Below are 1,093,214 nucleotides of genomic sequence, written 5' to 3' on the forward strand. Positions count from 1 at the left end.
CGCTGGAGAAATACTACCAACGATGTCTCCACAAGATCTTACAAATCCCCTGGGAGGACAGACACACCAACATTAGCGTCCTCGTCCAGGCTAACATCCCCAGCATTGAAGCATTGAGCACACTTGGTCAGCTCCGCTGAGCAGGCCACATAGTTCGCATGCCAGACATGAGACTCCCAAAGCAAGCGCTCTACTCGGAACTCGTCCACGGCAAATGAGCTAAAGGTAGGCAGCGGAAACGTTATAAGGACACCTTCAAAGCCTCCCTAATAAAGTGCAACATCCCCACTGACACCTGGGAGTCCCTGGCCAAAGACCACCCTAAGTGGAGGAAGTGCATCCAGGAGGGCACTGAGCTCCTCGTGTCTCATCGCCGAGAGCATGCAGAAATCAAGCGCAGGCGGCGGAAGGAGTGTGCAGCAAACCAGACTCCCCACCCACCCTTTCCTTCAACCACTGTCTGTCCCACCTGTGACAGAGACTGTGGTTCTCGTATTGGACTGTACAGCCACCTAAGACTTCCCAAAGTTACATCATCATCATGGGCAAGTCTTCCCAGATTCCGAGGGACTGCCCATGATGATGATGTAACTTTGGGAAGTTAGCAATCCTGGAGAAGCCCACAGGCCTTTCACACATTGCCTGGGCAGTTATGGGGAACTTTAGGTTGAGAAATTGTGCACACATCTCCAGTTATGGTCTGGAATGATTCAGATGCATAGAATGAAAGTGCAGCTGTAATCTTCACTTCAACTGACAAAACTTCTAGGGTGCAGGTCTGCTTTTACTAACTCACAAATATCGTTTACAACTTCTTTGCAGAAATGCGGACTTCTCACACAGTCTGCATCACTCAGGTGCAGGTATGAACATCTGTCGCGACATACCCGACGTGGGTAAGGCCTCCTGCCCATCAACCTACGTGCTCTGAGGTTCCTCATGCGATGACGTTGAATCAATCGTCTCCTCCACATCACCATCATGCAGAAGGCTTGCACGAGGTATGGCATTATCAGTATTGCCCCCATAATTAAATTGTACCTTTGCAAGATGCTCAAAACAGCAGGACAAGGAGTTAAAGTTTCTCTCTCCTCTCTCTCCTCAAGGTCGATGCCCTAGTATGGACCACTTCCTGGTCTGCACATGAGCAACAGGCTTGCTTAGAACGGGAAGCTAGGCATTCAGACGAGGACATTTGGGGCAACAAAGTCTAATGCAATACTTTAATTTTAGATTTTTTTCAAAGTACCCCACCACCGACCGAACATCTCCTCACCGGGCTCGAGGGTCGGCCGGCAGACTCGGTCCCTCGGCCGGACACAGGAGCTTGGCCAACATCCCCCTCCACCCGGGCTTCTCATGAAGCCGAGTCCCGAGCCCCTGTGTACGGCCGAGGGACCGATTCTGCCGGCCGACGCTCCGACTCTTGAACCCGGTGAGGAAACATTCGGTGGTGGCGTGGCACTTTTATAAAAATCCAAAATTAAAGAATTGCATTAGACTTCCATTTTCTCTATTTTAAGTTTGAAAAAAATTAAGCTTCATGATACATATTTAATGTGTTCTTGAGTCCCTCCAAAACTTTGCCTAAAAACAATGGTATCTTTCTGCACTGATTTTTTTAATGTGCACTGGTTTTTCTTAAGTGACCAGCATGTTTTTTGGGAGTGGTCACATACACCGGCCTAGGAAAAATGTAAGTTGGCCAAACTTACATAATTGTGAAAAACTGGAGCATACATCAGGTTATGCCCCCTATGATGCAAAAAAAAAACAAACCTAAAAAAATCGTAACTAACTCAGTAAAGCTGGCACACAAACTTTGAGGAAACTTGGATATTTTAACTTAGACCAAAAAAAGCAGCGCGCGCCAAAAAAACAGCGCAGGTCCCTGGGGAAAATTGAGCCCTAATTCTGCAAATGAGCCTTTGTGATCCAAACATGACAAGGAAAGCTGTAATTTTTCTGCTGCTGTAATCCTGCTAATAAATGTCAGTAGAATGGGAGCGTTGCAGTCATAAAACATGTAAGTGCTAATTAATAAAATACACATTCAAAATTCAAATTGTTAGTAATTACATTTTAATAATGGAGCAGTAAATGTGGAGACTGAATCATTTGCCGATAATGATTTTTCAACAGAATCTGCGTCTCAGCAATATAAACAGTGGTATTTGAGTCCTAGCTCTAGACACAATTCAAATTGAAAATTCAAATAATTAATATTGAAAGTATGGGCAGATCCCCTTCCTGTGCCCGTAAATGTGGAATGTATCTGCACTATATTTCAGCCTTATGATTCTTGAGAATGTGATTTTTGTTACTGTCATAAAAAAATTATATTTTAGAGCTTCTCAAGCATTTAATGAATCACTTAATTGATATAAATGTGGACCCGTTTGTTAATCCAGCTGCTAAGTGCACAAATACCTTACAGAAGACTAAGTGCCACATGGACAATGTAATGTTCACACATTCTCCCACTCGGCCTCCTTTTCTACCTGTGCTAGAGCTAATAGGAGTCTGATGTATAAAACTGTGAGGGCCACAGTGACTTGACATCCTTTGCAGTCCCCTATGGATGCTATGTATTGTCCACAAGCCTTCCGAAGTTGAAGGTAAAACTTTGTCAATGCTTCCCTGCTAAGTCTCAGCCTGCTTCAGCACATCAGTACTGCTATTTCCAGGTAGCTGTGTCTGGCGATGTAGCAGAGTATCAGGAATGGATAGTGCGCCACTTGTGCCATTTCAAAGAATGAGCAGGGCTTTCACATGCCTGTTACCGGAACACTAAATGTCGACTCCATGGTGTGTGAAAACTTAAAATATGAAAAGAAAATTTGAAGCAACTCATCTCTAAATAAAGACTCCAGCTTTCTCAATACAATAATGCTTGTTCCATTTGTGCGAGAATGCATCTCTGCACTATCACATAATAAATGTCGGGTGCTTCACGCTTAAATGCCCAATTTGCCAGATTGTTTGCTGTTCATCACAAATGAGTGCATTAGGGCTTAAAATAAAAATATTTATCACAGCAATTTCTTTAGGTATCACATTCTAGGCATTGCTTTATAATAACAGAAAATGTTAGCACTTTAATAAAATTCTTTCACATTCACTATAGGGACAATTTTAAACATTTACGCTCCTGTTGCAGACATTTGCCCCACCGGGAGTGTATATCAAGAATGTGGGTGCTGAGGGCAGCAGGGCCCGCAGAACTATCTATGCAGAAAATCCTGCAAGGCCCTGGTGACCTTTGCACCAAACTGATATGCACCCCCAGTGGGTGAAACTCCGTGTTACGAGTGCAAATTCATAACATTTATCGTCATAATTTACATTCTGCCATTCTTTTGCTGTGCAGAAAGGAAAACAGCAGCTATCCAACAGTATATGAAACATAACATATAACGGGTAATTTCACAAAGCTTTGCTGTCAGCTCGTGGCAATTGCAGTTTGGTAAATCAGGGCTTTTGTGTTATAGCCCTTTTGCCAATCTGCACCTGCAGCGGTGGGGCTCCACATGACCCGTGGAGAAGAAAGCAGCTCTCTGGCTAAAAAATGTCAAATAAACAGTTCTCGGAGTTGCTGGAGTTAAAAGACAACAACAACTCCTATCATTTTTATTGGACTCAATACATGCAAATCCCCAAAGCTGAAAAACAGCCCTGAATAAAGGCCTTTGACCAAGACCACTGCATCAGGGCAACTGAGTAAGTTAAATTCCCTTTTATTGCATTGAATTTCAGGATTTTTTTGCTAAAATTAGAGGTTGGTTACTTACACCACATGTGAGCCTGCATCTCTGTCTTGATGTGGAATCATGGCATTGACACTTTGGGCGGGCTTGACTCACATATACTTACAGAGGAGAAGATGTTTGATGTATTATTATTGATAATTAGGACCAGTGATGTGTTACCCTTTTGATTCCACTACTTCCCAGGAAATAGCAATTAAAGTTCTGGAGCTGACAGCACAATTTGTTACTGTATCTCTAGATGAAGAAATCTGGGTGGAGGGACCATTTGGCCAGCTCCAGAGCCATGCCAATGTGAGCTTTCATTTTGGGGCTCAAGCTGAGTACACTTCACCAGACAGCAGAGCAACACGGTAATCTACCCTGGAACCCAGGGGACTGAGAACCTCTCACCTATGCACATAACCAGCAGATAATGTCAGGAAGGTTTATACTCCCAGAATAAGAGAACATTAACTACCAGCTTGCGCAGTGCAAACAGGGACCAGAAATGTGAGCGACTGACAACTATGAAACATTATTGCAGCATGTAGTGAGGATTAGAGCAAGTATTTACCTCAAGAGACTTTCTAAAATCTGCTTGTGTAGAAATCATAGAAACATAGAAACATAGAAAATAGGTGCAGGAGTAGGCCATTCAGCCCTTTGAGCCTGCATCACCATTCAATAAGATCATGGCTGATCATTCACCTCAGTACCCATTTCCTGCTTTCTCTCCATACCCCTTGATCCCTTTAGCCGTAAGGGCCATATCTAACTCCCTCTTGAATATATCCAATGAACTTGCATCAACAACTCTCTGCGGTAGAGAATTCCACAGGTTCACAACTCTCTGAGTGAAGAAATTTCTCTTCATCTTAGTCCTAAATGGCCTACCCCTTATCCTTAGACTGTGTCCCCTGGTTCTGGACTACCCCAACATCGGGAACATTCTTCCTGCATCTAACCTGTCCAGTCCCGTCAGAATTTTATATGTTTCTATGAGATCCCTTCTCATCCTTCTAAACTCCAGTGAATAAAGGCCCAGTCGATCCAGTCTCTCCGTATATGTCAGTCCAGCCATCCTGGGAATCAGTCTGGTGAACCTTCGCTGCACTCCCTCAACAGCAAGAATGTCCTTCCACAGATTAGGAGACCAAAACTGAACACAATATTCCAGGTGTGGCCTCACCAAGGGCCTTGTACAACTGCAGACCTCCCCTGCTCCTATACTCAAAACCCCTAGCTATGAAGGCTTCTTCACTGCCTGATGTACCTGCATGCCAACTTTTAATGACTGATGAACCATGACACCCAGGTCTCGTTGCACCTCCACTTTTCCTAATCTGCCACCATTCAGATAATATTCTGCCTTCGTGTTTTTGCCCCCAAAGTGGATAACCTCACATTTATCCACATTATACTGCGTCTGCCATGCATTTACCCACTCACCTAACCTGTCCAAGTCAGCCTCTTAGCGTCCTCCTCAAAGCTCACACCGCCACCCAGCTTAGTGTCATCTGCAAACTTGGAGATATTACATTCAATTACTTCATCTAAATCATTGATATATATTGTAAATAGCTGGGGTCCCAGCACTGAGCCCTGCAGCACCCCACTAGTCACTGCCTACCATTCTGAAAAGGACCCGTTTATCCCGACTCACTGTTTCCTGTGTGCCAACGAGTTCTCTATCCACGTCAATACATTACCCCCAATACCATGTGCTTTAATTTTTTGTGTGAGACCTTATCAAAAGCCTTTTGAAAGTCCAAATACACCACATACACTGGTTCTCCCTTCTCCACTCTACTAGTTACATCCTCAAATAATTCCAGAAGATTTGTCAAGCATGATTTCCCTTTCATAAATCCATGCTGACTTGGACTAATCCTGTCACTGCTTTCCAAATGCGTTGCTATTTCATCTTTAATAATTTATTCCAACATTTTCCCCACTACTGATGTCAGGCTAACCGGTCTATAATTACCCATTTTCTCTCTCCCTCCTTTTTTAAAAAGTGGGGTTACATTAGCTACCCTCCAGTCCATAGGAACTAATCCAGCGTCGATAGACCGTTGGAAAATGATCACCAATGCATCCACTATTTCTAGGGCCACTTCCTTAAGTACTCTGGGATGCAGACTATCAGGCCCTGGAGATTTATCTGCCTTCAATCCCATCAATTTCCCTAACACAATTTCCCACCTAATAAGGATTTCCTTTAGGTCCTCCTTCTCACTAGACCCTCGGTCCCCTAGTATTTCTGGAAGGTTATTTGTGTCTTCCTTCGTGAAGACAGAACCAAAGTATTTGTTCAACTGGTCTGCCATTTCTTTGTTCCCCATTATAAATTCACCTGAATCTGACTGCAAGGGACCTACATTTGTCTTCACTAATCTTTTTCTCTTCACATATCTATAGAAGCTCTTGCAGTCAGTTTTTATGTACCCAGCAAGCTTCCTCTCATACTCAATTTTCCCCCTCCTGATTAAACCCTTTGCCCTCCTCTGCTGAATTCTAAATTTCTCCCAGTCCTCAGGTTTGCTGCTTTTTCTGGCCAATTTATCTGCCTCTTCCTTGGATTTAACACTATCCTTAATTTCCCTTGTTAGTTACGGTTGAGCCACCTTTCCCGTTTTATTTTTACTCCAGACCAGGATGTACAATTGTTGAAGTTCATCCATGTGATCTTTAAATGTTTGCCATTGCCTATCCACCATCAACCCTTTAAGTATCATTCGCCAGTCTATTCTAGCCCATTCACGTCTCATACCATCGAAGTTACCTTTCCTTAAGTTCAGGACCCTAGTCTCTGAATTAACTGTGTCACTCTCCATCTTACTGAAGAATTCTACCATATTATGGTCACTCTTCCACAAGGGGCCTCGCACAACAAGATAGCTAATTAGTCCTTTCTCTTTACATATCACCCAACAGATGATTGCTGCCTAAAAGTTTACTTGGTATGTGAGAAATTCTTCAATTCTCTGAGGGTGATGTCAGTCAGTATTTTTAAAGATGCTTCAACACCTTAACAATTATGTGATATTTTACAAATATTAAATTTATTTTTTGATGTATTATTCATGGATGGGAAGAAGTCTCTTATAAAATCCACTGTGAATATTTCAGCCATTTGATCATGTTTGCCATTTCCAAAAATGGAGAAAATACCACCTATTTATTTATTATTTGTTCTATATATTGCACACAAAACAGCTTTGCTGTTTGCAGAGATATGCATCTGTGAAGTGACACAGGCAACATAGCTGTGTGGATTTAAATTGAATTACAAGGAGTGCAAAAGATACACACACTCTCATCATCCCACCACGTAGCATTTCAAGCAGCGTGGATGCTTTAGCCCAGGATTGATGGAGGCTGCTGCTGGGCACAAGTAATTGAGACAAGCTCTCCCGTCTGTTATTACTGACTCACATTTGCCACTTTGTGATATACCCATGTGGCAATGATGAGTTCCAATTTTCACTTCCTATAACATTAGTGTTGTCAATCTTCCAGGATTGCCCTGGAGTCTTCAGGAATTGAAGATTCATCTCCAGGACACTACTGTGAGCAACTCGGGAGATTAATCATTGTGGTCGTCAAAAAAAATCTGTTTCCTTTTCATTTTCTTTGAATACATCTCTTTATTAGTTATAAAAATAGTGGAGACGGGAAATAAGGCTATTTGATTGACTTTCAAGAATCATACAATCGAAGCGTCTGTTCATTTTCCAACTGCTTGGGAAGGCGGTGTGCGTGAGGATGGGTGTGTTGTGTGACCAATGGCGGGAGTGTAGGGACAGGGCAGTTGGAGATGAAACCTCCGGAACACATCCAACCAGAATTGGTAACCCTAACTAACAATTCCCCCTCCCCTTTCCTGGACTTCAGCTGTAGCTTTGTACTGGATAAACCTATCAAATTTCTTCAGCGTTGCGCATGCTGTGGCTTCAAAGACTGCTGTGTAAAGCTGCTTGAACTCAAACTATAAGGTATCATGGCTCAGCTGTTCTGGGCATGCACTGAAACGTCACGCGTGCACGGAAATGTTGAGTCATGATACATTACAGCACGAGAACAAGCAACTTCAGATCAGCAGACAAAGGAGTCACCAGCCGCAAGTTCCCCTACCTGATTGGGTCGGTGGAGACCGTGAGCCCGTTGCTGCCTTCATCTCATTGGAAGATAAGATTTTCGATAATGGGGCTTGTTAAGCCCAACCTGCGTGTTGCCCATTCCAATTAAAAGATGCGGGTCTGGTAAGGTCATCGGTGATGCGTTTGGTGCCAATATATTTAAAAGGGCCATGGCCCCATTTGATCTCACATCTGGTTTTGACAGGTTAGAGTGCTGACATGGGTTGTTTGTGTGGAACATAACTTCACAGAGACAGAGGGCTGCTCCATGCTTCAGCGATGACTCCCTCCATGTTCTTGTGCAGGGAGTTAGAGCATGCAGGGAAGTTCTCTTCCCTGCCTGTGGGCGGAAGGGACCTCACCAGGAGACCAAGGCAGCTTGGCTACAAATAGCAGCGGAGGTCACCAGCAGTTCTGCGGTGATGTGGACCTGGGTGTAGTGCAAGTGCTTCAATTATCTTCTAAGATCAGGAAAAGTGGGTATAAAGCCACATTTACGTCCAGGCTGCTGCGCCTCTCATCACATCCCCATCACTCTGCCTTCCTAACCCTATTCCTGCACATCCTTACTCACACCAACATCCCTTGCCCCTTCACCCATCCCTCTCTCTCTATCTACATCATCACATCCCCATCTTACGAAGCACCCCTCATATTTACCCTCACCCTACTGCAATCATAGCAACTAACAACACACAAGGAGGCAACTCGGTATTGCCACCCACTCCAGCATAGTCTCCCTGTAAAGATGCAACCCATCCATTCCTTACACTTATTCCATCACTTTCACTCAACCGTCTCCTCTTTCCCTCCTTACAGAAAAAGAGAGCCCACAATAAGAGGGAGAGGGAGAGAACAGAAGGAAGCCCTCAGTCAATGGCTATACTCACCAGAGGAGGCTGCCCTGGATATTAGTGGAGTGATGGACTAGCCGGAAGTGGAGGATGGAGAGAGGGGCTCATTAGAACAACCTGGTGACAGAATCAGTTTCCATACAGCTACATGGCATTCATCAGTTACTCATATGGGTGCTGGCATCAACAGAGAGTGATGTGCATGATGATTTCTGTATGCAATCCACATATGATATATGATGTAACTCTTTACTCTTCCACAGTTCCATCAAGAGCCCCCCACCTCACACTGTCCAGGAGGAAGAGTGAGAGGACTCCTCAGAGGAGTCTCCAGCGTCTGAGGAAGCAGCATCACCTGAGACAAGGCAAGCCAGCACCAGCGCAGATATGCACACCTCGGTGGAGCAGTCACTAGATAGAGTGGTGTTGCCCCCTGGTGTTTCACACATCACAAGTGAACAAGAGCAGATGGTGGAGACAGGGTCAGCAGTGGAGACTCCTCGTTGGAGGGCGCATGAGTCTCCTAGCTCTGCTCAGCTGCCTGTAGAAGCTGAGCCTTGGAGACCATTCAGGAAGAGGGTGGTCCTGGAGCTGCAGGAACAAGACCAGGAGGCTCTGACAGGTTTTGCAACCGCGGTGACTGCGAGTGTTCAGAGAATGGAGGAGTCCATCTCAAACATGTGCACCACCGTGGCACATGCATTTATGACTGTAGGTTGCTCCATGGATAGGATGGCCATCTGCATGGAGAATCTAATGCGCCAGTCACACGAGCACTTTGTTTCTATTCAAAATAGGTGATCATCTGAGGAGGATAGAAACCAGAGGCTCATAGAGGTACTTTCTGTTATGCTCATAATAAAGTAATGCAACTGAGTACTGTAGACAATGAGTAAGTGTGACCTTAGCTCCTTTATTTAAACTCCAGAGTGCTGGTACAGCATGGAAGACCTGCTTTTATACAGTGCTCCCAAGGGATGCTGGGATCCCTTGGGACTCCAACAGGTAGACCGTCTGGTGGCGGTATGATACAGGTTGCCGAGGGTTACCTACATAACACTTTCTAGGAGGGATATCATTATAGACATGGATCCTCATGGCTCCACTGATGTGTAGCAAGGTACTCGTCATCTCTTTACTCGCAGAGAAGTGCAGGTGGCCCATGAGAGGGATGACGGTGGGAGGGGACATAGAAGTAGGAGCTCCTTTCCAAGCGCTCACACTTCTCCTCCATTGCCAATCCCTCAGTCAGAGCTCCAATTGCCTCCCCGGACAGTGATGGCCGAGTGTGTGCCTGCACAATCGCAGGAGGAGCAGACTTCGGTGTGGCCATCACAGGCTCCGAAATCTAGAGAACGACCACCAAAGGCATCGAAGCAAACACAGCAGGAAAATGAGCAGCCTGCCTCTACCTCTGCTGAAGCCACAAGGGTTGCACCATGTAGAAGCACACAGAAAAGAAAGGTGACACACAAATAGTCACAAGGCTAGGCACTCGGGTGTTCTCTTAAATGTTAATGGCAACTTTAGGTTCAATCAATTTGTTGTATAAAATCATTTATTTAGACAACCTTTTGGTCCTTGACAAATGTGTGTGCACAATTGGAAGTGGCAGAGTGAATAGTCAAGGCTAATTTAAGCTCCAGCAATGGTGGCGACAATGAAAAGAATGGACTGGTCATTGTAGGAATTGTTTATGGTATTGCAGTAGGGTGATGGCATGCTGGCAATGCATGTGCCAGCCACATGGCTGTGCTGTGTAAAGTTAACTAAATCTGGCCATGGTGAGCCCATCCCTGGCCTCACAGGCAGCAATGTGGTCACGTACTGGTGGCATATCATCCGCTGGCTCCTCCAGCTCTGCCTCATTCTCGTCTTCCACCTCATGCTGCTCCTCTTCCTACTCCTCTATTGTGTATACAATAACTGTTAGATTGAGTACTGTTTAACTCTAAGAGGTATGACCTGGGCTCTGCTTTATTAAGGCCCAAAATGACTAATATACAAAATGGCTGGCCTTTTATACTTGGGCTGCACACACGTGCGTGCAGCCCAATGGCCTCCAACAGTGGTGCCATCTAGTAGCTAGTGATCCCAAAAGTACATAGATGACATCCTCCTTCTCTGAAGAGGCTGTGCACTCTCAGCCTTGTTCCTCATGCAGCGCTAATCCTCGCTACTGCGCTATGTTGTGCAGTGCGCAGCAGACCACGACAATTCTGGAAACCCTGGCTGGTGCATACCAAAGGGCTCCTCCAGATCTACCCCGGATTCTGAAGCGTATTTTGAGCAACCCTATTGTCTGCTCTATAACACTTCTGGTGGAGATGTGGCTTTGATTGTAATGTTCCTTGGCCTCATTTGTTGGCCTCCTCAAAGATGTCATGAGTCACATCTTTATTGGGTAGCCCTTGTCTCCAAGTTTGAGTGAGGGTGGACTAGCGCAGGACATAAGAGTCATGGTAGCTGACAGGTTGCTTGGCGCACACATGAATGATGATCTCCCTCTGGTTGCAGACGAGCTGCACATTGAGGGAGTGGAATCCCTTGCGGTTGACAAAGATTGCTGGGTTCTGATGTGTTACTCTGATGGGAAGCCAGCCAGAGCCGCAAAGCCGAGCACCCGCTTAGTAACACTGGTTTCATCAGTTGCAAAGTTGATATAATTGGCGGACTTGTCAAGAAGGCATCAGTGACCTGTGTGATGCATTTGTGGGTGGGCGACTGAAAGGTGCTGCAAATGTCTGCTGCAGATCCCTGGAAGGAGCCTGAGGCAAAGAAGTTGAGGGCAAGAGTGACTTTGACAGCTACTGTTAAGGGGTGTCCACCCGTTCCTCTGGGCTGCAGGTCTTGCTCCACCAATCTGCAAATGTCTGCGACGACCTGGCGCAATAGCCTGAATCTCCTTTGGCACTACTGCTCAGTCATGTTGAGGAAGCTCATCCTCTGCCTGTATACCTTGTGTTGCGGGTATCGCCTCCGGTGTGGTCCAGCCCTGTGCTGATGCCCTCTGTACAGTGGAACATCAGGTGGTTGAGGAGAAGGTTGGCGCTTTTGTTGTTGGTGCTGCTGGTGTGTCTGCTGTTTTTGGTGTTGCGGTTGATCGTAGTGGGATTCTGAGGACCAAGGTATGGGCTGGATTTCGGGCTTTTTGGATTTTGGGGCGTTAATCGTGGCGGGGCACTAAAGTTAGCGCGTGAAAATAGTTTGCGCCTTCGACTGCAAATTTTGGCCAAAATGTAAGTTGGTGGAGAGTTGGCGTTAAGTCAGGCGTTGCACAATGGACTTTGTGCGCCCGAAATGAAACTTGCGGCATTAAAAGTGGCGGCCATTTTGTGCATGCGCAGTGAATATTTTTTTCCCGGACCCAAATGCTAATGCAGGATGCGGTAGCTTCCTGTGCGCATGCGCATATAAACCACCCCACTTCAGTCACTTCTGCAGAGATGGAGGAGCAGGAAGGAAGGTAGCATGCCAGGATCTTCTCCAATGATGCGAGTGAGGCCTTAGTGAATACAGTGGAGAGGAGATGGTGCTCACTCCATCTTGCTCGGGAAGCCAGACAACTCCCACCTGTATTTAAGAGTCTGTGGAAGGAGATAGCACAGGAGGTCTTTTCTGCAGTCATTGTGCTCAGAACTGGAACACAATGTCAAAAAAAGTTCAATGACCTTACCAGAGTTGTCAGGCTGAGTACCATTCACATTTATGTATGCCTCCTTTCCTTCTAACATAAATCTCAGACACTATGTGAAGTCTTTCATGCATATGGTCCCTCTCAAAACTCTTGCTGTCTGTGGGGTGAGTTTCACAATGTATAAAACAGATCAAAGCTTACTTCTGCACCCATTACCTTCGAATGATTGATGCACATGAACTCACGCATTTACATCCTTCTTCTCAATACACTCCTACTGCTGCTATGGCTTTCAGAAAGATCACCAACAGCCCTTATGTTACATGCCCCTAACCTCCGAGCAATCGCTCATGAAGCTCATGCAACATCGAAACAGATTGAACGGAAGCCACTCGAACATTCACACAGTCTCACCTATTGTACTATGGTAGGCATATGTGCCACACCAGGAAAGTAACCCTTTCTGAACCCTTCCTATTTTTCTCTTTGCAGTCGAAGCACTCCCACAACGGGAGGGAGCAGCTGCACACAGGTGGGGGGCCACCTCAAATACATGAACTGAATGATGATGAGGAACGGGTGTCGGCCCTAATCGGAGTAGCAGCTCGGGCAGTTGCCGGGGGCAATGCTGAGCCCCCTTCAGATAGTGAGGGTATGTAAATGGATAGGGCGCCTGAAGAGACTGCAGGGAGACAGAGGGAATAAAATGGGGGCAGAAACAAAAGGTAGAAAAGAGATAAGTAAAAGTGGAGAACAGAGAAATCAAAGGCAAAAGTCAATAAGGGCCACATTACAATTTAATTCTAAAAGGACAAAGAGTGTTTAAAAAACAAGCCTGAAGGCTCTGTGTCTCAATGCGAGCAGCATTCGTAATAAGGTGGATGAATTAACTGCACAGATAGCTGTTAACGGATATGATGTAATTGGGATTACGGAGACATGGCTCCAGGGTGATCAAGGCTGGGAACTCAACATCCAGGGGTACTCAATATTCAGGAAGGATAGACAGAAAGGAAAAGGAGGTGGGGTAGCATTGCTGGTTAAAGAGGAGATTAACACAAAAGTAAGGAAGAACATTAGCTTGAATGTTGTGGAATCTATATGGGTGGGGCTGCAGAACACCAAAGGGCAGAAAACAGTAGTGGGAGTTGTGTACAGACCACCAAACAGTAGTAGTGAGGTTGGGGATGGCATCAAACAAGAAATTAGGGATGCGTGCAATAAAGGTACAGCAGTTATCATGGGTGACTTTAATCTACAGAAAGATTGGGTTAACCAAACTGGTATCAATATAGTGGAGGAGGATTTCCTGGAGTGTATAAGGGATGGTTTTCCAGACCAATATGTCGAGGAACCAACTAGAGAGCTGGCCATCCTAGACTAGGTGTTGTGTAATGAGAGAGGATTAATTAGCAATCTTGTTGTGCGAGGCCCCTTGGGGAAGAGTGACCATAATATGGTAGAATTCTTCAGTAAGATGGAGAGTGACATAGTTAAGTCAGAGACTAGGGTCCTGAACTTAAAGAAAGATAACTTTCATGGTATGAGATGTGAATTGGCTAGGATAGACTGGCAAAGGATACTTAAGGGTTGACGGTGGATAGGCAATGGCAGACATTTAAAGATCACATGGATGAACTTCAACAATTGTACATCCCTGTCTGACGTAAAAATAAAACGGGGAAGGTGGCTCAACCGTGGCTAACAAGGAAAATTAGGGATAGTGTTAAATCCAAGGAAGAGGCATATAAATTGGCCAGAAAAAGCAGCAAACCTGAGGACTGGGAGAAATTTAGAATGCAGCAGAGGAGGACAAAGGATTTAATTAGGAAGGGGAAAATAGAGTACAAGAGTAAGCTTGCAGGGAACATAAAAACTGACTGCAAAAGCTTCTATAGATATCTGAAGAGAAAAAGATTAGTGAAGACAAATGTAGGTCCCTTGCAGTCAGAATCAAGTGAATTTATAATGAGGAACAAAGAAATGGCAGACCAATTGAACAAATACTTTGGTTTTGGCTTCACGAAGGAAGATACAAATAACCTTCCGGAAATACTAGAGGACCGAGGGTGTAGTGAGAAAGAGGAACTGAAGGAAATCCTTATTGGTCAGGAAATTGTGTAAGGAAAATTGATGGGATTGAAGGCCGAAAAAACCCCAGGGTCCGATAGTCAGCATCCCAGAGTACTTAAGGAAGTGGCCCTAGAAATAGTGCATGCATTGGTGGTCATTTTCCAACAGTCAATCAACTCTGGATCAGTTCCTATGGATTGAAGGATAGCTAATGTAACACCACTTTTTAAAAAAGGAGGGAGAGAGAAAACAGGGAATTATAGACTGGTTAGCCTGACATCGGTAGTGGGGAAAATGTCAGAATAAATTATTAAAGATGTAATAGCAGCGCATTTGGAAAGCAGTGACAGGATCGGTTCAAGTCAGCATGGATTTATGAAAGGGACATCATACTTGACAAATCTTCTAGAATTTTTTGAGGATGTAACTAGTAGAGTGGACAAGGGAGAACTAGTGAATGTGGTGTATTTGAACTTTCAAAAGGCTTTTGACAAGGTCCCACACAAGAGATTAACGTGCAAAATTAAAGCACATGGTATTGGGGTAATATATTGACGTGGATAGAGAACTGGTTGGCAGACAGGAAGCAAAGAGTAGGAATAAATGGATGCTTTTCAGAATGGCAGGCAGTGACTCGTGGGATAGCGCAGGGTTCAGTGCTGGGACCCCAGCTATTTACAATATACATTAATGATTTAGACGAAGGAATTGAATGTAATATCTCAAAGTTTGCAGATGACACTAAGCTGAGTGGCAGTGTGAGCTGTGAGGAGGATGCTAAGAGGCTACAGGGTGACTTGGACAGATTAGGTGAGTGGGCAAATGCATGGCAGATGCAGTATAATGTAGATAAATGTGAGGTTATCCACTTTGGTGGCAAAAACAGGAAGTCAGAATATTACCTGAATGGCGACAGATTAGGAAAAGGGGAGGTGGAATGAGACCGGGTGACATGGTACATCAGTCATTAAAAGTTGGCATGCAGGTATAGCAGGCGGTGAAGAAGGCAAATGGCATGTTGGCCTTCATCGCGAGAGGAATTGAGTATCAGAGCAGGGAGGTCTTACTGCAGGTGTACAGGGCCTTGGTGATGCCACACCTTGAATATTGTGCACAATTTTGGTCTCCTAATCTGAGGAAGGACATTCTTGCTATTGAGGGAGTGCAGCGAAGGTTCCCCAGACTGATTCCCAGGATGGCAGGACTGACATATGAAGAAAGACTGGATCGACTAGGCTTATATTTACTGGAATTTAGTAGAATGAGAGGGGATCTCATAGAAACGTATAACATTCTGACGGGATTGGACAGGTTAGATGCAGGAAGAATGTTCCCGATGTTGGGGAAGGACCGAGATGAGGAAAATCTTCTTCACCCAGAGAATTGTGAACCTGTGGAATTCTCTACCACAGAAAGTTGTTGAGGCCAGTTCGTTGGATATATTCAAAAGGGAGTTAGATGTGGCCCTTATGGCTAAAGAGATGAAGGGGTATGGAAAGAACACAGGAATGGGGTACTGAAGTTGCATGATCAGCCATGATCATATTGAATGGTGGTGCAGGCTCGAAGGGCCGAATGGCCTACTCCTGCACCAATTTTCTATGTTTCTATGTTTCTATGAGTTGTATAATGAAGTGGCGGCGGCCCTTCAAATGAACTTGTGCAATGCCACCTTCCTCATGTCACCCTGCCCCCTCCCCTGCTGCTAACCACACGCATGTGTTTACGTGCTTGCAGAAGATCAGCCACAATCGCACCCACTTTCCCGAGGTGCATTGAGCTCAGGCCATGGCAGTGATGACGAGGCTGTGGACACATCACTGAATCACTGAGCCACCAGTTGCCTCTTCTCAACATTCCTCATCTGGCGACGATGAGATTTTTCTGGGGTTTGTGTCTTCGGAGGCTCCTGGCCCCAGTTGCCTACAGCAACACAGTAAGAGAGGGCAATCTCGCAGGCCAGTTCGCTGGAGTATGAGTCAGTAAAGTCAGTCTACTTAACAACAGGCAGATGTGGAACTGGACTTGGTGTAAATGTCCAGGGAAACTACAGGAATGCACCGTGAGCTTATGGATGCATCGGGACGGATCCCAGAGAGCATCGACAAGTTTACCGCGACCTTCGCGGAGGCAGTATTACGAATTTCCGTTGCAACTCAGGACTCCAGCGAGGCCGTCATTGCCCACACACAGAGGCAGGTGGCCTCGAGCAGTGGCAGTGGTATTCCAGAGTGAGTGGTGCGTGCCCTTGATAATGTCGCAACCTCGGGCGCATCACAGGCACAAGCTACGCTTCAGCTTGGTGATGTGATGCGGTCGATGGCTTGTGCCATTCTCTCTGTGTTCCCCATGGTCCAACGGGAAAGGGACGATGCCGAAGCAGACCAGCAAGTTGTGGAGGCACATCATGCTCCAGGTGCTGAGGCCCAGCCCCATTGGAGAGTGAGTGGCTCCCAAGAAATGAAAGGTGCCGTCCTTCCTCAGGAAGACAGCATTCCGGCTCCCATCACTGAATCGCCAACCATGCACCAAACATGGTTGACACCCCAGCCATCAGTGACCGCTTCCGCTCATGATGAGCACAGCAGTCCATAGCCAGGCCTTCCAGGACAAGAGCTGATCCAGGGCGTCCTCAGATGCCATCTGAATTGTCTGCCCCGCCCCCCCCACCCTCCCAACACAGCAGCCTTCTAGCAGCCTTACTGTTGGCACTGAGGCCTCATTGAGGAGGAGCAGCAGGTGTGGGAGGGGGCTGATGGGAAGGGGGAAAGTGTGATTAAGAGCCATTAAGGCCTGGCACAAGGTTGAGCTCATTCATTTATGTAGAATGGTTCAAAGTGTAAATAGGTGTGAGTTAAGAAATGTTTAAGAAGCAGTTTTGTGTTTTGTTAGTTTTGGTTTAATCATTGTATCGTTTTGGGTTGTTGGGAGTTGGCATTATTCCCTACTGATGTTTATAAAAATGTTTCTTTGTCCTTTGCAATTGGTGTCTTGTGTCTCATTGCAGAATTCAATGTAGATGAGCCTGTCATGGTGGCATAGAGTCGCGAGTCAAAGCTGCAACCCCACCTTCCCCATTCAAGCAAACCGGTCAATGATGAGTTGGCGATGTAAGGCTCTTGCTGCGGCTGTGTTAGCGTTAGTGTTTTCTTAGAAGAATCACTCAACACTCAGAGTCGGTTCCAATGCTGATGCGGCTTTTATTACGCTCAGCGGGGAGGAAAAACTCAGGACCGTATCCAGGTTTCTCTCCACAGAACAAAGGGTTACATGCACCTTTATATGTTTCACAACAGTTACAAAACAGTTTACTACAGCTACACAGCCCATCACGGCTGGACACAAGCCAATCACAACGATTATAGATTACATATAGGTTCTTTTAACCCAATAGAATTCCCCTAGTATCCAGGGAACCATATGTTCGGTTATTGTCAGCTTGGGCTGATCGATGATTTTATAGGTTCTCTCCCTAGTTCTTTCATCTGGGAGAAATAATTGGTTTATAACCTTGTTTACAGGAGATGGTTTCCCTCTTATCTTTCTTCCTGGGGAATTAATTGGTTTATGACCTTGTTCACAGGAGATGGTTTCCTTCTTATCTCTGTCTTCCCGCATCCCAGTCATTCCTACAGTGGGCCTCACAGGGTTATTGCTTGGTCATTGAACGTTCAACAGTTCACAGCTTGACTACCTGATTTCCCATCATGCCTGGGCAGCCATTTTATGTGTGTGTCCATTTTAAGCTTATGTGAGTTTTGATATATCTAGCAGGTGCCTAATGCCTAGTATTCTGGTATATTCTAAAGGTGCCTACCTCCTACAACAACTCCCCCTTTCGGTAAAGGGACTAGTCCTAGTCCCCTTTTCTCCGACCATTCGACCTTTATTAGATTTTGTGCACGGCCCGGTACTCCCTGCCTCAATGTGCTGGCCAGTCACGCGGTTTCAGGAGTCCCGGTTGCTTAAATCGAATTGACAAAGGCCAAATCCTCCTGCCCCCTTATAAAACAGGCTTGTTTAGTATCCGGGGAACGGTGATTTGTCCGTCTTCGTTGTGCGTGGTGTCTGCATGCCTGGCAGGCCATTACGCCCCATGTTATTGCTAAGATCAATTGTATCCGACCAGTATGTGTGAAATTATTCGAATCCATGGGTGGATGTTCACATTTATTCCCCAGTCCCAGACCTTTCTCCACCAACTCTGACTTTGTAAGTCTACCTCGGTATCTTCTTCCAGTACTTTGATTTTAGTTTGCAGTTGGTGATATAGTTTTACAGATTGACCCACTCTGAGCCTCAACTCTCGTAATACTTCGGTTAGATGTGGGATAGGGACCTGCTCTGGCTCATCATAATCCTGTAAATGATCATGGAGCTGATCGGTTACCTCGATAACTTCGGACTTCCGGCGCCTAACCTGGGTGATATGCGCTTGCCCGATCGCGACAGGTCGTAGTGGTGTAAAGCAAAAGTTTGGCTCTGGTATAGGTCACTGCAGGTCATTATACCGGTATGAACGCTCTGTGGTAGAGACGCAGTATCTTCCCCTCCCTCCGTAGCCTGCCCTCGCGAAGTGCATGTGTGCGGGCACTATTTCTAGTACACACCCGTCGGTTCGGTTAAACCCGCACTCGTCTCACTCCCCTCTGCCCACCGGGTGAGGACATACTGTGATTTCCCCCTTTTGCTTGCAATCTGCTAGGGAAATCCCGGTAAGTATGTTGTTTCGACGAACGGCAGAGGTGGTTGTCAGGTAGTAGCGTATGGAGACATTTTCCCGTATTATTCCGATATTCTCTCGTTGGTATAGGGGGAACGGCCCTGAGTCCGGCGTGACTATAGGGATCATCAGGACTGTCCCTATCCCAGTAGTCCTACCCATCTGGCAATCTGGAATTGCTGGGTATACTCTGGTCAGTCCCTTCAGAGTACAATTATCCAGTGTCCCCCTTTGGTTAGCCAACTGAGCTAAATCTTCCTGTTCTCTATCAATGAGGTGATTGATGGTCCTGGCGTGAGCTTCCAGGACTGAGATGCCATCCAGCTGGATTTTGGCACCCTCCTTTCCTAGGTTGGCTTGGTCTTCCTGGTTTTGCTCCACCCTCTCCAATAACCCCTTCATCACCCCTCTAAGCTGTTCCACCCTCTCATTTAATCCTTGTATGTCTATCGAGTTCACTACGGAGGTCCCTGTATTGAAAACGGTAGCAACATCATTAACTATTTCCCTCTTCATCCTGGGGGCTAACCCCTGTCCCCGGAACCTACTGGCACCCATTGCATCGGCAGCCTGCTGCATTACAACTTTACTTAATACATTGTACATCTTCCTTGACTGTTCTGTACAGTATTCTGGCATCTGGATGCCTGAAATATTGATCAGAACAGGCACAATTTCATGTCTAACATTATCATACAACAGTTCCCCCTCGCTGTACATTACAATCCCATTCTCTGGTCCCTTCGTAGTTATGGGGCAAGGCAGTTCCTCGGGCAATGTAGTGATTCTTATGGGGCGCGGTGTCGGAGGGGGTGAGAAACATACATACAATGATATTGCAGCCGCCCCCGCCTCCTCGTAATACCCACACAGCCCCATTCCCTTCTTGCGGATGACTAATTGCTGGGATTGTCCCGGAGGCGCGCAAATTATGCCGAAAGTACATTCATCAGGCCCTTTGACATCCCTCCGTTTAATGCATCTGCTCCTTATACCCGTGGAGCACTGTACACATACTCTTATTCTTATTAGGATTCTTATTAGGATTCACTTGTAACCATGCATTAAAATAAGTCCTGTCCTTGCTCCAGTCCTTGGCTGCTGGGATGCACATTCCGTCCGTTAAATTAAACAAGACTCCATAGTTCATATAGTTGTTTATTTCCAGCGTGCTCTGCTGTCCGTCGGTGTTGCCCAGGGTACGTGCATGTCGCAGGGCTATCCATATTACGAGTAGCGCCGTTCGTATTCCCATTCCGGTAAGTATTATCTGTAATTTTAAACAGACGGCCTGGTCGTCACCAGGGGTTAAGTTTTTTGCTCTACGAGTGTCCCTGTCACCCTGCAAAATCAGAAGGACAAGGTTATAATCGAACCATTTCGAGCTGAATCTGTAGGGCGTGCGCCCGTGTCTTTACCCACTTAAATATTACCCAAACTCCTATGACCAAGGCCAAAGCTATTCCTCCAAACATCGCTGTCTGCTTTACCGTTAGGTTGGGTTTGTGGACTACACCTACCCACCGTGGGGTACATTGGCTCTATTGCCAGAGGTGATGGTGCTATGGCTGTGCACTGCACTATCCGTCTAGTCCTGTTATCTCTTCCAGCCTGTTTATCTTAGCTTTTAACTCTTCAATTTGTTTTATTGAATATCTATTTCTTTATTGTATCAGGCAAGTATTATTACATAAGCTAGTTCTGTTTTTATTTTTGTTTCCTCTGTTAGGTGAGTCTTTTTTTTTCCTATTAAGAAATCCAAATTAATAATGTTCAGTATAAAATGGCTGTCAATGGAAAGGGTTAACTCCTTTCCAGGTTTGTAAGAAGACCTGATGTCATTACGTGACTTCACGTAATCATCTGAAAAAAAAAGTCTTTGTGCCTTCAAAACTGGCTTCGAAATTAGGAATCCGTTAAAAACAGCATAAATCATTAGAGTAAACTCCAATGTTTTCTTAACTTCTAATTCAAGTACTTGCCAAAGAATTTTTTTTTTTAATTGTTTTAAAACAAGACCACACATACAATAGCAATTTTGTTTACTGAAATTCAATTCTGTTTTTTTTAATTCTCTCTTTCTCCTCGTTATCTTCAAAACCCTCCTGCTTGTTTAGACTGTTCGGGACATTTTTGATAAACACTGTCCATTTTGGAAATCTTTTCAAACTACATTGAAACTTTTTCATAATTGAAAATTCGAATCCATGTAGAGTGTTTTTTACTTATTCCAATTTTTTTTTTTCTCTTCTAATTAAACCAATATCTTTTTCACAGCAAACATCAACTAGTATTCAGTAAGTTATGTCTTTTTCCATTTAGTCCGTTACATCTTTTTTTCCTTTCTTCAAATTAGGTTTTGTATTTTACACGGAGGGTTTATAACTCCATAAAGTTGTTAATTTAAAATCATTTGTTTACTTTCAAAGTGGCGTCTTTATCTTTTTCTTTTTTCTCCATAACTGGAATGGAGTCCAGCTTTGAGAGTTTGAGTGCTGCCTTTCGTTATCTCAAAATGCTCCAGTTTCAAAGTCGTTACTAAAGCTTGCTGTTTTTTAACATTTTCAAAAGTTCCTTTTACACCTTCGCAGATAGCTCGCCACTTGCCCAGGAGTTTGACCTGATCAGATTTAATTTAATCTTTTTCTTTTATTTTTAAATCCACCTCAGTATTTCCTGTGCCTTCTCTGAATATCTCAAAATCCCAATTCAAACTTTGTAATTTCAATCTTTATTTAAAACTTTTTTTTTAGAAGCTCTTTTTTTTTAAAGCATTCTTTATCTCATTCCGAGACTAAATTTATGTCTTTCAACCCAATCAATCATTGCATGTTTTCTTTCGGCAAGTAAGTGAGCATGTTAAATAAATATTTTGCTCAACAAACCTATTATTTATTTGTTTATTTTCCTAGCTCCGTAACTTATCATCCGAATAAATCCACACCTGCGTTTCTAACTTAAATGTCTTAAAACTTCCCACATACAGGACAACATTACAAAGGGTTAAAAAAAGACTTTCACTCTGTTTCTAAAATAAACAGACACTTGCATTCCTCTTCCAACCAGGCTTTCGGAACATGAAAACATAAAAAAATTCATTCTGCAGTCAAAAATCACACAGACACTTCTCACTCAACGATCAGACATTTACAACAGTCTCTCTTCTTGTTTTGGCCGGCTCTATTTTTGGATCCATGACCTTTCAGGGAATTCGTAGTTTTATCTAAATAATTCCTCACATAACTAATTCCTGAGGATTCCACCCTGCTTTAATCATTTTTTCAATTAGCTTCTTTTGTTTTTCCGCCAGGTGGCGGGTAAGCGACCCTTCTGGTCCCCACTCGAGTTTACTTGTTTTCATGGCCATTCCTGGGTAGGACTAGTACCGTTAGGAATCTACTCTCAGAGGTCCGCTTTCTTTCTAGCGCGACTTCTAGTAAACTGTCTCTTGGTTACTGTCAGGTCACAAGTTCTGCTGTTACACAAACTTATACAATTCTTAAAAACGCGTTTAAGCAATTCCCGCAGTGCTCTACGTATCCTTAACGACTACCTACCACCGCTCAGCCCGTTGGTCCGACCCTGTTCACAGGTTTGGATTCCGTTAGCCGCTGTACACCGCTTGGTTCTACCCCGGGGTATTTCAAATTACACTACTGGGTCCGGAAGATGTCTCTCGGTATCACGATCCCACGGTCTAAGTGTGTTGCCTACGCCTACTTGGTTCCTGGCCGTCACGTGGGACAAAAGTCCTCTTAATTCAGGCTCAGGCTAGGTGTTTGAGATATTAGACCGTCTCCTCATGTCGATCAACCAGCTTCCACCTTCCGCACCCTTTATACTTAAAAATTGTTTTTTATACTCACCCGGGTTTTTTCCAAGGGCGTCCAGCGACTCCGGGAAATCCTGCCGACTACGCCATTGTTAGCGTTAGTGTTTTCTTAGAAGAATCACTCAACACTCAGAGTCGGTTCCAATGCTGATGCGGCTTTTATTACGCTCAGCGGGGAGGAAAAACTCAGGACCGTATCCAGGTTTCTCTCCACAGAACAAAGGGTTACATGCACCTTTATATGTTTCACAACAGTTACAAAACAGTTTACTACAGCTACACAGCCCATCACGGCTGGACACAAGCCAATCACAATGATTATAGATTACATATAGGTTCTTTTAACCCAATAGAATTCCCCTAGTATCCAGGGAACCATATGTTCGGTTATTGTCAGCTTGGGCTGATCGATGATTTTATAGGTTCTCTCCCTAGTTCTTTCATCTGGGAGAAATAATTGGTTTATAACCTTGTTTACAGGAGATGGTTTCCCTCTTATCTTTCTTCCTGGGGAATTAATTGGTTTATGACCTTGTTCACAGGAGATGGTTTCCTTCTTATCTCTGTCTTCCCGCATCCCAGTCATTCCTACAGTGGGCCTCACAGGGTTATTGCTTGGTCATTGAACGTTCAACAGTTCACAGCTTGACTACCTGATTTCCCATCATGCCTGGGCAGCCATTTTATGTGTGTGTCCATTTTAAGCTTATGTGAGTTTTGATATATCTAGCAGGTGCCTAATGCCTAGTATTCTGGTATATTCTAAAGGTGCCTACCTCCTACAACAGGCTGCATCTCCACGCTGCCTCCCCTGTGGTTGTGGTGGCTCCGCAATGGGTTCCTCACCAAGCTCATCTTCCTCATCCTCCTCCTCAAGTTCCTTCAATCCCCATGAGCAAATCCTGTCCCCTCACGATGGCTCAGTTGTGTAATATGCAGCACACCACCATGTGTTCAGAGACCTGTTGAGGGGAGTATTGAAGGCTGCCTCCAGAGCGGTCCAGGCATTGGAAGTACTGCTTGAGCACTCCAATTGTCTGTTTGATGACGTTGCGGATGGCTGCATGGCTGTCATTTTAGCACTGCTCGGCATCTGTGGCAGGGTTCCGGAGTGGGGTCATGAACCAGGTGGCCAAGCCATAACCTTTATCCCAGATCAGCCAGCCTTGCCCTTGTCTTTGTCGCTGAAATATTCCTGACACACTGCTCTCACGTAAGATGAAAGCATCATGTGCGCTCCCTGGATAGCAGGCATACACCGTGAGGATGCACTGCGTGTGGTCACAGACCAGCTGTACATTGAGGGCGTGGTATCCCTTTCGGTTTCTGAAGATCTCTGCATTGTGTAATGGTGCTCGCAAGGTGACGTGTGTGCAGTCAATGGCTCTTTGAACCTTGGGGAAGCCTACAATTCTTCCAAACCCTAAAGGCCTCTCATTCTGGCTGTTATTGCCCATTGGGAACTTTATGAAGCCCATTCTGCGTGCGTACAGTGTCCTTGTAACCTGGCAAATGTAGGTATATGCAGCGTGCTGAGAGATGCTGCATATGTCCCCGGCTGCTGCCTGGTAGGAGCTGGAAGCATAGAAGGCCATCGCCACAGTCACCTTCACCTCAACGGGCAGTGCGGTCCTTTTGGCGCTGATAGGCTGTAGGTCTGCCTGTATGAGCTGGCATATCTCTATCAGCACTTATTTCGGAAGTGCAGCCTTCTAACGCACTGCGCATCAGAGAGCTGGAGGTATGAGCGATGTTCCCTGTAAACCCATGGGGCTAAGGCCTCCTATCCAAACGTCTGCGACCCAACATGGCCAAGAACCCTTCTTCCAGCTTGAAGCCATCTGCCAATAGCATGATATGCTGGCAAACTAGTAGTGCCCCCATTGAAATCTCTCACTGACCTTGTAAGCAAAGTGTCATGGCACATATAAGTGCCGTTTGCATCTCGGAGCCGCACGCATCATTCTGCACGCAACTGTAGCGGTCACTGACAACTGCGATATAAGATCCTCCAGCCTCCATTTAAATATGTCACCAATAGCGCCTACTGCACCCTGGGACCGCCGTTTCCTGGGGCGGGCGTTAAATGAGACGTTAAGGCCGAAAGTTCCATCCAGGGCACTAGCTTTGCATGACAATTGATGTCATAATCACGCTGATAGCCGAATCTTTTAGCTGGGCGCTAAATCCTGGAAACCCGGCATTGCACCCAAAAACAGCATTTAACATCCCGCCAGGGCGCTAATCGAGGCACAAATAAGCCAAAAATCCAGCCCTATAATCTGTACCCATTCTGATGTAATAAATGGTAGTGACATTGAGATGACTGAAGCAAGCTGTCAATGGTGAGAGAGGTTGTTCCATTGAGGTGACTCCAGGTACAAAGTTTGCTCCAAACACTTGCAACCTGTATAAAGCTCAATCTGTGTTCCCAATGCAGTGATCAACAGCTGAGCTTGGAAAGGGATCAGCTATGCGATGGAAGCTTTTATACTACATGCTGATTCAACTCCTGACCTGTTGACCTGACATGATCCCCGAATAGCATGAACCCCATGGGTGGCACTTGCAAAAATTTATGATGAGCTCAAAATATTTTAAAGTGGTTGTTCACAAGGTCATATTGGCCTTTCCGCCGCTGCATGTCGGGTCTGTTTAGCGTTGACAGACCCGACATCTGGTATGTGGCAGCAGGTTGAAAGCTGGTTCCCAACCCACTGTCAAAAAAAAAGTTTTCCCACCCAACCCACCACCGAGCATGCGCGCTAACCCCCCGAAAAATTCCCCCCACAGTGTGCGCAGAAACGGGATTTCCGCTGCACTTCCAGCTCCGAGGAAATTCCTTGCCTATATTAGCTGACCCTTCGAAGTGGTGTAAAATGCATCAATTAAAATGTTAAATATTAACATTTTCTGGGGAGTAGCTGCTCCCCCAGAAATACATTTGTTCCTCTATCACTTGCACCTTCATTCAGGAAAGTCTGAATCCTGGCTGAATAATTTTAAAGTACAAGAGAAATGCAATAAATTTGAATTGATTTAATCAACATTTATTGTCTTTGTCTTCTGTTTTTTCACTCAATATCCAGTATGCACTTTGCCCTGTTAATGGACAGCAGCCTCGATCTGTGATCTGCTCCGCAACCTTTGACTCTGCCTATGTGATACTTTGAAACCATGTCCTAGAAATAGTGGATGCATTGATGATCATTTTCCAATAGTCTATCGACTCTGGATCAGTTCCTATGGACTGGAGGGTAGCTAATGTAACAAGGAGGGGGAGAGAGAATGGGTAATTATAGATCGGTTAGCCTGACATCAGTAGTGGGGAAAACGTTAGAATCGATCATGAAGGATGAAATAGCAGCGCATTTGGAATGCAGTGACAGAATCGGTCCAAGTCAGCATGGATTTATGAAAGGAAAATCATGCTTGACGAATCTTCTGGAATTTTTTGAGGATATAATTAGCAGAGTGGACAAGGGAGAACCAGTGGATGTGGTGTATTTGGACTTTCAAAAGGCTTTTGACAAGGTCCCGCACAAGAGATTGGTGTGCAAAATTAAAGCACATGGTATTGGGGGTAATATACAGACGTGGATAGAGAACTGGTTGGCAGACAGGAAGCAGAGAGTTGGGATAAACGGGTCCTTTTCAGAATGGCAGGCAGTGACGAGTGGAGTGCCACAGGGCTCAGTGCTGGGACCCCAGCTCTTTACAATATACATTAACGATTTAGATGAAGGAATTGAGTATAATATCTCCAAGTTTGCATTTGATACTAAACTGGGTGGCGGTGTGAGCTGTGAGGAGGACGCTAAGAGGCTTGTTTTGGATCGATAATAATAGACCCAAATTCGGGATCTGAATGAATGTTAAATAAGAGACAAGACACATGAAGTAAAGATAAAACACCATTTACTGAGAGAAAAGAAACATAATACAGTTTACGAAGAAAAGAGAAGTATGATAAGATGCAACAAAGTTCACAGCCTTCGGCCCGTCGGGAACTCCGCAATAACGGCTGGTCAGGAGCCTTGGGGATCCCGGCACCGTTCGCGAATCACGGTCCAAGGTGAAGTTCAAAGAGCTACTGGACAGTTCCGTTCCTTTATACTATTGAACAAACATGGGTGCATGTGGCTTATGGCCAACTCCTAATCTATAAGGCCCCAGCTATTCTTCCACAAAGCCTGAGACCTCGAGACGCCGACCGTCCCATAAACAAGATGGTGTGCGCATCAAGGTCTCTCTCTCCCTCTGCATCAACAACATTCCATGAGGCATGAAGCAGAAAACACACTGTAAATGTCAGAATATCGTAATTAACCCGATGTGATTAACCCTATACAATACAATCCACTCTTGATATTTAGACATTTTAAGTAATACAATCAAGTTGACGGCGTGATGCATCAGTTACACGCTGACTATGCGCAAGCAACGCCCACAATCTACACCAAAGAATACATACAAGCAGTAATATCAGTAATAATGCGACAAGTAAAACAACGATAGGATGTATTAATAGCTTCACAGCGGCGGATGTTTTTGGGGATCATCCATAAAAGATGTCTCACCAATGGTGTACAGTTGGGTTAGTGACCGTTGTCGCAACTCTGACCAAGGCACCTTCACTGTAACACATAGCAACTTGCAGAGTATGACGAATACGCCCTCGTTTGCTCAATTCGTCAGTGACTTTTTGGTTATCTTTTAGAAATTGAGCTAAACGAGTTAGGTCCACAGTGGGAGGAAGGTTAGTAATGCCTAGGACGGTGCGATGGCGCACAACATTTTTCCATCGTCCCAATCGATATGACCTATTAGAATAACATGATGTTGGCCCTCGTGCTTAATGTTAATAGCACCTGTCCTGGGCCTCCCCAGTACTCGCATGCGTCACAAGTGATGCTCCAGTGTCCTATAGTGCAGGCTTGCCCGGAAGATCAGATAAAATTGTCTTGCGTATGATCAGTGTTAGCTAACCGCCACCCTATACGGCCATCCCATGCTGTGTTTGAGGATGGAAGTAGCACAGTCACAGATAATGAGACACAGAGACTTGCCAGCACAAGTTGGTAAGTCGCCATTTTGGGCAGAATTCCTGTGGGAGGAAGCATAAGTATATTAATTCAGCCCCGTTTAGTCAATTTACCCTTGTCAACACAGAGAGGAATATCTTGGCCAGTCAGGAGCACCCGATAAGTGTTTCCTTCTCCTTTCGCTAAGATTTCCCCTGCTTGTAAGGGTTTCTGGGGGTACTGCACCCACACTTTTCCTCCTTCACAAACTGTGTCCTGAGTCTGATTTTCTTTTTCAATAGTAGGGACACTAATTTTGTCTAACATGTAGCTTATGGGAGTTCCCCCCCGCAATGGTCGGTGATTCAGATTGCGCGCTGCTTGTGGTAAGACCTTTAACCACCCTTGCAATGTGTTAGTGGGAGTTAATATTTTAATCTATTGCTTAAGTAGTCCATTCATGCATTCTATTAACCCTGCAGCTTGCGGATAGTAAGGTATGTGAAACATCCAATCGATACCGTTGTCTACCGCCCACTGTTGCACTGTTTGACCTGTGAAGTGCGACCCATTATCGGACTGTACTTCTGCTGGCTCACCGCAGTATGTGATTAAATTCTCCAGTCCTTTAATCATACTTTGTTGATTCGCTTTAGACACTGGCTAAGCTATCAAAAGTCCAGAATAGGTATCAACAGCAGTGAGCAAATATTGGAACCGTTGTTGCAATGGTAAAGGTCCTTGTCATGTATCTCACACTACTGTACATAAGTGTATCTTACCATGCTATAAATGACTGTAACCAGAGATGACCTGTAACCACAAGCTTACCTTACCACCAGGGGTACACTTGCAGGAGACACTGGATACCTGTCCCAGACAGGTATTTAAGGACAGGTCTCAGGCAAGTGTGGCATTCGAGAGCTGTGTAATAAAGGTGCAGGTCCTGAGTGACCTTGACTTCAGTATGTGCCTCATGTGAATCTGTACTGCAGGGACAGGACTTTACAGTGGTGATGAGTTACGGGATTACAGAATCCACAGAATGGCGAACAACGACTCAGATGAAAAATAAAATGCTGGAGATAATTTGGAGGACTTTATAGAAAGGCTCCAGCAAAGCTTTGTAACCAAAGACTGGTTAGGCGACGACAAGGCAGACAAGAGAGGAGCCCATCTCTTGACCAGCTGTAGCTCGAAAACATATGCTTTAATGAAGGACCTGCTGGCACCCGAGAAGCCAGCAAGCAAGTCAGTTGAAGAGTTGAGCACACTGGTAAGAGACCACCTGAAGCCAGCGAGCAGCCTACACATGGCCAGACACAGGTTCTACAACTACAGACGCTGTGTGGGCCAGAGCATACCCGACTTCATGGCGGAACTTCGGAGGTTGGCTAGCTTATGTGAGTTCTCCGATGAACGAAGGAGAGAAGTACTGAGAGACTTTTTTATTGAAGGAATAGGCCACACAGGCATATTCTGAAAGCTCATAGAAACCAAGAACTTGACCCTAGAGGCAGCAGCACTGGTTGCACAGACATTCTTGCGATGCGTCAGCGTATGGGGTCGGGTGCGTTTTACAACATGTCAATAGTGCGGGTAAATTACAACCCATTGCTTATACCTCCAGGTCACTTTTGTGGGCGGAGCGCGGGGACGGAATTGTGGAGAAGGAGGCGCTCGCGTGCGTGTATGGTGTCAAAAAGGTGCACCAATACATTTTTGAGGCCAAGTTCGCATTAGAAACCGACCACAAGCCCCTCAAGTCCCTACTATCTGAAAGCAAGGCAATAAACGCCAACGCCTCGGTGCGCATTCAACGGTGGGCACTCATGCTGGCGTCTTACGATTACACCATAAGGCACAGACCAGGCACAGACAACTGTGCCGACGCGCTTAGCAGGCTACGCCTGGCGTCCACGGAAGGGTCTTACAAACAGGACTGTGAGATAGTCATGGCAATCATAGAAACATAGAAAATAGGTGCAGGAGCAGGCCATTCAGCCCTTCTAGCCTGCACCGCCATTCAATGAGTTCATGGCTGAACATGAAACTTCAGTACCCCCTTCCTGCTTTCTCGCCATAACCCTTGATCCCCCGAGTAGTAAGGACTTCATCTAACTCCCTTTTGAATATATTTAGTGAATTGGCCTCAACTACTTTCTGTGGTAGAGAATTCCACAGGTTCACCACTCTCTGGGTGAAGAAGTTTCTCCTCATCTCAGTCCTAAATGGCTTACCCCTTATCCTCAGACTGTGACCCCTGGTTCTGGACTTCCCCAACATTGGGAACATTCTTCCTGCATCTAACCTGTCTAAACCCGTCAGAATTTTAAACGTTTCCATGAGGTCCCCTCTCATTCTTCTGAACTCCAGTGAATACAAGCCCAGTTGATCCAGTCTTTCTTGATAGGTCAGTCCCGCCATCCCGGGAATCAGTCTGGTGAATCTTCGCTGCACTCCCTCAATAGCAAGAATGTCTTTCCTCAAGTTAGGAGACCAAAACTGTACACAATACTCCAGGTGTGGCCTCACCAAGGCCCTGTACAACTGTAGCAACACCTCCCTGCCCCTGTATTCAAATCCCCTCGCTATGAAGGCCAACATGCCATTTGCTTTCTTAACCGCCTGCTGTACCTGCATGCTAACCTTCAATGACTGATGTACCATGACACCCAGGTCTCGTTGCACCTTCCCTTTTCCTAATCTGTCACCATTCAGATAATAGTCTGTCTCTCTGTTTTTACCACCAAAGTGGATAACCTCACATTTATCCACATTATACTTCATCTGCCATGCATTTGCCCACTCACCTAACCTATCCAAGTCACTCTGCAGCCTAATAGCATCCTCCTCGCAGCTCACACTGCCACCCAACTTAGTGTCATCCACAAATTTGGAGATACTGCATTTAATCCCCTCGTCTAAATCATTAATGTACAATGTAAACAGCTGGGGCCCCAGCACAGAACCTTGCGGCACCCCACTAGTCACTGCCTGCCATTCTGAAAAGTACCCGTTTACTCCAATCTTTGCTTCCTGTCTGACAACCAGTTCTCAATCCACGTCAGCACACTACCCCCAATCCCATGTGCTTTAACTTTGCACATTAATCTCTTGTGTGGGACCTTGTCGAAAGCCTTCTGAAAGTCCAAATATACCACATCAACTGGTTCTCCTTTGTCCACTTTACTGGAAACATCCTCAAAAAATTCCAGAAGATTTGTCAAGCATGATTTCCCTTTCACAAATCCATGCTGACTTGGACCTATCATGTCACCATTTTCCAGATGCACTGCTATGACATCCTTAATAATTGATTCCATCATTTTACCCACTACTGAGGTCAGGCTGACCGGTCTATAATTCCCTGTTTTCTCTCTCCCTCCTTTTTTAAAAAGTGGGGTTACATTGGCTACCCTCCACTCCATAGGAACTGATCCAGAGTCAATGGAATGTTGGAAAATGACTGTCAATGCATCCGCTATTTCCAAGGCCACCTCCTTAAGTACTCTGGGATGCAGTCCATCAGGCCCTGGGGATTTATCGGCCTTCAATCCCATCAATTTCCCCAACACAATTTCCCGACTAATAAAGATTTCCCTCAGTTCCCCCTCCTTACTAGACCCTCTGACCCCTTTTATATCCGGAAGGTTGTTTGTATCCTCCTTAGTGAATACCGAACCAAAGTACTTGTTCAATTGGTCTGCCATTTCTTTGTTCCCCGTTATGACTTCCCCTGATTCTGACTGCAGGGGTCCTACGTTTGTCTTTACTAACCTTTTTCTCTTTACATACCTATAGAAACTTTTGCAATCTGCCTTAATGTTCCCTGCAAGCTTCTTCTCGTACTCCATTTTCCCTGCCCTAATCAAACCCTTTGTCCTCCTCTGCTGAGTTCTAAATTTCTCCCAGTCCCCAGGTTCGCTGCTATTTCTGGCCAATTTGTATGCCACTTCCTTGGCTTTAATACTATCCCTGATTTCCCGAGATAGCCACGGTTGAGCCACCTTCCCTTTTTTATTTTTACGCCAGACAGGAATGTACAATTGTTGTAATTCATCCATGCGGTCTCTAAATGTCTGCCATTGCCCATCCACAGTCAACCCCCTAAGTATCATTCGCCAATCTATCCTAGCCAATTCACGCTTCATACCTTCAAAGTTACCCTTCTTTAAGTTCTGGACCATGGTCTCTGAATTTACTGTTTCATTCTCCATCCTAATGCAGAATTCCACCATATTATGGTCACTCTTCCCCAAGGGGCCTCGCACAATGAGATTACTAATTAATCCTCTCTCATTACACAACACCCAGTCCAATGCCTTTGAGTCCACAGGTTCGTCCATGACAGCTCGCCAAATCAGAGCCTGGACGATCAGCGACCCCACGTTATCCCGAGTAAAAAGATGTGTCCTAACCGGTGACTGGGCAGGGGCTCGCGATGCCTGCCCCGACGAGATCAAACCTTTCCATAGGCGCATGCATGAGCTGTCACTTCAAGCAGACTGCCTGATGTGGGGCAGCCGAGTAGTCATGCCTCTGCGAGGCAGAGAGGCATTTGTCTGGGCGCTCCACCGTGAGCACCCGGGGATCGTTCTCATGAAGGCCATAGCTAGATCCCACGTCTGGTGGCCTGGCATTGAAGCGGACTTGGAGCTCTGCGTCCGACGGTGCACTATTTGTGCCCAACTCAGTAATGCCCCCAGGGAGGCACCCATGAGCCCCTGGCCCTGGCCCACTAAACCGTGGTTGCGGGTGCACGTAGACTATGCGGTCCCATTCATGGGCAAAATGTTCCTCGTAGTTGTAGATGCCTTTTCTAAGTGGATCGAATGCACCATTTTAAACTCGAGCACCACCTCCACCACTGTGGAGAGCCTTGGAACCATGTTCGCAACGCACGGCATTCCTGACATATTGGTCAGTGATAATGCTTCACCAGCGCAGAATTCGAAGATTTTATAAACGACCACGGCATAAATCACGTTAAGACGGCACCGTTCAAGCTGGCCTCCAATGGCCAGGCAGAGCGAGCAATGCAGATCATTAAACAAGGCATGCTCAAAATCCAAGGTCCCACGCTGCAGGGCCGCATGTCGTGAGTGCTGCTGGCATACAGATCTCGTCCGCATTCATTGACTGGAGATCCCCTGTGCAACTATTAATGAAAAGGACTTTAAAAACAAGGCTCTCATTAATCCTCCCAGACATGCATGAAATCGTTGAGGCAAAGCGCCGTAAGCTAACCGAGTACCATGACCGAAATTCGAGGGGGAGGTGGAATAAGATAGGGGATAAAGTGTTTGTGCTAAACTATGGCAGGGGTCCCAAATGGCTTGCAGGGACAGTAACGGGCAAGGAAGGAAACAGGCTACTGGTGGTACAAATGGACAATGGCCAAACCTGCCGGAGGCATGTAGACCAAGTCAAAAGTAGATTTACCAACAACACTGCAGAACCAGAGGCAGACTACAATGTGGAACTCACACCACACCTGGTGGACAGACAGAGAGAACAACCTGAGGAAAAGGCAATCCCAACAGACAGCCCAGGCGAGACACCAACAATCATACTGAACGAAACAGACTGCCCAGGCGAGATACCAGCAATCGCCCCGAAAGAAAAACAGGCACCAAGGCAAACAACTGAACCACAACTAAGACGCTCCATGCGAGAGCGTAGACCACCTGAGAGACTGAATCTATAAAGACAATAAGACCTTGGGGGAGGGTGATGTCATGTATCTCACACTACTGTACATAACTGTATCTTACCATGCTATACATGACTGTAACCAGAGATGACCTGTAACCACAAGCTTACCTTACCACCAGGGGTGCACTTGCAGGAGACACTGGATACCTGTCCCAGACAGGTATATAAGGACAGGTCTCAGGCAAGTGTGGCATTTGAAAGCTGTGTAATAAAGGTGCAGGTCCTGAGTGACCTTGACTTCAGTATGTGCCTCGTGTGAATCTGTACTGCAGGGACAGGACTCTGTCTGTCCTTCTGTTTCTGTTAGGGCCCAATAACATGCTAATAATTGTTTCTCAAATGGAGTGTAACGAGTAGCAGCATCTGTCAATTTTCTAGACCAGAACCCTAACGGTATACGAGTGCCATGTTGAACCTGCCACAAACTCCATACTGCAGTATCATTGGTAATAGATACCTGTAGCTCAAACGGCTGCCCAGGCACTCGCGGGATTGGGGTAAAGCTTGAGCTACGGCTTCTTTGGCTGCATCAAAAGCCACTTGCTGTTCCTTTCCCCACTCGAAGTGGACCTTTTTTCTTGTTATGGCATACAGTGGTTTTAATAACATCGTGAGGTGAGGTATGTGTCTCCTCCAGTAACCCAATAGTCCCACGAACCGTTGTGTCTCAGTTTTATTCGTGGGGGTGGCCATTTCTTGAATTTTATTCTTCACAGGTTCGGGTATGATGCGCTCACCCCCAGACCATTGGATCCCCAGAAGCTGGACAGTATGGCTACGGCCCTGCACCTTCTTCAGATTTATCTCCCAGCCCCTGTCTCGCATGTGTTGGACTAAAGTATTTTGACACCACTGCCTCGGTGGGAACCCTTATTAGTACATCATTGATGTAGTGTGCCAGTGAGACATTAGGAGCCAACGTGCACATGTCCAGGACCCAGGCCACCAATCCGTGGCATAGGGTAGGGCTATGTAGGTAACCTTGAGGTAGGCGTTTAAATATGTATTGCCTCCCTTCCCAAGTGAATGCAAACTGGTCATGGGATTTGTGGTGTATGTAGCACACAAATCACTGACTTCACATGGTCTGGTGTTAATCTAACTGCTGTGACCTTCGTTCTTTATTGTTCAGCTCCAGAGTGCCTCTCAGGTGTGGTGGTCAGCCTTTTATATTGCCTGTTGCAGGTACTTCCAGGTTTCCCACCACAGCGCCCTCTGTGGTGTACCATTGTGCTTATATTACATTTAAGGTACCAGGACGATACACACATCAATACATAACATCACACTTCCCCCCATCAGGACGCAGGACAACGATACACACATCAATACATAACATCACACTTGTCCCCCCATCAGGACGCAGGACAACGATACACACATCAATACATAACATCACACTTGTCCAACGGAAGGCAGGTAGGCAGACAGCGTTAGTATGGTACATGTTATCTGGTACATTAGTTATTGACTGGTAACGGATCCTTGATTTCCTTGTTAGCTCTTATCATTAATTGTACTTCATATCCATTATTTTACACAAATACAGTGGCCATTCAGCATTAAAATATTAATTCTTATTATAAATTCGCCATCTCACATTAACATAGCTCATTTTAGGCTCGCTCTTGCCTGACAGAAGTCCTTTGTGGGGACCACCACATGATAAGGCCCTTTTAAGACTCCCGGGTGCATTTCCTTTTTAAGGCGCCCTCTTTGATGCAGGAGGATTCCACGAGGCTTCTCCTTGGGCGCCACCATCTTTGATGCTCTGCTGCTCTGGACCGAGGCCGCCGCCATCTTGCTCTCCTCCGCTCCGGATGCCCTCCGCCGCCGCAGCCTCCGCTCCCCTCCGCTGCCACCTGACTTGCCGCCTCTCCTGCGGCCGTCGTCATCGCTTCTCCGGCAGCCACCGTAGCTGCCTCCCCTGCGGCCGTCGTGGCCTCTCCAGCCGCCGCACTTGCCCCCACCCCTGCTGCCTCCGTAGCGGCCTCCTCTGCAGCCGTCGTGGCCGCCGACCTCCAGCTGCTGCCGCCGCCCGACTCTCCCTCTGCGTGGGCCCCTCCGATCCGCCGGCTATCCTGGATCCCTCGCACCCCGCCGGCTCACTCCCCCCGCATTGGCCCCTCTCTGCAGGGCTGCTTGACTGTGGGGGCTGAGGCTGCAGGATCTCTGTGTGAGGTCCGACCTGGGGCTTGCCTGTGGGTAGATTGAAGCTGCAGCTCCAGCTCGGTCGGCGCTGCTCTCTGGGGACCCGGGGCACGGCAGCACCCCGGGGAGCAGCAGCCTGTGGAGTGATGAAGTCTTCCCAGCTCCCACGGACGGTCCCCATCCACCTCTGGCCGAGGAGCATCGGCCCATCGCCTGCGACGACCCACAAAGGTAAACCGTGCGTCTCGTCCCCGTGGGATACCTGCACCATCGCTCTTCCAAGAACAGGTATCAGTTCCCAGGTGTAGGTACGCAGCTTCGTCGTGACCGGGACCAGCTTGGGTCGTGCAGCTGGGTTAATCTACAGTTCATCAACGACGGACCCGAGCCCGTGTCCACTTCCATACTCACAGGGACTCCGTTGATTTTTACTTCCCTTATCACTGGGGGCGAATCGTCGGTATGCGTGTACACTCCCAACACCTCATCATCTTCTGCCTGCTCCTCGCTGAACAGTAGATCATCCCCCATCTCCTCAGCCACATGGTGAGTCCGATTTCTTTTACACATACGCTGAAGGTGGCCTTTCATGTGGCAGGTATTGCACGTATACTCCGCAAACCTGCACCGGTGAGCCCCATGGCTTCCTCCGCAGCGCCAGCATGGTGCTACTCAATTAGTCCCCCTCGGCGGACTCTGAGTTCCAGGACCCCGAGGTCCGTGCTCTCTGCCCTGGGCAGAGCCACGTTCTGCAGTTTTGTCCGTGGTGGGCACTATCTTGTGGACAGTGCCTGCCAGGTTCGAGATTGTGTGGATTATTTGCTTGGTGCTGCAAGTTGAGGTCATATATGCCCGGCTGATGGTGATGGCCTTTGTCAGAGTGACTCTGGGTTCTGTGGCTAACAGCTTGTGAAGGAGGCCCTCGTGGCCAATCCCCATAACGAAAACGTCCCGCAAAGCCTCGTCAAGGTGTGCGCCAAAATCACACGGTGCCGCGAGTCTCCTGAGGTCCATAGCATATTTTGGTGACATCCTGGCCCTCGGGTCTGCAGTGATGGTAAAATTTGTATCTGGCCATGAGGATGCTCTCCTTCAGTTTCAACTGGTCATGAATGAGTTCAGTCAGTTCCTCGTATGACTTGTCCCTGGCGCTCTTGGGTGCCAGCAAATCCCTGATGAGACAGTAAACCTCATCTCCACAACTGGAGAGCAATGTCGCCTTACACTTATCTCTCATGGCGTCCGTGTCCTCCGTCAGGTCGTTTGCTGTGAAGTAGTACTCGAGCCTTTCCGTAAAGGCCTCCCAATCATTGCCCACGGTAAAATCCTTTAGCGAGCCCAGAGTAGCCATGGTTGCGTGGAGTTCGTCCGCTTCCTTGTCGCTAATGTGGTGTATGTAGCACACAAATCACTGACTCCACACGGTCTGATGTTAATCTAACTGCTGTGACCTTCGTCCTTTATTGTTCAGCTCCAGAGTGCCTCTCAGGTGTGGTGTCAGCCTTTTATATTGCCTGTTGCAGGTACTTCCAGGTTTCCCACCACAGCGCCCTCTGTGATGTACCATTGTACTTATATTACATTTCAGGGAACAGGACGATACACACATCAATACATAACAGGATTCTTCCACTATTGGAATGGAGAAAAAGGAATTGGCCAGGTCGATTACCGCATACCACTCCGCATCTTCTTCAGACAGCCGCTCTGTTATAGTTACTACATCTGGAACAGCGGTTGCCAGGGGAGGGGCAAATTTGTTCAGTTGTCGGTAGCCCACAGTCATCCTCCAACTTTTGTCGGGTTTCTGCACAGGCCAAACAGGGCTATTGTAGGGGGACACCACATGTCTAATGATACCACCTCCAAGAGCCCTTGTATGGTTTCCCCTATTTCTTTTGTTCCCCAGTTCATAGTCATTATGTGCGATGGCTGTGGTATTACCACTGGTTCCCACTTTGCTTCCGCTGCAATCACAGTGATCGCCCGTATCCCGAATGAGAATCGCCTGAACGAGGTGTTGTGTGTGGTTCCCTTTAAAAGGTCCATCCCAATAATATGTTTCTTTACTGCCGATATTAAGACCGTTACCCAGCGCGGAGGCCCATTTTCTGACGCCATTCTGATAGTTGTTCGGACAGCAGGCGTTTCTGCCCCTCCGAATCCAATAATCATCATACAGGTTCCTGTGTGTTTCCTAGGATTTCCATGGATAATAGTAACTTCTGCCCCTGTGTCTAGTAAAGCCACATGTCTTTGTATGTTCCCCCCCCCCCCGCCAATGTATCGTAATCGTAATCGGAATGTGTGGCCTCAGGTCCTCGGGAGTTTGGGTTGATGTGGTTCTAACGGGGGGTACTTCCGGATCCCGGCCACACCCCTAGTCGAGGGGATTACTAGCCTTCCACAGCTCTTCTACGTTGGGGTATAGGCTAGCGGGAGGTGGTTTCTCCGCATCCGCAGACTTATCGCTATCCGACTTAGTCTCCCTTACCTCCCTCCTTTCACTCTTCCCTGTTCCTGGGACGCAGTGTTGCTTCCACATCGAATACATCGCTCCTGTTGGGATTCCATCAATTTTTTGCTTGGGGACCTCTGCCTTTAGTAAAGTCGCGAACATGTCCCTCCGCATAATTCTTTTTTTTGTCTTTCCTGACCCTGTACCTTTCCCAGAGGTCGAACATTGTCGCTGGTCCCGATCCCCCTCTACATTAGCTGTTCTCGACTCTTGCACACTATCTTCTACATCCTCTAACTGTCCCAACAATAGGCAAGCGTGCCCCACCCGCTGCCCTTGGGCTGGTCCCAATAATGCGAGTAGCGCACCCCTCATTATAGAAGGGCCACTCTTCATCAGCCTGCTCCGCATTCCTGCTGTAAAGAGCTCCTGATCTGGCCCCCTATATGGTTGGTGATATAATCCTCCCTGTGTTGCCATGTTGCGCAACTGCATTGCACCCTCCGCCATAGTATTCCAAGATCCCCTTTCCAATCAACGACAGAGGGATATTTTTGCCGGACCCCTTTAGTAACCATGTCCCATAGCGAACCTGTGCCCTGGACATTCTATAGCACTGCTGTGATATTGTGGTCCGTAGTCATAGTCCCCATTTTTGTTAACTCTTCAGGGTTAAGTATTACGCCTGATGCTCCCTGGTCCCAAATCCGGGTTAGCCATTCTGACAATGATTCCCCGGATTTTTGGCAAAATCGAGACCCTATTTCCTGTAACTCACTAGTGGTGAAGTCACGCACCCCTCTAGTGGTTACCGGCTGTTCCCCATCTTGCTGTTTCGTCTTATTTGTCATAAGGGGTCCAGCTTCCGTGCTCGGAGCGTATGGGGGAGGGTCTTTAGTTTCCTCCCGTTCCCCCCCCCTCTCCATCTGTCCACTCATATTCTGAGTCAGAGGAGTACCAGATGTCTCCGTCCCAATGAGCCGGATCTCAAGTGGGTCCAGCTACCAATTCACGTACCTTTGACCGATCTATCTGTAATTTCCGTCGTCTGCTTTCTTTTTATTTTATACTGTCGCCAGACGGCATATTAAAGTTTCTGATTGTTCATTGACTTTATCCACCTGTTCTTGTGCAGTGCGGACCGCTTCAGTCAGGGTGGAGTTTTGACTTTCCAAAACTTTAACAGCTGTTTTTAACTGGGTTTTCTGCCTCACTTTCCTTAAGTTGTTTACACATCGCCCTTAATGCTGTCAACAAAATCCATCCCATTTGTGGGGGACTATTTTTCTCCTGTGGGAAGCCCGCTTCCTCCAGGAGAGACAGTACCGCGTCTATCTTTGCTCTGTTCCAATAACTGCTGTTCCAATGTTGCGGGAGTCCAAACCGAGCTAGCACATTGGCAAGAGAGCCAAAACCCTCATCCCTCGTGCTCCACACTGGTATTCTATACTTCTCTCCCACAGGAGGAGACTGCTTCTTGTCTTTTCTCTTAAACATTTTACTCGATCCCGCCGACTATGCCAAAATGTTTTGGATCGTTAATAATAGACCCAGGTTCGGGATCTGGATGAATGTTAAATAAGAGACAAGACAAATGAAGTAAAGATAAAACACCGTTTACTGAGAGAAAAGAAACATAATACAGTTTACGAAGAAAAGAGAAGTATGATAAGATGCAACAAAGCTCACAGCCTTCAGCCCATCGGGAACTCCGCAACGACGGCTGGTCAGGAGCCTTGGGGGTCCCGGCACCGCTCGCGAATCACGGTCCAAAGTGAAGTTCAAAGAGCTACTGGACAATTCCGTTTCTTTATACTATTGAACAAACATGGGTGCATGTGGCTTATGGCCAACTCCTAATCTGTAAGGCCCCAGCTGTTCTTCCACAATGCATGAGACCTCGAGGCGCTGACCGTCCCATAAACAAGATGGTGTGCGCATCAAGGTCTCTCTCTCTCTCTGCATCAACAACATTCCACGAAGCATGAAGAAGAAAACACACTGTAAATGTCGGAATATCATAATTAACCCTATGTGATTAAACCAATACAATACAGGCTGCACAGGTTAGGTGAGTGGGCAAATGCATGGCAGATGCAGTATAATGTGGATAAGTGTGAGGTTATCCATTTTGGGGGCAAAAACACAAAGGCAGAATATTATCTGAATGGCGGCAGATTAGGAAAAGGGGAGGTGCAACGAGACCTGGGTGTCATGGTTCATCAGTCATTGAAAGTTGGCATGCAGGTACAGCAGGCGGTGAAGAAGGCAAATGGTATGTTGGCCTTCATAGCTAGGGGATTTGAGTGTAGGAGCAGGGAGGTCTTAATGCAGTTGTACAGGGCCTTGATGAGGCCTCACCTGGAATATTGTGTTCAGTTTTGGTCTCCCAATCTGAGGAAGGACGTTCTTGCTATTGAAGGAGTGCAGCAAAGGTTCACCAGACTGATTCCAGGGATGACTGGACTGACATATGAGGAGAGACTGGATCAACTGGGCCTTTATTCACTGGAGTGTAGAAGGATGAGAGGGGTTCTCATAGAAATATATAAGATTCTGACGGAACTGGACAGGTTAGATGCAGGAAGAGTGTTCCCGATGTTGGGGAAGTCCAGAACCAGGGGACACAGTCTTAGGATAAGGGGTAGGCCATTTAGGACTGAGATGAGGAGAAACGTCTTCACTCAGAGAGTTGTTAACCTGTGGAATTCCCTGCTGCAGAGAGTTATTGATGCCAGTTCATTCGATATATTCAAGAGGGAGTTAGATATGGCCCTTACAGCTAAAGAGATCAAGGGGTATGGAGAGAAAGCAGGAAAGGTGTACTGAGGGAATGATCAGCCATGATTTTATTGAATGGCGGTGCAGGCTCAAAGTGCCGAAAGGCCTACTCCTGCACCTGTTTTCTATGTTTCTATATTTCTATGTCATTTGTTAGGCTGACTAACCCTTCATCTGAGGTGGAGTAAAATATTTGCTTTCTACATTGACTGCGAATCTATGGAATTGCGCATGACTTCCTCATTTATTACCTTAACCAGCAAAGATTATCTATTTAAAACATTTTGCTATGATGTTTATCACTTTTTGGAGGAAGGGATTGATTGTAATAGCACTAACAAAAAAGCACTTTCTACCAAAACATTACTACCTTTTCTCAATATTTTCTACCAAAGTTATCAAAGTCAGGAATTTAGCTTCATATTTTTTTGATAGAACTGCCTAACCTAACTGAAAAATTAAAATCTTATACCAGTCTTCATGTAATATAGTTCCACCTATTGGTCTACTGCTCCATATAGTGGACTACTGTGGGAAGCAGCCATTGCTATAAATACAATAAAGGCATCAAGTGACAGGTCACCTGACAAGTTCCTGTGTTAAGAGCCATCTTGTAAGAGTGTGTTTGTGATGTCATAGAGAATATACCACACTTCAACCTTTAGAAAAAGCTTTACAAATCATTACAAATCTTTTTGAGGATTCTTAATAATTCTGTTGTAATTTGCATTAATTAACCTAATTTCTTTGCCCATTTAATGCCTAACTTAACATTCTCACAGGAATCTACGCAGTGCCAACATTCAAGAAATTATGGTTGAGTATCAACAATTCTGAGAAATTGCCTAAATTCAAATAGCAAAGAACTTTCAGAATTTTACAAACTGGAATTTGGTGGACTCTGCATTCTTACAAGAATGCAGATTTAATAAAGAATTCATAACTGTAGAACAGAGTTTATATGGACCAGCACGATTGCCAGTTACTATCCCTCTGTGACTACTTCTACAAAGCAAACATTCTGGGACAGATTTTAAAAAGCTTCAATTGTTGAAAATGCTCTATATTTCAATCCACTATTGATGTTTCGCATCTGAAATGATGAGACTGAGGTGCTTGTGTAATTAACTACAAAAAGGTTTGGGAAGAACAATAAAGGTAATCAGGGTTTACATTGTACATCTAATTAGGATCCAAAAATGAAAGGAACATTGTACAAAAACAATCCACGGATCATGTTGTATTTGAAAGCCAAATGTGTTGCATAACCTACAGACTGATAGAAATTCTTTTCAATTTGAAGACAACTCAGTGCTTCACCATTGGCAGGTCTATATAAATACTATAGGTGAAACTGTTTAATAAAATATAATTTAACAGAGCATACAGCTACATAGTTGAGCACAATATCCATGAATGAAATGAAGTAGGAATTGAATTGTATATGACTCCCTTGAGTACCATAAATATTTATGCACTATTTTATTTCAAGTGCTTGAGTTTTATTAAATATTAAAAATAATAGATTTTATATATTTAACATTGTAATCTGGTATTGTTAGACACTGGAATTTAATGTGTAAGATTTGTTTCCTTTTGTTCCAATGAACAATCCTGCTGAAGAGTTATTGATGCTCCTTGAAATTGTGGTGTTGAAACACAGGTAGGTATTTTGTTTTTTGGGAGGCGATTGTGTGAGGCTCCACAGCTGGTGTGGGGCATTGTTGGCTGTGAGCACAGGATGGAGAATCAGGACTATAGTGTTCTAGCCCTAGTTCCGACTTGCACTTACTACCTGTGAAGCTCCATGCTGGCAGCAGAACCTTGCTGTGGTGGTTATAGTATATTGTGATATTTCATGCTATTGCTTGTACTTTAGGTTAGATTAGGTAATACTGTGCAAATTTTATCCTCATTACCTGTATGTTTGGATGGAATGTTTTGATAGGTTTTTGCACAAGGTACTTCATCCAAATTTATCTGTCCTTTTGCTTTTGATTCAATTGGGAGAAATTTAGAATTCAGCAGAGGAGGACTAAGGGTTTAGTTAGGAGGGGGAAATAGAGTATGAGAGTAAGCTTGCAGGGAACATAAAAACTGACTGCAAATGCTTCTATAGATATGTGAAGAGAAAAAGATTAGTGAAGACTAATGTAGGTCCCTTGCAGTCAGAATCAGGTGAATTCATAATGGGAACAAGGAAATGGCAGACTAATTGAACAAACGCTTTGCTTCTGTCTTTACTAAGGAAGACACGAGTAACCTCCCGAAAATACTAGGGGACCCGAGGGTCTAGTGAGAAGGGGGAACTGAGGGAAATTACTATTAGACAGGAAATGGTGTTAGGGAAATTGAAGGAACTGAAGGCTGATAAATCCCTATGGCTTGATAGTCTGGTGGTCATTTTCCAACATTCCATGGACTCAGGATCAGTTCCTATGGATTTGGAGGGTAGTTAATGTAGGAGGGAGAGAGAAAACAGGGAATTATAGACCGGTTAGCCTGACATCGGTGGTGGGGAAAATGCTGGAATCAATTATTAAAGATGTAATAGCAGCGCATTTGGAAAGCAGTGACAGGATTGGTCCAAGTCAGCATGGATTTATGAAAGGGAAATCATGCTTGACAAATCTTCTAGAATTTTTTGAGGATGTAACTAGTAGTGTGGATAAGGGAGAACCAATGGGTGTGCTGTATTTGGACTTTCAAAAGGCTTTTGACAAGGTCCGACACAAGAGATTAGTGTGCAAAATTAAGGCACATGGTACTGGGGGTAATGTATTGACGTGGATAGAGAACTCGTTGGCAGACAGGAAGCAAAGAGTCGGAATAAACAGGTCCTTTTCAGAATGGCAGGCAGTGACTAGTGGGGTGCTGCAGGGTTCAGTGCTGGGACCCCAGCTATTTACAATGTACATCAATGATATAGACGAAGGAATTGAATGTAATATCTCCAAGTTTGCAGATGACACTAAGCTGGGTGCAGGGCGAGCTGCGAGGAGGATGCTAAGAGGCTGCAGGGTGACTTGGACAGGTTCGGTGATTGGACAAATGCATGGCAGATGCAGTATAATGTGGATAAATGTGAGGTTACCCACTTTGGTGGCAAAAACAGGAAGGCAGATTATTATCTGAAAGGTGACAGATTAGTAAAAGGGGAGGTGCAACGAGACCTGGGTGTCATGGTACATCAGTTATTGAAGGTAGGTATGCAGGTACAGAAGGCAATAAAGAAAGCAAATTGCATGCTGGCCTTCATAGCGAGGGGATTTAAGTATATGAGCAGGGACGTCTTGCTGCAGTTGTACAGGGCCTTGGTAAGACCACACCTTGAGTATTGTGTGCAGTTTTGGTCTCCCAATCTGAGGAAGGATGTGCTTGCTATTGAGGGAGTGCAGCAAAGGTTCACCAGACTGATTCCCGGGATGGCAGGACTGACATATGAGGAAAGACTGGATTGGCTAGGCTTATACTCACTGGAATTTAGAAGAATGAGAGGGGATCTCATAGAAACATAAAATTCTGATGGGACTGGATAGGTTAGATGCAGGAAGAATGTTCCCGATGGTGGGGAAGTCCAGAACCAGGGGACACAGTCAAAGGATAAGGGGTAAACCATATAGGACCGAGATGAGGAGAAATGTTTTCACCCAGAGAGTTGTGAATCTGTGGAATTCTCTGCCACAGAAAGTTTTTGAGTCCAGTTCGTTGGACATATTCAAAAGGGAGTTAGATGTGGCCCCTACAGCTAAAGGGATCAGGGGGTATGGAGAGAAGGCAGGGGTGGGGTACTGAGGCTGCATGATCAGCCATGATCATATTGAATGGTGGCGCAGGCTCGAAGGGCCGAATGGCCTGCTCCTGCATCTATTTTCTATGTTTCTATGTTTCTATTCCACTCTACCTACATCAAGTTTCTTCTTTTCTCGAGTTCTTAGTATAAACTGCCTCCAGTCCTGTCATACTACAATGGCTGGATCATTACATCTTGATCTCATCAATGCTATTCAATGGTGTAGTGTTTCTTTTGTAAGGGATTTTCAGGGAGTGTTGTTGTGCCTTGGGTGTCTCTCTCTGGGCTTCTGCCCTCACAGCTTATGCCTGGCCTGTGAGGTACCCTGAGTGCTGCAAGAGCACCCCTGGAGAGACTGTGTCCACAGCTTATGAAGGGGGTTTTGAGACTCGTGCGTCCCCACAGCTTATGCCTAGCCTGTGAGGCACCTGTGAGTGTCAAACACTCCTAACCCCTTCTTCCCTAGCCTGTGACACACAGTTGAGCGTTTTCGAGGCGCTCCTAGCTTCCGTTACACTGTTCTGACATAAGACTCACGATCAGGAGATGTAATACAATAGAACTGAGACCAGGTGATTCCAAGAGGAACTTAGGCTTCCAATTTTTTTGACAAGGTGTATCTCAACAAACAGCAATACACCAACAAAACAATCCCCCTAAATCCCACTAAACAGACACAACGAAAATCTTTACACAAGTTTAGCAGTACAATGCCCAATCTCCCACCTTTCCTGGCCTAACTGAGTTGGGAGTTCTGGGGACCAGAGGTTATACTCACTACTGTGCCTTCTGAGGTCTGGTGGTTTGTTTCTTCTATCTTCGGTGTCCTCGGACACTGGTTTTCCTTCAGTGTCGAGTGGCTTGCTGGTTGTTGGATCACGAGGGCAGGGAACCACACACACTACGTCAGAAACCCCTTTTTATAGCCAGATTAACCAGTCCGCCTCTCCTGTTGAAATCGATTCTTCCCATTGGTGGGCTTTGTGATTTTGAAAAATGCAGCAGTTTTAGATTATTGCGGGTTTTTTCCACTGATGTTAACCTACTCAAGGTTTGAATGGGTGTTAATTGGGTTGGCCTCCTGTAGCCATTGTGTAGGCCCTTGGGTTGTTTTGGGTTCCCTGGTTTCTGAAGGTCTGCATAATTTCCTTCCATAGTGTAAACATGGGGAAGACAATAGCCCGATAATGGCTATGGGTCAGTCCCACAGTTTTCGAGCAAGTGCTCTCCCATTGGCTTGAAAGCCACATGCTTCGGGCTGACTCTGTCCCACCATTGGCCCTCCGGTGTCCTCCCCCATCCAATCACTGCTCTGCCAAGGTCAAACCGTATCGGTTTCAATTCACAGCACAGACTGATCCCACAGCCCTTTTCCTTCTGGGTAAAATGAGGGGGTTTTCGTCCTCCCCTACATAATCCCCCATCTGACACAGTCAGACACCACTCGAGTGTGTCAAAGTTCAGGGTGGTGAGAAAACCCTAGGTCTCCCAAATTGCCCAACTTTCCCCAGTTTAACTCGAAACTGATCCCGTCAATATATATCGTAATTCCTTTTAACGCGGTACAAAACACAGAATCCAACAGGTTACAATATACCACAGCAATTTACATATATGTACTTAAGGTTACAGCAGCAATTGTACATTGAGTCTCATTTCAGTCTTAACCGTAAAACAAAGAAACCTGCCCTGCAAACTCCCCAGGGGCCATGTATGAAAACGCAGTCATCCCTGGGAATAACAAAACCGCCTAAGTGTCGCGGTCAAGCTTTGTTTACACGCCTTGAGTGTTTAGCAACGTCTCTCCTGCCTGTGTAGTAGCCTGAGGAACTGCTTTCTTTTTTTTTTTCTCCTGAGCTTACAGCTTGTAACTAGCAGATATGCTACAATCAGGAGTTGGCCGATTACTAAGGCATGCGATCCCACCTGAATCCACGCAGGTATGTCTGCCCGTATTCCCAAATCCCACTATGCTGGGGGTTTAATCTGGGCAATCTCCCCTGCTAGAATTTCAGTTTTCTGCTCCATGGTGTAAAAATGTTTTTGAGACAAATCCACTGCCTGGAGGAGGGCTGTAAGTTTCTCAGGTAGTGGGGCAATGGGGTAGCCAAAATGGGCGACATATTGTTGTAGGTGGCTGAGGTTGTTTTGTACCGTGAGGTGAATCGTGGAAGGTTCAGGGATGGGTGTGATTCTGGTGTGTGCCACTTGAACCTCTGCCCTGGGTTTAAAGCAAAAGCTGCTGTACGGTATTGGACACCACCTTCCCGGTCCATGTTCATACCATTGGGCACTTGTGGTGACACAATATGTCCCACCGCCTACATATGCTACCTGTGGAGGCATGTGGTTAGGGGCCATTACCTCCATTGTGCAATTGATAGGCTCTGCCCCAGCAGTGCTGAACCCGCATTGTGGCCTTGCAAAAGCGTTCAAGTGCTGGGAGCACAGGATTACCTGTGCTCCCCTGCTCCGACAACCCGAGAGGTCTGTACCTGTCAGAGTGTGCTCCCACATTGTGACATAAGGTGGGACCTCTTTGAATCGAACATGCACCCTTCCACGAATGACTCCCACATTCTCCACTCGGTACAGAGGTGCTGGTCATGGGGACGCCCCCATCACGGGCATCCTGACCACCACACCCATGATGGTATGATTTGACTTTCCACAGTCCACCGGTACCGGGTAGGCTTCCGATGCTACACGAAGTTGGCAAGGACTCAAAACATTATCATAAGGGTGCAGTGCTGACTAAGTGCAGGTTGCTGATCCAGGAGGGGACATGTCCCTGTCTCAGATCCTCGAGGTTACTCCGTCCCTCTCCCAGCAACCAGGCCCCATAGAGCACGCACACCTCATTTTGGGCGGCTTGATCGGAGGCGTTTCTATCCTCCCGAATCAAGGCGTTTACAGCCCTGGCCTGTGCCTCCAATTGAGAGATAATCTCCTTTAAGTGAACTGTCATTGCCACCTCTTTGTGGAGCGCGGATCCCACTACGGTATTCTCGTCCCCCAGGATTTTGCGCAGCTGATTCTTTAACCCATTTATCTGGAGGGCCAGCTGCATGTTATCCAAACTGTTTATGGCGGACGCCCCGGTGTTAAACCCCGTGAAAATGTCATTTAAAGTGCCACGCCTCTGCTTGCCCGGTTCGGCCCTATCCCACTGTTTATACAAGTCTGTCACTTTGACATCCCTGAAGTCCAGTTCATAGAACTTCCGGAACATCTCCCGCAGCAGAGCCTGGTATAACAGCTCGGTTTCCCGGGGACACCACGTAGGTAGGCGGACCTCTGTCAGATTTAGCACCACTGATGCCACCGTGTAGTGTACCCCCTGATAAAGTAGTTTCTCGGTAGGGACCAACACTAAACCATTCCCCGGCCCCCTGGTTGTTGTCGGGCACCCATGTGGGACGGTGGGCTTGACCGTGGGTGGGGGTTTTCTTTCCCGAACTACAAGTTCGGTGGCATTTACTGGTACCCGGGGATTGGGGGTCACACACGCCTCCCCGCTGCGATCCCATACCACCCCATCCCCGACATCCTGCCACCACCTATAGAAAGCAATGGAGACCCCCTCTGAACATACCCGAGTGGATCCCCACATACACAAATAAATTCCTTGGTCGTACGCCCACCATTTCTCCCAGCACACAGTTACCCCGCCAGATGACCCCATGATGGTTCGATAGGTATCATTATCCAGACGTTCCCAGTCCGAGTGTCGGTCTCCCACTTCCCTCTTGAGCTTTCTGAGCCACCACCACGGTCCCAGAGGTATGTCCCCTTGGAAAATTAGGCATACCTTCCTGCCTTCTGTCACTCTCACTCTGGAAGTGGCCACAGTGATCTCCGGGCAGGGGATGGAGGCCTCTCCATAGGTAAAGTCCTTATGGTTGGAGTACTTGGTGGAGTTCGATCCCAACCATCCAGGCCCTCTCCCCTCGTGGAAGTAGGTGACCCGGCCATCCGCCGCCGGAGTCCCTTCTCCTGTGGTCACTGTCGGCGCTCTGCCCCTGGAGCATCCGAAAACCAGGGAGTCCTCGATGTCCCCTCGGTGCCCGGTGCAGATCCTTAGCGATACCAGCATCACTAATGTCCAGTAGGGAGGTGTTGACACCTGAAAGGCAAGAAGAACATGGCCTTGCCTTGAGAGACCTCTCCAGGCTCGGCCCACTTAACATGTTCCGAACATAAAATGCTGTACCCAACCGTCACTGCCTTACCTAAACACATATGCACACAACACAAAGTAACAAAACAGGAAGGGAAAATATACACACCGCCACCCGTCCCCGGGTGGCCAGGCTATATCCTGTCACTGTACAGGCGTCGTCGACCACTCGGCTGACCGTACCCTGGGGACCAGGATGCCCTCCGCTGAGGGGCTCGTATAGTCCCCCTTAGTGAGTCTTATGCTGCCCTCCAAGGCCGTCCCGAGCCCCGGATAATCGGTGGGAGACCCTTGCGAGCACAACAGAGCACCCTCCCTGTTGTCTTTCACCTTCTCGGTCTGGGGCGGGAAGCTAAGTAAACAGGGGACCACTTCGCCCTGGTCTGTGGCACTCTGTCACTCCTCCTTATTGTCGGTGCAGAGTCCCACGTTATGGGCTGCAATGCTATCTCCTCCACCTCTTGGGCTAGCCCCAGCTGATCCACCATGGGAGGTTCAGCTTCCCCTTGGACCTTGCTAATGGTAGAGCCTTTCTCCCTACTTCTGTTAGTGGGCTGGGAATCTCTACCCAGTGGTGGGATAGCCTTACTGGAGCAGTGAACCAGCCCTGGCTGTAGAGCTTCGGGGCCCGCTGCCTCCTCCGGAGCCTCCAAATCGACCGGGGCCTGTTCTTCCCCCAGTGCCTGATTCCCTTCCCTTGCTCGTCCCCTCTGTTTTTTTACCTCTTTTGGGGTCAAACAATTTACACTGATTAATGTGATATCACTTCACCCGGCGAGGCAATCGAACCGCATTGACCATAGGGCGAGCCTTGTCGACTATGCTGTATGGTCCCATATACAGTGGTTCAAATACTCCGACCCTGGCGAAGCTTCTCACCATCACCTGGTCGCCCGCCTCCCAATCATGGTGACTGCGGGGTTCCAGCAGCAGCCAATTGGCACGGTGTTGTTTACCCATGTTGTTGGCCGCCTGCCAGTGAATCTGTTGAAGCTGTTCAAACAGATTCCTGACGAAGCGGTCCCAGTTCACCTCTCGAAGCTGCCCTTCGGTGAGAACCGGTGCCAACACATGCACTGGGGTTCTCATGATCCGGCCCGTCATCAGCTCATGGGGTGAGTACCCTGTGCTCTTTGACTGACTGGCCCGGATTCCCATGAGGACCAACGGTAAGACCTCCACCCACTTGTTCGGTGAGTCTCCCGTCTCCTTGCGCAGCCTTTCCTTTAGAGTCCGGTTCAGGCGTTCTACGGGGCCTGAGGACTGAGGGTTGTAGGCGACATGCCATTTGGCTCTTATCCCTAGCACCTTTAGGGTGGCCTGCATCACCTGGCCGGTGAAGTGGCTTCCCCGGTCGGACTCCACGATTTGAGGTAGACCCCACCGAGAGAACACCTCCCTCACCAGGATTTTTGCAGTCCCCACCATGGTAGCTGTTCGGCAAGGGAAGGCTTCCACCACTTGGAAAACATATCCACCAGGACGAGGCAGTATTTATAACCTCCCTGGGCAGCCCGTAGGGGTCCGATGTAGTCGATCTGGATCGACTGCCACGGTCCCTCTACCCGCCTGACGTGTCCCATAGACACCTTCCTTTTCTGGGGGTCTGGGTTGTTTGCAGCGCAAACCAGACAGCCCACACAGAAGTCGCGGACGTCTTCACGGAGGCCTGGCCACCACCCTGCCTTTTCTACCCGTTGCCAGGTAGATTCCGGCCCAGGGTGTCCCGCACCTGGACCCTCATGGGCCAGCTGAAGGAATTCCCTCCGGTGTTGTGGCGGCACTACCCATTTGTCCCCTTTAAACAACATGCCTTCCCGCACAGCAATATCTGCAGCACTGTATGGGCCCTTCGCCTTTTCCCCCTTTTAATAGCAGCCTTCAGGACCAGATCCTGCATCTGGACTACTTTAAGGTCGGGGCCGCAGCCGCTCCTATGCTCCCTTGTGTCCCTGGCTTGCTTCTTGCTGCTGCTATCCTGCCTGCCTTGTATGGGTCCCATGGGGGACCTGTACGAGCACCTTCCCTTGCCAGAAGGTCTGCCTGCTGGTTACCTTCCCCCGTGGCTCAGTTTTGGAGTGGGCCTTTACCTTATGGATATATACATCCCCGGTTTCTCCCACTGCAGCCACGATTTATTCGAGCAGGGGTTTGGTCACAAGGGGCTTCCCATCCGCAGAGGTGTACCCCCAGCGTGACCAAATCGCCAGATACTCTGTACACGAATTGCAAGTGAACATGCTGTCCGAGCAAATCGTGTATGGGGTCGGGAATTACTCGGGATGTGTGACCACATACATCACCGCCGAGAGTTCCGCCTGCTGGGCGCTCAGGGTGCATGGGAGTTTAAGAGCCAAGGCAATCCCTGCCTTGGGATCCCAAACTCCGCAGCCCGTGAGTCTTGTACCCGTCAACACTGAACTGGAGCCATCAACGTAGATCTCACGGCCTGTGGGGTGTATCCCTGCCCGAAATCCAAAGTTGATGTCCCATACCCCCTCCACAGAGCATCTATGCGGCTGCCCTGGATAGATTAAATTTGCTGCGAGCCTGGGCTAGCAGAGGCCCTTGACCTTTAAAGTCATTTGGGAGAGGAGGAGGGTCCAGCAAGTGATTCTAGCACTGCTCACTGTCCCGTCCTTAATCCTCCCGTCCAACAGCATCTGCGTCGGGATATGATGGGTGAGGAGTGTAATGGGGGATAGAAACATAGAAACATAGAAAATAGGTGCAGGAGTAGGCCATTCGGCCCTTCTAGCCTGCACCGCCATTCAATGAGTTCATGGTTGAACATTCAACTTCAGTACCCCATTCCTGCTTTCTCGCCATACCCCTTGATCCCCCTAGTAGTAAGGACCTCATCTAACTCCTTTTTGAATATATTTAGTGAATTGGCCTCAACAACTTTCAGTGGTAGAGAATTCCACAGGTTCACCACTCTCTGGGTGAAGAAGTTCCTCCGCATCTCGGTCCTAAATGGCTTACCCCTTATCCTTAGACTGTGACCTCTGGTTCTGGACTTCCCCAACATGGGAACATTCTTCCTGCATCTAACCTGTCTAACCCCGTCAGAATTTTAAATGTTTCTATGAGGTCCCCTCTCATTCTTCTGAACTCCAGTGAATACAAGCCCAGATGATCCAGTCTTTCTTGATAGGTCAGTCCCGCCATCCCGGGAATCAGTCTGGTGAACCTTCGCTGCACTCCCTCAATAGCAAGAATGTCCTTCCTCAGGTTAGGAGACCAAAACTGTACACAATACTCCAGGTGTGGCCTCACCAATGCCCTGTACAACTGTAGCAACACCTCCCTGCCCCTGTACTCAAATCCCCTTGCTATGAAGGCCAACATGCCATTTGCTTTCTTAACCGCCTGCCGCACCTGCATGCCAACCTTCAATGACTGATGTACCATGACACCCAGGTCTCGTTGCACCTCCCCTTTTCCAAATCTGTCACCATTCAGATAATAGTCTGTCTCTCTGTTTTTACCACCAAAGTGGATAACCTCACATTTATCCACATTATACTTCATCTGCCATGCATTTGCCCACTCACCTAACCTATCCAAGTCGCTCTGCAGCCTCACAGCATCCTCCTCGCAGCTCACACTGCCACCCAACTTAGTGTCATCCGCAAATTTGGAGATACTACATTTAATCCCCTCATCTAAATCATTAATGTACAGTGTAAACAGCTGGGGCCCCAGCACAGAACCTTGCGGTACCCCACTAGTCACTGCCTGCCATTCTGAAAAGTACCCATTTACTCCTACTCTTTGCTTCCTGTCTGCCAACCAGTTCTCAATCCATGTATTCTGGTAAAGATCTGAGCTCTCTTTACTGCCCAGTGGCTGGCAAGCAAGTGCCTCTCACAATTGGAGTATCCCTTTTCTACCTCCGTGAGGACTCTGGAGGAGTACACCACTGGTCTCAGCTGACCGTTTCGCCCCTGGAGCAACACTGCATTTAAGCTGTCGCCACTGGCTGCCACCTCCAGGAAGAATTCCTCCCCCCCATCAATTGCCCCTAGGGCTGGTGCTATCTGCAGGTCTCTCTTAAGATGGACAATTGCTGCCTCACAGCCCTCGTCCCATTCCCACTCGACCCCCTTATGTAGGAGTCTGAGCAGAGGGGCAGCAGTGGCTGCATAGTCCTCGATGAAGTCCCTACAGTAGCCAGTGATTCCCAGGAAAGACCTTACCCCCAACACATCCCTAGGGACAGGGAGTTCTTGCACTGCCTTTCTTCTAGCCTCATCAATGACCCTTTCTCCTGCCCTTATCATCAGGCCCAGGAATTTTACCTCTCCTAGATCTATCTGGGCTTTTTTGGGGTTAACTTTAAAACCCCCTTCCTTCAGTAAGACCAGCAGTTCGGCCAGCAGTGGACCGCGTTCCTCACTGCTGTCTGTGAACAACAACAGGTTGTCCACATACTGGACCAGCTGGTGTGGTTGGCTGAAGCCTTTTAAGCAGTTCGCCATGCATTGGTGAAAGATGCTGGGACTATTATGAAAGCCCTGTGGGAGGCAGCTCCATGTATACTGCTGTTCCCGGAAGGTGAAGGCAAACTTGTACTAGTCTTCCCTCCGTACAGGAATAGATCAGAACCCGTTGGATATGTCCAACACTGTGAACGTGGTTGCGGATGCAGGGATTTCCCCTATCAGATCCGCAACCGCCGCTACTGTGGGAGCACAAGCTGGGATGTTTTTATTGAGTACCCTATAATCCACCGTAGCCCTCCAAGAATTGTCCGGTTTCCTAACCGGCCAAAGCGGGGAGTTGACATGGGTGGCTATGGGTCTCAAAACACCCTGCTCGACAAGCAAGCTTAAAGCTGTCTCCAAGTCTGCTTCTGCCTCTCAGGGAAAGCCATACTGCTTTTGCGGGCGGGACATGGGATCCCCATCTATTCTAACCTCCACTCCGGTGACTCTCCCTCAATCGTGTTTATGGGTGGCAAATGCTGCAAGATTTGCTTGCACATAGGCCCGGTATTCGGCCGGGGTGTTACCGACCAGAACCTCCAGGTCGTAACCCACTTTTGGCTTCATTGTACACAGAGTCCCTTTTCCCTGTTTCTTATCAATAACCATGACTTCTCCCTCTGCTCCCGTGCCCACTGTGCCCCATAGACAGTGATTCCTCAAGTCTACTAGGATCTGGCGAGCGATGAAATCAGCCCCAAGATCCCTTTTCCCACCTGCTCCCAGTTCATCAGGACGCACTTCCATTGTGTTTGGAGTGCTCCTAAACGAACTGCGAGCGGGACTGAGAAAAACCCAGCCTTCTCATTTCCTGTGAACCCAACTAGTTGATACGGCACCCCGTTTGATAGAGGTGAGGTTGCGGGGTCCTCCGAATGGACTATCGTGCTGGAAGCACCAGTGTCCAAAAGGTAAGTACCCAATATACCCTCAACCTCCATCTTGACGCAGGGTCGTCCCCAGGGGTCGTATTGTAGTGGGCACAGGTATGCAGGCTGGGTCTGGGCTAGTCACGGCCTCTGTACTGGCAGGGTTGCTGGTGCTTCCCTGCCTGTTGCCGTGGCTACCTTCCCAGTCCCCTCCAGCGCTGTCCTCACTACAGCTACTATCTCATCAAGGGATGGTGAGGAGCTCCCTCCACTTCCCCCACTCTGTGCGGCTCCTGAAGAACTTCTCCCCCCATATCTCTTTACTGGGCTCCTGCAATCCCTTTTAAAATGCCCAGCTTTCCCGCACCCGTAGCACACTCCCTCCTTATCAATCGAGCGGCCACCCTCCTGGTGTCATTCCCTTTTGGGAATCGAGTTGAGTTTTACTTCATTTACCCGACCTTTGGAGGTTTTCTCCTCCTCCCCTCCTCCATTCCGTTGGACCAGTGCCAGTTGCCTGACCACTGCTTCCTCGGTGAGGTTGGGGTCCCGGGAATCGAACCACAGTTCTGCCCTGGCCTTGAGCCGGGGCAAGCAGTTTGCCACCAGCATCCTCAGCCAGCGGGCAGTCTGTACCGCGGAAAGATTCGTCCGGTCGAGGAGCTCCCCACAGGCTGCGTGGTATACCACCCACAGCCTGTCCGCAAATGCCTGCGGGGTTTCCCCTGCGAGCTGCCTTGTCCTTTCAACCCGTTCGAAAGAGTTGCCGTCATCGAAGCCCATAGCCTCAAGGACGGCCCTCTGGACCTCAGTAAATGTACGCTGTCCCCTCCGGCATTCTGCCGGTAGGGCCTGGTACAATTTGCTGTCCAGAGAGAAGAGCAGCAGCTTGGCTGTCTCTTCCTCGTCGCACCCATTAATTTCCCCTGCCTGCATCACCTCCATGAAGTGGATAGACGGGTCCCCACTGCGAGTGAGTTTGACCAAATGGGCCACCATGGCCCTGAGTGATTGAACTCCATGGGGAATAATAAAGTCGCTCTCCAGCGCTCCCCGACTTTGGCCACCTGTCTGTGGAGGACCGTACTTGCGCTGCCTGACCGGGCACATCCGCCCTGGTTCAGGATCTTTCTGCGCTGGTCCCTCTACCTCCGGCTGTCCCACCATACCCGGTGCAGCAGACAGTGCCTGGTCGCCTGTGAGTCTCCAGTCTTTAACTGACCCTCGGCTGGAGCCTCACATCCCTGCTGCCGAGCGGGACACATTGGTCCTGCCCCCAGCCCTGGGTATGCTACTACCTGCGTGCCCCGCCCCTCCTGGTACCCCACCGGACAATCCACCAGTGCCTCAGGAGGTGGTCGGCCGTCTCTTGCCTTTGGATTCTCCTCTACCCCCAATACTCTCCTTTGTCCCCTGTGGACCCTCCAGGTCCTATCAGGGCGACCATCCCCTTTGCCTGGGATAGAGCGTGGGTGAGAGTTTTAATCCTCTCCTGGCAAGGACCGTGATCTGCAAACTCACTGCTACTGGCCACTTTATAGGCTGCCTGTACATCTTTTAATTTATTCACTAGTTCCCAAATTTTCTGGGTGTACCGAGAATTCTGTTCCCGGAGGGACCCCTCACTACCCTTGGCCTCAGTGACTTGACAATGAAGATAGTCCCGGCTATTTTGGAAGGTCGCCTCCAACTGTCGGTTCCTTTGCTGCTCCTCAGCTAATTCGGCCAGCAGGTTGTCCCCAACCGCAGCCCGGATGGCAGAGAGCTCCTCTGATTTCTGAAGACTCTGTTCCAAGTCCTTCACCCACTGGTCGAGCTTTCGGACTTGGCGAGTGAGGCAGATAAGCCAAATGACCTTTTCCACCCTGTGGTTGTGGTCCTTCCCTGCTGTCCACTGAGCAGCAGCATCCACTGGGCGCTCTGCCCGAGTGAGGGCTTGCACCCAAGGTTTGGTGAGGTTCACCTTGCCAAAAATGTATGAGGAAATTCTCTCCTCCATTTTAGTTTCCTCTCTTATCACCTCATCCGTTATATTAACATCTCCTATTTGCTTATGTCCTGCCACGGTCACCATATTCTGTAAGGGGTTTTCAGGGAGTGTTGTTGTGCCTTGGGTTTCTCTCTCTGGGCTTCTGCCCTCACAGCTTATGCCTGGCCTGTGAGGTACCCTGCGTGCTGCAAGAGCACCCCTGGAGAGACTGTGTCCACAGCTTATGAAGGGGGTTTTGAGATTCGTGCGACCCCACAGCTTATGCCTAGCCTGTGACACACAGTTGAGCGTTTTCGAGGCGCTCCTAGCTTCCCTTACACTGTTCTGACATAAGACTCACGAAGAGGAGATGTAATACAATAGAACTGAGACAAGGTGATTCCAAGAGGAACTTAGGCTTCCAATTTATTTGACAAGGTGTATCTCAACAAACAGCAATACACCAACAAAACAATCCCCCTAAATCCCACTAAACAGACACAACGAAAATCTTTACACAAGTTTAGCCGTACAATGCCCAACCTCCCACCTTTCCTGGCCTAACTGAGTTGGGAGTTCCGGGGACCAGAGGTTATACTCACTATTGTGCCTTCTGAGGTCTGGTGGTTTGTTTCTTCTATCTTCAGTGTCTTCGGACACTGGTTTTCCTTCAGTGTCGAGAGGCTTGCTGGTTGTTGAATCACGAGGGCAGGGAACCACACACACTACGTCAGAAACCCCTTTTTATAGCCAGATTATCCAGTCCGCCTCTCCTGCTGAAATCGATTCTTCCCATTGGTGGGCTTTGTGATTTTGAAAATGCAGCAGTTTTAGATTATTGCGGGTTTTTTCCACTGATGTTAACCTACTCAAGGTTTGAGTAGGTGTTGATTGCATTGGCCTCCTGTAGCCATTGTGTAGGCCCTTGGGTTGTTTTGGGTTCCCTGGTTTCTGAAGGTCTGCATAATTTCCTTCCATAGTGTAAACATGGGGAAGACAATAGCCCGATAATGGCTATGGGTCAGTCCCACAGTTTTCGAGCAAGTGCTCTCCCATTGGCTTGAAAGCCACATGCTTCGGGCTGACTCTGTCCCACCATTGGCCCTCCGGTGTCCTCCACTGTCCAATCACTGCTCTGCCAAGGTCAAACCGTATCGGTTTCAATTCACAGCACAGACTGATCCTACAGCCCTTTTCCTTCTGGGTAAAATGAGGGGGTTTTCGTCCTCCCCTACACTTTAAATTCTCCAAAGGCACAAGAGTAATTTTACAAATTTCCATTCTGGTGTGATGCTCCAGAAAGAGTGTGCGGGGGCAAAATTGCTTCTTTTACAGAGGCCTGTTAGTGCCTCTGGGGCACGCTAACAGGGCACAAGACACTTTTCGCTCAGGGGGGAAGGTTGCTACCATCTCTCAGAAAATTGCCCATGAGTTTGTGGAGGAACTGCCACGACAGCACCGTGCCCTGCGGATAGCGCCCTGGGCAGCTGCGCAACCATCATCGCCGAGCGCGCCGATCCCTTACTGCCCTGCGGGGGAAATTGCCCCGGGGCCCACGAGGCTGGTGTGATTAGGTGTCAACGCTAGCTTCATGGATCATGAAGCTGGCTGACATCCGCTCGCGGTGCGGAAGTTAAAGGGAAGGTTGCCACCGCCACCTTAGATTTTTTGCCAACTCTCGGGTCAGTTTCTATACCTGTTTTTTTAGCGTGGTCTGGGCCACCATTGTTTTGGGTGCTGAGCTGCAGGCCCAGTACCCCGCTGCTCTGGTGGTCCAGCAGCGGCCATTGGAGGCCTTGCATAGTGCGCAGCGGCCCTGCCCTTTAAGTGAAGGGGAGGGACGTTGAAGCGCGTTAGCACTACGTGGAGCATCTGCACCCCGTTAGCGCCGCTGGTCCCATCCCTAAAGGAAGTGGTGTGCGCAAGATTGAGGAATGGTAAGCCCAATTCAGTGACCGGGGCAGGACTCCTGCACCGGGCACAAGAAGTCCCAGCCATAGAAGGTTAACAACTCCAATAGTAATAGAGTACAGGACAATATCGCCCCCAATGAGTTTGTAAAATCACCCCTGCCATTTCTTCATCTTTTCCGTGAGTTGAACCAACATCTACCATCTCTTACATTAATAGATGGAAAGTCCTGTGGGGCACACTGGCTTATTTGTAAAATCTGTCTACAGTTTATCTAGTCTTTCCTCATAGCTAGGTTCCTAAACTAAATAAAATGGGGCTTAAATTCCTTTGCATGTGCAGTAATGGTATTCTGGAACAGAGTGGCTCGAGGGCCAAAGTAAATTTTTCCACGGGCCTCATGAAAATCATGAAAATCAGTTGAGTTGCAGGTGCAAATTAGGCACCCCGATGTCTGGATCTTAAGAATTTCAACCTGCACCGTGACCCAGACATAGTCCGGGAGGCTATCTGGAGGGGAGTGAAAGCGGCCTGGCAGTGGCTCGTGGTTGATTTGTAGAGCTAGGAGGAACACACCTGCTCCTTTGACTCCACAATAAACAACATTTTGGAAGTTTTTTGAGCTGCCTCCTTATGAACTACTGGTTCAACCACTCAAGACCCAGGAATGCCAGTCAGAGCTTGCGCAAGATTACAACAAACTTAGGAGTCTTGGTCTGAAATGACTACTTGTGCTCAATATTTATCCCTCCATCAAGATAACAAAAAAAAGTTTATCTGGCCATTATCTCATTGCTGTTTGTGGGAGCTTGCTGTGCGCAAATTGGATGCCGTGTTTCCCACACTCCAAACGGACTTCATTGGCTGTAAAGCGCTTTGAGACACCTGGTGGTCGTGAACAGCGCTATTTTTCTTTCTTTCATTTCAAGTAGCCACCAGTTCTGCCTAAAAAAGTCCCTGACCAATTTAGCAGTGGCCCAAACTCCGATGCAGATCAGGTGCAGGCCTTTGCTCTGCTAAATTGGTTATTGTTGCACTCATTTTAGGTCATACAACAATTCCAACAATATTAAATTTAGACCCCCATGTGTGTAAATTGTGTCTATTGCTGCAATTTTGCAAATGGTCTGTTCATTTTGACTAAATAAATATTTATCCTATTCTTTTTAGAAAAGCAGGAATTTTGGCCTGTATGTTCTGAAAATGTTTAATTAGTTTTCATTGCCTTCTCCAATATCAATTTAATGACAAATGTTGATTACAAAGAGTCAGAAGATATATGATTTTATCTGGAATAGATATATGGGACCGAATGTTGGCCTTAATCCAATTGAACAGTTCATGTGTTAAATGAAGAACAAACCAAGGAGCAGTTAACATCTGAACTGTAAAAGCACAATTCATCTGAGCTGAGACAAATGACTGCTGTAGTGATTTAGCAATCAGTACTCTCACCACAGGAGCTTTACAATAAGCATTGCATGTATCGCTCTTCCCATGAATAGCAAGAATTCACTTGTAAATCTGAATAAAAGAGCAAGTATTTTGGCAACTATATCTGGCCACAGAGGAGAGTGATTAGTGATCACTGACATTATAGATTTATATTTTCTCCAGAGGCGTGTTTAAAAATAAAGTTGTGATGCGGATTTTCTTTAGTTGGTGAGCAGGGTCAATAAAAACAGACATTATTGTGTTTTCTATAAAATATTGGGATGTTGATTTTCAAGAGGTAATTAAAATAACATCTTATAATAACATTAAAATCCAGTAAAATACCACGTAATGTATATTAGTGATTGTTAAAAAAGCAATACTCAATTGGGTAACTGTTGCAAAACAATCATACTTTATCAAAATGCAAAAATACACATTGCAGTTTTTGCAATGCATGAGACATCATATAGCATATGTTACAAGTCAAACTTTACCACATGGTGATATTTAGCATGTTGATGGAACCTTAAAAACATGGACTATCTTTATTTCTCAGGGTGGTAGACATCAAAATAAGTAACATCCTTAAACTAGATTGTGCGAGTCCAAATGAGTGAGATTTTGGCAGTGATGGTATTTGGTAATAGCCACTTTCTCCTTCTATGCATTCTATAATTTAAAGAGGCTGCTGTATCAAGATATTAAATGTTTGTCAAATACCACTTTTGTATAGAACAAGACAAGCTTCTTCAAGGATGGGCCATTCTATGTAGTGAATTGCCATCTATCATTTAGGTGAGTGGTCACTCTCTTAATATTGTCAGCTATTGTTGTCCTAATCTAAAATTATATCACGTATGCACTGCTCATGAAACCACTTTAAAATACAACTGTCACTCTTATGTCAGCTTGTCTCCAACTGTGGAACAAAGTTCAATGAATATTTTCAGAAGAATAAGTAGATTTAATCTGTCATGGTTTAAATTCAGAATGGTAAAAATATTGCCAATTACAATAGTTTCTGCACAAAGCTTTCTCTTTTTCTGTTCTTTCCACTTGCATCTAACGATCCTCACAGCCAAAGTCTCGCACATTAAGACCTAGGCATGGAGGCAGAGGGCATGGCTGAGGTACTAAATGAGTATTTTGCAAATGTCTTCACCAAGGAAGAAGATTCTGCCATGGACATAGTAAAGGAGGAGGTAGAGGAGATACTGAATGGGATAAGAATTGATAAAGATGCGGTACTAGAAAGGTTGGCTGTACTTACAGTAGATATAGCACCAGGACCGGATGGGATACATCCTAGGATGCTGAGGGAAGTGAAGGAGGAAATCATTGAGGTACTGGCCATAATCTTCCAATCTTCCTTAGAAACGGGGGTGGTGTCTGAGGACTAGAGAATTGCAAATGTTACACCCTTGTTCAAAAAAATGGTGTTAAGATAAAGCTAGCAACTGTAGGCCAGTCAGTTTAACCTCGGCAGTGAGGAAGCTTTTAGAAACAATAATAAGGGACAAGCGAGGATTAATTAAGGAAAGCCAGCATGGATTTGTTAAAGGCAAATTGAATTTAGCCAACTTGATTGAGTTTTTTGATGAGATAACTGAGAGGGTTGATGAGGGCAATGCGGTTGATGTCGTGTACATGGATTTTCAAAAGGTGTTCAACAAAGTGCCACATAATAGGCTTGCAATGAAGTCGAAGCCCATGGAATAAAAGAAATAGTAGCAGCATGGATACAAAATTGGCTAGGTGACAGGAAACAGAGAGTAGTGGTGAACGTTTCTTTTTCCAGACTGGAGGAAGGTATATAGTGATGTTCCCCAGGTTGGTTCTAGGACCATTGATTTTCTTGATATATATTAATGATTTGGATGTGGGTGTACAGGGCACAATTTCAAAATTTGCAGATAACACAAAACTTGGAAGTATAGTGAACAGTGAGGAGGATAGTGATAGACTTCAAGAGGACATAGACAGGTTGGTGGAATGGGTGGACACGTGGCAGATGAAATGTAACTCAGAAAAGTATGAACTGATACATTTTGGGAGAAAGAATGAGGAGAGGACATATAAACTAAAGGGTACAATTCTAAAGGGGATGTATGAACAGAGAGACCTAGCGGTAATTGTGCATAAATTATTGAAGGTGGCAGGGCAGATTGAAAAAGCAATTAAAAAGACTTACGGGATCCTGGGCTTTATGAATAGAGGTATAGCATACAAAAGCGTGGAAATTATGATGAAACTGTATAAAACACTGGTTCAGCCCCAACTGGATTATTCTGGGCACTGCACTTTAGGAAGGATGTGAAGGCCTTAGAGAGGGTACAGAAAAAATTCACGAGAATGATTCCAGGGATGAGGGACTTCAGTTACGTGGATAGACGGAGAAGCTGGTGTTGTTCTCCTTAGAACTGAGAAGATTGAGAGGAGATTTCATAGAGGTGTTCAAAATCATGAGGGGTCTAGACAGTGTAGATAGAGGTTGCAAATGTCTGCCACCACCTGATGCAGCACCCTGAGCCTCCTGAGACACTGTGTTCTGACATGTTGAGGAAGCTTATGAAGCTTATCCTCTGCATGTAGACTCTATGTGTTGGGTATGGGCTCCTGCAAGCTGTACCTCTGTGCTGATCCCCTCTCCTCTGGAGCTGCAAGTCTGTGAGCAGCAGGTTGTTCCTGCTGTGACTGGTGCTGCTGCTAATGTTCTTGGTCCTCATCTGAAGTCCAAAGTAACCCTACATTAGTGACACCCTTGTTGATCTGCTAGATTAGAGTTCCAAAGTGCAGATCAGACATACAAACCTCCGAAGTGTCGATGACACCTCCAAAGTTATAAAAGTAACCTCTCAGGACACGTGCTGTGAACAAATCCTTTCACACAAGCAGGCAAGAAAGCAGCTGTGAGGTGTCATTACTTACTAGCATATGTCCCTGTCATGGCTTTCGCACCCTCAATTGCCACGGAGTTCTCCCCTTGCTTTCACTGGCATAATCTCGGAAGCAGGGGAACTCCATGAAGCCAGTTAAATTGCAAAAGCTATGTTAATATCGCTGTAATTGAGTGATTAACATACTGAAATTGACAACCCATCTCTCCTGCAGTTGTTGTGCACACGCAGCCTAATGCGCTGGAGTTAAATGCGGAAGTTGACGGGTTGCAGTCAGCTTCCTGACACACTCGCATTTTTCCAGGACTTAATACCCCGACTTGCACCCAAACCCATGCATTCACCCACATTAAAATCCCCCTCCCTTGTGTTTTGTAAAGCAATAGTATTGTTAGAAATAAGATAAATTATTCCGTTGTTGCTGAAAAACCAATACTGTAACAGAGTAAAAGATTAGCAGTCTTTAAGATCTTTCAGGGCCAACTTTGTGAGATTGCCTGAAGTTGGCCTCTTATATGAACAGTGAGCGGCCTGTTGTGTTCATACTCTATTTATTTGTTACAGCTCACTGGATGGGCAATAGGACCCTGTGGGAGCTATTCACAGTTGCTGTGTTCATTCTGGTTCATGCCGGTTTGAGACTCCATTTTGGAAGTGTATAAAGCACAGTTAAGTTCAGTTACTTTTCTCCTGGCTCAGTTTGTCAGTTATTTACACATACACAACATAATTTGGTGATGAGGACAAATCAACTTAACCTACCTACCCCCACACCTTTCCTCTCCACATCCGGGGACCCTCCAATTCCATGGCTGAGATGGATAAAAAGTTTTTCTACGTACATCACGCCGAGTGGGTTAGACGGCGGCAACGTAACAACAGCTCGCCGCCATGCAATACTTATCCACTGCCTTGGCACTGAAGCCCAATGCATCTTTGGCCAAATCAAAGACACAGAGTCCTATGACAAAATGGTAAGTGCCCTGGAGAACTATTTTGGGCCAAAGTAAAGTATCATGATGGAGAGATACCAATTTTGTAAAAGGGGGCAAGGGAACAGTGAACCAATCAAACAGTACATCATTTCATTAACTGAACTTGCCACTACGTGTAACTTTGGAGCACCCACAGAGGAAATGATCAGGGATCAAATGATTGAGAAAACAATGATCTCCCATATTTGCGAACGCTTGCTAATGGAGGATGATAAATTGACATTAGCCTAAGCAACTAATTTGGCCATCCACATTGAATCAGTACTTTCCGATTCAAAAGCAATCAGATCCCCTGCTCGCCCTGTGCAGCAGACTGCAACTACAGCCCATATGCAAGGCGTTCGTTCAAAGCGGAAATCACAACAGAGACCCAGGGCTAGTAATAAGCCACCCATTACGGATCATGGGCTTAACTTCCACTGCTTTAACTGTGGGGACAAATCACACTCAGCAAAGAGTCCTAATTGCCCTGCACATGGGAAGAAATACTCTGCATGTGGTAAAATGAACCATTTTGGCTAGTGTCTGTTGCTCATCGCAGCATATTCGTCATGTGGACAACCCCCATAGTGATAAACCCGGTATGGTTTACAACATTAATGACATTTCGCACATCGGTTCGGGCAAATTCAAGTACTGTGAGCTAAACATTGATTCACGCCCTGCTGCCTCCTCATTGACCTTGGAGCCAAAGTCTTCATATTGAGCAAGGCTGTTTACAAAACCCACTTCACGCATTGTCAACTGCAACTTCCACTCTACATGCGTACTCCGACTCCAAAATTGAGGTACTTGGGGTCATATCTGTCCCGATATACTACAAGGACATAACTTTGGAGAACTTTTCCTTTCATGTCGCGAAGGAAGGAAGCCTCATGGGTGTTGACCTTTTTGACAAGCTTGGGTTCAAAGTTTATGACCCAACCGGCACACCTGTGTACACGGTGGACTTTGACAAGTAGTATCTCTCAATCTTCACAGGGTTTGGAGTGACAACAAAATTCTGCCATCGTCCCCGTGTTGACCCTTCCGTCAAACAGGTTACACAGCGACTTCGCCGTCTCCCATTCGCGATTCACGACCAAGTATTCGCAGAATTAACGCGACTCAAATCTCAGGGAATCATTGAGAGCATCGACTCCTTACCCTGGATCTCAAACTTAGTCATTGCTTGCCGTAAAAATGGGGAGATCCGCCTATGCATTGACCTGAAAGAGGTCAACAAGTCCATCAACCCCGACAAGCACCCTCTTCCTACTATCGACGAACTGTCTTCAGAATTCCACGGCTCAATAGATTTTACGAAACTCCACATGCGCCGCAGTTACCTGCAACTACCCCTAGTGGAGGACAGCAAAACGCTCAAGGCATTCACGATGCATGATGGTCTGTATCAGTATCGACACATGTCCTACATACTATTTTCTGCACCAAATGCATTTCAGAAGATTGTCACTATTATGTTAGCAGGCATAGAGGGAGCCCTCAATCTGCTTGACAATATCGTCGTCCATGGATGGACAATGGAAGAACATGACCAGCGACTTCACGCAATTATGGCTAGACTTGCTACACATAACATTACACTTAATGCCGATAAATGTACGTTCACTGCTGGAGAAATAAACTTTCTTGGCTACAGAGTCACAGCACAAATTGACGCGAACCAGCGAATGCAGGAGGCTACCAACGTCAAAGAACTTTCATCATTCCTTGGCACTTGCAACTTCTATTTGAAGTTCGTCCCATACTACAGAACCACTTTGCAAGTTGTTGCGCAAGGACATCCCTTGGGAATGGACAGATTCCCAGGTTCAGGCATTCACCACACTTAAGGAGAAAATCACATCCCCTCTTATCCTCGCACCCTTTGATCCGAATGCCACTACGTACGTCACCTCGGATGCATCAGGCACCGCCTTGGTTGCTGTGCTCTTGCAATGGATTGACGGCCTGGAACATTCAGTCACCTTCACCTCTCGCACACTCGCATCTGCAGAATGTAAATATTCTACAGGGGAACGCGAAGCACTCGCTTGCATCTATGCATGTGAACGCTGGCACATCTACCTCTATGGCAGGAAATTTACCCTCCATGCGGATCACCAAGCACTAACTACACTACTCGCTACAACTGGATCTGGGCGCAGACCACTACAAATCAGCCAATGGTCAGATCGCTTGCATCAGTATAACATTGATGTACATCATCATCATTATAGGCAGTCCCTCGGAATCGAGGAAAACTTGCTTCCACTCTTAACATGAGTTCTTCGGTGGCTGTACAGTCCAGTATGAAAACCACAGTCTCTGTTACAGGTGAGACAAATAGTCGTTGAGGGAAGGGGTGGGTGGGACTGGTTTTCCGCACGCTCTTTGCGCTTGATTTCTGCATGCTCTTGGCGACGAGACTTGAGGAGCTCAGTGCCCTCCCGGATGCACTTCCTCCACTTAGGGCGATCTTTGGCCAGGTGTCAGTGGGGATGTTGCACTTTATCAGGGAGGCTTTCAGGGTGTCCTTGTAACGTTTCCGCTGCCCACCTTTGGCTCGTTTGCCGTGAAGGAGTTACGAGTAGAGCGCTTGCTTTGGGAGTCTCATGTCTGGCATGCGAACTATGTGGCCTGCCCAGCGGAGCTGATCAAGTGTGGTCAGTGCTTCAATGCTGGGGATATTGGCCTGGATGAGGACACTAATGTTTGTGCGTTGGTCCTCCCAGGGGATTTGTAGGATCTTGCGAAGACATCGTTGGTGGTATTTCTCCAGCGACTTGAGGTGTCTGCTGTACATGGTCCATGTTTCTGAGCCATACAGGAGGGTGGGTATTACTACAGCCCTGTAGACCATGAGGTTGGTGACAGTTTTGAGGGCCTGATCTTCAAACACTCTTTTCCTCAGGTGGCCGAAGGCTACACTGGCGCACTGGAGGCAGTGTTGGATCTCGTCGTCAATGCCTGCTCTTGTTGATCGGAGGCTCCCGAAATAAGGGAAGTGGTCCATGTTGTCCAGGGCCGCGCCGTGGATCTTGATGACTGGGGGGCCGTGCTGTGCGACGAAGACATGCTAGTGGAGGACCTTTGTCTTATGGATGTTTAGCGTAAGGCCCATGCTTTTGTAAGCCTCAATAAATACGTCGACTATGTCCTGTAGTGCAGCCTCTATATGTGCGCAGACGCAGGCGCCGTCCGCGTACTGTAGCTCAATGGCAGAGATTGGGGTGGTCTTGGATCAGGCCTGGAGACGGCGAAGGTTGAACAGGTTCCCACTGGTTCTGTAGTTTAGTTCCACTCCAGCGGGGAGCTTGTCAACTGTGAGGTGGAGCATGGCAGCGAGGAAGATTGAGAAGAGGGTTGGGGTGATGACGCAGCCCTGTTTGATCCCAGTCCAGACATGGATTGGGTATAACTTTGATGTACAGTACATCACTGGCAGTCGCAACCACATAGCTGACATGCTCAGCCACTCGACTCTGTTTCAGACTCTGGTGCTGACTTGTTCACAGATGACGACACATATGTCACGTCGATCATCACTCAGTCCATCAGAAAACTTGTCTCCTGCAACAAACTCAAAACCGAATCACAGTGTGATGCTACACTCCAGAACGTGTGCCACTTCCTCCAGACTGAGTGGCCTAAGCAAATTCCAGAAGAGCTGAAAACATTCCACAGACTTCGCGATTAATTTTCCGTTTGGAATGATGGCTGCCTAGCTCGTGGTGATGGAGCAGTAATTCCCAAGTCGCTTCAGCAGCGCGTTCTCTTATTGGCACGCGATGGACATCCTGGCATTGTCCGTATGAAGCAGAGATGTTGCGATTCAGTATGGTGGCCTAGAATTGACACTCACATCGAGGAGTTCCTCTCACACTGCGAAGCATGCAGTCTGAATGAAAAGACCACAAACATCTGACCAACGCCAATGAAGCCCATTCCATGGCCACAAAGACCATGGCAACAATTTCAGTTGGATATCTTTGGTCCAGTTGAAGCAGTTCCACAGCACCAGCGTTTCCTTGTTGTAGTACATGACCTGCATTCCAAATGGCCTGAAATGGCTATAATAAGTTCAGTGACCTCATCAACGATTGTCACTATTCTACAGTATATGTTCACGAAATGGGACCTCCCATTGGACCACAGTTTGTGTCCGTCCAGTTCGCGGATTTCCTCATTCATCATGCTATCAAGCATTGCCTTACTGTTCAGTACAATCCTTAAAGCAACGGAGGTGTTGAGAGATTTAACCATGTCATCAAAGAGAGTTTGAAAACCAACCTCGCAGCAGGCCAAACATTCGACGAAGCGGTTCAAACCATTCTCCGCACATACTGTTCGACAAAGCACTCGCTAATGGGGAAGACACCCGCTGAGCTCATGATTGGGCGGAATCTTCGCTGGCTACTGGACATTCTCAAACCCCCAGCCAAACCTAGTGCAAAAAGATAGCAGGATGGAACAGAGGCACTGCTCTGTTTCCCAACCAAAACCTAGAGCAAACACCGCAAGCTCCACGTCAGTCTTAGTCTATCAGAACACGACCTGGCTATCTCAAGGACTTTGTCTGTACATAGACTGTGGTTTTAAAAAGGGGGGAATATGTTGAGTTCATACTCTATTTATTTGTTACAGCTCACTAGATGGGCATTAGGATCCTGCGTGAGCTATTCACAGTTGCTGCACTCATTCTGGTTCATGTCGGTTTGAGATTCCATTTTGGGAGTGTATAAAGCACAGTTAAGTTAAATTACTCAATTTGTCAGTTATTTACGCGTACACACTGCCAGCCCAGATTGGTCCTGACTTCAGGAATTCACTGTCAGAGTGGAGTGGGGAATTATGCAAAGCTGCAGCACTTAAAAGGCTAAAGCTGCTATTGAGAGTGTCATAGGAACATAGGAATTGCTAGCAAATCATTTTTTAGATTAAGCACTTGTTCATTGGAGAAAGGAGGAGATAAAAAGAATTAAAATGAGCTGGCACTAATACAGATTACTGGTTTCATAAGATAGGCCAATTGATGTACCATTGCTTCATTTTATTTACAAAGCTCCTTGAATTAAATGTTCTGCTTTTAAACAAAATGGTTACGAGAATAATTCCTGCAATGAAATGGGACAGTGCAGTTCTGCAACAGGTTTTCATTTGTTTCTGTCATGTTTGTAACCTTCACATAACTGTAACCTTTATGTAACAACACTGTACACTGTATACACCTGAGAAATGCACACCTTGACCACAGGGGGTGAACTTGTGGGAGACACTCCAGGTATATAAAGGGAGGTCCCACGCAGGGTCATCACTTCTTGATCCTGTGAATAAAGGTACAGGTCACAGAGTGACCTTGTCTCCAGTATGTGCCTCGAGTTGATTTGCTGTAGTGTGTAAGGACACAATATTTGGTGACGAGAAACGTAAATCAACGACTCAAGAGAATGGCCACCGGTAGCATGGAGGAACGGTACTGTGTTGGTGAGGACTGGCTCAATTTTGTTGAGAGGCTCCAGCAGAGCTTTGTCACGAAGGACTGACTGGGAGCGGCAGGGCTGACAAGCGAAGGGCTCATCTACTGACCAGCTGTGGACCTAAGACGTACGCGCTGATGAACCCGAGAAGCCAGCGGACAAGACCTTCGAGGAGCTCAGCAAACTAATCGGTGAGCACATCAAACCGGCGAGTAGTATACACATGGCCCGACACCGATTCTATATGCACTGACGTCGGGAAGGGCAGAGCATACCGGACTTTGTTGCGGACCTTCGGCGCTAGGCCAGCCTCTGTAAGTTCACAGACGCCTGCAGGGGGGAGATGTTATGGGATTTCTTCATTGAGGGCATTGGTCATGCTGGGATTTTTCGGAAGCTAATTGAGACCAAGGACTTGACTTTGGAAGCAGCAGCGTTGATGGCTCAAACCTTCATGGCGGGGGAGGAGGAAACCAAGATCATATACACGCGCAGCTCTGCTCCCAACATGGCGATGGAGCAGGGAGTTAACATGGTAAATGCGATTCAGAACCCTGCAGGCATGCAAGGGCAATTCGACACCAACCAGGCAGTAACAGACTATAGGGTGGGTCCTCAACAGAGACAATGGCAGGTTGAACGGACATTTACACCATCACAAGGGACAATACGTCCCGGGATGGGACCATTGACACCCACAAACAGAGTGCTCAAGAGTAATCAAAGAGACAATCAGAGCAGAATGCCTGGTAACAGCTCTTTTGTTCACAACAATCTCAGCTCATGCTGGAGGTGCGGGGGCAGACATGCTGCGAAGACCTGCCGCTTTCAACAATTCATCTGCAGAAATTGTAACTTGAGTGGACATTTAGCCAGGCTGTGCAGGAAGCCCGCAGCGAGGCTGGTTTATGAAGTGGATGAACCACAAGAGGGGTCTGCAAGGCAGGGGTATGCCTGGGACACAGCAATGGACGCTGAAGTTCAGCGGGTCCAGGTGGCAAACATCCACAGCTCATACACAAAAACGCCACCTATGATGATGAGAGTACTGTTAAACGGCATCCAGCAGGAGCCAGCCAGTCACTTATGAGTGTCCAACAATTCGAGAAACTGTGGCTACTTAGAGCTAGCAGACCCAAACTAGAACGCATTGACACACAACTATGGATGTACACCAAAGAGAACATTCTAGTGCTAGGCAGTGCAATGTTGGTGGTCACACATAATGGATCTCAGACCCGGCTGCCACTCTGGATTGTTCCGGGAAATGGTCCCGCGCTTTTGGGGAGGAGCCGACTTGCCGAGATGAACTGGAAATGGGGGGATGTGCACACCATTTCATCTGTGGAGTGAAGTTCATGCTCACAGGTCCTACAAAAGTTCGAGTCATTATTTCAACCTGGCGTCGGGACTTTCAAAGGCACCAAAGTAAGGATACGCATCACCCTGGACGCCACACCAGTGCACCACAAAGCCAGAGCTGTGCCATATGTGATGCGGGAGAAAATTGAGAGTGAGTTGGACAGGTTGCTAAGAGAGGGCATAATTTCGGCCGTTGAATTCAGCGACTGGGCAAGCCCCATCGTCTCTGTTCTAAAAACGGATGGCTTGGTCAGGATCTGGGGCGACTATAAGGCCACCATCAACCGAGTGTCCCTTCAGGACCAATACCCGCTTCCAAGAGCGGAGGATCTTTTTGCCATGCTGGCAGGCAGCAAGCTGTTCACCAAGTTGGACCTCACTTCGGCCTACATGACCAAGGAACTGGCCTAAGAATCCAAGCTACTGACCACCATCACCACGCACAAGGGACTGTTTGTCTACAACAGGTGTCCGTTTGGCATTCGTTCAGCAGCTGCTATCTTTCAGAGGAACATGGAAAGCCTGCTCAAATCCATCCCCGGAACAATCCTAATCACGGGTCGAGACACCGAGGAACACCTCCACAACCTGGAGGAGGTGCTACGCCGACTGGACCGAGTAGGCCTGCGACTAAAGAAGTCCAAGTGTGTGTTTTTGGCCCCAGAGGTCGAGTTTTTGGGCAGGAGGGTTGCCGCAGACGGGGATCTGGCCCACCGAATCCAAAACGGAGGTGATCCGTCGTGCGCCCAGGCCCGCCAACGCATCAGGGTTGCGTTCATTTCTGGGACTATCGAACTATTTTGGGAACTTTCTACCGAACTTAAGTACATTGCTGGAGCCGCTACACGTGCTCCTGCGTAAGGGTTGCGATTGGCTTTGGGGGGGTGTCAGGAACGGGCTTTCAATCGGGCACGGAACCTACTTTGTTCTTATAAGTTATTGACCCTGTACAACCCCTGTAAGAAATTGGTTTTGACATGCGATGCATCATCCTATGGGGTTGGGTGCGTGTTGCAGCAGAGTAATGATGCGGGCCAATTCCAACCTGTGGCTTATGCCTCCAGGTCGCTCTCCTAAGCAGAAAGCGGGTATGCGATGGTTGAAAAGGAAGCACTCATATGTGTCTACAGGGTGAAAAAGATGTACCAGTACCTTTTGGCAGAAGGTTCGAGTTAGAAACGACAACAAGCCGTTAACATCCCTGTTGTCCGACAGCAAAGCTGTCAATGCCAATGCGTCAGCTCGCATACAGCGATGGGCTCTCATGCTGGCTGCATATGACCACACCATACGGCACTGGCCAGGCACCGAAAATTGCGCTGACGCAGTCAGCAGGCTTCCACTGGCCACCACTGAGGGGGCAGTGGAGCAAAGCGTGGAGATGGTCATGGCTGTCGATGCCTTTGACAGTGCAGGCTCCCCCATCACAGCCCGCCAGATCAAAACCTGGACAAACAGAGATCCCCTCCTATCCCTGATTAAGAAATGTGTCCTGACTGGGGATTGGGCGCCCGCAGACGGACCATGCCCTGAAGAGGTCAGACCGTTTCACAGACGGATGGATGAATTCTCCATCCAAGCCGACTGCCTACTATGGGGCAGCCGGGTAGTCATGCCCCAGAGGGATAGGGAAGCATTCATCAGGGAACTCCACAACGAGCACCCAGGCATTGTGCTTATGAAGGCCATTGCCCGGTCACATGTATGGTGACCGGGGATTGATGCAGACCTGGAACACTGTTTTCGCAGGTGCACGACATGTGCCCAGCTGGGCAATGCCCCCAGGGAGGCCCCACTCAGCCCGTGGCCCTGGCCCACCAAGCCATAGTCACGTATTCACGTAGGCTATGCGGGCCCGTTCATGGGAAAAATGTTCCTCATTGTTGTTGATGCATACTCGAAATGAATCGAGTGCATCATATTGAATTCGTGCATGACATCCACCACAGTGGAGAGTCTGCGTGCGGTCTTTGCGACCCATGGCTTGCCGGACATCCTAGTTAGCGACAACGGCCCGTGTTTCACTAGCTATGAATTCCGGGTGTTCATGTCGGGTAACGGCATCAAACATGTCAGGACAGTGCCGTTCAAGCCGGCTTCCAATGGCCAGGCGGAACTTGCGGTCCAAATCATAAAGCAAGGCATGCTCCGGATTCAAGGACCCTCCCTTCAATACCGTCTATCGCGCCTTCTGCTGGCCTACAGGTCCCGACCGCACTCACTCACGGGGGTCCCGCCAGCGGAACTGCCCATGAAACGTACACTAAAAACTCGGCTGTCCCTCATTCATCCAGTCTTATCAGACATTGTTGAGGGCAAGCGCCAGTCCCAAAATGAGTGCCACGACCGTAACTCAAAGGGGAGATGGATACAAATCGATGACCCTGTATTTGTTCTTAATCGTGCTGTGGGGCCCAAGTGGCTCGAGGGTACTGTAATTGGTAAAGAGGGGAATAGGGTCATTGTAGTCAGACTCAACAATGGGCAGATATGCCGCAAGCATCTGGACCAAGTAAAAAAAAAGTTTCAGCATGGACACTGAGGAACCTGAGGAAAATCATGAGATGCTGCCCACACCACTGCCAGTGAACGAGCAACAAGAACCGTCAGCAGCATGCACAGTCCCTGCGGTCAGCCCGGACGAGCCAGAATCACCACAGGTGACAAAGACGCATGCCAAGGCTCAACAACCAGAGCCCCAACTGCGGCGCTCCACGAGAGAGTGTCGACCACCTGAAAGACGCAATCTTTGACCCAAAGACGTTGGGGGGGGAGGTGATGTCATGTTTGTAACCTTCACATAACTGTAACCTTTATGTAACAACAATGTACACTGTATACACCTGAGTAATGCACACCTTGACCACAGGGGGTGAACTTGTGGGAGACACTCCTCACCTGGTCATCCAGGTATATAAAGGGAGGTCCCACGCAGGGTCATCACTTCTTGGTCCTGTGAATAAAGGTACAGGTCACAGAGTGACCTTGTCTCCAGTATGTGCCTCATGTTGATTTGCTGTAGTGTGTAAGGACACAACAGTTTGACCATCCCAACTAGTCCCATGGTAACAGTGTTTGTGGCCAACCAGCACTCTCCAGGCATTCGCAATTCTGATAAGCGCATTGGAAATCCAACTTGTGTTCAAATGCTTCTGTAAGCAACATAATGTTCAGAAAAGATTAGCATGCACAGGAATGGAGCTGAATTTTAATATTTTAGTGTTATGCTGTTACTGGAAACTTAAAAGGATTTTGCTTCATGTCATAAATAAATACTGAAGTTACAGAGCATGTTTATGAAGCAGCAAAATTTAAATATTTCAACCTGCTTCAAAATCACTGCAAGCGACGGAAAAATTTAAAGATATTAAATATCAGCTTATATTATTCAATATACCTCTGCAGACAATGTAAATAAGTTATCCATCTCCATAATGAAGTAGATCAGTGCACTTCACGAATGCTGATGTTTCTGGAATTGACTGTTATTTAAGGTTATGTTGCTTGGAAACATTTTTCTGTGTTGAAGATTAGTATTCACTTCCCAAAATGAAAGTTTCAAACCTACTTAGAGGTACTTTACCCAAATTGTGGGTGTTATTTTATTTTTGCAACTGTGCTCTGATTGTTCCAGCGGTTCAACCCAAGCCACAAAAGCCTTTAGAAATGGGAGTGTTGGTTAGTACAGGGGTAACCTTTAATGCTACTTTTCTAAAGGACATTTACGCAGGCTGATTTTGACATGGCATTTAATATCAATATGCTGCACTGAAGCAAGAGGTACACTGAGAAACCTCCATGTAGGAACCATGAATGGACCATAATTGTTCATGTCTCCCACACGAATGTTTCTCAATCTCAGCAGAGCAATCAAGCGGACACAAGTGCAGGCTGGCTTCTTCCCCACAAGAGAAAGATGAACAAATCTTTCGACCACCTTGTTCACCTCTGAGTATTGTTGCCAGAGAAGCTAGTCACATGGACACCATCTTAATTAAATCAGTTATTTCAAGTGTCAAGTAGTTAATCTTGAATCAGCTCTATGTAGTTATTTATTACCTATGTTTTTCCTTTTGAAATGTTCATTAAGTGTTCCTTAGCCCAGGAGACATGATCTTTATAAAGTAGTAAGTCAGTTCTTTGGAGAACAATCACTACTCAGAAAAGATGTTGGTTTTGTTGGTCTATTTATAGGTTGATTGCGATCAGTATTTTTCTGTTATAAGCAGAAGCTAGTGAAAGGGGCCTTCTGGGATCCTCAAATATCGGTACCTAGAGCAAATGTTTCCAATAAATAAATGCATGGACCACATCATGGAGTCGGTAGAGTGCATTCAAAATACTAACGCAGAAACCCGCCTTCTCTTTAACTAGCATAGTGTCTGCTGTAAATCTTGCTACTAGCTAAACATATCACTAACGTCCAGTAGGGAGGTGTTGACATCTGAAAGGCAAGAAGAACATGGCCTTGCCTTGCGAGACCTCTCCAGGCTCGGCCCGCGTAACATGTTCCAAACACAAAAATGCTGTACCCAACCGTCACTGCCTTACCTAAACACATATACTCACAACACAAAGTAACAAAACAGGAAGGGAAAATATACACACCGCCACCCGTCCCCGGGTGGCCAGGCTATATCCTGTCACTGTACAGGCGTCGTCGACCACTTGGCTGACCGTACCCTGGGGACCAGGATGTCCTCCGCTGAGGGGCTCGTATAGTCCCCCTTAATGAGTCTTGTGCTGCCCTCCAAGGCGGTCCTGAGCCCCGGATAATCGGTGGGAGACCCTTGCTAGTGCAACAGAGCACCCTCCCTGTTGTCTTTCGCCGTATCGGTCTGGGGCGAGAGGCTAAGTAAACAGGGGACCACGGCGCCCTGGGCTGTGGCACTCTGTTACTCCTCCTTACTGTCGGTGCAGAGTCCCACGTTATGGGCTGCAGTGCTATCTCCTCCACCTCTTGGGCTAGCCCCAGCTGATCCACCATGGGAGGTTCAGCTTCCCCTTGGACCTTGCTAATGATAGAGCCTTTCTCCCTACTTCTGTTAGTGGGCTGGGAACCTCTACCCAGTGGTGGGATAGCCTTACAGGAGCAGTGAACCAGCCCCGGCTGTAGAGCTTCGGGGCCCGCTGCCTCCTCCGGAGCCTCCAAATCCACTGGGGCCTGTTCTTCCCCCAGTACCTGATTCCCTTCCCTTGCTCGTCCCCTCTGTTTTTTACCTCTTTTGGGGTCAAACAATTTACACTGATTAATGTGATACCACTTCACCCGGCGAGGCAGTCGAACCGCATAGACCATCGGGCTAGCCTTGTCGACTATGCTGTATGGTCCCATATATAATGCTTCAAAAACCCCGACCCGAGCATAGTTCCTCACCATGACCTGGTCCCCTATCTCCCATTCGTGGTGTTTGCTGGGTTCTAGCAGCAATCGGTTACTCTGATGCTGTCTGCCCATGTTACTAGCAGCCTGCCAGTGAATCTGTTTCAGGTGTTCAAACAGGTTCCTGACAAACCGGTCCCGGTTCACCTCTCGGAGCTGTCCTTCGGTGAGAACCGGCGCCAACACATGCACTGGGGTTCTCATGATCCGGCCCGTCATCAGCTCATGGGGTGAGTACCCTGTGCTCTTTGACTGACTGGCCCGGATTCCCATGAGGACCAACGGTAAGACCTCCACCCACTTGTTTGGTGAGTCTCCCGTCTCCTTGCGCAGCCTTTCCTTTAGGGTCCGGTTCAGGCGTTCTACGGGGCCTGAGGACTGAGGGTTGTGGGCGACATGCCATTTGGCTCTTATCCCCAGCACCTTTAGGGTGGCCTGCATCACCTGGCCGGTGAAGTGGCTTCCTCGGTCGGACTCCACGATTTGAGGTAGACCCCACCGAGAGAACACCTCCCTCACCAGGATTTTTGCAGTCCCCACCGCGGTAGCTGTTCGGCAAGGGAAGGCTTCCACACACTTGGAAAACATATCCACCAGGACGAGGCAGTATTTATAACCTCCCTGGGCGGCCGGTAGGGGTCCGATGTAGTCGATCTGGATCTCTACCCGCCTGACGTGTCCCATAGACGCCTTCCTTTTCTGAGGGTCTGGATTGTTTGCAGCGCAAACCAGACAGCCCGCACAGAAGTTGCGGACGTCTTCCCGGAGGTCTGGCCACCACCCTGCCTTTTCTACCCGTTGCCAGGTAGATTCTGGCCCAGGGTGTCCCGCACCTGGACCCTCATGGGCCAGCTGAAGGAATTCCCTCCGGTGTTGTGGCGGCACTACCCATTTGTCCCCTTTAAACAACATGCCTTCCCGCACAGCAATATCTACAGCACTGTATGGGCCCTCTGCCTTTTCCCCCCTTTTGATAGCAGCCAAGGCAGCCTTCAGGATCGGATCCTGCATCTGGACTACTTTAAGGTCCGGGGCCGCAGCCGCCCCTACGCTCCCTTGTGTCCCTGGCTTGCTTCTTGCTGCTGCTATCCTGCCTGCCTCATATGGGTCCCATGGGCGACCTGTGCGAGCACCTTCCCTTGCCAGCAGGTCTGCCTGCTGGTTACCTTCCCCCCGTGGCTCAGTTTTGGAGTGGGCCTTTACCTTATGGATATATACATCCCCGGTTTCTCCCACTGCAGCCACGATCTTTTCTAGCAGGGGTTTGGTCACAAGGGGCTTCCCATCCGCAGAGGTGTACCCCCGGCGTGACCAAATCACCAGATATTCTGTACATGAATTGCAAGTGAACATGCTGTCCGAGCAAATCGTGTATGGGGTAGGGAATTCCTCGGGGTGTGTGACCACATACATCACCGCCGAGAGTTCCGCCTGCTGGGCGCTCAGGGTGCATGGGAGTTTAAGAGCCAAGGCAATTCCTGCCTTGGGATCCCAAACTCCGCAGCCCATGAGTCTTGTACCCGCGGACACTGAACTGGAGCCATCAACATAGATCTCGCGGCCTGTGGGGTGTATCCCTGCCCGAAATCCAAAGTTAATGTCCCATACTCCCTCCACAGAGCATCGATGCGGCTGCCCTGGATAGATTAAATTTGCTGCGAGCCTGGGCTCGCAGAGGCCCTTGACCTTTAAAGTCATTTGGGAGAGGAGGAGGGTCCAGCGAGTGATTCTAGCACTGCTCACTGTCCCGTCCTTAATCCTCCCGTCCAACAGCATCTGCGTCGGGGTATGATGGGTGAGGAGTGTAATGGGGGATATTCCGGTAAAGATCTGAGCTCTCTTTACTGCCCAGTGGGTGGCAAGCAAGTGCCTCTCACAATTGGAGTATCCCTTTTCTACCTCCGTGAGGACCCTGGAGGAGTACACCACTGGTCTCAGCTGACCGTTTCGCCCCTGGAGCAACACTGCACTTAAGCTGTCACCACTGGCTGCCACCTCCAGGAAGAATTCCTCACCCCCATCAATTGCCCCTAGGGCTGGTGCTACCTGCAGGTCTCTCTTAAGACGGACAAATGCTGCCTCACAGCCCTCGTCCCATTCCCACTCGACCCCCTTATGTAGGAGTCTGAGCAGAGGGGCGGCAGTGGCTGCATAGTCCTCGATGAAGTCCCTACAGTAGCCAGTGATTCCCAGGAAAGACCTTACCCCCGACACTTCCCTAGGGATAGGGAGTTCCTGCACTGCCTTTCTTCTAGCCTCATCAATGGCCCTTTCTCCTGCCCTTATCGTCAGGCCCAGGAATTTTACCTCTCCTAGACCTATCTGGGCTTTCTTGGGGTTAACTTTAAAACCCCCTTCCTTCAGTAATACCAGCAGTTCGGCTAGCAGTGGACCGTGTTCCTCACTGCTGTCTGTGAACAACAACAGGTCGTCCACATACTGGACCAGCTGGTGTGGCTGGCTGAAGCCTTTTAAGCAGTTCGCCATGCATTGGTGAAAGATGCTGGGACTATTATGAAAGCCCTGTGGGAGGCAACTCCATGTATACTGCTGTTCCCGGAAGGTGAAGGCAAACTTGTACTGGTCTTCCCTCCGTACAGGGATAGACCAGAACCCGTTGGATATGTCCAACATTGTGAACGTGGTTGCGGATGCAGGGATTTCCCCTATCAGATCCGCAACCGCCGCTACTGTGGGGGCACAAGCTGGGATGTTTTTATTGAGCACCCTATAATCCACCGTAGCCCTCCAAGAATTGTCCGGTTTCCTAACCGGCCAAAGCGGGGAGTTGACATGGGTGGCTATGGGTCTCAAAACACCCTGCTCGACAAGCGAGCTTAAAGCTGTCTCCAAGTCTGCTTCTGCCTCTCGGGGAAAGCCGTATTGCTTTTGCGGGCGGGACATGGGATCCCCATCTATTCGAACCTCCACTCCTGTGACTCTCCCACAGTCGTGTTTATGGGTGGCAAATGCTTCAAGATTTGCTTGCACATAGGCCCGGTACTCGGCCAGGGTGTTACAGACCAGAACCTCCAGGTCGTAACCCCCTTTTGGCTTCATTGTACACAGAGTCCCTTTTCCCTGTTTCTTATCAATAACCATGACTTCTCCCTCTGCTCCCGTGCACACTGTGCCCCATAGACAGTGATTCCTCAAGTCTACTAGGATCTGGCGAGCGATGATAAAATCAGCCCCCAAGATCCCTTTTCCCACCTGCTCCTAGTTCATCAGGACGCACTTCCATTGTGTTTGGAGTGCTCCTAAACGAACTGCGAGCGGGACTGAGAAAAACCCAGCCTTCTCATTACCTGTGAACCCAACTAGTTGATACGGCACGTCGTTTGATAGAGGTGAGGTTGCGGGGTCCTCCGAATGGACTATCGTGCTGGAAGCACCAGTGTCCAAAAGGTAGGTACCCAATATACCCTCAACCTCCATCTTGACGCAGGGTCGTCCCCAGGGGTCGTATTCTAGTGGGCACAGGTATACAGGCTGGGTCTGGGCTAGTCACGGCCTCTGTACTGGCAGGGTTGCTGGTGTTTCCCTGCCTGTTGCCGTGGCTACCTTCCCAGTCCCCTCCAGCGCCCATCTTTCCCGCACCCGTAGCACACACCCTCCTTATCAATCGAGCGGCCACCCTCCTGGTGCCATTCCCTTTTGGGAATCGAGTTGGGCTTTACTTCATTTACCCGACCTTTGGAGGTTTTCTCCTCCTCCCCTCCTCCATTTCGTTGGACCAGTGCCAGTTGCCTGACCACTGCTTTCTCGGTGAGGTTGGTGTCCCTGGAATCGAACCACAGTTCTGCCCTGGCCTTGAGCCGGGGCAAGCAGTTTGCCACCAGCATCCTCAGCCAGCGGCCAGTCTGTACCGCGGAAACATTCGCCCGGTCGAGGAGCTCCCCACAGGCTGCATGGTATACCACCCACAGCCTGTCCGCAAACGCCTGCGGGGTTTCCCCTGCGAGCTGCCTTGTCCTTTCGACCCGTTCGAAAGGACTGCCGTCATCGAAGCCCATAGCCTCAAGGACGGCCCTCTGGACCTCATTAAATGTACGCTGTCCCCTCCGGCATTCTGCCGGTAGGGCCTGGTACAATTTGCTGTCCAGAGAGAAGAGCAGCAGCTTGGCTGTCTTTTCCTCGTCGCACCCATTAATTTCCCCTGCCTGCATCACCTCCATGAAGTGGATAGACGGGTCCCCGCTGCGAGTGAGTTTGGCCAAATGGGCCACCATGGCCCTGAGTGATTGAACTCCATGGGGAATAATAAAGTCGCTCTCCAGCGCTCCCCGACCTTGGCCACCTGCCTGTGGAGGACCGTACTTGCGCTGCCTGACCGGGCACATCCGCCCTGGTTCAGGATCTTTCTGCGCTGGTCCCTCTACCTCCGGCTGTCCCACCATACCCGGTACAGCAGACAGTGCCTGGTCGCCTGATCCAGCCTTTAACTGACCCTCGGCTGGAGCCTCACATCCCTGCTGCCGAGCGGGACACATTGGTCCTGCCCCCAGCCCTGGGTATGCTACTACCTGCGTGCCCCGCCCCTCCTGGTACCCCACCGGACAAACCACCGGTGCCTCAGGAGGTGGTCGGGCATCTCTTGCCTTTGGATTCTCCTCTACCCCCCAATACTCTCCTTTGTCCCCTGTGGACCCTCCAGGTCCTATCAGGGCGACCATCCCCTTTGCCTGGGATAGAGCGTGGGTGAGAGTTTTAATCCTCTCCTGGCAGGGACCGTGATCTGCAAACTCACTGCTACTGGCCACTTTATAGGCTGCCTGTACGTCTTTTAATTTATTCTCCAGTTCCCAAATTTTCTGGGTGTACCGAGAGTTCTGTTCCCGGAGGGACCCCTCACTAACCTTGGCCTCAGTGACCTGACACTGAAGATAGTCCCGGCTATTTCGGAAGGTCTCCTCCAACTGCCGGTTCCTTTGCTGCTCCCCAGCTAATTCGGCCAGCAGGTTGTCCCCAACCACAGCCCGGATAGCAGAGAGCTCCTCTGATTTCTGAAGACTCTGTTCCAAGTCCTTCACCCGCTGGTCGAGCTTTCGGACTTGGCGGGTGAGGCAGATAAGCCAGATGGCCTTTTCCACCTTGTGGTTGTGGTCCTTCCCTGCTGTCCACTGAGCAGCAGCATCCACTGGGCGCTCTGCCCGAGTGAGGGCTTGTACCCAAGGTTTGGTGAGGTACACCTTGCCAAAAATGTATGAGGAAATTCTCTCCTCCATTTTAGTTTCCTCTCTTATCACCTCATCTGTTATATTAACTTCTCCTGTTTGCTTATGTCCCATCTGGGTCGCCATGTTCTATAAGGGGTTTTCACAGGGTTGTTGTTGTGCCTTGGGTGTCTCTCTCTGGGCTTCTGCCCTCACAGCTTATGCCTGGCCTGTGAGATACCCTGCGTGCTGCAAGAGCACCCCTGGAGAGACTGTGTCCACAGCTTATGAAGGGGGTTTTGAGACTCGTGCGTCCCCACAGCTTATGCCTAGCCTGTGAGGCACCTGTGAGTGTCAAACACTCCTAACCCCTTCTTCCCTAGCCTGTGACACACAGTTGAGCGTTTTCGAGGCGCTCCTAGCTTCCCTTACACGGTTCTGACATAAGACTCACGATCAGGAGATGTAATACAATAGAACTGAGACAAGGTGATTCCAAGAGGAACTTAGGCTTCCAATTTATTTGGCAAGGTGTAACTCAACAAACAGCAATACACCAACAAAACAATCCCCCTAAATCCCACTAAACGGACACAACGAAAATCTTTACACCAGTTTAGCAGTACAATGCCCAACCTCCCACCTTTCCTGGCCTAACTGAGTTGGGAGTTCTGGGTACCAGAGGTTATACTCACTACTGTGCCTTCTGCAGTCTGGTGGTTTGTTTCTTCTATCTTCGGTGTCTTCGGACACTGGTTTTCCTTCCGTGTCGAGAGGCCTGTGGTTGTGGTTGTTGAATCACCAGGGCAGGAAAAATCATCACTCCTCTACTTCACTACGTCAGAAACCCCTTTTTTATAGCCAGATTATCCAGTCCGCCTCTCCTGCTGAAGTCGATTCTTCTCATTGGTGGACTTTTGATTTTGAAAAATGCAGCAGTTTGAGGTTTTTAGGTTTTTTTCCCACTGATCTTAACCTACTCAAGGTTTGAGTGGGTGTTGATTGCATTGGCCTCCTGTAGCCATTGTGCTAGTCTGGCCTGAGCCAGGTATTTCTATGCCTGATGAAAAAGGTGTTGGAATATGTATGTGGCATTGTTTAAATGCTAATGTTTTCAAGGGGCAAGTTTCGAGGGTATACAGTTCCCAGACAATTTGATTAGTTCCAATGTCCAAACTGGCCCTTTTGATATTGACTCCACCCCTTTTCTTGCAGACCTTTAAAAAAATCCCAAATTCGATTAAAGTTCACAGTTTCTTCCATGTGCACTTTAGGATTTCAAACTTTCTGGTAGATAGTTCCAAATTAAATTCCCTTTCCTATGAGTCCAAACACTGGGGGGGGGGGGGTCTCCATTTGTGTCCCAAAGTTTTCCTTCCATCGGTTTCAATTCACAGCACAGACTGATCCCACAGCCCTTTTCCTTCTGGGTAAAATGAGGGGGTTTTCGTCCTCCCCTATACTGGTCTAGCATCCTGTGTGATGTAGATTTTGACTTTGGCCCCTTTGAAAGTGCCCACACCTGGCTGAAAGAGGTGTTCAAATCGCTTTATAACTGTTGAGCAGGAGGTCCGTTCCTCTAATGACATGGCATGGACATCATCCCATTTCCAGTTTAGTTTTGCCAGCCAGCTTCTCCTCAGCAGTGTTGGGGGGTCTCCGGGAACAATCCACAGGGGAAGTCGGTTCACTGTCCCTTTGTGTGTGACAGAGAGCATGGCGCTGCCAAGGACTGGTACGATTTCTTTGGTATAGGTCCTTAGTTTGGTGTCGACCCTTGTGAGTTTTGGTCTGTCTCTTTTATGCGGCCACAGTTGTTCAAATTGTTGAGCGCCCATGAGAGATTGACTCGCTCCCGTATCCAGCTCCATGTTGACAGATATCCCGTTGAGTAGGACCCTCATCATTATAGGAGGTGTCCTGTTGTAGGAGCAGCGGCCATTGATCGTGTTGACCCGCTGTACATCGGTGTCCCGGGTACTGTCCCCACCATCTTCTGGTCCGCTTTCCGATCCATCCGATTCGTATATCAGCCGAGCTGTCGTTTTTTTGCACATGCGAGCCAAATGTCCTGTATATTCACAATTTCTGCAAACAGCCTGCTAAAATCGACATCCACTTGGCGAGTGCCCACCCCCACACCTCCAGCACAGACCTGTTCCATTGCTCAAAGAGTTCCCAAAGAATGAGCTGCGTCTGGCTGATCTCTCTTGAGCTTCTCTCAGTTTGTAGTTGATTGCTCGCATTGTGGGTTGATGAGGTGTGAACAGCTGTTCTTGTGGCCCTTGATGGCCTCTGCCTGCTATCGAGAGCCTGTTCTCCTGGTTTTGTCTGTGTGTGGGGGTAGCAGCTTGATGGCTTCTGCCTGCTGTCGAGAGCCTGTTCTCCCAGTTTTGTCTGTGTGTTGGGGTAGCAGCTTGTTTAGTGCTGTGAACTTCTTCCGATATTTCGTACCTGCATTGTAAATCAACCTAATTTCTTCTTCCCCTACCAAGAATGTCTGTGCAACCAGTGCTGCTGCCTCTAAGGTCAGGTTCTTGGTCTCTATGAGCTTTCGGAATATGCCTGCGTGGCCTATTCCTTCAATGAAAAAGTCTCTCAGCATTTCTCTCCTCAGTTCATCGGAGAACTCACATAAACTAGTCAACCTCCGAAGTTCCGCCACAAAGTCGGGTATGCTCTGGCCCACACAGCATCTGTAGTTGCAGAACCTGTGTCTGGCCATGTGTGTAGGCTGCTCACTGGCTTCAGGTGGTCTCTTACCAGTGTGCTCAATTCTTCAAACGACTTGCTTGCTGGTTTCTCGGGTGCCAACAAATCTTTCATTAAAGCGTATGTTTTCGAGCCACAGCTGGTCAAGAGATGAGCTCTTCTCTTGTCTGCCTTATCGTCGCCTAACCAGTCTTTGGTTACAAAGCTTTGCTGGAGCCTTTCTATAAAGTCCTCCCAATTGTCTCCCTCATTGTACTTTTCATCTGATCCGTTGTTCGCCATTCTGTGGATTCTGTAATCCGATCCTCGTCGCCACTGTAAAGTCCTGTCCCCTCAGTACAGATTCACACGAGGCATGTAGTGAAGTCAAGGTCACTCTGGACCTGCACCTTTATTTCACAGCCCTGGAATGCTGCACTTGCCTGAGACCTGTCCTTGTATACCTGTCTCTTGCAAGTGCACCCCTGGTGGTAAGGTATGCTGGTGGTTACAGGTCATATCTTATTACAGTCATGTATAACATGTTAGGATACAATTATATATAATAATGTAAGATACATGACATCAATAAATCCAGAAGACACCATTGACCCATTGCCATGCCTTGCAGCTATGAAATCCACCGCAGTTCATCTGTAGAGTAACTCCAAAGATGGCCCAAGGGTCACTGAAGACTGTTTCAATGAAGATTAAACCTTTAAAATATCAGTTCTGAAAAGGATACTAGCAATCTTTTAAGTGTGTTAGAAATGATATAATGAGTGCACACATGCAACTTGTTCAGTTTGGCCTACATCTGATTTTGAAGTGTACTTGAAATGCCACTGAGGTGGCAATTAGATCCTATCCAAACATATTTCTTAAAATAATTGGAACACTAAGGCATTTATAAATACAGAGGAATTGAATTGTTAGAAAATAAATCAATTCCACATTATAACAGGAATTTGCGAAGCATCTGTCCCTGTTAGTTGTCTTTGGGTGTTATGCCACTTAACCAATAAAACAAATGAAGGAAGACTGCTCCAGTGAAGCTCAACACAAGCTCGAGGAACAGCAGCTCATCTTTCGATTCGGCACTTTACACCCTTTTGGACTCAACATCGAGTTCAACAATTCCAGACCATAACCTCTGCCCATATTCTGCTCCCTTTCCTCCTTTTTTGACCCCCCTGATCTTATGTAATTCTTCTCTCTGTTTCCCGTGGCAGCTGGTAATTATTTCACCATTCACACCCTATCTAAACTAATCTTTTTCTAACTTCTGCCATTACCATCTCAGGTCGGCCCATCATCCCTTTTTTCACTTAAATCTCTCCTATCTTGCACCCTATCACAGACCTTCCCTTTTGTTCTTTCCTCCCCTCCCCCTTTCAGTGCGCCTTAATAATCTGTTCATTTCGAACATTCGCCAGTTCTGACGAACGGTCATCGACCTGAAACGTTAACTCTGTTTCTCTCTCTACGGATGCTGCCTGACCCACTGAGATTTCCAGCATTTTCTGTTTTTATTTCAGATTCCAGCATCCGCAGTATTTTGCTTTTGTATAAATGAAGGAAGATATTTTACAAAATAAAAAATGTTCTTAATGCCGAGATTTGTCCAGTCACTGCACTTCATTTTATGTGGCAGATTTGAGGGCTGAGAGCATGCAGAAACCAAGCACAGGCAGCAGAAGGAACGTGCAGCAAACCAGACTCCCCACCCACACTTTCCTTCAACGACTGTCTGTCCCACCTGTGACAGAGACTGTAATTCCTGTATTGGACTGTACAGTCACCTGAGAACTCACTTTTAGAGTGGAAGCAAGTCTTCCTTGATTTTGAGGGGCTGCCTATGATGATGATGTATGTGAATGCTTCTGAAAATAATGAAATCCAATTCTTTCTTTCACGAAAGCAAAATACTGTGATGCTGGAAATCTGAAATAAAAACTGTCATGTATGTACATTCTGTTTGTAGCCACCAGATGGCGTCATTGTTGGAGGCCACTGAGCAGCACGCATATGGTATAAAAGGTCAACTGTTTTGAGAGTCAAGCAATTTGAGCCTAAATAAAGCCGAGCCAAGGTAGCACCTTGCTTAGTTAAACAGTTTGAACCTTTATTGCATATATAACATTTGGCGACGAGAATACAAAAACCTTTGTTTGCAAAATTAGCACTGTTATATATGTAAACTTGTATTTACTCTGTACAGCCACCTGCTCATCCCCTGGATCCCATAATCCCTTGGGAGCACAGGTATTTAAGGAGACCTCACAGGTTGGAGAGACACTCTGGAGATCTGCAATAAAAGACTATGGTCACACTTTATTTTGAGCTCACAGTGTTCAGTCTGACTCTTTCTCCATACATAACAAGCACAATTGGATTTTTAGAGCGATTCATGGAGGTAGAAGATTGTGAGCTGTTTGAACCAGTACTTGGTGGCCAACAAAATGAAGGGGGTCGACAATGCAGATCGGTGCCGGGCCTTGTTCCTCACTGTGTGCGGTTCAAAGATCTATGGTCTGATAAAGAATCTACTCATGCCTAGTGATCCACAGAGAAAACGTACGAGGAGTTGTGTACATTATTACGGGAGCACCTCAAGCCAGACGACGGCGTCAACATCTCGAGATACAGGTTTTATACACACGTTCCATTGAAGGACCAGAGCGCGGCGAAATTCGTTGCCAATCTGAGACGTCTAGCGGGACCATGCAGGTTCGGGATGGTGTTGGCAGACATGCTGTTGGACTTCTTTGTTATCGGTATCAACCACGAGGTGATCCTGCGGAAACTTCTGCCAGTGGAGGCGTTGGATTTAAAAAGGGCCATCCAGATTGCTCAACATGTATGACGACGGACAGGAGTCTAAAGCAAATAGCGGTGAAGAACCGAACCTCGGCAAGTACTGTAAATGCGATTGATTCAACAATCGGCAGAGTGGCACATGGCAGGACCTATCCAGCTGGGCTTGCGAAAACTGGCTTCCCAAAGCCCGCCAGCGGGAATGTATCCGACTTCTCCGTGTTGGCGTTGTGGGGGAAATCATCGGCACCAGCAGTGCCGATTTAAGCAATATAGTTGCAAAGGCTGTCTGAGAGTGGGGCATCTCCAGCGCAAGTGTCCGCAGATGAGCAAGCAAGCTGCGATACACCACGTGGAGGATGAGAGTCAGACTAGCGCGGATCCGGATATGCAATCCGAGATGCCAGAGGAGGAAATGTATGGACTGTACTCCTTCATAACCAAGACTAAACCAATTTTGATTAAAGTGAAGTTTAATGAGATACTGGTATCGATGGAACTGGACACGGGGGCGAGTCAATCGATCATGAACGAGAAGGCATTTAATAAGCTGTGGGATACTAAGACTGTGAGGCCCAGGCTGAGCCCTGTTAACGCCAAGCTGCGCACATACACCAAAGAACTGTTAAAGGTGATTGGCAGTGCACAAATTAATGTGTCATCTAACGGTGCGGTTCACGAGTTACTGCTGTGGATTGTTTCAGACAATGGCCCAACGCTGCTCGGCAGGAGCTGGTTGGAGAAAATCAGATGCGATTGGTATGACATAAAGACGTTGTCATCGGAGGACGATACATGTGCCCAAGTATTGAGCAAGTTCCCCTCACTGTTCAAACCGGGTATCGGCAACTTCACGGGAGCCAAGGTGCAGATCTATGTGGACTCAGATGCAATACCCGTCCATCATAAAGCTTGGGCAGTGCCGTATATGATAAGGGAGAAGGTCGAAATTGAAGTGGACAGACTCCAACATGAAGGGAGCATATCACCGGTCGAATTTAATGAATGGGTCAGCCCCATTGTTTCTATACTGAAAAGTGATGGCACAGTCAGAATCTATGGAGACTACAATGCTACGATCCATGGGGTTTCGAAACAAGATCAGTATCCGTTACCAAAGGCTGATGACTTGTTTGCGATGCTAGCCAGAGTGAAGTCGTTTACAAAACTGGACTTGATGTCGGCCTATATGACACAGGAGTTAGTCGAGACATCGAAGAGACTTACGTGCATTAACACGCACAAAGGACTGTTTATTTACCACAGGTACCCTTTTGGAATTTGCTCGGCTGCAGCAATATTCCAGAGGAATATGGAATGTCTACTCAAGTCTGTTCCCAGAACCGTTGTGTTCCAAGATGATATCCTGATCACCGTTCGTGACTCCAAGGAACATCTGAACAACCTGGAAGAGGTTCTACTGCGTTTGGACAGAGTGGGACTCAGACTGAAACACTCGAAGTGTGTCTTCATGGCACCGGAGGTCGAATTCCTCAGGAGGAAAATCGCCGCTGATGGCATCAGACCTACTGACGTGAAAACCAAGGCCATCAAGAAAGCACCCAAGCCACAGAATGTGGTAGAGATGTGTTCGTTTCTGCTTCTACTTTGGCATCTTCCTACCTAAATTGAGCACCTTACTAGAACCAGTGCACATGCTATTGAGAAAAGGTGACAACTAGGTGTGGGGCGCATCGCAAGACAGAGCTTTTGAGAAAGCCACCAATCTGCTTTGCTTGAACAAGCTGCTGGTATATTATGTCCCATATAAATGTTTAGTTTTGGCCTGTGACACATCGTCATATGGAATTGGTTGCGTACTCCAACAAGCCAATGAGTCAGGGAAACTTCAACCTGTCGCATATGCATCCAAAAGTTTGTCTAAAGCAGAAAGAGCCTACAGCATGGTAGAAAAAGAAGCTTTAGCATGTGTGTAAGGTGTTAAAAAGATGCATCAATACCTATTCGGTCTGAGGTTCGAATTAGAGACTGATTACAATCCGCTCATTTCATTGTTTTCCGAGAGCAAAGGTATCAATACCAACACTTCATCCCGCATCCAAAGGTGGGCGCTGACATTATCTGCCGATGATTATGTCATTCGCCACAGACCTGGCACAGAGAATTGTGCCGATGCTTTAAGCTCGTTGCCGTTGCCCACACTGGAGGTGGAAACGCCATAACCGGCAGATCTAATGTTAATCATGGATGCTTTTGAGAGTGAAGGAACCTCTGTCACGGCCCAACAAGTTAAGACCTGGATCAGCCAGGACCCGATTTTATTGGTGGTAAAGAGTTGCATCCTCAAAGGGAATTGGTCTGCATACCTAAACAAATGTGCGAAGAGGCCAAACCGTACATTCGTTGCAAGGACGAACTGTCTATTCAAGCAGGTTGCATGTTGTGGGGCAATCGCGTTGTAATGCCCAAGAAAGGGAGAGAGAAGTTTGTGTGTGTTACATAGCACACATCCTGGTATAGTGATGATGAAGGCTATCACCAGGTCTCATGTATAGCGGCCAGGAATCGATTCTGAGCTGGAAGCTTGCATGCATCATTGCAACACTTGCATGCAGCTCAGCAAAGCACCAGTGGAATCGCCGCTGAGTCTGTGGTCGTGGCCATCCAAACATTGGTCCAAGATCCATGTAGATTTTGCAGGTCCTTTCCTGAGCAAGATGTTTTTAGTGATGGTGGATGCTTATTCGAAGTGGATAGAATGCATAATCATGTCATCCAGCATCTCCACGGCAACCATAGAGAATCTCAATGTCATGTTCATGACACATGGTCTGCCTGACATACGGTGAGCGATAATGGGTCATGATTCACCAGTCAGGAGTTTCAGGAGTTTGTAAAACTTAACGGCATAAAACATGTAAGGTCAGCACCATTCAAGCCTGTGTCCAACGGGCAAGCAGAACGTGCTGTACAAATTATCAAGCAAAGCATGAGGAGAGTAACCCAATGGTCACTGCATACTGTAGATTTACAGGACAAGACCCCACATACTCACAGGGGTCTCGCCTGCTGAACTCATAATGAAAAGAGTTCTTAAGACCAAGTTATCTCTGGTACACCCAGATTTAAATAATCATGTTGAATACAGAAGACAGAGTCAACAAGGGTACCACGATTGCGCAACTGTGTCACACGAGATTTCTGTGAATGATCCTGTAGATGTGTTGAATTATGGTCAGGGTCCCAAATGGATCGCTGGTGCGGTCTTGGCCAAGGAGGGCAACAGAGTATTCGTTATTAAGCTCAAGAATGGACAAACTTGCAGGGAACACATGGATCAGACAAAGCTGAGGCACACAGACGAGCCAGAACAGTTGGACGAAGAAACCATCGACGACCAACCAACCTACCAGCAGCCTTCAGAGGACTCAAAGATCAGCAGTGAACCCGGAACTTCCATCACGGACCTGTTCAATAAAAATGGACTTGCAATTCCTGACATGGCCACTGCCACCCCCAACAAGTCAGTCATCCAGCCATCAGCCACAACAGACCCCGCACACTCACCCATGCTGGAATCAAAATGAGACGGTCAACCTGGGAGCGCAAAGCACCGGATCATCTTAACCTGTGAAAGACTATGATATGATCTCAGAGGTGGGTATTGTCATATATGTACATTCTGTTTGTAGCCACCAGATGGCGCCATTGTTGGAGGCCACTGAGCAGCAGGCACATGGTGCTGCTCAGGTATAAAAAGCCAGCCATTTTGAGAGTCAGGCACTTTGGGCCTAAATAAAGCAGAGCCAAGGTTGTACCTCGTTTAGTACTCAGTTTGAACCTTTATTGCATACATAACAAAAACAAAAACAAATACAAAGCACATCATGGAGTCGGTAGAGTGCATTCAAGTTACTAACACAGAAACCTGCCCTACTCTTTAAATTTCTTTAAATTTCATTTACTTTGCTTCCAATTTCCACCCTTCCCACACCTTCACATGGTCCATCTCCAACTTGTCCCTTCCCTTCCTCAACCTTTCTGTCTCCATTTCTGGGGATAGGCTATCGACCAACATCCACGATAAGCCCATTGACTCCCACAGCTACCTGGTCAACAGAACCTCCCACCCCACTTCCTGTAAGGACTCTATTCCATTCTCCCAATTTCTTCATCTCCGTCACATCTATTCTGAAGGCACCGAAAACCTTGAATCACTTCATCGGGAGCAAGTGGAAGCCAAGTGCAAACAACAGAAAGAGCAGAAGGGGCGCACGACAACCCAAGCACCCCACCCACCCACCCCTTCAACCACAATCTGCCCCACCTGTGACAGAGACTGTAGGTCCCGCATTGGACTCATCAGTCACCTGAGAACTCATTTTACCGTGGAAGCAAGTCACCCTCAACTCCGAGGGGCTGCCTAAGAAGAAAAAGATAGAACTACCCTTACATCTTTACCAAGAAGAAAAAGAAAAACAGGAAATGCTGGAAATACTCAACATCTGTGGAGAGAGAAACAGAGTTACTGTTTCAGGTCGATGACCTTTCATCAGAACTGGAAAAAGTTAGAAATGTAACAGATTTTAAGCAAGTGCAGGGGCAGGGAAAGGGATGCTCGGTCACTGGACCAGGAAACATCGACTGGTTCGACGAGAACCACCAGGTGTTCCAGGAGCTAATAAGCCGCAAGCACAAGGCATTCTTGAACTGGAAACAGCAATACAACTCGAGAACAAGAAAGCAGCTCTATAGACATCTAAAGGCCCAAGTCCAACATAAAACTCGCGAACTAAAGAACAGATGGTGGGTGGAAAAAGCGAAGGAGTCCAGCATCTAGCCGACAACAACGACGTGCGTGGATTCTTTAGCGCAGTCAAGGCCCCAGCACTCAAGGTCCTACTCCACTGAGGGCTGAAGAGCTCCTCCTCATCAAGGACAGAGACGCAATCAGTACTCGCTGGAAGGAGCACTTCGAAGATCTCCTTAACCGAGACTCTGTCTTTGACATGAGTGTGCTTGACTCCGCCATGACGTCAGCACAACCCCAGCCTGGCATAAGGTTGAAAAGGCCGTCCAACAACTGAAAAACAACAAGGCCTCAGGAGCAGAGGTAATCCCCGCTGAAGCACTAAAGCATAACGGAGAAGTACTATTGGCGCAAATCCATTAACTCATTTCTCTTATTTGGCAGGAGGAGAGCATGCCAGAGGATTTTAGCGACGCTATAATCGTGACCATCTTCAAGAAAGGCGACAAGTCCGATTGCGGTAATTACAGAGGAGTTCCCCTACTGTTTGCCACATGGAAGGTCATCACTAGAATCCTCCTCAATCGCCTTCTCCCTGTGGCTGAAGAGCTCCTCCCAGAGTCGCAATGTGGATTCCGCCCACTAAGGGGCACAATGGACATAATCTTCACCGCGTGTCAAATTCAAGAAAAATGCAGGGAGCAGCACCAACCCTTGTACATGGCCTTCTTTGACCTCACAAAGACCTTCGACACTGTCAACTGTGAGGGATTATGGAGTGTCGTCCTCAAATTCGTCTGCTCTCAAAAGTTTTTCACCATCCTACGCCTGCTTCATGATGACATGCAAACAGTGATCCTGACTAACGGATCCACCACAGACCCAATATATGTGCGGACCGGGATCAAGCAAGGCTGTGCCATCACACCAATGGTCTTCTCGATCTTCCTTACTGCAATGCTCCATCTCACTCTCCATAAGCTTCCTGCTGGAGTGGAACTAATCTACAGAACAAATGGGAATTTGTTCAACCTCCATCACCTCCAATCCAGATCCAAGGTCATCTCATCCTCTGTCACTGAATTAGAGTATGCAGACGATGCTTGCGTTTGCGCACACTCTGAGGTCAAAGTCCAAACCATCATCAACACCTTTACCGAAACGTACAAGAATATGGACTTTACATTAAACATCCGTAAAACAAAGGTTCTCTACCAGCCTGCCCCCACCACACAGTGCTGTCCCCCCGATTATCAAGATCCATGACGAGGCCCTGGACAACGTGGACCATTTATATACCTCGGGAGTCTACTGTCAACAAGGGCAGACATTGATGAAGAGGTCCAACACCACCTTCAGTGTGCCAGTGCAGCCTGTCAGTAGCCTGAGGAAGAGAGTGTTTGAAGATCAGGATCTCAAACCTGGCACCAAGATCATGGTCTACAGAGCAGTAGTGATACCTGTCCTCCTATATGATTCAGAGACATGGACTATGTACAGTAGGCACCTCAAAGCACTGCAGAAGTGCTACCAATGTGGCCTCCGCAAGTTGCTGCAAATTTATTGGCAGGATAGGCACACTAACATCAGCGTTCTCTCTCAGGCCAACATCCCCAGCAACGAAGCATTGACCACGCTCGATCAGCTCCGATGGATGTGGAAACATAGAAACATAAAAAATAGGCGCAGGAGCAGGCCATTTGGCCCTTCGAGCCTGCATCACCATTCAATATGATCATGGCTGATCATGCAACTTCAGTACTCCACTCCGGCCTTCTCTCCATACCCCTTGATCCCTTTAACCGTAAGGGCCACATCTAACTCCCTTTTGAATATATCCAACCCACTGGACTCAACAACTTTCTGTGGTAGAGAATTCCATAGATTCACAATTCTCTGGGTGAAAAAATTTCACCTCACCTCGGTTCTAGATGGCTTATCCCTTATCCTTAGACTGTGACCCCTGGTTCTGGACTTCCCCAACATCGGGAATATTCTTACTGCATCTAACCTGTCCAATCCCATCAGAATTTTATATGCGTCTATGAGATCCCCTCTCATTCTTCTAAATTCCAGTGAATATAAGCATAGTCGATCCAGTCCTTCTTCATATGTCATCCCGGGAATCAGTCTGGTGAACCTTCGCTGCACTCCCTCAATAGCAAGAATGTCCTTCCTCAGATTAGGAGACCAAAACTGCACACCAAGGTGTGGTCTCACCAAGGCAATTGCAGCAAGACCTCCCTGCTCCTATACTCAAATCCTCTCGCTATGAAGGCCAATATGCCATTTGCTTTCTTAACTGTCTTCTGTACCTGCATGCCTACTTTCAATGATTGATGTACCATGACACCCAGGTCTCGTTGCACTTCCCCTTTTACTAATCTGTCACCATTCAGATAATAATCTGCCTTCCTGTTTTTGCCACCAAAGTGGATAACAACACATTTATCCACATTATACTGCATCTGCCATGCATTTGCCCACTCGTCTGCATGCCCGATACTAGACTTCCAAGACAAGCGCTCTACTCAGAGCTCCGACACGGCAAGCGAGTTGCAGGTGGGCAGAGGAAATGCTTCAAGGACATCCTCAAAGCCTCCTTGAAGAAATGCAACATCCCCACCGACTCTTGGGAATCCCTGGCCCAACACCGCTCAAAGTGGAGGAGAAGCATCCGGGAAGACGCCGAACACCTCGAGTCTCTTCGTCGGGAGCACACAGAAGCCAAATGCAAACAGCAGAAGGAACGCACAACAACCCAAGCACCCCACTCAGCAGTTCAGCGAGAGGGACCCCCGTGAGCGACTGGGGTGTTGTGCAGTAACTAAGCAGGACTCGGGATAAGCAAGTCTGCAGTGAGCCTTCAGTTACCCTTTTCAAGCTCTGCTTGATTGTTTGAACTGCTCATTCTGCCTGAACGTTGGACGCTGATTTAAACGGGGCAGACATGACATATTTGATCCCATTGATCGTCATGAACTTCTTGAACTCGGCACTGGTAAAGCACGGCCCATTGTCACTTACAAGGACATCAGGCAGGCCGTGCATGACAAACATGGCCCACAGGCTTTCAATGGTGGCAGCGGACGTGCTTGCCGACATTATCACACATTCAATCCATTTGGAGTACGCATCTACAACCACTAAAAACATTTTTCCCAAGAATGGGCCTGCATAGTCGACATGGACCCTGGACCACAGTTTGGCGGGCCAGGACCATAAACTTAGTGGCGTCTCCCTGGGTGCATTGCTTAACTGTGAACATGTATTATATTTGTGCACGCAGGACTCTGAGTCTGAATCGATACCGGGCCACCACACGTGGGATCTGGCTATCGCTTTCATCAATACAATGCCTGAGTGGGTGCTGTAGAGATCACTAATGATAATGTCCCTGCCCTTTTTTGACACAATTACCCGATTACCCCATAGGAGTCCGGGGATCTGCCTGAGCAGCGGGAGTCCGGGGATCGCCGGCAGTCAGGAGTTCGGGCAGTGTCGAGGAGGAGGCGGGAGATCGAGCAGCGGGAGTCCGGGGATCGCCGGCAGTCAGGAGTTCGGGCAGCATCGAGGAGGAGGCGGGAGATCGAGCAGCGTCGAGGAGGAGGCGGGAGTTCGGGCAGCATTGAGGAGGAGGCCAGCCGGTGCAGCTGCAGCAGGTGCAGAAGGTAAACAAAGAAGTAGAAAGAAATCGAAAGGTGATGTCACAGCCAAGGGGGTAATTTGGTGAGCAGTTTTTCTTTTTCTTTTCTTTATCAGTAGGTAACCTTTATCATTGTTGTTGCCAAATTAAGTTAATGTAGGGGTTAAGTCATGGCAGGAGAGCTCGGACACGTGTCATGCTCCTCCTGTGCTATGTGGGAACTGAGGGACGATTCCAGTGTACCTGACGACTACATATGCGGGAAGTGCGGCCTACTGCAGACTGCATTGCGGCACTGGAGCTGTGGGTGGATTCACTTTGGAGCATCCGTGATGCTGAGGATGCCATGAATACCACGTTTAATGAGTTGGTCTTACCGCAGGTAAAGGTTACACAGAGAGATGGGGATGGGTGACCAACAGGAAGAGCAGTGAAAGGAAGGTAGTGCAGGGATCCCCTGCGGCCATCCCCCTCCAAAACAGATACTGCTTGGGTACTGCTTGGGGGGATGACTCATCGGGGAGAGCAGCAGCAGCCAAGTCCATGGCAACGTAGATGGCTCTGCTGCACAGGAGGGCAGGAAAAAGAGTGGGAGATCTATAGTGTTCAGGGATTCTATTGTAAGGGGAATAGATAGACGTTTCTGTAGCCGCAATCGAGACTCCAAGATTGTATGTTGCCTCTCTGGTGCAAGGGCCAAGGATGTCTCGGAGCGGTTGCAGGACATTTTGGAGGTGGAGGGTGAAACATAGAAACATAGAAAATAGGTGCAGGAGCAGGCCATTCAGCCCTTCTAGCTTGCACCGCCATTCAATGAGTTCATGGGTGAACATGAAACTTCAGTACCCCCTTCCTGCTTTCTCGCCATAACCCTTGATCCCCCGAGTAGTAAGGACTTCATCTAACTCCCTTTTGAATATATTTAGTGAATTGGCCTCAACTACTTTCTGTGGTAGAGAATTCCACAGGTTCACCACTCTCTGGGTGAAGAAGTTTCTCCTCATCTCGGTCCTAAATGGCTTACCCCTTATCCTCAGACTGTGACCCCTGGTTCTGGACTTCCCCAACATTGGGAACATTCTTCCTGCATCTAACCTGTCTAAACCCGTCAGAATTTTAAACGTTTCTATGAGGTCCCCTCTCATTCTTCTGAACTCCAGTGAATACAAGCCCAGTTGATCCAGTCTTTCTTGATAGGTCAGTCCCACCATCCCGGGAATCAGTCTGGTGAATCTTCGCTGCACTCCCTCAATAGCAAGAATGTCCTTCCTCAAGTTAGGAGACCAAAACTGTACACAATACTCCAGGTGTGGCCTCACCAAGGCCCTGTACAACTGTAGCAACACCTCCCTGCCCCTGTACTCAAATCCCCTCGCTATGAAGGCCAACATGCCATTTGCTTTCTTAACCGCCTGCTGTACCTGCATGCCAACCTTCAATGACTGATGTACCATGACACCCAGGTCTCGTTGCACCTTCCCTTTTCCTAATCTGTCACCATTCAGATAATAGTCTGTCTCTCTGTTTTTACCAGCAAAGTGGATAACCTCACATTTATCCACATTATACTTCATCTGCCATGCATTTGCCTACTCACCTAACCTATCCAAGTCACTCTGCAGCCTCATAGCATCCTCCTCGCAGCTCACACTGCCACCCAACTTAGTGTCATCCGCAAATTTGGAGATACTACATTTAATCCCCTCGTCTAAATCATTAATGTACAATGTAAACAGCTGGGGCCCCAGCACAGAACCTTGCGGTACCCCACTAGTCACTGCCTGCCATTCTGAAAAGTACCCATTTACTCCTACTCTTTGCTTCCTGTCTGACAACCAGTTCTCAATCCACGTCAACACACTACCCCCAATCCCATGTGCTTTAACTTTGCACATTAATCTCTTGTGTGGGACCTTGTCGAAAGCCTTCTGAAAGTCCAAATATACCACATCAACTGGTTCTCCTTTGTCCACTTTACTGGAAACATCCTAAAAAAATTCCAGAAGATTTGTCAAGCATGATTTCCCTTTCACAAATCCATGCTGACTTGGACCTATCATGTCACCATTTTCCAAATGTGCTGCTATGACATCCTTAATAATTGATTCCATCATTTTACCCACTACTGGGGTCAGGCTGACCGGTCTATAATTCCCTGTTTTCTCTCTCCCTCCTTTTTTAAAAAGTGGGGTTACATTGGCTACCCTCCACTCGATAGGAACTGATCCAGAGTCAATGGGATGTTGGAAAATGACTGTCAATGCATCCGCTATTTCCAAGGCCACCTCCTTAAGTACTCTGGGATGCAGTCCATCAGGCCCTGAGGATTTATCGGCCTTCAATCCCATCAATTTCCCCAACACAATTTCCCGACTAATAAAGATTTCCCTCAGTTCCTCCTCCTTACTAGACCCTCTGACCCCTTTTATATCCGGAAGGTTATTTGTGTCCTCCTTAGTGAATACCGAACCAAAGTTGGTTCAATTGGTCTGCCATTTCTTTGTTCCCCGTTATGACTTCCCCTGATTCTGACTGCAGGGGACCTACGTTTGTCTTTACTAACCTTTTTCTCTTTACATACCTGTAGAAACTTTTGCAATCCGCCTTAATGTTCCCTGCAAGCTTCTTCTCGTACTCCATTTTCCCTGCCCTAATCAAACCCTTTGTCCTCCTCTGCTGAGTTCTAAATTTCTCCCAGTCCCCGGTTTCGCTGCTATTTCTGGCCAATTTGTATGCCACTTCCTTGGCTTTAATACTATCCCTGATTTCCCTAGATAGCCACGGTTGAGCCACCTTCCCTTTTTTATTTTTACGCCAGACAGGAATGTACAATTGTTGTAATTCATCCATGCGGTCTCTAAATGTCTGCCATTGCCCATCCACAGTCAACCCCTTAAGTATCATTCGCCAATCTATCCTAGCCAATTCACGCTCATACCTTCAAAGTTACCCTTCTTTAAGTTCTAGACCATGGTCTCTGAATTAACTGTTTCATTCTCCATCCTAATGCAGAATTCCACCATATTATGGTCACTCTTCCCCAAGGGGCCTCGCACAATGAGATTGCTAATTAATCCTCTCTCATTACATAACACCCAGTCTAAGATGGCCTCCCCCCTAGTTGGTTCCTCGACATATTGGTCTAGAAAACCATCCCTTATGCACTCCAGGAAATCCTCCTCCACCGTATTGCTTCCAGTTTGGCTAGCCCAATCTATGTGCATATTAAAGTCACCCATTATAACTGCTACACCTTTATTGCATGCACCCCTAATTTCCTGTTTGATGCCCTCCCCAACATCACTACTACTGTTTGGAGGTCTGTACACAACTCCCACTAACGTTTTTTGCCCTTTGGTGTTCTGCAGCTCTACCTATATAGATTCCACATCATCCAAGCTAATGTCTTTCCTAACTATTGCATTAATCTCCTCTTTAACCAGCAATGCTACTCCACCTCCTTTTCCTTTTATTCTATCCTTCCTGAATGTTGAATACCCCTGGATGTTGAGTTCCCAGCCCTGATCATCCTGGAGCCATGTCTCTGTAATCCCAATCACATCATATTTGTTAACGTCTATTTGCACAGGTAATTCATCCACCTTATTGCGGATACTCCTTGCATTGAGACACAAAGCCTTCAGGCTTGTTTTTTTAACACCATTTGTCCTTTTAGAATTTTTCTGTACATTGGCCCTTTTTGTTCTTTACCTTCGGTTTCTCTGCCCTCCACTTTTCCTCATCTCCTTTCTGTCTTTTGCTTTTGCCTCCTTTTTGTCTCCCTCTGTCTCCCTGCCAGTTGTCATGGTGCATAGAAGTACCAATGATATAGGTACAAAACAGGATGAGGTCCTACAAGGTGAATTTAGGGAGCTAGGAGTTAAATTAAAAAGTAGGACCTCAAAGGTAGTAATCTCAGGATTGCGACCAGTGTCACGTGCTAGTCAGAGTAGGAATCACAGGATAGCTCAGATGAATACGTAGCTTGAGGAGTGGTGCAGAAGGGAGGGATTCAAATTCCTGGGACATTGGAACCGGATCTGGGGAAGGTAGGACCAGTACAAACCGAACGGTCTGCACCTGGGCAAGATCGGAATCAATGTCCTCGGGGGTGTGTTTGGTAGTACTGTTGGGGAGGGGTTAAACTAATATGGCAGGGTGATGGGAACTTATGCAGGGAGACAGAGGGAAGTAGAATGAGGGCAGAAGCAAAAGATAGAAAGAAGAAAAGTAAAAGTCGAGGGCAGAGAAACCCAAGGCAAAAATCAAAAAGGGTCACATTACAGCAAAATTCTAAAGGGTCAAAGAGTGTTAAAAAGATAACCCTGAAGGCTCTGTGCCTCAATGCGAGGATTATTCGTAATAAGGTCGATGAATTAACTGCACAGGCAGCAATTAATAAATATGATATAATTGGCATCACGGAGACATGGCTCCAGGGTGACCAAGGCTGGGAACTCAACATCCAGGGGTATTCAATATTCAGGAAGGATAGACAGAAAGGAAAAGGAGGTGGGGTAGTGTTGATGGTTGAAGAGGAAATTAACGCAATAGTAAGGAAGGACATTAGCTTGGATGATGTGGAATCGGTATGGGTGGAGCGGCAGAATACCAAAGGGCAGAAAACGCTAGTGGGAGTTGTGTACAGACTACCAAACAGTAGTAGTAAGGTTGGGGACAGCATCAAACAAGAAATTAGGGCTGCATGCAATAAAGGTACAGCAGTTATCATGGGCGACTTTAATCTACATATAGATTGGGCTAACCAAACTAGTAGCAATACGGTGGAGGAGGATTTCCTGGATTGCATTAGGGATGGTTTTCTAGACCAATATGTCGAGCAACCAACTAGAGGGCTGGCCATCCTAGACTGGGTGATGTGTAATGAGAAAGGACTAATTAGCAATCTTGTTGTGCGAGGCCCCTTGGGGAAGAGTGATCATAATATGGTAGAATTTTTTATTAAGATGGAGAATGTACTGACGTGGATAGAGAATTGGTTAGCAGAGAGTCGGGATAAATGGGTCCTTTTCAGAATGGCAGGCAATGACTAGTGGGGTGCCGCAGGGCTCAGTGCTGGGAAATGGCGCACAGATCCCCAGTTGTAGCTTGGAAGGATCTGGTTGCATAGAATGAAAGTGCAGCTGTAACCTTCACTTCAACTGACAAAGCAATCCTCCTATTGCTTCTAGGTTGTAGGTCTGCTTTCACCAACTCACAGATCTCAGTTACAACTTCTTTGTGGAAACGCAGCCTACTGACACAGTCTGCTTCACTCAGGTGCAGGTACGAACGCCTGTCTTGATATACGCGAGGTGGGTAAGGCCCCCTGCCCAGCACCCTACGGGCTCTGAGGTTCGTCATGTGATTATGTCGAATCAATTGTTTTCTCCACAGCACCATGATGCAAAAGGCTTGCACGAGGTATGGTATTGTCAGTATTGACTCCATGCTTAAATTTTACCTTTGCAAGAAGCTCAAAACGGCAGGAAGGCAAGACAGGTTCTTTGCTCTCTCTCCCCAAGGTCTGTATGGACCACGCCCAGGTCTGAGCAAACACAATGACCAGCAACCCCCCAAACCCCCAGGCTCATTGTAGTCTTGTGAGTTCTTCCAATCGCCTTCAACAGCAACTTCCCTACCCCAGAACCCCCAACCCCCCAGGGTATTGCAGTCTTATGACTTCTTTCAATCGCCTTCAAAAGCACCTTTCCCCTCCCCCCCAACCCCTCCCCGGGCTTATTGCAATCTTGTGATTTTTTCCGATCGCGATCAACAGCACCTTCCATCCCCCACTGCCACCGTCCCCCCGCCCCAGCTCCCCCAAACCCTCTGGGCTCATTTGATGCCTAGTGCAGTCTCCCAATCGCTGCCTACCTGCCCCGGGCTTGTTTTGCAGCCAAGCCCCGAGCCCATGTGTCCGGGCGCGTGGCCGATTCTTCCGGCCGATGCTCTGACCTTCTAGCCCTGTTTGAAGATGTTTGGTGGTGGTGTGTGAGTTAAAAATAAATTAAAAGTTCAGAATTCCATCCAACTTTCATCTACTCTGTTGTAAGGTAAAAAAATGAATCTTTATTATGTATATTTAAAGTGTTCTTATCTCCCTCCAAAACTTCGATGAAATACAATGGTGTCTTTCTACACTGATTTTTCAATGTGCATTGCTTTCTCTGAACTCACCAGAAGGTTTTTCGGGAGTGGCCAGATACGCCGACCTAGGATAAAAAATTTGGGGGCAAACTTTGAAAAATGATAAAAGCTGCCGCAGACATGAGGTAACACTTCCTGTGACTTTAAAAGAAACTAACCTAAAACAATCGTAACTAATTCAGTTACGCTGGCACAGATTTCTTGGGGAAACTTTAATTTAAAAACTTACGGCAAAAAAGGGGTGTGGCAAAAAAACGGCACAAATAACCAGGGAAAATTGAGCCCTAAAGGTTACCTGTAGAATGGACCCTGCTGGTTTACACACTAGGGAAATGTTCTTTTCAACACGCTATTAAAAATTTTCTGCTGCATTGCTGACACAAAACAAATCAACAAAGTAGTGTAGTGACTTCAGCTCATTTGAGTAATTATAGAACTACATAGAATGTACAGCACAGTAACAGGCCACTCAGCCCAACTGGCCCATGCTGGTGGTTATTCTCCACATACGTCTCCTCCCACTCCCTCTTCTTACTGCCAGTGTAGGATGCAAACCCAATAAGGGAAGCAAAACTGATGGCTAGCAGGTCCAAATGGAAGGAATTGCGCACTTAAAGGTAAGTAACTGCATGTAGCAGAAGTATTTATTTCAGCCTTCACCAAGCTTCAAAATCAATTTCAGATATTTTTCAGACTTGGTCCTGGATGGGAAAAGGAGGGGAATGAATGGCATGATAAAATGAATTGAAAAGAAACCTAATGTCGAGGCATAAAGCAGATTCTGAGAAGGAGTGATACAGCACCCAAAACCCCATTTTAGTGATAGCTAAAAGGACATACAGCTTTATGAGGTGGCTGTGAGCAGGGCTGTCCAATCTGACACTTCAGGGCCCCCTCCCAGGAGTCACCAGAGCACCATTCATGACAGTAAATGTAAGCATATCCAACACTATGTGCACTACCTGTAGGACCTGGGAACAGATGAAGAAGACGGCACACTTAAAATAATTTGGCAAGGAACCAGCACCAAACAGCAATATATAAAGTGATTATGAAGTGATAGTCAGAGAGGCAGCTCAGCCCTACGATGAGGTATATGGCATGTTTACCTGCACCACAGAATGTTCCCCGTTGAGGATGGAAGTTGAGATAAACGGCATTCCAGTCTTCATGGAAGTGGACATGGGGGCGAGCCAGTCAGTAATGAATGAAGAAGCCTTTGAGAGGCTATGGGACAATCAGGCTGAACGATCCAGGTTGGTCCCGGTTCAGGCAAAGCTGCACACCTACACCAATGAACTTATCCCAGTCATTGGTAGTGCAGATGTAAAGGAACTCCATGATGATGCGGTGCACAAGTTACCTCTGTGGATTGTTGCAGGTGATGGACCAACACTACTCAGAAGAAGTTGGATGGAGAAGATCCATTGGGAAGATTTCATCCCTCCAGCGATCGACGTCCCCCACGCTCAGAGGCAAAGCAAGCCCTCACCTGAGGGTGGACCCAGCACCAGAGAGCAGACCAGCACAGCACCCGAGGCACAGACCGCCCAGCACGACTGCGTGGAGATGATCCAGCTGAGACGACCCGAACGCACCTTCTAGGCCCCAGTGGCAGGACTCCGGAGGAAGAAAATCGGATCCAAAGGCGACTTCCCAGCTTCGGTGGCAGAACCCGGGGAGAAGAGGATCACGGCAGTCGACATCGTGGATGGAAGAAAGATAGCGCCCAAACCACGAGGTGAAGCGCTGAAGAAAAAGATGGCGGCAGCCAGACCACGAGGTGCAGCGCTGATGGAGCAACACGTGGCACCAAGTGAAGAAGAGGATTGGGGTAAAGATAGCAAGGCTCTCTTAAAGGAGGCCTGCAACTCACCACACTTAAAGGGACAGGTCCACATTCTCAATCAATGTAACAGCAACTGTGAGTTAAATGTAAAGCTTGTAATTGCTGATCAGAGTGTTATACATATAATAAGCAAAGAAAAGTTGTGCGATTGCGATCGGAGTTACAGTTCATCCACAATGAGTAATGAAACGTTGTGTGATGTAGGATTTCAATTGCATTCAGTTAATGTAGCGGGCAAACACCCATCGGGAGCACATAGGTCCAGCGAGCTACCCAATGCTGTAACCTGCATCCCTGGCACCAGAGTGATCCTCCACAGAGTGTGGCCACAAGCAGCTAATATAGACAAGCTGCAGAGCAAGCAATCTCAGGAGGTTAACGGCACCGGTATCGATACCCTGCCCCTGATCGGCTCCACCTCTCAGGCACCCGATGGCACCAACCGCCACGAGCCTGAAAGAGCAAACTGCGCTAAGGCGCTGCCCCCAGACCCTATCACCACCAAGGCTACACCCAGGAACGAAGGGTCACCCGTAATGGGTCTCCCAAATGGGACCAGGACCGGCCAGGATCCCAAACCAAATAACGCACAGGCAAGCTAGTCGGCAGTTCCCTGTGCACTGCTAGATGACTGCTCCTCAGGGAGCAGCAGCAACCCGGGGCGCAAGGAAAGGACAGAGAGGTCACAGGCATCTGTGAACCTGTCCAACGCTAGGAGCAACGGCAAAGGCCCCAAGAACAGGCAACTTGTGCCAACCGGGTTCCCACTGCCAGCACTGGGCACCGCGCCGCCACCAGATTACCTGGACATCCAACAGTTCTGGTACTAGGTTGACCTCACACAACGGTGCTGACACCAGCACTGAATCCAAGTATGTATCAACTATGTACCTCACCAGTCAAATGTACTTGCCTCACAATTGTACCACAAATGTAATGATGTAAATGCAATTTTCTTTCTGGACTTGAATGCATATGAATGTAATGAGCCACCGGCATAATCTATACGTGGGGTGGGGGGGGTGGGGGGGGTAGAGAATGGAGTGGTCATGGACGCGCAATCAGAAACCACCAGCACCTCTTCTGCCAACGAAACACCACCTACTCACACAAGATGGAAACTGTTCTTTCTTGAATAAAGAGTCAGACTAGATGCTGCAAGCTCAAAGTAAGGTGTGACCGTAGTCCTTTATTACAGATCTCAGAGTGTCTCTCCAGCCTGTGAGGCCTCCATATATACAGGTGCTCCCAAGGGATTGTGAGATCCCTTGGAACTCCAGTGGATAAGCCTTCTGGTTTATATACATAACAACACGCTCCCCCCACCCAAAGTCAATCGTGTAACTATTTACAATGTGTGTCGATCTGGGGCCTTTCTTTCCCCGGTTGATCGTCTCGGTGCAAATGCTGGTTTTGCTGAGTTGTTTGTTGGGCCCTCGCTGGGCTGCTGCACAGCTGGCCTTGCTGGGCTGCTGGGGGTGGTGAGTCCTGCTGTGCTGCTGCTGGTAATGGGTTCTACTTCGTGCTCAACCACTGGGTCAGTTGCCACTTGTGTGTGTGTTGGAGGGTCGAAAAAGGTAGAGTCTATTGTGGATTGTTCTGAATAGTCTGTAAATCTGAGTTTGGTTTGGCCCAAGTGTTCCCTGCAGGTGAGTCCATTTGAGAGTTTGACCACAAACACCCTGCTCCCCTCTTTGGCCAAAACGGTGCCACGAAACGACTTGGGACTTTGTCCATAGTTCAACACAAATACAGGATCATTTATCTCGATTTCACATGACACATTTGCGCGATCATGATATGTATTCTGTTGAAGCCGCCTGCTCTCTACCTGTTCGTGTAGATCAGGGTGGACTAATGAGAGCCTGGTCTTAAGTGCCCTTTTCATGAGCAAGAGGGACCCCAATGAGCGAGTGGGGTCTTGTGCGGTAACTAAGCAAGACTCGGGATAAGCGAGTCTGCAGTGAGCCTTCAGTTGTTCTTTACAAGCTTTGCTTGATTGTTTGCACTGCTCATTCTGCCTGACCGTTGGACGCTGGTTTAAACGGGGTAGATGTGACATGTTTGATCCCATTGCAGGTCATGAACTCCTTGAACTCGGCAATGGTAAAGCACGGCCCATTATCACTCACAAGGACATCAGGCAGGCCGTGCATGGCAAACATGGCCCACAGGCTTTCAATGATGGCAGCGGACGTGCTTGCCGACATTATCACACATTCAATCCATTTGGAGTACGCATCTACAACCGCTAAGAACATTTTTCCCAAGAATGGGCCTGCATAGTCGACATGGACCCTGGACCACAGTTTGGCGGGCCAGGACCATAAACTTAGTGGCGTCTCCCTGGGTGCATTGCTTAACTGTGAACATGTATTATATTTGTGCACGCAGGACTCTGAGTCTGCATCGATACCGGGCCACCACACGTGGGATCTGGCTATCGCTTTCATCATTACGATGCCTGGGTGAGTGCTGTGGAGATCACTAATGAAGGTGTCCCTGCCCTTTTTTGGCACCACTACACGATTACCCCATCGGAGGCAGTCTGCCTGTATAGACATTTCATCTCTGCGCCGCTGGTACGGCTTTATTTCTTCCTGCATCTCTAACGGGACACTAGACCAACTCCCGTGGAGCACACAGTTTTTTGCTAGGGACAGTAAGGGGTCCTAGCTCATCCAGGTTCTAATCTATCGGGCGGTAACAGGTGATTGCTCACTCTCGAATGCTTCCGTTACCTTTACTAAATCTGCGGGCTGTGCCATCTCCTGTAGTGGACAATGGCAGCCTACTGAGAGCATCTGCACAGTTTTCTGTGCCTGGCCTATGGCGGATGGCTTAGTTGTATGCGAACAACATGAGCGCTCATCTCTGGATGCGGGCCGATGTATTCATATTTTTCCCCTTGCTTTCAGAGAAAAGGGATATAAGTGGCTTATGGTCGGTTTCCAATTCAAATTTGAACCCGAACAGATATTGATGCATTTTCTTTACCCGGTAAAGACACACTAACGCTTCTTTTTTGATCATACTGTAGGCCCTCTCAGCCTTAGACAGCCATCTGGATGCATAAGCAACCAGTTGCAATTTCCCAAATTCATTAGCTTGTTGCAATACACACCCGACCCCGTACGACGCTGTATCACATGCTAGTAACAAACGTTTACATGGATCGTACAACACAAGCAATTTGTTTGAACATAACAGTATCCTAGTTTTCTCAAAAGCATTTTCTTGGCTTTTACCCCATACCCATTCATCTCCTTTACGCAGTAAAGAGTGCAGGGGTTCTAACAATGTGCTAAGACCTGGTAAGAAGTTACCAAAATAGTTCAGGAGTCCTAGAAACGACCGCAGCTCCGTCACGTTCTGTGGTCTCGGTGCGTTCTTGATTGTCTCCGTCTTCGAATCGATGGGCCTGATGCTGTCCGCCGTGATTTTTCTCCCCAGGAACTCCACTTCAGGCACCAAGAAACGCACTTCGAGTATTTCAGCCTGAGCCCCACACGATTGAGCCGACTAAAAACCTCCTCCAGGTCCTGCAGGTGCTCGATGGTGTCCCAACCTGTAACCAAGATTTCGTCCTGGAAGACCACGGTGCGTGGGATCGACTTCAGCAAGCTTTCCATGTTCCTCTGGAATATCGCCGCGGCCGATCGAATCCCAAACGGGCATCTGTTGTTAATGAAGAGACCTTTGTGCGTGTTGATGCAGGTGAGGTCCTTCGATGATTCGTCCAGCTCCTGCGTCATGTAGGCCGAGGTCAAGTCCAGCTTCGTGACCGTTCTTCCTCCCACCTGCATCACAAATAGGTCGTCTGCCTTTGGGTATTGATCCTGCAGTGAGAAACGATTGGCAGTTACTTTGTAATCACCACAGATTCTTACGGTGCCATATTCCTCGAGGACTGGAACAATCGGGCTGGCTCACTCATTGAATTCGATCGTCGAAATGATGCCCTCTTGTTGCAGCCTGTCCAGCTCAATCTCCACCCTTTCTCTCATCATGTAAGGTACCACTCGCGCCTTGTGATGGATGGGTCGCGCCCTCGCAATCAAAGGGATCTGCACTTTTGCTCCTTGGAACTTCCCGATGCCTGGTTCGAACAGTGAGGGGAACTTGTTTAGGACCTGGGCACACGAAGTGTCTTCGATGGACGAAAGCACTCGGACGTCATCCCAGCTCCAGCGTATCTTTCCCAGCCAGCTCCTGCCGAACAGCGTGGGGCCATCGCCCGGTACCACCCAGAGTGGTAACTCTTGCACCGCTCCATCGTAAGAGACCTTTACAGTAGCACTGCCAATTATGGGAATCAGCTCCTTTGTGTACGTTGTCAGGTTAGTGCGAATGGGAGTCAGGACTGGCCTTGAGGCCTTGCTGCATCACAAGTTATCAAAAGTCTTTTTGCTCATTATGGACTGGCTTGCGCCTGTGTCCAAATCCATGGACATTGGGAGTCCATTTAATTCAACCTTCAGCTTTGTCAGGGGACATTTTGTGGTAAGTCTGTGCACCCAATATACCTCTGCCTCCTCGGTCTGAGGCTCTGGTGCATCGCGATCCACCGTGGATCTATCCTCCTCTGCAACATGGTGGTTTGCAGGATTAGCAGGGTTTGCAGCTCGCCTGCACATGCGTTGGAGATGTCCCATTGTTCCACAGCCCTTGCAAATGTATCCTTTGAAGCGGCATGAATGGAAACGATGATCACCCCCGCAGTGCCAACAAGGTGTTAATGGCCTTGCATTCATCACCCTTGATGTTGGACTCTGAGTCATCTGTGGATGTGCAGCTGCAGGCTATAAGTCCTGCTATGTACATTTCGATTGGAAAACAACGTTACTTTTTTCACAGTACTTGCAGCAGAACTAGTATGCTGAGAAATTTGTTTGATATTGTCACTGGTGGCGATAAGTGCCTGGGCTATCGCTATGGTTTTACTCAAGGTTGGGATTTCTACAGTCAAAAGTTTGCGAAGTATTACTTCATGACCAATGCCAAGTAAAAAGAAGTCCCTGAGCATGTGCTCCAAGTGTCCTTCAAATTCGCAATGTCCTGCAAGGCACCTTAGCTCGGTGACATAGCTCGCCACTTTCTGGCCTTCAGACCTCTTGTACATGTAGAACCGATATCTCACCATCAGAATGCTTTCCTTCAGGTTTAGATGCTCCCAGACCAGTGTGCACAACTCATCGTATGACTTTTCTGTGGGTTTCGCTGGAGCGAGCAGGTTTTTCATGAGGCTATACGTTGGTGCCCCGCAAGCGGTGAGCAGGATCGCCCTTCGTTTGGCAGCGTTCACTTCTCCTTCCAGCTCGTTGGCCACCAAGTATTGGTCGAGTCGCTCCACAAAGGTTTCCCAATCATCTCCCTGCGAAAATTTCTCCAGGATGTCCACAGTTCTCTGCATTGTTGCGGTGGGGTTTGTCATCTGCATCTCGTCGCCAGTTATTATGTCTTGAATAATGAATCAGACTAGATTCTGCAAGCTCAAAGTAAGATGTAACCGTAGTCCTTTATTACAGATCTCAGAGTGCCCCTCCAGCCTGTGAGGCCTCTTTATATACAGGTGCTCCCAAGGGATTGTGGGGATCCCTTGGGACTCCAGGGGATAAGCCCTCTGGTGGTTCAACATGGTATTTACAGGTTTACATACATAACAGAAACGACCTTCTAAGGGTCAACCAAATAGAACTAAGCCCAGAGCACAGTCAATGCATGAAGGCGATTTGCACTAAGCACTTGGGGGAGAGTGATGTCATGTATCCAAACATGTTTACTGCTTGTACTATTACATATGATGTGCCACCTGAGGGCACTACTATGGGAAACTTGTACACCAGTTGTCTGGTCATTAAGGGGTGCCACCAGAGGGCACTGCAGTGGGAGACTTGTAGGTTACCTGTACAGGTGTAAAAGTATACCTAGTATACCTAGTATAAAAGGCAGGCCACCATGTGGGATATTCACTGTGGAGCTACATTAAATGGACTAAGGTCACTACAGTTCAAGTACAATACATTGCCTCGTGGAATCATTATCAGAGCATCTAAAGATATAACATAAATCATGATAGCTCAAAAAATAGTTTCCTCCAAAGTGTTCCAACTGTAAGATTGTGTAAGGACTTGGCCTGGTGATGAGTTTACATAAACTCATCACCAGGCCAAGCCCTCACACAATCTTACAGTTCATTCTTAGCCTCTCATGCATACCTCAGGAGGACACACCTTCAAGGTAGAATTGTAAAGCTGGGACACTCATATCTTTCAAAGCTATAAAATTTCAAGTTATTTTAGATCAACTGAGTTGCATGATACACAAGCACTTACTGACACCCATGTTGAATGCAGATTCTGCGCATCTGTCTCGTGCATGTGCTCCTTCAACTTTTAATCTCTTGAAATGACTTTTGTGCTGGTGTAGCCAGCTGCCACCTTGAGGGTTCAGTCCTATTGTGAAGAATGGCCTCCCTTGTCAAGCCTCCTCTGACATACCCAAAGAACTCTGGTGCCATTTGTGGACCTGCTTACCTGAGTAATAATGGTCATGCCACTCACTTCAGGTACAGTCAGACATTCTTCTGATGAATCCTCTGGAAACCTTTGTCCTCCAGCTCCCAGATGGCAAGAGGAATTCCAAAAGGAATGACCAAACTACTAAAAGAATCTGTTGCATATTACAATAAAACACCACTAACTGAGAGATAATAAAGGGGAGAAAAGAAAAAAACTAAATCGCCAGAAATGGACCTGCAAAGAATAAAGAAATGGCATTGAAAATCTTCGGCCCATCCGACACACACCTGCCGTAACTCCAGTAGGACTATGTCCAAAGGGCCAGAAATTAGGCCGAGACCCACACAGGCTGGGTCACAGCTGAACCTCGTCACCAGTGGCACTCGGGTAAATGCAGGGGGTGGTGGGGAGTGGGGTGGGTGGGTGAGGGGAGTTAGGGGGGCTGGATATGCACATTGGGAGGGGGTTCTGATCATGGCTGGCAGGAATGCTGTGGAACCGGGAGAGGCATTCCTGCTTCTTCTGGATCAAAGAAAGACTTGGATTTATATAGCGCCTTTCACAACCACCGGACATCTAAAAGCGCTTTACCGCCAATGAAGTACTTTTGGAGTGTAGTCGCTGTTATAATGTGGGAAATGCGGCAGGCAAGCTCCCACAAACAGCAATGTGATAATGGCCAACTAATCTGTTTTTGTTATGTTGATTGAGGGATAAATATTGGCCAGGACACCGGGGATAACTCCCCTGCTCTTTTTCAAAATAGTGCCATGGGATCGTTTACGTCCACCTGAGATAGCAGACAGGGCCTCAGTTTAACGTCTCATCCGAAAGATGGCACCCCTGACAGTGCAGCACTCCCTTAGCACAGCACTGAAGAGTTAGCCTAGATTCATGTGCTAAAGTCCCTGGAGTGAGACTTGAACCTACAATCTTCTGAGCTACAACTGACACTAATTTAACTCAAAACAAATTTAAAAAAAATTAAAACTTACCTTTTCGGTGGCAGCCATTTCTGAGGCTGCATCCACACCTGATCGAAGCAGGCCCCTCATATGTAAAAAGCCTATCACCTGTTTTATCTTCATAGATGCCTAAAAATTGTCTGAGGCCAATATCCCTTTGGATGCTTTTCAGGCATCCTTGTGGTACAGGGTATATAGCCCTACCAAATTGGTCATTTTTGCTGCTGTATTCCTTGTGGAAAATGGGTGCAATGATGACCAATTTCTGTTCTGATATTATGCACAAGAACGCATGTGGCAAAAGTGTGCAATCAATGACTGCTTCTGGTCAGTGGCAAAATTGATGAGGTTGTTGTCCCTGCTCAATAATACATCTGTGTCGTCCTTGATAGTCCTGTGGGACGAAAACAAGCTGACACTGCAGATGTCATTCATTCTAGCCTGAAAGGAGCTGGAGGCATAAATATCTTACTTCAATAGCCACTAGTAGTGCTGTACAGATGTTACATATTGTCTGAAAGTTTTCCCGAAGGAGATCGTACAACTCTTTCATTGATTCTCTGCTAAACTATAGCCTCTTTAGCAGTTCTCTAATGTCATTGACAGATAGCTGTGACTGATGCTGTAGAAGTGTTATGTAATGATGCACTGAGACTTGACATTGTGCCTTGTGCACCACTTGACATGAGCAGCAGCTCTTTGCTGTTCTTGCTGTCCATTGTTAAATAAGCACTGAATTTAACCCTCAGAGTATGCAAAGCACTTGAAGTTTCTATGATCCCTAAATCAGATTGCCAGTCAGAATTTAAAGTGGTTTTGTGATGTTGGGTCTAATTCTGACTGCCAAAACCCATTTCAAAAAGAACAGTTGGAGCCAACAGAAGGTGGGTGCTTCCATCCCAAAAGTCTGAACAAGATATGATCTCAAGTGCAAGACGTGACAATGATTCCAGTGATTTATCGATCTTAAATTGTATTACTGAGTCGGGCTTCTGAATATTCACCGGTGAGTCAAATACATACAATTTCTGAAAATATCATAATGAGGGTAAACTCTAAATAACTAGCTAATTATACCACCATCTTGGAGAAAGCTCAAGATGTTTAAAAAGAACAACTATTGCCGCAATCAACATTGCTCTGTGGAATGAAAAATCTGCCTGTCTGAATAGTAAGACGTGTGATGTAACATGTGGTTGAAATAAAGATCTGAACAAGACTGCATTTGACTTTGTCGATAGATTGAAACACTAGCTTTAGGTCTTCTAAGCCAAATAAGAGCAGATATTACCAAGAGACCTTAGCAGAACCACATGAATTAATCTGAAGCTATAAAGTTAAGCTTACTAATGGTCATTTGTTGAAATAGTACATATCTTTGAGCATTTGTAAAGTTGCCATAGTGCTCAATGCTTTGTCGATAAAGTTCCTCTCATTTACATGTATCAACACCAGGTTGCTCAGACACCACAATCAAAACCCATTGGCAACAAATAAGACTTTTTGTAAAGCTCGTAATATCATCCTGCTTCACTCTTCACAGTTCTCATTTTATTCAAACATGCTACATAAAATATCAAGAAAGCCAAAAAATATTTGAGGTGCTGCAAAGTGTAGAGATCCAAACATTCATTCGCCTCCTTTGTAACAGATGTTGAGGGGATGTATTCTGTGGTAATGTGAGCAGTTTAAAATTTTTATATGTTGTAAGTCCTAAACTAAAACAGTTGAGTGAAACAGAAGATCCATCCTCTTTCAGATCGTAGGAATTTTTATCTGTCTGTGCATCTATTTCTTTTGATTTATTGTCATGTGCATAGAATGCACTTCTTGGGCTAGATTTTTCTGCCCGAGCTGAATGCGTCAACTGGTTACTTGATTGTGTTGGCGGGGCCTGCTCCATTTTGAGGGCCAGACCTCATTGGCGTTGGGACAGTGGGCTGTGGACAAAGATTGAGCTCCCGAGGGTATCCCACTCGCTCCGGGCTGCTGTATTATCAGGCGGTCCGACCAGCTTCCGGGCCGGAAGAAGGTAGATCCTGGAAGTGAGCACCATTTTTGGGGAGTGGGGGGAGCCTCAGCGACCCAGGTTAGTTTTGTGCAGCATGGAGAAACACTCCTGCTCCTCCTGGCTGTTATATATCTGGACTTGTATTTACTCTGTACAGCCACCTGAGGGCTCAAACCCCGGAGTCCCAAAGGATCCCATAATCCCTTGGGAGCACAGGTACTTAAGAGGGCTTCACAGGTTGGAGAGGCACTCTGGAGATCTGCAATAAAAGACTAAGGTCACACTTTACTTTGAGCTCTGACTCTTCACACACAACAACTGGCGATGAGATAGTGAACCTAAAGATGCAGAGAACAGTGGGCAGCCTGAAGAAATTTTCAGAGGGAGATGATTGGGAAAGTTTTGTGGAGCGACTCGGCCAATATTTTGTGGCCAACAAGCTAGATGGGGAAGAGAGTGCTGCAAAGCGAAGGGCGATCCTCCTCACCGTCTGTGGGGCACCAACGTATGGCCTCATGAAGAATCTGCTCACTCCAGCGAAACCCATGGAGAAATCATATGATGATTTGTGCACACTGGTCCAAGAGCATTTGAACTCAAAGGAAAGCATTCTGATGGCGAGGTACCGGTTCTATACCTACAAAAGGTCTGAAGGCCAGAAAGTGGCGAGTTATGTCGCCGAGCTAAGACGCCTTGCAGGACACTGCGAAGTTCAGGACATTTGGAGTACATGCTCAGAGAATTTTTTGGACTTGGCATTGGCCACGAAACTATACTTCGCAAACTTTTGACTGTAGAGACCCAACCTTGAGTAAAGCCATAGCGATAGCCCAGGCGTTCATAGCCATCAGTGACAATACGAAGCAAATCTCTCAGCACACAAGTGCTGCAACAACTACTGTGAACAAAGTGATGTTTTCGAATCGTAATGTACAGGGCAGGTCACACATGCCTGCAACTGCATGTCCGCAGATGTCTCAGAATCCACCATCAAGGGTGATGAATGCAAGGCCATTAACACCTTGTTGGCGCTGCGGGGGTGATCATCGTTTCCATTCATGCTGATTCAAAGGATACGTTTGCAAGGGCTGTGGAACAATGTGCAGGCGAGCTGCTAAGCCCGTTAAACCTGCAAACCATCATGTTGCAGAGGAGGATCACGATGAAACAACATCAGATAGAGGAGGCAGAGGTACATGGGGTACACACATTCACCACGAATTGTTCCCCGATAATGCTGAATGTTGAACTAAATGGACTCCAGGTGTCAATGGAGATGGACATGGGTGCAAGCAGTCCATCATGGGCAAAAAAACTTTCGAAAGGTTGTGGTGCAACAAGGCCTCAAGGCCAGTCTTAACTCCAATTCACACGAAACTAAGAACTTACACAAAAGAACTGATTCCTGTAATCGGCAGTGCTACCATAAAGGTCTCCTACAATGGAGCAGTGCACAAGCTAACACTCTGGGTGGTACCAGGCGATGGTCCCACGCTGCTCGGTAGGAGCTGACTGGGAAAGATATGCTGGAACTGGGGTAACATCCGAGCGCTATCGCTCGCTGACGACACTTCGTGTGCCCAGGTCTTAAACAAATTTCCTTCGCTGTTCGAACCAGGCATCGGGAAATTCCAAGGAGCAAAAGTGCAGATGCACCTAATTCCGGGGGCGCGACCCATCCATCACAAGGCGAGAGGAAGGGTAGAGATCAATCTACACCGGTTACAAAGAGAGGGCATCATTTCACCGATCGAGTTCAGTGAGTGGGCCAGTCCTATTCTCCCAGTCCTCAAGGGAGACGGCACCATCAGAATCTGTAGCGATTATAAAGTAATTATCAATAATTTCTCCCTGCAGGACCAATACCCACTACCAAAAGCTGACAACCTCTTTGCAACACTGGCGGGAGGAAAGACGTTCACGAGGCTGGATCTGACTTCAGTCTACATGACGCAGGAACTGGAGCAATCATCGAAGGCCCTCACCTGCATCAACACACACAAAGGTCTTTTTGGTTATAACAGATGCCCGTTTGGAATCCGATCAGCGGCGGCGATATTCCAGAGAAACATGCAAAGTTTGCTGAAGTTGGTCCCGCACACCGTGGTCTTCCAGGACAACATCTTGGTCACAGCTCAGAACAAAGTTGAGCACCTGCAGAACCTGGAGGAGGTTCTTAGTCAACTCAACCGCATGGGGCTCAGGTTAAAATGCTCGAAGTGCATTTTCCTGTCACCTGAAGTGGAGTTCCTGGGAAGGAGGATTGCGGCAGACAGCATCAGACCCACCAACGCGAAGACTGAGGCAATCGAGAACGCACCGAGACAACAGAATGTGACGGAGCTGCAGTCGTTTCTGGGACTCTTGAACTACTTTGGTAACTTCTTACCGGGTCTCAGCACCCTGCTAGAACCATTACATGTCTTACTATGAAAAGGGGGCGAATGGGTTTGGGGCAAAAGCCAAGAAAATGCCTTTGTAAAAGCGAGAAAATTGTTATGCTCAAACAAATTGCTTGTGTTGTATGATCCATGTAAGCGTTTGGTACTAGCATGTGATGTGTCGTCATTTGGCGTCGGGTGTGTATTGCAACAAGCTAATGATTTCGGGAAACTGCAACCGGTTGCTTATGCATCCAGGAGTCTGTCAAAGGCCGAGAGAGCCTACAGCATGATTGAGAAAGAAGCGTTAGCATGTATCTATGGGGTAAAGAAAATGCATCAATACCTGTTTGAGCTAAAATTTGAATTGGAAACTGACCATAAGCCACTCATATCCCTGTTTTCCGAGAGTAAAGGGATAAATACCAATGCGTCGGCCCGCATCCAGAGATGGGCGCTCATGTCGTCCACATACAACTACACCATCTGCCACAGGCCAGGCACAGAAAACTGCGCCAATGCTCTCAGTAGGCTGCCATTGCCCACCACGGGGGTGGAAATGGCACAGCCGCAGATCTAGCCATGGTTATGGAAGCATTTGAGAGTGAGCAATCACCCATCACTGCCTGGCAGATCAAAACCTGGACAAGCCAGGACCCCTTATTATCTCTAGTCAAAAGCTGTGTGCTTCATGGGAGCTGGTCCAGTGTCCCAGTGGAAATGCAAGAAGAGATAAAGCCGTTCCAGTGGCGCAAAGATGAAATGTCTATCCAGGCAGAATGCCTTCTGTGGGGCAATCGAGTAGTGGTCCCCAAGAAGGTCAGAGACACCTTCATCAATGACCTCCACAGTACCCACCCAGGCATCGTAATGATGAAAGCGATAGCCAGATCCCACGTGTGGTGGCCCGGTATCGATGTGGACTTAGAGTCCTGTGTTCACAGATGTAATACATGCTCGCAGTTAAGCAATGTACCCAGGGAGGCGCCGCTAAGTTTATGGTCTTGGCCCTCCAAACCGTGTACATGTCGATTATGCAGGCCCTTTCTTGGGTAAAATTTTCCTTGTGGTTGTAGACGCGTACTCCAAGTGGATTGAATGTGAGATAAGATCGACTAGCACGTCTGCTGCCTCTACTGAAAGCCTGCGGGCTATGTTTGCCACTCACGGCTTACTCGATGTCCTGGTGAGCAACAACAGGCCATGTTTTACCAGTGCTGAGTTCAAAGAATTCATGGCACATAACGGGATCAAACATATCACATCTGCCCCATTTAAACCAGTGTCTAATGGTCAGGCAGAGAGAGCAATGCAAACTATCAAGCAAGGCTTGAAGAGGGTAACTGAAGGCTCACTGCAGACTCGCCTATACCGAGTCCTGCTTAATTACCGCTCGAGACCCCACTCACTCACTGGGATCCCACCTGCTGAACTGCTCATGAAAAGAGCACTTAAGACAAGACTCTTGTTAGTTCACCCTGATCTACATGAACAGGTAGAGAGCAGGCGGCTTAAACAAAGTGCATACCATGATAGCGCAAATGTGTCACGTGAGATTGAAGTCAATGATCCTGTATTTGTATTGAATTATGGACAAGGTCCCAAGTGGCTTCCCGGTACTGTCGTGGCCAAAGAGGGGAGCAGGGTGTTTCGGGTCAAACTTTCAAACTTTCATTCACCGGAAACACTTGAACCAAATCAAACTCAGATTCACGGACTATCCTGAGCAACCCACCTTGGACCCTACCCTTTTTGATCCCCCAACATACACACCAATGGCAACCGGCACCACGGTTGACCATGAAGCAGGACCCATTATCCACAGCAGTCCTGCAGGGCTCAACACACCAGGCAGCCCAGCAAGGCCAGCTGCACAGCATCCCAGCGAGGGCCCAACAAATGATTCAACAACACCAGCTTTCACACCGAGATGATCAACCAGGACAAGAAGGGCCCCAGATCGACTCACATTGTAAGTAGTTACACTATTGACTTTGGGGGGGAATGTTGTTATATATGTGGACTTGTATTTACTCTGTACAGCCACCGGAGGGCTCATCCCCCGGAGTCCCAAAGGATCCCATAATCCCTTGAAAGCACAGGTACTTAAGAAGGCTTCACAGGTTGGAGAGGCATTCTGGAAACCTGCAATAAAAGTCTAAGATCACACTTTACTTTGAGCTCACAGTGTTCAGCCTGACTCTCCATACACAACACTGGACTCACTAGATAATTACCTTTGGTCTCCTCTTCAAGAGGGTTACCAGTTGATACTGGGTGGAACGTGCACAGCGTCACTCTGTTCAATTCAGCCCAAAAATGGCATTGGGGTCCTTTAACATCATTGGACCCTGATTTAAATATATAAATGAACTCTTCTACCTTTTTAAGCAGCTGCCAAGCCGTCTATTCGAAGGATTCCAGCAATGGCAGCAACAGGACGGTAATTTCTTTCATGCAATTGTCAGTGCCCTACTGCCCCATTTCCTCCAGTCGCTATTCCCCATAGCATTTGCCTATCACATCTAGCTTAGTCATTCCAGGGTAGAATTTCCAAGGGGGTTCACCTATGAATTCAAGTGTCAAGCTGAGAGTTTCATCAATCCAGTGTATTGGCACTATTTCAATAGCAGAGGTAAGGGTTAGAATGGTTGCTGGGTGACAATAGAGCTACATTGAAGCACACATGAAGACAAGGATTAGAATTGAACAAGTTATTGGAATGTTTAAAGGAAAAGTCCAGGGTCTGGCTGCATCTGGTGCCTTGCAGTATACACCCAGCATCATCTCGCAAATTGTAGTTGTATTTGTAGCGGTAGTTGTAACTTTGCAATCAGAAAAGATCTGATGATAGATGTCCCATTGATGTCACTGCTGATGCTGTAGGCCTGGTCCATGAAGAACAGAAAGCAGGTGAAGTGGCAACTGCTGCTGGACAGCTAGCGACAGACTCATTTAGGACCTCTTCACAGATGAATAGTGTATAGGTTGAACCTTCCTCATCCAGAACCCTCGGGACCTGGCCTGCTTTGGATAAGAGATTTTTCTGGATGAGCGGTGGTCACGTTAAATTGGATGGTACAGGCACTGAACAGGGGGATATCGGGGCTGGCTGGCTTGGGGCTGGAAGTGCGACAGAGAAATCATGGGGGGTGGGGGTTGTGGATTGTGGGGTCAGGCCAGCGATTGCAGGAGTTGGCAGCAAGGAAGGACTTCAATGTGTTCAATTTGTTCATGTCGGAGTTCTGCGCATGCGCCACCCGGTGGCCGGGAATTGTTCCGGACGAGGGGTGGTTCTGGATAAGGGAGTTCTGGATAAGGGAGGTTTAACCTGTCCTATTATTCATCAAACATCTGTCTCTTCTCACCAAACTCTCTTTTCCACTGCATCTCCGCCCGGTTTCTCGGTTTGGGCGGCTTGGGTGGAAAACCACCCGGCGGAAATTTTCAGAAAGAGTTGTGCCGGCGCTTTCGAAATATCACTGGGGAATGGACCACCAGCATGCATCGTCCAAAAAAACGCTACCGCCCAAGTAAGGGCTCAGCGGTGACCCGTAGGTAAGATTGAAAAAAATGCCCACGAAAAACGGTCAGAGCTGGCAAGTAACCCAGCAAAAAAAGGTAAGTTACAGTGTTTTTTATAATTATTTTAAAATTATTTTACAGCGATTAAGTTGAAAAGGGCCCTGAAAATGTTTTCTGATTTTTTATTTTATGTTTTATGGAAAAAATATTATTTGTGTTTTCCCCCCTCCGCCGCAGTCTCGGTCTAAATTTTGGTAATTACCCCCATTTTGTTTAATAACCGCCCAATCGGCCCAAGATCGCGAATTCCGCCGAGAATCGGGGTGTAAGGTCCATTTTTTCTGCTGGGCGGAATTTTTTCCTTTCTTTGTGGAATTTTTCACCCGCGGTATTTTTATAATCTTAACGGTATTTTGGGTGGCAATCCGGAGCTGGTGGATTTTTGGGAAATTCTAGCCCTCTATAGTTTAAGTAAGATCTATGCTCCTCACAGCTAGCCTAAACTCGAGCCTCAACATCAGCACATTACCTGTTCCCAATTGTCATATAAGTAAATTAAACACAAAGAAGCCCTTGCATCAAATATTTCACTGATGTATTACAACTATTGACAAAAATACAATTTATCAAATTGAACACCCCTTGTGACCACATTAGTTTTTCTGTGCTCCATTTTAACATTTTTGCTTGAAACCTGCTGCCAGAGGTAAAGAGAACTGTAAGGTTTTGCTCTTCAATAATCTTCACTGCTGTATCCTGGCTTGTAACCCCTAGAGGAAAACAGTCATGTTTACTTTGATGAGCAGTGTTCTATCATAGTCAGCTATTTTGGAGATTTCTTTCAAGGAAATTGGTAGTTGGTGAAGAGATTGAAGAGTACAAAGGAATATTAAAAGCAAAAGATATAAGTTCTTACAAACCCACTGAAAGCACAGAGACTCCCATAATTGCCAGGCAAGAGTGAAAACCGATTATGGGCCAGAATTTCCAGTGGTTCACCGCCCGGTTTCTCGGCAAAAAATACCCCAGCTGAGGTAAGCCGGCAGTTTCGAAGTCCCGCTGGGGAGCGGACCGCCGGCGTGCATCGTCCACAGATCGCCCTGGCGTGATTTCTGACTGAGCGGTGACCCGTAGGTGAGTATTAAAAAAAAACGTCCTCGAGGATCTGCAATAAACAGGTTAGTAATTTGTTTTTTACTATTTATTTTCAAAATCTGCTGGAGTGATTTAATTTAAAAATGTCTTGGAAATGTTTTTTGGATTTTTTTAGTCAGGTTTCTTTAAAAATTATTTTGATTCTTTTTTAGGTGTTCGGCCCAACCAATCCGCAGCCTCGGGGTAAATTTTTATAGATTTTTTGCCCATTTTCTTTAGGCACCGCCCAATCTACCCTCAGTGGCACTTTTTCGCCCAGATTTTGCGAGGCGGATTTAAAAAAAAAATTTTGGGAAGTTTTCGCCGGTGATAATCTTTCCAGCCTTAGTGGTTTTTTGGGCAACAATCAGACGCTAGCGGGCTTTGGGGAAATTCTAGCCCCGTGGTCTTTTCTTCCTCTTCATATGGTGTCGAGTGCAACAGCTCCAATAGATTGGCATTGTGAGCGGTTTTCTTGCAGAATGAAAGTATTGCTTTAATTAGTTGCACCGGACTCCAGATCCTCCAGTTACAAGCTGGCAGGAATTTGTGGAATAAATGGTACTAAGGGTAGGTGTGAAGGAGCAAAAACCCAGGTTGCACGAGTAGGAATTACAGGTTATGAAACTTTGCACAAGTGCTGACAAGTGACTTTACTCTGAGACATGGTGCCATGTTACACCCTAAAGGGCAAGGCTTGGCCATTGTTTTAGGAAATAACCATGTGCTTCTCTGTGATTCAGTTATCTGACCTGTAACTCATCTGAAAATATTCACACTTATGCTGACCTAGTATGGTCATTAAATATCTACCACACTGCAGAGGGGTCCTCAGGGTTATGAAGGTTCCACCCACAGGCTTAGTCATCACAATTCAAATGTCCCATGCTACACATGTATTGGCTTCTTCCTCGGTACTCCAAAAATGGCATTCCTCCATTTCCTAAATTTTGCAGCAGGGTTTCCACTTCAGCCTCTGCAAAGTTATAGGCTCGCTTTTTACCTTCTTTTGCTCCAGCCAGTTCCGTTCATCTTCCAAGAGTCTGCACATCCCTTTAAAGAAGAAAGTTACACTCTTATGCTACCTCCTTACTGAACTTTATGGCCCCCATCCCCCGCTCCACACCCGACATGTCTGGCCTTGCTAGGAGGACTCTTTTTTTAAATAAACTGACTACAACATTTCTGATGGAATCAGCCTCCTTTGATTTCAGAGGGGCAGTATTGATTAAGGAGAATACTACAGTGCAACAGAGAGAGGATGTCCTGGAGGGGTCAAGGATAGAATCTATTTAGCTAGACTTAACAACAACAGCAACAACTTGTACTTATATAGCACCTTTAATGAAGTAAAATATCCCAAGGCGCTTCACAGGAATGTTTGTTATAAGACCAAAATTTGACAGCGAGCCACATAAGAGGAAATTACGGCTGATGACCAAGAGCTTGATAAAAGATGTAGGTTTTAAGGGGCATCTTAAAGGAGGAAAGAGAGGTCGAGAGGCGGGGAGGTTTAGGGAGGGAGTTCCAGACCTTAGGGCCTAGGCAGCTGAAGGCACGGCCACCAATGGTTGAGCGATTATAATCAGGGATGCTCAAGAGGACAGAATTAGAGGAGCACAGATTTCACAGAGAATTGTGAGGCTGAAGGAGATTACAGAGATAGAGAGGGGTGAGGCCATGAAGGGATTTATAAAGAAGGATGAGAATTTTGAAATCAGGCATTGCTTAACCGGGAGCCAATGTTGGTCAGCGAGCACAGGAGTGATGGGTGAGTGGGACTTGATGCGAGTTAGGACATGGGCAGCCGAGTTTTGGATGACTTCAAGTTTGCGTAGGGTAGAATGTGAGAGGCCAGCCAGGAGTGCATTGGAGTAGTTAAGTCTAGAGATAACAAAGGTATGGATGAGGGTTTCAGCAGCAGATGAGGTGAGGCAGGGGCAGGGGCAATAAGAAGCAATAGAGGTGCCCTTACACTACCAGGTGTATTCTATAGCCATCAACTAGTAGGATGGATATAGAGGAGCAATTTTGCAGGGAAATTGCAGAGAGGTGCAAGAACTATTGAGCAGTGATAATGGGGGACGTCAACTACTCTAATATAAACTGGGATAGTAATAGTGTAAAGGGCAGAGAGGAGAAAAATTTCTGAAGCGAGTTCAAGAGAACTTTCTTAATCAGTTTGTATGCGACTCAATGCGCAAGGAGGCATTGCTGGATCTGCTTCTGGGGAATGAGGTGGGTCAAGTGGAGCAAGTGTCAGTAAGGGAACAGTGATCACGGTATTATAAGGTTTAGATTAGCTATGGATAAGGACAAGGCGCAATCTAGAGTAAAAATATGTAATTGCAGGAAGGTCAGTTTCAATGAGTTGAGAATGGATCTGGTCCGGGTAAATTGGAATCTAAGATTGGTAGGCCAATTTACCCGGGCCAGATCCATTCTCAACTCATTGAAACTGACCTTCCTGCAATTACATATTTTTACTCTAGATTGTGCCTTGTCCTTTTCCATAGCTAATCGAACAATGAGCTGCTTTTAAAGAGGAGATGGTTCGGGTACAGTCGAGGTGCATTCTCATGAAGGGGAGAGTTAGAGCAACTAAAATCAGAGCACCCTGGATGATGAAAGAGATAGAGAATAAGATGAAGCAGAAAAAGGGGTCATATGACAGATGTCAGGTTGATAATACAAGTGAGAACCAGGCTGAATATAGAAAGTTCAGAGGGAAAGTGAAAAAGGAAATAAGATAGGCAAATAGAGAGTATGAGAATAGATTGTCAGCTAACATAAAAGGAAATCCAAAAGTCTTCGGTGGGGCCGATTAGGGATCACAATGAAGATCTACGCATGGAGGCAGAGGGCATTTTTTTTTCGTTCATTGGATGTGGCATCACTGGCAAGGCCAGCATTTATTACCCATCCCTAATTTCCCTTGAGAAAGTGGTGGTGAGCCACCTGAGGGAAATAAAGGTGGAAATTGCGCAGGTACTGGCTATAATCTTCCAATCCTCCTTAGATACGGTGGGTGGGGGATGTCAGGGGACCGGAGAATTGCAAATGTTACACCATTGTTCAAAAAAGGGTGTAAGGATAAATCCAGCAACTACAAGCCAGTCAGTTTAGCTTTGGTAGTGGGGAAGCTTTTAGAAATGATAATCCAGGACAAAATTAACAGTTACTTGGAAGAGTGTGGATTAATTAAGGAAAGCCAGTACAAATTTGTCAAAGGCAAATCATGTTTAACTAACTTGAATGAGTTTTTTGATGAGGCAACAGAGAGAGTTGATGAGGACGATGTAGTTGATGTGGTTACATGGACTTCCAAAAGGCATTTGATAAAGTGCCACATATTAGGCTTGCCAGCAAAGTTGAAGCCCATGGAATTAAAAGGGAAAGCAGCTGCATGGATACGAAATTAGCTACGTGACAGGAAATAGAAAGTAATGGTGAACGGTTGTTTTTCGGACTGGAGGAAGTTATACAGTGGTGTTTCCCAGGGTTCGGTACTAGGACCACTGCTTTTCTTGATATATATCAATGACTTGGACTTGGGTGTACAGGGCACAATTTCAAAATTTGCATTGAGACAAAACTTCGAAGTATAGTGACCAATGAGGAGGATAGTGATAGACTTCAGGAGGACATATTCAGGCTGATGGGATGGTCAGACATGTGGCAGATGAAATTTAATGCAGAAAAGTACAACGTGATACATTTTAGTAGGAAGAACGAGGAGGCACTATAAATTAAATGGTACAATTCTAAAGGGGTTGCATGAATGGAGAGAACTGGGGATATATGTGCACAAATCATTGAAAGTGGCAGAGCAGGTTGAGAAAGTGGTTAAAAAAAAGCATACGGGATCCTGGGCTTCATAAATAGAGGCATGGGGGAAAAAGTTGTATCGGATGCAAAAGACTTTGTGCTTGTGCACAGCGCCGTGACCGACTCCCGAAAAGTTCACGGGAGTTTAGCGGCAGCTCTAACTGGTAGCGCCCTGTTCCTACCGGTAACACCCTGGGGCGCTGTGGCAGCGATGACAATGACATCACTGTGCGCAGCGACCCGTCTTTGCCCCGGAGCAAAAATTAGGTCGTGCTCCATGAAATAATGCCCATGATAGCTTCACAGGGCGCGACCCGGACTGTCGGCTAGTCACAGGATAAAAATTAAATGGGAGGTGCGGCAGCGAAAAATAAAAAAAATTGCCGACTTAAGTCGCAGCCTTCTTGATTGCACATTGCGGGGTCCATGCATGATATTTTGAGCTCTACTTGCTCTCGGGGGCGGTAACCCGAATATAGGATGCAGGTTGGGAACTACACACCTGGCGCAGGAACTCCCACCTCATGGCTGGTACCGGGGGCGGTATGCCATTTCACCCCCTGACTCTCTTCCACCCTGATTATTTCCCCTGGTGTAGTCCCCACCTTCGCTCCCACAAGTCAAAGAAGTGTAGACTTTAGCATCTGGTCTATAACTGATGTAAACATCCATCACTACATCAAGCACTAATGGGTTTGGTCTCCTCAAAACCAGTCATTATTTCGGGATCATCCATGAGAGCAAAGATAAATACCAGTTTCTTTTCTCCACTACTAACTGTATTCTTAAACCACTTTCCACTGCTCTGTACATCCTCACCTCCAACAGCAAGTGTGAGGAGATCATGGAGTTCCTTGGCACTAACATTTAGACCACCCGACAAGCTGTCCCTACTGCTCGGGGATCTAGTCCATTTCCCTGGCCTAGACACATCAGTCGGGCCCATATTCACCCTTGTAGAGACCAGTATGTCTCCAGCCAACTTAGAATAACAAATACTACTCTAGGTCCCATTGGAGCCTGATGAATGGGAACTCTTGGTTTAGGGAGGTAGCTCCATCCACTGGCAGTCATTTGCCCTGCAAGGGGCAAATGGAAGTTTTGTCCCTTCATTGAGGAAACTCCCGGAAATAGCACAGATCTGCTGAAACTAGGGTCTTTGTAATTTTTCTGCAGGTTCCACCAGTCTCCCACTGGAAATATGGCAGGAGACTGATGGAAGCCCCATCCCCTGAGGAACTATGAGGCTACTATCAATAACAATTTGTATGAAGGTAAGGTTTGAAGGGATACTGCTTCATGAGATAGTATTTAGAAAATCTTATTTTGTTTGAGGAGAAACTTATTACGAATGAGGCATTGAAGAACCAGGACCCATTTAATAAGAAATAACTTATGCCCAAAAAGTGGCAACAAGAATGCAAAGCCATCCTTAATTATAACAAAAAAAGTTTATCTTCACGGAGGCTATCGAGGAGCAGGGCTGAAATCAATGTTTAAAAAATTCTACTCTAATCTCCGGGTCTCTGGAGCAGTAAGGCTGGATTTTGCACCAGTGGGATGTCTTGCTGCCTGCAGGCATGGACCGCTTCATTATCTGAGGAGTTGCGAATAGAACTGAACACTGTGCAATCTGTCATGTATCTCACACTACTGTATATAACTGTATCTTACCATGCTATACATGACTGTAACTAGATATGACCTGTAACCACAAGCATACTTTACCACCAGGGGTGCACTTGCAGGAGACACTGCATACCTGTTCCACACAGGTATATAAAGGCAGGTCTCAGGCAAGTGTGACACTCGATAGCTGTGAAATAAAGGCACAGGTCCAGAGTGATCTTGACTTCAGCATGTGCCTCGTGTAAGCTACTGCAGGGTCAGGATTTTACAGTGGCGACGAGTTACGGGATCACACAATGCACAGAATGACTACCAACGGCTCAGATGAGAAATACAATGCTGGAGACAATTTGGAGGACTTTATAGAAAGGCTCCAGCAAAGCTTTGTAACCAAAGACTGGTTGGGCGACGATAGGGCAGACAAGAGAAGAGCCCATCTCTTGACCAGCTGTGGCTCGAAAACATATGCTTTAATGAAGGACCTGCTGGCACCCGAGAAACCAGCAAGCAAGTCGTTTGAGGAGTTGAGCACACTGGTGAGAGACCAGCTGAAGCCAGCGAGCAGCCTACACATGGCCAGACACAGGTTCTACAACTACAGATGCTGTGTGGGCCAGAGCATACCCAACTTTGTGGTGGAACTTCGGAGGCTGGCTAGTTTATGTGAGTTCTCCGATGAACTAAGGAGAGAAGTACTGAGAGACTTTTTTATTGAAGGAATAGGCCACGCAGACATATTCCGAAAGCTTATAGAGACCAAGAACTTGACTCTAGAGGCAGCAGCACTGGTTGCACAGACGTTCTTGGCAGGAGAAGAAGAAACGAGGTTGATCTATACTGCGGGTGTGACAACTAATGAAACATCGGAACAAGGGGTTCACAGCGTGAAACAAGCCGCTACCCCCACACACAGACAAAGGCAGGAGAGCAGGCCTTCAACAGCAGGCAGTGATGCAAGAAGCCATCAAGGGCCACATGAACGGCCGTTCACACCTCATCAACCCACAATGCGAGCAATCAGCTACAGACTGAGAGAAGCTCAAGAGAGATCAGCCAGACGCAGCTCATCCTTCGGAAACAATAGAAGCGGCCTGTGCTGGAGATGTGGGGGAAGGCACTTAACAAGGGGGTGTCGATTTCAGTATGCTGTTTGCAGAAACTGCAACTATACAGGGCATCTGGCTCGCATGTGCAGAAAAACAGCAGCTCGGCTGGTATACGAAGCGGAAGGGTCGGAAAGCAGACCAGAAGACGGTGGGGACAGTGCCCGGGACGCCGAGGTACAGCGGGTCAATGCGATCAATGTCCACTGTTCTTACAACAAGACGCCTACAATAATAATGAGGGTCCTACTCAACGGGATACCCGTCAACATGGAACTGGACACGGGAGCTAGTCAATCTCTCATGAGCGTCCAACAATTTGAACAGCTGTGGCCGCACAAAAGGAACAGACCAAAACTCACAAGGATCGACACCAAACTAAGGACCTATACCAAAGAAATCGTCCCAGTCCTTGGCAGCACCATGCTCTCAGTCACACACAAAGGGATGGTGAACCGACTTCCCCTGTGGATTGTCCCTGGAGATCTCCCAGCCCTGTTCGGGAGAAGCTGGCTAGCAGAACTTAATTGGAAATGGGATGATATTCACGTCATGTCGTCAGAGGAACGGACTTCCTGCTCAACAGTTCTAAGTCGATTTGAACATCTCTTTCAGCCAAGTGTGGGCACCTTCAAAGGGGCTAAAGTTAAAATCTACATCACACAGGATGCCAGACAAGGCTAGAGCTGTGCCTTATGTGATGAGGGAAAGATTGAACACGAACTGGACCGGCTTCTGTGGGAAGGCATTATCTCACCCGTGGAATTTAGCGACTGGACAAGTCCCATCATCCCCGTCATGAAGCCTGATAGATCTGTACGAATCTGTGGGGATTACAAGTCTACCATAAACAGAGTCTCCCTACAGGACCAATACCCACTGCCCAGAGCGGAGGACCTATTTGCCACATTGGCTCGAGGAAAACTTTTCTCGAAACTAGATCTCACATCTGCATACATGACGCAAGAACTGACCGAAGAGTCTAAGCTACTCACCACCATCAATACACATCGAGGCCTTTTTATGTACAATCGATGCCCATTCGGCATCAGGTCGGCAGTTGCTATATTCCAGCGCAACATGGAGAGTCTGCTCAAGTCCATCCCGGGGATGGTTGTGTTTCAAGATGATATACTCATCACGGGCAGGGACACCGACTCCTATCTCGGCAATTTGGAGGAAGTACTAAGTCAATTGGATTGGGTAGGCCTTAGAGTTAAGAAATCCAAGTGTCTGTTTCTCGCGCCCGAGGTTGAATTTTTGGGCAGAAGGATTGCCGCTGATGGGATCCGCCCAACAGAATCCAAAACCGAAGCAATTCGTCTGGCATCCAGGCCCCGGAATGTCTCGGAACTGCGCGCCTTTCTCAGGCTACTCAATTACTTTGGGAACTTTATGCAGAACTTGAGCACGCTGCTGGAGCCTCTTTACGTGCTACTCAGAAAGGGGTGCGATTGGTTTGGGGGACGCCCAAGAACGCGTCTTCAATAAGGCATGCAACCTTCTATGCTCCAACAATGTTTTAGCCTAAAAAGCTAGTTCTTACATGTGATGCATCAGCGTATGGGGTCGGGTGCTTTTTACAGCATGTCAATGATACGGGTAAATTACAACCCATTACTTATGCCTCCAGGTCCCTTTCGCGGGCGGAGCGCGGGTATGGTATGGTTGAGAAGGAGGCGCTCGTGTGCATGTACGGTGTCAAAAAGATGCAACAATACCTTTTCGGGGCCAAGTTCGCATTAGAAACCGACCACAAACCCCTCACGTCCCTGCTATCCGAATGCAAGGCAATAAACGCCAACGCCTCGGTGCGCATTCAGTGGTGGGCACTCATGCTGGCGTCTTACGACTACACAATAAGGCACAGGCCAGGCACAGACAACTGTGCCAACGCACTTAGCAGGCTACCCCTGGCGACCACGGAAGGGTCCGACGAACAGGACTGTGAGATGGTCATGGCAATCAATGCCTTTGAATCCACAGGTTCGCCCATGACGGCTCGCCAAATCAGAGCCTCGACGACCCACGTTATCCTTAGTCAAAAGATGTGTTTTAACTAGTGACTGGGCAGAGGCTCGCGATGCCTGCCCCGAGGAGATCAAACCTTTCCATAGACGCATGCATGAACTATCACTACAGGCAGACTGCCTGATGTGGCGCAGCCGAGTAGTTATGCCCTTGCGAGGCAGAGAGGCATTTGTCTGGGAGCTCCATCGCGAGCACCCGGGGATCGTCCTTATGAAGGCCATAGCCAGATCCCACGTCTGGTGGCCTGGCATTGACGCAGACTTGGAGCTCTGCATCCGAAGGTGCACCATTTGTGCCCAACTCAGTAATGCCCCCAGGGAGGCCCCCCTAAGCCCCTGGCCCTGGCCCACCAAACTGTGGTCGCGGGTGCATGTAGACTATGCGGGCCCATTCATGGGCAAAATGTTCTTCGTAGTAGTCAATGCATTTTCAAAATGGATCGAGTGCAGCATTTTAAACTCGAGCACCACCTCCACCACTGTGGAGAGCCCTAGAACCATGTTTGCAACGCATAGAATTCCTGACATATTGGTCAATGATAATGGTCCGTGCTTCACCAGCGCAGAATTTCAAGATTTTATTGTTGACCACGACATAAATCACGTTAAGACGGCACCATTCAAGCCGGCCTCCAATGGCCAGGCAGAGCGAGCAGTGCAAATCGTTAAACAAGGCATGCTAAAAATCCAAGTTCCCACGCTGCAGAGTCGCCTGTCACGACTGCTGCTGGCATACAGATCTCGTCTGCATTCGTTGACTGGGGTTCCCCCCGTGCAACTATTGATGAAACGGACCTTAAAGACTAGGCTCTCGTTAATCCTCCCAGACATGCATGAAATTGTTGAGGCAAAGCGCCGGAAGCTAACTGAGTACCATGACCGAAATTTGAGGGGGAGGTGGAATGAGATAGGGGACAAAGTGTTTGTGCTAAACTATGGCAGGGGTCCCAAATGGCTTGCAGGGACAGTAACAGGCAAGGAGGGAAACAGGCTACTGGTTGTACAAATGGACAATGGCCAAACCTGCTGGAGGCATGTAGACCAAGTAAAAAGTAGATTCACCAACAACACTGCAGAACCAGAGGCAGACTACAATGTGGAACTCACACCACACCTGGTGGACAGACAGAGGGAACAACCTGAGGAAAGGGCAATCTCAACAGACAGCCCAGGCGAGATATCAATAATCACACCGAAAGAAAAACAGGCACCAAGGCAAACAACTGAACCACGACTAAGACGCTCCACGTGAGAGTGTAGACCACCTGAGAGACTGAATCTATAAAGACAATAAGACCTTGGGGGAGGGTGATGTCATGTATCTCACACTACTGTATATAACTGTATCTTACCATGCTATATATAACTGTAACTAGCTATGACCTGTAACCACAAGCATACTTTACCACCAGGGGTGCACTTGCAGGAAACACTGCATACCTGTTCCACACAGGTATATAAAGGCAGGTCTCAGGCAAGTGTGGCACTCGAGAGCTGTGAAATAAAGGTGCAGGTCCAGAGTGACCTTGACTTCAGCATGTGCCTCATGTAAATCTGTGCTGCAGGGTCAGGACTTTACACAATCATCAGCGAACATCCCCACTTCTGACATTATGATGGAGGGGATGTCAATGATGAAGCAGCTGTAGATGGTTGAACCTAGGACACTGCCCTGAGGAACTCTTGCAGCTGAGATGATTGAAATCCAACAACTACAACCATCTTCCTTTGTGCTAGGTATGACTCCAGCCAGAGGAAAGTTGTCCCCTGTCCCATTGACTTCAATTTTATTAGGGCTCCTTGGTGCCACAATTCGTCAAATGCTGCCTTGATGTCAAGGGCAGCCACTCTCACCTCACCTCTGCAATTCAGTTCTTTTGTCCATATTTGGACCAAGGCTGTAATGAGGTCTGGAGCCAAGTGGTCTTGGTGGCAGAGTGGTCCTCAAGGCAATGGCATTTCCTGCAGCTGTGGAAATTCGGGAGTATCACTGACCACACATTCCCACATATGAGTCCCGACCTACACTCCTCCATCAGCTGCGCAGCCACGCAACGATCAGGAGGTCCTACGTGGGCCGCTTGCCAGCTGTTCTGCTGGAAAAACTACCGCGCATGTACCGCACAGCAAGTTTAAAGGAACTGTGCACCAAAATTAAAAATCAGAGGAAACTTTGGTCCCAACACTGCCATTTCTATTATTTATTTAGTTATTTGTTCCTCGTAATTTAATTCTAGATATAATGGATTTAACTTGATTTCAGATTAATTTGTAACAATTGAAAGGGCTAAAAAATTTATTATGAGGCTTTTATTAAACATTTAAACACAGCGTTGAGTATGTTTAATCTATCACTAGTAATCCCCGATAAAAGTAAATCACTTCATCCAAAGGTCATTATCAGGCTTTTATTGGGGCTTTTGTGTTAGAGGGCAATGGGAAAACAATCAGGCCTCTGCCAGCCCACGCAGGTTGGTGGCTTTCTCAGATAAAGATAGTTGCCCATTGGCAAGAAATGTTTTGTTAAAGAATAAGTTACACTGCTTAAAAATCACAACAAATTGCAAAACTCTACTCATAAATTATGTTGAGCATAAATCAGTGATATCTCAATCCCAGACATCTCCCAACAAGGTTTGAAAGGTTTACACTTCCCACGCTTGATGGAAAATAAGCATTCCTGACATGTAAAATTAAATTATCCGTTCTTGGACATGTAGAAAAAGATCAGTTTTATAATGATACATAAGTCACAATGAGAGTGATTGCTATCCGTGCTCTTCAGTATTGGTTAAGAATGTTTTATGTAGCCTTTTATTGATGCATGGAGACATTTTTGATAATCAGCAAATATTAGGGGCATCAATAAATGAAATAAAAGAGTAAAATAAGGTACAAAATAAGGCCTTGATATGCGAATATTGGTATTTCAAAGCTGAAAATATTCATATGCAATTCCTTTGTCTAGTATTTTGATGAAGGCTTTAATCCATTTAATTTCACATTGAGTAATTTCAAGGGCTTAAAAGGAGGAAAATTGGCATAAAATGTAAATAAATCTGAAGCATGTAGTGATGTTGTGCAGGTATTTAAAAAAATTACTTCAAGGCAGGACAACCATCTCTGAGCTTCGCAAGAACATTGTTTATGCCTCCGGTATTTATTCTATTAGCTCCCACCTTGCTTTAAGCCAACAGAATATAACTCCTCCTCAATCTTTTAGAAACGCTGATGCTTGTTAAGTATTTCTGCCAAATACCACCAGTGCTGCCTCTGCAAGAGCCTGCAAATCCACTGGCAAGAGACCCGCCAACATCAGTGTTCTCGCTCAACATCCCCAGCATCGAAGCATTGACCACACTTGATCAGCTCCATTGGGCAGGCCGCATTGTTCGCATGCCCGACACGAGACTCCCAAAACAAGCGTTATACGCGGAGCTCCGACACGGCAAGTGAGCCCCAGGTAGGCAGAGGAAATGCTTCAAGAACACCCTTGACAAAGTGCAACATCCCCACTGACTCCTGGGAATCCCTGGCCCACGACCGCCCAAAGTGGAGGAAGAGCATCTGGGAAGGCACTGAGCACCGCGAGTCCCATTGCCAAAAACAAGCAGAAACCAAGCGTAGACAGCGGAAGGAGCATGCGTCAACACAGGCCCCCCGACCACCCGTTCCTTCAACCACTATCTGCCCCACCTGTGACAGAGATTGTAGGTCCCGCATTGGACTCCTCAGTCACCTGAGAACTCATTTTTAGAGTGAAAGCAAGTCTTCCTCAACTCCGAGGTACTGCCGATGATGATGATGATGATGATGATGATGATTTCTCCCAATTTACATTTTCCTCCACTAATTCACTGTCAGCTCCTTTCAGGGACCCCCACCTCAAATTTCACGATTCTCTTTTTATTGATTTTTTTTTTAGAATACTTTACAATTTTTCAGATTTTCTCCTTCCTTTCCTTATCCCTCTCCGCTGCCCTTGTCTCATTGTCTCACATTTGCCTAGAAATTGTAAAAGGCCCGAAAACTGGTGATGGCACCGGCCAGCGCTCTTTGCCTGTGCCCGTTCTAGGCAGCACGCAAAATTCGTGCGGCCTGCTCATTAACATGATTGGAACACTGATATCAGCGCTAAACGCGTTGCTGATTGGCTTAGTGCTGAACAAGGGGACCAATATCAGGTGCAGTCGAATGGACAATAAAGTTTGGCCTAGGCTCACTCCACTAATTATAATGTAGGGAAATGTGAGGTTATTCACTTTGGTAGGGGAACAATAGAAAAGCATAATATTTTTAAATGGTGAGAAACTATTAAATGTTGGTGTTCAGAGAGATTTAGGTGTCCTCGTACAGGAAACATAAAAAATTAGCATGCAGGTACAGTAAGCATTTGGGAAGGCAAATGGCATCTTGGCCTTTATTGCAAGGGTAGTTGGAGTAGAAGAGTAAAGATGTCTTACTATAATTATATAGGTCTTTGGTGAGACCACACCTCAGAGTACTATGCACAGTTTGGCCTCCTTATCTGAGAAAGAACATACATGCCTTAGATGTGGTGCAATGAAGGTTCACTAGATTGATCCCTGGAATGAGAGGGTTGTCCTCTGAGGGGAGATTGAGTAGATTGGGCCTATACTCTCCAGAAAAATGAGAGGTGATCTGATTGAAACATAAGATTCTGAGGAGGATTGATAGGATAGCTGCTGAGAGGTTGTTTCCCCTGGCTGGAGAGTCTAGAACTAGGGGGGGGGTACAGTCTCAGGATAAGGGGTCGGCCATTTAGGGACAAATTTCTTCACTCAAAGGGTTGTGAATCTTTGAAATTCTGTGCCCCAAAGGGCTGTGGATGCTCAGTCGTTGAGTATAATCAAGGCTGAGATAGATAGATTTTTGTACCCTAGAGAAATCAAGAGATATGGGGATAGGGCAGGAAAGTGGAGTTGAAGTCGAAGATCAACCATGATCTTATTGAATGGCAGAGCGGGCTCGAATGGCTTTATGGTCTACTCCTGCTTCTAATGCTTATGTTCTTATGTTCTCCTACCTGCACATAAGGCAGGAGCAGTGTGTTCGGCGGCTCCATTTCACCAAGGAGATGGTCACAGAACTCTGCCACCTTTTGCAACCAAACCTGGAGCCTAAAAGCAGGGTGATGACGGTGCTGCAATGGCTCTCAATGTGACCGTGGCCATGAATTTTTCACCAGTAGAGTTTTCCAGGCTGGAACAAGTGACATGGCAAAAATCTCGCAGTTTGCTGTCCATCACTGCATCCAGAGGCTCTGTACTCTAGCAGAAGGGCATTCATTGTCTTCTCTCTAAGCAGAGAGAAGCACAAGGAGCATGCATGTGGCTTTGTGAGGATATCCGACTTCCGCATGGTGCTGGATGCCATCGACTTCACACTTGGCTTTGCAGGCGCTGAGATGTATCATAAATGCTACCACTCAATTAAGTTGCAGGTGGTGTGCGACCACGCCCAGCACATTGGGATGGTGAATGCCCGACATTCTGACAGCAGTCATAATGCTTTCTTCCTGCCTCAGTCCGTTGCGCCAGCAATTTTCAAGCAACTACATCGAACTCAACGGTTACCACACTACACCTGGCTGATGATTCCCCTCCGCAACCCCACCACTCGTGCCCAGCAATCATAATGACAGCCATGCTGCTACAAGGAACCTCAGTGTACAGAGTATCATGGTGCTGAAGCAACAGTTCTGCTGTCTTAACCTCCCCCAGCCCGCCACCCCTCCCCCCCACCCACCCCCCCCTTCCCAGTAGGAGCTCTCAAGTAATCACCGGAGTTGATGTCCCAATTTATGGTGGTCTGCTGCATCCTCCACAACTTGGCCATCATGAGGGCGCAGCCCTTGCCAACACGGGTTATAAGAACATGAGAACACAAGAATTAGGAACAAGAATAGGCCATTCGGCCCCTCGAGCTTGCTCCACCATTCAATAAGATCATGGTTGATCTTCTACCTCAAGTTCACTTTTCTGCACTGTCCCCATATCCCTTGATTCCCTTAGTATTCAAAAATCTATTGATATCTGTCTTGAATATACTCAAAGACTGAGCCTCCACAGCCGTCTGGGGTAGAGAATTCCAAAGATTCACCACCTTCTGAGTGAAGAAGTTTTCCCTCATCTTAGTCCTAAATGGCCGACCACCTCAGGAGGAGGCAGAGGAGGAAGAGGAAGAAGAAGAGGAAGAGGAGAAAGCAGAGGAGGAGGAGGAAGGGAGAAGGCAGCCTGAAAATGCTCATTCCAGACCGTCCGTCCATGAGCATATCATCAGAGTCCGATTCCACTGAATGAAACCCCAGATCCCCATTGCTCAACACTTCCCCACCTTACCATCTCTCTGTCATAGAATATCACAGCATCCTTTTGGCCATAATGCTTAAATGAAAGCCACCACAAAACAAATATTCCAAACATTATTTATAAATGATTAATTCCAATATTACATTATAAAGTCAACTAATCACTCTTGTGCATTCCCTTAGTGTTTGTCTTCCATGTGCTTTTGCCTGTTTTAGTGCTCCTACAGAGTGCTATCCCAGTGATTGCAGCATGGCTGTTGGAAGGCTGTTGGCATTCCATTGGCGAGACTGCAGATTGTCTTGCAGCACAACCTCGAGCAGCTCTGGGCCTAGAAGACCCGGCTGTGGGCTGCACCATTTCAGCATGGAATGTTGGCCTTTATTGCAAGGGGGATAGAGTATAAAAGCAGAGAAGTCCTGCTACAACTGTACAGGGTATTGGTGAGGCCACATCTGGAGTACTGCATACAGTTTTGATCTCCGTATTTAAGGAAGGATATACCTGCATTGGAGGCTGTTCACTAGGTTGATTCCGGAGATGAGGGGGTAGAATAATGAAGAGAGGTTGATTAGGTTGGCCCTATACACATTGGAGTTCAGAAGAATGAGAGGTGATCTTATTGAAACTTATAAGATAATGAGGGGGCTCGACAAGGTAGATGCAGAGAGGATATTTCCACTCATAGGGGAAACTAAAACTAGGGGACATAGGCCTAGAACCTCCACTTTTGTGCTTATCGCCCAAAAATTAGCGTTATTTCCGGCATGGACGATAAAAAAGGATTTTCAGATTGCCGGCTTCTCGCCCATTCTCAAAACATCTAGTTTACATTTTTGAAAATGGGCATTACCGCAAGCGATATCAAATGGGCGGTAGCATTAACATTTTTTGACCTTCTGCCGTAAAGTGTGGCTATCCTTAGCAACAGCATGGCAACGCGCGATTCCTGCAATTCAGGAAGTCAAGGATCATCATGACATGCGCAGAAGAGGAGAAAGAGAGATAGGGAACTCAGAGGCACTGAAAGTGTGTGTGGCTGTGGTTGTACTTATCTGGCTGTTGTGGGACACACGATGGAGATTCACCAGTAGCAAAAAGCCCACTAAGCACCAAGAACATAGTTGGCACCTAGTTTTTTTCCAACAAATAAGATATAACATGGAAGGGATGGAGGAGGCCCTGGAGCTGGTAGCCAGGAACATTGGTGGCAGAGGGCTCCCAGTGGTCCAGGAGCACCGCACTGCACCCCAAGGTGACGCACCCCCATTGCCATCCACACATGAGAGCCAGCAGCAACATCTTGCTTCTGGCTCGGAGCACGTTCCCACCTCGGGACCATCCTCTCCCGTATCCGTCCAAGCAGCGCTTCGGCCGTCACCCTCCACCGCCCCAATGAAGCATCGCCTGAGGACCTCCTTGGCCAGGCGGCTTGGAGTCAGGAGGGTAAGGGGAAGGCGTAGAGGTTGGGAGGAGAAGCTGGGTGGGGGGGAAAGAGTTGGTTTGCACAGAAATACTGATGATTTCAGTCTAATGTGCGGTTTAAATGTTTTTTATTTAACAAAACCTTGTAGCACATTGGTTCAGATAGCTGCACCGTTACACACTAATGATTCCTTAACATCAACGGGTATAATCACACTTAACTTCAATCAATTTAAACTTTAACTGTCACCAAGATGATGCCCACCATTGATGTATGACCTGCACACCCAGCAGTGTGTCAGCCTTGTAAATAACACCAATGTTCTTTCAGGCAAAGCGATCATTGCTGAGCTCCTGATGTAAGGCTCTTGCAGCTATCATGCTACCATGGGCCCTTTCATGTGGCCTACAGGGGGGAGGGGGCATGGCTTCAGCGCCAGCCTGATTGTCTGGGCCGATGTCAGCGTCCGCCTCCTCGTCCTCTTCCTCTCTCTGATGAGGTGGACTGTCAGACTCATCAGGCAATTCTTGTCCCCTCCTGATGGCCAAGTTGTGTAGCATGAAGCACACCACCATGAATTGGGCTACCTGCTCAGGGTGGTATTGGAGCTCGCCTCCTGTGTGGTCCAGGCATCTGAAGTTCTGCTTCAGTACTCCAATGGTTTTCTCCACAATTTTGTGAGTTGCTCTGTGGTTCTCATTGTATCGCCTCTCGGCTCGGTATAGGTGTCAAGCAGGGGAGTCTTCAGCCAGGTGACGAGGCCATATCCTTTGTCACCAAGCATCCAGCATTGACCTTGTGGCTCATTGTTAAGTCAGAGACAGTGCTCTCAAGCAGGATGTAAGCATCATGGATGCTGCCCGGAAATTGAGCATTCACTGCCAGTATAATTTGCTGGTGGTCGACAACCAGTTGGACATTCAGGGAGTGGAATCCCTTGTGGTTCCTGAAAACCTCAGCATTCTGAAAAGGCGCCCGCATCGCGATGTGCGTACAATCTATTGCTCCCTGCACCTTGGGGAAGTTTGCAATTCTGGAGAACCCTAGAGCCCTTTCACTCTGTGCCTCCCTGGTCATAGGGAAGCTGATCAAGTCCCTCCTGCGTGCGTACAGGGTTTCAGTGACCTGTCTAATGCAGCGATGTGTGGCATGCTGAGAAAGTCCGCAAATGTCGTCAGCTGTGACCTGAAAAGAACCCGAGGCATAGAACGACAGTGCCGCGGTGACTTTGACCTCAACGGACAGTGCAGTACTGATGGTGCTGGCAGGCTGCAGATCTGCCCTTATCAGCTGGCATACCTCAGTGATAACCTCTTTATGGAAGCACAGTCTCTGAAGGCAGGTGGTGTTGGGCAAGTCGAGGTAAGAATGCTTCTCCTTGTACTTGCGGGGGGTGTAATGTCTGGTCTTCCTCATCTGTCTGTCACTTCTTACATTGGGCTCATAATGCAGTGGTGTGTTCCTTCAGTGATGTTGAGTCTGCTGCATGTATTTGGTCACCAACAAGAGAGGGTGAGAAAGGACAGGCCCCGTTGCAGTAGCTCTCTGTTTTCCACTGATTGGTCACAAACAAGGAGTGTCCCGATGAAGACTCCTCTTCAATTCCAATCAGTTACAGTGTGGTCAAGATGTTTTCACAGATGTTCACATCAACTCCAACGACCTGCAGAGTACATCCGAACTCCGCCGAGGTTGAAGCACAGCAGCCTTTTAAAGGACGCGACATGTGATCTGGAATATGGCGTCCATAACACTGTGATTCGTTTTGGTTAGTTCTACTTTTTATAGCCGTTTTTTTGCACGAGCGATATTATGGGCGATATATGTGCAAGGTGCTGAAATTGACACTGGGCGATCTCATGGCTGCTAGTTTCGGTAAATATGCTCTTTACAACAAAAAAAAGTGGGCGGGTGTTAATATTGAATCTCGGCATTAAATCTGTGTGGAATGTAACACTGGGCGATATAATGGGCATTGAATTCGCCCATTCTGCTGATTCCATCCCAAAAAAGTGGGCGGGCGTTAATATTTTTTCTCGGCATTAAGCACATGGGGAAAGTAATGCTCGGCGATAAGTTTCCCAAAAATGCCCGCCAGTTTCCATTTTGTGCCAAAATGGGTGATATATGGGCATTATGCATCATTTCAGCGGTAAAATGGGCATTAAGTGGGTGTTAAGCATGCAAAAAAAGTGGAGATTCTAGCCCATTGTCTAAGAATAAGGGGCCGCCCATTTAAAACTGAGATGAGGAGAAATTTCTTCTCTCAGAGGGTTGTAAATCTATGGAATTCTCTGCCCCAGAGAGCTTTGGAAGCTGGGTCATTGAATATATTTAAGGCGGAGATAGACAGATTTTTGAGTGATAAGGGAGTTAAAGGTTATGGGAAGCGGACGGGAAAGTGGAGTTGAGTCCATGATCAAATCAGCCATGATTTTATTGAACGGCGGAGCAGCCTTGAAGAGCCAAATGGCCAACACCTGCTCCTACTTCTTATGTTCTTAAGTAGCATGGACGGCAGCAGTTTGGTCTGGCTGGTTGACAGACAACAGCAAAGGCACTGACAGAATGTGGTCATTCTGAGAGAAGAAAGCAGGTTCATGCTCCACGGAGCCACTGACACTCCCCTTAGAAGGTCCAGGTGTAGACTGCATGCACCGGTTATGAGCCATCTTGCCGTGCAAGAGAAAGGAAAGTGTGTCAGTGAGTGTGATATAATGTGTCAAGATGGTATGTTGTTGAGCTAGGAAAGAGATTATTATGCAGGACCTTAAAGGTAGTACATAAGAACATAAGAAATAGGAGCAGGAGTAGGCCTTATGGCCTCTCGAGCCTGCTCCGCCATTTAATATGACTCAGGTCCATTTCCCTGCCCGCTCCCCATAACCGCTTATTCCCTTATCGTTTAAGAAACAGTCTATTTCTGTCTTAAATTTATTCAATGTCCCAGCTTCCACAGCTCTCTGTGTCAGCGACTTTCACAGATTTATAACCCTCTGAGAGAAGAAATTTCTCCTCATCTCAGTTTTAAATGGGCGGCCCCTTATTCTAAGATTATGCCCTCTAGTTCTAGTCTCCCCTATCAGTGGAAACAGCCTCTCTGCATCCACCTTGTCAAGACCCCCCATAATCTTATATGTTTCGATAAGATCACCTCTCATCCTTCTGAATTCCAATGAGTAGAGGCCCAACCTACTCAACCTTTCCTCATAAGTCAACCCCCTCATCTCCGGCATCAACCTAGTGAACCTTCTCTGAACTGCCTTCAAAGCAAGTATATCCTTTCGTAAATATGGAAACCAAAACTGCACGCAGTATTCCAGGTGTGGCCTCACCAGTACCCTGTATAGCTGTAGCAAGACTTCCCTGCATTTATACTCCAACCCCTTTGCAATAAAGGCCAAGATTCCATCGGCCTTCCTGATCACTTGCTGTACCTGCACACTATCTTTTTATGTTTCATGCACAAATATCCCCAGGTCCCGCTGTACTGCAGCACTTTGCAATCTTTCTCCATTTAAATAATAACTTGCTCATTGATTTTTTTCTGCCAAAGTGCATGACCTCACACTTTCCAACATTATACTCCATCTGCCAAATCTTTGCCACTCACTTAGCCTGTCTATGTCCTTTTGCAGATTTTTTGTGTCCTCCTCGCATATTGCTTTTCCTCCCATCTTTGTATCGTCAGCAAACTTACGTTACACTCGGTCCCTTCTTCCAATAATATAGATTGTAAATAGTTGGGGTCCCAGCACTGATCCCTGCGGCACCCCACTAGTTACCAACCTGATTGCCAACCCGAGAATGAACTATTTATCCCGACGCTCTGTTTTTTGTCAGTTAGCCAATCCTCTATCCATGTTAATATATTACCCCCAACCCCATGAACTTTTAGCTTGTGCAGTAACCTTTTATGTGGCACCTTGTCAAATGCCTTCTGGAAGTCCAAATACACCACACCCACTGGTTTCCCTTTATCCACCCTGTTCGTTACATCCTCAAAGAATTCTAGAAAATTTGTCAAACATGACTTCCCCTTTATAAATCCATTCTGACTCTGCCTGACCAAATTTTGCTTTTCCAAATGTCTTGCTACTGCTTCTTTAATGATGGACTCCAACATTTTCCCAACCAGAGATGTTAGGCTAACTGGTCTATAGTTTCCTGCTTTTTGTCTGTCTCCTTTTTTAAATAGGGGCATTACATTTGCAGTTTTCCAATCTGCTGAGACCTCCCCAGAATCCAGGGAATTTTGGTAAATTACAACCAATGCATCCACAATCCCTGCTGCTACTTCTTTTAAGACCCTAGGATGCAAGCCATCAGGTCCAGGGGATTTATCTGCCTTTAGTCCCATTATCTTACTGAGTACCACCTCCTTAGTGATTGTGATTGTGTTACTTTCCTCCCCCCATAGCCCCTTGACTATCCACTGTTGGAATACTGTTAGTGTCCTCTACCGTAACGACTGATACAAAATATTCGTTCAGAGTTTCTGCCATCTCCATGTTCCCCATTACTAATTCCCCGGTCTCGTCCTCTAAGGGACCAACATTTACTTTAGCCACTTTTTTCCTTTTTATATACCTATAGAAACTCTTGCTATCTGTTTTTATATTTCATGCTAGTTTACTTTCATAGTCTATCTTCCCTTTCTTAATAATTTTTTTAGTCATTCTTTGCTGGCTTTTAAAAGCTTCCCAATCTTCTGTCTTCCCACTAGTTTTGACCACTTTGCATGCCCTTGTTTTTAATTGGATACTGTCCTTTATTTCTTTAGTTAGCCACGGATGGCTATCTTTTCTCTTACACCCTTTCCTCCTCACTGGAATATATTTTTCTTGAGAGTTGTGAAATATCTTCTTAAATGTACACCACTGTTTATCAATCATCCTACACTTTAATCTATTTTCCCAACTCTGCCCTCATACCTTCATAGACTCCTTTATTTAAGCTTAGTACGCTGGTTAGAGATCCAACTTTCTCTCTCTGGATTACTCCCGGTGCCACGAGCTAATGAGTATAGAAATAGGAGATGAATGCGTGGCTGGAGAGATGGTGCAGGAGGGAGGGCTTTAGATTCCTAGGACACTGGAAGGTGGTTCTTGGGAGGTGGGACCTGTACAGGCCAGACAAGTACCAATATCCTCGCAGGTGGATGAGGGTGGGGGGGGTGGTTCTAATGCTGTTGGGGAGGTTTTATATTAATTTGGCAGGGGGATGGACATCAGCTTGTAGCATTAGAAAGGAGAAACAAGGTGCACCAAGAATTGGGAGGGACAGATAACACTTGAGTAACAAATAGCATGGTATTAGGTGGGGTCAGACTGAGAGAATACAAGAAGGTCGAAGATAGGTTGATAGTGCATGTGTGTGAATGCACAAAGTGTAGTAAATAAGGTTGGAGAGCTGCAGGTGCAAATAGTCACATGGGAATTTGATGTTGTGGCGATAACGAAGAACTGGTTTAAAAAGGGCAGGATTGAGTACTAAATATTCCTGGATATAAGATGTTCAAGAAAGATAGGGAAGGAAAGAAAGGAGGTGGTGTGGCAGTATTGGTTAAGGAGAATGTTACAATGCTGGAGAGAGGATGTCCTGGAGAGGTCAAAGATAGAATCTAATTGGTTAGAGTTAAGAAACAATAGAGATGCCTTAACACTACTAGATGTATTCTATAGGCCATCAATTAGTGGGATGGATATAGAGGAGCAAATTTGCAGGGAAATTACAGAGAGGTGCAGGAACTATCTGGTAGTGATAATGGGGGACTTCAATTATCCGAATATAGGGCTCAATTTTTCCCAGTGATTTGCGCCGTTTTTTTGCCACATGCCATTTTTGTGGTATACGTTAAAAAATGTAAGTTTCCCCAAGGAATCTGCGCCAGCGTAACTCAGTTAGTTACGATTTTTTTAGGTTAGTTCTTTTTTTGCGTCATAGGAAGTGTAACCCGATGTCTGTGCCAGTTTTTGTCAATTATGAAACTTCGCGCCCCCCAAAAGAATTCTCCTAGGTCGGTGTATCTGACCATTCCCGAAAAATCTTCTGGTGAGTTAAAAAAAAGCAGCGGCATTGAAAAATCGGTGCAGAAAGATGCCATCGTTCTTCAGCGAAGTTTTGGAGGGAGTCAAGAAGACTTAAATATACACAACCAAGATTTTTTTTAACTTATAACGCATTAAGTGGAAGTTTGATGGAATTCTGTAACTTTACCTATTCTTTCAACTGACATGCCACCACCGAACGGCAGCAAACAGGCTCGAGGGTCGGAGCGCCGGCCGGCAGAAACGGTCCTGCGCCCGGATAGAGGGGCTCAGGGCTCGGCTGCAAGGGAGGGAGGTAGGATGCTGTGGAAGGCGAGCAGAAGGCATCAGAAGCCTGCACTACCCATCAAATCAAGCCATGGTGGGTGGGGGGCTGTGGAAGGCGATCGGAAGGCATAACAAGACTGCACTATGCATCAAATGTAGCCCGGGGGGTTGGGGGGGTGGGGTGGGGGGGTGGTTTCCCAATCACTGCACCTGTTCAGACCTGGGTGTGGTCCATACAAACCTGTGGGGAGAGAGAACAAAGAACCTTGTCCTGCCTGCCTGCTGTTTTGAGCTTCTTGCAAAGGTAAAATTTAAGCATGGGGGCAATACTGACAATGCCATACCTTGTGCAAGATTTTGCATGATGGTGCTGCAGAGGAGGCAATTCATTCGATATCACCGTATGACGAACCTCCAAGCCTGTAGGGTGATGGGCAGGAGGCTATACCCACATCGGATATATCGAGTACCTGCACCTGAGTGATGCAGACTGTGTCAAAAGGCTGCGTTTCCGCAAATAAGTTGTAATTGAGACCTGTGAGTTGGTGAAAGCAGACCTGCAACCTAGAAGCATCAGCAGGACTGCTTTGTCAGTTGAAGTGAAGGTTACAGCTGCACTTTCATTCTATGCATCCGGATCATTCCAAGCTACAACTGAGGATGTGTGCTCCATTTCTCAACATGTAACACATTTGGCAGTTGACTACTGCACTATATGGTACATCAGTCATTGAAAGTTGGCATGCAGGTACAGCAGGCGGTGAAGAAGGCAAATGGCATGTTGGCCTACATAGCGAGAGGATTTGAGTATAGGAACAGGGAGGTCTTACTGCAGTTGTACTGGGCCTTGGTGAGGCCACACCTTGAATATTGTGTACAGTTTTTGTTGTGTATCTGTAAAGCATGCACTCCCATGTTCCGCCACCAGGGAGCGCATGCCCTGAAGTCCCAAGGGATCCCAGCATCCCTTGGGAGCACTGTATATAAGCCGGCCCTTATGGCCTGTTACTCATTCTGGAGTGTCTTAATAAAGACTGAGGTCACTGTTACTTTAACCTCCCTGTGTGCAGTCTTATCTGTGTTAGGAACACAATAACTGGCGACGAGTATACGAATCCAAAGCAAAGATGCAGCAAACTGTGGGCATCCTGGAGAAGTTCTCGGAGGGTGAGGACTGGGAAGCCTATTTTGAATGGTTAGACCAGTACTTTGTAGCCAACGAGCTGGACGGAGAAGGAAGCATTGCAAAAAGGAGAGCGGTCCTCCTCACGGTCTGCGGGACACCGACCTACAGCCTCATGAAGAATCTTCTGGCTCCGGTGAAACCCACAGATAAGTCATATGAGGAGCTATATACACTGGTTTGGGAGCACCTTAACCTGAGGGAGAGCGTGCTGATGGCGAGGTAACAGTTCTACACGTGCCAGCGATCTGAAGGTCAGTATTGTGGCGAGCTACGTCGCCGAGCTAAGGCAACTTGCAGGACAATGTGAGTTTGATGGCTACCTGGAGCAAATGCTCAGAGACTTGTTTGTACTGGGCATTGACCACGAGACCATCCTACGAAAACTTTTGATTGTAGAGACACCGACCCTCAGTAAGGCCATTGCGATAGCACAGGCGTTTATGTCCACCAGTGATAACACCAAACAAATCTCTCAGCACACAAGTGCTAGCAATGTTCATAAATTAACTGGAACTGTGTTTGCGAGCAGAAATGTACAGGGCAGAAACCACGAGTCTGCAACTGCAAGCAGGCCTCAGGTGACCCAGATGACTCAGAGTCCCCAACAAAGGATGAATGCAAGGCAATTCACACCTTGTTGGTGTTGTGGAGGCTTCCATTCAGCCTATTCATGCCGCTTAATAGGGTATGTTTGCAAGAGCTGTGGAACAATGGGGCACCTCCAACGAGCTTGCAGACAAGCTGCAAGCTCTGCAAAACCTGCTAGCCACCACGTGGCAGAGGAAGATCGGTCCATGGTGGATTAAAGCAATTTCGAGCCTCAGAGAGATGAGGCAGATGCTGAATCACACGGGGTGCACACATTTTTGATGAAATGTCCACCTATAATGCTAAATGTAAAATTGAATGGCTTACCCGTAGCCATGGAACTAGACACTGGCGCTAGCCAATTCATCATGAGTAAAAAGATGTTTGAGAGACTGTGGTGCAACAAGGCACTCAGAGCAGCCCTGAGCCCCATCCACACGAAACTGAGAACATACACCAAAGACCTTATCACTGTCCTGGGCAGCGTCATGGTCAAGGTCACCTACGAGAGCACGGTGCATGAACTGCCACTCTGGATTGTCCTGGGCGATGGCCCCACACTGCTTGAAAGGAGCTGGCTGGGCAAAATCAGCTGGAACTGGGATGACATCCGAGCGCTATCACATGTCGATGAGGCCTCATGTACCCAGGTTCTTAACAAATTTCCTTCCCTTTTTGAGCCAGGCATTGAAAACTTTTCCGGGGCGAAGGTGCGGATCCATTTGGTCCCAGAGGCACGACCCATTCACCACAAGGCGCGAGCGGTACCTCACATGATGAGGGAGAGAGTGGAAATCGAGCTGGACAGGCTGCAACGCGAGGGCATCATCTCCCCAGTGGAATTCAGCGAGTGGGCCAGCCCAATTGTCCCAGTACTCAAAAGTGATGGCACGGTCAGGATTTGTGGCGATTATAAAGTAACTATTAATTGTTTCTCGCTACAGGACCAATACCTGCTACCTAAAGCAGACGACCTATTTGCAATGCTAGCAGGAGGCAAGACGTTCACCAAACCTGACTTCGGCCTACATGACGCAGGAGCTCAAGGAGTCTTCGAATGGCCTCACCTGCATCAACACGCACAAGGGACTGTTCATCGACAACAGATGCCCGTTTGGAATTCAGTCGGCTGCAGCGATCTTCCAGACAAACATGGAGAGCCTATTCAAGTCAGTACCACACATGGTGGTTTTTCAGGACGACATATTGGTCACAGGTCGGGACACTGCCAAGCACCTACAAAACTTGGAGGAGGTCCTCCAGTGACTGGATCGCGTAGGGCTGCGGCTGAAGAGGTCAAAATGCATCTTCATGGCAACAGAAGTGGAGTTTTTGGGGAGAAAGATTGCGGCGGACGGCATTCAGCCCACAGACGCCAAGACAGAAGCTATCAGGAACGCGCCCAGGCCACAGAACGTCACGGAGCTGCGGTCGTTCCTGGGACTCCTCAACTATTTTGGTAACTTCCACCGGGGTTAAGCACCCTTTTAGAGCCCCTCCATGTGTTATTGGGCAAAGGTGAGAACTGGGTATGGGGAAAAACCAAGTAATTGCTTTTGAGAAAGCCAGAAACATTTTATGCTCCAACAAGCTGCTTGTATTGTATAACCCGTGTAAAAGACTTGTGCTAGCATGTGACGCGTCGTCGTATGGAGTCGGGTGTGTATTACAACAAGCTAACGTTGCGGGGAAGTTGCAACCTGTCGCCTATGCTTCCAGGAGCTTGTCTAAGGCTGAGAGGGCCTACAGCATGATTGAGAAAGAGGCATTAGCGTGTGTGTTCGGGGTAAAGAAAATGCATCAGTACCTGTTTGGCCTCAAATTTGAGCTGGAAACCGATCACAAGCCCCTCATATCCTTGTTCGCTGAAAACAAGGGGATAAATACTAATGCCTCAGCCCGCATACAAAGGTAGGCACTCACGCTATCAGCTTATAACTATACCATCCGCCACAGGCCAGCCACCGAGAACTGTGCAGATGCTCTCAGTCGGCTACCATTGCCCACCACGGGGGTAGAAATGGCGCAGCCTGCAAACTTGTTGATGGTGTCACAGCCCGCAGACTTGTTGATGGTCATGGAAGCATTTGAAAATGATAAATCACCTGTCACGGCCCGCCAGATTAGGACTTGGACCAGCCAAGATCCTCTGCTGTCCCGAGTAAAAAACTGTGTACTGCATGGGAGCTGGGCCAGCATCCCCGTTGAAATGCAACAGCTAATCAAGCCGTTCCAACGGCAAAAGGACGAGCTGTCCATTCAGGCAGACTGCCTGTGGTGGGGTAACTGTGTAGTGCTACCCAAAAAGGGCAGGGAGACATTCATCTCGGATCTCCACAGCACACACCCAGGTATAGAAATGATGAAAGCGATAGCCAGATCCCACGTGTGGTGGCCCGGTATCGACTCTGACTTAGAGTCCTGTGTACGGCAATGCAGCATGTGTGCTCAGTTGAGCAACGTGCCCAGAGAGGCACCACTAAGTTTGTGGTCCTGGCCCTCCAGACTATGGTCGAGGATCCATGTCGACTATGTGGGCCCGTTTCTCGGTAAAATGTTCCTGGTGGTGGTCGATGCTTTTTCAAAATGGATTGAATGTGAAATAATGTCGGGAAGCACTGCCACTGCCACCATTGAAAGCCTGAGGGCCATGTTTGCCATCCACGGCCTGCCTGACATACTGTCAGTGACAACGGGCCATGTTTCACCAGTGCCGAATTTAAAGAATTCATGACCCGCAATGGGATCAAACATGTCACCTCGGCCCCAATTAAACCAGCCTCCAATGGGCAGGCAGAGCGGGCAGTACAAACAATCAAACAGAGCCTCCAACGAGTCACAGAAGGCTCACTCCAAACCCGCCTGTCCCGAGTACTGCTCAGTTACCGCACGAGACCCCACTCGCTCACAGGGGTGTCCCCGGCTGAGCTACTCATGAAAAGGACACTTAAATGCAGACTCTCGCTGGTTCACCCCAACCTGCATGATCCGGTAGAGAGCAGGCGGCAGCAACAAAATGTAAATGATGGTCGCGCCACTGTGTCACGGGAAATTGATCTGAATGACCGTGTATGTGCAAAACTATGGACATGGTCCCAAGTGGATCGCGGGCATGGTGATAGCTAAAGAAGGGAGTAGGGTGTTTGTAGTCAAACTAGACAATGGACAAATTTGCAGAAAGCACCTGGACCAAACGAGGCTGCAGTTCACAGACTGCCCTGAACAACCCACAGCAGACACCACCTTTTTCAAGCCAACAACACACACCATGCCGGACCAGGAAATCGAACCCAACACGCCCAACAGCCCAGCAAGACCAGGCTCACCCAGCAGCCCTGCAGGGCCAACAACACGCTACCCAGCGAGGGCACAGCCAACACACCAGAACAGACATTTGTACCGAGGCGGTCCACCAGGGAAAGAAAGGCTCCCGACTGCCTCATCTTGTAAATAGTTTTCACTTTGACTTTAGCGGGGAGTGATATTGTGTATCTGTAAAGCATGCACTCCCATGTTCCGCCACCAGGGAGCGCATCCCCTGAAGTCCCAAGGGATTCCAGCATCCCTTGGGAGCACTGTATATAAGCCAGCCCCTAAGGCCCATTACTCACTCTGGAGTGTCTTATTAAAGACTGAGGTCACTGTTACTTTAACCTCCCTGTGTGCAGTCTCATCTGTGTTCGGAACACAACAGTTTTGGTCTCCTAATCTGAGGAATGACATTCTTGCTATTGAGGGAGTGCAGCGAAGGTTCACCAGAATGATTCCCGGGATGGCAGGACTGACATGTGAAGAAAGATTGGCGCGACTCGGTTTATATTCACTGGAATTGGGAAGAATGAGAGGGGATCTCATCGAAACATAAAATTCTGATGGGATTGGACAGGTTAAATGCAGGAAGAATGTTCCCGATGTTGGGGAAGTCCAGAACCAGGGGTCAGTCTAAGGATAAGAGGTAAGCCATTTAGGACCGAGATGAGAAGAAACTTCTTCACTCAGAGAATTGTGAACCTGTGGAATTCTCTACCACAGAAAGTTGTTGAGTCCAATTCGTTACATATATTCAAAACAGAGTTCGATATGGCCCTTACAGCTAAAGGGATCAAGGGGTAGGGAGAGAAACAGGAATGGGGTACTGAAGTTGCATGGTCAGCCATGATCATATTGAATGGTGGTGCAGGCTCGAAGGGCCGAATGGCCTACTCCTGCACCAATTTTCTATGTTTCTATGTTTCTATGCCCGGAGGAATGACTACATAAAGTTCCCCAATATCGCCCAGGCAATGCGTGACAGGGCTGTGGGCTTCTCTAGGATTGCTGGCTTCCCAAAGGTACAGGGCTGCATTGATTGTACCCACATCACCTTGCGAGCACCTTTGGAGGATTCTGAGATGTACAGGAACAGAAAATGCTTCCACTCCATTAATGTGCAGCTCGTGTGTGACGACATGCATCACATCGTGTCAGTTGATGCAAGATACCCTGGGAGCACCCATGATGCGTTCATCCTACGTGAGAGCATTATATCTACCATGTTTTAGCAGCAGCCAGAAGGGTAGAGCTGGCTACTGGGAGACAAAGGATATGGCCGCGTCACCTGGCTCATGATGCCCCTACACGTAACCCAGATGGAAGCTGACCAGGAATACAACATTTTGCACATTGTGATACGCAGCTTCATAGAGAGGACCATTGGCATCCCAAAACAGAGTTTCCGATGCCTGGACCATTCCAGAGGCTACTTGCTATACTCCCCTGAGATTGTCGGTCAGTTCATTGTTGTGTGCTGCATGCTGCACAACTTAGCCATCATGAGGCAGCAGCAGCTGGTAATGGAAGACCCACCTGTGGTGAGAGTGGTTGATGATGATGAGGAAGATGCAGGTGACGAGGAGGAGGACGAGAACGAAGAAACCATGCAACTACCTGAACCTGGAGCACGACGGCAGAGGAGGACGGGCTGTCATGCCTCCTTAAAGATTGCTCGAGCCTTGTGCCAGCAGCTCATCCGTAAACGCTTTGCTGCCTGAAGGCTCAGCGGCAACTGTTCCACATGGACCATGTTTACTGTTTGGACCTGTTCTGTAATGTTGTGTTGTGTTAATGGAACAAACTATGAAAATGATTCTTCTTGAGTTCCAAAAGTTGCGTTAATAATGGAACAAATAATGTAAAGATTCAGTTATAATTTAAAATATATTTTATTCAAAAGTTCAACAAGCATTTCTTTGTACTTAACTTAAATTTAATAAATATATTCTTGTATCAAACTTTAATGTTTTCAGTTAAGATCACTTGCAAACTTTAAGATCACTTACAAACTTTTAAACTTGTAAATTTACATAACGTACAAAAATTTTTTAATTTGAGAACAACAGTTACAACAGTAACAACAATAATAACAACAGCAGCAAAGAAAGGCTGCACCCATCTCTCCTCCACCTTATTGTAAGACCGCCCGCTGAGATTGGTTTTGGTGACTCCATCACCTCTGCCCGCAGGCGGTGGCGTAGTGTTTCTCGGGTTGGTACCAAGCTTATTCTTTCTAACATCTCGGGTAATGCGCACCTGATGATGGGGGTGGGGTGTGGGGGCACAGGTGGCAATGTGGAGGGCCTGGCTTGGGGCTCTTCAGAGGCTGGTCTCGGAACTGGACTAGGAGTGGCAGTTGATTCTGTCAATGGGCGCAGGATCTGGGCATGTTCCCTTATTGCAGCAGCTAACTCCAAAATTCGCTCCTTCATATTCACTGAGAGTGTTTGAACTACCTGCGACATTCCCTCCCTCATGTGTACCGACATGGTTTCAGCTGACTGAGGTATTCCCTCCCTTGTGTTCCTGGATAGTGGTTCCATTTCTCGTGAGAGTGTGGTTACTTCTCCTGACAGTTCCAATACCTCATCACCCACCCCACTGATGGTGTCCAGCAGTGATCGGATAAGGTCAATTCTCTCCGCACTCATTGCCATTATGTGAACCACATCTGTTAGATCCTGCACCTCAGTAGACTGCGGCCGAGCTCTCCTTCCCCTGCTCACCCTGGGTCTGGCTCGCAGCATCCCAGTGGGACTCCCAGCCTCGGACAGTTGCTCCCTGGGTGTACCTCGCTGCACCACGCTGGAATTCCCAACCTTGGATGGTGGGAAACCATGGAATGTCCCACCAACATTCAAACCAGTAGTCAGGGAAGGGGCTGGCACCTCAATGGGCAGGACCTGCACCTCCTCCAAAGTCAATAAACAGTGGGGGTGTCATTGATTCCCTCACACTCCCCCTCCCCTGTTAAGTATGAATGGAGAGTCTGACCAGATACTGTGAGTTCAAAGTAAAGTGTGACCTTAGTCTTTTATTACAGGTCTCCAGAGTGCCTATCCAGCCTTTGAGGCCTCCTTAAGTACAGGTGCTCCCAAGGGATTGTGGGATCCCTTGGGACTCCAGGGGATGAACTCCCTGGTGACTATACAAGGTATTTACAGGTTTACATACATAACAACACTCCCCCTAAAGTCAATAGTGTAACTATTTACAAGGTGAGTCGATCTGAGGCCTTTCTTTCCCAGGTTGATCGTCTCGGTGCAAATGCTGGTTTTGGCGAATCGTTTGTTGGGCCCTCGCTGGGCTGCTGTACAGCTGGCTTTGCTGGGCTGCCTGATGTGGTGAGTCCAGATGATGGGTTCTGCTTCGTAGTCAATTATGGTGCCGGTTGCCACTGGTGTGTATGTTGGGGGATCAAAAAAGGTAGGGTCCAAGGTGGGTTGCTCAGGATAGTCCGTGAATATGAGTTTGATTTGGTCCAAGTATTTCCGATGAATGAGTCCATTTGAAAGTTTGACCCGAAACACCCTACTCCCCTCTTTGGCCACAATAGTGCCAAGAAACCACTTAGGACCTTGTCCATAGTTCAACACAAATACAGGATCATTGATTTCAATTTCGTGTGACACATTTGCGCTATCATGATATGTATTTTGTTGAAGCCGCCTGTTCCATACGTTCATGTAGATCAGGGTGGATTAATGAGAGCATTGTCTTAAGTGCCCTTTTCATGAGCAGTTTAGCAGATAGAATCCTAGTGAGCAAGTGGGGTTGCGTGCGGTAGCTAAGCAGGACTTGGGATAGGCGAGTCTGCAGTGAGCCTTCAGTTACCCTCTTCAAGCTCTGCTTGATAGTTTGCACTGCTCTCTCTGCCTGACCATTGGATGCTGGTTTGAATGGGGCAGATGTAACTTGATCCCATTACGGGTCATGAACTCTTTGAACTCGGCACTGGTGAAACATGGCCCGTTGTCGCTCACAAGGACATCAGGCAGGCCGTGCGTGGCAAACATGGCCCGCAGGCTTTCAGTGGTGGCAGCGGACGAGCTTGCCGACATTATCTCACATTCAATCCATTTGGAGTACGCATCTACAACCACTAGGACATTTTTCCCAAAAACGAGCTTGCATAGTCGACATGGACCCTGGATCATGGTTTGGAGGGCCAAGTCCATAAACTTAGGGCGCCTCCCTGGGTGCATTGCTTAACTACGAGCATGTGTTACATTTATGCACGCAGGACTCTAAATCTGCATCGATACCGGGCCACTACACGTGGGATCTGGCTATCGTTTTCATCATTACAATGCCTGGGTGAGTACTGTGGAAATCACTGATGAAAGTGTCCCTGCCCTTCTTGGGGAGCAGTACCCGATTACCCCACAGAAGGCAGTCTGCCTGTATAGACATTTCACCTTTGCGCCGCTGGTACAGCTTTATCTCTTCCTGCATTTCCAATGGGACACTGGACCAGCTCCCGTGAAGCACACAATTTTTTACTAGGGACAGTAAGGGGTCCTGGCTCGTCCAGGTTCAAAGCTGTCGGGCTGTGACGGGTGATTGCTCACTCTCGAATGCTTCCATTACCATGACTAAATCTGCGACCTGTGCCATTTCCACCCCGTGGTGTGCAATGGCAGCCTACTGAGAGCATCGGCACAGTTTTCTGTGCCTGGCCTGTGGCGGATGGCGTAGTTGTATGCGGACAACATAAGTGCTCATCTCTGGATGCGGGCCGATGCATTCGTATTTATCCCCTTACTTTCGGAAAAAAGAGATATGAGTGGCTTATGGTCAGTTTCCAATTTGAATTTTAGCCCAAACAGGTATTGATGCATTTTCTTCACCCCATAGACACACGTTAACGCTTCTTTCTCAATCATGCTGTAGGCTCTCTCAGCCTTAGATAGACTCCTGGATGCATAAGTAACCGGTTGCAGTTTCCCGAAATCATTAGCTTGTTGCAATACCCACCTGACGCCATATGACGACGCATCACATGCTAGTACCAAACGCTTACATGGATCATACAACATAAGCAATTTGTTTGAGCATAACAATTTTCTCGCTTTTACAAAGGCATTTTCTTGGCTTTTACCCCAAATCCATTCGCCCCCTTTTCATAGTAAGACATGCAATGATTCGAACAGTGTGTTGAGACCAGGTAAGAAGTTACCAAAGTAGTTCAGGAGTCCCAGAAACGACCGCAGCCCCGTCACGTTCTGTGGCCTTGGTGCGTTCTCGATTGCCTCCGTCTTCGCATTGGTGGGCCTGATGCCGTCCGCCGCAATCCTCCTTCCCAGCAACTCCACTTCAGGCACCAGGAAAACACACTTCGAGCGTTTTAACCTGAAACCTGAGCCCCACGCGGTTGAGTCAACTAAGAACCTCCTCCAGGTTCTGCAGATGCTCGACTGTGTTCCGACCTAAGACCAAGATGTCGTCCTGGAAGACCACGGTGTGCGGGACTGACTTCAGTAAGCTTTCCATGTTTGTCTGGAATATTACCGCCGCCGATCGGATTCCAAACGGGCATCTGTTATAACCAAAAAGACCTTTTTGCGTGTTGATGCAGCTGAGGGCCTTCGATGATTCCGTCAGTTCCTGCGTCATGTAGGCTGAAGTCAGATCCAGCTTCGTGAACGTCTCCTCCGGCAGCATTGCAAAGAGATTGTTAGCCTTTGGTAGTGGGTACTGGTCTTGCAGGGAGAAACGATTGATAGTTACTTTGTAATCACCATAGATTCTAACGGTGCTGTCTCCCTTGAGGACTGGGACGATAGGACTGGCCCACTCGTTGAACTCGATTGGGGAAATGATGCCCTCTCTTTGCAGCCAGTCTAACTCGATCTCTAGCCTTTCTCTCATCATGTATGGTACTGCTCTCATCTTGTGATGGATGAGTTGCGCCGCTGGAATTAGGTGGATCTGCACTTTTTCTCCTTGGAATTTCCCGATGCCTGGTTCAAACAACGAAGGAAATTTGTTTAAGACCTGGGTACATGAAGTGTCATCAGCGGGCGATAGCACTCGGTCATCATCCCAGTTCCAGCGTATCTTTCCCAGCCAGTTCCTGCCGAGCAACGTGGGACCATCGCCCGGTACCACCCAGAGTGATAGCTTGTGCACTGCTCCATTGTAGGAGACCTTTACGGTAGCACTGCCGATTACAAGAATCAGTTCTTTCATGTAAGTTCTTAGTTTCATGCGAACTGGAGTTAAGACTGGCCTTGAGGCCTTGTTGCACCACAACCTTTCGAAAGTCTTTTTGCCCATGATGGACTGGCTCATGCCCGTGTCCAGCTCCATTGACACCGGGAATCCATTTAGTTCAACATTCAGCATTATCGGGGGACAATTCATGGTGAATATGTGCACCCCATGTACTTCTGCCTCCTCGATCTGAGGCTTTGGTTCATCGTGATCCTCTGTGGATCTGTCCTCCTCAGCAATATGGTGGTATGCAGGTTTAACAGGCTTTGCAGCTCGCCTGCACACTCGTTGGAGGTGTCCCATTATTCCACAGCGCTTGCAAATGTACTCTTTGAAGTGGCATGAATGGAAACGATGATTACTCCTGCAGCACCAACAAGGTGTTAATGGCCTTGCATTCATCACCCTTGATGGTGGACTCTGAGACATCTGCGGATGTGTAGCTGCAGATATGTGTGATCTGCCCTGTACGTTACAATTCAAAAACAACATCACTTTGTTTATAGTACATGTAGCAGCACTTATGTGCTGAGAGATTTGCTTCGTATTGTCACTGGTAGCAATGAACGCCTGGGCTATCGCTATGGCCTTACTTAAGGTTGGGGTCTCTACGGTCAAAAGTTTGTGAAGTATGGTTTTGTGGCCAATGCCAAGTACGAAAAATTCTCTGAGCATGTGCTCCAAATGTCCTTCAAATTCTCAATGTCCTGCAAGGCATCTTAGCTCGGTGACATAACTCGCAATTTCCTGGCCTTCAGACCGTTTATAGGTGTAGAACCGATACCTTGCCATCAGAACACTTTCCTTCGGGTTCAAATGCTCTCGGACCAGTGTGCACAAATCGTCGTATGATTTCTCCGTGGGTTTTGCTGGAGCGAGCAGATTCTTCATGAGGTCATAAGTTGGTACCCCACAAACGGTGAGGAGGATCGCCCTTCGTTTGGCAGTGCTCTCTTCACCTCTAGCTCGTTGGCCACGAAGTATTGGTCGAGTCGCTCCACAAAAGTTTCCCAATCATCTCCCTCTGAGAATTTCTCCAGGATGCCCACCTTTCTCTGCATCTTTGGGTTCGCTATCTGTATCTCGTCGCCAGTTGTTGTGTATGGAGAAAGAGTCAGACTGAACACTGTGAGCTCAAATTAAAGTGTGATCGTAGTCTTTTATTGCAGGTTTCCAGACTGCCTCTCCAACCTGTGAAGCTTCCTTAAATACTTGTGCTCCCAAGGGATTATGATGGCTGTACAGATTAAATACAAATTTACATATATAACAGGGAATCCATTTAATTCAACATTCAGCGTTATCAGTGGATACTTTGTGGTAAATGTGTGCACCCCATTTACCTTTGCCTCCTCGGTATGAGGCTCTGGTTCATCGTGATTCTCCGTGGATCTGTCCTCCTCTGGAATATGGTGGTTTGCAGGATTTGCAGGGTTTGCAGCTCGCCTGTACATACGTTGGAGGTATTCCACAGCCCTTGCAAACATACCCTTTGGCGGCATGAATGGAAATTATGATCATCCCCGCAGCGCCAACAAGGTGTTAATGGTCTTGCAAACATCACCCTTGATGGTGGACTCTGAGACATCTATGGACGTACAGCTGCAGGCATGTGGGGCCTGCCCTGTACGTTGCGATTTGAAAACAACATCACTTTGTTCACAGTACTTGCAGCAGCACTCATGTGCTGAGAGATTTACTTCGTATTGTCACTGGTGGTAATGAACACCTGGGCTATCGCTATGGCTTTACTCAAGGTTGGGGTCTCGACAGTCAAAAGTTTGTGAAATATCACTTCATGGCCAATGCTAAGTATGAAGAAGTCCCTGAGCATGTGCTGCAAATGTCCTTCAAATTCGCAATGTCCTTCCTGCAAGACGTCTCAGCTCGGCGACATAGCTCACCACTTCCTGGCCTTCAGACCTTTTGTTGGTGTAGAACTGGTACCTCGCCATCAGAACGCTTTCCTTTGGGTTCAGATGTTCCCGGACCAGAGTGCACAAATCATCGTACGATTTCTCTGTGGGTTTCGCTGGAGCAAGCAGATTTTTCATGAGGCAATACGTTGGTGCCCCGCAGACGGTGAGGAGAATCGCCCTTCATCTGGCAGTGTTCACTTCTCCTTCCAGCTCATTGGCCACGAAGTATTGGTCGAGTCGCTCCACGAAGGTTTCCCAATCATCTCCCTCCGAAAATTTCTCCAGGATGCCCACTGTTCCCTGCATCGTTGGGTTCATCATCTGTATCTCATCGCCAGATGTTATGTATGAATGAAGAGTCTGACCAGATACTGTGAGCTCAAAGTAATGTGTGACCGTAGTCTTTTATTGCAGGTCTCCAGAATGCATAACCAGCCTGTGTGGCCTCCGTAAGTACTGGTGCTCCCAAGGGATTTTGGGATCCCCTGGGACTCCAGGGGATGAGCCCTCTAGTGGCTACCCAAGGTATTTACAGGTTTACATATATAACATCCCCCTCACTCCCATGCTCTTGGTCTGGAAGGTGGGATTGGAAGATATTCTCGACTGAACATCTTCGTCCTCGACTTCGACTGAATCTTCTTTTGCATTGTCAGGTTTGGCCTCATGTTCTGCAAAATATAACAGAACAGACAAATGATTAGCAGCAGAGGAGGGGCTAGGGTGGCATGAGTAGGCACAGACAGTGCAGGCAGCAGGCTGATTTGAAGGTCCACGATGAATGATAGCACATTGCATCAACCAAAGCGTAGCTGAGAGAGACATCCCCACCAACCAAAGCATGGCTAGCCCACGCAGTACTTAACATTTAGCAAAGCCAGACTGTGGAATTTGCAGGACTTACCCTCTCCCTTGAGTGTGGGCCCAGCTTGTGCAATGGTGGTTGCTTTTCTCCAGCAGGACCCATCAAAGCAGTGACACTCTCTTCCAAGGTTGTCAGTGGGTGCAGATTTGCCAGGTCTTCTCCTGTTCAAGTTCTTTCCCATTTGTTACATAAGAACATAAGAATTAGGAACGAACAGGAGTAGGCCATCTAGCCCCTTGAGCCTGCTCCGCCACTCAACAAGATCATGGCTGATCTGGCCGTGGACTCAGCTCCACTTACCCGCCCGCTCCCCATAACCCTTAATTCCCTTATTAAAAATCTATCTATCTGTGATTTGAATACATTCAATGAGCTAGCCTCAACTGCTTCCTTGGGCAGAGAATTCCACAGATTCACAACCCTCTGGGAGAAGAAATTCCCTCTCAACTCGGTTTTAAATTGGCTCCCCCGTATTTTGAGGCTGTGCCCCCTAGTTCTAGTCTCCCTGACCAGTGGAAACAACCTCTCTGCCTCTATCTTGTCTATCCCTTTCATTATTTTAAATGTTTCTATAAGATCACCCCTCATCCTTCTGAACTCCAACGAGTAAAGACCCAGTCTACTCAATCTATCATCATAAGGTAACCCCCTCATCTCCGGAATCAGCCTAGTGAATCATCTCTGTACCTCCTCCAAAGTGTGGCACTTTCCTCTGCAAAAATGAAAATATAACTTTTTAAAGAGCGTGTCTTTCTGCTGGGTGGGGCATATACAGCTGGTCACATTTACAATTGCAATTCCATTGAAAAATTAAAGTATTATTTACACTAACTACTTGACCAAAGTCTTGCTACTTCTTTTTGCACTGGCCTCCGGACTTCGGGGTGGTCACCATCGTACAGTAATCTTCTACAAGTTGGTTCCAGTATTTCTTCATTTCTTTGGGTGGAACTTTTATGTGACCTCTGCTGGTGTCCAGCTTCTGCCATCTGCCCTCAATCACAATAACTAGTGCCTCCACTTCATCCCATGAGAAATTCTTGGTCCTGGTGCCGCGTTGCATCTTGTATTGCAGCTTCGATTTTTCTAATGATAATTACAGTTCTCACACAGCACTCAATGTTCACACACACACAATTGGCTCTTTAAAATGGCCGATTGCAGACCGGGGCTGTACTGCGCATGCGTATCCATAGGAATCATGTCAAAAACTTCCGTTTTTTTTTCTCCACATGCGCAGAAGGGGCGGCTCCATTTGTTTGGTGCAGACAGCCGCCTCCACCCCCCAAGGCTACAGGACAGGCTGCACGGCGCCAATTTTGAAAAATACAGCGGAGAAACTTGGCACATCTATTTTTGGAGTAGTTCTGGCCTAGAAAAACAGGCCTAACTCTGGCAATACGCCAAAAAATGGCATTGGACAAAATTGAGCCCATTGACTGGAATAGTAATAGAAGAATTTCTGAAGTGTGTTCAGGAGAACTTTCTTGATCAGTATGTTTCTGGCCCAACGAGGAAGAATGCATTGCTAGAACTGGTTCTGGTGAATGAGGTGAGTCAAGTGGAGCAGTTAGGGAACAGTGATCATAGTATCATACGGTTTAGATTAGCTATGGAAAAGAACACGGCGCAATCTAAAGTAAAAGTACTTAATTGGAGGAAGACCAATTTCAGTGGGTTGGGAACAGATCTGGCCTGGGTAAATTGAAATCAAAGATTGTCAGGCAAAACTGTAATCGAACAATGAGCTGCCTTTAAAGAGGAGATGGTTCAGGTACGGTCGAGTTACATTCCTAAAAGAGGGAAAAGTAGGGTAAGCAAAACCAGAGCTCCCTGGATGATAAGCGAGATAGAGTAAGGTGAAGCAGAAAAAGAGGGCATGTGACAGATGGCAGGTTGGGAATACAAGTGAGAACCAGGCTGACTGTAGAAAGTTCAGAGGGGAAATGCAAAAAGAAATATGAGGGAATATGAGAATAGACTGGAAAGTAAATTAAAAGGGATTCCAAAAGTCTTCTATATTCATATAAATAATAAATGGGTAGTAAGTAAAGAATGGGGCTGATTAGGGACTAAAAAGGAGACCTACGCTTGGAGGCACAGAGCATGGCATCAGTCTTTACCAAGGAAGGAGTTGCTGCCAAAGGATTGGGTATTAAATACTCTTGGTTAGAAGGTGTTCAGGAAAGATAGGGAAGGAAAGATAGGAAGTAGTGTGGCAGTATTGGTTAAGGAGAACTTTACAGAACTGGAGAGGGAGGATGTTCTGGAGGGGTCAAGGACAGAACCTATATGGCTAGAGTTAAGAAATAATAGTGGTGCCATTACACTACTTGGTGTATTCTATAGACCATCAACCAGTGGCAAAGATATAGAGGAGCAAATTAGCAGGGAAATTACAGAGAGATGCAGGAACTATCGGGTAGTAATAATGGAGGACATCAACTATCCTAATAATCGGCTCAAATTTCCCCAACCCCTTTTTTTGGCACCCTGACCCGAGGTGCGCTGCTTTTGTCCACCTCTAAGCACGCCGAAAATCTTCCTCCTGATTCTGGCCGCTCCCTAGCCTCTCCTCGGTGGTGGTGTAGCGTGGCCCAGTGGATTGGGGGCAGAGCCAGGTCCCACCGTTGAAAACAGTGCCGGGACCTCTGAACATGTGTGCTAGAGTCTGCGCACATGTGCAGCAGCTCTTGGCAGGCCGAATCTGTGAGTGTGCGCTGCAGGCTGTGATGGGAGGGGCCCAAATCATGCTGCCCCTAGCCCTGGCCGAATGGGCTCCCTCATTGGCGGCCCACTGCGTTCCCTAAGGTAGGACTTCTATTTTTTTATTTGTTATTTACTGATTGATTGATTGCTTTTTACTTTGGTCTTGGTGCTTTAGATGCAGGGTTCCTTCTATTTTTTATTTTTTAATTAATTGCTTATTACTTTTAGTGCAAATGTACTGCTTTGTTTTGCGCTCCACCCCGCCCCCCCCTCCCCCCGCCCCACCCCCCCACCCCTGCCACCTGGTTCCCTTCCCTCCCCTATCCCTGCCCTAATGTCCGCCGATGTACTAATGTGCATTGCTTTCTTCACTGCCCACAATGTTTTTCAGAGCTGGCCACATACGCTGACCTAAGTCGATTTGGAGTAAGTTTTATCTGGCCAAAGTGACATAAATGACCAAAACTGGCGTAAGTGGCTGAGTACGCCCCCTTTTGAAAAAAAAACTGAACTAAAAAAAGTCGTACCTAACTAAGTTACTCTGGAGCAAGTTTTTTGGGGAAGATGGCATTTTTCAACTTACGCCAGAAAAACCAACTTACTCCAAAAAAATTGGAGCAAGTCATGGCCAAAATTGGGACCTATGGTGCAAAGTGTAATAGTGTAATAGTGTAAAACAAACAGAAGGGAAAGAATTTCTGAAATGTGTTCAGGAGAACTTTCTTGATTAGTATGTTTCCGGCCTGACGAACGGTTGTTTTTCAGATTGGAGTGGTGTTCCCCTGGGGTCGGTACTAGGACCACTGCTTTTCTTGATGTATAGGAATGACTTGGATGTGGGTGTACAGGGCACAATTTCAAAATTTGCAGATGACACAAAAAGGAGAGTGATCGACTTCAAGAAGACATAGACAGACTGGTGAATTAGGCAGACACGTGGCAGATAAGATTTAATGCAGAAAAATGTGAAGTGATACATTTGGTAGAAAGAATGTGGGGAGGACATATATATTAAATGGTACAATCCTAAAGGGGGTGCACGAACAGAGAGACCTGGGGGTAGGTGTGCACAAACCGTTCAAGGTGGCAGGACAGGTTGAGAATAGTGTTGAAAAGACTTACTGGATCCTGGGCTTCATAAATAGAGGTATAGAGTACAAAAGTGTGGAAATTATGATGAACCTGTATAAAACACTGGTTCAGCCATAACTGGTCCAGTTCTGGGCACTGCACTTTAGGAAGGATGTGAAGGACTTTGGGAAGATGCGTTAAAGATCTACGAGAATTATTCTAGGAATGAGGGACTTCAGTTACGTTGATAGATTGGAGAAGATGGATTTGTTCTCCTTGGAGCAGAGAAGATTGAGAGGAGATTTGATAGAGGTGTTCAAAATCATGAGGGGTGTGGACAGAGTAGATAGAATGAGAAACTGTTCCCATTGGGAGAAGGGAGAACCAGAGGACACAGATTTATGGTGATTGGCAAAAGAACCAAAAGTGACATAAGAAAAAACTTTTTTATGCTGCGGGTGGTTAGGATCTGGAATACACTGCCTGAAAGGGTGGTGGAGACACTCAATCTTATCTCTCAAAAGGGAGTTGGATAAGTATCTCAAGGAAAAAAAATTGCAGGGCTACTGGAAAAGGGCGGGGGAATGGGACTAGTTGAGAGCCGGCACGGGCTCGATGGGCCGAATGGCCTTCTTCCGTGCTGTAGCCATTCTATGATTCTATTCTAAAGTCACAGTGAAAGAGGAGGTAGTTGAGATACTGGATGGGATAAAAATTGATAACGAGGAGGAACTAGAAAGGCTGGCTGTACTTAAAGTAGATAAATCACGAGGACCGGATGGGATGCATCCAAGGATGCCGAGAGAGGTAAGGGTGGAAATTGTGGAAGTACTGGCCATAATCTTCTAATCCCTTTAGATATGGGGTGGTGCCAGAGGACTGGAGTATCGCAAATGTTACACCCTTGTTCAAAAAAGGGTGCAAGGATAAATCCAGCAACTACCCCCACTACCTCGGTAGTGGGGTAGCTTTTAGAAGTGATAATCCAGGGACAAAATTAACAGTCACTTGGACAAAGGTGGATTAATGAAGCAATGCCACCATGGATTTGTCAAAGGCAAATTGCGTTTAACTAATTTGATTGAGTTTTTTGATGAGGTAACAAAGAGGGTTGATGAGGGCAATGCTGTTGATGTCACATAATAGGTTTGCCAGCAAAGTTGAAGCCCATAAAATAAAAGGGACAGTGGCAGCATGGTTACGAAATTGGCTAAGTGACAGAAAACAAAGAGTAGTGGTGAACGGTCGTTTTTCGGATTGGAGGAAGGTACACAATGATGTTCCCCAGGGGTTGGTACTAGGACCACTGCTTTTCTTGATATATATTAATGACTTGGATGTGGGTGTACAGGACACTGTTTCAAAATTTGCAGATGATACAAAACTTGGAAGTATAGTGAACAGTGAGGAGAATAGTGATAGACTTCAAGAAGACATAGACAGGCTGGTGGAATGGGTGGACACATGGCAGATGAAATTTAATGCAGAAAAGTGTAAAGTGACACATTTTGGTAGGAAAAATGAGAAATGGCAATATAAAAAAAAAAGAAAGAAGCGGATTTATATAAGCGCCTTTCATGACCATCGGACATCTCAAATCACTTTACAGCCAATGAAGTATTTTTTGGAGTATAGTCACTGTTGTAATGTAGGAAACGCAGCAGCTAATTTGTGCACAAGCAAGCTCCCACAAACAGCAATGTGATAATGACCAGGTAATCTGTTTTTTTGTTATGTTAATTGAAGGATAAATATTGGCCAGGACACCGGAGATACCTCTTCTTCAAAATAATGCCATGGGATCTTTTACGTCCCTTTGAGAGAGCAGACAGGGCCTCGGTTTAATGTCTCATCCTAAAGACGGGCACCTCCGACAGTGCAGCTCAGCACTGCACCAGAGTGTCAGCCTAGATTTTCTTCACTCAAGTCCCTGGGGTGGGACTTAAACCCACAACCTTCTGGCTCAGAGGCAAGAGTGCTACCCACTGAGCCACACCTAACACTGCACATTAAACTAAAGGGTACAATTCTAAAGGGGTGCATGATCAGAGAAACCGAAGGGTATATGTACACAAAGTGTTGAAGGTGGCAGGGCAGGTTGAGAATGCAGTTAAAAGAGCATACGGGAAATTGGGCTTCATAATTAGAGGCATAGGGCTAGACTTTGCATTGCTGTCCAGATCACCCAAAAATAAGTGATATTTCCGACGTTAGTGATAAAAAAAATGTGATCGCCGGATTATCGCCCATTTTAAAATCCGCTAGTTTCCACTTTTTTATTTGGGCGTTAGCCATAGCGATGTGAAATGGACATTAGTGACTTATTCCATCATGCAAGGCCGGCTTCCATAGCAATGGGCTTTTCCCGTGATTCAGGAGGTCAGGGGTCATCTGCACATGTGCAGAAAAGAGTGAGAGAGGAGAGAGAGAGAGAGAGAGAGCGAGGAGGTGATTGCGAAGCTAGTGTCGAGTAGTATTGAAGTAATGGAGAGCATTGATATTGTAGAAGAAGATAATATGCGTGATGTGGAGAAGGAGGATTTGGCTCAAGTGGGTGAGGTGGGACAGGAGATGGGTGGACAAAGGCGCGCCAAGCACTTCACCGAAGAGGCCAATGCTGCCCTGGTCTCCGAGGTAGAGAACCGATGGACCCAATTGACCCGGGGTGGCCATGGGAAACCAGCCCCCAGGGTATATCAGAGGATCTGGTGTGAGATCGCAGAAGTAGTGTCCTCAACCACACACAAAGTCCAAGAACTTAACCAGTGCCACAAGCGCTGGAATTACCTAGTTGCTTCCGGCAGAGTAAGTATTAAATTTATTGAATAAATTGTAATGATGCAATGCTTAATTTAAATGTGGATCTGCTGGATTGTAGTTAGGCTGGTAATCTTGGTGTCATGTGTTTAATTCTAATCTCGATCTTATTAAAGTTATTCTCAGACGTTAGATATAACTATGCATTCAATTGCATATGAAGCATATTAGCATATAACGTTAACGTTAACGATGAATAGCATGGGATGACTAATTGGGGATTTTCTGTGTATTCTGTGTGTTGTGCTGTGTGTGTTGTGTGTGTTATGTTGTGTTGTGTAATAGTAATAATGATAATCTGATATCTGTCAGTAATCTGATATCTGTCTTGTCTGTAATAGTATGTCGGCAATGATCTTATGCCATGCTCTTGTCACCTTTGCAGAAGAAGCTTTTAAAAAATTGTTCGGAGCAGCGACGTACTGGTGGAAGACCAGCAGATGTGACTCTGCTGACAGACTTCGAGGAGCAGGCGTTGGCCTTAGTGGGGGTCCATAACAGGTCGGCCACCCGTGATGGTGCTGAACCTGTTCTTATGTCTCGTGAGTAATGTATAAACCATTGGTGATTTAAAGTAATTTAATACCATTTCAGTATAATAAATTATCGATGTAATGTTATGTAATTAATGATAGGATCATGAAAAATCATTGTAATCCAATGCAGATTCTGTACTATCATGATATTAATTATATGTGATGTCTCTCAGTATAATTATAATAGTAGTGTTGCTCCTCAAGTGTTGCTCCTCATATATATGCCTGCGTAGCGTCAGCATTCTCATATGACCCTGACCTCTTTCTAACCTAATTTATGTTTTCTCGGTCACCAGGCCTTACAGGCTTTCCAGGTTCCACAGGCTCCCCAAGTTCCCAAGGCTCGTCAACCTTCGCAGGATCCCCAGGTTCCCATGGTTCCACCAGTTGTCTCTGGAGGTGAGGAGGCAAGAATCTCTCCTGTTCTTCTGTAGGTCCTCCTATCCACTGAGGATAATGAGGAGGTGGAGGAGGAACCTGCAGCAGTCTCATCATGCTTTCCTGCGGCCACGTCTGTTGATTATCTGTAAAGCATGCACTCCCATGTTCTGCCACCAGGAAGTGCATCCCCTGAAGTACCAAGGTATCCCAGCATCCCTTGGGAGCACTGTATATAAGCCGGCCCCTAAAGCCTGTTCCTCACTCTGGAGTGTCTTCATAAAGACTGCGGTCACTGTTACTTTAACCTCCCTGTGTGCAGTCTCATCTGTGTTAGGAACAAAATAACTGGCGACGAGTATACGAATCCAAAACAAAGATGCAGCAAACTGTGGGCATCCTGGAGAAGTTCTCGGAGGGTGAGGACTGGGAAGCCTATGTCGAGCGGCTAGACCAGTACTTTGTAGCCAACGAGCTGGACGGAGAAGGAAGCGTTGCAAAAAGGAGAGCGGTCCTCCTCATGGTCTGCGGGGCTCCGACCTACAGCCTCATAAAGAATCTTCTGGCTCCGGTGAAACGCACAGATAAGTCATATGAGGAGCTGTGTACACTGGTTCGAGAGCATCTTAACCCGAGGGAGAGCGTGCTGATGGCGAGGTATCGGTTCTACACGTGCCAGCGATCTGGAGGTCAGGAAGTGGCGAGCTACGTCGCCGACCTTGCAGGACAATGTGAGTTTGATGGCTACCTGGAGCAAATGCTCAGAGACTTGTTTGTACTGGGCATTGGCCACGAAACCATCCTACGAAAACTTTTGACTGTAGAGACACCGACCCTCAGTAATGACATTGTGATAGCACAGGCGTTTATGTCCACCATTGATAACACCAAACAAATCTCTCAGCGCACAAGTGCTAGCAATGTTTATAAATTAACTGGAACTGTGTTTGCGAGCAGAAATGTACAGGGCAGAAACCACGAGTCTGCAACTGCCAGCAGGCCTCAGGTGACCCAGATGACTGAGTCCCCAACAAAGGATGAATGCAAGGCAATTCACACCTTGTTGGCATTGTGGAGGCTTCCATTCAGCCTGTTCATGCCACTTCCAAGGGTATGTTTGCAAGAGCTGTTGGACAATGGGGCACCTTCAATGAGCTTGCAGACGAGTTGCAATCTCTGCAAAACCTGCTAACCACCACGTGGCAGAGAAAGATCGGTCCATGGTGGATCAAAGCAAATTCGAGCCTCAGAGAGAGGAGGCAGATGCTGAAGTACACGGGGTGCACACATTTTCGACGAAATGTCCACCTATAATGCTAAATGTAAAATTGAATGGCTTACCCATAGCCATGGAACTAGACACTGGCGCTAGCCAATCCATCATGAGTAAAAAGATGTTTGAGAGACTGTGGTACAACAAGGCACTCAGACCAGCCCTCAGCCCCATGCACATGAAACTGAGAACGTACACCAAAGAGCCTATCACTGTCCTGGGCAGCGCCATGGTCAAGGTCACCTATGAGGGCACGGTGCACGAACTGCCACTCTGGATTGTCCCGGGCGATGGCCCCACACTGCTTGGAAGGAGCTGGCTGGGCAAAATCCGCTGGAACTGGGATGACATCCGAATGCTATCACATGTCGATGAGGCCTCATGTACCCAGGTTCTTAACAAATTTCCTTCCCTTTTTGAGCCAGGCATTGGAAACTTTTCTGGGGAGAAGGTACGGATCCACTTGGTCCCAGAGACACGACCCATTCACCACAAGGCGCGAACGGTACCTCACATGGTGAGGGAGAGAGTGGAAATCGAGCTGGACAGGCTGCAATACGAGGGCATCATCTCCCCAGTGGAATTCAGCGAGTGGGCCAGCCCGATTGTTCCAGTACTCAAAAGTGATGGCACGGTCAGGATTTGCGGCGATTATAAAGTAACTATTCATCGTTTCTCGCTGCAGGACCAATACCCGCTATTGAAGGCAGACGACCTATTTGCGACGCTGGCAGGAGGCAAGATGTTCACCAAGCTCGACCTGACTTCGGCCTACATGACGCAGGAGTTGGAGGAGTCTTCAAAGGCCTCACCTGCATCAACACACACAAGGGACTGTTCATCTACAACAGATGCCCGTTTGGAATTCGGTCGGCTGGAGGGATCTTCCAGAAAAACATGGAGAGCCTACTCAAGTCGGTACCACGCACGGTAGTTTTTCAGGACGACATATTGGCCATGGGTCGGGACACCGTTAAGCACCTACAAAACCTGGAGGATGTCTTCCAGCGGCTGGATCGCGTAGGGCTGCGTTTGAAAGGTCAAAATGCATCTTCATGGCAACAGAAGTGGAGATTTTGGGGAGAAAGATCGCGGCAGATGGCATTCGACCCACAGACGCCAAGACAGAGGCTAACAGGAACACGCCCAGGCCACAGAACGTCACGGAGCTGCGGTCGTTCTTGGGACTCCTCAACTATTTTGGTAACTTCCTAATGGGGTTAAGCACCCTCTTAGAGCCTACATGTGTTATTGCGTAAAGGTGAGAACTGGGTATGGGGAAAAAAAACAAGTAATTGCTTTTGAGAAAGCCAGAAACATTTTATGCTCCAACAAGCTGCTTGTATTGTATAACCCGTGTAAAAGACTTGTGCTAGCATGTGACGCGTCGTCGTACGGAGTCGGGTGTGTATTACAACAAGCTAACGTTGCGGGGAAGTTGCAACCTGTCGCATATGCCTCCAGGAGCTTGTCTAAGGCCGAGAGAGCCAACAGCATGATTGAGAAAGAGGCATTAGTGTGTGTGTTCGGGGTAAAGAAAATGCGTCAGTACCTGTTTGGCCTCAAATTTGAGCTGGAAACCGATCACAAGTCCCTCACATCCTGTTCACTGAAAACAAGGGGATAAATACTAATGCCTCAGCCCGCATACAAAGATGGGCACTATACCATCAGTGTATAACTATACCATCCGCCACAGGCCAGGCACCGAGAACTGTGCGGATGCTCTCAGTTGGCTACCATTGCCCACCACGGGGGTGGAAATGGTGCAGCCTGCAAACTTGTTGATGGTGGCGCAGCCCACAGACCTGTTGATGGTCATGGAAGCGTTTGAAAATGATAAATCACCTGTCACGGCCTGCCAGATTAGGACTTGGACCAGCCAAGATCCTCTGCAGTCCCGAGTAAAAAAACTGTTTACTGCATGGGAGCTGGGCCAGCATCCCCGTTGAAATGCAAGAGCTAATCAAGCCGTTCCAGTAATGAAAGGATGAGCTGTCCATTCAGGCAGACTGCCTGTTGTCGGGTAACCACGTAGTGCTAACCAAAACGGACAGGGAGATGTTCATCTCGGATCTCCATAGCACACACCCAGGTATAGTAATGATGAAAGCGATAGCCAGATCCCACATGTGGTGGCCTGGTATCGACTCTGACTTAGAGTCCTGTGTACAGCAATGCAGCGTGTGTGCTCAGTTGAGAGAAGCACCACTAAGTTTGTGGTCCTGGCCCTCCAGACCATGGTCGAGGATCTATGTCGACTATGCGGGCCCGTTTCTCGGTAAAATGTTCCTGGTGGTGGTGGATGCTTTTTCAAAATGGATTGAATGTGAAATAATGTCGGGAAGCACCGCCACCGCCACCATTGAAAGCCTGAGGGCCATGTTTGCCACCCACAGCCTGCCTGATATACTGGTCAGTGACAACGGGCCATGTTTCACCAGTGCCGAATTTAAAGAATCCATGACCCGCAATGGGATCAAACATGTCATCTCGGCCCCGTTTAATCCAGCCTCCAATGGGCAGGCAGTGCAGGCAGTACAAACAATCAAACAGAGCCTTAAACGAGTCACAGAAGGCTCACTCCAAACCCGCCTGTCCCGAGTACTGCTCAGCTACCGCACGAGACCCCACTCGCTCACAGGGGTGGCCCCGGCTGAGCTACTCATGAAAAGGACACTTAAAACCAGACTCTCGCTGGTTCACCCCAACCTGCATGATCAGGTAGAGAGCAGGCGGCAGCAACAAAATGTAAACGATGGTCGCGCCACTGTGTCACAGGAAATTGATCTGAATGACACTCTGTATGTGCTAAACTATGGACATGGTCCCAAGTGGATCGCGGGCACGGTGATAGCTAAAGAAGGGAATAGGGTGTTTGCAGTCAAACTCGACAATGGACAAATTTGCAGAAAGCACCTGGACCAAACGAGGTTGCGGTTCACAGACTGCCTTGAACAACCCACAGCAGACACCACCTTTTTTGAGCCCACAAAACACACCCAAAGGATCAACGACACCACGCCGGACCAGGAAATCGAACCCATCACGCCCAACAGCCCAGCAAGGCCAGGCTCACTCAGCAGCCCTGCAGGGCCAACAATACGCCAGCCCAGCGAGGGCACAGCCAACACACCAGAACAGACATTTGTACCGAGGCGGTCCACCAGGGAAAGAAAGGCTCCCAACCGCCTCACCCTGTAAATAATTTTCACTTTGACTTTGGGGGGAGGAGCGATGTTGTGTATCTGTAAAGCATGCACTCCCATGTTCCGCCACCAGGGAGCGCATCCCCTGAAGTCCCAAGGGATCCCAGCATCCCTTGGGAGCACTGTATATAAGCCGGCCCCTAAGGCCTGTTACTCACTCTGGAGTGTCTTAATAAAGACTGAGGTCACTGTTACTTTAACCTCCCTGTGTGCAGTCTCATCTGTGTTAGGAACACAACAACGTCCTCTTCCACCGAGGAAATAGCGGGAGCAAGCTCCTTACATCAGGGCACCCCGAGTGGTTCCATACCTGCGCCGACACCGCGGATGTTGGTTCGGCGAGGTCGGACTGCTCCAAGACTAACAGAATTAAGTGTAGGTCGAGCGTCAACATAGGTCGAGAGCTCCTCCAGGGACTGGGCGGGTTAACTGGCCACGTTGCCGCTCTGACCGTGATAGTCTCGCAGGAGATGACATGGATGATAGCGGTGATGGAGAGAATAGCCGACTCCATGGATGCCAGAGGGCAGCCAGTGGTCCCGGAATACGGCACTGCACCCCAAGGTGCCATTGCCATCGGCACATGCAAGTCAGGAGGAAGCTCTTGCTTCTGACTCGGAGGATGTTCCATCTCCAGCCCCATCTATTCATCTGCTGTCACCCCCCACACAGCAGCAGCACTTGAGGTGCCCTGCTGCAAGGTGGCTTGGAATTGGCAGGGGAAGGGGAAGAGGTGGTGTTCAGATGAGATGAGGGGGAGATAAAGTAAAGGAGAAGCGTGGCCACAGGTAGGGAGGGTGGGGATTCTTATTATTGTTGTTAAAAAATGTGTTGACTGTTGGGTGGGTGGTGGGTGTTTGTTACATTTATAATTGCTTTTTAAAGTATGATGTTGTTGTTTTTATTGTAAATCTTATTTGTCATTTAAAACATTTTCACTGTTGGGGTGGGGGTGGGAGGTACATGGATGCTAACTGTTAATGGTGTTTGTTTTAAAAAAAAATTGTTGAAAACTTTTATCAACAGTAAAAAAAAATTATTTAACTTTACATTGTTGTGCAGTGTCTTCAAATAGCAGAAACGTTAAGGGTATACAAAGTTTACAAACACTGGCAAGGCCAGGCCAGGAAAGGAAAAGATGAAACGTAACGTAACACATCTGTAACTGTAACTGTCACCAATATAACGCACAGCGTTCATTTATGAGCTGCAGATACAAAAGTCTTACAGCTGCGTAACTACCACCAACGTTAGTTCAAGCAACGTGTTCATTTATGAGCTACTAACGCAACAGTCTTGCAGCTGCGTAACTACCACAAGGCTTGTCCTGCGGTCTAGGATGTGGTGGGGCCATAGTTTCAACACCAGTCTGATTGTCCTCCCCGAGGGCCTCATCAAGCTCCTTGTCCACCTCTTCTGCCTCTCCTCTCTCCTGAAGTGGATCGGCGGTCCCATCTGGCAATTCTTGTCCCCTCCTGATAGCTAAGTTATGCAACATGCAGCACACCACAATGAACTGAGTGACCTGCTCAGGGTAATATTGTAATTCACCTCCTGAGTGGTCCAGGCATCTGAAGCGCTGCTTAAGCACTCCAATTGTCTTCTCGACGATATTGCGAGTGGCTATGTGGCTTTCGTTGTAGCGCTTCTCGGCTTCCGTCTGGGTCTTACGCAGGGTGGGGTCATCAGTCAGCTGGCAAAGCCATATCCTTTATCCTGCAGCATCCAACCATGACCTTGTGGCTGACTCTTAAATAGGTCAGAGACAGTGTTCGCACGCAAGATGTGCGCATCATGGATGCTCCCCAGAAAATTTGCATTTACTGCCATGATTATTTGCTTGTGGTTGACAACGAGTTGCATATTCAGGGAGTGGAATCCCTTTCAGTTCCGAAACACCTCTGCATCCTGAAAAGGTGCTCACATGGCGATGTGTGTGCAGTCTATTGCTCCTTGCACCTTGGGGAAGTTTGCTATCCTCGAGAAACCCAAAGCCCTCTCAGTCTGTGCCTCCCTAGTCATAGGGAAGCTTATAAAGTCCATCCTGCATGCGTAAAGGGCTTCAGTCATCTGTCGAATGCAGCAATGTGTAGTGTGCTGAGAGATACCGCAAATTTTGCCAGCTGAGGCCTGAAAGCAGCCCGATGCATAGAAGGAAAATGCCGCAGTAATCTTGACCTCAATGGGCAGTGCGGTCCTGGTTAGGCTGCAGATCTCCCTTAATTAGCTGGCATATCTCACTGATGACCTCCTTTCGGAAGTGCAGCCTCCTAGGGTACGTGTTATCGGACAAGTCCAGATATGATCGCTTATCCCTGTAAGTGCGTCGGGTGTAAGGTCTTCTCCTCCTCAGCAGTCTGCCACCTCTTTGATTGGGCACATAATGCTCCCCAATATACCTTCTCCCATCTCTCGTCTACAGCATGTGAGAATTCAGCAATACTGGCTGAGAAATTACAGGCCCCATTACCATTATAATGCCCTATTTATATGTATTCAGAATTATTAAATTGTCCTTTAAAAACTCAATAAAAATGCAAATTCACCACAATATGATTAGATGGTTGTCAAGAGATTTTAAAACCACCTTAAAAGCACTCACAAATTACTTTAAAGCTCCCATGAGCTTGAAGCAGCATTTTATGAAAAGTCCTCCGAATTACAAAATGGCGTCGATACCGCTGGGATAAGGCCAGGTAAGTGCAGCTTGTTTTGAGCGTTTTTTTGGGCGAGCGATCATTTGAGTGGTAAATGGGCGAGATGCCGAAAGTAACGCTCAGTGATATTCTGGGCGGTATTTGGGTGTTAGTTTCCATTACAAACAGTCTTCTGGGCGGTGCATGAGTGATGACGTCAGAATTTAAAAAAAAAAATGGGCGGGCAGTTCAGCTAATTCTCGCCGTTAACTGTATGCCAAAACTTACGCCGGCGAGAAATGGGCGATAATTGGGCGTTAGTTTCCATTTTTAATCAAATATGGGCGTTGGACTAAATCTTAGCGGTTAAATGGGCGGTAACTGGATGGTAGCGGGGCAAACCCGATGGAAAGTCTAGCCCATAGAGTACAAAAGCAAGGAAGTTTTGATGAACCTTTATAAAACACTGGAGTATTCTGGGCACTGCACTTTAGAAAGGATGTGAAGGCCTTAGAAACGGTGCAGAAAAGATTTACAAGAGTGGTCAAGGGATGCGGGACTTCAGTTATGTGGATAGACTGGAGATGCTGGGGTTGTTCTCCTTAGAGCAGAGAAGGTTGAGCGGAGATTTGAGAGAGATGTTCAAAATCAGGAGGGGTCTAAACAGAGAAAATAGAAACTGTTCACATTGGTGGAAGGGTCGAGAACCAGAGGACATAGATTTATGGTGATTGGCCGAAGAGCCAAAGGCGACATGAGGAAAATCATTTTTACGCAGCAAGTGGTTATGATCTGGAATGCACTGCCTGAGTGGAGACGGAGGAAGATTCAACTCTGGCTTTCAAAAGGGAATTGGATAAATACTTGAAGAGAAATAATTTGCAGGGTTACTGGGAAAGGGCAGGGAAGTGGGACTAGCTGAAATGCTCTTGCAGAGAGCCGGCAAATGGCCACCTTCGGTGCTGTAATCTTTCTAGGATTCTATGGGTGATGTCCCTGCCATGTTTGAATACCTGTCAGTGTCTGCAAGGTGTGAGAAAGGGGTGTGAGGCTTGCAAATGTGGTGAGGCGAAACCATGATTGTGAGGTATGAGTCATGATTGCTAGAGATTGTTGGTAGGTGAGTGATGCATTGAGCAGTGTGTAAGACTGGTGGTGCAGTTGGTGAGATATGGCATTTGAAGATGCATTCACTCACCTTCACTACTCGTGTGACGTCATTAAACTTTTTCCGGCACTGGATCCAGGTCCTGGGGGAAAGACAGGTGGCACTGATTGCTTCAGTGATCTCCGGCCACTGCCTTTGAACAGTGTGTCTGGAAGGCCTCCCGGCCCCAGCGGGTAGACCTGTCTCCTCCTAAAGATCTCCACCACCAAGGCTTCCAGAGCTGCATTGGAGAACAAAGTACCCTTTCTCTGTCCTGTTGTTACATTGCTAACTTCTAGCTCCAGTCACAATGAGGTACTTCTTTCACAAAGCACCTCCCCTTTAAGATGTGCAGACAACCTTTTACTCTGCAGGCTCCCTTTAAATATAGAGTAGACTTCCCACGATATTGGCCCTCCTGTTGAGCGCTGAACCAACCAGTAGCGCGTTTAGCGCTGGGCTCAGTGCTCCAATCATGGTAATGAGCAGGCTTCATGAATTTCACATGCTGCCTGAACTACTTTCAACGGGCAAGGTCAGATCTCGCATCACAATTCCCATACTTGTTTTCGGGCCTTATTCCATTTACCCTCCATTGTATTTAATTTAAGCATTGCATGAATTTTAACAATACCAGGGAATCAGGTGTACTGTTTACATTAGATACATCAAGGGTAATTTACACATTACAGTAGAGTTGGACATAATGGGATGATTAGAAGGATAAGTGAAATTTTGCACTCTTATTTTCATTGAACAAGAACTCAGCAAGGATTATAAAGGCAAGGTGTTGGAAATGGATTTTATTCAAAGCATTTCCTCCTAGAATCATAGAAAAATTACGACACAGAATGAGGCCATTTGGCCCATCACTTCTGTGCCAGTCGAAAAAGAGCTCCCAGCACTAGGTCCATAGCCCTGTAGGTCATGACTTTTTAAGTGCATATCCAAGTACTTTTTAAATGTGATGAGGGTTTCTACCTCTACTATACTTTCAGGCAGTGAGTTCCAGACCCCCAAACTCGCCAGGTGATTTTTTTCCCCCCCTCATCTCCCCTCTAATCCTTCTACCAACTACTTTAAATCTATGCTATAAAAACAGAAAATGCTGGAAATCTCAGCAGGTCAGGCATTATCTGTGGAGAGAAACAAAGTTAACATTTCAGGTCGATGACCCTTCATCAGAACCTAAAATGTTAACTTTGTTTCTCTCCACACATATTGCCTGACCAGTTGAAATTTCCAGCATTTTCTGTTTTTATTTCAGATTCCAGCATCTGCAGTATTTTGCTTTTATAAGAACATAAGTTCAAAAGAAATAGGAGCAGGAGTAGGCCATACGGCCCCTCGAGCCTGTTCCGCCATTTAATACGATCATGGCTGATCTGATCATGGACTCATGTCCACTTCCCTGCCCGCTCCCTATAACCCCTTATTCCTTTATCGTTTAAGAAACCGTCGATCTCTGTCTTAAATTTATTCAATGACCCAGCTTCCACAGTGCTCTGAGGCAGTGAATTCCACAGATTACAACCCTCTGAGAAGAAATTCCTCCTCATCTCAGCTCCAAATTAGCAGCCCCTCATTCTAAGATTATGTCCCCTAGCTCTAGTCCCCCTCACCAGTAGAAACATCCTCTCTGCATCCACCCCGCCAAGCCCCCTTACAATCCTCTTAAATCTATGCTCCCTGGTTATTGACCATTCTGCTAAGGGAAATAGGTCCTTCCTATCCATTCTATCTAGACCCCTCATAATGTTGTACACCTCAATTAAGTCTCCCCTCAACCTCCACAGTTCCAAAGAAAACAACCCCAGCATACCCAATCTTTCCTCATAGTTAAAATTTTCCAGTCCTGGCAAAATACTCGTAAATCTCCTCTGTACTCTCTCTAGTGCAATCACATCTTTCCTGTAATGTGGTGACTAAAACTGTACGCAGTACTGAAGCTGTGGCCTAACTAGTGTTGAATACAGTTCTAGCATAACTTCCCCATATTCTATGCCTCGGCTAATAAAGGAAAGCATTCTGTATGCCTTTTTAACTACAATATCGACCTGTCCTGATACGTTTAAAAATCTATGGACATACAGTCCAAGGTCCCTCTGTTCCTCCACACCCCTCAGTATCCCCTCAGTATTTATTGTGTATTCCCTTATTCAATTCGCATTACATCTGTGTTTTGTTTAGATAAAAAATTATAAACAGAGTAATTAATAAAGTGTACACTTTAATTTGTGACATTACCAGTAAAGTTACTAGCATTATGATTCTATCAATAATGCACATATTTTAATTAAAAGCAACTGCTCCCATGCTTCCTTGCAGGTTTGGTTTAGTTGTTATGCATTCTGCTCATAATACGGTGCCCTGCAGCCTGCCATCATTTCCCAGGCAATGCCGTAATATGGTAGCAGACATGATAAAAAAAGAACTTCATTACATCTTGGCCTGGAGACAGAATGGAGAGATGCAGGTCTAGTTAGGTGTTCAATTCTGGGGTTAGAGAATTCAAGCAACACTTACAGTATAATGCATCTGATTTGTGGTGTGCAACAACCAAATTGAATTGAGCAGAAATTAAAGTAAAGAGAACCTGTAGGAAGTAAATTGTATATTTGCTGTAAAGCGCTTTGAGACGTCCAGTGGTTGTGAAAGGCACTATATCAATCCAAGTCTTTCTTTCTTGATGTAAAAGTACATCCTTGCATTTAAACCGTACTCCAGAGAAATGAGGATAAAAACCAAACATTTCTTCTAATCTTTGTCAAAAGTTACTGAAGTGAATTCATTATTAAGGTAATTTCTCAAAATGCTACCATTTGCAAAGTATAGATGATTCTATTGTATATATATATATAGTTCTGAAACAAATGCAAAGACTTGGGGCTTACTTTTACAGCAAGTCATCATCATCATCATCATAGGCTTCCACGAGTTCACAGGTGTTTCAATGAAGGACCCGATGTTTCAGTCCTGAACTCCAATTGAGGGGGTGGAGATGCCTGTGCGTGGAGTTTTTTATGTGTGGTGACCGTTGCACATCAGCCACCACACGGGCTTGACAGAGCTAGGCGTTTATCCAGTAGCAGGTCTCTAGGACGACTGGAGACCTGCTCTGCTGCACGGACCTAGTGTGCACACATATCGCAGTGTGGGCTGACCCGTGCTGCGTCTGGGCCCTTGGCTCTTCTGGGCCCCGTACCCTCATTCGCTGCACCTCCACCACGATCCCTCACCGCTCCTCCGCCACAAAAACACTCACCGCACCTCCGCCACGATCTCCCGCCACACCTCCACACCAAACATTCGCCGAACCTCTGTCACGATCACCCACGGCATCTCAGCCACAATCCCTCATCGCTCCTCCACCCCGATCACTCGTCGCAATTCCGCCACGACCTTCGCTGCTCCTCTGCTGTACCAGGGCCCCACCGATGCTCCTGCCCACGCTCCAAACAGCGACCTGGGTCCTGATGCCATCACCCAGTTGCCCACCTCAAAGCCGTCGCACATTATGCTCCAGCTCTATAGCCCCTGTGGAGATCTGCGGAGATGTTCTCACACAGGTCAGGGTGGCCCACAATGTAACAGGACTGAACAGCGCCCTCTAGCTTGAAGGTATTTGTAAAATGTATAGCACAATCTTCCAACCAAAGGTCAAGGAGATGCTTCGAGCAAGGGTCTTGGGTTCGTCCTTCTGCAACAAGGATAACCAATTGTATATGTAAGCCAAGCGCTCACTCCAGCAGACGCGTGAAACTCTCAAATTGAAAAGGAGCTGCTTGCTCAAGTCTTCGGAATCATCAATATGTATACGGTCCCAAGATCATACTATGGACAGATCATAAGCTTTTGGTTGCTATATGAAGCAAGCCGTTATCTATAGCACCCAAGTGACTACAACGTTTGCTCAGTTGGCTCAACCAATATGACGTTGAAATAAAGTATCAAACAGGAAAAGAAATGTACCGAGCAGATACCCTCTCGTGCACATATCTCAAAAACATGGAGAGATCACTGACAGAAATTGCAGTGGAATGCATCCACATGGTGGACTTTCTCCTACTCTCCAAACAAGGACTGACTACCATACAACGCGCACCTGCAAGCGACTCCACACTACAACTAGTCATACAACAAAGTTATTGCAAAGGGGATGGAGTATAAAAGTACGGAAGTCTTGCCACAGTTATACAGGATATTGGTGAGGCCACACCTGGAATACTGCGTACAGTTCTGGTTTCCGTATTTACGAAAGGATATACTTGCTTTGGAGGCAGTTCAGAGAAGGTTCACAAGGTTGATTCCGGTGATAAGGGAGCTGACTTATGAGGAAAATTTGAGTAGGTTGGGCCTCTACTCATTGGAATTCAGAAGAATGAGAGGTGATCTTATCGAAATGTATAAGATTATGAGGGGGCTTGACAAGGTGGATGCAGAGAGGATGTTTCCACTGATAGGGGAGACTAGAACTCGAGGGCATAATCTTAGAATAAGGGGCCGCCCATTTAAAACTGAGATGAGGAGAAATTTCTTCTCTCAGAGGGTTGTGGATCTGTGGAATTCGCTGTCTCAGAGAGCTGTGGAAGCTGGGACATTGAATAAATTTAAGACAGAAATAGACAGTTTCTTAAACGATAAGGGAATAAGGGGTTATAGAGAGTGGGCAGGGGAGTGGACCTGAGTCCATGATCAGATCAGCCATGATCGTATTGAATGGCGGAGCAGGCTCAAGGGGCCGTATGGCCTACTCCTGCTCCTATTTCTTATGTTATTATGTTCTTATATACAGTAGACATCTCAAAGCACTGGAGAAATACCACCAACGCTGCCTCCACAAGATTCTTCAAATCCACAGTGAGTTTAGACGCCCCAGCGTCAGTGTTCTCGATCGGGCCAACATCCCCAGCATCGAATCACTGACCACACTCGACCAGCTCCGTTGGGCGGGCCACATCGTCCGCATGCCCGACACGAGACTCCCAAAGCAAGCGCTCTATTTGGAACACTTTTGGCAAGCGAGCCCCAGGTAGGCAGAGGAAATGTTTCAAGGACATCCTCAAAGCCTCCTTGATAAATTGCAACAGCCCCACCGACACCTGGGAATCCCTGGCCCAAGACCGCCATAAGTGGAAGAAGAGGAGGTATGGGGAGCTGTATTGAGAAAGAGAGCTTGTGAAGGACGCCATTTTAAAGCTTCTACTCGGCTGTCTGAGATCTCTCAAATAAATAGAATTAAGTTGAACTAAGAGTGTTCAAGAGACTACAAAATACAGTCCATGTGGGTTCTCTTCACTTTAATCTATGGTCTATTTCATTTTGTCCTGGCACATCACACTGTAACTGCTGCTTGAATTACTCCTGAGGATTCAACTTATAGCTAAAAACAGCATTGAACATTTCAAAGTTTTGGACCAGAGACAGTTAAAAAAAGCACTTTTTACTGTGCTTAAATTACATTTTTGTATGACCCTTCAGCATATTTGAAATAATGTAAATAAAATATAAATTTTAAGATTAATCATTTTTGTCAGAGATTCGCCAAAGCTTTTGCTCCTGCTGCTGGTGTTTGATACCTGCAAAGCTAAGTATGCTCACTGACCACTCCAGCTCTACCAACTCCAACTCATTCTGAGATTGTGCCCTATCCCAGTGATAGTTCCTCACCATCACTGCTGTGTTCACTTTCTCTACAGGCTCCTTGCTCCATAGTGCATCAATATTGAAATCCAAGAGCACATTTTAACTTGCTCCTCTCGTCGGGAAAGGGGCAGGATGAGACCTAAAATCATGGTGCTGTATTACCATACTGTTCCCGCTCCGAACCTGCCCATCGTCATTTTTCTCGGGTCCTTCACTAGGATGGCCCAGGTGTTGCCTCAAGCAGGCAAAAGCCTCATTTAAGAGTTTAAATCTGGGTCCTATGATATCAGTATGATCCTGACGCCATTTTCACTCACCAAAGCAGAAGTAGTTCACAACGGGGACGCACAGATGGTTGGGCCAGGCCGCCATGCTGTTCCTTCCGCTCCCCGGCCTGCTCTGAGCAGGAGAGCAACGACAGCGAAGAGGGCAACTGGATTGGATGTCACCAAGATCCAGGTCGATGATTGGAGCATGGGCAGGTACAGCAGGAGCGGCGAGGTTGGGGCGCAGGAGCGACGAGTGATCGTGGAGCGATGTGAGCGAGGCCCAGGAGAAGCGTGTGTTCAGGGCCCAGAAGAGGCGAGGGCCCAGGGGCAGCACGGGCCAGCCCACACTCCAGTCATCTTGATAAATCCTTGCCACTGGACCAAGACCTTGCTCTGTCAAGCCCGTGTGATGGCTGGTGTGCAACGGCCACCACACATTAAAAAAACCCACGCACAGGCATCTTCTACCCTTCAAGATTTAGTTCGGGACCTGGAATATTAGGTCCTTCATTGAAACACCTGTGAACTTGTTAGCGTGGAAGCAAGTCATCCTCGATTCAAGGCCTATGATGATGATGAGTAAGCAGCGTTGGATATGGGCGATACAGGCATGAAACGGTAATTGAAAGTGTTATGTAATGAAGCATTCACTTAAAAGTACTTAGATCATTGATATCTGTGTGCAACTACCTGGCTGGAGATTTTCATTGACTTCATTGATTTTAACCTTTCCTGTGTTCGTAAACTGTCAAGAAGCCTCCTGCTCAAGATGAGAGTCATCTACTGCAGCTGGAGGAATAGGAATGAGCAGCAAGTTAGGGAACCTCAAGGAGCTGCAGTTAGGGCTTTGAGATCACACATAAGGAAGACTGCTCGAAGACCCATAGGGTCTGTCGGTGCAGAGTCAGTTACCTCCCCTTTTCCAAGGATCAGTGCATTAGGAGACTATGCTTTTCCAGAGAGGCTGTCACAGAATTGTGTGACCTCTTACAGCAATCACTCTCCCAGCAGGCCATGCATTGCATCTGGCAGTCAAAGTGACTATAGCCCTTAATTTTTTCACCTTGGGCTATTTCCAGCTTGCAGCAGGTGACATCAGTCACATTAGTCAGTCTGCAGTCCTAACATTAACCCTATTGAGATGCTCCTGCCTGTGACATGTTGCAAAGAGGTATGTTTACTCATTAAAAGGGTGTTGGACTCGCTATTAATTCAGCCCTATGATTGGACAGGTTGTGTGTCACTGTTGGAAACGTGGCCAGCCTGCCCATCAAATGGGTGTTCGCCTCAAACTGATGACATGGGGGGGGGGCGGGGGGGGGCAGGTAGCCCAAATGCCCCAAAACTTCCCGGTGTAAAAATTGTCCCTTCCTACTCTAGTCTTCAAATTCCTCCATAGCATCTGCCCACCCGAACTCTGCAATTTTCTCCAATCGTATACCCCAACATGCATACTCCATTCTTCCAACTCTGGCTTGCTATGCATTCTCCTCCTTACCCTCGCGACAGCACCACGAAGGCAGAGACATTAATCATCATGCTCCTGCACTCTGTACTGCTCCTCTAAATCTCTCTGACTCCCCACCATCCTTCAGCTCCCTCAAAATGTACCTCTGACCATGCCTTCGGTCACCTCCCCTCACCTCTTCCTTATTTTCTGCTCAATAACAATCATTCCAACCGGAAAATACTGTTACGTGAAAGCTGCAATGTAAACATACATTACTAACTGAATTTGAAAATCAGTTTTTTATTCCAGTTTTCTTTCCTTTCCTGAAGTTGTTAACTCTTGCTGCGGTATGACCCTACAGGTGTTGACAGTTCTCAGTTACCTCACTTTGTGCCAATTCTTCATTTACAAGTTTTGACAGTGAGTGTTGGTGGCATATTTGACCCTGGGAGATATCGCAGCTGAATCAAATTGCTTCCTGAACTTTCCAGCATGCGTCACTGGAGTATAATATTGCTCATTTGTTAACTCTCACTCACGCACAGGTAGACATTTCAGCGTTATCACAGTGTAATGTTTTTCTATATCAAGCAATGTTTCAAGGGATATTTTGTTGTAAATCTTATAAAATTCTTCTACTCTTCTAGGTGCCCAAGGGTTCGGTGGAGAAGTCACTGTTATTATGTAAGCAAAAATAGCAAATTAGCTTTCAAGATATAAATAAGCTATTTATATTCAGTTATAGAGTTAATAATTCATACTACAGCTACATACTACATTTGCATGCCCGACACAAGACTCCCAAAGCAAGCTCTCTACTCAGAACTCTTGTACGGCAAGCGAGCCCCAGGTGGGCAGAGGAAATGTTTCAAGGACACCCTCAAAGCCTCTTTGATAAAGAGCAACATCTTCACTGGCACCTGGGAATCCCTGGCCAAAGACTATCCTAGGTGGAAGAAGCGCATCCGGGAGGGCGCTGCGTACCTCGAGTCTCGTTGCCGAGAGCATGCAGAAACCAAGCGCAGACAGCGAAAGGAGCATGCGGCAAACCAGACTACCCACCCTTTCCTCCACAACTGTCTGTCCCACCTGTGACAGAAACTGTAGTTCCAATATTGGACTGTACAGTCACCTGAGAACTCATTTTTGGAGTGGAAGCAAGTCTTCCTCGATTTCGAGGGACTGCCTATGATGATGACATCTAATTGTTACTGGGAATGGATAGTGTTGGCAAATTCAAGAAGGAACGATGAATATTTGGCAGAGAGAGCAATTAAATAGTGTGTGAACTTTGGGACTGACCAGATAGTCTGCATTGGTGCTTCTGAACCTGTGTATTTCTACACTGTATTTGGAGTTGAGGCAGCTCCAGTGATTTAATACTTTATCTCACTCCTTGAGGGATTTTTAAGTTTACAATGCACAGAGCAGACCAGAGAAGATTATTCATATGAGAAGTGTCATGTATGTAACCTTTATGTAACAACACTGCAATACTGTATGTACGCAAGAAATGCACACCTTGACCACAGGGGGCTGAACTTGTGGGAGACACTCCTCACCTGGTCATCCAGGTATATAAAGGGAGGTCCCATGCAGGGTCATCACTTCTTGGTCCTGTGAATAAAGGTTCAGGTCATGGAGTGACCTTGTCCATAGAATGTGCCGTCTTGTGGAGTTGTGGTATTGTGTAAGGACTTTACATTGGCGACGAGAAACGGGAATCAACGACCCACGAGAATGGCCACCGGCAGCACAGATGAATGGGACTGTGAGGACTTGGACGATTTCATTGAGAAGCTCCAGCAGAGTTTTGTCACGAAGGACTGGCTGGGAGACGCAGTGGCCGACAAGCGAAGGGCTCATCTGCTGACCAGCTGTGGACCTAAGACTTACGCGCTCATGAAAGACCTGCTAGCACCCGAGAAGCCGGCGGACAAAACCTTTGAAGAGCTCAGCACTCTAATCGGTGAGCACCTCAAACCGGCGAGCAGCGTACACATGGTCCGACACAGATTCTATACCCACCGATGTCGGGAAGGACAGAGCACACCGGATTTCGTTGCGGACCTCCAGCGCTTGGCCAGCCTCTGTAAGTTCACAGACGTCTGCAGGGGGGAGATGCTAAGGGATTTCTTTATTGAGGGCATCGGTCATGCTGTGATTTTCAGAAAGCTAATTGAGACCAAGGACTTGGCCTTGGAAGCGGTGGCATTGATGGTTCAGACTTTTATGGCGGGGGAGGAGGAAACCAAGATAATATACGCGCGCAATTCTGCCTCCAACGTGGCGATGGATCAGGGAGTCAATATCATAAACGTGATACAGAGCACCACAGGCAGGCAAGGGCAGTTCGAGACACCCTAGGCAGCAATAGACCCAAGAGTAAGTCTCCAACAGAGACAATGGCAGGCTGAACGGACATTTACGCCCCCCCAGTGGACAATGCGGCCCGGGATGGGGCCATTGACACCCACTAACAGGGTGCTCAAGAGCAGTCAAAGGGACAATTAGCGAGGAATGTCTTGTAACAGCTCTTTTGTTCACAACAATGGGAATCTCAGTTCATGCTGGAGGTGTGGGGGCAGACATGCTGCCAGGACTTGCAGGTTTCAACAGTTCGTCTGCAGAAATTGTAACCTCAGTGGCCATTTAGCCAGAATGTGCAGAAAGCCTGTAACCAGGCTAATATACGAGGCGGATGAACCAGATGAGGGGTCTGCAAGGCAGGATGATGCTTGGGGCAAATCAATGGACGCTGAAGTTCAGCAGGTTCATGTGACAAACAGTCACAGCTCATATACCAAAATGTCACCTATGATGATGAAAGTCCTATTAAACGGCATCCCTGTACGCATGGAGCTGGATACGGGGCCAGCCAGTCACTCATGAGTGCTCAACAATTCGAAAAGCTGGTGGCCACTCAAAGCCAGCAGACCCAAACTAGAACGCATTGAGATGCAATTACGGACGTACACCAAAGAAATCATTCCAGTGCTAGGCAGTGCAATGTTTGGCGGTCACACACAATGGATCGGTGAATCGGCTGCCGCTCTGGATTGTCCCGGGCAATGGTCCCGCACTGTTGTGGAGGAGCTGGTTAACTGAGATGAACTTGAAATGGGGGGATGTGCACGCTATGTCATCTGTGGAGCGAAGTTCATGCTCACAGGTCCTACAGCAATTTGAGTCACTATTTCAACCTGGTGTCGGGACGTTCAAAGGGACCAAAGTAGTGATACGCATCACCCCAGACGCCAGACCAATGCCCCACAAAGCCAGAACTGTGCCGTATGTGATGCGGGAGAAAATTGAGAGCAAGTTGGACAAGTTGCTGAGAGAGGGCATCATCTCGCCCGTTGAATTCAGCGACTGGGTGAGCCCCATCATTCCCGTCCTAAAAGCGGATGGCTCGGTCAGGATCTGTGGCGACTACAAGGCCACTATCAACGGGGTGTCTCTATAAGACCAATATCGCTCCCAAAAGCGGAGGACCTTTTTGCCACGCTGGCAGGTGGCAAGCTGTTCACCAAGTTGGACCTCACTTCAGCCTACATGACCCAAGAACTGGCCGACGAATCTAAACTACTGACCACCGTCACCACGCACAAGGGATTGTTTGTTTACAACAGGTGTCCGTTTGACATTCAATCAGCGGCCACGATTTTTCAAAGAAACATGGAAAGCCTGCTCAAATCCATTCTCGGAACAATCGTATTTCAGGACGACATCCGCATCACCGGTCGTGACACCGAGGAACACCTCCACAACCTGGAGGAGGTGTTACGCCGACTGGACCGGGTAGGCTTGCGACTCAAGAACTCTAAGTGTGTGTTTTTGGCTCCTGAGGTCGAGTTTCTGAGCAGGAGGGTTGCTGCAGACAGGATTCGGTCTACCGAATCCAAAACGGAGGTGATTCGATGAGCGCCCAGGCCCTGCAACACATCGGAGTTGCGTTCATTTCTGGGACTTTTGAACTATTTCGGGATCTTTCTGCCGAACTTAAGCACATTGTTGGAGCCGCTACACATGCTCCTGCGTAAGATTGCGATTGGTTTTGGGGGTCTGTCAGGAACGGGCTTTCAATCGGGTGCGGAACCTACTTTGTTCAAATAAGTTGTTGACCCTGTACGACTCCCGTAAGAAATTGGTTCTGACATGTGATGCATCGTCCTATGGGGTTGGGTGCGTGTTGCAGCAGGGTAACGCTGAGGGCCAACTACAACCTGTGGCTTATGCCTCCAGGTCACTCTCTCAAGCTGAACGGGGATATGGGATGGTTGAGAAGGAGGCACTCGCATGTGTCTATGGGGTGATAAAGATGCATCAGTACCTTTTTGGCAGGAGGTTCGAATTAGAAACAGACCACAAGCCGTTAACATTCCTGCTGTCAGACAGCAAGGCTGTCAATGCCAATGCGTCAGCTCGATACAGCGATGGGCTCTCACACTCGCTGCGTATGACTACACCATCCGGCACCGGCCCGGCACTGAAAACTGCTCTGACGCGCTCAGCAGGCTTCCACTGGCCACCACTGAGGTGGCAGCGGAGCAAAGCGCTGAGATGGTCATGGCCATTGATGCCTTTGACAGTGCAGGCTCCCCCATCACAGCCCGCCAGATCAAAATCTGGACCAACAGAGATCCCCTCCTATCCTTGATTAAGAAATGTGTCCTGACTGGGGATTGGGTGCCCGCACACACACCTGAGGAGGTCAGACCGTTTCACAGATGGATGGATGAGCTCTCCATCCAAGCCGACTGCCTACTATGGGGCAGCCGGGTAGTCATGCCCCAGAGGGGCAGGAAAGCTTTCATCAGGGAACTCCACAGCGAGCACCCAGGCATTGTGCTGATGTAAGCCATTGCCCGGTCACATGTGTGGTGGCCAGGAATTGATTCAGACCTGGAACACTGTGTTCCCAGGTGCACGACGTGTGCCTGGCTAGGTAATGCCCCCAGGGAGGCCCCGCTCAGCCCGTGGCCCTGGCCCACCAGGCCATGGTCACGTATTCACGTAGACTACGCGGGCCCGTTCATGGGAAAAATGTTTCTCATTGTGGTTGATGCGTACTTGAAATGGATCGAGTGCATCATTTTGAATTCATGCACTGCATTCACCACCGTGGAGAGACTGCACGCGGTCTTTGCGACCCACGGCTTGTCGGACATCCTTGTTAGCGACAATGGCCCATGTTTCACAAGCTATGAATTCTGGGAGTTCATGTCGGGTAATGGCATTAACCATGTCAGGACTGCACCATTCAAGCTGGCCTCCAATGGCCAGGTGGAACGTGCGGTCCAAATCATAAAACAAGGCATGCTCTGGATTCAAGAACCCTCCCTTCAATGCCGCCTATCGCGCCTCCTGCTGGCCTATAGGTCCTGACTGCACGCGCTCACGGGGGTCTCGCCCACGGAGCTACTCATGAAACGAACACTCAAAACTCAGCTGTCCCTCATTCATCCAGTCCTGTCCGACATTGTTGAGGGCAAGCGCCAGTCCCAAAACGAGTACCATGACTGAAATTCAAGGGGGAGATGTATAGAAATTGATGACCCCGTATTTGTTCTCAATCACGCTTTGGGGCCCAAATGGCTTGAGGGTACTGTAATAGACAAAGAGGGGAATAGGGTCATAGTGGTTAAACTTAACAATGGGCAGATATGCCGCAAGCATCTGGACCAAGTAAAAAAAGGTTCAGCATGGACATTGAGGAACCTGAGGAAGATCACGAGATGGTATTCACACCACCGCCAGTGAACGAGCAACAAGAACATTCAGCAGCACGCACAGTCCCTGCGGTCAGCCCGGACAGGCCGGAATCACCACAGGTGACAGACACGCATACCAAGGCTCAACAACCAGAGCCCCAACTGCGGCGCTCCACGAGAGAGCGCAGACCACCCGAGAGACTTAACCTATGATCCCAATAAGATGTTGAGGGGGTGGTGATGTCATGTATGTAACCTTTATGTAACAACACTGCAATACTGTATGTACGTAAGAAATGCACACCTTGACCACAGGTGGTGAATTTGTGGGAGACACTCCTCACCTGGTCATCCAGCTATATAAAGGGAGGTCCCACACAGGGTCATCACTTCTTGGTCCTGTGAATAAAGATTCAGGTCATGGAGTGACCTTGTCCATAGAATGTGCCTCGTGTGGATTTGTGGTATTGTGTAAGGACTTTACAGGAAGTAATAAAGTGTCTTATGTGCCCATAAAATTCCAGTAATAAAAGTAATAGAGAATTACATTTCAAAAATTTGTAATTAAGGGTCAACCAGCTTGTTAACATTTTGAATAACCTGTGAGGAACTGTGGTTTATCATTTTTTCTGGTTGTACCTTCAGTATTCATGAGTTACCTGGTCAGTTCACTCTGACCAAGAAGATCATACAAATCCATGATCCTCTATTCTCTTCTGTATTTCTGCCTAAAGGTGTGAAATTATAATGATTTTTTTTCCAAAATGTTGCTTAATGGCTAATTGAACAGTAATTGCTTAAGTATGAAGGCCTATACTAAAACTGCAGTTATTTATTCCTAAATTTTATGAGGCTTTAGAAAATGGCTATAATTACATCTGCCAGTACAAGTAATATCCTTGACGTGAATATAAATCACCAAATTTTAGGCTTGGTGTAGTCAGTCAGATCAGGGCACGCTCAATAAAAATAATACAGATTTTAAAACTACAGACTGAAAATGTACCCTTTTGAGAATAGGATCACAGACTCAATGGTAGCACTCTTGACCGCTAGTCAAAAGGTTGTGAGTTCAAGTCCCACGCCATGGACTAAAGCCCATAATCTAGGCTGACACCTCAATGCAGTACTGAGAGAGCACTGTCAGAGTGTGCCATCTGTCAGATGAGAATTTAAACCGAGACCCCTGTCTGTCCTTTCAGATGGATGAAAAAGATCCCAAGTAAGATCAGGGGAGTTCTCCTGGTGTCCTGGCCAATATTTATCCCTTATCCAACATCACTAAAATAAAACAGATTATCTCATTGCTGTTTGTTGGAACCTTGCTATGCTTAAAATGGCTGTTGCATTTCCTACATTGAAACAGTGACAAGGGGCTCAATCTTCCCCAGTATTTGCTCCATTTTTTTTGGAGTAGGTTGCTTTTTCTGGCCTAACTTAAAAATCCCCAGTTTTCTCAATCAATTTGCACTAGCATAACTGACTTAGTTATGTTTTTTTTAGGTATTTATTTTTCTCAAAAAGGGGCGTTACAAGCCACCTACGCCAGTTCTGGCCATTTAGGCAACTTTGGCCAGCTAATAGTTACTCCATTTCTACTTGGCCACTCGAGAAAACCCTTGCGGAGAGTTAAAGAAATCGACACGGGTAGGTACATCGGAGGCCATATGGCCTGGGATAGGGGCGGGAAGCGGAGAGGAACTGGACCTGAACCAACCAAGCCTTAGCAATGTTAAATAAATCAATGCGGAGTGCATTTGCAAACAAAAACTACCAATGAGACATTGAAAAATAAAATCCATTCAACAGAAACACCACTTCTCAGAGGGAACAGGGAGAGAGAGATGGGGGGGGGGGGCGGGGGAAGAGAGAGGTGGGGGGGGGCCTTTGACCGGGAGGGAGGAGACCACTCGGCCTGGGCTCGGGGCAGGAGAATGCACCGACAAAGCCCTTTGGCCAAGGCTAGGGGCGGTGGAGCAGACTGGGAGGCTGAAGACAGGGCAGGTCAGTCAGGGGGTGGAGAAATGATCAACCAGGATTCCTTTAGCTGATGGCTATTCAGCGATACCTGCTGGAAATGTGCATGTGTGGGCATTGAGGCTAGGTCAGGATGCACCCAACCAGCAAGTAGCTGATGCTTTAGGCTCATGCAAGAAGAATGAACATGGGATGGGCCGCCGGGGAGGTAGAACTGTACCCCAGCAGGATTTGGCGCCATCAGAGGAGGAGGGAGAGGGAGCTGCCATCTAACCCTTTCCCATTTCAATCCGACTTGGATTTATATAGTGTATTTTACACAGGAGCTGCCCCAAACGGTTCACACAATGAATTCCTTATTTACTTAAATCCCGGGCTGAAAGGACCCCGCACACACTGGCCCGCTGCTTTCCTGGGCCGAAAGCCATCAGGGGCACAAGGTTAATCAGAGGTTCTGTGGTTGAGTAAAGCCATGCAAGAAGCACGCAATAAGTTTCAATGATCAGTTTTATGCTTAACAAAGAAGTTTTGTTATTTTAATAAGAATAGAACTAGAAATATACTGCTTCAACTGAATATTATTCCTTTACCTAGTTAATGTTAAATAAACCTGTCTTGTAGTTGGTAGCCGAAGCTACATTCTGATAGTATTTATTCCTCCTCCTACCAAAGTCTAGGCGATTACATGATTTATTCCAGTAAACCGAAATCAAATTCCGCTGCAGTGTGCAATGAAATGAGTAAATAGACAGTTTCATAAGACCTATTGCATTCTTACCCGTGTTTTGGTGCTTTCTGTTGAAGGATTCGTTCTCTAGATTTTGCTCTAAGCAGAGTAGCTGTTTAAAAATGGCCAATTGCCAACTTGGAGCGCTACTGCGCATGCGCAGACATCACTTTTCTTCACCGTGCATGCGCAGACGTCCCGGCACATTTTCCAGCGCAGAATGCGGGCTCCACTCCCCGAGGCGACTGGCCAAGCCGCGCGGCTGCTGAGAAGAGGCCAGACAACGGCAAAAGTAGGAAGATTTTTTTCTGGAGCATCTCCTGCTGTAATTAAGCAGCGCAACTCGGGTAACTACGCTGGAAAACGGGCTCGGGGAAAATTGAGCCCTACATTTCTAAAGTACTTCATTGGTTGTAAAGCGTTTTGGTACATTCTGAGGATGTGAAAGACACTATATAAATGCTAGTTTATTCTTTCTTTCAAATGATGGAATTGTTGGGCATGCTTCAGTTCCTAAAAAATTGCTTGTTATGATGGGCAGATAAATAATTTACTTTTTAAAATTATTGCTGTTGGCAACACTAGCCAAATGCATTAAACAGAAAGTAAAAGTAATATGCAAAAGATTTTAAAACATTCCATAGGATTTCTGTTTGAGACCTATCTGGGCCATAGTTCAAAATTGGCAAGCATAGTGATTAAATTATGTGCCTCATTTCTTAAAATCAAATCCTTTGACTTTCTGACTAACCCATGGTTTAATCTGATTTGCATCAAATCTTTGTTGATTAATTCCACTTAAATCTCTTACAATAATGCTGCGGTTGGGATATACAGAACATTGTGTAGTTTAATTTTGGTATTTGTAATTTTTTTTCTTCCTTTTCCCTGTTTTATACATTCATGGTCATAGCTGCTTGCCTGTATATCTCTCTCATTTAACTTGGAGTAAATGGTAATAGTCATAGTCCCCTTCTATGAAATGCCATGTCATTGTTGCTCTATAGCTCAGCTAACACAGGTTGCATTTACTGTGGGATGACAGTGGTGACATTTGCTTATCCATTCTCGAACAAAGAATTCCATTTGCACGTGGTTGATAGACTCAAGTATCAGCCGACGTTGGGGCCTGAATCTACAATGGCAGTGATGCTTAATCAGAACCTCAACTGTAAAAGTGATACTATCTTGGAGGCTGTTGACAATGAGGAACAAATCATAATAACCAAAAATACAGCTCATATTTTCCACAAATAAACACATTAGCCAACAAATACACCATTTATATTCACACTGATATTTTGTCAAATTAGCAGCTGTACATGAAATCTACTCACTGAGTCCTGGTGATAACTTCTATTGTTTTGTTGATGTAAAACACTGTCAGTTGTAGTTTTAATGCAGTAAACTGAAAAATAATGTCTACAGCCTATTTTTCTAAAAAAAAAGGTTTGTGTGAGTGATCATTGCAAGTACTAGACAGGAGCCGGTGTGTGATATTATCTTTCATAAAGCATTTATTTGAAAACATCATACAGGCATTACATTGCCACAGCCAGTCCATAAAGAGCATGCAGATATCAAAAAGATAAAGGGCTTCTTTCAGTTGAACTGCGCACTTTTTGGTTTGTTTTCTTGTAATGGTGTTGAGTTTAACTGTATTATGCTATTTTCTTTTCTTTATTTAACAGTAGATTTCTACCCATGGGGTACAGTCCATACTTAATGTAATCTAACTGTGAAGAATACTAATTGTTAAAGCAACACAGAGGTACTACACAACTTGTCAAAATGTTAACAGCACAAGTTAGCAAAGTCTAAACTATACAATAACCCATCCTAGAATGACACAGGTTCAGAGGTCATATAATGGCGCTTCGTATAGAAAGATAACATCACCCTTTAAATGACTTCTTAGATGGCCTTTACATGGAAACATTTATGTGCAAAAAGATGGGAATGACTGGAAATGAGAAAAAATACAGTGCATATTTAAACTCAGTTAAAATCCCCTTATTCCCATACAGTGGTAGTGATATATAGACTATATTATAAAAATGTTTTAGATGGCACTTTTTAAACCATCAGTTGATTGCAATCCACTTAAAAACTCTTAGTCAGTGAACTGACACATTAAACCCAATTGCCTCAAATAACAATTTACTAAACTCTACAATTAGTAAAAAGAATTCTAGAAATTTGGCTTGAAAAATAAATATTAAAATGTAGTAAACCAAAAATAGGGGAAATGAGGTGATGTAAACAAAAGAAAACAATCCAGGAATGCAGGATAAAGCCCACTGAAGTGCCAGGGAACATCCACAGTGCCTCCTCATGGAACTCGGACATGGGCCTCCTCCTCAGTCTCTTGTCCTAGGCTGGAATATGTGACTGATGGCTCCAGTTGTCCAGTGGTTGGTATCTCTACTACAGGACCTGCTGGGTTACGGAACTGCTTGTATACACGTGGATCTTGGGCCACGTATGTGGAAGTAGAAGAGTAGAAGATTAATCCAAGAATGATTGTGAAAAAAGACAGAAGGTAGAGTCCTGAAAACTGAAAAATGAGAAAAATATCAGATCACTAATAAATACTAGGATGTATATACTATAAGCATTGAGAAAATGACAAGTAACTCACAGATATTCATTTATAACATACTCAAATGTCTTAATGGTATAACTACATGTTGCAGTACACAATGAGCTTAGTGTCTCAACAGTATATTTTCTACTAGTTTTTAAATTATATTCTGTAAAACAAGTGCCCATGGAAGTTTAACTATATGTCTACTACCAAGTACATAATATATTTGGTTACTTGCACTAGTCAAAATGCAAACTGGATTTCAATCTATCATTTTGAATCTACTGAAAGTTAAACTCACCTTTGCCGTCCATATGAATGTTTTATCAATATTATGAACCACTTACAGTGGTTGTAAATCTTACTCATTCTTTTTACTATGGAGCCAAGTTATGCCAGCAATATCCAATTGTCTTTCAAAATTGCAAAATCCTTTTTTTTGTATTGCTTTTTTTCTGATCTTATGCTCAACATACACAAAAAAGTTATCCAAATGCACTTCAGGGATTTACTTGGCCAAGCATTTTCCATAGAAACATAGAAACATAGAAAGTAGGTGCAGGAGTAGGCCATTCGGCCCTTCGAGCCCACAATGAATCCAGTCCACAATGAATCAGAACTAGATCAACTGAGTTGCATATGCCCCGTAACTGGTCTCACAACTCTATGGGCTAAATTTTCCATGGTGGTGGCAGGCCAATCAGTGGCAGGTCGGGCGGGAAAGTCTTCTTTTTTTGACAGCGGGTCAGAAACCCGCTGTCAATTTGCTCCCATGCACCTTTTCCGCAGGCGCATCTGTCAGCGTGGAGCCGACCCGACCGGTAGTGGTGGGGGACCCAATTAAAATCATTATGAGGTATTTTACAGGTACTTAAAAACCTTTTTTTCCCGTACTTTTTATATTTCCCTGCATGGCCACGGGATTCACACAACTCGGGAACCACGTCTGTTAACCTGAGGCGCGAGTTCTGTGGCCATTGCTCCAGCTGATTACTTGACAGCATGAACAACAAACCAAAATAAAAACATGTTGATTACATGGACATTCATGGAGATTCTGTTCTACGTGCAAAGCTACTGGTAAATGTTAATTTTTCACTGGCCATTCTCGGGTGTTGCCTTCCAACTGAACAGTAATTGCAGTGAATTGATATGCACTATAAAAAATTACATATACCATTTAAATAAATTTTTGTGTTGTTCTTGGTCAGATTTTTCTCACATTATATTGTGATTGTCCAGTTACATATTAAATCAAATCATCAACCATAACAATTTCATTCTCATTACTCATTCCATTTGCCTTCAATTTCTAACTAATTTAATTTTTCAGTCTGAGACTTTAGGGTGAATTTCTGTGGAGGTTCTCTCACTTGTCCATTGTTAATTTCAACAGAAGAGCTGCAGAAATCCAAGAAACACTGTAAGCACCACTTACACAGTTTGTCACGGATTCTGCAGCTGTTCCGCTGAACTTGCATAAGATTGCAAATCCAGCCCTTTACAATTGCATTTAAAACCTGCTTAATTTTATGCATTACCTATACACACATCTTTTATTTGTACCAGTTACTGATACAATAGTCTATAGATTTGTGAATAAAGCACCAACAACTTCACAATTAATATACTTTTAAAATTATGTTCTTGATTGCATTTGTAGATGGAGTCATATTACTTAATAATAATTTTATTTAAATATTTCTTTATCACTCATATTTAACTTTTATTATACGATTGTACCGTAAAGATTCAACACCCACTATGTTAGATTGAATTTAAAATTTAATGTGGCCAGAGTCCCTTTAAGGATTCTGGCTTAAAACGCATCATGAGTGACGTCACTAGACCCGCTCCATCTAATTGGGCCGGATAACGTGCTGGACGGGCTTAATAGGACCCAGCGGGATGGAGCCAATAGCGGGATCACCAGCCACACCGGACTCGCCAAGGTAAGGAAAATTCCAGCCTATGTTCCAGTACTCTGAATGTAACTGCAAAATTACTATCTAACTCTAGATGACACAGAACAATATCTGCATCATCTAAATTGTATGCATGGCTGCAGTCTCATGAAAACTACATTAGAGGCAAAGTGCTGGCATTACTTGGAACCTCAAAGAAAATCAGAAAAATGCTGGAAATACTCAGGTCAGGCAGCATCTGTGGCGAGAGAAACAGGGTTAACGTTTCAGATCGGTGACCCTTCGTCAGTACTCAGGATCTCGATATTGTTTCTTTCTTCAGATGCTGTTGCAGCTTTACAACATTTTCTATTTTTATTTCTAACACAGATCCGAGCAGAGCAAATCCTTAGCCTTGATTTATATCTACTCCTATCACGTGAGTTTAATCAGTACTAATCTGGCCACCTAAATGAGTCTATCTCAGGAAAAGAAAATTTTAACAGAATCGTAAGCCTAACCCACAGATGGTGCTTCTTCCAATGGGCAACTGAAGAGCTGCACTGCTAACAACTATGGAAGAAGCTATGACACAAGCTATCTTGCCTTACCAGGAAGGGGAAAGGTCATGGTACCAGGAGGCAACAGTGTAAACTTATAGAAGAAAATTTACACTGTGAGAGAGGAAGTAGTCACTGAATATATTTAAGAGGGAGATGGATAGATTTCGAGAAACAAAAGGCATCAAGGGGTATGGGGAAAAAGGAATACGGTGTTGAGATAGAGGATCGGCCATGATCATATTGAATGGTGTTGCAGACTCGAAGCGTCGAATGGCTTACTACTGCTCCCATTTTCTATGTTTCTATGTATTAAGGGGTTTAGCAGCTTTCAAAGTGGATAAGTCCCTAGGCCCAGATGAAATGTATCCCAGTCTATTAAGAGAAGCAAAAGACGAAATAACAGAGGCTCTGATCATCATTTCCAGTCCTATCTGGCTACAGGTGTGGTGCCAGAGGACTGGAGGACTGCGAATGTTGTACCTTTGTTTAAAAAGGGAGAAAGGGATAGACCAAGTAATTACAGGCCAATCAGCCTAAACTCAGTGGTGGGAAAATTATTAGAAAATTCCTGAGGGCCAGGATAAATCTTAATTTGGAAAGACATGGACTAATCAAGGACATTCAGCATGGATTTGTTAAGGGAAGGTCGTGCCTGACTAACTTAATTGACATTTTTGAGGAGGTAACAAGGAAGGTCGATGAGGGTAGTACGTTTGATGTAGTGCAATGGATTTTAGCAAAGCTTTTGATAAGGTCCCACATGGCAGACTGGTAATGAAAGTAAAAGCCCATGGGATCCAAGGCAAAGTGTCAAGTTGGATCCAAAATTGGCTCAGAGGCAGGGAGCAAAGGATAATGGTTGATTGGTGTTTTTGTGACTGGAAGGCTGTTTCCAGTGGGGTTCTGCAGGGCTAATTCCTAGGTCCCTTGCTTTGTGGTATATATCAATGATCTAGACTTAAATATAGGGGGTATAATTAAAAAGTGTGAGTTGCGAGGAGGATGCTATGAGGCTGCAGAGTGACTTGGATAGGTTAGCTGAGTGGGCAAATGCATGGTAGATGAAGTATAATGTGGATAAATGTGAGGTTATCCACTTTGGTGGTAAAAACAGAGAGACAGACTATTATCTGAATGATGACAGATTAGGAAAAGGGGAGATGCAACGAGACCTGGGTGTCATGGTGCATCAGCCATTGAAGGTTGGCATGCAGGTACAACAGGCGGTTAAGAAAGCAAATGGCATGTTGGCCTTCATAGAGAGGGGATTTGAGTACAGGGGCAGGGAGGTGTTACTACAGTTGTACAGGGCCTTGGTGAGGCCACACCTGGAGTATTGTGTACAGTTTTGGTCTCTTAACTTGAGGAAGGACATTCTTGCTATTGAGGGAGTGCAGCGAACGTTCGCCAGACTGATTCCTGGGATGGCGCACTGACATATCAATAAAGACTGGATCAACTGAGCTTGTATTCACTGGAGTTCAGAAGAATAAGAGGGGATCTCATAGAAACGTTTAAAATTCTGACAGGTTTAGATAGGTTAGATGCAGGAAGAATGTTCCCAATGTTGGGGAAGTCCAGAACCAGGTGTCACAGTCTAAGAATAAGGGGTAAGCCATTTAGGACCGAGATGAGGAGAAACTTCTTCACCCAGAGAGTGGTGAACCTGTGGAATTCTCTACCACAGGAAGTTGTTGAGGCCAATTCACTAAATATATTCAAAAAGGAGTTAGATGTGGTCCTTACTACTAGGGGGATCAAGGGGTATGGCGAGAAAGCAGGAATGGGGTACTGAAGTTTCATGTTCAGCCATGAACTCATTGAATGGCGGTGCAAGCTCGAAGGGTCGAAAGGCCTACTCCTGCACCTATTTTCTATGTATCTATGTAACCAAGTCTGATCCTATCTGCACCCAACATCCATACATAAAACTGATGGATCAGCCGCCCGTTATATACTTCCCCTGATTATCCTTTCCATAGACTTCCCAATCCAATGCCACTTGTTTTGCGTCCACAGCGCAGTTAACGGTTAGCCCCCTTTCCCCCTTCCAATGCAACTGGAAAGCAATCAAAAGCAGGAATGCTCTGTTCACTCACCCACTAAGCTATTGAGGGAGCTCAGTATAAAATATTTTAAACCAATAACAAATGGCAAAGGTAAAGTAAAAAATTGTTAATCAAATAATTAAATAATAGTCTGAGTTCAGTAGTTATATAAAAATGTTTGCAGGTGTTTCTAATGCTCAATATGAACAGCAATATTTATCCATCGACTGCAGATTTTTGGTCATCTTTCAAGAACAAGTTACAAATACCACATAGCACTTCATATTCTAAAAAATGAAAGGAGTTTTGTTCAAAATTTTTGTTTAATGTTCTGCAAGTATGTGAACTCTCCATTCCCACAGAGTGTATTTCATTGATAATTCATCGAGATAATTGAAGCTGAAACATTCTCTCTTAGTCCAGTTAATCATATTACTCCATTCTACCTTGAGTTATTCTTTGTTCTGAATTGGAATAAATTGAAGAAAGAATGTATTAAATGAAAAGTGCTGCCCTCAGGCCACTTTGAACTCAAAGTTGTTTAATCAATCATTACATTTTTGCTTCAATCCATTGAATTTTCCTACTTTTTAACAAGTACTCATCTCAAAATTGGACAGGGTGTGCTTCTCCTAATTAATCCCTGTGCATCACTTTGGCCTCTTGTTTTCGTTCTGTTGAATATTCTGGCAGTAATTCAGCATTTTGCCGAGATGCCTATTCTTTACAGAGGCAATGAGTATTAGAAGTTTATTTGATCATGGAAGATATCACAACTGAGACTATAGCCCCGAAATTAACTGCTCCCACCTGACGGAAGCCAGGCAGAGGGCAGTTAAAATGTCATCATCATCATCATAGGCAGTCCCTTGGAGTCGAGGAAGACATGCTTTCGCTCCTGAAGTGAGTTCTTTGGTGGCTGAACAATCCAATACGAGAGCACTGGAGCTGCAGGTGGATTCACTCTGGAGCATCCTCGATGCTGAGGATGCCGTGAATAGCACATTTAGTAAGTTGGCCTTACCGCAGGTAAAGGTTACACAGACAGATAGGGAATGGGAGACCAACAGGAAGAGGAAAGGTAGTGCAGGGGTCCCTTGTGGTCATCCCCCTCCAAAACAGATACACCACCTTGAATACTGTTGGGGGGGGGGATGACTCATCAGGGGAGGGCAGCAGCAGTCAAGTCCATGGCACCGTGGGTGGCTCTGCTGCACAGGAGGGTAGGAAAAAAGAGTGCGAGAGCTATAGTGGTAGGGGATTCTATTGTAAAGGGAATAGATAGACGTTTCTGCGACTGCAATCGAGACTCCAAGATGGTATGTTGCCTCACTGATGCAAGGGTCAAGGATGACTCGGAGCGGTTGCAGGACATTTTGGAGGGGGAGGGTGAACAGCCAGTTGTCGTGGTGCATATAGATACCAACGATATAGGTAAAAAGCGGTATGAGGTCCTACAAGGTGAATTTAGGGAGCTAGGAGTTAAATTAAAAAGTAGGACCTCAACGGTAGTAATCTCAAGATTGCTACCAGTGCCACGTGCTAGTCAGAGTAGGAATCACAGGATAGCTCAGATGAATACGTGGCTTGAGGAATGGTGCAGAAGGGAGGGATTCAAATTCCTGGGACATTGGAACTGGTTCTGGGGGAGATGGGACCAGTACAAACTGGAGCGTCTGCACCTGGGCAGGACCGGAACCAATGTCCTAGGGGAGTGTTTGCTAGTGCTATTGAGGAGGGGTTAAACTAATATGGCAGGGGGTTGGGAACCCACGCAGGGAGACAGGGAAGTAGAATGGGGGCAGAAGAAAAGATAGAAAGAAGAAAAGTAAAAGTGGAGTGCAGAGAAACCCAAGGCAAAAATCAAAAAGGGCCACATTACAGCAAAATTCTAAAGGGGCAAAGTGTGTTAAAAGGACAAGCCTGAAGGCTCTGTGCTTCAATGCGAGGATTATTCATAATAAGGTGGACGAATTAACTGCACAGGCAGCAATTAATGAATATGATATAATTGGCATCACGGAGACAAGGCTCCAGGGTGACCAAGGCTGGGAACTCAACATCCAGGGGTATTCAACATTCAGGAAGGATAGACAGAAAGGAAAAGGAAATGGGGTAGCGTTGCTGGTTAAAGAGGAAATTAACGCAATAGTAAGGAAAGACATCAGCTTGGATGATGTGGAATCTGTATGGGTGGAGCTTCGGAATACCAAAGGGTAGAAAATGCTAGTGGGAGTTGTGTACACACCACCAAACAGTATCAGTGAGGTTGGGGACAATATCAAACAAGAAATTAGGTATGCGTGCAATAAAGGTACAGCAGTTATCATGGGCGACTTTAATATAGATTGGGCTAACCAAAATGGTAGCAATACGGTGGAGGAGGATTTCCTGGAGTGTATTAGGGATGGTTTTCTAGACCAATATGTCAAGGAACCAAATAGAAGGCTGGCCATCCGAGACTGGGTGATGTGTAATGAGAAAGGACTAATTAGCAATCTTGTTGTGCGAGGCCTCTTGGGGAAGAGTGACCATAATATGGTAGAATTCTTTATTAAGATGGAGAGTGACACAGTTAATTCGGAAACTAGGGTCCTGAGCTGAAGGAAAGGTAACTTCGATGAATGAGACGTGAATTGGCTAGAATAGACTGGCGAATGATACTTAAAGGGTTGACGGCGGATAGGCAATGGTAAACATTTAAAGATCACATGGATGAACTTCAACAATTGTACACCCCTGTGTGGAGTAAAAACAAAACGGGGAAGGTGGCTCAACCGTGGCTAACAAGAGAAATTAAGGATAGTGTTAAATCCAAGGAAGAGGCATATAAATTGGCCAGAAAAAGCAACAAACCTGAGGACTGGGAGAAATGTATAATTCAGCAGAGCAGGACAAAGGGTTTAATTAGGAGGGAGGAAATAGAGTATGAGAGGAAGCTTGCAGGGAACATAAAAACGGACTGCAAAAGCTTCTATAGATATGTGAAGAGAAAAAGATTAGTGAAGACAAACGTAGGTCCCTTGCCGTCAGACTCAGGTGAATTTATAATGGGGAACAAAGAAATGGCAGACCAGTTGAACAAATACTTTGGTTCTGTCTTCACGAAGGAAGACACAAATAACCTTCCGGATGTACTAGGGGACAGTGGGTCTAGTGAAAAGGAGGACCTGAAGGAAATCCTTATTAAGCGGGAAATTGTGTTAGGGAAATTGATGGGATTGAAGGCCGATAAATCCCCGGGGCCTGATAGTCTGCATCCCAGAGTGCTTAAGGAAGTGGCCCTAGAAATAGTGGATGCATTGGTAATCATTTTCCAACAGTCTATCGACTTTGGATCAATTCCTATGGACTGGAAGGTAGCTAATGTAACACCAATTTTTAAAAAAGGAGGGAGAGAGAAAACGGGTAATTATAGACCCGTTAGCTTGACATGAGTAGTGGGGAAAATGTTGGAATCAATTATTAAAGATGAAATAGCAGCGCATTTGGAAAGCAGTGACAGAATCGGTCCAAATCAGCATGTATTTATGAAAGGGAAATCATGCTTGACAAATCTTCTAGAATTTGTTGAGGATGTAATAGTAGAGCGGACAAGGGAGAACCAGTGGATGTGGTGTATTTGGACTTTCAAAATGCTTTTGACAAGGTCGCACACAAGAAATTGGTGTGCAAAATTAAAGCACATGGTATTGGGGGTAATGTACTGACATGGATAGAGAACTGGTTGGCAGACAGGAAGCAGGGAGTCGGGATAAACGGGTCCTTTTTAGAATGGCAGGTAGTGACTAGTGGAGTGCCACAGGGCTTAATGGTGGGACCCCAGCTATTTACAATATACATTAATGATTTAAATGAAGGAATTGAGTGCAATATCTCCAAGTTTGCAGATGACACTAAGCTGGATGGCAGTGTGAGCTGTCAGGAGGATGCTAAGAGGCTGCAGGATGACTTGGACAGGTAAGGTGAGTGGGCAAATTCATGGAAGATGCAGTATAATGTGGGTAAATGTGAGGTTATCCACTTTGGGGGCAAAAACACGAAGGCAGAATATTATCTGAATGGCGGCAGATTAGGAAAAGGGGAGGTGCAACGAGACCTGGGTGTCATGGTTCATCAATCATTGAAAGTTGGCATGCAAGTACAGCAGGTGGTGAAGAAGGCAAATGGTATGTTGGCCTTCATAGCTAGGGGATTTGAGTATAAGAGCAGGGAGGTCTTACTGCCGTTGTACAGGGCCTTGGTGAGGCCTCACCTGGAATATTGTGTTCAGTTTTGGTCTCCTAATCTGAGGAAGGACGTTCTTGCTATTGAGGGAGTGCATCGAAGGTTCACCAGACTGATTCCCGGGATGGCAGGACTGACATATGAGGAGAGACTGGATCGACTGGGCCTTTATTCACTGGAGTTTAGAAGGATGAGAGGGGATCTCATAGAAACATATAAAATTCTGACGGGACTGGACAGGTTAGATGCAGGAAGAATATTCCCGATGTTGGGGAAGTCCAGAACCAGAGGACACAGTCTCAGGATAAGGGGTAAGCCATTTAGGACTAAGATGAGGAGAAACTTCTTCACTCAGAGAGTTGTTAACCTGTGGAATTTCCTACCGCATAGAGTTGTTGATGCCAGTTCGTTGGATATATTCAAGCGGGAGTTGGATATGGCCCTTACGGCTCAAGGAGTATGGAGAGAAAGCCGGAAAAGGGTACTGAAGTGAATGATCAGCCATGATCTTATTAAATGGTCGTGCAGGCTCGAAAGGCTAAATGGCCTACTCCTGCACCTAGTTTCTATGTTTCCATGTTTCACAGACTTTGTCATGGGTGGGACAGATCGTTGTTGAGTGAAGGGATGGCTGGGACTGGTTTGCCGCATGCTCTTTCTGCTGCCTGGACTTGATTTCTGCATGATCTCGGCATTGAGACTCGAGGTGCTCAGCACCCTCCCGGATGCACTTCCTCCACTTAGGGCGGTCTTTGGCCAGGGACTCCCATGTGTCAGTGGGGATGCCGCACTTTATCAGGATGGCTTTGAGGGTGTCCCTGTAACGTTTCCGCTGCCCACCTTTGGCTCGTTTGTCGTGAAGGAACTCCGAGTGGAGCACTTGCTTTGGGAGTCTCGTGTCTGGCATGCAAACTATGTGCCCTGCCCAGCGGAGCTGAATGAGTGTGGTCAGTGCTTCAATGCTGGGGATTATAGCCTGGACGAGGATGCTGATGTTGGTGCGTCTGTCCTCCCAGGGGATTCGTAGGATCTTGCGGAGACATCATTGCTGATATTTTTCCAGCGATTTGAGATGTCTACTGTACATGGTCCATGTCTCTGAGCCATTCAGGAGGGCGGGTATTACTACAGCCCTGTAGACCATGAGCTTGTTGTCAGTTTTGAGGGCCTGGTCTTCAAACACTTTTTTCCTCAGGCGGGCAAAGGCTGCACTGGCGCACTGGAGGCGGTGTTGGATTTCATCGTCGATGCCTGTTCTTGTTGATAGGAGGCTCCCGAGATATGGGAAGTGGTCCACGGTGACCAGGGTCACGCCGTGGATCTTGATGACTCAGGGGCAGTGTTGTGCAGCGAGGACAGGCTGGTGGAGGACCTTTGTCTTACGGATGTTTAGCGTAAGGCCCTTGCTTTTGTATGCCTCAGTAAATACATCGACTATGCCCTGGAGTTCAGCCTCTGTATGTGCGCAGACGCAGGCGTCATCTGCATACTGTAGCTCGATGACAGAGGTTGGGGTGGTCTTGGACCTGGCCCCATGGTGTCAGTTACTGATCTCGCTTCCTTCCATGCAAGCAGGCGAGCAGGACATCCGGAGGAAGGAAGTGGGATCATGTTTTAAAAATGCAGATTGGGTCCGATGATGTCATGATCTCCACTGCACCCTTCCCGCCACCCCGTTAATATCAGGACCAAAATCTGTGCTCACTTGTATGACCTCCGAAAAAGTACATTTTCCAGCCTACAGGTCACGAGACATCAATCAGAGATGAGAATCCACACGGATTGTTCTCCTCAGCTTCCGGGGCTAATTATAATGCCCAATTGCAGCTCACACTGAAATCAGTTCACTGCACACAGACCCAGAATTACACCTGAGACCTTTAGCTCAGTACCACACCATATGGTGTATTTACCCACCATCAACAACATTTTCCCTTTCCCTATTTCTCCCACTGTCGGTACGTTGAGTGCCAGTTGGAAATGTAAGAAACCCTTCAATAAAAACAGCTGAAGGATTCATGTGGACTTGGTAACTGCTTCCCTTTCCCTCGAACTCACAGATGGCATGTCTCATATTTGCATGATACTCCATTTGATAAGTCAACCGAAAGTGAGCAAATTCATCAGAAAGATGAAAAACACATCTTTGGATATTCTTGTGCACATGACAGCCAGTCCTAAGACTCAAAGCTCACAACCTCGAGGATAGAGGTCCAGTGCTGAACTTGAGCTTGAGCTACCAGATCCCCCAGCATGCCATATTTACATTTCATCTCTGAGCTGCAGAAGAATAACAATTGGGAGTGCAACACAAAGGGGCTGAAATTGCCCACGCTGGAAATGCGGTGTACTGCTGTGTTTCGAGTGTTTTTATCGGCTCGGTTGATGATGTGGCCTCTTGAGTGAAATTCCGCTCGTTGGCTTTTTTTTCAGCAGACCGGATGTCGGTCATAATGTTGGCAGATGTGCAGCGGTGAGTGGAAGTTCGCACACTTGAGGGCCGGAAGTTGAGGGCGGGCAGACTATCCTCCGCTGTCAGTCATCAGTGTAGCGCTGATGATGTCATCATGGTGCTGCGTCACCACGTATCTCCCCTTCACTCAAATCGAGATGGGTGCGATTCTTTAAGTTCGGTCCACTGGGCCACCAGGGAGGGTTTCGGGTGGGCCAGCGACCTGGCATCCAAGAGGGGTTGCCAGGCTGCCTGTTGGTGGTCCGGCCAAACCCGGGAGCATAATTGTCAGCCCGACATGGCAGTCGGCCGAAAAAAAAGATGGCAATCGTGACAGTAGGTCCTCCCCTTTAATGGCAGCTGCACCACCATTTTGAGCACGCTCCAAGCACAGTGCATCTGCAGAGAAAGCTGCTGGTGGCAGCAAGATTTTCTCAGCAGAATTGCACGATCTGTGGGCGGGAACATCGACATCTGATCATAGAATCATAGAAATTTACAGCACGGAAGGTGGCCATTTCGGCCCATTGTGTCCGTGCCGGCTGACCAAGAGCTATCCAGCCTAATCCCACTTTCCAGCTTTTGGTCCGTAGCCCTGTAGATTATGGCACTTCAAGTACACATTCAAGTATTTTTTAAATGTGATGAGGCTTTCTGCCTCTACCACCCTTTCTGGCAAAGAGTTCTAGATCCCCACCCTCTGGGTAAAGACATTTTCCCTCATATCTCCTTTATACCTTCCCGCAATTGCTATAAACCTATGCCCCCCCTGGTTGTTGATGCCTCTGCCAAGGGAAACAGGTCCTTTCTATCCACTCTATCTAGGCCGCTCATAATTTTATACACCTCAATCAGTTCTCCCCTCAGCCTCCTCTGTTCCAAAGAAAACAAACTCAGCATCTCCAATCTTCCCTCATAGCCAAAATTCTCCAATCCAGGCAACATTCTTGTAAATCTCCTGTGCACCCTTTCCAGTGCAATCACATCTTTCTTGTAATGTGATGACCAGAACTGCACACAGTACTCCAGCTGCGACCTAACCAGTATTTTATACAGTTCAAGCATAACGTCCTTGCTCTTGTATTCCAAGCCTCAACTAATAAAGGCAAGTATTCTATATGCCTTCTTAACCACCTTATCTACCTGGTTTGCTACCTTCAGGGATCTATGGACCTGCACTCCAAGGTCCCTTTGTTCCTCCACACTGCTCAGTGTCGCACCATTTAATGTGTATTCCTTTGCCTTGTTCGATCTCCCCAAATGCATTACCTCACACTTATCCGGTTTGAATTCCATTTGCCACTGTTCTGCTCACCAGATCAGTACATTGATATCTTCCTGCAGTCTGCAGCTTTTTTCTTCATTATCAAACACACAGCCTATCTTAGTGTTATCTGCAAACTTCTTAATCATATCCCCAACATTCAAATCCAAGTCATTGATATATACCACAAAAAGCAAGAAACCTAGCACTGAGCCCTGCGGAACCCCACTGGATACAGGCTTCCAGACACAAAAACAGCCATCAACCATTACCCTTTGCTTCCTGCCTCTCAGCCAATTTTGGATCCAACTTGCCACTTTGCCCTGGATCCCATGGGCTTTTATTTTCACGACCAGCCAGCCATGTGGGATATTATCAAAAGCTTTGCTAAAATCCATAAACACTACATCATCGACCCTCCTGGCTACCTCCTCGAAAAATTCATCAAGTTAGTCAGACACGACCTTCCCTTAACAAATCCATGCTGACTCACCTTGATTAATCCATGTATTTCGAAATTAAGATTTATCCTGTCCCTCAGGATTTTTTCCAATAATTTTCCAACCACTAAGTTTAGGCTGACTGGCCTGTAATTACTCGGTCTATCCCTTTCTCCCTTTTTAAAACAAAAAGTACAACATCAGCAGTCCTCCAGTCCTCTGACACCACACCTGTAGTCAGAGAGGACTGGAAAATGATGGCCAGGGCCTCTGCTATTTCCTCTCTTGCTTCTCTTAACAGCCTGGGATACATTTCATCCGGGCCTGGGGATTTATCCACTTTCAAAGCTGTTGCGCCCCTTAATACTTCCTCTCTCACTATGATTATTTTGTCTAATATTTCATACTCCACCTCCCTCATTGCAAAGTCTGCATTGCCCCTGTCTTTTGAGAAAACAGGTGCAAAGTTTTCATAAAGAATCATACCCACGTCTTCTGCCTCCTCACATAGATGACGCCCTTAGGACGGATCGGCAGCAACGGAGCAGTAGTGGGGAGAGCAGGTCACCGTCAGGATACCACAGGTGTGGAATTTTCAAAATGGCGGCCATTCCACGAAAAATCGGCGGCCATTGCACTATGGCGTGGCCGCCAATTTACGACAGTAGCAGGCCTTAAAGGAAGGGGCAATTTCAGCCCCAAATACTCAAGTGGTTATGTAGAAGTACAATATATTGAAGTAGGTCAATATTGTGGCATCTGAGGTCAAACATTTTATATAGGCTATAGACTTAAAAGCACCACAGCTTAAGAGGTAAAACAAATAGCCTCACAATACAGTTTTATTCATACCTAATCCAGTAAAAGTAATCAGCGTTAGTGGTGTGCATTTGATTTGTGATTTGAATGGGTTTAATAAAATCTGATTTGACTTTAAATCACACGGACATTTATGCAATAGAAAAATTCAGATTAACCAGAAATATCAGATTCTTATATTTGGAACAGAGTAGTAGGGGGTCAAGACTTCCATCTGCCCTTCTAACTCTGCCCTGGCCCCAAATCATTGCCCCGGGTTGGGGATTATTACTGATCCACAGAGGTCTCCCAGCAGGATTCCTACTGCCAAGAGGGAGTCTCACAGCACCCAGCTGAAAATTCCCAGCAGTGTTGCAGTGGGTTTAGTTCTGCAGCACCAGTAGAGGCGGCTGGACATTTGAAGGGGCAGAAGTGCCCTGAAGATCAAGAGAGCTGCAGCCTTCTAATCCTCAGCACACACTAATTCTTTGACTAGAGTACAGTCTGTACCTCTTGTCTGATTTTTGTTTGTAGAAGACACTAAAAACATCCCAATAGTGGATAATCAAGGGGCTATAGGGTGGGAGGAATTTAATACAATTACTATCACTGAAGAAGTAGTACTTGGTAAAATCATGGGACTAAAGGTGGACAAGTCCGCTGGGCCTAATGGCTTGCATCCTTGGGTCATAAAAGAAGTGGTTGCAGAGAGAGTTGATGGTAATCTACCAAAATTCCCTGGACCCTGGATTGGAAAACTGCAAATGTAATGTCCCTATTTAAAAAAGGAGGCAGACAGAAAGCAGGAAACTATTGACTGGTTAGCCTAACATCTGTCTTTGGGAAAATGCTGGAGTCCATTATTAAGGAAGCAGTAGCAAGACATTTGGAAAAGCATAATTCAATCAATCAGCATGATTTTATGAAAGGGAAATCGTGTTTGACAAATTTGCTGGCTTTGAGGATGTAACGTGCAGGGTGGATAAGGGGGAACCAGTGGATGTGGTGTATTTGGATTTCCAGAAGGCATTCGATAAAGTGCCACATAAAAGGTCACTGCACAAGATAAAAGTTCACGGGGTTGGGGGTAATATATTGGCATGGATAGAGGATTGGCAAACTAACAGAAAACAGAGAGTTGGCATACACGGGTCATATTCGGATTGGCAAATACTAACTAGTGAGGTGCTGCAGGGATCGGTGCTGGGTCCTCAACTATTTACAATCTATATTAATGACTTGGATGACGTGACTGAGTGTAATGTAGCCACATTTGCTGATGATACAAAAATGGTGGGAAAGCAAATTGTGAGGAGGACACAAAAAATCTGCAAAGGGATATAGACAGGCCAAGTGAGTGGGCAACAATTTGGTAGATGGAATACAGTGTGGGAAAATGTGAGGTTATCTACTTGGTAGAAAAAAATAGAAAAGCAAATTATAATTTAAATGGAGAACAATTGCAAAGTGCTGCAGTACAGAGGGACCTGGGGGTCCTTGTGCATGAAACAAATAAATTTAGTACGCAGGTACAGCAAGTAATCAGGAAGGCAAATGGAATATTGGCCTTTATTGCAAGGGGGATAGAGTATAACAGCAGAGAAGTCCTGCTACAACTATACAGGGTATTGGTGAGGCCACACCTGGAGTATTGCATACCATTTTGGGGGGGCCGAATTTGGTGCAGGTTGCGCCCGCAGCTGCCGAGGATCCGGTGGAAATGTATGTTTTCTGGGCGATTCCTCTGGAACCGCCCATCTGCCGTCCAGGCTCCGCTCGGCGTGAGATTGGTCGGGGAGGGATCCGTTGGCGTGACGTCATGACGCCTGCCCATACCGGATGCTGCAAATCGGCTATTTTGGTCAGGGTGCTGACCTCAAATTGACCTGCCGCACGCCAGAAATACTGCTCGCAAAAAGCAGATCTGACCTGGCCGTGAGTCGGGCGGCAGGGAGAAGGGCTCCGAGTGCTGCAATGCTGCACATCGCGGCTATGGTGCAGGTGCTGGACCAGAATGAGTGGGACTGCTGGAAAAAAGTTAGATGGATGCTGCTTTATTTTATTGCTGATGGTCATGTTTAACTTGGATGTGATAAAAGTGACTAAAATGTGTCTAGGCTGATGGAAACTTTTTTCTTTGACCTTGCTGGAAAACCTTCATTGCAAAGCTCAATGGTGAAGGCAAAATAATTATGAATAAGTGAAAAGTCACATTTTGTCCAGCCAAGCTGATTAATTAATTCTGTGACACAGTCCTTCAAGAAGTTCTCAGGGAAGCACTACATATCACATAGAGGGTGAGAGGGTTAGGGTTAGAATGATCTATTGTAAGCCTGAGACAGCTGCAGACTCTGACAATTGTATGGGAGGAAAAGGGTATAAAGTTACAGCTATTCAACTTTAGGTGCAGCGCGATTACAGACTGAACTGAGGAAGGATTACCGTCAATAGAACACAGCAAGAGACAAGCGCCGCAGTGACTCAGTGGCCTACCGTTGAGGTTTCAATGACTAGATTGTCACTATTGCCTTGTTAATATGTCTTTCTTTGTACTGCAAGGAAACTACTTCATAAAATCTGTTCTGATTCAGCACAAAAGACCTGTACCAGTGTGCCTTGTTATGGTGACAGACATAAGTCTACTCTGAGAGAGATAATTAATCTGACACATTGAATAACCCTTTTGACGAGGTTGTGCAGGAGGGCAGCGGGATGTCTGCAGACGTGTGCGTTTTGGTGAGAAGGCAGGGAGTGCGGCCGAAGACGCTGGGGTCCCCTGCTCCTCCGGACCTGTCTGCCTTGAGGGTGTGGAGTCCGGGGCTTGAACTGTGCGCCCAAAAGCCATCTCTTGCCTCATCGCCTCAACGGTCTCCGTTGTGCGCTCCAACACAGTGATGAGCCGGCCCATCTTGTCATGCTGCTGGGTGAAGGTGGCCATGCTAGCAGCTATCCCAGTCATGGTCTGGAGCATATCGCGACCTATCCGCATGCTTGTCTGTGATAGCTGGACCATCTCCAGAATTGCAGAGAGTCGTAGTGAATCCTCAGGTGGATGCTCGCTCCTGGTGGGTTCTGGCGCCTTGCTTGTCTTCGCACCACGACCTCTGCGCTTGGTTGAGCTTGCCAGTGTGGAGTCCGTTCCAAACCCCAGGAACTCAGCAGCCGATGCTGAGGTTCTGCTGACACCTGGCTCACATGACAGGACGCTGCTGTCATCTTGTTCCTGCTCCTGGCGCTCAAGGGGCTCAAAGACGGATCCTTCTCCCTCCTCTCTCTCCTCTTCTTCATGGCTCAGGATGGTGGAGGCTTTCCACGCCCATCCCGGGTGAGGTCTTTGTACCTGCACTCCACCTCCATCATGAGCTCCTCCAATTTCTATTCATTAAACTGTGGACCTCTGGGACTGGTTTTGCCAGTCTTCATTACTGATTTCTGGCCACTCACCGTCAATGATGAAACGAATGGCTGCTCAACAGTTTGTGTGTCTCAATTTCTCCCACTGCCTCCTCTGCAACTCAAACTTCCCCCTCTGCAACCTCCAACTCTCTCCTTTCCAACCTCCAACTCTCTCCTTTCCAACCTCCAACTCTCTCCTCTCAAATGCCAACACTCTTGTCTCCCCTCTCTCACTCACAGGTGGAATAAAGTGGTGTGCCTTTATGCGCATCCGCAGTACAGCAAACGGCCTCAAACGGCCCCGAAATGACAACACGTCGGAAGGGGTGAAATGGCCTACTCCTGCTCCTATTTCTTATGTTCTTATTGGATTGCAGTTTGTACATTGCAAGCAGTCATTAAAGATTACTGTAATATAATCCACAAATTATGAATTTTTGGTATTTTAATAAATACATTGATGGCAACTGGCATGTTTGATGTTGCCATTTGTCTTAAGTAAAGTCGATTCACTGATGTAGGACTTTACAGGTCATGACTTTCATGATGTAGCTGTTCGCAGAACACTTGCTTATTTTAGACACTGAATTATACAAATTGCTGTCTGTCCTCTATAGAAGTTATTATTAGATTTGATGATCGAGGCACATTCATCGTTCACCTGTTTTAAAAGCAGAATCTCTGATGGCTGTTGGTTGGTGCAAAATGTTGAATCACAGACTTTGAACCAAATATTTTTGCTTTTTACGGGCCCAAATTTCCCCAGCCGCTTAGAGCGGCATAGTTAGATATGGTGCGCCGACTTTGTGGTGGAGAAAATGTGCCGAAAACTTACCGGGATAATTTGGTTGCTCCTGGATCCCTGTGGTCCCGTGGCGTGGCGCTGAGAAATCTGCGGGGAAGGGGGCGGAGCTTGGGTTGCACTTGCTCAGTGCAGCTGGCGGGGGGGGGGGGGCTTAGGCCCAGCGTGTCTTCGAGTGCCAGCAGGGGGACGCATGTCTGTTTGCGCGTGCGCGCATGCGCAATGGGCCAGGAACCTTGGCAATCGGCCATTTAAAGGGAGAGTGTCCTCAGTGCATCAGCAGCATTGGCAGTGGGTCATATTGGAAGGTAAGGTATTAATATTGAATTTTGGGTGGCTGATGGAGTTGAAAGGAGTGCTGCATAGGTGCATGTAAGGTGAGAACTGTGTCTTTTCAACATTACCCAAGTGTGAATCCGATACACCAATGATGCAAGAGCACGCAACAAGAACGAAGAGCTTCTTGCATGAGGAAGTGGAGAAACTAGTCACTGTCATTGAGGACTGGTGACAGGAGCTGGATATCAGTAAGAGTGGTCCCACAAAAGTTCCACCCAATGAAATGAGGAGACGCTGGAACCTAGTTGCAAAAGAATTATCCGCAGGGGTGAAGACCGTAAGAACTGGAAGCCAGTGTAAATAGAAATGGCAGGACTTTGATCAAGTAGTGAGTGTAAGTATTATCTTGAGTTTTAAATGGAATTACAATTGTTACTGTGATCATCTGTATATGTCCCATCCATCAGAAGTTCACCATGTGGCAAAAATGATATTTTCATCTTTGCAGAAGAAATTGGCCGACAACAAAAGGGAGAGAACTAGAACAGGAGGGGGCCCGCCAAATCTGCACCAACTATCACCCTCGGAACACAGGATCACTGCCTTGCTGAGTCGCACCTGCAGAAAAAGAATCAGTTCTGCACTTCAAATCGTCGCCCTTCAAATCAACCTGCTGACTGGCCTGCTACACATGAGACTACTCATTCCACCCATCCTGCCCCCTCCTGTGCTGCTAACCATTTGACTGATCTGTTGCATTTTGCAGAAGAAGAAGATAATCCTGAACATCCTGAAGATCAACAAGAAGACCCAGATGTATCCGCTCCAGACCAAAGTGTGTGAGGGAGGAGGGGTCCATAGATCTGTGTTCACGGGAGAATGCTGATCGTGATATGGATCAGTCCATGGTACAGGGCATCACTTTGCCAGACACCTCCATGAGCTCTGCCATGACATTTCTTGGTTTCACACCTTCCGAGGTTGCGGTGGTGGAATGCAGGTTGGAACACCCAGGGCCCCACCATCCCAGCCTGCGCCTCACACTGGAGGGGTGCCGTTATGCAGACCCACGGCGAGGGGAAGGAGAAGTCGACCAGTCTCTCCTGAGATGCAGCCTTCATTAGATGTACATCAGGTTACGTCATTGGGTGAGGAGACCAATGCCCTTACCCGATCACTCGTGGCCATCGTCAGTGGGGTATGTGATGAGGTTGCGACACTGTCGGGAGAAATATCAGCACTGAGACGGGAACTGAGGGCAGGTATGTCAGAGGGAGTGCAAACGATGGCAGAGGCCATGAGGGAGCTAACTGTTGCAATAAGGGCACACAGGCATGACAATCAAATGCCACTCCCACTGCAATCCCCACACCAGCTTCTGTTGAGACCCAAGCCAGGCCCCCAGCGCCTTCCCCCCCACCACCACCATCACCACCCCTATGAGGAAGTGCACATTCCCCGATATGTGGGTGAGAGATGGGTGCAGCCTTTCGTTGTTGTTGTTGTTGAAGTGCATTGTAAACTTTCCAATAAAAGATTTTTTGCATTAAAACTGAATCATGTTCCATTATTACCACACAACATTTAGGAACAACTGTAAAAAAAAAAAAATCCCTCACCCCTACAGTCATGCGGGCCTGCCGCCCCTAGCCCTGGCCGAAGGGCTAGCCCGTGCGTTCTGCAGTCGGCAAGGCAGGACTGCTCTATTTTCAGTAGTTGATTTCTCTTTCATTTATTTTTGATGATGTTGTGAAAATGTTGTGCTGAAGTTGTTTTGATGTTGTGCTGATGCTGTGAAGATGTTTAGTGTTTTAGAATCCTCTAACTCACCTCCCCCCCGCCACCCATCTCTGGCTACCTACGCTGATTTCTTAAATGTAGGTAAGGTTTTTCTGTGCCTACAACAGTGGCCACATATACTGGCCTAAGTTAGTTTGAAGTATCTTTTAGCTGGCCAAATTTGCTTCTATGGCCAAAACAGGCATAAGTGGCTGATCACGCCCCCTTTTGGAGAAAAAAAAGTAACAAAAAAAAAACCTAACTAACTGACTTACAATGGAGCAAGTTAAATGGGGAAATTTGTGATTTTTAAGTTACCCCAAAAAAAGCTATTTGCTCCAAAAAAAGCGGGGCAACTCCTGGGGAAATTTGAGCCCTATGTCATTATTATATAAATAATTAAAGTCATAAAATATATTGTTTGCCCTAGATAGAATCATAAAATGATACAGCACAGAAGGAGACCATTTGGGCCATCATACCTGTGCCAGCTCTTTGGTAGAGCTATCTAATCAATCCCACTCCCCTACTCTTTGCCCATAGCCCTGTAATTTTTTTACCTTCAAGTATTTATCCAATTCCCTTTTGAATGTTACTATTGAATCTGCCTCTACTACCCTTTCAGAAAGTGCAATCCAGATCACAGCAGTTTGCTGTGTAAACAAATGTTGCCACATGTCGCTTCTGGTTCTTTTGCCAATCACCTTAAATCTGTGTCCTCTGGTTAATGACCCTTCTGCCACTAGAAACAGTTTCTCCTTATTTACTCTATCAAAACCATTCAGGATTTTGAACACCTCTATCAAATCTCCTCTTAACCTTCTCTGCTCCAAGAACAATTCCAGCTTCTCCAAGGAGAACAATCCCAGCTTATCCAGTCTATCCACGTAATCAAAGTCCTTCCATCCCTGGTACCATTCTAGTAAATGCCTTTTGCACCCTCTCCAAGACCTTGACATCCTTCCTAAAGTGTGGTGACCAGAATTGAATACAATACTCCAGCTGAGGTCTAACCAGTGTTTTATAAAGGTTTAGCATATCTTCCTTGCTTTTGTACTCTGTGCCTCTATTAATAACGCCATATAAAATAGGAATCCAATGCTCCTGGTGATGCCAGCCCTTTTGAACAGCAGCCAGTGATGCACTGCCAGACCTGCCCTCCTAGATTTTTTTATATAGCAAGACAGATCAATTTTTTTATATAGGAAGACAGATCAATTTATTTCTATGAGTCTATGAAGGTGAAACCGACACTTAAGCTTCTAACTTTTGTGCTGAGAGAAATAAAATATAGAATTTGCCATTATGGATGTTTGAGTGGCCCAGCAGAGTGAGTGGCCCCCGGCCTGCGAGCACCATCGGAGCAGGCAGGAAGGAGCATCGTACCACTCCAGGGAGCAGCACGTGCTGGAGCAGGAGAGCAACGGCAGTGAACAGAGACGTCACCAAGGTCCAGGTCGGTGATTGGAGCGTGGGCAGGTACAGCAGGAGCGGCGAGATCAGGGTGAAGGAGCGGCGAGAGATTGTAGAGGGACGTGATCAGAGCCCAGGAGTGGCGTGAGTTTGGGGCCCAGAAGAGGCGAGGGCCCAGGGGCAGCACGGGCCAGCCCACACTGCAATATGTGTGCGCACTAGGTCTGTGCAGCAGAGTTGGTCTCCAGTCGTCTTGGTTAATCCTTGTTACTGGACCAAGACCTAGCTCTGTCAAGCCCATGTGGTGGCTGGTGTGTAACGGTCACCACATGTTAAAAAAATCCACGCACAGGCATCTTCTACCCTTCAAGATTTAGTTCGGTACCTGGAATTTTAGGTCCTTCATTGAAACACCTGTGAACTTTTTGACATGGAAGCAAGTCATCCTCGATTCGAGGGACTGCCTATGATGATGATATTGCAGTGATCTGCATTTATAAAGGGAAAAAGATAGCTTTAAATAGAATTATTTTTGATAAAATAATTGAAATCTCTGTCAGGAGTTGAAACTACAACTGAAATCTATTTGGTGAATTGTGCTTTAGCCCAATAATGTATCCTGTGAACAGAAGCACTGTCGTTGGTGGATTGATTCTCTGGGTAGTATTACAACAAATCTCGTTTTGGATAAGACAGTTTTTTTTTGGTTGCTTTCCAAAATTTTATAAAATGGAAACTGGACACCAAAAACCTACTTTTAAAAAAGGCTCCAATTTTTCCACTTAGTTCTTTTGCCTCATGACGTGCTGTCGCTAGTATTCAGTAAGTTTTCATCATCAGCAAATCAAAACTTAACACTCATGCATGATTCCACTAACTGTCTTATCGTTATGCCACTTGCTCTTAGGGTTTTGTCTTGGGGGAAAAAAAATGGCAACCCTATTAGTGTACATAATAGGGTAGATTTTATAAATTCATGGACTTATCACAGAGCTTCATATGCTGGGAGTGCCTATTGGGAATTCAGTAAAAAAAAGTCAGTGAGCCCATTATCCTATCTATTCTGGAAGTGCAAATTCAAAACATTTACCCTTATGAGTTCCAATTGTGTGACATTTACTTACATCAGGAGATACTCAGGTAGCTCAAGTGGTTCCGGCACTGAGTAGCTGTAATATACAGAACACAAACCTCCAGGGGTCGATCCCAGTCTGTGCAGAGTTAGCACATCTAAATCAGAGTAGCACTGGAGTGTTCCCATTGGCTTCACCATTTCTGGGTTAGGGAGGAATTTTTTTTTGACCAGGGTCAAGCATTTGACTGTTGTCCAGTAACCCGTGCTAGAAGTGCATGCACGTGACTGCCAGGTGAGGAGATGATCTGCAATGTGACACATGAATGAACAACATGCCATGTCTCGCTGCCTGTTCTCACAGGTAAGGAATGGCAACGTGGGTGACGTACCAAAGGTTCAATGGACCCATAATCCAGGTGGTCACATGCATGCATTTCCAGTACGGGTTACTGGACAGCAGTTAGATGCATGGACCCTGGCCAATTTGTTTCCCTCCCTAATCCATAATTCAGGAGTCAAAAGAGTCACAAGAGGAGGAGAGCAGAGATGAAAAAGGGATAAAAAGATTATAATTGAACTGCTGGTTTGTGGAATATAAATTCCTTTTACTCTGAGCTACAGTATCCTCACACAGACTGAGATGTTCCTCTCAGAGAACTCTTTAAAACTCAAATATTCTCAGCATGGCTATGAAAATATATGGGTCCTATCTCAGGGTAATTACTTGCCGTTCAGAGTGCTCACCTCTAAGCTTCCTTCCCTTTTAAGGAGCTGAGGGTCTGTTATTGACACTCGCTGACATCCAGTACTGTATTTGAATGAGTAATTAACAGATTAACATTTAAAATAATGAGAATGAGAGTACAGACTGGAATCAAAATGCAGACTGGAGATTTAAATGACTGAATAACTCTGTAATCAGTGGATGCATTTCACATTTAAAATAGAGAATGCAGGTATTTATTTACATAATGCATTTTACTGTGTTATATATGCATTTCAGTACATGAAAATATGCTGTTAAAATGATAGAATATCATGGCATAGAAACAGGCCATTTGGCCGAATAAAGATCAAATAAGCTACCTAATCTAAACTCACTTTTCTTCTCACTCCTCATACCCTTTATTAGTCCTCTTTTTTCAAACGGCTATCCATTTTGTTTTTAAAAGAATTTATCGACTCTGCTTCAACAAATTTATGATAGAGAATTCCATTTTCTTAACACCCTTCATGTAACCTCTCCTTTATTTTTTAAATAGTTGAAATTTGTGCAGTTTTGTCATTACGTTGCCAAACCAGCAGAAACAGTCTACCACTGTTTATCTCATCATAACCCTTCATAATCAGGAAATCCTCTTTCACCCTCCAAAGGTTTTAGCCCCAATGTGTTTAGTTACAAAACCATCTTTATCTAATTGCACTGCCACCTTTTAGTAACATACTGTATCTGCACACTTGCTACTCGACTCCATTTAAAATCTTTCTATTTAAGGTAGAATTCCTTTTGCTTTTCGTTCTTCCAAAATATATTACTTCACACCTTTCAATTTTGAACTGCATCGACTAACTACCTACGCATTCTGCTTGCTTATTTTTGTCCTTCTGTTGTCTTTTCACAATCCTCATCACAATTTGCCATTCTCCCTGATTCGGCATATCTCTCCTCTCCATCACAAAGACCTCCTACTTCCACCTCCATTACATCGCTACTTGCACCCCTACCTCAACCCATCTGCTGCTGAAATCTCCATCTATGCCTTTACCACCTCTAGGCTCAACTACTCCAATGCTTTCCCGACTGGCCTCTCATCTTCCACCCTCTGTTAACTTCAGCTCATCCAAAACTGTGTTGCCTGTATCCTATCCTTCCTTGCCTATCCCCTCTAACCTACCTCGGCTTCAGGCCATCCAATTCCTCAAATTTACAATTTTCATCCTTTCTGTTTCAACCCCTCCATAGTCTTATCACACCCCATCTCTTTAGCCTCCTCCATGCCCAGCCCTCTTTCCCCCCCCACCCCCACCAACCCACACATTCTCTGTTCCACTGACTCTGGCCTATAATGTATCCACCTTCCTTTCACCCCACTATTGGCAGTTGTACTTTCAGTTGCCAAAGCCCTACTCTCTGGAATTCCCTCCTTAACTTATCCATCGCCCTTTCCTTGAAGACCCAATCAAAATGCTCTTCTTTTACCAAGCTTTTCAGTCATCCCTCCCAATCTCTCCTTCTTTGGCTTAGTGTCCATTTCTCCTTCACCTCTGAAGCACCTTGGGGGACATTTCTCTACATTAAATGCGCACTATAATTGCAATATAATTGTTGAAATCATTTCAATTTTTGTTTCTTTAGTTTTTATGTACAGATCATTTATGTTATTTCACCCATGAATTCTATCACTCTGGTCAACATGATGTGCCTTTCAGGATTCCATGCTAATTAGCTTTGATTAAATCCTGTTTCTCCAAGTGCATGATAATTTCATGCTGTATTATAGACCAAGGGGACCAATTTTCATGCACTGATGTAAGCACATCTGGCAGTTTTCTTCCCACGTCATTTCAGAAATTTGTCGGAGTCTTTGCTATTTCTTCCCTAGCTTCTCTTAGGACCCTTCAATGTAAAACATCAGCTTCTAGTGATTTATCTATTTTAAGTTTGAGTAACTTCTTCAGCACTATCTCTCCTTGAATAGTAACTGCTCTTTGCCCACCATTGATGGTTCTACAATCTTAATGTACACTTTCTCTGTGACAGTATTTCTAGCATTCCCTCATCTTCACTAAAATATTTCCATCTTCATCTGTTAGCATGACTATGCTCTCACTACCAATGTGCCTTTAAAAAGCCCTTTTATTACCCTTTATAACTTTTGCTAATATTCCCTCTTGGCCTTTCAAATCTCCGTTTTTGGAGCTTTCATACATATTCTTTATATTTGCCCATTTTATTTAGCTCTACGGTAACAGGCAGCATATAGAATCCAAGGTAAGAATACCTACAATGATAAATGATGGAAGGACAGAAAATATGAAGCAAATGCTCATAACCTTCACGTATAGCACAATTCAGCAAGGTGAACTGAGAAATATAGGGCCCAAGTTTCCACACGATAAAAAACGGGCGCCTCTCCGAGCTGGGCGCCCGTTTTTCGCGCCGAAAACGGCGCCGGAAAAAAACCACGCGATTCTGGAGCGCCCTGCAGCTCCATGTCTGCTTGGCGCGGCGCCCAGGGGGGCGGAGCCTACCACTCACGCCGATTTTGTAAGTGGGAGGGGACGGGTACCATTTAAATTAGTTTTTTTCCTGCCGGCAACCCTGCGCGTGCGCGTTGGAGCGTTCGCGCACGCACAGTGTGAAGGAAACATTGGCACTCGGCCATTTTTGTAGTTCTTTGTAGCTGTTTAATTTTTGAACATTTTTTAATAAAAGCACATTGCCATCAGCACATCAGCACTGAGGCTTCTTGCAGCAGTGAGAAGGCTGCAGGAAGCCTCAGAAAGTTGAGGCAGCCGTTTCCCGACGGCCTCCCACCCCTGCCATCGGGAAATGGCTGCTGAACTTGTGAGGCTTCCTGCAGCCTTCTCACTGTCTCCTTCCCCTCCCGCCCGCCGTCGGGAATGGCTTCCTCCCCCTCCTGCTGCATTCGGTCGGTCGGTCGGGCCCGCACTCCCTCCCTCCCCCCCCCCCTCGCCCGCTGTCGGGAACGGCTTCCTCCTCCCCCTCCCCCGCGGGAACGAACGGCTGCCTCAACTTGTGAGGCTTCCTGCAGCATTCTCCGTGCCTGAAGCACTTTCACACAGGTAGGAAGATGGTTTATTTAATCTTTTCTTTGCTTATAAATGTTTATTCAGGTTGGATTTATTTGTATAATATTTGTAGAAGTATAAATAAGGATTTATTATAGAATTTAATGACTTCCCTTCCGCCCCCCCCCCCCCCCCCCCACCTCGTTCTGGACGCCTAATTTGTAACCTGCGCCTGATTTTTTAATGTGTAGACAAGGTTTTTTCAGTTCTACAAAAATCTTCACTTGCTCCATTCTACTTTAGTTTGGAGTACGTTTTCACTGTGGAAACTTTCAAATCAGGCGTCAGTGGCCGGACACGTCCCCTTTTGAAGTAAAAATTCTGTTCCAAAGTAGAACTGTTCTACCTGACTAGAACTGCAGAAAAAAAAATGTGGAGAATTGCAATTTCTAAGATACTCCGTTCTCCACTAGTTGCTCCTAAAAAATCAGGCGCAAATCATGTGGAAACTTGGGCCCATACATTGGTTCCTGTATCCCTCACATACTGTACAGATTAGACCTCTCACTGTTGGAGAGGCTTTGGCCAAAAGATTACATTTCTTTGCCTATCCTTGTCATGCTCCAGAAGCTTTGGGTAGCAATCTGGAGCTGACAAAAAGCATGATGAGTTTCGTAATTTCCACAACTGCCACAATGGATGCGGAGGTATTAGAGGGAAATTCAGCACTTTTGCTGGAAGAAAGGAGCGATGCGGTATTGATGGGGGGCAACGGGCTGTTTGCAGCGGTGTGGGTGTGGAGTGGCCGATTGGGCCACGAAAGTCAGCTGTTGCCGATTTACTCCGAACAAGCCAGCTGCTCCCTGGCCTCCCGAAAGGGCAGGGTTTTGCAGCTCGGCCCTGAGCAGGGAATCAGTTGGTTGCGAAGGTATGGCTAATGACGTGAGGTGCAATTCTCTGATGTCAAGCTCGAGACCCTGATCAAAGCTGTGGAGGGAAGGAGTGTAATTACCTCGACACAGGCAGACCGACTCGTGCTGTGTTTGTCAAAGCGTGGCGAGAGATCGCTGTGGACCTCCATTCATGATCTCACCACCTCCCAATGCTGCAAAAGGCTGAACAACATCATTCAACTGATGAAAGTGAGTACATGTTCCCCCAACTCCTCACCTTCCATCTGCCAGCCTCTCCTTCACCTTCTCTTATTTCCCACCTTCACTATATAGTCACTGAAGCATAATTTGTTGGTGAGGCCTGTATATATATATTTATATGTGTGCATACCCGTAATGAAGGCTCCCTTTCATGTCAGAGTTACACCTGCATGTAATGGACCCACAGGTGCACTAATTGCCGAGGCCTCCTGACACTGCTGCTCAGCAACTCTTCTTTGCTTTGCAGGCCAAGGTATCTCACAACCGTTTGCAGCAGCAGAGGACAGGTAGGGGCGAGGCCGATATCCAGCAGCTCACTGACATGGAAGAGAGGGTGCAGAGGCTAGTGGGTCGACAAGTTGCCTTCCCTGTGGCCGCTGGTCATGTGGAACCCACTGGGGGCAGCATCGGTAAGTGAAGGCCTGCTTTTAATGCCAGCTCTCCCTGAATGTCTAAGCGCCTACCACGCATTTGCTTATGATTGTATGCAAGTTGCCTGCTGCATGGTACAATGCCCTACCTCACCCTCACCATACCCCTTGTGCCATTTATGATTGCAGATGAGACCCCGAGTGAGAGTCACAGTGAGACCGAGACCCTTGAGGCGATTGGGAGCCAAAGCCAGGACAACACCCTTGAGCCCATTCCATCTATTGCCAGCATGACCGATGAGGACGTGGAAGAGGGGAACACTGCTGGCAGCACTGTGTCACTGCTTCCGACATTCACATGCACCAGCTTAGATATGCGGTCGGGACAGTTAGATTTAGCAGCGGGGCCTGCACTGTGCCATGCACTGGGGCATAGCGGGCTGCAGCATGGTCGAGGACAAAGGCAACCTCGGGTGCTATCTCTCCGGGGGACGAGTCCACATGTGAGTTCTGCTGCAGAGGACTCAGACGAGCCATCGATGTTGGGGCTTATGAAAGAAGGGTGGAGGCTATGCATTCCCAGATGTTGGGGACAATGGCAATGGCTGGATCCACCGCGGTCCACAGGGGTCATGCCACCCCACCGACCTGTGCTCCAGCACATTGGTGGGGATAGTGAGGTGCTGCCCCGGGGGAGTGACACAGCCTCCTTGGACCAGGATCCTGATGTGCTCTCTCAGGATCACAGTAGTCCTGAGCACAGACCTGCCACTCCGCCATTGCTGCCAAGCATGGAATTGCCCCAGCCAATTCCGACTGAAGGCTCCAAGGAGGATGCAACCCAGTCTGCAGCTGGTCGAGGGCATCCTAGCTGCTGCCAGATACCGGGCATCAACTGCCATGATTTTGCGGTTGTGGTTGCACACTAGCTGAACATTGAGGGAGTGGAATCCCTTGCGGTTTCTGAAGATCTCGGGATTGTTCTGTGGCACCCACAATGTGCGTGGGTGCAGTCTATTGTGCCCTGAAGCCCGGGGAAGCTCACAATCCTCACAAATCCGGTCTGCCACTCCAACTGTTTCTCCCTGCTCATAGGGAAAGATATGTAGTCCCTCCTCCTCTTATAGAGAGCTTCTGTCACCTGCGTGGGGAACTGCGAAATGTTCAAGATGTCTGCTGTAGCAGCTTGAAAAGATACAGTCACGTAGAAATTGAGTGCAATGGTGACCTTTGATGTGACGGTCAGAGTTGTCCTCAACTTTGTTTGAGGCTGCAGGTCTGGCTACAGGTGACTGCACCGCTCCGTCACTACGTCCTTGTGAAATCACAGTCGCCGGAGACACTGGTCATCTGTCAGGTCCATGTCGGAGAACTGCTGTCTGTCGACCCTTTGACGATAGGGCCTTCTCTCCCAACTATGTTGGCGTCTTCCTCTGGCAGCTGCCTCATTGCCTTCTCCCTCATGCTCTTGCTGCTCCTCACCCACTGCAGCCTGCTGCTGGCAAGCACCTGCCTCTTGTGCATCATGCCTTCTTGCGCTTTCGCCCACTATCTGTCGGCAGGTTCTTCCTGGGCCACCTCTCTGGGTTCAGCTCTGTTGCCATCTCCATGGCCTTCTGCATGTTCAACAGCCATGTGTGCTGCATTCCTTGCCCGCTGCCTCTGGAGTCATTGGAGCTAGCGCTGCCTTCTCCTGTGTGCCTCCCTGCCACGCACAATGTGCAGGAGGCGTTCTGCTGCCAGCATTGATCCCGTTTACTTTGCTCCACAAGCAGAACCTCCACAATGACGGCTCTCTGTTGTGGAGATTGAAGACCTGAGCCCACTAGCACTCAATCCCGCTCTGAACAAGGCAACTGGCAAAGTTTTGAAAAGGCTGAAAAAATCTCGGCGACTGGAATGCTGCTACACGCAACACACCTTTAATGGCCACTGGCGGTCTTCAGCTAGCACTGTGTACCGATCCAAAAACCTGACGTTGGCACCGACAGGTAGCCGGACGACCTTTTGAGGTGAATTTACCTTCAGGGGCGGCTCCGCTGCCATGCGCGCTCTGATGAAGTCGTTAACGACGCATCTGTAGGAGCGGGGCAGAAGTGCGGGGAGTGGGGCGGATCTCTACATCGCCGGAAAAACCCTTCAGGGCAATGCCACGAACGTCGGCCAGTCTGCAGCGACTCGGCGGCCATTTTACGCCACCCCGTGCCGCCGCTTTCAGGTGGCCAGAGGCCTTGCCGGAAGGAACAATTTTGGCCCCGAGAAATGTAGCCCTCATTGTTGGGAGTATGAGGTGGATCTCTATGGGAGGTAAAATACAACTGGCCCCACAACAAGCAACAGCCTTTTCTCATTCCTGACTTCTCTTATATCCATCATATGTGGATAAAACACCTGTGAGATATATGGCAATTGGAACCCAGCCTCTAGTTGGAGCTGGGAAACTACTGGGTGATCTGATTACACTTCATGGAGATTTATTCAATATGATTATCCCAAGCAACATTCAATTCCACGCCCAGTACATGGTTGAGGACTGGCCGCTGCAATTGTACTGTAAAAGAACAGTGCCCTGCCTCAAAATCTCAATGCAGATTAACCCAGCCTAGGATATCTACGGGCTAACAAGCACACACTCCCTTCACAGTGCGACAGTCAACAATGTGGTCAGCTCCCTCAAGCACAATGTCAATCATGCATGTAACGCCTTGTCAATGCATTCAATGTGGTTATGGAAGATATTGTTGAGGTATTCGGTAAACACAATATAAACTGGCTGAGCCCGATGCGTAAATGTATGGTAAAGAAAATGAATGATTTCTTTTTCTGTCTGTATTTTTTTAAAACCTGCAATCATAATTGTAATGGTGTATTGAACTGATGATGTCATGAGGACCCAATCTGTAATTTCAACCTGAGGCCTAGGCGGTGGAGTCATTTTGGCTTCACATCAAGCAAAACCAGCCAGATCGTGGGCCAGAAAAGACCCAGCAGGTAGATTTTGAATTTATTTTACAGGTTTCCTTGTGGGCCAGGAGTGTTCTTCCGGGCCTCACAAGGAAGCCTTGGGCCGCCCTTGAACAGGGCCTCCCCTGATGGTGGCCAGACCCCCTCTCTCCCCACCAAGAATGGTCAGACCCTTCCCCCACCAACTCCATTGATCATGGCCAGTGCTTCCCCTTCCCCTGATCGTGGGCAGATGCCCCCCGCCTACCCCACTAACTGCTGCAGGACCAGTCCCATGGGTCCCTGGCTGTGGTTTCTTTCCACAATTTCCTTGCTCCCGACTACCGTCCAGTCTGTCAATCTTGCTGGTTTTGGTGCGGGACTCTGCATTCTTTTATTTAAATGATGTCCAGCCATTAAGATCGGCAAGCCCTCCTCCATTATCAGGCTCCCTCGCATCTTCCCCGTCTCTCCATTAATATCAGGACCATGACGTCAGGTTCTACATGTACACTGACGACAGTCAGCTCTACCTCACCAGCTCCTATCTTGATCCCTCCACGGCTTCTATATTGTCAGTCCAACATCCAGCTGTGGATGAGCTACAATTTAAATTAAGCATTAGGAAGATCAAAGTCTTCAGCTCCTGTCACAAACTCTGTTCCCTCACCAACATTTTCATCCCCCCTCCCTGGTCACTGACTCAGGCTGAACCAATCTGTTTGCAACCTCTGTGTCCTATTGGACCCTGATCTGAGCCCCTGACCACATATTCTCTCCATCACAAAGACTGCCTACTTCCCCTTCCCTAACATTACCCATTTCTGCCCCGCCACAATTGATCTGCTGCTGAAACCTCGTGTATGTTTTCGCTATCTCCAACTTGACTATTCCAATGCTCTTCTGTTCGGTCTCCCATCTTTTATCTTCCATGAACTAGAGCTCATCCAAAACTCTGCTGCCCATATCCTAGCCTGCATCCTCCCATTCACCCATCACCCGTGCATGCTGACCTTGTCTCCTGGTCCACCAATGCCTCAAATTTTAAATTCTCATCCTTGTGTTTAAATCCCTCCATGGCTTTTCCCCTCCCAATCTCAACAACCTCTCCAGCCCTAAAACTCTCTGAAAACTCTGCGTTCCTCCATCTCTGGTATTCACCCACTCCCTTCACCCCATCATTGGCGGTCATGCCTTCAGCTATCTAGGCCCTAAGCTCTCTGTCCGTTCACCTCTCTCTCCTCCATAAATCCTACCTTTTTGAGCAAGCTTTTAGTCATCCCTCCTAATATCTCCTTCTTTGGCTGAATGTCAATTCTTGTCTAATTACACTCCTGTGAAGCATCTTGAGGATGTTTCTCTACGCTAAAGGCACTATATAAATGTAAGTTGTCGTTGTTGAATCATAACTTTATGGGCTCAATTTTCCCCAGTGATTTGCACCGTTTTTTTGGCGCGTGCCGCTTTTTTTTGGCCTAAATTAAAAAATACATTTCCCCAATCAATGTGCGGCAGCATAACATAGTTAGTTATGATTATTTTAGGTTCAGTTTTTTTGTGTCATAGGGGGCATAACCTGCCACCCGCGCTAATTCTGGCCATTTAAGCAAGTTTGGCCAGCTCCGATTTACTCTAATTCTTCTTAGGACAGCGTATGTGGCCTCTGTGGAAAAACCTTCTGGTGAGTTTAGAAAATCGGTGCAGGTAAGTAAATCAGCACAGCAGATGCAGTTCCAGGGCCCGGATAGCAGCAACCAAGAGGTGAGAGAGTGGGAGAGAGGGAGGGAAGCCTTTCGGGCATAGTTAGGAGTGGGGACCGGGAGGGAGGAGGGTGTTCGGCCTGGGATAGATGCGAGGACCGGGACCGGGAGGCCATTCGGCCAGGGATAGGAGCGGGGACGGGACCGGGAGGCCATTCGGCCAGGGATAGGAGTGGGGACCGGGAGGGAGGAGGCCATTCGGCCAGGGATAGGTGCAGGGTCCGGGACCGGGAGGCCATTTGACCAGGGATAGGTGCGGGGACCGGGACTGGGAGGCCATTTGGCCAGGGATAGGTACGGGGACCGGGAGGCCATTTGGCCAGGGATAGGTGCAGGGACCGGGAAGGAGGAGGCCATTCGGCCTGGGATAGGTGCGGGGACTGGCATCGGAAAGGGAGGGGGGGCGGGGGGAGGTGAGGGGAGATATACTTTTGCCATTACACTTTCATAATTTAATGGAGATAAGTTGCTGCAATGTGTAATGTGCTTGTGCAGGTTGCTGTGAGCTGGCTAGAATGTGTTGTATGTTCTACTTTCCAGCCTCAGACCGCATTGTGTCCCTGGTTACTGTGGCAATCTGATCTTTTAGGCGCAGGTCTGGGGCTCCACTCCCAAAACTAAGCTAGGCTAGGCTAGGCGGCGCCAAAATGAAGAATTGAAACGGGGAAACTTGGATTTTTTTTGCCGTACTTGGGCCCCCAAAAAACGGGTGTAACTCTTCAATTACACCAAAAAACAGTTTTGGGGAAAATTGAACCCAATGATACTATCCAGATGGAAACTAAGAATACCAGCACTGATATTACTGCAGCCAACAGGAAAGCCCACTTGACATCTTAAGAGTAGCAAACAGATAACATAGGGGTATATTTTCTTCCAATCACTGATTTAAAAAAAAAAGTAGATGTGAATATAAAGTGACGTTTCCCACTTAAACATCACATTTACTTTTTCCCTAAGATTAGTAATTGGAAGAAAATCTCATCTTTGGAGATATTCATCATATCTCATTGATTTTTTTTTTAAAGATGTACAGACATAAAATACTAATGTTCAGTTAAAACAATTTTGTGATTGAAGTGCTGTATAACAGCCTGGTTCTAGAGCTGAATGCCACAGTGCCAAGATGTTTCTATAGGAAACCACTAGCTCAAATTCACAAGCAGGGATTCCTAAGTCTTGGACTTCTGGTCTATAAGATTTTCAAAAATTATGTTCACAAGCATTCACTTGACACTATAAATGTAACGAAGGCTTGATGCAAAGTTATCCTTTAACAAGTTCTATCCTATCAGTCACTGAAAGCTCTGTCAGTTTTCAAACATTTATTGTGATTAGTAATATGCATGACATTTTAATTGTTTGCCTAAAGCAGATAATAAACAGTCTCCTATACTATTGCGAATCTTACCTTATTTTATAATTTCGAAAACAAAAGCTTCATCAATCATAAAATTCAATCTGTGCCTTCAAAACCAGTGTAATTTGTGAAGTATTAGAAAACCATTATCATTACATTTAAGTGACTCCTTTAATTTGAGTGAAATATACTGCTGTCAAGTACAGAAAGGTAATTGAGTGTGCATCAGCTGATCTAATTTATGTACCACTGTAATGGCCAAAAAAAATATTTTACAGCAGTCACTCCCGAGCAAATAAAAAGCAACCCTTGATAGCTTGAATCTGAAATTCTGAATCTATATTCTGGGCATGTAGCAGGAAAACTGGCAGAAGACATTACATCTCCCAGGTAATGATTGAAACAGCTTTGTTATCTTGGTTAATGCTCTTCTTCAATCTTCAATCTATGCAGATCTATTACAACAACCATTTTGTTTCAAAATAATGGGCCAAATCTTGCTGGGCAAATAACGGCATGTTAATGATGCACACCATTTTTAATACGCAAATCAGCCAGCGTGAGTTGCGAATCTCCATAACTTACTGGTCAAGTTATGCCGCTCCACCCTTTGCCCCGCACAAACAACATCTCTCCTTTAATCAGCCCATTAATTTTAAGAACTTGCTGAAGTTGCACATTAATTCATCATTAAACTCACTGCAGAACTCATTAGGCCTCATAATTAATAGCGTAAGTACCTTTTTAACACTGTGATAATTATTAATGCAATGCCAATCAACCTCTCTGGTCCAGAAAGGGAATGATTTAAACTGTTCGGTCTCATTCCTGCATGTAGTAAATTGTGGTTAAAGATTTAAAAATAAATAAATGTACACTTTTTTAAACATTTCCTTACTTTTATTTTCTGTCTCTTTTTTTCTCTCTCTTAATCCGATCTTTATTTCCCTGTCTTTATTTTTCTTTCTGTTCCTGAATTGGCTCTAATTCACTCTCTCTCCAAAGTCGTTTCTCTGCTTCTTTCTCAATTCTTAAATCTCATTGTTTAAGATGATACACTGTTGGTCCCACTGTTCACAAAGACCCCAAATGCCTCATTACCAGCTCGCACTTCCAGCAAGTTACGGCGCAAAACAATTTTGAACTGAAGATTGCAGGAAAATGTTTAATTAACAGCACAGGATGCAAGATGCCCCACTCCATCAAGATTTGACCCAAGATCACACCAATGTATAAAGTCTTGCAGAAGTACTTATTTTCTAAAGGTAGCATAGTAGTTCATTGTAAAGATAACATTTTGCTGTTTCTATACTGTTTAAAAGGACTTGAGGATGAGTGATGGTGGACTTTTATTAGTATTGTTTCCAGTGCCATTTAGTTTTCACTTGGATTTCTGCTTCTTCAATAAAGCATTTATTTTGAATCTGACAATACACAGCTATTTTGTTTCTTTATTACTTTTGCTGTAAGTCTATTTATCACTGGAGCTGGAATTTTCTGTTCACTTAACTAATATTTATTTTAAGCAACCACACATAGATACAACCCTAGAGCCCCAGAGTTATCAGAAATCCAGCACTCAAAAATGACACCAATCCCTGCTTCCTTATGACTGAAACTAATGTTCAACAGTAAAAGCTGGGAGATGAATTCCCATGAGGTTTTTCTAATCTGGCAGTGCAACTTCAGTGGAAGATAGGAGGAAACCCTGGGAAAGAGCGTAAATACAATTTCGCTCCAGTTTTCTTCAAAGTTACAATGGGAGATCAGAAGGCAAATCAGAAATTCCAGGTGCATGTCTCCACTGCTCTAAAGTGGAACGGATACAAGAGTACATTTCTGGGGGCTCTACTAGCAGTTAAAATCGATCTATTATATGTCAGGTAGATTAATATCAATTGTGTCTGTTGCAAGTTAATTTGGATCAAAAAATTGGGGTCGGAGGCTTCCTTCGGACGAACACCTCCGACCTGAAAAAACTCTACAAAAATACATGTGGTCCCAGAGGAACCTACGATTTTGGTCGGAGGCCATCATTTGCTGCACAGCGCACAGCAAGATGTCTTCCACATAGATAAGTCTAGATTGGAACTCCATGGGCCTGGACCACCAATCACCATCTAGTATTCTCATTGATAATAATGGGAACTCCGTTTTTACGAGCTCCCATTACTATCAATGAGAATACCCACCTAAAACAAGAAACACAGCACAATAAATAAAAAAGTACCTCCCATATTTAAAATTAACTGAAATTAAATGTAATTAAATGTTTTAGAAAAAAAATATATTTTTTGGAAATGTTCTTAATGTGTTTTAATAGGGTTAAAAATAAACTTGCCTTAATGGACAGAGATTTTAATATAAAAATGAATGATTAAATTTAATTTTTCTATGTTTTAAAAGTGTTACGCTGGTAAAAGTAGACTATACACCTGCTTTTACCAGGCATCAGAGTTTGAAGGACATTCGTTGGGCATGAGTTGCGCAAATAGCCCAAACTCTGCTGCGCCGATGTCCTTCTAAAAAGGGAGGGAGAACAGCCAGTTGTCGTGGTGCACATTGGTACCAATGACATAGGTAAAAAAATGGATGAGGTCCTACAAGACGAACTTAAGGAGCTAGGAGCTAAATTAAAAAGTAGGACCTCAAAAGTAGTAATCTCGGATTGCTACCATTGCCACGTGCTAGTCAGAGTAGGAATCGCAGGATAGCGCAGATGAACACGTGGCTTGAGCAGTGGTGCAGCAGGGAGGGATTCAAATTCCTGGGGCATTGGAATAGGTTCTGGGGGAGGTGGGTCCAGTACAAACCGGATGGTCTGCACCTGGGCAGGACCGGAACCAATGTCCGAGGGGGAGTGTTTGCTAGTGCTGTTGGGGAGGAGTTAAACTAATATGGCAGGGGGATGGGAACCAATGCAGGGAGACAGAGGGAAACAAAAAGGAGAAAAAAGCAAAAGACAGAAAGTGGAGGGCAGAGAAATCCAAGGCAAAAAACAAAAAGGGCCACTGAATATAAAGGGGCTGCAGGAGGGGTCAAAACTAGAAATCATGGTTTAAAAACTAGGATTAAAACACTCTACCTAAATGCACGCAGCATTTGAAATAAAGTAAATGAGTTGACGGCACAAATCATTACAAATGGGTATGATTTGGTGGCCATTACAGAAACATGGTTGCAGGGTGGCCAAGACTGGGAATTAAACATACAGGGGTATCTGATGATTTGGAAAGATAGACAAGAAGGGAAAGGAGGTGGGGTAGCTCTGTTAATAAAGGATGATATCAGGGCAGTTGTGAGAGATGATATTGGCTCTAATGAACAAAATGTTGAATCATTGTGGGTGGAGATTAGAGATAGTAAGGGGAAAAAGTCACTGGTGGGTGTAGTTTATAGGCCCCCATATAATAACTTCACGGTGGGGCGGGCAATAATCAAGGGAATAGTGGAGGCATGTGAAAAAGGAACGGCAGTAGTCATGGAGGATTTTAACCTACATATCGATTGGTCAACTCAAATCGCACGGGTAGCCTGGAGGAGGAATTCATAGAATGCATACGGGATTGTTTCTTAGAACAGTATGTTACAGAACCTACAAGGGAGCAAGCTATCTTAGATCTGGTCCTGTGTAATGTGACAGGAAAAATAAACGATCTCCAAGTAAAAGATCCTCTCTGAATGAGTGATCACAGTATGGTTGAATTTGTAATACAGATTGAGGGTGAGGAAGTTGTGTCAGAAACGAGTGTACTATGCTTAAACAAAGGGGACTACAGTGGGATGAGGGCAGAGTTGGCTAAAGTAGACTGGAAACGCAGACTAAATGGTGGCACAATTGAGGAACAGTGGAGGACTTTTAAGGAGCTCTTTCATAGTGCGCAACAAAAATATATTCCAGTGAAAAAGAAGGGTGGTAAGAGAAGGGATAACTAGCCGTGGATAACCAAGGAAATAAAGGAGAGTATCAAATCAAAGACCAATGCGTATAAGGTGGCCAAGGTTAGTGGGAAACTAGAAGATTGGGAAAATGTTAAACAACAGCAAAGAATGACTAAAAAAGCAATAAAGAAAGGAAAGATAGATTACGAAGGTAAACTTGCGCAAAACATAAAAACAGATAGTAAAAGCTTTTACAGATATATAAAACGGAAAAGAGTGACTAAAGTAAATGTTGGCCCCTTAGAAGATGAGAAGGGGGATTTAATAATGGGAAATGTGGAAATGGCTGAGACCTTAAACAATTATATTGCTTCTGTCTTCACAGTGGCAGACACAAAAACCACGCCAAAAATTGCTGGTCACAGGAATGTGGGGAGGACCTTGAGACAATCACTATCACTAGGGGGGTAGTGCTGGACAGGCTAATGGGACTCAAGGTAGACAAGTCCCCTAGTCCTGATGAAATGCATCCCAGGATATTAAAAGAGATGGTGGAAGTTATAGCAGATGCATTCGTTATAATCTACCAAAATTCTCTGGACTCTGGGGAGGTACCAGCGGATTGGAAAGCAGCTAATGTAACGCCTCTGTTTAAAAAAGGGGGCAGACAAAAGGCAGGTAACTATAGGCTGGTTAGTTTAACATCTGTAGTGGGGAAAATGCTTTAAACTATCATTAAGGAAGAAATAGCGGGACATCTAGATAGGAATAGTGCAATCAAGCAGACGCAGCATGGATTCATGAAGGGGAAATCATGTTTAACTAATTTACTGGAATTCTTTGAGGATATAATGAGCATGGTGGATAGAGGTGTACCAATGGATGTGGTGTATTTAGATTTCCAAAAGGCATTCGATAAGGTGCCACACAAAAGGTTACTGCAGAAGTTAGAGGTATGCGGAGTCAGAGGAAATGTATTAGCATGGATAGAGAATTGGCTGGCGAACAGAAAGCAGAGTCGGGATAAATGGGTCCTTTTCGGGGTGGAAATCGGTGGTTAGTGGTGTGCCACAGGGATCGGTGCTGGGACCACAACTGTTTACAATATACATAGATGACCTGGAAGAGGGGACAGAGTGTAGTATAACAAAATTTGCAGATGACACTAAGATTAGTGGGAAAGTGGGTTGTGTAGAGGACACAGAGAGGCTGCAAAGAGATTTAGATAGGTTAAGCGAATGGTCTAAAGTTTGGCAGATGGAATACAATGTCGGAAAATGTGAGGTCATCCACCTCGGGAAAAAAAAGTAAAAGGCAATATTATTTGAATGGGGAGAAATTACAACATGCTGAGGTTGTTTCCACTGGTCGGGGAGACTAGAACTAGGGGGCACAGCCTCAAAATTCGGGGGAGCCAATTTAAAACCGAGTTGAGAAGGAATTTCTTCTCCCAGAGGGTTGTGAATCTGTGGAATTCTCTGCCCAAGGAAGCAGTTGAGGCTAGCTCATTGAATGTATTCAATCACAGATAGATAGATTTTTAACCAATAAGGGAATTAAGGGTTACGGGGAGCAGGTGGGTAAGTGGAGCTGAGTTCGCGGCCAGATCAGCCATGATCTTATTGAATGGCGGAGCAGGCTCGAGGGGCTAGATGGCCTACTCCTGTTCCTAATTCTTATGTTCTTATGTTCTTATGTCCTTCTCCCGGGGATGTGGAGGATCTGTCCAAATAAATTTGGACAGATCGGAAAAGCCGGTTCTTGGTGCATGTGTATTGCGCGCTGAGAACTGGCTTTTGTGAGGCTTCGGCGGGTGCGTGCACACTTCATATGCATCCTGCGAGGCCGCAATTTTTGGCCCATTGTATCAATCTACTTACAGGACACTAAACTCATTCATAAGAACGTAAGAATTAGGAGCAGGAGTAGGCCATTCTGCCCCTCGAGCCTGCTCCCCTATTCAATGAGATTATGGCTGTCCTTCTACCTCAACTCCACTTTCCTGCACTATCCCCATATCCCTTGATTCCCTTAATATTCAAATATTTATGATCTCTGTCTTGAATATACTCAAAGACTGAGCTTCCACAGACCTCTGGGTTAGAAAATTCCAAAGATTCACCACACTCTGAGTGAAGAAGTTTCTCCTCATCTCAGTTCTAAACGGCCGACCCCTTATTCTGAGACTATGACCCCTGATTCTAGACTCCCCAGCCAGAGGAAACATCCTCCCAGCATCTACCCTGTAAGAATTTTGTATGTTTCAATGAGATTACCTCTCATTCTTCTAAACTCCAGAGAATATAGCCTATTCTACTCAATCTCTCCTCATAGGACAATCCCCCCATCCCAAGAATCAGTCTGGTGAACCTTTGTTGCACTCCCACGATGGCAAGTATATCCTTCCCTCGGTAAGGAGACAAAAACTGTACACAATACTCCAAGCACGGTCTCACCAAGGCCCTATATAATTGCAATAAGATGTCTTTACTCTTACACTCAATATCTCTTATAATAAAGGCCAACATACCATTTGCTTTCTGAATTACTTGCTGTACCTGCATGTTAACTTTCAGTGATTTATGTACAAGGATATCCAGGTCCCTCTGAACACGAACATTTCCCAATCTCTCACCATTTAAAAAATACTCTGCTTTTCTATTTTTCCTACCAAAGTGGATAATTTCACATTTTTCCACATTATATTATATTTGCCATGTTCTTTCCCATTCAAATAGCAGGGCTGAAATTGCCCTCTGCCCCAAACGGTGCACAGCTATCGTTATTTACATTTTTAAAACTGGAGTGAAATGGTGCCAATCCATGGGGTGGAGAATCCAGCCATTTTTAGGTCTTTGTTCATTTTTCCGGTTAGAGCGGTGTTGCTGTCATCAGCGTGGCAGAAGTGTGGGTCAGAAATGGGGTCACCACCGGTCATTCCTGCCGCTTCCAGCCTGGGGGCAAATTCGGTCAGGTCGGCCCATCCATTTGCCCTCGGTTGGTTATGCCTCTCCACTCCATTCCCGTCTCTCAGAGGCGGAAATGGAACTTATGGAGGGGGGCAATTTTGGCCCCAGCCTGTCTATATCCCCTTGAAGCCTCTTTGTATCCTCCTCACAACTTACATTCCCACCGAGTTTTGTATCATCAGAAAACTTGGATATATTACATTTGGTCCCCTCATCCAAATCATTGATATATATTGTAAATAGCTGGGGCCCAAGCACCGATCCTTGCGACACCCCACTAGTTACAGAATTAGACAAAGTATCAATGGGATTTGCCAAACTCAACATGGATTTATGAAAGGAAAATCATGTTTGACAAACCTACTGGAGTTTTCTGAAGATGTAACTGATGGAATAGATAAGGGAGAACCAGTGGATGCAGTGTATTTTGATTTTCAAAAGGCCTTTAATAAAGTCCCACATAAGAGGTTAGTGTGCAAAATTAAAGCACATAGGATTGGGGGTAATATACTGGCATGGATTGAAAATTGGTTACCTGACAGGAAACAGAGAGTAAGAATAAACGGGTCTTTTTCAGGGTGGCGGGCAGTGACTAGTGGGGTACCATAGGGATCAGTGCTTGGGCCCCAGCTATTTACAATATATATAAATGATTTGGATGAGGGAATCAAATGTAATACTTACAAGTTTGCTGATGATGCAAAATTAGGTGGGATTGTGAGTTGTGAGGAGGATGCGAAGATGCTGCAAGGCGATTTAGATAGGTTGAATGAGTGGGCAAACACATGGCAGATGCAGTATAACGTGGATAAATGTGAAGTTATCCACTTTGATAGGAAAAAGATAATGACAAAGTATTATTTAAATGGAGATAGCTTGGGTAATATCGATGTACAGAGGGACCTGGGTGTCCTTGTACACCAATCATTGAAAGCAAACATGCAGGAAGGCAAATGGTATGTTGGCCTTCATTGCAAGAGGATTTGAGTACAGGAGCAAGGATGTCTTACTACAGTTATACAGGGCCTTGATGAGACCACACGTGGTGTATTGTGTGCAGTTTTGGTCTCCTTACCTAAGAAAGGAAAAACCTGCCATAGAGGGAGTGCAATGGAGGTTCACCAGACTGATTCCTGGGATGGCAGAACTGTCGTATGAGATTGGGTCGACCAGGCCTGTATTCACTAGAGTTTAGAAGAATGAGAGGGGATCTCATTGAAACGTATAAAATTCTGAACGGGTTGGACAGACTGGATGTGGGGAGGATTTTTCCGCTGGCTGGGAAGTCTAGAACAAGGGGTCACATTCTCAGGATACGGGGTAGGAAATTTAGGACCGAGATGAGGAGACATTTTTTCACTCAGAGGGTGGTGAACCTGTGGAATTCTCCACCACAGAAGACTGTGGAAACCAAGTCACTGAATATATTTAAGAAGGAGACAGATAGATTTCTAGAAACAAAAGGCATCAAGGGGTATTGGGAAAAAGCAGGAATATGGGGCCCAAGTTTCCACAAGAAAAAAAACGGGCGCCCCTCCGAGCTGGGCGCCCGTTTTTCGCGCCTAAAACGGCGCCTAAAAAAATCCTCGGTATTCTCCACCTACTTACAGGTCCTCTGGCCCTCGGCGCAGTCAGCACGAGCTGTGGGGGGGGCGGAGCCAGGTCCCGGCGCTGAAAACAGTGCCGGGACCTCTGCACATGCACGCTACAGTCGGCACGCAAGTGCAGTAGCTCCAGGCGCCGAACTGTGTGGGAGGGGCCCGAAGCACGCAGCCCCTAGCCCTGGCCCAATGGCCTCACTGGGGCTGCGTGAATGAGGCTCCTCCCACGGCCAGCTCCTGCTCCCACGCCCCCCACGACCAGACCCGACACTCGCTCCCCCCCGCCTACCAGACCCGACCCGACACCCGCTCCCCCCCCACCGCCGACCAGACACCCGACACCCGCTCCCCCCCCCGCCCCGACCCGACACCCGCTCCCCGCCCCCCGCCCCGACCCGACACCCGCTCCCCCCTCCCCCCCGCCCCGACCCGCGCTCCCCCCCCGCCCCGACCCGAGACCCAACACCCGCTCCCTCCCCCCAGCCCCGACCCGAGACCCGACACCAGCTCCCCCACCCCCCAACCCGACACCCGCTCCCCCGCTCCGAGACCCGAGACCCGCTCCCCCCCCCCGACCCGAGACCCGCTTCCCCCCCCCCCCGCCCAGAGTGATCCGACCCGACCCGCGCTCCTGTTCCCCGACCCGACCCCCCCCACCGCCTCTCTTTCTCCCCCCACCGCCTCTCTCTCCCCCCCCGCTCTCTCTCCCCCCTCGCTCTCTCTCCCCCCTACCTCTCTCTCTCCCTCCCTCCCCTCTCTCTCTCCCTCCCTCCCCTCCCTCCCGCTCTCTCTCTCTCCCTCCCTCTCTCTCTCTCTCCCTTGCTCTCTCTCTCTCTCCCTCCCTCCCCCTCTCTCTCTCTCTCTCGCTCCCTCCCCCCTCTCTCCCCCTCCCTCCCCCCTCTCTCTCTCCCCCTCTCTCTCTCTCCCTCCCTCCCGCCCGTCTCTCTCCCTCCCTCCCCTCTCTCTTCCTCCCTCCCCTCCCTCCCCTCCCTCTCCCTCCCTCCCCTCCCTCTCCCTCCCTCTCTCACCGTCCCTCCCTCCCCCCCTCTCTCTCTGTCCCTCCCCCCCTCTCTCTCCCTCCCTCCCCCTCTCTCTCTCTCTCTCTCTCTCTCTCCCCCCCTCCCACTCAGCGGCACGAACGGCTGCAGAATTCTCCCTGGCTGAAGCACTTTCACACAGGTAGGAAGATGGTTTATTTAATCTTTTCTTGGCTTATAAATGTTTATTCAGGTTGAATTTATTTGTATAATATTTGTAGAAGTATAAATAAGGATTTATTGTCGAATTTAATGAGTTCCCTCCCCCCCACCTCGTTCTGGACGCCTAATTTGCAACCTGCGCCTGATTTTTTTTTACTAATACTCGTTATTTTCAGTTCCTCATTCTCGCTAGACCCTTGTTTCTCCACTATTTCCTGGAGGTTTATTGCGTTTTCTTCGGTGAAGACACACACAATGTTTGTTTAATTTCTCTTTCATTTTCCTTATTCTCCATTATAATTTCTCCTGTCTCAGCCTATAAGAGACCCACATTTACTTTTGCTAATCTTTTCCTTTTTACATACCTATAGAAGTTTTTATGTCTCTTGCTAGTTTATTCTCATATTCTATTTTCCTTTTTTTTTAAATCAATTTCTTAATCCTCCTTTGCTGAATTCTAAAATAGATGAATTAATAGCGCAGATAGAAATTAATAGTATGCAATGAGTAAGTGTGACCTTAACTCCTTTAATAAGATTCCAGAGTGCAGGTACAGCATGGGAGGCCTGCTTATATACAGTGCTCCCAAGGGATGCTGGGATCCCTTGGGACTCCAACAGGTAAGCCCTCTGGTGGTGGTGTGATACATGTTGCCAAGGGTTAAATACATAACAACCTTAGTCAGTGATGCCCTATTACCTTTGTTACTCTCTCTGTCCCTTCCTGACCCACTCTGCTTATTTTTACCCAAAACTCTGCTCTAGAGCCTTGACATTTCTCTTGCTGCTTTTAAATTTATTTTTTGATGAATCCTCCCATCCACCCCACTACCTTCAATAGTTTAAAGCCCTGTCTACTGCCCTAGTTACTCGATTCACCAGGACACTGGTTCCAGCCCGGTTGAAGTCGAGCCTATCCCAATGGAACAGCTCCCTCTTTCCCCAGTACTGGTGCCAGTGCCCATGAAGCAAAACCCCTGCCTCCCACACCACTCTTTGAGCCATGCATTTAAATTTCTAATCTGCTTGTCCCTATATAAATTGGCGCTTGGCTCAGGTAACAAGCCAGAGATTATTATCTTTGAGGTTCTGCTTTTTAATTTGGACCCCAACTCTTCAAACTCTTTCAGCAAAACCTCATTCCTAGTTCTACCTATGTTGTTGGTTCCTACATGGACCACAACAACTGGATCTTTCCCTTCCCAATCCAACTTCCTCTCCAGCCGCAAGGAAATGTCTTTAACCCTGGCACCGGGGCAGGCAACACAACCTTCGGGACTCAGACCCTCGGCTGCAGGGAATAGTATCTATCCCTCTGACTATACTGTTCCCCACCACAACTACATTCCCTTTCACTCCCCCCCACTTAAATGGCCTTCTGCACCATGATGCCATGGTCAGCCTGCTCATTCATCCTGCAGGCTTTTCCCTCACCCACACAGGCAGCAAAAACCTCATACCTGTTGGAATAGTGCAAAGGCCGAGGCTTCTCCAGCACAGCATCTGGGGTCCTCTTATCTGCTGCGTTGCAGTCACACCCACCTGTCCCTGACCACTAATCAAATCTGTACCATTACCTAATCTAAGGGGTGTGACTGCCTTCTGGATGAAAGTGTCCAGGTAACTCTTCCCCTCCCTGATGCATCACAATGTCTGCAGCTCGTACTCCAGCTCAACAACTTTGAGCCGAAGTTCCTCAAGTTGCAGATACTTGCTGCAAATGTAGTTGCTTGGGATCGCAATGCTCTCTGCCAACTCCCACATGCTGCAGTTATGAACAACGCCTGCCCTGCCATCTCTAACCTTGTTTATTTATTAATTAATTAAAACTTTTATTCAATCGATATTTTAGTTTTATTGTTTAATTATTTTATCTATTCTAAGTTTTTAATTTAATAAGTACCAGCAATTTACAGTTTCTCAGCTCTTAATTTAACCCCCTGCTCAACTTAGAAAGCAAATAAAAGCTGTCGTACTCACCAACCAATCACCTACCTGCTCTCCTGTGATGTCACACTATTTTTTTTCCCACCGTGCTCCTCTCTGGGCCGTTCTCTTTTTAAACTGTCCCTCGCTGCCTCTTTGTGGCACATTGGAACTCCTGACATCTGCCTGTCTTCTCCTTTTCACTCCATCTCGATCAGTCCTACAATGGGGTTCTGGTCATTCCAATGCTGATGAACATGTCCCTGAATCATTAACTATTATTCTATTTTAAAAGCTGATTGACCGAATAGACTTTCAAGAGGGAGCTGGACAAGTTCTTGACTGGGGCAGAGATCGCATCTTATAGAAGATAAGTGTCTTCATAGATAACATTTTGTCCATGCGATATTCTGGACTGGGTTTGATCACCTGAGGTGGTAGGAGAGGAATTTTCCAGTGTATTTTTCCCCTAATTGGCCCTGGATTTTTGCCCTATTTTTTGTCTCTCCCAGGAGATTAGATGGCTGTGGGGTTAAGTGGGCAGTGGGGGAAGAGAAGAAGGGTAGTGCTGACAGGAGCACAGGGCCCTCCCCTTCCGTTAAAGGGGAGGGCACACTACAAACTCTGCATTGGGGAGAATGGGCCACCATTACACCACTGGGCAGCAGGCCGGCACATAAGTGGAGTGCCAAGCTGCAACATTGCGGCGGGGACCCTGCGATTTCAATAGGACAAGGACGTGACCGGTAAGTCAGCCATTTAAAAAAATGTCAGCATCGTACTTCCCCTTTAATTTTCATCTCGCGAGCAGTCTGAAGCCCTGTTCGCGAATCGCAAAGCTGGCGCGGACATCACCCATGGCAGCCTCATGGGGCATTATCGAATTTTCACTCTCATCATCACTGGCGCAGTGACCTAGGGCTCTACTGGCAGGAGCAGGGCTCCTGGTTAGCACTCCCGCTAACTCCTGTGGAATTTTTACGGGAGTCGGTAGCAGACACGTGCCCTGGGCAATAAGTTTTTTGCATTAACTGGAGGTGCAAACGTCGCAAATTTCCCCCCCCGAAGTGTTTAGCCATGATGCTCTGGCTATTATGATGTGCAGCAGGCTTGCTGGACCAGCTGGTCTTTTTCTGCCCGTCAATTTTGTACGTTGGTAATATGCAGCTCTAGCACATTTCGTGTTCTGTTTCAGATTTACAAGATTCATGAGGTTGTTCTTACTGTTTAATTGCATTCCTTTTATGAGAGCTCTTTCTGACGATTTCTGATAACTAATCTAGTTCCTTGGCTATTCTTCGAGAAATATACATTCTGATCATTGCAAGTGAAATGAATCAGTCTTGCAAGATACAAACAGGAAAATCAAACCTGAAACCTGATTACTCTTAGGAACGGTGTTGGTACAATACGATGGCGCACCAGTACAATGTGCCACAGAGTTGCTGGATGCAGGTCCGATCCCTTAAACAGCTGAGGTCTTTGTCTCAGCTTAGCAACAGTGCTTAGAAAAAGCCAAGCACTTCCCTACAGGGTGGAGAACATCAGAATGCAAGCTGTTGTCAGGCTGCTCTCGCACAAAACTCTGAAATACACCTCTGGGCTTCCAATACCTTTGCAAACAGATATAAACAACGCACAAATAAATTGTAAGACAATGTCTCTCTGAATCAATAACTGCAGAGTGCATTGAATAGATTATTTCCCAGTAACATGTTGCTGAAAAGCTTCTCAGCACTTGCAGTACTTGTCATGGAATATCTTGTACCTTCAAGTCTGGTGTTACTATCACCATTCATCTTTCATCTGCATTGTACTGCTCTGCTGCATGCAATATGCTGCATAACAACAAATTCAATATATATTATGAATAACAAACAGCTGGCAGTGAATTTAAGATAAAAGTACAATTCCAGGGGTCATATTGACATTCATAGAGCTGAATTTCAATCTCAATATTTTCAGAGCTGCTTAAATTATCAGTACTATTTTGAAGCTTATTATCAGTTAACGATCCTATGTGTGATAGCTTTCTATAACGTAAGTTAAAATTTGTTCATTTCTCAGTGCCTGGAATCTGCACTCACTGTTACTTTCAAAAACACAAGAATGTTCTTCGTTATAGGTCATGTTAACTTTTAGGTTCAATTAATAAAAATTGTACATCCAGACTAAACATTTTGCTTCTTTTCATTATACCTCAATTTTGGTTATAAACAATGGCCGGGAAATTCGATACCGCTGCAAAATGGGCACAGGCACTGCAATGCACTGCAATGCGAGTTTTGGTCTCCTAATCTGAGGAAGGACATGCTTGCTATTGAGGGAGTGCAGCGAAGGTTCAGCAGACTGATTCTCGGGATGGCAGGACTGACATATGAAGAAAGACTAGATCGACTAGGCTTATACTCACTGGAATTTAGAAGAATGAGAGGGGATCTCATAGAAACATATAAAATTCTGACGGGACTGGACAGGTGAGATGCAGGAAGAATGTTCCCGATGTTGGGGAAGTCCAGAACCAGGGGACACAGTCTAAGAATAAGGGGTAAGCCATTTAGGACCAAGACGAGGAGAAACTTTTTCACCCAGAGAGTTGTGAACCTGTGGAATTCTCCGCACAGAAAGTTGTTGAGTCCAGTTTAATTGGATATATTCAAAACGGAGTTAGATGTGGCCCTTACGGCTAAGGGATCAGGGGTATGGAGAGAAGGCTGGAGTGGGATACTGAGGTTGAATGATCAGCCATGATCATATTGAATGGCGGTGCAGGCTCGAAGGGCCGAATGGCCTGCTCCTGCACCTATTTTCTATGTTTCTATGTCACCCCCATTCAAAAAGCGCAGGTGGCATGTCAACTTTGTGCTGCCTGCTAATTACCATGATTGTAGCACACAGCCTAGCGATAACCTCACTGCTGGCAGACTGTACGCTCAGCAGGGGGTTAAAGTTCACGCTGCTGGAGCGAGGCTAGCTTTACTTAAACCTAGCCTGCTCCTCTTACAAGCAGTCTACAGCTCTGATAGCTGAACTGCCTTCTGCAGGTAACAAAAAATTAAATTGCTTTAGCATTAGGCAGTCTGCACCTACTAAAGGCGAGCTGCCATCTGCAGATTAAAAACAATGAAATTGCTTCAGCACCAACACAAATGATTCAACAGGCCAGGGAAAGGGCACACACAGTCTCGAACACAGCACTCGAGGCCTTTGTGCAGAGGGTCTACACTGGAAGGGAAGTCCTCTACCCACACGGGGCAGGAGGAGCTCCAGAAAGAAGGGTGTGGAACCAGATCGTCAAGTCGGTCACTGCCAGTCATGTCATCGCCAGGACCTGGCTCCAGTATCCAAAGAAGTTTCATGATCTCCGACGAGTAGTCAAGGTCAGTCAATGCACCTTCAAAAGCTGTCTTCTACTAACTGCACCAATAGCCTCACACACTGCTCAATGCATGACCAACCTTCCTCCCCCATCGCTCACCTACCAACAATCACTACCAAACATGAGACACAACTCACATTCCTAGCCTCACTTCACCTCCTTGGAGGAGACGGTACTGGCCATTCTTGGCAGGGGTATGAGCTGAGCTCTTGGCCAATGGCTGGGCTGAAAGAATACATGGTGCTGGTATCCTCATACGTTATCCTCCTCCTCACTTCCCATTTCCCCCTCATCCCACAATTTTTTCTAATTTACAAGCTGCTATGAGCCAAGCATCCAGCTCTTGCTTCTTCCCGCCCCTCCCATCACCACAACCCTACCCTTGTGCCTTTCTCATTTCAGACACCCAAGAAATTCAGCCTGTCCAACCAGTGGGTGACTAATAACAGGGAGAACAGAGTGAAGAAGAAGAGGAAGAAACACTGTCACTCGAGTTCACACTCCCAGCCACCAGCTTCTCGAGGTCGACCAGTAAGGCCATTTGCAGTCTCCGCCACTGAAAGTCAGCAGCCTTCCACCAGCCATGCTGCAGCCACTGGGGTAGCACTGTGTGACATCAGTCGGATAGGCAAAAGCACACGTAAGACAGTCACTAAATGCAAGGGTGTTTCGTTGCTTATTTGATGTAATATTGGATGCATATATGGAAAGTTTGCTTTGTGGTGGCTTTTATTTCAGCATTGTGGCCAAGAGGTTGCTGTGATGGTCAGTAACAGAGGGAAGGTAAGGTGCGGGACAAATGTTGAAAGAGGAACTGGGGTTGTGGTCACTGGTACCGTAGGTGGATGATTTGATCCCAGATATCCCAGCAAGAAAGGGGCTGTCTGGGTTGCTTCCTTCCTTCTGCTTCCTCCTTGTCCCTCTGCGATTATCATGTCCCCTTTGCTGCCTGTGCTCCATCTCCATGTCTTGCTGCAGCCCAAGAGCCCCCTGAAAAGTGAGAAGTGTTGTTCTCAGAGGCCTTTCTTCAATAGCCAAAGCCTTGCAAACGTCCAGGAGCACTCCCTGCACATTTAACAACTTTTTTCAATGTATTGCACCAAGCCACTACTCCAATAAAATGTAAAGAGTTTAGTCCAAAAGCAAAAATCTAAACTTATCAGAAAGTTGTGTGCGTCCCTTTAAGAAGCGCTAGCAGCGGCTCCATTGTACAGTTGCACACACTTCTGTGCGTGGTGTGGAGAGGGTGTTATTAAGAGCGGCAATGTCCAAAATCCCAGATCGTGCATCAATTCAGGTATTACACACCTGTGACGTCACAATCTGGATCATTTATATACACAAAGCGAGTACAGGCAATGGCAGTGCTACCGACTTGACCAAAATGGCAGTCTCCGCATTCCATGCTGGAAGCAGACGGAAGCAAGCCCGGCCTTAACAGCCCGCACCAACGGCACCAATTTCACGGCCAATAATCTATTACAACACCATTTTGTTTCGCATTGATTGTCATATATGTTCAAAAAATATAGGCACTGAATTTCTGCAGAAATTGTTGTGATCTCCTGACATTCAGCGGCAAATCGGCAAAACCCATGGAGAAATGCCATAAAGGTCATAAAGGGCTGTTTTCATTCATCAACCTAGCTGCTCTGGGGGCTCCATTGATCTCCCACCAAAGTTATGGCAAGAGATTGAGAGAAACCTCGCAAAGATTTATGCCCATATTATTTAATTGTTTTAAACCATTTGGCTCTGATGACAAGGAGACAAAAAACACTTGGCTTTCGCCAGATGAGAAGAGACAAAGAGGCCAAAATTGCTTAATGCCTCGTTTGGGGGCAGTAACCTTTGCAAGGCCGGACATTCTGTGCTCGGCGCAGAAGTCCCGCCCCGGAAGCGAAATCGGGCTTACCGCCCATGAGAGGAAGTGGGACGCAATGTTGTAAATGAGGAGTAAATGTGGAGTTAGAGTCTTATTCACACGAATGGTAAACAGATTTGTATTTGCGAAATTGCAAATTGGACTATTAATCTACACCTTGGATGATTATTGTGTTTTTTGATTGCAAAATTACACTGTTGGATGCAAACTGCACTTACTGGATTTGTTTGTTTTTAAACACACATTGGCCTACACTAAGAATGTTTACACCAGACTTCTTCCTACACTCTGGAACTGCCAGACATTACTGCTGGGCACAGTTGGTGGTATAATTGCAATATTAATGATTCTACTGCCAACAATGTCCATTAAGGCCAATAGGTCCTCAAAACAGTGCAAGTTGAATGGAATAAAGTGGATTAATAAAATCAAAGATGACGAAAGGCAGAGTAACGTAATGTACCTCAGAGCACTAATGTAAAATGCAGGAGCATTACATCGACTGGTTGAAGCCTATTCTACTTTCATGATATGCTTCTGCTAGGCATCCAACTTTTTCAAACATTTCTCCTATTAAAAGCCAGCTCAGTTAAGTATATAATAACAAGGGGATTTTAATTGTGTTCACTTTTCCAATTTGTATCCCTGTTCTTACCATTATACATGCTAATCTGTTAATTATTCATCCATATACAGTAATGGATGGCTGTACAAATAACATACTTTAAGCTCTTTAAAAGGAGAAATAAATTCTGGCTGAGTATTACCAAATGCTAATTAATTACCCAAAGATGTGAATCGTGCATTTATTTATTCATTAGGTTTTTTTAAATTCAAAAATAAATTACATTTTAAGAGCTCCTTGTGGCCATGTTAGCCATTTCCTCAGTCAAACAGCAGACAAGGCAAAAACTCAGCAGAGACTGAGAAAATTAAATATTGAATAAATAACTTACAATTAGTTTCTAAGCAAACTCGATACGCTGGTACAATTTTCCTCCAACTGCTAATTGCGAGGTAAGAAATGGCAAAGCAATAACATCATATTGCAATTTAGTAAATATATATTTAATAGTTATTTGGGGGATTTCAGTGGTCACTTCAATTTGTTACTGATGACTGAGCACAGTCTGCCGAAATGGAATATATAAATCATCTGAATCCAGATTCTGACCATCAGTGACTCATTACTAAATCAATAGAGCACGGCAATTTATTTTCCTCTGACATTGTTAATTGCATTCCAGAGGATATGTAAAATTAGGGCTAGTTAGAGGAGAAGCTTTATTGGCCTAGTGGTCAGTAAGCTTATTGTACCAAATCAGTCCTTACTTTCAATATGTAGCTCACAGTGTAAACAACATTGTAGGGATGGATTATTTCTATGTCTAACAAATACCCAGAAGTTTCAATCTTCCCACTCTTCAGACTGTTTTAACATTCACACATGAACTAACTTTGTTGCCCCTATAACAGTTTCTTCAGTTACAGGAATTGGGTGGGGGCAGAAGGGGGGATTTTATTTCACTTAATACTTCTGAAGGATCAAAGCTTTAAAGAATTCTAAAAGCACCTTCAACCTAACATCATAGGTATAATTTGCCCCCTGCATTGGCACAATAGAAAAGCCAAAACTGGCACAGGTATAAAGGGCTGAACAGCCTCCTTGGGCCCGAAATTTCATATTCCCTTTAGGACTGTTATCGCCGGAAATTGGCGGCCACGCTGTGGAGTGGAAAGGCCGCTGATTTTTTGTGGAATGGCCGTCATTTTGTAAATTGCATTCCTGTGTTATCCCGGTTGTCATGTATTCAACTGTCATTGTAACCCATGTATAAGCTGACCTAAGATGTACACCTTGAGACACTGGCCACAGGGGGCGAACTTGTGGGAGACACTCCTAACCTGGACTTTCCGGTTTAAAAGGGGAAGCTCCACCCATCGTCTGTCTCTTGAGGTCTTGCTAATAAAGGTAACTGGACACAGAGTGATCTTCTCTCAAGTATGGGCCTCGTGTGCATTGATACTGCATAGTAAGGACATATTATTGGCGACGAGAAACTGGGATTTAAACCACACGAGCATGGCCACTAGCAGCACAGAAGCGAGGTACTGTGTTGGTGATGATTGGGATGACTTTGTTGCGAGACTACAGCAAAGTTTTGTCACTAAGGAATGGTTGGGACAGGATTTGGCCGACAAATGCAGGGCTCATCTCCTGACGGTTTGTGGATCCAGGACGTATTCCCTGATGAAGGACCTTCTAGCACCAGAGAAGTCGGAGGACAAGACGTTAGAAGAGCTCAGTAAGTTGATCGGGGAACACCTTAAACTGGTGAGCAGCATGCACATGGCAAGACACCGGTTTTACATGCACCGGCGGCGAGAAGGGCAAAGCATTCCTGACTTCATGGCAGATCTCCGGCAACTAGCGAGCCTATGTAAGTTCCCAGATGCATGCAGAGCAGAGATGCTGTGAGACTTTTTTTATTGAGGGCATCGGGCACACTGGGGTTTTCAGGAAACTGATTGAGACCAAAGACTTGACCTTGGAAACAGCGGCTCTGATAGCCCAGACAATTATCTCAGGGGAGGAAGAGACCAGAATGATTTATGGCAAAAATCTTGGCTCAAATGCGGCAAACAACCAGGGAGTCAACATTGTTAATGCGGCACACAGTTCTCTAGGCAGACAAGGGCAATCGGACATGCCCCAGCATGCAGTCGAACCCAAAGGGGGAATTCAACAGAGACAATGGCTAGCTGAACGGCGATTCATACCATCACACTGGACAATGCGGCCAGTAATGGGGTCATCAACACCTGTCAATGGTGCACTTAAGGACAGTTACAGAGATAGTCAGAGATGATCGACTGGTAATGGACCTTTTGTTTCCAACAATGGGGCCTCCAGCTCATGCTGGAGGTGTGGAGGCAAACACCCAGCCAGAGCTTGCAGGCATCAGCAATATATCTGCAGAAACTGCAATGTCAGCAGTCACTTGGCGAGTATGTGCAGGAAGCCTGCAGCCAGGTTGCTGTACGAGGAGGACGGGCCCGATGTAAGCCCTACGAGGCCAAATAAATACTGGGGGAAATCGCTGGAAGCTGAAGTTCAGTAAGTTCATGTGGAGCACAAAAACAGTTCATATACCAGGACGCCACCGGTAATGATGAAAGTGCTCCTCAATGGCATCCCAGTATTAATGGAGCTAGACACGGGGGCCAGCCAGTCCCTGATGAGCATCAAACAGTTCGAAAGGTTGTGGGTGTCCAAGGCTAGGAGGCCAAAATTATTGCCGATTGACGCACAGCTACGGACATATACAAAGGAGATCATTCCGGTGCTAGGCAGTGCCATGGTAGTCGTGACCCACAAAGATTCGGAGAACAGATTGCCACTCTGGATTGTCCTGGGGGACGTTCCTGCACTACTGGGGAGGAGTTGGCTTGCTGTCACAAACTGGAAATGGGGCGATGTCAATGCAATTTCTTCTGTGGAGCGAGTATCATGCTCACAGGTCCTGAACAAATTTGACTCATTATTTCAACCCGGCATCGGCACTTTCCTGGGGACCAAGGTAGTGATTCACATAAACCCGGACGCCAGGCCAGTACACCACAAGGCCAGAGCGGTGCCATATGTGATGCGGGAAAAGATAGAATGCGAATTGGACCGCCGACTGAGGGAAGGCATCATCTCGCCAGTTGAATTCATTGACTGGGCGAGCCCGATCGTGCCGGTGCTCAAAGCGATGGGTTGGTCAGGATATGTGACGATTACAAGGCCACCATCAATGGGGTGTCACTCCAAGACCAGTACCCGCTACCGAGAGCGGAGGACCTCTTTGCGACGCTATCCAGTGGCAAACTTTTTTCAAAATTGAACCTGACCTCAGCTTACATGACCCAGGAGCTAGCGAGTGAGTCGAAGAAGCTGACCACCATCACGACACACAAGGGGTTGTTTGAGTAGAACAGATGTCCATTCGGGATTCGTTCGGCCGTCGCGATCTTTCAGCGAAATATGGAAAGTCTCCTCAAGTCGATTCCAGGGACGGTGGTTTTTCAGGACGACATCCTCATTACAGGTTACGATACTGAAGAACACCTCCACAACCTGGAGGAGGTGCTACGCAGACTGGACCGGGTAGGGCTGTGACTGAAAAAGGCGAAGTGCGTCTTCTTAGCTCCAGAGTAGAATTCCTGGGGATGAGGGTAGCAGCTGACGGGATCAGACCTACTGCATCCAAGACGGAAGCGATCCAGAGAGCACACAGACCCCATAACACGACGGAGCTGCGTTCGTTCCTGGGGCTCCTGAACTATTTTGGTAACTTTCTTCCCAAATTGAGCACGCTATTAGAGCCGCTACACGTGCTCCTACGCAAAGGTCACGATTGGGTCTGGGGGGACAGCCAGGAAAGGGCTTTTGATAGAGCACACAATTTGTTATGCTCCAACAAACTGTTAACATTATATGACCCGTGTAAGAAACTAGTTTTAACGTGTGATGCGTCCTCCTATGCGGTCTGGTGTGTGTTGCAGCATGTGAATGCCAATGATCAGTTACAGCCGGTAGCTTATCCCTCCAGAAGTCTGTCCCAGGCAGAAAGGGGCTACGGTATGATAGAAAAGGAAGCGCTGGCATGTGTATATGCAGTAAAAAAAATGCACCAGTACCTGTTTGGCAGGAAATTTGAGCTGGAGACAGATCACAAACCCCTAATGTCCCTTTTGGCCGACAACAAGGCCATAAATGCGAATGCATCGGCCCGCATACAGGGGTGGGCACTTACGTTAGCCGCCTATGACTACATAATTCGGCACAGACCGGGCACTGAAAACTGTGCCGATGCACTCAGCAGGCTCCCACTAGCCACCACTGGGGGGGCAGCTGAGCATGATGCTGAGATGGTCATGGCTGTTGAAGTTTTCGAAAGCGAAGGCTCACCTGTGACAGCCCGTCAGATTAAAGTCTGGACAAATAAAGACCCGCTACTGTCTTTCGTTCAGAAATGTCCTGAATGGGGACTGGGCAGCCACATACGGAGCATGCCCTGAGGAGTTTAATAGGCGCAAGGATGAACTCTCGATTCAGGCCGATTGCCTACTGTGGGGTAACCGAGTAGTCATGCCCCAGAAGGGCAGAGAGGTGTTCATCAGAGAACTTCACAATGAGCACCCAGGCATTGTCATGATGAAGGCAATTGCCAGATCACACGTTTGGTGGCCAGGGGTAGATGCAGACCTGGAACTTTGTGTTCGCAGGTGCAACACGTGTGCTCAGCAGGGAAGCCCCCCTTAGCCCCTGGTCCTGGCCGGCCAAGCCATGGTCACGCATCCATGTGGACTATGCAGGTCCTTTCATGGGAAAAATGTTTTTGGTTGTAGTAGACGCCTACTCCAAACGGATTGAGTGTGCCATTTTAAATTCAAGCACATCTTCTGCCACGGTAGAAAGCCTACGGGCAATGGTCTACCGGACGTCTTGGTCAGCGACAATGGCCCGTGCTTCACAAGCACTGAATTCCAGGACTTCATGGCAGGCAATGGAATCAACCATGTCAGAACGGCACCGTTCAAGCTGGCCTCAAATGGCCAGGCGGAACGAGCAGTGCAGATAATTAAACAGGGGATGCTCAGAATCCAAGGGGGTTCCCTACAAAGCCGCTCATCATGCCTCCTGTTGGCCAATAGATCCCGACCACACTCGCTCACAGGGGTTCCACCCGCAGAGCTGCTAATGAAAAGGATGCTCAAAACCAGGTTATCCCTTATACACCCTACTATAAAAGAAATTGTTGAGAGCAGGCATCAATCACAATGTGACTACCATGACAGGAATGCGAGGGCACGATGTATTGATGTCAATGATCCTGTTTTTGGCCTTAATTAAGCTGCAGGGCCCAAATAGCTTGCAGGTACTGTGGTTGCCAAAGAGGAGAATAGGGTTTTGGTAGTTAAACTTACCAATGGACAAATCTGCCGCAAACACGTGGATCAAACTAAAAGGAGGTTCAGCAACTCCATAGAAGAAGCAGAGGAAGAACACGATGTAGAGTTTACTCCACCACAGGTGACTGAACACCGGAACCAAGTGGAGGACCGGACCCAAGTGGAGGAGAGCCCAGTCACGGTGGGCAGTCCGGACAGGCCTGAGGCACCTCAAACAGCAGACACTCAGGCCAGCGCCCAACAACCGGAGCCCCAACTCAGGCGCTCTACAAGGGAGCGTAAACCACCAGAGAGGCTCAACCTATGATCCCAATAAGACTTTGAGGGGGAGGTGATGTCATGTATTCAACTGTCATTGTAACCCATGTATAAGCTGACCTAAGTTGTACACCGTGAGAACACTGACCACAGGGGGTGAACTTGTGGGAGACACTCCTAACCTGGACTTTCCGGTATAAAAGGGGAAACTCCACCCACCGTCTGCCTCTTGAGGTCTTGCTAATAAAGATAACTGGTCACAGAGTGATCTTCTCTCAAGTATGGGCCTCGTGTGCATTTATACTGCATAGTAAGGACATATTACCGGTGGTGACCTGCTCCCCTGAATACCGCTCCGCTGCTGCCGATTTGTCAGAGCGCGCACCGCCGATGTTGCCCCCCCGCCCCCGATCATGAAATTCCACGGAGAAAATCTTGCTGCCACCACTCGGTACCACCAGCAGCTTTTTCTGTCGGTTCTTGGAGTGTGCTCAAAATAGCGGTGCAACTGACAGTAAAGGGGAGGACCTACTACCGTGGCCGCCATCTTAATTTTTTTTTGTCAGCCGACTGCCAGATCTGGACAACAATTTTCCCCCAGGTTTGGCCGGGCGGGCATCAGGCAGCCTGCCAACCCCTCTTGGGTGCCAGGCCGCTGGCCTGGCCAAATACCTCCCTGGTGGCCCAGTGGACCGAACTACAAAAATTGTGCAAGCTCTCCCCTTTAAGTGAAGGGGAGAGAAATGATGACGCGCCACGCGATGATGTCTTCAGCGTTATGCTGATGACTGACAGCGGAGGACGGGCCGCCTGCCCCCAACTTCTGCCCCTTTAGTGCGCAAACTTCTGCTCACCGCCGCATTTCCGTCTCCATTATGACTAACTTCCCGTCCACTGGGAAAGAAAAGGCAAAAAGCGGAATTTTGCTCAAGAGACCACTACATCCACCGCACCAGTAAAAACATCTGAAACAAGGTAGGTGCACTGCCTTTCCGGCAGTGGGGAATTTTGGCCCCCTTGTGTGCTGCAAATTCTGATTCAGTAAACTGCTGCAGTCATCACTGGACAGTCATCAAGATCCACGGCTTGTCAGTGGACAATGTGGACCACTTTCCATACCTTGGGAGCCTATTATCAGCAAGGGCAGACATCGACGATGAGGTTCAACAGTGCCTCCAGTATGCCAGTGCAGTCTTCGGCTGACTGAGGAACAGAGTTTTCGAAGATCAAGCCCTCAAATATGGCACCAAGTTCGTGGTCTACAGGGCTGTAGTGATACCCGCCCTCCTGTATGGCTCAGAGACATGGACAATATACAGTAGACATCTCAAATCGCTGGAGAAATACCACCAACGATGTCTCTGCAAGATCCTGCAAATCCCTTGGGAGGACAGACGCACCAACGTTAATGTCCTCGATCAGGCCAACATCCCCAGCGTTGAAGCACTGACCACATTCGACCAGCTCTGTTGGGCGGGCCACATTGTTCACATGCCTCACACAAGACTACCAAAGCAAGCACTCTACTCAGAACTCCTACAGAGCAAGCGAACCCCAGGTCAGCAGAGGAAACATTTCATGAACACCCTCAAAACCTCCTTGATAAAATGCAACATCCCCACCGACACCTGGGAGTCCCTGGCCAAAGAGGGTGTTGGTGATAAGGAGTTCGTGTTCTAGACATTTTGTCAGGAGCAGGGTACCGCTGGAGTTGGCTTTCCCTACCGCCCCTCTGCCAATCATGCCTCCCCAGAGGGTTGTGTCTTTGCCGACCCTGGCATTAAAGTCACCTAGGAGGATCAATTTGTCGCCCATGGGGACGCGGGACAGCAATGTCTCGAGGTTGGAATAAAAACCCTCTTTAACCTCATCCATTGCATCGAATATTGGGGCGCATGCACTGATGACTGTGGCGCATTGGTTCCGGGATAGGGTAAGGCGAAGGGTCATGAGGCATTCATTAACCCCGCAGGGGGAGTCTTTGAGGAGGCCGACCAGTTCATTTTTGACTCCATGAAGGCGGCATTCTTCCTCTGGTTTTCCTTTCCAGAAAAAGATGTAACCTCCACCGTGTTCCTTGAGCTGGCCTTCCCCTGCCCGCCGGATCTCGCTTAGGGCGGCGATGTCAATTTCAAAATGTCTAAGTTCCTGGGCAACTATGGCGGTGCCACGTTCCGGCCTGTTGGTGTTGGAATTGTCCATGAGGGTCCTGACGTCCCAGGTCCTGTACTTCATATTAGCGAAGTGGAAGATGCCTGTGCATGAGTGCTTTTAACGTGGGGTGGGCGCAGTCCACCGGCAACCACACAGGATTAGCTGAGCAAGGTCTGGGTCCAGTGGCAAGGGGGTCCAAGACGACTGGAGACCAGGCACTGCTGTATGAGCCTAATTGTCTACGGCGAGATGTTGGTCGAAAGCACGGCGCCTTGTAGCGCCCTGTTCCACCATAGAGACAAATACAAGGCATCGCTCCAAACACTGGCACCTGCTCGACTACGTCATTGTCTGAGCCAGGGATCGCAAGGATGTGCGCACACCCACGCCATGACAGGAGCTGACGACTGCTGGATGGAGCCTCGCCTAATCTGATCCATCATCAATATAAACATAGCCCAAAGCAGAGGGGACAGCAGAAACAGTGCCGCAAAAAAGTTAATGCTGGGGCAATTAAAGACCCAGCTAAGAGAGCCCTATACAGCTAGCGCCTCACAGCTAATCTGCCGTGCCTTGATGACCCTGAGATGCTGAATGCCCACAGCGCTTGGTCTGACCTCCAGGTCTTCATAACCAATGCATGCAAAGAGACGCTCGGTCACTCAACCAGAAAACACCAGGACTGGTTTGATGAAAATGATCGGGAGATCCAAGAACTAACAGATCGCAAGCGCAGAGCATTTCTGAGCCTCAAGCAACAACCCAACTCGGGAGCTGCAAAGCAACATTACAGGTGGCTCAAGGCTCAGGACCAACAAAAAACCCGGGACCTAAAGAACAGGTGGTGGATGGAGAAAGCACAGGAGATACAACAACTGGCCAACAGCCACGATATGCGAGAATTCTTCATTGCAGTCAAGGCCACCTACGATCCAAACTCCCAAGGCCCCACCCCACTCCTGGCCAAGAATGGGGAAACACTCATCAAGGACACTGAGGCTTTCAGGGCCTGCTGGAAGGAGCACTTTGAAGATCTCCTCAATTGAAACTCTGCCTTTGACTCAAGTGTTCTCAACTCCATCCCGCAGCATGTGACCCGCCACCACCTCAGTGAAACCCCAAAGCTGCACGGGGTAGGCAAAGCCATAAAACAGATCAAGAATAACAAGGCTAGGGGTGCGGATTGAATTCCTGCTGAGGCGCTGAAGTATGGCAGAGAGGGGCTGTTGGCGCGGATACATGATCTCATCTCTCTCATTTGGAGGGAGGAGAGCATGCCAGGAGATCTCAGAGATGCAGTGATTGTGACCATCTTTAAAAGGGGGGACAAGTCCAACTGCGGCAACTACAGAGGAATCTCCCTGCTATCAGCCACTGGGAAGGTTGTTGCTAGAGTTCTCCTCAACCGTCTTCTCCCTGTGACCGACGAGCTCCTCCCAGAATCACAGTGTGGATTTCGTCCCCTACGGGACACAACAGACATGATCTTTGCAGCGTGACAGCTGCAGGAAAAATGCAGGGAGCAGCGCATGCCCTTATACATGGCCTTTTTCGATCTTACAAAGGCCTTTGACACTGTCAACCGTGAGGGCTTATGGAGTGCCCTCCTCCATTTTGGATCCCGCCAAAAGTTTGTCAACATCCTTTGCCTGCTCCACGACAACATGCAGGCCGTGATCCTTACCAGCGGTTCCATTACAGGTCCAATCCACGTCCGGACCGGGATCAAACAGAGCTGAGTCATCGCTCCAACTCTCTTCTCAATCTTCCTCGCTGCCATGCTCCACCTCACAGTCAACAAGCTCCCCGCTGGAGTGGGACTAAACTACAGAACCAGTGGGAAGCTGTTTAATCTACGCCGCCTCCAGGCCAGGTTCAAGATCACCCCAACCTCTGTCGTTGAGCTGCAGTACATGGACAACGCCTGTGTCTGTGCACATTCTGAGGCTGAACTCCAGGATATAGTCGATGTATTCACTGAGATATATGAAAGCATGGGCCTTATGCTTAACATCCGTAAGACAAAGGTCCTCCACCAGCCTGTCCTCGCCACGCAGCACTGTCCCCCAGTCATCAAGATTCATGGCGCGGCCCTCGACAACGTGGACCACTTCCCATATCTTGGGAGCCTTTTATCAACAAAGGCAGACATTGATGCGGAGGTTCAACATTGTCTCCAATGCGCCAGTGCAGCCTTTGGCCGCTTGAGGAAAAGAGTGTTCGAAGACCAGGCCCTCAATTCCACCATTAAGCTCATGGTCTACAGGGCTGTAGTAATACCTGCCCTCCTGTATGGATCAGAGGCATGGGCGATGTACAGAAGACACTTCAAGTCGCTGGAGATATATCACCAATGATGTCTCCGCAAGATCCTGCAAATCCCCTGGGAGGACAGGTGCACCAACATCAGTGTCCTCACCCAGGCTAACATCACCAGCATTGAAGCGCTGACCACACTCGATCAGCTTCGCTGAGCAGGCCACATAGTTCGCATGCCAGATACGAGACTCCCTAAGCAATTGCTCTGTGCCGAGCTCCTTCATGGCAAACGAGCCAAAGGTGGGCAGCGGAAACGTTGCATGGACACCCTCAAAGCCTCCCTGGTAAAGTACGACATCACCACCGACACCTGGGAGTCCCTGGTCGAAGATCGCCCTAGGTGGAGAAAGTGCATCCGGGAGGGCGCTGAGCTCTTCGAATCTCAATGCTGAGAGCGTGAAGAGGTCAAGCGCAGGCAGCGGAAGGAGCGTGCGACAAATCAGTCCCATCCCGCACCCCCCACTCCCCCCGACAAATGTCTGTCCCACCTGTGACAGGATCTGTGGCTCTCGCATTGGACTGTTCAGCCACCAAAGGACTCGTTTTAGGAGTGGAAGCAAGTCTTCCTCGATTTCGAGGGACTGCCTATGATCATGATAAGTGGAGGAAGAGCATCCGGGAGGGCGCTGAGCACCTCGAGTCTCATCGCCGAGAGCATGCAGAAAACAAGCGCAGACAGCGGAAGGAGCGTGTGGCAAACCAGACTCCCCACCCACCCTTTCCTTCAACGACTGTCTGTCCCACCTGTGACAGAGACTGTAATTCCCGTATTGGACTGTACAGTCACCTGAGAACTCACTTTTAGAGTGGAAGCAAGTCTTCCTCGATTTCAAGGGACTCCTATGATGATGATTAAAATTAAGTTTAGGTTGTGTAGATCTAACACTTACTGTAACTCACCATTCAAAAAGATTACTCACCCATATGTGTTAATACTTTAAACATTATCATTTTCTGATAACTTAAGGATAATGTTTTTTGAATTGCAGCAGCAGACTGCGTTCTTGGACCAAAAAGATGGATGAGGGCTTCCTGATCTCATCAATGCTTGCTATAACAAACCAATGAGATGTGTGTGAGAATGTTTGGACCTCTCATCAGATCAGATCAACTCACTTCTTCCAGAGAAACCATCATCATCATAGGCAGTCCCTTGAAACGAGGATGACTTACTTCCACGCCGAAAGGGATGAGTTCACAAGTGTTTCAATGAAGGACCTGATATTCCAGGTCCCGAAATCCATGTTGAAGGGTGGAAGATGCCTGTGCGTGGATTTTGTTAACATGTGGTGGCACACCAGCCATCACACGCGCTTGACAGAGCTAGGTCTTGGTCCAGTGGCAAGGATTAACCAAGACGACTGGAGACCAGCTCTGCTGCATGGGCCTAGTGCGCACATATCACAGTGTTGGCTGGCCCGTGCTGCCCTCAGGCCCTCGCCTCTTCTGGGCCCGAACTCTCGCCTCTCCTGGGCCCCAATCACATCCCTCAATGAACTCTTGCCGTTCCTCCTCCTCGACCTTGCTGCTCCTGGTGTACCTGCCCGCACTGCAGTCAGCCATCGCCCTCCTGCAGCAGCACACGCTGCTCCCTGCAGTGCCATGCCGCCGCACGCCACTCCCTCTAATGCTGATGGTCTTGCAGGCCGGGACCGCGCCGATTTCCGGGTTGGGCTGCTGTACGTTGCTCCATCCAATGGCCCCGGCCTGCTGATCATCTTGCAGACCGGACCGCGCCAATTTCCGGTCCGGGCCACTACACGCTGCTCCACAGGGAAACCATCTGGACTGGGGATGGTACCTCTCACTGCCAACAGGATCGAAACCATGAACCCATTATTTGAGAAACCATGAACTGAATTTTGACTAACCTGAAGCGGGCGAGCCCAGTCGAGTGCGGGAAACCCGAAGTCCAGTTATCCCTGCACGTGACATCACAGATAGGTTCTCTGCCTGAAAGTCAGCATGTTTGACAGGCTGGCTTCCAGTTAGGTGGGGAACGCAGGACAGGAAACCGCAACCACAGGTAGATGCGAGCCCTGACCTTGGAGAGTCCAATCTCAGGGGTTGGTCAGATCATGGTGGAGGGTCCCAATCCCCGACCCCGGGGGATAGGTACTGATCCTGAGGGTGTTCCGATCTCTGATTCCGGGGGGCTGGGGGGAGGGGAGGTCTGAACTCTGGGTAGGGGGGGGTGTGAGGGTTTGATCCCTGATATGGGGTGGGGGGTTGTATGGGGGGTGATGGTGGGTGAGCTTGGGGGACTGGAAGAAAACACTCCTGCTCCTCCAGGCCCACATGGATTGCTCCCGAGTCTGTCCTCACCTCGCTGCAGCTGTTGGGAACCCTGAAGCCCTGCTGGCCACAGGTAAACCGGCACAGCAGATTATATCTGAGGCTTCCAGCCTTATTACAATATTTAAAATGCCAACCCGCCTCCTGGCAGCGGGTTGGCTGCCCAGTGCCCATCCTCCGTCCCATCTCCGTTAAACCCCGAAGTGGGTGCGTTGGAGGCGTCTTGGGGTCAGGATTCACATTTTTAATACTTTAATCTCTCACCCGATCCCAACCCACATTTTTTGGGGAGGGGTTAAATTTCCCCCCATGACTGAACTTGCTATCCACACTGTGCCACCAAGCTGCTCCATTACCAGTAGCTATTTCACAATCATCCAGCCATCCTTTTAGATTTCACCATGTGTTATCATTGTATTCAAATTTAAATGCTAGGTTTTAAAATGTTATTAGCTTTTATTGCTTAGGATTTAGGACTCAATATATAGAAACATGATAATAACCTTGTTACATTCAACTTTATATCTCTCTCTAGAAAACGTTATTGAACAATGGGTTTGGTATGTGGTCTAAACAATGCTGAAACTAAATAAGGATTTAGAGTAGAGCTCAGAAAATATGATTTCACAAAGAAGTTGAAATTTTGAGTCATTTGTGCAAAATAAATCCATTTTGTGTACAGTCTAATAAACTTGTTTTGACTCCTGAATAGTGTCTTCAGTATGATGAACTTATGTCATTGCTTGCAAGTCCCTCATTTATTTCAATGACAAGCAGAGCCCATTGAAAACCATAACCTATGGACTGGAAGCCAGCCGAGCATTGTTTTATTTATTTCGTTATTCCTAAAGTCCGTTCCCGCTGGAAGATATTTTCTCCCAAGATCTAAGAGAAATATAATGGCAGGTGAATCAGAAAATTGCTTTTCAGCCTGTGCCTATGGGAAATGTCTGCTGGGCAGCAAATCCAAGGATCGATGTCTAGGCCTAGATCTTCTGCTTGACTGTAATGCTGATGGAAGTATGGCGGGATGGGACTTCCACACATTGTAAAGATGCGCACTGCATCGGCAGTGTCTCTGGGTCAGCATCACTTAAATAGCAGTGGTGGGCTCCTCAGTCTATACTCGGCAGCTCACCTGATAAACAGTTGGAGAACAGTTACAGCATGCATCTGCCCCTGCTCCATCCATAGCAATGGTGCACACCAGGAACGCACCAGTGCTCCTTGCACCTTGTGTTGCTAAAGCGTATTCCCATCAGTGTTAGATTCGTGGGGCCCCTGGGCAGAAGCTAAGGCATGGCCCCCACCTCTCCCCCTTACTTCTTGTGCAATGGATGACTTCCACTAGTGCATAGTCTAGTGGCTCCCGCCCCCATGGTCTGGGGCCCTGGTTGCTTTTCCCTAAAGCTGTGACAGTCTACATCAAACTGTTATATATCTGCCCTTAATCTTTAAGACAAATCATGCATCTGACGTCACTTCCTATGAAAACAGAAAATGGTGGAGCAAGGAGGGAGTTGGAGAAGCAGCTGCTCAAGAATTTACTTGCACACTCTGCTCAACTTATGCTTGGAGTCGGTTTAAGTCAAGGTCATGGGTATATTCGCATACTGTACCCCAATACCAGATTGTGTTTAAACGTAAGACGTTATCAGCTATACAATGATTGATGGCTGCACAATGTGGCACCTTTAGTGTCAGTAGTTAAGGCTGGTTTGGAGAATAAAATGGTGTTCACCATTTCCGGTGCGGTCTGTGCTGTTTGCCATCTTGCTGAGGGTGTAGTGCGAGTGGGACATGCGTGCGTCGGCAGTATGCAGAGCTCTACTTGCAGTCCCTATCGCATTTCAGCATGACAGGGAGATGGAGCAGAGGCAGAAAAGAAGAGGACAAGCTGCTTGCAGAGGGAGGAAGAGGAGGGTGAGGAGGGCACTCAGCCGGAGGACTTACCCACCTCGGGTTGTCAGGGAGCACTTCTCCTACCTGCATGTAAGCCAGGAGCAGTGTGTTTGGCAGCTTTGCTTCACCAAGGAGGTGGTCACCGAACTCTGCCACCTCTTGGATCCAGGCTTGCAGCCTCAATGCAGGGTGACAATGACTCTCAATGTGACCATGGCCCTGAATTTTTTGCCAGCAGATCCTTCCGGGCTGGAACAGATGACATAACAAACATCTCGCAGTTGGCCATCTATTGCTGCATCTGGGAGGTCACAGTGGCTCAGTACTCTAGGAGAAGGGACTTCATTGTCTTCTCTCTAAACAGCAGGAGGAGCACACATGTGGCTTTGCCAGGATATCGGGCCTTCCCATGGTGCAGGGCGTGATCGATTACGCACATATGGCTTTTCGGGCACCAGTCTGCTGTGCCAGCAATCTTCCAGTCATCACGCCAAACTGGAGGGTGGCTGCTAGGCGACAAGAGCTAGCTGCTCTATACCTGGCTGATGATTCTCCTCCACAATCCCACCACTCATGGTCAGCAAACATAAAATGACAGCCATATTGCCATGAGGGATGTCATCAAGCAGACCATCGGCGTGCTCAAGCAATGGTTCCGCTCGGGAGGAGCCTCCAGTACTCGACCGAGCGGGTGTCCAATTTGTGGTGGTCTGCTGCACCCTCCATAACTTGGCCATCATGAGAGCACAGCCCTTGCCATCATGGGCTTCTCGACCATCTCAGGAGGAGGAGGAGGAGGAGGAAGAAGGGAGGAGGCCGCCTGCAAATCCCCATTCCAGGCAGACTGTCCGTGAGCACATCAACTGACTCCGGTTCCCCTGAATAAACCCCCAGATTCTTGTTCCTCAACAATTCACCACCTTTCCATCCCTCTGTCATGGAACATTACAAAACAGAAATTAAAGACACCACAAAACATTCAAAACATTATTTATAAATGATTAATTCAAAAATGACATAACAAAGTCAACTAATCACCCTTGTACATTCCATTAGTGCATGTTTGTCGTGTGTCTTTGCTTATCCTCATGCTCCTATGAAGTGCTACTCCAGTGGTTGCAGCATGGCTGGTGGAAGGCTGCTGACTCTCCGTGGGCGAGACTGCAGATGGCCTTGCAGCACAACCTTGAGCAGCTCTGGGCCTAGAAGGCCCAGCTGTGGGCTGCACCATTTCAGCATGGGCGGCAGCAGTCTGGGCTGGCTAGTTGACAAACAACAGCAAGGGCACTTGCAGAGTTACAGTGGTGGAAGTACTGAGAGAGGACAGCAGTTTTGTGCTCTACGGAGCCACTGACACTCCCTCAGGGTGGTGCCTCAGCAATTCTAGTAATCCGTTGGAGAATAGATTGCTGGACTGCTGTAACACCCTGCAAGCCCCTTTTCACACCGGTAAACGCAGCCAGGATGGCAGCAGTCTGAGCTTGCATCTTAGCAAGCTGAGCTTGTGTGACAGAAGTCTAGCTTCCACTGCAGCACTGACATTGGATCACTTCCATTACAAGCTGAGACATCATCCATCACATTCTGCAGCATAGTTGGGTCCATAAATGCTCTAATGGAGTTGCCCATCACTTCCATTCTGGGCTCCGAGTTCTGCGCAAAGTCCTGTGCAAGGTTGGAGCTGTACTCCTCCATGCTCCTCGACATTGCATTCAGGCTCTCCGGCAGGTCGGCCAATGCACCGAGCAATTCTATGTGCATGCTCATCACCCTTCTTCTGAAGGCTGCCCCATCAAAGTCCTCATCTGGCATCTCTGCAGCAGAACTCGAATGCGACCTCACCCTCCGAGAAGCTGGCACCTGCGCTACCCTTTCCGCTGGCTTACCACATGCAGATCCCACCTCTATACTACCCTCTAAATTTCTCGCAGTGCTATTTTCTGAGCTGGTGCTTGCGAGTGTCACATCGAGTGATGGTGCCTCTTCTTCTCCTTCACTCTCCTCCTCTTGTTCTTTCTGCACAGGCTGGGCAGGTTGGAGTTCTTGGATATCCATAAGGAGAAAGGCACAAGGGTCAGGTTATGGTGAGGGGGTGGGGGGAAGCAAAATGTGCATGTTTACCCCATCAGCGGCTTGTAATGAGAAGAAATTATGGGATGAGGGGGAAATGGGATGTGAGAAGGATTAGGCATGAGCATACCGTTATCATCGGTTGCCACGGCCTCAGTGACAGCCCCTCCATAGATATCCAGCACTGTCTCCACCAGCTGGGTCAGGTTCTGCAGCCGTGCCCGCCTGCCCCCTACTCCCCCCTCTCCCCCATCTGTTAGCTACTGCTGGCACCAGTTGTGTGCTACTTTGGCTTGCAAGAGAAAGAGAAGTGTGCTAGTGAGTTTAATGTAATGTGTTTGGGTGATGTGTCTGTTATGGTTGAATAGCTGGCATTGTGTGCAAGGTGTGAGATGTGGAAGTGAGGCTGGCAACAGTGGTAAGTGTGTGAGGGTGAAGTGAAGCTATGATTGTGAGGTATGAGTCGTGATTGATCGAGATTGTTGGTAGGTTCTTGAAGGGGGTGTGGTGCATTGAGCAATGTGAGAGCCTAATGGTGCAGTTGGTCAGATATGGCATTTGAAGATGCATTCACTCACTTTGACCACTCTTTCGGCACTGGATCCAAGTCCTGGGGAAAAGACTCATGGCACTAACCACTTCAGCAACATGCTCCCACTGCCTTCTTACAGTCTATATGGAGAACCTCCTGGCCCCCTGCAGGGAGGGTATCTGGCTCCTCATTTCGTCTCCAGTGCAGCATCCGAGAACCGAGGTGCCCTTTCTCTGCCCTGTTGTGCCATCGGTACCTTCCCCTTTCCTTAGCTACACTAACAATGAGGTGTTTCTTTTAGAAAGCAACCTCCCATTTCAGAAGTGCAGACAGCGTTTCACACTGCAGGCTAGCTTTAAATAGAGTTCACACTTTGGATGAAATTGGGGCCCACACTGAGCGCTGCTGCTGAGCGCTGAGCCAACCCGCAGTGCATTCAGCTCTAAGCTCAGTGCTTCAATCATGTTAATTAGCAGGCAGCACAAATCCCCGTGCTCATTTTTGGGCCTTATCGAATTTTCCAACCGATGTATTTAATATCATGACAAATACAAATCCAGACAAAGGAAAAAATACCAAACCTCTTTGAAAGCAAAAACCTCCTTTGGATGAAGGTCTAATTCTTTACTGGTGGGAGACAGAGAGATACATACCACATCTATTGGGATAATTCTGTACTGCTGTACTCCCAGTGGGGATACACGATAATAGTGTTGTTGACTAATCATAGCAATCAATTAATTTACAACATACCCAGACATGAAGCTAGGAAAGCTAATGAGGAGCCTGAACGAATATGGCGGGGTGTGCACTTCCAAAGCGGAATGAGCGTGCGTATGCCAACCCCCATATTGAATCCTTAGGCACCCATTTTACACCTATACAATGAGTGTGACACGATCAGATTTCTAAACCCATATCTTGTATTCTCCTGACTTGTGTTGGAGTATAATTCGGACAGGAGCTCTTTGATATCCTGCTCTAGTAATCATGATCCATGTAGTAACCTAAAAATGGAAAGTTGGAAGGCTATTCAACTGTGGAATTCATCACAGTTAAGCCCAATTATATCCTCATCTGACATCCACAGATGTGTGTTTCTAACAGGAGTCAAAGATTAGCAATCAGAAGCTGGGTTCCTAGCGAATTTATTTTACACCCTAGTCAAGGAATACCATCGTTGTCCAACCAGGAGTTCTGTGATTTGTATAGCTTATTACTACAGCACAAAATATAATTCGGTTTGGGTCTACATTGCTAACACTAAAGCAAATTGTGCAATTAAGCACCAGGAACTCACTTCTTAGATCTCTGGTGTCTTCTCAGACTACTCATGATCTCAGAACAGTACAAGACCTTGTTTTAGCTGCAGTAGGCACTGATACCAGGCAGATCCCAGAAGTTCACATTACAACACCATATGTTCCATAAACTCAAAATTAATTCACAATTAACACAGCCCAGAAGTTATATTATAAGCATCAATGTGAGAATGCCGGTTTACTTTGTAACTAATGATCCACTACAGATTTCACGTGGAAGTGCAGTTTGGGAACATGTAGTTTTGAAATGTACAATTTCATTCTATTAAATAGAGAGAAAAATCAGACATTCTCTGGCTTACATTAAAGAGTTTTACCCCACTGAGCACGAGTGGCTTATCCAATGGTTTTGCCTTTCTTTCTTTGAGAAGCTTTGGATTTCAGTGGAGGCTGATTGGCGCAAACCCATATCCCACACTTGGTGTGAGGATGTGTTGGAGTGGCAGTTTCCCATTTCCCACTGAATTTTGTTCCCTTTCTAAAGGCAGTGAGTCACGCTGGGGTGCAGTTCCACAGGTGTTCGCTGTTCTACAGTGTCTTGTCCAATGTGTGAGCCTAGACAGTGAGAGTCAGCAGGCTATTTGACAGCATGAGGCATCACGTATGAACCTGATCCTCCCCACATCTGTCACATGTAGGTACTTTCCAGCAGGGATCACTGGAGCACAATTTGGTACAGGAACTATTAACTGCTTTCAGCACTCCCAAGCTCAGGGGTGCTGAGGCTAATTGCACTGTCCCAGCCACTGCCTCAGCTGAGATCTATTAACTCAGCATAAACCAGAGATCATACCTTGGATCTCAGAATTGAAAAAAAATATAAGGAATCAATTACTAAGCATGAGAGCACTCATTCTGACAGGAATGATGAGAAATGAATTTGCATTATTATGTGTTGACAGCACAGTAAGTCATGTTTCAGTTATGTAGAACTCCTGCATCTTCTGGTAAAACAAAGTTGACAGAATACCAATGTCCATTTTTGTGCAGAGAAATAACCTTTCCTTTGTATTTGTAGCAAAGCTATCAGGCACACAATTCATAGACTATTCAGTAAAAGTACAGGTCAACACCTATTATACTTCCCAAACTAATGTAGCCCTGTGAGTGACATATTAAATTTAATTAACATACCTTGTAGTGGAAAAGGAATAACCCACAAAACAGACTGTAAATATCTGCCGTTAATAGGGAGAGGTTGACAGCGGTGGCACTGCTTCGTTTAATGACTACAGGCATGAAGCTGTATAGACCGAACATACAGGCACTGAAACCCACATACAGCAACCCTGGAGAAAAGAGCAGAAAAGGAATTAGGAAGTTTTCCAAAATAAAAGGAAACACAATTGATGCAGTTTCAAAGCTCTTTGAAGGCAGCTGAAGCTGTCAGTTTCAATGATCCATTCACTAGAGTGTTGTCAGACTACTTAATGAGCAGCTCCAACTTGAATGAGTATAATCCAAAGGGCATAACCAGTAAAACAACACAGAAAAAGATATCAACCTTTGAATACATATTGTGGAAACCAATGGGATTGTTTCAGTGTTAATGAGGGGATAAAACAAAGAAAAATAAATGTTTAATTTTGCTTTTCAAAGTTAGAGGATTTTTCCCATAATATTTTGCATGCTCAGATAATTAATGCCATGTCTCATTATTCAGTCACTTTTGGAACATATTGCTTCCCAAATGTTTCCACCTTTATTATATCTGTTAGCTTTCCCTTTTTAAAAAGAAGCACTGGCACAGTGTTTTGCAAATAATATTTTCTAGTGGGAAAGCACAAGCACAGATGGAAAGTAAATAGGTCATTTGTTCATAGCAATAGATGATAGAATGACATCAACATGTAAATTTATACTCTTGTATCAGCATTCATATTTAGGTATGGTTGTGCTTGTAAGGAATGTGTAGAGCACACTTTCATTATGGGGGTTAAAGGACTTCAAAGGAAAAATATCTGAAGTAAATAATTTTTTTCATTTCTATTTTTTAATGTTGCCAAATACAATTTCTCAGAAACTTAAGTACATAATGATGAATCTCAAAAAATACATCATGGTAGCTTATGTGTCAATATTGTTTGGCCAGCAGTTTAAATCCAGTCAATAAAACTAGGGCCGGAATTTACTAAGGTAAGAATGAATGGGTTGGAGGCATGAGGCGGGGAAGTGAAAGTTGAAAAATGTGCACCCCAACCCTAACCCTCCCACTCTCACCTTTCACTCAGGAGGGATGGAAGTCGGCCTGGATCGGACACCCTAGGGAGATCGGACACTCCGCCCCTACCATCCTGGGTCCAGCACTTACCTATTGCTGTGGCCTCCTTCTCCAAGTTCCCCACATGACTGGAAGGCAGCCTATCAATCAGGCTGACTTCTAGGTGGGGAACCCATCCCTGATGTCGCACATACACCGTGGAGTTAGTTTAAACTCCACAGCAACATTCCAGGTTTCCCGCCGTCTCCCGGGTCCCCATGCACCACGCCGGTGGGACCGGGAGCAATCCAGCTCGGTGAATTATTACTTCTCTGCAGTTGATGTTTATCTATTAATTTACTGTGGGAGAACAGTCAATTTTTAAACTAAAGATGTGAACAACATTTTCAGACAAGGAGAGACGGCCCTCTCAGTACTTTAAAGAAATTTCCATCACTTTATTTTATAATAACTAAAGACTTGGAAGATTGCGTGGTGCAGTGGGTTTTCACTTCTGGGACATGACATATTCAGGCCAGACTGCTGGGTTGAAAGTCCCATCTTTCTGCTCCCTGTAAGGATCCTATATGAAATGAGTAGGACAGTCTCAATCCTGTTCCTAGTGAGAGTGGATCCACAAAACAGTACAGTTTCTAATTTAGCAATCTTATTGGGGACGCAATATGTTGGAAAATGAGAAACTGTCACATTGGTAGAGTAGGGAATGCCTTTCCGATTTTGAGTTGAGTCTGATGCACATAGAACATAGAGACATAGAAAATAGGTGCAGGAGTAGGCCATTCGGCCCTTCGAGCCTGCACCACCATTGAATAAGATCATGGCTGATCATTCACCTCAGTATCCCCTTCCTGCTTTCTCTCCATACCCCTTGATCCCTTTAGCCTTAAGGGCCATATCTAACTCCCTCTTGAATATATCTAACAAACTAGCATCAACAACTCTCTGCGGGAGGGAATTCCACACGTTAACAACTCTCTGAGTGAAGATGTTTCTCCTCATCTCGGTCCTAAATGGCTTACCCCTTATCCTTAGACTATGTCCCCTGGTTCTGGACTTCCCCATTATCGGGAACATTCTTCCTGCATCTAACCTGTCCAGTCCCGTCAGTATTTTATATGATTCTATGAGTTCCCCTCTTATTCTTCTAAACTTCAGTGAATACAGGCCCACTTGATCCAGTCTCTCCTCAAATGTCAGTCCAGCCATCCCAGGAATCAGTCTGGTGAACCTTTGCTACACTCCCTCAATAGCAAGAATGTCCTTCCTCAGATTAGGAGACCAAAACTGAACACAATATTCCAGGTGAAGCCTCACCAAGACCCTGAACAACTGCAGTAAGACCTCCCTGCTCCGATACTCAAATCCCCTAGTTATGAAGGCCAACATGCCATTTGCCTTCTCCACCGCCTGCTATACCTGCATGCCAACTTTTAATGACTGATGTACCATGAAACCCAGGTCTCGTTGCACCTCCCCTTTTCCTAATCTGTCACCATTCAGATAATATTCCCTCTTGGTGTTTTTGCCACCAATGGATAAGCTCACATTTATCCACAGTATGCTGTATCTGCCATGCATTTGCCCACTCACGTAACCTGTCCAAGTCACCCTGCAGCCTCTTGGCATCCTCCTCGCAGCTCACACCGCCACCCAGCTAAGTGTCATCTGCAAACTTGGAGATATTACTCTCAATTCCTTCATCTAAATCATTGATGTATATTGTAAATATCTGGGGTCCCAGCACTGAGCCCTGCGGCACCCCACTAGTCACTGCCTGCCATTCTGAAAAGAACCCGTTTATCCCGACTCTCTGCTTCCTGTCTGGCAACCAGTTCTCTATCCATGTCAATACATTACCCTCAATACCATGTGCTTTAATTTTGCACACCAATCTCTCGTGTGGGGCCTTGTCAAAAGCCTTTTGAAAGTCCAAATACACCACATCCACTGGTTCTCCTCTGTCCACTCTACTAGTTACCTCCTCAAAAAATTCTAGAAGATTTGTCAAGCATGAATTCCCTTTCATAAATCCATGCTGACTTCGACCGATCCCGTCACTGCCTGCCAAATGCTCTGCTATTTCATCTTTAATAATTGAATCCAACATTTTCCCCACCACTGATGTCAGGCTAACCGGTCTATAATTCCCCGCTTTCTCTCTCCCTCCTTTCTTAAAAAGTGGTGTTACATTAGCTACCTTCCAGTCCATAGGAACTGATCCAGAGTCAATAGACTGCTGGAAAATGATCACCAATGCACCCACTATTTCTAGGGCCACTTCCTTAAGTATTCTGGGATGCAGGCTATCAAGCCGTGGGGATTTATCGGCCTTCAATCCCACCAATTTCCCGAACACAATTTCCTGACTAATAAGGATTTCCTTCAGTTCCTCCTTCTCATTAGACCCTCTGTTCCCTAGTATTTCCAGAAGGTTATTTGTGTCTTCCTTCGTGAAGACAGAAACAAAGTATTTGTTCAATTGGTCTGCCATTTCTTTGTTCTCCATTATAAATTCACCTGATTCTGACTGCAAGGGACCTACTTTTGTCTTCACTAACCTTTTCCTCCACATATCTAACAAAGCTTTTGCAGTCAGTTTTTATGTTCCCAGCAAGCTTCCTCTCACACTCTATTTTCCCCCTCCTAATTAAACCCTTTGCCCTCCTCTGCTGAATTCTAAATTTCTCCCAGTCCTCAGGTGTGCTGCTTTTTCTGGCCAATTTATATGCCTCTTCCTTGGATTTAACACTATCCTTAATTTCCCTTGTTAGCCACGGTTGAGCCATCTTCCCCGTTTTATTTTTACTCCAGACCGGGATGTACAATTGTTGAAGTTCATCCATGTGATCTTTAAATGTCTGCCATTGTCTTTCCACCGTCAACCCTTTAAGTATCATTCGCCAGTCTGTTCTAGCCAATTCACATCTCACACCATCAAAGTTACCTTTCCCTAAGTTCAGGACCCTAGTCTCTGAATTAATTGTGTCACTCTCCATCTTAATAAAGAATTCTACCATATTATGGTCACTCTTCCACAAGGGGCCTTGCACAACAAGATTGCTAATTAGTCCTTTCTCATTACACATCACCCAGTCTAGGATGGCCAGCCCTCTAGTTGGTTCCTCGACATGTTGGTCTAGAAAACCATCCCTAATACACTCCAGGAAATCCTCCTCCACCGTATTGCTACCAGTTTGCTTAGCCCAATCTATAATGTAGATTAAAGTCGCCCATGATAACTGCTGTACCCTTATTGCATGCATCCCTAATTTCTTGTTTGATGCTGTCCCCAACCTCACTACTATGTTTGGTACACAACTCCCAATCGCGTTTTCTGCCCTTTGGTATTCCACAGCTCTACCCATACAGATTTCACATCATCCAAGCTAATGTCCTTCCTTACTATTGCATTAATTTCCTTTTTTACCAGCAATGTGTAATGTCTGTAAGCTTGTAATGTTTGTAGCTCCACACAGTGGATGTGGACATATTGTGTACTGCAAGTGCAGAGTTAATAATAAACAGAACCGGCAGATTGCCGGAGACTTCCGAGAGAGCTGCCTGCCATGTTAGGAAGCTGTATGTGCTGTGCTCTGTGAATATATCACACACCACTACCCCACCTCCTTTTACTTTCTGTTTATCCTTCCTAAATGTTGAATACCCCTGGATGTTGAGTTCCCAGTCTTGGTCACTCTGGAGCCATGTCTCCATAATGCCAATTATATCATATTCATTTTTAGCTGTCGGCGCAGTTAATTCGTCCATCTTATTATAAATACTCCTCGCATTGAGGCACAGAGTCTTCATGCTTGTATTTTTCACACACTTTGCCCCTTTAGAATTTTGCTGTAATGTGGCCCTTTTTGATTTTTGCCTTGGGTTTCTCTGCCCTCCACTTTTACTTTTCTTCTTTCTATCTTTTGTTTCTACCCCCATTCTACTTCCCTTTGTCACCCTGTATAGGTTCCCATTGTTGAACCAGGAGTATATATCTGCATCTAATTATTTTATATCTGTGCTGGGAGTGCGTGATGCTTGACACAGTGCCTGAAATTCCCTGCATTAACAACCTTTGCTTTGTGCTGTTTTTGTTTAGCCAATCCTGACTTATAATGGTTTCCTAGATACTGACGTCCCGTGGTTTTGTGTGTGCAAGGAGTGATGCTGGGAATTAGAAGTGCTCAGACTGTAATTAAAACGGAAAATGCTGAAAATACCTGGCAAATTGATCAGGATCTGAACTAGAAAAAAACATTAACATTTATGGGTAGGACCTTTCATGCAAATTCACTTGAAAGGCCATCCTATTTTCTCTTTCAGCTACTGCCTGACCTGCAGTTAATTTCTAACATTTTCAGTTTTAGTTCCAGTAATTAATTTTTCTAAGTATCTCTGCCCAAATCGTCAGCTGGCAGCATGGTTTATGGACTGCTTCACATGATATAAGCTAAGTAGGATAGGTGAGGGTATATTTTCATCTTCAGCACTCAGGAAGAGCACTATCGAGAATCTGGGAACATGTGCCCATGGTTGTCCTTCTATTTGGGACATAGGGGAAGAAATTTGTTTAGGCCCGATTTTGGGTCTGAAATGGTCAAAAGCTGGAGGCTTGAGGTTTGTCTGAAATCTGGCCTTTGGCGTTAGCTGAATAATTCCAGCAAGCTACAAGCACCTGTCGGGGCCCATGAGGCAGCTCAACAGTTTCCACTGGTCCGATTTGAGCGGCTGTGATGCCAACACCTGCCCTCAGGGAAGTCCACATGGAGAAAGGCAAACAGCAGAGGATGAGTGTGGGGTGGTAGCGACCAGCAGCAGTGCTACTGAGCCAGGAGGAGCACTAACTGGATCCACATTAAAGTAAGCTAAAAAGAAAAAAAACTACCTTTCTGGTGGCGATGTTAGCCCACTGGCCAGTTCCTTTCTGTTTAGCCTTTTTATAAGGACTACTAATCAGGCCGCAGATGGAACCAGAAAAACTGAGCGGAGCATGCCCTGCACACGTTCTGCTAAGTTTCTGACCAATTTTGGAGAGGCATCCTTAAACAGGTACAAGGCCCCAGTTTAGCATATTCCTGGTCCTAATGCCTTTTGAAGGTCACAGCCATGTATGCCTGCATATCGCCTGAGCCAATATGGCATTGGACACATTTCAGGTGCCCTTGGGGTGCGGGACATAGCTCCGTGAAAGCGGACTTTTTTACCTCGAGAAATGGAGAAATCAAGATACAATTTCAGCCCCATAGCTCTTACTGGGAAAAAGAAAATTTACCTCAGGATATGTGGAGATTTTATAAACAGAATTTGTTCTCCCACTTTTGTAATTTCTTGTATACTCTTCTCACATTCCGCTTCCAAGAGAGGTTGGCAGGCAATCTGGTCCCAAATATCTGCCGGTTCAGCTCTTGATCTGTTGACTTGGATGTGCAAGAGACCTACCTGCAGTGTCTTGCCTTCTGCATTTCTCACCCTTCCCTATAAAGAACTGCTTGGCTTATGGTTGGCATCTCCTCCTGACAACATGGCTGAGATTGGAAATGTGTTTTGTGAGCAATTGTGGGCATTATCTTGCATTCTGCCATCTGTGGCACAGAGTATTAATGCTCTAGTGCACTGCATCACTGCAATGCCTTGGTTTCATCCATCAGCTCATAAGTATCAGAATACAGCATTATTTTGTCAGCAGTCAGGGAAGGTGAAGTAGTTCATATGTTATTGCACTAAATGATAAATTTGGTTACACACTGAAGTGTAATAACATCAATTTGACTGGCAGAAGTTATCAAAACACCTGTTATATAAAGATGGTCAGTGAGTATTAGTTATCATTTCACCTTGAAGATGTGGCAATCTGACAGAATCCACTGCACTGCCAAGCCCCAGGCATGATCTTATCTTACGAATATTATTCAAGGGCATTGATAACACACCAGTTATGTGTTATTTTCGTATGAAATAGGGAACGTCTATGCTGACTTTTACATTTTATAAAATTACTCTGCATAATCAATCACTAACATGAATTTGCACAACCAAAGCTAACATGCCAAAAACTTCAATTAGTGTTTGATTATTAAAAGTACATGCAAGATTTTTTTTGGTTTAGATTTGAGATAGGAAATAAACTCTAAATTAATAATAGTCAAAACATCGCTTTTAAAAGGGATAGTGGATTGTGAGGTGTCAACATCTTTTAGCGATGTTAACAATTTGAAGGCCACATCTTGTCAAACAGTGAACAGTCACACTACAGTGAATTAACTCAGCTCTGTACTGATTTAAGGAGCGCAAAATAAAAGGGTGCTTTTCATGTTATATGTTTACAGTTAGATCTTCATAGAGTCATAACTTCATGACTAGCGTTCAGGACAATTTAAGTGCAGAAAAATTTCAGAAAGATTTATATGAAGGAGCAAAGACTGAACATTGAACAGGAGGAGATAAAGGGAAAATGGAAAAGGTATCAAAAGCATGACCAATCAGAAGAGATTTGAGGGCACTTTTGAAGGCAGGCTTGGAGGGAGGAAGTTCCAGATAGTTTGGGTATTGTGATTGAAAGAGCAGCCACAAATAGTGGAATGGGGAGCAAAGAGTAAATTTAAATGGGACAAGTGGAGGGTGTATGTGGGGACATATGGAGGAGATCACTTAGATAGGATGGGAGAGCTATGCAGGGATTTAAAAGTAAGAATCTTGAAGTCAATTTGCTGTGGGATGGAAAGCCAATCATGCTTAAAACACATAGGGTAATGAGAATTTTGCAAGGTGTATTAGAACAAGTTATACTACAGCTTTACTGCCATATCAGATTGCTATTGTCACTTATATAGCACTGATATGTCGCTTAGAACCTGCCCTGCACCGTGAAGTCCCACATGTGTGAACAGAAGGAAGAATATAAAGTATTTGAATCATGATAGTGTAGCATCTAGCAAATGGAGCCTGCCCAAAAAGGATTCGACAGATAGATTATAAAGTGCTGGAAAATAACATATTCTCCATTGGTATTCCAAATTGACTCCCATTTATTTTGTATCTGCATTGGCTCCTGGTCCGACAACATCTCAATTAAAAAAATCTCATCCTTGTTTTCAAATCTCTCCAATACCTCGCCCTTCCAAATCTGCAATCTCCCCCAGCCCTACAACCCTCCGAGATCTCTGCACTCCTCTAATTGCATTAGGATGGAGAATGAAACAGTTAATTCAGAGACCATGGTCCAGAACTTAAAGAAGGGTAACTTTGAAGGTATGAGGCGTGAATTGGCTAGGATAGATTGGCGAATGATACTTAAGAGGTTGACTGTGGATGGGCAATGGCAGACATTTAGAGACCGCATGGATGAATTACAACAATTGTACATTCCTGTCTGGCATAAAAATAAAAAAGGGAAGGTGGCTCAACCGTGGCTATCAAGGGAAATCAGGGATAGTATTAAAGCCAAGGAAGTGGCATACAAATTGGTCAGAAATAGCAGCGAACCCGGGGACTGGGAGAAATTTAGAACTCAGCAGAGGAGGACAAAGGGTTTGATTAGGACAGGGAAAATGGAGTACGAGAAGAAGCTTGCAGGGAACATTAAGGCGGATTGCAAAAGTTTCTATAGGTATGTAAAGAGAAAAAGGTTAGTAAAGACAAACGTAGGTCCCCTGCAGTCAGAATCAGGGGAAGTCATAACGGGGAACAAAGAAATGGCAGACCAATTGAACAAGTACTTTGGTTCGGTATTCACTAAGGAGGACACAAACAACCTTCCAGATATAAAAGGGGTCAGAGGGTCTAGTAAGGAGGAGGAACTGAGGGAAATCTTTATTAATCGGGAAATTGTGTTGGGGAAATTGATGGGATTGAAGGCCGATAAATCCCCAGGGCCTGATGGACTGCATCCCAGAGTACTTAAAGAGGTGGCCTTGGAAATAGCAGATGCATTGACAGTCATTTTCGAACATTCCATTGACTCTGGATCAGTTCCGATCGAGTGGAGGGTAGCCAATGTAACCCCACTTTTTAAAAAAGGAGGGAGAGAGAAAACAGGGAATTATAGACCGGTCAGCCTGACCTCAGTAGTGGGTAAAATGATGGAATCAATTATTAAGGATGGCATAGCAGCGCATTTGGAAAATGGTGACATGATAGGTCCAAATCAGCATGGATTTGTGAAAGGGAAATCATGCTTGACAAATCTTCTGGAATTTTTTGAGGATGTTTCCAGTAAAGTGGACAAAGGAGAACCAGTTGATGTGGTATATTTGGACTTTCAGAAGGCTTTCGACAAGGTCCCACACAAGAGATTAATGTGCAAAGTTAAAGCACATGGGATTGGGGGTAGTGTGCTGACGTGGATTGAGAACTGGTTGTCAGACAGGAAGCAAAGAGTAGGAGTAAATGGGTACTTTTCAGAATGGCAGGCAGTGACTAGTGGGGTACCGCAAGGTGGGCCCCAGCTGTTTACATTGTACATTAATGATTTAGACGAGGGGATTAAATGTAGTATCTCCAAATTTGCGGATGACATTAAGTTGGGTGGCAGTGTGAGCTGCGAGGAGGATGCTATGAGGCTGCAGATAGGTTAGGTGAGTGGGCAAATGCATGGCAGATGAAGTATAATGTGGATAAATGTGAGGTTATCCACTTTGGTGGTAAAAACAGAGAGACAGACTATTATCTGAATGGTGACAGATTAGGAAAAGGGGAGGTGCAACGAGACCTGGGTGTCATGGTACATCAGTCATTGAAGGTTGGCATGCAGGTACAGCAGGCGGTTAAGAAAGAAAATGGCATGTTGGCCTTCATAGCGAGGGGATTTGAGTACAGGGGCAGGGAGGTGTTGCTACAGTTGTACAGGGCCTTGGTGAGGCCACACCTGGAGTATTGTGTACAGTTTTGGTCTCCTAACTTGAGGAAGGACATTCTTGCTATTGAGGGAGTGCAGCAAAGATTTACCAGACTGATTCCCGGGATGGTGGGACTGACCTATCAAGAAAGACTGGATCAACTGTGTTTGTATTCACTGGAGTTCAGAAGAATGAGAGGGGACCTCATGGAAACGTTTAAAATTCTGACGGGTTTAGACAGGTTAGATGCAGGAAGAATGTTCCCAATGTTGGGGAAGTCCAGAACCAGGGGTCACAGTCTAAGGATAAGGGGTAAGCCATTTAGGACCGAGATGAGAAGAAACTTCTTCACCCAGAGAGTGGTGAACCAGTGAAATTCTCTACCACAGAAATTTGTTGAGGCCAGTTCATTAGATATATTCAAAATGGAGTTAGATATGGCCCTTACTGCTAAAGGGATCAAGGGGTATGGAGAGAAAGCAGGAAAGGTGTACTGAAGTTGAATGATCAGCCATGATCTTATTGAATGGTGGTGCAGGCTCGAAGGGCCGAATGGCCTACTCCTGCACCTATTTTCTGCATTTCTATGTTTCTAACTGCCTCGGCTCTTGAATTTCCTCCCTAAACCTCCCCACCTCTCTACCTCTCTTTCTTTCTTTAAGATGCTCCTTACAAGCTTTTGGTCACCTGTACTAATATCTCCTTCTGTGGCTATACGTCAAATTTTGTTTGAGAACGCTCCTGTAAAGCGCCTTAGGTCAGTTTACTAGGTTAAAAGCCCTATATAATGCAAGTTGTTGTTGTGTTATCACACTATCTGAAGCCCAGATGTTCTGCACTCCTATATATCATGTCCACAAAGTAAATAGGCACATTAATTATTGGTTTGCGAGGAACAGAAGGGGAAAGCAGAAGGACAAGTGGTACACTCCTAATCACATCCTTTGACCCATAAACGTTTTTGTTATTCAATCAATTGTTCTGGTTTGGAAGCCTGAACGTCAAAAACAAATGAATTACTGCACCTGAATAGTAGTATATGAAAAATAAAATCTCACCTATCTGCCAATCCCATGGTACCTTTAACAGTTCCTTATGTTCCATTATGGCCCTGTAATAAAAATAAAGTTAAAATTATTCATGTTTTTGCACTTCACTCAAAAGGAAAATTGCTGCATACCTCTCCCTGGAAAAGTAATTCAGAAGCATAAACATCCAACAAATGGGTCCAGAAGCAATAATTAGGTAATTATACATCAGGGTCACTCAACATCAGCACTTGTGATAATTAAGCAGCACTTGACATGTTATCCATCATTTAGCAAATGTAAGATTCCAGTGTCATCAGTGCATCATGTAGTAGAATTGCTTCAGAATTAATTAGGAGCCCTTCCTAGACCCACAGAACTCATTTTACAGCCACTTTTCATAAGTAACTTTGTTTTATTGTATATTGTGTAAGGTATATTGTGTAATTCACTGCAAATGATTTTCTGATAAATGTACCATAATTATATCTCTATAGGGAATGGGTTGACATCATTAAAGACTGCAATGGAGCTTCTGAAATGACAAGAAACTAGAAGCGTTTACAAAAAAGTTGGATATGTCGAGGAGGGGCGGGGGGGGTGAATTCACTTAAAATAAATGAAATCCCTGGAAGTAAATTGAAAGCTGTAATCTAATCCTAAGGTTCATCTGGCGTTCACAGACTTTTTCAGTTGTATTCTAATGTCATTTGACTCTTGATTAGGTTGCAGTATTTATTCTTCTTTACATAGCTCATCTCTGGGATTTCAAGTTTATCTGAAAATAGTTAATCCAGCTCAAGGAAACTGTACAATAAGCATTACATCTGACATAAAAAATCATTTACATATTTACAGCGACTGTTTGATGTTGAGCACAATTGTCAGAATTATTTGAATAAAATATTGCAGAATACGTTCTTTTGCGGAAAGTCTAGCCTCAGTTAAGAAATGACCAATTCAGTTAATCAGAAAATTATTTATTTAATCATTTAGGAGACTATTTTCAAGTGTCAACAATTTATGCCAATTTGTATTTTCTCAAATAGATTTAATACAATATTAAGATGCTTTCTGACCGTGAAAAGCATCAATGGAGCCAATAATTATGAGACAGATCCAAACAGCCCAAGTATGGCTACATTTTCTGGCATTATTAAAACATTACGGCACCTTCACCATAATTCACATTGGAGCAGCGTGACGGTATCAGCAGAACCACCATTTTCTTTTATATAAGGAGGTTACACCATTTCTCCAGAGGTTCTGCCTGTAATGTCTCTGCACTTTGTTACAAACTCACACGAGGCATGGATATATCAGACACGGTCACTCTGTGACCTTCACTTTATTTCTAGGACTGAAGAGTACAGATCCTGGGTGGGACCTCCCCTTTTATATCTGGAAGCCCAGGTGAGGAGCTCACTCCCTGTGGTCAGGGTGTGCATTACAAGGGTACAGGTACAGTATGCATGAGTTACAGTTACATGCTTATAGTCATTGCAAGATGGTGAAATACATGACATCACCTCCCCCCTTAGGTCTTTTAGTTTCAGAGGTTAAGTCTATCGGGTGGTCGGCGCTCTCTCGTGGAGCGCCGCAGTTGTGACTCTGGTGGCTGAGTCTCAGCACGCATCTCTGTCACTTGAGGTGATTCCGGCCTGTCCGGGCTGGCCGTAGGGACTTTGTATGCTGAGGGCTGTCTTTGTTGCTCGTGCACTGGCAGTGGTGTGGGTGCTGCCTCATCATGCTCTTCTTCCAGTTCTTCCGTGTCTGCACTGAACCTTATCTTTACTTGGTCCAAATGTTTGCGGCATATCTGCCCATTGTTTAGTCTGACCACCATGATCCTGATTCCTTCTTTGCCAATTACGGTGCCCTCAAGCCATTTGGGTCCCAAAGCATGGTTAAGAACAAATACCGGGTCATCTATTTCTATACACCTCCCCCTTTGAGCCTCGATCATGGAGCTCGGTTTGGGACTGACGCTTGCCCTCAACAATGTCTGCCAGGGCTGGGTGAATGAGGGACAGCCGCATCTTGAGCGTGCGTTTCATGAGGGGTTCCGATGGCGGGACTCCCGTGAGCGAGTGCGGTCGGGGCCTGTAGGCCAGCAGGAGGTGCGGGGGGGAGCGGAGGTCGGTTCACCGGCGGGGGGGTGGGGGGAGGGGAGCGGAGGTCGGTTCACCGGGAATGGGGGGAGCGGAGGTCGGGTCGGGTTGGGGGGGGGGAGCGGAGGTCGGGTTGGGTTGGGGGAGTGAGAGCGGAAGTCGTGTCACCGGGGGGGGGGGGGGGGCAGGGGGAGTGGAGGTCAGTTCACCATGGGGGGGGGGGGGGCGGGGGGGAGGGGAGCAGAGATCGGTTCGCCGGGGCGGGGGAGCGGAGGTTGGGTCGCCGGGAGGGGTGGGAGGCGTCGGAGGTCAGGTCGCCGGGGGAGGGGGCGGAGGTCGGGTCCGGTCCGGGGAGCGGGAGTCAAGTCGGGTCGGGTGGGAGATGAGCCTTATGCACGCAGCCCCAGTGAGGCCATTCGGCCAGGGCTAGGGGCTGCGTGCTTCCGGCCTTCCCACAGTTTTGGGCGCCTGGAGCTACTGCACATGCGTGCCCACTGTAGCGCGCATATGCAGAGGTCCCGGCACTGTTTTCAGCGCAGGGACCTGGCTCCGCTGAACACAGCTCATGCTGCGCCGCGCCCAGCTCCAGAAGACCTGCAGGGAGCCGGAGAATAGGTGAGTTTTTTTTAGGCGCACTTTGTGGCGCGAAAAACGGGCGTCCAGGTCCGGGCTGCGCCGATTTAGGAGCCCATTATGGGGTGAGTTCAGCTGTGTGTGTACACATAAATCTCAAAATTTTAATCTTTCTGCAAAGTTTAACCATGAACTAATATAATTTCCTTTGTTTTAAAAAAAATTGCATTGTAACCCCAATGATGGAATATTTCTGTTGTTCACTAAATTCCTTTGCTCATAAATGTATGCAAAAAGAATACATTTACAATTTCAGTACAAATACAAAGAGGAAACATTTCCCCAATGTCAAAATATGTGGTAATTTAATTTAAGCTTGATTTATTGCAAATAGTTAGACTTTGTGCATTTTTTCTTTTAATAGATATTTCTAGGGACTGGCTATCAAACTCTGAGCAGAAGTGTCAAGCAGGCAATTTTCTATAGACTGGCACTAAGGAAAAGCTACGTACCAGTCCAAGAAACACACCAGGAGACCACTGGCTCCACAATCCTATGAACTGGCACTCTGAACAGTAACATCCAAAAGCTGCATGAAAGAAACCAAAATGCTTCACATCACTAATCTGATCAGGTTGATTAGACAGTTAGGGGCCGAAATTGCCCCTCTCCTTAAGGCCTGTTGCCACTGCAAATCGGCCGCCACGCTGCGGAGTGCAGTGGCCGCCGACTTTTCGTGGAATGGCCGCTGATAGCCCAATTGCCCTCCCGAGTTTTCCCGGTAGTGCCCCGATCTCGCCCCCCGCCATCGCTCTGCTGCTGCCGATCCATGGCAAACACTTCATCACCTTGTGCACCGCCGACCTACTCGCCCCCCACCTTCCCCCCCGACGGTGACATTCCCCTCTGAAAATCTTCGACTCGCCCGGTGGTGCCAAAACCTGTTTTTCCCTGGTGGTCCAGTGAGCCTGTGGCCTTCTTCAACGGTGGTGCAGCTTTCCTTAAAGGGGAGGGTGCACTGCCGCTGCCGCCATGTTTGTTTTGTCAGCCGACTGCCATGTCGGCCCGACAATTATGCCCCCAGGTTTGGCCAGGCCACCAATAGGCAGCCTGGCATCCCCTCTTGGGTACCAGGCCACTGGCTTGGCCGCCGATTTGCTGGCTTGGAGTACAATGTGGGAAAATGTAAGGTTATCCACTTTGGCAAAAAAAATAGAAAAACAAATTATAATTTAAATGGAGAAAAATTGCAAAGTGCTGCAGTACAGAGGGATCTGGGGGTCCTTGTACATGAAACACAAAAAGTTAGGATGCAGGTACAGCAAATAATCACAAAGACAAATGGAATGTTGGCCTTTATTGCAAGGGGAATAGAGTACAAAAGCAGAGAAGTCCTGCTACAACTGTACAGGGTATTGGTGAGGCCACACCTGGAGTACTGCGTACAGTTTTGGTCTCCGTATTTAAGGAAGGATATACTTGCATTGGAGACTGTTCAGAGAAGGTTCACTAGGTTGATTCTGGAGATGAGGGGATTGACTTATGAAGATATTTTGAGTAGGTTGGGCCTATACTCATTGGAGTTCAGAAGAATGAGAGGTGATCTTATCGAAACCTATAAAATAATGAGAGGGGTCGAAAAGGTGGATATAGAGAGGATTTTTCCGCTCATGGGGGAACTAAAACTAGGGGACATAGTCTCAGAATAAGGGGCCGACCATTTAAAACTGAGATAGGGAGGAATTTCTTCTCTCAGAGGATTGTAAATCTGTGGAATTCTCTGCCCCAGGGATCTGTGGAGGCTGGGTCATTGAATATATTTAAGGCGGAGAAAGACAGGTTTATGAGCAATAAGGGAGTAAAGGGTTATGGGGAGCGGGCAGGGAAGTGGAGCTGAGTCCATGATCAGATTAGTCTTGATCTTATTAAATGGCGGAGCAGGCTCGAGGGGCCAAATGGTCTACTCCTGCTCCTATTTCTTATGTTCTTATGATGTCCTCCTGTCATTTACGCCTCATAATACACCTGCCAATATTTCGACCGAGGTATCATACACCTGATGTCACTTATAGCGTAAAATGCCAGAAGTGGTGGAGGCAAACAGGAAATGATGGCGAAGCTCCTTAAGAATTTTCTACTATATTATATTGAGTGGAAAATTCTTCCCCTTTTCTTTTCCTGGATTTGATAGCCAGCGTATGAAATTTTGGGCAAGTTGAAAATGTTTTCCAAGGGTTATATCTTATTTGTTGCTATGGCTCTTCTGCGTTCCACAAGGAAAGTTTAGGCTTTCCTTGCCCAGATCCTCTCCCCCATTCACTAAGGCGAAAACCTCACGAGAAAGCCCCAGAACTTGATCCTGCCCCTTGTGTCGGTGGGAGGCCTTCCGACATCTGATTTTCTGACCACCGTTGGCCGTTGACCATTGGGTTTTAAATGAGGCCCAGCCATCAGAATCGACCGGGCCTCGTACTACTACGTGTGAGTGACAAATTAACTCGCCAGCATGGATTCATGCGGGAAAGATGCTGGCAGATAAAATACAGGCCCCTGACCTATTTATGTGATCAGTATACCCAGCCACTTGAGTATAGACTTCAATATGAATCTGGTTAGGTTAATATGGCATAAGTCATAGGCCGGAATTTTAATCGGGGGATTTGGGAGCGAGGGGCTAGGAAGTGGTTGGGAAACCTGGCAGAACGGGTTTCCCGCAGGCCCTGGCGAATTTAACAGCAGGGTCTGATTTGCATTTCAAACCTCTGTTTTCCACCCACAGCCAGCCAGATGGAGAGGTTGGCTGGCTGTGGGAGGGTAGGCCTGTGGCACTGGGCCGCAGAAAACAGGGAGGGAAGGGGTCGAGTGGGGGCTGGGGGTTGTCCGCCGCCGGACTTGAGCATCGGGTAGGAGGGAGAGAATATCGGGGGCTGGAGGAGGATCGGGGAAGGGAGAGAAAATCGTGGCTGAAGGAGTATCGGGTGGGGGGAGGCAGAAGAGAACATCGGGGGCTGGCATTGAGGTAGGGAGGGTGAGAGGATTGGGGCCAACCTAAAAATCATCGGTTGGTGGGGGTAATCCGGGAATGTAATCACGTGGGGGTATCGGAGGCCTAGGGGGAGCAATCGGAGGCCCGGAGGGAGCCAGTTGGCTGCCCGCCCTCCATCCCGCTTTCATTAAAACTGGAAGTGGGTGAGTTGGAGACGGCTTGTGGTCGGGATTCAGTTTTTTCAACATTTTAACCTCCCACTCGGCCCCAAATCACCTGTTTTTTGGGGTTAAAATCTCCGCCATAATTTTTTGTTGGTCTTTCTTATTGATTTAGTACTTTAGCTTAAACCTAGGCAAAACTAATCTGTTTTTCTTATCAGCTAACCTTGAAGCACCAGTCACAGCAAGACACAACATAATCAGTAGCAGCATATAATGTACTATAAACAGCTTCCAATGTAACTTCCCTGCCCACAAGTGCATACAGACAGACGCACCTCCAAGGGGACAGTGGGTCTAGTGAGAAGGAGGAAATGAAGGATATCCTTATTAGGCGGGAAATTGTGTTCGGAAAATTTATGGGATTGAAGGCCAATAAATCCCCGGTGCCTGATAGTCTGCATCCCAGAGTACTTAAGGAAGTTGCCCTAGAAATAATGGATGTATTGGTGATCATTTCCCAACATCTATCGACTCTGGATCAGTTCCTATGGACTGGAGGGTAGCTAATGTAACACCACTTTTTAAAAAAGGAGGGAGAGAGAAAATGGGTAATTATAGACCGGTTAGCCTGAAATCAGTCGTGGGAAAAATGTTGGAATTAATCATTAAGGATGAAATAGCAGCGCATTTAGAAAGCAGTGACAGGATCGGTCCAAGTCAGCATGGATTTATGAAAGGGTAATCATGCTTGACGAATCTTCTGGAATTTTTTGAGGATGTAACTAGTAGAGTGGACAAGGGAGAACCAGTGGATGTGGTGTATCTGGACTTTCAAAAGGCTTTTGACAAGGTCCCACACAAGAGATTGGTGTGCAAAATCAAAGCACAAGGTATTGGGGGTAATGTACAGACGTGGATAGAGAACTGGTTGGCAGACAGGAAGCAGAGAGTCGGGATAAACGGGTCCTTTTCAGAATGGCAGGCAGTGACTAATAGAGTGCTCAGTGCTGGGACCCCAGCTCTTTACAATATACATTAACGATTTAGATGAAGGAATTGAGTGTAATATCTCCAAGTTTTCAGATGACACTAAACTGGGTGGCGGTGTGAGCTGTGAGGAGGACGCTAAGAGGCTGCAGGGTGACTTAGACAGTTTAGGTGAGTGGGCAAATGCATGGCAGATGCAGTATAATGTGGATAAATGTGAGGTTTCCATTTTGGGGGCACAAACATGAAGGCAGAATATTATCTGAATGGTGACAGATTAGAAAAAGGGGAGGTGCAATGAGACCTGGGTGTCATGGTACATCAGTCATTGAGTTGGCATGCAGGTACAGCAGGCGGTGAAGAAGGCAAATGGTATGTTGGCCTTCATAGCTAGGGAATTTGAGTATAGGAGCAGGGAGGTCTTACTGCAGTTGTACAAGGCCTTGGTGAGGCCACACCTGGAATATGTGTTCAGTTTTGGTCTCCTAATCTGAGAAAGGACGTTCTTGTTATTGAGGGACTCCAGCGAAGGGTTACCAGACTGATTCCAGGGATGGCTGGACTGACATATGAGGAGAGACTGGATCAACTGGGTCTGTATTCACTGGAGTTTAGAAGGATGAGAGGGGATCTCATAGAAACATATAAGATTCTGACGGGACTGGACAGGTTAGATGCGGGAAGAATGTTCCCGATGTTGGGGAAGTCCAGAACCAGGGTACACAGTCTTAGGATAAGGGGTAGGCCATTTAGGACTGAGATGAGGAGAAACTTCTTCACTCAAAGAGTTGTTAACCTGTGGAATTCCCTGCCACAGAAAGTTGTTGATGCCAGTTCATTGGATATATTCAAGAGGGAGTTAGATATGGCCCTTACGGCTAAAGGGATCAAGGGGTATGGAGAGAAAGCAGGAAAGGGGTACTGAGGGAATGATCAGCCATGATCTTATTGAATGGCGGTGCAGACTCGAAGGGCCGGATGGCCTACTCCTGCACCTGTTTTCTATGTTTCTATGTTTCTATGCTGAAGTACACTACGTGGAACAGAAACTTAATAACTTTAAGCTTGGATTTTTAAAGATCAGCTTATAAAATATTTGATTATACACTTATTATTTACATTTAAATTGGCTCATCATATTCATAGGCTGCACTATTCTTCTGTGCAGTGGAATAAAACTTAATATAACTCCATTTTACATCATTTATTATTATAGTACTTCAATTCAAATCATATAATTCAATCACTGAAGCCTCGATTTCATCAAATGTCTTCCATGGAGTTGGGAACGAAGAAAAAAAAATGAAAAAACAAAACTTGTTGAACTCTAAGCATTAATCTTTTATCAATGGCCACAATCCTAACTATTATCTTGCTCAAGGTTCACTTGAAGAAAGGCTGCACCATAGATTAATGAAGCACTGGTTTGTGGCTGTAATGCCTCATTTGGTGAGATTCATCGATCAGTCATGCTACTGTAGGCAGTTGTCAACTGAAGGCCAAGGACTTTATCACAGGAACCTACGAGACCAATAGTTGTATTAAATAGCTTTACTTTAATAGAGATGTTTAATTTGCTGTATGACAGCTGGAATAAATCTGCCTCCTAATAGCACAATTCTTTTACGGGAGATCAAGAAAGGACGAAGCTGTATTAAATCCCAGCACATTCAACATTTCAGTCAGGCAGATTATGAATTGAAGGCCAGAGGCACTTATAACAATGAATCTGCCAGGGTCTGTAGGTGAATGGGGAAGAAGGGCTGTAAATGGCCTGTGGCTGAAGAGCTCCTCCCAGAGTTACAATGCGAATTCTGTACACTAAGGGGCACAACGGACATGATCTTCACCACGCGACAACTGCAAGAGAAATGCAGGGAACAGCACCAACCCCTGTACATGGCCTTCTTTGACCTCACAAAGGCCTATGACACTGTCAACTGTGAGGGACTACGGAGCATCCTCCTCCGTTTTGGCTGCCCCCAAAAGTGTGTCGCCATCCTCTGCCTGCTCCACGACGACATGCAAGCCGTGATCCTGACCAATGGATCCACCACATACCCAATCCACGACTGGACTGGGGTCAAGCAGGGCTGTGTCATCACGCCAATGCTCTTCTCAATCTTCCTCGCTGCAATGCTCCATCTCACGCTCAACAAGCTCCCCGCTGCAGTGGAACTAAACTATAAAACAATGGGAACATGTTCAACCTTCGTCGCCTCCAGGCTAGATCCACAGTCGTCCCATCCTCTGTCATCGAACTACAGTAACCGGACAATGTTTGCGTCTGCGCACACTCAGAGGCCGAACTCCAAGCCATCGTCAACAAATTCAGCAAAGCGTACGAAAGCATGGGCCTTACACTAAACATCCGTAAGGCAAAGGTCCTCCACCAACCTGACCCCGCCACAGAAGCACTTCCCTCCGGTCATCAAAATCCATGGCGCGGCCTTGGACAACGTGGACCACTTTCCATACCTCGGAAGCCTACTATCAGCAAGGGCAGACATCAACGAGGAGATCCAACGCCGCGTCCAGTGTGCCAGCGCAGCCTTCGGTCGCCTGAGGAAGAGAGTGTTTGGGCTAGCCAAACTGGAAGCAATACGGTGGAGGAGGATTTCCTGGAGTGCATAAGGGATGGTTTTCTAGACCAATATGTTGAGGAACCAACTAGGGGGGAGGCCATCTTAGACTGGGTGTTGTGTAATGAGAGAGGATTAATTAGCAATCTCATTGTGCGAGGCCCCTTGGGGAAGAGTGACCATAATATGGTGGAATTCTGCATTAGGATGGAGAATGAAACAGTAAATTCAGAGACCATGGTCCAGAACTTAAAGAAGGGTAACTTTGAAGGTATGAGGCGTGAATTGGCTAGGATAGATTGGCGAATGATACTTAGGGGGTTGACTGTGGATGGGCAATGGCAGACATTTAGAGACCGCATGGATGAATTACAACAATTGTACATTCCTGTCTGGCGTAAAAATAAAAAAGGGAAGGTGGCTCAACCGTGGCTATCTAGGGAAATCAGGGATAGTATTAAAGCCAAGGAAGTGGCATACAAATTGGCCAGAAATAGCAGCGAACCTGGGGACTGGGAGAAATTTAGAACTCAGCAGAGGAGGACAAAGGGTTTGATTAGGGCAGGGAAAATGGAGTACGAGAAGAAGCTTGCAGGGAACATTAAGGCGGATTGCAAAAGTTTCTATAGGTATGTAAAGAGAAAAAGGTTAGTAAAGACAAACGTAGGTCCCCTGCAGTCAGAATCAGGGGAAGTCATAACGGGGAACAAAGAAATGGCAGACCAATTGAACAAGTACTTTGGTTCGGTATTCACTAAGGAGGATACAAACAACATTCCGGATATAAAAGGGGTCAGAGGGTCTAGTGAGGAGGGGGAACTGAGGGAAATCTTTATTAGTCGGGAAATTGTGTTGGGGAAATTGATGGGATTGAAGGCCGATAAATCCCCAGGGCCTGATGGACTGCATCCCAGAGTACTTAAGGAGGTGGCCTTGGAAATAGCGGATGCATTGACAGTCATTTTCCAATATTCCATTGACTCTGGATCAGTTCCTATGGAGTGGCGGGTAGCCAATGTAACCCCACTTTTTAAAGAAGGAGGGAAGAGAGAAAACAGGGAATTATAGACCGGTCAGCCTGACCTCAGTAGTGGGTAAAATGATGGAATCAATTATTAAGGATGTCATAGCAGTGCATCTGGAAAATGGTGACATGATAGGTCCAAGTCAGCATGGATTTGTGAAAGGGAAATCATGCTTGACAAATCTCCTGGAATTTTTTGAGGATGTTTCCAGTAAAGTGGACAAAGGAGAACCAGTTGATGTGGTATATTTGGACTTTCAGAAGGCTTTCGACAAGGTCCCACACAAGAGATTAATGTGCAAAGTTAAAGCACATGGGATTGGGGGTAGTGTGCTGACGTGGATTGAGAACTGGTTGTCAGACAGGAAGCAAAGAGTAGGAGTAAATGGGTACTTTTCAGAATGGCAGGCAGTGACTAGTGGGGTGCCGCAAGGTTCTGTGCTGGGGCCCCAGCTGTTTACATTGTACATTAATGATTTAGACGAGGGGATTAAATGCAGTATCTCCAAATTTGCGGATGACACTAAGTTGGGTGGCAGTGTGAGCTGCGAGGAGGATGCTATGAGGCTGCAGAGTGACTTGGATAGGTTAGGTGAGTGGGCAAATGCATGGCAGATGAAGTATAATGTGGATAAATGTGAGGTTATCCACTTTGGTGGTAAAAACAGAGAGACAGACTATTATCTGAATGGTGACAGATTAGGAAAAGGGCAGGTGCAACGAGACCTGGGTGTCATGGTACATCAGTCATTGAAGGTTAGCATGCAGGTACAGCAGGCGGTTAAGAAAGCAAATGGCATGTTGGCCTTCATAGCGAGGGGATTTGAATACAGGGGCAGGGAGGTGTTGCTACAGTTGTACAGGGCCTTGCTGAGGCCACACCTGGAGTATTGTGTACAGTTTTGGTCTCCTAACTTGGGGAAGGACATTCTTGCTATTGAGGGAGTGCAGCGAAGATTCACCAGACTGATTCCCGGGATGGCGGGACTGACCTATCAAGAAAGACTGGATCAACTGGGCTTGTATTCACTGGAGTTCAGAAGAATGAGAGGGGACCTCATGGAAACGTTTAAAATTCTGATGGGTTTAGACAGGTTAGATGCAGGAAGAATGTTCCCAATGTTGGGGAAGTCCAGAACCAGGGGTCACAGTCTGAGGATAAGGGGTAAGCCATTTAGGACCGAGATGAGGAGAAACTTCTTCACCCAGAGAGTGGTGAACCTGTGGAATTCTCTACCACAGAAAGTAGTTGAGGCCAATTCACTAAATATATTCAAAAGGGAGTTAGATGAAGTCCTTACTACTCGGGGGATCAAGGGTTATGGCGAGAAAGCAGGAAGGGGGTACTGAAGTTTCATGTTCAGCCATGAACTCATTGAATGGCGGTGCAGGCTAGAAGGGCTGAATGGCTTGCTCCTGCACCTATTTTCTATGTTTCTATGTTTCTAAGACCAGGACCTCAAATCTGGCAGCAAGCTTATACCATATACAGTAGACACTTCAAAGCGCTGGAGAAATACCACCAATGATGCCTCCGCAAGATCCTGCAAATCCACTAGGAGGATAGTCGCACCAACGTCAATGTTCTCGATCAGGCCAACATCCCCAGCATCAAAGCACTGATCACACTTGACCAGCTCCGCTGGGCAGGCCACATCGTCCACATGCCCCACACAAGAGATTAATGTGCAAAGTTAAAGCACATGGGATTGGGGGTAGTGTGCTAACGTGGATTGAGAACTGGTTGGCAGACAGGAAGCAAGAGTAGGAGTAAATGGGTACTTTTCAGAATGGCAGGCAGTGACTAGTGGGGTACCGCAATGTTCTGTGCTGGGGCCCCAGCTGTTTACATTGTACATTAATGATTAAGATGAGGGGATTAAATGTAGTATCTCCAAATTTGCAGATGACACTAAGTTGGGTGGCAGTGTGAGCTGTGAGGAGGATGCTATGAGGCTGCAGAGTGACTTGGATAGGTGAGGTGAGTGGGCAAATGCATGGCAGATGAAGTATAATTGGATAAATGTGAGGTTATCCACTTTGGTGGTAAAAACAGAGAGACAGACTATTATCTGAATGGTGACAGATTAGGAAAAGGGGAGGTGCAATGAGACCTGGGGGTCATGGTACATCAGTCATTGAAGGTTGGCATGCAGGTACAGCAGGTGGTTAAGGCCTTCATAGTGAGGGGATTTGAGTACAGGGGCAGGGAGGTGTTACTACAGTTGTACAGGGCCTTGGTGAGGCCACACCTGGAGTACTGTGTACAGTTTTGGTCTCCTAACTTGAGGAAGGACATTCTTGCTATTGAGGGGAGTGCAGCGAAGGTTCACCAGATTGATTCCCGGGATGGCGGGACTGACATATCAAGAAAGACTGGATCAACTGGGCTTGTATTTACTGGAGTTCAGAAGAATGAGAGGGGATCTCATAGAAACGTTTAAAATTCTGATGGGTATCGACAGGTTAGATGCAGGAAGAATGTTCCCAATGTTGGGGAAATCCAGAACCAGGGGTCACAGTCTAAGGATAAGGGGTAAGCTATTTAGGACCGAGATGAGGAGAAACTTCTTCACCCAGAGAGTGGTGAACCTGTGGAATTCTCTACCACAGGAAGTTGTTGAGGCCAATTCATTAAATATATTCAAAAAGGAGTTAGATGTAGTCCTTACTACTAGGGGGATCAAGGGGTATGGTGAGAAAGCAGGAATGGGGTACTGAAGTTGCATGTTCAGCCATGAACTCATTGAATGGCAGTGCAGGCTCGAAGGGCTGAATGGCCTACTCCTGCACCTATTTTCTATGTTTCTATGAAACTCCCAAAGCAAGCGCTCCATTTGGAACTCCTACACAGCAAGCGAGCCCAAGGTGGGCAGAGGAAATGTTTCAAGGACACCCTCAAAGCTTCCTTGATAAAGTGAAACATCCCCATTGGCACCTGGGAATCCCCGGCCCAAGACTGCCCTAAGTGGAGAAAGAGCATCCGGGAGGGCCCTGTGCACCTCGAGTCTCATCGCCGAGAGCATGCAGAAATCAAGCACAGGCAGAGGAAGGAGCATGTGGCAAACCAGACTCCCCATCCACCATTTCCTTTAACGAGTGTCTGTCCTATCTGTGACAGAGACTGTAATTCCCATATTGGACTGTACAGACACCCGAGAACTCACTTTTAGAGTGGAAGTAAGTCTTCCTCAATTTCAAAGGACTGCCTATGATGAATATTATGAATAGCACAATTTTGAATCAAAAATAGGAAACGCTGATAACTCTCAGCAGGTTAGGCAGCATCTTTGAAAAGAACAAATGTCGATGTTTTGGTTATAAACCTCTCCTCAGAACTGATATGGAATAACACATACTAGATTATGTTATATAGCGGTACAGGGTACCAAATCACAGGATTGAGATTATATTTTAAAAAATAGTTTCACTATCAAAGTTTGTGACATCTTTTCATTTCCTCGTTGATTTTTTCTCTTGTAACACATTCATAAACTGAAGTATGTATTTAACCTGCATATATTTTTGGCAAATCTGAAAATGTTAAATAGCATATAGATTTACAATCCACTTCATGAGAAATGTATAATTTAGGTAATTGTACTTTGTAGTAATCTGTTATTTTCAATGCAATAGAGCATGATTTTTTTTCTCCTGTACACTAACAGTTCATGGCTGGAAGAGTGTGGCGCTAATAAAGCAAACCACATGTCTCCTGGATAGCATGATCTCCCGTTCTGTCAACGCTGTCCATAGTGGAATTCTGCGAACAGCTGAAAGGAAGCAGATTTATTCTTTCCAATTTCTGTTCTGTGCAATGGGCTCTGCACAGAACAACAATGACTGCATAGTGCCTTTAATATTAAATCTTTTCATGGTGCCTGTATATCAGAGTGCAGATGCCAAGAGGTATTAGAATGAGGAGGAGTGACCCAATGTGCAGTTCAGAAAGGTCGGTTTTGAGGACACTTTTAAAGACAGCAGGGAAGAAAAGGTGAAGATGTTTAGACAGGGAGTTCCAGAACATATAGGGCCCGAAATTGATGGCCTAACCGCCAACTGCCACCGAGATCTGCCGACATTCCTCCTCGGATTCCGCCCTGTGCCAGTTTGCACTTGGGCTGGAGCGGGTGGGAGCGGAGAACCGCCGGGAACCGCCCGCTGACATCAGTGGATGGCCAAGTGGCACAAGTGACCTCCCGCCTGCCGAGATGCCAGATTGGTGCGGGCAGGAGTCGGCGGGAGTGGGCACCAGAAGGGGGATGGACAGCTGCGTGAAGGCTGGTTTATCCCCGGCGGTAGGAATGAAGACCTGCAAAAAAAGCTTAGTGAACATTTTTTTTTAATTTCTTACAGCAACTTACCTGCATGGGGCCCCCTGAAGGTGTTTCGTTTTTTTTTTTGCATTGATTTTGTTTTCAGCTCTTCGACCCTCCGTGGGCCCGACTCCATCCTCGGTGGCAGTTGGGTGGCAAGAGCCTTTGCCGCTGAGATTGAGAGTTCCCACCCAGATTGACAACGCAAGTCCCTCTTTTACCGCCGGGAGCCCTTTCAAGGACCTTTTTGCCGAAACACCTACCCAAAGTACCGTCAGGTATCTCGGTGGCCATTGGCAGCCCTTTGGGTGGCACTTGGCCGTCACCAATTTTGGCCCCATAGGATTTAGATGATTGAAAGCATAAGATTAAAAGCTGAATTAACATCAGTAGAGTCAATTATTAAAAGAATACTTTAGAATTATACTTGAATATTCAAGTTGAAAAAGAACTCTTCCCCCTATCTAATTCCAACTTGAATTAGAAATAAATAATTCATTAAATTTATCAAATAAAATCTTGCAATGCAGCAGCTAGCTTCCTAATTAGAAACAGCCTTTTTGTGTTATTTGCGACACTAGATGCCAAATCATGAGGCACAAATAACTGTGATCTCACTCTGCCACAGTGATTTTGATGGAGTGGGATGTCTGATCTATTGGTGACCTACGAGCCGGATTCCAAATGACTCTCAAGATTGTGCAATTTGTATATTTTTGCCAGGTGTTCGCACTAATACCGGGACTTCTGGAATATCTGCTTGTTGGAAGGGAGAAACATGTAAGGGAAATACAATGTTGACCAGCCAGTTGTCTGCAAAACCGGCAAGCCTTACTGGAAGCTTCTGAATACACTTCAAATCAATCTCTTTACAAGGAGGCCTATTTCTTGAGGACTAAGTGTGCACCTTTTATGTGTTCCAAGTCATGGAAGCAACCTGGAGCTTGTGGGACCCACTTCTGCCCAACTCTTGCTGACGTGCAATTCTTTAGGGCCACCAGAGGCAGGATATACCAGTGGGTGACACCATCTTGCCAATCTCGCCTCTTTTTGTTGGCCCAGATTTTGCTGTGAGTTGCGAAGGAATGGCTGTTCTCCTCATATACGATTGCAGGCTTGTCAGTGGAGACTTCTAGTCATCTGGCATCTGTTTGAGTTCAGTGCCCTCTACAGCAGATATGTGGTGTCTGTGAGCAGGTCAATCAGCAGGAAGGCTTCTCAACCAATCAAATTGAGGAATCCGTACTGAGACATGCAGACTGCAAAGCATTGTACAGGAAGTGAAATAAAGATTGGGACATACACTTGGGATTAAAGAAAAGACATAAAAGAGAAAAACAGAAAAAGAAAATGTAATCTGCAACATTAATTTTCTTCTGAGGGAATGAGACTCCACACTTACCAAATATTTTTTTTCAGCATCAGAGAGATTGTTCAACAGTAATTATCACTTACTATGTTGTTATAACTCAGTTATTCCTGGTTGTACAAGGCCTAACTTTTTCATCTATCTATAGAGTGAGAATACTGGATAATTGCCTAAGTTCATGCCATCACAGTGATATCTATGCAGATTCCATCGGCAAAAACTGCAACAACACACTGTGGAGGAGGAGAGTATCTCTGACAGCAAATTCCCGGTTTCCATGTTTAGCTGCGCAGGTGCGGATGCCAGAAGTTGCAGTCTGTTTTATACTGTAAAAATAGGAGGCACCTACAGCCTTCCCCACAGGCAATGCATGTGTCCATTGCTGCAGGGCAGAAACCCAGAATTACGAGGCCACTCCCCCATTGGTCACCAGCTGGCCAATTATGCAGACAGTCAGATCTCAACCTTAAAAAAAATTGAGGTTGTATGCTCAACTTTGTCTCCCAGTGCCTCTCAATGCTCCATTGAGAGCAGCAAAGTAAGTTGAGGGCTGCAGCTTAGTCTCAAATTACAATGTTCCAGTGAAAAAAGACTATGAAAAAATGGCTGCCCAGTTCCAGAAGTCAACTGTTGATTTTTAAATATTTATTTTGATTAGAAATAAGCTTTTTCATTTCAGTTATATTGAAAATCAACTTTCTGCATGAATACTTGAGACTGCATACGTTGTAATGTCATATTCTACAGTATTTCTTAACCTTAACCTAATCTAGTGATTGTGTCAGTTCAACAATACATGCTAATTGACTTCCTCTGATTGATAAGCTTGTTTCTCCTCAAAGCCATTTCCAATGAGGCTATCAACTCTCACTAAGCAAAAACATACAAAGGGTCATTTTATGATTTCACTCTTTAGGCGGAGAGCTCACCTGATCAAAGTGGAAATCCAAGTGTACACTGTGCATCATTTTTCAACCATTTAAATAAACGGTCGGAAAATTGTGCATGATGCAAGCCCGAAATTCTGATATGCACTTTGGGCTGTCAGGAGTGCAAAGTCAGCAAATCACCATGATATTTTTAAAAGTCAGCAAAAATAGATTAAATATAAAAATTACATTAAAGATAATCTTAAAAAATTAAAACCATATAGTTGCCAATAATTGCCTCTTTTAAAGGGGGTGTTAGCACTAATAAGATGACAACTGGTATACCCAATAATATAACCTATAATCAGAGAGTGCAACTTCCTCTGAAAACCTGTAAATCATCAAGCTTTTCAGATTAATTCTAGATCTCTTCACTCCCCAAAGAAAGGATTTAATTATTCTATCTATCTTTTGAAAATACTTTTTCAGCTACTGAAAGTCATATGGAGTCCCATAAGTAATTTAGTCTGGGAAGAACATTCATTTTAGTTGCCTCAAGTCTATCTCCAGAGGGGCAGTATGAAGGGATTTACTTGGCACAAATCATTTGGTATTTCTAGCAGAAGGCAAGAAACATTCGAGCCACGCAAGTGCCAGGCAATGACTAACTACAAACAAGCGCGAGTCTAACCACCGCCCCTTGACATTCAACAGCATTACCATCGCCGAATCCCCCACCATCAACATCCTGGGGGTCACCATTGACCAGAAACTTAACTGAACCAGCCATATAAATACTGTGGCAACAAGAGCAGGTCAGAGGTTGGGTATTCCGCGGCGAGTGTCTCATCTCCACTTGCCTGGATGAGTGCAGCTCCAACAACACTCAAGAAGCTCGACACTATCCAGGACAAAGCAGCCCGCTTGAATGGCACCCAATCCACCATCTGAAAACATTCACTCGCTTCATCACCATCATACTGTGACTGCAGCATGTAGCATCTACAAGATGCACTGCAGCAATTCACCAAGGTTTCTTCTGCAGCACCTTCCAAACCCGCGACCTCTACCATCTAGAAGGACAAGGGCAGCAGGCGCCTGGGAACACCACCACCTCCACGTTCTCCTCTAAGTCACACACCATCCTGACTTGGAAGTATATCGCCGTTCCTTCATCATCGCTGGATCATAATCCTGGAAGTCCCTCCTTAACAGCACTATGGGAGTACCTTCACCACATGAACTGCAGCGGTTCAAGAAGGCTGAGATAAAAGGGTTGTCTTATGAGGAAAGGTTGGGCCTATACTTATTGGAGTTTAGAAGAATGAGGGGTGATCTTATTGAAACATATAAGATTCTGAGGGGGCTTGACAGGGTAGATGCTGAGAGGATGTTTCCCCTCGTGGGGGAATCTAGAACTAGGGGACATAGTTTCAGAATAAGGAGATGAGGAGGAATTTCTTCTCTCATAGGGTCATGAATCTTTGGAATTCTCTACTCCAGAGAGCTGTGGAGGCTGACTCAGGGGAGTCAAGGGTTATGGGGAACAGGCAATAAAGTGGAGTTGAGGCCAAGATCAGATCAGCCATGATCTTATTGAACGGCGGAACAGGCTGCTGCTCTTATTTCTTATGTTCTTAAGGCAGCTCACCACTATCGTCTCAAGGACAATTAGGGATGGGAAATAAATGCTGGTCTTGCCAGCACCGCCCACATCCCATGAACAAATAAAAAAAATGTAAAATTGTCGTCTACAATTGAATTTGCATCAGATAAAAAAAAGTACCAAATATTTCATGTGTACAGGTAATGGAAAAAGTAATTTTGTCTGTTTTCTCAAGGTGCTTTTATACTGGTACCAGGGCCTGTGAAAACTTTGCTCAGTTGGAGACCCATGCCTTTGGAATGCCACCCTCTCCTTTTACTGCCCCCTATGTGCCTCCAGTTCCTGTTTGAGGGCTGAGAGCAAAGGCACTTGTTGTCCAGAACCACTGCTCTCAGGACACACCAGAAGTTGGATCCCATGCACCATGTTCACTTGCTTTATGTTATATTGTGTTGTCAGTGGGAGGAGTGTGCTTCTGCCACTGCTGGCATACAATCAATATAAAAGTTACTTTGGAGTACATAATCTTGACAACAGTAATGTTTTAGACTTTCTGCACTTGGTAGTCTGATAACTGTCACAAATCCTTTACTGTTCCAACAGGCATGAATTGAAATAATTTCTTGAGCACAAAAATCTAGGCTGACACTCCAGTGCAGCACTGTCAGAGGTGCTGTCTTTCAGATGAGAGGTTAAACCATCTTTTACGTCTGCCCTCCCAGGTGGACGTAAAAGATCCCATCGCACTATTTCGAAGAAGAGAAGGGAAGTTTCCCTGGTGTCCTGTGCAATATTTATCCCTCGATCAACATCACTAAAACAGATTATCACATTGCTGTCTGTGGGATCTTGCTATGCACAAATTGTCTGCCGTGTTTCCTATATTACAGCATTATATATTACCAGGAGGACTTCACAAGCTTTCTCTTTGCCCCTTGTGCTATGTGTATAATTTTGGAACCTTTATAAGCAAACATTAACAAATTCAGGGGCCAGTGTTTGCTCTGAAGCCTATGGCCCCGATATTTATGGAGCCGCGCGTTCGGTTTAGCGGGGGAGATGTTATGGACTCATATGGGCCACTTCTGGTTTTAAAGGGGGTGGGTCTGGGGTGGTGGGGGGGAGGGAGGGGCCACCAACTTGCTCTCAGAAGGTGGATCATTCGGTAACATTTTTACAAACTTTTAATTTTTAACTGATGCCGGCTGGATTTCCTGAGCCTCGTGAAAGCCGACAGGTAAAAGGAGGCGAGAAGAGCTGGATTCATAAGGCAAGTGCCTTCATAGCAATGCTTGTGGGTCAGGAGGAGCAGGAGTGTTTCCCCCCATGCCAACAAGCTTACCTGTTTGCAGCATCACGATCGCCAACTACCCTCCGATCTCCCCGCCCCACATGGGATCTCCACCCTCCGCAATCTCACCTCTCTTCCACGCTTTCCCCTCCGTGATCTCGCCCCCCCGCTCCGTCCCGACCTTTATCTCGACCCCATGACCATGCTCTACCCCCACCGACCCCACCCCTGCAATCTCTTCCCTCCCTCAACCACTGGACTCCTCGACTGCGATCTCCTGCTACCTCCCTACCTGCTCACTGCTCAGATGCGTCCTTATGCTGCAGGCTTTCCCGTCCGACAGGCAGTCGGCCTGTTGATCAGGCTGTCTGTCAGGCGGAAAACCTGTAGAAAATAATTGAAAAGACATCTTGCAGTTTTACTTTCAGGAAATAAATATTTCCGTGTTTTTCATCCGTAACACCTCGCTGTGGAGGCAGGATGACAGTGGGTTCCCGACGGGCTCCAACTTATTTTGAATTTCCCACCTGCCGCACCTCCAATCGCGCCCGAATGGACCCCAGAAAATTCCGACCTCTTTTTTAAATTCTGATTGCATAGGAAAGATTATTTTTAGAGAGTAATTTGCAATATTCTTATTATTTTACTCTTCCAGAGAGATTGGGAAAATGCTGGAGTCCATTATTAAGGAAGCAGTCGCGGGACATTTGGAAAAGCATGATTCAATCAAGCAGAGTCAGCATGGTTTTATGAAAGGGAAATCATGTTTGACAAATTTGCTGGAGCTCTTTGAGGATGTAACAAGCAGGGTGGATAAGGGGGAACCAGTGGATGTGGTGTATTTGGATTTCCAGAAAGCATTCGATAAGGTGCCACATAAGAGGTTACTGCACAAGATAAAAGCTCACAGGGTTGGGAGTAATATATTAGCATGGATAGAGGATTGGTTAACTAACAGAAAAGAGAGAGTCGGGATTTTACAGTTGGCAAACAGTGACTAGTGGGGTGCCGCAGAGATCGGTGCTGCAACCTCAACTATTTACAATCTATATTAATGACTTGGATGAAGGGACCGAGTGTAATATAGACAAGTTTGCTGATGAAACAAAGATGGTTGGGAAAGCAAATTGTGAAGAGGACACAAAAAATCTGCAAAGGGATATAAACAGGCTAAGTGAATGGGCAAAAATTTGGCAGATGGAGTATAATGTGGGAAAATGTGAGGTTATCCACTTTGGCAGAAATAATAGAAAAACAAATTATAATTTAAATGGATAACATTTAAAAAGTGCGGCAGTACAGAGGGATCTGGGAGTCCTTGTGCATGAAACACAAAAAGTTAGTATACAGGTACAGCAAGTAATCAGGAAGGCAAACATAGACATAGAAACATAGAAAATAGGTGCAGGAGTAGGCTATTCAGCCCTTCTAGCCTGCACCGCCATTCAATGAGTTCATGGCTGAACATTCAACTTCAGTACCCCATTCCTGCTTTCTCGCCATACCCCTTGATCCCCCTAGTAGTAAGGACTTCATCTAACTCCTTTTTGAATATATTTAGTGAATTGGCCTCAACAACTTTCTGTGGTAGAGAATTCCACAGGTTCACCACTCTCTGGGTGAAGAAGTTCCTCCGCATCTCGGTCCTAAATGGCTTACCCCTTATACTTAGACTGTGACCTCTGGTTCTGGACTTCCCCAACATTGGGAACATTCTTCCTGCATCTAACCTGTCTAAACCCCGTCAGAATTTTAAATGTTTCTATGAGGTCCCCTCTCATTCTTCTGAACTCCAGTGAATACAAGCCCAGTTGATCCAGTCTTTCTTGATAGGTCAGTCCCGCCATCCCGGGAATCAGTCTGGTGAACCTTCGCTGCACTCCCTCAATAGCAAGAATGTCCTTCCTCAGGTTAGGAGACCAAAACTGTACACAATACTCCAGGTGTGGCCTCACCAATGCCCTGTACAACTGTAGCAACACCTCCCTGCCCCTGTACTCAAATCCCCTTGCTATGAAGGCCAACATGCCATTTGCTTTCTTAACCACCTGCTGATAGGTCGGTCTGCCTTGGATAGCGGGTACTGGTCCTGCAGCGAAAAACGGTTAATCGTTACTTTATAATCCCCTCAAATTCTAACCGTGCTGTCCTCCTTGAGTATCGGGACAATTGGACTGGCCCAGTCGTTGAATTCCACCGGCAGGATGGTGCCTTCTCGCTACAGCCTGTCCAGCTCAATTTGCATTTTTTCACGCATCATGTACGGTACCGCCCGAGCCTTGTGGTGGATGGGTCGAGTACCGGGAACCAAATAGATCTGCACTTTCGACCCCGAGAAGCTTCCAATGCCTGGCTTGAAGCTTCCAACGCCTGGCTCGAATAATGATATGTTGGCCTTTATTGCAAGGGGAATAGAGTATAAAAGCCGAGAAGTCCTGCTACAACAGTGCAGGGTATTGGTGAGGCCACACCTGGAGTACTGCGTACTATTTTGGTCTCCGTAATTAAAGAAGAATATACTTGCATTGGAGGCTGTTCAGAGAAGGTTCAGTAAGTTGATTCCGCAAATGAGGGGGTTGACTTATGAGGCTAGGTTGAGTAATTTGGGCCTGTACATATTGGAGTTCAGAAGAATGAGAGGTGATCTTATTGAAACTTATAAGATAATGAGGGGGCTCGACAAGGTGGATGCAGAGAGGATATTTCCACTCATAGGGGAAACTAAAACGAGGGGACATGGGGCTAGAGTTTCCCTAACCTGTTTTTCTGGCGCCCTCACCTGAGGTGCGCTGCTTTTGTCCACATCCAAGCGCGCCGAAAAAAGACGTCGATATTCTGGCCGCTCCCCAGCCTCTCTTCGGTCGTGGCGCAGCGTGGCCCAATGGATTGGGTGCGGAGCCAGTTCCCGACGCTGAAAACTTTGCTGGAACCTCTGCACATGCGCACTAGAGTCTGTGCGCATGTGCAGTAGCTCCTGGCAGGCCGTTTCTGCAAACGCGCTCTGCAAGCTGTGTGGGAGGGGCCCGAAGCACACCGTCCCTAGCTCTGGCCGAATGGGCTCTCTCATCGGCGGCCCACTGTGTTCCCTAAGGTAGGACTTCTATTTTTTATTTGTTATTTACTGATTGATTTTGGTGCTTTAGGTGCAGGGTTCCTTCTGTTTTTTTAGTTGTTATTTATTGATTGCTTATTACTTTGGTCTTGGTGCTTTAGGGGCAGGGTTCCTTCTATTTTATTTGCTAATGAATTGCTTATTACTTTTTGTGCTTTGTTTGGTGCTTGGTGGTGCTTTAAATGTAGCTACTTGTGCCGATTCCTTAACTCTCGGTAAGGTTTTTCTGTGCAGACAGAAGTGGCAACATACGCTGGCCTAAGTTAGTTTGGAGCAACTATTTGCTGGCCAAACGCCTAAAACAGGGGTAAGTGGCTGGAATGCCCCCTTTTGAAAAAAAAACTGAACTTAAAAAAAAAACCTAACTAACTCACTTACACTGGCGCAAATTAAATGGCCAGAATTGCAACTAAAAAGATAGTCCCAAAAAATAAGTTGATCCAAAAAAAAAGGAGCAACTCCTGGGGAAACTTGGGCCCTTTAATCTTAGAATAAGGGTTGCCCATTTAAAACTGAGATGAGGAGAAATTTCTTCTCTCAGAGAGCTGTAAATCTGTGGCATTCTCTGCCCAGAGAGCTATGGAGGTTGGGTCTTTGAATATGTTTAAGGTGGGGTTAGATAGATTTTTGAGTGATAAGGGAGTAAAGTGTTATGGGGAGCGGTTGGGAAGTGGAGCTGAGTCCATGATCAGATCAGCGATGATCTTATTAAATGGCAGAACAAGCTCGAGGGGCCAAATGGTGTACTCCTGCTCCTATTTCTTATGTTCTTATGTTCTTATTTAACTTAAGTACAGCATGTTCCAAATTAATTTGTCCAATTTGATCTGTTCTATACAAATATGAAATGCACAATTACTCTAAATGAACTAGACTCCCAAATGTGTGATAAGTCATCCAACAATCTGTGCCAGTTTGGAATTGTTTAGAGCTAAAAATTGCCCTCCGCCCCAAACGAGATGGATAATTCGAATTAAATGAATATTCTCCATCGAATCCATGCGGCAAAGAATAGAGGGAAACTGGCCTCTTTAAATTTTTTCATTGATTGCGCCGGTATTCGGGGCAGCTGAGGAGCAGAAGTGCGTCGGGAGCGGGTCGGAAGGCAGGTAGTGTCTTGCTGACGTCGTGCTGACGTGTAGCAATGTCCTTCTCCCTCAGTTAAAGGGGAAGGCCGCTGCGAGCTCTGCAGCCACTTTAGTGGCGTCCACTAGGGCTCCAGGGAAGGCTTCATCCGGGCCAGCAGCCCGGCACCCAAGAGGGGGTGTCAGGTTGCCTGTTGGCAGCCCAGCCAAACCCATGGCCGCCATTGTCGGGCTGATTTCAGAGTCAGCTGACAATTAAAATAAAATGCTAGCCGCGGCGGTGCGCCCTCCCCTTTAAGAGCGGACGCGCCATCCAGCCACTGGCAGCTTCCCGCCGGGAAAAACTGTCAGGGGCACCAACGACGGCGGCTCCGCTCCCGTGGGGCAATTTCCCTCGCGGAGTGGAAAGGTGTCGCCGCCGGGTGGTAAGGGGTCGGCGCGTGCCCAACAGGGCAGACAAGTGGGCGGGGTGGAAACCCATTTCCACTGCCCTCTGTCCGGAGGCAATTTTAGATAGGTCAGGCCAACGGCGTTCGTCCGGTCAGGAAGGCCTTACCACTCCATTACCGCCTCTTAGGCAAGAGATAATTTCGTCCTGAAGTTCTTTGCTATGCATTATGTAATGATATCATTAAATAAATGCTCCATAATTAATACGCTTCATTAGCAACATCTAGGCTTAGAAATTATCATTTGTAATTTTAACATACAAACAATTTTGGGGTCGGGGCGTGAGAGTTTTCAATCATTCTGCTCAGCAAAAATGGAGCGGGTGTGCAGTTAAAATGGCAGGCTCCATTTCCTGCTCTGTTCCTGATGATTTCTGATTTTATCACCGCTGTTTTGGTGACAGATGTGGTGCCTGCCAAACTCAGGCTGGTGCCTCATGAATTAATGCAAATCGGGGTCCCATGACATCAACAGGACTGAGCGTGAAAGCCGCCAGGTAAAATCAGGCCACTAGCTATCAGGAGGACAAAGAGGCCCTCCAAGGTAGAAACATAGAAACATAGAAAATAGGTGCAGGAGTAGACCATTCGGCCCTTCGAGCCTGCATCACCATTCAATGAGTTCATGGCTGAACATGCAACTTCAGTACCCCATTCCTGCTTTCTCGCCATACCCCTTGATCCCCCTAGTAGTAAGGACTACATCTAACTCCTTTTTGAATATATTTAGTGAATTGGCCTCAACAACTTTCTGTGGTAGAGAATCCCACAGGTTCACCACTCTCTGGGTGAAGAAGTTTCTCCTCATCTCGGTCCTAAATGGCTTACCCCTTATCCTTAGACTGTGTCCCCTGGTTCTGGACTTACCCAACATTCTTCCTGCATCTAACCTGTCTAAACTCGTCAGAATTTTAAACGTTTCTATGAGATCCCCTCTCATTCTTCTGAACTCCAGTGAATACAAGCCCAGTTGATCCAGTCTTTTTTGATATGTCAGTCCCACTATCCCAGGAAGGTAAATTCAAAACTTTCCTTTGTCGAGCCAGGAATAGCAGGAGTGCTCTCTTCCAGGGCACACAAGGGTTGCCGCATCATCCCCTTTCCCGGACGCCCCTCCCCATTCCCCCACGCACCCAAGCTCCCTTCCCTCCCGTGAGACCCTTCCAAAACCCCTTCCCACAGCATTCCGGCAAGCCTTTCTTTGGTGCTGACCGTTGGACTCTGGTCGCCCAACCATTCACTCGTGCCTGCTGGACAGCTGCCACACATTTGCTGACAAAAACACATTTTACAATGATGTATGGAGTGAGCAGAGGCTTGGCCTTGTGAGGTAAGAGGGAAGGGTTAGAACCATGGAATTGGTTGGGGCAAAAATAAAGAGTCAATACCGTTGTCTATAAAAACTTTATAAATCTGCCCTATTTATATAGCAACTAAAAATAGTCTTTTAGGCTAAAACAACTGGAAGCTTTACAAGATAGCTGCGTTATCTCCTGCACTCTATCAGCAGTAGTATTTCATTATATTTAATAGAAAAAAAAGGTGCAGAAGTAGGCCATTCGGCCCTTTGAGCCTGCACCACCATTCAATAAGATCATGGCTGATCATTCCCTCAGAACCACTTTCCTGCTTTCTCTCCATACCCCTTGATCTCCTTAGCCGTAAGGGCCATATCTAACTCGCTCTTGAATATATCCAATGAACTGGCATCAACAACTCTCTGCCGCAGGGAATTCCATGATCAGATCTGAGTGAAGAAGTTTCTCCTCATCTCAGTCCTATATGGCCGACCCCTTATCCTAAGTCTGTATCCCCTGGTTCTGGACTTCCCCAACATCAGGAACATTCTACCCGCATCTAACCTGTCCTGTCCCGTCAGAATCTTATATGTTTCTATGAGATCTTCTCTCATCCTTCTAAACTCCAATGTATAAAGGCCCAGTTGATCCAGTCTCTCCTCATATGTCAGTCCTGCCATCCCGGGAATCAGTCTGGTGAACCTTCGCTGCACTCCCTCAATAGCAAGAACGTCCTTCCTCAGATTAGGAGACCAAAACTGAACACAATATTCCAGGTGAGGACTCACCAAGGCCCTGTACAACAGCAGTAAGACCTCCCTGCTCCTATACTCAAATCCCATAGCTATGAAGGTCAACATACCAATTGCCTTCTTTACCGCCTACAATACCTGTATGCCAACTTTCAATGACTGATAAACCATGACACCCAGGTCTCGTTGCACCTCACCTTTTCCTAATTTGCCGCCATTCAGATAATATTTTGTCTTCGCGTTTTTGCCCCCAAAGTGGATAACCTCACATTTATCCACATTATACTGCATCTGCCATGTATTTGCCCACTCACCTAACCTGTCCAAATCACCCTGCAGCCTCCTAGCATCCCCCTCACAGTTCACACCACCACCCAGTTTAGTGTCATTTGCAAACTTGGAGATATTACACTAAATTCCTTCATCCAAATCACTGATGTGTATTGTAAAGAGCTGGACTCCCAGCACTGAGCCCTGCGGCACTCCATTAGTCACTGCTTGCCATTCTGAAAAGGACCCGTTTATCCCGACTCTCTGCTTCCTGTGCCAACCAGTTCTCTATCCACATCAGTATATTATCCCCAATACCATGTGCTTTGATTTTGCACACCAATCTCTTGTGTGGGACCTTGTCAAAAGCCTTTTGAAAGTCCAAATACACCACATCCACTGGTTCTCCCTTGTCCACTCTACTAGTTACATCCTCAAAAAATTTGTGAAGATTTGTCAAGCATGATTTCCCCTTCAAAAATCCATGCTGACTTGGACCGATCCTGTCACTGCTTTCCAAATGCACTGCTATTTCATCCTTAATAATTAATTCCAACTTTTTTCCCACTACTGATGTCAGGCTATCTGGTCTATAATTACCCGTTTTCCCTCTCCCTCCTTTTTTAAAAAGTGGTGTTACATTAGCTACCCTCCAGTCCATAGGAACTGATCCAGAGTCGATAGACAGTTGGAAAATGATCTCCAATGCATCCACTATTCCTAGGGCCACTTCCTTAAGTACTCTGGGATGCAGGCTATCAAGCCCCGGGGATTTATCGGCCTTCAATCCCATCAATTTCCCGAACAATTTCCCCCCCTAATAAGGATATCCTTCAGTTACTCCTTCTTACTAGACCCTCGGTCCCCTAGTACTTCCGGAAGGCTATTTGTGTCTTCCTTCGTGAAGACAGAACCAAAGTATTTGTTCAATTGGTCTGCCATTTCTTTGTTCCCCATTATAAATTCACTTGAATCAGACTGCAAGGGACCTACATTTGTCTTCACTAATCTTTTTCTCTTCACATATCTATAGAAGCTTTTGCAGTCAGTTTTTACGTTCCCGGCAAGCTTCTTCTCGTACTCTATTTTTCCCCCTCTTAATGAAACCCTTTGTCCTCCTCTGCTGAATTCTAAATTTCTCCCAGTCCTCAGGTTTGTTGCTTTTTCTGGCCAATTTATATGCCTCTTCCTTGGATTTAACACTATCCTTAATTTCCCTTGTTAGCTACGGTTCAGCCACCTTCCCCGTTTTATTTTTACTCCAGACAGGGATGTACAATTGCTGAAGTTCATCCATGTGATCTTTAAATGTTTGCCATTGTCTATCCACCGTCAACCCTTTAAGTATCATTTGCCAGTCTATTCTAGCCAATTCATGCCTCAAACCATCGAAGTTATTCATTCTTCGTAATCATTCTTGTAAATTATTTAAGTTAAATTTCGATTAACTTTGTACTGATGATTCACTCAATTAATGTGAGTTAATGATTTTGAGCAAAATTAGCAAATGGGCTTGTGAGAAGAGGAATCTTATCTCCTGAACGTAGAAAGATAATATGTTTTAGTGATGTTCGTTGAGAGATAAATATGGGCCAAAACATTGAATAGTGATATTTGAGGTCCACCTGAGAGGACAAGTTGTTTAACATTTCATCTGAAAGACAGCACCTCTGACAAATGCAGCATTCCCTCAGTATTTCACTGGAGTAACATTCTAGATTATGTGCTGAGGTCACTGAAGTAGAGTTTGAATTTATGATCTTTTGATTCAGAGACAAAAGTACTACCACGGAGCCAAGTGAGTGGAAGCAGATTAACTCTCTATTAAATTGAAACAAAACTCAGGTATGCATTTTATCTGATCGTGTACTATTTGCAAAAAAGCTATGTACAGAGTAAAGTGTAATGTATGAAATTGCACATTAGCTGCCCATTATGGGAATAATTATGCCACCTGACATCGCAGTGTTTGATTTGGGACACTGGGTGAGAAAAGTTGAAAAAATTTGATCCAACACAAAATCAATTAACCTGATGAAAGCAAAAGAAAATGTCAGACTAAACGTGCAACAGAGGTGAGTTTCTAACTTCTTGCTTCAGGCGGGAGCCTTGACTACTGGGAGCGCACATCAGAAAGTAGTGCATTATTTTCCATGAAGTCAGAAAAATACCCTTCTAATATGTATAAAAGTAAATTGTCTGAAACATTTTCCAAACATGGAATAATCTTGCATTTAACTATCACCTTATCACATCTCTACACATCATCTCAATACGGTGCACACAGTGAATTACTTCGACATGCCGTGACTGTTATGTAGGGAAAAACCCTGTAATATCATTTCTAGTATAAATCAATCAAATCTGGCTGATAGTTAATTTGGTAACCACATGTTATAAAGTGCGGAAAATAACTCACAACTGTATGCCACTGAAGAAAGACCCGAACAGTCCAATCATTCCTAGAAACTCCACCCGACTCAAGTTCTTCACAATGAATTCCTCACAGACATTGGAAATTCCGTATAATGTAGCTCCTGCCAACACCAACAAGTCTCCAAGCAGCTTATTATCACCTGGCCAAAAGGAGACAAAAAAAATCAATTGTGATATTGGTTTTGGACATATGCTTGACATCTTTCTGAATACTAATTGCAATCACTTTTTCTTTCACAGATATAAAATTACATTGGAGATTATCAATGTTAACCGACTAACTGTCCGGATGCATTAATATTGGTCTAATTGGTACAGAAAATGCTGTTATGTTATAAGAATAGCATTGAGAATTAAAATTGGGTGTAAACTGTTAAAAGGGTATTTTATTCAAGCCTATATATAGTTGGGTTTTATATGGCATTACAAGACAAACCATTCATCTCTGGAACCTGGATTCAAAGCTAGCCCATGCTGATATTAAAGGCAGTCACTCTCACCTCACCTCTGGAATTCAGCTCATTTCTATGTTTGGACCAAGGCTGTAATGAAATCTGGAGCCGAGTGAGTCCTGGTGTAATCCAAACTTAGCAGCGGTGAGCAGGTTATTGTTAAGTAAGTGTCTCTAAATAGCACTGTCGATGACTCCTTCCATCACTTTGCTGATGACTGGGGGTAGGCTGAAAGTGTTATGTCTTGAATAAAGAGTCAGACTAGATACTGCGAGCTAAAAGTAAGGTGTGACTGTCATCCTTTATTACAGATCTCAGAGTGCCTCTCCAGTCTGTGAGGCCTCCTTATATATAGCCGCTCCCAAGGGATTGTGGGATCCCTTGGGACGCCAGGGGATAAGCCCTCTGATGGTTAGACATGGTATTTACAGGTTTACATACATAACAACGCTCCCTCCAAAGTCAATGGTGTAACTATTTACAATATGAGTCGATCTGGGGCCTTCCTTTCCCTGGTTGATCGTCTCGGTGCAAATGCTGGTTTCGGTGAGTCATTTGTTGGGCCCTCGCTGGGCTGCTGTGCAGCTGGCCTTGCTGGGCTGCAGGGGGTGGTGAGTCCTGCTGGGCTGCTGTGGGTGATAGGTTCTGCTTCGTGGTCAACCGCTGGTTTGGTTGCCACTTTTGTGTGTGTGTTGGAGGGTCGAAAAAGGTGAGTCTATTGTGGGTTGTTCTGGATTGTCCATAAATCTGAGTTTGGTTTGGTCCAAGTGTTTCCTGCAGGTGAGTCCACTTGAGAGTTTGACCACAAACACCCTACTCCCCTCTTTGGCCAAAACAGTGCCAGGAAGCCACTTGGAACCTTGTCCATAGTTCAACATAAATACAGAATCATTTATCTCAATTTTGTGTGATACACTTGCGTGATCATATGTATTCTGTTGAAGCTGCCTGCTCTCTACCTGTTCATGTAGATCAGGGTGGACTAACGAGAGCATTGTCTTAAGTGCCCTCTTCATGAGCAGTTCAGCGGGAAGGACCCCAGTGAGCGAGTGGGGTCTTGTGTGGTAACTGAGCAGGATTCGGGATAAGCGAGTCTGCAGTGAGCCTTCAGATATCCTTTTCAAGCTCTGCTTGATTGTTTGAACTGCTCGTTTTGTCTGACCGTTGGACGCTGGTTTAAACTGGGCAGATGTGACATGTTTGATCCCATTGCGGGTCATGAACTCCTTGAACTCGGCACTGGTAAAGCACGGCCCATTGTCACTTACAAGGACATCAGGCAGGCCGTGCATGGCAAACATGGCCCGTAGGCTTTCAATGGTGGCAGCGGACGTGCTTGCCGACATTAGCACACCTTCAATCCATTTGGAGTACGCATCTACAACCACTAAGAACATTTTTCCCAAGAATGGGCCTGCATAGTCGACATGGACACTGGACCATGGTTTGGCGGGCCAGGACCATAAACTTAGTGGCGCCTCCCTGGGTGCATTGTTTAACTGTGAACATGTGTTACATTTGTGCATGCAGGACTTTAAGTCTGCATCGATACCGGGCCACCACACGTGGGATCTGGCTATCGCTTTCATCTTTAAGATGCCTGGGTGGGTGCTGTGGAGATCACTAATGAAAGTGTCTCTGCCCTTTTTTGGCACCAATACCCGATTACCCCATAGGAGGCAGTCTGCCTGTATAGACATTTCATTGTTGCGCTGCTGGTACAGCTTTATTTCTTCCTGCATCTCTAATTGGACACTAGACCAACTTCCGTGGAGCACACAGATTTTTACTAAAGACAGTAAGGGGTCCTGGCTCGTCCAGGTTCTAATCTGTCGGGTGGTAACGGGTGATTGCTCACTCTCGAATGCTTCCATTACCATAACTAAATCTGCGGGCTGTGCCATCTCCACCCCTGTGGTGGGCAATGGCAGCCTGCTGAGAGCATCGGCACAGTTTTCTGTGCCTGGCCTGTGGTGGATGGCGCAGTTATATGCGGATAATGTGAGCGCCCATCTCTGGATGTGGGGCAATGCATTCGTATTTATCTCCTTGCTTTCCGAAAAGAGAGATATAAGCGGCTTATGGTCGGTTTCCAATTCAAATTTGAGCCCGAACATTTATTAATGCATTTTCTTTACCCCGTAAACACACGCTAACGCTTCTTTTTCAATCATACTGGAGGCCCTCTCGGCCTTAGACAGACTTCTGGATACATAAGCAACCGGTTGCAATTTCCCAAATTCATTAGCTTGTTGCAATACACACCCGACCCCGTACGACGACGCATCACATCCTAGTACCAAACGCTTACATGGATCATACAACACAAGCAATTTGTTTGAACATAACAGCTTCCAAGCTTTCTCCAAGGTATTTTCTTGGCTTTTACCCCATATCCATTCATCTCCTTTACGCAGTAAAGAGTACAGGGGTTCTAACAATGTGCTAAGACCCGGTAAGAAGTTACTAAAATAGTTCAGGAGTCCTAGAAACGACCGCAGCTCCGTCACGTTCTGTGGTCTCGGTGCGTTCTTGATTGCTTCCGTCTTCGAATCGGTGGGCCTGATGCCGTCCGCCGCAATTCTTATCCCCAGGAACTCCACTTCAGGCGCCAGAAAAACGCACTTCAAGCATTTTAGCCTGAGCCCCACACGATTAAGCCGACTACGAACCTCCTCCAGGTTCTGCAGGTGCTCGACGATGTCCCGACCTGTAACCAAGATGTCGTCCTGGAAGACCATGGTGTGCGGGACCGAATTCAGCAAGCTTCCCATTTTCCTCTGGAATATCGCCACGGCGGATCGAATCCCAAACGGGCATCTGTTGTAAATGAAGAGACCTTTGTGCGTGTTGATGCAGGTGAGGCCTTTCGATGATTCCTCCAGCTCCTGCATCATGTAGGCCGAGGTCAAGTCCAGCTTCGTGAATGTTTTCCCTCCCGACAGCGTCGCAAATAGGTCGTCTGCCTTTGGTAGCGGGTATTGATCCTGCAGTGAGAAACGATTGATAGTTACTTTGTAATCACCACAGAATCTGATGGTGCCGTTTCCCTTGAGGACTGGAACAATTGGACTGGCCCACTCATTGAATTCATTTGGCGAAATGACGCCCTCTCTTTGTAGCCGGTCTAGCTCGATTTCCACCCTCTCTCTCATCATGTAAGGTATCGCTCTCACCTTGTGATGGATGGGTTGCGCCCCCGGAATCAAATGGATCTGCACTTTTGCTTCTTGGAACTTCCCGATGCCTGGTTCGAACAGTGAGGGGAACATATTTAGGACCTGGGCACATGAGGTGTCGACGACAGACGAAAGTGCTCGGATGTCGTCCCAGTTCCAACGTATCTTTCCCTGCCAGTTCCTGCCGAACAGCATATGGGCATCGCCCGGTACCACCCAGAGTGGTAACTCGCACCGCTCCATCGTAGGAGACCTTTACGGTAGCACTGCTGATTATGGGAATCAGTTCCTTTGTATACGTTCTCAGTTTAGTACGAATGGGAGTCAGAACTGGCCTTGAGGCCTTGCTGCACCACAACTTGTCAAAAGTCTTTTTGCTTATTATGGAATGGCTTGCGGCCATGTCCAGCTCCATGGACACCAGGAGTCCATTTAATTCAACTTTCAGCATTATCGGAGGACACTCTGTGGTAAATGTGTGCACCCCATACACCTCTGCCTCTGCCAGTGTCCAGCTCCATGGACACCGGGAGTCCATTTAATTCAACATTCAGCATTATCGGGGAACACTTTGTGGTAAATGTGTGCGCCCCATATACCTCTGCCTCCTTGGTCTGAGGCTCTGGTTTGTCATGATCCACCGTGGATCTGTCCTCCTCTACAACATGATGGTTTGCAGGATTAGCAGGGTTTGCAACTCATCTGCACATACGTTGGAGGTGTCCCATTGTTCCACAGCCCTTGCAAACGTATCCTTTGAAGCGGCATTAATGGAAGTGATGATCACCCCCACAATGCCAACAAAGTGTTAATGGCCTTGTATTCACCACCCTTGATGGTGGACTCCGACACATCTATGGATGTTCAGCTGCAGGCGTGTAAGGCCTGCCCTGTACATTTCAATTCGAAAACAACGTTACTTTGTTCACAGTACTTGCAGCAGCACTCGTGTGCTGAGAGATTTGTTTGGTATTGTCACTGGTGGCGATAAACGCCTGGGCTATCGCTATGGCTTTACTCAAGGTTGGGGTCTCTACAGTCAAAAATTTGCAAAGTATTACTTCATGGCCAATGCCAAGTACAAAGAAGTCCCTGAGCATGTGCTCCAAGTGTCCTTCAATTCGCAATGTCCTGCAAGGCGCCTTAGCTCGACGATGTAGCTCGCCACTTCCTGGCCTTCAGACCTCTTGTATGTGTAGAACCGATACCTCGCCATCAGAACGCTTTCCTTCGGGTTTAGATGCTCCCAGACCAATGTGCTCAACTCATCATATGACTTGTCTGTGGGTTTCGCTGGAGCAAGCAGATTTTTCATGAGGCCATACGTTGGTGCCCCGCAAACGGTGAGGAGGATCGCCCTTCGTTTGGCAGCGTTCGCTTCTCCTTCCAGCTCGTTGGCCACAAAGTATTGATCGAGTCACTCCACGAAGTTTTCCCAATCATTTCCCTCCGAAAATTTCTCCAGGATTCCCATGGTTCTCTGCATTGTTGCGGTGGGGTTCGTAATTTGTATCTCCTCGCCAATTGTTATGTCCTGAATAAACAGTCAGATTAGATACTGTGAGCTTAATGTAAGGTGTGACCGTAGTCCTTTATTACAGATCTCAGAGTGCCTCTCCAGCCTGTGAGGCCTCCTTATATTCATGTGCTCCCAAGGGATTGTGGGATCCCTTGGGACTCCAGGGGATAAGCCCTCTGGTGGTTAGACATGGTATTTACAGGTTTACATTCATAACAGAAAGGCCGGTAATTGGCAAGGTAGGATTTGTACTGCTTTTGTGGACAGCAGATACCTGAGAAATTTTCCACATTAGAGCCACGATTTTGCCACACACGGCGGGATTGATGCGGCCAGGGTTGGTAAGCCCGCTCCTGACTCGAGCCCGTTCTCTGTTCCAAATCTTCTGATGATTGTGCTGCGGGCTTCCCGGCCAAGTAAGAGGAAGCTGGTCTGATGACATCATTTGATGATGCGTCATCAGCCGGTTTCCTTAAAGAGACTATGTCCACATTGCTTTTGACAGTTCTTCTGTCAGTATTCTGCAGCATTGAAGTGCTGCAAACACTGCCAATGACTGCACAGAGGTGAACGGCTGCACTCAGGCTCTCTCATCCCCTGCTCCAGATGCTTATGGAGGGAGTCACAGCACACAGGGTGGTCCTCTTCCCTTCCCATGGGTGGAAGGGACCTTCCCAGGACACCAATGTAGCCTGGTTGTACATTGCACAGGAGGGCACAAGTAGGGATATGGTCAGGAGGACCAGGTTGTAGTGGCGCAAAGTTTTCAATGATCTCAGTAGATCACAAAACATTACTGCAAAGCCACATTCAACCTCATCCTGCTGTGCTACTCATTACATCTCCATCACTCTGCCTTCCCTACTCTACCCCTGCACATCCTTACTCACACCAACTTAACTTGGACTGCCATCCATCCCTCTCTCTCCCTATCTACATTTATCAATTCCCTATCTCACTAGCCACCCCTCACACTCGCCCTCATCCTTGTCCAATCATACCAACTAACAACGCACTTGGGTCTTTTAGTCAATGTTCATGTATAGTTAATGTTGATGTGTTGTCAAACATTGAATTCTTTATTTTCAGCACTTTGCGTTCTTGGACAGATTTGTGGGCACCTTTGGAAATGGTTTAGTGAGTTGTAGTGAATGGTGAGACATAAGGGTAACCCCACAATGGTGATGAATGTGAAAGGAATGAGTTGGACACTGCAGGGATGGTTTATGGAGCTGGTTTGGGGTGGTGCCAACCTGGCACATCATGTGGCAGTCAGGGTGCATAGCATGAAGTGAAGTAAATGTGGCCATGATGAGGCCATCACTGGCCTCCCGGGCAACAATGTGGTTGGGTGCTGATGCCCTGTGTACTGCACAGCATCAGATTATTGTGGAGAGGATTGGTGTTGTTGATGGTGATGCTGGTATGTTTAGTGATGTTGGTGTTTGGGATGCTGCTGGAATAGATGCAGCAGGTGAGGTTGAGATGATAGAAGCGATCTGTCAATAGTGAGAGAGGATGCTACAAGGCGGTGACAGTGATAGAGAGTTCACTGCAAACACTTCCAAAGTGCATACAGCTCAAAAGTCTCTTCCAAATCCCGAAAGCTTCAATTTCTGACATTGGAAAGTGAACAGCTGTGAAATGGTAGCTTTTATACCATTTCTGCAGATGTCAACTAGCCAAAGCAATAGAGAGTCACTGAGAACCCGACTCCACATACCTGCCATGTTCTCCAGATCACTGGAGGCATGGAAAACGCATCAAAAGGTTGGTAAAATTTAAGTGCCTGCTTTTAAGCCTCTTAATTAGCATTTAAGCACCTTTCAATTATGTTAATTACCTGTCCCGTTGCTTGCTGTTGCGTCTACAATCCACACGCAGTCCTGACAGGTCAGAAACTCACATGGAGGCGGGTTCAGAGCGGGATCCTGACCCGCTGTCAATCAGGGTCAATCAGGGCCTCCAAACTCGCACTCGGAGGGCTGGGAAGATTCCGGCCTGGGAGTGCCAAATTGTGAGGACAGAGTCATTAACATATTTTGGATGTGCAGTCTGTGCCTGTAAGGATGCTTCAGAGTCACCAGACCCAACAGTCGGGTGGAAAATCAGACCTGTAGAGGAGCAGCTATTAAATTTGTTTAATGCCCCTAAGGGAGCTAAGGGACATTTATAGTGAGGGATCGATTAGTTTATATTCGGAACTTCAGGGGACTTTACTAGGACCACAATTGAATTTTTGCCAGCTGAGAGCTAGAGAGAGTTCTGTTGGGTTTAATGGGGGTATGTGGAGGAATAATGATCTGGAATGCACTACTTGAAAAGGTGGTGGAAGCAGATTCAATAGTAACTTTCAAAAGGGAATTAGATATATACTTGAAAAGAAGAAATATGCAGGGCTATGGACAAAAAGCAGGGGAAATGGACTAATTGGAAAACTCTTCAAAGAGCTGGGACAGACACGATGGGCGGAATAGCCTTCTTCTGTGTTTGTATGATTCTATCATTCAATGGCCTAGAAATTGGCCTCCTTAGTGCCTCCCATTATCGCCTCCAGGGGTCGATAACGGGGTGCTAACCAGGTACCGACCGGCTGTGGCGATAACATCGACACTCGCCATCTTTGGCAGGAGGTTTACGCTGCCAGTGTGGCGTTGCACCCCGATCTCCTTCGCCCGGAGATCATGATGTCATCACCATGCGCATTGCCCCGGTAGCACCCTGGACCCGAACTTGAGTCTGCCCCCTGTAGCATCGCTGGGCGAAAACACCGGCAGCTGCAGGAGGTGTCCATCGGGAGGCCAGGTGCTTTGGGGGCTATGATTAAAGGCCAAGGCAAGTTAAAAAAAAATGTAACTGCTCTCTTTCAGGTTTGTTGCCGTTCTTCTTTGCCCACAATCGACCAGCCCCAGTTTCAGTTTCACTCTGCTTCAGTGCATCAGGCCGATCAGGCTGGATCACGGCTGCCATCAAGGAGAAGGTAACTTTTTATTTCGCAGAGCCTGCAGCGATGGCCCTTCCCTTTAAGGGATGGATTGAGCCTTTCAATGCGGCAGCGCTGCACGGCCCAGTGTGCAGCGCTGCTCAACTTACCGCCCTGCCCGCTGCCTCTTGCACTCCAGGAATGAAGTGAAACGCCTAATGTAGCATCCACTTCCTTCCTGGAGTGCAATCTCCCAATTTTTTTAAAGTAGAAAACGATTAGCTTCTGGCCCTAATTTTTTTTATTTTTAAAAGTTAGCGCTCCAAATGGGGCGATCCCGAATTTTTCCCCCTATGAATTCATGGGTTAGGCCTGGAATTCCCATTTACATCTGCGCTCCCCCCACCAACTGGAATTGCCAGCATTTTTGGCATGGGGCAGAAACCCAGTGAACCTAGGTTCCATCCCAAATTCGGGACTGTCGGCAAGAGTTTCGGGACTTTACTCTACACCATGCAATATGCTACACTTCACCTGGGAGCAGCAGCACCTGCACCCCAGGACAGTTGGCAAATCCCAACCACCATTTAGCACAGGTGAGCTGAAATGGTCCAGTGCACCATTCGAATTATGACATTTTAATGTTGGTTCCAAGCAGCTGCACATTTTTTATTACAGGAAAAGCCAGAATCCATGAATCCAGAGGCGAGAAGAGAATGGGAATCAGCTGAGCCGGGTGGAGACAGTTGGTTGGCATACACATGTGCTGTGCAGAGGAGTTCAAAAGCAGAAAAGCCAGCATGCAAGTTAGAGGGATGCGAGAACCTGAATAACCTTTGAGATCCACTGAATCAGATGGTTTTCTTCAAATTGATTATCAAGAATGATAATTAGCTTCTGCCAGCATTGCACAAAGACATGTGGGCAGGGTACACATGCAGCCAGGCTTCCAGTGTTGCTATCATCATGCCATGATGGTTGCAACTGTGCCCAGGAGGCTTGATGCCCAGGGAAATAGGTGCCAGAAGTGTAAAGGAAGGGGGCACTTTGCCCACCTTGACCTTATAAAAGGAAATTAGGATGCATATTTTCCATAATTTTTAGCCATTATAATTAATAGACAGAAAATCATGGAGAGCAGTGCCAGTATATCCCGATATACACTTAGCACCCAGCAACAGCACAATTTCATAAACTTGGTCCTGATAATAATAATGTCGAAGAAATTAATAAAAATGTTTATATATGTCTTTAGACAATAATGAAAAGAAGGTACTAATGTATTCTGCGATTAACCACACTGCATATTGTTTTGCCACAAAGCACAGCTGAGAGCTAAAAGGGTGCTAAAAAACGAATTATACAAAAGAGTTTGGAATTCATTCTCACCATGAGATCCCATACTGAACAAAGCCTGGGTGCTTTTTGAACATAATTAAACAAAATAAACCACATACAAGTTAAATGAGCATCAAACAGAGTTTGAAATTACAATGACAGCGGTGGGCAGGATCCTTATTCAAAGGACTCAGTTACATTCCTAAAACCAACATTCTGACTCTTAATACTACATGATTTACAATGCTGTGTCAGCTCATCCAAAGAACGATATTATTTCAGCACTAACCTCATGTTAATTACTACACAGTAATTCCAATTAAGACACATATGAAACCGAGAGTTTGATCTCACCATGAATTGCAAAAAACATATTTATTATTGTATAGTGACCTGAAGCATGAAATGTTCATATATGGTGAACAGCAATCAGACATGGTCTAATATATACATGGTTTTATTCGATTATATGATTCAGGGTATAATTCACAGCATCAGATATTGAGTAACACCAATTATTGAACTGATATGGTGGGGCTTTCTGTGAATAGTAAACTAGTAAGCCAGTGCTAATGCTTGCAGTGCAATGTATCAATTATATATGTTTTTTTTGTGAACAGTAATGTAGTGAGATAGTGCTGATGTTTTACACTGGCTTGGTTTTGTCCATTCCATATTTTCTATTTTTAATTTGTATAAATATCAAATTCTTATGCAGGTGTATTTTAACAGCAATGTCAGATGGGAACCTCACCCGATTCTCCACATCTAAGATGGTGGGAGTCTATTTTTGGGATGTACACAACGTTTACATCCACTCATGGCCATCCAGTACTATGGCAATTCAGGTGTATTGCAATGCAAATTCTGATTCAGTTTTAACACAATGATAAATATTTGTGTAGTGAAAACATATTTTAAAATTGCAGGGCTCTGGGGAAAGAGCAGAGGAGTGCGACTAATTGGATAGATCTTTCAAAGAGCCAGCACAGGCCTATGGCCTCCTTCAGTGCTGTATGATTCTATGATTTAGCACTATTGGACTAAACAGACCAATTGGGGCTAATCTAATTAGCTACAGCCATGAAGCAAAGTGAATTCAGTAAAGTAACAAATTCCACTTGCGCCTGTAAATGACATGAGGACCAGACCTTAACAATGTTAAGCTTACTGATGTATAATTATCTAGAGTGCCTTAATCTCTCAAGTTTGAAAGCTGTCTCAAAGTTTTATGTCTATGAACAAGCTGATTTTCACCTTTCTGATGGTCTGTACACATATTACAAAATGATTCATTGTATTTTCTGTTGGTGGAAGTAATGAGTAACTCACCAGCTCCTTGATGTCTCCCAACAAGAACATCTGCCCCCACCATACATCCCATCCCCAGCAGACACACCCCGACTCCAATGAAGTGAAGAGCCTTGTATCTCACCAGCAGGAAGAACCAGGACAGCAACAGTACCACTGGAATAACAAAACAATCTAACAGCTGCAACACAAAAAAGAAAGGGCAAAATAAGCCATTACTGCCATATAAACAATTTCAGCGGACAACAAATCACCAATACATTAAACGTGGGATGGTTGAGCCATGCACAACTCTTTTGTTTTTGAGATAGGATACTTTCTAGCAAATTCCACTTGACTGTAGACACACTGGCCTCACTGTTCAGGTCCTGGGAACTCAAACAGTGACCTATGAACCTCTGTGCACCGCTCTGTCCAATTTACTTTATGATCCGTTGTTGTCAATTTGAGGATTACTGACAGCTGGCTCATCAGATGTTCAGAGTGCGCCTGACAATAATCATATTAAAACAAATTGAGTGGACCTGGCAATCAACATGGAGTTAGTAGTCTCTGTATTTTGGCAACAGCAGGATTTAACATTAGAAACCATAAATTTAGATATCTTTAAATGTAGGGTTACTGTAGCACCATGTCAATGTTTCCTGTTATTATCCAAAATATTGTTTTTCCTCCAAACATTGGCACAAAACATTAAAGTTAATTTAGTTTTAAAGTTAATGGGCTCTTTGACTTTTGGGCATCCAATTGGTGGAGCGCTCCGACTAATCTCCTGTACCCGTGATGAAGAGGTGGCCGTGATTTACATTGGGCAGGCGGGCTTCGGGGAGCCAAATGGATGTCCTGATGCAATTCATCAGATTAAGGCTGGCCAATATAGAATCATACAGCACCGGAAGCCATTCGACCCATCTTGCCTGTGCTGGCTCTTTGAAAGAGCAATCCAATTAATCCCAATTCATGCTCTTTCCCTACAGACCTGCAAACTTTTCATTTTGGATAAGACGTTAAATTGAGGTCCCATCTGCCCACTCAGGTGCATGTAAAAGATCCCATGGCACTATTTTTAAGAAGAGTAGGGGAGTTATCCCCCATGTCCTGGCCAATATTTATCCCTCAATTGGCATCACTGAAACAGATATTCTGGTCATTAGCACATTGATGTTTGTAGGACCTTGCTATGTGCAAATTGGCTGCTGCATTTCTTACATTACAGCAGTGACTACACTTCGTTAGCTGTCCTGAGGTTGTGAAAGGTGCTATATAAATGCAAGTCTTTCTTTCTTTTCAAGTATTTATCCAATTCCCTTTTGAAAATTAGTATTGAATCTGCTTCAACCACCCTTTCAGGCAGTGCATAACAAACAATTTCTTTTGCCATATTGGCTGCCTAGCAGCCAGCAAGGTAAGTGCGAGGGAGGTAGTGAGGAGGTTGTTGGGGTGGGGTCAAGTGACGATTGCAGAGGGAGGTCCAGATTATTTTTCCTGAGCCCAGAGGAGCTCTCATTAGCACACTTACCAATTCCAACCTAAAATTGCAAATAGGGTCTTTGGACCCCGATTTTGCATATGAAACAGGCAGGAGCTTTGGGCACCTAGCAGTAGGCCCTTATCAAAATGTCACTGGCTGCATTGTTGGGGTTAAGGACCAGGTAAGACTATCGACCCCATTTTGAGCTCATTACCATCCCATTAATGCCAGACAAAACAAGTTAAAATCGACTCCGACCACCTCAATTGGTTTTCTGAAATAACTGAGTAAATGAGTAGAGTTTCAAGAATAATTACATTTGGGATTTGTATGGATTGAGTGACAGCTGGGATAATTGATTTTTACAGTAACATTCCCAAAACACTTTACAGCTTTCAAATAATTTCAACTCTCCTTTTAAAGATGTTGAAAGCTATGAATGATCTTTAAGTAAATAAAATATGCTGAATTCTGTGGTATTGATTTTGTGCATGAGTCAAACTAGAACTCCAATCAAACTGAGAAGATCAAACAATGCACTGCTTCAAAAAATGTCAAGGGATCATTTTACTTTCCTAGCTGGGAATGTATAAATAATTCATCCCAACCAGGACTTTAGAGAGACCACCATCCTAACCTGCAATTCACAGATGAACCATAGATGAATCTAATAATGTGCTTAGAATTTAATTTTAGTTTTAGATTGAGATATCTTAAGAGTAATTTTAACTCTGGCTGATAGTGTAAAAGTAGCGATATCGATTCAGCCAACCTTCATCTTTGCTGATTTTCATTTGCACTGAAGTCAAAATTATGCCCCGCCTTCCCCCCCCCACCTTGTTACAATTAGCTTATGCCTAAAAGCAAGTTGCAGTTATTAGAAATCCAAAACAGTGTGGGGCCCTCTACAGGGGATCCGGGACGAGTTAAAAGGGAAAGCAACTGGGTAGCTCTTTAACTAATCAGATGAAGACTCCTTACTGCCTTTGCTACCTCTAGACTTGACTATTCCAATGCACTCCTGGCTGGTCTCCCATTTTCTACCCTCTGTAAGCTGGAGATCATCCAAAACTCTGCTGCATGTGTCCTAACTCACACCAAGTGCCATTCATCCATCACCGCTATGCTCGCTGACCTACATTGCCTCCCAGTTAAGCAACCCTCCGAGATATCTGTGCTTCAATAATTCTGGCCTTTTGAGCATCCTCAATTTTAAACGTTCCAACTATTGGTGACTGTGCCTTCAGCTGTAAAGACCCTAAGCTCTGGAATTCCCAGCCTAAACCTTCACCCCGCTCTACCTCTCTCTCCTCCTTTAAAACACTCCTTAAAACCTACCTCTTTGGCCAAATGTTTGGTCTTCTGCCCTAATATCTCCTTATGTGGCTCGGTGTCAGATTCTGTTTGATAACAGTCTTGTGAAACGACTTGGGACGTTTTACTATGTGAAAGACACTATATAAATACAAGTTGTTGTTACTGAGAGGTGCAGATTCTGAAGCAGGAAGTATAAGTTAGAATATTTAATTCAATGCCAACTCATGTACAAAAAGCAAAATAAAGAGAGAGAAAGAAAGATGGGATTAAGGGAGGGAGATAAAAGAAACAGAATGAAAAAGTTTTAAAAAATTATTGAATTTTAAATTAAAAAAAAAAACTCCAACAATAATTAAGGGTACGGTAGCATAGTGGTTATTTTACTGGACTAGTAATTCAGATGCCTGGATGAATGATCCGGAGACATAAGTTCAAATCCCACTACGGCAGCTCATGAATTTAAATTCAGTTAATTAAATAAATCTGAAATAAAAAATATCAGTAAATGGAGACCATGAAACTACCGGATTGTCATAAAAACCCATCTGGTTTACTAATGTCCTTTAGGGAAGGAAATCTGCTGTGTTACCTGGTCTGGCCTATATGTGACTCCAGACCCACAGCAATGTGGGTGACTTTTAACTGCCCTCTGAAACGGCCTAGCAAGCCACTCAGCTGTATAAGGCGGCTCACCACCAACTTCTCTAGGGCAATTATAGATAGGCAATAAATGCCAGAGATGCCCACATCCCGTGAATGAATTTGAAAAATATCTGAAAGAATGAGACGCCACATTTGTAAAAGTTATTTTTCAGCTAAAAGTAAACTTTCAGTGCCAGAGAGCTTGCTTTGCAGCAATTAAGACTTAGCACACCGCTAAAAATTGACCTATACTTGAATGGACAAACCATAACTTTTTCTGGCTAGTTTAGTGGATAAGTACAGCAACTTCACGCCCTACATGTGTTTCAATGGTGCAGTTTCTCGCAGTGACTGTAGGAGCAGGGCAACTTGGACAGCAACTTCCTGATTTCCGTGTTTAGCTGTGCATGTGCGGTCATCGGAGGTTGCTGTCCGATTTACTCTTTAATAACAGTTAGCCTCACTGCTATTTCTACCACAAAATCCAGCCCATGAAATATGATTCCCCAATCGGGCTCTCACAAATGACACCACCGGGAGGGCTGAGCAGGAAATTGCAGGCCCACCATGCCTGCTTATCCATCCATTCATTTAATGGAAATTCAAGCACTGCAGGACTGCGATTGCCCAACCAACTTGCCACGTGTGCCTGATCAGGGAAACAGTAGCTCTTTAGCAATGGATTTTAAGTTGCTCACCTGGCCTCGTGCCCTAAAATAGGTGTGCAACGTCTCCCTTACCGCTCCACTCCACTCTCAGGACGCAGCAACCAAATTTGTTGGCTGCCGGCGCAAACCATTTCCCAGCGCAAAATTTAGCACCCCGCCACCATTAGCGCCCTAAGAAGCCTCCAACAGAAAATCCAGCCCCAGTTGTTTTATTTTTGCACTCACAGCGGGGAGTTAACTTGAGAATTGTAGGTTCTCATAACATGTCGTGCCCAGTTATGCTTATCTAGATCTTCCAAATGCACAATCCCAAGTGCAGCTTCACCCAGATAGTGCATGTAGAGAAATCGCACTAACTACCCCTGTTTTTCTGTCTATAATGGATAGAATATCATAGGGTGAGGGCCAATGACTCACCAATGATGTTTGTGTGGGGGGCAAGAGTGTGCATTTGAAAATTGGCCCTATGTCACCTAGAAAATAAATGTTAACTTTTATTGCTTGGCAGTTTGAGGGTGGAACTTGGGGCTGGCTGGAACTTCCACCTGCCCCATAGGTGTGTCTTAACCCTGTGCAAAATCCAGGGGTCCGGCGCATTTGCATATGGTGGGTGGTGGATGCACTATTTTCGGCACAACTGCAACTCCTGCCGAATCAGGGGAAGGAGTTTGCTGTGGTGAAGCAGACCCATTGGACCCCGGCAGCACCAGAAACTATTTTCTAAAGGCAGTATTCCCTGTTTTTGTCCGTTTTGAAAATGCTATCAATTGATTGCCTTGCTGAGGTCACCTTTTAAATGTTAAATTCCTCCTGACACAGAATACCCACTGTGACCAGAATCTCTGACTGGCCAAAAAGGTGTGGAGACTTGGTGTAACTGGGTAGCAACCCGAAGTCTGCCCCACCCACCCTGAAAGTGTTCCATTCACAGCACCTGGGCCACAGAATGTTAGAACTAGGATATTTATCTTTTGTATCAAGGAAACACAAATACCTTTTAGTCATTTGTGATAGATTTGGTATTGATTCAGTTTGGAATGCTTGTTCTTTTATCTTGCTTTTAGTTTTGTTGTGCACCTTCTCTTAATTGTTTATTGCTGGGACTCCTCACGCTTGGATCAATTTATACCTTCAGTAAGATTTTTATTTCTTACATTGCCAATCAGTTTAGAAATATTGGGACCTCAGTTTTGACTTTTGGCTGGTCAGTCACCCAAAAAGTTCAACTTTTTCTTTTGTTTCTGTTTTAATGTAAGGTTTTGGCCGAGAATTTCCCCAGAACTGCTTCCACTCCAGCGCCATGCCTTCAGTGGAAGTGTAGCGGAATCCCCATGGGTAAATGGAGTTGTGGTTCAGATCAGTCATGATCTAATTGAATGACAAAACAGGCTCGAGGGGCTGAATAGGTTCAAAGGGTGAATGAAGCCTTCTGTATAATCAATAAATTACATAAACCACAGAAATGAAATAACTGAATTGCTTCCAGTGAACATCCTGGACTGACACTCAACATTACATTAACATGAACCACTCCAAATCCCTTGAATAACAGTGACTTTCAAGAAAGATAAGAGGTTTAACGCACTTGCTCAATTTCAATGTCACACACCCTAATATCCTAACATGCAGATGCTTTATGGAGGCACCGTTATTTGCCAAACTTTATACTTTGAGTAGAATCGGTTACATTTTGCCATGGGCATAGTGATACACCACTGTGATGTATCCTGTTTGCATGCCAATTGCCTTTGAATCATCATCATTTTTTTTGTACTAGTACACTGGGATTTTGGTAGATCTCAGAAAAGGGAATTGCCTCACATAACACAAAAAAATAACTATATTCTACTTGAGCTTGGGAACCTACAAAGGAAAATACATTTTTAAAAATCACCCAACACCACAGCTATTAAGGCTCTTGAACCACTAAGGATCAGAAATAAGGAAACTGAATAAATAAATTAAAAAGAAAAACATTTATATGGGCTTAGCCACTTAAGGGAGGATTTCCCTCTGAAGTTACGTGGGCAGGGGTGGAAAATATACTTGTCACAAATGATTATTACTGCCATAACAATGCTGGACAAATGCCTGTATAGAACAAGCAATCTGTGTGGTTAGGTCTAGTGGAGGCCTTTAAAAATTAAAAGACCCACCACAGGGAGTACAATTGAGCGAGGGGTGATTAAGTTTGCACTTCTGTCCTAAACCTTCACACGGGATGTGCAAGAAGCCAGATTCTCCGCCTGGAGGAGGACAACCCCTTTAATCTGCTGCAGCATCAGAGTGCTGCAGGCATTCCTGCTCTTCTCTCCCCACCACCCCCACCCCACTCCACTTCCCCTGAAAAAGGGGCAGAAATCCTACTGGGAGCCTGCCAAATAAATGTAAATTCTGACAGAAACAGTGTGGGCGGAAAGTTATAATAAGGGAAGCGATTTATGTCGTGATCCCCCTGCTTTCCTGCTGGGTCCCGATATTAACAGGAAGGCAGGTGTACCATGGGGCAGAAGAGACTAGGCAAGAAAGATTTTAAAACATTTTTTAATAGGTTTTGAAGTGGGATAAGTGGGGCTAAGCTAACATTATAATAGCAATGTTTGAATTGTTAGTAAAGTGTATCTTTGAAATAAACGCTGTAGTTGGTAATGGTTCTTCACCAAGGCATGCTGGGATACTTGACTGCGGGTATCTTTAGAGACAGCTACTTTATTTAGAAGCTTAGAAAAACTAAAGTATTTGGGAAAATTACTCACTGTTTTGTGCAAAACGAGAAGATAAGGAAATGAAGGCCAGACCGGATGCCATGGAAATGGGAGGCCCAGGCTAGAAGGAGTTAAGCTAACGGAGACACCTGCTGGACTTGAATAACTCCATTGATGGGGTATAAGTGTTGAAACAGTGTGTACTGATTTACGACTGTCGCAAAACAACCCAAATTACAAAACTTGTGTATTATAAAAGTATGCTGCAAACTCTGTATTATTGAGTGTGGTATCTCAGGCAACTGAGGATCACTCCCTTGCATGTGCTCGAATAAACTCTTTACCTACTGGACTCAGTAAACTCAAGAGTGGTTTATTTTTACCACAACAGTTTTCTTGTGGGCCAAGATGACCAGGAGTGCTTCCACGGGCCTCTCAGGGAAGCATTGGGCCGACCTTGCTTCCTTGCACCCCCCCCCCACCCCACCCCCAGCGACCTTGTTCCTCACACCCTTCCACCTTCGGCTACGGCTTCCTGCCGCCTGAATTCCCACTCGCCGGTCCGGTAGCTTTAGGAGTTTAAGGAAGTATATTGAAATGAGGCCTGACTGGTAAACTCAGCTGGGCCTTGATGTCTCAGATTTACCAGGTGCGCCACCTGCTTTGAGGTTTAAATGGCCCATGATCAATATGTAGTGGGGTGCTGACAAGTATTTACATTTTAAAGTAGGTGCTGCTTAGCTTGTGACTACATGTCACAAATGAAAGATCTTGAAAGTGTGTTATTTGTCATTCTTTAGAGCTTGTATTTTAACAGTCTCTAAAGTGCCATGCTGTTTCACAAATGCACATGAAACATATTCTTCAAAGTGCCTTTTACCGTTTACCTCACAGCTCAAAGCAGGCTATTGTCCTGCAGTGTAGATATAGGAAGGTATGGAATGGTTTTCTATTTAGATATGGCTGCGTAACATAAAAGAGTGCATAAATAAATGGAGCAGCAATGACTAGAGTAAATAGGGTGGCAGCACAGTGATGAAGGATGAGTGAACAGGAAAAGACGCTATTTAATCGACAGGACATTTAAGGACATGGCCCAGTGAATATATAGTGGCCCAGAAATCCCGGTTGGCTGCTTCCCGCAGGCGATCGGGTAAAAAAGTTAAAAAAGATACGCACCTACCTGTTCCTGCTGTGCCCACGCGAGTTCCCAGTCCTGAGGCCTCCACTGGCTGCGTGTCACAGCGCGTGCACGTCAGGACATGCGCAGGGCTGGGGCTGCAGTCACATGGCTGTGGGCAGCCAATCAAGGTAAAGTATATTCTCATTCATAATAATGGGAATTCCGTAAGTTGGAGTTTGCATTATTATGAATGAGAAACCCCCCGAAACAAACAGAACTAATAAAAAATAGGAAAAATACACCAATATTTTTATTCATTTAAATTAGTTATTTATGTATCATAAAAAATATATATTTTTCCGATTTTTTAGAACTTTTTTTAATTATGGTTTAAAATAAACTTACCATAGTGGGGAGGGTTTTTAACAATACAATGTGTTTTTTAAATTTTATTTTATAATGTTTTTGTGTATTTTAAAACTCTTACGCCTGTAAAAGTAGGCTATGCGTCTGCTTTTATCAGGCGCAAGAGTTTTGAGGACATTTTTGCTGGGCAAGATATGGGTAAATAACGCAATCTTGACCATGCAAACGTCCTCGCTCCCGATATACAGAGGATCTGTCAAGCTCCAGCTTGACATTAGAAAAGTCGTTTTTCAGCGCATGCGCATTGTGCATTAAAAACTGGCTTTTGCAATGCCTTCCCGGGTCCATAGACATTCCGTAGACACCCGTGAGGCCAAATTTCTGGGCCATTATGTAGTAGAGGAAGAACCATTACTGAGCAAGCACTGGTTCTTTCTGTAGCTACAATAAACCATTTCTGGCTGGTCTCAACCAAAAACAAATCAACATCATATTTGAAGCAGTAAATCATGCCTTTCTGTAATTCACTGAGGAGGTAACTAAATTAATGAACAAGGGTTGCCTGGTGGTTAAGATATTCTTGGATTATCAGGAAACATTTCATAAAGTTTTTTGGGGTAAATTTTCCATTTTGGGCACAATTGGCAAAACAGGTGCAAATTACGGCCAAAATTGCGCCCATTTTGAAAAGTGTTTTCTCTTCTCGAGTTCTCACTCGAACACATTCGCACATTGCCAAGGGCAAAATCTTCCCTGAACCAGTGCAATCGGGCAGCGTTTTAAAACATAATTTAAAAAATATTCCTTAATATTATTAAGAGTGGTCACTTGGTGTAGTTCAGTTAATACAGCTGAAAATGGGTTTGTCACAAAAAATAACTATTTTTAATCACACTGTCAATCCACTACCTGTGAGTAACCTGATTTTAAATTACTGAAAATGACTTTAAAAAAATATACAGAATCATTTGTTAGTTATATTGGGGTACACTAGTCAGTTTCTTAGTAGATAAAAAAATTATATTCAAAGTTTTTAGAACATTCCTATTGGTGTCCTTGCACACAAAAGAATCAGCTTAATTTTTGGAGCTTCCTTGAAGGCCCACAACCGAGCACAATTAGCAGAAACCACCATTCACCCTGGGGGCATGGCCAGTTTTGTGGGCAGGATTAGCCTCCAGCATGATATTTTTTTAATCAAGCGTAAAAGATCGTGGAAACTCGACTTGCACTGAACATAATAAGAAAGAAAGAAAGAAAGAAAGAAAGAAAGAAAGAAAGAAAGATGGATGCCAGAACAAGTGGACACCTGAGATGTAAGTATGATTTGGATCTTTAAAGTACCATAAAGCATGAATAATTAATATAAGCCTTCAATGATTGCAAACTAGGGGAGTACAAAATTAGCATGTTACAAGTGTGGCTAGAGATTCACGGAAAGTATGTGGAACAGACTCTCTCCAGAGGTGAATGAACTGAATAAATAATCAGGTTAAGGACATAGTCATAAGTTAGAAGGACAAGAACAAATAGATGAGCAAATCACCTGTAGTTGTAGTCTGCCTAGAGTTAGGGTGGCAAACCAGTTCCACCCACCTTTCCCTCAATGACTGCCTGTCCCACCTGTGACAGGGACTGTGGCTCTCATATTGGACTGTTCAGTCACCTAAGAACTCATTTTTAGAGTGGAAGCAAGTCTTCCTCGATTCCGAGGGACTGCCTATGATGATGATGATGAGCTAAGGGAAAGCCATCTGTGAAATGCAACCAGTTCAACATTCAATAATTCATATATGAACTTTTGATTTGTAGAGAGAAATCCAAATTAAGTTATGAGAGGAATAATAACTGAAAAGAAAAGGGTAATTTGACATTACAGCTCCAGACCAATGTTGTAAGAAAAGGTCAGTTTGATATGTGGAATTGACTACTGGCTTTATCTTTCAGAATACCTTTAATTATCATTAATTAACTGGTAAGTCCATTCCAAGAGGCCCATTATCCTGGTTGTGAGAGGTTTGCAGATTTGACGAGAGACGCTTTTCTAATAAGGAAGATAACTGAGCTACTGACTAATCGCAGTAGCTAGAACACATCATTTGCACATAAGGGCAATTTTATGGAATTTAATGGATCGAAAATCCTGTGGGGCCTTTTGAGTTCTATATCCAAATTCTCTGTATGTGCCAGAAAAACCTCACTGGGAGCTCAACTTTATACAATTTCTCTCCTAAAATAAATCCAATTAACTCCAGCAATTTTGGAACAGTAAATGCTGAATAAATAGTTTGACCAGCATGAAATGGTAAAACTGATCTTTAAATTGCAAATTGTCAGATGAAGTTTATTAACACGGTTGATTACAAATGACATTCCCCAACTGAGTGAACTCTCTGGTGGTGCACTTTATGTCCTATCACTGCCAACACCAGTCAGGCTGATGTCAAGAAAATGAGATGACACTGCTGCCTAATGACCCACATAGATTGACTTGAAGTGGTGGTTTTGGCAGTAACTCAGGAGGCAGCAGCATGGGGATAACAATATAAATATTGCCTCCAGTGATGCAAGCTGCCATTTTTGTTTCTGCCCAAATGGCAGGCTGAGCAGCTGAGCCTACCAGAACAGACCAGCAATGTAATTTCCTGCTTGCTGCCCCATGTGATGCATTCTTGGCCACTAGGGAAGATACAGTGGCCAAAAAATAAAACTGAAAGATAAAAGTTCACGGGGTTGGGGATAATATATTAGCATGGATAGAGGATTGGCTAACTAACAGAAAACAGAGAGTCGGCAATCAGTAACTAGTGGGGTGCCGCAGGGATCGGTTCTGGGAGCCCAACTATTTACAATCTATATTAACGACTTGGAAGAAGGGACTGAGTGTAACGTAGCCAAGTTTGCTGATGATACAAAGGTGGGAGGAAAAGCAATGTGTGAGGAGGACGCAAAACATCTGCAAAAGGACATAGATAGGCTAAGTGAGTGGGCAAAAATTTGGCAGATGGAGTATAATGTTGGAAAGTGTGAGGTCATGCACTTTGTTAGAAAAAAAATCAAAGACCAAGTTATTATTTAAATGGAGAAAGATTGCAAAGTGCTGCAGTATAGTGGGACCTGGGGGTACTTGTGCATAAAACACAAAAGGATAGTATGCAGGTACAGCAAGTGATCAGGAAGGCCAATGGAATCTTGGCCTTTATTGCAAAGGGGGTGGAGTATAAAAGCAGGGAAGTCTTGCTACAGCTATATAAGTTATTGGTGAGGCCACACCTGGAATACTGCGTGCAGTTTTGGTTTCCATATTTACTAAAATATATACTTGCTTTGGAGGCAGTTCAGAGAAGGTTCACTAGGTTGATTCCGGAGATGAGGGGGTTGACTTATGAGGAAAGGTTGAGTAGGTTGGGCCTCTACTCATTGGAATTCAGAAGAATGAAAGGTGATATTATCAAAACATATCACATTATGAGGGGGTTTGACAAGGTGGATGCAGAGAGGATGGTTCCACTGATGAGGGAGACTAGAAGTAGGGGGTATGATCTTAGAATAAGGGGCCACCCATTTAAAACTGAGATGAGGAGAAATTTCTTCTCTCCGAGGGTTGTAAATCTGTGGAAATCGCTTCCTCAGAGAGCTGTGGATGCTGGGACATTGAATAAATTTAAGACAGAAATAGACAATTTCTTAAACGATAAGGGAATAAGGGGTTATGGGGAGCGGGCAGGGAAGTGGAGCTGAGTCCATGATCAGATCAGCCATGATCTTATTGAATGGCGGAGCAGGCTCGAGGGGTCATATGGCCTACTCCTGTTCTTATTTCTTATTTTCTTATGTTCTTATGTTCTTATATGCACATAAAAGTTGTTTGCCTACTAATACTGTGCCATGAAATCCACCCTGCACTATACATCGAGAGGATCTCATGGCACTAGGAGCTGGGTGTGTTCCTTAAAGAGGACATTATATATTTTGCATGCAAACACAACCATAAAACACTGAAATAAAAAGAGAAACTGCTGGAAATGCTCTAGAGGTCAGGCAGCATCTGTGGAGAGAGAAACAGAGTTAATGTTTCAGGTCGATGACCGTTCATCAGAACTGGAAAAAGTCAGAGATGTAACACATTTTAACCAGGTAAAAGAGACAAATGGAAATCCCGTCAGAGAAAAGAGCAGAACTTCTGAAGTTGTTTCTGTTTTTATTACAGGTTTCCAGCATTTGCAGTATTTTGCTTTTGTATAAAACACTGAATTTTGAACAAAAACTAAAAGAACAATCTATCATTTAATTGTCAACGGTTAATACTGACTCAGATCATTCCTTTCACCATTTCTCTTCTCTTAGGCTGTCCCCCGGAGTTGACGATAACTTGCTTCCACATGAAAATGAGTTCTAAGGTGACTGATGAGTCCAATGCGCGACTTATAATCTCTGTCACAGGTGGGGCAGATGATGGTTGGAGGGACGGGTGGGTGGGGTGCTTGGGTTGCCATGTGCTCCTTCTGCTTTTTGTGCTTGGCTTCCACGTGCTCCCGGCGAAGAGACTCAAGGTGTTAAGTGCCTTCTCGGATGCTCCTCCTCCACTTTGAACGGTCTTGGGCCAGGGATTCCCAAGAGTCGGTGGGGATGTTGCACTTATTCAAATAGGCTTTGTGGGTGTCCTTGAAGTGTTTTCTCTGCCCTCCTGGGGCTCGCCTGCCATGACGTAGCTCATGCTTGTTTAGGGAGTCTACCATCGGGCATGCGGACGAAGTGGCCTGTCCATCAGAGCTGATCGCGCGTGGTCAATGCTTCAATGCTGCAGATGTTGGCCTGAGTGAGAACACTGACATTGTTGCGCCTATCTTGCCAATGAATTTGCAGGATTTGCAGAGGCAGCATTGGTGGTACTTCTCCAGTGCTTTGAGCTGCGTACTCTACATAGTCCATGTCTCTGAAGCATATAGAAGGGTGGGCAGCACTATTGCTCTCTAGACCATGAGATTGGTACCGGGTTTGAGATCCTGGTCTTCGAAAACTCTTTTCCTCAGGCGGTCGAAGGCTGCACTGGCACACTGAAGGCAGTGTTGGACTTCGTCATCGATGTCTGCCCTTGCTGATAGTAGGCTCCCAAGGTATGGGAAGTGATCCACATTGTCCAAAGTCTCATTGTGCATCTTGATAATCGGGGAGCAGTACTGTGTGGCGGGAGCAGGTTAGTGGAGGACATTTGTCTTATTGATGTTTAATGTGAAACCCAATCTCTTGTACGCTTCAGTGAAGGTGTCAATGATGCTTTGGAGTTCGGACTCCGAGTGTGCACAAAAGCAAGCATTATCTGCATATTGTAATTCAATGACAGAAGTTGGAGCAACCTTGGATCTGGACTGGAGGCGCCAGAGGTTGAACAATTTCCTGCTTGTCCTGTAGATTAGCTCCACTCCAGCGGGGAGCTTGTTAAGGGTGAAATGAAGCATTGCAGCGAGGATGATTGAGAAGAGCGTTGGTGCGATGACATCGCCTTGTTTGACCCCGTTCTGCACTTGTATTGGATCTGTGTTGGATCCATTGATAAGAATCACGGCTTGCTTGTCATCGTGAAGCAGGCGGAGGATGGTGACGAATTTGTGAGGACAGCCAAATTTGAGAAGGATATTCCATCATCCCTCGTGGATGACAGAGTCGAAGGCCTTTGTGAAGTTAAAGAAATCTTGGATCTGTCACATGGTGAAGATCATGTACGTTGTGCCCCTTAGTGGGTGGAATCCACATTGCGTTTCTGGGAGGGGCTCTTCAGCCACTGAGAGGAGATGATTGAGGAGGATTCTTGCGATGATTTTCCCTGTGACAGACAGCAGGGAAGCTCCTCTGTAATTACCGCAGTAAGACGTGTCCCTTTTCTTGAAGATGGTCACGATTACCGCGTCTCTGAGATTCCCTGGCATGCCCTCCTCCTTCCCGATCAGAGAGATGAGGTCACTGATTCGCACCAAGAGTACTTCTCTGCCATGCTTTAGTACTTCGGCAGGGATTCCATCTGCTCCTGAGTCCTTGTTGTTTTTCAATTGTTGGATGGCCTTTTCAACCTCATGCCAGGCTGGGATTGAGGTGAGGTGGTGACTGGTAGCATGTTGTGGAGCCTGCAGCAGAGCCTGGTCTTTAATCATCTTGGATCTCCTTGCCATTGGATCAAGACCGTGCTCTGTCAAGTTCGTGTGATAGCTGGTGTGCAACGGCCAGCCCACATTAAAGGAATTCACAGGCATCTTCCACCACTTAAAATGAAGTTCAGGACCTGGAACATCAGGAACGCTGTACTGCTATCATTGCCTGGGAACTCAGACGCTATAACATCGACATCGCCACCCTGAGCAAGACACGGCAGGCAGGAGAAGGTCAGCTCAAGAAACAAGGTAATGAATACATCTTCTTCTGGAAAGGAAAACCAGAAGAAGAACACTGTCTCCATGGGGTTGGCTTGGCCATCAAAAATGAGCTAGTTTGATGCCTTAGAGATTCCCCCCACAGGATAAATGCACGCCTCATGTTCCTTCGGCTCACCCTAAGCCGGAACCAGTATGCTCCGGTCATCAGCATAGGCCCCATCCCCTGGAGGCTACGGCCGAGGCCAAAGAGGAATTCTACTCCAGCCTTGAACAATCCCTGTCCCAAGTCCCAACAGATGACAAGCTGATTCTCCTTGGCGATGTTAACACCAGAATTGGAAAGGATACAGACCTATGGAGAGGCAGGGAAGGGGTAGGGAAAGATAACTCCAATGGTATCTTCCTCCTGATGAAATGCTCAGAACATGGTCTTGTCAACACCTTGTTTCGTCAGAAAGACAAGTACAAGCCCTCCTAGCAACAACCTAGACTACATCATCGTCTGAGCGAGGGACAGCAAGGACGTCCGCATCACTCGTGCCATGACAAGAGCTGACGACTGCTGGACTTAACACCGTCTAATCCATTCTGATATCTCCATCAATGTAGCCTCAACAGAAATGCTGAAGCACTCAAAGACCCTGCAAAGAATACCCGACTCAGCCAACACCTCACAGCCAACCTGACGACCTCCAATGAACTGGAGCCACAGAGTGTCCATAGTGCCTGGTCTGCCCTCAAGTCCACCATAATTAGCACCTGCAAAGAGACTCTTGGTTACTCTAGCAGAAAACATCAAGACTGGTTCGATGGGAATGGCCAGGAGATCCAGGAGCTAATAAATCGCAAACGCAAGGCATTTCTGAATTGGAAACAGCTCCATAACTCGAATGAAAGAAAGCAGACCTGCAGACAACTGAAGGCCAAGGTCCAACAAAAAACTCATGATTTAAAAAACAAATGGTGGGTCGAAAAAGCGTAGGAGATCCAGCATCTAGCCGACAATCACAACGTGTGTGGATTTTTTAGTGCAGTCAAGTCCACCTACGGCCCAAGCACCCAAGGCCCTATTCCACTGAGAGCCAAAAATGGAGATGTGCTCATCAAGGACAGAGAGGCAGGCAGTGCCCGCTGGAAGGAGCACTTCGAGGATCTTCTCAACCATGTCTCTGTCTTTGATGTGAGTGTCCTTGACTCCATCCCACAGCATGTTTCAACATTTAGGTCATTATCAACAAATAGTCTTCTTTTGGCAGTCCTGTTTCCTGCAGCCATCAACTTATTCAGCAGCTGGAGTTTAAAGCTCAGTTTAAGAATATATACTGTAATTTTGACCTAGTCACCTTAATGATAAGACTAATTCTAATTCTTCTTCGAACTGATTTTCAGACAGACAATCAAGTGCCAAGTTTACTTAAATGCTGCACAACTCTAAAATGGAGGCCAGGATTGCAGAGAGGTGGAGCAACGGTGTAAGTACTACGGAATCCTGATTTTCAGCGCGCAAAATAAAGAAGAATTTGAAGCGCAAATGACTTATGCCCGCTTTTATATTTGCCCACCTTTCCTCGATTTGTTTTTGTGTAGAATCAGTGAAACATCTGCTGAGACCACATGCTGGTCATTAACATAGCTGTGCCCCATGTTATAGACCAGAGAATATCAGTTTCCTCAATTTATGCCATTTCTGAACCGACTGTAAATTTGCACCTAAAACCTTAGGCACAGAAGAACTTAGTTATATTTCTGGTGATTTTTAAGCTATTTTTTAATTTCTCCCCACTGAGGCCTACACTGTATTTTCTGTATCTTTGAATACATTTTTATGGCGCGAGAATGAGTTACATTAAAAATTGAAAAGCTTCCACGGTTGTACTTTCTTAAACATGCTGTGCCTAATTTGATGTCTTCATATTTTAAATTTTCATACATAAAGAGGGACTTAACAAAGGAATGTAGTGTAAGTTTGATGCTTCCCTCAGGCTCTGAATGTTTCGCTGATCTCCATGTGTTATATGCCGGTTTTTACAATCTGGCGTATGCTAATGAGATTTTCAGGAAATATTGGCACAAGTTGCCGATGGCAAGATCGACGTAAAACTCGGTGTAAATTTTGGCATAATTTACCCGTTACGTGGTCGAGGATATTCCAGATCAATATTTCATTTTAAAATAAGAAGTAAAATAAAATTAGTTAAAATAGGTAGAATATGAAAGAAATGAAATGAACTAAAGTTATAACAATAAAAATAGGAGAAACTAAAGAAGGTAATGAGAATGGAAAAAATAATTTTTTGAAAACTCCGTATTAATTTGAAATCTAAAAGTGTTTATTTTAATAACGTACAGCATTAATGTTATAAGGGAAAACAAAACTATTATTGATTCCTGAGCAACATTGTAAAATTAGGAAATGTTGCACGATAACAGTGTGTGAAATGAAATTCTGTACAAATTGGCCAGACCAGAATGAATGAAATTCTATGGAGTAAGGATTTGCAGAACATCAGGGCAGCATATTTACTTCTGTATAAACTGAAAGAAAAAAGAAAGACTTGAAATAAACTGAAAGATGAATCAAGGTAATGAATACCATTTACGTCAATGGGGTAGAATTGCACTATGTGATATTTCAAATCGGTTAATACCTTTGTTAAAATAGCAGACGAAGGAATTTTAGACTGACACGTTAATGGGCCAAAAATGGCTGCTTCGCCAGGCGAGTACGAAGTGCACCGCATCCGAGGAGGCCCCGCAATTGCCAGGTCTCGGCGCGCAATGTGCATGCGCCAAGAACCGGCTTTTACAATCTGTCAAATTTTCTTTTGACAAATCCAACGCATCCCCGCAGGAAGGACATCCACGAGGCAGAGATCAGGCTATTTGCCCAACGAATGTCCTTCAAACTCTTACACCTGTTAAATGCAGGCATATAGCCTACTCTTACCAACGTAAGAGTTTTAAAACATAGAAAAAAATTAAATGTAATCACTCATTTTTATATTAAAAACGCTGTCATTAAGGTAAGTTAAACACATTTAAAAAAAATTTTAAAATTTCTAAAACATTTAATTACATTCAATTTCAATTAATTTTAAATATGTGAGGTGTTTTTTAATTTATTGTGTTGTGTTTCTTGTTTTTTGGGGGTATTCTCATTGATAGTAATGGGAGCTCGTACAAACAGAGCTCCCATTATTATCAATGAGAATACTGCATAGTGATTGGTGGTCCAAGCCCACGTGATTCCAGGATACGCATACGTAACTGAAAGACATCTTCCCGTACATTTGACAGCGAAACTAGGCCTCCGACCAGAATCCTACGTTCCTCCAGGACCACCAGGTATTTTTAACAAAACAAATTTGGATCGGAGGCGTTCGCCCGAAGGAAGCCTCCCACTGCAATTTTCCCCCCATTGTGTTTATATGCTAATATTGCACAGCATAATTTCATTCACTGCATTAGTAATAATTTATAATGTTCATTTAGTATTCTACTGAAGCTGGTTAAGATGAGTTATCACAGATTGAAGTGCTGGAGTCTTCACAATGCCTTCCTGGTCAGGAAGAGATTTTACTTGGAGTTCAAAGGGCAGATTTTCTCCTGCCTCACCCTTCTGCCCCAGCACTAGACAGTAGTAGTGCACATGAAGTGTGCACCTCCTGCCGAGCCCACCATCACCAGGATTTCCTATTCCAAACCTTATACATAACCTGAGGGCACCCTCGATGCTGGCCTGCCCACCAGCGGAGCTTAGAGCCAGCAGAAGGGGCAGAAAATGAGGCACTGCTGCAGGCATTCCTGGCTGTGCCTCAGACATCAGGGAGAAAAACATTTTGGATGCTGTTTAGGTCACAACTTGACGTAACCATTCTCGGGAGAGGGGGATTTAAAACTCTGACCTGACCTTAATTCTTCAGCCTGGCTCCAGGACCTCTGCAGAGCCTCCAGTTCTCGGGGGTCCATGCCTTGGAGCAGGCAGCATAAGGTTGAATGGGGAAATGAGGCAGAAGGCTAGAATGCCCCATCTCACCTCATCAATGTAGCTCCATCGGGCCTGTAGACACAGGCCATGCTTCCTCTTCCTTGGAAAGCCCTGGAAATTCCAGGGTAATGTAGCGATACAGGGCTCTGCTTCTTTTTCTGACCTTTGCACTCAAAAAAGCTGATCGTTAAGAGAATAAATAAAAAGGAAAGATGTTGAGCCACCAAATTGTTCTACATTTTGCGTTGTTCTGCAAATTATTGGAAATCATTTTCTGGGTCCAACTGGGTCATCCCTTGCATTGTCGTCCCTCATATCCCTTGTGGTTTTCACTCTCTCTTCAAAACACTGCCACTGGATCTTCTCTCTATGTTTGTGTTTTAGCTTTTCTTTTTCTTTTCATTTGTTAGACTCAGAGTTCACATTTCCTTTGTTTCAACAACAACTTGCATTTGTATAAGCACCTTTAATGCACATTAAGGAGAGTCTTATAGGAAGGGAGGTGGCGAGGCTGAGGAGCTTAGGCTTAAGAGTATGGGGCTTAGGTGGCTGAAAGTACAACTGCCAATGATGGGGCAAGGAGGGAAGAAACAAAATGTTTGGGAGGGGGGCGAAGTTGTGGGGCTGGAGGAGGTTACAGAGAGAGGATGGGGTGAGACAATAATGGGAATCAAATATGAGGATGAGAATTTAAAATTGGCGGTATTGCGGAGCCTGGAAGGCTCTAGTTAAGCAGGATTTGGTGCAAGATAGGATACGGCAGAATAATTTCCAATGAGCTAAAGTTTATGGAGGGTGGAGGACTGGTATCCGGTCAGGATACTTTTGAAATAGTCAAACTTGAAGGTGACAAAATGAGGTTTCAACAGCAGATTGTCTGAGGTAGGGACTGAAGTAAGGGTGGAGATGTACGATGTAACAGAGGTGGAAGGAGGCAATCTTTGTGATGGAGAGGAAATGGGGTCAGAAACTCAGCTCGGTCGAATAGGATGTCACAATTACAAATAGTTTCATTGTTGGTCTGTCTAATAGTTTCCTCCATTGCTACTTTCATTCAATTGATCTAACTGTACCCTTTAATTTTTGTTTGCCAACTCTTTCGCCCTAAGAGAAAGTTTGGATGTTCAAGAGCCAAGCATGAAATATAATATAGGGTGATAATGATGAACAGGAATAGCAACCTTGCTTCAGGAATGCATTTTATATGTGTATGTCATATTTAAAATGCATTTCAGAAACAAGGTTGCAGTACCAATTCATCAGATCACCACAATCACAAGGATTGTTGAATATCTTGATTTGTAATAGTGATTATAATTAGATTTCTCTCTGACAGATCTCGTGCTGTAAAAGTGGCCTACGGTGAGATGAGAATCTGAGGAAAGAGAAGGAGCCATTCAATAATCAAAATAGTGAAAATACAAGTAGACGTTAACAAACCTGCAGAATGGGTGTGTAAGTGGATAATGAATTTCAATATAGATATGTGTGAGGTAGTGCATTTTGGTAGGAGAAATAGGGAGACCACTGATGCCTTAAAAATAATCGTTTAAATAGAGTAGAGGCACAAATGAATCTCGGGGTACAGATTCACAAATCATGAAAAGTAGCAATGCATAAAAAGTACAAACAAAACATTGAAATTCATTTCTAGAGAAATAGAATTCAAAAGCAGAGAAATTATGTTGTACTTGTATAGAACCTTGGTTTGACCACACTTGAAGTACTGAGCACAGTTCTGGTCTCCATATTACAAAAAGGATATAGAAGCACTGGAGAAAGTGCAAATAAGATTTACAAGGATGATACCAGAACTGAGAGGTTCTAACTATCAGGAAAGATTGAATAGACTGGTGCCCTTTTCTCTCGAAAAGGAAAGACTGAGAGGTGACCTGTTAGAGATTTCTAAATTATGAAGGCGTTTGATAGAGTTGATGGAGAGAAAATGCTTCCACTTGTGGGGGAGTCCAAAACTAGGGATCTTAAATATAAGGTAGTCACTAATAAATCCAATAAAGAATTCAGGAAAACCTTCTTTACCCAGAGAGTGTTTGGAATATTGCACTTGCTACCACCTGGAGCATCTGAGGTGAAAAGCATAGATGCATTTAAGGGGAAACTAGATATGTCCATGAGGGAGAAAGAAATAAAAGGATTTGTTGATGGGGTGAAATGAAGTAAGGTGGGAGGAGGCTCATGTAGAACATAAACATCGACATGGACCTCCTGGGATGAATGGCCGGTTTCTCTGCTGTACACAAAGGGACATAATTGAATATTAATCTGCATACATATTTGATATTGTGTAAAATATGTTGTGGATCAGTTAAAACACGCTGAGCTATCAATCCAGCAATAAACAGCTATCCAGTTTCCATTTAAAAAACTTGTGGTCTGTTCATTAAATGGTAGCTTATTCTGAACTGGCACATTAGGGCATTCACGAGGAAGGCAAAAAGGAAGACATTTACAGCGCAAAGAAGAAAATCCAGGAATCTACTAAAAAGAGGCAGTGTTAAGTTACAGGCATTAGGGCGAGAAATTGAATAGATTAGCGCCACCTGGCGAAGGGCGCTATTAGAGCACTAAAGGCCTATCGCCTAAATAAGGTTTTAACGGTGGCACCAGGGAATGTTGTGCTAGTGTGCAATGCCCCGGTAGCGCCACGGAAGCCAACTTGAATGTTATTGCCTGGCTTACCGCCTGGCGCTAATCACGTCAGAAAAAGCTGGCACTCACAGCTGTCCTGGGGCGCTAATGAAAGGGATGAGTGTATCGGTAAGTTTTAGAGATTTTATTTAACTTTATGTGCATTGATTCTACTTTATTTGGTGTTCCTGATGTGTTAATTATTTGAATTGTAATGTTTTCAAGTTTTAATTCTTTACAGCTAACTTTCTCTTTGAGTGCTAGGATGCCGGTACATTAGCGCCAGAACTTCAGTAGCGCTAGCGGCTTAGCACCTGAAGAGAAGTGTAAAATGCTTCCCTTAGCGTTCCACTCCACTCTTAGGGTGCTAAAGATCAAGATCGCTATCTCCAGCACTAAATATCGCACGGCGCTAAAATTAGCGCTCAGGCGATGTTAGCGCCTCAAAATGGTCGATAATCAATTTTTCCCCCAATAGATTTTTATTAATTTTCTCTTGGGATGTGTGTGATATCGGCTGAGAAACAGGAAAGAAAGCATAATTCATAGAAAGAGAAGCAAGACGAAGAATAGAAAATTACAAAAATTAAGATAAGGAAAAGAAAAAAGAAAAAAAATCTGTTTGGTATCTGGAAAAGCAAAAGAAAAAAATCTGTTTGGTATCGGTAGCTCCAGCTTACAGGGAGCAAAGGTTAGGAATTCAAGGCCCATAGCCTGTAATTTCCCAACCATTCATTTTAAAGGATTGTAAATCATAGAATGGGGGCCGGTGACTTATCACCCTGCGCTCGCTGCGAGTGCCAGTGCTTGCGGATATTAGCCGATCATAGCATCAAGACTATAAAGAGAATGTCAAGATGGACTGAAAGGAAAGCAGGAAACAAGGAGGTCAATTGCACACTGAAAAAAAGTAGAAAAATAAATTCAGCTCGCTCAAACAACAGTGCAAATAATTTCCTACAGTGTAGCTTTTACACATTCCCTTTGCAGTTATGAATAAATTCCTGAATAACTGAGTAAAAATGTTGTCTTGGAGAAAAGGAGATATTGCTTGGTTATTAATTACAATATTGCTTCGGAGTATGAATAATGGTAATGAAGTAACAACAGATTTAGCAGCAACATGCAAAATTCCTAATTAAAAGCTCTGTCAAATAAAAACATCCGTTTGGCTGCATTAAGTAATAATAGTCTTTGTCCAAGTTATGTTGGCAGGAACAAGATGAGGTATGATCGCACATTAATATTCTAAAAATGAGTAATGTCAAATGAAAATGGTAAAAGGAACAGTGTTGACTAAAAATCTTTCTGCAAACAAGACGTCTTGATTTGTGCTTTAGGAAATTATAAGAAAAACAGAAAATGTGAGAATTTGGGTGCATGTGGTCATGCAAATATCAACCAACAAAAACTGCAATCCATGAATATATAATTATTGAAAGTCTTGTTGGCACTCTGCACACTAACAAGAATCTTCTCTCAACTGTATTTCTTTTTAATTCATTCACGGAATGTGGGCATCATTGGCAATGCCAGCATTTATTGCCCATCCCTGATTGCCCTTGAGAAGGCAGTGGTGAGCCGCCTTCTTGAACCGCTGCAGTTTGTGCAGTGAAGGTACTCCCACAGTGCTGTTAGGGAGGGAGTTCCAGGATTTTGACCCAGCGATGATGAAGGAATGGCGATATACTTCCAAGTCAGGATGGTGTGTGACTTGGAGGGAGACTTGGAGGTGGTGGTGTTCCCATGTGGCCACTGCCTTTGTCCTTCTAGATGGCAGATGTCACAGGTGTTAGAAATCAGGGGTGCCCAAAATGTAATATAGAAACATAGAAACATAGAAACATAGAAAATAGGTGCAGGAGCAGGCCATTCAGCCCTTCTAGCCTGCACCGCCATTCAATGAGTTCATGGCTGAACATGAAACTTCAGTACCCCCTTCCTGCTTTCTCGCCATAACCCTTGATCCCCCGAGTAGTAAGGACTTCATCTAACTCCCTTTTGAATATATTTAGTGAATTGGCCTCAACTACTTTCTGTGGTAGAGAATTCCACAGGTTCACCACTCTCTGGGTGAAGAAGTTTCTCCTCATCTCGGTCCTAAATGGCTTACCCCTTATCCTCAGACTGTGACCCCTGGTTCTGGACTTCCCCAACATTGGGAACATTCTTTCTGCATCTAACCTGTCTAAACCCGTCAGAATTTTAAACGTTTCTATGAGGTCCCCTCTCATTCTTCTGAACTCCAGTGAATACAAGCCCAGTTGATCCAATCTTTCTTGATAGGTCAGTCCCGCCATCCCGGGAATCAGTCTGGTGAACCTTCGCTGCACTCCCTCAATAGCAAGAATGTCCTTCCTCAAGTTAGGAGACCAAAACTGTACACAATACTCCAGATGTGGCCTCACCAAGGCCCTGTACAACTGTAGCAACACCTCCCTGCCCCTGTATTCAAATCCCCTCGCTATGAAGGCCAACATGCCATTTGCTTTCTTAACCGCCTGCTGTACCTGCATGCCAACCTTCAATGACTGATGTACCATGACACCCAGGTCTCGTTGCACCTTCCCTTTTCCTAATCTGTCACCATTCAGATAATAGTCTGTCTCTCTGTTTTTACCACCAAAGTGGATAACCTCACATTTATCCACATTATACTTCATCTGCCATGCATTTGCCCACTCACCTAACCTATCCAAGTCACTCTGCAGCCTAATAGCATCTTCCTCGCAGCTCACACTGCCACCCAACTTAGTATCATCCGCAAATTTGGAGATACTGCATTTAATCCCCTCGTCTAAATCATTAATGTACAATGTAAACAGCTGGGGCCCCAGAGAAATTAGGTGCAGGAGCAGGCCATTCAGCCCTTCGAGTCTGCACCGCCATTCAATAAGATCATTCAACCTCAGTACCCCTTTCCTGCTTTCTCTCCATACCCCTTGATCCCTTTGCCATATATAACTCCCTTATGAATATATCTAACGAACTGGCCTCAACAACTTTCTGCGGTAGAGAATTCCACAGGTTAACCACTCGCTGAGTGAAGAAGTTTCTCCTCATCTTGGTCCTAAATGGCGTATCCCTTATTCTTAGACTGTGATCCCTGGTTCTGGAACTGTCCAGCAACGGGAACATTCTTCCTGCCTCTAATCTGTCCAATCCTGTCAGAATTTTATATGTTTCTATGAGATCCCCTTTCATTCTTCTAAACTCCAGTGGATACAAGCCCAGTTGATCCAGTCTGTATATGGGTATGCAAACAAAACTGTGTTGCGAATAATGCTGTGTTTACATAATTGTGTTAGAACTGTAGAGACAAAAAGTCTCCTCAGACTTGTATTAGAATCACTAGATAGATGTTTAGAATGTGCTACTGTTTTGGTTTCCTGCAGATGTTATCGCATTCTGCACTATGACAGCCATATGCAATCTTTTTGTTTCCAAGCAATTATCTGTTGTTTTTAAGTTAAGATTTGAACTTTGTTTATGTATTGAAAGAATTTGGGGAGGTTAAGATATCCAGCTCAGAATGGAGCAGTTTGCTAGATCAAAAGGAGATAACGAACGGCTGAAGTGAGACAGCTCTGGCTTGGGCCTCATGGTTGAGAGAGCATGGGCCAGGTCTTGTACTAATTGTACCTGACAGGATAGGGTCTAGGGAGATAAGACACAAATTCCAAAGTAAGATCCTTCAGAAAGTTTAAACAACAAGATAAATTGGCTGAGATCATGAGACCACTTTAGGGGAAGGCTTTGATTCAATATTTGAGACAAAGAACTCGACACCCCATTGGGTACTGAGTTTTTACGGGAACCTGTATAGGTTAAAAGGTCTTGTCAACCCATTCCAGGCCCACCCCTAAAAAGAGAATAAAAGTAACACCCTGAGGGCTCATTGCCACAGAGGGTGGATGGGACAGCCATACAGAAGTTGGGCTGGTCGAACGCTCTTTTGAGAATGATCCCATGCTCACCGAAGGAGGCTCTAGACAAGAGGAAGAGAGGCTGCAAGCCAAAGAACCACTCATACGCGCCAGCCGTTTGTCCGATCTGATCGGGACCAGCTATGTGTCACGGTCATATGTTTTTGCTGTCTAACTAGTAAGTTATATTCCGTCTTAAACGCTGATTAAACGCAACACACCCACCATATTGGTTTACAGTCGATCCTGATTATTAAGGTGACAAGAGATAGCCATATATTGGTTAATTCTAACATAGGTTAGAAAGTTGCTGCTGAAGAAGCCTTAGCGAGTTGCTGCAGTGCATCTTGTAGATGGTACACACTGCAGACACGTTGTGCCAGTGGTGGAGGGAGTGAATGTTTAAGGTGGTGGCTGGGATGCCGATTAAGCAGGCTGCTTTGGCAGGTAAGTGGAGAATATTCCATCACACTCCTGACTCGTGCCTTGTAGATAGAGGGAAGTTTTTGGGGAGTCAAGAGCACTTGCCGCACAATATCCAGTTTCTAGCCTGCTCTTGTAGTCACAGTATTTATGTGGCTGCTCCAGTTAGGTTTCTGGTCAATGGTGACCCCCAGGATGTTGACGATAGGGGATTCGGCGATGGTAATGCAGTTGAATGTCAAGGCGATGTGATTAGACTCTCTCTTGTTGGAGATGGTCATTGCCTGGCACTTGTGTGGCGTGAATGTTATTTGGCGAGTATCAGCCCAAGCCTGGATGTTGTCCAGGTCTAGCTGCATGCAGGCAAGGACTGCTTCAGTAGTGGGGAAAATCTTAGCCTGACATCAGTAGTGGGGAAAATGCTGGAATCAATCATTAAGGAAGAAATAGCAGCGCATTTGGAAAGCAGTGACAGGATTGGACCAAGTCAGCATGGATTTATGAAAGGGAAATCATGCTTGACGAATCTTCTGGAATTTTTTGAGGATGTAACTAGCAGATGGACAAGGGAGAACCAGTGGATGTGGTGTATTTGGACTTTCAAAAGGCTTTTGACAAGGTCCCGCACAAGAGATTGGTGTGCAAAATCAAAGCGTATGGTATTGGGGGTAATGTACTGACGTGGATAGAGAACTGGTTGGCAGACAGGAAGCAGAGAGTCGGGATAAACGGGTCCTTTTCAGAATGGCAGGCAATGACTAGTGGAGTGCCGCAGGGCTCAGTGCTGGGACCTCAGCTCTTTACATATACATTAACGATTTAGATGAAGGAATTGAGTATATTTTCTCCAAGTTTGCGGATGACACTAAACTGGGTGGTGGTGTGAGCTGTGAGGAGGACGCTAAGAGGCTGCAGGGTGTCTTGGACAGGTTAGGTGAGTGGGCAAATGCATGGCAAATGCAGTATAATGTGGATAAATGTGAGGTTATCCATTTTGGGGGCAAAAACACGAAGGCAAAATATTATCTGAATGGCGGCAGATTAGGAAAAGGGGAAGTGCAACGAGACCTGAGTGTCATGGTTCATCAGTCATTGAAAGTGGGCATGCAGATACAGCAGGCGGTGAAGAAGGCAAATGGTTTGTTAGCCTTCATAGCTAGGGGATTTGAGTATAGGAGCAGGGAGGTCTTACTGCAGTTGTACAGGGCCTTGGTGAGGCCTCACCTGGAATATTGTGTTCAGTTTTGGTCTCCTAATCTGAGGAAGGATGTTCTTGCTATTGAGGGAGTGCGGCGAAGGTTCACCAGACTGATTCCAGGGATGGCAGGACTGTCATATGAGGAGAGACTGGATCAACTGGGCCTTTATACATTGGAGTTTAGAAGGATGAGAGGGGATCTCATAGAAACGTGTAAGATTCTGATGGGACTGGACAGGTTAGATGCGGGAAGAATGTTCCCAATGTTGGGGAAGTCCAGAACCAGAGGACATAGTCTTAGGATAAGAGGTATGCCATTTAGGACTGAGATGAGGAGAAACTTCTTCACTCAGAGAGTTGTTAACCTATGGACTTCCCTGCTGCAGAGAGTTGTTGATGCCAGTTCATTGGATATATTCAAGAGGGAGTTAGATATAGCCCCTACGGTGAAGGGGATCAAGGAGTATGGAGAGAAAGCAGGAAAGGGGCACTGAGGGAATGATCAGCCATGCTCAAAGGGCCGATTGGCCTACTGCTGCACCTATTTTCTATGTTTTTATGTTTCTATCTTTCATTATCTAAGGAATGAAACGGCAATCATCAGCATACCACCGGCACAGTGTGGCTGCAGTGTGTACCATCTACAAGATGCACAAAAGCAACTCACAAAGACTTATTCGTCAGCACCCTTGAAACCCGCAATATCTACCATCTAGAAGGACAAAGGCAGTGGGCGCATGGTAACACCACCACCTCCAAGTTTCCATCCAAGTCACACACCATCCTGACTTGGAAATATTGATGGTACTATCAAGTCAACACTGTAACTTTCATCAAACAGAAGGAATTACATGGAAAATACCATCCCCTTCAAACAAAATATTGCATTAGTACCCTTGAGACCAAGGCCCATTTCTATCAAGCCTGTTTAGAATCTCTCACATTCCATCGCTATCATTTTAAACTACTTCATTTTTATAATGTCATACACTCGTGCATTCATTCCAAACCCTTCCTTCACCATTGTTGTGCAGCATACAAGGAATGAATTAGCTTCCTTACAACCAGATTTTTAAGATAGATACCTGCACATCAACGTAAATTTCTACAGGACTATCAATTCTTCATTCATTTGGTATATGCCTCATATGTAGATTAAGACAGCCTGTCCAACTTCATCCCGCCCCCCGCCACCCCCCCGCAACCTTACCTGCTGATTCTTGCTGAGGAACAATTCTATAGACATCGCTGTAACAAACTGCCATTCTTGATGCGAGCACAGACAGCTAGTGCTGAGAAGTTTATTTTATCACGCAAGGTATCACTGCTGAGCCTGGTACTGTTCTCATCTGACAGCTAGATACATGCACTTTCAGCAGAGGGCTTTTGGATATGGTTAGGAGTGGTACTCCCAGGCCAGGTGGTGCTGAGGTCAAATATCGCCTTTCAATTGTTTCACTGGCTGAGATCAGCTAATAGCACAGACCAGTGATCAAAGCTTGGGCCATCTGCTTTGCATGGCTAAGTGCTGCACTGCTCGATACCTTTGCCCAATAAGTCATTAAGCCTCAGAATTTTAAAACATTTTTTGAGGTAGTGGAACATACTTCTGTTGTGTGACTTGAGCTTATCAGCCATAAAATTCAGAGTAGATGTGCAGGATTAGAATTTCAAAGGCTCATAAGGATCTGAATGAATTTGTTTTCAAAGTTTTTACTAACATTGATGAATAGCTGCCAATTTCAAAACAAACCCTGTAGCTGAGTCTAGGTGGGTGGGGGGGCGGGGGGGAAAGAGAGGGAGCCTGTGGGTGGGGGGGGTGGGGGGCGGAGAGAGAGTGCGTTGGAGTGGATGAAATCCAGAAGTCACAACACTGTCACTATGCACTCCATACCCAATAACCCTGTTAATAATCCATACACAATGCCCCATCTATGGTGGGGGAGTGGGGTGTAAGGTCATGCACTTGCGCTGATGTAAGTAGGGACTTTGGCTGCGGGAGGCAGCACTTGCGCTGGGGTAAGGCACTTCGGCTGGGGGGAGGCAGCACTTGCACTGAGGTAAAGCACTTTGGCTGCAGGAGGCAGCACTTGCACTGGGTTAAGGCACTTCGGCTGGGAGAGGCAGCACTTGTGCTGGGGTAAAGGACTTCAGCTGAGGGCGGCAGCACTTGCGCTGGGGTAAGGGACTTCGGCTGGGGGGAGGCAGCACTTGCACTGGGGTAAGGGACTTTGGCTGGCACTTGGAGGCTTCTGGAGAGATCTATCCTCTGTGGCTTTTGGAAGTCAAAGTGGATAGAGTTATAATTTGCGAAGTCAGTGAGAACTTGGGCTGGGCGGTTCAAGTTACACATTCCAGAGAACCTTCAGGATGTGGCTTATCCTCCAAGGGGACCAATCAGAGACAAAGGGCGGCCATTTTTACAGTAGAAATAAACGCGTCCTTTTAAATAGCATTACGGCTTACAATATTGTCAATTGACGTTTGCAGAATACTGTTAAAAGCCTCCATGGCCTCGTCCCTCCCTATCCTCCAGCCCTACAATCTTCCAAAAACTCTCCGCTCCTCCGACAGTGGACTCTTGTGCATCCCCACTTCCTTCACCCCAATTCCTGTATCTAAATTTTAAACAGAAGCATTAATTCATTTTTTTTTAAAGCAGCAGGTTATTACTGCCATTAACTAGCAGTCGGAGGAATTCCATATGAATATGCAAATGTATATGAACACTAATATTACTCAAAGTGATTTCACCCAATAGTTGTGTGAAGAGCAATAGGAAGATAGATAGGTCCATTGGCATGATAGCTAAGGAATAGTAATTAAGGGCCCAAGTTTCCACAGGATAAAAAACGGGCGCCCCTCCGAGCTGGGCGCCCGTTTTTCGCGCCTAAAACGGCGCCTAAAAAAAACCTCGCAATTCTGGAGCGTTCTGCAGCTCCTTGTCTGCCTGGCGCGGCGCCCAGGGGGGCGGAGCCTACACTCGCACCGATTTTGTAAGTGGGAGGGGGCAGGTACTATTTAAATTAGTTTTTTTTCCTGCCGGCAACGCTGCGCGTGCGCGTTGGAGCGTTCGCGCATGCTCAGTGTGAAAAAAACATTGGCACTCACCATTTTTGTAGTTCTTTGTAGCTGTTTAATTTTTGAACATTTTTTTAATAAAAGCACATTAGCACTTGCAGCCTTCTCACCGTCTCCTTCCCCCCTCCCCCGCGGGAACGAAGCGACTGTTTAATTCCCCCCCTCCTCTCCACGGGAACGAAACGACTGTTTAATTCCCCCCCCCCCGGCGGGAATGAACGGCTGCAGAATTCTCCCTGCCTGAAGCACTTTCACACAGGTAGGAAGATGGTTTATTTAATCTTTTCTTGGCTTATAAATGTTTATTCAGGTTGGATTTATTTGTATAATATTTGTAGAAGTATAAATAAGGATTTAATGTAGAATTTAATGAGTTCCCTCCCCCCCCCCCCCTCGTTCTGGGCGCCTAATTTGTAACCTGCGCCTGATTTTTTAATGTGTAGAACAGGTTTTTTCAGTTCTACAAAAATCTTCACTGGCTCCATTCTACTTTAGTTTGGAGTATGTTTTCACTGTGGAAACTTTCAAATCAGGCGTCAGTGGCCGTACACGCCCCCTTTTGAAGAAAAAATTCTGTTCCAAAATAGAACTGTTCTACCTGACTAGAACTGCAGAAAAAAAAATGTGGAGAATTGCAATTTCTAAGATAGTCCGTTCTCCACCAGTTGCTCCTAAAAATCAGGCGCAAATCATGTGGAAACTTGGGCCCATAGTAACTAAACCTGGTACATTTTCCAATAATTCAGATGAAGTATATCTGTATAGTTACTAAGCTTAAATTTGAATGCAGCCCACCCAGTGTGAACAGGGAGGGAGGGTTCCCACTGCATTCTTGATGCATTCTTGCCCCTGCCAACTTAAAACAGGCAGGAGACGACCGCCCAGCCCAGACAGGCAGGGCCTACTTGATGATGCCATCGGTGTTGTGACACAACTTAACTCAAAAATTCTGGACGGTCACATAGGGCCGAAACCCACAGCCAAAAGTGGTGAGAGTCAGCAAAGTGGCCGGATGAGGCCAAGATAAGTATTTTAATTTAACTTTTTTGAGGATTTCTTATGGGACGGAAGAAATGAGAATCCTTGGGCCCCCCACCTGAAGCCTCATCTCTCTCTCTCTCCCAGTTCCTGCTCCCGCCCACGAGGTCACTGCCTGCGGTTTTGGGTGGGATACAGCACTGCCACATGCTAATGAGATACTGGAGTTAAAATGATCCGGTTTTCACATTCAACTCACTGCAGAGGTTTCCCTCCAACCCCCATTGCATCTCAAGTTAAAATTGGAGCTTCAGTTATCAGCTTTAGTTACTATATTGCTATTCCTTACCTATCTTCCTATTGCTCTTCAAACAACTATAATTGTACCGTGGTAATATCAACAACTGGGACATATGAGCTATCACATTGTTTGAACTCTAGCGTGATCTTTCATTGTTACAGATTTTGTTTAAATCTTAATATGTATGGTTCGCCAATCCAGTTAAACAGAAGAACGAAAAGTTGGGAAAAGTTGATCTGTGAATAATACAATGGCAAAAACAGAGCAGTAGGAAACAAAATAATTTCTCCTGTTTTGGAACCGAGGGTAAAGTCAAAAAAGGTTTTGTCAGGGTGTGCGACTCCAAAATATATTGGGGAGCACAATTCATGTACCAGGGTAGGTGGAGGTGCTCTAGCAGCAAATGACACAGATCCACATCTGACATTCCGCTGACTTAGACCCTAGGAAAACAGCTCCTTACGATTGTTGCCAGGTAGGTCTGACCATGACATCTTGGCATGTGTGGCCAATTGGGCTGTGCTGGCTGATGATCACCCTGGCATGCAGTACCATATAAATCATGACATTACAGTGGATGGGGTGCTTCTGAAGAATAATTCAACTGTATGGTCATTCAAGCATAGTGCTGCCATCACGTCTACAGTTCCCGGTTCCTTTGGGAATTACATGCATTAATTATCTCTTGAAATGAGGTCTGGTAATCTCTGTCTGCAGATGTGGCCGAGTCGGCACAGAGTATCTTTTGTGCAGCCTGACCTCCCCAGCATCCCTTTACTTGTCCTCCTTTTCTTACAAGGGTGTCACATAAAGGGATTCCCATTTGGTGCCACTAAAGCTGCTGGGGGAATAAACATTACACCAATCGGCACAAAGGCTCCTGAGAACCCAAGTGCTGGCCAGAAAAGGAAAAAAAATCCGTTCAGAAATGGCACTGAATGAATCTTCGCCAACAAAACTGGACATCCGTTAAATAAATGAAACTTGCTGATGAGCTGGCATAGTGGCCAGGAAATGATGTGAAGGACATAATTATGTAACTTCTGTGTCATATTATGAAGCTCCACCCGTTTCCAGAATTGCAGGTCATCATCCTTTTTTCTGTGCCATTATGTCTGATGATACGAGTGCTAACAACATGAAAATCAGCCTACCAAAGTTGAAAGCTACGCAAGCAAGAATTAATTTGCGACAATGGTTTCTTTAATATCCTTGCATTTTAGATTCTGTGAACAGTAGGGTAGTTTTACATCTTCACCGCATTTTCAGTCAATGGAATGAAAATTCATCAGGTTCTATAAAGGGCATGCAATCTGCCCCACCAGATTATGCCCAGACGGTGAACATGGAAATCAACCCCAGTGCATTTACATGCAAACAAAACTATTAGAACAACAATATAGGTATTAGTTTATCTAGTAACATTTTACTCCGTGTTTATTTTTCAGCTGAAGTATAGTTGATAGCAAATCTTCATGCACCTACCTGCACACTAGTCAGGGTTGTATACTGGTATGCCTTTATTACAAGGTAATTGGCTTCTATATCTATTACTCCCAAGATCATGTACTTCCACCATCTTCTTTTTAGTATTGCCAACAGATTCTCTTCCCCTGTGCAAAAAAAAGACCACCAGGTTACAAGCTCAACAAGTCACTGTGAAGGAATTGTTGTGGTTAAAACAATTTGGTTGAAAAGTAAGGATGCATTGATCCTGCAAAATGAGGGAATTTTTTCCTCTGTTCATTAACATTAATGGTAGCAAAGAAGTTGGTGTGAATATAATCAGAGTGTCTGCTATTTTCTTGTCTATGCTCACAACAGATACCTTGCCATGGGCGAGGGAGTTTGGAAAATATATTCTTGTATATTAAAGTGGCCAATTTTTCTCTTTAGTTACTATCATATTTTTGCATTTAGATTTGTGGAAGCATATCATTGTATTAAACTGATTAGACATATATAAATAATAGCACAACATGAAAATATTAAAATATTTGAACATTCATGGCGCTCAGCAGTATCAACTGTCACTGATTTTGGATATCTGTCCCTGCTTTTTCAAACCCAAGACTCTGATTTTTGAGTTTGCAGATTGAGAGTATGCAAGTCACGATCAGGAGAAGAGGAGAAAGAGAAAATTGGAAGAACCGAAAAATAATACAATCCAGTAAGGAGATTTTAAACACGATTGTTTTTATTTATCTTTTAAAACTTCAATTAAATCTCAAAACTTAATTTTTAATTTACAGCTACGCAATTCAGAGTGGGAACAATGGTACATCATCTCAGAGCTCCAAGATGTTGCACTGTGCTGCCTATACATGTAATAAGCCCATGAGTTTTAGATGCTATTGTTCAGCTTGATTTTTGTCTAATCCTCATGTTTTCTTTCATTTGAATCGGATATTGGTCTGTTTAAAGTGCCAACATCTCACTTGCTCTCAATCTACCTGTTCAATTTAAGATTAATTTTGTGAATTCAGAATCAACCAGCTAATGACCTCTGTGTCAACTAGATGGGCTATTTGTTCCTTCTGTAAATACATATTATGAAATTTGGATAATTTTTCAAATAAAAAGGAGTTGGAAATAACTACATAAATTCTAATAAGATCAAAGCCGTTTTAAAAGCTATCTCCTTTGTAAAAATACATCATGGTAAAGAATTCCAATACTATGGGCCCAAGTTTCCACATGATTCGCGCCTGATTTTTAGGAGCAACTGGTGGAGAACGGACTATTTTAGAAATCGCAATTCTCCACATTTTTTTTTCTGCAGTTCTAGTCAGGTAGAACAGTTCTAGTTTAGAACAGAATTTTTTCTTCAAAAGGGGGCGTGTCCGGCCACTGACGCCTGATTTGAAAGTTTCCACAGTGAAAATGTACTCCAAACTAAAGTAGAATGGAGCCAGTGAAGATTTTTGTAGAACTGAAAAAACCTGTTCTACACATTAAAAAATCAGGCACAGGTTACAAATTAGGCGTCCAGAACGAGGTGGGGGGGAGGGGGGAGGGAAGGGAACTCATTAAATTCGACAATAAATCCTTATTTATACTTCTACAAATATTATACAAATAAATCCAACCTGAATAAACATTTATAAGCCAAGAAAAGATTAAATAAACCATCTTCCTACCTGTGTGAAAGTGCTTCAGCCAGGGAGAATTCTGCAGCCGTTCGTGCCGCTGAGCGGGAGGGGGAGAGAGAGAGAGAGAGAGAGAGAGGGGGGAGAGAGAGAGAGAGAGGGGGGGGAGAGAGGGGGGGAGGGAGGGAGAGGGGGGGGGAGGGAGAGAGAGGGGGGGTTGAGGAGAGAGAGCGGGGGGGGGGTGAGGAGAGAGAGCGGAGGGGTCGGGGAACAGGAGCGCGGGTCGGGTCAGTCGGGGGGGTGGAGCGGGTCTCGGGTTGGGGGGGGGGGCGCGGGTGTCGGGTCGGGTCTGGTCGGCGGGGCGGGGGGGGGGGGGGGGGAGCGAGTGTCGGGTCTGGTCGGGGGGTGGGGGGAAGCAGGAGCTGGCCGTGGGAGGAGCCTCATTGACGCAGCCCCAGTGAGGCCATTCAGCCAGGGCTAGGGGCTGCGTGCTTCGGGCCCCTCCCACACAGTTCGGCGCCTGGAGCTACTGCACTTGCGTGCCGACTGTAGCGCGCATGTGCAGAGGTCCCGGCACTGTTTTCAGCGCCGGGACCTGGCTCCGCCCCCCCACACAGCTCGTGCTGGCTGCGCCGAGTGCCAGAAGACCTGTAAGTAGGTGGAGAATACCGAGGATTTTTTTAGGCGCCGTTTTAGGCGCGAAAAACGGGCGCCCAGCTCGGAGGGGCGCCCGTTTTTTTTCTTGTGGAAACTTGTGGACCCTATATGTTGATAGTGGAAAATTCTTTATACAGAACATTCTTTTATTTAATAAAAATACTTTTATGTCTGAAAAACATGTCATAATTGTTACCTATGATAATTCAAGTAATGTTTAAAATATAAATAATTAAAATTGACATGCAAATTCAACAACCTGTTTTTGTTGATCCATTGGGTTATATTTTTAAGACACATTACAAGAAAAACAGAAAGTGCATTTGGGGCAGAAATTGCAAGGCTTTGCTGTCAGTATAATAGGGGTAGGAAATATGTCTACAACAATACAGTCAAGAAGTCTGTGTCCCATGTTTGCATCTACCAAGGCTTTGCACTGGCAACGAGACCTCACAATTTCTACCCTAATGGGTCATATGTAAAATGGCAGCAGATTGTAATTCAACCACAATTATTTCAATAAAATATCTGTGTTTATGAGGTACCCTATTATGTATTTTTGGACATTTTCAAAGCAGTTCATATGTGAAGAATTACTTTAAAGTGTAGAGACTGTTATGTAGACAATTATCATTTATACCAACCAGGAATACTAGCAAAGGCTGATCAACAGCTTGAGTTGACACAGCCCCAAAAAATAGATACCTCAAGAATTGCCCTGCTAATAAGATGTGTGAAAACAAAGGGGGTCATTTTCACTTTGGGCACGGACAGAAAAATGGTGGTAGTGGATCAGCCGCCCATTATACACGGCATCCAATTTCTCTTTCCATTGCCTTCAATGGACACTACTGCCAATTTTCCACCACTGTCGAAAATAAGAACTACCCCCAAACAGTCATATGCCTTTGTAACTTAAACTGTAGGTAATGGCAACATTCCTTTAACTTGAATCGGAGTGAAAAAATGTTGAGGGTATAACATCGGTGATGCATTTCTGGGTGCATTTTCCTCAAGAAAAATGTGACTTCTTGCATGTATTCTGGTTAATTTTAAGCAATTTTTATTGTACAATTTGTAACCTAAAAATTAAAAACAAACTGAAATTTAAAATATTTAACAGACCAACCAGGCCATCAGTTCCCCAAAAGTTATGTCAACACCCACTTCCACAACCAACTTCCGCAACCCAATTCACAGAGACATTTCTTCAATCCCCCCACTTCAAACAGTTTCTCTTCTCTGTCTCACAATTCAGCTGGGTATTCTTCTTCCTCTCCAACCCAGTTCAAGGTGGCACTTCTGTCTCTGTTTATGTTGAAACTCTTCACCCTCCATTAATGCTGTCATCCTCTCTTCCAATTCCCCTATATAAGGGTGGTATTTTCCTTCCTCACCCCACCCCAATGTGGTGCTCCCTTCTTTCCCCCTTCAGCCACCTAGGCTCTAAGCTCTGGAATTCTCTCCCTAAACCTCTGTAACATTCTAACGCTCTTTCTTCCTTTAAGATGCTCCTTAAAACCTACATCTTTGACCATGCTTTTGGCCATCTGTCCTAATATCTCCTTATGTCGCAGTGTCAAATTTGTTGAATGACTGCTCCTGAGAAGCTCCTTGGAATGTTTTACTATGTTAAAGGCGCTATGTAAATACAAGTTGTTCTGTTACTATCAATGGATGACGCTGACAAAAAGTAGTTTCATTTGACATTTGCCACGAAATGTAGCATATTCACATCATCATGTTGAACACTTCCAGTAGCTCCTATGGGAAAATGCCTGGGACATTGGAAACTGTTAGCAGATCTGATTTCTCCAACAGGAATGACAATGTAGACAGCGATTAGTGAATGGAGCATCAGATGTTCTCAGACCCAAATCTGTTTTATTGAAACTGCATACATTTTCCCAGAAATGTCCTCCAGTACTTTAAGACAAATAGGATGATAGGCAAGGTAGAAAAAGGAGAAAAACAAAACATTTCCTTTTTAAAGGGGGTAGATATTAATTTTCCTTATTAATAGGTATTTTTACACAGGAGTTTGATGCACATTAAAGGTGTGATTTGAGTCATAACTTGAGCTGAGCATTCACAGCTTGTCTCTCTCAACCTTTGTGTTTTTTTATATATCTGTAGTTGCAAGGAAGTTAGACAGACATCTATTTATGATGCAGTTGCTTCCCACATAGTTCTATAAGTAACTCATGTCTGCAAGCAAACATGGCAACATCACATTTAGCCATCGCTAACTGTTCGGAGATGCTTGCGGCTGCTTTGGAATGCGAGTCTCATGAGCTCAGCTGCTGCTATGAGAGGATCTCAGACTACTGCTCTAGAACTAGTCTGTTCTGCAGGCTGTGAAAGAAATATATGTTCAACAATAAAAGTCATAGTTAATTATGCAATGGTAAACATTCAATGTGGGGCTATAGACTGATTTTCTTTTGCAATAGCTTTTTATTTGCTTAATTTATTGAGGTGTGATGAGTAGTGATAGTTTCTTATCAACTCAATTCCCAAAAGTAGCTAAGACAATGCTCCAAAAACACCGTTTATAATTTGTCATGTGCCTCACCTATGTTTACTGGGTGATTCATTGGCTCTGCAAATACAAGTCTATTTTTAAACTGGCATGTCAAAAAATGAAATTAAGCAAGAAGTACATCATTGGCAGTTACTGCAGAGTTGTCATCACTGGGCAAATCCTGGGTGTGGGATTTGTAACTGCGAATTTATAGTCACGTGCCTGAGGTCCGACCTCACGGTGAAAACATAAATATGGTTAGAAGCAGCAAGCTCCATTCATTACATAGGATAAGACTCAGCCATGGGTCAGTGGTAGCACTCTTCCGAGTCAGAAGATTGTGGGTCCATCCTTACTACAGATACTTGCACATTAAATCTCGGTTGGCACTCCAGCGCAGTAGTGAGCGAGTGCTGCTCTTTCAGATGAGACATTAAACCGAACATGTCTGCCCTCTCAGATGAACATAAAAGATCCTATGGCATTATTCAAAAAAGAGCAGGGGAGGTCTGTCCAATATTTATCCCTCAACCAACATGACAAAAAAAATCAAATTATTAGGTCACTGTAGTGGGATCTTGCTGTGTGCAATGTGCCTGCCACATACCAACAGTGGCTACGTTTCATTGGCTATAAAGCACTTTGGGATGTCCTGAGGTTGTGAAACGCATTATACAAATGCAGAAAAAATTACCAATTTTTTTTATAGTGGTCTTTGAAACAAATTCATTAACTTTTCACCAATGATGCCAATGTTCTCAGTCAATACATTTTTTAAATATTAAGTTATATCTCCTGATAACTAGAAGACAAAATTAACTGGCATTAGGAGGCCAGTGAGGCTCTGTGCGAACATGCAGCTTTGCATTACACAGCTATAAAATAATATGAACAGGCAGTGACACCATGGCTGCCACTTGCAGTGTAATGAAAATCCAGGCGTCATTGCATCCTTCAGTGCAGGACAAAAGTGTCAATAATATGTATTTATTTTCTATGATTCTCGCAGATATTCAAGCAAACCTCCAAAATACAAATCTAATCTTACAACCGACAACATTCATGTCTGGCCAGCTGCACTGCACTTGTCCATGGTTACAGCAACACCAAAGCCAGCTGGATTTTCAGCTCACTTGGGCCTCTGTTAGCACCCCGGAAGGGCGGTAAAGGGTGTTTCTAGGCGTTATGGTGGGTGTTCAGCTTTTACTGCTCTGTCGGCAAATTCAGCTCATGCTTTTTGGCGGCACAAAACATTATCGCCCCGCCCTCTAGTTTCACTGAGGTCATGACGTCAATCATCGTGCAACGATCCTCTAGCGCCCTGGATGCAAAATTTGGCCCTAACGCCTCATTATACACCCACACCAGGAAACGTCTGAAAAATCAGGCGTTCCCAGGGTGCAGCAGGCGGTAAGGGTGGCATACTTAAATGGAGCGATGAGGATCCAACATCGCAGATCACATTGACTGCAATGGGAGTGCACATCACATGCTGCGTGAAGCTCCGATTTGAAAGTTACAGTTTTATCTGCCCTTACAGTGTCATTGGGCCCAAGTTTCCTCCGAGCTGGGCGCCCGTTTTTCGCGCCTAAAACGGCGCCTAAAAAAAAAAATCGCGATTCTGGAGCGTTCTGCAGCTCCTTGTCTGTTTGGTGTGGTGCCCGGGGGGGCGGAGCCTACACTCGCACCGATTTTGTAAGTGGGAGGGGGCGGGTACTATTTAAATTAGTTTTTTTCCTGCCGGCAACGCTGCGCGTGCGCGTTGGAGCGTTCGCGTATGCGCAGTGTGAAAAAAACATTGGCACTCGGCCATTTTTGTAGTTCTTTGTAGCTGTTTAATTTTTGAACATTTTTTTAATAAAAGCACATTGCCATCAGCACATCAGCACTTGCAGCATTCTCACTGTCTCCTTCCCCACTTCCCCGCGGGAAGAACGGTCGCATCCTCCCCCCCCCGCGGGAAGAACGGGCGCCTCCTCTCCCCCCCGCGGGAAGAATGGGCGCCTCCTCCCCCCCCCCGCGGGAAAGAACGGGCGTCTCCCCCCCCCCGCGGGAAAGAACGGGCGCCTCCTCTCCCCTCACCCCCCCCCCCCCCCCGCGCGGGAAGAACGGGCGCCTCCTCTCCCCTCCCCCCCCGCGGGAAAGAACGGGCGCCCCCCCCCCCCACCCCGTGGGAAGAACGGGCGCCTTCCCTCCCCCCGAGGGAAGAACGGGCGCCTCAGGCTGACTGCAGCATTCTCCGTGCCTGAAGCACTTTCACACAGGTAGGAAGATGGTTTATTTAATCTTTTCTTTGCTTATAAATGTTTATTCAGGTTGGATTTATTTGTATAATATTTGTAGAAGTATAAATAAGGATTTAATGTAGAATTTAATGAGTTCCCTTCCCCCCCACCCCACCTCCCCCCCCACCTCGTTCTGGACGCCTAATTTGTAACCTGCGCCTGATTTTTTAATGTGTAGAACAGGTTTTTTCAGTTCTACAAAAATCTTCACTTGCTCCATTCTAACTTAGTTTGGAGTACGTTTTCACTGTGGAAACTTTGAAATCAGGCGTCAGTGGCCGGACACGCCCCCTTTTGAAGAAAAAATTCTGTTCCAAAGTAGAACTGTTTTACCTGACTAGAACTGCAGAAAAAAAAATATGGAGAATTGCGATTTCTAAGATAGTCCGTTCTCCACCAGTTGCTCCTAAAAATCAGGCGCAAATCATGTGGAAACTTGGGCCCATTATGTCAGTGAGAGAATTTAATGGGGGCGTTACTAGTTCACCAGCATGCTATTGCCAGGTGGTGTCAGGATAGAAGAAGGGCTCTTGGCCATGTCGGGCCACAGATGAGGAGGCCGAAGATGTCTGGGGATGAGGGCTTACTCCCCACGGGATAACAGGCACCAATGCTCACACCTTCAACTCTCTAAGGAGCAGTGTGTGAGCAGGCTGCGCTTCCGAAAGGAAGTGCTGACAGAGATATGCCATCTCCTACAGACAGACCGATGCCTGGGCCACTCTGGAGGCAGCCTTCAATGTTCCCTTCAACAGGTATCCGAATTCATTGTGGTGTGCTACATGTTGCACAACTTGGCCATCATGAGGGGCCAGGCATTGCCAGCGGAAATAGCAAGCTGACCTCAGGAGGAGGAGGACGATGAAGAGGAGCCTGGCGAGGCCCCCATTGGATAACCACACCATCCACAGGGGAGGCAGTGTGGAGATGCTGTCAGACCAAGAGTCGCAGGTCGCCAGCTCATAATGGACCGGCTCTCCTAAATGGAAGAAACTGAGGGATGCAGCTAATGTGTCTCCATAAAGGCACATCTCTGGTAAATGTTGGAATGATACCACAAGACACCAATGGCACAGGATGAATCATAAATTTTACTGTAACAAAATAACAAAAACTCCCTCCCACCAAAAGAAAACAATACAATATACAATGTTGGCCCAGAAATTCCGGCCTCCCGGGTCCGTGCAGAGTATCTACGGACCCGGGAAGGCATCGCAAAAAACGGTTTTCAGCACACAATGCGCATGCGCTGATAACCGGCTTTTCCGATCTGAGACGGATCATCCGCATCTCAGGAGTGAGGACATTTCCAAGGCAAGATTGCGGTATTTACCCATATCTTGCCCAGCAAATGTCCTCAAAACTCTTGCATCTGATAAAAGCAGGCGCATAGCCTACTTTTACAAGCGTAAGAGTTTTAAAACATACTTAAAACATAAAAAATTAAATTAAAAAAACGCTCGGTCGATCGCGTCGTTGGTGGCCCAGTAGCTGGCCCACTAAAGGGCCTGCAAAGCGTGCAGCGGACCTCACCTTTAAAGGAAGGGCCACCCCAGGAGCACCCTCCAGGTTAGTGGGGTGCCAGAGACAGTGCTCCGCTTCCTTGGAGGGGTGCACGTGCCCAATTCTGCATCGGGGATGAGACTTCCGGGCCGGGCGATAAAAGTTCCGGCCTGGAAGTTTACCGCCCCTGATCGGGGCGTACAGCAATTTCAGCCCCAAAGACTCTCAAGATATATAGAAAAAGAGAAAAGTTCAGACCCACAAGGGGAGAAAAAGGGAGAAGGATAGAGAGAGAGAGAAAGGGAGAAAGAGATAGAGAGAGAGAAGTAGAGATATAGAGAGAGAGACAAATACAGGAAAAAGGACAAGCAAAAGTTTGACATGTATGAAAATGAGGTGAGAGAGGTACACATGCGAGGGAGAGAACCACAGATTAAAAACTGGGACAGAGAGGAAGAGAAGTAAATCACAAGTACACAAAGGCAAATATGAAGAGTGAGTACACAGCCTGAGCAAAACACAAGGGTAGAAAATGGCTTTGGTCATTTACTCACAGATGGATTTGTCACATGAATGAGCACGAGGATGTGTTTATAAGATATGAAAATAAAATAATTTTGCTCAAGAGCTTCAGGGTTTTATCTCAGTTAAATTTGGGTGAACTTAGAAAGTCACAGCGCTGCAGGGCAATATTCCAGCGCGTGTCACCACTCTAAGAGCAGGGCCAAGAGAGGAGAAAAGCGAGAAAAAAAGTTTGCGGAAATAAAATTGTTTATTGCTCATTATTATGGGGAGCTTTTCTGAAGAGTTGTTAATTAAAAATAAAAGTAATGCTCTGTTACATAGAACAAAAGTTAAAAAAAACCTTTTTCTACAATCGAACCTAAAAGTATGTTCGATTTATGACACCAGATCGGAAGATAAACTGAATTACTGAGTTTTGGAATTTAAAGAGCAGGACACAGTATGAAAACATTGGAACACTGTAACTGCTGAACAGAAAATGCCAAGGTCCATCTAGTAGACATTCTAGCATCCTGGTAGTTGCAGGATATGACAATAGTGAGTTGTTGACTAATCATCGCAGTCAAGCTCTATCAATTAGTCTACAACAGACCCAGACATGAGGGGGGGAACACCTGTGGCAGAAAGCTTGAAAAACCATGGGGCCGAAATTTACCTTCACCCGAAACGGGTCGCACCTTCCACTCCAGAAGTGTTTTTTCCGTCGGGTGGGATGAGATCGACTCTTGAGGTAAATTCAGCTGTTTGTCGGGTTTTTTTTCGGTGGACCGGAAGTAGGGCGGCAAGTACTGTAGTACTGCACGATGGTGGCCTGGTCGACACAAGGGCTGCCATTGTTGGGCCGACACAATAAAGATGGCGGCACCCATTTAAGGGGCGCCCCGACACAGATGTCCGCCAGCTTCACGACCCACGGGCAATTACCCCCCCCCAGGTGACTGAGGGGTCAGTATGGGGCGGTGAGGGGTCGGCGCGCCCGTCGGTTCGTCATCACCAGTTACGCACCAGCCTGGGGTGATAAACGTGGGACATGACAGCGCCCCCCCAAACCTCTGGGGCAATTTCCTGGGAGGCCGAAGCGGAAAAGCCATTGCGCCCCGCTAGTGCCTTCCGGAGCACTAACGGGGCTATAAAAAGCTTTGGGGTTGAAATTACCCTGTTTAGTGATGCTCGTTAATGCCTCCGGGAGGGCGCTAACGACACGCAAAACAATTTTCACCCAGGGAGGGGGGGCGGAAGCTCCTGCAAAAATGCACGGGAGTTAGCAGAGGCACTGCCACAGTAGTGCCACGCCCCGCCGATAACGCCCCGAGCTGCTGCGCAACTGGTGATGACTTCATCGCCATGCACGGTGACCCCTTAGTGCCATGTACCGACCCCTTTCCACCACACGGCGGACATTGGCCAGTGTCCCACGAGGCTGCCGCAAGTGGTGTCAGCGCCAGCCTCGCGGATTGCGAACCGAGCCAACATCTGCTCACGGGGCGGAAGTTAAAGGGGAGGCGGGGAGCGCCCCGTGCCGCCATCTTGCCGGTTTGGCCGACTCACCGGTCGGTCTGACTTCTTCTTCTGTTGCATGGTCCGGGCCACCATCGTGCAGCCCGGCACTTCATTTTGGGTGCCCGGCTGCGGTCTTGGCATCGCACCGCCCTGGTACTCCCCTTTAACCGAAGGGGAGGGGCATTGAAACACATCAGCCCTACACAGAGCAGCCGCGTAGTGCTGACCAATGCGCCCCAGTAGCGTCCCGGAACCCACCCCAACAGGAAATGGAGCGCCCGAGATTGCACTCCACTTCCTGTGAGGGGCGATAACCACAATTTCACGGTCGGGGCGGGACTTCAGGCCGGGCACAGGAAGTCTCACCCCGAGTCATTGACTGCCCCAGTTGGTACGCTGGGGAATTTCGTCCTCTTACTGTTTCTGACTGGGGTGATTTGTTACATTCTTTAACTCACGATTCCTCGCTGGTGTAGCTTTATCCCTTTCTCCTTTTTCTGACTGATCACCTCTTATGTTTAGTTGTCAATAAGGAGCCACATCTTAAACATGAAGTTGTCTGTTCTCTGCCAAGCTGCTGACTGACCTGCTGTTACATCTTTAAAACAGATCTATTGCCTTGTAATGGCATTTGTAAAGATCCTGGCAGGTTATAAATGAAATGAGTTACTCATGTGAATCAGATTAATTTAAAAAGATAAATTGCAGACATTTCATTAATGCATGAAGGGTTATAAAACAAAATAATTCCATCAATCTAATCAGCTTCCTGAAAAAGAAATCACTGACAGATTGTTAGTAAATTCTTTGTATTTTGTTGTATAACACCCAGTTAGGTGAACTTGGTTTGTGTAATCAATTTTGATAATTGCTCCAAATTTATATTGTATGTTCTGAGCTGCTTAGCACACTGAGCACCAGCAAATGTCCTCATACATCATCCTAACCACCCAGCATGCGGTGTCTCAGACATTTCAAAGCATTGCGTGGTTTGTTGATTATTGTTACTGGTCCAATCTCACTGAGGTCATAAAGTCACTTTCAGTGAACAGAAGGAATTTAACTCTACACTCTCCCTCAATCTTCCCGAGCACTGTCTCCCAGTCTAATTAATCAGAAAATGACAACTGTCATAAAATTACTCTCCAATTTCAAACAGTACTGAAAACTATAAAGGGGCAAATCTATGAGTTTGCACTCCTGGCACAGAGCCTCACACACTGGAGGTGAACAGATGGAATTATGTGCCCCACCATCATTGTTTTATCCATTCATTTTGATAGATGGAAGATTGTTTAGGAAATAAGCTCATATTCCCAATATGCATAGTTGGAGGCAGCAGCACAAATTCATTAAATTAATGATATATTGCTGTTGTGATTTCAAGGCGATTGCTGGTCTTTGGGAGGCTGGTATTTCTGATTGATTGGCTATCATTCTGTGGGTAAATTTGATTTCTTAATTTGTTCCCAGAATGTGGATGACACCGGCAATAGCCGCATTTATTGTCCATCCGTTGCTGCCCTGAGAAACTAATGGCATGCTAGGTCACATCAGAGACCATTAAAGAAAGGAGAAGTTTGCAGTTTAGGGGCAATTTTCCAACTTTACACTGCTGAGGGCACTTTACACAAGAACATAAGAAACAGGAGCCTGCTGACAGGGCATATAGGACACTCATGGATACAATGTGCATGGTGCTCACCTGATTCTATACACTGCTGGTAGGCAAGGCTCATTGGCAATAGTGTCAAGTTGATAATTACCCCTTATATGTGAAGGATCATTAGGAAATTCAGGAAGCTAAAATAGTGGTGCTGGTGAATGTAAAATGAATGCCGATAAGGTCCAAGAATGGTTAAGGGGCCTCATATTTTATGGGCTGCTGTGTTTGATGGAATTCATCCCAAGAAATGTGTATGTGTTAAATGAGCCGCTGGCTTAATAACTCACCAGAGACTGCAAATATTCCTGTGGATTGGAGGGCGGCTAAAGAAGAACCAATATTTAAGAAGGGAACCAAGTTAGAACCAGGTAGTTATAGGCCCATTGACTTAACTTTAGTTATTGGAAAGTTATCAGGGATCATTAAAGATACCTTCAATAGCCATTTAACAGAATGGGCTGGAAATTCACCAACCTTGCACCAGGTTTTTCAGCGATATTTCGCCGTTTTTGGCAGAAAATGGTGTGGCGAGAAATTTGTTGAAGTCTTGTGCAAGCGGTTTTTAAATACCATTGGAGAGCGGACCACCGGCGTGTAAGACTGGAAAAAGCGCTTTCGCCAGATATTTGGCTCACAGCGCACCAGTAGATAAGACAAAATAAAACACCCAGGAATACCTGCGTTGCTGCCCTTGGAGCACTAGCTAATAATTCTTACCATGCTGGAGGAGCTGGCCAAAGGGACTCTGGGGCGGTGCTTACCCGGCCGAAGGGACTCCGGGGCCAGCCCAGGACAACACAGGAAACTATGCAAAACTACTGCTCAACACACCCAGTTTGCACTCAGGCCCCCGGCGGCGTCCAGGCCTCTCCCCGGCATCGTCCGGGCGTTTGGGTCCCCTTCGGGGATGACTGGGCTTCTACTTCCCCGCAGTGCTCTAGGTGTGGCCTGGCCAGGGCTTTGTACAGCTGCAGAGGGCTGGCAGTGCCCATGGAGCAGTGCCAAGGGAGTAACCTACTGCTGACTTACATCTTAAACTTTTAATCAACTTTTAAACTTTGAAACAACTTGAGAACATTTTTTTAACAATTTGTGAAAACTTTTAAACTTTTAAACAACCTGGAGAAATTTAAAAAATACAAACCTCTGGAGAAACTTAAATAACTTTGGAAAACTTTTTTTTTTAAACTTTGGAAGACATTTTTAAAACATCCCTCGAAGCTCCAGCAGACAACTGACCTTCCTAATGCCTGCCCTCAACCAAGCCTCAGGCCACCTACCATCAAGGGCGCTACTCGGCACCGAGCTTGCGGCCAACATCTCGCCGTAGGCAATTAGGATTATACAGCAGTGCCTGGTCTCCAGTCATCTTGGACCCCTTGCCACTGGACCAAGACCTTGCTCAGCTAAGCCCGTGTGGTTGCCAGTATGCAACGGCCACCCCACATTGAAAGAACTCATGCACAGGCATCTTCCACTTCGTTAACATGAAGGAATGTCAGGATCCTCATGGACAACTCCAACAGTGAAAGGCAGGAACGCCGCACCGCCATAGTTGCCCGGGAACTTAGACGCTTTGACATTGACATCGCCGCCCTAAGCGAGACCCGGCAGGCAGGGAAAGGCCAGCTCAAGGAACAAGGTGGAGGTTACTTCCTTTTCTGGAAAGGAAAACCAGAGGAAGAATGTCTTCTTCACGGAGTCAGCTTTGCCATCAAAAATGAGCTGGTAGACCGCCTCAAAGACTCCCCCTGTGGGGTTAACGAACGCTTCATGATACTTTGACTCACCCTATTCCGGAACCAATGCACCACAGTCATCAGTGCGTACGCCCCAACACTCGATGCAACAAATGAGACCAAAGAGGGTTTTTATTCCAACCTCGAAACATCCCTGTCTCGCGTCCCCATGGGCGACAAATTGATCCTCCTCGGTGATTTCAACGCCAGGGTCAGCAAACATACAGCCCTCTGGGAAGGCCTGATTGGCAGAGAGGGGGTAGGGAAAGACAACTCCAACAGTACCCTCCTACTGACAAAATGTCTAGAACATGAACTTCTCATCACCAGCACCCTGTTCCACCAGAGGGACAAATACAAGGCATCGTGGAAACACCCTCGCTCCAAACACTGGCACCTGCTCGACTACGTCATCGTCCGAGCCAGGGATCGCAAGGATGTGCGCATCACCCGCGCCATGACAGGAGCTGACGACTGCTGGATGGACCACCGCCTAATCCGATCCATCATCAATATCAACATAGCCCCAAAGCAGAGGGGACAACAGAAGCAGTGCTGCAAAAAAGTCAATGCCGGGGCACTTAAAGACCCAACAAGGAGAGCCCTATATAGCTAGTGCCTCACAGCTAACCTGGCATGCCTTGTTGACCCTGAGATGCTGAATGCCCATAGTGCTTGGTCTGCCCTCCAGACCTCTATAACCAGTGCCTGTGAAGAGACACTTGGTCACTCAACCAGAAAACACCAGGACTGGTTTGATGAGAATGATCAGGAGATCCAAGAACTAATAGATCACAAGCGCAGAGCATTTCTGTGCCTCAAGCAACAACCCAATTCGGGAGAGCAAAACATCATTACAGACAGCTCAAGGCTGAGGTCCAACAAAAAACCCGGGACCTAAAGAACAGGTGGTGGATGGAGAAAGCACAGGAGATACAACAACTGGCCGACAGCCACGATATGCGAGGATTCTTCATCGCAGTCAAGGCCACCTATGGTCCAAACTCCCAAGGCCCCACCTCACTGCTGGCCAAGAATGGGGAAACATTCATCAAGGACACTGAGGCTGTCAGGGCCCACTGGAAGGAGCACTTCGAAGATCTCAATCGAGACTCTGCCTTTGACGCGAGTGTTCGCGACTCCATCCCGCAGCATGCGACCAGTCACCACTTCAGTGAAACCCCAACGTTGCACGAGGTAAGAAAAGCCATAAGACAGCTCAAGAACAACAAGGCTACGGGAGCCGATGAAATCCCTGCTGAGGCGCTAAAGTATGGCGGAGAGGCACTGTTGGCACGAATACATGACCTCATCTCTCGCATCTGGAGGGAGGAGAGCATGCCGGGAGATCTCAGAGATGCAGTGATCGTGACCATCTTTAAAAAAGGGGAAAAGTCCGACTGCGGCAATTATAGGGGAATCTCCCTGCTATCAGCCACTGGGAAGGTTGTTGCTAGAGTTCTCCTCAACCGTTTTCTCCCTGTGGGCGAGGGGATCCTCCCAGAGTCACAGTGCGGATTTCGTCCCCTTCGGGGCACAACGGACATGATCTTTGCAGCACGACAGCTGCAGAAAAAATGCAGGGAGCAGCACCAGCCCTTATACATGGCCTTCTTCGACCTTACAAAGGCCTTTGACACTGTCAACCGCGAGGGTCTGTGGAGCGTCCTCCTCAGTTTCAGTTGCCGGCAAAAGTTTGTCAACAGCCTTCGCCTGCTCCACAATGACATGCAGGCCGTGATCCTTGCCAACGGATCCATTACAGACCCAATCCACGTCCGAACCGGGGTCAAACAGAGCTGCGTCATCGCCCCAAACCTCTTCTCAATCTTTCTCGCTGCCATGCTCCACCTCACAGTCAACAAGCTCCCTGCTGGAGTGGAACTAAACTACAGAACCAGTGGGAACCTGTTCAACCTATGCTGTCTCCAGGCCAGGTCCAAGACCACCCCAACCTCTGTCGTTGAGCTACAATACATGGACGATGCCTGCGTCCGCGCACATTCTGAGGTTGAACTCCAGGATATAGTCGACATACTTACTGAGGCGTATGAAAGCATGGGCTTTATGCTAAACATCCGTAAGACAAAGGTCCTCCACCAGCCTGTCCTCGCCGCACAACACTGCCCCCCAGTCATCAAGATCCACGGTGCAGCCCTCGACAACCTGGACCATTTCCATACCTCGAGAGCCTCTTATCAACAAAAGCAGACATTGATATGGAGATTCAACGCCGCCTCCAGTACGCCAGTGCTGCCTTCGGCTGCCTGAGGAAAAGAGTGTTCGAAGACCAGACCCTCAAATCTACCACTAAGCTCATAGTCTACAGGGTTGTAGTAATACCCACTCTTCTGTATGGCTCAGATGCATGGACCATGTACAGAATACACATCAAGTCGCTGGAGATATATCACCAATGATGTCTCCGCAAAATCCAACAAATCCCCTGGGAGGACAGGTGCACTAAAATCAGCGTCCTCGTCCAGGCTAACATCCCCAGCATTGAAGCACTGACCACACTCGATCAGCTCCGCTGGGCAGGCCACACTGTTCGCATGCCAGACACGAGACTCCCAAAGCAAGTGCTCTATGCGGAGCTCCTTCACGGCAAACGAGCCAAAGATGGGCAGCGGAAATGTTACAAGGGCACCCTCAAAGCCTTCCTGATAAAGTGCGACATCACCACTGACACCTGGGAGACCCTGGCCAATAACCGCCCAAAGTGGAGAAAGTTCATCCAGGAGGGCGTTGAGCACTTTGAGTCTCAACGCCGAGAGCATGCAGAAATCAAGCGTAGGCAGCGGAAAGAGCATGCGGCAAACCAGTCCCACCCTCCCCTTCCCTCAACGACTATCTGTCCCACCTGTGTCAGAGTCTGTGGCTCTCGTATTGGACTGTTCAGTCACCAAAGAACTCACTTCAGGAGTGGAAGCAAATCTTCCTTGATTCCCAGAGACTGCCTATGATGATGATGAGGTATGAAGACCTGCAAAAAAGGAGGACAGATGCACCAACGTCAGACCAACATCCCCAGCATCAAAGTACTGACTACACTCGACCAGTTCTGTTGGCCGGGCCACATCGTCCTCATGTCCGACACAAGATTCCCAAAGCAAGTGCTCTACTCGGAACTCCTACAGGGCAAGCAAGCCCCAGGTGGGCAGAGGAAACGTTTCAAGGACACCCTCAAAGCTTCCTTGATAAAATGCAACATCCCCTCTGACACCTGGGAATCCCTGGCCAAAGACCGCCCTAAGTGGAGGCATTGCATCCGGGAGGGCGCTGAGCACCTCCCAGTGGATTTGCAAGATCTTGCGGAGGTTGTATTTCTGGTGGTATTTCTCCAGCGCTTTGAGGTGTTTATTGTATATGGTTCACGTCTCTGAGCCATATAGGAGTGCGGGTATCACTACTGCCCTGTAGACCATAAGCTTGGTGCCAGATTTGAGGCTCTGGTCTTCAAACACTCTCTTCCTCAGGTGACCGAAGGCTGTGCTGGCGCATTGGAGGCAGTGTTGGATATCGTCGTTGATGTCTGCCCTTGCTGATAGTAGGCTCCCAAGGTCCACGTTGTCCAAGGCCGCACCATGGATTTTGATGATCGGGGGGGCAGTGCTGTGTGGCGGGGTCAGGTTGGTGGAGGACATTTGTCTCACAGATGTTTAGTGTAAGGATCATACTTTTGTACGCGTTGGTGAAGATGTTGACGATGGCTTGGAGTTGAGCCTCTGAATGTGCACAGATACAAGCATCGTCCGCGTATTGTAGTTCGATGACAGAGGATGGGACGACCTTAGGTCTAGCCTGGAGGTGACAAAGGTTGAACAGGTTGCTATCGGTTCCATAGTTTAGTTCCATTCCAACAGGGAGTTTGTTGAGCGTGAGATGGAGCATTGCAGCAAGGAAGATCGAGAAGAGCGTTGGCGCAATGATGCAGCTCTGCTTGACCCCGGTCTGGATGTGGATTGGGTCTGTGGTGGATCCGTTGGTCAGGATCACGGCCTGCATGTCATCGTGGAGCAGGCGGAGGATGGTGACAAACTTTTGGGGACAGCCGAAAGGGTGGAGGTTGCTCCGTGATCCCTCACGGTTGACAGTGTCAAAGGTCTTTGTGAGGTCAAAGAAGGCCAAGGGTTGGTGCTGTTCCCTACATTTCTCTTGTATTTGTCGCGTGGTGAAGATCATGTTCGTTGTGCCCCTTAGTGGGTTATTAACACTTGGAATTACCATGTGGCGAGTGAGGATTCACTGCAACAGTTCGAAAAGTAACTGGGCAAGTTGTTGTTAGGTGCCCTGATGGGGCGCCATCAATAACCCCTTTGCATTTTTAAGAACCTCTTGGGTTGTTCCTTCATGCCCGTAAGGAAAGTGACACTTGCGTTAGGTCAGGCAACTGAGGCTGCAGTGACCTGCTTGCTGCATTAGTGTACAGATGACTCAGCAGTGGCTTAACATGAGCCATTAGATTAAACATTCAATGCAGTGGTGGTTTTGACTTTAATGGCCAGGATTGTCCGTTTGCTGGATGTTGAATGGTCAGGCTGCTGTTAACTGCACAATTCAATGACTGCCTCGCTGCTTTATCATAGACAACTTGAGCATCCCAGCTCACATTTCATATGCCTGGGTCACACCACATAATTCCTGATATGTACCTGAGGGACCAACACTCCAGCCTTTCTTCCCGCTGTAGAAAATCCTCTTCCTACATGAATACCCATGCTGAATACTGTGCTTGAGTGTCAAGCCAAAAACAGCAGTCAAACTATAAGCGGGCAATTTTAACCTAACTCGCCCATCGGGAAACTAACAGGATCGGGTTCAATGCTGAATTTACACCAAGCCCGATATTACTTTCCACTGAAGTCAATGGACAGTAATTTTCAGTGGGGATGTAAAAGTGATGTTCCATCCGATCCTGTCAGTTCCCTACCCGACACATTAGTTTAAAATTATCCCCAAAGTCTCACAAATATAGTAAGCTAGCTAGCTATAATTGCTGGGACTGTTCAATGAACTGCGTGCAGGCCTCTCTGTGCTCCTTTTATAAGTGCACTTAGTGAATCAGGAACTGCCTTGCAAAACAGCTTGGGGAATTCATCGTGTGCGCCACTTTGCACCAATTTAAATAATTTTGTTGTATGTGATGAGGTCAACGTGCACACAGACTGTGGCCTCATAAAACTGAAATACTTCTTCCATGAGATAGAAAGTTGGATGCCAAGTTCACTGAGGCCTACCTTTTAGATTCCACGGACCTTGCACACTGCTGGTGAGCTCAGCGCCATGATTCAGCAGCGAGCTAACCGAGTTAGCATGACACATCGCAACGTCCCCCCCCCCCTCTCTTAAAGGGGACGCATGCTGCAAAGCCTAAGGCCGGCTCCATGGCACCCACTGGGCCACCAGGAAGGGTTTCAGCTGGGCCAGTGGCCCGGCACCAAGAGGGGTTCCAGCTACCCATTGGTGGCCTGGATGAATCAGTGGCCGCCATTGTCAGACCGACTCCAGATTCGGCTGACAATTAAATTAAGATGGCGACCACAACACTAGGCCCTCCCATTTAAGGGAGGCCACAGCGCCCCAGCCACCAACAGCATGGCGCCCCGTGAGCTGCCAATGGCATCACCCGGCGCTGACCGCACTCCCATGGGGCAATTTCTCCCACCGGGCACAAAGGGGTCAGTAGGGGGTGATAAGGAGTCGGATTGCATGGCAATTACATCATTGCTTTATGCGCCGCTGCCTTGGGCACCAATGACAGGCACGGCACAAAGCAGTTTTTGCCCGCGGCATCCCGGGGGCAATTCCAGCCGCGCCGTTTCCATCGCCTGCTCCCAGATGCAAACCACATCACCTTGTTAGCGCCGGCTGGAGGCGCTAATGGGCCTTCCACAAAGGGGCAATTTTTGCCCCATATTGTGTAAGTGAATATAGGGCTGAAATTCAGCTCCCAATATGGCCTGTTACTGCTGAAAAGCGGTGGCCACACAGCAATGTCGAATGGCTGCCGATTTTTGGCCAAATGGCCGCTGCTCATGAAATTCTTCTCGGTGGTTTTTACGGCGGTCCCCACTTCTGCCCCACTGCTGCTGAACCCTTCGAAGTGCGTCATCAAAGCGCGCACCGCCGATCTCCTGCTCCGCAAGTAAAATTCATGGAAAAAAATTTGTGGCCGCCGCGCGGTGCCCCCAACAGTTTTATCTATTGGTGCACTGTGTTTGCAGTGTGTGCAAAATGGAGGTGCAGCTGCCATTAAAGGGGAGGTCACAGTGCCGCAGCCGCCATCTTATTTTTTTTGTCGGCCAACTGCCAGGTCGGCCCGACAATTATGCCCCCGGGTTCAGCCGGGCCGCCATCAGTGAAGGGGAGAGATGTGGTGACGCGCTAGCGTGATGACGTCATCAACGCTACGCTGATGACTGACAGCAGCGGATAGGCCGCCCACCCCCACTATGACCGACTTCCGCTCCGCTCAAAAAAAAAGATAAAGAACTGAATTTTGCATAAGAGGCCACCCCATCCACCACAGTGGTGAAAACAAAGGAAAAACGGTAGGTGCAACCCATTTCTGGCGGAGCTTAATTTCTACCCCAATGAATCAAAATGTTCTGAAGATAAAATTTTCAACAATATTGAAGAATGGAGGAAGCCTAAATTTTTTCAAGAAAATTACCCCTCTACCATGTTACACTTTGAAAAACCTCCTCCAAACCTAATTTTGGGCACATCATAACTCGTCTCCTAACTCCTACACAATGTTTATTCCCCCACCTCTTGGTGAAGTACTTTGGGATATTTTGCTACATTATAAGCATCACACAAGTTTCTGGAGTCCAAATTATTGTAGAAGTCACCAGCAGATGACACAAGATAAGAAACTTAGAAAAATCATAAAACAAGTAATAAGGAAAAGCTATTCAGCTCATCAATCTGTTCTTCCACAATAAAACACTGCTGAACACAGTTCAATGCCATTAAATACTTAACAATTCAAATAAAATAGCTAAAAGCTTTAGAAATGTCAAAACAAATTTTCACTGTCCTTTCTGACATCAGCAGATGCAATTATCATGGTCATACAATGATAAACAGGATTGCTTTGTATCCATGTGACCCTTGCACCAGTGAGCAATATTTAGTTATGCTAGCATCCTGTCTAACTACACTGATTTTCTCTAAGGTTAGATTTATTTTCTAGAAACTTTTGAGGATAAGGAAGCAAGTTCCTGCACATCCAAAAATCAGCACAGCCAAAGCATCTTAGTAGTAATAACCTCTCCGATGAGTCCAATGTTACCTTTATCCAAAACCTTTCCTATTAAACAAACATTGCCAGGTGCAAAGGAAATGGCCTGGGCTTGAGGTAACCCCTCTAATATGATCATTCCCATTAACTGTAGTTGGATCTCCCAGACTTCTGCGTTGCCTGAGCGGATCTCCTGGTGATCAAGCAAGGGAGCCAGCATTCACGGTGACAACACAGGTGTCTACCGGTTAGACCATTCTGCCCAAGAAAGGTAGACGAGAAATGAAAGTGCGCATCAGAGTTAAAGAGAATATGCGGCAAATTTGGTGATGGTTCACTTTCTGGGTCAAGCCTTGTTCAAGTGTGATTCGCAGAATCAGAAGTGTAGGTCAACACGTGTGATTTGTGGTGCTGCTGCTTTTCCAGTAATTCATTTTATGCTGTGAATTGAGCACACAAAATTTACCTTATACTGTATGTCTAGAAATTTTGCTATGTGTTTTTATTGTTTAATGGGTTAACTTCTGTTAAAGTAGCAGACCAAGGGGCCGAAATTGGTCATCCGCCCATTTCTCAGTGGTCAGTGGTATGCCGGTGGTATGTTGTTGCTGGGGCGGAGTGCTGGCAACATTGGTCTGGGTGGTCCTGAGCGATGCGTCAGCGGAGTGCGACGAACAGTCTGCTCCGGCGGTACAGAGTAAATTGTCTGGGACTCGGGACTCTTGATGTCCCGAGTTCTGTTCATGCGCGGTCTTCCATCGACCCCTCCCCCCGTCCCCCGAGAAGGGCAGTCTGGCCAGAGACTGCCGACGTCAGACCGCAGGTAAGTGGCTCTGGTAAGTTTAGATTTTTAATTGTTTTGTGCAGTGTTTTTGATTTATTTAAAGTACTTAGGCTGTTGTGTGAATAAAATGTATTATTGTTATTTATTTATTTATGCGCTTTTTTTCTGGGGGGGGTGCGGAATAGATCTCTGGGGAGGAGGATTAGATCTCTGGGGGGATTAGATCTCTGGGGGGATTAGATCTCTGGGGGGATTAGATCTCTGGGGGGATTAGATCTCTGGGGGGGGAAAGGATTAGATCGCTGGGCGGATTAGATCTCGGGGGGGGGGAAGAGAAGTAGATTGCTGGGGAGAGGACTAGATTGCTAGGGGGTCGGGGGGAGAGAAATAGATCCTCTGGGTGGGGGACACATTGTTGTTTACATACCGCTGACATACCATCGACATAAAACCATCTTTTTTTAGACGATGTGCAGCTCCAGTGGTATGTCGGCGGAATGTGACCAATTTTGGATTTTTGGGCGGTCTGTAGGATGCTCCGTGTGGGCAGGCAGTATGCATACCACTCGGCGGTATGCCGCTGATGAATTTCCCACCGGGCGGTATGTGGGCGGAATGTTGCTGTTTTCCGACCAATTTTGCGATTTTGGGCGGTATGTCGGCGGTCCGCAGGTGGTAAGTCCGCCAATTTCGGGCCCCAAGGAATTTAATAAAACACAATAAGCATTTAAATAATAATACCACAGTGTAATTTCCCTATTCTAGAGAGAAACAATTATGAAAACAAACTTCAAATAAATAATTGATTCACATTTATTGTCCACATTGAAAACAATTACTTATTTTGTGATATTACAATAGTTATTGATATTATAGCCAGATTTCTGTGACACAATAAAGAGCTCTATTATATCTCATAGGCAGGGTCCCTAGAAAAGCACAGCTCGGTTGTTGCAGAATTTGCAAAACATTTCTAGCCCCACAAAAATCACACCATCCCCTGTGACGAACATCCTTTTTCACTCCTGACTGGCTCCTTAAAGCCACTTTTAGTATTGCAAGGTTAGGAATTTCTGCCTACAGTGTGCAGCAGAGTTCAATCCCCTGGAGCTGCAGCAGTATCAGATAGGTGCTGGGAATAGCAGATCAATACTGGAGCTGTGAATTGGGATTGGGAAGGAAAGAGGGGGAGAACAGCACGTCTAGGTTCGAGGTGAAAGAGTGTCAGCGTGAACTAGGGGAAAGGGAAAAAGATTGAAGTGCAAAGGGAGAAGAGATTATTACACAATTTTAAAACAATTTAACATTCAGAAAACAAACTTACAACCAGATTTAGAAACAGGAAGTACCAATGTATCTCCAACAAAGCCTATAATTTCTCTGTAAGAAATGAGGGAAAAGAATCCCTAAAGGTTTTGCCCAAATCTTTTGCAACCTTCCAGTGGGCCTGCATTATTCAGTTCACCCTAACACCCACTGTATATGATTTTGGCTTCACTACTGGCCTCTCGAATGTCACTAAGTCACATTGTACCACTTTGAATTTGCTCATTTTATTATTTGACTATACAAATGTAGTTTTCTGCTTATTATCGTGACACTAATAGAAAACACGGAGGGAAGAGTTTCTCTGTTAGGTAGGTATAGGAAAATTGTAAAGAGGTTCTTTGTCAAACAGGTTTTAGATTTTACTACAAATCCATAAATTAAATCTATTCCATGTTTTGCATTTGAGGCATCCAGCGTTCATCTAACAGGCAAACCCTGTATCATGCATGACTGTTGAATAAAATATCCTGCTCAAGCTCCAAAATGCACCATTAGTTAACAACTCTTTCTGTTAAAATATTAATTTTCACACCAAAATAACTAAGGTGCAGTTTACTTAAAAATATTGGGAACAGAATTCTAATCGAACCCGGGGCAGAATTTAGAACACATTTATACCTTGCTGTGTCTTACTTTGTGTTATTCTACCTGTAATTAACATCAGTTTAAGCCTTCTCACATTGGTCTAGTGGTGTGAAATTAAAGGAGGCAGTAAAACATAGTGGGCATTCAATATGATCTTCAGGGGTTAATAACCATGTCGGGATAGTTTTAAAATCTGGTCATGCTATCCCTTTCACAACACTAATAAGACTGGAAGTTTAAGTTCAGAGGAGATTCTATGTGCTTATGGAAAACACATTTTTGCCATCAGCATGAACAAGCATGTGCAGAGTAAGCTCAAACTATAATACTTATCTTCCCCTATATTTCATAGAGGTGAGGATGACTTACAAAACTCAGAAGACTGGTGCACCTGATCCATGAGATCACCCTCAGAAGTGAAATACAAATGAGTCAGTGTTTTACACGTTCTCTACTTATCCTCTAATTATTTTAATAATGATAACTTGTTAGATTTTTTTTTCTTTAATTCAGTCATGAGGCTGTCGTGATAAAATTAATTCCCCCAATGTATTTAACCTATTGCATGGGATATAGAAAAGCATTGAACAGAGATGTATTCATAATTCCAGTACAGCCAGTTAAAGTTCTGGAAGTGCTATACAATTTTTTTGTAGCAAACAATGCAAAATGTGTTTCACTGCAGAGTTTCAGTGCCAGGAAGAAGGTGCTATTTCCATGTTTAGATACTCCAAATTTTAGCGTGGCACAAATGTAACTACGATGCATGGTATGGGGGTAGGAAGTAAATTAGTGTTATCTGAAGAAAATTGTTTTTTTCCTATTTTTAATAAAGCTGTTTAAGAACATAAGAAATAGGAACAGGAGTAGGCCGTACGGCCCCTCGAGCCTGCTCCGCCATTCAATAAGATCATGGCTGATCTGATCATGGACTCAGCTCCACTTTCCCACCCACTCCCCATAACCCCTTATCGTTTAAGAAACTATTTCTGTCTTAAATTTATTCAATGTCCCAGCTTCCACAGCTCTATGAGGCAGCGAATTCTACAGATTTACAACCCTCGAAGAGAAAAGATTTCTCCTCATCTCTGTTTTAAATGGGTGGCCCCTTATTCTAAGATCATGCCCTCTAGTTCTAGTCTCCCCCATCAGTGGAAACATCCTCACTGCATCCACCTTGTCAAGCCCCCTCATAATCTTATATGTTTCGATAAGATCACCTCTCATTCTTCTGAATTCCAATGAGTAGAGGCCCAATCTACTCAACCTATCCTCATAAGTCAACCCCCTCATCCCCGGAATCAACCTGGTGAACCTTCTCTGAACTGTCTCCAAAGCAAGTAAATCCCTTCGTAAATATGGACACCAAAATTGCACACAATTTTCCAGGTGTGGCCTCACCAATAACTTATATAGCTGTAGCAAGACTTTAATGCTTTTATACTTTGCAATAAAGGCCAAGATACCATTGGCCTTCCTGATCACTTGCTGTACCTGCATACTATCCTTTTGTGTTTCATGAACATGTACCCCCAAGTCCCACTTTACTGCGGCACTTTGTAATCTTTCGCCATTTAAATAATAACTTGCTCTTTGATTATTTTCCGCCAAAGTGCATGACCTCACACTTTCCAACATTATACTCCATCTGCCAAATCTTTGCCCACTCACTTAGCCTGCCTATGTCCTTTTGCAGATTTTTTGTGTCTCCTCACACATTGCTTTTCCTCCCATCTTTGAATCGTCAACAAACTTGGCTACGTTACACTCAGTCCCTTCTTCCAAGTCATTAATATAGATTGTAAATAGTTGGGATCCCAGCACTGATCCCTGCGGCACTCCACTAGTTACTGGTTGCCAACCAGAGAATGAACCATTTATCCCGACTCTCTGTTCTCTGTTAGTTAGCTAATCCTCTATCCATGCTAATATATTCCCCCCAACCCTGTGAACTTTTATCTTGTGCAGTAACCTTTAATGTGGCACCTTGTCAAATGCCTTCTGGAAATCCAAATGCACGACATCCACTGATTCCCCCTTATCCACCCTAGGCAAATTAATGGGACTAAAGGTGGACAAGTCCCGTGGGCCTGATGGCCTGCATTCTAGGATCTTAAAAGAAGTAGCTGCGGAGATAGTGGATGCATTGGTTATAATCTACCAACATTCACTGGATTCTGGAGAGGCTCCAGTGGATTGGAAAACCGCAAATGTAATGCCCCTATTCAAAAAAGGAGGGAGACAGAAAGCCGGAAACTATAGACGAGTTAGCCTAACATCTCTCATTGGAAAATGCTGGAGTCCATTATTAAGGAAGTAGTAGCAGGACATTTAGAAAATCATAATACAATTAAGCAGAGTCAGCATGGTTTTATGAAAGAGAAATCATGTTTAACAAATTTGCTAGAATTCTTTGAGGATGTAACGGGCAGGGTGGATAAAGGGGAACCAGTAGGTGTAATGTATTTGGATTTCCAGAAGGCATTCGATAAAGTACCACATAAAAGGTTACTGCACAAGATAAAAGCTCACGGGGTTGGGGGTAATATATTAGCATGGATAGCGGATTGGCTAACTAACAGACAACAGTGAGTCGGGATAAATGGGTCCTTTTCAGTTTGGCAAGGTCTAATTAGTGGGGTGCCACAGGGATCAGTGCTGGGGCCTCAGCTATTTACAATTTATATAATCTATTTACAATGTGAGGTTATCCACTTTGGTGGTAAAAACAGAGAGACAGACTATTATCTGAATGGTGACAGATTAGGAAAAGGGGAGGTGCAACGAGACCTGGGTGTCATGGTACATTAGTCATTGAAGGCTGGCATGCAGGTACAGCAGGCGGTTAAGAAAGCAAATGGCATGTTGGCCTTCATAGTGAGGGGATTTGAGTACAGGGGCAGGGAAGTGTTGCTACAGTTGTACAGGGCCTTGGTGAGGCCACACCTGGAGTATTGTGTACAGTTTTGGTCTCCTAACCTGAGGAAGGACATTCTTGCTATTGAGGGAGTGCAGCGAAGGTTCACCAGACTGATTCCCGGGATGGCGGGACTGACCTATCAAGAAAGACTGGATCAACTGGGCTTGTATTCACTGGAGTTCGGAAGAATGAGAGGGGACCTCATAGAAACGTTTAAAATTCTGATGAGTTTAGACAGGTTAGATGCAGGAAGAATGTTCCCAATGTTGGGGAAGTCCAGAACCAGGGGACACAGGCTAAGGATAAGGGGTAAGCCATTTAGGACCGAGATGAGGAGAAACCTCTTCACTCAGAGAGTGGTGAACCTGTGGAATTCTCTACCACAGAAAGTTGTTGAGGCCAATTCACTAAATATATTCAAAAAGGAGTTAGATGAAGTCCTTACTACTAGGGGGATCAAGGGGTATGGCGAGAAAGCATGAATGGGGCACTGAAGTTGCATGTTCAGCCATGAACTCATTGAATGGCGGTGCAGGCTGGAGGGGCCGAATGGCCTACTCCTGCACCTATTTTCTATGTTTCTATGTTTCTATATTAATGACTTGGATGAAGGGACTGAGTGTAATGTAGCCAAATTTGCTGATGATACAAAGATGGGTGGGAAAGCAAATTGTGAGGAGGTCACAAAAAATCTGCAAAGGGATATAGACAGGCTAAGTGAGTGGGCAAAAATTTGGCAGATGGAGTATAATGTAGGAAAATGTGAAGTTATCCACTTTGGTAGGAAGAATAAAAAATCCGTTTTTTATTTAAATGGAGAGAGGCTACAAAATGTTATGGTACAGAGGGATCTGGGAGTCCTTGTCCATGAAACACAAAAGGTAACATGTAGGTACAGCAAGTAATTAGGAAGGCAAATGGAATGTTGGCCTTTATTGCAAGGGGGATGGAGTATAAAAGTAGGGAAGTCTTGCTACAATTGTACAGGGCGTTGGTGAGACCACACCTGGAGTACGGCGTATAGTATTGGTCTAATTATTTAAGGAGGGATATACAGGTACAACGTCCCGAATCCAGAATTCTAAAAACTGGAAATATCCGGAAATATTTACCAAAAACCGGACTTTTTTTTTTAAACGCCGCAAATACAGACCTTTGATCGTTCTGAGCCTTTCGGAATGCCCCACAACCCCGACCCATGGGCATCCCGAGCCCACCCGACCTAACCTACGTGTGACCCGAGACAACCCCACCTGACCTACATACTCCCCTCAATCAGGCCCCACACAACCTGACTCAATCACTATGGTGTTTTTCGCGATTTAAAAGGTATTGTGAATTTGTGTTGTTTGCCATTGCAACCATGTCAAAAAGGGCAACAGATACCCCAATGGGTAATAGAGGTAGTGCAAAAGAAGAAGCATAATTCATTGTCAATTACCAATAAAGTGGAGTTACTCCAGAGGTTAGATAGAGGTGCTTCACTGAGAAGACTGAGTTCGGAGTATGGTGTTGGACTCGCCACCCTTTATGATATAAAAAAGCAGAAAGAACAGATCATGAAGTTTTATGCAGAAAGTGACGTTCTGAACGGAATGAGTAGGATAAAGTCTAGCCATAAGCCTAAAAGTGATGAGCTGGATCGAGTAATGATGGAGTGGTGATGACAGAGGAGAAGTGAAAAGTGAAAAGAAGCCAAGATATTCCATGCAGAACTGGAGATCGAAACTCCATGCGAGTACTCTTTAGGTTGACTAACCAAATTAAAAAACCGCATGGCATCAGGCAATTGAAAGTATGTGGTGAAAAAGTCTCAGCAGATCATGAGCCAAATGAAGCTTATATAGATGAGTTTATTAAACTAATTACTGATGAAAACCTTTCAGCTGAGCAAATCTATAATGCCGACGAGACATTACTGTTTTGGCACTATGTACCATGAAAGACATTAGCAACAGCTCGCAGCCTGCAGGTGTAAAAGATGCCAAAGATAAACTGACTGTGCTTGCTACTGCAAATGCGGCTGGGACACATAAGTGTAAGCTTATGGTCATCAGGAAAAGCCAGCATCCAAGATGTTTCAAGGGTGTGAGAATATTCCCAATGCATTATTATGCCAATAAGAGAGCATGGGTAACCAGGGTAATCTTTCTGAACTGGTTTGAGAAGCATTTTGTTCCGCAGGTGCGTGCTCATTGCACGGCAGCTGGCCTTGAAGAAAACTGCAAAATATACTTGCTGCTAGACAATAGCTCAGCACATTCCGATGCTGAGCTTCTAGTAAAGGATAATGTCCATGGAATCTATTTACTTCCCAATGTAACATCACTGGTACAGCCAATGGACCAAGGAATTTTGAGATCGATGAAGTGTCTCTTCAAAAATAAATTCATGAGGTGTTCGCTTAATACTGTGAGCAGAGGCATGGGAATAACAGTGTTCGCGAAAGGTTTCTCTGTGAAGGACTCCATATGGGCAGCTGTGGATGCATGGAATGAGGTAACTTGAGACACCTTGGCTAATGCTTAGCATTAACCTCTGGCCAGCAACTATGTTTAGTGAAGATGACGACAATGCTGATGACTTTGAAAGCTTTCATGTGTCCAGGGAAAATGAAATGATTGCTGAACTTTTAGAATACTCCAAAGGGCTGACTTGTGAAGCTCTGCTAGAATTGAATGAAGATGATGTCACAGAAGTCATGGACGTAAACAACGAGGCACCCGTTGTGCATGCGGTGACAGATGAAGAAATTGTGGGCATGGTTTTGCATCCAGAAGAAAAGGATGAAAGCAGTTAGGTTGACGATGCTGATGTTGATAATCAAGTCGAAAAAGCAATTAATCTTTGTCAAGAATTAATTAACGCCCTACAGCAACAAAACTGCATAAGTGAAGAGGAAATAATGCAGGTGTATAAAATTTGGGAAAAATGAATCAAACAAAACCCCAGATTACTTAAGCAATTAAAATTAGTTGATATGTTTCAAAGGATATCACAGCAGAGTGTCCAAGACCTACAAACTGCAACTACACCAGTAATTTCCACATTTGAAAATCCCATTGCTGGCCCATCTTCAACCCCAGACATCATAGCTGAGCCCTCTACCTCAAGCACAACCTCCAGCCAATTGTAACCTGTACTTATTTCTGTGCAGCAAAGTGGATCGCAGGAGGGAGGAATATTATTCTTTATTCCTGTACATTACAGGGTAGAAACATAGAAACATAGAAACTTACAGCGCAGAAGGAGGCCATCTCGGCCCATCGTGTCCGTGCCGGCCGACAAAGAGCCACATGGCCCTTCGTCAGCAACCCTAAAGATTACATACAAACCCATGAACAATAACGGAAAGATACAGAGCACCCAGCCTAACCAGTCCGCCCTACACCACTGCAACACCCCTTATACTAAAAACATCCACACTCCACCCCAACGGGAGCCATGTGATCTCCTGGGAGAGGCAAAAACCAGATAAAAACCCAGGCCAATTTAGGGAGAAAAAATCTGGGAAAATCCCTCTCCGACCCATCCAGGCGATCGAAACTACCCTGGCCGTATTCTATTCCCTGCAGTACTTACCATTATATCTGCGCCAACCAACAAAAGGTCATCCAGTCTAATCCCAATTACTAGACCAGCTCTAACCCTGCAGGTTACGGCACTTTAAGTGCCCATCCAACCATTTCTTAAAAGTGGTGAGGGTTTCTGCATCCACCACTCTTCCATGCAGCAAGTTTCAGATCCCTCCCTCAAATCCTCTCTAAACCTTCCATCAAGCACCTTAAACTATGCCCCCTCGTAATAACCCCTTCCACCAATGGAAATAGACCCTTACTATCCACTGTGTCCAGGCCCCTCAATATTTTGTACACCTCGATGAGGTCTCCTCTCAACCTCCTCTGTTCCAATGAGAACAAACCCAGCCTATCAAATCTGTCCAATCCAGGGTACCTGTATTCTGTTTCATACCTAACTCTGTTTATCAAATAAAAACCTTTATTTACTGTATTATATTTCATACCTGTACTGCTTACCAAATAAAAATCTTTATTTATTATATTTCATGCTTTGAGTACATTTTAAGTACATTTTAAGCTGTACATACTTTTTCAAAGATAAATCCAGAAAAATACACAAACCGGCACAGCCCGATCTGGCCTCGAGGTTGCTGGATTCGGGCTGTCGGATTTTCTGCACCGAAATCCGGAAATACCCAAAAGTCAGCCCAAGGGTTTCCAGATTCGGGACGTCGGATTGTCTGTGAAATCCGGAAATACCTGAAAATCGTCTACGAAGTTTCCGGATTCGGGACATCGGATTTCTTCTCTGAAATCCGGAAAAACCCGAAAACTGGAGGTTTCCTGAGGTTTCCAGATTCAGGATGCTGAACGTGTACTTGCATTGGAGACAGTTCAGAGAAGGTTCACTAGGTTGATTCCTGAGATGAAGTGGTTGTTTTATGAAGAAAGGTTGGGCTTATCTATGCTCATTGGAGTTTAGAAGAATGAGAGGTGATCTTATTGAAACATATAAGATTGTGAGGATGCTTGACAGGGTAGATGCAGAGAGGATGTTTACCCTCATGGGGGAATCTAGAACAAGGGACCATAGTTTCAGAATAAGGGGTCTCCCATTTAAAAAGATGTGAAGAAATTTCTTCTTTCAGAGGGTTGTGCATCTTTGGAATTCCCTACCGCAGAGAGCTGTGGAGGCTGGGTCATTGAATATATTTAAGGTGGAGATAGACAGATTTTTGAACGATAGGGGAGTCAAGGGTTATGGGGAGCGGGCAGGAAAGTGGAATTCAGGCCAAGATCAGATCAGCCATGATCTTATTGAATGGTGGAGCAGGCTCGAGGGGCCAAATGGCCTACTCCTGCTTCTATTTCTTATGTTTTTATGTTCCCAATATTTAATTGGAGAATATTTCTGCTCATCTAGAACTGGATATCGGATAAGCAGTCTGATCATTTAGAGACCGCGGAGGGATCGAGACAAGTGGTGTTAAGATAGAGCTGGGTGTTATCAGCATACATGTGGAAACTGGTGCTGTGTTTTTAGATGATGTCACCAGGGGCAGCATGTAGATGAGAAATTGGATGGGGCCAAGGATAGATCCTTGGGGGACACCAGAGATAATGATGCGGGAGCTGGAAGAGAAAACGTTGTCGGTGATTCTCTGGCTACGATTAGATAGATAAGAATGGAACCAAGCGAGTGCAGTCCCATCAGCAGTGGAGAGGTGTTGAAAAAGGATGGAGTGGTCAACCGTGTCAAAGGCTGCAGGCAAGTCAAGAAGGACAAAGAGGGATAGTTTACCTTTGTGACAGTCACAAAGGATGTCATTTGTGACTTTGATGAGAGTCGTTTCGGTACTATGGCAGGGGCGGAAACCTGATTGGAGGGATTCAAACAATGAGTTACGGGAAAGGTGGGCATGGAATTGTGAGGTGACAACATGTTCAAGGACTTTAGAGAGGAAAGGGAGGTTGGAGATGGGGCAGTACTTTGCAAGGATGGAGGATAAAGTGTTGGGGCCCAAAATTGCTGGCCTTACTGCCCACTGCCACCAACATTTCTCTTGAAGTTGCGCTCAGTGCCACTTTTCATTTGGTGTGGAGCGCACGGGAAGGGAGAACCACCAGGAACCGCCCGCTGATGCCGAATGGCGCAACTGACCTCCCACCCTCCAAGATACCATATTGATGCGGGCGGGAATCGGCGCCAGAACGGGGAAGGACCACTGGCTGGAGGCTGTTCTATCCCCCACGGTGAGTATGAAGAGCTGAACAAAACAGTTGATGAATATTGGTTTAATTTTTTCTTTACAGTGACTTATCTGAATGGGATCCCCTGAAGGCTTTCCGATGGTGTTTTAAAATGATTTTCCTTTTCAGGTCTTCGACCCTCCATGAGCCCGACTCCATCCTCGGCGGCACTTGGGCGGCAAGCGTCTTTGCCGCTGAGATTGAGAGCTCCCGTCGGCTGCTGCCCAGATTGGCGGCGTAAGTCCCTCTTTTGCCGCCCGCCGCCCTTTCAAGGATCTTTTTGATGAAAACCCCGCCCAAAGTACCGTCAGGTGCCTCGGTGCCCATCGGCAGTCCTTTGGGCGGCACTTGGGCGGGCGGGGGCCTTCACCAATTTTGGCCCCATGGTTTTTGAGAGGGGTGATGACAGCAGGTTTGAGGGAGAGGGGCACAGTAACTGAGGAGAGAGATTCATTAACAATGTCAGCTAACATGGGAGCCTGATAAGGAAGTTGGGTGGTCAGCAGTTTGGTGAGAATAGGGTCGAGGGAGCAGTAAGTGGGTCTCATGGACAAGAATCTTTGTTTCACGTTGATCCTGATTCAAATGGTGAAGTCTATCCTAAGATTTCAGAACTAATGAATCACTCTCTGCATTAAAGCTCCCTCTATATAAACACATGGATGCTGCTCAAGGAAGTCAAGTGTGGTATCATGAGAACAACCTTGGTGCATAATAACATGAGTTCTTAAAGTAACAGATACACTATTTATCCTGTTTGGGATATCAATGCAGGTTAAGTGATAGAAACGTGAAAGTGAAGGAGGTTTTGTGTTACACAAACACACGCAGAGTGTTAAAATCCTAAAGCTGAACAGTCCCTGTTCCTTTATAGAAGTTAGTCCTCATCAAATGGTTTGTTACAAATTATGATAAACAAAACACTAAGGGGCCGACTTTGGTGGCCGCACATTTCTCGGCGGCCACCGGCGGAAGATCGTTTTTGGCGCCCACCGTCGGGAGCTGCTTTCGTCGCTGTTGTGTGGCCGGCAGCGGGAGCAGCAGTTGGCGTTAGTCGGCGGGTGGGAGCAGGCTCGGCAGCAAACGTCATGAGAGTGTGTCAGGTGGAGGCCTCTTCACTCGGGTATTTTCGGAGGACCTCCACTGCGCTTGCGCGGGATTTCAGCATTTTTTTGTAGTTTTGGGGATGGAACCTGTCATGTATTCAATCAGCATTGTAACCCATGTATAAACTGACCTAAGTTGTACACCGTGAGAACACTGACCACTAGGTGGGAGACACTCCTAACCTGGACCTTCAGGCATAAAAGGGGAAGCTCCACCCACCTTCATCACTTGAGTGCTAAGGAATAAAGGACAGGTCACAGACTGACCTTCTCTCAAGCATGGGCCTCGTGTGCATTTATACTGTGTAGTAAGGACGTATCAGAACCTGTAGTCGTTTTGTGGCCCTTGCATGCAAATTGAGGAAGTGCTCATGGCCATAAAAGTACAGCACTCAATTGCACCTGCGAGGGGAGAGGAGAGAGAGGAGAGAGGAGACAGAGAGGAGAGAGAGGATTCAGGGAAGAGAGAAGAGAGAGGGGAGAGAGAGAAAGAAAGGAGAGAGAAAGGAGAGAGAGGAGAGAGAGAGGAGAGAGAGAAGAAAGAAGACAGAGAGGAGAGAGTTGGAGGTTAGAGAGCAGAGGTGGCATTGGAGAGGGGGCGGTCTGAGTTGCAGAGGGGGCAATGTGACAAATTTATACCCAGACTGTTGAGCAGCCATTCCTCTCATCATAGAGGATGAGTGGGCAGAAAGCATCAATGAAGACTGGCAAAACCAGGCCCAGAGCTCCGTGGTTCAATGAGCAGGAGTTGGAGGAGTGAGTGACAGAGGTGGAGTGCAGGTACAGCGAACTCACCCGGGATGGGCGTGGCAAGACTCCACCAGCCCAATACCGACGTCTTTGGATGGACATAGGTCAGATGGTCAGTGCAATGGGCAACCTGGGGTGGGATGGGGACCGATGCCACAAATGGTGAAACGATTTGGTGGCGGCAGCTAAAGTGAGCACAAATTTATTTGCCCCCTCCTATCCAAGGCCAAAACGGTTATACGCACGATGTGTGTGTGTGTGGGAGGCATGAGCAAAGGGGGGTAAAGGCTGCAACATTTCTTTGTGCAGAGAAAACAAGCAGCCAAACAGGCAAGCCCCCGTGCGACCGGAGGTGGCCCACAAGATGTGGTCCAATTCACCAGGCTGGAGGAGCGTGTGTTGGCATCGGTGGGTCATCGCCGCATTCCAACCATAAAAGTTTCTGCAGATCCAATGCTACCGCAGGGTAAGGCTACACTCATCCCTGGTGTCAGCGATGCTCATGGCATGACAGTACAGGCAATGTTAAGGCACTCGCGGTTGAACGCACACTTTGTCAGCCATTATTGGTGTGGACATGTAGAGATGGAACTCTTTGCTGGCATAATGTGAGATGGAATGGCTCACATCTCACTTTCACTACCACAACCACCCCTACAGACTGAAATTTTGCCCTCTACTTGGAGATGCTGACTCGGACACCATGGGTCTGGAGTGAACATTGACCTCTGGCTTCACAGATGCCGTCACACCCCAGCATCTCCCACCCAGACGTTCTCCACACCCGAGGACATCGGATCCTTCCTGCATCCCCAGCCCACCTCACACATGTCCACCGCTCCCACCTCCACCACCCAGGGCCAGGAAGAAGAGGAGGGAGAAAGGCCTATATTTGTGCCCCTTCACCCGGAGGATCCGGAAGCGCCTGACATGAGCCCCCTGCCAAGTCAACCAAGTGTCCGCAGAATCTCGGCGTCGGGCACAGATTTCCTGGGGTTTCCAATAGACTCAACTCAAGCAAGCTCAAACAAGCGCAGAGTCCATGGCTCAAAGCGAAGCAAGGCCCCACCACCCAGCAGCATCGAGCAACCATCTGCAGATGCAGCACGGCTCGCTCTAATGAGCCAGATGGTAGAGCTATCAACTACTGGTGTGGAGGTAGGTCACGAGACGCAGCAGACCATGGCTGGGATAGCTGGCAGCATCACCACATTCACCCAGCAGCACGATCAAAGGATGGAGCACCTCCTCAGTGTTGGAGCACACAGCAGAAAATGTTGAGGCCATAAGGCAGGAGGTGGCTTCTGCACACGTGCTGCAAGCCCCTGACTCCACACCCTCAAGGCACACAGACGTGGAGGAGCAGGAGATCCCGACGCCTTCGATCCCGCACACTACGTTCTCACCGATTTGCACAGGTCTGCACACATCCTGCTGCCCTCCTGCACAAGCTCCTGAACCAGAGGTAGTGAGGGGCAGGGGAGGGCCACTCTGTCGTGTAGGCGTGGGGAAGAAGAGGAAAGCGGGCATGGCTGCAAAGGGGGGGGGGGGGGGAAGGGAAGAGAGGTGGTGTGCCGCGTAGAGGGGTGGGTGTTGCTTCCTTCTGTAAATGTATGTATATGTCATAATATTATGTAACGTTTGTCATTGTGCACTTGTAAATACACTCACATTGTTGACCCTTTGTTTGTATGGGTGTCATTTTAACGTCATGTGTGATGCGTTGCGCCAAACACACATCTGTCCCTCAGGTCATCTGCTTCATCAGAAATATCTTCCCATCCACATCTGACTGCAGTGTATTGGCCATCGCAAGACAACAATGAATGCAGGAAGGCTGCCATTCAATTACTTTAGTTTATCAAGTTGCAGGGCAGAACTTAAGGCTTGCACTTCAACCCTCTTTTTGCGAGGCCAATCATGGAGGCGTGCCACCCCTGAGATGACATGGTCATCAGTTACATTGAAGTATATTGTACGAGACAATTAATGAATCATCTTGGATGTACAAAATGTGAGATGCTGAACACTTTTCAGTCACACATAATAGTTTTCCCTTCGCCATTGGCCTTCTCAATGAAGGACTTTCAACAAGGTGTAACAAAAAAGCTTCCATTAGCTTAGACATATTTCAGTCGGTTTTATCACATCCAATTTAAACATCACCAATAGCAAGCAAGAAATGCAACATTGACCTAACTTCTTTCCAGCAGTCCCACTAATATGGTGCAGAATCCGACTGGCAGCCATGATGTGATTCCCACTAGCACCCCCTCCCAGCCGATGTGCCAGAGCTGCCCCATTGCACTCCAGCGTTGCCTCCCTCTCTCCCTCCCACCCAATGTGCAATTGCTGGCCGACTGCCGCCCAGTTCAGATCAACTTTTCCAGAGCGGTCCTTCTGGCGGGCGGCAGATCAACGGGAGGCCAGGAAAAATGACCAAAATGGATGTTCACAGACATCCAGCATGGGCAGGCGGGATGCTGTGACGTGGGCGGAATCTTTCCACACTAAGTTCCCGCCGGGCGGAACCTCGACATCAAATGAGCGGTTCCGGAGAAATCACCCAGAAAACGGCTGTTCCCGACGGTACCTCGACAGCTGCGGGCGGGACATCGACGAAAGTCGGGCCCTAGGAAGCTAATATCTTTGGTTGTCAGAAACCAAACAGTCTCGTTAAAAAAAATCAATCTTCTACAGTACCCAACACTAATGCAAAATAATGTTACGACTGTGGTGGCCCTCTTCACTCAAAATATCACAGGAAAATGGTGGATTTCATATTCAGGCTGCTGTTATTTAAAATTAATCATTCTTCTTTTCCAGAACAAGACTTTTAAATAATAGCTGTGAGAAGAAAGATGAACCTTATTGCATAATGCCCAAGGATGGTAATCAGAGTTGTGACTGGCACATCACTGGAAACATTATTGCTCTTTGGGGTGTGCAATTTTTCGCTAGAATGAAAAACAAAATCCAGAAATCCAACTCAGCAAAGAGGTGAAACTGCCTTTGATAACCAGTTTTGATTAAGCATGTTGTACTACAGCTACCGGTAAAATAAATGATACAACAAACGCACATACATCTTGCAGCACATCTGAAAACCTGATTGGACCTTGGAGAAAAGACTTTAAATGGCACCTGCTCCATCCCATTATTCGGCAGATAAGAGACTATTATTTATTGAAGTATAACAGATTATTAAAATATTATTTGAAAAAACAAAAATCTTATTATAAATTACTACCTGTAATCTTTAACTCTTGAGTGTAAGATTTAAAAAGTTATCTCTTTTATCTTCACTGGACCTATGGTCGAATTGGGCATGTTGGAAATCATTCGTCTGTCACTGAATTAGTGATGACTTAGTTAAGCTAGATTAAACAAGAATTATCTTCATCTACACATCATCATCATCATAGGCAATCCCTCGGAATCGCGGAAGACTTGCTTCCACCCCTAAAGTGAGTTCTTAGGTAGCTGTACAGACCAATACGAGAGCCCCAGACTCTGTCACAGGTGGGACAGATAATCGTTGAGGGAAGGGGTGGGTGGGACTGGTTTGCCGCACACTCTTTCTGCTGTCTGCGCTTGATTTCTGCATGCCCTCGCCGTTGAGACTCGAGGTGCTCAGCGCCCTCTCGGATGCACTTCTGCCTGTCCTCCCAGGGGATTTGTAAGATTTTGCGGAAACATCGTTGGTGATATTTCTCCAGCAATTTGAGATGTCTATTATACATGGTCCATGTCTCTGAGCCATACAGGAGGGCAGGTATTACTACAGCCCTGTAGACCATAAGCTTGGTGGCAGTTTTGAGGACCTGGTCTTCAAACACTCTCTTCCTCAGGCAACCGAAGGCTGCACTGGTGCACTGGAGGCGGTGTTGGATCCCGTCATCAATGCCTGCTCTTGTTGATAGGAGGCTCCCGAGATATGGGAAGTGGTCCACGGTGTCCAGGGCCGCGCCGTGGATCTTGATGACTGGGGAGCAGTGCTGTGCGGTGAGGACAGGCTGGTGGAGGATGTTTAGCGTAAGGCCCATGCTTTCGTACGCTTCAATAAATACGTCAACTATGTCCTGTAGTGCAGCCTCTGTATCTGCATCATCCGCACACTGTAGCTCGATGACAGAGGTTGGGGTGGTCTTGGATCGGGCCTGGAGACGATGCAGGTTGAACAGGTTCCCAGTGATTCTGTAGTTTAGTTCCACTCCAGCGGGGAGCTTGTTGACTGTGAGGTGGAGCATGGCGGCGAGAAAGATTGAGAAGAAGTTTGGGGCAATGATGCAGCCCTGTTTGATCCTGGTCCGGACGTGGATTGGGCCAAATAACAAACCGGTCATGTTTGTCATTTAGCTCGTAAGCATGTTTAAGTACCTGTAAATATATATTTTTAAACTTAAGTAGGTTAATAATTTTTCTTTTTTAATTTCAGTCCACGTTGATTTTGCTCCTTGTATTTTTTTTTTGCCCTACATTCTAATTTCCTTTCACTCTCACATCCTCTTCTGAAGCTGACAACTCATACTTGTGACAGCCCTAAACATAATAACCTAGAAAACCCAAAACTGATCAACAATTTAAAAAAAATAACAACTCAAAAACAGCTCTGAATATAGGCCTGTGACATGTAGCGAAACTGAAAGTGCAATGTCATAACTTAAACTGCAAGCATAACCAACAATCCATCACTTGCATAGTGGAAGAATCTGGCAAAAAGTAGTTGCAATTTTCCCTCATTTCTTGTAAAGCAATTGTGGTCTATTATGGATATGAATGTATACTCACTCTTGCTAAATTGCTTTCAAATTATTTATACTGTTGACACACTGGCATAGAGCCACTCTTCAACTCCTTTCCCCAGTTCACAAATGCACTCTTCTTCTTAGTCTTCAACACCCAGTTCATGTTGACACTCTTCTCCCTCTCTTTCCTCAGTTCACACTGGCATACTTCATCCCCTTCCACCTAGTTCTTACTGGAATGCATCTGCCGATTCCCATTCAATTCAGACTGGCTCTCATCTTCCCCTTTGCTCAGTTTACAGAGGCACTTCTCTTTAACTGCTCATCCCATAATTTATAATAGCCCTCTTGCTCTTCCTCCTCAGTTCATGCTAACACACTTCTCCAACCCCCGCTCCCATCCATCCACCGCCCTCCCCCCGATGCATGCTCTGTTGGTCCATCCTCCCATTTCAGTTCGAGCTGGAACTCTTTTCCCCCATCCCTTTAGTTCATGCTGACATTCCATCCCATCCTTCCCCAATATCAAGCTCACCTCCCCACTCCCCCCATCATTACTGCTAGCTCTGCGTCCCATCCACAACTGCTCTTGGTTCCCTCTCCATCTGGCTCCTCCCTTCTGCTGCTATCCAGCAGACTGAAGGTTGCTGTGAGTAGAAATTCCTCCTTTTGCGAGAATTCCCAATGACACCATGCAATGGTATTCAATTTATTGGAGCAGCTGCAGGAACTGGCAGTGATGCTGATGGAAGGAGCCAGAAACAACATAAAGGGAGCAACTGGGTATTAAGTGGCAATTTTACAGACAGTTGGCATTAATGCAACCCTTTGTTACCATGTGTATGGTTGGATTGTGTACGTATTAGACTATTCCAATGGGGAACCATCACAACCAAACCCAATCCTCTCCTCACCCAAAACCATACTTTGATTCTGTCTTCACGAAGGAAAACACAAATAACCTTCCGGAAATACTAGGGGACCAAGAATCTAGCGAGAAGGAGGAACTGAATGAAATCCTTATTGGTCAGGAAATTGTGTTCGGGAAATTGATGGGATTGAAGACCGATAAATCCCCAGGGCCTGATAGACTACATCCCAGAGTACTTAAGGAAGTGGCCCTAGAAATAGTGGATTCATTGGTGATCATTTTCCAACAGTCTATCGACTCTGGGTCAGTTCCGAAGGACTGGAGGGTAGCTAATGTAATACCACTTTTTAAAAAAGGAGGGAGAGAGAAAACAGAGAATTATAGACCGGTTAGCCTAACATCAGTAGTGGGGAAAATGTTGGAATCAATTATTAAAGATGAAATAGCAACGCATTTGGAAAGAAGTGACCGGGATCAGTCCAAGTCAGCATGAATTTATGAAAGGGAAATCATGCTTGACAAATCTTCTAGAATTTTTTGAGGAGGTAACTAGTAGAGTGGACAAGGGAGAACCAGTGGATGTGGTGTATTTGGACTTTCAAAGGCTTTTGACAAGGTCCCACACAAGAGATTGTTGTGCAAAATTAAAGCACATGGTATTGGGGGTAATATACTGACGTGGATAGAGAACTGGTTGGTTGTCAGACAGGAAGCAGAAAGTCTGGATAAACGGGTCCTTTTCAGAATGGCAGGCTGTGACTAGTGGGGCGCCGCAGGGCTCAGTGCTGAGACCCCAGCTATTTACAAGATACATCAATGATTTAGATGAAGGAATTGAGTGTAATATCTCCAAGTTTGCAGATGCCACTAAGCTGGGTGGCAGTGTGAGCTGTGAGGAGGATGCTAAGAGGCTGCAGGGTGACTTGGACAGGTTAGGTGAGTGGGCAATGCATGGCAGATGCAGAATAATGTGGATAAATGTGAGGTTATCCATTTTGGGGGCAAAAACATGAAGGCAGAATATTATCTGAATGGCAGCAGATTAGAAAAAGGGGAGGTGCAACGAGACCTGGGTGTCATGGTACATCAGTCATTGAAAGTTGGCATGCAGGTACAGCAGGTGGTGAAGAAGGCAAATGGCATGTTGGCCTTCATAGCTAGGGGATTTGAGTATAGGAGCAGGGAGGTCTTACTGCAGTTGTACAGGGCCTTGTTGAGGCCTCACCTGGAATATTGTGTACAGTTTTGGTCTCCTAATCTGAAGAAGGACATTCTTGCTATTGAGGGAGTGCAGCGAAGGTTCACCAGATTGATTCCCGGGATGGCAGGAGCAGGACTGACATATGAGAGACTGGATCGACTGGGCCTGTATTCACTGGAGTTTAGAAGAATGAGAAGGGATCTCATAGAAACATATAAAATTCTGACAGGACTGGACAGGTTAGATGCAGGAAGAATGTTCCCGATGTTGGGGAAATCCAGAACCAGGGGTCACAGTCTAAGGATAAGGGGTAAGCCATTTAGGACCGAGATGAGGAGGAACTTCTATTGTGAACCTGTGGAATTCGCTACCGCAGAGAGTTGTTGATGTCAGTTTGTTCGATATATTCAAGAGGGAGTTAGATATGGCCCTTATGGCTAAAGGGATCAAGGGGTATGGAGAGAAAGCAGGAAAGGGGTACTGAGGTGAATGATCAGCCATGATCTTATTGAATGGTGGTGCAGGCTCGAAGGGCCGAATGGCCTACTCCTGCACCTATTTTCTATGTTTCTATGTACAATTCTCCAGCAGGAATCCTGCACAGGGACTGAACTTGTGACTTTTCTGGTCTGTATAACTCAGTGTCACACCATGCAATGCATTTGTTCATGGAGCGAGAAGCTTTATATTTTTAACTTTATCTTACTTCATGATTACTACAATATAATGTGCAATTTTGGTTTAATGAGTGGCAATCAATTGAAACAGATATTTTTTAAAAGATGAGTGATATTTTCCTTACAAATTGTAGAGAAATGAGCCCCAGTAAGGTGTTTCATTCAAAAGAAGCATTGATCATGGAAATCATTTGCCCAACCTCCAGCGCTCCCAGATTTTCAGCCATTAAAATAAATTCTCCAGTTTATATTTCCATCAAGTGAGGCTACATGCCAGGGTTATGAATTCTTCTTACAAACTAACAGCATGTCCTGGATAAGGAAATATTTAGCATCATGAAAACCCGGCAGACTGGGATGCCCATAAAAAAACAACACGGGAAAACAAAGAAAGTAATAAAAACAGATACAGCAGAGACAATAATAAGAAAATGGCAGACTTGTTAAATGATTACTTTGTATTTCTTTTCACAGTTGAGGATGAGGAAAAACTATGAACGGTACAACGGAACCTAAAAATAAGTCAAAGGGAGGATCTTAGTGGATTTAATATAATGAAAAAAAAAGATAATGGAAAAAAATAACAGGATTTACGTTTTCTTTCATTCACAGGATTTAGGTGTCACTGGCAAAGCCAGCATTTATTGTCCAACTCTAATTGCCCTCGAGAAGGTGGTGGTGAGCTGCCTTCTTGACAACTGAATGACTTGTTAGGCCATTTCAGAGAGACAGTTAAGAGCCAACCACATTGCTGTGGGTCTGGAGTCTCATATAGGCTAAACCAGGTAAAAGACATTAGTGAACCAGATGGGTTTTTACAACAATCTGGCAGTTTCATGGTCACCATTCCTGATACATCTTATTGCAGATTTATTTAATTAACTGAACGAAACTCCTGAGCTGCCGTGGTGAGATTTGAACTCATATCTGCAGATCATTAGTCCAAGCCTCTGGATTACTAGTCTAGGAACATAACTACTATGCTACCATTCCCATTCAAGTTAGTTAAAAGGGAATCTACTCTGAGTGGTGTTCCCCAGGAATCTGTACTGCGGCTTCAGCTTTTCAACATATATATTAATGACTTGGATGAAGGAATGGAGAATTGTATGCAGATGTCACTCAGAAAAACTGTGGCAGATGAAGATCAATGTGAGGAATCCACTTTGGATTCAAGAAATACAAATTTTATATTTTCTTAATAGCGAGAGAAGGGAAACTGTGGAAGAGCAAAGGAATTTGGGTGTCCAAGTACACAAATAACTAAAAACTAGTACACAGATACAAAAAGTAATTTCAAAGGCTAATGAAACATTAGCCTTTACTTCAAGAGGGTTGGAATACAAAGGCAAAGAAGATGTGCCTCAGTTGTACAGCACCTTGGTCAGACCCCATCTGGAGTACAGCAGCTCAGAGTGAGAAAACAGAGTTTGGTAAGTGGGAGAGTTCGTTGAAGTGGTGGTGTGAGGTGTTGCTTTGCCTTGTTTGTCCTAACTTTTTCCGCAGAGCGGCGGCATACCTGAGCAGGAGCAGACTGAGGCCCGAGAGTCGGGATAAAAGCCACAGCAGAACACAGCATACGGCCAGTGTGATCTCCTCGACTAGTTGGGTCGGAGAGGAATTTTCCCAGATTTTCTCCCCAATTGGCCTGGGTTTTTAATCTGTTTTTTTGCCCCTCCCAGGAGATCGCACAGCTCCGTGTGAGGAGAACTCTGCTGTGTGACATCACAGGTAAGGCAGTTAAGTGATTGGTAGTGATTGTGGGCTAAGTTTTTCTTTAAATTAACATATAGCATATAACTACATTCTAAAAACTAACTTTTATTTGTTTAACTAATTTAATAAATTATATAGGGTAAATACTTGATTAATGCTAAACTAATTAATTAAATAATATAATGGGAAAGCAGGAGATGTCTTGCTGCTGCAATATGTGGGAGCTTCTGGACGTTTTGGTCCAGTACGACTACATCTGCAGTCGGCTCGACGAACTTCAGCTCCGAGTTGAGGAGTTGGAGTCCGAGCTGCAGACATTGCGAGACATCAGAGAGGGAGAAAGTTACCTGGACCTTTTGCTCCAGGAGGCAGCCTCACCCTCTAGATTAAATACTTCAGAATTGACACGTGGTCAGGGACAGGAGGGTGTGACTGCGAGTGAAGCAGGTACAGGGATCCAGGAGGTAGCATTGCAGGAGCCTCAGTCCTGCACTTGTCCAATAGATTTGAGGTTCTTGCAACCCTTGAGGACAAGTGTACACACAGCGGGGTGGATGAGCAGACTGACCAAGGCACCGTGGTGCAGAAAGCCATTCAAGTGGGGGGAGTAAAGAGGCAGGTGATGTAGTAGGGGACAGTATAGTTAGGAGGATAGATAGGGTTCTCTGCAGGCGAGAGCGTGCGTCCCGAAGGTTGTGTTGCCTACCCAGTGCCAGGGTAAAGGACATCTCCTCTGGGCTGGAGAAGAACTTGGAGTGGGAGGGGGAGGATCCAGTTGTCGTGGTACACGTAGGTACCACTGACATAGGTAGGACTAAGAAAGAGATTCTGCTGAGAGAGTTTGAACTGCTAGGGACCAAATTGAAAAGCAGAACCACAAAGATAATAGTCTCTGTATTATTACCTGAGCCATGAGCAAATTGGCATAGGGTCAACAGAATCAGTGAGATGAATGCGTGGCTCAGAGGTTGGTGTGGGAGAAGTGGGTTTCGATTCGTGGGGCACTGGCACCAATACTCGGGAAAGAGAGAGCTGTTCCGTGGAGATGGACTACACCTGAACTATGCCGGGACCAGAGTTCTAGTGAACTGACTAACTAGAGAGGTAGACAGGGCTTTAAACTAAATAGGGGGGGGCGGGGTGGGGGAGCGGGAGGACGGTCGCAGTGGAGAAAAATCTCGAATGTTAAAGAGAAAAGAAAAGGAAGCAATGCAGGAAAGTGATTGTGGTAAGGATAACCAGATTATGTATAGAAGGGACAAAGCATACAAACAAAAGAGTGCACGAACAAATAGGGTCCAGATAAGAAAAAATAGCGATAAGACAAATAGGGCTATAGTACAAAATAATGCTAAGATGTCTAATAATGTTAAAAAGACAAATCTAAAAGCATTGTATCTGAATGCAGGAAGCATCTGTAATAAAGTAGATGAATTAACAGTGCAAATAGATGTAAACGGGTACGATATCGGTGCAATTACAGAGACATGGTTGTAGGGTGACCAGGGTTGGGAACTGAATATCCAAGGATATTCGATATTTAGGAAAGACAGACAAAAAGGAAGAGAGGGTGGTGTGGCGTTGTTAGTAAAGGATGAAATCAGAGCAATAGTGAGAAAGGATATTGGCTCAGAAAATCAAATGTAGAATCAAATGTAGCTAAGGCGCACCAAGGGGCAGAAAACATTGGTGGGAGTTGTCTATAAGCCTCCAAACAGTAGTGGTAGTGTAGGGGCTGGCATCAAACAGGAAATTAGAGATGCATGTGACAAGGGTACTACAGTAATCGTAGGTGACTTTAATCTACATATTGACTGGCCAAACCAAATTAGTAATAACACTGTGGAAGATGAATTCCAGGAGTGTATACGAGATGGTTTTTTAGACCAGTATGTTGAGGAGCCTACTAGGGAACTGGCTATCCTAGATTGGGTATTGTGTAATGAGAAGGGGTTAATTAACAGTCTTGTTTGTGCGGGGTCCTTTAGGGAAGAGTGACCATAACATGATTGAATTCTTTATTAAGATGGAAAGTGATGTAGTCCAATCCAAAACCAGAGTCCTAAATCTAAACAAAGGAAACTATGAAGGTACGAGGAATTAATTGACTATTGGGAAGATTCATTAAAAGGCATGACGGTGGATAGGCAATGGCTACATTTAAGGAACGAATGCATGAATTGCAACAGTTATACATTCCTTTCTGGTGTAAAAACATAAAAGGAAAAGTGGCCCAACCATGGCTAACAAAAGAAATTAAGGATATTATTAGATTCAAAGAGGAGTCATACAAAGTTGCCAGAAAGAGTAGCAAGCCTGAGGATTGGGAGCAGTTTAGAATTCAGCAAAAAAGGACCAAGAGATTGATTAAGAGGGGAAAAATAGAGTACGAGAGTAAACTTGCAAGGAACATAAAAACCGACTGCAAAAGTTTCTACAAGTACGTAAAAAGAAAAAGATTAGTGAAGACAAATGTAGGTCCTTTACAGAAAGAAATGGGAAAATTTATAATGGGGAACAAGGAAATGGCAGAACAATTAAATAAATACTTAGGTTCTGTCTTCACGGAACAGGACACAAATAACATCCCAGAAATGCTGGGGAACTAAGGGTCTAGTGAGCAAGAGGAATTAAAGGAAATGATTATTAGTAAGAAAATTGTGCTGAAGAAAATAATGGGAATGAAGGCTGATAAATGCCCAGGGCCTGATGAACTGCATCCCAGAGTACTAAAAGAGGTCGCCATGGAAATAGTGGATGCATTGGTTGTCATCTTCCAAAATTCTATAGATTATGGTACAGTTCCTGCAGATTGTAGGATGGAAAATGTAACCTCACTATTTAAAAAGGGAGGGAGCGAGAAAACAGGGAACTACAGCCTAACATCATTAGAGGGAAAATGCTACACTTTATTATAAAGGATGTGATAACGGCACACTTGGATAATATCAACAGGATTAGACAAAGTCAACATGGATTTATGAAAGGAAAATCATGTTTCACAAACCTACTGGAATTTTTTGAGGATGTAACTGATAGAATAGACAAGGGAGAACCAGTGGATGTTGTGTATTTGGATTTTCAGAAGGCTGTTGATGAAGTCCCACATAAGAGGTTAGTGTGCAAAATTAAAGCAAATAGGATTCGGGGTAATGTACTAGCATGGATTGAAAATTGATTAACTGACAGGAAACAGAGAGTAGGAATAAACGGGTCTTTTTCGGGGTGGTGGGTAGTGACTAGTGGGGTACCATAGGGATCAGTGCTTGGGCCCCAGCTATTCACAATATATATAAATGATTTGAAGGAGGGAACTAAATGTAATATTTCCAAGTTTGCTGCCGACACAAAACTAGGTGGGATTGTGAGTTGTGAGGAGGTTGCAAAGACGCTGCAGGGCGATTTAGATAGGTTGAATGAGTGGGCAAACATATGGCAGATGCAGTATACTGTGGATAAATGTGAAGTTATCCACTTTGGTAGGAAAAACAAAGACAAAGTATAATTTAAATGGTGATTGCTTGGGAAATGTCGATGTACAAAGGGACCTGGGTGTCCTTGTACACTAAATCATTGAAAGCAAACATGCAGGTGCAGCAAGCAGTTCGGAAGGCAAATGGTATGTTGGCCTTCATTGCAAGAGGATTTGAGTACAGGAGCAAGGATGTCTTAGTACAGTTATACAGGACCTTGGTGAGACCGCAGCTGGAGTACTGTGTGCAGTTTTGATCTCCTTACCTAAGAAAGGATATACTTGCCATATAGGGAGTGCAGCGAAGGTTCAACAGACTGATTCCTGGGATGGCAGGACTGTCGTATGATGAAAGATTGGGTCGACTAGGCCTGCATTCATTGGAGTTTAGAAGAATAAGAGGGGATCTCATTGAAACATATAAAATTCTGAATGGGTTGGATAGATTGGATGCGGGGAGGATGTTTCCCCCGGCTGGGAAGTCTAGAACAAGGGGTTACAGTCTCAGGGTACGGGGTAGGAAATTTAGGACTGAGATGAGGAGAAATTTGTTCACTCAGGAGGTGGTGAACCTGTGGAATTCTCTACCACAGAAGGCTGTGGAGGCCAAGTCACTGAATATATTTAAGAGGGAGATAGATAGATTTCTAAACACAAAAGGCATCAAGGGATATGGGGAAAAGGCGGGAATATGGTGTTGAGATAGAGGATCAGTAATAATCATAGTGAATGGTGGTGCAGGCTCGAAGGGCCAAATGTTCTACTACTGCTCCTATTTTCTATGTTCCTGTTCTGGGCACCGTTCCTAAGGAAGGATATATTGGTCTTTGTGAGAGAGAGGGCACAGTGCTAATTCACCAGAATGAGCCCAGGGTTAAAGGGGTTAAATTATGAGGACAGGTTGCCTCCCTTGAGTTTATCAGATAGAGAGATAATCTAATGGAGTCAATAATACAAGGATTTGATAGAGTAGATTCAGAGAATCTATTTCCTCTGGTGAGGGAGACAAGAACAAAGGGGCACTATTTTTAAAATGAGAGCTAAGCCATTCAGGAATGAAATTAGCAAGCACTGTTTCAGACAAAGGGTATTTTGTGAATGTGGTACTTTCTCTCCCAAAAGGCTGAGGATGCTGGTTCAATCCGAATTTTCAAGATCAAGATCAGCATACTTTGATTAGGTAAGGGTAGCAGGGGATATGGATCAAAGCTGGGTAAATGGATTTGGGGTATAGATCAGCCATGATCTAATTGAATGGCTGAACAGGCTCAAGGGGCTGAATGACCTACTTCTGTTTCTATGGGCTTGACTTTCCTCTTCATTGTCGGCGGTTTTCTCGGCAGTACAGCTCTTTTTCAATGGAAAACCACCTGGCGAAAGTTTCCTCTTCATTTTTTAAAGAGATCAAAATACCGCTGGGGAGCAGACCGCCCACGTGCATCTGCGTGCACTGCCGAGAAAGCCACCACCGTCCAATTTTTGTCTCAACGGTGACCCATACGCAAAATCGAAAAAAATGCCCGTGGAAAGCTGCCGGAAACAGAGCGGTAGGCAAGTACCCTGCAAAGAAAGGTAAGTTAAAGGTTTTTTTAAATTATTTTAAAATTCTTTCATGACGATTAAGTTAAAAAGGGCCTTGAGAATGTTTTCTAACTTTTTATTTTTTGTTTCATTGAAAAATTATTTTTTGAGTTTTCCCCCCTCCCTAGGCCCAACTACAGCCTTGATCTAAATGTTGAGTACTTACTGTCCATTCTGGTAAGAACCGCCCATTTTGCCAAATTTCGCGTTTAACGGCCGAGAAATCGTTGAGAATCTACGTGTAAGATCCACTTTCTCGCTGGGTGGTATTTTTTTCCTTTTTTATGGAATTTTGCACCAGCGTTATTTGAGGAACCTTAGCGATCTTTTTGGGCGACAATCCGGTGGTGGGGGGCTTTAGGGAAAATCTAGCCCAAAGTTTCTTACACAACCAGAGTGTTGCCTGAATTGTTTTTCCAGTTCTATATGCCGAGGAATTTGTGAAACATCAATCCTAATAACTAGGCCTCCTTAGACAGTCAGGAGAAGGCAAACAGATCTTTCTCTTTCCACTCCCTCCACTAGATGCACGCCTGAACACACTTAAACTAACAAGATGGCCAGGGGAAACAAATACATAGACCACCACAGACAACTACTGCACATCAGTCACGAGAAGTTAAAAGGCTCAGGCGTGTTCTTTTGCAGCTAATGGATCCTTCCTCTATCTACTAGATTGCCAGATATGATTTTTTTTTGTTGAAAAACCACTGATTTCTGATGCTGTGAGACACTGAACACACATCTGCAAAGGAACATTTTATACAATGATAGGTTACATAACAGGACACCATACATATAAACAGGGACATTGTTGATAAGTCAAAATTGATGAACATGTGTGCTTCCTTTTCTTAAAATCAAGATTGATATATTTAAAGCCGAATTGATCTGAGTTTGGCAAAATTGTGCTTTAAATGTAAAATGGCTAACTGCACACCCCATTGGGCTTTCAAGTTCCTGACATCTCTTGACAATAATACTTTATTATATTGAATACCAGCTACCCTGTGTTTACAGTGTAATTTACAGATAGTGTAGTGGCTGGAGGCTTGATCTTCAAGGCTGCCTGTCACTTGATTCTGCGAGCCACGATTAGGATGAATTGTGTCTTGGCTAAGCACCTTGTTCTGGAGAACCATTAACCCTCAAGGAAAGGGAGTCTTACAATGCTCAAGGTGATCAATTACAAATGTACCTCTTGCAAAGACCCATACCCGGTACTAGCAACAATCATGGGAAAGTTAATATGAACTCTGTTGCTGTCCTGTTCTCAGGTGAGATAGGAAGCCCTTTTTAAATTGGGTAAAATCAGAAACATGTTTTTGGTGGGGAAAGAGAAGAGGAATCCAGAATGTTATCAATATAGATAGGGTTGCATTGCTTGTCTTCTGACATGCAGTGCAGAACATTCTGGTGTGTGCATAAATGAAATAATTATAATTTGTATGTGTCACATTAACCAGGCAACAATGAATTAAAAGATACACACACATATGAATTTTACCAAATATGTAGTAGTGTTGACATGTTGTAAAACTGAGTACTAAAATGAATAGGAGTACTGTAAAAGCTCCAATATACATACACCTTCTCATTTATTATTGCATTAAATCATTTACCCCGTCACTGGTCTGCAAATAAAAATCAATTTCTAATTTAAAATTGCAATGTTCAAAGGAATGGAATGCTCTAACCTGGGAGAAAAATGGTTTTCAAGCAAAGTTTATATTTAGAATGGCAGTCACATCAAAAGCAGGCAGAACCTTTACACAGAAGAGTTAGCCAACTAATTGAAATTCTAAAATCAAACCTTCTGAGTAAGTACACTGGGATTTACAATTCTGTATCAGGCAATAACAGGATTGATATGAGCCCTGTGATGATCTAATTTCTCTAACATCATTACTTACCATTAGTTGGGGAAAATCATCTTCTAACAAGAATTTCAGGGCTCAGAACCTTTTAAAAACTTATGGTCAAGTTTTGAAAGTTTCCTTGAAGTGTGACGACTGAATATTTGTTCTTGCTCAGACGTTGGATAAGGCTTGATGATCTTGAATGAATTCACAATAAACATGTACCAACAATATTTAGTCTTGTCCTTTTGGCTTTGATAAGCTGAGAAGCCACATTTTAAACATACTCCTGTTGCAGCACATACAGCTCAAATTTTGAATTTTTTTTTATTGCCAAAGCCACACTGACAAAATGTTACCTAATTTACACATTAATCTAGTCTGGCAATCTCTCTTTGGCATGCTTAGTAGATCAAAATGATGTTTCCCTCTTTCTCAGTGTCCAACAAATATTTTCCCCAACTGTAAGCACTGAATTATCAAATCCTGATTAAAACAACGAAACACTGAACATTTTCCAGAAAACAGAAACCATGGCAGATGTCTAACTAATAAGATGTGCACACTGATTATGTGTGAAGATATATTATGAAGCCTCATTTCTGCATTAGTAGAAGTGTTTTATTTCTATGCAGCCTCATAAACAACTTGGCAGACGAAGTAAGTCTGACGGCATAGCAGCGGGTGGTAACAAGCATATCTTAGCAACGGATTTATCTCCGTATTTAAGATAAATTGCACAGTAACAATTTTAATGCACCATTCACCTTCTAAATACAGATTTGGCTCTATTGCAGAAACAATTGAATCCATATAGGTGGGTTTGTGAGTGAAATTGAGTCAAAGTGCTGATGTATGTAAGTTGCTGCCAAGTCCCAGTCTGGCTGTTTATGTAGCACTATGAACTCTGATACGCAAGGAGTGCCTTCACGCAGAACTTTATAAGCTGCGAATCTGGAGCCAAGAATTATGAATTAGCTCAAGATATGTTTTGCCATTCTAGTTCGCTATTTCATTTTTTTGATAGTTTAGTTGTGCTGTTGCACACAAGTCTGATTAAAAGTAAGGCCTAGAAATTCGGTACCGGGAGCGGTAACACTCGCGATGCGCGAGACATTGCGCCAGGCGCAGAAGTTGAGAAGTCTCACCTCCCCGAAAGGAAGTAGAGTGCTCAATCAAATGCTCCACTTCCTTCCTGGGCTCAGCAGTGCTACACACTGAGCTGTGGAGTGCTGCCACGTCCGAGAGGTTACTCCCTGAATTAAAGGGAAGGGCTCAAACTGCATACGCTGCATATTGGGAACCCACCTACCTGGACAATCGGGGAGCAGGAGTGCTGCGCAATCAGCCCGACACTCAAGCAGAGTGCCAGGCTGAGCGATCGCAGAACCGACCCCACGTCCGGAGCGGTACCGGAGCGGATAAGAAAACGTGAGATTTTTTTTCCGGAGCAGCCAGCCACCTCCCCTTTAAATTCCGCCCCGGTAGTGGCTGGCCGCAGGGTACGCGCCCCCTGATCCTGTCGCTATTATTGCCGGCACAGCTTCAGCGGGAAAAACCCAATTTAGGTGTAGGTGATCGGGGCTCAACGCCATAGTGCTGCCACTAAACTCCTACCGAATAGCCCCTGGAGAACTAACAGGAGATGCAAATGACCCCAATTTCTCCCCCTAACTGTTTTATCCATACTGACTTACTTTATACAGGATTTCATTGTATTTTAATTTTTTGATAAAGATTTTGCTACATCTTCAATATTCTCCTTTCTCCTCCTTAAGACACTAAAAGAAAAGAACATAAAAACATAAGAAATAGGAGGAGGAGTAGGCCATTTGGCCCCTCAAGCCTGCTCTGCCATTTAATAAGATAATAGCTGATCTGCTCAGCTCCACTTCCCGACCTGCTCCCCATAACCCTTCACTCCCTTATCGTTCAAAAATCTGTCTATTTCCACCTTAAATATATTCAATGACCCAGTCTCAGGTAGCGAATTCCAAAGAATCACAACCCTGAGAAGAAATTCCTCCTCATTTCTGTTTTAAATGGGTGACCCCTTATTCTGAAACTATGCCCCCTACTTCTAGATTCTCCCATGAGGGGAAACATCCTCTCTGCATCTACCTTGTCAAGCCCCCTCAGAATCTTATACATTTCAATAAGATCACCTCTCATTCTTCTAAACTCCAATGAATATAGGCCCAACCTGCTCAACCTTGCTTCATAAGACATACGCTTCATCTCAGCAATCAATCTAGTGAACATTCTCTGAACTGCCTCCAATGCAAGTATATCCGTCTTTAAATAAGGAGACCAAAACTGTACACAGTATTCCAGGTGTGGTCTCACCAATGCCCTGTAGAGTTGTAGCAGGACTTCCTTACTTTTATATTCCATCCCTCTTGCAATAAAGGCCAACATTCTATTTGCTTTCCTAATTAATTGCTGTACCTGAATGCTAACTTTGTGTGTTTAATGTACAAGGATCCCCAGATCCCTTTGTACATCGGTATTTTGTAATCTCTCCCCATCTAAATAATAATTAGCTTTTTCATTTTTACAACCAAAGTGGATAGCCTCACATTTTCCCACATACTGGGCCCAAGTTTCGAGCCGCGCCTAGAACGGCGCAGTCCCGACCTGGACGCCCGTTTTTCGCGCCACAAAGTGCGCCTAAAGAAACCCTCCAGATTGTCCACCTCCCTGCAGGTCCTCTGGCCCTCGGCGCAGCGCAGCAGGAGCTGTAGGGGGCAGAGCTAGGTCCCTGCGCCGAAAACAGTGCCGGGACCTCTGCACATGCGCGCTACAGTGGGCGCGCATGTGCAGTAGCTCCAGGCGCCCAAAACTGTGTGGGAGGGGCCGGAAGCACGCAGCCCCTAGCCCTGGCCGAATGGCCTCACTGGGGCTGCGTAAATAAGGCTCCTCCCACGGCCAGCTCCTGCTTCCTCCACGGCCGCTTCCCGCCTCCGGACTGGACCCGACACCCGGCCGCCCCCCCCGCTCGCCCCGCTCCCGGACCGGACCCGACACCCGCTCCCCCCCCCCGCCCCCGGACCGGACCCAACACCCGCTCCCCCCCGCCCCCGGATCGGACCCGACACCTGCTCCCCCCCGCCCCCCCACCCCCGGACCGGACCCGACACCCGCTCCCCCCCCCCGCCCCGCCCCCGGACCGGACACCCGCCCCCGGACCGGACCCGACACCCGCCCCCCCCCCTCCCCCCCGCCCCCAGACCGGACCCGACACCCGCTCCCCCCCCACCCCGCCCCCAGACCGGACCCGACACCCGCTCCCCCCCCCCCCCCGCCCCCGGACCGGACCCGACACCCGCTCCCCCCCCCCCCCGCCCCCGGACCGGACCCGACACCCGCTCCCCCCCCCTCCCCGCCCCCGGACCGGACCCGACACCCGCTCCCCCCCCCCCCCCGCCCCCGACCCGACACCCGCTTCCCGCCCCCGGACTGGATCCGACCTGACCTCCCTCCCCCCGACCTGACCTCCCTCTCCCTCCCTCCCTCCCCCGAACCGAACCGACCTCCCTCCCACCACTCCCCTGACCCAACCCAACGCCACTTCCCTGTAAATCTGGTGCTGGGGACGGGCCCTGCCCAAAGTCTCGGGCCCGGCCCGTTCAGCCTCCCTCCCCCCTTCTCGTTCCCCCCACCCCCCCCAATCTCCTTCCCCCCACCCCCCCAATCTCCTTCCCCCCAATCACCTTTCCCCCCCAATCTCCTTTCCCCCCCCATCTCCTCCCCCCCAATCTCCTTCCCCCTTCTCGTTCCCCCCACCCCCCCAATCTCCTTCCCCCCAATCACCTTTCCCCCCCAATCTCCTTCCCCCCCCATCTCCTCCCCCCCCAATCTCCTTCCCCCCCAATCTCATTCTCCCCCCAATCTCCTTTCCCCCCCATCTCCTTTCTTCAACTTCTCCCCTTTATCCCCTTCTCCCCCTCCCCCCTTCCCCCCCCTCCCCCTTCTCCCCATCCCTCCCCATTCTCCCCCTTCCCTCCCCCTTCCCTCCCTCTGCTCCCCCCCTCTCTCCCTCTACCCCCCTCCTCCCCCTCCCCTCGCTGTCAGAAACACAGACACTGACAGACAGAGAATGAGAGACACACAGACAGACAGAGAGATAGAGACACTGACAGAGACACACTGAGGGGGGCATCCCAGCACGCTGTTGGAGGGCTCCCGGTGCTGCAGTTGGTAAGTAGAAAATGTTTTATTTATTGATTTAAAAAAAAAAATTTCTTATTAATTTTTTTTGATTGATTTGTTGGTTGATTTATTGATGTATTTATCATTTATTATTGATGATGGCTCTTTATTTGTAAAACTGAAGTGTTTAATGTTTGTAAACCTCCCTTTAAACACCCCCCCCACCATTCCCTACGTCTGATTTGTAACCTACGCCTGATTTTCTCAAGTGTAGACAAGGTTTTTTCGAGCGTACAAAAATCTTCACTTACTCCATTCTAAGTTAGTTTGGAGTAAGTTTTCTCTGACGAAACTTTGAAAACAGACACGCCCCCTTTTGAAAAAAAAATTCTGTTCCAAAGTGAAACTGTTCTAACTGACTAGAACTGGAGCAAACTAAATGACGAGAATTCCGATTTCTAAGATACTCCGTTCTACACCAGTTGCTCCTAAAAATCAGGAGCAAATCATGTGGAAACTTGGGGCCACTACTACCAAATTTTTGCCCACTCATTTAGCCTATCTATATCCCTTTGCAGATTCTTTGCGTTCTCCTCACAACTTGCTTTCTCACCTATCTTTGTATCATCAGCAAATTTGGCGACATTACACTCGGTCCCTTCATCCAAGTAATTAATATAGATTGTAAATAGTTGAGGGCCCAGTACTAATCCCCATGGCGCTCCACTAGTTATTGTTTGCCAACCTGATAATGACCCATTTATCCCGACTCTCTGTTTTCTGTTAGTTAGCCAATCCTCTATCGACGCTAATATTACCTCCAATAACGTGAGCTCTTATCTTGTGCAGTAACCTTTTATGTGGCACCTTATCGAATGCCTTCTGGAAATCCAAATACATGACATCTATGGGTTTCCCTTTATCCACCCTGCACCTTACATCCTCAAAGAACTCCAGCAAATTTGTCAAACACGATATCCCTTTCATAAAACCATGCTGACTCTGCCTGTCTGTATTATGATCTTCTAAATTTCCAGCTACTACTTCCTTAATAATCGACTCCAGCATTTTCCAAATGACAGATGATAGGCTTAACTGGTCTATTGTTTCCTGCTTTCTGTCGCCCTCCTTTCTTAAATAGGGGCGTTACATTTGCAGTTTTCCAATCTGCTGGAACCTCTCCAGAGTCCAGGGAATTTTGATAGATTACAACCAATGCATCCACTATCTATGCAGCCACTTCTTTTAAGACCCTAGGACACAGGCCATCAGGAAGAAATAGCGGGATATCTAGATAGGAATAGTGCAATCAAGCAGACGCAGCATGGATTCATGAAGGGGAAATCATGTTTAACTAATTTACTGGAATTCTTTGAGGATATAACGAGCATGGTGGATAGAGGTGTACCGATGGATGTGGTGTATTTAGATTTTCAAAAGGCATTCGATAAGGTGCCACGCAAAAGGTTACTCCAGAAGATAAAGGTACGCGGGGTCAGTGGAAATGTATTAGCATAGATAGAGAATTGGCTGGCTAACAGAAAGCAGAGAGTCGGGATAAATGGGTTCTTTTCGGGTTGGAAATCGGTGGTTAGTGGTGTGCCACAGTGCTCGGTGCTGGGACCACAACTGTTTACAATATACATAGATGACCTGGAAGAAGGGACAGAGTGTAGTGTAACAAAATTTGCAGATGACACAAAGATTAGTGGGAAAGCGGGTTGTGTAGAGGACACAGAGAGGCTGCAAAGAGATTTAGATAGGTTAAGCGAATGGGCTAAGGTTTGGCAGATGGAATACAATGTCGGAAAGTGTGAGGTCATCCACCTTGGGAAAAAAAACAAAAAAAGGGAATACTATTTGAATGGGGAGAAATTACAACATGCTGCGGTGCAGAGGGACCTGGGGGTCCTTGTGCATGAATCCCAAAAAGTTAATTTGCAGGTGCAGCAGGTAATCAGGAAGGCGAATGGAATGTTGGCCTTCATTGCGAGAGGGATGGAGTACAAAAGGAGGGAGGTCCTGCTGCAACTGTATAGGGTATTGGTAAGGCCGCACCTGGAGTACTGCGTGCAGTTTTGGTCGCCTTACTTAAGGAAGGATATACTGGCTTTGGAGGGGGTACAGAGACGATTCACTAGGCTGATTCCGGAGATGAGGGGGTTACCTTATGATGATAGATTGAGTAGACTGGATCTTTACTCGGTGGAGTTCAGAAGGATGAGGGGTGATCTTATAGAAACATTTAAAATAATGAAAGGGATAGACAAGATAGAGGCAGAGAGGTTGTTTCCACTGGTCGGGGAGACTAGAACTAGGGGGCACAGCCTCAAAGTACGGGGGAGCCAATTTAAAACCAAGTTGAGAAGGAATTTGTTCTCCCAGAGGGTTGTGAATCTGTGGAATTCTCTGCCCAAGGAAGCAGTTGAGGCTAGCTCATTGAATGTATTCAAGTCACAGATAGATAGATTTTTAACCAATAAGGGAATTAAGGGTTACGGGGAGCGGGTGGGTAAGTGGAGCTGAGTCCACGGCCAGATCAGCCATGATCTTGTTGAATGGCGGAGCAGGTTCGAGGGGCTAGATGGCCTACTGCTGTTCCTAATTCTTATGTTCTTATGTTCTTATTATCAGGTCCAGGGGACTTGTCCACCTTTCGTCCCATTAGTTTGCCTAGTACATTTTCTCTAGTGATAGTAATTGTTTTAAGTTCCTCCCTCCCTATAGCCCCTAGATGATCAATTTTTGGGATGTTTTTAGTGTCTACTACTGTGAAGACCGATAAAAAATATTTGTTCAAAATCTCTGCCATTTCCCTGTTTCCCATTATTAATTCCCCAGTGTCATCCTCTAAAGGAACAACATTTACTTTAGCTACTCACTTCCTTTTTATATACCTGTAGAAACTCTTAGTGTCTGTTTTTATATTTCTTGGTAGTTTACTCTTCTTCTCTCTCTTTATTATTTTTTTAGTCATCCTTTGCTAGTTTCTAAAAATTTCCCAATCCTCTGGCCTGCCACTATTCTTCACACTATTGTATGCCTTTGTTTTCAATTTGATACCATCCTTTACTTCCTTAGTTAGCCATGGATGGTTCATCCTTCTCTAATAGTCTTTCTTTCTCACTGGAATATATCTGACTCCGGAGTCAAATGTAAGAAAGACTTACATTTATATCGTGCCTTTCATGATCATTGGACATTTCAAAGCGTTTTACTGCCAATGACATACTTTTGGAGTGTAGTCACTGTTGTAACATGGGAAACGTGGCATCCACTTTGCATACAGCAAGTTTAACATCTCATCCGAAAGACAGAGGAGGCGTTAAACCGCTATGGGATGAAATTTGTCTTGGGTGGTAAGGCAAAATGGGTGACGGCAAATCAACAGCTCGTTTTACACTCCGTCTGATTTTTTTCAATGGAAATCAATGGAGAAGCGAATCGGGTGATGTGTAAGACCGGCTGTCAATGCATTATCACCCATTTTACGCTGTCGTCCAAGTCAAATTTCACCTGGCCCTCTCCTGAGCCATACCATCTGCTTCCCTACACCCGAGCAAAACCTGTCCCTCCCACCCACTATACATAGAACTAGAGAAGTTACAACATAGAAACAGGCCATTCAACCCAACCAGTCTCTGTCGGCATTTACCCTCCATGTGAGCATATAGCTCGAATCACATTTACCCACTGTTCCAATATCTCTTCAACCCCGTTTTCCTTCACCCACCAATCCAATCTAATCTTGAATGTTGGCATAGCTTTGGCTCAGTGGGTAGCACACCGAGATTTTTTGTGCTCAAGTCTCACTCCAGGGACTTGAGCACAAAAAATCTCGGCTGAAACTCCAGTGCAGTGCTGAGGGAATGCTGCACTGTTGGAGGTGCCGTCTTTCAGATGAGACATTAAACCAAGGCCCTGTTTGCTCTCTCAAGAAGACGTAAAAGATCCCATGGCACTATTTCAAAGAAGAGCAGGGGAGTTATCCCTGGTGCCCTGGTCAATATTTATCCCTCAACCAACATAAAAAAAACAGATTATCTGGTCATTATCACATTGCTGGTTGTGGGATGCTTGCTGTGCGCAATTTGGCTGCTGCGTTTCCTACATTCCAAAAGTACTCCATTGGCTGCAAAGTGCTTTGAGATGTCCGGTGGTCATGAAAGGCGCTATATAAATCTAAGTATTTCTTCTCTTTTCTTTTTTGTTTCTGCCTCAACCACTAACCCTGGAAGTGAACTCCACAGCCTCACAACTCACTGAATGGAGATGTTTCTCCTGCCCTCTATTCTAAATCTTTTACATTTAATTGTGTATCTATGACCAATTGTTCTTTAGCCCTTAAATACTGGAAACAGTTTGCTTCAATCTACTCTATCCCACCCTTTCATAACTTTAAACTTATTATATTACCCCATATTCTAACAAAAAAAAAACTAATTTTTCAAGTCCTTCCTCACACTAGGGAGCATCCTAATAAATCTGCATTACTCTTTCCCTAAAGCCTCAATATTCTTCCTATAATGTGAAGCACATTGCTGCACCATCATGCCTCAAAAAAAACCTTGTGCCTGACAACCAAACCAGCACCCTCCTATTCTTGCACCATCATTCTTCATATGCATACTCATTCCTCCCCCTACTGTTTAGCACCACAAAACCAGTGGTGCTTAAAGAATTGTGACTGCATGGGGCAAACTCGATGGACCATCTGGTCTTTTCCTGACCATCATTTTTGTAAGTTATTTTTCTGATTTTATAAGTGTCCATAAGAAGGAGACCCCAGAGTCCAGTGTCCATCCTGTCCCCAGCACCTCACAGCACCCTGCTTCACTCATTCCAAAAGTGGCAAACAGCACGCAGTCCAAATCAGCAATCCATTCCAGGGACTTCCATTGATGAGCTGCTGGAGGAAACACCGGGTGAATGACAAGAGAATAAGTGAGGAGAAGAAAGCAAAGGTGGCAGTGGAGGAGCAGAAACCTGCTGGTCAGGTGCTAACTTGAATCTTTCTTCAGCTGGAGCCTGCCGACAAAAGAAGTCCAGTATCTGAGTACCAATGCCTTAAGCATTTATACGAGTGTGCCCAGCAGTCTGAAAAGTCTGGAGCAATTGTGGAAAAGTCTATTAATCACACATGCGCAGTGATATTTGACTACAGAGCACTGTGAAGTTAGTGGCAAAGCCAGCAGATCCCCTAATGACTGAGATCCTAAACTCAGGCACAGTTTCTTTAATGAGTGCACTGACAGGGGATGAGTATACTGTATGTTCCATGATAGAGCAGGCATTCTGCCAATTTCAACTTGCTGAAGGATCGATCGATGTAGCCATAATGCAGAGTTTCAATGACCTTGTTGCGATGCATTTGTCTGTTCTCACACTGATCAGTAACCATGCTGGGGGCATGCCCAGCTGCAGGGAGATGACAGTGGTTAGCTTGGATAATGGACCTGCTTCTCAGGGCAACACCACATCTGTCCTAACAAGCTTCCCTGCTCAAATGACTCATGAGCCAATGGACAGCCTGCAGGTACAGACAACTTACTGGTTGCAGGCCCACCTCATGACCCAGTACCAGCAGGAACTGGACAATCTCCATCCTGAGAGTCAGTCATCGACAAACAGCAGTCAGCCGTCACACATCTTCTCACCACTGGGCAATCATTGAGATTTGGCACATGGTTAGAAAGTAGGAGACAGGCATCATACATTTTTATAATTGATCCAGGTAAGACACACTAAGGAAAATGTTCTCCTAGCGATGTCTTTAAAATAGGCATTCTGTTTGCTGCATGATTTTTTTAGCTGCAAAGTCCAGCTAGGGCAATTTGCAGCAGCCAACATGCTACAGATTTAAATTGGGGAGCTGCTGAAAAATTCTAAAAATGCAAAAATGAGGCCACAACTGAAACCAGCAATAAATGCAACAACAGTGTACAAAAACCCTGAATGAACAATGAGCAATGCTGCAAAGGAAAGTTTCCAGCTAAAAATGGCACTCCTTTTTACAAATGCGATATCCAAAAGGTTGAAGTCATCTTTGAAGCATTGGCTGTTTTAAAGGGACATTGAATGACTTCAGCAGAAAACAGCACCAAGAGGTCACTTACAATAATTAGCATGAATTTCAAAGACTTAGTGAGACAATCTCAAGAAAAGTGTAATTATCATCTGGTCCTAAATCATGGCTGGGCCGCAGGATGTCACTCAGTTCACTTCAGGCAAGAAACAAGCTCAAGTCTGGTTTGCCCAATAATACGCACCTCGCTCATCTGATCAGCATCAATGCCTAATGTATCTGATTGCATCAGCCCCATTGTGTGCAATTTTAGGTGCCTTAAGTTTAAAAGCATATAATTCCATTGGAGAGGCATTAGAAGAGAGGGATCATTTTGGGACTAAGTTATGAAGACAAGGCATAAGTTATGAAACAGCGCAAGAGCCAGGAGGAGCAGCAAGCAGCCAGCCCAAACAGCACCAATTCACCTGAAGACAAGAAGTAAAAAGAACCAAAATCAAAGTGTGACATCACAGGAAAGAAGGGAAGTGATTGATTGGTGAGTTTTTCTCGCTTTTCTGGGGCATTGGTTTGAATTAAGAGCTGGAAGTAAAAACAAAACTTGAAAACTTAATGAACTAAATACATTAGGGATGGCAGGGCAGGCGATGTGTTTCTGCTGCTGCATGTGGGAGCTGGTTGACCCCACTGAGATCCACCGCGACCACATCTGCGACAAGTGTCTGCAGCTCGAGGAGCTTCGGCTCCATGTTAATGAGCTGGAGTCCAAGCTGCAGACACTGCGACACATCAGGGAGGGGGAGAGTTACCTGGAAGCCACGATCCAGGAGCTAGTCACACCAATTAGGTTAATTAATTCAAATTTGGTCCGTGGTCAGGGACAAGAGGGTGTGACTATGAGCGAGGCAGGTATGGGAACTCAGGAGGTAGTGATGGAGGAGCCTCAGCCCTTGCTCTTCTCCAACAGGTTTGAGGCTCTTACTCCCTGTGTGGATGAGGGCAGGGACTGCAGGGAGGATGAGCAAACTGACCACAGCACCATGGTACAGGGGGCCATTCAAGTGGGGGGAGTAATAAGAAACGTTGTAGTGATAGGGGACAGTATAGTTAGGGGGATAGATAGGGTTCTGTGCAGCCGAGAGCGTGAGTCCCGAAGACTGTGTTGCCTGCCCGGTGCCAGGGTTAAGGACATCTCCTTGGGGCTGGAGAGGAACTTGGAGTGGGAGGGGAAAGATCCAGTTGTCATGGTCCACGTGGGTAGGACAAACAAAGAGGTTCTGCTGAGGGGTTACGAGCAGCTAGGGGCCAAATTAAAAAGCAGAACCACAAAGGTAATAACCTCTGGATTACTATCTGAGCCACGAGCAAATTTGCATAGGGTGAATAAGATCAGAGCGTTAAACACGTGGCTCAAAGACTGGTGTGGGAGAAATGGGTTTTGGTTCGTGGGATACTGGCACCAGTACTGGGGAAAGAGGGAGCAGTTCCGTTGGGACAGGCTCCACTTAGTCTATGCTGGGACCAGGGTCCTGGCCAATCGAATAACTAGGGCTGCAGAGAGGACTTTAAACTAATTAGTGGGGGTGGGGGGGGGGGGGTTCAGGAGAGCGGAAATTTAAAAAGTCAAAGAATAAGGAGAAGGCAATAGATCAGGGTAGCACTGGGGGAAATTAAAACCAGAGCGTGATAGGAAGGGACAGAATGTATAAACGTAAAAGTGTATCAGAAAGTGGGGTCAAGCAGGAAAAAATGGTACAAAAACAAATTTAAAAGCTTTTTACCTGAATGCATTCAGCATTCATAACAAAATAAATGAGTTGACAGCACAAATAGATAAAAATGGGTATGATCTGATAGCCATTACAGAGACATGGTTGCAAGGTGACCATGGCTAGGAACTGAATATTCAGGAGTATTTGACAATTCAGAAGGACAGACAGAAAGGGAAAGGAAGTGGGGTAGCTCTGCTAATAAAGGATGAGATCAGTGCATTAGTGAGAAACGATATTGGCTCAGAAGATCAAGATGCTGAATCAGTTTGGGTGGAGATAATGAATAATAAGGGGGAAAAGTCACTGGTGGGCGTAGTCTATAGGCCCCCTAACAGTAGTTACACTACTGAAGGAGTATAAATCAAGAAATAATGGAGGCTTGTATAAAAGAAACGGCAATAGTCAATCATGGGCGATTTTAAGCGGACAAAGCACATTGGCCAGTGTAGCCTTGAGGAAAAGTTATCCGGGATTGTTTCCTTGAACAGTACATTGCGGAACCAATCAGGGAGCAAGCTATCTTAGATATGCTACTGTTTAATGAGACAGGATTAATAAACGATCTCCTAGTGAAGAATCCTCTAGGAATGAGTGACCATAGCATGGTTGAATTTCAAATTCAGTTGGAGGGCGAGAAAGTTGGATTTCAAACCAGTGTGTCCTAAGCTTAAATAAAGGGGACTGCAAAGGTATGAAGTCAGAGTTGTCTAAAGTGGACTGGGAAAATAGATTAAAGTGTGGGACGGTTGATGAACAGCAGCAAAAATTTAAGGAGATATTTCATAACTCTCAACAAAAATATATTCCAATGAGAAGGAAAGACTGTAAGAGAAGGAGCCATCCGTGGCTAACAAAGAAAATAAAGGATGGTATCAAATTGAAAACAAGGGCATACCAGGTGGCCAAGACTAGTGGGAGGCCAGAGGAATGGGAAACTTTCAAAAGCCACCATAGAACAACTAAAAAAATAATAACGAGGGGAAGATAGATTATGAAAATAAACTAGCACAGAATATAAAAACAGATAGTAAGAGTTTCTACAGGTACATAAAAAGGAAAAGAGTGGCTAAAGTTAATGTTGGTCCCTTAGAGGATGAAACTGGGGAATTAATAATGGGGAACAGGGAAATGGCAGATACTTTGAACAAATATTTTGTATCAGTCTTCATGGTAGAAGATACTAAAAACATCTCATTGGTGGATAATCAAAGGACTATAGGGAAGGAGGAACTAAAAACAATCACTATCACTGAAGAAGTAGTACTCGTTAAAAAAATAGGACTAAAGGTGGACATGTCCCATGGACCTGATGGCTTACATCCTAGAGTCTTAAAAGAAGTGGCTGCAGAGATAGTGGATGCACTGGTTGTAATCTACCAAAATTCCCTCTGCGGGGGTCCCAGCGTTTTGGAAAACCGCAAGTGTAATGCGCCTTTTTAAAAAGGAGGCAGACAGAAAGAAGGAAAATATAGACCAGTTAGCCTAACATCTGTATTTGGGAAAATGCTGGAGTCTATTAATAAGGAAGCAGTAGCAGGACATTTGGAAAAGCATAATTCAATCAAGCACAGTCAGCATGGTTTTATGAAAGGGAAATCATGTTTGACAAATTTGCTGGAGTTCTTTGAGGATGTAATGAGCAGTGTGGATAAGGGGAAACCAGTGGATGTGATGTATTTGGATTTCCAGAAATCATTCGATAAGGTTCCACATAAAAGGTCACTGCACAAGATAAAGGTTCACGGGGTTGGGGGTAATATATTAGCATGGCTAGAGGATTGGCTAACTAACAGAAAACAGAGAGTCGGGATAAATGGGTCATTTTCCATTTGGCAAACAATAACTAGTGGGGTGCCACAGGGATCGGTGCTGGAGTCTCAACTATTTACAATCTATATTAATGACTTGGATGAAGGAACTAAGTGTAATGTAGCCAAGTTTGCTGATGATACAAAGGTGGGTGGGAAAGCAAAAAAGCAAAAAATCTGCAAAGAGATATAGACAGGCTAAGTGAGTTGGCAAAAATTTGGCAGATGGTGTATAATGTGGGAAACTGTGAGGTTATCCACTTTGGCAGAAAAATAGAAAAGCAAATTATTACTTAAATGGAGAAAAATTGCAAAGTGCAGCAGTACAGAGGGACCTGGGGGTCCTTGTGCGTGAAACACAATAAGTGAGTATGCAGGTACAGCAAGTATCAGGAAGGCAAATAGAATATTGGCCTTTATTGCAAGGGGAATGGAGTATAAAAGCAGAGAAGTCCTGCTACAACTGTACAGGGTATTGGTGAGGCCACACCAATGGTGTACAGTTTTGGTCTCCGTATTTAAGGAAGGATATATTTGTATTGGAGGCAGTTCAGAGAAGGCGCACTAGGTTGATTCCAGAGATGAGGGAGTTGACTTATGAAGATAGATTGAGTAGGTTGGGCCTGTACTCATTGGAGTTCAGAAGGATGAGAGGTGACCTTTTTGAAACAGATAAGATAATGAGGGGGCTGAACAAGATGGATGCAGAGAGGATATTTCCACATGGGGGAAGCTAGAACTAGGGGGCATAGTCTCAGAATAAGGGGCCACCCATTTAAAACTAAGATGAAGAGGAATTTCTTCTCTCAAAGGGTTTTAAATCTATGGAATTCTCTGCCCCAAGAGCAGTGGAGGCTGGGTCATTGAATATATTTAAGGCAGAGGCAGATTTTTGAGCGATAAGGGAATAAAGGGTTATGGGGAGCGGGCAGGGAAGTGGAACTGAGTCCATGATCATATCAGCCATGATCTTATTGAATGGTGGAGCAGGCTCGACGGGCCAAATGGCCTACTCCCGCTATTATTTCTTATGTTCTTATGTTCTTAAGCCCACAGAACTGAACTTGTTTTTGTTGGAGAATCAAAGCTGGATACATGCCATAACCCAAGTCTTTAAAATCCCAAGAGCTTGTTGATGTAAACAAGCTATTTAAATTGGATTGTGACTCCAAAAATACAGGATGGAGCCATTAAATTGCCAGTTCTCAAATGAGACATGAGAATAGGATTTCTTCCTCACACAGAACAGCAGATATCTGGTACAGACTTCCAGAAAAAGCAATTAATGCTGGATCAATTAGCAAAAAAGGTGGGTGAGATCCCTGGTGGCCCAACTAGTTAACACAGTAACTACCTGATTCATACTGACCAGGACGTTCAAGGTTTAGACCCTGGTCTGCTCTGATGAGCTGTGCTCAGATAGGTGGTGGCTAAGTCACCATATTTGGCCTCAATGCCTCCAGTGTTGGAGGGGAAATACAGCTTGTGCTCACTTACTGATTAATGTACGTGTAAATGCTGGCCATCATGCGAGAACAGGGTAATGTCCCCCATGGTCACATAACCTGTTAACACTCTCTTCCTGGGCTCCCATGAGAAGAATGACGACATGGACAAGATTGTAGAGGGCACCTCGCACCCATGGGACTCATGGAACTTGAGCCCAACAATGAGCAATGCCTTCTACAGAGAAGTCAGAGAATTGAGGGGAAAAGAACAAAGGTGGAGAAATGTTAGTTAGTAAATCAGATTGAAGACCGTCAGGCTAAATATAGCCAGTAATGAACATTCCATTACACATAATTTCTATACATAAAATGACTGCTATATTTGCCTACATAGAACAATGACTGCACTTCATTTTCTGTGAAGCACTTTGAGACTGCTTGAGGCACATGATAAGTTACTATGGGCAGGATTTGCGGCTCATTTGTGCCTCAGTTGGCGCCCCGGCGGGGCGTTAAATGCTGTTTTTGGGCGTTATGCCAGGCGTTCAGGATTTGGCACCTGGCCGGAAGATTCGGCTACTGGTTAGCGCCGGTGTAAAATCTTACCGTCCTGCCCTCCAATTTTAGCGTGATAAAGATGTCAATCATCGTGCAATGCTGCGTCAGCACCCCGGATGGAACATTCAGGCTTAACGCTTCATTTAATGCCTGGAAAAACTAGGCGGTCCCTTGGTGCGGCAGGTGGTATTGGCAGCATTTTTAAATGGAGGGATGAGGATCCTACATCACAGGTCATATTGGCCCAGGAATTCTGGCCTCCCGGGTCCGTACAGAGTGTGTACGGACCCAGGAAGACATCGCAAAAGCCGGTTTTCTGCGCACAATGCGCATGCGCTGAATACCGGCTTTTCTGATTTGTCAAGCTGGAGCTTGATAGATCCTTCGTATCTCAGCAGCCAAGACATTCACAAGGGCAAGATTGTGGTATTTACCCATATCTTGCCTAGCGAATGTCCTGAAAACTCTTGCGCCTGATAAAAGTAGGCGCATAGCCTACTTTTACAGGCGTAAGAGTTTTAAAATACACAAAACATAATAAAATTAAATTAAAAAAACACATTTTATTGTTAAAAACCCTCCCCACTATGGTAAGATTATTTTAAACCATAATTAAAACTCTTTTAAAAAAAAATCGGAATTTTTGTTTTATAATACATAAATAACTTTAATATAAATTAATAAAAATATGTGGTGTATTTTTTCTATTTTTTATTTGTGTTTTGGGTGTTTAGGGGGTTTTCTCAATCATAATAATGGGAACTCCTACTTACGGAGTTCCCATTATTATGAATGAGTATATACTGTACCTGGATTGGCTGCCCAGAGCCATGTGACTCTGACGTGCACGCACTCTGATGCACAGTCAGTGGAGGCCTCAGGACCAGGACCTCGCGTGGGCGCAGCAGGTTCAGGTAAGTGTGCATCTTTTAAAACTTTTTTACCCGATATCCCACAGGAAGCAGCCGACCAGGATTTCTCGGCCATTGATTGTAACGGTTGCGCATATAACGCTGCATGAAGTTCCGACTTGCAAACTTCACTTTTATCTGCCATTACAGTGCCCTTACAACTTCAGTGAGAACATTTAATGGGGGTATTACCAGTTCGGCAGCATATTATGCTCCATGCTATTGCCAGGCAGTGTTAAGCTAGAGGAAGTGCTCTTGGCCATGTCGGCCCACGGATGAGGAGAGCCTGAAGATGTCCGGGGAGGAGGGCTTACCTCCCATGGGTTTACAGGCACCAATGCTCAGACCTCCAGCTCTCTGAGGAGCAGTGTATGAGAAGGCTGTGCTTCCAAAAAGAAATATGCCATTTCCTACAGGCAGACCGATGCCTGGACCGCTTTGGAGGCAGCCTTCAATATTCCCCTCAACAGGTATCCAAATTCATTGTGGAGTGCTGCATGTTGCACAACTTGGCCATCATGAGGGGCCAGGCATTGCCACTGGGGATTGCAGGCCCACCTCAGGAGGAGGAGGACGATGAAGAGGAGCCTGGCAAGGCCCCCATTGGATAGCCATCCCATCCACGGGGAGGCAGCGTGGAGATGCTGGCGGACCAAGAGTCACAGGTCGCCAGCTGATAATGGACCGGCTTTCCTAAATGGAGGAAACTGAGGGATGCAGCTAATACTGGACATGCTCTGTGCCCCCATAAAGGCACATCTCCAGTCTACGCTGGAATGATGCACAAGACACAAATGGCAAATGATGAGTCACAAATTTCACTGCAACAAAGTCACAAAAAGTCACAAAAATTCCCCCCACCAAAATAAAACCATACAATATACAACGTTATGTTGCAGGGCAGTAAACAACAATGAAACTTCTTCACAGCCACAAGTTTTGACTCGGGCGCACAAAGTCCATTGTAGAAAGCAAATGCTCCTCCAACTTACATTTTCGTCGAAACTTGCAGTCGAAGACGCAAATGATTTCCAGGAGCTAACTTAAACGCCCTGCCACGATAAACGCCCCGAAATCCAAAAAGCCCAAAATCCAGCCTTGAATAAATGCAATTTTATTTTTTTCTTTCTTAAGCAACCAGTCAAAGATAAATAATGTAGTACAGTTGGAAAAATAAGTTGGAGTTTTGTTTAAATTCCTCTGGAAAGAGGAGAACAGGCAGAGAACAGGCATAACCTTGGTTCAGGAGCTTAAATAGGCTGGATAGAGTAATTGTACATAGTCTGTGGAAATAATGGACTTGATGGGCTTTTCATGTTTCACAGCTTCTTATTTTGTGCAAAAGCTGAGTCAGAGTTTAAATCCGGCATCTCTTGATAAGTTTGCTGTCTGTTTTAAATTTTGCATATGCGCTTTGTACTAAAATAATGAGGCAATGGAAACCAGGTGTTGTGTCTTCTTAAATTACATATTAGTGAATGATCATCTGTACATATAAGACTCAAACAGAAGCTACAGTAAAGTGCTGTGCTTTGTATGGGAGTTTTAATGTTCTTGTGTTTTGCGAATTGGAACTCGGTCTTAATAACAAAGTGTATGTCATTCATTATTCTGAGCGTAAATCAGTACAAATCACTTGGGGAACTTATATATAGTATGTGTTGCCTGGGAACTGTCACCCAATACTTGTGACCTGCCACAACAGCTGATATTTCTATGCATACAAAGGAAAGAGAGGCAGGTTATCTGATGCCAGTAGTCCTTAAAGAGCTAATGGTTGCCGTTAAAGTTGTCCTGCTACTGAAGTGGGAAAATTGCTGGAGCAGGGGCACTTGTGAAAACTTCCATTCAATGAAGCAGCTTTAGAGATCCCACTGTAGGCGATCTGGTCCTTTTTCAAACAGAGCACTACCCTGTATTAAAGGACAGCGTCAAATTAGCCTGGATGGAGATGGCCTGAAGAGTCAATGTGGTCTCACCTGTGGGCCAAACCTGGGAGAAGCTGAGATAGAAGTTTTCTGGACTATTCAAGGTTGCCAGGGTAAGGGTCCTCACATTTTCTTTATTTTACGTCATTTCTTCACAATGAATGCTAAAAGCATTTCAATGGATACCTGATGTAGAATCACAGGGGGAGAATGCATAACACTCCAATAAGTGTTCATTTATTTTCCAAAAGCTGAGGCATGGGCATGTTTTGAGAGGGTAATCTGTATTGCTGCTGCCACCACAATAGATGTACCCTATAATCCATGAAATGTTTCAAGACACAAAAGCTGAGCACACTGCCTGCAAAAGGTACTTGTAGGTTGCATTGAACACTGTCATAAGCTGACAGCTGGTCTGGACACTTGGGTAACATACATCTTCTTTCATATCCCTTTAAGGCACACAAAAGCCACAGGACAAGTGGCTAACAAGAGAAGTTAAAGATAGTATTAGATCAAAGGAAGAGCCAAAAAGAGCAGTAAGCCTGAGGATTGGTAGCATTTTAGGATTCAGAAAAGGAGGACCAAGATCTTGATAAAGAAAGGGAATAGCGAATTTGAGAGTAAACTGTCAAGAGACATAAAAACAGATTGTAAAAGCTTCTATTGGAATGTAAAAAGGAAAAGATTAGCGAAAGTAAATGTGGGTCCCTTACAGGCTGAGACAGGAGAAATTATAATGGGGAATAAGGAAACGGCAGAGAAATTAAACAAGTACTTTGGGGCCGAAGTTCAGCCTCCTGAAAATGCCCCTTACTGTTGGAAAACAGCGGCCATGCGACGGAGTCGAATGGCCATCGATTTGGGATCGAATGGCCGCCGCTCACGAAATTCGCCTCGGTGGTTTTTCCGGCAGTCCACAATTCCGCCTGCTGCTGTCGAACCCTCCTAAGTGCGTCATCAAAGCGCGCACCACCGATCACCTGCACTTCCATCGAAATTCACCTGGAAAAATATTCGGGTTACCGCCCAGTGCCACCAACAGGTTTTTCTGGAAGTGAATTGTGTTTGCAATGTGTGCGACATGGCTGTGCGGCGGTTATTCAAGGGGAAGGCGCACTGCCGCAGCTGCCATTTTATTTTTTTTGTCGGCCAACTGCCCGGTCGGGCTGACAATTAAAACCCTGGGTTCGGCTGGGCCACCAACAGGCAGCCTGGCATCCCCTCTTGGGTGCCAGGTCACTGGCCTGGCCGAAAATCTCCCTGGTGGCCCAGTGGACCTCGTTAAACTAATTGCAGAGCTCGCAGCGGCTCTCCCCTTTAAATAACGGGGAGAGACATGATGACGCATTAGCGTCATGGCGTCATCAGTGACAAGCTGATGATTGACAGCGATGGAGACTCCGTTCCGCCTCCACTTCCGCCCCTCTAGTGTACTCACCGTCGCACGACTACCCCCATTATGACCGACATCCGGTCCGCCGGAAAACAAAAGCCAAAGAGCAGAATTTCGCTCAAGAGGCCACCTCATCCACTGCGGCGGAGAAAATACTTCAACGACGGTGGGTGCAACCCATTTCAGGCGGACCTGAATTTCTACTTCTTTTGTGTCTGTCTTCACGGAAGTAGACACAAATAACCTCCAAGAAATAGTGGAGAACCAAGGGACTAGCGAGAATGAGGAACTGAAGGAGATTAGTATTAGTAAAAAAAACACAACTGGAAAAATTAATGGGACTGAAAGCCAATAAATCCCCTGGACCTGATGGCATACATCATAGGGTTTTGATAGAGGTCGCTATAGAGATAATGGATGCATTGGTTACCATCTTCTATAATTCTATAGATACTAGAACAGTTCCTGCAGATAGGAAGGTAGCTAATGTAACCCCGCTATTTAAGAAAGGAGCAATAGAGAAAACGGGGAACGACAGACCAGGTAGCCTGACATCAGTCATAGGCAAAATGCTATAATCTATGATTAAGGATGTGGTAACTGTGCACTTAGAAAATAATAATAGATTGGACGGAGTCAACACGGATTTATGAAAGGGAAATAATGTTTGACAAATCTGTTAGAGATTTTTGAGGTTGCAACTAGTAGAATAGATAAGGAGGAACCAGTGAATGTGGTGTATTTGGGTTTTCAGAAGGCATTCGATAAGGTGCCACACAAGAGGTTATTAAAATAAATTAGGGATCATGGGATTGTGGAAATATACGAGAAAAGATTGAGGATTGGCTAACGGAGAGAAAACAGAGAGTAAGAATAAATGGGTCAATTTTGGGTGGGCAGGCTGGAACTACTGGGGTGCGACAAGGATCGGTGCTGGGGCCTCAAATATTTAGAAACATAGAAACATAGAAAATAGGTGCAGGAGTAGGCCATTCGGCCCTTCGAGCCTGAACCACCATTCAATAAGATCATGCTGATCATTCCCTCAGTACCCCTTTCCTGCTTTTTCTCCATACCCCTTGATCCCCTTAGCCGTAAGGGCCATATCTAACTCCCTCTTGAATATATCCAATAAACTGGCATCAACAACTCTCTGCGGCAGGGAATTCCACAGGTTAACAACTCTCTGAGTGAAGAAGTTTCTCCTCATCTCAGTCCTAAATGGCCTACCCCTTATCCGAAGACTGTTTCCCCTGGTCCTGGACTTCCCCAACATCGGGAACATTCTTCCTGCATCTAACCTGTCTCGTCCCGTCAGAATCTTATATGTTTCCATGAGATCCCCTCTCATCCTTCTAAACTCCAATGTATAAAGGCCCAGTTGATCCAGTCTCTCCTCATATGTCAGTCCAGCCATCCCTGGAATCAGTCTGGTGAACCTTCACTGCATTCCTCAATAGCAAGAATGTCTTTCCTCAGATTAGGAGACCAAAACTGAACACAATATTCCAGGTGAGGCCTCACCAAGGCCCTGTACAACTGCAGTAAGACCTCCCTATTCCTATACTCAAATTCCCTAGCTATGAAGACCAACATACCATTTGCCTTCTTCACCGCCTGCTGTATCTGCATGCCAATTTTCAATGACTGATGTACCATGACACCCAGGTCTCATTGCACCTCCACTTTTCCTAATCTGCCGCCATTCAAATAATATGCTGTCTTTGCGTTTTTGCCCCCAAAGTGGATAACCTCACATTTATCCACATTATACTGCATCTGCCATGCATTTGCCCACTCACCTAACCTGTCTAAGTCACCCTGCAGCCTCTTAGTGTCTTCCTCACAGCTCACACCGCCACCCAGTTTAGTGTCATCTGCAAACTTGGAGATATTACACTCAATTCCATCATCTAAATCATTGATGTATCTTGTAAAGAGCCGGGGTCCCAGCACTGAGCCCTGCGGCACTCCACTAGTCATGCCTGCCATTCTGAAACGGACCCATTTATCCCGACTCTCTGCTTCCTGTCTGCCAACCAGTTCTCTATCCACGTCAGTATATTACCCCAATACCATGTGCTTTGATTTTATACATCAATTTCTTGTGTGGGACCTTGTCAAAACCCTTTTGAAAGTCCAAATACACCACATCCACTGGTTCTCCCTTGTCCACTCTACTAGTTACATCCTCAAAAATTCCAGAAGATTTCTCAAGCATGATTTCCATTTCATAAATCCATGCTGACTTGGACTGATCCCGTCACTGCTTTCCAAATGCGCTGCTATTTCATCCTTAATGATTGATTCCAACATTTTCCCCACTACTGATGTCAGGCTAACCGGTCTATATTTACCCGCTTTCTCTCTCCCTCCCTTTTTAAAAAGTGGTGTTGCATTAGCTACCCTTCAGTCCATAGGAACTGACCCAGAGTTGATAGACTGTCGGGAAATGATCACCAATGCATCCACTATTTCTAGGGCCACTTCCTTAAGTACTCTGGGATGCAGACTATCAGGCCCCGGGGATTTATCGGCCTTCAATCCCATCAATTTCTCTAACACAATTTCCCGCCTGATAAGGATATCCTTCAGTTCTTCCTTCTCACTCGACCCTCGGTTGCCTGGTACTTACTGAAGGTTATTTGTGTCTTCCTTCATGAAGACAGAACCAAAGTATTTGTTCAATTGGTCTGCCATTTCTTTGTTCCCCATTATAAATTCATCTGAATCCGACTGCAAGGGACCTATGTTTGTCTTCATTAATCTTTTTCTCTTCACATATCTAGAGAAGCTTTTGCAGTCAGTTTTCTTCTCGTACTCTATTTTCCCCCTCTTAATTAAACCCTTTGTCCTCCTCTACTGAAATCTAAATTTCTCCCAGTCCTCTGGTTTGCTGCTTTTTCTGGCCAATTTATATGCCGCTTCCTTGGATTTAACACTATCCTTAATTTTCCTTGTTAGCCACAGATGAGCCATCTTCCCCATTTTATTTTTACTCCAGAAAGGGATGTACAATTGCTGAAGTTAATCCATGTGATCTTTAAATTTTTGCCATCGCCTATCCACCGTCAACCCTTTAAATATAATTTGCCAGTCTATTCTAGCCAATTCACGCCTCAAACCATCGAAGTTACCTTTCCTTAAGTTCAGGACCCTGGTTTCTGAATTAATTGTGTCACTCTCCATCTTAATAAAGAATTCTACCATGTTATGGTTACTCTTCCCCAAGGGGCCTCGCACAACAAGATTGCTAATTGGTCCTTTCTCATTCCACATCACCCAGTCTAGGATGGCCAGCTCCCTAGTTGGTTCCTCGACATATTGGTCCAGAAAACCATCCCTAACACACTCCAGGAAATCCTCCTCCACTGCATTGCTACCAGTTTGGTTAGCCCAATCAATATGTAGATTAAAGTCACCCATGATAACTGCTGTACCTTTATTGCACGCATCCCTAATTTCTTGTTTTATGATGTCCCCAACCTCACTACTACTGTCTGGTGGTCTGTACACAACTCCCACTAGTGCTTTCTGCCCTTTGGTATTCTGTAGCTCCACCCATACCGATTCCACACCATCCAAGCTAATGTCCTTTCTTACTATTGCATTAATTTCCTCTTTAACCAGCAATGCCACCCCGCCTCCTTTTCCTTTCTGTCTATCCTTCCTGAATGTTGAATACCCCTGGATGTTGAGTTCCCAGCCTTGGTCACCCTGGAGCCATGTCTCCGTGATGCCAATTACATCATTTACAATCTATATTAATGACTTGGATGAAGGGACCGAGTGTAATGTAGCCAAGTTTGCTGATGATACAAAGATGGGTGGGAAAGCAAATTCTGAGGAGGACACAAAAAATCTGCAAAGGGATATAGACAAGTGAAGTGAATGGGCAAATATTTGGCAGATGGAGTATAATGTGGGAAAATGTCAGATTATCCACTTTGGCAGAAAAAATAGAACAGCAAATTATTATTTAAATGGAGAAAAGTTGCAAAGTGCTGCAGTACAGAGGGACCTGGGGGTCCTTGTGCATGAAACACAAAAAGTTATTATGAAGGTACAGCAAGTAATCAGGAAGGCAAATGGAACATTGGCCCTTATTGCAAGGGGGATGGAGTATAAAAGCAGAGAAGTCCTGCTACAACTGTACAGGGAATTGGTGAGGCCACACCTAGAATACTGTGTACAGTTTTGGTCTTCATATTTAAGGAAGGATATACTTGCATTGGAGGCTGTTCAGAGAAGGTTCACTAGGTTGATTCCGGAGATGAGAGAGTTGACTTATGAAGCTAGATTGAGTAGATTGGGCCTGTACTCATTGGAGTTCAGAAGGATGAGAGGTGATCTTATCGAAACATTATAAGAAAACGAATGGGCCCGACAAGGTGAATACAGAGAGGATATGTCCACTCATAGGGGAAACTAAAACTAGGGGTCATAGTCTCAGAATAAGAGGCTGCCCATTTAAAACTGTGATGAGAAGGAGAGCTGTGGAGGCTGAGTCATTGAATATATTTAAGGCGGAGATAGACAGATTTTTGAGCGACAAGGGAATAAAAGGTTATGGGGAGCAGGCAGGGAAGTGGAGCTCAGTCCATGATCAGATCAGCCATGATCATATTAAATGGTGGAGCAGGCTCGAAGGGCCAAATGGTTTACTCCTACTCCTATTTCTTATGTTCTTATGTTCTTATGATCGGTGCTTGGGCCCCAGCTATTCGCAATCTATATCAATGATTTGGATGAGGGGACCAAATGTAATATATCCAAGTTTGTTGATGAAACAAAGATAGGTGGGAATGCAAGTGGTGAGGAGGATGAAAAGAGGCGTCAAGGGGATATAGACAGACTAAGTGAATGGGCAAGAACATGACAAATGGAATATAATGTGGAGAAATGTGAAGTTATCCACTTTGGTAGGAAAAATAGAGAAGCAGAGTAATTGTTAAATGGTGAGAGATTGGGAAATGTTGGTGTTCAAAGGGACCTGGGTATTCTTGTACATGAATCATTGAAAGTTAACATGCAGGTACAGTAAGCAATTAAGAAAGCAAATGATATGTTGGCCTTTATTACAGGAGGATTTTAGTGTAAGAGTAAAGACATCTTACTGCTAATATATACGGCCCAGGTGAGACCGCACCTGGAGTATTGTGTATAGTTTTGGTTTCCTTACCTAAGGAAGGATATATTTGCCATAGAGAGAGTGCAACAAAGGTTCACTAGATGGATTCCTGGGATGGGTGGGATTATTCTAGGAGGAGAGATTGAGTAGACTAGGTCTATATTCTCTAATTTAGAAGAATGAGAGGCAATCTCATTGAAAGATACAAAATTCTTACAGGGCTTGACAGGGTAGATGCAGGGAGGATGTTTCCTCTGGCTGGGGAGTCTAGAACCAGGGGTCACAGTCTCAGAATAAGGGGTCGGCCATTTAGGACTGAGATGAGAAGAAATTTCTTCATTCAGCGGGTGGTGAATCTTTGGACTTCTCTACCCCAGAAGGCTGTGCAGGCTCAGTCTTCGGGCATATTCAAGATAGACATCGATAGATTTTTGGATATTAAGGGAATCAAGGGATATGGGGACAGTGCAGGAAAGTGGAGTTGAGGTAGAAGGTCAGCCATGATCTTATTGAATAGCGGAGCAGGCTCGAGGGGCCGAATGGCCTACTCCTGCTCCTAATTCTTACGTTCTTATATTCCCCATTCCAAGATGTACCCTTTCCTAGCGTGTAAAAGGGGTTTCTACTGAACCTCTGGTGAAGTTACATTGGCAGAGTGGGAGCAAGTCTGAGAAAATTCCCCTCCATGGTCTCTACCTCAATCACTGACTCCAGCAATGCATTCAACTGCCTCTGTCCTAATGAAAACAGCCTTAATTTTTGAAGTCTTTCTCGTATTTTTATTTCCTCATACCAGGCAGCATTCTAGTGAATCTGCACTGTACCCTCTCATCTGTTAAATTAGCCTTTACATGCTAAATGACTTTTTGTCAATATATCTGGGTATACCATGAACTTTCTCAATAAGAAAGTATTTATTTAACTTATAAGGGAAATGTTAAGTGGAAATTTTATTCAATACTAATGACAACTTTTTGTTCTTCAGCTGGACAATGCAAATAAAACCTGCTTAAAAACTTTTAAATGCAAATTCTGAAATAGTAAAAGGAGCCCCTAGCACCACGGCAATGCAGCGCAAAGCAAGGCAGAGTAGTTCTGTACATTAGAGGAAGGTTCATTGTATCACAAATAGGCCATTCAGTCACTCGAGCCTGTGCTGATCTATACCCAGCTGCATTTTCACATTTTTGATCCATATCCCTTGATACCCTTATCTGAAACAAATTGTTGATCCTAGTCTTGAAAAGTCCAATTGATCCAGCACCACAGCCTTTTGAGGGAGAGATTTTCAGATTTCCATTGCTCTTTGTGTGAAAAAGTGTTTCTTTCTAAATAGCCTAGCACTAATTTTAAGATTGTACCCCATTGTTTCCCACAGCCTCTGCACCGAGCGACTTCTCACCCTTGGTGATTTCAACTTCCATCTCCTTGAATATCTCTCCACTCGCATTCCCCTTCCCCCCTTCCTTCTGCATCTACCCCTGGAAAGCACTCTCCTTCAAATTACTTGCAATGATACTTTCAAATTCCAAACTTTATAGACTTTGACCCTCCATTCTCCGCGATATTTTTGCAGCTACCAATTTGCTCAATCAAACCCTTACCCCCATCTTTAATGCTCTTGTCCCCAGTGAAACCGTAACTCTCTCACACCCTGGCTGTTCCACCTAACTCAGCCATCAGCTCCGCTCCCTTAAGTCCAAGGAATGCAGACCTGAGCGTTGATGGCAGAAAACTGGTTTAGCCATTCATTGCCAGATCTGGCTAGACCACATAGCACTATAGCGTCCTGCTCTCCTCTGCCAAAACTGATCACTATTCCAGGATCAAGCTGGAATGCAAAGATAACTCCCGGCTTTCCTCCACCCTCACTTCTAACAACATGAGCAAGGAGCTAATGGACTTCTTTATCACTAAGATTGAGACCATCCATTTAGCAGCCTGTTTGGCATCTCTGCCTTACCTAGCCCACCAAGTCAAACTTCCTCCCTGCCCTAGCCCTGGCATTCTCTAGTTTTTCTCTGATCTCCCCTCATGCCCTCTCCGAGCTCATCTTGTCCATGAGTTGCACCTCCTGCTCCCTTTACCCTATTCCCATTAAACTACTGACCACCCAGCTTCCCTTTCTAGCCCCCATGTTAGCTGATATTGCAAACAGTTTTCTCTCCTCAGGAACTGTCATTCTCCCTTTCAAATCTGCTATCATCATACCCTCCTCAAAAAAAACACACTTGACTTTTCTGTCCTTGCAAACTACCACCCCATCTCAAACCTTCTTTTCCTCTCCACTTGAATGTGTTGTTGCCTCCCAAATCCATTTTTCTCACAACTCCATGTTTGAACCTTTCCAAACAGGTTTCCATTCCTGCCAGAGCACTGAAATGATCTTATCAAAGTCATAAATTGCATTCTATTTAACTGTGACCATGGTGCACTATCCCTCCTCTACCTTCCATCTTCATAATATCACCCATCTCTGCCCCTGCCTCAGCCCAACTGCTGCTGAAACCCTCAACCATCCTTTGCTACCTTCAGATTCGACTATTACAATGCTGCCCTGGCCTGGCCTCCCATATTCCACCCTCCACAGACTTGTGCTCATCCAAAACATTGTTGCCCGTATCCTAACTCGCACCTTTTCTCCTGGTCCAGCAATGCCTCAAATTTAAAATACTCATCCTGGTTTTCAAATCTCTCCATGGCTATCTCTATTACTTCCTCCAGCCCTGTAACCCTCCGAGAACTCTTGTTCCTCCAATTCTGGCCTCTTGTAAATCCTCGATTTCCTTCGCCCCACCATTGGTGGCCATGCCTTCAGCTGCCTAGGCCCTAAGCTCTGGAATTCCCTTTCTAAACTTCTCGGTCTCTCTACCCCTTTAAAATGCTCCTTAAAACCTACCTCTTTGACCTGTCCTAATATCTCCTTATATGGCTCAATGTCAAATTATGTCTGATAATGCTCCTGTGAAGTGCCTTGGGAGGTTTCACTATGTTAAAAACACCATATAAATGCAAGTTGTTGCAGTTCTGGATTCCCCCATGAGAGGAAACAGTGCCTTAGGCAATGTTCCTCCTCAACCAAATGCAGATCGAATGGTCATTCATCTCATTGCTGTTTGTGGGGTGTGCTATTTGGAACTGGCTGCTGTATTTGCCTTCATAACACCTACTGCACTTAATAATTCATTATATGTGATGTCAAGGACCTACAAAAATGCAGGTTTTCTATCAGAGCCAACCGATTCATCATTTGCCTCCTGTTTTTCATAATACCAGGGTAGAAAAGTCAACTTAAATAATAATTTCCATGTGCCAAGGGATGACTTCTGATTTTGCTTTCCCACAATCTATAAACTAGCAAAAGGGAAAAAAAAACTCCTATCCACGAAAGTCTCGAACCCCCTACCTCTTCTCTATACCAGATAGTAAAATTATGTTACCATCATTCTCTGACATTGAGCTCCGCTTCTTAAATGTTGATATCTGAGGGAGAATAGTTAATTAAAAAGTATTTTCTTCCCATAGACTTCAAGTTAGCACAAAGAATCACCAAACTGGTTACTTATTGCAATGTTGTTGCAATAGCAGTATGGGAAGCAGCAAGCAGGGTTGGGATGGTAAGTTATGCCCTTTGATCACCATCTTCTTCCTTTGTGGATCTATTTTTCAAGAAATTTATACTAAAATATATAGTAAGCAAAATAGTGAAAGCAAAGGAACAACAGAGCTTTAATTATAGTGAGTGATCTCTAAAGTAGATCTACACCCATCGAAGAGCACGCAAGCTGTACTTAGTGATGAATTTTTTCTCAAAAGCTGACAGTTGGATAAAAGTGTTGTGTATCTGTAAAGCATGCACTCCCATGTTCCGCCACCAGGGAGCATACCCTGAAGTCCCAAGGGATCCCAGCATCCCTTGGGAGCACTGTATATAAGCCGGCCCCTAAGGCCTGTTCCTCACTCTGGAGTGTCTTAATAAAGACTGAGGTCACTGTTACTTTAACTTCCCTGTGTGCAGTCTCATCTGTGTTAGGAACACAATAACCGGCGACGAGTATACGAATCCAACGCAAAGATGCAGCAAACTGTGGGCACCTTAGAGAAGTTCTCTGAGGGTGAGGACTGGGAAGCCTATGTCAAACGGCTAGACCAGTACTTTATAGCCAACGAGCTGGACGGAGAAGGAAGCGCTGCAAAAAGGAGAGCGGTCCTCCTCACGGTCTGCGGGGCACCGACCTACATCCTCATGAAGAATCTTCTAGCTCCGGTGAAACCCACAGCTAAGTCGTATGAGGAGCTGTGTACACTGGTTCAGGAGCATCTTAACCTGAGGGAGAGCGTGCTGATGGCGAGGTATCGGTTCTACACGAGCCAGCGATCTGAAGGTCAGGAAGTGGCGAGCTACGTCGCCGAGCTAAGGCGACTTGCAGGACAATGTGAGTTTGATGGCTACCTGGAGCAAATGCTCAGAGGCTTGTTTGTACTGGGCATTGGCCATGAGACCATCCTACGAAAACTTTTGACTGTAGAGACACTGACCTTCAGTAAGGCCATTGCAATAGCACAGGCGTTTATGTCCACCAGTGATAACACCAAACAAATCTCTCAGCACACAAGTGCTAGCAATGTTCATAAATTAACTGGAACTGTGTTTGCGAGCAGAAATGTACGGGGCAGAAACCATGAGTCTGCAAATGCCAGCAGGCCTCAAGTGACGCAGATGACTCAGAGTCCGCAACAAAGGATGAATGCAAGGCAATTCACACCTTGTTGGCGTTGTGGAGGCTTCCATTCAGCCTCTTCATGCTGCTTCAAAGGGTATGTTTGCAAGAGCTGTGGAACAATGGGGCACCTCCAACGAGCTTGCAAACGAGCTGCAAGCTCTGCAAAACCTGCTAAACACCACGTGGCAGTGGAAGATCAGTCCATGGTGGATCAAAGCAATTTCGAGCCTCAGAGAGAGGAGGCAGATGCTGAAGTACACGGGGTGCACACATTTTCGTCAAAATGTCCACCAATAATGCTGAATGTAAAATTGAATGGCTTCCCCGTAGCCATGGAACTGGACACTGGCAATAGCCAATCCATCATGAGTAAAAAGATGTTTGAGAGACTGTGGTGCAACAAGGCATTCAGACCAGCCCTGAGCCCCATCCACACGAAACTGAGAACGTACATCAAAGAGCTTATCACTGTCCTGGGCAGCGCCATGGTCAAGGTCACCTACGAGGGCACGGTGCATGAACTGCCACTCTGCATTGTCCCGGCCGATGGCCCCACACTGCTTGGAAGGAGCTGGCTGGGCAAAATCCGCTGGAACTGGGATGACATCCGAGCGCTATCACATGTCGATGAGGCCTCATGTAACCAGGTTCTTAACAAATTTCCTTCCCTTTTTGAGCCAGGCATTGGATACTTTTCCGGGGCGAAGGTGCGGATCCACTTGGTCCCAGAGGCATGACCCTTTCACCACAAGATGCGAGCGGTACCTCACATGATGAGGGAGAGAGTGGAAATCGAGCTGGACAGGTTGCAACGTGAGGGCATCATCTCCCCAGTGGAATTCAGCGAGTGGGCCAGCCTGATTGTTCCAGTACTCAAAAGTGATGGCACGATCAGGATTTGCAGCGATTATAAAGTAACTATTAATTGTTTCTCGCTACAGGACCAATACTCTCTACCTGAGGCAGATGACCTATTTGCAACGCTGGCAGGAGGCAAGATGTTAACCAAGCTCAATCTGACTTCGGCCTACATGACGCAGAAGCTGGAAGAGTCTTCGAAGGGCCTCACCTGCATCAACATGCACAAGGGACTGTCCATCTACAACAGATGCCCGTTTGGAATTCGGTCGGCTGCAGCAATCTTCCAGAGAAACATGGAGAGCCTACTCAAGTCGGTACCACGCACGGTGGTTTTTCAGGACAACATATTGGTCACAGGTAGGGACACCGTCGAGCACCTACAAAACCTGGAGGAGGTCCTCCAGCGACTGGATCGCGTAGGGCTGCGGCTGAAGAGGTCGAAATGCGTCTTCATGGCAACAGAAGTGGAGTTTTTGGGGAGAAAGATCACGGCGGACAGCATTCGGCCCACAGACGCCAAGACAGAGGATGTCAGGAACGCGCCCAGGCCACAGAACGTCACGGAGCTGCGGTCGTTCCTGGGACTCCTCAACTATTTTGGTAACTTCCTAACGGGGTTAAGCACCCTCTTAGAGCCCCTACATTATTGCGTAAAGGTGAGAACTGGGTATGGGGAAAAAAACAAGTAATTTCTTTTGAGAAAGCCAGAAACATTTTATGCTCCAACAAGCTGCTTGTATTGTATAACCCGTGTAAAAGACTTGTGCTAGCATGTGATGCATCGTCGTACGGAGTCGGGTGTGTATTACAACAAGCTAACGTTGCGGGGAAGTTGCAACCTATCCCCTATGCCTCCAGGAGCTTGTCTAAGGCTGAGAGGGCCTACAGCATGATTGAGAAAGAGGCATTAGCGTGTGTGTTCGGGGTAAAGAAAATACATCAGTACCTGTTTGGCCTCAAATCTGAGCTGGAAACCGATCACAAGCCCCTCACATCCCTGTTCGCTGAAAACAAGGGGATAAATATTAATGCCTCAGCCCGCAAACAAAGATGGGCACTCGCGCTCTCAGCGTATAACTATACTATCCGCCACAGGTCAGGCGACCGAGAACTGTGCAGATGCTCTCAGTCGGCTACCATTGCCCACCACGGGGGTGGAAATGGCGCAGCCTACAAACTTGTTGATAGTGGCACAGCTCGCAGACATATTGATGGTCATGGAAGCGTTTGAAAATGATAAATCACCTGTCACGGCACGCCAGATTAGGATTTGGACCAGCCAAGATCCTCTGCTGTCCCTAGTAAAAAACTGTGTACTGCATGGGAGCTGGGCCAGCATTCCTGTTGAAATGCAAGAGCTAATCAAGCCGTTCCAGTGGCGAAAGGATGAGCTGTCCATTCAGGCAGACTGCCTGTTGTGGGGTAAACGCGTAGTGCTACCAAAAGAAGACAGGGAGACATTCATCTCGGATCTCCACAGCACACACCCGGGTATAATAATAATGAAACGATAGCCAGATCCCACGTGTGGTGCCCCGGTATCGATTCTGACTTAGAGTCCTGTGTACGGCAATGCAGCATGTGTGCTCAGTTGAGCAATGCGCCCAGAAAGGCACCACTAAGTTTGTGGTCCTGGCCTTCCAGACCATGGTCGAGGATCCATGTCGACTATGCGGGCCCGTTCCTGGTAAAATGTTCCTGGTGGTGGTGGATGCTTTTTCAAAATGGATTGAATGTGAAATAATGTCGAGAAGCACCGCCACCGCCACCATTGAAAGCCTGAGGGCCATGTTTGCCACCCACGGCCTGCCTGACGTACTGGTCAGTGACAACGGGCCATGTTTCACCAGTGCTGAATTTAAAGAATTCATGACCCGCAAATGGGATCAAACATGTCACCTCAGCCCCGTTTAAATCAGCCTCCAATGGGCAGGCAGAGCGGGCAGTACAAACAATCAAACAGAGCCTTAAATGAGTCACAGAAGGCTCACTCCAAACCCACCTGTCCCGAGTACTGCTCAGCTACCACACGAGACCCCACTCGCTCACAGGGGTGGCCCCGGCTGAGCTACTCATGAAAAGGACACTTAAAACCAGACTCTCGCTGGTTCAACCCAACCTGCATGATCAGGTAGAGAGCAGGCGGCAGCAACAAAATGTAAACGATGGTCACGCCACTGTGTCACAGGAAATTGATCTGAATGACCCTGTTTATGTGCTAAACTATGGACATGGTCCCAAGTGGATCGCGGGCATGGTGATAGCTAAAGAAAGGAGTCGGGTGTTTGTAGTCAAACTAGACAATGGACAAATTTGCAGAAAGCACCTGGACCAAAAAAGGCTACGGTTCACAGACTGCCCTGAACAACCCACAGCAGGCACCACCTTTTTCAAGCCCACAACACACACCCAAAGGACCAATGACACCACCCGGACCCATCACGTCCAACAGCCCAGCATGGCCAGGTTCTCCCAGCAGCACTGCAGGGCTAACAACACGGCAGCCCAACGAGGGCACAGCCAACAACCAGAACAGACATTTGTCCCGAGGCGATCCACCAGGGAAAGAAAGGCTCCCGACCGCCTCACCTTGTAAATAGTTTCCACTTTGACTTTGCGGGGGAGTGATGTTGTGTATCTATAAAGCATGCACTCCCATATTCTGCCACCAGGGAGCGCATCCCCTGAAGTCCCAAGGGATCCCCGCATCCCTTAGGAGCACTGTATATAAGCCGGCCCCTAAGACGTGTTCCTGACTCTGGAGTGTCTTAATAAAGACTGAGGTCACTGTTACTTTAACCTCCCTGTGTGCAGTCTCATCTGTGTTAGGAACACAATAAAAAGTTTTATTACTTTCTTACTGCCATAACAAAGCTAATGTACCTCATTATTTTCGCACAAAAGATACTATTTTTAAGCACGTTCATAGTCAATAAGAAGAAAGAACGGTCTAATTAAATAATTAAGTAAGCAACAAATTTTGCATTATCAAATCTTTGTGTTACTAGACAGGCTTAGTTTTTATCTGCTCTGATTGCATAGCTTGAACTGAATACTCCTTATCAGATAAACTAAATGATGCAACTTCATATCTCAAAAATTCAACTTTTATTGTTGCATTTCTAATCTGCTGGTTTCTCCTGTGTGCAGTGTATAAAACACTGACTCACAGTCTTAGTAACACTCCCTGAAGAGTGGACGCCTGAGATTTTGGTCCCTACATCTTCCTGCTGCCCTGATGTGATCTTACATGTTTTCTTTCACTTTCTTTCATTCTTCAGCAGTAAAGGGAAAAAAAACTATGGAGGCATAGCTGCCACCACCATTGTGATTTGACTGTTGAAAGCAACTGACAAGATAGTCAGTTCTTTTCAATCATTAAGTTTTAATTGGTGATATATCTCACGTGGGTTTTTGTTTTCAAATTTCAAATTTCACCTTTATGTTGAGCTTTGCACCGGCTGCTTTTATAGCTAATGCCCATCTTTCTTAGTGTGAGACCACTTCTTTAGATTGGCTAAAAGTGCTTCTTTCTACCGTTGCTGGGACACTCTGATGACAATTGAAGAAAATCAGTGGCTTAGAGTGGTAGCATCAGTGGTAACAAGGCAGATGATTCAGATAATAGCAAACAGATGTTCATCTATGGTCCAGCCCATGAACACAGCTTGCGACTTTTGTGTTTTGGCAAAGGTGACACCTCAGGTATAGAATCATAGAAGTTTATGGCACAGAAAGAGGCCATTTGGCTCATCGTGTCTGTGCTGACCGGAAAAGAGCTATCCAGCCTAATCCCACTTTACAGCTCTTGGTCTGTAGCCTTGTAGGTTACGGCACTTCAAGTGCATATCCAAGTACTTTATAAATGCAATGAGGGGTTTCTGCCTCTACCACCCTTTCGGGCAGTGTGGTCCAGACCGCAACAATCCTCTGGGTGAAAAAGATTCTTCTCAACTCCCCCCGAATGCTTCTACTAATTACTTAAAATTTATGGCCCCTGATTATTGACCTCTCTGGTAAAGGAAATAAGCCCTTCCTACCTAAGTTCCTCCATAATTTTATCCGTCTCAATTAAATCTCCTCTCAGCCTCCTCTGTTCAAAAGAAAACAACCCCAGCCCATCCAATCTTTCCTCATAGCTAAAATTCTCCAGTCCTGGCACATTCTCATGACTCTCCTCTGTACCACTCTAGTCTGATTGCATACTTCCTGTAATTTGGTGACCAGAATTGTATGCAGTAATCTAGCTGTGGCCTAACTAGTATTTTATGCAGTTCTAGCACAATCTCCCTGGTTTTAAGGAGGGATATACTTGCATTGGACGCAGTTCAGAGATGGTTCACTAGGTTGATTCCTGGGAAGAAGGGGTTTTCTTATGAGGAATAGTTGAGTGTGTAGGATCTGTACTCATTGGAGTTCAGAAGAATGAGAGCTGATCTTATTGAAACATATAAGATTCTGAGGAGGCGTGATAAGGTAGGTGCTGAGAGGATGTTTCCCCTTGTGGGCGAATCTGGAACTAGGGGGCCTAGATTCAGAATAAGGGATCAACCATTTAAAAAGGCGATGAGGAGGAATTTCTTCTCTCAGAGAGTCGTGAAATTTTGGAATTCTCTACCCCAGAGAGTTGTGGAGGCTGGGTCATTGAATATATTTAATGTGGAGATAAACAGATTTTTGAACAATAGGGGAATCAAGGGTTACGGGGAACAGACAAGAAAGTGGAGTTGTGGCCAAGATCAGATCAGCCATGATCCTATTGAATGGCGGGTCAGGCTCGAGGGGCCATATGGCCTACTCTTGCTCCTATTTCTGGGCCTGAAACATAGAATATAGGTGCAGGAGTAGGCCATTCAGCATTGTGAACCTGCACCGCCATTCAAAAAGATCATGGCTGATCATTCACCTCAGTATCCCTTTCCTGCTTTCTCTCCATACCCCTTGATCCCTTTAGCCGTAAGTGCCATATCTAACTCTCTCTTGAGTATATCCAATGAACTGGCATTAACAACTCTCTGTGGCAGGGAATTCCACAGGTTAACAACTCTCTGAGTGAAGAAGTTTCTCCTCATCTCAGTCTTAAATGGCTTACCCCTTATCCTTAGACTACATCCCCTGGTTCTGGACTTCCCCAACATCGGGAACATTCTTCCTGAAGCTATCCTGTCCAGTCCTGTCAAAATTTTATATGTTTCTATGTGATCCCCTCTCATCCTTCTAAACTCCAGTGAATAAAGGCCCAGTTGATCCAGTCTCTCCTCATATGTCAGTCCTGCCATCCTGGGAATCAGTTTGGTGAACCGTCACAGCAACTCCCTCAATAGCAAGAATGTCCTTCCTCAGATTAGGAGACCAAAACTGAACACAATATTCCAGATGAGGCCTCACCAAGGCCCTGTACAACTGCAGTAAGACCTCCCTGCTCCTATACTCAAATCCCCTAGCTATGAAGGCCAACATATCATTTGCCTTCTTCACCGCCTGCTGTACCTACATGCCAACTTTCAATGACCGATGTACCATGACACCCAGGTCTCGTTGCACCTCCCCTTTTCCTAATCTGCTGCCATTCAGATAATATTCTGCCTTCATGTTTTTGCCACCAAAGTGGATAACCTCACATTTATCCACATTATACTGCATCTGCCATGCGTTTGCCCACTCACCTAACCTGTCCAAGTCACCCTGCAGCCACTTAGCATCCTCCTCAGAGTTCACACCACCACCCAGCTTAGTGTCATCTGCAAACTTGGAGATATTACATCAATTCCTTCATCTAAATCATTAATGTTTATGGTAAATAGCTGGGGTCCCAGCACTGAGCCCTGTGGCACCCCACTAGTCACTGCCTGCCATTCTGAAAAGGACCCATTTATCCTGACTCTCTGCTTCCTGTCTGCCAACCAGTTCTCTATCCACATCAGTACATTACCCCCAATACCTTGTGCTTTAATTTTGCACACCAATCTCTTGTGTGGGACCTTGTCAAAAGCCTTTTGAAGGTCAAAATACAACACATCCACTGGTTCTCCCTTGTCCACTCTACCAGTTACATCCTCAAAAAATTCTAGAAGATTTGTCAAGCATGATTTCCCTTTCATAAATCCATGCTGATTTGGACCGATCCTGTCACTGCTTTCCAAATGCGCGGCTATTACATCTTTAATAATTGAGTCCAACATTTTCCCCACTACTGATGACAGGCTAACCGGTCTATGGTTACCCATTTTCTCTCTCCCTTCTTTTTTAAAAAGTGGTGTTACATTAGCTACCCTCCAGTCCATAGGAACTGATCCAGTCGAGAGACTGTTTGAAAATGATCACCAATGCATCCACTATTTCTAGGGCTGCTTCTTTAAGTACTCTGGGATGCAGACTATCAGGCCCCATGGATTTATCGGCCTTCAATCCCATCAATTTCCCTAACACAATTTCCTGACTAATAAGGATTTCCTTCAGTTCCTCCTTCTCACTGAACCCTCAGACTCCTAGTATTTCTGGAAGGTTATTTGTGTCTTCCTTCGTGAAGATAGAACCAAAGTATTTGTTCAACTGGTCTGCCATTTCTTTGCTCCCCATTATAAATTCACCCGATTACACTCCAGGAAATTCCGGCCTCACCAGGTCCATACTAGAACTAGGGGGCACAGCCTCAAAATACCAGGGAGCCAATTTAAAACCGAGTTGAGAAAGAATTTCTTCTCCCAGAGAGTTGTGAATCTGTGGAATTCTCTGCCCAAGGAAGCAGTTGAGGCTGGCTCATTGAATGTTTTCAAGTCAAAGATAGATAGATTTTTAAGCAATAAGGGAATTAAGGGTTACGGGGAGGAGGCGGGTAAGTGGAGCTGAGTCCATGGCCAGATCAGCCATGATCTTGTTGAATGGCGGAGCAGGCTCGAGGGGCTAGATGGCCTACTCCTGTTCCTAATTCTTATGTTCTTATGTTCTTATATGGTCCCGGGGAGGCATCACAAAAGCTGGTTTTCGGCGCGCAATGCATATACACCGAAAACCAGCTTTTCCGATCTGTCAGGTTCTGGCTTGACAGATCTAACACATCTTGGGGAGAAGGACATTTGCAGGGGCAAGATTGTGCTATTTGCCCATCTCTTGCCCAGCGAATAGCCTACTTTTACCAGTGTAAGAGTTTTAAAACATATAAAAAGCATATAATAATAAAATTTAAAAACACATTTTTATGTTAAAAACGCTGCCCACTAAGGTAAGTTTATTTTAAACCCTAATTACACTTTTTAAAAATTAGAAAAATACATATTTTTTCTAACACATTTATTAACTTTAATTTAAATTAATGTTAAATGTGTGAGGTGTGTTTTTATTTTTTATGCTGTGTTTCGTGTGTTTGGAGTTTTTCTCTCATGAATAGCAATAAGAACTCCTAGATACAGAATTCTCATTGCTATTAATGAGAATACTGTACCTGATTGGTTGCCCTTCTGCGTCCAAATATCGAGGACGGGAGCTCGTTCCGAGGTGCGGGAAGGGAAGACCTCCCCACTGGAATCGTAGGCACCTCCGGGACCACCAGGTAAATTCGTTAAAAATTCTTGGGTTGGAGGCGTGCATCCGACAGAAGCCTCCGATCGGAATTTCAGGCACACTATGTTTCAGCTAATAAAAGAAAGTATCCTGTATGCCTTCTTAACCACTTTACCTACCTGTCCTGCTACCTTCAGGGATCTGTGGACATGCACTCCAAGGTCATCCTATTCCTCTACCCGTCTCAGTATCCTATGACTTATTGTGTATTCCTTTGTTTTGTTAGCCCTCCACAAATGCAATACCTCACACTTCGAATTAAATTCCATTTGCCAAGTTTTCTGCCCACCTGACCAATCCATTGACACCTTCCTGCAGTCGACAGCTTTCTTTCTCACGATCAGCCACATGGCCAATTTTGTATCATCTGCAAACTTCTTAATCATGCCCCTACATTGGTCTGAATCATTATGTATACATATATCACAAAAAGCAAGGCACCTAGTACTGAGCCCTGGAGAACCCCACTGGAAACAGCCCAGTCACAAAACCACCTGTCGACCATTACTCTTTGCTTCCTGCCACTGAGCCAATTTAGGATCCAAGTTGCCACTTTCCCTTGGATCCCATGGGGGCCAAAATTGCCCCGTGCCCCATCCAGGGGCAGTAACTTTCCGTACCCGGGTCAGTTATCGCCTGGGCGGGAGATCCCGCCCCCAGCGTGGAATTGCTCTTTGCACTCCTCAAACAAGGCGGAGCACTGTCTCAGATGCGCCACCTCATTGGAGGTTCGCTCATGAGGCATCAGTGCATAGCGCTGACGCGCCACACCGGCTCTCCCCTCCAGTTAAAGGAGACTCTGCAGGCACCACTGGGCCACCAGGGACAATCTCAATCAGGTCAGTGGTCCGGCACCCAAAGAGGAGTGCCGGACTGCATGAGGGCCATCATTGTTGGGCCGATGGAAGATGACGTAAGATAGCGGGGTGTGTGCCGACTCGGGCTGCGCGCCAACTTCAAATCGCCCCCAAAATCTCAGGGGCAATTTTGTCCTGGCGCAATTGCCACCCATCCCTGGGCGAAAAGGCAATTGCACTGCGGTGCAAACGGGGCGCAAAAAGGTGTAATTTCGACCCATGGTCTTTTATTTTTCAGAACAGTCTGCCATGTGGGTCTTCGTCAAAAGGCTTGCTAAAATCCATGTAGACTACATCAAACACGCTACTCTCTTCAACCCTCCTTGTTAACGCCTCAAAAAATTCATTCAAGTTAGTCAGACAGGAACTTCCCTGAACAAATCCATGCTGACTGTCCTTGATTAATCTGTGCCTTTCTAAATGATGATTAATACTCACCATCGAGGTTAGGCTGACTGGCCTGTAATTACTCGGGCTATCCCTTTCTCCTTTTAGAATGATGCTGACTTTGCACTGAAAATTTAATACCAAGGATTTGCCCAATGTTAGCAGCTCTGTTGACTTAAGAGCAAATTTAGGAAAGGTTTGTATAATTACGGTAGAGAGATAGTTAAATTTGAGAGCTCCATTTGAGAGCTACAAATGCTAAACTGATTGCACCTCTTATGAGCGCAGTACAACAATGGAATAATAGTGGTGGGACTGTGGATCTCTAATGTGTTAGACAAAGCTCAGTATTTTAAACATATCACTAGCATTTTGTGGATTTATTCAGGAAATGTTTTCTTGCTGCGCAATCAAGCCCATCATATTAGAAGGAAGCTATTTGAATGAAACCAGGATATTGCCACATGCTAATCAGAGTAGGAATTGTAGGATAGCTCAGATGAATACGTGGCTTGAGGAGTGGCGCAGAAGGGAGGGATTCAAATTCCTGGGACATTGGAACCGGTTCTGGGGAGGTGGGACCAGTACAAACCGGACAGTCTGCACCTGGGCAGGACCAGAACCAATGTCCTCGGGGGAGTGTTTGCTAGCGCTGTTGGGGAGGGGTTAAACTAATATGGCAGGGGGATGGGAACCTATGCAGGGAGACAGAGGGAAGTGGAATGGGGGCAGAAGCAAAAGAAAGAAAGAAGAAAAGTAAAAGTGGAGGGCAGAGAAACCCAAGGCAAAAATCAAAAAGGGCCATATTACAGCAAAATTCTAAAAGGGCAAAATGTGTTAAAAAGACAAGCCTGAAGGCTCTGTGCCTCAATGCAAGGAGTATTTGTAATAAGGTGGACGATTTAACTGCACAGGCAGCAATTAATGAATATGATATAATTGGCATCACGGAGACATGGCTCCAGGGTGACCAAGGCTGGGAACTCAACATCCAGGGGCATTCAACATTCAGGAAGGATAGACAGAAAAGAAAAGGAGGTGGGGTAGTGTTGCTGGTTGAAGCGGAAATTAATGCAATAGTAAGGAAGGTCATTAGCTTGGATGATGTGGAATCTGTATGGGTGGAGCTGCGGAATACCAAAGGGCAGAAAACACTAGTGGGAGTTGTGTACAGACCATCAAACAGTAGTAGTGAGGTTGGGGACAGCATCAAACAAGAAATTAGGGATGCATGCAATAAAGGTACAGCAGTCATCATGGGTGACTTTAATCTACATATAGATTGGGCTAACCAAACTGGTAGCAATACGGTGGAGGAGGATTTCCTGGAGTATATTAGGGATGGTTTTCTGGACCAATATGTCGAGGAACCAACTAGAAGGCTAGCCATCCTAGACTGGGCGATATGTAATGAGAAAGGACTAATTAGCAATCTTCCCCTTGGGGAAGAGTGACCATAATATGGTCGAATTCTTTATTAAGATGAGAGTGACACAGTTAATTCAGAGACTAAGGTCCTGAACTTAAAGAAAGGTAACTTCGATGGTATGAGACGTGAATTGGCTGGAATAGACTGGCAAATGATACTTAAAGGGTTGATAGGCAATGGCAAACATTTAAAGATCACATGAATGAACTTCAGCAATTGTACATCCCTGTCTGGAGTAAAAATAAAATGGGGAAGGTGGCTCAACCATGGCTAACAAGGGAAATTAAGGATAGTGTTAAATCCAAGGAAGAGGCATATAAATTGGCCAGAAAAAGCAGCAAACCTGAGGACGAGGAGAAATTTAGAATTCAGCAGAGGAGGACAAACGGTTTAATTAGGAGGGGAAAAATAGAATATGAGAGGAAGCTTGCTGGGAACACAAAAACTGACTGCAAAAGCTTCCATAGATATGTGAAGACAAAAAGATTAGTAGGTCCCTTGCAGTCAGATTCAGGTGAAGTTATAATGGGGAACAAAAAAATGGCAGACCAGTTGAACAAATACTTTGGTTCTGTCTTCAAAAGGAAGACACAAATAACCTTCCGGAAGTACTAGAGGACCGGGGGGTCTAGTGAGAAGGAGGAACTGAAGGATATCCTTATTAGGCGGGAAATTGTGTTAGAGAAATTGATGGGATTGAAGACCGATAAATCCCCGGGGCCTGATAGTCGGCATCCCAGAGTACGTAAGGAAGTGTCCCTAGAAATAGTTGATGCATTGGTGATTATTTTCCAACATTCTATTGACTCTGGATCAGTTCCTATGGACTGGAGGATAGCTAATGTAACACCACTTTTTTAAAAAGGAGGGAGAGAGAAAACGGGTAATTATGGACCGGTTAGCCTGACATCAGTAAGTGGGGAAAATGTTGGAATCAATTATTAAAGATGAAATAACAGTGAATTTGGAAAGCAGTGACAGGATCGGTCCAAATCAACATGGATTTATGAAAGGAAAATCATGCTTGACAAACCTTCTGGAATTTGTTGAGGATGTAACTAATAGAGTGGACAAGGGAGAATCAGTGGATGTGGTGTATTTGGACTTTCAAAAGGCTTTTGACAAGGTCCCACACAAGAGATTGGTGTGCAAAATTAAAGCACAAGGTATTGGGGGTAATGTACTGATGTGGATAGAGAACTGGTTGGCAGACAGGAAGCAGAGAGTCAGGATAAATGGGTCCTTTTCAGAATGGCAGGCAGTGACTTGTGGGGTGCCACAGGGCTCAGTGCTGGGACCCCAGCTCTTTACAATATACATTAGTGATTTGGATGAAGGAATTGAGTGTTATATCTCCAAGTTTGCAGATGACACTAAACTGGGTGGCAGTGTGAGCTGTGAGGAGGACGCTAACAGGCTGCAGGGTGACTTGGACAGGTTAGGTGAGTGGGTAAATTCATGGCAGATGTAGTATAATGTGGATAAATGTGAGGTTATCCACTTTGGGGGCAAAAACACAAAGGCAGACTATTATCTGAATGGCGGCAGATTAGGAAAAGGGGAGGTGCAACGAGACTTGGGTGTCATGGTTCATCGGTCATGGAAAGTTGGCATACAGGTACAGCAGGCGGTGAAGAAGGCAAATGGTATGTTGACCTTTATAGCTAGGGGTTTTGTGTATAGGAGCAGGGAGGTCTTACTGCAGTTGTACAGGGCCTTGGTGAGGCCTCACCTGGAATATTGTGTTCAGTTATGGTCTCCTAATCTGAGGAAGGACGTTCTTGCTATTGAGGGAGCGCAGCGAAGGTTCACCAGACTGATTCCCGGGATGGCAGGACTGACATATAAGGAGAGACTGGATCGACTGGACCTTTATTCACTGGAGTTTAGAAGGGTGAGAGGGGATTTCAAAGAAACATATAAAATTCTGACGGGACTGGACAGGTTAGATGCAGGAAGAATGTTCCCGATGTTGGGGAAGTCCAGAACCAGGGGACACAGTCTAAAGATAAGGGGTCAGCCGTTTAGGATTGAGATGAGGAGAAACTTCTTCACTCTGAGAGTTGTTAACCTGTGGAATTCCCTACCGCAGAGAGTTGTTGATGCCAGTTCATTGGATATATTCAAGAGTGAGTTCGATATGGCCCTTACGGCTAAAGGGATCAAGGGGTATGGAGAGAAAGCAGGAAAGGGGTACTGAGGTGAATGATCAGCAATGATCTTATTGAATGGTGGCGCAGGCTCGAAGGGCCGAATGGCCTACTCCTGCACCTATTTTCTATGTTTCTATGTTTCTATTGAGATTAAATTTTCTTTTGGCTGCGTCAAACCCTGCCGATTTCAACGTTGGAGAGCAAGTTAAATATGCGTTGGAACCAGATCATTACTAATAAGAACTGGAAACTTTCATTCACACTAATATCTTTCTACATCCGCTATTATGCATTCAGTCCTAACACTGACGTTCCATAAAAATCTCAGAAGGTCAATATTCACTGTAAAGAATTAACAACAAAATGCTTAATTTTATTAATCTGCCTGGGTGCATTCTGCAGACAATCTTCACTGAAGATTTACAGATAATTCCAACCACATTTCTGATAGCTTTAATTCCTATTTAAACTGAGGATCTTCCTTCTAAAACCTTTTGAATTTGCTCCAAATCTGACTCTGTTTCGTCAATGAATTCATTGCAAAATTGTGACTTAGGAATCTACTTGTCGCAATAAAAATAGCGAAGTATTTCTGTAACCGATAATAGATATTGAAAAAGCCATTTTCCAGAATGAGATCCCACCTGTTTGGCTGATGAGTTCTGGATTTTACACCATTATTGGGTGTTCTTTACTTTCTCAGAGTGTTGCACAAGCTGCTTATACATCTTTGAGTCATGGCGCTAATGAGCGACCATCTGTTTTGCCATATATTGAAAAAATATTGTCAACACAAAGATAACTGAATACTAACTCAGATGAGAGAACACATTCTAGTCAAAAGCTGTCTTTACTTGTACTCGGATAGCAGTTCACTCCAGCTGTAAATTCACTGACCCCGATATTTACTCGGGGCCGGGATGAGAGTGGTGGGGGGTGGGGGGGGGGCGGGGGCAGGGGTGGTAGTGGAGGGTTTGTAATGGGGAGAATTTTTGGTCAGGAAACCTGAGAGTACCGCAAGTGCTACAGAAATTAACTGCAGGACGTCTTTTACATTTTTTTTCAACAGGTTTCCCGCCCACAGCGAGCCAGATTAACGGGCTATTTATCTGTCAGGCTGGAAAGCAGCAGGGCAGAGGTTGGCAGGTAGGTCTGACTTTGCAGGGGGAGGAGTGGGGGGGCGGGTGTGCGAGAGATATCGCAGAGGGAGGTCAGACATCAGAGGGGAGGCAAATATGACATTTCGGTGGAGTAGGCCGGCCGATCGTGGGGGCCAATCGTGTGTTGGTTCAGTTATTGGGCCTGGAGGAACACTCCTGCTTCTCCTGGCCCACAAGCAGTGCAGTAAAGGCACTTAGTTCATGTATCTGGCCTTTCTCTCCTCCTTTTTCCTGCCTGGGAATCTTGGCCGCCATGTGTTAAAAATTTTCAGGTTAAAAAAAATGCAAGCAGCCTCCTTAAAAGAGTTTCCTGACTGCCTCTCCATCACCTCCCCCACCCCACCTTGACTTGCCTCCATTAAAACCAGAAGTGGGCGGGTTGGAGTAGGGTTTCAGAATTTTACCAGTTTTACCTTCCCACCAGTCCTTGGCGATGGAAATTCCCCCCATATTTTCCAGCATTTATAACCCTGCATATCTCGGGCTTCACAATTCCACTGCATACACAGCTGAAACACCCAGCTGTGCGGAAACATGGAATCCAATACTAGCATCTTCATTTTAAGAGGAGACTTGGATTTCCCCATGGTGACGCAGTAGTCAGAATTAAAAGAAAATCTGTACTATTACAAACCTCTCTAATGAAGGGAATTTTTGAGTCCATTATAATGCTATCTTAATTCTAAAATATATGAAGATTCAGGAGGTTAAGACTAATCAATCCATCAAGCCAGTTGCTACCAGTGATAATGTACAAAATGTATCATGAGCTTTGCCCAACCAGACTCATCTGATGAGAGATTCTCGCAATCCCAAAATACACCGCGTTGATAACTTCAATCTGTGCTCGAGTGGTTGACCAACGGTGCTCAAAGCCTAGAATCATGTCTGTATGACTGGTGATAGGACAGACTTGGCATCAGGTGAATAGTTTTCTTGCCTCTGCCACAAATTATAAACAAACTGAAGCTAAAGCCTGTTAGCTGCCCTTTTACTAAGCAGCAACCTGTTAAGGTAACTGGAAAAGGGAAAAATAATTGGGCAAATGCAGAGGGCCATTAAAGCAATGCTTGAAGCCACTTTGGAATAATAAAGGACTGATGCAGTGTGTGGCCAGGAGGATTAGACAGTCATTAGGGTGTGGAAGCAGAATCGTTGGGTGCACAAATATATAAAAATTATCCTAAATCATTCCTCCATTGGCTAAAGTCTGTCATCAGTCATGGTTGAAAGGGTTTATCTGAGCTGATAAGTCTGATGCTCTCCAACAGTCCCATCAGGAAATCTTTAGTGCCTGGACAAAGCATTATACCAAGTTGGCAACTGACCCAACACCCACCTGCATGTAGATTGGAAAAGCCAGTGGAGTGCATTGCAAAGATCCATGGGCTTAAGCTAATAAAAGATCATCCAGTGTGACGGGATTCGTGCTGAATTCCTAAAGATCACTCGAGGTAAGAGGAGGATTGGCAATAATCTTGGCGGATAAAGGCAGGAATTACCAGCTCAAATTGCAGCTGCACTTCTGATCCGAGTGAATAGGCCCCGGTATTTATGGGGAGGGAGTAGGAGAGTGTGCTTATGGTGGGGGGGACGCGGTGGGGGTGCCGTGTGTGGGAAAACCCAGAAATCCCAGGAACACGGAGGTTCTGCCAAATTTAACGGCAGTGCGTGATTAACATTTTTTAATTTAATTTCACTCCTGAGAGCTGGCCAGATTGACAGCCTTCTACAGCCGGTTGCTCGGCAAAGATCGAGGGGCATAAGGCTTAGGATCACGGGTTTGGTGGGGAGGGGCTGATTGCAGCAGAAGGTTTACTTCAGGGGCCAGGGGAGCACTCCGCTCCTTCTGGCACCCAAGCACTGCTCTCAAAAGCAGTTTTGTGATTGGTCCGGCTATTCTCATCTCTATTTTGCTGCCAGGTTTCCTGAGCCCTGAGAAACCTGGCCGGCCAACGTTAAATTTAAATCAGGCTTCCAACTGCACTGTTTTGAATATCTAGAGAGCGGGACATAGAGCCGGCACGCAACCAGTCGGCATAGAAAATGGCAGCAGGCACGTACGCGATGGGTTGGGGTCATGTTACGCAAGTGATCATTTTTAACCCCCCCCAACCCTCTGCTGCCTGTTGTGTGGAGGGGGGGTGGGTTAAAATGACACCCCCCCTCCCCAGGATTCTGCTTGCAGCAAGGGCAAAGTTATGTTTTCTATTCATGAGAAGGGGATACCAGTGAGTCCAAAATCCACCACAGAATCTTGCTGTAAAATACTAAGGAATCTCATTGCAGACAAATAGGGTAGGATGTGGACCACCATGCCTCACTACTTGAGAGAGATAAGTTTAGTGAGTCTCTCATCTACTCTGACATGGGTCGAGAAGCTGGAGTGCATTTCCTCGATAAAATCCTTCGGCTCATGTGCAAAATTCAGGAGGAAGCTGCAAGGTGAATTTCTGGCTAAAGGTGAAATGGTTTCAGGGAATGGGAGCTCCAAGCAGCACATACCTGTATCAACATACACTGGAGGAGGGGTCAGTCTGACGGAAGACATGCCTTAATGGCCATTGAGCCTCACACGAAGACTTGGATTAAGCAGTTGGTGATGAGTAAGCCTTCATGGCAGCTGATGAGGAAACTCTGAGACATGGGATGACAGAGGCAAGGGAGGAAATAGTGGAATCTCTGACCATCATTTCCAAATCTCTCTGGCTACAGGTGTGGTGCCGGAGGACTGCTAATATTGTACCGTTGTTTAAAAAGAAATAGACTGAGTAATTAGAGGTCAGTCAGCCTAACCTCAGTGGGCAAATTATTGGAAAAAATCCTGAGAGACAGTATTAATCATCATTTAGAAAGACACGGATTAATCAACGGCGGTCAGCATGGATTTGTTAAGGAAAGGTCCTGTCTGACTAACTTGATTGAATTTTTTGAGAAGGTAATGAGGAAGGTCGATGAGGATGGCATGTTTGATGTAGTCTACATGGTTTTAGCAAGGCTTTTGACAAGGTCCCACAAGGCAGTATGGTTAGAGAAGTAAAAACCCATGGAATCGAAGGGAAAGTAGCACGTTAGATCCAAAATTGGCTCAGTGGCAGGAAAAGGGTAATGTTTGATGGGTGGTTTTGTGACTGGAAGGGTGTTTTCAGTGGGGTTCTACAGGGCTTCCACACTAGGTCCCTTGCTTTTTATGGTATATATCAATGATTTAGATCTCAATGTAGGGGGCATGATTAAGAAGTTTGTAGGTGATACAAAAATTGGCCATGTAATTGCTAATGAGGAAGAACACTGTAGACGGCAGGAAGATATCAATGGACTGGTCAAGTGAACAGAAAAGTGGCAAATGGAATTCAATCCAGAGAAGTGTGAGGTAATGCATCTGGGGAGGAATCATCATCATCATAGGCAGTCCCTCAGAATCGAGAAAGATTTGCTTCCACTCCTGAAGTGAGTTCTTTGGTGGCTGAACAGTCCAATACAAGAGCCACAGACTCTGTCACAGGTGGGACAGATAGTATTTGAGGGAAGGGGTGGGTGGGACTGGTTTGCTGCATGCTCTTTCTGATGTCTGCGCTTGATTTCTGCATGCTCTCGGCATTGAGACTCAAGGTGCTCAGCGCCCTCTCGAATACAATTCCCCCACTTAGGGCGGTCTTGGGCCAGGGACTCCCAGGTGTCAGTGGGGATGTCGCACTTTATCAGAGAGACTTTGAGGATGTCCTTGTAGCATTTCCGCTGCCCACCTTTGGCTCGTTTGCCGTGAGGGAGCTCCAAGTAGAGCACTTGCTTTGGGAGTCTCATGTCTGGCATGCGGACTATGTGGCCTGCCCAGCAGAGCTGATCAAGTGTGGTCAGTGCTTCAATGCTGGGGATGTTAGCCTGAATGAGGACGCTGATGTTGGTGCGTCTGTCCTCCCAGGGGCTTGTAGGATCTTGCGGAGACATCGTTGGTGATATTTCTCCAGCAACTTGAGGTGCCTACTGTACATGGTCCATTTCTCTGAGCCATACAGGAGGGCAGGTATTACTACAGCCCTGTAGACCATGAGCTTGGTGGCAGTTTTGAGGGCCTGGTCTTCAAACACTCTTTTCTTCAGGTGGATACTGAGAAATGTAGAGGAACAGAGGGACTTTGGAGTGCATGTCCACAGATCCCTGAATGTAGCAGGACAGGTAGATAAGGTGGTTTAGAAGGCTTACAGGATACTTTCCTTTATTAGCCAAAGCAGAGAATACAAGAGCAGGGATGTTATGCTAGAATTGTATAAAACACTAGTTAGGCCACAGCTAGAGTACTGCGCACAATTCTGCTCACTACAATACAAGAAAGATGTGATTGCACTTAAGAGGGTACAGAGCATATTTACGAGGATATTGCCAGAACTGGAGAATTTAGCTATGAGAAAAGATTGGATTTGGAACACTGGAGGCTGAGGGGAGATTTAATTGAGATGTATATAATTATGAGGGGTCAAGATGGAGTGGATAGGAAGGACCTCTTTCCCTTAGCAGAGAGGTTAATAACCAGGGGGCAACGATTTAAAATAATTGGCAGGAGGTTTAGAGGGGAGTTGAGGAGAAGCATTTTCACCCAGAGGATGGTAGGGGTCTGGAACTCACTGCCTGAAAGGGTGGAAGAGACAAAACCCCTAATCACATTTAAAAAATACTTGGATATGCACTTGAAGTGCCGTAGCCTACAAAGCTACAGACAAGAGCCGGATTAGACCAGGCAGCTCTTTTCGGCTGGCATAGACATGATGGGTCGAATGGCCTCCTTCTGTGACATAAATTTCTATGATTCTATGACAACTGCGGAAATACATTATCTGGAGGCTGATATTCAGATGTTGCTGAATTCTGCATCTCCAACTGGTAGAACTAACATTTAATAGTATCTTTCTTAAAATCATCATCACTACTGAAAAATGTATGGCAAACCTTTTCAATGGTGTTTGTGTACACAAAATGTGAATTAAGTTATTCCCAAAGTGATGATATCATTCATACCAGTAAGTGTGTCTCTTTAAACAAACCTTTTCTGAAAGAATATAAAAAATTAGCATGGCTCTACAAAGATTGAACTGCAAAAGCTCACGCTATGGTATGCATTTTATTATTAGCTGATTTCTCTTGGTTTATTCTGTCGTCTAGAGTAATATCTAACAGTGTGAGCTGCGAGGAGGATGCTGTGAGGCTGCAGAGTGACTTGGATAGGTTAGGTGAGTGGGCAAATGCATGGCAGATGAAGTATAATGTGGATAAATGTGAGGTTATCCACTTTGGTGGTAAAAACAGAGAGACAGACTATTATCTGAATGGTGACAGATTAGGAAAAGGGGAGGTGCAAAGAGACCTGGGTGTCGTGGTACATCAGTCATTGAAGGTTGGCATGCAGGTGCAGCAGGCGGTTAAGAAAGCAAATGGCATGTTGGCCTTCATAGCAAGGGGATTTGAGTACAGGGGCAGGGAGGTGTTGTTACAGTTGTACAGGGCATTGGTGAGGCCACACCTGGAGTATTGTGTACAGTTTTGGTCTCCTAACCTGAGGAAGGACATTCTTGCTATTGAGGGAGTGCAGCGAAGGTTCACCAGACTGATTCCCGGGATGGCGGGACTGACCTATCAAGAAAGACTGGATCAACTGGGCTTGTATTCACTGGAGTTCAGAAGAATGAGAGGGGACCTCATAGAAACATTAAAAATTCTGACGGGGTTAGACAGGTTAGATGCAGGAAGAATGTTCCCAATGTTGGGGAAGTCCAGAACCAGAGGTCACAGTCTAAGGATAAGGGGTAAGCCATTTAGGACCGAGATGCGGAGGAACTTCTTCACCCAGAGAGTGGTGAACCTGTGGAATTCTCTACCACAGAAAGTTGTTGAGGCCAATTCACTAAATATATTCAAAAAGGAGTTAGATGAGGTCCTTACTACTAGGGGGAATCAAGGGGTATGGCGAGAAAGCAGGAATGGGGTACTGAAGTTGAATGTTCAGCCATGAACTCATTGAATGGCGGTGCAGGCTAGAAGGGCCGAATGGCCTACTCCTGCACCTATTTTCTATGTTTCTATGTTTCTATGTTTCTCACCTGGCCTGTCCCTTTAAGAGAACTGCTCAGCTACTCTCCGTGGCAAAGAGGTGTAAATAGGTCCTGAGACTAATTAGAGGTTAATTATTTGATAGAGGTATGTAAAATAGTTGAAGAACTAGATTGTGTTCCTATTGATTGGTTACTTCAATACAACAGGCCAGGGAAGACCATGGGCTAGAATCTCCATGTTTTTTGCCTGCCTAACGCCCACTTAACCGCTGAAATGACATATAATGCCCAGATATCGTCCATTTGGCACAAAATGGAAACTGATGGACTTTTTTAGGAGACTTATCGGCGAGCGTTACTTTCCCCATGTGCTTAACGGCAAGAAAAAATATTACCACATGGCCACTTTTTTGAGTGGGATCAAATCAACAGAATGGGCGATTTCAACGCCCATATTATCGCCCAGCGTTACTTTCCTCACGGACTTAACGCCGAGACTCAATAATAATGCCCGGCGACTGTTTTTTGTCGTAAAGAGCATATTTACCCAAACTAGCGGCCATGGAGATCACCCACTGTCAATTTCACCGCCTCATACACATTTCGGCCACAATATCGCCCGCTCAAAAAACCGCCCATGAAAAGTGGAACTAACCAGGATGAACGCCAGCAGTGTGGCTGGCATTTGTTAAATCCCACTCTTAGATGAGGAGCTGATATCGGAAGGATTTGCCTGAAAGAGTGACAATGCTGACACACTGCTGTGTGTGTGCAGCTCAAACATTAATGGTGCCATCACCTTGGTGCTAGTTAAAGTTTATGTTGATTGATGTTAAGTTGTATTTAACCATTTCATGGTAAGGCATCACCAGTGTGTAACGGTCCAGCTATCTGAGACAATGCGCTACAAGGTTATGTTCAATAACAAAAGTTTAATACCAACATTGGTCTGAAATCATAAGTAACACAGCCAATAACACCCAACCCCCACCCACATCCCACTTTTTCCACCATTGACATAAATCACATGGTCAACATGCCCAGCAACACAGAATACAACGGCAAAGCAGGAGGGTAGTCCCCAGCCTCCATACATTGCAACAAATTGTATACACCCAGATGGAGATATAACACAGCCATCACCTGCGCACATGCACCTCACTTTCCTTCCCCCTTCTCTTTCTTCTCCCCACCTATATCCCTTCCCTTCCTTGCTCCACAGCGCCTGGCCAAAGAGGTCCTCAGGCGGTGCCTCATTGGGGCGGCTGAAGGCAGATGGGGTGGTTGCAAGGGTACGGGAGCGGAGAGTGCCGAGGGGGCAGGATCTTGGTCCTTGCTCTCATCTGTCGTTCACAGTGGTGGTGCGGAACCTAAGGGTGGAGTGCCGTGCTCTGGGACCACTGGGGGGGGCTGTGGCAGCAGTGTTCCTGGCTATCACATCCAGGGACTCCGCCATGCGTGGAATTTACTCGGACATGATGGCCAGGTACTGGAATATACCCCCCAAAGCTTCGATGAGCTGGTCACCAATGTCTATAGTCCTCCTGGACAACTGAACCATCTCTCCGCTGTCATGTCGCGCTTGTGGAACAGACCGGCCAAGTCCACGAGGCCTCCGCGGGGTCGGCACCGTCCTGGGGACAAATGGGGTGCCCTGTGGAGAAGTGCTTGGGGCCAGCACCTCCAGAGTGGAGGCGGGAATGGCCGGAGGACCAATAGATGGCCTTGAGGTGGAATGGGTTCTGGAGCGTGGCGATGCAGGTTCTTCGAAGTCCACGCTCTCATCCGTCGAGAACAGACCCAGCGGATTGATGGGCGACAATTGGAGCTCCTCAGCACTAGATGTAGTAGGATCGTCCGCCAACTCCTGCTCCACGCCCCCACCTTCTGGCCTCTGTGGTCTTGCCTTGGGACGTGCTGGCTGAGCTGCAAAACACAAATGAGGTTGTTAGAGGAGAAGGAGGTGCTAGGGTGACGAGGTGAGTCCAGCGCTGCACACAGCATATGCACGACAAAAGCACCACTGCTCTCAAAATCATCGCAGACACCATGACCCTCAACACATTGTGGATTGCAATAATTTTCATTAGGCCAGCATTATTTCTATGACACTTTTAGAAATTATCTATCATATATGATTGGTTGGATATGAGTTGGTGTGGCATCTATTGACTTTACATCACGCAATGGTGTAAGCTTTACTCACGTAGCATCACTTCAGGGTCTGCTGATGTGTCCGTGGCTGGTTCCCCATGTGTGCTAGCACTCGCTCCTCCATGTCAGTGATGTCGCTGGGGACTGGTGGCCCCCTACCCGTTCGCCTCTGCATGAACTTCATCGTCAATAGCTTCTTCTGTAACAGGTGACAGGACGACATGGCATGAGATCATTGCATGAGATCATTGCTAGGTACTGTCACAGATGCTGATACAACACATAACCGACAGATGTAATCATGATTATTATGATTATTATCATTCTTTACCTAAAGACGTGCACCGTGACCGCAGACTTTGAGTAAAACTTTGCCGGTAAAAGTGCAAGACCTCACATCTGATGATAGTCACTCATGACTATTATAAATCAAATTATATAAATACATAAGTACATGTAAATCAATGTAATACTTACTCTTGCGGATCCCACAAGGTCGTTCCATCGTTTGCGGCATTGGTTGCCCTCACGCACCTCGTTGGTCGGTGATGAGACCACCTCTGCTATCTCGGTCCATATCCTCTGGTAGGCCTTTGGGGTGGGCTTCCCACGCCCTCCCTGTATCAAATCACCCCAGCGTGACTCAACCTCCTGGCTCTTTTGCGGCCTCCGATGTGCTCCTCTCCCATCTCACTGCTTTCTCCAGCGTCAGTCTCCACAGCATGCTGTGATGCCTCCTCCTCTCTCTCCATTATAGGGCAAATTCAGTCACATATGTGGCTGTTAACAGTTACTTTTTGTTTGCCTTCTTGCTGTGAAGCTCTAAAGTCTCTCTCCTTCCTCCCAAAGCAGCCACACCTTCAGTCCCTCTGAGCTCCGTCTCTCTCTGTCTCATCTTTTGCGCATGTCATGATGACCCTTGACCTCCAGAATTGCGGGAATTGAGCATTGCCATGCCGTTGCTAAGGACAGCAGAAGGTCAAAAAAATTTAACGCTACCGCCCATTTGATATCGCTCAGTGTAACGCCCATTTTCAAAAATGTAAACTCGGTGTTTTGAGAATGGCCGAGAAACCGCCCACGCCCATTTTTGGGCGATAAGCTCACAAGTGGAGGTTCTAGCCCTAGGGGTCCTGCGCATCAGTCATGCAATGGTAGCGATAGATTTGAAGTTAAGCGGCTCTTCTTCTCCCAGAGGATAGTAGACCTGTAGAACAAGTTCCCAGCTTGTGCAGTGAGTGATGATTCTCTGAATACCTACAAGAGCTGGTCTAATTATTGGCTGGGGTGCAGAACATGTCTTATAAAAGGTAGGTATAACATCAGGTAATATAAGCATTGATCAAGTTGGTCTCCTGGACTAGTTTTGATTGTTTAAGGGGGTCAAAAATTAATTTTCCAGATGTTTTTGATAATTGATCTTGGGTTCAAATCTTTTTCTTTGGCGTCATTCAGGAGATCACATGGTTGTTGGTAGGTTGGCAGTGTCTAATCATGAAGCTTCTGAAATCATGGGGCCGAAATTCCCCCTTTCCTTAAGGCCCCTTAGCACCGGAAAGTGGCGGCCACGCTGCGGAGTGCAATGGCTGCCGACTTTTCGTGTAATGGCCCCCATTGTCAAAATTCTGCTTCTGTGTTTTCCCGGCGGTGACCCACTCTCCCCTACTGCTCTGCTGCTGCCGATCTGTGCTAAGCACGTCATCACAGTGCGCACTGCCGATCTAACTCCCCCGACAACAAAATTCCGCCGTGAAAATCTTCGGCCCGCCCGGCGGTGTCAAAATACGTTTTTTTTGCGGCGGTCCAGTGAGGCTGAGGCCTTCTGCAGTGGTGGTGCTGCTCCCCTTAAGGGGAGGACCTACTGCTGCTGCTGCCATGTTTTTTTTTGTCGGCCGACTGCCATGTCATCCTGAGAATTATGCCCCGTGTTCGGCCAGGCACCTGTTTTCAATCTATTGGGACCTCTCTATCTTTATTGACTCTCTCATAATGACCATCTACACCTCACAAATAGCATACCTAGTATCTCTTCGTACTCAAGGATAAATACCATTCATCCTTGAGTATTTATTTATTGCAAACTTTTTCAGCTTGGCTAGGACTGACATCTCATGTGTCAGTTATTAATTTTACTAAGAGTGCCAGTATTTTTGGATGGCATGTTGCTCGTGTCTTCCCCAGTGAATATTAGGACAAAGTATTCATTTAGTGTACTAACTATTTTGTGTTGATCTTAAGTTTCAGCAATTCAGATGTTTTCTAATTTGGCTCAACTGTAGACGTCAGATAATATTAGCCAGTAAGTTCATGCAGTTAGATGTCAGAATGAGAGAGCTCATCAACCTATACTGCAGCTGCATACAAAGCATGTACGCATTGCGGGGTCTCCACAGGGATTTCTCTTTTATCAACATTTGCATTTAATATACCACCACTTACAGTAGCATCAAGTTTCTTGGCATTCACTGGCTAAAAAAAGGTCTTTATTCAATGCAGAACTGTCATAAATCTAGTCACATTGTTGGCACAAAATGAAATAAAGACCTGCTTTATTTTTAATTGAAAAGAAATGACTTGATGAAAAAAGTTCTTGTTACATTGCCACAGCTCAGACAGGCATAGGTGAAAAGCTGAATCTATTATTTGTTTTGCTCTAAGAAGCTATTAGCATAATCAGCACTCCTTAGGTCCGAGGTGCCTTATGGTGCAGTGTGACAGATATAAGTAGAGGACTGGATCTTTCAATTGTGAGAAAGTATTCATTTGATCTATTCCAAACTTTACTCTCAAATGTCGGTGATAATGTTCCATTTAGTTTTTTCTGCTCCAATGCTGCTGTATGTGTGCATAGGAGTATTTTGCATTTGCATTGTTGGTTTGTTACAAATTGGTACAATGATGCAAGACTCTGCTGTAAAAATCTATTTTAGCAAATGAATTGCACAATCTAGGGTCTTCTCCAAACATTGGGGCACCCACTAATGATCATTTCCTTTTATAGGATTTTGTTGTGTTCCTTTGAAGTTTGTACATACACACAGGCCATAATTTGATACCAGTTCTTACTGAGTATCGATGACGTGGTCCAACATTGCCTCCAGTGTAGCCTTCGGTCGCCTGAGGAAGAAAGTGTTTGGGTGGATAATGTAGGAAGTGGAAAAATCTCATATTGGTGCAATAGAGAAACTTTGGTCCATTGGGCCATCAGAGAGGTTTGGGCTGAGTAAAGGAAGTTTCATTCTGCATCTACATCTGCATCTGAACCAAGCTACACCTGCTTGAGGTTGGCATTGGATACCCACAATAGAAACATAGAAACATAGAAAATAGGTGCAGGAGCAGGCCATTCAGCCCTTCTAGCCTGCACCGCCATTCAATGAGTTCATGGCTGAACATGAAACTTCAGTACCCTCTTCCTGCTTTCTCGCCATACCCCTTGATCCCCCGAGTAGTAAGGACTTCATCTAACTCCCTTTTGAATATATTTAGTGAATTGGCCTCAACTACTTTCTGTGGTAGAGAATTCCACAGGTTCACCACTCTCTGGGTGAAGAAGTTTCTCCTTATCTCAGTCCTAAAAGGCTTACCCCTTATCCTTAGACTGTGACCCCTGGTTCTGGACTTCCCCAACATTGGGAACATTCTTCCTGCATCCAACCTGTCCAAACCCTTCAGAATTTTAAACGTTTCTATGAGGTCCCCTCTCACTCTTCTGAACTCCAGTGAATACAAGCCCAGTTGATCCAGTCTTTCTTGATAGGTCAGTCCCACCATCCCGGGAATCAGTCTGGTGAATCTTCGCTGCACTCCCTCAATAGCAAGTATGTCCTTCCTCAAGTTAGGAGACCAAAACTGTACACAATACTCCAGGTGTGGCCTCACCAAGGCCCTGTACAACTGTAGCAACACCTCCCTGCCCCTGTACTCAAATCCCCTCGCTATGAAGGCCAACATGCCATTTGCTTTCTTAACCGCCTGCTGTACCTGCATGCCAACCTTCAATGACTGATGTACCATGACACCCAGGTCTCGTTGCACCTTCCCTTTTCCTAATCTGTCACCATTCAGATAATAGTCTGTCTCTCTGTTTTTACCACCAAAGTGGATAACCTCACATTTATCCACATTATACTTCATCTGCCACGCATTTGCCCACTCACCTAACCTATCCAAGTCACTCTGTAGCCTCATAGCATCCTCCTCGCAGCTCACACTGCCACCCAACGTAGTGTCATCCGCAAATTTGGAGATACTACATTTAATCCCCTCGTCTAAATCATTAATGTACAATGTAAACAGCTGGGGCCCCAGCACAGAACCCTGAGGTACCCCACTAGTCACTGCCTGCCATTCCGAAAAGTACCCATTTACTCCTACTCTTTGCTTCCTGTCTGACAACCAGTTCTCAATCCACGTCAGCACACTACCCCCAATCCCATGTGCTTTAACTTTGCACATTAATCTCCTGTGTGGGACCTTGTCGAAAGCCTTCTGAAAGTCCAAATATACCACATCAACTGGTACTCCTTTGTCCACTTTATTGGAAACATCCTCAAAAAATTCCAGAAGATTTGTCAAGCATGATCTCCCTTTCACAAATCCATGCTGACTTGGACCTATCATGTCACCATTTTCCAAATGCGCTGCTATGACATCCTTAATAATTGATTCCATCATTTTACCCATTACTGAGGTCAGGCTGACCGGTCTATAATTCCCTGCTTTCTCTCTCCCTCCTTTTTTAAAAAGTGGGGTTACATTGGCTACCCTCCACTCGATAGGAACTGATCCAGAGTCAATGGAATGTTGGAAAATGACTGTCAATGCATCCGCTATTTCCAAGGCCACCTCCTTAAGTACTCTGGGATGCAGTCCATCAGGCCCTGGGGATTATCGGCCTTCAATCCCATCAATTTCCCCAACACAATTTCCCGACTAATAAAGATTTCCCTCAGTTCCTCCTCCTTAATAGACCCTCTGACCACTTTTATATCCGGAAGGTTGTTTGTGTCCTCCTTAGTGAATACTGAACCAAAGTACTTGTTCAATTGGTCTGCCATTTCTTTGTTCCCCATTATGACTTCCCCTGATTCTGACTGCAGGGGACCTACGTTTGTCTTTACTAACCTTTTTCTCTTTACATACCTATAGAAACTTTTGCAATCCGCCTTAATGTTCCCTGCAAGCTTCTTCTCGTACTCCATTTTCCCTGCCCTAATCAAACCCTTTGTCCTCCTCTGCTGAGTTCTAAATTTCTCCCAGTCCCCAGGTTCGCTGCTATTTCTGGCCAATTTGTATGCCATTTCCTTGGCTTTAATACTATCCCTGATTTCCCTAGATAGCCACGGTTGAGCCACCTTCCCTTTTTTATTTTTACGCCAGACAGGAATGTACAATTGTTGTAATTCATCCATGCGGTCTCTAAATGTCTGCCATTGCCCATCCACAGTCAACCCCTTAAGTATCATTAGCCAATCTATCTTAGCCAATTCATGCCTCATACCTTCAAAGTTACCCTTCTTTAAGTTCTGGACCATGGTCTCTGAATTAACTGTTTCATTCTCCATCCTAATGCAGAATTCCACCATATTATGGTCACTCTTCCCCAAGGGGCCTTGCACAATACAAGCCCAGTTGATCCAGTCTTTCTTGATATGTCAGTCCCACCATCCCGGGAATCAGTCTGGTGAATCTTCGCTGCACTCCCTCAATAGCAAGAATGTCCTTCCTCAATTTAGGAGACCAAAACTGTACACAATACTCCAGGTGTGGCCTCACCAAGGCCCTGTACAACTGTAGCAACACCTCCCTGCCCCTGTACTCAAATTCCCTCGCTATGAAGGCCAACATGCCATTTGCTTTCTTAACCGCCTGCTGTACCTGCATGCCAACCTTCAATGACTGATGTACCATGACACCCAGGTCTCGTTGCACCTTCCCTTTTCCTAATCTGTCACCATTCAGATAATAGTCAGATAATAGGAAACAGTGTAATTTCCCAGCATGACTATCCCTCACCCTCATAAGCACAAAACTTACCAAAATAAATTAATCTACTTAGTGCTGAAAAGCTAACTATCAAACAAGTGTCAATGTGATGTTCAATCTCAAAGCATATGCTCAGAATTAACAGCTGGTTTATTTCCCTAAAATCAAGGCTCCATATCATTTACTTTATAACAGATATATACACTTGTGTTTTGTGCTCACAGTTTGGTTTAATGTTAAAACTACAGCCCCAACAATATATGGTGGCTATACTGTAGTAATGATATTTTGCTCATATCCTTATTTTTTCTGGCTATTTCAAAGACAACCAGTCCCTTGAAATCGAGGAAGACTTGCTTCCACTCTAAAAGTGAATTCCAAACTCTAAAGGTGACTGTACAGTCCAATACGGGAATTACAGTTTCTGTCACAGGTGGGACAGACAGTGGTTGAAGGAAAGTGTGGGTGGGGAGTCTGGTTTGCCACATGCTCCTTCCGCTGTCTGCACTTTATTTCTATATGCTCTCGGCAACGAGACTCGAGGTGCTCAATGCCCTCCTGGATGTTCTTCCTCCACTTAGGGGGAGCCTTGGGCCAGGGATTCCCAGGTGCCAGTGGGAATGTTTCACTTTATCAAGGAGGCTTTGAGGGTGTTTTGAAGTGTTTTCTCTGCCCACCGGGCGATCGCTTGCCATGTAGGCGTTCTGAGTAGAGCGCTTGCTTTGGGAGTCTCGTGTAGGGTATGTGGACGATGTGACCCGCCCAACAGAGCTGGTCAAGTGTGGTCAGTGCTTCAATGCTGGGGATGTTGGCCTGAGCGAGAACACTGACGTTGATGCGTCTATCCTCCCAGTGGATTTTCAGGATCTTGTGGAGGCAGCGTTGGTGGAACTTCTCCAACGCTTTGAGTTGTCTTCTGTATATGGTCCACGTCTCTGAGCCACGTCTCTGATACCCTGGGTGGATATCACGACTGGCCTGTAGACCATAAGCTTGATGCCAGATTTGAGGTCCTGGTCTTCAAACACTCTCTTCCTCAGGCGACCGAAGGCTACGCTGGCACACTGGAGTACTGTGAACAGTTCCGGGGGCCGAAATTCAGGGTCTCAGAAAGACCCATTACCTAGTCATCGATGTCTGCCCTTGCTGATAGTAGACTCCCGAGGTATGGAAAATGGTCCATGTTGTCCAAGGCCGCGCCATTATGGGGATAACACATAGGTGTAGAGGCATCATAATGGATCAATATTTTCATTGGAGTGAAAATATAAATTTTCAATGTCAGTAATGTAAAGTTTATACATATACAGTTCAATAACAAGAGGAGCATTTTCTCTCATTATGTCCTCCAGTAAAGAAGAACAAACGGTGAACTCCATCTCTATTTATGTACGGCTGCAATTCATACAGTTTCAGGGTTAAAGGCTTGCTTGTTCTATAAAGTAGAACTGCTGCAAATACAACCCTCTGCTATATACAGTTTCTGTCTTTCATGCAGTCATAAACATTTCAAATGGACTGACCAGATGAAGTATCCATGCCTGAATAGAAGACTGTCTCAGTCAATGAATGTGTTGTTCAGTTTATTAAAAAAAATGGGCTCATTGATAACACAGGCCCATAGAGACACTGGTTAGGTTACAAATGTTGAACCTGGTAATGATCAGAAATATATCTACGTAACTGTCATCTTAAAACATATAAAATGAATGTTATACATTTCCATCGAGATTATCAAGTTTAAGAAAAACACACAGGGGATTGGCATACATATCATAACAACACAACACAATCTCCTTCCTCACTCTATTTTTGAGATGGTTAAAAAAATATGAGTATAACTTGCAATTATTCACTTATTTGGACACTCAAGCCACTTCAGGCTGTCAAATGTACTTGCATCATAGTTTGGCGTGCTCGCTCCAATGATGTAATGAAAGTAATCTACAATCTCCTGAATTTACAGCACAGAAACAGGTTATTCGGTCCAACAAGGTTTATATCGATGTTAATGCTCCATGGGAGCCTCCTCCCACTTTACTCCATCTCACCTTATCAACATTTCCGTCTCTTCCTTTCATCCTCATGTACTTATCTAGCTTCCTCGCAAATGCATCTATGCCATTCATCTCAACTACTCCAAGTGGTGGTGCGTTCCACATTTCACCACTCTCCGAGTAAAGAAATTTCACGTGAATTCCTTATTTGATTTATTAGTGACTATCATATATTTATTGTTCCTAGTTTTGGACTTAAGCATCTACTCAACATCTACCCTATCAAATGCCTTCATAATTTTAAAGTCCTCAATCAGGCCACCTCTCAGTCTTCTCTTTTTCTAGAGAAATAAGCACTTTCCTGATAGTTATGTCTCTTTAATTCTTATGCTATTCTTGTAAATCTTTTTTGCACTTTTTCCAGTGCTTCTCTATCCTTTTTGTAATATGGAGACCAGGGGGCCAAAATTTAGTAGCTCAAGAAAGCTGGCGCATCGATAATTGTTTTTGTGTACTTACCACATGGATCCATGATGCAGTCGGAAGATCGATTTTCAGGACTTTGAAATGTTTTCAAAGTCACAAAGGAAATCGGTCATAGTGGGGGGGGGAGTCATAGACTGAAAGGCAGGCTGAGAGGCTGAATATGGGTCGGACCGGAACTCCACCACTGTCAATCAGTGGTGAAGTAGTGATGACGTCACAGCATGTGTGCGTCACCACGCTCTCTCCCCTCTGTTAAAGGGGAGAGGATCGAGTATTTTAGATCTTCGGCCACTGGGCCACCAGGGAGGGTTTTGGCTGGGCCACCAGCCTGTCACCCAAGCGGGGTTGCCAGGCTGCCCATTGGTGGCCCGGCCGAACCTGGGGCACTATTTTGCCGGCTGATCGGGAAGTCGGCCGGCAAAAAAAAATACATGGCGGCCGCAACAGTGGGCCCTCCCCTTGAAGGGACGCGCGATGCCGGGCCGCACACAGTCAGCAGAAGGTCCACTGACAGAAAAACCTGTCAGGGGCACCACATGGCAGGGTGAATTATCAAGCTGAATTCTGGTCGGATCATTTTGAGGTGAGGGAAGGGGCGGTGCACATTCTGATGAAACGCTTGCAATGGGTGGTTATCAGCATCGGGCGATATCGGGTCCAGGCTGAAAAATCCCCGACCTGAATTTGGGTTGGGTCAGCCAGCATTAGCCACAGGATTCCGATGCATGGCCACCACAAACAGACAGTAATGGGTCTTTCTGAGACCCTGAATTTCGGCCCCCGGAACTGTTCACAGTACTCCACGTGTGATCTAACCAAGGTTCTATATAAGTTTAACATAACCTCTCTGCTTTTGAATTCTACTTCTCTCGAAGTGAACCCCAGTGCTTTGTTTACATTTTTTGTGGCTTTAACTTGCATTGCAATTTTTACTGATTTGTGAATCTGTACTCCTAGATCCCTTTCTGCTTCTACCCAATTTAGACTGTTATTTACACGCTGCAAGCTTGCTTATGTCTCCTTGTATTTTGTCAGTCTTCCTCAGTATTAACTAAACCCCCAACTTGGTGCCGTCTGCAAATTTTGATATAATACTACCGATTCTTGAGTCCAAAACAAATATATAAATAGTGACCAATCGATGCTCCAATTCTCTGACTGCATTCTTATTGAATGGAAGCATGATATCACTGAATAAAGTCTATGCTTCCACAGGTGTCAGCTGCCCCCTGATGAACATTCTTGCTATACAAGTCTAGATAGTGAACATTGGTGAATTATTTGGCAAGTGTCTTTATGGGTAACGCTTGGTCCATGTGACCTCCTGGGCTGGTTTTGATCGCTTGAGGGGGTCAGCGAGGAAATTTCCAGAACATTTATTCCCTTATTGGCCCTGTTTTTTTTTCTGGTTCTTTGCTTCTCTGAGGAGTTTACATGGCTGCGGCGGTGGGTGCGAAGAAGTGTTTAGTCATGAAGGTCCAGACATCATGATGTGGTGCAGGCTTGATGGACCAGCTGGTCTTCCCCTGCCCACCAATTTTGTATGTTCATATTCAACATCACAGAACAGCCCAATCTTGTCCCCAATAAAAGCCCACATGTTCCATTAGAAGTCACTGGAATTGAAACTTTCCGGTCTGTATGGTTCAGTTCCACGCCAGGCACTGCTCTTCCTGACTGCATCACGTATCAGCAGTCCACTGTACTTTCACAGCAGTAAAGGAATAGAAAGTTACTGACACCTGCCATTAATCTGCACCAGGAGGCTGGTTAATTTTAACACTGTCGCATGTTATAGATCAGTAGTACATGTGCATTCCAAGAGACTGTGAAATCATAATTCAAAACAGACAAATTAATAAGCTGCTTTTTTCAAGAACACTGATTAAACCATATTAGTCACAAAGGAATTCATATTCACACAACCCAGAGGAATAGCATCAGTTAAATTCCATTAAAGCTGAAATGTTCAGACTAATAGATCAGCATAACAGTTTCATTTTATGCTATATTGAAGTGTTAAAGCTGTTTTAATCCTTTGAGTATTATATCATTTGAAGTTTTAAAAATACACATTTTGTATAAAAATTTCTCTAGTTCCTCTACAGGCTCAGTGAATTTAGCCACACCGACCTAAAAAACATCATGGGGGAGAAATTGGCCTCCTTTGCACTTCCTGTTAGCGCCTCCAAGAGGCGATAACAAGGCACCAGGCGCTTACCAACTGGACGCAACAAAATTATTGACGCCGGTGAACTTCCATGGCGGGTTAGTACTGGCGCTAAAACTTACTGCCTCGATCTCCTGCGCCCCGGAGATCATGACGCCATCCGGTGCACAGCGCCCCATTGTCGTCCTGGATGTAAAATTTGCCTCCGCCCCCTGCAGCATAGTCAGGCGTCAACAACAGCAGCTGCAGGAGGCGTTGTCACCTCGGCTGGCTGCTTGGGGAGCGGTAATTAAAGGAGGTGGTGGTCAGGTAGGCCAAAATGTAATAATGACCTCATAGTGCTGTGTTTACATTTTTTTTCCAAGCCACAATTGATCAGCTCAGCATTCTCTCGAGTGTTTGCGGCTGCTCTGCGTGTATCGCGGGTGCCGTCGATGACCATTCCCAGCCTTAAGCTTCAATGCGCACAGCATTGGCCTTTCCCTTTAAGGGAAGGAATGAGCTTGTGAATCCGGCAGTGCTGCACAGAACACTGTGCAGCACTCTGCTGTTACCACCCCTCCCACTCCCTTCAGCACTCTAAGGGAAATGGTAGCACTTGTTGAATCATTGTGGGTGGAGATTAGAGATAGTAAAGGGAAAAAGTCACTGGTGGGCGTAGTTTATAGGCCCCCAAATAATAACTGCACGGTGGGGCGGGCAATAATCAAGGGAATAATGGAGGCATGTGAAAAAGGAATGGCAGTAATCATGGGGGATTTTAACCTACATATTGATTGGTCAAATCAAATCGCACGGGGTAGCCTGGAGGAGGAATTCATAGAATGCATACAGGATTGTTTCTTAGAACAGTATGTTACAGAACCTACAAGGGAGCAAGCTATCTTAGATCTTGTCCTGTGTAATGAGACAGGAATAATAAACGATCTCCAAGTAAAAGATCCTCTCGGAATGAGTGATCACAGTATGGTTGAATTTGTAATACAGATTGAGGGTGAGGAAGTAGTGTCTCAAATGAGCATACTATCCTTAAACAAAGGGGACTACAGTGGGATGAGGGCAGAGTTGGCTAAAGTAGACTGGAAACACAGACTAAACGGTGGCACAATTGAGGAACAGTGGAGGACTTTTAAGGAGCTCTTTCATAGTGCTCAACAAAAATATATTCCAGTGAAAAAGAAGGGCGGTAAGAGAAGGGATGACCAGCCGTGGATAACCAAGGAAATAAAGAGAGTATCAAATTAAAAACCAATGCGTATAAGGTGGCCAAGGTTAGTGGGAAAATAGAAGATTGGGAAAATTTTAAACGACAGCAAAGAATGACTAAGAAAGCAATAAAAAAAGGAAAGATAGATTACGAAGAAAAACTTGCGCAAAACATAAAAACGGATAGTAAAAGCTTTTACAGATATATAAAACGGAAAAGAGTGACTAAAGTAAATGTTGGTCCCTTAGAAGATGAGAAGGGGGATTTAATAATGGGAAATGTGGAAATGGCTGAGACATTTAAACAATTATTTTGCTTCGGTCTTCACAGTGGAAGACAAAAAACATGCCAAAAATTGCTGGTCACAGGAATGTGGGAAGGGAGGACCTTGAGACAATCACTATCACTAGTGGGGTAGTGCTGGACAGGCTAATGGAACTCAAGGTAGACAAGTCCCCTGGTCCTGATGAAATGCATTCCAGGGTATTAAAAGAGATGGCGGAAGTTATAGCAGATACATTCGTTATAATCTACCAAAATTCTCTGGACTCTGGGGAGGTACCAGCGGATTGGAAAGCAGCTAATATAACGCCTCTGTTTAAAAAAGGGGGCAGACAAAAGGCAGGTAACTATAGGCCGGTTAGTTTAACATCTGTAGTGGGGAAAATGCTTGAAACTATCATTAAGGAAGAAATAGCAGGACATCTAGATAGGAATAGTGCAATCAAGCAGACGCAACATGGATTCATGAAGGGGAAATCATGTTTAACTAATTTACTGGAATTCTTTAAGGATATAATGAGCATGGTGGATAGAGGTGCACCGATAGATGTGGTGTATTTAGATTTTCAAAAGGCATTCGATAAGGTGCCACACAAAAGGTTACTGCAGAAGATAGAGGTACGCGGAGTCAGAGGAAATGTATTAGCATGGATAGAGAATTGGCTGGCGAACAGAAAGCAGAGAGTTGGGATAAATGGGTCCTTTTCGGGTTGGAAATCGGTGGTTAGTGGTGTGCCACAGGGATCGGTGCTGGGACCACAACTGTTTACAATATACATAGATGACCTGGAAATGGGGACAGAGTGTAGTGTAACAAAATTTGCAGATAACACAAAGATTAGTGGGAAAGCGGGTTGTGTAGAGGACACAGAGAGGCTGCAAAGAGATTTAGATAGGTTAAGCGAATGGGCTAAGATTTGGCAGATGGAAAACAATGTCGGAAAGTGTGAGGTCATCCACCTTGGGAAAAAAAAACAGTAAAAGGGAATATTATTTGAATGGGGAGAAATTACAACATGCTGCGATGCAGAGGAACGTGGGGGTCCTTGTGCATGAAACCCAAAAGGTTAGTTTGCAGGTGCAGCAGGTAATCAGGAAGGCGAATGGAATGTTGGCCTTCATTGCGAGAGGGATGGAGTACAAAAGAAGGGAAGTCCTTTTGCAACTGTATAGGGTATTGGTGAGGCCGCACCTGCAGTACTGCATGCAGTTTTGGTCACCTTACTTAAGGAAGGATATACTGGCTTTGGAGGGGGTACAGAGACGATTCACGAGGCTGATTCTGGAGATGAGGGGGTTACCTTATGATGATAGATTGAGTAGACTGGGTCTTTACTCGTTGGAGTTCAGAAGGATGAGGGGTGATCTTATAGAAACATTTAAAATAATGAAATGGATAGACAGGATAGAGGCAGAGAGGTTGTTTCCACTGGTCGGGGAGACTAGAACTAGGGGGCACAGCCTCAAAATACGGGGGAGCCAATTTAAAACCGAGTTGAGAAGGAATTTCTTCTCCCAGAGGATTGTGAATCTGTGGAATTCTCTGCCCAAGGAAGCAGTTGAGGCTAGCTCATTGAATGTATTCAAGTCACAGATAGATTTATAACCAATAAGGGAATTAAGGGTTACGGGGAGCGGGCGGGTAAGTGGAGCTGAGTCCACGGCCAGATCAGTCATGATCTTGTTGAATGGCGGAGCAGGCTCGAGGGGCTAGATGGCCGACTCCTGTGCCTAATTCTTATGTTCTTATGTTCTTATTTAGCGCTGCACTTCCCTCTTGGAGCGCTAAACTGGAGGTTCACGTTGGAATCAATTGTGTAGCGACCGGCGCTACTTTTGCGTTCCAGCAAATGATACCGCCCCAAATGGGGCGCTACGCAATTTCTAGCCTCAGGTTTGTGCGGTGTTACCTGATTTGAGCTGGGCAGTGGTAAGGGTGCTACCATCATCATCATAGGCAGTCCCTCGAAATCAAGGAAGACTTGCTTCCACTCTTAAAATGAGTCCTTAGGTGGCTGAACAGTCCAATACGAGAGCCACAGTCCCTATCACAGGTGGGACAGATATTCATTGAGGGAAAGAGTGGGTGGGACAGGTTTGCCGCACGCTCTTTCCGCTGCCTGTGCTTGATTTCTGCATGCTCTCGGCGATGAGTCTCGAGGTGCTCAGCGCCCTCCTGGATGCACTTTCTCCACTTAGGGTGATCTTTGGCCAGGGACTCCCAGGTGTCAGTGGGGATGTTGTACTTTTTCAGGGAGGCTTTGAGGGTGTCCCTGTAACTTTTCCTCTGCCCACCTTTGGCTCGTTTGCCGTGAAGGAGTTCCGAGCTTGCTTTGGGAGTCTCGTGTCTGGTATGCGAACTATGTGGCCTGCCCAGTGGAGCTCATCAAGTGTGGCCTGGTCGAGGACGCTAATGTTGGTGCGTCTGTCCTCCCAGGGGATTTGTAGGATCTTGCGGAGGCATCGTTGGTGGTATTTCTCCAGCGACTTGAGGTGTCTACTGTACATGGTCCATGTCTCTGGGTCATACAGGAGGGTGGGTATTACTACAGCCCTGTAGACCATGAGCTTGGTGGCAGTTGAAGGCCTGGTCTTCAAACACTCTTTTTCTCAGGCAGCCGAAGACTGCACTGGCGCACTGGAGGCGGTGTTGAATCTCGTTTTCAATGTCTGCTCTTGTTGATAAGAGGCTCCCAAGGTATGGGAAATGGCCTACATTGTCCAGGGCCATGTCGTGGATCTGATGACTGGGGTGGGGGGGTGCACAGAGGGCAGTGCTGTGCGGCGAGGACAGGCTGGTGGAGGACCTTTGTCTTATGGATGTTTAGTGTAAGGCCCATGCTTTCGTACGCCTCAGTAAATACGTCGATATGTCCTGGAGTTCAGTCTCTGTATGTGCACAGATGCAGGCGTCATCCACATACTGTAGCTCGACAACAGAGGTTGGGGTGGTCTTGGACCTGGCCTGGAGATGGCGAAGGTTGAACAGGTCCCCACTGGTTCTGTAGTTTAGTTCCACTCCAGCGGGGAGTTTGTTGACTGTGAGGTGGAGCATGGCAGCAAGGAAGATTGAGAAGAGGGTTGGGGCGATGACGCAGCCCTGCTTGACCCCGGTCAGGATGTGGATTAGGTCTGCAGTGGATCCATTGGTAAGGATCACGGCTTGCATGTCATCGTGGAGCAGGCGGAGTTACCTGATTTGAGCTGGGCACTGGTAAGGGTGTTACCATTGGGCTTACAGAAGAACAAATGGCTAGCGTTTTCTCACCTGATCACTATCCAGCAACCCCTGATAGAAATGCACCTGTGGGGCAATAGGTGAGGGCTGGATTCAGCTTGAGTGTGAATCTTTTTCCCCCTCTCCAGTCAAAAGTCATGTCAACACTCACTGACAAGGATCACAAGTGGATAATGTGTACTTGAATTAGATAGCATAGTGGGATTGATATGTGTAGGGCTATACCCCAGAATGGAGGCCGTACCTTCAGCACAAAAACGTAGGGGAGAAAAAAAAAAGATTTTTTTTATATATACCTGAATTTTTTTGTCTTGCTTTCTCCATCTTATTGTCCGGCAGGTAGACTTGGAGGCGGGGTCGGGGCGGTGGGTGGAAACGATGCTGCGGGTGATGATCTGAGATGCTGACTTCTCCATGTTCACCTCTAATTCAACACCTTATTTGGCATACCCATTGGGACAGTGTAGATGCTTTTATCAGTCCCATTTTGGGAGGGATGGGGAGGCTTTCCTACAACCCAGCTTCACAGGACGAGCTGCAACGCACCAGAATTTTCCCTCTTTTCATTCTGCTCACTACATAATTGTTGTATTGGAACAAATGTATATCAAGGAAGTAATAAGATAGTGAGTTTTACAAATGTTGGTATTAGCTGATGAGATGAATCTTTATTGCAACGTTTTTCATGATACAATTTATTTTTGCATTTAAACATGTAAATTGTTACAAAGTATTGTAAGACGAGAATCTTTCCACAGACCTGCTCCTCAAACAGTAAAGGATAGATACTGTTGATACCAATGTTTATTTATGATGTAAGTATGTTGTAATATATAATATACATAACATATACATAGGGTAAGTACTATGAATGGTAAAATCTTGCCTCTAAAGGGTACTGAATTGATTTTTCTGTATAACCTTCATAGAATCATAGAATTTTACAACACAGAAGGCGGCCATTGAGTCCATGGCACCTGTGCTGGCTCTCTGGGATAGCTATCCATTTAGTCCCATTCCTCAGGCTCTTTTATTTTTGTTATGTGCACAAGAACTCCAGGAGGCCGAGTACTGTGAGCTAAACTTAGTGTGACCTTAGTCTTCTTTATTACAACTCCAGAGTGCCGAAACAACATGGCAGCCAACCTTTTATACTGGCCCTGCACATGTGTGTAGGTGACCATTAGGATGGTTAGTATTACATAGTTACATACATAACATCACTCCTTCCCAAAGTCTTCGGTATAAGTTATTTACAAGTTGAGACGATCCGGAGCCCTTCGCTCCCTGGTTGATCATCTAAGTTCAAACCCTGGCGTGTGTGAGCTGGTCGGACCATTGCTGCACTGCACTGCGGCTGGTCTGACCAGACTGTCAGGAATGGTGGGTTCATCCTCGTGATTGACAGCGAGGTCGATTGCTGGTTGGGTGTGTGTTGGTGGATCGTCGATGGTGATGTCCTCTTCAAGTCGTTCCTGGTTGTCAATAAATCACAATTTGGTCTGATCTTAATGCTTTCTGCACATTTGGCCATTTAACAGTTTGATTATAAACACCCTATTCCTTTCCTTGGCCAAAACAGTGCCAGCAACCCACTTGTGACCATGACCGTAATTCAGGACAAACACAGGGTCGTTAACATCAAAGTCACGTGAAATAGCCGTGCGATCGTGGTACATGTTCTGCCGGTGTCGCCAGGTTTCCACGTGTTCATTAAGATCCGGGTGGACTAGAGAGAACCTGTTTTTGAGGGCTCAGTTGATTAACAGTTCTGCCGGGGGAACCCCGGTTAGCGAGTGGGATCGCGTCCGGTAACTGAGCAGAATGCGAGACAAGCGGGTCTGCAGGGAGCTGTCCGTCACGCGTTTCATGCTCTGCTTGATTGTTTGGACTGCCTGTTCCACTTGACCGTTAGACGCGTGCTTAAACGGAGCAAACCTGACATGCTTGATGCCATTGCGGGTCATAAACTCGTTGAATTCCGAGCTGGTGAAACACAGTCCATTGTCGTTGACAAGGACGTCGGGCAAGCCATGGGTGGCGAGCATGGCCTGGAGGCTTTCAATGGTGGCTGTGGATGTGCTGGATGACAAGATTATGCATTCAATCCATTTGGAGTAAGCATTCACTACTACTAAAAACATCTTTCCTAGAAAGGGGCCGGCAAAATCTACGTGGATCCTGGACCACGGTTTGGAGGGCCATGATCACAGACTCAGTGGAGCCTCCCTTGGTGCATTGCTCAGTTGCGAGCAAGTGTTGCACTGATGCACGTATGACTCCAAGTCCAAGTCAATGCCGGGTCACCAAACATGCGACCTGGCAATTGCCTTCATTATGACAATGCCTGGGTGGGTACTGTGTAGGTCGCGTATAAACGTTTCCCTGCCTTTTTTTGGCATAATCACACAATTACCGCATAAGAGACAATCCGACTGGATGGACATTTCATCTTTGCGTCGGTGAAACGGCTTAATTTCATCTTGCATTTCCCCGGGAACGGTCGACCAGTTCCCATTTAGGATGTAACTCTTTACTAATGATAGCACAGGATCCTGGCTGGTCCAAGTCCTGATCTGGCGAGCCGTGACGGGTGACCCCTCACTCTCAAAAGCATCCATGACCAGTAGCAAGTCTGCGGGCTGTGCCATTTCAACCCCAGTGGTGGGTAAAGGTAGCCGGCTGAGGGCATCGGCACAGTTTTCAGTGCCTGGTCTGTGGCAGATAACATAGCCATAAGCAGATAATGTTAGGGCCCATCTTTGGATGCAGGACGAATTATTGGTATTTATACCTTTGCTCTCTGAAAACAGCGAACTGAGCGGCTTGTGGTCAGTTTCAAGCTCAAACCGAAGTCCAAATAGGTATTGGTGCATTTTCTTAACCCCATCTACACATTCTAACACCTCTTTCTCGACCATACTATCGGCTCACTCAGTCTTAGACAGACTTCTAGACGCGTATGCAATGGTTGGAGGTTGCCCGATACATTGGCTTGCTGTAACACACAGCCAACCCCATACGATGAGGCATCACAAGCTAGCACTAAACGTTTACATGGGTCATAGTGTACAAGTAACTTACTTGAACACAGCAGGTTCCTGGCCTTCTCAAAGGCTGTGTCTTGAGATTTGCCCCAAACCCAGTCGTCACCGTTACATAACAACATGTGCAAAAGCTCTAACAACGTGCTCAACCCAAGTAGAAAGTTACCAAAATAGTTGAGGAGTCCCAAGAACAAACGCAGCTCCATCATATTCTGTGGTCTGGGTGCATTTTGATGGCCTCTGTCTTTGAGCCCGTGGACCTGGTGTCGTCTGCTGCAATCTTTCTCCCCAAAAATCCGACTTCTGGCTGGAGGAAAACATACTTGGAGTGTTTTAGCCTGAGTCCCACTCTGTCTAGGTGACTTAGAACCTCTTCCAGGTTGTGTAGGTGTCCGATGGTGTCACGACCGGTGATCAGGATGTTGTCTTGAAACACAACGGTGCGCGGAACAGATTTCAGCAAACTCTCCATGTTTCGCTGGAAAATGGCTGCAGCCGAGCGAATCCTAAAAGGGCACTTGTGGTATATAAACATCCCTTTGTGTGTGTTGATGCACGTCAATCTTTTCGAAGATTCAGCCAGCTCCTGTGTCATGTAGGCAGTGGTTAGGTCCAACTTGGTGAACGACTTCTCCCCCGCTAACATTGCAAACAGGTCATCTGCCTTGGGCATCAGGTACTGGTCCTGTAGTGAGACTCGGTTAATCGTTACCTTGTAGTCTCCGTAGATTCTGATCATGCCATCGCTTTTCAACAACAGAACAATTGGACTGGCCCAATTGGACTGAACTCAACTGGCAATATGATTCCTTCACGTTGGAGTCTGTCCAGTTCGATCTCGACTTTCTCCCTCATCATGTACGGAACCGTCCAAGCCCTGTGATGGATGGGCCGTGCATTGGGGCCTAGATGGATCTGTACCGTGGCGCCTGTGAAGTTGCCGATGCCTGGTTCGAATAGCGAGGGAAACTTGCTCAGCACTTGAGCACACGAGGTATCATTCACTGAACATAGTGCTTTGATGTCGTTCCAATTCCATCTAAGCTTTTCTAGCCAGCTTCTGCCGAACAGCGTTGGGCCATTGCCTGGAACAATCCACAATGATAGGTCATACACAGCTCCATCATACGATACCTTCACTGCCGCACTTCCAATGACTGATATGAGCTCTTTGATGTAGGTACGCAGCTTTGCATTAATTGGGCTCAGTTTAGGCCTTGGTGCCTTGTAGCCCCACAGTTTCTCGAAAGCCTTCTGGCTCATTATTGACTGACTTGCACCCTTGTCCAACTCCATGGATACTGGAATTCCATTTAATTTGACTTTCAGCATTATAGGAGGGTTCTTGGTGGTGAAGGTATGTACCCCATACACTTCTGCCCTGGGTTGAGTGGCCTGTCCTGCGTGATCCGCGTTGGATCGATCATCCTCTGCCACGTGCTGCATCGCAGCACGTTTGCTGGAGGTGCCCCATTGTTGGGCAGCCATTGCACATGTGGTGCTTGAATCGGCATTGATGGGCCCGATGATTACACCCGCAGTGCCAACACGGTGCTAATGGATTCACATTTACCCCCGATGGCGGACTCTGAGTCATCACAGGTCTTGCAGCCGTAGACGTATAGGCCCTGCCATATGCAGTTCGGCCTGCTATCGATGTCATTTTATGCACAGTACTTGCCGGTGAGTTTCGATGTTGAGAAGATATCTGTTTGGTGTTATCGTCCATGGTCATGCATGCCTGGGCGATCACGATGGCCCTGCTCAGGTCTAGGGTTTCGGCAGCCAGCAGCTTTCGAAGAATGACCTCGTGGCTGATGCCCAGCATGGAAAAAGTCCCGCAGCATTTCCCCCCAAAGCTCCAAAATTGCAAGGTCCCGTCTCAGGTCGGCGACATAATCCACCACATCCTAGCCCCCGGAGTGATGGTGCGTGTAAAAACAATATCTGGCCATGAGGAAACTCTCCTTCGGCTTGAGATGGTCCTGAACCAGCGTGCACAACTCTGTATATTCCTTCTCCGTTGGTTTTGTCGGTGCGAGCAGATTCTTAATGCGGCCATATATTTTAGGTCCACAGACGGTGAGGAGAACCACCCTGCGCCTGGCCGTGTTAGTGTCTCCTTCTAGCTCATTGGCCACGAAGTACTGGTCGAGACGCTCGATGAAGGCTTCTCAATCATCACCCTCTACGAATATCTCTAATATTCCAACAGCAGCTATGGTTGCGTGAAGGTTCGTATTCTGTTACTTGTCGCCAATTGTTATGTATATAAGAACTCCGTGAGGCTGAGTACTGTGAGCTAAACTTAGTGTGACCTTAGTCTTCTTTATTACAGCTCCAGAGTGCCTAAACAACATGGCAGCCAACCATTTATACTGGCCCTGCATGTGTGTGCAGGTGACCATTAGGACTCCAACAGTCGCGCCCTTTGGTGGCAATTATTGCATAGTTACATACTTAACAATTTTTTTTCAAAATGTGCCCATTTCCGTTTTAAAAACTATTTCTGGTAGGGAATTCCTTTTCCTAACACACTTTTGCTTTAAAAAACATCTCCTAATCTCCCTTTTTGTTTTTTAGGCAATTATCTTAAATTTATGCACCCTAGTTACCATCTCAACGACCAATGTAAATAGATTTTCCTGATTGACCTTATCAAAACCTCTCATACTTTTGAACATCTCTATCAGAACCTTCTTTGTTCTAATGAAAACAAGCCCAAATACTCTCCTCATAATTAAACCATTTGTCGTTGATATCATCTTAATGAATCTCAGTTCAACATTTAAACAATAGAAGCCATGTATGGGTGACAGAAGTCAATAGGTAACCCATTGGAGCCTTTCTACTTTGTATCATTAATTCTACTGTGGTATTTCATTCTCAGATCATTTGCGAAATCTCTTTTTTGATGTCCAGCGAGTGCTTAATGAAATGTATACATGATAATTTGATAACAATATTATATGGTGTGTTCCTATATATACATATAAAATTGTCATGTTTGATTTGTAATCCACCTTCTGGAAGCAGTGAATGGCAAACCTTATTTTCTGTAAATGTTACATTGATTCTCTTCACGTCTCTTTTTCAAAAGAGCTATTGGTTGCTGGGACTCTCCTGTAATCTCATGGATGACTTTATTTATTTCCATCTGGTTGACTCTCCAATTGTGGCTACACTCAAAACTTTGCAAAGGTTAGACAGCAGTCTGAACCACAGTCCTGATTTTCTCTGGGGAAGGGGATGAGATCAGAAAAAAGAAAAGAAGAAAAGAAGAATGGAGATTAAGATAATAAGTAAGGTAAAGAATGATGGCAGAGAAAAGGAAAGAGACAAAAGAATAAAAAGCATGGAGGTAATAAAAATATTAAGACACAGAATGAATGGTGAATCATAAGGCAAAGGATTGAGAGAATAGAGTGAAAGAAGATAAATGCAGGAATGCGGGACTTGCAGAGAATACAGATTTAAGGCAATTGGCAAAAGAACCAGAGGCAAGATGAGGAGAATTTATTTTATGCAGTGAGCTTTTATGATCTGGAATGCACTGCCTAAAAGGCTGGTGGAAGCAGATTCAATAATAACATTCAAAAGAGAATTGGATATTTGAAGGGGAAAACTTTACAAGACTATAGGGAAAGGGCAAGGGAGTGAGACTAACTCTTTCAAAGAGCTGGCACGGGCACGTTAGGCTGAATGCCCTCCTTATGTGCTCTATCATTCTATGATTCTATGATCATTTGATAATAGTACTATAGTCATTGATCTCATATATGTGCAAATATGAAGAAATACTTTAAAAATCGGGTCTCTTTGTAGAACATTGCAAATTATGGAGCAATACGATAGATGGTTTAAAATTATGAAAGGATGGGCAGAGTAAATAGAAGCAGAATGTTTCTAGTTGTTATTGGGCTAAGAATAAGAGACCATAGATACAAGATTAAAATGAGATTCATAGATAGTTACTGTATAGATGGAGGCAATTCGGCCTATGCTGGCTGTTTGAAAGAGCTCCATAATTAGTCCAATTTCCCCCACACCAAGGTATTTCAAGGCCAGTATACCTACACTTCCAAAAAGCATTTGGCAAAGTCCCTCTTAAAAGGCTATCAAACGCAAAGCTGCAGGAATGTATAGAAATTGGCTAAAGAATAGAAAGTACAAGTACTTTTAAGAAGAGTTATGTTGGGTTGGCAACTAATACCAAATGGGGTGTCTCAGACCCTGGTGCTGGTATCGCCATCGTTTCTCATTTACATAATTGACCTGCACTCAGAAACACAGTGAGATTTGCTGATGATGCAAACTGGGAGGAAAACTGGAATCAGAGGAATCAGCTCAGAAGCGACAAAGTGAATTGGACAAATTCAGTGCATGGGCAAATCAATGGTGCATGTATTTTAATGCAGACAAGTGCAAGCTACTGCACATAGGCTGGAAAAAGAAGCAAAGTACATACACCATAGATAGCAATGAAGTAACTAAAGATGAAATGAAAAGAGATCTAAGGGTTGGATTTTCGGTTCTAGTCATTTCGGGACGGTAATGGTAGCGGGGCGGTAAAGTTTGCACCAGGGAACAGTTTGCGCCTTGGTCAGCAAAATTCATCAGCTGGGCCCTGAGTGTGGGGCGGAGCACAAAGGGAGGCGTTACACACCTCTTTTAGGGTGCAAGGCCGGCTGAGCAACTGGAAATCTGTTGCTCAAGAGCCAGCCTCAGGGCGCCCTAAGAGAGGATTATGTGGTAAAAAAAAATCGCAAATAAAAACACAACAAATATTCCCAATACTTTAAACACCCCACAATAAGCTACAGCGCAAAAATAAAACTAAACAACACAATCAAAGTTCACCAATTCCATCACTCACCGCTGCCAGGACAGCTCTGACCGTCTGGATTTCCAGGCGGTCCCACCACGGCGCGCTACATGTTCAGCGCACAACAAATTTCAAAGCGCAGTCATAACCGGTGGCATTGCACGCCAAGCTCGACGCTCACTGGCGGTGCTGCGTTGCGCCCCCGCAAAACAAGCAACTAATTTCCCAGCAGGGCGTTGGGAGCTGGCCGGCCACCTAGAAAGCATTGCTGCCTCCATTACCACCCCTCCGGGACGCGAACAAAGGCAGCAACATAACGAAAATCCAGACCCGAAGAGCCTTGGTAGATTGAACACTGATAATGTCGAACCAATGTAGAGCAACAATCAGCAAAGCCAATAGAATGTTGAACTACATAGCCAAAACAGTCAAAGGTAGTCATGATCAAACTATACATTGCTCTAGTAAGACCGCACCTTGCTTACTGTGTCCAGTTCTGGGTGCCCAGATGTGAGAGAGATATTCAAGTGCTAGAAACAGTGCAGAGAAGAGCCACAAGCCTGACATTTGCTGTCAGAAATATCAGTTTTGGGGAAACACCAGAGAGACTCAAGCTTTTCAGCCTGGAAAGAAGGTGTCTGAGAAATTATCTCATAGAGCTAGCAAATGGCATGGAAAAGGTAAATCCAGAATATTACTTTAAATTAAATTGTGGATATAGGTTAAGAGAACATTGGTTCAAACTAGTAAAAGGTAACTTTAGGACTGATATCAGGAGGTATTTTACACAGAAAGCGATCTATACTTGGAATGAGCTTCTCAGCAGAGTGGTGGGAGCAAAAAAACTGGATGCATTCAAGAAACAATTGGATGCTGTAATAAGGGACCGTAAGGTGCTTCTGGAGGCATGGGCCAAATGGTTTTCCCCATCTGTAATTATCATCTTGTGACAGCTAGCTACAGGGTGAATATGGGCCATACGCTGCAAAAATGGCTCATACTGCCTTTGCACAACTGATTCACCAGGATAAAAGCAAAATACTGAGGATGGTGGAAATCTGAAATAAAAACAGAAAATGCTGGAAATACTCAGCAGGTCAGGCAGCATCTGTGGAAAGTGAAATAGAGTTACCATTTCAGGTTGATGCCCTTTCATCAGAACAGGAAAGAGAGGTATAATAGGATTTAAGCAAGTGCAGAGGCAGGGAAAGAGGAGGGGAAGAAAGAACAAAAGGGAAGGTCTGTGATAGGGTGGAAGGAAGGAGAGATTAAATGACAAAAGTTATGATTGTACAAGGCAAAAGGAGATGGTAATGGGACAAGTAAAGAAACAAAAGATGAGTCGAAAAGAGGGGGTAAATGATGCTTCAATGGAACAGTGTAGGAGGTCAAGGACCAAGAGGTCAAAGTGAGAGTGGAGCAGAGAATTAAAGTGACAGGTGACCGGAAGCTTGGGGTTATGCTTGTGGACTGAACGGAGGTGTTCCAGATTCATCAGGACTAAGGTATAGTACAAACAGATAAATGCTTGGGTTAAGGTACTAAGCAAACACTCTCATGCACCACTGGAGATGTGCAGACCACTCCTCCCCCAAAGAGATCACCAAAATAGTGACAGTGTACTGCATACTGCATTGATAGACACAGCTCATGAATGATTATCAGATGCGAATAAAAAATCAGGGATCATAGTATTAATCCCTGAGTTAAGAACATTAATTGTCAGCACAACAACAACAAATGAATTTATATTTTCCTCCTCTGAACTGTTGCAATGACACATCTTTAATGTTGGTTGCGATGATGTCTGTCCTATCTGCTTGTCCAGTCCTGCTTTGCATCTCAATAATCTATTAATAGGAACATGTGCTGATATCCCTGGGTGTTTACAGTATAGGCACAGACAAGATAATGTTTTAGCTGGAGTCAACATTTATATCATGCTTATTATTATGCAGATCCCTCCGTGTGCCATTTACCAGAGTGTTTGCAAAACTATGATGAATGAATAGGCATATTTAACCTACAAAGATTTACGTGTAACATATGGAAATGGTCAGCACCAGTGAAGAGGAGAAATCCATTTATAGCGTGTGGGTATAATGCTGAGCTTTGTGCTCCGAATGCTTCTTCTCAAACCTCCTATTCTGCTTCTATGTGCTGTGGTCTCGAGGGATGTGCCAGATGCTGAGAGCAGTGAAATACCCTATTTCAGGGTAAGCAGAAGTCCCTCCACCTCTTGCACTGAACAATCCTACTGCATTAATTCAAAAGCCCCCTAAGATGTTATCACCGATACATCCAAGTGGTTAGAGGTATGTTCCTCCGACACTTGTGCTGAGCTTGGTGTTCTCATAGGACTGCTATTAACATGACTGCCAACTAGTAAAGTCCGCATGGTGCCTCACCTCACACTGCCCATAATGTTTACATATCTACAGTCAGCAGCCATGTTCAAATTCAATCTGCAAGAGGTATGTATACATGAACACATCAGAATCATCAGCCTGATTTAATCACAAGATTTTAAAAATCCTTTTTGGTGGTCAGGGCAGACTAGGCTTGCTACTATCTTAGATTTAAAAAGATTAAATTTGATATATTTTTCAAGGCCTAAGATGCAAAAATCGGTTTTCTCAGAAATTTTTGCTAATATTCATTGATCCATTTCTGCAGAGACAGAGCTTCAGATCAACACTAAACATAAACAAATAGTCCATCACTACTTTCTATCAATATTGCACCAGCTTTTACTCATGTATACTCAGTGGGGACATGTGGATTATATCAACTTTCTATTTTTGGAGCTAAGAATATGCCCACATTTTAAGCTGCAAGTAACTGAAGGTATACTGACTATATCCCCTTTTTGGTTAATATCCTAACTTCAAAAGCACAAAATGGCAAATCACACAAGAGCAATGTGATGCAGGCAGCCATCTTCTACTGGAGATTGAAAGGCTTTGTAGCAGTTACCGTAATGAAGAGCTATTTTTACACTGTAGTACAGGGTATTAGATTATTAGTGCTTAATTTTGAGACCAAAGCCTAGAGATTATTGTTGGCAATATTAATGGATGAAGACTTAATGCATTCATACAAAATTCCTTTGTTTGTTATTTTAACTGAGGTGTGTATGCATTTAAAACAGTGGACACAGGACTAGCAATCTAATATCACCAGCAGTAACATTTACACTGAAAGGATGTGGTGATATAGCAAGAAACATGAGCTCGATTTTTGGCTCTTTTGCACCTCTGTTTGCTCCCCAACTAGACAGTAAATGATGTTTTTGTGCATCATGCCAGGAGTCCAGGTTTTAGTGCCAGCTCATGGTTTGGGGTGGTGCAAAAACATATCGCCCCTCCCTCCAGTTTCACTGAGATCATGACATTAATCATTGTGCAATGCTCCGCTTGCGTCCCGGATGCAAAATTTGGCGCTAACGCTTCATTTAACACCCGCTCCAGGAAATATCTGAAAAAGCAGGCATTCCCAAGGTGCAGCAGGTGGTATTGGCAGCATTTTTAAAAGGAGGGATGATGAGGATCCTACATCGCAGTTCACATTGACTGCAATGGTTGCACACATCATGCTGCATGAGGCTCCAACTTGCAAACATCACTTTTATCTGCCATTACAGTACCCTTACAAAGTGAGTGAGAAAATTTAATGGGGTCATTACTAGTTCGCCAGCATATCATGCTCCAAGCTATTGCCAGGCGGAGTCAAGCTAGAAGAAGGGCTCTTGGCCATGTCGGCCCATGGATGAGGAGAGGCCGAAGACATCTGGGGAGGAGGGCTTGCCCCCCATGATTTACAGGCACCAATGCTCAGACCTCCAGGTCTCTGATGAGCAGTGTGTGAGAAGGTTGCGCTTCCAAAAGGAAGTGATGACAGAGATATGCCATCTCCTACAGGCAGACCGATGTCTGGACTGCACTGGAGGCAGCCTTAAATACTCCCCTCAACAGGAACCCAAATTAATTGTGGTATGCTGCATGTATCACAACTTGGCCATCATGAGGGGCCAGACATTGCCAGTGGGGATTGCAGGCCCACCTCAGGAGGAGGAAGACGATGAAGAGGAGCCTGGCAAGGCCCTCATTGGATAGCCACACCGTCCACAAAGGAGGAAGCGTGGAGATGCTGCCAGATCAAGAGTCACATGTCGCCAGCTCGTAATGGACCGGTTCTCCTAAATGGAGGAAACTGAGAGATGCAGCTAATACTGGACACGCTATGTGCCCCCATAAAGGCACATCTCCGGTGAACGTTGGAATGATGCACAAGACACCAATGGCAAAAGATGAATCGTAAATTTTACTGCAACGAAGTCCCAAAAACTCCTCCCCACCAAATAAAACCATACACTATAAAATATTATGTTTTAGGCCACTAAACAACAACATTTTTTTAACGCCGCGATTTTCGGCTCACGCCTGATTTAACGCTCCCAATCATGGATTCTCATTTTTTGCCGAATTTCCCAGTCGAGGGGGCAACCTTTTTTCAGGCGATATCTTTACTGCCCCATCATGATTAACGTCCTGAAATTGGGAAAGCCGCAAATCCAGCCCCAAGTTTATAACCTTGTCAATAATAGATGACCATAATGTATATGACTCTCAATTCTAGTTTTCAGTCAAGCACTATGAGGTAGATTCTCTCATATGAGGTAATAAAGATATCAAAAAATAGTCACATGTAAATAAAATGTTGACTCCCAAATGCTGGAAATTCCCCAAATAAAATAACTGCCCCTCAAACAATGAATATTGTACATCTATTACAGTTTACCCACCTAAGATTGCCGCACCACCATGTTTACTTTTTTGTTGACGTTATCCAACAGAGGAAATATGGTCGTTATAACACACACTGTCAAAAGTGAGTGTTCAAGCTACATGCTGTATTGAAGCATGGCTGTTACTAAAAAAGAAAAGACAGAAACTCCAATCTCACACTTCTATTACTACAGATATATTAACCTTACACCACCATTACCATGACATTAAAAATTCACATAGCCATGGACATTCCAACCTCCATAATGCAATCTCAGACTGCCATTGACATACTAATCTTACAGCAATATTAGCAAATGTTTTTCCTATGGCGATAACCACAGACGTTCCAACTGCACGCTGCTATTATCATAGATATTCCAACCTCACTCCCCATTACCACAAAAACTCTAACCATGCACCACCTTTAGCTGAGATACATTAAGCTCACATGCCATAAAAAGGAAAGGAATTCAACACATGCATTGTTACGAACAATGAAAGCTAATTGAACCTATCAAACATGTTTTTTTGTTTAAAATGAAATATTGCTGTAATTACAATAAATGCCTACAGAAAGTATTGGGCATTATGAATATGTTACTTGGAGTATCTCCTATCAACGCCTAGGGAGACAACAAATTTGTTTTTATATTTTCTGTGAAGCTGTGATGAATTGCTCTTCAATGGATTATTCTACGGGGTAATTTTCTGACTTTGCGATCATGGCAGGGAATTAAATACTCCCCCGCATCCCCCCAACCCCGCCTCCCCCCCGTCCCTCACCCCTGCCGAGAGTGCATATTGGAAATTCTGGCAATGTGACAGCATGTGGCTCAAGGATACTTTAAGACCTGCTTTGGATTTTCATGCATTTCCACATTCTGGCCATGGATGACACTGCAAAGCAGTAGAGTCTCCAGCTCGCAACCATATTAGAAAATCGTGTGCCGTACATGCTGGAATTTATAATGTGTGCTCTTGCTGAGAGAGGCTCCCTGCTGGGAGTGCAGAGTCAGAAAATTGCCGCTCAATTTTATTAATTATTTTATTTTACATTCATACTGTCAAAAAACATTCATGGGATTGCAAATGAACAGCACTTTTTTCCATTATTGAAAACAGTTGTACTGCTAGAGCTACTTGTTCTGTTGAATTAGTCTAGATAATTGCTCTGCAATATCCTATGTCACGTTTTATTGACTAAAGGATTAACAAAGTGATTTTTACAACTTCTTTGAAAATTAAATGTAATAATTAAAAAAAAAACACAACTTTCATTTATATACACAACAACTTTTTTTTATAATTAGATCAATAGTACTGACCAACGTGCTCCAGTAGCGCCCCGGAACTCACCCCAACAGGATGTGGAGCGCGTGAGATTGTACTCCACTTCCTGTGAGGGGTGGTATCCACAATTTTGTGGCCAGAGCGGGACTTCCGCACCGGGCGCAGGAAGTCCTACCCCTTGTTGGCTACCGCCTCCAATCGGGATGCTGGGGTATTTCGACCCCATGATCTGCAATTTTTTGGATAAATTTAACCTAAGTCCTGCCTCGTCTTGGTTACCATCCCCAAAGAGTGTGATACCGAATATCGCCCCCTCTATGGGCCCAAGTGGACGCCCGTTTTTCGCGCCACAAAGTGCGCCTAAAAAAAACTTCCAGATTCTCCGGCTCCCTGCTGGTCGTTTGCAGCTCGGCACAGCACGAGCTGTGGGGGGCGGAGCTAGGTCCCTGCGCTGAAAAGAGTGCCGGGACCTCTGCACATGCGCGCTACAGTGGCCACGTATGTGCAGTAGCTCCAGGCGCCCAAAACTGTGTGGGAGGGGCCCGAAGCACGCAGCCCCTAGCCCTGGCTGAATGGCCTCACTGGGGCTGCGTGCATAAGGCTGCCTCCCATGCCCAGCTCCTGCTTTCTCCCGACCCGACTCGACTCCCGCTCCCCCACCCCCCTCCCCCACCTGAACCGAATCGACCTCCCTCCCACCACCACCCCCCCGACCCAACCCGCGCTCCCGACCCCCCCCCCCAACCGGACCGGACCCGACCCAACCTGACCTCCCTCTGCCCCCGCCCCCCCCTCCCCCAACCCGAACCGACCCGCGCTCCCTCCCTCCCCCCTACCCGAACCAACCCGACCTCCCTCCTCCCCGCCCCCCCCTGACCCAACGCCAGCTACCTGTAAATCTGGTGTTCGGGACGGGCCCTGCCCGAAGTCTTCGGCCCGGCCGGGCCCGGCCTGTTCAGCCTCCCTCCCCCTTCTCCTTTCCCCCCCTTCTCCTCTCCCTCCCTTTCCCCTCCTCCTCCCCCCCTTCTCCTTCTCCCCCCTCCCAATCTCTCCCCCTTCCCTCCCCTCCCCCTGCCCCCCTCTCTCCCTTTACCCCCCCTCCTCCCCCTTCCCTCGCTGTCAGAAACACAGACACTGACAGACAGAGAGTGAGAGACATACACAGACAGACAGACAGAGAGATAGAGACACTGACAGAGACACACTGGGGGGGAGGGGGGGCATCCCAGCACGCTGTTGGAGGGCTCCCGGTGCTGCAGTCGGTAAGTAGAAAATGTTTTATTTATTGATTTTTTTTTAAATAAATTATTACTTATTCACTTTTTTTGATTGATTTATTGGTTGATTTATTGATGTTTTTATCATTTATTATTGATGATGGCTCTTTTATTTGTAAAACTGAAGTGTTTAATGTTTGTAAACTTCCCTTTAAACCCTAGCTCCCCATTCCCTACGCCTGATTTGTAACCTACGCCTGATTTTCTCAAGTGTAGACAAGGTTTTTTCGAGCGTACAAAAATCTTCACTTACTCCATTCTAAGTTAGTTTGGAGTAAGTTTTCACTGCCGAAACTTTGAAAACAGGCGTAAGTGGCCGGACACGCCCCCTTTTGAAAAAAAAATTCTGTTCCAAAGTGAAACTGTTCTAACTGACTAGAACTGGAGCAAACTAAATGCCGAGAATTTGAATTTCTAAGATACTCCGTTCTACACCAGTTGCTCCAAAAAATCAGGAGCAACTGAGGCCGAAACTTGGGCCAATATTCTTATTTATATTAGAAAGGGTGTGATAATAAATCTGATTTTACAAATAGCTCCCTGAAGCTGTAAACAAACTGCAACAATCATTTTTAATTGCCTCAGACCAACTCCTTGGGGCCGAAATTGCGCACCATCGGAAACGAGACGCACCTCCCGGTTTCAATGTGTTTTGGCTGCCCCATTCACTGGGGCGGCCTAGCCATCGAAATTCAGCTCTTCAGGTATTTTTTTCGTGCGGGACGGAAGTGGCCTCATCATGGAGGCGGAAGTGGGGGCAGGATGGAGTGGCCGAGGAAGTCAGTTATCTGCGCCACGCTGATGACATCATCGCGCTGGCATGTCACAATGTCGCTCCCCTTCAGTTAAAGGGGAGAGCCGCTGCGAACTCTGCAACCACTTTAGTGGCAAACACTGGGCCACCGGGGAGGGTTTCAGCTGGGCCAGCGGACTGGCACCCAAGAAGGGTTGCCAGGCTGCCAATTGGGTGTCCAGACTAACCCATGGCCGTAATTGCCAGCCCGACCTGGCAGTCAGCCGACAAAAGAAATGTACATGACGGCCGTGGTAATGCGCCCTCCCCTTTAAGGGCGGCCGAGCCACCATGCTACAAAGTGTGTACCGACAGCAAATGCTGTCAGGGAGGCCGACCTGCAGCGGGGCCGCTCCCACGGGGCCACTTTGAAAAGGGCCAATTTCCCAAGGGGCAATTTCACGATGGGGGTCCCTGTCAGTCGGAAAGGGGTCGGCATGTGCACGCCGCGGCAGGAAAATGGGCCGAGTGGCCCTGGACACCACTCCAAACCTGAGGTCAGGCAATTTATAAAATGGCAGCCCCTCCACGGAGAGTCGGTGGCCATTCCGTGCCGTCCCATGGCCGTCGCTTTCAGGCGGCCAGAGGCCTTATCTGGAGGGGCAATTTCAGCCCCCTTACCTCTTACAATCGACAGTGCCTTTAACATCAAGCTTGCTGTCTCCTAACTTCTATTTTTGAATTTATCACATGTTAAGTTTAATACTCCTCTCTTTGCACCATTCAGAAATAATGTGGTTGCAGCACACCAGAAGTGCATTTCACTGGGTGGGGGAGGGGGATTGTGCGTCATTCTGCCACCATCATTCTGTGGGCCCTCGTTAGTGTGAAGAGGGTGAATTTCAAACACATGTGGATGTGTGTAACTTACCAAGATTTTAATTGTGACTGACTTGCATTTTCAAAATATGGTATCATTCATAGGACTTAAAAATAAAGCAGCTAGATCTTTATTTTTGGAGTTGTAGTGCACAGATTGTTTGCAGAGAGTGACAGTTTTGCATTCTGCTAAGTTTTGTCCAGAGTTCTTACACAATCTTGTGTGGGGAGTCCAAAACAAGGGGGCATAGCATTAAAATTAGAGCTAGGCTGTTTAGGGGTAATGTCAGGAATCACTTCTTCATACAAAGGGTAGTGGAAATCTGGAACTCGCTTCCTCAAAAAGCTGTTGAGACAAGTCCATTGAAAAATTCAAAACAGAAATAGATAGAATTTTGTTAGGTGAGGGTATTAAGGGATATGGAGCAACGGTGGGTAAATGGAATTTGTGTATAGATCAGCCATGATCGAATTGATGTAACTGAATGGTGGAACAGGCTCGAGGGGCTGAATGGCCTACTCCTGTTCCTATGTTCCTAAAGTTACACAATTCCAATTCTGGCACTTGTAACTTATAACTTTTCAATCGCTTCATTCAACTCGCAACCCCATATACTCAATCCTCAGGATTTCCAGAAAGGAACAAGGCTCCATGGAAAACATTGCTAGAAACATGTTAAATACACAAAGGCAGATGTGTATGTAGGTTTCATCATTTTCTTGTGAATTTTGTAACGTTTTTATATCTTTATTTTGTTAAATCCCTTACGTACAACTATGTCCTCAATTTAGGGCATACAAGATGGTAGCCAAAACAATTTCACAAAGTCTTTGGAAATATTTCATTAGCTTCCTTCCTGGATATTGGAAGCAATTTGCTAACTGCTTATTCTTGACTAGTAGTTTTTGAACTTTGTGGTTGGTAGTTTTCATTCCTCCTTGCTATTTATTCATTGTTTCCCTACATTACAACAGTGACTACACCTCAAAAGTACTTTATTGGCTGTAAATTTCTTCGGAACATCCTGAGGTCAAGAAAGGCGCTATATAATCTTTATTGGTATATCCCCATCTCCTCAGATGTGATGCCCAAAATGTGAAGTATGATGGATAAAACATAACCTCAATGTAGGATTTTTATATATGGGTGGATGGAGGTTATTCTGCACAAAACCTTCTTCCATGTACTATCACTTCCTTTGTGATGTTTCAATGACAGCTGTGGTGTCACAAGATCTTCGGCATGTCATGACAAGCTCCAATGCCTTGTTGTCTCAGTAGCACTGTCAACGATGGCAATTTTGAAAACTTGCTTTTAAATAAAAGGAATAAGTAAAGGGTAATATATAAAAATAATATTTACTTACATATAATAGTGGTGCACACATTAAAGCATTGGGGGGGAGGGGGTGGAAAGGAAATGTCCTTTAAATGAGTTGCACTGCTGCTGTGCCTTTAAATCAGTGTTACTCCCACTGGTGACCTGAGCTGCACATAGGTTTCCTTATGTCTGCTCATTTACATACCCAGTGGAATAGCCATTGGTATAAACCCATGTAAAAAGAATGTAAGTAGCATATCTGAATAGAAACTCGTGCAGCCTTTAAAAATACTGTTCCATCTGTGCACTTCAACAGCAGACTGGGGGACAACCAGATAAGAAAAGAACAGTGCTTGTCTCTTTCACTTCGGTCTCAAATAACTTCACTGAAAGTTTTATCAATAGTTGTTATCATAATTTTCAAGAACTCTCTCTACACAGGCCTGTTACTATGTCTAGCCCCACTCTTACTAGCCCTGTCTCAATCACTTGATCTTGCTCATCCTACCTATAGGTCAAATCAAACCTTTAAAAATTGCCAGCATATGTTTTACCTCTATATCACAATTAGAGGTCAGTGATGTTATGGTATGACCGATAATGATACAGGAGCAGCAGAATGGAGAGTCATAACATTATCACTGATGTTCAGTATTCACTAACAGGTTCTGAGGATTTTTTGCATTTTCATTACTGTATAAAGTGAAATCCATCAAATCCCCCCCACTCACACACCTAGCCTGCCATTATATCATTGACCATAACTTTGTCAATAAACACAGAACAATCAGAATGGTCATGTGATTAGTACTGGCTAATGAAATTGCCAGAAGGTGACACCACAATCTCATAATTATTGATAAACTGGCTTAAGAGTGACACACATCAACTTTTTTAATTAATATAGAAATATTAAACAATTTGCAACAAAATACTGGATGAGTCATTTTTCTTTTCACCCTTTACAATTAAAAGAGGAAGTTCTTGTGAAGTTAAGTGTGGCCTACCTTGTCGTACTGCCAACGTGGTTGTGTAAACCAGGAACAGGAGGATGTAGTTGAGAAAGCTCTGAAACACTGGAGTGTTGGCATGGAAATCGTCCACCAAGTACTTGCTAGTCAGGGCTATACCACAGATCAACAATGACAGCACCTGGCCCAGTGCCAGCGACAGCAGCAGCTCTCTAAAGGAACAAGCGATCTGCGTATTAGGGCAAAGTCAATGACCAGTGACAAATTCTTTCGCTGACTGAGTGGCAACACAAATAAGGCCCAGAGGGAGCCATTTTTACAATTAAGATGCATATAAAACCATAAAGATTTACAACCTACTGTAACGGTAACTGTTCAATAACTAATTTTATTTTTGCCACGTTCAAAGACTTCAGCAAGCGTGTCTGAAAGATAGAACAGTCGACTGTCAGAATGACTGCTTTCACAGTCCAAGCCCCATGGGTAGAATTGCAGTGTAAATTGAAAGGAACTGTGTTTTCTGGCAAATGACTTGTCACACCATCCTTCTGAATATAACCAGTGAAAGGAAAGTTCCTGACCTACAGTGACAACTTCACTCATGTTGGATGCTCCATCTTAAGAGAGGGACCCCATATATTAAACTTTCAAGAAAGCAGAAGTTTATAATCTACTAACAACTGCTTGTTTCAATACTGTAACCTTTCCTGTGACGTGGGCTTCAGCTTTAGAAGGAAATAAATAATTTTAAAACTGTGTGCACATTTCCTACACTTCTGCAACATAGGTTCTATTATGGCTCATACTTTGGAAATTGTATTCTAAAAAGAAACATTTTTTTTAAATCCATTTCTCTCTTGCACCAAAGTATATTCCAGAACAATTAGTATTTACATCCTAGCTTCCACCACCTAAAGAACTGTTGAAAAATCTCGAAAATGAGAAAAGTTACAATGACTTAAAATAAAGTTTTTGCCGTAGAAGTCTAGGACAACTGCAGGATACAAGTATTTAAATATAAAAGTAAAATTTGCAATATTTCTTTCCCAAGGCAAACGACTCATTATTGGATCGGTTACAAACTAAACTGCAAAGCTTTCGTAATTAAACTGTAAAAGTGATCATTAATTTACTCATTACTCCACTTTAAAGTTAACCTCAGGACACAAGGAAAACACTGGTTACCTAATTCTGAGTTTATGTAAATTGTATAGATTTTTAAGAAGTGCATACTAAACCTTTAACAATAGTTTGAAAATTAACCGTGGGTCTGAAATTGCGCCCTCCATAAGCTCGGCAACCCCTTACCGACCGGCGGCGACCCCATTTCCGACCCTTGTGTGGTATTGCCCCGCGGGAGTGGCGCCGCCACTGGTCGGTGCCACTGACAGCTTTTCCCAGTGGGGAGCTGTCTGTGGCTTGGCGGCACATCCGCCCTTAAAGGGGAGATTGCGCTGCCAGCGACTCCATTATATTTATTTTTGTCGACCCGACATTTATGACCCTAGGTTCGACCGGGCCGCCAACAGGCAGCCCGGTACCCTCTCTTGGGTGCCAGGCTACTGGTCCGGACGAAACCCTCCCTGGTGGCCCAGTGGGCCTAACTGAACTTGTTGCAGAGCTCGCAGCAGCCCTCCCCATTAACTGAAGGGGAGGACGTTGTGACGCATGAGTGTGACGCGGCATGTCTGCGGCGCGCTGACGTCCTCAGCGTGGCGCTGATGATTGGTCGGGGTGAACGACCCGCTGCAAGGGCACTGCCACCATGCAGCCGCCACAACTTCCGACCCGACCAAAATTAAAATTCTATCAGCTGAATTTCTCTGGTGTCTGAGGCACATTTTTTTCAACATGGCAAAGCACATTGAAGGTCAATATTATTTGGTCATCTAATTTTCAGGTTTTATGTTTGTCCTGAATTCGGATCACAAAATGGCATGTCATCAGCTATGAGCAAATTCATGCTTTTTCAGGTCACAACTGAAACAATTCTTTGGATTTAAGCAGCAAAATTCTTGGGAAGAAACAATACAATATATTTTCAGCAAAACAATTTTGAAGCAACACATATGTTAAGTAAACAATAAATGCTTCAAACTGCCTTCAGAAACCATAACAATCTTTCAAACAGGAAATTAGGGGTGCGTGCAATAAAGGTGCAGCAGTTATAATGGGTGACTTTAATATGCACATAGATTGGGCTAACCAAACTGGAAGCAATACGGTGGAGGAGGATTTTCTGGAGTGCATAAGGGATGGTTTTTTAGACCAATATGTCGAGGAACCAACTAGGGGGGAGGCCATCTTAGACTGGGTGTTATGTAATGAGAAAGGATTAATTAGCAATCTCGTTGTGCGAGGCCCCTTGGGGAAGAGTGACCATAATATGGTGGAATTCTGCATTAGGATGGAGAATGAAACAGTTAATTCAGAGACCATGGTCCAGAACTTAAAGAAGGCTAACTTTGAAGGTATGAGGCGTGAATTGGCTGAGATGGATTGGCGAATGATACTTAAGGGGTTGACTGTGGATGGGCAATGGCAGACATTTAGAGACCGCATGGATGAACTACAACAATTGTACATTCCTGTCTGGCATAGAAATAAAAAAGGGAAGGTGGCTCAACCGTGGCTATCAAGGGAAATCAGGGATAGTATTAAAGCCAAGGAAGTGGCATACAAATTGGCCAGAAATAGCAGCGAACCTGGGGACTGGGAGAAATTTAGAACTCAGCAGAGGAGGACAAAGGGTTTGATTAGGGCAGGGAAAATGGAGTATGAGAAGAAGCTTGCAGGGAACATTAAGACGGATTGCAAAAGTTTCTATAGATATGTAAAGAGAAAAAGGTTAGTAAAGACAAACGTAGGTCCCCTGCAGTCAGAATCAGGGGAAGTCATAACGGGGAACAAAGAAATGGCGGACCAATTGAACAAGTACTTTGGTTCGGTATTCACGAAGGAGGACACGAACAACCTTCCGGTTATAAAAGGGGTCGGGGGGTCTAGTAAGGAGGAGGAACTGAGGGAAATCCTTATTAGCCGGGAAATTGTGTTGGGGAAATTGATGGGATTGAAGGCCGATAAATCCCCAGGGCCTGATGGACTGCATCCCAGAGTACTTAAGGAGGTGGCCTTGGAAATAGTGGATGCGTTGACAGTCATTTTCCAACATTCCATTGACTCTGGATCAGTTCCTATGGAGTGGAGGGTAGCCAATGTAACCCCACTTTTTAAAAAAGGAGGGAGAGAGAAAACAGGGAATTATAGACCGGTCAGCCTGACATCGGTAGTGGGTAAAATGATGGAATCAATTATTAAGGATGTCATAGCAGTGCATTTGGAAAGAGGTGACATGATAGGTCCAAGTCAGCATGGATTTGTGAAAGGGAAATCATGCTTGACAAATCTTCTGGAATTTTTTGAGGATGTTTCCAGTAGAGTGGATAAGGGAGAACCAGTTGATGTGGTATATTTGGACTTTCAGAAGGCGTTCGACAAGGTCCCACACAAGAGATTGATGTGCAAAGTTAGAGCACATGGGATTGGGGGTAGTGTACTGACATGGATTGAGAACTGGTTGTCAGACAGGAAGCAAAGAGTAGGAGTAAATGGGTACTTTTCAGAATGGCAGGCAGTGACTAGTGGGGTACCGCAGGGTTCTGTGCTGGGGCCCCAGCTGTTTACACTGTACATTAATGATTTAGATGAGGGGATTGAGTGTAGTATCTCCAAGTTTGCGGATGACACTAAGTTGGGTGGCAGTGTGAGCTGCGAGGAGGATGCTGTGAGGCTGCAGAGCGACTTGGATAGGTTAGGTGAGTGGGCAAATGCATGGCAGATGAAGTATAATGTGGATAAATGTGAGGTTATCCACTTTGGTGGTAAAAACAGAGAGACAGACTATTATCTGAATGGTGACAGATTAGGAAAAGGGGAGGTGCAAAGAGACCTGGGTGTCATGGTACATCAGTCATTGAAGGTTGGCATGCAGGTGCAGCAGGCGGTTAAGAAAGCAAATGGCATGTTGGCCTTCATAGCAAGGGGATTTGAGTACAGGGGCAGGGAGGTGTTGCTACAGTTGTACAGGGCATTGGTGAGGCCACACCTGGAGTATTGTGTACAGTTTTGGTCTCCTAACCTGAGGAAGGACATTCTTGCTATTGAGGGAGTGCAGCGAAGGTTCACCAGACTGATTCCCGGGATGGCGGGACTGACCTATCAAGAAAGACTGGATCAACTGGGCTTGTATTCACTGGAGTTCAGAAGAATGAGAGGGGACCTCATAGAAACATATAAAATTCTGACGGGGTTAGACAGGTTAGATGCAGGAAGAATGTTCCCAATGTTGGGGAAGTCCAGAACCAGGGGTCACAGTCTAAGGATAAGGGGTAAGCCATTTAGGACCGAGATGCGGAGGAACTTCTTCACCCAGAGAGTGGTGAACCTGTGGAATTCTCTACCACAGAAAGTTGTTGAGGCCAATTCACTAAATATATTCAAAAAGGAGTTAGATGAGGTCCTTACTGCTAAGGGGATCAAGGGGTATGGCGAGAAAGCAGGAATGGGGTACTGAAGTTGAATGTTCAGCCATGAACTCATTGAATGGCGGTGCAGGCTAGAAGGGCCGAATGGCCTACTCCTGCACCTATTTTCTATGTTTCTATGTTTCTAGATGAGCAGTTCAATCAAGGCCCTGTCTGCCTGTTCCGATGGTTTAAGTGAATGTTAAAGATTCCATGGGATTAATCAAAGAAGAGCTAAAAGAATATTAATTATCCTGGTGTCCTGGCCAATATTCTTCTTTCAACCAACAGTACCAAAAGCAAATTCATGAGTCGCTTGTGGGAAAACTCTGACCGCAATTTCTACCCCAATAGCTCTTCACTTTCAGCAGTAACAATCAATGGATTAGTGAAAGATGTCAGGTAGGGACATTATGCTGCAGGAACATTACACATGTGATCAAAGTAAAAGTTTCTGTTTTTGAGGAGTGTATAAAATTAATTTTAAAAGCCAATTTGACAGATGGCAGCTTTCAAAAATTGCATTCTACATAAATTGCAAGGAATGATCAAGCCGGGATTTTCGTCTATCGAATTAAAAAAAACTAAAAGCTGTCAACTTTCAATTACTTGAAATTAAGGGAAGAGTAATGTCTTTACTTCTGGGCTCCCAAGATCTGCAAAATAATGCAGCGAATTCATGTATCACTGGAAGAGAATGGGACGAATCAGGATTGTCTGCCTCTCTTGATCATAGCTGCATTCTTCACTTCATAACAGTATCCCTTGCCTCCTAAAGCTCATTCACTAACATGGGACAGTGTTAATATGAAGGGAGGTATATCATTTCTTTAAAGTACTACTATATCTACCTGCCATCTCACCCATATCATAGTCCATGGATTTCCCAATGATGTAATTTCTTTTTGCTATTCTATTTTTACATCGGTGAAGTCAGTAAGCTCCAGCCATGAAAAAGAGATGTGAAAATAACCTTAACACGCGTTGCAATCTATACAACCTCCATAGAAAACAACACATGCAAGACCCTACTAAAATCATGTATACACAACAGAGCCCAGTATGACCTCACTGCAGTATCAGATGCAAGTTGGAAAGTTTTGTAGCGAATCTGGCAATTCTGATCTTCAGGGCATATCTGAGGGTCCCACTATATTGAGCATCAATCACACGAAAAGCTAAATCCATTACATTAAGCTAAACCGAATCTGTTGCTTCCTAGGACTCATACTAAATATTCACACTTGACCCTAGTATGGGCTGATTATTTGATTTACTGTTCTACACTGCCCAACAGTGTGCATCATTCAAGTAGTGCCAGCCAGTGTTAACAATGTGATCATCTGGGTGCACATGCTCTGGAAGATAGCCAAATCTAAGAGAATGGTATATTCTCTGAGGCTGAATGTGGAAGAATTCCTCACTTCTTTCATGGCTACTGTGAACAGCTGAAAAATACAAGATTTCCTGGACTCTTTCCAATAAAGCTCTGGAGTATGGTCAGTTGGATAGTGATCCTCAAGACATCTGTTCTTAGATTGCCTGCACAAGACATCAATGATCCCTCAGACCGCAAGCACAGACTAATCAACCAACAAAATCAACTTGTAAGAAATCATTCCCTGTTCCAAATTCCTCCCTGTTAACTTCCTAGCTCTTGACCTGGAAATGTAATCTTGCTCTAGATTCCCTGCCTAACCAAAAGCCCAGCGTGGACAGCAATCTCTTCCCACTCACACTCTTCTTCACAGAAACAGGCATCGATGCAAATATCATGGGCACATATTATGTGCATCCTATCCAGAAGCAGGGATTCTTAAATATTATTCCTATTTAACCTGACATCCATGTATCCCATATACTTGCACACCACTTTTGTAAAAATTATGTTGAAAATACTGAAGTAAAAGTCAAAAAAGAACTTGGTAAGTGACTTCAAGGCATTCAGAATACAGTTAGTACAGAAACATGTACTTTAACCTAATCATGTATGTAAAAACATAAAAAATATTACTTAATAATGGTTACTAGTAAGTCGTAGCCAGAGAATCACCTGCAATGGCATTTCACTCTGCTCCCGCACTGTTACTACTGGTGTCCCCCAAGGATCTATCCTGGACTCACTCCTATTTCTCATTTCCATGCTGCCCCTCGGCAACATCATCTGAAGACACAGCGCCAGTTTCCACATGTACTGGGGCATGCACTGAGTTGGGGTGGAATTTGGGACAATAGCCCGGTTCCACAGGCTCTCCACCTCTTTCTCCCCACAATCAATGATTGTGACAGGAGGATGGGTGGACACTTCTTATACCATCCTGACATCATTAGAGAGGCAGGACTAGCAGGATAGCATGACTTATCAGAAATTCCCTCCCCCCCACCGCCCCTCATTCCCACCCTTCTTGCAGCCATGGAAAGCACGCATGAAATGATGGTGGTAATTTTACAGAGTGATGGACTGCTGCTAGGAAATTTCAAGTATTTTTTAAAAATTCGAATCTTTAGCTGGAATTGCTCCCACCAAAGAGCATGCTGTGGCTCTAAATTCCCAGCTGCCCGTGGGGTGAGTGCCCAATCATCACTGTAAATGGCACGGCTGTTAGCCCCCATAGTCGTGACTCCCAAATGGTTTTGTGCCTCCCTGGTGCCAGGGTCAAGGATGTCACAGAGCAGATGCAGGGCATCCTGGGGGGGGGGAGGGGAGGGTAAGCAGCTAGAGATCGTGATCCATATCGGGACCAACGACATAGGTAAAATAAGGGATGAGGTCCTACAGGAAGAATTCAGGAAGCTAGGAAGAAAATTAAAGGGTAGGACCTCAAAGGTAGTAATCTCCGGGTTACTACCGGTGCCACGTGCTAATGAGTATAAGGATAGAAGGATAGAAAGGATGAACACGTGGCTGGAAAGTTGGTGTAGGAGGGAGGGCTTTAAATTCTTGAGGCATTGGGACCACTTCTGGGGGAGATGGGACCTGTACAAACCGAATGGGTTGCAATTCAACAGCGCTGGGACCAATATCATCGCGGGGAGATTTGCTAATGTTGTTGGGGAGAGTTTAAACTAGCTTGGCAGGGGGATGGGAACCTGAGAACTAATTCAAAAGGGAAGTAAAGCTGAAATTGGATAGCAAGAATCTAGAAAGGGAATCTGTAAGACAGAGGAAACAGAGTTTAGTATGTAGTAAGCAAGGAGGTCTTCCTATGCTGAATGGTATATACTTTAATGCAAGGAATATAGAGAATAAAGCGGATGAGCTAAGAACACAGGTACACTTGGGAGTATGACATTATAGCCATTACAGAAACATGGCTGAAAGAGGGGCAGGTGTGGCAGATCAATATTCCTGGCTAAAGGATTTTTAGACAAGATAGAGAGGGGTCAAAAATGGGGGAGGGGTTTGCGGTACTGATTAAAAAAAATATTACAGCAGTGAGGAGGGATGATATGTTAGAGGGATCATCAAATGAGGCCATATGGGTCAAATTGAAAAATAAAAAACGGGCAATCACACTGCTGGGCATGTATTCTAGACGCCCAGACAGTGGGAGGGAGATAGAGGAGTAAGTATGAAGGCAAATTGCTGTGAAGTCCAAAAACCATAGGGTAGTAATAGTAGGGGATTTTAACTATCTAAATATTGATTGGGACAAGTTTAGTGTGAAGGGTATAGAGGGTGAGGAATTCTTGAAATCAATTCAAGAGAACTTTTTTAGTCAGTATGTAGCAAGCCCGACACGAGAGGGGGTGGTCTTGGATTTAGTTTTGGGGAATGAAGCTGGGCAGGTTGAAGGGGTATTAGTGGGAGAGCACTTGGGTGCCAGTGACCATAATTCAGTCAGATTCAAGTTGGTTATGGATAAGGACAATAATAGGCCTGGAATAAAAGTTCAGAATTAGGGAAAAGCTAATTTTGCTAAGTTAAGGAATGATTTGACTATGGTGGACTGGAAACAGCTACTTGTGGGTAAATCAGTGTCGGAACAGTGGGAGGCATTTAAGGAGGAGATCCGGAAGGCTCAGGCCAAACATGTGCCCTTAAATAAAAAGGCTGGGAAAAATAATTCTAGAGACCCCTGAATGTCTCAGGAATTACAGGGGAGGATTAAGAAAAAAAGGGATGCTTATGTCATACATCAACAACTAAATACTATAGAATCTTTAGCGGAATATAGAAAGTTAAGAGGCAAAATTACAAAGGATATTAGGAATGCTAAGAGAGAGCATGAGAAATTCTTGGCCAGTAAAATTAAGAAAGACCCTAAGATGTTTTATAAATATATTAAGAGTAAGAGGATAACTAAATAAAGAGTAGGGCCTATTAGAGACCATGAGGGTAATCTTTGTGTGGAGGCGGAAGATGTTGGGAAGGTTCTTCACGAAAACTTTGCATCTGTTTTCATAAAGGAAAGGGGCAACGCAGATACTGCTATCGAGGAGAAGTGTGATATTCTGGATGAAATAAATATAATGAGAGAAGAAGTATTAAGGGGTTTAGCAGCTTTGAAAGTAGATAAGTCGCCAGGCCCGGAAGAAATGCATCCCAGGATGTTGAGCAAAGTAAAAGAGGAAATAGCAGAGGCCTTGACCATCATTTTCCAGTCCTCTTTGGATCTGGGCATGGTGCCGGAGGATTGGAGGACTGCTAATGTTTAAGAAGGGAGAAAGGGATAGGCCGAGTAATTACAGGCCTGTCAGCCTAACCTCAGTGGTGGGAAAATTATTGGAAAAAATCCTGAAAGACAGGATAAATCTGCATTTGGAAAGGCAAGGATTAATTAGGGACAGTCAGCATGGATTTGTTAAGGGAAGATCATATCTGACTAGCCTGATTGAATTTTTTGAGGAGGTAACCAAGAGGGTCCATGAGGGTAGTGCATACGATGTAGTATATATAGACTTTAGCAAAGCTTTTGATAAGGTCCCACATGGTCGGCTGGTCATGAAGGTTAAAGCCCATGGGATACAGGGCAAAGGGGCAAGTTGGATCCAAAATTGGTTTGGAGGTAGGAAGCAAAGGGAAATGATTGATGGATGTGTTTGTGACTGGAAGGATGTTTCCAGTGGGGTTCCGCAGGGTTCAGTACTGGGACCCTTGCTTTTTGTGGTATATATCAATGATTTAGATTTGAATATAGGGAGTACGATTAAGAAGTTTGCAGACAACACTAAAATTGGCTGTGTGGTTGATAATGAAGAGGAAAGTAATGGGCTGCAGGAGGATATCAATCTACTGGTCAGGTGGGCAGTGCAGTGGCAAATGGAATTTAATTCAGAGAAGTGTGAGGTGATGCACTTTGGGAGGGCTAATAAGGAAAGGGTATACACATTAAGCGGTAGGCCACTTAATAGTGTAGATGAACAAAGGGATCTTGGACTGCTTGTCCACAGATCCCTGAAAGTAGCAGGCCAGGTGGAAAAGGTGGTTAAGAAGGTTAAGTGGTTAGGAAGCATAACTTCCATGCTCTTATATTCTATGCCTTTATTGGCCGAGGCATAGAATATAAGAACAGGGGGGGTTATACTTAAATTGTATAATACTTTGGTTAGGCCACAGCTGGAGTATTGCATTCAGTTCTTGTGGTGTTCTTACACCTTACTATAGAATCACACGAGGCATGTACTGCAGACAAGGTCACTACGTGACCTGAACCTTTATTCCCAGGACCAAGAAGTGCTGACGCTGCGTGGAACCTCCCTTTATATACCTGGATGATCAGGTGAGGAGTGTCTCCCACAAATTTGCCCCCTGTGGTCAAGGTGTGCATTACTCAGGTGTATACAGTGTACAGTGTTGTTACATAAAGGTTACAGTTATGTGAAGGTTACAAATATGACATCACCTTCCCCCAACGTCTTTGGGTCAAAGATTGAGTTTTTCAGGCAGTTGACGCTCTCTCGTGGAGCGCCGCAGTTGGGGCTCTGGTGATTGGGCCTTGGAATGTGTCTCTGTCGCCTGAGGTGATTCCGGCCTGTCTGGGCTGACCGCAGGGACTGTGCATGCTGGTGAATGTCCTTGTTGCTCGTTCACTGGCAGTGGTGTGGGTGACATCTCATGATCTTCCTCAGGTTCCTCAGTGTCCATGCTGAACCTTTTCTTTACTTGGTCAAGATGTTTGCAGCATATCTGCCCATTGTTAAGTCTAACCACGATGACCCTATTCCCCTCTTTGCCAATTACAGTACCCTCAAGCCACTTGGGTCCCAAAGCATGATTGAGAATAAATACAGGGTGATTGATTTTTATGCATCTCCCCACTGAGTTGCGATCATGGCACTCGATTTGGGACTGGCGCTTGCCCTCAACAATGTCTGACAGGGCTGGAAGAATGAGGGACAGCCGCGTTTTAAGCGTGCATTTCATGAGTAGTTCTGCGGGCGGGACTCCGATGAGCGAATGCGGGCGGGACCTATCGGCCAGCAGGAGGCGCGATAGGCGGTACTGAAGGGAGGGTCCTTGAATCCGGAGCATGCCCTGTTTTATGATTTGAACCGCACGTTCCGCCTGGCCATTGGAAGCCGGCTTGAACTGTGCTGTCCTGACATGTTTGATACCATTACCCAACATAAACTCCTGGAATTCATAGCTAGTGAAACATGGGCCATTATCGCTAACCAGGATGTCCGGCAAGCCGTGGGTCGCAAAGACCGTACTATAGAATCACATGAGGCATGTACTGCAGACAAGGTCACTACATGACCTGAACCTTTATTCCCAGGATCAAGAAGTGCTGAACCTGAGTGGGACCTCCCTTTATATACCTGGATGACCAGGTGAGGAGTATCTCCCACAAGTTTGCCCTCTGTGGTCAATGTGTGCATTACTCAGGTGTATACAGTGTACAGTGTTGTTACATAAAGGTTACAGTTAGTGAAGGTTACAAACATGACATTTCTGGTCGGCGTATTATAGGAAGGATGTGATTGCACTAGAGAGGGTGCAGAGGAGATTTACTAGGATGCTGCCTGGAATGGAGAATCTTAGTTATGAGGACAGATTGGATAGGGTGGATTTGTTCTCATTGGAACAGAGGAAGTTGAGAGAAGACCTCATTGAGGTGTACAAAATATTGAGGTGCCTGGACATAGTAGATAGTAAGGGTCTATTTCCATTGGTGGAAGGGTCTATTACGAGGGGGCATTGTTTTAAGGTGTTTGGTGGAAGGTTTAGAGGGGATTTGAGGGGAGGCTTCTTTAAGCAGAGGGTTGTGGGGATCTGGAACTCGCTGCCTGGAAGAGTGGTGGATGCAGAAACCCTCACCACTTTTAAGAGATGGTTGGATGGGCACTTAAAGTGCAGTAACCTAAGGGTGCAATATACATTCATTTTACGGGTAATTAATCCTCTCTGGGATCAATTACTTTTCTCTCAAGAGCCCATCCCATCTCATTCCATCTCATCCCATCATTGGGCTTATTTGATGATCCCATACTATTTCAAAATGAGCACAATCAATGGGAAAGGCTGTCACCATCTAGCACGTGTTGAGCACTTTAATTTGTTGTAATTACCATCAAGAAATTTTACAATATAGTGTCTGGTGATTCGTAATGGCAGACTTATTCGACCCGATTTTAACTCGAGACAAGAATTGGGCAGGCAGGTTACAAACTCCTGAGAACAGTTCAATGTGAGGCCTTAGCCATTTTAACTCCTGGGCCTCATTTGCATGTAAAAATGCTGATTCCTGCCTGATGGGAATGACATCACTGGCAGTGGGTGGAAGTCGAAACTTGTGGGGGTTTCAGGCCACCGCTGGGGACCCAAGAAAAAGTAAGCGAGGAAGGAGGGGAAAGGATCAGTAAGGTTTGGGATTGGGGGAGGCGGGAAAGCCTAGGGCATGGGAGGCCCAAGGTATCCTTGTGGGAAGGAGAAGAACTCCTGCTTCTGGTCCACAAGGAATCTATAAAAAGTAAAAATAAAATGAACTTACTTGGGCCTCCTGTGGCCTGGTTGCTGCCTTATTCAAGACTGTGTGGCCTTTACTCAGCGTGCAGTTAGAATGGTGTGTGCTTCCGAATTACGTAATTGGGATACATCTTCACCATTTAAATTGCATTGCAACATTGGCCCTGGCATACGAGGAAAGCTGTAATATTATAAAGACCTAAAGCCTTCTCTTGTTGTGGGTACATACCACAACCTATGAATTCTGCAGCCTTGTTAAAGAGGGTGTCAGTCACCCGACATATGTAGTATTGGACAGTATGTTGACTAATATTGGTAAAATTTCCAGTAACAGCCTGAAATGAACCTGTAATAACAAGGTTCAGCAGTGCAATGGTTACTTTTACATGAAGTGCTGTCCTAGTGAGGGAGGTGTTTTGGAGGTCTTGTTCCAGCAAGAAACAAAACTCACCCAAATATACACTGATGCACAAAGTCAAAATCTACCCTAACATTTCCTGACTCCATCTTGACAAGCAAAAAGTATGGTATCACAAGAATGAAGCATCACCAATACAGTGGTGGTATCCACATGAGAATTTACAGAAATGGCTCTTAATGTCACAACTCATAACTCTTGACATAATTGATCATGTCATTAATATGACACTGGTTATCAGTTTAGATACAGTTGGAAACTGCAAATCCTAATTACTTCATTCATGATTCCTTGCACAAAAAGTGCAGGTTCTTGGGCTTTAAAAAGAGAATCTAAATAGCTCTACATCACTTTTCTTACAGCCTCCCCAGGCTCCTGAATAAATCTTCCTTTCCTTCATGGCTTTCAGAGCAACAGCATGGCAGCCTTTGCAGCCTGACTGCTTCTACAAGTGATATGAATGTAAATGCTGTCAAAAAATGAAATTAGTCGACTGGAGAGCAGAAATGGCTTGACTCCACAGTGTAGATCATTGCAGACCAGTTCTATTTTTCTTTTTAAGATACATATTGTTATCCCCCACCCCTCATCAATTTTTCTTTGCTTGCTGGATACTTGCCTAAATGGCATATTCTGTTGGATTGGATATTGCACGTTTCTCCAGATCTAGGATTTGACGATGTTGCTACCAGAAAATGTTCCATCATGGCCAAGAATTGATACAGCACAGGAGATCGCAACTTCATACAGCAGGGAAGACTGAACTAAAATACTTCTGCTTGTGAGTCTGCTGCATAATTACTTCCTGCCTTAAAAGAGAAACTGCAGTTCCATATAATATGTAAAGCACTCCTCCAGTATCAATCTCCCTGCACCAGTGCATTTCTTTGGTACACATATATACACATGCTCTAGTTGATCACTCATGGCATTACACACAAGGAATCAAGACCAAGTTCAATATTCACATCAAGCAGGTTAGAAGGTGGTTGGATAACTGGAAATAGGAGTGGGGAAGGAAGAAGGAGGCACATGAGAGGTGAAAGAAAGGGTGACAAGGGGGGGTGGGGGTACAGAGGAGGGAAGAAATGGAGGGACAGGGAGAGGAGGATGTGGAGGGGGTGTGGGAAATGGATGTGTACAGGGCAGTAGAGGGTGTGTGGAAAATGTGCTTATTGGGTGGGGGTGAGTTACTGCTCACTGAAGATAGGTTCCAGTGGAGGTGGGGAGGCCAATTTCAGTTCAGCCTGGAGCAGGGATTAGTTCTTAGCAGGGGAAAGGAGAAAGTCCAGTTTATGCTATGTGAGGCTAGATAGTTTATTTTGTCCTTAGTTGGGGAGGGGAGGGGTGGGGTGAGTCTTTCTTCCATGAATGGGGAGGGTTAGAGTCTTTTCCCACAGTGAGAATGGGGTGGATGGGCAGATTGTCTTCATTGTGGGTGGAGAGTAGCAGGATTTCTGTCCTCAGTAGAGTGTAGGGAAGCTAGAGTTTGCCCTCAGTGGAATGATGTTTGGCTGAATTTCTGCTGAGGAGGATGGGTATCAGCAGCTGATATCTGTTCAATGGGGTGGTTTACTGGTAGCATTACTGCTCAGTGGAGGTTGCAGGGTTGCATATTTTCCATTCAATGTGGAAGGGGTTGTTGGACTTCTTCTCGGGAAGGGGTGTGACTGATTTCTGCTCCGTGCTGGGCGTGTCCTGATTTCAGCTCAACAAAAAAAATGGGTGCTCAGAACAACAGTTTATAAATGATTTTTGTGAGGGTAGGAGGACCCCGCTATAGCCCTCAATCAGGATCACCTCCCTCCTTTGAACATATCCCAGCGGAGTTCTGCAATGAAGATTGTAGATTTTCAACCCCTCTGATCGGTGAGTTGCTCCAAATTGCGTGAACAGTTGACCGACGAATGGTGTTCAAGCATGATCATGACAATTGGCGGGGCCTCAGACCACTTCCATCAGCCAGATGGTGGGCTTACTTTGCCCAATGAAAACAGTCAGTTGATAGGTTGAGTGAGTGGGCAAACACATGGCAGAGGCAGTATAATGTGGATAAATGTGAAGTTATCCACTTTGGTAGGAAAAACATAAGGGCAAAGTATTATTTAAATGGTGATGGCTTGGGAAGTGTCGATGTACAGAGGGACCTGGGTATCCTTGTCATCATCATAGGCAGTCCCTCGAATCGAAGACTTGCTTCCACTCCCAAAGTGAGTTCTTTGATGGCTGAACAGTCCGATATGAGAGCCACAGATCCTGTTACAGGTGGGACAGACATTCGTCAAGGGAAGGGATCAGTGGGGCTGGTTTGCTGCGCGCTCCTTCCACTGCCTACGCTTGGCCTCTTCATGCTCTTTGTGTTGGGACTCGAAGAGCTCGATGCCCTCCCGGATGTACTTTCTCCACCTCGGGCGGTCTTCAGCCAGGGTCTCCCAGGTGTCAGTGGTGATGTTGCATTTTACCAGGGAGGCTTTGAGGGTGTCCTTACACGTTTCTGCTACCCTCCTTTGGCTCGTTTACCATGAAGGAGCTCCTCATAAAGCATTTGCTTAGGGAGTCTCGTATCGGGCATTTGAACTATGTGGCCTGCCCAGCGAAGCTGATCGAGTGTAGTCAGTGTTTCAATACTGGGGATGTTAGCCTGGTCAAGGACACTGATGTTGGTGCACCTGTCCTCCCAGGGGATTTGTAGGATCTTGCGGAGACATCGTTGGTGATATATCTCCAACGACTTGAGGTGCCTTCTGTACATCGTCCATCCCTCAGACCCATACAGAAGGGAGGGTAATACTACAGCCCTGTAGACCATGAGCTTGGTGGTAGATTTGAGGGCCTGGTCTTCAAACACTCTTTTCCTCAGACGGCCGAAGGCTGCACTGGCGCACTGGAGGCAATGTTGAATCTTCGCATCAATGTCTGCCTTTGTTGATAAGAGGCTCCTGAGATATGGGAAATGGTCCACGTTGTCCAGGGCCATGCCGTGGATCTTGATGATTGGAGGGCAGTGCTAAGCGGCGGTGACAGGCTGGTGAAGGACCTTTGTCTTACGCATGTTAAGCGTAAGGCCCATGCTTTCATATGCCTCAGTGAATACATTGACTATATCCTAGAGTTCAGCCTCTGAATGTGCGCATACAGAGGTTGGGGTGATCTTGGACCTGGCCTGGAGGTGGCGTAGGTTAAACAGCTTCCCATTTGTTCTGTAGTTTATTTCCACTCAAGCGGGGAAGCTTGTTGATTGTGAGGTGGAGCATGGTGGCGAGGAAGATTAAGAGGGTTGGAGCGATGACGCAGCCCTGTTTAACCCCGATCCGGACGTGGACTTTTTTGCGGCACTGCTTCTGCTGTCCCCATTGCTTTGAGGCAATGTTAATGTTGATGACAGATTAGATTAGGCGATGGTCCGACCAGCAGTCGTCAGCTCCTATCATGGCACAGGTGATGCGCACGTCCTTACGATCCCTGGCTCGGACGATGACATAGTCAAGCAGGTTCCAGTGTTTGGAGCGAGGGTGTTGCCACGATGCTTTCTATTTGTCCCTCTGACGGAACAGGGTTTTGGTGATGAGGGGTTCATGTTCTAGACATTTTGTCAGGAGTAGGGTAGCGCTGGAGTTGGCTTTCCCTACTCCCTTTCTGCCAATTACGCCGCCCCAGAGGGCTGTCTCTTTGCCAACCCCGGCATTAAAATCACCCAGGAGAATCAATTTGTTGCCTGTGGGGATGTGGGACAAGTTTGCCTTGAGGTTGGAATAAAAACCCTCTTTAGCCTCATCGAGTGTAGGGGTGTACGCACTGATGACTGTGGCGCATTGGTTCCGGCATAGGGTAATACGAAGACTCATGAGGCGTTCGTTAACCCCACAGGGGGAGTCTTTGAGGCGGTCGACCAGCTCATCCTTGAGGGCAAAGCCGACTCCATGAAGATGGCGTTCTGTCTCTGGTTTCCCTTTCCAGAAGAAGGTGTAACCTCCACCATGTTCCTTCAACTGGCCTTCCCCTGCCCGCTGGGTCTCGTTTAGGGCAACGATGTCGCTATCAAAGCGTCTGAGTTCCCGGGCAACTATGGCGGTGCGGCGTTCCGGCCTGTTGCTGTTGGGATTGTCCATGAGGGTCCTGACATTCCAGGTTCAGAACTTCATACTGACCGAGTGGAAGATGCCTGTGCGTGAGTTCTTTTAACGTGGAGTGGCCACTACACACTGGCAACCACACGGGCTTAGCTGAACAAGGTCTTGGTCCAGTGGCAAGGGGTCCATGACAACTGGAGACCAGGCACAGCTTTATAAGCCTAATTGCCTATGGGAAAGTGTTCGCCACAAGCTCGGCACCGAGTAGCCCCATTGATGGTGGATGGCCCGAGGCTTGTTTGCGGGGCAGGCATTAGGAAAGTGACTTCCAAAGTTATTTTAAAAGTTAAAAGTTTATAAAGATTCCCAATTTATTTTCAAAGTTTCTAAAAGTTGTCAATCGAAAGCGTGACTAGACTAGCGCGGCTTAGGGACCCTGTGTAGGTCGCTTCTGTCCCGGGCCGAAGGGACCCTGTGCAGGCCGCTTCTGTCCCGGGCCGAAGGGACTCCACACCAGTCCCGGGCCCCAACGGGACAACACACAGCGGGCCCTGAGCAGCCCCATCAGGATAACACACAGCGGGCCCTGAGCAGCCCCAGCAGGACAACACACAGCAGGCCCTGAGCAGCCCCAGCAGGACAACACACAGCGGGCCCTGAGCAGCCCCAGCAGGACAACACACAGCGGGCCCTGAGCAGCCCCAGCAGAACGTCGAACCGGCTGAAGGGACTCCGGGCCGGCGCTGAACCGGCCGAAGGCGATGGCGTTCAACCCAACCTCTTATACTCCTAACCAACTTTTAATACATTTTTAAACTTTTAATCAACTTTTAAACTTTTTAAACAATTTGGGAGAACTTTTAAAACTTACATTTTAGACTTTTAATCAAAATACTTTTAAACATCTATTATTGATTTACATCTTTGACTTTTTAACAACCTTTAGAAACTTTTTAAACTGGGGAAACTTTTATACACCTATTATTCTGTCCTTGTACACCAGTCATTGAAAGCAAACATGCAGGTGCAGCAAGCAGTTAGGAAGACAAATGGTATTATGGCCTTCATTGCAAGAGGATTTGAGTACAGGAGCAAGGATGTCTTACTACAGTTAACAGGGCCTTGGTGAGACCGCACCTGGAGTATTGTGTGCAGTTTTGGTCTCCTTACCTAAGAAAGGATATACTTGCCATAGAGGGAGTGCAGCAAAGGTTCACCAGACTGATTCCTGGGATGGCAGGACTGTCGTACGAGGAGAGATTGGGTCGACTAGGCCTGTTAGAAGAATGAGGGGATCTCACAAACGTATAAAATTCTGACTGGGTTGGATAGACTGGATGTGGGGAGGATGTTTCCCCTGGCTGGGATGTCGAGAACAAGGAGTCACAGTCTCAGGATACGGGGTAGGAAATTTAGGACTGAGATGAGGAGAAATTTGTTCACTCAGCGGGTGGTGAACTTGTGGAATTCTCTACCACAGAAGGCTGTGGAGGCCAAGTCATTGAATATATTTACGAGGGAGATAGATAGATTTCTAGAAACAAAAGGCATCAAGAGGTATGGGGAAAAAGCAGGAATATGGTGTTGAGAGAGAGGATCAGCCATGATCATATTGAATGGCGGTGCAGACTCAAAGGGCCGAATGGCCTACTACTGCTCCTATTTTCTATGTTTCTATTTTCACACAAAAAGCCACCCCAGTTACGGCCAAGGGGAAAAAAAACCTCCTTTGCTTCACAGAACTCACATGTTCTGTTGCTACTGCTTCTCAAATTACTTGCACCCTTTCTACTTATTCTTGTATACCAGGTGAGCTTTAGACTGGTCGCTGGGATGCCCCCATGTAATATCCAAATGCTGATAGCATCTTTTGAGTCTGTTTTTAAAAGAGTATCTGCACAGAGTAATGTGACAACAGGTCACAGGTTTTGGGTTGTAAAGGCAACCCCTCACAAAGAAGGATGGGCCTGAAATTACTCGGGGACAGGATTCTAGCAGTTAGGCTGAGATTGCGTTCAGCAGTGATCTCTGCCAAAGTGCCCAAAGTTAATCGAAGGTTACCCTATTGACATAGAGCACCACAGATGTGCATCATCTTGGGTGCCTGTCTGCTCCAGGAGATCACAAAATGCAGCACTGGTGGCTGGGCCAAGGATGACAGTAAATATATTTACAAAATGCTCCTTTACCTCCTCTTCAGGATTTCAGGTGTCCATCTGAGCCTGAACCAACCACTCACCTTTCAGGAAGCAGTGCACCTTTTCTTACTCAGCCTTCAAAGTTACGCAAGGTCCCTGTAAGGGCAAGGGCATGGATATTCCTAGTGTAGGGAGTTCCCACTCCCTGCCCCATCCCCGTTGCATCAGTGACCTTGTTTGGGATGGACAGAAGCTTCATCTCCAAACACGGCCACAAAGCCATAAGATACTGCAGCATAACTCTGGCACCCAAATCCACTGTTAGGTGGGAGAGGCAAAAGTGATTCATTTTAAAAACAGCAAAGGAAAACAGCTTGGAATGATGTCAATTAGGTTGAGGAGCCTTCTTCATCCACACATATTTTCAATTCTTCTGCAATTATGGCCAGTTTTATGCTGTGAGCCTGTGCCCACAAGGAAGTGAGTTAGCACACTTGGACCTTTATGGCTATCTCCAAACATATCCCATTGTAACAATTAGGGGGAGAGATTCGGGAGCTCCCCATTTGAGGTGCTAACTGGTGAAATTTGAAAAAACTTGTGCCAGGGGCTAATGTTTTTCAGCTGTTAAAAAAGTCGGCGTTTATACTCCAGGAAACATAGAAGCATAGGCCCCAAGTTTCCTCACGCGGCGAAAAAGGCGCATCTCAGAGCTGGGCGCCCGTTTTTCGTGCCGAAAACGGCGCCGGAAAAAAAGTGCGGTATTCTCGAGCTCCTTGGAGCTCGATGTCTGCTTGGCGCGGCGCACAGGGTGCGGAGCCTACCACTCGCGCCGATTTTGAAAGTAGGAGGGGGCGGGTACAAATGAAATGAGGCTTCTTGGTGCCGCCAACCCTGCGCGTGCGCGTTGGAGCGTTCGCGCACGCGCAGTCTGAAGTAAACATTGGCACTTGGCCATTTTTAAAAGTGCTGCAGAAAAAGAGAAGATTTGTTTCTTGGACCCCTGCAAAGGCTTGTATTTTAATTTTCTTGATATTTCTGTGTGTGAGGGAGTGCTTTTAGCAGCACTGCTGAATAAATCACCTGCTGAAATCAGTGAGTTCAGCTTTTCACTGCTAAACTTGCAGAACCGGTGCCTGCAAATTAAGGACTGTGTGTTTGGAGAAATAAAAGTGCCAATTCAACTTTGCAATGGATCAAACCATTGCATAATATGTGGTGTTGACAATGCAGCACCCATTCTGCAAATTTAAATATAAAACTGTCTGTGGCTGCCTCTCCCTGTCCAAATGGCCTCAGTCCCCCTCACAGCTCGAAGGCTGCTGCTGTATCTTTGGCTGCCGGCCAGCCACTGACGCCGCCCCTAAAGCGTGGCCGAATGGCCTCAAGAACCTTAATGAGCTGCTTGTGTCTTGTGTTCATTCTTCGGCTCCCGGCCAGCCACTGACGCCGCTGCAATCCCATGGCCGAATGGCCTCAAGTCCGTCCGGGTGCTGCATCTTCGCGGGGAATGAAGGCCTGCCTCAAGCACCGCAGCTCAGCTCGAAGGCTGCTGCTGCTGCCGTTGAGACACTGACGCCACACCCCTGCCTGAAGCACTTTCACACAGGTAGGAACATGGTTTATTTAATCTTTTCTTTGCTTATAAATTTATATTCAGGTTGGATTTATTTGTATAATATTTATATAAGTATAACTAAGGATTGATTGTAGAATTTAATGACTTCCCTTCCCCCCCTCCCCCCCCCCACCTCGTTCCCTACGCCTAATTTGTAACCTGCGCCTGATTTTTTAAAGTGTAGACAAGGTTTTTTCAAGCGTACAAAAATCTTCACTTGCTCCATTCTAAGTTAGTTTGGAGTACGTTTTCACTGTGGAAACTTTCAAATCAGGCGTCAGTGGCCGGACACGCCCCCTTTTGAAAAAAAAATTCTGTTCCAAAGTGAAACTGTTCTACCTGACTAGAACTGCAGAAAACTAAATGTGGAGAATTCCTATTTCTAAGATACACCATTCTGCACCAGTTGCTCCTAAAAATCAGGAGCAAATCATGTGGAAACTTGGGGCCATAGAAACATGAACTCATTGAATGGCGGTGCAGGCTAGAAGGGCCGAATGGCCTACTCCTGCACCTATTTTCTATGTTTCTATAGAAAATAGGTGGAGTAGGCCATTCGGCCCTTCGAGCCTGCACCGCCATTCAACGAGTTTATGGCTGAACATGCAACTTCAGTACCCCATTCCTGCTTTCTCGCCATACCCCTTGATCCCCCGAATAGTAAGGACTACATCTAACTCCTTCTTGAATATATTTAGTGAATTGGCCTCAACAACTTTCTGTGGTAGAGAATTCCACAGGTTCACCACTTTCTGGGTGAAGAAGTTTCTTCTCATCTCGGTCCTAAATGGCTTACCCCTTATCCTTAGACTGTGACCCCTGGTTCTGGACTTTCCCAACATTGGGAACATTCTTCCTGCATCTACCCTGTCTAAACCCGTCAGATTTTTAAACGTTTCTATGAGATCCCCTCTCATTCGTCTGAACTCCAGTGAATACAAGCCCAGTTGATCCAGTCTTTCTTGATATGTCAGTCCCGCCATCCCGGGAATCAGTCTGGTGAACCTTCACTGCACTCCCTCAATAGCAAGAATGTCCTTCCTCAAGTTAGGAGATCAAAACTGTAAACAATACTCCAGGTGTGGCCTCACCAAGGCCCTGTACAACTGAAATAACATCTCCCTGCCCCTGTACTCAAATCCACTCAGTATGAAGGCCAACATGCCATATGCTTTCTTAACCGCCTGCTGTACCTGCATGCCAACCTTCAATGACTGATGTACCATGACACCCAGGTCTCGTTGCACCTCCCCTTTTCCTAATCTGTCACCATTCAGATAATAGTCTGTCTCTCTGTTTTTACCACCAAAGTGGATAACCTCACATTTATCCACATTATACTTCATCTGCCATGCATTTGCCCACTCACCTAACCTATCCAAGTCACTCTGCAGCCTCATAGCATCCACCTCGCAGCTCACACTGCCACCCAATTTAGTGTCATCTGCAAATTTGGAGATACTACATCATTAATGTACAATATAAACAGCTGGGGCCCCAGCACAGAACTTTGCGGTACTCCACTAGTCACTGCCTGCCATTCTGAGAAGTATCCATTTACTCCTACTCTGTGCTTCCTGTCTGCCAACCAGTTCTCAATCCACGTCAGCATACTACCCCCAATCCCATGTGCTTTAACTTTGCACATTAATCTCTTGTGTGGGACCTTGTCGAAAGCCTTCTGAAAGTCCAAATACACCACATCAACTGGTTCTCCCTTGTCCACTCTACTGGAAACATCCTCAAAAAATTCCAGAAGATTTGTCAAGCATGATTTCCCTTTCACAAATCCATGCTGACTTGGACCTATCAAGTCACCTCTTTCCAAATGCGCTGCTATGACATCCTTAATAATTGATTCCATCATTTTACCCACTACCGATGTCAGGCTGACCGGTCTATTATTCCCTGTTTTCTCTCTCCCTCCTTTTTTAAAAAGTGGGGTTACATTGGCTACCCTCCACTCGATAGGAACTGATCCAGAGTCAATGGAATGTTGGAAAATGACTGTCAATGCATCCGCTATTTCCAAGGCCACCTCCTTAAGTACTCTGGGATGCAGTCCATCAGGCCCTGGGGATTTATCGGCCTTCAATCCCACCAATTTCCCCAACACAATTACCCGACTAATAAGGATTTCCCTCAGTTCCTCCTTCTTACTAGACCCTCTGACCCCTTTTATATCCGGAAGGTTGTTTGTGTCCTCCTTAGTGAATACCAAACCAAAGTACTTGTTCAATTGGTTTGCCATTTCTTTGTTCCCCGTTATGACTTCCCCTGATTGTGACTGCAGGGGACCTACGTTTGTCTTTACTAACCTTTTTCTCTTTACATATCTATAGAAGCTTTTGCAGTCCATTTTAATGTTCCCTGCACGCTTCCTCTCGTACTCTATTTTCCCTGCCCTAATCAAACCCTTTGTCCTCCTCTGCTGAGTTCTAAATTTCTCCCAGTCCCCAGGTTCGCTGCTATTTCTGGTCAACTTGTATGCCACTTCCTTGGCTTTAATACTATCCCTGATTTCCCTAGATAGCCACGGTTGAGCCAGCTTTCCTTTTTTATTTTTACGCCAGACAGGGATGTACAATTGTTGTAGTTCATCCATGCGGTCTCTAAATGTCTGCCATTGTCCATCCACTGTCAACTCCTTAAGCATCATTCGCCAATCTATCCTAGCCAATTCATGCCTCATACCCTTCTTTAAGTTCTGGACCATGGTCTCTGAATTAACTGTTTAATTCTCCATCCTAATGTAGAATTCCACCATATTATGGTCACTCTTCCCCAAGGGGCCTCGCACAACGAGATTGCTAATTAATCCTCTTTCATTACACAACACCCAGTCTAAGATGATCTCCCCCCTCGTTGGTTCCTCGACATATTGGTCTAAAAAACCATCCCTTATGCACTCCAGGAAATCCTCCACCACCGTATTGTTTCCAGTTTGGTTAGCCCAATCTATATAAATATTAAAGTCACCCATGATAACTGCTGCACCTTTATTGCATGCACCCCTAATTTCCTGTTTGATGCCCTCCCCAACATCACTACTACTTTTTTCTATGTTTCTATGCTTCTATGTTTGGATGTTTGAACACAACTCCCACTAGTGTTTTCTGCCCCTTGGTATTCCGTAGCTCCACCCATACCGATTCCACATCATCCAAGCTAATGTCTTTCCTTACAATTGCCTTAATTTCCTCTTTAACCAGCAACGCCACCCCGCCCCCTTTTCCTTTCTGTCTATCCTTCCTAAATGTTGAGTCCCCTTGGATGTTGAGTTCCTAGCGTTGGTCACCCTGGAGCCATGTTTCCGTGATGCCAACCTCATCGTATCCGTTAACTGCTATCTGCACAGTTAATTCGTCCACCTTATTCCAAATACTCCTCACATTGAGACACAGAGCCTTCAGGCTTGCCTTTTTAACACACTTAGACCCTTTAGAATTTTGCTGCAAAGTGGCCCTTTTTGTTTTTTACCTTGGGTTTCTCTGCCCTTCACTTTTACTCATCTCCTTTCTGTCTTTTGCTTCTGTCTGCAATTTGTTTCCCTCTGTCTCCCTGCATTGGTTCCCATCCCCTGCCATATTAGTTTAACTCCTCCCCAACAGCACCAGCAAACACTCCTCCTTGGACATTGGTTCTGGTCCTGCCTCGGAGCAGAGTGTCCGGTTTGTACTGGTCCCGCCTCCCCCAGAACCGGTTCCAATGCCCCAGGAATTTGAATCCCTCTCTACTGCACCACTGCTCAAGCCACGTATTCATCTGAGCTATCCTGCGATTCCTACTCTGACTAGCACGTGGCACTGGTAGCAAAGCCGAGATTACTACTTTTGAGGTCCTAATTTTTACTTTAGCTCCTAGCTCCTTAAATTCGTCTCGTAGGACCTCATCCCGTTTTTTACCTATATAATTGGTACCAATGTGCACCACGACAACTGGCTGTTCACCCTCCCTTTTCAGAATGTCCTGCACCCGCTCCGAGACATCCTTGACCCTTTCACCAGGGAGGCAACATACCATCCTGGAGTCTCGGTTGCGGCCGCAGAATCGCCTATCTATTCCCCTTACAATTGAATCCCCGATCACTATCGCTCTCCCACTCTTTTTCCTGCCCTCCTGTGCAGCAGAGTCAGCCACGGTGCCATGAACTTGGCTGCTGCTGCTCGCCCCTGATGAGTCATCCCCCTCAACAGTACTCAAAGCGGTGCATCTGTTTTGCAGGGGGATGACCGCAGGGGACCCCTGCACTACCTTCCTTGCACTGCTCTTCCTGCTGGTCTTCCATTCCCTGGCTGTGGACCCTTTACCTGCTGTAAGACCAACTCACTAATCGTGCTATTCACGTCATTCTCAGTATCGTGGATGCTCCAGAGTGAATCTACCCGCAGCTCCAATTCCGCAATGCAGTCCGTCAGGAGCTGGAGGCGGATACACTTCCCGCACACGTAGTCCTGAGGGACACCGGAGGAGTCATTGATTTCCCACATAGTACAGGAGGAGCATAACACGTGTCCGAGCTCTCCTGCCATGACTTAACCCTTAGATTAACTTAAATTGGCAACAACGGTGTTAAAAGTTACTCACTGATATAGAAGAGAAAAAAGAAAAAACTACTTACCAATCACCAGCCAATCACTTACCCCCTTGGCTGTGACATCACTTTTCTATTTCTTTCTACTTCTTTTTGCCTTCTCCCTGTAGCTGCACAAGCCATGCCTCTCCAATGGACTCACGCTGCTCCCGACTCAGCGACGCACCACCTGACCTCGCTGCCTTTTATAGGCCTCTCCAATGAACCTCCTCGACACTGCTCCCGACTAAATCAAGCACTCTACGTCTTCCTGGAGCGCTACAGGACGCAGGCAGGGCGGTAGTGGTGCAGGGCTGCACAATGTCCTGTTCAGCACTGCTGCAATTCGAGGCTCCTTCCCTCCCTTAAAGGGAAGGGCCATCGCTGCAGGCTCTGCATTGGGACCACTTATCTGGTCCCTGACGACAGCTGCGATCCAGCCCAATCAGCCCCATGCACTTCAGCAGAGTGCCGGGCTGATCAATCGTGGCCAAAGAAGAATCAAAAAAATTGAGAAAAATAATTTCAACAATTTTTCCACTTATCTCGGCCACCTCCCCTTTAACTTTTTACCCCCCCCGAAGTACCCGGCCTCCTGAATAAGGCCTCCTGCAGCTGTCGGTGTTTTCGCCTGGCAATGCTGCAGGGGGCGGAACTGAAGTTTGGGTCCTGGGTGCTAATGGGGCAATGCGCATGGCAATGACATCACGATCTCCAGGCGAAGGAGATCGGTGTGCAACATCTTACCGCTGCGGCAAACCTCCTGCTGAAGTTAACGAGAGTCCTTCATCTCGCCGTACCCGGTAGGTAAGTCATTAGTGCCCTGTTATCGCCCCCCGGAGGCGCTAAGGAGGCCAATTTCCAGGCCTTAGGAGTTATTTGACAATTGCGACGAACAGAGTACCCGTTTAAATCTGAAATGCCTAACACAGCATTTGCTGTGTATGCTGTTCCAATTTATTCAGTCAATAATTAAAACCAGTAGTGATAATTGATTTTATTGCACACAGGTGACTATTAAACCTTTATAGTCGTTATTCATAGACAGATATTTTTTATTATTATCTGTCACATGAGAGGTGTTTGTTTTGGAATCCAGTGTCCTTTTTTCGTCTCCATTTTTGGAAATGTCACTTACACAGAAAACTTCCATCCCTCTATCTGTTACAAAGTATTACGAAGTATTTACAGCACAGAAACAGGCCATTTGGCATAATAGGTCTATGCCGGTGTTTATGGTCCATACGAAACTCCTCCCACCATCCTTGTTTAACGCAATGAGCATATCCTTCTATTCCTTTCTCCCTCATTTGCTTATTGAGCTTCCCCTTAAATGGATCTAAGCTATTTGGCTTAACGACTGCTTATGGTAGCGGGTTCTACATTCTAACCACTCTCTGGGTAAAGAAGTTTGTTCTGAATTCCCTGTTGGATTTATTAATGTCTATCTTATATTTATGGCCCCTAGATCTGATCTCGCCTGCAAGTGGAAACATCTTCTCTACATCTACCCTATCAAACCCTTTCATAATCTTAAAAACCTCTATCAGGTCACTCCTCAGTCTTCCCTTTTCTAGAGGGAAAAGCCCCAGACTGTTCAATCTGCAATTTCACCAACTGATTTTTTTTGTTGCCGAATTCAATGATTTTCAGTATCAGGCACTGCCAGGACTCCTGCAATGACAGCTGTGTTTAACAAGCTTTGTAAGTGGTTCTGATCAGGCTGACAGATTTTAATTGAATATACTGGAATGCAGTTTGTATACACCATCATTTAGGGCCACTATCTGACACAAACCAGCATTGGCCTAGACTGTCTAATAAGAACATAAGAAAATAAGAAATAGGAACAGAAGTAGGCCATACGGCCCCTTGAGCCTGCTCCGCCATTCTATAAGATCATGGCTGATCTGATCATGGACTCAGCTCCACTTCCCCGCCCGCTCCCCATAACCCCTTATCCCCTTTTAAGAAACTGTCTATTTCTGTCTTAAATTTATTCAATGTCCCAGCTTCCACAGCTCTCTGAAGCAGCGAATTCCACAGATTTACAACCCTCAGAGAATAAATTTTCCCTCATCTCAGTTTTAAATGGGCGGCCCCTTATTCTAAGATCATGACCCTTAGTTCTAGTCTCCCCCATCAGTGGAAACATCCTCTCTGCATCCACTTTGTCAAGCTCCCCTCATAATCTTATATGTTTCGATAAGATCACCTCTCATTCTTCTGAATTCAAATGAGTAGAGGCCCGACCGACTCAACCTTTCCTCATAAGTCAACCCCCTCATCCCCGGAATCAACCGAGTGAACCTTCTCTGAACTGCATCCAAAGCAAATATATCCAAAGCAAAGTAAGCATGGAAACCAAAACTGCATGCAGTATTCCAGGTGTGGCTTCACCAATACCCTGTACAGCTGTAGCAAGACTTCCCTGCTTTTATACTCCATCCCCTTTGCAATCAAGGCCAAGATACCATTGGCCTTCCTGATCACTTGCTGTACCTGCATACTATCCTTTTGTGTTTCATGCACAAGTACCCCCAGGTCCCACTGTACTGTGGCACTTGGCAATCTTTCTCCATTTAAATAATAACTTCTTCTTTGATTTTTTTTTTGCCAAAGTGCATGACCTCACAATTTCCGACATTATACTCCACCTGCTAAATTTTTGCGCACTCACTTAGCCTGTCTATGTCCTTTTCCAGATTTTTTGTGTCCTCCTCACACATTGATTTTTCTCCCATCTTTGTATGGTCAGAAAATCTAGGATTCCCAACTCTCCAGGATTAGCCTAGAGTCTCTAGGAACTAGAGAATGATCTCCAGGACTGCTGTGAGCAACCCTGGGGGACAATCATTGGGGAATTTAAAAATATTATTGGAGATGGGAAAAAAGACTGTTTCAGTCACAGTCAAGAATCATCCAATTGAGGAATGAAGAGTCTGTTCATTTTCCAATTGGCGCGGGAAGATGGTGCAGCATGAGGCTGAACGCATTGGGCGACCAATGGCAAGAGCATGGGGGCGGGGCAGTTCCAGGCAGGTGGTCATGTGATGAAACCTCCAGAAATACATTCAACAAGAGTTGGCAAACCCTAGTCTAATCAGAACTACAAACAAGGCAGGCATGTCAGGAAGTATGACAGCAGCACATTGTTGCAGGTTCCATCATTTACAAAAGTTACAAAAAATATAATCTTAGATAAAATTTGCTGACTTTGTGCACCACCAGTGATCCACCTCTAGGTGACCGTCAGTTTGAAATCATATACCATGGAAGAAGCTCATGGCTGGTAAACTCACCCTGCAAGACTTCCATGGCCGGTAAGTTCAGCCTGAGGAAAGTCTTGGCTGGCAAACAACTTTTAGCCCAATTGCAATTGGCTGAGCTCACACTCTGTTTCAACCGTGAATATCCTGGTAAAAGGATCAAATTATATTGCACATTTAAAATTGACCTACAGGCCAGACTTGTCTCTTTTTGCACTGGAGTGCAAAGAACTGACTGAAATGGAGCAGCGCATAGAGGAAAATTATGCTTGGAAGATTGCACAGCAATAATGGAACCCGTACAATTTTCCAATCATTTGAATTAATAGACAGATGATTGGCCCATTGTGCCTGTGCTGGCTATTTGCTGGAGCAACATAAAACTAATCTCATTGCCCAAAACCTGTATCTTCCCCTGCTTTACATCTTTATTAATTTTTCCCTTAAAATTCTCTGCCTCAGTTATTCCGAGTGAGAAAGCAACAACAACTTTTATTTATATAGTGCCTTTAATGTAGTAAAGCATCCCAAGGGGTTTCACAGAAGCGTTATCAGTCAAAATTAACCGAGCCACATAAAGATATACGAGCATAGCTGACCAAAAGCTTGTTTTAGGTTTTAAGGAGCATCTTAAAGGAGGAAAGAGAAGCAGTGAGGTTTAGGGAAAGCATTCCATGCTCTAACAAATCTGTGCAAAGAAATTTCTCCTGATCGTTCTCCTCACTTTCAACTAGTCTAACATCGAGACCCTTCTGCTCTCTCAGGTGGATGTAAAAGATCCCATGACACTATTTAGAAGAAGAGCAGAGGCATTATCCCTGGTGTCCTGGCCAATATTTACCCCTCTATCAACATCACTAAAACAGATTATCCGGTCATTATCACATTGCTGTTTTTGGGGCCTTGCTCTGCCCAAATTGGCTGCCACATTTCCTACATTACAACAGTGATTACACTTCAAAAGTACTTGATTGTCTGTAAAGCTGGACTCAGGTATTAAGATAATAATATTAAAGAGTGCCGATATCAGCACATTGGTGACAAGAATTCTGAAAAACTGCAGGAGATTATAGATAGACTAATAGGTTGGGCAGATAGGTGGCAGCTGCAGTAGAAGTAAAAATAGGGAAAGGAAATACACCATAAATCATAAGATATTAAATGAAGTAGACGAGCTTGGCGTGGAGATACACAGGTCATTAAAGCTGTTACCAGAAACAGACAAGACCATAAAAATGCAAATAGAATTCTTGATTTTATATCCAGAGACTTTTCAGCAACCTCTCCCTGATTTTTTTGGTGGATTTGGATAGTTGAAAATTGCCTCGGGATGCACTTCACCACCTCTATGTGTCTCCTGCGCATTTTCTGATAGCCGGGCCTGGTGACACAGAATGCACTCACCCACATATGTGTAGATGTGTGTTAAATAAATTGACGTATTTCCCAGCATTTACATTATATGTCACCTGCCACAAAGGCTGTCTGTTAGGCCCAGGTGTACAGTATTCTGAAGTTAGCAGAGGAACTGAAGAACTTTTGTAGGAGATCTAGGCCCACTACAAGCACTCACAGAGCAAGACCCCAGCAGAGGCCATGCAGCTTGCCTCCAAGATATGTAAAAGACCCTAAGGTCGGATGAAAGTCTCACCCTGCCAGAGACTCGCTCCAATCAAAGGGGACTGGAAAATCCTCACAGTTTTGGCTATCCCGTTATAGCATGGATATAAAAGCAATGGAAAAGGTGCAGCATGGGTTCGTTAAGATGTTTCCAGGATAACAGATTACAGTTTTGAAGTAGGATGTGAGAAGGGCTTTTTTCACTAGAGCTGAGAAGGTTATGGTGACCATATAGAAGTAATCCAGATTATGAAATGTTATGATACATAATAAATTATTTCCAGTAATTGGCGAGATGCTATCAAGAGAGCAAACATTTAAGATAATCACAAAAATGTTTAATGGGATGGTTAGTATAAAATCCTGTAGAGAGGTTGGTTGGAAAGTGAAATTTTCTGCTACAAACCACTGTTGAAGTAGAGTCCATACATTCTTTTAAAAGACTGATAGTTGCTAACAAAGAGGACCATCAAGGGTCCTGGAGAGCAAACAGGAGAGTGGAATTAGACAAGGTGACCTATGGAGAAAATAAGCACAGGCACAGATCTGATGGCCTGTTTCTGCACTGTAATATTCTGTGAATCAATGACTAACATTAAGGGCTAGAAATTCACTGGGATACCGCCCCTTGCGATGGTCAGAACAGGGGCGCTAAAGGTTTTGCAGCCGTGAGCACCGACATTCACACCACTCGGCAATTTCAGTGTGCCGGTACCGGCGGCACAGAGGAGTACCGTCCGGGAGCGTCGCACTGGTGTACAACGTCCTCGGTATCAAACCGCTTTCAAAATTTGTTTTGTGCTAAACACGCAGTGACCCGTTGTGACAGCGCCAGAGAAAGCTGGCGTGCAGAGCTGTCCCAGCAGCAGTGAGTGAAGGAATGACTGCATGAAGTAAGTGTAATTGATTTTTTTTCTTTTTGCGAGTTAACTTCATTTAATATGATTAATATACAGGGGAATGTTTTTTGAGCTTTCTGTTCCCATTTTTTTTAGCTGGGAGGCCTCTCTTAGGGTACTACGAAACCGGCTCTTTAGCTCGAGATATTCAGTCGGTCTAGCACCCAAAGATAAATGTGGAACACTTCCCTTAGTGCTCCACTCCACTGTCAGGGTGCAGCTGCTGAATTTATTGGCTGCCGACACAAGCCATTTTGCGGGGCTAAATTTATACCCCGCCCGACATTTACAACTCAAAAAAACGTCATCCTAATTTCCATAAGAACATAAGAAAGAAATAGGAGCAGAAGTGGGCCATTCAATAAAATCATGGCTGATCTGATCTTGGCCTCAACTCCATTTTTCTGCCCGCTCCCCATAACCCGTGACTCCCTTATCGTTCAAAAATCTGTCTATCGCCACCTTAAATATATTCAATGACCCAGCCTCCACAACTCTCTGGGGTAGAGAATTAAAAGATTCATGACCCTCTGAGAGAAGAAATTCCTCCTCATTTCCATTTTAAATGGGCGACCCCTTATTCTGAAACTATGCCCCTAATTCTAGATTCCCCCACGAGGGGAAACATCCTCTCTGTATCTAACCTGTCAAGCCCCCTCAAAATCTTATACCTTTCAATAAGATCACCACTTAGTCTTCTAAACTCCAATGAGTATAGGCCCAACCTGCTCAAACTTTCTTCATATGACAAACCCTTCATCTCAGGAATCAATCTCGTGAATCTTCTCTGAACTGCCTCCAATGCAAGTATATCCCTCCTTAAATAAGGAGACCAAAACTGTACGCAGTACTCCAAGTGTGGTTTTACCAGCACAGTTGTACACCTACTTTTCTACGCCATCCCCCTTGCAATAAAGGCCAACATTCCAATTGCCTTCCTAATTATTTGCTGTACCTGCATGCTAACTTTTTGTATTTCATGTACAAGGACCCCCAGATCCCTCTGTACCGCGATATTTTGTAATCTCTTCCCATTTAAATAATAATTTGCTTTTATATTTTTCCTACTAAAGTGGACATATTCCCACATTATACTCCATCTGCCAAATTTTTGCGCACTCATTTAGCCTATCAATATCCCTTTGTAGATTCTTTGCATCCTCCTCACAACTTGCTTTCCCACCTATCTGTATCATCAGCAAATGTGGCAACATTACACTCGGTTCCTTCATCCAATTTATTAATATAAATTGTAAATAGTTGAGGCCCCAGCACTGATCCCTGTGGCACCCCACTAGTTACAGTTTGCCAACCTAAAAATGACCCATTTATCCCGACTCTCTATTTTCTGTTAGTCAGCCAATCATCTATCCACGCTAATATATTACCCCCAACACCATGAGCTCTTATCTTGTGCAGTAACCTCTTATGTGGCACCTTATTGAATGCTTTCTGGAAATCCAACTACATGACATCTACTGGTCCCTTTTTACCCTGCTCATTACATCCGCAAACAATTCTAGCAAATTTGTCAAACATGATTTCCCCTTCATAAAACCATGCTGACTCTGCTTGACTGCATGATGATTTTCTAAATGTCCTGCTATTACTTCCTTAATGATGGATACCAACATTTTCCCAATGACAAATGTTAGGCTAACTGGTCTATAGTTTCCTGCTTTCTGTCTCCCTCCTTTCTTAAATATGGACATTATATTTGCGGTTTTCCAGTCTGCTGGAATTTCTCCAGAATCCAGAGAATTTTGATAAATTGCAACCAATGCATCCACTATATCTGCCGCCACCTCTTTTAAGACCCTAGGATGCAGGCCATCAGGTCCAGGAGACTTGTCCATTTTTAGTCCCATTAGTTTGCCTAGTACTTTTTCTCTAGTGGTAGTGATTGTTTTAAGTTTCTCCCCCCTGCCAATTGTCAATTATTGGGATGCTTTTAATGTCTTATACCATGAAGACCAATACAAAATATTTGTTCAAAGCCACCACCATTTCTCTGTTTCCCATTACTAATTCCCCAGTCTGATGCTCTAAGGGATCAATGTTTACTTCAGCTACTCGCTTCCTTTTTATATACTTGTAGAAGTTTTTGCTGTCTGTTTTTATATTTCTTGCTAGTTTACTCTCATAAGCTATCTACTCTCTCTCTTTATCATTTTTTTAGTCTTCCTTTGTGGGTTTCTAAAAATGTCCCAATCCTCTGGCCTTCCACTGTTCTTCACAACATAATGGCCCTGAAATTCCGGCCTCCCCGGGTCCGTACGGAGTTCCTACGGACCCGGGAAGGCATCGGAAATGCTGGTTTCCAGCGCGCAATGCGCATGTGCTGAAAACCAGCATTTCCGATCTGTCAAGTTTCTGGCTTGACAGATCGCACGCATCTCGGGAGCGAGGACACTTGTAAGTGGAAATTTCCAATATTTACGCTTACAAATGTCCTCAAAAATCTTGGTGCAAGTGTTTTAAAAAACACAAAAACATATAAAAATAGTTATTAAAACATATTTTATCTTTAAAAACCCTCCCCACAATGGTAAGTTTATTTTAAAGAACTTTTTTAAAAATCGGGAAATTGTTTTTTTTAAGACATTAATAACTTTAATTTAAATGAATGTAGTGTAATTATTTTCAATTTTTTATTAGTGTTTTGGGTGTTTGGGGCTGTGTTTTGGGTGTTTCGGGCTCTATCACAATCAAAGTAATAGGAGTTGAAGACCCTGCGGAACTCCTATTACTATGATACCTTACCTGATTGGCTTCCCAGAGCCATGTGACTCCAGCTCGAGGCCTGCGCACGCATCGATGTGCACGCACTGCGAATCGCAGTCGAAGGAGGCCTCAGCATCGGAAAGTCCAAGGTAGGCACCAGCTTAAGGTAGGTGCGTATTTTTTCTCTAAAATGCCCGCAGGAAGGCCAAACCGGGATTTCAGGATCTATATGCCTTTGTTTTCAAATTGATACCATCCGTTACTTCCTTAGTTAGGCACAGATGGTTCATCCTTCTCTTAGGAGTCTTTCTTTCTCACTGGAATATATCTTTGCTGAGAGTTATGAAATATCTCCTTAAATGTTTGCCACTGCTTTTCTACAGTCTTACCCTTTAATATATTTTCCCAGTCCACTTTAACCAACTCTGCCTTCATACCTTTGTAATTACCTTTATTTAAGTTCAGGACACTAGTTTGAGACCTAGCTTTCTCACCCTCAAACTGAATTTGAAATTCTACCATGCTATGGTCACTCTTCCCAAGAAGATCCTTCACTACGAGATCATTAATTAATCCAGACTCGTTACACATTACCAGATCTAAAATAGTCTGCTACCTGGTTGGTTCCACAATGTATTGTTCCAAGAAACCATCCCTCATACACTCTATGAATTCGTCCTCAAGGCTACTTTTACCAATTTGATTTGTCCAATCAATAGGAAGATTAAAATCGCCCATGAGTATTGCCATACCTTTCTTACAAGCCTCCATTATTTCTTGATTTATACTCCGTCCTACAATGTAGCTACTATTTGGGGTCCAGATCACCACTCCCACCAGTGACTTGTTTCCCTTATTATTTCTAAAAGTTCCCTTTTGGCCTGGAAATCGCGGCTCCCCGGGTCCGTACGGAGTGTGTACCGACCCGGGAAGGCATCGCAAAAGGCTGGAGCTTGACAGACATTTGCAATGGCAAGATTGCGGGACTTACCCATATTTTGCCCAGCAAATGTCCTCAAAACTCTTGCGCATGATAAAAGCAGGTGCATAGCCTACTTTTAGAAACATAGAAAATAGGTGCAGGAGTAGGCCATTCGGCCTTTCGAGCCTGCACCGCCATTCAATAAGATCATGGCTGATCACTCCCTCAGTACCCCTTTCCTGCTTTCTCTCCATACCCCTTGATCCCCTTAGCCATAAAGGCCATATCTAACTCCCTCTTGAATATATCCAATGAACTGGCATCAACAACTCTCTGCGGCAGGGAATTCCACAGGTTAACAACTCTCTGAATGAAGAGGTTTCTCCTCATCTCAGTCCTAAATGGCCTACCCCTTATCCTAAGACTATGTCCCCTGGTTCTGGACTTCCCCAACTCGGGAACATTCTTCCCGCATCTAACCTGTCCAGTCCCATCAGAATCATATACGTTTCTATGAGATCCCCTCTCATCCTTCTAAACTCCAGTGATTAAAGGCCCAGTTGATCCAGTCTCTCCTCATATGACAGTCCAGCCATCCTTGGAATCAGTCTGGTGAACCTTCACTGCACTCCCTCAAGAATGTCCTTCCTCAGATTAGGAGACCAAAACTGTACACAATATTCCAGGTGAGGCCTCACTAAGGCCCTGTACAACTGCAGTAAGACCTCCCTGCTCCTATACTCAAATCCTCTAGCTATGAAGGACAACATACCATTTGCCTTCTTCATCGCCTGCTGTACCTGCATGCCCACTTTCAGTGACTGATGAACCATAACACCCAGGTCTCGTAACACCTCCCCTTTTCCTAATCTGCCACCATCCAGATAATATTCTGCCTTCGTGTTTTTGCCCCCAAAATGGATAACCTCACATTTATCCACATTATACTGCATCTGCCATGCATTTGCCCACTCACCTAACCCGTCCAAGTCATCCTGCAACCTCTTAGTGTCCTCCTCACAGCTCTCACCGCCACCCAGTTTAGTGTCATTCGCAAACTTGGAGATATTACACTCAATTCCTTCATCTAAATCGTGAATGTATATTGTAAAGAGCTGGGGTCCCAGCACTGAGCCCTGCGGCACTCCACTAGTCACTGCCTGCCATTCTGAAAAGGACCCGTTTGTCCCGACTCTCTGCTTCCTGTCTGCCAACCAGTTCTCTATCCACGTAGGTACATTACCCCTAATACCATGCGCTTTGATTCTGCACACCAATCTCTTGTGCGGAACCTTTTGAAAATCCAAATACACCATATCCACTGGTTCTCCCTTGTCCACTCTGCCAGTTACATCCTCAAAAAATTCCAGAAGGTTCGTCAAGTACGATTTCCCTTTCATAAATCCATGCTAATTTGGTCCGATCCTGTCACTGCTTTCCAAATGTGCTGCTATTTCATCCTTAATGATTGATTCCAACATTTTCCCCACTACTGATGTCAGGCTAACCTACTGATATCAGGCTAACCGGTCTATAATTACCCGTTTTCTCCCTCCCTCCTTTTTAAAAAAGTGGTATTACATTAGCTACCCTCTAGTCCATAGGAACTAATCCAGAGTCAATTGACTATTGGAAAATGATCACCAATGCATCCACTATTTCTAGGGCCACTTCCTTAAGTCCTCTGGGATGCAGACTATCAGAACCCAGGGATTTATCAGCCTTCAATCCCATCAATTTCCCTAACACAATTTCCCACCTAATAAGGATATCCTTCAGTTCCTCCTTCTCACTCGACCTACTGTCCCCTAGTACAATCGGAAGGTTATTTGTGTCTTTCTTCGTGAAGACAGAACCAAAGTATTTATTCAATTGGTCTGCCATTTCTTTGTTCCCCATTATAAATTCACCTGAATCTGACTGCAAGGGACCTATGTTTGTCTTCACTAATCTTTTTCTCTTCACAAATTTATAGAAGCTTTTGCAGTCAGTTTTTATGTTCCCGGCAAGCTTCCTCTCCTACTCTATTTTCCCCCTCTTAATTAAACCCTTAGTCTTCCTCTGTTGAATTCTAAATTTCTCCCAGTCTGCTGCTTTTTCTAGCCAATTTATATGCCTCTTCCTTGGCTTTAACACTATCCTTAATTTCCCTTGTTAGCCACGGTTGAGCCACCTTCCCCATTTTATTTTTACTCCAGACAGGGATGTACAATTGTGAAGTTCATCCATGTGATCTTTAAAGGTTTGCCATTGCTTATCCACCGTCAACCCTTTAAGTATCATTTGCCAGTCTATTCTAGTCAATTCACGCCTCATACCGTCAAAGTTACCTTTCCTTAAGTTCAGGACCCTAGTTACCGAATTAACTGTGTCACTCTCCATCTTAATAAAGAATTCTACCATATTATGGTCACTCTTCCCCAAGGGGCCTCGCACAACAAGATTGCTAATTAGTCCCTTCTCATTACACATCACCAGTCTTGGATGGCCAGCTCTCTCATTGGTTCATCAACATATTGGTCGAGAAAGCCATCCCTAATACACTCCAGGAAATCCTCCTCCACCGCATTGCTACCAGTTTGGTTAGCCCAATCAATATGTAGATTAAAGTCACCCATGATAACTGCTGTACCTTTATTGCACATATCCCTTATTTCTTGTTTGATGCTATCCCCAACCTCACTGCTACTGCTTGGTGGTCTGTACACAACTCCCACTAGCGTTTTCTGCCCTTTGGAATTCTGCAGCTCCATCCATACCGATTCCACACCATCCAGGCTAATGTCCCTCCTTACTATTGCATTAATTTCCTCCTTAACCAGCAACGCCACCCCGCCTCCTTTTCCTTTCTGTCTATCCTTCCTAAATGCTAAATACCCTTGGATGTTGAGTTCCCAGCCTTGGTCACCCTGGAGCCATGTCTCCGTGATGCCAATTACATCCTACCCGTTAACTGCTATATACGCAGTTAATTTGTCCACCTTATTCCGAATACTCCTCGCATTGAGGCACAGAGCCTTCAGGCTTGTCTTTTTAACACACTTTGCCCCTTTAGAATTTTTCTGTAATGTGGCCCTTTTTATTTTTTGCCTTGGGTTTCTCTGCCCTCCACTTTTACTATTCTCCTTTCTATCGTTTGCTTCTGCCTGATTTTATTTCCCACTGTCTCCCTGCATAGGTTCCCATCCCCTTACCATATTAGTTTAACTCCTCCCCAACAGCACTAGCAAACATTCCCCCTAGGACATTGGTTCCAATCCTACCCAAGCGCAGACCTTCCGGTTTGTACTGGTCCCACCTCCCCCAGAACCAGTTCCAATGCCCCAGGAATTTGAATCCCTCCCTTCTGCACCACTGCTCAAGCCATGTATTCATCTGAGCTATCCTGCGATTCCTACTCTGACTAGCACGTGGCACTGGTAGCAATCCTGAGATTACTACTTTTGAGGTCCTACTTTTAATTTAACTCCTAGCTCCCTAAATTCATCTCATAGGACCTCATCCCGTTTTTTACCTATATTGTTGGTACCTATATGCACCACGATAACTGGCTGTTCACCCTCCCTTTTCAGAATGTCCTGCATCTGCTCCGAGACATCCTTGACCCTTGCACCAGGGAGGCAACATACCATCCTGGAGTCTCGGTTGCGGCTGCAGAAACGCCTATCCATTCCCCTTACAATTGAATCTCCTATCACTATAGCTCTCCCACTCTTTTTCCTGCCCTTCTGTGCAGCAGAGCCAACCACGGTGCCATGAACTTGGCTGCTCTCCCCTGATGAAAAAACTTTTACAGGCGTAAGAGTTTTAAAACATACAAAAGTATAATAAAATTAAATGAGAAAAACACATTTTATTGTTAAAAACCCTGCCCATTAAGGAAAATTTGTTTTAACCCTAATTACAAAACTTTTTTAACAATGGGAAAAATATTTTTTTTCGAAGGCATTTATTAACATTAAATTCAATTAATTTTAATTAATTAACATGGTTTTTATTTTTTATTATGGTGTTTAGTTTGTTTGTTTTTTTTTCTCATTAATAGCAGTGAGAACTCATAGATATTAATGAAAAAGCTGTGGAATATTGTACCTGATTGGTTGAGCAGTCACACGTGACTGCACCTTCTGCGTGGGTACTTGGAGGACGGATGCATGCTTCGCAGCACGGGAAGAGAAGGCTTCCCCAACAGAATCCCACGCTTCTCCGGGACCACCAGGTACATTCGTAGAAATTTTTCCGGTCTCGGCATACGCCCACAGGAAGCCTCCGACCAAAATTTCTGGGCCATTATTTCCAACCCTAAAAGTTTAATCTGCATTTGGATGCCGGTGATTGGAACTCTGTACAAGTAGGAAAATCATAGCATCCTCTTTTGCTTGAGCACAAAGTGGTGCAAGCAGAACAGTATGGGCTAAATGTTCGATTAGGCACGAAAATGCACGGGGATGGCATTGCGCGTTCGGCCTGTACCCGTTCAAAGTACTGCACGCAGCAATCAAACTTCGTGCTGCCTACTAATTACCATGATTGCACCGTTCAGCCCAGCGCTGAACCTGCTGCTGAGTGGCAGGGTTTGGCAAGTTTGCATGTTCTTACTCAGATGGAGGAGACGGTGCTCGCCATCATTGGAGGGGCCGTCACTGAGGTAATGGTGAGCGGCGAGGCTGTAATCATGACAAGGTGACAGTACGTCATACCTACTCCTCCTTCACACATCCCACTTCCCCCTCATGCCACAATCTCTTCTCACTTGCAAACTGCTGATGGTGTAACCATGCACATCTTGCTTTCCGCCCAGTCCCCTCACCACAACACTACCCTTGTGCCTTTTTCCTTTCAGATACCCAAGAGGAGAGTGAAGGAGAAGAAGAAACACAATCATTCGATCTCACTCTCACAGGCACCAGCTCAGATAGTGGCACTGTGCGGACTTTAGAGGGCAGTAGAGAGGCAGGATCTGCAAGTGGTGAGACACAGGTTTCAGCCCCCGGAGGGCCAGGTCGCAGATGAGTTCTGCTACAGACGAATCAGATGAGGACTTTGATGGGATGACCTACATAAGAAGGCTGATAGGCATGCACACAGAAATGCTTGGTGCATTGGCCAGTCGACTAGAAAGACTGTTGTCACTCTCATGGAGTATGGAGGAGTCCAGCACTAACTTTGCACAGGGCTTTGTGCAAAGCTTGGAGCACAAGATTTCCAGCATGGAAGTGATGGGCAACTCTGTTAGTGCACTTGTGGACCCATCCATTATGCAAGGTCTAAAGACCGATGTCTCAGCTTCCATTGCAGCACAAGCAGAAGCAACCCAAAGTCTGAGTGCTGCAGAGGAAGCTCAGACTTCTGTCATGCTGGTTCAGAGTGCTCTCATAAAGGTTCAGCTTGCTGCCACATAAGCTCAGACTGCTGCCATCATGGCTGTGTTTACCAATGTTGAAAGGGGCGTGCAGGGTGTCACAGCAGTCCAGCAATCTGTCCTCCAATAGATTACTAGGTTTGCTGAAGTGCTGCCCCGTGCCTCTCTCAGGATGACAGCATCCGTCCTCCTACCAATGCCACTCCGCCAATTCCCTTGCTGTTGCCCGTCAGCCAGCCAGCCCAGACTGCTGCTGTCCATACTGAGATGGTGCAGTCTCCAGCCAGGCCTTCTAAGCTCAGAGAGGCTCGAGGTCACCCTGCAATGCTGTCTGCAAATTTTGCCCAGCGATGTCAGCAGCCTTCCATCAGCCATGCAGAAACCACTAGGATAGCACTTCATAGGAGCAGTCAAAGCACATGCAAGACAGGCACTAAGGGAATGCACAAGGGTGATTAGTTGACGTTGTTGTCTAAAATTGGATTGATTGATTTATAAATTTGGTTTGGAATGTTTGTTTTGTGGTGGCTTTCATTCCAGCATTGTGGCCAAGAGAATACTGTGATGTTCCAGAACAGGGGGATGGTAAGGTGGGGAAATGTTGAGCAACGGGGATCTGGAGTTTCATTCAGGGGAACAGGAGTCTGATGATGTGCTCATGGACAGCCCATCTGGAACGGAAATTTTCAGGCTGCCTTCTCCCTTCTTCCTCCTCTTGAGGTGGTCGCGGAATCTGTGGTGGTAAGGGCTGCGACTTCACAATGGCCAAGTTGTGGTGGATTCAACACCACAAATTTTGACACCCACTCTGGCAGAAGTACTGGAGGGCTTCTCCTGAGCGGTGATAGAAGTGCTTTCCCCTTTGTCTGTAGAAGGTTAAGCAGGCTAGGCCTATACTCATTGGCGATTAGAAGAATGAGAGGTGATCTTATTGAAACATATAAGATAATGAGGGGGCTTGACAAGGTGGATGCAAAAAGGATATTTCCACACATAGGGGAAACTAAAACTAGAGGGCATAGTCTCAGAATAAGGGGCTGCCCATTTAAAATTGAGACGACGAGGAATTTCTTCTCTCAGAGGGTTGTGAATCTTTGGAATTCTTTGCCCCAGAGAGCAGTGGAGGCTGGGTCATTGAATATGTTAAGGTGGAGATAGACAGATGTTTGAGCGATAAGGGAATAAAGGGTTATGGGGAGCGGGCAGGGAAGTGGAGCTGAGTCCATGATCAGATCAGCCATGATCTTATTGAATGGCGGAGCAGGCTCGAGGGGCCAGGTGGCCTATTCCTGTTCCTATTTCTTAGCTGAAAAGATTGTCTGCTCAATATTTATTCTTTATGTACTAACTTGTATTTGGTGCAGAGATGTTATTGCAGTGCACAAAGGGTTATTACAACACATAAATAGCATCATACAAAGAATTGTTAATGTAATGTAAAGGGGAGTTGTGGTGCAGTAAGAAGCAGAGAGTAGAGGGAAAACAAACAAGAGCTGCAAGGAATCTACAGATAGTGAAAATCAGGGGCCAAAGAAAAAAGGAAAACTAAATAGACGAACGTGCCATTAAATCCTTAGCAGCTTGTATTACAGCTCATCAGGCTGCAAAATGATCACAGTATTGATCAACCCTGTAAATCGACATACCTAATGCTCATGTGTAACATTTCTGAGGCCTTGTACATTATGTATGGATAAGCAGTCAGGCTCTCCAGAGGAAATTGATTTCAATTCAGCTGGGACTTTCATCTCACTTACCATCAAAAACACTTTGCCCTCATCAAGCAGACCAATCAAATACCACCTTCCTGCAGTGCAAGCAGAATGATTGAAGCTCTGATCAACAGCATCCTGAGAGGACCACAGCAGCTCCCTCTTTCTCCAATGAGTCATGTCAGACTGGAGGGAGGCATTCTGTTCTAATTAAGATTCAGAGTTTAAATCCATTTATTCCCACATTCAGGTCTCAACTTAAATACAAAATGCAATTGAACGTAGCTGTATGAATAACTGAGTCTAATGTTTTATAATGATGCTCAAAACTTGGGTCATATATTTCTTTCCGAGGTTAATAGTGCTACTTGAATCTGAAGAGAAAAGTCTTGTTGATTTTAACACTCAAGTGCATCCTGGGAGTGCTCATGTAAATGAAGCATTCAATTACTAACCTTCCAATTCACTTTCATTTCAAGGGTGATCCTGTCATTCTGAATAATTATTCTCACCCACATACTATCAAATGTTACTTTTATCATCTTAATTTACAGGTATATTTTGAATTAAACAAATCAAGTGAGGTGTGTGTGATCTGTTTCATAAGAACATAAGAATTAGGAACAGGAGTAGGCCATCTAGTCCCTCGAGCCTGCTCCACCATTCAACAAGATCATGGCTGATCTGGCCGTGGACTCAGATCCACTTACCCGCCCGCTCCCCGTAACCCTTAATTCTGTTTTGGTTAAAAATCTATCTATCTGTGATTTGAATACATTCAATGAGCTAGCCTCAACTGCTTCCCTGGGCAGAGAATTCCACAGATTCACAACCATCTGGGAGAAGAAATTCCTTCTCAACTCGGTTTTAAATTGGCTCCCCCGTATTTTGAGGCTGTGCCCCCTAGTTCTAGTCTCTCCGACCAATAGAAACAACCTCTCTGCCTCTATCTTGTCTATCCCTTTCATTATTTTAAATGTTTCTATAAGATCACCCCTCATCTTCTGAACTCCAACGAGTAAAGACCCAGTCTACTCAATCTATCATCATAAGGTAACCCCCTCATCTCCGGAATCAGCCTAGTGAATCGTCTCTGTACTCCCTCCAAAGCTAGTATATCCTTCCTTAAGTAAGGTGACCAAAACTGCATGCAGTACTCCAGGTGCGGCCTCACCAATACCCTGTACAGTTGCAGCAGGACCTCCCTGCTTTTGTACTCCATCCCTCTCGCAATGAAGGCCAACATTGCATTCGCCTTCCTGATTACCTGCTGCACCTGCAAACTAACTTCTTGGGATTCATGGACAAGGACCCCCAGGTCCCTCTGCACCGCAGCATGTTGTAATTTCTCCCCATTCAAATAATATTCCCTTTTACTGTTTTTTTTTCCCCAAGGTGGATGACCTCACATTTTCCGACATTGTATTCCATCTGTCAAACCTTAGCCCATTCGCTTAACCTATCTAAATCTCTTTGCAGCCTCTCTGTGTCCTCTACACAACCCACTTTCCCACTAATCTTTGTGTCATCTGCAAATTTTGTTACACTACACTCTGTCCCCTCTTCCAGGTCATCTATGTGTATTGTAAACAGTTGTGGTACCAGCACCGAGCCCTGTGGCACACCACTAACCACCGATTTCCAACTCGAAAAGGACCCATTTATCCCGACTCTCTGTTTTCTGTTAGCCAGCCAATTCTCGATCCATGCTAATACATTTCCTCTGATTCCACGTACCTTTATCTTCTGCAGTAACCTTTTGTGTGGCACCTTATCGAATGCCTTTTGAAAATCTAAATACACCACATCCATCGGTACACCTCTATCCACCATGCTTGTTACATCCTCAAAGAATTCCAGTAAATTAGTTAAACATGATTTCCCCTTCATGAATCCATGTTGCGTCTGCTTGATTGCACTATTCCTATCTAGATGTCCCGCTATTTCTTCCTTAATGATAGTTTCAAGCATTTTCCCCACTACAGATGTTAAACTAACCAGCCTATAGTTACCTGCCTTTTGACTGCCCCCTTTTTTAAACAGAGGCGTTACATTAGCTGCTTTCCAATCCGATGGTACCTCCCCAGAGTCCAGAGAATTTTGGTAGATTATAACGAATGCATCTGCTATAACTTCTGCCATCTCTTTTAATACCCTGGGATGCATTTCATCAGGACCAGGGGACTTGTCTACCTTGAGTCCCATTAGCCTGTCCAGCACTACCCCGCTAGTGATAGTGATTATATCAAGGTCCTCCCTTCCAACATTCCAGTGACCAGCAATTTTTGGCATGGTTTTTGTGTCTTCCACTGTGAAGACCGAAGCAAAATAATTGTTTAAGGTCTCAGCCATTTCCACATTTCCCATTTTTAAATCCCCCTTCTCATCTTCTAAGGGACCAACATTTACTTTAGTCACTCTTTTCCATTTTATATATCGGTAAAAGCTTTTACTATCTGTTTTTATGTTTTGCGCAAGTTTACTTTCGTATTCTATCTTTCCTTTCTTTATTGCTTTCTTATTCATTCTTTGCTGTCGTTTAAAATTTTCCCAATCTTCTAGTTTCCCATTAACCTTGGCCACCTTATATGCATTGGTTTTTAATTTGATACTCTCCTTTATTTCCTTGGTTATCCACGGCTGGTTATCCCTTCTCTTACCGCCCTTCTTTTTCACTGGAATATATTTTTGTTGAGCACTATGAAAGAGCTCCTTAAAAGTCCTCCACTGTTCCTCAATTGTGCCACCGTTTAGTCTGTGTTTCCAGTCTACTTTAGCCAACTCTGCCCTCATCCCACTGTAGTCCCATTTGTTTAAACATAGTACATTCGTTTGAGACACTACTTCCTCACCCTCAACCTGTATTACAAATTCAACCATACTGTGATCACTCATTCCGAGAGGATCTTTTACTAGGAGATCGTTTATTATTCCTGTCTCATTACACAGGACCAGATCTAAGATAGCTTGCTCCCTTGTAGGTTCTGTAACATACTGTTTTAAGAAACAATCCCGTATACATCCTATGAATTCCTCCTCAAGGCTACCCCGTGCGATTTGATTTGACCAATCGATATGTAGGTTAAAATCCCCCATGATTACTGCCGTTCCTTTTTCACATGCCTCCATTATTTCCTTGATTATTGTCTGCCCCACCGTGAAGTTATTATTTGGGGGCCTATAAACTACGCCCACCAGTGACTTTTTCCCCTTACTATCTCTAATCTCCACCCACAATGATTCAACATTTTGTTCATTAGAGCCAATATCGTCTCTCACAACTGCCCTGATATCATCCTTTATTAACAGAGCTACCCCACCTCCTTTCCCTTCTTGTCTATCTTTCCGAATTGTCAGATACACCTGTATGTTTAGTTCCCAGTCTTGGCCACCCTGCAACCACGTTTCTGTAATGGCCACCAAATCATACCCATTTGTAATGATTTGTGCCGTCAACTCATTTACTTTATTTCGAATGCTGCGTGCGTTTAGGTAGAGTGTTTTAATACTAGTTTTTAAACCATGATTTTTAGTTTTGACCCCTCCTGCAGCCCCTTTATATTCATACATATTGTCCCTTCCTATCACCTTGTGGTTTACACTTACGCCAGTGCTACTCTGCTCTGATGCCTCCTGCCTTTTGCATTCCCCCACTCTAACTAGCTCAGAGCCCTCTCCTGGGTTCTGAATACTCCTCGCATTGAGGCACCGAGCTTTCATGCTTGCCTTTTTATTACACTTTGACCCTTTAGAATGTTGCTGTACAATGGCCATTTTTGTTTTTTGCCTTGGGTTTCTCTGCCTTCCACTTTTACTCATCTCCTTTCTGTCTTTTGCTTCTGTTTCCATTCTGTCTCCCTCTATCTTCCTGTATTGGTTCCCATCACCCTGCCCTCGATTCCTTTGATGCTGGTACAGGTTGGACCTCTGTGGTCCGGCACTCTTGGGACCTGACCAGTGCCGAACCAGAGAATTCTCCGAACCACGGGAGGTCAGCATATGACTGTACTGATACACCCTACATAAGTATATGCTTAGCCTAGGCTTACCTGTCGAGTGCTGCTCACCACTCTCCTGAGCTAACTTTCATTTGTATCTGTCCGCTTGTGTTTTGCTCTTTGGGCATTTTTCTTTATAAAAGTGACTGCTGATAATAGCAGAGAAATTGTCTGTTAATGAGGCCTACTGTCTCCAGACATAAAATGGCATGATCGCTGAAACACCTCGGGATGGAGTTTGCCCATCTACAGACATGGGAGAATATGGCCGAATGCAGCAGTTCCGCAAACTAATGCCAAACCACGGATGTTCCTGGACCAAAGAATTCTGGACCAGACAGGTTCAATCTCTACAATTAACATTATGAATCACTGGCTGCTCATGATTATGAGCCACATGCTCAAATTTGTCTCTCCACATCTGTTCTTCCGATCATCCAGCAAAGCAAGGCCAACTGCAGCAACACAGAGGCAGGACACAGGACCAGTGAACCTATGACAAAAGGTGGGGCATGTTTGGTTGTCGAAATCCGACATTGGCTGCAGAGGCTGCTATGCAAAATGTTATTGCAAAGAACGCAAAGGGAGAGATGCACAATTACGGATATGCCGCTAATCATATCTAAGGTCACCTGGGCTTCAAAGCTTCTGGTAACTTTAAAAGCAGTCCCTGAATCTTCAGCAGATCTGTCTACACCTGCTGCTGTCAGCACTTGTCCTTGATAACATCTGTCTCAAGGTTTCCAATCAGTCAATCAGACACTGAATTGGCACTTAGCTGTTGATGGTAAGTTCTCACTAAGTCAAAAAACATTGTCTGTGTATTACTTATTTGGTTCAGAATTTGAAAGGGATGTTTCTGCAGTATACATAATTTAACTTGGGTGTGCTCCTTTTCCCTACCGACATAGTTAGATTAAATCTTACAGCTACTAATCAAAATGACCATTCTCCTTCACAGACATTGGAGATGGCTAAATAAGATTAAGGGGTGTGGAATTAGTGGATGATAGCAAACTAGATTTTAAAAAATGGTTAGAAGAGAGAGAACAGAGAGTAGGAGTTAAGGGGTGTGTTTCAGAGTGTTTGGAATTGAGTAGTGGTGTTCCACAGGGTTCAGTTCTGGGGTCACGTCTGCTCTTTGTGTATATGAATGATTTGAGAGAGTGATGTTGAAATCTGCCAAAATAGGAGGTGTAGTTAAGTCTTAAGAAGACTAAAAAAAGCAATCAAATGGATATGGATAAGATAGTGGAAAGAGTTAAAAAGTGGCAGATGGAATTCAATGTCAGTAAATGTAAGTTTGGTTTAAAAAAAATAGCAGTAATTATACTCGAATTGGAAGCAGGATTGGTGCTGTTAAAGAGCAGCGAAATTTGAGGAGACAGATTCACAGAACATTAGAGGCAGCACCTCAGGTTGATAAAGCTGTAATAAAAATCTAATAGAATCCTAAGTTTTATCATGAGGTATTGAATATAAAAGCCAAGAGGTAATGAATCTATGTAAAGCCTCAGTTCGTGTATTGTGTGTGGGATTGGGCTCCATGCTGTTGGAAGGATATTGACACTTTACAGAAGGTACAACACAGATTCACTAGAAAGCTGCCTGGTATGAGGAAATTTTTAAATACAAAGAAATATTTGGAAAATTTGGCATTATTTCTGTGAGAATAACACAGATTACAGGACAATATTAAAAATGTTTAAAATTTGGGGGTCGATTTTAATCCCCAGCATGTTTTCGGCGAGGGAGGGGCGAGTGCAAAGCACATTCACAAGCCTAAAGTTGAGGCACAAGCTATTTTAACTCCTGCATCTCATCTGCAGGCTGCTGGTCAGCTGCCCCCGAATTAAGCGAAAAGCAGCAGCTGAGCAGTGGATGGGAACAGACGTTTGGGTGCTCCACAAAGGAAATGTCCACCTACCCGAGAGGGCCTCAGCCACCTGACTGCAGTGAGCTGTTAAAATGGTGGCCAGCGTGAACGGGGTGGTAAGGCTGAATTGTAAAGATCCACCCTGCTCTGTTCCTGCCAGGCAAAGTGAGTTAAAAATTCCCCTTTATCTGAAAGGAAAAGCTGGAGCAGGGTAGATAAAGGCAGACTGTTTCCAGTAGTTTGCCGTCAACGAACAAGGGGCCATAGATATACATAATTAAATGGATGAGAGTTAGAGAGAGCGGGAGGAACGTCTTAACACACAGTGAGTTGTGAGGTTGTGGAATTCCAGGGTCAGCGGTTAAGACAGATATGCCCTAATGTTTACAACGAGGTGGGGAGAGAGTGGGAGAGCGTGTTCGCAGGCGGGGGTGGGATGGGGGGAACCCTAAAATTCTGACAAAGCGGAGGACCTGCCAAATTTAACCACTGGACCTCGATCATTTTTAACTCAATTTTACACCCGGCAGACAGCCAGATTGGCAGGCTGATTGGCTGCTGGGCGGGAAACTAGGATCCTCAACTTAAAGAAGGGTAACTTTGACGGTATGAGGCACGAATTGGCTAGATTAGACTGGCAAATGATACTTAAAGGGTTGACGGTGGATAGGCAATGGCAAACCTTTAAAAATCATATGGATGAACTTCAACAATTGTACATCCCTGTCTGGAGTAAAAATAAAACGGGGAAGGTGGCTCAACCATGGCTAACAAGGGAAATTAAGGATAGTGTTAAATCCAAGTAAGAGGCATACAAATTAGGCAGAAAAAACAGCAAACTGGAGAAATTTAGAATTCAGCAGAGGAGGACAAAGGGTTTAATTAAGAGGGGGAAAATAGAGTATGGGAGGAAGCTTGCCGGGAACGTAAAAACTAACTGCAAAAGCTTCTATAGATATGTGAAGAGAAAAAGATTAGTGAAAACAAACGTGGGTCCCTTGCAGTCGGATTCCGGTGAATTTATAATGGGGTACAAAGAAATGGCAGACCAATTGAACAAATACTTCGGTTCTGTATTCACAAAGGAAGACACAAATAATCATCCGGATGTACTAGGGGACCGAGTCTAGTGAGAAGGAGGAACTGAAGGATATCTTTATTAGGCGGGAAATTGTGTTGGGGAAATTGATGGGATTGAAGGCCGATAAATCCCCAGGGCCTGATAGTCTACATCCCAGAGTACTTAAGGAAGTGGCCCTAGAAATAGTGGATGCATTGGTGATCATTTTCCAGCAGTCTATCGACTCTGGATCAGTTCCTATGGACTGGAGGGTTGCTAATGTAACACCACTTTTTTAAAAAGGAGGGAGAGAGAAAACGGGTAATTATAGACCGGTTAGCCTGACATCAGTAGTGGGGAAAATGTTGGAATCAATCATTAAGGATGAAATAGCAGCGCATTTGGAAAGCAGTGATAGGATTGGTCCAAGTCAGCATGGATTTATGAAAGGGAAATCATACTTGACAAATCTTCTGGAATTTTTTGAGGATGTAACTAGTAGAGTGGACAAAGGAGAACCAGTGGATGTGGTGTATTTGGACTTTCAAAAGGCTTTTGACAAGGTCCCACACAAGAGATTGGTGTGCAAAATCAAAGCACATGGTATTGGGGGTAATGTACTGACGTGGATAGAGAACTGGTTGGCAGATAGGAAGCAGAGAGTCGGGATAAACGGGTCCTTTTCAGAATGGCAGGCAGTGACTAATAGAGTGCTCAGTGCTGGGACCCCAGCTTTTTACAATATATATTAATGATTTAGATGAAGGAATTGAGTGTAAAATCCCCAAGTTTGCTGATGACACTAAACTGGGTGGCGGTGTGAGGGTGACTTGAACAGGTTAGGCGAGTGGGCAAATACATGGCAGATGCTGTATAATGTGGATAAATGTGAGTTATCCATTTTGGGGGCAAAAACACAAAGGCAGAATATTATCTGAATGGCGGCAGATTAGGAAAAGGGGAGGTGCAACGAGACCTGGGGGTCATGGTTCATCAGTCACTGAAAGTGGGCATGCAGGTACAGCAGGCGGTGAAGAAGGTAAATGGTATGTTGACTTTCATAGCTAGGGGATTTGAATACAGGAGCAGGAAGGTCTTACTGCAGTTGTACAGGGCCTTAGTGAGGCCTCACCTGGAATATTGTGTTCAGTTTTGGTCTCCTAATCTGAGGAAGGACGTTCTTGCTGTTGAGGGAATGCAACAAAGGTTCACCAGACTGATTCCAGGGATGGCTGGACTGACATAGGAGGAGAGACTGGATCGACTGGGCCTGTATTCACTGGTGTTTAGAAGGATGAGAGGGGATCTCATAGAAACGTATAAGATTCTGATGGGACTGGACAGGTTAGATGCGGGAAGAATGTTCCCGAGTTGGGGAAGTCCAGAACCAGGGGACATAGTCTTAGGATAAGGGGTAGGCCATTTAGGACTGAGATGAGGAGAAACTTCTTCACTCAGAGAGTTGTTAACCTATGGAATTCCCTGCCGCAGAGAGTTGTTGATGCCAGTTCATTGGATATATTCAAGAAGGGGTTAGATATAGCCCTTACGGCTAAGGGGATCAAGGGGTATGGAGAGAAAGCGGGAAAGGGGTACTGAGGGAATGATCAGCCATGATCTTATTGAATGGCAGTGCAGGCTTGAAGGGCCGAATGGCCTACTCCTGCAACTATATTCTATGTTTCTATGAATGCCAGCTGTAGAAGGCCATAGATGGGTACTGTTATGAAGAGTCCCAGGCAAACAGTCCCCGACAGTCTGGAAAGATCAGGCATTAGTGGGGCTGGTAGGGGGCGGGGGCGGGCGGTGGTGTGGGATGGACCGGCATCTGGGAGGAAAGGATGAGCCTGAGAGATCGCATGCCAAAATGGGGATTTCGACCAGCAATCGAGAGGGAAGGGGACTGGGAGAGATCACGGGGCAGAAGCGGGGTATCGGCAGGGTCGGATTAACCTATAGGCTAATAATGCTGTAGCCTTCGGCCCTCATATTTTTTAGGCCCTCGACTTTAGGCCCTAATTTTTATATAATTAATCCTAAATCTTTGTCACAAGGCTGGTTAAGCAATACCATATATAACTGCATAATTATATCTTCAGAGGTGCAAAATATTGCATTCTTATGGCTCAAAGTGTGTATAAAATTCTGTGACAAGCTTGAAACATGTATAAATATCCAAAGAAAAATCACCCGGAGAGTTATGTACACGGTTCGTAGGATAAATGCATAAATAATATCAGGTTTGATCATTGTGAATGCTTACGAAAGGATGAAGAATTTTCATTTATCTTTTGAAAGTGGAAATATAGATGTCAAAGTCAAATGTCTAAAGTATTTAGTAGAGTATGTATGTCCTCATAGATATCCTACTAGAAACTACGAGGAATAAAACAGGAATATTCCAAATTAAGTCTGAAAGACTATTGGAATTATGCATTTGTCTTTTAGGGGAGGGCAGCTTCAATAAACCCTTGTGACCCTTAGCTATTCTCTTTTTCCTAAATTCTTATGTTATTCTGACCTGTGTTCTCAAGTCGTAGTTTTTGAGTCAAGATAGTCATCTCAATACTGTTTTCTTTGGGAAAAACTGACTCACTAAAATATCTTCTAGCCTGGCTTTCTAAATTTTAAATTTTGCAGTTTATGTAACTATATAAGAATTAGGCTTTGTCATCCCCTCGTTTTATCAACGTGTCAGTATTTGTCCTCATCACGTCATCATAACGACAACACAGTATTTACTGTTAGGTTATTCATATATGTGTGCCAAACAAACCATTTTAAATAGTTTTTTTCAATGATTGGAAGCATACTGCATACATAATCATGCAATGAGTGAGCAGCATACATTGTCAGTGAGTATATATCATACCCAAAAGAAGGTCAGTGGCAGAATTGATTCTCAAGTAGAAAAACAGCTTTTGGAAGCTCGGTCGTATTGGAAGAATGTCCTGAGACGTGTAATTGAAACCATTGTTTTCCTTGCTGAGCGTGTTCTGCCATTCCGTAGCTCAGGTGAGACTATTGAATCAAAACACAATGACAACTCATCTTGGCATTCTGGAATTGATTGCTAAATTCGACCCTTTCTTGGCTCAGCACATCAATGAGCACGGAAATCATGGAAAAGGCCACACATCATATTTATCAAAGACAATTTCTGATGAATTCATTGCACTGCTGACAAAGAAGACCCTCTCAGCAATTGTTGATGAGATCAAGGATGCAGGGTACTTTTCAGTGTCTGTAGACTCAACACCAGATGTGTCACACACAGATTAGCTCTCAGTCATCTTGCGTTACATGCTACCCAACAGACCAATGGAACCAGTCTTTGTTTGAAAATATGTATTCAGAGAATTTTCTGTTTGATATCACAGTTTAAAGCCAGAAAGAAACTATTCACTGAATTGTTAATGGGGGTACGTAGCTTTGATTTTAGTTGTTAAATTTGGATAAATATACAATTATATCTGTTTGATGATTTTATGAATTGTGTGCAATCTATAGTACATATATAGGCCCCTCCCTCCTATTAGCCTTAGGCCCCTCACAGCCTTAATCCAGCACTTATCAGACCAGCAATCGGGAGCGAGAGATCGCAGGGCTGAAGGTATGGGATTGCAGGTTTCAAGGGGGGATGGCGGAAGACTTGCTAGCAGGGCCAAGGGGAGCTCTCCTGTTCCCATCTCCATTTTACTGCTGGGTTTCCCAAGCCCTGGTAAACCCAGCTGGATAGTGTTAAATATTTATAATGAGGTGCCTGACTAATGAGAGTGGGACACAAGATACGTCGCGCAATCCGTCAACCTAAAAATGGCGGCATGCACGTAGGTTGAGAATTGGGGTTGATTACGTGATTTTTACATTTTTTTAACCCCTCTTCCCCCCCCACACCACAAGACCCTCTCCACCCATTGTGGGAGGAGGTGGGGGTGGGGGGCTGCGGTGGGGTGTTAAAATTCTCCACTTCTGTCAAAATTCAAAATTAGATTGGATTGGTGGATGAAAGAGTGGGAGTTGAAGGAACAGGATGAGTAAATGTGACTAGAGCTATTTGTTCATGTGAGGGTAAACGCCAACATGGACTGCTTGGCCCGAATGGCCAGTTTCCATGTTGTAACTTCTATGTATATGTGTGTCATAACATTCGCATTTTAATCAAGTTGGAATCCAGTTAATTTCCACCTGAATATTTCATTCAGGCTTAACACAAAATAGTGTGAGAACCTGCCCCAAACTTGCAGGCGAAGACAGAAAATGGGGTGGGACGCAGTTATACAGGGTTTCTGCCCTGGTAGTCCTGAGACAGGAATTTCCAGAGACAAAGGGGAAAGCACTTCTTTCATCACCCACCTGAATTAATGCCAGTCCTGCTTCTCGTGCCTCTACTGTAATATATGCCTGTGTGAAGCATTCATGCATTCCTCAAAGCTGAAGGACGTTAGATCCATCAAAATGAAAAAGGCTCTGATTTAAGCAGATGGTCACAAAACCAGCCTTCCAGCAGAGGGGTCCATTGGTCATAAATTCTTTCACCTTCTGCCAGACCTGAGACACTTACAACCCTTGCTGTTCTAGCTACATTTAAAGAAACCTACCCTGGAAATTCTATGGGGTCAGGCATGTAACTGTGCAGCATAGAAATCCTGCTCCATCACAGTTATGACAGCGATGTAGGATTGCTGATTTTCTGCCCTCCTGTAACTATGTAACTGATAGAAAAACTAGTGTTTGCCAAACTGAATAGAGAAACATTCGTTATCAGTTCCACTGAGAAGAATAGAAACTAATAGTTGTATTTATTATATCTAAGCTTATTGTGACCATAAGGGCCATAAATGCCTGATACAAGTTATTGAAGTCTTCCAAGCAGAAAATTATTTTGAAAAGAGTCACTTAAAACTCGATGAAAATACATTAGAAGCTAATCTCCTTGAATATGCTTGTTCAATGATTCTATAAAATGGATGTAAGAAGTTTCAATTTACATTTTTAAAGATGATTGAATATTTACCAAAGCCACGAGCACTGAAACTGGAAGGCTGTGTGACATATTGTACTTATCAAATGTGCACGTCCCGACAAAGAAGGCTACAAGCTACTCACATCACAGCACCTTATAAGATATCCATTTGCTCAGTTTCATATTTTTATAACATTAGCAACATCAACTTACATTTATATAGCACTTTTTCCATAGAAAAATGTCCCAAAGTGCTTCTTGAGCGTAATCCAACAAAAATTGACACCAAACCAAAGAAGAAGGCATTATGACAGGTAACCAAAAGCTTGGTCAAAGAGGAAGGTTTCAATGAGGATCTTAAACATAGTGCAGGAGTAAGCCATTCAGCCCTTCGAACCTGCACCACCATTCCATAAGATCATGGCTGATCATTCACCTCAGTACCCCTTTCCTACTTCCTCTCCATACCCCTTGATTCCTTTAAGTCGTAATGGCCATATCTAACTCCCTCTTGAATATATCCAACAAACTGGCATCAACAACTCTCTGCGGTAGAGAATTCCACAGATTAACAACTCTCTGAGTGAAGAAGTTTCTCCTTATCTCAGTCCTAAATGGCTTACCCCTTATCCTTAGACTGTGACCCCTGGTTCTGGACTTCCCCAATATCGGGAACATTCTTCCTGCATCTAACCTGTCCAGTCCCGTCAGAATTTTATCTGTTTCTATGAGCTGCCCTCTCATCCTTCTAAACTTGAGTTGTTGAGGCCAGTTCATTGGATATATTCAAGAGTGAGTTAGATATGGCCCTTACGGCTAAAGGGATCAAGGGGTATGGAGAGAAAGCTGAAAAGGGGTACTGAAGGAATGATCAACCATGATCTTATTGAATGGCCGTGCAGGCTCGAAAGGCCGAATGGCCTACTCCTGCACCTATTTTCTATGTTTCTATGTAACTCCAGTGAATACAGGTCCAGTCGATCCAGTCGCTCCTCATATGTCAGTCCTGCCATCCCAGGAATCAGTCGCTGCACTCCCTCAATGGCAAGAACGTCCTTCCTCAGATTAGGCAACATAAACTTGAACACAATATTCCAGGTGAGGCCTCACCAGGGCCCTGTACAACTGCAGTAAGACCTCCCTGCTCCAATACTCAAATCCCCTAGCTATGAAGGCCAACATGCCATTTGCCTTCTTCACCGCTTGCTGTACCTGCATGCCAACTTTCAGTGACTGATGTACCATGAAACCCAGGTCTCGTTGCACCTCCCCTTTTCCTAATCTGCCGCCATTCAGATAATATTCTGCCTTCCTGTTTTTGCCACCAAAGTGGATAACCTCACATTTATCCACATTATACTCCATCTGCCATGCATTTGCCCACTCACCTAATCTGTCCAAGTCACCCTGCAGCCTCTTAGCATCATCCTCACAGCTCACACCGCCACCCAGCCAAGTGTCATCTGCAAACTTGGAGATATTACACTCAATTCCTTCATGTAAATCATTGATGTATATTGTAAATAGCTGGGCTTCCAGCACTGAGCCCTGCGGCACCCCACTCATCACTGCCTGCCATTCTGAAAAGGACCCGTTTATCCCGACTCTCTGCTTCCTGTCTGCCAACCAGTTTTCTATCCACGTCAATACATTATCCCCAAAACCATGTGCTTTAATTTTGAACACCAATCTCTTGTGTGGGACCTTGTCAAAAGCCTTTTGAAAGTCCAAATACGTCACATCCACTGGTTCTTCCTTGTCCACTCTACTAGTTACATCCTCAAAAAATTCTGAAAGATTTGTCAAGCACGATTTCCCTTTCGTAAATCCATGCTGACTTGGACCGATCCTGTCACTGCTTTCCAAATGTGCTGCTATTTCATATTTTATAATTGATTCTAACATTTTCCCCGCTACTGATGTCAGGCTAATGGGTCTATAATTCCCTGTTTTCTCTCTCCGTCCTTTTTTAAAACGTGGTGTTACATTAGCTATCCTCCAGTCCATAGGAATTGATCCAGAGTCGATAGACTGTTGGAAAATGACCACCAATGAATCCACTATTTCTAGGGCCACTTCCTTAAGTACTCTAGGATGCATACTATCAGGCCCCGGGGATTTATCCATCTTCAATCCACCAATTTATCCACCAATTGCCCTAACACAATTTCCTGACTAATAAGGATTTCCTTCAGTTCCTCCTTCTCACTAGACCCTCGGTCCCTGAGTATTTCCAGAAGGTTATTTGTGTATTCGTTCGTGAAGACAGAACCAAAGTATTTGTTCAATTGGTCTGCCATTTCTTTGTTCCCCATTATAAAGTCACCTGATTCTGACTGCAAGTGCCTACGTTTGTCTTCACTAATCTTTTTCTCTTCACATATCTATAGAAGCTTTTGCAGGCAGTTTTTATGTTCCCAGCAAGCTTCCTCTCATACTCTATTTTCCCCCTCCTAATTAAACCCTTTGTTCTCCTCTGTTGAATTCTAAATTTCTCCCAGTCCTCAGGTTTGCTGCTTTTTCTGGCCAAATTATATGCCTATTCCTTGGCTTTAACACTATCCTTAATTTCCCTTGTTAGCCATGGTTGAGCCACCTTCCCCATTTTATTTTTACGCCAGACAGGGATGTACAATTGTTGAAGTTCAGCCATGTGATCTTTAAATGTTTGCCATTGCCTATCCACCGTCAACCCTTTAAGTATCATTTGCCAGTCTATTCTAGTCAATTCACATCTCATACCATCAAAGTTACCTTTCCTTAAGTTCAGGACCCTAGTCTCTGAATTAACTGTATCACTCTCCATCTTAATAAAGAATTCTACCATATTATGATCACTCTTCCCCAAGGGACCTCGCACAACAAGATTGCTAATTAGTCCTTTCTCATTACACATCACCCAGTCTAGGATGGCCAACCCTCTAGTTGGTTCCACGACATATTGGTCTTGAAAACCATCCCTAATAGGAGGAGGAGAGAGAGATAGAAAGGCGGAGACACTTAGGGATGGAATTCCAGAGCTGAGGGTCTAGACGGCTGAAGGCACGGACACCAATGGTGGAGCAAAGGAAGTGGGGGATGCACAAGAGGACTGAGTTGGCAGAATGCAGTTTTCAGAGGGTTGCAAAGCTGGAGGGAGTTATAGTGAAAAGGAGGGGCGAAGCCTTGAAGGGATTTGAAAACAAAGATGTTAATTTTAAAATCGACGCTTGCCAGACTGAGAGCCTAGGAATGATGAGTGAATGGGTGATTTAGAATACGAGTAGCAAAGGTTTGGATGAGCTCAAGTTATGGAGGGTGGAGCATGGCAGGTGGCTAGGAGAGCATTGGAATAGTCAAGTCTGGAGATAACAAAGATATGAATTGCCCTTTTGTTTTTAAGGAGGCCAGTTAACGCCTCGGGGGGTGCTAACAGGGCAGAAAAGACTTTTCGACCAGGGTGGGGGGCGCTACCGGTTCCCAGGAAATTGCCCGGGAGTTTGCGCATAGCAGCCCAGGCCGCCGCACAACCAGCAATGACGTTATCGCCATGCGTGCCAACCCAGGGGGAAATTGTCCTGCGGCTCGCGGGTGAAAGTTAAAGGGGAGGACACCAGCGCCGCCATCTTATATGTTTTACCGACTCTCTATTTGGCTGTATTACCTGTTCTTCTGAATGGTCCAGGCCGCCATCGTGCAGCCTGGCACTCCGTTTTGGGTGCCAAGCTGCAGGCCCGGTCCCACATTGCGCTGGTGGCCTACTGGAGGCCATCACGGGCCTTGCAGAGTGTGCAGCGGCCCTTCCCATTGAGTGAATGGGAGGAGTGTTGAAGCGCATCAGCGCCAAGTGTTGCGCTCCCGATCGCGCCCCAGTGGCGCCCCGGGACCCAACCCTAAAGGAAGTGGAGCACTCGAGATTGTGCTCCACTTCCTCTGAGGGGCGGTGAGCCCAATTCAGCGCTGGGGGCAGGACTTCTGCGCCGTGCGCAGGAAATCCTGGTCCCAGCAAGTTACTGCTCCCAACTGAGGCGCAGGGCTACTTTGTTCCCAGGGTTTTAGCAGCAGGTGGGCTGAGGCAGGGTCAGAGACAGGCAATATTACATTGGTGGAAGTAGGCGGTCTTTGAGAGAAAGATTGAATATAATTGTTGCAGCTATTTTTAAAAGCACTTTCAGAATGGTTGAGGTTTGATATTACTACCACTTTCTTCGATTGAGGGGGAAAGGTATTCCACTGGATTGCTGTATAATCCTAAATGCAATAATATGAGATTGCTCTCGTAATCTAATGGTTTGGAGACAAATTCCTCTGTGCACTATTTTCAGTTCACTGGTTAGCTTCTTATTCCTGTGTGTGCTTGTCTACCAAAGTCATTAACCTGTTTAAAATAATTTTGTAGACAACATGGGACTTTGAATTGAAAATAATAACCAGCATGCTAAAATTAATGTATGTAGGATTCCAATTTCCTAATTAGCAAAAGCACTACACAGTACAGAACTGATTCATTGTGACCAAGTTCAATTCCTTGCCTAGCTGAGCTCAGACAGCCCGGACGGAGTTGGGTCATTATAATTAGCATCAGTAACCCTGGTCTAAAAAGGGTGCAAAATCAACCAAGGATACCATTTCTGATCGTTGATAAGTGACCCCTAGTGGAAAGTATTTGTATGTGGCCATTGATTGAGGATACAGTCAAGCACAATCAAATCGCTTTCCGCATTTACATGAAGAATTACTACTGGCATAAGAAAGACTTCGATTTATATAGCACCTTTTATGACCATAGGACTTCCCAAAGCACTTTACAGCCACTGAAGTACTTTTGAAATATAGTCACTGTTATAATGTAGGAAAAGCGGCAGCCAATTTGTGCACGGCAAGCTTCCACACACAGCAATGTGGTACTGAACAGATAACCTGTTTATTTTTTAGCGATGTTGATTGAGGGCTAAATATTGGCTAGGACATTGGGGATAACTCCCCAGCTCTTCTTCAAAATCGTGCCATGGAATCTTGTACATCCACCTGAGAGAGCAGATGGGGCCTCAGTTTAATGTGTCATCCGAAAAGTGTGTGGTGCTATTGGAACAGTATCCCAGCACAAGTTGGCACCTTCAGTCGAGAAAACAACATTGGAAATTGGAAAATTATGTTCCTATATTTTATGCTTTCAGATGTTAAGACTGAGGGAGTCTGAGACATACTGGGATGAATCCCGACTCCAGTGACTTCAGTATTTAAATGTGCTGTCCACAGTCCTCTGCTTATTTCAAGATGTCTGTTAGTGAGGGAAATTCTATACAAAATGTCTGACCCCAGGCTGCTTCTAACCAGCAGCTTAACACCATAAAACTTAAAAACAAGGAAACACCACTAAACACTAGAAAGCAAAATTATTTTTCACAATTCCACAGAATATACTTTCCCTTCAAAATTATTGCAGATATGGTCAAAATGATTTATAAAAGCCTGGTATAAGTAAATGTTATGCAAATTTCATGTTTGAAAATTAAACTACATATGAAAAATATTGTCAATCAACAGGGCAACACATTTTGCCATTTATCCACCTAGAAGAAATGTTCCAGTTTATTAAATAAGCCATCAAACTTACTTCGTATTTATACAGTTCAAATTTCTAGCTACAATCGGTAATGCTATATTTTGATAATCTGCATTGAAAAAGACAACCTGCAGAAAATATAGAGGCGACCCTCATTCATCCTGTGGTGCAGCTGAGGAGACATGAAATTGGTGCATGTGGTATGTATAAATACTGCGCCCTTTCACTCAAAAACGACTTTCCTTTAACACACAGGCAGATGGTGAATTATTAAAAGTTAAATGGCAGCCCAAATATAAATAAACATGTAAACGAAGTGAGAAAGTGTCACGTTTCTCTTTGCCAAAACATGACTAACCTTGAACAAAAACAACAACTAGCATTTATATGCTGCCTCTAATGTAGTAAAATGTCCAAAGGCGCTTCACAGGAGTGTAATCAGACAAAAATTGACACTGAGCCAAAGAAGGAGGCATGAGGATGGGTGACCAAAGCATGGTAAAGAGGTAGATTTAAAGGAGAATATTAAAGGAGGAAGGAGGTGAAGAGGTTTAGGGAGAGAATTTCAGAGCTTCGTGCCTAGACAGCTGAAGGCACTGCTGCCAATTGTGGGGTAAAGAAAGTGGGGGATAAACAAGAGGCCAGAATTAGAGAAACACAGATCAGGAAGCGAGTAATAGGGCTGGAGCAGGTTACAGAGGTACAGCCAATGTATGTTAGAGAGTATAGGGGTGAATGGATTTGTAGCGAGTTAGGATACGGTACCAGACATTTGGATGAACTTAAGTTTATGAAGGGTGGAAGATAGGGGGCCAACCGGGAGGGCATTGTCGAGTCTGGAGGTAACAAAAGCAGGGATGAGGGTTTCAGCAGCAGATAGGCTGAGGAATCCTGAAAACTGTCAATTCAGGCAGACTGTAACAAGTAAAGAAGACATTTTGTTTTAAAATATACAGAGACAAAGAAATAACTCACTGGTTGAGTGCAAAACACAACCTATGGTAGAATAATGCCAACTTTGATACAGTGGCTGTGCTTCAATATTTTGCAGTTCATTTCAATGGCAGGACACTTGTCATTATGTTGCCACTGCTGAGAGTTAGTGATGGAGTCAAAGTCAGATCCATACCATCATTCCGAGCTACTAAAAGGCATCAAAAGTTCATTTTAAATATTTGCAGGCAAATTAATGTCAGATTTAATTTATCCCTATTCCTATCACATGCCACCTGACATACCAACAAAGGTTCTTTCCAGTGACTTCTTAATTTTTATGTAATTTGTCACAATGAGCAAAAAGTAAAGTGTGACCCACTTCCTTTCTGGATTCTGTTCAGCAGATTTCCATTTGGAATAATTAAATGATGAACGCCTGATGTAATAGACTCTCAGCAAACTGGTCCAACATGTTTATGAAGACGGGTAATATTTCAGCATTTTCATCACTGGAATGCCAGCCTGACAGTGCTGTCATATTCCATTATTCAGACAACATAATCTATTAGCTTTCTATTTTTCTCCATGCTGTCTGTTTAGCTATTTTGCTTATCTGCAAACTGTATAGTCAGAGTGGTCCAATAGAACAATATCAGTCATCAACCCCATCTGTCTTGTAGCATTTTAAATTAACCCTTCTTTATTGTTGATGTCATAGGTATAATATATTATGGTTGTGAATTATATAAAGTATTGTATTGTGTCAGTTGGGATCACAGACAGGGTACTGAATGAGTGAAATTTTATTACAAGGCAATAGGTACAGAGCATATTTTGGAAACAGGAAAAGGCCATTAGATCAAAAAGGCCAACCTCTTTTAAAGTTCACTGAAGTCTAAGAAATATAATAGATCACAAGAATGAAGTTAAGTAGCTTGTTACACAAGAACATAAGATTTAGGAGCAGGAGTAGGCCATTCAGCCCCCCCAAGCTGCTCCGCCATTCAATAAGATCATGGCTGAGCTACGATCTTAACTCCATTTTCCCGTTCGATCCCCAACCAAAAATCTATCTATCTCGGCCTTGAATATGTTCAACGACTCAGCATCCACAGCCCTTTGGGGTAGAGAATTCCAAAAATTCACAACCCTCTGAGTGTAGAAATTCCTCCTCATTTCAGTCTTAAATGGCCGACCCCTTATCCTGAGATTATGCCCCTAGTTCTAGTCTCTCCAGCCAAGGGAAACAACCTCTGAGCATTGTAATGTATACACCTGTGAGTATGCTCACAGGTTTGCAGAGCTGTTGCTTGGTGCCCTCAGAAAAAAAAACAAGGGGGCACCTGAAAAGGTTTTGGAGTGTGACCGTCCCCCCCCTCCCCCGCTCCCTTTAATCAGGGGGCACTTGATTAAAGTATACAACAAAATAGTTGTCGAGCTGTTGCTGCAATTTCTGCAGTCTGGAGGAGTCCATGTTCGACGTTTATGTGCAATGTGTGAAATTTTAGCCATTATTCCATTATTTGAAGCGGCTGCTCCTCTATTTCTGGTTGCACTTCAGTCCCACTCTCCAGATCTTTGGGCACCCTGTGCGGAGGGGAGCAGGTAGGTCCGAGGGCCTCCTCGTAGGACTGCTCCTGGGCATGGCCAAGGGTGCCATCAGCCAGTCCAGGCAGTGGGCGGTCGAGAGGGTCGTTCAGCCCGACTGCCTGCCTCTCTTCCGTGCTTACATCCGAGCCAGGTTGTCCCCGGAGATGGAGCATGCAGTGTCCACCGGAACGCTAACGGCCTTCCGCGAGAGGTGGGCGCCGGAGGGACTGGAGTGCGTCATCACCCCCGGCAAACAAATTTTAATTTGATTTTATATGTTTTAAAGTTTAATTTGTTTTAATGCTGGGTTTTAGTGTCCCCCTCCCCTTTTATAGGGGGCACTTGTATAATTTCTGGTTTTAGTGCCAAAAAAACCCACAAAAAAAAAGGCACGTAAACTGTTTGGAGTGTCCCTCCACCCCCCGCCCCTCTCCCCCCACCTTAATAAGGGGGCATTTGATTTAATGCTTATTTATTGTTTTGCAATAAAAGAGTTGCTTGGTGCCCTCAGGAAAAAAAAACAAGGGGGCACCTGAAAAGGTTTTCGAGTGTGACACCCCACCACCCCCCGCCCCTCCCCCACTCCCTTTAATCAGGGGGCACTTGATTAAAGTATACAACAAAATAGTTGTCGAGCTGTTGCTGCAATTTCTGCAGTCTGGAGGAGTCCGTGTTCCACGTTTATGTGCAATGTGTGAGATTGTAGCCATTATTCCATTACTTGAAGCGGCTGCTCCGCTATTTCTGGTTGCACTTCAGTCCCACTCTCCTGATCTTTGGGAATCCTGTGCGGAGGGGAGCGGGTAGGTCCGAGGGCCTCCTCTTAGGACTGGCCAATGTGGCCATTAACAGGTCAAGGTAGCAGGCGGTCGAGGGGGTTGTTCAGCCTGACTTCATTCCGCCCTTCCGCGGTTATAAGAACATAAGAAATAGGAACAGGAGTAGGCCATTTGGCCCCTCAGTAAGATCATGGCTGATCTGATCATGGACTCAGCTCCACTTCCCTGCCCGCTCCCCATAATCCCTTACCCCTTATCGTTTAAGAAACTGTCTATTCTGTCTTAAATTTATTTAATGTCCCAGCTTCCACAGCTCTCTAAGGCAGTGAATTCCACCGATTCACAACCCTCTGAGAGAAGAAATTTCTCCTCATCTCAGTTCTAAATGGGCAGCCCCTTATCCTAAAATGATGCCCTCTAGTTCTAGTCTCCCCCATCAGTGGAAACATTGTCTCTGCATCCACCTTGTCAAGCCCCCTCATAATCTTATACGTTTCGACAAGATCACCTCTCATTCTTCTGAATTCCAATGAGTAGAGGCCCAACCTACTCAACCTTTCCTCATAAGTCAACCCACTCATCCCTGGGATCAACCTAGTGAACCTTTTCTGAACTGCCTCCACAGCAAGTATATCCTTTCGTAAATATGGAAACAAAAACTACACGCAGTATTCCAGGTGTGGCCTCACCAATACCCTGTATAGCTGTAGCAAGACTTCCCTGCTTTTATACTCCATCCCCTTTGTAATAAAGGCCAAGATTCCATTGGCTTTCCTGATCATGCATACTATCTTTTTGTGTTTCATGCACCAGTACCCCCAGGTCCCGCTGTACTGCAGCACTTTGCAATCTTTCTCCATTTAAATAATAACTTGCTCTTTGATTTTTTTCTGCCAAAGTGCATGACCTCACACTTTCTAACATTTTACTCCATCTGCCAAATTCTTGCCCACTCACTGAACCTGTCTATGTCCTTCTGCAGCCTCCTCACACATTATCCTTCCTCCCATCTTTGTATCCTCAACAAACTTGGCTTCATTACACTCAGTCCCCTCTTCCAAGTCATTAATATAGATTGTAAAAAGTTGGGGTCCCAGCACTGATCCCTGCGGCACCTCACTCGTCTATGTTTCTATGTTTCTATGTTATTGATTGCCAACCAGAGAATGAACCATTTATCCCAACTCTCTGTTTTCTATTTGTCAGCCAATCTTCTATCCATGCTAATATATTACCCCCAATCTCGTGAACTTTTATCTTGTGCAGTAACCTTTTGTGTGGCACCTTGTCAAATGCCTTCTGGAAGTCCAAATACACCACATCCACTGCTTCCCCTTTATCCACCCTGTTCGTTACATCCTCAAAGAATTCTAGCAAATTTGTCAAACATGACTTCCCCTTCATAAATCCATGCTGACTTTGCCTGATCAAATTTTGCTTTTCCAAATGTCCTGTTGCTGCTTCTTTAATAATGGACTCCAACATTTTCCCAACCACAGATGTTAGGCTAACTGGTCTATAGTTTCCTGCTTTTTGTCTGCCTCCTTTTTTGAATAGGGGCATTACATTTGCAGTTTTCCAATCTGCTGGGACCTCCCAGAATCCACAGAATTTTGATAAATTACAACCGATGCATCCACTATCCCTGCCGCTACTTCTTTTAAGACCCTAGGATGCAAGCCATCAGGTCCAGGGAATTTATCTGCCTTTAGTCCCATTATCTTACTGAGTACCACCTCCTTAGTGATTGTGATTGTGTTAAGTTCCTCCCCCCCATAGCCCCTTGACTATCCACTGTCGGAATATTGTCAGTGTCCTCTACCGTAAAGACTGATACAAAATACTTGTTTAGAATTTCTGCCATCTCCATGTTCCCCATTACTAATTCCCCGGTCTTGTCCTCTAAAGGACTAACATTTACTTTAGCCACTCTTTTTCTTTTAAATACCTATAGAAACTCTTATTATCTGTTTTTATATTTCGTGCTAGTTTACTTTCATAGTCTATCTTCCCTTTCTTAATCATTTTTTTAGGCATTCTTTGCTGGCTTTTAAAAGCTTCCCAATCTCCTGTCCTCCCACTAGTTTTGGCCACTTTGTACGCCCTTGTTTTTAATTGGAAACCGTCCTTTTTTTCTTTAGTTAGTCACGGATGGCTTTCTTTTCTCTTGCACCCTTTCCTCCTCACTGGAATATATTTTTCTTGAGAGTTGTGAAATATCTCTTTAAATGTACACCACTGTTCATCAACCGTCCTACACTTTAATCTATTTTCCCAGTCTACTTTAGCCAACTCTGCCCTCATACTTCATAGTTTCCTTTATTTAAGCTTAATACGCTGGTTAGAGATCCAACTTTCTCACCCTCCATCTGAATTTGAAACTCAATCGTGCTATGGTCACTCATTCCAAGGGGATCCTTTATCAAGAAATTGTTTATTAATCCTGTCTCATTACACAGGACCAGATCTAGATTAGCCTGCCCCCTGGTTGGTTTTGTTACATACTGCTGAAGGAACCTGCCCCTTATGCATTCTATGAACTCTTCCTCAAGGCTACCCCGGCCAAGTTGATTTGTCCAATCAATATGGAGGTTAAAATCACTCATGATTATTGCTGTTCCCTTTTTACAAGCTCCCACTGTTTCCTGGTTTCTGCTCCGACCAACAGAGTTGCTACTGTTAGGGGCCTATATACTAAGCCCACCAGTGACTTTTCCCCTTATTGTTCCTTATCTCCACCCAAACTGTTTCAACATCCTGATGCTTTGAAGATATATCGTTTCTCACTATTGCAGTGATTCCATCTTTTATCAATAGAGCTACCCCACCTCCTTTTCCTTTCTGTCTGTCTTCCGGATTGTCAAATACCCCTGAATATTTAATTCCCAGTCCTGGTCACCTTGTAACCACGTCTCTGTAATGGCTATCAGATCATACCCATTTGTCTCAATTTGTGCCGGGTGTCCCTGGAGATGGAGCACGCAATGTCAACCAGTACACTCGTGGCCTTCCGCAAGAGGTGGGCACTGGAGGGACTGGAGTGTATCATCATACCTGGCAACCAAATTTTAATTTGATTTACGTTTTTGTTAAAGTTTTATTTGGAAATTTGTGGGTTCCAGTGCCCTTGCCAAAAGGGGGTACTTGATTTAATGTTCTACTAAAACGGGGAAGGTGGCTCAACCGTGGCTACCAAGGGAAATTAAGGATAGTGTTAAATCCAAGGAAGAGGCATATAAATTGGCCAGAAAAAGCAGCAACCCTGAGGACTGGGAGAATTTTGTAATACAGCAGAAGAAGACAAAGGGTTTAATTAGGAGGGGGAAAATAGAGTATGAGAGAAAGCTTGCTGGGAACATAAAAATTGACTGCAAAAGCTTCTATAGATATGTGAAGACAAAAAGATTAGTGAAAACAAATGTAGGTCCCTTGCAGTCAGATTCAGGTGAATTTATAATGGGGAACAAAGAAATGGTGAACCAGTTAAACAAATACTTTGGTTCTGTCTTCAAGAAGGTAGACACAAATAACCTTCCAGAAATACTGGGGGAAAATTGAGCCCTTTATCCTCTACCCATTGAGCCCTTATCTTGCATAGCAACCTTTTATGTGGCACCTTATCCAATGCCTTTTGAAAATCCAAATGCACTACAACCAGTGGTTCCGCTTTATCTACTCTGCTAGTTACAACCTCAAAAACTTCCATTAAATTTGTTAAACAAGATTTCCCTTTCATAAAACCATGTTGACTCTGCCTAATTATCTGATTTTCTAAGTGCCCTGTTACCACATCCTCAATAATTGATTCCAGAATTTTCCCGATGACTAATGTCAGGCTAGCTGGCCTGTAATTTGCTGTTTTCTCTCTCCCTTCTTTCTTGAATAGCGAGTTTACATTTGTTACCTTCCAATCCAGGGAATCTAGGGAACTTTGGAAGGTCACAACCAATGCATCCACTATCTCTGCAGTCACCTCTTTTAGAACCCTAGGATGTAAGCCATCAGGTCCAGGATATTTGTCAACTTTTCATACCATTAGTTTCTCAGGTATTTCTTCTCTACTGATATTAATTACTTTAAGTTCCTAGATCTTATTAGCCCCTTAGTTCCCAACTATTCTTGGTATGTTCCACGGGACCGAAATCCTAGTGTAAGTGTCGGGATGTGCCGGCCTAGTACTTCCGTCCAGAGAAGACCCTACCAAATCTTGCGGAGTCAATGGTAGGTACATTGAAATCATTTGGACATGGACCTGTGTCATTAAGGGTGCATCTCGGGCGCCAACTCGGAAAAGTTTTCAAAATCATTTTTTCCTCCGGGGGCACAGGCCAAGATACAGGCCTGAATCCTGAGGTGGGCCCACAACTGATATCAAAGCAACTGGTATATTTGCTTCCACTCAGCATATCAGCATCGAATTCTTCATCAGCTATGGGATGGGGAACCTCTGCCACACCTCCTCTTAAGCAACTAGCTTTGTTTGGGCAGGCACTCTCCAGTGGCTGCAGTCATATATGCCACAAAGGAAGAACATTGTAGTTTTTGGAGGACAATCATCTCAACCCTAGGACATCAACATAGGAGTTCCTCAGGGAAGCCACCTAGACCCAACTAACTTCAGCTGCTTCATCAATAACCTTTCCTCTATAATAAGATCAGAAGTGGGTTTGTTCGCTGATAATTGCTCAGTATTTTCTTAATTCATAATTCCCCAGATAATGGAGCCATCCATGTCCACATGCAGCAAGTCTTGCACTGATATGTGGAAAGTAATATTCATGCCATACATATGTCATTTCCAATAAGAGAGAGCCTAACCACCTCCCCATTCAGCGGCATTATCATCGCCGAATCCCCCACCATCAACTTCCTGAGAATCACTATTAACCAGAAACTCAACTGGAACAGCTACATAAATTCCATGGGGAAGAAATTGCCCTGCACCCCAATTGGGAGTGGGTAACCTGCTCGGGGAGTACTTCCTGCGCCCGACGCAGAAGTCCCACCCCGGCTGTGAAATTGGCCTTGCCACCCCTCAGAGGAAGCGGAGCGCAATCTTGCACACTCCACTTCCCTTGGGGTGATCCAGCAGCGCTAATGGGGCACGACTGGCAGCACTACACAGATGCTCCACGTAGCGCTGACACATTTCAATGCCCTTCCCCTTCACTTAAAGGGGAGGGTTGCTGCGCACTCTGCAGGACCTCTGATGGCCTCCACACCACGCAAGGATGCAAGAATTCAGGCCGACCAGTGAGTCGCCAAAACCACCAAGATGGTGGTGCGGGGCGCTCGCGACCGCCCCGTCATCTTCCACCCCACGACCGGATGTCGGATCAGTTTGTGACCCGCAAAGCTCGCGTTGATACCCGCTTGCGTCAGCCTCACAGGGCATAGGGCAATGTCCATCGCAGGACGGAAAGGGGTCGGCATATGATGCTAAGGGGTCACTGCGCACGGCAGTGATGTCATCGGCAGTTGGCCAGGCACGTCGCCGCCAACTCCCGGGCAATTTCGCGGGAGCCATTAGCCCTCCCCCCGGCGAAAAGTGTTTTGCGCCCCGTTTGCGTCCCCCAGAGATGCTAACAAGTGTCGCAAAAAGGGGACATTTTGACCTCCATGGCTATGAAAGCAGGTCAGAGGTCAGATATTCTGCAGTGGCTCACCTCCTAACTCCCCAAAGACTCTCCACCACCTACAAAGTACAAGTCAGGAGTGTAATAGAATACTCTCCACTTGCCTGGATGGGTTCAGCTGCAGCAACACTCAAGAAGCTCGACACCATCCAGGACAAAGAAGTTTGCTTTGTCCTCATCCACTAACCTAAACATCCACTATCGTAATTCCATGGCCTCAGTTTACACTATCTACAGTATGCATTGAAGCAACTCACAAATGCTTCTTTGGTAGCACCTCCCAAACACGCTATCTAGAATGACAAGTGCAGCAACTGCATGACAACACCATCAACTCCAAGTTCCCCAAGTTACACATCATCCTGACTTGGAAATATATTGCCGATCCTTCATTGTTGCTGGATCAAAATCCTGGAACTCCCTAACTAACAGCACTGTGGGAGTATCTTCACACAGACTGTAGTGGTATAAAAAGAATGCTCACTACCACCTTCTCAAGGGCAGCTAGGGGGGCAATAAATGCCAGCCATGCCAGTGACACCCACATCCTGTGAATGAATAAAACAAAATTCAAAGAAAAGCTTGGAGTTCTTATCATGTCTAGGCCAATATTCTTCCCTGAACCAATGCGACCTAAAAACAGATTAACTGGTCATTTATCAGATTGCAGTTTGTGGGATTGTTCTATGTACAAAACAGCTGCCACATTTACATACATAACAACAGCCACTGCACTTAAAAGTATCTCAGTGCGTGAAGTACTTTGAGACAGCTCTGAAAGGTTTGGTTAGATGCTATATAAATGCAACTTCTTTCTTTTCTTTCCTTCTTGTTTTCCTCTTACCCCATGGCATGGTCAAGAATGGAAACTCACTTTATTGGGAATTCAAATGTGAACCCCATATCATACCACTCCAAGGTACAACACCAATATATCACTGTCCGATCCAAGTGAAAGCATTTTTATTATTTTTCTGCCTAATTTCTCGCTTCCTTTTCTTCACTTAAATATAAAGAGCATTTTGCAGTCGTTACAAATGCATAATGTCCTGATCTCATCACCACATTTCAATAGTAGGTCTACAACTTGTTACTATTTATAGAAAGGCTCCAGTAATCAAACACTATTCGTATTGAAACCCAGCAGAGAATGGCACTAATACAGTATTCATTCTTGAGACTGTTGCATGTCCTGTCCAGAGTTCAAACTCTGACCTTGAGGTTTGAGGCATGAATGATTAATTCACAGAACCCTTATATTTGAGGAGAGAAGGTCATCACCCTGGCAATCACAGCTGCAGAAGAATATGTTCCTGTATTTGATTTAAAAAAATGTAAATACTTGTAATATGAAATACAAACAGAAAATGCTAGAAATCCACAAATCCAGAAATGTATCACCAAAAACATCTAGCTGCTGGAAATGATAACTGACATGCTGTGTATTTCCAGCATTTTCTGTGGTTTTCTTAAATACTCTGACAGCAATTGATACTTTAATAATCAAAAGATAATGGATGATTTCCCTACAGCTGACAGCTATCACAGTGATGAGGAGGCACAAACTGGAGACACATGACTAGCTGAGCATATTTTCCCTTTGAAAACATGAAAATACTTATTAATAGGATTTAGATTATCTTTGACACAACTACATTAAGACAAAATTACTTCTACCAAGGAAACGTGGTATACATCTATTTTATCTGTAACATCAATGCCAAGTTTATTCAATTCATATTCATAGCTTTATTTCAAACCTAATGTAACTGTTAGAGCTACTTTGTATAGTCACAGGGATGAAATTAGACCAAAAGCTATTAAGTTGTCTAAATAAAGAGAATATGCCGCATACGAGGATGTTACCTACAGAACCGATCAGACACGACTGCCCCTGCAAGTGGTTCTTTCTGGGAGGATTGGCCATCAGCAATGTCATTTCTAAAAGGACCCAGAGACCAAAGATTTTCCTGAGGCCTGCCTGCCAGGAAATGATGCCATTATTTGTTCCTGAAAACTAGTGTCAAGCAGATCAAGGAAATTCCTGTGTGATAATATCAAGGTGGTTGAAAGATATTTGTCAAAAGGTATGGCTCTTCACATCGACTAACAACCAGAAGCCTGGGAGGGACTAGGGGATCAATACCTCAAGGTAATTACAGAGCTGCTGCTGGACCTGTGTGATTGTATCACCCTCCAAATAATGGCACCTCTGGAGAATGTCTGTTGAATTTATTGATCCAAAATTCATTAAGATAAACTGGGTTTTGTTTTATTATTTCCTTGTATTAGCACTAAATCTAATACTAAAGTTATGTCAATAGTGAATAAAACACATGCAAATTTGATGGTATAATTTGGACTAATCCATATTAAAAGTGTCTTTGTGGTTGTATTGGTGATATGGGTACTGTGCCCTGCCTCTTTTGCATTAGTTATACCTCAGGTATACACCACAATTACAATCACAGAAAATGCTATTCATAAATTTGATTAGGACCATTTTGCTGCTGTGGAAGGGGTAAATACCTGTTTGGAGGAATTACCTTTTGAAAGCCACGATTGACTCTGTATTCACCACCCAGTCAGGCAGTGCATTTCTAATTCTAAACCACTCATTGCGTGATAAAGTTTTTCCTCATGTGGACTTGAGTTATTTTGCCAATCACCTTAAATCTGTGTCCTCTGGTTATCAACACTTCAGACATTGGAAACAGTTTCGCTTTATTGACTCTATCTAAACCCTTCATAGAAACATAGAAACATAGAAAATAGGTGCAGGAGTAGGCCATTCGGCCCTTCTAGCCTGCACCGCCATTCAATGAGTTCATGGCTGAACATGCAACTTCAGTACCCCATTCCTGCTTTCTCGCCATACCCCTTGATCCCCCTAGTAGTAAGGACTACATCTAACTCCTTTTTGAATATATTTAGTGAATTGGCCTCAACAACTTTCTGTGGTAGAGAATTTCACAGGTTCACCACTCTCTGGGTGAAGAAGTTTCTCCTCATCTCGGTCCTAAATGGCTTACCCCTTATTCTTAGACTGTGACCCCTGGTTCTGGACTTTCCCAACATTGGGAACATTCTTCCTGCATCTAACCTGTCTGAACCCATCAGAATTTTAAATGTTTCTATGAGGTCCCCTCTCATTCGTCTGAACTCCAGTGAATACAAGCCCAGTTGATCCAGTCTTTCTTGATAGGTCAGTCCCGCCATCCCGGGAACCTTCGCTGCACTCCCTCAATAGCAAGAATGTCCTTCCTCAAGTTAGGAGACCAAAACTGTACACAATACTCCAGGTGTGGCCTCACCAAGGCCCTGTACAACTGTAACAATACCTCCCTGCCCCTGTACTCAAATCCCCTCACTATGAAGGCCAACATGCCATTTGCTTTCTTAACCGCCTGCTGTACCTGCATGCCACCCTTCAATGACTGATGTACCATGACACCCAGGTCTCGTTGCAACTCCCCTTTTCCTAATCTGTCACCATTCAGATAATAGTCTGTCTCTCTGTTTTTAACCACCAAAGTGGATAACCTCACATTTATCCACATTATACTTCATCTGCCATTGCCCACTCACCTAACCTATTCCAAGTCACTCTGCAGCCTCATAGCATCCTCCTCGCAGCTCACACTGCCACCCAACTTAGTGTCATCCGCAAATTTGGAGATACTACATTTAATCTCCTCGTCTAAATCATTAATGTACAGTGTAAACAGCTGGGGCCCCAGCACTGAACCTTGCGGTACTCCACTAGTCACTGCCTGCCATTCTGAAAAGTACCCATTTACTCCTACTCTTTGCTTCCTGTCTGACAACCAGTTCTCAATCCATGTCAGCACACTACCCCCAATCCCATGTGCTTTAACTTTGCACATTAATCTCTTATGTGGGACCTTGTCGAACGCTTCTGAAAGTCCAAATATACCACATCAACTGGTTCTCCCTTGTCCACTCCACTGGAAACATCCTCAAAAATTCCAGAAGATTTGTCAAGCATGATTTCCCTTTCACAAATCCATGCTGACTTGGACCTATCATGTCACCTCTTTCCAAATGCGCTGCTATGACATCCTTAATAATTGATTCCATCATTTTACCCACTACTGAGGTCAGGCTGACCGGTCTATAATTCCCTGTTTTATCTCTTCCTCCTTTTTTAAAAAGTGGGGTTACATTGGCTACCCTCCATTCGATAGGAACTGATCCGGAGTCAATTGAATGTTGGAAAATGACTGTCAATGCATCCGCTATTTCCAAGGCCACCTCCTTAAGTACTCTGGGATACAGTCCATCAGGCCCTAGAGATTTATCGGCCTTCAATCCCATCAATTTCCCCAACACAATTTCCCGACTAATAAAGATTTCCCTCAGTTCCTCCTCCTTACTAGACCCTCTGACCTCTTTTATATCCGGAAGGTTGTTTGTGTCCTCCTTAGTGAATACCGAACCAAAGTACTTGTTCAATTGGTCTGCCATTTCTTTGTTCCCCGTTATGACTTCCCCTGATTCTGACTGCAGGGGACCTACGTTTGTCTTTACTAACCTTTTTCTCTTTACATATCTATAGAAACTTTTGCAATCCGCCTTAATGTTCCCTGCAAGCTTCTTCTCGTACTCCATTTTCCCTGCCTTAATCAAACCCTTTGTCCTTCTCTGCTGAGTTCTAAATTTCTCCCAGTCCCTGGGTTCGCTGCTATTTCTGGCCAATTTGTATGCCACTTCCTTGGCTTTAATACTATCCCTGATTTCCCTTGATAGCCACGGTTGAGCCACCTTCCCTTTTTTATTTTTACGCCAGACAGGAATGTACAATTGTTGTAGTTCCTCCATGCGGTCTCTAAATGTCTGCCATTGCCCATTCACAGTCAACCCCTTAAGTATTATTCGCCAATCTATCCTAGCCAGTTGACGCCTCATGATTTTAGCACCTCTCAAATCTCCTCTTAGCTTTCTCTGCTCTAAGGAGAACATACCCAGCTTCTCCAGTCTATCCACGTAACTGTAATCCTTCATCCCTGAAACCATTCTAATAAATCTCTTCTGTACCCTCTCTAAAGTCTTATGTGTGGTGCCCAGAATTGGACTCAGTACTCCGCTGGGGCTGAACTAGTGATTTATGTAAGTTTAGCATAACCTCCTGGGCTGGAATTTAGGCTTTGCTTATTTTGGGGTGGTAATGGCAGCAGGGCGGTAAAGTTTGTATCCGGGAACAGGTCGCACCTCAGTCAGCAAAATTGAACAGCTGGGCCTTGAGTGTGGAGCGGAGCGCTAAGGGAAGTGTTGCACACCTCTCTTAGGGTGCTAGGCCTGCTGAACATGCGAAAATCCCGAGCTAAACAGTCGATCTGGGAACGCGCCAAGAGAGGCCTGGGGAGAAAAGAAACCTGGAAAAACCTCACCAAAAACACTCTCAATAAATACCTCAAGCCACCACAACATAAATCGCAAAAAAAAAAAATCCCACTTACCTAAGGTCGACATTACTTACCTCACTGCAACCGTTAAAGGTCGGACCGCCCGCTTTCACAGACGGTCCCAGCACATCGCTCTATGGAGTGCTAAGAATCGGGCGGGAGTCAGAAATCGAGCCGGAGTCACAACCAGGGGCGTTGCACACCGGCTCGCCTCTTCCGGGCGGTAATGCTCTGCGTCTGCGAGGCACTGGAAGCTGGCCGTCCACCCAGAAGAGCTCAGGTGCCGCCTTTGCCACCCCTCTGGGATGAAAACGGAAGTGGCGACAAGCGGAAAGCCAGCTTTTATACTCTATTTATAAAGTCCAGGATCCCATCTGCTTTGAATTTCATCTGCCATGTGTCTGCCCATTCCACCAGCCTGTCTATATCCTCTTGAAGTCTATGACTATCTTCCTCACTACTCACTATACTTCCAAGTTTTGTGCCATCTGCAAATTTCAAAATTGTGCCTTTACCACAAGTCCAAGTAATTTATATATATCAAAAACAGCAGTGGTTTTAGTGCTGAACCTTGGCAAACTCTACTATATACCTCCCTCCAGTCCATAAAACAGCCAGTCACCACAACTCTCTGGAGGTGAAATTGCCCTTTTTTATAGCACCATCAGCGCCATGCCTCGCGATCGGTACCCCGGGCTGGCGCACACACAGCGTTGACGTCATCGCCATGCGCGCCAACCCTTCACCGCCCCACGCCGACCGCTTTGCGCTCCACATGGGGAATTGCCCCTCAGGCGGCAAGGATGGCACCAGCCAATGCCTTTGCCAGCTTCACAGATCGTGAAGGATTTGTGCCACGGTTCACCATATTTTTCTGTCAGCTGACTCTTCTGTCAGTCCAACAATGGTGGCCTTTGCCTCGACTGGGCTGCCATCCTGCAGCCTGGCTCTCCGTTATGGGTGCCAGGCTGTTGGCCCGGTCGAGGGCATCCCTGGTGGCCCAGTGACAGCCGGCAAAAGAACTGCAGAGCGGTAACAGCAGCCCATCCCTTTAACTGAAGGATGCTTCGCATAATGCTGGCATTGCTGGCAGGGCCGGGAATGCCCTTCCATGGACATGGAGTGCCTGCGATAGCACTCCGCCCCCACTGAGGAGTGGAAGTTCCGAATTCCCGTACCGAGGACAGAACATCCAGGCCGGTCGATAAATGTCCCAGCCCCAGAAGGTTAACGCCTTCAAATGGGGTGCAGGGCAATTTTGCCCCCTCTATTTTCTATTCCTTGGCCAATTTTGTATCCATGCTGCTACTGCCCCTTTTATCTCATGGGCTTCAATTTTGCCAACAAGTCTAAAACGTGGTACATTATCAAACGCCTTTTGAAATTCTATATACACATTAACTGCACTGTCCTCATCCACCCTCTCTGTTACCTCATCAAAAAACTCAATCAAGTTAGTCAAACATGATTTGCCCTCAACAAATCCGTACTGACGCTCCTTTATTAGTCCATGGTTGCCCAAGTGGCTGTTAATTTTCTCCCAGATTATTGTTTCTAAAAGCTTCCCCACCACCGACATTAAACTGACTGGCCTGTAATTGGCAGGTTTATCGTTCAGCCCTTTTTTGAACAACGGTGTAAGATTTGCAATCCTTCAGTCCTTTGGCACTCTGAATTTAAGGAGGATTGGAAGATTGTGGCCAGCACCTCTGCAATTTCTACCCTTCCGCTACACTCATAATAAAGGATGAAACTGAGTACTGTGTACAATGAGCAAGTGTGACCTTAGCTCCTTTAATAAGACTCCAGAGTGCAGGTACCTCATGGGTGGCCTGTTTATATACTGTGCTCCCAAGGGATGCTGGGATCCCTTGGGACTCCAACAGGTGGGCCCTCTGGTGCTCAGATGTCATGCAGGTTACACAGGTTACATTACATCACTCCCCTGTGAAGTCAACAGTACACTTATTTACAAGGTGAGACGATCTGGGGCTTTGTGCTCCCTTGTCGATCGTCTTGGTACAAATGCGGGTGTGGGTGAGTTGGTTAGTTCTTCACTGAGCTGCTGGGCAGCCAGCCTTGCCAGGCTGCTGGGGATGATGAGCTCGGTTTCATGGTTAACCATGATGTCAGTTGCCAATTGTGTGTATGTTGGAGGGTCAAAGTTGATGGTGTCCTCTTCGGGTTATTCGTAGCTGTTGGCGAACCGCAATTTGATTTGGTCCAAATGTTTTCTGTGCATTTGTCCATTGGCCAATTTGAGCTGAAATCCCCTACTTTGGCTGTGACCGTGCCAGCGAGCCATTTGGGACCATGTCCATTATTGAGCACAAACACTGGATCACTGATCTCAATATCACGTGACAAATTTGCACGGTCATGGTACACACTTTGTTGATGCCGCTTACCCTCCACGTGATCATGGAGATCAGGGTGGACAAGAGAGAGCCTTGTTTTGAGTGCCTTTTTCATGAGCAGTTCGGCTGGGGGAACCTCGGTAAGCGAGTGGGGTCTAGTGCAGTAGCTGAGCAGCACTCGGGACAGCCGGGTCTGCAGGGAGCCTTCCGACACGCGTTTCAAGCTTTGCTTGATGGTCTGAACTGCCCGTTCTGCCTGGCTATTGGATGCGGGCTTGAACAGAGCAGATGTGACGTGTTTGATCCCGTTTCGGGTCATGAATTCCTTGAATTCAGCAATGGTGAAGCACGGCCCATTGTCGCTGACTAGGACATCAGGCAAGCCGTGCGTGGCAAACATGGTTTGTAGGCTTTCAATAGTGGCCGTGGACGTGCTTACTGACATTATTGCACATTCAATCTATTTTGAGTGAGCGTCCACGACAACCAAAAACATTTTGCCTAGAAATGGGCCCGCATAGTCCACATGGATCCTCGACCACAGTTTTGAGGGCCACGACCACAAATTTAGCAGTGCCTCTCTGGGTGCATTGCTCAGCTGAGAGCAAGTGTTGCATTGGCGCACGCATGACTCTAAATCTGAGTCGATGCCGGGCCACCACACATAGGATCTGGCTATGGCTTTCATCATTACGATGCCTGGGTGGGTGCTGTGCAGTTCAGATATGAACGTATCTCTGCCTTTCTTGGGCAAGACCACACAATTGCTCCACAATAGGCAGTCCACCTGCAGGGACAACTCGTCTTTGCATCTGTGGAAAGGCCTAACTTCCTCCTGAATCTCCATTGGGACACCGGACCAGCTCCCATGGAGGACACAGTTTTTTACCAAAGACAGTAAAGGATCCTGGCTGGTCCAGGTCCTGATCTGGCGGGCCGTAATGGGGGCCTTCTCATTCTCGAATGCCTCCATGGCCATGAGCAAGTCCAATGGCTGTGCCATTTCCACCCCGGTGGTGGGCAATGGCAGCCGACTGAGAGCATCTGCGCAGTTCTCTGTGCCCGGTCTGTGGCGGATTACATAGTTGTATGCCGACAGCATGAGCGCCCATCTTTGGATGCGGGCAGAGGCATTAATATTAATCCTTTTGCTCTCAGAGAACAGCGATATGAGCGGCTTGTGGTCAGTTTCAAGCTCAAACTTGAGGCCAAATAAGAACTGGTGCTTTTTTTTCACCCCGTAGATGCACACCAGTGCCTCTTTTTCAATCATGTTGTAGGCCCTTTCGGCATTGGACAAACTCCTGGACGCATAAGCAACCGGTTGCAAAATCCCCGATTCATTAGCCTGTTGTAACACGCGCCCGACCCCGTATGACGACGCATCACAAACCAGCACTAATCGTTTACAAGGGTTATACAGGACAAGCAGTTTTTTTGAACACAACAGATTTCTGGCTTTCTTAAAGGCAGCTTCTTGTGAATTCCCCCATACCCAGTCGTCTCCCTTGCGCATTAGCACATGTAGGGGTTCAAGCAGGGTGCTTAACCCAGGTAGGAAATTACCAAAATAGTTAAGGAGTCCCAGGAACGACCACAGTTCCGTCACTTTCTGTGGTCACGGCGCGTCCTTGATGGCCTCCGCTTTGGCATTGGTGGGTCTGATGCCGTCTGCTGTGATTCTTCTTCCCAAAAACGTGACGTTCTGTGCCAGGAAAACACACTTCGGGCGTTTCAACCCGAGTCCCATGCGATCCAACCGACTAAGAACCTCTTCCAGATTTATCAAGTGCTCCATGGTGTCCCGACCTGTAACCAATATGTCGTCCTGGAAAACCACTGTACAAGGAACCGACTTTAGCAGGCTTTCCATGTTCCGCTGGAAAATTGCCGCGGCCGACCGAATCCCGAATGGGCACCAGTTGTAGATAAACAGACCTTTGTGCGTGTTGATGCAGGTGAGGCCTTTCGAAGACTCCTCCAGCTCCTGCGTCATGTAGGCCGAGTTTAGGTCCAGCTTGGTGAACGTCTTTCCTCCAGCCAGGGTCGTAAATAGGTCGTCTGCCTTGGGTAGCGGGTGCTGTTCCTGCAGCGAAAAATGGTTAATCGTTACTTTATAGTCCCCACAAATTCTAACCGTGCCGTCCTCCTTAAGTACCGGGACAATCGGACTGGCTCAGTCGTTGAATTCCACCAGTGTAATGATGCCTTCACGTTGCAGCCTGTCCAGTTCAATTTCCAATTTTTCACGCATCGTGTATGGTACCGCCCATGCCTTGTGGTGAAATGGGTCGCATACCGGGAACCAAATGGATCTGCACTTTCGCCCCTGGAAGCTTCCAATGCCTGGCTCGAACAATGATGGGAACTTGCTCAGAACCTGAATACATAAGGCGTCGTCGATGGACGAAAACGCTCGGATGTCATCCCAGTTCCAACGGATTTTTCCCAGCCAGCTTCTGCCAAACAATGTGGGGCCATCCCCTGGCACAATCCACAGCAGAAGTTCATGTACTGCTCCGTCATAGGAGACTTTGATTTCAGCACTGCCAATTACAGGGATTAGTTCCTTGGTATAAGTCCTTAGTTTGATGTGAATGGGGCTGAGCTTGGGCCTGTGTGCCTTTTTTCTCCACAGCCTGTCGAAGGCCTTTTTACTCATTATGGACTGACTTTCACCCGTGTCCAGTTCCATAGATACTGGAATACCGTTCAGTTCAACTTTTAACATTATTGGTGGACATTTCGTAGTGAATGTGTGTAAGCCATGCACTTCTGCCTCCTCCGTACGAGTCTCCAATTCTGCCTGATCCACAATTGATCAATCTTCCTCTGCAACGTGGTGGTTTTCAGGGTTTGCAGCTCGCCTGTACGTTCGTTGGAGGTGTCCCATTGTTCTGCAACTATTGCAAGCATAGTGCTTAAAGCGGCATTGATGGGGCCGATGATCACCTCCGCAGCGCCAACAAGGTGTTAACTGCCTCACATTAACGATTGATGGCGGACTCTGGGTCAATTGAGGTCAGGCCACAGCAGCCGGCGTGTACGTTCTGCCATGTACATTTCTGCTCGAGACCGACGTTATTTTATGCACAGTACTGGCCGAAACTTCTTTACTCTGCGAAATCTGTTTGGTGTTGTCGCTGGTGGACATAAATGCCTGGGCTATCGTTATGGCTTTACTTAGATTCGGCGTTTCTACAGTCAAAAGTTTGTGAAGGATTGTCTCATGTCCAATGCCCAGTACAAAAAAGTCTCTGAGCATTTGTTCATAATGTCCTGTTCGCCGACATAGCTCGCCACTTCCTGGCCCTCCGATCGTTGACACATGTAGAACCAATACCTCGCCATCAAAACGCTTTCCTTAGGATTTAGGTGCTCCCGGACCAGCGTACACAATTCTTCGTAGGATTTCTCTGTCAGTTTTGTTGGCGCCAGGAAATTCCTCATGAGGCCATAGGTTGTTGCCCCACAGACAGTAAGGAGGATCGCCCTTCGTTTGGTAGCGTTCTCGTCCCCGTCCAGCTCGTTGGCCACAAAGTATTGGTCGAGTCTCTCCACGAAGGCCTCCCAATCGTCACCTTCTGAGAACTTCTCCAGGATACCGACTGTTCTTTGCATTTTCGCGCGGTTGTTCGTTACCTCGTCGCCAATTGGTATATTTATAATAAAGGATGAAACTGAGTACCATGTACAATGAGCAAATGTGATCTTAGCTCCTTTAATTAGACTCCAGAGTGCAGGTACCTCATGGGTGGCCTGCTTATATACTGTGTTCCCAAGGGATGCTGGGATCCCTTGGGACTCCAACAGGTAGGCCCTCTGGTGGTCAGGTATCATGCAGGTTACACAGGGTTAAATACATTACAACTTCCCTCAGCAACCTAGAATGCATCCTGTCTGGACTGGGTGACTTATCCACTTTAGGTACTGTCAGCTTTTCTAGTACCTCCTCTTTATCTAGTTTTATCTCATGCAGTATTCTGACAACCTCCTCATTTACCATAGCTTTGACAAAGTCCTCTTCCTCGATGCAAAGTATTCATTCAGTAACTCAGCCATGCCTTCTGCCTCCACCAATAGTTCTTTATTTTGGTCTCCAATCGGCCCCACCACTCATTTAACAACTAATTTATTGTTAATATCCCTATAGAAGACCTGTGAATTCCTATTTATGTTTGTCACCAACCTATTCGCATACAGACTCTCTTATTTTCTTTATCACTTCTTTGTATTTTTTTATATTCAGTCAGGTTCTCCCTTGCATTGTCAAGCTGACATCTGTCATAAGCCCTCTTTTTCTGATACTCTAACTCCTTTGTCATCCAGGGAGCTCTGGCTTTCGTTACCCTCCCTTTCTCTTACTGTTCTTTGCAACCCAACAGGAAAGGCCTGATGACTGCAGTTTTGAAAGGAAGGGGGGCAGTGCTTGAAGAGAGAGAAAGATTTACAGTGTCAACAAGCATGACATTGAATGGTTAACCATTTATTGGGAATGCGTGCCATGGTCAAGATGAGCTCAGAGAGAGCATCAGAGGAGATGGGGGCTGAGGAGAAATGTGGTTTGGAAAGGGAGGATACAACTGAGGCATCCGAATGGATCATAGAATCATAGATTCATAGATATTTATGGTATAGGAGGCCATTCAACCTATCGTGTCTGTGTCGGTCGAAAAAGAGCTATTCAGTTTAGTCCTACTTTCCAGCTCTTGGTCCATAGCCCTGTAGATTATGATACTTCAAGTCAATATCCAAGTACTATTAAATGTGATGAGAGTTTCTACCTCTACCATCCTTTCAGGCAGTGAGTGCCAGACACCCACCACCAACTGGGTGAAAAAGTTCTCTTCAACACCCCTCTAATCCTTCTATCAATTACTTTAAATCTATGCCCCCTGGTTATCACCTCCCTGCTAGGGGAAATAGGTCCTTACTAGCCACTCTATCTAGGCCCCTCATAATTCTATACACCTCAATAAGGTCTCCCCTCAGCCTCCTCTGTTCCAAAGAAAACAACCCCAGCCTAGCTAATCTTTCCTCATAGCTAAAATTCTCCAGTCCTGGCAACATCCTTGTAAATCTCCTCTGTACCCTCTCTAATGCAATCGCATCTTTCTTGTAATATGGTGACCAGAATGGTATGCCGTACTCTAGCTGTGGCCTAACTTGTCTTTATACAGTTCAACCATAACCTCCCTGCTTTTATATTCTATGCCTCGGCTAATAATGGAAAGTATCCCATATGCCTTCTTAACCAACTTTTCTACTTGTCCTTCAGGGATCTGTGGACATGCACTCCAAGGTCCCTCTGTGCCTCTACACTTCTCAGTGTCCTACCATTTAATGTGTATTCCTTTGCCTTGTTAGCCCTCTTCAAATGCATTACCTCACACTTCTCCGGATTGAATTCCATTTGCCACTTTTCTGCCCAACTGACCAGTCCATTGATATTGTCCTACATGCTATAGCTTTCTTCCTCACATGGCCAATTTTTGTATCATCTGCAAAATTCTTAATCATGCCCCCTACATTGAAGTCGAAATCATTGATGTATACCACAAAAAGCAAAGGACCTAGTACTGAGCCCTGTGGAACCCCACTGGAAACAGCCTTCCAGTCACGAAAACATCCGTCAACCAGTATCCTTTGCTCCTGCCACTGAGCCAATTTTGGATCCAACTTACCACTTTCCCTTGGATCCCATGGGCTTTTACTTTTCTGAGCAGTTTATCATGTGGGACCTTGTCAAAAGCCTTGCTAAAATCCATGTAGACTACATCAAATACACTACCCTCATCGACCCTCCATGTTACCTCCTAAAAAAATTAAATCAAGTTAGTCAGACAGGACCTTCCCTGAACAAATCCGTGCTGACTCCATGGTCTCTATCTTTGCAGTGTGGTGGTGTATTGGGCCCAAATACAACATACAGTGGAGTGTTAGACTGTAGCTTTGCAGCCACATTCAGCTTTTTTGACTCCAGCTCCTTCCAGTTTAGCATAGGTATCAAATGCACTAATCGTCAATTTGCTGTTCAGAGATGTATGCAACAACTGACTGATATATCACACCGAACAGCAAGTTACTTCATCTCCATTCCTGTATCATCAGCCTGTTCCTGTAGATTTGCAAAGAACAGAACTGTAATACGACTGCCCAAGATCGTCACACTGCCCAATTGCCTAAAGTACAAGTGTCCTTGCTGATGACTACCTGGTTCCCTCTTCTCCTCTGACACTACCACTTGTGCCTCCTCATATGTCCACCCTGACTCTTCCAGTGTATCCTACAGGATGTGGGTAGCTGTGCTGCTGCTTGTAAAGTTTGTTGAGAGGGACACAGGGTGCTGTGAGGTATTGTCCTGTTCTGGTCCATTAGTATTGGTGGAAGCTGCAATCTTGCTGACAAGTACATCTTCCCTTTAAAACTGTGCACTTGCTCCATTACATAAAAAATCATCCTCACCCCATCTGTCTTCTCTCACTATCATCCAGGGGGAAGGAATGCAGCAAGAACAACACTGAAAGAAATATAGAGTATATCGGCAGGAAAACTGGATTGTGCTTGGGTCAAGACTTCAAGGATTGAATACAGAGTGAGGCAGTTACCTGCTTGAATGGGCATTCCTATAAAGCTAATCACAACTGACTGAATGGAAATTGAGTATGAATCAATTCACAAGAGAAGTGTTACTTTCCCTAGAATAAGCCATCAGTAGAACCAATTAACTGGACTATAAGAATATGCATATGGAAATTTGACATGATACAGCTAACATTTATTCCTGAGGGAAGAGCCACTTGACCTTCCTCAGCTCTACAAAGGTTAGCTTTCCAACTTTGGGCTCCCATTGGGAGCTACGCCTGCAAAGAGCACATATCGGAAATTCTGCTGTGGACTGGAAGTGATTAGAAAATCATGGCTAGTGCATACTAGACTATCCAATATATGCTCTCAGTAAATCAGTCTCTCCACTAACAGCACAATCAGGAAATTACATCTGCTGCCAAGACAACGAAAGCAATCAGCCTTTATGCAAAATAAATTCACTTGAACACAGCAGGTTCGATTTTCTGCCACGTTTACCTGATTTTGGGGTAGTAATGAGCAGGTTTTGAGTGGGTGGGGGGAATGGGTTATGGCGCACAACTTTTGTTGGGACTTTTCCTGCACTATTTCTGACAGTCATTGGAAACATGACCAAAAGCTCCTTGCTTTGCACTCAGGGAATGCAAATCAGAAAACAAAACGATGGAAACCCGTGGTGGTGGAAGCAGGCAGAAGTATTCAAAGGTGCTACAAATGAGGTGCGCACGACATAACTGGGGTAGAAATTCAGCGGCGCATGAAACGGGTCGCACCTACCGTTGTTGATGTGTTTTCACCGCTGCTGTGGATGAGGTGGCATCCTGCGTGAAATTCAGGTCTTTGGCATTTTTTTTGGAGCGGACCAGAAGTCGGTCATAATGGGGGTGGAAGTGCGGCGGTGAGCACTCCAGAGGAGCGGAAGTGGAGGCAGGACGGAGTCTCCGCCATTGTCAGTCATCAGCCTGACGCTGGTGACATCATGACGCTTGTGCATCACGTCTCTCCCCATCACTTAAGGGGAAGAGCCGCTGCTATCTCTGCGATTCTTTTAGTTAGGTCAACTGGGCCACCAGGGAGAGTTTCGGCAGGGCCTGTTGGTGGCCTGGCCGAACCCGGGGGCATAATTGTCGGGCCGACCTGGCAGTCGGTTGACAAAAAAATGAAATGGTGGCCGTGGCAGTACGCCCTCCCCTTCAATGGCCGCGCACAGCCATGTCACACATAAAGCGAACACAGTGCATCGACAGAAAAAAGTGTCGGGGGCACTGCCGGCAGGCCGAAGAATTTTGTAAGTGAATTTCGATGGAGGTGGAGGAGATTGGCGATGCGCGCTTTCAGGACGCACTGAGGAGGGGTCGGCATTTGCGAGGCGGAAGTGGGGACTGCCAGAAAAATCAACTAGGTGAATTTCGCGGCCATTCGACTCCAACGGTAAGAGGCCTTTTTGGGAGGCTGAATTTCAGCCCCAACAGCTTTCTTACTCCATTTACCTCCCCCAGCGCCAGCCAAGGGCCCATTAGGAAGGGAACCCAGAAGAATAGCAACTAGAAGGCCATGAGCAGATAGATTTTCAGTCTCCCCCCCCCGCCCCCCCACCTTTTTAGCAAAAGAACTCTGCTATTTTTTTTTTATGTGCACTTCGTATAGCCAATCATGAAGTGGAGTTGATTCTGGCTCAGTTACATTACGCTTGCTTAGTGCCCTGATTTGCTCAGGCAGCACTGATTTGTATGCACTTGTCCCAATCCTGATTTGGCCAATTCAGATGAATTTTTTAAATTGGCTTCCCATTCTACAAGCAACATCCTGCAATTCAGTTACACTTCTATTTTACTCAGCATAATAGTTGAACTTTAATACTAAAGTTTTGCAGTTTGTTACCCTGTTCTTTCAGACTGCAAGGAAATCAGGACTTATGTGATTCTATCTATGTGTCGAAGTGTCACCAGCCTCGACTTTCTGGTATGAGCGCAGTTTAGTCCAGAATGACTAGAAATAAATGCTGTGCTCATCTTAGTGTGGTGCTCTAATTCCAAGAAAGTTTCTGTGATGAATTCATTGTTGTAATTATACCTCGCTCCATGTGCAGCTTAGGCCTGTTGCAGGAAGGTAGCTCAAAGGAGTGGATGGGAAAATTGTAATCCTGGACAGTTAAAAGTACATAGCAGAAATAGGGTCAGAATTTCTTAGAGGCTTCTGAAAGGCTTAAAAAGGCAATTTAATCCATTGGTAACCTTTGCAAAAGCTGAAGCAGGAAAGGGGGATGAAGTGATAAGCAAACAGTAAAATGGAAAGTGTTGTATATGCAGACTATGGATGTACTCTCTGTATAGTCACTGTGTGGTTGCATAAGATGGAGACTTGTTTACCTGATGTACTATCAATGAGGTTTACACTGTGTATATACATGCTGACACAACTAGAGGGTGCAACTGGTGGAGACCGGGGGTTTCCTGCCCTGGCGGCAGGGCCCAGTATAAAAGGCTGCACCCCATGCTTGTGCCTCACTCTGGAGTTTGGAATAAAGGATGAAGGTCGCAACAGTTTGAGTACAACATATTGCCTTGTGCAGTCATTCATAAGTACATTGCAGACATAATAACTGCCGACGAGAATACGGACTTTCACGTGATTATGGCTACCTTTGGCACACTAAAAGACTTCGCAGAGGGTGATGATTGGGATGCCTTCACGGAAAGGCTCGAGCTATATTTCGTGGCAAACGACCTGGCAGGGGAGACGGACGCATCGGCGGAGAAGCGCAAGGCTATACTGCTGACCAGTTGTGAGCCCGAGGTCTACCGCCTCATCAGGGACATGCTGGCACACACGAAGGCCAAGGATAAGACATACGATGAGCTAACTAAACTAATTTGCGTCCAACTAAACCCAAAAGAGACCATCCTCATGGCCAGGCACAGATTCTACACTCACTGCAGGCCTGAGGGCCAGGAGATTGCAAAATATGCTGCCGACCTCAGGAGACTTGCGGCACTGTGTGATTTTGGCACGCACCTCAACGAAGCATTGCGAGACATCTTCGTTCTAGGAATTGGCCACGAGGGCCTCCTTCACAAGCTATTATCTGCTGACACCACAGTCAACCTGCAGAAGGCCATCAGCATCAGTCAGGCGTTCAGTGGTAGTGAGGTTGGGGGTGGCATCAAACAGGAAATTAGGGATGCATGCAATAAAGGTACAGCAGTTATCATGGGTGACATTAATCTACATATAGATTGGGCTAACCAAACTGGTAGCAATACGGTGGATGAGGATTTCCTGGAGTGTATAAGGGATGATTTTCTAGACCAAATGTGGAGGAACCAACTAGAGAGCAGGCCATCCTAGACTGGGTATTGTGTAATTAGAGAGGATTAATTGGCAATCTTGTTGTGAGAGGCCCTTTGGGGAAGAGTGACAATAATATGGTAGAATTCTTCATTAAGATGGACAGTGATACAGTTAATTCAGAGACTAGGGTCCTGAACTTAAAGAAAGGCAACTTTGATGGTATGAGACATGAATTGGCTAGAATACCAATTGGCAAATTATACTAAAAGGGTTGACAGTGGATAGGCAATGGCAGACATTTAAAGATCATATAGATGAACTTCAACAATTGTACATCCCTGTCTGGCGGAAAAATAAAACGGGGAAGGTGACTCGACCGTGGCTAATAAGGGAAATTAAGGATAGTGTTAAATCCAAGGAAGAGGCATATAAATTGGCCAGAAATAGCAACAAACCTGAGGACTGGGAGAAATTTAGAATTCAGCAGAGGAGGACAAAGGGTTTAATTAGGAGGGGAAAAATAGAGTACGAGAGTAAGCTTGCAAGGAACATAAAAACTGACTGCAAAAGCTTCTATAGGTACGTGAAGAGAAAAAGATTAGTGAAGACAAATGTAGGTCCCTTGCAGTCAGAATCAGGTGAATTTATAATGGAGAACAAAGAAATGGCAGACCAACTGAAAAAATACTTTGGTTCTGTCTTCACTGAGGAAGACACAAATATCCTTCCGGAAATACTAGGGGACCGAGAGTCTAGCCAGAAGGAGGAACTGAAGGAAATCCTTATAGTCAAGAAATTGTGTTAGGGAAATTGATGGGATTGAAGGCCAATAAATCCCCAGGGCCTGATAGTCTGCATCCCAGAGTACTTAAGGTAGTGGCCGTAGAAATTGTGGATGCTTTGGTGGTCATTTTCCAGCATTCTATAGACTCTGGATCAGTTCTTATGGATTAGAGGGTAGCTAATGGAACCCCCACTTTAAAAAAAAAAGGAGGGAGAGAGAAAACAGGGAATTATAGACCAGTTAGCCTGACATCAGTAGTGGGGAAAATGTTGGAATCAATTATTAAAGATGTAATAGCAGCGCATTTGGAAAGCAGTGACAGGATCAGTCTAGGTCAGCATGGATATATGAAAAGGAAATCATGCTTGACAAATCTTCGAGAATTTTTTGAGGATGTAACTAGTAGAGTGGACAAGGGGGAACCAGTGGATGTGGTATATTTGGACTTTCAAAAGGCTTTTGACAAGATCTCCCACAAGAGATTAGTGTGCAAAATTAAAGCATATGGTATTGAGGGTAATGTATTGACGTGGATAGAGAATTGGTTGGTGGACAGGAAGCAAAGAATAGGAATAAACGGGTCCTTTTCAAAATGGCAGGCAGTGACTAGTGGGGTACCGCAAGTTTCAGTGCTGGGCCCCCAGCTATTTACAATATACATTAATGATTTGGACGAAGGAATTGAATGTAATATCTCCAAGTTTTCAGATGACACTAAGCTGGGTGGCAATGTGAGCTGTGAGGAGGATGCTAAGAGGCTCCAGGGTGACTTGGACAGGTTAGGTGAGTGGGCAAATGCATGGCAGATGCAGTATAGTGTAGATAAATGTGAGGTTATCCACTTTGATGGCAAAAACAGGGAGGCAGAATATTATCTGAATGGCGGCAGATTAGGAAAAGGGGAGGTGCAATGAGACCTGGGTGTCATAGTACATCAATCATTGAAAGTTGGCATGCAGGTACAGCAGGTGGTGAAGAAAGCAAATGGCATGTTGGCCTTCATAGTGAGAGGATTTGAGTATAGGAGCAGGGAAGTCTTACTGCAGTTGTACAGGGGCCTTGGTCAGGCCACACCTTGAATATTGTGCACAGTTTTGGTCCTCTAATCTGAGGAAGGACATTCTTGCTATTGAGGGAATGCAGCGAAGGTTCACCAGACTGATTCCTGGGATGGCAGGACTGACATATGAAGAAAGACTGGATCGACAAGGCTTATATTCACTGGAATTTAGAAGAATGAGAGGGGCTGACAGAGAAACATATAAAATTGTGACGGGACTGGACAGGTTAGATGCAGGAAGAATGTTCCCAATGTTGGGGGAGTCCAGAACCAGGAGTCATAATCTAAGGATAAGGGGTCAGTCATTTAGGACCGAGATGAGGAGAAACTTCTTCACTCAGAGAATTGTAAACCTGTTGAATTCTCTACCAGTTCCAATTCGTTAGATATATTCAAAAGGGAGTTAGATCTGGCCCTTATGACTAAAGGGGTCAAGGGGTATGGAGAGAAAGCAGGAATGGGGTACTGAAGTTGCAGGATCAGCCATGATCATATTGAATGGTGGTGCAGGCTTGAAGGCCCGAATGGCTTACCCCTGCACCTATTTTCTATGTTTCTATGTTTCTATGTTTCATGATCTCGACCTGCAGTACCAAGCAAATTATTTATTCTGTGGACTCAAACTCAGCAAATACTGTACACAGAATGGTGCCTTTCACAGGCAAGATTGTAAAATGTGGCTCTGCCCAGGGCAGAGAGCACAGACCTCAGGGTTCCAGAACTCAAAGTCCGCCAAGGGGCGCTAATCGAGTAGCACCCATGCTGGTATTGCAGAGGAAACCATAGGGCTCACCAGTGTCGGCTTGCTGAGTACAAATGCAAAGCCTGTAACATGAAGGGCCACCTCTAGCGTATGTATAAAAGAAATACGACTCACCTTCTAGCAGAGGAGTTGGTAGATGACTTTGAATCCAGCGGGGAGTATGATCATTTGGCCAGAGAGGCAACTCAGCCCCAAGAAGAAGTGTATGGAGTGTATACCTGCACCACTGATTGTGCTCCAGTGAAGATGGAAGTCGAGATAAACGACATTCCAGTCTTCGTGGAAGTGGGCATGGGAACGAGCCAGTCAGTGATGAGCCAGGATGCCTTTGAGAGGCTATGGAACAAAAAGCGGCCCGAGTTGGTCCCAGTCCTTGGTGGTGCGGGTGTAAGTGTAATCCATAATGGCGTGGTGCACAAGTTAACTCTGTGGATTGTTGCAGGTGATGGTCCAACGCTACTCAGAAGAAGGTGGATGGGGAAGATAGAGTGGAAATGGGAAGACTTCTTCACTCCAGCAATCGATGTCCCCCATGCTCAGAGGTAGAGCAAAACCTCACCTTCGCTTGGGCCAGGCACCAAAGAACAGACCAGCGCAGCACCTGAGGCACAGACCGTCCATCACGACTGCGTGGCAATGATCCGACCGGAACGACTAAAAGTACCTTCCCGGCTCCAGTGGCAGGATTCCTGGGGAGGAAGATCGAAGATCGAATTCACAGGCACTCTTCAAGCTTTTGTGGCAGAATCACGGGAGAGAAGGATCAAGGCAGTCGAGCTTGAGGTCAGAGGCAAGATGGCATCCCTGCTGCAGCGAGGGGCAGTGTGGCTGAAAAGAAAAGATGGCTGCGGCAATATCACGAGGTGCAACACTGACAGACCAACACGTGGTGTCTAACAAAGGATTTGACTGGGGTAAAGCCAGCAGGGTTCTCTTAAAGGAGACCTGCAACCAACTGAACTTAAAGAGACATTGCATGCATGGCAATCAATGTCACAAATCGATTAAGATTGTGAACAAAATTTTGTTCCGAGATGTCGGGAATAGAGTGTCCCCTAAAGTAGCAAGCGAGCGACCTCAGGAGGGTGATGGCACTGATCCTGATACCCTGCCCAAGATCTATCCCACACTACAGGCACCCAATGGCACTATTCGCCATGGATCCGAAACAAAAATGGCGCCAATACGCACCGTCAGCCGCTGTTGCCTACTACCCGGGTGGAGACGGTGCAGCCCCCAGACCGAGTCGCTACCTCGGCCATGTCCGGGAGCGAAAGGTCAGAACCAACGAGTTCCCCAAACGGGACCTGGAACAACCAGGTTCCCAACACCGTTAGAGAGCAGGCAGAAGGCTCTGCAGCCCTCAAAGGAGAACAGGGAGGCCACACACATCTGTGGCTCTGCCCACCACTAGGCAATGGCAAAGGCCCTGAGTCCTGGCTAGGTGAGCGAACCAAGCCCACCCCACTAGCAGGGGGCGCAGCGCCGCCATCAGACGAATAGGACCCCATCCAGTTGCTCTGGAACTAGTGTCCTCGCATATCTGTACTGCTACCTCAGTACTGACCATGACTGAACCATGAATGCAATTTACCCAATCCTGGCGCACGACCGTAAAATGTAATGAACGTAAGTCACTGAACCAAGGTGTCACGATACAAACGCAAACATTTTTCTTCTTCCTTTCTTTGTACTTGCACTGTGACTGATCCTGTACGTTAATGTAACGGGCCAGCTGCATGACCTCGCTGTGGGGGGGTAGGGGAAAATGTATGTATGTAACCATGGACACACACACGGATCACACCCAGAACCCTTGGGAACCTCCACTGCATCATGGAACCATCCGAACTGGTAACCACTACCCAACGTTGTGGCAAAAGGACTTGGGGGTTAACAGGGAGAGAGCCAAGTCAAAGCACAGCCAAGGTGCAAGGGCTATTGGTACTTAAGTCTGGGGAGAGCTACGCCAGAGTACATAGTGCAAATGTAGTTGGCACAAAGGACTTGGGGGAGAATGATGTTGTATATGCAGACTATGGATGTACTCTCTGTGTAGTCATTGTGTGGTTGCATAAGATGGAGACTTGTTTACCTGATGTGCTATCAATGAGGTTTACACTGTGTATATACACATGCTGGCACCACTAGAGGGTGCAACTGGTGGAGACCAGGGTTTCCTGCCCTGGTGGCAGGGCCCAGTATAAAAGGCACTCTGGTGTTTGGAATAAAGGACCAAGGTCACTACAGTTTGAGTATAACATATTGCCTCGTGGAGTCATTCATAAGTACATTACGGACATAATAGAAAGAAACCCTAAGTGAAGGCAACAGAGTCCGGAGTGCCAGAATAGCACTGCACCTAACCCCCTGTTTATTCAAGACTGAGATTGTTGGTTTTTGGACTGTAGAGCATCAAGGGATATAGGGATAGGGCGGAAAAGTGGAGTTGAGGTAGAATATCAGTCATGATCTTATTGAATGGCAGAGCAGGCCCGAAGGGCCATATGCTCCTATTTCTTATATTTGATGGCTGGTGAACTGGAGCTGATTTTGTCACATCTGGACACCATCTGTATAGGCCAGGGAGGAGGCGGGAGCTCGGAGCAGCGCGAGTCCGGGGTCGGCGAGAGGCCTATAAAGGCCAGCGGGAGTCGGGCAGTTCGAGCAGTCAGTCGAGGAGGCGGGAGCTCGGAGCAGCGCGAGTCCGGGGTCGGCGAGAGGCCTATAAAGGCCAGCGGGAGTCGAGCAGTCAGTCGAGGAGGCGGGAGCTCGGAGCAGCGCGAGTCCGGGGTCGGCGAGAGGCCTATAAAGGCCAGCGGGAGTCGAGCAGTCAGTCGAGGAGGCGGGAGCTCGGAGCAGCGCGAGTCCGGGGTCGGCGAGAGGCCTATAAAGGCCAGCGGGAGTCGAGCAGTCAGTCGAGGAGGCGGGAGCTCGGAGCAGCGCGAGTCCGGGGTCGGCGAGAGGCCTATAAAGGCCAGCGGGAGTCGAGCAGTCAGTCGAGGAGGCGGGAGCTCGGAGCAGCGCGAGTCCGGGGTCGGCGAGAGGCCTATAAAGGCCAGCGGGAGCTCGGAGCAGTCAGTCGAGGAGGCGGGAGCTCGGAGCAGCGCGAGTCCGGGGTCGGCGAGAGGCCTATAAAGGCCAGCGGGAGTCGGGCAGTTCGAGCAGTCAGTCGAGGAGGCGGGAGCTCGGAGCAGCGCGAGTCCGGGGTCGGCGAGAGGCGTACCGGTGCAGCTACAGGGAGAAGGCAAAAAAACAAAGGTGACGTCACAGCCTAGGGGGTAAGTGATTGGCTGGTGATTGGTGAGTAGTTTTTCTTTTTCTTCTTATATTGGTCAGTAACTTTTAACATTGTTATTACCAGTTTAAGTGTATCTAAGGGTTAAGACATGGCAGGAGAGCTCGGTCGGGTGTTATGCTCCTCCTGTACCATGTGGGAACTCACGGACACTTCCGGTGTCCCTGACGACTACGTGTGCGGGAAGTGTATCCGCCTCCAGCTCCTGACGGTCCGCGTTGCGGAATTGGAGCTGAGGGTGGATTTACTCTGGAGCATCCACGATGCTGAGAATGACGTGAGTATCACGTGTAGTGAGTTGGTCTTACCGCAGGGAAAGGGTCCACAGCCAGATAGGGAATGGAAGACCAGCAGGAAGAGTAGAGCAAGGAAGGTAGTGCAGGGGTCCCCTGCGGTCATCCCCCTGCAAAACAGATACACCGCTTTGGGTACTGTTGAGGGGAATGACTCATCAGGGGAGGGCAGCAGCAGCCAAGTTCATGGCACCGTGGCTGGCTCTGCTGCACAGGAGGGCAAGAAAAAGAGTGGGAGAGCGATAGTGATAGGGGATTCAATTGTGAGGGGAATAGATAGGCGTTTCTGCGGCCGCAACCGAGACTCCAGGATGGTATGTTGCCTCCCTGGTGCAAGGGTCAAGGATGTCTCGGAGCGGGTGCAGGACATTCTGAAATGGGAGGGAGAACAGCCAGTTGTCGTGGTGCACATTGGTACCAACGACATAGGCAAAAAAAGGGATGAGGTCCTACGAAACGAATTTAAGGAGCTAGGAGCTAAATTAAAAAGTAGGACCTCAAAAGTAGTAATCTCGGGATTGCTACCAGTGCCACGTGATAGTCAGAGTAGGAATCGCAGGATAGCGCAGATGAATACGTGGCTTGAGCAGTGGTGCAGCAGGGAGGGATTCAAATTCCTGGGGCATTGGGACCGGTTCTGGGGGAGGTGGGACCAGTACAAACCGGACGGTCTGCACCTGGGCAGGACTGGAACCAATGTCCTAGGGGGAGTGTTTGCTAGTGCTGTTGGGGAGGATTTAAACTAATATGGCAGGGGGATGGGAACCAATGCAGGGAGACAGAGGGAAACAAAAAGGAGCCAAAAGCAAAAGACAGAAAGGAGATGAGGAAAAGTGTAGGGCAGAGAAACCCAAGGCAAAGAACAAAAAGGGCCACTGTACAGCAAAATTCTAAAAGGACAAAGGGTGTTAATAAAACAAGCCTGAAGGCTTTGTGTCTTAATGCAAGGAGTATCCGCAATAAGGTGGATGAATTAATTGTGCAAATAGATGTTAACAAATATGATGTGATTGGGATTACGGAGACGTGGCTCCAGGATGATCAGGGCTGGGAACTCAACATTCAGGGGTATTCAACATTCAGGAAGGATAGAATAAAAGGAAAAGGAGGTGGGGTAGCATTGCTGGTTAAAGAGGAGATTAATGCAATAGTTAGGAAAGACATTAGCTTGGATGATGTGGAATCTATATGGGTAGAGCTGCAGAACACCAAAGGGCAAAAAACGTTAGTAGGAGTTGTGTACAGACCTCCAAACAGTAATAGGGATGTTGGGGAGGGCATCAAACAGGAAATTAGGGGTGCATGCAATAAAGGTGTAGCAGTTATAATGGGTGACTTTAATATGCACATAGATTGGGCTAGCCAAACTGGAAGCAATACGGTGGAGGAGGATTTCCTGGAGTGCATAAGGGATGGTTTTCTAGACCAATATGTTGAGGAACCAACTAGGGGGGAGGCCATCTTAGACTGGGTGTTGTGTAATGAGAGAGGATTAATTAGCAATCTCATTGTGCGAGGCCCCTTGGGGAAGAGTGACCATAATATGGTGGAATTCTGCATTAGGATGGAGAATGAAACAGTAATTTCAGAGACCATGGTCCAGAACTTAAAGAAGGGTAACTTTGAAGGTATGAGGCGTGAATTGGCTAGGATAGATTGGCGAATGATACTTAGGGGGTTGACTGTGGATGGGCAATGGCAGACATTTAGAGACCGCATGGATGAAGTACAACAATTGTACATTCCTGTCTGGCGTAAAAATAAAAAGGGGAAGGTGGCTCAACCGTGGCTATCTAGGGAAATCAGGGATAGTATTAAAGCCAAGGAAGTGGCATACAAATTGGCCAGAAATAGCAGCGAACCTGGGGACTGGGAGAAATTTAGAACTCAGCAGAGGAGGACAAAGGGTTTGATTAGGACAGGGAAAATGGAGTATGAGAAGAAGCTTGCAGGGAACATTAAGGCGGATTGCAAAAGTTTCTATAGGTATGTAAAGAGAAAAAGGTTGGTGAAGACAAACGTAGGTCCCCTGCAGTCAGAATCAGGGGAAGTCATAACGGGGAGCAAAGAAATGGCGGATCAATTGAACAAGTACTTTGGTTCGGTATTCACTAAGGAGGATACAAACAACCTTCCGGATATAAAAGGGGTCAGAGGGTCTAGTAAGGAAGAGGAACTGAGGGAAATCTTTATTAGTCGGGAAATTGTGTTGGGGAAATTGATGGGATTGAAGGCAGATAAATCCCCAGGGCCTGATGGCCTGCATCCTAGAGTACTTAAGGAGGTGGCCTTGGAAATAGCGGATGCATTGACAGTCATTTTCCAACATTCCATTGACTCTGGATCAGTTCCTATGGAGTGGAGGGTAGCCAATGTAACCCCACTTTTTAAAAAAGGAGGGAGAGAGAAAACAGGGAATTATAGACCGGTCAGCCTGACCTCAGTAGTGGGTAAAATGATGGAATCAATTATTAAGGATGTCATAGCAGTGCATCTGGAAAATGGTGACATGATAGGTCCAAGTCAGCATGGATTTGTGAAAGGGAAATCATGCTTGACAAATCTTCTGGAATTTTTTGAGGATGTTTCCAGTAAAGTGGACAAAGGAGAACCAGTTGATGTGGTATATTTGGACTTTCAGAAGGCTTTCGACAAGGTCCCACACAAGAGATTAATGTGCAAAGTTAAAGCACATGGGATTGGGGGTAGTGTGCTGACGTGGATTGAGAACTGGTTGTCAGACAGGAAGCAAAGAGTAGGAGTAAACGGGTACTTTTCAGAATGGCAGGCAGTGACTAGTGGAGTGCCGCAAGGTTCTGTGCTGGGGCCCCAGCTGTTTACATTGTACATTAATGATTTAGACGAGGGGATTAAATGCAGTATCTCCAAATTTGCGGATGATACTAAGTTGGGTGGCAGTGTGAGCTGCGAGGAGGATGCTATTAGGCTGCAGAGTGACTTGGATAGGTTAGGTGAGTGGGCAAATGCATGGCAGATGAAGTATAATGTGGATAAATGTGAGGTTATCCACTTTGGTGGTAAAAACAGAGAGACAGACTATTATCTGAATGGTGACAGATTAGGAAAAGGGAAGGTGCAACGAGACCTGGGTGTCATGGTACATCAGTCATTGAAGGTTGGCATGCAGGTACAGCAGGCGGTTAAGAAAGCAAATGGCATGTTGGCCTTCATAGCGAGGGGATTTGAATACAGGGGCAGGGAGGTGTTGCTACAGTTGTACAGGGCCTTGGTGAGGCCACACCTGGAGTATTGTGTACAGTTTTGGTCTCCTAACTTGAGGAAGGACATTCTTGCTATTGAGGGAGTGCAGCGAAGGTTCACCAGACTGATTCCCGGGATGGCGGGACTGACCTATCAAGAAAGATTGGATCAATTGGGCTTGTATTCACTGGAGTTCAGAAGAATGAGAGGGGACCTCATAGAAACGTTTAAAATTCTGACGGGTTTAGACAGGTTAGATGCAGAAAGAATGTTCCCAATGTTGGGGAAGTCCATAACCAGGGGTCACAGTCTGAGGATAAGGGGTAAGCCATTTAGGACCGAGATGAGGAGAAACTTCTTCACCCAGAGAGTGGTGAACCTGTGGAATTCTCTACCACAGAAAGTAGTTGAGGCCAATTCACTAAATATATTCAAAAGGGAGTTAGATGAAGTCCTTACTACTCGGGGGATCAAGGGTTATGGCGAGAAAGCAGGAAGGGGGTACTGAAGTTTCATGTTCAGCCATGAACTCATTGAATGGCGGTGCAGGCTAGAAGGGCTGAATGGCCTGCTCCTGCACCTATTTTCTATGTTTCTATGTTTCTACTATGCCTGGAAGAAAATGGAGAGAAGATTGGAAGCTGCAGCTATGACTGGCTGTGCCAGCCCAATGCTGCATGGTCTGCAGGTGTCCTTGCAGCAGATGGAACAACTCCACATCTGCATGTCTGCTGATTCAATGCCAGTGAAGATATTCCCTTGTGATTGCTGCCATGTAAGTGTGCCTGGGCATGCAGATATGATTATTGGCACCTTAGAAGGTGTGAAAAATCAGGGTCTGCTGGCTGCTGATCACTTTGGCATGCCGCCTTCATGCAGTACTTCTGAAAGCGTAACATTTTTTTAAATTAATAATTCTCAGGATGTGGGCATCACTGGTAATTCTGACATTTATTGCCCATACCTAGTCGCCCTGAGATGGTGCTGGGGCTTCTTGAACTGCTAGCGGTTTGATACAACTGAGTGGCATGCTCGGTAACTTCAGAAGGAAGTTAAGAATCAACCACGTCGGTGCGGGAATTGAGTCACATATAGATCAAACTGGGTAGGGACAGCAGGTTTCCTTCTCTAATGGGGATTAGTAAACCAATTCGGTTTTCATGACAATCCGACAGCTTCATGGTCACATTTAGTGATATCAGCTTTTTAATTTCCAGTTTTTTTAACACTGCATTCAAATTCTCAGACTGCCATGGTAAGATTTGTACTCATGTTCTCTGGATTACTAGTCTTGTACCACTTCAATCATGAAAGGCTGTGAAATGCTGTTTACTTTAAAAGTAAACCCTATCATTAAAAAAAATTGACTTGCCAAAAGATGCCTCAATCCTTTTAAGAGCTCCATTTTGCACTTAATGTGGTGTTCCGTATTGATGTGCAAGATGTATGTTTAATGAAGCTCTCACAGAGAATGTGCTAGAGTGCTAAACGCCAATGTATGAAGGCCACCAGAAATTTGCATAAAGGGAATTTTAAGCAGGAATCAGGTGAACTCTTCAAGGTGAGATTTTCTAGTTCCCAAATGCCAATTAGCACCAGCAGGAATGCGCCTATTGATTGGTATCTTTATATGAGTTATTGAACCAAAGATGAAGATTACAATATAAATACAAGCATTGGTTCAATATAAGTGTATGTCAGTGAAAGGATTATGGCCCAATTATGTACTACCATGTGATGTTTGAATGTAAAACACTTAATCATTGACTAAAAATACCATGGACGGTTTATATGTGACCTCAAAATGAATTATGTACCACTATACCTGAAACTGTGACTAACAGAAACCCTAATAACCCTGTTGTTGTTGTTCAGTTTAGTGGTACTGTTACGCCTGCGTCTGCGCACACAGAGGTTGAACTCCAGGACATAGTCGACGTATTTACTGAGGCGTACGTAAGCATGCCATCCTTAAGACAAAGATCCTCCACCAGACTGTCCTCACCACACAGCACTGCACCCCAGTCATCAAGATCCACGGCGCGGCCCTGGACACAGTGGACCACTTCCCATATCTCGGGAGCCTCCTATCAACAAGAGCAGACATCGACATCGAGATCCAACACCGCCTCCAGTGCGCCAACGCAGCCTCCGGCCATCAGAGGAAAAGAGTATTTGAAGACTCTGCCACCAAGCTCATGATTTACGGGGCTATAGTAATATCCGCCCTCCTGTATGGCTCAGAGACATGGACCATGTACAGCAGACATCTCAAGTCCCTGGAGAAATATCACCACCGATGTCTCCGCAAGATCCTACAAATCCCCTGGGAGGACAGGCATACCAACATCAGCGTCCTTGTCCAGGCCAACATCCCCAGCATTGAAGCACTGACCACATTTGATCAGCTCTGCTGGGCAGGCCACATAGTTTGCATGCCAGACACGAGACTCCCAAAGCAAGTGCTCTAGTCGGAGCTCCTTCACGGCAAAGGAGCCAAACGTTACAAGGACGATAAAATGCGACATCCCCACTGACACCTAGGAGTGCCTGGCTCAAGACCGCCCGAAGTGCAGGAAGTGCATCCGAGAGAGTGCTGAGCAACTCGAGTCTCAACGCCGAGAGCATGCAGAAATCAAGCGCAGGCCCGCCCATTGGAGCTGATCAAGTGTGGTCAGTGCTTCAATGCTAGGGATGTTGGCCTAGTGGAGGACACTAACGTTGGTGCATCTGTCCTCCCAGGGGATTTGCGGGATCTTGCAGAGGCATCGTTGGTGGTTCTTTCTCCAGCGACTTGAGGTGTCTACTGTACATGGTCCATGTCTCTCAGCCATACAGGAGGGCAGGTATTACTACAGCCCCGGGAATAGATACTCAACTGATCAACAGATTGTATTTTGCTACATGTATATGCGTGGTCCTTGACAACAAAGAATGTGAAACAGCCTGTTAGCAGAGTTAGAAATTACAGAATTAAATCCAAAATTAGTTAAGCTAGAAACCTCTATCCTTTATTATTCAAGGAACAGCTTTGAGCATTACTTGAATTGATCCTGCATTACATTTTTGAAACACATTATATTGAAAAGCCATTTCATAATTCTCCCAAAGCTTTGAAATGGGTCATGTATCATGAATGTGCATCATTTGTAATGATGTCAGTGCACCAAAGAACATCTCAATCATTAGGAATTTGGAATTTCTTCATTCCATTTACTCAAAGTCAACAAAACCAAAGTCCTTTTTGGTTCCTGCCAGCGCCTGTGTACTTCTGGTTCTAACTACATCAACCTTGATCACTATCTCTCAGGTCAAACCCTGTAGTACACAAACTGACTGTTAACTTCATCTGAACCTCATATCCAATCTGTCACCAAGATCATTCTTCAACCTCCACATATTGCTCACTTACACTTAGACCTCTCCCTACCACTGCCAAAACCCTAATGTACACCTTCATCACCTTGAGAATTCATTCCTCCAAGATATTTATCACTAGTCTCTTCTTCACTCTTCACAAATTTGCAAACATAAATCATCATCATCATAGGCAGTCCCTCGAAATCGAGAGAGACTTGCTTCCACTCTAAAAGTGAGTTTTCAGGTGACTGAACAGTCCAATACGGGAATTACAGTCTCTGTCACGGGTGAGACAGACAGTCGCTGGAGGAAAGGGTGGGTGGGGAGTCTGGTTTGCCGCACACTCCTTCCACTGCCTGTGCTTGCTTTCTGCATGCTCTCGGCGACGAGACTCCAAGTGCTCAGTGCCCTCCCGGATGCTCTTCCTCCACTTAGGGCGGTCTTTGGCAGAAACTCCATGGCAGTAATTTTAACTATCAGCAATGGTGTAAAACAGGTGATACCAAATCAGCTGCACATTATACACCCCCAATGATTTTCCTTTTGAACTAACTTCAATAGAAGTAAAATAGGGGGCCGATGGGGTCTATAATGGGGGGCCGATCGGATGTGACCCATCTTATACCATCGTTAAAAGTTAAAATTACCCGCCCATTGCCCATGTTTACTTCCATATTCATACACAACCATTCTTGCCAACCCCAATAGTCCCCTGTGTCTCAGCAAATTGACTTCAAGATCCTTGTGCTTCTTCCCAGATCTCGCAAAAGCCCTGCTCCCTCCTATTGAATGATCTTCTCCAGCCATATAGCCTGCCCACACCCTCTCCTGCTGTGGCTCAAGTTAACTCATTTCCTGCTCCATTGCTGGAGGCTAATCTTTCAACCAGTATGCCTTTGGAACTCTCCCCATTAACCACTTGGCCTTGCTACCTCTCTCACAGCACTTCAAATATCGCCAAAAAAATCAACGATTTGAATGTGATTTCAGTCTCTCCCCTCTGGTTTTTCTTTTCCTATTTCTTTCCAACCTTTCTGACAGTAGACAGCTCAGATTTTCAACCTAAAATTCCACGGGTTGCGATCCCAGCAATTGAGCCACTCTCACACCTGCTGGTACCTTCCGACATGCACCCCTGCTAAAGTTTGCAGGAGAACTGAAAGCTATCTCATTTGCATGGCACTAGCATGTGCATATTTAGTGCCTAACTGCTCCATGCACCCAGAAACCCGGACAACTGACCACCAATATGCCTTGTAAACTGCGGGGCCGCCCAGTAATGGGAAAGGTCCCGTGCAGGCCGTTCACCGGCTTTTCCATTGTAAATACTGCGCGTGTGCAGAAATTTAAAGAGACCACGCATTCAATGAAATAAGCCATGCAGAACAATGTGCAGCTTTACAGGAAACATTGCTGCCCACACACACTTCCCCTGTCCCCCCGCCCCCCACCCCCCCAAACCCTGCCGCTACTCTGATCGCACCCTAAACCAGGAAATTTTTATTTTAAAAATAACATTCTGTTTAATGGGTCCAGGCCATTTGCTGGGCTTTGACCCCACTGCTAAGTCTCACAAGCACCCTTTTGGAGGTCAGTATGCCTCATCTCTGTTTGCGTGCCAGCTGCCAGTAATACTCTGGGACTCGATCTATTGGAGCCGCCAACCCGCCCAAATATGGGAACGAAGAGTGAACTCTAAGGCTCCTCCACTACCAACCATCTCCTTAAACCTTTCTCCTCTGCCCTCTCCCCTCACCCTAACAACAAGTACAAGGAGTTCATGGACTTCTTTGCCACCAAGATAATGACTATTGGTTCAGCTGCTTCTGCCGCATCTTCCCCTTATATTGTAAATTTTTTATTCGTTCATGGGATGTGTGCATCGCTGGCAAGGCCAGCATTTATTGCACATCCCTATTGTCCTTGAGAAGCTAGTGGTGAGCCACCTTCTTGAACCACTGTAGCCCTTGAGGTGAAGGTACTCCCACAGTGCTGTTATACTTTTTTTTTAGCGACTGAGTGGCTTGGTAGGCTAGGGCAGTGAAGAGTCAACCACATTGCTGTGGCTCTAGAGTCACATATAGGCCAAACTGGGTAAGGACGGCAGATTTCCTTCCGTAAAAGACATTTGAACCAGATGGGCTTTTATGACAATCCAGTAGCTTCATGATCACCATTACTGATGCTAGCTTTTTATCCTCCAGATTTATTTAATTAATTAAGTCGTTCAATCTCCTCAGAGATTCGCCCTTTCCCTTTCAAAACAGCCACCACCACTGAATTATTGAAAAACACACCCTCACCACTCTGTACTTGCAAACTATCAGCCATTTCTATCTCCCTTTCCTGTCTAACACCTTAAACATGTCATTGCCTCGCAAGTCCATGCCCATCTCCTCTTTAACTCTACTTGGATCTTTCCAATTAGATTTTCACCCGAGATGGCCATAACCAAAGTCAGAAACAACATTCTCTATTACTGTCATTATGCAGCAATATCACTCCTCATGCTTCTCGACCTCCCTGTATTCTTTGAAACAGTAGACCACACCTTCCTCCTCCAGTGCCAATCATCTCTTATCCAGCTCAGTGGGACTGCCCTCACTTGGTTCAACTCAAAGCTATCCCGATCGTAGGCAGATTATTATCTCACTCATGGCATGTATAAGGTACTGATTTTAGTTTACAGGAGACTCGATCTGTTTATGGAAATTGCACTTCTCCCATGAGTTTATGTTAACTGTATTGAGAGAAAAAAACAAAGTCTTAGAGCTACTGTGCTGTAAACATTTGCTTTTAAGACCTTTCATAATTTTCTTGATAAATGTGTGTATACTGCCCTAACTCCAACATTAATGTGTAGCTCTTAACAAATGAGACACTGTTAAATGCTTTGTAGGAACATACTCTCAAATAAAGAGCTTTTTCACAGCAGTTTTACTTTGATATCTGGATTTTCTGGATTTGCTGGATTTGATTTATTAGATTTGTTAAGGGAATGTCATGTCTGATTGAATTTTTTGAGGAGGTAACAAGGAATGTTGATGATGGTAGTGCATTTGATGTAGTATATATGGATTTTAGCCAAGCTTTGGATAAGGTCCCACATGGCAGACTGATCACGAAAGTAAAAGCCCATGGGATCTAAGGCAAATTGGCAAACTAGATCCAAAATTGGCTCAGAGGCAGGAAGCAAAAGGTCAATGGGTGTCTTTGTGACTGGAAGGCTGCTCCGAGTGGGGTTCCGCAGGGCCTTTGCTTTTTGTGGTTTTATCAATGATTTAGACTTGAATGTAGGGAGATATGATTAAGAAGTTTGCAGATGATACAAAAATTGGCTGCGTGATTGATAATGAAGAAGAAAGCTGTAGACTGCAGGAAGATATCAATGAACTGGTCAGGTGGGCAGATCAGTGGCAGATGGAATTCAATCCAGAGAAGCGTGAGGTAATGCAATTAGGGAGGGCTAACATGGCAAACGCATACACATTAAATGGTACAACACTGAGAAGTGTAGAGGAACAAAGGGACCTTGGAGTGCATGTCCACAGATCCCTGCCAAGGCATAGAATATAAGAGCAGGGAGGTTATGCTTAAACTGTATAAAACACTGGTTAGGCCACAGCTGGAGTACTGCATGCAGTTCTGGTCACATTGCAGGAAAGATGTGATTGCACTAGAGTGGGTACAGAGATTTACGAGGATATTGCCAGGACTGGAGAATCTTAGCTATGAGGAAAAATTGGCTAGGCTGGGTTTGTTTTCTTTGGAACAGAAGAGGCTGAAGGAAGACCATATTGAGGTGTATAGAATTATGAGAGGCCTAGATAGAGTGGATAGGAAGGACCTATTTCCCTTAGCAGAGAGGTCAACTGCCTAGGGTGCATAGACTTAAAGTAATTGGAAGGAGGTTTAGAGGAAATTTGAGGGGAAATGTTTTCATCCGTGGGTGATTGGGTCGGAAACTCACTGCCTGAAAGGGTGGTAGAAGCAGAAACCCTCACCACATTTAAAAGCACTTGAAGTGCCTTAACCTATAGGGCTACGGACCAAGAGCTGGAAAGTGGGATTAGGCTGGATAGATCTTTTCCGGCCGGTGCGGACACGATGAGCCAAAATGGCCTCCTTCTGTGCTGTAAATTTCTATGATTCTATGATTGTATGCTAGCACACCTGATTAAACTGAAATTTTAGTGAGTAATTTACCCTTATCTCAAATAATGGAAGATCAATACTGTAAATGGAATTGTATGAACACATCCTGAATACAGGCTGATTTCTGACTATTCACATATCCTTTGTTTTTGGGAATGGGAGGAGAACGTGACAACACATATTTCTTCCAAGTCCAAACTAATACAGTAATTACTAAGATCACATTTTCAGATTTCATGGGAAAAGTGGATAGAATCACAGATAAAACATTGATTTAAAAATCCTGGAAAATCATAATAAACTCTTGTAATGAAAATAGAATTTAACTTATTTTGTCACCAAAAAAATCAGTGACCATGATAGCTACCCATTTCATCAGTGCTCTTACATTTATGGGAACATGTATAATTATTGGAGTTTGATCCTAATTAAGGAATACAAGAAGGAAAATGAAATAAAGCAATAGAATCTACCACATTCCAGTCTGATGTGTTTCTCTGCTCTCTGATCCAGACATCCCACTCTGTCTATCTTCCATCCATTCTACCTTCCTCTTGTCCTTCTCCCATTTAGTCTGCCTCTATAGCTGTGTACCACCCGATTTGCCTTTGTAAATCTTTCACACGGAGTTAGGGAGTTGTAGGAAAGATGCAATCAAGATATATTCAGGCCGGTTTACTCCATGTGTCATTTGTACATATGCTTGGAATTATTTCATTCATTCTAAACCTAAACTATTGCATTTGACATAGTTAATCTATAAAACTCTGCTTCAACTTTGAAATAATTGGAATAAAAACCAACCAGATTTTCATTATTTTTGCCTATTTGATATGACCTGGCAATTACCTGCCAAACTGATCTGGCTACACACAATCACTCTGATGAATGCGAGCATGCAATAGCGACTGAGCAGTTAGCAATGCTGCACATAATCACTTTGATCAATTAAAGCTCACTTAACAGTATGCACTTGAACTGGCTGCACACAATCACTATGATGAATTAAAATGACTTGATCCACTTTCATACTGGTGCTTGTTTAGGCTGGATTCTGGGAAATCAACATCCAGAAACTAACTCCTGTCGTTTATATTACTAAATCCAACACTTTCACCCTCCCCAACCTCGCCCATACAGTCAAGCCCAAAGAAAAATTGCATCAGTGACTCTGTTGCTGGCATAAAGGTGCCAGATTTAGTCACCTAAATGTTGCGAGCTGGCTCACAGATGTAGATCTTCCAGAATCCAACCTAAGATAGCAGTTGCATTAAAGTAGGTTTATTGGTGCTAAACTATTGGCTACAATTATTCTCAGGGAATGCTGACACCGAAGTGTTTAGTTAAATAGTAATGAGCCATAATTTGCTGTCAAAATAACTGTGTGGTTAATGGCATTTGCTGTTATTTATGCACAAATGGTACAGCAACATTAGGCGAGGGTCAGATACACAGTTAAACGTGGATATCCAAAAGTTGCTGTCCGAGTTGTGCTGTTAGCTTCACGAAAACAGCATCTCGTTGTCTGCCTCACCATTGAAATGCATTGAAAGGTGTGAAGTTGCTATACTTGTGCAGTAGGTATGAACTAAATTCACCACAGAAAGTTAAATCTCTCAGTCTGTGCCCCTTTAATGACATGGTAAGTGTTAATTACTGCCAGTCAACCTCTCTGCACTGAAAAGAAACTATTACAAGTGTGGAGTCTCATTCCTTCAAGTTTTAATTGTTGGAGATTTTTAAAAAGTCAAATTTAAAATTAAAACATGTTTTTTAACTTTTCCTTTCTGTCTCTTTTTTCTATCTAAGAACATAAGAACATAAGAATTAGGAGCAGGAGTAGGCCTTTTGTCCCCTCGAGCCTGCTCCGCCATTCAATAAGATCATGGCTGATCTTCTACCTCAACTATACTTTCCTCATATCCCTTGATTCCCTTAATATCTCTCTTAATTCAATCTTTATTTCTCTGTCTGTACCTGATTTGACATTGAATTCATTAATTCGAATTTACACTTCCTTCTCAATTCTTATGGTGTTAATTTCACAATTCTTCAATCTAACTGGTTAAGGAAATGCGCAACTGCTTTCCTTGTTCACTCAGGTCCCAGATGCCCTGTTTCCCTTGCTGCGCAGTTATTGGCTTGCACTTTCAGCAACTTACCACGCAAAAAAATTAAAAACCTAAATGTGCAAAGGCAAATCTAACTAATGGCAGATGCCATTACAGGCCCTGCCACAGCAAATTATAGGCCCATATGTCCCAATGAAATAATGACAGCAAGTCTGAGTGTCAATTTAAATAACCAAAGTTGTTCTTTCTGTGCTATCATAATACACTGGAAGGAAATAGCTACCGGTTTGCAGAACTACGCTCTGGTAATTGGAGATGAGGCTTCTGGGGCCATCTCATGGTAGGGAAGGGTGGGGGGCAGAGGTAGAGTCCGATCATGTCATTGGACTCTGATCTGCATATTTAAAGAAGGAACCATGCCCGCTTTGGGAAGACAGTTTCTCCGCCTGCCAAAAAGTGCCAGGTTCTAGATGAGACATTGGTAGGCACATCACCCAATGGATTTTAACTGCTTACCAGCCCAGTTTTAGTCAGGAGGGTAGCATTAAAATCGCTCCCATTTGTTCATCTTCATCATCATTTTCCTCTGCACCGTACCCCATCCCGCGCCCCCCCACCCCGCCTCCCCACATCAGACAGCTGATGCAAGAGATCTGCTGTTATCACCCTGTTAAAGTGGAGGAAGGGATTTTAAGCCTCTGCATGCATGCCATTCTTGTAAGGCTAGCCGCTAATACATAACTCAATATACATAGTTAAAGAACCCCTGAACAGTGCAGTAAGAAGGAGGTCTTGTGAAAGTAGTCATATTAGAAGATTAATAGGACATTGGTGCCCATGCCTAAGAAAGAAAAAGTGGCAATCTGTTAGCTTGACTGCCTTCGCCAGGTCAATAAACGTTTTGGTCTGCAGTTTTGGGGTGAGAGAAGTGGCACTCAGTGGCACTGTCACCTTCCTTCAGATGGCTCTCGCACGCTTTCTGAGGTATCCTCCCATGGGTACCTAGCAGTCTTTCTCACTCTGCTGTTCTCATCAGATGTGTCTGAAGATCGTACCTCTGGAACGTTTGAGCTCTTCTTTAATGTCTGCTTAGAACTGCTAGCTCCCTTCTTTGAGTTCCTCTGTCTGCTCCATCCTCAGGCACTACGCCCACTTCTGATGATTCCCTAATGATACAGGGTAGTGGCAAGAATGTGATAGCTTTTACTGGCCACTTCTTTTTAATGACCAGGTATGATGTCTATTGGGCTCGCTCATTGCCTTCCTTTAACTTCCTTAGCCTATCTGTGTCTGCCTTATTTGACAATTCTATTTCTTTTAGTACTTCCTATTCTCCCTCTGAAATTCAATTTCCTTGCTGACTAGATTACGCACAGTCTACTATATAATATACATAAGGCTTTCAAAAAGATGGATTTTTTCTTTTAATTCCTGGGATGTGGGCATCGCTGGCAATGCCAGCATTTATTGCCCATCCCTAATTGCCCTTGAGAAGGTGGTTCTGAGCCACCTTCTTGATGCGCTGCAGTCCTTGTGGTGAAGGTACTCCCATAGTGCTGTTAGGGAGGGAGTCCCACGATTTTGACCCAATGACGATAAAGGAATGCTGATATACTTCCAAGTCAGGATGGTGTGTAACTGGAGGGGAACTTGCAGGTGATGGTGTTCCTATGTGTCAGCTGCCCTTGTCCTTCTAGATGGTAGAAGTCGCGGGTTTGGGAGGTGCTGCCGAAGAAGCCTTGGTGAGTTGCAGCAGTGCATCTTGTAGATGATACACACTGCAGCCACGGTATGCCAGTGGTGGAGGGAGTGAATGTTTAAGGTGGTGGATGGGGTGCCAATCAAGCGGGCTGTTCCTTTTTTGGATGGTATCAAACTTCTTGAGTGTTGTTGAAGCTGCACTTATCCATCCAAGTGGAGAGTATTCCTTCACACTCCTGACTTGTGCCTTGTAAATGGTGTAAAGGCTTTGGGGAATCAGGAGGTGAAACACTCGCCACAGAATATCCAGCCTCTGATCTGCTCTTGTAGTCACAGTATTTATGTGGCTGGTCCAGTTAAATTTCTGGTCAATGGTAACCCCAGAATGTTGATTGTGGGAGATTCGGCGTTGGTAATGCCGTTGAATATCAAGGAGCGGTGGTTAGGTTCTCGTTGGAGATGGTCATTGTCTGGCACTTGTGTGGCGCGAATGTTACTTGCCACTTATCGGACCAATCCTGAATGTCTCCCAGATCTTGTTATATGCAGGCATGGACTGCTTCATTAGCTGAGGAATTGCAATTGGAACTGAATGCTGTGCAGTCATCAGCAAACATCTCCCCTTCTGACCTTATGATAGAGGGAAGGTCATTGATGAAGCAGCTGAAGATGGTTGGGCCTAGGACACTGCCCTGAGAAACTCCTGCAGTGATGTCCTGGGGCTGAGATGAGTGACCTCCAACAATCACAATCATCTTCCCTTGTGCTATGTATGATTCCTGCCAGTGGAGAGTTTTCTCTCTGATTCCCATCAACTTCAGTTTTACTAGGGCTTCTTGATGCCACACGCGGTCAAATGCTGCCTTGCCAAGGGCAGTCACTCTCACCTCACCTCTGGAATTCAGCTCTTTTGTCCATGTTTGAACCAAGGCTGTAATGAGGTCTGGAGCTGAGTGGTCCTGGATGAACCCAAACTGAGCATCAGTGTGCAGGTTATCGATGAGTAAGTGCCGCTTGGTAGCACTGTTGACGACACCGTCCGTCACTTTGCTGATTATTGAGAGTAGACTGATGGGGCGTTAATTGAATGGATTGGATTTGCCCTGCTTTTTGAGGACAGGATATACCTGGGCAGTTTTTGCTGGATTGTTGGATAGATGCCATTGTTGAAGCTGTACTGGAACAGCTTGGCTAGAGGCACGATTAGTTCTGGAGCACACGGCTTCAGCATAAAAGCCGGAATGTTGTCGGGACCCATAGACGTTGCAGTATCTAGTGCGCTCAGCTGTTTCTTGATATTAGGTGGAGTGAATGGAATTGGCTGAAGACTGGCTTTTGTGATGGTGGGGACCTCAGGAGGGGGCTGATATGGATCATCCTCTTCTGGTAATTCTGCAGCCTTGTCTTTTGCACTCATGTGCTGGGCTCTGCCATCATTGAGTATAGGGATATTCATGGAGCCTCTTCCTCCTGTTAGTTGGTTAATGGTCCACCAGCATTCATGACTGGATGTGGCAGGACTGCAGAGCTTTGATTTGATCCGTTGATTGTGGGATCGCTTAGGCCTGTCTATAGTATGCTGCTTCCGCTGTTTAACATGCATGTAGTCCTGTGTTGCTACTTCCCCACGTCGGCACCTAATTTTTAGGTATGCCTGGTGCTGCTCCTGGCATGCTCGTCTACACTCCTTATTGAAGCAGGGTTGGTTCCCTGATGGTAATGGTAATGGAAAGGTGAGTGATATGCTAGGCCGTGAGGTTACATTTTGTGGTGGAATACAATTCTGCTGCTGCTGATGGCTCACAGCACCTCATGGATGCTCAGTCTTGAGCTGCTAGTTCTGTTCTGAATCTACCCCATTTAGCAAGGTGGTCATGCCACACAACTCGGTTAATATAAAGGAGTCAAAATTTACTGTCAAAATAATGGTGAGGCTAACAACGCTCACCGTTATTTATGCGCAAATCAGATAGTATCTTCAGGCAAGGGCTGATGTGCGATTAAACATGAAAATCTGCAAGTTGCTGTCCGAGATGCACTGCTCCACCGTTAGCTTCACAAAAACAGCATCTCACTGTCTACCTCATCATTGCAATGCATTGAATGGCATGAAGTTCCTCTATTTTCACAGTAGATACATAATAAACAGAAAGCTAGGGATTGACCTTTTCAGTCTAAGTACTGAATAGCATGATAAGACATAATTACTGCGAAACAACCACTCTGGCACTGAAAATTAACTTTTACAAATGTGGAGTCTCATTTCTTCAGTTTTTAAACTGTTGTTGAAGATTTAATTTTTTTTTGAATAAAGTGTTTCTTTTTTAATTTTTCTTTTTGTCTCTTTTTTCTTTCTCTTCTAATTTTCACCTGTGTTCACAACATTGGTTGAAAGTTCATATTTCTGCCCTGCTGAATTAATAAATGCATTCTACCTGTGGCTACCTACTCATATTTAAAAATGAATATTTTGCCTTTGCTTTTTTCAGCATTGCTTTCTACCTTTCCGGAATATTAATATTATCTGCTTTGCTGCACTTTCAAGGTTTTGCACATCTAACCTGGTGTAAACTGAATAAGTATTCAGACGTGACTCATTACTGCAATGTTTGTGAGTGAACTTTTGTTATGGCGAGTGAGTAGTGGTGTGTTTGGCACATTTTATTTTGTCTGGGTTGAGTTTTGCTGATGATGATGATGTGTAATGTGAAACAGAAAAAAGAGACACATTTCAGTCTTTAAGGCCCCAAGTTTCCACACGCGGCGAAAAAGGCGCACCTCAGAGCTGGGCGCCTGTTTCTCGCGCCGAAAAAAAAGTGCGGTATTCTAAGGAGCTCGATGTCTGCTTGGCGCGGTGCACAGGGGGCGGAGCCTACCACTCGCGCCGATTTTGTAAGTAGGAGGGGGTGGGTACAATTGAAATGAGGCTTCTTGGTGCCGGCAACCCTGCGCGTGCGCGTTGGAGCATTCGCGCACACGCAGTCTGAAGTAAACATTGGCACTTGGCCATTTTTAAAAGTACTGCAGAAAAAGTGAAGATTTGTTTCTTGGACCCCTGCAAAGGCTTGTATTTTAATTTTCTTGATATTTCTGTGTGTGAGGGAGTGCTTTTAGCAGCACTGCTGAATAAATCACCTGCTGAAATCAGTGAGTTCAGCTTTTCACTGCTAAACTTGCAGAACCGGTGCCTGCAAATTAAGGACTGTGTATTTGGAGAAATAAAAGTGCCAATTCAACTTTGCAATGGATCAACGTCCACCAAGAACAAAGAATTTCTTGCATGAGGAAGCAAACCATTGCATAATATGTGGTGTACCCATTCTGCAAATTTAAATATAAAGATGTCGATGTGGCTGCCTCTCCCTGTCCAAATGGCCTCAGTCAGTCCCCCTCACAGCTCGAAGGCTGCTGCTGTTCTTTCTTCAGCTCCCGACCAGCCACTGACGCCGCTGCAATCCCATGGCCGAATGGCCTCAAGTCCGTCTGGGTGCTGCATCTTCGCGGGGAATGAAGGCCTGCCTCAAGCACCGCAGCTCAGCTCGAAGGCTGCTTGCTGCCTGCCGCTGCCGTCGAGACACTGACGCCACACCGCTGCCTGAAAGGCCTGCCTGAAGCACTTTCACACAGGTAGGAACATGGTTTATTTAATCTTTTCTTTGCTTATAAATTTTTATTCAGGTTGGATTTATTTGTATAATATTTGTATAAGTATAACTAAGGATTGATTGTAGAATTTAATGACTTCCCTTCCCCCCCCACTGCCCCCCCCCACCTCGTTCCCTACGCCTAATTTGTAACCTGCGCCTGATTTTTTAAAGTGTAGACAAGATTTTTTCAAGCGTACAAAAATCTTCACTTACTTCATTCTAAGTTAGTTTGGAGTACGTTTTCACTGTGGAAACTTTCAAATCAGGCGTCAGTGGCCGGACACGCCCCCTTTTGAAAAAAAAATTCTGTTCCAAAGTGAAACTGTTCTACCCTGACTAGAACTGCAGAAAACTAAATGTGGAGAATTCCGATTTCTAAGATATTCCGTTCTACACCAGTTGCTCCTAAAAATCAGGAGCAAATCATGTGGAAACTTCGGGTCTAAAAGTGTGATATAAAACATTGCACAAGACAAGTGGTAGAGCACAATGCAGCACCAATGTGCAAATTGTGGTTAGCAGGGGCCAGTACTTCTTCTGCCCACCCCTGTTACATTGTCGAAGTTTTTTGGAGACATTTAAGGAGCATTCTCGAACAGGACTCAAGTCTCTTGTGCAAAGATGTCTCATGGGTTGAAGTTTCAACAATGCACAAGACAAAGTAATCGATCCCAATGGGATTACCGTTATTTAAAGAGCCATCTGTTTGCCAAAGGAATTTTTTTTAAGCCTTACTGGCTTTGTTGACCATAACTTTATATGCTTCCTTCATCTATGTATTTAATTCGTATTCCTTACTGTATGCATAACTGAAAATACATTGTGATGGCCAAAACAATTACTATTCACACACACATATACATAATATATATATCAAATTACCCACGATTTAACATTACAGTCCTTAAACAACAGAGTAACATTCAACTTACCATAACCAACTGGAGTGTTACAACATGTAATACACGACATATTATTCTGCAGCTAAGTTGGAACTGTTGTTGGAGATCAAGATCAAGAAATAGTAAAGGAATCCATTTTGTATGAAAATAATAGCTCTACAGTTGAAAATCTGAGACTGAATGACTGCAAACGTGTCTGTACAAAGGTTAGCTACAGCCTGCTTTGAGGTCAACTTATACATGCTTACATTTACGTTCGCTTTATCACTGCAAACTGGAGACTCAGCTCTCCTTTTATGCCTTGCTAACACCAGACATCAATGTTTTCTGTACAACTGCGAGACCATAAGACATCAGATAGAGATAAATGTTTAGAGCCAGGAATTTCGTGATAAGAATGGTGAGAATTGGTGCAAAGTGCATCCAACAATATGTGAAATTATGTCAGTAGAAGGATATTAAAATGGTGAAAGTATAAAACGAGGTTAGAAGAAGGAACAGAAGGAGGAGAGAGAGGAGATGTGCATTCATCTGCAACTGCATCTTTTATCATTTTGTTGTTATCTGAGTGTGTCTTTAACCTTTAATAAATTTCCCAGTGTTTTTGACTCATTGTACAAGAAGTCATCCTTGGCATACAGGCACAGAACTGCAGCCTTTGTCTGTATTATTAAAATATCCACATCCTAACACTGTCTTTTTAAGGTCACAAAGTTTATTTGTTAAGTAAACAGAGCTTTAGATCAATCAATGTCTGAGGGTCCAAATTTCCAATCAGGCCTTAGGCAGCACTGGGAAGATCATCCCACAAGGGACTGGACAATGGGACGGAACCCGGTTCTGCCAGGATTCCACCCTCAGCGTCCTAATGGTGTGGGAAGGCAGTGCGCTGCAAGGATGGAAATGGTGGGCGACCAATGAGAGAGCATGGGGCGGGACGGTTGGAAGTCATGTGATGAAACATCCAGCAGAGTTAGCAACCGGAGTCAATACTGAGAGAATGCGGCACTGTCAGAGGTACTACCTGTTGGATAAGATGTTAAACTGGCAGCAAAGAAACATCGGCCACCCTCAATTTCCTCTTATGCGCAATTTGTCACTGATGCATACTCAGAAAATTTAAGCCAATAATTTTTGGCATCAGCTGCATGTGCAGTAATATAAGGAGACAGAGACCTGGACACTGGCACCTGCTCGACTACGTCATCATTCAAGCCAGGGATCGCAAGGACGTGCGCATCACCTGCACTATGACAGGAGCCAACGACTGCTGGACGGACCATCACCTAATCCATTCCGTCATCAACATCAATATCGACCCAAAGCAGCGACGGCAGCAGAAGCAGTGCCGCAGAAAAATCAACACCAGGGCACCCAAAGACCCAGCTAAGAGAGCCCTATACAGCCAACACCTCACTGCTAATCTGGTGACCCTTGATGACCTCGAGCCGCAGAGTGCCCACAGCGCTTGATCCGCCCTCCAGGCTACCATAACCAGTGCCTGTGAAGAGATGCTCGGTCACTCAACCAGGAAACACCAGAATTTGGTTTGATGAGAATGACCAAGAGATCCAAGAGCTAGTAAATCGCAAGTGCAGGGCATTTCTGAACCTAAAACAACAACCCAACTCGAGACCAGCAAAGCAGCCTTACAGACGGCTTAAGGCCGAGGTCCAATAAAAAAAACCATGACCGAAAGAATAGATGGTGGGTGGAGAAAGCACAGGAGATTCAGCAGCTGGCCGACAGCCATGATGTGCAGGGATTCTTCACCGCAGTCAAGTCCACCTATGGCCCAAGCACCCAAGACTCCACCCTACTGCTGGCCAAGAATGGGGAGACGCACATCAAGGACACCAAGGCAGTCAGGACCCACTAGAAGGAGCACCTCGAAGATCTCTTTAATCGAGACTCTGCCTTTGACATAAGTGTCCTCGACTCCATCCCACAACATGCTACCTGCCACCATCTCAACAAAACCCCAACACTGCACGAGGTAAAAAGGCCATCCGTCAGCTCAAGAACAACAAGGCATCGGGAGCGGATGGAATCCCCGCTGAGGCACTAAAATATGGCGGAGAGGCACTACTGGCACGAATACTTGACCTCATCTCTCTCGTCTGGAGGGAGGAGAGCATGCTGGGAGATCTCAGAAATGCAGTAATCGTGACCATCTTTAAAAAAAGAGGACGTCCGACTGGCAACTACAGAGGAATCTCCCTGTTATCAGCCACTGAGAAAGTCATCGCTAGATCCTCCTCAACCGTCTTCTCCCTGTGGCGGAGGAGCTCCTCCCAGAGTCACGGTGCAGATTCCGTCCATGAAGAGGTACAATGGACATGATCTTTATGGCGCGACAACTGCAAGAGAAATGCAGAGAACAGCACCAACCCTTATACATGGCCTTCTTTGACCTTACAAAGGCCTTTGACACTGCTAAGCGCGAAGGACAATGGAGTGTCCTCCTCCGTTTCGGCTGCCACCAGAAGTTTGGCGCCATCCTCCGCCTGCTCCATGACGAAATGCAAACCGTGATCCTGACCAACGGATCCACCACAGACGCAATCCACGTCCGGACCGGGGTCAAGCAGGGCTGCGTCATCGCGTCAACCTTTTTCTCGATCTACCTCGCTGCAATTCTGCACCTCACACTCAACAAGCTCCTCGCTGGAGTGGAACTAATCTACAGAACCAGTGGGAACCTGTTCAACCTTCGTCACCTCCAGGCCAGATCCAAGACCGTCCCATCCTCTGTCATCGAACTACAGTACACGGACGATGCTTGCGTCTGCACACATTCAGAGACTGAACTCCAAGTCACCGTCAACATCTTCACCAAGGCGTATGAAAGCATGGGTTTTACGCTAAACATCCGTAAAGGTCCTCCACCAACCTGACCCCGGCACACAGCACTGCCCCCGGTCATCAAAATCCATGGCGTGGCCCTGGACAACGTAGACCACTTTCCATACCTCGGGAGCCTATTATCAACAAGGGCAGACATAGATGATGAGGTTCAACACTGCCTCCAATGTGCCAGCGCAGCCTTTGGCTGCCTGAGGAATAGAGTGTTCGAAGATCAACCCACAAATCTGGCACCAAGCTCATGGTCTACAGGGCTGTAGTGATACCCGCCCTCCTGTATGGCACAGAGACGTGGACCATATACAGTAGACACCTCAAATCATTGGAGAAATACCATCAACCATGTCTCCGCAAGATCCTGCAAATCCCCTGGAAGGACAGATGCACCAATGTTAGTGTTCTCGATCAGGCCAACATCCCCAGCATAAAGCACTGACCACACTCGAACAGCTCTGTTGGGCAGGCCACATTGTTCGCATGCTCGACACAAGACTCCCAAAGCAATAGCACTACTCGGAACTCCTACATGGCAAGTGAGCCCGAGATGAGCAGAGGAAATGTTTCAAAGACACCCTCAAAGCCTCCTTGATAAAGTGCATCATCATCATCATAGGCAGTCCCTCGCATCGAGGATGACATGCTTCCACACCAAAAAGGAATGAGTTCGCAGATGTTTCAATGAAGGACCTAATATTCCAGGTCCCGAACTACATGTTGAAGGGTGGAAGATGCCTGTGCGTGGAATTTTTTAACGTGTGGTGGCCATTGCACAGCTGCCACCACATGGGCTTGACAAAGCTAGGTCTTGGTCCAGTGGCAAGGATTAGCCAAGACGACTGGAGACCTGCTCTGTTGCATGGACCTAGTGTGCACATATATCACTGTGGGCTGACCCGTGCTGCCCCTGGGCCCTCCACTCTTCTGGGCCCCAAACTCACACATCTCCTGGGCCCGGATCACATTGCACCACGATCACTCACCGCTCCTGCTATACCTGCCCACCCACCAATCAGCAACCTGGACCTTGGTCACGTCCAATCCAGTCGCCTTCTTCACAGCCGTCGCTCTCCAGTACACGCTGTACTTTGAAGTGGTATGCTCCTTCGAAGGCCCCGACCCGCTGAGGATCCATTTGGCTGCCGCTTCAGACCCGAGCCATTCACTTCTATTTCCACTTCTTTCTCCCATTTTTTATTTTCTCTCTATCCCTCCCTTGTCATGCCATCTTTCATCTCTCCTCTCTCAGATACTCTGTCCTCCCAAAGCCATATCCCAACCTTTCATTACTCTTCGACCTTCCTACTCTCCTGCCACCGTCCCAGGCTCGACTCCCTTTCAGACAGCTTCCCTCTGTGCCTCTTTGGCATCGAAGGGCCCACCGTGGCACTCATCGCTGTCTCCTCACAAGCAGCAACCCCTACTGTCCCATCCTACTGTCTCACCAACCTTCCCAGCCAGCTTGCCCGGGGAGGGCTAACCTTGACAATCTCCTCCCCATCAAGCTCATCCCTCCAAGCACTGACCCTGTGGATGCTGGCAGTGGATCACCCATCATGGACCCTCTCTGAATCTCCTTACAGAATGTCTGTTCACTTGCAAACAAGGCCCTTGCCATCCATGAGCTTATCATTGATGATTGCATCGACGTCATGGCCCTGATGGAAACTTGGCTGAGGGATGATGACACCTTACCTTTTAAATGAAGCCTCTGAATAAAGTGCAACATCCCCATCGACACCTGGGAGTCCCTGGCCAAAGACCGCCCTAAGTGGAGGGAGAGCATCCGGGAGGGCACTGAGCACCTTGAGTCTCGTCACCGAGCGTGCAGAAATCAAGCGCAGGCAGCGGAAGGAGTGTGCGGCAAACCAGACCCCCCATCCACCCTTTCCTTCAACGACTGTCTGTCCCACCTGTGACAGAGACTGTAATTCCAGTATTGAACTGTTCAGTCACCTGAGAACTTACTTTTGCAGTGGAAGCAAGTCTTCCTCGATTTCAAAGGACTGCTTACGATGATGAATATAAGGAGCAATTTTAGGATTGCATGCTACAGGCTGGAACCTTGCCTATGGTGTACATCCTTTCTCTTGTGTATGGAAAAAGAGTCAGACTGAACACTGTGAGCTCAAAGTAAAGTGTGACCTTAGTCTTTTATTGCAGGTCTCCAGAGTGCCTCTCCAGCCTGTGAAGCCTCCTTAAATACCTGTGCTCCCAAGGGATTATGGGATTCCTTGGGACTCCAGGGGATTAACCCTCTGGTGGCTGTACAGAGTTAATACAAGTCCACATATATAACAACAACCCCCCGCCCCCCGCCCAAAGTCAATAGTGTAACTATTTACAATGTGCGTCGATCTGGGCCCTTCTTGCCCTCGTTGATTGTCTCGGTGTGAAAGCTGGTGTTGTTGAATCAATTGTTGGGCCCTCGCTGGGCTGCTGTGCAGCTGGCCTTGCTGGGCTGCCTGGTGTGTTGGGCCCTGCAGGGCTGCTGTGGATGATGGGTTCTGCTTCGTGGTCAACAGTGGTGCAGGTTGCCACTGGTGTGTATGTTGGGGGATCAAAAAAGGTAGGGTCCAAGGTGGGTTGCTCAGGATAGTCCGTGAATCTGAGTTTGATTTGGTCTAAGTGTTTCCGGTGAATGAGTCCATTTGAAAGTTTGACCCGAAAAACCCTGCTCAGCTCTTTGGCCACGACAGTGCCGGGAAGCCACTTGGAACCTTGTCCATAATTCAATACAAATACAGGATCATTGATTTCAATCTCGCGTGACATATTTGCGCTATCATGGTAAGCATCTTTGTTGAAGCCGCCTGCTCTCTACCTGTTCATGTAGATCAGGGTGAACTAATGAGAGCCTTGTCTTAAGTGCTCTTTTCATGAGCAGTTCAGCAGGTGGGATCCCAGTGAGCAAGTGGGGTCTCGTGCGGTAGCTAAGCAGGACTCGGGATAGGCGAGTCTGCAGTGAGCCTACAGTTACCCTCTTCAAGCCTTGCTTGATGGTTTGCACTGCTCTCTCTGCCTGACCATTGGATGCTGGTTTGAATGGGGCAGATGTGATATGTTTGATCCCGTTACGGGTCATGAATTCTTTGAACTCAGCACTGGTAAAACATGGCCCGTTGTCGTTCACCAGGACATCGGGTAAGCCGTGTGTGGCAAACATGGCCCGCAGGCTTTCAGTAGTGGCAGCGGACGTGCTAGCTGACATTATGCCACATTCAATCCACTTGGAGTACGCGTCTACAACCACAAGGAAGATTTTACCCAAGAACGGGCCTGCATAGTCGACGTGTACCCTAGACCATGGTTTGGAGGGCCAAGACCATAAACTTAGCAGCGCCTCCCTGGGTACACTGCTTAACTGCGAGCATGTATTACATCTGTGAACACAGGACTCTTAAGTCCGCATCGATACCGGGCCACCACACATGTGATCTGGCTATTGCTATCATCATTACGATGCCTGGGTGGGTACTGTGGAGGTCATTGATGAAGGTCTCTCTGCCCTTTTTGGGGACCACTACTCGATTTCCCCACAGAAGGCAGTCTGCCTGTATAGACATTTCATCTTCGCGCCGCTGGAACGGCTTTATCTCTTCCTGCATTTTCACTGGGTCACTGGACCAGCTCCCATGAAGCACATAGCCTTTGACTAGAGATAATAAGGGGTCCTGGCTTGTCCAGATTTTGATCTGCCGGGCCGTGATGGGTGATTGCTCACTCTCAAATGCTTCCATAACCATGGCTAGATCTGCGGACTGCGCCATTTCCACCACCGTGGTGGGCAATGGCAGCCTACTGAGAGCATCGGCGCAGTTTTCTGTGCCTGACCTGTGGCAGATGATGTAGTTGTATGCGGACAACGTGAGCGCCCATCTCTGGATGCGGGCCGATGCGTTGATATTTATCCCTTTACTCTCGGAGAACAGAAATATAAGTGGCTTGTGGTCAGTTTCCAATTGGAATTTTAGCCCAAACAGGTATTGATGCATTTTCTTTACCCCATAGACACACGCTAATGCTTCTTTCTCAGTCATGCTGTCGGCTCTCTCAGCCTTCGACAGACTGGATGCATAAGCAACCAGTTGCAGTTTCCCGAATCATTAGGTTGTTGCAACACACACCTGCCACCATATGACGACGCATCACATGCTAGTACCAAACGCTTACATGGATCATACAACACAAGCAATTTGTTTGAGCATAACAATTTTCTCGCTTTTACAAAGGCATTTTCTTGGCTTTTGCCCCAAACCCATTCGTCCCTTTTTCGTAGTAAGACATGTAGTGGCTCTAATAGTGTGCTGAGACCTGGTAAGAAGTTACCAAAGTAATTCAGGAGTCCCAGAAACGGCCACAGCTCCGTCACGTTCTGTGGCCTCGGTGCGTTCTCGATTGCTTCCGTCTTCACATTGGTGGGCCTGAGGCCATCCGCCGCAATTCTCCTTCCCAAGAACTGCACTTCAGGCGCCAGGAAAACGCACTTCGAGCGTTTTAACCTGAGCCCCACGCGGTTGAGTCGACTAAGAACCTCCTCCAGGTTCTGCAGATGCTCGACTGTGTTCCGACCTGTGACCAAGATGTCGACCTGGAAGACCACGGTGTGCGGGACCGACTTCCATGTTTTTCTGGAATATCGTCGCCGCTGAGCGGATTCCAAACGGGCATCTGTTATAAATAAAAATACCTTTGTGTGTGTTGATGCAGGTGAGGGCCTTCGATGATTCCGCCAGTTCCTGCGTCACGTAGGCTGAAGTCAGATCCGTGAACATCTTTCCTCCCGCCAGCGTTGCAAAGAGGTCGTTGGCCTTTGGAAGTGGGTATTGGTCCTGCAGGGAGAAACGACTGATAGTTACTTTGTAATCATCACAGATTCTGACGGTGCCGTCTCCCTTGAGGACTGGGACAATCGGACTGGCCCAGTCGTTGAACTCGATCGGGGAAATGATGCCCTCTCTTTGCAGCCGGTCTAGCTCGATCTCTACCCTTTCTCTCATCATGTACAGTACTGCTCTCGCCTTGTGATGGATGGGTCGCGCCCCCGGAATTCGGTGGATCTGCACTTTTGCTCCTTGGAATTTCCCTATGCCTGGTTCGAACAGTGAGGGGAACTTGTTTAAGACCTGGGCACACGAAGTGTTGTCAGCGGGCGATAGCGCTCGGACGTCGTCCCAGTTCCAGCGTATCTTTCCCAGCCAGTTCCTGCTGAGCAGCGTGGGACCATCGACTGGTACCACCCAGAGAGATATCTTGTGCACCACTCCATTGTGGGAGACCTTTACGGTAGCACTGCCGATTACAGGAATCAGTTCTTTCATGTAAGTTCTTAGTTTCGTGCGAACTGGAGTTAAGACTGGCCTTGAGGCCTTGTTGCACCACAACCTTTCAAAATCTTTTTGCCCATGATGGACTGGCTCGCGCATGTGTCTAGCTCCATTGACACCAGGAATCCATTTAGTAACATTCAGCATTATGGGGGGACAATTTGTGATGAATGTGTGCACCCCATGTACCTCTGCTTCCTCGATCTGAGGCTCTGCTTCAACGTGATTCTCCGTGGATCTGTCCTCCTCTGCAACATGGTGGTTTGCAAGTTTAACAGGCTTTGCAGCTCACCTGCTCACTCGTTGCAGGTGTCCCATTATTCCACAGCTCTTTCAAGCGTACTCTTTGAATCGGCACGAATGGAAACACTGATCATCCCCGCAGCGCTAACAAGGTGTTAATGGCCTTGCATTCATCACCCTTGATGGTGGACTCTCAGACATCTGTGGACGTGTAGCTGCAGGTATGTGTGACCTGCCCTGGAAGTTACGATTCGAAAACAACATCACTTTATTCACAGTACTTGTAGCAGCACTTGTGTGCTGAGAGAGTTGCTTAGTATTGTCACTGGTGGCAATGAATGCCTGGGCTCTCGCTATGGCCTTACTCAAGGTTGGGGTCTCTACAGTCAAAAGTTTGCGAAGTATGGTTTCGTGGCCAATGCCAAGGATGAAAAAGTTTCTAAGCATGTGCTCCAAATGTCCTTCAAATTCACAATGTCCTGCATGGCATCTTAGCTCGGTGACGTAACTCGCCACTTCCTGGCCTTCAGACCTTTTGTAGGTGTAGAACCAGTACCTCGCCATCAGAGCGCTTTCCTTCAGCTTCAAATACTCTCGGACCAGTGTGCACAAATTGTCGGACGATTTCTCCGTGGGTTTCGCTGGAGTAAGCAAATTCTTCATGAGGCCATACGTTGGTGTCTCACAGACGGTGAGGAGGATTGCCCTTCGCTTGGCAGCACTCTCTTCCCCATCTAGCTCATTGGCCACGATGTATTGGTCGAGTCACTCCACAAAATTTTCCCAATCATCTCCCTCCGAGAATTTCTCCAGGATGCCCACTGTTCTCTGCATCTTTGGGTTCGCTATCTGTATCTCATCGCCAGTTGTTATGTATGGAGAAAGAGCCAGACTAAACACTGTGAGTTCAAAGTAAAGTGTGACCTTAGTCTTTTATTGCAGGTCTCCAGAGTGCCTCTCCAACCTGTGAAGCCTCCTTAAATACCTGTGCTCCCAAGGAATTATGAGATCCCTTGGGACTCCAGGAGATGAGCCCTAGGTGGCTGTACAGAGTAAATACAAGCATACATATATAACATTTTCCTTGTTGCACACTGCAAATTAGATGTACTGCAGTATATGAGGAGGCATAATATACAACATAAATTATTTCTTGATGCAATGCAAACAATAAAGTATTGACAAGAGTCTGGAACTACAAGTTCGCGTAGACAATCTTGACAGTTTGAACTACTGTTTTGCATTATATAGATAAAACTCACTTACAGATTAGTCTGAACGAACTTCATAAACCAGTAGTTTGGGTTAAAGTTACAGTTTGATTAGAGATTAACATTCAAGACACACTGTTGTCAGCTCCTTTCCTTCAAGCAGCTAATCTCCTGAATATTAACAGACATAAAACACCTTATTTAACATAACTTTATAGTAAGATGTTTGCATTAGCCAATATAATCCCGTGCTGCGACATTTTTTGCAGAAACACATTGGTACGTTAACTGTTCAGAATGTGATTTTATATTTTTTATGTCAAGATGGAAAGATACCTAACTGTTGGGTTGGCTTGATACGTGACCAATTTTCCTTTCCAAAATTTTCCCACTAAACTTTAAATGTTCTTTTTTCTTCCCCAAAACGGGAATTCAGAGACAAAAGAACGCTGATACAGAAATAAATAAGTTACATATATACTTCAAGAAGATAACAGTTACATTAGTGGGAATAGTAGATTCTACATATTGTGCATGAGCCAAGATTTATGCCCCCCCCCCCTCCACCATCCCCCGAGCAAAAGTGCAGATTTACATTTTTATAGGGACAGAAATATTCCATATTACAACATTCTATCATTTTCTATCAAACACATATAAGAGCCATTTCACAGGATAAATTGGTGGTCGAAAAAGGCCAACTGGAAAATCATGCTCAGCATTAAAGTGTGCCAGATCTGGCTATATGAATCTGAGCTGGATCTGCTAGCCTCACTCAGCACCTGTTCATCTCCTGTGCCATTTGGATTATTGCCTTTAAAGTCAATGAGCAGGTTGCTGTGCTTGAGAGTCAGGCAGTGTGCGCAGAGTCAGCCTTGGAGAAAGGTTGCAAACTGCCTGGCTATTTTAATTGATCTGTTTATTAATGTGACTAAACATTCTTCTCATCAGAAAGCTTCGCCTCTATTATCAGAAGTGGTTGGAAAGCAAATCAAAAGTTCATTATATCCATGTGGCACTCTGAATTGTGATTGTTTATGGTTTCAACCGGCTAGTTCACTCTCCAATTGGAAGTAATGCTGCTCTGATCTAGTTATGACCCGCTCCCCTGAAAATACTCAAAGAAGACCGGCTGCTACATCTACCATCACTTGATCTCCATTAAAGTCATTGGTACCTTGCACATAATATCAAAATGAGACTTGTCTCTATGATTGGGTGAACTGGAATATTTTGCACTAATGCAAATTTAGCTCTATGATTGGGTGAAGAAAAAATCCTGTCATTAAATTCTCTAAGAGAAGCTACAAATTTCACAAACCTCAGACAAGGTAAAGATTAGTGAAAGATAATTAAATATGTGTTCAGCTTAAAACCCAACTCCACACTCCTAAAAAGGATGGAGTTACTCCACACACATCTATGAACTACACATTTGCTGAAACGTCATATGAAACACAAGATCGGGCACCAAATGCCCCACTGAAGTGCAGGAAGCTGCCGAATAAAAATTAAATTAAACATTTCCTTCAAATCTCGGCCCCAGGAAAAACACTAGCCCTAGTGGCATAAGTACTCAGGCTTACAAAGCCCTAGCTGCCCTCCTACCTTATTTCTTTCTACTGCCCTATTAAACTGGTGTTGACCAATCTGAGTGGCAGGCAGCCAACATCTTGTCTAGTTTACAGACCCCATTATTTGACGACCAAGATTCCTATAATCAATCATGTAAAAGCTCATGAAACACTCCGCAGTACTGAGGGAGTGCTGCACTGTTGGAGGTGCTGTCTTTTGGATGAGATATTAAACCGAGGCCCCGTCTGCCCTCTCAGGTGAATGTTACAAATTCAGTTGCACTATTTCGAAGAGCAGGGCAGTTGTCTCTGGTGTCCTGGCCAATATTTATCCCCCAACCAATGCAACTAGAACAGATAATCTGGTCATTATTACATTGCTGTTTGTGGGATCTTGCTATGCACAAATTGCCTGACACATTTCCTACACTTCAAAAATAATTCATTCGCTGTAAAGTGCTTTGAAATGTCATGAGGTCAATCAGGCTGGCTTCTGGGTGGGGAACCCACCCTTCACATCACACAGCATGCTGGGAAACACAAACTTCCGGGTTTACCGCTGTTTCCCGGGTCCCACCCGAACTGTGCGGGTGCGATTCGGAAATATCCACCCACAATTTCAACTCAGTGGATGGAACTGGCGGGAGGCAGGTGCAGGATGTCTAACACCTGCCCATGTCCACAAGTGCTGAACCTGGCTGAGTTTCTGTGTTCAGCCTCATTAACATACTATGGGCGAGCAGCGGGTGCACATCATGAAATGTGGGCAGGAAATCGGGTGCTGCTGCAGCTCTTAAAGTGGAGGCAGTAGGAGGCAGGCCACGGTCACAATGGACAAAGTCGCCAGTGCTGCATTGGGAAACCCGCTGCAGCTCCAGAAGAGGGCAGGGAAGTGGACCGGAGTCCATGATCGGATCAGCCATGATTGTATTAAATGGCGGAGCAGGCTTGAGGGGCCGTATGGCCTACTCCTGATCCTATTTCTTATGTTCTTATGTTCTTATGTTAAGAGAAGTCACTTGAAGGGGCAGACGAGCCAAACTTTAAAAAAAAATTAAATAAATCCTCTCCATGAGCTGATTGGCTTCAAAGAAGATGAAAAGGCCTTAAGGGAGGGAGAGGGGCCTCTACTGGGCCCTTTACCGACAACATTCTACCAACCAAGATTGCCGCCACTGCTCCAGGGACTATCATAAAACCCTCATGGATTGGTGATGGCAGGGGTGGTAAAGAGAGAAATCTGACAGGAACCTGGGATCTGCCTGTCTTCTGAAATCTACATGTGAGATAGTGGACTGGGCCCAGATGGCCGACTTTCCTGCTGCATGAGAGGGAGAGAAAACCAGGTTGGCAGTGTTAATGGCAAGAGTTGGCAGTCGGCCTCCACACCCATTTTTCCTTCATTTTCCGCCATTATACTGCCTGATTTGGAAGGAAAATCCTGCCTGTCATGTTTGGCCAGGATTCTGAGGGAGAGGTCGATACATTCAGTTCAAGTACAAGTATTTTGTCGGTTTTATTTTTATGTATGTTTGATTGGCTGCTCTTTTGGAGTTTTTAGAGCACATGTTCAAATTTAGAATCAGGCCCCACTGCTCCCATTTTCCAATCTCTTTTCCATTGTGTCGCACCATCTGCAACTCTTGACAAATTTGCTGGAGTTCTTTGAGGATGTAACGAGCAGGGTGGACAACGGGCAACCAGTGGATGTGGTGTATTTGGATTTCAAGAAGGCATTCGATAAGGTGCCACATAAAAGGATACTGCACAAGATAAAAGTTCACGGGGTTGGGGGTAATATATTAGCATGGATAGAGGATTGGCTAACTAACAGAAAACAGAGAGTCGGAATGAATGGGTCATTTTCCGGTTGGCAAACGGTAACTTGTGGGGTGCTGTAGGGATCAGTGCTGGAGCCTCAACTATTTACAATCTATATTAATGAATTGGATGAAGAGACCAAGTGTAATGTAGCCAAGTTAACTGATGAAATAAAGATGGGTGGGAAAACAAATTGTAAGGAGGACACAAAAATGGACAGGCTAAGTGAGTGGGAAAAAATATGTCAGATGGAGTATAATGTGGGAAAATGTGAGGTTATCAACTTTGGCAGAAATTATAGAAAAGCAAATTATAATTTAAATGGAGAAAAATTGCAAAGTGCTGCGGTACAATGGGACCTGGGGGTCATTGTGCATGAAACACAAAAAGTTAGTATGCAGGTACAGCAAGTAATCAGGAAGGCAAATGGAATGTTGGCCTTTATTGCAAGGGGGAGAGAGTATAAAAGCAGAGAAGTCTTGCTACAACTGTACAGGGTATTGGTGAGGCCACACCTAGAGTACTGCATGCAGTTTTGGTCTCCATATTTAAGGAAGGATATACTTGCATTGGAGGCTGTTCAGAGAAGGTTCCCAGATTCTGGAGATGAGGGGGTTGACTTATGAAGATAGGTTGAGTAGGTTGAGCCCATACCCACTGGAGTTCAGAAGAATGAGAGGTGATCTTATCAAAGCATTTAAGATAATGAAGGGGCTCGATAAGTTGGATGCAGGGAGGATATTTCCACTCATAGAAGAAACTAAAACGAGGGGACATAGGGTTCAAAATTGGCCCACCCCTTTTTTCAGCACACTCACCAGAGATGCGCCGCTTTACTGCATTGAAAAGTGCTCTAAAAAAAAAATCGCTCCCCACTTTGGCCACTATCCGGTCTCTCCCAGGTCTTCGCGCAGCGTGGCTAGTCGGGTCGGGGACGGAGCCAGCGTCCCGCGCTGAAAACAGTGCTGGGACATAGAAACATAGAAAATAGGTGCAGGAGTAAGCCATTCGGCCCTTCGAGCCTGCACCACCATTCAATATGATCATGGCTGATCATTCACCTCAGTACCCCTTTCCTGCTTTCTCTCCATACCCCTTGATCCCTTTAGCCGTAAGGGCCAAATCTAACTCCCTCTTGAATATATCCAATAAACTGGCATCAACAACTCTCTGTGGCAAGGAATTCCATAGGTTAACAACTCTCTGAGTGAAGAAGTTCCTCCTCATCTCAGTCCTAAATGGCCTACCCTTTATCCGAAGACTGTGTCCCCTGGTTATGGACTTCCCCAACATCGGGAACATTTTTCCCACATCTAACCTGTCCCGTCCCGTCACAATCTTATACGTTTCTATGAGATCCCCTCTCATCCAACTAAACTCCAGTGTATAAAGGCCCAGTTGATCCAGTCTCTCCTCATATGTCAGTCCAGCCATCCCTGGAATCAGTCTGGTGAACCTTCGCTGTGCTCCCTCAATAGCAAGAACATTGTTCCTCAGATTAGGAGACCAAAACTGAACATAATATTCCAGGTGAGGCCTCACTAAGGCCCTGTACAACTGCAGTAAGACCTCCCTGCTCCTATACTCAAATTCCCTAGCTATGAAGGCCAACATGCCATTTGCCTTCTTCACCGCCTGCTGTACCTGCATGCCCACTTTCAATGACTGATGAACCATGACACCCAAGTCTCGTTGCACCTCCCCTTTTCCAATCTGCCACCATTCAGATAATATTCTGCCTTCGTGTTTTTACCACCAAAGTGGATAACCTCACATTTATCCACATTATACTGCATCTGCCATGCATTTGCCCACTCACCTAACCTGTCCAAATCACCTTGCAGCCTCTTAGCATCCTGCTCACAGCTCACACCACCACCCAGTTTAGTGTCATCTGCAAACTTGGAGATATTACACTCAATTCCTTCATCCAAATCATTAATGTATAATGTAAAGAGCTGGGGTCCCAGCACTGAGCCCTGCGGCACTCCACTAGTAACTGCCTGCCATTCCGAAAAGGACCCGTTTATTCCGACTCTCTGCTTCCTGTCTGCCAACCAATTCTCTATCCACACCAGTACATTACCCCCAATACCATGTCCTTTGATTTTGCACACCAATCTCTTATGTGGGACCTTGTCAAAGGCCTTTTGAAAATCCAAATACACCACATCTACTGGTTCTCCCTTGTCCACTCTCCTAGTTACATCCTCAAAAAATTCCAGAAGATTTGTCAAACATGATTTCCCTTTCACAAATCCATGTTGACTTGGACCGATCCTGTCACTGCTTTTTAAATGTGCTGCTATTTCATCCTTAGTAATTGATTCCAACATTTTCCCCACTACGGATGTCAGGCTAACCGGTCTATAATTACCCGTTTTCTCTCTCCCTCCTTTTTTAAAAAGTGGTGTATATTTGCTACCCTCCAGTCCATAGGAACTGATCCAGAGTCGATAGACTGTTGGAAAATGATCACCAATGCATCCACTATTTCTAGGGCCACCTTCTTAAGTACTCTGGAATGCAGACATTCTCCAGCTTAATAAAGAATTCTACCATATTATGGTCAATCTTCCCCAAGGGGCCTCGCACAACAAGATTGCTAATTAGTCCCTTCTCATTACACATCACCCAGTCTAGGATGGCCAGCTCTCTAGTTGGTTCCTCGACATATTAGTCAAGAAAAGCATCCCTAATAAACTCCAGGAAATCCTCCTCCACCGCATTGCTACGTCTGCACATGCACCTTGGAGTGTGCGCGCATGCGCAGTAGCTCCTCACCCCCAGCCTCTCAGTGTGTTGCTGCAGCGTGGGATCCAATCATCATCATCATCCTCATCATACCGGCTACTGGTGAGTCCCGCCCCTATCCCAGGCCGAGTGGCCTACCGCACAGGCCGTTCCGCTGCCTTCCCAGGCGAAGATAAAGATAGGGTAGGACTTACTTACTTCTATTTTTTATTTGGATATTTTGAAAATATGTTTTGTCTTTTGTGAATAGTGGTGACCATTTGTCAAGCCTATTCACCTGGTGCTACTGTGAAAGAAGAACATAAGTGACAGAGGAACACTGAGAGAATATCTTATTTATTGAAGTAGACTTTATTTAGATAATATAGGCTCAATTTTGGCCCAGTACAATCATTACAAACAAATAGTTGTTTAAATTAGTTGTGAGATTAGCGCAATTTAATTCAACTATCTTTTACTTCTTTTATTTTTGTAGTTTAAGCTTCCATGAATGCTTCTGTTGTATAGTAAATTAACTTTGCGAAGTTTGTCATACGATGTCCTGTATAGCTGTTTGATCCTATTCACATTCTTTAGTCAAGTCATTGAGTTCTGCTGGCCTTTGATGTACCTACCTGCAGTGATTTCTTAACTCTCCGCAAGGGTTTTCTGAAGTGGCCACATACGTTGGCCTAAGTAGATTTGGAGTAACTATTAGCTGGCCAAAGTGGCCTAAATGGCCAAAACTGGCGTAGGTGGCTGGTAATACCCCCTTTTGAGAAAAACTTAACTAAACTAAAAAAATCGTAACTAACTCACTTACACTGGCACAAATTGAATGTGCAAAATGGGGATTTTTAAGATACTCCAGAAAAATCAAGTTGCTCCAAAAAAAACGGAGCAACTCCTGGCCAATTTTGAGCCCTTTGTCTCAGAATAAGGGGCCGCCCATTTAAAACTGCGCTGAGGAGGAATTTCTTCTCTCAGAGGGTTGTAAATCTATGGAATTCTCTGCCCCAGAAAGCTGTGAAGGGTGTGTCATTGAATATATTTAAGGCGGATATAGACAGATTTTTGAGAGATAAGGGAATAAAGGGTTATGGGGAGCAGGCAGGGAAGTGGAGCTGAATCCATGATCAGATTAGCCATGATCTTATTAAATGTCGGAGCAGGCTCGAGGGGCCGAATGGCCTACTCCTCCTCCTATTTCTTATGTTCTTCTTATGTTCTTATATTCTTGTTGGTATTGTTAATTATCAAGTACTGAACTAGGATTGTTGGAGCATGTACTATGCTAAAGAGAAATATACAACTTGCCCATGGATAGTTCAGTACAATTTCTTCAAATCTTTCAAGCTCCTAGCAACCATTACAATCAATTCTGCTTGACATTGATCCAAGCGACAGTTTTTTTACAATTGCAATCTGTCGTTATTTGTGCCATATTCTATATATGCCAATAGTTTAAAAAATCAAGACATTGAGTGGCATTGAGCAATACATACTCTGATAGAAATCCTTATTTCACTGATGAAGCCAGGTTTTGGGGAATATTGATGGTGGTCATTCGGACTTAATATATTAGTAGATGATTACAATTAGTAGAAACTGTACTTGTGGGTAATGGTCATTAAGCTATTGTTGGACAGCTACAAACGAGTAATCCATGTCCTTTTATGTCTCTGAACGTTAAATCATCAGCAGACTTGCCATTGCTATCAGTCCTTTAGAGAAAATCCAGAATGGCAACATTGCTCACAGAACAGAAACTTCAGCTCAAGAATGCTCCTGATTTATGGGAGTGTGTTTTTATCTTTTAGTTATCACAGCTGTTAAACAATGAATTCAGTGTAATCCAGTTCCTTACTGTACTGCACAATTCTCAGGCTGGTATCAAAGTTGTTCAACTGTAAAACAAATCCTGCATAATGCAAGACCTGTTGAGCCCAAATGTTGAGTCAATTGAAGCGCCCTGTTACGGGAGTTGCACTGAGGAATACTAGAGGTGATTCCTTTAAGAGTATGAAACTATACTTTGTTAAATTCACTCTTGGGATGTGGGCATCACTGGCACTGCAGCGCTGTATGCATTGAAGGTGATCAATTTGATCAACTGAATGGCTTGCTCGGCCACTTCAGAAGGCAGTTAAGAGTCATTGGTTTGGGACTGGAGTCACATATAGACCAGGTAAGGACAGCAAGTCTCCTTCCCTGAAGGACATTAGTGAACCAGATGAGTTTTTACGACAATCCGATAGCTTCATGGGTCATTTTTAATTATAGTTCCAATTTTAGTTCAAATTCTCAAACTGCTGTGGTACTCATGTTCTCTAGATTATTAGTCCAGGCCTATGCATTACTACTCCAGTAACTTAACCACTACACTACTGTAACTGTGCTTGATTCATCTTAAATCATTCAATAAGGCACATATACCTGGATACTTTCTTGGAGAGTGATGTTCAAAAACTGACGGTAGAATGATATCGGGCCTATTCACCCTGTTTTATGAGGTATTGGATTATGCAATGTTATTGAAAAGATGAGATCAAAGAACTTAAGTTATTATCTCAAAGAGATGTATAAGAAGCTGTTAAGTGTATAAATAGGTTCTGTTAGTATGTGCATTCCTTCCTGCCAGAGTTTCCTCCGTGCACTTGCCCAGGCAGTACTCAATGCCCAGGTAGTCAAGGCAAAAATCTACCCCATTATTTTTTGGACACTGCTGGACTGATTTTCAGGTTGTCACTAGGTTTACCACCACATTAGCACCATACCTCGGGAGCCTATTATCAGCAAGGGAAGACATCGACGACGAGGTCCAACACCGCCTCCAGTGTGCCAGCGCAGCCTTCAGTCGCCTGAGGAAAAGAGTGTTCGAAGACCAGGCCCTCAAATTTGGCATCAAGCTTATGGTCTACATGGCTGTAGTGATACCCTCCCTCCTGTATGGCTCAGAGACGTGGACCATACACAATAGACACCTCAAATCGCTGGAGAAATATCACCAACAATGTCTTCGCAAGATCCTGCAAATCCCCTGGGAGGACAGACATCAGTGTTCTCGATCAGGCCAACATCCCCAACATCGAAGCACTGACCACACTTGACCAGCTCCGTTGGGCGGGCCACATTGTCCACATGCCCAACACAAAAATCCCAAAGCAAGCGCTCTACTCGGAACTCCTACAAGGCAAGCGAGCCCCAGGTGGGCAGAGGAAATGTTTCAAGGACACCCTCAAAGCCTCCTTGATAAAGTGCAACATCCTCATCGACACCTGGGAGTCCCTGGCAAATTCACGGCAGATAGAAATATTACTTGCTCCTGTTTTATGCGTGAAGGTATGTGAAAGCCACTAAGTAAGTTTAACACTACACCAAGTACATAAGATAGCTGGGGTTTTTTTTAAAAGAAAAGCAGAAATAGTTGTGAGACTTGCTGCAAGCTTTCCCTGGGCTAGTTCTGGGATGGTGAATGTTTCTGACACCAAAACTGCCTGTCCCAAAAGCAAGAGTCAAAATTAATAATTTCATTAACTTCAGCAATTTATGAAGGGGAAGTCATGTTTGACAAATTTGCTGGAATTCTTTGAGGATGTAATGAACAGGGTGGATAAAGGAGAACCAGTGGATGTGGTGTATTTGGATTTCCAGAAGGCATTTGACAAGGTGCCACATAAAAGGTTACTGCACAAGATAAAAGTTCACGGGGTTAGGGTTAATATATTAGCATGGATAGAGGATTGGCTAACGAACGGAAAACAGAGAGTCGGGATAAATGGTTAATTCTCGGGTTGGCAATTGTAACTAGTAGGGTGTCGCAGGGATCAGTGCTGGGACCTCAACTATTTACAATCTATATTAATGACTTGGATGAAGGGACTGAGTGTAACATGGCCAAGTTTGCTGATGATACAAAGATGGGAGGAAAAGCAATGTGTGAGGAAGACACAAAAAATCTGCAAAAGACAATCGACAGGCCAAGTGAGTGGGCAAAAATTTAGCAGATGGAGGATAATGTTGGAAAGTGTGAGGTCATGCACTTTGGCAGAAAAAAATCAAAGAGCAAGTAATTATTTAAATGGAGAAAGATTGCAAAGTGCTGCAGTACAACGGGACCTGGGGGTACTTGTGCATGAAACACAAAAGGATAGTATGCAGGTACAGCAAGTGATCAGGAAGGTCAATGGAATCTTGCCGTTTATTGTAAAGGGGATGGAGTATAAAAGCAGGGAAGTCTTGCTACAGCTATACAGGGTATTAGTGAGGCCACACCTGGAATACTGCATGCAGTTTTGGTTTCCATATTTACTTGCTTTGGAGGCAGTTCAGAGAAGGTTCACTCGGTTGATTCCGGAGATGAGGGGGTTGACTTATGAGGAAAGGTTAAGTAGGTTGGGCCTCTACTCATTGGAATTCAGAAGAATGAGAGGTGATCTTATCGAAACGTATAAGATTATGAGGGGGCTTGACAAAGTGGATGCAGAGAGGATGTTTCCACTGATGGGGGAGACTAGAACTAGAGGGCATGATCTTAGAATAAGGGGCTGCCCATTTAAAACTGAGATGAGGAAAAATTTCTTCTCTCAGAGGAATTCGATGCCTCAGAGAGCTGTGGAAACTGGGACATTGAATAAATTTAAGACAGAAATAAACAGTTTCTTAAACGATAAGGGGTTATGGGGAGCAGGCAGGTAGGTGGAGCTGAGTCCATGATCAGATCAGCCATTATCTTATTGAATGACGGTGCAGGCTCAAGGGGCCATATGGCCTATTCCTCTTCCTATTTCTTATGTTCATTTGAGATTGCTTGGGCCATTCTGGGCTTCTCCCCTGATTCAATAGTCTTAACTATTGGTCTCTATGTCATGAACAACTAATCCAGACCTGATGTACATTTATTCCAGAGGTGTAACAATCAATACCCACTTAATTCTGTGCCCTTTCCTGGGCAAGTAGACAAGAAGTTACTTGTATTCTGCCTGTATAATATACTGGCATCATTTTGTAGTTATTCCTAGACACTACGGGAGTGACATTCATCTTGGTGGTAACACGAAACAGGAAATAGCAAATCGGCAACCTGTTTTACACTGCACATGACTTTGCCAGCCAGGTGTAGAAATTGGAAATTTGAGCATGTGTGGTGTTCAATTATCCTACCATTAATTTAAATGATCAGAAAGCCACGCACATGTGCCCAAATTTCCAATGCATGCTGTTGATGGGCATGGCTCCCTTTAAGTGCAAAATCAGAAAATTAATCCTATCGTATCAAGATTAGCTTGATATAGCATGGGGCGTCCGCACTGGTCATTCCCAGTCTTAGCCGAGCTGCTTGAGTGTGTAGATAAGCAGAAGACAGACAAGCTGCACTAGAAAGGGAATAATCAGAGGGAGAGTTACTCTAGACCACTCTCAGAGATAATTTTCTAAGCAACAGGGTTTTCTAGTTTTCTAATAGGAAATTCTCAAACATGCAACAACTATGATCAGCAGCACCTGCAGTTAGCAATACCCTGTGATTATGTTTATTTGCTGAAGGTTTGAATAGAGAATGGATTATTTTTGGCCATTTGTCACTTCATTTTGGTTGTATATTCAATCATAAATCTCTCTCTCTTCGGAACCATTATTCAGATTGCATTAATGATGAACTTTTGAGTGTTTTATAAGGTATTTTATATTTGTTTATGAAATTCTATGTTTATTAAAGACTGTATTTATCAGCAAATGCAATAATTGTGTATTAAAGGGAAAAATCTATGTTTCTGCCCAGAGCACGTACCAGAAAATTGTGCACCCCATCTCATGATTGTCCATCTATTCATTATAAGCAGCAGATAATTTATTCCTCCATGATTTAAAACATGAATGCAAATGTAGGGATCAGCTGATGATGGGGAAAGTGGTGGCTGTGTATGTGAGGGTACTAAAAGGGCTGTGGACAGGACGATGAGAAAGTTAATGGAGGTATTAGAGGTTCAAAAGGGGCCAATGGCAGTTTGTTGCCCATTCTCATGAAATACCCTCCTCCATTAGATTGCCAGATTGTGTTCTACACAAATACTGCCAAACGCCACCCTCTGCCAACATTCCCAAATTCCATCCCCAGCGCTGCTGGACTGCAGAACACCTCCTCCCGCCCACTTCACAATCTTCACCCTCTCTACTCCCAGATTATCGCAACCTCTCTCAAGTGATCACAAATCCCTTGCTTGCATTCCCAGCTCTCCCTGGTCCCACAACCGCCCCAAGACCTGAGACCTCCCTTCACAATGCTCCCAGATCCCAGGTGCCCTCGCCCAGTGATCCCATATCCCATGGTCTGCCCAATGTTCCCAGAACCTTTGCAAGCCCCATCCCAGTAAAGCAAGATCCTGGGCTCTTTTCCAAGCTCTCCAAATCCCAGGGCCAACCTCACTGTTGATAAGTAAGTATCCCGGGTAATCCTACTTGGCATAACACTCCTGTTCTTATAAAAGCTGTAAGAGATACCATGGGAGAGGTAACATTATAAATCTTATGTATGAATAAAGAGTCTGACTGGATACTGTGAGCTCAAAGTAAAGTGTGACCATCGTCTTTTATTGCAGGTCTCCAGAGTGCCTCTCCAGCCTGTGAGGCCTTCTTAAGTACCTGTGCTCCCAAGGGATTGTGGGATCCCTTGGGACTCCAGGGGATGAGCCCTCTGATGGCTGTACAATGTATATACAAGTTTACATATATAACAACACTCCCCCGCAAAGTCAACAGTGTAAATAGTGACAAGGTGAGTCGATCTGGGGCCTTTCTTTCCCTGGTTGATCGTCTCGGTGCAAATTCTGGTTTTGGTGAATCATTTGTTGGGCCCTCGCTGGGCTGCTGTGCAGCTGGCCTTGCTGGGCTGCCTGGTGTGGTGAGTCCTGCTGGGCTGCTGCGGGTGATGGGTTCTGCTTCATGGCCAACCATGGTGCCGGTTGCCACTGGTGTGTATGTTGGGGGGTCAAAGAAGGTAGGGTCCAAAGTTGGTTGCTCAGGATAGTCTGTAAATCTGAGTTTGATTTGGTCCCAAGTGTTTCTGGTGAATGAGTCCATTTGAAAGTTTGACCTGAAATACCCTGCTCCCTTCTTTGGCCACAACAGTGCTGGGAAGCCACTTGGGACCTTCTCCATTGTTCAACACTAATACAGGATCATTGATTTCAATTTCGCGTGACATATTTGCGCTATCATGATATGCACTTTGTTGAAGCCGCCTGCTCTCTACCTGTTCATGTAGATCAGGGTGAACTAACGAGAGCCTTGTCTTAAGTGCTCTTTTCATGAGCAGTTCATCAGGTGGAATCCCAGTGAGCGAGTGGGGTCTCGTGCAGTAGCTAAGCAGGACTCGGGATAGGCGAGTCTGCAGTGAGCCTTCAGTTACCCTCTTCAAACCCTGCTTGATGGTTTACACTTCTCTCTCTGCCTGACCATTGGATGCTGGTTTGAACGGGGCAGATGTAACATGTTTGATCCCGTTGTGGGTCATGAAATCTTTGAACTCGGCACTGGTAAAAGTTGGCCCGTTGTCACTCACAAGGACATCAGGTAGTCCGTGTGTGGCAAACATGGCCCGCAGGCTTTCAGTGGTGGCAGCGGACGTGTTTGCCGACATTATCTCACATTCAATACATTTGGAGTACGCATCTACAACCACAAGGAACATTTTATCCAAAAACAGGACTGCATAATCAACATGGACCCTGGACCACGGTTTGGAGGGCCAAGACCATAAACTTAGTGGCGCCTGCCTGGGTGCATTACTTAACTGCGAGCATGTGTTACATGTGTGCATGCAGGCCACCACACGTGGGATCGCTTTCATCATTACGATGTCTGGGTTAGTACTGTGGAGGTCACTGATGAAAGTGTCTCTGCCATTCTTGGGGACCACTACCCGATTGCCCCAAAGAAGGCAGTCTGCTTGTATAGACATTTCATCTTTGCGCCACTGGTATGGCTTTATCTCTTCCTGATTTCCACTGGGACACTGGAACAGCTCCCGTGAAGCACACAATTTTTTACTCAGGACCGTAAGGGGTCCTGGCTCGTCCAGGTTCTAATCGGTCGGGCTGTGACGGGTGATTGCTCACTCTCGAATGCTTCCATAACCATGACTAAATCTGCGGGCTGTGCCATTTCCATCCCTGTGGTGGGCAATGGCAGCCTACTGAGAGCATCGGCACAGTTTTCTGTGCCTGGCCTGTGGCGGATGGAGTAGTTGTATGCGGACAATGTGAGCACCCATCTGTGGATGCAGGCCGATGCATTCATATTTATCCGCTAACTCTCGGAAAACAGGGATATTAGTGGCTTATGGTCAGTTTCCAATTCAAATTTTAGCCCAATCGGGTATTGATGCATTTTCTTTACCCCGTAAAGACACGCTAATGCTTCTTTTTCAATCATGCTGTAGGCTCTCTCAGCCTTCGACAGATTTCTAGATGCATGAGCAACCAGTTGCAATTTCCCAGAATCATTACCTTGTTGCAATACACGCCTGACACCATACAATGATGCATCACATGCTAATACCAAACGCTTACATGGATCATACAACACAAGCAATATGTTTGAGCATAACAATTTTCTAGCTTTTATAAAGGCATTTTCTTGGCTTTTGCCCAAAACCCATTCGCCCCCTTTACGTAGTAAGATATGCAGTGGTTCTAACAGTGTGCTGAGACCCGGTAAGAAGTTACCAAAGTAGTTCAGGAGTCCCAGAAACGACCACAGCTCCGGCACGTTGTGTGGCCTCGGTGTGTTCTCAATTGCCTCAGTCTTCGAATCGGTGGATCTGATGCCGTCCGCCGTGATGCTTCTCCCCAGGAACTCCATTTCAGGCACCAGGAAAACACACCGAGCATTTTAACCTGAACTCCATGTGGTTGAGTCGACTAAGTACCTCCTCCAGGTTCTGCAGCTCAGCTCTGTCCCGACCTGTAACCAAGATGTCATTCTGGAAGACCACCGTGCGCGGAACCGACTTCAGTAAGCTTTCCATGTTTCTCTGGAATATCGCCGCGGCTGATCAAATTCCAAATGGGCATCTGTTATAAATGAAGAGACCTTTGTGCGTGTTGATGTAGGTGAGGCCCTTCGATGATTCCTCCAGCTCCTGCGTAATGTAGGCCAAGGTCAAGTCCAGCTTCGTGAACGTCTTTCCTCCCGCCAGCTAGCAAAAAGGTCATCAGCCTTTGGTAGCTGGTATTGCTCCTGTTGGGAGAAACCATTGATAGTTACTTTGTAAGCACCACAGATTCTGATGGTGCCATCGCCCTTGAGGACTGGAACAATCGGACTGGCCCACTCATTGAATTCGATCGGAGAAATGACGCCCTCTCTTTGCAGCCAGTCTAGCTCGATCTCTACCCTTTCTCTCATCATGTATGGTACTGCTCTCGCCTTGTGATGGATGGGTCGCGCCCCCGGAATTAGGTGGATCTGCACTTTTGCTCCTTGGAATTTTCTGATGCCTGGTTCGAACAGCAAAGGGAACTTGTTTAAGACCTGGGCACACGAAGTGTCGTCAGCGGGCGATAGCGCTCGGACGTCGTCCCAGTTCCAGTGTATCTTTCCCAGCCAGCTCCTGCTGAGCAGCGTGGGACCATTGCCCAGTACCACCCAGAGTGGTAGCTTGTGCACTGCTCCATCGTAGGAGACCTTTACAGTAGCACTGCTGATTAAGGGAATCAGTTCCTTTGTGTAAGTTCTCTCGCACATGCGAATGGGAGTCAAGACTGGCCTTGAGGCCTTGCTGCACCACAATTTATCGAAAGTCTTTTTGCTCATAATGGTCTGGCTCGTGCCCGTGTCCAGCTCCATTGATACCGGGAGTCCATTTAATTCAACCTTCAGCATTATCGGGGGACACTTTGTGGTAAATGTGTGCACCCCATATACCTCTGCCTCCTCGGTCTGAGGCTCTGGTTCGTCGTGATCCGCCGTGGATCTGTCCTCCTCTGCAACATGGTGGTTTGTAGGCTTAATAGGGTTTGCAGCTCGCCTGCACATATGTTGGAGGTGTCCCATTGTTCCACAGCCCTTGCAAATGCACCCTTTGAAGCGGCATGAATGGAAACGATGATCACCCCTGCAGCGCCAACAAGGTGTTAATGGCCTTGCATTCATCACCCTTGATCTGCGGACGTGCAGCTGCAGGCATGTGGGGCCTGCCCTATGCATTGCGATTTGAAAACAACATCACTTTATTCACAGTACTTGTAGCAGCACTTGTGTGCTGAGAGATTTGCTTAGTATTGTCACTGGTGGCAATGAATGTCTGAGCTATTGCTATGGCCTTACTCAAGATCAAAAGTTTGTGAAGTATCACTTCATGGCCAATACCATGTATGAAAAAATCTCTGAGCATGTGCTCCAAATGTCCTTCAAATTCACAATGTCCTGCAAGGCGTCTTAGCTCGGCGACATAACTCGCCACTTCCTGGCCTTCAGACCTTTTGTAGGTGTAGAACCGGTACCTCGCCATCAGAATGCTTTCCTTAGGGTTCAAATGCTCTCAGTCCAGTGTGCACAAATCATTGTACGATTTCTCTGTGGGTTTTGTGGAGCAAGCAGATTTTTCATGAGGCCGTACGTTGGTGGCCCGCAGACAGTGAGGAGAATCGCCCTTCGTTTGCCAGCGTTCGCTTCTCCTTCCAGCTCGTTGGCCACGAAGTATTGGTCGAGTCACTCCACGAAGATTTCCCAATCATCTCCCTCCGAAAATTTCTCCAGGATGCACAGTTCTCTGCATCGTTGGGTTCGTCATCAGTATCTCGTCACCAGTTGTTATGTATGATTAAAGAGTCTGACTGGATACTGTGAGCTCAAAATAAAGTGTGGCCTTGGTCTTTTATTGCAGGTCTCCAGAGTGCCTCTCCAGCCTGTGAGGCCTCCTTAAGTACCTGTGCTCCCAAGGGATTGTGGGATCTGTTGGGACTCCAGGGTATGAGCCCTCTGGTGGCTGTACAAGGTATATACAAGTTTACATATATAACAATAAATATCATGATACCATACACTTCCTGTCTGTCACATTTCACATGTAACACAATGTTTGATGTAAATTTCTGTGTTAAGCTTATAAAATTGCATTCCACTTCAATTCAGTTGATTGACTGATACGTAAATTCACTAATTGTGATTCAAATTTATTAATTGCAATTTGGCCATATGCAAATTTTTTCAAAAGCAGAAGGTGAACCAAATGAGCCAATCAAATTGTTCAAAACACTTTTCAAAAAAATTCTGTTCACCATTTGTCTTCTGCTTCTTCCAAAGTCTGGGCCTGAATCAGATATTTTTGCTCAGAACCCTCAGTCTATCAGTTGAAGTCAGATCCTACAGTCTGAACAATTCCAGTGTGCATGGTTTCCTACCATGTATCAGTAGCATTTAGTTAGCCACAATTCCAAATCTAAACCACATAAAGTGATCCAATAAATAATGCATCTGCATTATCACTGTTCAAAGAAGAAAAATTTGTGCTTAAACACAACTCTCCAATGCACATGTACTTAAAATTCAAAACTATGCCAAGGAGGTGTGTCATCGGCAGTTCCTTGGCTACCCTGGGAATTCTACCCACTATTCCTTCTGGAGGCCCCAGCAGAACTCACACCAGCTGAAGCCTCACAAAAGAATTCCTGCAACAAGAGGTTATCAATCCCAAAGGGGATGAAATATCTTGGACAACAGCTCCGCTCGCTCATATCGGACTGAAAAAATAACTTACTCTATGTCCTAATAACAAAAATGTTGGAAATACTCAGCTGGTCAGTCAGCATCTGTGGAGATCTGATGAAAGGTCATCAACCTGGAACGTTAACTCTGTTTCTCTCTCCACAGATGCTGCCTGACCTGCTGAGCATTTCCAGCATTTTCTGTTTTTATTTCAGATTTCCAGCATCCGCATTATTTTACTTTTGTATTACTCGGAGTACTGTTGGGCCCCTCCTGGGCCTGTGCTCTGTCCTTGGAACAGCACCTAAGCAAATAATCCCAACCTGATGTGCATGTATTCCTGGTGACTCATTGTGGTGGGTGTCAATGATGCCCCTTTCTGGCTCAATCCTCCCACTCCACATATGATAAAAGCCCTGTCCCCATAATTTGTTCATTCAGATGGACATAGATCCCCTCCTGTAGTCTTCACCAGCGGAGTGGCATTATTGGAATTGGGGCCATGGGTCCAAAGTGTTTTTAAGCTGACAGTCAGCGTTTGAGCCTATGGAGAGGAAATTTTAACTTCTACCTGAAAGAGGCGGAGTCAGTAGAATGGCTATGCTGCCTGCCCGAAGCCGGCATTGGGAGGCCCAAAGTATTTTTGGGTGCAGCTCTCATTTGAATGCGGGCACCAAGCTTACACCCTGCTGCAGCTCACTGGTCATGGGAGGATGAGACATAGTCCAACTCCCAGCATTAGTCCACATATTAGTCCACCATTATACAAAAAAGTAGAAACTGCAATTTTCTGGCGATAAGCCTACTTTTTCTCCATGTGTGAAAGAAGCCTTAAGCATGCAGTAGCAATTAAGCTAATGCATCAAATTCAATAATGTATCATTACTTCCATCAGCTCCACTTGACAATCCAATTTTATAGCACAGTAGAGCTTATTTGTGTTATAAATAATGATTAAAGCACTTGAGTTAGCTACAACTAGCCTTATTTAACATGCAAATGCAGTTAATCCTCTTCACATTTGGCCTACGCATTAACGGTCATGAGATTAACCCAATGATTATATTAATATGCTCATAACGCTTATCTATGTGTAAAAATCCTTTTAAAATGTTAACATTTCCATAATAGCATTTGGTAGCAGAAATTAGTATGATGAGTACAATTACATTACGCAATCAAAATGGTCTCCCTTATACTGCACTGGGCTATTTCTGCATCTCTCTCCTGCCTTTTGTCATGTATGCAACCTTCATACAACTGTAACCTTCATGTAACTGTAACCTTCATGCAACCACACTGTACACTGTAGATATGTCCTGGAAATGCACACCTTGACCACAGTGGGTGAACTTGTGGGAGACCCTCCTCACCTGGGCACTCAGGTATTTAAAGGGAGGTCACACGCAGGGTCATCAGTTCTTGGTCCTGGGAATAAAGAACGGTCACGCAGTGACCGTGTCTGCAGTCCATGCCTCGTGTGATTCAGTTGCAAGGTGCAAGGACACCACATATGGCGACGAGAAACGGGAATCACCGAACCACGAGTATGGCCACCGGTAGCACAGAGGAACATTACTGTGTGAGTGAGGACTGGGACGACTTCGTTCAGAGACTACAGCAGAGTTTTGTCACGAAGGACGGGCTGGGAGCGGCAGCGGCTGACAAGCGGAGGGGGCATCTACTAAAGACGTATGCGCTGATGAAAGACCTGCTCGCACCCGAGATGCCAGCGGATAAGTCCTTCGAAGAGCTCGGCCAGCTGATCAGTGAGCATCTCAAACCGGTGAGTAGCGTACACATGGCCCGGCACCGGTTCTACACACACCGGCATCGGGAGGGACAAAACATCTCTGACTTCGTTGTGGACCTGCGGCGCTTGGCCAGTCTCTAAGTTCACAGAGGCCTGCAGGGGGGAGATGTGAAGGGATTTCTTCATTGAGGGCATTAGTCATGCCGGGATTTTCAGGAAGCTCATAGAGACCAAGGACTTGACTTTAGAAAGGGCGGCATTGATAGCTCAGACCTTCATGGTAGAGGAAGAGGAGACCAAGCTAATTTATTTGCGCAGTTCTGGTTCCAACGTGGCGATGGACCAGGGAGTTAACATTGTGAATGCGGCTCAGGACCCCGCAGGCAGGCAAGGGCATTTTGAAACCGGCCAGACAGCAACAGACGCTAGGGTGGGCCTGCAACAGGGACAATGGAAAGGGGATTGGCAATTCACACCATCTCGAGGAACAATGCATCCAGTGATGGGACCATTGACACCCACTATCAGAGCACTTAGAAATAACCAAAGGGACAATCAGAGAGGAATGCCTGGTAACAGTCCTTTTGTTAACAACACCCTCAGCTCATGCTGGAGGTGTGGGGGTAGACATACTGCGAAAAGCTGCAGGTTCCAGCAATTTATCTGTAGGAATTGCAACATCAGTGGACACTTGGCCAGAATGTACAGAAAGGCTGTAGCGAGGCTAATCTATGAGACAGAGAAACCAGACGAGGGCTCTGCAAGGCAGGGTGATGCTTGGGGCAAAGCCATGGATGCTGAAGTTCAGCGGGTTCATGTGGCTGACGTCCACAACTCATATACCAAAACGCCACCCATGATGATGAAAGTTTTATTAAATGGCATCCCAGTTAGCATGGAGCTAGACACAGGAGCCAGCCAGTCCCTTATGAGCGCCCAACAATTAGAGAGATTATGGCCACACAAGCCAAAACTGGAACGCATTGACACGCAGCTACAGACGTACAGCAAAGAGATCATCCCAGTGCTAGGCAGTGCAAACTTGGTGGTAACACATAATGGATCAGAGAACCGGCTGCCACTCTGGATTGTCCCGGGAAACGGCCCCACACTTTTGGGAAGGAGCTGGCTAGCCAAGATAACTGGAAATGGGAGGATGTGCACGCCATTTCATCTGTGGAACGAAGCTCCTGCTCACAGGTCCTACAGAAATTCGGGGCACTGTTTCAACCCAGTGTCGGGACTTTCAAGGGCACCAAAGTAGTGATACACATCACCCCGGACGCCAGACCAGTGCACCACAAAGCCAGAGCGGTGCCGTATGTGATGCGCGAGAAAATTGAAAGTGAATTGGACAAGCTGCTCAGAGAGGACATAATTTCGGCCATTGAATTCAGTGACTGGGCAAGTCCCATCGTTCCTGTTCTCAAAGCAGATGGCTCAGTCAGGATTTGTGGCGACTACAAGGCCACCATCAACCGAGTGACCCTGCAGGACCAATACCCGCTTCCGAGAGCGGAGGACCTTTTTGCCACGCTGGCAGGTGGAAAGCTGTTCACCAAGTTGGACCTCACTTCAGCCTACATGACTCAGGAACTGGTTGAAGAATCCAAGCTTCTGCCCACCATCACGACGCACAAGGGGCTATTTATCTACAACAGGTGTCCATTTGGCATTTGTTTGGTGGCCGCTATCTTTCAGAGGAACATAGAAAGCTTGCTTAAATCCATTCCTGGAATGATTGTATTCCAAGACGACATCATAATAACAGGTCGAGACACCGAGGAACGCCTCCAAAACCTGGGGAAGGTACTACGCCAACTGGACCAGGTAGGCTTGCGGTTGAAAAAGCTCAAGTGTGTGTTTTTGGCCCCAGAGGTTGAGTTTTTGGGCAGGAGGGTTGCCGCAGAGGGGATCCGGCCTACCAAAGCTAAAATGGAGGTGATCCGCCAGGCGCCCAGGCCCGGCAACACTTCAGAGTTGCGATCACTCCTGGGACTTTTGAACTATTTCGGGAACTTTCTGCCGAACTTAAGCACATTGTTGGAGCCGTTACACGTGCTCTTGCGTAAATGTTGTGAATAGTTTTGGGGGGACAGTCAAGAACGAGCTTTCAATAGGGCGCGGAACCTGCTTTGTTCTAACAAGCTGTTGATCTTGTACGACCCCTGTAAAAAAAATGGTTTTAACGTGTGATGCAACATCCTCTGGGGTTGGGTGCATGTTGCAGCAGAGTAATGATGACGGCCGACTCTAACCGGTAGCTTGTGCCTCCAAATCGCTCTCCCAGACAGAGCACGGATACGGCATGGTCGAAAAGGAAGCACTTGCTTGTGTTTACGGGGTGAAAAAGATGCACCAGTACCTTTTCGGTAGTCGGTTCGAGCTAGTAACGGATCACAAGCCGTTAACATTCCTGTTGTCCGACAGCAAGGCTGCCAATGCCAATGTGTCAGCTCGCATACAGCGATGGGCTCTCATGTTGGCTGCGTATGACTACATCATACGGCACCGGCCAGGCACCGAGAATTGCGCTGACACGCTCAGCAGGCTCTCACTGGCCACCATTGAGGAGGCTTCGGAGCAAAGCGTGGAGATGGTCATGGCCGTTGAGGCTTTTGACACCGCAGGCTCCCCTATCACAGCCTGCTTGATCAAAATCTGGACCAACAGAGATCCCCTCCTATCCCTGATAAAGAAATGTGTTCTGACTGGGGATTGGGCGTCCGCACACGGGGCGTGCCCCGAGGAGGTCAGACCGTTTCACAGACGGATGGATGAGCTCTCCATCCAAGCCTACTGCCTGCTATGGGGCAGCCGGGTAGTCATGCCCCAGAAAGGAAGGGAAGCATTCATCAGGGAACTCCACAGTGAGCACCGTGGCATCGTGCTAATGAAGGCCATTGCCTGGTCACATGTATGGTGGCCGTGAATTGACTCAGACCTAGAACACTGGGTTCACAGGTGCACGACGTGTGCCCAGCTGGGCAATGCTCCCAGGGATGCCCCCCTCAGTCCGTGGCCCTGGCCCACCAGGCCATGGTCACGTGTCCACATAGACTACGCGGGCCCGTTCATGGGAAAAATGTTCCTGATCATTGTCGATGCATACTCAAAATGGATCGAGTGCATCATATTAAACTCGTGCACGATATCCATCACAGTGGAGAGTCTGCGTGCGGTTTTCGCGACCCAAGGCTTGCTGGACATTCTGGTCAGCGACAATGGCCCGTGCTTCACCAGCCATGAACTCCAAGAGTTTATGCAGGGTAATGGCATCAAATACATCCGGACAGCGCCGTTCAAGCCGGCTTCCAATGGCCAGGCGGAATGTGCGATCCAAGTCATAAAACAGGGCATGCTCCTTATCCAAGGACCCTCCCTTCAGTACCGCTTATCGCGCCTCCTGCTGGCCTACAGGTCCCGCCCGCATTCGCTCATGGGAGTCCCGCTAGCAGAACTACTCATGAAACACACACTTAAAAGGCGGCTGTCCCTCATTCATCCAGCCCTGGCAGACATTGTTGAGGGCAAGCGCCAGTCCCAAACCAAGTGCCATGATCGAAACGCAAGGGGGAGGTGTATAGAAATTGATGACCCGGTATTTGTTCTTAACCATGCTTTGGGACCCAAGTGGTTTGAGGGCACTGTAATTGGCAAAGAGGGGAATAGGGTCATAGTGGTCAGACTCAACAATGGGCAGATATACCGCAAAAACTTGGACCAAGTAAAGAAAAGGTTTAGCATAGACACTGAGGAACCTGAGGAAGAGCATGAGATGTTACCCACACCACCGCTAGTGGACGAGCAACAAGGACATTCACCAACATGCACAGTCCCTGCGGCCAGCCCGGACAAGCTGGAATCACCTCAGGTGACAGAGATGCATGCCAAGGCTCAGCCACCAGAGCCCCAACTGCGGCGCTCCATGAGAGAGCGTTGACCACCTGAAAGACTTAACCTTTGACACAAAAAGACGTGAGGGGGGAGGTGATGTCATGTATGCAACCTTCATACAACTGTAACCTTCATGTAACTGTAACCTTCATGCAACCACACTGTACACTGTATATATGTCCTGGAAATGCACACCTTGACCACAGGGGATGAACTTGTGGGAGACACTCCTCACCTGGGCACTCAGGTATTTAAAGTGAGGTCCCACGCAGGGTCATCACTTCTTGGTCCTGGGAATAAAAAAAGGTCACGCAGTGACCGTGTCTGCAGTACATGCCTCGTGTGATTCAGTAGCAAGGTGCAGGAACACCACACCTTTATTTCACAAGCTTCATGTACAGGTATATCTCATTGACCTTATTTCAACTGGGGGCCTACTTCTCTGTCTGATTTGCTTTTCAAAGCCAGTTTTACTCTATAAATCTGACTGGTAAATGAGAATAATAATAAGAAAGTATTGTACTTGTCTACAATCACTCCGTTTAACAAAAACTTTCAGCTGAAAGGATAGTACTATGCTGAAAATAGAAAAATTTCCTAAGTGAAAGGCACTTTTACTTGCGACATCAAGCTTCCCTGCATGTCTGTTGACACTTTTAACTGACCCAGCTCTCTACAATGAAGAGTAGCTTCCGATTTTAGCAATTGTCTCATTGTTCTGTATTTGGCTTGTTTGTAAGGGATACTATAAAAGACACATTTTTAACAGGCCCCTATTGGAACTTGACAAAACTATTCAAGAAATGATAGACAATGCAGAAGCAGCAAGACTTTGCACTCAAACAAACATTTCCTTCATATGACCCTAGATGACTGTTTGATGGAGTGGGTTTGCACACTTTTACCTCCATCACCAACATTCACACCCAGCCAGATTGCTGGGATGAAAATCTTCTGCCTGCGGCCTGTAAGATTCCTATGTAAAATTAATTTCAGTTCTGGTCTCTATTGGGTGTGGACCCACAGCACAAAACTACCTCCTAGTCTGATACTAAATATCATTCTCACTCAGAGAAACCACAAATTGGAGGCTGGTGTTGGGAAGGAAGAACACTGGTGCAGATGAAAGTGCCCTTCAGAGGTTGGAGCGCAGGACTGAGGCACATTGTTGAATCCGAGCTGAGGGAGTTTTACTTTGAATCTAACTGTATTGTACCTGGCCTAAGGGTGCTCAATGCTGACAGTAGGTGCCTAAAATCAAGATTTGCACGCAAAATGTTCCGTGTACGACACAAAAAACACAAAAAATACAACCCTACCTCATGCTATACAGCACCTGTAAGTTCTTTGTAAAGCTGCAGCAAATTAAACTTCACTTACACTGCTTTGTGTAAAAAAAAGTATTTGATACTCTACTTATATTGCTGTATCTGTCATATAATCAAGGCAGCTTCCATGCTTTCAGAGGAAGGCAATACCATCTCCCAAGGTAGTTTCATTCCCTGCCTCTGGAGAGAAAGTGCTACTGGTGCTACAGATATATGGCTGCTCCGGCACAACTTAGTGTTGGAGCTGCAATTTCATTCCAGCAGTTGGTGAACTGACCCTACCGGAAAAGGTGCTGCATAATGTCTCAACTACCAAAGGAGTTTTCCAGCCATCTTTGCAAGGATCCTATCCAAGATAATTTCGGGACCTTTAAAAGGCCCATAACAGAATCTATGCCTACTCCCAGCAGGCATGGGCTCCATTCAGTCTATCAGTTGAAGCTTAAGATCTTCCCCAGTGGGGGAGGCAGACAGAAGTTCTGCTTTCTTTCCTGCCACTAGAATTTCCCAGCCTCCTCTTCACATAGTGGAAACCTGGCAGAAGCAGAGTCCATCCCATTTTAAAGCACCACTCCAGCAGTTATGACAGAGACTTTCCAGAAACGGAGCTGAATTTCAGACCTATAGGCCCCGATATTGACAGGATGTAAGAATAACAGTGTTTATTAATGATTAAAATTGATTCTGTGTATGTATAAATGTTAAAAGTGTAGGTTATACGGAAAGGCCTGTTTGTGTTGAAACAAAATGAAAGCCCACATGGTTGCCGCATAGGTTTTGTGTATTGGAAAGCCATTAAAATAATCAAAGGCTGAGCCAGGCCAGACAGCCACATGTGTGAAGAGAGCCAATAAGGAACGGCCCTGGAACCAAGGTCCAATCATGAGGCTTTCTGAGGGAAAATGGCTTTGAGAGGTATAAAGAACTCGGGCAAAGACCTTTCTCTTCTTCTTCTCTCTGCTGGACACATGGCAAAGACCTCCTGTTGAAGACCAGCCAAAACAGCAAGCTGTGTGTTCAAACCAGCCAGACAAAGGGAAGTAACGTATATCACTCTTTATTATAACCTCATTGTCTCTGTTGTAACTAAGGTGGATGTGCATGTGTGTGTGTTTTAATAAACTGTTCCAATTGTTTAGAAAGAATCATCTCACTCACTGTTGAACTTAAATGCCAGAGATTTAGAAATCTTACAAGGGGCAGATTTGGTAAGCAGGTGGGGCCGAGTTTCGGCCGGGAAATCTTGAAGTCCTGCAATTAAAATTCACCCCTTAGAATTTACCACACCAAAGGAGGTTGTACAGCATATCCTGATTCATGCTGTTAAACTGGAGCTGTGCACACCAACCCCACTGCCCTGCCTTTTTAAAACATCCTTTTATATGCTTTGTTTTCAAATACTTACCCAATTCTCTTTTAAATGATATTACAGTCTGTTATAGTACTTTCATAGTACTGCATTGAAATACTGAAGTTATGTGCACAAGTCCTGGTGTGGGGCTGAACCCACAATCTTCTGACTCAGAGGTAAATGTACTACCAAAATACCAAGGCTAGCACTTGGAAATGACCATCTTGAATGAGAAAGTGTAGCCACCTCTGCTTGGCCTTAAACTACACCACCTTCATTGAGTCCACCACAATCAACATCTTGGGGTCAATGTTGACCAACGTGGACCAGCCATATCAACATCATGACTGCAAGTACAGGGTAGAGGCTGGATACAAGCAACAAGCCGCTCACCTCATGAGCCCTCAAAGACTCTGCAAGACTCAAGTCAGTAATGTAATGGAATACTCACCATTTGCCTGGATTGATACAGCCATAATAACACTCAAGAAGATAGTTACCATTCAAGACAGCGCAGTTTACTTCATCGGCCTCATGCTACTGGAATTAATATCCATCACTGGCACACTGTGGTTGCAGTATGTGCGATCTCAAGAATGCACTGCAGCAATTCTGCAAGGTTACTCTGGTAGTACCCATCTCTACCAGGAAGAAAAGCAATGTTGTAAAAACACCATCACCTCCAAGTTCCCCTCCAAGTTGCATTCTATCCTATATCACTTCTCCTTCATCATTGCTAGGTTAATATCCTGGGATTCCCTACCATCATTTTGGGAACACCTTCACCAAAGGAATGCTACGGTTATAAGATAAGGGTTACCGCCATCTTCTCAGCGCAACTACAATTGAGCAATAAATGTGAACCTGCTCGTGTCATCCACATCCCCAGAACAAATATTAAATAAGCACTAAGTTAGGCACCACCACTGGCATGAGAGTGTAATTACAGTGTGACAAGTTTACATTGGCAGTTTCCATTATAAATATGGACATTGGAATTTACAATGGAAAAGCTGACAGGAAGTTCACACTGATGCAATACTTTTTTTATATATTAGAGATGGACCAATCAGCAACATTAGAAGCTCATTGCTATATTATTTTCACACAGTATTACAGATGCATAAATACAAGATTTTTAATATATAGACAGTTTTAAAAGGTTCAAAAATGAGCTTGTAATTTTGAATTATGTTGAGCCACAGCCAAAATAAGCAAAGAAACAAAATCATGGACCATGAGGATCATTGTAAATATTTCATGGTGAGCAATTTATCAGTATGATTTTACAGCAATAATAACATTTTTTAAATCCTTCTGTGATGCAGTTCAATGTAATCTTACTTATCTGGTTTACTGAGGTGCAGACTGTTCTCACATTAAAATACACATCACAGCAGGAAACACAGTGATGCATTTAAACCATGTCTTAATCTTTGTTATTTTAGACAATTAAGAGAGCCAGTGAGGAGAGCCTTCTTATTTGTCCTGTTGATAACACTGGCGTCTGTGAAAAATGTTGTTTTTGTACAGGGAGATAATTGTATTCACTGCATCCCAATAACTGTAAGTTGTATGTCATAAAATGATCTTTTACAAATAGCAATTAGTCTCAGATAGAAAAATTCAGTTGTGTTGTACTGTTGATAAATATTTGCTATCATCTGATTTCTTCATGTCTTCCCCTGGACTAAAGATCCCATTTAGAAATATATCACTCATTAAGCAGCAGGCTTGTTAAGGCGCTGGTAAAGTCGGGTTATCAAATGCTGGACAGATGCTATCCTTCATCTTACAAAAATAATCACAGAGTTAAAACCAAGAATGCAAATGGCATATGCTGTACTCTACCAAACCAGGCTCTGAAGGTTTCTCATACTGCAATCAGTTTTACTCTGCCATAACTTCAAGCTCCAGAGGGTAAAGATTTACACACATTCTAGTGGGGCCTCTGCAGCATTATTTAATGATAAAATTAAAAAGGATGGGTGAATGGTGAAGACTAATGCTTGAGGATTAGGATGAGAGTTAGTGTTGTTAAAGTAACAAGGCTAGATTTTGAGTTGGTGGATTTGTTTATGTAGGAAAGACAAATAAAAGAGTTAGATCTAGACTTATGGTACAAGGTAGCAGGATGGGGAGCTGAGTGCGTGCTCCTCCAATCAAGTCTAAACCTTGCGGAGCACAGACTTATATTCATCAGCACATTGTAAATTCAGTTGTAAATTTGTGCAAGTAATATCCCTACCATTTTATCTGAAGAGAATCTTTTTGTGAAGAGTTTTTAATGTGCAATGAAATAAGACAAAAGCTTTGGACGATATGATTTGTCTATAAAGAGGTCAATTGACTGTACGGTAAAAAAATTACATTTCAATTAAACACTATGGGATCGATAATTCACCCAGGGCAGGTTTCGGGCAAGGGGTGTCAGGCAGAGTACAAAATGTACTCGCTGCCTAAGTTCAGGCCTGGGGTATTTTAATTCCCGGGCCTCATTTAAACGCTCCCAGTTCACTTGCCGTGACCAGGAAGAGAGCACAGAGCGGCTGTTGGCGGGCAAAGCTCAAGGTGCCCCTTGACCACCTGCCGACTTCCAGGTAAATGGCGGGAGGTAGATTTCAGGAGGGTCTCACAGGAGGATGGGGAGGAGTCTAGGAGGAGTCTGGGGCAGAGAGAATCTGCTCCTCCTTACCCCACTAAGGATAAGGATATTTCCTGATTTACCTGGGGGGCCTCTTAGTTGTTGCCGGCTGTGGCAGCTTCTTTGTTCAGGTCCCAGTTAAAATGACATCAGGGTCCATTGGCCATAGCAGAACCATGGTTTGCATAATTTATGATGCTCCTGGCTGCTTTACTTAGTTCCTTCATCCACCTGCAGACCCCCGCTGGTTAAAATCGAAGATGGTATGAAACGGTTGCGTTCTAATCGGGGAAGTGACTTGCTTGTTTTTAACTGCCCGCCTGTCTAGTTTCCATCAAGCAGGTAGGGTTAACATCGACCCTTTCATTAAAAACAAAGATAAACAGAGGGATTCTATAATGGGTTCTACAAGTTATAGAATCCTAAATTATAGGTTTCTGACATTTTCACCTTCACCACTTGGGCTTACCACATGCGTGCGTGCGTGCTCCTTAAATGTATGTTTGTTGGATGCCTGAAACTCATTTCAATATTAAGGCAATGGCCCGATAAAAATTGAACTCCCTGTGGCAACTAAAATAAGTGCCAAGTGCTGAAATCTGAAATGTGTTGGCATCAATATATTATTATACTTTAATAACGAACAAAAAGGTGACTCTTTAAATTCATAACTTGGAACGATTTCCCTGTTGTACAATAATTCCAGCAGTCCAACAATAATGATACAAGCCTTTAGGACTAACTAAAATTGCTTCAAATGTACTAATAATAAAACACTGGAATTTACTAGGAGCTGTTCTGCGTCATAACTTTGTTGGAAGTGCAGCGGTAACCCAGTTTGCACGTGTAAACAGGGTTTCCACCACAATTTTGGTGAAATTACATTGCTGCAGGAACAGCTCTGAGGAAATCGCCTGCCTCAATAAAATTCTGACTTATTCCACTTATTTCCTTCCATCACACCCTCTCTCGCCATTCATTGCTACTCAGGCACTGCCTTCTAGAACTTACTATTTGTAGCAGGCAATATACTATAAACCCCCAACTGTACTTATTATATTAATTAGTGGAGCTTCTGTTTATTCAGTGCAGAATAAGAACAAAATAAAATTAAGCTTTTGCTCCACAGCATTATAAGATATTAGGATGATTTGTGTACATCCATAGATAAGTTTACTGTTGATGATAGCAGCAACATTTGAATCTGTGTAAATATGGTGACGTATGTTGCGATGATCATATTGAGCCAAAATATGGTCACTGTATTGCTTTTGCTAACTGTATAAGATCCTGTTTATTAACCAGGGTAAGTTTTACGATTAGTTCTTTTGTCAGGATAATATGATTAGCCTATCATATCTAACAAGAGTCATATTTCTTTCCTCCTTTCTCAGGCAATTTTCTTCCCTCCTCTACTCTTCCCCTGAAGGCAACACCTCCTCCTGGTCTACTGTTCCAGAGATGCCAGTTGCCTCTCAGTACCTCATTCTTCATATGTCAGCTTACCAAGTGCCTGCGGGTTTTTCAATCACAGGATATCGCAGCCAAAACCAATCTCCTTCTCACACAATGCACCTCCAGCAGGGGTCGCTGGATAATAATCTAGCATCACCCTGCCAGAGTCAGCTAACCCAGCATAGTCTGAGGACTAAACCTGGGAACTTGCTGGGTTGTACAGCTGCTTTAACCAGCTTCTAATAGGACAATATTTTAATGTAAGACTTTCACTACTGTTATAGATATTGGTATACAGCCATCTCCAAGGGTTTATTTTCTTTCTCTTGCTCTCCAATCATAGAAAAGAACAAAAACACATTCTTAAATCCCTGAAACGTTAATTTGCCACTTCTCTCCACAGGTGCTGTGCCTGAGTTGCTGGGTGTTTGCAACATTTTTTGTTTTGTCTCAATGCCCAGGGCCAGCAAGGCTGTGAAAAGAGAAATACAGGGAAAAGGTGATAAGGAAAAGACAGGAAAAGAAGTGGAAGGTGAATTACAGAGGATTTGGACTATTTGGGGAGGGAGGAGACAGTTGGCAAATGCAGTTTGATGTAGAGAAGTGTAATGTCATGCATCTAGGGATACGGAACAGGCAGAGGAATTATATGATTTATGGGAAAATATAAATTTATGACAAGATAGATCAGGAAAGGAATCTGGGAGTTATAGGAGATATATCTCTCAAGACATGATTGACATTTTCAAATTAATAAGGCTCAGGATGTAGAGGATCAAGTCAAATTGGTACAAGACAGTAGAACAGAGAACATGAAGATAAGCTAAGAAGAGATAGATTAGAGCAGGACGTCATGGTTGTTGGGTTTAAGGAATAGATTACCAAGAGTGGTTATATGGGCAACTAGCTAAGATTTCTTCAAGGTAAAATTGGACAAATATCTTGAAGAGAATCCTATTATTGAGCACAACTGCTGGGCCAGCAGGAAGGTAGACTAGATGGGCCTATGGGGCTGGATTGTTCTAATCCCACCAAAAGCAAGTTGCGATGGAGCTTTCCCTCACCATGAACCCAGCCCAGTTTCCTTCTTCAAGTCTGTTTAAGCATGCAAGGTGTGCTCTCAGCAGGACCTCCACCACCAAGAGGGTGCTGCAAGGAAGGATATTGAAGATTTAGAGAGGGCACAAAGCAGATTCACTGCAATGCTGCTTGGTATAAGGAAATACAAAACAAAGAGACCCTTGAAATATTGGCTCTTTTTTCACTGGAACAATACAAATTACGGAGTGATATGATAGAAGTGTTTAAAAATATGAAAGGATGGGAAAGGATAGGTAGAAGCAGACTTGTTCCAGTCGTTGAGGGGTCAAAAAGGCAGGACCGTAAATAAAAGATTAAATGTAAGTGATTTAGAACAGAGGGCAGGAGAAACTATTTTATGCAGAGTTGTGAGGCTATGGAATTTTCTTACGGGTTAGTGGTTGAGGCAGAAACTATGACAACATTCAAGAATAGATTTGATAAGTGGATGAAGGAAAAGGGAATAAAGGGATATGGAACTATTTGCTTGCGTGGAGGGTAAATGCTGGCAAGGACTGGATGGGCTGAATGACCTGGTTGTGTGTTTTAACCTCGATGTATTTCCAGATTTGCGATGTTGTGCAGATTAGCAGGCAGTAGACTCTCCGCAGCATCAGAAAGGGAGGGATCCTTTTAAAGCAGACAGAAACACCCGAAGATTAGAAGCTTAAATTTCTTTTTAGGCTTCAGATTGGGCAAGATAGTGGAGAAAAATCCAGGCTATGGTGTCATCTGGCCATGAGATACTCTTTTTCAAAAGTCTTTTGCAAAATTAAAAGAAATGCTGTAATTTATGAGGTCGCCTCTAGATAGGTTAGGGCAAAGTTTTGCATCTATTTTACTGAGGATCCAAGCTTGAAAGCAAACAATAATGGTCAGAAACGGGACACTAACTTCAAGTGAGGAGCTTTGTTTTATTTCGGGATTTTCAGAACCTGATCAGAATGCCACAGCAATTGAGCTTATATGTAGTGAGTTAGGAGCAAAGCAGCCCTCGATGGAGACCACCCCATGTTAGTTCCCAGCACACCACCTGGGTGGTGAAGGTCACTGCACTCTGTAATGGTCATTTAGGGTCACAACTGAATAGGTTCTGCATGGTTAAGTGATCATGAGACCTCTGCATTAAACTGCTTAAAATTCAACAATGTTAACTATGCAAGGCCCAGGCTGAATGCAAATGCCTTGCAAAGCCCTGTTGTATAATGCAGTGATGGATCTCCCAAATCTATTAATGGGATCTGGTTTATTGTATTGAATATTTAGTGTTGTTATGGAAGACCCACATCCCTATGACAAATGATATCATGCAACTGATGATATCATATCTTTGACATCTTTCATGCTAAAATCAAAGAAATATAACAAAGAAGCTTGCCAACTATTTTCTAAGAACAACAGTAAATAAGGAGAAACTGTTTCTAGTCGCAAAAGGGTCGGTAACCAGAGGCCACAGATTTAAAGTATTTGGCAAAAGAACCAGAGGCGACATGTGGAAATGTAATTTATTTTATGCAGTGAGTTATTATGATCTGAAAGAGTAATAGAAGCAGATTCAATAATAACTTTTAAAAGGCAATTGGATAAATAATTAAAGGAGAAAAAAATGACAGGCCTATGGTAAAAGAGCAGGGGATGGAACCAATTGGATAGCTCTTTCAAAGATCAGCAGAGATGTGATGGGCCGAATGGCCTCCTTCTGTGCTGTATAATTCTATGATTCTATAATTCAATGAAATTATACAGCCCAAAACTGTTGTGTGTGCAGTCCATTATACATTTACAGTCTTGTCCACTTGCTGGTAACGCCACACTCGCAGGAGTTAAAATTTGGCAGCCATGCCAGTCTGGTTGCTTCTTGCCTGCTTCAAACCATCCCACTTCAACCTATACAGCAAAGGATGTCTTTCAAGGGCTGGCAGCCCTGGTGCATGCAGAGTTTTCCCAAATCGCTGTCCTAAATTATTTTAATCTGTCCAGTTTTAGAATGTTAAACAGAGAGACCATGGAGCTGGAATATGGTATATTCTTTGGTTTCTGCTGACTACACTTTTACATCTGTCACCACAGTTTATAGTGGTGAGACAATGAAGTCAAAACTCACTACAATTGTGTTATTTACAAAGGCAAACAAAAGCTGAATGGTGCACTCAGCTTTCCACTGCGAACAAAATAACAAGTGTAGCATAAAGCTTCCTCTACAGTACATTAATAGTGCACCTCAACCCCAAACTCAGAAGGACAATCCCTATGATGCAATGTGACATTTCCTACATTACTAGAACTGTCACCTTTTGCTCAGGACAAAGCTGCACATGGGTAAGACATGGGACAGGGCTCTGGACAACGGTTGGCCATTTTTTAAACATGGACTTCCAAAGGTGTTTGTTAAAGTGCCACACTTAATAGGCTTGCCAGCAAAATTGAAGCCCATGGAATAAAATGGACAATGGCAGCGCAGATACGAAATTGGCCAAGTGACAGAAACAGAGTAGTGGTAACAGTTGTTTTTCAGACTGGAAGAAGTATACAGGCCCCAGTACTAGGACCACTGCTTTTTTTGATATACTTGGACTTGGCTGAACAGGGCTCAATTTCAAAATTTGCAGATGATGTAAAACCAGGAAGTATAGTGAACAGTGAGGAGATCAGTGATAAACTTCATGAAGACATAGACAGGCTGGCCCTGGAGATGTAAACGGGGAGAGGGTGACCACAGTCAGCGTGCAAGGCCGACTTAACATCACGTTCTGCGAACTTTGACCTTAGCACTGGGTCCCAAGCTTGTTCTGAAAAGCGAGCGTTTAGCAGACTGCGAGAGACACTGTCAGCACTTCTTAAAGGGACACACACATCTTTCAGTAAGTTTGCATTTAAGCTTTTAGACTGGATGTTTTTATTTTATTGAAGTAGTGGCTTGGTGCAATACATGTTAAAAGTTTTTAATGTGCAGGGATGGTAAAGGAGGCCTCCGAGAAGACAGAAAATGCTTGAAATACTCAGCAGGTCAGGCAGCATCTGTGGAGAGAGAAACTGAGTTCATGTCTCAGGTTGAGATGCTGCCTGACCTGCTGAGTATTGCCAGCATTTTATGCTTTTATTTCAGATTCACAACATCCGCTCGCAGGGAAGAGTAAGATTCAGGAGGAAGCGGAAGGAAGGATGCAACCCAGACGGCCCCTTTCTAGCTAGGATATCCAGCATGGAATCATCCGCCTGTGGTATCAGTAACCACAACTCCAATTCCTTTTCAACATTTGTCTCACACCTTACCTTCCCTCTGTTACTGACCATCACAACATCCTCTTGGCCACAATGTTAAAATAAAAGCCACGACAAAGGAAACTTTCCAATCCAACTTTATACATCTATCCATCCAATATATCAAGAAATCAACTCATCACCCTTATGCATTCCCTTAGTGACTGTCTTGTGTGTGCCTTTGCCTTTCCTACTGATGTCACGCATTGCTACCCCAGTGGCTGCAGCATGGCTGGTGGAAAGTTGCTGATTTTCAGTGGGGGAGACTGCAAATGGCCTTACTGGTTGACCTTGAGGCGCTGGTGGCTGGGATTGTGAAATTGAATGGTGATGTTGTTTCTTCTTCTTCTTCTCCTTTTCACCTCTCACTTCTCTCTGTTATTGGTCACCCACTGGCTGGGCAGACTGCATTTCTTGGGTGTTTGAAATGAGGAAGGCACAAAGGTGAAGTTATGGTGAGGGGAGGGTGAGAAAGCAAGCATTGCATGTGAGAAGTTGGATAACGTATAAGGATACGAGCATCTTGTATCCTTTCAGCCCCGCTGTTGGACAAGTGCTCAGCCATGCCACTGCTAAGAATGGCCAGCAGCTCCTCCGCCAAGGGGGTAAGGTGAAGCTAGGATTGGGAGACGTGCCTCGTGTTTGGTGCAGGTTGTTGGTAGGTGAGTGATTGGGCGGGGGGGGGCGGGGGGAGTCTTGCATTGAGAAATGTGTGAGGCTAGTGATGCAGTTGGTAGGAGATGGCTTTTGAAGATGCATTCACGGCCCTTGATCACTGGTCTGAGGTCATGAAACTTTTTTGGGCACTGGAGCCAGATCGTGCGGACAACACTGCTGCCAGTGACGGCCTGGGTGATCTGATCACAAATCGTTCTTTCTGGAGGGCCTCCTGGCCCCTGTGCATAGAGGACCTCTCTTGCAGTGTTGACCCCCCTGCACAAAGCTGAAGTGGTGCATGTGAGACCTTGGGTGCCCCTTTGCTGGCTTGCTGAGTCATTTGTTTTAGTGCTGAAGCACTTTTCCCTTTCTTTAAGGTGCAGAAGGCGATTCAGCTTTAAGAACAACTGTTTTAATGTTTATTTTTTTCATTACAGATGGCAGTTTCCCTTTGAGAGACCAAACTGCTTTCTGAAATGACAACTTTGCTTTAGGAGAACGCTGTTCTTGCTACCATGATGCTACGGTCATGGTACATTGGGGCCTCCTGCTGGGATGAACACCACCAGAACGGCTTTGCATGGTATGTTAATTAGCCACTTGCACCAATTTACCGATCCTGCCAGCGCCACAATTTTCGGCAACCGTTAACGCTGGCCCATGATGGCACTGTCAGGTTTTACTGATATCGAATTTCTAGGCCCTGGTTCCAGCTGTGCACCCCTAACATCAATGGACATGGTTGGGGCAGACAGAGACTGCATCCTCAACAGACCATCCACAAAACCTCAGTGGTAGGCTGGGTCCTGATGTTATCAGGCCTCAGCCTAGTTTCAAGCTGTTCCAGTTACTGTGGAAGAATACCGGAGAATGCCTGAAAGTCCAGGATTTTCAGGGCCCATAAATATATGGTTCACCATGTAAATAAATCTACAACATGCAAATAAAGATATGAGGCCTAACTCTCAATGGTTAAAGAATGGAAATACAGCATTGGTGCACCAGAAATCCATCTAAGTTTGTAATTTAATGATATCCTAATTTTACTTCTGATCTCTAAACACAATCCACAGGTGAAAGTCATCGACCTGAAACGTTAACTCTCTCCTCAGATGCTGTCTGACCTGATAAGTGCTGAGGATTGCCAGCATTTCCTATTTTTATCACAGAAAGTGTTGTTACTGCCAGCCGGTATCTGAAAGAAAGAAGCTATATGCCATTGATTTCCACTGGGATTCTCCCGATCGTCTGACATATCTCTAGCAGAAGATCCGCAGAAAGCTCAGAGAAAGACTAAAGAATGTTCATGCTATTCCCCGGGTGTTTCTGTGGATCATTCGCTGCAGTTACGGTGGACAATAGGGAGAACCCTTGTGGAAACTTAACCCCATCAACTTCAAATATAGGCTGTTGTTACAGGTAATGAGTACACAAAATAAATGATCATATTGTCATATTTATTGCATCATTAAGTGCAACAAACCCAATTAAAACAATCAGCCTCTAGCAGCAGAAAGAAGCCCTGTAGTACATCATATCTTACCACGGTTATTCTGTGTGAGAGCCACAATGTGCTTTATTTCTGGTTTTAAACAGTCATGTTAAACACTTAGCTCACGTACAGAAATGTTTGGTGTTTGAACACAAAGTGATGGTTCATGAAAGCTAGCTTTTTGTGACAAAGCACTTGGTCAGAAGGAAGGAGAAATCCGAGGTCTCACTGGCATCACCACAGTGTCAGTTCAAAAACGCATGATATTTAAATAATGCATTTACAAAGAAGTACTAGATCCAATTAACTAAGATAAAATACGGATTCAAAATATATTGTAATATTCAAATATCAGCCAAAATATTGCCTGTTATAATTTTCAACAAATAACGAGTGTCAATTTGAAAAACAAGGGATGCTGGTGAAAAACCAACCAGATGAAAATCCTACTTTTTCTCATTGTTACAGATATAGCAAAACAGACTATCCTCAAATTTGTCTACATTAATATTACAGAACCAACACCTGAATAACTATCACTTTTTGTTTTTTGTAATATCAATTAACATGCAATTGTACTGTGTAATCTTTTATTGTTTACTGTAACTATTACTGCAATATTATATATTTTCTATTCTTATCATGTGTTCTGTATTTGTGAGAATCCCGCCCAGGGCCCCACATTAAACTACTATTGTGCAATTAAGCCCCCAACTTAAAGAACTTAATTAAAAAAAATAATCAAACACCAATTGGAAAATAATTGCAGTGCAGTGAACCTCGTTATTGGAAACCTTCCCTTATAACAAACGTGTTTTCTTGGCCCCAGTGGCAACTCTATTACAGCTGAAAGAGGAGCTCAAATCTTAAGGTTAACCTTGACAAGAGGACTATTGTGCTGGCCTCTACAAGTTAAATACAATGAGGTTTGACTGCAAATATCAGTCTTTTCCTGTTATTCTTCAATGTAATGGCCATATGTACATTCTTCAGGAAGAAATATGTTTGCTGAATTTTCCCTTTTGCACTCTGGAGGCAGTGAGTCAAACGACACCTTGGATTGCTTAGCCCAGTAGAAACCAGGGACACAACTAGGGCCTTTGTGAATCTCACAGCACAGAGCATTTACCCACTGATAAAATGTCACTGATATATATAAATTATATCAAGACAGACAAGATAATGGTTTTATGGGTAAATGCACCATGCCATTGGTGTTACATTGTTAGGTAATTTCTGCCCTTCTTACTGCAGATTATTTCAGTTCTCTTATCCTAGATTACTCTCTTCTTAGGTGCGCCCCAACTGACCATACCTTTGAGAGTTTCTATCGTAGCTTTAAAAGCTGGGTAAGTTGTTAGTAACATGCCAAAGAGAGCAATCCCCTCTTTTAATTATTTTTGAACTATTATATCATCATCATAGGCAGTCGCTAGAAATCGAGGAAGACTTGCTTCCACTTTAAAAGTGAGTTCTCAGGTGACTGTAAAGTCCAATGCGGGAATTACAGTCTCTGTCACGGGTGGGGCAGACTGTGGTTGAAGGAAAAGGTGGGTTGGGAGCCTGGTTTGCCGCTCGCTCCTTCCGCTGTCTGCTTTTGGTTTCTGCATGCTCTCGGCAACGGGACACGAGGTGCTCAGCGCCCTCCCGGATGCTCTTCCTCCACTTTGGGCGGTCTTGGGCCAGGGATTCCCAGGTGCCGGTGGGGATGTTACACTTTATCAAGGAGGCTTTGAGGGTGTCCTTGAAGTGTACCTTCTGCCCACCTGGGGTTCGCTTGCCGTGTACGAGTTCCGAGTAGAGCACTTGCTTAGGGAGTCTCGTGTTGGGCATGCGGACGATGTGGCCCACCCAACGGAGCTGGTCGAGTGTGGTCAGTGCTTCGATGCTGAGGATGTTGGCCTGAGTGTGAATACTGACGTTGGTGTGTCTATCCTCCCAGTGGATTTGCAGGATCTTGCGGAGGCAGCGCTGGTGGTATTTCGCCAGTGTTTTGAGGCATCTGCTGTATATAGTCCACGTCTCTGAGCCATACAGGAGGGCGGGTATCACTACTGCCCTGTAGACCACAAGCTTAGTGCCAGATTTGAGGTCCTTGTCTTCACTCTCTTCCTCAGGCGACCGAAGGCTGCGCTGGCACATTGGAGGTGGTGTTAGACCTCATCATCGATGTCTGCCCTAGCTGATAGTAGACTCCCAAGGTATGGAAAACGTTGTCCAAGACTGAGCCGTGGGGCAGTGCTGTGTGGCAGGGTCAGGTTGGTGGAAGACTTTTGTCCTACAGATGTTTAGCATAAGGCCCATGCTTTATGCTAGTACGCCTCAGTGAAGGTGTTAACGATGACTTGGAGTTGAGCCTCTGAGTGTGCGCAGACGCAAGCTTCGTTCGCGTACTGTAGTTCGATGACAGAGGATGGGACGACCTTGGATCTAGCCTGGAGGCGACATAGGTTGAACAGGTTCTCATTGGTTCTGATTCTCTCCTGGACTTCTTTCCAGTACATTGGATTTAGGATTTGCTATAGGTGTATCAAAACTATCTGATCAGTCAGAAATAATTGAATCATTCCCACCTTCAACTCCTTCCATGTCTGCAGGTAAAATATGATCAATATGAACAAACCTAACCTGTCCATTATCAAACATCTTTACATAACATAAGAACATAAGAACATAAGAATTAGGAACAGGAGTAGGCCATCTAGCCCCTCGAGCCTGCTCCGCCACTCAACAAGATCATGGCTGATCTGGCCGTGGACGCGGCTCCACTTACCCGCCTGCTCCCCATAACCCTTAATTCCCTTATTGGTTAAAAATCTATCTATCTGTGATTTCAATACATTCAATGAGCTAACCTCAACTGCTTCCTTGGGCAGAGAATTCCACAGATTCACAACCCTCTGGGAGAAGAAATTCCTTCTCAACTCGGTTTTAAATTGGCTCCCACGTATTTTGAGGCTGTGCCCCCTACTCCTAGTCTCCCCGACCAGTGGAAACAACCTCTCTGCCTCTATCTTGTCTATCCCTTTCATTATTTTAAATATTTCTATAAGATCACCCCTCATCCTTCTGAACTCCAACGAGTAAAGACCCAGTCTACTCAATCTATCATCATAAGGTAACTCCCTCATCTCCGGAATCAGCCTAGTGAATCGTCTCTGTACCCCCTCCAAAGCTAGTATATCCTTCCTTAAGTAAGGTGACCAAAACTGCACGCAGTACTCCAGGTGCGGCCTCACCAATACCCTGTACAGTTGCAGCAGGACCTCCCTGCTTTTGTACTCCATCCCTCTCGCAATGAAGGCCAACATTGCATTCGCCTTCCTGATTACCTGCTGCATCTGCAAACTAACTATTTGGGATTCATGCACAAGGACCCCAAGGACCCTCTGCACCGCAGCATGTTGTAATTTCTCCACATTCAAATAATATTCCCTTTTACTGTTTTTTTTTCCAAGGTGGATGACCTCACATATTCCGACATTTTATTCCATCTGCCAAACCTTAGCCCATTCGCTTAACCTATCTAAATCTCTTTGCAGCCTCTCTGTGTCCTCTATACAACCCGCTTTCCCACTAATCTTTGTGTCATCTGCAAATTTTGTTACACTACACTCTGTCCCCTCTTCCAGGTCATCTATGTATATTGTAAACAGTTGTGGTCCCAGCACCGATCCCTGTGGCACACCACTAACCACCGATTTCCAACCCGAAAAGGACCCACTTATCCCGACTCTCTGCTTTCTGTTAGCCAGCCAATTCTCTATCCATGCTAATACATTTCCTCTGACTCCACGTACCTTTATCTTCTGCAGTAACCTTTTGTGTGGCACCTTATCGAATGCCTTTTGGAAATCTAAATACACCACATCCATCGGTACACCTCTGTCCACCATGCTCGTTATATCCTCAAAGAATTCCAGTAAATTAGTTAAACATGATTTCCCCTTCATGAATCCATGTTGCATCTGCTTGATTGCACGATTCCTATCTAGATGTCCCGCTATTTCTTCCTTAATGATAGCTTCAAGCATTTTCCCCACTACAGATGTTAAAGTAACCTGCCTTTTGTCTGCCCCCTTTTTTAAACAGAGGCGTTACATTAGCTGCTTTCCAATCCGATGGTACCTCCCCAGAGTTCAGAGAATTTTGGTAGATTATAACGAATGCATCTGCTATAACTTCCGCCATCTCTTTTAATACCCAGGGATGCATTTCATCAGGACCAGGGGACTTGTCTACCTTGAGATCCATTAGCCTGTCCAGCACTACCCCACTAGTGATAGTGATTGTCTCAAGGTCCTCTCTTCCCACATTCCCGTGACCAGCAATTTTTGGCCTGGTTTTTGTGTCTTCCACTGTGAAGACCGAAGCAAAATAATTGTTTAAGGTCTCAGCCATTTCCACATTTCCCATTATTAAATCCCCCTTCTCATCTTCTAAGGGACCAACATTTACTTTAGTCACTCTTTTCCATTTTATATATCGGTAAAAGCTTTTACTATCTGTTTAGATCTGAGGACCACATATTTTCACCACTCTTCCTGGTAACCACTTTAACCATTTATGGTGATGGTTCTTCACTCTCACCTTCTGGTTTAATTTCACACTTCTCTCTTTTACTCTACCTCTTTCATGATCCTCTTTCTGTCTGAATTGTGTCTCTTCTACGGACTGTGACAAATTTGGTTTTAACAATGAGAATCTGGTTCATGGCTGTCGTTTAAGAAACAACTCTGCTGGTGTTCTACCAGTAGTTGTATGAGGAGTATTTCGATATGTAATTAGAAAGTTAGGCAATTTGTGATCCAATGACAACTGTCGTTTCCTTGGATTTGGATCTAACATTTGTTTTATGAGGGCACGTTTTACAATTTTTACAGTGCGCTCTGCTGCACCATTCGAAGCAAGATGGTATGGTGTAACCTTGGTATGTTTCACACCATTTTTGCTCGTGAATTGTGAAAATTCTTCTGAACGAAATTGTAGTCCATTATCCAAAACAATTTCTTCAGGGAGGCCAAATGAAGAAAATAATCTTCGTAAAATGTCCAATGTTTTACTTGTTGTTATTTTCCACATTGGAAACACCTCAACCCACTTCGAATGGCTATCAATCACAATGAACAATTGTTGTCCTTCTAACTCAGCATAATCAATATGTAGCCTTTGCCACACCCTGGGAGGCTATTTCCATGGCTATAATGGTACTGATGGTGGTTCCTTGCTTACCGATTGACATGTCGTACACTGACTCACAAAGTACTCTAAATCTTTATCAAGACCTGGCCACCATAAATAACTGCTTGCAAAACTCTTGGTCAAGCACATTCCTAGGTGCTGGTCATGGAGGGCTCCTAATATTTTGGACCTGAATTTATTTGGTATAACCACTCTTGCACCCCACATGATACAATCTTTATCAACTGATAATTAATTCCTACGAATGAAGAATAGATGTGTATCTTTGTCTGTTACCTGGTTTGGCCATCCGTTTGCAATATACTCATACACCTTTGACATCACTGGGTCACGTTTGGTTGCTCTACCAATCTCTTCAGCTGTGACTGGCAGTTCATCAATGTATGAAAAATAAAACACTTCTTCCCTATCGGGTGTAACTTATGATGGGGAAGGCAATCTCGACATTGCATCAGCATTATTGTGATCAGCTGATTGTCTATATTCAATATCATATGTATATGCTGACAAAATCAAAGCCCATCTCTGCATTCGGGCGGCAGCTAATGTTGGAACTGGGGACTTTGGATGGAGGATTGCTGTTAGGGGCTTATGGTCCGTAACGATGGTAAACATACAAGTATTTGTGAAACTTCTTGACCCCAAAAATTAATGCCAAAGCTTCCCTTTCAATTTGCGCATAATTACTCTCACTGGCACTGAGAGTGCGTGAAGCAAAAGCAATTGGTCTCTCCTTCCCACTATTTAATACATGAGAGATTACTGCCCCAACTCCATACGGAGAGGCATCACATGTTAGCTTAATCTCCTTAGATATGTCATAGTGAACTAACATGGTGCTCTCTACCAATTTGCTTTTACACTCCTTGAATGCTGTATCGCATTCTTTTGACCACTTCCAATGGACCTGTTTTTTGAAAAGTTCATTCAGTGGATGTAATACTGTAGCCAAATTTGGTAGGAACCTCCCATAATAGTTCAAAAGACCCAAGAATGAATGAAGTTCAGTGACATTCCTGGGAGTGGGTGCATTTCTGATTGCATCCAGTTTTTCCTTGGTCGGATGAAACTATCTTTGTCTACTCTGTACCCTAAGTACTCCACTGAGTTTTTAAATAACTCACACTTACGAGCAAACACTCGTACTCTGTGCTTCTCTTGCCATTTCAGGACTTCATTCAATATGTTATTATGAATTTGCCTATTTGGTGCTGAAATTAGTATGTCATCCAAACAACATACTACCCCTTCAATACCTTGCAAAATCTGGTTCATCACCCCATGGAATATAGCAGAGGCGGAAGACACTCCAAACGGTAGCCTATTAAATTGATATAGGCCTAGATGAGTATTTATAGTCAAACATGGACTCCTTAAGCTGTAAGTAGGCATTCGTAAGATCCAGTTTTGAGAAGATCTGACCACCTGTCAGTGTTGTGAACAAATCTACTATATTTGGCAATGTATTGGGGACATTACCCTCTAGAACTTGGTTTACCGTTACGTTATAATCACCGCACAATCTTACCTTACCATCGGACTTAGGTACAACAACAATGGGTGTAGCCCAATTACATCGATCTATCTTACAAATAATGTTCTCAGTCTCTAGTCTTTTGAGTTCTTGCTCAACTTTCTCCTCGAGTGCATATGGTACGGAACATGGCTTGCAGTAAACCGATCTAGCGTCCTTCTGTACCCTGACACTTGCCATGACGCCTTGGATCGGACTGCCCGTTTCGCAGAACACCTTCGGATACTTCTTGATAATCTCATCCGTTCATGAAAATCTCACTTCCACACAGAAAATCTCACTCCAATCCAGCTTCAGTGAACTAAACCAATTTCTTCCTAGTAAGGCAGGCTTGTCTCCTTTCACTACTATTAGAGGCAAATTCTGAAATTGATCTTTATATTTCACCGGTACAGTGATATGACCTACCACAGGAATTTTCTCTCCCGTGTAGCCTCGCAGCTCTATCTTGGATTTCTCCAGTTGGAAATCACACAATTTGTCAAGGTACAGCAACTCCGGTACTACACTCACGGATGCACCCGTGTCGATTTCCATTGGTATCTTGAATCCCGCAACAGCTATTTGGATTTTGATACTTTCCGAATCACTGTCAGTTAACCTCGTGCTCCTGATGACATGTAACTCTAACAGATCCTCATCCTGTTGTTGTTCTTCCATGCTATGTAGTCTCGTGGGATTTCTACTCATAGCTTTGAACGCTGGACTCACAGCTTTGAACGCTGGACTCATAGATTTGAACGCCGATTTACCCTTCAGTCGGCATGCCTTCGCAAGATGCCCAGTCTTTCTGCAGAAGAAACACTCTGCCTTCACATATGGACAACTTTGAGCAATGTGTTGTCCCAGGCACCTATAGCACGACTTCGATGCTCTGGTAGAATTTCCAGTTTCTGAGACTTTGGGTCCCCACCGTCTTTTACTTTAAACCTGCATGTAATTTACCTCGGTTGACTGATGACCGTAATTATTATTTAATTCTCGGGAATATTGTTCGGCCATGCCCATCGACCTCACTGTCTGACAAGCAATCTCAAAAGTCAAGTCATACGTTGTCAATAACTTCCTTCTGATCGCATCATTTTTCACCCCACAAACAAAACAATCCCGCAATGCTCGGTTTTGAAAGTTTCCAAAATTATAGTGCATCAATAGCTTTTTTAATGCTATGATGTAATCATTGATACTTTCATCAGCCATTTGTTTCTGAATCCCGAAACGATAGTTTTCAGCAATTTCTAACGGTTTGAGGTTATAGTGCTGCTCCAGCTTTGTTTAAATCTATTTAAGCGTTGTGTCCTTTGGCTTGTCAGGCACAAGCAGATTTACAAGACTTTCGTATCATGCCAGACCCGCCTCCGATAAAAGATCACTTTCTTACATTCCAAGACAGCCCGGTTCTGGACTGCATTGTCTGGAACTTCGATTATGTTATTTGCAGTGAAATACATTTCCAGCCGATTCACAAACGCTTGAAAATGTTCCCGGTCGTGTCTATATTCACCCAAATGTCACATTACACCCGCCATTTTAATCTCTAGCTGTTCACACCATGTGCTGTATTTTTCCTCAGATTTTTGTAGCTTTTTCCAAAGACAGAAACTTCCAAAGTCTCTCTGTCGGCTGGCTGAATCCTTCACCAACAAAATTTAAGCTTTAAATCATCCGAAAAATCCCATCTCATCGCCAAATGTGATATATTCACAGAGCAGAGCACACATAGCTCGTAACATGGCAGGCAGCTCTGTCGGAAGCATCCGGAATAGCCTGGTTCTGTTTATTATTAACTCTGCAGTTGCAGTACACAGTACATCCACATCCACAGTGTGGAGCTATAAACATTACAAGCTTGCAGACATTACACCTGTCACTTAGCCAATTTTGTATCCATTCTGCCACTGTCCCTAATGTGTTCCGAACACAGATGAGGCTGCACACAGGGAAGTTAAAGTAACAGTGACTTCAGTCTTTAATAAGACACTCCATAGTGACGAGCAGGCCTTCAGGGCCGGCTTATATACATTGCTCCCAAGGGATGCTGGGATCCCTTGGGACTTCAGGGGATGAGCTCCCTGGTGGTGGAACATGGGAGTGCATACTTTACAGATACACATCATCACTCCCCCCCCCACAAAGTCAATGTGAAAACTATTTACAAGGTGAGGCGGTCGGGAGCCTTTCTTTCCCTGGTGGACCGCCTCGGTACAAATATCTGTTCTGGTGTGTTGGCTGTTCCCTCGCTGGGCTGGCGTGTTATTGGCCCTACAGGGCTGCGAGGTGAGCCTGGCCTTGCTGGATTGTTGGGCGTGATGGGTTCGATTTCCTGGTCCGGCGTGGTGTCGTTGATCCTTTGGGTATGTGTTGTGGGCTCGAAAAAGGTGGTGTCTGCTGTGGGTTGTTCAGGGCAGTCTGTGAATCGCAGCCTCGTTTGGTCCAGGTGCTTTCTGCAAATTTGTCCATTGTCTCGTTTGATTCCAAACACCCTATTCCCTTCTTTAGCTATCACCGTGCCCGCGATCCACTTGGGACCACGTCCATAGTTTAGCACATACACAGGGTCATTCAGATCAATTTCCCGTGAAACAGTGATGCGACCATCGTTTACATTTTGTTGCTGCCACCTGCTCTCATGCAGGTTGGGGTGAACCAGCGAGAGTCTGGTTTTAAGTGTCCTTTTCATGAGTAGCTCAGCTGGGGGCATCCCTGTGAGCGAGTGGGGTCTCGTGCAGTAGCTGAGCAGTACTCGGGACAGGTGGGTTTGGAGTGAGCCTTCTGTGACTCGTTTAAGGCTCTGTTTAATTGTTTGTACTGCCCGCTCTGCCTGCCCATTGGAGGCTGGTTTAAACGGGGCCGAGGTGACATGTTTGATCCCATTGCGGGTCATGAATTCTTTACATTTGCCACTAGTGAAACATGGCCCGTTGTCACTGACCAGTATGTCAGGCAGGCCGTGGGTGGCAAACACGGCCCTCAGACTTTAAATAGTGGCGGTGGCGGTGCTTCCCGACATTATTTCACATTCAATCCATTTTGAAAAAGCATCCACCACCACCAGGAAGATTTTAACGAGAAACGGACCCGCATAGTCGACATAGATCCTCGACCATTGTCTGGAGAGCCAGGACCAAAACTTAGTGGTACCTCTTTGGGCGCGTTGCTCAACTGAGCACAGACGCTGCATTGCCGTACACAGGACTCTAAGTCAGAGTCGATACCGGGCCACCACACATGGGATCTGGCTATCGCTTTTACCATTACGATACTCGGGTGTGTGCTGTGGAGATCCGAGATGAACATGTCCCTGCCCTTTTTTGGTAGCACTACATAGAAACATAGAAACATAGAAAATAGGTGCAGGAGTAGGCCATTCGGCACATTCAGCCTGCACCGCCATTCAATGAGTTCATGGCTGAACATACAACTTCAGTACCCCATTACTGCTTTCTCGCCATACCCCTCGATCCCCCTAGTAGTAAGGACTACATCTAACTCCTTTTTGAATATATTTAGTGAATTGGCCTCAACAACATCCTGTGGTAGAGAATTCCACAGGTTCACCACTCTCTGGGTGAAGAAGTTTCTCCTCATCTCGGTCCTAAATGGCTTACCCCTTATCCTTAGACTGTGACCCCTGATTCTGGACTTCCCCAACATTGGGAACATTCTTCCTGCATCTAACCTGTCAAAACCCATCAGAATTTTAAACGTTTCTATGAAATCCCCTCTCATTCTTCTGAACTCCAGTGAATACAAACACAGTTGATCCAGTCTTTCTTGATATGTCAGTCCCGCCATCCTGGGAATCAGTCTGGTGAACCTTTGCTGCACTCCCTCAATAGCAAGAATGTCCTTCCTCAAGTTAGGAGACCAAAACTGTACACAATACTCCAGGTGTGGCCTCACCAAGGCCCTGTACAAACTGTAGTAACACCTCCCTGCCCCTGTACTCAAATCCCCTCGCTATGAAGGCCAACATGCCATTTGCTTTCTTAACCGCCTGCTGTACGTGCATGCCAACCTTCAATGACTAATGTACCATGACACCCAGGTTGCGTTGCACCTCCCCTTTTCCTAATCTGTCACCTAATGGATGTGAGGGGCTTGTGATCGGTTTCCAGCTCAAATTTGAGGCCAAACAGATATTGATGCATTTTCTTTACCCCGAACACACACGCTAATGCCTCTTTCTCAATGCTGTCGGCCCACTCGGCCTTAGACAATCTCCTGGAAGCATAGGCAACAGGTTGCAACTTCCCCGCAATGTTAGCTTATTGTAATACACACCCGACTCCGTACGACGACACGTCACATGCTAGCACAAGTCTTTTACACGGGTTATACAAGCAGCTTGTTGGAGCATAAAATGTTTCTGGCTTTCTCAAAAGCAATTACTTTTTTTTTCCCATACCCAGTTCTCACCTTTGCGCAATAACACATGTAGGGGCTCTAAAAGGGTGCTTAACCCCGGTAGGAAGTTACCAAAATAGTTGAGGAGTCCCAGGAACGACCACAGCTCCGTGACGTTCTGTGGACTGGGCGCGTTCCTGATAGCCTCTGTCTTAGCGTCTGTGGGCCGAATGACGTTCGCCACGATCTTTCTCCCCAAAAACTCCACTTCTGTTGCCATGAAGACCCATTTCGACCTCTTCAGCCGCAGACCTACGCTATCCAGTCGCTGGAGGACCTCCTCCCAGGTTTGTCGGTGCTCGACAGTGTCGCGCCCATGACCAATAGGTCGTCCTGAAAGACCACCGTGTGTGGTACTGACATGAGTAAGCTCTCCATGTTTCTCTCGAAGATCGCTGCAGCCGACCAAATTCCAAACGGGCATCTGTTGTAGATGAACAGTCCCTTGTGCATCTTGATGCAGGTGAGGCCATTCGAAGACTCCTCCAGCTTCTGAGTCATGTAGGCCGAAGTCAGGTCGAGCTTGGTGAACATCTTGCCTCCTGCCAGCATCGCAAAAAGGTCGTCTGCCTTAGGTAGTGGGTATTGGTCCTGTAGAGAGAAACGATTAATAGTTACTTTATAATTGCCACAAATCCTGACCGTGCCATCACTTTTGAGTACTGGAACAATCGGGCTGGCCCACCTGCTGAATTCCACTGGGGAGATGATGCTCTCGCGTTGCAGCCTGATCAGTTCGATTTACACTCTCTCCCTCATCATGTGAGGTACCGCTCACACCTTGTGATAAAGGGTTACGGGGAGTGGGCGGGTAAGTGGAGCGGAGTCCACGGCCAGATCAGCCATGATCTTGTTGAATTGCGGAGCAGGCTCGAGGGGCTCGATGGCCTACTCCTGTTCCTAATTCGTATGTTCTTCTGTTCTTGTGTTCTTATGAATAGGTCATGCCTCTGGGACCAAGTGGATCCGCACCTTCGCCCTGGAAAAGTTTCCAATGCCTGGCTCAAAAAGGGAAGGAAATTTGTTGAGAACCTGGGTACATGAGGCCTCACCGACATGTGATAGCGCTCGGATGTCATCCCAGTTCCAGCGGATTTTGCCCAGCCAGCTCCTTCCAAGCAGTGTGGGGCCATTGGCCGGGACAATCCAGAATGGTAGTTCGTGCACCGTGCCTTCGTAGGTGACCTTGACCATGGCACTGCCCAGGACAGTGATAAGCTTTTTGGTGTACGTTCTCAGTTTCGTGTGGATGGGGCTCAGGGCTGGTCTGAATGCCTTGTTGCACCACAGTCTCTCAAACATCTTTTTACTCATGTTGGATTGGCTAGCGCCAGTGTCCAGTTCCATGGCTATGGGTAAGCCATTCAATTTTACGTTTAGCATTATAGGTGGACATTTCGTCGAAAATGTGTGCACCCCGTGTACTTCAGCATCTGCCTCCTCTCTCTGAGGCTCGAAATTGCTTTGAACCACTTTGGACCGATCCTCCTCTGACACGTGGTGGTTAGCAGGTTTTGCAGAGCTTGCAGCTCACTTACAAGCTCGTTGGAGGTGCCCCATTGTTCCACAGCTCTTGCAAACATACCCTTTCAAGCGGCATGAATAGGTTGAATGGAAGCCTTCACAACGCCAACAAGGTGTGAATTGCCTTGCATTCATCCTTTGTTGGGGACTCTGAGTCATCTGGGTCACCTGAGGCCTGCTGGCAGTTGCAGACTCATGGGTTCTGCCCTGTACATTTCTGCTCACAAACACAGTTCCAGTTAATTTATGAACATTGCTAGCACTTGTGTGCTAAGAGATTTGTTTGGTGTTATCACTGGTGGACATAAACACCTGTGCTATCGCAATGGCCTTGCTGAGGGTCGGCGTCTCTACAGTCAAAAGTTTTCGTAAGATGGTCTCATGGCCAATGTCCAGTGCAAAAAAGTCTCTGAGCATTTTCTCCAGGTAGCCATCAAACTCACATTGTCCTGCAAGTCGCCTTAGCTCAGCGACGTAGCTCGCCACTTCCTGACCTTCAGATCGCTGGCACGTGTAGAACCGATACCTCGCCATCAGCATGCGCTCCCTCGGGTTAAGATGCTCCCACACCATACAACTTATCTGTGGGTTTCACTGGAGCCAGAAGATTCTTCATGAGGCTGTAGGTCGGTGCCCCCGCAGACTGTGAGTAGGGCCGCTCTCCTTTTTGCAGCGCTTCCTTCTCCGTCCAGCTCGTAGGCTATAAAGTACTGGTCTAGCCATTCGACATAGGCTTCCCAGTCCTCACCCACCGAGAACTTCTCCAGGATGCCCACAGCTTGCTGCATCTTTGCGTTGGATTCGTATTCTTGTCGCCAGTTATTGTGTTACGAACACAGATGAGGCTGCACACAGGGAGGTTAAAGTAACAGTGACCTCAGTCTTTAATAAGACACTCCAGAGTGAGGAACAGGCCTTAGGGGCCGGCTTATATACAGTGCTGCCAAGGGATGCTGGGATCCCTTGGGACTTCAGGGGATGAGCTCCCTGGTGGCGGAACATGGGAGTGCATGCTTTACAGATACACAACAGTCCCTTTTATTCCATGGGCTTCAACTTTGCTGGCAAGCCTATTATGTGGAACTTTATCAAACGCCTTTTGGTAGTCCATGTACACCACATCAGCTGCATTGGCCTCATCAATGCCCTCTATGTTAACTCATCAAAAAACTCAATGAGGGACCGCATTGTGGCCCTGGAGCTGCGGGTGGATGAAATCTGGAGCATCCACGATGCTGAGAATGATGTGAATAGCACGTTTAGTGATTGGTCTTATCGCAGGTAAAGGGTACACAGCCAGATAGTAAATGGGTGACCAGCAGGAAGAGCAGTTCAAGGAAGATAGTATAGGGGTCCCCTGCGCTCATCCCCCTGCAAAACAGATACACCGCTTTGAGTACTGTTGAGGGGGATGACTCATCAGGGGGGAGCAGCAGCAGCCAAGTTCATGGCACCGTGGGTGACTCTGCTGTGCAGGAGGGCAGGAAAAAGAGTGGGAGAGCTATAGTGATAGGGGATTCAAATGTAAGGGGAATGGATAGGCATTTCTGCAGCTACAATCGAGACTCCAGGATGGTATGTTGCCTCCCTGGTGCAAGAGTCAAGGATGTCTCGGAGCGGGTGCAGGACATTCTGAAAAGGGAGGGTGAACAGTCAGTTGTCGTGGTGCGTATAGGTATCAACGATATAGGTAAAAAACGGGATGAGGTCCTACGAGATTAATTCAGGGAGCTAGGAGCTAAATTAAAAAGTAGCACCTCAAAGGTAGTAATCTCAGGATTGCTACCAGTGCCAGGTGCTAGTCAGAGTAGGAATCGCAGGATAGCTCAGTTGAATACGTGGTTTGAGGAGTGGTACAAGAACGAGGGGTTCAAATTCCTGGGACACTGGAACCGGTTCTGGGGGAGGTGGGACCAGTACAAACCAGACGGTCTGCACCTGGGCAGGACCGGAACCAATGTCCTCGGGGGAGTGTTTGCTAGTGCTGTTGGGGAGGAGTTAAACTAATATGGCAGTGGGATGGGCACCTATGCAGGGAGACAGAGGGGAATAAAATAGAGGCAGAAGCAAAAGATAGAAAAAAGAATAGTAAAAGTGGAGGGCAGAGAAACCCAAGGCAAAAACCCAAAAGGACCACATTACAGAAAAATTCTAAAGGGGCAAAGTGTGTTAAAAAGACAAGCCTGAAGGCTCTGTGCCTCAATGCGAGGAGTATTCGGGATAAGGTGGACAAATTAACTGCGCAGACAGCAGTTAATGGATATGATGTAATTGGCATCACGGAGACATGGCTCCAGGGTGACCAAGGCTGGGAACTCAACATCCAGGGGTATTCAACATTTAGGAAGGATCGGCAGAGAGGAAAAGGAGGCGGGGTGGCGTTGCTGGTTAAAGAGGAAATTAATGCAATAATAAGGAGGGACATTAGCCTGGATGATGTGGAATCTGTATGGGTGGAGCTGCGGAATTCCAAAGGGCAGAAAACGCTAGTAGGAGTTGTGTACAGACCACCAAACAGTGGTAGTGAGGTTGGGGAAAGCATCAAAGAAGAAATAAGGGATGTGTGCAATAAAGGTACAGCAGTTATCATGGGCGACGTTAATCTACATATTGATTGGGCTAACCAAACTGGTAGCAATGCAGTGGAGGAGGATTTCCTAGAGTGTATTACGGATGGTTTTCGAGACCAATATATCAAGGAACCAACTCGAGAGCTGGCCATCCTAGACTGGGTGATGTGTAATCAGAAGGGACTAATTAGCAACCTTGCTGTGCGAGGCCCCTTGGGGAAGAGTGACCATAATATGGTAGAATTCTTTATTAAGATGGAGAGTGACACAGTTAATTCGGAAACTAGCGTCCTGAACTGAAGGAAAGGTAACTTCGACGGTATGAGATGTGAATTGGCTAGAATAGACTGGCAAAGGACACTTAAAGGGTTGACAGTGGATAAGCAATGGCAAACATTTAAAGATCACATGGATGAACTTCAGCAATTGTACATCCCTGTCTGGAGTAAAAATAAAATGAGGAAGGTGGCTCAACCGTGGCTAACAAGGGAAATTAAGGATAGTGTTAAAACCAAGGAAGAGGCATATAAATTGGCTAGAAAAAGCAACAAACCTGAGGACTGGGAGAAATTTAGAATTCAACAGAGGAGGACTAAGGGTTTAATTAAGAGGGGGAAAATAGAGTAGGAGAGGAAGCTTGCAGGGAACATAAAAACTAACTGCAAAAGCTTCTATAAATATGTGAAGAGAAAAAGATTAGTGAAGACAAACGTAGGTCCCTTGCAGTCGGATTCAGGTGAATTTATAATGGGGAACAAAGAAATGGCAGACCAATTGAACAAATACTTTGGTTCTGTCTTCACGAAGGAAGCCACAAATAATCTTCCGAAAGTACTAGGGGACAGTGAGTCTCGTGAGAAGGAGGAACTGAAGGATATCCTTATTAGGGGGAAAACTGTGTTAGGGAAATTGATGGGATTGAAGACCGATAAATCCCCGGGGCCTGATAGTCTGCATCCCAGAGTATTTAAGGAAGTGGCCATAGAAATAGTGGATGCATTGGTGATCATTTTCCAACAGTCTATCGACTCTGAATCAGTTCCTATGGACTGAAGGGTAGCTAATGTAACACCGCTTTTTAAAAAAGGGAGAGAGAAGACGGGTAATTATAGACCGGTTAGCCTGACATCAGTAGTGGGGAAAATGTTGGAATCAATCATTAAGGATGAAATAGCAGTGCATTTGGAAAGCAGTGACAGGATCGGACCAAGTCAGCATGGATTTATGAAAGGAAAATCATGCTTGACGAATCTTCTGGAATTCTTTGAGGATGTAACTAACAGAGTGGACAAGGGAGAACCAGTGGATGTGGTGTATTTGGACTTTCAAAAGGCTTTTGACAAGGTCCCGCACAAGAGATTGGTGTGCAAAATCAAAGCGCATGGTATTGGGGGCAATGTACTGATGTGGATAGAGAACTGGTTGGCAGACAGGAAGCAGAGAGTCGGGATAAAAGGGTCCTTTTCAGAATGGCAGGCAGTGACTAGTGGAGTGCCGCAAGGCTCAGTGCTGGGACCCCAGCTCTTTACAATATACATTAACGATTTAGATGAAGGAATTGAGTGTATTATCTCCAAGTTTGTGGATGACACTAAACTGAGTGGCGGTGTGAGCTGTGAAGAGGACGCTAAGAGGCTGCAGGGTGACTTGGACAGGTTAGGTGAGTGGGCAAATGCATGGCAGATGCAGTATAATGTGGATAAATGTGAGGTTATCCATTTTGGGGGCAAAAACACAAAGGCAGAATATTATCTGAATGGCGGCAGATTAGGAAAAGGGGAGGTGCAACAAGACCTGGGTGTCATGGCTCATCAGTGGCCATGCAGGTACAGCAGGCGGTGAAGAAGGCAAATGGTATGTTGGCCTTCATAGCTAGGGGATTTGAGTATAGGAGCAGGGAGGTCTTACTGCAGTTCTACAGGGCCTTAGTGAGGCCTCACCTGGAATATTGTGTTCAGTTTTGGTCTCCTATTAAGGGAGTGCAGAAAAGGTTCACCAGACTGATTCCAGGGATGGCCGGACTGTCATATGAGGAGAGACTGGATCAACTGGGTCTTTATTCACTGGAGTTTAGAAGGATGAGAGGGGATCTCATAGAAACATATAAGATTCTGACGGGACTGGACAGGTTAGATGCGGGAAGAATGTTCCCGATGTTGGGGAAGTCCAGAACTAGGGGACACAATCTTAGGATAAGGGGTAGGGCATTTAGGACTGAGATGAGGAGAAACTTCTTCACTCAGAGAGTTGTTAACCTGTGGAATTCCCTACTGCAGAGAGTTGTTGATGCCAGTTCATTGGATATATTCAAGAGGGAGTTAGATATGGCCCTTACGACTAAGGCGATCAAGGGGTATGGAGAGAAAGCAGGAAAGGGATACTGAGGGAATGATCAGCCATGATCTCATTGAATGGCGGTGCAGGCTCGAAGTGCCGAATGGTCTACTCCTGCACCTATTTTTCCATGTTTCTATGTTTCTAAGTTATGATATGAAAGTTTGTCTAAGCTGCCTGATTAGGATGTGCAATAAGAGCGTGGTTAATCACAAACAACAATTAACATTATTGTACCAAAAATGTATTCAAGTTATTTAGCAGAAATAATTCCAGCCATCGTCCAAAAGTTAATGGGATCATTAGAAACTACCTAAAAGATTCTCAAGCAAACCTATTGCGAGGCACAAAGAGATTTTCATTCAGTGCTGTTTGAAGGTCATCTATTAATGAGTGTGATGCCCCCGATATCAAACTGTTTGCATAATCAAAACCTCAATTGAAAATAAATATACAACTGTAGAATAATGGAGTAGAATTATAATTTCAGGGATCTAATAAATACAATGTGATATTCAGAATATTATTGCAAAAAGGATTCAAGGAATTGGCCAGTACACCAAGTTTTTATTGTTTGGTTACTCAATTCATGGATTTCAGGGAGAAGCATTACATAAGGAAGAACTAATACTGCACTAGTTACAAACTTAAAAAGATGCCTTCATGAAAAAGTTCTTGGTAAATCTTTTATTTTGTTTGCAGAGGGAGAGCGGCTGAAACAGATAGAGGATGTGTCAGCTTTAAATCAGTAAAATTTCGGATGAAATTCCTTACAGTTGCTTTGTATTATTTGGTGTCTAGGAAATCAGACAGGTGAGAAAGGAGTCAGTGTTTTTCATTTTTCATTTTTATTCCAGGACTATTCTTTCAATACTGAATTTCAGCTGGCGACACACAATGTCTGCTAACCAGCCCCACCCCCACTCATCCTTTTGTGAATGCCGCATTGACTCGGAACCAGGCAACAGCCCTGCATCAGCTGTAGGCTTCCACTGGTTCATCCAAGTAGCTTGAATTACTTGATATACTATGAATTCATGTGTAATACAATTGTTACTAATTAAATGTAGAAAGTGTAGTTGGCTGTTGATATAATCAAACAGTTTGGATAATCAACATTGATTAATTAGTTTTCTACTTCATTTGTCATCTTCCAAAATTCGATAGATTATGGAACAGTGCCTGCAGATTGGAGGGTGGCAAATGTAACCCCACTATTTAAAAAAGGAGGGAGAGAGAAAATGAGGAACTACAGACCGGTTAACCTGACATCAGTAGTAGGGAAATGCTGGAGTCTATTATAAAGGATGTGATAACAGCACACTTAGATAATATCAATGGGATTAAACAAAGTCAACATGGATTTATGAAAGGAAAATCATGTTTGACAAACCTACTGGAGTTTTTTGAGGATGTAACTGATAGAATAGATAAGGGAGAACCAGTGGATGTAGTGTATTTGGATTTTCAGAAGGCCTTTGATAAAGTCCCACATAAGAGGTTAATGTGCAAAATTAAAGCACATAAGATTGGGGGTAATGTATTGACATGGACTGAAAATTGGTTAACTGACAGGAAACAGAGAGTAGGAATAAACGGGTCTTTTTCAGGGTGGCGGGCAGTGATTAGTGGGGTACCCAGCTATTCACAATATATATATAAATGATTTGGGTGAGGGAACCAAATGTAATATTTCCAAGTTTGCTGACGACACAAAACTAGATGGGATTGTGAGTTGTGAGGAGGATGCAAAGACGCTGCAAGGCGATTTAGATAGATTGAGTGAGTGGGCAAACATATGACAGATGCAGTATAATGTGGATAAATGTGAAGTTATCCACTTTGGTAGGAAAAACATAAAGACAAAGTATAATTTAAATGGTGATAGCTTGGGAAATGTCGATGTACAAAGGGATCTGGGTGTCTTGTACACCAGTTATTGAAAGCAAACATGCAGGTGCAGCAAGTAGTTAGGAAGGCAAATGGTATGTTGGCCTTCATTGCAAGAGGATTTAAGTACAGGAGGAAGGAGTAGTAGTCTTACTACTGTTATACAGGGCCTTGGTGAGACCGCACCTGGAGTATTGCGCGCAGTTTTGGTCTCCTTATCTAAGAAAGGATATACTTGCCATAGAGGGAGTGCAGCGAAGGTTCACCAGACTGATTCCTGGGATGGCAGGACTGTCATATGAGGAGAGATTGGGTCGACTAAGCCTGTATTCATGAGAGTTCAGAAGAATGAGAGGGGACCTCATTGGAACATATACAATTCTGACTGGGTTGGAAAGACTGGATGCAGTGAGGATGTTTCTCCTGGCTGGGAAGTCGAGAACAAGGGGTCACGGTTTCAGGATACGTGGTAGGAAATTTAGGAACGAGATGAGGAGAAATTTTTTCACTCAGAGGGTGGTGGACCTGTGGAATTCTCTACCACAGAAGGCTGTGGAGGCCAAGTCACTGAATATATTTAAGAGGGAGATAGATAGATTTCTAGAAACAAAAGGCATCAAGGGGCATGGGGAAAAAGCGGGAATATGGTGTTGAGAGAGAGGATCAGTCATGATCATATTGAATGGCGGTGCAGACTCGAAGGGCCGAATGGCCGACTACTGCTCCTATTTTCTATGTTTCTATGTTACAGTCCAGTGGCTGATCTGCATCAATGTGCATGTAACCGTAAGAATAATGGGAGAGAAATTGGGGTCGTTTGCGCCTCCCATTAGAACGGTGCGCAAACGACTTTTCACCCGGGCACGGCGCCACTAAGGACTCTTGCTAAATTCCACGGGAATTTTGCGGCGGTGGTAACTGGTAGCGCCCCACTCTGCTGTGCCGCTGTGCACAGTGATCCGTTTTCACCCCAGTGCAAAAATTCAGTATCGCCCCCTGAAGCTCCGCCAGGCGATGCCAGCAACAGCTTCAGGTGGTGCATACATGGTGGCCAGCCTGCTGCGGAGCACTAGTTAAAGGGGAGGTGGCATGCACGTAAATAAAAATTTGGCCGACTTACCTGTCATGGCCTGTTGCCTCCTTGAATGCGGGGTCTGTGCCGCGATCTGGCAGCCCGGCACTTTGCTGGACTGCTAGGTTGATGGCACGGCACCCCGCTCCCCGGGTAGGGTCCTGCAGAGTCTGCAGCTTGGCCCTCCCCTTGTGGCGAGACCACTCTTTCTCCCCCGCTCAGACCCATAGGTTAAAATGGCAGATTGGGCCCCAATGACCTTATCAGAGCCCGATCTGCACATTTAAAAAGGGCCCGTTGGCTTGGGAGCAGGTGTCCTTGGCACCTGCAATTTAAAATTATAGTTAGCAAGATCAGGGCAGGAAAGGAGTGGGTAAGTCCATCACTTATATTAACTATCTCTTCGCCTGGTTTCTGCTAGTTAAAATCGACCCTCGGTATATATGAAAGCCTGAAAGACAAATCCAAATCTTAAAAGTACAAAGTTGGTGGCATGTTTCAAGGAGAGTACAAGGACATTTTGTCTGGAAAATTTTTACATGAACAATTATGTATAATAGTTAATTAAATAGTTTTATATGTCATGGTTAATTTAAACTAAAAAAAAGAAAACCAAAGTGGCATTTACATTTTCAACTCACCAGCTAGACCATAATTTCTTCAAAAGTTACCCAACAGTCGCACTTTCATGCTCCACCCATCATAGAACATAGAGCTACTCTTTCCCTTCTGTATCCAGTTCACTAGCACACTGTTCCTCAACCAGAGACATTGGAGTAGTTCTTGAATTTGTGCAATAGTATAAAATGAGTGATAGCAAGTCAGCAGCTGGTTTTACATCTCTCCCAATTTTTATTAACTACCAGAAGCAGTGAGATGAAGGGATTTAGGAAGAGATTTCCAAAGCATGGTTCCTAGGTGGCTGAAGGCATGGCTGACGATTGTGTGTTAATGTTCAAAAGTTCATTTTCCCATAAAATAATGGTTTTGTTCTCCATCTAATTTCTACTTGAGACATGCTGGTGAAAGGATTATCCAGTACGTTTGTACATTGAAAATATTAAAATTGAAACAAATAGGTTTCGGGCTAGATAAGGTATTATTGAGGCCATACCTGGAATACTGCGTGCAGTTTTGGTTTCCATATTTAAGAAAGGATATACTTGCTTTGGAGGCAGTTCAGAGACGGTTCACTAGGTTGATTCCGGGGATGAGGGGGTTGACTTATGAGGAAAGGTTGAATAGGTTGGGCCTGTACTCATTGGAATTCAGAAGAATGAGAGGTGATCTTATCGAAATGTGTAACATTATGAGGGGGCTTGACAAGGTGGATGCAGAGAGGATGTTTCCACTGATGGGGAAGACGAGAACTAGAGGGCACGATCTTAGAATAAGGGGCCGCCCATTTAAAACAGAGATGAGGAGAAATTTCTTCTCTCAGAGGATTGTAAATCTGTGGAATTCACTGCCTCAGAGTTGGGACATTGAATAAATTTAAGACAGAAATAGACAGTTTCTTAAACGAAAAGGGGATAAGGGGTTATGGGGAGCAGGCAGGGAGGTGGAGCTGAGTCCATGATCAAATCAGCCATGATCGTATTGAATGGCGGAGCAGGCTCGAGAGGCCGTATGGCCTACTTCTATTCCTATTTCTTATGTTCTTAAATTGCATAGCAGCCGTTTGGGGCGCTAACTTTTGCAGGAACGCAAACATATCGCCGGGCGCTATGCAAGTGAAACCGATGCAAACTTCCAGTTTAGTGCTCCAGGAGGGAAATGAAGCAGTCATTGCTGAGGGCGTTGCTAGATTTCACTGGTCAGCAACGGCACCTGCAATCCGCGACAATCAGCCCCAAGCACTCTAACAGATTGCAGGGCTGATTAATCGTGGTAGCAGAAACATTCAAAAACGAGCAGAGAGAGGTGAGACAAAATGTTTGGCTAACCTGACCACCAATCCCTTTAACTTCCACTCCCCAAGCGGCCGGCCGACCACACAACGCCTCCTGCAGCTGCCGCTGTTCGCAGGAGCAGAAGCGAATTTAGGTTCTGGGGCGGTACGTCATGATCTCCGGGGCGCAGGAGATCGTAGCCTTAAGGTTTACCGCCAGCGCTAACCTGTATGGGAAGTTCACGGGTGTCGGTACTTTCGACACGCCCGGTCGAAAAGCCGTTAGCGCCCCGTTATCGCCGGAGGCGCTATCGGGAGGCGCAAATGAGGCCAATTTCACCTCCCAAGTGTCCTGTGAAGAAAGTGTTCCGTAAAATCCAACCAACTACTAGGTCTCAGCATGAGCATAACATAAATGTGGAGCTTACTGTCCCTGCCTCTGGTGGTAAGGATCTGGTGGTAAGGAGATTAAATGGCATACATGAGTAGGAACATGGATTGTGAATGTGAACAGGAAACTTTAATAGGATGAATTCAAGTAAAGCCCAGCTATTTGGAAAAGAACTTGCAGTAGCAGCTTTCCTGAGGCCTGCTTAATTCAACATGCTAATAAATATTCAGAAATCATAAATAATGCTTGCACTTATATAGCATATTTCACTTTGAAACATCTTAATATTCTTTATAAAATGAATTATTTTTGATATGCAGTGACCGTTGTTATGTAGACAAGTAGTACACCCTTTCTGCACCAGTAATGTTCCACAAACTGCCATGAGGTTAATCATCATTCAGTCGGTCTTTTGGTGGCATTAGCTGAAGCTCCATCCTGTTCCACTCTGTTATCATTGACCTAATAGTTTCTTCGCCAATATTTGAGTTAATTCAATCATCTTATATCACCACCAAGAATGGTTGAATAGAAAAACACGCAAACTTACAGTTTGCCTTTGAGCAAATTGATGCTGCCTGAAACTGAACAGAAACTGGGAGAGGAAATGCCACTGTTGACACACTGGAAGTTTGGTAAATAAAAGTGAAAGATCTAAATGTCTGACACTTGTCTACAGATGTATAATGTTTATATATTTACACACATATGTACACACACACAGACATACACACCCCTGGTCTTCCTTCAAAATGTCAGTGCCATGCTCCTTTCCTCTATCTCTGGCTCTTCAGGTAATGTTTAGCTTCCTAAGTCTGACATTAGTTCAGCTTGCTTGTGTCTAAGATTTTTAACTTGTCCATACCTATACCATAATTAGAATTCTGACTTAACTAATCTCTGATGATTCAGTCCTGAACATTTCTTTAAACCTTGGAAAAGAAAACTATTGTTTCCCATAGCCCAACTGATCCTGTATTTTTTCCATGCCACATATCAAGAACAAACACTTTTTTATTTACACTCATTTAACATTTTTTTAGACTGCTCTAATCAACATATATTTGGGCATTGTGCTACATAAGGCCATGGAAACTTTGAACAGTGGATCACATATTTGCTGAGTTTCATCATCCGCTGAAGAGACAGTACTTCAATTGCTGTCACAAATAGTTGCGTTCAAAAGCTCATTTTTTTCCCAATAATAATGGTACTATTCTATATCCAATGTCTACGTGATGAACAGTGGTGAAAGGATTACCAAGTTTGTTCCACCAGTATTTTTTTTCAATCCAAGGGTCTGCTTATTCCACAGCCTATGGGGAGGCAATAGGCTTGATTGTACCCACTACTATATCATCAGCAAGAAGCCAGCACATAATATTACACCTTAACTGTGGTATATGCTAATGGAATGCACAATACATGGCAATTTTTAAAAGCTTAAGACACGGTTACCCCCAAGGGATTTCTTCTGGTGCAAAAGTTGTTTATCACCAATCAAGGAACAAGGCAGCAGACAAGAGAGAGTGCAATGATCATCAAGAAGCTGTGAGATCACCACATCATTAGTAAATTCCGTCTTTGTTCTTGTCAGAGACTAGGGTAGTATTTTCAGAGATCATTTTAGCACAATTACAGTCTTTCATTCACTGTGTAATAGACAGCACTTCTCTTTTATATATAAGGAACTGTCGAATACTACTGTACAATGTGTTCCCAGTTACAGTTTTGCTATATAAGGTTAAATGCCTTAGGACAAGTATCGTTCTTACCCTTGTACATTCTTTGACCACTTTAAGCAAAACAGCAATCATTATGTAGCAACAAGCACATCAATCTCTATTAATTCAGGCAAGAAATTAATGTAGATTTCAATAACAAATTGTGAGTGCTCAGGAAATAGTGGTTACTTCAAAACTATTTTTGTTCATTTTCCACATAAATGGCATCATTGTGCTAGATTATCTGTGATATAGTCTAAATTATACTGCATGTTTCTACAAAATTGAACCAGCAAACTGAAGCAGCAAACTGCTAAAGTATTCTGGATTCAACATAATGCAAATCAATGTACTCATTCATTCATTATTTAAAGAGACTTTTGCACGGAAAGTCTCAAGGGCATCTGGAACAACATGGTAGGTTGTTCATACTGAATCTTGTGCAGAAAGGATTACATTTGCACTGACTTGATATACTGTGTAGTCTACACTGCACCAACATAAGCACATCAGATATGTCACTTATCTAAAAGTATTACATTTATACCATAGTAAAATGTTTTATCAATTGGCCCCTTTCGAAGGAAGCTCAATGAAAATCTGGTTATAAAAGAGAATGAAGATCATAAGGATAGAGAGTGCAGAAGATGTTAGGCACGATGGGCCGAATGGCTTCCCTCTGTGTTGTATCATTCTATAATTTGCTACAATTCTAAGAAACCATAGAGGTTGAAACTCCTGGTAGAGAGAAAAATTGATTTGTTATTTCCAAGAACAGTTTGGATTAATATAAGCTCCCATAGTGGTAGGAATTTCTGTGAATTATTTGGTTTTTTTGTGAAATACATTAACTTACTATTTAAAATTTAAAACGAGGTCTAAAGTTATAATCTACCACTTTTGAAGACTAAAATGAGATTTTATGGAGGTATAGCATAAGTCCAGAAGCTAAAAGCAATTATCAGACAGGATTTGCTGTGTGTTTTCTGGGCATGTTATTAAAAGCTTACATAGGCCTTGAGACAAGGATTAATATTCTTGAAGGTACAGGGAGTTGGGCTACGCACATAAGAATAAACTAAGTTGAAAGATCTGAAATAATCTAGATTAAAAAGGTTAGAAAAGACCCAAATATTTAACAGGGGTCCAGACATAGTGGCTGAAGGAGCAGTTGCCAATAGTGGAGCAGAGGGACTGGGGAACAAGAAACAAGTTGGTGCCAGAAGGGAAGAGGGAGTGCAGAGGGACATGGAGCTGGAGTGGATAATGGAAGTAGGAAGGGAGTGAGACTATTGAGAATAGTGAGGGTTGGTGAAAGTAGCAATGCAGAAGGTGGAGAGTTAGAGGTGTGTGTCATTGGCATGCATGTGAAAGTTGGAGCTTTGTTTCTGGATCATGAGAGGTAGCAAGAAAATGATGACAGGTATGAGACCAAGAATGGAACCCTAGGATGCATTTCCGGTAACAATATGGGCCTCGGCAGAGAAACCATTAGGGGTGATGTAGATGTATGATATTAGTGAACCCATGAACTACCAGTACCACAGGAGGTGGAAATAAGGAGATAAAAACAGAAAACGCTGCAAATACTCAGCAGGTCAGGCAGCATCTGTGGAGAGAAACATTTCAGGTCAATTAACTTTCATCAGAAATATAAGGAAGGTGAACTGTTCAATGGAATCAGAGAGAGTTGCGAGCCTGAGGAGAGACAATGTGCCATAATTACAATCACACAGGATGTGATAGCGTATTCTATGGGTAGGGTGCAAATCTGATTGGAGGACTTGGAGGATGGTATAGTGGGAGCATACGTATGAAGCAACAACACATTACAAGACATTACATTTAGAAAGAAAGGAAAGATTGGAGATAGGGCAATTGTTGGAATGTATCGAGTGGTTGAAAATAAGGGAGTTTTTTGAAGCAGCAGCTTAATGATGTTGCTTTTGATGTCATAAATCTGGCCATAGTTTCACGATGGACACTAGTGAGCCATGTGCTGAATAGATGGAAAGAAGTGCAACTGTTTGATGAAATAGCCAGCCTTTGTAGTTCCCATCATTCTGTCCTGAAATCACATCATGCCCATGAGACTGCCTTGTATCATGGCATAATACAAAATTAAGAGATATGACAAGAACAGCAATGATTGACAGTCATGGTGACTTTGTTATTAAATTGTTTTAATTGCATGTTAAGAACTGGTATGTAAGATTTTCACATACAGTTAAACAGGACAGTGGTAGCCAGTATTTTCAGAAATCCTGAGGAATTCCTTTAATTATTTTAAGTTAGCCAATCACATTTCCCAATGTCATAGATTATGCTCATATAGTTTGAGAAGTTTAATTTCATTAATTCAATTCATACAACGTATGTTTGTAGTAATAATCTGGCTTCTTTAGTGTATTGGTACCAATAAGCTTCATCAATACCCTCTAGGAAAGTTCACACTTAAATCAATATGTCTGGTGTTATGTAGCTCGAAGTGCTCTTTCCCAGTGCAACCCAAAATTGGAAGAACAAAATGTTGTTGTATTGCTGGATGTTTTGCACAGTTCAATCGGACATAGTATGGACATTTCATATGCCAACCACTACACAACACTGAAACAGTGGGGGAAGAAGTTTACAGTATGAGCAAAAGTTTCACAGACCTACTACTGCATTGTACTGAAAGTTCGGTGATAACAAAATTATAGATGTTACAGGATAATAAGCATTTCCTCGTCGGTGAAAATACCACCAGTCTGGCAAAAACCCCTGTGGGATTAATTTCAAATGTTCTTGAAAAACATGTGGCCCCCCAGTGGAACAGATCTTAGGTAATGTTTATGACAGTTTTACTATGATTAGATGTTGTGGGTATCATCAGCCACTTCAAATAATAACTAGCCTAAACATGCCTATTTTCCCAATAGACAGCAAAGTTGGTCAAATGTGCTGACATACTCTTCTCTGTCAACAATTGTTCCTACTTGATTTCAATCCAATAAGCAGTCCATCTAAATTTCTTCACACGCATGATTACATGATATAAGGATTGTCATTTGTAGTCTTGCAAATGCAGGCAAACAAATCCTCATTTGTTACTTGACCAGAAATGAAGCATGGCTTCAAGTATCTGAAAGCAATTCAAACTTTGAACATTTGTGACCACTGATGCAAGAAAATCTTCTCTTGTTTCTGTAGATGATGCACCTTACTGCACCATCTGTCATAATTGTTCTTTTTTTTTAATTATTTATTTCTGTCTGTGTGAACTATAAGGGCATTTTGGGGCTATGCCCTTGGGAAATGGATTGATACCATCCAAAACTCAGTTTTACTGAGGATCATTGACAACTGTCACGGGGGAGCCTTTCATCCCATCTGTCTGGGCTAAATTCAACTCCATCTCCCAGAGGAGACAGTATCAGTGAGCCGCAGTTCTTTCCTCACCAACTCCCTGCTGCCCCCCCCCCCCCCACACACACACACACACACTCGCTCCCACCTCCTCCATGTCTTTATTTCGTAAGTATGATTTCTGCAGTGGCAATTGCTAAATATATATGTCTGCGTGTTTTTTTCACATGTTGACAATAATATGTGCATTAAACCAATCTCCATTAAGCTATTTCTAAGCTCATCTCACGTCAGGTCAATTCCTGCATCACCAAGTGCAAATGTATTTTTCAAAGGTGTTGTTTTGTTATTTGAACATTCGGGTGGTGATGGCTACCAGTGATTCTGTAGGAACTTGCTTCATACTTTGCTAAAAAAGGATAGTACAGAAAAGTTAGCAAATGGTAGGATGGGAGAAAATAAGGAAAATAAATGGGAAAATGTTGCTAAATTAATTTTAGGGGGGGAAATTCATCCATTTACCACTGACTCAATTATCAGATGCAGTTCAAACAAATATTTATTTTGTTAGCTTCTGTGAAATCCTGTACATCCAACAAATACATGAATTAGAATGCCTAATGAAAGAAAAACTTCAGTGATTTTATCAAAACAGCTAACATTGTGCCTTTCACAAATCAAAATGTTACGTTGCTTTATGCAATGTTTATCAGGATAAAATGGACTCCCAATTAAAATGAGTAAAACAGTGACAGTGGACAGTTTTACATTCTGTTTGACAAGGTACTTAGCAGATTAATGACCTGCATGAGCTATCCAGTTATTTTTATGTTGTCGGAGAGTAGTTTGACCAGGTTTGGTGATGTAATCAATTACATCAATCATTTTGCAGTTCAATTACCTATAAAATAGCCACTTCCAGTGTGGAGTAGGGCATTACTGTCCGAGTAAAATGATTGATTGATTTATTATTTTACATTCAAGATAGCAAAGGACTAAAGGTCAACTCAAATAATATACTTTTTAAGGTTGTGTATCTGAAGTTTTTCCTTACTACAAGACAATATTAAATTGCGGGGATGGGGAATTTTGCGGTAATCACAGTGAAGATTGTCAGTATTGGAGACGGGAACATTTTTCTATCCAATATCGTTACAAGCACTCCGAGATCAGGTATAGTATGGATTAGATGCAGGGTAAATGCCTCTCTATACCTATGCATTTGGGCCCTCTGTAAATTAGATTACAATTTAGTATCGATCTCTGCCAAGTTGCATGAGGGCAGATTTTCTTGTTCCTTTGCCTGTGCGAACTGGATGGAAAATTGGGTGGGCTCCCTTATATGTTTGTGAATCTCCCATGCAGGTTTCCTCTATGCACTGTGCACAAGCAGTCCAATACACCCAGGCACAGAAAGGGGAGAATCTGCCCCATGTAGTTTTGAGATATTAACTCACAGCTATCGTTGGGATTAAGGTCAGACTACCGAAATTAATTTTAGGCCAGAACCTTATTACCAACAGAGAGAGAAAACATTAACTCCATCATTATGAGCTGGATTTAAACTTATCTTCAAAAGTTGAAATATCAAGAAACTCACCACACCACTCAGAACTAATATCTTACATAAGTAAAGTCAAAGGCAAGAAAAGGCTGTTTATTCCATTGAAGCTCATCCCTCTAGCATCCTGAACTTCCCAACTCAGCATTCAACTGCTTTTTGAATGAGCCTAATGTTTTCTCTCTCCAGCAGATTATTCAAAACATTTGTATCTCTTTTTGATTTCAAACCACACTGTGCAATATCTAACAGATGCATTAACAAATTTGTATAAAATCACTCTGCTCACTATTTCAACAAAAACTTTAAACCGTTTAAAATAAATGGGTTTATCTCTTTGTTACAACCAGGGACAAAGGAATGTCATACAGACACATTAATGCATTTGTTATTGATACTGCACAATGTAATTTTATGTCCTAAGCATTCTTTATAATATCTATCTCAATGTCATTTTCACAAACCTAAATTAGGTCCTCTGATCATAATTTCTAAGCTCACTTTGAAGTATTATGGACTAAACGTATCTGTACCATTTCACCATCTCTTTCTAGACTGTAGAAGTTGAGTTTCTTAAAGCTTTACTCATAGCTCATTCCTTTTATATTTGGGATCAGCCTTGTTGCTCTTCTAAGTACCCGTTCCAAAGCCTGCAGGTCTTTATGTAGCACGGTAACCACAATTATTCCAAATCTGGTCTGACCTATACTTTGTAAAGCCTTAACATATCCTGTATACATTTGAACTCTTGTTTCAGCTGCATAATCCCAACATTCTATTAGTTTTGGTAATTGTTTTGCCATATTTTAAAGACAATGAAAATACCCTACTACTTCCAGTGCTAAGTCTACCTGTGTTTATGTAATTACATTCATTATATACTTATTATGCAATTTTTTGCAACCATTATCACATTAATTCTCTCCCTATTTTAGTATTATTAGTCAGCATAACACCAGCCAGCTCTACCCATAACCTCCCTCAGTCTGACAGGATACTTAACGTGGAACTTTCTCAAAAGCGGTCCTGTCCTAAAGCTTTTGACTCTTTGCTGGATTAAGGTTACATGGGCACTGGTACTTTGCCCCAGTGAACATCATTCATGTGTGATTTTTGACAATGAGTGTCAGTAGGTTATTGAACCAAGGGGGTACAGGATGACAATAGACCCGATCTTGTCATTACTTAGTGTTGACACACGCACACTTCCAGAAGTGCTTGCCGATTTTCCCTTCGCTAACCCAGTGGCACTAAGGTCAACTGCCTCAGCGGCGATCAAGTAACTCATCCCAGACAGGAGATTGAACCTGGGTTCTTCCCATTTTGGCTTGAGTCAGTTTGTACAGCCCCAGGTCAGAAGATTATTGGTTTGAGCCCTCAAGGTTTGGAATCATAAATGAAGTTGACAGTCCAATGGAGTACTGAGGGAATGCTGCATTGCCTAAAGTGGTCATTCTTCAAATGAGACAATAAACCATTGACCTGCTTGTCTGTTCTAGTGGTTCAGATGGAATTTAAAGATTCCACTGTATCATTCAGAGAAAAGCAGAGAGTTCTGCAGGGAGTTTTTCCAATTTCCTGCCAACATTTAACTCTCAACCAATACCTGTAATCTAAAAACAGGTTGACTGGTCATTTGCCTGACTACTGTTTGTAGAACATTGCTGGCACAGAATGACCGCTACATTTCCCCACATAATAACAGCCCCTGCCCTTCAAAAGGTAATTCATCATTTGGTGTACTTTCAGAGACTGTAAAGTACCTTGGGATGTTGTTTTATGATAAAGGCTCTGTATAAATGCAAGTTGTTGCTGTTACTGTTTCATTACAATAAGACAATATATAAATGCAACTATTATTATAATTAATAAAAACAAAACATGCTGGAAATCTCAGCGGGTCAGGCAGCATCTGTGGAGAGAACTGGCCAGTTCTGATGAAGGGTCATCGACCTGAAACATTAACTCTGTTTCTCTGTTAACTCAGACCCATTGAGATTTCCAACATTTTCTGTTTTGATTTCAGATTGCAGCATTCGCAGTATTTTGCTTTTGTATTATTATAATTATTGGTTCTGGTCTGTATGGCTCAGCTATTAACTGGATAAATTAACTTTCAATCTAATACAGTACAAGGCAGAATAATCTACACCATACCCTCTCAAACACAAAGACCTCTTACTTTCACCTCCCCTACATCACCTGCCTCAGTCCAATTGCTGAAGAATCTCTCATCCAAGCATGTGTCACATCCACACTCAAATATTCCATTGCTCTCCTTGCCAACTCCAATCCTCCATGTGCTGTAAACTTCAGCTCATTCGAAACTCCGCTGCCCATATCTTTTCCCACATCAAGTGTCACTAGCCCATCACCTCTGTCCTTGCTGACTTACATTAAGCTCCCAGTACCTCAACCCATCCGTTAAAATTCTCATCCTTGTTTTCAAAGCCCTTCGTGCCTTGCCTTTCCCTGTTTCTGTAATCTCCTCCAGCCCTACAACCCCTCACCAGAACTATTTGTTATTCCGACTCTGGCATTTTGTGCATCCACCCTCTTTTCACTCCACTATTCATGGCGTTGCCTTCCACAATCTAGGCCCCATTCTCTGGAGTTTCCTTCACCTCTCCCTCTTAAAACCCTCCTCTTTGACCAAGCTTTTGGTCACCCCTCCAAATATCTCTTGGTATCTACCTTTGTTTGACTATGCCTCTTTGAAGTACCTTGTGACATTTTTCTCTGTTAAAGGCACTATATAAATGCAAGTTGTTGTGGTTGTCATGGTCACCTGCTGAGCAAATCTGTTGCCAATTTGTTGTTCAGTGAAATGTTAATGATGAAACTTTCCTTGCACAAATTCTCACATTTTGCACCTCACCACCCCCACCCCTCCCTGAAAGCATATTCTAAAAACTGGAAACACATTTCACATTAGGGGTGATACAGTATTATGCTTTCCTTTTATATTGTGGCATGCAAAATTGATGATAATCATGTGAATCAGACTTCTCTCCATCATCGCATTTTCAAACCTAATATTCATAGCAACATAAAGAGGATTCTGATAACTGTGACAAAGACTTTAACTGGACTGAAAAGATAAACCCTCCTCAAAAGTAGCAGAATTAATGGAATTACACAATACTGTGTCACTGTTCATTGAGATATCATGACACTCTTAAATGATCATATAATTAAAATAATATTTAATAATCATCCATCATTTTGGTGACATCGCCTAGTATTCATGGCATTACAGGATCTCATTAGATCCAAGCGTCTGTCCATTTGTAACCGCGGGAAACACAATGAAAGCCAAAACTTAATAGGCGTGTTCTTCATCTGAAGTGGGAAGCGAATGAGGCGGTTCTTTTATGAGGAGCACACATTACTGCAGAGTTACGATAAAAAAAAGACTTGCATCTGTATAGCGCCTTTCACGGCCACCGGAAGTCTCAAAGCGCTTCACAGCCAATGAAGTACTTTTGAAGTGTAGTCACTATTATAATGTGGGAAACTAATAAGGAAGTTAAAATGAGAGGTTAAAATATCTTGTAAAGTCCTGGCTATCATTCTAAGTGACCTTGGATAGACCAGTATGAAGGGGTCGTACCACTTCAGGGCTTGCTTTTTTTTGTCAATGAATTGAGAAAATCCCGAGCATTGTTTCACCGTTGCTTAGCAAAGCTGTGCTCCTTCTGAATTAAATCAGTTTACAAACAAAAAGGGACAGAATATGTGGCTCACTAGGGAACTGCACATCAAATAGAATGCCCGTTGCATTGCAATGAAAATTAATTTCTTCATTCTCATCTTTAAAAAAATATCTTTAAGTGCAGTTTCGGTTCCATGTTGCCTCTCCCGAAACGCCAATCTGGAGCAAGAGAGAGAGCGTAGGACATGCAACAACTTCACAAAAAGAAGCGCCTCTCCCTCCCCTTGTAACTTTCACAATAAAGGTGAAACGGTCTGTCCCCAAAGAGAGATGTGGTGTATTAGAATGCAGATCACATCCTTGGAGCTATTGTTCAGCACGAAAAAAAGGTTCATTCATTAAAACTGCAGCAGATGGCTCTGCAACGGACAGAAAGCAGCATGAAACGGGGCCGCCAGCTGGCAGTCGCTGCACGAGCAGCATTCAACCGCAGCTGCAGGTTTACCGCTCCTTTCACTGACCCGCATTCCTCGCCGTCACATAGCAGGGATCCCCGAATACATTGATCTGTGAGGGAGTTGACTCTGCTGCTCTCCATCACATGCTTTGCTAACTAGGAACTGGCCCACTCCCAGCCTTTGTCTTGTTCTCCCATATCAATAAAAACAAACTAAATAGCACTTCCCTCAAATCAAGGCACCAAGGCAGAATTTCATTTCAGTAAATTACAAGGACAATCTTTTATTGTCACTGAACTATTAGATGGCACTTCAGCAAGCCATTAAAACATTATATTATACATTAAATACATTATCATTGTAAATCTTTGCCGGTTTGATAGTGTCCCCATCAAGGATACATCCTTTAAATGCCAATGACTGCCTTTCAATGGATTTATATTCTACATGTCACTAGTGTAGCTCAGAGCACCACATAAAGAAAAAAATTATGATAAGCTCTCATTGAACTGCTTCACTTTGTGAATCCTGTGTAGTATAACCATCTAGAAATAGCATACAGCATGATGCATGTTTTCAAATCGAAGGCACAGTACTTTGTAACAGAATTAGAATGTAAAGCTGCAGTGGTCCATAATTGTATTTTTCCCACACATTAAGTGTGAACTAACGACGCTTACCTGGTGTTCTCTGCTTCTGACTGTTTTATTTTTATGTTTGCAGAAGGTTGGATATTGGTAACATTATATATATTTTTAAGCTAACCTTTGCCCTTCGCCCCGTGGCTTCCTGCCTGCCACAGAGCTAGGAACCAAGGATAAAGAGCAGTAGTCAGCGGCAAAAGGAGACAAACCACTCATTACTGAAACCGATTTCCAATGCAAGCAATTAAATATCGTAAAAATGAATTGCTGGGGGAGGGAGGCAGGAAACTTTTCTCACAGCTTTTTCTCTTCACCTTTATCTGCATGTGGAAAAATAAATAACGATTCGACAGCTTTACATTTCTGTAAAGAAAGGTCGTTTTTCCTAAATGCTGTGTGAAGCATTCTTCAGATTCTGCCTTTTAGTGTACAGTAGGAACTTGTATAATTCTACCACTTATTTCATGCTCTGATAACTTCACTTAACATAAGTAACAACAGTCTCAATTTGATGCACCATTGTTTAATAATTCTACATTTGATTCCAGTAGAATCCATCCAGCATTGCTTTTAGTTAGGATGGGAAGCAATATGCAACTTTATAAATTACTCAGGGCTTTCAACTTATCTGTTGAATACCCATATTCTAACATAAGCAAACCTCTCAAACCTCTATTATTGTTGAGCACCTCCATATTACTTGTGGAAGGGGAGTGGGCAATGTCAGGGAGAGAGTAGGCATGGTGAAATGAACAGATATAGTGAGAAAACAATAGAGCAATCTTTATGAAATGTTAATAATGAAGTACATTTGCAGTAAACTGAATGTTTCACAGATTACTGGGGGCACTCACATGCACTTTGCATAACAGAATTGGTCACCCTACAGTCTCACAATCCTATCATGTAGTCCCTATTGGTGCAGACACCCTACAATAATACACAGCACGAGTTTTGATCATTAAAAATCTATAACATCATTTAAACTTGACAATAATGAATTGAAAGTCACATGTAAATTGGGTTTTAAATCACTCAAAAAAATGTGGCAAAACCTTGTGCTGCAGGAGTCCCTGGGGCACTTCAAACCCCAATGTACACATGACTTTGAGTTCATGATTGCCACTGTATCCTGTGCTCCATCCTAACTGGAGGTAGAAACAAATTATTTTGACATTTTGAAACTGTCTAAACCTACTACTTCAAAGCTTTTCAAATGGAGTTCAAATTTTGAATGACAGCTAATCATACCAACACTTACAGAATCTCCATGCATTAACTTGTGAAGAGTATGCAATTAACTTCTGGAATTTTTGAGGATGTAACTAGTAGAGTGGACAAGGGAGAAGCAGTGGATGTGGTATATTCGGACTTTCAAAAGGCTTTTGACAAGGTCCAACACAAGAGATTGGTGTGCAAAATTAAAGCACATGGTATTGGGGGTAAAATACTGTCGTGGATAGAGAACCGGTTGGCAGACAGGAAGCAGAGAGTCGGGATAAATGGGTCCTTTTCAAAATGGCAGGCAGTGACTAGTGGAGTGCCGCAGGGCTCAGTGCTGGGACCCCAGCTATTTACAATATACATAAATGATTTGGATGAAGGAATTGAGTGTAATATCTCCAAGTTTGCAGATGACACTAAACTGGGTGGCAGTGTGAGCTGTGAGGGAGATGCTAGGAGGCTGCAGGGTGACTTGGACAGGTTAGGTGATTGGACAAATGCATGACAGATGTAGTATAATGTGGATAAATGTGGGGTTATCCACTTTGGGGGCAAAAACGCAAAGACAGAATATTATCTGAATGGTGGCAGATTAGGAAAAGGGGAGGTGCAACGAGACCTGGGTGTCATGGTTTATCAGTCATTGAAAGTTGGCATGCAGGTACAGCAGGTGGTGAAGAAGGCAAATGATATGTTGGCCTTCATAGCTAGGGGATTTGAGTATAGGAGCAGGGAGGTCTTACTGCAGTTGTACAGGGCCTTATTGAGGCCTCACCTGGAATATTGTGTTCAGTTTTGGTCTCCTAATTTGAGGAAGGACGTTCTTGCTATTGAGGGAGTGCAGCGAAGGTTTACCAGACTGATTCCCGGGATGGTAGGACTGACATATGAGGAGAGACTGGATCAACTGGGTCTTTATACATTGGAGTTTAGAAGGATGAGAGGGGATCTCATAGAAACATATAAGATTCTGACGGGACAGGACAGGTTAGATGCGGGTAGAATGTTCCCGATGTTGGGGAAGTCCAGAACTAGGGGACACAGTTTTAGGATAAGGGGTAGGCCATTTAGGACTGAGATGAGGAGAAACTTCTTCACTCAGAGAATTGTTAACCTGTGGAATTCCCTACCGCAGAGAGTTGTTGAAGACAGTTCTTTGGATATATTCAAGAGGGAGTTAGATATGGCCCTTACGACTAAGGGGATCAAGGGGTATGGAGAGAAAGCAGGAAAGGGATACTGAGGGAATGATCAGCCATGATCTTATTGAATGGTGGTGCAGGCTTGAAGGGCCGAATGGCCTACTCCTGCACCTATTTTCTATGTTTCTACGTTTCTAACAGTCTGCAATCAATGTTCTAACTGAGTAAGCTAGAGATTCTACAGTGGTTTTAAATATGGCCAGTCACATCACCTATATTAATTGCACAGTAATCTAATGGAGAATGGTTCAACAAGACAAATACTGAGAATGTGGTGTGAGATTCCAATACTTTATCTAAAGTGACAACTATTGGTTCAAATTTTATAAATGAGAGCCACAATTTCCCTGCAATATGCTACTTTTCTCAAAGGCATTACAGTGACACTGAAAACTCTTGCAGTCATTTTTCATTGTCATTTTTAGAGATGATTGTAAATACTTTACCACAAAATAATTGTTTTAGATTAACTGCATAGGAAACTCTTAGAAGCTGTTGTTACAGCGGATGTTGTATGCTTTTCCAATCAAGATAATTGAAATGCAATCTGTAAAGACTCTAAATAAAATAATGTCCCTTCCAAGATACAATAAACTTATTATATTTCTTTGGCTGAGCCGCCGACTTGCAAATTTATAACAAGCCTGAATATTTTGCATTGAATTTAGATCAACCTGAAGCAGGGTTCAATTTTGAAATATACAAATGCTTTACCAATTATTTGACCATTGCAGAAGGCATTGTTAATCACAACATGTTTGCTTCCGTTTTATTGACATTAGCTGACAGTATCTGAGACAATAAGGATAAACAAAACCCACTTTGAAAGATTACATTAAAGAACTACAAAGTTAGCAAATTCAATGTGAATTCATATTCATGCTGTTTATTTTTGTATTATCAAGTTACCTCAGTCTTCACACACACTTTCTCACTGACCTACTGCTAAGAAACTAGACTTGATTTAGTAACTTAATAAACACATTTATGCTGTTGCCCTTTTTACATACGTCAGTGATTCTACTATTCTCAGCAGTTTAAAGAATTATATACTATTTGTCTGTTCATTATATTTATGGATTTATTTACCATATTCATGAAAAAATGCAATTAAACTATTGAGTTTCTTGATAGAATACACAACAAGTTAAGCTTGATTTATAAAAGTATTCACTTTCGAAAGAAAGAAGTAAGCCTAATTATGCTCCTTGGTCTTCACACAGAAGGCCACTGAATCTCTGCAAGGAAGCTAAGGCTGCATCAAAGAACGGTGAGGGTGTACAAGTTTTAATATGTTACAAAACAATACGTTAAAAAGACCAAAAAATCTATTGTTCCATCAACACTAAGAAGAATGCTTCCTTCTTAGTATTATCCACTGAACTGTCTATTAAGCTTTCATCCAATTAAGAGCAATTCTTGACTGAGTAGCATGGCCACAGCCACTACTCCCTTTACAGATTGGTAGATCAATCATTTTATACTATCAGTAACTGCATCTCAGTGGTAATAATGCTGTACTACTCAACTGAGAGTCTCAAGTTGAAATCCCAGCCATGATGGGCATTTGCAGCTAAAGCTCCTTTAGAAGGCAAGTTTGCCGGTCTTAGCATGGTTGCCTGAGAAGGAGAGTTGGGAAGGTCCTCCCACACTGCTCAAGTCTGCCTCCTACTGGCTGAACCAGGGAGCAGCATAACATCATCTGTGCAGATATGTTTACAGGCAGAATCCTTTCAACCTTAGAAGATGATGTGAATACAGAGAACTATCCTAGAGGCAAGGGAAAAGAGAACATAGCAAATAAATTACAAGTTGGCATTTTTAATGGAAGGGAAAAAAACAAGATAAATAACCATTTATTCCCACACAAAAGCTCTCCACCTCTTTCTTGACTGCTGAATGCAAACTTCAAAGATTACAGCACCACAGTAATTTCAGCAGATCTGTGTCTCACAAATGTTTATTATACCTCAGTATACAAAATACACTAGCCAACAGGTTTAAGGATGACTTTGATCTCCACTTGACATGTGATTTATTGGGTATTAGAAGCCTTGCTCTCTAAGAATCTTGACCATCAGTGTTGGCAACAGTCCGTTGTAAAGACAAGAATGCTCCCTTTAACTGGGCTAAATTCCTGAAATCATTAATGTTTCTCAGGTGGAGGAGGGGGGGAGGGTCTATTTTTTTCCAGTCAGAGGAATACTTTATTCTTAAAGAATGAGAGCTCCTACTGTCCATCTACTGAACAAGCAGAATGCAGGTTTTTGTAGGATGGACTCTCTGGTTTTGGAAACACATTTAAATGTGAACTCCAGCTCATACCAGTCTACATCCAGTTTGTATTATCACCGGACATTTGGAAAGGAACTGATACAGAGTCATCTTTATGAAACTTACTGAGAAGGGAGCTTAGAACACAGTTCAATGTAAATTAATTATTTAGTGTGCGTGTTTGAATAGAAATGCTTCATTCCAATTTCAATGCCTCTCCATGCTAACTACAGTTAAATGTGAGATGGTCCATTAGAATAATAGGTCAAAGTTATCACCGAGTTTTTCTAAAAAAATAGATAAATTAGAATTGGAGGTAAACTATGGGAAAATGATCAATGAGGTAATGTTGAGGATATAACCATAAAATGGTGCTTTTGGAATAATTCCTGCAATTCTCAGTTATTAATATGTGCTGTAAATGTTAACATAAATGTAATAAGACTCAGCACATCAAATAACTACACCGAACAATGGAGATCTACCATGTACTGCACGATCCATTTGGCATGAGGTAAAATTGTTATTTTTTATGTGGTTTAGACAAACGGATTTAAAAAAATACACCGATGTATGGTGTAAAGGAAATCTAGCTTGGACAGTGGGTGCATCATTGCACGATATTGCGGTTGCAATGACATACTGTGGTATTGTGATGGACTGTGTTATTTGGAATATCGTTGTCATCTACTGTTTCATTGCTTTAGCAGCTTTTGAATTATTTATTTATTTTTGTTTTATGAGCTTTGGACTGACAGGAATACCGAAAAGCAAACTGATGCATTGTAGATTGAGTTCGATTAGATTTTGTTTTCAGAAAGAGAGTACCAAATCACCACTTCACTCGCCCTATCTGCCGGTGCACCCTGACAGAGCAAGAGATCTCAGCGATGAAAGAAAAAAAACAGCTCACAAAGAACATCAGTGATTACTGCCGGCTTCGGGCTTCGCTCCCTCGTAAGACTTGAAGGTGATAGTGGCAGGGGGCTCATTAAAAAGACGCTGGCGTTTCTAACCTCAAAGAAATCCACTGTACAAAGTCCCGACTAATTTGTCATTTAACCCACAAAAGACTGAACTGCACCTCAATTTAATAAATCTAAAGCAGACCTGTGTCAATAAGCCTTTAATCAATGGAAGCATTACCGCTCTAATCACAGGCACATTATTGAGTGGGCTGAAGATACCAAGGACACGCATCTGCTGAAACACTGTTAACCAGCCTGTGCAATTTAAATACAGAGCGATGCAACAGGATAATCAAGGAATGCGAGTACATAGTACGCGTCTCTTCACATCACGGTTGCTCTAACTGCTGTGCAATGTTGTAAAATAAAACTGAGGGTGGGGTGGATTGAAAAGACGATCTCCACAATATGAACAGGAGATAACTTTTTCCCCTTCTAGTGACGATGGGAACCCGATACAGCAGCTGTTGAGCTTGAGTCTGACCACCTACATCGTTTACTGCGGGCTCTTTGAGACAGATTTTGGGGGGTGGGAGGTCCGCTCCTGCTGGTCGGGGTGGGGTGGGGGGTGCGGTCTCTTACCTTGTGAATACTTTCCTTATCCTCTGCAGCAGGGTAGGCGATGCGGTGATGGCTTCGGCTGGGATGTTCTCGATGGTAGCAACATGATTGCGCTGCTCGGGGATCATTGCTGGATTAAAATGCAGGGAGCATCCTGCACCGTGGGGACCGATGGTGGGGAACCGGTTACAGGGAGTCCGCCCGCGCCCTCTACCCCGCCGAGCTGCTGCCGCTTCGATTCCAGCAGCGGATTGAGACAGAGATGCGGGGCAGAGTGTCTGAGGCTGAGCAGCGAACACCTGCTCTGGGTGAGCTGGGGTTCCCATTCTCTCCGGCAGGGGGAGAAGCGGGCTCTCCATCCGCCTCGTCCACTCACACCTGGGACTTGTAGTCCATTTCTGCTCAGCTGTCAGTTTCAGCCGCACCCCTCCACCAAACCACACCTCCCAACAAAACGGAAACCCTCGCTCCCAGCAGCTTCTTTTCAAATTCCGCCCCACTTTATTTCAACTGTGCAAATGGGAACAGTAGCATAGTGCTTATGTTACTGGATTAATTTATCCTGGACTAATGGTCTGGAGACATGCCGTTCATAATCCCACCATGGTAGCTGGGGAATTTAAATGTAGTTAATTAAATAAATCTGGAATAAAAAGCTAGTATCAGTAATGGTGACCAAAAAAACACTTTTAACAGCTCTACCTCACTATCACTTCTCTCGACCCCTCCACAGTCTCTAAATTGTCAGACTGCTTGTCCCACATCCAGCTCTGGATGAGCAGAAATGTTCTCCAATTGCATATTGGGAATACCAAAGCCATTGTTTTCGGACCCAGTCACAAACTCCATTCCCTAACCCCTGACTCCATCCCTCTCCCCAACTTCTGCCTGAGGCTGAACCAGACTCTCCGCAAATTTCGTGTCATATTTGACCCTGATATGAGCTTTCGACCACATATCCGCAGCATAACTAAGACCACCTATTTCCACCTCCGTAACATCGCAATCTCTGCCCGTGCCTCAGCTCATCCACTGCTGAAGCCATCATCCATGCCTTTGTTACCTCTATTCCAATGCATACCTGGCTGGCCTCCCACATTCTACCCTACGTAAACTAGAGGTGATCCAAAACACGGCTGCCCGTGTCCTAACTTGCACCAAGTCCCGCTCACCCATCACCCCTGTGCTCGCTGACCTGCATTGGCTCCCGGTGAAGCAACGCCTCAATTTCAAAATGTTCACCCTTGTTTTCAAATCCTTCTATAGCCTCGAGGCGCCCCCCACCCCCTATCTCTGTAATCTCCTCCTGCCCTACAACCCCCCGAGATGTCTGCGCTCCTTTAATTCTGCCCTCTTGAGTAACTCTGATTATAATCGCTCAACTATTGGTGGCTTTTGTTTCCTAGGCCCTAAGCTCTGGAATTCCCTGCCTAAACCTTTCTGCCACTCTACCTCTCTTTCCTCCTTCAAGACCTACCTCTTTGGTGAAGCTTTTGGACACCTGCCCTAATTTCTCCTTATGTGCTCGGTGTCAAACTTTTTATCTCATAATACTCCTGTGAAGCGCCTTGGGATGTTTCACTACGTTAAAGGTGCTATATAAATACAAGTTGTTGTTGCTTCCTTCTGAAATAGCCTAGCAAACCATTCAGTTGTATCAAACTGCTGCGACAAAGTACAATAGACAAAAATCTTGGAACTCCCTCCACTGTGGGAGTACCTTCACATCATGGACTGCAGCGGTTCACCATTAATGTTCCCTTTAAGCGGCGAGGCTGCGCAGCTCTCCAAACCTCCCATGTAGCCGGCTTTTCAATGAGAAAAACCGTACGAGCATGGTATTTTGAATGGGCTGCACCCAAAAAAATTAACGGGAACATTGCTCGCCACGTGCCAGCGATGCCCACATCCTGTGAATGAATTTTAAAAGTCTAATAATCTAACATTTTTTTAACTGGTAAACTGTTTTGTAGGACAATTTGGTCAGTGTTCCCAGAGGATCATTACCAGGCTTCTCCTGTCTACAGCTGTTTCCTAGAAATGTATATTCATAATTTCTACTCATGTGTGTAAAAAGGAAAATGCTTACTTTCAGTTTAACTGATTTCTCCTAATAAATGACCTGATTTTAAAACTATTCCTAATCAGTTGTGTTAATTTTGATTAAAAATTGACATACCTGACAATTTGGCCCAAGCCCTGTAAACTTTGTGAATCTCATGCAATTTGGTTCTGGCACCTCTTTCATCTGCACAATGAGATAATACTGTCTGGCAGCATTATCTCATGCTGCTACAGATCCACTTTTGATCCGGATAGTTTATTGAATGAGACCAGTGTAAATTTCAAAAATGTAAACCTGACATGAAAGTACGATTTTTAAAGAAGCGTTCCATTTTTCCAATTCCTTCCTTGTTTCATGATGTGGAGGCATTAGATATTAAGATTGCATAGGTTTTTCAATCAATCTCATCAGTGAGGTAACCCTCCTAATATCTACTTCTTTAGCTCTGTATCCATACTTTGATACATCTCTGTGAAGCGCTTTGGGGCGATCTTCCACCATTGGACCTCTTAAAGGCACTATATAAATGTAAGTTGTTGTTGCTTTCTATAAACTGTTAAAAGTCTCATGTCTTGCATGCATTTCCTATTTGTTACTCAGAAATTTTGCACCTGGCAGTCATATTTGTTTATAAAGTTGTAACATTTCTTTTAAAATTAAGGGTGCTGGTTTTTGTTTTTGTTGTAACGGCTGTGTGGACCTTCACGTATTTACACATCAAGGGCAGATGCTGGGGCCACTTACTATGAGCTGCCCGCTTCAGGTGTGCAGCAGAAAATTGCTCCAGTGCCTTGCTGCAGAGGAAGATGAGGAAACAATAAAAGTGTGCCCATTCCAGAGACTTCAGATGTTAGGCTTGCATTAGTGAGGTGGCCAGCAATGCCGAGAATATAAAAAATGTTAAAAGAACTTTAAAGTTTTTTTAAATTTTTACTTAATTGGACAATTTTAAACATGTCCACATCACCACCATGGGCCTAGCAATGCTGGATGCCAGATATGCACCTCTGTTGCAAGGACACAAGTGACAAGAAATATGTACCATAGGAAGTCGTTGCAGGAACATCCTATAATAAATGTCTGCCTATATTTGGGCAACTGTATTATAGGCCTGATTTGTGGTTGGGAGATACTCTGCAGTGGGATGGGACTAGATTTCAAGGGATAAATTCTAGATTTCTGTTTATCAGAACATAAAGCACTCCATAGGAACATAGGAGTATATTTGATCAGAAAATACTTTTTAGTCCATCTGGCAGGCCCAGTATTCAAACGCAGAATACTCAGTTCATTGCCTTTATATCTCAATTAGTATTCTTGCCAAATATCTGTCTAATATCTCCTTAAAATTATTGCTATCATCAGCATCAATTGCCTCCCTGGACAGTCCATTCCAAAATATTCTCTAGTACAGATAGCATGGTTATCAGCTTAAAAAATAATTTAGCAGCATTATTGCAGGTATTTTCTGGCTGACCGTTCCTTGGGCTAACAGTAAGTTTACTCAAATTGAGATTAAAGATAAAATTCAGGGGACAGTGGAGTGATGCAGCAGCTGTAATTCACCACGTGGTAACTTCCTGATGTCATGATTGAGGAGCTGATAAGTCGAGGCCAAAGTATATCAGACGGCCTTAACATAAGGCACATTTGCACACACAACAGTGCCAGTTCAAGAGTAGCATAGACCTGCGAGCAGGATATCCATGGGTCAGCTTTTCTGGGGAATTTTACATGATACTGGATGTTGAAGGCAAAGAATTAAGGTAAAATGTAACTCTAGCACAAAAGGAGCTTGATGTCAATTTTCAAAAGAATAATTCATGTTAAAATTGCAATATAGAATACATTTAAAACTGCAAAGAGCAAAAACTTGAAATAAATGATTTTTTGTAACAACTGTTTTCAAAGTAATTTAGTATTGCACTTTTAAATTCTTTGAAAATGAACATTTTTTAATATCCTGGATCATTCTGTGTAGAATTCAGTTTATAAAACTACAGTTCAGAATGATTTGAGCCCATAGTCTCAGAAGCTGTAACTATTCTAAAACAAATGGGCTAATGATGGGGTAGCCTGCAAACTCTAACTGACATCTTAATCAATGTAGAAGTTAAGGCTCCACAGAGCATTGTTGATGTGCCAAATTTATGAAGCCATTGATCCTCTTCCCAACATTGCTGCTATTCCCAAAGGCCCAACTCTCTTGTACAACTGTAGTCAATGTCAAAAATCATCTGGATACTGATATTTGAGATATTTATACATCAAACAATTGGGATTTTTTTTGTTTGTTCCTACCCAATTTGGTGGAATCAATGTATAATATTACCGTATGAATACTTAAGATGTTTGTATGAAATTCCTTTGTCCATTGTATTATTGGAGACGTTCCCACAGATAATGAGAAAGAGAAGGAAGATGATGAGCAGGAGGAGAGATGGAACTCTTGTGGCCTTGTGGATTCTGAGCATGACAAAGGTGAAGAAAGGTGATGAAGGGGAGAGGAAATCAGGGACAAGCCCACCCATCAGTTCCTGTAATGACTTCCTATTCCATTTTCTCTGTCACAAGCCCTTCAATCTGACCCCTGTTTCACTTTCTTTTTCTCTACCACACACCTGCTCAGATACTTTCACCTGAAGGAGGATAGGATAGTGTCCATAATGAGAAGGTTGCCATGATGGTTTTAGAGTTGTGCCACCCAGAACGTATAGGTATCACATGAAAAGGATGTCCAAATAACTTCCCTCCTGTGTTCCAAGTGTGGGTTTACTGTTCGAAAATATGTGGCAACAGGCAGGTGTAACTTGAGTCTATAACCTCATTTGCAGCAAAATCAGGGCAGCTTCTTCTTCTTCATTGCAGACAACACTGGAGTGTGTGCCAGTTTCATTGGAATCTGCAGCACACCCCACTTAAGACATGGTCAGGGATCAGTCAATGTCTCTGTTGTATATGTAAACTAGTATGTACCTTGTACAGCCAAGACTCATCCCCTGGAGTCCCAAGAGATCCCACAATCGCTTGGGAGCATAGGTACTTAAGGAGGCCTCACAGGCTGGAGAGGCACTCTGGAGACCTGCAATAAAAGACCAAGGTCACACTTTACTTTGAGCTCACAGCATCTAGTCAGACTCTTTGTTCATACATAACAACCGGCAATGAGATATAGATGACGAACCCAACGATGCAGAGAACAGTGGACATCCTGGAGAAATTCTCGAAGGGAGATGATTGGGAAACCTTCGTGGAGCGACTGGACCAATACTTTGTGGCCAGCGAGCTGGAAGGAGAAGCTAACAATGCCAAATGAAGGGCGCTTCTCCTCACCATCTGCGAGGCACCAACGTATGGCCTCATGAAAAATCTGCTTGCTCCAGCAAAACCCACGGAGAAATTGTACGATGATTTGTGCACACTGATCCAGGAGCATCTGAACCCGAAGGAAAGTGTTCTGATGGTGAGGTACCGGTTCTACACCGACAAAAGGTCTGAAGGCCAGGAAGTGGCATAGAAACATAGAAACATAGAAAATAGGTGCAGGAGCAGGCCATTCAGCCCTTCTAGCCTGCACCGCCATTCAATGAGTTCATGGCTGAACATGAAACTTCAGTACCCCCTTCCTGCTTTCTCGCCATAACCCTTGATCCCCCGAGTAGTAAGGACTTCATCTAACTCCCTTTTGAATATATTTAGTGAATTGGCCTCAACTACATTCTGTGGTAGAGAATTCCACAGGTTCACCACTCTCTGGGTGAAGAAGTTTCTCCTCATCTCGGTCCTAAATGGCTTACCCCTTATCCTCAGACTGTGACCCCTGGTTCTGGACTTCCCCAACATTGGGAACATTCTTTCTGCATCTAACCTGTCTAAACCCGTCAGAATTTTAAACGTTTCTATGAGGTCCCCTCTCATTCTTCTGAACTCCAGTGAATACAAGCCCAATTGATCCAATCTTTCTTGATAGGTCAGTCCCGCCATCCCGGGAATCAGTCTGGTGAACCTTCGCTGCACTCCCTCAATAGCAAGAATGTCCTTCCTCAAGTTAGGAGACCAAAACTGTACACAATACTCCAGGTGTGGCCTCACCAAGGCCCTGTACAACTGTAGCAACACCTCCCTGCCCCTGTATTCAAATCCCCTCGCTATGAAGGCCAACATGCCATTTGCTTTCTTAACCGCCTGCTGTACCTGCATGCCAACCTTCAATGACTGATGTACCATGACACCCAGGTCTCGTTGCACCTTCCCTTTTCCTAATCTGTCACCATTCAGATAATAGTCTGTCTCTCTGTTTTTACCACCAAAGTGGATAACCTCACATTTATCCACATTATACTTCATCTGCCATGCATTTGCCCACTCACCTAACCTATCCAAGTCACTCTGCAGCCTAATAGCATCCTCCTCGCAGCTCACACTGCCACCCAACTTAGTATCATCCGCAAATTTGGAGATACTGCATTTAATCCCCTCGTCTAAATCATTAATGTACAATGTAAACAGCTGGGGCCCCAGCACAGAACCTTGCGGCACTCCACTAGTCACTGCCTGCCATTCTGAAAAGTACCCGTTTACTCCTACTCTTTGCTTCCTGTCTGACAACCAGTTCTCAATCCACGTCAGCACACTACCCCCAATCCCATGTGCTTTAACTTTGCACATTAATCTCTTGTGTGGGACCTTGTCGAAAGCCTTCTGAAAGTCCAAATATACCACATCAACTGGTTCTCCTTTGTCCACTTTACTGGAAACATCCTCAAAAAATTCCAGAAGATTTGTCAAGCATGATTTCCCTTTCACAAATCCATGCTGACTTCGACCTATCATGTCACCATTTTCCAGATGCACTGCTATGACATCCTTAATAATTGATTCCATCATTTTACCCACTACTGAGGTCAGGCTGACCGGTCTATAATTCCCTGTTTTCTCTCTCCCTCCTTTTTTAAAAAGTGGGGTTACATTGGCTACCCTCCACTCCATAGGAACTGATCCAGAGTCAATGGAATGTTGGAAAATGACTGTCAATGCATCCGCTATTTCCAAGGCCACCTCCTTAAGTACTCTAGGATGCAGGCCATCAGGCCCTGGGGATTTATCTGCCTTCAATCCCATCAATTTCCCCAACACAATTTCCCGACTAATAAAGATTTCCCTCAGTTCCTCTTCCTTACTAGACCCTCTGACCCCTTTTATATCCGGAAGGTTGTTTGTATCCTCCTTAGTGAATACCGAACCAAAGTACTTGTTCAATTGATCCGCCATTTCTTTGTTCCCCGTTATGACTTCCCCTGATTCTGACTGCAGGGGACCTACGTTTGTCTTCACCAACCTTTTTCTCTTTACATACCTATAGAAACTTTTGCAATCCGCCTTAATGTTCCCTGCAAGCTTCTTCTCGTACTCCATTTTCCCTGTCCTAATCAAACCCTTTGTCCTCCTCTGCTGAGTTCTAAATTTCTCCCAGTCCCCAGGTTCGCTGCTATTTCTGGCCAATTTGTATGCCACTTCCTTGGCTTTAATACTATCCCTGATTTCCCTAGATAGCCACGGTTGAGCCACCTTCCCCTTTTTATTTTTACGCCAGACAGGAATGTACAATTGTTGTACTTCATCCATGCGGTCTCTAAATGTCTGCCATTGCCCATCCACAGTCAACCCCCTAAGTATCATTCGCCAATCTATCGTAGCCAATTCTCGCCTCATACCTTCAAAGTTACCCTTCTTTAAGTTCTGGACCATGGTCTCTGAATTTACTGTTTCATTCTCCATCCTAATGCAGAATTCCACCATATTATGGTCACTCTTCCCCAAGGGGCCTCGCACAATGAGATTGCTAATTAATCCTCTCTCATTACACAACACCCAGTCCAAGATGGCCTCCCCCCTAGTTGGTTCCTCAACATATTGGTCTAGAAAACCATCCCTTATGCACTCCAGGAAATCCTCCTCCACCGTATTGCTTCCAGTTTGGCTAGCCCAATCTATGTGCATATTAAAGTCACCCATTATAACTGCTACACCTTTATTGCATGCACCCCTAATTTCCTGTTTGATGCCCTCCCCAACATCCCTATTACTGTTTGGAGGTCTGTACACAACTCCTACTAACGTTTTTTGCCCTTTGGTGTTCTGCAGCTCTACCCATATAGATTCCACATCATCCAAGCTAATGTCTTTCCTAACTATTGCATTAATCTCCTCTTTAACCAGCAATGCTACCCCACCTCCTTTTCCTTTTATTCTATCCTTCCTGAATGTTGAATACCCCTGAATGTTGAGTTCCCAGCCCTGATCATCCTGGAGCCACGTCTCCGTAATCCCAATCACATCATATTTGTTAACATCTATTTGCACAATTAATTCATCCACCTTATTGCGGATACTCCTTGCATTAAGACACAAAGCCTTCAGGCTTGTTTTATTAACACCCTTTGTCCTTTTAGAATTTTGCTGTACAGTGGCCCTTTTTGTTCTTTGCCTTGGGTTTCTCTGCCCTACACTTTTCCTCATCTCCTTTCTGTCTTTTGCTTTTGGCTCCTTTTTGTTTCCCTCTGTCTCCCTGCATTGGTTCCCATCCCCCTGCCATATTAGTTTAAATCCTCCCCAACAGCACTAGCAAACACTCCCCCGAGGACATTGGTTCCAGTCCTGCCCAGGTGCAGACCGTCCGGTTTGTACTGGTCCCACCTCCCCCAGAACCGGTCCCAATGCCCCAGGAATTTGAATCCCTCCCTGCTGCACCACTGCTCAAGCCACGTATTCATCTGCGCTATCCTGCGATTCCTACTCTGACTATCACGTGGCACTGGTAGCAATCCCGAGATTACTACTTTTGAGGTCCTACTTTTTAATTTAGCTCCTAGCTCCTTAAATTCGTTTCGTAGGACCTCATCCCTTTTTTTGCCTATGTCGTTGGTACCAATGTGCACCACGACAACTGGCTGTTCTCCCTCCCATTTCAGAATGTCCTGCACCCGCTCCGAGACATCCTTGACCCTTGCACCAGGGAGGCAACATACCATCCTGGAGTCTCGGTTGCGGCCGCAGAAACGCCTATCTATTCCCCTCACAATTGAATCCCCTATCACTATCGCTCTCCCACTCTTTTTCTTGCCCTCCTGTGCAGCAGAGCCAGCCACGGTGCCATGAACTTGGCTGCTGCTGCCCTCCCCTGATGAGTCATTCCCCTCAACAGTACCCAAAGCGGTGTATCTGTTTTGCAGGGGGATGACCGCAGGGGACCCCTGCACTACCTTCCTTGCTCTACTCTTCCTGCTGGTCTTCCATTCCCTATCTGGCTGTGGACCCTTTCCCTGCGGTAAGACCAACTCACTACACGTGATACTCACGTCATTCTCAGCATCGTGGATGCTCCAGAGTGAATCCACCTTCAGCTCCAATTCCGTAACGCGGACCGTCAGGAGCTGGAGGCGGATACACTTCCCGCACACATAGTCGTCAGGGACACCGGAAGCGTCCCTGAGTTCCCACATGGTACAGGAGGAGCACAACACCCGACCGAGCTCTCCTGCCATGTCTTAACCCTTAGATACACTTAAACTGGTAATAACAATGTTAAAAGTTACTGACCAATATAAGAAGAAAAAGAAAAACTACTCACCAATCACCAGCCAATCACTTACCCCCTAGGCTGTGACGTCACCTTTGTTTTTTTGCCTTCTCCCTGTAGCTGCACCGGTACGCCTCTCGCCGACCCCGGACTCGCGCTGCTCCGAGCTCCCGCCTCCTCGACTGACTGCTCCGAGCTCCCGCTGGCCTTTATAGGCCTCTCGCCGACCCCGGACTCGCGCTGCTCCGAGCTCCCGCCTCCTCGACTGACTGCTCCGAGCTCCCGCTGGCCTTTATAGGCCTCTCGCCGACCCCGGACTCGCGCTGCTCCGAGCTCCCGCCTCCTCGACTGACTGCTCCGAGCTCCCGCTGGCCTTTATAGGCCTCTCGCCGACCCCGGACTCGCGCTGCTCCGAGCTCCCGCCTCCTCGAGTTATGTCGCCGAGCTAAGATGCCTTGCAGGACGTTGTGAATTTGAAGGACATTTGGAGCACATGCTCAGAGACTTTTTCATACTTGGCATTGGCCATCAAATGACACTTCGCAAACTTTTGACTGTAGAGACACCAACCTTGAGTAAGGCCATAGCGATAGCCCAGACGTTCATTGCCACCAGTGACAATACTAAGCAAATCTCTCAGCACACGAGTGCTGCTACAAGTACTGTGAACAAAGTGATGTTGTTTTCAAATCGCAACATACAAGGCAGACCCCACATGCTTGCAGCTGCACGTCAGCAGATATCTCAGAGTCCACCATCAAGGGTGATGAATGCAAGGCCATTAACACCTTGTTGGCGCTGCGGAGGTGATCATCATTTCCATTTATGCCACTTCAAAGGATACGTTTGCAAAGGCTGTGGAACAATGAGACACCTCCAATGTATGTGCAGGCGAGCTGCAAACCCTGTTAATCCTGCAAACCACCATGTTGCAGAGGAGGACAGATCCACGACAGATCAGGATGAACCAGAGCCTCAGACCGAGGAGGCAGAGGTACATAGGGTGCACACCTTTACCACAAAGTGTCCCCTGATAATGCTGAAGGTTGAATTAAATGGACCCCCAGTGTCAATGGAGCTGGACACGGGCACGAGCCAGTGCATTATGAGCAAAAGGATTTTCGAAAAATTGTGGTGCAGCAAGGCCTCGAGTCAAGTCTTGACTCCCATTCGCACAAAACTGAGCACTTACACAAAGGAACTGATTCCCGTAATTGGCAGTGCTACTGTAAAGATCTCCTACGATGGAGCGGTGCACAAGCTACCACTCTGGGTGGTACCGGGCGATGGTCCCACGCTGCTCGGCAAGAGCTGGCTGGGAAAGATACGCTGGAACTGGGACAACATCCGAGCACTCTCGTCCGCTGACGACACTTTGTGTGCCCAGGTCTTAAACAAGTTCCCTTCGCTGTTCGAACCAGGCATCGGGAAGTTCTAAGGAGCAAAAGTGCAGATCCACCTAATTCCGGGGGGGTGGCGAGAGCAGTACCGTACATGATGAGAGAAAGGGTAGTGATTGAGCTAGACCGGCTACAAAGAAAAGACATCATTTCACTGATCAAATTCAATGAGTGGGCCAATCCGATTGTTCCAGTCCTCAAGGGAGACGGCAATGTCAGAATCTGTGGTGATCACAAAGTAACTATCAATCGTTTCTCCCTGCAGGATCAATACTCACTACCAAAGGCTGATGACATTTTTGCTATGCTGGCAGGAGGAAAGATGTTCACGAAGCTGGACTTGACCTTAGCCTACATGACGCAGGAGCTGGAGGAATCATCGAAAGGCCTCACCTGCATCAACTCGCACTCAAAGGTCTCTTCATTTACAACAGATGCCCATTTGGGATTCGATCAGCCACGGCAATATTCCAGAGAAACATGGAAAGCTTACTGAAGTTAGTCCCGTGCACGGTGGTCTTCCAGGACGACATCTTGGTTACAGTTCGGGACACTGTCGAGCATCTGCAGAACGTGGAGGAGGTTCTTAGTCGACTCAACCGCTTGGGGCTCAGGTTAAAATGCTCGAAGTGCATTTTCCTGGTGCCTGAAGTGGAGGTCCTGGGGAGAAGAATCGCGGCGGACGGCATCAGGCCCACCGATTCGAAAATGGAGGCAATCGAGAACGCACCGAGGCCACAGAACATGATGGAACTGCGGTCATTTTTGGACTCCTGAACTACTTTGGTAACTTCTTACCGGGTCTCAGCACAATGTTAGAACCACGCCTTACTGCATAAAGGAGACAAATGGATATGGGGCAAAAGCCAAGAAAATGCCTTTGTAAAAGCTAGAAAATTGTTATGCTCAAACAAATTGCTTGTGTTGTATGATCCATGTAAGTGTTTGATACTAGCATGTGCTGCGTCGTCGTATGGCGGCGGGTGTGTTTTGCAACAAGCTAATGAATCTTGGAAATTGCAAATGGTTGCTTATGCATCCAGAAGTCTGTCTAAGGCTGAGAGAGCCTACAGCATGATTGAAAAAGAAACATTAGCATGTGTCTATGGGGTAAAGAAAATGCATCAATACCTGTTTGGGCTAAAATTTGAATTGGAAACTGACCACAAGCCACTATTATCCCTGTTCTCCGAGAGTAAAGGGATAAATACGAATGCATCGGCCTGCATCCAGAGATGGGCGCTCACGTTGTCCGAATACAACTACACCATCCGCCACAGGCCAGGCACAGAAAACTGTGCCGATGCTCTCAGTAGGCTGCCATTGCCCACCACGGGGGTGGAAATGGCGCAGCCCGCAGATTTAGTCATGGCTCTGGAAGCATTCGAGAGTGAGCAATGACCTGTTACATCCCGACAGATTAGAACCTGAATGATCCAGGACCTCTTACTGTCCCTAGTAAAAAATCGTGTGCTACACGGGAGCTGGTCCAGTGTCCCAGTGGAAATGCAAGAAGAGATAAAGTTGTACCAGTGGCGCAAAGATGAAATGTCTATTCAGGCAGACTGCCTTCTGTGGGGCAATCGGGTAGTGGTCCCCAAGAAGGGCAGAGACACTTTCATCAGTGACCTCCACAGTACCCACCCAGGCATCGTAATGATAAAAGTGATAGCCAGATCCCATGTGTGGTGGCCCGGTATGATTGCGGACTTAGAGTCCTGCGTGCACAGATGTAACACATGCTCGCAGTTAAGCAATTCATCCAGGGAGGCGCCACTAACTTTATGGTTTTGGCCCTCCAAACCGTGGTCCAGGGTCCATGTCGACTGTGCAGGCCCGTTTTTGGGTAAAATGTTCCTTGTGGTTGTAGATGCGTACTCCAAATGGATTGAATGTGAGATAATGTCGGCAAGCATGTCCACTGCCACCATCGAACGCCTGCAGGCCATGTTTGCCATGCACGGACTACCTGATGTCCTCGTGAGCGACAACGGGCCATGTTTTACCAGTGCCAAGTTCAAAGAGTTCATGACCCGTAAAGGGATCAAACAAGTCACATCTGCCCCGTTCAAACCAGCATCCAATGGTCAGGCAGAGAAAGCAGTGCAAACTGTCAAGCAGAGCTTGAAGAGGCTCACTGCAGACTCCCCTACCCGAGTCCTGCTTAGCTACCGCACGAGACCCCACTTGCTCACTGGGATCCCACCTGCTGAACTGCTCATGAAAAGGGCACTTAAGACAAGGCTCTTGTTAATTCACCCTGATCTACATGAACAGGTAGAGAGCAGGCGGCTTCAACAAAGTACATATCATGATAGCGCAAATGTGTCATGCGAAATTGAAATCAATGATCCTGTATTTTTATTGAATTATGGACAAGATCCCAAGTGGCTTCCCGGCACTATTGTGGCCAAAGATGGGAGCAGGGTGTTTCAGGTCAAACTTTCAAATGGACTCATTCACCGGAAACACTTGGACCAAATCAAACTCAGATACACGGACTATCCTGAGTATTGTGTTACTAACACAGATGAGGCTGCACACAGAGAGGTTAAAGTAACAGTGACCTCAGTCTTTAATAAGACACTCCAGAGTGAGGAACAGGCCTTAGGGGCCGGCTTATATACAGTGCTCCCAAGGGATGCTGGGATCCCTTGGGACTTCAGGAGATGAGCCCCCTGGTGGTGGAACATGGGGGTGCATGCTTTACAGATACACAATATCACTCCCCCCCCCTAAAGTCAAAGTGAAAACTATTTGCAAGGTGAGGCGGTCGGGAGCCTTTCTTTCCCTGGTGGACAGCCTCGGTACAAATGTCTGTTCTGATATGTTGGCTGTGCCCTCGCTGGACTGGTGTGTTGTTGGCCCTGCAGGGCTGCTAGGTGAACCTGGCCTTGCTGGGCTGTTGGGCGTGATGGGTTCGATTTCCTGGTCCGACGTGGTGTCGTTGATCCTTTGGGTGTGTGTTGTGGGCTTGAAAAAGGTGGTGTCTGCTGTGGGTTGTTCAGGGCAGTCTGTGAACAGCAGGCTCGTTTGGTTCAGATGCTTTCTGCAAATTTGTCCATTGTCGAGTTTGACTATAAACACCCTATTCCCTTCTTTAGCTATCACCATGCCCGCGATCCACTTGGGACATGTCCATAGTTTAGCACATACACAGGGTCATTCAGATCAATTTCCCGTGACACAGTGGTGCGACCATCGTTTACATTTTGTTGCTGCCGCCTGCTCTCTACCTGATCATGCAGTTTGGGGTGAACCAGCAAGAGTCTGGTTTTAAGTATCCTTTTCATGAATAGCTCAGCCGGGGGTACCCCTGTGAGCGAGTGGGGTCTCGTGTGATAGCTGAGCAGTACTCGGGACAGGTGGGTTTGGAGTGAGCCTTCTGTGACTCGTTTAAGGCTATGTTTGATTGTTTGTACTGCCCGCTCTGCCTGCCCATTGGAGGCTGGTTTAAACGGGGCCAAGGTGACATGTCTGATCCCATTTGCGGGTCATGAATTCTTTAAATTCGGCACTGGTGAAACATGGCCCATTGTCACTGACCAGTATGTCAGGCAGGCCGTGGGTGGCAAACATGGCCCTCAGGCTTTCACTGGTGGCGGTGGCGGTGCTTCCCAACATTATTTCACGTTCAATCCATTTTGACAATGTATCCACCACCACCAGGAACATTTTACCGAGAAACGGGCCCGCATAGTCGATATGGATCCTCGACCATGGTCTGGAGGACCAGGACCACAAACGTAGTGGTGCCTCTCTGGCCGTGTTGCTCAATTGAGCACATACGCTGCATTGCCGTACACAGGACTCTAAGTCAGAGTCGATACCGGGCCACCACACGTGGGATCTGGCAATCGTTTTCATCATTACTATACCCAGGTGTGTGCTGTGGAGATCTGAGATGAAAGTCCCCCTGCCCTTTTTTGGTAGCACTACGCGTTTACCCCACAACAGGCAGTCTGCCTGAATGGACGGCTCGTCCTTTCGCCGCTGGAACGGCTTGATTGACTCTTGCATTTCAACGGGGATGCTGGCCCAGCTCCCATGCAGTACACAGCTTTTTACTAGGGACAGCAGAGGATCTTGACTGGTCCAAGTTCTAATCTGGCAGGCCATGACAGGTGATTTATCATTTTCAAATGCTTCCATGACCATCAACAAGTCTGCAGGCTGCACCCCCATCAACAAGTTTGCAGGCTGCGCCATTTCCACCCCCGTGGTGGGCAATGGTAGCCGACTGAGAGCATCCGCACAGTTCTTGGTGCCTGGCCTGTGGCGGATGGTATAGTTATATGCTGATAGTGCGAGTGCTGACCTTTGTATGCGGACTGAGGCATTAGTATTTATCCCCTTCTTTTCAGCAAACAGGGATGTGAGTGGATTGTGATCGGTTTCCAGCTCAAATTTGAAGCCAAACAGGTACTGATGCATTTTCTTTACCCCGAACACACATGCTAATGCCTCTTTCTCAATCATGCTGTCGGCTGTCTCGGCTTTAGACAAGCTCCTGGAAGCATAGGCGACAGGTTGCAACTTCCCCGCAACGTTAGCTTGTTGTAATACACACCCGACTCCGTACGACGATGCGTCACATGCTAGCACAAGTCTTTTACACGGGTTATACAATACAAGCAGCTTGTTGGAGCATAAAATATTTCTGGCTTTCTCAAAAGCAATTACTTGTTTTTTCCCCATACCCAGTTCTCACCTTTGCGCAATAACACATGTCGGGGCTCTAAAAGGGTGCTTAACCCTGGTAGGAAGTTACCAAAATAGTTGCGGAGTCCCAGGAACGACCGCAGCTCCATAACGTTCTGTGGCCTGGGCGCGTTCCTGATAGCCTCTGTCTTGGCATTTGTGGGCCAAATGCCGTCCGCCACGATCTTTCTCCCCAAAAACTCCACTTCTGTTGCCATGAAGACGCATTTCGACCTCTACAGCTGCAGCCCTACACGATCCAGTCGCTGGAGGACCTCCTCCAGGTTTTGTAGGTGCTCGGCGGTGTCCCAAACCGTGACCAATATGTCGTCCTGAAAGACCACCATGTGTGGTACCGACTTGAGTAGGCTCTCCATGTTTCTCTGGAAGATCGCTGCAGCCGACATAATTCGAAACGGGCATCTGTTGTAGATGAACAGTCCCTTGTGCATGTTGATGCAGGTGAGGCCCTTCAAAGACTCCTCCAGCTCCTGTGTCATATAGGCCAAAGTCAGGTCGAGCGCGGTGAACGTCTTGCCTTCTGCCAGCGTTGCAAATAGGTCGTCTGCCTTAGGTAGCGGGTATTGGTCCTGTAGCGAGAAATGATTAATAGTTACTTTATAATCGCCGCAAATCCTGACTGTTTCATCACTTTTGAGTACTGGAACAATCGGGCTGGCCCACTCACTGAATTCCACTGAGGAGATGATGCCCTCATGTTGCAGCCTGTCCAGCTCGATTTCCACTCTCTCCCTCATCATGTGAGGTACCGCTCGCGCCTTGTGGTGAATGGGTCATGCCTCTGGGACCAAGTGGATCCGCACCTTCGCCCCGGAAAAGTTTCCAATGCCTGGCTCAAAAAGGGAAGGAAATTTGTTAAGAACCTGGGTACATGAGGCCTTATCGACATGTGATAATGCTTGGATGTCATCCCAGTTCCAGCGGATTTTGCCCAGCCAGCTCCTTCCAAGCAGTGTGGGGCCATCGCCCGGGACAATCCAGAGTGGCAGTTTATGCACCGTGCCCTCGTAGGTGACCTTGACCATGGCGCTGCCCAGGACAGTGATAAGCTCTTTGGTGTATGTTCTCAGTTTCGTGTGGATGGGGCTCAGGGCTGATCTGAATGCCTTGTTGCACCAGTCTCTCAAACATCTTTTTACTCATGATGGATTGGCTAGCGGCAGTGTCCAGTTCCATGTCTACAGGTAAGCCATAAAATGTTACGTTTAGCATTATAGGTAGACATTTCATTGAAAATGTGTGCACCCCGTGTACTTCAGCATCTGCCTCCTCTCTCTGAGGCTTGAAATTGCTTTGATCCACCATGGACCGATCTTCCTCTGCCACGTGGTGGTTAGCAGGTTTTGCAGAGCTTGCAGTTCGTTTGCAAGCTCGTTGGAGGTGCCCCATTGTTCCACAGCTCTTGCAAACATACCCTTTGAAGCGGCATGAATAGGCTGAATGGAAGCCTTCACAACGCCAACAAGGTGTGAATTGCCTTGCATTCATCCTTTGTTGGGGACTCTGAGTCATCTGGATCACCTGAGGCCTGCTGGCAGTTGCAGACTCGTGGGTTCTGCCCTGTATATTTCTGCTTGCAAACACAGTTCCAGTTAATTTATGAACATTGCTAGCACTTGTGTGCTGAGAGATTTGTTTGGTGTTATCACTGGTGGACATAAATGCCTGTGCTATCGCAATGGCCTTACTGAGGGTCGGTGTCAAAAGTTTTCGTAGGATGGTCTCGTGGCCAATGCCCAATACAAAAAAGTCTCTGAGCATTTGCTCCAGGTAGCCATCAAACTCACATTGTCCTGCAAGTCACCTTAGCTCGGTGACATAGCTCGCCACTTCCTGACCTTCAGATCGCTGGCACGTGTAGAACCGATACCTCGCCATCAGCATGTGCTCCCTCGGGTTAAGTTGCTCCCGAACCATACGTGGGTTTCACTGGAGCCAGAAGATTCTTCATGAGGCTGTAGGTCAGTGCCCCACAGACTGTGAGTAGGGCCGCTCTCCTTTTTGCAGCGCTTCCTTCTCCGTCCAGCTCGTAGGCTATAAAGTACTGGTCTCGCCATTCGACATAGGCTTCCCAGTCCTCACCCTCCATGAACTTTTCCAGGATGCCCACAGTTTGCTGTATCTTTGCGTTGGATTCGTATTCTCGTTGTCAGTTATTGTGTTCCTAACACAGATGAGGCTGCACCCAGGGAGATTAAAGTAACAGTGACATCAGTCTTTAATAAGACACTCCAGAGTGAGGAACAGGCCTTAGGGGCCGGCTTATATACAGTGCCCCCAAGGGATGCTGGGATCCCTTGGGACTTCAGGGAATGACGCCCCTGGTGGCGGAACATGGGAGTGCATGCTTTACAGATACACAACACTGAGCAACCCATTTTGGACCCTACTTTCTTTGATCCCCCCAACATACACACCATTGGCAACCGACACCGCGGTTGGCCACGAAGCAGAACCCATCACACTCACCAGCCCAGCAGGACTCACCACACCATGCAGCCCAGCAAGGCCAGCTGCACAGCAGCCCAGCGAGGGCCCAACAAATGATTCAACAATACCAGCTTTCACACCGAGATGATCAACCAGGGAAAGAAAGGCCCCAGATCAACTCACCTTGTAAATAGTTACACTGTTGACTTTGTGGGGGAGTGTTGTTGTATATGTAAACCTGTATACACCTTGTACAGCCACCAAAGGGCTCATCCCCTGGAGTCCCAAGGGATCCCACAATCCCTTGGGAGCACAGGTACTTAAGAAGGCTTCACAGCCTGGAGAGGCACTCTGGAGACCTGCAATAAAAGACTACGGTCACACTTTACTTTGAGCTCACAGTATCCAGTCAGATTCTTTGTTCATACATAACAGTCTCTACCTCCATGGCGATATGGTAGTGTAGTGATTATGTTCCCCTTCTGAGCACCCTACCAGTGGGATGTGAGAGGTGACACCAGAGCTCCAGAGTTGTAGCCAGCATCAGCAAGCTGTTATGAGAGGAGGGTTACTTCAGTCCCATAAGCATTTTGTGGAACAGTAGCAGTCAACCACCTCTCACAATACCGATCCTCAGATTGCACGTAAGCAAAGCACTAAAGTAAGAGAATGAAAGACATGTTTAGCTACCTGGGGAAGCACAGTGGTAGGAAACAGTAGGTTGACTTTGGACTTTGTTGTGCTAAAATAGAATATGCAATTATGTTGTGCTTTTTTATTATTGGAGGTTGTAATCATAAATTTTGTGCTGATTTAGTCAATCAGTTAATTATTATTGGCAATGTCACGTAAAGTTAAAGAGGGCTGATGTTCTGGAAACAGTAGAACAGCAAAAAAGCACTGAAATTGGTGCGAACAGATCAGCCACTGGAAACAACTGCCAAAATTTGGGGTAATTTTATTAATATACACTCCTAACTTCCTGAATTGTGCTGCCAATAGGTGATGTTCTACATCAGGAGCACAAATTTGTAAAATGACTCCATATAAGTACATTTTAAGATAGAGGCGCCAACATGGTGAGCATTACTCCCATGCAGCACCTGAGTATTGTGCACTGAATGTCTGGAGCGCTGTTCAGGTACTCTCACCACATTGTGGGACTATGGCCTCATTACCATACTTTTTGCGGTGTTAATGAACCTAGTGCTGTGATGTGCACAGGTTCTCAGAATCATAGGGAAGATCGTATTTGACTAACCTGATTGAAATTTTTGAGGAGGTAACCAGGAGGGTCAATGAGGTTAGTGCATCTGATATAGTGTATATGGACTTGAGTAAAGTTTTTGATAAGGTCTCACATGGTAGACTGGTCACGAAGGTTAAAGCCCATGGGATCCAGGGCGAAGTGGCATGTTGGATCCAAAATTGGCTTAGAGATAGGAAGCAAAGGATAATAGAAACATAGAAAATAGGAGCAGTAGTAGGCCATTCGGCCCTTCGAGTCTGCACCACCATTCAATATGATCATGGCTGATCCTCTAACTCAACACCATGGGCTAGAACCTCCACTTTTTTTGCCTGCTTAACGCCCACTTAACGGCCATTTTACCCCTGAAATTATGTATAACGCCCATATGGCGCCCATTTTGGCACAAAATGGAAACTGGCGGGCATTTTTCAGAAACTTATCGCCGAGCGTTACTTTCCTGATGTGCTTAATGGCAAGAAAAAATATTACTGCCCGCCCAATTTTTTGGGGCGGATTCAGCAGGATGGGTGAATTCAACGCCCATAATATCAGCCAGCGTTACTTTCCGCACAGAATTAATGCCAAGATTCAATATTAACGCCCACCCATTGTTTTTTGTCGTAAAGAGCATATTTACCCAAACTAGCGGCCATGGAGATCGGCCATCGTCAATTTCACCACCTCGCACACATTTCGACCATAATATCGCTCGCTCAAAAAACTGCCCACAAAATGTGGAACTAACCGGAATGAATCACAGCGTTATGGACACCATGTTATAGATCACATGTCGCATCCTTTAAAAGGCTGCTGTGCTTCAATCTCGGTGGAGTTCGGATGTACTCTGCAGGTCGTTGGAGTTGATGTGAACATCTCTAAAAACATCTTGACCACACTGTGACCGATTGGAATTGAAGAGGTGTGCTCATCGGGACATTCCTTGTTTGTATGCAATCGGTGGAAAACAGAGAGCTACTGCAATGGGACCTGTCCTTTCTCACCCTCTCTTGGTGACCAAATACATGCAGCAGACTCAACATTGCCGAAGGAACGCACCACTGCATTATGTGCTCAATGTACGAAGTGACAGACAGATGAGGAGGGCCAGACATTACACCCCCCCCCCCCGCAAATACAAGGAGAAGCATTCTTACCTCGACTTGCTGACACCACCTGCCTTTGGAGACTGCGCTTCCACAAAGAGGTTATCACTGAGGTATGCCAGCTGATAAGGGCTGACCTGAAGTCTGCCAGCATCATCAGAACTGTAATGTCCGTCGAGGTCAAAATCACCGCGGCACTGTCATTCTATGCCTCGGGTTCTTTTCAGGCCACAGCTGACGACATTTGCGAACTTTCTCAACATGCCACACATCGCTGCATTAGACAGGTTACTGAAGCCCTGTACGCAAGCAGGAGGGACTTGATCAGCATCCCTATGACCAGGGAGGCACAGAGTGAGAGGGCTCTAGGTTTCTCCAGAAATGCAAACTTCCCCAAGGTGCAGGGAGCAATAGAATGTGTGCACATCGTGATGCGGGCACCTTTTCAGGATGCTGAGGTTTTCAGGAACCACAAGGGATTCCACTCCATGAATGTCCAGCTGGTTGTCGACCATCAGCAAATTATACTGGCAGTGAATGCTCAATTTCTGGACAGCATCCATGATGCGCACATCCTGTGTGAGAGCACTGTATCTGACTTGTTTAACAATGAGCACTGATCCCTGTGGTACCTCACTAGTCACTGCCCGCCACCACGAAAAAGACCCGTTTATTCCTACTCTCTGTTTCCTGTCAGTTAACCAATTTTTAATCCATGCCAATACGTTACCCCCAATCCTATGAGCTTTAATTTTGCACACTAACCTCTTATGCGGGACTTTATCAAAGGCCTTCTGAAAATCAAAATACACTACATGCACTGGTTCCCCCTTATCTATTTTATCAGTTACATCTTCAAATAACTCCAGTAGGTTTGTCAAACATGATTTTCCTTTCATAAATCCATGTTGACTTTGTTTAATCCCATTGATATTATCTTTACCTTTCCACCATTGTTCATTGTTCATAGGTTTATATGCAACCTTCAGGGCTGCTGACCGAGGGCCGTGTGGCTCTTTGTTGGCCGGCATTGACTCGATGGGCTGAAATGGCCTCCTTCTACGTTGTAGATTTCTATGTTTCTATATGTTGTATATGCTGACCATGGATGTACTCTATGTGTAGTCACTGTGAGATTGTATAAGATGGAGACTTGTTTACCTGATGTATTATCAATAAGGTTCACACCATGTACGTACATGCTGGCACCACTAGAGGGTGCAACTGGTGGAGACAGGGGTTATCCTGCCCTGGTGGCAGGCCCTGTATAAAAGGCTGCACACCATGCTTGCACAGCACTCTGGAGTTAGGAATAAAGGACCAAGGTCACTACAGTTTGAATACAACACAATGCCTTGTGGAGTCATTCATAAGCACACTACAGACTTAACAACTGGCGACGAGAATATGGACTTTCATGCAATATTATGGCTACCCTTGGCACACTAAAAGACTTCGGAGAGAGTGATGATTGGGATGCCTTCATGGAAAGGCTCGAGCTATATTTCGTGGCAAATGACCTGGCAGGTGAGATGGACACATTGGCGGAGAAGCGCAAGGCTATACTGCTGACCAGTTGTGGGCCCGAGGTCTACCGCTTCGTCAGGGACTTGCTAGCACCCACAAAGGCCAAAGATAAGACATACGATGAGCTGACTGAACTAATTTGCGACCAACTTAAACCAAAGGAGAGCATCCTCACGGCCAGGCACAGATTCTACACTCACTGCAGACCTGAGGGCCAGGAGATTGCAAAATATGCTGCTGACCTCAGGAGACTTGCAGCACCGTGTGATTTTGGCACGCACCTCAACGAAGCATTGCGAGACATCTTTATAGGAATTGCCCACGAGGGCCTCCTTCACCAGTTACTATCTGCCAACACCACAGTCAACCTGCAGAAAGCCATTGGCATCAGTCAGGCGTTCATGACCTCGACCTGCAGCACCAAGCAAATCATTCAGCCTGTGGTCTCAAATCTGGCAAGTAGTGTACACAGAATGGTGCCTTTCACAGGCAAGACTGTAGAACATGGCTCTGCCCAGGGCAGAGAGCACAGATCTCAAGGTTCCAGAACAGGGTTCGAGGGGTGCTAATCGAGTAGCACCATGCTGGCGTTGCAGAGGAAACCATAGGGCTCACCAGTGTCGGTTTGCGGAGTACATATGCAAAGCCTGTAACATGAAGGGCTACCTTCAGCGCATATGTAAAAGAAATACGACTCACCGTCTAGCAGAGGAGTTGGTAGATGACTTTGAATCCAGCGGGGAGTATAATGATTTGGCCAGAGAGGCAGCTCAGCCCCAAGAAGAAGTGTATGGCGTGTATACCTGCACCACCGATTGTCCTCCAGTGAAGTTGGAAGTCGAGATAAACGGCGTTCCAGTCTTCATGGAAATGGACACGGGAGCAAGCCAGTCAGTGATGAGCCATGATGCCTTCGAGAGGCTATGGAACGAAAAATGACCCGAGCTGGTTCCAGTGCAGGAAAAGTTGTGCACCTACACCAAGGAGCCGATCCCAGTCCTTGGTAGTGCGGATGTAAGTGTAATCCATAATGGCATGATGCATAAGTTACCTCGGGCAGGTGATGGCCCAACGCTACTCGGAAGAAGGTGGATGGGGAAGATCCAGTAGAAATGGGAAGACCTCTTCACTCCAGCAATCGATGTCCCCCGTGTTCAGAGGCAGAGCAAAACCTAATCTTTGCTTGAGCCAGGCACCAAAGAATAGACCAGCGCAGCACCTGAGGCACAGACTGTTCATCACGACTGCATTGCAATGATCCGACTGGAACGATCTAAAAATAACTTCCCGGCTCCAGTGGCAGGACTCCTGGGGAGGAAGATCGAATTCACAGGTACCCTTCCAGCGTTTGTGGCAGAATCGTGGGAGTGAAGGATCAAGGCAGTCGACCTCGAGGACCGAGGCAAGATGGCGCACCTGCTACAGCGAGGAGCAGCGTGTCTGAAAACAAATATGGCCGCGGCAACATCACGAGGTGCAACACTGAGGGACCAACACGTGGGGTCCAACAAAGGATCTGATTGGGGTAAAGCCAGCTGGGTTTTTTTAAAGGAGACCTGCAACCAACTGAACTTAGAGACATTGTATGCATGGCAATCAATGTAACAAACCGATTAAGATTGCGAACAGAATGTTGTTGCGAGATGTCGGTACCAGTCCTAATGCAAAGAACCAAATGTTGTTGCGAGATGTCTGGAATAGGGTGTCCCCTAGAGCAGCAAGCGAGCGAATTCGGGAGGGTAAAGGCGCGGAGCCTGATACCCTGCTCCAGGACTCTCCCACTCTGCAGGCACTCGATGGCACTATTCGCCACAGACCTGGAAATGAAAATGACACCAATACACACAGTCGGCCGCCGTTGCCCACCACCCGGGTGGAGACGGTGCAGCTCCCAGACCCAGTCACTACCTCGGCCATGTCTGGGAGCGAAAGGTCAGAACCAACGAGTTCCCCAAATGGGACCTGGAACAGCCAGGTTCCCAACACCGTTAGAGAGCAGGCAGAAGATTCTGCAGCCCTCAAAGGAAGACAGGGAGGCCACACACATCTGTGGCTCTGCCCACCACTAGGCAACGGCAAAGGCCCTGAGTTCTGGCTCGGTGAGCGAACCAAGCCCACCCTGCTGGCAGGGGGCACAGCGCCGCCATCAGATGAATAGGACCCCGTCCGGTTGCTCTGGAACTAACGTCCTTGCATACCTGTACTGCTACCTCAGTACTGACCATGACTAAACCTTGAATGCAATCTACCCAATCCTGGCGCACGACCGTAAAACATAATAAGTGTAAGTCAAGGAACCTAGGTACCACAATATAAACTGTAAAAAAAAAATTTTTTTTTCTTCCTTTCTTTGTGCTTGCACTGTGTTTGATCCTGTATGTTAATGTAACGGGCCTGCTGCATGATCTCGCTGTGGGGGAAGTGGGAAATGGATGTATGTAGCCATGGACACACAAATGGATCACACCCAGAACCCACTGGAACGTCCACTGCATCATCGAACCATCCAAACTAGTAACCACTACCCAACGTTGTGGCAAAAGGACTTGGGGGTTAACAGGGAGAGAACCATATCAAAGCACAGCCAATGTGCAAGGGCTATTGGTACTTAAGTTTGGCTTGAGCTAAGCCAGAGCACATAATGCAAAGGTAATTGGCTCAAAGGACTTGGTGGAGAGTGATGTTGTATATGCTGACCATGGATGTACTCTATGTGTAGTCACTGTGAGATTGTATAAGATGGAGACTTGTTTACCTGATGTATTATCAATAAGGTTCACACCATGTACATACATGCTGGCACCACTAGAGGGTGCAACTGGTGGAGACAGGGGGTTTCCTGCCCTGGTGGCAAGGCCCTGTATAAAAGGCTGCACACCATGCTTGCACAGCACTCTGGAGTTAGGAATAAAGGACCAAGGTCACTACAGTTTGAATACAACACATTGCCTCGTGGAGTCATTCATAAGCACACTACAGACTTAACACTATAGGCACAACCCCAGTGCATTATACAATGTAATGAACCGAGTGCTGTGATGTGCACAGGCTCTCAGAATCATAGGCATGACCCCAGTGCATTATACAATGTAATGCAGACAAGTGCTGAGTGGGCTTCGGATCTTATTGCCTGATAAATAGCCTGTGCTACAGGTGCCAATCATTGCTTTATTAGCTCAATAATCACAATGCTGACTAAACTTCAGTTATTTAGTTGTCAGTTAGCTAAGGCCAGTTAGTTGGTTTGCGACATGATCCTTTCCAAGCTAGTTCTCATTCTCTAGTCATGATATATTGAAACAAACCTCTGTGAAAGCGTAATGCATTGTGTGCACTACCTTCTGAAGATATTGGCCTTCAGATGCCGAGGGTCTGGAATTCCCTCCCTAAACCTCTCCACCTCTCTACCTCTCTCTCCTCCTTTAGGACACTCCTTAAAACCTATCTCTTTGACCAAGCTTTTAATCACCTGTCCTAATACCTCCTTATGTGGCTCGGTGTCAAATTTTGTTTGGTAATGATTCTGTAAAGCACTTTGGCACATTTTACTATGTTAAAATGCTATATAAATGCAAGTTGTTGTTGTTATCATGACGAATTTGGTCATGGATGACATAAAACCCTTGCCACTTCACCTTCCCCTCTGCCTTCCCATCTTTACTCTTCCCATACATAGTTTCACCATCTAAGTTTTGCCCTTCGACATGACCCTTTCCCAGCTAGGCCCAATTCTCCAGTCATGATATATTGGCACAAAACATACCTCTGTGTATGCGTGATGCCATTGTGTGCATCGCCTTTTGAGGATATTGGCCTTCAAACGTCTAGCGCACAAATGTCCGAAACTGCAATATATTTGCAGTAACACACTCAATCCTGCCACAACTTTGACAGGGGGACAGGGGCGTAGCTGGGGGGACGGGGGTGGGCACAGGGGGTGGGGGCTGGAGACATCTGTCCACCATAATGCCTGCTAATTTAAATAATTTGAACAGGCTCTCAAAGTGATTCTCCCGTGCCCAGGAACTCTCCTATAGAGGAGGTTAGAAATTGCTGCTACAGGCTTTGGATGTCTGAAGCAGCAGAATGGGGCTAAGTCAGCCCAAGACTGCTTTTTATAAAATTTGCCTGCGCAGAGGGAATATAATCAAACGCTGTGTAAAATGGGCAGCCAATTAGTTATTGCTCATTTTCAACTACCACCGAAGGCCAACTTTACCTCCTCCCTTAAAGTCCAATATGCTATGTCCATTAATGGAAAATATGTTGAATATTTGGGCAGATGTATTGAATCTCTGCCATCAGCTCTAACAGAAAATCCCAGACATGGCAACAGGCCATGGGGAGCCAGCAGAACAGCTCCCTGCCTGAGTTTCTGCCCCTGTACATCTCAGATGCACTTGAAATCGGGCTGATAGATAGGGGAATAGGGTCTGAAATAGGCCAAATTTGGCTGTCTGTCAAATTACCCTGAAATAATGCAAAGCAGGCTTGTGGTTCAGCTCAGCACTCATCAATCCTCAAAACACAGACAAATGATATATAGTACTTCTGCAATCAGTTTTCAAACTCTTCCAGGATTATGAAGTAGCATCTGTTTCATGGGCACTGGTATAGGGTCTGCTGATCTATGAGCTGTTAACAGCAAACATCAGCTCAGATATTGTATCATATAAACATTTTTATATATTTGCTTATGTCTGCAGATTGTTTTGAAAAGTATATTAATTCTAGCACCATTAGTATCCAAATTGAATATGAATATTTGATGGGTTATATTGATGAAAACATAATCATAAACAGCAGGTGAACTATTCTGATTGTTCAGGAACTTTTCTGAACAAACATCAAAGTTCATCAAATAATAGACATGTTTCGTGGTGAGTCGGAGAGGCTCTGGAGGTGCGTCGGAGAGGCCTATAAAAAGGCCCAACGCGTCGCTGAGGCTCGGGAGTTCGTGGTGAGTCACAGAGGCTTGGGAGGTGCGTCGGAGAGGCGTGCTTGTGCAGCTACAAGGAGAAGGCAAAAAAGTAGAAAGAAATCGAAAGGTGACGTCATAGCCAAGGGGGTAAGTGATTGGTAAGTAGTTTTGCTTTTTCTTTCTTTATCAGTAAGTAACCTTTTAGCATTGTTGTTGCCCAATTAAGTTAATCCAAGGGTTAAGTCATGGCAGGAGAGCTCGGACACATGTTATGCTCATCCTATACTATGTGGGAACTCAGGGACGCTTCCGGTGTCCCTGACGACTACGTGTGCGAGAAGTGCATCCACCTGCAGATCCTGACAGACCGCATTGCGGCACTATGCTGCGGGTGGATTCACTCTGGAGCATCCACGATGCTGAGAATGACGTGAATAGCACGTTTAGCGAGTTGGTCACACCGCAGGTAAAGGGTACACAGGGAATGGAAGACCAACAAGAAGAGCAGTGCAAGGAAGCTAGTGCAGGAGTCCCCTGCGGTCATCCCCCTGCAAAACAGATACACCGCTTTGGGTATTGTTGAGGGGGATGACTCATCAGGGGAAGGCAGCAGCAGCCAAGTTCATGGCACCGTGGGTGGCTCTGCTGTACATTAGGGCAGGAAAAAGAGTGGGAGAGCTATAGTGATATGGGATTCAATTGTAAGGGGAACAGATAGGCGTTTCTGCGGCTGCAATTGAGACTCCAGGGCGGTATGTTGCCTCCCTGGTGCAAGAGTCAAGGATGTCTCGGAGTGGGTGCAGGACATTCCGAAAAGGGAGGGTGAACAGCCAGTTGTCGTGGTGCATATAGGTGCTAACGATATAGGTAAAGAACGGGGTGAGGTCCTACGAGAATAATTTAGGGAGCTAGGAGCTAAATTAAGAAGTAGCACCTCAAAGGTAGTAATCTCAGGATTGCTACCAGTGCCAGGTGCTAGTCAGAGTAGGAATCGCAGGATAGCTCAGTTGAGTACGTGGTTTAAGGAGTGGTACAAGAGCGAGGGGTTCAAATTCCTGGGACACTGAAACCAGTTCTGGGGGAGGTGGGACCAGTACAAACCGGACAGTTTGCACCTGGGCAGGACCGGAACCAATGTCCTAGGGGGAGTGTTTGCTAGTGCTGTTGGGGAGGAGTTAAACTAATATGGCAGTGGGATGGGCACCTATGCAGGGAGGCAGAGGGAAATAAAAGGGAGACAGAGGCAAAAGATAGAAAGGAGAATAGTAAAAGTGGAGGGCAGAGAAACCCAAGGCAAAAAACAATAAAGGGCCATATTACAGCAAAATTCTAAAGGGGCAAAGTGTGTTAAAAAGACAAGCCTAAAGGCTCTGTGCCTCAATGCGAGGAGTATTCGGGATAAGGTGGATGAATTAACTGCGCAGGTAGCAGTTAACGGATATGATGTAATTGGCATCACGGGGACATGGCTCCAGGGTGACCAGGGCTGGAACTCAACATCCAGGGGCATTCAACATTTAGGAAGGATAGACAGAAAGGAAAAGGAGGCGGGGTGGTGTTGCTGGTTAAAGAAGAAATTAATGCAATAGTAAGGAAGGACATTGGCTTGGATGATGTGAAATCGGTATGGGTGGAGCTACGGAATACCAAAGGGCAGAAAATGCTGGTGGAAGTTGTGTACAGACCACCAAACAGTAGTAGTGAGGTTGGGGACAGCATCAAACAAGAAATAAGGGATGTGTGCAATAAAGGTACAGCAGTTATTCGGGGCGACTTTACTTTCCATATAGATTGGGCTAACCAAACTGGTCGAAATGCGGTGGAGGAGGATTTCCTGGAGTGTAATAGGGATGGTATTCTTGACCAATATGTCGAGGAACCAACTAGAGAGCTGGCCATCCTAGACTTGGTGATGTGTAATAAGAAGGGACTAATTAGCAATCTTGTTGTGCAAGGCCACTTGGGAAAGAGTGACCATAATAAGGTAGAATTCTTTATTAAGGTGGAGAGTGACACAGTTAATTCAGAAACTAGGGTCCTGAACTTAAGGAAAGCTAACTTCGACGGCATGAGGTGTGAATTGGCAAGAATAGACTGGCAAATGATACTTAAAGGGTTGACAGTGGATAGGTAATGGCAAATATTTATAGATCACATGGATGAACTTCAACAATTGTACATCCCTGTCTGGAGTAAAAATAAAACAGGGAAGGTGGCTCAACCATGGCTAACAAGGGAAATTAAGGATAGTGTTAGATCCAAGGAAGAGGCATATAAATTGGCCAGACAAAGCAGCAAACCTGAGGACTAGGAGAAATTTAGAATTCAGCAGAGAAGGACAAAGGGTTTAATTAGGAGGAGAAAAATAGAGTACAAGAGAAAGCTTGCCGGGAACATAAAAACTGACTGCAAAAGCTTCTATCGATATGTGAAGAGAAAAAGATTAGTGAAGACAAACGTAGGTCCCTTGCAGTCAGACTCAGGTGAATTTATAATGGGGAACAAAGAAATGGCAGACCAATTGAACAAATACTTTGGTTCTGTCTTCACGAAGGAAGACACAAATAACCTTCCGGATGTACTAGAGGACCGAGGGTCTAGTGAGAAGGAGGAATTGAGGGATATCCTTATTAGGCAGGAAATTCTGTTGGGGAAATTGATGGGATTGAAGGCTGATAAATCCCCGGGGCCTGATTGTCTGCATCCCAGAGTACTTAAGGAAGTGGCCCTAGAAATAGTGGATGCATTGGTGATCATTTTCCAACAGTCTGTCGATTCTGGATCAGTTCCTATGGACTGGAGGGTAGCTAATGTAACACCACTTTTTAAAAAAGGAGGGAGAGAAAAAATGGGTAATTATAGACCTGTTAGCCTGACATCAGTAGTGGGGAAAATGTTGGAATCAATTATTAAGGATGAAATAGCAGCGCATATGGAAAGCAGTGACAGGATCGGTCCAAGTCAGCATGGATTTATGAAAGGGAAATCATGCATGACAAATCTTCTGGAATTTTTTGAGGATGTAACTAGTAGAGTGGACAAGGGAGAACCAGTGGAAGTGGTATATTCAGACTTTCAAAAGGCTTTTGACAAGGTCCCACACAAGAGATTGGTGTGCAAAATCAAAGCACATGGTATTGGGGGTAATGTACTGGCGTCGATAGAGAATTGGTTGGCAGACAGGAAGCAGAGAGTTGGGATAAACGGGTCCTTTTCGGAATGGGAGTTAGTGACTAGTGGAGTGCCGCAGGGCTCAATGCTGGGACCCCAGCTCTTTACAATATACATTAATGATTTGGATGAAGGAATTGAATGTAATATCTCCAAGTTTGGAGATGACACGAAACTGGGTGGCAGTGTGAACTGTGAGGAGGATGCTAAGAGGCTGCAGGGTGACTTGGACAGGTTAAGTGAGTGGGCAAATGCATGGCAGATGCAGTATAATGTGGATAAATGTGAGGTTATCCACTTTGGTGGCAAAACACGAAGGCAGAATATTATCTGAATGGCGGCAGATTGGAAAAAGGGGAGGTGCAACGAGACCTGGGTGTCATGGTTCATCAGTCACTGAAAGTTGGCATGCAGGTACAGCAGGCAGTGAAGAAGGCAAATGGCATGTTGGCCTTTATAGCTAGGAGATTTGAGTATAGGAGCAGGGAGGTCTTACTACAATTGTACAGGGCCTTGGTGAGGTCTCACCTGGAATATTGTGTTCAGTTTTGGTCTCCTAATCTGAGGAAGGACGTTCTTGCTATTGAGGGAGTGCAGCGAAGGTTCACCAGACTGATTCCAGGGATGGTTGTTCTGACATATGAGGAGAGACTGGATCAACTGGGCCTTTATACACTGGAATTTCGAAGGATGAGAGGAGATCTCATAGAAACATATAAGATTCTGATGGGATGGGACAGGTTAGATGCGGGAAGAATGTTCCCGATGTTGGGGAAGTCCAGAACCAGGGGACACAGTCTTAGGATAAGGGGTACGCCATCTAGGACTGAGATGAGGAGAAACTTCTTCACTCAGAGAGTTGTTAACCTGTGGAATTCCCTGCCGCAGAGAGTTGTTGATGCCAGTTCATTGGATATATTCAAGAGGGAGTTAGATATGGCCCTTACGGCTAAAGGGATCAAGGAGTATGGAGAGAAAGCAGGAAAGGGGTACTGAGGTGAATGATCAGCCATGATCTTATCGAATGGTGGTGCAGGCTCGAAGGGCCGAATGGCCTACTCCTGCACCTATTTTCTATGTTTCTATGTTTCTATGTTACTGGTGAAGAGTTTGAATAAGGTCAATTCATTGTCAACATCTCACCACGTCAGCTTTCTGCAGTCACATATATGATGTTGTGAATTTCAAATTGCTTGTTTCATATTTAATTAAAGAGTAGATAGAGTCTTAGATCCTAGATCAGATTGGTTCACTGATATCATTTACACATCATGCAATAGAAGGATTTCTTATAATGCGAAAGATCCTATTCTCTATTGTGAATTTCTTGTTTCATTTAGCTTCCAAACTTATTTCTCTGGAAATATAAATTGAGTTGATCTTCGCAAAGATTGATTTTTTCACTGTATATGGTATGAATAATGTAGATCTCCAGACTTGCCTAGTAGATTTTTTACAAACATTTGTGTGCAGCACTGTAAATTGTATACAGGAATATAATATTAAATTAACCTGAAAACATGACTTCAAAAAAAAAAGGGGTTAACGGTTCGTTTTAAATGCTTAGAAACATAGAAACATAGAAACATAGAAAATAGGTGCAGGAGTAGGCCATTCGGCCCTTCTAGCCTGCACCGCCATTCAATGAGTTCATGGCTGAACATTCAACTTCAGTACCCCATTCCTGCTTTCTCACCATACCCCTTGATCCCCCTAGCAGTAAGGACTTCATCTAACTCCTTTTTGAATATATTTAGTGAATTGGCCTCAACAACTTTCTGTGGTAGAGAATTCCACAGGTTCACCACTCTCTGGGTGAAGAAGTTCCTCCGCATCTCGGTCCTAAATGGCTTACCCCTTATCCTTAGACTGTGACCCCTGGTTCTGGACTTCCCCAACATTGGGAACATTCTTCCTGCATCTAACCTGTCTAACCCCGTCAGAATTTTATATGTTTCTATGAGGTCCCCTCTCATTCTTCTGAACTCCAGTGAATACAAGCCCAGTTGATCCAGTCTTTCTTGATAGGTCAGTCCCGCCATCCCGGGAATCAGTCTGGTGAACCTTCGCTGCACTCCCTCAATAGCAAGAATGTCCTTCCTCAGGTTAGGAGACCAAAACTGTACACAATACTCCAGGTGTGGCCTCACCAATGCCCTGTACAACTGTAGCAACACCTCCCTGCCCCTGTACTCAAATCCCCTTGCTATGAAGGCCAACATGCCATTTGCTTTCTTAACCGCCTGCTGCACCTGCATGCCAACCTTCAATGACTGATGTACCATGACACCCAGGTCTCTTTGCACCTCCCCTTTTCCTAATCTGTCACCATTCAGATAATAGTCTGCTTCATGTTGAATTCTCTATTTGAGGGATAGAGCACAAAATGATGTACAGTTTCAGATATTTTTTGAAGCAAATGGAACTGACTAAATTCACCATGTCAGTATTCAGGATTTTTATTTTCCAGCTGAAGAAGTTCTTAAGAAGGGTAATTAACACAATGACCAGAATCTTCCCAGCCATGCGAGTGCGGGTTTGGAGGTGGGCCAGCTGTCAAAATGTCCCTGATTGACAGCGGGGTGGGATCCCACGCTAACCGCACCTCTGTGTGACCTTCTGAACTGTCATATCTGCGTTCGGATCGCAGACCTGACAGCAAGTGGCGGGACAGGTAATTTACATAATTAAACGGTACTTAAATGGTAGTTAAGATGATTAAAAGCAGGCACTTACAATTTTACTAACTTTTTGACGGGTTTGCTGTCCCTTAGGTTTCATGCCAGGTAAGTGGAGTCGGATTCTCAGTGACTCTCCATCACTTTGGTTAGTTGACAGCTACAGAAGTGGTACAAAAACTACCATATCACAGCTGTTCACTTTCCAATGTCAGAAGCCAAAGCCTTCAGGTTTTGGAAGAGACTTTGAGCTGTCTGCACTTTGGAAATGTTTGCAGTGAACTCTTTATTCACTGTCACTGGAGCAACCTCTCTCACCATTGACAGGGCACTTCTGTCATCTCAATCTCACATGCCATCTATTCCAGCAGCATCGGTGCCCTTGAAAAAATTTCACCTTGGTCCTTAGAATCCTGCCACGATCAGCCCCAACACCAACATCACTAAACATACCAGCATCACCACCAACAGCAATACCAAACTTCTCCGCAATCACCTGATGCTGCACAGGACACATGGCATCAGCACCCAACCACATTGCTGCCTGGGAGACAACATTTACTTCACTTCACGCCGTACACCCTGACTGCCACACTAAACCACTTCCAAAGGTGCCCACAAATCTGTCCAAGAACGCAAAGTGCTGAAAATAAAGATTTCAATGTTTGACAACACATCAACATTAACTATACATGAACATTGGTAAAAGGATCCAATGCCTACCCCTGTATGTTGTTAGTTGGTATGATTGGACAAGAATGAGGGTGAGTGTGAGGGGTGGCCAGTGAAATGGGGAATTGATAATGTAGATAGAGAGCGAGGGCTGGGTGGAGGTGCAAGGTAAGTTAGTGTGAGAAAGGATGTGCAGGGGTAGAGTAGGGAAGACAGAGTGATGGGGATGTGATGAGTGGCACAGTAGGATGACATTGAGTGTGGCTTTGCAATAACATTTCATGATCTACTGAGATCATTGAAAGGTTAGCGCCACTGCAGCCTGGTCCTCCAGATGACATCCCTGCTTGTGCCCTCTTGTACAATGTGAAACCAGGCTGAGTTGGTGTCCTGGGGAGGTCTCTTTGCCATGGGAAGGGAAGAGGTCCTCCATGCGTGCTGTGACTTCCTCCATAAGCATCTGAAGGAAGTCATGGGAGAGCCTGGGTGCAGCCGTGCACCTTTGTGCAATGCTTGTCAGTGTTTACAGCACCTCAAAGCTGCAGAACAGTGACAGAAGAACTGTCAAAATCATTGTGAGTATGGTCCCTTTAAGAAAACCTTCTGATGACCCGTCATCAAATGACGTTATCAGACCGGCTTCCTCTTAATTGGCCGGGAAGCCTGAAGGGCGGGCTTAACAAGCCCCAGAAGATTCGGGAGTTTATTTTCCATTCTCCTTCGATCCTGTCCACTCCGATCTCGCTGCCTGTGGAGAAATCGTGGGCAATCAAAGAGTTTCCATATTGTAATAATTGTTTATTGTAATTCTAGATTTTACGAAATTTTTGTACTTCATGGGCCGAAAATTGCAGGCTCGCCGGGTGCATACGATGTGCTACTTTTACCAGTGTAAGTAAAACATAGAAAAATTACATTTAATCCCTAAATCCCTGCCCATAAATGTAAGTTTATTTTTTAACCTATTAAAACACATTTAAAAAAATTTCAAAAACATTTTTTTTTTCTAAAACATTTTCTTACAATTTCAATTAATTTAAAATATTTGAGGTGTTTTTTTATTTATTGTGTTGTGTTTCTTGTTTTAGGGGGGTATTCTCATGGATAGTAATGGGAGCTGGCAAAAATCAATGAGAATACTACCTAGTGATTGGTGGTCCAGGCCCACGTGATTCCAGGATACGAATACGTACCTGGAGGACATGTTCCTGTACGCTGCACAGCAAATGGAGCCTCCCACCGGAATCCTACGTTGCTCCAGGACCACCAGGTATTTTCGTTAAAAATTTTTAGGTCGGAGGTGTTCGTCCAAAAGAAGCCTCCAACCGCAATTTTCCCCCTATTATTTCTTTCAGCTCTAAATGGAAACTTCAAGACAACATTATAAAGTGCCAGTCTTGGCTCAATGGTAGCACTCTCGCTTCTGATTCAGAAGTTTGTGCGGTCAAGCCCCACTCTAGAGACTTGAGCACATAGTCTAGGCTGGCACTGAGGGAGTGCTGCACTGTCAGAGATGCTGTCTTTCAGATGAAGTGGAGGTATAAATTCATGGCACTATTTCAAAAAAGAGCAGAGGAGTTATCTCCGGTGTCTTTACCAACATATATCCCTCAACCAACATCTAAAAACAGATAATCTGGTCATTTATTTAATTGCTGTTTGTGGGAGCTTGCTGTGCACACATGGCTGCCACGTTTCCTACATTACAACAATGACTATACTTGAAAAGTATTTACTGGCTGTAAAGCACTTTGGAATGTCCTGAGGTTGTGAAAGGTGCTATATAATTACAAGATAATTCATTCTTTCTTGTTCACACTTATTCAACATAGGAAGTGAGTCACCTGCCATTTTGCCACATTGCAGGAAGGTAACTATTTTGCAAGAGGTTGGGCCAATATCAGAGTGATTTATCTCAGGAATTTAAACTGCCTCAATCAACACTGGCATGTTTCTGAGGAGTAAGGAGACATTTATGGTTAAGTGACTTAGCAATGAAAATGCAGACAGAAACAAAGTAGCATGGGAAAGATCCCAATGTTGAAAATACTTTCCTCCACTGGGCAAAATGGGTACTGTCTTATGGTGTACTGCTTAGTGATGCATTGCACAGACAAAATGCAATTGAATTGGCATCTGCAGTGGGAAGACCAGAATATATTACAATGGATCTTGGCTTAGTTGATGGAAAAGCAGGAATATTGTTTTCAAAAGTTTCTGGCTGAGAAAACTAGTGCTGATGGTGAAGCTAGGAAAAGAGATGTGTTGACACAACTGTTGCAAGAATTTGACTGCAACATATCTACAACTCTGATCAAATTGGTCTGTTTTGGAAACTGGTCCTTTTGGAGGGCATTTGGAAATGGCACACTAACCTTTAGAGGCATTCCTGTAACAGAAATGAAGATGTTTAAAGGATTATGGGGAGCGGGCAGGAAAGTGGAGCTGAGTCCATGGTCAGATCAGCCATGATCAACAGGCTCAAGGGGCCAAATGGCCTACTGCTGCTCCTATTTCTTATGTACTTATGTAAAGGAAAAGTGGCAGTGATGTGTACTACGATTGAATCAGCTTGATGAGCAGGTTGTCGTTGTGAACTACTTTGTAAACTGCTTCCACAAGCAGGACTTCTTGTAACAGAATGTTCCTGAAGATGTTGTATCTGAAGAAGAACATATCACTCCACTATCTGTAATGGTACCGCTGGGACATTCATAAATTGGTGATGAGCTCTCTGATGTAGACATTATAAGTGACATAAAGGCAACAGTCAGCAGTGGAATAGGGGCAATGAAACTGACATTGAAACTAACTTTCCTACAAGCAAAAGAGAAATGTGTCACAAATTTATTCCAGATTCTAGATATAGGGAAAGTTCTGTTGGAGAACTAGAGTTTATTTTCTCATTTGATGTCTCTTACACTATGCTCTTTGGAAGCCACCAAACAAAAATAACTACTTTTATTGCACTTTTCATTTTTTTGATACTTTCATTTGATGCAGGCTGACTGGCAGCTGGTTACGTGCCGGCCAATTGTTTGCAGTGTTGCTGGGTAGCTGGCAGAGTAGTTATGATGGCTGCAGGCTAGCTGGATGCTCCAGGCCTCTGCTGTCTATTCTGGTGCTGCCAGATGCAGTCTCTGCTTCAGCTGCTGCTCTTTGTATCCTCGCTTTCTACTGGGACTGTGGCCGTGTATTTCCACAGGGGTTTTACTCAGGACGGCCCAAAATGCTCACAAACAATGGATTACTTTTGAAATATTGCGAATCAAGAAATGTTTAACAGTGTTTTTCCAGGCATTCTGCCAAGCTCCCACCAAAGTTATGGCACAAGATCGGGGCAACCCCTGCAAACTTTTCCTGAGACACACATATGTATATAATCACTTACCACGGGACTTATGTTCCCTTGTCGCAGAATTTAGTTGGACTTGCTGTAGAAATTGGCTTAAGGTGCCACAAAATCCTTAGAACCCTGGTAATACATAATAACAATCTCCGCACTTCAGACAGCAATTCATTATATAGAAATGTTTTGACATGAAAGGCACTATATAAGTCGCAGTATTAGGAGGCATTTATACCTTTGCACCAATGCTACAGTCATGTAATGTAAATCGGGTGTTAAAAACAAACTGACTCCGCTTTGAGTCCCCTGTGATCAGTCCCTGACTTCAGATTTAGGTTGAATTTACAATACAGAATAGATCTTGCGAGTCCTCGTCTGCCACCAGTGTGCATCGGAAAATCGCAGGTGTGTTGCATAATATTCCAGTACATGATGTCAGTGGGAAGGTGCTCAGAAAATATAACCTTATAACTGCAAAACTGCTTTACAGCAGTTCTAGTTGTAGTGTACAGGCACCCCTATTTATTATAGAATGCCTTTTGTCCTCTGTTACAATAGATTTGGAAATGACGCATCTTTATAATAAAATATTGGATATATTTGAGAACCACACAGTTTCATTCTGATCACAGAAGGTGATCTATAAGGTGCCTTTGGGTGATTCTTAAAGGATCATCAATTGCTTTCTGCCACAGCCTTCTTCTGACAGGTTGCATCTTTGAAGATCATTCATACTTTAGCAGCACGTGATGTTTCAAATAAATGAACAATAAAATATGAATCTCAAGTGCCAAATTCTCCAGGTTCAGAGGTCTACTTCCTGTTTCAAACAAACATCAAATTAAAAATATTCACAGCTCATGATAAACGAGGTGCCATTTTCACAGAACAATCAATAATGAAGTGATGTTTAAAAATCAATCCTCTCAACCATCACCTTAGAGGATTTTTTTCATATGATTTACTAAAAAGTAAATTTAATCAAAGTAAGACTGATGACTCCCCTAGGCATTTATTTTCTGCTTCATATCCAGGTAAAATAAAATTAAATTGTTTATTGCAGGTTTTAGCACATTAAGGACTTTTATGATGCACAGCCAAGAGAGATAGATAAAAATTCATGATGAAACAAAACATAGTTTGATGTTCAGTACATTTAAAGATGAAAAGTAATTTTCAGTTAGTTGGAATATTTCAACCATTTTAAACAGTATCCATGGAGATTTGTGCTCACTGGAAATCTAGTCTCAGCAATGAAAGGTTTTAAATATTACTTTGACTTACCAAAAGACTGAGAAGACACAGGGGATAAAACAAGATCAAACATAGCCTTTTTTCCCTCTGAAGTTGACAACAAAGAATATAAGTAAGATTTTCACAGATTGCAAATAAAAAACTAACTGGACATAAAATCATTCATTGCATTTATGTAAAGTGAGCATAAATCAACCAAGAAATATGAAGGTTAAGAAGAGAAGGATTATATATCACTGCAGTCTGCAGGCAACAGGGAATACAATGAGAATGCTGAGAATCTTCATCACTGGGAGCAGTCAATAATAACAAAGGGCTCTGAGAGGCTGTAAATTGGAACATGGACATTGTGAGATGATGAGTGAGCATAAATAAATAGTTTAAAGGACAAACACCAGCTGTTTTTTCTTAATTCAATACAGAACATAAATTGACTGGTAAGTACAAGACTCTTACTTATCAGAATGCCTGCAAACAAAAGCATCAATCTCCAGCAATTAAAATTATAAGGGCAACATTCAGGAATGAAACACTCAGTACCAGAAATCTAAAAAAAACAGAAAACTTGCCTGCTGCAAGAGCAGGCAGCAAGATCAGTCAGCTCAGAGACTGGCCAAGGGCCTCAGGAGAGTTCAGGGGAGGGGAGGAAGGTAATTAGCGGGGGGGGGGGAGGGGGGTGCGCAAGTGTAGGTTGGCATTCCTGTTCCCCCTGGGTCCACAATAAGGTAAGTAAAAAATGTTTCACTTGCATTTTTTGGTAATAACCTCCAGCAGTCCTTTTAAGGATTGCTGGTTTGGCTGCTGAGCGCCTAAAGAAACTGACCGCAACATGCTATGGTCATTTGCAGAACAATTTGGCAAAGGGCCCTGAAACAGGCATTAGGTTCCTGATTCACATATGCAATGCAAATGCAACTTTCAGGTGTAGACCTTGAATACCTGCTGAGCAACTTTGACCAATATAGTTGGCGGCACACTTTTGCAGAATGGGCGCTGCTGCTGCCCACCATATTGGACCTCTAGGCACCTATGTTACATCTGTATAATGGACACAGCACCATTGCATTTCTAGGCCAAAAACTCCAAAGCGGAGGCATGAAAAGTACAGGAAGCTATTCAGCCCATTGTGCCTGCGTCAGTGCGAGCTCTGCGACTGGAGCTGAGACTCTAATTCCAGTTTCCTGCCCTATCTCTGTATCCTTTTATCTTCTTCCTTTTAATACTTATCCAATTAATTTTTAAATCAACTTTAAGGGCTAGATTTTACACTTTTGTGCAGATCGCCCAAACATGGGTGTTATTTCCATTGTGGGCGGTAAATATGGGTTTTCAGATCGCCGGCTTCTCGCCCACTTTCAAACCCCCTAGTTTCCATTTTATAAAATGGGCGTTGCCACGAGCGATCTGAAATGGGCGTTAGCGTTAAATCTCTCTGACCTTCTGCCATAAACTGTCGCCGTCCTTAGCAACGGCATGGCAATGCTCGATTCCCGCGATTCAGGAGGTCGAGAGTCATCATTGTTGTTTATGCAGTAACTCAATAGACTGAATACTGTAAACTCCGAACAGGTACAAACCTGGCTTTACTTTATTAGGGCCCAAAGTGATTACATTACAAGATGGCAGGCTTTTTATACCTGGGCCGCACACACGTGTACACAGCCCAATGACCTCCGACAGTGGCGCTACCTGATGGCGAGTAAATCCAAGCATACATACATGACAATCATTACATGTGCATAAGAGGAGACAGAGAAAGAGGGAGCTGAGAGAGAGTGAAGGCGTGTGTGGGTGCTTTGGGAGGAAGGAGGGAGAATTTCAAAGCTTTATAGCAAATTGTGCCAAAAAGCTTAGCTGTTACCAGCCAGATATTTTTCTGAATTTGGTGCCTATAATGGAGGGAGTGGAGGAGGCGATACAGCACACTGTGGAGACTGACACTGGCGAGAGCAGTGAGGTGGGAGAGGAACACATTGGAGGACACAAAAGAGCAAGGAGGTTCTCGGACGAGGCAAATGCCTCCCTCCTGCAAGAGGTTGAATTACGCTGGGGTGATCTGATACAGGGAGGGTGTGGGGAGGCCTACCAGAGGATATGGGCCGAGATAGCAGAGGTGGTCTCGTCGGTGACCAACGAGGTGCGTGAGGGCAACCAATGCCGTAAGCGATGGAACGACCTTGTCGGATCCGCAAGAGTAAGTATTACATTTATTTACATGTACTTATATATTTATATAATTTGATTTGTAAGAGTCATGAGTGACTATCATCAGATGCGAGGCCTTTCACTTTTACCGGGAATGTTGTACTCAAAGCCTGTGGTCATAGTGCACGTCTTTAGGTAAAGAATGATAATAATCATAATAATCATGATTACATCTGTCAGTTGTGTGTTGTATCAGTCTCTGTGACAGTACCTAGCAATGATATCACGCAATTATCTCATGCCATGTTGTCCTGTTACCTTTTACAGAAGAAGCTTTCGAGGAATAGGGCCGAGCAGAGGAGAACGGGTGGGGGGGCCACCAGTCATCAGCGACATCACTGATGTGGAGAAGCGGGTGCTGGCACTAATGGGGACCCACCCCCAGACGGCCATGCAGGCAGCTGCAGACCCTGAAGTGATGCCACGTGAGTAAAGTATTTACCATTACGTGATGTAAAGTTAATAGATGCCACACCCACTCATATCCAAACAATAATATATGATAGATGCTTTCTAAAAGTTTCCAACAAATAATGCTGGCCTTATGAGAAGCATTGCAATGCAGAATATGTTGATGGTCATGAAATGTGATGTCTGTGATGATCTTGAGAGTGGTGTTGCTTTTGTCGTGCATATGCTGTGTGTAGCGCTGGACTCACCTTGTGACCCTAGCACCCCCTTCTCCTTTAATAACCTCATTTGTGTTTTGCAGCTCAGCCAGCAACACTTCCCAAGGCAAGACCACAGAGGTCAGAAGGTGGGGGCGCAGGGCCGGACTCGCCGGATGAACCTACATCTGGTGCTGAGGAGCTCCGATTCTCGCCCGTCAATCAGCTGGGTCTGTTCTCCACGAATGAGAGCGCCGACTTTGAGGAGTCTGCATCGCCAGGCTCCAGAAGGCATTTCACCCCAAGGCCATATAGTGCTCATCCGGCCATTTCCACCTCTACTCTGGAGGTACCGGGCCCAAACATCTCGCCACAGAGCACCCCAGGTGTCCGCAGGACGGCGCCGGCCCCGCGGAGGTTTCGTGGACGCGCAGGTCTGCTCCATGAGTGCCAGATGAGAACAGAGAGATGGTACAGTTGTCCAGGAGGACAAGGTGACCAGATGCTACATGCATTGTGAGGCATACCCCGACAGCTGGCCAGCATCATCAGCACCATGACGGAGTACGTTCCGCGGATGACGGAGGCACTGGAGGCGATAGCCAGGAACACTCGTGGCACAGGCCTCCCAGTGGTCCCGGAGCGTGGCACTTCACCCCTAGGCTGCACACCCCCGGTGCCGACGACACATGAGAGGCAGGAGCAAGATCCTGCTTCTGCATCCGACAATGTTGCCACCTCGGTAACCCAGCTCCAGGATCCTTGCGACCATCGGCTCTGCCTTCATACCCCTCCAATGAGGCATTACCTGAGGAGCTCCTTGGCCAGTCAGCGTGGAACGAGGAGGGGAAGGGGTAGAATTGGGGAGAAGAAGGGGAAGGGAGAAGCAAAGTGAGGTGCATGTCCGCAGGTGATGGCTTTGTTATAGCTCCATCTCGGTGTATGCAATTTGTTGTAATGTATGGGGGGAAGGGGGCCACCCCGTTGGTTTGCAATTGCGTTGTGTTGCTGGACATGTTGACCATTTGATTGATGTCAATGTTCGAAAAAGTGGGGTGGGGGTGGGGCGTTTTTGGCCGAGATATTTATGATTTTGGACCAATGGTTGTATTAAATGTTTTTTATTCAACATAATCTTGTTGTGCATTAGAAACAGAGAAACATAGAAAATAGGTGCAGGAGCAGGCCATTCGGCCCTTCGAGCCTGCACCACCATTCATTGTGATCATGGCTGATCATGCAACTTCAATACCCCACTCCTGCTTTCTCTCCATACCCTCTGATCCCATTAGCCATAAGGGCCACATGTAACTCTCTTTTGAATATATCCAATGAACTGGACTCAACAACTTTCTGCGGCAGAGAATTCCACAGGTTCACAATTCTCTGGGTGAAAAAGTTTCTCCTCATCTCGGTCCTATATGGCTTACCCCTTATCCTTAGACTGTGACCCCTGGTTCTGGACTTCCCCAACATCGGGAACATTCTTCCTGCATCTAACCTGTCCAATCCCGGTCAGAATTTTATATTCTTCTATGAGAATCCCTCTCATTCTTCCAAATTCCAGTGAATATAAAGCCTAGTCAATCCAGTCTTTTTTCATATGTCAGTCCTGCCATCCCAGGAATCAGTCTGGTAAACCTTTGCTGCACTCCCTCAATAGCAAGAAAGTCCTTCCTCAGATTAGGAGATAACACTGCACACAATACTCAAGGTGGGGTCTCATCTCACACTTATCCACATTATATTGCATCTGCCATGCATTTGCCCACTCACCTAACCTGTCCAAGTCACCCTGCAGCCTCTTAGGATCCTCCTCACAGCTCACACTGCCACCCAGCTTGGTGTCATCTGCAAACTTGGAGATATTACACTCAATTCCTTCATCCAAATCATTAATGTTATATATGTGTGAATCTGTATATACCTTGTGTAGCCACCAGAGGGCTCATCCCCTGGATTCCCAAGGGATCCCACAATCCCTTGGGAGCACTGGTACTTAAGGAGGCCTCACAGGCTGGAGAGGCACTCTGGAGATCTGCAATAAAAAAACTAAGGTCACACTTTACTTTGCGCTCACAGAATCTGGTCAGACTCTTTATTCATACATAACAATTAATATATATTGTAAATATTTGTGGTCCCAGCACTGAACCTTGCGATACCCCACTAGTCACTGCCTGCCATTCTGAAAAGGACCCGTTTATTCTTACTCTTTGCTTCCTGTCTGCCAACCAGTTCTCTATCCACGTCAATACATTACCCCAATACCATGTGCCTTAATTTTGCACACTAATTTCTTGTGTGGGACCTTGTCAAAAGCCTTTTGAAAGTCCAAATACACCACATCCACTGGTTCTCCCTTGTCCACTCTACTAGTTACATCCTCAAAAAATTCTAAAAGATTTGTCAAGCATGATTTCCCTTTCATAAATCCATGCTGACTTGGATTTATCCTGTCATTGCTTTCTAAATGTGCTGCTATTACATCTTTAATAATTGATTCCAGCATTTTCCCCACCACCATTGTCTCAGATAGCTGGACCATTACACACTGGTGATTCCTTAACATGAAAGGGTATAATTACTCTTAACATGAATCAAATTAAACTTTAACTGGCACCAAGGTGTTGCCCACCATTGATGTCTGAGCTGCACACACAGCAGTGTGTCAGCTTTGTCAATAACAGCAAAGTTCTTTCAGGCAAATCGCTCATTTATGAGCTACTGAGGTAAGAGTCTTGCAGCTATGTAGCCACCACGGGCCGTTTCCTGCGGTCTGGAGTGGGGCGTGGGCTTGGTTGCATAGTCAGCCTGATTATCTGGCCCGAGGTCAGCACCGAGCATCTCATCGACCTCTTCCTCTCTCTCCTGAGGTAGACCATCAACCCCTTCTGTCAATTCTTGTTCCCTCCTGATAGCCAGGTTGTGCAGCATGGAGCACAAGACTACGAATTGAGCTACCTGCTCAGGCTTGTATTGTAGCTCCCCTCCTGAGTGCTCCAGGCATCTAAAGTGCTGCTTAAGCACACTAATTATTTTCTGGACCACATTGTGTGTGGCTCTGTGGCTCTCATTGTATCGTTTCTCGGCGTCAGTGTGGGTGTCACGCAGGGGGGTCATCAGCCAGGTGGCTAGGCCATATCATTTGTCACCAAGCATCTAGCATTGACCTTGTGGCTGACTGGTAAACATGTCAGAGACAGCTCTCTCACACAGGATGTGAGCTTCATCGAAGCTGCCCGGATATTTGGCATTCACTGCCATAATTATCTGGTTGTGGTCGACAACTAGTTGGACATTCAGGGAGTGAAATCCTTTTCTGTTACGTAAAACCTCTGGGTCCTGAGAAGGTGCCCACATGGCAATATGCATATTGTGTATTGCTCCCTGCACCTTGGGGAACTTAGCAATTCGGTTGAATGCTCCAGCCCTGTCAGTCTGCGCCTCCATGGTCATCGGTGTTATGTCTTGAATAAAGAGTCTGACCAGATACTGTAAGCTTAAAGTAAGGTGTGACCGTAGTCCTTTATTACAGGTCTCCAGAGTGCCTCTCCAACCTGTGAGGCCTCCTTATGTACAGATGCTCCCAAAGGATTGTGTGATCCCTTGGGACTCCAGGGGATGAGCCCTCTGATGGTTAAACAAGGTATTTATAGTTTTACATGTATAACAACACCCCCCCTGTTATATATGTAAACTTGTATTTACTCTGTACAGCCACCAGAGGGCTCATCCCCCGGAGTCCCAAGGGATCCCATAATCCCTTGGGAGCACAGGTGTTAAAGGAGAACTCACAGGTTGGAGAGGCACTCTGGAGACCTGCAATAAAAGACTAAGGTCACACTTTACTTTGAGCTCACAGTGCTCAGTCTGACTCTTTCCACATACATAACAACTGATGACGAGATACAGATAGCGAACCCAAAGATGCAGAGAACAGTGGGCATCCTGGAGAAATTCTCGGAGGGAGATGATTGGGAAACTTTTGTGGAGCGACTCGACCAATACTTCGTGGCCAACGAGCTAGATAGGGAAGAGAACGCTGCCAAACAAATGGCGATCCTCCTCACCGTCTGTGGGACACCAACGTATGGCCTCATGAAGAACCTGCTCACTCCAGCGAAACCCACGGAGAAATCGTACGACGATTTGTGCACACTGGTCCGAGAGCATTTGAACCTGAAGGAAAGCGTTCTGATGGCGAGGTACCGGTTCCACACCTACAAAAGGTCTGAAGACCAGGAAGTGGTGAGTTATGTCGCCGAGCTAAGAAGCCTTGCAGGGCATTGCGAATTTGAAGGACATTTGGAGCACATGCTCAGAGACTTTTTCATACTTGGCATTGGCCACGAAACCGTACTTCACAAACTTTTGACTGTAAAGACCCCAACCTTGAGTAAGGCCATAGCGATAGCCCAGGCGATCATTGCCACCAGTGACAATACGAAGCAAATCTCTCAGCACACAAATGCTGCTACAAGTACTGTGAACAAAGTGGTGTTGTTTTCAAATCACAACGTACAGGGCAGGTCACACATACCTGCAGCTGCACGTCCGCAGATGTCTCAGAGTCCACCATCAAGGGTGATGAATGCAAGGCCATTAACACCTTGTTGGCGCTGCGGGGATGATCATCATTTCCATTCATGCCGATTCAAAGATATATTTGCAAGGGCTGTGAAACAATGAGACACCTCCAACGAGTGTGCAGGTGAGCTGCAAACCCTATTAAGCCTGCAAACCACCATGTTGTAGAGGAGGACAGACCCACAGAGGATCACGACGAACCAGAGCCTCAGACCAAGGAGGCAGAGGTACATGGGGTGCACACATTCATCACGAATTGTCTCCCGACAATGCTGAATGTTGAACTAAATGGACTCCTGGTGTCAATGGAGCTGGATACGGGCACAAGCCAGTCCATCATGGGCAAAAAGACTTTCAAAAGATGGTTGTGCAACAAGGCCTCAAGGCCAATCTTAACTCCAGTTCGCACGAAACTAAGAACTTACACAAAAGAACTGATTCCTGTAATCACCAGTGCTCTCATAAAGGTCTCCTAGGATGGAGCGGTGCACAAGCTACCACTCTGGGTGGTACCAGGCGATGGTCCCACGCTGCCCGGCAGGAGCTGGCTGGGAAAGATACGCCGGAACGCCGGACGACGTCCGAGCGCTCTCGCCCGCTGACGACACTTCATGTGCCCAGGTCTTAAACAAATTTCCTTTGCTGTTCAAATGCAGGCATCAGGAAATTCCAAGGAGCAAAAGTGCAGATTCACCTAATTCCGGGGACGAGAGCCCATCCATCACAAGGCGAGAGCAGTACCGTACATGATGAGAAAAAGGGTGAGATCGAGCTAGACCGGCTGCAAAGAGAGGGCATCATTTCACCTATCGAGTTCAACAAGTGGGCCAGTCCTATCGTCCCAGTCCTCAAGGGAGACAGCACCATCAGAATCTGTGGTAATTACAAAGTAACTATCGTTTCTCCCTGCAGGACCAATACCCACTACGAAGGCCGATGACCTCTTTACAACGCTGGCAGGAGGAAAGTCGTTCACGAAGCGGGATCTGACTTCAGCCTACATGACGCAGGAACTGGAGGAATCATCGATGGCCCTCAGCTGCATCAACAAGCACAGAAGACTGCACCAATGCTCTCAGTAGGCTGCCATTGCCCACCATGGGGGTGGAAATGGCACAGCTCGCAGATCTAGCCATGGTTATGGAAGCATTTGAGAGTGAGCAATCACCCGTCACTGCCCAGCAGATCAAAACCTGGACAAGCCAGGACCCCTTATTATCTCTAGTCAAAAGCTGTGTGCTTCATGGGAGCTGATCCAGTGTCCCAGTGGAAATGCAGGAAGAGATAAAGCTGTTCCAGCAGCGCAAAAATGAAATGTCTATGCAAGCAGACTGCCTTCTGTGGGGTAGTGGTCCCCAAGAAGGGCAGAGACAACTTGATCAACGACCTCCACAGTACCCACCCAGACATCGTAATGATGAAAGCGATAGCCAGATCTCACGTGTGGTGGCCCAGTATCGATGCAAACTTAGATGTAATACACGCTTGCAGTTAAGCAATGTACCCAGGGAGGCGCCGCTAAGTTTATGGTCTTGGCCCTCCAAACCGTGGTCTAGGGTACACATCGACTATGCAGGCCCGTTCTTGGGTAAAATATTCCTTGTGGTTATAGATACCAATTCCAAGTGGATTGAATGCGAGATAATGTCGGCTAGCATGTCCGCTGCCACTACCGAAAGCCTGCAGGCCATGTTTGCCACGCACAGTCTACCCAATGTCCTTGTGTGCGACAACGGGCCATATTTTACCAGTGCTGAGTTCAAAGAATTCATGACACGTAACGGGATCAAACATGTCACATCTGCCCTGTTTAAACCAGAGTCCAATGGTCAAGCAGAGAGAGCAGTGCAAACCATCAAGCAAGGCTTGAAGAGGGTAACCGAAGGCTCACTGCAAATTCGCCTATCCCGAGTCCTGCTTAGCTACCGCACGAGACCCCACTCGCTCACTGGGGTCCCACCTGCTAAATTGCTCATGAAAAGAGTACTTAAGACAAGGCTCTCGTTAGTTCACCCTGATCTACATGAACAGGTAGAGAGCAGGCGGCATTAACAAAGTGCAAAACATGATAGCGCAAATGTGTCACGTGAGATTGAAATCAATTATCCTGTATTTGTATTAAATTATGGACAAGGTCCCAAGTGGCTTCCCGGCACTGTCGTGGCCAAAGAGGGAAGCAGGGTGTTTCGGGTCAAACTTTCAAATGGAATCATTCACCGGAAACACTTGGACCAAATCAAACTCAGATTCACGGACTATCATGAGCAACCCACCTTGGACCCTACCTTTTTTGATCCCCCAACATTCACATCAGTGGCAGCCGGCACCACGGTTGACCACGAAGCAGAACCCATCATCCACAGCAGCCCAGCAGGACCCAACACACCAGGCAGCCCAGCAAGGCCAGCTGCACAGCAGCCCAGCGAGGGCCCAACAAATGATTCAACAATACCAGCTTTCCCACCGAGACAATCAACCAGGGCAAGAAGGGCCCCAGATCAACTCACATTGTAAATAGTTAAACTATTGACTTTGGTGGGGTGGGGGGGGAGAGTGTTGTTATATATATTCAAATATATATATTCAAAAAGGAGTTAGATGAGGTCCTTACTGCTAGGGGGATCAAGGGGTATGGCGAGAAAGCAGGAATGGGGTACTGAAGTTGAATGTTCAGCCATGAACTCATTGAATGGCGGTGCAGGCTAGAAGGGCCGAATGGCCTACTCCTGCACCTATTTTCTATGTTTCTATGTTTCTATGTTTCTATATGTAAACTTGTATTTACTATATACAGCCACAAGAGGGCTCATCTCCTGGAGTCCCAAGGATCCCATAATTCATTGGGAGCACAGGTATTTAAGGAAGCCTCAAAGGTTGGAGAGGCACTCTGAAGACCTGCAATAAAAGACTAAGGTCACACTTTACTTTGAGTTCACAGTGTTCAGTCTGACTCTTTCCACATACATAACACCCCCCAAAGTCAATAGTGTAACTATTTACAATGTGAGTCAGTCTGGGGCCTTCCTTTCCCTGCTTGATCGTTTTGGTGAGTCATTTGTTAGCCCCTCGCTGAGCTGCTGCGCAGCTGGCCTTGCAGGGCTGCTGGGTGTGGTGAGTCCTGCTGGGCTGCTGCAGGTGATTGGTTCTGCTTCGTGGTCAGCCGCTGGGTCGGTTGCCACTTGTGTGTGTGTTGGGGGGTCGATAAAGGTAGAGTCTATTGTGGGTTGTTCTGGATAGTCTGTGAACCTGAGTTTGATTTGGTCCAAGTGTTTTCTGCAGGTGAGTCCATTTGAAAGTTTGACCAGAAACACCTAACTCCCTTCTTTGCCCACGACAGTGCTGGGAAGCCACTTGGGACCTTGTCCATAGCTCAACACAAATACAGGATCATTAATTTCGATTTCGAATGGCACCTTTTCGCGATCATGATATGTATTCTGTTGAAGCGGCCTATTCTCTATCTGTTCATGTAGATCAGGGTGAACTAACAACAGCCTTGTCTTAAATGCCCTTTTCATGACTGAGTGATGTGTAATGAGAAGGGACTAATTAGCAATCTTATTGTGCAAGGTCCCTTGGGGAAGAGTGACCATAATATGGTAGAATTCTTTATTAAGATGGAGAGTGACACAGTTAATTCGGAAACTAGGGTCCTGAACTTAAGGAAAAGTAACTTCGACGGTATGAGGCGTGAATTAGCTAGAATAGACTGGCAAAGGATACTTAAAGGGTTGACGGTGGATAAGCAATGGCAAACATTTAAAGATCACATGGATGAACTTCAGCAATTGTATATCCCTGTCTGGAGTAAAAATAAAACGGGGAAGGTGGCTCAACCATGGCTAACAAGGTTAGTGTTAAAGCCAAGGAAGAGGCATATAAATTGGCTAGAAAAAGCAACAAAACTGAGGACTGGGAGAAATTTAGAATTCAACAGAGGAGGACTAAGGGTTTAATTAAGAGGGGGAAAATAGAGTACGAGAGGAAGCTTGCAGGGAACATAAAAACTGACTGAAAAGCTTCTATAAATATGTGAAGAGAAAAAGATTAGTGAAGACAAACGTAGGTCCCTTGCAGTTGGATTCAGGTGAATTTATAATGGGAACAAAGAAATGGCAGACCAATTGAACAAATATTTCGGTTCTGTCTTCACGAAGGAAGACACAAATAACCCGAATGTACTAGGGGACAGTGCGTCTAGTGAGAAGGAGGAACTGAAGGATATCCTAATTAGGCCGGAAATTTTATTAGGGAAATTGATGGGATTGAAGGCCGATAAATCCCCGGGGCCTGATAAATCCCAGGGTACTTAAGGAAGTGGCCCTCGAACTAGTGGATGCATTGGTGATCATTTTCCAACAGTCTATCGACTCTGGATCAGTCCCTATGGACTGGAGGGTAGCTAATGTAACACCACTTTTTTAAAAAGGAGGGAGAGAGAAAACGGGTAGTTAGAACTCGTTAGCCTGACATCAGTAGTGGGGAAAATGCTGGAATCAATCATTAAGGATGAAATAGCAGCGCATTTGGAAAGCAGTGACAGGATTGGACCAAGTCAACATGGATTTATGAAAGGGAAATCATGCTTGACAAATTTTCTGGAATTTTTTGAGGATGTAACTAGCAAAGTGGACAAGGGAGAACCAGTAGATGTGATGTATTTGGACTTTCAAAAGGCTTTTGACAAGGTCCCGCACAAGAGATTGGTGTGCAAAATCAAAGCGCATGGTATTGGGGGTAATGTATTGGGGGTAGAGAACTGGTTGGCAGACAGGAAGCAGAGAGTCGGGATAAATGGGTCCTTTTCAGAATGGCATGCAGTGACTAGTGGAGTGCCACAGGGCTCAGCGCTGGGATCCCAGATCTTTACAATATATATTAACGATTTAGATGAAGGAATTGAGTGTAATATCTCCAAGTTTGCGGATGACACTAAACTGGGTGGCGGTGTGAGCTGTGAGGAGGACGCTAAGAGGCTGCAGGGTGACTTGGACAGGTTAGGTGAGTGGGCAAATGCATGGCAGATGCAGTATAATGTGAATAAATGTGAGGTTATCCATTTTAGGGGCAAAAACACGAAGGCAGAATATTATCTAAATGGCGGCAGATTGGGAAAAGGGGAGGTGCAACGAGACCTGGGTGTCATGGTTCATCAGTCACTGAAAGTTGGCATACAGGTACAGCAGGCGGTGAAGAAGGCAAATAGTATGTTGGCCTTCATAGCTAGGGGATTTGAGCTTAGGAGCAGGGAGGTCTTGCTGCAGTTGTACAGGGCCTTCGTGAGGCTTCACCTGGAATATTGTGTTCAGTTTTGGTCTCCTAATCTGAGGAAGGACGTTCTTGCTATTGAGGGAGTGCAGTGAAGGTTCATCAGACTGATTCCAGGGATGGCTGGACTGTCATATGAGGAGAGACTGGATCAACTGGGCCTCTATTCACTGGAGTTTAGAAGGATGAGAGGGGATCTCATAGAAACGTATAAGATTCTGACAGGACTGGACAGTTTTAGATGCGGGAAGAATGTTCTCGATGTTGGGGAAGTCCAGAACCAGGGGACATAGTCTTAGGATAAGGGGTAGGCCATTTAGGACTGAGATGAGGAGAAACTTCTTCACACAGAGAGTTGTTAAGCTATGGAATTCCCTGCCGCAAAGGGTTGTTGATGCCAGTTCATTGGATATATTCAAGAGGGAGTTAGATATGGCCTTACGGCTAATGGGATCAAGGGGTATGGAGAGAAAGCAGGAAAGGGGTACTGAGGGAATGATCAGCCATGATCTTATTGAATGGCAGTGCAGGCTCGAGGGGCCGAATGGCCTACTCCTGCACCTATTTTCTATGTTTCTATGTTTCTATGAGCAGTTCAGCGGGTGGAACTCCAGTGAGCAAGTGGGGTCTTGTGCGGTAACTAAGCAGGACTCGGGATAGGCAAGTCTGCTGTGTGACTTCTGTTACCCTCTTCAAGCTCTGCTTGATTGTTTACACTGCTCGCTCTGCCTGACCATTGGACGCTGGTTTAAGCAGGGCAGATGTGACATATTTGATCCCATTGCGGGTCATGAACACTTTGAACTCGGCACTGATGAAGCACAGCCCATTGTCAGTTACAAGGACATCAGGCAGGCTGTGTGTGGCAAACATGGCCCGCAGGCTTTCAATGGTGGCAGCGGACGTGCTTGTCGACATTATCTCACATTCAATCCTTTTGGAATACGCATCTACAACCACAAGGAACATTTTTCCCAAGAATGGGCCTGCATAGTCAACATGGACCCTGGACCACAGTTTGGAGGGCCAGGACCATAAACTTAGTGGCGCCTCCCTGGGTGCATTTGTGCATGCAGGACTCTAAGTCTGCATCGAAAGCAGGCCACCACACGGGATCTGGCTATCGCTTTCATCATTACAATGCCTGGGTGGGTACTGTGGAGGTCACTAATGAAAGTGTCCCTGCCCTTTTTTGGCACCACTACCCGATTACCCCATAGGAGGCAGTCTGCTTCTTTTTCGACCATGCTGTAAGCCCTCTCAGCCTTAGACAGACTTCTGGATGCGTAAGCCACCGGTTACAATTTCCCAGATTCATTAGCTTGTTGCAATACACACCCGACCCCATATGATGAGGCATCACATGCTAGTACCAAACGCATACAACACAAGCAATTTGTTTGAGCATAACAGTTTCCTAACTTTCTCAAAGGCATTTTCTTTGCTTTTACCCCATAACCATTCATCTCCTTTATGCAGTAAAGAGTGCAGTGGTTCTAACAGTGTGTTAAGACCCGGTAAGAATTTACCGAAGTAGTTCAGGAGTCCTAGAAATGACCGCAGCTCCATCACGTTCTGTGGTCTCAGTGCGTTCTTGATTGCCTCCGTCTTCGAATTGTTGGGCCTGATGCCATCGGCTGCGATTCTTCTCCCCAGGAACTCCACTTCAGGTGCCAGGAAAACGCACTTCGAGCGTTTGAACCTGAGCCCCACACGATTAAGCCGACTAAGAACCTCCTCCAGGTTCTGCAGGTGCTCGACGGTGTCCTGACCTGTAACCAAGATGTCGTCCAAGAAGACCACAGTGCGCAGGACCAACTTCAGCAAGGTTTCCATGTTCCTCTGGAATATCGTGCAGCTGATTGAATCCCAAATGGGCATCTGTTGTAAATGAAGAGACCTTGTGCGTGTTGATGCATGTGAGGCCCTTCGGTGATTCTTCCAGCACCTACGTATTTTAGGCCGAGGTCAAGTCCAGCTTCATGAAGATTTTTCCTCCCGCCAGTGTCACAAATAGGTCATCTGCCTTTGGTAGCGGGTATTGATCCTGCAGGGAGAAACAATTGATAGTTACTTTGTAATCACCACAGATTCTGACGGTGCCCTCTTCCTTGAGGACTGGAACAATCGGACTGGCCCACTCATTGAATTCAATCGGCGAAATGATGCCCTCTAGTCACAGCCGGTCCAGCTCGATCTCCACGCTCTCTTTCATCATGTATGGTACTGCTCTCGCCTTGTGATGGATGGGTCGCGCCCCCGGAATCAAGTGGATCTGCACTTTTGCTCCTTGGAACTTCCCGATGCCCGGTTCGAACAGCGCGGTGAATTTGTTTAGGACCTGGGCACATCAAGTTTCATCGTCCCAGTTCCAGCGTATCTTTCCCAGCCAGCTCCTGCTGAGCAGCATGAGGCCATTGCCCGGTACCACCCAGAGTGTTAACTTGTGTACCGCTCCATCGTAGGAGACCTTTACGGTAGCACTGCCGATTACGGGAATCAGTTCCTTTGTATACGTTCTCAGTTTAGCATGAATGGGAGAAGGACTAGCCTTGAGGCCTTGCTACACCACAATTTCTCGAAAGTCTTTTTGCTCATTATGGACTGGCTTGCGCCCATGTCCAGCTCGATTGACACCGGGAGTCCATTATCGGGGGACACTTTGTGGTACATGTGTGCACCCCATATACCTCTGCCTCCTCAGTCTGAGGTTCTGGTTCATCGTGATCCTCCATGGATCTGTCCTCCTCTGCAACATGGTGGTTTGCAGGATAAGCAGGGTTTGCAGCTCGCCTGCACATACGTTGGAGATGTCCCATTATTCCACAGACCTTGCAAACGTATCCTTTGAAGCAGTATGAATGGAAACGATGATCACCTCCGCAGCACCAACAAGGTGTTAATGGCCTTACATTCATCACCCTTGATGGTGGACTCTGAGTCATCTGCGGACGTGCAGCTGCAGGCATGTGAGTCCTGCCCTGTACGTTACGATTTGAAAACAACATTACTTTGTTTACAGTACTTGCAGCAGCACTTGTGTGCTGAGAGATTTGTTTGGTATTGTCACTGGTGGCAAAAAATGCCTGGACTACCGCTATGGCTTTACTCAAGGCTGGGGTCTCTACAGTCAAAAGTTTACAAAGTATTACTTCATGGCCAATGCCAAGTACAAAGACATCCCTGGGCATGTGTTCCAAATGTCCTTCAAATTCGCAATGTCCTGCAAGGCACCTTAGCTCGGCGACGTAGCTCGCCACTTCCTGGCCTTCAGATCTCTTGTACGTGTAGAACCGGTACCTCGCCATCAGAACGCTTTCCTTCGGCTTTAGATGCTCCTGGACCAGTGTGCACAAATCATCATACAACTTCTCTGTGGGTTTCGCTGGAGCGAGCAGATTTTTCATGAGGCCATACGTTGGTGCCCCGCAAACGGTGAGGAGGATCGCTCTTCAGTTGGCAGCGTTCACTTCTCCTTCCAGCTCGTTGGCCACAAAGTATTGGTCGAGTCACTCCACGAAGGTTTCCCAATCATCTCCCTCCGAAAATGTCTCCAGGATGCCCACTGTTCTCTGCAGTGTGATTTGTCATCTGTATCTCATCGCCAGTTGTTGTGTCTTGAATAAAGAATCTGACCAGATACTGTAAGCTTAAAGTAATGTGTGATGGTAGTTATTTATTACATGTCTCCAGAGTGCCGCTCCAGCCTGTGAGGCCTCCTTATGTACAGGTGCTCCCAAGGGATTGTGGGATCCCTTGGGATTTCAAGGGATGAGCCCTCAGGTGGTTAAACAAGGTATTTACAGGTTTACATATATAACAATAGGCAAGCTGATAAATTCCATCCTACGCGTGTACAGGGCCTCTGTGTCCTGTCTAATGCAGCAATGTGTGGCATGCTGAGACATGGGGGAAATGTCAACCGCAGAGGCTTAAAAAGAACCGGACGTGTAGAACAACAGTGCCGCGGTGACCTTGACCTCAACGGACAGTGATGTACTGAAGGTGCTGGCAGGCTGCAGATCGGCCCTGATGAGCTGGCATATTTCACTGATGACCACTTTGTGGAAGCGCAGTCTCCGAAGGCAGGTGTTCTCGGATAAGTCGAGGTAAGACCGCTTCTCCCTGTAATTGCAGGGTATGTATGGTCTGGACCTCCTCCTCAGTCTGGCACATCTTAGATTGGTCACATAATGCTGTGGATTAGATGTTGTGCCATTTGCACTCTGCAACATCTGCGTTGTAATCGATGCAGGCTGAGAAATGGCTGGCCCCATTCCAATAAAAGTATAATGCCGATTGTTCGCAAGCAATAAATTTCCACAGTAAGACACCTACACTAAAACCCAATCGTCCACAGTATTAAAAGATGTCTATTCAGATGATCACATCACCTGAGAAGAACTCCAGAGTAAATCCAAACTCCCCCGAAATGGAAGCAGCCTTTTCAATGAAGCGACTTGCGATTTACAAAATGGTGTCCATACGGCTGTGATCAGTTCAGAATAGGTCAACTTTTTCAGAGCGGTGTTTTCGCCGAGCGATATTGTGGGAGAGGTGTGTGTGAGGTGCTGAAAGTGACACTGGCCGATATACTGGGTGTTAATTTTGGCAAATGAGATCTTTACAACAAAAAACAGTGGGTGGTCGGTATTATTGAATCTTGGCGTTAATTACGTGCCAAAATTAACCCTGGGCAAAATTATGGGCGTTGGGTTCACCCATCCTGATGATTCCGCCCCAAACAAGTGGGCGGGCGATATTATTTTTTTCCGGCGTTACGTACATGGCGAAAGTAACGCTCGGCGATAAGTGTCCGAGAAATGGGCGTCAGTTTCCATTTTGTGGCTAAATGGGTGACATCTGGGCGTTACACCTAACTTCAGTGTTAAAATAGACGTTAAGTATGCATGCAAAAATAATGGAAAATCTAGCCCATAGTCTTTGTCTCGATAGCTACTTGTAGTAAAGCATTCCATAGTAAAACATAACCACATAACTCTCTGTGATTTTTTTATATACCGCTTTCTTTGTTCTTCTGGTGATTATCCTGAGTCTATGCCCCCTCATTATCAATTTACCAATTGTTGAAAGTACTATTTCGCTATTTACTCTTACTATTTACCTTCTTTGAATGCATGGGTTTTAGAGTGCAAGAAGTTGTCAAGGGCAGCTTTGAATCTTTGGTGGAAAAATTGAAGACCATCAGAAAGATAACTCAGGTTCTCGTGCTTGGAAACGGGATATTGGGATTGGCACGTTTGCTGTACTGCAACAAAGCTCTGAGTTACTGTGTCATTTGCACAGCTCTGAATGCTTGCAAGGAGAAGCGACAACCCAGGCTGGTGCTTGGCCTTCCGAGTTGTGTGACCCTGAAACTACAAGGCATCTTCATCTGGCAACCCTCAGCCGCAGCAAATATATCAGTGTCTACAGATACAATCTCAACCTGCAAAGCACTCAGAAGCAGAGGAAGAGTCATCATCATCATAGGCAGTCCCTCGGAATCGAGGAAGACTTGCTTCCACTCTTAACACGAGTTCTTAGGGGCTGTACAGTCGAATACGAGAACCACAGTCTCTGTCACAGTTGGGGCAGATAGTTGTTGAGGGAAGGAGTGGGTGGGACTGGTTTGCCGCACGCTCTTTCCACTGTCTGCACTTCATTTCTGCATGTTTAGCAGTAGTGGAAGAAGTACATTTTACAGGTAAGGTACATACATGGTATTACAATCTTGCCCCTGGGGTATGGGTGCAGGTGGGTGAGGACGCTAGTTCTAGAGTAACCGGACTTTGTCCAGGTTGTCTGATGGCGGCGCTGCGCCCCCTGCCAGCTGGATGGGCTCGAATCGCTCCCTTGCCTGGGTCTCAGGGCCTTTGCCGTTGCCTAGTGGTGGGCAGAGCCACAGGAATGTGTGGCCTCCCTGTCCTCCTTTGAAGGCTGCAGGGTCTCCCTGCTGCCCTACAGCAGTAGTGGGAGCCTGGTCATCCCAGGTCCCATCAGGACGGTGCTGGCCTCTTGCTCCCGGTGCTGGCCCTGGTGGCCAGAGGGGTAGGGCTGATCTGGGGCAGGGTGCCAGTAGTGGTGCCTGTACCATCCGCTGATCACTGGCCCTGCAGTGGGCAAGATCCCACTGTGTGTGGCCAAACTCCCTGGGTTATCACCTTGGTCCCGGAGGTGCAGGCTGCATAATCGGGTAGCCCGCTGGACCTGAGTGCTTCAAATGGGAGATTGCCTTTGGTTTTGTCAGCATGCATCTTGAACCCGGCTTCACACATTATTCCATTGTTTACGTTCATGATCCATTGGCTCCGATCGCATTCAGGTACGAGTTCACATTTGTCAATGACATCTTTTCCCCCAATTACATTTTTTCCCTGTATATTACCAGCATCGCTGTACAATGTTACATTTAGATACTTGTGTTCATCAATTACACCTTTTCCACATATCCTACTGGCATCGCTGTTCAAAGATACCTTTAAATACTTGCATTTGTTAATTACATGTCTCACATTAGTATCACCGGCATCGCTGTACAAAAAGTGGAACTGTCCCTTTAATTGGTCTGGGTTGCCGGTCTCCTTTAAGAGGGCCTTGCAATTTTTACCCCAATCTGGTTCACTGCTTGGCATCACATGTTGCTCCCTCAACGCTGCCCCCGTGGTACGGTCGCGGCCATCTTGATTTCAGGCGTTCCGCCTCGTGGTGCGGGCGCCATCTTTTCACTCTGCTCGAGGTAGGCTACGGTGATCCTTCTCTCCCCAGGTTTTACCACTGAAGCCGGAGAATTACCTTCTGCGTCGTTCCTTTCCTTTCGGAGTGCTGCCACGGCCCAGAAGGTCGTTCGGGTTGGATTATCTCGCCGTTGGGTAGTGCAGTCTGTGTCGTCGCTGCACAGTCAAGTTGGATGGTAGGATCTTCAGGTGCTGTGCTGGATCCAAAATTGGGGCCGCCTAGAACGTCGATCGCTGGGGCCTGGAGGCTTTCCCAGCTCCAATAGATTTGGATTTGCTTCTTCCCAGCAGTGTTGGACCATCACCAGCAACGATCCACAAAGGTAGCTTGTGCATCGCGCCGCCGTAGGACATCTGGACATCCACGCTGTCAACGACTGGGATGGTGTCATTTGTGTAAGTGAGCAGCTTCACCTGGATTGGTAGCAGTTTAGGTTGTTTGATAGGGTTGTCCCAGAGTTTCTCGAAGGCCGCCTGGTTCATCAGCGATTGGCTTGCCTCTGTGTCGACCTCCATCGAGACTGGAATACCGTTGATTTCAACTTCTATCTTCAACGGGGAACTCTCGGTGGAGCAGGTAAACACTCTGTACAACTCTTCCTGGGGCTGAGCTGCCTCCTGGACTCTCTCTTCATCTTCATCAGTGCTGGAGCCCGGGTCATCGGCCAACTCTTCAACGACTCGGTGAGTAAAATGTCTTTTACACATTCGCTGGAGATGGCCTTTAGTGTTACAGCCCTTGCAAGTATAGTCTCTGTATCTGCATTGGTGGGCTCTGTGATTTCCTCCACACTGCGGCGGACTCAGGGTTGCGGGGCTCGCGGTCACAGTCTTGCCTCTGAAAGGTGCCATTCGGTTCATTGTACTTGCCGTGTTGGAGTCCTGGGGTTGAGTCATCATCCTTCTGGAATCGCAGGCCGAGGCTATGAATGCTTGGCTCACGTTAATTGCTTTCTGCAGGGTGATGGTGGTGTCTGCAGAGAGCAGCCTGTGGAGGAGGCCCTCGTGGCCGATTCTAATAACAAAGATGTCCCTCAATGCTTCAGTGAGGTGGTCGCCAAAATCACATGGTGCAGCCAATCGCCTCAGGTCTGCAGCATATTTTGCGATTTCTTGGCCTTTGGGCTGCCGATGCGTGTAGTACCGGTGTCTGGCTGTTAGGATGCTCTCTTTTGGCTTAAGCTGTTCCTGTATCAGGGTTACGAGCTCTGCGAATGTTTTGGTTGTCGTCTTCTCTGGGGCTAGCAAGTCCCTGACAAGGCCACGTTATATAATGTCTCATCCTCATCAACCACATTATATAATGTCTCATCCACAACAACCACATTATATAATGTCTCATCCACATCAACCACGTTATATAATGTCTCATCCTCATCAACCACATTATATAATGTTTTATCCACATCAACCACGTTATATAATGTCTCATTCTCATCAACCACATTATATAATGTCTCATCCACATCAACCAGGTTATATAATGTCTCATCCACTTCAACCACGTTATATAATGTCTCATCCACATCAACCACATTATATAATGTCTCATCCACATCAACCACATTATATAATGTCTCATCCTCACCAACCACATTATATAATGTGTCATCCACATCAACCACATTATATAATGTCTCATCCACATTAACCACATTACATAATGTCTCATTCACATCAACCACATTATATAATGTCTCATCCTCATCAACCACATTATATAATGTCTCATCACATCAACCACGTTAGAAAATGTCTCATCCTCATCAACCACGTTATATAATATCTCATCACATCAACCACATTATATAATGTCTCATCCTCATCAACCACATTATATAATGTCTCACCCACATCAACCACATTATATAATGTCTCATCCTCATCAACCACATTATATCATGTCTCATCCACATCAACCACGTTATATAATGTCTCATCCACATCAACCACATTATATCATGTCTCATCCTCATCAACCACGTTATATAATGTCTCATCCACATCAACCACGTTATATAATGTCTCATCCTCATCAACCACATTATATAATGTCTCATCCTCATCAACCACGTTATATAATGTCTCACCCACATCAACCACATTATATAATGTCTCATCCTCATCAACCACATTATATCATGTCTCAACCACATCAACCACATTATATAATGTCTCATCCACATCAACCACATTATATCATGTCTCATCCTCATCAACCACGTTATATAATGTCTCATCCACATCAACCACGTTATATAATGTCTCATCCTCATCAACCACGTTATATAATGTCTCATCCACATCAACCACATCATATAATGTCTCATCCTCATCAACCACATTGTATGATGTCTCATCCACATCAACCACGTTACATAATGTCTCATCCTCATCAACCACATTATATAATGTCTCATCCTCATCAACCACGTTATATAATGTCTCATCCACATCAACCACATTATATAATGTTTTATCCACATCAACCACGTTATATAATGTCTCATTCTCATCAACCACATTATATCATGTCTCATCCACATCAACCACATTATATAATGTCTCATCCTCATCAACCACATTATATAATGTCTCATCCGCATCAACCACATTATATAATGTCTCATCCACATCAACCACATTATATAATGTTTCATCCTCATCAACCACGTTATATCATGTCTCATCCACATCAACCACATTATATAATGTCTCATCCTCATCAACCACATTATATAATGTCTCATTCACATCAACCACATTAAATAATGCCTCATCCTCATCAACCACATTATATAATGTCTCATCCACATCAACCACATTATATAATGTCTCATCCTCATCAACCACATTATATAATGTCTCATCCATCCTCATGAACCACATTATATAATGTCTCATCCTCATCAACAACATTATATAATGTCTCATCCACATCAACCACGTTATATAATGTCTCATCCACATCAACCACGTTATATAATGTCTCATCCTCATCAACCACATTATATAATGTCTCATCCACATCAACCACGTTATATAATGTCTCATCCTCATCAGCCACATTATATAATGTCTCATCCGCATGAACCACATTATATAATGTCTCATCCACATCAACCACATTATATAATGTCTCATCCTCATCAACCACATTATATAATGTCTCATCCACATCAACCACGTTATATAATGTCTCATCCTCATCAACCACGTTATATAATGTCTCATCCACATCAACCACATTATATAATGTCTCATCCTCATCAACAACATTGTATGATGTCTCATCCACATCAACCATGTTACATAATGTCTCATCCTCATCAACCACATTATATAATGTCTCATCCTCATCAACCACGTTACATAATGTCTCATCCTCATCAACCACATTATATAATGTCTCATCCACATCAACCACGTTATATAATGTCTCATCCACATCAACCACATTATATAATGTTTTATCCACATCAACCACGTTATATAATGTCTCATTCTCATCAACCACATTATATCATGTCTCATCCACATCAACCACATTATATAATGTCTCATCCTCATCAACCACATTATATAATGTCTCATCCACATCAACCACATTATATAATGTCTCATCCTCATCGACCACATTATATAATGTCTCATCCACATCAACCACATTATATAATGTTTCATCCTCATCGACCACGTTATATCATGTCTCATCCACATCAACCACATTATATAATGTCTCATCCTCATCAACCACATTATATAATGTCTCATTCACATCAACCACATTAAATAATGCCTCATCCTCATCAACCACATTATATAATGTCTCATCCACATCAACCACATTATATAATGTCTCATCGTCATCAACCACATTATATAATGTCTCATCCATCCTCATGAACCACATTATATAATGTCTCATCCTCATCAACAACATTATATAATGTCTCATCCACATCAACCACGTTATATAATGTCTCATGACATCAACCACATTATATAATGTCTCATCCACATCAACCACATTATATAGTGTCTCATCCTCATGAACCACATTATATAATGTCTCATCCACATCAACCACATTATATAATGTCTCATCCTCATGAACCACATTATATAATGTCTCATCCTCATCAACAACATTACATAATGTCTCATCCACATCAACCACGTTATATAATGTCTCATCCACATCAACCACGTTATATAATGTCTCATCCTCATCAACCACATTATATAATGTCTCATCCACATCAACCACGTTATATAATGTCTCATCCTCATCAGCCACATTATATAATGTCTCATCCACCTCAACCACGTTATATAATGTCTCATCCGCATGAACCACATTATATAATGTCTCATCCACATCAACCACATTATATAATGTCTCATCCTCATCAACCACACTATATAATATCTCATCCACATCAACCACACTATATAATGTCTCATCCACATCAACCATGTTATATAATGGCTCATCACATCAACCACATTATATAATGTCTCATCCACATCAACCACGTTATATAATGTCTCATCCTCATCAACCACATTATATAACGACTCATCCACCTCAAGCACATTATATAATGTCTCATCCTCATGAACCACATTATATAATGTCTCATCCTCATGAACCACATTATATAATGTCTCATCCTCATGAACCACATTATATAACGTCTCATCCTCATCGACCACATTATATAATGTCTCATCCACATCAACCACATTATATAATGTCTGATCCACATCAACCACATTATATAATGTCTCATCCATCCTCATGAACCACATTATATAATGTCTCATCCTCATCAACCACATTATATAATGTCTCATCCACATCAACCACGTTATATAATGTCTCATCACATCAACCACATTGTATAATGTCTCATCCACATCAACAACCTTATATAATGTCTCATCCACATCAATCACATTATATAATGTCTCATCCTCATCAACCACACTATATAATGTCTCATCCACATCAACCATGTTATATAATGGCTCATCACATCAACCACATTATATAATGTCTCATCCTCATCGACCACATTATATAATGTCTCATCCTCATCAACCACGTTATATAATGTCTCATCCTCATCAACCACATTATATAATGTCTCATCCACATCAACCACGTTATATAATGTCTCATCCACATCAACCAAGTTATATGATGTCTCATCCACATCAACCATGTTATATAATGTCTCATCCTCATCAGCCACATTATATAATGTCTCATCCACGTCAACCACATTATATAATGTCTCATCCACATGAACCACATTATATAATGTCTCATCCACATCAACCATGTTATATAATGTCTCATCCACATCAACCATGTTATATAATGTCTCATCCTCATCAGCCACATTATATAATGTCTCATCCACCTCAACCACATTATATAATGTCTCATCCGCATGAACCACGTTATATAATGTCTCATCCTCATCAACCACATTATATAATGTCTCATCACATCAACCACGTTATATAATGTCTCATCCACATCAACCACATTATATAATGTCTCATCCACATCAACCACGTTATATAATGTCTCATCCACATCAACCACATTATATAATGTCTCATCCACATCAACCACGTTATATAATGTCTCATCCTCATCAACCACATTATATAACGACTCATCCACCTCAACCACATTATATAATGTCTCATCCACCTCAACCACATTATATAATGTCTCATCCTCATGAACCACATTATATAATGTCTCATCCTCATCAACCACATTATATAATGTCTCATCCTCATGAACCACATTATATAACGTCTCATCCTCATCGACCACATTATATAATGTCTCATCCACATCAACCACATTATATAATGTCTGATCCACATCAACCACATTATATAATGTCTCATCCATCCTCATGAACCACATTATATAATGTCTCATCCTCATCAACCACATTATATAATGTCTCATCCACATCAACCACATTGTATAATGTCTCATCACATCAACCACATTATATAATGTCTCATCCACATCAACAACCTTATATAATGTCTCATCCACATCAACCACATTATATAATGTCTCATCCTCATCAACCACACTATATAATGTCTCATCCACATCAACCACACTATATAATGTCTCATCCACATCAACCATGTTATATAATGGCTCATCACATCAACCACATTAAATAATGTCTCATCCTCTTGGACCACAATATATAATGTCTCATCCTCATCAACCACATTATATAACGTCTCATCCACATCAACCACGTTATATAATGTCTCATCCACATCAACCACATTATATAATGTCTCATCCATCCTCATGAACCACGTTATATAATATCTCATCCACATCAACCACGTTATATAATGTCTCATCCTCATCAACCACATTATATAATGTCTCATCCACATCAACCACATTATATAATGTCTCATCCACATCAACCACGTTATATAATGTCTCATCCACATCAACCACGTTATATAATGTCTCATTCTCATCAACCACATTATATAATGTCTCATCCACATCAACCAGGTTATATAATGTCTCATCCACTTCAACCACGTTATCTAATGTCTCATCCTCATCAACCACATTATATAATGTCTCATTCACATCAACCACATTAAATAATGTCTCATCCTCATCAACCACACTATATAATGTCTCATCCACATCAACCACGTTATATAATGTCTCATCCACATCAACCACATTATATAATGTTTTATCCACATCAACCACGTTATATAATGTCTCATTCTCATCAACCACATTATATCATGTCTCATCCACATCAACCACGTTATATAATGTCTCATCCTCATCAACCACATTATATAATGTCTCATCCACATCAACCACATTATATAATGTCTCATCCTCATCAACAACATTGTATGATGTCTCATCCACATCAACCATGTTACATAATGTCTCATCCTCATCAACCACATTATATAATGTCTCATCCTCATCAACCACGTTACATAATGTCTCATCCTCATCAACCACATTATATAATGTCTCATCCACATCAACCACGTTATATAATGTCTCATCCACATCAACCACATTATATAATGTTTTATCCACATCAACCACGTTATATAATGTCTCATTCTCATCAACCACATTATATCATGTCTCATCCACATCAACCACATTATATAATGTATCATCCTCATCAACCACATTATATAATGTCTCATCCACATCAACCACATTATATAATGTCTCATCCTCATCGACCACATTATATAATGTCTCATGCACATCAACCACGTTATATCATGTCTCATCCACATCAACCACATTATATAATATCTCATCCTCATCAACCACATTATATAATGTCTCATTCACATCAACCACATTAAATAATGCCTCATCCTCATCAACCACATTATATAATGTCTCATCCACATCAACCACATTATATAATGTCTCATCCTCATCAACCACATTATATAATGTCTCATCCATCCTCATGAACCACATTATATAATGTCTCATCCTCATCAACAACATTATATAATGTCTCATCCACATCAACCACGTTATATAATGTCTCATGACATCAACCACATTATATAATGTCTCATCCACATCAACCACATTATATAATGTCTCATCCTCATGAACCACATTATATAATGTCTCATCCACATCAACCACATTATATAATGTCTTATCCTCATGAACCACATTATATAATGTCTCATCCTCATCAACAACATTACATAATGTCTCATCCACATCAACCACGTTATATAATGTCTCATCCACATCAACCACGTTATATAATGTCTCATCCTCATCAACCACATTATATAATGTCTCATCCACATCAACCACGTTATATAATGTCTCATCCTCATCAGCCACATTATATAATGTCTCATCCACCTCAACCACGTTATATAATGTCTCATCCGCATGAACCACATTATATAATGTCTCATCCACATCAACCACATTATATAATGTCTCATCCTCATCAACCACACTATATAATATCTCATCCACATCAACCACACTATATAATGTCTCATCCACATCAACCATGTTATATAATGGCTCATCACATCAACCACATTATATAATGTCTCATCCTCATCAACCACATTATATAACGACTCATCCACCTCAACCACATTATATAATGTCTCATCCTCATGAACCACATTATATAATGTCTCATCCTCATGAACCACATTATATAATGTCTCATCCTCATGAACCACATTATATAACGTCTCATCCTCATCGACCACATTATATAATGTCTCATCCACATCAACCACATTATATAATGTCTGATCCACATCAACCACATTATATAATGTCTCATCCATCCTCATGAACCACATTATATAATGTCTCATCCTCATCAACCACATTATATAATGTCTCATCCACATCAACCACGTTATATAATGTCTCATCCACATCAACCACATTATATAATGTTTTATCCACATCAACCACGTTATATAATGTCTCATCCTCATCAACCACATTATATCATGTCTCATCCTCATCAACCACATTATATAATGTCTCATCCACATCAACCACATTATATAATGTCTCATCCTCATCGACCACATTATATAATGTCTCATCCACATCAACCACATTATATTATGTTTCATCCTCATCAACCACATTATATAATGTCTCATTCACATCAACCACATTAAATAATGCCTCATCCTCATCAACCACATTATATAATGTCTCATCCATCCTCATGACCCACATTATATAATGTCTCATCCTCATCAACCACATTATATAATGTCTCATCACATCAACCACGTTATATAATGTCTCATTCACATCAACCACCTTATATAATGTCTCATCCACATCAACCATATTATATAATGCCTCATCCACATCAACCATGTTATATTACGTCTCATCGCATCGACCACATTATATAATGTCTCATCCTCATCGACCACATTATATAATGTCTCATCCTCATCAACCACATTATATAACGTCTCATCCTCATCAACCACATTATATAATGTCTCATCCATCCTCATGAACCACATTATAACATGTCTCATCCACATCAACCACATTATATAATGTCTCATCCTCATGAACCACATTATATAATGTCTCATCCTCATCAACAACATTACGTAATGTCTCATCCACATCAACCACGTTATATAATGTCTCATCCACATCAACCACGTTATATAATGTCTCATCCTCATCAGCCACATTATATAATGTCTCATCCACCTCAACCACATTATATAATGTCTCATCCTCATGAACCACATTATATAATGTCTCATCCACCTCAACCACATTATATAATGTCTCATCCGCATGAACCACATTATATAATGTCTCATCCTCATCAACCACATTATATAATGTCTCATCACATCAACCACGTTATATAATGTCTCATCCACATCAACCACGTTATATAATGTCTCATCCACTTCAACCACATTATATCATGTCTCATCCACATCAACCACATTATATAATGTCTCATCCTCATCAACCACATTATATAATGTCTCATCCGCATCAACCACATTATATAATGTCTCATCCACATCAACCACATTATATAATGTTTCATCCTCATCAACCACGTTATATCATGTCTCATCCACATCAACCACATTATATAATGTCTCATCCTCATCAACCACATTATATAATGTCTCATTCACATCAACCACATTAAATAATGCCTCATCCTCATCAACCACATTATATAATGTCTCATCCACATCAACCACATTATATAATGTCTCATCCTCATCAACCACATTATATAATGTCTCATCCATCCTCATGAACCACATTATATAATGTCTCATCCTCATCAACAACATTATATAATGTCTCATCCACATCAACCACGTTATATAATGTCTCATCCACATCAACCACGTTATATAATGTCTCATCCTCATCAACCACATTATATAATGTCTCATCCACATCAACCACGTTATATAATGTCTCATCCTCATCAGCCACATTATATAATGTCTCATCCGCATGAACCACATTATATAATGTCTCATCCACATCAACCACATTATATAATGTCTCATCCTCATCAACCACATTATATAATGTCTCATCCACATCAACCACGTTATATAATGTCTCATCCTCATCAACCACGTTATATAATGTCTCATCCACATCAACCACATTATATAATGTCTCATCCTCATCAACAACATTGTATGATGTCTCATCCACATCAACCATGTTACATAATGTCTCATCCTCATCAACCACATTATATAATGTCTCATCCTCATCAACCACGTTACATAATGTCTCATCCTCATCAACCACATTATATAATGTCTCATCCACATCAACCACGTTATATAATGTCTCATCCACATCAACCACATTATATAATGTTTTATCCACATCAACCACGTTATATAATGTCTCATTCTCATCAACCACATTATATCATGTCTCATCCACATCAACCACATTATATAATGTCTCATCCTCATCAACCACATTATATAATGTCTCATCCACATCAACCACATTATATAATGTCTCATCCTCATCGACCACATTATATAATGTCTCATCCACATCAACCACATTATATAATGTTTCATCCTCATCGACCACGTTATATCATGTCTCATCCACATCAACCACATTATATAATGTCTCATCCTCATCAACCACATTATATAATGTCTCATTCACATCAACCACATTAAATAATGCCTCATCCTCATCAACCACATTATATAATGTCTCATCCACATCAACCACATTATATAATGTCTCATCCTCATCAACCACATTATATAATGTCTCATCCATCCTCATGAACCACATTATATAATGTCTCATCCTCATCAACAACATTATATAATGTCTCATCCACATCAACCACGTTATATAATGTCTCATGACATCAACCACATTATATAATGTCTCATCCACATCAACCACATTATATAATGTCTCATCCTCATGAACCACATTATATAATGTCTCATCCACATCAACCACATTATATAATGTCTCATCCTCATGAACCACATTATATAATGTCTCATCCTCATCAACAACATTACATAATGTCTCATCCACATCAACCACGTTATATAATGTCTCATCCACATCAACCACGTTATATAATGTCTCATCCTCATCAACCACATTATATAATGTCTCATCCACATCAACCACGTTATATAATGTCTCATCCTCATCAGCCACAATATATAATGTCTCATCCACCTCAACCACGTTATATAATGTCTCATCCGCATGAACCACATTATATAATGTCTCATCCACATCAACCACATTATATAATGTCTCATCCTCATCAACCACACTATATAATATCTCATCCACATCAACCACACTATATAATGTCTCATCCACATCAACCATGTTATATAATGGCTCATCACATCAACCACATTATATAATGTCTCATCCACATCAACCACGTTATATAATGTCTCATCCTCATCAACCACATTATATAACGACTCATCCACCTCAAGCACATTATATAATGTCTCATCCTCATGAACCACATTATATAATGTCTCATCCTCATGAACCACATTATATAATGTCTCATCCTCATGAACCACATTATATAACGTCTCATCCTCATCGACCACATTATATAATGTCTCATCCACATCAACCACATTATATAATGTCTGATCCACATCAACCACATTATATAATGTCTCATCCATCCTCATGAACCACATTATATAATGTCTCATCCTCATCAACCACATTATATAATGTCTCATCCACATCAACCACGTTATATAATGTCTCATCACATCAACCACATTGTATAATGTCTCATCCACATCAACAACCTTATATAATGTCTCATCCACATCAATCACATTATATAATGTCTCATCCTCATCAACCACACTATATAATGTCTCATCCACATCAACCATGTTATATAATGGCTCATCACATCAACCACATTATATAATGTCTCATCCTCATCGACCACATTATATAATGTCTCATCCTCATCAACCACGTTATATAATGTCTCATCCTCATCAACCACATTATATAATGTCTCATCCACATCAACCACGTTATATAATGTCTCATCCACATCAACCAAGTTATATGATGTCTCATCCACATCAACCATGTTATATAATGTCTCATCCTCATCAGCCACATTATATAATGTCTCATCCTCATGAACCACATTATATAATGTCTCATCCACATCAACCACGTTATATAATGTCTCATCCACATCAACCATGTTATATAATGTCTCATCCTCATCAGCCACATTATATAATGTCTCATCCACCTCAACCACATTATATAATGTCTCATCCGCATGAACCACGTTATATAATGTCTCATCCTCATCAACCACATTATATAATGTCTCATCACATCAACCACGTTATATAATGTCTCATCCACATCAACCACATTATATAATGTCTCATCCACATCAACCACGTTATATAATGTCTCATCCACATCAACCACATTATATAATGTCTCATCCACATCAACCACGTTATATAATGTCTCATCCTCATCAACCACATTATATAACGACTCATCCACCTCAACCACATTATATAATGTCTCATCCACCTCAACCACATTATATAATGTCTCATCCTCATGAACCACATTATATAATGTCTCATCCTCATCAACCACATTATATAATGTCTCATCCTCATGAACCACATTATATAACGTCTCATCCTCATCGACCACATTATATAATGTCTCATCCACATCAACCACATTATATAATGTCTGATCCACATCAACCACATTATATAATGTCTCATCCATCCTCATGAACCACATTATATAATGTCTCATCCTCATCAACCACATTATATAATGTCTCATCCACATCAACCACATTGTATAATGTCTCATCACATCAACCACATTATATAATGTCTCATCCACATCAACAACCTTATATAATGTCTCATCCACATCAACCACATTATATAATGTCTCATCCTCATCAACCACACTATATAATGTCTCATCCACATCAACCACACTATATAATGTCTCATCCACATCAACCATGTTATATAATGGCTCATCACATCAACCACATTATATAATGTCTCATCCTCTTGGACCACAATATATAATGTCTCATCCTCATCAACCACATTATATAACGTCTCATCCACATCAACCACGTTATATAATGTCTCATCCACATCAACCACATTATATAATGTCTCATCCATCCTCATGAACCACGTTATATAATATCTCATCCACATCAACCACGTTATATAATGTCTCATCCTCATCAACCACATTATATAATGTCTCATCCACATCAACCACATTATATAATGTCTCATCCACATCAACCACGTTATATAATGTCTCATCCACATCAACCACGTTATATAATGTCTCATTCTCATCAACCACATTATATAATGTCTCATCCACATCAACCAGGTTATATAATGTCTCATCCACTTCAACCACGTTATCTAATGTCTCATCCTCATCAACCACATTATATAATGTCTCATTCACATCAACCACATTAAATAATGTCTCATCCACATCAACCACGTTATATAATGTCTCATCCACATCAACCACATTATATAATGTTTTATCCACATCAACCACGTTATATAATGTCTCATTCTCATCAACCACATTATATCATGTCTCATCCACATCAACCACGTTATATAATGTCTCATCCTCATCAACCACGTTATATAATGTCTCATCCACATCAACCACATTATATAATGTCTCATCCTCATCAACAACATTGTATGATGTCTCATCCACATCAACCATGTTACATAATGTCTCATCCTCATCAACCACATTATATAATGTCTCATCCTCATCAACCACGTTACATAATGTCTCATCCTCATCAACCACATTATATAATGTCTCATCCACATCAACCACGTTATATAATGTCTCATCCACATCAACCACATTATATAATGTTTTATCCACATCAACCACGTTATATAATGTCTCATTCTCATCAACCACATTATATCATGTCTCATCCACATCAACCACATTATATAATGTATCATCCTCATCAACCACATTATATAATGTCTCATCCACATCAACCACATTATATAATGTCTCATCCTCATCGACCACATTATATAATGTCTCATCCACATCAACCACGTTATATCATGTCTCATCCACATCAACCACATTATATAATGTCTCATCCTCATCAACCACATTATATAATGTCTCATTCACATCAACCACATTAAATAATGCCTCATCCTCATCAACCACATTATATAATGTCTCATCCACATCAACCACATTATATAATGTCTCATCCTCATCAACCACATTATATAATGTCTCATCCATCCTCATGAACCACATTATATAATGTCTCATCCTCATCAACAACATTATATAATGTCTCATCCACATCAACCACGTTATATAATGTCTCATGACATCAACCACATTATATAATGTCTCATCCACATCAACCACATTATATAATGTCTCATCCTCATGAACCACATTTTATAATGTCTCATCCACATCAACCACATTATATAATGTCTCATCCTCATGAACCACATTATATAATGTCTCATCCTCATCAACAACATTACATAATGTCTCATCCACATCAACCACGTTATATAATGTCTCATCCACATCAACCACGTTATATAATGTCTCATCCTCATCAACCACATTATATAATGTCTCATCCACATCAACCACGTTATATAATGTCTCATCCTCATCAGCCACATTATATAATGTCTCATCCACCTCAACCACGTTATATAATGTCTCATCCGCATGAACCACATTATATAATGTCTCATCCACATCAACCACATTATATAATGTCTCATCCTCATCAACCACACTATATAATATCTCATCCACATCAACCACACTATATAATGTCTCATCCACATCAACCATGTTATATAATGGCTCATCACATCAACCACATTATATAATGTCTCATCCTCATCAACCACATTATATAACGACTCATCCACCTCAACCACATTATATAATGTCTCATCCTCATGAACCACATTATATAATGTCTCATCCTCATGAACCACATTATATAATGTCTCATCCTCATGAACCACATTATATAACGTCTCATCCTCATCGACCACATTATATAATGTCTCATCCACATCAACCACATTATATAATGTCTGATCCACATCAACCACATTATATAATGTCTCATCCATCCTCATGAACCACATTATATAATGTCTCATCCTCATCAACCACATTATATAATGTCTCATCCACATCAACCACGTTATATAATGTCTCATCCACATCAACCACGTTATATAATGTCTCATCCACATCAACCACATTATATAATGTTTTATCCACATCAACCACGTTATATAATGTCTCATCCTCATCAACCACATTATATCATGTCTCATCCTCATCAACCACATTATATAATGTCTCATCCACATCAACCACATTATATAATGTCTCATCCTCATCGACCACATTATATAATGTCTCATCCACATCAACCACATTATATTATGTTTCATCCTCATCAACCACATTATATAATGTCTCATTCACATCAACCACATTAAATAATGCCTCATCCTCATCAACCACATTATATAATGTCTCATCCATCCTCATGACCCACATTATATAATGTCTCATCCTCATCAACCACATTATATAATGTCTCATCACATCAACCACGTTATATAATGTCTCATTCACATCAACCACCTTATATAATGTCTCATCCACATCAACCATATTATATAATGCCTCATCCACATCAACCATGTTATATTACGTCTCATCGCATCGACCACATTATATAATGTCTCATCCTCATCGACCACATTATATAATGTCTCATCCTCATCAACCACATTATATAACGTCTCATCCTCATCAACCACATTATATAATGTCTCATCCATCCTCATGAACCACATTATAACATGTCTCATCCACATCAACCACATTATATAATGTCTCATCCTCATGAACCACATTATATAATGTCTCATCCTCATCAACAACATTACGTAATGTCTCATCCACATCAACCACGTTATATAATGTCTCATCCACATCAACCACGTTATATAATGTCTCATGCTCATCAGCCACATTATATAATGTCTCATCCACCTCAACCACATTATATAATGTCTCATCCTCATGAACCACATTATATAATGTCTCATCCACCTCAACCACATTATATAACGTCTCATCCTCATCAACCACATTATATAATGTCTCATCCATCCTCATGAACCACATTATAACATGTCTCATCCTCATCGACCACATTATATAATGTCTCATCCTCATCAACCACGTTATATAATGTCTCATCCTCATCAACCACATTATATAATGTCTCATCCACATCAACCACGTTATATAATGTCTCATCCACATCAACCAAGTTATATGATGTCTCATCCACATCAACCATGTTATATAATGTCTCATCCTCATCAGCCACATTATATAATGTCTCATCCACGTCAACCACATTATATAATGTCTCATCCTCATGAACCACATTATATAATGTCTCATCCACATCAACCACGTTATATAATGTCTCATCCACATCAACCATGTTATATAATGTCTCATCCTCATCAGCCACATTATATAATGTCTCATCCACCTCAACCACATTATATAATGTCTCATCCGCATGAACCACGTTATATAATGTCTCATCCTCATCAACCACATTATATAATGTCTCATCACATCAACCACGTTATATAATGTCTCATCCACATCAACCACATTATATAATGTCTCATCCACATCAACCACGTTATATAATGTCTCATCCACATCAACCACATTATATAATGTCTCATCCACATCAACCACGTTATATAATGTCTCATCCTCATCAACCACATTATATAACGACTCATCCACCTCAACCACATTATATAATGTCTCATCCACCTCAACCACATTATATAATGTCTCATCCTCATGAACCACATTATATAATGTCTCATCCTCATCAACCACATTATATAATGTCTCATCCTCATGAACCACATTATATAACGTCTCATCCTCATCGACCACATTATATAATGTCTCATCCACATCAACCACATTATATAATGTCTGATCCACATCAACCACATTATATAATGTCTCATCCATCCTCATGAACCACATTATATAATGTCTCATCCTCATCAACCACATTATATAATGTCTCATCCACATCAACCACATTGTATAATGTCTCATCACATCAACCACATTATATAATGTCTCATCCACATCAACAACCTTATATAATGTCTCATCCACATCAACCACATTATATAATGTCTCATCCTCATCAACCACACTATATAATGTCTCATCCACATCAACCACACTATATAATGTCTCATCCACATCAACCATGTTATATAATGGCTCATCACATCAACCACATTATATAATGTCTCATCCTCTTGGACCACAATATATAATGTCTCATCCTCATCAACCACATTATATAACGTCTCATCCACATCAACCACGTTATATAATGTCTCATCCACATCAACCACATTATATAATGTCTCATCCATCCTCATGAACCACGTTATATAATATCTCATCCACATCAACCACGTTATATAATGTCTCATCCTCATCAACCACATTATATAATGTCTCATCCACATCAACCACATTATATAATGTCTCATCCACATCAACCACGTTATATAATGTCTCATCCACATCAACCACGTTATATAATGTCTCATTCTCATCAACCACATTATATAATGTCTCATCCACATCAACCAGGTTATATAATGTCTCATCCACTTCAACCACGTTATCTAATGTCTCATCCTCATCAACCACATTATATAATGTCTCATTCACATCAACCACATTAAATAATGTCTCATCCACATCAACCACGTTATATAATGTCTCATCCACATCAACCACATTATATAATGTTTTATCCACATCAACCACGTTATATAATGTCTCATTCTCATCAACCACATTATATCATGTCTCATCCACATCAACCACGTTATATAATGTCTCATCCTCATCAACCACGTTATATAATGTCTCATCCACATCAACCACATTATATAATGTCTCATCCTCATCAACAACATTGTATGATGTCTCATCCACATCAACCATGTTACATAATGTCTCATCCTCATCAACCACATTATATAATGTCTCATCCTCATCAACCACGTTACATAATGTCTCATCCTCATCAACCACATTATATAATGTCTCATCCACATCAACCACGTTATATAATGTCTCATCCACATCAACCACATTATATAATGTTTTATCCACATCAACCACGTTATATAATGTCTCATTCTCATCAACCACATTATATCATGTCTCATCCACATCAACCACATTATATAATGTATCATCCTCATCAACCACATTATATAATGTCTCATCCACATCAACCACATTATATAATGTCTCATCCTCATCGACCACATTATATAATGTCTCATCCACATCAACCACGTTATATCATGTCTCATCCACATCAACCACATTATATAATGTCTCATCCTCATCAACCACATTATATAATGTCTCATTCACATCAACCACATTAAATAATGCCTCATCCTCATCAACCACATTATATAATGTCTCATCCACATCAACCACATTATATAATGTCTCATCCTCATCAACCACATTATATAATGTCTCATCCATCCTCATGAACCACATTATATAATGTCTCATCCTCATCAACAACATTATATAATGTCTCATCCACATCAACCACGTTATATAATGTCTCATGACATCAACCACATTATATAATGTCTCATCCACATCAACCACATTATATAATGTCTCATCCTCATGAACCACATTTTATAATGTCTCATCCACATCAACCACATTATATAATGTCTCATCCTCATGAACCACATTATATAATGTCTCATCCTCATCAACAACATTACATAATGTCTCATCCACATCAACCACGTTATATAATGTCTCATCCACATCAACCACGTTATATAATGTCTCATCCTCATCAACCACATTATATAATGTCTCATCCACATCAACCACGTTATATAATGTCTCATCCTCATCAGCCACATTATATAATGTCTCATCCACCTCAACCACGTTATATAATGTCTCATCCGCATGAACCACATTATATAATGTCTCATCCACATCAACCACATTATATAATGTCTCATCCTCATCAACCACACTATATAATATCTCATCCACATCAACCACACTATATAATGTCTCATCCACATCAACCATGTTATATAATGGCTCATCACATCAACCACATTATATAATGTCTCATCCTCATCAACCACATTATATAACGACTCATCCACCTCAACCACATTATATAATGTCTCATCCTCATGAACCACATTATATAATGTCTCATCCTCATGAACCACATTATATAATGTCTCATCCTCATGAACCACATTATATAACGTCTCATCCTCATCGACCACATTATATAATGTCTCATCCACATCAACCACATTATGTAATGTCTGATCCACATCAACCACATTATATAATGTCTCATCCATCCTCATGAACCACATTATATAATGTCTCATCCTCATCAACCACATTATATAATGTCTCATCCACATCAACCACGTTATATAATGTCTCATCCACATCAACCACGTTATATAATGTCTCATCCACATCAACCACATTATATAATGTTTTATCCACATCAACCACGTTATATAATGTCTCATCCTCATCAACCACATTATATCATGTCTCATCCTCATCAACCACATTATATAATGTCTCATCCACATCAACCACATTATATAATGTCTCATCCTCATCGACCACATTATATAATGTCTCATCCACATCAACCACATTATATTATGTTTCATCCTCATCAACCACATTATATAATGTCTCATTAACATCAACCACATTAAATAATGCCTCATCCTCATCAACCACATTATATAATGTCTCATCCATCCTCATGACCCACATTATATAATGTCTCATCCTCATCAACCACATTATATAATGTCTCATCACATCAACCACGTTATATAATGTCTCATTCACATCAACCACCTTATATAATGTCTCATCCACATCAACCATATTATATAATGCCTCATCCACATCAACCATGTTATATTACGTCTCATCGCATCGACCACATTATATAATGTCTCATCCTCATCGACCACATTATATAATGTCTCATCCTCATCAACCACATTATATAACGTCTCATCCTCATCAACCACATTATATAATGTCTCATCCATCCTCATGAACCACATTATAACATGTCTCATCCACATCAACCACATTATATAATGTCTCATCCTCATGAACCACATTATATAATGTCTCATCCTCATCAACAACATTACGTAATGTCTCATCCACATCAACCACGTTATATAATGTCTCATCCACATCAACCACGTTATATAATGTCTCATCCTCATCAGCCACATTATATAATGTCTCATCCACCTCAACCACATTATATAATGTCTCATCCTCATGAACCACATTATATAATGTCTCATCCACCTCAACCACATTATATAATGTCTCATCCGCATGAACCACATTATATAATGTCTCATCCTCATCAACCACATTATATAATGTCTCATCACATCAACCACGTTATATAATGTCTCATCCACATCAACCACGTTATATAATGTCTCATCCACTTCAACCACATTATATAATGTCTCATCCACATCAACCGCGTTATATAATGTCTCATCCTCATCAGCCACATTATATAATGTCTCATCCACCTCAACCACATTATATAATGTCTCATCCTCATGAACCACATTATATAATGTCTCATCCACCTCAACCACATTATATAATGTCTCATCCGCATGAACCACATTATATAATGTCTCATCGTCATCAACCACATTATATAATGTCTCATCACATCAACCACATTATATAATGTCTCATCCACATCAACCACGTTATATAATGTCTCATCCACTTCAACCACATTATATAATGTCTCATCCACATCAACCGCGTTATATAATGTCTCATCCTCATCAACCACATTATATAATGTCTCATCCTCATGAACCACATTATATAATGTCTCATCCACATCGACCACATTATATAATGTCTCATCCATCCTCATGAACCACATTATATAATGTCTCATCCTCATCAACCACATTATATAATGTCTCATCCACATCAACCACGTTTTCTAATGTCTCATCACATCAACCACATTATATAATGTCTCATCCACATCAACAACCTTATATAATGTCTCATCCACATCAACCACATTATATAAAGTCTCATCCTCATCAACCACGTTATATAATGTCTCATCACATCAACCACATTATATAATGTCTCATTCACATCAACCACCTTATATAATGTCTCATCCACATCAACCACGTTATATAATGTCTCATCACATCAACCACATTATATAATGTCTCATTCACATCAACCACCTTATATAATGTCTCATCCACATCAACCATATTATATAATGCCTCATCCACATCAACCATGTTATATAACGTCTCATCGCATCGACCACATTATATAATGTCTCATCCTCGTCGACCACATTATATAATGTCTCATCCTCATCAACCACATTATATAACGTCTCATCCTCATCAACCACATTATATAATGTCTCATCCATCCTCATGAACCACATTATATCATGTCTTATCCACATCAACCACATTATATAATGTCTCATCCTCATGAACCACATTATATAATGTCTCATCCTCATCAACAACATTACATAATGTCTCATCCACATCAACCACGTTATATAATGTCTCATCCACATCAACCACGTTATATAATGTCTCATCCACATGAACCACATTATATAATGTCTCATCCTCATCAACAACATTACATAATGTCTCATCCACATCAACCACGTTATATAATGTCTCATCCACATCAACCACGTTATATAATGTCTCATCCTCATCAGCCACATTATATAATGTCTCATCCACCTCAACCACATTATATAATGTCGCATCCTCATGAACCACATTATATAATGTCTCATCCACATCAACCACGTTATATAATATCTCATCCACATCAACCATGTTATATAATGTCTCATCCTCATCAGCCACATTATATAATGTCTCATCCACCTCAACCACATTATATAATGTCTCATCCGCATGAACCACATTATATAATGTCTCATCCTCATCAACCACATTATATAATGTCTCATCACATCAACCACGTTATATAATGTCTCATCCACATCAACCACATTATATAATGTCTCATCCACATCAACCACGTTATATAATGTCTCATCCACTTCAACCACATTATATAATGTCTCATCGACATCAACCGCGTTATATAATGTCTCATCCTCATCAACCACATTATATAATGTCTCATCCTCATGAACCACATTATATAATGTCTCATCCACATCGACCACATTATATAATGTCTCATCCATCCTCATGAACCACATTATATAATGTCTCATCCTCATCAACCACATTATATAATGTCTCATCCACATCAACCACGTTATATAATGTCTCATCACATCAACCACATTATATAATGTCTCATCCACATCAACAACCTTATATAATGTCTCATCCACATCAACCACATTTTTTAAAGTCTCATCCTCATCAGCCACACTATATAACGTCTCATCCACATCAACCATGTTATATAATGGCTCATTACATCAACCACATTATATAATGTCTCATCCTCATCGACCACATTATATAATGTCTCATCCACATCAACCACATTATATAATGTCTCATCCATCCTCATGAACCACGTTATATAACGTCTCATCCACCTCAACCACATTATATAATGTCTCATCCACATCAACCATGTTATATAATGGCTCATCACATCAACCACGTTATATAATGTCTCATCCTCATCAACCACATTATATAACATCTCATCCTCATCAACCACACTATATAATGTCTCATCCACATCAACCATGTTATATAATGGCTCATCACATCAACCACGTTATATAAAGTCTCATCCTCATCAACCACGTTATATAATGTCTCATCCTCATCAACCACATTATATAATGTCTCATCCACATCAACCACATTATATAATGTCTCATTCACATCAACCACATTATATAATGCCTCATCCACATCAACCACATTATATAATGTCTCATCCTCATCAACCACGTTATATTATTTCTCATCCTCATTAACCACGTTATATAATGTCTCATCCACATCAACCACATTATATAATGTCTCATCCACATCAACCACATTATATAATGCCTCATCCACATCAACCATATTATATAATGTCTCATCCTCATCAACCACATTATATAATGTCTCATCCACATCAACCACATTATATAATGTCTCATTCACATCAACCACATTATATAATGCCTCATCCACATCAACCACGTTATATTATGTCTCATCCTCATTAACCACGTTATATAATGTCTCATCCACATCAACCACATTATATAATGTCTCATCCACATTAACCACATTATATAATGTCTCATCCACATCAACCACATTATATAATGCCTCATCCACATCAACCACATTATATAATGTCTCATCCTCATCAACCACATTATATAATGTCTCATCCTCATTAACCACGTTATATAATGTCTCATCCTCATCAACCACATTATATAATGTCTCATCCATCCTCATGAACCACGTTATATAACGTCTCATCCACCTCAACCACATTATATAATGTCTCATCCACATCAACCATGTTATATAATGGCTCATCTCATCAACCACATTATATAATGTCTCATCCTCATCAACCACATTATATAACGTCTCATCCTCATCAACCACACTATATAATGTCTCATCCACATCAACCATGTTATATAATGTCTCATCCTCATCAACCACGTTATATAATGTCTCATCCACATCAACCACATTCTATAATGTCTCATCCACATCAACCACATTATATAATGTCTCATCCACATCAACCACATTATATAATGTCTCATCCTCATCAACCACGTTATATTATGTCCCATCCTCATTCACCACGTTATATAATGTCTCATCCTCATCAACCACATTATATAATGTCTCATCACATCAACCACATTATATAATGCCTCATCCTCATCAACCACATTATATAATGTCTCATCCTCATCAACCGCATTATATAATGTCTCATCACAATCGACCACATTATATAATGTCTCATCCTCATCAACCACATTATATAATGTCTCATTCTCATCAACCACATTATATAATGTCTCATCCTCATCAACCACATTATATAATGTCTCATCCACATCAACCACATTATATAACGTCTCATCCTCATCAACCACATTATATAATGTCTCATCCACATCAACCACATTATATAATGTCTCATCCTCATCAACCACATGATATAATGTCTCATCCTCATCAACTACATCATATAATGTCTCATCCTCATCAACCACATTATATAATGTCTCATCCACATCAACCACATGATATAATGTCTCATCCTCATCAACCACATTATATAATGTTTCATCCACATCGACCACATTATATAATGTCTCATCCTCATCAACAACATTATATAATGTCTCATCCTCAGCAACCACATTATATAATGTCTCATCCTCATCAACCACATCATATAATGTCTCATCCTCATCAACCACATTATATAATGTCTCATCCACATCAACCACGTTATATAATGTCTCATCCTCATCAACCACATTATATAATGTCTCATCCTCATCAACCACATCATATAATGTCTCATCCTCATCAACCACGTTATATAATGTCTCATCCTCATCAACCACATTATATAATGTCTCATCCACTTCAACCACATCATACAATGTCTCATCCTCATCAACCACATTATATAATGTCTCATCCACATCGACCACATTATATAATGTCTCATCCTCATCAACCACATTATATAATGTCTCATCCACATCAATCAGGTTATATAATGTCTCATCCACTTCAACCACGTTATATAATTTCTCATCCTCATCAACCACATTATATAATGTCTCATCACATCAACCACATTATATAATGCCTCATCCTCATCAACCACATTATATAATGTCTCATCCTCATCAACCGCATTATATAATGTCTCATCACAATCGACCACATTATATAATGTCTCATCTTCATCAACCACATTATATAATGTCTCATCCACATCAACCACATTATATAATGTCTCATCCTCATCAACCACATGATATAATGTCTCATCCTCATCAACCACATTATATAATGTCTCATCCACATCGACCACATTATATAATGTCTCATCCTCATCAACCACATTATATAATGTCTCATCCACATCAATCAGGTTATATAATGTCTCATCCACTTCAACCACGTTATATAATTTCTCATCCACATCAACCACATTATATAATGTCTCATCCACATTAACCACATTACATAATGTCTCATTCACATCAACCACATTATATAATGTCTCATCCTCATCAACCACATTATATAATGTGTCATCCACTTCAACCACATTATATAATGCCTCATCCACATTAACCACATTACATAATGTCTCATTCACATCAACCACATTATATAATGTCTCATCCTCATCAACCACATTATATAATGTCTCATCACATCAACCACGTTAGAAAATGTCTCATCCTCATCAACCACGTTATATAATGTCTCATCCACATCAACCACATTATATAATGTCTCACCCACATCAACCACATTATATAATGTCTCATCCTCATCAACCACGTTATATAATGTCTCATCCACATCAACCAAATTATATAATGTCTCATCCTCATCAACCACGTTATATAACATCTCATCCACATCAACCACATTATATAATGTCTCATCCACATCAACCACGTTATATAATATCTCATCCTCATCAACCACATTATATAATGTCTCATCACATCAACCACATTATATAATGTTTCATCCTCATCAACCACATTATAATGTCTCATCCACATCAACAACATTATATAATGTCTCATCCACATCAACCACATTATATAACGTCTCATCCTCATCGACCACATTATATAATGTCTCATCCTCATCAACCACATTATGTAATGTCTCATCCACATCAACCACATTATATAATGTTTCATCCTCATCAACCACGTTATATAATGTCTCATCCTCATCAACCACGTTATATAAAGTCTCATCCACATCAACCACATTATATAATATCTCATCCTCATAACCACATTAGATAATGTCTCATCCTCATCAACCACATTATATAATGTCTCATCCACATCAACCATATTATATAATATCTCATCCACATCAACCATATTATATAATGTCTCATCCACATCAACCACGTTATATAATGTCTCATCCTCATCAACCACATTATATAATGTCTCATCACATCAACCACATTATATAATGTTTCATCCTCATCAACAACATTATATAATATCTCATCCACATCAACCACATTATATAATGTCTCATCCACATCAACCACATTATATGATGTCTCATCCTCATCGACCACATTATATAATGTCTCATCCTCATCAACCACATTATATAATGTCTCATCACATCAACCACATTATATAATGTCTCATCCTCATCAACCACATTATACAATGTCTCATCCACATCAACCACATTATATAATGTCTCATCCTCATCAAACACGTTATATAATGTCTCATCACATCAACCACGTTATATAATGTCTCATCCACATCAACCACGTTATATAATGTCTCATCCACATCAACCACATTATATAATGTTTCATCCACATCAACCACATTAAATAATGTCTCATCCACATCAACCACATTATATAATGTTTCATCCACATCAACCACATTAAATAATGTCTCATCCACTTCAACCACGTTATATACTGTCTCATCCACATCAACCACATTATATAATGTCTCATCCACATCAACTACGTTATATAATCTTTCATCCACATCAACCACATTATATAATGTCTCATCCACATCAACCACGTTATATAATGTCTCATCCACATCAACCACATTATATAATGTCTCATCACATCAACCACGTTATATAATGTCTCATCCTCATCAACCACGTTATATTATGTCTCATCCTCATTAACCACGTTATATAACGTCTCATCCTCATCAACAACATTATATAATGTCTCATCCATCCTCATGAACCACGTTATATAACGTCTCATCCACCTCAACCACATTATATAATGTCTCATCCACATCAACCATGTTATATAATGGCTCATCACATCAACCACATTATATAATGTCTCATCCTCATCAACCACATTATATAACGTCTCATCCTCATCAAACACACTATATAATGTCTCATCCACATCAACCATGTTATATAATGTCTCATCCTCATCAACCACGTTATATAATGTCTCATCCACATCAACCACATTCTATAATGTCTCATCCACATCAACCACATTCTATAATGTCTCATCCACATCAACCACATTATATAATGTCTCATCCTCATCAACCACGTTATATTATGTCCCATCCTCATTAACCACGTTATATAATGTCTCATCCTCATCAACCACATTATATAATGTCTCATCACATCAACCACATTATATAATGCCTCATCCTCATCAACCACATTATATAATGTCTCATCCTCATCAACCGCATTATATAATGTCTCATCACAATCGACCACATTATATAATGTCTCATCCTCATCAACCACATTATATAATGTCTCATCCACATCAACCACATTATATAATGTCTCATCCTCATCAACCACATGATATAATGTCTCATTCTCATCAACCACATTATATAATGTCTCATCCTCATCAACCACATTATATAATGTCTCATCCACATCAACCACATTATATAACGTCTCATCCTCATCAACCACATTATATAATGTCTCATCCACATCAACCACATTATATAATGTCTCATCCTCATCAACCACATTATATAATGTTTCATCCACATCGACCACATTATATAATGTCTCATCCTCATCAACCACATTATATAATGTCTCATCCTCAGCAACCACATTATATAATGTCTCATCCTCATCAACCACATCATATAATGTCTCATCCTCATCAACCACATTATATAATGTCTCATCCACATCAACCACGTTATATAATGTCTCATCCTCATCAACCACATTATATAATGTCTCATCCACTTCAACCACATCATACAATGTCTCATCCTCATCAACCACATTATATAATGTCTCATCCACATCGACCACATTATATAATGTCTCATCCTCATCAACCACATTATATAATGTCTCATCCACATCAATCAGGTTATATAATGTCTCATCCACTTCAACCACGTTATATAATTTCTCATCCTCATCAACCACATTATATAAAGTCTCATCACATCAACCACATTATATAATGCCTCATCCTCATCAACCACATTATATAATGTCTCATCCTCATCAACCGCATTATATAATGTCTCATCGCAATCGACCACATTATATAATGTCTCATCCTCATCAACCACATTATATAATGTCTCCTCCACATCAACCACATTATATAATGTCTCATCCTCATCAACCACATGATATAATGTCTCATCCTCATCAACCACATTATATAATGTCTCATCCACATCGACCACATTATATAATGTCTCATCCTCATCAACCACAGTATATAATGTCTCATCCACATCAATCAGGTTATATAATGTCTCATCCACTTCAACCACGTTATATAATTTCTCATCCACATCAACCACATTATATAATGTCTCATCCACATTAACCACATTACATAATGTCTCATTCACATCAACCACATTATATAATGTCTCATCCTCATCAACCACATTATATAATGTGTCATCCACATCAACCACATTATATAATGTCTCATCCACATTAACCACATTACATAATGTCTCATTCACATCAACCACATTATATAATGTCTCATCCTCATCAACCACATTATATAATGTCTCATCACATCAACCACGTTAGAAAATGTCTCATCCTCATCAACCACGTTATATAATGTCTCATCCACATCAACCACATTATATAATGTCTCACCCACATCAACCACATTATATAATGTCTCATCCTCATCAACCACGTTATATAATGTCTCATCCACATCAACCAAATTATATAATGTCTCATCCTCATCAACCACGTTATATAACATCTCATCCACATCAACCACATTATATAATGTCTCATCCACATCAACCACGTTATATAATATCTCATCCTCATCAACCACATTATATAATGTCTCATCACATCAACCACATTATATAATGTTTCATCCTCATCAACCACATTATAATGTCTCATCCACATCAACAACATTATATAATGTCTCATCCACATCAACCACATTATATAACGTCTCATCCTCATCGACCACATTATATAATGTCTCATCCTCATCAACCACATTATGTAATGCCTCATCCACATCCACCACATTATATAATGTTTCATCCTCATCAACCACGTTATATAATGTCTCATCCTCATCAACCACGTTATATAAAGTCTCATCCACATCAACCACATTATATAATATCTCATCCTCATCAACCACATTAGAAAATGTCTCATCCTCATCAACCACATTATATAATGTCTCATCCACATCAACCATATTATATAATATCTCATCCACATCAACCATATTATATAATGTCTCATCCACATCAACCACGTTATATAATGTCTCATCCTCATCAACCACATTATATAATGTCTCATCACATCAACCACATTATATAATGTTTCATCCTCATCAACAACATTATATAATGTCTCATCCACATCAACCACATTATATAATGTCTCATCCACATCAACCACATTATATGATGTCTCATCCTCATCGACCACATTATATAATGTCTCATCCTCATCAACCACATTATATAATGTCTCATCCTCATCAAACACGTTATATAATGTCTCATCACATCAACCACGTTATATAATGTCTCATCCACATCAACCACGTTATATAATGTCTCATGACATCAACCACATTATATAATGTTTCATCCACATCAACCACATTAAATAATGTCTCATCCACATCAACCACATTATATAATGTTTCATCCACATCAACCACATTAAATAATGTCTCATCCACTTCAACCACGTTATATACTGTCTCATCCACATCAACCACATTATATAATGTCTCATCCACATCAACCACGTTATATAATCTTTCATCCACATCAACCACATTATATAATGTCTCATCCACATCAACCACGTTATATAATGTCTCATCCACATCAACCACATTATATAATGTCTCATCACATCAACCACGTTATATAATGTCTCATCCACATGAACCACATTATATAATGTTTCATCCACATCAACCACATTTTATAATGTCTCATCCTCATCAACCACATTATATAATGTCTCATCCACATCAACCACATTATATAATGTCTCATCCACATCAACCACGTTATATAACGTATCATCCACATCAACCACATTATATAATGTCTCATCCTCATCAACCACGTTATATAATGTCTCATCCTCATCAACCACGTTATATAATGTCTCATCAACATCAACCACATCATATAATGTCTCATCCACATCAACCACATTATATAATGTCTCATCAACATCCACCACATTATATAATGTCTCATCCACATCAACCACGTTATATAATGTCTCATCCACATCAACCACTTTATACAATGTCTCATCCACATCAACCACATTATATAATGTCTCATCCTCATCAACCACATTATATCATGTCTCATCCTCATCAACCACATTATATAATGTCTCATCCTCATCAACCACGTTATATAATGTCTCATCCTCATCAACCACGTTATATAATGTCTCATCCACATCAACCACGTTATATAATGTCTCATCCACATCAACCACGTTATATAATGTCTCATCCACATCAACCACATTATATCATGTCTCATCCTCATCAACCACATTATATAATGTCTCATCACAATCGACCACATTATATAATGTCTCATCCTCATCACCCGCATAATATAATGTCTCATCCACATCAACCACATTATATAATGTCTCATCCTCATCAACCACATTATATAATGTCTCATCCTCATCAACCACATTATATAACGTCTCATCCACATCAACCACATTATATAATGTCTCATCCACATTAACCACATTACATAATGTCTCATTCACATCAACCACATTATATAATGTCTCATCCTCATCAACCACATTATATAATGTGTCATCCACATCAACCACATTATATAATGTCTCATCCACATTAACCACATTACATAATGTCTCATTCACATCAACCACATTATATAATGTCTCATCCTCATCAACCACATTATATAATGTCTCATCACATCAACCACGTTAGAAAATGTCTCATCCTCATCAACCACGTTATATAATGTCTCATCCACATCAACCACATTATATAATGTCTCACCCACATCAACCACATTATATAATGTCTCATCCTCATCAACCACGTTATATAATGTCTCATCCACATCAACCAAATTATATAATGTCTCATCCTCATCAACCACGTTATATAACATCTCATCCACATCAACCACATTATATAATGTCTCATCCACATCAACCACGTTATATAATATCTCATCCTCATCAACCACATTATATAATGTCTCATCACATCAACCACATTATATAATGTTTCATCCTCATCAACCACATTATAATGTCTCATCCACATCAACAACATTATATAATGTCTCATCCACATCAACCACATTATATAACGTCTCATCCTCATCGACCACATTATATAATGTCTCATCCTCATCAACCACATTATGTAATGCCTCATCCACATCCATCACATTATATAATGTTTCATCCTCATCAACCACGTTATATAATGTCTCATCCTCATCAACCACGTTATATAAAGTCTCATCCACATCAACCACATTATATAATATCTCATCCTCATCAACCACATTAGATAATGTCTCATCCTCATCAACCACATTATATAATGTCTCATCCACATCAACCATATTATATAATATCTCATCCACATCAACCATATTATATAATGTCTCATCCACATCAACCACGTTATATAATGTCTCATCCTCATCAACCACATTATATAATGTCTCATCACATCAACCACATTATATAATGTTTCATCCTCATCAACAACATTATATAATGTCTCATCCACATCAACCACATTATATAATATCTCATCCACATCAACCACATTATATGATGTCTCATCCTCATCGACCACATTATATAATGTCTCATCCTCATCAACCACATTATATAATGTCTCATCCTCATCAAACACGTTATATAATGTCTCATCACATCAACCACGTTATATAATGTCTCATCCACATCAACCACGTTATATAATGTCTCATCACATCAACCACATTATATAATGTTTCATCCACATCAACCACATTAAATAATGTCTCATCCACATCAACCACATTATATAATGTTTCATCCACATCAACCACATTAAATAATGTCTCATCCACTTCAACCACGTTATATACTGTCTCATCCACATCAACCACATTATATAATGTCTCATCCACATCAACCACGTTATATAATCTTTCATCCACATCAACCACATTATATAATGTCTCATCCACATCAACCACGTTATATAATGTCTCATCCACATCAACCACATTATATAATGTCTCATCACATCAACCACGTTATATAATGTCTCATCCACATGAACCACATTATATAATGTTTCATCCACATCAACCACATTTTATAATGTCTCATCCTCATCAACCACATTATATAATGTCTCATCCACATCAACCACATTATATAATGTCTCATCCACATCAACCACGTTATATAACGTATCATCCACATCAACCACATTATATAATGTCTCATCCTCATCAACCACGTTATATAATGTCTCATCCTCATCAACCACGTTATATAATGTCTCATCAACATCAACCACATCATATAATGTCTCATCCACATCAACCACATTATATAATGTCTCATCAACATCCACCACATTATATAATGTCTCATCCACATCAACCACGTTATATAATGTCTCATCCACATCAACCACTTTATACAATGTCTCATCCACATCAACCACATTATATAATGTCTCATCCTCATCAACCACATTATATCATGTCTCATCCTCATCAACCACATTATATAATGTCTCATCCTCATCAACCACGTTATATAATGTCTCATCCTCATCAACCACGTTATATAATGTCTCATCCACATCAACCACGTTATATAATGTCTCATCCACATCAACCACATTATATAATGTCTCATCCACATCAACCACGTTATATAATGTCTCATCCACATCAACCACATTATATCATGTCTCATCCTCATCAACCACATTATATAATGTCTCATCACATCAACCACATTATATAATGTCTCATCACAATCGACCACATTATATAATGTCTCATCCTCATCACCCGCATAATATAATGTCTCATCCACATCAACCACATTATATAATGTCTCATCCTCATCAACCACATTATATAATGTCTCATCCTCATCAACCACATTATATAACGTCTCATCCACATCAACCACATTATATAACGTCTCATCACATCAACCACATTATATAATGTCTCATCACATCAACCACATTATATAATGTCTCATCCACATCAACCACATTATATAACGTCTTATCCTCATCAACCACATTATATAATATCTCATCCTCATCAACCACATGATATAATGTCTCATCCTCATCAACCACATCATATAATGTCTCATCCTCATCAACCACATTATATAATGTCTCATCACATCAACCACATTATATAATGTCTCATCACATCAACCACATTATATAATGTCTCATCCTCATCAACCACATTATATAATGTCTCATCCACATCAACCACATTATATAATGTTTCATCCTCATCAACCACATTATATAATGTCTCATCCTCATCAACCACATTATATAATGTCTCATCCTCATCGACCACATTATATAATGTCTCATCCACATCAACCAGGTTATATAATGTCTCATCCACTTCAACCACGTTATATAATGCTCATCCACATCAACCACATTATATAATGTCTCATCCACATTAACCACATTACATAATGTCTCATTCACATCAACCACATTATATAATGTCTCATCCTCATCAACCACATTATATAATGTGTCATCCACATCAACCACGTTAGAAAATGTCTCATCCTCATCAACCACGTTATATAATATCTCATCACATCAACCACATTATGTAATGTCTCATCCTCATCAACCACGTTATATAATGTCTCACCCACAGCAACCACATTATATAATGTCTCATCCTCATCAACCACATTGTATGATGTCTCATCCTCATCAACCACATTATATAATGTCTCATCCTCATCAACCACATTATATAATGTCTCATCCTCATCAACCACATTATATAATGTCTCATCCTCATCAACCACATTGTATGATGTCTGATCCTCATCAACCACATTATATAATGTCTCATCCTCATCAACCACATTATATAATGTCTCATCCTCATCAACCACATTATATAATGTCTCATTCTCATCAACCACATTATATCATGTCTCATCCACATCATCCACATTATATAATGTCTCATCCTCATCAACCACATCATATAATGTCTCATCCACATCAACCACATTATATAATGTCTCATCCTCATCGACCACATTATATAATGTCTCATCCACATCAACCACATTATATAATGTTTCATCCTCATCAACCACGTTATATCATGTCTCATCCACATCAACCACATTATATAATGTCTCATCCACATCAACCACATTATATAATGTCTCATCCTCATCAACCACATTATATAATGTCTCATTCACATCAACCACATTAAATAATGCCTCATCCTCATCAACCACATTAAATAAAGCCTCATCCTCATCAACCACATTATATAATGTCTCATCCACATCAACCACATTATATAATGTCTCATCCTCATCAACCACATTATATAATGTCTCATCCATCCTCATGAACCACATTATATAATGTCTCATCCTCATCAACCACATTATATAATGTCTCACCCACATCAACCACATTATATAATGTCTCATCCTCATCAACCACATTATATAATGTCTCATCCACATCAACCACATTATATAATGTCTCATCCTCATCGACCACATTATATAATGTCTCATCCACATCAACCACATTATATAATGTTTCATCCACATCAACCACATTATATAATGTCTCATCCACATCAACCACATTATATAATGTCTCATCCTCATCAACCACATTATATAATGTCTCATTCACATCAACCACATTAAATAATGCCTCATCCTCATCAACCACATCAAATAATGCCTCATCCTCATCAACCACATTATATAATGTCTCATCCACATCAACCACATTATATAATGTCTCATTCTCATCGACCACATTATATAATGTCTCATTCTCATCAACCACATTATATAACGTCTCATCCTCATCAACCACATTATATAATGTCTCAGCCATCCTCATGAACCACATTATATAATGTCTCATCCACATCAACCACATTATATAATGTCTCATCCTCATGAACCACATTATATGATGTCTCATCCTCATCAACAACATTACATAATGTCTCATCCACATCAACCACGTTATATAATGTCTCATCCACATCAACCACGTTATATAATGTCTCATCCACATCAACCAAGTTATATGATGTCTCATCCACATCAACCATGTTATATAATGTCTCATCCTCATCAGCCACATTATATAATGTCTCATCCACCTCAACCACATTATATAATGTCTCATCCTCATGAACCACATTATATAATGTCTCATCCTCATCAACCACATTATATAATGTCTCATCCACCTCAACCACATGATATAATGTCTCATTCTCATGAACCACATTATATAATGTCTCATCCACATCAACCACGTTATATAATGTCTCATCCACATCAACCATGTTACATAATGTCTCATCCTCATCAGCCACATTATATAATGTCTCATCCACCTCAACCACATTATATAATGTCTCATCCGCATGAACCACATTACATAATGTCTCATCCTCATCAACCACATTATATAATGTCTCATCACATCAACCACGTTATATAATGTCTCATCCACATCAACCACATTATATAATGTCTCATCCACATCAACCACGTTATATAATGTCTCATCCACATCAACCACATTATATAATGTCTCATCCTCATCAACCACACTATATAATGTCTCATCCACATCAACCATGTTATATAATGGCTCATCACATCAACCACATTATATAATGTCTCATCCTCATCGACCACATTATATAATGTCTCATCCTCATCAACCACATTATATAACGTCTCATCCACATCAACCACGTTATATAATGTCTCATCCACATCAACCACATTATATAATGTCTCATCCATCCTCATGAACCACGTTATATAATATCTCATCCACATCAACCACGTTATATAATGTCTCATCCTCATGAACCACATTATATAATGTCTCATCCACATCAACCACGTTATATAATGTCTCATCAACATCAACCACATTATATGATGTCTCATCCATATCAACCACGTTACATAATGTCTCATCCTCATCAACCACATTATATAATGTCTCATCCACATCAACCACATTATATAATGTCTCATCCACATCAACCACATTATATAATGTCTCATCCACATCAACCACGTTATATCATGTCTCATCCTCATCAACCACATTATATAATGTCTCATCCACATCAACCACATTATATAATGTCTCATCCTCATCAACCACATTAAATAATGCCTCATCCTCATCAACCACATTATATAATGTCTCATCCATCCTCATGACCCACATTATATAATGTCTCATCCTCATCAACCACATCATATAATGTCTCATCCACATCAACCACGTTATATAATGTCTCATCACATCAACCACATTATATAATGTCTCAATCACATCAACCACCTTATATAATGTCTCATCCACATCAACCATATTATATAATGCCTCATCCACATCAACCATGTTATATAACGTCTCATCACATCGACCACATTATATAATGTCTCATCCTCATCGACCACATTATATAATGTCTCATCCTCATCAACCACATTATATAACGTCTCATCCTCATCAACCACATTATATAATGTCTCATCCATCCTCATGAACCACATTATATCATGTCTCATCCTCTTCAACCACATTATATAATGTCTCATCCACATCAACCACATTATATAATGTCTCATCCTCATCAACCACACTATATAATGTCTCATCCACATCAACCACACGATATAATGTCTCATCCACATCAACCATGTTATATAATGGCTCATCACATCAACCACATTATATAATGTCTCATCCTCATGGACCACAATATATAATGTCTCATCCTCATCATCCACATTATATAACGTCTCATCCACATCAACCACGTTATATAATGTCTCATCCACATCAACCACATTATATAATGTCTCATCCATCCTCATGAACCACGTTATATAATATCTCATCCACATCAACCATGTTATATAATGTCTCATCCTCATGAACCACATTATATAATGTCTCATCCACATCAACCACGTTATATAATGTCTCATCAACATCAACCACATTATATGATGTCTCATCCATATCAACCACGTTACATAATGTCTCATCCTCATCAACCACATTATATAATGTCTCATCCACATCAACCACATTATATAATGTTTCATCCACATCAACCACATTATATAATGTCTCATCCTCATCAACCACATTAAATAATGCCTCATCCTCATCAACCACATTATATAATGTCTCATCCATCCTCATGACCCACATTATATAATGTCTCATCCTCATCAACCACATTATATAATGTCTCATCCACATCAACCACGTTATATAATGTCTCATCACATCAACCACATTATATAATGTCTCAATCACATCAACCACCTTATATAATGTCTCATCCACATCAACCATATTATATAATGCCTCATCCACATCAACCATGTTATATAACGTCTCATCACATCGACCACATTATATAATGTCTCATCCTCATCGACCACATTATATAATGTCTCATCCTCATCAACCACATTATATAACGTCTCATCCTCATCAACCACACTATATAATGTCTCATCCATCCTCATGAACCACATTATATCATGTCTCATCCTCTTCAACCACATTATATAATGTCTCATCCACATGAACCACGTTATATAATGTCTCATCCACATCAACCACGTTATATAATGTCTCATCCTCATCAGCCACATTATATAATGTCTCATCCACCTCAACCACATTATATAATGTATCATCCTCATGAACCACATTATATAATGTCTCATCCACATCAACCACGTTATATAATGTCTCATATACATCAACCATGTTATATAATGTCTCATCCTCATCAGCCACATTATATAATGTCTCATCCACCTCAACCACATTATATAATGTCTCATCCGCATGAACCACATTATATAATGTCTCATCCTCATCAACCACATTATATAATGTCTCATCACATCAACCACGTTATATAATGTCTCATCCACATCAACCACATTATATAATGTCTCATCCACATCAACCACGTTATATAATGTCTCATCCACATCAACCACATTATATAATGTCTCATCCACCTCAACCACATTATATAATGTCTCATCCGCATGAACCACATTATATAATGTCTCATCCTCATCAACCACATTATATAATGTCTCATCACATCAACCACGTTATATAATGTCTCATCCACATCAACCACATTATATAATGTCTCATCCACATCAACCACGTTATATAATGTCTCATCCACATCAACCACATTATATAATATCTCATCCACATCAACCACGTTATATAATGTCTCATCCTCATCAACCACATTATATGATGTCTCATCCTCATGAACCACATTATATAATGTCTCATCCTCATGAACCACATTATATAATGTCTCATCCACATCAATCACATTATATAATGTCTCATCCTCATCAACCACATTATATAATGTCTCATCCACATCAACCACATTATATAATGTTTCATCCACATCGACCACATTATATAATGTCTCATCCTCATCAACCACATTATATAATGTCTCATCCTCATCAACCACATTATATAATGTCTCATCCACATCAACCACATCATATCATGTCTCATCCTCATCAACCACGTTATATAATGTCTCATCCACTTCAACCACATCATACAATGTCTCATCCTCATCAACCACATTATATAATGTCTCATCCTCATCAACCACATTATATAATGTCTCATCCACATCAACCACATTATATAATGTCTCATCCTCATCAACCACATTATATAATGTCTCATCCTCATCAAGCACATTTTTTAATATCTCATCCACATCAACCACATCATATAATGTCTCATCCTCATCAACCACATTATATAATGTCTCAGCCATCCTCATGAACCACATTATATAATGTCTCATCCACATCAACCACATTATATAATGTCTCATCCTCATGAACCACATTATATAATGTCTCATCCTCATCAACAACATTACATAATGTCTCATCCACATCAACCACGTTATATAATGTCTCATCCACATCAACCACGTTATATGATGTCTCATCCACATCAACCATGTTATATAATGTCTCATCCTCATCAGCCACATTATATAATGTCTCATCCGCATGAACCACATTATATAATGTCTCATCCTCATCAACCACATTATATAATGTCTCATCACATCAACCACGTTATATAATGTCTCATCCACATCAACCACATTATATAATGTCTCATCCACATCAACCACGTTATATAATGTCTCATCCACATCAACCACATTATATAACGTCTCATCACATCGACCACATTATATAATGTCTCATCCTCATCGACCACATTATATAATGTCTCATCCTCATCAACCACATTATATAACGTCTCATCCTCATCAACCACACTATATAATGTCTCATCCATCCTCATGAACCACATTATATCATGTCTCATCCTCTTCAACCACATTATATAATGTCTCATCCACATGAACCACGTTATATAATGTCTCATCCACATCAACCACGTTATATAATGTCTCATCCTCATCAGCCACATTATATAATGTCTCATCCACCTCAACCACATTATATAATGTATCATCCTCATGAACCACATTATATAATGTCTCATCCACATCAACCACGTTATATAATGTCTCATATACATCAACCATGTTATATAATGTCTCATCCTCATCAGCCACATTATATAATGTCTCATCCACCTCAACCACATTATATAATGTCTCATCCGCATGAACCACATTATATAATGTCTCATCCTCATCAACCACATTATATAATGTCTCATCACATCAACCACGTTATATAATGTCTCATCCACATCAACCACATTATATAATGTCTCATCCACATCAACCACGTTATATAATGTCTCATCCACATCAACCACATTATATAATGTCTCATCCACCTCAACCACATTATATAATGTCTCATCCGCATGAACCACATTATATAATGTCTCATCCTCATCAACCACATTATATAATGTCTCATCACATCAACCACGTTATATAATGTCTCATCCACATCAACCACATTATATAATGTCTCATCCACATCAACCACGTTATATAATGTCTCATCCACATCAACCACATTATATAATATCTCATCCACATCAACCACGTTATATAATGTCTCATCCTCATCAACCACATTATATGATGTCTCATCCTCATGAACCACATTATATAATGTCTCATCCACATCAATCACATTATATAATGTCTCATCCTCATCAACCACATTATATAATGTCTCATCCACATCAACCACATTATATAATGTTTCATCCACATCGACCACATTATATAATGTCTCATCCTCTTCAACCACATTATATAATGTCTCATCCTCATCAACCACATTATATAATGTCTCATCCACATCAACCACATCATATCATGTCTCATCCTCATCAACCACGTTATATAATGTCTCATCCACTTCAACCACATCATACAATGTCTCATCCTCATCAACCACATTATATAATGTCTCATCCTCATCAACCACATTATATAATGTCTCATCCACTTCAACCACATTATATAATGTCTCATCCTCATCAACCACATTATATAATGTCTCATCCTCATCAACCACATTTTTTAATATCTCATCCACATCAACCACATCATATAATGTCTCATCCTCATCAACCACATTATATAATGTCTCAGCCATCCTCATGAACCACATTATATAATGTCTCATCCACATCAACCACATTATATAATGTCTCATCCTCATGAACCACATTATATAATGTCTCATCCTCATCAACAACATTACATAATGTCTCATCCACATCAACCACGTTATATAATGTCTCATCCACATCAACCACGTTATATAATGTCTCATCCACATCAACCACGTTATATGATGTCTCATCCACATCAACCATGTTATATAATGTCTCATCCTCATCAGCCACATTATATAATGTCTCATCCACCTCAACCACATTATATAATGTCTCATCCTCATGAACCACATTATATAATGTCTCATCCACATCAACCACGTTATATAATGTCTCATCCACATCAACCATGTTATATAATGTCTCATCCTCATCAGCCACATTATATAATGTCTCATCCACCTCAACCACATTATATAATGTCTCATCCGCATGAACCACATGACATAATGTCTCATCCTCATCAACCACATTATATAATGTCTCATCCATATCAACCACGTTATATAATGTCTCATCCACATCAACCACGTTATATAATGTCTCATCCACATCAACCACGTTATATAATGTCTCATCCACCTCAACCACATTATATAATGTCTTATCCACCTCAACCACATTATATAATGTCTCATCCTCATGAACCACATTATATAACGTCTCATCCTCATCAACCACATTATATAATGTCTCATCCTCATGAACCACATTATATAACGTCTCATCCTCATCGACCACATTATATAATGTCTCATCCACATCAACCACGTTATATAATGTCTGATCCACATCAACCACATTATATAATGTCTCATCCATCCTCATGAACCACATTATATAATGTCTCATCCTCATCAACCACATTATATAATGTCTCATCCACATCAACAACCTTATATAATGTCTCATCCACATCAACCACATTACATAATGTCTCATCCTCATCAACCACACTATATAATGTCTCATCCACATCAACCATGTTATATAATGGCTCATCACATCAACCACATTATATAATGTCTCATCCTCATCGACCACATTATATAATGTCTCATCCTCATCAACCACATTATATAACGTCTCATCCACATCAACCACGTTATATAATGTCTCATCCACAACAACCACATTATATAATGTCTCATCCATCCTCATGAACCACGTTATATAATATCTCATCCACATCAACCACGTTATATAATGTCTCATCCTCATGAACCACATAAAATAATGTCTCATCCTCATCAACAACATTACATAATGTCTCATCCACATCAACCACGTTATAGAATGTCTCATCCACATCAACCACGTTATATAATGTCTAATCCTCATCAACCACATTATATCATGTCTCATCCACATCAACCACGTTATATAATGTCTCATCCTCATCAACCACATTATATCATGTCTCATCCTCATCAACCACATTATATAATGTCTCATCCTCATCAACCAAGTTATATAATGTCTCATCACATCAACCACATTATGTAATGTCTCATCCACATCAACCACGTTATATAATGTCTCATCCACATCAACCACGTTATATAATGACTCATCCTCATCAACCACGTTATATAATGTCTCATCCTCATCAACCACATTATATAATGTCTCATCCTCATCAACCACATTATATCATGTCTCATCCTCATCAACCACATTATATAATGTCTCATCCTCATCAACCAAGTTATATAATGTCTCATCACATCAACCACATTATGTAATGTCTCATCCACATCAACCACGTTATATAATGTCTCATCCACATCAACCACATTATATAATGTCTCATCCACATCAACCACATTATATAATGTCTCATCCACATCAACCACATTATATAATGTCTCATCCTCATCAACCACATTATATAATGTCTCATCCTCATCAACCACATGATATAATGTCTCATTCTCATCAACCACATTATATAATGTCTCATCCTCATCAACCACATTATATAATGTCTCATCCACATCAACCACATTATATAATGTCTCATCAACATCAACCACATTATATAATGTCTCATCCACATCAACCACGTTATATAATGTCTCATCCACATCAACCACGTTATATAATGACTCATCCTCATCAACCACGTTATATAATGTCTCATCCTCATCAACCACATTATATAATGTCTCATCCTCATCAACCACGTTATATATAAAGTCTCATCACATCAACCACATTATGTAATGTCTCATCCACATCAACCACGTTATATAATGTCTCATCCACATCAACCACATTATATAATGTCTCATCACATCAACCACATTATATAATGCCTCATCCTCATCAACCACATTATATAATGTCTCATCCTCATCAACCGCATTATATAATGTCTCATCACAATCGACCACATTATATAATGTCTCATCCTCATCAACCACATAATATAATGTCTCATCCACATCAACCACATTATATAATGTCTCATCCTCATCAACCACATTATATAATGTCTCATCCACATCAACCACATTATATAATGTCTCATCACATCAACCCCATTATATAATGTCTCATCCTCATCAACCACATTATATAATGTCTCATCACATCAACCACATTATATAATGTCTCATCACATCAACCACATTATATAACGTCTCATCCTGATCAACCACATTATATAATGTCTCATCCTCATCAACCACATTATATAATGTCTCATCCACATCAACCACATCATATAATGTCTCATCCTCATCAACCACATTATATAATGTCTCATCCACATCGACCACATGATATAATGTCTCATCTTCATCAACCACATTATATAATGTCTCATCCACATCAACCACATTATATAATGTCTCATCCTCATCAACCACATTATATAATGTCTCATCCACATCAACCACATTATATAATGTCTCATCCTCATCAACCACATGATATAATGTCTCATCCTCATCAACCACATTATATAATGTCTCATCCACATCAACCACATTATATAATGTCTCATCCTCATCAACCACATTATATAATGTCTCATCCTCATCAACCACATTATATAATGTCTCATCCACATCAACCACATCATATAATGTCTCATCCTCATCAATCACATGATATAATGTCTCATCCTCATCAACCACATTATATAATGTCTCATCCTCATCAACCACGTTATATAATGGCTCATCCTCATCAACCACATTATATAATGTCTCATCCACATCAACCACGTCATACAATGTCTCATCCACATCAACCACATTATATAATGTCTCATCCTCATCAACCACATTATATCATGTCTCATCCACATCAACCACATTATATAATGTCTCATCCTCATCAACCACATTGTATGATGTCTCATCCACATCAACCACGTTACATAATGTCTCATCCTCATCAACCACATTATATAATGTCTCATCCTCATCAACCACATTATATAATGTCTCATCCACATCAACCACATTATATAATGTCTCATCCACATCAACCGCATTATATAATGTTTTATCCACATCAACCACGTTATATAATGTCTCATTCTCATCAACCACATTATATCATGTCTCATCCAGATCAACCACATTATATAATGTCTCATCCTCATCAACCACATTATATAATGTCTCATCCACATCAACCACATTATATAATGTTTCATCCTCATCAACCACGTTATATCATGTCTCATCCACATCAACCACATTATATAATGTCTCATCCTCATCAACCACATTATATAATGTCTCATTCACATCAACCACATTAAATAATGCCTCATCCTCATCAACCACATTAAATAATGCCTCATCCTCATCAACCACATTATATAATGTCTCATCCACATCAACCACATTATATAATGTCTCATCCTCATCAACCACATTATATAATGTCTCATCCATCCTCATGAACCACATTATATAATGTCTCATCCTCATCAACCACATTATATAATGTCTCATCCACATCAACCACGTTATATAATGTCTCATCACATCAACCACATTATATAATGTCTCATCCACATCAACCACCTTACAAATGTCTCATCCACATCAACCACATTATATAATGCCTTATCCACATCAACCATGTTTTATAACGTCTCATCACATCGACCACATTATATAATGTCTCATCCTCATCGACCACATTATATAATGTCTCATTCTCATCAACCACATTATATAACGTCTCATCCTCATCAACCACATTATATAATGTCTCAGCCATCCACATCAACCACGTTATATAGTGTCTCATCCACATCAACCATGTTATATAATGTCTCATCCTCATCAGCCACATTATATAATGTCTCATCCACCTCAACCACATTATATAATGTCTCATCCTCATGAACCACATTATATAATGTCTCATCCACATCAACCACGTTATATAATGTCTCATCCACATCAACCATGTTATATAATGTCTCATCCTCATCAGCCACATTATATAATGTCTCATCCACCTCAACCACATTATATAATGTCTCATCCGCATGAACCACATTATATAATGTCTCATCCTCATCAACCACATTATATAATGTCTCATCACATCAACCACGTTATATAATGTCTCATCCACATCAACCACATTATATAATGTCTCATCCACATCAACCACGTTATATAATGTCTCACCCACATCAACCACGTTATATAATGTCTCATCCTCATCAACCACGTTATATAACGTCTCATCCACCTCAACCACATTATATAATGTCTCATCCACCTCAATCACATTATATAATGTCTCATCCTCATGAACCACATTATATAATGTCTCATCCTCATCAACCACATTATATAATGTCTCATCCTCATGAACCACATTATATAACGTCTCATCCTCATCGACCACATTATATAATGTCTCATCCACATCAACCACGTTATATAATGTCTGATCCACATCAACCACATTATATAATGTCTCATCCATCCTCATGAACCACATTATATAATGTCTCATCCTCATCAACCACTTTATATAATGTCTCATCCACATCAACAACCTTATATAATGTCTCATCCACATCAACCACATTATATAATGTCTCATCCTCATCAACCACACTATATAATGTCTCATCCACATCAACCATGTTATATAATGGCTCATCACATCAACCACATTATATAATGTCTCATCCTCATCGACCACATTATATAATGTCTCATCCTCATCAACCACATTATATAATGTCTCATCCACATCAACCACATTATATAATGTCTCATCCATCCTCATGAACCACGTTATATAATATCTCATCCACATCAACCACGTTATATAATGTCTCATCCTCATGAACCACATTATATAATGTCTCATCCTCATCAACAACATTACATCATGTCTCATCCACATCAACCACGTTATATAATGTCTCATCCTCATCAACCACATTATATAATGTCTCATCCACATCAACCACGTTATATAATGTCTCATCCACATCAACCACATTATATAATATCTCATCCACATCAACCACGTTATACAATGTCTCATCCTCATCAACCACGTTATATAATGTCTATTCCACATCAACCACATTATATAATGTCTCATCCACATCAACCACGTTATATAATGTCTCATCCTCATCAACAACATTATATAATGTCTCATCCACATCAACTACGTTATATAATGTCTCATCCACATCAACCACATTATAAAATGTCTCATCCACATCAACCACGTTATATAATGTCTCATCCACATCAACCACATTATATAATGTTTTATCCACATCAACCACGTTATATAATGTCTCATCCTCATCAACCACATTATATCATGTCTCATCCTCATCAACCACATTATATAATGTCTCATCCACATCAACCACATTATATAATGTCTGATCCTGATCGACCACATTATATAATGTCTCATCCACATCAACCACATTATATTATGTTTCATCCTCATCAACCACGTTATATCATGTCTCATCCACATCAACCACATTATATAATGTCTCATCCACATCAACCACATTATATAATGTCTCATCCTCATCAACCACATTATATAACGTCTCATCCTCATCAACCACATTATATAATGTCTCATCCATCCTCATGAATCACATTATATCATGTCTCATCCACATCAACCACATTATATAATGTCTCATCCTCATGACCCACATTATATAATGTCTCATCCTCATCAACCACATTATATAATGTCTCATCCACATCAACCACATTATATAATGTCTCATCCACATCAACCATATTATATAATGCCTCATCCACATCAACCATGTTATATAACGTCTCATCACATCGACCACATTATATAATGTCTCATCCTCATCGACCACATTATATAATGTCTCATCCTCATCAACCACATTATATGACGTCTCATCCTCATCAACCACATTATATAATGTCTCATCCATCCTCATGAACCACATTATATCATGTCTCATCCACATCAACCACATTATATAATGTCTCATCCTCATGAACCACATTATATAATGTCTCATCCTCATCAACAACATTACATAATGTCTCATCCACATCAACCACGTTATATAATGTCTCATCCACATCAACCACGTTATATAATGTCTCATCCACATCAACCATGTTATATAATGTCTCATCCTCATCAGCCACATTATATAATGTCTCATCCTCATCAACCACATTATATAATGTCTCATCCACATCAACCACATTATATAATGTCTCATCCACATCAACCACGTTATATAATGTCTCATCCACATCAACCACGTTATATAATGTCTCATCCTCATCAACCACATTATATAATGTCTCATCCTCATGAACCACATTATATAACGTCTCATCCTCATCGACCACATTATATAATGTCTCATCCACATCAACCACGTTATATAATGTCTGATCCACATCAACCACATTATATAATGTCTCATCCATCCTCATGAACCACATTATATAATGTCTCATCCTCATCAACCACTTTATATAATGTCTCATCCACATCAACAACCTTATATAATGTCTCATCCACATCAACCACATTATATAATGTCTCATCCTCATCAACCACACTATATAATGTCTCATCCACATCAACCATGTTATATAATGGCTCATCTCATCAACCACATTATATAATGTCTCATCCACATCAACCACGTTATATAATGTCTCATCCTCATCAACCACGTTATATAACGTCTCATCCACCTCAACCACATTATATAATGTCTGATCCACATCAACCACATTATATAATGTCTCATCCATCCTCATGAACCACATTATATAATGTCTCATCCTCATCAACCACATTATATAATGTCTCATCCACATCAACCACATTATATAATGTCTCATCCATCCTCATGAACCACGTTATATAAGATCTCATCCACATCAACCACGTTATATAATGTCTCATCCTCATGAACCACATTATATAATGTCTCATCCTCATCAACAACATTACATAATGTTTCATCCACATCAACCACGTTATATAATGTCTCATCCTCATCAACCACATTATATAATGTCTCATCCACATCAACCACGTTATATAATGTCTCATCCACATCAACCACATTATATAATATCTCATCCACATCAACCACGTTATACAATGTCTCATCCTCATCAACCACGTTATATAATGTCTATTCCACATCAACCACATTATATAATGTCTCATCCACATCAACCACGTTATATAATGTCTCATCCTCATCAACAACATTATATAATGTCTCATCCACATCAAACACGTTATATAATGTCTCATCAACATCAACCACATTATATGATGTCTCATCGACATCAATCACGTTACATAATGTCTCATCCTCATCAACCACATTATATAATGTCTCATCCACATCAACCACATTATAAAATGTCTCATCCACATCAACCACGTTATATAATGTCTCATCCACATCAACCACATTATATAATGTTTTATCCACATCAACCACGTTATATAATGTCTCATCCTCATCAACCACATTATATCATGTCTCATCCTCATCAACCACATTATATAATGTCTCATCCACATCAACCACATTATATAATGTCTCATCCTGATCGACCACATTATATAATGTCTCATCCACATCAACCACATTATATTATGTTTCATCCTCATCAACCACGTTATATCATGTCTCATCCACATCAACCACATTATATAATGTCTCATCCACATCAACCACATTATATAATGTCTCATCCTCATCAACCACATTATATAACGTCTCATCCTCATCAACCACATTATATAATGTCTCATCCATCCTCATGAATCACATTATATCATGTCTCATCCACATCAACCACATTATATAATGTCTCATCCTCATGACCCACATTATATAATGTCTCATCCTCATCAACCACATTATATAACGTCTCATCCTCATCAACCACATTATATAATGTCTCATCCATCCTCATGAACCACATTATATAATGTCTCATCCATCCTCATGAACCACATTATATAATGTCTCATCCTCATCAACCACATTATATAATGTCTCATCCACATCAACCACGTTATATAATGTATCATCACATCAACCACATTATATAATGTCTCATCCACATCAACAACCTTATATAATGTCTCATCCACATCAACCACATTATATAAAGTCTCATCCTCATCAGCCACGCTATATAATGTCTCATCCACATCAACCATGTTATATAATGGTCCATCACATCAACCACATTATATAATGTCTCATCCTCATCGACCACATTATATAATGTCTCATCCTCATCAACCACATTATATCACGTCTCATCCACATCAACCACGTTATATAATGTCTCATCCACATCAACCACATTATATAATGTCTCATCCATCCTCATGAACCACGTTATATAATGTCTCATCCACATCAACCACATTATATAATGTCTCATCCACATCAACCACGTTATATAATGTCTCATCCACATCAACCACATTATATCATGTCTCATCCACATCAACGACATTATATAATGTCTCATCCTCATCAACCACATTATATAATGTCTCATCCACATCAACCACATTATATCATGTTTCATCCTCATCAACCACGTTATATCATGTCTCATCCACATCAACCACATTATATAATGTCTCATCCACATCAACCACATTATATAATGTCTCATCCTCATCAACCACATTATATAATGTCTCATTCACATCAACCACTTTAAATAATGCCTCATCCTCATCAACCACATTAAATAATGCCTCATCCTCATCAACCACATTATATAATGTCTCATCCACATCAACCACATTATATAATGTCTCATCCTCATCAACCACATTATATAATGTCTCATCCATCCTCATGAACCACATTATATAATGTCTCATCCTCATCAACCACATTATATAATGTCTCATCCACATCAACCACGTTATATAATGTCTCATCACATCAACCACATTATATAATGTCTCATCCTCATGAACCACATTATATAATGTCTCATCCTCATCAACCACATTATATCACGTCTCATCCACATCAAGCACGTTACATAATGTCTCATCCACATCAACCACATTATACAATGTCTCATCCATCCTCATGAACCACGTTATATAATGTCTCATCCGCATGAACCACATTATATAATGTCTCATCCTCATCAACTACATTACATAATGTCTCATCCACATCAACCACGTTATATAATGTCTCATCCACATCAACCACGTTATATAATGCCTCATCCACATCAACCACATTATATAATGTCTCATCCACATCAACCACGCTATATAATGCCTCATCCTCATCAACCACATTATATAATGTCTCATCCGCATGAACCACATTATATAATGTCTCATCCTCATCAACTACATTACATAATGTCTCATCCACATCAACCACGTTATATAATGTCTCATCCACATCAACCACGTTATATAATGTCTCATCCACATCAACCACGCTATATAATGCCTCATCCTCATCAACCACATTATATAATGTCTCATCCTCATCAACCACATTATATAATGTCTATTCCACATCAACCACATTATATAATGTCTCATCCACATTAACAACGTTATATAATGTCTCATCCTCATCAACAACATTATATAATGTCTCATCCACATCAACCACGTTATATAATGTCGCATCAACATCAACCACATTATATAATGTCTCGTCCACATCAACCACGTTATATAATGTCTCATCCTCATCAACCACATTATATAATGTCTCATCACATCAACCACGTTATATAATGTCTCATCCTCATCAGCCACGTTATATAATGTCTCATCCTCATCAGCCACGTTATATAATGTCTCATCCTCATCAACCACATTATATAATGTCTCATCACATCAACCACATTATATAATGTCTCTTCCACATCAACCACATTATATAATGTCTCTTCCACATCAACCACGTTATATAATGCCTCATCCACATCAACCACATTATATAATGTCTCATCACATCAACCATATTATATAATGCCTCATCCACATCAACCACGTTATATAATGTCTCATCCTCATCAACCACATTATATAATGTCTCATCACATCAACCACATTATATAATGTCTGATCCTCATCAGCCACGTTATATAATGTCTCATCCTCATCAACCACGTTATATAATGTCTCATCCTCATCAACCACATTATAAAATGTCTCATCCTCATCAGCCACATTATATAATGTCTCATCACATCAACCACGTTATATAATGTCTCATCCACATCAACCACATTATATAATGTCTCTTCCACATCAACCACATTATATAACGTCTCATCACATCAACCACGTTATATAATGCCTCATCCACATCAACCACATTATATAATGTCTCATCACATCAACCATATTATATAATGCCTCATCCACATCAACCACGTTATATAATGTCTCATCCACATCAACCACATTATATAATGTCTCATCACATCAACCACATTATATAATGTCTCTTCCACATCAACCACATTATATAATGTCTCATCCTCATCAGCCACGTTATATAATGTCTCATCCTCATCAACCACATTATATAATGTCTCATCACATCAACCACGTTATATAATGTCTCATCCACATCAACCACATTATATAATGTCTCAGCCTCATCAACCACATTACATAATGTCTCTTCCACATCAACCACATTATATAATGTCTCATCACATCAACCACATTATATAATGCCTCATCCTCATCAACAACATTATATAATGTCTCTTCCACATCAACCACATTATATAATGTCTCATCACATCAACCACGTAATATAATGCCTCATCCACGTCAACCACATTATATAATGTCTCATCCACATCAACCGCATTATATAATGTCTCATCACATCAACCACATTATATAATGCCTCATCCACATCAACCACATTATATAATGTCTCATCCTCATCAACCACAATATATAATGTCTCATCCACATCAACCACATGATATAATGTCTCATCCTCATCAACCACATGATATAATGTCTCATCCTCATCAACCACATCTCATCCACTTCAACCACGTTATATAATGTCTCATCCACATCAACCACATTATATAATGTCTCATCCACATTAACCACATGACATAATGTCTCATTCACATCAACCACATTATAAAATGTCTCATCCTCATCAACCACATTATATAATGTCTCATCACATCAACCACATTATATAATGTCTCATCCTCATCAACCACGTTATATAATGTCTCACCCACATCAACCACATTATATAAAGTCTCATCCTCATCAACCACATTATATAATGTCTGATCCACATCAACCACGTTATATAATGTCTCATCCACATCAACCACATTATATCATGTCTCATCCTCATCAACCACGTTATATAATGTCTCATCCTCATCAACCACGTTATATAATGTCTCATCCACATTAACCACGTTATATAATGTCTTATCCACATCAACCACATTATATAATGTCTCACCCTCATCAACCACATTATCTAATGTCTCATCCTCATCAACCACATTATATGATGTCTCATCCACATCAACCACATTATATAATGTCATCCTCATCAACCACATTATATAATGTTTCATCCTCATCAACCACGTTATATAACGTCTCACCCACATCAACCACATTATATAATGTCTCATCCTCATCAACCACATTATATAATGTCTCATCCACATCAACAACATTATATAATGTCTCACCCACATCAACCACATTATATAATGTCTCATCCACATCAACCACATTATATAATGTCTCATCCACATCAACAACATTATATAATGTCTCACCCACATCAACCACATTATTTAATGTCTCATCCTCATCAACCAGGTTATATAATGTCTCATCCACATCAACCACATTATATAATGTCTCATCCACATCAACAACATTATATAATGTCTCACCCACATCAACCACATTATATAATGTCTCATCCACATCAACCACATTATATAATGTCTCATCCACATCAACAACATTATATAATGTCTCACCCACATCAACCACATTATTTAATGTCTCATCCTCATCAACCAGGTTATATAATGTCTCATCCACATCAACCACGTTATATAATGTCTCATCCACATCAAGCACATTATATAATGTTTTATCCACATCAACCACATTATGTAATGTCTCATCCTCATCAACCACATTATATAATGTCTCATCCACATCAAACACATTATATAATGTCTCATCCTCATCGACCACATTATATAATGTCTCATCCACATCAACCACATTATATAATGTTTCATCCTTATCAACCACGTTATATAATGCCTCACCCACATCAACCACATTATATAATGTCTCATCCTCATCAACCACATTATATAATGTCTCATCCACATCAACCACATTATACAATGTCTGATCCTCATCAACCACGTTATGTAATGTCTCATCCACATCAACAACATTACATAATGTCTCATCCACTTCAACCACGTTATATAATGTCTCATCCACATCAACCACATTATATAATGTCTCATCCTCATCAACCACATTATATAATGTCTCATCCACATCAACCACGTTATATAATGTCTCATCCTCATCAACCACATTATATAATGTCTCATCCACATCAACCACGTTATGTAATGTCTCATCCACATCAACCACGTTATATAATGTCTCATCCACCTCAACCACATTATATAATGTCTCATCCTCATGAACCACATTATATAATGTCTCATCCTCATCAACCACATCATATAATGTCTCATCCTCATCAACCACATTATATAACGTCTCATCCACATCAACCATTTTATATAAGGTCTCATCACATCGACCACATTATATAATGTCTCATCCTCATCGACCACATTATATAATGTCTCATCCTCATCAACCACATTATATAATGTCTCATCTACATCAACCACGTTATATAATGTCTCATCCATCCTCATGAACCACGTTATATAATGTCTTTATCTAATGTCTCATCCACATCAATCACATTATATAATGTCTCATCCTCATGAACCACATTATATAATGTCTCATCCTCATCAACAACATTACATAATGTCTCATCCACATCAACCACGTTATATAATGTCTCATCCACATCAACCACATTATATAATATCTCATCCTCATGAACCACATTATATAATGTCTCATCCTCATCAACCACATTATATAATGTCTCATCCACCTCAACCACATTATATAGTGTCTCAACCTCATGAACCACATTATATAATGTCTCATCCACATCAACCACGTTATATAATGTCTCATCCACATCAACCACGTTAAATAATGTCTCATCCACATCAACCACGTTATATAATGTCTCATCCACCTCAACCACATTATATAATGTCTCATCCTCATGAACCACATTATATAATGTCTCATCCTCATCAACCACATCATATAATGTCTCATCCACATCAACCATGTTACATAATGTCTCATCACATCGACCACATTATATAATGTCTCATCCTCATCGACCACATTATATAATGTCTCATCCTCATCAACCACATTATATAATGTCTCATCCACATCAACCACTTAATATAATGTCTCATCCACATCAACCACGTTATATAATGTCTCATCCTCATCAACCACATTATACAATGTCTCATCCACCTTAAGCACATTATATAATGTCTCATCCTCATGAACCACATTATATAATGTCTCATCCTCATCAACCACATTATATAATGTCTCATCCACATCAACCATGTTATATAATGTCTCATCACATCGACCACATTATGTAATGTCTCATCCTCATCGACCACATTATATAATGTCTCATCCTCATCAACCACATTATATAATGTCTCATCTACATCAACCACGTTATATAATGTCTCATCCATCCTCATGAACCACGTTATATAATGTCTCATCCACATCAATCACATTATATAATGTCTCATCCTCATGAACCACATTATATAATGTCTCATCCTCATCAACAACATTACATAATGTCTCATCCACATCAACCACGTTATATAATGTCTCATCCACATCAACCACGTTATATAATGTCTCATCCTCATGAACCACATTATATAATGTCTCATCCTCATCAACCACATTATATAATGTCTCATCCACCTCAACCACATTATATAGTGTCTCAACCTCATGAACCACATTATATAATGTCTCATCCACATCAACCACGTTATATAATGTCTCATCCACATCAACCACGTTATATAATGTCTCATCCACATCAACCACGTTATATAATGTCTCATCCACCTCAAACACATTATATAATGTCTCATCCTCATGAACCACATTATATAATGTCTCATCCTCATCAACCACATCATATAATGTCTCATCCACATCAACCATGTTATATAATGTCTCATCACATCGACCACATTATATAATGTCTCATCCTCATCGACCACATTATATAATGTCTCATCCTCATCAACCACATTATATAATGTCTCATCTACATCAACCACGTTATATAATGTCTCATCCATCCTCATGAACCACGTTATATAATGTCTCATCCACATCAATCACATTATATAATGTCTCATCCTCATGAACCACATTATATAATGTCTCATCCTCATCAACAACATTACATAATGTCTCATCCACATCAACCACGTTATATAATGTCTCATCCACATCAACCATGTTATATAATGTCTCATCCTCATCGACCACATTATATAATGTCTCTTCCACATCAACCACATTATATAATGTCTCATCACATCAACCACATTATATAATGCCTCATCCTCATCAACAACATTATATAATGTCTCTTCCACATCAACCACATTATATAATGTCTCATCACATCAACCACGTAATATAATGCCTCATCCACGTCAACCACATTATATAATGTCTCATCCACATCAACCGCATTATATAATGTCTCATCACTTCAACCACATTATATAATGCCTCATCCACATCAACCACATTATATAATGTCTCATCCTCATCAACCACAATATATAATGTCTCATCCACATCAACCACATGATATAATGTCTCATCCTCATCAACCACATGATATAATGTCTCATCCTCATCAACCACATCTCATCCACTTCAACCACGTTATATAATGTCTCATCCACATCAACCACATTATATAATGTCTCATCCACATTAACCACATTACATAATGTCTCATTCACATCAACCACATTATAAAATGTCTCATCCTCATCAACCACATTATATAATGTCTCATCCTCATCAACCACATTATATAATGTCTCATCACATCAACCACATTATATAATGTCTCATCCTCATCAACCACGTTATATAATGTCTCACCCACATCAACCACATTATATAAAGTCTCATCCTCATCAACCACATTATATAATGTCTGATCCACATCAACCACGTTATATAATGTCTCATCCACATCAACCACATTATATCATGTCTCATCCTCATCAACCACGTTATATAATGTCTCATCCTCATCAACCACGTTATATAATGTCTCATCCACATTAACCACGTTATATAATGTCTTATCCACATCAACCACATTATATAATGTCTCACCCTCATCAACCACATTATATAATGTCTCATCCTCATCAACCACATTATATGATGTCTCATCCACATCAACCACATTATATAATGTCTCATCCTCATCAACCACATTATATAATGTTTCATCCTCATCAACCACATTATATAATGTCTCATCCTCATCAATCACATTATATAATGTCTCATCCTCATCAACCACGTTATATAATGTCTCATCCACATCAACCACGTTATATAATGTCTCATCCTCATCAACCACATTATATGATGTCTCATCCACATCAACAACATGATATAATGTCTCACCCACATCAACCACATTATATAATGTCTCACCCACATCAACCACATTATATAATGTCTCATCCTCATCAACCACGTTATATAATGTCTCATCCACATCAACCACATTATATAATGTCTCATCCACATCAACAACATTATATAATGTCTCACCCACATCAACCACATTATATAATGTCTCATCCACATCAACCACATTATATAATATCTCATCCACATCAACAACATTATATAATGTCTCACCCACATCAACCACATTATTTAATGTCTCATCCTCATCAACCAGGTTATATAATGTCTCATCCACATCAACCACATTATATAATGTCTCATCCACATCAACAACATGATATAATGTCTCACCCACATCAACCACATTATATAATGTCTCATCCACATCAACCACATTATATAATGTCTCATCCACATCAACAACATTATATAATGTCTCACCCACATCAACCACATTATTTAATGTCTCATCCTCATCAACCAGGTTATATAATGTCTCATCCACATCAACCACGTTATATAATGTCTCATCCACATCAACCACATTATATAATGTTTTATCCACATCAACCACATTATGTAATGTCTCATCCTCATCAACCACGTTATATAATGTCTCATCCACATCAAACACATTATATAATGTCTCATCCTCATCGACCACATTATATAATGTCTCATCCACATCAACCACATTATATAATGTTTCATCCTTATCAACCACGTTATATAATGCCTCACCCACATCAACCACATTATATAATGTCTCATCCTCATCAACCACATTATATAATGTCTCATCCACATCAACCACATTATATAATGTCTGATCCTCATCAACCACGTTATGTAATGTCTCATCCACATCAACAACATTACATAATGTCTCATCCACTTCAACCACGTTATATAATGTCTCATCCACATCAACCACATTATATAATGTCTCATCCTCATCAACCACATTATATAATGTCTCATCCACATCAACCACGTTATATAATGTCTCATCCTCATCAACCACATTATATAATGTCTCATCCACATCAACCACGTTATATAATGTCTCATCCACATCAACCACGTTATATAATGTCTCATCCACCTCAACCACATTATATAATGTCTCATCCTCATGAACCACATTATATAATGTCTCATCCTCATCAACCACATCATATAATGTCTCATCCTCATCAACCACATTATATAATGTCTCATCCACATCAACCATGTTATATAATGTCTCATCACATCGACCACATTATATAATGTCTCATCCTCATCAACCACATTATATAATGTCTCATCTACATCAAGCACGTTATATAATGTCTCATCCATCCTCATGAACCACGTTATATAATGTCTTTATATAATGTCTCATCCACATCAATCACATTATATAATGTCTCATCCTCATGAACCACATTATATAATGTCTCATCCTCATCAACAACATTACATAATGTCTCATCCACATCAACCACGTTATATAATGTCTCATCCACATCAACCACGTTATATAATATCTCATCCTCATGAACCACATTATATAATGTCTCATCCTCATCAACCACATTATATAATGTCTCATCCACCTCAACCACATTATATAGTGTCTCAACCTCATGAACCACATTATATAATGTCTCATCCACATCAACCACGTAATATAATGTCTCATCCACATCAACCACGTTATATAATGTCTCATCCTCATGAACCACATTATATAATGTCTCATCCTCATCAACCACATCATATAATGTCTCATCCACATCAACCATGTTATATAATGTCTCATCACATCGACCACATTATATAATGTCTCATCCTCATCAACCACATTATATAATGTCTCATCCACATCAACCACGTTATATAATGTCTCATCCACATCAACCACGTTATATAATGTCTCATCCTCATCAACCACATTATATAATGTCTCATCCACCTTAACCACATTATATAATGTCTCATCCTCATGAACCACATTATATAATGTCTCATCCTCATCAACCACATTATATAATGTCTCATCCACATCAACCATGTTATATAATGTCTCATCACATCGACCACATTATATAATGTCTCATCTACATCAACCACGTTATATAATGTCTCATCCATCCTCATGAACCACGTTATATAATGTCTCATCCACATCAATCACATTATATAATGTCTCATCCTCATGAACCACATTATATAATGTCTCATCCTCATCAACAACATTACATAATGTCTCATCCACATCAACCACGTTATATAATGTCTCATCCACATCAACCACGTTATATAATGTCTCATCCACATCAACCACGTTATATAATGTCTCATCCTCATGAACCACATTATATAATGTCTCATCCTCATCAACCACATTATATAATGTCTCATCCACCTCAACCACATTATATAGTGTCTCAACCTCATGAACCACATTATATAATGTCTCATCCACATCAACCACGTTATATAATGTCTCATCCACATCAACCACGTTATATAATGTCTCATCCACCTCAACCACATTATATAATGTCTCATCCTCATGAACCACATTATATAATGTCTCATCCTCATCAACCACATCATATAATGTCTCATCCACATCAACCATGTTATATAATGTCTCATCACATCGACCACATTATATAATGTCTCATCCTCATCGACCACATTATATAATGTCTCATCCTCATCAACCACATTATATAATGTCTCATCTACATCAACCACGTTATATAATGTCTCATCCATCCTCATGAACCACGTTATATAATGTCTCATCCACATCAATCACATTATATAATGTCTCATCCTCATGAACCACATTATATAATGTCTCATCCTCATCAACAACATTACATAATGTCTCATCCACATCAACCACGTTATATAATGTCTCATCCACATCAACCATGTTATATAATGTCTCATCCTCATCGACCACATTATATAATGTCTCATCCTCATGAACCACATTATATAATGTCTCATCCTCATCAACCACATTATATAATGTCTCATCCACCTCAACCACATTATATAATGTCTCATCCACATCAACCACGTTATATAATGTCTCATCCACATCAACCACGTTATATAATGTCTCATCCTCATCAACCACATTATATAATGTCTCATCCACCTTAACCACATTATATAATGTCTCATCCTCATGAACCACATTATATAATGTCTCATTCACAACAACCACGTTATATAATGTCTCATCCACATCAACCACATTATATAATGTCTCATCCACATCAACCACGTTATATAATGTCTCATCCACCTCAACCACATTATATAATGTCTCATCCTCATGAACCACATTATATAATGTCTCATCCTCATCAACCACATTATATAATGTCTCATCCTCATCAACCACATTATATAATGTCTCATCCACATCAACCATGTTATATAATGTCTCATCACATCGACCACATTATATAATGTCTCATCCTCATCGACCACATTATATAACGTCTCGTCCTGATCAACCACATTATATAATGTCTCATCCACATCAACCACGTTATATAATGTCTCATCCACATCAACCACGTTATATAATGTCTCATCCATCCTTATGAACCACATTATATAATGTCTCATCCACATCAATCACATTATATAATGTCTCATCCTCATCAACAACATTATATAATGTCTCATCCACATCAACAACATGATATAATGTCTCACCCACATCAACCACATTATATCATGTCTCATCCTCATCAACCACGTTATATAATGTCTCATCCACATCAACAACATTATATCATGTCTCACCCACATCAACCACATTATATAATGTCTCATCCTCATCAACCACGTTATATAATGTCTCATCCACATCAACCACATTATATAATGTCTCACCCACATCAACCACATTATTTAATGTCTCATCCTCATCAACCAGGTTATATAATGTCTCATCCACATCAACCACGTTATATAATGTCTCATCCACATCAACCACATTATATAATGTTTTATCCACATCAACCACATTATATAATGTCTCATCCTCATCAACCACATTTTATAATGTCTCATCCACATCAAACACATTATATAATGTCTAATCCTCATCGACCACATTATATAATGTCTCATCCACATCAACCATGTTATATAATGTCTCATCACATCGACCACATTATATAATGTCTCATCCTCATCGACCACATTATATAATGTCTCATCCTCATCAACCACATTATATAACGTCTCATATGCATCAACCACGTTATATAATGTCTCATCCATCCTCATGAACCACGTTATATAATGTCTCATCCACATCAATCACATAATATAATGTCTCATCCTCATGAACCACATTATATAATGTCTCGTCCTCATCAACAACATTACATAATGTCTCATCCACATCAACCACGTTATATAATGTCTCATCCACATCAACCACGTTATATAATGTCTCATCCTCATGAACCACATTATATAATGTCTCATCCTCATCAACCACATTATATAATGTCTCATCCACCTCAACCACATTATATAGTGTCTCAACCTCATGAACCACATTATATAATGTCTCATCCACATCAACCACGTTATATAATGTCTCATCCACATCAACCACGTTATATAATGTCTCACCCACATCAACCACGTTATATAATGTCTCATCCACCTCAACCACATTATATAATGTCTCATCCTCATGAACCACATTATATAATGTCTCATCCTCATCAACCACATCATATAATGTCTCATCCACATCAACCATGTTATATAATGTCTCATCACATCGACCACATTATATAATGTCTCATCCTCATCGACCACATTATATAATGTCTCATCCTCATCAACCACATTATATAATGTCTCATCTACATCAACCACGTTATATAATGTCTCATCCATCCTCATGAACCACGTTACATAATGTCTCATCCACATCAATCACGTTATATAATGTCTCATCCATCCTCATGAACCACAATATATAATGTCTCATCCACATCAATCACATTATATAATGTCTCATCCTCATCAACAACATTATATAATGTCTCATCCACATCAACAACATGATATAATGTCTCACCCACATCAACCACATTATATCATGTCTCATCCTCATCAACCACGTTATATAATGTCTCATCCACATCAACCACATTATTTAATGTCTCATCCTCATCAACCAGGTTATATAATGTCTCATCCACATCAACCACGTTATATAATGTCTCATCCACATCAACCACATTATATAATGTTTTATCCACATCAACCACATTATATAATGTCTCATACTCATCAACCACATTTTATAATGTCTCATCCACATCAAACACATTATATAATGTCTCATCCTCATCGACCACATTATATAATGTCTCATCCACATATACCACATTATATAATGTTTCATCCTTATCAACCACGTTATATAATGTCTCACCCACATCAACCACATTATATAATGTCTCATCCTCATCAACCACATTATATAATGTCTCATCCACATCAACCACATTATATAATGTCTGATCCTCATCAACCACGTTATATAATGTCTCATCCACATCAACAACATTACATAATGTCTCATCCACTTCAACCACGTCATATAATGTCTCATCCACATCAACCACATTATATAATGTCTCATCCTCATCAACCACATTATATAATGTCTCATCCACATCAACCACGTTATATAATGTCTCATCCTCATCAACCACATTATATAATGTCTCATCCACATCAACCTCGTTATATAATGTCTCATCCACATCAACCACGTTATATAATGTCTCATCCTCATGAACCACATTATATAATGTCTCATCCTCATCAACCACATCATATAATCTCTCATCCTCATCAACCACATTATATAATGTCTCATCCACATCAACCATGTTATATAATGTCTCATCACATCGACCACATTATATAATGTCTCATCCTCATCGACCACATTATATAATGTCTCATCCTCATCAACCACATTATATAATGTCTCATCTACATCAACCACGTTATATAATGTCTCATCCATCCTCATGAACCACGTTATATAATGTCTCATCCACATCAATCACATTATATAATGTCTCATCCTCATGAACCACATTATATAATGTCTCATCCTCATTAACAACATTACATAATGTCTCGTCCACATCAACCACGTTATATAATGTCTCATCCACTTCAACCACGTTATATAACGTCTCATCCTCATCAACCACATTATATAATGTCTCATCCTCATGAACCACATTATATAATGTCTCATCCACCTCAACCACATTATATAGTGTCTCAACCTCATGAACCACATTATATAATGTCTCATCCACATCAACCACGTTATATAATGTCTCATCCACATCAACCACGTTATATAATGTCTCATCCTCATCAACCACATTATATAATGTCTCATCCACCTTAACCACATTATATAATGTCTCATCCTCATGAACCACATTATATAATGTCTCATCCACATCAACCACGTTATATAATGTCTCATCCACATCAACCACATTATATAACGTCTCATCCACATCAACCATGTTATATAATGTCTCATCCTCATGAACCACATTATATAATGTCTCATCCTCATCAACCACATTATATAATGTCTCATCCTCATCAACCACATTATATAATGTCTCATCCACATCAACCATGTTATATAATGTCTCATCACATCGACCACATTATATAATGTCTCATCATCATCGACCTCATTATATAATGTCTCATCCTCATCAACCACATTATATAATGTCTCATCCACATCAACCACGTTATATAATGTCTCATCCACATCAACCACGTTATATAATGTCTCATCCATCCTCATGAACCACATTATATAATGTCTCATCCACATCAATCACATTATATAATGTCTCATCCTCATGAACCACATTATATAATGTCTCATCCTCATCAACAACATTACATAATGTCTCATCCACCTCAACCACGTTATATAAGGTCTCATCCACATCAACCACGTTATATAATGTCTCATCCTCATCAACCACATTATATAATGTCTCATCCACCTCAACCACATTATATAATGTCTCATCCTCATGAACCACATTATATAATGTCTCATCCTCATCAACCACATTATATAATGTCTCATCCACCTCAACCACATTATATAGTGTCTCATCCTCATGAACCACATTATATAATGTCTCATCCACATCAACCACGTTATATAATGTCTCATCCACATCAACCACATTATATAATGTCTCATCCACCTCAACCACATTATATAATGTCTCATCCTCATGAACCACATTATATAATGTCTCATCCTCATCGACCACATTATATAATGTCTCCTCCTCATCAACCACATTATATAATGTCTCATCCACATCAACCACGTTATATAAAGTCTCAGCCACATCAACCACGTTATATAATGTCTCATCCATCCTCATGAACCACATTATGTAATGTCTCATCCACATCAATCACATTATATAATGTCTCATCCTCATGAACCACATTATATAATGTCTCATCCTCATCAACAACATTACAAAATGTCTCATCCACATCAACCATGTTATATAATGTCTCATCCACCTCAACCACATTATATAATGTCTCATCCGCATGAACCACATTATATAATGTCTCATCCTCATCAACCACATTATATAATGTCTCATCACATCAACCACGTTATATAATGTCTCATCCACATCAACCAAGTTATATAATGTCTCATCCACATCAACCAAGTTATATAATGTCTCATCCACATCAACCACGTTATATAATGTCTCATCCACATCAACCACATTATATAATGTCTCATCCTCATCAACCACGTTATATAATGTCTCATCCTCATCAACCACATTATATAAAGTCTCATCCTCATCAACCACATTATATAACGTCTCATCCTCATCGACCACATTATATAATGTCTCATCCACATCAACCACGTTATATAAAGTCTCATCCACATCAACCACATTATATGATGTCTCATCCATCCTCATCAACCACATTATATAATGTCTCATCCACATCAACCACGTTATATAATGTCTCATCACATCAACCACATTATATAATGTCTCATCCACATCAACCACCTTATATAATGTCTCATCCACATCAACCACATTATATAATGTCTCATCCTCATCAACCACACTATATAATGTCTCATCCACATCAACCATGTTATATAATGGCTCATCACATCCACCACATTATATAATGTCTCATCCTCATCGACCACATTATATAACATCTCATCCTCATCAACCACATTATATAACGTCTCATCCACATCAACCACGTTATATAATGTCTCATCCACATCAACCACATTATATAACGTCTCATCCATCCTCATGACCCACATTATATAATGTCTCATCCTCATGAACCACATTATATAATGTCTCATCCACCTCAACCAAGTTATATAATGTCTCATCCACATCAATCACGTTATATAATGTCTCATCCTCATCAACCACATTATATAATGTCTCATCCACATCAACCACGTTATATAATGTCTCATCCACATCAACCACGTTATATAATGTCTCATCCTCATCAACCACATCATATAATGTCTCATCCTCATCAACCACATTATATAATGTCTCATCCACATCAACCATGTTATATAATGTCTCATCACATCGACCACATTATATAATGTCTCATCCTCATCGACCACATTATATAATGTCTCATCCTCATCAACCACATTATATAATGTCTCATCTACATCAACCACGTTATATAATGTCTCATCCATCCTCATGAACCACGTTATATAATGTCTCATCCACATCAATCACATTATATAATGTCTCATCCTCATGAACCACATTATATAATGTCTCATCCTCATCAACAACATTACATAATGTCTCATCCACATCAACCACGTTATATAATGTCTCATCCACATCAACCACGTTATATAATGTCTCATCCTCATGAACCACATAATATAATGTCTCATCCTCATCAACCACATTATATAATGTCTCATCCACCTCAACCACATTATATAATGTCTCATCCACATCAACCACGTTATATAATGTCTCATCCACATCAACCACGTTATATAATGTCTCATCCTCATCGACCACATTATATAATGTCTCATCCTCATGAACCACATTATATAATGTCTCATCCTCATCAACCACATCATATAATGTCTCATCCACATCAACCACATTATATAATGTCTCATCCACATCAACCATGTTATATAATGTCTCATCACATCGACCACTTTATATAATGTCTCATCCTCATCGACCACATTATATAATGTCTCATCCACCTCAACCACATTATATAGTGTCTCAACCTCATGAACCACATTATATAATGTCTCATCCACATCAACCACGTTATATAATGTCTCATCCACATCAACCACGTTATATAATGTCTCATCCTCATCGACCACATTATATAATGTCTCATCCTCATGAACCACATTATATAATGTCTCATCCTCATCAACCACATCATATAATGTCTCATCCACATCAACCACATTATATAATGTCTCATCCACATCAACCACGTTATATAATGTCTCATCCATCCTCATGAACCACGTTATATAATGTCTCATCCACATCAATCACATTATATAATGTCTCATCCTCATGAACCACATTATATAATGTCTCATCCACATCAACCACGTTATATAATGTCTCATCCACATCAACCACGTTATATAATGTCTCATCCACATCAACCACGTTATATAATGTCTCATCCTCATGAACCACATTATATAATGTCTCATCCTCATCAACCACATTATATAATGTCTCATCCACCTCAACCACATTATATAGTGTCTCAACCTCATGAACCACATTATATAATGTCTCATCCACATCAACCACGTTATATAATGTCTCATCCACATCAACCACGTTATATAATGTCTCATCCTCATCAACCACATTATATAATGTCTCATCCACATCAACCATGTTATATAATGTCTCATCACATCGACCACATTGTATAATGTCTCATCCTCATCGACCACATTATATAATGTCTCATCCTCATCAACCACATTATATAAAGTCTCATCCACATCAACCACGTTATATAATGTCTCATCCACATCAACCATGTTATATAATGTCTCATCCATCCTCATGAACCACATTATATAATGTCTCATCCACATCAATCACATTATATAATGTCTCATCCTCATCAACAACATTATATAATGTCTCATCCACATCAACAACATGATGTAATGTCTCACCCACATCAACCACATTATATAATGTCTCATCCTCATCAACCACGTTACATAATGTCTCATCCACATCAACCACATTATATAATGTCTCATCCACATCAACAACATTATATAATGTCTCACCCACATCAACCACATTATATAATGTCTCATCCTCATCAACCACGTTATATAATGTCTCATCCACATCAACCACATTATATAATGTCTCATCCACATCAACAACATGAGATAATGTCTCACCCACATCAACCATATTATTTAATGTCTCATCCTCATCAACCAGGTTATATAATGTCTCATCCACATCAACCACGTTATATAATGTCTCATCCACATCAACCACATTATATAATGTTTTATCCACATCAACCACATTATATAATGTCTCATACTCATCAACCACATTTTATAATGTCTCATCCACATCAAACACATTATATAATGTCTCATCCTCATCGACCACATTATATAATGTCTCATCCACATCAACCACATTATATAATGTTTCATCCTTATCAACCACGTTATATAATGTCTCATCCATCCTCATGAACCACGTTATATAATGTCTCATCCACATCAATCACATTATATAATGTCTCATCCTCATGAACCACATTATATAATGTCTCATCCTCATCAACAACATTACATAATGTCTCATCCACATCAACCACGTTATATAATGTCTCATCCACATCAACCACGTTATACAATGTCTCATCCTCATGAACCACATTATATAATGTCTCATCCTCATCAACCACATTATATAATGTCTCATCCACCTCAACCACATTATATAGTGTCTCAACCTCATGAACCACATTATATAATGTCTCATCCACATCAACCACGTTATATAATGTCTCATCCACATCAACCACGTTATATAATGTCTCATCCTCATGAACCACATTATATAATGTCTCATCCTCATCAACCACATCATATAATGTCTCATCCTCATCAACCACATTATATAATGTCTCATCCACATCAACCATGTTATATAATGTCTCATCACATCGACCACTTTATATAATGTCTCATCCTCATCGACCACATTATATAATGTCTCATCCACATCAACCACATTATATAATGTCTGATCCACATCAACCACGTTATATAATGTCTCATCCATCCTCATGAACCACATTATATAATGTCTCATCCACATCAACCACGTTATATAATGTCTCATCCACATCAACCACGTTATATAATGTCTCATCCTCATCAACCACATTATATAATGTCTCATCCTCATGAGCCACATTATATAATGTCTCATCCTCATCAACCACATTATATAATGTCTCATCCACCTCAACCACATTATATAGTGTCTCAACCTCATGAACCACATTATATAATGTCTCATCCACATCAACCACGTTATATAATGTCTCATCCACATCAACCATGTTATATAATGTCTCATCCTCATCAACCACATTATATAATGTCTCATCCACCTTAACCACATTATATAATGTCTCATCCTCATGAACCACATTATATAATGTCTCATCCACATCAACCACGTTATATAATGTCTCATCCACATCAACCACATTATATAATGTCTCATCCACATCAACCACGTTATATAATGTCTCATCCTCATGAACCACATTATATAATGTCTCATCCTCATCAACCACATTATATAATGCCTCATCCTCATCAACCACATTATATAATGCCTCATCCACATCAACCATGTTATATAATGTCTCATCACATCGACTACATTATATAATGTCTCATCCTCATCGACCACATTATATAATGTCTCATCCTCATCTACCACATTATATAAAGTCTCATCCACATCAACCACGTTATATAATGTCTCTTCCACATCAACCATGTTACATAATGTCTCATCCATCCTCATGAACCACATTATATAATGTCTCATCCACATCAATCACATTATATAATGTCTCATCCTCATCAACAACATTATATAATGTCTCATCCACATCAACAACATGATGTAATGTCTCACCCACATCAACCACATTATATAATGTCTCATCCTCATCAACCACGTTATATAATGTCTCATCCACATCAACCACATTATATAATGTCTCATCCACATCAACCACATTATATAATGTTTCATCCTTATCAACCACGTTATATAATGTCTCACCCACATCAACCACATTATATAATGTCTCATCCTCATCAACCACATTATATAATGTCTCATCCACATCAACCACATTATATAATGTCTGATCCTCATCAACCACGTTATATAATGTCTCATCCACATCAACAACATTACATAATGTCTCATCCACTTCAACCACGTTATATAATGTCTCATCCACATCAACCACATTATATAATGTCTCATCCTCATCAACCACATTATATAATGTCTCATCCACATCAACCACGTTATATAATGTCTCATCCACATCAACCACATTATATAATGTCTGATCCTCATCAACCACGTTATATAATGTCTCATCCACATCAACAACATTACATAATGTCTCATCCACTTCAACCACGTTTTATAATGTCTCATCCTCATCAACCACATTATATAATGTCTCATCCACATCAACCACGTTATATAATGTCTCGTCCACATCAACCACGTTATATAATGTCTCATCCTCATCAACCATGTTATATAATGTCTCATCACATCGACCACATTATATAATGTCTCATCCTCATCGACCACATTATAACGTCTCATCCTCATCAACCACATTATATAATGTCTCATCTACATCAACCACGTTATATAATGTCTCATCCATCCTCATGAACCACGTTATATAATGTCTCATCCACATCAATCACATTATATAATGTCTCATCCTCATCGACCACATTATATAATGTCTCATCCTCATCGACCACATTATATAATGTCTCATCCTCATCAACCACATTATATAAAGTCTCATCCACATCAACCATGTTATATAAAGTCTCATCCACATCAACCATGTTATATAATGTCTCATCCATCCTCATGAACCACATTATATAATGTTTCATCCACATCAATCACATTATATAATGTCTCATCCTCATCAACAACATTATATAATGTCTCATCCACATCAACATCATGATGTAATGTCTCACCCACATCAACCACATTATATAATGTCTCATCCTCATCAACCACGTTATATAATGTCTCATCCACATCAACCACATTATATAATGTCTCATCCACATCAACAACATTATATAATGTCTCACCCACATCAACCACATTATATAATGTCTCATCCTCATCAACCACGTTATATAATGTCTCATCCACATCAACCACATTATATAATGTCTCACCCACATCAACCATATTATTTAATGTCTCATCCTCATCAACCAGGTTATATAATGTCTCATCCTCATCAACCAGGTTATATAATGTCTCATCCACATCAACCACATTATATAATGTTTTATCCACATCAACCACATTATATAATGTCTCATACTCATCAACCACATTTTATAATGTCTCATCCACATCAAACACATTATATAATGTCTCATCCTCATCGACCACATTATATAATGTCTCATCCACATCAACCACATTATATAATGTTTCATCCTTATCAACCACGTTATATAATGTCTCACCCACATCAACCACATTATATAATGTCTCATCCTCATCAACCACATTATATAATGTCTCATCCACATCAACCACATTATATAATGTCTGATCCTCATCAACCACGTTATATAATGTCTCATCCACATCAACAACATTACATAATGTCTCATCCACTTCAACCACGTTATATAATGTCTCATCCTCATCAACCACATTATATAATGTCTCATCCACATCAACCACGTTATATAATGTCTCATCCACATCAACCACATTATATAATGTCTGATCCTCATCAACCACGTTATATAATGTCTCATCCACATCAACAACATTACATAATGTCTCATCCACTTCAACCACGTTTTATAATGTCTCATCCTCATCAACCACATTATATAATGTCTCATCCACATCAACCACGTTATATAATGTCTCATCCTCATCAACCACATTATATAATGTCTCATCCACATCAACCACGTTATATAATGTCTCATCCATCCTCATGAACCACGTTATATAATGTCTCATCCACATCAATCACATTATATAATGTCTCATCCTCATGAACCACATTATATAATGTCTCATCCTCATCAACAACATTACATAATGTCTCATCCACATCAACCACGTTATATAATGTCTCATCCTCATCAACCACATTATATAATGTCTCATCCTCATGAACCACATTATATAATGTCTCATGCTCATCAACCACATTATATAATGTCTCATCCACCTCAACCACATTATATAGTGTCTCAACCTCATGAACCACATTATATAATGTCTCATCCACATCAACCACGTTATATAATGTCTCATCCACATCAACCACGTTATATAATGTCTCATCCTCATCAACCACATTATATAATGTCTTATCCACCTTAACCACATTATATAATATCTCATCCTCATGAACCACATTATAAAATGTCTCATCCACATCAATCACGTTATATAATGTCTCATCCACATCAACCACATTATATAATGTCTCATCCACATCAACCACATTGTATAATGTCTCATCCTCATCGACCACATTATATAATGTCTCATCCTCATGAACCACATTATATTATGTCTCATCCTCATCAACCACATTATATAATGTCTCATCCTCATCGACCACATTATATAATGTCTCATCCTCATCAACCACGTTATATAATGTCTCATCCACATCAACCACATTATATAATGTCTCATCCACATCAACCACGTTATATAATGTCTCATCCACCTCAACCACATTATATAATGTCTCATCCTCATGAACCACATTATATAATGGCTCATCCTCATCAACCACATTATATAATGTCTCATCCTCATCGACCACATTATATAATGTCTCATCCTCATCAAACACATTATATAATGTCTCATCCTCATCAACCACATGATATAATGTCTCATCCACCTCAACCACATTATATAGTGTCTCATCCTCATGAACCACATTATATAATGTCTCATCCACATCAACCACGTTATATAATGTCTCATCCACATCAACCACATTATATAATCTCATCCACATCAACCACGTTATATAATGTCTCATCCTCATCAACCACATAATATAATGTCTCATCCACCTCAACCACATTATATAATGTCTCATCCTCATGAACCACATTATATAATGTCTCATCCTCATCAACCATATTATATAATGTCTCATCCTCATCAAACACATTATATAATGTCTCATCCACATCAACCATGTTATATAATGTCTCATCACATCGACCACATTATATAATGTCTCATCCTCATCGACCACATTATATAATGTCTCATCCTCATCAACCACATTATATAATGTCTCATCCACATCAACCACGTTATATAATGTCTCATCCACATCAACCACGTTATATAATGTCTCATCCATCCTCATGAACCACATTATATAATGTCTCATCCACATCAATCACATTATATAATGTCTCATCCTCATGAACCACATTATATAATGTCTCATCCTCATCAACAACATTACAAAATGTCTCATCCACATCAACCAAGTTATATAATGTCTCATCCACATCAACCACGTTATATAATGTCTCATCCACATCAACCAAGTTATATAATGTCTCATCCACATCAACCACGTTATATAATGTCTCATCCTCATCAACCACGTTATATAATGTCTCATCCTCATCAACCACATTAGATAAAGTCTCATCCTCATCAACCACATTATATAACGTCTCATCCTCATCGACCACATTATATAATGTCTCATCCACATCAACCACGTTATATAAAGTCTCATCCACATCAACCACATTATATAATGTCTCATCCATCCTCATCAACCACATTATATAATGTCTCATCCACATCAACCACGTTATATAATGTCTCATCCACATCAACCACCTTATATAATGTCTCATCCACATCAACCACATTATATAATGTCTCATCCTCATCAACCACACTATATAATGTCTCATCCACATCAACCATGTTATATAATGGCTCATCACATCAACCACATTATATAATGTCTCATCCTCATCGACCACATTATATAATATCTCATCCTCATCAACCACATTATATAACGTCTCATCCACATCAACCACGTTATATAATGTCTCATCCACATCAACCACATTATATAACGTCTCATCCATCCTCATGACCCACATTATATAATGTCTCATCCTCATGAACCACATTATATAATGTCTCATCCACATCAATCACGTTATATAATGTCTCATCCACATCAACCACGTTATATAATGTCTCATCCACATCAACCACGTTATATAATGTCTCATCCTCATCAACGACATTATATAACGTCTCATCCTCAACAACCACATTATATAATGTCTCATCCAAATCAACCACATTATATAACGTCTCATCCACTTCAACTACGTTATATAATGTCTCATCCTCATCAACCACATTATATAACGTCTCATCCACATCAACCACGTTATATAACGTCTCATCCTCATCGACCACGTTATATAATGTCTCATCCACATCAACCACGTTATATAATGTCTCATCCTCATCAACCACATTATATAACGTCTCATCCACATCAAACACATTATATAATGTCTCATCCTCATCAACCACATTATATAATGTCTCATCCTCATGAACCACATTATATAATGCCTCATCCACATCAACCACATTATATAATGTCTCATCCACATCAACGACATTATATCATGTCTCATCCTCATCAACCACATTATATAATGTCTCATCCTTATCAACAACATTATATAATGTCTCATCCACATCAACCACATTATATAATGTTTCATCCTCATCAACCACATTATATAATGTCTCATCCTCATCAACCATATTATATAATGTCTCATCCACATCAACCACGTTATATAATGTCTCATCCACATCAACCACGTTATATAATGTCTCATCCTCATCAACGACATTATATAACGTCTCATCCTCAACAACCACATTATATAATGTCTCATCCAAATCAACCACATTATATAACGTCTCATCCACTTCAACCACGTTATATAATGTCTCATCCTCATCAACCACATTATATAACGTCTCATCCACATCAACCACGTTATATAACGTCTCATCCTCATCGACCACGTTATATAATGTCTCATCCACATCAACCACGTTATATAATGTCTCATCCTCATCAACCACATTATATAACGTCTCATCCACATCAAACACATTATATAATGTCTCATCCTCATCAACCACATTATATAATGTCTCATCCTCATGAACCACATTATATAATGCCTCATCCACATCAACCACATTATATAATAATCTCATCCACATCAACGACATTATATCATGTCTCATCCACATCAACAACATTATATAATGTCTCATCCACATCAACCACATTATATAATGTCTCATCCACATCAACCACATTATATAATGTCTCATCCTCATCAACCATATTATATAATGTCTCATCCTCATCAACCACATTATATGATGTCTCATCCACATCAACCACATTATATAATGTCTGATCCTCATCAACCACATTATATAATAATCTCATCCACATCAACGACATTATATCATGTCTCATCCACATCAACAACATTATATAATGTCTCATCCACATCAACCACATTATATAATGTCTCATCCACATCAACCACATTATATCATGTCTCATCCACATCAACAACATTATATAATGTCTCATCCACATCAACCACATTATATAATGTCTCATCCACATCAACCACATTATATAATGTCTCATCCTCATCAACCATATTATATAATGTCTCATCCTCATCAACCACATTATATGATGTCTCATCCACATCAACCACATTATATAATGTCTGATCCTCATCAACCACGTTATTTAATGTCTCATCCTCATCAACCACGTTATATAATGTCTCATCCACATCAACCACATTATATAATGTCTGATCCTCATCAACCACGTTATATAATGTCTCATCCTCATCAACCACGTTATATAATGTCTCATCCACATCAACCACATTATATAATGTCTCATCCACATCAACCACATTATATAATGTCTCATCCTCATCAACCACATTTTATAATGTCTCATCCTCATCAAACACATTATTTAATGTCTCATCCACATCAACCATGTTAAAGAATGTCTCATCACATCGACCACATTATATAATGTCTCATCCTCATCGACCACATTATATAATGTCTCATCCTCATCAACCACATTATATAATGTCTCATCCACATTAACCACGTTATATAATGTCTCATCCACATCAACCACGTTATATAATGTCTCATCCATCCTCATGAACCACATTATATAATGTCTCATCCACATCAATCACATTATATAATGTCTCATCCTCATGAACCACATTATATAATGTCTCATCCTCATCAACAACATTACAAAATGTCTCATCCACATCAACCAAGTTATATAATGTCTCATCCACATCAACCACGTTATATAATGTCTCATCCTCATCAACCACGTTATATAATGTCTCATCCTCATCAACCACATTATATAAAGTCTCATCCTCATCAACCACATTATATAAAGTCTCATCCTCATCAACCACATTATATAACGTCTCATCCTCATCAACCACATTATATAATGTCTCATCCACATCAACCACGTTATATAAAGTCTCATCCACATCAACCACATTATTTCATGTCTCATCCATCCTAATCAACCACATTATATAATGTCTCATCCACATCAACCACGTTATATAATGTCTCATCACATCAACCACATTATATAATGTCTCATCCACATCAACCACCTTATATAATGTCTCATCCACATCAACCACATTATATAATGTCTCATCCTCATCAACCACACTATATAATGTCTCATCCACATCAACCACGTTATATAATGTCTCATCCACATCAACCACATTATATAATGTCTCATCCATCCTCATCAACCACATTATATAATGTCTCATCCACATCAACCACGTTATATAATGTCTCATCACATCAACCACATTATATAATGTCTCATCCACATCAACCACATTATATAACGTCTCATCCTCATCGACCACATTATATAATATCTCATCCTCATCAACCACATTATATAACGTCTCATCCACATCAACCACGTTATATAATGTCTCATCCACATCAACCACATTATATAACGTCTCATCCATCCTCATGACCCACATTATATAATGTCTCATCCTCATGAACCACATTATATAATGTCTCATCCACATCAACCAAGTTATATAATGTCTCATCCACATCAATCACGTTATATAATGTCTCATCCTCATCAACCACATTATATAATGTCTCATCCACATCAACCACGTTATATAATGTCTCATCCTCATCAACCACATTATATAACGTCTCATCCTCAACAACCACATTATATAATGTCTCATCCAAATCAACCACTTTATATAACGTCTCATCCACATCAATCACGTTATATAATGTCTCATCCTCATCAACCACATTATATAACGTCTCATCCACATCAACCACGTGATATATAACGTCTCATCCTCATCGACCACGTTATATAATGTCTCATCCACATCAACCACGTTATATAATGTCTCATCCTCATCAACCACATTATATAACGTCTCGTCCACATCAAACACATTATATAATGTCTCATCCTCATCAACCACATTATATAATGCCTCATCCACATCAACCACATTATATAATGTCTCATCCACATCAACCACATTATATCATGTCTCATCCTCATCAACCACATTATATAATGTCTCATCCACATCAACAACATTATATAATGTCTCATCCTCATCAACCACATTATATAATGTCTCATCCTCATCAACCACATTATATAATGTCTCATCCTCATCAACCACATTCTATAATGTCTCATTCTCATCAACCACATTATATAATGTCTCATCCTCATCAACCATATTATATAATGTCTCATCCTCATCAACCACATTATATAATGTCTCATCCACATCAACCACGTTATATAATGTCTCATCCTCATCAACCACGTTATATAATGTCTCATCCACATCAACCACGTTATATAATGTCTCATCCACATCAACCACATTATATAATGTCTCATCCTCATCAACCACATTATATAATGTCCCATCCTCATCGACCACATTATATAATGTCTCATCCTCAACAACCACATTATATAATGTCTCATCCACATCAACCACGTTATATAATGTCTCATCCACATCAACCACGTTATATAATGTCTCATCCATCCTCATGAACCACATTATATAATGTCTCATCCACATCAATCACATTATATAATGTCTCATCCTCATGAACCACATTATATAATGTCTCATCCTCATCAACAACATTACAAAATGTCTCATCCACATCAACCACGTTATATAATGTCTCATCCACATCAACCACGTTATATAATGTCTCATCCTCATCAACCACATTATGTAACGTCTCATCCACATCAAACACATTATATAATGTCTCATCACATCAACCACATTATATAATGTCTCATCCACATCAACCACCTTATATAATGTCTCATCCACATCAACCACATTATATAATGTCTCATCCTCATCAACCACACTATATAATGTCTCATCCACATCAACCACGTTATATAATGTCTCATCCACATCAACCACATTATATAATGTCTCATCCATCCTCATCAACCACATTATATAATGTCTCATCCACATCAACCACGTTATATAATGTCTCATCACATCAACCACATTATATAATGTCTCATCCACATCAACCACATTATATAACGTCTCATCCTCATCGACCACATTATATAATATCTCATCCTCATCAACCACATTATATAACGTCTCATCCACATCAACCACGTTATATAATGTCTCATCCACATCAACCACATTATATAACGTCTCATCCATCCTCATGACCCACATTATATAATGTCTCATCCTCATGAACCACATTATATAATGTCTCATCCACATCAACCAAGTTATATAATGTCTCATCCACATCAATCACGTTATATAATGTCTCATCCTCATCAACCACATTATATAATGTCTCATCCACATCAACCACGTTATATAATGTCTCATCCTCATCAACCACATTATATAACGTCTCATCCTCAACAACCACATTATATAATGTCTCATCCAAATCAACCACATTATATAACGTCTCATCCACATCAATCACGTTATATAATGTCTCATCCTCATCAACCACATTATATAACGTCTCATCCACATCAACCACGTGATATATAACGTCTCATCCTCATCGACCACGTTATATAATGTCTCATCCACATCAACCACGTTATATAATGTCTCATCCTCATCAACCACATTATATAACGTCTCGTCCACATCAAACACATTATATAATGTCTCATCCTCATCAACCACATTATATAATGCCTCATCCACATCAACCACATTATATAATGTCTCATCCACATCAACCACATTATATCATGTCTCATCCTCATCAACCACATTATATAATGTCTCATCCACATCAACAACATTATATAATGTCTCATCCTCATCAACCACATTATATAATGTCTCATCCTCATCAACCACATTATATAATGTCTCATCCTCATCAACCACATTCTATAATGTCTCATTCTCATCAACCACATTATATAATGTCTCATCCTCATCAACCATATTATATAATGTCTCATCCTCATCAACCACGTTATATAATGTCTCATCCACATCAACCACGTTATATAATGTCTCATCCATCCTCATGAACCACATTATATAATGTCTCATCCACATCAATCACATTATATAATGTCTCATCCTCATGAACCACATTATATAATGTCTCATCCTCATCAACAACATTACAAAATGTCTCATCCACATCAACCACGTTATATAATGTCTCATCCACATCAACCACGTTATATAATGTCTCATCCTCATCAACCACATTATGTAACGTCTCATCCACATCAAACACATTATATAATGTCTCATCCTCATCAACCACATTATATAATGTCTCATCCTCATGAACCACATTATATAATGCCTCATCCACATCAACCACATTATATAATGTCTCATCCACATCAACCACATTATATCATGTCTCATCCTCATCAACCACATTATATAATGTCTCATCCACATCAACCACATTATATAATGTTTCATCCTCATCAACCACATTATATAATGTCTCATCCTCATCAACCACATTATATAACGTCTCATCCTCATGAACCATATTATATAATGTCTCATCCTCATCAACCACATTATATAATGCCTCATCCACATCAACCACAGTTTCTAATGTCTCATTCTCATCAACCACATTATATAATGTCTCATCCACATCAACCACATTATATAATGTCTCATCCTCATCAACCATATCATATAATGTCTCATCCTCATCAACCACATTATATAATGTCTCATCCACATCAACCACATTATATAATGCCTTATCCACATCAACCACGTTATATAATGTCTCATCCACATCAACCACATTGTATAATGTCTCATCCACATCAACCACATTATATAATGTCTCATCCTCATCATCCACATTATATAATGTCTCATCCACATCAACCACATTATATAATGTCTCATCCACATCAAGACGTTATATAATGTCTCATCCTCATCAACCACATTATATAATGTCTCATCCACATCAACCACATTATATAATGTCTCAACCTCATCAACCACGTTATATAATGCCTCATCCACATCAACCACATTATATAATGTCTCATCCTCATCAACCACATTATATAATGTCTCATCCTCATCAACCACATTCTATAATGTCTCATCCACATCAACCACATTATATAATGTCTCATCCTCATCAACCACATTATATAATGTCTCATCCACATCAACCACATTATATAATGTCTCATCCTCATCAACCATATTATATAATGTTTCATCCTCATCAACCACATTATATAATGTCTCATCCACATCAACCACATTATATAATGTCTGATCCTCATCAAGCATGTTATTTAATGTCTCATCCTCATCAACCACGTTATATAATGTCTCATCCACATCAACCACATTATATAATGTCTCATCCTCATCAACCACGTTATATAATGTCTCATCCACATCAACCACATTATATAATGTCTCATCCACATCAACCACATTATATAATGTCTCATCCTCATCAACCACATTATATAATGTCTCATCCTCATCAAACACATTATATAAAGTCTCATCCACATCAACCATGTTATATAATGTCTCATCACATCGACCACATTATATAATGTCTCATCCTCATCGACCACATTATATAATGTCTCATCCTCATCAACCACATTATATAATGTCTCATCAACATCAACCACGTTATATAATGTCTCATCCACATCAACCACGTTATATAATGTCTCATCCATCCTCATGAACCACATTATATAATGTCTCATCCACATCAATCACATTATATAATGTCTCATCCTCATGAACCACATTATATAATGTCTCATCCTCATCAACAACATTACAAAATGTCTCATCCACATCAACCAAGTTATATAATGTCTCATCCACATCAACCACGTTATATAATGTCTCATCCACATCAACCACGTTATATAATGTCTCATCCACATCAACCACGTTATATAATGTCTCATCCTCATCAACCACGTTATATAATGTCTCATCCTCATCAACCACATTATTTTACGTCTCATCCTCATCGACCACGTTATATAATGTCTCATCCACATTAACCACGTTATATAATGTCTTATCCACATCAACCACATTATATAATGCCTCATCCACATCAACCACGTTATATAATGTCTCATCACATCAACCACATTATATAATGTCTCATCCACATCAACCACATTATATAATGTCTCATCCTCATCGACCACATTATATAATATCTGATCCTCATCAACCACATTATATAACGTCTCATCCACATCAACCACGTTATATAATGTCTCATCCACATCAACCACATTATATAACGTCTCATCCATCCTCATGACCCACATTATATAATGTCTCATCCTCATCAACCACATTATATAATGCCTCATCCACATCAACCACAGTATATAATATCTCATCCTCATCAACCACATTATATAACGTCTCATCCACATCAACCACATTATATAATGTCTCATCCATCCTCATCAACCACATTATATAATGCCTCATCCACATCAACCACGTTATATAATGCCTCATCCACATCAACCACGTTATATAATGTCTCATCACATCAACCACATTATATCATGCCTCATCCACATCAACCACATTATATCATGTCTCATCCTCATCAACCACATTATATAATGTCTCATCCTCATCAACCACATTATATCATGTCTCATCCTCATCAACCACATCATATAATGTCTCATCCTCAAGAACCACATTATATAATGTCTCATCCTCATCAACCACATTATATAATGCCTCATCCACATCAACCACAGTATATAATGTCTCATCCTCATCAACCACATTATATAATGTCTCATCCACATCAACAACATTATATAATGTCTCATCCTCATCAACAACATTATATAATGTCTCATCCTCATCAACCACATTATATAATGTCTCATCCTCATCAACCACATTATATAATGTCTCATCCTCATCAACCACGTTATATAATGTCTCATCCACATCAACCACATTATATAATGTCTGATCCTCATCAACCACGTTATATAATGTCTCATTCTCATCAACCACGTTGTATAATGTCTCATCCACATCAACCACGTTATATAATGTCTCATCCTCATCAACCACGTTATATAATGTCTCATCCACATCAACCACATTATATAATGTCTCATCCTCATCAACCACATTATATAATGTCTCATCCACATCAACCACATTATATAATGTCTCATCTTCATCAACCATATTATATAATGTCTCATCCTCATCAACCACATTATATAATGCCTCATCCACATAAACCACAGTATATAATGTCTCATCCTCATCAACCACATTATATAATGTCTCATCCTCATCAACCACATTATATAATGTCTCATCCACATCAACCATGTTATATAATGTCTCATCACATCGACCACATTATATAATGTCTCATCCTCATCGACCACATTATATAATGTCTCATCCTCAACAACCACATTATATAATGTCTCATCCACATCAACCACGTTATATAATGTCTCATCCACATCAACCACGTTATATAATGTCTCATCCATCCTCATGAACCACATTATATAATGTCTTATCCACATCAATCACATTATATAATGTCTCATCCTCATGAACCACATTATATAATGTCTCATCCTCATCAACAACATTACAAAATGTCTCATCCACATCAACCACGTTATATAATGTCTCATCCACATCAACCACGTTATATAATGTCTCATCGTCATCAACCACATTATGTAACGTCTCATCCACATCAAACACATTATATAATGTCTCATCCTCATCAACCACATTGTATAATGTCTCATCCTCATGAACCATATTATATAATGTCTCATCCTCATCAACCACATTATATAATGCCTCATCCACATCAACCACAGTATATAATGTCTCATCCTCATCAACCACATTATATAATGTCTCATCCTCATCAACCATATTATATAATGTCTCATCCTCATCAACCACATTATATAATGTCTCATCCACATCAACCACATTATATAATGTCTGATCCTCATCAACCACGTTATATAATGTCTCATCCTCATCAACCACGTTATATAATGTCTCATCCACATCAACCACATTATATAATGTCTGATCCTCATCAACCACGTTATATAATGTCTCATCCTCATCAACCACGTCATATAATGTCTCATCCACATCAACCACATTGTATAATGTCTCATCCACATCAACCACATTATATAATGTCTCATCCACATCAACCACGTTATATAACGTCTCATCCTCATCGACCACGTTATATAATGTCTCATCCACATCAACCACGTTATATAATGTCTCATCCTCATCAACCACATTATATAACGTCTCATCCACATCAAACACATTATATAATGTCTCATCCTCATCAACCACATTATATAATGTCTCATCCTCATCAACCACATTATATAATGCCTCATCCACATCAACCACATTATATAATGTCTCATCCACATCAACCACATGATATCATGTCTCATCCTCACCAACCACATTATATAATGTCTCATCCTCATCAACCACATTATATAATTTCTCATCCACATCAACCACATTATATAATGTCTCATCCTCATCAACCACATTATATAATGTCTTATCCTCAAGAACCACATTATATAATGTCTCATCCTCATCAACCACATTATATAATGCCTCATCCACATCAACCACAGTATATAATGTCTCATCCTCATCAACCACATTATATAATGTCTCATCCTCATCAACAACATTATATAATGTCTCATCCTCATCAACCACATTATATAATGTCTCATCCTCATCAACCACATTATATAATGTCTCATCCTCATCAACCACATTATATAATGTCTCATCCACATCAACCACATTATATAATGTCTGATCCTCATCAACCACGTTATATAATGTCTCATCCTCATCAACCACGTTATATAATGTCTCATCCACATCAACCACGTTATATAATGTCTCATCCTCATCAACCACGTTATATAAAGTCTCATCCACATCAACCACATTATATAATGTCTCATCCTCATCAACCACATTATATAATGTCTCATCTTCATCAACCATATTATATAATGTCTCATCCTCATCAACCACATTATATAATGCCTCATCCACATCAACCACAGTATATAATGTCTCATCCTCATCAACCACATTATATAATGTCTCATCCTCATCAACCACATTATATAATGTCTCATCCACATCAACCATGTTATATAATGTCTCATCACATCGACCACATTATATAATGTCTCATCCTCATCGACCACATTATATAATGTCTCATCCTCAACAACCACATTATATAATGTCTCATCCACATCAACCACGTTATATAATGTCTCATCCACATCAACCACGTTATATAATGTCTCATCCATCCTCATGAACCACATTACAAAATGTCTCACCCACATCAACCACGTTATATAATGTCTCATCCACATCAACCACGTTATATAATGTCTCATCGTCATCAACCACATTATGTAACGTCTCATCCACATCAAACACATTATATAATGTCTCATCCTCATCAACCACATTATATAATGTCTCATCCTCATGAACCACATTATATAATGCCTCATCCACATCAACCACATTATATAATGTCTCATCCACATCAACCACATTATATCATGTCTCATCCTCATCAACCACATTATATAATGTCTCATCCACATCAACCACATTATATAATGTCTCATCCTCATCAACCACATTATATAATATCTCATCCTCATCAACCACGTTATATAATGTCTCATCCACATCAACCACGTTATATAATGTCTCATCCACATCAACCACATTATATAACGTCTCATCCTCATCAACCACGTTATATAATGTCTCATCCCCATCAACCATATTATATAATGTCTCATCCTCATCAACCACATTATATAATGTCTCATCCTCATCAACCACATTATATAATGTCTAATCCACATCAACCACGTTATATAATGTCTCATCACATCAACCACATTATATAATGTCTCATCCACATCAACCACCTTATATAATGTCTCATCCACATCAACCACATTATATAATGTCTCATCCTCATCAACCACACTATATAATGTCTCATCCACATCAACCATGTTATATAATGGCTCATCACATCAACCACATTATATAATGTCTCATCCTCATCGACCACATTATATAATATCTCATCCTCATCAACCACATTATATAACGTCTCATCCACATCAACCACATTATATAATGTCTCATCCACATCAACCACATTATATAATGTCTCATCCATCCTCATGACCCACATTATATAATGTCTCATCCTCATGAACCACATTATATAATGTCTCATCCACATCAACCAAGTTATATAATGTCTCATCCACATCAACCACGTTATATAATGTCTCATCCTCATCAACCACATTATATAATGTCTCATCCACATCAACCACGTTATATAATGTCTCATCCACATCAACCACGTTATATAATGTCTCATCCTCATCAACCACATTATATAATGTCTCATCCACATCAAACACATTATATAATGTCTCATCCTCATCAACCACATTATATAATGTCTCATCCTCATGAACCATATTATATAATGTCTCATCCTCATCACCCACATTATATAATGCCTCATCCACATCAACCACATTATATCATGTCTCATCCTCATCAACCACATTATATAATGTCTCATCCTCATCAACAATATTATATAATGTCTCATCCACATCAACCACATTATATAATGTCTCATCCACATCAAACACATTATATAATATTTCATCCTCATCAACCACATTATATAATGTCTCATCCTCATCAACCACATTATATAATGTCTCATCCTCATCAACCACATTCTATAATGTCTCATCCACATCAACCACATTATATAATGTCTCATCCTCATCAACCACATTATATAATGTCTCATCCACATCAACCACATTATATAATGTCTGATCCTCATCAACCACGTTATATAATGTCTGATCCTCATCAACCACGTTATATAATGTCTCATCCACATCAACCACATTATATAATGTCTCATCCTCATCAACCACATTATATAATGTCTCATCCACATCAACCACATTATATAATGTCTCATCCTCATCAACCACATTATATAATGCCTCATCCACATCAACGACAGTATATAATATCTCATCCTCATCAACCACATTATATAATGTCTCATCCTCATCAACCACATTATATAACGTCTCATCCTCATCAATCACATTCTATAATGTCTCATCCTCATCAACCACATTATATAATGTCTGATCCTCATCAACCACATTATATAATGTTTCTTCCTCATCAACCACATTATATCATGTCTCATCCACATCAACCACGTTATATAATGTCTCATCCACATCAACCACATTATATCATGTCTCATCCTCATCAACCACATTATATAATGTCTCATCCTCATCAACCACGTTATATAATGTCTCATCCACATCAACCACATTATATAATGTCTCATCCTCATCAACCATATTATATAATGCCTCATCCACATCAACCACGTTATATAATGTCTCATCCTCATCAACCACATTATATAATGTCTCATCCACATCAACCACATTATATAATGCCTTATCCACATCAACCACGTTATATAATGTCTCATCCACATCAACCACATTGTATAATGTCTCATCCACATCAACCACATTATATAATGTCTCATCCTCATCAACCACATTATATAATGTCTCATCCACATCAACCACATTATATAATGTCTCATCCACATCAACCACGTTATATAATGTCTCATCCACATCAACCACATTATATAATGTTTCATCCTCATCAACCACATTATATAATGTCTCATCCTCATCAACCACATTATATAATGTCTCATCCACATCAACCACATTATATAATGTCTCTTCCTCATCAACCACGTTATATAATGTCTCATCCTCATCAACCACATTATATAATGTCTCATCCACATCAACCACATTATATAATGTCTCATCCTCATCAACCACGTTATATAATGTCTCATCCACGTCAACCACGTTATATAATGTCTCATCCACATCAACCACGTTATATAATGTCTCATCCACATCAACCACGTTATATAATGTCTCATCCTCATCAACCACGTTATATAATGTCTCATCCTCATCAACCACATTATATAATGTCTCATCCTCATCAACCACATTATATAATGTCTCATCCACATCAACCACATTATATAATGTCTCATCCTCATCAACCACATTATATAATGTCTCATCCTCATCAACCACATTATATAATGTCTCATCCACATCAGCCGCATTATATAATGTCTCATCACATCAACCACGTTATATAATGTCTCATCCACATCAACCACATTATATAATGTCTCATCCACATCAACCACGTTATATCATGTCTCATCCTCATCAACCACATTATATAATGTCTCATCCACATCAACCACATTTTATAATGTCTCTTCCTCATCAACCACATTATATAATGTCTCATCCTCATCAACCACATTATATAACGTCTCATCCACATCAACCACATTATATAATGTCTCATCCTCATCAACCACATTATATAATGTCTCATCCTCATCAACCACATTATATAACGTCTCATCCACATCAACCACGTTATATAATGTCTCATCCTCATCAACCACATTATATAATGTCTCATCCACATCAGCCACATTATATAATGTCTCATCCTCATCAACCACGTTATATAATGCCTCATCCTCATCAACCACATTATATAATGTCTCATCCACATCAACCACATTATATAATGTCTGATCCTCATCAACCACGTTATATAATGTCTGATCCTCATCAACCACGTTATATAATGTCTCATCCACATCAACCACATTATATAATGTCTCATCCTCATCAACCACATTATATAATGTCTCATCCACATCAACCACATTATATAATGTCTCATCCTCATCAACCATATTATATAATGTCTCATCCTCATCAACCACATTATATAATGCCTCATCCACATCAACGACAGTATATAATATCTCATCCTCATCAACCACATTATATAATGTCTCATCCTCATCAACCACATTATATAACGTCTCATCCTCATCAATCACATTCTATAATGTCTCATCCTCATCAACCACATTATATAATGTCTGATCCTCATCAACCACATTATATAATGTTTCTTCCTCATCAACCACATTATATCATGTCTCATCCACATCAACCACGTTATATAATGTCTCATCCACATCAACCACATTATATCATGTCTCATCCTCATCAACCACATTATATAATGTCTCATCCTCATCAACCACGTTATATAATGTCTCATCCACATCAACCACATTATATAATGTCTCATCCTCATCAACCATATTATATAATGCCTCATCCACATCAACCACGTTATATAATGTCTCATCCTCATCAACCACATTATATAGTGTCTCATCCACATCAACCACATTATATAATGCCTTATCCACATCAACCACGTTATATAATGTCTCATCCACATCAACCACATTATATAATGTCTCATCCTCATCAACCACGTTATATAATGTCTCATCCACGTCAACCACGTTATATAATGTCTCATCCACATCAACCACGTTATATAATGTCTCATCCACATCAACCACGTTATATAATGTCTCATCCACATCAACCACGTTATATAATGTCTCATCCTCATCAACCACATTATATAATGTCTCATCCTCATCAACCACATTATATAATGTCTCATCCTCATCAACCACATTATATAATGTCTCATCCACATCAACCACATTATATAATGTCTCATCCTCATCAACCACATTATATAATGTCTCATCCACATCAACCACATTATATAATGTCTCATCCTCATCAACCACATTATATAATGTCTCATCCACATCAACCACATTATATAATGTCTCATCACATCAACCACGTTATATAATGTCTCATCCACATCAACCACATTATATAATGTCTCATCCACATCAACCACGTTATATCATGTCTCATCCTCATCAACCACATTATATAATGTCTCATCCACATCAACCACATTTTATAATGTCTCTTCCTCATCAACCACATTATATAATGTCTCATCCTCATCAACCACATTATATAACGTCTCATCCACATCAACCACATTATATAATGTCTCATCCTCATCAACCACATTATATAATGTCTCATCCTCATCAACCACATTATATAACGTCTCATCCACATCAACCACGTTATATAATGTCTCATCCTCATCAACCACATTATATAATGTCTCATCCACATCAGCCACATTATATAATGTCTCATCCTCATCAACCACGTTATATAATGCCTCATCCTCATCAACCACATTATATAATGTCTCATCCTCATCAACCACGTTATATAATGCCTCATCCACATCAACCACATTATATAATGTCTCATCCTCATCAACCACGTTATATAATGTCTCATCCACATCAACCACATTATATAACGTCTCATCCTCATCAACCACATTATATAATGTCTCATCACATCAACCACGTTATATAATGTCTCATCCACATCAACCACGTTATATAATGTCTCATCCTCATCAACCACATTATATAATGTCTCATCCACATCAACCACATTATATAATGTCTCATCCACATCAACCACATTATATAATGTCTCATCCTCATCAACCACATTATATAATGTCTCATCCACATCAACCAAGTTATATAATGTCTCATCCACATCAACCACATTATATAATGTCTCATCCACATCAACTACATTATATAATGTCTCATCCACATCAACCACATCATATAATGTCTCATCCACATCGACCACGTTATATAATGTCTCATCCTCATCAACCACGTTATATAATGTCTCATCCACATCAACCACGTTATATAATGTCTCATCCTCATCAACCACATTATATAATGTCTCATCCTCATCAACCACGTTATATAATGTCTCATCCTCATCAACCACGTTATATAATGTCTCATCCTCATCAACCACATTATATAATGTCTCATCCACATCAACCACGTTATATAATGTCTCATCCACATCAACCACGTTATATAATGTCTCATCCTCATCAACCGCGTTATATAATGTCTCATCCTCATCAACCACATCATATAATGTCTCATCCATATCAACCACATTATATAATGTCTCATCCTCATGAACCACATTATATAATGTCTCATCCTCATCAACCACATTATATAATGTCTCATCCACATCAACCACATTATATAATGTCTCATCCTCATCAACCACATTATATAATGTCTCATCCTCATCAACCACGTTATATAATGTCTCATCCACATCAACCACATTATATAATGTCTCATCCACATCAACCACATTATATAATGTCTCATCCTCATCAACCACGTTATATAATGTCTCATCCACATCAACTGCGTTATATAATGTCTCATCCACATCAACCGCGTTATATAATGTCTCATCCACATCAACCACGTTATATAATGTCTCTTCCTCATCAACCACATTATATAATGTCTCATCCTCATCAACCACATTATATAATGTATCATCCACATCAACCACATTATATAATGTCTCATCCTCATCAACCACATTATATAATGTCTCATCCTCATCAACCACGTTATATAATGTCTCACCCTCATCAACCACATTATATAATGTCTCATCCTCATCAACCACATTATATAATGTCTCATCCACATCAACCACATTATATAATGTCTCATTCACATCAACCACGTTATATAATGTCTCATCCACATCAACCACATTATATAATGTCTCATCCACATCAACCACATTATATAATGTCTCATCCACATCAACCACATTATATAATGTCTCATCCTCATCAACCACGTTATATAATGTCTCATCCACATCAACCACATTATATAATGTCTCATCCACATCAACCACATTATATAATGTCTCATCCTCATCAACCACATTATATAATGTCTCATCCACATCAACCACATTATATATTGTCTCATTCACATCAACCACGTTATATAATGTCTCATCCTCATCAACCACATTATATAATGTCTCATCACATCAACCACATTATATAATTTCTCATCCACATCAACCACGTTATATAATGTCTCATCCACATCAACCACGTTATATAATGTCTCATCCGCATCAACAACGTTATATAATGTCTCATCCTCATCAACCACATTATATAATGTCTCATCCACATCAACCACGTTATATAATGTCTCATCCTCATCAACCACGTTATATAACGTCTCATCCTCATCAACCACGTTATATAATGTCTCATCCTCATCAACCACATTATATAATGTCTCATAGTCATCAACCACATTATATAATGTCTCATCCACATCAACCACATTATATAATGTCTCATCCTCATCAACCACATTATATAAGGTCTCATCCACATCAACCACATTATATAATGTCTCATCCTCATCAACCACATTATATAATGTCTCATCCACATCAACCACATTATATAATGTCTCATCCTCATCAACCACATTATATAATGTCTCATCCAAATCAACCACGTTATATCATGTCTCATCCTCATCAACCACATTATATAATGTCTCATCCACATCAAGCACATTATATAACGTCTCATCCACATCAACCACGTTATATAATGTCTCATCCACATCAACCACATTATATAATGTCTCATCCACATCAACCACATTATATAATGTCTCATCCTCATCAACCACATTATATAATGTCTCATCCACATCAACCACATTATATAACGTCTCATCCACATCAACCACGTTATATAATGTCTCATCCACATCAACCACGTTATATAATGTCTCATCCACATCAACCACATTATATAATGTCTCATCCTCATCAGCCACATTATATAATGTCTCATCCTCATCAACCACGTTATATAATATCTTATCCACATCAACCACATTATATCATGTCTCATCCTCATCAACCACGTTATATAATGTCTCATCCACATCAACCACATCCTTGAGTCTTTCTTCATCCTGCCCACTCCCTGAAGGCTCCTGCACACTAATCTTCTGCATGCTGAGTCCCTCTCGACTCCACATTATACTGCATCTGCCATGCATTTGCCCACTCACCTAACCCGTCCAAGTCACCCTGCAACCTCTTGGCATCCTCCTCACAGCTCACACTGCCACCCAGCTTAGTGTCATCTGCAAACGTGGAGATATTACATTTAATTCCTTTGTCCAAATCATTAATGTATATTGTAAATAGCTGGGGTCTCAGCACTGAACCTTGCAGCACCCCACTATTCACTGCCTGCCATTCTGAAAAGGACCCATTTATCCTGACTCTCTGCTTCCTGTCTGCCAATCAGTTCTCTATCCACGTCAGCACATTACCCCCAATACCATGAGCCTTAATTTTGCATGCTAATCTCTTGTGTGGGACCTTGTCAAAAGCCTTTTGAAAGTCCAAATACACCACATCCACTGGTTCCCCCTTATCCACTCGACTAGTTACATCGTCAAAAAACTCTAGAAGTTTTGTCAAGCAGGATTTTCCTTTCATAAATTCATGCTGACTTGGACTGATTCTGTCACTGCTTTCCAAATGCGCTGGTATTACATCTTTAATAATTGATTCCAGCATTTTCCCCACTACTGATGTCAGGCTAACTGGTCTATAATTCCCTGTTTTCTCTCCCTCCTTTTTTAAAAAGTGGGGTTACATTCGCTACCCTCCAATCCATAGGTACTGATCCAGAGTCCATGGAATTTTGGAAAATGACCACCAATGCATCTACTATTTCTGGGGCCACTTCCTTAAGTACTCTGGGATGCAGACTATCAGACCCTGGGGATTTATCGGCTTTCAGTCCCATCAATTTCCCGAACACCATTTCCTGGCTAATAAGAATTTCCCTCAGTTCCTCCTTCTTGCTAGACCCTCGGTCCCCTAGTATTTTCGGGAGGTTATTTGTGTCTTCCTTAGTGAAGACAGAACCAAAGTATTTGTTCAATTAGTCTGCCATTTCTTTGTTCCCCATTATGAATTCACCTGATTCTGATTGCAAGGAGCCTGCATTAGTCTTCACTAATCCTTTTCTCTTCACATATCTATAGAAGCTTTTGCAGTCAGTTTTTATGTCCCCTGCAAGCTTCCTCTCATACTCGATTTTCCCCCTCCTAATTAAACCCTTAGTCCTCCTCTGCTGAATTCTAAATTTCTCCCAGTCCTCAGGTTTGCTGCTTTATCTGGCCAATTTATATGCCTCTTCCTTGGATTTAACACTATCCCTAATTTCCCTTGTTACCCATGGTTGAGCCACCTTTCCTGTTTTATTTTTTACTCCAGACAGGGATGTACAATTGTTGTAGTTCATCCATGTGATCTTTAAATGTCTGCCATTGCCTATCCACCGTCAACCCTTTAAGTATCCTTTGCCAGTCTATCCTAGCCAAATCACACCTCGTACCATCAAAGTTTCCTTTCTTTAAGTTCAGGACCCTAGTCTCTGAATTAACTGTGTCGCTCTCCATCTTAATGAAGAATTCTACCATATTATGATCACTCTTCCCCAAGGGGCCACGCACGACCAGATTGCTAATTAATCCTCTCTCATTACACAAGACCAAGTCTAGGATGGCCTGCTCTCTAGTTGGTTCCTCAACATATTGGTCTAGAAAACCATCCCTTATACATTCCAGGAAATCCTCCTCCACAGTATTGCTACCAGTTTGGTTAGCCCAATGAATATGTAGGTTAAAGTCACCCATGATAACTGCTGTACCTTTATTGCCCGCATCCTTAATTTTCTGTTTGATGCCATCTCCAACCTCTCTACTACTGTTTGGTGGTCTGTACACAACTCCCACTAACGTTTTCTGCCCTTTGGTGTTTTGTAGCTCTACCCATACAGAATCCACATCATCCAAGCTAATGTCCTTCCTTACTATTGCGTTAACCTCCTCTTTACCCATGAACGCTACCCCACCTCCTTTTCCTTCCTGTCTATCCTTCCTGAATATTGGATACCCCTGGATGTTGAGTTCCCAGCCTTGGTTACCCTGGAGCCATGTCTCTGTAATCCCAATTACATCATACCCGTTAACAGCTATCTGCGCAGTTAATTCATCCACCTTATTATGAATGCTCCTCGCATTGACACTCAGAGCCCTCAGGCTTGTTTCTTTAACACTCTTTGTCCTTTTAGATTTTGGCAACTTGGTGAGAGTGGGAGTTTGGTGCAGAGGAGGAAGGAGGTGATAAGTGTCATGTATACAAACTCTTTGTATTCACTATGTAACTATGTACGATGTACCTCCTGAGGGCGCTGCTGTTGGAAGCCCCATGGGTTACCTGCCCAAGGGTGCAGGGGCATATAAAAGACGGTCAGCCATTCTGCCCCTCACTTTAAAGTCGTATTAAATGGACTGAAGCCACACAGCTCTTACTCAGAGTACAAGGCCTCATGGAGTTATTCGATGGTAATTGCAGACATAACAACTGGCGATGAGTTACAGATCACAAACTTTTACGCAGTCAAGGCTGCCGTTGGTGTTTTAGAAAAGTATGCAGAGGGTGAAGATTATTGAGTGGCTTGACCAGCACTTCATAGCCAACGACTTGGACAGCGAGGCACTGGAAGGAAAATGCAGGGCGATTCTTTTGACCAGCTGCGGATCCACGGTCTATGGCCTCATCAAGTACCAGTGAAATCAACGGAGAAGTCATACACAGAGCTGCACATGCTGATTTGGAAACACCGCAAACCAACGGAGAGCATCTTAACGGCCAGCTATTGCTTCTACACGCACCGTCGCCCAGAGGGCCAGGACGTGCCGAAGTATGTCACTGACTTAAGACGGCTCGCGGGACCGTGTGAATTTGCGGGATTTTTGAACAATGCGTTGCGAGACGCTTTTGTGATGGGCATAGGCCACAAGGATATCCTTCGCAAGTTACTGGCTGCCGAAACTGTTGACCTGAAGAAGGCCATCACCATAAGCCAGGCGTTCATGTCCTCGAGTCGCGATACCACACAGAAGACTTCCTACCAGAATTAGAGCTCACTGGCAAGTACTGTATGTAAAATAACGGCGATTGCAGGCAGAACTGTCGAACTAATAAGAACTGTACAGAGCAGAGCCTACATGCCTGCTGCTGCTAGGCTGCCAAGGGGTGTAAATGCGAAATCATTAACACAATGCTGACATTGCGTGGGTAATCATGGGGCCCATCAATGTCAATTTAAAGACTCTGCGTGCAAAAGCTGCAGAACAAGGGGCCAACTCCAGCGAATGTGCAAACATACTGTGACTCACCACGTGGCAGTGGAGTCAGCAGAAGAGTCCTGATCCAGCGTGGATCACAAAGGACAAGCTTGAGAGGCAGCTCAGCCCGAGGGAGCAATGTGCGGGGTGCACACCTTCTCCACAAAAAGTCCTCCCATGATGATAAAAGTCAAATTAAATGGTATTCCTGTATCCATGGAGCTAGACACGGGGACGAGTCAGTCGATTATGAGTCAGAAGGCATTTGAAAGGCTGTAGGGCAACAACAAAGCACAAAGACCCAAGCTGAGCCCGATTCAGATAAAGCTGCGCACTTACACCAAGGAACTGATACCAGTTATTGGCAGTTCGAACGTAAAAGTATCCTATGATGGAGAGACACATGAACTGCCACTGTGGATTGTACCAGGCGATGGGCAAATGCTGTTTGGAAGAAGCTGGATGGGGAAGATTCGGTGGAACTGGGAAGACGTCAAAGTATTATCGTCAGTGGACAATGCTTCCTGTGCTCAAGTGCTGAGCAAGTTCCCATCTTTATTTGAACCAAGCATCGGCAACTTCACAGGTGTCAAAGTACAGATCCATTTGGTTCCCAAGGCATGCCCGTTCATCACAAGGCTCGAGTGGTCCCCTACATGATGAGGGAGAAAGTGGAGATCAAATTGGACAGACTTCAACGCGAGGGAATCATATCACCAGTCGAGTTCAACGAGTGGGCCAGCCCAATTGTTCTGGTAGTAAGGAGCGATGGCGCGGTCAGAATCTGCGGGGACTACAAAGTAACGATCAACCGAGTCTCGTTACAGGACCAGTACCCACTACCCAAAGCCGGTGACCTTTTCGCAACATTAGCCGCAGGAAAGGCGTTCACCAAGCTGGATCTAACCTCCGCTTACATGAACCAGGAGCTGGTTGAGTCAAAAAAATGAACATGCATTAACATGCACAAAGGACTGTTCGTGTACCACAGGTGCCTGTTCGGGATTCGCTCGGCTGCAGCCATATTCCAAAGAAACATGGAGAGCCTGTTGAAAATGGTTCCACGCACCATCGTATTTCAGGATGACATCCTCATCACTGGCCGCAACACCTCCGAACACCTGCACAACCTGGAAGAAGTTTTAAGTCGACTAAACAGAGTTGGACTCCGGTTGAAATGATCCAAATGTGTCTTCCTGAGGCTAGAGGTAGAATTCCTGGGGAGGAAGATTGCGGCTATCGGCATCAGAACCACGGACTCAAAGACAGAGGTCATCACGAATGCACCCACACTACATAGAAACATAGAAACATAGAAAATAGGTGCAGGAGCAGGCCATTCAGCCCTTCTAGCCTGCACCGCCATTCAACGAGTTCATGGCTGAACATGAAACTTCAGTACCCACTTCCTGCTTTCACGCCATACCCCTTGATCCCCCGAGTAGTAAGGACTTCATCTAACTCCCTTTTGAATATATTTAGTGAATTGGCCTCAACTACTTCCCGTGGTAGAGAATTCCACAGGTTCACCACTCTCTGGGTGAAGAAGTTTCTCCTTATCTCGGTCCTAAATGGCTTACCCCTTATCCTTAGACTGTGACCCCTGGTTCTGGACTTCCCCAACATTGGGAACATTCTTCCTGCATCCAACCTGTCCAAACCCGTCAGAATTTTAAACGTTTCTATGAGGTCCCCTCTCACTCTTCTGAACTCCAGTGAATACAAGCCCAGTTGATTCAGTCTTTCTTGATAGGTCAGTCCCACCATCCCGGGAATCAGTCTGGTGAATCTTCGCTGCACTCCCTCAACAGCAAGTATGTCCTTCCTCAAGTTAGGAGACCAAAACTGTACACAATACTCCAGGTGTGGCCTCACCAAGGCCCTGTACAACTGTAGCAACACCTCCCTGCCCCTGTACTCAAATCCCCTCGCTATGAAGGCCAACATGCCATTTGCTTTCTTAACCGCCTGCTGTACCTGCATGCCAACCTTCAATGACTGATGTACCATGACACCCAGGTCTCGTTGCACCTTCCCTTTTCCTAATCTGTCACCATTCAGATAATAGTCTGTCTCTCTGTTTTTACCACCAAAGTGGATAACCTCACATTTATCCACATTATACTTCATCTGCCATGCATTTGCCCACTCACCTAACCTATCCAAGTCGCTCTGCAACGAAATGTAACGGAGCGGCGCTCATTCCTGGGACTCCTCAACTATTTTGGTAACTTTCTTCCAGGGTTAAGCACCTTGCTGGAACCATTACACAAGCTGTTACTTAAGGGAGACGACTGGGTTTGGGGTAAAAATCAAGAGGCCACCTTTGAGAAGGCCAGAAACCTGCTGTGTTTGAATAAGTTGCTGGTATTACATGACCCATGTAAATGTCTAGTGTTAGCATATGATGCATCGTCGTATGGTGTAGGGTGTGTTTTGCTGCAAGCCAATGCAATGGGCAAGCTCCAACTGGTTGCATATGCGTCCAGAAGCCTATAAAAGGCCAAAAAAGGCTGCAGCATGGGCGAAAAGGAGGCTTTAGCCTGTGTTTATGGTGTAAAAAAGATGCACCAATATTTGTTCAGACTCAGGTTCGAGTTAGAGACAGACCACAAGCCCCTAATCTCAATGTTTTTGGAAAGCAAATGCATAAACACCAATGCTTCATCTCAAATCCAAAGATGGGCACTAACACTATATGCCTACGAGTATATGATCTGCCACATGCCAGGCACTGAAAACTGCGCCGGTACTCACAGCCAACTACCGTTGCCCACCACCGGGGTGGAAACGGTGCAGCCCGCAGACCTGCTACTGGCCATGGATATCTTTGATAGCGAAGGGTCACCCATAATGACCCACCAAATTAAGACCTGGACCAGCCAGGATCCTCTGCTATCCCTTGTAAAAAGTTGCGTCCTCAATGGGAGCTGGTCAGCGGTCCCGAGAGACATTCAAGACGAAATCAAGCCGTTTCACCGTCGTAAAGACGAAATGTCGATCCATTCAGATTGCCTCTTATGGGACAACCATGTTACCTTGCCAAAGAAAGGCAGGGAAATCTTCATACGTGACCTACACAGCACCCACCCAGGCATAGTCATGATGAAGGCTATCGCCAGGTCCCATGTCTGATGGCCCGGCATTGACTTGGACCTGGAGTCATGCGTGCACCAGTGTAACACATGCTCACAACTGAGCAATGCTCCCAGGGAGGCTCCACTTAGTCTCTGGTCCTGGCCCTCAAAACCATGGTCCAGGATCTATGTGGATTATGCAGGCCCCTTTCTGGGAAAGATGTTCCTGGTTGTTGTGGACGCCTACTCCAAATGGATTGTGTTATGTATGCAGGTCAATGTATGCACTGTAACACTGAATGTACCTTCACCCTGTATACACTATACCTGTACCACCAGAGCGTGCTGCTGCTGGAGACCTAAGGGTCACCTGTACACTGCACGTAACCAATACAAAAGGGAGCTCACCTCTTGGTGACCTCACTCTAGGAGCTGCAATAAAGGACTAAAGTCACTACAGTTCAAGTACTATACTTTACCTTGTGGAGTCGTTATTAGAGTGCTTGCATATACAACAACTGGCGACGAGGTTATGAATTTCCACGCACAATATGTCTAACCTTAGCAACTTCCAACAATTCATTGATGGGGAAGATTGGGATGCCTTTGTGGAAAGGCTGGAACACTTTTTCATCATGAATGACCTGGCTGGGGACTCGCCGACCTCGCTGGCGGACAAACGCAAAGCCATCCTGCTCAGCAGTTGTGGGCCCAATGTCTATGGCCTCATCAGGGACCTGCTAGCCCCAGCAAAGATGACAACCAAGACCTATGCGGAGCTCATAACTTTAATTCAAGAACAACTCAAACCTAAAGAGAGCATCCTCACAGCCAGACACCAGTTCTACAACCACCGGCGGCCCAAAGGCCAAGAAATTGCTAAATATGCTGCAGATCTGAGAAGATTGGCTGCACCATGTGATTTTGGCGACCACCTCACTGAAGCACTAAGGGACATCTTCGTTATTGGAATTGGATTTGGGGACCTCCTCCATAAACTGCTCTCTGCGGACACTACGGTCACCCTGCAGAAGGCAATCAAAGTGAGCCAGGCATTCATGATTTCGGTCTGTGACTCCAAAAGGATGATAACTCACCCCCAGGACTCTAACCCGACGAGTACAGTGAACCGAATGGCAACGTTCAGAGGCAAGACTGCAGCCCCGAGTCCCGCAACCCTGAGTCTGCCACATGGGGCCAACTGGCTAGCCCCGTGCTGGCGCTGTGGAGGAAACCACAGGGCCCACCAGTGCAGATACAAAGACTATACCTGCAAAGGCTGCAACACTAAAGGTCACCTTCAGCGAATGTGTAGAAGAAGTTTTACTCACCAAGTCACTGTAGAGTTGGCCGATCACCTGGGCTCCAGCGCTGATGAAGACGAAGCTGCTCAGCCCCTGGAAGAGGAGTACGGAATATATACCTGCTCCACCAAGAGTTCCCCTTGGAAAATGGAAGTAGAAATCAACGGGGTTCCAGTCTCGATGGAGATTGACACAGGGACGAGCCAGTCGTTGATGAATCAGACGGCCTTTGAGAAACTCTGGGACAATCCCGCCAAACAACCCAAAATGTCCCTAATCCAGGGAAAGCTGCTGACCTATACAAAAGGCACCATTCCAGTCGTTGGCAGTGTGGATGTCCAAGTATCCCATGGCGGCGCAATGCACAAGCTTCCCTTGTGGATCGTTGGCGGTGATGGTCCAACGTTGCTAGGAAGAAGATGAATGTCAATATGTCGAGGAACCAACCAGGGAGTTGGCCATCCAAAACTGGGTGATGTGTAATGAGAAGGGACTAATTAGCAACCTTGTTGTGCGAGGCCCCTTGGGGAAGAGTGACCATAATATGGTAGAAATCTTTATTAAGATGGAGAGTGACACAGTTAATTCGGAAACTAGGGTCCTGAACTTAAGGAAAGGTAACTTCGACGGTATGAGGTGTGAATTGGCTAGAATAGACTGGCAAAGGACACTTAAAGGGTTGATGGTGGATAAGCAATGGCAAACATTTAAAGATCACATGGATGAACTACAGCAATTGTACATCCCTGTCTGAAGTAAAAATAAAACGAGGAAGGTGGCTCAACCATGGCTAACAAGGGAAATTAAGGATAGTGTTAAAACCAAGGAAAAGGCATATAAAAAGCAACAAACCTGAGGACTGGGAGAAATTTAGAATTCAACAGAGTAGGACTAAGGGTTTAATTAAGAGGGGGAAAATAGAGTACAAGAGGAAGCTTGCCGGGAACATAAAAACTGACTGCAAAAGCTTCTATAAATATGTGAAGAGAAAAAGATTAGTGAAGACAAACGTAGGTCCCTTGCAGTCAGATTCAGATGAATTTATAATGGGAACAAAGAAATGGCAGACCAATTGAACAAATATTTCGGTTCTGTCTTCACGAAAGAAGACACAAACAATCTACCGAATGTACGAGGGGATAGTGGGTCTAGTGAGAAGGAGGAACTTATTAGGCGGGAAATTGTGTGAGGGAAATTGATGGGATTGAAGGCCGATAAATCCCCAGGACCTAATCGTCTGCATCCCTGAGTATTTAAGGAAGTGGCCCTCGAAATAGTGGATGCATTGGTGATCATTTTCCAATAGTCTATCGACATTGGATCAGTTTCTGTGGACTGGAGGGTAGCTAATGTAACACCACTTTTTAAAAAAGGAGGGAGAGAGAAAACGGGTAATTATAGGCCGGTTAGCCTAACATCAGTAGTGAGAAAAATGTTGGAATCAATCATTAAGGATGAAATAGCAGCGCATTTGGAAAGCAGTGACAGGATCGGACCAAGTCAGCATGGATTTATGAAAGGAAAATCATGCTTGATGAATCTTCTGGAATTTTTTGAGGATGTAACTAGTAGAGTGGACAAGGGAGAGCCAGTGGATGTGGTGTATTTGGACTTTCAAAAGGCTTTTGACAAGGTCCCGCACAAGAAATTGGTGTGCAAAATTAAAGCACATGGTATTGGGGGTAATGTACTGACGTGGATAGAGAACTGGTTGGCAGACAGGAAGCAGAGAGTCGGGATAAATGGGTCCTTTTCAGAATGGCAGGTAGTGACTATTGGAGTGCCGCAGGGCTCAGTGCTGGGGCCCCAGCTCTTTATAATATACATTAACAACTTAGATGAAGAAATTGAGTGTAATATCTCCAAGTTTTGAGATGACACTAAACTGCGTGGTGGTGTGAGCTGTGAGGAAGATGCGAAGAGGCTGCAGGGTGACTTGGACAGGTTAGGTGAGTGGGCAAATGTATGGTAGATGCAGTATATTATGGATAAATGTGAGGTTATCCATTTTGGGGGCAAAAGCACGAAGGCAGAATATTATCTGAATGGCGGCAGATTGGGAAAAGGGGAGATGCAATGAGACCTGGGTATCATGGTACATCAGTCATTGAAAGTTGGCATGCAGGTACAGCAGGCGGTGAAAAAGGCAAATGGTATGTTGCCTTCATAGCTAGGGGATTTGAGTATAGGAGCAGGGCGGTCTTACTGCAGTTATACAAGACCTTGGTGAGGCCTCACCTGGAATATTGTGTTCAATTTTGGTCTCCTAATCTGTGGAAGGACATTCTTGCTATTGAGGGAGTGCAGCGAAGGTTCACCAGACTGATTCCAGGGATGGCTGGACTGACATATGAGGAGAGACTGGATCAACTGGGCCTTTATTCACTGAAGTTTAGAAGGATGAGAGAGGATCTCATAGAAACGTATAAGATTCTGACGGGACTGGACAGGTTAGATGTGGGAAGAATGTTCCCGATGTTGGGGAAGTCCAGAACCAGGAGACACAGTCTTAGGATAAGGGGTAGGCCATTTAGGGCTGAGATGAGGAGAAACTTCTTCACTCAGAGAGTTGTTAACCTGTGGAATTTCCTGCTGCAGAGAATTGTTAATGCCAGTTCATTGGATATATTCAAATGAGAGTTATATATGGCCCTTACGGCTGAAGAGATCAAGGAGTATGGAGAGAAAGCAGGAAAGGGGTACTGAGGGAATGATCAGCCATGATCTTATTGAATGGCAGTGCAGGCTCGAAGGGCCGAATGGTCTACTCCTGCACCTATTTTCTATGTTTTCTATGAAGCAAGTCCAAATCTGTTGGAGCGACAAATGCCTCCGGGCCCCGGCAATCAACATCCCACACGGCCCCAAACTTGGATCTATCGCAGCACCTGAAAATCCTACTGTCCAGCTCGACTGCGTGGTGATGACACAGACTGCACAACTCAATGGCGAGATGATCCAACCTGAATGACCAGACCTCACCTTCCGGGCTCAAGGAGCAGGACTCAGAGGGAAGAAATTGGTGCAGAAGGTAGATTCCCCGCGTCCGTGGCAGAACCTGGGGAGAGAAGGATCACCACAGCCTACCTCGTGGAAAGAAAGAAGATGGTGCTCGCATCATGAGGCGAAGCACCTGGAATCAAGATGGCCGCAACCAGACCACGTGGAGCAGTGTTGAGGGAGCAACATGTGTTACCGAGCGGCGAACCAGATAGGGGTAAACATTGCAATGCCGGTGATATTAAAGATAAAAGTGTGACTAATGAATGCAGTTATATAAATGTAGGGTGAGGAAGAGAGGTCGGTACGAAACCTCTGCTGCCCACTTGTCAGAATTAAACTCTGTAATCCATTGTTCTGTTAAATTAGACTGGTACATGTGAAGGATACTGGAAAGACAATCGAAGTGTGATGGTGATGCCAGTAATGCTAACAGGATAAATATAACCAACAAAGGCAGGTATCCAAATGTAACCCTGTACAGAGATACTGATAGCACACAAGAAAGCATCGTAAGTGATAAATGTGAAAGTGTAAAGAGATATAACAATGTCGAGTCGGCTGGTTGTGATTGGAGCCAATGTATCATGTATGCTGATGATAGAATGAAAAATGATCCCGCGTTCTACATGTATACTGACAATGCCTAAGCTAACCCCCCCGTGGGAAACACCCAGGTCCAGCTGGCTACCTGATCATGTAGCCTGTGCTTCCGGGACCAATGTGATGCCCCAGGAAGGGTTCACACACACCCAGTGGGAGCATACCCACTGCAGGGACAGTGTTCAATGGGCAGCATAGCTACCACCACTGGTAACCTGCCCCAGGTCGGCCCGACCACCCCTGGCCAGTACCCTCCAGCTTTCCCGGCGGAATCTGGGATGACCAGACTTCCACCACCAATGGAGGACAAGAAGGCCACATCACTCTGTGGCCCTGCCACCACTAAACGCCACTACCTACCCATTCAACAATGTATGTATCTTACCCATAACATGTACTTGCTCCTCTGGCATCCAGCATGTCCGCAGCCACCATTGAAAGCCTCAGGGCCATGTTTGCCACCCATGGCTTACCCGACATTCTTGTCAGCAACAATGATCCGTGCTTCACCAGCTCGGAATTCAATGAATTCATGACCCATAATGGCATCAAGCATGTCAGATCTGCCCCATTCAAGACCGCATCCAACGACCAAGCGGAGCGGGCAGTCCAAACCATAAAGCAGAGCTTGAAACATGTCACGGAAGACTCCTTACAAACCCGCCTGTCTCGGGTACTGCTCAGCTACAGGACACGACCCCAATCACTTACCGGAGTTCCCCCTGCAGAATTACTAATGAAACGAGCACTCAAAACCAGGCTCTCCTTTGTACACCCTGATCTCATTGATCAGGTGGAAACCAGGCGTTACCAGCAAAACATGTACCATGATCGTGCAGCTGTATCATGTGACATCACTGTAAATGACCTTTTGTTTGTATTGAATTACGGTCAGGGCCCCAAATGGGTCGCCAGCACTGTATTAGCCAAGGAGGGAATAGAGTGTTTGTTGTCAAACTGCTTAACGGTCAAATGTGCAGAAAACACTTGGAACAAACCAAATTACGATTCACAGATAACCAGGAACCACTAGAAGAGGACCTCATCTTCAGCAACCCACCGACACACGCCTAATCGACAACAGACCTCGCTGTCAACTACGAGGATGATCCCACCATCCCCAACAGTCCAGCCCAACCAGTCACGCTGCAAGACAGCAGTGGCCCAACCAACTCACCCAGGCCAGAAGCGACACTCAGATGGTCAACCAGGGAGCGCAGGGCTCCGGGTCACCTTAGCCTGCAGTCAACTCGCATCAAAGCCTTCGGGCGGGAAATGATGTCATGTATGCAAACTCTTTGTATTCACTATGTAACTATGTACGATGTAGCACCTGAGGGCGCTGCTGTTGGAGGCCCCAGGGGTTACTGTTATATATGCAGACTATAGTTATACTCTCTGTGTAGTCATTGTATAGTTGCATAAAATGGAGACTTGTTACTTGATGGTTTACACTGTGTATATACTATGCTGGCACCATTAGAGGGTGCAATTGGTGGAGACTGGGGTTTCCTGCCCCTGTGGCAGAGGCTGTCCACCAGAGGGCACTGCGGTGGGAGACCTGAGGGTCAGCTGCATAGGTGTGCAGGGCCCAGTATAAAAGGCTGCCCACCATGCTTGTGCCTCACTCTGGAGTTACAAATAAAGGACCAAGGTCACTACAGTTTGAGTACAACACATTGCCTCGTGGAGTCATTCATAACTACATTACAGACATAACAACTGGTGATGAGAATACGGACTTTCACGCGATTATGGCTACCTTTGGCATACTAAAAGACTTCTCAGAGGGTGATGATTGGGATGCCTTCACGGATAGGCTCGAGCTATATTTCGTGGCAAATGACCTGGCAGGGGAGACGGACACATTGGCAGAGAAGCGCAAGGCTATATTGCTGATCAGTTGTGGGCCTGAGGTCTACCGCCTCATCAGGGACTTGCTGGCACCCACGAAGGCCAAAGATAAGACATACGATGAGCTGACTGAACTAATTTGCCACCAACTTAAACCAAAAGAGAGCATCCTCACGGCCAGGCACAGATTCTACACTCACCGCAGACCTGAGGGCCAGGAGATTGCAAAATATGCTGCTGACCTCAGGAGACTTGCGGCATCATGTGATTTCGGTCGCACCTCAACGAAGCATTGTGAGACATCTTCTTTATGAGAATTGGCCACGAGGGTCTCCTTCACAAGCTATTATCTGCCGACACCACAGTCAACCTGCAGAAGGCCATCAGCATCAGTCAGGAGTTCATGATCTCGACCTGCAGCACCAAGCAAATTATTCATCCTGTGGACTCAAACCTGACAAGTACCGTACAAAGAATGATGCCTTTCACAGGTAAGACTGTGGAGCGTGGCTCTGCCCAGGACAGAGAGCACAGACCTCAGGGTTCCAGAACTCAGAGTCCGCTGAGCTGTGCTAATCGAGTAGCACCATGCTGGCCTTGCAGAGGAAACCATAGGGCTCACCAGTGTCGGTTTGCTGAGTACGTATGCAAAGCCTGTAACATGAAGGGCCACCTCCAGCGTATGTGTAAAAGAAATACGACTCACCGCCTTGCAGAGGAGTTGGTAGATGACTTTGAATCCAGCAGGGAGTATGATGATTTGGCCAGAGAGGCAGCTCAGACCCAAGAGGAAGTGTATGAAGTGTATACCTGCACCACCGATTGTCCTCCAGTCGAGATAAATGGCGTTCCAGTCTTCATGGAAGTGGACATGGGAGCGAACCTGTCAATGATGAGCCAGGATGCCTTTGAGAGCTATGAAACGCTAAACGACCCGAGCTGGTTCCAGTACAGGTAAAGTTGTGCACCTACACCAAGGAGCTGATCCCAGTCCTTGGTAGTGCGGATGTAAGTGTAATCCATAATGACGTGGTGCACAAGTTACCTCTGTGGATTGTTGCAGGTGATGGTCCAATGCTACTCGGAAGAAGGTGGAAGGGGAAGATCCAGTAGAAATGGGAAGATCTCTTCACTCCAGCAATCGATATCCCCGTGCTCAAAGGCAGAGCAAAACCTCATCTTCGCTTGGGCTAAGCACCAGAGAACAGACCAGCGCAGCACCTGAGGCACAGACTGTCCATCACGACTGTGTGGCAAAGATCCAACTGGAACGACCTAAAAGTACCTTCCTGGCTCCAGTGGCAAGACTCCTGGGGAGGAAGATTAAATTCACAGGCATTCTTCCAGCTTTTGTGGCAGAATTGCGGGAGAGAAGGATCAAGGCAGTCGACCTCGAGGACAGAGGAAAGATGGCATCCCTGCTTCAGCGAGGTGCAGCATGGCTAAAAAAAAGATGGCCGCGGCTATATCACGGGGTGCAACGCTGAGGGACCAACACGTGGTGTCTAACAAAGGATTTGATTAGGGTAAAGCCAGCAGGGTTCTCTTAAAGGAGACCTGCAACCAACTGTGTAAAGTCCTGTCCCCTCAGAACAGATTCACACGAGGCATGTAGTGAAGTCAAGGTCACTCTGGACCTGCACCTTTATTTCACAGCTCTGGAATGCTGCACTTGCCTGAGACCTGTCCTTATATGCCTGTCTCTTGCAAGTGCACCCCTGGTGAAAAGGTATGCTGGTGGTTACAAGTCATATCTTATTACAGTCATGTATAGCATATTAGGATACAGTTATATATAATAATGTAAGATACATGACATCACCCTCCCCCAAAGTCTTATTTTCTTTATAGGTTCAGTCTCTCAGGTGGTCTACGCTCTCGCGTGGAGCGTCTGAGATGTGGTTCAGTTGTTTGCCTTGGTGTCTGTTTTTCTTTGGGTGTGGTTGCTGATATCTCGCCTGGGCTGTCTGTTTCGATTGGTGTGATTGTTGTTGACTCGGCTGGGCTGTCTGTTGGGATTGCCCTTTCCTCAGGTTGTTCCCTCTGTCTGTCCACCAGGTGTGGTGCGAGTTCCACATTGTAGTCTGCCTCTGGTTCCGCAGTGTTGTTGGTAAATCTGCTTTTGACTTGGTCTACATGCCTCCGGCAGGTTTTGCCATTGTCCATTTGTACTACCAGTAGCCTGTTTCCTTCCTTGCCCGTTACTGTCCCTGCAAGCCATTTAGGACCCCTGCCATAGTTTAGTACAAACACGTTGTCCCCTATCTCATTCCATCTCCCCCTCGAATTTCTGTCATGGTACTCAGTCAGCTTACGGTGCTTTGCCTCAACGATTTCGTGCATGTCTGGGAGGATTAATGAGAGCCTTGTTTTTAAAGTCCTTTTCATCAACAGTTGCGCGGGGGGGATCCGAGTCAGTGAGTGCAGACAAGATCTGTATGCCAGCAGCAGTCGCGACAGGCGACCCTGCAGCGTGGGACCTTGGATTTTAAGCATACCTTGTTTAATGATTTGCATTGCTCTCTCCGCCTGGCCGTTGGAGGCCGGCTTGAACGGTGCCATCTTGACGTGATTTATGCCGTGGTCAATTATAAAGTCTTGAAATTCTGCGCTGGTGAAGCACGGACCATTGTCACTGACCAATATGTCAGGGATTCCGCGCGTTGCAAACATGGTTGCGAGGCTCTCCACAGTGGTGGAGGTTGTGCTCGAGTTTAAAATGGTGCATTCGATCCACTTTGAAAATGCACCTACAACTACGAGGAACATTTTGCCCGCTTAGTTTACGTACACCCGCGACCACGGTTTGGTAGGCCAGGGCCAGGGGCTCAGTGGAGCCTCCCTGGGGGCATTGCTGAGTTGGGCACAAATAGTGCACCTTCGGACGCAGAGCTCCAAGTCCGCATCAATACCAGGCCACCAGACGTGGGATCTGGCTATGGCCTTCATAAGAACGATCCCCGGGTGCTCGCAATGGAGCTCCCGGACAAATGCCTCTCTGCCTCACAGAGGCATGACTACTTGGCTGCCCCACATCAGGCAGTCTGCTTGTAGTGATAGCTCATGCATGCGCCTGTGAAAGGGTTTTAATTCCTCGGGGCAGGCATCGCGAGCCTCTGCCCAGTCACCGGTTAGGACACATCTTTTTACTAAGGATAACATGGGGTCGCTGGCCATCCAGGCTCTGATTTGGCAAGCCGTCATGGGCGAACCTGTGTACTCAAAGGCATTTATTGCCATGACTATTGTTGGAGTAGATTTTCGGACATAGCAAAGCATGATGGGGTAAGCCAACTATCTGCCTTTTCATTAAATGAACTTTGTACCAAGAAGCCTAATGAACTCTGCAGCAACTAGTGACTCATGGCGAGGTGCAGGCCACTATTTCATAGAAAGCTTTGCAACAGAATAACTAACCACAAAAGAAGATGCAGAGGAAGGGCCCCAAAACTCGCGCCATGCTATCAGGTTTCACTAGGACTAAAAAGTTGTGCAACAATATGATTGGTTGTATGTAAATGAATTGCGTTGCCATATGGATTGATTGGTTGTATGTAAATGAATTGCGTTGCCATATGGATTGATTGGTTGTATGTAAATGAATTTAAATGATTGTATTCCGCCCTCTGTAAACTGCTTATAACCCCGTGGCACTAGGCACTCGGGGAGAAGGTGCTTCGCAGGTCGCGGGACCTCAACTCTTCTCCCAGAGCTCTGTTAGCAATAAAGTTGTCTCTCTTACCTTACCAGAGTCTATGTGAATTTATTTTCACTAACAAATTGGCATAGTCGGCAGGATACCGCGGAGCTGGATAGTCGTATGACCCAGTAGAACGGGACAGTAGTCAATTTCTGACCACCCAGAAATTATACTGGGGGAAGCGACTGGCCGGCGAAGTGGTATCAAACAAATAAAATAGATTAAGTGAGGAAAGAGACATAACTTGATAGTATGTGATTGTATGTGATAGTATGTGATAAGAGTTAAGAAATTCAGACTGTAGTGGCGTACAACGCAGACTGAAAGTAAAGTAATTAATGATGCGGGGGTTGATTATTTTAGTCCAATGTTCATAGAAGGTGATATAGAAATCGGTGCAGAAGGGAGCTGATCACTCCAACCAAGAGCCGGACTCTGGTGGTAAGGAAACACGTTAATCTTCGCGAGCAAGACAAGAGGTCTCTGCGAGATGAATCGTGGCTGTGAGTATTTAAGTTCGGAAATTCCATAAACTAAAGGGGAATACAGGAACATAGAATAAACATCTTCAATGGCAGGTAAGGAAACGGACGTAAAATGTGGACCGCCCGGGTCCCTAATTAACTCTTACATGACCGATCGACAAGTCTTAATTAAAAAAATGCAGAAAGACGGCTGGGATGTATCCCAGACATTAGAACAACAATGAAATTGGATGGCAAAACAAAAGAAAGATAAAACCAAAAAGGCCGGAGTATTACTAGTACATCAGTTAGCAGGACTAATTGAGCAAATAAAGGACGTTAGAGAGAAAAGGGAAGAGAAAAGTAAACAATTAAGTCAGGCACAAGGAAAATGTAGGGAATGGGAAAAGAAATGCCTGGTGTTAGAACAACAGATTCAGAACCATTCCCAATGGGGGGGAGAAACAGCCTCACTGCCCCCTTACGAAGATTACCAAGGTGAGGCAACAGCCCCGGGTCAGGAAGATCTAGAAATCTTCCCGGCGGCGCCAGTCACCAGGGGAGGAACTGCAGCCAATCCCACTGCAACCAATAAACCATTTACCCCCGGCGAGAGACAGCAGATACTGGCTTCCCTGGGTATATTACAACCCCGGTGTGCGAATACCAAATTTTGGGCAGAGCTGGATACAGTTTGGGTGGGTCATCAACTACACCTCAGAGATATCCACCAACTAGTCCGAGCGGCTTGCCCGGCAGATCGGTGGAGAGTAGTGGCAGGAGGAGCCGCGGTAGCAGCCAATGCCGACTTTTCAAGGGGACGTTGGACACACGCGATACCTTTAACCACCGAAGTAGATGGTCAACAGGTGGCCTTTGGCCCTTTTAAAACCGAGATCCAACGAGTTTTAGGTAATGCCCCTACTAATTGGAGTAAAATTACTACAACCAAACAACAAAAGGGGGAAGGAGTCTCAATATCCATTACCAATCTACCCCTTCCCGTAACCGACAAAAAGGCTTTAATAAACGGAGTAGATGGACGGCCAACACTGGCCTACCTGAGCACCACCCAAGTGGTGGAAATTGATAATTTATAGAAACCCATGAGATTTTACGTATGCAAGAATCGTGAGGGAACAATATTGGGGAATGATGTAATGAAGGAATTTCAGGCCCTGATTGATTGTGGCAAGGGGAAATTAACATGGCCAAAGGCAGATGGCAGTAAAGGAGATTTGGGACAGATAGCTCACCATATGGAAAATTTAGGTGTAGCAACAGCCACAAAAAACAACTGGCATACCGAGACTGGAGGATATGACGGCATTTGTGCCTCTGTGCCCGGGGTTTGGGCACAGACAAAATTGGATACCGGAAAGGCAGACATGGACCCTATTAAGGTCCCTGGACCATCTCATAAACCACACCGGCAATACCCTATAAGACCCGAAGCCAGAACAGCAGTTGTAGAAATAGTAAAGGGACTAGTGGAAAAAGATATCTTAAGAGAAACTGTTAGCACCACTAACTCCCCAACATGGCCAGTAGGAAAGTCAGATGGGAATTATAGACTAACCATTGACTACACCGCCCTTAATAAGGTCACCCCCAAACTATACCCGATAGTGGCCAGTCCCTCCACAATCCTTAATGGATTATCCCCTGAACATAAAATCATTACAGTCCTGGACATAGCCAATGGCTTCTGGGCACTTCCCCTCAATCCAGAATCACAAGAGAAATTCGCCTTCACGGTGGAGGATAAACAATATACTTGGACCCGATTACCACAAGGGTTCCATAATAGTCCTGCCATATTCCACCGAGTCATGAGCGACGTACTAAAACAAATAGAAGTACCGGCAGGAAATAGTATTTTACAATATGTCAACGACATATTAATAGCTTCAGAAACCAAGGAGGGACATCAGGCAACCCTATACCTATGAGCTTTGGAGACGGCAGGCCTTAAGGTCAACCCCAAGAAAGCCCAGGTAGGAAAAACCCAAGTCCTGTACCTAGGGTACTGCCTTTCAAAGGGGTTGAAAGAAATGCCCTCGGATAGGAAAAAGGCTGTCAAGGACATGCCTAGACCAGTAACGGTAAGGGGGGTGAGGAAGGTACTGGGTCTCTTTAATTACAGCCGGAACTTTATCCCTGAGTTTTCAAAGATTGCCGAGCCTATACAAAGACTAGTAAAGGGAGGAAAACCAGCCCTAGACCTTATAGAGTGGGGCCCTGAACAAGAACAGGCATATAGTAAACTCAAGTCAGAACTAGTCTCCGCACCTGGATTGGGACTGCCTGACATGGGTAAAGATTTCCACATCCACTGTACCAATGAAGATGGGTTCTATACGGCCGTGGTCACCCAAGATCACGGGGATAAAAGGAGACCTATAGCCTATTACTCCACCGCCGAAGGTCCGGTGGTGACCAGATTATCCAGATGTAAAGCTGCACTACACTGCGCAGCTTGGGCAGTAAAAATAAGCGAGCCCGTGATAATGACCGGAAACATCATTCTCCACACCAAACACACGTTGGTAGAAATGTTAAACACAGGAAAACTGAGAACCGTTTCTAATATGAGACGGGCAAAGTGGGAAGCAGTCCTCTTGCCACCCAACAAAGCAGTAACTATAATTAGAGATGTAGGGGAAAACCCCGCGGAGGGCATAGTGCAAGAGGGAGAGCCCCACGATTGCGGGAACGTGGATATGGACATGGAAGAGGATAGAATAAAAGACACGCCCCTTCAAACCGCAGAACAAACCTTGTTTGTGGACGGCTCGCGAAAATACGTAGAGGGACTACCTCATACCGGATAGGCCGTAGTTAACCAGGATCTAGAGACAGTCGAATCAGGGCGAATTAGTGGGGGGTCGTCAGCTCAAGTGGCAGAATTGGTAGCCCTCACCTGGGCACTGGAACTATCAGAGGGTAAGATCGTTAATATCTATACGGACAGTAGATATGCATTCAGGGTAGTACACGATTATATGACAGCATGGGGGAGGAGGGGTTTTATCACAACCAGCGGACATCCCAAAAAACACCAGCTGAGAATAGAAGCTCTCTTAGCAGCCAATAATAAACCAAAACAGGTAGCGGTCATTAAAATGAAAGCCCACCAAAGGGAACCGGACCGAACCAGTCCAGATTGGCTGAGTCACCAGGGAAATCAAGCTGCGGACTTAGCTGCACAAGAGGCATTAGAACAAGAGGAGTGTGAGGAAGCCTCAGTCAGTGCCGCTGGGGTCCGAGACGAACAGATAAGTATCGAGAAACTACACCAGGACACTTCTGAGGAAGAAAGGGGTATGTGGACAAAGCAGGGCGCAACGCAAAGAAAGGATAACATTTGGAGACGAAACGACAAGGTAATGGTGCCTGAATGCATACAGAATACCTTATTGGGACGAGAGGCCATGACCGGGAGTCTTGGAAGAGATTGGTGGTGGAAGGGGATGGGGAGAGATATTGCCAAACATTGCCATCGATGCGTTACGTGCGCACAAAAAATCCAGGCAGGCCCATTAAAATTAAAATTGGGACACCAGCCTCGTCCACCGGGGACCATGGGAACATTTACAAATTGATTTCACAGGTCCTTTGCCCCCATCCCATGGAAAAAGATATTGCCTAGTGATTATAGATCAATTTACCCGGTGGGTGGAAGCTCTCCCCACACGTGATTGCACTGCCTCAACAGTGGCAAGGATATTGGCCGAGCAGGTGATTCCCCAATGGGGAGTGCCTCTTCAGATAGATTCCGACCAAGGCACCCACTTCACCGGGAAGATTGTAAAAACAGTATGTCAGCCGATGGGCATAAAACAAAAATTCCACATCCCCTACCACCCGCAGAGTTCTGGAATGGTAGAACGCATGAACCGTACCCTTAAGAATGCCCTGGCCAAGGCCATGCAAACGTCAGGAAGAACGTGGACAGAAGTATTACCTATTATTTTAATGAAATTAAGAGTCACGGTAAACCGGATAACCGGATTAACCCCTTATGAACTAATGACAGGAAGGGCGATGCAATTACCAGAAAGCATAATAACAGGTGGGGCCGACGTAGGCCCATTAAAAGACAAAATTAAACGGTATGTTTTGGAACTAAGCACTCAACTCAAAGGGATGCGTAAATTAGTAAGAGACAATCAGGAAGAGAGAGACGCTCAGAAAGAGCTTGAAAGGCTTCCTGACGTCCCGATGGCGGGACGTCGCATCATGGTAAAAACATTACCTGAAAAACCAGGGTTTGCACCAAAATGGAATGGCCCATATGAGGTCATAATCAGTGGAGACACCTGTGCCTGTCTGGACATAAGAGGGAAGAGTGTATGGAAACATTGGACCTAGTTGAAATTGTACAAAGAAACTAATGAGTAAACATAAGACATGTGATTCACGATAATGTAACCAGGATACTTGTTTATGCGCCTCGAACAGGTGACGACTGCAAGCAAGTCCAAATTACGCTACTGCTAATGTGTAAATATTGTATTGTTTGAGCGTAACAAACATGTCTAAGATAGCGTATATAATCGCGTTAGTCTATGTTGTCACGGTTGTAAAGCTAATAGGATTAGAAAATAACTTGTTTTTCAAGACCCATATACATTTACACGGCAATCGAACCGTGTGTTACCCACTCGCCCAATCAGTAGAGGCCCTGTTCGTGGCCACCCCTGGGTGGACCCCCCGTGACTTATATACGGCGGATACCTCGGACGCACCCTGTGAGGGACAAATGGGCGAATATAGAAGGGGTATACAGGGTAGATGTGTGGAATTAATAAATCCCACAGATCCTGTGTGCCGGGATTCCCGGGGAAAGGATGAAACGGTATGCTCAGACAATGCAAGCTACCCGCTTTGCTTCTCGGGGCAAGGATGGGGGTGTGTATATGCCCTGGTCCCCGAGAATGCCACCTGTGTGCAGACGCAGTGTGCCCATCAGCACTGTCGAGTGCATAGAGGCCAGTTTACTTGCACCTGTAACGAGCAAAGATGCCTGAACGTGACCACAGGGAGGCAAGTTATCTGCGGTCAGTGCAACGGAACTCATGTTAGCTCAGAAACATGGGCATACCCGTTTGATGCTTACCAATTGGTAGGATCAGGCTCAAATTCAAGGGAACCAAGCAATTGGTGGTAAAACCAGTTCACGAGTATTAGCAACACCGACGTAAAGTGTTATAGAGCTAAGGAGGGATTCGTGTTCCTCCTCAACGGCACCTTCAAGACTGCAACACCGACCCTCCCAGTCCTCTTTGCAGTAGGAACTATAGGACCACTCACTGTTCCATGCCCCAAAAGGGGGCATACCCGGAGAAGGATAGTAACACGGGCCATCAGCAAGGAATAGTGCCGGTTGCCAGCGTGATCACCGGAAAAGAACATCTGATGGGAACACCCGGAGACGCCGAGGAAGACGGAGCGGACGACGCAGGCACTGAGCCACCTTCATTGTGGTCATCTGGATTTCGTGAACATCCTCCAGGACCAACAGGGGGAACTGTTGGGAGTGGATTTTCGGACATAGCAAAGCATGATGGTGTAAGCCAACTATCTGCCTTTTCACTAAATGAACTTTGTAACAAGAAGCCTAATGAACTCTGCAGCAACAAGTGACTCATGGCCAGGTGCAGGCCACTGTTTCATAGAAAGCTTTGCAACAGAATAACTAACCACAAAAGAAGATGCAGAGGAAGGGCCCCAAAACTCGTGCCATGCTATCAGGTTTCACTCGGACTAAAAAGTTGTGCAACAATATGATTGGTTGTATGTAAATGAATTGTGTTGCCATATGGATTGATTGGTTGTATGCAAATGAATTTAAATGATTGTATTCCGCCCTCTGTAAACTGCTTATAACCCCGCGGCACCAGGCACTCGGGGAGAAGGTGCTTCGCAGGTCGCGGGACCTCAACTCTTCTCCCAGAGCTCTGTTAGCAATAAAGTTGTATCTCTTACCTTACCAGAGTCTATGTGAATTTATTTTCACTAACAACTATCTCACAGTCCTGTTCATCAGACCCTTCCGTGGTCGCCAGGGGTAACCTGCTGAGCACGTCGGCACAGTTGTCTGTGCCTGGTCTGTGCCTTATGGTATCGTCGTAGGACGCCAGCATGAGTGCCCACTGTTGAATTCGCGGCGAGGCGTTGGCGTTTATTGCCTTGCTCTCGGATAGGAGGGACGTGAGGGGCTTGTGGTCGGTTTCTAATGCGAACTTGGCCCCAAAAAGGTATTGGTGCATCTTTTTGACACCGTACACGCACGCGAGCGCCTCTTTCTCTACCATTCCGTACCCGCGCTCCGCCTACGAAAGTGACCTGGAGGCATAAGCTATGGGTTGGAATTTGCCCGCAACATTGACATGTTGCAAAATGCACCCGACCCCATACGCTGACGCATCGCATGTGAGAACTAGCTTTTTACCTGGATCAAAGAAAGTCAAAACACTGTTGGAACACAAAAGGTTGCGTGCCTTATTGAAGGCGCGTTCCTGGGCGTCCCCCCAAAACCAATCGCAACCCTTCCTGAGTAGCACGTGGAGAGGCTCCAGCAGCGTGCTTAAGTTCTGCATAAAGTTCCCAAAGTAATTGAGTAGCCCGAGAAAGGCGCGCAGTTCTGAGACATTCCGGGGCTTGGGTGCCAGGCGAATTGCTTCTGTTTTGGACTCTGTTGGGCGGATTCCATCAGCAGCAATCCTTCTGCCCAAAAATTCAACCTTGGGTGCGAGAAACAGGCACTTGGATTTCTTGACTCGTAGGGCTACCCGATCCAACCGCTTTAGTACTTCCTCCAAATTACGGAGATGGGAGTCGGTGTCCCTGCCCGTGATAAGTATGTCGTCTTGAAATACAACCGTCCCCGGGATGGACTTGAACAGACTCTCCATGTTGCGCTGGAATATGGCAGCTGCTGACCTGATGCCGAATGGGCATCGATTGTACATGAAAAAGCCTCGATGTGTGTTGATGGTGGTGAGTAGCTTGGATTCCTCGGTCAATTCTTGTGTCATATACGGAGATGTGAGGTCTAATTTTGAGAAAAGTTTACCTCCAGCCAATGTGGCAAATAAGTCCTCCACTCTGGGCAGCGGATACTGGTCCTGTAGGGAGACTCTGTTTATGGTAGATTTGTAGTCCCCACAGATTCGTACGGATCCATCAGGCTTCATGACTGGGACGATGGGACTTGCCCAGTCGCTAAATTCCACAGGTGATATAATGCCTTCCCGCAGAAGCCTGTCGAGTTCGTGTTCAATCTTTTCCCTCATCACATAGGGTACAGCTCTGGCCTTGTGATGGACCGGTCTAGCATCCTGTGTGATGTAGATTTTGACTTTGGCCCCTTTGAAAGTGCCCACACCTGGCTGAAAGAGATGTTCAAATCACTTTATAACTGTTGAGCAGGAGGTCCTCTAATGACATGGCATGGACATCATCCCATTTCCAGTTTAGTTTTGCCAGCCAGCTTCTCCCCAGCAGTGCTGGGGGGTCTCCGGGGACAATCCACAGGGGAAGTCGGTTCACTGTCCCTTTGTGTGTGACAGAGAGCATGGCGCTGCCGAGGACTGGTATGATTTCTTTGGTATAGGTCCTTAGTTTGGTGTCGACCCTTGTGAGTTTTGGTCTGTCTCTTTTATGCGGCCACAGTTGTTCAAATTGTTGAGCGCCCATGAGAGATTGACTCGCTCCCGTATCCAGCTCCATGTTGACAGATATCCCGTTGAGTAGGACCCTCATCATTATAGGAGGCGTCCTGTCGTAGGAGCAGCCGCCATTCATTGTGTTGACCCGCTGTACATCGGTGTCCCGGGTACTGTCCCCACCATCTTCTGGTCTGCTTTCCGACCCATCCGATTCGTATACCAGCCAAGCTGCCGTTTTTTTGCACATGCGGGCCAAATGCCCTGTATATTCACAATTTCTGCAAACAGCCTGCTGAAATCGACATCCTCTTGACAAGTGCCCACCCCACACCTCCAGCACAGACCTGTTCAAAGTGTTCCCAAAGAATGAGCTGCGCCTGGCTGATCTCTCTTGAGCTTCTCTCAGTTTGTAGTTGATTGCTTGCATTGTGGGTTGATTGAGATGTGAACGGCCGTTCCTGTGGCCCTTGATGGCTTCTGCCTGCTGTCTAGAGCCTGTTCTCCCGGTTTTGTCTGTGTGTGAGGGTATCAGCTTGTTTAGTGCTGTGAACTTCTTGTTCCGATATTTTGTTAGTTGTCGTACCTGCATTGTAAATCAACCTCGTTTCTTCTTCATGTATAGCATGTTAGGATACAGTTATATATAATAATGTAAGATACATGACAAACTGAACTTAAAGAGACACTGTATTTATTGTAATCAATGTAAGGAACTGATTAAGATTGTGAACAAAATTCTGTTGTGAGCTGTTGGTACTATTCCTAATGTAAAGAACAAAATGTTGTTGCGAGATGTCGAGAATAGAGTGTCCCCAAAAGTAGCAAGCAAGCGAATTCAGGAGGGTAAAGGCGCTGATCCTGATGCCCTGCCCCAGGTGTCCCCACAAGTTATAGGCCAGCGATCTCAGGAGGGTAAAGGCACTGATCCTAATACCCTGCCCCAGGTCTATCCCACACTGCAGGCACCCGATGGCACTATTCACCACGGACCTGGAAATGAAAACGACACCAATACACACAGTCGGCCGCTGTTGCCCACCACCCGGGTGGAGACGGTGCAGCCCCCAGACCCAGTCGCTACCTCGGCCATGTCTGGGAGCGAAAGGTCAGAACCAACGAATTCCCCAAGTGGGACCAGGAACAGCCAGGTTCCCAACACCGTTAGAGAGCAGGCAGAAGATTCTGCAGCCCTCAAAGGAGAACAGGGAGGCCATACACATCTATGGCTCTGCAATGGCAAAAGCCCTGAGTCCTGGCTAAGTGAGCGAACCAAGCCCACCCCACTAGCAGGGGGTGCAGCGCCGCCATCAGATGACTAGGACCCCGTCCAGTTGCTCTGGAACCTGCATCCTCGCATACCTGTACTGCTACCTCAGTACTGACCATGACTGAACCATGAATGCAATCTACCCAATCCTGGCGCATGACCGCAAAACATAATAAATGTAAGTCACTGAACCAAAGTGTCACGTTACAAACTGTAGCTTCCTTTCTTTGCACTTGCACTGTGTCTCATCCTGTATGTTAATGTATGATCTCACTCAGGGTTGGGGAAATGGATGCATGTAGCCATGGACACACACATGGATCACACTCAGAACCCACTGGAACTTCCACTGCATCACTGAACCATCCGAACTGGTAAACACTACCCAACGTTGTGACAAAAGGACTTGAGGGTTAACAGGGAGAGAGCCAAGCCAAAGCACAGCCAAGGTGCAAGGGCTATTGGCACTTAAGTCTGGGGAGAGCTAAGCCAGAGCACATGGTGCAAAGATAATTGGCACAAAGGACTTGGGGGAGAGTGATGTTATATATACAGACTATAGTTATATTCTCTATGTAGTCACTGTATAGTTGCATAAGATGGAGACTTGTTACCTGATGTACTATCGATAAGGTTTATACTGTGTATATACTATGCTGGCACCACTAGAGGGTGCAACTGGTGGAGACCAGGTTTTCCTGTCCCTGTGGCAGAGGCTGTCCATCAGAGGGCACTGCGGTGGGAGACCTGAGGGTCACCTGCATAGGTGTGCAGGGCCCAGTATAAAAGGCTGCCCACCATGCTTGCGCCTCACTCTGGAGTTACAAATAAAGGACCAAGGTCACTACAGTTTGAGTACAACACATTGCCTCATGGAGTCATAAGTACATTATGGACATAACAGTTTCCTGCCCAGGGGTGCAGGGGCTTATAAAAGGCGGTCAGCCATGCTGTTCCTCATTTTACAGTCATATTAAATGGACAGAAGTCACACAGCTCTTACTCACAGTACAAAGCCTCGTGGAGTTATTCGATGGTAATTGCAGATATAACAATAGGTAAATTAAAGCAAGGGGCAACAGTACGTAAGTAAATAATCGCACTGGAGGAAATAGATAAAGTGACAACATAATCAACACTCAGAAAGGAGTGGCAGAACCTCAGGAAATGAAGACAAGCATATAGGTAATTATCTTAATATCCCTTTGTGTGTTTAGTATTTTTAGTGGTTAGTATTAAGCTTGAGTTAGTGCAAGTAAATGTAAGTCAAAAGAAAACGAGCTAAGTGATTACATTTTAACTGCATTTAAAGACACTAATAACTGATAAATATCTAAGTAATGAATCACAGTAGCTAATTACTAATTTATTTTACATGAGCTAAATCCACCTATTTAATAAATTTATACCTCAAGTGATCAATTTGTTCAATAAACTACAGATAACTAACAAATAAATAAACAAATAAATAAATAAATGGATTAATTAATTAAGACATGGTAGTGCCAGCAGAGTGTTGGGATTGCGATATGTGGGGTTTGTGGACAACGAGACGGTCCCAGACTGCCAGATCTGCAAGAAATGTGTCTGCCTTGAGACACGCCAACTCAGAGTCATTGAGCTGGGGAGTGAGCGAGAGGAGCAGAAATTACTGGATAATTTACTGCTGAGTACAATCACTGAGGAAAGCACAGGTGATAGAAGGGGAGAGTGTGACTGTCAGTCAGCCGGGTAAGGGGAGTGTAGGAGAGGTAGTGAAGGAGGTCCAGCAGACATTGGTTCTGCCCAACAGGTACAAAGTACTCAACATCTGTGAGGATAAGGAGAAAGGCATGGAGCAGGAACCTGTCTGTTAGATCTCTTAATTTCCAATGAAATACGAACTCCGGTTGTAGTTTTAATGTAATTTTATTCTGGCAGCAGCAACAAGCTCTTGGCTTTAAGCCAGGTCTTTGTCCTTCTGAGACCACATGGCCAAAATGGCGGTTTATATACCTGATCAGTTTACAGAAAAGAACTCGCCTTCTTTGACCTTATTGGCTCAATTGATATTCTGTTAACCTTTAACTGACTCGCTACCCAAAGGTCCTAAAATGTCAAGTTGATTGATGACTTAATGCAACATGCTGAGTTGCAGGCAGCAGCTTTGACTTGGGGTCTGTGAATTTTCACAGCCTGTCTGAATGCAGCCTGTTTGAATTCTCTATCAATCCCCCCCCCCCCCCCCCTTTGATTCTTTCACAAACTGAATCATAAAACATCAGCTATTACTGGTTAAACATTCTACAAAATAATTTCATACATGTTAATAGAGTTTCCTTCTAAAATTTGTTGATGTGTTTTGCCACATGTCCAGACTAGTAGCTTCCACACAAATTTACACCAATCCGAATTCCATCATGGCCACAATGGAAGTCTGGTTTTAGTAGGTTAATTAACCTTATTCCAATTTAATCCAAATCTATATCTTAATTCAACCAGTAAACAACCTTCCCTTAAGCATAACATCCCCTGTGCCACGTAAGACGGTCTGCTGGGACCTGCTAGGTGTCTCACATGCGGGACAGCAGCTACAGCCACCTGGTTGCAACAACATTTAATTAACATAAACAAACAATATAAAAGTAAAATAATTACAACGACTAGAATTAAACCTTCCACCAATGAAGTTCCTATTGAACCTAGCCATTCAGTGGCTCCGCTCCACAAAGTGAATGATGGGGGTTGCTTAAGCTTTTCTACCTCCTTTTGGATATGCTCCACTAAGTGGGTAATTTCTTCTGAGCTATCTGGGATATATGTGCACACTCAGTTCCGAGTAGGGCGCAAGTACCTCCCTTTTCAGCCAGTATGTAATCAAGGGCCAGTCTATTCTGTAGGGCTACTGTGCGGATTGCTACCATTTCTGCATTGATTTTAACTAGGGCCTCTGAGGTATCATTGGCTACCCGTTCCACAACAGATGCCATGTTAATGGATTCCCTTGCCAGTCTGGCGGTCCCATACCTGGGGATCAGAATGGCAAATAACCTCTCTGTTTCTGTGATAGCTCTCTTAGGACGGTGTAAATGTTCCGACAGTGACTTTATATGATACCTATAAGGCACAATGTAGGCTAAATAGCAAGATCCCGTCCAATTCTGGGGCAGCCAAGGGTAGGCCTTGTGGCCACACACCCAATAGGTGCCATTATAGGCAATGAAGGTTAGTTGTTTCTTTGTCAGCAACACTCCGGGTGTCCAGGCTTTTCCATCTATTTTATTCAGAATCCCCGTTACGTTAAAAATTCCCACATCGGCCCAGTTTTCCGTATCCTGAAACGCATTGCCTGTTTTGTTTTGATTAATTATCCACTCAGCCATTTCCGAGATATTCAAGGGAACTGGCCTCAAGGGAATCCCTCCCTTTGAGTGAATAGGAATATGCGTACACACCCAACAACTAGAAATGTTACCTTGTTTGGCATAAATGTATGACATATATAAAAAGGTATTTACATGTAATTCCCTTGCTACCCTACTATTTCCCTTTGGTGCAGAGGGTCGGCTAGTAAGAAGTAGGCCTATGCCTAGAATACCTAGAATACAGTAAATATATACATTTTGGCAAAAAGTAATTGTCCTTATTAGATTTCAGCTTCAGTTACGGGTGCTCGTTTAACGTGTGAAGCGTGGATCCAGGCTTTCTTTCCTTGAACTTTAACAGCTGCCTGGGTGGCCAAAACACTTGATAAGGTCCCTCCCACTTGGCACCCAAAGGTTCTTTGTGCAACTTTTTCACATACACCCAGACTCCTGAGATGATGTCGTGTCCTCCTTTGGGTGGATTACCCCAAGCTGCCAATACCTGTCGGGAAAAAGAACTAACAGCATTGGTTAGGTTCTGACAGTATGATAACAAAGTGTCACTCATTAAGTGAACATCAGCTTTCCTTAAATCAATAGTTCCTGGCAGTGACATGAGTTTTCCTGTTATAATTTCAAATGGGCTTAGACCTGTAGTTCTGTTCGGGGTTGCCCTAATGCTACATAGCACTATTGGTTGTGCCTGGGGCCATGGTGTTCCTTCTGGTGATATTTGGCAAGCCGTTGTTTCAGAGTTCGATTCATTCGCTCTACTTGTCCTGATGATTGTGGATGATAAGGACAGTGTAAATCCCACGTAAGGTTCAGTAACCTTGGCAGACAGCACCTGTGAAGTGTGTTCCCTGATCTGAGTCAATGCTACTCGGGACTCCCCATCAGGGAATGTAATCCTTACACAAGACCTTTGCAGTGTGATTGGCTGTGGCTCTTGTAGTTGGGACAGCTTCTACCCATCTAGAGAATCTGTCAACCATGATAAGAATGTTAGTGTATCCTTGGCATGAAGGAAGAGATATATAATCAACCTGCAGATGCTGGAATAGTCCGACAGGGGCAGGGGGCCTCAGTTGGGGCATTACCGTGATGGGTCCAGAATTATTTTTATGGCAGACCACACAGCGGTTTGCTACCAGCTGGGCATGTTTTTTAAATCCCCGACCCCACCAGCTTTTCTGGAACTGTGCTGTCATCTGTTGTGAGGCCAAGTGTCCCCACGAGTGGATCTGTTGGGCTAAAAAAGGCATAAGCGCTTGTAGCGCGACTGGCTTTTCGGTAACTCTTTGTCTCCAGACACCATCTTCTCATAGCTTAATTCCTGCCTCAATCCATGTCCATTTTTCCTCTCGAGAGCACTCGCCTTGCATTGTTTGAAGGTCTCGTGTCAGAGTCCTGAGTGCTTTCAATCTGCACATCTGTGTTGGTTCTTCTGGGGGAACGCCCTGTGAGGCGGCATCTTTAGCTATCTGATCGGCTAGGGCATTTCCCTGTGCTTCCGTGGTATTTTCCTTGGTATGGGCCTTACACTTCAGGATGGACACTTCCTGAGGTAATTGTATGGCCTCTAGTAAGTCTCGGACTTCTTTTCCATTTCGGATAGGTGTACCAGCAGCAGTGAGGAATCCTCTTTTCCGCCATAACAGACCAAAGTCATGAGCGACTCCAAAAGCATAACGCAAATCTGTGTAGACATTAGCTGTCTGTCCTTCTGCTATTCGACATGCTTCTGACAGGGCCTGTAACTCGGCCTGTTGTGCTGACGTTCCTAAGGGTAAACATCCTTTTGCCACTACCTCATATAAGGTTGTAACTGCCCATCCTGCTTTTCTGGTACCATTACCAAAGGAGGAACCATCTGTAAACTGGATGAGGTCTGGGTTGTGCAGAGGCTCCTCTGCTGCTAAGGCTGCTTCTTCTGTTTCTTTTAAAATCTCCACGCAGTCATGCTCTTCACATTCTCCCCCCTCTTGCTCCCTCGATTCTGACATCGGGAGCATAGTTGCGGGATTAACCGGGCTGGCCCGGACGATATGGAGATTAGGAGCTTCCAAAACTGCTGTCCAGCGGGTCCATCTAGTTGCCGTCACCTGAGACATTCTTTTTAAAGACAACAAAGTGTGTACGGTGTGGGGACACTTGACAATCAGCTTTTGGTCGAGGACTAGACCCGCAGTGATCATTACCACTCGACATGTAGCTTCCATAGCCCTTAGGCAACTTCCCCATCCGAGGGCTACCGCATCCAGTTTTGCCGAATAATAGCCAATAGGTCTTTGCCGATTCCCATGTTCTTGTGTCAGTATAGCTGTCATATATCCTTCTTTCTCATGGACAAACAGGGTAAATGGCTTACCACTGTCGGGGATTCCCAGAGCCGGTGCTGAACACAAAGCCTTTTTCAAACTCAGGAAGGCCTCTTGCTGTTGCTTAGTGAGGGTGATGGCTTCTTTAGAGGCACGTTTCCCCTTTAAAATATCATTCAATGGCTGAGCAAGCTGTGTGAAGGAGTCAATCCAATTTCTGTTAAAGTTACACAATCCCAAAAAAGACCTTAGTTCCTGAATAGTGGTGGGTTTTTTAGCAGCCCAAATGGCTGCAGTTCTATCCTGGGTAAGTTCTCGCTTTCCTTGTGAAATCTTTTGTCCCAGGTATACAACCTCTTCTTGGGATATTTGTGCTTTGTTGATGCTGGCTTTATGTCCTTTCAGCCGAAGGTGGTCCAGCAAAGCTCGTAAATCTTGTTCATGCTGTTCTTCCATGTTTGAAGCTAGCAGTATATCGTCTACATATTGGATGACTGTAGATGACGGGAGGTAATTCTCGCAAATGGCTTTGTAAAGCCATGTGGAATACCATAGGGCTGTTGTGGAAATCCTGCAGTAACCGGGTCCAAGTATACTGTTGTCCTTGGACAGTGAAAGCAAACCACTGTCGAACCTCCGGTGCCAGAGGCACCGACCAAAATCCGTTGGCCATATCTATAACCGAGAAATATTTATGTTCCGGTTTGAGGGCATTAAAAATGGTGGAGGGATCTGCGACCAAAGGAGCTTTTTGATCAATACACTGGTTAGCTTTCCTATAATCGACAGTCAAACGCCAAATCTCATTAGATTTCTGTACCGGCCACATGGGGCTATTGGAGGAGCTATGCGTTTTAATAAGCACCCCTTGTTTCTCCAATTGCTGAATAACCAGTAAGATTCCTGCGATGGCAGTGGGACTGATGGGATACTGTTTAGTGCATGGAGGCTTGGTCCCGGTAAATGACGCAGGCCCCATCTGGAGTAGGCCACATTCGTTCTTATCTTTAGCCCATATCGGGTGTTCCTTCAATTCTTCTTTCTTCAAAGTTCTAATTGACCATGTCACCCGACCATTCTCGAAATGCAACGATGAATCTATTTGGATTAGAATGTCCATTCCCAAAAGGGGTTGATCTACTGGGCCTATCCAGACCGACGTGGTTAGTTCATGTGGACCCAGCCCTATAAGTACCGGTGTTGTCCTTTTGATTTCCATTTTATGGCCCCCAACTCCATAGGCTGTACATGCCCTACCATCCAACGGCAAAAAGTCTCCATATTGTAGGGGTAAGCATGTTAATTCTGCCCCTGTATCTAAAAGACAGTCCACATCCTTATCGCCCACCCTCACAGTTATATATATATCCCATCTCCCGTCTGTTGTCTTAGTGCGAGGAGGGGGGCCAGGGTGGGCTCTAATCGTTTTTTGCTATCGCAAGTAACTCCTTCTGTTGTTGTGTTGTCAGTCGCTTAAATGCTTCTATGAGGTCATTATCTTGTGACAAGCCTGGTTTGTTGGCTGAATTGTATCCCTGGTTGCGTCCTCTTCCCCGGCCGTGACCTTGCTGTTTTGCCCTGCACGTCTTGGCCCAGTGACCTTTTTTCCCACAATAATGACACTTTACGGGTAATTTTCCTAATAACTGTTTATCGGAATCCTGGGATTTCCATCATATAGCCTGTACAGCTCAGACTTTAGCTCCCATATCCCGATCTAATTGGTTACATCGATCCACCAATGCTGCAAAGGTAGTTCCTCTACCTTCCCTGTCCGGTAACACTACCTTAAGCATTTTGGACAGTTCTGGCTTTAGACCTGCCACGAAAGCTGCTTTCAGGGGTCCAAACACTTGTTCATCCATTTCCTCATCTGTTCTCTCAGGTGGATGTAAAAGATCCCATGGCACTTTTTCGAAGAAAAGGAGGGGGGAGTTATCCCCAGTCCTCCCTTCCTTCCTGATGCCAGGGTAAGGGACATCTCAAAATGACTGGAAATGGAGTATGTGCTCCATGTTGGAACCAATGACATAGGAAAGATGAGGGAAAAGGGACTTTCAGGAGTTAGGAGCTAAATTGAAAAGCAGGACTTCACAATTAATAATTACCTGAAACACATGAAAATTGGCTCAGTGACAGACAGATCAAGAAAGAGAACAGACAGGGCCTCGGTTTAATGTCTCAGCCAAAAGGTAACACCTCCAACAGTGCGGTGCTCCCTCAGCACTGCAGTGGAGTGTCAACCTAGATTTATGTGCTCAAGTTCCTGGAGTGGGACTTGAACCCACAACCTTCTGACTCAGAGGCAAGAGTGCCACCCACTGAGCTACTCTTTAGGACTCTCAATCCTGACTGCAAATGGCTAAAGGAGTGATGTGGGAAGGAGGCGAGTTGCCAATTTAAATATTATAATGAGGCCTGAAACCTCTACTTTAAGGGCAGGCTTATTTTCACAGGCTGATTACAGGCCCTCTTGCCCTGCAAGGAGAAGAAAAGTACAAAGATATTGAAAGCTCATAGAGCAATGACAATGCCTAGCATGCTCATGGGCATGCTAGAAATTTAAGATGCATACCCTTGTGTGAAGCTGCTTTAAGAGCTGATGCTGTGCACAGGTTGACATATGCATTTGATAATTGTAAGTAGGCCATAAATGTTAAGTATCTTCATTCGTACAAAGCATGCCATGGGCTGTGCCTGTTATGGCAAAACTGAATCCAAGTAACCTCCTGTTACAGCTTAAGGGGGAGAAATTGGGGTGGTTTGTGCCTTCTGTTAGCACCTCCGGGGGACAGTAACGGGGCACTAAGGGGTTACCTACCGGGCACGGTGAAATCACCGATGCCCGTGGACTTCCCTACCGAGTTTGCGCTGGAGCTAAAACTTATCGCCTCGGTCTCTTGTGCTCCGCAGATCATGGCATCATCCGATGTGCAGCACTCAGTTACCGCTTTGGATGCAATATTCACTTCTTCCCCCTGCAGCATTGCCGGGTGTCAACAACGACAACTGCAAGAGGCACTATCACCTCACCTGGCTGCTTGGGGAGTGCTAATTAAAGGCAGTGGTGATCAAGTAGGCCAAAATTTATTTATGCCCCCATTCTGGGCCTCCTGCTTTCTTTTTCCCCCCGCGATTGCTCAGCCCTGCACACTCTCACAGTGCTTCGGGCTGCTATGCGCGTAGCGCAGGTGCCGTTCCCCACCAGACACAGCCTGAGGATTCCTTCACCGCAGCATTGGCTCTTCCCTTTAAGGGAGGGAAGGAGCCTGTCAAACTGGCAGTGCTGCACTGAGCATTGCTCAGTGCTCTGTCAACACAACCCTTCTCAGTACCTTTAGCACTCTAAGGGAAGTGGTAGTGCTTGATTTAGCGCTCCACTTCCCTCTTGGACCACTAAAACGGAAGTTCCCGGAAAAATCAAATCATTACTGCCCAGCGATACTTTTGTGCTCCCACAAATGTTATCGCCCCAAATGGGGCACTATGTAATTTCTAGCTCTAAATATCTTACGGCAAGAAAGAAAGGGTGTATGTTAACAGATAAGATGAGTGTCTAGCATTAATGTAAGCATTTAGCATGCAAAACAATATTGTTGGGTTACCTGGTACATAGGGTCTATTCGTTACCTTGTTTTTCTCTCCATGGATTGTTAAATTGTTCAACAAACTAGCTGTGCGAACAGCTGGCCTGGGCTCCCATGTGCCATTATTCAGTGGGTTCAATGCATTGCTGCACATAACAAGTGCACTTCTACATTAATTAATATGTTAATGCAGCTTCTCATTGGCTGGTTTGCTGTGCAGCGATTTTAATGTGCCTAATGATATCAGTAAAATCAGATGTTAAGCAATTTATTTTATAGTGCTCAAAATCTTACATTAGCAACGTTCACCATTAATTTGAGCACTGACAACAATTTCTAGGCTAATATGTGATGCATGAGAGATGTTTGTTTGCCCAAATTTAAATGAATCTCTGGCCCTGGAATGTTTTATTGATGACATAGATTAATAACCTGGACTATTTACCTCAGGTAAAAAGATCTGGGTGGTTTGTTACCTTCATTTCGGAAGTCTTTAGACCATAAAAACATAGAAACATAGAAAATAGGTGCAGGAGTAGGCCATTCGAGCCTGCACCACCATTCAATAAGATCATGGCTGCTCATTCCCTCAGTACCCCTTTCCTGCTTTCTCTCCATACCCCTTGATCCCTTTAGCCATAAGGGCCATATCTAACTCACTCTTGAATATATCCAATGAACTGGCATCAACAACTCTCTGCGGTAGAGAAGTCCACAGGTTAACAACTCTCTGAGTGAAGCAGTTTCTCCTCATCTCAGTCCTATATGGCTTATCCCAGGCATGATAAAATAAATACTTTATCAGTTTCACACAAAAAATAAATGGAAAAAAAACATTTAATTTGAAGAAAATCAGCATGAAAATTGAGATAATTATTACTATTGACAGTTTCTACAGAAATGTTAAGTAATGTGTACCCATGAAATAGTATATACATGTGAACTGCAAGCAATAAATTGTCATATATGTATAACGTACTAACATGTGAATGTATTATTTACCAATAAGATGTAAAACATATGTGAATTGACTTTATAAATTAAAAGTGCATACATCTGTGTCATTAACTTAGTGTTTGGTAATTAATGTAGCACTCTAAAATTGAGTAAATCATTATGCTACATTTCATATGACTGTTCCACCTTTCACAAACTTCAGCTCTTCAGAACTCTGTGGCTTGTGTCTTCTCCCATACACTCACCTTATTCAAGTCCCAAGGATATTACATAATAAAATGAGGGCTGTGGACAAAGATGGAAAATAAATATTTGTGTATAGTCATTGATTATTTGCTGAAAGTTTCTAGCCAGTGTGAAGTTTTAATCAAGAAGGCTAGTCAAGTACTGAGATTCATTTTCAAAACATCAGGGCAGCATTCAACTGAGTGTAGCATTAAGGAGCCCGAGTTAAACTGGAGTCAATGGGGATAAGCAGAAAACTTGCTATTTTATTTTTATTGCCCATTCCCTAGTTGCCCTGAAATGAGAGGCTTCCTGAGCCACTTCAGAGGGCAGTTAAGAGTCAACCACGCTGTCGTGGGACTGGAGTCACATAGAGGCAGGTTTTCTTCTCTAAAGGACATAGAGAACCAGTTGGGATTTTACAACAACCCAACAGCTCCATGGTAACTTTTACTGTTAGCAGCTTTTTATTTCTAGATTTTTTGAACAATTCAAATTCTCAAACTGCCAAGGTGGGATTTGAACTCATGTTCTCAGAATTATTAGTCCAAGCCCCTGGTAGAGTAACATAACCACTAGATTACTGTAGTCGTACCTGACACAAAGGAAGATAATTGTGGAGGCAAATCATCTCAGCCCCAGGACCTTGCTACAGTAGTTCCTGAGGGTAGCGTGTGAGGCCTAATTATCTTTAGCAACTTCATCAAAGAACTTCCCTCCATTATAACGTCAGACGTGAGACTGTTTGCTGATGATCGCGCAGTGTTCAGCTCATTTTGCAATTTTTCAGATAATGAAGCAGCAAGACCTGGACAACATCAGGCTTGGCTGATAAGTGGTAAATAACAATTGTGGCACACAAGTGCCAGGAAATGACAAGTGAGAGAGCCTAACCATCACTGACACCCACTAATCCTGGGGAGTCACCATTGACCAGAAACTCAACTAGACCAGCCATATAAATGCCATGGCTCCTAGAGCAGGTCAGAGGCCGGGTATTCTGTGGTGAGAGGCTCACCTCCTGACTCCCCAGAGCCTTTTTACCACCTACAATGTGCAAGTCAGAGGTTTGATGGAATATTCTCAATTTACTTGGATGGATACAGTTGCAACAACACTCAAGAAGCTCGACACCATCCAAGATAAAGCAGCTCACTTGATCAGCACTTCACCATTAACCTAAACATTCACCATAGGCGTACCATGGCTGCAGTGTGTACTGTCGCCAAGGCGTCCTTTGCAACCCCTCCTAAATCTGCAACATCCACCACCCAGAGGAACAAGGGCAGCAGGTGCACAGGACCACCATCACCTCTAAGTTCTCCTCCAAGTTACACAACATCCTGACTTAGACATATATCGCTGTTCCTTCGTGAAAAGATGAGGAGTGAGTTGGCAGAGGTGAGATGGAAAGAAAAATTAGTACATTGGACTGTAGATGAACAAATAAGACTACAGATGGAATTCAATGTCAGTCAACGTGAGGTGGTATAATGTAGTAAAAATTAAAAGTAATAATTATATTTTGAATGGGGGAAGTTGGATGATAAGAAAGAGCAGAGAGATTTGGGAGTTCAAGTTCATAAGACCCTCATATGGAAAAAGCTATTAAAAAAGCTAATGGAATACAGGGTTTTATGGCAAAAGGTATAGAAAGTTGAGATGCAATAGTGAATCTATACAAAATCTTACTAAGACTACAACCAGATTACTGTATGCAGTTTTGGGCTCCACACTATAGGAAGGGTGTTGAGGCAATAGAGGATTCTCAATTATGCTTTCTGGTATGAGGAAATAGAAATACAAAGAAATACTTGAAAAATTGCAGCTTTTTTCATTAGTACACACAAAACTATGGGATGGTTTGATAGAGGTGTTTAAAATTGTGATGAAATGGGACAATGGAGAAAGAAACAGATTGTTTCCAATGGTTGAGGGTCTAGAATGAGGGATCATAGATATAAAATTAAATGTTAGGACAGAGAGCAGGTGGAACTTTTTTACACAGAGAATTGCAAGACTGTGGAATGCACTACTGGAGTTAGTGATTGAAAGAGAGACCATGTCAACGTTTAAGAATAGGAAGGAAATAAAGGTATATGACTACATGACTACCTGAGATTAGGACTATTGCTTGTGTGGAGGATAGATACCAGGCCACATGGTCTGTGTCTGTGGTGTAATTTTTTGTAATTCTATATAAGATCACTATTAGAGCATTACAAGAGTTATTGATGCTTTTTAAATCTCTCAGTTCATGCTAGAACACAAGAACTACAGCACCTGTATCTGAATAGTGTGTATACACAGAATACCATTGAGATGCTCTCACAGATACTATTGTTTCCTGGAAAGCTGTCTTCAGCGGGCTGAAGTTTAAATACAGCATTAATCACCACTTGCTGAACATGGGTGCTGGATCATACACCAGATATATTGACCCCAGTATGATTTCTCCATTTCTTTAACAGCAAACACCAAAATCAAATTTGTAAGAACGTCTGTCCTTGTTACAGTTGTCTCTGGCTGTTCCATTGTCAGGGCACCTAATAAAGTAGAGGTGTAAATCAAAGCAATAAAGAGGTTGTTTTACATTAACTCTAAGTTTTGTGTATTTTTTTCAGAGTTGTGAAAATATTTTTCCAAACTTTTTCAGTACATATTTATTACATTAGAATAAATACACTATGGTGCTCTAAAGTTGGGTGTTGGTGTTTGCATTTATAATTGCTTCAGTTTTAACATACTTTTTAATTTCTCCCAGAGCTTGCTTACACTTGTCTTTTGAATAACAAGTTGTTCAGCATCAGCATCTATTGAGTGAATGTTAGTATAGCAAACTTTGGCCATACACTGTACAATTATGATAGGAATTCGAACTTTAGACCCAGTCTTGACTCTGTACTTGCATTGGCAATTGTTCATCTGAATTTGCTAATAATGTTTGGGATGGTCAAATATAACTACCACAAGTTTATGCATTTTTGGCATTTGAATTGTCTGAGGTGATTATTTGAATTCATTGTTTATTTAAGACTGCCTTTTTGTTGGTTCTTTTACTACATCTATTTTTTATATTTGAATAGTATGCCTTGTAAAGCACCAGTTTCACTCTGACCTTTTGGTGTTAGATCAGAAATAAGGCATTCAACATTTGCAAAGCTGAGACGCTACCTTCATTGCACTCAGCCTTTGTTTGAACAGACATGTGCGATCACTTGAATGATCCCAGTCTGGTACCTGCCTCTGGTGAAACTGAAGTAAATCCTCAGCTGTTTGATCCGCTGTTCAGAAATGATTTGGAGTAGCAGCAAATATGCACAGCATCTTTCTGGTGCATAACTATGTCCAGTCCCATCATATCAAACTAATCGTTTCTAATATGTGTTTCAGGATCATATACTGGCTCAACTAGTGACTAGGGGCAGTTGGCAGCAATCTGCAAAGACTCTGACATGTTTGCTTATTTGAAGAATGACTCATTACCAGGAGAATGCAGAGTATTTTGTAGCTTAGATGTATTAGCTTGAAAAGGTATAAAACCTTGGCAGTGTAATCAATAATGCGAAATTATACACTGGCAGGGATCATCCATCAGTTTGCAGAGCTTGTCATAATACAAAGGATCCATATTTACATGTGGGCCTGAAGATACATAATTTTTTATAAAACCTTTTAGTGCTATATTAGTTGTACACATCTGCCACATCTATAGGACCATAAACAATGATCGCATATAAGGCTACCTGAGACAATGGAGTGAGTGAAAGAGATGCTCAGAAATAATGGAAGAGTAACTGTGAGAAGTCAACACTGTTAGAAAGCATCAAAGGAGCTTGGCTTGAACTGGAATTTAAAGCTAAAACAGAGTGGGTATAAATCTACAAGACTAGGCAAGTAAGAATTATTTTAAATTAATTAACTCTAGAGAAGCACACCAGTTAAGAAAATAGAAATGGCAGGATCAGTGGTGAGATATGGCAGATGTGTTTCCATGTGGATAAATGTAGGGTATTGCATATGGAAATAGGTAACAATAAACATGTGTATAACATGAAAGGGTCCTCTGACTCCATTGGCAGACACTGTGAAGAAAACAGAGTTACGGTTGATCATTCATCATACTCTAAGCATCTGATCAGTGTGAGGCAGTTATTAACAATGCAAATCAGGCAGGTGATCTCTGGAGGCCATTGGACAGAGTCAGAATAGGTTATATCAGCATATTGCAGATCAATGGTGAGGTCAATACCGGTGTAGAATGCAGCATCCTATAGACAGTACAACTTCAGCTGGTGGTGGATGTTTATGCTCATGGATGAAGTGCCAATCAAGCAAACTGCTTTGTTCAAGATCTTGAATTATTGTTCCTAAGAGATTGACTAACTAAATAATAATAAAATGCATATTCCATAGCAGAGCAGTACTACTGCGAACCCTTTATTTATCCAATTGGTCACTTCTTCCAACAAATGTATTACATTTATAAAACATGACTTGCCTTTAATCATCATCATCATCATCATAGGCGGTCCCTTGAACAAGGTTGACTTGCTTCCACAACAAAGGGGATGAGTTCACAGACGTTTCAATGAAGGACCCAATATTTCAGTCCTGAACACTAGGGGTGGATTTTTTTAACATGTGGTGTCCATTGCACATCAGCCACCACATGGACTTGCCAAAGCTAGGCCTTTATCCAGTAGCAAGAGTTAATCAGGACCTGCTCTGCTGCATGGATCTAGTTCGCACACATATCGCAGTCCGTGCTGGCCTATGCTGCCCCTGGGCCCTCGGCTCTTCTAGGCCCCGTACCCTCGTTTGCCGCACCTCTGTTACAATCTCTTGCTGCTCCTCAGTCACAAACATTTGCTGCACCTCCACTACGATCTCTCACTGCACCATGATAAATCCATGATGGCTATCATTGATTAACCTATGCATTTTTAAATGCTCACTAATTTTATGCACATTCCATAGCAGATCAGTACTGATCATAAGAATCCAGCAGAAAACTGTAGGTGGTGACTTCTTCTTCCTCACTGAAGCTGTCCCATCTCTTTAAATGTTCCACCACATGCCCCATCCAAATTGTCATTTTGGCAGTGCAGTCCTCATTATAGGTCCTAACTTGATCTCTTTGCTTATTCCATTGGTATCTTTTCTTTATTCAAGCACCTAACATTCTTCTATCTCTTTTATCCCTCTCAATGTCTACCATTTCCTCAAACACTGGGTGATTGCTTTACTCATTTTGCCTTCTTTTTTGCCCTTAGATTTTGTACCAAGCACCTCCTCATCCTGATTTCAATGTTTACTCATTCTCACTCTACATATGATCTGCCCCATCTGCACCAAAGGCCACCCTTAACCTTGCCTGTGAGGTGTTACTCCTTTGGAGGCTTTAATCATTGACAAGACTATCTTGCATCACTTGCTTACCTCATTCACCAACTCTTACCTCACTAACCTCACCCATGAACTTTATTTCACCCTCCTTCCTCACCAGCAGTCCAACTCCTTAATTCCATCTTCTCTGGCTCTCCACCTAGTCAGCAATTCCCTTAGCTCTGCTTATGTTCCCCAGCAGTCATTCACTATCTCACGTTCCTGCTGTTACCCCATTACAGTTCCCACCTCTGCTCCAGGTCAGAGGGTCGCAGACTCAAGAGCACTTTCTGCAGGGACTGGCTTAGACGTCCACCATTGGATCTAGCTCAACAATCTCAAGCAATACAGTGCCTCCACTCTGCAGCCAGATTCTCCTGCTACTCTCGAATCATCCTGGAAGGGAAGTAGTCTCTACAGAATGAGCAACTAACCCCCTTCCCCCCCCCCCACCTCCAAGTGCAAAGAACTTGTGCATTTTTTCATCTATTGCACCTATTCACATTTGCTGCAGTCATCACCACCTGCTTTATGCTTGATGCCACTGCCATTCTCTTGCCCAAAATTCATATTATTCCATTTCATCTCCTTCCTCATCAAACTGATATTTGCTATAAGACCCAATTCCTGCTAGTTTGATTCCATCTGTACCCAACTCCTGGCCACTCAAGTACCTTTCTATGCTCTAAAGGTCACTGACATCCTTTGGCACAGGCTTTCAAACTCCATTATGCTTCAAAACTGCCATCACCCATCTCAAAAAGCCCACCCTTGATCCTTCCAACTACCATCCCCATCTCATAGAATCAGAGAATGATACAGCAAAAAAGGCCATTCAGCCCATTGTGGCTGTATCGGCTCTTTGAAAGGGCTATGATCCTATAGTTTTTGGCAGCATAGATTCAATTGGCATCTCCAAGTCACTTAGTCTGTCCACGTCCCTTTGTAACTTTCTGTGCCTCCTAACTTAGTGTCAACTGAAAACTTGGGCATGTAACTCTTTTAACGCAAAGCTGAGGCCCCAGTAAAGATCACTGGGAACACCACTTGTCACATCCCACTAACTAAAAAATATTCCTTTTATCCTTACTGTGTGTCTCCGACCTCCCAATCTATTATCGAACCTTGTCCCTGACAGCATCTATCCAGCTGCTCGATCAGGCTGAACCAGATCGAGGATTAGGTGCTCTGTCTACCTCGACCGCTTATTTCCAAACCTGCAAGGTAACTTTCTTCCATCTCCATCTCACTCCAAAGGCTCTCATTCACATTGTTCTTCCTTCTGGTTTTGACTTCTCTAATGTCCTCTTTGTCAGTTTCCCAAAATCCATAATACACAAAATCCAATTCATTCAAAATTTCACTAATGCATGGAAATCAATATCCTCCATGTCCTTGTCTCACCTAGTTCTGCAGCTTCCATCAACTCCATGTCCCAGCTAGTGCTCTTTAGCCTTTTGATTCTAGGTTCCTTGGTGAAAGTACCTTTGGCCATCTTCGTCCTACTCTATGGAACTTCCCTAAATTGCTATGCCTAATAAATTTTCAGCAGCTTTAAAACTCTTAAAATGTATATTTTCAACCTTGCTAACTCTAGTGCTAGTAAGCACCCATTTCTGCTCTGTAAAGCATTTTGGGATGTTTTTGACCTTCAAGGCACTGTATTAATTCATGCTGTTATATCTCCTGGCTTTTCAGCATTTTCTTTTTCTTTGTATACCTCCTGGACTCACTTGCGTCTAATAAGTTGACATGATTCCACTAAATCTTGTTCACCAGCTGAAATTGCAGGTTTTTCAGGATCAATATTCCACTATTAATCTTATGGACCTGGAGGAAAAATTGCATTAAAAACAAAAAATTGTCATTCAAGTACCACTGGATCAGAAATGATTTACTGTATATGACAGGTTTAAAAATTCAATATAAAGAAATGAATAACCTATTTCAGTTTCACATAACAAGATGTAGTGTTCCAAATACTGTATGCAGAAGAAATGCCTTTTCTTGAAATGAGAAAAGCTGAACAGGAGTATAAAATACTTTAACAAATTAATTTTGATCAATTTAACAGCACAATCTTGCAGTTATAAAATTATTTATTAGATTTAGCTCCTAAAAAGGGAAGCAAAAACAATGCAGCTGACATTTGAAAATCTAATGTTCTAAAACAAAAATAGATTTATAGGTTGACTAATCTTGCCTATTTTCACCAAACTCAAGACCACCTATTTTCTTATTGATATTCATGGATAGGAGGCTGATTAAAGAGACACAACAGATATACTTTTTTCTTCTATATATCAGAGGCAAATACAACACAATTGTGTTTCATTTTTAAATTGCGTATTTTTCAAATCCATTTTATAGGCCATCTTCTCCCACTAGATTTTTCTTATGTCATGGAACTGCTCCATATGAATGCAAGGTTACTCCAGATGATTAGTAGATGCAACTGTTTTAAACTGTAAGAGACCAGTAAAGTGTGAAATTAACTTCACGGAGTGATTTGGGGATAAATTTCCGCTAAATCTTTCCCACAACACCATAACTTCAGACTTGAGCACAAAAACGAGGCCGACACTCCAGTGCCGTACTGAGGGTGTACTGTACTGTCAGATGTTTTCTTTTGCATGAGACGTTTAACGGAGGCCTTGTCTGCTTTCAGGTTGACATAAAAGATCCAATGTCACTATACAAAAGAAGAGCAGGGGAGTTCTCCCTAGCATCTTGGCCAATATTTATTCCTCAACTTTCAGAAAAACAGGCAGTTTGGGCATGTACTGAAAAACAGGCCATAGAGTTTTTGCCCCAGTATGTTTCTAGTTCAACAAGGAGGCAGTCCTGGATCTATTCCTACAAAATTAGGTGGGGCAACTAGGTAATAGAAGAGAACATAGGAAACAACCATAACAAAACCAGTGGGTGAGGTTCTGGAGTGGGTCAGGAAGGGACAGAGAGAGAATAAAAAGGTGAGAGACTAAGAAGTCATCAGGGAAAAATAGAAAAAAGTCAAAGCTAAAGGCACTATATCTGAATTTGCGAAGCATTCACAACAAAATAGATTAATTAATAGCACAGATAGACAGATAGAAATTAATAGCTTTGATCTAATAGCCATTATGGTGACGTGGTTACAAAGTGACCAAGGTTGGGTACTAAATATTCCAGGATACTTAACTTTTAGGATAGGCAAAATGGAAAAGGAGGCGTAGTTCTGATAAAAGGATGGGATAGAGACAAAGAGAAAGGATCTTGGCTCAGAAACTCAAGTAGTAAAATCAGTTTAGATGGAGCTAAGAAACAGCAAGGGCCAGAAAACATTGTTGAAAATTGTTTATAGTCCCCCACAGTAGTTATAATGTAGGGCACAATATAAATCAGGAAATTAGAGGTGCATGTAACAAGGGTAATAAAGTAATCATGGGGGACTTTAATCTATATATGGACGGGGAAAACCAAGTAATAGTGTGGCAGACAAGTTCATGGAATGTAACAAGAGTTTTCTGCAGCAGTATATTGAGGAACCAACTAGGGCACAGACTATTTTAGATCTAGTATCGTACAATGAGAAAGCATTAATTAATAACAATGTAGTAAAGGGGCCTTTAGGGACGAGTGACCATAATATGATAGAATAGAGAGTTTGAAAGTGATTTAGTAAAGTCAAAACTAGGATATTAAATCTAAACAAAGCAAACATAGATATGAGAGGAGAGTTGGCTAAGGTACAGTGGGAAACTGCATTAAAAGGTATGATGGTAGACAAGCAATGGCTAGCATTTAAAGAATATAAAATTTACAACAACCATACATTCCTTTAAGGTACAAAAACCCTACAGGAAAAGTGGTCCAACCGTGGTTAAAGAGGTTAAAGATAGTATTCGATCAAAGAGGCTTATAATGTTGCCAAAAAAAAAGTAAGCCTGAGGATTAGATGGATTTTAGAATTCAGAAAAAGAGGATTTCTATAGGTATGTAAATAAGAGATTAGTGAAAATAAAGATGGGCCCCATTAGAGGCAGAGACAGGAGAAATTATAATGGATAAGGAGGAAATGGCAGGCCGCTAAACAAATACTTTGTATGTGTCTTCATGGTAGAAGGCAAAAAACATTCCGAAAATAATGGGGAACCAAGGGTCCAGAGACAATAATGATGAACTTAATGAAATCAGTATAAGACATAGTACTAGAGAAATTCATGGGACTATGTGGCTACAAATCTCCTGAACCCAACATCCTGCATCCTAGGGTTTTGAGATAGCTGCAGAGATAGTGGATGCACTGATATTAATCTTCCAGAATTACAGAAATTCTAGAACAGTACCCAAGGATTGGAAAGTAACAAACACAACTCTGCTATTTAAGAAAGGAGGAAAAGAAAAAACAGAGGCTATCTGGATAGTTCCATGAGTAGTAGGCAAAATGCTAGAATCTATTATTCGGAACGTAGCAACAGGGTATTTACAAAATCATATTAGGCAGAGTCAACATGGTTTTATGAAAGGCAAATAGTGTTTGACAAGTCTGTTGAGTTTTTTTTTTAAGATCTAACGAGTAGGATGGATAAGGGGAAACCAGTGGATGTAATATATTTGGATTTAAAAACAAATAATTTTATAAAGGTACCACACAATAGGTTATTGCACAAAATTAGGACTCATGGGATTGGGGGCAATATATTAAGCATGGATTGAAGATTGGTTAATGGACAGAAAACACTAGGAATAAACAGGACTTTTTTGGGTTGGCAGGCCATAACTAGTGGGGTAGAGCAAGGATCAGTGCTTGGGCTTAACAATTTACAATCTATATTAATAACTTAGTTAAAGCAACTGAGTGCAACATATCCAAGTTTGCTGATGATACAAAGTTATGTTGGAAAGTAAGCTGTGAGAAGGACAGAAAGAGGATGCAAAGAGCTATAGACATATCGTCTATAGACTGAGTGGGCAATAACATGGCAAATGAAATGCAATGTTATCTACTGGTAGGAAAAACAAAAAAGCAGAAATATTTTTGAATGGTAAGAGACTGAGAAATGCTTGCATTCAGAGGGACCTGGGTGTCCTTGCACATGGATCAGAGTTAACATGCTGGTACAGCAATTAGGAAAGCAAATGGTATGTTAGCTTCTGTTACAAAGGGATTAGAGTACAAGAGTAAAGAAGTCTTACTACAATTATACAGAGCATTGGCGAGGCCACACCTGGAGTAGTGTACAGTTCTGGTCTCCTTGCCCAATGAAAGACATACTTGCCTTAGAGGGAGTGCAACGAAGGTTCATTAGACTGGTTCCTGGGATGAAGGGAATGCCCTAGGAGTAATTGAGTAGACTAGGCCAATATTCCCTAGAGTTTAGAAGAATGAGAGGTGATCTAATTGAAACATAATATTCTTAAGGGGCTTGATAGGGTAGATGTGGAGAGGTGGTTTCGCCTGGCTGGGGAGTCTAGAACTAGGGGTCAGAGTCTTAATATAAGGTGTCTGCCATTTAGGACTGAAATGAGTAGAAATGTCCACTCAAAGAGTTGCAAATCTTTGGAATTCTCTACCACAGCAAGCTCAATCATTAAGTATATTCAAGACAGGCCGATACATTTTTGGGAATTAACAGATGTGGGGATAGTACGGGAAGGTGGAGTCGAGGTAGATTAGCCATAATCTTGTTGAATGGCAGAGCAGGCTCAAAGAGCCAAATGGCTTACTCCAGCTCCTATTTCTTATGTTCTTAAGTAATGGTCGTGTTTACTGTAGGTACATGAGATGACCACTACATTCTTCTCTCTCATTTCAGGGCACAAATTAGCCTGCACTTATTGGACTGGTGGTAATGTCATAGATTTACAGGTGAAATAATGTACAGAAGGAAGATATTTAAAGTAAAATAACCAGACTTAGGCAAGAAATGTTTAAAAAAATCCAAATTCCTTTTTAGTATATAAAGGTGGAAAGAACACTTTCTTCACAATAGCCAGGTGATTTAGGTTTTTAAAGGTATGAACTGAGGCTTCTATGCAACCTATGACACTAACTTAGGAGGGACAGTAAGTAGTGCAGATGGGAGCAGGAAATTGCAATGGCACATCGATAAAACCATGGCAGATTAAGTTTAATGGGGGGGGGGGGGGGGGGAGGGAAAGAGAGGGAGAGGAGGTCATCCAAGCAGAGTATTTTCTAAATGGTGAGAAACTAAGAACTGTAGAGGAGCAGAGATGTGGGAATCCAAGTACACAAATCATTTAAAACTAGTAGACAGGTACAAAAAAACAATCAAAAAGGTTAATAGAATTTTGGCCTTTATTTCAAGGGGCCTGGATTACAAAGTTGCACAGAGAGCCTTGGTCAGATCCCAGCTGGAGTACTACATTCAGTTTGAGCACCGCACCTCAGGAAGGATATGCTGACCTTTCAGTAGGCACAGCACATGCCATTTAGCACCAAACATTAGCTTGAAATGAAGTGGGAATAGTGTTAATAAAGTTGTATTGACATCACTGCACTTTGGTCTGACCCAAGTACCGTATGTATGCAGTTTTATGAACTTCTTGATAGATAGCGAAGGCCAACATGATTTAAATAACTTTACCTACGAGAGAAATTAAGATTTTAAACCATGACAAATAGAACGCACAAGAGTCCATAACAAATTGACATCAGCACCATCTGTTTATTGTCTGATGCAAGTGAATACCTTTGGGAGCCACCAGCAGAAAACTAGGGAGAAGTTTTAAATGCCAAATATTCTAGAGATTTGCATAATTCCCAGCTATTGGCAAAATTGTGCTGGTGAATACAATAAAATCAGTTTTTACGACAAGCCAGACAGCTTCATGGTCACTTTTACTGATACCGACTTTTTATTTACAGATTCTTTTAAACCCAATTCAAATTCTCAAACTGCAACGGTGGATTCTGAACTCGTGTTCTCTGGATTAGTTCAAACCTGTGGATTACTAGTCCAATAACCTAACCACTACACTAGCATACCCTAGAACCAATGGATTTTCATTACACTGATGAAATATGCTGTTCATCATGACAAGCAAGGAGGGACTATGTCACTATTATACAAACATGGATAGCAGTAACAGCACCATCCTCTTAAATCAAGAAACATTGATGGCCTCAGAGGTGCTCAAATCCTGGGTGAATCAGCCAAACAAAATGCATGCAGAATGTCAAATCTTTTGTTGCTTGCTAAATGTATTTCCCACCCTCATGAGATTTCTGGCCTTGTAGCAGGCATCTCTTTTTATTCTACCACCTACCATGCCTTAAAGCTGTGTTCTATAATATGGCACCTCAAATGGAAAAGATGATCCTGCAATGTATTTCAGCCATATTCATAAATTTTGAAAAACACATACCCCATGTGAGTTAAGCTGCAGTTTATATACTGCACTCCCAGAAATAAGATGGAATTTTTATTTTTCTTCATCTGTCAATACAGTATATTCCAGTCATAAAGTTTTGATATTTGTAAAAATTAGTTTTACATAGTGTACATGTAGCCAAAGATTACAACCATGAATAGAACTTAGTGAAAGGAAACTGGTCTTAGCTGCGTACCATCGCAGTGACCAATTTTGAGACAAATGTTCAGTCACTTGTGCATTCAGCACACGTCTCCATCTGGATTTCAATGTAATTGGCACTGTTTGCTTGGTTTAAGTAAAACCTCTCGCCCCCTCAAAAAAGGAACTCAACTTTATGGTATGAAAAGGTTATTAGATGACCGAAAATAAACAGAAAGAACCATGGTTGATGTGTGATTTAAGGGAGATTAACACTTTTTCTTTGAAACATTATGAGCTGTGCAAAAACAGTAATAAAAAACCTAGCCATCCACCCACATACATGGCACGTCAGGACTGGATTTTCAACTACAAGCTGTAGTGCTAATGCTCCGCTTTCCCGCGACAGCTAAAACCTGCTTTTCCTCAGCAGCCTATCAATATATTAGGATATAACCTTCCTTGTCCAATGCGAGTTACTGCCTTGTAGTTGAAATTACTTTGCCATCTGACGGACATGAATAGCTATACATTGGTGGACTTGCATCTTCAGATGTGATTTGGCAATGCTGTTGATTTTATTCAAATATGACAAATCACTTTTATTCAATTATTTTAATTACATAGGCCAAGCCAAAAAATATCATATGCATTTGACCATAGTTCTATTTAATCCCAGTTCTAGTTAGTAGCACCAACAGGAACAGAGCACTTCTATTTCCCAAAAATATTACATTTCCAATTAATGACACTTAACTCATCTATGACATCGGGTTTATTAATGTAATGTAAAGGACGGCTATGCATCAGCCAAAAGGACATACATCAGTGGATTTCTATGCTCTTCTTCCCTGTGGTGATAATGTTTGACATTATTATCGGAATACCTGCTGCCGTGATGACTCACAAGGATGTGGATTTCCCTCTTCCGCACTCTGATCTGTCATATTTGTACTTGTAAAGTAATAATATTGACATCATAATACAATATTCTTACAACACTGCAAAACCATAACTCTGCATATACATAGTCACGTGTATCATGCATTGGCTTAAGTCACAAATGACATTTATATCAGTGCATCCAGTGGGAAACTTAGGGCTTAGACTTAAATCATTCATTCAGATTTTAAAACATTACCAAAAAAATTGCATTTTGTATATGCCATGTTATATATAAAAATAAAATTGAGGCAGTTGCAAGCAATGTCCCTTGCTTAGATTATATACCAATCGAGCTTCACTTGTGGTTTATGATGCAATCAGAACCTCTTAACATTGTTCCTTTGAGCTTCTCTCCTAGGTATCCAGTTTTATAAAAAAAAATATGGCATTTAAATAGATTCCCTTACCCATCACTAACTGCTAATAAATCTGTCCCAATTAAACTGAAAAAGGTAAAATAAAATGAAAATGAAACAAGGCATGTTTGAACAGTAACATTCAAGGGGCAATTCATGCCTTAGTTTGGTTTTTATCCTGCAGCTAATACAGTACCACATACTGGTCAACAAAACATTTAAGAATGCTAACTAGCCCATGATTGTGCAGCTGCACCACAGAGAGCAAGTACAAACCAAGTTGCATATCATAACGATACAATGGTATAGTGCAGTGTCTTACTTTACAATACTCAGTTTCCATATTTGTACTGTTAAAGCTTTAGGGAAAAAAATAGCTGCTTTTAAACCTTTAGCTGTATGTGATCAAACATCCTCAGTACACTTTAGTTTAAGGCTAACTAAAATTCATCAAAATTCTACATGTTGCATTAAAATAGTACTTTAAAATTGGAATAGGATCTTTTTATACATTTATTGAACACTCATTTAGTGCAAGGCATTGTAGATAAATTATTTTGTCCATATCATCCAAGGAAGAAGAGTCCAATGATAATCCTTTGAACATACTGTTCTTTTTCTTTATAAAAAAGGTCCCATTTGAGAATGCCTGAATTGTCAAGCTCAATCTTGCTCATTTCTTTTTTAAAAAAAAAACACAGATTCACCCTCACAGACACTTACACAACTAAGATTTGGAGAAAGAAGACATGTTCTTATCCTCAGTTGATAAAGAAAGACACTGAACTGGGCTTCAAGGGTGCTTGTAAACATTGGATATTTCGGGTCCCTTTGACTGAAGCCTGGAACGGATTCCATGTTGACTTGTGGTCATTTTCCCATACGTTGTTCACAGGTTGCAAAGCGTTGGAGGGCAGAAATAAACCTTTCATAACTTAAGTTGATGTGTGAAGGCAATGATCTATAGGGAGAAAAGTAGAAAAGGATATTGAGTTTTAAAAAACATAAAATGATAACATTCAACATTGCCTATCCCTGAAATTCAAAATTCACTCATTAGATGTTAAGAAACATTTAAAAGATCGAGATGAGCCAATTTGGGGTTGATTTTGACTTTTGCGTGACCAACCGGTCGGTGCAGCATACCAGCTGCTCGCCCACAACCATGCCGAAGAGGCGGTCACAATTTCAAATCCCAGCTTCATCAGGCAGTGTGCCAAATAGGCAGCTTGCCAGATCAAGGCTTGCTAATATCTGGCTGCCATCGAGGCAAGTGCAGTAAAGGGGCTCGTGATCATGGGGAGGGGGTCCAGGTCAGCAATGGCCCAGATAATGTTTATGCGACCGGGAGGAGACATCCTGCTTTTTTGGGACCACAAAATAATTTTACACTTTCCTTAGCTGAGCCTCTTGGGCTCTATTGCCTGGAGAAATGATTGGACTATGCACGGCACATGCTCTCACCAGTTCCAAACTACAATGGCAACTGGGGATCCTAGGACCCTTATTTTCATATCAAAATAGGCTTAATGTCTGAAACAAGCAGGTGCTTTGGGCACCCAGAGGTAAGCCTCTTTCAAAATGGTACCGGCAGCATCATCGAGGTAACAGGATGGCAAGACCATCAATCTGAGGCAAAACAAATTAAAAATCAACCCCTTAGACTTTTTGTAACTGAATTTATAAGATCACCTGTTTGATTTGGACAGCTTTCAGCCACATTTGATCTCATCCTTTCCGAATACCAACCCTACTATTTTCCTATTACTGTACAAAGCTGTTTCATAAGTGAGTTCAACACAATGACCCTAACCACCCTTCCTAGCGACTGATTTTAGGTTTTCATCTCCTTCTGTGAAGAAATAAATGATAAAGTCTTAAATTTGCTCTCTACAGCCCTGAATCAGTGTTCTTGTCTTGCTGTGCTGCTATATCCAAAGTTACTTTGCACTTACTTTCTCTATCCTGTTTAGCATCTATATTATCTCTCTAATTATGTTTTTAAGATCTGAAGACCCTTAGCTTACTAGGTTGCCTCTCAAAAACACAAGACACTGGGGACCAGCCGCGTTGCTCTCATTGTCACTGCCTCTAGGGCTTGAATGCCCCTTTAAACAGGAAGCAAAGAGTAGGAATAAATGGGTCCTTTTCAGAATGGCAGGCTGTAACTAGTGGGGTACCGCATCGCTCAGTGCTGGGACCCCAGCCATTTACAATATACATTAATGATTTAGACGAAGGAATTGAATGTAATATCTCCAAGTTTGCAGATGACAGCAAGCTGGGTGGCAATGTGAGCTGTGAGGAGGATGCTAAGAGACTGCAGGAGGACTTGGACAGGTTAGGTGAGTGGGCAAATGCATGGCTGATGCAGTATAATGTAGATAAATGTGAGGTTATCCACTTTGGGGGCAAAAACAGGAAGGCAGATTATCTGAATGGTGACAATTCGGAAATGGGGAGGTGCAATGAGACCTGGGTGTCATGGTACACCAGTCATTGAAAGCTGGCATGCAGGTACAGCAGACGGTGAAGGCAGCAAATGGCATGTTGGCCTTCATAGCGAGAGGATTTGAGTATGTTACTGCAGTTGCACAGGGTCACACCTTGAATATTGTGTACAGCTTTGATCTCCTAATCTGAGGAAGGACATTCTTGCTATTGAGGGAGTGCAGCAAAGGTTCGCCAGACTGATTCCTGGGATGGCAGGACTAACATAAAGACTGGATTGACTAGGCTTATATTCACTGGAATTTAGAAGAATGAGAGGGCATCTCATAGAAGTATATAAAATTCTGACGGGATTGGACAGGTTAGATGCAGGAAGAATGTTCCCGATGTTGGGGAAGTCCAGAAGCAGGGGCCACAGTCTAAGGATAAGGGGTAAGCCATTTAGGACCGAGATGAGGAGAAATGTCTTCACTCAGAGAATTGTGAACCTGTGGAAATCTCTACCATAGAAAGTTGTTGAGGCCAGTTCGTTAGATATATTCAAAAGGGAGTTAGATGTGGCCCTTAAGGCTAAAGGGTTCAAGGGGTATGGAGGAGAGAAAGCAGGAATGGGGTACTGAAGTTGCATGATCAGCCATGATCATACTGAATGGTAGTGCAGGCTCAAAGGGCTGAATGGCCTTCTCCTGCATCTATTTTCTATGTTTCTATGTAAGCAAAACCACACAATACTCCAGCTGCAGGACAGCATACAGCTTTAAATGTACGGGGCTTTGAATGCAACTGATTTGGCATTACCTAGCATCCTATTGTTTATTGCCACCTGTCAGACATGGTGAGAAATGAGTCAACTAGCATGCCTAATTTCTTCCAACCACCTCCTTGGCAAGTTCTAGTTCCATGGAGTACATGTGCTTCCTCTTCTTACTTCCAGTATACAGTGCCTTGCATTTCACCAAACTGAACTTCATTTCCTACTATCAGCTTAGATGCAAACCCCATCAAGCTCCATGATAAACCTCAGCTGCTTCCTTTTGGTGTTAACTGATTAATTTAATTAACAGTTAAAAAGGTTGTGACTTTTCACTAATCAATATGAAAGCATATAATATTTACGACAACCACAAAGATTGGCTTTTCTTTCCTCAAATTACTAACAATTTAGGTTGGAGTTTAAAAATACTGAAATTTGCTTGGTTTTGCTAAAGTGGAAAAGGTTTGTCTCAAAGCTTAGAGAAAGTGCTGTCTCTCCAAAAACAACATCTATATCCACATACCACCAATCTTTTGTTCAGATCTGTGTATTTCTAATTTATCCTTTTCTAGGTCATTTGACATCACCTTATAATAGAATCATAGAATGGTTACAGCACAGAAGGAGGCCATTCTGCCAGTCGAGCCAGTGCTGGCTCTCTGCAAGAGCACTTCAGCTAGTCCCACTCCCCCGCCCTTTCCCTGTAGCCCTGCAATTTTTTTTCCTTCAGGTACTTATCCAATTCCCTTTTGAAAGCCTTGATTGAATCTGCCTCCACCACTCATTCAGGCAATGCATTCCAGATCCTAACCACACTACGTAAAAAAGTTTTTTTCTTATGTCACCTTTGGTTCTTCTGCCAATAACCTTGTCTAACTGATGGCACATAATAGTATAGATTAACTGGTTCTAGACCATTTCATTTAGTAGATAGAAGATTTTCCCTTCTCCATGGTTAACATTTTATCACCATCTTGGATCCGAATGATCAAAAACTCCTGAAAACCAACAAGCAGCACCAAACCTGGCACTCTGGAAGTCAAGTGGTCTGCCTTGAAAGATAATCAATTAAACACAATGGTGTCATATTAAGCCATATGGAACAATAGACCCCTTTAAATTCCCAGGCTGTGCTGTTCACAGATCTTATCTGGGGTGGCATTGGGGCAATAGAATTAGCTGTACTGCCCTCGATACAGGGAGGAAATATATTGCCAGAGTTCTTGCTCACTACTCAGTAACTTCTGCCGGATCACAAGTGAATCAGATTCAGCCATAAATTTTTATACCCTGCAACTTTCTACTCTCATCTCTTAGCTTGTCTTAGTAAGCAACATTACAGCACTCGTACAAAAACTGAAGGTATTTTGGGAGTTTGGACTCCTGTTGCTGTAATGATTTCAAACTGCCTAAACCAAATGTGTGTTCTAATTAGATGGGCTCAAAGAATGGAGCAGCAAGTACCTACATTAAAGCAATTTCATTATTTTAATTCAGATTGAAGGCTTTAAGAGATTCCATTCCTTGGTTTTCCATTGATTATTTCAGATCATAGAATGATCAGCACAGGTGGTCGGCCCATCGTACCTGTGCCACATCTTTGAAAGCTACCCAATTAGTCCCACTCCCCTGCTCTGTCCCCATAACCCTGCAACTTTTGCCACTAAAAGTATTTATCCAATTCCCTTTTGAAAGTTATTATTTATTGAATATGTTTCCACCACCCTTTCCCGATCACAACAACTTGATGCATTTTTTTTCCCCCTCGCGTCACCTCTGGTCCTTTTAATCGGTGACCTTCGATTACTGACCCTTCTGCCACTGAAAACAGTTTCTCCTCATTACTCTGTCAATACTGTCATGATACTAAATCTCCCCTTAACCTTCTCTGCTCCAAGGAGAACAACCCCAGTTTCTCTAGTCTCTCCACATAACTGAAGTCTTTCATCCTTGGTACCATTTTAGTAAATCTCCTCTGCACCCTCCCCAAGACCTTGACATCCTTCCTAAAGTGTGGTGCCCAGAATTAGACTCAATACTGGGGTTGAACCAGTGGTTTATAAAGGTTTTGTACTCTTATGCCCCGACAAAGCCAAGGATCCCACATGTGTTTTTAACAGCCTTCTCAACTTGTCCCAGTCACCTTCAAAGACTTGTGTATGTACACCCCCAGATCTCTGTTTCTGTACCCCCTTTAAAATTGTACCATTTTGTTTATATCGTCTCTCCTCATTCTTCCTACCAAATGAATCACTTCATAGCGTTAAATTTCATTTGCCATGTGTCTGCCCATTTCACCAGTCTATTATTCTCACTGTTTACTATATTTCCAAGTTTTGTGGCACAGGCAAACTTTGAAATTATGCCCTGTAAACCCAAGTCCAGGTCATTAATGTGCATCAAAAAGACCTCTTGGGACACCGCTGCACACTTCCCTCCAGTTTGAAACCACTACTTTCATATCCATGCAGCCACTGCCCTTTAATCCCATGGGCTTCAATTTTGCTAACAAGTCTATTATATGGTACTTTATCAAATGCCTTCTGAAACTCCATATACACATCAACAGCACTACCCTCATCAACCCTCTAGGGTACTTCAAAGAACTCAATGAAGTTAGTCAAATACAATTTGCCTTTACCAAATCCGTGCTGGCTTTTATTTATTTACCCATATTTTTCCCAAGTGTCAATGAATTTTGTCCCGGATTAACGTCTCAAAGTTTCCCCACTACGGTCATTATGCTGACTGACCTGTAGTTGCCGAGTTTATCGCTCTCCTCTTTTTTTTTTGAACAGGGGCATAATATTTGCAATCCTCCAGTCCTCTGGCACCATTCCCATATCCAAGTAGGATTAAAAGATTGTGGCCTCCGTAATTATCAAGTTTACTTCCCTCAGTAACCTCGAATGCATCTCATCTGGTCCGGGTGACTTTTCTACTTGAGTGCTGCCCACTTTATTAAGTATCTATTTTTATCCTATCCAATTTCTCTGCTACCTCCTCCTTTACCAGGGCATTTGTAGCATCCTCTTTAGTGAAGACAGATGCAAAGTACTCATTTGGTACCTCTGCCTCCACAAGATGATCTTATTTTTGGCCCCTAATTGACCCCACCCCTCCACTATTTATGTTTTATGAAAGACTTTCGGGTTATCTGCTAATCTAGTCTCATACACTCTTTGTCCCGCATTTCCTTTTTCAGTTCTTCTCTATACTTTGTATTCTTTACTGAATAATGAACCAGACATTTATCATAAGCCTCCTTTTTCAGTTTCATTTTCATCTCTATGGGCAGAATTTCTGACATCCCAGGCCTGTACAAAGTTTCTACGAACCCGAAAGGCATCGGAAAAGCCGGTTTTCAGCGCACAATGCGCACGCACTGAAAACCAGCTTTTCCAATCTATCAAGCTGGAGCTTGACAGATCGTAGCCAGATCAGGAGCAAGGGCATTTGTACGGGCAAGATTAGGCTATTTACCCATATCTTGCCCAGCAAATGTCCTCAAAAATCTTGTGCCTGAAAAAGCAGACGCATAGTCTACTTTTACAGGCGCAAGTGTTTTAAAACAGAAAGAATTGTAAAATAAAATTAAAACATGGTTTATTGTTTAAAAACCCTCCCCACTACGGTAAGTTTATTTTTAACCATAATTAAAAAAAACTTTTTTTTTTTAAAATCGGGAAAATATATTATAAAGACATATGGGCCCAAATTTGGCCAGGAGTTGCTCCGTTTTTTTTTGAGCAACTTGATTTTTCTGGAGTATCTTTAAAAAATCCCCATTCTGCACATTTAATTTGCGCCAGTGTAAATGAGTTAGTAAGGATTTTTTTAAAGTTTTGTTTTTTTTTCAAAAACGGGGCGTTACCAGCCACCTACGCCTGTTTTGGCCATTTAAGCCAATTTGGACAGCTAATAGTTGCTCAAAACTAACTTAGGTCAGCGTATGTGGCCACTTGTGGCCGCACAGAAAACCCTTGCGGAGAGTTAAGAAATCAGCTTCCAAATGACAGTGTTAAGATAGGAATGCTAGTTTTTTTTTAAATCCCAAGCAGTGAGACTGGACAGGATGTAGCTGCTATCAGCCTGATTAAACTGAGTATGGGGTTTTTACAAGAATAAAAATGATCTTGTAATGAAGGCTGAAGTATAGGGACCATTTAAGCAAGGGGAGGGTTTTCTTTGTAGATAATAGATTAAGAGCACCAACGCTCTCGCCAAATGGGTTCATGTGCGGCATCACACCACATTGGTGCTGAAGTCAAAATCCAAAGAATTGCCCTGACTAAACGTTAGACTTAACAAAAAAAGCACGTCAAAATGTAAACTTAAATTTTGGTGTTCAGCATTGCGTAGTGTAACTCTGATAATTAGTAATATTTTCAGAATTCTATGTAAGATACTGCAGATAGGGAATTTTTAGTAAAGATAGCTAGATATTAAAGCACTGGAAAATCTTTGAAGATTCTTTCTCCCTCCCTGATCAAAACTCTTCTCCCCACCAACCTGTTTCTTGTTGCCCTCAGCGCAGGAAGGGAGCGGCCAACCTGTGCGGCAAGCCACTCGGCCCGGGATAGGGGCGGGATGCGTTGGGTCCCACGCTGCAGGGATCATCACCATCAATATGGGAGGAGCTACTGTGCATGCGCGAACACTCTACTGCGCATGCGGACAGCTGCTGGCACTGTTATCGGCACAGGGCTGTGGCTCCGCCCCCAACTCCACGAGAAACACTGTGCCAGGACCCGGGACACAGCAGAGCGGCCAGAATTGTTAGTAAGTTTTTTGGCGCCGTTTTGAGCACACAAAGTTGGCTCATCTCGGGAGAGTGCGTCGGAAAAAGGGGTTGGGGAAATTTGGACCCATAATAACTTTAATTTCAATTAATTTTAAGCGTGTTTATTTTTTTGTGTCATTGCTTTTGTTCCCATTAATGGCACTGAGAACTTGTAGTTACACCAGTCTCAGTGCTATTAATGAGAACCTGTAAAATATTTACCTGATTGAGCAGTCATGCTCAGGACCCTCTGCACGGGAGCGTGTTCGCAGCGTGGGAGGAGAAGGCCCCCCCCCCATCGGAAATCAGGGCGCCTCCTAGATCACCAGGTAAATTCGTAAAAAATATCCAGCGAGGAGGCAATTGCCCGCAGGAAGACCCCCAGAGGAATTTCTGGGCCTATATCTTTAGCATCCAGGGAGCTCTAGCTTTGAATGTTCTTCCTTTCCCCCTTGTGGGAATGTGTCTAGTCTGTACCTGAACTATCTCCTCTTTAAAAGTCTCCCATTGATCATTTATTGTTTTACCTGCCAACCTTGGATTCCAATCCACGTGGGCCAGATTCCTGTTCAGCTCACTAAAATTAGCAATCTTCCAGTTGAATATTTTCACATTTGATTTTTCCTTGCCCTTTTCCATAACTACTCTAAACCTAAATGATACTGTGATCAAAGTTTTCCAATGCTCTCCCAAGTTACCAGAAAGTGCTGCTTGTGATTCAGTAATATTGTTGTTGTATTATTGAGTTACAATTAATTTGAGACAGTGGATGCCTGCACAGAAAGCATGAAAGCTACACACTGTCACCTAGTGGTTGCGCAAAACAAAAACAGGAGAAGCACAAACAAACCACTTAAAGTTGAACACATGAATTAGGAGGAGTAGGCTACACAGCCCTTCGAGCCTGCTCCGCCATTCAATAAGATCATGGCTCATGGCTAATCAACTCCACTTTCCAGCCTGATCCCCATATCCCTTGATATCTCCTAGAATCCAAAACTCTATCTCAGCCTTGAATATGCTCAACAACTCAGCATCCACAGCCCTCTGGGGCAGAGTGTGAAGAAATTCCTCCTCATCTCAGTCTTAAATGGCTGACCCCTTATCCTGCGACTATACCCCCTAGTTCTAGACACTCCAGCCAGGGGAAAACAACCTCTCCGCATCTACCCTATCAATCCCCCGTAGAATCTTGTATGTTTCAATTAGATCACCTCTCATTCTTCTAAACTCTGGAGAAAATAGGCCCACTCTACTCAATCTCCCCTCATAGGACAACCCTCCTATCCCAGGACAACCCTCCCACCCCAGGAATCAATCTAGTGAATCTTTGCTGCACTGCCTCCAAGACAGGCATGTCATTTCTCTCATAAGGAGACCAAAACTGTGCACAATACTCCAGGTGTGGTCTCACCAAAGCGCTGTACAATTGTAGTCAGACTTCCTTACTCTTGTGCTCCAACCCCCTTGCAATAAAGGCCAACATGCCATTTGTCTTCCTAATTGCTTGCTGTACCTGCATGCTAACTTTGTGCTTCTTGTACAAGAACACCTGAATCTCTCTGAAGAACATTTAAAAGTTTCTCACCATTTAAAAAATATTCTGTTTTTTCTATTCTTACCAAAGTGAACAATCTCATCTTTCCCCACACTATACTCCATCTGCCACCTTATTGCCCACTCACTTAACCTGTCTATATCCTTTTGCAGGCTCTTTGTGTCCTCTTCACTGCTTACTGTCGCACTTAGCTTTGTATCATCAACAATTGTATACTTTGCACTCTGTCCCTTCTTCGAAGTCATTAGTATAGATTGTATATTGCTGAGGACCAAGCACTGATCCTTGCGGCAGCCCATTAGTCTGCTAGCCGGAAAATTCTGTTTATTAATCAATCTTCTTCCCATACTATTACCCACAATCCCAAGAGTGCGAAACTTCGACAGAGAGCATCATCGGAGCAGAGATAGCAGTAAAGACCGAAATCGCCACAGGGAACGTCAGATGAGTATAAAGTGAGGCACTCCAGTTCAGCCTATGACACCAACAAACCGTATACTCAAACGGAACATGCTTGGGATTTGATATGGTAGAAGATGGACTAGGTGAGAAGTGAAATAATCTAGGAGTAAGAAAAGGCCCAAAATGGAACAATTGGTAAGGAATTAGTCTCCTCTTAGAGAAATCATAATATTTGAGACAATCTTGCGTAGCAACTTTTTATGTGGCACCTTATTGAATGCCTTTTGGAAATTAATATATTACATCTACTAGTTCCCCTTTATCTACCCTGCTAGTTACATCCTCAAAATACTCAATAAATTTGTTAAAGACGATTTCTGTTTCATAAAACTATGCTGACTCTGCCTAATCATATGATTTTCTCAGTGTCCGTTACCACTTCCTTAATAATGGATTCCAGCATTTTTCCAATGACTGATGTCAGGCTAACTGGCCTGTAGTTCCCTGTTTTCTCTCCCTCCTTTCTTTCTTGGATACCAGGGGTTGCATTTGCTACCTTCCAATTCACTGGGAACGTTCTAGAATCTGAGGAATTTTGGAAGATCACAACCAATGCATCCACTAGCTCTGCAGCCACCTCTTTATAATGTAGGTCATCAGAGCCAGGGAATTTATTGGCGTTTAGTCCCATTAGTTTCTCAAGTACTTTTCCTCTACTGATACTAATTAATTTAATTCCTGACTCTTATTAGCCCTTTGGTTCCCCATTATTTTTGGTATGCTTATTTTGAAGTACCCCTGGAGTGATTCCCTCTTTCAGTAACTTGGTCACAAACAGGTTGAATGGCTTTTACAACAAAAGAGAGCACCCTTCATGCCATCCTCTACCCAAGAAAATTATCACCCGCCACCGACCTACAATGGCAGCACCATCAACAATTTAGTGATCACCAGTGACCAGAAGCTTAACTGGACCAGCCACATGAACACCATGGCTCCAAGAACAAAGCAGAGGCTGGGTACTTTGCAATGAGTGGTTCACTTCCTGATCCCTCAAAGCTGCTCCACTGTCAGCAAAGCTCAAGTCAGGTGCGTGATGGAATACACAACACTCACCCGGATGGCTGCAGCCACAACACTCAAGAAGCTCAACACCATCCAGGACAGCACAGTCCACTTGATTGTTGCCACTGCCACTGGGCTCAATATCCACTCCCTTCATCACCGGTGCAGTGGGGCAGCAGTATGCACTACCTACACGTTGCAGTGCAGTAACTCACCAAGCTTACTTCAACAGCACATCCCTGTCCCGTGATCTCTACCTGCAAGAAGGACAAGAGCACTTTTTGGGGATCTGCAGGTTCCTATTCTACCAGTCAATTGCCTAATACAATGACGTTCCAGTATGTTAAAGCACCTGTTGACACTAGTTTCAAAATACATTGAATATTTTGCTAAAGTACAGAACAGCAATAACCTCCATCAACAATGTCCTCAATGGTAAGCAATCATTATTCTTTCATCAAAAGATTTTAATTTGCAGCATAGGACTTTACCAAGTACACAATGCATCTGATTACTTAAACACTCTAAACAGACTTTTATATAAGTTAGAAACCAAAAGACACTTACATAATCTCAGTAAGTCTGATGTGCCATGGCAGAAAGCCAAGAGTGCTGTCCACAGGGCCAAATTTCAACACTAGATCTGGGTCAGGTAAGCCTAAAGCACCTTCTAAAGGGGAGAAAGTAAAATGAATTGAATACACGCATTAAATATGCAAGTATCAAATCATACAGTACAAGATTGCTTATGTGATTATATAAAAAGAATAAGGCTGCTAACTAGGGAAATCCTACATAAAAATAACTACCTATAGGGCACTGAACTGACCATCAACAGCACAATACTGCCTCTGGTTTTACAGGTCTTGTACACAAGGGAAAAATGCAATTATAATGCAACTTGACTTAATGCACTAAAATGCAGACAGGTGAAGAACACTTCACATTGAAACATTTTACAGTGGTGATGTAGCCAGTGCTAGTTATGAAATGTAGTTTAAAGTGAGGATCAATGAAGCAAAATCATTAAGTCCTGTAATTCAGACGTCAAATATATTTTACTGTGTTACTGAAAGAATCTTCAAAAATGACATAGGCAGCCTGTAGACTGCATTGGTGCTGGGCAGTGATTCGTTCAGAGATTTGGAGGGGGCCACCACACCCTCTCTCATCTACTTGCTGTCCCTCGGTGACATCATCTGAAAAAGTCAGGTTCTATATGGATGCTGACAACACCCAGTTCTACGTCACCACCTCCACAATCTCCAGTTTGTCACATTGCTTATCCAACATCCAGTACTAAATATTGGAAAGACTGAAACCAGTATCTTTGGTCCCCACCACAAACTCCATCCCTCTCCCTAGCAACTGTGAGGCTGAACCAGACCGTTCACAATCTTGGTGTCATATTTGACCCAGAGATAAGTTCCCGACCACACATCGGCTGCATCACTGAGACCACCTACTTCCATCTCCGTAACACTAACTCTATCCCTGTCACAGATCATTTGCAGCTGAAACCCTCATTCATGCCTTGTTACTTCTACACTTGGCTATTCTAACTCTCTCCTGGCTGGCCTTCCACCTTCCACATTCCATGAACTGGAGCTCATCCAAAGCTCTGCTGCACGTATCCTAATTCGCACCAAGTCTCATTCACCCATCACCCGCGTGCTCCCTGATCTACATTGGCTCCCGGTCCAGAAACACCTGAATTTTAAAATTCTCATCCTGGTTTTCAAGGGCCCAAGTTTCTACCCCCTGTAAAAACGGCACACCTCCATGAGGTGCGCCGACTTTCTAGAATAAAAAGGACACCGGAAAGTTACCTTTTAATTCTCCCCGCTCCTCAGGACGTCTTCAGCCTCGGCATAGCGCAGCACAAGGGGTGGGGGGCGGAGCAAGGTCCCGGCACTGAAACAGTGCCAGGACCTCTGCACATGTGCGCACGTGCAGTAGCTCCTCGCAGCCCGAATCTCTGCGACGCTCTGCAGGTTGCGTGGGAGGGGCCCGAAGCATGCCGCCCTTAGCCCTGGCCGAATGGGCTCCCCGGGCATTGAAGATGTGCTTAAATAGTTATCGGGACTCGGGCTTCCTAGAAACACCCAAACCGATTATCGCTGGGATGATCCGATTAACTGGGAGCCCAGAAAGCAACGTCTGCCTGAGATGTCTGGGAGGGAAATCGCTGGTTTCATTGACAGACCGACTGACAAATCACCGATGGGAAGTAAGTTGGAGGGAGAGCCCACTCATTTGCTGTGGTCAGGAGTTACATAAGCCCAAGTTTAGGGTCAGTCTGTGCTCCGTTCAGAAGATGGGCGCTCGGGCCACAGATGCTTTAACAGTGACCAAAGATCAGTAACAGGGCAGAAAACTCGCACACATCTCCAGTTGACAGACGCAGCTTGCCCCATTTAACAAGACTATGTTCTGACTGTGAGAAAACACTCCAGGTAAGTGGCTGATACAGACTCGTGACTGAAACGTTCAGATGCCCAATATTGACAACTCTGAGCTGGACTCGGGATCCACATCTTTGAGTATTTTCTGACAACCACTGATTTCGGCAAAGTAAGGAGATAACACTTCAAGACCAACCTGCGCATCTGCGGGGAGCGTGCCTAGACTGGGGGAGAAACGCCCTGCCTTTATTCCGGACTGGTTGGAATTCTAAAAGTGGAATCTTGCAATAAGGAAGCATCAAATTAATAAACACCTAAATTAATAAAGCGTCTAGGTACAAAATACGCCAATTCCGGAGTGCGTGCTCCAGTCGGCAAGATGGGATTTCTAATTTTTATTACTTGATTTAATGTTCATTTATTGTTGTTTAAAAATGATGGTTTCTATGCATCTTTATGGTTAAAAGTGAAGTGTTTAATGCTTTATAAAATCCCCTAACTTCCCTTCCCCCCCATCTCTCGCTACATGCGCCTAATTTATAAAGTGTAAGCAAGGTTTTTCTGAGCTTACAAAAAAATCAACACTTACTCCGTTGTAAGTTAGTTTGGAGTAACTTTTCGCTGCCTAAATTTGCAAAACAGGCGTAAGTGACTGGTAACGCCCCCTTTTGGAAAAAAAAACTACGAAAACGAAACTATTCTAACTAACTAGAACTGGAGCAAACTAAATGCCGAGAATTGCGATTTCTAAGATACTCCATACTAAACTAGTTGCACAAAAAAAATTGGAGCAACTCGAGCCGAAACTTGGGCTCCATGGCCTCGCCGTCTCCCTATTTCTAACCTCCTCCTGCCCTACAACCCTCAGATATCTGTGCTCCTCCAATTCTGGATTCTTGCGCATCCCCGATTTTAATTGCTCCACCAATGGTAGCCATGCCTTCAGCTGCCTAGGCCCGAAGCTCTGGAATTCCCTCCCTAAACCACTCTGCCTCAGTACCTCTCTCGTCTCCTTAAAATCTACCTCTTTGACCAAGCGTTTGGTTATTTGTCCTAATATCTCCTTATGTGGCTCGGTGTCAAATTTTGTTTGATAATGCTGTGAAAGTTTTACTACGTTAAAAGGTGCTACATAAATGCAAGTTGTTATTGTTGGAATGCTCTTGCACAACATACAATGTACTTTAAAACTTTTCACCACTCCATTTTAATAAAATGGACCCACTAATAATAAACTCTGAAGAGTGTTAAGAATTACTATTTTTATTCAAAGCAATCAAGTAAAAATATAATTTCAATAGAACACACTTCAACAGTATTTCACTGTGGCATGAATGAAACCTTAGAGGTGGTTCTGGGCCCATTCTCAAACTGTCCAAGCAAGTTAAAATTGTGTTCCTTCCACTGACCAGATGGTACTTACCTCTGAGCAAACTGTCCATAATATTCACATTTAGATCAATGGACCTTCTCTGCTGCTGAGCAACTAATTGGCAGTACTTCTTAGCAGCTTTCACTATATCTGCTTTCCCATCATCAGGTGAAAGCACTTTCACTGTAGTTGGACAAAATAAAACTAAAATACAAAAAAGTTAAAATAATTGTAATATACTGGATATCAATAGTATAATGATTTTAAAAATTGAGACTGTACAAACTACAATATTAAGTTGACAGTGTGTAGCAATGTGTATACAAGTAAAAAAAATACAGGACTTTGTCAGCGATATTCCATGATTTGATTTTACAATCCGGCAATTTTGTGTTACCCAAGAACTCGAAAGTCCTTTCTTCCTCTTCCACCCTCAAAACACTGAGGCAGACAAATGGAACAACAAGCAGTCCAAGTTCCTGACCATTTAACTAGAGCACTTATAGACATTAAACACTGAGCAAATTGAATCCTTTCAATTATTGTAAGGGATCCTTGTAAGTTAGCAATCTAACAATGGAAATTTCGGCCATTACATGAAAGTTAAGTAATCTATCCAAATTGCTTGATCTTGGGGCTGGGGTGAAACATGGACTGCAGATTATCAATGGCAGTTTCAAGATTTGACATGTGTAATGTTTTCAAGCAAGGATTTGTTCTTAGAAGAATCTGCTTCATAGACTCAGCTACAACAATGCCACGTCAGCAAGCTCATCACTGAAAATTGTAATAAAGATAACTAAGACAATATTTACAATGGATGCATCACATGGCACTGTGCAAATCCAATCATACAAGGAGTTACTATGACAATGGACTTTAGAAACTGGTGTACAATTTTATTATTTCCAAAATAGATCTCAAGCTACAGAAAACAATTGAAAAAAAATCACATTTAATACATTCAATAAAATTACCCACCTTGTTCAACCTTCTTGTTACTATTTAAAATTTCAGTAGAATACTTTGAACAGTCCAGACCAAGTAACTCTTGCTGTTGTTTTAAGATTTCCTCCATTAGCCTGGAATTGTTTCTCTTGAAAATACCTGAAAGACACACACAGGGCAAATTAGTCAGATGATTAAAAACGGTGATTACCATAAGCAAAACAGGAGTCAAAGAGACAAGAAGATTGAAGCAGTCGAGACTGGTCAGTGACAAGGACATCATAGAAACATAGAAAATAGGTGCAGGAGTAGGCTATTCAGCCCTTCGAGCCTGCACCACCATTCAATAAGATCATGGCTGATCATTCACCTCAGTACCCCTTTCCTGCTTTCTCTCCATACCCCTTGATCCCTTTAGCCATAAGGGCCACATCTAACTCCCTCGAATATATCCAACGAACTGGCATCAACAACTCTTTGCGGTAGAGAATTCCACAGGTCTCCAAGTGAAGAAGTTTCTCCTCATCTCAGTCCTAAATGGCTTACCCCTTATCCTTAGACTGTGTCCCCTGGTTCTGGACTTCCCCACCATCGGGAACATTCTTCCTGCATCTAACCTGTCCAGTCCTGTCAGAATCAGCGAGTGACTTGGCCTACATTTGAGAAATCTGGCTTACAGTAGAAAATTGCAAGATGCAAAAAGACCAATGACGGAGAAAAAAAAATTAACGATCTGCTAGCAGTAACCCAGAACCCTTTAGCACCTGTGTTTTTGGTACTCGTGGCTGAATCATTTCTAGTCCTTTGTTTAACAGCAATGAGTGAGTTTAGCGATTAGTGCCAGGAGTATCTTGGCCTTTATTGCAAAGGGGATGGAGTATAAAAGCAGTGAAGTCTTGCTACAGCTATACAAGGTATTGGTGGGCCACACCTGGAATACTGCGTGCAGTTTTGGTTTCCATATTTACGAAAGGATATGCTTGCTTTGGAGGCAGTTTAGAGAAGGTTCACTCGGTTGATTCCGGGGATGAGGGGGTTGACTTATGAGGAAAGGTTGAGTAGGTTGGGCCTCTACTCATTGGAATTCAGAAGAATGAGAGGTGATCTTATCGAAATGTGTAAGATTATGAGGGGGCTTGACAAGGTGGATGCAGAGAGGATGTTTCCACTGATGGGGGAGACTAGAACTAGAGAGCATGATCTTAGAATAAGTGGCCACCCATTTAAAATTGAGATGAGGAGAAATTTCTTTGAAGGTTGTGGATCTGTAAACTTCGTTGTTTCAGAGAGCTGTGGAAGCTGAGACATTAAGAAACTGTCTATTTCTGTCTTAAATTTATTCAAATGATAAAGGGATAAGGGGTTATGGGGAGTGGGCGGGGAAGTGGAGCTGAGTCCACGATCAGATCAGCCATGATTCTATTGAATGGTGGAGCAAGCTCGAGGGGCCGTATGGCCTACTCCTGTTATTATTTCTTATGTTCTTATTACACAAAGGTCACTTTTACCAACTCGGATCACAGTCAGATATAATTTATAGTACTTTTTTTTTTTTTTTTTTAAAGTGAACAAAACCCAACTGTATGCAATACTTCTTTAGTTGCCTGTGTAGAAAAGATTGCAGTATGGCTGCTTAAATACCTCGTAAAATCACAACTTGCTTGCTACAATTCAGGTTTTCTGCAAACATGATAACCTTGTGTACACAGCAAAAAGGCAGTTTCCAGCAGAGGCGCTAAACCCATTGTGATGTGAATAGAATAACATGGAACAAAAGTGGGGGGAGGGGGGGGGAGCGGAAATGAGTTGGAGAGAAAGAGAAAAACAAATGTTCCTGTTGGAGCATGAACGAGCTATTTCAGTCAGTCAGTGTTAAATTTGAGAACCTCCTGAAATATCAGTAGTGAATTGGATTGTATCTGTACCAAACAGGAGAATTTATCAGGTTGTCAAATGGATGAATGTTTGACACGAATTACATCTCAGATTAATAAAATCAATCATTTTCATGGACATAATGGCCCCAAGTTTCCACACGCGGCGAAAAAGGCGCACCTCAGAGCTGGGCGCCCGTTTTTCGTGCCAAAAAAAAAGTGCGGTATTCTAAGGAGCTCGATGTCTGCTTGGCGCGGCGCACAGGGTCGGAGCCTACCACTCGCGCCGATTTTGTAAGTAGGAGGCGGGTACAATTGAAATAAGCTTCTTGGTGCCGGCAACCCTGCGCGTGCACGTTGGAGCGTTCGCGCAGTCTGAAGTAAACATTGGCACGCGGCCATTTTTAAAAGTGCTGCAGAAAAAGTGAAGATTTGTTTCTTGGACCCCTGCAAAGGCTTGTATTTTAATTTTCTTGATATTTCTGTGTGTGAGGGAGTGCTTTTAGCAGCACTGCTAAATAAATCACCTGCTGAAATCAGTGAGTTCAGCTTTTCACTGCTAAACTTGCAGAACCGGTGCCTGCAAATTAAGGACTGTGTGTTTGGAGAAATAAGAGTGCCAATTCAACTTTGCAATGGATCAACATCCACCAAGAACAAAGAATTTCTTGCATGAGGAAGTGGAGATATTAGTCAACGTAATTGAGCAGAGATGGCAGGAGCTAGATACCAGCAACAGAGGTCGCATAAAAGTGCCACCAAAAGAAAAGAAACGACGCTGGGGAACCAAGTTGCAGAAGGTTACTGCGCAGTGGTGCATACCAGGAGATCTGGAAGTCAGTGTAAAAAGAAATGGCACGACCTTGGTCAAGTAGTTAGTGTAAGTAATATTTCCCATTTTTAATTTAATCGCAATTGTAACCTGGCTATCTGTATGTCCCACCTTGCAGACTGACACACTGTAAAAAGTTATATTTTACTCTTTGCAGAAGAAATTGGCCCACAACAAAAGGGAGGCAACTCGGACAGGAGGAGGCGTGCCCAATCTGCATCCACTGACACCCTTGGAACAAAGGGTAGCTGCTATGATGAGTCGGACATGGAGTAAAGCAATCGGTACAGCACAAGCTGGGCCCGCACGCGAGGAAGAGGGTAAGTCGTGAAAATGCATCATGGCCCTTTAAATCAACCTGCTGCCTGGCCTGCTATGTGTGAGAGTACTCATGCCACCCACCCGGCCCCCTCCCTTGCTGTTAAGCATTTGACTGTTCTGATGTATTTTGCAGAACATGATGATGATGATGATGCTGCTGCTGCCGCCAACCCTGAGGATCCTGAGGGTACAGAACAAGGACCAGTACAACCAGCTGTGGACGATCCATACTGGATGATGGCAGCGATGACTGAAATGTCTGCAGGGGAGAGCTTCCAATTTAATGTTTATGAGCCCCCATCAAGGGGCATCAGAGTTTCAACCCCTAGCATAGGTCTTGGTTCCACCATCCATGGTTTCGCTTCCGATGTTGCGGGTCCCAGTGGTGCTGCTGGTATAATGCAGCATTCTACAGTCAGTGCACTACCGTCCGAGCCTGCGCCTCCCTCTCGCATAGGTTCTGGTTCCACCTACTATGGTTTTGATTCCGACGCTTCGGGTCCCAGTGTTGCTGCTGATATCATGGAGCAGTTTACACCCATTCGTCCAACATCCCAGCTCACGGCTCGCACTCGAGTGCTGTCGTCTGGAACACCGAGCGTCCTACCGTTCCAGCCCGAGCCTCTCCCTCTAGTTCTGCCGTCTGCAACACAGAGCATCCCACCATTCCAGCCCGAGCCTCTCCCTCCAGTTCAGCCATCTGGAACACAGAGCGTTCCACAGTCCCAGCCCGCGCCTCCCTGTGTAGTGGTGCCGCTTGCAACACCGAGCATCCCACCGTCCGTGCCCGTGCCTCCCAGTGTAGTGGTGCCACAAGGCAGACTCAGGCAGAGGAGAAGGAGATTGGAGACACGCTCTCCTGAGATGCAGCGTGCAACAGATGCGGCTCAGGTTGTGGCATTGGGTATGGAGACCAATGAGCTTACCCGATCACTCATCGGTGGTGTCAATGCAGTAGGTGAAGAGTTGACGGTCCTGACGGGAGAAATAGCAGTAATGACACGGGAACTTAGGGAGGGAATGTCCGAGGGAGTGCAATCGACGGCTCAGGCTGTCAGGGAGGGCATGCAAATTACGGCACAGGCCATCAGGGAGGGCATGCAAGTGTCGGCACAGGCCGTCAGGGAGGGCCTGGTTGAGGTAGTTGCTGCAATAAGGGCACACAGCCCAGCCAATCAAATGACACACCCATGAGGAAGTGAACATTGACTGAGATATGGATGAGACATGGTTGCAGCCTTTCTTTGCTGCTTTTGTTCTTGTTCTTGATGTAGCTGTAGTAGCGTTTTTCAAATTGAAATTGTTTTGTAAGTTTTGTAACTTAACATATAAGTGATCAGGGTTTTCAAGTGATCTTAGTGTAAATGCTCTCACATTCTGTAAATTATTTAATTTTGCATCTAAAAAGTGATCTTGAAGTGTAAGTGATCTTAGAGTGTAAAATTTTTCACATAGAAAGTGTTTTGTAACTTTACAAGTTTATATGTGATCTTCAAGAGTCATATTAAAAAGTATAGTTTGATACAACAAATATTTTATTAGAGTGACGTTAACTTTTCAATAAAATATTTTTTCATTAAAACTGTTTCATGTTCCATTAACACAACACAACGTAGGAACAACTGCAAAGAATAAACATGTCCATATGCAAAAGTGGTCGCAGAGCCCTCAGGCATCAGTAGTTGAAGCGTTCACGGATGAGCTGCTGGCGCAAGTCTCGAGCAATCGTTAAAGGGGCACGATGGACGGCCCTCCTCTGACCTCGTGCTCCGGCACTTGCATGCTTTCCCGATTGTCGTTATCATCCACATCCTGGTCTTCCGTAATACTATCATCATGCACTGGACCCTCACATCGGTCTTCGGGTTCCACTACCAGCTCCTGCTGCCTCATGATGGCTAAGTTATGAAGCATGCAGCACACAACAGTGAAGTGACCGACAATCTGAGGAGAGTATAGCAACTGTCCTCCGGAATGGTCCAGGCATCGGAATCGCTGTTTCAATATGCCAATGGTCCTCTCAATGATGCTGCGCGTTGCAATGTGCGCCATGTTGTATTGACGGTCAGCTTCTGTCCGTGTCACGTGTAGGGGTGTCATGAGCCAGGTGGTCAGGCCGTACCCTTTGTCTCCCAGTAGCCAGCTCTGCCCTTCTGGCTGCTGCTCAAACATGTCAGATAGAATGCTGTCGTGTAGGATGAACGCATCGTGGGTGCTGCCAGGGTATCTCGCATCGACTGACATGATGCGCTGCTTGTCGTCACACACGAGCTGCACATTGATAGAGTGGAAACCTTTTCTATTTCGGTACTGCTCAGATTCCTCCACGGGTGCTCGCAAGGCTATGTGGGTACAATCAATGCAGCCCTGTACCTTTGGGAAGCCGGCAATCCTGAAGAAGCCCACAGCCCCCTCATGGATCGCTTGTGCGGTCATTGGGAAATTGAAGAAGTAATTCCTTCGCGCATAAAGTGCAGCCATGACCTGGTAAACGCAGGCATGTATTACACGTTGAGAGATGGCGCACACATCTCCAGTTGTAGCCTGAAACAATCCCGAGGCATAGAAAGAAAGTGCAGCTGTTACCTTCACTTCACCAGACAAGTCAGTTGTCCTTCTGCTTCTGGGCTGCAAATCTGCTCTCACCATATCACAGATCTCAGTGACAACTTCTCTGCGAAAACGCAGCCTTTTCACACAATCAGCCTCGCTCATGTCCAGGTACGAGCGCCTGGTTCGATATTGTCGACGTGGGTAAGGTCTCCTGCCCATCAACCTACGGGCTACGACGTTCCTGGTGCGGTGAGCTCCAATCAATTCTCTCCTATGCAGTGAATTGATGGCAAACCATTGCATAATATGTGGTGTTGACAATGCAGCACCCATTCTGCAAATTTAAATATAAAACTGTCTGTGGCTGCCTCTCCCTGTCCAAATGGCCTCAGTCCCCCTCACAGTTCGAAGGCTGCTGCTGTATCTTTGGCTGCCAGCCAGCCACTGACTCCGCCCCTAAAGCGTGGCCGAATGGCCTCAAGAACCTTAATGAGCTGCGTGTGTCCTGCGTTGATTCTTCGGCTGCCGGCCAGCCACTGACGCCGCTGCTATCTCATGGCCGAATGGCCTCACATCGGTCCGCTGATTCTTCGGCTGCCGGCCAGCCACTGACGCCGCGGATATCTCATTGCCGAATGGCCTCGGGTCCATCCGGTGCTGCTTCTTCGCGGCCAGCCACGAAGAGAATGAAGGCCTGCCTCAAGCACTGCAACTCAGCTCGAAGCTTGCTGCCGCTGCCGTCGAGACACTGACGCCACACCCCTGCCTGAAGCACTTTCACACAGGTAGGAACATGGTTTATTTAATCTTTTCTTTGCTTATAAATTTTTATTCAGGTTGGATTTATTTGTATAATATTTGTATAAGTATAACTAAGGATTGATTGTAGAATTTAATGACTTCCCTTCCCCCGCCCCCCCTCCCACCTCGTTCCCTACGCCTAATTTGTAACCTGTGCCTGATTTTTTTTAAAGTGTAGACAAGGTTTTTTCAAGCGTACAAAAATCTTCACTTACTCCATTCTAAGTTAGTTTGGAGTAAGTTTTCACTGTGGAAACTTTCAAATCAGGCATCAGTGGCCAGACACGCCCCCTTTTGAAAAAAAAATTCTGTTCCAAAGTGAAACTGTTCTACCCGACTAGCACTGGAGAAAACTAAATGTGGAGAATTCCGATTTCTAAGATACTCCATTCTACACCAGTTGCTCCTAAAAAATCAGGAGCAAATCATGTGGAAACTTGGGGCCTATACGCTGGGAATCTGAAAGAACTCAATATAAATCTTCATTCACATTATTGCTGAAATAAAATCCTTGAGAAGTTTATAGTTTCGAGAGATTAAATTTGGTGTCCAGGGGCAAAGCTGTTTGATTAGTTTTAAGGATCACACAATGGACAAGAATATAGGCCCATCCATTGTCCATCCCGAAAGACCCTCTGCAACCCCATTACAGCATCCACTCATTTAAATCATTTCAGACGGATTTCAGTTAAACTCTCTTAACTGGAAACCCATCTCAATCTAAATAAAGGCATGCCCTTTAAAGCTTATAAAAATAAATTTTAAAAGTTAATTTGTTCTGTGGAAACTGCTATGACGAGTATCCTCAATTCATTCAGTGTTCCAATTTTCCAACTCAAACCTAGGCTAAATGAAACATTCCCAACTAGTCAAAGTTTTTGCTACTTGCTAAGGAGTCTTATTGAATGGTGGTGCAGGCTCGAAGGGCCGAATGGCCTGCTCCTGCACCTATTTTCTATGTTTCCTACAGATGCAGACAGGAAAGGTGGTTCAAGGCCTTCAGACTATGGATTTAAACCCTCTACAGTGCAATAGTAACTGGAGAAACAAAAACATTTAGAATCCAGTGGCATAGAATCATAGAAATTTACAACATGGCCCATCGTATATCTGCGCCAGCCGACGAAAAGCTATCCAACCTAATCCCACTTTCCAGCTCTTGGTCCGTAGCCCTGTAGGTTATGGCACTTTAAGTGCACATCCAAGAATCTTTTAAATGTGCTGAGGATTTCTGCCTCTACCACCCTTTCAAGCAGTGAGTTCCAGACCCTCACCACCCTCTGGGTGAAGAAATTTCCCCTCATATCTCCTCTAAACCTCCCCCCAATTACTTTAAATCTATGCCCCCTGGTTGTTGACCCATCTGCCAAGGGAAACAGGTCCTTCCTATCCACTCTATCCAGGCCCCTCAATTTTATATACCTCAATCAGGTCTCTCCTCAGCCTCCTCTGTTCCAAACAGAACAGACCCAGGATCTCCAATCTTTCCTCAGCCAAAATTCTCCAGTCGGCAACATTCTTGTAAATCTCCACTGCACACTTTCCATTGCAATCACATCTTTCCTGTTATGTGGTGACCAGAATTGCACACAATGCTCCAGCTGCGGCTAACCAGTGTGTCATACAGTTCAAGCATAACCCCCTTGCTCTTGTATTCCATGTTTCAACTAAAACTAATAATATGCTTTCTTAACCACCTTATCTACCTGGCCTGCTACCTTCAGGGATGCACTCCAAGGTCCCTTTGTTCCTCTACACTTTTCAGTGTCGTATCATTTAATGTGTATTCCCTTGCCTGGTTAGACCTCCCCAAATGCATTACCTCACATTTAACCGGTTTGAATTCCATTTGCTACTGTTCTATCCACCTGACCAGTACATTGATATCTTCCTGCAATCTACAGCTTTCTTCTTCATTATCAACCACACAGCCGATTTTAATGTCATCTGCAAACTTCTTAAATGTTGGGGGTATGATTAAGACCAAGTCATTGATATATATACCACAAAAGGCAAGGGACCCAGCACTGAGCCCTGCAGAACCCCACTGGATACAGCCTTCCAGTCACAAAAACACCCATCAACCATTACCCTTTGCTTCCTGCCTCCGAGCCAATTTTGGATCCAACTTGCCACTTTGCCCTGGATCCCATGGGCTTTTACTTTCATGACCAGTCTGCCATGTGGGACCTTATCAAAAGCTTTGCTAAAATCCATATACACTACATCATATGCACTGCCCTCATTGACCCTCCTCGAAAAATTCAAATTAAGTTAGTCAGACACGACCTTCCCTTGACAAATCCGTGCTGACTTTTCAAAATTCTATTCGTTTCACTTTTCTTATATCACCATTATTTCACCAACATATCTGTAGGGCACAAAGTGATTGATAACTTTTCAGTGAATGATAAATAATTTCTTAGACTTCAATGTTAGCCTTTTCAGTGTTGCCAAAGAGCCGACAGTCAGCTCTCAACTTTCAAATGTTAACCAGCATTGGGCACTGGTGAGTCGACCTCTGCGCGCACACACACACCTCCAAGTAAGTGCTGACATCAAATGAGCATTTGTTGTATAATAACATCTATCGTCATAGTTATGGGTGAGAACATCCCAACAAATTCCCTGTAAAACCACTATGAATAGAACTTAGTGGAATTCCATATATTTGAAGACACTGAAGCCATATTTACAGCAATTAATCCCAGCTTTCAATTGTGTAGTTTCCCCAGTAACTACAAGTATATTAAACTTTATTGAATATTACAGTTCTGTCAGAAATTGTCAGAAAGATGGCAAAGTAAGCAAATTAAACAGAGGAATATAAAAAGAGAGAGAAAACAAACAGAATGAAATGGAAGAGGATTTAATTCATAATTATTTCTCTTTATTCAAATCCAACCATAAAATGCTGACAAAACAATTTTTAAGTCCAAGGTAACATGAATGACACTCTTATATTACAGAAAAGTCCTAAAGCCCTGCAAGTTAAATTGCTCAGAGCATGGCAGATTTATCAATACAGGAAGAGCTGAGCAGGGCATGTACACATTTTGAGCTTGTGTAGTTACTCAGAAGTCAGCAACTTAGCTTTGAGGTGACTGCTCCTGCACAAACCTGTCACGTGCAACTAGAACAAAGTTGTAATTTAAAATTCGCATCCTGGTGTTCAAATCCCTTCATGGCCTCAGCACTCTCTAATCTCCTTCAGCTCTACAACCCTCAGATATCTGCGTTCCTCTAATTCTGGTCTCCTGTGCATTGTCATTTCCATCGCTCCACCATTGGCAGCCCTTTCTTCAGCTGCCTAGGCCCCAAGCTCTGGAATTCCCTCCCTAAACCTCTCCTCCTCTCTTTCTTCCTTTAAGACATGCCTTAAAACCTACCTCTTTAACCAAGCTTTTGGTCACCCATCCGAACATCTTTGTGGCTCCAAGTCAAATTTTACAGTTCAAATGATCAACAGCTCTACTAAACTGTTAATTATATCATTTTTAATAGAACTCAATTTCACTGTACTGCCATCTTACTGCATTCCCTCAAAAACTCTCACTTGCCTTGACAAGAAGTGCAGAAGTAGAACTGAATCCCAGTTGCCCACATCCCACAGCCAGGCAAGCAGAAATACAAGAAGCAGGAAGTCTGCTGAGGGTCACAAGTAGCCACCACAGATTATTACAAACACCACTGCAGCAAAGGCATCTTTACACAATTCACCACATCTACAATAATGTACAATTGTAGTTAAACTTTCAATACTATAATTTTGGTCCTGCAGGTCATTCAAAGCATTAAAATATTCGAGAACTCGAAAAGCTATTTGAGTAGAGATCCAAGGAAATCCTTATTATCTGATGAAATATGTTCATCACTGGTTTTCTGAGTGAGTTTTGAGCTGCACAATGTGAACAGCATGAATGCAAAATGGAGTTCTAATTGTATGTAATTTAGAGAAGAATGGTTTGAAAATGTTCTAATTGTCCGCATGTAAAAATGCTCAAACGCGAGTAGGACAATACAAAGTAGCCCACAAAGCAAATGGTATAGCATTTCACAGAATGCTCAGAGCTAGTTTCATTTTACAGATAACAGGAAAATATCAAATTAAAACTTGATACAAATGTAATGAACAAACCTCAACAATACATATTATATTGTAACTACATTTGTAACGAGAACTGCTCTTTGAGTTTATGCTTGCCCCCCAAAATGGCCCAAACTGAACAAATTGCAACATACACTATAATTTTTTGACAAACCACTACAATTGTAGCAGAATCCTCCAAGCAAAATAGAACCAAACACTACAGTTGTTGCTCGAATATTCACAAACTGCTTGCATGGCTGCATTCCAAAGTGTAGCATGGGACTGATGGGGAGTTGCTGGGTGGCCTTCTCCTGAAAAAGACTTCCATTGGCAACTCAACATGTCTTCTGGGTGACCATCCAATTTCTTCCAATAGGTGCAGTCGAGCAACTGTTTGCCTGGCGTGCACCAATTCTGCTCTAGGAACATGCCATGGCAATATAAATCATAATAGCTCATCTGCTTCTAAGAGAGGTGGAGGACTCTCAGGTAAAGATAGTCTGTGACCTGCAATGTCACCATAAAAATGTTAGGGCCTTGGAGACCCTTGCTCAAGCAATAGAGAACTTAATTTCCTTATTACAGAACACCTTACAGTTTGCTTCAATGATTCTTCCTTCTCGCCATCCATCTTAGGTTTGAATCACCTTTGAAAGGCCCTCATCTCTGCACCCTTAAGGCCAAGGGACACAGACTTGAACAGATATGGTGGACAACTAGTTTAGCCAGATCTGGCTGAAGCACATAAAGCACGATTGGGTTCTGCTCACATGTGCCAAAACTGCTCTCTATTTCAGGATCATCCCAGAATGCAAAGATAACCCTTGGCTTATCTCTACTGCAAACCATCTTCTTAAAACCCTCTCCTCACTCTCCTCCACCCTTATCTCTACACAATAAATGGAAGGATATTGAAGTGTAAAGGAACAGAGGCACCATGGAGTGCATGTCCACAGATCCCTGAACATAGTCACAGTCTAAGGATAAGGGGTAAGCCATTTAGGACCGAGATGCGGAGGAACTTCTTCACCCAGAGTGGTGAACCTGTGGAATTCTCTACCACTGAAAGTTGTTGAGGCCAATTCACTAAATATATTCAAAAAGGAGTTAGATGAGGTCCTTACTACTAGGGGGATCAAGGGGTATGGCGAGAAAGCAGGAATGGGGTACTGAAGTTGAATGTTCAGCCATGAACTCATTGAATGGCGGTGCAGGCTAGAAGGGCCGAATGGCCTACTCCTGCACCTATTTTCTATGTTTCTATAAACAAGGCGGTTACACAAGGCATTCTGGATACTCCCCTTTATTAGCGAGGGCCTAGAATACAAGAGCAGGAAGGTTATACTTGAACTGTATAAAATAGTAGTTAGGCCACAGCTAGAGTACTGATTGTAGTTCTGATCACATTACAGGAAGGATGCGATCGGAATGGAGGGGGTACAGAGGAAATTTACGAGGATGTTGCCTGGACTGGAAAATTTTAGCTTTTGGATAGGCTGGGGTTGTTTTCTTTGGAACAGAGGGGACAGAGGGGAGATTTAATTCAGGTGTATAAAATTGAGGGGCATAGATTGAGTGGATACGACTGACTATTTCCCTTCGCAGAGAAATCAACAAGCTGGGTGCAGATTTAAAATAATTAGTAGAAAAATTAGAGGGGAGTGGAGGAGAATTATTTTTTCACAGAGGGTGGTGGGGGTCTGAACTCACTGCCTGAAAGGGTGGTAGAGGCTGAAGCCCTCACCGGAGAACATCGGGTCTCGTCACCGAGAGCATGCAGAAACCAGGCGGAAGAAGCGTGCAGCAAACCAGGCTCCCCACCCACCCTTTCCTTCAACCACTATCTGTACTACCCGTGACAGAGACTGTAATTTTTGCATTGGACTGTACAGTCACCTGAGAACGCACTTTTAGAGTGGAAGCAAGTTTTCCGCAATTTCGAGGGACTGCCTATGATAATGATTATTTTAAAAAGTGCTTGGATGTGCACTTAAATGCCATAACCTACAGGGCTACGGACCAAGAACTGGAAAATGCGATTAGAATGGATAGCATTTTTCCGTCAAGCACAGACACAGAGTTGAATGGCCTCTTTCTGTGCCATGAATTTCTAGGATTCTATGAACAAGTGCGAGGGGCTCATGGACTTTTGACTACGATTAAGACCATCCGATCAACTGCCGCTTCCCCCACCCCACCTTGGCCAAACTTCATATAAAAAGGATCCTCCTTGCCCGAGCACTGAACTCATCTTTCTCCAATTTATTTACCATCTCCCCTCATGCACTCACCAAGTGCATCTTATCCACAAGACATAATTCCTGCTCCCAACTAAACTGCTCACCACCCAACTTCCCTTTGACTCCTTTAGCCGATAGTGAATGGTTCTCTCTCCTCAGGTATTGCCCCCCGCCCCCCCTCCTTCAAATCTGCCATCATTACCATTCTCCTCAAAAAAAAAACCTAACCCTTGACCACATTCCCACCCCCCCATCTCTTCCCCCATCCTTGCAAACTACTGACCATCTCCAACCTCTCTTTCCTCTCCAAAGTCCTTGAGCTCCCAAACCCACTCTCATCTTTCCCAGAACTCCATGTTTGAATCCCTCCAATCAGGTTTCCACCCCACCACAGTACCTAAATAGCTCTCAAAGTTACAAATGATATCCTATGTGACTGTAACAAAGGTAAATTATCCCTCATCGTCCTTCTCGACCTGTCTGCAGCCTTTGATACGGCTGACTACAGCATCCTCCTCCAATTCATCTTCAGTGTCCTCCAAGTGATGGGACTGCACTCGCCTGGTTCCATTCTTGTCTATCCAGTCATAGCCAAAGAATCACCTCCAATAGCTTCGCTTCCCACAACCACACTGTTAGCTCTGGTGTCCCCCAAGGGTCCATTCTCATCTACATGTGGCCCCTCAGCAAAATCATCCAAAAATACATGAGTTTCCACATGTACACCGACGACACCCAGCTCTACCTCACCACCACCTCTCCTGAACCCTCCACTGTCTCTAAATCGTCAGAATGCCTGTCCGACATCCAGTACTGGATGAACAGAAATCTCCAACAAAATATGGGAAGACCGAAGCCATTGCCTTTGGTCCCCGCCACAAACTCCATCCCTCTCCCTGCTAACTGTGAGGCTGAACCAGACACTTCGCAACCTTGATGTTGTATTTAACCTGGAGATGAGCTACCGACCACATATACGTGCCATTACTAACCCCTCCGTAACATCGCCCGACTCCATCCCTGACTCAGCTCAACTGCTGAAACCCTCATCCATGCCTTTGTTACCTCTAGACTTGACTATTCCAACACTCCTGGCCATCCTCCCGCATTCTACCCTCGGGGAAATTTGGGGGACTCCAAAACTCACACCAAGTCCCGCTCACCCATCAACCTCTGTGCTCTCTGATTTACATTGGCTTCCGGTTAAGCAAAATTCTCATCCTTATTTTCCAAGTCCCTCCAAGGGCTCGCCCTTCCCTATCTCTAATCTCCTCCAGCCCCACAATGCGCCCCCTCACCCCCACGATGTCTGCGCTCTTGAGCATCCCTGATTATAGTCGCCGAATCATTGGTGGCCGTGCATTCTGTTGCCTAGGCCCCAAGCTCTGGAACTCACTGCCTAAACTTCTAATTTCCACCTTAAAGACGCTCCTCAAAACATACCTCTTTGACTAAGCTTTTGGTCACCTGCGCTAATTTCGACTTATGCGGTTCGGTGTCAAATTTTTATTGCTTTATACTCCTATGAAGCTTAGGATGCTTCATCGCATTAAAGGCGCTATACAAATACAAGTTGTTGTTGGCATTGCCTCTCCCTATCTTTGCAAAAATATAGAAAATAGGTGCAGGAGTAGGCCATTCGGCCCTTCGAGCCTGCACCACCATTTAGTATGATCATGGCTGATCATGCAACTTCAGTACCCCATTCCTGCTTTCTCTCCATACCCCTTGATCCCTTTAGCCACAAGGGCCACATCTAACTCCCTTTTGAATATATCTAACGAACTGGCCTCAACAACTTTCTGTGGTAGAGAATTCCACAGGTTAACAACCCTCTGAGTGAAGAAGTTTCTCCTCATTTCAGTCCTAAATGGCCTACCCCTTATCTTAAGACTGTGTCCCCTGGTTCTGGACTTCCCCAACATCGGGAACATTCTTCCCGCATCTAACCTGTCCAGTCCCGTCAGAATCTTATATGTTTCTATGAGATCCCCTCTCATCCTTCTAAACTCCAATGTATAAAGGCCCAGTTGATCCAGTCTCTCCTCATATGTTAGTCCTGCCATCCCGGGAATCAGTCTGGTGAACCTTCACTGCACTCCCTCAATAGCAAGAATGTCCTTCCTCAGATTAGGAAACCAAAACTGAACACAATATTCCAGGTGCGGCTTCACCAAGGCCCTGTACAACTGCAGTAAGACCTCCCTGCTCCTATACTCAAATCCCCTAGCTATGAAGGCCAACATATCATTTGCCTTCTTCACCGCCTTCTGTACCTGCATGCCAATTTTCAATGACTGATGTACCATGACACCCAGGTCTCGTTACACCTCCCCTTGTCCAAATCTGCCGCTATTCAGATAATATTCTATCTTCATGTTTTTGCCCACAAAGTGGATAACCTCACATTTATCCACATTATACAGCATCTGCCCTGCATTTGCCCACTCACCTAATCTGTCCAAGTCACCCTGCAGCCTCTTAGCAACCTCCTCACAGCTCACACCTTCACCCAGTTTAGTGTCATCTGCAAACTTGGAAATACTACACTCAATTCCTTCATCTAAATCATTAATATATATATATATATATATATATATTAAGGAGCAGGGATCTCAGCACTGACCCCTGCGGCACCCCACTAGTCACTGCCTGCCATTCCAAAAAGGACCCGTTTATCCCGACTCTTTGCTTCCTATCTGCCAACCAGTTCTCTATCCATGTCAGTACATTACCCCCAATACCATGTGCTTTGATTTTGCACACCAACCTCTTGTGTGGCACCTTGTCAAAAGCCTTTTGAAAGTACAAATACACCACATCCACTGGTTCTCCCTTATCCACTCTACTAGTTACATCCACAAAAAATTCCACAAGATTTGTCAAGCATGATTTCCCTTTCATAAATCCATGCTGACTTCGACCAATCCTATCACTGCTTTCCAAATGTGCTGCTTTTGCATCCTTAAGTGATTCCAACATTTCCCCCACTACTGATGTCAAGCTAACCTGTCTATAATTACCCCTTTTCTCTCACCCTCCCTTTTTAAAAAGTGGTGTTACATTAGCTACCCTCCAGTCCACAGGAACTGATCCAGAGTTGATAGACTGTTGGAAAATGATCACCAATGCATCCACTATTTCTAGGGCCACTTCCTTCAATGCTCTGAGATGCAGACTATCAGGCCCCGGGGATTTATCGGCCTTCAATCCCATCAATTTCGCGAACACAATTTCCCGCCAAATAAGGATATCCTTCAGTTCCTTCTTCAAGAGAACCTCGGTCCCCTAGTACATCCGGAAAGTTATTTGTGTCTTCCTTCGTGAAGACAGAACCAAAGTATTTGTTCAATTGGTCTGCCATTTCTTCGTTCCCCATTATAAATTCACCTGAATCCGACTGCAAGGGATCTACATTTGTCTTCACTAATCTTTTCCTCTTCACATATCTATAGAAGCTTTTGCAATCAGTTTATACGTTCCCGGTAAGCTTCCTCTCATACTTCATTTCCCCCCCTGTTAATTAAACCCTTTGCCCTCCTCTGCTGAATTCTAAATTTCTCCCAGTCCTCAGGTTTGCTGCTTTTTCTGGCCAATTTATAATAACAACATAAGAATTAGGAACAGGAGTAGGCCATCCAGCCCCTCGAGCCTGCTCCACCATTCAACAAGATCATGGCTGATCTGGCCGTGGATTCAGCTCCACTTACCCGCCCGCTCCCCATAACCCTTATTGGTTAAAAATCTATCTGTCTGTGATTTGAATACATTCAGTGAGCTAGCCTCAACTGCTTCCCTGGGCAGAGAATTCCACAGATTCACAACCCTCTGGGAGAAGAAATTTCTTCTCAACTCGGTTTTAAATTGGCTCTTCCGTATTTTGAAGCTGTGTCCCCTAGTTCTAGTCTCCCCGACCAGTGGAAACAACATCTCTGCCTCTATCTTGTCTATCCCTTTCATTATTTTAAATGTTTCTATAAGATCACCCCTCATCCTTCTGAACTCCAACGAGTAAAGACCCAGTCTATTCAATCGATCATCATAAGGTAACCCCCTCATCTTCAGAATCAGCCTAGTGAATCGTCTCTGTACTCCCTCCAAAGCTAGTATATTCTTCCTTAAGTAAGGAGACCAAAACTGCAAGCAGTACTTCAGGTGCGGCCTCACCAATACCCTGTACAGTTGCAGCAAGACCTCCCTGCTTTTGTACTCCATCTCTCTTGCAATGAAGGCCAACATTCCATTCGCCTTCCTGATTACCTGCTGCACCTGCAAACTAACTTTTTGGGATTCATGCACAAGGGCCCCCAGGTCCCTCTGCACCGCAGCATGTTGTAATTTCTCTCCATTCAAATAATATTCCCTTTTACTGTTTCTCTCCCCCCCCCCCCCCTCACATTTTCCGACATTGTTTTCCATCTGCCAAACCTTAGCCCATTCGCTTATGCTATCTAAATCTCTTTGCAGCCTCTGTGTCCTCTACACAACCCGCTTTCCCATTAATCTTTGTGTCATCTGCAAATTTTGTTACACTACACTCTGTCCCCTCTTCCAGGTCATCTATGTATATTATAAACAGTTGTGGTCCCAGCACCGATCCCTGTGGCACACCACTAACCACCGATTTCCATCCCGAAAAGGAGCCATTTATCTGCTTTCTGTTAGGCAGCCAATTCTCGATCCATGCAATACATTTCCTCTGACTCCGCGTACCTTTATCTTTAAACAGAGGCGTTACATTAGCTGCTTTCCAATCCGCTGGTACCTCCCCAGAGTCCAGAGAATTTTGGAAGATTATAACGAACGCATCTGCTATAACTTCCGCCATCTCTTTTAATACCCTGGGATGCATTTCATCAGGACCAGGGGATTTGTCTACCTTGAGTCCCATTAGCCTGTCCAGCACTATCCCCCTAGTGATAGTCTCAAGGTCCTCCCTTCCCACATTCCCATGACCAGCAATTTTTGGCATGGTTTTTGTGTCTTCCACTGTGAAGACCGAAGCAAAATAATTGTTTAAGGTCTCAGCCATTTCCACATTTCCCATTATTAAATCCCCCTTCTCATCTTCGAAGGGGACCAACATTTATTTTAGTCACTCTTTTTCGTTTTATATATCTTTCCTTTCTTTATTGCTTTCTTAGTCATTCTTTGCTGTCGTTTAAAATTTTCCCAATCTTCTAGTTTCCCCACTAACCTTGGCCACCTTATATGCATTTGTTTTTAATTTGATTCTCTCCTTTATTTCCTTGGTTATCCACGGCTGGTTATCCCTTCTCTTACCGCCCTTCTTTTTCACTGGAATATATTTTTGTTGAGCACTATGAAAGAGCTCCTTAAAAGTCCTCCACGGTTCCTCAATTGTGCCACCGTTTAGTCTGTGTTCCCAGTCTACTTTAGCCAACTCTGCCCTCATCCCACTGTAGTCCCCTTTGTTTAAGCATAGTACGCTCGTTTGAGGCACTACTTCCTCACCCTCAATCTGTATTACAAATTCAACCATACTGTGATCACTCATTCCGAGAGGATCTTTTACTAGGAGATTGTTTATTATTCCTGTCTCATTACACAGGACCAGATCTAAGATAGCTTGCTCCCTTGTAGGTTCTATAACATATTGTTCTAAGAAACAATCCCGTATGCATTCTATGAATTCCTCCTCAAGGCTACCCCGTGCGATTTGATTTGACCAATCGATATGTAGGTTAAAATCCCCCATGATTACTGCCGTTCCTTTTTCACATGCCTCCATTATTCCCTTGATTATTGTCTGCCCCACCGTGAAGTTATTATTTGGGGGCCTATAAACTACACCCACCAGTGACTTTTTCCCCTTACTATCTCTAATCTCCACCCACAATGATTCAACATTTTGTTCATTAGAGCCAATATCATCTCACAACTGCCCTATCATCCTTTATTAACAGAGCTACCCCACCTCCTTTCCCTTCTGGTCTATCTTTCCGAATTGTCAGATACACCTGTATGTTTAATTCCCAGTCTTGGCCACCCTGCAACCTAGTTTCTGTAATGGCCACCAAATCATACCCATTTGTAATGATTTGTGCCGTCAACTCATTTACTTTGTTTCGAATGCAGCGTGCCTCTTCCTTGGATTTAACACTATCCTTAATTTCCCTTGTTAGCCACATTCCCTGTTTTATTTTTACTCCAGACAGGGATGTACAACCTGAAGTTTATCCATGTGATCTTTAAATGTTTGCCATTGCCTATCCGTCAACCCTTTAAGTATCATATGCCAGTCTATTCTAGCCAATTCACGCCTCAAACCATCAAAGTTACCTTTCCTTAAGTTCAGGACCCTAGTTTCTGAATTAACTGTCACTCTCCATCTTAATAAAGAATTCTACCATATTATGGTCACTCTTTCCCAAGGGGCCTCGCACAACAAGATTGCTAATTGGTCCTTTCTCATTACACATCAACCAATCTATTATGGCCAGCTCTCGAGTTGGTTCCTCGACAAATTGGTCTCGAAAACCATCGCTAATACACTCCAGGAAATCCTCTTCCACCACATTGCTACCAGTTTGGTTAGCCCAATCAATATGTAGACTAAAGTCACCCATGATAACTGCTGTACCTTTATTGCATGCATCCCTTATTTCTTGTTTGATGCTGTCCCCAACCTCACTACTACAGTTTGGTGGTCTATACACAACTCCCACCAGCGTTTTCTGCCCTTTGGTATTTCGTAGCTCCACCCATACCGATTCCACATCATCCAAGCTAATGTCCTTCCTTACTATTGCGTTAATTTCCTCTTTAACCAGCAATACCACCCCACATCCTTTTCCTTTCTGTCTATCCTTCCTAAATGTTGAATACCCCTGGATGTTGAGTTCCCAGCCTTGGTCACCCTGGAGCCATGTCTCCGTGATGCCAATTACATCATAACCATTAAGTGCTATCGGCGCAGTTACTTCCTCCACCTTATTCCGAATACTCCTCGCATTGAGGCACAGAGCCTTCAGGCTTGTCTTTCTAACACACTTTGCCCCTTTAGAATTTTGCTCTAATGTGGCTCTTTTTGCCTTAGGTTTCTCTGCCCTCTACTTTTACTATTCTTCTTTCTATCTTTTGCTAATGTCCCCATTCTACTTCCCTCTGTCTCTCTGCATAGTTTCCCATCCCCCCGCCATATTAGTTTAACTCCTCCCCAACAGCACTAGCAAACACTCCTCCTAGGACAATGGTTCCGGTCCTGCCCAGGTGCAGACCGTCCGGTATGTACTGGTCCCACCTTCCCCAGAGCCGGTTCCAATGTCCCAGGAATTTGAATCCCCTCCCTTCTGTACCACTCCTCAAGCCAAGTATTCATCTGAGCTATCCTGCGATTCCTACTCTGACGAGCACATGGCACTGCAAGCAATCCTGAGATTACTACTTTTGAGGTCCTACTTTTTAAATTTAGCTCCTAGCTCCCTAAATTCATCTCATAGGACCTCATCCCATGTTTTACCTATATTATTGGTACCTATATGCACCTGATGTACCAGGACACCCAGGGCTCGTTGCACCTCTCCTTTTCCTAATCTGTCACCATTCAGATAATATTCTACCTTCCTGTTTTTGCCAAAGTGGATAACCTCACATTTATCTACATTATACTGCATCTGCAATGCATTTGCCCACTCACCTCACCTGTCCAAATCACCCTGCAGTCTCTTAGCATCCTCCTCACAGCTCACACTGCCATCCAGCTTAGTGTCATCTGCAAACTTGGAGATATTAGTCAATTCCTTCATCTAAATCATTAATGTATATTGTAAATAGCTGGGGTCCCAGCATTGAACCTTGCGGTACCCCAGTAGTCACTGCCTGCCGTTGTAAAAGGACCCGTTTATTCCTACTCTTTGCCTCCTGTCTGCCAACCAGTTCTCTATCCACGTTAATATATTACCCCCAATACCATGTGCTTTAATTTTGCACACTTATTTCTTGTGTGGGACCTTGTCAAAAGCCTTTTGAAAGTCAAAAAACACTACATCCACTGGTTCTCCCTTGTCCCCTCTACTAGTTACATCCTCAAAAAATTCTAGAAGATTTGTCAAGCATGATTTCCCTTTCATAAATCCATGCCGACTTGGACCTATCCGGTCACTGCTTTCCAAATGCGCTGCTATTACATCTTTAATAATTGATTCCAACATTTTCCCTGCTACCGATGTCAGGCTAACTGGTCTATAATTCCCAGTTTTCTCTCTCCCTCCTTTTTAAAAAAAAAGTGGGGTTACATTAGCTATCCTCCAATCCATAGGAACTGATCCAGAGTCTATAGAATATTGGAAAATGACCACTAATGCATCCACTATTTCTAGGGATATTTCCTTAAGTACTCTGGGATGCAGACTATCAGGTCCTGGGGATTTAGCGGCCTTCAATCCCATCAATTTCCCAAACACAATTTCCTGACTAAAGGATTTCCTTCAGTCCCTCCTTCTTGCTAGACACTCGGTCCCCTAATATTTCCGGAAGGTTATGTGTGTCTTCCTTAGTGAAGACAGAACCAAAGTGTTTGTTCAATTGGTCTGCCATTTCTTTGTTCCCCATTATAAATTCACCTGATTCGGACTGCAAAGGACCTACATTTGTCTTCACTAATCTTTTTCTCTTCCCATATCTATGTAATCTCCTCCAGCCCCACAACGCTCTGAGATATCCATGTTCCTCTAATTCTGATCTTTTGAGCATTCCCGATTTGAAATTGCTACACCACTGTCGGCTGTGCCTTCAGCTGCCAAGGCTCCAAGCTCTAGAATTCCCTCCCTAATCCTCTCCGCCTCTTCCTCTTTCCTGCTTTAAGATGCTCCTTAAAACCTACCTCCTTGACTAAGCTTTTGGTCATCTGCCCTAATGTCTCCTTATGTAGCTCGATGTCAAATTGTGTTTGATAACAGTCCTGTGAAGCGACTTGGGACGTTTTTCAATGTTAAAGGTGCTATATAAATACAAGTTGCTGTTATTGAAAAAGCCAATGCCTAGCCTCTGTACACCTCAGCATTCTCCAACAGGTTGATAAAAAGAACGCATCCCTTCCACCTGGGCGTAGTCCATAGGCCCCCTAACAGTAGCTACACTATTGGACAGAGTATAAATCAAGAAATAATGGAGGATAGTAAAAAAGGAATGGCATTAATCATGGGCGATTTAATCTTCATATTGATTGGATAGGGTAGCCTTGAGGAAGAATTCAGAATGTATCTGGGATGGTTTCCTTGAACAATATGTTGCGAAACCAACCAGAGAGCAGGCTATCTTAGATCTGGTACCGTGTAATGAGACAGGATTAATAAATTATCTCCTAGTCAAGGATCCTCTCGGAAAGAGTGATCATAGCATGGTTGAATTTCAAATTGAATTGAAGGATGAGAAAATTGGAACTCAAACCAGTGTCCCGAGCTTAAATAAAGGAGGTTACAAAGGAATGAAGGCAGAGTTGGCTAAAGTGGACTGGGAAAATAGATTAAAGTGCAAGACGGTTGATAAGCAGTGGTGGGCATTTAAGGAGATTTTTCATAACTCAACACAAATATATTTCAGTGAGAAGGAAAGACTTTGAGAGAAGGGAGAACCATCCGTGGCTAACTAAGGAAGTAAAGGATGGTATCAAATTGAAAACAATGGCATACAAAGTGGCTAAGATTGGTGGGAGGCCAGAGGATTGGGAAACTTTTTTAAACCAGCAAAGAACGACAAAAAAAAAAATAGGGAAGATAGATTGAGAGTAAACTAGCAAAAAATATCTAAACACAGATAGTAAGGGCTAGAAATTCCACGTTGAAAAATAGCTCAGTTTTTTGGTGCTATTTCTGATTAACGGACGATTTTTTTATGCTGAAATAGTGCCAAAAAAATAAGGCCCAAGTTTCAGCAAAAGTTTTTAAAATGTTGGTGTAGCCTTAAAATACCTCCGTTTTAAGGACGGAGCTAAATTTTTTCGCCTTAAAAATAACGCCAGTTCTGTGCATGCCCAACACTCGAAGCATTTAGGTTTCCGGGGTAACGCGACGCACAATTGCAAATCGGAAAAAGGGGAAACGGCTCTGGAGGAACTGGTAGATCTTGCTGAGTCAGCCGCTTGGTGGGACAGCTCTGGTTAGCCATCACAATCAGGACTATGTAGGAATACGGTGGCAAAATGACGTTATTGTTGGGTTTGACCGCGAGTGACATCACAATAACGGTTCTCAAAAGAATCAGCCCTTATTTATTTATTATAAAAGGACGGTGTTACACCACTGGCGAAACCAGCAAAATGGCTCTAAATTTATTTAGCTCCAAAAAAAAAAAGGAGCTAAAATCGACCCTTACGGTGGCAAATTTCAAGCCCTTTCTCCTGGTATATAAAAAGGATGCGATTAGCTAAAGTAAACATTGGTCCCTTAGATGAGGAGACTGGGGAATTAATAATGGGGAACAGGGAAATGGCAGACACTTTGAACAAATATTTTGAATCAGTCTTTGCAGTAGAAAACACAAAAAACATCCCAATAATGGATAATTAAGGGACTATAGGGAGAGAGGAACTTAAAACAATCACTATCACTAAAGAAAAAGTACTCAGTAAAATAATGGGGCTAAAGGTGGACAAGTCCCCTGCTTTCATCCTCGGGTCTTAAAATAAGTGACTGCAGAGATAGTGGATGCATTGGTTGTAATCTACCAAAATTTCCTGGATCCTGGAGAGGGCCCAGCAGATTGGAAAACCACAAATATAACACCCCTATTTAAAAAAGGAGGCAAACAGAAAGCAGGAAACTATAGACCAGTTAGCCTAACATGTGTCGTTGGGAAAATGCTGGAGTCCATTATTAAGGAAGCAGTAGCAGGACATTCGGAAAAACATAATAAAACCATGCTGACTCTGCTTGACTGTATGAAAGGGAAATCATGTTTGACAAATTTGGAGTTCTTTGAGGATGTAACGAGCAGGGTGGATAAGGGGGAACCAGTGGATGTGGTGTATTTGGATTTCCAGAAGGCATTCGATAACATACCACATAAGAAGTTACTGCACAAGATAAAAGCTCATGGGGTTGGGGTAATATATTAGCATGGATAGCCGATTGTTTTCTGTTCCTAACAGAAAACAGAGTCGGGATAAATAGGTCATTTTCCGGTTGGCAAATGATAACTAGTGGGGTGCCAACTAGTTGGACTATTTACAAATTATATTAATGACTTGGATGATGGAACCGTATAATGTAGCCAAGTTTGCTGATGATACAAAGATGGGTGGGAAAGCAAGTTGTGAGGAGGGCACAAAAAATCTGCAGATGGATATAGACAGGCTAAGTGAGTGAGCAAACATTTGGCAGATCTCTTGCACCTCTTTCCACCTTCGACATCACACATCTTGAAAAATATGCAACGTATCTTTTAGTCACATCCTTCACATTTGACGGCAAACAGTATTCAGCCCAGCTAGTTTTCTGAGCAAATCCAAGATCATGCCTTGCCCAAAATACAAGGAAATTGAGTGTACTATACTAACTCTTATCGACCCCTTGAGCAAAATTAGAGTTTGTATACCTGAAATGCAACTTTAAATTATCAGCCCTACTCAAGCTAAAACTGGTTTGAAGCAGGCACATACAACTATTGCTCAATTTTAATCTACACTGAAACAGTTACTGTTTACTGTAGGCAAACGTGTACCAAAGCCTGGTGCCCAATTCAATATTCTTGAAAAAGTTTCATATTACCAGCTAATCTTCTGTGTTCACAAATAAAGAAAACTCTCTGCATCTCTTTCCCTACTCATTCTCCACTCTTTTCTGACTCTCTGGCCCTGATATTTACCGGGCATGGTTTCTGAGCTAGTTATGGTCAGGGAAGTGCGGGTTTCCCCGAACGTCCTGGAGTTAAAACTCCAGGGAGTGTTTGAATTCCTCCCCCCCCTCCCCTCCTCCTCCCCAGGTTCCCTGCCTGACAACCAGCCTGATTGATAAGCTTGGCTTCCTGTCTGATTGAGAACAGATAGGTTTAGTGGTGGTGGGGAAGAGTCAGTGATAGCCGAGGGCGGTGGAGGTTCATTGGGCCTGGAGAAAATATTCCCGCTCCTCCTGGCCCACAAGCTGTGCTGTAAAGACACTTTCCTTTTTTGCCTTCTTTTACTTGCTAGGGAAATCTGGCCGACAGTAGTTAAAAATAGAAACCTTATTCAAATGAAGGTACACGGCCTACTTAAAAAATTTCAATGACCCGACCTGCCTCATGAAAGTGGATTGGTCACCAGCACCTCTGCTAAAACCAGAAGTGGGTGAGTTCAAGGTGGGTTGGAGGTCACCTTTGAAATTTTACATTTTTACTTCCCATTCTTCACAAACCCACCCTTTTTGGGGGTTGAAATAACCCCTCCCCCCATTTTTCTTCATTTTCCACACTGTCTTGCTCTTTGCCTGCGCCCCCCACCCCCCGCCCGCCCCCATATTTGCTCAACAGTGACAGTACTTCAAAAGTAATTCATGGGCTGTAAGGTGCTTTGAGATGAGCCTAGGACATGAAAAAGCTCCATATAAATGCAAGTTATTTTAAAGAAAATTGGTACCAACATGTTAGAAAACAAAAACCATGCAAGACAATACAATTTAATGCCATCAGATAACTTGTGCAATCTTGCCTCAAATTATTCCCACTACCAATGACAAATCTGTAATCACCAGTAGTACCCTAGGGTTATATCTATCAGGAAAAATTGAACAGGCTGAGGCTCTTTTCTCTAGAAAAGATAAGGGTGACCTGATAAAAGGTCTTTAAGATTCTGAAAGAGTATGATTAGAGTAGATGTAAAGAAGGTATTTCCACTTACGGGCAAGACCAGAACTAGAGACCATAAATGCAAGATAGTCACTAGTAAATCCAACAGGGCATTCGGGAGAAATGTATTTACCCAGAGTGTGCTTGGAATATGGAGCTCGCTACCACAAGGAGTAGTTGAGCCAAATTCCATAAGGGCATTTAAGGAAAAGCTAGATAAACATAGAAACAGTGGTAGACCATTCGGCCCTTCGAGTCTGCACCGCCATTCAATATGATCATGGCTGATCCTCTATCTCAACACCATATTCCTGCTTTTCCCTATGATGTCTTTTGTTTCTAGGAATCTATCTATCTCCCTCTTAAATATATTCAGTGACTTGGCCTCCATAGCCTTCTGTGGTAGAAAATTCCACAGGTTCACGACATTTCTCCTCATCTCGGTCCTAAATTTCCTACCCCGTATTCTTGAGACTGTGACCCCTTGTTCTAGACTTCTCAGCCAGGGGAAAGAAACATCCTCCCCGCATCCAGTCTATCCAACCCAGTCAGAATTTTAAACGTTTCAATGAGATCCCCTCTCATTCTTCTAAACTCTTGTGAATACAGGCCTAGTCGACCCACTCTCTCCTCATACGACAGTCCTGCCATCCCAGGAATCAGTCTGGTGAACCTTTGCTGCACTCCCTCAATGGCAAGTATATCCTTTCTTAGGTAAGGAGACAAAACTGCACACAATACTCCAGGTGCGGTTTCACCAAGGCCCTGTTTAACTGCAGCAAGACATCCTTGCTCCTGTACTTAAATCCTCTTGCAATGAAGGCCAACATACCATTTGCCTTCCTAACTGCTTGCTGCACCTGCATGTTTGCTTTCAATGACTGGTGTACAAGGACACCCAGATCCCTCTGTATATTGACACTTCCCAAGCCATCACCATTTAAATAATACTTTGTCCTTATGTTTTTCCTACCAAAGTGGATTAACTTCACATTTATCCACATTATACAGCATCTGCCAAGTGTTTGCCCACTCACTCAACCTATCTAAATCGCCTTGCAGCGTCTTTGCATCCTCCTCACAACCCCACAATCCCACAAACAGACAAGGGAGAAAGGAATAGAAGAATATGTTGATGGGGTTAGATAAAGAGGGATGAGCAGTGGATCATGTGAAGCATAAACACTGGCATGGATCGGTTTCTGTGAAGGTAATACTATGCACACTCTTGATGTCACCAAGAGAGTGGCGCTAGAGTGCACAGCGCTAAATGACAGCAGCACCAGTAACCAGTGAAATTCGCAGCATTCTGTCAAGGCACAGCGCACGGGTGGTAGGTGTTTAGCGGCCCCTTAGCTCCCGTCTCTGGCGCTAATGGTGGTGCTAAAACTGAATTTCTCCCCTTATGTGTTTAAGATTCACTGTGTAATTGGACCAAATTCCACAGCACCAGCACATTGCAGAAACACCTGTTTTAGCAGAAGTATATCAAAGTAACAAAATTAAGGAGGTTTTTTTTAAAACTCTAATAAATAAATGTAACAATTTTAAAGCAAACTTTACTACTCCAGCTATGGCAATCAAGTTAAATATGCTTTTTCAAATCAACACATTGCCAGTGCTGCAATTCCAATTATGAGTATGTAGCAGAGAGTGCAGTTATTGCAACATTGAGTTATAGTGTCATGCTCACTGTACTTATGTGGATCGTCTTACAATAGCCAGCGATCAAAATTATACTTGAATAAAATAGTATGCACATTTGTCAAGCCGGAATTAAATTTGGTTGTTACTTGATGCAGATGAGAATGTTACCCGAGTCAAACTGACGAGCCCAACGTTGTAATTATCTGCACAAATATATCTAGTTGTTACACACCATTATCTGAAGTTTTTAAATCAAATTTCAGAGTACCTAACAGGTTGATCTGTTATGCACCTGTGCTTACAGATTGGCACTTGAGCCACAAAACATTTGAATCTTTAAACTTGGAAATTATTTCTTTTTTAAATAAGAATTTGAATTAAGCAACTTTAATTTAGCAGGGTAGAGGTTATAACTGAAACCAAGTGAACCCATACACTAACACTGCCCTGCCTAAAAAAATAGTAAATCCTTATCTTACACTGAAGTCAATCTGTACAACTATTTTAGTTGTGAACATTAAACAAGTGCTCCCTGAGGGGGGGGGGGGTGGTCACACTCCAAAAAAAAAACTTTAAGTGCCCCTTTTTTTTGTGTCTTTTCTTTTGAGGGCACCAAAAACATAAGGGGGGGGGCGGGGGGAAGACACTAAAACCGACAAACATAGACAAATTAAACTTTAAACATTAAGGGTCAAATAAAAATTTGGTTGCCAGGGGTGATGATGCACTCTAGTCCCTCCGGCGCCCACCTCTCGCAGAACGCCACGAGCGTACTGGTGGACACCGCGTGTTCCATCTCCAGGGACACCCTGGCTCATATGTAACCGAGAAAGAGAGGTAGGCAGTCGGGCTGAACGATTCCCTCGACCGCCCGCTGCCTGGACCGGCTGATGGCCACCTTGGCCATGCCCAGGAGCAGTCCTACAAGGAGGCTTTCCGACTTGCCCGCTCCCCTCCGCACAGGGTGCCCAAAGATCAGGAGTGTGGGACAGAAGTGCAACCAGAATTTGAAGAGCAGCCCCTTCAGATATTGGAAGAGGGGCTGCAACCTCGCACACTCAATAAACACATGGAACACAGACTCCTCTAGACTGCAGAAATTACAGGCAGTCTGGGAGCCGGTGAACCGACTTAAAAATTTATTGCACGGGACTGCTCCGTGCACCACCCTCCAGGCCAAGTCCCCAATAAATAGAGGAAGGACTCCCGCTAGAGAGCACTCCATTGGGGACCCCCGCCTCCTCCGGACAGCAAGATGGTGCACCATGGCGTGTCCGGACGGCAGACAAGGATGGCAACATGGTGTGCGCGCAAGAGTAGCCCGTACAGGAATCCCCTCCGCGCAGAACTGAAAGGCACGGAGGGGATTTCCCGGAGGAGGCTCAAGTTGTGAGGCGCCAGCTCCCGAGGGAGGTTTCAGGGCTTGGCACCGATGAGGAATTCCATCTGGACGGGGGTCAATTCGGACAGGATCTCCCCACTTGCTTGAGCCTCCTCGACACACCTAACAGAGTCAGGACCCAGCACTGTTTTTAGCGACTCGATGGCATTGGCCGCGCGCCGGAGTTCAGTCCAGGATAGGCACTGTGCCATCTCGTCTGGTGCCATCCAGCCCGCTCCTCCGCCATCGAGCAGGTCCCTGACCCTGGTCACCTTGACACCCACAGCCCTCTCGTCCGTCTGCCACCTAAAACCACAGTCGTGGGAGGTACAGATTCCTGAGCAGCAGCACCCGAAGGACAGCCGCCACGCCAGACGGGGGAAGAACTGCGCTTAGTGGTGACGCTGGTCCAGACTCTGATGAGTTCCTGGTAAAAGATTGGCAGCCTCCGCATGGCGATCCTGATGCCCCCCCCCGGGCTCACAAACAGGAGCTGCGTGTTGTAGTTGAGGCAGTACTGCTGGCGGAAGAAATGCGTCGCCAGTGCACACCATCTAGGAGGGAGCTTGATATACAGGTATCGCTGTAGGGTCTGATGACGGAAAGTCGCTCGTCAATCTGTACAACCAAGAGAGGCTAAACCAGGGCTGTCACGAGTTGCGAGTGTTGCCAATTAGTCATTGATATGGCTCATTGAAAAAAATGGCTTGCTCACTTCATTTGTGTATCCTGAATAGTAATAGGAATGTTAGAACATTATGCTACTTCAAGAAGTGGAAATAGCCCGAGTCACTTTTTTTGGCTCTCCTCGCTTCAAGGGAGGCATAGTCCTCTTGTACTCTCAAAGACACGGGTTAATAAGAAAAGTTTACGTGGCGTGCAGAGTGGATGCCCTTTCGGCAGCGTTACTCACCCCAACACACACCCCACCCCTTCCGCTTCTTACCTTGGTTGTCATACACACTGACATAGGAGATGCCCACGGCCATGCACCACACCACCAGGTTGGCGATGTCGGTGTAGCTGCTCTGCTCCTCGGTCACCAGTAGCCCCAGGTGCAGCGGCAGCTTCTTGAGGCTGCGGCCGTCCGAGCGCCACCGCGCACGCCGGCTCTTGCCCTTGTCCCGAGCGCGGTGGGAGCCCAGGCCCAGGCCCGCGGGCCTCCAGCGCTTCCAGGCGCACACGCCGCTCCGCAGCCAGGCGCATACAGTCCGCTGCAGGCACAGCACGGCGTGCAGCACCCGCCACACCAACTCAAACATTGCCATCAGCTCACCATGCAACTGCGGGGCCAGGACAAAAACTAACGCTGTCAAATTAAAACAAAAAAAAGACTTCTGGATCGCAAGATTCACATTGGGGAAAGGGGTGTTTTTATTTTTTTTAAAGCCAGGTTGCCCACTAAGAGCGTCTCTCTCTGGGAAGAATTGCCGGTCAATGCCAACTCCCCAACACGCCCAGCGCCATCTTTACTTTTTTTATTTTTAAAAAGTCATTAACTTTCACCTTTGACTTAAGCAACACATGGAGCGCCGGGATTGGTTCACAACTTCCACTTGACGCGCACGGCGGCTTTGATTGCAAGTAGACAAGAAAAATGTTCCCCGCTGGAAGTCTGTGAGTCCAAAGCTCCAGCGCCCCCTATATAGGCGGAGCAGCGTTCAAAAACTCACCTGTTAATTCACAGAGAACAAATAGAGATTGCAGTACTTCCAGGAACGGTGCAGTGGCTCTCGGCCTTTTGGCTAAGAGCATTGGCGCAGAGTGATCCTTGATGTGTGCAAGGTGACCTCTGGCGTTTGTGATTTGACAAAGAATTGGAAAGATTGGCAACGAAAAATTTAGAGAGCGGAAGGAGCGTGCGGCAAACCAGGCTCCCCACCCACCCTTTCCTCCAACCACTGTCTGTCCCACCTGTGACAGAGACTATAATTCCCGCATTGGATTGTACAGCCACCTGAAAACTCACTTTTAGAGTGGAAGCAAGTCTTCCTCGATTTCGAGGGGCTGCCAATAATGATGATGATGTTGGGTAAAAGTCAGTCAATGCAATACTGAAGGAGAAAAGCAGGACAGAGTTATAGCCATGTCTGTGCAGCTGTTTGCACAAAAACATTGGAAAATAGGTCACACTGCTAACTTGCCAAGTACAATTTTCTGCAATGCACAGGGACATTGTGCACGCACTTCAAGTGTTGATATGCACTTTGAAGTACCGTAACCTACAAGACCAAGGACCAAGAGCTGGAAAGTGGGATTAGGCTGGATAGCTCTTTTTCAGCTGGCGCAGACACCACATGGGGCCAAAAGACCTCCTTCTGTGCTGTAAACTTCTATAATTCCAAAGAGAGAGAAAGTGGAAAAGGAAATTAGAGTTAGCCTGTAAAAATAGATGTATGTTTTTTATGTAACACAATAGTTTATACATATAAGGTGTCTGCAGCACTCCTAATCCCATTCACCCATCACCCCTGTGCTTGCAGACCTACATTGGCTCCTGTTCTGGCAACACCTCAATTTTAATCAAATCCCTCCATGGCCTCTCCCCTCCCTATCTCTGTAATCTCCTCCAGCCCTGCAACCCTCCAAGATCTCAGCCTGCCACCAATTCTGCCCTCTTGCACATCCCCAATTTTAATTGCTCCGCCATTGGTGGCCGTGACTTCAGCTGCCGAGGCCCTAAGCTCAAATTCAATCCCAAAACCTCTCCACCTCTCTACCTCTCTTTTCTCCCTGAAGATGCTTCTTAAACCCGATCTCTCATATGTCGTAATATCTCCTTATGTGTCTCGGTAATGGACCTGTGAAGCACCTTGGAATATTTTACTATGTTAAAGGTGCTATATAAATGCGAGTTCTTGTTGTAGTCAACCAACTTGCTATAATGATCGTGTTTATTCAAGGATAATGGAATAGGGGACACAGACTCAGGTTAATGGGTCGGCCATTTAAGACCGAGATAAGGAGGAATTTCTTCAGTCAGAGGGTTGTGAATCTTCGGAATTCTCTGCCCCAGAGAGTTGTGGATGCTGAGTCTCTGAGTATATTCAAGATTGAGATAGCTTTTTGGAGTCTAGGGGAATCAAGTGAAATGGAGATCGGTTGGGAAAGTGGAGTTGAGATCAATGATCAGCCATGATCTTACTGAACGGCGGAGCAGGTTCGAGAGGCCGTATGGCCTATTCCTGCTCCTATTTCTTTTGTTCTTATGATATCACACATGACAAACACTAGCTCTCTGATGGAATTTATAAATTAAAAATCTCAAACTATTTACCCTTATTTCTTCACCAAATATCTTTAATGCCGGAATAGTTCCGAAAAGTAATAACTTTATCAGTTTAGATTGAATCATAGCTGATTAGAAAATGCACGTTTGTTTGGTGCTAAAATCTTCATTCTAAATGTGCTCCCCTGTAAATGCCACGTTGAGTGTCTAAAGCACGACTGTATCAATGGCCCAGAATTTGCGATGAGAAAATGCACGCAGCATTCGAAATAAAGTAAATGAGTTGACGGCACAAATCATTACAAATGGGTATGATTTGGTGGCCATTACAAAAACATGGTTGCAGGGTGGCCAAGACTGGGAATTAAACATACAGGGGTATCTGACGATTCGGAAAGATAGACAAGAAGGGAAAGGAGGTGGGGTAGCTCTGTTAATAAAAGATGATATCAGGGCAGTTGTGAGAGACGATATTGGCTCTAATGAACAAAATGTTAAATCATTGTGGGTGGAGATTAGAGATAGTAAGGGGAAAAAGTCACTGGTGGGCGTAGTTTATAGGCCCCCAAATAATAACTTCATGTTGGGGCAGGCAATAATCAAGGGAATAATGGAGGCATGTGAAAAAGGAACGGCAGTAGTCATGGGGGATTTTAACCTACATATCGATTGGTCAAATCAAATCGCACGGGGTAGCCTGGAGGAGGAATTCATAGAATGCATATGGGATTGTTTCTTAGAACAGTATGTTACAGAACCTACAAGGGAGCAAGCTATCTTAGATCTGGTCCTGTGTAATGAGACAGGAATAATAAACGATCTCCAAGTAAAAGATCCTCTCGGAATGAGTGATCACAGTATGGTTGAATTTGTAATCCAGATTGAGGGTGAGGAAGTTATGTCAGAAACGAGCGTACTATGCTTAAACAAAGGGGACTACAGTGGGATGAGGGCAGAGTTGGCTAAAGTAGACTGGAAACACAGACTAAACGGTGGCACAATTGAGGAATAGTGGAGGACTTTTAAGGAGCTCTTTCATAGTGCGCAACAAAAATATATTCCAGTGAAAAAGAAGGGCGGTAAGAGAAGGGAAAACCAGCTGTGGATAACCAAGGAAATAAAGGAGAGTATCAAATTAAAGACCAATGCATATAAGGTGGCCAAGGTTAATGGGAAACTAGAAGATTGGGAAAATTTTAAACAACAGCAAAGAATGACTAAGAAAGCAATAAAGAAAGGAAAGATAGATTACGAAGGTAAACTTGCGCAAAACATAAAAACAGATAGTAAAAGCTTTTACAGATATATAAAACGGAAAAGAGTGACTAAAGTAAATGTTGGTCCCTTAGAAGATGAGAAGGGGGATTTAATAATGGGAAATGTGGAAATGGCTGAGACCTTAAACAATTATTTTGCCTCAGTCTTCACAGTTGAAGACACAAAAACCATGCCAAAAATTGCTGGTCACAGGAATGTGGGAAGGGAGGACCTTGAGACAATCACTATCACTTGGGGGGGTAGTGCTAGACAGGCTAATGGGACTCAAGGTGGACAAGTCCCCTGGTCCTGATGAAATGCATTCCAGAGTATTAAAAGAGATGGCGGAAGTTATAGCAGATGCATTCGTTATAATGTACCAAAATTCTCTGGACTCTGGGGAGGTACCAGCGGATTGGAAAACAGCTAATGTAACGCCTCTGTTTAAAAAAGGGGTCAGACAAAAGGCAGGTAACTATAGGCCGGTTAGTTTTAACATCTGTAGTGGGGAAAATGCTTGAAACTATCATTAAGGAAGAAATAGCAGGACATCTAGATAGGAATAGTGCAATCAAGCAGACGCAGCATGGATTCATGAAGGGGAAATCATGTTTAACTAATTTACTGGAATCCTTTGAGGATATAACCAGCATGGTGGATAGAGGTGTACCGATGGATGTGGTGTATTTAGATTTCCAAAAGGCATTCGATAAGGTGTCAGTATTCGCTTGGAGTCGCTGGCCGAAACCATGTAGGCCTGGCTCACTTGAATTGCTTTCTGCAGGGTGACCATGATGTCAGCCGAGAGCAATTTGTGTCGGAGGCCTTCGTGGACGATTCCGATGACAAATATGTCCCTTAGTGCTTCGTTAAGGTGGTCACCAAGCTCACACGGTGCAGCTAGTCTTCTTAAGTGTGCAGCATACTTGGCAATTTCTTGGCCCTCAAGTCGCCGGTAAGTGTAGAACCGGTGCCTGGCTGTGAGGATGCTTTCTTTCTGTTTTAGTTATTTCTGTATGATTGTTACAAGTTCCTCATAGCTCTTGGTGGTTGTCTTCTCCAGGGCTAGTAAGTCCCTGATGAGACCGTAGATGGTAGGCCCACAACTGCTGAGCAGGATGGCCCTGCGTTTGTTCGGTAGTGTAGCCAGTGTGTCCCCATCCAGGTCGTTGGCTATAAAGAAGTGTTCCAATCTTTCCACAAAAGCGTCCCAATCTTCCCCCTCTGTAAATTGCTGAAAGTTGCTGATGTTAGACATGTTGAGCGTGTAGTTCGTGATCTTGTACTCCCGTCGCCAGTTATAGTGTATGTAGGCACCTTTAGTAATGAGGCAGGATATGGTACTTAAACTGTGCAGACCTGCAGTCCTTTATTAGCTGCTCCTGAGTGCCCACAACAAGCTGTGAGTTCCCTTTTATACTGGGTTACCTGCCGTGTGCAGGCAACTCCTGGGTCTCCGGCAACAGCACCCTCTGGTGTACTGGTAAGGTGTTTACACTACAAAAGTACATTCAATGTGGCATAACAGTGTTGCAGACATCACACAGTGAACAGGCATGCCTACACAACAGAAACCACCGTCACTCTGCAGAAGGCCATTAGCATCAACCAGGTGTTCATGACCTCAAGCTGCAGCTCCAAGCAGATGATGACTCACTCTTAGGACTCAAACCCGGCAAGTACTGTAAAAGGAATGGCGCCTTTCACAGGCAGAACTGTTGAACGTGAATCTGCCAAGGGCAGAGCGTACAGGCCCCCAAGTCCTTTAACTCAGAGTCTGCCGAGGGTTGCAAACGTAAGTCGAGTAGAACCAGGCTGGTGTTACGGAGGTAATCACAGAGCTCATCAGCGTCGGTTCAGAGACTATGTGTGCAAAGGCTGCAGCACAAAGGGCCACTTCCAGCGAATGTGCAAAAGAGCGGTGACTCACACGTGGAAGAGGAGTCAGCAGATGGCTGTGAATCCAGCGCAGATTACGAGGAGATGGCTAGAGAGGCAGCTCAGTCCAAGGACGAAGTGTATGTAGTATATATCTGCACCACAGATAATGGAAGTTGAGATAAATGGCGTTCCAGACTTCATGGAAGTGGATACGGGGGCGAGTAAGTCAGTAATGAGCCAGGAAGCCTTTGAGAGGCTATGGAACGATCAAGCTGAATGACTGATGCTGGTCCCGGTTCAGGCAAAGCTGCGCACCTACACCAAGGAACTGATATCAGTTGTTGGTAGTGCGGATGTAAGTGTATCCCATGATGGTGCGGTGCACAGTTTACCATTGTAGATTGTTTCAGGTGATGGACCAATGCTACTTGGAAGAAGATGGATGGGAAGATTCATTGAAACTGGGAAGACTTCATCCTTCCAGCGATCGACGTCCCCCGTGCTCAGAGGCAGAGCAAGCCCCCACCTTCGGTTGGACCAGGCACCGGAGAGCAGATCCGCACAGCCCCCAAGGCACAGACCGCTCATCATGACTGCGTGGCGATGATTGGGCCGAAACGACCTGAACAGACCTTCTCGGTTTCAGTGGCAGGAGTCCTGGGGAGGAAGTTTGGATCTGAGGGCGCCTTCCCAGCTTCAGTGGCAGAATCCCTGCGAAAGAAGATCGCAGCTGTCATGTTATTCAACTGACATTGTAATCCATGTATAAACTGACCTAAGTTGTACACCGTGAGAACATTGACCATGAGGTGGTGAACTTGTGGGAGACACTCCTAACCTGGACTTTCAGGTATAAAAGGGGAAACTCCACCCACCTTCATCACTTCAGTGCTGGTTAATAAAGGTTCCTGGTCACAGAGTGACCTTCTCTCAATTATGGGCCTCATGTGCATTTATACTGTATAGTAAGGACATATTATTGGCGACGAGAAACTGGGATTTAAACCACGCGAGCATGGTCACTAGCAGCACAGGCGAGAGGTACTGTATTGGTGATGATTGGGACTATTTTATTGAGAGACGACAGCAAAGTTTCGTCACCAAGGAATGGCTGGGACAGGATTCGGCCGACAAATGCAGGGCTCATCTCCTGACGGTTTGTGGATACAGGACATACTCCCTGATGAAGGACCTTCTAGCGCCAGGGAAGCCGGTGGACAAGACTTTTGATGAGCTCAGTAAGTTGATCGGGGAACACCTTAAACCGGCGAGCAGCATGCACATGGTGAGACACCGGTTTTACACACAACGGCGGCGAGAAGGGCAAAGCGTTCCTGACTTCGTGGCAGACCTCCGGCGACTGGCTAGCCTATGTAAGTTCCCAGATGCATGCAGAGCGGAGATGCTGCGAGACTTTTTTATTGAGGACATCGGGCACGCTGGGGTTTTCAGGAAACTGATTGAGACCAAAGACTTGACCCTGGAAACGGCGGCTTTGATGGCCCAGACATTTATCTCAGGGGAAGAAGAGCCCAGAATGATGTTTGACAAAAATCTTGGCTTAAATGCAGCAAATGGACAGGGAGTCAACATTGTTAACGCGGGTCACAGTTCTCCAGGCAGGCAGGGGCAATCGGACATGCCCCAGCATGTAGTCGAACCCAAAGGGGGAATTCAACAGAGACAATGGCTAGGTGAATGGCAATTCATGTCATCGCAAAGGACAATGCGGCCAGTAATGGAGCCATCAACACTTGTTAATGGTGCGCTTAAGGACAGTCAGAGACGATCGACTGATAATGGACCTTTTGTTTCCAACAACGGCTCATGTTGGACGTGTGGAGGCAAACATCCAGCCAGAGCTTGCAGGTATCAGCAATATACCTGCAGAAACTACAACATCAGCGGTCACTTGGCGCGTATGTGCAGGAAGGCTGCAGCCAGGTTGATGTACGAGGAGGATGGGCCCAATGTAAGCCCTACAAGGCCAAATGAACACTGGTAGAAATCGCTGGAAGCTGAAGTTCAGCGAGTGCATGTGGAGCACATATACAGTTCATACTCCAGGACGCCACCGATAATGATGAAGGTGCTCCTCAATGACATCCCAGTATCAATGGAGCTAGACACAGGGGCCAGCCAGTCCCTGATGAGTATCAAACAGTTCGACAAGTTGTGGGCGTCCAAGGCCAGGAGGCCAAAATTATTGCCGATTGACGCACAGCTACAGACATATACAAAGGAGATCATTCCGGTGCTAGGCAGCGCCACGGTAGTCGTGACCCACAAAGATTTGGAGAACAGGTTGCCACTCTGGATTGTCCCGGGAGACGGTCCCGCACTCGTGGGGAGGAGTTAGCTTGCTGTCATGAACTGGAAATGGGGTGATGTCAATGCAATTTCTTCTCTGGAGCGAGTATCATGCTCACAGATCCTGGACAAGTTTGACTCGTTATTTCAACCTGGCATTGGCACTTTCATGGGGACTAAGGTAGTGATTCACATAAACCTGGACGCCAGGCCAGTACACCACAAGGCCAGAGCGGTGCCGTACGTGATGCGGGAAAAGATAGAAGGCAAATTGGACCGCCTGCTGAGGGAAGGCATCATTTCGCCAGTCGAATTCAGTGACTGGGCGAGCCCGATTGTGCCGGTGCTCAAGGGGGATGGGTCAGTCAGGATATGTGGCGGTTACAAGGCCACCATCAATCGGGTGTCACTCCAAGACCAGTACCCGCTACTGAGAGCAGAGGACCGCTTTGCGACGCTATCCGGTGGCAAACTGTTTTCAAAATTGGACCTGACCTCAGCTTACATGACCCAGGAGCTGGCGAGTGAGTTGAAGAAGCTGACCACCATCACGACACACAAGGGGTTATTTGAGTACAACAGATGTCCGTTCGGGATTCGCTCGGCCGCCGCAATCTTTCAACGAAATATGGAAAGCCTCCTCAAGTCGATTCCAAGGATGGTGGTTTTTCAAGATGACATCCTCATCACGGGTTGTGATACTGAAGAACACCTCCACAATCTGGAGGATGTGCTACGCAGACTGAACCGGGTAGGGCTGTGACTGAAAAAGGTGAAGTGTGTCTTCCTAGCTCCAGAGGTAGAATTCCTGGGGATGAGGGTAGGTAGCAGCAGACGGGATCAGACCTACTGCGTCCAAAACGGAAATGATCCAGAGAGCACCCAGACCCCATAACACGACGGAGCTGCATTCGTTCCTGGGGCTCCTCAACTATTTTGGTAACTTTCTTCCCAAATTGCACACGCTGTTAGAGTCGCTACACGTGCTCCTACGCAAAGGTCGTGATTGGGTCTGGGGGGACAGCCAGGAAAGGGCTTTTGAGCACGCAATTTGTTATGCTCCAACAATCTGTTAACGCTATATGACCCATGTAAGAAACTTGTTTGAACATATGATGCATCGTCCTACGGGGTCGGGTGTGTGTTGCAGTATGTTAATGCCAAGGGTCAGTTACAGCTGATAATTTATGCCTCCAGAAGTCTGTCCCAGACAGAAAGGGGCTACGGGATGGTAGAAAAGGAAGCGCTTGCATGTGTATATGTATAAAAAAAATGCACCAGTACCTGTTTGGCAGGAAATTTGTGCTGGAGATAGATCACAAACCCCTAACGTCCCTTTTGGCCGACAACAAGGCCATAAATGTGAATGCATCGGCCCCCATACAGAGGTGGGCACTCACGTTAGCTGCCTATGACTATACCATTCGGCACAGACCGTGCACTGAAAACTGCGCCAATGCACTCAGAAGGCTCCCACTAGCCACCGCCGAGGGGGCAACCTAGCATGCTGCTGAGATGGCCATGGCTGTTGAAGCTTTCGAAAGTGAAGGCTCACCCGTGACAGCCCATCAGATCAAAGTCTGGACTAATAGAGACCCGCTTCTGTCTTTAGTCAAGAAATGTGTCCTGAATGGGGACTGGGCAGCCACATACGGGGCATGCTCTGAGGAATTTAAACCATTTCACAGGCGCAAGGATGAACTCTCGGTTCAGGCCGATTGCCTACTATGGGGTAACCCAGGTGGGCAGAGGGATGTTCATCAGAGCACTCCACAATGAGCACCCGGGCATTGTCATGATGAAGGCAATTGCCAGGTCACACATTTGGTGACCAGGGATAGATGCAGACCTGGAACTTTGTGTTCACAGGTGCAACACGTGTGCCCAGCTGGGCAATGCACCCAGGGAAGCCCCCCATAGCCCCTGGTCCTGGCCCGCCAAGCCATGGTCACGCATCCATGTGGACCAAGCAGGTCCTTTCATGGGAAAAATGTTTTTGGTTGTAGTAGACGCCTACTCCAAATGGATTGAATGTGACATTCTTAATTCAAGCACATCCTCTGCCACAGTAGAAAATCTACGGGCAATGTTCGCCGCCCATGGTCTACCGGACGTCTTGGTCAGCGACAATGGCCCGTGCTTTACAAGCATTGAATTCCAGGACTTCATCGCAGGAAATGGTATCAACCATGTCAGAACGGCACCGTTCAAGCCGGCCTTAAACAGCTAGACAGAACGAGCAGTGCAGATAATCAAACAGGGGATGCTCAGAATCCAAGGGGGTTCCCTACAAAGCCGCTTATCACGCCTCCTGTTGGCCAACAGATTCCGACTACACTCGCTCACAGGGGTTCCACCCACAGAGCTGCTAATGACAAGGACGCTCAAAACCAGGTTATCTCTTATACACCCCACCATGAAAGAAATTGTTGAGAGCAGGCGTCAGTCACAATGTGACTACCATGACAGGAATGCGAGGGCGCGATGTATTGATGTCAATGACCCTGTCTTTGTCCTCAACTATGCTGAAGGGCCCAAATGGCTCGCAGGCACTGTGATTGCCAAAGAGGGGAATAGGATTCTGGTAGTTAAACTTACCAATGGACAAATCTGCTGCAAACACGTGGATCAAACAAATAGAAGGTTCAGCAACCCCATGGAAGAAGCAGAGGAAGAACACGATGTAGAGTTCACTCCACCACAGGTGACCGAACACCAGAACCAAGTGAAGGAGAACCCAGTCACTGTGGGCAGTCTGGACAGGCCTGAGGCACCGCAAACAGCAGACACTCATGCCAGCACCCAACAACCGGAGCCCCAACTCAGGCGCTCTACAAGGGAGCATAAACCACCAGAGAGACTTAACCTGTGATCCCAATAAGACTTTGAGGGGGAGGTGATGTCATGTATTCAACTGTCATTGTAACCCATGTATAAACTGACCTAAGTTGTACACCGTGAGAACATTGACCACTCAGTGGTGAACTTGTGAGAGACACTCCTAACCTGGACCTTCAGGTATAAAAGGGAAAGCTCCACCCACCTTCATTACTTCAGTGCTGCTAATAAAGGTTACTGGTCACAGAGTGACCTTCTCTCAAGTATGGGCCTCGTGTGCATTATACTGTATAGTAAGGATATTTTAGCGGCAGTCGACATCATGGATAGGGAAAAGATGGCGTCCAACCATGAGGGGCATCGCTAATGGAGCAATGACACGTAGTTCCACGCAAGGAAGACAATTGGGGTAAAAGTAGTAAGGCCATTTTAAAGGAGGCCAGCACCCCGCCCTTTTTGAATGAACTGCTTAAAATTCGTAACCAACGTAAAAGTCCAGCTGTAACGAGCAAAATGTTGTTGAGTGATGTCGGGTGCAAATTGCAATCAGCCACTGTAGTGGGCGAATACCTAACTGTCGTATACAGGTCCAGTGAGCTACCCAATGCTGTAACCTGCATCCCCGGGACCAGAACGATGTGTCATAAAGTATCCCCACAGCTGACAGAAGTAGACAAGCCGCAGAGTAAATAATCCCAGAGAGCAAAGGCACCCGGAGCAATACCATGCCTCAGATCGGTTTAACATTGCAGGCACCCGATGGCATGAACTGCCACGGGCCAGAAACAGTAAACTGCGCCTATGCTCACAGTCAACTACCGTCGCCCACCATTCGGGTGGAAAATGCGCAGCCCACAAACCCACTCATCACCATGGCAATGCCCAAGAGCGAAGGGTCACCCGTAACGGCTCCTCCGAACAGGAACTGGACCAGCTAGGATCCCAAACTAGAGAGTGCTCACAACAGTGCCCTCAAGGAAAGCGAGTCAGCAGTCCCCTACGAACTGCTAGTCAAGACGAGGCAACCCCATCGTCGCTTAGATGAAACGCTCATTCACTCAGACCGCTTCCCAGGGAGCAGCAGAAACACTGTGCAAACGAAAAGGACAGGGAGGTCAACGACACATCAGCTGTTTTTGGGCCTGCCCAACACTAGGAGTAACGGCAAGAGCCCTGAGCTCCGGCAACATGAGCAAAATGAGCTCACCTTGCCCACAGACCCACTAGCATGGGGCGCTGCATCGCCACCAGACAACCCGGATCTCATCCGGCTGTGCTGGAACTAGACTGTCCTTGTGTACCTGTGCTGATATACCTGTACTGATCATGTTAATGTACCACACAAAAAGAAACGCAACTGTAATCCACCCAACAAATGTACCAAGATGTAAATGTAAAACCCATGTGATGAACTTGAATGCAACTTGCATGTAACGGGCCATTAGCATGATCTCTGTGTCGGGGGGAGAATGGAGTAGTCATGGACTCACAACTAGAAACCACGGGGACCTCCACTGGCAACAAATCTCACTACCAACCCACCCAAGCTAGAAGCGACCCTCCAATGGTCAACCAGGAAGAGCAAAGCCCAGGTCACCGTCAATGTATGAGTCAATTTGCATTAAAGACTTGGGGGAAGTGATGTCTTGTATGTAGACCATGTATACTAACTGTATAGTCACATAAGGTGTGCCACCAGAGGGCACTGTGGTGGGAGACCTGAGGTCACCCGCATAGATGTGCAGGGCCCAGTATAAAAGGCTGCCCACCATGCTTGTGCCTCACTCTAGATTTAAAATAAATGGGACTAAGGTCACAACAGCTCAAGTACAATACTAGACCTCATGGAGTCATTCATAAGAGTATTAAAGACATAGGAATTGAGTGTAATATCTCCAAGTTTGCAGATGACACTAAGCTGGGTGGTGGTGTGAGCTGCGAGGAGGATGCTAAGAGGCTGCAGAGTGACTTGGACAGGTTAAGTGAGTGGTCAAATGCATGGCAGATGCAGTATAATGTGGATAAATGTGAGGTTATCCACTTTGGTGGTAAAAACACGAGGGCAGAATATTATCTGAATGGTGGCAGATTAGGAAAAGGGGAGGTTGCAACGAGACCTGGGTGTCTTGGTACATCAGTCATTGAAAGTTGACATGCAGGTACAGCAGGCGGTGAAGAAGGCAAATGGCATGTTGGCCCTCATAGCCAGGGGATTTGAGTATAGGAGCAGGGAGGTCTTAATGCAATTGTACAAGGCCTTGGTGAGGCCTCACCTGGAATATTGAGTTCAGTTTTGGTCTCCTAATCTAAGGAAAGACATTCTTGCTATTGAGGGAGTGCAGCGAAGGCTCACCAGACTGATTATCGAGATGGCAGGACTGACATATGAGGAGAGACTGGATCGACTGGGCATGTATTCACTGGAGTTTAAAAGAATGAGAGGGGATCTCATAGAAATGTATAACATACTGACAGGACTGGACAGGTTAGATGCAGGAAGACTGTTCCCGATGTTGGGGAAGTCCAGAACCAGGGGACACAGTCTAAGGTTAAGGGGTAAGCCATTTAGGACCGAGATGAAAAGAAACTTCTTCACAGAGAGTTGTTAACCTGTGGCATTCTCTACTGCAGACAGTTGTTGATGCCAGTTCATTGGATATATTCAAGAGGGAGTTAGATATGACCCTTATAGCTAAAGGGATCAAGGGGTATGGAGAGAAAGCAGGAAAGGGGTGATGATCAGCCATGATCTTATTGAATGGTAGTGCAGGCTCGAAGGGCCGAATAGTCTACTCCTGCACCTATTTTCTATGTTTCTATAACAGTCCTAGAACCGACCCCTGGGGGACACCACTGTATACCTTCCTCCAGTCCGAAAAACAATTGTTCACCACTACTCTCTGTTTCCTATCACTTACCCAATTTCGTATCCATGATATCACTGTTCCTTTTATTCCATGGGCTTCAACTTTACTGGTAAGCCTATTATGTGGCGCTTTGTTGAACTCCTTTTAGAAATCCATGTGTACTACATCAACTGCATTACCCTCATCAACCTTCTCTGTTACCTCATCAAAAAACTCAAACAAGTTACTTAAACACGATTTGCCTTTAACAAATCTGTGCTTGCTTTCCTTAATTAATCCACTCCTATCCAAGTGACTGTTAATATTATCCCTGATTACTGTTTCTAAAAGCTTCCCTACTATCCTGGAGTTTCTGGGTTTATCTTTACACCCTTTTTTGAACAATGGTGCAGCATTTGCAATTCTCCAGTCCTCTGGCACAACCCCCGTATCTATTGAGGATTGGAATATTATGGCCAGTCCCGCCCTCAATTCCCTCAGCATCCTAGGATGCATCCCATCCGCTCCTGGTGATTTATCTACTTTAAATACAGCCAGCCTTTTTAATACTTTACAGCCATCTGGACTCAACATCGTATTCAACAAATTCAGATCATAATCACTGCCCCTATTTTTTTCACATGGCAGCTGTTGATGACTCTGCCATTCCAATTTACACCTCTTCTAGACTCATCTTTTGTTTCTTTACTTGACCCATTATCATCTCCTTTTGCCTTGCACCTTCATCCCTTTTATCATTTAATCTCTTCTGACTTGCATCCTATCACAGACCTTCCCTTGTGTTCTGTCTTCCACCGCGCCCCCCCCCCCCACTTTCCCTGCACTTACTTAAAATCTGTTACATCTCTTAACTTTTTACAGTTCTGATGAAAGGTCATTGACCTGAAATGTTAACTCTGTTTCTCTCTCCACAGATGCTGACTGACCTGCTGAGTATTTCCAGCACTCTCTGTTTTTATTCCTGCTTTATACTTCCTGGTTTGGACTCTGCCTGTCTCAATGAGGATACTTCAATCTGATTGCTTGAAGAGCCTTGCTAATTCATGCTCTCTTCACAGATGTCACAGTTACACTTAATTGGAGGAAATCTCTGTTGACAAGCCCACGAACAGTCTCTGGGCAGCTGTCAGTGAGGTGAACGGCAAGCGCCATTCCTTCGCCAATTGAGAACAAACTCCAGGCCAATGTGAAAACCAGCGTGTGATTTTCTTCTTTTGTAAAAAAAACCATTTAAAAATGTTTATTCATTATCTATTAAATGTTTGCCATTTCCCTGTTTCAGATTGCAATCTGTCCTTTTGAAATGACTGGCTTCTTGAAATAAAATGTTTTAATAAAAAAATCTTTGTTCCAAAATCACCACAAAATGAGTAGTCCATTGCTGATATAACATTTGAGCTCCCTTTTATTCTTTCTAATTACATTCAATATTAGCAATCTAGCAAGTAATAGAAAAACAATAATGCTAGTCTAATGTAAAGTTTTAAAAATAAAGTAAAACAGTACTGCAAGTAAATTAAACAGTACTACTAGTTATGGACCAGTTCTGCATGTGGTAGTAGTACTGGTTTAAATTTGGTACAGATTCGGGGCAAGTAATGATTGTCTTCATATTTAGCAATTTGAATATGCATTTTAGTTAAGATCACTTTATGAAAGAAAATGATCTGCCTGGGGCATCAGATTTTGTTTAAAATAAATAGACAAAGCATTATCCCATTACAAAAGCTATACCAAATTAATCATTTTGATTATTCAAAGCATTCTGCTTAGTGGAATTGGGCCAATGCTCATGCAAATCTGACTAATTCATGTAGTGACAAAAGTAAATCATCCAAAAATCTGTTTGAATTGTGTAGGTCAACAGAGAAATTGTTCAGGGAAGACACTTAAAATCATGTTTATCTATTCTAATAGTTGTGTAAGATTTAACAAACAGTGAGAAGACACAAAGAAATAGCAAACATAAAATTCAAGTTCCAATAGAACATTGTATATGTAATATGACATAGGTAATCAATCAGATTGTTAAAGTAATTAGCATATTAGTCATTGATTTTTAATCTGCATCATTTAATCTCCATTGTCAGTCAATTTGAGCTATCATCATTCTGTGCTATCTTTGCACCATTTTCAAAAAATGCTTTTCCTTTTACACCATGCCTAGTATAATATCCACAGCTGTTCAGAACCTTGGTGGAAGATAGCCAGGTCTCATCTTGATAGGAGGCTGGGATTGCACAGTAGCCACTTTTGATTTCCAGTTGTCTTGTAGTCAATAATACTCTGATTTTCAAGAGGTCACATGTACAGTTCCAGGAGTTGCCATCCAGGTAGAGACGTCTGATGCGAGGAAAATATCCAAACACATTAACCTGTTGTTACGCAAATTCAGAACTTGCAGCCGCTTCAAATTTTCAACTGTCTCTTTGCAAATGTCCTTAATGTTATTTCCTTTCAGATCTAGCCTTACAAGAGTATCAGGAAGCCTGAAGAAAGGACAAAGGGTAAGAATTATCATTGTATAATTCCAGAATGAGATAAAAGTATGCAATTATTAGTAAATACGCATTATTGCAGCACCAGCACTGGTGGGAGGGTGTAATTATAGCATAAAAAATTTACATAGGCAGCTTTCTTTATGTGTACATACTGAAAAATGTGCTACCGAAGATGAATTAAGAGAGGGTAAGGGGTTCATATGAAGCCAGAGTTGGAGGACCCAAGGGCTTGGCATGAGATATAAGCTGTAAGGGGTCATGGGGGCAGTAGAAGGATTGCAGATGAAGACAAGGGTTTTGAAATAGATGTGCAGTAGGATAGGGAATCAGGGTAGCTTGACAAGTTTTGGTGTGATGGGCAAATGGGATCTAGTGAGGGACAGGATGTGGGCAACAGAATCTTTCCCAAGTTGTAGGATGGAGATTTGAAGACCTGTGAAAAGGGAATTTGAGAAATACAGCCTTTGAAATGACTAAGTATGGATACAGCAATAGATTTACACTATCAGGTAACTACTAAAAATATTCATGCCGAAAATTTCTTCATGGATTCTCCCAATTGGCCAATTTAGTAGAAACCTCCTTCACGCGGGATATCCAGGGTTTCCGCTGATCTTCTGGCGAAGCACCTCTGAGAAAACTCCCTCTGTCAATTTCCTACAGCTATCCTTATAAGACAGGTTCATGGAGAACCACAATTTACAATATTTCTTAAAAACTACCCCCTGGAATACTGAAAGGATATTTCGTCTTATCATCTCTGAAAAATAATTTAAATAATTTTAAAAGATTAATTTAGAGAATGTTTCTTTATTCATAGCATTTACAGACTTCATAAAGTAAACTGAACAATCTTATGGATTAAAACAAATTGATGCAGAAATTGTTGTGTATGTATATACCTGTACACTCAATGTACAGTTACATAAGACCAATGAATGTATCTTTACACTGTATACAATATGCCTGTACCACCAGAGAGTGCAACAGGTGGAGACCTAGAGGTCACCTGCGGTATAAAAGGGAGCCCACCTTACTGTAACCTCATTCAGGAGCTGCAATAAATGGACTAAGGTCACAACAGTTCAAGTGCAATACCTTACCTCGTGGAGTCATTACTAGAGTGCCTGCAAACACCACAATTGGTGACGTGAATACGAATTCCGTACGAAAAGTGGTTAACCTAAGCAACTTTCAACAATTAGCTGATGGAGAAGATTGGGATGCCTTTGTGGAAAGGCTAGAACACTACTTCATCGCGAACGACCTGGCTGGAGACACACCGACCTCGCTGGCTGATAAGCGCCAAGCCATCCTGCTCAGCAGTTGTGAGCCCACCGTCCATGGCCTTGTCAGGGACTTGCTAGCCCCAGAGAAGACGACAACAAAAACATTCACAGAGCTCGTAACCCTGATACAGGAACAGCTTAAGCCAAAAGAGAGCATCCTAACAGCCAGACACTGGTTCTACACACACCAGCAGACCGAAGGCCAAGAAATCGCAAAATACGCTGCCGACCTGAGGCGATTGGCTGCACCATGTGATTTTGGCGATCACCTCACCGACGCACTGAGGGACATCTTTGTTATTGGAATCGGCCACGAAGGCCTTGTCCGCAGGCTGCTCTCTGCGGACACCACCGTCACCCTGCAGAAAGCAATTAGCGTGAGCCAAGCGTTCATGGCTTCGGCCTGCGATTACAGAAGGACTCCACAGGACTCCAATATGGCAAGTACAGTGAACTGAATGGCGCCTTTCAGAGGCAAGACTGTGACCCCGAGCCCCGCAATCCTGAGCCTGTCGCAGGGGGCCAAGCGGCCAGCCCCATGAAGGAAATCACAGAGCCCACCAATGCAGATACAGAGACTATACTTGCAAGGGCTGTAACACTAAAGGCCATCTTCAGCGAATGTGTAAAATAAATTTTACTCACCGAGTCGCTGAAGAGTTGGCCGGTCATCCGGGCTCCAGCACTGTGAAGACGAAGAAATCCAGGTGGCAGCTCAGCCCCAGGAAGAGGTGTACGGAGTGTTTCCTGCTCCACCGAGAGTGCCCCATTGAAGATAGAAGTTGAAATCAACAGTGTTCCAGTCTCGATGGAGGTCGACACAGGGGCGAGCCAATCGCTGATGAACCAGGCGGCCTTCGAGAAACTCTGGGACGACCCTATTGAACAACCAAAAATGCTACCAATCCAGGTGAAGCTGCTCAGTTACACAAATGACACCATTCCAGCGTGGCAGCGTGGATGTACAGGTGTCCTACGGCGACGCGATGCACAACCTACCTTTTTGGATCATAGAAACATAGAAACATTGAAAATAGGTGCAGCAGTAGGCCATTCAGCCCTTCAAGCCGGCACAATCATTCAATAAGATCATGGCTGATCATTCCCTCAGTACCCCTTTCCTGCTTTCTCTCTATACCCCTTGATTCCTTTAGCCACAAGGGCCATATCTAACTCCCTCTTGAATATATCCAATGAACTGGCATCAACAACTCTCTGCGGTAGGGAATTCCATAGGTTAACAACTCACTGAGTGAAGAAGTTTCTCTTCATCTCAGACCTAAATGGCTTACCCCTTATCCTAAGACTGTGTCCCCTGGTTCTGGACTTCCCTATCATCAGGAAGATTCTTCCCGCATCTAACCTGTCCAGTCCCGTCAGAATCTTGTAAGTTTCTATGAGATCCCATCTCATCCTTCTACACTCCAGTGCATAAAGGCCCAGTTGATCCAGTCTCTCCTCATATGTCAGTCCCGCCATCCCGGGAATCAGTCTGGTGAACCTTCGCTGCACTCCCTCAATAGCAAGAACGTCCTTCCTCAGATTAGAAGACCAAAACTGAACACAATATTCTAGATGAGGCCTCACCAAGGCCCTGTACAACTGCAGTAAGACCTCCCCGCTCCTATACACAAATCCCCTAGCTATGAAGGCCAACATACCATTTGCCTTCTTCATTGCCTGCTGTACCTGCATGCCAACTTTCAATGACTGATAAACCATGACACCCAGATCTCATTGCACCCCACCTTTCCTAATCTGCAGCCATTCAGATAATATTCTGCCTTTGTGTTTTTGCCACCAAAGTGGATAACCTCACATTTATCCACATTATACTGCATCTGCCATGCATTTGCCTACTCACCTAACCTGTCCAAGTCACCCTGCAGCCTCTTAGCATCCTCCTCACAGCTCACACCGCCACCCAGCTTAGTATCGTCTGCAAACTTGGAGATATTACACTCACTTCCTTCATCTAAATCATTAATGTATATTGTAAAGAGCTGGGGTCCCAGCATTGAGCCCTGCTGTACTCCACTAGTCACTGCCTGCCATTCTGAAAAGGACCCATTTATCCCGACTCTCTGATTTCTGTCTGCCAACCAGTTCTCTATCCATGTCAATACATTACCCCCAATACCATGTGCTTTAATTTTGCATAACAATCTCTTGTGCGGGACCTTGTCAAAAGCCTTTTGAAAGTCCAAATACACCACATCCACTGGTTCTCCCTTGTCCACTCTGCTAGTTACATCCTCAAAAAATTCCAGAAGATTCGTCAAGCATGATTTCCCTTTCATAAATCCATGCTGACTTGGACCGATCCTGTCACTGCTTTCCAAATGTGCTGCTATTTCATCTTTAGTAATTGATTCCAACATTTTTCCCACTATTGATGTCAGTCTAACCAGTCTATAATTACCCGTTTTCTCTCTCCCTCCTTTTTTAAACAGTGGTGTTACATTAGCTACCTTCCAATCCATAGGAACTGATCCAGAGTCGATAGACTGTTGGTAAATGATCACCAATACATCCACTATTTCTAGGGCCACTTCCTTAAGTACTCTGGGATGCAGACTATCAGGCCCCGGGGATTAATCGGCCTTTAATCCCATCAATTTCCCTAACACAATTTCCCGCTTTATAAGGATATCCTTCAGTTCCTCCTTCTCACTAGACCCTCGGTCCCCTAGTATTTCCGGAAGGTTATTTGTGTCTTCCTTCGTGAAAACAGAACCAAAGTATTTGTTTAACTGGTCCGCCATTTCTTTGTTCCCCATTATAAATTCACCTGAATCTGACTGCAAGGGAACTACGTTTGTTTTCACTAATCTTTTTCTCTTCACATATCTATAGAAGCTTTTGCAGTCAGTTTTTATGTTCCCAGCAAGCTTCCTCTCGTACTCTATTTTCCCCCTCCTAATTAAACCCTTTGTCCTCCTCTGCTGTATTACAAAATTCTCCCAGTCCTCAGGTTTGCTGCTTTTTCTGGCCAATTTATATGCCTCTTCCTTGGATTTAACACTATCCTTAATTTCCCTTGTTAGCCACGGTTGAGCCACCTTCCCCGCTTTATTTTTACTCCAGACAGAGATGTACAATTGTTGAAGTTCATCCATGTGATCTTTAAATGTTTGCCATTGCCTATCCACCGGCAACCCTTTAAGTATCACTCTCCAGTCTATTCTAGCCAAGTCATGTCTCATACCATCGAAGTTAACTTTCCCAAGTTCAGGATGCTAGTCTCTGAATTAACTGTGTCACTCTCCATTTTAATAAAGAATTCTACCATATTATGGTCACTCTTCCCCAAGGGGCCCCGCACAACAAGATTGTTAATTTGTCCTTTCTCATTACACAATCACCCAGTCTAGGATGGCCAGCTCCCTAGTTGGTTGCATGACATAGTGGTCTAAAAAACCATCCCTAATACACTCCAGGAAATTCTCCTCCACCGCATTGCTACCAGTTTGATTAGCCCAGTCAATATGTAGATTAAAGTCGCCCATGATAACTGCTGTACCTTTATTGCACGCATCTCTAATTTCTTGTTTGATGCTTTCCCCAACCTCACTACTACTGTTTGGTGGTCTGTACATAACTCCCACTAGCTCTTTGGTATCCCGTAACTCCACCCATACAGATTCCACATCATCCAAGCTAATGTCCTTCCTTACTATTGGGTTAATTGCTGGTGATGGTCCAACACTGCTCGGAAGAAGTTGGATGAAGCAAATCCAAATCTGTTGGAGCTGGGAAAGCCTCCAGGCCCAACCGATCGACGTCCTAGGTGGCCCCAAATTTGGATCCATCGCAGCACCTGGAGATCCTACTATCCAGCTCGACTGCGCAGCGACGACACAGACCGCACTACCCAACGGCAAGATGATCCAACCCAAACAGACAGAACACACCTTCCGAGTCATGGCAAGACTCAGAAGGGAGCAGATCAACACAGAAGATATTTCCCTGGCTTCAGTGGCAGAATCTGGGGAGAGAAGGATCACCGCAGCCTACTTCGAGGAGAGTGAAAAGATGGCGCCCGCACCACGAGGCGAAGTGCCTGAAATCAAGATGGCTGCGACCAGACCACGAGGGGTAGTGTTGAGGGAGCAACACGTGATGCCGAGCAGCAAACCGGGTTGGGGTAAAGATTGCAAGGCGACCGGCAACCCAGAACAATTAAAGGGACAGTTCCACTTTTTGTACAGCGATGCCGGTGATACTAATGTGAGACATGTAATTAACAAATGCAAGTATTTAGCTGTACCGTTGAACAGCGATGCCGGTAGGATATGTGGAAAAGGTGTAATTGATGAACACAAGTATCTAAATGTAATGCTGGTAACATACAGGGAAAATTTGTAATTGAGCATAAAGATGTGATTGACAAATGTAAACTCATACCTGAGAGCGATCGGAGCCAATGTATCATGAATGTAAACGATGGAATAAAATGTGATGCCAGGTTCAAGATGCACGCCGACAAAACCAAGGGCAATCTTACGTTTGGGTAGCCCGCTGGACCTGGGTGCTTCAATCATGAAGCCTGCGCCTCCGGGACCAAGGTGATGCCCCAGGGAGTGTGACCACACACAGTGGGAGCTTACCCACTGCAGGACCAGTGATCAGTGGATGGCACAGGCACCACTGCTGGCACCCTGCCCCAGATCAGCCCTACCCCTCTGGCCACCAGGGCCAGCACCGGGAGCAAGAGGCCAGCACCCTCCAGCCCTCCTGATGGGACCTGGGATGACCAGGCTCCCACTACCGCTAAAGGGCAGCAGGGAGCCCCTGCACCCCTCAAAGGAGGACAGGGAGGCCACACATTCCTGTGGCTCTGCCTACCACTAGGCAACGGCAAAGGCCCTGAGACCCAGCCAAGGGAGTGATTCGAGCCCATCCAGCTGGCGCAGGGGGCGCAGCGCTGCCATCAGACAACCTGGACACAGTCCGGTCACTCTGGAACTAGCGTCCTCACCCACCTGCACCTACACCCCACGGGCAAGACTACAATACCACGTATGTACCTTACTTTGTTCCACCACTGCTAAACCAAAACAGTCATGTAACCAATCCTATTTTTTTGTACATGTATGTAAATGCAACTGTTGAGCCACACACATGGTCTATGTATGGGGGGGGGGAATGGGGGTATGCAGCCATAGACATATGGATCACACCCAGAACCCACTCAAACCCCCACTTCAACCTCCAACCATCCACTGCTGACCATTTACCAATATTGTGGCAATAAGGAATTGGGGGTCCACAGGGAAAGAGCCATTCCCAAGCACAGACAAAATGTAAGGGCTTTGGGCACTCAAGTCGAGGGCCAGAGCACCCAGTGCAAAGGCCAGTGGCACAAGACTTAGTGGGGAGTGATGTTGTGTCTGTATATACCCTGTACACTCAATGTACAGTTACATAAGACCAATAAATGTATCTTTACACTGTATACAATATGCCTGTACCACCAGAGGGTGCAACTGGTGGAGACGTATGGGTCACCTGCACACCGCAAGTAACCAAGTATAAAAGGGAGCTCACCTTACTGTACCCTCATTCAGGAGCTGCAATAAATGGACTAAGGTCACAACAGTTCAAGTGTAATACCTTACCTCATGCAGTCATTACTAGAGTTGCTGCAACTAGAGTTGTTTCTATAGCAGGAAGGGGGTACTGAAGTTTCATGTTCAGCCATGAACTCATTGAATGGCGGTGCAGGCTAGAAGGGCTGAATGGCCTGCTCCTGCACCTATTTTCTATGTTTCTAAACATCACAGAAAAGCTATTGCAGTCCTCAAGGTATTAATTTGGGAACACACTACCTCCCCAGGTTAGTTGATGCAATATGTTTTATCTACACAGTTGAGAGTGAATGATACAAAAGCTCCTAGTCATCTCCCAGTCTCGGTCACACTTTTTAGTTGCTTAAGTAACTTGGGACAAAATCTTTCCCAACTCCCCAGATGACCTCACTAAAACTGGCAAGTTCATCCCCTGAGAGATATTTGAATATGAATGAGAGTTGAGACTTGGATTTGAATTCCATCTCCCAATTATGAGTCTGGGGCAAGTTATAGATTACTAGATAAAGTCACTTGATAATGTATATTTATGGCAGTAACTATGTAATCTAATGCTGAGCAGATCATGTACCATTCTCTTTTATTAAAAATGCATGTGTCTGAAAAGATTGTCTCCGCCAATATTTCTCCCTTCCCAACTTCTCCTGAATGCATTTGTTCCTTGCTGGAGTATGTTTCCACTGAGATTTTGGTTCCACAGACAGAGATTTCCTTTTGGTATTTAACCAATCTACCATTATTCATGTGTCAACCTTGACAATATTCCTCAGGGTTCATCACAGCCAACCTTAATCCTGTCCTTACTCAACATCTACACATGCTCCCTTCCAGGAGGGATCAGTGTACAACCATCAGGACACTGATCTGTGGCTGAATTTGCCCTATTTAAACCAGGGACATTGAAGCCAACTGCAGTGATCCTACCCCCACTATAGCTGGGATCAATTAACACACACAAACTGGTGATCAAACCAAGCTACTTACTAAAGAGCATAAGAAATAGGAGCAGGAGTAGGCCATACAGCCCCTCGAGTCTGCTCCGCCATTTAATGCAATCATGGCTCATCCGATCATGGACTCAGGTCCACTTCCCTGCCCACTCCCATAAACCCTTATTCCCTTAATGGTTAAGAAACTGTCTATCTCTGTCTTAAATGTATTCAATGACCCAGCTTCCACAGCTCTCTGAGGCAGCGAATTCCACAGATTTACAACCCTCTGAGAGAAGAAATTCCTCATCTCAGTTTTAAATGGGCGGCCCCTTATTCTAAGATTATGCCCTCTAGTTCTAGCCTCCACTATCAGTGGAAATATCCTCGCTGCATTCACCTTGTCAAGCCTCCTCATAATCTTACATGTTTCGATAAAATCACCTCTCATTCTGGATTAGTTTGTTGAATCATCAGAGGAAGAGAAGAAATCATCCCATTTTCATCATCAAGTTATACACACCATTGTCAGAACATAGGTTATCCAGTCAGATATTAGTTGAAACTATTCAGCTTTTTAAAATAGAAAATTGAACTATTTCACAAAGAAATTGGCATGACTTGTGGCAAAGGGCAAAAAATGGTAACTGAGACTAAACACCAAAGGCTATGCTTTTCATAAAATGATTCTTTTTACTGTTAGCATTCCTAGGGAGTCAATCAACTTTGGCTACAACATTGAGCCACTGAAAGCCCTGATTCCATCATCGCTTCATATGTTAAAATTGTCGCTATTCCATTGAGAGTGTGCATGTAGGTGGTGTTGTGATGTCATGTTATGTGACTGGTTAGCTACAACAGAGCAGAGATAATGTTTCATGGCTGCCCATCAAATCATGTTTAACTGTAGCTTTGGAACTATATGTCACTGGGTTATCCCATTTATTGCTAGGTGGCTCTGCATCAACGTTAGCCCCTCTCAAAATATTCTAACTACTGGCTGTTTTGTATATGAATAGAACAATGATGACAATGTAAATAATTTTCGGTAGTATAAATGTTTAGGGGGGGAAATTGGGCTACTTAGAGCCTCCCATTAGTGCCTGGGGTGGGGGAGCGCTAATGGGGCGCTAAAGAGTTAGCGACCAGGCACGGTGAATTCAGTGATGCACGTAAACTTCAGTGCCAGTTTAGCATTGGCACTAACACTTCCTGCCTGGGCCTCTAGCACCTCGCAGATCTTGATATCATAAAGTGCCCCAGATGTGAAATGGCCTCCCGCACCTTGCTGTATCGCTGGGCATGAACAATGGCAGGAACAGGCTGCTTGGGGAGTGCGAATGAAAGGGAATGGTTTTCAGGTAGGCCAATATTTATTATTTGCAACAATCTGATGCCTGCTGAAAGTTTTTGATGTTTCATTGCTGCAAGATGTCCAAGCCCTCCACTTTGTTAGAGTGTTTGGGGCTGTAATGGCAGTTGCACAAGTCGACTTGCAATGCAGAACTGCCCACAAGTCGGTTGAGCAGCATCATTGGCCCTTCCCTTTAAGCGAAGGAAGCAGCCTCTGATGCTGTTCGCAATGCGCTCCACATTGCTCAGCGCTCTGCTGCTACCGCCCTGCTCTCAGACTTTAGCGCCCTAAGACAAATTATTAGCACTTGATTTAGCACTCCTCTTCCCTCTTGGAGCACTAAAGCTGAATTTCCCGGCAGGAGAGAATTATTAGTGCTTGGCCTACTTTTTCTACTTTTCAAAAGTTATTGCAGGGCATTATGGACTTTCTAGCCCTTAGTCCCTTCCTGTTTCAGTACCTCCGTTTTGCCTCACACGCCTACAAGTATCACATTTTACCTACCCCATTGGTGAGGTGCTGCAGACTTTCAGTCTTAGACCCCCAGGCACCTTACTGGTTAATTATGGCAAATCCACTGGGCATATATTCCCTCATCCTCCCCGATAACAAAATGAAACACTCTGACCCACCTCTCATTGAAAGCTTTTCCCAACCCCCAAATTACCCATTCTGTGAGTTTTCCATCCCCACTGAACAGATATCCCACAATCGCATCCTTTGGGATACATTTCCAGCAGTGCCCCTTCACCACAGGTGTAATGATTTTCTAATAGTACATCCGTTGTGAAACATAGAAACATAGAAAATAGGTGCAGGAGTAGGCCATTCAGCCCTTCGAGCCAGCACCACCATTCAATAAGATCATGGCTGATCATTCACCTCAGTACCCCTTCCCTGCTTTCTCTCCATACCCCTTGATCCCTTTAACTGTGAGGGCCATATCTAACTCCCTCTTGAATATATCCAATGAACTGGCATCAACAACTCTCTGTAGTAGGGAATTCCACAGGTTAACAACTCTCTGAGTGAAGAAGTTTCTCCTCATCTCAGTCCTAAATGGCCTACCCCTTATCCTTAGACTGTGTTCCCTGGTTCTGGACTTCGCCAACATCGGGAACATTCTTCCTGCATCTAACCTGTCCAGTCCCATCAGAATTTTATATGTTTCGATGAGATCCCCTCTCATCCTTCGAAACTCCAGTGAATAAAGGCCCAGTCGATCCAGTCTCTCCTCATATGTGACCCCTCCATACTGTGATGATTTTCTTACAGTACTCTTTCCCCCTAACCTGTGAGATGATTTCTCAACAGTGACCACCCACACTGCCGCGCCGCCCCCCCCGCCACCCCGCCCCCACCCCCAATTCCTACTTGAGCTGAATATTGTACTGGGTCTTGATTTGTCTGCTAAAGAAAACCTGTTTCTTTTAGGTCCATTTTGGATGTGATGTATCATCTAAGCTCGAGGAGTTACCTCACCTCCTGAGCACTACTTTGTCAGGCTCCTGCAATATGTGGAAGAAACTTGATTGAAGAACATCAGTTTATTTACATTGTAGTTTCTTTTTCATTGTCCTCCATGCACCAGAATTTTATCCAATTAACCCCACACTCCTATTCCTATTACATTACCACTGTGTTGGTTTACTGCTTATTTTGAGAAAAGAAATTAAGCATACTTCAAAGAGGGAAATAAAGAAAAAAAGCGACAACTATTGAAAATCTGAAATTAAAAACACAAAGCAGTTCTTTCAGCAACTGAATAGAGAAAATATAGGCTAATGGGGTGGAGGCTATTTGTCAGAACCTCAGAGGAAGTGTCTTTAACAGACATGTGAAGGGTCAGCCATATGGATGGCATCATTGATGTCTTAATATTTTGTAAAGGCATCTTGATATTTTTGTTAACTTGGGCTTAACTCCTGTGTAAATATAGAGTGCTGGAAAGCAGTTGGCACTTAACTTATTGGATTGCCTTAATAATTGATACAATTTATGGTTTTAGTCCACTAGCAGTGTTTGCTGCGATTATAAACCCTTGTTTTAAATCATGGGTGGTGTCATGTATCTTACATTATTATATATAACTGTATCCTAACATGCTATACATGACTGTAATAAGATATGACCTGTAACCACCAACATACCTTACCACCAGGGGTGCACTTGCAAGAGACAGGTATATAAGGACAGGGCTCAGGCAAGTGCAGCATTACAGAGCTGTGAAATAAAGGTGCAGTTCCAGAGTGACTTTGTACTGTACTGAGGGGACAGGACTTTACAGTGGCGACGAGTTACGGGATTACAGAATCCACAGAATGGCGAACAACGGATCAGATGAAAAGTACAATGCGGGAGACAATTGGGAGGACTTTATAGAAAAGCTCCAGCAAAGCTTTGTAACCAAAGACTGGTTCGGCGATGATAAGGCAGACAAGAGAAGAGCCCATCTCTTGACCAGCTGTGGTTCAAAAACATACGCTTTAATGAAGGATCTGTTGGCACCTGAGAAACCAGCAAGCAAGTCGTTTGAAGAATTGAGCACACTGGTAAGAGACCACCTGAAGCCAGCGAGCAGCCTACACATGGCCAGACACAGGTTCTACAATTACAGACGCTGTGTGGGCCAGAGCATACCCGACTTCGTGGCGGAACTTCGGAGATTGGCTAGTTTATGTGAGTTCTCCGATGAACTGAGGAGAGAAATGCTGAGAGACTTTTTCATTGAAGGAATAGGCCATGCAGGCATATTCCGGAAGCTCATAGAGACCAAGAACCTGACCTTAGAGGCAGCAGCACTGGTTGCACAGACATTCTTGGTAGGGGAAGAAGAAACAAGGTTGATTTACAATGCAGGTATGACAACTAACGAAATAATGAAACAAGGAGTTCACAGCATTAGACAAGCTGCTACCCCAACACACAGACAAAACCGGGAGAACAGGCTCTTGACAGCAAGCAATGGCAACAGAAGCCATCAAGGACCACAGGAACGGCCGTTCACACCTCATCAACCCACAATGCGAGCAATCAACTACAAACTGAGAGAAGCTCAAGAGAGATCAGCCAGACGCAGCTCATTCTTTGCAAGCAGTCCGTGCTGGAGGTGTGGGGTGGGCACTCGTCAAGGGGATGTCGATTTCAGCAGGATGTTTGCAGAAATTGTGAATATACAGGGCATTTGGCCCGTATGTGCAAAAAAACGGCAGCTCAGCTGGTATACGAATCGGATGGGTCGGAAAGTGGACCAGAAGATGGTGGGGACAGTACCCGGGACACCGGTGTACAGCAGGTCAACACGATCAATGGCCGCTGCTCCTACAACAGGACGCCTCCTATAATGATGAGGGTCCTACTCAACAGGATATCTGTCAACATGGAGCTGGATACGGGAGTGAGTCAATCTCTCATGGGTGCTCAACAATTTGAACAACTGTGGCCGCATAAAAGAGACAGACCAAAACTCACAAGGGTCGACACCAAACTAAGGACCTATACCAAAGATATCGTACCAGTCCTCGGCAGCGCCATGCTCTCTGTCACACACAAAGGGACAGTGAACCGACTTCCCCTGTGGATTGTCCCTGGAGACCCCCCAGCACTGCTGGGGAGAAGCTGGCTGGCAAAACTAAACTGGAAATGGGATGATGTCCATGCCATGTCATTAGAGGAACGGACCTCCTGCTCAACAGTTATAAAGCGATTTGAATATCTCTTTCAGCCAGGTGTGGGCACTTTCAAAGGGGCCAAAGTCAAAATCTACATCACACAGGATGCTAGACCGGTCCATCACAAGGTCAGAGCTGTACCCTATATGATGAGGGAAAAGATTGAACACGAACTAGACAGGCTTCTGCGAGCAGGCATTACATCACCTGTGGAATTTAGCGACTGGGCAAGTCCCATCGTCCCAGTCATGAAGCCTGATGGATCCGTACGAATCTGTGGGGACTACAAATCTACCATAAACAGAGTCTCCCTACAGGACCAGTACCCGCTGCCCAGAGTGGAGGACTTATTTGCCACATTGGCTGGAGGTAAACTTTTCTCAAAACTAGACCTCACATCTGCGTATATGACGCAAGAATTGACCGAGGAATCCAAGCTATTCACCACCATCAACACACATCGAGGCCTTTTCATGTACAATCGATGCCCATTCGGCATCAGGTCGGCAGCTGCCATATTCCAACGCAACATGGAGAGTCTGCTCAAGTCTATCCCGGGGACGGTTGTATTTCAAGACGACATACTTATCACGGGCAGGGACACCGACTCCCATCTCCGTAATTTGAAGGAAGTACTAAAGCGGTTGGATTGGGTAGGCCTACGAGTCAAGAAATCCAAGTGCCTGTTTCTCGCACCCGAGGTTGAATCTTTGGGCAGAAGGATTGCCGCTGATGGAATCTGCCCAACAGAGTCCAAAACAGAAGCAATTCGCCTGGCACCCAGGCCCCGGAATGTCTCAGAACTGCGTGCCTTTCTCGGGCTACTCAATTACTTTGGGAACTTTATGCTGAACTTAAGCACACTGCTGGAGCCTCTCCACGTGCTACTCAGGAAGGGGTGCGATTGATTTTGGGGGGACGCCCAGGAACGCGCCTTCAATAAGGCATGCAACCTTCTGTGTTCCAACAGTGTTTTGACTTTCTTTGATCCAGGTAAAAAGCTAGTTCTCACATGCGATGCATCAGCGTATGGGGTCGGGTGCGTTTTGCAACATGTCAATAGTGCGGGCAAATTACACCCCATAGCTTATGCCTCCAGGTCACTTTCGCGGGCGGAGCGCGATACGGAATGGTAGAGAAGGAGGCGCTCGCGTGCGTGTATGGTGTCAAAAAGATGCACCAATACCTTTTTGGGGCCAAGTTCGCATTAGAAACCGACCACAAGCCCCTCACATCCCTCCTAGCCAAGAGCAAGGCAATAAACGCCAATGCCTCGGCGCGAATTCAACGGTGGGCACTCATGCTGGCGTCCTATGACTATACCACAAGGCACAGACCAGGCACAGACAACTGTGCCGACGCGCTCAGCAGGCTACCCCTGGCGACCACGGAAGGGTCTGATGAACAGGACTGTGAGATAGTCATGGCAATCAATGCCTTTGAGTCCACAGGTTCGCCCATGATGGCTCGCCAAATCAGAGCCTGGATGGCCAGCGACCCCACGTTATCCTTAGTAAAAAGATGTGTCCTAACCGGTGATTGGTAGGAAGCTCGCGATGCCTGCCCCGAGGAATTAAAACCCTTTCATAGGCGCATGCATGAGCTGTAACTACAAGCAGACTGCCTGATGTAGGGCAGCCGAGTAGTCATGCCTCTGCGAGGCAGAGAGGCATTTGTCCGGGAGCTCCACCGCGAGCACCTGGGGATCGTTCTCATGAAGGCCATAGCCAGATCCCACGTCTGGTGGCCTGGTATTGACGTGGACTTGGAGCTCTGCGTCCGAAGGTGCACCATTTGTGCCCAACTCAGCAATGCCCCCAGGGAGGCTCCACTGAGCCCCTGGCCCTGGCCTACCAAACCTTGGTCGCAGGTGCACGTAGACTATGCGGGCCCATTCATGGGCAAAATGTTCCTCGTAGTTGTAGATGCATTTTCAAAGTGGATCAAATGCACCATTTTAAACTCGAGCACAACCTCCACCACTGTGGAGAGCCTCGCAACCATGTTTGCAACGCACGGAATCCCTGACATATTGGTCAGTGACAATGGTCTGTGCTTCACCAGCGCAGAATTCCAAGACTTTATAATTGACTGTGGCATAAATCACGTCAAGACGGCACCGTTCAAGCCAGCCTCCAACGGCCAGGCGGAGAGAGCAGTGCAAATCATTAAACAAGGCATGCTTAAAATCCAAGGTCCCACGCTGCAGGGTCGCCTGTCGCGACTGCTGCTGGCATACAGATCTCGTCTGCACTCATTGACTGGGATCCCCCACCGTGCAACTGTTGATGAAAAGGACTTTAAAAACAAGGCTCTCATTAATCTTCCCAGACATGCACAAAATCATTGAGGCAAAGCGCCGTAAGCTGACTGAGTACCATGACAGAAATTCGAGGGGGAGATGGAATGAGATAGGGGACAAAGTGTTTGTACTAAACTATGGCAGGGGTCCCAAATGGCTTGCAGGGACAGTAACGGGCAAGGAAGGAAACAGGCTACTGGTAGTACAAATGGACAATGGCAAAACCTGCCGGAGGCATGTAGACCAAGTCAAAAGCAGATTTACCAACAACACTGTGGAACCAGAGGCAGACTACAATGTGGAACTCACACCACACCTGGTGGACAGAGAGAGGGAACAACTTGAGGAAAGGGCAATCCCAACAGACAGCCCAGGCGAGTCAACAACAATCACACCAATCGAAACAGACAGCCCAGGCGAGATACCAGCAACCACACCCAAAGAAAAACAGACACCAAGGCAAACAACTGAACCACAACTCAGACGCTCCACGTGAGAGCATAGACCACCTGAGAGACTGAACCTATAAAGACAATAAGACCTTGGGGGAGGGTGATGTCATGTATCTTACATTATTATATATAACTGTATCCTAACATGCTATACATGACTGTAATAAGATATGACCTGTAACCACCAGCATACCTTACCACCAGGGGTGCACTTGCAAGAGACAGGTATATAAGGACAGGGCTCAGGCAAGTGCAGAATTCCAGAGCTGTGAAATAAAGGTGCAGGTCCAGAGTGACCTTGACTTCACTACATGCCTCGTGTGAATCTGTACTGAGGGGACAGGACTTTACAGGTGGTGTAGTAGAACAAATTAGTCAGGGGGAAAATTAATTTAGTAAAGTTAAAGTCTTAGGCAAGTAAGGCTGAAAAAGGCATACATGTGTGCCTGGTGGAATAGCTGAGCTCTAACTGCTGTACGCACTATTGAACTCATAATCTAGGAACAGAATATGTTTTGCTGCTATCAGAGCAAGAACAAAGAATATGTTATAAAACCCAGCTGAATGCGTCATTAGAAGGGGTTGGAACTGAGGTCAAAAAAATTCCCAGGAAGATATATCATTTTAACATGGAAACATAGAAACATAGAAACGAAAATAGTATAAACCAGATAGTTGAAAAAAAATACACTCCAAGGCCAGGTCACATGGGGTGATTACGGGAAATAAAAGACGATTGAAACACATATCACGGGTTGAAAGCAGTTAGGCTAAGAGGACAAGAGTTCACAGAATTTCAGAATGATGCGGCACGTAACTTATCGGATAAATGGTGCACAGAGGAGAAACATAACATAGAAACATAGAAAATAGGTGCAGGAGTAGGCCATTCGGCCCTTCGAGCCTGCACCACCATTCAATGTGATCATGGTTGATCATGCAACTTCAGTACCCATTCCTGCTTTCTCTCTGTACCCCTTGATCCTTTTAGCTGTAAGGGCCACATCTAACTCCCTTTTGAATATATCGAATGAACTGGCCTCAACAACTTTCTGTGGTAGAGAATTACACAGGTTCACAAGTCTCTGAGTGAAGAAGTTTCTCCTCATCTCGGTCCTAAATGGCTTATCACTTATCCTTAGACTGTGACCCCTGGTTCTGGACTTTCCCAACATCAGAAGCATTCTTCCTGCATCTAACCTGTCCAATCCTGTCAAAATTTTATATGTTTCTATGGGATCCTCTCTCATTCTTCTAAATTCCAGTGAATATAAGCCTAGTCGATCCAATCTTTCTTCATATGTCAGTCCTGCCATCCCGAGAATCAGTCTGGTGAACCTTCGCTGCACTTCCTCTATAGCAAGAATGTCCTTCCTCAGATTAGACCAAAACTGCACACAACACTCATGGTGTGGCCTCACCAAGGCCCTGTTCAACTGTAGTAAGACCTCCCTGCTCCTATCCACAAATCCCCTTGCTATGAAGGCCAGCATGCCATTTGCCTTCTTTACTGCCCGCTGTACCTGCATGCCAACTTTCAATGACTGATGTACCATGACACCCAGGTCTCGTTGTACCTCCCCTTTTACTAATCTGTCACCATTCAGATAATAATTTTCCTTCCTGTGTTTGCAACCAAAGTGGATAACCTCACACTTATCTACATTATACTGCATCTGCCATGCATTTGCCCACTCTCCTAACCTGTCCAAGTCCCCCTGCAGCCTCCTAGCATCCTCTTCGCAGCTCGCACTGCCACTCAGCTTAGTGTCATCTGCAACCCCACTAGTCACTGCCTGCCATTCTGAAAAAGACCTGTTTATTCCCACTCTTTGCTTCCTGTCTGCCAACCAGTTCTCTATCCATGTCAATACATTACCCCCAATACCATGTGCTTTAATTTTGCACACTAATCTCTTGTGTGGGACCTTGTCAAAAGCCTTTTGAAAGTCCAAATACACCACATCCACTGGCTCTCCCTTATCCACTCTACTAGCTACATCCTCAAAAAATTCTAGAAGATTTGTCAAGCATGATTTCTCTTTCATAAATCCATGCTAACTTGGACCAATCCTGTCACTGCTTTCCAAATGCACTGCTGTTACATCTTTAATAATTGATTCCAACATTTTTCCCACTACTGATGTCAGGCTAACCAGTCTATAATTCCCTGTTTTCTCTCTCCCTCCTTTTTTAAAAAGTGTGGTTATATTGCTTCCCTCCAATCCATAGGAACTGAACCAGAGTCTATAGAATGTTGGAAAATGACCACCAATGCATCCACTATTTCTAGGGCCACTTCCTTAAGTACTTTTGGATGCAGACTATCAGGCCCTGGGGATTTATTGGCCTTCAGTCCTTTCAATATCTCTGACACCATTTCCTGACTAATAAGGATTTCCCTCAGTTCCCCCTTCTCGCTAGACCCTCGGTCCCTTAGTATTTTCAGGAGGTTATTCGTGTCTTCCTTAGTGAAGACAGAACCAAAATATTTGTTCAATTGGTCTGCCATTTCCTTGTTCCCCATTATGAATTCACCTGATTCTGACGACAAGGGACCTACATTTGTCTTCACTAATCTTTTTCTCTTCACATATCTATAGAAGCTTTTGCAGTAAGTTTTTATGTTCCCTGCAAGCTTACTCTCATACTCTATTTTCCCCCTCCTAATTAAACCCTTAATCCTCCTCTGCTGAATTCTAAATTTCTCCCAGTCCTCAGGTTTGCTGCTTTTTCTGGCCAATTTATATGCCTCTTCCTTGGATTTAACACTTTCCCTAATTTCCCTTGTTAGCCACGGTTGAATCACCTTCCCTTTTTTATTCGTACCGCATACAGGTTGTACAATTGTTGTAGTTCATCCATGTGATACTTAAATGTCTGCCATTGCCTATCCACCGTCAACTCTTTAAGTATCATTTGCCAGTCTATCCTAGCCAATTCACGTCTCATACCGTCGAAGTTTCCTTCCTTTAAATTCAGGACCCTGGTCTCTGAATTAACTGTGTCACTCTCCATCTTAATGAAGAATTCTACCATATTATGGTCACTCTGCCCCAAGGGGCCTCGCACGACCCGATTGCTAATTAATCCTCTCTCGTTACACAAGACCCAGTCTAGGATGGCCTGCTCTCTAGTTGGTTCCTCGACATATTGGTCTAGAAAACCATCCTTTCTACACTCCAGGAAATCCTCCTCCACAGTATTGCTACCAGTTTGGTTAGCCGAATCAATATGCAGATTAAAGTCACCCATGATAACTGCTATACCCTAATTGCACGCGTCCCTAATTTCCTGTTTGATGCCATACCCAACCTCCCTACTACTGTTTGGTGGTCTGTACACAGCTCCCACAAATGTTTTCTGCCCTTTGGTGTTTCGCAGCTCCATCCATATAGATTCCACATCATCCACGTTAATGTCCTTCCTTACTATTGCGTTAATCTCCTCTTTAACCAGTAACGCTACCCCACCTCCTTTTCCTTCCTGTCTGTCCTTCCTGAATATTGAATACCCCTGGATGTTGAGTTCCCAGCCTTGGTTACTCTGGAGCCATGTCGCTGTAATCCCAATTACATCATACCAGTTAACAGCTATCTGCGCAGTCAATTCATCCACCTTATTACGAATGCTCCTCGCATGGAGACTCAGAGCCTTCAGGCTTGATTTTTAACACTCTTTGTCCTTTTAGAATTATGTTGTAATGTGGCCCTTTTTGATTTTTGCCCTTGATTTCTCCGCCCTCCACTCTTGCTTTTCTCCTTTCCACCTTTTGCTTCTGCCCCCTTTTTACTTCCCTCTGCCTCACTGTGTAGATTCCCATCTCCCTGTCTTGTTAGTTTAAACCCTCCCCAACAGCACTAGCAAACACTCCCCTGAGGACATCGGTTCTGGTCCTGCCCAGGTGCAGACCATCCGGTTTGTACTGGTCCCACCTCCCCCAGAACCAGTTCCAATATCCCAGGAATTTGAATCCCTCCCCCTTGCACCATTCCTCAAGCCACGTATTTAGCTGAGCTATCCTGCAATTCCTACTCTGACTAGCACATGACACTGGTAGCAATCCTGAGATTACTACCTTTGAGGTCCTACTTTTTAATTGAACTCCTAGCTCCCTAAATTCAGCTTGTAGGACCGCATCCCGTTTTTTTACCTATATCGTTGGTACCTATATGTACCACGACAGCTGGCTGTTCACCCTCCCCCTCCAGAATGCGCTGCAGCCGCTCCGAGACATCCTTGACCCTTGCACCAGGGAGGCAACATAACATCCTGGAGTCTTGTTTGCGGCCGCAGAAACACCTATCTATTCCCCTTACAATAGCATCCCCTATCACTATAACTCTCCCACTCTTTTTCCTGCCCTCCTGTGCAGCAGAGCCACCCCTGGTGCCATGGATTTGGCTGCTGCTGCCTTCCTCTGATGAGCCATCTCCCCCAACAGTACCCAAGGTGGTGTATCTGTTTTGGAGGGAGATGCCCACAGGGGACCCCTGTGCTACCTTCCTTCCACTGCTCTTCTTGATGGGTCACCCATTCCCTATCTGCCTGTGTAACCTTTATCTGCAGTGTGATCAACTCGCTAACCATGGTATTCACGACATCGTCAGCATCGCAGATGCTCCAGAGTGAATCCATGCGCAGCTCCAGTGCCGCAATGCGGTCTGCCATGAGGTAACGAAGTTTGCTGTCAATATAATTGTATTAACCAATTAATTATAGTAGGTAGGCAAAAAGTTTGTAACGCGACAGGGAAACAACAAATGGAAAGCCTCCACGTGTAACTTCATGATTTTGTATGTATTTTGACTGTATAAAAACAGTAACCCAAGATTGTTCGGAGAGAACAGCTGGTTTGGGTCACCATTACTGAACTCGTGTAGAAGCTGTTTCTCCCTCGATCGAGTACTTTATAATTAACGATTCTTTTCTCCAAAACAGACTTGTGTTGAGTATCTTTGTAATACTCCACGAAGGGTGGTAATAAAATAGAAAAAAACCTTAATGCCAAGGCCATTTTCTGCTTGACGATAAATTGCGAACAAAAGAATACTTGATATCTAGAAAATAGCCCCACCCCTGGAAAGTTAGTACTGTATGTCTCACAACCCAATCATACTAACATACTTTTGGGAAGGATGACAATTGGTTTTGCTCCACTGCTCGGTCTGAAAGTTGCAAACAGTGCTGCAGTACATCTACACCAATTATGGTAATGTGTTGTACTCCAGAAACAAATGTTTCAGCTCACACAGATTTCCTGCAGTGTAACTTTTTGTATGAAGTTGTGACTGTAATCCAACATTCGCAGTCGCGATGGTAGTCTAGTAGGAACTGCTTTCAGTTGATTTTTAGACAGATCCGCTATTGATAAGTTTGTCAAAGTCAGTGGCATCATTAGCTGTCGAAAGTTGATTTTCGGAAAGGGAGAGCTCAGAGATGACTGAGGTAGTTTAAGTCTTGAATCCGCAATTCACTGATCAGATTTCTGTCCATCTTTAAGGACCACAATAACAGTGGCATTTCTTGCGAAATCTTGCAAAATATGTTCCCTGATAAACTGAGAAAACGCAGTGATGATAAGAAACTGAAGAAATTTGAAGGTAAAGAAGATAGACTGTTATTTTGTATGCTTAAACGTTTCAGGTAAGGAAGTTTTAATGGTCCTGATAACAGCTCAAGATGATTACTATCCAAATCAAGACTTTCTAGTTTAAGAGCAGATGACAAAACACTAGAATGGATTATGGAGATCTTACTGTTTTGAAGGTCAAGAATTTTCAATTTTTCCAAGCTTTCAAAGTCAGTCTCACACAAGACCTGAATCCGATTATTACTCAGTTTTAGCACCTCCACATTGGAGGGAAGCTTACTCTTCCACGGTTCTAAGGTTCTCAAATTTGTCAGGGTTGAAAATGTGTCAGCTTCTATTGCTTCCATTCCACATGAAGACTTCAATACCATAAAGTCCACCAAAATCTGATGCCTGCAAAACATCAACACAGGATAAACACTGAAGTGTAATTTCAGTTCACAGTAATTATCTTTCACCAAGATTTAATCACATTTTTCGAATCATATGGATGTAACATTGGGATAGCGAAAAACACAAATTCTGAAAATCTAAAATAAACCAAACAAAACAGAAATTGCACAGTAGAACGCTCAGCATCAAACAAAGGGTCATGCCTGAAATGTTAGCCTATCTTTCTCTTTAAGATGTTGAGTGAGCTGCTATCTTGTGCTTAATGTACAAAAATATGGTGTAACTTTATTTTTTTAATGTTGAATACCATAAGGTTTTTTCTATTAAATCCTCCGCTGGAGTTCATTGCATCCTTTTTTGCAACCTCATTCAACCCTGTATGTTTATTAGCACCATACAACTCTATTGTCTTTTCTGCCCTCCTTCCCCCACTCTATCTCTGATGACAGAGCCTTCAACCATCTTGACCCCACATTCTGGAACTCTCATCCTAAACTCCTTGCTACATCTCTCCCCACCTCCAAAAGCCTCCTTAAAAATGACTGAAGAATGTATTTTCAGGCCAGTTTGGCAAATGAATAAACAATTAGAGATCTTTACCCATTTGGATTTATTATGGAAGTGAAGTTCACGTAACTGAAATTCAAACTGGAACTTGAACCAGGAAACACTGGCACTCAGCTTTTACTATACGAGTGTATATTAAATGCCAAAGAATGCTTTGACTGCATGGTAGAAAAGAAACACAAACGTTACTAATCATATAATATTCATTTTGTTAGGTGTATGTGTTTATAAATTACATTGACTTTTATATTAGGATATCAGCTCAATGCGGAGTTTTCAGGCTCACTCAGTGATTCAGTTCAAGAAACCACATGCTGTGAAAACTCTTGCTGTGCTCTCATGTTGGGCACAACAGCAAGGTACCTTACAACAGATGCTAGAGCTGCAGTAACATGATTTTGTTTCATTGATTTTTCATTATAAATTTTATTAAAACCAAGATTTAAATAACAAATTAGTAGTGGCAAATCTGATTGCATTACCAACTGTTACTATAACCGCCTCCATTTAAAAATCAAGGTAAATGTTATTGCCCTTTAACTTTCTATGCTCTTTTAGCATCTGATAAATTTTTCAGTGAATTAAATCGTTGTGACATATATACGAATAAACAGAACCCTTCATTATTGGTTCATGCTGTCACAATATGATATGCTCAGGAACTATTATGCTCTCTTCTGCCATGTGACATATAAACCTGGAGCGGCAGGGTCGTGGCCCAGGAGCGGTGGTATCGGAGTAGAGAAGCGAAGGGGTCATGGCCCAGGAGTGGCGCAGCATATAACAGCAGCGGGGTCGTGGCCCGGGAGCAGCACAGCATACAACAACAGTGGGGTCGGGGCCCAAGGATGGCGCAGCAGAATTTGGTCTCCAGTCATCTTGGTTAACCCTTACCACAGGACCAAGGCCTTGTTGTCAATCCCGTGTGGTGGCTGGTGTGCAATGGCCACTCCACATTGAAATAATTCACGCATCTTCCATCCTTCAAGATATAGCTCATTGAAATACCTGTGAGCTCAACTTTTTTTGGTGTGGAAGCGGGTCATCTTCAACACGAGGGGCTGCCTAATACTATATTAACCCTGATGTAATTCGATGACATGGTGGAACTCCAAGTGGATGGCTGAAGGTCAGGTTTGCATTCTGCAATTCTGCATATAACATGCAGAGGCACTGAGTAGATAGCAGGGGTTTCTCCACAACTTAGCTAGTGACTGGGAGCAGATCTCCAACTTATCCTCTTGGTATGGGAAGGTCATTGTTGAAAATAATCAGACTATATTATGGTAGATACACAGTAGGTTTTACAATTACAGGTTGAACCTCCCTTATCTGGAACCGTCGGGACCTGACCTGTTCTGGATAAGGAATTTTTCTGGACGAGGTGTGGCCACATTAAATTGGATGGTACAGGTACTGAGCAAGGGGATATCGGGGCTGGCTTGCGACAGAGAGATTATGGGGGGTGGGGGTGGAGGGGGGGGCGGTGGTGGATCGCGGGGTCAGGCCAGTGGGCGTTGGCAGTGAGGAAGGATTTCAATTTAGTCATGTCGGAGTTCTGTGCATGCACCACCCGGTGGCCGGCAATGGTTCTGGATGAGGGGTGGTTCCGGATAAGGGAATTCTGGATAACTTCTACTCATTTCTGTCGTCATGTTGGGGACCATTCTAATTTTGGGGACATAAACGGTTTGTTGAAATATGTGGCACAAACACAAAACTAGCTCATATTACCCCAAATTAGCAAATAGTCTCAATATATAATTACCTTTCAAAGGGGTCAGGAATAAAAGCTTAAAGTAAAATCATATTTTTACAAAGGAATTTTTTGGGATAAACTGCGTAGGTTTTATTTTTAAATGAAAAAATGAAATGGCAGTAAATAGTTAAATTATACTTGCTTGATATTGTCAGTATTCTGTAGTTAATCAGTAACATCCCCTTCCATAGAACGCAATGGGGATACAGATAACACTTGACAATATAACACTCAGTCCTGGATTAACAGAATAACAGTGGCAAAATGAAAAAATCAGAAATCAGGAATGGCACAGATTTCTTATTTAACTTTTCAGAGGTAGGAACAGGAAATGAACACTGAACACCCACTCTCACCAGTCCAATATGGCCACTTCAACACCATTGACATCAACATAGCCCCAAAGCGGAGGGGACAGCAGAAGCAGTGCAGCAAAAACGTCAATGCCGGGGCACTTAGAGACCCAGCTAAGAGAGCCCTATACGTCAGCGCCTCACAGCTAACCTGGAGTGCCTTGATGACCCTGAGACACAGAATGCCCACAGCGCTTGATCTGCCCTCTAGGCCTCCATAACCAGTGCCTGCGAAGAGACGCTCGGTCACTCAACCAGAAAACACCAGACTGGTTTAATGAGAATGACCAGGAGATCCAAGAGCTAATATATCGCAAGCGCAGGGCATTTCTGAGCCTTAAACAACAATCCAGCTCGGGAGCAGCAAGGCAGCATTACAGACGGCTTAAGGCTGAGGTCCAACAAAAAACTCGGGACCGAAAGAACAGGTGGTGGATGGAGAAAGCACAGGAGATACAGCAGTTGGCCGACATCCATGATGTGCGAGGATTCTTCATCGCAGTCAAGGTCACCTATGGTCCAAATACCCAAGGCCCCACCGCACTTTTGGCCAAGAACGGAGAAACACTCATCAAGAACACCGAAGCAGCCAGGGCCCGCTGGAAGGAGCACTTCGAAGATCTCCTCAATCGAGACTCTGGCTTTGACTCGAATGTTCTCAACTCCATCCCGCAGCATGCCACCCATCATCACCTCAGTAAAACCCAGCACTGCACGAGGTAGAAAAATTCATAAGACAGCTTAAGAACAACAAGGCTACGGGAGCAGATGGAATCCCCACTGAGGCACTGAAGTATGGTGGGGACGCAATGTTGGCGTGAATACATAACCTCATCTCTCTCATCTGGAGGGAGGAGAGCATGCCGGGAGATCTCAGAGATGCAGTGATCGTGACCATCTTTAAAAAATGGGACAAATCCAACTGCGGTAACTACAGAGGAATCTCCCTCTTATCAGCCACTGGGAAAGTCGTCGCTAGAATCCTCCTCAACCGTCTTCTCACTGTTTGAGGAGCTCTTCCCGGAGTCACAGTGTGGATTTCATCCCCTGCGGGGCACAACGGACATGATTTTTACAGCGCAACAGCTACAGGAAGAATGCAGGGAACAGCACTAGCCCTTATACATGGCCTTCTTCGACCTTACAAAGGCCTTTGACATTGTCAATCGCGAGGGTCTATGGCAAGTCCTCCTGCATTTCGGATGCCCCCAAAAGTTTGTCACCATCCTCCGCCTGCTCCACGATGACATGCAGGCTGTGATCCTTACCAACGGATCCATTACAGACCCAATCCACATCCGGACTGGGGTCAAACAGGGCTGCATCATTGCCCCAACCCTCTCCTCAATCTTCCTCACTGCCATGCTCCACCTCAGAGTCAACAAGCTCCCCGCTGGAGTGGAACTAAACTACAGAACCAGTGGGAACCTGTTCAATCTTTGTCGTCTCCAGGCCAGGTCCAAGACCATCCAACCTCTATAAGCAGGGCGACGCCTGCGTCTGCGCACATACAGAGGCTGAACTCCAAGTCATAATCAACATATTTACTGAGGCGTACAAAAGCATGGGCCTTACGCTAAACATCTGTAAGACAAAGGTCCTCCACCAGCCTGTCCTCACCGCACAGCACTGCCCCCCAGTCATCAAGATCTACAGCGTGGCCCTGGACAACGTGGACCATTTCCCATACTTCGGGAGCCTCTTATCAACAAGAGCAAACCTTGATGATGAGATACAGCCTTCGGCCCCCTGAAGAAAAGGCTGTAATAATATCTGCCCTCCTGTATGGCTCAGAGATATGGACCATGTACAGTAGACACCTCAAGTTGCTGGAGAAATACCAGCAATGATATCTACGCAAAATCCTACAAATCCCCTGGGAGAACAGACGCACCAACATTAGCATCCTCGACCAGGCCAACATCCCCAGCATTGAACACTTGATCAGCTCCGCTGGGCAGGCCACATTGTCCGCATGTCAGACACGAGACTCCCAAAGCCAGCGCTCTACTCGGAACTCCTTCATGGAAAACAAGCCAAAGGTGGGCAGCGGAAACGTTACAAGGACACCCTCAAAGCCTCCCTGATAAAGTGCAACATCCCCATTGACACCTGAGAGTCCCTGGCCAAAGACCGCCCTAAGTGGAGGAAGTACATCTGGGAAGGCGCTGAGCACCTCGAGTCTCATCGCCGAGAGAATGCAAAAATCAAGCGCAGGCAGTGGAAAGAGCGTGCTGCAAACCTGTCCCACCCATCCTTTCCCTTAACGACTATCTGTCCCACCTGTGACAGGGACTGTGGTTCTCGTATTTGACTCTTCAGCCACCTGAGGACTCATTTTTAGAGTGGAAGCAAGACTTCCTCGATTCAGAGGGACTGCCTATGATGATGATGATGATGACTGAATCAGTTACCAAAAGATTTGCACATTTGGAAAACAAAATAAATGATCTCATTATCCCTAGTAGATCATGTATTTCTGGAAAATATCTGCACACAATTAGCAGCCATTTTTCAAAATGGGAATGCACAACTTCAACAAAAAATATGGTACCTATAATTAAGGACAAACTGGGTAACTATGGTCTAACGTCAGTTATGGGCAAACTCTTAGAATCCATAATTCAAGATAAAATTAGTGAGGATTTAGAAAGACAGCTAGAATGGATTTATTAAAGGCAAGCCATGTTCGACAAATTCAATAGTTTTTTTGAAGAAGTGACCGATTGTCATCTCATAGGCCGTCCCTCGAACGAGGATGACTTGCTTCCACGTGTTCACAGGTGTTTCGATGAAGGACCCGATGTTCCAGTCCTGAACTCCAATTGAGGGGGTGGAAGATGCCTGCGCGTGAATTTTTTTAACGTGTGGTGACCGTTGCACACCAGCCACCACATGGTCTTGACAGAGCTAGGTCTTGGTCCAGTGGCAAGGATTAACCAAGACGATTAGAAACCTGCTCTGCTGCACGGACCTAGTGCGCACACATATCGCAGTGTGGGCTGACCCGTGCTGCCCCTGGGCCCTCGTATCTTCTGGGCCCCGTACCCTCACCTGTCGCACCTCCGCTACGATCTCTCACCACTCCTCCACCATAAACATTCACCACATCTTGCCACAAACACTCGCCGCTCATCTGCACCCGATCTTCCCACTCCTCTGTACCTGGGCCCTGCCGATGTTCCTGCCCACGCTCCAAAACGGCGATCATGGTTTTGATGACATCGCCCAGTCGCCCATCTCAACATCGTCGCACAGCTGGAGCAACTCGCACTGGAGGTTGAAGTGGTATGCCACAGCAGCTCTTTTATAGCCTGATCTACGGAGCTGTTCTCTTGCAAGTCAGGGTACCACAATGTTTTAGAGCCCGCTGCTCCAGCTCTTTTATAGCTCGACCTGCAGAGCTGTTCTCTCACAGGTCAGAGGGCCACGACCAATTGAATAGGTGAAGGGAATGCAATAGAGTTAGTGTATATGGATTTTTAAAGGTATTCAATAAAGTGTTTGTTCTTACAGTAATTCAAATGTATGGGATAAGGAAATGTAACGTGGTGGATAGTAAGTTGTTTGACAGACAGAAAACAAATGTTTATAGTGAATGGTGTTGCTCAATTTGAGAAGGGTTGGAAGTGCTGGCTCCAGAGGTCTGTATGGGCCCATTTTTTAAAATCTCTGTATATATAGATCATTTGAATTTGGGCACAAAAAGCACAATATGCAAATTTTCTGATGACCAAAAGCAAAAGGTTTGTCAAACAGTGAGGAGCACTGTAAATTATTGGCAGGATGTGGGGAAGTGCAAGGTAATACATTATAGGAGGGAAAAACAAGGAATGGGAGTATGCACTCAATGGAAAAATGCTGAAGGATATGGATGAGTAGAAAGATTATGGGATTTAAATATATAATCCCCTAAATATATTTTCTGCAGGTAGATAAAGCCATAAAAAAGGCTAGGAGCATTTTAAACTTATAAATGGGGGCACAGATTGCAAGGGTAAAGTTGTAATGATAAATTTATACAAGGCAATTGTTAGGCCATAGTTAGAATACTGAGTTCAATTTTGGTTGTCTCATTATAGAAAGGACATTAAAGCCATGGAGGGTACAGCACTGATTACCAAAATGATACCAGGTATGGAAGGCTGTAGTTATAAAGAGAGACTCGAGATACTGAAGCAATTTCCATTGGAGCAGAGAAGACTAAAGCGATTTAATAGAGCTTTTTTAAAATTGTGAGGGGTTTTGCTAGAATGAATAGGGAAAGACTATTTCCTCTGTTTAGAGAGTCAGTGATGAGGGGCGATTAATTTAAAATTGTCAAGAAGAGAGTGAGGAGAGAGGTTATGAGAAATGTCTTTATACAGTAGATTGTTGGAGTGTGAGGCACTTTGCCAGAGGGAATAGGTAAGTTAGGTCTATGACATCTTTTAAGGAGAAAGTGGATAAATATTTGAAACAAAGAAAGATACAGCGAAATGGAGAGAAAGGCAGTGGGATTAGTTCCAGATCATTCTCATAAAGCCAGGACATACATCAAGAACCTAATAGTCTCCTTCCTTGGATCTATTTTAGTACAATTTTGTTTCCCCTTATATTCAATAATCTTCAAAATGCACACTATGGTATAATAAGGATATTGGGATTTGGTTAAGCACTTTAACCTCTCACTGATCCAATCCCAATACCTCCATACCAAAGCAAAATACTGCGGATGCTGGAAATCTGAAATAAAAACAGAAAATGCTGGAAATGCTCAGCAGATAAGGCAGAGAGAGACATAGTTAATGTTTCAGGTCGACAAGGGTCAACGATATTTTATTTTTGCTTCCTGCATAAAAACCGTAAAATTAATTTGCAGTCTAATTCAAATGTGTCAAATTTGAACTCCGCGCATATCTGCTCTGTATTAACCAGCAGTCTCTCCTTACACATCCAAGGCGATTTCAGTCATGGATTTTAAGGACATTTAACAAATCGCTAAGCTTCCACAATGAGTAGCAACTTTTATGATTTTTTTTTAGAGAAAATTGTATAACAAATACTTCTAGCTTACATGCAGTTTAAAAAAATATCTCATCTCATTGGCTGTCACGTTCGGAATTCCCAAAGTATTCACAAAACCATTACTGGGTTTTAATTCATCTTGCAGATCCCTTATTAAATTTATCATGTGCAAAGTAATAGAGACAAAGTAATGCAAAAATAACCCAGCACAGCGAAACACACATCAATAAATAACTCCATTAAGGTTAAAAACCAAATAAATTAAACATATCGAATAAAATAAACCAGTGCAAATAAATGACACTGAACCCAAATCAATAACATGATTCACAACAAAGATCTGCTTTAAAAGCTAGTTAAAACGATGCTGCCAAGCTCAATGAGCTTCTTTCTCTCACCCGCAGCTGTTTGATGTTGTTGTGTCCGAGGTGAAGTTTTCTGGTGTCTGTTGGGATGGCTATGAGCACAGGGGTAACTCTGTGGCTCTGGGCACAGGGGTAACTCTGTGGCTCTGGGCACAGGGGTAACTCTGTGGCTCTGGGCACAGGGGTAACTGTATGGCTCTGGGCACAGGGGTAACTGTATGGCTCTGGGCACAGGGGTAACTGTATAGCTCTGGGCACAGGGGTAACTGTATGGCTTTGGGCACAGAGGTAACTGTATGGCTCTGGGCACAGGGATAACTGTATGGCTCTGGGCACAAGGGTAACTGTATGGCTCTGGGCACAGGGGTAACTGTATGGCTCTGGGCACAGGGTAACTGTATGGCTTTGGGCACAGGGGTAACTATGGCTTTGGGCACAGGGGTAACTATGGCTTTGGGTACAGGGGTAACTGTATGGCTTTGGGCACAGGGATAACTGTATGGCTCTGGGCACAGGGGTAACTGTATGGCTCTGGGCACAGGGGTAACTGTATAGCTCTGGGCACAGGGGTAACTGTATGGCTCTGGGCACAGGGTAACTGTATGGCTCTGGGCACAGGGGTAACTGTATGGCTTTGGGCACAGGGGTAACTGTATAGCTTTGGGCACAGGGGTAACTGTATGGCTCTGGGCACAGGGGTAACTGTATGGCTATGAGCACAGGGATAACTGTATGGCTATGAGCACAGGGATAACTGTATGGCTCTGGGCACAGGGATAACTGTATGGCTCTGGGCACAGAGGTAACTCTGTGGCTCTGGGCACAGGGATAACTGTATAGATCTGGGCACAGAGGTAACTGTATGGCTCTGGGCACAGGGGTAACTGTATAGATCTGGGCACAGAGGTAACTGTATGGCTTTGGGCACAGGGGTAACTCTGTAGCTCAGGGCACAGGCGTAACTGTATGGCTCTGGGCACAGGGGTAACTGTATGGCTCTGGGTACAAGGGTAACTGTATGGCTCTGGGCACAGGGGTAACTGTATAGCTCTGGGTACAGGGGTAACTCTGTAGCTCTGGGCACAGGGGTAACTGTATGGCTTTGGGCACCGGGGTAACTCTGTGGCTCTGGGCTCAGGGTTAACTGTATGGCTTTGGGCACAGGGGTAACTGTATGGCTCTGGGCACAGGGATAACTGTATGGCTCTGGGCACAGGGGTAACTGTATGGCTCTGGGCACAGAGGTAACTCTGTAGCTCTGGGCACAGGGGTAACTGTGGCTCTGGGCACAGGGGTAACTCTGCAGCATTGCACCGATTAGAAGGAGTCACAGATATACCTCGTGGGGCAATGGCCTTGGCATGAAATCAGAAAGGACAAAATAAAGAGCAAAGAAATGAATAGCATTTTTTTGTCTTCAAGAATTACCAATATTAATTCCAGTGGTCCAGTATACAAGCACATAAATCGGTATTAATGCGGAAGCCGCTCTGCTTTCGCTGGAGAAAATCTCAATCTCTAGAAATGTGTCTGTATCTCTCTCTTTTAAACACTGGAGTCTCTCATAGAGTGAGCGTGTTTCTCTGATAAGAAATGTCGATCAAAACAAAACCAGAGAACTATATTATTGTGCTTAAAAAGTAAGCAGACACTTTGTTGCAAACGGAAAAGCCAGTACCATACAATAGTGTTGTTATATATTGATGTGTGTATCTTCCTGGTACCTTAAATGTAATATAAGCACAATGGTACACCACAGAGGGCGCCGTGGTGGGAGACCTGAAAGTACCTGCAAGAGGCAGTATAAAAGGCTGACCACCACACCTGAGAGTCACTCTGAAGCTGTTCAATAAAGGACTAAGGTCACAGCAGTTAGACTTACACCAGACCGTGTGGAGTCAGTGATTTGTGTGCTACATACACCACATTGGCAACAAGGAAGCGGACGAACTCCACGCAACCATGGCTACTCTGGGCTCGCTAAAGGATTTTACCGTGGGCAATAATTGGGAGGCCTTTACGGAAAGGCTCGAGTACTACTTCACAGCAAATGACCTGACGGAGGACACATACGCAATGTGAGAGAAGCGTGAGGCGATATTGCTCTCCAGTTGTGGAGATGAGGTTTACTGTCTTGTCAGGGATTTGCTGGTACCTGGGAGCGCCAGGGACAAGTCATATGAGGAGCTGACTGAACTCATTCGTGACCAGCTGAAACCGAAGGAGAGCATCCTCACGGCCAGATACAAATTTTACCATCACTGCAGACCTGAGGGCCAGGGTATCATCAAATATGCTGCAGACCTCAGGAGACTCACGCGCCATGTGATTTTGGCGCACACCTTGACGAGGCTTTGCGGGACGTTTTCGTTATGGGGATTGGCCACGAGGGCCTCCTTCACAAGCTGTTAGCCACGGAACCCACAGTCACCCTGACAAAGGCCATCACCACTAGCCGAGCATATATGACCTCGACTTGCAGCACCAAGCAAATAATCCACACAGTCTCGAACCCAGCAGGCACTGTCCACAGAATAGCGCCCACCACGGACAAAACTGCAGAACGTGGCTCTGCCCGGGGCAGAGAGCACGGACCTCGGGGTCCTGGAACTCAGAGTCCTCTGAGGGGGGCCAATCAAGCAGCACCATGCTGGTGCTGTGGAGGAAGCCATGGGGCTCACCGGTGCAGGTTTGCGGAGTACACGTGCAATACCTGCCACGTTAAAGGCCACCTTCAGCGTACGTGTAAAAGAAATCGGACTCACCACGTGACTGAGGAGATGGGGGATGATCCACTGTTCAGCGAGGAGCAGGCAGAAGAAGATGAGGTGTTGGGACTGTACACGTGTACCGACGATTCGCCCCCAGTGATAATGGAAGTAAAAATCAACGGAGTCCCTGTGAGTATGGAAGTGGACACGGGCTCGGGTCCGTCGTTGATGAGTCGGAGAACTTTTGATAAACTGTGGATTAACCCAGCTGCACGACCCAAGCTGGTCCCGGTCACGGCGAAGCTGCGTACCTACACCTGGGAACTGATACCTGTTCTTGGCAGAGCGATGGTGCAGGTATCCCACGGGGACGAGACGCACGGTTTACCTTTGTGGGTCGTTGCAGGCGATGGGCCGACACTCCTCAGCCGGAGGTGGATGGGGACGATCCGTGGGAGCTGGGAAGACTTCACCACTCCACAGACTGCTGCTCCCCGGGGTGCTGCCGTGCCCCGGGTTCCTAGAGAGCAGCGCCAACCGAGCTGGAACTGCAGCTTCAATCCACCCACAGGCAAGCCCCAGCCCCGGATCTCAAGCCCCAGAGATCCTGCAGCCTCAGCCCCCACAGGCAAGCAGCCCTGCAGAGGCAGGCCTAATGGGGTGGGGGGGTGAGCCGGCGGGGCGCTGCGGGTGGGGTGCGAGGGATCCAGAATAGCTGGCGGATCGGTGGGGCCCACGCAGAGGGAGAGTCGGGCGGCGGCAGCAGCTGGAGGTTGGCGGCCACGACGGCCGCAGGGGAGGCCGCTACAGAGGCCGCGGGGGAGACGGCAAGTGCAGTGGCTGGAGAGGCCAAGACGACCGCAGGGGAGGCAGCTACGGTGGCTGCCGGAGAAGCGACGATGATGGCCGCAGGAGAGGCGGCAAGTCAGGTGGCAGTGGAGGGGAGCGGAGGCTGCGGCGGCGGAGGGCATCCGGAGCGGCGGAGAGCAAGATGGCGGCGGCCTCGTGTCCAGAGCAGCAGAGCATCAAAGATGGCAGCGCCCAAGGAGAAGCCTCGTGGAATCCTGCTGCATCAAAGATGGCGCCTTAAAAAGGAAATGCACCCGGGAGTCTTAAAAGGGTCTTACCACGTGGTGGTCCCCACAAAGGACTTCTGTAAGGCAAGAGCGAGTCTAAAATGAGCTATGTTAATGTGAGATAGCGGATTTATAATATTAATATTTTAATGCTGAATGGTCACTGTGTTTGTGTAAAATAATGAAGATGAAGTACAATTAATGATAAGAGCTAATAAGGAAATCAGGGATCCGTTACCAGTCAATAACTATTTAATGTACCAGATAACATGTACCATACTAACGCACTGTCTATGCCTACCTGCCTTCCATTGGACAAACAAGATCGAGATCCCCGGCAACGGCTTCGGGACTGAGGGGGGAAGTGAGATGTTATGTATTGATGTGTGTATCGTCCTGGTACCTTAAATGTAATATAAGCACAATGGTACACCACAGAGGGCGCTGTGGTGGGAAACCTGGAAGTACCTGCAAGAGGCAATATAAAAGGCTGACCACCACACCTGAGAGTCACTCTGAGGCTGTTCAATAAAGGACTAAGGTCACAGCAGTTAGATTAACACCAGACCGTGTGGAGTCAGTGATTTGTGTGCTACATACACCACAAGTGTATTACCCTGATATTTTCAAAGAAGCACAGTACTAATAGAAAGGCTGTCGCAATATTACTCAATTGTCTATTGTGCTGGGCGTCTTCAAACAGGAGGATTCCGTTTGGTTTTCTTTTTCGTCTCTGGCCTGTTTTTGCTGTAGCGTTGAGATAACATCACTTTGTACAGTTACAATCATATTACATTCCAGGCCCTCGCTGTCCTTTCTAACTTGCTGATGTAAACAAAAGCCCAATAACATTTGTTGCCATAGGTGGCCGGGGTCTCCAGGTGAGCTCCTGAGCTTTAAGATCAGAGGAAAGTACCCTCTTTAACCCAAGTTGAATTTAAAGTTGTCGAAGAAGAATCCAAAATACCACCAATATAATTACAACATGCGCTTTTTTGTTTTAGAATCTGCCCTGTAAAAGGAATTAGAAAAACATAGTGAACTCGATACTTCCGAGTGCCTCTTCTACAAAGATGCCCCACTGTTCTAGCAATTATTTGAGGAGTACATATCATTATGAAGTCATTGTCTTCGGTCCCGCCACTAACTCGGTTCCCTAGACACCGACTCTATCCCTCTCCCTGGCAACTGTCTGAGGGTGAACCAGACTGTTTGAAACCTTGGTGTCACACTTGACCCCAAGATGGGTTTTTGATCACATATCCACGCCATTACTAAGACTGCCTATTTCCACGTCCGACTCCATCCCTGCCTCAGCTCATCTACTGCTAGAACCCTCATCCATGCATTTGTTACCTCTAGTCTTGACTGTTCTAATGCACACCTTGCCAGCCACCCACGTTCTAACCTCCGTAAACTTGGGAGTCATCTAAATCTCTGCTGCCCATGCCCTAATGCGCACCATTCATCCCTCACCCTTGTCTCACTGACTTACATTGGCTCCCGATTAAGCCATGCCCCAATTAAAAAATTTTCATCCTTGTTTTCAAATCCCTCCATGGCCTCGCCGCTCCCTATCTCTGTAATGTCCTCCAGCCCCGCAACCCTCTGAAATATCTACGCTCCTCCAATTCTTGGCTCTTGAGCATCCCTGATTTTAATCGTGCCACCAATGGCTGCCTTGCCTTCAGTTGCCAAGGCCCTATGCTGTGGGATTTCCCCCAAACCACTCCACTTCTCTACCTCCCTTTCCTCCTTTAAGACATTCCTTAAAACCTACCTCAATGAACAAGCTCTGTCCTAATATCTCCTTATGTGACTCGGTGCCAAATTTTGTTTGATAACACTCCTTGGAAGCACCTTGGGATGTGTCATGTATTCAACGATCATTGTAACCCATGTATAAGCTGACCTAAGTTGTACACCTTGAGAACATTGATCACAAGGGGGGTGAACTTGTGGGAGACACTCCTACCCTGGACTTTCAGGTATAAAAGGGGAAGCTCCACCCACCTTCATCACTTGAGGTCTTGGCCTCGTGTTCATTTATACTGTATAGTAAGGACATATCATTGGCGATGAGAAACTGGGATTTAAACCACGCGAGCATGGCCACTAGCAGCACAGAAGAGAGGTACTGCGTTGATGATGATTGGGACAACTTTATTGAGAGACTACAGCAAAGTTTTGTCACTAAGAAGTGGTTGGGACAGGATTCGGCCGACAAACGCAGGGCTCATCTCCTGACGGTTTGTGGATCCAGAACGTACTCCCTGATGAAGGACCTTCTAGCGCCAGAGAAGCCGGCGGACAAGACGTTCGAAGAGCTCAGTGAGTTGATCGGGGAACACCTTAAACCGGCGAGCAGCATGCACATGGCAAGACACCGGTTTTACACGCACCAACGGCGAGAAGGGCAAAGCGTTCCAGACTTCGTGGCAGATCTCCGGCGACTGGCGAGCCTATGTAAGTTCCCAGATGCATGCAGAGCGGAGATGCTGCGAGACTTTTTTATTGAGGGCATCGGGCATGCTGGGGTTTTCAGGAAACTGATTGAGACCAAAGACTTGACCTTGGAAGCGGTGGCTCTGATAGCCCAGACATTTATCTCAGGGGAGGAAGAGACCAGAATGATGTATGACAAAAATCTTGGCTCAAATGCGGCAAACGACCAGGGAGTCAACATTGTTAATGTGGCACACAGTTCTCTAGGCAGACAGGGGCAATCGGACATGCCCCAACATGTAGTCGAACCCAAAGGGGGAATTCAACAGAGACAATGGCTAGCTGAACGGCGATTCATGCCATCGCAATGGACAATACGGCCAGAAATGGCGCCATCAACACCTGTTAATGGTGCGCTTAAGGACAGTTACAGAGATAGCCAGAGACGATCGACTGGTAATGGACCTTTTGTTTCCAACAAGGGAGCCTCCAGCTCATGCTGGAGGTGTGGAGGCAAACACCCAGCCAGAGCTTGCAGGTATCAGCAATATACCTGCAGAAACTGCAACGTCAGTGGTCACTTGGTGCATATGTGCAGGAAGCCTGCAGCCAGGTTGATGTACGAGGAGGACGGGCCCGATGTAAGCCCTACGAGGCCAAATTAATACTGGGGGAAATCGCTGGAAGCTGAAGTTCAGCGAGTTCATGTGGAGCACATAGACAGTTCATATACCAGGACGCCACCGATAATGATGAAAGTGCTCCTCAATGGCATCCCAGTATTAATGGAGCTAGACACAGGGGCCAGCCAGTCCTTGATGAGTATCAAACAGTTCAGCAAGTTGTGGATGTCCAAGGCCAGGAGGCCAAAATTATTGCTGATTGACGCACAGCTACGGACATATACAAAGGAGATCATTCCGGTGCTAGGCAACGCCACGGTAGTCGTGACCCACAAAGATTTGGAGAACAGGTTGCCACTCTGGATTGTCCTGGGGGATGGTCCCGTACTACTGGGCAGGAGTTGGCTTGCTGTCATGAACTGGAAATGGGGCGATGTCAATGCAATTTCTTCTGTGGAGCGAGTATCATGCTCACAGACCCTGGACAAATTTGACTCATTATTTCAACCCGGCATCGGCACTTTCATGGGGGCCAAGATAGTGATTCACATAAACCTGAAGCCAGGCCAGTACACCACAAGGCCAGAGCGGTGCCGTACGTGATGCGGGAAAAGATAGAATGCGAATTGGACCGCCTGCTGAGGGAAGGCATCATCTCGCCAGTTGAATTCAGTGACTGGGCGAGCCCGATCGTGCCGGTGCTCAAGGCGGATGGGTTGGTCAGGATATGTGGCGATTACAAGGTCACCATCAATCGGGTGCCACTCCAAGACCAATACCTGCTACGGAGAGCGGAGGACCTCTTTACAACGCTATCTGGTGGAAAACTTTTTTAAAAATTGGACCTGACCTCAGCTTACATGACCCAGGAGCTGGCGAGTGAGTCGAAGAAGCTGACCACCAACATGACACACAAGGGGTTGTTTGAGTACAACAGATGTCCGTTCTGTTATGTATTGTCTATGTACATTAAATGTATAGTTACAATGGTGTGCCACAAGTGGCACTGTGGTGGGAGACCCAAAAGTACCTGCGAGACAGAGTATAAAAGGCTGCCCACCACACCTGAGGGGCACTCTGGAGTTACACAATAAAGGACCAAGGTCACAGCAGTTACTACAACACCAGACTGTGGAGTCAGTGATTTGAGTGCTACATACATCACAAATTGGCGACGAGGACACGGACGAGCTCTTCACGCAACCATGGCTATTTTGGGCAAGCTAAAGGATTTCACAGAGGGTAATGACTGGGATGCTTTACGGAAAGGCTCGAGTACTATTTTATAGCCCACGACCTGACAGGGGACACGAACGCGCTGATAGAGAAGCATAAGACGATATTGCTGTCCAGTTGTGGCGATGAGGTTTACCGTCATGTCAGGGATTTGCTGGCACCCGTGAGCGCCAAGGACAAGTCATATGAGCAGCTGATTGAATTCATTCGTAACCAACTGAAACCGAAGGAGAGCATCCTCATGGCCAGGCACAAATTCTACCACCACTGCAGACCTGAGGGCCAGGATGTCACAAAATATGCTGCGGACATCAGGAGACTTGCGGCACCGTGTGATTTTGGCACACGCCTTAAAGAGGCGTTGCGAGTCGTCTTTGTTATGGGGATTGGCCATGAGGGTCTCCGTCACAAGCCGCTATCTACTGAACCTACAGTCAGTCTGCAGCAAGCCATCAACATCAGCCGGGCATTTATGACTTCGAGTTGCAGCACCAGGCAGATGATCCGACAGATCTCGAACCCAGCAGGTACTATTCATAGGATAGCGCCTGTCACGGACAAAACTGTAGAACATGGCTCTGCCCAGGGCAGAGAGAACGGACCTCAGGGTCCTGGAACTCAGAGTCCGCCGAGGGGGGCTAATCGAGTAGCACCATGCTGACACTGCGGAGGAAGCCATGGGGCTCACCGGTGCAGGTTTGCGGAGTATACGTGCAATACCTGCCACACGAAAGGCCATCTTCAGCGTATGTGCAAAAGAAACACAACTCACTGTGTGGCTGAGGAGATGGTAGATGATCTGCTATCCTGCGAGGAGCATTGCGGTTTGGGTCGACGGGCATCCCAGCCCCAGGTGGAAGAAGATGATGTGTTTGGACTGTATACGTGTACCGATGATTCGGCCACAGTGATTATGGCAGTCAAGATTAACGGTGTCCCAGTGAGTATGGAAGTGGACACGGGGTCGGGTCAATCGCGGATGAGTCAGGAAACTTTTGATAAACTGTGGATCAACCCAGCTGCACGACCCAAGCTGGTCCCGGTCACGGCGAAGCTGCGTACCTACACCAAGGAACTGATACCTGTTCTTGGCAGAGCGGATGTGCAGGTATCTCACGGTGGTGAGATGCACGGTTTACCTTTGTGGATCAGTGCAGGCGATGGGCTGGCGCTACTTGGCAGGAGATGGATGGGGAAGGTCCATGGGAGCTGGGAAGACTCCATTCCTGCACAGACCGCTGTCCCCCGTGTTCACAGACAGAGCAGGCCTCCACCTTCGGATCGGATGGCAGTGAAGGAAGCGTGTGTGGGGTTGGGCAGAGCAGCGGCGGCTGTCGACCTTCCCCTGCAAAGTCTGAGAGTGAGAAAGAGGCGCTGGAACCAGCAGCAGCACCAACCGAGCTGGAGAAGAGAGAAGGGCTTCGATGGGCTGCTCCAGCAGGCACCGTCGGCCCGCAGGCAGAGGCGGCCGTTCGCGGAGCTTGCAGCGGGAGGAGCGGTGAATCGGCAGTTTCGGGAGCGGGACTCGCTCGGCGACGTCGTGAGGGCCGGTGCTCCGAGGAGCGAGGCTCGTCCAGGATCGGCTGCGGCAGTGAGGAGGTCAGCTCCGGAGGACGTGTGTGTGTGTGGCGGCTTCCGGGCAAAAAGGTCAGCTGCGTGGGGTGCTCCGGAGAATGCGGCAGTGCGGGGGCCGGTGCGTTGCGGCTCCCGGGTGTGTTCAGAGTGTGGCGGCTCTCTCTCTCTCTTTCTCTCTCTCTCTCTCTCTCTCTCTTGAGAGAGAGAGAGAGAGAGAGAGGGAGAGCATGCAGCAGCACAGCGAGTTCAAGATGGCGGCGAACCTCGTGGCAGCAGAGTTCTGCAGAGAGAGGCAGGCAGGCACCAGCAGAGCACCTAAAATGGTGGCGCCCAGTAGAAACCTCGTGGGAAAAACAAAATGGCGTCTTAAAAGGGCAATGTACCCGGGAGTCTTAAAGGGGCCTTACACCGTTGGCGGTCCTCACAAAGAGACTTTTGTAAGGGCAAGAGTGAGTCAAAATGATTACTGTGATTTGTATGATGATGTGATTTATGATGAGTTAATATTTTGATGCTAAAATGATTGCTGTGATTAAAATGATTGAGATGATTGGTGAAAAGAGTTAATATCACAATGCACAGTTAAAAGGGTTAATGGATCTGTGACTAACATGACGAATGGATTAATGCGATTTCTGATTTTATGTGATTTATGCAATTGTTCAGCAGCTGCAGACAAGCCGCAAAGGCAACTATTTTCTGAGAACAGAGGCAACGCACTAGTTGCCATACCCTGTCTCAGCGCAGCCCATTACCTCGGGCAAAAAGGGGCAGTATGCCACCACCATGTCTCACCCAGTGGAGCTGGGATTTAATAACTGTTCAGTGTACCTGCAACCTTTTCATATAACTCTTCAACGCATCTATATGTATCATACAAATGTACTGTCTATGTGTATCTGCTTTCTACTGGAGATTATGTTTGTGTACTTGTATCACCCATGTAAGGACTGCAAACACCACATGCTTGCACCGGATCGCAAACATAACCTCTACATGGGGGGGGGAAGAGGGAAGTGGATGGTCATGGACTCACACTCACAAATCAACCAGGACGAACAAGGCCGAGGTTACCGGCAATTTGCTTTTGGAACTGGGGGGGCAGGAGTGAGATGTTATGTATTGTCCATGTATATTAAATGTATAGTTACAATGGTGCACCACAAGGGGCACTGTGATGGGAGACCCGAAAGTACCTGCGAGACAGAGTATAAAAGGCTGCCCACCACACCTGAGGGGCACTCTGGAGTTACACAATAAAGGACCAAGGTCACAGCAGTTACTACAACACCAGACTGTGTGGAGTCAGTGATTTGAGTGCTACATACATCACACGTTCGGGATTCGTTCGGCCGGCACAATCTTTCAGCGAAATATGGAAAGCCTCCTGAAGTCGATTCCAGGGACGGTGGTTTTTCAAGACGACATCCTCATCATGGGTCGCGATACTGAAGAACACCTCCACAACCTGGAGGAGGTGCTACGCAGACTGAACCGGGTAGGGCTGCGACTGAAAAAGGCGAAGTGCGTCTTCTTAGCTCCAGAGGTAGAATTCCTGGGGATGAGTGTAGCAGCAGACGGGATCAGACCTACTGCGTCCAAAACGGAAGCGATCCAGAGAGCACCCAGACCCTGTAACACGACGGAGCTTCCTTCATTCCTGGGGCTCCTGAACTATTTTAGTAACTTTCTTCCCAAATTGAGCACGCTGTTAGAGCTGCTACACGTGCTCCTACGCAAAGGTCGCGATTGGATCTGGGGGGACAGCCAGGAAAGGGCTTTTGATAGAGCACGCAATTTGTTATGCTCCAACAAACTGTTAACGTTCTATGACGCGTGCAAGAAACTTGTTTTAACGTGTGATGCGTCGTCCTATGGGATTGGGTGTGTGTTGCAGCATGTGAATGCCAACGGTCAGTTACAACTGGTAGCTTATGCCTCCAGAAGTCTGTCCCAGGCAGAAAGGGGCTACGGGATGGTAGAAAAGGAAGCGCTAGCATGTGTATATGCAGTAACAAAAATGCACCAGTACCTGTTTGGCAGGAAATTTGAGCTGGAGACAGATCACAAACCCCTAATGTCCCTTTTGGCCGACAACAAGGCCATAAATGCGAATGCATTGGCCCACATACAGAGGTGGGCACTCACGTTAGCCACCTATGACTACACAATTCGGCACAGACCGGGCACTGAAAACTGCGCCGATGCACTCAGCAGGCTCCCACTAGCCACCACTGAATGGGGAACTGAGCATGATGCTGAGATGGTCATGGCCGTTGAAGCTTTCGAAAGCGAAGGCTCACCTGTGACAACCCGTCAGATTAAAGTCTGGACAAATAAAGATCCGCTACTGTCTTTAGTTAGAGAAATGCGTCCTGAATGGGGACTGGGCAGCCACGTACAGGGCATGCCCTGAGGAATTTAAACCGTTTCATAGGCGCAAGGATGAACTCTCAATTCAGGCCAATTGCCTACTGTGGGGAAACCGAGTAGTCATGCCTCAGATGGGCAGAGAAGTGTTTATCAGAGAACTTCACAATGAGCACCCAGGCATTGTCATGATGAAGGCAATTGCCAGGTCACACGTTTGGTGGCCAGGGATAGATGCAGACCTGGAACTTTGTATTCGCAGGAGCAACACATGTGCTCAGCTGGGCAATGCACCCAGGGAAACCCCCCTTAGCCCCTGGTCCTGGCCCGCCAAGCCATGGTCACGCATCCATGTGGACTACGCAGGTCCTTTCACGGGAAAAATGTTTTTGGTTGTAGTAGACGCCTACTCCAAATGGATTGAGTGTGCCATTTTAAATTCAAGCACATCCTCTGCCACGGTAGGAAGTCTACGGGCAATGTTCACCGCCCATGGTCTACCGGATGTCTTGGTCAGTGACAATGGCCCGTGCTTCACAAGCACTGAATTCCAGGACTTCATGGCAGGCAATGGAATCAACCATGTCCAAGCCGGCCTCAAACGGCCAGGCGGAACGAGCAGTGCAGATAATCAAACAGGGGATGCTCAGAATCCAACGGGGTTCCCTACAAAGCCGCTTATCACACCTCCTGTTGGCCAATAGATCCCAACCACACTCACTCACAGAGGTTCCAACCGCAGAGCTGCTAATGAAAAGGACGCTCAAAACCAGGTTATCCCTTATACACCCTACTATGAAAGAAATTGTTGAGAGCAGGCGTCAGTCACAATGTGACTACCATGACAGGAATAGTCACAATGTGATGACCATGACAGGAATGCGAGGGCGCGATGTATTGATGTCGATGACCCTGTTTTTGTTCTTAATTACGCTGCAGGGCCCAAATGGCTTGCAGGCACCATGATTGCCAAAGAGGGGAATAGGGTTTTGGTAGTTAAACTTACCAATGGACAAATCTGCCGCAAACACGTGGATCAAACTAAAAGGAGGTTCAGCAACTCCATAGAAGAAGCAGAGGAAGAACACGACGTAGAGTTTACTCCACCACAGGTGACCGAACACCGGAACCAAGTGGAGGAGAGCCCAGTCACGGTGAGCAGTCCGGACAGGCCTGAGGCACCGCAAACAGCAGACACTCAGGCCAGCGCCCAACAACCGGAGCCCCAACTCAGGTGCTCTACAAGGGAGCGTAAACCACCAGAGAGACTTAACCTGTGATCCCAATAAGACTTTGGGGGGAAGGTGATGTCATGTATTCAACTATCATTGTAACCCATGTTTAAGCTGACCTAAGTTGTACACCTTGAGAACATTGATCACAAGGGGGTGAACTTGTGGGAGACACTCCTAACCTGGACTTTCAGGTATAAAAGGGGAAGCTCCACCCACCTTCATCACTTGAGGTCTTGGTAATAAACGTAACTGGTCACAGAGTGACCTTCTCTCAAGTATGGGCCTCGTGTGCATTTATACTGTATAGTAAGGACATATCAGGATGTTTTACTGCATTAAAGATGCTATATAAATACAAGTTATTGTTGTTTGAGCTTAAAAAAGGTGTAACTTTGGATATTGAATGCTTACGATCATTCTGATTTCCATAAATCCATATACTTTAATATATATATCGGAGAGTGACTATCATGCTAAATTACTGGCTCATTTCATCTTTGTGTGCTGTGAGTGGTACTATAAAGTCCCACCCACTCTTTCCTTCAACGACTGTCTGTCCCACCTGTGACAGACTGTAATTCCCGTATTGGACTGTACAGTCACCTAAGAACTCACTTTTAGAGTGGAAGCAAGTCTTCTTCGATTTCGAGGGACTGCCTATGATGATGAAAGTAATCGCAGCTGGGAATCCAGATAATTCAGGGTGCATTTACATGACAAGTTTAGCATTGGTATGAATTAGTTTTCATTTCACACTTATGCTGAAACCAAGTATTAAAGCCTGATCTGAATGCAATGCCAAATGAAGTGAGAGTCTGGCACTTCCCTTCAGTATCAGGTTGGGCGCTGACTCTAGATTCAGGATTCATTTGCATATGCATGGTGCAAAGTGTACTCACTTTGCCATAGTTATAGTATAAAACCATCAGTTAAAAGTCTATCCTTGGATTGGTATCTAGCAATGAGAAGAATGCTGATCTTCACTCAGATGAACGGCAGCTAGTCCATGCCATATATTTCATCCAAGTCAGTCTTTTTAAATGATTAAATATGATAATATATATTGACTGCATTGTTTCCTAGTGATTAACTGTTAATTACCATGCAATTAACGTTACGTGACTCAAAGTATCTAATCCTTCAATATGCAAATCTTGAACCATATATTAATTACATGGAGCTTACTAGGTGTTGGCAAAAAAAACCCATATGAATTTTACAATACACATTAAACATATCCCTGCATATAAATACTGCTAACTATATTTACGGACACCCCTTCAACTTATCATCTCTGTTCCCACTGTCCGGATCATAGACAAGATCATTTCTGACCACATCCTTGAATCCTTCACTGTCCATATTCTCTAGCCACTTCCAACCCCACTTTCTTCAGCATCAAAAAATCTTCCTCTAGATACTTAGAACCGCTCTTTCAAATGCAAGACTTTCTAGCCTTTGGCTCTTCATTCATCATATTACTTTTGCAGCTGTTGATCTACTCAAATACTCACTCACCTCTACCATAGAAGCCTTTGTCCCCAGAAAAACCCCTACACTCTCTAACCCTGGTAGTTCCCCTTGGTACGGATCCCATTTCAACAACAACATTGAGAATAGCATTTATATAATACCTTTAACATAGCAAAACATCCAAAAGCATTTCACAGGAGTGTTATCAGACAAAGTTTGACACTGAGCCACAAAAGGGGATAGTGGGACAAGAAACTAAAGCCAAACGTTTTACGCAGCGTCTTAAAGGAGGAGAGAGGTAGCAAGGCAGAGAGGTTTAGGGAGATCATTCCAGAGAATATGGCCTAGACAGCTGAAGGCAGGGCCACTTACTATGTATTTAACACTTGGACTTGGGAGCACTGTATATAAGCAGGCCTCCCACGCGGTACCTGCACTCTGGAGTCTAATTAAAGGAGCTAAGGTCACACTTACTTACTGCTTACAGTACTCAGTTTCATCCTTTATTAAGGGCGTAATAATTGGCGATGAGGTAACGAACAACCACGCGAAAAGGCATGGCAGATGCAGTATAATGTGGGTAAATGTGAGGTTATCCACTTTGGGGGCAAAAACACGAAGGCAGAATATTATCTGAATGGCGGCAAATTAGGAAAGGGGGAGGTGCAACGAGACCTGGGTGTCATGGTTCATCAGTTATTGAAAGTTGGCATGCAGGTACAGCAGGCGGTGAAGAAGGCAAATGGTATGTTGGCCTTCATAGCTAGGGGATTTGAGCTTAGGAGCAGGGAGGTCTTACTACAGTTGTACAGGGCCTTGGAGGCCTCACCTGGAATATTGTGTTCAGTTTTGGTCTCCTAATCTGAGGAAGGACGTTCTTGCTATTGAGGGAGTGCAGCGAAGGTTCACCAGACCGATTCCCGGGATGGCAGGACTGACATATGAGGAGAGACTGGATCAACTGGGCCTTTATACACTGGAGTTTAGAAGGATGAGAGGGGATCTCATAGAAACTTATAAGATTCTTATGGGACTGGACAGGTTAGATATAGGAAGAATGTTCCCGATGATGGGGAAGTCCAGAACCAGGGGACACAGTCTTAGAATAAGGGGTAGGCTATTTAGTACTGAGATGAGGAGAAACTTCTTCACTCAGAGAGTTGTTAACCTGTGGAATTCCCTACCGCAGAGAGTTGTTGATGCCAGTTCATTGGACGTATTCAAGAGGGAGTTAGATCTGGCCCTTATGGCTAAAGGGATCAAGGGGTATAGAGAGAAAGCAGGAAAGGGGTACTGAGGGAAAGATCAGCCATGATCTTTTTGAATGGTGGTGCAGGCTCGAAGGGCCGAATGGCCTACTCCTGCACCTATTTTCTATGTTTCTATGTTTTCTATGAAAATGCAAAGAACAGTTGGTGTCCTGGAGAAGTTCTCAGAAGGGGATGATTGGGAGGCCTTCGTGAAGGGACTCGACCAATACTTCGTGGCCAATGAGCTGGAAGGGGATGTGAATGCTGCCAAATAAAGGGCAATCCTCCTCACCGTCTGTGGGGCAACAAGCTATGGTCTCATGAAGAATCTTCTAGCTCCGGTGAAACCAACAACCAAATCCTATGAAGAACTGTGTACGCTGGTCTGGGAGCACCTAAATCCTAAGGAAAGCGTTTTGATGGCGAGGCAACGGTTCTACACGTGTCAACGGTCGGAGGGCTAGGAAGTGGCGAGCTACGTTGCCAAACTAAGGCGCCTTGCAGTACATTGCGAATTCGATGGATTCCTTGAACAAATGCTGAGAGACTTTTTTGTGCTTGGCATTGGCCATGAGTTAATCCTTCGCAAACTATTGACTGTTGAAACACCGAATCTGAGCAAAGCCATAACGATAGCCCGGGCATTTATGTCCACCAGTGATAACACCAAATAAATTTCACAGCATAAAGAGGTTTCGACCAGTACTGTGAACAAAGTAACGTTGTTTTCGAGCAGGAATAAAAATGGCAGAATGTACACGCCGTCTGCTGCATGACCTCAGATGACCCAGAGTCCACCATTAATCGTTAATTTGAGGCAGTTAACACCTTGTTGGTGATCATCGGGTCCATCAATGCCGCTTCAAGCACTATGCGTGCAATGGTTGCAGAACAATGGGACACCTCCAGCAAATGAGCAGGCAAGCTGCAAACCCTGCAAACCACCATGTTGCAGAGGAAGATCGATCCATGGTGGATCAGGCTGAACTAGAGACTTGAACCGAAGAGGCAGAAGTGTACGGGGTACACACCTTCACCACGAAATGTCCACCGATAATGTTAAAAGTTGAACTGAACGGAATTCCAGTATCCATGGAATTGGACACAGGTGCGAGTCAGTCCATAATGAGCAAAAAGGCCTTCGACAGGCTGTAGTGCAACACGGCACACAGGCCCAAGCTCAGCCCCATTCATACCAAGCTAATAATTTACACCAAAGAACTGATCCCTGTAATTGTCAGCGCCTAAGTAAAAGTCTCCTATGACGGAGCAGTGCACGAACTCCCACCATGGATCATGCCAGGGGATGGCCCCACACTGTTCGGCAGAAGTTGGCTGGGAAAATTCCGCTGGAACTGGGATGACATCTGAGCGCTTTCGTCCGTCGACGATGCCTCATGTGCCCAGATTCTGAGTAGATTTCCATCGTTGTTCGAGCCAGGCACTGGAAGTTTCTCAGGGATGAAAGTGCAGATCCACTTGGTTCCCGGTGCACGACCCATCCACCACAAGGCACGGGCGGTACCGTACATGATGCGAGAGAAAGTGGAAATTGAGTTGGACAGGCTGCAGCGAGAAGGCATTATCACACCGGTGGAATTTAACGAGTGGGCCAGTCCGATTGTCCCGATGCTCAAAGGTGATGGCACGGTCAGAATTTGTGGGGACTATAAAGTAATGATTAACTGTTTTTCGCCGCTGGACCAGTACCCGCTACCCAAGGCAGACGACCTATTTGCGACCCTGGCTGGAGGAAAGACGTTCACTAACTTGGACCTGACCTCAGCCTACATGACGCAGGAGCTGAAGGAATCTTCGAAAGGCCTCATCTGTATCAACACGCACAAATGTCTGTTCATCTATAACAGATGCCCGTTCGGGATTCGTTCGGCGGTGGCAATTTTCCAATGGAACATGGAGAGCCTGCTACAGTTGGTTCCATGCACCGTGGTTTTCCAGGACGACATACTGGTCACAGGTCGGGGCACCATCGAACACTTGAAGAATCTGGAAGAGGTTCTAAGTCGGCTAAATCGCATGGGACTCAGGTTGAAACACTCGAAGTGTGTTTTCCTGGCGCCGGAGGTCAAGTTCTTGGGAAGAAGAATCGCAGCAGGCAGCATCAGACCCACCGACGCCAAGATGGAGGCCATTAAGAACGCGCTGAGACCACAGAACGTGACAGAGCTGCGGTCGTTCCTGGGACTCCTCAACTATTTCGGTAATTTCCTACCCGTGTTAAGCACCTTGCTAGAACCCCTACATGTGCTACTGCGCAAGGGAGATGACTGGGTATGGGGGAATTCACAAGAGGCTGTCTTTGAGAAAGCCAGAAATCTGTTGTGTTCAAACAAACTGCTTGTTCTGTATAACCCATGTAAACGATTAGTGTTAGCTTGCGATGCGTTGTCATACGGGGTCGGGTGTGTGTCACAACAGGCTAACGAATCGGGGATTTTGCAACCGGTCGCTTATGCATCCAGGAACCTGTCCAAGGCCGAAAGGGCCTACGGCATGATTGAAAAAGAAGCTCAGGCGTGCGTTTACGGGGTGAAAAAAATGCACCAGTATCTGTTTGGTCTCAAGTTTGAGCTTGAAACTGACCATAAGCCGCTCATATCACTATCCTCAGAGAGCAAAGGGATTAACACCAATGCCTCTGCATGCATCCAAAGATGGGCGCTCACGTTGTCGGCATAAAACTATGTAATCCGCCACAGACCGGGCACAGACAATTGCGCTGATACTCTCAGTCGGCTACCATTGCCCACCACCGGGGTGGAAATAGCACAGCCTGCAGACTTGCTCATGGTGATGGATGCATTCGAAAACGAAAAGTCACCCGTTACGGCCCACCAGATCAGGACCTGGACCAGCCAGGATCCTTTATTGTCCCTGGTAAAAAACTGTGTCCTCCACTGAAGCTGGTCCAGCATTCCAGCAGAGATGCAGGAAGAGATTAAGCTGTTCCGCAGGCACAAAGACGAAATGTCCTTACAGGCGGACTGTCTTTTGTAGGGTAATCGCGTGGTCTTGCCCAAGAAAGACAGAGAAACATTCATACGTGACCTACACAGCACTCACCCAGGCATTGTAATGATGAAAGCTATAGCCAGATCCCATGTGTGGTGGCCCGGCATCGACTGAGATTTAGAGTCATGCGTGCGCCAGTGCAACTCTTGCTCTCAACTGAGCAATGTACCCAGAGAGGCACCGCAAAGTTTGTGGTTGTGGCCCTCCAAATTGTAGACTAGGATCCACGTTGACTATGCGGGCCCATTTCTAGACAAAATGTTCTTGGTTGTTGTGGATGCTTATTCAAAATGGATCGAATGTGTAATAATGTCTGTGAGCACGTCCACCGCCACCATTGAAAGCCTACGAGCCATGTTTGCAACACACGGCCTGCCTGATGTCCTAGTCAGCGACAATGGGCCGTGTTTCACCAGTGCTGAATTCAAGGAATTCATGACCCGCAATGGGATCAAGCACGTCACATCTGCCCTGTTCAAGCGTGCATCCAATGGCCAGGCAGAACGGGCAGTTCAAACCATCAAGCAAAGCTTGAAATGCGTGTCGGAAAACTCCCTGCAAACCCAACTGTCCCGAGTTCTGCTCAGCTACTGCACCAGACCCCACTCGCTCACCGGGATTCCCCCAGCTGAGCTGCTCATGAAAAGTGAACTCAAAACAAGGCTCTCTCTTGTCCACCCTGATCTCCATGATCACATCGAGGACAGGCGACATCAACAAAGCATGAACCATGACCGCGCAAACTTGTCACGCGATACTGAGGTCAATGATCCTGAGTTTGTACTCAATTATGGACATGGTCCCAAATGGCTCGCTGGCACTGTCATAGCCAAAGAAGGGAGGAGGGTGTTTCAGGTCAAATTGGCCAATGGACTAACGTGCAGAAAGCATTTGGGCCAAACCAAATTGCGGTTCACTAACAACTACGAGCAACCCAAAGAGGACACCACCAACTTCGACCCTCCAACATACACACAAGTGGCAACCGACATCATAGTTGACCACGAAGCCGAACTCACCATCCCCAGCAGCCTGGCAAGGCCAACTGCCCAGCAGCTCAGTGAAGAGCTGACCAACTCACCCACACCTGTTTTTGTAATGAGACGATCAACAAGGGAACAAAAAGCCCCAGATCGTCTCACCCTGTAAATAAGTCTACTATTAACTTTGCAAGGGTGTGATGTTATGTATTTACCCCTTGGCAACCTGTATCACACCTCCACCAGAGGGCCTACCTGTTGGAGTCTCAAGGGATTCCAGCATCTCTTGGGAGCACTATATATAAGCAGGCCTCCCACACAATATCTGCACTCTGGAGTCTAATTAAAGAAGCTAAGGTCACACATACTCATTGCTTACAGTACTCAGTTTCATCCTTTATTTTGAGCGTAATACCACCGATGGTGGGGGGGGGGTGGCATTGGTGGCAAAGGAATTGGGGATACACAAGAGGCTGGAATTGGAGGGACACAGAGTTCTTGGAAAGCTGTCAGGCTAAAGGAGGCAAGGGAGGGATTTGAACACAAGGATGAGAATTTTAACTTTGAGACATTGTTGGACTAGGAGGCAATGTAGGTCAGCAAGCACAGGGGTAATCGGTGAATGGGACATGTTGCAAGTTAGGATACGAGCAGCAGAATTTTGGATGAGCTCAAGTTTACAGACGTTGGAAGATGGGAGGCCAGCCTGGAGAGTGGATGAGGATTTCACTCGCTTAAGTCCAAGGGGCGCAGAGTTGAGATTATAAGAACATAAGAATATAAGAACAAAAAAAATAGGAGCAGGAGTAGGCCATACGGCCCCTCGAGCCTGCTCCGCCATTTAATATGATCATGGTTGATCCGATCATGGACTCAGGTCCACTTCCCTGCCCGCTCCCCATAACCCCTTATACCCTTATCAGTTAAGAAACTGTCTATCTCTGTCTTAAATCCATTCAATGTCCCAGCTTCCAGAACACTCTGAGGCAGCAAATTCCACAGATTTACAACCCTCTGAGAGAAGAAATTTTTTCTCATCTCAGTTTGAAATGGGCTGCCCCTATTCTAAGATCATGCCCTCTAGTTCTAGTCTCCCCCATCAGTGGAAACATCCTCTCTGCATCCACCTTGTCAAGCGCCCTCATAATCTTATACATTTCGATAAGATCATCTCTCATTCTTCTGAATTCTAATGAGTACAGGCCCAACCTACTCAATCTTTTCTCATAAGTCAGCCCCCTCATGTCCGGAATCAACCTAGTGAACCTTCTCTGAACTGTCTCCAAAGCAACATAGAAACATAGAAACATAGAAAATAGGTGCAGGAGTAGGCCATTCGGCCCTTCGAGCCTGCACCGCCATTCAATGAGTTCATGGCTGAACATGCAACTTCAGTACCCCATTCCTGCTTTCTCGCCATACCCCTTGATCTCCCTAGTAATAAGGACTACATCTAAGTCCTTTTTGAATATATTTAGTGAATTGGCCTGAACAACATCCTGTGGTAGAGAATTCCACAGGTTCACCACTCTCTGGGTGAAGAAGTTTCTCCTCATCTCGGTCCTAAATGGCTTCTCCCTTATCCTTAGACTGTGACCCCTGGTTCTGGACTTTCCCAAAATTGGGAACATTTTTCCTGCATCTAACCTGTCTAAACCCGTCAGAATTTTAAACGTTTCTATGAGATCCCCTCTCATTCTTCTGAGCTCCAGTGAATACAAGCCCAGTTGATCCAGTCTTTCTTGATATGTCAGTCCCGCTATCCCGGGAATCAGTCTGGTGAACCTTTGCTGCACTACCTCAATAGCAAGAATGTCTTTCCTCAAGTTAGGAGACCAAAACTGTACACAATACTCCAGGTGTGGCCTCACCAAGGCCCTGTACAACTGTAGTAACACCACCCTGCCCCTGTACTCAAATCCCCTCGCTATGAAGGCCAACATGCCAATTGTTTTCTAAACCGCCTGCTGTGCCTGCATGCCATCCTTCAATGACTGATGTACCATGACAACCAGGTCTCGTTGCACCTCCCCTTTTCCTAATCTGTCACCATTCAGATAATAGTCTGTCTCTCTGTTTTTACCGCCAAAGTGGATAACCTCACATTTATCCACATTATATTTCATCTGCCATGCATTTGCCCACTCACCTAACCTATCCAAGTCACTCTGCAGCCTCATAGCATCCTCCTCGCAGCTCACACTGCCACCCAACTTAGTGTCATCCGCAAATTTGGAGATATTACATTTAATCCTCTCATCTAAATCATTAATGTACAATGTAAACAGCTGGGGCCCCAGACAGAACCTTGCGGTATCCCACTAGTCACTGCCTGCCATTCTGAAAAGTACCCATTTACTCCTACTCTTTGCTTCCTGTCTGCCAACCAGTTCTCAATCCACGTCAGCACACTACCCCCAATCCCATGTGCTTTAACTTTGCACATTGATCTCTTGTGTGGGACCTTGTCGAAAGCCTTCTGAAAGTCCAAATACACCACATCAACTGGTTCTCCCTTGTCCACTCTACTGGAAACATCCTCAAAAAATTCCAGAAGATTTGTCAAGCATGATTTCCCTTTCACAAATCCATGCTGACTTGGACCTATCATGTCACCTCTTTCCAAATGCGCTGCTATGACATCCTTCATAATTGATTCCATCATTTTACCCACTACCGATGTCAGGCTGACCGGTCTATCCTTTCTTAAACATGGAAACCAAAACTGCACGCAGTATTCCAGGTGTGGCCTCACCAATACTTTTGCAAGACTTCCCTGCTTTTATACTCCATCCCCTTTGCAATAAAGGCCAAGATTCCATTGACCTTCCTGATCACTTGCTGTACCTGCATACTAACCTTTTGTGTTTCATGCACAAGTACCCCCAGGTCCCGCTGCACTGCAGCACTTTGCAATCCTTCTCCATTTAAATAATAACTTGCTCTTTGATTTTTTTTCTGCCAAAGTGCATAACCTCACACTTTCCAACATTATACTCCATCTGCCAAATTTTTGCTCACTCACTTAGCCTGTCTCTGTCCTTTTGCAGATTATCTGGTGCACAACAGATTTATCCTTCTATTATTATAGCTGGCTGGTGCACATCAAGCACAATTGGGTTGTTCTTCTCTGTCAAAACTATTTGCTACTCATCCTGGAATACCCACTTCCTTTTCTCCCCTACCATCTCCTAAAATCCCTCTGCTCTACCCCTTTCAAGCTCACCTCCAGCAATGTGCAATAAACAGATGGATTTCTTTGTTACTAAGATTATGAACATTTGTAGAAATATATAGAAGTTGCAACACAAAACAAGCCATTTGGCTCAACCAGTCTCGCATTGTCAAACTCTGGTGTCCCCCAAGGATCTATCCTTGGCCCCTCCGATTTCTCATCGACATGCTGCACTTTGGTGACATCATCTGAAACCACAGTGTCAGCTTCCACATGTACACGGACGACACCGAGCTCTACCTCATCAAAATCTCTCTTGAGATTTGTCTCTAAATTGTCAGACTGTCTGACATCCAGTACTGGATGAGAAGAAATTTCGTCCAACTAAATATTGGGAAGACCGAAGTCATTAGCTTCGGTCCCCGCCACAAATTCTGTTCCCGAGCCACTGATTCCATCCCTCTCCCTGTCAACTGTCTGAGGCTGAACCAGATTGTTGGCAACCTTGGTGTCATATTTGACTCCGCGATGATCTTCCGACCACATATCCACGCCATATTTAAGTCTGCCTATTTCCACTTCCAGAACATTGCCTGACTCACCTCTGCCCCAGTTCATCTGCTGCTGAAGTGCCTTTGTTGCCTCTAGACTTAACTATTCCAACACACTTCTGTTAGGTCTCCCACTTTTTACCCTCCGTAAACATGAGATCATCCAAAACTCTGATGCCTGTGTCCTAACTCACACCAAGTCCCGTTCACCCATCACTCCTATGATTGCTGACCTACATTGGCTCCCGGTTAAGTAACTCTGTGATTTTAAAATTCTCATCCTAGTTTTCAAATCTCTCCATAGCCTCGCCCCTCCCTATTTTTGTAACCTCTTCCAGCTCTATAACTCTCCGAGAACTCTGTATTCCTCCAACTCTGGCCTCTTGTACATCCCAAAATCCCTTTGCCCCACCACTGGCAAGCAAGCCTTCAGCCGGCTAGGCCCTAAGCTTTGGAATTCCCTAAATTCTCTTTGCCTCTCCATCTCCCTCTCCTCCTTTAAGACCTTCCTTAAAACTCACCTCTTTAACCAAACTTTTAGTCATCCCTTCTAAAAACTCCCTCTTTGGCTCAGAATTAATTTTTACCTGATTATGTTTCTGTAAAATGCCTTGGGACATTAAATGCACTATATAAATGCAAGTTGTTTATACACATGTGCATAGTTTATTGATGTTAATTTTTGAAACAAGTGTTAGTTTGATTAATTTTTTTAATGTAACTATTATTTTTTCACTTATTTATTCCACTATTTGAAAGTAATTGATGTGAGTCACTCACAATTGTGCTATGGGTAGTGGCCAGTCAAAAATCACTAAATTATGAGCAGTTTAAAAGCAATACTTTCCTGACAAATTCAGGGCATTTTTTAATGGCCTTCTTTTAATTGTTGTAGTTGCATTTTCCAATAACGACATAAATAGGCAGTTGAGCCAGTGAGAATAGGGGAGACAATTTTTAATATGGTCGCACTGACGTGTATCCATAATGTCACTTCTGTTTTGCAATGAAGAATAGGGAAGGAGTATCTATTCTGGATGATGTCAGGGACGATGGGTCGTTATTTTAAAATTGCTTCTAAGAGAGAAAGCAGAGGCTAGGAGAAATGTCTTTGCACAGAGTTGTTGGAGCCTTGCTGTGCCACAGGCAATAGTTGAGGCTTTGACCTTTGCATCTTTTAAGGGAAATGTGGATAAATATTTGAAGCAGGTGAAGATACAGGGTTATGAGGAGAAAACAGGATACTGGGATTAGTTCTGGATTAATCTAGCAAGGAGTAAGCAGATACAATAGGCAGCATGGCCACCTCCTGTGTTGTAGACCTTTATAATTTTAAAATTCTATACTAACTGGATAGATTTAAGGGGCATTTTCAGTATAAGGTTACATAGGATATAGAGTACAGAAACAGGCATAGAAACGTTTAAAATTCTGACGGGGTTAGACAGGTTAGATGCAGGAAGAATGTTCCCAATGTTGGGGAAGTCCAGAACCAGGGGACACAGTCTAAGGATAAGGGGGAAGCCATTTAGGACCGAGATGAGGAGGAATTTCTTCACCCAGAGAGTGGTGAACCTGTGGAATTCTCTACCACAGAAAGTTGTTGAGGCCAATTCACTAAATATATTCAAAAAGGAGTTAGATGAAGTCCTTACTACTATGGGAATCAAGGGGTATGGTGAGAAAGCAGGAATGGGGTACTGAAGTTGCACGTTCAGCCATGAACTCATTGAATGGCGGTGCAGGCTAGAAGGGCCGAATGGCCTACTCCTGCACCTATTTTCTATGTTTCTATGTTTCTAGGCCATTCGGCCCAACCAGTCCATGCCAACGTTTATGCTCCACTCGAGCCTCCTCCCATCTTTCCTTATCTAAATCTATCAGCATACCCCTCTATTCCCTTCTCCCTCATATGCTTGTCTAGTCTCCCCTTAAATGCATCTTTACTATTCGCTTCAACTATTCCCTGTGGCAGTGAGTTCCACATTCTCACCACTTTTTGGGTACCGAACAGAAATCTATCAATCTCAGTGTTGCATTTCAATTGACCCAGCATCCAATGTGGGAAGAAAGTACTACCCTTTGAGTGAAAAAGTGCTTCCTGATTTCATTCTGAAATGACCCAGCACTAATTTTAAGATTATGCCCGCTTAAAACATACGAATATGTCTTCATTGATTCTAACTGATACCTAACGAAACCCAGGTTGGAATGAGACAGGTAAAACTCATTTTACTTGCATAATCCTATTTCTGCAACTTCCCTTGACTGATTACCTAAACACTCTAGTGCTGGTGTTAACTGATATGGCACTAGAATCTGAGGTAAATATGCTACAAGCCATAATATGATACAACAAGTGGTACCTGAGGAACCTGTTGTGAATGACTGGGAATAAGATGTAATGTTTTAATCTAGTAACTTTTAAGTAACAATTTTAGTTGGAATGATAAAGAAATATTGCAAAACTCAAAAATCTAAAGAAAGTATCAAAATAAGACACCAATTTTGAATACAACTAGAAAATAGTCAAATGGAGGAAAATAAATTTTGAATGAAAAAATTCACATCGGCCTGGATTTTATGGTGCTTCCGACAGCATACGCACAGATCCACTGCATCAGCAACAAAATCAAATTCGCTGGCGCAGTGTTGGGCTATTTGTCCAACTACTGTCCAGCAAATACCACAAAACCTTCACGCCAGTAAAAGCAGACGTAAGGCCAGCATAAGGGTTAATATAAATGTTAAAATAATTTAAAATTACATTTAAAATTTGTTTTTGTAAATTTTGTCCCATTTAAAAATATGCACACTTATTTTTCAAAGTAATAAATTTTTATTTTAAATGTTTAATTAAAAGGTATTTTAATTAATCTTGAACCTGTGATCATTTATTTTTATTTCAGTGGTGTGAAATTTTATTTATTAGGTGATTTCTATTATGCTTATGAGGATTCCATATGTAAATGTGAGAAGAGCTGATAGTAAAGTTAAAAAAACCTCCCTTGAGGAAACCATTGTACATCCAACACCGCCTTCAGTGTGCCAGTGCAGCCTTCGGTCGCCTGAGGAAGAGAGTGTTTGAAGATCAGGACCTCAAACCCAGCACCAAGTTCATGGTCTACAGAGCAGAACATAACATAAGAACATAAGAAATAGGAGCAGGAGTAGGCCACTTGGCCCCTCAAGCCTGCTCTGCCATTCAATAAGATCATGGCTGATCTGATCCTGGCCTCAACTCCACTTCCCGACCTGCTCCCCATACCCTTTGACTCCCTTATCATTCAAAAATCTATCTCTACCTTAAATATATTCAAAGACCCAGCCTCCACAGCTCCCTGGGGTAGAGAATTCCAAAAATTCTCGACCCTTAGAGAAGAAATTCCTCCTCATTTCTATCTTAAATGGGCGACTCCTTATTCTGAAACTATGCCCCCTAGTTCTATATTCCCTCATAAGGGGAAGCATCCTCTCTGCATCTACCCTGTCAAGACCCCTCAGAATCTTGTATGCTTGAATAAGATCACCTCTTATTCTTCTATACTCCAATGAGTATAAGCCCAACCTTTCTTCATATGACAACCCATTCATCTCAGGAATCAACCTAGTGAACCTTCTTTGAACTGCCTCCAATGCAAGTATATCCTTCCTCAAATAAGGAGACTAAAACTGTATGCAGTACTCCAGGTGTGGTCTTACCAACACCCTGTACAGTTGTAGCAGGACTTCTTTGCGTTTATATTCCATCCCCCTTGCAATAAATGGCAACATTCATTTGCCTTCCTGATTACTTGCTGTACCTGCATGCTAGCTTTTTGTGTTTCCTGTGCAAGAACCTATTGATCCCTCTGTACTGCAGCATTTTGTAATCTCTCCCCAGTTAAAAACAGTAATTTGTTTTTTTATTTTTCCTACCAAAGTGGATAACGTCACATTTTCCCACATTATACTCCATCGGCCAAATTTTTGCCCATTCACTGAGCCTATATATCCCTTTGTAGATCCTTTGCATGCTCCTCACAATTTGCTTTCCCACCTATCTTTGTATCATCAGCAAATTTGGCTATGTTGCCCTTCATCCAAGTCATTAACATAAAGTGTAAATAGTTGAGGTCCTAGCACTGATCCCTGTGGCACCCCACTACAGTTTGGCAACCTGAAAATGACCATTTATGCTGACTCTCTGCTTTCTGTTACTTAACCAATCCTCTATCCACGCTAATATATTACTCCCAACCCTATGAGCTCTTATCTTGTGCAACAACCTTTTATGTGGCACCTTATCGAATGCTTTCTGAAAATCCAAATACACAACATCTACTGGTTCCCCTTTATCCACCCTGCATGTTACATCCTCAAAGAACTCCAACAAATTTGTCAAACATGATTTCCCTTTCATAAAACCATGCTGACTCTGCTTGACTGCATTATGATTTTTTTAATGTCCTGCTACTACTTCCTTAATGATGGACTCCAGCATTTTCCCAATGACAGATGTTAGGCTAACTGGTCTATAGTTTCCTGATTTCTGTCTGCATCCTTACTTAAATAGGGACATTACATTTGTGGTTTTCCAGTCCGCTGGGACATCTCCAGATTCCAGGGAATTTCGGTAGATTACAACCAATGCATCCACTATCTCTGCAGCCACTTCTTTTAAGACTCACGGATGCAGGCCATCATGTCCAGGGGACTTGTCCACCTTTAGTCCCATTAGTTTGCCCAGTACTTTATCTCTAGTGATAGTGATTATTTTAAGTTCCACCACCGCCCCCGTTCCCCCGCCCCCCAAATAGCTCCTTGATTATTATTGGGATGTTTTTAGTGTCTTCTACTGTGAAGACTGATATAAAATATTTGTTCAAAGTCTCCGCCATTTCCCTGTTACCCATTATTAATTCTCCAGTCTCATCCTCGAAGGGGCCAACATTTACTTGAGCTACTCGCTTCCTTTTTATATACCTGTAGAAGTTCTTACTGTCTATTTTTATATTTCTTGCTAGTTTACGCCCATGTGCTATCTTCTCAGTCTTTATCATTAGCAGTGGTGATACCCGCCCTTCTATAGGTCTCAGAGACATGGACTATGTACGACAGGCACCTCAAAGCACTGGAGAAGTACCACCAACGTTGCCTCCGCAAGATCCTGCAAATCCATTGGCAGGATAGGCGCACCAACATCAATGTTCTCGCTCAGGCCAACATCCCCAGCATCGAAGCACTGACCACTTTCGATCAACTCCACTGGGTGGGCAATGTCGTCCGCAAGCCCGATACGTGACTCCCAAAACAAGCGCTCTACTCGGAGCTCCAACATGGCAAGCGAGTCCCAGGTGGGCAGAGGAAACACTTCAAGGACACCCTCAAAGCCTCCTTGAAAAAGTGCAACAACCCCACCGATACCTGGGAATCCCTGGCACAAGACCGTACAAAGTGGAGGAAAAGCATCCGGGAAGGTGCCAAACATCTCGAGTCTCTTCACCGAGAGCAAGCTGAAGCCAAGCGTAAACAGTGGAAGGAGCGTACGGCAACCCAAGCACCCCACCACCTTTTCCTTCAACCACCATCTGCCCCACTTGTGACAGAGACTGTAGATCCCATATAGGACTCATCAGCCACATGAGAATTCATTTTTAGTGTGGACACAAGTCATCCTCAACTCCGAGGGACTGCCTAAGAAGACTGGATGTATTATTTTCTTGATCATGAATTTAATTGTTATTCTACACTTGTCAAGTAGATTTTACCATTAACAATCTGTGCTTGCTAATATAATAATTAATGCTTTTACAAATTACAAAAGTAGAAAGATTTAACTCCATATTTAACAGCTTTAGCTGCGTATCCACCTGGATCACCTCCTGGTACAGCCCCCAGAACACCTACAGGTTCGGTCCCTGGAACACCCCTAGGTACAGCCCCCGGAACACCCCCAAGTACAGCCCCCGGAACACCCCTAGGTACAGCCCCTGGAACACTCCAGGTACAGCCCCCGGAACACCTCCAGGTACAGCCCCCGGAACACCCCCAGGTACAGCCCCCGGAACACCTCCAGGTACAGCCCCCGGAACACGTCCAGGTACAGCCCCTGGAACACCCCCAGGTACAGCCGCTGGAACACCCCGAGGTACAGCCCCTGGAACACCTCCAGGTACAGCCCCCGGAACACGTCCAGGTACAGCCCCCGGAACACCTCCAGGTACAGCCCCTGGAACACCCCCAGGTACAGCCCCTGGAACACCCCCAGGTACAGCCCCCGGAACACCTCCAGGTACAGCCCCCGGAACACCTCCAGGTACAGCCCCTGGAACACGTCCAGGTACAGCCCCTGGAACACCCCGAGGTACAGCCCCTGGAACACCTCCAGGTACAGCCCCCGGAACACCTCCAGGTACAACCCCCGGAACACCTCCAGGTACAGCCCCCGGAACACCTCCAGGTACAGCCCCCGGAACACCTCCAGGTACAGCCCCCGGAACACCTCCAGGTACAGCCCCCGGAACACCTCCAGGTACAGCCCCCGGAACACCTCCAGGTACAGCCCCTGGAACACCCCCAGGTACAGGCCTGGAACTCCTCCAGTTACAGCCCCTGGAACACCCCTAGGTATAGCCCCTGGAACACCCCCAGGTACAGGCCTGGAACTCCTCCAGTTACAGCCCCCGGAACACCTCCAGGTACAGCCCCCGGAACACCTCCAGGTACAGCCCCTGGAACACCCCCAGGTACAGGCCTGGAACTCCTCCAGTTACAGCCCCTGGAACACCCCTAGGTATAGCCCCTGGAACACCCCCAGGTACAGGCCTGGAACTCCTCCAGTTACAGCCCCCGGAACACCTCCAGGTTTGGTCCCCGGAACACCTCCAGGTACAGCCCCTGGAACACCCCCAGGTACAGCCCCCGGAACACCTCCAGGTTTGGTCCCTGGAACACCTCCAGGTACAGCCCCTGGAACACCTCCAGGTACAGCCCCTGGAACACCTCCAGGTACAGCCCCTGGAACACCTCCAGGTACAGCCCCTGGAACACCCCCAGGTACAGCCCCCGGAACACCTCCAGGTTCGGTCCCTGGAACACCTCCAGGTACAGCCCCTGGAACACCTCCAGGTACAGCCCCTGGAACACCTCCAGGTACAGCCCCTGGAACACCCCCAGGTACAGCCCCTGGAACACCTCCAGGTACAGCCCCTAGAACTCCTCCAGGTTTGGTCCCTGGAACACCTCCAGGTACAGCCCCTGGAACACCCCCAGGTACAGCCCCTGGAACACCCCCAGGTACAGCCCCTGGAACACCTCCAGGTACAGCCCCTGGAACACCTCCAGTTACAGCCCCTGGAACACCTCCAGGTACAGCCCCCGGAACATCTCCTGGTACAGCCCCCAGAACACCCCCAGGTACAGCCCCCGGAACACCTCCAGGTTTGGTCCCTGGAACACGTCCAGGTACAGCCCCCGGAACACCTCCAGGTACAGCCTCTGGAACACCTCCAGGTACAGCCCCTGGAACACCTCCAGGTACAGCCCCTGGAACGCCTCCAGGTACAGCCCCTGGAACACCCCCAGGTACAGCCCCTGGAGCGCCTCCAGGTACAGCCCCTGGAACACCTCCAGGTACAGCCCCTGGAACACCTCCAGGTACAGCCCCTGGAACACCTCCAGGTACAGCCCCCAGACCACCTCCAGGTACAGCCCCTGGAACACCTCCAGGTACAGCCCCTGGAACACCTCCAGGTACAGCCCCCGGAACACCTCCAGGTACAGCCCCTGGAGCGCCTCCTGGTACACTCCCGGAGCGCCTCCTGGTACAGTGCCTGGACTGCCAGCACAATCAGCCTTGTGCCTACTTTATACTCGAGCACTATAATTTGGGCGTTTAATCGTTTGGGTGAAGCAACTTTGAAGCACTTGGGAGTGCAGCCTATAAGAGAGAGACAGCGGGAGAATTGGCAGCTGAGCACTCGGGAGAAAAAATGCAAGGAGAAATGTAGTGTCTCTGCACCTTGTTACAAACTCACACGAGGCATGGATATATCAGACAAGGTCACTCTGTGACCTTCACTTTATTTCCAGAACTGAAGAGTACAGATCCTGGGTGGGACCTCCCCTTTTATACCTGGAAGCCCAGGTGAGGAGCTCACTCCCTGTGGTCAGGGTGTGCATTACAAGGGTACAGGTACAGTATGCATGAGTTACAGTTACATACTTATAGTCATTGCAAGATGGTGAAATACATGACATCACCTCCCGCCTTAGGACTGTTAGTTTCAGAGGTTAAGTCTATCGGGTGGCCGCGCTCTCTCGTGGAGCGCCGCAATTGTGGCTCTGGGGGCTGAGCCTCAGCACGCGTCTCTGTCACTCGAGGTGATTCCGGCCTGTCCGGGCTGGCCGCAGGGACTGTGCATGCTGAGGGCTGTCTTTGTTGCTCGTACGTTGGCAGTGATGTGGGTGCTATCTCATCATGCTCTTCTTCCGGTTACTCCGTGTCTGCACTGAAACTTGTCTTTACTTGGTCCAAGTGTTTGCGGCATATCTGCCCATTGTTTAGTCTGACCTCCTTGATCCTGTTTCCTTCTTTGCCAATTACGGTGCCCTCAAGCCATTTGGGTCCCAAAGCATGGTTAAGAACAAATACTGGGTCATCTATTTCTATACACCTCCCCCTTGAGCCTCGATCATTGAGCTCGGTTTGGGACTGGCGCTTGCCCTCAACAATGTCTGCCAGGGCTGGGTGAATGAGGGACAGCCGCGTCTTGAGCATGCGTTTCATGAGGGGTTCCGATGGCGGGACTCCCATGAGCGAGTGCGGTCGGGGCCTGTAGGCTAGCAGGAGGCGCGATAGGCGGTACTGAAGGGATGTGTAGCATGCCCTGCTTTATGACTTGGACCGCCCGTGCCGCCTGGCCATTGGAGGCCGGCTTGAACGGCGCTGTCCGGACGTGTTTGATCCCATTGCCTGACATAAACTCCTGGAATTCATGGCTGGAAAAACACGGGCCATTATAGCTGACCAGGATGTCCGGCAAGCCGTGGGTCGCGAAAACCGTACGCAGACTCTCCACAGTAATGGATGTCGTGCACGAGTTCAATATGATGCACTCAATCCACTTCGAGTATGCATCGACAACGATCAGGAACATTTTTCCCATGAATGAGCCCACATAGTCCACGTGAATACGTGACCATGGTCTGGTGGGCCAGGGCCACGGGCTGAGTGGGGCCTCCCTGGGGGGCACTGCCCAGCTGGGCACACGTCATGCACCTGCGAACCCAGTGTTCCAGGTCTAAGTCAATCCCTGGCCACCATACATGTGACCGGGCAATGGCCTTCATTAACACAATGCCTGGGTGCTCGCTGTGAAGTTCCCTGATGAACGCTTCCCTTCCTTTCTGGGGCGTGACTACCCGGCTGCCCATTAACAGGCAGTCGGCTTGGACGGCGAGTTCATCCATCTGTCTCTGAAACGGCCTGACTTCCTCGGGGCACGCCCTGTGTGCGGGCGCCCAGTCCCCAGTCAGGACACATTTCTTTATCATGGATAGGAGGGGGTCCCTGTTAGTCCAGAGTTTGATCTGGCGGGCTGTGATGGGGAGCCCGCAGTGTCAAAAGCCTCAATGGCCATGACCATCTCAGCGCTCTGCTCCGACGCCCCCTCGGTGGTGGCCAGTGGGAGCCTGCTGAGCGCGTCAGCGCAATTTTCGGTGCCTGGCCGGTGCCGTATGATGTAGTCATACGCAGCCAGCGTGAGGGCCCATCGCTGTATGCGAGCTGACGCATTAGCGTTGACAGCCTTGTTGTCGGACAACAGGGATATTAACGGCTTGTGGTCCGTCTCTCGCTCGAACCGTCTACCGAAAAGGTACTGGTGCATCTTTTTCACACCGTACACACACACGAGTGCCTCCTTCTCGACCATGCCGTATCCACGCTCTGCCTGGGAGAGCGACCTGGAGGCGTAAGCCACCGGTTGGAGTCGGCCGTCATCATTACCCTGCTGCAAAACACACCCAACCCCGTAGGATGACGCATCGCATGTTAAAACCAGTTTTTTACAGGGGTCATACAAAGTCAACAGTTTGTTGGAACACAGCAGGTTCCTCGCCTTATTGAAAGCCCGTTCTTGACAATCCCCCCAAAACCATTCACAACCTTTATGGTGGAGCATGTGTAACGGCTCCAACAATGTGCTTAAGTTCGGCAGGAAGTTCCCAAAATAGTTCAAGAGTCTCAGGAATGATCGCAACTCCGACGTGTTGCCGGGCCTGGGCACCCGGTGAATCACCTCAGTTTTTGATTCGGTGGGCCGGATCCTGTCTGCGGTAACCCTCCTGCCCAGGAACTCGACCTCTGGGGCCAAAAACACGCACTTGGCCTTTTTCAGCCACAGGCCTACCCGTTCCAATCGGCGTAGCACCTCCTCCAGGTTGCGGAGGTGTTCCTCACAGTCTCGACCCATTATAAGGATGTCGTCTTGGAACACGATCGTTCCAGAGATGGACTTGAGCAAGCTTTCCATGTTTCGCTGAAAGATAGCCACTGCCGAACGAATGCCAAACGGGCACCTTTTGTAAACAAATAATCCTTTGTGTGTCGTGATGGTGGTCAGAAACTTGGATTCTTCAGCCAGTTCCTGAGTCATGTAGGCCAAAGTGAGGTCCAGCTTCGTGAACAGCTTACCACCTGCCAGCGTGGCAAAAAGGTCTCGAGAGCAGGTATTGGTCTTGCAGCGACACTCGGTTGATGGTGGCTTTGTAGTCACCACAAATTCTAACCGAGACATCTGCTTTGAGGACGGGAACAATGGGACTTGCCCAGTCGCTGAATTCAATGGCCAAAATTATGCCCTCTCTGATCAGCCTGTCCAGTTCACTTTCAATTTTTTCACGCATCACGTACGGCACCGCTCTGGCTTTGTGGTGCACTGGTCTGGCGTCCGGAGTGATGTGTATCACTACTTTTTTGGTGCCCTTGAACATCCCGACACCGGGTTGAAAGAGTGACTCTAAATTTTGCAATACCTGCGAGCATGAACTTCGCTCCACAGATGAAATGGCGTGCACATCCCCCCATTTCCAATTCGTCTCAGCTAGCCAATTCCTCCCCAAGAGCGCAGGGCCATTTCCCGGAACAATCCAGAGTGGCAGCTGGTCCTGTGATCCATTATGCGTTACCACCAAATTTGCACTGCCCAGCACTGGGATGATCTCTTTGGTGTATGTACGTAGCTGCGTTTCAATGCGTTCCAATTTGGGCCTGCTAGCTCTGTGTGACCATAGTTTCTCAAATTGTTGGACGTTCATGAGGGACTGGCTAGCTCCGGTATCCAGTTCCATGTGCACCGGAATGCCATTCAGTAAGACTTTCATCGTCATGGGTGGCATTTTGGTGTATGAGCTGTGGACGTCAGCCACGTGAACTCTCTGAACTTCAGCATCCATGGTTGTTCCCCAGGCCTCATCCTGCATTTCAGACCCCTCGTCTGGTTCGTCTGTCTCGCAGACTAGCCTCGCTACTGCCTTTTTGCACATCCTGGCCAGGTGTCCCTTGACATTACAAATCCTACAGATGTAAAGTTGGAACCTGCAGATTTTTGCAGTGTGTCTACCCCCACATCTCCAACATGAGCTGAGATTGCTGTTAACAAAACGGCTATTCCCAGGCATTCCTCTCTGATGGCTCGTTTGGCTGTTTCTAAGCACTCTGATGGAGGGTGTTAATTGTCCCATCACAGGATGCATTGTTCCTCATGATGGCGTGAATTGCCAATCCCCTTTCCATTGTCCCTGCTGCAGGCTCACCCTGGAGCTAGTTGCTGTCTGGATGGTGTCGAATTGCCCTTGCCTGCCTTCCTGGACGGTGTCGAATTGCCCTTGCCTGCCTGTGGGGTTCTGTGTCCTTTTTACAACATTAACTCCCTGGTTCATCGCAACATTGAAACCAGGGCTGTGTGCGTAAATTAGCTTGGTCTCCTCTTCCCCTGCCATGAACGTCTGAGCTATCAACGCTGCTCCTTCTAAAGTCAAATCCTTAGTCTTTATGAGCTTCCTGAAAATGCCAGCATGATTACTGCCCTTAATGAAAAAGTCCCTTAACATCTCGCCCCTGCAGGCATCGGAGAACTTACAGAGACTGGCCAAACGCCGCAGTTCCGCCACAAAGTCCGAGATGTTTTGACCCTCCCGACGCCGGTGAGAGTAGAACCAGTGCCGGGCCATGTGTACACTACTTGCTGACTTGAGATGCTCACTGATCAGCTGGCTGAGCTCTTCGAAGGACTTGTCCACTGGCTTTTGGGGTGTGAGCAGGTCTTTCATCAGCGCATACGTCTGTGGACCACAGCTGGTCAGTAGATGCACCCTCTGCTTGTCAGCCGCTGTCTCTTCCAGCCAGTCCTTTGTGACAAAGCTCTGCTGGAGTCTTTCCACAAATTCATCCCAGTCCTCACCCACACAGTAGCATTCCTCTGTGCCACCAGTGGCCAACCTCGTTGTTCGGTGATTCCCGATTCTCGTCACCAGATGTGGTGTCTCTGCACCTTGTTTCAAACTCACACGAGGCATGTATATATCAGACACGGTCACTCTGTGACCTTCACTTTATTTCCAGGACTGAAGAGTGCTGATCCTGGGTGTGACCTCCCCTTTTATACCTGGAAGCCCAGGTGAGAAGCTCACTCCCTGTGGTCAGGGTGTGCATTACAAGGGTACAGGTACAGTATGCATGAGTTACAGTTACATACTTATAGTCATTGCAAGATGGTGAAATATATGACAAGAAATATGAGAAAGTGACGTCATGGTCAAGGCAGAGGGAGGAATGGTGGAACCTCACAAACTCAAGCTAAGGTTGGGATTTTCCCATTTCCCACCTGCCCGCCCGTTGTCATGGTCCATGTTGAGACCAATGACATCGGGAAAAAAAGGGAGGAGATCCTGCTGAGAGAGTATTAAAATTTAGGAGCTAAATTAAAAAGTAGGACCTGAGCCACATGCTGATTGACATTGGGACAAACAAATCAAGAAGATGAACACATAGTTAAAGGAGTGGTGTGGGAAGCAGGGGTTCCATTTCATATGACATTGGCAGTACTGGGACTGGTACAGGTCCCAACGGAAAGGATAGTGTGGTAAAAAGGACGTTAAAGTAATAAATGATGGTGGGGGAGGGGGGTGGGGTGAGGGCTCAGTCAGAAACAATAGTAAAAATGATAGGTTAATGATTAAAGTTGGGATACGAACAGAGTTCAGGACACAAACAGTGATATAGATACTCTATGTGAAGAGAATACTAATATAACTGAAGTACTGTAGTTACAGCAGGAGTGATAAATAAGTTAAACGGTGTGAGAAAGTCAGCATCGGGGCAGAAGGACAGCTTAGGTTCTCTTGCCCAAATAAGAGTTTTATATACTAGCGCACAGAGCATAAGAAATAAATTGAGTGAATTAGAGGCTTACAGACAGCTTTGGGGGTATGACATTGTGGCCATTACTGAGACATGCTTCAAAAATAATTTAGCTTAATATCGGACCAGTATATACCTCTAAAGGGCATGACTTAACAAATAAAACAGCTATGGTCAACAAAAGAGGCGAAAGATAACATGAAACTAAAGCAAAGAGCATGCAAAAGTTCAATGAATAGTGTAGATCCAGGGGACTGGGAGAAATATAAAGAACAACAAAAGAAGACAAAAAAAGGTAAGAGCTACAAAAAGGGAATACGAAAAGAAACTTCCGAGGGATATCAAGATTAACACAAAAAGTTTTTATAATTAGAAGAAAAAGAGTAGTCAAGGGTAATGTGTCCCATTTAAAAACAGATGCAGGTAATATTGCAAATGAAAATAAGGAAATGACAGACTAGTTAAATAGTTACTTTGTGTCAGTCTGCACAGTAGAGGAAGAAGTAAATATACCTAACATTCCAGGGAAACTAATAATGAATCAAGGACTGGAACTCAATAAAGATAAAATAAGCAAGGAAACAGTATTAGAAAAAAATAAAGGCTGATGGAATATTAGCTTTTATATATAGAGGACTAGAATATAAAGCGGAGGAAGTTTTGCTACAGCAATACAAATCCCTGGTTCATCATCATCATAGGCAGTCCCTCGGAATCGAGGAAGACTTGCTTGCACTCTTAAAATGAGTCCTTAGGTGGCTGAACAGTCCAATACGAGAGCCACAGTCCATGTCACAAGTGGGACAGATAGTTGTTGAGGGTAAGGATACTCTTATACCTTCCCGAGGTATGGGAAATGGTTCACATTGTCCAGGGCCACGCCGTGGATCTTAATGAGTGGGGGGGCAGTGCTGTGCGACGAGGACAGGCTGATGGAGGACCTTTGTCTCACGGAGAAGGCCCATGCTTTTGTATGCCTCAGTAAATATGTCGACTATGCAAATCCCTGGTTAGACCACATCTGGAATACTGTGTACAGTTCTGGATTCAGGTTACATTTAGATTATAGTTACAGCATCCGTTGGAAGCAAAATGTTTTGCATCGACACTACAGTTTTCTACCTTGCCGTCCGGCGGAGGCCCCAGTGAAGGGCTCTTTACACGGGAGTCCTCCCCTGTTCTATTGGAGATCTGGTGTAGGGTGTTGCATGAAGCAGTCCCGTCAAATAGATTTTTAAGTTGAATCACAGACTACCAGGCTGCCTGTAACTGTTACAGCCTGGATGACTCCGTGTTTCACATATACATGAATACAAGATGTTGCAGCCCCTCTTCCATCATTTGAATGGGCTGCTCCTCAAGTTTTAGCTGCACTTCCGTCCTGATCTTTGGTCACCCGATGAAAAATGGGGTGGGTAAGTTGGTGGACCGTCCCGTGGGCCTGCTCCTGGGCCTGGCCATGGTGGCCATCAACAGGTCCAGGCAGCGCAGGATCGAAGGAATTGTTCACTGCCTCTCTTATGCAGCTATATCCGTGCCCAAGTGGCCCGAGAGAAGCAGCATTTAGTGTCTGCCAGTATGCTTGAGGCCTTTCATGACTGGTGGGCACTGGTGGGACTGGAGTGGAACGGAAAATAATATTATGATTTGATGCTTCATTTGCTTTTTATTGTAATTTGGAATTTATTTTTTGTGCCCCTTTAAAAAGGGGGGACTTTTGTTAAATTACTTTCGATTGATGACACATTTCATCCTAATTGGCAAGCAAGAAGAGACGACACTCCAATTGCCCTGTAAATGCATCCTAATTCTGTTGTAAAGTCACCTTGCAGTTGAGGCATGCAACAGGGCATGTGAGATAGCGCTACTCTGGTTTCGTACCTGCTGCAATTTGGTGTTAAAAGTTCACTGGTATTCCATTGGCATTTTTAGATTCAATTTTAGATTAAAGAGACTGCAAAAACACACACCGTATTATCTTTGTTTTCGCCAGCCGAGGCAACAAGGCTCCAGTCAGGAGCGAGTCTGACAACTGCTGACACAGTTAAAGGGCAGTTTTATCAGTGCTGCCTGCAGTTGGCAAATGAAAGCATAATTCCAGCACCAATGAGGTCTGGTGCATTTTTTTTAACAACCGCATAATTACAAAACTAAGATTAAAGAAATATGTAAAGCTTCAACTTTGCAAGCTTTCACAAGGAAGTGGGCACCATTGACTGGCGCACGAACCTGTTGCGCAATGTTGCAGAATGGCAACAGCCTGTCTGAACCCAGCCCAGATCTGCAGCTACCCGCGCGGGGCGACGGCCGACTGTCCGCCAGCTGCTGTGATGCGCTCGATCGGCCTCACCACCTGTCTGAACACCGCCCCGATAGAGTGGTGCGATCCGGGCCGGGCTGGACAGACCAGTCGTGGTCCGGACTAGAGAGCTGCTCCAAGCTGATGTGCGTGGACGGGGGTATAGCTCAGTGGTAGAGCATTTGACTGCAGATCAAGAGGTCCCCGGTTCAAATCCGGGTGCCCCCTTCGCAGTATTTTCTTATTGGTGTTGGGTGTTAGATTATTAAATTATATTCAGATTGTTAAATTATTTTATGTGCAGCACTACGAATGAATTATTAAAACAGAATAAAATACAAGTGCACTGCAACATGATTAGCATCTTCTGATTATGTCCGTTTTTATCATCTTTGGCTCTCGGTCTTTGTTCATCAAACTGAGGGAGATCCACTTTATACAAAGAACTGATGTTCAGACAGTTGTCAAATGGACGTGTCGAATAATCTTCCTAAAATTATTAAATCGGCATTTTCCCCTTGTAATATTCGACAAGTCGAAAGGAGGCGCTGCGATAAAGTTTATTTCAGACCAGCACTTCCTCGACTTCTCTATCTCCATTTCTGGTATGCGGGGTGGGAGGAAGTGCAGTCTAGGTAGCTGTGGACGTCAGTGGGCTTATAGTGAATGATTGTCAATAGTCTATCCCCAGAAATGGAGACAGAGAAGTCGAGGAAGGGAAGGGAAGAGTTGGAGATGGACCATGTGAAGGTGAGAGAAGGGTGGAAATTGGATGCAAAGTGAATGAAATTTTCTAGTTCAGGGCGAGAGCAGGGAACTGCACCAATACAGTCATCAATGTACCAGAAAAAGACGTGAGGGAGGGTAGGAATAGGACCCAAGTAGGACTGGAACAAAGAATTTTCCACATATCCCACAAAAAGGCAGGCATAGCTGGGACTCATGCAGGTTCCCATAGCAACACCTTTAACTTGGAGAAAGTGAGTGGAGTTAAAGGAGAAGTTGTTCAATGTGAGAACTACTTATGTGAAGCCATTAAGAGGGAAACAATTCTAAAAAAAACCATTCACAATGATATTAATTATCTACCTCAAAATAATGCCTTACATTCACATATGTATTTCATATTTTTAACAAATATTGCATTAATCTATGTTGTAATATGCATAAATATTGATCTTCCTATCTTTTTGGACTCTGGTTTGGGCTCAGGTTCTATGTGAAGGTGACAAATCTGAACTGGGAGCCTCAATCAGAGCCAATTTGGAATTGGACTTCACATGTCAAAACTGTCCAGCACAAATCAATAGATTGCACAAAGGGCAGTGGGCTCGATACGAGGGACACTTCTCACAGGACGCATCAACCTAAATTCAGCTCAGTACCAACATTTCTAAACCACTCCCTGAACTTGGACTATATAAAGATGAGTTTTCATAGAATGATAGAAATTACAGTATGGAAGGAGGCCATTTGGCCCCTGCTGCTTGTGCCGGTGCTGGTGTTCTCTCCTGTAACCCCAGTTCCCCCAAATCTTTTTAATTATTCGTTCCTGGGATGTGGGTGTCACTGACAATGTCTGTATTTATTGCCCATCCCTGATTGCCCTTGAAGAGGTGGTGGTGAGCCGCCTTCTTGAACCACTGCAGTCCGTGCAATGAAGGTACTCCCATAATGCTGTTAGGGAAGGAGTTCCAGGATTTTGACCCAGTGACGATGAAGGATGGCGATATATTTCCAAGTTAGGAAGGTGTGTGACTTGGAGGGGAACTTGGAGGTGATGGTGTTCCCATGCGCCATCTGTCCTTGTCCTTCTAGGTGCTAGAGGACACGGGTTTGGTAGGTACTGTCATAGATGGCTTGGTGAGTTGCTGCAGTGCATCTTGTAAATGGCACACACTGCAGCCACGGTTCGCCAGTGGTGGAGGGAGTGAATGTTTCGGGTGGTAGATGGGGTGCTGATCAAGCGGGCTGCTTTGTCCTGGATGGTGTCGAGCTTCTTGAGTGTTGTTGGAGCTGCAACAAGTAAGTTTTCCATCACGCTCCTGACTTGTGCCTTGTAGATGGTGGAAAGGCTTTGGGGGAGTCAGGAGGTGAGACACTCACTACAGAATACCCAGCCTCTAACCCGCTCTTGTTGCCACAGTATTTATGTTCCACCTTTTCAATATTGATCCCATTCCCTTTTAAATGATGTTCTAACTTAATAGCCACGTGGTGAAGCATTTCCTGGTTCAATAGCCCTCAGTTCAAGAACTTTCCTTCCCCTCTCCTCGAAGAGTGAGATATGTTATTTAAAGAAAGCTTAATCATGAACACAATTCAGCATATAAAACTGTGTTTATATTTTTATGTGTGAAAATACATCAAAATATGAACACTGTTAAACAAGAGTCTAAGCTTGTGAACATTGTTCAAGGGGATTCTTGTACACAAAACACAATGGGCTCAAATTTCCCCAGTAGTTACACCGTTTTTTTTGGAGGAAGTAGCTTTTTCTGGAGTAACTTAAAAATCGCAAATTTCCCCATTTAATTTGCTCCAGTGTAAGTCAGTTAGTTAGGTTTTTTTCTAGTTTCATTTTTTCTCTCCAAAAGGGGGTGTGATAAGCCACTTATGCCTCTTTTGGCCATAGAAGCAAATTTGGCCAGCTGAAAGTTACTCCAAACTAACTTAGGCCAGTGTATGTGGCCATTTTTGTAGGCACAGAAAAACCTTACCTACATTTAAGATCAGCGCAGGTAGCCAGAGATGGCGGCGGGGGTGGGGGGCGGGGAAGGTGAGTTAGAGGATTCTAAAGCACTAAAGACCTTCACGACATCACAACATCTTCAGCACAACAGCTGCACAACATCATCAAAAATAAATGAAAGATAAATCAGCTACTGAAAAGAGAGCAGTTCTACCTTGCCGACTACAAAACGCACCAGCTAGCCTTCCCGCCAGGGCTAGGGGCGGCAAGCACGCATTACTGTAGGGGTGAGGGATTTTAACATTTTACAGTTGTCCCTAAATGTTGTGTGGTCCTAATGGAACATGATTCAGTTTTAATGCAAAATATCTTTTATTGGATATTTTACAGTGCACTTCAATGATAACAACAACAACAGCAACAAAAGCAACAACAGCAAAGAAAGGCTGCACCTATCCCTCAACCACATCTCGTGGAAAGTGCACTTCCTCATAGGGTCGATGATGGTGGTGGGGGTGGGGGATTGGGGGCCCGGCTTGGGTCTGACCGGTGGCTGGTGCGTGGATTGAAGTGGGAGTGGCATTTGACTATCCAACCTTTGTGCCCTTATTGCAGCAGCTAGCTCCCTCATGGCATCTTCCATCGTCTGCACACCCTCTGAAATGCCCGCCCTCAGTTCCCATCTCAGTGCTGATATTTCTCCCGACAGTGTCACTACCTCATCACGCACCCCACTGACGGTCGCCACGAGTGATCTTGTAAGGGCATTGGTCTTCTCACCCAATGACATAACCTGATTAACCTCTGCTGAGGGCTGCATCTCAGGAGAGACTGGTCGGCTTCTCCTTCCCCTCGCCATGGGTCTGCCTAGTGGCACTCCTCCAATGTGAGGCACAGGCTGGGATGGTGGGGCACTGGGTGTCCCAACATGCATTTCACCACCGCCACTGGGACCCGCAAGCTCGGAAGGTGTAAAACCATGGAATGTCGCCGAGGAGCTCATGGAGGTTTCTGGCAGTGTGATGCCCTGTACTATGGACTGATCCATATCGCGGTCAGCATTCTCCCGTGAACACATTTCCATGGACCTCTCCTCCCCCCACCCATCTTGGTCTGGAGCGCATGCATCTGGATCTTCTGGTGAATCTTCAGGATGTTGAGGAGTGTCTTCTTCTTCTGCAAAATACAACAGAACAGTCAAATGGTTGGCAGCACAGGAGGTGGCAGGATGGGTGGCATGAGTAGTCTGATGCGTAGCAGGCCAGTCAGCAGGTTGATTTGAAGGACGACTATGCATTTTAATGACTCACCCTCATCCTTGCGTGTGGGTCCAGATTGTGCAAAGCTGATTCTTTTTCTGCTGGTGCGACTCAGCAAGGCAGCAATCCTCTGTTCCAGGGCCTGATAGACTGCATCCCAGAGTACTTAAGGAGGTGGCCTTGGAAATAGCAGATACATTGACAGTCATTTTCCAACATTCCATAGACTCTGGATCAGTTCCTATGGAGTGGAGGGTAGCCAATGTAACCCCACTTTTTAAAAAAGGAGGGAGAGAGAAAACAGGGAATTATAGACCGGTCAGCCTGACATCGGTAGTGGGTAAAATGATGGAATCAATTATTAAGGATGTCATAGCAGCGCATTTGGAAAGGAGTGACATGATAGGTCTAAGTCAGCATGGATTTGTGAAAGGGAAATCATGCTTGACAAATCTTCTGGAATTTTTTGAGGATGTTTCCAGTAGAGTGGACAAGGGAGAACCAGTTGATGTGGTATATTTGGACTTTCAGAAGGCTTTCGACAAGGTCCCACACAAGAGATTAATGTGCAAAGTTAAAGCACATGGGATTGGGGGTAGTGTGCTGACGTGGATTGAGAACTGGTTGGCAGATAGGAAGCAAAGAGTAGGAGTAAATGGGTACTTTTCAGAATGGCAGGCAGTGACTAGTGGGATACCGTAAGATTCTGTGCTGTGGCCCCAGCTGTTTACATTGTACATTAATGATTTATACGAGGGGATTAAATGTAGTATCTCCAAATTTGCAGATGACACTAAGTTGGATGGCAGTGTGAGCTGCGAGGAGGATGCTATGAGGCTGCAGAGCGACTTGGATAGGTTAGGTGAGTGGGCAAATGCATGGCAGATGAAGTATAATGTGGATAAATGTGAGGTTATCCACTTTGGTGGTAAAAACAGAGAGACAGACTATTATCTGAATGGTGACAGATTAGGAAAAGGGGAGGTGCAACGAGACCTGGGTGTCATGGTACATCAGTCATTGAAGGTTGGCATGCAGGTACAGCAAGCGGTTAAGAAAGCAAATGGCATGTTGGCCTTCATAGCGAGGGGATTTGAGTACAGGGGCAGGGAGGTGTTACTACAGTTGTACAGGGCCTTGGTGAGGCCACACCTGGAGTATTGTGTACAGTTTTGGTCTCCTAACTTGAGGAAGGACATTCTTGCTATTGAGGGAGTGCAGCGAAGGTTCACCAGACTGATTCCCGGGATGGCGGGACTGACATACCAAGAAAGACTGGATCAACTGGGCTTGTATTCACTGGAGTTCAGAAGAATGAGAGGGATCTCATAGAAACGTTTAAAATTCTGACGGGTTTAGACAGGTTAGATGCAGGAAGAATGTTTCCAATGTTGGGGAAGTCCAGAACCAGGGGTCACAGTCTAAGGATAAGGGGTAAGCCATTTAGGACCGAGATGAGGAGAAACATCTTCACCCAGAGAGTGGTGAACCTGTGGAATTCTCTACCACAGAAAGTTGTTGAGGCGAATTCACTAAATATATTCAAAAAGGAGTTAGATGTAGTCCTTACTACTCGGGGGATCAAAGGGTATGGCGAGAAAGCAGGAATGGGGTACTGAAGTTGCATGTTCAGCCATGAACTCATTGAATGGCGGTGCAGGCTCAAAGGGCCGAATGGCCTACTCCTGCACCTATTTTCTATGTTTCTATGTGACAGTTGGTGCAGATTTAGTGGACCTCCTCCTGTTCTAAGTCTTTCCCTTTTGTTGTGGGCCAATTTCTTCTGCAAAGATGAAAATAGAACTTTTCACACATGGTGCGCTTTTGATGGGTGGGACAAATACAGATGTTCACATTTTCAATTGCAATTCAATTTAAAGATGAAGATATTACTCACTACCTGACCAACGTCCTGCCAATTCTTTTTGCACTGGCTTCCAGATCTTGCAGTATTCACCCCTGCAGAGTATTCTTCTGCAACTAGGTTCCAGCTTCTTCTCATTTCCTTGGGTGAAACTTTTGTGGGACCACTCTTACTGATATCCAGCTCCAGCCATTTCTCCTCAATTACAGTCACTAGTTTCTCCACTTCTCATGGAGGAAATTCTTTGTTCTTGTCGCACGCTCTTGCGTCATTCGTGTATTGGACTTACACTCAGGTAATGTTCAAAAATCACAGTTCTCACCTTTTTTTCCACCTATCAATCGTCGGAGAGGCAGGAGTTCAGAGCAGCGCGAGTCCGGGGAGTTCTGGAGGCCTATAAAGGCTCATCAATCGTCGGAGAGGTGGGAGTTCAGAGCAGCGTGAGTCCGGGAAGTTCAGGAGGCCTATAAAACCCATCAATCTTCGGAGAGGTGGGAGTTTGGAGCAGCGCGAGTCCGGGGAGTTCGGGAGGCCTATAAAGGCCCATCAATCGTCGGAGAGGCGGGAGTTCGGAGCAGCGCGAGTCCGGGGAGTTCAGTGGCCTATAAAATCTCATCAATCATCGGAGAGGCCAGACGGTGCAGCTGCAGCAGGGGCAGAAGGTAAACAAAGAAGTAGAAAGAAATCAAACGGTGACATCACAGCCAAGGGGATAAGTGATTGGCTGGTGATTGGTGAGTAGTTTTTCTTTTTCATTTCTTTATCAGTAGGCAACCCTTTAGCATTGTTGTTGTCAAATTAAGTTAATCTAAGGGTTAAGTCATGGCAGGAGAGCTCGGACACGTGTTATGCTCCTCCTGTGCTATGTAGGAACTCAGGGACGCTTCCAGTGTCCCTGATGACTACATATGCGGTAATGTATCCGCCTGCAGCTCCTGACAGACTGCATTGCGGCACTGGAGCTGCGGGTGGATTTACTCTGGAGCGTCTGCGATGCTGAGATGTCGTGAATAGCACGTTTAGTGAGTTGGCCACACCACAGGTAAAGGGTACACAGCCAGATAGGAGATGGGTGACCAACAGGAAGAGCAGTGGAAGGAAGGTAGTGCAGGGGTCCCCTGCAGTCATCCCCCTGCAAAACAGATACACCGCTTTGGGTACTGTTGAGGGGGATGACTCATCAGGGGAGAGCAGCAGCAGCCATGTTCATGGCACCAGGGGTGGCTCTGCTGCACAGGAGCGCAGGAAAAAGAGTGGGAGAGCTATAGTAGTAGGGGATTCTATTGTAAGGGGAATAGATAGACGTTTCTGTGGCCGCAATCGAGACTTCAGGATGGTATGTTGCCTCCCTGGTGCAAGGGTCAAGGATGTCTCGGAGCGGGTGCAGGACATTCTGAACAGGGAGGGTGAACAGCCGGTTGTCGTGGTGCACATTGGTACCAACGATATAGGTAAAAAACGGGATGAGGTCCTCCAAGCTGAATTTAGGGAGCTAGGAGTTAAATTAAAAAGTAGGACCTCAAAGGTAGTAATCTCAGGATTGCTACCAGTGCCACGTGCTCATCAGAGTAAGAATTGCAGGATAGCGCAGATGAATACGTGGCTTGAGGAGTGGTGCAGAAGGGAAGGATTCAAATTCCTGGGACACTGGGACTGGTTCTGGGGGAGATGAGACCAGTACAAACTGGATGGTCTGCACCTGGGCAGGACTAGAACCAATGTCCTAGGGGGAGTGTTTGCTCGTGCTGTTGGGGAGGGGTTAAACTAATATGGCAGGGGGATGGTAACCTATGCAGGGAGACAGAGGGAAGTAAAATAGGGGCAGAAGCAGAAGATAGAAAGAAGAAAAGTAAAAGTGGAGGGCAGAGAAACCCAAGGCAAAAATCAAAAAGGGCCACATTGCAGCAAAATTTTAAAAGGGACAAAGTGTGTTAAAAATACAAGCCTGAATGGATCTGTGCCTCAATGCGAGGAGTATTCGTAATAAGGTGGACGAATTAACTGCACAGGCAGCAATCAATATAATATAATTGGCATCACAGAGACATGGCTCCAGGCTGGGAACTCAACATCCAGGGGTATTCAACATTCAGGAAGGATAGACAGAAAGGAAAAGGAGGTGGGGTAGCGTTGCTGGTTAAAGAGGAAATTAACGCAATAGTAAGGAAGGACATCAACTTGGATGACGTGGAATCTGTACGGGTGGAGCTGCGGAATACCAAAGGGCAGAAAACGCTAGTGGGAGTTGTGTACAGACCACCAAATAGTAGTAGTGGGGTTGGGGACAGCATCAAATAAGAAATTAGGGATGCGTGCAATAAAGGTACATCAGTTATCATGGGTGACTTTAATCTACATATAGATTGGACAAACAAACTGGTAACAATACGATGGAGGAGGATTTCCTGGAGTGTATTAGGGGTGGTTTTGTGGAACAATATGTCGAGGAACCAACTAGAGGGCTGGCCATCCTCGACTGGGTGATGTGTAATGAGAAAGGACTAATTAGCAATCTTGTTGTGCGAGGCCCCTTGGGGAAGAGTGACCATAATATGGTAGAATTTCTTATTAAGATGGAGAGTGACACAATTGATTCAGAGACTAGGGTCCTGAACTTAAGGAAAGGTAACTTCGATGGTATGAGACATGAATTGGCTAGAATAGACTGGCAAATGATACTTAGAGGGTTGACGGTGTATAGGCAATGGCAAACATTTAAAGATCACATGGATGAACTTCAGTAATTGTACATCCCTGTCTGGAGGAAACATAAAACGGGGAAGGTGGCTCAACCGTGGCTAACAAGGGAAATTAAGGTTAGTGTTAAATCCAAGGAAGAGGCATATAAATTGGCCAGAAAAAGCAGCAAACCTGAGGACTGGGAGAAATTTAGAATTCAGCAGAGGAGGACAAAGGGGTTAATTAAGAGGGGGAAAATAGAGTATGAGCGGAAGCTTGCCGGAAACATAAAACTGACTGCAAAAGCTTCTATAGATATGTGAAGAGAAAAAGATTAGTGAAGACAAATATAGGTCCCTTGTAGTCGAATTCAGGTGAGTTTATAATGGGGAACAAAGAAATGGCAGACCAGTTGAAGAAATACTTTGGTTCTGTCTTCACGAAGGAAGACACAAATAACCTTCCGGAAGTACTGGGGGACCGAGGGTCTAGTGAGAAGGAGGAACTGAAGGATATCCATATTGGGCGGGATATTGTGTTAGGGAAATTGATGGGATTGAAGGCCGATAAATCCCCGGGGCCTGATAGTCTGCATCCCAGAGTACTTAAGGAAGTGGCCCTAGAAATAGTGGATGCATTGATGATCATTTTCCAACAGTCTATCGGCTCTGGATCAGTTCCTATGGACTGGAGGGTAGCTAATGTAACCCCACTTTTAAAAAAAGGAGAGAGAGAGAAAACAAGTAATTATAGACTGGTTAGCCTGACATCAGTAGTGGGGAAAATGTTGGAATCAATAATTAAAGATGAAGTAACAGCGCATTTGGAAAGCAGTGACAGGATCGGTTCAAGTCAATATGGCTTTATGAAAAGGAAGTCATGCTTGACAAATCTTTTGGAAGTTTTGAGGATGTAACTAGTAGAGTGGACAAGGGAGAACCAGTGGATTTGGTGTATTTGGACTTTCAAAAGGCTTTTGACAAGGTCCCACACAAGAGATTGGTGTGCAAAATTAAAGCACATGGTATTGGGGATAATGTACTGACGTGGATAGAGAACTGGTTGGCAAACAGGAAGCAGAGAGTCGGGATAAACGGGTCCTTTTCAGAATGGCAGGCAGTGACTAGTGGAGTGCTCAGTGCTGGGTCCCCAGCTATTTACAATATATGTTAATGATTTAGATGAAGGAATTGAGTGTAATATCTCCGTGTTTGCAGATGACACTAAACTGCGTGGCGGTGTGAGCTGTGAGGAGGATGCTAAGAGTCTACAGGGTGACTTGGACAGGTTACGTGAGTGGGCAAATGCATGGCAGATGCATAATAATGTGGATAAATGTGAGGTTATCCACTTTGGGGCCAAAAACATGAAGGCAGAATATTATCTGAATGGTGGCAGATTAGGAAAAGGGGAGGTGCAACGAGACCTGGGTATTATGGTACATCAGTCATTGAAAGTTGGTATGCTGGTACAGCAGGCGGTGAAGAAGACAAATGGTATGTTGGCCTTCATGACTCGCTGATTTGAGTATAGGAGCAGGGAGGTCTTACTGCAGTTGTACAGGGCCTTGGTGAGGCCTCACCTGGAATATTGTGTTCAGTTTTGGTCTCCTAATCTGAGGAAGGACGTTCTTGCTATTGAGGGAGTGCAGCGAAGGTTCACTAGACTGATTCCCAGGATGGCTGGACTGACATATGAGGAGAGACTGGATCAACTGGGCCTTTATTCACTGGAGTTTAGAAGGATGAGGGGGATCTCATAGAAACATATAAAATTCTGATGGGATTGGACAGGTTAGATGCAGGAAGAATGTTCCTGATGATGGGAAGTCCTGAACCAGGGGACACAGTCTAAGGATAAGCCATTTAGGACTGAGATGAGGAGAAACTTCTTCACTCAGAGAGTTGTTAACCTGTGGAATTCCCTACCGTAGAGAGTTGTTGATGCCAGTTCATTGGATAAATTCAAGAGGGAGTTAGATGTGGCCCTACGGCTAAGGGGACCAAGGGGTATGGAGAGAAAGCAGGAAAGGGATACTGAGGTGAATGATCAGCCATGATCTTATTGAATGGTGGTGCAGGCTTGAAGGGCCGAAGAGCCTACTCCTGCACCTATTTTCTATGTTTCCATGTTTCTATGTTATCCAGCACTCCTTTCCGCTCCCTCAGCCACACAAAAATCACTACTTAGACTTTATCTTTATATATGGTCCATTGCCAATGATACTGAAGATACTCTCCCTTTAATTGGCCGATTGCTGAGCTTCCTGCTCCACTGCGCATCTGCTCACACTGAAACGCATATTGCGCATGCACTCAAACTGACATGCGTCCTGCTGCCAGCACTCCACGAGATGCTGGGCCCAAGTCCTGTCGGCTGCACTGAGCATGCGCGGCCGAAGCTCCGCCCCCCGTAGGCTCTGCAGCGCCATGCCGATGGAATCGGACGACGATGGATTGGCCAAATTACCAGGTACATTTTTGACGATTTTCTGACTCAAAAAGTTGGCGTGCCACCCCTAACTACGCCGCTCTCAGTGGCTGGGCAAATTTGTGCCCAAAAAGTTTGTATGCAGGTACAGCAAGTAATTAGGAAGGCAAATGTAATAAAGGCCTTTATTGCAAAGGGGATGGAGTATAAAAGTAGGGAAGTCCTGCTACAACTGTACAGAGGATTGATGCGACCACACCTGGAGTACTGCGTACAGTTTTGGTCTCCGTATTTAAGGAGGGATATACTTGCATTCGAGGCAGTTCAGAGATTTGCTAGGTTGATTCCTGAGATGAAAGGGTTGTCTTATGAAGAAAGGTTCAGGAGGTTGGGCCTATACTCATTGGGGTTGAGAAGACTGAGAGGTGATCTTATTGAAACGTGTAAGATTCTGAGGCGGCTTGACAGGGTAGAAGCAGAGAGGATGGTTCCCCTCTTGGGGGAATCTAAAACTAGGGGGCATAATTGCAGAATAAGGGGCTGTCCATTTAAAACGGAAATGAGGAAGAATTTCTTCTCAGTGAGTCATGAATCTTTGGAATTTTCTGCCCCAGAGAGCTGTGGAGGCTGGGTCATTGAATATATTTAAGGTGGCGATAGACAGATTTTTGAATGATAAACAAGTCAGGGGTTATGGGGAGCAGGCAGGGAAGTGGAGATCACCCATGACCTTATTCAATGGCGGAGCAGGATCGAGGGGCCAAATGCACCCATTATGTTCTTTTGTTGAAGCAGAATGTGAGAGACAGGCGGGTGTGAGTGACAGCTGTGGGCGGGGATTCTGACCAAGCGTCAGCCTGCCAGCTGCTTCCGCTCTCCATGGTAACCGCTCGATCGCTCGCTGGCTCCGCGGCGGCGCTACAGTTGTGGCAGGCAGGCGCAATCGAGCGCCGGCTCCTTAACAACCGGAACTGGAGGCGGCGACAGTGCGAAGGGAATAGGCCGACTTCAACCGTCACTCCTTCCAGCCCGCCCGCACGCAGCCGCCCCGCTCGCCCTCCGCAGCCCGCCCATCCGTCCCAGCGACAACCATGGCCTCCTCGGCCGGTGGCTCTGTGCCGTCCATGGCCGGCCCGTCCATGTTCCGCTGGCTGGAGGTGCTGGAGAAGGAGTTCGACAAGGCCTTCGTGGACGTGGACCTGCTGCTGGGGGAGATCGACCCCGACCAGTCCGAGATCACGTACGAGGGGCGCCAGAAGATGACGGCGCTCAGCTCCTGCTTCGCACAGCTGTGCCACAAGGCGCAGACCGTCTTCCAGATCAACCACAAGCTGGAGGTGAGAGCAATGTGACTGCAGATAGAGGCCGTGCACCAGGTCATCCCCTGACTGGGGGTGATGTCTCAATAGAAATCATGGACCAGATCATTACTTAACTGGGGATCAGGCTAATACATTAATATCTCAATATAGACTGTGTACCTGACAAGGGGTGCGGGACAGTGTATTAAATATTTAAATATTCATGTCACAGATCAACCCCTGACTAGAGGTGAGGGCAATCATGGTTTATTAGCGTCTAAATAGAGCCCGTGTACCACATCAACTGCTGAATAGAGATGCAGGCAAACATACAATATTAATACCTGTCATCATCATCATAGGCAGTCCCTCGGGAATCGAGGAAGACTTGCTTCCACTCCCAAAGTGAGTTCTTTGATGGCTGAACAGTCCGAAACAAGAGCCACAGACCCTGTTACAGGTGGAACAGACATTCGTCGAGGGAAGGGGTGGGTGGGGCTGGTTTGCCGTGTGCTCTTTCCGCTGCCTGCGCCTGACCTCTTCACGCTCTTTGCATTGAGACTCGAAGAGCACAACGCCCTCCTGGATGCACTTTCTCCACCTCGGGCAGACTTTGGCCAGGGTCTCCCAGGTGTCAGTGGTGATGTCACACTTTACCAGGAAGGCTTTGAGGGTGTCCTTATAGTGTTTCCGCTGCCCACCTTTGGCTCGTTTACCATGAAGGAGCTCCGCATAAAGCATTTGTTTAGGGATTCTTGTATCTGGCATGTGAACTATGTAGCCTGTCCAGCGAAGCTGATCGAGTATGGTCAGTGCTTCAATACTGGGGATGTTAGCCTGGACGAGAACACTGATGTCGGTGCGCCTGTCCTCCCAGGGGATTTGCAGGATCTTGCGGAGACATTGTTGGTGATATATCTCCAGCGACTTGAGGTGCCTTCTATACATCGTCCATGCCTCAGATCCATACAGGAGGGCGGGTATTACTACAGTCCTATAGACCATGAGCTTGATGGTAGATTTGAGGGCCTGGACTTCAAACACTCTTTTCCTCAGATGGCCGAAGGCTGCACTGGCGCACTGGAGGCGATGTTGAATCTCCGCATCAGTGTCTGCCTTTGTTGATAAGAGGCCCCCGAGATATGGGAAATGGTCCACGTTGTCGAGGGCCGCGCCGAGAATCTTGATGATTGGAGGGCAGTGCTGTGCGGCGGTGACAGGCTGGTGGAGGACCTTTTGTCTTACAGATGTTAAGCGTAAGGCCCATGCTTTCATATGCCTCAGTGAATACATTGGTTATATCCTAGAGTTCAGCCTCTGAATGTGCGCAGACGCAGGCATCGTCCGCATACTGCAGCTCAACGACAGAGGTTGGGGTGATCTTTGACCTGACCTGGAGGGTGGTGTAGGTTAAACAACTTCCCACTGGTTCTGTACTTTAGTTCCACTCCAGCGGGGAGCTTGTTGATTGTGAGATGGAGCATGGTGGCGAGGAAGATTGAGAAGAGGGTTGGAGCGATGACTCAGCCCTGTTTGACCCTGTTCCGGAAGTGAATTGGGTCTGTAATGGATCCATTGGTAAGGATCACGGCCTGCATGTCATCGTGAAGCAGGCGAAGGATGTTGACAAACTTTTGGGGGGCATCCGAAATGGAGGAGGACGCTCCATAGACACGGTTGACAGTGTCAAAGGCCTTTGTAAGATCGAAAAAGGCCATGTATAAACACTGGCGCTACTCCCTGCATTTTCCCTGCAGCTGTCGTGCTGCAACGATCATGTCCGTTGTGCCCCGTAGGGGACGAAATATGCATTGTGATTCTGGGAAGAGCTCCTCGGCCACGGAGAAGACCATTGAGGAGAACTCGAGCGACAACTTTCTGAGTGGCTGATAGCAGGGCGATTTCCTCTGTAGTTTACAGTCGGACTTTTCCCCTTTTAAAAAAAAATGGTCACAATCACTGCATCTCTGGGATTTCCTGGCATGCTCTCCTCCCTCCAGATGAGAGCGATAAGGTCATGTATCCGCGCCAACAGTGCCTCTCCGCCATACTTTAGCGCCTCAGCAGGGATTCAATCCGCACCCGTAGCCTTGTTATTCTTGAGCTGTTTTATGGCTTTGCCTACCTCGTGCAACATTGGAGTTTCACTGAGTTGGTGACTGGTCGCATGCTGCGGGATGGAGTCGAGAACCCTCGAGTCAAAGGCAGAGTCTCGATTGAGGTGATCTTCTAAGTGCTCCTTCCATCGGGCCCTAACTGCCTCGGTGTCCTTGATGAGTGTTTCCCCATTCTTGGCCAGAGTGGGGTGGGGCCTTGGGAGTTTGGATCATAGGTGGCCTTGGCTGCAGGGAAGAATCCTCACATATCGTGACTGTCTGCCAGTTGTTGTATCTCCTGTGCTTTCTCCATCCACCACCTGTTCTTTAGGTCTCGGGTTTTTGTTGGACCTGAGCCTTGAGCCATCTGTGATGTTGTTTTGCAGCTCCCGAGTTGGGTTGTTGCTTGAGGCTCAGAAATGCTTTGCCCTTGCGATCTATTAGGTCTTCGATCTCCTGATCATTTTCATCAAACCAGTCCTGATGTTTTCTGGTTGAGTGACCAAGTGTCTCTGGTTGAGTGACCAAGTGTCTTTTCACAGGCACTGGTTATAGAGGCCTGAAGGGCAGACCAAGCACTGTGGGCATTCAGCATCTCCAGTTCATCAAGGTACGCCAGATTGGCTGTGAGGCGTTGGCTATATAGAGCTCTCTTAGCTGGGTCTCTAAGTGCCCTGGCATTAACTTTTTTGCGGCACTGCTTCTGCTGTCCCCTCTGCTTTGGGGCAATGTTAATATTGATGATGGATCGGATTAGGCGGTGATCCGTCCAGCAGTCATCAGCTCCTGTCATGGCGCGGGTAATGCGCACATCCTTGCGATCCCTGGCCCGGACAATGACATAGTCGAGCAGGTGCCAGTGTTTGGAGCGAGGATGTTGCCACGATGCCTTGTATTTGTCCCTCTGGTGGAACAGGGTGTTGGTGATGAGGAGTTCATGTTCTAGACATTTTGTCAGGAGTAGGGTACCACTGGAGTTGGCTTTCCCTACCCCCTCTGTGCCAATCACGCCTCCCCAGAGGGCCGTGTCTTTGCCGACCCCGGCATTAAAATCATCCAGGAGGATCAATTTGTCACCCGTGAGGACATTGGACAAGGATGTCTCGAGGTTGGAATAAAAACCCTCTTTAGCCTCATCCGTTGCACCGAGTGTAGAAACGAATGCACTGATGGACTGTAGCACATTGGTTCCGGGATAGGGTAATACAAAATCGTGAGGTGTTCGCTAACCCCACAGGGGGGAGTCTTTGAGACGGTTGACCAGCTCATTCTTGACGGCAAAGCCGACTCCATGAATGCATCGTTCTGCCTCTGATTTCCCTTTCCAGAAGAAGGTGTGACCTCCACCATGTTCCTTCAACTGGCCTTCCCCTGCCCGCCGGGTGTTGCTTAGGGTGGCGATGTCAATGTCTGATTAGAGACGGTATAAGATCAAACCCTGACTGGGGATGAGAGCTAGTACAAAATAATTTCTAAATAGAGACTGTGTATCAGATCAACCTCTGACTTGAGGTCAGATCAAATATTAATATCTAAATAGAGACTGTCAGATCAACCCATGAATGGAGATGGAAACAGATATAGGTTGTTAGAATATAAATACTTGAAGTCACTGCAGAGCATTGATCTGCACCACAAATAGAATACTGACTACATAGCCAAAATCAATAGAGTATTGGTTGGAATTCATGTTTTAATTTTACAGTGTTCTGGTCATGCCACAACTGGAGTATTATGTCTCATTCTGGCCACTGTGACACATGCAAGCCCTGGAGACTGTTCAGAGAAAAGGCATTGAGCTGGTGCTTACCATCAGAGGACAAAGTTATGAGCAGTAATTGAACAAATACTTTGGTTCTGTCTTCACTAAGGAAGACACGAATAACCTCCCGAAAATACTAGGGGACCGAGGGTCTAGTGAGAAGGAGGAACTGAGGGAAATCCTTATTAGTCAGGAAATGGTATTAGGGAAATTGTTGGGATTGAAGGCCGATAAATCCCCAGGGCCTGATAGTCTGCACCCCAGAGTACTTAAGGAAGTGGCCCTAGAAATAGTGGATGCATTGGTGGTCATTTTCCAACATTCCATGGACTCTGGATCAGTTCCATAGACTGGAGGGTAGCTAATGTAACCCCACTTTTTAAAAAAAGGAGGGAGAGAGAAAACAGGGAATTATAAACCAGTTAGCCTGACATCAGTAGTAGGGAAAATGCTGGAATCAATTATTAAAGATGTAATAGCAGCGCATTTGGAAAACAGTGACCGGATCGGCCCAAGTCAGCATGGATTTATGAAAGGGAAATCATGCTTGACAAATCTTCTAGAATTCTTGGAGGATGTAACTGGTAGAGTGGACAAGGGAGAACCAGTGACCAGTGGATGTGGTGTATTTGGACTTTCAAAAGGCTTTTGACAAGGTCCCACACAAGAGATTGGTGTGCAAAATTAAGGCACATGGTATTGGGGGTAATGTATTGACGTGGATAGAGAACTGGTTGGCAGACAGGAAGCAAAGAGTGGGAATAAACTGGTCCTTTTCAGAATGGCAGGCAGTGACTAGTGGGGTACCACAAGGTTCAATGCTGAGACCCCAGCTATTTACAAAATATATTAATGATTTAGACGAAGGAATTGAAGATAATATCTCCAAGTTTGCAGATGACACTAAACTGGGTGGCAGTGTGAGCTGTGAGGAGGATGCTAAGAGGCTGCAGGGTGACTTGGACAGGTTAGGTGAGTGGGCAAATGCATGGCAGATGCAGTATAATGTGGATAAGTGTGAGGTTATCCATTTTGGTGGCAAAAACAGGAAGACAGATTATTATCTGAATGGTGACAGTTTAGTAAAAGGGGAGGTGCAACGAGACCTGGGTATCATGGTACACCAGTCATTAAAAGTAGGCATGCAGGTACAGCAGGCAGTAAAGAAAGCAAATGGCATGTTGGCCTTCATAGCGAGAGGATTTGAGTATAGGAACAGGGAGGTCTTACTGCAGTTGTACAGGGCCTTGGTGAGACCACACCTTGAGTATTGTGTGCATTTTTGGTCTCCTAATCTGAGGAAGAATATTCTTGCTATTGAGCGAGTGCAGCGAAGGTTCACCAGACTGATTCCCAGGATGGCAGGATTAACATATGAAGAAAGATTGGATCGCCTGGGCTTGTATTTACTGGAGTTCAGAAGAATGAGAGGGGATCTTATAGAAACATAGAAAATTCTGATGGGATTGGACAGGTTAGATGCAGGAAGAATGTTCCCGATGTTGGGGAAGTCCAGAACCAGGGGTCACAGTCTAAGGATAAAGGGTAAGCCATCTAGGACCGAGATGAGGAGAAACTTTTTCACCCAGTGAATTGTGAACTTATGGAATTCTCTACCACAGAAAGTTGTTGAGGCCAGTTTGTTGGATATATTCAAAAGAGAGTTAGATATGGCCCTTACGGCTAAAGGAATCGGGGGTATGGAGAGAAAGCAGGAAAGGGATACTGAGGGAATGATCAGCCATGATCTTATTGAATGGTGGTGCAGGCTCGAAGGGCCGAATGGCCTGCTCCTGCACCTATTTTCTATGCTTCTATGTCTCATTTTCCTCTATAATGTCATCTTGGTTTTCGGTAACTTTATAGAGGTACATGAGATAGTAAATGTCAGATGAAATGTACTTCAAACAAAACAGTGAGAGTATGTCAAGGGGATACAGATTCAAACTAGAAAAAGGCTAATTTAGGACTCCTATGAGGAAGTCTTCTCCACACAAAGTGATCAGCATTAATTTCCAAGTAGGATAATAGAGGTGAAAACAATGGAATCAACAACAACTTGCATTTTTAATGTATAAAAACATCTTATGGTGCTTAACAGTGAAGTGAAGAGAGAGGGAGGGGTATACACAAAAAGCCAGTGTCCGGGATGGAGAGTTCTGGTGGGCAGGTTGAGTTGCAGACCATGAAGTAATGTAAACATGCGGATGAGAATTTAAAATTTGATGCTTTAGTGACTGGGAACCATTGTCGGTTAGCGAGTATAGGGTGATGAGTGCATGGGACTTGGTAAGGGATAGGATGTGGGCAGCAGAATTTTGGATGATCTGAAGTTTATTGAAGGTGGAGGACGGGAGGCCAGCTAGGAGAGCATTGGAATAATTAAGTCTGGAAGTGACAACGGCATGGATAAGGGTTTCAGCAGCAGATGCCCTGAGGTGGGGCAGAGGTGGGCCATGTTAGAGGTGGAAGTAGGTGGTCTTTCTGATAGACAAGATATTGGGTCAAAAGGGCAGCTTTGGGTCAAATAGGATACCAAGGTTATGAGCAGTCTGGTTCACCCTGAGACAGTGGCTGAGGGGGGTGGGTGGGGAACAGGATCAGAATCGGTAGGAAGGATATTAAGCTTATGTGATGGGGCCAAAGATGATGGTTTCGGTCTTCCCAATGTTTATCTGGAGGAAACTCAGTCTTGCTACTCACCACGACTGGATATCGAACAAGCATTCTGACGACATAGAGGCAGTAGTGGGGTCGAGCGAAGTGATTTAGATGGCACCAGTGTACATGTTGCCATGGTGCAGTATGTCGATAAAGAGGTGGAGCGGGTCAAGGATAAGTACTTGGGGGTGGGGTGTTGGGGGAGATTGATCAAGAAACAGTTGTATCCTTTGATAGGAGAACCTGTAGTTCTTTTGGGGGTGCAAGAATGGAGATAGTCCGAATAGCCTTTCTCGTCTGCATCTAGCTTGTGAATAGTGATCAAGAGATGGTTGAAGACAAAGACATAATTTTATTTTAGTGTGAGTATTACCATGTAATCATGTAGATCAGCAAGTACTTAAAAGTTATCCAAAGGAAATAAGCCTTTTTGATTGAGTCTAAGCCTCAAGTCATCATAAAGATAAATGACTGTAACATGGGTGCTTGTTTGTTTATTTTTCTGTAAATTTTAATGCAAAAGCTGTAGTGTAACGCTAGTCAGGAGGTGATCAGATTCCTTAGTGAACTGAAGCCACTATGGGACCTCGGGTAGGCTTGGGCTTAGCACTGGATGTATTGTATCTATCCAGCCTGCTGCAAAACTACATTTTTAAAGTATTAGGCTGTTCATGGGACTACCTGGAAACTTGCACAGCTCAGTGTGAAGTTTTTTTAATGTCAGGAGAAAATGAATACCTCACTTGCTCTCAACCTTTTCAAAAAAATGATCTGTGGGTGTGGAGCAGAGCTTATTTACCACTGATGCTAATGTGAGATGTAGCTGAAAGTATAAATTAGGTTTGCTATCTGCATTACACTATACTGATCAAGCTCCCAGCTGATTCTGCCAAATCCATTCCCTTGGCTGTGGTTTCGCTAGATAGTAGGTAGGGACAGTGGGAATCTCATTCAGCCATTCATGCGTGTCACTAATTAGATGACGAGGCATTTGGTTACCTTAAGAGAGTCTTCGTTACTCTCTACGAGACTCCCTAAGCAAGCGCTCTACTCGGAACTCCTACACGGCAAGCGAGCCCCAGGTGGGCAGAGGAAACTTTTCAAGGACACCTTCAAAGCCTCCTTGGTAAAGTGCAACATCCCCACCGGCACCTGGGAATCCCTTTCCCAAGACCGCCCAAAGTGGAGGAAGTGTATCCAGGAGGGTGCTGAGCACCTCGAGTCTCGTCGCCGAGAGCATGCAGAAATCAAGTACAGACAGCGGAAGGAGCATGCGGCAAACCAGGCTCCCCACCCACCCTTTCCTTCAACCACTGTCAGCCCTACCTGTTACAGATACTGTAATTCCTGCATTGGACTGCGCAGTCATCTGAGAACTCCCTTTTAGAGTGGAAGCAAGTCTTCCTTGATTCCGAGGGATTGCCTATGATGATGATGACTATACAGATACTGGTCTGATGTTGGTAATGATAAAATAAATTGTATCTTTAGTTAGAGAGGGTGAAGTGTTGTTTGGTACACCACCAACGCAACATGGCTGCAGTGTGTACCATCTACAAGATGTACTGCAGCAACTCCCAAATCCGCAACCTCTACCACCTAGAAGGATAAGGGCAGCAGGCGCATGGGGACACCATTACCTGCAAATTCCTCTCTAAGTTACACACAGTCCTGACTTGGAAATATATCGCCATTCCTTTATCGTTGCTGGGTTAAAATCCTGGAACTCCCTCCCCAACAGCAATGTGGGAGTACCTTCACCACTATGACTGCATCGGTTCAAGAAGGCAGCTCAGCACTACCTTTTCAAGGGCACTTGGGGGTAGACAATAAATACTGACTTTACTAGTGATGCCCACATTCCGGAATGAATAAAAAAAAATGGAGGGGCTTCTCTGGTGTGTGTAGATATTTGCATAGGTTTCCCAACAGAAACATTTGAACACCACTGGTAAAGAGCTGGAACAGATGTATCTTTAACTCCGTAATGTCCCGATCCAATATAGCAGATATCAGGAAGTTAGTTTTGTAATAGTAAAAATTAACATGTATTTGTATGGCACCTTTAGCAATCTCAGGACATCCTAAAATGCTTCACATGCAATTAAATACTTTTAAAGTGTAGTCACTGTTGTAATGTGGGAAAGTATGCAGCTATTTTGTGTACAGAAAGGACCCACACATAGCATTGAGGTAAATGATAATCTGTAATCTTTTAATTTATTATGGCCCAGAAATTGCTGTTGGAGGCTTCCCGTGGGTGGGTGCCTCCGACCGCAATCATTTCTACAAAAGTACCTGGTGGTCCCGGAGGTTTGGCAATTTGCGGTCCTGGGGCTCTATGCGAAGGCCAGCGTAGGGGCTCGTATATCCCAAGATCATACGGGTTTCGTACGGATCTCTGGGATCACGTGGGCCGACCCAACCTTTCAGAATAGGGGATCCGATTCATACTTATGTGAGTTCCGTATGTACGGAGCTGCCATAAAGATAAATGGGAATACCCCCCAAAACACACACACACTGAAAAAAACCACATTACATATTTAAAATAAATTAAAATGCAATTTAATTAAATATTTTATGCAAACATTTATTTTTGGATTTTTAAAAGATATGTTGTAACAGTGCTAAAAAATAAACTTACCTTAATTAACAGGGTTATTAATATCTAATTGAGTGATAACATTTTATTTTTTAAAAACTCTTACGCTGCTAAAAGCAGAATTTGAAGAACATTCGCTGGATAGGAGTTGAACAAATAGTCCAAATCTCCGCCCATGGAGGCCTTTTTCCTTTGCATGCGTGCGATCTGTCAAGAAATTATTTCCATCACAACTGCCGGGTCTAGGTGCATCCGCTTCGCATACCTAAACTCGGAACTTGCGGGGACCCCATGGGCATGTGCGTACTTCGTATGCGCCCACAGGGAACACGATTTCAGGCTGGTTATTATCTAACTGTTTCTATTACGACTATAAATCAATCCTCAATGACTTTTATATCGTCTAAATTGATGCTGTATGAGTTCAATCTCATTTTAGTATTTTAGAGTTAACTGATTCAATTCAGCAGCTTCTGTAGTAGTATTGGGGAGCAGATCATTAAGTAAAAATAATGTGCAATAAAGAACTTGCATTTGTATATCGCCTTTCACAACCTCGAGGCATCCCAAAGCACTTTACAGCTAATGGAAGTACTTTTGAAACGTAGTCACTGATGTAATGTAGAGAAACGCGGCAGCCAATTTGCACTCAGCGAGGTCCCACAAACAGCAATATGATAACGATCAGATAATCTGTTTTAGTGATGTTGGTTCAGGGATAAATATTGGCAAGGACGCCAGGGAGAGCTTCCCTGCTTCTCTTCAAAATAGTGCCATGGGATCTTTTACGTCCATCTTTTGTTTCATCTGAAAGACGACATCTCTGATAGTGTAGCACTCCCTCAGTACTGCATTGAAGTGTCAGCCTAGATTTTGTGCTCCAATCTCTGGAGTGGAATTTAACCTACAACCTTCTGACTCCGAGCTGAGATTGCTACCACTGAGCCACAGCTGACACCTGCCATGCAATCAAGGTGATGGATGATGTTTGACCTGAAAGAAAATAGAAACACATGATAAACACTATTAATAGTTGTGATGATTTTTTTATTTGATTACCAGGTAATAATCTTTCATACCTTTTCAAAGTACAGTTCAGTGGTAATGCTGTGAAGTAGATGAGGCGACATTATTGTCTCCAGAGGCTTTGAGATCCAACTAAAGATGTGCATTTTGTGGGCCTCTCCAGAAACAGCAGAAAGTACAACTTTTGCTGCTGAAATAAGGGGACATTAACTCCTTTACAACATGCTAATCTCTCTGAAATCCCTCCTGCAGATCCAGCTTTCCAATCGCTGGTCTATATGGACTTTCATAGTCAGCAATTGAGTGGTGTTGTATGACTCTTAAATGATTGTGTATATATTAACATTCTGGGGCTGCAGTTGTTTGAAACAGTTCTATAATAGGACACAATTCTCGATTAATTTTGTCTAACCACAGTTATTGAAGATGTACTTTGCTCATTATGCTTCTGGATATATTAAAAGAAATGTTCATTATTTCAACTAACTGTTCATTTAGCAGATGCTATAATCTGTCATTAGTTGTGCTCAGAGCTGGAGTTTGTGAAAAGTATTTAAATGTTCTTACCATTGTGTTAAAGTTTCACTTGGATTGGAATAATATTGAAAGGAAGTAGTTTAATCAATTTTCGAGGTATCATGGTACTTCTCACATCTGGAAAACTGAATCCTATTCTTCCTCTCAATATGGAAAAATAAAGAAGAAGTAGATTTCAGCAGGGACAGCTGCGATTAAATTTATTAAATAAAATGGGCTTGGAATCTCCTGGGATGTGGGTGGGTTCCACTGATGGTTCAACAATTTTCTCCAGCGAGTAGTTCAGCTAGATAGCCAAGAAAGTTCCAGATTTGATTCGAGGTCTGTGAAGAGTTTGCTAGTCTTGTCTCTCAGTTATGTAGGGGAAAATGCCCAGGGCTGATTGTTATCAGCAACCTGTGCTGGGAGTGTGAATGTTGGGTGAGGACATGATTGAATAGCCTGTAATGCTCCTCCCCATTATAGAATAGCCTGGTGATACTCAATATAAATAATGGCCACTTTGGATAGATGCGAAGCGGATGCCAAGTGCTGATGCATCCGTGCTGCAGCAAACCGCCTGTGCTCTCAAGAAGGGAAAGGCAGGAAGAAAAAAAGAAAATAAATGGCTCTGGAGAAGGGCATATTACGACTTTACTAGGATTGTGGTTCCAAAATAAGATGTAAATGTAGTACGTAGTATTCTGACTACCAGTATAACCTGTAGATCAGGCCTGTCTACCTCCTGAACAACTTGCACGGCCATCCTTTGACCCTTGTTCCGATATCTTGCATAATCTCTTTGTTCTTGTGTCAGTAACTATGTTAAGGCATACCAAGAAACAATTTTAAAAGTTGCCTCATCCAAATCTTTTCTTACACTGTGCTGATGATCAGGCGCAGTATATTTTTGTTTAGCTTCCTGTCATTAGCACAGCTTTAACTTTTATTGTAGATAGACTGAAATGATTTAAAGGGGGGTGATTTGACAGTGGCTGTAACTGGTAGCTCTTCCCAAAAGGAAATATCTAGTGGAAAATATTGAGACCTACCATTCTGTAGCCCTGCACCTCAGTAAGCAAACAATACCAATAGAACTGTTCGATAGTATAGCAGAATGTTGTGGTCCAAACTGAACCAGATATGCAATTGTATGTGATTAGATGTAACATCTTTAAGGAAGATTAGTAATTTTTCATTTTTTGTGAGTATATTTAAAATGTAAGGAAAATCTATAGAAGCACAACTTTGTTCTGTGACCCAAAGCAGCAATGCTCCTCCTCCTGCAAACACGAATGAGCTTTAATTGAAATTATTTCTTGGTTCAATGCCACAGAATTGTTTGGATTTGTAATATTTAAAATGGGAAGTTGCAAGTAGTACTTGATTTTGGCAGAGAACAGGAAGATTGGATTGGACAAGATTTTCTTTTTACACACAGGTATATTTGTAGATTTGTTTACAACGCAGCCAGCAAAGTGAATACTAACTCTTTGACGGAGCAGGCTCAAGGGACCGTATGGCCGACTCCTCTTCCTATTTCTTATATTCTTAAAGGAAAAAACTTGTTGGGGATTCTCTAGTGTCAGTATGGATTTACTTTTAAATAAAGAAGTAACAAAACTGATTAGATTACTGTAGTGTAGTGTTGTCCAATACAAACCGCTGACTACCAACAGGTGTTGCTACAGTGACACTGTTTTAGCCACATGCACTAGTTTCAGTAGAAAAGACCTTACAAAGACTAGCACAATACAGGTAAATGTACTTCACATATGTATATTTACTTAACCAATGAAGTGCTCACAATGATCAAACAATAGGTGCACACTGCTTTCCATCTTACCATTTTACCAACAAACATTCAAAAAGGTTAAATAACACATGACTATGCTGATCACATGACCAACGATTACTCATTTTTTTACTAATTAGACGTGCTATTAGCCACATTTGGATTCCCAAGCAGCCACTTGTGGCTAGTGATGAATGTACTGGACAACACTGGATTAATGGGAGGCATTTCTGTTCAAGTTGTGTCTTTAAAGAGTCATTGCAGTGGCATTTTATCACACAGCTACAAATCTGACTGTACAAATTGGCATATTATCTCCTAAGCATTTCATTAAACAGAAGAAGCAGCCATTTTAAAGCTAATTCATGATGGATCGTCAACATTTTCAGTTTTGCAGTTTGAGAGCCTATATAGTTCCTTCATGAACCATGATCTGCTCAATATATATAGCTTACATTTATCCAGTCAACAGTAATAATGTTTTAAAGAGCCATTTTTGTTAATGTAGCTCAGTTACTTCATTATTAATGTGATATAAACAGCTGTCACTGGACGTACTATTTACAATTTATATTAATGACTTGGATGAAGGGACTGAGTGTAATGTAACCAAGTTTGCTGATGACACAAAGATGGATGGGAAAGTAAATTGTGAGGAGGACACACACAATCTGGAAAGGGATATAGACAGACTAAGTGATTGGGCAAAAATTTGGCAGATGGAGTATAATGTAGGAAAATGTGAGGTTATCCACTTTGGCAGAAAAAATAGAAAAGCAGATTATAATTTAAATGGAGAAAAATTGCAAAGTGCTTCAGTACAGAGGGACCTGGGGGTCCTTGTGCATGAAACACAAAAAGTTAGTATGCAGGTACAGCAAGTAATCAGGACGGCAAATGGAATGTTGGCCTTTATTGCAAGGGGGATAGAGTATCAAAGCAGAGAAGTCCTGTTACAACTGTACAGGGTATTGGTAAGGCCACACCTAGAATACTGCATGCAGTTTTGGTCTTCATATTTAAGAAAGGATATACTTGCATTGGAGGCTGTTCAGAGAAGGTTCACTAGGTTGGTTCTGGAGATGAGGAGGTTGACTGATGAAGATAGATTGGGTCTATACTCATTCGAGTTGAAGAATGAGAGGTGATCTTATCGAAACATACAAGGTAATGAGAGGGCTGGACAAGATGGATGCAGAGAGTATATTACCAGTCATGGGGGAAACTAAAACTAGGTGGCATAGTCTCAGAATAAGGGGCTGTCCATTTAAAATTGAGATGAGGAGGAATTTCTTCTCTGAGGGTTGTAAATCAGTGGAGTTCACTGTCCCAAAGAGCAGTGGAGGCTGGGGCTTTGAATATATTTAAGGCGGAGATGGACAGATTTTTAAGTGATAAGAGAATAAAGGGTTATGGGGAGCGGGCATAGAAATAGAACTGAGTCCATGATCAGATCAGCCATGATCTTATTAAATGGCGGAGCAGGCTCGAGGAGTCAAATGGCCTACTCCTGCTCCTATTTCTTGTGTTCTTGTGCATTACAGTTACTGTGTACTATCATTTAGACTTTTGTTTAACTGCACTTTGCATACCATTAAAAAATCTTTTACATTTATCCCTCTCCCCTGTCTCCATCCTCAACTCTGACAATAAGTGTGAGGAGCTCATGGACTTCTTTGTTTTTAAGATTGAGACCATGCATTCCACTGCCTCTGCCACTTCCCTTCCTTCCGCTAGCCCACTGGGCCAAACTTCCTCTAAAGATCCCCCTTGACCTAGCCCTGACCTCACATCTTTTCCAGTTTCTCTCTGATCTCCCCTCATGACCTCTACAAGCTCATCTTGTCTATAAGACCCAGTTCCTGCTCTGTGACCCTATGCCCACCAAACTGCTGATCACCAACTTCCTTTTCTGGCTCCCATGTTAGCTGACATAGAAACATAGAAAATAGGTGCAGGAGTAGACCATTCGGCCCTTTGAGCCTGCACCGCCAATCAATAAGATCGTGGCTGATCATTCCCTCAGTACCCCTTTCCTGCTGTCTCTCCATACCTCTTGATCCCCTTAGCCGTAAGGGCCATATCTAACTCCCTCTTGAATATATCCAATGAACTGGCATCAACAACTCTCTGCGGCAGGGAATTCCACAGGTTAACAACTCTCTGAGTGAAGAAGTTTCTCTTCATCTCAGTCCTAAATGGCTTACCCCTTATCCTAAGACGATGTCCCCTGGTTATGGACTTCCCCAACATCGGGAACATTCTACTCGCATCTAACCTGTCCCGTCCCATCAGAATCTTATATGTTTCTATGAGATCCCCTCTCATCCTTCTAAACTCCAATGTATAAAGGCCCAGTTGATCCAGTCTCTCCTCATATGTCAGTCCTACCATCCCGGAAATCAGTCTGGTGAATCTTCGCTGCACTTCCTCAATAGCAAGAACGTCCTTCCTCAGATTAGGAGACCAAAACTGAACACCATATTCCAGGTGAGGCCTCACCAAGGCCCTGTACAACTGCAGTAAGACTTCCCTGCTCCTATACTCAAATCCCCTAGCTATGAAGGCCAACATATCATTTGCCGCCTTCACCGCCTGCTGTACCTGAATACCAACCTTCAATGATTGATGAACCATGACACCCAGGTCTCGTTGCACCTCCCCTTTTCCTAATCTGCCGCCATTCAGATAATATTCTGTCTTCATGTTTTTGCCCCCAAAGTGGATAACCTCACATTTATCCACATTATACTGCATCTGCCATGTATTTGCCCACTCACCTAACCTGTCCAAGTCATGGTGCCAAAATTCAGGGTCTCAAAGAGACCCGTTAATGCCCGTTTGTGACGGCCATTCCTAAAAATCGAGTGGTCGTCGCTTTGGGGTCAATAGGCCGACCCAACCTAAATTCAGGTTGGGGATTTTTCAGCCTGGACCCCATCCCGCCCGAGTGGTTGCACCGTCAATAAAAACAATAAAAAAGTAATTAAAAAAATTATCCATCGATTTTCACCAAAATCCGTCGATTCCCCCGCCGCGTGGTGCCCCCGGCAGGTTTTCCTGCCGGTACACCATCTCCGCACTGAGTGTGGCCTGGTAGCACGGCCGCCCTTAAAGGGGAGTGCCACTGCCACGGCCGCAATGGAAACATTTTTGCCAGCCGACTTGCTGATCGACTGGCAAAATACTGCCTCTGGGTTCACCCAGGCCACCAATGTGCCAGGCTGCTGGCTCAGCCAAAACTCTTCCTGGTGGCCCAGTGGACAAAGATTTAAAAAAGATAGAATCTCTCCCCTTTAGCGGAAGGGAGAGAGCGTGGCGACGCACACCTGCTGTGATGTCACCACGATTCCACCGCTGATCAACAGCGGCGGAGGCCCTGACTGACCCATTTTCAGCCAGTCAGCCTGGCTTTGAATCTAAAGCCCACCTCCATTATGATCCATTTCCTGTGGGACTTTGATAATTCAAGTCCTGAATATGGATTTACTTACTGTACCAGGAATTCCAGCAGTAAGTAGCACTCCAAAACTCCTAGGTGCGCCAGCTTTCTGGTGCACCTAAATTTAGGCCCCCATATATACAATTTTCTCGGTGACACAAAGATAGGCATTGTAGACAGTGTAGATGAAAGCATAAAATTACAAAGGGATATTGATATATTCAGTGAATGGGCAAAACTGTGGCAAATGGATTTCAATGTAGGTAAATGTGAGGTCGCTTTGTACTGAAAAAGGATAGAACAGGGTACTTTCTAAATGGTGAAAAGCTAAAAACAGTGGCAGTCCAAAGAGACTTGGAGGTCCAGGTATATAGATCATTAAAATGTCATGAAACCCTAGTGAGGCCACACCTGGAATACTGGAATAGTTCTGGGCACCACGCCTTAGGAACGATATATTGGCCTTGGAGGAAGTGCAGCATAGGTTTACCAGAATGATACCTGGACTTCAAGGAGTAAGCTACGAGAAGAAATTACACAAATTAGGGTTGTATTCCTTATAATTTAGAAGGTTAAGGGGTGATCTAATCGAAGTTTTCAAGATATTAAGGGGAACAGATAGGGTAGATAGAGAGAAACTATTTTCGCTGGTTGGAGAGTTGAGAACCAGGGGGCATAGTCTTAAAAATTAGAGCCAGACCTTTCAGAAGAGAAATTAGGAAACACTTCTACATACAAAGGGTAGTAGAAGTTTGGAACTCTCTTTCGCAAATGGTAATTAATAAGAGATCAATTATTCATTTTAATTTGGAGATTGTTAAACTTTCTGTTAACCAAAGGTATGATGGGATTATAGGCAAAGGCGGATATATGGAGTTAGGTTGCAGATCAGTAATGTTCTCATTATTTAGCAGAACAGACTTGTGGGGCTCGATGGCCTATTTCCGTTCCTATGTTTCTAAGCTCTTAACAATTGATGGTTGGTATTTTCTTTATAGTTGTTTGCATAGTTAATGTTTGCATGGTTAATACAGTTGTGATAGGATTGTCTAGAACAGAAAGAGGAAAATGAAAGAAATACAGGTTGAACCTCTCTTATCCGGGACTCCCTTATCCGGCACCATCCCTCGTCTGGGACCATTCCAGGTGGCACATGCGCAGAACGCGACCGTCAAAATCCTACACACCAATATAATCTTTCTCCTCGATTGGCTGCCTCCTCCTTGTCGCCCTGCTGGAACTCCTGCAGCCACAGTCCTCGGGCTGGCCGCTCCTCCCCACAGCGCTCCCTCCGGGGGCATCAGGCTGGCTCTTCTGTGCCCGCTGGCTGTTCTGTGCCCGCCGGCTCTCCGGGGCCCACCGGCTCTTTGAGGCCCACTGCACACTGGCTGACTGACAGTCGGTCCAGCCAATCAGCGCACACACATACTTATCCCAGCAACAGCACTTAAAGGTGCAGTTCACCCAAACACGTGACCACCCCTCATCCGGCAAAATCCCTCATTCGGTACAGGCCAAGTCCCAAGGGTGCCAGATAAGGGAGGTTCAACCTGTACTATATGCTAGACATACAAATTTAACTTAACCAAAACACCAAATGAACTGGTTTCCCCATATATTTAGTATCCTATTGCTGTTACAGAGTATGATGGCCAGATCATGCAATGGTTATTTTTGTAAAGTCTGCTTTGTTTGAATACTGCACTCAAATTGGTTGAGTTCCTGATGTGCTATGGAGTGTTTTCCTTCTGAACATAAGACTTGATTCTGGTTCCATGTATTTGATAAGCAACATAGATGGAACCTAGTGTATATATATTGTGTGTAGTGGCAGTAAAAGTGTATGAAATGAAACCCCAAAATGCTATCCTGTAAAAATTGAAAATGTAATCATTCTTCAGAATGCTCACATGTAGTACTATATTTTCAGCTGTTCACCATCTGCTTTTCATTTTTGCTCTGTAGGCTCAGCTTCTGGACCTGAAGTCCGAGCTGATCGATACCCAGGCTGAGAAAGTTGTGCTAGAGAAGGAAGTACATGATCAGCTCCTCCAGCTTCATGCTGTCCAACTGCAGCTGCATGCCAAGACTGGGCAGAATGTTGACTCCAGCTCAATCAAGGCTAAGCTGGTATGTCCTTGCTAAAAGTTGAAACCGGCAACAAAGTTGTCTAATTTTCTTTGAACTATTCAATATTGTTTAATTCAGCGTGAATTTGTTTCAAGGTAAATCATTTCTCTAAGTCAATTCTCTTGGGCCAAATCAGTCGCAATATTCAAAAGGACTAGAAAGCTTTTCTACTGCTCCCCAGAGACAGTGACTGTTTCTGAAGCCAAGTTCCATTCTTTCCTTTGACATTTCACCCAACTTATATTTATGATGTTTGAGCCTAGAAAATGATGCCATCTCTATCGTCACATGGAAACTGGCACACACATATAGTCAGCAAGAGACCAGTGGATCGTGATCAGGAATTGGTAACCTGGTTGATGTTCCTCCTTCCCCTACCTTGTTTTCCAGGTAGCCTAGCGATATTGACATCAATTGCTGTGCCCCTCTGCTGCCCAACTGAGATGAGCTAATTCATTACAAACCAAGCACTGAACCTGGGACACTTTTCACCTGCATATATTTGTCCTGCAACATGCTGTGTATTTATCACTAAGTCTTTGGTGGAGCTTCAGAAAACTCCCTTTTCTGGGTGAATAACTCATCTGCACACTGAAACACTGATCTGCTGAATTTGACCATAAAACATTCACTGGCTAAGAATCATAAGGGGTGATTCTGAAATCCGCTAATCCTACTTGGAAGCTGTGCAACTTGGAAATTGCCATGATTTTCTGTCCATTAAAATAAATGAATTTAAAATTGCATGCCATCCCTGTAATGTCCCAAGATGCATTTCCTGTGAAGTATTGGATAGTGGAATAGCCTCTATAGACTCTTCTATAGAAACTCTGTGTTATTGGCCCCGATATTGACTGGGGTGGCTTCCGTGAGCAGGGAGGAGGATTTTTGTGTGGGAAACACAGAAGTCTCTGTTTCCACTCATGCTGTGGCGTTTTGACTCCACAGTGTGTGTCTTTCTTTTATTAAGCAGGTTCCCCACCCAGAAGCCAGCCTGATTGACAGGCTTGGCCCCGGTCGGGCAGGGAACGCTCTAGAGGAGGCCACAGCCCCAGGAGTAGGTAGAGAGCCTGCAGCTGTATTAGTGGGAACATGGGGGTGAGGGAGGGTGGTTGCCAATCCATGGGGGCGGAGTGGGGGAGGCCTGATCCCGGGCTGGGACCCGATCCTAAATCCTAGGGTGGGAGTCCGATCCCGGGGAGATTCGATCCCCGATCCCGGGGGGGGGTCCAATCGTGTGGGGGGTGGTCCAATGGCGGGCAGGGAAGAAGGGAGTTTGGTGGGCTGGGAGGAAGTACTCCTGCTCCACCTGGCCCCAAAACAGTGCTGTAAAAGGCACTCACCTTTTCCAGGAAGCAGTCCTCGCCTTCCTTTAGCTGCCGGGGTTAAACCTGGAAGACAGATTAAATATGAGGCATGCAGCCTCATTATAATATTTAAATGACCAACTCGCCTCCTGGGAGCGGGTTGGTGTCCCCCCGCCCCCCTCGTCCTGCCTGCGTTAAAACCAGAAATGAACAGGTTGGATTTGAGATTTAAAACATTTTAACATACCACCCAACACCAACCCACCTGTTTTTTGTGGTTAAAATTACCCCCATTGTCTCAGTACACAGTGTTATATTGATGCTTGATGTTCCTCTTTGTTAAATCACTTAATTATTAGATTTGTAATTATATCTACATCCCCTACTGGTTGCTGAGCTTCTTGGAAAATATTTTTATTTGTCTAAATAACTTCACAATCAGTCAGTAGTGTATGAATTCAGTTATGTGCTTATTTATTTTGAGAAAATATTACTTGTGCACATCTGAGCTAGGCAGCAACTTTATAGCCGTTCAGGTTTTCTCCAGCACTCCAGCACTCCAGGCAAATAATTTTCAAGAGCAGCACTGTGTATGTAGCTTTCTTCACTTTATGTTGGCCACATCCCACTGATGTACCGATTCTTTTAATCTAAAATGTTGCTCTGTTCATTGAAATAACCATAGAGAAGAATTATACAACCATTCATATTGGAATATTATCCCTGCTGTGCTTTTGGACAACATTTACTGATTTCTCCTCATGAATGAGTCTTTCAACTGTTGTCTCTATTTAAATGTCTGCTAACTTCCTAACTTTTTTTTTCTTTCCTGTCCCAAGTCTGTCCTTTCAGTGGATGAGATGGTAAGTAGTACACTGGTGTGTTTTTGTGGATTCACTGACAGCTGTTGCTGCCTTCCAACAACCTTATACTTTCAGTATAAGTCACACTGGAAAATATTTTTTAGATTGTTGCACTGGGTTGACTGTTAGCGAAGAGCATAATCATCATCATCATAGGCAGTCCCTCGGAATCGAGGAAGACTTGCTTCCACTCCTGAAGTGAGTTCTTTGGTGGTTGAACAGTCCAATATGAGAGCCACAGATTCTGTCACAGGTGGAACAGATAGTCGTTGAGGGAAGGGGTGGGTGGGACTGGTTTGCCGCACGCTCTTTCTGCTGTCTGCGCTTGATTTCTGCATGCCCTCGGCGTTGAGACTCGAGGTGCTCAGCACCCTCTCTGATGTACTTCCTCCACTTAGGGCGGTCTTGGGCCAGGGACTCCCACGTGTCAGTGGGATGTCACACTTTATCAGGGAAGCTTTGAGGGTGTACTTGTAGCGTTTCCGCTGCCCAACTTTGGCTCGTTTGCCGTGAAGGAGCTCCAAGGAGAGTACTTGCTTTGGGAATCTCGTGCCTGCCCAGCGGAGCTGATCGAGTGTGGTCAGTGCTTCAATGCTGGCAATGTTAGCCTGAATGAGGACGCTGATATTGGTGCGCCTGTTCTCCCAGGGGATTTGTAGGATCTTGCGGAGACATCGTTGGTGATATTTCTCCAGCAACTTGAGGTATCTACTGTACATGGTCCATGTCTCTGAGCCATACAGGAGGGAAGATATTACTACAGCCCTGTAAACCATGAGCTTGGTGGCAGTTTTGAGGGCCTGGTCTTCAAACACTCTTTTCCTCAGGCGGCCGAAGGCTGCACTGGCGCACTGGAGGCGGTGTTGGATCTCGTCGTCGGTGCCTGCTCTTGTTGATAGGAGGCTCCCGAGATATGGGAAGTGGTCCATGGTTTCCAGGGCCACGACGTGGATCTTGATGACCGGGGGGGGGCAGTGCTGTGCAGCGAGGACAGGCTGGTGGAGGACCTTTGTCTTACGGATGTTTCGTGTAAGGCCCATGCTTTCGTCCGCTTCAGTAAATACGTCGACTATGTCCTGGAGTGCTGCCTCTGAATGTGCGCAGATGCAGGCGTCGTCCGCGTACTGTAGCTCGACGACAGAGCTTGGGGTGGTCTTGGACATGGTCTGGAAACGGCGAAGGTTGAACAGGTTCCCACTGGTTCTGTAGTTTAGTTCCACTCCAGCGGGGAGCTTGTTGACTGTGAGGTGGAGCATGGCGGCGAGAAAGATTGAGAAGAGGGTTGGGGCGATGATGCAGCCCTGTTTGACCCCAGTCCAGATGTGGATTGGGTCTGTAATGGATCTGTTGGTAAGGATCATGGCCTGCATGTCAAAGAGCATGGTATTAATGTCAAACTTTGATTATTTTTACTGCTGTGCTCAACAATGACAAATTAAAGCAGGTTTTAAAAAAGATTTGTTAAACCTAAGTAAGTTGACCGTTTCTGCAAATTTTAATCAGATGACGGTTTTTAACTTTGGACATTTTAATTAAAAAAATAGTTTTATACATTTTTACAGAAGGGTTTAATCTAAGTATAAACAGGTCTGTTAGAAAATAAAAGCTCAGTCTGTATTTCAGAGTAATGTAGGCACCAAGAAAGTTGCAGTACATATTTCTTAGTTTGTGTCATTTCTCAGAACAAAAGTAATCTTTATAAATGCTTCCAATTGCCATAAACATTCTTTGCCTTATGAGGATATACACCACAGGAACAGGCCATTTGGCTCAACCAGTTCATGCCGCGTTTATGCTCCACTCAAGCTTCCTTCTGTTATTCCTCATCGAAATCTATCCGCATAACCTTCTATTCCCTTCTCCCTCATATGCTTGTCTAGCCTCCCCTTAAATGCATCTATACTATTTGCTTCAACCACTCCCTGTGGTAGCGAGTTCCACATTCTCACCACTCTTTGGTTAAAGAAGTTTCTTCTTAATTCCCTATTGGATTTCTTGGTGACTATCTTATATTGATGGCCTCCAGTTATGCTCTTCCCCACAAGTGGAAACATTCTCTCTGCCTCCACTCGATCAAAACCTTTCAGAAATTTAAAGGCCTCTTGGGTCATCCCGCAGCTTTCTTTTTTTAAGAGAAAAGAGACTCAGCCTGTTAATCCTTTCCTGATGTGTATACTCTCGCAATTCTGGTATCATCCTTGTAAGTCTTCTCTGCACCCTCTCCAGTGCCACTACATCCTTTTTCTAATATGGTGACCAGAACTGTACACAGTACTCTGTCTAATCCAAGGTTCGATACAGGTTTAGCATAATTTTCCTACTTTTCAATTCAAGGGACTCAATGTTTCCGAAAGCCATTTTTTGGCATATTGTCAGTTACGCCTGTTTTTCTCGGCCAGAACTACTCCAAAAATAAATGTGCCAAGTTTCCCCACTCTATTTTTCAAAATTGCCGCCACGCAGCCTGTCCTGTAGCCTTGAGGGGGAGGGGGGACTGTGGAGCCAACTGTCTGCACCGAAAAAACGATGCTGACCCTTCTGCACTTGCACGGAAAAAAAAGGACGTTATGATGTGATTCCTATGGGTGTGCATGCGCAGTGCAGCTCCCGATCTGCAATCGGTCATTTTTAAAGAGCCAGTTGTGTGTGAGAACTTTAATTCTCATTGGAAAAATCGGAGCTGCAATACAAGATGCAACATGGGCAAGGACCAAGAAATTCTTACAGGATGAAGTGGAGGCACTAGTTATTGTGATTGAGGGCAGATGGCAGGAGCTGGACACCAGCAGAGGTCACACAAAAGTTCCACCCAAAGAAATGAAGAAACGCTGGAACCAACTTGCAGAAGATTACTGTGCAATGATCACCACCCCGAGGTCTGGAGGCCAGTGCAAAAAGCAGGGGCAGGACCTTAGTCAAGAAGTCATTGTAAATAATATTTTCATTTATTCACTGGAATTGCAATTTAAATGTGACCATCTATATGTCCCATCCAGAAGAAAGACACCCTCTCTTTAAAAAGTTATATTTTCATCTTTACAGAGGAAAGTGGCACACAACAAACAAGAAAGAACTTGAACAGGAGGAGACCCAGCAAATCTGCACCCATTGACACCCTTGGAAGAGAGGTTTGCTGCTTTGATGGGTCCTGCCTGGAGAAAAGCAACCACCACTGCACAAGCTGGGCCCACAGTCGAAGGAGAGGGTAAATCCTACAAATTCCACAGTCTGGCTTTCCTAAATGTTAAGCGGGCTAGCCATGCTTCGGTTCATGGGAATGTCTCCCTCTGCTAAGCTTTGGTTGATGCAGTGTGCTATCATTCATCATGGTCCTTCAAATCAGCCTGCTGCCTGCGCTGTGTGAGCCTACTCATGCCACCAACCCTGCCCCCTCCTCTGTTGCTAACCATTTGTCTGTTCTGTTATATTTTTCAGAATTTGAGGCCAACCCTGATGATGCAGAAGATTCAGACGAGGACGAGCCTGAAGAGGAGAACATCTTCCAATTCCACCTTCTGACCAAGAGCATGGGGTGAGGGGGAGGGGGAGGTGGAGCAGATGGATGAAGCCCCATTTCCTGTACTCACTTTGGAGGAGGTGCAGGTGCTAGCCCCTTCCCTGAATAGTGGTTTGAGTGTTGGTGGGACATTCCATGGTTTCCCACCGTCCGAGGCTGCGGGTCCCAGTGGGGTGCAGCGAGACACACCCAGGGCCCCACCGTCCGAGGCTGCGGGTCCCACTGGGGTGCTGCGAGCCACACCCAGGGTGAGGAGGGGAAGGAGAGCTCGACAGTACTCTCCTGAGGTGCAGGATCTAACAGATGTGGTTCAAATGATGGCAATGAGTGCGGAGAGCATTGACCTTAAGTGATCACTCCTGGACACCATCAGTGGGGTGAGTGATGAGGTATCGGGACTGTTGGGAGAAGTAACAACACTCTCACGAGAAATGGGAATGCTGTCCGGGAACATGAGGGAGGGAATATTTGTCAGGTGAAACCATGTCGGTGCACATGAGGGAGGGAATGTCACAGGTAGCTGAGACACTGGTGGCGAACATGATAGAGGGAATGTTGGAGGTAGTTGAGACACTGTCAGGGCACATGAGGGAGGGAATTTTGGAGTTAGCTGCTGCAATAAGGGAACACGTCCAGACCCTGTGCCCATTGACAGAATCAACTGCCACTCCCACTCCAATCCCCAGACTAGCCTCTGAAGAGGCCCAAGTCGGGCCTTCCACATTACTGCTTGCCCCCCACCCCCATCAAGATGTGCGCATTACCCGAAATATTCAAAAGAATAAGCTCGGTACCAACTCGAGAAACACTGCGTCACCGCCTGCGGGCAGGGATGGTGGAGTCACCAAGACCAAGCTCAGCAGGCAGTCTTAGAATAAGGTGGAGGAGAGCTGGATGCAGCCTTTCTTTGCTGTTGTTGTTGTTACTGTTGTAACTTTGCAAATTCAAAGTTTTTTGTAAGTTATGTAAATTTACAAGTTTAAAAGTTTATAAGTGATCTTAAGTGAAAACGTTAAAGTTTGATACAATAATATGTTTGTTTAAGTTAAGTACAAACAAATATTAAACTTTTGAATAAAATATATTTTAAATTATAACTGAATCATTTCCATTATTTGTTCCATTAACACAACACATTACGGATCAGGTCCAAACAGTAAACATGGTCCATGTGGAATAGTTGCTGCTGAGCCTTCAGCAGCAAAGCGTTCACGGATGAGTTGTTGGCGTAAGGCTCGAGCAACCATTAAAGGGGAACAACAGCCCGCCCTCCTCCGCTGTCGTGCTCCGGGTTCAGTTAGCTGCATGGCTTCCTCGTCATCTGCATCTTCCTCATCATTATCATCAGCCACTCTCACCTCAGGTAGTTCTTCTACTAGCAGTTGCTGCTGCCTCATGATGGCTAAATTATGCAGCATGCCGCACACAACAGTGAACTGCCCAACAAATCTCAGGGAAGTATAGCAAGTAGCCTCTGGAATTATCCAGGCATCGGAAATGCTGTTTCAAGATGCAAATAGTCCTCTCTATTAGGCTGCGACGTGTATTCCCGGTCAGCTTCTGTCCGGGTTATGCGTAGGGGCATCATAAGCCAGGTGGTGAGGCCGTACCCTTTGTCTCCCAGTAGCCAGCTCTGCCCTTCTGGCTGCTGCTGAAACATGGCAGATATAACGCTCTCGCGTAAGATGAACACATCATGGGTGCTCCCAGAGTATCGTGCATCAACTGACACGATGTGATGCATGTCGTCACACACGAGATGCACATTAATGGAGTGGAAGCTTTTTCTGTTCCTATACATCTTGGAACCCTCCAAAGGTGCTCGCAAGGCGATCTGGGTACAATCAATGCAGCCGTGTACCTTTGGGAAGCCAGCAATCCTGGAGAAGCCCACAGCCCTGTCACGCATTGCCTGGGCGGTCATGGGGAACCTTATGTAGTCATTCCTCCGGGCATATAGTGCAGCAGTCACCTGCCGAATGCAGACATGTGTTGCATGTTGAGAAATGGTGCACACATCCCCAGTTGTAGCTTGAAACGATCTGGAGGCATAGAATGAAAGTGCAGCTGTAACTTTCACTTCAACTGACAAAACAGTCCTTCTGACACTTCTAGGTTGCAGGTCTGCTTTTACCAACTCTCAGATCTCAGTTACAACTTCTTTGCGGAAATGCAGCCTTCTGACACAGTCTGCATCACTCAGGTGCAGGTACGAACGCCTGTCTCGATATACTTGAGGTGGGTACGGCCTCCTGCCCAGCACCCTATGGGCTCTGAGGTTTGTCATGCGATGACGTCAAATCAATTGTCTCCTCTGCAGCACCATCTTGCAAAAGGCTTGCACAAGGTATGGCATTGTCAGTATTGACCCCATGCTTAAATTTTACCTTTGTAAGAAGCTCATAACAGCAGGCAGGCAGGACGAGGTTCTTTGTCCTCTCTCCCCACAGGTCTGTATGGACCACACCCAAGTCTGAGCGGCACAGTGATCAGGAACTCCCATCACCCCCCCACCCCCCCCTCCCTCCCCGCTACATTTGATGCGTAGTGCAGTCTCGTGATGCCTTCTGATCACCTTCCAGAGCCTCCACCCACTGGGCTACATTTGATGGGTGGTGATGCCTTCCACAGCCCCCCACCCACCCGGGATACATTTAATGTGTCGTGAAGTCTTCTGATGCCTTCTGATCGCCTTCCTCAGCCCCTCACCCACCTGGGCTTGATTTGATATCTTGTGCAGGCGTCTGATGCCTTACAATCGCCTTCCACAGCCCCCCACCTTTCACCCCACCCCCCCGGCTTCTTTTGCAGTCGAGCCCCTGTGTCCGAGCACGGGACCGATTCTGCCGGCCGACGCTCCAACCCTCCAGCCCTGTTTGCAGACGATCGGTGGTGGCGTGTGAGTTGAAAAAAACGAAAACTTACAGAATTCCATCAAACTTCCATTTACTGAGTTATAGGGTTAAAAAAAATGTAATCTTTATTACATATATTTAAGTCTATTTGACTTCCTCCAAAACTTGGCTGAAAAACAATGGCGTTGTTCTGCGCCGATTTTTCAATGCCGCTGCTTTTCTTAACTCATCAGAAGGTTTTTTGGGAGTGGTCACATACACCGACCTAGGAGACATTTTGGGGGGGCAAACTTCCATAAATTGACAAAAATTGGCGCAGACATCAGGTTACGCTGCCTATGACGCAAAAAAAAACTACCTAAAAAAAAAAAATCGTAACTAACTGAGTTACGTTGGTGCACATTCCTTGGGGAAACTTTAATTTTTTAACTTGCGCCAAAAAAATGGCGCAAATCACTGGAGAAAATTGAGCCCAATATCTCTCGAAATAAACTCTAGTGCTTTGTTTGTTTTTTTTAATCGCCTTGCTAACTTGTGTCGCAACTTTGAGTTATTTATGTATTTGTACTCCGAGATCCCTTTGTTCCTCTACCCCACCTAGATTCGCACCCTCCAAGTAATAGGTGACCTCCCTATTCTTCCTACCAAAATGTAATGCCTCACATTTTTCTGTGTTGAACTTCATTTGCCAATTATATGCCCATTCTTCAACTTTATTAATGTACACCTGTAATTTGTTACAGTCCTCCTCAGTATTGACTATCCCCCTCAATTTGGTGTGATCCGCAAATTTAGAAATTGTGTTTTTGATTCCAAGGTCTAAATCGTTAATATAAATTGTGAACAGTGGTCCCAGCACTACCCACCTTCTGCCACTGTAAATAGCAATCTTTTACCCCTACTCTCTGCTTTCTACCTTGAAGCCAGCTAGCTATCCATTCTGCTAATTGTCCCCTGACTCCGCATTCTTTGACCTTGTTCATCAGTGTATTATGGGATACCTTATCGAAGGCCTTTTGAAAATCTAGATAAATTACATCTACTGCAGTACCATTGTCTCTCTGTTACCTCTTCAAAAAATTCAATGAGGTTCCCTTTTAAAATCCATGCTGACTATTCATTACTATATTTTTGGTTTGTAGATGTTCTTCTATTTTCTCCTTTAGTAGGGATTCCATTACATTTCCTACCACCGATGTTAAGTTGACTGGTCTATAATTCCCTGGACATGTTCTATCCCCCTTCTTAAATATAGGTATTTTGTTAGCTATCTGTCAGTTCTCTGGCACTACACCTTTTTATAACGAATTATTAAATATGTGTGGTAATGCCTCTATCTTTTCCCTAGATTCTTTTAAAATACATGGGTGCAATCCATCTGGACCAGGGGTTTTATCCTCTTTGAGTTTGATTAGTTTATTTAATATATACCCTCTTTTTATTTTAAATGCACTGATCTCATTACTAATCTCATCATCCAATGTCGGGTCTACCTGTTCGATCTCCCTGGTAAATACTGAAGCAAAATAATTCTTTAATATTGCCGCCATCTCTCTATTGTTAACTGTGGTACTATCCTGTCTATCCTTTAATCATATGATAGATCATAACAGTCACTAGACTTTGTGGCAACTAAGATTATTGTACCTTGATATGAGGGTAAATTATGCATTTTACCAACTCTTCGCTATTAGTCCAAATATATTTTCAGTTTTTCCACAGGTTAAAGATTAAAAAGTTTGACTTGCAGTATTAGAAGATGGATAGATGGAATGACATTCTCTTGTTTCTGGCTTTGTATTTCCAAGTTTGAAGCTGCGCCTTATCTATTGGTATCCTGGAATACCATCTTTCTTGTCATTTGAGTCATCTGTCTCAGTGTTGGTGACTTGGGCTCTCTTGTCACATTTGAGCCCAAATCACTCCAATCCTCCATTAGGTTTTGGCTTTGATATTGTTAAATGTTGGGGCATCATAATCTTGACTGCTTGTGACTGCAAATGACACTATGTTCTGATGAGGCTAATTACATGTGTTGGTAAACAATGTGTATATTTTTCTGGAAAGGAAAAAGAATTAGAAGCCAATAAAAAAGAAAAAGTGAAGGAAGCAAAGCTAGAAGCTGAAGTTAAACTGCTGAAAAAGGAGAATGAAGCCTTGCGTCGACATATAGCAGTTCTACAAGCTGAGGTATATGGTGCAAGGCTGGCTGCTAAGTACCTGGATAAGGAGCTGGCAGGCAGGTGAGAGGGGTCATTCTTAATGTCTATTGCTACATTTCCAACAGAAAACTAGGCAGGGCTTTTCAGATTTTTTTCAATAGAATCATAGAAATTAACAGCATGGAAGGAGGACATTTCGGCCCATCGTGTCCACGCTGGCCGACCAAGAGCTATCCAGCCTAATCCCACTTTCCAACTCTTGGTTCATAGCCCTGTAGGTTACAGCACTTTAAGTATCTTTTAAAAATCTCCATTATGTTAACTTATTAAATCAATACAGCAATTCTTGAAGCTGTGGAGAACAGTTACAGCAGTAACATTTTAAGGGGTTAAAGGGAAATTAAATTGTTACAGTCTGAGCTAGAGGAAGGTGGAATACATAGACTTTACAATATGTTTTATGTGGAAATATATATTGCATGTATATAGTTTCAATTTATCACAATTAACATACTCTATATATACACATACACTCACATCAAACCATGTGGTACATTTTATGCAGAGCCCAGCGTGAATGCTGGACATGAGAAATATAAACAGAAAATGTTGGCAACCCGCAACAGTGGTCAGCATCTAAAGGGGAAAGAAAGAAGTGTTCTCTTAAATACTCATGCCTGAAATGTTTACTTGTTTTCCTCTCTTGAATGTTCACTGCATTTTCTGTTTTGATTTCATGGTACATTATATATTCTCATTAAGATGAAAAGGAGCTTGGTTCAGGAAGCAAGCAGCCTTTGGTTTTGTTGACATATTTTAGGGTAAAAGAAATCAAACTTTCTAATTGTTACTACCTTTGTGCAGGGTGCAACAAATCCAGCTTTTGGGTCGAGACATGAAAGGACCTGCTCATGATAAACTCTGGAACCAGCTGGAAGCAGAAATACATCTTCACAGACATAAAACTGTTATTAGGGCATGTCGAGGACGCAACGACCCTAAACGGCCCCTGCCCACGCCGCCTGGACATGTATGCAAAATTTTAATTTTCACTCTACTAATAAGATAATATTTGCTAATGTATTAGCTTGTTTCAGTAAAAACCTTCCAAATGATAAATCCACTGGAGCTGTGCAATAAGGGACCCAAAGCCCAAGATTTAAACCACCCCAGGCTGAAGTGGTATTCCAGTTCATAGGTCCCCAGAAGTGATTTCAAACAGCACTGCCGCTTGGGCATCACTTTGGGGGTGGGGGAGTGTTGTTATATATGTCTACTTGTATTTATGCTGTACAGAGGGCTCATCCCTTGGAGTCCCAAAGGATCCCATAATCCCTTGGGAATAGGAAGACTAATGGGAGGATCTGATGGAGGTTTCCAAAATTCTGAGAAGTTTTGAAAAGTTAAATAATGAAGGATTCTTTCTGTTAGTTGGTGAATCGATAACGAGAGCATTTACTCAGAAGTATCACTAGAAGAATGAAGAGGGATATTACAAGATTTTTTTTTCATTCAAAGTTATTAAAACATGGTTCTGACAAAAGGTCATCGACCTGAAATGTTGGCTGAGATTTTCCGGGGGGTTGCGGGCGTAATTGGTGGTGAGTTGTGTTGTGTATGGAGAAAGAGTCAGGCTGAACACGGAACTCAAAGTAAAGTGTGACCTTAGTCTTTTATTGCAGGTTTCCAGAGTGCCCCTCCAACCTGTGAAGCCTCCTTAAATACCTGTGCTCCCAAGAGATTATGGGAACCTTTGGGACTCCAGGGGATGAGCCCTCTGGTGTCTGTACAGCGTAAATACAAGTATACATATATAACAACACTTTTCCCCCCTCCGCCCCCCTAAAGTCAATAGTGTAACTATTTACTGTGAGTCGATCTGGGGCCCTCTTGCTCTGGTTGATCGTCTCAGTGTGAAAGCTGGTATTGTGAATCATTTGTTGGGCCCTCGCTGGGCTGCTGTGCAGCTGGCCTTGCTGGGCTGCCTGGTGTGTTGGGCCCTGCTGGGCTGCTGTGAATGATGGGTTCTGCTTCGTGTGCAACCGTAGTGCCGGTTGCCACTGGTGTGTATGTTGGGGGATCAAAAAAGGTAGGGTCCAAGGTGGGTTGCTCAGGATAGTCCGTGAATCTGAGTTTGATTTGGTCCAAGTGTTTCCGGTGAATGAGTCCATTTGAAAGTTTGACCCGAAACACCCTGCTCCCCTCTTTGGCCACGACAGTGCCGGGAAGCCACTTGGGACCTTGTCCATAATTTAACACACATACAGGATTATTGATTTCAATCTCGCATGACACATTTGCGCTATCATGGCACTTTGTTGAAGCCGCCTGCTCTCTACCTGTTCATGTAGATCAGGGTGAACTAATGAGAACCTTGTCTTAAGTGCTCCTTTTCATGAGCAGTTCAGCAGGTGGGATCCCAGTGAGTGAGTGGGGTCTCGTGCGGTAGCTAAGCAGGACTCGGGATAGGCGAGTCTGCAATGAGCCTTCAGTTACCCTCTTCAAGCCTTGCTTGATGGTTTGCACTGCTCTCTCAGCCTGACCATTGGACGCTGGTTTAAACGAGGCAGATGTGACATGTTTGACCCCGTAACGGGTCATGAATTCTTTGAACTTAGCACTGGTAAAACATGGCCCGTTGCCGCTCACCAGGACATCGGGTAGGCCGTGTGTGGCAAACGTGGCCTGCAAGCTTTCAGTAGTGGCAGCGGACGTGCTCGCCGACATTATCTCATTCAATCCACTTGAAGTACTCGTCTACAACCACAAGGAACATTTTACCCAAGAATGGGACTGCATAGTCGACGTGTACCTAAGACCACGGTTTGGAGGGCCAAGACCATAAACTTAGCGACGCCTCCCTGGGTATATTGCTTAACTGCAAGCATGTATTACATCTGTGAACGCAGAACTCTTAAGTCCGCATCGATACCGGGCCACCACACATGGATTTTGGCTATCGCTTTCATCATTATGATGCCTGGGTGGGTACTGTGGAGGTCATTGATGAAGGTGTCTCTGCCCTACTCAATTGCCCCACAGAAGGCAGTCTGCCTGACATTTCATCTTTGCGCCGCTGGAACGGCTTTATCTCTTCCTGCATTTCCACTGGGACACTGGACCAGCTCCCGTGAAGCACACCGCTTTTGATGAGAGATAATAAGGCGTCCTGGCTTGTCCAGGTTTTGATCTGCCGGGCAGTGACGGGTGATTGCTCACTCTCTCATGCTTTCATAACCATGGCTAGATCTGCGGACTGCACCATTTCCACCCCCGTGGTGGGCAATGGCAGCCTACTGAGAGCATCGGCGCAGTTTTCTGTGCCTGGCCTGTGGCGGATGACGTAGTTGTATGCAGACAACGTGAGCGCCCATCTCGGGATGTGGGCCGAAGCGTTGGTATTTATCCCTTTACTCTCAGAGAACAGGGATATAAGTGGCTGGTGGTCAGTTTCCAATTCGAATTTTAGCCCAAACAGTATTGATGCATTTTCTTTACCCCATCGACACACGCTAAAGCTTCTTTCTCAATCATGCTATAGGCTTTCTCAGCCTTAGACAGACTCCTGGATTCATAAGCAACCGGTTGCAGTTTCCCGAAATACTTAGCTTGTTGCAACACACATCCGACGCCATATGATGACTCATCACATGCTAGTACCAAACGCTTACATGGATAATACAACCCAAGCAATTTGATTGAGCATAACAATTTTCTCGCTTTTACAAAAGCATTTTCTTGGCTTTTGCCCAAACCCATTCGTCCCTTTTTCGTAGTAAGACATGCAGTGGTTCTAACAGTGTGCTGAGACCTGGTAAGAAGTTACCAAAGTAGTTGAAGAGTCCCAGAAACGACCGCAGCTCCATCACGTTCTGTGGCCTCGGTGCATTCTCGATTGCCTCGGTCTTCCCATTGGGCCTAATGCCGTCCGCCGCAATCCTCCTCCCCAGGAACTCCAGTTCAGGCGCCAGGAAAACGCACTTCGAGCATTTTTACCTGAGCCCCACGTTGTTGAGTCGACTAAAAACCTCCTCCAGGTTCTGCAGATGCTCGACTGTGTTCCGACCTGTGATCAAGATGTCGTCCTGGAAGACCACGGTGTGCGGGACCGACTTCAGTAAGCTTTCCATGTTTCTCTGGAATATTGCCGCCGCTGATCAGATTCCAAACGGGCATCTGTTATAAACAAAAAGACCTTTGTGCATGTTGATGCAGGTGAGGGCCTTGGATAATTCCTCCAGTTCCTGCGTCATGTAGGCTAAAGCTTCGTGAACGTCTTTCCTCCCAGCGTTGCAAAGTGGTCGTCGGCCTTTGGTAGTGGGTATTGGTCCTGCAGGGAGAAACGATTGATAGTTACTTTATAGTCGCCACAGATTCTGATAGTGCCGTCTCCCTTGAGGACTGGGACGATAGGACTGGCCCACTCATTGAACTCAATCGGGGAAATGATGCCCTCTCTTTGCAGCCGGTCCAGCTCGATCTCTACCCTTTCTCTCATCATGTATGGTACTGCTCTCGCCTTGTGATGGATGGGTCGCGCCCCCGGAATTAGGTGGAGCTGCACTTTTGCTCCTTGGAATTTCCCGGCGCCTGGTTCGAACAGCGAAGGAAATTTTTTAAGACCTGGGCACACGAAGTGTTGTCAATGGGCGATAGCGCACGGACGTCGTCCCAATTCCAGCGTATCTTTCCCAGCCAGCTCCTGCCGAGCAGCCTGGGACCATCGCCCGGTACCATCCAGAGTGGTAGCTTGTGCACTGCTCCATCGTAGGAGACCTTTACGGTAGCACTGCTGATAACAGGAATCAGTTCTTTCGTGTAAGTTCTTAGTTTCGTGTGAACTGGAGTTAAGACTGGCCTTGAGGCCTTGTTGTACTACAACCTTTCGAAAGTCTTTTTGCCCATGATGGACTGGCTCGCACCTGTGTCCAGCTCAATTGACACCGGGAGTCCATTTAGTTCAACGTTCAGCATTATCGGAGGACAATTCATGGTGAATGTGTGTATCCCATGTACCTCTGCCTTCTCGATCTGAGGCTCTGGTTCGTTGTGATCCTCCATGAATCTATTCTCCTCTGCAACATGGTGGTTTGCAGGTTTAACAGGCTTTGCAGCTTGCCTGCACACTCGTTGGAGGTGTCCCATTGTTCCACAGCCCTTGCAAACGTACTCTTTGAATCGGCTTGCATGGAAACTATGCTCACCCCCGCACCGCCAACAAGGTGTTAATGGCCTTGCATTTATCACCCTTGATGATGGACTCTGAGACATCTGCGGACGTGTAGCTGCAGGTATGTGTGCCCTGCCCTGTACGTTACGATTCAAAAACAACATCACTTTTGTTCACAGGACTTGTAGCAGCACTTGTGTGCTGAGAGATTTGCTTCGTATTGTCACTGGTGGCAATAAATGCCTGGGCTATCGCTATGGCCTTACTCAAGGTTGGGGTCTCTACAGTCAAAAGTTTGCGAAGTATGGTTTTGTGGCCAATGCCAAGTATGAAAAAGTCTCTGAGCATGTGCTCCAAATGTCCTTCAAATTTGCAATGTCCTGCAAGGCGTCTTAGCTCGGCGACATAACTCGCCACTTCCTGGCCTTCAGACCTTTTGTAGGTGTAGAACCGGTACCTCGCCATCAGGACGCTTTCCTTCAGGTTCAAATGCTCTCGGACCAGTGTGCACAAATCGTCGTACGATTTCTCCATGGGTTTCGCTGGAGTGAGCAGATTCTTCGAGGCCATACATTGGTGCCCACAGACGGTGAGGAGGAACGCCCTTCGTTTGGCAGCGCTCTCTTCCCCGTCTAGCTCGTTGGCCATGAAGTATTGGTCGAGTCGCTCCACAAAAGCTTCCCAATCATTTCCCTCCGAGAATTGCTCCAGGGTGCCCACTATTCTCTGCATCTTTGGGTTCGCTATCTGTATCTCGTCACCAGTTGTGTATGGAGAAAGAGTCAGACTGAATACTGTGAGCTCAAAATAAAGTGTGACCGTAGTCTTTTATTGCAAGTCTCGAGAGTGTCTCTCCAACCTGTGAAGCCTCCTTAAATACCTGTGCTCCCAAGGGATTATGGGATCCTTTGGGACTCCAGGGGATGAGCCCTCTGGTGGCTGTACAGAGTAAATACAATTATACATTTTTAATGGGTCTGGTGCGTGTTTTTTCCCCCAACGGGTCAGGACCCCGCTGTGAAGCACTGCCTCGCGCCTTTACCAAATGTCGGGCCTGTGAGTGCTGAGCAGATCCGACATGCAGCGATGGGGGAGCCAATTTAAATGATTAGTGGATTGTTTACAGCCACTTAACAATGGTTTTAAACTGACCTTTTGAATGTGACAGCTTGCCCATGGGTTTCACGCAGTTGCTAGACCACGTCTTTGAAGCTGAGGCGGGAGGTCAGTGGCCATTGAATCAGATGATGAGTTGACCGCTTCAAATGTAAAATAAAATCTCCCACCTTAGAGATATCTTCCCTCAGCCACAAGCTTTTCCTCACAGCATTTCCACAACAGATTCACCATGCTACAAGTCTTTACACAAGTCTAACCTCATTACCTCTCTCACCATTGACAGATCACTTCTGTCATCTCTGCTTCATCTGTCATCTATTCCATCATAAGAATGTATGAAATACGGCCCCTTGAGCCTGCTCCGCCATTTAATACGATCATGGGTGATATGATAATAGACTTGGGTCCACTTCCCTGCCCACTCCCCATAACTCCTTTTTCCCTTATCGGTTAAGAAACTATCTATCTCTGTCTTAAATTTATTCAATGACCCAGCTTCCACAGCTCTCTGAGGCAGTGAATTCCACAGATTTACAACCCTCTGAGAGAAGAAATTCCTCCTCATCTCAGTTTTAAATGGGCGGCCCCTTATTCTAAGATTATGCTCCCTGGTTCTAGTGTCCCCTGTTGTGTATCTGTAAAGCATGCACTCCCATGTTCCACCACCAGGGAGCTCATCCCCTGAAGTCCCAAGGGATCCCAGCATCCCTTGGGAGCACTGTATATAAGCCGGCCCCTAAGGCATGTTCCTCACTCTGGAGTGTCTTATTAAAGACTGAGGTCACTGTTACTTTAACCTCCCTGTGTGCAGCCTCACCTGTGTGAGGAACACAATAACTGGCGACGAGAATACGAATTCAACGCATAGATGCAGCAAACTGTGGGCATCCTGGAGAAGTTCTCGGAGGGTGAGGACTGGGAAGCCTATGTCTAACGGCTAGACCAGTATTTTGTAGCCAATGAGCTGGACGGAGAAGGAAGCGCTGCAAAAAGGAGAGCGGTCCTCCTCACGGTCTGCGGGGCACCGACCTACAGCCTTATGAAGAATCTTCTGGCTCTGGTGAAACCCACAGATAAGTCATATGAGGAGCTGTGTACACTGGTTCGGGAGCATCTTAACCCAAGGGAGAGCGTGCTGATGGCGAGGTATCGGTTCTACACGTGCCAGCGATCTGAAGGTCAGGAAGTGGTGAGCTACATCGCCGAGCTAAGGCGACTTGCAGGACAATGTGAGTTTGATGGCTACCTGGAGCAAATGCTCAGAGACTTTTTTGTACTGGGCATTGGCCACGAGACCATCCTACGAAAACTTTTGACTGTAGAGACACCGACCCTCAGTAAGGCCATTGCGATAGCACAGGCATTTATGTCCACCAGTGATAACACCAAACAAATCTCTCAGCACACAAGTGCTAGCAATGTTCATAAATTAACTGGAACTGTGTTTGCGATTAGAAATGTACAGGACAGAACCCACGAGTCTGCAACTGCTAACAGGCCTCAGATGACCCAGATGACTGAGTCCCCAACAAAGGATGAATGCAAGGCAATTCACACCTTGTTGGCGTTGTGGAGGCTTCCATTCAGCCTATTCATGCCACTTCAAAGGATATGTTTGCAAGCTGTGGAGCAATGGGGCACCTCCAACGAGCTTGCAAACGAGCTGCAAGCTCTGCAAAACCTGATAACCACCACTTGGCAGAGGAAGATCGGTCCATGGTGGATCAAAGCAATTTCGAGCCTCAGAGAGAGGAGGCAGATGCTGAAGTACACGGGGGGGGGGGGGGGAGGACATTTTCGACAAAATGTCCACCTATAATACTAAACGTAAAATTGAATGGCTTACCCGTAGCCATGGAACTGGACACTGTTGCTAGCCAATCCATCATGAGTAAAAAGATGTTTGAGAGACTGTGGTGCAACAAGGCATTCAGACCAGCCCTGAGCCCCATCCACACGAAACTGAGAACGTACACCAAAGAACATATCACTGTCCTGGGCAGCGCCATGGCTAAGGTCACCTACGAGGGCATGGTGCACGAACTACCACCCTGGATTGTCCCGGGCGATGGCCCCACACTGCTTGGAAGGAGCTGGCTGGGATGACATCCGAGCGCTATCTCATGTCGATGAGGCCTCATATACCCAAGTTCTTAACAAATTTCCTTCCCTTTTTGAGCCAGGCATTGGGAACTTTTCCGGGGCGAAGGTGCGGATCCATTTGGTCCCAGAGGCACGACCCATTTAGCACAAGACGCGAGCGGTACCTCACATGATGAGGGAGAGAGTGGAAATCGAGCTGGACAGGCTGCAACACGAGGGCATCATCTCCCCCAGTGGAATTCAGCGAGTGGACCAGCCTGATTGTTCCAGTACTCAAAAGTGATGGCACGGTCAGGATTTGCGGCGATTATAAAGTAACTATTAATCGTTTCTCGCTACAGAACCAATACCCGCTACCTAAGGCAGATGACCTATTTGCGATGCTGGCAGGAGGCAAGACGTTCACCAAGTTTGACCTGACTTCGGCCTACATGACGCAGGAGCTGGAGGAGTCTTCGAAGGGCCTCACCTGCATCATCATCTACAACAGATGCCCGTTTGGAATTCGGTCAGCTGCAGCGATCTTCCAGAGAAACATGGAGAGCCTACTCAAGTCGGTACCACACACGGTGGTCTTTCAGGATGACATATTGGTCATGGGTCGGGACACCGCCGAGCACCTACAAAACCTGGAGGAGGTCCCCCAGCGACTGGATCGTGTAGGACTGCGGCTGAAGAGGTCAAAATGCATCTTCATGGCAACAGAAGTGGAGTTTTTGGGGAGAAAGATCGCGGCGGACAGCATTTGGCCCACAGTCTGTGTCTTGGCGTCTATCAGGAACGCGCCCAGGCCACAGAACGTCACGGAGCTGCAGTCATTCCTGGGACTTCTCAACTATTTTGGTAACTTCCTACCGGGGTTAAGCACCCTTATAAAGCCCCTACATGTGTTATTGCGCAAAGGTGAGAACTGGATATGGGGAAAAAAACAAGTAATTGCTTTTGAGAAAGCCAGAAACATTTTATGCTCCAACAAGCTGCTTGTATTGTATAAACCGTGTAAAAGACTTGTGCTAGCATGTGACGTGTTGGGTGTGTATTACAACAAGCTAACGTTGCAGGCAAGTTGCAACCTGTCGCCTATGCTTCCAGGAGCTTGTCTAAGGCTGAGAGAGCCTACAGCATGATTGAGAAAGAGGCATTAGCGTGTGTGTTTGGGGTAAAGAAAATGCATCAGTACCTGTTTGGCTTCAAATTTGAGCTGGAAACCGATCACAAGCCCCTCACATCCCTGTTCGCTGAAAACAAGGGGATAAATACTAATGCCTCAGCCCGCATACAAAGGTGGGCACTCGCGCTATCATGCTATAACTTTACCATCCGCCACAGGCCAGGCACCGAGAACTGTGCGGATGCTCCCAGTCGGCTACCATTGCCCACCACGGGGGTGGAATTAGCGCAGCCTGCAAACTTGTTGATGGTGGCACAGCCCGCAGACTTGTTGATGGTCATGGAAGCGTTTGAAAATGATAAATCACCTGTCACGGCCCGCCAGATTCGGACTTGGACCAGCCAAGATCCTCTGCTGTCCTGAGTAAAAAAACTGTGTACTGCATAGGAGCTGGGCCAGCATCCCCGTTGAAATGCAAGAGCCAATCAAGCCGTTCCAGCGGTGAAAGGACGACCTGTCAATTCAAACAGACTACCTGTGGTGGGGTAACCACGTAGTGCTACCAAAAAAGGGCAGGGAGATGTTCATCTCTGATCTCCACAGCACACACCCGGGTATAGTAATGATGAAAGCGAGAGCCAGATCCCACGTGTGGTGGCCCGGTATCGACTCTGACTTAGAGTCCTGTGTACGGCAATGCAGCGTATGTGCTCAGTTGAGCAACGCGCCCAGAGAGGAACCACTAAGTTTGTGGTCCTGGCCCTCCAGACCATGGTCGAGGATCCATGTCGACTATGCGGGCCCGTTTCTCGGTAAAATGTTCTTGCTGGTGGTGGATGCTTTTTCAAAATGGATTGAATGTGAAATGATGTCGGGAAGCACCACCACTGCCACCGCCACCGCCACCATTGAAAGCCTGAGGGCCATGTTTGCCACCCACGGCCTGCCTGACATACTGGTCAGTGACAACGGGCCATGTTTCACCAGTGCCGAATTTAAAGAATTCATGACCCGCAATTGGATCAAACATGTCACCTCGGCATTAAGCCAACCTCCAATGGGCAGACAGAGCGGGCAGTACAAACAATCAAACAGAGCCTTAAACGAGTCACAGAAGGCGCACTCCAAACCCGCCTGTCCCAAGTTCTGCTCAGCTACCGCACGAGACCCCACTCGCTTACTGGTGCCCCCGGCTGAGCTACTTATGAAAAGGACACTTAAAACCAGACTCTCGCTGGTTCACCCGAACCTGCATGATCAGGTAGAGAGCAGGCGGCAGCTACAAAATGTAAACGATGGTCACGCCACTGTCACGGGAAATTGATCTGAATGACCCTGTATGTGCTAAACTATGGATATGGTCCCAAGTGGATCGCGGGCACGGTGATAGCTAAAGAAGGGAATAGAGTGTTTGTCGTCAAACTGGACAATGGACAAATTTGCAGAAAGCACCTGGACCAAACGAGGCTGCGGTTCACAGACTGCCCTGAACAACCCACAGCAGACACCACCTTTTTCAAACCCACAACACACACCCAAAGGATCAACGACACCACGTCGGACCAGGAAATCAAACCCATCACGCCCAACAGCCCAGCAAGGCCAGGCTCACCTAGAAGCCCTGCAGGGCCAACAACACACCAGCCCAGCGAGGGCACAGCCAACACACCAGAACAGACATTTGTACCGAGGCGGTCCACCAGGGAAAGAAAGGCTCCCGACCGCCTCACCTTGTAAATAGTTTTCACTTTGACCTTGCGGGGGGAGTGATGTTGTGTATCTGTAAAGCACGCACTCCCATGTTCTGCCACCAGGGAGTGCATCCCCTGAAGTCCCAAGGGATCCCAGCATCCCTTGGGAGCACTGTATATAAGCCGGCCCCGAAAGCCTGTTCCTCACTCTGGACTGTATTAATAAAGACTGAGGTCACTGTTACTTTAACCTCCCTGTGTGCAGTCTCATCTGTGTTAGAAACACAATATCAGTGGAAACATCGCTCTGCATCCACCTTGTCAAGCCCCCTCATAATCTTAATACGTTTCAATAAGATCTCCTCTCATTCTTCTGAATTCCAATGAGTAGAGGCCCAACCTACTCAACCTTTCCTCATAAGTCAACCCCCTCATCTCTGGAATCAATCTTGTGAACCTTCTCTGAATTGCCTCCAAAGCAAGTATATCCTTTCTTAAATATGGAAACCAAAACCGTACGCAGTATTCCAGGTGTGGTCTCACCAATACCCTATATAACTGTAGCAAGAATTCCATGTTATTATACTCCATCCCCTTTGCAATAAAGGCCAAGATTCAATTGGCCTTCCTGATCACTTGCTGTACCTGCATACTAACCTTTTGTGTTTCATGCACAAGTACCCCCAGGTCCCACTGTACTGCAGCACTTTGCAATTTTTCTCCATTTAAAAATAACTTGCTCTTTGATTTTTTTCCTGCCAAAATGCATGACCTCACACATTCCAACATTATACTCCATCTGCCAAATTTTTGCCCACTCACAGCCTGTCTATGACCTTTTGCAGCTTTTTTGTGTCCTCCTCACACATTGCTTTTCCTCCCATTTTTGTATTGTCAGCAAACCTGGCTACGTTACACTCGGTCCCTTCATCCAAGTCGTTAATATAGATTGTGAATAGTTGGGGTCCCAGCACTGATCTCTGCAGCACCCCAATAGTTACTGGTTGCCAACCGAGAATGAACCATTTATCCCGACTCTCTGTTTTCTGCTAGTTAACCAATCCTCTATCCATGCTAATATATTGCCCCCTATCCCATGAACTTTTATTTTGTGCAGTAACCTTTTATGTGGCACCTTGTCAAATGCTTTCTGGAAGTCCAAATACACCACATCCACTGATTCCCCTTTATCCACCCTGTTCGTTATATCCTCAAAGAATTCCAGCAAATTTGTCAAACATGACTTCTCCTTCATAAATCCATGCTGATTCTGCCTGACTGAATTATGCTTTTCCAAATGTCCTGCTACGGATTCTTTAATAATGGACTCCAACATTTTCCAATGACAGATGTTAGGCTAACTGGTCTATAGTTTCCTACTTTTTGTCTGCCTCTTTTTTTAAATAGGGGCGTTACATTTGCAGTTTTCCAATCTGCTGGGACCTCCAGAATCCAGGGAATTTTGGTAATTTACCAAATCAATGCATCCACTATCCTTGCCACCACTTTTCTTAAGACCCTCGGATGCAAGCCATTAGGTCCAGGAGATTTATCCGCCTTTAGTCCCGTTATTTTACTGAGTACTACCGCCTTAGTGATTGTGTTAAGTTCCTTCCCCCCCCCCCCCCATAGTCCCTTGACTATCCACTGTAGGGATATTGTTAGTGTCCTCTACCGTAAAGACTGATGCAAAATATTTATTCAGAGTTTCTGCCATCTCCATGTTCCCCATTACTAATTCCCCAGTCTCGTCCTCTAAGGGACCAACATTTACTTTCGCCACTCTTTTCCTTTTTATATACCTATAGAAACTCTTGCGATCTGTTTTTATATTTCGTGCTAGTTTACTTTCATCGTCTATTTTCCTTTTCTTCATCATTTATTTAGTCATTCTCTCTCACCTTGGTCTTCAAAATCCCACCACGATCATCCCCAACACCAGCAGCACCAACAACAATACCAACCTTCTCCGCAATCAACTGATGCAGCACAGGACAGAGGACATCAGCACCCAATCACATTGCTGCCCTGGTGGTCAGGGATGGCCTCAGCATGGCCAGATTTACTTCACTTGACACTGTACACCTTGCTGCCACATGATGCACCAGGTTGGCACCACCCCACACCAGCACCATAAAACATCCCCACAATGCCCAGGCCATTACTTTTACTCTCATCACCATTAGGGGGCGGGGAGGTTACCGTTGTGTCTCGCCATTCACTGCAACTCACTAAGCTAATTTCAAAAATGCACACCAATCTATCCAAGAATGGAAAATATTGAAAATAAAGGTTTTAATGTTTGACAGCACATTAACAGAAACTTTACATGGACATTGCACAAAACACTCAAGTGCCTATGAGGGTGAGTGTGAGGGTTGGCTAGTGAGATGGGGATGAGATAATATAGATAGAGCGAGAGGGATGGGTGGAGGGGCAAGGTAAGTTGGTGTGAGTAAGGATGTGCAGGAGTCAGGTATGGAAGGCAGAGTGATGGGGATGTGATGAGAGGCACAGCAGAATGAGGTTGAGTGTGGCTTTGTACCAACATTTCGTAATCTTCTGAGATCATTGAAACATTTGCAGCACTGCACCCAGGTCCTGCTGACCACATCCCTTGCTTGTGCCCTGCTGTGCAATGTGCAGGCTGTGTTGATCTCCTTGGGGGGTGGGGGGGGGGGTCTCTTCCGCCCATAGGAAGGGAAGAGGACCTCCCTGCGTGCTGTGACTCCCTCCACAAGCATATGGAGGGAGTCATGGGACAGCCTGGTGCAGCCCTGTGCCTTTGTGCAGTCATTGTCCATGTTTGCAGCACACCAATGCTGTAGAACACTGACAGCACAAATGTCAAAATAAATATGGCCATGGTCCCTTTAAGGAAACCAGCTGCTGACACGTCATTAAATGACGTCAGCTGATCCACTTCCTCTAATAGCAGGGAAATGTATTGTCCGTGGCTTAACAAAGCCTCATCAAGGGAAATTTATTTCAAACAGCGGGATGGAGCAGCATGGTAAGGACCCACCACCGACGTTGCTCAAGGTCAGCAAAATCGTGGCTGTTAACATTGTTTCGCTCGCCACAGATGCTGCCTAACCTGAGTATTTCCAGCAGTTTTTGTTTTTATTGGACATGTAATGCTTTACCACAAGTTGGTATTAATATAGTGACAGTAACTTTATTTTGAAAAGGAATTAGATAAGTATTTGAAAAGGAAGAATACAGAAAGAAATACAAGGAAATGGGCAGCCCTGATTTTAATTGCTACACTATTGACGGCTATGTCTTTAGCTATCTTAGCCCTAAACTCTGGAATTCCCTCCCTAAACCTCTGCGCCTCTTTACCTCTCTCTCTTTTTAAGACGCTCCTTAAAATCTACCTCTCTGACCAAATTTTTGGTCATATGTCTTAATATCGCCTTTCGTAGCTCGGTCTCAAATTTTGTTTGATAACGCTCCTGTGAAACACCTTGGGACATGCCGCATCTGGAAATCCTGAAGTTGAGATCAATCATTGACAGCTCCGAAACAGAGCCCCGCAACAGAGCCAGTAATCTGTGTAATCAACCAAATTATTGGAGCTGATGAAAACTTTGCCTCTTCCTCAGTAAGTACGCTGTTAAATTCCCCACTAAAAGTTAGATGCAAAGGGATTCAGTGTAATGGGGGTTTCAACAGCGTTATTACTGCTTAAAAAAAATGTTAAGGGTCTGGAAAACTAATTTTAATTTTGTGCATTGTGAAATTTGTCCATTTTAATAAAAAATTAAAAGAAACTTTACAAATTAAAAAAATATATATTTTTAAAGTTTGTCCATCCTTATTTCACCTTATCCTTTTCCCCATTTGAGAGCCCTAATCTTTGTTTTGCTCTCTAACATTTTTTAAAAGTTTACAATTTTAAGAGCTTACTCACTTCCTTGTTCTTTGTCTGTGGGAATTCTGCCTTTTGATTGGCTGCTAAAACAGCCTGTTGACATCACAGCAGTTTGCACAAGGGAATCCCCATTAACATCTGTTGATTTGACTTGAAGGTCAGAAAACCTAAAGTTCTGGATACAGGGTTCGCAAGATCCTTGTGTGAAATGGACTTCAGGGCCAGTAGCAAATGCCTTCATTTCGCTGCTGACTGCAAATTCCGGCCAATAGCAATTAAATTTAATTCGGAGAGGGGGGAGGAGAGGAGAAGGGAGGGGGAGCAGGGAAGGAGAGGGAGGAGAAGGGAGGGAGAGAGAGGCACTTCGGGCCCAGCACCGGATTTACAGGTAGGTCGGGTCGGGTCCGGGGGGGGGGGGGGCGGTTCTGGTCCGGCGGGGCGGTGGTCCGGTCCGGTTGGGGGGGTCGGGGCGGGGGAACGTGAGTCTGGGTTCGGGGGGGGAGAGGGGGAAAACGAGGGTCGGGGGGGTCCGGGGGGGTGGGCACGCGAGTCCGGGGGTGGGTGGAGGCGAGAGAGAGGCACGCGAGTCCGGTCCGGGGGGGGGGGTGGTGGACGCGAGTCCGGGGTCGGGGGGGGGGAACGCGAGTAGGGAGAGGGGGGGGGGGAACGGGACGCGAGTCCGGGGTCGGGGGGGGGGGTGGGGGAACGCGAGGTGGGGGCGGGACGGGACGTGAGTCCGGGGTCGGGTCCGGTCCGGGGTCAGGGTGGGTGGGAACACGAGTCCGGGGTCAGGGTGGGGGGGGGGAAACGCGAGTCTGGGGTCGGACGTGGGGAACGCGAGTCCGGGGTCGGGTCCTGTCGCGGGTGGGGGGAACGTGAGTCCGGGATCGGGTCCGGTCAGGGGTCGGCGGGGAGAAAAGCGAGTCGGGGGCGGGGGGGGTCAAGGGTGGGGGGGGGGAGCGGGAGTCGGGTCGGGTCGGGAGGAAGCAGGAGCTGGGTGTGGAAGGTGAGCCTTATCCACGCAGCCCCAGTGAGGCCATTCGGCCAGGGCTAGGGGCTGTGTGCTTCGGGCCCCTCCCACAGTTTTGGGCGCCTGGAGCTACTGCACATGCGCGCCCACTGTAGCGCATGTGCACAGGTCCCGGCTCCGCCCCCCACAGCTCGTGCTTCGCCGCGCCAAGCTCCAGAGGACCTGCAGGGAGCGGGAGAATTGGTAAGTATGTTTTAGGCGCACTTTGTGGCGCGAAAAACGGGCATCCAGGTCAGGGGCGCAGCCCGAAACTTGGGCCCTATGTTTCTAACTCAATGTTTTTTTTTAAAAGATGGCTGTGTCAAAATATTTGATCTCAATTGTTGATTATCATTGGTTGCAACAAGATTAGATTTCACGAGAACCTAGTGTTCCTAATGCTTCAAGTACTACCAGCTGACTATTATCTAATTATACATAATTCCAATCAACATTAAATAAAAAAATATTTTCCAATTTATACATTTTTCATTTGTTAAATAAGCATAAAACTGTTCAACATATTTGATTTCAATTGCACATTCCCCTAAGAATTTAAAGACAGTTATTTTGAGAGCTTGCCTTGCTTTATATGTTTAAAAATTATTTACTCTTTTTCCCTCCTGAAATAGGACCCAGATATCATAAGGAAGACCCAAGGTGTTGGGCCAATTCGGAAAGTACTGTTAGTCAAAGAGGATCATGAAGGTCTTGGCATATCGATTACAGTGAGTCTGCTTTAACATTTATTATTGTCATTTATACAGTTATCATATCTAGTTGCAGTGCATGGAAACATCAATATGGATAGAACAGAGAGATGCTATTTTTGTACTGTTGACTCAAGACAGAAGCTTAGGGCTAGAAATGGTGTAGTGCCCCGTACAAAAGTATCACCGGGCGAAAAGGATTTGCGGCTAATGGGAACTTCCACTTTAGCGCAGCAAGAGAGAAGTGGAGCACTAAATCAAGCGCTACCACTTCCCTTATAGCTCTAAAGGGATTGAGAGGGGTGGTATCGGCAGAGCGCTGAACAGTGCTCAGTGCAGCGCACTGCTCAATGCAGCGCTGCCCTTAAAGGGAAGGGTCAATGCTGGGATGAATGAGTTTTCATTCTGTCTGTGTTGGCCACGGCACCTGCGCTATGTACATAGCAGCCCCAAGCACTCTTAAGAGAGTGCAGGGCTGAGCAATCGCGGGAGCAAAGGAAATCTGGAGGCAACAGAATGGGGAGCTAAATAACTTTTGCCCTACCTGATCACCACTGAGTTTAATTAGTTCCCTCCCCCCCCCACCCCCAGCGCCCAGTCGAGGTGACAATGCCTCCTGCAGCTGCTGTTGTTGATGCCTGGTGATGCTGCAGGGGACAGGAGCAAAATATTGCATCGGGGTGGTAATGGTGATGTTACGATCTCCGGGGCGCAAGAGAACGCGGTGGTTAGTGTTAGTGCCAGCGCATAATCGCCAGGGAAGTTTGCGGGCATCGGAGATTTCACTGCGCCCGGGAGGCGCAAACCAGGCCAATTTCTCCTCAAAATTCGTATTAATTGGAGGAAATTAAAAAGTCAGATGTTATAAAGGGTAAATTTTCATTGATTTCAATGAACAGAAAATGAATGTTTAAAAAAAATAAGAAAATAAAAAACAACAAAAGGTCCTCAGCTATTTACAATCTATATCATTGAGGGGACAGAGTGTAAATCCAAGTTTTATGACGGTACAAAGCTCGGTGGGAAAGCAAGTTGTGAGAAGGATGTAAAGAGGCTGCAGAATGATATAAACAGGTTAAGTGAGTGAATGTGGAGAAATGTGAAGTTATACACTTTCGTAGGAAAAATAGAAAAGCACCATATTTTTTAAATGATAAGAAATTGGAAAATGTTGGTATACAGAGGGACCTGGGTGTCCTTGTACACGAATCACTGAAAGTTAACATCCTGATACATTAAGCAATTAGGAACGCAAATGGTATGTTAGCCTTTATTACAAAAGGATTGGAATATAAAAGCAAGGAAGTATTACTGCAATTATATAGGGCCTTGGTGAGACCACATCTGGAGTACTGTGTACATTTTTGGTCTCCTTACCTAAGAAAGGATATATTTGCCTTAGAGGGATTACAACAAAGGTTCACCAGACTGATTCCTGCGATGGGAGGGAGGGCAGGGGGGGATTGTCTTAAGAGGGGAGATTGAGGAGACTACGCCTATATTCCCTAGAATTTAGAAGAGGGGTGATCTCATTGAAACATTTTTTTTTTTTTTTTTTACAGAGGTTGGCAGGGAGGATGTTTCCTCTGGCTGGGGAGTCTAGAATCAGGGGTCACAGTCTTAGAATAAGGGAACATCCATTTAGGACTGAGATGAGGAGAAATTTCTTCACTCAAAGGGCTGTGAATCTTTGGAATTCTTTACCCCAGAGGATTGTGGATGCTGAGTCGCTGAGTATAATCAAGACAAAGATTGATAGTTTTTACGATATTCAGGGAATCTAGGGATATGGGGGGGATAGTGTTAAAAGGTGGAGTTGAGGTCGAAGATCGGCCATGATTTTATTGAATGGCAGAGCAGGCTCGAAGGGCTGAATGGCCGCCTCCTCCTATTTCTTATGTTCTTATGATAAGCAGCATATCTTTGATCTTTCAATATGCACTGGCTCTGTGAGCAGTAGCATGTGGTCTCTCAAAATTTACTCTAATGTTAATATATTTTTTTCAAATCTTTACCTAGTGAGCCAGTATTGATTGTTGCAAGTAGTATAGGAGGTGTGACCTTAACTGCCTCTAGTTCAGATGTGTCCAAGCTATCACCTGTGGGACATAGGTGGCTCACAAACTCTGCGAATCTGATACACAAGGCCCAGGCAACCGCTTTCTATTTGTGGACTCCCTGATTTGTCCTGTTGGAATTTCATAGGCTGAAGGCTTGTAAAGGTCTGTTCTTGGAACTGTTGCTTTGTTGGTGGTTAAATCCCATATTAGGACACCAATATCTGTTATTAGCAGCTTGAGGTATATGCAAATTAATGAGAATACTTATTTAAACATTGCACTGATACTGCACACACAATTTTGTCGGGTTAAAAAAGGAAAGTTGTAAAAAGTTATATTGCAAAATTGATGGTGATTTCCCAATTTTTATTTGATCTCATACCTGGCAGCATCTAAGACAATGCATATTGGCTATTATAACAGTCGATTACATCTATTAAAAAGTAGAGAACAACATCTCTAGAAAGGTGTATGCTAAGCAAGAAGGAATGGAGAGGAAGCAAAGATAAGTTTGAAGAGAAGGGTTTTAAGGAAGTTTTTGAAAGCAGGATAGTTGTGAACTGGAGGGGTTTTGGCCTGGAATCCATAATTCCACAGTGGCTAAATAAACTGCCATCAGTGCTGGAGTCCAGAGAGAAGGGAATGAGAAATGAATCAATGTCTGAAAAGTGGATGATGTATGTAGGTATGTACACTTGAAGGAGAGTAGTGAAGTAGAGTGGGGTGAAGGCATAAAGGGATTTGAACAAGGATGAGTAGATCCATTTGGGTACATGAAGTTAGTGAAGCTTGTGGAAGATGAGATTGTTGGGTAGTGAAGGAGAGAACACAGGCAAGTTGTAGCTTGTAATCTGAATAAGTAGTTTGTGGAGGAAAGGGAGCCTGCCAAAGAGAGCATTTGAGAAGTTGAGCCTTGAGGTAATGAAACATTGATTTGGGGCTTGGCAGCAGTAGGGAGAGTTAGGATCAGAGGAGAGGAACATTCTGAAGTTTGAAGAAAGTTCTCTTGGTGATGAATTAGATAAGAAAACTCAGCTCAGGTTTAAGTAGGATGCCTGAGGTTTTGCACCTCCTGGGCTAGGTTCAAAGTAGCAACCTGGGAGGTTGATGAAGTCTTGGGGCAATGGCACAAAGGTGGCCAAGAGCCAAAGATGATGGCGACGAATTTACTACCATTTAGCTGGAGGAAGTTGCACCTCATCAAGAGCTTAATGCTGCCCTGAGAATACTGTGTGCAATCTCTAATCCAAACTTTATTTCAAAACTGCATGAGTGCAACTCAAATAGTTTACTGGAGCAGCGATAAATCACTATTGAGGAAGCATTTTCTCTGAGCTATGATATATTTCCTAATATATGTACATATTGGGATTTATATATGTATGTTCACAGAACTCCTGTGTCATTACTCGCAGTTTGCCAAATGATTTACTCTTTAATAAGGAAAGAAGAGTTACACAAGGTCATGCAGAATGTATTCTGCTAAGATAGAGCTATGTAGCTTTCAGACCATAAAGTTTAATTGTTAAAGACTCTTACAAATTCTTACATCTTGATTATTTCTTACTATTGTTGAGATGTGGTAGCAAATTTTAGTTGCACTTTAAAATAAAAAAAAGAACTGTATCCAGTAGTTGTATTGTGATAATTCAATACTACAGGCATTCCATTGATTAAATGGTCTGCCCTTTATGACCTTGAAAATGCAGAAAAACATCACATGTTTCACAGCTGGATATGATCAGGTATTTACAATTCTGACACAAAATTACAAGAATTTAGAGTTTAGCATGTTTGAGCACCACTATATTAGTAGGGGGTATTGCAAAGTCTTGTAATATACCAGGTGATATAATTTATGGGATTAAAAATAAAATGTGCATTCTCTAGATGTTAACTAAATGTGACTACTTTCTAAACTGTAAAACAGGGTGGCAAGGAACATGGAGTCCCAATTCTAATATCAGAAATCCATCCAGGTCAGCCTGCTGAGCGATGCGGTGGCCTGCATGTTGGAGACGCCATACTAGCTGTCAATGGAATGAATTTAAGAGATGCCAAACATAAAGAAGCTGTTACTATTCTCTCCCAGCAGGTAATTAAACTGAGTAATCTGGTGTGTGTGTGTTAAAGCAAGAGTCCCTTACCTGCCACTTTCCAGTTCTAACAGAGTCTACACCTGAAATGTTAATCTGTTTTTTCTCTTGACTGATGCCGATGGACTTACTGTGTATTTCCAACATTTTCTGTTTTTTATTCCAACCAAACTGCATATTTATATTCAGCTTGCCAAAAAGAGACTTACTAAATGTTTACAAATTTATAGTCTAATTACACAATTTTGCAAATGTAAGAATGCGTTGTAGTTCCATATATCTATATAATTCTGTTTTATCAGCAATAGAAAATTACAAAATCATTTTTTTTGGTGTTCAGTTGTGGAATATTTAAGTGTATTCTGAAAGCAAAAGTGAAACATTACAAAGTATTTACAGCACAGAAACAGGCCATTCGGCCCAATTGACCCTTCTTCATCTAATCCCATCAACATATCCTTCTATTCTTTTATCCCGCATGCTTATTTAACTTCCCCTTAAATGCATCTATGCTATTTATCTCATCTACTCCTTTTGGTAGCGAATTCCACATTATAACCACTTTCTGGGTCAAGAAGTTTCTCCTGAATTCCCTATTGGATTTATTAGTGACTATTATATATTAACGGCACAATGGGCCAGACTTTCCACATTAAAAAATAGCTAAATTTTTTGGCATTATTTCCGATTAACGGACGTTTTTTTAGACCGAAATAACGGCAAAAAAATAATGCCTAAGTTTCGGCAAAAGTTTAAAAAATTTTGGCGTAACTTTTTAAGGACTGCGCTAAATGTTTTCGCCTTAAAAATAATGCCCGTTCTGCGCATGCCCAACACTCGAAGCAGTTAGGTTTCCAGGGTAACGTTCATTGAAACGCGTGGAACAATAGCTACTCGCCAAGTTTGTTCACAAAAAGACGGGGCTCTCGGCAATCTTAACATATCCTTAAATTGCATTTTTTGTTTGCATTTTACCCCAGCTCCTTAAACTAATCATGACTATAGTAGCCCGAAATAAGATTTGTTCACAAAACCCCGAGTTGGAAGGATTCCCACTGACCTGATTATGGATGGCAGAGATTTCGGCTACCACCGAACTGTTCACGTCCCGTCTCCAAAACTTTCAATTGTGTTTTACTGTTTCTAAATGATCTTTGTATATTGGTTATACCTTTTGAATTAATTTGCTCCAGCAGTTATAATGGTTGACTGACGGATCAGTTAATAATTAGATACAGGTCACGATTAACTGACTACACTATTCATTAATCATCACATCTCTAACTGTCAATACATAGGGCCCAAGTTTCCACATGATTTGCGCCTGATTTTTAGTAGCAACTGGTGGAGAACGGACTATCTTAGAAATCGCAATTCTCCACATTTTTTTTTCTGCAGTTCTAGTCAGGTAGAACAGTTCCACTTTGGAACAGAATTTTTTCTTCAAAAGGGGGCGTGTCCGGCCACTGACGCCTGATTTCAAAGTTTCCACAGTGAAAACGTACTCCAAACTAACTTAGAATGGAGCAAGTGAAGATTTTTGTAGAACTGAAAAAACCTTGTCTACACATTAAAAAAATCAGGCACAGGTTACAAATTAGGTGTCCAGAATGAGGTGGGGGGGAGGGGGGGAAGGGAAGTCATTAAATTCTATAATAAATCCTTATTTATACTTATACAAATATTATACAAATAAATCCAACCTGAATAAACATTTATAAGCAAAGAAAAGATTAAATAAACCATCTTCCTACCTGTGTGAAAGTGCTTCAGCCAGGGAGAATGCTGCAGGCGTTCGTTCCCGCGGGGGCGGGGGAGGAGAAAGCCGTTCGTTCCCGCGGGGGCGGGGGAGGAGAAAGCCGTTCGTTCCCGCGGGGTGGGGGGAGGAGAAAGCCGTTCGTTCCCGCAGGGTGGGTGGGGGGGGGGAGAAAGCCGTTTGTTCCCATGGGGGGGGGGGGGGGGAGAAAGCCGTTTGTTCCCGACAGCGGGCGGGGAGGGGGAGGGAAACGGCTGCCTCAACTTTCTGAGGCTTCCTGCAGCCTTCTCAGTGTTGATGTGCTGATGGCAATGTGCTTTTATTAAAAAATGTTCAAAAATTAAACAGCTACAAAGAACTACAAAATTGGCCGAGTGCCAATGTTTCCTTCACACTGCGTGTGCGCGAACGCTCCAACGCGCACACGCAGCGTTGCCAGCAGGAAAAAAACTAATTTAAATGGTACCCGCCCCCTCCCACTCACAAAATCGGCTCGAGTGTAGGCTCCGCCCCCCTGGGTGCCGCGCCAAACAGACAAGGAGCTGCAGAACGCTCCAGAATCGCGCGTTTTTTTTCCGGCGCCGTTTTAGGCGCGAAAAACGGGCGCCCAGCTCGGAGGGGCGCCCGTTTTTTATCGTGTGGAAACTTGGGCCCATAGCATCTGGGGAATATAGGTTGAACCTTGAAGATTTCATTAAATGCAGAATAGTTCAGTCTTTGCATTAGCACAGGTGACAATCCCCAGCATGTTTAAAGATCTCTGATTTTCTAATTTTTTAGTGTATCAAATCTATTTTTTTTTAACCACAGACTGGTACAAAATGTTGGATTTCAAATGAAGTTAAGATCCTTTCCACCTACGTGGTGGGATCAGTGGTTTTCAAAAAGAGTTGTGCTTAAATGCTTGACAAGTATGCTGTCTGTCTCAAGAGCTAAGCTCCAGTGTCTGTTTTATTTCAACGCTGCAATTTTCTCCTGTTGCTGGTCTTGGGTGATCAATTTGCAATCTGCTAAACATTGATTTTCAAAAAATCTCCCTTTAGTGGCCCTCCATAATGTCTCAAGCATTCATAAACACAATAACAACATTTAAATACAAGAATCTACAAGCATGTCTCTCTTTAGCTCCCTTGTACCATTTACTCCCTGTTGATAAAGAGCAGCAACTATATAGAATGCTGGATATACATTTGTAGGAAATGCTGTAAACATTTTTAAGTCGTTTTTAAATAAAATAGAGGTTTTGTTCCCTCCCAAAGCTTTAACTTTTAGCTCCATTTCACAAGATGACCCATCAAGAAAGACTGGATCAACTGGGCTTGTATTCACTGGAGTTCAGAAGAATGAGAGGGGACCTCATAGAAACATATAAAATTCTGACGGGGTTAGACAGGTTAGATGCAGGAAGAATGTTCCCAATGTTGGGGAAGTCCAGAACCAGGGGTCACAGTCTAAGGATAAGGGGTAAGCCATTTAGGACCGAGATGCGGAGGAACTTCTTCACCCAGAGAGTGGTGAACCTGTGGAATTCTCTACCACAGAAAGTTGTTGAGGCCAATTCACTAAATATATTCAAAAAGGAGTTAGATGAGGTCCTTACTGCTAGGGGGATCAAGGGGTATGGCGAGAAAGCAGGAATGGGGTACTGAAGTTGAATGTTCAGCCATGAACTCATTGAATGGCGGTGCAGGCTAGAAGGGCCGAATGGCCTACTCCTGCACCTATTTTCTATGTTTCTATGTTAATGCCGATTTCGATCGGACTCGACTAGGTAAGACAAGTTTAAAAAAATGATATTTAGCATTGTCCTTAAAAATATCCTTATCGGGGAAACTCGCAAAAACGGCGTTATTGTTGGGTTTGACCAACGGTTCTTGAAAAAAATGGCCCTTATCTTTTAACGACGGCGCTATACCATTGGCGAAACTAGCAAGTTGAAACAACTACCCTATTAAATGCTTTCATAATCTTAAAGACCTTTAATCAGGTCACACCTCAGTCTTTACTAAAGAAAAGAGCCCCAGCATGTTCAATCTTTCCTGATGGGTTCTGGTCTCTCGGTTCTGGTATCATTCTAGTGAATCTTTTTTGCATTTTCTCCAGTGCCTCTGTCCTTTTTATAATATGGAGACCAGAAATGTTCGCAATGCTCCTAGTGTGGGCTAACCAAAGTTCTATACAAGTTTAACATAATTTCTTTGCTCTTCAATTCTATCTCTCTAGAAATGATCCCCAGTGCTTTGGTTGCTTTTTTTAATGGCCTTAATAACCTGCGTGATTTTGTGATTTATGTATCGTACCCCCCAGATAATTCTGTTCCCCTACCCCATTTAGACACTTCTTTTCCAAGGAATATGTGACCTCCTTGTTCTTCCGACCATAATATACTTATCGACATTGAAGTTCATTTGCCATTGGTTAATAACTCGATTAAAAATGTTGACTATAAATTGCAGAAAATAATGAGGTATAATGTAAGGTTTTGACGACGGGTCAGAGACCTGAAACGTTATCCCTACCTTCTCGCCACAGATGCTGCCTAACCGGCTATGTGTTTACAGCATTTTCTGTTTTATTTCATAATTCCAGAATTGGCAGTAATTTGCTTTTTGTATCTTTTAGGATTATTTAGCTCAGGACTAAAACAATACCAAATTGATTTTTTTTTTTAAAGAGAGGAGAGATTGAGTTTGAGGTGGTGTATGTTGCTCCAGAGATAGACTCTGATGATGAAAATGTGGATTACGAGGATGAGACTGGGCACCGCTATCGCTTATATCTTGAAGAGCTGGAGGAAAGCAGAAATGCAGCTGTCGGCAGAAATGATGGAAGTGGTGACGCCAAACCAGTAGCAGGTAGAAATCTGAAAATGAACAACATTGTACAGTACTGAGGCACCTAAAAATGTTTGAAACCCAAAGAAAGAACTTAAATTTATATAATGCGGCATCCAATTTGTGCACAGCAAGTTCCCACACACTACAATCATATAATGACCAGATAATCTGATTTTGGTTGAGGAATAAATATTGGCCAGGAGACCGGCAGAATACCCTGCTCTCTCTTCAAATAATGTCACGTCCACCTGAGAAGGTGGATGGGTCCCCAGTTTAATATCTCAACTGAAAGATGACACTCCCTCAATACTAGATTATGTGCTCAAGTCTCTGGACTGGGACTTGAACCCGAACGCATGACCTTCTGGCTTCAGAGGTGAGCATGCAACCACTGAGCCAAAGCTGACAACCATGCTTTCAGACCTAGTAGAGCTTACAGTATGGTTGCTCTGGAGCCTGCTGCATTCCAGTATCTTACCCAAATGGACAATCTTCATATGTGAGCCTGGACAATGAGTGTTAGCAGGCTAGTCAGACGTGAAGAGCATCAACAGCCAAGCTATATTCTATCTTCATCTAATGTCTAAACATGCAGAAATGAGAAGCCTGGTTGTTTTTTCTGCTCTCAATTCTGCGGTGTTGACTCCATCATTACTGTACGGTTGTGCAGCTGATATGTACCTTAGCACAGACTGGGACATTTCTGGATTGTGTGGTGCATTACACTCTGCCTTTTCCAGCTGATCATTGGGTGAACACTATTCATCTCTTTCACTAGAAGTTCTGTTTTGGAAATTAGTTTCTATTTTCCCTTCTTTAAGTTTTCTCCCTTCTAAAATGTCCACACATTTCCCATGTGATAGGCCAAGTCGGTATGGTTATGATTGTTGACAACTATTAACAGATACTCAACAGTGTGCCTTAACCTTCGAGTATTCCTGAAAATTTGCTTCATCATATATTATGTGATTAAGTGATGCTGCAAATACATTTTTTTTGCAGAGTGAAAGAATTGTTACAAACATAAATCCTAAAGAATATATACAGTTGCCTACATTTTTTGGGGATGATATTAATATTGATTTTTTTTTTAAAGCAACAGAGCAGAAACCAGTACTAGATGCCATCTTAAATGGGGATGTAGGAACGAGCAGTGAGACTGCTTCAGAAGAGGCAACACCCAAACAAAAAGATTTTGCAGAATGCTCATCTTAAGTTGGCCCTGTGTTACTTGAACACTAATGTGATATTTCTGCACTTGCCTGGTAATACGGAAGGAACATTGTGAGAATGTGATCAACCGTGCAAACCTGTACTGAAAATAATGTCTATAAGGGATCACCATGATTATGTGCTGGAGCTAAGGGGTTCCAATGATACCACAGAGTTACATTATTAACAGTTCTGCATGTATGAAAATATTTTGATTTTGCATTAATTAACTATTGCAAGTAAATTTGCTCGAAAGTATATGAGTTCTGAGGTTACAGCTGACTTAAGCTTTGAAACTAGAAGGAGACTTGGCATGTACTAGGTGCTAGCCTAACAGTTAAAATGTAAATGGTGTCTTTTGGTGTGTTTTCAGACTGCCTGTTGTTGCACTTTCCCCTTGGGTTTTTTTGTGTGCACAATATCTGCACAAGAAGCACTTTCATCCTATTACAGTTACATTCTGTCAATCTTTTCTGTGATGTTGCTTCTAAATTGAACCATAGTCCTTTTGAGAAAATTCTGGCATTGTATTTGCTTCTCATTGTGCATACATGATTAATCTGAAATATAATCTGTCTTTAAATATATGCAGAACTGTTAACTGGATTTCCTAAAGGTACAATATAACTGTCTGACCCACAGCCATGCCCATAAAGAATGTAGTTGCATTGCATTAAATGTTACTGTTAATCTAGATAGGAATTGACATCTTAGTTAATATCTACAGATAGTAAAATTGTGATACCTTGTTTATTTCTGTATCTTATTAAAATTTAATGAGCCAATGAGATGTGGATTATTAGATTGCATAACTGCATCTCGTTGGAAGACTAATTTTTTCTTAAAGTACATTTCTTAATCCTGCAGTAATAATTATTTAAAGATTCCCTGAGTGAATTCCATCGTTGTTGAAAGTACTCTGTTCCTATGTATATTCAATCCAACATTGAAATGCACTATTTGTAATTATCAGGTTATTCTGTAAAGGGTATAAAATGCAATGTCTGGTAAAGTTAAGATGACCTTGGTATGTTCGATGTAGTATCACTTCTTCAGGTGTTTTGCACCCTGGAAGAGAAGCACCTTGTGTGTACTGATCTCTATGCATTGGTCACTTGTTATACTGTACTGATTCAAAATTACCCATGAATCCCGGTATTCTCATTCAAACAGTGCGTGTGCAGTATGAAGTGCAAATTCCCATCACAATTTCAGCACCAATATCAAACTTGTGATTTTCAGTTAATGACAAGAATTTAGACTATAGAAAAGTTACAGTGCTACAACAGACTAGTGCACACTCAGATTGAAAATAATAACTTATTTTCTGAACACACATATTTACAAGAGTTCACATTCTTTCTATTTATGTATTATAATAGAACAAATGCTTCACTTTTTCCAGTGTGTTTGTTCTCAGTAGCAGCACTAGTAGTTTCCTTGCCATTTTTGTATAAGCAATTCTATATTGTACATACATCCTCATTACTGGATTTTTAGCTATTTATAAAGTTACAGTTTATGGTGAATGCTTATTTTTATGCTCCCACCTCCCAACCACCTTTAATGGCTTTAAAGTTACACTGCTAATTGACTTGCCTACAATTAGATATGTGACTGTTAAGGCTACACACTGCCATTTGGACTCGGTTGCTGAAGCAGCTTGAAAGGATATTTTCTTCCATTTGTTTTTCTTTTGATGATTTGGATTTTATACATTGATTCTCCACTGCTTCTGAAGCCTCAACAGAATGAATATGACTCAAGTGGCAAAGCCATGTTTTTTTGAAGTTTTTCATCTCTCACCAGTAGATGGCAGTAAGTTACCTGTAGAGATAGATGCATGCTCAGAATTTGTGGGATAATACATTTGTCATGCATCTATGGAAATGCAGGTTTTATTTCTATGTGATTGCAAATCAGCTTCTGTTACTTTTCAAATATAATGCGTAGAGAGCCTTTGATGTACTAAGTTTACTCTACTTGCAAGACCTTCCCCTTCTGATTTCACAATGTTCATGAAAATACTTGTATTAGTGGCTCTCTTTATGTATCTGGAAAACTTCTCATCTCAAAATCCCTCTTTGTAATTTCTTGGAATATTATTTTACACAACTACTAGTATCTGTCCAGTTTATATTTTTCTATAACACTGGACTACTAGCAGTGAATTTCATTTACCAGAGATTTATGTCACTCGCCTTTCTTTCAGCACAAAATTCTGGCTATTTGGAACAGTGAAGAAAAGTGAAAGGTCTGTTAGTTTATTTCATTATATTTACTTATATTATAAAGTGTTTAATGTATCCTTTACATTTGTTTACCACTCCAATATATTTATGGCTTATATTATAATTTCCTTGTGTGGGGAAATCTTGACTTCACCTGGATGAGAATATCTTGGGTGTTTTTTCATACTTTTACAGTTGAGTACAATTACAGAAAACTTAACTATGCCAAAGTAAATGAAAAAGTGATTTTCGCAGAATTGTGAAAAAGGAAAAGAAGGGATGTGGGTGAATAAGAGGCTACAAGTTAAAGCTAGCCAATTGCAAATATGAATTTATAGAGGAAACATCCAAGTACACTGATTTGAAGTACAATACAATTTACATATAGGAACAATGTTTACATTGTTACCTTTTAAAAAAACTTTAAACTCTGGATCATTTTATTTCATCCATTATGAATCAATTGGCTTTTTGAAGAATTTTCTTTCTGGTACTCATTCACAAAAAACAAAACCAGAGAACTTGGAGCAAATTTAAATGTAACACTTGTAATGTTAAGCATTCAGTTCTGCCAATTCAAAAGATTTTATGATCAGTGTTATGCCCAAGAAAATAATACTGTTCTAGGGGTGCTGTATAGACTACAAGCACCGGTTTGAGACTGTTACCCGTTTACCGCAGTGCAGAGCTAGTGAACCAGAGTTACACCAGCACTTTCTGTTCACTCAATAATCATCAAAAGCAGTGCTCCTCACAGCTGTGTTGAAAGGCCAGTTAAATTTTAATGTTGGTATAAAGCTGACAAAATTGTTACCGCTACTAAATAGCTCCTAGGTTATTTTCTTTCGCACTGATTGGAGTGTGGATACCCGCTGAGAGTGGCAAATTCAATTCAAGCAACTTCACATCTGAGTTACACCACAGATTTTGTGTTAATGTGAAGATAAAATTGCTTTAGATCAGTACAAATGTGCAGCATTACACCTCCTTTTATAGGCTAGTTAAGTGTGAACTCCTTGCCCTGTCATGAACAGGAGATAGAGACATAGAAATTTACAGCGCAGGAGGCCATTTCAGCCCATCGTGTCTGCGCCGGCCGACAAAGAGCCGCACGGCCCTCGGTCAGCAGCCCTGAAGTTTACCTATAAAGCTATGAACAATTGCGGAAAGGCAAAGAGCCCAACCAGTCCGCCCCACACAACTGCGACACCCTTTACACTGAAATATTCTTCACTCCACCCCAACTGGAGCCATGTGATCTCCTGGGAGAGGCAAAAATCAGATTAAAAACCCAGGCCAATTTAAGGAGAAAAAATCTGGAAAAATTCCTCTCCTCTCCGACCCACCCGGGCAATTGAAACTAGTCCAGGAGATCGCCCTGGCCGTATTCGATTCCTTGCAGTACTTACCATTATATCTGCGCTGGCCAACAAGAGGTTTTCCAGTCTAATCCCAATTACCAGCTCTAAGTCCGTAACCCTGCAGGTTATGGCATTTTAAGTGCCCATCCAATCATCTCTTAAAAGTCTGATGTTTTGCTAATGGCTCAAAGCACAATGTAAATTGAAATAGTGATGGTGCAGATAAATTAGTGTGCACCCAGAAAACCAATGCAAAGGTGTCTGGAATATGGGTTCTGATTGTATGATATTACACACACACCATATAAATGTATATAAAATATTTGCTCCGTTTCTTGTTCCAATTCAAATGTCACTAGAGAATGAAGGACAGATTGCTCTGTACATTGTTGTCTTACTAAAAATGGCTTTGAATTTTTTTTAAGTGTCGTGTATATAAAAATGTGTATATGTTCCTAGGTATAAATCAATAGTTTTTCATCCTGAAAATTCAAAGTGAACCCTCTTTGACTTAATGATTCTGATATAACTTCCCTCCTAGAATATGTGAAGGCAGGGAAGCCACATTTCTGGAAAATATATGTCAAATAGAAACCTCCAACTTTGTTCCCTCATTGACCAGCATTTGCAGCTGTACTTTATAACCAGGTCAAGCAGAACCTACCTTACAGAGTACATTAAAATTACCACACAAAAAGCTCAGGCTAATTGTTGTGCCTGTTAAAAGCTATGATCAAATTCTGAAAATGACTACACTTGACCTTTAGTGGCAAAATGGATTTCAGGGACACCTCTGAATACTCTTTTTCTCTCTTCCTCCTCCCACCCCCACCTCCCCTCCATTATTTTGTTCCTAGTGGGAGATGGCTAAATTGATGTTTATGATATATATAAAATATATACTCCTGTACATTGAGATGAAATATCTTTTATGAATGCTGGGACATAAAGGTTAATACTTTTGAGCATATAGGAAAAATTGCAGCTAGTAAAATTAGTATGCAATCGGAAATGTTTTTTTTAAATGCCTTTGTAAGATTTGTTTAAATGTGAAGCAGGTTTTGATCATAAAGGTTCACTGGAAGACAAAAGCAGGGCCCATTGGAGTTATTTGTGTAAACCATTTAATTGTGCTCATCAAGGTGAGGGATGTTGGTGCTTGGTGCTTAATTAATGAGTATAGACTTCTTGTTTTCCATTTTGCATACGAGCCATTTGATTGATACCAAATTAGCAACACTTTTGTGTCTTCCTATTCCCCATTATCTGCATCTGAAATCCGTCAAGTAAGGATTTGATAAGATTACAAATCAGTAACTTTGAAATGCATGTCGCCATCTAAATTTGTTTTAGCAAGTAACAGTAGAAACAGAATTAAAGTTGTAGCAAAGGTGGCACATCTGCTATTTGAACTGCATTCAGTTTGTGGAAGCTCTCGTCAGAGTGGCAGATTCCCCAGCTTCCTTCAGTTTTAATTTTCCAGGTCTTGTGTTTATCTTGCTTTCTTGCATTACTAAGAAATGTGAGAGAGAAGCAGATTTCAAGACCGTGATTATAACAGGCAGCTCAGTTCCCTAGTTTGTCGATGACAAAGATAGGTGGCATTGTAGATGGAAGCATAAAATTACAAAGAAATATTGGGCCAACAATTCCGGCCTCCCCGGTCCGTACGGAGTTTCTACCGACCCGGGAAGGCATCGGAAATGCCGGTTTCCAGTGCACAATGCACATGCGCTGAAAACCGGTATTTCCGATCTGTCAAGTTTCTGGCTTGACAGATGGCCGCATCTCGGGAGCAAGGACACTTGTAAGTGGAAATTTCCAATATTTACACTTAGAAATGTCCTCAAAAATCTTGCACCTGAAAAAGCAGGCGCATAGCCTACTTTTATAGGCGCAAGTGTTTTTAAACACAATCATATAAAAATAAAGTTATTAAAACATATTAAAAACCCGCCCCGCAATGGTAAGTTTATTTTTAAAAACTTTTTTAAAAATTCCTGATTTTTTTTTAAGACATTAATAACTAATTTAAATGAATGTAGTGTAATTATTTTCTATTAGTATTTTGGGTGTTTGGGGCTGTGTTTTGGGTATTTCGGGCTCTATCATAATCATAGTAATAGGAATTTAGGACCCTGCGGAACTCCTATTACTATGATACTTTACCTGATTGGCTGTCCAGAGCCATGTGACTCCAGCTGCAGCCCTGCGCACGCGTCGACGTGCACGCGCTGTGAATCGCAATCGAAGGAGGTCTCCGCATCGGAAAATCGAACGTGGGCAGCAGCTTAAGGTAGGTGTGTATTTTTTCTCTAAAATGCCCGCGGGAAGGCCAAAACGGAATTTCAGGGCCATTAATAGATTAAGCGAATGGGCAAAACTGTGGCAAATGTGTGATCATCTACTTTGGACCTAAAAAGGATAGAACAGAGTACTTTACAAATGGTGAATAACTAAAAACAGTGGAGGTCCAAAGAGACTTGGGGTGCGGTCCATGTACATGTACATAGATTAAAATGTCATGGACAAGTTCAATAATCAAAATGCCTAATGGAATGCTGGTCTTTATATCAAGAGGACTAGAATACAAGGGGTAGAGGATGTGCTACAGCTAGACAAAGCCCTGGTTCGACCTCACCTGGAGTATGGTGAACAGTTCTGGCCATCACACCTTAGGAAGGATATATTGACCTTGGAGGAAGTGCCACATAGCTGTACCAGAATGATACCTGAAATCCTAGGCTTAACTTACGATTAGAGACTACACAAACTAGTGTATGCCCTGGAATTTAGAAGGTTAAGGGGTGATTTGATCGGTTTCCAAGATATTAAAGGGAACAAATTGGGTATATAGAGAGAAACTATTTCCACTGGTTGGGGAGTCTAGGATAGGGGGCATAGTCTAAAAATTAGAGTCAGGCCTTTCTGGAGTGAAGTTAGGAAACTCATCATCATAGGCAGTCCCTCAGAATCGAGGAAGACTTGCTTCCACTCCTGAAGTGAGTTCTTTGGTGGCTGAACAGTTCAATAGGAGAGCCACAGACTCTTGTCACAGGTGGGACAGATAGTCGTTGAGGGAAGGGGTGGGTGGGACTAGTTTGCCGCATGCTCTTTCCGCTGCCTGTGCTTGATTTCTGCATGCTCTCGGTGTTGAGACTTGGAAGTGCTCAGCGCCCATCCAGATGCACTTTGGCCAGGGACTCCCAGGTGTCGGTGGGGATGTCGCACTTTTATCAGTGAGGCTTTGAGGGTGCCCTTGTAACGTTTCTGCTGCCCACCTTTGGCTCGTTTGCCATGAAGGAGCTACGAGTAGAGCACTTGCTTTGGGAGTCTCGTGTTTGGCATGTGAACTATGTGGCCTGCACATAATCGAACAGATGCCAGTGTTTGGAGCGAGGATGTTGCCACAATGCCTTGTATTTGTCCCTGTGGCGGAACAGGGTGTTGGTGATAAGTTCATATTCTAGACATTTTGTCATGAGTAGGGTTCTGCTGGAGTTGGCTTTCCCTACCCCCTCTCTGCCAATCACGTCTCCCCAGAGGGCTGTGTCTTTGCCAACCCTGGTGTTGAAGTCACCTAGGAGGATCAATTTGTTGCCCGAGGGGACATGGGACAGGGATGTTTCGAGGTTGGAATAAAAACCCTCTTTTGTCTCATCCGTTGCATCAAGTGTTGGGGCATACGCACTGATGACTGTAGCACATTGGTTCCAGGATAGGGTGAGTGGAAGAGTCATGAGACGTTCGTTAACCCCGCAGGGGGAGTCTTTGATGTGGTCGACTAGCTGATTTTTAATGGCGATGCCGACTCCATGAACGTTGCATCTTTTTCCAGAAAAAGATGTAGCCTCCACTTTGTTCCTTGAGCTGGTCTTCCCCTGCGTGCCGGGTCTTGCTTTGGGTGGTGATGTCAAAGTCAAAGCGCTTAAGTTCCCGGGCAACTATGGCGGTGCGGCGTTCCGGCCTGTCGCTGTTGGAGTTGTCCATGAGGGTCCTGACGTTCCAGGTCCCGAACTTAATGTTAATGGAGTGGATGATGCCTGTGCGTGAATTCTTTTAACGTGGGATGGCTGTTGCACACCGGCCACCACGGGCTTAGCTGAGCAAGGTCCAGTGGCAAGGGGGTCGAAGCTGACCGGAGACCAGGCACTGCTGTATGAGCCTAATTGCATACGGCGAGATGTTGGCCGCATGCTCAGCGCCGAGTAGCGCCCTTCATGGTAGGTGGTCCGAGACTTGGTTGGGGGCACACATTAGGAAGGTCAGTTGTCCACTGGATTTCTGAGTGGGAGGGGGGGAAGAGTCATAGCCGTGATGCTCACTAGTAGAAGAGGCCAGGTCCCCAGTGGGGAAGGAGAGGTCCAGCCATCGACGAGGAGAGGGATGTCGGTCCACCGCCCACCGTGGGAGGGGCGGGGGAAGGTGGTGATGTCCTGGTCGCCTGGTCAGAGGCACACCTGCTTACTGGGTGTCGTCATGAGTAACCCAGTTTCAAATGACTGAAAATTATGCTAATAAAACACACCAAACTATTTTCTAGTTAGATCGGGGTACAGTATTCAATTCCTTAATAAAAACTTTTAAAAGAAAATAATTCTTTAAAGCTCCTTCACATTGTTTAAAAGTTTCTCCAGCAGTTTTAAATGTTTAAAATGAATTGAAAGTCAGTAGTAACGACCTCCCTTGGTACTGTTCAATGGGCGCTGCCAGCCCTCTGCAGCTGCACAAAGCCCTGGCTAGACCACACCAGGAGCACTGCGGGGAAATAGAGGCCCAGTCGTCTCCGAAGGGGGCCCAAATGCCTGGTCGCTGCTGGAGTTTCCTGAATCGGTCTTTTGCACTTAGGCAGCAAACAGCCAAGATTAAGGTCGACCTGATGCAGCCCAGCCCAGCCCAGCCTTCCTGTACAAAGATGGCCATTGTTATCCTGGGCCTGTGACCGGGAGAAAGCCCCGAAGCTGCAGTCGCTGATATTCAGGTAATCATTCCGGATTTGCGGCAGATACAAGTTGTTTTGAAGCCTCCCCGTCTACTCGGTCGGTCGGAGGATCGTACAACATGTTAGGAAACACTTCTACATGCAAAGGGTGGTAGAAGTTTGGAACTCTCTTCCACCAATGATAATTGATGCTAGATTAATAATTTTAAATGTGAATGACAAATATTTGTTGACCAAAAGTACTAAGGGATATGGGGTAAAGTCACGTATGTGGCATTAGATCACAGAAAAACCATAATCTCATTGGCAGAACAGACTCGAGGGTCTAAATGGCCTACTTCTGTCCCTATGTTCTGTTGTCTTGGTCCCCTTTAGAGATATGGGCCTAGATTTTCTTGGTTGGGGTACATTACTGATGAGGCAGGACTTCCATCTGCTATGGTGATGCCTCTTGAACCTGGCTGAACTTGGGGCCAGGGCATTGTGCCAAAATAAGGATTGAGTTTTGCCCATACAGGCTTCAGTAGGGATGTCAGCTTCTGAGCTGCCAGTCAACTACACCAAAAGTTGAGAGTTTTTTCAGGGGCCCATACAAGGCAATGTTAGGTGCAATTTCACAGACTCTGGCTAACTTTTTTTGCTCCCTCCGATCATCCTCAAATTGTGGATGTCAGGGGTTTAACAGGTGGCTGTTGTAGTCTATCAAATACCACAAGACACATCAGAGGATGTATTTCTCTCATGTGCATGTAGTTTCTAGATACCTGTTCACATAGCTGGGTGCAGTCAGTGCAACATGATTACACAAGATAAGGGGGCGGGGGGGAGGAGGCGGAATTACGGTCGCAGGCTTCCTTTGGATGAATGCCTCCGACCCAATTTTTTTTTAAACCAAGATACCTGGTGGTTCCAGAGGAATGCAGGATTACGGTCGGAGGTTTCCATTCGCTGTGCAACATATGGGAAGATGACTTCCCTGTACGTATGGAAATACGGGAGTCATGTGGACCTGGACCACATATTCTCATTGATAAAACTGGGAACTCCATTTTTACGAGTTCCCATTACTATCAATGAGAACCCTCCTAAAACAAGAAACACAGCATAATAAATTTACAAAAAAAATACATACTTAGAATTAAATGTTTTAGAAAATTTATTTATTTTGAGGATTAAAAAAAATGTTTTAATAGGGTTAAAAAGAAACTTACCTTAATGAACAGGGTTTTTATTATAAAAATAAATTTAATTTTTATATGTTTTCAGTGTTAGCCTGGTAAACGTCGGCTTTTACCAGGCGTAAAAGTTTGAAGGACATTCGCTGTGCATAAGTTTGGCAAATAGCCCAATCTCTGCCGCGCGGATGTCCTTCTCTTGGGGAGGCGTAGGTTCTGTCAGAAGAAATCCTGACAGATCGGAAAAGTTGGTTCTCTGTGCATGAGCATCGCGAGCCGAAAACCGTCTTTCGTGAGGCCTCGCTGGGTGCGTGCACACTTTGTACGGACATGGCGAGGCTGCAATTTTCAGCCCATGGGATTGGAGGTAATGTATTAGCATGGATAGAGGATTGGGTAACGGACAGAGTAGAGAAACGGGTCTTTTTCAGGTGGGCAGGCTATAACTAGTGGGGTGCCGCAGGGATCAATGCTGGGGCCTCAGCTATTTACAATCCATATTAATGACCTAGATGAAAGGACTGAGTGTAACATCAAAATTTGCTGACGATACAAAGCTAGGTGGGACAGTAAGTTGTGAGGAGAACACAATGTCTGCAAAGGGATATAGATAGACCGAGTGGGCAGTAAGGTGGCAGATGGAGTATAATGTGAGGTTATTCATTTTGGTAGAAAGAATAGAAAAACATATTTTTTTTAAATGGCAAGAAACTTAAATGTGTACAGAGATTTGGGTGTCTGTGCAAGAAACACAGCAAGCAGTAAGGAAGGCAAATGACGTACTGTTCTTTATTGCAAGGGGGTCAGAGTATAAGAGTAAGGAAGTCTTGATACAATTATACAGGGCCTTGGTGAGACCACATCTGGAGTACTGTGCACTGTTTTGGTCTCCTTATCGAAGGAAGGGTATACTTGCCTTGGAGATGATACAACAGAGGTTTACTAGATTGATTCCTGGGAGAAGGCTGTCTCATGATAGATTGCGTATATACTATTCTCCCTGATGTTTAGAAGAATGAGGGGTGATCTCATTGAAACATACAAGATTCTGAAGGGGTTCGACAGGGTAGATACTGAGCGGTTGTTTCCCCTGGCTGGAGTATCAAGAACTAGGAGGTCACATCTCAGAATAAGGGGTCAGCCATTTAAGACAGAGACGCGAAGGAATTTCTTTAGTCAGTGTTGTGAATCTTAGGCGTTCTCTGCCCCAGAGTACTGTGGATACTGAGTCTCTGAATATATTCAAGGTTGAGATAGATTTTTTGGAGACTAATAGAATCAAGGGATATGGAGATTGGGTGGGAAAATAGAGCTAATGTCGATGATTAGTCATAATTTTATTGAATGGCGGAGCAGGCTCAAGAGGCCCTGGGGCCTACTCCTGCCCCTATTTCTTGTTGGCCCCCAGGCAATGTAAGTCAGAGAGTTGGGGATACAGTGGCTCAATTTTCCAGCCTTATTTACTAATAAACCTTCTGGAACCAACAGCCTTCCAATTATTGTTTGGGGATGTGGTTGGTATAGAGCATGTCCAAAACCTGATGGATTTGTTGTCAAACCTGATTCAGAGGGGTTCTTCTGATCTCTCACCTGAAAACTCAAATGGCAAACAGTTATTTTCAGTCCAGACATTATGGCAGGTAGTCAAGAGAATGAACCACTGGAAATGCATTGAAGTGTCAGCCTAGACCATATGGTTAAGTATTGGTTGAACCCCCCAACCTTGTGCCTCAAAAGTGACTGTGCTACAAAACTGAGCCCAGCTGACCTTAGATACCACCCTTGAGATTTTTCTCTCATTGCCTACTTTGCTTTATCTCTGAACAAATGATATGTTAGCCTGATTCAGTGGTAGTAATCTTGCCTCTAAATCACAATATTGTCTGTTCAAACCCCAGTCCAGAGACTTGTGCATAATCTCAGTTTACACTTCACTGCAGGACGGAGGAAGTGCTTGCTGCCATGTTGAAGGTGGCATCCGTCAGATGAGATGTTAAACAAAGGCCACCTGTACCTCTGGTGCATATAAAGAATCCCGCAGCACTATTGGAAGAGTGGTAGAGTTCTCTGGTGTCTAACCCAACCTTTGACTAGTTAATCTATTGTACTGTTAGTTATTTATTTCATTGCTTTATGCAAATTGGTTGTGGTCGTCTGCAAAACAATAGTGACTGCACTGCAAAAGTACTTCATTGCCTGTAAAGTGTCATGGGAGGTCCTGAGGACATGAAAGATGCTAAGTAAGTGCAAGTTATTTCATTCAATGGCTTATCTGCTCAACTACTCCCAGCTAGAATATCAATTGGAGCACCTAAATTAGCCTCAGCCGCCAAAAAGAACAATTGATGGAAGTTCCTGGCTCTATTCACTACAAAGTGTATGTGTAAATCAAACTCGGCACGAATACAATTTTGCCCTTGCCTCTCCTCTCTTCTCTCAACCAATCCCACAACCACAGTGGAACAACCTGATAGGTTATTATGAATGTTATGTTCATATAGCCTGGGCAAAAATACCACAGATGTTGTCACTAGTGGAACTTTATCCCAATCGTACACATTTAATACAGTAACCATTTCTGCATTCAATTCAATTAGAATGATAAAGTTCCTGTAAAGTTATATTCATGTTGATCAACACACTTGTTTTAATTAACTATGGTATCTACATTATCTGTACAGCAGTTCTCTTAAAAAGCCTGCTTAATTTTCAATTGCTTTAAATAGTACTTTTTCCATTCATCATCATAGGCAGTCCCTCAAAATCAAGGAAGACTTGCTTCCACTGCAAAAATGAGTTCTTGGGTGACTGAACAGTTCAATACGGGAATTACATTCTCTGTCACAGGTAGGACAAACAGCCGTTGAAGGAAAGGGTGGGTGGGGCTGGTTTGCCACACGCTCCTTTCGCTGCCTGCACTTGTTTTCTGCATGCTCTCGGCGACGAGACTAGAGGTGCTCAGCGCCCTCCCGGATGCTCTTTGGCCAGGGACTCCCAGGTGTCGGTGGGGATGTTGCATTTTACCAAGGAGGCTTTGAAGGTGTCCTTGAAACGTTTCCTCTGCCCACCTGGGGCTCGCTTGCCATGTCGGAGTTCAGAGTAGAGCGCGTGCTTTGGGAGTTTTGTATCAGGCATGCGAAAGTACTTTTTCCATTAATAGGAATGCCACTGAACACTTTTTAAATTATGCAGACACAAATAAATACTTTTCTACAACAATATAAAAACATTCAGTTTGTAAAGGAAAACTTGTCAGGCTGTACTGGAAACCTAATTTTAAAAATGTGTTCCCCCTGGTAGCCTGGTCTCGGCTAGAGAACCTGTTGGGACTCCATCAGCCTCAGCCCCCTCGGGAGGGAGAAGGAAATAATAAACTAGATCATACAGTCCCAATTACTATCCTACTGGAAATATGTGCGTGGACATACCAGGCTAGATTTTCGATGAAAATGGTAGTTTTATGCCAAAATTATCATTTTCGCTACGCTACCGTTTTTAGTCCAAACTTTCAGCCTTTACTAAAGG

At 44.6% G+C, this 1,093,214-nt stretch overlaps 4 protein-coding genes, 1 non-coding gene and 1 pseudogene across 6 annotated transcripts; 3 read left to right on the plus strand and 3 right to left on the minus strand.

The window, feature by feature from the left end:
• Positions 1-124,404: 124,404 nt before the first annotated feature.
• On the plus strand, positions 124,405-166,217 carry LOC139266852 (uncharacterized). The gene is made up of 3 exons (XM_070884459.1): positions 124,405-124,549; positions 163,178-163,334; positions 163,625-166,217. The coding sequence occupies exon 3, from the start codon at positions 164,086-164,088 to the stop codon at positions 164,896-164,898; it is 813 nt and encodes a 270-aa protein (XP_070740560.1). The 5' UTR covers positions 124,405-124,549; positions 163,178-163,334; positions 163,625-164,085; the 3' UTR covers positions 164,899-166,217.
• Positions 166,218-189,246: 23,029 nt separating this feature from the next.
• slc35f1 (solute carrier family 35 member F1) lies at positions 189,247-680,325 on the minus strand. Its single transcript, XM_070884460.1, has 8 exons — positions 680,043-680,325; positions 482,164-482,339; positions 344,547-344,674; positions 311,879-312,038; positions 301,119-301,275; positions 271,886-271,938; positions 260,907-261,061; positions 189,247-190,311 (listed from the first exon to the last, which is right to left on the minus strand). Exons 1-8 carry the CDS (start codon positions 680,147-680,149, stop codon positions 190,087-190,089), a joined length of 1,161 nt encoding a protein of 386 aa, XP_070740561.1. The 5' UTR covers positions 680,150-680,325; the 3' UTR covers positions 189,247-190,086.
• A 200,992-nt stretch (positions 680,326-881,317) lies between these two features.
• On the minus strand, positions 881,318-927,789 carry nus1 (NUS1 dehydrodolichyl diphosphate synthase subunit). Of its 2 annotated transcripts, XR_011593787.1 has the most exons (6): positions 927,269-927,789; positions 897,834-897,959; positions 896,904-897,056; positions 893,643-893,745; positions 893,127-893,332; positions 882,938-883,023 (listed from the first exon to the last, which is right to left on the minus strand). XR_011593787.1 is itself a non-coding variant. In XM_070884461.1 (5 exons), the coding sequence occupies exons 1-5, from the start codon at positions 927,588-927,590 to the stop codon at positions 882,933-882,935; spliced, it is 795 nt and encodes a 264-aa protein (XP_070740562.1). In that variant the 5' UTR covers positions 927,591-927,789; the 3' UTR covers positions 881,318-882,932. The 2 variants fall into 2 exon arrangements, 1 of the variants encoding a protein (XP_070740562.1); XM_070884461.1 differs by lacking the exon at positions 893,127-893,332 and having other exon boundaries at positions 881,318-883,023.
• Positions 927,790-942,794: 15,005 nt separating this feature from the next.
• On the minus strand, positions 942,795-974,139 carry LOC139266631 (nephrocan-like; annotated as a pseudogene).
• A 38,284-nt stretch (positions 974,140-1,012,423) lies between these two features.
• Positions 1,012,424-1,012,495, plus strand: trnac-gca (transfer RNA cysteine (anticodon GCA)). The gene has a single exon. It is a non-coding gene; the product is annotated as a tRNA-Cys (tRNA).
• Positions 1,012,496-1,024,114: 11,619 nt separating this feature from the next.
• On the plus strand, positions 1,024,115-1,083,976 carry gopc (golgi-associated PDZ and coiled-coil motif containing). The gene is made up of 8 exons (XM_070885320.1): positions 1,024,115-1,024,528; positions 1,042,361-1,042,525; positions 1,053,135-1,053,310; positions 1,054,094-1,054,259; positions 1,069,942-1,070,037; positions 1,074,010-1,074,174; positions 1,078,606-1,078,786; positions 1,079,865-1,083,976. The coding sequence occupies exons 1-8, from the start codon at positions 1,024,283-1,024,285 to the stop codon at positions 1,079,981-1,079,983; spliced, it is 1,314 nt and encodes a 437-aa protein (XP_070741421.1). The 5' UTR covers positions 1,024,115-1,024,282; the 3' UTR covers positions 1,079,984-1,083,976.
• Positions 1,083,977-1,093,214: the final 9,238 nt, after the last annotated feature.

The sequence above is a fragment of the Pristiophorus japonicus genome, chromosome 7, assembly GCF_044704955.1.
Source record: "Pristiophorus japonicus isolate sPriJap1 chromosome 7, sPriJap1.hap1, whole genome shotgun sequence".
NCBI classification, from domain to species: Eukaryota; Metazoa; Chordata; class Chondrichthyes; family Pristiophoridae; genus Pristiophorus; species Pristiophorus japonicus.

Coding starts and splice junctions, on each gene's coding strand:
- LOC139266852 (XM_070884459.1), top strand. CDS start 164,086: ATGCAGCAAACTGTGGGCATCCTGGAGAAGTTCTCGGAGGGTGAGGAC.
- slc35f1 (XM_070884460.1), bottom strand. CDS start 680,149: ATGATCCCCGAGCAGCGCAATCATGTTGCTACCATCGAGAACATCCCA. Junction 301,276..311,878: donor TGGGAGACATCAAGGAGCTG/GTGAGTTACTCA, acceptor CCTTTTGGCCAG/GTGATAATAAGCTGCTTGGA. Junction 271,939..301,118: donor TTCTTCAGTGGCATACAGTT/GTGAGTTATTTT, acceptor TTTTTATTACAG/GGCCATAATGGAACATAAGG.
- nus1 (XM_070884461.1), bottom strand. CDS start 927,590: ATGGCAATGTTTGAGTTGGTGTGGCGGGTGCTGCACGCCGTGCTGTGC. Junction 897,960..927,268: donor CAGTGTGTATGACAACCAAG/GTAAGAAGCGGA, acceptor TGTGTCTTTCAG/GTATTTTCAAGAGAAACAAT. Junction 883,024..893,642: donor ATCAGACTTACTGAGATTAT/GTAAGTGTCTTT, acceptor TTCTCCCTATAG/ATCATTGCCTTCACACATCA.
- gopc (XM_070885320.1), top strand. CDS start 1,024,283: ATGGCCTCCTCGGCCGGTGGCTCTGTGCCGTCCATGGCCGGCCCGTCC. Junction 1,053,311..1,054,093: donor GATAAGGAGCTGGCAGGCAG/GTGAGAGGGGTC, acceptor ACCTTTGTGCAG/GGTGCAACAAATCCAGCTTT. Junction 1,054,260..1,069,941: donor TGCCCACGCCGCCTGGACAT/GTATGCAAAATT, acceptor CTCCTGAAATAG/GACCCAGATATCATAAGGAA.